Source organism: Homo sapiens, chromosome 4 (genome assembly GCF_000001405.40).
Source record: "Homo sapiens chromosome 4, GRCh38.p14 Primary Assembly".
In the NCBI taxonomy this organism is placed as follows: domain Eukaryota; kingdom Metazoa; phylum Chordata; class Mammalia; order Primates; family Hominidae; genus Homo; species Homo sapiens.
The window spans coordinates 70,670,197-71,823,629 of NC_000004.12; the positions used below are offsets into that span (position 1 = coordinate 70,670,197).

The following is a 1,153,433-nucleotide window of genomic DNA, read 5'->3' on the forward strand; positions in this document are numbered from 1 at the left end:
ACCAATCTCTTTCTGTCTCAAGTTTTCCCCCATCTCAGTAAATGACACCTCCATCAGTTACTCAAGCCAAAATCCTCTTCTTTGCTTCCTTTCTTTTCCTCTCCCCTACATCCAATTTACCAGCATGACCTGTCGGCTTTCTCTCCAAAACATATCCCAAATTCATCTGATTCTCTCCGTTTTCACTACCAACCTAGTCCAAGCCTCCATCCTCTTTCCTGGACTACCATAATAGCTTCTATAATTAAAAAGTAACTTTTCCTTTCCCTCAGCATTGGTGACTAAGGCACACAGATCATAAACAAGAATGACTAAGTACCACAAATCTAAAGCAAGCCAAATATTTCCTCCAAGGTTTGTTAAGAGGCAACGAAGCCAGACACAGTGGTGCATGCCTGTAGTCCCAGCTACTCAGGAGGCTAAGGCAGGAGGATCGCTTGAGGCCAGGAATTGAAGGCAAGGCTAAGGAAGATAACAGTAGTTTTCAATGTATAACTATTATGTACACATACAATTTTTTTCTAAAAAGAGGCAACAAAACTCAATCTACTTCCATCAACCACCACTCCACCGCTCCCATACACTCCCATCTCATCTTTAGAAGACTAGGGAGGGAAGAGGGGGGATGTTATAAGAGCAGCTGTTACCTTGTTGAAATCATAGTGTTTGTAATAAGAGACTCCCACACACATATCCCACCTCGCTTCACCCTTGGGAGAGTAGAGAGTAAAGGTGGGGCACCTTCCTCTCCCCAGATTCAAGTGAGGGAGAGTTTCAAGAAAATCACCCAAGAGATCAGGGACCCTAAAAGCAGGGGAGATTGAGAAGCAATATAGCATAATAGTTAAGAGAAAGGGCTCTGAACCTGACTGATTGGGTTTATCCCCCAATTCCACCACTCTCTAGCTAGGTAACACTGGACAAACCTTGAACAAATCACTTAATCTCTCTTAATTTCCTCTATCTGTAAAAGGGGGAAATAACAATATATGCTTCACAGGATTGTTGTCAGGTTAATATTTATTACATCTATTACATCATGTGAAGAAGTTAGATCTTGGCACACAATAAGTGTTATGTAAGTACTAGTTACTTATTATTATCATCGTCGTCATCATTATGTCTTAACTCCTTGTGGAGTTGCAGAAAATGCAGCTACCAACTGCAATGAAGTTTGGGGAAAGCATTCCTGGGAGAACCTGACATGGCCCCTTGGGTTGTGGATGTGCAGGAATATCAAAAATGATACATGATCATGCTATATAAAGTATAAATGAAAATGTCCAAAGTTTCCAACTTAGGATGGGTGAGGAGGAAGTTCACTTGGAAGATATGTTAGCTTTATTTGTAATAGCCTAAAGCTGGAAGCAGTCTAAATGTCCAAAAACAAATTGGATAAACAAATTGTGGTATATCCATTACTCAATAATAAAAATGAATAAGCTATTAATAGACACAATATGGATGAATCTCAAAATAATTATTCTGAGGGAAAGAAGCCAGATAAAAATTTTTTTAAGAAAGTACAGGCTGGGCACAGTGGCTCACTCCTGTAATCCCAGCACTTTGGGAGGCCAAACTGGGCAGAACGCAAGGTCAGGAGTTCAAGACCAGCTTGACCAACATGGTGAAACCTTGTCTCTACTAAAAATACAAAAATTAGCCGGGTGTGGTGGTGGGTGCCTGTAATCCCAGCTACATAGGAGGCGGAGGCAGGAGAATCGCTTGAACCCGGGAGGCAGAGTTTGCAGTGAGCGAGGTCGCGCCATTGCACTCCAGCCTGGGCGACAGAACAAGACTCTGTCTCAAAAAAAAAAAAAAAAAAAAAAAAAGAAGAAGTACATAGTGTATGATTCTATATTTGGATATATTTATATTTTTTTCTAGAAAATTCAAACAAATGCATAGTGACAGCAGATCAGTGATTATCTGGGAAGGTGGGGACAGAGAGAAGGGAAGGCGGGACTATAAGTCTATAAAAGGACATAAGGAAGCTTTTGGAGATGATGAATATGTTCATTATCTTAGTGGTGATAATGAATTCACAGGTGTACACACATGTCAAAATTGATCAAATTGTACAGTTCAAATGTGTGCAGTGCACTGTATGTCAGTTACATCTCAGTAAAGCTATTAAAAAGTTCACATCTTCAGAATTCAGTTTTTTAAGTATGATGTTAGGTTTTTCTTGGGTGCCCTTTACCAAGTTGAGGAAGTTCCCTTCTCTTCCTGGTTTGCTGTGAGTTTTTATCAGAAGTGAACATTGAATATTTGTCAAATATTTTTTCTCTGTCTATTGAGATAACCATATGGTTTTCCTTTTTTTGTTTAATATGGTGAATTACATTTATTTTTAAATGTTAAACTAACCTTACATTCCTAGAATAAACCCCACTTAGTTATGATATAACATCCTTTTCATAAATTTTGAATTTTATTTACCAAAATTTTGCTTAGAATTTCTGCTTTTATATTCATGAGGGATAATTGATTTAAAATGTTCTTTTCTTGTAATGTCTTTGCATGGTTTTGTTACTACAATAATGCTGTCCTGAAAAGATGAGTTTAGAAGTATTTCCCCCTCTCCAATTTTCTGGAGGAGTCTGTGTAGAATTAGTATTATTTTTCCTTAAATGTTTGGCAGAATTCCTCCAGTGAAGCCATGGCCTGGGAACTCTCTCCAAGGCAACATGGGGCAATGGTCTCCTTATTTGTTTCCAGTCTCTCCGAAATCACTGTCCTGCATTGCCTAATGTCTTGAAAACCAGTGTTTCTTCCGCATGTTCTCACTCACAGGTGGGAATTGAACAATGAGAACACTTGGACACAGGATGGGGAATATCACACACCAGGGCCTGTCATGGGGTGGGGGGAGTGGGGAGGGATAGCATTAGGAGATATACCTAATGTAAATGATGAGTTAATGGGTGCAGCACACCAACATGGCACATGTATACATATGTAACAAACCTGCATGTTGTGCACATGTACCCTGGAACTTAAAGTATAATAATAATAATAATAATAAAAAGAAAACCAGTGTTTCTTAAATTTTGTCAGTTTTTTCTAGTTGGTTCAAATGGCAGGGAAAATCTGCACCGTTATTCCATCTTGTTTAGCATTGGAGACTTGAAATTAAGAGTGAGTTTGAGATACAAGCTTTTAGACTGAACTAGACTTTTAAAAAATGAGCTTTACTATTTATGGCACTTTTACAATCACAGCAAATAAACTAGATTTTTTAATAATGAAAAAATATTTTTAAATTACGGAATCTTCTTAAAACATTGTCAAAAAGGCAAAGAAAAATTCAATTATAGTAATTGAGAGGCAATAATTGGACGAAAATATGGTTTCATGTTATAACTCATTAAACTGTTCACTGTTCCAAACTCTTCTCTAGTCTTACCTGCCACAATTCATTGTCCACTTACCATGAAAAGTGATCTTTTCAAAGGTAAATCAGATCATATCTGATTTAAAACCCTCCAGTGGCTTCTCATTACACTTAGAATAAATTCAGAGTCATTAGCCTTCCTGATTTCCTGCAACTCCCCCTTCCACTCATCTCTCTCCAGCTACTCTGCTCAAGGCTTTCGTATTGTCTTAGTCCCTCTGCCTGCAACACTTTCCATAGCCTTGCATGGCTGGCCCCTTACCACCAAGTCTCAATTCCAATGTCATTGCCTCAGAGAGAAATTTTCTGGCTGATAATCTTCCTAACCAATTACCAATCATTATCATATTGCCCTGTTTTATTTTCTTCATAGTTTTTATTATTGTTTGAAATTCTTTAGTTTACTTAGTCGTAACTGTCTCCTCCTCATTAAAATAAAAGCTCCTTAAGAGCGGCATTGTCTTGTTGCTTACTTCTGTTTCCAAGAACAAGCGCAGGATTGCCTCAAGTATATTGATTGAATGAAGGATGAATGGAGAACGTTTTTACAAGGAGTTGAAAACTGCCTCTAAGTTTATGTCTTCTAACAATATTAGTCTCTTTTGTGGATAGGCTCCATATTGTCAATGTCCTATTTAAAGAGTAGTATCTAGATACATATTCAATAGTCAAGTGTAATCTGGACAGTACAAACAACAGCTGAACTTAACATTTTTCAATAAATCCCACTTAAGATGATAATATCTCTTTTTTGGCAGCTATGTTACACTATTGGCTTCAATTAAAGTGTACAATCTCATTTTTAAAAATATGTTTCTATAAAGTAATGACTTTCCCATATTTAAAATTTAAACAAGTTAGGATTTGGGCATGAGATTTAGCATTGGTCCCTAAGTTTTATCTTGCTAAACTCAGACCAACATTACAATGTCTCAGATTCTTTTTAAATCCAGATTCAGAAACCTTGCACATTAGTTCTTTCTCTCAGCTTTACAGTATCTGCAAACTTGACACATGCCATCGGATCCTTACTGAAGTCATTAAGAAAAATGTTTAATGGGATAGTGCTTAAGATAGACTTTTGCAGCATACATCTAAAGTCCTATCTCTATCAATATCAGTCCATTAATAAGCACATTTTGGGTGCAGTAGTTCATCTCAAGTTAACTCATAATCCATACTATCACACAGACTCAAAGTCTGGGTTTTATCCATAAGGTAACATGAATACTTATCATAAAAGGCCAATCTCTCCTTTATTCTCTATTTTAATGTCATCTCATTTCTCCCCTTGAAAGCCTTCCCTAATATAAAAGGAGTCTTGATAGCAGCCTGGCATTTTGCCACTTGAACTCTTAAAAGGGACGATGATATTTTTTAACAGGCTTCTTGGCCTTAAATCCAAAATGCAGCTGAAATCTCTTGATTTTCCTTTTAATGGATTAATTTCTACATTTAGTGTAATAATTCACATTTCCCATTTGTCCTTGAACTTTATATGGAAAACAAATTTTACTAATAAATAGTACTGCTTAATCAGCTCTAAAAATTAGGAGGGAAAATATGAAGTCTACAAGAAACCTTGAATTAAATGTCAACCTGTAAATTCCAAGTAACCCAAAAATCTTTTAGATTTAGAAATAACTTATCAGTGTTCCCAAATGTGCTAGAAAAAAGAAATCCTTTTTGTGTGTGTGATACCCTAAATATATCTGACAGAATCTTCAGTATTATTATAAGTGGTAAGTGAATTGAAAGAGCATCATCAGTCCTGGATCTCCCTAAAAAGTATCGTCTTTCATTTCCTTAGCACTCTCATGAATATATTCCAGAATCTATTTATTTCAGAGGACATAAAAAGAAATAATTTTAAAAGAATACTGTAAAATGTATACTCGAGATAAGCATTTTATATCTGACAAATTTACAAAGTCTATTACAGAGGAACTCCATGACTACTTTTACAACCAGGTATATATAACAATCCCAGAAACCCAGAATTAAATGACACACTTGCAAGGAATACAGAGAGGAAAGTAAGATATTTATTTCCCTAAAACATAGATTCTAAAATATGTCAAATGGCCATTGAAAGCACAGCCTTTAACTCTTCTCCGTGTATACCATCTCTCTAACTTCTATACGTTTGAGACACTAGACAATACAAAAGTAACTTTTGAATCAATCCAGAGAAATAAACTGAAGGAAGATTCTATTAGCACTGAACGAAAGATCTGCTGCCAAGAGAAGCTAACAGCAAAAACCATCTCCACTCCATCAAAAACCATCTCCACTCCAACAAAGTGGAAAATTCATTATATGTGTGTGTATATATACTTATCATGAATATATAACTGCTATTAACTTAATACTACAAAACTAAAAGTCCCCAAATATCCCAGAATTTCACAAATCAGTCAAGCATAAAATTACTAACAAAGGATAAAGAGGAAGATGTTTTTTGTGTTGTGTGTTTTTTGTTTTTTTTTTTTTTGAGATGGAGTCTCATTCTGCTGCCCAGACTGGAGTGCAGTGGCGCAACCTTGGCTCACTGCAACCTCCGTCTCCCAGGTTCAGGCAATTCTTGTGCCTCAGCCCCCCGAGTAGCTGGGACTACAGACATGCACCGCCACGCCTGGCTAATTTTTGTATTTTTAGTAGAGACGGGGTTTTACCATGTTGGCCAGGCTGATCTTGAACTCCTGACCTCAAGTGATCCACCGGCCTCAGCCTCCCAAAGTGCTGGGATTACAGATGAGAGCCACCGCGCCCAGCCTGGTTGTTTTACTATGACAAAACTGAGGTATAGCCCTTGATCTGACAATCGGTCCTCCTACCAAGATCCTTGCTGGGTTGCTCTGAACTTCCTAAAACTCCTATAGGGCACTCTGTGTCCAAATCCACAAGAGCACACATGACTTATCTGGAATAATTATCAATAAAAGTTTTAAAATATGTTTAATAATATTAAGGAGTACAGAAGCAATTGCAACTATATTTGCAATGTTTGGGAGGGACATTATTCTGCCTAACCTAGAGTCAGGCAAACACTATTCCAAGAAAGGAAACAACAAGTAAAAAGCACAAAATAAGAAAGAGCTTGGCCCACACAGGATGAGGAGCAGGAAGGAAGGCACTTGTAGCTGCAGCAGAGTGAGGGGGAGAATCATAGTAGATAACAACACCATGCACTTTATAGGATTAACTTTTTTCCCCCATTTTTTTTTTTTTTAGATGGAGTCTCTCTCTGTCACCCAGGATGGAGTGCAGTGACATGATCTCGGCTTACCGCAACCTCCGCTTCCTGGGTTCAAGCGATTATCCTGCCTCAGCCTCCTCAGGAGCTGGAACTACAGGCATAAACCACCACACCTGGCTAATTTTCGTCTTTTTCAGTAGAGGTGGGGTTTCACCATGTTGGCCAGGCTCATCTCAAACTCCTGACCTCAAGTGATCTACCCACCTTGGCCTCCCAAAGTGCTGGGATTACAGGCGTGAGCCACCATTCCTGGCCTTTTCCCCCATTTCAATTGTACAAGCTTAGAATCTATTTTGAACTTCAGAATCAATCTTAGTCATTCTAAAGCTAAAGGTAGAGAGCCTAAGCCTCTTAACTTACAGTCCATTTTACCTCTCACAATACCAAGAGCCATTAATACTATTTTTTCACATCTATATGGAGAAATTTCTTCTAATTGGCATTTTTTGGGGGTGGGGGAATTGAAAGATTAGACTGAATCATTTCACAATGTGATGTTTTGATTATGTATACCTTGTGAAATGATACAAAACTTAGAAATCTGTAATTTAAATAAGTGAAATAATCAAAAATGATTTTGTCTAACAAAAATGCTTTAGCTGGCTGAACACGGTGGCTCATGCCTGTAATCCCAGAACTTCAGGAGGCTGAGGTTGATGAATCACCTGAGGTCAGAAGTTTGAGACCAGCCCAGCCAACGTAGTAAAACCCCAGCTCTACTAAAAATACAAAAATTAGCTGGGTGTGGTGAAGTACATCTGTAGTCCCAGCTACTTGGGAGGCTGAGGCAGGAGAATCACTTGAACCCAGGAGGAGGCTGCAGTGACCCAAGATCACACCGCTGCACTCCAGCCTTGGCAACAAAGCAAGACTCTGTCTCAAAAAAATATATATATATTTAGCTATTTTTGCAGAGATATACACTGAATGATTTTTTCTGATATTATATAAGCATTGAATGATTAAAAGTCAAACAGAGCATTTTTACTCAACTTTGATACCCTTTGATACCCTCCTTCCTAATCTTTGTGACTTCCAACCTCATTAAATGTCTGATAATACTAACTGCCATTTTTTAACCCTAAACATTTTCGTTCTTATATGCAGAGTTTCTTCAAATATTGATCTCTATCCAAGCACAGTGTATGTAAAATTTATATTTAGATATCAGGAGGCAAAAGCTGGTCAGTTGGGTGCAGTGGCTCACGCCTGTAATCCCAACACTTTGGGAGGCCAAGGCAAGCAGATCATTTGGGGTCAGGAGTTAAAGACCAGCCTGGCCAACATGGTGAAACCCCATCTCTACTAAAAATACAAAAATTAGCTGGGAATGATGGCGCATGCCTGTAATCCCAGATACTCGGGAGCTGAGGCAGGAGAATTGCTTGAACCTGGGATACAGAGGTTGCAGTGAGCCAAGATCATGCCACTGCACTCCAGCCTGGGCGACAGAGTGAGACTCCATTTCAAAAAAAAAAACAGAGGCAAAAGCTGAATTTAAAAAAAAAAACCCTCAAAATATGAAGAAGAAACTTCATTCCAAATTCTTACTAAAAATTAAAAAATACAAACCAAAAAATTGACTTCTTTTTCTCGAACAGCTTTCCACATAGACTTTTAGGGTAGTCCTTCTGTGGTTAAATGTTTATGAGGAGAATTGCACCTGTGTTGTGGTCAGCTTTTAAATAAACTTGCACCTGCAGTGGTTTTTCATAGAATTGCTGTTTGAGAAATTACATGTCAGTGGTTTGACCATCACACAGAGCTATTTCCCTTCACCATATCACCTGCCAGGCAGGTCCTAATTTAAAAAGGGCCTACTTCCAAAAATTCATTTGAAAAAAAATCTGGTTAGATTTCATGGTAATCTCTCCAGGGACACAATAATAAGTAAGGTTTCCAGGATACCCCTCAAACAAAAAGAATATGCTCCCTTCAATTCATCCATTGCAGTGGTCTGGTCCTTCTCTGCTTTAAGAAAACTTCTGATTTCTGGAGAGGCTTCTGCTCTAGTCAATTATGTCTGCTTTCCTTTTCCTGTATATTATCTGCTAATTCCTGTTTCAGAATCTTTTTTAGTTTGTCATTTTCCTTACCATAAATTTATTTCTCTTTCCTTCCTGTTCATCCTCATAAAAAACCCTAAAATCTTTCAAACTAATTCAAGTAGGTCTAAATGTCATTCCATTCTGTTCACTCTTTTACTTTGTTTCTTCATTGCTAATAAATTCATCTTGTATCTTGTATACCATTTTACTCAGCTGGCATATTACTTTATCACTTTTCTTCATATGTGTGTAATTTTATATATTAATGTTTTCTAGATGCAGAGAGGTGTTCATAAAGAGCAATATCAGATGGCACCCCAAAAAAGGATATGAAAGAACACCAAAAGGGAACTCTAAAGATTTAGTTGGAAAAGTAGGTAAGAAAATACAATTTTCTTGTTCTAACTCTTCTATTCAGAGTGTTTACATCATATGTAAGTGCCATACTAAGTTCATTTTCCCTAATAACGAGAAAGCATAAATCTGTGGTGAGGAATATCCAGTCAGTTATTTTTAAAATATCAGATGCAACTGTAAAGATGTGTCTTAAGAGACACTTCTACTTAGTCTTCCTACTGAACAAAAGAGCAAACGCTGTGGAGTCAGTTATTGCCTGGGTGCAAATGGGACTCTGACAAGTTATAAAATCTTGTTTTCTCTGTTTCATCTATAAAATGGGCATCACTGTAGTACATACTTCACAAGATTGATGAAAATTAAATTGATAAGTGTAAAGCATGGAATATGCTAGAACATGGCTACAACATATAAACAATTACTTTAGCATAATGCTTAGCTCTTGATCTGCCTACTTTTCATATCCATATTCCCAGGACCCTGATTTAGACACAAAAACGCATCACTCTGATGACTATCACCATCTTGCACCAACTTCCTTCTGTCAATTTTCCAATCCTTCCCTGTTTAAAACCCTCCAATGATTCCCCTTTGCTCATAGCATAAATAATATATCTCTACCCAAAATAGATATAGATCAAGATCACATTTGCAAATAGCTTATTAAATTCTTAGGTCATTTTTAATAATTTCTAATACCTTATTGAAATTTAACAGAGCTTGGTTTTTTTTTTTTTTTTTTTTTTTGAGACAGAGTCTCACTCTGTTGCCCAGGCTGGAGTGCAGTGGTGCAATCTTGGCTCACTGCAACCTCCGCCTCCCAGGTTCAAATGATTCTCCTGCCTCAGCCTCCTGAGTAGCTAGGAGTACAGGTCTGGGCCACCACACCCAGCTAATTTTTGTATTTTTAGTAGAGATGGGGTTTCACCATGTGGGCCAGGCTGCTCTCGAATTCCTGGCCTCAAACAATGCACCTGCCTCGGCCTCCCAAAGTGCTGGGATTACAGGCATGAGTCACTGCGCCCAGCCAATCCAAGCCTTTTTAATTTGACACCTGGAGATATGTAGTCCTATAACTCTAGTAGCAGGTAGGTAGTATAACACTTTTGGTCTACTAGTTCACGTGTGCTAGTTACTTAAGTCAGAACAACCCAAAATTATATTTTATTTGCCTTTAGTTAAATATCAAATATGGTCCCACGTTTCAACTGAATTTTAAAGACATCAAAAATTTCTTTCTCTAAAGAGATCCATATATCAAACCATCTAGAAGACATCTAGACACTTAAATAGCTTCACAGACACCTCAAATCAAACATATACAAAACTTAACTTCCCATTTCTTGGCCCCTGCTTAAATCTTTTTTTTTTTTTTTTTTTTTTGAGATGGAGTCTCGCTCTGTCGCCCAGGCTGGAGTGCAGTGGCGTGATCGCAGCTCACTGCAACCTCTGCCTCTTGGATTCAAGCAATTCTCCTGTCTCAGCCTCCCAAGTAGCTGGGACTACAGGCATGCACCACCACACCAGGCTAATTTTTGTAACTCCTGGCCTCCAACAATCCACCCACCTCGGCCTCCAAAGTGCTGGGATTACAGGCATGAGCCACCACGCCCGGCCAAGACAAGTACATAACTAGTCTTAACACAAAGGAGAAAATGTTTAGAAATCCCTAAGAAAGGAAGAGTTAGGGACTATTAGATGTTAATAGAATGAAGTATATCAGAGAAGACAGCCTAGAGAAGACACAATCTTAGCTGGGCCTTGAAGGCCATATAAGCATTGAAATATGAGACAGCCCAAAGAGAGGCCAAGAGAATAAAAATCTCAAAAAGAGAAAAAAAAATGAGTACATAGTTTGGCTAGAACATATAATTCATGAAAGTGGGAAAGCAGCTGGAAAAATAAGTTGGGGCCAGATAAAGGCAGGCCCTGAATATTGGCTTAGAGATAAGAACTTGATTCTATAGAGAATGAGGGGTGACTAAAGAAAAAATTTTAACATGGGCTGTGTTTCAAAAGACCTTCACCACCAAAGCTATAATTATCACTGGGTCAATATTTAAATCAAAATAATTGTAGTTACAAGTTTTCCCATGAAAAGAAAAAACTAAAAGGGATTAAATAATGTTTAGAAAGTAATTGCCAAGTTTTTAGTTGAATTAGAGTTTGGAAGGGAAAGCAGTGTCGTAATTTCACTAAATTCTTCATTTTGTAATGAAGGCTACCAAACCTGTTTTCTAGATGCAGAGAGGTGTTCATAAAGAGCAATATCAGATGGCACCCCAAAAAAGGATATGAAAGAACACCAAAAGGGAACTCTAAAGATTTAGTTGGAAAAGTAGGTAAGAAAATACAATTTTCTTGTTCTAACTCTTCTATTCAGAGTGTTTACATCATATGTAAGTGCCATACTAAGTTCATTTTCCCTAATAAGGAGAAAGCATAAATCTGTGGTGAGGAACATCCAGTCAGTTATTTTAAATTAAGTTAAATTAAAGATTAAAAGCTTCAAATATTTACCAAATATTTCAGTAGAAGCTCTATATTTTACTTCCAAGTCACTTTTAGGACTTTTGGGACTTAAAATAGATACAGACCTTATTTGCAAAAAGAATCTGTGACATATTTGTTTCAGAGTAAGTGGTTTCTGACAGATGAAACTAGATGAAATGAAAGCAGATGGCAAACTTCATCCATTTTCTTTCTTATAACTAAAAATAATCTTTCTTTCTTTTTTGCATCCAAAAATAGTTCAGCATGTTTCTGGGGTTATATTAAATTATCCAAATATATTGATAGGTACTAACACCAAGAATACATTTTCCCAATATAACTCTTATATCAAATTATTATTTTTACTATTACTACCTTTATGCACATTTTTAAGAAAAGCTACTTCTTTTGACAGCTTCAGTCATCCTAGCCTAGTCTGTGATGCTGGGAAAAAACGTAATATGCTGTTTATTGCAGCACTATTCACAATAGCAAAGACTTGGAACCAACCCAAATGTCCAACAATGATAGACTGAATTAAGAAGATGTGGCACATATACACCATGGAATACTATGCAGCCATAAAAAAGGATGAGTTAACGTCCTTTGCAGAGACATGGATGAAGCTGGAAACCATCATTCTGAGCAAACTATCACAAGGACAGAAAACCAAACACCACATGATCTCACTCATAAGTGGGAACTGAACAATGAGAACACTTGGTCATAGGGTGGGGAACATCACACACTGGGGCCTGTCATGCGGTGGGGGGCAGAGGGAGGAATAACACTGGGAGAGATACCTAATGTAAATGACGGGTTGATGGATGCAATGGGCCAGCATGGCACATGTAACGAGCCTATGTAACGAGCCTGCACGTTGTGCACATGCACCCTAGAACTTAAAGTATAATAATAAAAATTAAAAAAACAACGTAATACGCATTCAACTATAGTCTTCTTTTTTTTTTTTTTTTTTTTTTTGGAGACAGAGTCTTGCTCTGTCACCCAGGCTGGAGCACAGTGGCGCGATCTCAGCTCACTGCAACCTCCACCTCCTGGGTTCAAGCGATTCTCCTGCCTCAGCCTCCCGAGTAGCTGGGACTAGAGGTGTGCACCACCACGCCCAGCTAATTTTTGTATTTTTAGTAGAGACAGGGTTTCACCACGTTAGCCAGGCTGGTCTCAAACTCCTGACCTCAGACAATCTGCCCACCTCAGCCTCCCAAAGTGCTGAGATTACAGGTGAAAGCCACCACGCTGAGACTCAACTATTGTCTTAAGTTCATGAAAGCTATATATTAAATATTTCACCTTGTTAATTACTTTTAAATTTGAAGAGCTATGCTGATAACTATGGAAGCTCAAAAGACACTACGTTGTTAAAGGCTACTGCTTTGAAGTGCTGACAGAGTACAGAAACATACATACCTGGACTGACTGACTGCATTTCCACTACCTTCTCACACCCCACTCCAGCCAAGAAAGATTACTATTTAATCTAGTGTCTATCTTGGAAACCATAATCTTTGGAGTCTGAACTTGGCTATGGATGCTAAAGGAAAAAGTCACTGTCCACCTAACAACAAAAATCAGGTACAATTACACATAATTGATAGAGAGGAAGTTTGAGATCTATGCAGGACTGTGGTGATGAAGCATATGAATTTGATCCTATAGACCAAGCTTGTCCAACCCACAGCCTGCAGGCCATATGCAGCCCAGGAGAGCTTTGAATGCACCCCAACACAACTCTGGAAAGTTTCTTAAAAGATTGTAAGTTCTTTTGCGATTTTTTTTTTTTTTTTTTGAGATGGAGTCTAGCTCTGTCACCGAGGCTGGAGTGCAGTGCCGCGATCTTGGCTCACTGCAACCTCTGCCTCCCGGGTTCAAGCGATTTTCCTGCCTCAGCCCCCCGAGTAGTTGGGATTACAGGCGTGTGCCACCACGCTTGGCTAATTTTTGTATTTTTAGTACAGATGGAATTTCACCATGTTGGCCAGGCTGGTCTTGAACTCCTGACCTCAGGTGATCTGCCCACCTCAGCCTCCCAAAGTGCTGGGATTATAGGTTTGAGCTTCCGTGCCCAGCCAGCTATTGTTAGTGTTAGTGTATTTTATGTGTGGCACAAGACGATTCTTCTTCCAGTGTGGCCCAGGGAAACCAAAAGATTAGACACCCCTGCTATAGACATTGGGAAGCTAAAAGATTGGACACCCCTGCTATATAGACGTTGGGACGCTTCTGCAGGATTTTAAGTTAGGAATTGATATAGTCATTTTTTGTTTGCTCATTTGTTTTTTAATTAAATCTCAGGTGCAGTTAATTATTCTCCTCAGTTCCTGACATTATTATTGGTCTGTGGAAATGTCCTCTTCTATTCCTTTTAATCTCCAACCCTTATCCCATTCTTCATCTTCCACAAACAGCTATTCTTTTGTGTTTAATGTATATTATTTTGTTTGATTATATTCCTACAAAATGTGTATTGTTACATTATTGTGCCTGCATTTTTAATTTTTGTGAATGGTATATTATTTATTACATTCTATTTTTTACTTTTTTCCCTTAGCACATTGTTTTAAAAATCCATTCATGTTGCCATATGGATATATAATCTACTGCTTCCAATTACTATATAGTTAAAATCACTATAAAATGTATCATCTTAGCCAGGCATGGTGGCTCAAGCCTGTAATCCCAGCACTTTGGGAGGACAAGGGGTGGATCACCTGAGGTCAGTAGTTCGAGACCAGCCTGGCCAACATGGTGAAACCCCGTCTCTACTAAAAATACAAAAATCAGCCAGGCGTGGTGGCAGGCACCTGTAATACCAGCTACTCGGGAGGCTGAGGTGGGAGAATTTCTTGACTCTGGGAGGCGGAGGTTGCAGTGAGCTGAGATCGCACCATTGCACTCCAGCCTGGGTGACAACAGTGAAACTCTGTCTCAAAAAAAAAAATTATCATCTTAATCATGAGAGTGAAAGGAGGTGCTATTAATAATTACACTGGGATAACAGGTTAAACAGGGCCATCCAGGGCAAGCCAGAATGTATGATCACCCTATGCTCCTAAATTCCATGCTGTTCTTCCACAACATTTTATTGATCTGCTCTTCCAGTGACGGATATCCAGGTTGTCTCTAACTCGCTGCTACCAAAAATAACTTTTCAAATAGCTTCGCACAGGTCCCCTTATGGATGGGCTTATGTGAGAATTTCTTAACCAAAAAGATATCTGCAATGATTTATAAATTTCTGATACAGGTAATTCTGAACACCCAGAAGATTGGTAAAGTGACAAATGAGAATAAAGCATAGTAGAGTACTTAGCTTAGCATTGAAGGTTTTTGTAGTAATGAAAGGTATGACTGGAAAGGTTGTTTTGGGGTAAAACTTTAGGACAGCCATGTATGCTGTAAATTTTGTTAGTAAACGAAAGTTTTTACTATCTGGATAGTAAATGAAAGTTTCTGAACCAGGATATGCGGTGACAGAAATGATATTCTAGGAAGATATATCTGATGTACCAGATCAAATGTACCAGAGACTAAAAGGAGGAGACCTATTAAAGGAAAAGTTGAAAGCCAGTATAGTATAGTAGTTAGTTATAGCACAACATGGATTCTGAAGCTGGACTGTTCTAGTTTAAATCTAGTTCTAACACTTATTAGCTTTATGACCTCACTTAAGCTATATGCGCCTAATTTTCTCATCTCCAATTACAGATTATTATAGTAACTTTTCACAGGGTTATAATGGTTTCAAGAGCTTGTAATGGTATCTAGCACACAATAACCACTCTCAATGTTAGCTATTATTAATTATAATTGTTTCAATAGTCCAGGAAGAAATAAAGATTAGTTTAAGCTAATGTGATCATACAATACCTCCAACACCCAGAATAAATGCCCTGAAAGAAGTATCCTAATGTATCATCACCTAATGTGTCATTCATAGACTCCCTAATTTCCATAGTAAGAAAATCCCATAAAGGGCTTAGAGTAAGGCAAAAACAATTTTTTTTTAACCTGCTGGCTCTCATTAGTGTAACTTGCTAACTCCTGAGCCAGACATCACAATAAAATAAAGATTCAGATTGGCTGGGTGCGATGGCTCACACCTGCAATCCCAGCACTTTGGGAGGCTGAGGTGGGCAGATCACCTGAGGTCAGGAGTTTGAGACCAGCCTGGCTAACATGGTGAAACCCCATCTCTACTAAAAAAAAAAAAAAAAAAAACACACAAAAAAATTACCCAGGTGTGGTGGCAGGTGCCTGTAATCCCAGCTACGTGGGAGGCTGAGGCAGGAGAATCAATTGTTCTTTATCAAAAGGATCTGAAAAACTGGGTGAAGCGGCACGCACCTTTAGTCCCAGCTACTCAGGAGGCTGAGGCAGGAGATCACTTAAGCCCAGGAGTTCTACCCAGCCTGGGGAACACAGCAGGCACCTGTCTCTAAAAACAAAGGATCTGAGAATGTTAGAATACGATACTCTCTGAATATGCATTGAATACTGCAACTCTGTTCTGGTTAGGAAATTTAACATTTAGTATAAACTAAATAATATTAATGTGATCATTCCCATTTAAAATATCCAAAATATTTTTCTAACTTATATATAATAGTATATGCATTTTAGTCTTGAAGTCTGACACTAAATTCTCAAATAATTTGCAATAAAAATGAAAAATTTTTATTTATGTGCCTAAATGCAACAGTGTTTAAATAATGAAAATTTAACATTTAAAGTAAGGAAATAACTACAATTCCAGCATAGATGTCATATTCTTTAAGCAATATTCCCAAAACAGCAATCTAAAGGTTATCTCTTATCCTTCTGTTCTCTTACAGCACCGGGTTTACATCATACACTGCCTTGTATTCCAGTAATCTGTATGAGTGTCTTCTTTTCTACCTGATTATACAGTCCTTAACTGGCTGATTCATCACTATTGTCTGTAGCATTCTACAACAAACAGTAAGCAGTTAATATCTGCTAAATGACAAAATGTACTAAAATTTACATTAAAAAATAAATTCATGCTTACCATCAGAACATAACTTTTGCCCACAACTTTCTAATTTAATTTTATTTTCTAAAATCTTGTAAAAATTTCAAAATGTTTCGGACACCTTTAGGCACTTGGAAAATGTTTATTTCAAAGTATCACTTTTCTAACATTTTGCATTATTTTTATTAACCTAATGACACTATACTTTCTGAAAAGAAATTGTCACCATTGGCTGGGCGCGGTGACTCACGCCTGTAATCAATCCCAGCACTTTGGGAGGCCGAGGCGGGCGTATCACGAGGTCAGGAGATGGAGACCATCCTGGCCAACATGATGAAACCCCGTCTCTACTAAAAATACAAAAATTAGCTGGGAGTGGTGGCGCGTGCCTGTAATGCCAGCTACTCGGGAGGCTGAGGGAGGAGAATCACTTGAACCAGGGGGTCGGAGGTTGCAGTGGGCCGAGATTGCCACTGCACTCCAGCCTGGCAACAGAGCGAGCCTCCGTCTCAAAAAAAAAAAAAGAAAAAAAGAAAAAGAAAAAAGAAACAAAAAACAAAAGAAAAAGAAATTGTCACCATTAATTTTATTTTATTTATTTATTTATTTATTTTGAGACAGAGTCTCTGTCTGTCGCCCAGGCTAGAGTGCAGTGGTGCGATATCGGCTTACTGCCACCTCCGCCTCCCGGGTTCAAGTGATTCTCCTGCCTCAACCTCCCGAGTAGCTGGGATTACAGGTACCCGCCACCACGCCCCGCTAATTTTTTGTATTTGTAGTAGAGACTGGGTTTCCCCATGTTGGCCAGGCTGGTTTTGCACTCCTGACCTCAAGTGATCCACCCACTTCGGCCTCCCAAAGTGCTTAGGATTATGGGCATGAGCCACCGCGCCCAGCCATGTCACCATTAATTTTAGCAACGTATCAAAAGTTCAGCTTCCAACTACCTACATTAAAAGGTATAATAATACTAACCCTGAACCTTACATATGTAATGCCTAAAAACTTACACCCTGAATTACTCTAACATTACAGGGCAGACTTCCTTGAGAAGAGTCAGACCCTGCAGCGGGGCTCTGCCTTCCCACTGTCAGCCTCGGGGTCATCTAGCTTTATCGATCCCCATGGAGCGGGTCACCGAGCCCTGTGAGCAGGGAGAGGGCGATGGGGATGAGTAAACCCGAGCCGGAGGCCCGGCCTGCGCTCTCGCCCGGAAACCTCCCGTGGGATTCTGGAGTCCAGCGGCGCTGCCTGAGGCTGTGGTACCCAGAAATATGGTATTGGGGGTGGGGGTGAAATGAGAGGAAAGCAATCTGATTAACTTCCAGCCTGATAAGCAGAAAAGAGAAAACAAGGGAGCAGGAAAACTACGCTAGCACTAGACTGCCGGTCGCAAGCGCCGGGTACACACGCAGTTAAACCTCAATGGAACGCCCCCGGGACTTCTCCGGGGCGTAAAGCGCAGCGCCCTCTATTGGCCATCGGGACCTCGCCTGGAGGTGCCGTCAGGATTCCGTCCCCCAGCCACTCCCAGGCACTCGAGAGTAAGCGCATTAGCCCGAGAAAGCGTTCTGTGGAACGGAACTTCCTTATCCTATCGTTTCCACACGGAAAGATTTTAATTCACCGGAATCGACTGGCGTTAAAGGGCACAGTGAAAAGGAAGTTGGTATCAACGTGATCTCGACTAAGGGACCGAGCGGAAGTCCTCAATCGTACGCCACGCGGAGAGCATGCTGGGGGCCGGAAGGAAGAGGAAATTCCAGTAGCCGATCAGGAGTCTGCAAACTCCGGTGGTAGGGGAGCGCGCTGCTGTTTAGAGCCACGAGTTACCGGAGCGCCTGATTCCTGCGCCGAAGTCAGTGGTGGCCGAAAGTCCGGAGTCGCTGTAAAACCTGAGATTGTGAGCCATGGTGGGGAGATCCCGGCGGCGCGGAGCAGCTAAGTGGGCAGCTGTGCGAGCCAAGGCAGGTCCCACGCTCACCGACGAAAATGGAGATGATTTAGGATTGCCACCCTCACCAGGGGACACCAGCTACTACCAAGATCAGGTAGATGACTTTCATGAGGCACGATCCCGGGCCGCCTTAGCTAAGGGCTGGAATGAAGTACAGAGTGGAGACGAGGAGGATGGCGAGGAGGAGGAGGAGGAGGTGCTAGCCCTAGATATGGACGATGAGGACGACGAAGATGGAGGGAATGCGGGGGAGGAGGAGGAGGAGGAGAATGCCGATGATGATGGTGGGAGCTCCGTGCAAAGTGAAGCTGAGGCCTCTGTGGATCCCAGTTTGTCGTGGGGTCAGAGGAAAAAACTTTACTATGACACGGACTATGGTTCCAAGTCCCGAGGCCGGCAGAGTCAACAGGAGGCAGAGGAGGAGGAAAGAGAGGAGGAGGAGGAGGCACAGATCATTCAGCGGCGCCTAGCCCAAGCGCTGCAAGAGGATGATTTTGGTGTCGCCTGGGTTGAGGCCTTTGCAAAACCAGTGCCTCAGGTAGATGAGGCTGAGACACGGGTCGTGAAGGATTTGGCTAAAGTTTCAGTGAAAGAGAAGCTGAAAATGTTGCGAAAGGAATCACCAGAACTCTTGGAGCTGATAGAAGACCTGAAAGTCAAGTTGACAGAGGTTAAGGATGAGCTGGAGCCATTGTTAGAGTTGGTGGAACAAGGGATCATTCCACCCGGAAAAGGAAGCCAATACTTGAGGACCAAGTACAACCTCTACTTGAATTATTGCTCGAACATCAGTTTTTATTTGATCCTGAAAGCTAGGAGAGTCCCAGCACATGGACATCCTGTCATAGAAAGGCTTGTTACCTACCGAAATTTGATCAACAAGCTGTCCGTTGTGGATCAGAAGCTGTCCTCAGAAATTCGTCATCTGTTGACACTTAAGGATGATGCTGTAAAGAAAGAACTGATTCCAAAAGCAAAATCCACCAAGCCCAAACCAAAGTCTGTTTCAAAGACTTCTGCTGCTGCCTGTGCTGTTACAGATCTTTCTGATGATTCTGATTTTGATGAAAAAGCAAAACTGAAGTACTATAAAGAAATAGAAGACAGGCAAAAGCTAAAGAGAAAGAAAGAAGAAAATAGCACTGAAGAACAGGCTCTTGAAGATCAAAATGCAAAGAGAGCTATTACCTATCAAATTGCTAAAAATAGGGGACTTACTCCTAGGAGAAAGAAGATTGATCGCAATCCCAGAGTGAAACACAGAGAGAAGTTCAGAAGAGCCAAAATTAGAAGAAGAGGCCAGGTTCGTGAAGTTCGTAAAGAAGAGCAACGTTATAGTGGTGAATTATCTGGCATTCGTGCAGGAGTTAAAAAGAGCATTAAGCTTAAATGAAGTTTTTGCTTAGCATAAGGTTTTTGGCAGTTTTGGATCAATAAATTTTTACTTTTAACTAAAGTCATTGTATTAATATATAATACTTTAAATTTTAAAAATTCTTGTCCACAAGGAAATTTGTCTGGGTTATTGGACAATTTATAAGAACTATGGGAGCAATATGAAGGTGCTTGAGAAAAGAGATGATGTTGAAGTTTTCCAATATTCTGTTGAAGTTTTCCAATATTAAGTATTAGCTTAGGGAAATTTCACAGTTCATTGTGGAGTGTTAAACTTAGAACATGTGTAACTTTTCACATAAAGAGAATGCATCTTTGACAGTTATCTTATTTGTAAGGCAGCCTATAAAATAGTTCTGAAGTATTTTATTTACCTAACTATAATTATTGGGCCAGATACTTGTTAATAAATGGGCTTAATGTTAACATGGATTTCATATGTTCTGTGTGGTTTAAAAGCATAGGAATGAAACTTTGGTTAAAAGCAGAAAAAGGAAAAGATATGCCTTAATTACATCAATTGTCAATATTTTCTCATAGTTCTTCATGTGGCAAATAAGGTAAAAATCCCATTTCCCCTTCTTTACTGGTGATTTGCAGTGGTTGCTGCTTGTACTTGCACTCCATTTGCTAAAACTTTGATATGATTACTACCAGGTAAGTGGTAACTTTAAGTGGCAACAAAGTTCCATTTTTCTTTTTTTTTTTTTTCGAGATTGAAGTCTCACTCTGTAGCCCAGGCTGGAGTGCAGTGGCAGGATCTCTCAGCTCACTGCAACCTCCACCTCCCGGGTTCAAGCGATTCTCCTGCCTCAGCCTCCTGAGTAGCTGGGATTACAGGTGCTTGCCACCACGCCCAGCTAATTTTTGTATTGCTAGTTGAGACAGGGTTTCACCATTTTGGCCAGGCTGGTCTCGACCTCCTGACCTCAAGTGATCTGCCCGCCTCGGCCTCCCAAAGTGCTGGGATTACAAGTGTGAGCCACCACGCCCAGCTCAATGTTCCATTTTTCTTTTCTTTTTTTTTTTTAATTATACTTTAAGTTTTAGGGTACATGTGCCCAACGTGCAGGTTAGCTACATATATATACATGTGCCATGTTGGTGTGCTGCACCCCGTAACTCGTCATTTAACATTAGCCATTTTTCTTTGCTGCTACACTGGTCTTTAAATAGGGGGAAGATGTTGAGGTGGTAAATGTAAAAATAGGATGTTGCCAGGGAAGAAAATGAGAGGACTAGTGAAGGAAACCACAAAAAAAAGTCCTAATTTCCTAATTGTGTCACTGTTTATTCAGTAAACACTGTGCTAGCTGCTAGAGATGCAGAGATGACGCTTGGTTAATATTTATGGAACACTTGCCATGTGCTAGTTGTACATCACCTCATTTAATCTTTACAATAACTTTGCAAGGTGATACTGTGCTCCACAGATGAGGATGCTGAAATTTTGGAAGGTTGACTTTCTAAAGGACATCTGCTTGAAATCTGAACCCAAACCAACTTGAGCATTCATTCTCTTAACCTCTGGCTTACAGCTGCTTCCTCAGAGTAGCACACAGGACAAATTATTTTGTTTCCTTATAAATAAAAGAGGTAGGTTGGAAATAGAAATAACAGTGCTTACTAAGGTAACTTTCCGAGCACTTTGTGCTTATTTCCTTATTTCTCATAACCTTATGTGGTAAATTCTGTTATCCATATTTTGAAAATAAGGAAACTGGCAAAGAGAAGTAACTTTCTCAGGGTCACACAGCTATTAAGTGGCAGAGCCAGGATTTCAACCCAGCCTTTATGGCTTCAGAACCCAATTCTATACTTCCTTTTTTTTTTTTTTTTTGATATAATAGAAAAAATACAGGTTTTGGAGTTAACAGGATGATTTTCAGTTAATCTCTGAGTTTCATTTTCTTCATCTGTATGAGTCTCTGTTATTATACCTACCTCAGAGAAGCCATAAGTCAGTGGTTAAGAACAGACTGTAGTTAGACTGCCGGGTTGGATCTTTTGCAGGGGGTTTGTTTGTTTTTTGTTTTTTGTTTTTTTTTTTGAGACAGAGTCTCAGTCTGTCGCCCAGGCTTGAGTGCAGTGGTGTGATCTCAGCTCACTGCAACCTCAACCTCCTAGGTTCAAGCAATTCTGCCTCTCAGCCTGCGGAGTAGCTGAGACTACAGTCCCAGTCGAACTCCTGGCCTCAAGCGATCCACCCGCTCCTGGCCATTTTTTGGTGTTTTTTTTGTTTGTTTGTTTGTTTGTTTTTGAGATGGAGCCTTTCTCTGTCACCCAGGCTAGAGTGCAGTGGCACAATCTAGGCTCACTGCAACCTCTGCCTCCCAGGTTCAAGTGATTCTCCTACCTCAGCCTCCCGAGTAGCTGGGATTACAGGTGTATACCACCACACCCAGGTAATTTTTGTATTTTTAGTAGAGATGGGGTTTCACTGTGTTGGCCAGACTGGTCTTGAACTCCTGACCTCAGGTAATCCACCCACCTCAGCCTCCCAAAGTGCTGGGATTACAGGCGAGAGCCACCACCCCCAGCCGCATCTTTCAAAATTTGTTATGTATATTTAACAAACATTTAAAGAGCACTGAGATGTGCTGGGTACTGTCATTTGTACATGAATAAGTTGTTAACCAATGTGATAATCTTTTTTTGTAAAAACTCACTTTGTGAAGACTGGAGAGCTTCATGGGTAAGAGTTCCAATAAAGTACATTACTGGTAGCAGGCATCAGTACAAAGCATCAACAACCTGTTAGTTTTATGGCAGTATATTAAACTATAGACAGCTATGAAAAATACAAAATATTAAAAATTAAAGTAGAAGAAAACATCAAATTAGTGATCCACTAAATAGCTAGTGATGCATTTACTCTGCCACTAATCAGCTGACTGGCTTTGGGCCAATTTCTCTAAGCCAGTTTCTTACCTATATTCTTACCTATGAAGAAGTTAAATAAGATCAACATGCCACTTTAATTTTTGTGTAGAAGTAAATTTTATTCGCTTCTCAGACCTCTAAGAACTACCTAATGGTCAAAGTTTTTGGCAAACTGGAAAATTACTTTTTGTGATCTAAAAGATAAAATCTAGCTTAGATAACTTGAATAATTAATTTGATTCACGTATCTTACACAAAATATTTGATATATCTGAGGAATGGCTGGAGTTGCTATGAAATAAAATAATTTTAAGTTAACGTGTTAAATTATACAAGTTAACATTACCAGAATAATTCAAGAAAAGTGGAACTTAGTATGCTTTACATCTTGGAGATCACAATGATGAACAGGTACTGAACAGGAACACTGAATTATAGATGTTACCAAAAAAAATCATGTTTCTAACTAGAATTTAAAATCACACTGGGCCGGGCGCGGTGGCTGATGCCTGTAATCCCAGCACTTTGGGAGGCTGAGGCAGGCAGATCACAAGGTCAGGAGTTCAAGACCAACGTGGCCAACATGGTGAAACCCCATCTCTACTAAAAATACAAAAATTAGCCAGGCGTGATGGCCCACGCCTGTAGTCCCAGCTACTCAGGAGACCAAGGCAGGAGAATCGCTTGAACCCGGGCGGCAGAGGTTGTGGTGAGCTGAGATCGTACCACTGCACTCCAGCCTGGGCAACAGAGCAAGACTGTCTCAAACAACAACAACAAAAATCACACTGAAAAAAAAAGCTGCTTCAGCTAATCAGATTGTATTTTTTATTCTTAAAAACAAAATTATAATTTGCCTTTGAAAGTTTAAAAAACAGAAACAGGCAGAGTACAGTGACTCATGCCTGTAATTCCAGCACGGCAGGAGGCTCAGGCAGGCAGATCACTTGAGGTCAGGAGTTCGAGACCAGCCTGGTCAACATGGCAAAACCCCATCTCTACTGAAAAAAAAAAAATCAGCCGGGCATGGTGGTGCACTCCTGTAGTCCCAGCTACTCAGGAGGCTGAAGCAGGAGAATCACTTGAAACTGGGAGGGAGAGGTTGCAGTGAGCACTCAAGCCTGGGCAAGAGTAAGACTACGTCTCAAAAATAGAAAAAAACAGTATAGAACCTTTATACCCCCCCCCATCAACAAATATTAGTCTGTATTTTTTCATTTTGTTTAAGATATATTTTCTCATAGCTGAGTTTTTAATTGGTAGTTACTTTAGCTATGTATTCCAGATGATATATTTTGATTCTTTCAGCTATTCTTAAAAAATAAAACCAGTGATTTTACATTTGCTACAAAGTGAAGTTTTAAATGATAGCAAATATCAAGAATCAACATTTGTTAAACTACAAAACAAAAAGACCTGGAGGAAACTAGTAAAATGTTCTGCTTTAAGAAAGCCAATAGGGCCGGGCGTGGTGGCTCACGTCTGTAATCCAGCACTTTGGGAGGTTGAGGCGGGTGGATCACCTGAGGTCGGGAGTTCAAGACCAGCCTGACCAACATGGAGAAACCCCCATCTCTACTAAAAATACAAAATTAGCCGAGCGTGGTGATGCATGCCTGTAATCTCGGCTACTCAGGAGGCTGAGGCAGGAGAATCGCTTGAACCCGGGAGGCAGAGGTTGCGGTGAGCCGAGATTGCTCCATTGCACTCCAGCCTGGGCAACAAGAGTGAAACGCTGTCTCAAAAAAAAAAAAAAAAAAAAAAAAAAAGGCAATAAAGGGAAGTGATTGGGAAGAGTTTGGCCTCCAGAGCCAGATTGAGTTCAAAGTCCTGTTTCACCCACTTACCATGTGTCTTTGGTCTACTTAACCTCTCTGTACTGCAATTTCTTCACATTGAATAATATATAATAGTTAATAGTTTAAATGGTTAATCATGTAACATCAATTTAGAAGAACACTTGACAGGTAGTAAGTGCTTCATGTTCGTTACTATTTTTTTTAATCCAGTTTTAAAAAACTGGCTGGGCGCGGTGGCTCATGCCTGTAATCCAGGCACTTTGGGAGGCCGAGGTGGGTGGATTAACTGAGGTCGGGAGTTTGAGACCAGTCTGACCAACATGGAGAAACCCCGTCTTTACTAAAAATACAAAATTAGCCGGGCATGGTGGCGCATGCCTGTAATCCCAGCTACTCCAGAGGCTGAGGCAGGAGAATTGCTTGAACCCGGGAGGTAGAGATTGCGGTGAGCCGAGATTGCACCATTGCACTCCAGCCTGGGCAACAAGAGCAAAACTCCGTCTCAAAAAAAAAAAAAAAAAAAAAAAAACTAATTTAGCCAGGTGTGGTAGCTCACACCTATAATCCCAGCACTTTGAGAGGCTCAGATAGGAGAACTGCTTGAACCCAGGTGTTCAAGACCAACCTGGGCCACATAAAACATTAAAAAAATTAGCTGGGCATGGTACCACACGTGCCTGTAGTAACAGCTTCTTGGGAGGCTGAGGTGGGAGGACTGCCTGTGCCTGAGGAGGTGGAGGCTGCAGTGAGGCATGATGGCCCCACTACACTCCAGCCTGGGCTGCAGAGTGAGACCCGGTCTTAAAAAGCGAATTTACTCCACTTGAATGAGTTAATTTCTCTTAGGTTCTACCATAATGGTTCTTTTGTTTGTTTGTTTTTGTTTTTGAGACGGAGTCTCGCTCTGTGGCCCAGGCTGGAGTTCAGCGGCGCAGTCTCGGCTCACTGCAACCTCCACCTCATGGGTTCAAGTGATTCTCCTGCCTCAGCCTCCTGAGTGGCTGGGACTACAGGCGCCTGCCACCACACCCAGCTGATTTTTGTATTTTTAGTAGGAACAGGGTTTCACCGTGTTAGCCAGGATGGTCTCGATCTCCTGACGTTGTGATCTGCCTGCCTCGGCCTCCCAAAGTGCTGGGATTACAGGCGTGAGCCACCGTGCCCGGCCAACCATAATGGTTCTTAAACCAGAATGTCCAAGGATCAGTTGGTAAGTTTAAAGTACAGATTCCTGTGCCCTACCTGCACAGATTCTGATTCAACTCTCCTGGTGTTGGATCCAGTCATCTCTGTTTTAACAGGCATGCAACATGATTCTGATCCAAATGGTCTACAGAATATGTTTTGAGAAACACTGCTCTGGGTTTCTCTCAGCTAATAACATTAGGCATATGAATGAAGTTAATTACAAGAGTGAAATATGATGTGGCATTACCATGGGACTACTTCTTGAGAATCTTGAAAACAGTAGGCCTCCCCTCACCCCACCCCAGAACCATAGCACAGTCCTAATCACATTTTGCATATGACAGTGGGTTCCTGGACTCCCTGAAGCCAGGAGTCCATAGACCTCAGTTACAAAACTTTATGCTAGCCTGGGTGTGGTGGCTCACGCCTGTAATCCCAGCACTTTGGGAGGCCGAGGAGGGCAGATCACGAAATCAGGAGATCAAGACCATCCTGGCCAACATGGTGAAACCCCACCTCTACTAAAAATACAGAAATTAGCTGGGCGTGGTGGTGCACTCCTGTAATCTCAGCTACTCAGGAGGTTGAGGCAGGAGAATCACTTGAACCCGGGAGGCAGAGGTTGCAGTGAGCCGAGATCGTGCCACTGCACTCCAGCCTGGCGACAGAGTGAGACTCCATCTGAAAAAATAAGAAAACTTAATGCTAGAAGGGCTGTACCTTTTACCCTTGTGCATTGTTTTATATGGCCTGTTTTAATACATATAATAGACAATTTTGCCATGGTGGGGTGAGGATTATTCAAATTAAGTAGATGGCAGAATTTAATTAGCACCTAAAATTTTTTCACATTTATTAAATGACCTCTTTTAGACATACTTATATTTCTATTCACACCACACTTGAACATACATAAAAAGGGAAATATAAATGTAAGCTAAATAAGTTATTCCTTAAGCTTCTTATTCAGTCCAGTTTTTTTGAATTGCTTTTATTCGGATACCTGATGGTCACAGATAGAAAAAAAGAATTTTGATGTGATCTTAAGAGGAAAGGGTCTTAAAAATAAGTGAGGCTGGGCGTAGTAGCTCACGCCTGTAAACTCAGAATTTTAGGAGGCCAAGGTGGGCAAATCACTTGAGCACATGAGTTCGAGACCAGCTTGGGCAACAGGGTGAAACTCCATCTCTACTAAAAATACAAAAATTAGCTGGGCATGGTGGTGTGCGCCTGTGGTCCCAGCTAGTGGTGAGGCTGAGGTGGGAGGATCACTTGAGCCTGGGAGGTCAAGGCTGCAGTGAGCCATGATTGTGCCACTACCTGGGTGACAGTGAGGCCATGTCTCAAAAAAATAAAAAATAAGTGAGAGGGACTGATAACTACTTAGGAATAGTACAAGGAACAAATAGTACAAAAAATAAATCTTTTATGCATTGTAAAAAGAGGAAAAAACGATGCTAAATTTGGGAAGAGGCATAAATTCATTACAATTAAAACAATTAACTGCTTAAATAGGGTACTATGAGACCTCAAAAATGGCATGTACCTTTCTACATGGGGAGAGCAGAAAAAGTATCACAGCTTTGTTTGAGTAGAGTTTGGGAGAGGAAGAACGGGTACCGCAATATGAGTAATGGCAAACATGTTAAAGCTTAGTCAAAGGCAACAAGGGGTAAGACAAGATAGGAGGATAATATTGGAAAGATAGGAAGGGGTTAGATCATGAAAGACCTTACTAGGTAGTTAATGCATTTAGATTGTATCCCACACATAAAGAAGTGAACCCAGGTTTTTAAGAAATGTTGTGGCATAATTAGGTGAACGTTCAGAAAAGTAAATTACTCATTCTAGCTGCTGTAGAGCAGGGCAACTGGAATAGATTAAAACCAGAGGCAGGGAAACCAATGAGGAGTCCTTTGCAATAATAACTGGCAAGAAAAGATGAAGCTTTAACGCAGAGGACAGGCCGGGCACAGTAACTCACGCCTGTAATCCCAGCACTTTGGGAGGCCATGGCAGGTGGATCATTTGAGGTCAGGAGTTCAAGACCAGCCTGACCCGTATGATGAAACCCCATCTCCATTAAAAATACAAAAATTAGCCGGACATGGTGGTGCACGCCTGTAATCCCAGCTACTCTGGAGGCTGAGGCAGGAGAATTGCTTTAACCCAGAAGGTGGAGGTTGCAGTGAGCCGAGATCACACTACTGCACTCCAGCCTGGGCAACAAGAGCAAAGCTCTGTCTCAAAAAAAAAAAAAGAAGGAGAAGAAGAACCAGAAAGAGAGAGCATGAGAATTACTGGATACATTCATAGAAATCTTCAGCAACATCATTATTATCATTATTATTATTTTGAGATGAAGTCTCTCTCTGTCACCCAGGCTGGAGTGCAGTGGCGCGATCTTGGCTCACTGCAACCTTCGCCTCCCGGGTTCAAGTGATTCTCCTGCCTCAGCCTCCCGAGTATCTGGAACTACAGGCACACACCACCATGCGCGGCTAATTTTTTTTTTTGTATTTTTAGTAGAGACAGGGTTTCACCATGTTGGCCAGGCTCGTCTCAAACTCCTGACCTTGTGAACTGCCCACCTCGGCCTCCCAAAGTGCTGGGATTACAGGCCTGAGTCACCGCGCCCGGCCAGCAACATTATTAAGATAAACACTAGCTGGGCCTGCTGGCTCACACCTGTAATCTCAGCTACACTGGAGGCTGAATTGTCTCTGGAGTCTCTTTAGACCTGTGAAGCAATGTATTGTCAGTGATATAGAACTAGGAGAAGTCTTCTTTCTTCAGTTCTCTGATTCATAATACTAGAAATAATTGACCTTTAAGTATGACATTATTATAAACTAAATATTTCCATTTATGTCCAAGGACATTATTTTAATTAGAAATCTGATAGTAAGGATCATCTCAACTTTTGGCAAAGGAAATTGTATGTAGTAGGAACTTGAGTAGGGTTTCCATCAATGTTTAGGTTATTTGAATATTGTTCTTGAATATTGTTTTTGAATATCTGGACTAACTCTGGAGGCTGAGGTGGGAGGATTGCTTGAAGCCAGGAGTTCAACTGCAGCCTGGGCAACATAGTGAAACCCTCCATCTCTAAAATAATAATAATAAACACTCAAAAAAGACACAAATATGATCAGCTCCTCTTGAACCCTATTTCTCCACAGTATATACAAGGAACACAACTTTGCTGTTAGGTCTTCATAAAAAATATATAATTATGAAACTATGAATTAAAATAACCCCTCAATGTGTTTTATTTTCTATTTAAAAGCAATGCAGCCATTACAGACTACTTACAAATACAGAAAAGTAGAAAAATGGAAAAATGTATCCATATGTCTGCACCCAAAGAAAACTATCGATTGACCTAAATATATTACCTTTATTTTTTTCTTCATCCCACTCAAGGTAGATAAATATATTGTTTTTACTTCTTAAGAGTATCTATAATATATATAGAGAGGAGATATAAATTGACTAGGTATATATATATATGTATATATATGTGGGTGTGTGTGTGTGTATATATATATATATTTTTGTATGTGTATGTGTGTGTGTGTGTGTGTGTGTATATATATATATATATATATATATATTTTTTTTTTTTTTTTTTTTTTAGACAGAGTCTTGCTCTGTCGCCCAGGCTGGAGTGCAGTGGCACGATCTCAGCTCACTGCAACCTCCGCCTCCCAGGTTCAAGCGATTCTCCTGCCTCAGCCTCCTGAGTAGCTGGGATTACAGGCACCCGCCACCATGACAGGCTAATTTTTTTGTATTTTTAGTAAAGATGGGGTTTTGCCATGTAGCCAGGCTGGTCTCGAACTTCTGACCTCAGGTGATCCACCCACCTCAGCCTCCCAAAGTGCTGGGATTACAGGTGTGAGCCACTGCACCTGGCCTTAAATATATATTTTTAAATTTTTCATTATTTTATCCCCACACTATAATGTTGTAACTAGGTGTTTTTATAATGACTGTTTTGAAAAAATAAGTCATTAAGTTACAGTCATCAAAATCTAGTAATTCTGAACAATGGACTCAGAGCTTTCACAATAAGGCATTATATTAATTAGTATCAATACATTTCTACATTTATTAAAATAAGTTTAACACAAAGGCTTAAATTGAGTACACTTTTCAACTATGATGTTTCCCAAGTGCCATACAATGTAAAATAAACAGCTCAAGAAAACCATTATTTTAAAATCATAATAAATCTATATACTATACTGAAAAAGAGTATCAACACTTCTCAAGTGGTATCTTCCCTTTTTTTTTTTTTTTGCCTCTTTTTTTGAGACAGATTCTCGCTCTGTCGCCCAGGCTGGAGCGCAGTGGCACGATTTCGGCTCACTGCAACCTCCACCTCCTGGGTTCAAGCAATTCTCCTGCCTCAACCTCCCGAATAGCTGGGACTACAGGTGCGTGCCAACACACCCGGCTAATTTTTGTATTTTTAGTAGAGATGGGCGGTTTCACCATGTTGGCCAGGCCTCATGGTGAAACCTCCATGGTTTTGAACCAGGAGTTTTGAACTCCTGGCCTCAAGTGATCTGCCCGTCTTAGCCTCCCAAAATGCTGGGATTATAGGCATGAGCCACCACGCCCGGCTAAGACAAGTACATAACTAGTCTTAACACAATGGAGAAAATGTTTAGAAATCCCTAACATAGGAAGAGTTGAGAGATTATTAGATGTTCATGGAAAGAAGTATATCAGAGAAGACAGCCCAGAGAAGACAATCTTAGCTGGGCCTCAGCCTCCCAAAGTGCTGGGATTACAGACATGAGCAACGGCGCCCGGCCTCAAGTGGTATCTTCTCTGCTTCACAGCTCTTGTGGGGTTTTTTGTTTGGTATTTTTTGTAGAGCTGGCATTTTGCCATTTGCCATGTTGGCCAGGCTAGTCTTGAACTCCTGGCCTTAAGTGATCTGCCTGCCTCGGCCTCCCAAAGTGCTGGGATTATAGGCGTGAGCCACCACACCTGGTCTGATTCACAGCTCTTAAGAAGTTTATACTGTACTAAAAATATATTCTTGTCCATAACATTGATCTTTAAAAAGTTTTAAAATATATTTTTAAGTATCTATCTGTAAGATCACCAAAGGATTTTTTGTTTGTTTGTTTTTTTGAGACAGAGTCTCGCACTGTCACCCGAGCTGGAGTGTAGTGGCGCGATCTCGGCTCACTGCAACCTCTGCCTCCCCAGGTTCAAGCGATTCTGCTGCCTCAGTCTTACAGGCGTGAGCCACCGCACCCAGCCCACCAAAGGATTTTTTAAAAACCAAACATGGATAACTAAAAATAAAATGCAGATAAAGTTGAAAATCACCTCCTGCTTTATTTCACAAGAAAATTAATAGAGCTCGATTCTTAATTATAGTGCTTGGATGTTGTCACTTTAAAACAGTATAGGGAGATGCTCTGTGCATTCTCAAGAAGGAGCAACATGTTTAGGCTTGTTTTTATAATCTTGGCTTCCTTAAATGTGTATAGCAGCTGAATCAGCCCTTTATGTCACTAAAGCTAATGCAGAACTGTGATTGTATTATTGATTCAAAAGCTAAAAGCATTAAGAAACTAGGAACTTGGAGTACCATCCACCTTTAAAGAAAAAGTTCATAAATAGCCTTGTCTATAAATTGTAAGAACTCATATTTCAGTTGATTTTTCTGTATTAATTTTACTGCCATTTAATTAATTACATAAAACATAAATAGAACTCTTTTTAAAAATAGAGGCACAGTGATCTCTTCAGCAGCACATATACTAAAATTGGAATGATACAGAGATTAGCATGGTTCCCGTACAAGGATGATACACAAATTTGTGAAGTGTTCTATATTTTTACAAAAAACTTTTTAAAAATAGAGGCACAAAAATCCAATACACTGAATGATTTCACAGCATGTCAATGTTTCTATACCTGTAGGTATCTTGACTAACAAGAAAGGAGAAAGCTGGCAATTCAGACTAGATAATGTTTCATATTTTAACTTGGTGACTCCCTTGGTTGATTATTGGCCTTTCTCAAGAATCATCTGTGAGGACTCTGCTCTCATTTCTTCTACCTACAGTGGTTAAGTGTAGATTATTGTCAAATTCTTTACCAAAACATTGCAAAACATCTCTGTGAAGGACCCTGATGAGAATATAATATTTTGGAATTTCTGCATGTAAAAACAAGATAAAGGATCCAGTTAAGGATGAGTGTTAAAACCATATAATACATCTCAATCAGTTTTTCTTTTTTTAAAATTATACTTTAAGTTCTGGGATACATGTGCAGAACGTGCAGGTTTGTTACATGGGTATACATGTGCCATGGTGGTTTGCTGCACTCATTAACCCATCAGCTACATTAGGTATTTCTTCTAATGCTTCCCCTCCCCTTACCCCCACTACCCCACAGGCCCCGGTGTGTGATGTTCCCCTCCCTGTGTCCATGTGTTCTCACTGTTCAACTCCCACTTAAGAGTGAGAACATGCGGTGTTTGCTTTTCTGTTCCTGTGTTAGTTTGCTGAGAATGATGGCTTCCAGCTTCATCCATGTCCCTGCAAAAGACCTGAACTCACTCTTTTTTATGGCTGCATAATTCCATAGCGTATATGTGCCACATTTTCTTTATCCAGTCTATCATTGATAGGCATTTGGGTTGGTTCCAAGTCTTTGCTATTGTAAATAGTGCTGCAATAAACATACGTGTGCATGTGTCTTTATAGTAGAATGATTTATAGTCCTTTGGGTATATACCCAGTTAATGAGATTGCTGGGTCAAATGCTTTCAGTTTTTCTTATGAAGGTATCATGCAGTTAGCAATTCCTAAAAGACAAATATGTCTTCCTGTTGAGATTCTCACCAGCACCAAGAGTTAAGGCCCAAACCACCTTCAAAATGCTAAGGATATAATGAAAAGGCTTTTTTTCCCCAACTCAGTATGTTTTTATTATTGTAAGTTAAATGTTATTTTGCCAAAATGATAAAATATCCCTAATAATAATTATTTTTTAATATGGAACACTTCACAAATTTGCAGGTCATTCTCGTGCAGGGAAATGTTAATCTTTTCTGTATCGTTCCAATTTTAGTTTATGTGCTGCTGAAGTGAGTACTACTAATAATTATTGATTTATGTATTTATTTGAGATGAAGTTTTGCTCTTATTGCCCAAGCTAAAGTGCAGTGGTGCTATCTCGGCTCACTGCAACCTCTGCCTTCTGGTTTCAAGCGATTCTCCTGCCTCAGTCTCCCAAGTAGCTGGGATTACAGGCACTCGCCACCACGCCCAGCTAATTTTTTTGTATTTTAAGTAGAGACGGGGTTTCCCCTTTTTGGTCAGGCTGGTCTCGAACTGCTGACCTCGTGATCCACCCGCCTCGGCCTCCCAAAGTGCTGGGATTACAGGCGTGAGCCACCGCACCTGGCCGTAATAATTATTATTTACCCCAATGTTAAGTTGTATTTTAAACGCTTTATTTCTATTTCTTATTTAGCCCTCACAGTATCTATGAATAACATAATCATTTTACAGAGCTGGACAAATAACTTACTCAAATAGGTAGTAGGACTGGGATCAACAGGTCAGGGAAATGCCAGAAACCGAAAAGCTAAGAAATTTTCTAAGACTGAAGCTATCCTGTAAACATTTCCCTTTTGAATGCTTCTTGTTAAAAGACTCAGTGAAAAGTAGTATTGTAAGTCTCATGGTAATTGCGAGTAGTAATTTCAAAAGTGATTTACAGAGAATAACAACAGTAATAAAAATGTTTACTTTTCCTTTCAAAGAAGTACAACTTCCTCTACACAGGGAAGGGCTGAACAGAGAAGAGGAAAAAGCAGGTGGGCAAAATGTTACACAACAGTGATTTTTAATTATGAGTCAACATGGCTTCTATGCCAGCATTAAACACAAGGCTAATCAGCTAGGAATCCAGGATAAAGAACCATGAGAGTAACTGGAAATTGTCTTTATTGCCGAAAGAAATGTTTACTTAAGGGAATTACTGGATCAGTAATCATTGATTCGAATTCTCAAAGCAACGGTGGCTAATTACTAGCGAGACACGGGCACTGTGAAAGAGAAAACTGTCGACCTGTAATTGACATTTGTCGTATAAATTCTAAGCTGTTTGATTTAAAATGCACTCATGCGCACCCGCGGCACTAGAAAACCAGGGAATTAAAGTCAAAGCAAATACAGGATTTCAGTACAGCGCACAAGACGGGAACAAAAGAGGTGGTGGAAGGAAGACACCCACCTTTGGTTTCTCACATAAAGAGCTCAATACTCCAAACAGTGAATCAACGGTTGAAGTTGCAGTGTGTGAAAGGCAAATGGTACAGTTTAATACCCGGGGGCAGGGAGGTGCTTTTTTAAAATTAGCTTTCGCCTCTTCTTCAACCCAGATCTTTGTGCCTTCGTGCTACCGATAAAGTTGGCGGTTACACGACAAAACGCCGCCAGGTATTTCGCCAGGTCTTCCACTTTTCAAGCACTAGACACACCTGACCGCCTTACAGGGCCCAGCGGGGGCGGGTAAGGAAGAGGCCCAGGGCCCGAGGGTCGGGAGGCAGTCAGCCCAGCCGGAGGGAAGCGGAAGGTGGGGAGTGGGAAGAGGAGGACGCTGCCCCCTAGGGGAGCCGAGTCACAGGCTGGGGGCCGGGGCGGGAGGGGCTGGAGGAGGCGGCCGGTAGCGAGGCCGCGCCGTCGGGCGGGGCGGTCCCTCCAGCTGGCTTGGACCCTGGCGGGGCGGGCTGTGGGCCGAGCGGCGGAGCCCAGGCGCCAGCCCGTGGCCGAGAAGAAAGGTGGCGGTGGCGGCGGCGGCGCAGCGGACGGGACGGGGCGGCGGCTCCTCGCCCTGACCCTCTGCTCCCCCGCCCAGGCCCGGGCGCGAATCGGAGGCTGCGGCGAAGGAAGGAGTGAGCATGGCTGAGACCCCGCCGCCGCCCACCGCTGGTGCCGAAAGTTGCAGCGAGGAGCCGGCGAGGGGCGGGGAGTGGCGGCCGGAGGAGCCGCGCCGCGCTCCCGCCGGGGGCACGGACCGAGAGGGCGAGGCGGGGCCGCCGCCGGCCTCCCCCGCCGGGCAGTCGGAGCCCGACTCGCCGGTGGCCGCCCCCTTCTTCCTGCTGTACCCCGGCGATGGAGGCGCCGGCTTCGGAGTGCGCCCGCCGCCGCAGCAGCAGCGCTCCTGGAGGACCCCGCCGTCCCCCGGCTCACCGCTGCCCTTCCTGCTGCTGAGCTACCCGAGCGGCGGCGGCGGCAGCAGCGGCAGCGGCAAGCACCGTGAGTGGCGGAGGGGCATGGGGACGCCCGCGGGGAAGGGAGCATTCGGCTGGGGAGGGCCGGCCCGGCCCCCGCGGAGCTCCGCCTCCCGCGGGGTGACCCGAGCCGGGTGGCCGGGAGGCGGGGGCTTTAGGGGCTACCCTCGGGAAGCTGTTCTCCCGAGGCGCCCGGTGAGGAGGCAGCGGGACGACCGCGGTTCGGGCGCCGGATTCTACCTCCGCGTCTCCCCAGGCCGCGGCTCCTGCCTGGCCTGGTCTCTCTCCCGTCTTGGGCTGGGCGCTGGTCTTCGCCGGCCTCCCACGTGCTTGGGCGGGGGCGAGAAGCGGCCTGCCTGCCCCCCTCCACCCGGGGCGCCCTGGCCCTGTCCCGGGTCCCGGGCTGGGAACCTTCCCCGAAGGAGTCTAAGAGGGGGCGGCGCCCGGAGACCCCGTGGCCCCTCTGACCCGCCTTTTTCGGGCTCCCGGCGCCGCGGCAGCTGAGTAGGTGTGGCTGCTGCGCCGCCGCCGCCGCCAGTGCGGCCTTAGTAATACTAGTAACTAATTTTTTACGAGCGTTCCTTCCATGCCGGTAAATATGACAGATCCGTCCCCCGGATTGGAAAGAGAAATCGGAGCGGTGCATGAGAAGACAAGAAGGGAATGTGTGGCTTTGGAAGGCTACCTCCCAGGGTTATATCGGTTGTCGGGAAGAGGCCTCCACTTTTAAAGCCACTGGCACACGCGAGCGCTCTGAATGCAGCTGACCCACACTCCGTGCTGTATTTTTTATTAGTGAACTGTTTACTGTGCTGGCAAACGAGTAGGGCCCTAGAGTCGTCAATGAATATAAGGACTCTTAGAGGAATGTTAAATCTGATTTTCAAATACAAGCTCTTACAGTATGAAAATGTGGCTGACGATACAAGGCATGCTGTAAGCGCCAAATACTTTGCTGTATGAGTTCTGGAAAGGGAGACAGAAACTTGCCTGAAGCGATGAGGGAAGGACCTTTCCCACCATACACCCTATATTTTTAAAGCACAAGTACAAATCTTTTAGCTGCTCTGCCCTGCCAAGAAACCCTGACTCACCTTTTCTGCCCCGATCCATCTCCTAGGAAAAGATAATATTTATTGATTATTTCCTATGTGCATGTGTTGTGATAATCATGGTTAATAAGTTTGTGTGCGCCAAACTGAATGCCACTTTTTCAGATGCGGAAGCTCGATTTATCCCAAGTAACAGCTTAAGAGAAGGAATGCAGTTGACCCAGATTGCTTTTCTGCTAAACCCATGCTCTTTAAATCTAACAAGAGATCCAAAACTGTGATGGTGGGTGACAGGTTAACAGGAAGGGTCTATGTGATTCAGCTGGAGGTTGCCCAGTGTTCACACCTCCTTATTACTTACTGAGTAATAAGTCAGTGGGCAGACACTGACCATTGACTGTCTTAGTGAAGCCATAGTTTGTGTGTTGGAGTGGTCTGCACTAATGTGCAGATGGATTGTCAGCTCATGGCAGAAGTGAGTCTTCCTATACAGAGGAGGCAAAGATAAGAATCTTCTCAAGGAGACTTTGCTTTTGTTTTCTGAGGAATCCTTCTACTTTGTACTTTAAACACCGCCTCTTTTTTTGTTTGCACCAAAAATGTTTTCTTTCTGTGTAATCTACATATTAAGCATGCTACTATAGAAAGAAGACTGTCATTTCTCTGTAACAGTTATGGTACAAGGTTTGATGTAGAGGAACTTTTCAACTATTGAACAGTATCAATTGTGGGAATTACCTGAATTTCAGTTGACTGGACTCCCTCATTGTTAAAGGTTATCTTTATGTTATTAATTATTGTAGAAAATAACAGTATTTTGTTACTCTTATCAGTTAATACTGTTGCTTAAGCATGATCAAGATCGGGACTAGAGGACTTAAAGCTAAAGTTTCATGAGCGTGATCTCAGTCTCTACCTTAGGATACTAGCAAATGTATGGTGTTTTTTTGTTTTTGAGACGGAGTCTCGCTCTGTCGCCCAGGCTGGAGTGCAGTGGCATGACCTCTGCTCACTGCAACCTCCGCCTCCCGATTTCAAACGATTCTCCTGCCTCAGCCTCCTGAGTAGCTGGGATTACAGGCACCTACCATTTTTAGTATTTTTAGTAGAGACGAGGTTTCACCATGTTGGCCAGGCTGTTATCGAACTCCTGACCTCAAATGATCCACTTACCTCAGCCTCCCAAAGTGCTGGGATTACAGGGGTGAGCCGCCGTGCCCAGGCGGTATGGTGTTTTTTGTTACCACGTAAGTTCTAATATTTCCTCATGGTCTTTATTTTTGAAATAGTTTATTGATGTGTATGTGTTCAGAAAAGTTACTGGGAATATATACGTGTCCCACTTCCTCTGCTTTTAAAGATTAGTCACTGAGAACATTTCATATTAGCAAAAAAAAAAAAATCACTATTACATGTTTTATTTAAATATAAAATTGATTCAAAATAGTTTTTTGTTTTGGACTGAGTTTTTGTTTTTACCTGTTACATTTATATGTGCTTTAGAACGTAAGCATACTTACAGAAAGGAACACTCTAGATATGAATAAAAAGTTCCTTGTTACCCTGCAGAGTCAATGGAATATTGCTTTCTGTAATGTATCTGGATATCAGAACTTTGATTCTCTTGACTACTCATTTAAGAAATTAGAGACCAGGCCAGGTGCTGGTGGCTCACACCTGTAATCCCAGCCCTTTGGGAGACTAAGGTGAAGGATCACTTGAGTCCAGAAGTTCAGGGCTGCAGTAAGCTGTGACTGCACCATTGCACTCCTGCCTGAGCAACAGAACGAAACCCTGTTTTTAAAAAAATAAAAATAAAATACATGAACACTTGAGACCAAACAGTTTTTGTTTTTTTATTTTGTGTTTTTGAGACAGTCTCACTCTGTGCTCAGGCTAGAGTGCAGCAGTACAATCTGGGCTGACTGCAACCTCTTCCTTCCAGGTTCAAGAGATTCTCCTGCCTCAGCCTCCCAAGTAGTTGGGATTACAGGTGCGCACCACCACCCCAGCTATTTTTTTTTTTGTATTTTAGTAGAGACCATGTTGGCCAGGCTGCTCTCGAACTAGACTCAAGTGATCCACCCTCCTCGGCCTCACAAGTGATGGGATTACAGGTGTAAGCCACCACACCTGGCCCCAAACAGTTTTTAAAAGACTTCTTAATTACGAGAATGGTACATGGACTCAACCTCAATGCCTAGTGAATATTACGATGACTGGCATCTGCCTCTTTAGCAACCCAATTTTTAACTCTCAGTAATGTATTTGCTAAAAGTATATAAAATATTATAGCTTTGAAAGACTGTGTATTAAGGTGGTATTATCTTTTTATTTTAGAAATCTTGAGTGTACTTAGAGGTTTTAAAAATTAAATTTTACATTTGAGTTCAGAAGCTCTGTTTTTAAATAACAGTGCTGAAGAATAGCAAAAATGTGTGAGACTGGAACGGTGGCTCAAGCCTGCAATCCCAGCACTTTGGGAGGCCTAGGCAGGAGTATCACTTGAGCCCAGGAATTGGAGACCAGCCTGTACATAAGCAGACTCTGTCTCTACAAAAAAAAAATTTTTTAAATTAAAAATAAGTTAGCTGGGTATGGTGGCACATGCCTCTGGTGCCAACTACTCAGGAGTCTGAGGTGGGAGGATGGCATGAGTCTGGGAAGTTGAGGATGCAGTGAGTCGTGATCACACCACTGTATTCCAGTCATGGTAATAGAGCGAGATGCTGTTTCAAAAAAAAGTTTGTAAATAGAAGGTAGCCTAAACTTTTCAGGGTTTGTCACATGAATTGTTTTGTTCCAAAATCTTGCAGGATATAATATCCATGAAATCAATCTGCTTCAATGCAGTGTGAAAGGAGACTTCTGATGTGCCTTGTTGAGGATTATGTCTCTTTCTGAGTCTTTGAGTGCTGGTAATCTGCTAGGTTTTTATACTTCTAACTTTAAATCTCATAAAACTCTCTGCCATGCCTTTTAAAATTTGATTTTATAAATGTACAAGTAATACATGAATCTATGCTCATTGTTTAAATGTTTCATAATACATAAGTACAGTTACAAAGTGAACTTTCCTCTTTGTGGACCTCCAGCACCCTCTCCCCGGTTCCTTATTGGAGGATGCCCACTTTTGAGTTTGGGGAGTTTTCATCCTGAACTTTTTCATGCATTTACAGACATGTATGTTTTTATATTTCGTGGTGGCTTTATCCTCTTGGTGTATGTATGACCTTCCATGCCAGTTTCTCAGCAACTACAATTTGTAAGGAGGATCTGCTTGCAGGCCATGGTGTAATACTTTTAATGCTTTCCTTTTCCATCCTGCCGTTAGAGATCGTCTTGTGAATGGACAGGATAGACAAAAGATGGCTTCCCTTTAGTGTTGGTTGGAAGAGTCACCCTGCTGTTTGCACAGTTAACAGCTTCTATTTAGTTATTCTTTTCTCCTTCCAACTCCCACAACTACGGCAAACATTGTTCAAGGCAATGCTATGCAAATAGCCCACATCCTTGCCCTTGTCTTTTCTCTCCCAGTTAAGGCAGTGTCCAAAAAAGTGTCCCACTCACCAAGTAGCAGCTTTCTGTATTTTTAAGTGCTGTTTTGAGATAGGAGGAAGGCTAGAAGAGGAATAGAAGAAAAAGAATCTTGAAAAGGACTGGCAGCGTTACTATGACTACCCACTACAAAGTTGAGTATACTTAACAGCGAGTGCCATGATTAAGCCCCGGATAGTGCAGAGAATGAGGTACCTAGAAGCCTTTGTCTCTGACAGATGCACTTGAAAAATCCATTGTATGGGGAAGGAGGTTCGAAATATACATGTAAACCCAGGAATTAGTGTTTAAGGGGAGAAAATTTATGCTTGCAGTTTCATTAACATATATACACACACAAGTATACAGATATGTATATATCATATATATTGCATGCATGCATGTATGTATGTGTAGATTGTATATGTGTTTGTGTAAAATATATATATTTTAGTTTTTCCTCTGTGGACATTTCTGTTATTGTCTCTCTTCTTTTTTAATTGTTTAGTAGTACTCTAGAAAACAGTAAAGGTCGGGTGCGGTGGCTCACGCCTGTAATCCCATCACTTTGGGAGGCCAAGGCAGGCGGATCACCTGAGGTCGGGAGTTCGAGACCAACCTGACCAACATGGAGAAACCCTGTCTCTACTAAAAATACAAAATTAGCTGGGCATGGTGACGCACACCTGTGATCCCAGCTACTCAGGAGTTTGAGGCAGGAGAATCACTTGAACCCGGGAGGTAGAGGTTGTGGTGAGCCGAGATTGCGCCATTGTACTCCAGCCTGGGCAACAAGAGTGAAACTCCATCTCAAAAAACAAAAAAAAAGAAAAAGAAAACAGTATACCTGGTCAGGAATTGAACACATGTTTTTTGTTTTATTTATTAAAATTTTTAATTTATATAAAGAGATATGTCAATGGGCCAGGCATGGTGGCTCATGCCTGTAATCCCAGCACTTTGGGAGGCCAAGGCAGGCGGATCACTTGAGGTCAGGAGTTCAAGACCAGCCTGGCCAACATGGTGAAACCCCGTCTCTACTAAAAATACAAAAAAATTAGCCAGGTATGGTAGTGCACGCCTGTAATCCCAGCTACTGGGGAAGCTGAGGCAGGAGAACCGCTTGAACCCAGGAGGCAGAGGTTACAGTGAGCCAAGATCCGCCACTACACTCCAGCCTGGGCCACAGAGCAAGACTCCGTCTGGAAAAAAAAAAAAAAAAAAAAAAAAAAAGAAGTATGTCAAAGAAGAGCCAAAGTGAAAATAAACAATTTTTTTAAAAAAGAGATGAGGTCTCACTGTGTTGCCCAGGCTGGTCTTGGACTCCTGGGCTCAGGTGATCCTCCTGCCTCGGCCTTCCAAAGTGCTGGGATTACAGGCATGAACCACCATGTCCGGCCTCAAGCACGTGTTAATCAGTTCACCTGCTGTATGCTTCTTTAAACTTTGAAAAGGCAAAAGTACTTTATTGTGTTTTGTAAACATAGAGGCGTCTGCCCAGGCTGGAACATATGAGGGAAATGGTCAAACTTTCAGAACCCCAAAAGATTGGGCATGGTTACCTTCATACTAGTAGTTTTGGAAACAGCAGAGTGATGTGTGACTTTTTAAAACACAGATTTTCGGTATTTTCAATGTAGATCAGTGTCCTCATTTACCATTCTGTGATTCATAAATCTGTTAGCCCTCTGCTCTTTTCCAACCCTGTTAAGAAGGCAGAGAGCCATTTTCTGATCCATTAAGTGCCTTTTGTCAAATAGTAGATAAAAAGCACCCACCCACATACAAACCTCAGAAATGTAGCATCTTTCCAAGGATGTGTAACTGCCAGAGATCTGGAGTTTAGGTGTTCAGTGTCTTGGTGCAGTTGGCTCCTTCCACACACAGCTGACATGACCTTGGACCTCCTGAGCTACTGAGGGACAGGTAGCTGGGTCATGCCCCCGTTTCCTTCCTCACGACTAAACACTCTGCTTGCCTTCCTGATTCTGCCTTTGTGAGCAGGGCTCCCTGAACTCTCACAGTTTGTCTTCCCAGCCAATTCTCCCCTTCTTTTCTGCCACCACCTTTTTGTTGCACCTATTCTTCTGGCCTGGCATTATCAAAAAGTCAAATCACGCTTTTTATTGACAGAACAACAATTTCAGAATATCAGATGTAATCTTTGAGTCTTTCTTTGGTTGCTCCCCTTCTGATAATCATAGACTCATTCTTTGTAGACAGAGTTTTCTTTTTTCTTCCCATCTTAGTTTTATTCTGGACACTAGAGAGTCCTAAAAGGCTCTTCATTATATAACAATTTTTTTTTGTAGTTCTGAAACCCAAACAATTACCAATAAAAGATGTGACTGTAAGATAATACTACTACTAGTGGCCACCATTTGTGGGATATTTTTGTGTGCCGTGCAGAGAGCTAGAAACTTCACATGTAATAGTACTTAGCACTTTTTTGAACTGAAGCCAGGGAATGAATTCATATTCCTCAATAGTCAGCCTTCAAAGCGCATGTTCTTAATCACTGTACGTTCCCTCACCACCAAGGTCTTAAAGAAGCTGGTTTGAGTGGAGAGCAGTAAAGGTTGCTGGGTAGGAGGGATAGCAGAGGAAAGGTGGCAAAGAAAGCAACTTTGGGGACTAAAAGACAAGTATTGGCCTCAAAACATATTCACTTGACTATATTCTGTCTTGTATCTTTTCCCTTTTTTAAAATTTTTCATAGAAATCTACATGTTTAAGAGGTAGGATTTTATCAAGAAGCTAAGAGACCATATTTTTCTAGTATGGGCTATAGATAGTAAAAAGTCTAGATGTATGATGATGGAAGTGTAGCAGAATAAACTGGATGAAATAATTTTTTTGTTGGCAATATTTTTCAAAATTCCTTAAATAATTAAAAGAACTAACTAAAAAATGGGCTGCCCCTTTATCATTGCACAATAGGCAACCTGTAGCCAACATAAATAAAAGTAGAATCCCATTTTTGATGAATTTTACAGGACATCACACCTATTACATGTCTACTCAATCCTTACTAATTTTGAAACACACTCCCTACTTTGTGAAGTGGCTCAGGTTATGAGCTGTAGAATTTGTTGTGGGAAGTCAGTAGCACACCGTAAGCATTAAAAAATTGGTTTGAAATTGTGTGAAAGGAAATTTTTTTTTGTTTTGTTTGCTTTTTTGAGATGGAGTTTCACTTTTGTTGCCCAGTTTGGAGTGCGATGGGGCAATCTTGCCTCACAGCAACCTCTGCTTCCCGGGTTTAGCTGATTCTCCTGCCTCAGTCTCCTGAGTAGCAGGGACTATGGGCATGCACCACCACACCCACCTAATTTTTGTATTTTAGTAGAGACGGGGTTTTGCCATGTTGGCCAGGCTGGTCTTGAATTCCTGACCTCAAGGGATCCGCCCGCCCCAACCTCCCAAAGTGTTGGGATTACAGGCGTGAGCCACCATGCCTGGCCAGGAAATGTTTTTAGAGTTACAAAGCAAAGCAGTGGTACTTGAGAAGGTAAGTAGCAATATGGCCATGCCCCCTACTGTATTTGAATAATTGTGAAAAGGTTCATAGTCTCCCTAAAACTTCTCAAGGCTGCTGGCCAAGGTGGCATTCCCTCTCTTTGCAAAGCCTTTTTTATCTGACATGCTCCCTACCGACCGGACAAGATACTCAGCTTTGTCAGAGGGAGTGGTGGGGCGGGGGTGGGAAAGTTTGGAAGAAAGGTGTGGGAACCTTATGATGTGTAGGAAAGGAGAGCCTGGCAGGCCAAGACAGCAAAAAGCAGGTGGAAAGCTGAAGTCGTTGTAGCATGTCGCCTTTTAGAGTGTGATTCTTCTAACTTCAGAGTCTGTTTAGGGACTCTCCACAGACATTTATCTACTTCTGCTGTCTTTTTTATGAACTTAGGAAATCTGATCACTTGAGGTGAGAATGCTTGGTAAAATTCTGACCCATCTCTCTTCCTTCCTCAAAATCTGAGAGATACCACTGTAACCCTCTGCTCACATCTCCTTTTTACTTTCCTTTGCCTCTGTCCCATAAACGTTTATCCTTACTGACTTTCATTTTATGTGTTGATAGGGTTTTTCCAGAACTCTCAAAGGAGAAGCACTTATCATAGTGCAGTTATGGTGACATTTACTTACTGCTTACTTTGTGCCAAGTGCCATGCTAAGCATTTAACTCCGAAATGGTTAATATTATTATCCCCATTTTGTTAATGTAGAAATGGGCACAGAGAAGTAACTTGCCAAGGTTACTCAGCAGCTAGGTGGTGGACCTAGGATTCACTGTGAGCATGCTGACTCCAGAGTCCACATGCTATGTCACACTCTTTCATCACCTCCCGTAACTGGAATCAGGTCCTAGATTAGAGGCACGTCTTCAGGCAACCAGCCCTCTGGTTCCATATTCTACTCACTAATGCCCTATTTACTAAAAATGAGTAAATTAATGAAACTCAAGAGTCACCAATCTGATAGAAAAAATGGTTGTATATGTAAAAAACGCTGAATAGGTCCATTTATAACAGACATTAAGACTTTCCTAAACACCTAAAATTGTCTGTTTCTTGTCTATTGCCTTGTTCTTTCTTCTGCATCCCTAGCATATGGGAGGTACCCTGTACATGTTGAGTGAATGAATCTGTTATGTACATGTAATGAAGCCAGTGTTAGACTGACCTGTTTGTTGGGGCATAAATATGGTTTGATTTTATAGAATTTGGGGGTTTTCACAATTGAAGTGAAACATGAGGGTGGAAAAATGCCATTGCAAGGCTATATACATATCTATACCAGCAAGTATCTATTGAGAGTCTGGTATTTGGTAGGTACTATTTTGAGTAGATACGTAAGAGGTATGCAAAATGCATATTTCTTTGGTGGAGCTTCTGGTCTTTGTGGAGCTAGTTATTTAGTTTCATTTTACAACTGAGTAAATTGAGGCAAGAGGAGGATAAATTTCCCAAGGTCACCTACTAAGTTTTTGATAGCTTTACGTCTGTGTAAATTATTGCCTACAGCCACTGAGCCATGAAATCAGTTTTACTTTTCAGGGTAGAGGTTATTTTTAATCTTATGCTGGTTAATTTTAACAAGTGAAAAGATGATGCATTATAATACTCCTGGTAGTGTTTGTTTCTAACAAAGTAATGATAAATCAACTTTCTGAGTATATCAGTTTATAGTTGTTGTCAACTTTGGTTAATATCTATAAAGTGACACTGAGCCTATGAAGTGTATAAACTTAAAATTGAAGAAATCTTGGAATCAGAGGTAGACATAATAGATTGTGGTTCTGGGAAAGGAGGTGGGAGGGTGTACTGGAGCATGTGAAATAATCATGATCATTGAGTTGAATAATCATATAATTTAACAGAAACATCTGGGCTTTCCACCAATGTCATCATGATGATGATTCATCAAAGATACCCTTTCATGGCTGGATGCGGTGGCTCATGCCTGTAATCCCCCAGCACTTTGGGAGGCCGAGGCACGTGGATCTCTCGAGGTCAGGAGTTCAAGACCAGGCTGGCCAACATGGCGAAACCCTGTCTCTACTAAAAAAACAAAAGTTAGCCAGGTCCGGTGGTGTGTGCCCATAATCCCAGCTACTTGGGAGTCTGAGGCAGTGAGGCAGAAGAATCGCTTGAACCCGGGAGGCAGAGGTTGCAGTGAGCCGAGATCGTGCCACTGCACCCTAACCCGGGTGAGAGTAACACTATCTCCAAAAAAAAAAAAAAAAAAAAAAAAAGCTACCCTTTCATGCTAACAGCAACTAGTGAAATAGGGGGAAAATGAGATTTTTCTTCTTAAATTATGAAACTGTGATTCAGGAAGCTGCCAAACAGAACTTTGTGAGCTTTACAAATTTAGTTGCACAACTTGACAAATTTTAGGAAGAAGTTTCTATTCTGCATTATGAAAATCAGAAATAACCCAGATGCCTACCAACATGAAAATGAATCAGAAGACCAGGCACAGTGGCCAATGCCTGTAATCCCAGCACTTTGGGAGGCCAAGGCGGGCAGATCACGAGGTCAGGAGATCAAGACCATCCTGGCTAACCTGGTGAAACCCCATCTGTACTAAAAATATAAAAAATTAGCCAGGCATGAATGGCATACACCTGTAGTCCCAGCTACTTGGGAGGCTGAGGCAGGAGAATCACTTGAACCCGGCAGGTGGAGGTTGCAATGAGCCGAGATCGTGCCACTGCACTCCAGCCTGGGTGACAGAGTGAGACTCCATCTCAAAAAAAAAAAAGAAAATAAATCAGAATGTGTTTTTGTTATTGTTTTTTTGAGACGGAGTCTCTCTCTCTTGCCCAGGCTGGAGTGTGGTGGCATGACGTCGGCTCACTGTAACCTCCGCCTCCTGGCTTCAAGCAATTCTCCTGCTTCAGTCCCCTGAGTAGCTGGGATTACAGGCACGTACCACATTGCCTGGCTAATTTTTGTATTTTTACTAGAGACGGGGTTTCACCATGTTGGCCAGGCAGGACTTGATCTCCTGACCTCAAGTGGTCCACCTGCCTCAGCCTCCCGAAGTGCTGGGATTACAGACGTGAGCCGCCGCGCCCTGCCGAATCAGAAATTTTTTGTACATGCATTGGAACACTACCTTGTAATACAGCAGCCAAAAGGATAAACTACATATGCACACTACGGTTTGGATGAATCTTAGAAAATACAGCATTGAAGGCCAGGTGCGGTGGCTCATGCCTGTAATTCCAGCACTTTAGGAGGCCGAGATGGGCAGATCACCTGAGTTCAGGAATTCAAGACCAGCCTGGCCAAGATGGTGAAACCCCATCTCTACTAAAAATACAAAAATTAGCTGGGCATGGTGGCAGGTGCCTGTAATCCCAGCTACTCGGGAGTCTGAGACAGGAGAATTGCTTGAACCTGGGAGGGGACAGGTTGCAGTGAGCCAAGATCATGCCACTGCACTCCAGCCTGTATGACAAGAACAAAACTCTGTCTCAAAAAAAAAAAAAAAAGAAAAGAAAAGAAAAAATACGCATTGAGTGAAAGGCTTAGAAAGTTTTATAGAGCATGAAACACTTTCTATAAGAAAGTTGAAAAAAACTGAAACTAAACATATTGCTTAGACCTTCATATATTTGTGACAATATTTTTGAAATAAGATAATGATTTACACGAAATTCAGAAGGTTACCTTGAAATGAGAGGCAGGAGTTTAGAAGCAAGAAGGAGCACATAAGTACATATGTTGGTCCATTTCTCCAGTTGAGCAAGGGTTTCAGGGATATTGGTTATATTCTTTAAGGACTTAAAATTATACATTAAGTTTGCTATTTTTAAAAAGCGTACAATGCATCATTTTAGAAAGTGATTCCCCCCTTCATTTATCTTTTTCTATTTTGGAATTTATCAGGTGTTCTTAATGTGTCCAACTAGTATGTAAATGTGGAGGGAACTCAGAGACAGAGTGGTAGTAGGGTGAACCAAGTACATAGTGGAAGCATTTTATCTACCCTTTGTGAGCCCATGACAGAAAAGTCCATACTGGGTTCTCAGTTTGTCAGAATGTGCCCACTTACTAAAAGCCTGAACTTAATATGTAAGTTGGGGGGCCTAGAGGAAGGTATGGGTTGTGCAGCATTAAGGTGTAAAGTATGGAGGCTGATAAAAAAAATTTCTTCAAATCTTAAATTTGTTGAAACTCATCTTTAGGAAATTTCATGAAGAGACTTTGCGTGTGTGTGTGTGTGTTTGTGTGTGTGTGTTTTAAATGTCTTTTTATTTTCTCTGAATAAAATTTAACATCCGGGGATGAGGAAGAGTTAGGATAGAGTGCTGAAGTTGCAGAGTGTAGAAGGAACATGGACTTTGGAGGTATCTAGACAGAAGTAGCTTGGAGTAACAGATCTGCTACTCGCTAATTGTGTGATTCTGGGCCAGTTACGTGGCTGAACTTTGGTTTCATTGTGTATAAAGAGAAGGTATCAATCTCTGTTTTGCAGTGCTTTTGTGAAGACTTGACATGGTATTTTTTTTTTTTTTTTTTTTTTTTTTTGAGACAGAGTCTTACACTGTTGCCCAGGCTGGAGTGCAGTGGCGCGATCTTGGCTTACTGCAACCTCCGCCTCCCGGGTTCACGCCATTCTCCTGCCTCAGCCTCCTGAGTAGCTGGGATTACAGGCACCCACCACCATGCCCAGCTAATTTTTTTGTATTTTTAGTAGAGACGGGGTTTCACCGTGTTAGCCAGGATGGTCTCAATCTCCTGACCTCGTGATCTACCTGCCTCGGCCTCCCAAAGTGCTGGGATTACAGGCGTGAGCCACCGCACCCAGCCCTTTACATGGCATTTGTAAAGCACCTAACAGAAAATAGAAATTTAATAAATGATAGCTATTTTAGGTAATTTTTCCACAATATATAACAGAGACATTGAGCCTGTCAAGTTAACCTTTGTCTTATAGTAGCAGCCGAGTACAAATATCCTTTAAGAGGAATGTAACTTCTGACTTTGAAGTGTGACTCTTATTTGCTTTGAATCCATCATAATGTGGAAAATACAGACTGTTTAAGCAGCTAGAACGTAGTATTTTTTGGATCTTCATTTTGGATTTGAACTTCACACAGGCCTATTCTTTTAGGGCCACAGACTGAACTCCCACCCGCCTCACAACCATCTTACAAATAGGTGCCATTACTCACAAATGGGATCAAATGAGAAAATAGTTCAATACAGCTCATACAGTAATTACTCTGTATGTGAGAAAAAAAATCAAGGTTTGAATATCTTACTGATGGCTTAACTTTAACTTCATATTCAAAGCTAAGATGTTTACTTAGTAAAGACCAAAATGTAAAAACGGTACTAAGCAATATCTAAAATCTTTTTTTTTTTTCTTTGAGACGGAGTTTCACAGGCTGGAGTGCAGTGGTGCAATCTCACCTCACTGCAACCCCCGCCTCCCAGGTTCAAGCGATTCTCCTGCCTCAGCCTCCAGAGTAGCAGATTACAGGCATGTGCCACCACGCCCAGCTAATTTTGTATTTTTAGTAAAGATGGCGTTTCTCCATGTTGGTCAGGCTGGTCTTGAACTCCCGACTTCAGGTGACCCGCCTGCCTCAGCCTCCCACAGTACTGGGATGACAGGCATGAGCCACCGTGCCCGGCCGTAGAATTGTTTTTATAAGTTTCTACAAATAGCACTGTTTTCATAGTAACTTCTTTGCCTGTGAACAATGGATAACTGTTCGTGCTGAAGACTCAATGGTGTTTACCTAAAGAACAGCGTAGAAGTACAGTTTTTCTTGCCCACCCCCGGGTCTTATTTCTGAAATGGCTGCCAACACCTCAAACTGGTAGATCTGGGAAATTCAAGGATACCAATACAGGCATGTTTTTCTTTCCTTGCCAAAAACTTTAGTTGTTTTGGGCTTGCCTCTCTGTGTCCTCTACCTGGAGAGAGGCAGGGTGGGATGGATCTTCCGAAGGAATGTTAATCAAGTTTCTTGCTCACTAACCTTGATGTTCCTGTTGTGTTGGTATGTTGCAATCAATCTAGATCTGTTCAAGTTAGTAAATGCTTACTGGGGTGAAGAGATTGTTGTGGTTTGTGACAAGGCCAAATTCAGGTTTTGGACCCCAGACAATCACATGGCATTCGGATTTATTCATGTATTCCTTGTTCTGTTTTAAGAACATATCAGTGATCTAGAGTTTTGATATCACACATACAGATAGCTAGGGCTGTTTGGAGTTGTGGTTCCAGGAATGTCCCATGTAATTTGAAGGTTTTAATGACTACTTACTATGTTTTGAAGTATTGCATGATATAAAGTGAATCTATAAACTGTCCCCTTATTAATATATAATATGGGAATATTTTTGGCTAGAAAGGAATTGAACTGAATTAAATGAGAATGTGTTAAATGAAGGCTTGTGTTCAGTATTTGGATATGAAAATTCTGTTTCCTGGAAAAGGTGTTTCTGTCTTACTGCTGCGTGCCTAGTGCCTGGATCACTACCTGGCATGTGGAGCACCTCTTAGTGAATATCTGTTGAATGAATGAATGAATGAATGGCTCTGAGTCTAGATGTAGGGTAATGATGAGAGAGAATGAGATAGAAATAAAACCAGGAGTATTTTGCTTTCCTTAGTAACTTACTGATTTTCCCCAATTATAAATAAGCCTATATATATGCCTTCTTACATTGTACCAGTATACCCTCCTTCTTTTTTTTATTTTGAGACAGGGTAGAGTGCAGTGGTATGATCTCGGCTCACTGCAGCCTCTGCCTCCTGGCCTCACGTGATTCTTCCACCTCAGTCTCCCAAGTAGCTAGGACCACATGTGCGCGCAACCATACCTTGCTAATTTTTGTTTTTGTAGAGATGGAGTTTTGCCATGTTGCCCAGGCTGGTTTCAAACTCCTGAGCTCAAGCCATTCACCTGCCTCAGCCTCCCAAAGTGCTGGGATTACAGGCACATGCCACCACATCTGACTAATTTTTGTATTTTTAGTAGAGATGAGGTTTCACCATGTTGGCCAGGCTGGTCTCGAACTCCTGACCTCAGGTGATTTGCCCGCCTTGGCCTCCCAAAGTGCTGGTATTATAGGCATGAGCCACCGCGCCCAGCCATCCGCCCTGTCTTCGTAACAATATGAAAATGCCAGTTTCTCTACAGAATTTGATTATTAGCATTTTTTTCTTTCAGTTCAGTCTCAAATTATGATGAAGCATTTGAGATTTTAACAATATTCAAGGAGAATTTTTTTAGTTTTCAGAAATTAGGTAAATCAAGATGTCCCTCTGATAACAATCCCTAGAAAGGAATAGTCTCAGGTCATATTTCTTGAATTTGTATGTTCCTCCTTAAAATTGGAACCCTTCAATACAAAAACAAACAAACACTTTCTTTCAATTGTCCAAAACATTTTCAAAGAAAATTCTTATTCTTCTCTTTGTAATTTATGTAGTTCATAAAGCAAGTACCTGCCCTTTTGCTACCAAGGTATAAATGCCTCATTGGATAATATAGGGCCGTGTGTGTGTGTGTGTGTGTGTGTGTGTGTGTGTGTGTGTGTGTGTATTAAGAAAATATAATTGTCTTCAGTATCTTATCGAATGGGAGGATTTTAAAAATATAACATGGTTTAATCTGCTTAGAAACATATTTCATGCTTAAGGCTGGGCATGGTGGCTCACGCCTGTAATCCCAGCACTTTGGGAGGCTGAGGTGGGAGGATCATGAGGTCAGAAGTTCAAGACCAGCCTGGCCAAGATGGTGAAACCCCGTCTCTACTAAAAATACAAAAATTAGCTGGGCGTGGTGGTGGGTGCCTGTAATCCCAGCTACTCGGGAGGCTGAGGCAGAGAATTGCTTGGACCTGGGAGCTGAGATCACGCCACTGCACTCCAGCCTGGGCTACAGAGCAAGACTCTGTCTCAAAAAAGAAAAAAGAAAAAAAAAGAAACGTATTTTATGCTTAATACAGAAACTTGATAAATACAACAAAATCAAAAAGGGGGGAAATTGCCATTAATTGGGAAAGATTTTACTTTTTTAACTTGAAGTTTTTTTTTTGCATTTCTGCCTAACCTAAAAGGTCAGGTTTTTGTACCTTGGAGAAGGAAATTATAAATGCCCAAGAATAAGATATTTAAATTGAAAATCTACTTTAGCTTTTCTTTTTATCTTTTTGTTTTTTTTCCCTCTGAGAACCTCAATTTTTTATGCTTTAGCTTTTCTTAAAACATAACATTTAGCATAGTAAAGAATTTTAATAGCTATGTAGATAAGAATGAAAGAGGTGAATTATATGCTTGTTAAATTAATCTAACTGCCTCTTTTACCATCTTTACTATAGATTATTATCCGGTATTAATTGTCATCCTTTTATTCAGTCCTTGATCCCAAAGTAAGAAGAATTGATGAGGATATGTGCATTGTGTTATGTCTGATCACAGTTTGACTAGCACAGTCTGGAAGTGGGTTGTACAGGATGAGAGAGAGAAGCCTAATTGCTCTCCCAGCATCAGCAGCATCTATAAAGCATCCTGGGAATTGCTTGCCCTACGTTCAGAGCAGCTGGTCACATGAGCCTGAATTTTCAGTTCAGTTCATTAGTCAGCCATTTTGGTCAACACCCTGCTTACTGCGCACGGCCAATCCTATGAGAACTCAGCATCCCAGCTCATCTGAGCAGATCCTGGAAGTGATTTCTGCAGCTCAGGATTTTTTTTTTAAGCTACATTGAAAATATAGGTTTATTTTTTGTTCAGGTTTTTCTTTTATATTTTTTTTCTGCACAAAGGAGGAGGATTTTTCACTTACTCATATCGAGGCCAGATTTTTAAAGCCAGCTAAGGCAGCATCAGCTGTGCGGGATTTAAAGCCTATAGCTCAGCTGAAAAAAAAGGTGGGGGGCAGGGAAGGGAAGATAAAAGGAGAGGAAGCTGGGAGAAGACAAGCATCATCTTATTTTGCTATGTGGTAGGAACTGTCTATAAGATAGTGTAGAATTGTTTATCTTGAGCAGTTTGTTCTTAACCTATAAGGTATTTTTCCTTTTTTTTTTTTTTAAACCTCCCCCACCCTTTTCCTGAAAGCTTTGTTTCAGAGCTTTGTATTGGGTTTTTTTGGTGAGGAGGTTGTATTTATTTTTTTGGTGTGTGTGTGTGAGTGTGTGTGTGTCTGTGTGTGTGTTGTGGTCCCAGCTGAGTCATCATGTCTGCTCTGACGCCTCCGACCGATATGCCAACCCCCACCACTGACAAGATCACACAGGCTGCCATGGAGACCATCTACCTTTGCAAATTCCGAGTGTCCATGGATGGAGAATGGCTCTGCCTGCGAGAGCTGGATGACATCTCACTTACACCTGACCCAGAGCCTACCCATGAAGGTATGGTCAGATCCTGTCCGCTAGTATTTCACCAGCATCCTCATTGTTATGGGGGAGGGCTGGGAGGATCAGGGAGAGGTAGAAAGAACCTACACTCTCAACTGTTAACAGTCCTGAAAACCTTGCATCCTTACTTACCACCCAGCTCCCCTTCTCTTGCTCATGGGGGAAAGATAATTTTTTTTCTTGCCCCTTTAGGTATCCTTTCAAAAGATGCTGGATACTCGTTTAGAGTTCTTTGTCTTTAAGCCTCTAAATAAAACATTTGAGGTCACTTATCACATCTGATTCTATTCAATAATGAGAAAGCTATTAATTTTGTTCATATATGAAAATGTTATAGAAATTGTAGTGATTTATAACACTAAGTTAAGACAACATGACTATAATTATAGGATTGTACATGATGAATACAGTAGAAACACCAGGGTATTTGGTAATGGTATCCTCACCATTATATGAGGATACAATTTTAAGCAAGTTATGACATCTAGGAAATGTTTGATAAAACATTTTTTTAACAATATGGATTATTAGGTTAGATGAGAAAATAACTTTTCAGCATTTATTTATTGAATATGGACTCCTAAGAAAGCATAATGCCTGGAAAGGTTAAATATGATTAATATGGCATCCCTATAGATTACAATAGAATGGTAATATTGGAATCTATTGGCCATTGCTTTTTATAAATTATTTGTGGTAACTATTATGATCCATTTGAGATTTCCACTGTCAGTACCTCTGAGATCTTTGTGGTCTCTTGACTTGCGACTTTTTTCCAGGACTCTTGCTAATTTATGAGAGGTTTTCTGCTTCTACCCTTTAATTCTCTTAATACCACAGAAAGAGAGCTGATTTGAATCATAGCTACAAATCGTTTTGTTTTTAATACAGTTGCTTCTTAGCTAAGGTTTATTCTCTGTCCTTATACTGATGAAAAAAAACAAAAAACGCTTGCATATGAGGAGAAATTCTTTATAAACATCTGCCTGATAGTTAGGCACATCGACAGGACAAAGAAGACCATAGGTGAATTGTACCTAGCAGATGGGGTTAGGAAAGGTGATTCTCTGCCTTTGACCTTGAGTTGAAATCTTATCATGACTCAGAATTTTCCCATTGTGTTTGATAAGCATTTTATCTTCCCAGTCAGCCTTAGCCTTGAGAAAGTTTTAGGGATGGTTAATAACACAGAACACAAAGCAGTCATTTTGGGTGTGTCTTTAAGAACAATGTTTAAGTGGTTTTTAAGACCCTTTGCATCTTTTAACAATTGGTTTGTTAATTAGACAGCTTTCTTTGGCTGTATGTTTCGTTATGTGCACAAGTTATAAGACATCAGCTGAAATTCCATGCAATGCCAGTACTATTTATTTTTTATTATTATTTTATTCTATATTTTCATCAAAACATCGTTACATCCAACAATTCCAGTACTACTTAAAACAGCCTCCAAAGCTTTAAAAGTCTTTAGGGAAGAAAAATACAGTTTTAGAAGGCTACCAAGAAGTCTTCTGGCAACTGCCTCAGTTTACATATTTTGTTTGAAAAAAATGTATTCCCGTCCAATTTGAGAGTTATACAATATGAAATATTCCCTTTATCATGAAATCTAGTTTACCAGTGTCTCAAAAATAATTTTTAACAATTTTAACACCTCAAATATATGTTTTTGGAGCAGGATTCCTATGGATAAGCAAAAGTGAGCTGTTTGGTTCATGTAAGCGTTTTTAGCAGCGCCATTTGAATTCTTCATAGAGAAATCTGTAGCAACACATTTCTCAGTATGGAAAATGTGTGAGAGCTATAATCTAAGTAATAAATTGTATGTCTGCTGATTAAAGAAATCAGATAAATACAGAGTTTCCAAGACCTGTAATCAACTATAGAGGATTTGGAAGAAAATAGAGAAATGCCGACAGTGCATTTTAGAATTTTGCCTTAAATTGGGCAAGAAAGCTATTATTTTAAATTACTAGAAATGAAAATAAAGAAAGCATAGTCCCATGAAAGCCTGTGAGTATTACTGCCTTGCTCCATTACCAAACTCTGGATATTTAAACAGTCATTTGGTCCCAAGAAATACCCACTTTTATGTTAATACCACTGATAGTTATTAGATTTAATTTAGCTATAAGCATTTAAGTGGTGGTCACCAGGCCCATGATTATGTGAATCTCACCTTGTTCACAAAATGGAACTCCTGATGTCTGGACGCGGGAGTATTCAGACTGCTTTCCGGGCTGATTCACAGAGGGAAAAACATCTGACCACCCAAATCCTAGAGTGAAGTCTCCTCACTCCCACAAAAGAAAATAGGCAAACAGCATAATGTTCCCTCTTAAAATGATGTAGACTGACTGTGTGTACTCAGCAATAGAGGCTCTGTGGCTTCCATATTTTATTTTCTTAAAACCAGAGTTCCTGGCCCTTCACTGAGCAGTCCGCAGTATAGGCCTGGACCTAGAGTTTCTGCCTACTTTAACCCTTAAATAAATGAAAATAAAAGCATTCACTTCATTATCTCAATGCTTATTGGTGGTCAATGAGGGATTATCTCTCTTTTGTCTTATATACTCTTTTTTTTTTTTTTGAGACAGAGTTTTGTTCTTATTGCCCAGGCTGGAGTGCAATGGCGCAATCTTGGCTCACTGAAAACTCTGCCTACCGGGTTCAAGCGATTCTCCTGCCTCAGCCTCCCAAATAGCTGGGATTACAGGCATGCGCCACCACACCCAGCTAATTTTTGTATTTTTAGTAGAGACGGGGTTTTTGCATGTTGATCAGGCTGGTCTCGAACTCCCAACCTCAGGTGATACACCCTCCTTGACCTCCCAAAGTGCTGGGATTACAGGTGTGAGCCACCATGCCCGGCTTATATACTCTTATTTTCAAAAGCCAACAGCAAATCTACAACAAGTTTAATTGCAAATAGATTTCCCCTAAAGGCAAGAGCCTGTGATTGACTCCACAGGAGAAGGGTCAGGAGAGGCTTCATTAAGTGAGACCTTAAGAGATAAACAGGTGATCACCAGACCGACATAGGGAGGGCATTTCAAACAGTACACAGTGAGCTGGCCCAGCCAGGGAATAGCAACAGGAGCACAGAGGGCTTCTGTTTGGCACAACAGGGAGCAAGACTGGAAAGATAAGCAGGGGCTTGACTGTAGAAATCTTATTCATACTGAAAAGCCTGCACTTGATTCTGTAGTGAAAAGCTACTGGTGCTTTATGTCTGGGAGTAACATAAAATAAGATTTGTGTTTGGAATGATCACTCTGGCAACAGTGTAGTGAATGGATCAGAAGGATATAAGCTCTCAGGGACCCCTAACTATAACTTTTAAAATGGTCTGGGTAAGAGATGACAATCTCACATTAAGGTAGCAAGAGTGAACACCAAAGGAACAATCCCTGGAAAAGCAGAATGTACCCGATGACTGAGGGGCTGGGTGGCTGGAGAATGAACATAAGGCAGTGCCTGGGATGACTCTCCAACTTCTGGCTGCAGAAGCTAGGTTCCCTTTACCAGTAGGGAATATAGAAGGAAGAGAACATTTGAGTTGTTGATGCTTAATAGATTGTGACTAACAAAAGCACTACCATCACTCTTTTTTTTCTTTTTTTTGAGACAGTTTCGCTCTTATTGCCCAGGCTGGAGTGCAATGGCGCTATCTCAGTTCACTGCAACCTCCACCTCCCAGGTTCAAGCAATTCTCCTTAACTCAGACTCTCCAGACTCCCCAAGTAGCTGGGATTACAGGCATGCGCCACCACGCCCAGCTAATTTTGTATTTTTAGCAGAGACAGGGTTTCTCCATGTTGGTCAGGCTGGTCTCGAACTCCCGACCTCAGGTGATCGCCCGCCTCAGCTTCCCAGAGTGCTGGGATTACAGGCGTGAGCCACCGTGCCCCGCCCATTACTCTTTCAGTTGAGCCTTCTACCCGCCCCACAGAAGCATTAATCAGATTTATACTTTTCCAGATTACATATCCTGGCTTAAGTCTGTACCCTAATTTACATTAAGAGTTGGAATCCTCACATGGAAAGGCGGGGGTGAAGATAAAAGGAGTGAGACTTAAATGGACATTCAGAGATGTGAGAATGTGGCTTACTTTCTTACTTTGCTTGTGCCATGTCAGTGCTAGAGGAGCAGCCTTGTTTATAGAAAATTCATTTTGCATTTTCTTAATTTAGGGAAACATGTACCACCATTGAAATAACCTCTCAGACTTTTGTTTGTTTGTTTGTTTTACTTTGTGAAAGCGTAGTGGGATTTCTTTCCTTTTTTTTTTTTTTTTTTTTAACCGAAGCAATGTTGGAAGTAAGTGGAATTTCAAAGTAAAGGAACTTTTAAAGCACCATGAAAATTTTAGAGAACATGTGTTCTCTGTTTTTTTCAAGAATGGAAGCAGAACGCTTCAGTTAGACCTTTAAGCATCATTATATTAATTTCAGAAATGGTGTTATTACTGAGATGAAGTGGTATATTTTATTTTTGCGATTTTTTTTAAGTCACATGCTCATATGTATCTGAATTTCTTGGAGTAACATTCTCAAAACAAGTTACATATAATTCTAGGATCAGGAAAGTAATAACTTTTTTTTTTTTTTTTTTTGAGACAGAGTCTCACTCTGTTGCCCAGGCTGGAGTGCAGTGGCGAGTTCCCAGCTCGCTGAAACCTCTGCCTCCCAGGTTCAAGCGACTCTCCTGCCTCAGCCTCCCTAGTAACTGGGATTACAGGCAGACGCCACCACGCCTGGGTAATTTTTGTATTTTTAGTAGAGACGGGGTTTCACCATGTTGGCCAGGCTGGTCTTGAACTCCTGACCTCAGGCGATCCACCCACCTTGCCCTCCCAAAGTGCTGGGATTACAAAAAATTAGCTGGGCGTGGTGGCGGGTGCCTGTAATCCCAGCTACTCGGGAGGCTGAGGCAGGAGAATCGCTTGAACCCAGGAGGCAGGGGTTGCGGTGAGCCGAGATCGTGCCACTGCACTCCAGCCTGGGCAACAAGAGAGAAACTCTGTCTCAAAAAAAAAAAAAAAGATTTTTTTAAAGAAATTCACCAATACATGTTATGTATACGCATGTCCACATACGTGAAGGGCAGGGATAGTATTACCTTCAGTATTATTGAGTGTTTAACAACAAAACCAACTATAGCTATGACTCAGTTTATAACACGTTTACCCTTAATAAGTTTACCTAATTAGAAATGTATATGTTAATAAAAATTTTTACACTTTAAAGAGGATTTTTAAAGAATGAAATCCTGACTCATTTGTTGTCTCAAGTGACTACAGATACCCCTTGAATTAAGATGGGGTTATGTCCTGAGAAACTCATCCTAAGTTGAAAATACCATAAAATGAAAATTCACTTAACACACCTACTCTACTGAACTTAATAGCTTAAGTAGCTTAGCCTCTCTTGCCTTAAACATGCTTAGAAGACTTAAATTAGCCAACAGTTGCGCAAAATCATCTGGCAGCACAGTACCCTGTAGCGTATTGGTTGTTTACCCTGATCTGTGGCTGATCGTGTGGCTGACTAGGATGGTGTGGCTGACTGGGAGCTGCGGCTTGCTGCCGCTGCGCAGCATCGTGAGAGAGGATCACCTGGCGTATTGCTAGCTCGGGAAAAAATCAAAATTCAAAATTTGAAGTAGGGTTTCTACTGAACACATATCACTTTCTCATCGTTGTAAAGTTGAAATATCGGAAGTTGAACCCTCATAAGCCAGGGACTGTCTGTGAATTGAAATTAGCCTAAAAGACAGCAGTAGTATCATATTTCAAAAAAGAAAATGTTATTTTGCATATACTGCCTTTACTCTGTAAAGTGTTTCAGACAGATTTTTTTAAAATATAATTTGTGATCTAAGTCCAATTCCTTGTTCTTAAACTAAATGTCCAGCTTTTGGTCTATTTTCTTTTTTCTTCCACATTCCTACTCTCTGTTATCATTTTTCGGATATTTATATGGTTTGAGTGGCAGGCAAGTTAAAAATCGCAATTTAAAATAATTTTTGTGTGCTTTTCAAAGTGAAGCTAAGTTGGATTTTTTTAAATAAGACTTTTTTCCGATTACAAAAGGAAATTTGTTGTGGAGATTTGGATATTTCTTTTTTTTTTTTTTTAAATGAGGCCTTGAGATTTGGAAATTTCTAAGTAGAATTTTGACACAGAATTCAAAATGACTGAAGAAATCTGCTGGATACCTAATGAGTCTCTTTAGAGTTGGGTGGATAAATTAGTCAATGGAAAACTTTATTGCTGTCAATATGGGGTATATTTGAGAACAGTAAAGGAATTAGTACAATAATGGGGTTGATTTGGCAATTCGTGTTTTAGCTACTGTGATGGTCATTAATTTAGAGATAATATAGGATAGTGGTTAAAAGTATGGATTTTGTGGCTTGGACCTGGACCTGGATTCAGTTCCTTACCCAGTACTCAGTAGTCATGTGACGTTGCACAAGTGATCACTTCATGCTTGAGTTTTTTTGTTTTTTTTTGAGACAGAGTCTCACAGTGTCACCTGGACTGGAGTGCAATGGCACGATCTCAGCTCACTGCAACCTCCACCTCCTGAGTTCACACAATTCTCCTGCCTCAGCCTCCTGAGTAGCTGGGATTACAGGCGCATACCACCACACCCAGCTAATTTTTTGTATTTTTAGTAGAGACGAGGTTTCCCCATGTTGGCCAGGCTGGTCTCGAACTCCTGACCTCAAGTGATCTGCCCACCTCTGTCTCCCAAAGTGCTAGGATTATAGATGTGAGCCATCATGCTTGAGTTTTTCTCTCCTCTTAACTGGGAATATTAACGGTAACTACTTCAGAGGTTAGGAGGATTAAATGAGATACTTAATGTAAAGCACCCTATAAATGGTAGCTATTTATATTAGTAGTTATTCATGAAGCAGTAGCTGAAGCCACAGCAGTTTAAGCCGGATTCTTCAATACATTGCCATTTTATTTTATATTTCTATTTTTATATCTATCTTTATAGAGTAGTCTGAACAAGTTATTTATCAGACTAAAGATGAACATTAGTAGTAGCTTAAACTCAAGTTTTAGCATTGTCCTTTCTTGGACCTCTATAAATAAGAAAATAATTGATTAAAAATCCACAAGTTATCAGTTATCCAGGAATATGCATTTTTGTTTCTTTCGTTTTTTTTTTTTTTTTGAGATGGAGTCTCGCTCTTGTCACCCAGGCTGGAACACAGTGGCGCAATCTTGGTTCACTACAACCCCTGCCTCCCCAGTTCAAGCGATTCTCCTGCCTCAGCCTCCCAAATAGCTGGGATTACAGGCACCCACCACCATTTCTGGCTAATTTCTGTATTTTTAGTAGAGACAGGTTTTCACCATGTTGGCCAGGCTAGTCTTGAACTCCTTGAACCTGCCTCGGCCTCCCAAAGTGCTGGGATTACAAGCGTGAGCCACTGCACCCAGCCAAAATATGTGCTTTTCTATTAACCTTCTTTTAGGGATAAGGAGTCTGACATTGAGAGGTGATGCACAGATGATCAGTTGAATGCAATAAAATATACATCTGGCCTGATTAGTTACTTTCCGCTAGGAATTATTTACTCCAAGTGTTAAAAATGTATTCTCTCATTTAATTTTTACAACAACCTTTTGAGCCTAGGTACAACTATTACCCCCAATTTACAAATAAACTGACATTTGGCCAGGCGCGGTGGCTCACACTTGTAATCCCAGCACTTTGGGAGGCTGAGGCGGGTGGATCACCTGAGGTCAGGAGTTCAAGACTAGCCTGGCCAACATGGTGTACTAAAAATACAAAAAAAAAAAAAAAGATTAGCTGGGCGTGGTGGCAGGTGCCTGTAATCCCAACTACTTGGGAGACTGAGGCAGGAGAATCACTTGAACCTGGGAGACAGAGGTTGCAGTGAGCCGAGATTGCACCACCGCACTCACTCCAGCCTGGGCGACAAGAGTGAAACTCCATCTCAAAAATTAAAAAAAGTAAAATAAGCTGACATTCAAGGGTGTAATAACCGGTAGAGGCAGGATTCAAACTCAGACTACCAATGGTTCAACCCATACACAACACTCCTGTCCCAGAATTCTAGAGTGTAAGTCCAACAATAGGCCTGCGTGTAATAAGAGGAGTCTTCTTCCCAGTCTCTGATGACATATTTGCAGAAGTTTTATACACAATTGAACACAGCATTGGCAGCTTAAGTACAGTCAGCATGCAGATAAGGCCAAAAGCATCCCAGCTGGGACATGCTTGGTGATTGCCATCTTTTTTTTTTTTTTTTTGAGACGGAGTCTCGCTCTTGTCCAGGCTGGAGTGCAGCTGCGCGATTTCGGCTCACTGCAACCTCCGCCTCCTGGGTTCAAACAATTCTCCTGCCTTAGGCTCCTGAGTAGCTGGGATTACAGGTGCCCGCCACCATGCCCGGCTAATTTTTGTACTTTAGTAAAGAAGGGGTTTCATCATGTTGGCCTAGGCTTGTCTTGAACTCTTGACCTCAGGTGATCTGTCCACCTTGGCCTCCCAAAGTGCTGGGATTACAGGCGTGAGCCACCAAGCCTGGCCAGTGATTGCCATCTTTTAAAGTGGAGACTGAGTTTTTTGTCCACATGTTTTCTTTTTCCTCTTTTCACTCACTTTTATAAAGTAAATGAAAATATTTACATAATCGTGCATATACTACCAAACAGCAAAAATAGTACACTGCTGAAACTGACCTGGCTGGCAAGTGACACCTCTATATGCTAAATTTAGCTTTCTGAAGCAGATGTACAAAAGCAATAAGAAAAGCAGTTTTGTTTTGTTTTTGTTTTGAGACAGAGTTTCGTTCTGTTGCCCAGTCTGGAGTGCAGTGGCGCAGTCTCGGCTCACTGCAACCTCTGCCTCCCAGGTTCAAGTGATTCTCCTGCCTCAGCCTCCTGAGTAGCTGGGACTATAAATGTGCACCACCATGCCCGGCTAATTTTTGTATTTTTAGTGCAGACAGGGTTTTGCCATGTTGGCCAGGCTGGTCTTGAACTCTTGGGCTCAAGCGATCACCCGCCTCAGCCTCTGAAAGTACTGGGATTACAGGCATGAGCCACCGCACTTAGCCTGAAAAGCAGTTTGTGATAGCAGTAATGTTCACGATTATGGATTGTTTGAAATAGTAGCTACAGGTAATCATTATTCTTTTAGCCAAGCATTCTCATGCCCTTCTTTGGATGATTTTTTCAATGTTTTTTCAAACTCCTTTTCAACATACTTACCTGTTCCAGTCAGACTGTGCTTCAGTAAAATCCTGATTATTCTTTTTGTTTTACTATTCTGACTTGTGATTCTTCATGCCCGTGTTATATCAGGAAGGGTAATGGACCCCTGACTCCCTTCATCTACAAGTCCTTCTCTAACAGATCTCACACCTTTCATGTCCTGAATCACTGGTTAGCATCTGGGACATTTGTTTGAATATGCTAGAAATCATTCCCCAGTTATTTAATTCATGGGATTCCTTATTTCTGAAATTATATAGAAAGTTCTTCAGGGCAAACCTTTTCTTTGGCGTTCTTCAGAAGGCCCCATGGTACTGTGTACTATTTATCGTAGATATCCAACAAACTTCTGGTGAACTCAGTGATTCCCTATTACTCCATAAAATCATTTTAAAAGAAAGGATTTGCATGTTACTGTAAAGACACATGCACACGTATGTTTATTGCGGCACTATTCATAGTAGCAAAGACTTGGAACCAACCCAGATATCCATCAATAATACACTGGATAAAGAAAATGTGGCACATATACACCATGGAATACTATGCAGCCATAAAACAGGATGTGTTCATGTCCTTTGCAAGGACATGGATGAAGCTGGAAACCATCATTCTGAGCAAGCTATCACAAGGACAAAAAACCAAACACCGCATGTTCTCACTCATAAGTGGGAGTCAAACAATGAGAACACATGGATACAGGGAAGGGAACATCACACACTGGGGACCTGTCGGTGGGTAGGGGGCTGGGGGGAGGGATAGCATTAGGAGAAATACCTAATATAAATGACGAGTTGATGGGTGCAGCAAACCAACATGGCACATGTATACCTATGTAACAAACCTGCACGTTTTGCACATGTACTCCGGAACTTAAAGTATTAAAAAAAATAAAAAGCCAGGTGCAGTGGCGGGCGCCTGTAATCCCAGCTATGTGGGAGGCCGAGGCAGGAGAATCACTTGAACTCGGGAGGCGGAGGTTGCAGTGAGCCAAGATCGCGCCACTGCACTCTAACCTGGGCAACAGAGTGAGACTCCATTTCAAAAGAAAGAGAGAGAGAGAGAGAGAGAGGAGAGAGAGAGAGAGAGAGAGAGAGGGAGGGAGGGAGGGAGGGAGAGAGAGAGAGAGAGAGAGAGAGAGAGAAAGAAAGAAAGAAAAATGGATTTTGTCTTCCTCCATTACACACAATTTAATTTATGGTTTCTAATGTTTTCTTTATTTTTAATTGTTTATCTCATATTCTGGACCGACTGTATATTATTTGGAAAATATAAGTTTAGAATAATGTAATAATTTGTTGTTTAAATATATCTTAATAATACGTAGTATTGATAAAAATATGGGACGACTTGGGGCCTCTGCTAGTGGGAATGTGCATTGGTACATCCTTTATAGAAATCATTTTATCATTGTGAATCAAGGACCTTAAAAAATTAATTCTCAGTAATTGTACCAGACACCTATCCTAAGGAAATAATAAGAGATACAAACAAAAAGTTTATGTATGTACTGTATATTTATCACGGTATTCTGACTTCCTGTAACACACTCTTGAGAGCAACTTAAATAGCCTAAGAGGAAAATTATTCAATAAGTTGTAGAACACCTTACACTAAAAATTATTGTGGAACAATATTTGATGTGTAGGGTAATGTTTGGATATAACTTTAAAAGCTGTCTCTTAAGCTGCATATTTACTATAGTCACAATTTTTTTAAGTATAGGTATACATAAACACAAGTAAAAGGAAATGTATCAAAAATATAAAAATTGATTATCTCTGGATAGTGGAATTATGGGTGATTTTTATAATATTCTTTATATTTCTTTATATCTCCCAAATATTCTACAAGAGGACATATTACTCTAATATGAAAACAAATGTTCCTTTTTCAAAGGAAAAATCTTTATGAAAATTAACGGGTGTGCAATCATCCATCCAACAGATATTTGTATTATATATCAGTACCTTCTATGACAGTTTCACACATCTGTGAGTGGGAACATTTGCCTCACAGCAGAGCTACTGCTTTAGATTCAATTTCCATTATAATTTTTTAATATTTCTATTAGGCATTTTATTTTGGGTTTTTTTCAAACACAGACCTGTGTTTATTTACTGGCATGCTCTGTTTTCATAGCTGTTTAAATGCTGTTTGCAGTGTATGGGGTGGCCCACAGTGTCTAGATTTAGAAGCATTTACAGCATTTGATTTATTCCTTTCCTAAGTGTTTGGAAAATAAAACCTGAGTCATTGGGATTCTCTTTTTCACAGAATTGTGTTATTGTTCTTTGCTTTCACTGTGGCACACCCCCTTTTGTAATTGGCCCTTGGTGAGATTACAGAAACATTTGTTGCCACCAGTGCAGTCAGCCTTAGATTTACACTGTCAGGTTCTCTGAGCTGTGATTATGTGTTCAGAAGGCAGTCTCAGTGAACTTCTCAAAGTGAGAAGGTTGTAGCTTTTAATACAGTCTCAGAAGCCTATGGGACAAAGTTTTCTGGACACGGTTCATCCCTTCTTGTTGCTCTGCCCTGAAAATAACCTGGCTAGTCACCCTTTCAAGGTAAGTTTTACCCACTTAGCTTCCAGGATTTTGTAAAATTCTAAATCTGGGTGAGAAATATCAGTAGCTCTGTACTTGTATGCCAGTTCCTATCTAAACCACGAAAGAGGTGCATGCTGCCTCTGATCTGACCGTAACATACTCTGCATAAAATCAGCTTTTCCTTCCTGTTTCAGGACTACTTTCAGTTTCTTCCTGTCTCTTTGATACTCTTGCACTAGCGTTGGCTTCAGTGCACTGTCATTAACCACAGTGCCTTACAGTATTTTCTTCTATTGGTGAGCCTTTTCTGGACCTTTCGTGAAACAGAGCTTCTACTTGAATCTTTAATTTGTGCCCTTCATAACAGAACTCACATTAACTCTTCTTTGGGTTATCAGCTTCTGACACCCAAGAGTCATTTGTCCTAAACTAATCACTGAAATATGAATCATTTTCCAAAAAGAAATGCTGTGCCAGAGAAGATAATTGCCACTCAGTGATAGAGCTCAGAACGGAATTCACGTTGTCAGATTCCCAAGCCTGAGTACCAACCAAGATCTGGTTGGAAAGAGCAAGTGCTGTCGTCTGAGAACATCCACCATATTCTGTACTCTTCAGTAGCTGTTCTGTGTTTTGCTTTTTTGATGGTGCCCCTCCTGAGGGGGAGGTGGAGAGTATATAATTGGGCATGTTTTTTCATTGTGGTTCCTCTAGTCCCCACCAGTCAACTGTGACTACTATGAAGTGCTTTTGAGTACAGGGCTGTAAATACTAAAATCTGTTCCTTTGCAATTTTTGGTATTTGAGCTTTTCCAGAGAACAAATAGAAGGATTTGATGAGCTTAGAAATACATGTGTAGAGGAACAGTGAAAAAGACTTCTTCCCAAATGGCTGCTAAGTAATTATATATTTTTCATCATAATTAAATATTCTCAAAATTGTATGTCAGTGTGTTGAAAATAGTGTTTTCAAAGAAAATATTGGCTGGGCGTGGTGGCTCACACCTGTAATCCCAACATTTTGGGAGGCCAAGGCAGGCGGATTGCTTGAGCTCAGGAGTTCAAGGCCAGCCTGGGCAACATGGCAAAACCCTATATCTACAAAAAAAAATAAAAATTAGCTGGGTGCTGCTGGGCACTGTGGCTCATGTCTGTAATCCCAGCACTTTCAGAGGTCGAGGCGGGTGGATCACCTGAGGTCAGGAGTTCGAGACCAGCCTGGCCAACCTGGTGAAACCCTGTCTCTACTAAAACTACAAAATATTAGCCGGGCATGGTGGCGGATACTTGCAATCTCAGCTACTCAGGAGGCTGAGGCAGGAGAATTGCTTGAATCCAGGAGGTGGAGGTTGCAGTGAGATGAGATCACATCACTGCACTCCAGCCTGGGCAACAAGAGCAAAACTTCATCTCAAAAAAAATTAGCTGGGTGTGGTGGTGCATGCCTGTGGTCCCAGCTACTCAGGAGGCTGACGTGGGAGGATGGGAAGATTACTTGAGCTCAGCAGGTCAAGGCTGCTGTGAGCTGTGATTGCGCCACAGTGCTCCACTGGGTGGCAGAGTTCAGACCCTGTCTCAAAAAAAAAAAAAAAAAGAAAAGAAAAGGAAAGAAAGAAATGTCTTTAGCATTATTATGTACAGATATTTTTAATGAAAACAACTTTAGTTATAGAGGTGATATATTTGCATTGTAAGTCACAAGATACAGAAAAGTATAAAAATGCAAAATAATAGAATGCACCTACATTTCAAATACCTAGGGATAACCACTGTTAAGATTTAGTATCAGATTCTCTTTTTCAATGTATACACTTTTTCAATGTATACACTGAAGGTTCACTTGCAAACTCAAAATTTTATACATGTAAGATCATACCACACCTGTGCTGTGTGACCTGCCTTTTTTCCTCTGCAATATTTTTCCATATGGGTAAATTGAAATTTTTGTCATTTTGTTTAATGTCTTCAGTTATTGGATGTGCTATAATTTCTTTTCTTTTCTTTTTTTTTTCTGAGACGGAGTTTTGCTCTTATTGTCTGGGCTGGAGTGCAATGGCATGGTCTCAGCTCACTGCAACCTCTGCCTCCCGGGTTCAAGTGATTCTCTTGCCTCAGCCTCCCAAGTAGCTGGGATTACAGGCGCTTTCGACCATGTCCGGCTAATTTTTGTATTTTCAGTAGAGACAGGGTTTCACCATGTTGGCCAGGCTAGTCTCAAACTCCTGACCTCAGGTGATCCACCCACCCTGGCCTCCCAAAGTGCTGGTATTACAGGCGTGAGCCACTGCGCCTGGCCTGGATGTGCCATAATTTCTTTGACTATTTCTTTATTACAGGCATTTAGGTTGTTTCTAAATTTTTCTACCCAAGACAGTTTTAGAAAAATTGTTATGTGTATAACTTGAATATTTAACCAATTTTTAGTTTTTAATTTTTATACACATTGCCAAACTACTTTAAACAATTAAAACAAATTTTGAATAGCATGGTATCATAAACTTTCATATTAGCTACTCATCAAAGCTTGGTTTTGTCTTTCCTGCTTGCAGTTGGTTGCGTTTTTCTCATGCTGTATTAACATCTGAAGTTTCCAAAAGATACAGTTGTGGTTTTCAAGACAGTTGGTTCAGCAGCTGAAAACCTCATGATATTACTTTCTCTACTTTTTTTTTTTAAGCTAACAGTAGTGTCCTAAGCAAAAGAGAGTTTTTACTGTTAATTGTGCAATGAGAAACTGCATGTTTTTCTAAGATTGCTAGAATTTGCTTTTTGGGATGAAAAAGCTGCATGCTGGGATTTCCTTTTTCTTTCTTATACAGATATAAAACTAAGAGTGTATGTGAGATGTACTACATTTTGTCTGAGAATCCCACAGTGTCCAGTCCTGTGGACAGCAGCTTCCCAGCTAAAGTATCTTAGAGACATTATCTCTGCCAGCATAGCCATTCCAGCATGAGAGCAAAGGGTCTACTGGTCAGGGCTTTCTTTCCTCATCCGCTCACCCCCCATCAGGCTCAGCCCTCCTTAGCGTTCTAGTGTCACCTAGCTGCTCACCTAAGAATCTGTTTTATCTTCACTTATGTCACTAATATTAATTCCTCTTTTTTTTTTTTTTTTTTGAGATAGGGTCTTGCTCTGTCAACCAGGCTGGAGTGCAGTGGTACCATCTCAGCTCACTGCAATCTCCACCTGGATTCAAGCAATTCTCCTGCCTCAGCCTCCTGAGTAGCTGGGATTGCAGGCACACACCACCACGCCTGGCTAATTTTTGTATTTTTAGTAGAGACAGGGTTACACCATGTTGCCAGGCTGGTCTCGAACTCCTGACTTCAAGTGATCTGCCTGCTTAGGCTTCCCAAAGTGCTGGGATTACAGACAGGAGCCACCATGCCCAGCCTATTAATTCCTTTTTTTTTTTTTTTTTTGAGATAGGGTTTCACTCTATCACCCAGGCTGGAGTGCAAGTGGTACAATCTCAGCTCACTCCAGCCTCCACCTCCCAGGCTCAAGCAATCCTCCTACCTTGGCCTCCCAAGTAGCTGGGATTAGAGGCATGCTGCACTACCACACCTGGCTATTTCTTTTGTATTTTTGGCAGAGACAGGGTTTCGCCATGTTGTCTAGGCTGGTCGCCGCCTCCTGGACTCAAGCGATCTGCCTGCCTTGGCCTCCCAAAGTGCTGGGATTACAAGCATGAGCTACCACGCCCAGCCTTAATTCCTTGTAAAGCTTATGTCATACTTATTTAGATCTCAAGGGCATTGTCTATGGGTGTTTCATCTTTTTTTTTTTTTTTTTTTTTTTTGAGACGGAGTTTTGGTCTGTCACCCAGGCTGGAGTGCAGTGGCACGATCTTGGCTCACTGCAGCCCCCGCCTCCCGGGTTGAAGCAATTATCCTGCCTCAGCCTCTGGAGTAGCTGGGACTACAGGCATGCGCCACCACGCCCGGCTAATTTTTTGTATTTTTGGTAGAGACAGGGTTTCACTGTGTTGGCCAGGATGGTCTTGATCTCCTGACCTCATGATCTGCCCGCCTCGGCCTCCCAAAGTGCTGGGATTACAGGCGTGAGCCACCGTGCCCAGCCAGATGTTTCATCTTTTTAACTTCCATTGCATTAGTAAAGTCTTTTGCTCACCATAAATGCTCAATAAATTTTATTTTATTTTATTTTTATTATTTATATTATTTGTTTTTATTTTATATTACTTTATTTATTTTTGGGTCTCACTCTGTCACCCAGGCTGGAGTGCCGTGGCATGATCATAGCTTATTGCAGCCTCAAACTCCTGGCCTCAAGAGATCCTCCTGTTTCAGTCTGTCAAGTAGCCTGGTCTCCCTATATTGAGTAGGCTGTTCTTGAACTCATGGGCTAGGCGATGCACCCACCTCTGCCTTCCAAAGTGCTGGGATTACAGGCATGAACCACCACACCCAGCCTCAGTAAAATTAAAATGGCTGAAGTGTTGATGACTTAATGTGTTACCTTTTCTAGGGCTATTTGTCTTTTTTTTTTTTTTTGCTGATATTTTTGTGGAGAAAGTAGACCTTGGCCCAAATTACTGGTTTATTAGAACAAAACCTCAAAGCATTTATGAAAATTAATATATGACAATTGCTTTGTTACCAAGCTAATAATACTATGGTTAGTTTAATAGCACCTCAGCTGTTAATTTGTCATTTGGTTTATTTAGGTTGACTAATTTTTTTTCCTGTTTTTAATATTTAGCTTAGCTGGCTTTTTAAAATTCCATTCACTCTATTGTCTTTGAATAATTACGGCAAATATAGAGAAATCCAGTTGTAAGTGTAAAGTTGACATTGAGTACCTATGCTTTGCTAAGTACTTCAAATTTATTAGCTTTTATTTTCACAATAGCCCTTCAAGGAGTTATATGTGATGTGTCTGGGTTTGGGGCTTCAGAAAGGTGTTGCCTTAAGAAACCATAATAAAATTCTAAAAATTAACACTAAATCAAAGACACTTGGTCTCAAGGGGACAAAATAACCCCCAGGCCTTGTAAAATCTGTCACTTGGTTGCCTATAGCAATACTGCTAGAGAAAGGCTACCTCAAGAAGAGATTTCACAACCATGGATACATAAACAAAGGCGAAGCATTTTTTAGCCCATTCAAGCACTTCCCTGTAGAAAAGGAGCTTCATTCAGCCAGTTGCCTCATCCAGAGAAAAAAGAAGTACAAGAGGGGCCAGGCTCACCTTCTACCAGACCATGTACTCCAGAACTTAAAGTATAAAAAAAAAAAAAAAAGCCGGGTGCAGTGGGGGACGCCTATAATCCCAGCTACTCTGGAGGCTGAGGCAGGATAATTGCTTCAACCCAGGAGGCGGAGGCTGCAGTGAGCTGAGATCGTGCCACTGCACTCCAGCCTGGGTGACAGAGAAAAACTCCGTCTCAAAAAAAAAAAAAAAAAAAGATGAAACACCCATAGACCTGTTTCAGGTCTAAGAATGAAAAAAAATCAATAGACTAATTATGTAGCTCTGAAAAGATTTAAGCTGGTGGCACTGTAAACATCTACCCTTAAGGTACATAGTGACTCAAAGGACCTTGAGGTATAAAAGAATGGCATGTTACCTATTGTAGTAAAGTCCTGAGCATGCCAAGGTAAAGTGGAGAACAGCTTTACATGGAAAAGACAGACCTTTTAGTTTCTGGGGGAGAAAAGTTCTCTTAAATTAATTGCATCACTCTGATACTTAAAACTTTAATCTCTGTTTTAAGAAGAAAACAGAAAATATGTCTGTTTGTAACAGAAAAATGTTCTAGATGGGATATGCCCAAGGAAAAGTCCGAGATCCCTGGTATCCACCACGCATTCCTACCTAGAAATTCACTTTCCAGAGCCTTTTTCTATACAAATCTTGGAGGCTCTTCATATTTTGCTTTACTAAGGTAGGCTTTTATCTTCATAGGTGACAAATAGAGTTTCTAATTAAATACAATACAATAAAGAACAAAATGGGAATATTCCCTCTATTGACTTTTGCAAGGTCACAGCAAGTCTGTAAAGTAATAATGTGGATGGTAAGAGTCCATTCTCATGAATCTGTAATCCTACATAATATAGATTTGTGGCACATTATATTGTCAAAGGATTGAACCTGAAAATGACTTCTGCAAATATGTCTATATATAATGTATTTCAGCACTAATTTACTATAAAATAATAGTAGCCAACTCACAGTATTTTTTTTTCTGTATGAGACACTTTCCATTTGCTTTACATATATAGACACATAATTCCAAAATTAAAAAAACCTCTGGAAATGAAAAGCATTTTTCACAAATTTGCCTGAACTTATTTGGTGTTACAACATGATGTGAATTTACTTGAGGCTATTTATAGTCTTTATTCTACTTAATCTGAATATTCATTTCCTGCAGAAATATTAATGTGCTTGATTGTAGGTTACTGCCTCAGATCCTGCTAGTTCTGTATGGTGAATAAACATCTGGCTTTATTGAATTATATGTGATTTATTTTGTGTATCTTCAAAGTAGCCTCCTTTATTTTTGTTTTGGGGAAGGAGAATTGGGGGAGGGGGAGTTGGAAAAAGTATTTGGATTTTTTTTTTTTTTAAGAAAAGTCACTAGTTTGCATCATAATATTTGTCCTGAATCTAAAAGAAATATATCGCACATACTTTTCAATTCCCTGAAGTGATCAAAATAATAGTTGAGTTAGATTAATGTCGCCTACACTTAGAATACAAAGAGCCTTTGATTTTCAATAGAAAAATAAATCTGTGTTGCTTTTTAATAGGATATGCATCTTTGTTTCCCTTTATTTGAAACTTTGAAATTGCTAATCTTAGCTTTGAAACATATTTAATAACCGTAGTTGCTATCTCTGCTTATTTGGTTGTACTCCCAGCCCTTGTCACTGTTAATCGCTGTGATAAGTAGAAAGAATCCTAGGAACCTCCCTTTCAGTTATCCCTTTGGAAATCTTGTTTTTAATAGCACTTTTCTTTCTGGGCTTGCATGACATTTTATCTTTCTTTTCCTTTCTTTTTGCCGTTTGCAAAGACTCTTGGGAGGATTTGACAGATTTGGTGGAGCAAATGCGCGATGATACAGAAGGTGCGTGCCACACCAACATCTTTCAGCTTTTTCTCCTTGCTTTTTAAAATTTTCTAACCACCTTTTAATTGTTTTCCGTAAGAGGAAATGTCAGCTTTAGGTTTTATTTCCCATGGCAATAAGTGGAAATCTTAATGTTTTGGTTCCAAGTAAAATAGTGTCAATGTATGTTTATGTTGCTTTTGAAAGATATTTGCTGAATAACGTGTTTAAAAGGGACATTATTTCAAGATTATATCAAGTTTTTGCCATGGCTGTTTTTTCACTTGTTTGTTGAGAAAGTGTAAATTTTATTACTCATGCAAATACATGTATATATATTTCTGTGAATTTCACAGCAGCCAAAAGCAAACAGATCCCAGGAATCTAGTGGTTGGCCTGGAATGTTGCTCTGATTTGTAGATTTCCATAACATTACACACTTAAGCTTTGTCATGTCATAGCATTCTTTTCTGGTGTAATTATTTTTTGTTAATTTTTTCTTCTTCATACAAGAGACTGAAACATGGAATGGTGTGATTATCTTTTTAAAGTAGCACACATGTTCTAATGTGGAAAGGTTCCCCAAACCAATCAGTGTTTCTTCTGTATCAAGGCAGCTAACTATAGGGAGCTCAGAGCGATTTACACATTTTATACTAAAAATAGAAAAATTGAGATTTGAATCTACTTTATCATTTTACATGTTCCCGCTTTGCTGTAGCACACACCCCTGACACACACACATCCACCACTCTGTCCAGACTGACCTTTCCTGCCCACCTCCTCCTCTCCTACTTTGTTCCTGTGACATCTCATGTATTTATACCCTTCCCCCTCCGCCTGTGCCACCTGCGAACCCTTCAGTCCTTATGGGATTTCCACAATTTACTCTTTGACAGCTTTGGCCCACATTCTTTTCTCCATTCACTTGCTGCTGCAGAACTTGGAGCTTAAGGAAGGCTTTTTACTTATTCTCTAATTCTTGTGTGTTTATCAACCTAGTTAAAGGGTAAACTCCTTGAGAACAGAGATTGTCTTAAACTTCTTGGTATCCTTAATCAGACCTGGGACGAGTACTGCCCTCAGTAGATCTGGTCATTACCAAACAAAATCAAGGCAGCTTTACCCTCTCTGTTGATGCCCAAGAGTATCTTCTGTTTCAGCCCTTGCCTTTGAATGTGTGAATTCTGAAATCCTGAGTGTCATCTCTTTTCCTTTGGTCAAACTATTTTTATGCCATCTTTGATTCTGCTTTTAATATAACTGATTACATATAGTTCAGTGAAAGAACAAATCAGTATTGTCTAGTTGATTGACAGTTCACAGACAAGAAAAAAGAGAAGGATGTTGATTCATTTAGTGTGTAATGTTTACTATTGTGTTAGCTGCTATTATTATTATTATTATATTTATTTATTTATTTTGAAATGGAATCTCACTCCATCGTCCAGGCTGCGGTGCAGTGGAGCGATCTCATCTCACTGCAACTTCTGCCTCCTGGGGTTCAAGCAATTCTCCTGCCTCAGCTTCCTAAGTAGCTGGGATTATAGGTGCATACCACCATCCCTGGCTAATTTTTTTGTGTTTTTAGTAGAGACGGGGTTTCAACATGTTGGCCAGGCTGGTCTCGAACTCCTGACCTCAAGTGATCCACCTGCCTCAGCCTCTCAAAGTGCTGGGATTACAAGTGTGAACCACTGTGCCTGGCCTATTATCATTATTATTAATTATTGGCTAGGCACCACCAGGTTTAAGGCTTTAATTCCTTTGATAGACTAGATATTAAAGGAAAATGCTACATAAAGTTTATCCCCTTCTTGAGAACTTTACCATGACTCATCACAGGCAAGATTCTATTTCTTTAATACAAAGTATTAATAATGCAAGAGTCAAGCTTACTGTGAGAGTCAGACTCCTTTTTTTTAATTTTGTTTTTGCTGGGATTTTTGTCGATGGTTATTATAGGTGAACTCCAAAAGGGAGAGAAGATGAACTTTAACAGTATAGTACATAAAATATCCAGAAAATGTTGATTATGTCAGTACCTTCATGATCTTAATAGATTTCCAGTCAAGTGATATATGGTAATGTTGATCAAGATCCTCTTTACAGAAAAGTCTTTCTGAAAAGTAGTTAAAAAAAAAAATGAGAATGGGGAGAGGGAGATGGCTTCACTTTAACTCTTTTGATAATTTCATTCTTCTTGATATCCTTCTCTGCTTTTCTTGCCTCATGGTCTCAATCACAGTTATGTAAAATTCCAGCATTTCACACAACTGTATTACGTAACTTGGAGATGTTATAAATAAGTGCTAGTACTAAGAAGAAATAAGTTATGGAGTATTACCTGCACATAACACACAATAGCAATTCAGGGTCTGGGAAGAATCCTCATTTCAGACTCAGAAAAAGCTGATGATATATGCAGGCTCAGATCTTTTCTGGAGACCTTCAACTGCTAAGCTGTTTTCAATGCTGTTTCTCATCTGTTATTGCAGATGGGCCATAACAGTTGGCTTTTTTAAAATTTTATTTTATTTTATTTTATTTTTTTGAGACGAGGTATCACTCTGTTGCCCAGGCTGGAGTGCAGTGGCATGATCATAGCTTCCTGCAGCCTCGAACTCCCAGGCTCCTTCCTCAGCCTCCTGAGTAGCTGGGACTACAGGCATGTGCCATCACACCTGGCTAATTTTTATGTATGTATGTATGTATGTATGTAGAGACAGGGTCTCACTTTGTTGCCCAGGCTGGTCTCAAACTCCTAGGCTCAAACGATCCTCCCACTTCAGCCTCCCAACGCACTAGGATTGCAGGCTTGAGCCACCGAACCCGGCTATAGTTTGCTTTTTAATAGATAGAGTGTTAACACTGGCTTCTGGCCTCCTAAAAATTTTTAAAATAACAGACTCTAGTGGGTTGCAGATTTGAACTGGTCGTTGTTTTTGTTTTTTGTTTCAGTTCTGTCACAATTGAAGCTTCTTATTTTGAATTTTTTTTTTTTTTTTTGAGATGGAGTTTCGCTCTTGTTGCCCAGGCTGGAGTGCAATGCTATGATATCAGCTCACTGCAACCTCCACCTCCCAGATTGAAGCAATTCTCCTGCCTCAGCCTCCTGAGTAGCTGGGACTACAGGCACATGCCACCACATCTGGCTAATTTTTGCATTTTTAGTAGAGACAGGGTCTCACCATGTTGGCTAGGCTGGTCTCGAACTCCTGGCCTCAGGTGATGCGCCCGCCTCAGGCTCCCAAAGTGCTGGGATTACAGACATGAGCCACTGTGCCCAGCCCTTTTGAATTTTTTTAGAAGATGGGAGTCTTGCTGTGTTGCCCAGGCTGGAGTGCTGTGGTGCAATCTCGGCTCACTGCAGCCTCTGCTAGTGATTCTTCTTGCCTCAGCCTCCTGAGTAGCTGGGACTACAGGTGCACACCACCATGCCTAGCTAATTTTTGCATTTTTTAGTAGAGATGGAGTTTCACCATGTTTGCCAGGATGGTCTCAATCTCCTGACCTCGTGGTCCACCCGCCTTGGCCTCCCAAAGTGCTGGGATTACAAGTGTGAGCCACCGCGCCCGGCCTGAACTATTTTTTACAGTGATGATTAGTTTCATATTCTATGTGTTTGTAACTTATATCTACTAGAATATGAAGTGTCTTCTTAGGGTACAATTGTATGATGTACAACACCTATTATATTGCATCTCCTTTCCTTATATGCTAGTAATTTGTGTCTAAAATGTTTTGAAACTCACTAGGGAAATTATGAACATTAAATTAAATAATGAAAGGCACATAGCTTATTACCTTTAGTTTTTCAATAAATATCGGATTTCTGTCTGTACTCATTACAAGCCTTTTGAACAGATTTTGTAAATTTGCAGTGGCCCAGATTACTGCCCGTCTCTCTGAGGATTAAAATAGTCAGGACAGTACTTGAATTTAGGCAATAATATACCTGTGTAAAATATTACCTACCAAAATTGCATACTGGTTCCTTGGCATTTGGGGGCAGAGGGTGTTAAGACTTGATGCATGTTGAAAAACAGAAGAAACATATCTTAAGAGATTTTATTAGCTTCTAGCACTGTGCCACATCGTCATTCAATAAGCTTATTAAGTTAAACAAAATTGTTATAATGGCTTAGAGTGGTGGTTCACTTCTATAATCCCAGTACTTTGCGGGGCCGAGGCAGGCAGATTACTTGACGTCAGGAGTTCAAGACCAGCCTGGCCAACATGACAAAACCCGTCTCTACTAAAAATACAAAAAATTGCTGAGGCGAGGAATTGCTTGAAACTGGGAGGCAGAGGTTGCGGTGAGCTGAGATCACGCCACTGCACTCCAGCCTGGGCAATAGAGTGAGTCTCCCTCTCAAAACACAACAACAAAAAAATTGGCGGGGCGTGGTGGCTCACGCCTGTAATCCTAGCACTTTGGGATGCCAAGGTGGGCGGATCACTTGATGCCAGGAGTTCAAGGCCAGCCTGGGCAACATGGTGAAACCCTGTCTCTACTAAAAATACAAAAAGTTAGCCAGGTATGGTGGCAGGCGCCTGTAATCCCAGTTCCTGGGAGTCTGAGGCACGAGAATCGCTTGAGCCCGGGAGGCGGAGGTTGCAGTGAGTCAAGATCATGCCACTGCACTCAAGCCTGGTTGACAGAGCAAGACTCCTTAAAAAAAAAAAAAAAAATTAGCCAGGCATGGTGGCGGGTGCCTGTAGTCCCAGCTACTCAGAAGGCTGAGGCAAGAAAATCACTTGAAGCTGTGAGTTGGAGGTTGCAGTGAGCCGAGATTGCACCATTGCATTCCAGCCTGGGTGACTGAGCAAGACTGTCTCAAAAAAAAAAAAAAAAAAAAGTTATGTACATGGAAGACCATAATAATTGCAGTAGCTAACAACTTTTTTCCTTAGTATATTCCAAGCACTTCTAAATGGTTACGTATAAGAACTTGTTTACTCTTCAGAACCCTGTCACCATTTTATAGATAAGGAAAGTGACACATACAGAGGTTAAGAAAGTTTCCCAGCAAAATACTACTCAGTTGTAAAAAGGAAGAGACCACTGATACATGCAACAACCTGAATGATTCTTCGGAGAATTATGCTGAATAACAAAAAGTCAATTTTAATGGTTGCATACTATATGATTCTATTTACATAACAGTCTTGAAGTGATGAAAGTATAGAAATGAAGAACAGATTAGTGGTTGGCATGGGTTGAGGATGGAGTAGGGGCAAGGAGAGATGTGGGCATGGCTATAAAACATCAATATGGGGGATCCTTGTCGTGATGGAAATGTTCAGTGTCTTGACTGTAATTCAACATCAGTATACTGGTTGTGATAATGTACTACAGTTTTGCAAGATACCCTTGGGAGAACTAGGTTAAAAGTACATGGTATCTCTCGATATTATTTCTTACAATTTCATGTGATTCCTCAATTATCTCAAAACAGAAAATGCAACAAGAGAAAAAACTTTTCCCAAGGTCACACAGCTAGGGAAGAGTTTGAATAGAGTTCAAACTCCCACAGACCAGCTTTAGAGCTTGTGCTGTTAACCACTACACCAAAATTGTTTAAACTTATTTGACACAAGAACAACTGTAAAAATACATCTTCATCAGAACTCAGTACACACATCATTTATTTGTATGTATCTTAAAACAAAAGTTTCATGAAACAATACATAGCCTTACTATATAGGACATTAAATTGATTTTGTGACCCACTAAAGGGTTGTGACCTTTGTTTGAAAGACACTCCAGTATCCTGTGCTGCCTCTCTGGTATATACATCCATTTGTACGGTAGCCACTGTCTAGGTGTGTGCAAAAAAAAAAAAACAAATTCCTGAAAGGACTGTTTTGGCTCTGTTTCCAGCCTGTAATCGTGGGCATACTTTAAAGGCTGGGCTAGTAACCTTGCATCCTTCTATTTCTCTTTAAAACATCTCCTTGTGAAAGCATCTTTTCTCATAACTGCTATTATTGTCCTATGCTGATGACTCTCTAAGTCCAAACTTCCATTTGCATTTACAACTAGGTGATCAAAAATATCTTGAAAGCTGGGCATGGTGGTTGCATTCCTGGAGACCCATCTATTCAGGAGGCTGAGGTGGGAGGATTGCTTGAGCCCATGAGTCCAAGTCCAGCCTGGGCAACATAGTGAGACCTTGTCTTTAAAAATAATATGTTGAGAATCCTTCCACATAAATATCCTTTATGATATCCAAAACCAAGTTTATTTTGCCCTTTATCTCCATAACAGTTACTCAACTTTTTCATTTCCCTTTATAGCACACTCTTCCAGTCTCTCAGGGCAAAAATGTTGGTGTTATTCTTGACCCCTTCATTTCCTTTATCTTTTCTATGACTATCTGAACTTGAATCACTACAGTTCTTCGTGGCAGACCATTTTGATTCTCTTCCCTCAAATTCATTTTGCGTAATCTTCTCAGATTAGTCATCTCCAAACAAAATTTTAGGCACGCTGATTCTCTGCTCAAAACTACAGTGGTTCCCATTGCTTCCTCCATTAATATCCAAGTCTAGTTTCAGAGACCTCTTTATCTGACTCTACCCTACCTGTGTTTTCCAGTTCTCCCCAGTAAGAACTCCCTCTTCCACTCTTATTTTCTCCACCTGACTTCACACACCCATTCCAACCACTTGGAATACCGTCCTTCATGTGTTCTGTGATACCACGACATTTAGGATCTACCTCAAGTACTGCAGTATATTGAGATTTATCACACTTTTATTCATATTACTTTTGGTGTTATCTCATTTGAAGTACAAATGTACAATATTCCAGGGAGTTAAACTAAGGACAGTGGTTATTCCTGGTTTTTGTCAGGTCTGAGGTTTACCTGCTTTAACAAATTAATAAAGCCTCTTGCTGTTTCTTGGATGCTGGCAAAAGACACAAGACTCCTAGGTCAGAGATAAAGGACTTTATTACTCATGACAGTGCAAGCAGCCTGAGCATCTGCATATCTGTGCCAGTTCTTCTTGGACCAGAGTCCCATGGGGTGACACTGGATGGCTCAGTGACATGCTTCACACGTGGTAGGTTTGTGTTGCAGATGAAGAAGGCCAAGTTGGGAGAACCCATTGTTTTTATAGGAAGCAGTAGGAAAGCTTCGTCTCTCATTATCAGGTTCATAAATGGCCCAGGAAAGAGTGGTCAGGGCCGTATAGTCTTGACATAACCCAGTAAAGAAATGTAGGTGCCCAAGAGGTCCAAGGAGGATTGTCTTCCCCAACATTTTACAGATGAAACAGAAGAATGAGGATTTCCCCCAACATCACTCAGGGAATATGAGAGAGACAGATCTAACCCTTCTAGATCATAGATCTAACTGCGATTGCCCTCTCACATCCATTTACATTGTTTTTCTTTTCTTTTCTTTTCTTTTTTTTATACCTAGGTAAAGCCCAAAACATTTAAATTATTTCTATGCAATAAATTGAGCAAACCAAGGAATTCTTGGGTTGTATTTACCACCTAAATTTCTTATGTTGTATCAAAACAACGAAGGTTTGTCCTAACTTCTAAATGTTTCCAGAAATCTTCTAGGTATTCTTCTGCAGCATGGAATTCTCAGGTAAAGGTAACTGAAGAAGTCTGGGAAACTTTCCAAAACTAAAATTGATTATATTATGATATGGGAGCCCAATGAAGAAGAAATCAGTGTGTTTCCTAGGGAACTCTTGTGCAAGCTAATATATTTTTTTTTAATCTATTAAAGATTAGAGAAATGTATACCTAACCAAGAATGAGTAAGAGTATATGAAAATAATGGTTTTGGTTAAGTAAGCTGACTCATTTCAATGCTAAAGCCCATCAAAAGGGTTTTTTTTTTTTTTTGGTTATATACGGAGGTAGAAGAAACTACACTAGTTTCTTCTTACCTTCTTACAGGAGGCCAGCAGCTAAACCTTGACCTGGAGTAAGAGAAAGCAGAATTACTTTTTTCTTGTCTTGTCTTTTTTTTTTTTTTTTGAGACAGGATCTCACTCTGTTGCCCAGGCTAGAAGGTGGTGGCACAGCTCACTGTAGCTTACACTTTCCAGGCTCAAGCCATCCTCCCACCTCAGCTTCCCAAGGAGCTGGGACTACAGGTTTGCACCACCACACCCAGCTAATTTTTTGTGTGTTTTTTATGGAGAGGGGGTCTCACCTTGTTGCCTAGCCTGGTCTTGACTCCTGAGGTCAAGCTATCCATCTGCCAGCCTCAGCCTCCCAAAGTGCTGGGATTACAGGTGTGAGCCACTGTGCCCAGCCAGAATTTTACTTTTACTTTAAATTTTTTACTTTTAATTATGAAACTTTTTTTTTTTTTTAAAGAGACAGGGTCTCAACCCTGTTGCCCAGGCCAGAGTACAGTAGCATGATCATAGCTCTCGTAGCTCTCTGTAACTTTGAACTCTTGGTTCAAGTGACCTTCCTGCCTTACCTCAGCCCCGAGTAGCTAGGGCTATGGGTGCGTACCACCAAGTCCAGCTTAATTACACAACTTTTTATAGTACGTAAAAAGAATAGCTTAATGAACTTAAATATCTCCATCACCAGCTTCAGTAATTATTGCCAATCTTATTTAATCTAATACCTCCATTTTTGTTTCTGGAGCATTTTAAAGCAAACTCCAAACATTACATCTCAGCACCTGTAAATCCTTCAGTGTCAGAGCTAACAAAATTAACAACAAAGTCTTATAGTGTCTCAGCCCATTTTCAAAGTCTGTTGATTGTCTCAAATATGTCTTTTTATAGTTGGTTTATTTGAATCAAGAAACATACAAGTTATATATTATTATTATGTCTAAAAACTTTAGTGGTTTTTTTCTAATAATAGCCTTATTGAGGTACAATTCACATACCATAAAGGTCACCACTTTAAAGTGTACAATTCAGTGGTGGTTAGTATAGTCACAAAGCTGTGCATCCATCACCACTCTCTAATCGAAGAATATTTTCATCACCTTTTCTAAAAAGAAACTCTGTACCCATTAATAACCACTCTCTATTCTTCCTCCTCCCAGCCGCTGGCAACCACTAGTCTATTTTCTGTCTCTGCAGTTTTTTTTTGAGGGGCTTCTTCAAGTATTTACATATGTCTCTCTCCATAGATTTGCCTATTCTGGGCATTTTATATAAACAAAAATAAAATATGTGGTCTTTTGTGTCAGGCTTCTTTCACTTAGTATATGTTTTCAAGGGTTATCCATGTTGTAGCATGTATCGTAACTTCATTTCTTTTTATGGATTAATAATATTGTATGGGCATATCATATTTTGTCTATTGGTTGGTGGACATTTGGCTTGTTTCACTTTGGGGCAAATTATGAATAATACTGTGAACATTAATGCATACATTTTGTGTGGATATATTTTTTAAATAATTTCAGCTCTTGTTTTAGATTCAGGGGCTACATGCGCAGGTTTGTTACATGGGTATACTGTGTGATGCTGAGATTTGGGGTATGATGGATCCTGTCACCCAGGTAGTGAGCATAGTACCCAACAGTTAGTTTTTCTGCTTCCCTCCCACCACCCTCTAGTAGTCTTCAGTGTCTATTGTTGGCATTTTTATGATGTGTGGACATGTTTTCATATTGAAAATGTTGAATTGCTGGGTCAAATAACTCATATGTTTAATTTTTTGGAGAATTGCCAGACTGCCAAAGCAGCTGGACCATTTTACACTCCTACAAGCAAGGCACAAAAGTTTCCAGTTTTCCACATTCTTGCTAATACCATTTGCTTCAATGAATAATTATTATTGTTATCCTAGTGAGTGTGAAAAGGTATCTCATCTTGATTTGTATTTCTCTAATTAGCATCTTTTCATATGCTTTCTGGCCATTTGTCTATCTTCTCTGCAGAAATGTATATTTCAAGCCTTTGCCCATTCTTTTTTACTAGGATTATTTCTCTTCTGTTGTTAAATCATAATAATTATTTATACATTCTGGATATTGGATCTGATTTGCAAATATTTTCTGCCATTCTGTGGGTTGTCTTTTCACTTTCTTGATGATGTCGTTTGAAACACAAATGTTTTTATTTTTGATGAAGTCCACCTTACCTATTTTTTCTTTTGTTGCTAAACCATTGCCTAGCCTATGGTTATAAAATATTTAGACCTGTGTTTCCTTCTAAGAGTTTTATAGTTTTAGCTCTTACACTTTGGTCTCAGATCTATTTTGAGCTTTTTAAAAAATTATTTTGCATTTGGATATCCAATTATCCTACCACCATTTGTTGCAAATAATAATTTTTGTAATTTTAGTAGAGATGGGGTTTCACCATGTTGGCCAGGCTGGTCTTGAACTCCTGACCTCAAGTGATCCACCCACTTAGGTCTCCCAAAGTGCTGGGATTACAGACGTGAGATACCGCGCCCAGCCTGATCTTTTAAAATTTCTTGCAGCAAAGTTTTATAGTTTTCCATGTACAAGTCTTGTACTTCTTTTGTTAAGTTTATTGGTAAATATTTTTCTGGTGCTATTGTAAATGGAATTGTTTTTAAATTTCTTTTTCGAATTGTTTGTTGCTAATGTATACAAATATAATTAATTTTTGTGTATTGATCTTGTACCTTACAACCTTGCCAAACTCATTTTATGTACATACTTTGTGTGTGTGTGTGTGGATTCCTTAGGATTTTTTATATACAAGATCATGTCATCTGCAAATATAGTTTTACTTCTTCCTTTTCAAACTGGATGCCTTTCATTTCCTTTTCTTGCCTACTTGCCCTGGCAAGACTCGCCTATACAATTTGGTTAGAAGTAGCAAAAGTGGGCATCCTTGTCTTGTTCCTGATCTTTGAGAAAGCCTTCAGTCTTTTGCCATCAAGTTTGTTAGCTGTGAGTTTTTTGTAGATGCCCTTTGTCAAGCTAAGGAAGTTCTTTCTCTTCCTAGTTTGTTGAATGTTTTTATCATTAATGGATATTGGAACTTGTCAAGTACTTTGTCTGCTTCTAATGAAATGACCATGTGATGTCTTTCTTTACTCTGTTAATTTGGTGTATTACACTGATTGAGTTTTGTGTGTTGGACCGACCTTGCATTCTGTGATTAATCCCACTTGGTCCAGTTATATAATCCTTCTTATATGTTTCTGGATTTGGTTTACCAGTATTTTGTTAAGGATTTTTGTGTCTGTATTCATAAGGAGTATTGATCTATAGTTTTCTTATGATATCTTTATCTGATTTGGTCTCAAGGTAATATTAGTGTCATAGAATGAGTTCGGAAGTTCTCTCTTCTAATTTTTGGAATAGTCTGTCAAGGATTGGTGTCAATTCCTTAAATGACTGGTAGATTTTAACAACGAGACTATCTGGTCCTGGCCTCCTCTGTATGCTATTTTTTTATTATTATTACTAATTCAGGATCTTTACTTGTAGGTCTGTTCAGATTTCCTATTTCTTCTTATGTCAGTTTTGGTAGTTTGTGTCTAAGAAATTGTCCATTTTGTCTAGATTATCTAATATGTTGACATACAGTTGTCCGTAGTATTCCCTTATAATCCTTGTTTCTGTAATGTCAATACTACTGTCCCCTCTTTCATTCCCGATTTTAGTAATTTGAATCTTCTCCCTTTTCTACTGATCAGTCTAGCTAAATGTCAGTATTGTTAATCTTGTCAAAGAGCCAACTTTGGATTTTATTGATTTTTCTCAGTAGTTGTTTTTGCTTTTTAATTTATTTCTGATCTAATCTTTATTATTTCCTTCCTCCTAGGGCTTTCTACTTATATACATGTATGTTGGTTGCCCTTGATGAAGCCAACTGTGAAATCATGGAATTATAATATGCTAGCTAGGAGAGTGATCTAGGCCAGTGCTTCTCAAACTTTAATGCACATACAGATTGCTTGGGGATCTAGTTAAAGTGCAAAACCTGATTCAGTGGTAGTGTTGAAGTCTACAGCTTCCCTTGTCTAAAAGCTTTCCTGGTTATGCCAGTGTTGATGTTCTGAGACCAGAGAGTAGAAAGGATCTAGTTCATTTGGTATCAATCATTTGTGGGATTTTCCAAACAGAACATGTCATTTCTCTGGTTCCAGGTATATTAATATGTCTCTCCCTTTGAGAATCAGTGCTGCTATATGTCATTATGACTATTATGAATGTGCATGGTTTCCAAGGGAAAAAACTGAACAAGCCCAACCCTCTCATTTTACTGATGAGGAAATTGAAGCTTCAAAGGGGTGAGATTTCTTGCCTGAAGTCATATAATAGGTTAATTGGCTCCATGGATGAGTATATTAATCCTTTCTGATGACAAGTCCTAACTCAGTGAAGTTCATCATTGATTATACTGTTACCAAGAAAAGGTAGCAATGAGGACAAGTAAATTTATGGTTAATTTTTTTTTTTTTTTCGAGATGGAGTTTTGCTGTTGTCGCCCAGGCTGGATGGAGTGCAATGGCACAATCTTGGCTCACTGCAGTTTCTGCCTGCCGGGTTCAAGTGATTCTCCTGCCTCAGCCTCCTGAGTAGCTGGGATTACAGGTGCCTGGCACCACACCCAGCTAACTTTTGTACTTTTAGTAGAGATGGGGCTTCCCCATGTTGGCCAGGCTGGTCTCGAACTCCTGACCTCAGGTAATCCACCTGCCTCGGCCTCCCAAAGTGCTGGGATTACAGGTGTGAGCCACCAAGCCTGGCTGGTTAATTTTTTTGACTAACCCCTTTAACAGATTTCAATCCAGAGAAAATGTTACTTAAGTAAATTTTCTTATTATTGAGTAGAAATATGATACCTGAGACGCCATTAAGAATAGATAGATATAGTTATGGATATAGATATATAGATATTCTAAGGGTCCTAAGACTCTATTATAATTTTTTTTTTTTTTTGTAAATGAGGATAGAATAAAAGTTCATGATTGTCTCATACAAATAAGTGTCATCAGGCTAACTAAATGGTGTTTTATTACAAGGTCTTTTTCAGTACTTTCACTTCTTTCTTTCACAATTAAGGACTCATTTTCTGTCCAGTTTTATACGCTAAGGTCTTTTTAGTACTTTCACTTCTTTCTTTCACAATCAAGGACTCATTTTCTGTCCAGTTTTATACTCTAAGAACAATTATTGCAAAAGTTCAAAATAGATTTATTTAAAATTATTGTTCTTCAGTCATTCCCAACATAGAGTAAGCTTTTCTTTCTATATGTTTCTGTTAGTTTGTTGTTTTTAATCTCATATTAAAGCTTTTTTTTTTTTCTTTTTTTCTTGAGACGGGGGTATCACTCTATCTCCCAGGCTGGAATGCAGTGGTGTGATCTTGGCTCACTGCAACCTCCGCTTCCCGGGTTGAAGCGATTCTCCTGCCTCAGTCTCCCTAGTAGCTGGGATTACAGGCGCCTGCCACCATGCCCAGCTAATTTTTGTATTTTTAGTAAAGACGAGGTTTCACTGTGTTGGCTAGGCTGGTCTCAAACTTTTGACCTCAGATGATCCTCCCTGAGCCACCGCGTGAGCCACCAGCGTGAGCCACTGCGCCCAGCCAAAAGCTTTTACACATCTTTGAAAAGTCTTCTGTGTGATAACCATTTTGTTTCTTATATAAGATAAAAGCTTTAATCTGTTAGATAATAAGAAAATTCTGAAGAATAACTATGATTGTGCTACATATTAATATCAATTATTCTCTGCCAAGAATTGCATATAACATACTTAATACTAATATTAAATATATCTTTCTTTTCCTTCAATTATTTAGAAAACATTTCAAGATTTTGCTGTATGAACATTAGTCATTGCATTATAAGAAGATAAAATGGCACCTTGGTGACATGATTTGTTTTCAGAACAATATGACTCACTGTCACTGTTAGCTATATGACTTCAGATCACTTTTATCATCACTATTAACTAAATGAGCTACATGACTCTGTAAAGTTTATTAAAATACCCTTATATGGAAATTAGCAGTCTTGAAGAGATACAGTGAAGAATCACATGCTTTTTGAAAGAACATTGAGGTCGGGTACGGTGGCTCATGCCTGTAATCCCAGCACTTTGGGACACTGAGGCGGGCGGATCACGAGGTCAGGAGATCAAGACCATCCTGGCTAACACAGTGAAACTCCGTATCTACTAAAAATACAAAAAGTTAGCCGGGCGTGGCAGCAGGTGCCTGTAGTCCCAGCTACTCAGGAGGCTGAGGCAGGAGAATGGCGTGAACCTGGGAGGCGGAACTTGCAGTGAGCTGAGATCACGCCTCTGCACTCCATCCCGGGTGACAGAGCGAGATTCTGTCTCGAAAAAAAAAAAAAGGAAAAAAAGAACATTGATTTGAGAACCAGTCAACATAATGTATTATTTTAACTATAGTCACTTCCACATGATTTCTTTAGTCCAGTGCTCTTGCTGTATTCCCCACCAATGTGATCTGCACCATCGTCCATCTAATCGCCAAAACTACAAATAGGGAAGTTACTCTCCATTCTCCTTGACTATGTCCAGATAGTCAAGCTATGAAATGCTAACGTTCTACCCCAGAATGTCTCTCCATGCTGACTCCCTCTTCTCCATACAGCCCCACTGCTCTAGTTCTACCCTTTATTATTTATTTTCCTCTGCCATTGCAGTAGACCCTTACTTGCCCCTCAGCTTTGAGTTCATGCACCCTTCCAATCATCTTCCAAAAGGATGCAAGAATGGCTTCTCTAAAATTCAAATTTGTGACATCACATCCCACGTTAAAGTCTTCACTGACTTTAAGGTGAAATCTGTACTCCTTAAACAAGGTCCTTAGCAGTCTGCCCTTGTCTCTTTCTCTTGTCTCATCTCTAATACTTAAACCCCTGGCATTTTTTCAGTGTTGTTTTTCTTCTGTGTATGTTATGTTCTTCCATACTTCTGTACCTTTACCTAAGCTATTCCTTCCATCCTGTTCCCTTCACATCTCTACTGCTACCCCTTCCTTACGTGACTCCTTTCTTTTTATCCTTTAAGATTGAACTCAAAAGTCTCATCCTCTGAGGATTTATAGAAACACACGGGGCCCCTAAAATTGAAGGAAAAATAGGGAGCCAGGTCAGATACCTTTCTCCTATGCATATTCCCCTGGTATCCTGTATATACCATTGTTGGAGTTCTTACTGCAGTGTAGTTGCAGTACTTCTCAGTCTTCTCCACAGAAGTGCACCCAATGTCAGAGGAAATTGTATTATGCTTACAGCCTGCCTGAAACCCTAAATTAATGACATCAATTATCTTAGTTTTAAGAAATGTAGAAAACTAACATTTCCATAGAATAGGTTTATGTCATTTAACAAAAAAAAAATTTTTTTAATTAGCTGGGCATGGCGACCCATGCCTGTAATCTCATTACTTTGGGAGGCTGAGGTGAGAGGATCACTTGATCTTAGGAGTTTGGGACCAGCTGGGCAACATAGGGAGACCCTGTCTCTACAAAAAATAAAAAAAAAATTAGCCGGGCATGGTTGCACACACCTGTTTATTATCCCAGGTACTCAGGAGGCTGAGATGGGAGAATCACTTGAGCCTGGGAGATTGGGACTACAGTGAGTTGTGATCGTGCCACTGCACTCCAGCCTGGGTGATAGAGCAAGATCCTGCCTCAAAAATCAAAACAAAACAAATGGAACATTTAAAATTATTTGTTCTGGGCCGGGCGCGGTGGTTCATGCCTGTAATCCCAGCACTTTGGGAGGCCGAGGCAGGTGGATCACCTGAGGTCAGGAGTTTGAGACCAGCCTGACCAATATGGTGAGACCCTGTCTCTACTAAAAATACAAAACTAGCCGCACGTGGTGGCACATGCCTGTAATCCCAGATACTTGGGAGGCTGAGACAGGAAAATCACTTGAACCCAGGAAGACGAGGTTGCAGTGAGCCAAGATCGCGCCATTGCACTCCAGCCTGGGCAACAAGAGTGAAACTCCATCTGAAAAATTAAAAAATTAAAATAAAATAAAATATTTGTCCTGGAATAAAATTGATCTTTGTTAAATATGATTATGTTTATCCTGAAATTTCAGGTGTTTGCTGTACACTGCCCTATTTGTTCTCTATAAGTTTGTATTAACCAACTGCGATAAATAGTAAGCACTTTGATGGCAGGGACTAAGTCTATTATTACCTCTGTATTTCTAGCATTAAAACAATATCTAACACATAGTAGATGTTCAATATGTATTGAAAAAAATAATTGCATGAAAGTTCTCTATTGGAATGATAGTGTTAAATGCCAGTGTTGTGAACATTTTAAAATTTTAAATCATTTTTCTCATAGGAAAAGCTTGACTGATGATATCATGAAAGTCATGCATGTTTTAAAATGGCTTTCTGGCTTATACAATATAACAGAATCTTTTTTTACTTTATATAGTTAAAAGTACAAAATACACAGAAAAGAATCCTATATTATAAGTATTCAGCTCAGTACAATGTTACACACACAACATGCTTGCATAATAAACACCCATACCAACAAACAGAAATTCACCTGCCCTCAGAAGCCCCTCCATACTCTGTCAGGTCATTGCAGCCCTTTTTAACAGGATAGGTTAGTTTTGCAAAATCATTTTACACTTGAATAGTATTTAAGACAAGTAATGTTGAATAGAAAATATTCTGTGACAAATCAGGTTAATGATTTAATATTCATTATTAGCAGCCAACATTATTTGTAGGCCAGGTGTAGTGGCTTATACCTTTAATCCCAGCACTTCGGGAGGCCAACATGGGAGGATGGCTTGAGGCCAGGAGTTCAAGACCAGTTTGAGCAACATAGCAAGACTAAATAGCCATACTTTTGTATACTATTCAGCACAAAAATGTTAATAATAAGAATTAAATAATACTCATTTTAGCTTTTGTGTTCATTTACAATGAGCAATATATTCTTTTTAAAATTTTTGATGTGTAATAATTATACATATTTAGGGATACAGACTGACATTTTGGCTCATGTATACAATGTAATGATCAAATCAGGGTAATTAGCATATCTCTTGCCTCAAACACTTATTTATTAATTTTGGGAATATTCAAAATCCTCTCTTCTAGCTATTTGAAAATATAAAAAAAAAAAAATTATTGCCAGGCGTGGTGGCTCACACCTGTAATCCCAGCACTTGTGGGAGGCCGAGGCAGGTAGATCACGAGGTCAGGAGATCAAGACCATCCTGGTTAACACAGTGGAACCCCATCTCTACTAAAAATACAAAAAATTAGCCCAGCGTGGTGTGGGTGCCTGTAGTCCCAGCTACTCGGGAGGCCGAGGCAGGAGAATGACATGAACCCGGGAGGCGGAGCTTGCAGTGAGCCGAGATCGTGCCACTGCACTCCAGCCTGGGCGACAGCAAGACTCTGTCTCAAAAAAAAAAAAGAAAATTATTGACTATAGTCACCATACAATGCTACAGAACACTAGAACTTACTCATCTTATCTAGTTGTAGCTTTGCATCTGTTAACCAACCTCTCCCTATCTTCCCCTCCTCCATACTCTTTTCATTTTCTAATAATCACAATTCTACTCTCTACTTCTATGAGCTCAACTTTTTTAGCTTCCACATATGAGTGAGAACATGTGGTATTTATCTTTCTGTCCCAGACTTATTTCACTTAACATAATGTCCTTTAGGCTCATCCATGTTGCCATGAATCATAGGATTTCATTCTTTTTATGGCTGAATTTGTGTGTGTGTGTGTATGTGTGTGTGTGTGTGTGTGTGTGTGTGTATACCACATTTCTTTATTCATGTTGATGACACTTAGGTTGATTTCATATCTTGGTTATTGTGAATAGTGCTGAATTAAACATGGGAATGCAGCTATCTCTTTGTTATATCGATTTCCTTTCCTTTGGATAAATATCTGGTAGTGGGATTGCTGAATCATATGGTAGTTCTACTTTTAGTTTTTTGAGGAACCTCCGTACAGTTTTCCATAAAGGCTATACTAATTGACATTCCCACCAACAGTGTATAAGAATTCCCTTTTTTCTGCATCCACACCAGCATTTTTTATTTTTTGTCTTGTTAGTAATAGCCATTCTGAGTGAATTGTTACTTTTAAGCTCTTATCTCTAACAATCAAATTACTATAACAGATTTTTGTTTCACTTTCATTTGTTTAGATTAGTAGTTCTCAATGTGGAAGGACCTGATTTAATCTCCCAAAGAATATTTGGCAGTGTCTGGAGACATTTTTGGTTGTCTTAACCCACCAAAAACAGTTGTCAGTGCTACTGACATCTAGTGTTACCCACTACTGGGTTGCTGTGAAAATTAGTTTTCAGAACAGAGCCCCATAAAAATGAATTATCTAGCTTAAAATGTCAACAGTGCCAAGGTTGAGAGTAGTGTTTTTTAAAGAATGGGTAGGTTGTTTATGTTTGATGGAAGTTAGTTTAAATAGATTGTAGCACCTTACTAATGGAGTCCATGATATCAGAAATTTAATTCCCATAGACGCTAGTTAACCTGTCTGTAGTTCATGCACTCCAGACCTCAGCCAGATGTCTTAAACATTTCTGCTGCAGATTATAAGAAGAACAAGATGAGAAAATGTAGATGGGTTGGTATAAATCTATCACTACTTCTGGAAAAATGTCTCAATATGATATTTTTTACTTAACCCAAGTCTATCTCTCACCACATGACTAGTTCTCACTACGTTGGAATCAGCTTGTAAACTTTGACTAGCAGCATTGTTTAATCTTGTTATAAGTTCCTGAATTAATGGTCTACAGGCTTGAGGCAGAGTGAATGCCTCAAAGTTATGGGCAGGCAGTTATCTAGTACCAACCATAGTCTCCTGCCATCTATTGGGAGGTGTCAGGTGGGAAGGCTAGTAGCCCTCTACACATATTCATACCCACACCCCAGCTCTATTTTTTTTTTTTGAGTAATTATAGGAGGTCAGAAACACTAGAATGTACATACATGCTGGTAATAAATGGAAATTAATATCTGATAGTTTTCTTCATGGCTGTCTTTCAGGGCATAGTTTTCCATGTATTTTGCTGTCCTCTTGTGAGAATACTACCCTTGACAAGTTGATCTACATTTAAGCTATGGCCACATTTAAACTATGGCCCTAAAACATTTGTTGTTATGCAAGAAAGAATTAATGGTGATATATACCAATTCTGACTCTCACATAAAGTGTTTCTCCAAAAGTAACCTCAGACAACATAACAACAAACCAAGATTTATATAGTTGGAATTGCAAATCCGTAAGTCCTTAAACTTAATGAGAAGATTAATTTGGAATTTGACCATTTGACTCTGCTCATTTAACTTTGAAAGCAGATATAAATAAAAACCTTGTATGAAGAAAATTGCTTGGGATAATTTGCATTAAACAGTCTGTTTTTTGCTAAGTGGCTTATTTGTATTATGGAAGCATAGCCTTATTAGTATTTTTAGTCTTCCTAAGAAGAAATGGAATACATCATAGAGCTCTAGGCCTTCTTTAGTTTTCAGTACAAATTTGGTATATTTGGTGTTTGGGAGGATATACATGGCATAAGGTAAAGAGAGCATTAGCTTTCACGTCAGATCCAGGTCCAGATTCTGCCACTTATAAACTGTTACACCTTGGACCACCTAGCTATTATGGGCCTGCTTTAGCACCGGAAAGAAGGGAGAATACCTAAATATGATGAGAGAATAAGTAGGTAAAATAATCATGTAAAAGAATGGTCAGGAGGAGTCTGGCCTCTGGCTCTGTCATTTATTATTGTCTGTGCCCATGGGCCGGCTGCAACTATTTGATTGACCTAAAATGGGATGGTGACTTGCCCGAGGTCATACAGTGAGTCAGGGCAGAGCAGCTGAAGCTTTACTCTCTAAGTCTCATTTTCCTTCCCTGTAAAATTGTTGTATTGGTGACTGTCTCACAGCATGTTGTAAGGAGAGATGGAGATCATAATTGTAAGAGGTAGCCCACAGTGCTGGCACAGTGTAAGCACCAATAAATGAAGGTAATGAGTACAATAAAATGTGTCACTTAGCCCCTTTCCCCAAATAGTTTATCCATCTGGTTGATGAGAGCCATACACTGTATGCTAAGACTTAAAAATGTGGGAGTTGATTAAGTTCTAGTACTGCATTATACTAATAATGCTAGTGCATAGTTTAAAGAATAATAAAATACCATAATGCAAAGTTTGTTTAAGCCCTTTACCCTTTTTTTCCTACATTGGGGCTTTATTTTTAGAGCACTTCACAAATTATGCAGAGAAAAGAGGGGTAGGCAAGAATGGAAGCAGAGAGAGCAGTGTGAAGGTAGTACAGTAGGGAGTTATGACAGATGCTTAGGTTAGGGTGATAGCAGAGGTGGTGGTGAGACTATTAAAAGACTACTCAGCCAGGCATGGTGGCTCACGCGTATTATCCCAACACTCTGGGAGGTCGAAGTGGGAATATCGCTTCAGCTCAAGAGCTCAAGACCAGCCTGGGCAACAAAGTGAGACCATGTCTCTACAGAAAATACAAAAATTAGCCAGTGTGATGGCGTGCGCCTATAGTTCCAGCTACTTGGGAGGCAGAGACAGAAGGGTTACTTGAGCCCAGAAGGTTGAGGCTACAGTGAGCTATGATCATGCCACTGCATTCCAGTTTGGGCAACAGAGCAAGACCCTGTCTCAAAGAAAAAAAGAAAGAAAAGACTACTCAAGGCTTGAGATTTGATAAAATAGTTCATTTTACTGCTTCATTGAGGATATTCTTAAAGGAAACTGGCATTTTTTTTCACAGTGAGTACATGGTGGAGAAGAATACAACTAATACTGAATTTTAAAATGTGCTATTTCTAGTAACCAGCCTTCATCTTCTTCCCCTTTGGCTGCAGATCCTAATTATCTCATGGCTAATGAACGCATGAACCTCATGAACATGGCCAAGCTGAGTATCAAGGGCTTGATTGAATCAGCTCTGAACCTGGGGAGGACTCTTGACTCTGACTATGCACCTCTCCAGCAATTCTTTGTGGTGATGGAGCACTGTCTGAAACATGGCTTGAAAGGTAGGCCATCACCCCAAAATGCAAATATGCATGCAGCTGTTTTCTAGCAATGCATACTATAGAAGAAAGCATTCTTTGTGGAGCCAAAGAATAAGAGGCTTGAATTAATAATATTAATCCATTGGAATGCAGTCTTTTATAGGAGCAGGGTTATGGTTGACTCAATGGACTTATAGGGCTTTAAAAATACAGATCATTAAATGTTACAGTTGGAGGGGCCATTATAAGTAATCAAGTACAGTACAGTAGTTCTGTTTGACAGGTGGAAATAGGCCTGCCCAGAATGAGACATGACTTGGTCAAGGTCACACATTGAGTTGTGGCAGAGTAGGTGCTAGAACTCAGGTCTCCCGACTCTTGGGTCAGTGTTCTTTCCACTTAACTATAAGCTTTTGAGGGCAGTAACTGGTCTTGTTCACCCTTGTTTCCTTTCTTCTTGCCTTCTCAATATTCTTTTCTTGTTGTTTTTTGTTTGATTGTTTTTTTTAAATCTGTATGCCTATGCTTACCAACTTCCCAATATTCCATAGCCTATTTCTGGATTACATATTCTTTTCTATTGAGCTGTTTTCTTCATTAATACCACACAATTTTAGGCACTAAATTGTTAAAATGTTTTATTATATTATAGGGCTAGGCCACAAACTGTTTGTGAAAGAAGAAGGGCTGAGTCTTGGGAAGTAGAGAATTTTTTTATTTTCACAAAATATTATCTATTCTAAAAGCATGAATGAATCCAAAACCATCTTATAACCTAGGATTGGTTTCCTGAAAAGTTGTGTGTGTATGTGTGTGTGTATTGAGAGTGCGCTTATGTTGTAAAGAATATTAAAATACTGCTTTATTTTTGTTGCCTTAGCTAAAAAAACTTTTCTCGGACAAAATAAATCCTTCTGGGGGCCTCTAGAACTGGTAGAAAAGCTTGTTCCAGAAGCCGCAGAGATAACAGCAAGTGTTAAAGATCTTCCAGGACTTAAGTAAGTCTAAGGTTGAATTCCATTTCTCAGGAACAGCATTCTTATTAACTATCCCTTGAAGAGCAAGACTAAAGACAATTATGTACGAATAATTTATTTTATAACAATCCAAAATGCATGATGTCATGAATAGGTGCTGACAGGAGAGAATTGGTATACAGAATATTGAGAAAAATGTGCTCTTGAGGGATAATTATTCATCTAAGAGAGATTGTCTTTTTGTTGAAATGCCAAACATTTGCTTATTTTTTAAAGCACTTGGGAGAATCATATCTAAGGGGGTGGCATGCTGTACTTGACTTAGGGAAAAAAGGTATTCAGTGGGTTTGAGAGTCAAGATTAAAACAGCTGTCAAATTAACCTGAAGAGCTAGTGACTGTAGCCTGCCTTAGAACTATAAAGTAGTGACCACCTTCCCAAATGAGACTGGTTTAATTTTAATCAGACAGAGGCCTAGATTGCCTGTGTCCACATTCATGCTTTGGACATTTATATAATCCACACTGAATTTATAAGGATTTGCTATTATTGATCTGATGGAACATTTTTAGTTGGGTCTCCCAGAGGCTGTGTCTTCAAATTGTAGTTACATTCAGTAATTCTTTTTGAAAGCATTTGTTCCGGGTCACATTAGCCCACACACAAAAATTCCTTGCATGGGAATGTACTGGGAGAGGTCCTGAGGAGCACCTCAGTGTGCTTGTTACACTGGAATACCATTAGCAAGAATAAGTGAACTGATTCTACTGTAGCCTTTGCTTCTGGTGCTTATGTTTTCAGTTGTTTGATTTCTGTGTTTTTGTAGGACACCAGTAGGTAGAGGAAGAGCCTGGCTTCGTTTGGCATTAATGCAAAAGAAACTTTCAGAATATATGAAAGCTTTGATCAATAAGAAAGAACTTCTCAGGTATGAACACCTTCTTGAACTTTCTTCTTTCCTTGGTATGTTCTACATCGTATAAAGTCAAACCATATAAGTTCACTATTTTTGTAGATCAGAAACATTTGATTCATAACAGCTTCACTGATACTTTCTCTCATACCTCACACACATATCCTCCCAAATGGATGATTTATGTTATGTGTGTTCTGTCTGTCACTGTGGCATATATTGGTCCTTTCCAAGGCAGGCCAAGACTTACCTCTAGAAAACAGAAGGCACCTTAGCATGTGCCCAGGCTCAATAAGACAAGAACTTGACATGTAGCATTAAATTCAAATATAGCACAAAATTGGACGGGTGCAGTGGTTCACGCCTGTAATCCCAGCATTTCGGGAGGCCAAGGTGGGCAGACCACTTGAGGCCAGGAGTCTGAGACCAGCCTGGTCAATATGTCGAAACCCTATCTCTACTAAAAAAATATAAAAATTAGCCGGGCGTGGCGGTGGACACCTGTAATCCCAGCTACTTGGGCGGCTGAGGCACGAGAATCGCTTGGACCTGGGAAGTAGAAGCTGCAGTGATCCGAGAGCGTGCCACCACTCTTCAGCCCGGGCGACAGAGTGAGACTCTGTCTCAAAAAAAAAAAAAAAAAATGTGTATATATATATATATATTTGTAAAATCACAAAATCTTCCAGTAGATCATAGATACAACTGGGAGAGGCAAAACAACATTATTTTATCCGTCTTTATTATATGATTCCATTGTATAAAGGTCAAAACTAGGTAAAATCAATCTATGGTGATAGAAATCAGGATAATAGTTACCTTGAAGAGGTGGGGGTAGAGATTGGAAGAGAGAAAGAATCCGATTTCTAGGATTTCAGTACTGTTCTCTTTCCTGATCATGATAGTGATTACACAGATAGATGTGTTTTTTGTGAAAGTTCATGGAACTAACAGTTAGCTGAGATTTGGAAATGTGTGAATGTTGGAATTCAGCCATATTCCACTTCTGAACAGTTCATAAGGTTAGGCTTTTGGGACAATAAACTGTCAAAGAACCTTGTTCATTCCAGTTCTACTCAGTTTCCTTCAGAGGCTATCAAAGAACAAAAATAGCATGTGATCAGTTTTTGAGAGAAACAGTAAATTTGCAGCTCATTCACTTGCTGTTTTTGTGCTATTTTGTCATTTGTTAATATCTTTTTTTTTTTTTTTTGAGACAGAGTCTCACTCTGTCACCAGGCTGTAGGCTGTAGTGCAGTGGCGCTATCTCCACTCACTGCCACCTCCGCCTCCCGGGTTCAAGCGATTCTCCTGCCACAGCCTCCTGAGTAGCTGGGACTACAGGCGCACACCACCACACCCAGCTAATTTTTGTATTTTTAGTAGAGACGGGGTTTCACCGTGTTGGCCAGGATGGTCTCGATCTCTTGATCTCGTGATCCACCCACCTTGGCCTCCCAAAGTGCTGGGATTACAGGCGTGAGCCCAGCCTATTAATATCTTTTATAGTGAATCAGAAAAGAAATAAGGAACTAATATCAGTGAATTATATTGATTGTTAACAGTGATTGAGGTTGACCTTTACCCCCAGGTAACTTGTTGAAAACAAATTGATTGCAGTGTTGTTTTAATCATGATGTCAAATTGACTGAAAATGAATAATTCAGGTCACTGGGTTTTCGTGTTTTGTTTTGTTTTGCTTTAAGAGACTCGCGCTCTGTCACCCAGGTTGGAGTGCAGTGGTGCAATCACGGCTCACTGCAGCTTCCACCTCCCAGGTTCAATCGATTCTCCTGCCTCAGCCTCCCGAGTAGATGGGACTATAGGCATGCACCACCACACCTGGCTAATTTTTGTATTTTTAGTACAGACAGGGTTTCACCACGTTGGCCAGGCTGGTCTTCAACTCCTGACCTCAAGTGATCCACCTGCCTCAGCCTCCCAAAGTGTGGGGTTTACAGGCGTGAGCCACCGCACCCGCCTGTTTCCATTTTTTTAAAAAATCTAAAAGACTATTTTTTAGAGTGGTTTTAAATTTATAGCAATATTGAGTAGAAGGTACAGATATTTTTCATACATACCCTTCCCCCCTGTACAACCTCCCTCATTATCAACATCCCACAGGAGTGGTACATTTGTTACAATTGATGAACCTACATTGACACATCATTATCTCCCAAAGTTCATAGTTCACATTAAGGTTTACTCTTGGTATTGTATGTTTTATGGATTTTGACAGATGTATAATGATATGTATCCATATGTCATTATAGTACCATACAAAATAGTTTCATGGCCCTAAAAAATCCTCTGTGCTCCACCTATTCATCTCTCTGTCCTCCAACCCCTAATAACCACTGATCGTACTGTGATTGTACTGTTGTTACCAGGGGTTTACTGTCTCTGTGGTTTTTCCTTTTCCAGAATGTCATGTAGTGGGAATCATAGAGTATATGGCCTTTTCAGACTGGCACCTTTCACTTAGTAATATGCATTTAAGTTTCCTCTGTGGCTTGATAGCTCCCTTTTTTTTTGTTCTTTGAGACAGAGTTTCACTCTTGTTGCCCAGGCTGGAGTGCAGTGGCACGATCTCAGCTCACCGCAATCTCCGCCTCCCAGGTTCAAGTGATTGTCCTGCCTCAGCCTCCTGAGTAGCTGGGATTACAGGCGTGTGCCACCATGCCCGGCTAATTTTGTATTTTTTTTTTTTTTTTTTTTTTTTTTTTTTAGTAGAGACAGGGTTTCTACATGTTGGTCAGGCTGGTCTCGAACTTCCGACCTCAGGTGATCCACCCGCCTTGACCTCCCAAAGTGCTGGGATTGCAGGCGTGAGCCACTGCGCCTGGCGATAGCTCCCTTTTTTTAGTGCTAAGTCATATGCCATTGTCCATTCATTTACTGAAGGACATCTTGGTTGCTCCCAAATTTTGGCAATTAAGAGTAAAACTGCTATAAACACATGTATGCAGGTTTTTGTGTGGACGTAAGTTTTTAACTCAGTTGGGTAAATACCAAGGAATGCAATAGTTAGATCATATGAATTACATCACTGGTTTTTTTGTGTGTGTATTAGTAATTTAGGTGCATTATAAGCAGTATTTAATTATCTATGGGTCTTCACGAATTTTTTTTTTTGAGACAGAGTGTTGCTCTGTCACCCAGGCTGGAGTGCAGTGGCACAATCTCAGCTCACTGCAACCTCCGCCTCCTGTGTTCAAGCGATTCTCCTGCCTCAGCCTCCTGAGTAGCTGGGATTACAGGTGTGCACCACCACACCCAGCTAATTTTTGTATTTTTAGTAGAGATGGGGTTTCACCATGTTGGCCAGGCTGGTCTTGAACTCCTGACCTCAAGTGATCCACCCGCCTCGGCCTCCCAAAGTGCTGGGATTACAAGCGTGAGCCACCGTGCCCAGCCAATAATTTTTATCCATTCAGATTTTTTTTTGTTTTTAGTAGAGATGGGGTCTTACTATGTTGCTCACTCTGGTCTCAAAGTCCTGGGCTCAAGCAGTCCTCCCGCCTTGGTCTCCCCAAGTGCTGGGATTACAGGTGCGAACCACCATGCCGAGCTACCAAACAAATGTTTTAAGATGCATAAAAGATTGCAAAATTATCTGATGGTGCATCACAAGTACAAATATGTCAGAAAAGTCTGAATACCTGCTTCAACCACAATACTGTTCAGTCACGTCTTTCTGCCAGCCTATTATTTAAAGAATCTATTCATGCGCCTATTATTTTTTTCTTTTAAAAAATTTTTTCTCCAGTGCCACTTGCCAACATCCACCTATTATTCTAAAAGTAAAATATTTACTAAAGCCTTTCTTTTTGTAGTTTTTTTTTTACTATTTTTGTAGATGGCTATAATCAACCATGATGACTATGATTCAACCATGAATCAACCATTTTTGTCCTTGTCTCTGGATTTTTGAGATTTTTGTTACAATAAGGAATTCTGTGGATTTCTCTTACAGTGAATTCTACGAACCCAATGCCCTCATGATGGAAGAAGAAGGAGCCATAATTGCTGGTCTGTTGGTGGGTCTGAATGTCATTGATGCCAATTTCTGTATGAAAGGAGAAGACTTGGACTCTCAGGTATGGGAAAGAGACTCATTCCCATGGGTGTCACTCTGAGTTCTGCTATCTCAGAAGTGGATTTGATTAGGTTATACCAACCAAATTAGGCCATATTCTATGAGTCATAAACAGGATTTCCTTCCATTTTGATGGGAATATAAAAAAAAGATTGTTTTTCCTTCCAGTTTGGCTCATTTATACGTTACGAATGTTTTTTAGATTCTTGTCTTGGCTGTACTCTCTGTTAAACATACATATACACACACACACATACACATTTACATACACATACATACACACACAAACACAGGTATACCCAGAGATATTGCAGGTTTGGTTTCAGATCACAACAATAAAGCAAATATCATAATAAAGCAAGTCACATGCATTTTTTGGTTTCCCAGTACATGTAAAAGTTTGTTTATACTAGGCCAGGTGCGATTGTTCACACCTGTAATCCCTGCACTTTGGGGCAGGAGTATCACTTGAACCCAGAAGTTTGAGACCAGCCTGGGCAACATAGTGAGACCCCGTCTCTACAAAAAATAAAAAATTAGCTGGTTGTGTAGCTACTTGGGAGGCTGAGGCAGGAGGATCACTTAAGCTTGGGAAGTCGAGGCTATAGTTAGCCATAATTGTGCATTCCAGCCTGGGTGACAGTGAGACCCTGTCTCAAAATAAAACTCTAAAAAAAATTTTTTAAATAAAAAGTTTGTTTGCATTATACTGTAGTCTATTAAGTATGTGATAGTGTAAGTGTAAAAAATAATGTACATACCTTAACTTAAAAATACTTTATTGCTAAAAAAATGCTAACAATCACCTGAGCCTTCAGTGAGTTGTAATCTTTTTGCTGGTAGAGGGTCTTACCTCAGTGTTAATGGCTGCTGACTGATCTTGGCAGTTGCTGAAAGTTGAGGTGGCTGTGGCAATTTCTTAAAATAAGACAACAATGAAGTTTACCACATTAATTGGCTTCCTTTACAAAAGATTTCTCTGTAGCATACCACGCTGTTTGACAGCATTTTACCCACAGTAGAATTTCTTTCAAAATTGGAGTCAGTCCTCTCAAATCTTGCTGCTGCTTTATCAACTAAGTTTATGTAATACTCTAGTAAACCATGCTGTAAACAGATGTGCTGTCTTTGTTGTACCCTTTATTTTTGTTTTGTTTTTGTTTTTGTTTTTTGTTTTTTAGAGACAGAGTCTTAATGTGTCTCCCAGGCTGGAATGCAGTGGCACCATCTCAGCTCACTGCAACCTCCGCCTCCTGGGCTCAAGCAATCCTCATGCCTCATCCTCCTGAGTAGCTGGACTACAGGCATGCACCACCACACCTAGCTAATTTTTTTATTTATAGTAGAGATGGGGTTTTGCCATATTGCCCAGGCTGATCTCAAACTCATGGCCTCAAGTGATCTGCCTGCCTTGGCTTCCCAAAGTGCTGGGATTACAGGCATGAACCACCATGCCCAGCCCACTATTCCATTTATAAAGCATAGGCAGAGTAGATTTAGCATCATTCTTAAGGGCCCTAGGATTTTCAGAATGGTAAATGAGCACTGGCTTCAACTTAGAGTCACCAGCTGTATTAGCCTCTAACAAGAGAGTCAGTCTGTCCTTTGCAGCTTTGAAGCCAGGCATTGACTTCTCATCTATAGCTATGAAAGTCCTAGATGGCATTGTCTAATAGAAGGCTGTTTTGACTACAGTGAAAATCTGTTGTTGAGTGTATCCACCTTCATCAATTATCTTAATTAGATCTTCTGGATAACTTGCTACAGCTTCTATTATTTACATCAGTGCTTGCTGCTTCAACTTGTACTTTTATGTTATGGAGACACTTTCCTTAAACCTCGTAAACCAGTGGCTGCTAACTTCAGGCTTTTCCTCTGCAGCTTTTTTACCTCTCAATCTCCATAGAATTCAAGAGCATTAGGGCCTTGCTCTGAATTAGGTGTTGGCTTAAGGGAATGTTGTGGCTGGTTTGATCTTCTATACAGACCACTCAAACTTTATTCCTGTCAGCAATAAGGCTGTTTTGCTTTCTTGTCATTCATTTGTTCATGAGTAGCACTTAATTCCCTTCAAGCACTTCTCCTTTGCTTTCACAACCTGGCTGTTTGGCCCAAAAAGCCTACCTTTTGGCCTGTCTTCTCTTTCGACATGCCTTCTTCACTGAGCTTAATTTTTTCTGGCTTTTGATTTAAAATAAGAAATGTGCAATTCTTCCTTTCACTTGAACACTTAGTGGCCATTGCAGGGTTATTAATTGGCCTAATTTCAGTATTGTTGTGTCTTAGGGAATAGGGAGGCCAAGGAGAAGGGAGAGAGATGGGGGAACGGCCAGTAAGTAGAGCAGTGAGAACATACACATTTATGGATTGCTTGCCATCTTATATGGGCGTAGTTCATGGAGCCCCAAAATAATTTTGATAGTAACATCAAAGATCACTGATTACAGGTTATCATAGCAGATGTAATAATAAAGAAAAAGTTTAAAGTACTGTGAGAGTTACCAAAATGTGAAACCGAGACATGAAGCGAGCACATGCTGTTGGAAAAATGGCACTAATATACTTGCATGACGCAGGGTTGCCACAAACCTTCAATTTGTAAAAAATGCAATATCTGTGAAGCAAAGTGCAATAAAATGAGGTATGTGTGTGTGTGCGTGTGTGTGTATACTAAAATATATGCAGTTGACTCTTGAACAACAGAGTAAGGCATTCCACATGGTAGAAACATCCCACATAGAAAATTCACCTAAAACTTTTCATTCCCTAAAAACGTTAAGTACTAATAGCATACGATTAACCAGAGGCCTTACTAGTAACATAAACAGTCAATTAACACATATTTTGTATATTATAAATAGTTATATTTATATTTATTTTATTTTATTTTTGAGACAAAGTCTCACTGTCATCCAGGCCGGAGTGCCGTGGAGTGAACTCAGCTCAGTGCAACCTCTGCCTCCCAGGCTTAATTGATCCTTCCACTTCAGCCTTCAGAGTAGCTGGGACTATAGGAACATGCTACCACACCCAGCTAATTTTTTTGTTTTGTGGAGACAGAGTTTCGCTATGTTGCCTAAGCTGGTCTTGAACTCCTGAGCTCAAGTGATCCTCCTGCCTCGGCCTCCCAAAGTGCTGGGATTACAGGCATGAGCCATGGCGCCTGGCCTATTGTATATTTCATATGCTGTATTCTTACAATAAAGTAAGCTAGAGACAAGAAAATATTATAGGAAAATTATAAAGATGAGAAAATATATTTACTATTCATTTAAATGAATGGATTATCATAAAGGAACCAGATCATCATAAAGGTCTTCACACTAACCAGATTGATGAGGAGGAGGAGGAAGAGGAGGCGGTTGGTCTTGCTGTCTCAGGAGTGGCAGAGATGGAGGAAAACCTTTTTTTTTTCTGCCTGGATGACAGAGTGAGACTTTGTCTCAGAAATAAAATAATATAATATAAATATATATTTTATATTGTGTATATATATAGTATATAGGTGGACTCGCACAATTCAAAGTCGTGTTGTTCAAGAATCAACTGTACAGTTGTCCTTCAGTGTCCAAAGGAGATTATTTCCAGCACCTCCATGAATACCAACACTCACAATGCTCAAGCCCTTACAGTCAGCCCTCTGCGTCCTTGGATTTTAGGACTTGCTGAGAATGAGAGCGAACTGTACTAAAGGCCATTAAAGCACGGTAGTTAAGAGTAAAGGCTCTGAAGCTAACTGCCTAGGTTTGGATTCTGGCTTCCTCATTTTCTAGCTGAATATATTTTATAATTACTTAGTTTCTTGTTGTTTCAGATTTCTTGATGTAATGCAGTTAGAACAGGGCCTAGTACACATTAATTGCCCAATAAATAATGTTTTCACTTTAATTACTTCTCACCCTTTCTGTATGAAATACTATGACAAACTTCTGTTATGTTTTATTCTGGTAAAATAGGAAGGGAAGTAAGATTTTTTGGTGTGGATTTTTTTTTTATTTTTTTATTTTTATTTTTTTTGAGACGGAGTTTTGCTCTTGTTGCCCAGGCTGGAGTGCAATGGTGAGATCCTGGCTTACCGCAACCTCCACCTCCTGGATTCAAGCAATTCTCCTGCCTCAGCCTCCCGAGTAGCTGGGATTACAGGCATGTGCCACCACACCCAGCTAATTTTTGTATTTTTAGTAGAGACAGGGTTTCTCCATGTTGTTCAGTCTGGTCTCGAACTCCTGACCTCAGGTGATCCACCCGCTTCGGCCTCCCAAAGTGCTGGGATTATAGGCAAGAGCCACTGCGCCCGGCCTTTGGTGTGGATTTTTAAAAAGAAATAAGCTAAATAATAAAATGGCAATCTTGAAAAATGAAGACGTGTACATCAATGAAAGTTTGGAGGAACAGACACCAAAATATTAGCAATGGTCATCTTCAGTGGTTGGGATTATGAGTGTTTAATATTACTTCCCCTTTTTTTTAGCTGTATTTTCTGAAACTTCTACAGGGGAAATGTGCTAATTTTTAAAAAGTTATTTCTAAAAATGAACAGGGATTCAGTAGCAGAATACCCGAAATAAGCAAAAGAGAAAGAAACTTTAGACCTTATTTATATTAAGTATTCTGTTGACTGTGTTAGTTGTGATCTAGTCTTCTAGTCTTATTGACATAATCTTGATTCTTTACTTCCAACTCTTGTTAATTCTTGATTAAACTGAAAGTAAAACAGTACATTTTTAATCGTAAATTTCTAGTAAGTGTCATGACTGTATTACTGTTTTGAGTGCCTAGAAGGAGACATTGTGTTATGCCTTGTAAAGAATATCTAATTTTATATTAAAACCTGAAAATTCTCTCTGTAGGTTGGAGTTATAGATTTTTCAATGTATCTCAAGGACGGGAACAGCAGTAAAGGTACTGAAGGGTACGTACAAAGAAAATTAGATTTCTTTTCTCCTGATGTAGCATTTTTTTTCCTTTGGTGGTACTTAAAGTTTACAACAATACTGTTTTAACAGACGTGCTGAAAGAATTTCTGATCATATAGCTTTAATAAAGTCTTGCCAGAAATATCTGACTATTACGCCTACCTCTAAACCCTAAAAGGATTTTTTTGTTTGTTTGTTTAATGATTTTCCTGCTATGTGGTTCAGGGGCAAAGAAAATACAAATTTTCTAAAGGATTCCAATTCTCCATGTCTTATAGTAGGGTTTAAAAACATGGTCATTTTGACCAGAGGAGTCGCATTCTCAGTTTGCTTAAAATTGGCAATATGAAATATGCACTGTGAGGTTATGTAAAATATTGACATTAGGGGAAACTGATTGAAGGTACATGGGAACTCTGTGCTGCGTTTATACCTCTTCTTGTATATCTAAAATTGTGTTAAACACTTTTAAAATATTCATTATGGTACTTAGTAATTAGAGATCAGAAGCACATCTATTCTTTTTATAAATTTAGCCATTGAAAGCATAATTAGTCTGATTTTTAATTTTTGACATTGAGCTAAGATTATCTCACTGTTCTTTTAGTAATTGTATAGGTTTGGGGCCTTAATTTTATCTTACAGCTGAAAAATCTGGCTGTTTATCTTTTGTCTACTACAGATTAGTTGGTTGTAGACGTGAACCTTCTTTATCCACAGTTTAATTTTTCATGTAATAATAAACATTTGGGCCGGGCATGGTGGCTCATGCTTGTAATCCCAGCACTTTGGGAGGCCGAGGCAGGCAGATGACCTGAGGTCAGGAGTTTGAGACCAGCCTGGCCAACATGGTGAAACCCCATCTCTACAATAATACAAAAAAAAAAAAATAGCCAGGCATTATGGCGGGTGCCTGTAATCCCAGCTACTTGGGAGGCTGAGGCCGGAGAATTGCTTGAACCCGGGAGGTGGAGGTTGCAGTGAGCCGAAATCACACCATTGCACTCCGGCCTGGGTGACAAAGCAGGACTCTGCCTCAAAAAAAAAAAAAAAAAAAAAAAAAAAAAAATATATATATATATATATATATATATAAAATAAACATTCAATCTTCGTGAAACCCTTTTTAACCATTCACTTTAAATGTTAAATAGCACTTACAGACAAATATTTAGCCCTTGAGAACAGCTATATTACATCAGAGTGAGCTTAATTCAAGTCCTATGACAATTGGAAAGTTGTTACTATAAATACTACTAGTGAAGCTGAAAAACCTATTAACAAGAAAATTTTTATCCTTTAAATGCGTCTAATAGATTGCAACATCATACCTGTGACCTAAATTATTAATACTGAGGTTTGTAAGCTATAACAAGAGCTTTATTAGTGAGGGGTTTTGTCATTTTTAAACTCCTGACTCTTTCTTGTTGCTATGTCAAGAGGGTTTTACATCAAATCTGTCTTATGGTTCAGTGTATCTGTGCCACAATTTTTTTCTCATGTTTTATGAAAAGATGGGGTGGGGTGGGGTTGGGATCTTGGTATTTCTTATGTTATTTATTTTATTTCTATTTTCTTCCCCTTCCCCCAGAGACGGTCAGATTACTGCAATTCTGGACCAGAAGAACTATGTAGAAGAACTGAACAGACATTTGAAGTAAATAATGAATAAATATATTACTTTACTGGGGAATTGTTGAAGGAGAAGGGAAGAGTAAGATGATGCGCAGTGAGGATAAATTCAGACAGTGTTCAACAAATATATGTAGAATTCCTGTTTGCCAGGCACTGAGTTAGGCACTAGATAAATAAATGGCATTTAACAGTTTTGGTGACCTTTAGTGAAAGGCAGTATATAATGTTATATATAATATATAATAACATAGTATATAATATTACGTATGTAATTATAACTCTAGTGATTAAATAGATAAATACGTAAATACATTCAGTTAAGAATTTTAAAATATGTGACATATACAGTTGAAATTGGTAGCTTTTTCAGTTTAGTAGAGATAGCTGCATATTTCAGAACTGATCTTGGGTAAACCACTCATTACATTAGTACCTTTAAATTAATCATATCGTCCAGGTGTGCTGGGCCAAAGCCTGTAGTCCCAACACTTTGGGAGGCCAAGGCAGGAGGATTGCTTTAGCTCAGGAGTTCAAGATGAGCTAGGGTAACATAGCAAGACCTTGTCTCTATTAAAAAACTCAAAACTAGCCGGGCATGTGCCTGTAGTCCCAGCTACTTGTGGGGCTGAGACAGGAGGAGGATCACTTGAGCCTGGGAAGCTGAGGCTGCAGTGAACCCTGGTCTTGCCATTACACCCCACCCTGGGTTACAGAGCGAGACACTGTCTTAAACAAAAAAAAAAAAACGAAAAAAAAGATACATGCTTTGTTTTCCTGCATTTCTCATTTATACATTGAATTAATAGCATTAATTTAATATATAAATTGAATTTCTTTGCCATTATTACAGTTAATTCACCAAGTATTCACAAAGTACAGTAGTTCCCCCTTATGTGGAGGGGATACATTCTAAGACCCCCAAAGGATATCTGAAACCACAGATAGTACCAAACCCTATATATGCTATGTTTTTTCCTATACATATGTACCTATGATAAAGTTTAATTTATAAATTAGGCAAGGTAGGAGATTAGCAACAATAATAAAATAAAACAACTTTAACAATAGACTATAATAAAAGTAATGTGAATGTAGTGTCTCCCTCAAAATCAACACATCCTTTTATTTTGTTTTCATTGAACTTCTTCTTCCTAGTTTTCTCAGGTTTTTTTCCCCCTTCAGTTTTCTGTATTTATATTTCTTATTGTCCTTAAATGACTATGGCTATTCTATATCTGAGCACAGTGAATAAAACATTAAAGTTTAATTAAAAATTAAAGAGGCCGGGAGCAGTGGCTCACGCCTATAATCCCAGCACTTTGGGAGGCCGAGGCAGGCGGATCACAAGGTCAGGATATGGAGATCATCCTGGCTAACACGGTGAAACCCCATCTCTACTAAAAATACAAAAAAAATTAGCCGGGCGTGGTACCAGGCGCCTGTAGTCCCAGCTGCTCGGGAGGCTGAGGCAGGAGAACGGCGTGAACCCGGGAGGCAGAGCTTACAGTAAGCCGAGATCGCGCCACTGCACTCCAGCATGGGCAACCGAGCGAGACTCCGTCTCAAAACAAAACAAAACAAAACAAAAATTAGAGAAAGAAAGCATTAGAAATACCAGTTTCAAGATTTTGTGCATTGAGAAATCATTATTTCCAAAAGATTTTCTAAGGGCCACTGTCCTTACGACAATTCAGTGTTGTATATATGTTCACAGTTTATTTTTTTATCTTAGGAGAAGTAAAAATCCTTACTGGATAATCCTTATTTATTTGTGTTTTTTAAACATACTCATACTTCCCTCTATTGTTTGTGTCATAGAGAGCACAAATCAGATTTGGACATCTTATGTGGGATTTAAACAAATACGTTTATACATGAGTCTATCAAAATCCTTATTTACATGTAAGAAAAAAATACATGCCCAGCTTTGCCCAAGGAAGTCCCAGAGGGAGAACAGTATCTTATTGTACTATTCTTACCTATTTTTGAACCACAGTTGAGTGCAGGTAACTGAAACCACAGAAAACAAAACTATAGATAAGAGAGGACTACTGTATTTTCAGAATTTTCCAGAACATAAAACAGTTTCCTCTCTCCTGAGAAGAGCTATCCAAAAGCTATTGGTATTCTCAAGTACTTTGATGTTCTTGTTATGTTAAGACTACTGAATAATTTTGAAGAATAATTAATATATTCATTAATTATCTTGTTTGTAGTTCTCTTATGAAAAATAGACATTTTTAATTTAAGTAAAACTTATAATATGATTATACTACTGTCAGTAAAATTTTAAGTAGTCTTGGTTCCACCTAGCAAATTCAAAACAATTTAAGTACATTTTCTCTGGGGACCAAGAACTAATATAATGACTTTAATGAACTATGGAGATGTTAGCCAAGCAAAGATATGGTTACAGTTAACAATGAAATATAAACAATGGCACTATTATTTACTCTTTCTATGCCTTAGTTTCTTTATCTGTAAATGAGAATACCTAACATAAAGGGTTGTTGAAAGGAATAAATGCAATAACGCAAATAACGTAATTTAGAAGAGGGTTTGGTGCATGTAAGTATTTAATTCATATAGACTGTTATTATCATATGTAGATAAACAAAGTTTATTCTGTAGGGAATGAACTCTTTTATTTCATTGAATAAATACTTACTGAATTAAAACTCAAATGCCAAAGATAATAGCCTTTTGTAAGCCTAGAGGTCAAGATTTGTGAGCATTAAGGCCTGGCGCAGTGGCTCATGCCTGTAATCCCAGCACTCTGGGAGGCCGAGGCAGGTGGGTCACTTGAGGTCAACAGTTTGAGACCTGCCTGGGCAACATGGTGCAACCCCATCTCCACCAAAAAATACAAAAATTAGCTGGATTTGGTGGTGCATGTCTGTAGTCTCCAGCTACTTGGGAGACTGAGGCAAGAGAATCACTTGAACCCAGGAGGCAGAGGTTGCAGGGAGCCGAGAATCGCACCACTGCACTCCAGTCTCAGCGACACAACGAGACTCCGTCTAAAAATAATAATAATAATAAAATAAAAAATTATGAACATTAGACAATGAAGGATAAGTGTGAAGGGTTTAAAAAGGAAGGTACAGAGTATTGTCTGTTTTTCAAAAGTGACTTTTTTTTCTTCTCTATATTATAGTGCTACTGTAAACAACCTTCAGGCAAAAGTAGATGCATTAGAAAAATCCAACACTAAACTGACAGAGGAGGTAAGTTTTGGAAATGCTTTGATTGACTTATAGAATTTAATATGCATTAGTAGAACCAATAATTTTAATGTAACCTTGGAAAGAAAGAACTTGACTTTTCAAATAATATTGACTGTAGTACATAACTTCTTATTCTTTTTTTTTTTTTTTTTTTTTTTGAGATGGAGTTTCGCTTTTGTTGCCCAGGCTGGAGTGCAGTGGCGCGATCTTGGCTCACCGCAACCTCCGTCTCCCAAGTTCAAGCGATGCTCCTGCCTCAGCCTCCCGAGTAGCTGGGATTACAGGCATACACCACCACCCCGGCTAATTTTGTATTTTTTTAGTAGAGACGGGGTTTCTCCATGTTAGTCAGGCTGGTCTTGAACTCCTGACCTCAGGTGATCCACCCGCCTCAGCCTCCCAAAGTGCTGGGATTACAGGCGTGAGCCACCTCGCCTGGCCCATAACTCCTTATTCTGACTAGAACGGCCCAGTTGGCTTATTGCAGGGATCTCATTTACCCAATTAGACTGTGTAGGGGCATGTTGCCAGGTTGATGGAGTATCTTGGTTTCTTTCGTGTGCATGTTTTGTCTGGGCTAGCCTAGATTAAATGTTTAGCATATAGCATATTCATCATTTATTCAGTAAGCGTTTCACACAGTTTATGTGCAAGAGCTAGACAAATATTTATATGTGCCAGGCATTGATTTATGTTCCAGATTGGCAAACTCCCCACCACTTATGTCCTTGTTTTCTTCCTGGGACAGTTACATAGATAAGGTGAAGAGTACTGGTCAGAAGATCAGTAATCCCTGCCTACAAATCATGCTTATGTAACTCATGTGCTCCTGAGTAAGTCAGCCACTTGACCTCCAAGAGGCTGAGTTCCGTCACTGGAAAATGAGAGTGTTTACAATACACTTCCTTTTCGGCCTCACAATTAACTCTGAAGATCAGATAAGAATATGAAAACTCTTAGAAAAGTCCCTAAAATAAGAACAGAAAAATAACCTCATGTTTTACTTCTAATAAAAATATTTTTTCCTTAACTTGCCAAGCCTTAGCTACAGATATTTTTTCTTTAAATAGCATTAGATGGTTTTATGAAAAATACTAAATAACATTGTCCAGATGGCAAAGAGTTTACCTTCCTTATTTCTTTTTCTTTTTTTTTTTTTTTTTCTGAGATAGGGTATCATTCTGTTGTCCAGGCTGGAATGCAGTGACACAAGGGCTTACTGTAACCCCCGCCCCCCGGGCTCAAGTGATCTCCCACCCTCAGCCTCCCAAGTAGCTGGGATCACAGGCACACACCACCACACCTGGCTATTTTTAGTAGAGAGGGGGTCTTGCCATGTTGCCCATGCTGGTCCTGAACTGCTGAGCTCAAGTGACCCGCCTGCCTCGGCCTTCCAAAGTGCTAGAATAATAGGCATAGCCACTGCGCCTGGCCCACCTTCTTTATTTCTAATTGTAATGATGCCCTTACACCCCATGGGATGAATTTAGTTTAAATAAAATCAAATTAAAGCACTAGTCAGGAAGATGCTTTTAATCAGTTTTTCTTTAGAATGAACATTTTCATTATTATAGTTTTAAAATACCTTTTTTATTACTCAACTCTGTGACCTTCACTTTCGGACAAAAATTTTTAAATTTTATATATCTTAAAACTTTATGCTTAGGGTCCTTAGAATCTTATCACATAGGCTTTTGGAATGTTCAGCACAGATTTTTTACTGTTATTCTGCTGCTACTATGTTGAAGCAGTACAGCATAGCAATTAAGCATGATCTCTAAAGTTAGGCTACTTGGGTTCATGTCCTGGCTCTGGCACTTGCTAGTTTTTTGTTTTTTTGTTTTGTTTTGTTTTGTTTTTTGTTTTTTGTTTTTTGAGACAGAGTATTGCTTTGTCGCCCAGGTTGAAGTGCAGTGGTGCCATCTTGGCTCACTTTAACCTCCACCTCCCGGTTCAAGCAATTCTCCTGCCTCAGCCTCCGAGTAGCCGGGACCACAGGCATGCACCATCACAGCTGGCTAATATTTGTATTTTTATAGAAACAGAGTTTCACCAGGTTGGCCAGGCTGGTCTTGAGCTCCCGGCCTCAGGTGATCCACCCGCCTCGGCCTCCCAAAGTGCTGGGATTACAGGCATGAGCCGCCGTACCCAGCCACTTGCTAGTCTTCTAATCCTGGGCCAATTACTTAAGCTTCTATTCCTTGATTTATTTATCTATAACATGGAAATAGCAATAATAACATTTTATGAGATTGCTGTGTGAATGAAATGATTTAATACATGATTAGGGCTTAGAACAGTACCTAACACATCATAAGCACTCAATAAATATAGTTGTTAATTTTATTCCCTCAGTCATAAGACTTGTCTTCCTTAGAGTCATATTAATACTAACAATATTTATTCATTGACTTATTTATTTTACCAGTAGCACTTATTTTCTTAAAGAAAATATGCTCTAAGAGAGTAGACGAGGCTCATTAGTTCTGCCTTTTTTCATTTCCATTTTGGGTTTAAGAAAGCCAGTAAGGCCAGGCACAGTGGCTCATGCCTGTAATCCCAACACTTGGGACATCAAGGTGGGTGGATCGCTTGAGGCCAGGATTCCAAAACCAGCGTGGGCAACATAGCAAAACCCCATCTCACAAAAAAAAAAAAAAGGGCCAGTAAAAAAGATAGCAGACCTCTTTTCCCCTCCTGGGTTTTGAATCTGAATGACAAACTAAGAAGAATTAAGCAGATGAAGATATAAATATCCACTTCAGGCCTGGCACAGTGACTCACACCTGTAATCCCAGCCCTTTGGAAGCCAAGGCAGGAGGATCGTTTGAGGCCAAGAGTTCAAGATTAGGCTGGGAAACATAGTGAGACCCCATCTCTACACCAAAAAAATTAGCCGGCTGTTGTGGTGCACACCTGTAGTCCCAGCTACTCGGCATGCTGAGGAGGGAGGATTGCTTGAGCCTGGGAGACCAAGGCTGCAGTAGCCAAGATTGTGCCACCACACTCCAACCTGGGCAACAGAGGGAGACCCTGTCTCAAATAAATAAATAGATAAATAAATGTCTACTTCATTATTGGTAAAGCTGAATTGGAAAGCCTCCTGTGATCTGCAGCCATAATCAGGTTTCCCAATAGTTTCTCTTAAATCAAGATTTTGGAATGACCTGCCTGAGGGCATACTTGAATCTAGAGAGGAGACCTACTTGCCCAGAATTGGTTTCGTGCACATTTTTAGGCCACAGGATCTGAGAGAGAATTGGACTTCCAGGCCTGCCCCCAGAAAGCATGAGCTTCTCTGTGCTTACCATGTTAGGACAGGAACTGAGCAGAGCCTGCACCCACTGCTAATGAGGAGATAATAATTGAGGAGACTAGCCTGGCTGAGAGGAGCCTGCTTGGTTATTCCTCTCGGCCTCATACAGGCACCTTCACATTCTCCGGGAGTTTAGTAGATGCAGAGAAGAAAAAAGTGTTTCCACCTTACTTTTTCCTTCTAAGAAAGAGATATAAATGTTTCCCTGTAGCAGTTGACTGCTAATAACGTTACCTGATCTTTTTAGGTGTTGAAATGAAAAATCTCCTCAATGCTTAATGGGATCTTTTAGCATGAGAACTTTGGAGTTCATGTCTTTAATCTTTTAAGAAATCATCTATAAAAGATCTTATAGAGCGTTTGTCACATGGGTTCCATGGTGTGACAGGACCCCTTTATTAAACATTTTAGAAATAGACATTATTAATAAATAATTTTTTTCTTACTAAATATGTGTACATCTATAAGAACACCCTTGAGATAATCTTAAGTTAAAACTTTTCATATAAAAGTAGCAGTAAGGTGATATTTTATTTCTTTTTTTTTTTTTTTTGAGACCGAGTTTCACTCTCACCAGGCTGGAGTGCAGTGGCGCGATCTTGATCTCGGGTCACTGCAACCTCTGGTTCAAGCTATTCTCCTGCCTCAGCCTCCCGAGTAGCTGGGATTACAGGCACACACCACTACGCCCAGCTAATTTTTGTATTTTTAGTAGAGATGGGGTTTCACCATGTTGGCCAGGATGGTCTCGATCTCCTGACCTCGTGATCCGCTCGCATCAGCCTCCTAAAGTGCTGGGATTACAGGCATGAGCCACTGCACCTGGCCAAGGAGATATTTTTTATTTTTATTTAGACTGCTCTAAAAATATTTCTTGGTCGGGCGCAGTGGCTCATGCCTATAATCCCAGCACTTTGGGAGGCCGAGGTGGGCAGATCTCTTGAAGGCAGAAGTTCAACACCAGCCTGGCCAACATGGTGAAACCTTGTCTCTACTAAAAATACAAAAATTAGTTGGGCGTGGTGGTGCATGCCTATAGTCCCAGCTACTTGGGAGGCTAAGGCATGAGAATCACTTGAACCAGGAGGCAGAGGTTACAGTGACCCGAGATTATGCCACTGCACTCCAGGCTGGGCAATAGAGTGAGGCCCTGTCTCAGAAAAATAAAGAAAAATATTTCTCTTGAGTTCTTATAAGAACATTTTTATTGGGTTATAGCTTCCTTGCTTTCTAAGAATATCCAAGCCTGAGAATTACATCCTAGCAGATCGTGAATTATCTTATACTATGTTAATTTTAAAAAGATAAAAGATTATTTTTAAAATTTTATCCACAGCTTGCAGTTGCAAACAACAGGATCATTACCTTACAAGAAGAAATGGAACGAGTTAAAGAGGAAAGTTCCTACATACTGGAATCCAATCGGAAGGTTAATCTTACTGGATTTATAAAATATTCACTGAGAGCATATCAACTTGTTAGTGGTAAAGGGGAGTCTCTAAAGGACTATTTTAAGCAGCTGGCCTGTATCAAGCACACTTTTTATTTAGACTCCATGCATAATTGTGTGATGAAGGTTGTGGGAGGGTTATGCGCCTTTTTCTACAAGATGCTTCGTGGCTTCACAGCCACCTACATCTGTTTAGAGACTTCAAGAAACAGTCTAATTCAGTTTCTTGTTTTTATGTACTAATGGTTCAAACAGTATTTAATAATTTGTTATGTTAAACATACTATTACTTTTATAGCATGTTACTGTTTTGTAAGAAGTGACACCTTATTTATATATCACTGGGAAAGAGCTACCATATAAATGTATTTTCTACATAACTTAATTCCTTAAAGTATCAAACTTTTTATACATGTCTAATTAGAATTTTGTAAACCTTTATGTTTTGTACAATTCCAAGCCTTCTTAATTAAGGACATAATTTAATACATTTAGCCCTTTACGATGACTGAGGATCATTAATTACCAACATTGACAATTCCCTACTAAATTATAATAGTGCCACTTTAGGAGGCTATTGAAATTGATAGAGCTTCTGACACCTACACTTAAATATTCCCCGATTTCTGTGGATGGTTTTTTTTCCTGTCTTTTACGTATTCAATAGCATCTCTTACTTTTTACTGATGCTCGGTGTTATCTTTAGGATGATCTCTACTTTCTTTTATCTTCATGCTTCTAATCTACTCTCCCTAGGAATTCAAATCCATAGTTATTAAAATTGTTCTTAAAGAGTTACTAGGCTCTGCGAGGGGACAAAAGCAGTTTTCCATGAGTAAAGTGATTGACTTTAATAATGCATGGACTTCATGACTGCTCAGAATAATTTTTTTATGACCTGCTTGTTTTTATCTGTGATCTTGCTGGATAGTTGAAGATAACCAGTTGCGAATTCTCTGGAGATTGAATGTATTAACATTTAAACCTATAGCCCCTGGGCTGGGTGCAGTGGCTCACGCCTGTAATCCCAGCACTTTGGGAGGCCAAGGAGGCAGATCACTTGAGGTCGGGAGTTCGAGACCAGCCTGGCCAACGTGGTGAAACCCCGTCTCTACTAAAAATACAAAAATTAGCCGGGCGTGGTGGCGCACGCCTATAATCCCAGCTACTCGGGAAGCTGAGACAGGAGAATCGCTTGAACCCAGGAGGTGGAGGTTGCAGTGAGCAGAGATTGAGCCACTGCAGTCCAGCCTGGGCGACAGAGTGAGACTCCGTCTCAAAAAAGAAAAAAAAAAAACCTATAACCCAACTCATATTTTGAAATGAATGCTATGTTATTTTTAGAGGCTGATTTTTAAAACTTCTACCATCTGGTTTGGAAACCTATTTTAGGATTTTAAATAAAGTGTCAGGAAGCCCCCAATTCAGCTTAACCTTTAAAAATGTACTAGACTTCAATTTCTTTGTTGTGTTTGTTCATTATTATACCTGCTTCAGTATGATCTTTTTTTCTTGCTAAGTAGCAGTGTTAGTGTCTAATTCTGTATAGATTAAATCCTTAAATATGTACAATGTTATTTATCTTTTCAAGGGTCCCAAGCAAGACAGAACTGCAGAAGGGCAAGCACTAAGTGAAGCAAGAAAGCATTTAAAAGAAGAGACACAATTACGATTGGTAAACTATGCTTAATTTCTAATAGTTCAGGAATATATTAAAAGGTAACTGCCCACTTAGAGGTTTTATCATACAGACCAAGATTAGGAATATCAGTAGTGTTCTGAAAAATTCTAGATCCTATAAAATGGTTCATCTCTTTTTAACCCACATTCCTTATCATACTTTCTCAATCTTTTTCTGAGTATTCTCAACAAGATTTTGTTAATCTTTATTTTTTTGCTTTTATAGTTTGTATTACAAGAATATTAAGTATACAGAACCTACTTTTTTAAACTATGCCGTCTCACTCCTACCTAAGTCCTCATCCCTGCAAAGATTCTTGGAGGTGGTGGCTCCTCTTTTCTTTACAAAGAATCATTAATGTAGGATTACTCTATTTTATTTTTAGCTGTTATTTCTGATTTATTATTGGTCTTAGATATAAATGGAAAATTTATCATCCAGTATTAGTCTTAAGATTTTTTTAGAAATTAAAAAAAATACATATCAATATATAGATAGAGAGTATATCATCTCACTCTAATCAGAATGGCAACTATCAAAAAATTGAAGGATAAGTGTTGACAAGGATGTAGAGAAAGAGAACCTTTACACACTGCTGGTGAAAATATAAATTAGTATAGCCACTATGGAAAACATAGTTGTCTTAAAAAATTAAAAATCGGGCCAGGCACAGTGGCTCACACCTGTAATCCCAGCACTTTGGGAGGCTGAGGCGGATGGATCACGTAAGGTCGGGAGTTCGAGACCAGCATGACCAGCATGGTGAAACCCCATCTCTACTAAAAATACAAAAAAAAAAAAATCAGCCGGGCATGGTGGCATGCACCTGTAATCCCAGCTACTTGGGAGGCTGACCAGGAGAATTGCTTGAACCTGGGAAGCGGAGGCTGCAGTGAGCCAAGATTGTATCACTGCACTCCATCCTAGGCAACAGAGCCAGACTCCGTCTCAAAAAATAAAAAATAAATTAATTAAAAATCAGTCTAGCAAAAGATCCAGCAATCCCACTACTGGGGATATATCCAAAGGAAATGAAATCAGTATGTCAGAGAGAATCTGTACTCCTATGTTTATTGCAGCACTATTCACAGTAGCCAAGATAGGGAATCAACCTAAGTGTTCATCAACACTTGAATGGATAAAGAAAGCATGGTATATATACACAATGGGATGCTATTCAGCGATAAAAAGGAATGAAATCCTGTCATTTGTGGCAACATGGGTGAACCTGGAGGACATTATGTGAAGTGTAGTAAGCCAAACACAGAAAGAGAAATGCCATATGATAACACTCATACGTGGAATCTAAAACGTTGTTCTCATAAAAGTAGAGAGTAAGGTGGGGTTACCAGAGGGAGAGGAGGCAGGGGATAGTAAGAGATTGGTCAACAGGTACAAAGCTATAGTTAGATAGGAGGAATAAGTTCTGGTCCTCTGTTGCATAGTGTGGGGTGACTAGAGTTAACAATAATACACATTTTAATATAGTTAGAAGAAAGGTTTTTTTTTTTCTTTTTTTTTATTGATGCATAATAGATATACATAGCTCTGGGGTTCATATGATAATTTAATATACTCATGTAGTAAAGACCAAATCAGTGTTCTTGGTATACCCATCACCTTAAATATTTGTCTTTTCTTTATGCTGGAAAAAAAAGAGGCTTTTGAATGTTCTCATCACAAATGATAAATGTTTAAGATGATAGATACATTCATTTCTCTGATTTGGTCATTACACAATTTTTATATTATCAAAACATCATGTTCTATACCATAAATTACTATGTGTCAGTCATACTTTTTTTAAAAAGAATTTATAATAAGGGATACTATTCCTGTACTAGATTTTATCCAGGTGCTAGTGTTATTATATTAATAACCCCTGGTATTCACATACTAACTCTTCCTGGAGTTTAGATAGTATAACAAACACAAGGACCTCCCCAGAATGTCTTTAAGAATAAGGAGGAGCCTGAAAATAAGGGGTGACTTAACTTGTACTAAAAAATTATTACAGGCCAAGCGCCATGGCTCACACCTGTAATTCCAGCACTTTGGGAGGATCGCTTGAGCTTAGGAGTTTGAGCCCAGCCTGGGCAACATAGGGACACCCTATCTCTACAAAAATTACAAAATTAACCATGCTTGATAGTACATGCCTGTATTCCCAGCTACTTGGGAAGCTGAGGAGGGAGATCACCTGAGCCCAAGGAGGTTAAGGCTGCAGTGAGCCAAGATCACACTGCACTCCAGCCTGGGTGACAAAGTGAGACCCTGTCTCAGAAAAAAAAAAAAAAAAAAAATATATATATATATATATATATATATAAAAACAAATTGACAGTATATAACATAATTTTAGATTTATTTATTTGTTTTTTTTTTTTTTTGAGATGGAGTCTTGCTCTGCCACCCAGGCTGAAGTGCAGTGGTGTAGTCTCAGCTCACTGCAACCTCCGCCTCCCAGGTTCAAGAGATTCTCCTGCCTCAGCCTCCTGAATGGCTGGAATTACAGGCGCCTGCCACCACACCCAGCTAATTTTTGTATTTTAGTAGAGATGGGGTTTCACCATGTTGGCCAGGCTGGTCTCAAACTCCTGACCTTGTAATTGTGATCCGCCTGCCTCAGACTCCCAAAGTGCTGGGATTACAGGTGTGAGCCATCACACCCGGCCAGAATTTCAGATTTTTTGAAAACAAAGCGATATTATTTTGACATCCTTAAAATAGTTAGCATTTGCCTTCTATGTATTTGTGAATGAGATCTCAAAATATAATACTTTTCATAAGAAAGGTCGCAGAAATAATATATGTCAGCATTTTAAGAAGGGGTATGATTCGTTTTCTATAATGCTAATCAAGTAAAATGAGAATCTCAGTGAAGTGGCACATAATAAAAATCTTAAAATTTTTCATATCCTTTTATCACAGTAAGACAAATGTTTGTTAAGAAGGAAAGAAACTAAGAAAGTATTTGAGGTCCTAGGTGAGCCCAAGGCACAAGGCAGATGCAGAAGATCCTCAGGTCTTTGTATCTTCGATCACCCACATAATGTTGCAGTAATAATGGTTGAAACAAAAAGAGGTTTCATGTTAAGTGAACTAAAAATTCTGTTAGCGGCCGAGTGTGGTGGCTCACACCTGTAATCCCAGCACTTTGGGAGGCTGAGGCGGGCAGATCACGAGGTCAGGAATTCACACCAGCCTGGTCAACATGGTGAAACCCCGTCTCTACTAAACATACAAAAAATTAGCCAGGCATGGTGGCATGCACCCGTAGTCCCAGCTACTCAGGAGGCTGAGGCAGGAGAATCGCTTGAACCCGGGAGGTGGAGGTTGCAGTGAGCCAAGACTGAGCCCCTGCACTCCAGCCTGAGCGACAGAGCGAGACTCTGTCTCAAAAAAAAAAAAAAAATCTGTTCGCCTCGTAACCATACTAGTCATCATCCTCAGTAATTGCGATGTTACCCCAGGGACCCAGATGGTCCTCTGGGTTCCCTGGGCTCTTGAATATATCAACAACATTCACATTTAGGAGGACTGCAACTGCTTCATTTTGTGCTGACTGCTGTAACCCTGTAGGTATATTTCTATAATAAGATATGACCATCAGTTGTCGTAATATCTACTGAAGTGTCTCAAATATGTATATATTTTAGATGTATTAAATAACACTATCTTTGGCTTAGCAGGTTTTTCAGATTTGTACATTATTGGGCAAATGTTATTGTATATCCTAATTATTATTGTTAATTATTAATTAATTATTGTTAATGTCTCTGAAAATGAATGGTAGCTTAAGCTATTTTGCCAGAATATTCAGACCTGAGAGTTTTGGTGTACTTTTTCCTGTGAAATATTATGGTTTGTACTTAGTTGAAGGAACAGAGTGTAAGCAATTTACTTACCTTTGGGGGCAGGATGTTGAGAAAGAACTGGAGATGCAGATCAGCATGAGGCAGGAGATGGAATTGGCTATGAAGATGCTGGAGAAGGATGTCTGTGAGAAGCAGGATGCCCTGGTATCTCTTCGGCAGCAGCTGGATGACCTCAGAGCTCTCAAGCATGAACTTGCCTTTAAGCTGCAGGTAGGGGAAATATGAGGAATAGACTCACTGGCTCTCTAAAATCCTGGGGCTTCCCTCCTCCCATCTGATCCTCCAGAATCACACTTTAATTACAAGAGGAAAGAATCACATCTCATTTTGATGCTAGCTGCCAGTAAACTACTTTCAGAATCAGACAACCATGGGATCCTGTATTGCTGTTCTAGAAAACCATGGCCACTTTTCACATTATAGTAGAGGATGAGGGTCTTTTTTATCCTATAGGGTAATTTCTACTCTGCAGTCTACCGTGCCAGCTAAGTTATATATTCTATTAGCTTTTACACTGGAATGTGATACATTGATGAACTATTACTGTGATCACACTGCATATAACAATACTAACTTTAGATAAATTGCTTTTTTTTCCATTTCAGGATTAACTGATATTGAAATATATGAACATTTCTGTTTTCCCACTTACCATTAGATTCAAAAGGCATGTGTGGTTGTATTTTAGGATTTATGTTATACAGGTTGTTTATCGTTATTTTCCATAACAGAGTTCAGACTTAGGAGTAAAACAGAAAAGTGAACTAAACAGTCGCTTGGAAGAGAAGACTAATCAGATGGCTGCTACCATTAAACAACTTGAACAAAGGTAAAAGTCCTGTTTCTTTAATGAAACACTTTGGATTGTCAGTGCTGAAGTGAAAAGAATGTGCTGTACATTCGGCAAATAGAAAATACATGAAATTCTTCCAAATTAGCATCAGACATTCTGGTAGAAAAAAGCCAGTTGAATGTTATGTGTGTTTTCTAAGGTATGACTGAAATGTTTTTAGGAAATGTCAATCACTTGACTAGCCTTTAAAAAAAAAAAAGAAAGGTCAGCCTTTTATGACTGTTTTGAACATCAGAACTCTTAATCCATGTCAGAGTCATGTGTTAGAGGAAGGATACTTAAAAGCATGGAAGGACTCTTAAATGTATGTATGTAATTCTGTGATTTTATTGTTCATCACTGAAGTCTTTGAATACTTGGATGCTAGGGGATATAGAGGCACTGAGAGATAGGTGTCCTCCAAGGATCTATTCTGGATCTTTCTCTCCCTTCTTTAACCCTTTTCTCTTATCTCCCTTTTCTTTCTCCTGGGTAGTTCTGTAGCTTCCACTGTCACCTCCAGTGTGTTTTCCCAGCTCTTACCTTCATCTGGAGACCAGTCTTGAGTTTTCATCCTTTGGGCAGCTATCTTCCACCAGTATCTACAATTCAGTCTGCCCAAAGCACATCTTCTTCCTATGCTACTCTCTTTCTGTGCTTATGTGAAACCACCATTTTCTCTCTGGCAACTTAGCAGCCAAGAGAAATGGCTGAGTCTTCAAGGATGAATGTGACGTGGTACCCAAGGTCATTTGATGTTTCTACCCTTAACACCTGTTTGTCACCCTTCTTGCACTTGAGCAAAACTAAACTGCTGGTCCCTGTACTTCCCATTTTTCCCATTTATTTCTTTCCCAATAGTTCCACCAATTAGAAATGTCCTAATTCTTCCCACTCCCTTATTCGTCAGATACATTTTTAAGTTTAGGCTCAAATGCCACCTCCCCAGAGTTTCCTCTGATACCTCTTTGCAGCTAGAAATGATCTGTCTTTCTGGGAACTCCCATAGCTTCATACTCATATCTATCTATACTGCTTATGGCACTTCTCACTGTCTACTGTACCTTTTAACTCTTTATATATGTCTCCTCCGATGCGAGTGTAAGCTCCCTGAGATTAGTTAACGAATCTTTTAAGTTCCCGTATTAGATCTGTCGCAGTGCCTTGAATATACAAGCATTCATTCAGTAGATATATGAATGAATGGATTAATGGGTGATTTCTTATATTCAGATGATTCTTAACCAGTAAGGGTCCTGAACAGCAGTGCATATTAATGTTAACTCAAAACTTAATGGCAAATTTATAAATAAACCTGAAACCTCTTACATAGCCAAATACAAATGTATCAGTCTACCTAGGAAAGATGGTTAGGTACTTGCTCATAAACAGTTATATGTTTATGATTTAACAAAATGATTTTACTGTTCATAAATTGTGCTTTTGAAATGAAATGTATCAAATTTCTTTTCAATGATGTTTTGACTTGGAATTTAAAGCAAACAGAAAGAGAATAATGACTTATCTCTTTGAGTATTAAGCTGACTTATTCTCTTGCTATTTTTGTGTTTCCTGTTTATCCATTTTCTCATTCTCCTTTCACTTCATTGTCATTTTTATTTTATTTAGTGAAAAGGATTTGGTGAAACAGGCAAAGACCTTAAATAGTGCAGCAAATAAACTGATCCCAAAACATCATTAGGCATTTTTAAGTTGGTCACGTCGCAAGTCCGATATCACAACTTAATTGTAAAAGGAAGAAATCTGAAAGTTACTACATTTAAGCTCTGATTCTATATAAAATGTCACCAAAAAGTTGACTTTGAATTTGTTGGACTTTTAAAAAACCAGTTGGAAATATAGGTTGGGTTTTTTTCTTATTGTTTTCTCCCCAGGGTTAGAAAAATTGGTATAAGTTCCTAATTAAAAGCTGAATAAACTTTGAGAAATTATTTCTGAGTTGACCAATAAATAAAAATACCACTTTCTTTAAAAAAGCCTAGGGAATTGAAGCTCTGTACATATACTAATGATGCCTTTACAACCCAGTCCTTGATAATACCAGATTCTCGGTGCATTGTTCATGTCTGTATCTGCAAGCCTGTTCTGCCATTGCAGTGTGATGAACCTAGAGGTAACTACCATGTGAACTTGAACTCTTCTAAAATAGTTCTGTGTCTCTTAGACCATGACCCCTTTTCACTTTTGTTATATAGGTTTAATCCCCAAGCCAAGGATAGTACTTAGTATTTCACTACACTTCTATTCTCAGTAACCAAGATTGCTTGCAACTTTTTTTGCCTTGGTGACTTTTGAAAAAAAAAGAAAAGAAAAAGCAGCATCCTTATATTTCTTTAAAATACATAGAAATAAAGTTAGTAATTAGGTAACCTATGATAACATAATAATGTGGACGCCTGGGGAAACCCTCCTCATGTTTGTCATCTTCTACCTCTGCCGTTTTCCTGCAATTCCGCTTCCTACTTAGGCAGTTCAGAGAGAACAATTCTAATAAAAACACTCCTCTCCTATTAACAAAAAATGATGCAGTACCCATTTTTCGTATCCTGCTTTTCTTATATTGGAGTAAAAAGGACAGGGTATAGACATGAATGATGATATTCTGCCTGGCCTGTCATTTCTTACCTGGAAACATTTACTTAAGAGTTTCTGTTACTTTTTGTTCAGATGGGGATTTGCTAAAGGTTCTGGGAAGCTAATAATTGAATTATTAGAAAAACATTTCAGAATAGGAAGTAAATGATAAACTTATATTCTTTATTATTATTTAGTACAAAAATAGATTCCCAGTAGATATCCACAAGCAATATTAGCAGGGCTTCTGTTTCTAAGTGACCACAGACTAACCCTTTCTAGGCTTTAACATTGTAAATAATCCTATAAACAGTTTGATTTTTTAAGATGATTTTTGATTTGAAGAGACAGGCTTTACATAAGCCTTCATTCCTTCAAAAGGTCCTGACAAAATACTTGGGTTTTTTTCTCTTTTTTTCATTCTGGTATGCTTTGCAGCATTTCAGCTGCTTTGGTGGGGACACAGATAACCCCTTCGCTTCCAGCTCTTAAAATTCTTTATCTTTTTCTTGGCAAAACCAGAATTAAGAGTGTAAGATAGATTCCATGTGTGCTTATATAGGTCCCTGCACAGATTGGACTTGAACCAAAATTAAGTCCAAAGAACATATGTTTAGACCAACTTCATGGAAGTGGAAGATCCTGTGCTCTTGAACTTATTTTAATTCTTATAATTTGCACCTATATAAACAAAGCTCCTACTGTATTCTTCTCTTCATCAACCTTTTGTGGTGATGGGTTGCCTTTTCTACGAGCATTTGGAAGGAGTGATCAAATACCGAAATTGAACTTTCTAAAACCTACACATAGCATGCGTTTAAATTCTATTATATAAAGCCCCAAGTGCTTTACCTTCTAAAACATGCTTCTCTATAGGTGCAAAGTTATAAGATATGTAGAAGAAAACATCCATCAGAATCTTCTGGAGAATATGGTCAGAGTCTTAAACAGGCCCAGTGCTGAGTTCTTTGTCCACTTAGTCACACATCTTTTGTGGGAATGGGAAAGGAAGGAGACAGCCAAACTCTGACAAAGGCTTTTCCTTATAGAATAACCCAAAGCCTAGGTGAGGGTTGATATATAATGTCCCATGATTTAATATATGTGGTTTGGGGGAAAGGACAAGAAAAAACTATAATTCCACATATAAGAAGGTAGTTGCCCATTTACAAGTTCCAGTTATGTGTGTAAAACAGAAAAATTAAGTACCAAACCTATTAGGAAATTTTTTTAAAAAGTGGATTTAACTTAAATTACTGTGTACTTGAGGTTGGCTTTGGATATGGATTTTCTAAAAAGTGATGTTTTATTGTTTATCATCTAATGGCTGTAAACTGTAGTACTAGAATAAAAAAAATGGAAAATCAGCTTTTCCTCTGCCTGGTTCACCTTCATCTTACTTTTCTTTAGAATTTGTTTCTTCTCCATCTTTTCCCCCCCATAATTTCTTCACCTGTGTCCTGCAAAGTTTTTTTCCTCTCTCTGTCTCTCTGTGCATTCTTCCTTGGGTTATTTTATTTTGTGTTGTGAACTTGGTCTTCTTCCCCACCATGGCTTTTGTTTTTTATCACAAGTTCATGTGGCTCACATCCAGATTGCGCCAGGCTGAGCGAAGCCGCCAATCTGCTGAGTTGGACAACCGGCTCTTCAAACAGGACTTTGGAGACAAGATCAACAGTCTGCAGCTGGAAGTCGAGGAGCTCACCAGGCAGCGGTGAAGAGGGGGTAGCTTGAGCTGACAGGGTGGTCATGGGTAATTCTTAGGGTAGACAGCAAGAAAAGGGGTCTCATGACTTCCAGCCAGGTTGGCTCTGTCTTTGCAATGTCCTTTCTCTGGAATTGGAATTCAGAAAGCTTCACGTACTTCAACATTCCCCAAATCCGATCAACATGCTTTGTGATCAAAGAATTAGGAAATTAGAGCCCAAGATCCCAGATAAATAGTAATTATTAGCCAAAATAACACTAATAATAATATGTAATATTTCCTGAATTCTTACTGTGTGCCAGATACTTTAGGCACTTCACATGCAAACTCTCCTAATATCTTCATATCAACCCTATTAGTGATATTATTGCCTCCACTTTCAGATTAAAGTAGAGCTTAAGGCTGGGCGCAGTGGTTCATGCCTGTAATCCCAGCACTTTGGGAGGCCAAGGCAGGTGTATCACCTGAGGTCAGGAGTTCCAGACCAGCCTGGCCAAGATGGTGAAACCCCATCTCTACTAAAAATACAAAAATTTGCCAGACATAGTGGTGGGTGCCAGTAATCCCAGCTACTCGGGAGGCTGAGGCAGGAGAATTGCTTGAACCTAGGAAATGGAGGTTACGGTGACCTGAGATCATGCCACTGCACTCCAGCCTGGCAACAGAACAAGACTCCATCTCAAAAAAAGGTAGAGATTAGACAGGTTAAATGTGTCCAGATTCACACAGTTAAGCTTAGAAGTAGCAACATTATCATTTAAAAACCTGTCTCTCTGACAGCAAGCCCTTAACCATTCGTAATTACTGCACTTTAAGACAAGGGGTTGGCATTCTTTAGAGAATATGTCTGTATAGAATTCCAATTTTTCATCCTTTTCCTCTCCAACTTACCTCAGGAACCAGCTTGAGTTAGAACTAAAACAGGAAAAAGAAAGAAGATTACAAAACGACAGGAGCATCCCAGGAAGGGGTTCCCAGAAGTCAGAATCCAAGATGGTAATATTTGCTATTCCCTTGTTCTTTTACTTAATTTCAGTTTAAATTTTAGAGGCTACCTTGATAGTCCTGTCAGTTTTCCTTTACAGATCACATACTTAGTGGCTGTGTCCTCAAGTATGTAGATAGCAAACTAGTAATTATGTGAACAAATGAAAGCTTGATTCTGAGTCTGCCTCTAGGATACTTTCTCCAACTTGATTTCATTTGGAAAGGGGGATTTTAATAATCACAGTGACCCTATTTCCCTTTTAATAATTTTTTAAGTAAGATTATTTTGGTGTCTTAACAAAAATATATGTTTCTTGGATTTCTGCTAAATAATAATTTTAATAAAATAGTATAATAATCCCTCTCCAACCCTGAATTCCCCTTTAACAGAATTTTCCTCAATGTGGATTTGCTTCTGTATACCTTTTTCAAATCATGAGGATTTCATTTTGAGTATCCTTAAGGAACTTCTCGTGGGAATAATTAGGGAATTAGGCTTGAGGAAAGGAAGGTAATACAGAATAAAGAGCAAAAGTAGAAATTTCTACATAATAATCTTAGAAGGAGACCCCTCCAGCACCTCCAGTGATGAAGGAGCTACAATTGGGTAAGATCATCTCTGGGGCCCAGGAAATAATGAAATCAGAAAAACATAAAATAACTTTTTCTGTAAAAGACAGTGAAAAAATTGCCTTCTGTGTGTACATATTATACAAGGCGACTTCAAAAAGATCATGGGAAATGGAATTAAAAGGTAAAGATATATAAACTTTATTTCTCAACCTAAGTTCCATCAAGTTCAAGAGACTTTAGTAAGTGATGATACTAGTCATGTAGGCCATCCCTGAAGAACTGAGGGTCCTAGGAATTTAATCATATCAATACAATCTTTTTTACATTATTAACTGAAGAAAAATTGGTGCACTTTAATGATGTTTTAAGATTAGGAAACAAAAAGAAATCAGAGGCACCAAATCAGGACTGTAAAGTGGATGCCTAATGATTTCCCATCATAACTCTCACAGAATTGCCATTGTCTGATGAGAGGAATGAGTTAGGAGCATATTTCTGGTGGAATAGCACTCTCTGTTGAAGCTTTCCTGGGCATTTTTGTGCTAAAACTTTGGCTAACTTTCTCAAAACATTCATCACAAGTATTAGCCAGGTGTGGTGGCACATGCCTCTAGTCTCTAGTCCCAGCTACTTGGGAGGCTGAGGCATGAGAATCACTTGAACCTGGGAGGTAGAGGTTGCAGTGAGCCAAGATCACACCACTGCACTCCAGCCTGGGTGACAGAGCAACACTCTGTCCCCAAAAATAAAAAAAATTAAAAACACTCTCACAATAAGCAGATGTTGGCATTCTCTGGCCTTCCAGAAAGTCAACAAGCAAAATGCCTTCAGCATCCCTAAAAACTGTTGCCATGACCTTTGCTTTTGACCCGTCTGCTTTTGCTTTGATTGCACCACTTCCACCTCTTCATAGCCATTGCTTTGATTGTGCTTTGTCTTCAGGATTGTACTATGAAGTTGTTACATCTCCTGTTACAATTTCTCAAACAAATGCTTCAGGTTCTTGATCCCACTTGTTTATAATTTCCATTGAAAGCTATACTTTTGTCTGCAGCTGATACGGGCACAACAGTTTTGGCACCCATCAAGTAGAAAGTTTACTCAACTTTAATTTTTCAACCAGAATTGTATAAGCCTAACCAATTGAGATATCTGTGGTGTTGGCTATTGTTTCTACTGTTAATTGTTGGTCCTCTTCAATTAGAGCATGAACAAGATCCTCACAAATTGATGTGGATAGTCTGCTACTGCAGGCTTCATCTTCAACATCATCTGGCCCCTTCTTAAAGTGAGTTATCCTTTTGTAAACTGCCCACTTCTTTGGGGACAATCCTAAAGCATTGTCCCCAAAAGCTTTTTGTAAAGCATCAATAATTTCACAATTCTTCCATCCATGCTTCACCACCAATTTGATGTTTGTTCTTGCTTCAATTTTAGCAGAATTCATATTACTCTGATAGGGGCTCTTTTTTCTTTTCTTTTCTTTTCTTTTTTTTTTTTTTGAAACAGAGTCTCATTCTCACCTAGAACTGAGTACAGTGGCACAATCATGCCTCACTGCAGCCTCGATTTCCCAGGCTCAGGTGATCCTCCTGCCTCAGCCTCCTGAGTAGCTGGGACTGTAGGCACACACCACAAAACTCAGCTAATTTTTGTATTTTTTTGGTAGAGTCAGGGTTTTGCCATGTTGTCCAGGCTGGTCTTCAACTCCTGGGCTCAAGCGATATGCCTGCCTCAGCCTCCCAAAGTGCTAGGATGACAGGCATGAGCCACCGTGCCCAGCCCGGGGTTCTTTTCAAACTGATGTCTTATCCTTTTTAGTGACTCAAACCAAATCCTGATTAGATATATTAAAATAAGTTAATACAAGTTTATTTTGGTGCGAAATATTTTTGAAGTCCATGCACAGTCTTTTCGTAATACGCGTTTTCCATGAACTTTTTGAATACCTCTAGTATATAACAAAGCAGGAAGAGTTCATAAACTATTTAAAATTTCTAGAGAGTGAGCTGCTAATTTACTGGCAAATAGAAAACAATGGTATGTGGAAATTTATTAAATAGTACCACTACTAATAATTTAAAGTGTACAAAGAACCACTCTAGGCCAGGCACGGTGGCTCACACCTGTAATCCCAGCACTTTGGGAGGCCAAGGTGGGCAGATCATGAGGTCAAGAGTTCAAGACCAGCCTGGACAACATGGTGAAACCCTGTCTCTACTAAAAATACAAAAATAAGCCGGGCATGGTGGTAGTCTCCTATAATCCCAGCTACTCGGGAGGCTGAGGCAGGAGAATTGGTTGAACCCGGGAGGCGGAGGTTGCAGTGAGCCAAGACTGAGCCACTGCACTCCAGCCTGGGTGACAGATCAAGACTCCATCTCAAAAAAATAAAAAAATAATAAAAAAAAACACTCTGTGTAGCATGCTATCTTTATTATTTTAGTTTAGTGAACATAAAATCTAAAAGGCTTACAAAAGTTTACTTAAAATCTTGGCCTACCTCACCCTATTTTTCCAATGAGGTTTTAAGTTTTTCAGTCTTCAGTTGTTGCCTGCAGTGGCATTTCCAGGAGGATAAGTATTGACCTCTCTTCCTTGATTCTTGAGTGGTGTAAGAACACACATCTCAGCTGGGTGGCTCACACCTGTAATCCTAACACTTTGGGAGGCCGTTGGCATGAAGATTGCTTGATCCCAGGAGTAAGAGACTAGCCTGGGCAACATAGGAAGACCTCATCTCTACAAAAAAATTTAAAAATTATCTCGGTGTGGTGGCTCGTGCCTATAGTCCCAGCTGCTCAGGAGGCTGAGGTAGGAGGATCACTTGAGCCCAGGAGGTTGAGGCTGCAGTGAGCTGTGATCATGCCACTGCACTCCAGCCTGGGCAATAGCATGAGACCTTGTCTCAAAAAACAAACAAAAAGAAAACACATTCCACTTTTGGATGCACATGGGCAGCAGTCGAAGGCGGGCAGCAGTCGAAGGCAAGCAGCAGTGGTTGTGTGTGCCTCAGAAAAAAATGTAGCCCTTAGAACTGCCCAGCACCTTGCCAGGCACAGTGGCTCATGCCTGAACTTTGTGAGGCCAAGGCGGGTGGATTGCCTGAGCCCAGGAGTTTGAGACAAGCCTGGGCAACATGGTGAAACCCCATCTCTACTAAAATACAAAAAAGTATCTGGGCCTTGCTGCGTGCACCTATAATCCCAGCTACTCCTGATGCTGAGGCCAGAGAATCGCTTGAAACCAGGAGGCAGAGGTTGCATGAAACCAGGAGGCAGAGGTTGCAGCGAGCCAAGATCGTACCACAGCACTCCAGCCTGGGTGCCAGAGTGAGAGTCTGTCTCCAAAACAAACAAACAAAATTTGCCCAGGCAGGGCTTAAGAGTATTGGTAGAAATGCAGTTTGAGGCTGGGCGTGGTGGCTTACGCCTGTAATCCCAGCACTTTGGGAGGCCAAGGTGGGCAGACTACCTGGGTCGGGAGTTCAAGACCATCCTGGCCAACATGGTGAAACCCTGTCTCTACTAAAATACAAAAATTAGCCATCAATGGTGGGCGCCTGTAATCCCAGCTACTCAGGGGCTGAGGCAGGAGACTCGCTTGAAACCAGGAGGCAGAGGCTGCAGTGAGCCGAGATCATGCCACTGCACTCCAGCCTGGGCGACAGAGCAAGACTCCGTCTCAAAAAAAAAAAAAAAAAGAGAAAAGAAAAAAGAAATGCAGTTTGAAACTTTACATCTGTCCTGCCAAGTAGAAAATTCCTTGAGTTGAACAGGCTATAGAGATGGTGGCACTGGGCCGGGTGCGATGGCTCACGCCTGTACTCCCAGCACTTTGGGAGGCCGAGACGGGTGGATAATTTGAGGTCAGGACTTCGAGACCAGCCTGGCCAACGTGGTGAAACCCCATCTCTACTAAAAATACAAAAATTAGCTGGGCATGGTGGCGTGTGCCTGTAATCCCAGCTACTCTGGAGGCTGAGGCACAAGAATCACTTGAATCCAAGTGGATCACTTAAGGTGAAGAGTTCGAGACCAGCCTGGCCAACATGGTGAAACCTCGTCTCTAGTAAAAATACAAAAATAAGCCAGGCACGGTGATGCACGCCTATAATCCCAGCTACTCAGGAGGCTGAGACACAAGAATCGCTTGAACCCGGGAGGCAGAGGCTGCAGTGAGACGAGATGGCACCAGTGCACTCCAGCCTGGGCGACAGAGCGAGACTCTGTCTCCAAAAAGAAAGAAAAATATTGTGGCACTGGGGCATCAACTTGATTGAACGTCCAGAGGATTATAGTCTGCTGTATATGGCCATCCTTGGTTTTACCAGTTTTTCAGAGCTCAGTCTGGGGAAAAGAAAAAAAAAATTATACTTCCCCTAAGAAGTAACTGATATCTGGAGCCAACTTTGCAAGTAAGTAGAATACATTCTGAATTTTATTTGAATCTCAAGAATTAAAATATTACTTTGAAAATCATTTGTCACAAACTGTCAGAATAATTAAGAAACTACTTAGAGCAAAGAATGAGGAAACATAGCTTGAAAGTTAGATCCCTTCCCTAATAAAAAAAGCTACTTAGCTTTATACCCAAACTAAGGCATTGCAGAAGAAAATATTTGCAATATCATTATTTAGCATTCTGAATAATTAATAAATTGGGCTGTTTTCTTTTGGCAGGATGGGAAGCACAAAATGCAAGAGGAAAATGTTAAACTAAAAAAGCCCCTGGAAGAAAGCCACAGGTGTTTGTTAATCAAGTATTAACTAAGATGTAAAGTTATTCTGGGGTGGTGGGAAGGAGGGAGTTCTTTATATACATTGGCATTGACACCGACCAGACACTGACTTATAATATTAATATGCCAGGAAGACATTTGAAGTGGAAGTTAATAATAAAACGTATAACATGTATTAAACCAAACCCATTAGGCCATTTCAGAGGAAAGAAGGATGATCAGGCTGTCCTCTCTTCCCTGATTAATTCCCAAGCTCAGATTATCACTTAAGAGGTTATTTCCCACCTTTACTGAATTGGTATCCCAGGAAAATAAAGTATAAGTCATACATAGCATTTCTTAACTTCTTAAATATATTTGAGTATGACTTGTTTCTACCTCTGTGCTAAATTTCAAATAAGTGGCTGGGCGCAGTGGCTCACGCCTGTAATCCCAGTACTTTGGGAGGCCGAGGCAGGTGGATCACCTGAGATTAGAAGTTCGAGACCAGCCTGCCAACATGGTGAAACCCGGTCTCTACTAACGATACAAAATTAGTCGGGTCTGGTGGTACCTGCCTGTAATCCCAACTACTTGGGAGGCCGAGGCAGGAGAATCACTTGAACTCAGGAGGCAGAGGTTGCAGTGAGCCAAGATAGCGCCACTGCACTCCAGCCTGGGCAATACAGTGAGACTCTGTCTCAAATAAAAAAAAAAGTTCAAATAAGTACTCTGATTTCTCTTATGTCTCATCTCTCATTTTTCCTTTATCTTGAGAATCTCAAACAGCTTAACTTCATTCCTTTATCCTAACTCTGTCTGATTTGCTCATGATGAAGAGCATAGGATAGTTTCAAGGAAGCTGACTTTTTATAGTTATTTTAGCAGGTTAGAAATATAATTAAATATTACATAGTGCCACTGCATTAAAAAGTGAAGGAGGTCCAGTTACATGACATTCTGGAAAAGACAAAACTATGGAGACAAAAAAAAAAAAAAAAAATCAGTGGTTGCCAGTGGTAAGAGAAGGAAGGAACGAACCGGTGGAGCACAGAGGATTTTTAGGGCAGTGGACTACTCTGTATGATACTATGATGGTGGATACATGTCATTATACATTTGACCACACTATAGACTAGACACCACCAAGAGTGAACCTTAATGTAAACTATAGACTCTGGGTGATGATGTTGTGTCAGTGTAGGCTCATCAGTTGTAACAAATGTACCACTCTGGTGCAGCATGTTGACAAAGAGGCCAGGGATGGGGCAGGAAGCATGTGGGAAGTCTCTGTACTTTCTACTCAATTTGACTGTGAACCTAACTGCTCTAAACATAAAGGTCTACTTTAAAAGGTGGAGGAAGAGGTTAGTGATGAGGAATGATACCACAGTGAGGTTTTGAGAGAACTATACAGCTGTCCCTAGCCAGGCTTCGTCACCTTAAGAATGAGGTAGTGTGTCATCTGGAGCAAAAGTAGCTGCTGGAGAAGAGAAAACACACAGTCCAATAGTAAGCTAATTATGCAGGTGCTTGGCCTAAATGTCCCTTTCTGGCCTTGCTCCCAAAGAGCATGGTTTGATCCAGAGCTAACTTTAAACTATCACCCATCTCACATTACAGAATGGCATAAGCAAAGAGAAGGGAACTAGAAGGGCCATAAAATTAACCTGGGCTTCCAGGTGCCTTTCAGGGTCAGCCTCGTTCCAAACTAAAATCAAATCATTTACTTGAGCAACCAGGAGTGTCTTAAATGCCAACTTCTGATTTAGGTCCTGAGAATATGGAACAGTGCTTCCTTATATCTGAATTGTGCTCTGCAACTTAGAATTTGTTTCACATTTATTATCTCCTTATGATTCAGTATTCCTTACAAAAGTACCTAATGCAACTTTACAGATGAGAAAACTGAGAAGCAGAGAGGCTGGGTGACTTATCCAAGTTGCCTCTGTTTATCATGTCTACTGTTTTTAAGTCCTTTGGCTCTGCACTACCTATTAGCAACTTCCAGGACTTATTCTGGCCATAGCTGCAATCGTTAGACATACCAGGCTTCCTGGGATTATGATGGCAAGGAACATCGGAAAACCTGGTCACCCCATGGTGTATGTCTGGTGGTCACACTGCTACTCAAGTGAAAAGAATAAGAACCATTGCAATCTGTAGTGCATTTTCCCTGTAACCGAGAGCGGGCTTTGCTTCACCTCTCATTTAGGCTCTAGTCCATGCTGGAACATCGGAGTTAGCTCAGCTTAGTCCCTCATGAAGAAATATTTCAACCTGAATGGGTTTTCTGGTGACAGTCTCATTCATTTCCCCTTCTTGGGTTAATTTGCTAAAGCTCACATCTTAAGAATATTTGGGACTGATACACAACATGTGATAATGGATAATGGATAGATTTCCATAATATCAAATAGAAAAAAAGCTACTAAAATATATGGCCAGTGAACCATTGGAGTTTTACACATTGGGAAACATAAATGCTAACTATTTTGATAGCAAAAAGGAATGTAAAATATAACTTCAAATCTATTTTTAAATGGGAACCCTTATATAATAAGTCAAGGGTCAGATTCTAGTGATTCATTTTAAGAAGCAAAGTTTCCTCTCCTTGGAGGTCAAAATTAATAATTATGTTGTTCTAAGTAATATAAAAGACCTACAGTATTTCTTGTTTGAAAAAAATGTTTGTATTCTGAGCTTTTTATTGAAATGATATAAATGAAAATACATGAAGTTCCTATTTGTCACAATTTTTTACTTCTCCATTGTAGGCTGCAACCCCACCCTATGGATGAACAGGTAACAGAGCCTCCTGTTTCAAAACATCTTGTATGAATTATGAAGTTGGTTGTACCGTGCCTAGCCAGCAAATAAGGTAGCATGGGCGGAAGATGAGTGAATACAGTGTGCCATCCTTCTAACAATACCCTGAACAAATATGTATTGCCTGAAGCTCACACAGGAAGTAGCACAGCTTTGAGCAGTTTACTAAGTAAACATCAGTTCTCACCTATTTTAAATTATCCCTGACATAAGATCTAGGAGAGCTCACTTTATGTCCCTTTCCTCTAGTTTTTCCTTACATAAAATGGAGAGAAAAAAGATGTTTTGATCACTTAGAAATAAGCTAACATAAATGATTGTAAAACACTTTGTTAATCTAATAGTATATGATAAGCCCATGAGAAAGACAGTGAATGCTACTGTGTCTGAGTCACCCTGTCATTTACCTCTTAGGTTATAAAATAAAATAAGTCCTACTGCTTTCCTTTTTTTTTTTTTAAATGGAGATAAGGTCTTACTCACATTGCCCAAGCTGGGGTGCAGTGGACGATCTCAGCTCACTGAAGCCTCAACTTCCCGAGCTTAGGCAGTCCTCCCACTTCTGCCTCCCGAGTAGCTAGGGCTGCAGAGATTAGGTTTCACCGTGTTGCCCAGGCTGGTCTCAAACTCCTGGGCTCAAGTGATCTTCCCGCCTTGGCCTCCCAAAGTGCTGGGATTACAGGTGTGAGCTTCCATGCCCTATGCTTGCCATTCTTTTTTTCCTTTTTTTTTTGAGACAGAGTCTCACTCTGTCACCCAGGGTGGAGTGTTGTGGCACAATCTCAGCTCACTGCAACCTCCGCCTCCCAGGTTCAAGTGATTCCCCTGCCTCAGCCTCCCGAGTAGCTGGGATTACAGGCGCCCACCACCATGTCCAACTTTTTTTTTTTTTAATATATATATTTTTGGTAGAGATGGAGTTTTGCCATGTTGGCCAGGCTGGTCTTGAACTCCTGACCTCAAGTGATCTACCTGCCTTGGCCTCCCAAAGTGCTGGCATTACAGGCGTGAGCCACCAGGCCCAGTCCCCAGTGCTTTCCATTCTTGATGGTAGAGTGAACAAGAGGAATGGGATAGTGTTAAAACTTTTTACTCTATACTTGCATGTGTTTGAATTTTCTTTTTAGAAATCATGTTATTATAAAAATTAAGAGCTGGAAGCATAATGATAGGATTATCCGAGTTGTATTATGGTGGTAGGACTACCTATTTATAATTGGTTTAGTTTCCAGATAGTCTATAGTGTGATTATATTAATATTGTAGGTAAAAAATGCATATTCTGAAAGTACTAATATTTCTGGCACTAAGAAAAACTAACCAGCTCCCTGTGTGGTTTAGGATCAGCTGCTGCTCTCTGAAAAGCCACAGTTGTGTCAGCTATGCCAGGAAGACGGCAGCCTAACAAAGGTAACTGTGATGAGAAACGGACAGGCTTTTCATAGGGATGTCTACAGCAGCCCCCAGTCCCTCCCCAGGAGTAACAGGGACTTTCCCGCATAGAGTGCAGAGTGCATGCAGAGTGCTGGGAGTGGGGTGAAAAGCAAAAGGGGCAAGCATTTACTGGGTACCTGTTTTTTCAGTCATAATAATTCATGTCAGAAAATTCCCATTAAAATAAACATAAATAGCCAGGCGCGGTGACTCACGCCTGTAATCCCAGCATTTTGGGAGGCCGAGGCGGGCCGATCACAAGGTCAGGAGTTCAAGACCAGCCTGATCAACATGGTAAAACCCCGTCTGTACTAAAAATACAAAAAAAAAAAAAAAAAAAAATAGCCGGGCGTGGTGGCCTGTAATCCCAGCTACTCAGGTTGCTGAGGCAGGAGAATCGCTTGAACCCGGGAGGCGGAGGTTGCAGTGAGCCAAGATCACACCATTGCACTCCAGCCTGGGCAACAGAGCGAGACTCTGTCTAAAAATAAGTAAATAAATAAACAAACAAAAATAATTATGTAATAAAGCAAATAAGCAGATAGAAATGTATAAGTAAATATTGAGTGCCTGCTGTGTAGAATGTGCTGGAGAAAGAGTAATGAACAAAGTAGACCAAGTCTCTGTTCTTGTCAAGCTTATGTCCTTCATAGCTGTCATTTTATAGATGAAGAACGTTGAACATCTAATGCTAACTACATTTCCCAAAATTAAGTCATAAGTGATGAAGCCCAGCTTCCAACCTAGCTTTCGCTCCAAAGTCCACAGTCCTTTCAGCACTTTATCCTGCTCAGAACAGGATATGAGCTCTCCCTGCTAGACCACTTGTTTTCCACCCGATCCTCAAGGGTGCCTGCCTGAGCATCTTCCCAGTTTGTTATCCTAGAGTAGGCAGAGTTAAGGAAGTATTCAGAAAGAATGAGTGCCCTTGATAGCTGGAACTGTGTCTTGTTCACAGAATCCCCCAGCATCTAATATGGTACCCAATCCATAGTAGATCCTCAAGAAAAGTTATGTACAAATGAGTGTATGAAACACATGCTTGGAAGAGATACAGGAAACAGGCTCAAATTCTGGATCACAACCTGCATAGCACCATCTGTGATCATGCAAAATTTTAATAAATTATAATATGACCTAGTCTTAAATTCACAGAATCAGATAACAAATGAACTGCCCTTATAGAACTGGAAGTTACAATTATAGAAATATGTTACAAAGTAGAACAAACTGTTAATTCTGGCTTTCCTCTTCTAAGCCATGCAATATTAGCTTCTGTATGTCAGACAAAAATTCTTCTTAGGCTTTCAGATAAAAGCAACCCCCTACTCCTCTCAACCTCAGGAAGATGAATTATTTGGGATGAAGGTAGCACTTCATGGGAGAAATTATTCTTTACAGCTTTTTATATAGGACCCTTGGAGCTTTGTGTATACCACCCTATCACAGCCTTACTGCTGACATTGCTATAGTGACTTCTTGCTCTCTGTGCTTGACCATTAAAGATGCAAAACATTTAGGAAAACAAAATAATTTCCCTATGAACAAGATGCAGGAAGCTGTGCTCCTGCTGCATTGATAACCCAGTGGATGTGCTTACAGAGCACCAGAGACCACAGGAAAGCATAAAGCACATCAGTGTATTTATTAGGAATTATACTTTCAGTTCATACTCTGGACATTTTTAAATCTTAGCCTGTTCACTCAATCCATTGCTCTTTCACTGCCTTATTTGGAGTATGCGCAGGTACTTGCAAACTAATTTTAAAACTAACCTACCTCAAAGTGAGTATGGGGAACAGATGTGTGAAGGATATTCTAAAGATAAGTGACTTGTATGTTACCTGTTTTTATTTTTAACTCTATGGCACTGCTTCTTTTCATTTAAATCTAAAAACTAGACGGTGAACTTTTTTGTAGATTGGGCCTGTGTTCAGATACTACCTGGCACATAGTAAACATTCAGTCATTGTTTGATTAGGCATTGAGCATTTGCCATATTTGGCTTTTTATATCCCATGAATCCTTATGCCTTGCTCATCTTCTATTCCCCGCCTAACCTCCTCTTCTCATAGAATGTGTGTAAGAACTGCAGCGGAACCTTCTGTGATGCCTGTTCAACAAATGAACTGCCTCTTCCTTCAAGTATCAAGCTTGAGCGAGTTTGCAATCCCTGTCACAAGCATCTGATGAAGCAATATTCTACCAGCCCATCATAAGACTGGAGGCCAAGACCTGGACCAAAACGTTTATGCAGGCTCCTCTGTACCTGTGTTTTAGCTGTCAGGATCTCATAGAGCCCAGTTCTTAGAGTCAACTAAAGAGTTGATAGGAATTTACTAGGTCCAGGGAGAAAAGGCAGTGGTTGGGGTTACTGGAAATTTTGCTCATTTTCTCTAATGACTGTATGAATAAAAGTGAACTTACTTGAGCCTTTCTCTTCTAAATCTAAACAACCTGATATTGAAGGTTTGCTTTATAGCATATCTTTGGAAAGGCAACTCATTTTTATGATTAGTGATACTGGGGTGGATTTAATAGGAGAGAGAATCCAGGCAGATAAGAATAAAAAGGAAAATGATCATCTCCTTCTATAGCATTTGCAGATTCAAGGGGGAGAGGTAGATGCTGAGATCAAAATGACAGTTGTTACTTATTTTTCCAGGTGCTGTTAGTATAAACATTGTTTCCTCTTCACCCCTGCTAACTACCTCTTTAAAGTATTTCTACCAAACTGTGAACCCAATCTCAGGGAAAAGAAATTAAAAAGTAATATAAATTCTGCATATATTAAAAACAATATTGTAATATGTTATAATTTCAGGACCAGAATTTTCTGGTCTTTACCTACAAGGGTTTTCATTATCAAAAAAAAGAACATTTGTTTTTCTACTTTATGACTTCAAAGTAAATAACTGCCCTTTTCAGAATCTCCTTCCACAAAACAAGCCAACTCTTCCCCATTCCCTCCATCTTCCTTTCCAAGTCATAATGGAAATTGTAAGGAGTTTTAAAAATAGGGTTTGGCTTTTGCAAATAGAAGATATTGATTAAAGCAAAGTCAAATATAGAGTAAAATAAGTTTAATTTGTTTTCTTAAGACAGGGTCTTGCTCTGTTGCACAAGCTGGAGGGCAGTAGTGCAATCACAGCTCACTGAATCCCTGTTCTCCCGGGCCTCAAGCAATCTTCCCACCTTAGCCTCCCAAGTAGCTGGGACTGGCTTTTTTTTTTTTTTTTTGGCCGGGGAGGGGGTCTCATTGGTTGCTCAGCCTGGTCTCAAACTCCTGGGCTTAAGCAGTCCTCCCACCTTGACTTCCACAGTGCCGAGATTACAGGCATGAGCCACCACACCTGGCCAAGTTTAATTTGTTCATGGCTGAGAACAGTTAGCTCGGAATACTTACATTGTTTTTTGAATAAGGAATTCCTTATTCTGAGTGAGTCACGAATGAGAGCTGATAGATGCTTTCTTGAAAAGGGCAATACAGTCATCCCTTGGTATCCATGGGGGATTGGTTCCAGGAACCCAACTTGATATCAGAATCCATGGGTGCTCAAGTCCCATTATAGAGAATGGGTTATATGGTATTTGCATATAACCTACATACATCCTCCTGTGTACTTTAAATCATCTGAAGATGATTACTTATACCTAATAAAATACCTACACATCACTTCATTTGCATGGATTCAACATAGTGCTTGGTGTTCAGTAAATTCAAGTTTTGCTTTTTTGGAACTTTGTGGAATTTTTCTTTTTCTGAATATTTTTGATTGGCAGTTGGTTGAAGCCATGGATGCAGAACCCATGGATATGGAGGGCTGACTGTACTTACTTACATATCTATCTATCTTTGAGTAACAAACTCTTTGGGGGAAAAGAGGGAAGTGTATTGAGCAAGAGAAGGCAAAAAACATTACATAATATTTTGATTCTGTTACGTGTGTCTATAGATTGTTTCATTCTAATCAAGACCTAAGAAGGTATGATTCTGTGACTGATTTAGAATTCTGGGGTGGAAATATCCTGGAACCATGTTTTTTAATAAATTCTGTCTCTTGGAAAGAGTTAACAACAGCCTGGGAAAGAGTTGTTATTCCAAAAGTCAGCCTGTTACTTGGTGAAGCTGAAGTTTAAGAGTTCTGGGGAAAAATAAAATCTAGTAATTCCAGCCTAGTTTGTTGATTGATGATTGTCTTTTTTTTTACCCTAAATAACAACATTTCTTTTTTGAATCTTCACTCTCATTTTTTGGCCACCTACATGAGCTAGCACTCTTTTAGGTGCTATACATGATGTGGGGCACAAAAATGGACTACAGGAGTGTTGCCCTAAATTAGAAAGTTATTTTATAACTAATTTTAAATTAATTTGAAAAGATCTTTGTAACACAATATAAGGAGGAACAGTCACTTGATACTTTACTTAGAATTACACATAAATATTAGCCTTAAAAAAATTTAGGCTGGGCGCGGTGGCTCACATCTGTAATCCCAGCACTTTGGGAGGCCAAGGCAGGCAGATCACGTGAGGTCAGGAGTTCGAGACCAACCCGGCCAATGTGGTGAAGCCCCATCTCCACTAAAATAAATTAACTAACTAACTAAATAAATAAGTAAATGCAAAAATTAGCCAGGTGTGGTGGTGTGCACCTGTAATCCCAGCTACTGGGGAGGCTGAAACAGGAGAATCATTTGAACCCAGGACGGAGGTTGCAGTGAGCCGAGATCACACCACTGCACTTCTGCCTGGGCAACAGAGTGAGATTCCATCTCAAAAAAAAAAAAAAAATTTACAACGTCCCAAAGATCTTTAGTTACAGTGCAGCCTCCCATAAAAGCAAGGAGACCAAGTCATGAATACCTTGACTTAATGGTATGCCTATCTGTCTTCCTTTACAATTGTGCTTTTCACCATTTACAATAGTATAAACTGAACCAAAGAGGCAAAGACTTGTACATTGAAAACTTCAAAATGTTGCCATACAAAATGAAGACATAAAAGTATGTTTTTCACCAGGCACGGTGGCCCGCACCTGTAATCCCAGCACTTTGGGAGGCCAAGAAAAAAAAGTATCATATTTTCATGGAGTCAAAGACTTAATAAATATTGTTAAGATGTCAATACTACCCAGAGTAATCTACAGATTCAATAGTCCCTATGAAAATCCCAACATTTCTGCAGAAATAGAAAAATCAATCCTAAAATTCATACAGAATGTCAAGAGACCCCCCCCCCCGATACTCAAAATAATCTTGAAAAAGAACAAAGTTGGAAGTCTTCACTTACTGATCTCAAAATTTAACACAAAACTACAGTAACCAACAGTATGGTACTGGCATAAAAATTAGCATATAAACCAATGGAATAGAATAAAGAGCCTAGAAGTAAATCTTTACACATATAGTCAGATTTTTGACAGGGGTGCCAAGACCATTCAGTGGAGAAAATAGGGTCCTTTCAACAAATGGTGTTGGGAAAACTGGATATCTACATACAAAAAAAAGTTGGACCCTTACACCATATACAAATATTAACTTAAAATCCATCAAGAACTAGCTCCATCCACTAAGGTTGGAAGAAAAAAGAGAGCTAGAATCATTAAACTCTTTAAAAAAGAAGAAAAAGAATTATTGGCCCCGTGTGGTGGTGCATGCCTGCAATCCCAGCACTTTGGGAGGCCGAGGCAGGTGTATCACCTGAGGTCAGGAGTTGGAGACCAGCCTGGCCAACATGGTGAAACCCCGTCTCTACTAAAAATACAAAAATTAGCCAGGTGTGGTGGTGGGCACCTGTAATCCCAGCTACTCAGGCGGCTGAGGCAGGAGAATTGCGTGAATGTGGGAGGCGGAGGTTGTAGTGAGCCGCGATTGCGCTATTGTACTCCAGCCTGAGCGACGGAGCAAGAAAAGACAGAAAAAAGCAGCCTGTCTTTTTTTTCAATCTCAAAAAGAAAAAAAAAAATGGAAAAGCTTCATGACATTGGATTTAGCAGTAATTTCCTGGGTATGACCAAAAGCACAGGCAACAAAAGGAAAAACAGATTGGACTTCAGCAAAATTAAAAATTTGTGCATCAAGGGACACTATCAGCAGAATGAAAAGGCAACCCAAGGAATGGGCGAAAACATTTGCAAATAAATCCTGCAACAATAAAAAGCCTGAAAAAAATGAGCAAAGTACTTGAATAGACACTTCTTGCAAAAAGATATAGAAATGTCCAATAAGTACAGAAAAGCTCAACATCAGTAATCACTGGGGAAGTGTACAAATCAAAACCACAATGAGATACCACTTTATAAACCTATTAAGGTGGCTATTATCAAAAAAGCAGAACAAGTGTTGACAAGGACATAGAGAAGCTGGAACCCATGTATACAGTTGGTGGGAATGTAAAATGGTACAGCAGTATGGTGATTTCTTAAAAAAGAAAAAAAAACAATTAGCATATATAATCCAGCAAATCCATTTCTGGGTATATACCCCAAAGAATTCAAAGCAGGAACTTATACAGATACTTGTACACCAGTGTTTACAGCCCTATTATTCAAAATAGCTGAAAGGTAGAGACAACCCAGGTATCCATCAATGGATGAATGGGTAAACAAAATTTGGTATATGCATACGATTGAATATTATTCAGCTTTAAGAACAAATTCTGACACATGCTACAACATAGATGAAACTTAAGGACATGATAAGTGAAATAAGCCAGTCATACATAGGACAAATATTGTATGACTCCATTTACACTAAGTACCTAGAATAGTCAAAGCATAAAGTAAAATGATGGTTCCCAGGGGCTTAAGGAAGAGCAGAATGGGGAGTCAGTGTTTAATAGGTACAGTTTGTGTTGGAGGAAGATGAAAAATTCTGGTGACAGATGGTGGTAATGGTTGCACAGCAATGTGAATGCACTTAATGCCACAGAAATGTACGCTTACAAATGGTTAAAACAGCAAGTTTTATGTATATTTTACTAGTTTAAAAAAAATTGTGTTTTCCGGAAGGATTCAGAAAGTAATTACAATTATGTGTGTCTATTTGGGTTATTACACAGGCATATATCTCTGTTCACTGAGAGGGCCTAGCAGCAGACATGCCAGCAGCAACGGGTACATCCAATGCCCAGATCTTGTTTTCTAATACCATTCTCCAAGAAAAGGAATCAGGGCTCCCTAGAGAAATGGCTGATTCTGGGTCTAGGGCATCTTGTAGTGCCAGAAAGTAAAGAAGTGTTCCACAAACAAGGATGTAGGCATGTGAAAGGGACACAGGAGCCAACTGATAGAATGCCCAATGGCCAAAGATGAAACAAATCTCAGCAACAAAGTAAATAATGCACCTTAGGATTATAACCCAAAGGATAAAGTAAGTACCCATGAGTCCATGTGTGTATATGACCTGATGGAGCGGTAGCATCTCTCCTATACAGAAAAAGCCCAAATAATTATGTAGATACCCCCCGCCCCTCACCACTTCAAGGAGATAGAGCTTAACTCTCCACCTTTCGAGTATGGATTGTGCTTAGTAACTTGCTTTAAGAGTACAATATGTAAAGAAGAAAAAAAATTTATAGTAACCTGGCAAACACTATCTTGGCCAGGTGATCAAAATTTGTATTAATATAATGAGTGATAAGCCCTATTAAAAATATGCACCCTTGATGTGATGAAAATGCCCCTTTGTGGTCTTCCTCCTAAGACCAGAAGGAAAACAATCAGAAAACCTCACCTTACGAACATTCTACAAAACCAGCTAGTACCCCTTAACACTGTCATGGTCATCAAAAACAAGTCTGGGATCCTTCTGTAGTTCATAAGCGTGACGACTGGGCTTTCACACTTCTGTGTGAGATGTGCCTCCTTCACACCTTGTTACATCAGGACATTACCCATCTGACGTGAAAAAAGTTAAAAAGGTTGGGAATCTGAAGTCATTAAAAACAAAAACATCTGAGGTGGTTAAAGAGACATAACTGAATGTAATTGTGGGATCCTGGAATGAAAATAATATTTGGAAAAAAACTAAAGATCTGAACTGTGGGATTTAGTTAATAGTAATGTATCAAATTTGGTTCCTTAGTTGTGACAAATATCCTGCAGTAATGTAGGATACTAACAATAGGTATACAGGTGGGTGAGGCGTATACAGGAACTCTGTACTCTTTTTGCAATGTCTCTGTAGATCTAAAACTTTGTTTTTTTTTTGAGATGGAGTGTCACTCTGTCGCCCAGGCTGGAGTGCAATGGCGCAATCTCGGCTCACTGCAACCTCTGCCTCCCGGGTTCGAGCAATTCTCCTGCCTCAGCCTCCTTAGTAGCTAGGATTACAGGCACGCATCACCATGCCCGGCTAATTTTTTGTATTTTTAGTAGAGATGGGGTGTCACCATGTTGGTCAGGGTGGTCTCAAACTCCTGACCTCATGATCCGCCCGACTCAGCCTCCCAAAGTGCTGGGATTACAGGTACGAGCCACCACACCCAGTGATCTAAAACTACTCTAAAATAAAGTTTATATATTAAAAAATTGTGCTTTCATACTCAAAGCAAGTATAGGTCTAACCCTATAGAACCTGACTGAACTCATCCCTAAATGCAGTTTGAGTTCTTACTTATTTCCAAATAGACTCCAAGTTTTGCAAGGTTGATAAGCAGATCGGAACTATGACAAAGTCCTTAGTTCATTCACTATAAGTCAAGTTATAAAAACATATGATGAAACTCTTAAAGGACATTTAACCATTCTGTGAAAGGAGGTTCTCCATTACAGCCTCATTTCAGCTTTGTTCACCAAAAAATGGGGGCGGTTTTTAAATAATTATATTTCAGTAGTTTAGTGGTCCTGTTTTGATTTACAGTAAAACTTCCTTCAAATTAACTTAGCCTAATATATTACCCAAAAAGTTATCCCAAGTCAAATCTTAATAATTCTTAGACAATAGCTGGTTTGGGAACTGTCATCGATGACAGGTCTCCCATGCTGGGAACAGATTAATTTTGATGTTAACACACTACTTTGGTATAAAGATTCTTGTAAGCATGCCAGTCAATATACCAAATCAGAAACCACGTATCTGACAAGCACAATTTCTACACCTAGAATAAGTGGCACAAACTTTAGTCAGTGAATTATCTTGAAATGTAAAATTAATTTAAAAATAGAACCAGTAGGCCAGGTGCAGTGGCTCACACCTGTAATCCCAGTACTTTGGCAGGCCGAGGCAGGCAGATCACTTGAGGCCAGGAGTTCGAGGCCAGTCATGTAGTGAAACCCCATCTTTACTAAAAGTACAAAAATTGGCTTGGCGTGGTGGCACATGCCTGTAATACCAGCTACTCGGGAGGCTGAGATAGGAGAATCGCTTGAACCCAGGAGGCAGAGGTTGCAGTGAGCCAAGATTGCGCTATTGCACTCCGACCTGGGCGACAGAGTGAGACCCTATATTTAAAAAAAAAAAAAATCCAGCAAGCGGTTGTAAGCATCACTGAGGATATCAGATCCCTAAGACTTAATTAAGCATGGAAAAGAAGAGGTAACTCAGGCTTCCAAAGGGCAAGGGCAAGTACAGTGAAAAAGCTGTACAAGTCTCCAGAAAGCAGTAATGACTTAGCATTCTGGATGCTGCTTTATGGCACAAAAGTATCATTCATGGAGTGAGCTGGTGGAAGGTAAAGTTAAGAAAAAATAAAGTATCATTCATATTCAATTACAACATCTATCACAAATACTATGTTCTTCTAGCATAACATTGCTCGTATTCCGCAATTTATTTTTGTCTTGCTGTTACCCAGGCTGGAGTGCAGTGGTGTAACCTGTGTGATCTCAGCTTCCACTTCCCAGGCTCCAGTGATACTCCCACCTCAGCCTCCTGAGTAGCTGGAACTACAGGCGTGAGCCACCATGGCTAGCTAGTTTTTGTATTTTTGGTAGAGATGGGTTTCACCATGTTGCCCAGGCTGGTCTCAAACTTCTAAGCTCAGGTGATCCACCTGCCCCGGCCTCCCAAAGTGCTAGAATTACAGGTGTGAGCCACCATGCTCAGCCCCATCTTGCTTTCTTGAGGAGGCAAGAAATGAATGAATCAACAGCCAGCCCATCAGAAACTGTTAATAACTTGTCTCCCTAGCTCTTGGTCTTTATTCCCAAATGTCTGCCATCTTCTGTCAAGCAGCAGCAGCAAAGGTTCAGAACCTCTTTATTTCCATCATAACCAGGTATTTTTGTTTGTTTTTGTTTTTGAGACGGAGTCTCACTCTGTTGCCCAGGATGGAGTGCAGTGGCGTGATCCCGGCTCACTGCAACCTCTGCCTCCCTGGTTCAAGCAATTCTCCTCAGCCTCCCAAGTAGCTGGGATTATAGGCATGCACTATCACACCCGGCTAACTTTTATATTTTTAGTACAGACAGGGTTTCACCATGTTGGCCAGGCTAGTCTCGAACTCCTGGCCTCAGGTGATTCGCCCACCTCGGCCTCCCAAAGTGCTGGGATTACAGGAATGAGCCACCAAGCCAGGCCATAACCAGGTATGTTTTCAAATCACAAGTCTTTGAATAAACTTGTTAAATTTTGCCTGTGGGCTTCAAATTAAGATTCTTAAACATATCTTGGTGATCCTTGTGACCTTCAATGAATCCATCCATATTCTAGAGTCTACTTTGGTTATACACCTTCATGCTTTATCCCCAAGTGCTTTCAGAACCATTTCACTAAGATGTTCTAATGCTGACATAAAACCTTGAAACTATAAAAGGGGAGATTTAAGAATTCAGCGATGTAAAAATAGTTTCTGCCATCATGAGCAAACAAAGAGGACAAACTGGGGGGAAAAGGTATTTAAAGCTCACTATAGGAACAAAGTACTCCTGCAGATTAGTTAAAAGACCAAAGCCAATAGAAAAGCGGTTAATAAACATCACACAAAGGCAATCAGCCAAACTCAGATTATGGAAACCTACAGGTTAATCTTATTTCTTCAGCAAATAAGAAAAAAATAAATGGATGGCAAAACATCCTGAATAAGAGAAGAAACAGACACTTCAACTTTACTAAAGATATCCAAATGGCTAGTAAGCTTATGAAAAAGTACTATTCATTGTCAGGGAATGCAAATTAAAACCAGAAGATACCACTACACAATGGCTAAAATTATAGACTGACAACAGCAAATGGTAAGGATATGGACCTACTAGAACTCTGGGAATGTAAACCAGGATAACCATTTAGGAAAAGGTTTGTCGTCTTCTAGTAAAATTTAAAATACATCAACTCAGGATAATCTCACTCCTAAATACTTATCCAAATTAAATTAAATTAAAATGTAGGTTCACAAAAAGGTTGTACATGTTCATACCAACTTTATTCATGATAGCCCCAAACTAGAAACAGCCCATTGTTCACCAGTTAGTTGTTCACCTAACAGGTGAAACGTTAAAATGTGGCATTCATACATAGAACACTGCTCAGCCATAAAAAGGAACAAAGCTTAAACACACTGATGAACATACAAACATGCTGAGTAAAAGGAACTTACAGAATACATACTGCATAAGTGAGTCCGTTATATGAAGTTCTAGAATAGGCAAAATTAATCTACAGTGAACAAAATCCTAACAGTAGCTGACTGCCAGGGGAGGGAAGAAGGGACAGGAGAGAGAGGTGCAGGAATTGACTAGGTGAAAAAATTCAGATGTAATACAGATGTTCCAGACATAGGGGTTTGAGTTACATGCTTTTACATCAAAACTCATCAAATGAGTCTGGGTATGGTGGCTCACACCTGTAATCCCAGCTACTCGGGAGGCTGAGGCAGGAGACTCCCTTGAACCCAGGAGGTGGAGGTTGCAGTGAGCCAAGACCAGGCCACTGCACTCTAGCCTGGGCGATACAAGACTCCATCTCAAAAAAAAAAAAAAAAAAAGAAAAAACCTCATCAAATGATACACTTAACATTTATTCACCTTACTGCAAATCTCCCTCAAAAAAACTCCAATGACGGCTGGGTGTGGTGGCTGATGCCTGTAATCCCAGCACTTTGGGAGGCCGAGGCAGGCAAATGACTGGAGGCCAGGAGTTCCAGACCAGCCTGGCCAACATGATGAAACCCCATCTCTACTAAAAATACAAAAATTAGTCAGGCGTGGTGGTGCACATCTGTAATCCCAGCTACTCGGGAATCTGAGGCATGAGAATTGCTTGAAACTGGGAGGTGGAGGCTGTAATGAGCTGGGATCACGTCACTATAACTCCAGCCTGGGTGACAGAGCGACTGTCTCAAACACAAAAAACAAAAACAAAAACAAATTCCCATGACATGTATGCTGAAAGGATTAAAAGTGAAAAATGTCTACAACTTACTTGGACATGCATATAGAAAAAAAGATGAGACTGCAGGAGGCAGGCTATGGGATAAAGCATGGCAAAATGCTGCTTGTACAATCTAAGGGATGGGTATTGGCATCACCAAGATTTTATATACTGACAGAAAATGATCTTTAGGGTGTTTAGGTGGGAGAAAAGCCAAAATACAAAATAGCATGTACAGTATAATTTATATTTTTAAAAGAAATGACAACACCCACTAACACTTGCTTATAAATAAAGTAAAAGTCACTGCAAGCTTACACTAGAAACTGATAACAGGGCTGTGCGAGAATAGAAACTAAACAGCTGAATTACAGGAGGGGAAGGAGAATCTTCACTACCGTTTGTATCTCTTCAAGTTTATTTCCTTCAAAAAATAAAATATAAACAACTTTAAAATGAGCCTGCTTTTTTTTTTTCTGAGACAGGGTCTCACTCTGTCACTCAGGCTGGAGTGCAGCAACAGTCATGGCTCACTGCAGGCTTGACTTCCCAGGCTCAAGCAGTCCTCCCACTTCAGCCTCACAAAGTGCGGGGATTACAGATGTCAGCCACCACACCTAGCCTATTCTTGATTTTCATATAATCAGGCTTAAGACAGATTAAACCTTCCTTCCTATACTTCCTTTCTAAAAATAAGAAAACCACTAGAACTAAAATTCTGGACAGAAAATCCAGACACCTCACCAATGATGATATAAGGATGGCAGATTAAGTATATGAAAAGGTGCTCCACATCACTATGGGATTGGGAATTAAAACGATGAGACCACTATTCACCCATTAGCTAAAATGCAAGAGTGACATCACCAAATACTAATGAGGGTGAGGAGCTACAGGAACTCTTATTCATTGTCAATGGGAATTCAAAATAGTCATGTTGGAACAGTTTGGCAGTTTCTTCCAAAACTAAACATACTCTTAACTTACAATCCAGCAACCTGGTTCCTTGGTATTTACCCAAAGGAGCTGAAAACGAGTCTACACAAAAACCTGCACATAAATGTTTATAGCAGCTTTATTCCCTTCCTACAAACTTCAGATTCTCTTCTAATTTGCTGAACTTGGGGAGTGGGAGGGTAATGTATTTCTAATGCGATAGCGCAATTTGGATTGGAACTCTACTGCTGACATACATACCATTCTCCTCTATACTATAGGTCCTACCAATTCAATGTGAGTGTCTTCCGATAATTTAGGGGAAACTCTCAGAACAATGGAGTTTTTTGTATTTTGGTTTTTTTGATTTTGACAGAGTCTCACTCTGTTGCCCAGGCTGGAGTGCAATGGTGTGATCTTGGCTCGCTACAACCTCTGCCTCCCAGGTTCAAGCGATTCTCCTGCCTTGGCCTCCCAAGTAACTGGGATTACAGGCGTGTGCCACACCTGGCTAATTTTTGCATTTTCAGTAGAGCCGGAGTTTCACTAAGTTGGCCAGGCTAATCTTGAACTCCTGACCTCAAGTGACCCACCATGGAGGGTTTTAAATTCTGAAACAAACAGGATGTAACCCCAAAAAATAACTTTCCAAATGAGAACTGAGTAAGGGCTGTTCAGGGCAGAGGACATTAACAAGGCATGTTGATTAATAAGCAGATTCATGGCACACAATGTTGCCTTCAAACTGGGTTCCTTATGCTTCCCCCTTCAAGTAACACAGAAGTAGTGAGAATTTGGAGCCTTCCTCCCAGGGAAGATTCGGTCCCCCTTCCCACATGACAGAAGCTTAAGTTACCCACGCATAAAGGGACACATACTCTATTTCTGCTTCATTGCCTGGTGTCAATATTTAGATGAGACCACAATATTCAGATGAGACCACAATATTCAGCAATCAGCTCCCTGGTATTTACATACTGCTTCTCAGAGTTCTCCCTTGCACTCCGTAAGCAGCAGCTAGGCTAAAGCAGGATATGAGCACCCTGACCATATGCCCCACTCCCACTATTCTTCCTGATGGCTTTACCACAAAGGAAGTTATAGACACAAGGAACCCAAACAGAAGGAAATTCACCATCACTGCTTCCTTCAATAGCAAAGAGTGATGCAAAACAGTCTTCTCAAATGTGGGGAGACGGTACCGTCTTCCACTTGCATGGAAATAAGATTACTTTTACTGTATTATGTGCTTCTCTTCCTTTCCCATAACTACATCCACCTTAGCAATCACTTACGTACTAGCCTAGATCATGAACAAAAACAAAAGGGAGCATTCAAATACATAAAATGATTTCCCAATAATGGCCACATTTTGTACAGAAAACTCAGCCTGTAGCGTGCCAAGAAGATATATCCTTTCAACCTTACCCATCCATCATATAGCATTTTAATGCTTTGCTTGCATTCTTTTTCCAGAGATGTGCAAATAAAACTCATTAGCTTAAATCAATTGCAGATGAATTCCTCACAGTAGGCCCCACAGATCTTTTCCACAGCAAATCAGATACCAAATGTGAAAGAGCAACAAAGATCACATTCTAATAGTTCGTACAACTACAGATACCAGTTCTCATAGCTTGGCATATTCAACCATATATGAAAACGCATTTCCATCTAGGCAGTACTACTGATGATGTTAAGCTGGTTAAGTCATGTTCACAGGATTTTAGAGAACACACACACGAAAATTAACCCTTACTACTTATATTAATATAGCAGGACTTGAGGTAATAATATATTCAGTTGACTCACAGACTCCAATAATAAATACTCTTAGGTAATCTTCAGCCTGAAACAAGTCTTCATTTATTGACTACAGTACAGTGATTTCGCATCTTAGCTGGTAATCAAAGATGGTTATGTATTAAGTAAGAGAAGACATAGTCTCTCTTCCAGGTATCACCTGTCAGAAACCTGGGCAAATTTAATTTTAAGAACTAGAACTGCATCTCCTGGTGGCAGTCGTCACCCTGAGAACAGGAACAAGGCAAAGAAAGCATACAGGATTTTGATTCTCCTACACAGGTGCACATAAAGTTAGTTTATTAATGACTATATTTTGAAGCCAGCCATTTTGTCCAATATTTAAATAACAAGCTGTTTAATATTAAAGCAGAAAGTACTGCCACATTGTGACAGAAGTACAGCTTTATCCATAAACCCTTCACACAATTATACATTAAATGCTATTTTTATTTAAGCAAGGCACCCCTACTTGTTCTAAAATATGGGATGTACTACTCCATTTAAAAAGCAAATGAGGAGACTGATTTTTTTCCTATCTAGAGCTGGTTTAAATTCAAGTGAAGCCATTAATTTTCTTACCAGTCTGGACTGTTCTGACATGTCACTTCACAGTTTTGAGACTAACAAACACCCTTAGGTCTACCCCAAACCAAAAAAAGCCAGGGAGGGACAGTTTAGACAACTTTTAAGTTAAGACTAGAATGCCCCCTTAAGTAGATAGGCACCACCGTTATACGCCTTTAGCACAAGGCTTAGAAAGGCAAAACATTTCTAAAGACATAAAACCGCCAAATTGTCATTTACACTAAGCTGTGGTATTTTTTGTTTTGATTTTTAAAAATTCCTATCTCTAAGTAATCAAATACAGCAAAATTTAAAACTATTCTGCCAAACCATACCAGTTCAAAGGTCTGAAACCGTTCTTTGCTTTGGTGAATGTTTGGTTAAAATAAATCACTGTTTCACTCCATGAGAAGTTTTACATCAGAGCACTCAATTCACAGGCAAAAAAAAAAAGTTACTTTTTAAATGAAACCGTTTAAAGAACACTGCTGAATAAAAATATGTGGTCTTTACAATGAGTAACATATCATCTATGAAAACAAACCATTTAATCATATAAAACAAAGACCATATTTTTAAATCAGATCCTGGACAGTTTAAACAAAAATTTTAATTTGTGGTTTATTTCATAATCCCAAACTGGATCTTTCATTTCTTCTTCTAAACAGTCCACTATGAAACTTTTCTTAGAAGCAATTAACCCAAAACACCAAAATCATTTCCCTAGCAGTTGCTGCTAATAAACTGGAACTGTATATCCCAAGTCCAAGAAAGATGTGCAAATGAAATGCTTCTTGCTTCACCCTAAAAATAAAACAAAAAATATTGTACATTTACTCAAGATGAAAAAGGATGGCACACATTCCCATACCATTTAAAATTGCAAATTCAAATTTTTCTCCTTTCTAATTTAGTGCAAGCTATCTGATAAACCGAGTTAAAGTGAGGAAAACTAGTCAGGCATTAGTGTTTACAGGCTGGTACAAAAAACTGAGTTTCAGAATATATTTTAAATAGATTTTAGCTATTATAAATATTTAACACCAAAGAATTGTGGGACTTCATATCCAAAAATAGCAACAGAAGAGGCCAGGCACGGTGGCTCACGCCTGTAATCCCAGCACTTTGGGAGGTTGAGGCGGGCAGATCAGCTGAGGTCAGGAGTTCGAGACCAACCCGGCCAACATAAAGAAACCCCGTCTCCACAAAAATAAAAAATTAGCCGGGTGTGGTGGCGCATGCCTGTAATCCCAGCTACTGGGGAGGCTGAGGCAGGAGAATCACTTGAACCCAGGAGGCAGAGGTTGCAGTGAGCTGAGACTGTGCCATTGCACTCCAACCTGGGCAACGAGAGAAACTCCGTCTCAAAAAATAAATAAATAAAAATAAAATACAAAACTTAGCCGGGCATGGTGGCATACGCCTGTAGCCCCAGCTACTTCATAGACTGAGGCAGGAGAATCGCTTGAACCCGGGGGGCGGAGGTTGCAGTAAGCGGAGATCACACCACTGCACTCCAGCCTGGGCGACAGAGAGAGACTCCGTCTCCCAAAAAAAAAAAAAAAGCAATAGAATAGGATATAGTAATAGAATGAATGTCCGTGTTTTTTTGTTCCTTTTTTTTTTTTTTTTTTGAGACAGAGTTTCGTTCTGTCATCCAGGCTGGTGGAGTGCAGTGGCACCATCTCAGTCACTGCAACCTCCGCCTCCCAGATTCATGTGATTCTCCTGCCTCAGCCTTCCCAGTAGCTGGAACTACAGACATGCACCACCACACCCAGCTAATTTTTGTATTTTTAGGAGAGACAGGGTTTCGCCATTTTGGCCAGGCTGGTCTCAAACTCCTGACCTCAGGTGATCTGCCTGCCTCAGCCTCCTGAAGTAATGGGATTACTGGAGTAACCCACCATGCCTGGCCCCATGTGTTTTCAAGAAATCATTACAGGTAAGTGTCTCAAAAGAATGAGCCATTACCTGTAGAAAAGTGACTGCAATACAACAGTAATACTTACAATACCTTATGGGAAAAAAAAAAGACACCATATATTTAATCGAGGCAAGGAACATCAAGATGTATTAAGCAAATCTCACGGGTAGGTTAACACTATAAAATTATGTACTTCCTAAGGCAAAAAAAAAATGCCATTTTAGGAAAAGGAAACAGTGGCACATTAACTGTGTTTATGGATGATACACTCTGGTTTCACATGGTATCCTTTTAAAAATACCTTAAAACAGAAAATGGCTGGGCGTGGTGGCTCACACCTGTAATCCCAGCACTTTGGGAGGCTGAGGCTAGCGGATCACTGGATGTCGGGAGTTTGAGACCAGCCTGGCCAACATGGTGAAACCCCGTCTCTACTAAATATACAAAAATTAGCTGGATGTGGTAGAGAATGCCTGTAATCCTAGCTACTTGGGAGGCTGAGGCAGAAGAATCACTTGAACCCGGGAGGCAGGGGTTGCAGTGAGCTGAGATTGTGCCACTGCACTTCACCCTGGGCAAAAAGAGTGAGATTTCATATCAAAAAAAAAAAAAAAAAAAAAACAAAAGTAACCTGAGAAAATGGAAAACGTGTTTAAATTTAAGTGGGGAAAAAAAGCTAATGCAAGTCACATATCCAGTCTATTACGATTTATAGCTACTAAAGGTGGCTATTTTTTGGCAAACAGCATGATGTTGGAAATTATGCATAAAAATTCTATATGGAGATAATGCTCAAAGCTACCATATAAATCATAAGGAATTATGGCTGGGAGCAGTGGCTCACTCCTGTAATCCCAGCACTTTGGGAAGCCAAGGCAGGTAAATCACTTGAGGCCAGGAGTTAGTTCAAGATGAGCCTGGCCAACATGGTGAAACCTCATCTCTACTAAAAATACAAAAAAATTAGCCAGGCATTGTGGCGGGCACCTGCAGTCCCAGCTACTCGGGAGACTGAGGCAGGAGAATCACTTGAACCCAGGAGGCGGAGTTTGCAGTGAGCCCAGACTGCATCACTGCAATCTAGTCTGCTCAACAAAGCAAGACTCTGTCTCAAAAAAAATAAAAAGTAGGCCGGACACAGTGGCTCACGCCTGTAATCCCAGCACTTTGGGAGGCCGAGGCAGGCGGATCACCTGAGGTCAGGAGTTCAAGACCAGCCATGACCAACATGGAGAAACCCCGTCTCTACTAAAAATACAAAAATTAGCTGGGCGTGGTGGTGCATGCCTGTAATCCCAGCTACTTGGGAGGCTGAGGCAGGAGAATCTCTTGAACCCGGGAGGTGGAAGTTGCAGTGAGTGGAGATCGAGCCATTGCACTCCAGCCTGGGCAACAAGAGTGAAACTCCATCTCACAAAAAATAAATAAATAAATAAAATAAAATTTAAAAAAAATGAAAAAATATCATAATTAATTCTATTTCCCAGCAGAATTTTCTTTTTTTTTTTTTGCCCCCCACATCTGAGAAGCCAGAGCGAGAATTTTCATTCCTTATATTGACACTTCAATTATCATTAGTTTGATCTTTATTAAAAAGGAATGGTGCCAGGCGGGGTGGCTCACTCTTGTAATTCCAACACTTTGGGAGGCAAAGGCAGCAGGATCACTTAAGGCCAGAAGTTCAAGGCCAGCCTGGGCAACATAGTGAGACCCCATCTCTACAAAAAATTAAAAAATTAGGTAGGCATGGTAGTACACACCTGTAGTCCCAGCTACTTGGGAGGCTGAAGTGAGAGAATCACCTGAGCCCAGAAGGTTGAAGCTGCAGTGAGCTATGATCGCACCACTGCTAGCCTGGGCAACAGAGCAAGACCTAGTCCCTAAAAAAATTTGAAAAATAAAAAGAGAATGGTTTCTACCATATTACAAATTAGTGAGTGAATGATTATTAGTTTATCAATAGCAAATAATTTCCACAGTTGTATCTCTCTCTTTTTTTTTTTTTTTTTTGAGTCTCGCTCTGTTGCCCAGGCTGGAGTGCAGTGGCACAATCTCAGCTCACTGCAACCGCTGCCTCCCGGGTTCAAGTGATTCTCCCGCTTCAGCCTCCTGAGTAGCTGGAATTACAGGCACCCACCATCATGCTCGGTTAATTTTTGTATTTTTAGTAGAGACAGGGTTTCACCATGTTGGCCAGGCTGGCTTGAACTCCTGACCTCAGGTGGTCCGCCCACCTTGGCCTCCCAAAGTACTGGGATTACAGGTGTGAGCCACTGCACCCAGCCCACAGTATTACCTCTTAAATTTACCTTATTATCTGGAGCCCCTAGAGTCTTATTTTCCTTTTGGACATGAATTCAGGAACAGTTCAATATACCTATGATCTGAGGATAATGAGAAAGATTAGTTTTAAAAAGTTGAAAAGGTAGAAAAATATTACAGCCATTTTTCTCACAGTTCAGACAGCAACTCAAACCCTTTGCCCTTTCCTTTCCCTAATTAAAAACAAAATTTAGGCCAGACACGGTGGCTCACGCCTATTGTAATCCCAGTACTTTGGGAAGCCGAAGTGGGAGGATCACCTGAGGTAAGGAGTTCAAGCCAGCCTGGCCAATGTAGCGAAACCCCATCTCTACTAAAAATACAAAAATTAGCCAGTGTGGTGGTGGGTGCCTATAGTCCCAGCTACTCGGGAGGCTGTGGCAGGACAATCACTTGAACCCAGGAGGCGGAGGTTGCAGTGAGCTGAGATCATACCACTGCACTACAGACTGGGCGACAGACAAGACTCCGTCTCAAACAACCACAAACAAACAAAATGTAAAATGGACAAACAGGCTGGATGCGGTGGCTCATGCCTGTAATCCCGGCACTTTGGGAGGTCGAGGCAGGTGGACCATTTGAACCCAGGAGTTCGAGACCAGCCTGGCCAACATGGCGAAACCTGTGTCTACTAAAAATAGAAAAATTAGTCAGGCACGGTGCCAGGCACCTGTAATCCCAGCTACTCAGGTGGCTGAGGCAGGAGAATTGCTTGAACACAGGAGGCTGAGACTGCGGTGAGCCGAGATGGCACCGCTGCACTCCAGCGTGGGTGACAAAAAAAAAAGAAAGAAAGAGATTTGCAGGATAATTAGCAGACAAAATTTTTTAAATTATAATATAGTGTTTTATCTGTTACGTTTAATTTACTAGTACTAAAAGAATACAAATTTCTCAAGGAAAAATTCTACAATCCCAAAACAGAAAAAGATATTTGTAAGCAAAGACAAGCATCAAAAATGACAACAAAAGCCAAAGGCAGGACTTACGAACGTGGGACCGATCCTTGAGCATCGCTGCAACAGCATCCTCATGGGTCTCAAAGTGCACATCAGCTTCTCCAGTGGCCTTCCCACTGGAGCTGTATTCCATGGTGATTCTAACAGGCTTGAGTGGAGCAAAAAACTAAACGACAAACAAAGGCAGTCAAGAGGAACATGATGGATGTAAACCTACCTAGAAGTCTGGTGGCTCTTCATCTTTCTTTCAGACTTTGATTCATACACTTGATACATTTCTTTTTAGGAAATCTTTTTAAGCAGTAATATATTTATATATCTAGTATGTCTTCTGGCTTTTTACTTTTTCTCAGAACTCAAAGTGACATTTCAAATATCTGCTCTCAGCGAGCATGGTGGCTCACACCTGTAATCTCAACACTTTGGGAGGCCGAGGACAGTGGATCGCTTGAGGTCAGGAGATCAAAACCAGCCTGGCCAACATGGTGAAACCCCATCTCTACTGAAAATACTAAAATTAGCCGGGCATGGTGGCGCCTGCCTGTAATCCCAGCTACTCGGTAGACCAAGGCGGAAGAAATGCTTGAACCCGGGAGGCAGAGGTTGCAGTGAGCCAAGTTCACTCCACTGCACTCCAGCCTGGGCGACAGAGCGAGACTCTGTCACAAAAAAAAGTAATACCAAGCCACACTTTTCAGCTACAGAAAAAGAAGCAAGCTTTGCAACCAGGAAGATGCCATCTTACTATCCAACGCAGAAACACTATATTTTCTTCTCTACCTTCCCCAAATTAATACAAGTTCAATTTTAGAACTTTTGTTCAAATCTATTGAGATTGGATATCTTACTGCCACACACGTTTATAATGTCTTGGGCATTGGCTTGGAAAGGTAATCCTCTCATGTGGACAAAATGCAGAGAAGACGTAGTTCCAAAATCAGCAGCCTCTGGAAGCTTTTCTGGCACCTCCTTAGGCAATTCTGAGAGGTGGAACAGAAAGCACTGTTAAAACATAACAGCTTCAAGGGTTATTAACAGATTCTAATTAGGTATGACTTTTATGTCCAAATCCTCAATTCCTCTTAAGAGCATTAAAAGCCAAAATGATCTGAAATTTCTGCCACTCAACAAATATCACCTGAACACCCATAAGCACTGAATGCCTCAGACCATTACCAGTTTAAGAACTTAGCCCTTTTTGTAACATCAGAGAGCAGGTAAAATGATTATGAATTAAACCCTAAAAGAGACTTTCTAGATTATAGGCACTGAAAAAAAAAAAAAAGAACAAAGGCTGGGCGTGGTAGCTCACACTTGTAATCCCAACACTTTGGAAGGCTGAAGCAGGAGAATCACTTGAGCCCAGGAGTTCGAGACCAGCCTGGGCAACACAGCCAGACACTGTCTCTACAAAAAATAAAAATAAAAATAAGTTAGCTGGGCATGGTGATGCATGCCTATAGTTCCAGCTACTCAGGAGGCTGGGGTGGAAGAACTGCCTGAGCCCAGGAGTTCAAGGTTGCAGTGAGCCATGATTGTGCCACTGCACTCCAGAATGGGCCACAGAACAAGACTTTGTCTCAAAAAACAAAAATATATATACACATATATATAGTGACAAGATAATCCCAGGGTACCAGTTTAAAAAGTATTTATGAAACTTAAAAGATTCCAAATGTTGCCCTGGGTTAGGAATCAAAGAAATAATTAAATCCAGAAGCAAACAAAAATCCTTACTTCAGGCGGGCACAGTGGCTCATGCCTGTAATCCCAGCACTTTGGGAAGCAGAGGCCGGCAGATCACCTGAGGTCAGTAGTTCAACGCCAGCCTGGCCAACACGGGGAAACCCCGTCTCTACTAAAAATATAAAAATTAGCCGGGCACGGTGGCAGGCGCCTGTAGTCCCAGCTACTCGGGAGGCTGAGGCAGGATGATGGCGTGAACCTGGGAGGCGGAACCTGCAGTGAGCCGAGAGTGCGCCACTGCACTCCAGCCTGGGCAACAGAGTGAAACTCTGTCTCAAAAAAAAAAAAATCCTTACTTCAGTCAATATTCCTGCTCATTATCCAAATCTTCCCCCATCTTAATTTAAATGTTGACATCTTACTTCCTTTTATCACATTTTTACTACCCAGCTTTTGATATAGTTAATAAAAATGATTAAATTAAAAACCTAGCAAAATAATTAAGCCTTTCTGCATATACTCAAAGTATGTAAAGTCCTATTAAATCTTTAGGCCGGGTGTGTTGGCTCACACCTGTAATCCCAGCACTTTAGGAGGCTGCGGCTCACTTGAGGTCAAGAGTTCCAGACCAGCCTGGCCAACGTGGCGAAACCCTATCTCTACTAAAAATATAAAAATTGGCTGCGCGTGGCGGCATGCGCCTGTAGTCCCAGCTACTCAAAGAGGCTGAGGCAGGAGAATCACTTGAACCCAGGAGGTAGAGGCTGCAGTCAGCCGAGATCGCACCACTGCACTCCAGCCTGGCAACAGAGCGAGACTTCATCTCAAAAAAAAAAAAATCACAAAACCCAAAACATTCAAGATAGACCCAATGAGTCTCAAGAAGAGGCAGGACCTTACCTATTTCCTTCTCACTTTCAAAAGCTGTCATGGGTTGAATATCCTCATTTACTTCATGTTCTTCAAAGACCATTTCTGGCTCAGTTATATACTTAGCAGTAGGAAAAGATGCGATTTTCTTTCCCTTATAAGAACCGACATGTGTTCGAACTTCATTCCTTCTGCTTGGAAATATCTCGATGTATCTATGTCAAAGCAAAAGTAAACAGGCACAAATGGTGCAAAGTAACTTTATACTGAACTCATTTAAAATAAACATGTATACATTATATTTCCAACAGCTTATGAAACACAGGTGTCAAAAGATAACAGGTAGGGAAAACTAATAATGCATACAGATAGTAGCCCATGAAAATATACAACAGAGTAGGTCACTGATTTAAGTTTTTGCATCAAGGTAACACTTTTTCTTCACATACATTTTAATAATATTTTCTACTCTGTTTTGCTTCATGAGAACAACTATGCTTAAGTTAATTGTGTATACAGAAAAAATTAATCTCATAAGGGTTTTTTAAATTGCTGGTTAACAATCTCTTGAAGCTCTGAAATTCAATTCTGTGCAAATTAATCATATCTGTATAAGATATTAAAAGTCACAGTAAAAGAAGAGCTAACTTCCCCAGAACTTCACTAAAAGGCTGAGAATTCAAGAACTAAGTATCAATTATGACTTGCTATCACAGGAGGGGACTATCTATTAAACCCAAGCTTCTGGAACAATTTTTTTTTTTGAAACTTGGGTTTCTTGCTGTCACCCAAGATGGTGTGCAGTGGTGTGAACATGGCTCACTGCAGCCTCAACCTCCTAGGCTCAAGTGATCCTCCTGCCTCAGCCTCCTGAGTAGCTGGGGACTACTGCCACCTGCCACCACACACTGCTAATTTTTTTTTTTTTTTTTTGAAGCAGAGTTTTGCTTTTGTTGCCCAGGCTGGAGTGCAATGGCACGATCTTGGCTCACTGCAACCTCTGCCTCCTGGGTTCAAGCAGTTCTCCTGCCTCAGCCTCCTGAGTAGCTGGAATTACAGGCGCCCGCCACCACGCCCAGCTGATTTTTTGTATTTTTAGTAGAGACAGGGTTTCACTATGTTGGCCAGGCTGGTCTCAAACTCCAGACCTCAGGTGATTCACCTGCCTCAGCCTCCCAAAGTGCTGGGATTATAGGCATGAGCCACCATGCCCAGCCCACACACTGCTAATTTTTTTATTTTTTATTTTTGTAGACATGGGTTCTTGCCATGTTGCCCAAGTTGCTCTTGAACTCCTGGGCTCAAGTGATCCTCCCACTTCGGCCTCCCAAAGTGCTGGGATTATAGGCATGGGCCACCGCGCCCAGCACAGTTTCCTTTTTCTTAACATGGCCTTCTAAACTAAGAGTTATAAAACTAGCTTGTGTTTACAAATCTATAAAGATTAGATGAGCACTACTTCTTTAAAAAAAAAACCTTTGAGCCTGGACAACAAAGTGAGACACCATCTCTACAAAAGTTTTTTTTTGTTTTTTTTTTTAATTAGCCAGGAGACCAGGTACAGTGGCTCACACCTATAATCCCAGTACTTTGGGAGGCTGAGGCAGGTGGATCACTTGAGCTCAGGAGTGTGAGACCAGCTTGGGCAACATGCAAAACCCCGTCTCTACAAAAATACAAAAATTAGCTGGGTGTGGTGGCATGTATCTGTAGTCCCAGCTACTTGGGAGGCTGAAGTGGGAGGATTGCTTGAGCCCAGGAGGCCACAACTGCAGTGAGCTGTATCACACAACTGCACTCCAGCGAGGGTAACAGAATAAGACTCTGTCTAAAATTAGCCAGGCATGGTGATGCATGCCTGTGGTACCAGCTACAAGGAAAGCTGAGATGGCAGGACTGCTTGAGCCCAGAAGGTCAAGGCTGAAATGAGCAGTGTTTGTGGCACTGCACTTCAGCCTGGGTGACAGAGCAAGATCCTGTCTCAAAAAACCAAAAAACCTTTGAACCACTTCTATCAGTAGATCCTGAAACACTGGCTTTGGAATGGCTGTTTTGTTTACTTCAAAGGAGCTGATTTAAAAGGCCAGAAAACAGTAAAAAAAAAAATTAACGAAACAGTGATTTAACATTTGACATTTTAAACTGTACCTCCAAAGTTAAAGTTAAAACACAAATGAACCCACTTATCATCATGTGCATCCTGAGGTGATGTCAACATGAGATACTGTACAAGACAACTGATCTAATTTCTTCAAAAGTCAATTGCTTTTAAAAAGGGGGGAAGAATAAGTAAGGGGGATTTGCTCTAGTTCAAGAGAATCAGTGGTCAGGTGCAGTGGCTCACACCTGTAATCCTAGCGTTTTGGGAAGCCAAAGCGGGCGATCACTTGAGCCCATGAGTTTGAGGCCAGCCAGGGCAACACAGCAAGACCCCACCTACAAACACACACGCACGCACGCACACACACATACACACAGCCAGGTGTGGCGGCACATGCCTATTGTTCTAGCTAGTTGGGAGGATGAGGCGAGACGATTGCTTGAGCCCAGGAATTCAAGGCTGTAGTGAGCTATCATCATGCCACTGCACTCCAGCCTGGGTGACAGAATAAGACCCTGTGTCTTAAAAAAAAAAAAAAAACACACACACACACAGAGAATTATGGACATAACAATCAAATGCAGTGTGTAGACCTTATCTGGATTCTGTATTTTTGTCCGGTGTGCTGGCTCACACCTGTAATCCCAGCACTTTTGGAGGCCGAGGTGGGTGAATGACTTGAGTCCGGGAGTTCTAGACCAGCCTGGCCAACATGGTAAAACCTTGTCTCTACTAAAAATACAAAACTTAGCTGGGCATGGTGGCGCATGCCTCTAGTTCCAGCTACTCAGGAGGCTGAGGCAGGAGGATCACATGAAACTGGGAGGCAGAGAGAGGATGCAGTGAGCCAAGATCACACCACCGCACTCCAGCCTAGGCGGCAGAGTGAAACTCCGTTGCCAAAAAAAAAAAGGCTATTTTTGGTATAATTGGGAAAATGCTATTATGAACTGTTATTAGATAATATACTATTGCTAACAGTGTTAGATATAACATTGAAATTATGTAAAAAAATTTTTTTAAAAGATGCATACTAAAAAAAACCCAGATGAAGCAAATATAACAGATGTTACATTTTATATATAAATGTGTTAATCTAGCTGCTCTAGGTACTCTGTCTATGGGTTAGTCCCTGCCCCACAAGGAGCAGTCAAGCCGGATGCGGTGGCTCACGCCTGTAATCCCAGCACTTTGGGAGGCCGAGGCGGGCGGATCACAAGGTCGAGAGATCGAGACCACCCTGGCCAACATGGTGAAACCCCGTCTCTACTAAAAATACAAAAAAAGCCGGGCATGGTGGCAGGCGCCTGTAATCCCAGCTACTTGGGAGGCTGAGGCAGGAGAATCGCTTAAACCAGGGAGGCAGAGGTTGCAGTGAGCCAAGATCGTGCCATTGCACTCTAGCCTAGGCAAAAAGAGTGAAACTCTGTCTCAAAAAAAAAAAAAAGGAGCAGTCGAAAAAAAATTGTTAATCTAAATTATGGGCATTTGATGGCTCACTACACTACTCTCTCTACTTTTCTATGTTTGGATAACTTTTCAGTCATATTACAGCACATTCATCAAAATGACTTAATGTGTAACACTTCTGCATCATTAGTATCTGCTTTACTCACCGATTACCAATTTCTTCCCTGTGTTTCAACAGGGCTTGGTTGGCCATTTCTGGTTCTTCAAATTGCACATAGGCTTCCCCTGTTTTTCGCCTCCCTCTATAGTCCATCACAAAAGTAATGTCAACTATATTCAGTCCTAGGACACCAAGAGATTTTAATGCTACTAGCAGGCTTTTTTATCCTTAGAATTAACACCATCATTCACATACTAATAAAATTTTTATTCTGTTTTGCCAGTCCCAAAACTGAATACATGCTTGACAGGAAGAAAATTATTATGCAGTCAAAAGTCAGTCAACACCTACATACTTGTATTTCCAGAATAGGTAAGGTCCAAGAAGCCCACCCAAAACATACAATTCTCCCCACCAGTTTTTTTTTTTTTTTTTGCTGTTAATTATATACTAGGAAACAATAGAAATCACAGACTTCACTGCTAATGGTTCTAGGAATTAGAAAATACTTTTAAATTATATAAATTGTTATTGTCTTACACAAATACAGCAACTATTATGAGAAGTTATTTCCTTCAATAGTAAAACCCTCATGAAATTATTCTGAAATCTGACTTCCCTCCTAAAATCTGCCTGATAGAACAAAAACACATATAAAATCTATAAATATTAGAAATTTAAGTGAAGAGCTCTCCCCTAAAGAACCTAATATAACTGCATGCCTTTGCCCAGAAACAGGCTCATCTAAGATATAGAAGGAGATACCAAGGGAAAAAAGATATGAGCTCCCAAGCATAATACAACTGCAAAGTACCTGCAAAGAAGTCTACAATGTCTTTCTCATTGCAACTATAAGGAAGTCCTCTCAAACGAACCACACCATCATTTACCACAGGCGAAGATTTGACCTGCAAGCTCTTCATTAAGGCATCCACATCTTCATTGTTTATCTCATATACTACGAAGAAAAAACCCAACAGGGATGAAAAATTTACATAACAAAGGAACAAACCCATTAAAAAAAATCATTACAACTTGCTGGGTTATCTGAGAATTCAATAACTATTTTAATCTTTATGCGCTTCTCTAGAGAAAATAACAAATGACATTTATTGCATATTTACCATGCGGGCATAACTTCTTTATTTCTCACAGCTTGTAAGATACTTCATTGGCCAGGCACACTGGCTCACGCCTATAATCCCAGAACTTTGGGAGGCCAAGGCGGGTGGATTACCTGAGGTCAGGAGTTTGAGACCAGCCTGACCAATATGGTAAAACCCCATCTCTAATAAAAATACAAAAATTAGCTGGGTATCATGGCATGTGCCTGTAGTCCCAGCTACTTGGGAGGCTGAGACAGGAGAATTGCTTGAACCCAGGAGGCAGAGGTTGCAGTGAGCTGAAATCGCACCACTGCACTCCAGCCTGGGTGACAGAGTGAGATTCCATCCCCCCCACAAAAAAAAGAAACTTTATCTCTTTATGTTTTATTTTCACATCCTATAAAAGAATGCATTCATACAATCTAAATACTTCATTATTAAGGATCAAATAAAAACTACCTTGAAAAGTATAAAACCTAATGCAATGATCCCAAAAAGCCATAATCTGACTTCACATACCTTCCACATACCGCTGGCCCATGTACATGCGGTGCTTCTCTAAGGCTTTCTGCACATCCTGCTCTGACTCCATTTCAATTAAGGCATCACCCCTTCGTTTCCCATCTCTGTTTAGGAGAAAATGTATTCCATTCTCACCGTTGCGGATTCTGCAGTCTAAAAGTGTATGAGCAAAATCAATTGAAAACAGAAATCAAACTTTTAGCTCAATTATGTAAGTCACAAGAATGCAGTTTTCCAACAACAAAGCAGGAAACAAGTGTCATATTCCTTACACAAATCCCCATCACTGAAGTCATCCAAACACCAATAAGGATTTAGTCTCTAAAACCTTCCAAGTAGAAAAGATAAGCAAACCTTAGCACAGAAGCTTATGATCTCCTTCCTGATCATTAAATAGCAAATCAGGATAGGCCCAACACAAAATTCATTATTTCTATTGCAATGTTTCTACAATCACTTAAGGAAATACAATATAGTTAAATTTATACATAAGTGTCTTCCTTTAAAATCATCTCCATAGGTCTCTAAAATATTTCCTGTATGAGTAATTTTATTACCATAGTTTAACTTTTTGTTTTTGTAGAGAGGCGGTCTCATTTTGTTGCACAGGCTGGTCTTGAACTCTTGGGCTTAAGTAATCCTCCCACCTTAGTCTCCCAAAGTGCTGGGATTACAGGCATCAGCCACCACACCCAGCCTTTTTCCCCTTTTCATACTGCATACTTTTTATAATGGGAGTAGTCCAAGATGTAAGTGGCCAAGTGGCTTTAAAAAAAAGTTTGACCAGGCTCACTCTGGGCATACTGCCTAGGATTTACTCCTGCTCCACAAGGAGCAGCTAAAAAAATTAATGAAATAGCCAGGCATGGTGGTTCATGCCTGTAATCCCAGCCCTTTGGGAGGCCAAGGTGGTGGATCACCTGAGGTCAGGAGTTTGAGACCAACCTGGCCAACACGGCAAAACCCTGTCTCTACTAAAAATACAAAAATTAGCCGGGCATGGTGATAGGTGCCTGCTGTCCCACCAACTCAGGAGGCTGAGGCAGGAGAATCCCTTGAACCCGGGAGGTGGAGGTTGCAATGAGCCGAGATTGCGCTACTGCACTCCAGCCTGGGTGACAGAGCAAGACTCCATCTCAAAAAAATTAATAAAAATAAATCATAGTCAGATACAGAAACTAAAAAAAAAAATCCCACAGATATGTAAACCCTCCAAACATGTTATTAAGGGAACTTTATTCCTTGATACTAAGTGACCTTCTATTGTAAATGTCTGTATTACATAAAGAGTCACCCTTAATTCCATATTTCCACTGACAGGCTTGACTTTTTGATATGTATATATTAATACCACAGAGAAAAATAATTTCAAACCATGTAATTTTGTTTTTCAACTTTTATTTAGTACATGTATAGGACTGCTACATAGGTAAACCATGTGTTATGGGAGTTCGGTATACAGATAATTTAGTTACCCAGGTAGCAAGCACAGTACCCAATAGGTTTTATTTTTCTTTTTGAGACAGAGTCTCTCTCTGTCACCACGGCTGGAGTACAGTGGTGTGAACTCAGCTCACTGCAACCTCCGCCTCCCAGATTCAAGCGATTCTCCTGCCTCAGCCTCCCAGGTAGCTGGGACTACGGGAGCGTGCCACCACGCCCGGCTAATTTTTTTTGTATTTTTAGGAGAGATGGGGTTTCAACATGTTAGCCAGGATGGTCTCGATCTCCTGACCTCGTGATCCGCCCGCCTCGGCCTCCCAAAGTGCTGGGATTACAGGCGTGAGCCACCGCACTTGGACCCGATAGGTATTTTTTAATCTTCTCCCCAACCCTCAAGTTGGCCCTGGTGTCTTCTTGTTCCCCTCTTTGTGTCCATGTGTTCTCATTGTTTAGCTCCCACTTGTAAGTGAAAACATACAGTATTAAGTTTAATGTTCCATGTTAGTTTGCTTAGGATAATGGTCTCCAGCACCACCCACATTGCTGCAAAGCACATAATCTCACTCTTTGTTATGGCTACGTAGTATTCCATCATACCAGCCGGGCACGGTGGCTCACGCCTGTAATCCCAGCACTGTGGGAAGCCGAGGCAGGCAGATCACAAGGTCAGGAGATTGAGATCATCCTGGCTAACACGGTGAAACCCCAGCTCTACTAAAAATACAAAAAATTAACTGGGTGTGGTGGCAGTCGCTACTAGGGAGGCTGAGGCAGGAGAATGGTGTGAACCCGGGAGGCGGAGCTTGCAGTGAGCTGAGATCATGCCACTGCACTCCAGCCTGGCGACAGAGCGAGACTCCGTCTCAAAAAAAAAAAAACCTACATAGTATGATGGATTTTTTTTTTTTTTTGAGACAGAGTCTCACTCTGTCGCCCAGGCTGGAATGCAGTGGCACCATCTCGGCTCACTGCAAGCTCCACCTCCCGGATTCACACCATTCTCCTGCCTCAGCCTCCCAAGTAGCTGGGACTACAAGCCTGGGTAATTTTTGTATTTTTAGTAGAGACGGGGTTTCACTATGTTAGCCAGGATGGTCTCGATCTCCTGAGCTTGTGATCCGCCCGCCTCGGCCTCCCAAAGTGCTGGGATTACAGGCGTGAGCCACTGCGCCTGGCCCATACTATGCAGTCTTAACGTTAAAATACTTTTGTTGCATTCAAAGTCTTTATACATATGTAAATTGAGACAGTCTCACAGTGTTGCCCAGTGTGGTATGGAACTACTGGCCTCAAGCCATCCTTCCACCTTGGCCTCCCAAACTGCTGATTACAGGCCTGAGCCACTGCCCCTGGCCCAAAGTCTTTCAATTCGTTACATACCGCAAACAGCACACATGGTATCATTTGGTATATGCAACCAACCAGAATGAGACAGTTCCCAACCATCAAAAAGGAAGGTGACAGCGTAGTCTGACATGGATTTGTAGCACTACCTTTTACTCAGACAAAATTACATACTTAAAACATACATACCTGCTTGTGAGAAACAATATAAGGAAAAAAAATAAATAAATAAAACATACATAAAATATACCTGAAAAAAAGTTAAGCACATCTTCCATAGTGCATGACCAGGGCAGTCCTTGAGCTCGAATGAGAAAGACATCATCCACTTCCTCTTCTAACTTGGACGGGGCCAATTCATACTCAGGGGGTGGTGGAAGGTCTTCCAGGTAAGTAGTTTTGGACTCCTTCCAAAGGAAATGAAGAATTGTAAAAAGAGTTGCATTTACAGGTAAAAAATGTAAAAAAATTCTTAGAAAATGTTTATTCTACAAACTAACATTCTAGATGTTATTTCAGAAGCAAAAAGTAAACTTCACCAATGTAACCCATCCTGTTTTGGCTTAAATTGTACATCCAAAAGCCATAAGCAGGTATATCCTAAAGGTTTGGCAGGACACAAATTTCATTCAGGGTTTGTTTTAAAATTCATCAACCCCAAATTATAGCTAACAATAGTGTAGTTAAGGCAACACAAGAAAGGTCCTGACAATTTGACAAATATTTGATTGCCCCTACACACAGTGTTTGCCGCCCTCATCTGAAATAGCTATCTAGAATACGATAAGCATACAAGATGAGATACTGAGTGCTATAATTAAGATACAAAATACTACAGGAATTCAAATCAGAGCACTAACAGATGAATCAGGATGTGACATGAGATGGGCCTTGAAGGAAGGATAGAATTTTTATGAGGATATAAAAGATAGGGTATTCCAGTTTGAAGGCGAGAGAAAGAAGCAGTACGACCAAATGCCCATTTGAATAACAGCAATTAATTCCAACTGTTTAAATTAGGAGCCAAAGAAGGTGACCTGGCAAAAGAGGTTGGTACCATAGAGCAGAGGGCCTTGAGTGTGGAGCTCAATGTGTGTCCTTCACTTGGTAGGCAAAGATAAGTTAATACAAGACACTGAGGACTGGGTAAATCAACAAGACAGCAGGACGCCTTGGGAATATTCCTCTGTCAGCTGGTATGCCAGACCAAGTGATTAAGGGAAAGATCTTAAAGACAACGGCAGCAGTGTGAGGCTACAGACTTGTAAAGTCTCTTTTATCGGATTAAGTAAAACTGGAATTTAGTAAGAATCCACGAAGCACTACAACCATAACCTAAGAAGACAACTCAGGCTTTAAGACTTGCACTCTACTGGGCCAGGTGCGGTGGCTCACGCCTGTAATCCCAGCACCTTGGGAGGCCGAGGTGGGCGAATCACGAGGTCAGGAGTTCAAGACCAGCCTGGCCAACATGGCAAAACCCCATCTCTACTAAAAATACAAAAAATGAGCCGGGTGTGGTGGCGTGTGCCCGTAATCCCAGCTACTCGGGAGGCTGAGGCAGGATAATCGCCTGAACCCGGGAGGTAGAGGTTTCAGTGAGCTGAGATCTCGGCATTTCACTCCAGCATGGGCAACAGAGCAAGACTCCGTCTCAAAAAAAAAAAAAAAAAAAGACTTGCACTCTACCGGACTAAGGACAGAGATATCTTTCTACTATCTGTCATTTTCTTTTCTTTTCTTTTTTCTTGAGACGGAGTTTCGCTCTTGTCGCCCAGACTAGAGTATAATGGCACAATCTCGGCTCACTGCAACCTCCCCGGGTTCAAAGGATTCTCCTGCCTCAGCCTCCCGGGTAGCTGGGATTACAGGCGCCCGCCACCCCGCCCGGCTAATTTTTTTGCATTTTTTTAGTAGACACGGAGTTTCACCATGTTGGTTAGCCTGCTATCGAACTCCTGACCTCAGGTGATCCACCCGCCGCAGCCTCCCAAAGTGCCGCGCCCAGCCCTATCTATAATTTTCATTAAGGCTTAATGTTAGGCCGGGCGCGGTGGCTCACGCCTGTAATCCCAGCACTTTGGGAGGCAGAGGCGGGCGGATCACGAGGTCAGGAGATCGAGACCACGGTGAAACCCCGTCTCTACTAAAAATACAAAAAATTAGCTGGGCGCAGTGGCGGGCGCCTGTAGTCCCAGCTACTCGGGAGGCTGAAGCAGGAGAATGGCGTGAACCCGGAAGGCGGAGCTTGCAGTGAGCCGAGATCATTCCACTGCACTCCAGCCTGGGCGACAGAGCGAGACTCGGTCTCCAAAAAAAAAAAAAAAAAAAGGCTTAATGTTTAGTTTTAAGGAATAAATGTAAGCAGTGTCTAACACATAGTAGATGCTCTACAGATATCACCGCAGTCAATTTCATAGAAAAAAAAAGAGAGAAGCTAGCTCACAAAGGTTTACTGGAGATGGTTTTGTTGTGGTTTTTGTAGACAACTTTCCCCATTTTTCCATAATTCCATAAGCATCACAAGCTTTTACAGAAAAAGGCAGCGTAAAGTATTGGGCCAGGATTCAAATCAATTAGCTCAGCCACTGGCAGACAGCAGCCATGCTGATTAGCCTCCCAGTCTCCCTAAGTTAAAGGAGAAGCACAAATTGAATTAAGATAAATATGACCTAAGGAATCAGGGGCTGGGTAGTTAAAAAGTGTGCAGACACTTCCCAGATGCCACGTACCAAGAAGAGAAAGGTTCATCTACAAAGCACAAAATATTTGCAATCTAACTACACACCGACTTTTCTAAAAAAATAAAGAAAAAATGGAAAGGAAAACATTGCAAATTCATTCCTGGGACCCCAAGTTGTGTCCTCAACCCTCAACGCTCCCTCCCATTCACCCCCTCCCCCCAACAGCTAAATCTCCAAACTGCTTTCCCAGACGAGGCGACACACAGTCCTTAAAGACCTTCTGTATGAGTGGAGTTGCAGAGGTGACCTTCAGTAAACCGGGACAGCTCGTCTTTCCCTGGGGACAGGAGAGGGAACGGCGCGATGGGGACAGGCTCCTTCCCTACAAGCCAGCCCACGCAACTGTGTGCGCGCACCTTCCCAGCAGCGGCCGACCGAGAGGCGCCGAGGGCCGCCCAGGCCTAGCGCTCGGGCTGCACGGAAACTCCCAACCCTCCGGCGGGCTCGGGCCTCGCAACTTCACAACCAGCCGGCGGAAAGCAAGAAGATGCGAGGTGGGGGCGTCAGCAGCCTCACGAAACCTACCATGGGCCAGGCGGGGAACAAGGCCTCAACATTCACCCCAGCCACACTTACACTGCCCAACCGACCAGAGACTCGAGGCGAGAACAAAACAAGCAGAAGACCCGACGCCTGGGAGAGCTTCCCTTGTTCCAGGGCCCAATAGGAGCACAGGGTGGACGGGGGCGGGTGTGCGGCGAGTGTCGCGGATCCCCGGGCGTGCCCGCGAGGCGCACACGGAGGGACGGAGGGGCGCGGGGGCGCGTGCACGCGGCCCGGGAGGGATCTCGCGCCAGGTCCCTCACGGCGCCCACGTACCTGGCTGTAGCTGCGCGTCGGGACGGCGGCCGCCGCCGCCAGCGACTGCGGCAGCAGAGAGGCACGGAGGGCAGAGTAGGACGCGGCGGCCGCGGCCGCGGCAGAGGTGGCCACAGCGGGAGGCCCCGCCAGCCTCCCGGGAGGCACAGGCCCGGTCTGGAGGCCACGCGTCTGGGAGGCAGCGGCCGCGGCGGCCCCGAGCAGCAGCAGCAGGCGGCGGCGGCCCGAGACGCCCGACGGGATAGAGCCAGCGGCGGAGTAGAAGGGCAGGCAGGCGGCGCCGGTGCGCCGGCAGCTGCTGCAGTTACAGCCGCAGCCCCGGAGCAGCGCCCCGAGTACCCAGCGCGTGCCGGCCATGGACTCCGGAGGCGGCGCAGGGCCTGAAGGCAGCTGCTCCAGCAGCGATGGTGGAACGGAAGTGGAATCCAGGGCCGGTTGGGGGTGGGGTGTGCCTGGCACATGCGCCGCGGGCACTGGGTGGGGGGCCTCCGAGAGTCGGAAGGAGGTGGAGGAGAGCGCGACGCTCCGCCCAGTCTCCGCCCTTGGGCGGGGCTGCCCATGGTTTGGGCGGGGCTGCCCATGGTTTGGGCGGGGCTGCCCATGGTTTGGGCGGGGCTGCCCATGGTTTGGGCGGGGCTGCCCATGGTTTGGGCGGGGCTGCCCATGGTTTGGGCGGGGCTGCCCATGGTTTGGGCGGGGCTGCCCATGGTTTGGGCGGGGCTGCCCATGGTTTGGGCGGGGCTGCCCATGGTTTGGGCGGGGCTGCCCATGGTTTGGGCGGGGCCCGGGGAAGTGGGTGCAATCGAACTGCTCTTTTTTCAGGCGGTGGAAACTGAGGCCCAAAGTAAGTGAGGCTAGGGGCCTGGCGCAGTGACTCATTCGTAGTGACTCATTCTTGTAATCCTAGCACTTTGGCAGGCAGAGGCGGGTGGACTGCCTGAGGTCAGGAGTTCGAGACCAACCTAGGCAACACGGTGAAATCCCGTCTCTACTAAAATACAAAAAATTAGGTCGGACGCGGTGGCTCCCGCCTGTAATCCCAGCACTTTAGTAGGCCGAGGTAGGGCGGATCACCTGAGGTCAGCAGTTCAAGACCAGCCTGGCCAACATGGTGAAACTGTGTCTCTACTAAAAACACAAAAATTAGCCGGGTGTGGTGACGGGTGCCCGTAATCCCAGCTACTCAGGAGGCTGAGGCAGGAGAATCGCTTGAACCCAGGAGGCGGAGGTTGCAGTGAGCCAAGATCGTGCCACCGCACTGCAGCCTGGGCGACAGAGTGAGACGCCATCTCCAAACAAACAAACAAAAAAATTAGGTTAGGGCCATCCTGCTCTGGGTAGGGCCGAGAGCTGTAGCACAAGTCTGTGCTGCCCTGCGCTGTGCCACCGAAACCCGTGGTGTGAGTGGCTAAAGAACCCTTTCTGAAAGGAATTGTGATACCTTGGTTATAAAAAAATCGTTGGGATAATATCAGAGATTTGGTACCCCCCGAATTTGAGGTATGTGAGGAAGGAGAACTTCGTTGTTTTAAAATGAAATATAGGCCTGGCGTGGTGGCTCATGCCTATAATCCCAGCGCTTTGGGAGGCTGAAGTGAGAGGATCACTGGAGCCCAAGAGTTCCAGACCAGCCTGGGCAACATAGGGAGACCCCGTCTATACAAAAAATAAATAAAGCTGGGTGTGATGGCGTGGGCCTGTAGTCCCAGCTACTTGGGAGGCCGATTGCTTCAGCCCAGAAGGTAGAGGCTGTGGTAAGCTATGATTGCCACCACTGAACTCCAGCCTGGGTGACAGAGTGAAACCCTGTCTCTAAAAAAATAAAAGAAAACATATATATTTATTATGTACTGATAATACATAACAAAGGTGAACCCTCCCCTAATGAAACTGTATTCACAAGTGAACACACAGAGATTTGCACACACATACACAAAGACTGGTTGTGCAGCTTTTCTCCTCCTGAGCCAGGACTTGTCAAAGACAAGCAAAAGGAAGTTGTTAGAGTAAAAAATAAGAGAAAGCTAGTATTTTTAAAAACTCCTTACTGTGGAAAATGTCAAACAGAAGAGCAGAATGAATTTCCAGAACTTCATAAATTGTCAACACTTTTCAGTCTTGTTTCATCTATCCCCTACCACCATCTTCCAGACCTTATTTTCTTTGCTAGAATATTTTAAAGCAATGGGTATTACATTTAAAGTTTGACTTGTTTAACCTGGACTACTTTTAGGTAAGGAAAATTCAGTATTTCTTAGAAAACCCTTTCCCCAACCAAAAAACAAAGAACAAGAAAAAAATTGATAGGCTTGGCTCTATGAACCTGGAGTATCAAAGAAAAAGGGGTTTAGTTTTGTTTTTTGGGCTAAAATACAGTCCGACGGAGAGTATTGTCATTTTTATACAAAAACAGGGACAAAAGAAAAGGCAACAGTGCAAATACTCCATCTTCCAGGAAGGGAGGCTGGGATGCCTCAGTGTTAAAATGACAAAAGAAAACCCCAGAGCAAGAACCATGATCCCTCAGAGGAGTCCCAGAAATGTCCAAGACAGCCTGGCTGGGAGAGGGGGTGTGGGAAGGGCAGGCCCCCAAGAGAGGTCCCCACATCCTCTGGCTAGAGGCTAGGCCCAGGACCCACCAATGCCAGCAGCCCTCACCTCCCTTTGGGGTGAGAGCAGGTGCTGAGGTCAGGCTGGTTTTTGTTTCCCACTGCTTGTTCGTGATTTGTTCTTGGATACCTGGAAAGGGGCCAGTTGAGGCCTCAGGGGTTGAGGCCCCTCTGGAAATGTGGTTCCTGGGAATGGGCCTGGACATAGAAGCCACTGGATGTCTCTTCCCTGAACAGTAATTTTGTTCATCAGTAATCCTGTAACTTCCCAAGGAAAACAAAGAACAGGCTAGTCTTCCCCACCCCAGCCAAAAAAGAGAAGGGGGTTTCTTCATCTGCAAGATTTGGGAATCCTAGAGTTACTTATTTATATAGAGACAGGGTTTTGCTCTTTTGCCCGAGCTGGGGTGCAGTGGTGGGAATATGACTCACACTAGCCTTGACCTCCCGGGTTCAAGTAATCCTCCTGCCTCAGCCTCCCAAAGTGCTTGGGATTACAAGCATGAACCACCACACCTGACCTATTTTTCTTTTCGTAAGCCTCCCTTTCAAGAAGGAAAATGGGTTAGCCCTTCCTAACAGATCATCACTACAAATAACAGGTTGCTGATGTATTGGAGACTCTGCCTATATTTACTCTTGCCCTCATTTTCTTAATAGCAGCAGTCATCATCTATAACATAAAAATCTGAATGGATTGGAAACCTAAATAGACAGAAATCCTGTACTTTATAATCAGGAGTATAAATAATAAGAGGCAGCCTGGGCAACCTGGCGACATCCCGTATCTACTAAAAATACAAAAAATTAGCTGGGCGTGGTGACACCTGCCTGTAGTCCCAAAAGGTCACACGCTCTCTCACAGCACAAACTGACCCTAAAACCGGAGCCCACAAGGTTGAGGCTTCAGTGAGCTGAGACCGCACCACTGCACTCCAGCACTCCAAAGTAGCACCTGCCATCCTCATGACAGAGTGAGACCCTGTCTCAAAAGTAAATAAATAAATAAAATTAAATTATAAGAGGCCATTGGTTTGGACTGAGCTCTTCTACTATGCCCAAAAGACCAAACCAAAATGCAGTTACTCACCTTCCACAAGACCAAGCTGAAACTAAGTTTATTTGACCTTCTGAGTAATCAGGAGAGACAGATAATGGCCAAATCCTCAAACAGACTGGTGTTAGCTGGCAGGATAAGGAAGGCCCCTTTGCTTTGACCTTTATAGGGAAAATACCTGAAACAACCAATCTGCTTTGTATTCTCTGTTTCTACTTTCCTTGGCCCTTTTCTATCTACAAACCCAACCTCCTTTGCTCAGCTCATCAAAACACTCACTCTATAGAATGAGATGTTGCCCGATTCTAGAATAGAAAATAAAAGCCAATTAAGATTTATAAAAGCTGAGGCCGGGCGCAGTGGCTCAAGCCTGTAATCCCAGCACTTTGGGAAGCCGAGGTGGGCGGATCACCTGAAGTCGGGAGTTCGAGACCAGCCTGACCAACATGGAGAACCCCCTCTCTACTAAAAATACAAAATTAGCTGAGCATGGTGCGCATGCCTGTAATCCCAGCTACTCAGGAGGCTGAGGCAGGAGAATTGCTTGAACCCGGGAGGCAGAGGTTGCAGTGAGCCGAGATCGTGCCATTGCACTCCAGCCTGGGCAACAAGAGCGAAACTCTGTCTCAAAAAACAAAAAAAAAAAAATTTCTAAAAGGCGTGTGCGGTGGCTCACGCCTATAATCCCAACACTTTGGAAGGCCGAGGCGGGCAGATCACTTGAGGTCAGGAGTTCAAGACCAGCCTGGCCAATATGGTGAAACCCCATCTCTACTAAAATACAAAAATTAGCTGGGCATGGTGGTGTACACCTGTAATCCCAGCTACTTGGGAGGCTGAGGCAAGAGAATCGCTTGAACCTGGGAGGTGGAGGTTGCAGTGAGCTGAGATCGCGCCACTGCATGCTAGCCTGGGCGACGGAGAGAGACTCTGTCTCAAAAAAAAAAAAAAAAAAGATTTGTAAACTAAATTCATTGTAATTTTGTCTTTTGACAGTTCTGGCAACTGACAAAGGGACCTAAAGGACACTGCTGATGACTTCTGAGACTCCCGGAGGAATATCAGAGAGGTGCCACAGAGCCACAGATGCCTTTTGAGGTCCTCGGTCTTCCTCATGGAGCCTCAAGGGTTATAGGTAAGTTCCGCTCGGGTGGACTCCTTTTTTTTTTTTTGGCTTTTGAATTTAGGATTAGTTTATGCTGTGAGACAGTGCATGACCTTTTGTGGTTTGCAGTGGCTGACAAGTCATTGGCAAGAGCTGCAGTTTTGTCTTGGCTGGGTGCGGTGGCGCATGCCTGTAACCCCAGCACTTTGAGAGGCAGGTGGATTGCTTGAGATCAGCCTGGCCAACATAGCAAAACCCCGTCTACTAAAAATACAAAAATTAGCCAAGTGTGGTGGTGCGCCCCTATAATCCCAGCTACTCGGGAGGCTGAGGCATAGGAATCATTTGTCTCAAACAAACAAAGAAAGAAACAAGCAGAAAACAAAAAGAAAAAACAAACAAAAAGAAGAGACAGGGGTCTGATGCTATTTTCCGGGCTGGAGTGCAGTGGTTATTCACAAGCACAATCACAGGACATTACTGCCTCAAACTACTGGGCTCAAGCGATCCTTCTGCCTTTGCTCTGAGTGCCTGGGATTATAGGATTACAGGTCTGTGCCATTAAGTCTGGTTTAAGAGCTGCAGTTTTTTTTCTTTTTTGGGGGGGGGGGGTTTGTTTGTTTTTTAGTTGTTTACCTTACTCATGGACTCAGGTAACAAGGAGCTGCATTTTAAGACAGTGTTGCTCTAAGTGGTTATTACTGCAGGAGGCATGAACTCTGGCTTTTGGAATCTGCTGGAATTTGAATTCTATCCTTTTTGTTAGGTTTTCTTGCATGCTTAGGTAGGAAAAAAATCACTGGGTAAGTTGGTCAAGGGGATCTCAGAGCCAAAGCCACCATTTAACTAGTGGGCACAGTTCAGGTACTTTAGAGCTATTAAAGTGCTGGCCACTAAAAAATGAGACTACCTGTTAGAATAAACTAGACATGAAACAAGGTAGCACTTGCCATCCTCAATAAAATGTTTATGCAGTGAGGTACACTGTGAAAGAATTATACCACCCAACCCCATGATGTTTCCCTCTTAGGCTGTTTTTTTTTTTTTTTTCCTTGAGATGGAGTCTCACTCTGTAGCCCAAGCTGGAGTGCAGTGGTGCAATCTCGGCTCACTGCAACCTCCGCCTCCAGGATTCTAGTGATTCTTGCCTCAGCCTCCTGAGTAGCTGGGACTACAGGCGGTGCCATCATGCCTGGCTAATTTTTTTTTGTATTTTTAGTAGATACGGGGTTTCACCATGTTGTCCTGGGTGTTCTCGAACTCCTGAGCTCAGACAATCAATCTGCCTTGGCCTCCCAAAGTGCTGGGATTACAGGTGTGAGCCACCACGCCTGGCCCCCTCTTAGGCTTTTGTCTTGACTTTGAGAGACCCAAGAGTCAATGTAAAAATGAGATCTTTAATTTTTTTTTTTTTTTTTTTTTGAGATGGGAGTCTTGCTCTGTTGCCTGGGCTCACTGCAACCTCCACCTCCCGGGTTCAAGCGATTCTGCTGCTTCAGCCTCCCGAGTAGCTGGGACTACAGGCATGCACCACCATGCCCAGCTAATTTTTGTATTTTTAGTAGAGACCAAATTTCACCATGTTGACCAGGCTGGTCTTGAACTCCTGACTCAGGTGATCCGCCCACCTCGGCCTCCCAAAGTGCTGGGATTACAGGTGTGAGCCAACGCACCCGGCCAGATCCTTAATTTCTAAAGAACTGAATATTCCACCTTCCAGCTACACCTGCCTTTTACTTGTATTAGGCCCCAGTAGCTGAAAATACTTATAAAGGTGGTGAAACCAGTGGAATCTTACTAAAGATAATTTAAAATTACAATGGTCATTATATGGACCATTCCAGATGAGAGGAGTGATACTCGACTTTTTTTTTTTTTTTTTTTTGAGACAGAGTCTCACTCTGTCACCCAGGCTGGAGGGCAGTGGCACGATCTGGACTCACTGCAACCTCCGCCTCCCGGGTTCAAGCAATTATCACGCCTCAGCCTCCCAAATAGCTGGGATTATATGTGCTCTCCACCATGCCGGGCTAATTTTGTATTTTTAGTAGAGATGGGGTTTCACCATGTTGGCCAAGCTGGTCTCAAACTCCTGACCTCAAGCAATCCGCCCGTCTCGGCCTCCCAAAGTGCTGGGATTACAGGCATGAGCCACCACGACAGACCGATACTCAACTTTAAGAAGTGCATTTAGGCCAGGTATGGTGGGTGGCTCATGCCTGTAATCCTAGCACTTTGGGAGGCTCAGGCGGGTGGATTGCTTGAGCTCAGGAGTTCGAGACCAGTCTCAGCAACACAGTGAAACCCTGGTTCTACAAAAATTTCAAAAATTAGCCAGGTGTGGTGGTTTGTGCCTGTAGTCCCAGCTACTCAGGAGTCCCAGCTACCAGCTGAGGTGGGAGGATTGCTTGAACTCAGGAGGCGGAGGTTGCAGTGAGCTGAGATTACGCCACTGCACTCCAGCCTGGGCTACAGAAGGAGAGCCTGTCTCAAATAAAAAAAAAAAGGAAGTGCATTTAAAAATGAGGGTTCCTGGCCGGGCGCAGTGCCTCACGCCTATAATCCCAGCACTTTGGGAGGCTGAGGCAGGTGGATCACGAGGTCAGGAAATGGAGAACATCCTGGCTAACACGGTGAAACCCCATCTCTACTAAAAAAATACAAAAAAATTAGCCGGGTGTGGTGGCAGGTGCCTGTGGTCTCAGCTACTCGGGAGGCTGAGGCAGGAGAATGGCGTGAACCCGGGAGGTAGAGCTTGCAGTGGGTCGAGATCGTGCCCCTGCACTCCAGCCTGGGTGACAGAGTGAGACTCTGTCTCAAAAAAAAAAAAAAAAAAAAAGAGGGTTCCTGCTGGGCATAGTGGCTCTGACCTGTAATCTTAGCACTTTGCAAGGCCAAGGAGGGATAATTAGCTGGGCCCAGGAGTTCAAGACCAACCTGAGCAACATAGACCACATTTCTACAACAACTTTGAAAAATTAGCTGGGCATGGTAACATATCCCTGTAGTTACTAGCTACTTGGGAAGCTGTGATGGGAGGATCTCTTGAGTCCAGGAGTTTGAGGCTGCAGTGAGTTCTGATCGCACACCACTGTACTCTAGACTGGGCTACAGAGCAAGACCTTGTCTCCAAAAGAGAGAGAGAGAGAGAGTTCCTGAATTAGACCCACCCAGGGATGCCTATGGATATGCAGAAACTTCTAAAAAGATTTCAAAATTTTTTCTTGCCTCTTTTAAAAGACTTATTACAAAAGGCAAATGAAAAGCTTAAGTAACCAATCGATAAGAAAAATGGAAACTGCCAACCTTTTTGCTTAGTTACTATCACACCCCAAAGACAAAAAGAAAGTGGGAAAAGTGGTTTTTATAAAACTTAGTCCCTCAGGTCAAGCAGTTTTGCTTCTTTTTTCAGAGTTATCAGTGCTAGAGTCCAGACATAGAAAATGATGTGTCTGACCTATTTGTTAATGGACTCCACCCTAAACTCAGTAATCCAGTTAAGAAACAGAAGCAAAATTGAAAAGCCACCAGTCTGACTAAATTATTTTCCAGAATATGGCATTCTGGCATTCATCTAGTTTTTTTGTTTGTTTGTTTCTTTGTTTGTTTTTGAGACAGAGTCTCCCTCTGTTGCCCAGGCTAAAGAACTCAGCTCACTGCAACCTCCGCCTCCTGGGTTCAAGTGATTCTCCTGCCCCAGCCTCCTGAGTAAGCAGCTTGGATTACAGGTGCACGCCACCACGTCCAGCTAAGTTTTGTATTAGTAGAGACAGGATTTCACCATGTTGGTTGGGCTGGTCTCAAACTCCTGACCTCAAGTGATCCACCTGCCTCAGCCTCCCAAAGTATTGGAGTTACAGGCATGAGCCACCACGCCCAGCCTGATTTTTTTTTTTTAATACGGAATGCTTCACCAATTTGCATGTCATCCTTGTGGAGGGGACCATGCTAATCATCTCTATCATTCTAATTGCAAGCACCAGATTTTTTTAATTTTTAATTTTTTTTAGAACCAAGTTCTTGTTTTGTCACCCAGGTTGGAGTGCAGTAGTACAATCATAGCTCACTGCAGCCTCAAATTCCTAAGCTTAAGAGATCCTCTTGCGTCAGCCTCCCAAGTAGCTAGGACTACAAGCACACACCACCACACCTGGCTAATTTTTTTAAAAAATTTTTTGTAGACACAAAATCTTGTTACGTTGCCCAGGCTGGTCTTGAACCTCTGGCCTCAAGTGATCCTCCCACCTTGGCCTCCAAAAATGCTGGGGTTATAGGCATGAACCTCCATGCCTGACCTCGTATCAGACTTTCAACCATAGCCATTTTAAGTCCATAGTTAATTCTTTTATTCTTATGCTCTTCTGAAACCTTTTTTTTTTCTTTTTCTTTTTTGAGGCAGAGTCTCACTCTGTTGCCCAGGCTGGAGTGCAGTATCATGATCTTGGCTCACTGCAACCTCCACCTCCCTGACTCAAGGGATCCTCTGAGTAGCTAGGACTACAGGTGTGCACCACTACACCCGTCTAATTTTATTTTTTTTCTTTTTTTTGTAGAGATGAGGTTTCACCATGTTGCCCAGGCTGGTCTCGAACTCCTGGGCTCAAGCGGTCTGCCTGCCTTGGCCTCCCAAAGTGCTGGGATTGCAGGCGTGAGCCACCTGCCCAGCCCTTCTGAGAGCTTTTTGCAAACAACTGTAATCCTAAAGTGTTGTGTCTTCAAGAAGATTTATGGAAGTGTGGCCTGGGGCAGTGGCTCATGCCTGTAATCTCAACACTTCGGGAGGCCGAGGCAGGTAGATCACCTGAGGTCACGAGTTCAAGACCAGCCTGGCCAATATGGCAAAACCCTGTCTCTACTAAAAATACAAAAATTAGCCAGACATGGTGGTGTGCACCCATAATCCCAGCTACTCGAGAAGCTAAGGCAGGAAAATTGCTTGAACCCGGGAGATGGAGGCTTTAGTGAGCTGAGATCGTGCCACTGCACTCCAGCCTGGGCAACAGAGGGAAACTCCGAAGATTCACGGGAAGTATTAAAGCAAACTAAATGAGAAGGACTCTGTACTTCCATATTTGAGTCCTTGGATGAACTGCAACCTAACTTAATAGGTAGGGAAAATTGAAAACCTAACTTAGAGGTTATAACAATAGTGCCTATAACAATAGCTGAGTCTTAGCCAATCCCAGCACAGCCATACTTCAACCATTCATACACTGCTGGGTGTTCAAACGGTGTTCAAATAAGGCAAATGCCAACCTGTAACTAATTCAGCTGTTTCTGAGCCTCACTTCCAATTTCTGTACGTCACTTCCCTTTTTTTATCTATAAATTTGTTCTGACCACGAGACACCATTGGAGTTTCTCTGAATCTGCTGTGATTCTGGGGGCTGTCTGATTCGCGAATCATTCATTGCTTAACTAAACTCCTTTAAACTTAATTCTGCTGACTTTTTCTTTTAACAGAAGGATAGAGAGGACTCTGACAAATAAATGTAGGTTTCTGATAACTTTAAGATCATACCACTGGACTAGGTAGAAATTTCCAGAAATCTAATGAAGAAACTGCTGGGTTCGTGAGCTGCTAACCAAGATCAAGCAGAACAAAAATTAATTACATGGGATTAAATAAACTGATGAAGAAGAATTATGGGTTTTTACAGCATTTTTATTCGAAATATTGCACGTTTTTTGTTTGTTTGCTTGCTTTTGAGACGGAGTCTCGCTCTGTTGCCAGGCTGGATGGAGTACAGTGGCGCGAACTCGGCTCACTGCAACCTCTGCCTCCCAGGTTCAAGTGATTCTCCTGCCTCAGCCTCCCGAGTAGCTGGGACTACAGGCACACGCCACATGCCCAACTAATTTTTTTGTATTTTAGTAGAGATGGGGTTTCACCATATTGGCCAGGATGGTCTCGATCTCTTGACCTCGTGATCCGCCCGCCTCGGCCTCCCAAAATGCTGTGATTACAGACGTGAGCCACTGCGCCCGGCCATATTGCAGGTTTTTTAATATTTTGTTTTTCAGATTTAAGACAACTCTTTCTTTTAAGGTATCTGTAACTTACAGCAATTTGGCAAAGTATACTTGTGTGAACAAAAATTGAAACGTTTACTTTCAGTACCTACCTGATCCCTCCAGAATTTAGAAATATTCATGAAAATTTTTATTTTCGTGGCAATATAGTTATTTTCATAGTTTAGTTCAATAAGAATCTGCTCAGTTTTCTCAGAATAAAATTGGAAATATCAGTTATATTTTTTCACTGGGATACCATATTTGACAAGTGCATAGAATTAATCTACAGGTACTGTAGACAAAGTCTGAGGTATGCTTTGGTTTGGCTTCATAGCCTCAAGAGGTTGTTAATAATCCAATCTGTTGGATTTGATTTCCTATCAAAAGTTCCAGCAAAGCAAAGTTTAATAGCGCCTATGTGGTCAATTGTTATTCTTGCTGTACTTGTATAAATAAACAGCCTAAGTTTGATGAGACTAAACTTATTTTGCAAACAAATTAGTTTTACCCCGATTATCTTTGGTAGAAATGGGGGTGACTGTAGAGCAGGAGTCCCCAACCCCTGGCTCACCTGTTAAAAACCAGGCCACCCAGCAGGAGATGAGCAACCAGGCCACAAAGCAGGAGGTGAGCTGCAGACAAGCGAGCATTACCGCCTAAGCTCCACCTCCATCAGATCAGCAGCAGCATTAAATTCTCACAGGAGGCCAGGCGTGGTGGCTCACACCTGTAATCCCAGCACTTTGGGAGGCCAAGGTGGGAGGATTGAGGTCAGGAGTTCAAGACCAGCCTCGCCAACATGGTGAAACCCCATCTCTACTAAAAATACAAAAATTAGCTGGGTATGGCGGTGCACCCTTATAATCCCAGATACTTAGGAGGCTGAGGCAGGAGAATCCCTTGAACCCCAGAGGCAGAAGTTGCAGTGAGCCAAGTTCATATCACTGCACTCCAGCCTAGGTGACAGAGTGAGACTCCGTCTCAAAAACAAAAAATCCTCATAGAAGTGGGAACCCTATTGTGAACTTCACATGCGAGGCATCTAGGTTTCTTGCTCCTCATGAGAATCTTATGCTTGATGATCTGAGGTGGAAGTTTCATCCCGAAACTATCCCCTCCACCCCTACCCTGGTCTGTGGAAAAATTGTCTTCCACGAAAAGATTGGAGACCACTGCTATTGAGAGAAAAACTATGTTTCTGAGGATAGCTATAGTATACCTGTTAATAGAGTATACCCCTGTTCCTTGTTCTCAAGTTTTTATTATCTACCTGTAGACTAGACTAGATTCTGAATTCTTCTAGTTTCCTCCAGTATGTGGTTACGACTCTCCAACTAAAAATAAGAACTACTCTGTTCCTGAAGCCCTATAAGCAGAAGCTGGACAACTCAATGTAAATTTCAAAGGACAAGTCCTATTACTGATGTGTGGGCCAAATAGAGATTTCACCAAAATGCATGATGCCATAACCAGAGACAATCAAACTGCAAATCAAGATGAGAAGTTGGGCTGGGCCCGGTGGCTTACACCTGTAATCTCAACACTCTGGGAGGCTGAGGTAGGCAAATCACTTGAGGTTAGGAGTTCGAGACCAGCCTGGCCAACATCTCAGCTCACTGCAACCTTTGCCTCTCAGGTTCAAGTGATTCTCCTGCCTCAGCCTCCCAAGTAGCTGGGACTACAGGCACCCGCCACCACGACTGGCTAATTTTTTGTATATTTAGTAGAGACAGGGTTTCACCATGTTGGCCAGGCTGGTCTCGAACTCGTGACCTTAGGTGATCTGCCCACCTCAGCCTCCCAAAGTGCTGGGATTACAAGTGTGAGCCACCATGCCCAGCCTCATGATCTGTTTTATAAAGTAAGACTTCTAGTGCTCGGCTTCAGAAGCACATATGCTAAAATAATTAGAACGATACAGAGAAGATTAGCATGGCCCCTGCACAAGGATGACATGCAAATTCATGAAGCGTTCCATATTTTTTAAAAAAAAGACTTCTAGATCCACTTGTTCTCACTTCCTGCCTTAATTTATCCCAATCATGGGATGCTAGATTACCTACTAGCTGAACAGGAAGTAGTCTGTGTAGTTGCTGATATTTCTTGTTGCATATAGGTAAATATATCAAGTATTGTAGACACTCAGTTATTAAAAATTAATACCTACTTGGTTAAAACAGGCAGACTCCTCATCTAGCTCATTCTTAGATCTGTTTGATTTTAGTTGCTTTAGTTCATGGAGACCCTGGGTAAGAAACATGCTCCGAATTTTTGGTATTATCCTCCTGATGGTCACAATATTAGTCTTCCTGGTACACAGTATCCTCTCAAAAAGTCTTAAATATCTACATGCAGCTATCTGCTGTATGCTAAACGGTCTTTTGGGCTGGAATGAAGAAAACTTAAAGAAACACATGATAAGAAAGACAATGTAACCCATGAATGATGTATGGAGAGCGCACCCCAAAATGATGGTGACTGTTAGATTGTACTGATGCCCTAAGTCTTGGTCACACTGTCACCTATGAGAGACCCTGACAAAAAGAGGGGAATTGTTCAATACAATTATATCTCTTTAGGCTCAACAGACCAAATCAAAATGGAGTTACTTGTCCTGAAGTTCCATACCACCAAACTGTAACTAAGTTGTTTATGTGACACTTCAAGGTAGCAGGAGTTAATAGGCAAATCCCCAAATAGTCCAGTTTTATCTGGCTTGATAAAGTCCCTTCTGCTTTAACCTTTACAGGGAGAGTAGCTTCGAAATGACCAATCTACTTTTTGTTCTGTTTCTGCTTTCCTCGGCCCATTTCTTTCTTTCTTTTTTTTTTTTTTTTTTGAGACAATATTACTCTGTTGCTCAGGTTGGAGTGCAGTGGCACAATCTCAGCTCACTGCAGCCTCCGCTTCTCAGGTTTGAGCGATTCTCCTGCTTCAGCCTCCCAAGTAGCTGGAATTACAGGCACATGCCCAGCTAATTTTTGTGTCTTTAGTAGATACAGGGTTTTGCCATGTTGACCTGGCTGGTCTCAAACTCCTGACCTCCAGTGATCCACCGTCCTTGGCCTCCCAAAGTGCTGGAATTACAAATGTGAGCCACCATGCCCGGCCTCCTCAGCTTATTTCTCTCTATAAAGCCAAATTCCTTTGCTCGGCTCATTGGAGCAAAGGAGTTTGGTTTTATGGAATGAATCACACACACACAAAAAGCCAATTAAGATCTTTAAACTAAATTTATTGTAATTTTGACTTTTGAAAGGAGTAACACCTAAGCATTAAAACAGAAAGTTTTAATTTTTACTTAGAGGAAGTTGGGGAGAGTATAAAGGAGAAAAGAAACTAACTTTGAACAATTATTCATTTATCTAACAAAATTTATTAAGTGCTTTTTGTGTTCCAGGCACTGTGCTATGCCCTGTGAATTCAGGGATATAATATGTTTTCAGATTAGATATCAAAGTATTGTTTAAATACAGGCATACCTCATTTTATTGTGTTTCGCTTTATTGCAGTAAAAAGTAGTGTGTGTTCTGACTGCTCCGTTGAGTGGCCGTTTCTCTGTCTGTCTCCCTTTCCTCGGGCCTCCTTATTTCCTGCAACACAGTGATATTGAAATTAAGCCAATTAATTACCCTACAGTGGCCTCTAAGTGTTCAAATGAAAGGAGGAGTCATACATCTCTTACTTTAAATTAAAAGCTAGAAACAATTAAGCTTATTGAGGAAGGGGGCATGTCAAAAGCTGAGACAGGCCGAAAGCTAAGCCTCTTGCATCAGTTAGCCAAGTTGTGAATGCAAAGGAAAAGTTCTTGAAGGAAATTAGAAGTATTACTCCAGTGAACACATGAATGATTAAAAAAAAAAAAAAGCAAAACAGCTTTATTGTTGATACGGGGAAATTTGAGTGGTCCGGATAGAAGATCAAACCAGTCACAACCTTCCCTTAAGCCAAAGCCGAACCCAGAGGAAGGCCTTAACTCTCTTCAGTTCTATAAAGGCTAAGAGAGGTTGGAAAGCTGCAGAAGAAAAGTTTGAAGCTAGGCAGAGGTGGTTCATGAGGCTTAAGGAAAGAAGCTGTCTCTGTCATGTAAAAGTGCAAGGTGAAGCAGCAAGTGCTGATGGAGAAGCTGTAGCAAGCTATCCAGAAGATCTAGCATAATAATCAATGAAGATGAACCCACTAAACAGATTTCCACTGTAGATGAAACAGCCTTATATGGGAAGAAGATGACATGCAGGACTTTCATTGCTAGAAATGAGAAGTCACGGCCTGGCTTCAAAGCTTCAAGGGACATGCTGACTCTTGTTAGGGGCTAATGCAGCTGGTGATTTTAAGTTGAAGCCAATGTTCGTTTACCATTCTGAAAATCCTCGGGCCCTGTAGAATTATGCTAAATGTGTTCTGCCTGTGCTCTATAAATGAAGCTGCAAAGCTTGAATGACAGCACATCTGTTTACAGCATGGTTTACTGAATATTTTAAGCCCACTGTTGAGATCTGTTGCTCAGGAAAAAAGTTTCCTTTCAAAATATTACTGCTCCTTGACAATGCACCTGGTTACCCAACAGCTCTAATGGAGATGTACAAGGAGATGAATGTTGTTTTCATGCCTACTAACACAATACTCATTCTACAGCTCATGGATCAAGGAGTAACTTAGATTTTCAAGTCTTAGTAGTTAAGAAATACATTTTGTAAGGCTATAGCTGCCATAAACAGTGATTCCTTTGATAGATCTGTGCAAAGTACATTGAAAACCTTCTGGAAAGGATCCACCATTCGAGATGCCTTTAGGAACATTTGTGATTCATGGGAGGAGGTCAAAATATCAATGTTAACAGGAATTTGGAAGAACTTGGTTCCAAACACTTATGGACAATTTTGAGGGGTTTAAGTCTTTAGTGAAGAAAGTAACTGCAAAGATGGTGGAAACAGAACTAGAATTAGAAGTGGAGCCTGAAGATGTGAATGAATTGCTACAACCTCATGATCCAACTTGAATGGATAAGGAGTAGTTTCTTAAACATGAGCAAATAAAGTGTTTTTTTGAGGATTCTATCTCAAGAAACTGCAGCCTCTGGTGAAGATACTGTGAACATTGTTGAAATGACAATAAAGGATTTAGAATATTACATATAAAATAAATAAATAGGAAAAAACAGAATATTACCTAAACTTAGTTGATAAAGCAGTGGTAAGAGTTTGAGAGGATTGACTCCAATTTTGAAAGAAATTCCACTGTGTGTAAAAGGCTATCAAACATCATTGCATAAAGGACAGATCTTTCATTTATGAAACAGAATCAGTGTAGCAAACTTAATTGTTGCCCTATCTTAAGAATTTGCGTCAGCCACCCCAACCTTCAGCAACCACCATACTGATGAGTCAGCAGCCATCAACATCAAAGATAAGTCCCTCTACCAGCAAAAAGATTATGACTCACTGAAGGGTCAGATAATTGTTAGCATTCATTAGCAATAAAATATTCTTTAATGAAGGTACTTTTTTATGCATATGCTATTGTACACTTAATAAACAATAGTATAGTAAAAACATAATTTTTATATGCACTGGAAACCAAAAAATGTGTGTAACTCACTTTATTGCGATATTCACTTTATTGCAATATTCACTTTATTGCAGTGATCTGGAACCAAACCTGCAATATCTGCATGGTATGCCTATATATGTATGTCTAGATTTAACTTATGAAATGCCAGGTTTTAAAAATTGTGTTACTGGCCGGGTGCGGTGGCTCACGCCTGTAATCCCAGCACTTTGGGAGGCCGAGGTGGGCGGATCACCTGAGGTCAGGAGTTTGAGACCAGCCTGCCAAACATGGTGAAACCTCGTCTCTACTAAAAATACAAAATTAGCCGGGCATGGTGGTGGGTGCCTGTAATTCCAACTACTTGGGAGACTGAGGCAGGAGAATTGCTTGAACCTGGGAGACGGAGGTTGCAGTGAGCCAAGATTGCTCCGTTGTACTCCAGCCTGGACAACAAGAGCGAAACTCCATCTCAAAAAAAAAATTGTGTTATTATTATTGTTTTATTTATTTATTTTTGAGACAGAGTCTCACTCTTTCACCTAGGCTGGAGGGCAGTGGCACAATCTCGGCTCACTGCAACCTCTGCCTTGTGGGTTCAAATGATTCTCATGCCTTAGCCTCCCTAGTAGCTGGAATTACAAGTGCACAACACCATGCCTGGCTAATTTTTGTATTTTTAGTACAGACGGGGTTTCACCATGTTGGCCAGGCTGGTCTCTAACTTTTGACCTCAAGTAATCCGCCTGCCTCCGCCTCCCAAAGTGCTGGGATTACAGGCCTAAGCCACTGTGCCCAGCCGGTGTTATTATTGTTTTAAGCCCAGATAGCCATAATTAACCTTCTTTAGTGCTAGTTATTTAATTCTTTATTATGGAAGTGAAAAGGCTCTCTTGGACAAAAGTCTTACATTGAGAGACAATTTTTGACTAGTATGGTAGCAATGGAGATGAAGAGAAGAGGAAAGATTTGTGAAATTTTTTTTTCAGAGGTAGAATCAACAGGACTTGGGGCTTGTTTGAGGGGGTAGTGTTTCCTGTTATTTTACTCTTGTTTGGAGTTGGGTGGAGTGGATGGGGATGATTTTCATTTCCAGGAAAGTTTAGAACAAACAGATATACTGGAAGCAAACCAACCCCATTTTGTGTTAAATTCAATTTGTGTTAAACCAGAGAAGTCTGCCCTGGAACTATTCATTTGAGAGTTGTCAGTATAAATGAAGTTGTTGGTTTAGATGAGGTTGCCTAAGACCAAGTTTAGAGTAAGAAGAGAAAAAGGCCTAGAAACCAGACTTGAGGTACTCAAGCATTTAATGCCCTATGGAGGGCTGGGCATGGTGGCTCACGCCTGTAATCCTAGCACTTTAGGAGGCTGAGGCAGGTGGACTGCTTGAGCCCAGGAGTTCGAGACCAGCCTGGGCAACATGGTGAAACCCTGTCTCTACAAAAAATACAAAAATTAGCCAAGTGGTGGCATACACCTGTGGTCCCAGCTACTATGGAGGTTGAGGTGGGAGGATCACCTGTGCCCAGGAAGTGGAGGTTGCAGTGAATTGAGATCATGCCACTGCACTCCAGCCTGGGCAACAGAGTGACACCCTGTATCAAAATAGTAATAATAATAATTGAGGCCGGACACGGTGGCTCATGCCTGTAATCCCAGCACGTTGGGAGGCCGAGGCGGGCAGATCACCTGAGGCCAGGAGCTCGAGACCAGCCTGGCTAACATGGTGAAACACCATCTCTACTAAAAATACAAAAAATTAGCCAGGCATGGTGGCAAGCGCCTGTATTCCCAGCTACTCGGGAGGTTGAGGCAGGAGAATCGGGAGGCAGAGGCTGCAGTGAGCCGAGATCATGCCATTGCACCCCAGCCTGGGCAACAAAAGCAAAACTCTGTCTCAAAAACAAACAAACAAAAAACTCCACAAATAATTAATAATGTCCTGTGGAGGACATTATTCTTGGAGTAGTGATAGCAGAAACCAGAATAAAGCAGAGGTGAGGAAATGGAGATGAAAGTAGAAAAAAATAAAAGTTTGATTTTGTAAATGCAGAAAGGGATAAGGCAGTAAAGGAAATATAGGTCTAATGTGGATTTTGTTTTACTTTGTTTAGATTAGTTTGTATTAAATTTGGTGAGATGAGAGCATTGTTGAAGTGGTGTTGGGAAGGGTTCAGTTGATGAGGACTAAGTAATGAGGAGAAATAAGCATAATTGATGTGTGGTTTCCCAGAAAGGTGGAAAAGGACAGCATCAAAACTCAGTTGGCAGAGGTTGGCTTTAAATAGGAGAGAACTCCTCCACCTTCTCTATAACAAAGTAATCCTAAAACAGGTCCTTATTATAGTACTGTATACAGAGTACCACTGACAGGTTGTCAGCCTTCTTCTCTGACACTTTCTGAGGTAGAGCTAGTCTAAATTGGTAGAAACACTCTAGATTTAGGGGACTGTAAGGAGAAGGAAGGAAAGAAACAATCACCTCCCATCTTTAGGAAAGAATGTTCAGAAGGTGCGCTCAAAGCTCTAAAGGGCACATTATCATGAGCTAGAAGACGAGCTGGAAGGGGATAATTGTTCTGATTAGTAAGAAATAAGTAGGGGACTCATTTTATTGTCCATGCCCCTTAATTCTTAGAGGTGAACATACTTTTCTTCTGATATGCAGTGAGGCTGAGTTCATCTCAAAGGGTCCCACCCCACAGTCTTCTTTGCATTTGAAAGAAGCAAAAAATCGTGAACCCATAGACGTCAATAAGCCTAGGGTAGCAAAAGGAAAAGGAATTGAAGTCAAGTACCATAAATAAATGGTGCCCATTTGTGTAACCTGTGACTAAGGTGCTATTCATCATCCAAGATTAAAGGAAAAAGTTTATTAGGTTGAGTAGATACAACAGAAGTTCAGGAATTGAGGCTACCAGTTATTTCCAAGGAAAGACAAAGAGGGGCATTTTCTCACCACCATCACTGCCTCATTTTATCTGACAGGAAAACGAATCCACTTAGAGCCACAAATTCAAAATTTGTCTTTCGCTGCAGTGATGTTTTTCTTAGGTTAGCTTCGTCAGTTGGGCTATATTCATGATTAACAAGTCCATGCCAACCAATTTTTATCTTTCTCCCATGGACTGTATTTGGAAAACTCTTCTGTGAGAGAATAAAATGTACCTATTTATGATGGACACATAACAGATGAATATAGCTCTAAATACTGCAACTTTTTCATTTGTTAAAATTTGCTTGTTAAAACAGGTCTCTGGGAAAGAGTGAGCTGATTAGTTATTGAAATAAAATGTCCTGTCAAGAAATAGTAACTTCAATCAAAATGAAAGGATTATTTCATATTAATAGCACATTTTTCCCCATGGCAAATGTTTAAAAATGAACAAGACTGGAAATGTGAACAGCATTCCTGAGAGAGTTCTCAGAATACAATGTCAACATGATTATGATAAGGAATTGATTTACTCCAGGTAGATGAGGCAGTCACAAAACAGAATTTTCTATGAATGCTAAGTCGGTACTACTCTGACTAAATGTTCACACTGAGGACATTTAGAAAGTGGAAGCATAGGCTATGGCATCTTCTGGCATACTTACTAAGATAAGGTGGTAGGTTTTTGTTTTTGTTGTTTACTATCCAGATACTGAGAAGTAGTGGCATCAGCTAGTTTTTCCTAAGATGGCAAAAGATAGAGTGTAACCAGAGCCCAAGGTACAGAGTATTCACTGACACACACAAGATACAAAATATCCCTGAACTCTTTCATAAAAGGCATCATTCTGAATAATCACCTCTCTCTTTTTTTGAGAGAGAGTCTTACTGTGTCACCCAAGCTGGAGTGCAGTGGTGCGATCTTGGCTCACTGCAACCTCCGCCTCCCGCGTTCAAGCGATTCTCATGCCTCAGCCTCTCTAGTAGCTGGGATTACAGGCCCGCACCATCACACCCAGCTACTTTTTTGTATTTTAGTAGAGACGGAGTTTCACCTTGTTGCCTAGGCTGGTCTTGAACTCCTGAGCTCAGGCAATCTGCCCTCCTAAGCCTCCCAAAGTGTTAGGATTACAGGCATGAGCCCCGCACCTGGCCTAATCACCTCTTTTAAATAGGTAACACATGAACATAGTATAAAAAGAAAAAAGTGAAACTGCAAAATTATATATGCATACATGTACATGCATGTGCATGCATGCACATACACATAGGATATGGCTTGTCTCTAACAACAGTCCCCTAGTTATCCCATTCTCCTCAAAGATACTGTTACCGGTTTCTTGCATATTCCTTCAGATATGATCTGTGCCATGTTTCATCACTTTTAAACTTGGTAATTCTGCTGTATTCGGGATTTTGACAAGTTTTCTACTGTGAAAGGATATTCGGAAGCCAGTGTGTTCCTAAATTGAGAGCAAAAGGAAAAGGAAGCACAATAGACAAAGAGAGACTGTGTCACAGGAAACAAGGACATTAGGAAAAAAGGCATGAAGGGGCCGGGTGCGGTAGCTCACGCCTGTAATCCCAACACTTTGGGAGGCCAAGACGGGCGGATCACAAGGTCAACAAATGGAGACCATCCTGGCCAACACGGTGAAACCCCGTATCTACTAAAAATACAAAAATTAGCTGGGCATGGTGGCACGCACCTGTAGTCCCAGCTATTCGAAAGGCTGAGGCAGAAGAATCGCTTGAACCCAGGAGGCGGAGGTTGCAGTGAGCTGAGATTGTGCCACTGCACTCCAGCCTGGGTGACAGAGCAAGACTCCATCTCAAAAAAAAAAAAAGAAAAGAAACAAGGCATGAAGGGAAAGGTAAATTGGCTATGGTATTTGGAATAATTTCTCCCCTTCTTTAACACCATGACTTAGGAAAACATAAGACTTCAGAGTCAGACACTTTGATAAAATCCTAGCTATGTCACTGTCTAGCTATATGGTGATATTGGTCAAGCTATTTATCTCTCTGAGCTTTGTTTTCCTAACTTATAAAAATGGAGATGATATTAGTTTCTTCCTATGTGCTAGGTATCTCACCAGCTTGTATTTGGTGGAGCTAGTGAGCTACCTGACACATAGGAAGAACCAAGTAGCTCTATTTGGTAGAGCACATAGGAAGGTGATTTTGTAAATGCAGAAAGTGATAAGGCAGTAAAGGCAATATAGGTAAATATAGCACATAGATCTACCAAATAGAGGAATCTAATAAGTGGTGACTATTATTTTCTTAGATATTGTTTAAAGGAAATGGTATTTGTATTTGTATGTTTTCCCACTCCAATTCTACCTGAATATTTATTTGTTTTAAACTGTCTTGGTTCTGAAAGGATTTAAGGCAGCTGACTCCCGGGAAAATAAATTTTCTTTGGAAAAAAATTCTGTGAAAAGGCCAGGCATGGTGGCTCACGCCTGTAATCCTAGTGCTTTGGAAGGCCGAGGTGGGCAGATCACCTGAGGTCAGGAGTTTGAGACCAGCCTGGCCAACGTGGTGAAACTTCATCTCTACCAAAAAATACAAAAATTAGCTGGGTGTGGTGGCACGTGCCTGTAATCCCAGCTACTTGGGAGGCTGAGGCATGAGAATCGCTTGAACCCAGGAGATGGAAGTTGCAGTGAACCAAGATTGAGCCATTGCATTACAGCCTGGATGACAAGAGTGAAACTCTGTCTCAAAAAAAAAAAAAGAAAAAAAATTATGTGGAAAAAGAAAACACTAAGCTGCAAGTTAAGCTCTGAGAGGCCTCTTGAAGCATATCCTAGGGTCTAGAGCAGAATATACCCTACTGATCTGAAGGATATCAGAGGAATGAGAATTATCACTGTGAAAAGATCTTGGAGGTGCTTATTTCTTATGTACCACATTTAATAAGTACAGTATTGGTTCCCCACTACATTTGAAACCAGGCTCCATATCGTAATGATTGGTTCTTGAAAATTGGTTCTTGAAGAAATCAATAAAGAAACAAAATGAAGGAGGGACTCCTGTCCCAGGCAGAGGGAACAGTTTTTGCAAAACCCCAGAGGCATGAAGACTTGGAGAATTCAAGGAATTGCAGATGGTTTATAGCAGGAATACTAACATAATGAGAATTTTGGAAAGTCTGATGGAAATGAGAGCATTAAAAAGGTTTGGGTGCACTGGGTGAATGCATCTTAAGGAACTTGAACTGCATCTGGAAGAAGATAGGGTGCCCACTGAAATAGGAAGGTAACATAAACACATTTAAATTTAGAAATTCAACTCTGTGCTGAACATGGTGGCTCTTGCCTACAATCCCAGCACTTTGCCAGGCCGAGGCAGGAGGATCGTTTGAGCCCAGGAATTTGAGACCAGTCTGGGCAACATAGCAAGACCAATCTCTACAAAAAATGAAATAATTAGCCAGGTGTGGTGGCACATGCCTGTAGTTCCAGCTACTAAGGAGGCTGAGGTGGGAGGATTGATTGAGCCCAGGAGGTCAGGGGTACAGTGAGCTATGATCACACCACTGCACTCCAGCTTGAGTGACAGAGTGAGACCTATCTCAAGAAAAATAAATAAACAAATAAATTTAACTCTGGCAATAATTTGAAGGAGGGATTGTAGGAAGACAAGAGACCAGAGTTGATTAGGGAACTAATGCAATAATTCACAGGACAAAAGAGCAGAGCCTGGGCCAAGAGAGCAATTTCAAGAGCTGTTTGGACTCCTATGGAAATCCTACTCTCCTGAAAAGGGTCTTTTCTAAGTCTTATGGTAGCCTTGGGCAGGAACTCCCAGGTACAGGTCAAACTAAAGCAGCTAGCAGACATGTGTCAAAAGTAAAGGCTTTATTCCTACTTGTCATCAACTGGAGAAATGCCTAATCAAAAAAATAACTTTTGCTATGTCAGAGGACCATAAAGTCTTTGGGACAGAAAAAATATTAAGGATTATTTAAAAATTCAAATCCAATGTTTAATCTTCTTTAAAATGTCCCTGCTAAATTAGGATCCAGACTGTGTTGAATAATTCCAGTGAGAGAAATCCTCTATTCTTGAAAAAAAACTTTCTCACGTATGCTCTAATTTAAAAAGGAAGAAGAAAAAAAGAAAACTAGGAAATTTTGTTTAATAGGGACTTGCAAGTTAAGATTCCAGATGCCATCCAGATTTTCCATTGACTTCCTTCGTGCTGTCTTCCTGAAATGCATTTCTGTATAATGATGCATATGTAGGACCGACTTTATGGATAGGTAAAAAGAAGCTATTCCCTAAGTAATGTCATTTGTGGGACCAGGAAGCAAAGCCTTTCCTCCCTCAACCACCCCCACCCCAAGCTGTCATAGAGTCTCAAATCCCACCATTAGCATTTCTGAAGAAATAGCACATTAAATGAAGCCACACTAGGGTGTTAACAACATATCAGATAGATTTTGTCCTGACATTGGGGACCGTGGGAAATACAGAACCACTAGCAAAGGAGAAAGCACTAAAAATAGAGAAGAGGGAGGCAACACTAAGGCAGGGTGAACCAGAGATTCCCAGCAGTCCACAGACAGAGAGCCTTGGTTGATTACATGAGAAGGACCTGGAATTTGTTCAAAATACTGTTTTTAGGATTCCTCCTTGTATTATTTGTCACAAGAGGTCTGGGGTGGATTCCTGGGTGATTTCGATGTGCAGCTAAGTTCAGAAACTGTTAACTATGAAGCCACATAAAAAGAAACAAACATCAACAACAAAAAAACCCCACATGACTTCCCCACCTCACGTAAACACAGAGTCAATGTTCCCATCCTGCCTAGGCCCATCACAGTTTGTTCATATGAACGGCTCTTGCCCTAAAGTCTCTAAGGGAAAGGTTATGGGAAAAGCCAGTGACACATTAGGTACCTGTTGAAATGTGTCACTGACGTTGTGAAAGTTTTTAAGTCTACTTAAACAACAGTGAGTTTTCAATGAACAGAACTATGATAATGAGTACAGAACAACACATAACAGTTTGCCTTTAAAACTTGTCGGCAATGGTGAAACCCCATCTCTACTAAAAATACAAAAAGTTTAGCCGGGCATGATGGCGCATGCCTGTAATCCCAGCCACTCAGTAGCCTGAGGCAGGAGAATCGCTTGAACCCAGGCGGCGGAGGTTGCAGTGAGCCGAGATCGCGCCACTGCACTCCAGCCTGGGCGACAGAGTGAGACTCTGTCTCAAAACAAACAAAAAAACTTCTTGGCAATTGGAATGTCTATGTCTCTTAGGATAAGACTTTACTCCTGGCATACCACTCAGAGCAGACCTCTCAAAGTTTATAAAAGAAATTAAGGAGCCTTGTTAGATGGTAACTATTTACACAAAATTATTTTACCTACTATTATAATTGGTTAATTGATCTTTCAAAGTTCCACAGTGACTGATGGTAAGTCACTCTGACGCAAATGCCCAGTGCCCTAAATGTTTAAATTTATATAAACATTAGGTCATCAGGCCTCGTGATAGCTTTGTGAATTAAGTGGCAAGTTTTAGTTCACTTTAAACTATAGAAAATAGACAAGGGAGCAAAAGTGCATTAAGGTATAATGCAGTGATTTAAAAAAATATTCTTGGCCGGGCGCAGTGGCTCACATCTGTCATCCCAGCACTTGGGGAGGCTGGGGCAGGCAGATCATGAGGTCAGGAGATCGAGACCATCCTGGCTAACATGGTGAAACCCCGTCTCTACTAAAAATACAAAAAATTAGCTGGCCGTCTATTGTCCCAGCTACTCTGGAGGCTGAGGCAGGGGAATTGCTTAAACCCAGGAGCAGGAGGTTGCAGTGAGCTGAGGTCACGCCACTGCACTCCAGCCTGGGTGACAGAGCAAGACTCCGTCTCAAAAAAATACATATATATTCTTATAATTATAGTTGAAGCACTCAGATTGAAGATATAAAAACAATTAGGATTTGTTTAGCACTTTACAATTTACAAAATTCATTTGCATATTTGATTCTTCTAACCATCCTGTGATATAGACAGGACAGGTATTGAGCTAATAATTTTATAGTTGAGGACTTCTCAAGACTCAAAGTTTGAGGGACTTGCCCTAGGTTTATAAGAACAGCCTAAGTTTTTAAAAAATCCAGCTATGAACCAGAGTGTCATACATTGCTTTCTGTTTTCTAAATAAATTATAATAAACTCAATGAATAGAGAAATTGTCATAATTCATATATAAGGACTTGTTTAGTTGAATTATTCCTGGATACATGTAGTAAATAGTAATAGAGCACCTATTCTGAGCTCAGCACTGTGTTGATTGTGTAAATGATCTCTAATCCTCATAACAATACTGCAAGATAAAGTAGGGCGTTGTGGCTCATTCCTGCAATCCCAGCACTTTGGGAGGCCAAGGCAGGTGGATTGCTTGAGTTCAAGGCCAGCTTTGGCAACAAGCGAGACCCCCTGCTCCCCTGTCTCTACAAAAAATTAAATATTAGTCAGGCATGGTGGCTTGTGCCTGTATTCCCAGCTACTCAGGGAGCTGAGGTGGGAGGATTATGCGAACCCAGGAGATCAAGGCTGCAGTGAGCCATCATTGTGCCACTGCACTCCAGCTTGGGCAACAAAGTAAGACCCTGTCTCAAAAAAAAAAAAAAATATATATATATGTATATATATTGCAAAATGAGATATCTTGCAGTGTGTATATATACACACACAGTATATACAAACTATATATATATATATATATATGTATATACACTGCAAGGTATTATCTCGTTTTGCAAAAGAGGAACTTGAGATCTGAGAGTTTTTTTTTTTTTTTTTGAGACGGATTCTCACTCTGTTGCCCAGGCTGGAGTGCAGTGGCGCAATCTCGGCTCACTGCAACCTCCAACTCCCAGGTTCCAGCAATTCTCCCTGCCTCAGCCTCCCGAGTAGCTGGTATTACAGGCACACACCACCATGCCTGGCTAATTTTTCTATTTTTAGTAGAGACGGGGTTTCACCATGTTGGCCAGGCTGGTCTCGAACTCCTGACCTCAGGTGATCCGCCCACCTCAGCCTCCCAAAGTGCTGGGATTACAGGTGTGAGCCACCACGCCCAGCCTCTGAGACTCTTAAGTGAGGTGCTTAATGCTTAATAATAAGTTGCAAGGCCGAGGCGGTCAGATCACCTATGGTCAGGAGTTCAAGACCAGCTATTTTGGGAGGCTGAGGCAAGAGGATTGCTTGAACTTGGGAGGTGGAGGTTGCAGTGAGCTGAGATCATACCACTGCACTCCAGCCTGGGTGACAGAGTAAAACTCTGTCTCAGAAAAAAAAATAATAAGTTGCAAACCCAGCTTTCAAATCCCCATCTCTTTAATTTAATTCCAAAATTCTTTTCATTATACCTTTCTATACCTTTCTTTTTTTTCTTTTTTCTTTCTTTTTTTTTTTTTAGGTGGATTCTCACTCCATCACCCAGGCTGGAGCGCCATGGCATAATCTCGGCTCACTACAACCTCCACCTCCCTGGTTCAAGCGATTCTCCTGCCTCAGCCTCCCGAGTAGCTGGGATTACAGGCACCCACTACCACGCTCGGCTAATTTTTTTTGTATTTTTAGTGGAGACAGAGTTTCACCATGTTGGCTAGGCTGGTCTCGAACTCCTGACCTCAGGTGATCCGCCAGTCTCGGCCTCCCAAAGTGCTGGGATTACAGGCGTGAGCCACCGTGCCTGGCCATTACACCTTTCTTTTTTTTCTTTTTTTTTTTTTTGAGGCGGAGTTTCGCTCTTGTTGCCCAGTCTGGAGTGCAGTGGCGCAATCTTGGCTCGCCGCAACCTCCGCCTCCTGGGTTCAAGCAATTCTCCTGCCTCAGCCTCCCGAGTATCTGGGATTACAGGCATGTGCCACCATGCCTGGCTAATTTTTTTTGTATCTTTAGTAGAGATGGGGTTTCTCCATGTTGGCCAGGCTGGTCTCGAGCTCCTGACCTCAGATGATCCACCCACCTCAGCCTCCCAAAGTGCTGGGATTACAGGCGTGAGCCACCGCGCCCAGCCGCTACACCTTTCTTAAATGACTCTAAGACTGTTTACTTACAGTCCTCAGTTTTTAGTAACTTTAGAATTACTCATTTATACACATGCACTGTTCATTCATTTATACAACCACACATAATGAAAACTTATTTTTTCCACAGATAATGTATTTCTAGGACCTGGACATTAGCTGAACTCTTGATATAAAAAGAAAAAAATGTCTTTATGGGCTGGGTGCAGTGGCTCACACCTGCAATCCTAGCACTTTGGGAGGCTGAGGCAGGCAGATCACTTGACGTCAGGAGTTTGAGACCAGCCTGGCAATATGGTGAAACCCCACCTCTATTAAAAAAAAAAAAAACTACAAAAGTTAATCTGGCATGGTGGTGTGTGCCTGTAATCCCAGCTACTTGGGAGGCTAAGGTGGGAGAATTGTTTGAACCTGGGAGATGAAGGTTGCAGTGTGCCCAGATCGTGCCATTGCACTCCAGCTTGGGCAGCAGAGCCAGACTCTGTCTCAAAAACAACAACAAAATGCCTTTATAGACTGTAGTCTAGCCTGGGAACTATATCAGTGAACAAATGACTATAAGGTGATAAGTATTGTGTTGAGGATATTTACAAAGAGCTATCAATACTAACAGGAAACAATCACTGCCTCAGCTGTGCCTGGATGTGCTAGTTTTTTGTTTGCTTGTTTGTTTTGTTTTGTGTTTTTTGAGACGGAGTCTCGCTCTGTTGCCCAGGCTGGAGTGCAGTGGCGCAATCGCCGCTCATTGCAACCTTCGCCTCCCGAGTTCAAGCAATTCTCCTGCCTCAGCCTCCTGTGTAGCTGAGATTACAGGTGCATGCCAACGCACTCGGCTAATTTCTGTATTTTTAGTAGAGACGGGGTTTCTCCATGTTGGTCAGGCTGGTCTTAAACTCCTGACCTTGTGATCTCTGCCCCCCTCAGTCTCCCAAAGTGTGCTGGGATTACAGGCATGAGCCACCGTGCCTGGCTTTTTTTTTTTTTTTTTTTGGTGTGTGTGTGTGTGTGTGTGTGTGTGTGTGTGTGTGTGTGTGTGTGAGACAGAGTTTCACTCTTGTTGCCCAGGCTGGAGGGCAACGGCATGATCTCGACTCACTGCAACCTCTACATTCCGGGTTCAAGAGATTCTCCTGCCTCAGCCTCCCACATAGCTGGGACTACTGGCACGCAACACCACTCCTGGCTTTTTTCTTTTCATAGAGATGGGATTTCACCAAGTAGCCCAGGCTGGTTTCAAATTCCCGGACTTAAGCGATCCACCTGCCTAGGCCTCCCAAAATGCTGAGATTACAGGCATGAGCCACTGTTCCTGACCGATGGGCTAATTTTGAATGTGTGAAATATTAAATCAAAATCTCTAGTGGGCAACATTTAGTTGGTTCATTTTAATATTATGTAATGTGCTTGAACTAATAAAAAAGTAAACTTTAAAAATTATTTTTGTTTTTGTTTGGAAATCATCACAATAAAATAAATTTTTTTTTATTTTGTTTGGAAATGGAAATTCCAGAATAATTTCAGTAATAGGTAAACTCTATAAAGCATTCAGAGGTTTGTGTAATTACTAATGTAGCTAGAGCAGTTTCTCAGTTCATCTGACAACTAGTCCAGGCACAGTGGCTCACGCCTGTAATCCCAGCATTTTGGGAGGCTGAGGTAGGTGGACTGCTTGAGGTCAGGAGTTTGAGACCAGCCTGGGCAACATGGGGAAACACTGTCTCTACCAAAAATATAAAAAACTAGCCGAATGTGGTGGCGCAGCTGCTTGGGAGGCTGAGGTGGGAGGATAACTTGAGACTGGGAGGCAGAAGTTCCAGTGAGCTGAGATTACAACACTGCACTCCAGCCTGGGCAACAGAGAAAGACCCTGTCTCAAAACAAAACAAACAAACAATACTGATAACTATTATGGTCCTCATTTTTACTTATGGTCACCTAGTCATAGCAGATATTTATAATTACTATCCATACCATAGACCCTTTGCCCTTAGCAAGCACCTCATCTGGTCATGGTTCCTTGACTGGTGGGGTATCCCAAATCTTCATTTCTGAAGGGTCTGGATCATTAGCAGTCCCCTCTGAATTGGGTTGTTAGGGTTTCTCCCTTGACTTTAATCACAGGACATGGGATATTAACAGCACTCCAGGGATCACCCACATTCCAGACATACTTTTCCTTATCCCCATTGTGTAGAAGCAACCCAGTTTTCCCCTGGTGATCAGAACCAATCACTCTAGGTAGTCAGAACAGTTACCTTCTATTTTGTCTGTTGATTCATTGGCATGATGAGCCCAAAGTGACCATGTGGCAGTCTCAACTTTCAGTTTAGTGGAACAATTGCTATGTCCTCTAGTGGAAGCATCCTACTTTGGGAACTAAGTCCTCCAAGCTAGCAGATCTCAAATTCTCAGGGATAGGAGGCAAAAAAAGTTTCCTAGTAGATCATTAAGAATAATAATGAAAGGAGCCATGTCCAAACTCACCACCACCTTAATTCCCAGACCCATGAATCCTGGCTGTAGAAGAAAGAGCACCATCTATGTTATTTTCTTTTCCTTTTATTTATTTATTTATTTATTTATTATTAATTTTTTTTTTTTTTTTTTAGAAACAGGGTTTTGCTATGTTGCCTAGGCTGGTCTCAAACTCCTAGCCACAAGTGATCCTCCCACCTTGGCCTCTCAAAGTGTTGGGATTACAGGCATGAACCACTGCATCTGACCTATGTTATTTTCTGATTTAGAGCATATACTACATCCTGGAGGACATTGTCTAGGCCTCACAATGTATGCCATATGACACTTAGCTGGTGCCATAAATGAGTCTTCAAAAAGCCATTCCACCTTTCCATCAGGCCAGTGGCTTTAGGATGAGGGTGACAGGGTAAGACTGGTGAATTTTATTAATATAAGCATAGTTCCATTGCTGTATTTCATTTCTATGCAAAAACTTCCTAGGCTGGGTACGGTGGCTCACACCTGTAATCCCAGCACTTTGGGAGGCCAAGGTGGGCAGATCACTTGAGGTCAGGAGTTCGAGACTAGCCTGGCCAACATGGTGAAACCCTGTCTCTACTAAAAATACAAAAAATTAGCCAGGCATGGTGATGTGTGCCTGTAATCCCAGCTACTCGGGAGGCTGAGGCAGGAGAATCACTTGAACCTGGGAGGTGGAGGTTGCAGTGAGCCAAGATGCCGCCACTGCATTGCAGCCTAGGTGACAGAGTAAGACTGTGTCTCAAAACAAAAAACAAAACAAACAAACAAAAAGACTTCCTGCATCAGAAGTGATGCTATATGGAATACCATGATTGTGGATAAGTCACTCCGTAAATTTGTGGATGGTGGTTTTGGCATAACCTCTACGTGCAGGGAGAGAAAATCCCTATAAAGAGTATCTGTTCCAGTGAGAACAAAGTGCTGCCCCTTCCGTGATGGGGGTGGTCCAACGTAATAAATCTGTCCCCTAGAGAATCATTCTAAATAGGGGGCTTAGTTGTGATTTGCTCTAGCAACAAAAAATTGGAATTCACAAACACAAGCTGGAATCCACCTGTTGTTCAGTCTCACAACCTCCGACTGTGATGATGTGGGTATCCTGCAGAAGCTGGCACCCCTCGTTATGAGGCTAAACATGAACCTGGCCCAGGAGGCAGAGAAGCTGAAGTGGGCAGTGGGGAGCTACAGCAGCTTCTGTCCCACATCAAGGAGATAAGCCAGCAGATAAATAACACATGTGTAATGTGCAACGACACTTGGTGCCTCTGCACTGATCTCTTTTTTTTTTTTTTTTTTTGAGTCAGTGTCACTCTGTCGCCGAGGCTGGAGTGCAGTGGCGCCATCTTGGCTCACTGCAACCTCTGCTTTCCAAGTTCAAGCTATTCTAGGGCCTCTGCCTCCTGAATAGCTGTGATTACTAGGCGTCCACCACCATGCCTGGCTAATTTTTGTATTTTAGTAGAGACAGGGTTTCACCGTGTTGGTCAGATTGGTCTCGAACTCCTGACCTCAAGTGATCTGTCCTCCTCGGCCTCCCAAAGTGCTGGGATTACAGATGTGAGCCACTGTGCCCAGCCTGCACTGACCTTCTGAGAGTGAAGACAATATGTTGCTGCTCCCTTTCTGCTTTCCACATCTCATGCAAAATGTCTCTGTGGCCCACTTTGAGAATGTACAGGGAAGATAATTCTGGGAAATGTAGTTCAGCCTAGCCAAGTAGGCACATTACAAAGCCACTACAGAAGGTGATAAGTGCTATAGTGAAAAAAATAATAGAGCGAGGAAAGGCAGATAAGAACTGGGAAAAGGGGTGAATTTCAATTTGTAACAGTAGGGTAGGCATCAATAAGAAGGTAGTATTGAACAAAACTTTCAAGGAAATGAGGAAATAGCCTTGCAGATATCTGGGAGAAGAGCATTCCTATTACAGAGAAAAATCTTTGCTCCAAGTTCTGCATTCATAAAAAAGGAAAAGTAACAATACCTATCTCAACATCATAGCGTTGTTATGAAGATAAAATGAATTACTACCTGCAAAGGACTTAGAATAATGCCTAGAATTTTAAAAATTGAGGATGGACATGGTTGCTCATGCCTGTAATCCCAGCACTTTGGGAGTCCTAGGCAGGAAGATCACTTGAGGCCAGGAGTTTGAGATCAGCCTGGGCAACACAGTGAGACCCCCATCTCTACAAAAAAATACAAAAATTAGGCCGGGCGTGGTGGCTCACTGCACTCAGCACTTTGGGAGGCCAAGGCGGGTGGATCATGAGGTCAGGAGTTCGAGACCAGCCTGACCAACATGATGAAACCCCGTCTCTACTAAAAATATTAAAATTAGCTGGGCGTGGTGATATGCACCTGTAATCCCAGCTACTCAGGAGGCTGAGGCAGGAGAATCACTTGAACCCGGGAGGTGGAGGTTGCAGTCAGCTGAGATCGTGCCATTGCACTCCAGCCCGGGTGACGAAGTGAGACTCTGTCTCAAAAAAAAAAAAATTAGCTGGGAGTGGTGGTACATACCTGTAGTCGCAGCTACTCCGGAGGCTGAGGAGGATTCACTTGAGCTCAGAAGTTTGAAGCTGCAGTGAGCTATGATCACACCACTGCACTCTAGCCTGGGCAACAGAACAAGACTGTCTCTAAAAAAAAATAATAATAGGCCAGGCATGGTGGCTTATGCCTATAATCCCAGCACTTTAGGAGGCCAAGGCGGGTGGATCATGAGGTCAGGAGTTCAAGACCAGCCACGCCAACATGGTGAAACCCTGTCTCTAAAATATAAAAAATTAGCTGGGCGTGGTGGTGCATGCCTGTAGTCCTAGCTACTTGGGAGGTGGAGGCAGGGGAATCATTTGAACCCGGGAGGCAGAGGTTGCAGTGAGTCGAGATCGCGCCACTGCACTCCAGCCTGGCGACAGAGCGAGACTTTGTCTCAAAATAATAATAATAATAATAATAATATATAAAATACTATTATTTTTGGTGTATTGAATACCATATGATTTCTAAAACCCTTACTATAATAGTTCAGATATGAATCCAGGAAAATGATTGTGTATCATATTATCATCATCTCATTCCCACCAGATACAAACTAGCCAATGATTCTGCAATATCACTCAATTTTACTGGGTTAGTGAACCTTAGATTTCCAAAGTGAACTATACATTTCTTTAGCTGTAATTTCTGTTTAATTTAAATGTTTATTTTCATATTTCATAATGATTTAAATGTTTATTTTTGTATTATGAGTTAAAACATAGTTTAATATACTCTTATAGTCAATGTTTATTATTAAGATTACTAGGTATTACCTTGTTCCAGTGGTCAATTTTAGCATCACTGTTAGTGGGATGAGATAGTATGTGTTTCCTAATGTGATGCGAGATAAAATGTACACTATCATTCATTGTATTCTAGCCAAAAATCTTTAACTTGAATCTATGAAAACATTTACACTGAATTTCCAGTTTACAGGAAATACAAAGTTCAAATAATAAGCTAAATGAATTCATGAAGAAAGTATCAGACCAATTCAGACTATGGTGTTTTCTACATTGATCTCTTTAGCAAGTCAGTGTCGTGGGAAAAAAGAAGGGGACAAGTCCAGATTTAAAGAGCATATCAATACCACTTCTTCACTATTTCAAAGTGATCTTTGGCCACTTATTCTTACTCAGAACAAGAGAGCAGCTGTAGAGAGCTACAGAGAGCAGTTCTGTGTGAACACCTACATCAGCACCATCTCACCTGGGCACCACACTACAGCATTGCACTGTTTGCTAGCACTTCTCAACTCTTGTGTCCTGCCCAGAGTTTTCCTGAGACAACGAGGCTTGAGATGCTTTTGCTTGCTGGGTGCCCTTGCATTTGTAACTCAGAAGTAAGGGGAGAAAGTGCTCCCAAGGAGCAAATCTTTGGCCAAAAGGAAACAAGAACTAGCAGATAAATTCTTCCCTGTTTCTTGACTTTCCTGAAAGGCATTTGTTCATCCAACCTCTCAGAAGATGGCCCTAGAGGAACAATCAGTCACCCTTGATATAAGTGGTGGTCGGTTTGGAACAGCACCCTCAAATTCACTCTACTAGTTTCCTTTCCTCCACTTCCCTTTTCCTTCACTCCTGCTGTCTTCGGACTGCGCTCTCTATAAAGTAGCAGCATATAAAATTTTGTTTCAAGCTGTGCTTTCCAGCTGAGGCACACATAGGGACATAACAACCTGATGCAAAGTGTGGTCCTAAAACATTTTAGAGAATAAATGGAAAAACTTGTATATGGACTGGGGTTTTAGATGATACTAAGGAATTATTCATTTTTTTATGACCATGTTATTTTGGTATGCAGGAAGTTTTTTTAGACATGTATGCTGACATACTCAAAGGTGAAATCATACGCTTTAATTCACTTTAAAATACTTTAGCATTGACAAAATAGAGTGAATATGTAAGATGTTTCTCTCTCTACAGCTTTCTAAGACTAGGCTAATGATATTAATCCGTGTCAAATTTTAATTTAGAGACAGGAGGCCCAATACTGATTAAAAGTTAAATAGGATAAATTAATGTCAAATTTTATGTATTTTCCCTGCTTTCCAGTCATGTATCATTAATCGCAAATTTATAGAAATTTTTAAAAGAAGAAGGGTTTATTATTTTCATACATGTGAAAAATATAGTCTGGGCTTGGCGGCTTATGCCTGTAATCCCAGCACCTTGGGAAGCTGAGGTGGGCGGATCACCTGAGGTCAGGAGTTCGAGACCAGCCTGGTCCAACATGGTGAAACCCCGTTTCTACTAAAAATACAAAAATTAGTCAGGGGTGGTGGTGGATGCTTGTAATCCCAGCTACTCAGGAGGCTGAGGCAGGGAGAATTGCTTGAACCTGGGAGGTGGAGGTTGCAGTGAGCTGAAATTGCACCACTATACTCTAGCCTGGGCGACAGAGTGAGACTCCATCTCAAGAAAAGAAAAAAAAAAAAAGAAAGAAAGAAAAGAAAAATATATATGCAAAATATATGCATATGTATTCATATGTATATAAAAACTAAAGCCCAGATTTATAACAAACCACTGAGGGGCTGGGCGTGGGGGCTTACACCCGTAATCCCAGCGCTTTGAGAGCCTGAGGTGGGTGGATGACTAAGTCCAGGAGTTTGAGACAAGCCTGGCCAACATGGTGAAACCTACTGAAAATACAAAAATTAGCTGGGTGTGGTGGTGCATTATTTCATGATGGTAAATTGCTTTCAGCAGTAGAAGCAAGCCTTTTTTTTTAGACGGAGTCTCACTCTGTTGCCCAGACTGGAGTGCAATGGCGCAATCTCGGCTCACTGCAACCTCCGCCGCCCGGGTTCAAGCGATTCTCCTGGCTTAGCCTCCTGAGTAGCTGGGATTACAGGTGCGTGCCACGATGCCCAAATAATTTTTGCATTTTTAGTAGAGACGGAGTTTCACCATATTGGTCAAGCTGGTCTCGAACTCCAGACGTTGTGATCCTCCCACCTTGGCCTCCCAAAGTGTTGGGATTAGAGGCATAAGCCACCGTGCCTGGCCCTCATCCATATTTTTATCAGAATGGAAAGTGATAACCAATTTAGGGTTCAAAGGAACAAAGACTTCAGCAGTCTGCATGGAGCTTACAGAGCATGAAAACGGACACCTCTTTCTCATTAAAATGCATCTTTCACTTCCTTATTTTTTTTTCCCAAAGTAAATACAGTTATGTATCTGTTGAGACAGAGACATATAATTATCAGGATTCTCTCTTGGATTCAGTAATAAGACTATGGGCTGGGTGGGATGGCTCATGCCTGTAATCCCAGCATTTTGCGAGGCCGAGGAGGGTGGATCACTTGAGCTCAGGAGTTCAGGACCAGCCTGGGCAACATGGCAAAACTCCATCTCTACAAAAAAAAAAAAAAATTAGCCAGGTGTGGTGGCTTGCCCTAATCCCAGTTCCTTGAGAGGCTAAGGCACGAGAAACCTTGAACCTGGGAGGCAGAGTTTGCAGTGAGTTGAGATCCTACCACTGCACTCCAGCCTGGGCAACAGATTGAGACCCTGTCTCAAAAAACAACAGCAATAATAAAAATTTAAAACAGTAATAAGACTATGTTTTTGTAAGACTTCTGTGGCTTACGTTGGAAGCAAAGTTAGGTTGCTTTCCCTAACCCTTATTTCACTGACCAACAGATAATGCTGTATAGATGGAATTCTTTGTTCTTCTTAATGTTAGTATAGGGATCTGCTATAATTTGTGAGTTTTTTTTTTTCTTTGAGTCAAAGTCTCGCTCTATCACCCAGGCTAGAGTGCAGTGGCGTGATCTTGGCTCACTGCAAACTCCACCTTCCAGGTTAGAGCGATTCTCCTGCCTCAGCCTCCTGAGTAGCTGGGATTATAGGCGTGCACCACCATGCCCGGCTAATTTTTTGTATTTTTGGTAGAGACAGAGTTTCACCATATTGCCCAGGCTGGTTTCTAACTCCTGACTCAAATGATCTGCCTGTCTTGGCCTCCCAAAGTGTTAGGATTACAGGGGTGCACCACCATGCCCGGCCAAGGGATCTGCTATAATTTGGATATTTGTCCTCTCCAAACCTCATGTTGAAATTTGATCCTTCATGTTGGAGATAGGACCTAATGGGAGGTGTTTGAGTCATGGGGTAAATCCCTCAAGAACAGATTAATTCCCCACCTTGGGGGTAAGTAAGTTCTCACTCCATCAGTTTCCCCAATAGCTGGTTGTTAAAAAGAGCCTGTAAAAAAAAACACCCCCCCCACCCCACCTCTTTCTTCCTCTCTTGCCACGTGATCTCTGCACATGCCGGCTCCTCTTTGCCTTCAGCTGTAAGTGGAAGCAGCCTGAGGGACTCAGCAGAAGCAGATACCGAAACCATGCTTCTTGTACAGCCTGTGAAACTGTGATAAACCTGTTTTTTAAATAAATTACCCAGCCTCACCGGGCGCAGTGGCTCGCGCCTCTAATCCCAGCACTTTGGGAGGCCGAGGCGGGCGGATCACGAGGTCAGGAGATCAAGACCATCCTGGCTAACACTGTGAAACCTCGTCTCTACTAAAAATACAAAAAATGAGCCAGGTGTGGTGGCGGGCGCTGTAGTCCCAGCTACTCGGGAGGCTAAGGCACAAGAATGGCGTGAACCCGGGAGGCGGAGTTTGCAGTGAGCCGAGATGGCCGCCACTGCACTCCAGCCTGGGTGACAGAGCAAGGCTCTGTCTCAAAAATAAATAAATAAATAAATAAATAAATTACCCAGCCTCAGGTATACCTTATTGTAACAAGACAGACTAAGAAAGCATTTTTTTAGACTTGGACACTGAGAATTCTATCAAAGCTAGAAGGAGACTAGGAAAATTGGAGAGTATTTTTCCTTGAAACACTACTTTGGGAACCTCAACCAAAAAGGGAAAAAGAAATAGATCTATTTATTTATAATGATAGTTACCATTTATTATGCACCTATCCTCAATACAGTCCTACAAAGTAAATATTAACAGCACTTGTTAAATCAGAAAACCAAGATGCAGTGAAATTAAGTGGCATGCCCAAAGTCCAAAGCTAGTAGATTAGAATAAAGACTTAAGTCAGATTTCTAACTCCAAACCTCAGTCTCTTCACACTACACCACATTGTAACACAGGATTATGTTCTTTACTCTCTTCCTTTCTTCCCAGAAGATAAATTGCTGTAATATAACATCGTATAAATTTATTCTTTTTTTTTTTTTTTTGAGATTAGGTCTTGCTCCATCACCAGGCTGAGTGCAGTGGTGTAATCACACAACACTGCAGCCTCAACCTCTCCAGCTCAAGCACTCCTGCCTCGGCCTCCCAAGTAGCTGAGACTGCAGGCACATGCCACCACATCCAGCTAATTTTTTATTTCTTTTAGATATGGGGTCTTACTCTATTGCCCAGGCTGATCTCAAACTCTTGGGCTCAAACAATCCTCCTGCCTCAGCCTCCCAAAGTGCTGGGATTATAGGCGTGAGCCACTGCACCTGGCTGAATTTTATTCTTAAAAGGGATTTAACTAGGAAGATAATAAAAATAGATAATAAAAAGATGACAAACTGTTAAACTATGATTTTTAAGCACTTTTAAACTTTCTCTTTTAACATTTGTTTGAATTTCATAAATACATTTATACTGTTTAATTATATTTTCCATTCTTTAAGATAAATTGAGGAGAATGCTCACAATTGCCATGAAATTTATTCAGTTCTTATGAAGATAATACCTATGAAAAAGGTTTACAAATCTGTAGTTCCCTATATGGATTTTAGCTATTATTATTTATTTCCATTTAAAACTTTGTCATATGGAAAAGTTAAAACACATGCGGAAGAAGAGATAATAGTATCATAAATCTGCATGTGCTTATCATCAGCTTCAAAAATTAACAACGCATGGCTGATCTTGTTTCATTTTTACATACTACTTCTGTCACCACCCACTCCCAGATCATCTTCAAGCAAATCCTTAGATAACTATATTAGTCATAGGAGTGAATGTTTTTCCCAAATTAAAAAATTAGCAAGAATGTCCTGATGCACATCATTGATCAGACATACATTATGTGAAGTGCGGTCAAACAGACTTCAGCCTCAAAGTGTTGATACTCCTTTCCTGAAGTGTGTTTTTCCAAAGTCTGGAGGTTTCATTCTAGGGGAATGTCTTTCCTGGAGCCACTACAACTAGACAACTCTGATCAAGTGTCTTGACTACACCTAAATTATTAGAGCAGAGACTGATGATAGTCAATTCTTTAATGACACTCTGGAATTTTTGTTAGGCTACCCAGCAAAACTATTACAGCTAATTGTGGCCATTTGTCTAAGTTCAAATGTGAGCAGAAGATATTTCGGCTGCTAGCAGGTCTTTTCCTTAAAAAAATTGGCATTCCTTCAACTTGTCCTTTCCTCCATTCTTTTGGCTGGGATGCAAAAGTAAGCCAGTTTGGACCCTGAAACAAACGCCGCATGTTGAAGATGGCAGTCTCTTTACCAGCCCAGAACTACCTATCTTTGAACTGTTAGATGAAAGAGATATAAATATCTATCTTGAGCCTGGGCATGGTGCCTCGTGCCCATAATGCCAGCAGTTGGGGAGGCTAAGATAGAAGAATCACTTGAAGCCAGAAGTTAGAGACCAGCCTGGGCAACACAGCCAGACCCTGTCTCTTTAAAAAAAAAAAAAAAAAAATTCCAAAAATTAGCTGGTCATGGCCAGGCATGGTGGCTCATGCCTGTAATCCCAGCACTTTGAAAGGCCGAGGTGGGCAGATCACGAGGTCAGGAGTTCAAGACCAGCCTGGCCAATATGGTGAAACCCTGTCTCTACTAAAAATACAAAAATTAGCTGGGCGTGGTGGTGCCTGCCTGTAGTCCCAGGTACCTGAGGCAGGAGAATCACTTGAACCTGGGAGGCAGAAATTGTAGTGAGCCGAGATTGTGTCACTGTACTCCAGCCTGGGTGACAGAGAGAGATTCTGTCTCAAAAAAAAAAAAAAATTAGCTGGGCATGATGGTACACACCTGTAGTCTCAGCTACTCAGGAGACTGAAGTGAGAGGATCACCTGAGTCCAGAAGGTCAAGGCTGCAGTGAACTGCACTCCAGCCCGGGCTACAGAGTGAGATCCTGTCTCAATAAAAATTGAAAGATAATAAATGTCTCAGCAGCGCAGGATGGCTTACGCCTATAATCCCAGCACTGTGGGAGGCTGAAGTGGGCAGATCACGAGGTCAGGAGATCAAGACCATCCTGGTCAACATGGTGAAACCCCGTCTCCACTAAAATACAAAAAATTAGCCGGGTGTGGTGGTGTGCACCTGTAGTCCCAGCTACTGGTTTCTGGGAGGCTGAGGCAGGAGAATTGCTTGAACCTGGGAGGCGGAGGTTGCAGTGAGCGGAGATCACGCCATTGCACTCTAGCATGGCAACAGAGCAAGACTTCATCTCAAAAAAAAAGGATAATAAAATAAAATTTAAAAAAATAAATGTCTGTCTTGTTTATGCCACCGTATTTTTTTAGATCTCCCTGTTGCAACAAGTTTAGACTGTACAATAATTAATATATCTTCAAAAATTGAAGATTTAAACTTTAGTAGACAGAGATGGGAGCACTGGCTCCCCTAAAATAATAAGGCAAAGATAGATTAAACCAGGAAACATTTGCCTGCTCAGGCTCTGCTGCTGTTCCTTTACCATTCTTCTGATAAGTCTTTGTTTTGTTTTGTTTTGTTTGTTTGTTTTTTAGACGGGGTCGCACCCTGTCACCGAGGCTGGAGTGCAATGGTGAGATCTTGGCTCACTGCAACCTCCGCCTCCCGGGTTCAAGCAATTCTCCTGCCTCAGCCTCCTGAGTAGCTGGTATTACAGGTGCGTGACACCATGCCCAGCTAATATTTTGTATCTTTAGTAGAGACGGGGTTTCACCATGTTGGCCAAGCTGGTCTCAAACTCCTGACCTCGTGATTCGCCTCCTGCCTCCCAAAGTGCTGGGATTACAGGCATCAGTCACTGCGCCTGGCCAGTTTTTTGTTGTTGCTGTTGTTTGAGAGGGAGTTTCGTTCTTGTCACCGAGGCTGGAGTGCAATGGCAGGATCTTGGCTCACTGCAACCTCTGCCTCCTGGGTTCAAGTGATTCTCCTGCCTCAGCCTCCTAAGTAGCTGAGATTACAGGCACCTGCCATCACACCTGGCTAATTTTTGTATTTTTAGTAGAGGCAGGGTTTCACCATGTTGGCCAGGCTAGTCTTGAATTCCTGACCTCAGGCGATTCACCTGCCTCTGTCTCCCTAAGTGCTGGGATTACAGGTGTGAGCCACCGCACCCAGCTAAGTAGTTTTTTGTTGTTGTTGCTGTTTGTTTGTTTGTTTTTTGAGACGGAGTCTTGCTGTGTTGCCAAGGCAGGAGTGCAGTGGCGTGATCTCGGCTCACTGCAACCTCTGCCTCCTGGGTTCAAGCGATTCTCCTACCTCAGCCTTCTAAGTAGCTGGGATTACAGGCACATGCCACTATACCCAGTTAATTTTTTTATTTTTAGTAGAGACCGGGTTTCACTATGTTGGCCAGGCTGGTCTCGAACTCTTGATCTCAGGTGATCTGCCTTCCTCGGCCTCCCAAACTGCTAGAATTACAGGCATGAGCCACCATGCCTGGCCCTCTGATAAGTAGTTTTTGGAAATGAAAATAAAAATCACTATCATCTCAAAAAAATTGAAAAGATGCATATTTGCTCAATTCCAATGCATGATCTTGCCCGATCCTTCTTTGTTAACTGGTTGCTGTGAGTAGATATTTTTAGAACTATCATATTTTCTATTTGAAATTTAGTTTCATTAGCTTAGACCTGAATAAGAGGTAGAGTTCGAGTTGCAGCAATGTTGATATGCTCCGTTAATACAATGTGTGTTTTGTGTGAAAGCAACCTTGACTTTAGTTATGCCATTCCACTTAAAAAAAATAAAATGGTGTTTCTTTCATGCAGTTAAATAGAAACTTACAGACAGTCTCATATTTCATACAAAATGTAGGCCTGATTTTTCATTGACTTATTAGAACGTTTTAGTAAAGTAAAATTAAGATGAATTTTTTGGAAGGTTAATGCTGAGTAGACAGAACTCATCTATTGCTTGGTAGTCACTGGTCAGTTTTTTAAAAAGTAAAATTCTTATACTAAAAAGAGCTTATTACAAAATACACTCTCGAGCAAGAGAATAGAATTCTGTTAATATAGTGAAAAGTAAATAATCTGCTTTTCTCCTTTCAGTGTACCGTTTGATAAGAAGACTTGATTACTTTTGTCAGGAATGAGAAATAAATCCAGTTGTTGTTTTGCTTGTACTTTGTTATTTATATTCAAGAAAGTGTTTTGAGTAATTTTAAAAGCCAGAAATTATAACCATATATTTTGTTTAAAGTAACTATAATAATTTGTGTTTGTTGGATTATATCATGATGGTAAATTGCTTTCAGTAGTAGAAGCAAGCCACTTTTTTTTTTTTTTTTTTTTTGAGATGGAGTCTCACTCTGTCACCCAGACTGGAGTGCAATGGCACAATCTCGGTTCACTGCAACCTCTGCCTCCCAGGTTCAAGCGATTCTCCTGGCTTAGCCTCCTGAGTAGCTGGGATTACAGGTTCGTGCCACAATGCCCAACTAAGTTTTGCATTTTTAGTAGAGATGGGGTTTCACCATGTTGGCCAGGCTGGTCTTGAACTCTTGACCTCAAATGATCTGTCCACCTTGGCCTCCCAAAGTGTTGGGATTACAGTCATGAGTCACTGAGCCCAACCAAAGCAAGCCGTTTCTGAAATACAACATTTTTTTCAGACAGGTTGATAATTATTAAGGAACACTGATTAATTTCCTTTAGTCCCTAAATATTTGAAATACCTAATGTGCTCTTGAAACCAACTTTTAAATTCTTATCTGCCCAGCCAACTGGATCCATTACAAAACAAAGGGGATAAATGAAGAGCTAAGCTAGACAACTAGTCTACCCATTATTTCATAATAAACTGAGTAGGGAGCTTTAGGTTCTAATGCCACCCTAAAAAAAAAATGGGCTAGTGTAAGGGCTAGGCACAGTGTCACACTTGTAATCCCAGCACTTTGGGAGGCTGAGGTGGGTGGTTGGCTTGGGCTCAGGAATTTGAGACCAACCTAGTCAACATGGCAAGACCCTTGTCTCTACAAAAAAATAAAAAATAAAAAGGACTAGTATAGTATGTTCCAAAATTTTAAACTCGAGGTCTTTTCCTTCAAATTAATCTCACACAAAACCTAATAAATACTTACTATAAAATAGATAGATAAGGAGTTTTCCCTTGGTAGTCCATGTGTCAAAGTAGGTATGGTGGCAGAATTCCCACACTATGAGTTCCTTCCCCAGCAACTTCGGCTGACCCTAGGATAGTGTTTCTGAAAATCTGTTCCCTAGATTCTGTCCCTCAGAATCAAACTTACTGAAGTACTACTGTTTTACCCTGGCCAAATGTCAAGAAGATACTATATCATATGATGGTGTATTGAGGACTAACAAATAATGAAAGTTTGCTGAAATTTTTCCCACCTCAATTTTCCACTGAAAAACACCTGGTTCACTGGAAATAGCAGTGTTATATTACCAACCAGATATCTTTTGTCATCTGTGTTTATGTCTTAAGCGAAAAATGAATAATGCAGCCATTTATCCATGAGGGTCTAAAATAAATGTTTTATCTTCATAGCATAGAAAAGAGAATTAGCTGGGCATGCCTGTAGTCTCAGCTTCTCAAGAGCCTGAGACAGGAGGATTGCTTGAGCCCCGCAGTTCGAGACCAGCCGGGGCAACACAGTGAGACCTCATCTCGAAAAATAAATAAATAAAAATGCTGCCAAGAAAAATGAATTAAAAGTTGAATATCAGTGCTGATGGTATAAAGAAATGGGCTAAACTAACAATAGAGACAATTAAATTATACTTCGCAAATCTAAATGGGGTGATTACAAAGTAGTAGTAAAGCTTATTTTAATACAGTCTATCATTACAGCTTCTTTTTAAATTACAAACCTGGTAACCTAATGCTTTAAAAAACACCATTGTTCTTCACTGCTCATCAGATCAAGCTAAGATTATTACTTAGGCTACAAAATTGGTCATGATCTAGTTCCAAGTAGATCTCAGTAGCCTTGATCCCTGCTGATCTGTACTATGTGCACTATGTCCACTGGCACAGAACTCTAAACTATTTTCTGAAGAGAAGCTTCTTGTTATTTTCTTTTTTCATGCTGTAAAAGGAGTACATGCACCATCAGAAAATGCTAAAAGAAGAAAATGAAAATCATTCCATAATATCATCACTGTTAACAAAGTGGTGTTTTACCTTGAAGAAGGAGGAACGGAGCCATGAGCCAAGGAATGCAAGTAGCCTCCAGAAGTTAGAAAATGCAAGGAAACTTTCAGGTCATCTTGTAGAGGCACCAGAAGAAACACAGCCTGATGACACCTTGATTTTAGCCCAGTTAAACTCATTTTGGATTTCTGACCTCCAGAATTGTAAGATAATAAACTTAAGTCACCAAGTTTATAGTAATTTGTTACAGCAGCAATTGGAAACTAATACAACACTGTATGAAATTTAAGGCACAGCAACCAGGTGCAGTGGCTCAATGGCTGTAATCTCAGCACTTTGGGACACCAAGGTGGGTGGATCACCTGAGGTCAGGAGTTCAAGACCAGCCTGACCAACATGTTGAAACCCCGTCTCTACTAAAAATACAAAAAATTAGCCAGGCGTGGTGGCACGTGCCTGTAATCCCAGCTACTCAGGAGGCTGAAGCAGGAGAATTGCTTGAACCTGGGAGGCAGAGGTTACAGTTGAGCCAAGATTGCACCATTGTACTCCAGTCTGGGCAACAAGAGCAAAACTCCATCTCAAATAATAATAATAAATAACAAAATGAAATTTAAGTCACAGCAGAGCAGCATTGTATTATGCCTATTTTAAAATTTATTTCGTCACTAGCATCCAATAGTTATCTTTGGCCCCTTACATTTGTTTTCTTTTTTTTTTTTTTGACACAGCGTCTTACTCTGTGGCTCAGGCTGGAGTGCAGCAGTGTGAACACAGCTCACTGCAGCCTCGACCTCCTGGGCTTAAGCAATTCTCCTGACTCAGCCTCCCATGTCACTGGGACCACAGGCACACACCACCATGCTTGGCTAATTTTTGAATTTTTTGTAGAGACAGGGTTTCACTTTGTTGCCCAGGCTGGTCTTGAACTCCTGTGCTCAAGCAGTCCTTCTGACTTGGCCTCCCAAAGTGTTGGGATTACAGGCATGAGCCACAGTGCCTGGCCTGGTAACCTTACTTTTTTTTTTTTTTGAGTTGGAGTTTCACTCTGTCACCTAGGCTGGAGTGCAGTGGTGCGATCTTGGCTCACTGCAACCTCCGCCTCCCAGGTTCAAGCAATTCTCCTGCCTCAGCCTCCCAAGTAGCTGGGACTACAGGCGCCCGCCACCATACCTGGCTAATTTTTTGTATTTTTAGTAGAGATGGGGTTTCACCGTATTAGCCAGGATGATCTGGATCTCCTGACCTCGTGATCCGCCTGCCTCGGCTTCCCAAAGTGCTGGGATTACAGGCATGAGCCACCGCGCCCGGCCAATCCCTTACTTTTTAAGAGCTTATATTTGGGAAGTTTCACATTGCTATAAAAATTTCAGTGTTTTTTTGATGACCTTGGGCTATAAATTTAGAATAGTAGCTGAATATAGAGTGAGGATGCATACCATAGACAGATGTCAGTTTTGCTCACTAATATTTATCTAACATCTGTAGAGTGCTGGGCACATGGTAAACACTCAGTAAATATGCATGGAATGAACTGAATGCATCAAGTCAAATTCATTTTTTTTTTTTTTTTTTGAGACAAGGTCTTGCTCTGTCACCTAGGCTGGACTACAGTGGCAAGATCTCAGCTCACTGCAACCTCCGGCTCCCAGGTTAAAGCAATTCTACTGCTTCAGCCTCCCAAGTAGCTGGGACTACAGGCATGCACCATCATGCCCAGCTAATTTTTTGTATTTTTAGTAGAGGCAGGGTTTCACCATGTTGGCTAGGCTGGTCTCGAACTCCTTACCTGGCTGGTCCTTTGACTTGGGCCAGGCACGGTGGCTCACGTCTGTAATCCAAACACTTTGGGAGGCTGAAGCGGGTGGATCACTTGAGGTTAGGAGTTAGAGACCAGCCTGGCCAACAGGGTGAAACCCTATCTCTACTAATAACACAAAAAATTAGCTGGGCATGGTGGCAAGCGCCTGTAGTCCCAGCTACTTGGGAGACTGAAACAGGAGAATCACTTGAACCTGGGAGGCTGAGATGGCAGTGAGCCAAGATCGTGCCACTGCACTCGAGCCTGGGTGACCGAACAAGACTGTCTCAAAAAAAAAAAAAAAAGGTGTTACAGAATCCGTGGATATTCATTTATTTCCTCCTAATTTTAGACACAATACCATTAAGTTTACTCACCTGGTTTCCAGCATAGATAAGAAGTAGCGAATAAGTCGCAGCAAGATGGCACTGCATGCTAACAAGAAAATGGCACAAAGAGAAGCTGTAGTCATAGAGGCCAGGAGCAGTGGCTCATGCCTGTAATCCCAGCACTCTGGGAGGCTGAGGTGGGTGGATTGCTTGAGCTCAGAAGTTCAAGACCAGCCTGGGCAATATAGCAATACCCTGTCCCAAAAAACAACAACAACAAAATTGCCATAGAATATAACCACTAAGAATCATCAGGAGGTCACAGTAAATACCAGCTCAGCATAATGACTTGGGACACTGATTCCACCCCAACAGAGATCTCAATTTCCCCATCTACAAAATGCAGATAATAATAGTACTTACCACATAGTGAAAAGGATCAAATGAGATACAGCAAGGTAAACAAAAAAACAAAAACCAGAAGCCAGTGCTTAGGCATAGTAATTATTAAATAAATGTTAGTTTTTCTTTTGTTAATTTTATTTTTATTATTTTATTATCATTATTATTACGACTTAAAGTCACGTAACCTTAGGAAAGTTACTCAATCACTCTGAAACTCATTACCCTAGCTTGCCCCATATGATTGCAATAAAAATCAACAAGGAAATGCATATGAAACTATATTTAAGCTGCCAAATATTAGACACATATTTATCTATTTATTGAGATGAAGTTTTGCTCTTGTTGCCCAGGTTGGAGTGCAATGGTGCGATCTCGGCTCACTGCAACCTTTGCCTCCCAGCTCAAGCGATTCTCCTGCCTCAGCCTCCCGAGTAGCTGGGACTACAGGTGCCAGTCACCATGCCCAGCTAATTTTTTGTATTTTTGTAGAGATGGGATTTCACCACGTTGATCAGGCTGGTCTTGAACTCCTGACCTCAGGTGATCCAGCTGCCTCAGCCTCCCAAAGTGCTGGGATTACAGACATGAGCCACCACCCCGGCCTTAAGTACATTTTTAAAGGAACAAATCATCCTATACTCTTCTCCAGCCCCAAAGAGCTACAAAGAAATGGACCAAGAAAGGAGGAGTGTTCATGATAATCTTGAATCACCAAAAAGGCATTTAACTAACTTCATTCAGTCAATGAATATTTACTAAGGAGGCTCAATATACTATGTGCTAGACCTGCCCCTGTTGGTCTGATCCCCTCAAGGACCTCTTGGTTTGATACGGAAAACTTCAAATCCTTCAAACATAACGTAATAAATATTGTAATAGATGATAGAAGTAGGAAAGAAAATAACATGAAGGAATGATTTGCAGAAATTATAGTTGAATTAAATGAGTATTAAAAGTTCAGAAGGGACTTGCTTTTCCGTATGGGGAAGAAAACATTCTGGACGCATATGAAGGGGTAAAAAAGGCATAGCATGTTCCAGACATTATGAAAATTCCAGGTATGTACTGGGGAAGAGTTGGATAAGAGGGAGACCCAGAAAAATAAGGTGGGGCCTTGTAGGACTTGCGAAGGGGTCTGACTGATATCTGGAGTCATGTTTTTTTATTGCAGGAAATAGGGAAAAAAGATCCACATTATTGGATGGTTTTGTGGGACTCACAAAATCAGCAGGAGGCTGAGGCTAAGACTTGGAAAGCAGAAAGACGCCAAGGAACTCCGTCAGGTCAAAAAACACAAAATACACCAGCCGTTTTTCAGTCAGAACAGACTGGCCACTGTGGCATGCTTCTGCAGATTCCCATGAACAGATCTAAGTGTCCCTTGGCTTCAGTGGAGCTGCCTCCAGAGTCAGTGCCCAGGGCAGGAGGATCCAATTTCTTTCCTCTTCAGGTTTCATAGTAAAAGATGGGTCGCTGAATCCTACCAAAACCATACACAATGGCAGATTTCCCCAAAACAGGAAAGGGGAGTTGGTTAATAGCCACAAAAACAAAATAAAACAACAAATACAGAATTTTAAACAGGCAGTGACAAGATCAGATTTACAAACTAATATCGTTTGGCTGTGTCCCCACTTAAATCTCATCTTGAACTGTGTAGTTCCCATAATCCTCACGTGTTGTTGGAGGGATCTGGTGGGAGGTTATGGAATCATGGGGGCGGTTACCTCCATGCTGTTCTTGTAATAGTGAGTGAGTTCTCACGAGATCTGATGGTTTTACAAGGGGCTTCCCCCAATGCCTACCCCCCGCCCCCACCCCCCCCGCCCTCCCCAGCCATGTTGAACTGGGAGTCAATTAAAGCTCTTTCCTTCATAAATTACCCAGTCACGGGTAATTTTTTCTTTTTTGGAATTTTAAAGTTTTTTATTTGATACATAATATTTGTACATATTTTTGGGGCACATCATGTAATATTTTGTTACATGCATAGGATGTGTAATGACCAAGACAGAATATTTAGGGTATCCGTCACCTCCAGTATTTATCACTTCTTTGTGTTGGGAATATTTCAAGCCTTCTCTTTTAACATTTATTTTATTTTATTTTAAGTTCTGGGGTACATGTGCAGAATGTGCAGGTTTGTTACATAAGTAAACATATGCCATGGTGGTCTGCTGCACCTACCAACCCATCACCTAGGTATTAAGTCCGGCATGCATTAGGTATTTTTCCTGATGTTCTCCCCACTCGTGTATGTCTTTATTAGCATCATCAGAATGAACTAATACATATGTTCAACAGAAGATGTCTATGAAATAGCTTAAATGATACAAAAGAGCATACACTGAAAAATATTCCTTTTTTTTTCTTTGAGACAGTTTCACTCTGTCACCCAGGCTGGAGTGCAGTGGTGCGATCTTGGCTCAATGCAACCTCTGCCTCCCACGTTTAAGCAATTCTCCTGCCTCAGCCGCCCAAATAGCTGGGTTTCAGTTACGTGCCACCACACCCAGATAATTTTTGTATTTTTGGTAGAGATGAGGTTTCACCATGTTGGCCGGACTGGTATTGAACTCCTGACCTCAAGTGATCTGCCCGCTTCGGTCTCCCAAAGTGCTGGGACTAGGCTGGGCGCAGTGGCTCACGCCTGTAATCCCAGAACTTTGGAAGGCCAAGGCTGGCAGATCACCTGAGGCTAGGAGTTGGAGACCAGCCTGGCCCACATGGTGAAACCCCTTCTCTACTAAAAATACAAAAATTAGCTGAGCATGGTGGCACCTGCCTATAATCCCAGCTTCTCAGGAGGCTGAGGCAGGAGAATTGCTCCAACCTGGGAGGTGGAGGTTACAGTGAGCAGAGATCATGCCACTGCACTCCAGCCTGGGTGACAGAGAAAGACTCCATCTCAAAAAAAAAAAAAAAAGAAAAACAAAGTGCTGGGATTACAAGCATGAGCCACCATGCTGGGCTGAAAAATATTCCTATGTTTAATCCCTGAGTTCTCTTTCCTTTTTTTTTTTTTGAGACAGTTCACTTTTGTTGCCCAGGCCGGGATGCAATGATACAATTTCAACTCACTGCAACCTCTGCCTCCTGGGTTCAAGGAATTCTCCTGCCTCAGCCTTCCAAGTAGCTGGAATTACAGGCATGCGCCACCACGCCTGGCTAATTTTTTGTATTTTTAGTAGAGATAGGTTTCGCCATGTTGGTTAGACTGGTCTTGAACTCCTGACTTCAGGAGATCCACCTGCTTTGGCCTCCCAAAATGCTGGGATTACAGGCATGAGCCACTGCACCTGGCCAATCCCTAAGTTTTCTTGCATAATTGAGAGCATATATATTTCTATGTATTTTACCATTTTGGTTGCTAGATAAATGGGATATTGACTATTTTATATTAATTTTATCTCCAGCAACTCTCGTGAATTATATAGTTGCTTATAATAGTTGTTCAGTTGATTCTCTTCAGTTTATCAATCTGCTTGGTGTGGTAGGCAGAATAATCGTCCCCTATAGGTGTCCATATCTTTATCTCTGGAACCTGTGATTATGTTGCTACTTTATATGGCAAAAGGGATTTTTTCAGATGTTATTAAAGTATGAATCTTGAGATAGGGAGATTGTCCAGTTTTGCTTGGGTAAGCCTAATGTAATCACAAGAGTTCTTAAGAGATGGAAGAGAGAGGCAGAAGAACCAGAGAAGAGGCAATGATGGAAGCAAAGATTGGAATGATGTGGTGCCATCAGCCAAGAAGTTTAGGCAGCCTCTCTAAAGTGGAAAAGGCTAGGAAATAGATTCTCCTCTAGAGCCTCCAAAATACAACCCTGACAACACCTTGATCCTAGCCCAGTGACACTCACTTCAGATTTCTGACCACCAGAATTATAGGATAATAAATTTGTATTGTCATAATCCACTGAATTTGTGGTAGTTATAGGAAACTAATATGTGGTCTTTCAAATACCTCCTCTACCTTATTTTTTTAAATTAGCAATAGATTCCTGTATTTCCTTCCTTCCTTCCTTCCTTCCTTCCTTCCTTCCTTCCTTCCTTCCTTCCTTCCTTCCTTCCCTCCTTCCCTCCCTCCCTCCCTCCCTCCCTCCCTGCCTTCCTTCCTTCCTTCTTTGTTTTTAATAGAGCAGGGCTTCACTATGTTGCCCAGGCTGGTCTCAAATTCCTAAGATCAAGTGATCCTCTAGATTTAGCCTCCCAAAGTGCTAGGATTACTGGCGTGAACCACCATGCCTAGCCTTTTTTTCCTAATATATGAAACAGATGACTGGGTGTGGTGGCTCACGCCTGTAATCCCAGCACTTTGGGAGGCCAAGGCAGGCAGATCACCTGAGGTCAGGAGTTTGAGACCAGCCTGGCCAACATGGTGAAACCCCATCTCTACTAAAAATACAAAAATTAGCTGGGTGTGGTGGTGCCTGCCTGTAGTCCCAGCTACTCGAGAGGGTGAGGCGGGAGAATATAGCTTGAACTAGGGAGGCAGAGGTTGCAGTGAGCTGAGATCATGCCACTGCACTCCATCCTGGGTGACAGAGTGAGACTTCATCTCAAAAAAGGAAAAACAAAATAGAAAAAGATAATATAAAATCAATTCATATAGATTTGCCTCATTTATTTGCAGCTGCAGAATATTCTGTTTATGTATTTTTCCTACCTTTAAAAATTGTATTGCGTTCCTTGTTTTGTTGTTTTTTTTCTTTTTTTTGAGATGGAGTCTCACTCTTCCCCCAGGCTGGAGTGCAGTGGTTAGATCTCAGCTCACTGCAACCTCTGCCTCCCAGGTTCAAGCGATCCTCCTGCATCAGCCTCCCGAGTAGCTGGGATTACAAGGACGCACCACCACACCGGGCTATTTTTTGTATTTTTGGTAGAGATGGGGTTTCGCCATGTTGGCCAGGCTGGTCTCAAACTCTTGACCTCAGGTGATCTGCCCACCTCGGCCTCCCAAAGTGCTGGGATTACAGGCATGAGCCACCATACCCGGCTAGTATCGTGTGCTTTGAATGACAGCAAAGAATAAAAAAATTGTATTGTGGTTTTTTTCTTGTTGAATTATGAATTGTTTGTACAGCAAAGAAATAAGCACTATATCTGTAGTTGTCGCAAATGTTTACACCAATCTGTAGATCTTAACATTCTGTTATTACTATTTTTTATTATTGACTTTTTTTCATTTATTAAATTTATCAATATCTTATGTGTACATCTGTGTGGATTCTGGAGTTATGTCTAGCCTAGAAAGGCTTTCTTCCTGAGATTATTAAAAAATTCTTCTCCTTTTTCCTAGCATTTTCATGAGTTTGATTTTTTTTTGAGATGGAGTATTACTCTGTTGCCCATGCTGGAGTGCAATAGCGCAATCTCGGCTGACTGCAATCTCTAACTCTTGTGTTCAAGCGATTCTCCCACCTCAGCCTCCGGAGTAGCTGGGATTACAGGTGCATGCCACCATGCCTGGCTAATTTTTTTGGTATTTTTTAGTAGAGACGGCCTTTCACCATGTTGGCCAGGCTGGTTTCAAACTCCTGAACTCAGGTGATCCACCTGCTTTGGCCTCCCAAAATGCTAGGATTACAGGCATGAGCCACTGTGCCCGGCCATGAGTTCGATTTTTATTCATAAGAATTGATTTGGTTCCCTACCTGAATTTCTTATGCCAGATTAAAATCCAAATGGTCCAAAGATTTATTAATAAAATTCATAAATGCAAAAGTCTTGGTTCTCTACCTGAATTTCTCTACACCAAATTAAATTCCAAATGGTTATTCATAAATCTTTGAATGACTGGGGTTTTTTTTTGTTGTTGTTGTTTTGTTTTGTTTGAGACAGAGTCTCACTCTGTCCCCCAGGCTGGAGTGCAGTGGGGCAATCTCAGCTTACTGAAACCTCTGTTTCCCAGGTTCAAGTGATTCTCCTGCCTCAGCCTTCAGAGTAGCTAGGATTACAGGCATGTGCCACCACACCTGGCTAATTTTTGTATTTTTAGTAGATAGGGGTTTCGCCATATTGGCCAGGCTGGTTTTGTACTCCTGATCTCAGGTGATCTCCCAAAGTGATGGGATTACAGGTGTGAGCCACCACACCCGGTCTGTCTTTGAACCATTTGGAATTTAATTTGGTGTAAGAAATTGAAGTAGGAAACCAAGACTTTTCAGAGAGCTCTCCAGTTGTCCCAGCATCATTTACTGAATACTCTATTATTCTTGCATTTTTCTTTTTAAATATTTTACATTTATATTTATAAGGATGGGGTCTTGCTATCTTGCCAAAGCTGGTTTTGAACACCTTGTCTCAAGTAATCCTCCTGCCTCGGCGTCCCAAAGTGCTGGAATTACAGGTTTGAGCAAGTGTGCCCAGCTGGATGATTTGATCCTACATGAGTTAGAACTGGGTTCAAATTCTAGATTCACTGCTTACTACTGGTCTTGTGCAAGATGTGATTTAATTTCCTCATCCATAGGACTAGGCCAATAACCATCTGCCTCATAGCGTGGTGAGAAGTGAATGAGATGTACAGTCTTGCAAGAAAACTGGCAGAAAATTACATACAGGACAGAAAATAAATATTGGTTCCCCTCATTTCCTGAAGATTCTGTGGTCTCCTTTAGGCATTGGCTTAGATGCTCATATGCGTCCATGATTATGCAAGCTCTTTATGAGCACTGGCAGGAAAGGCAGCCAAGGCTGGCCCTAGGGTATCACAGGGAACAAAGTGCTGCTTTCAGTCCTATCCAGAGTAACCACATGGGTCTCCTGTGAGGAACTGGCCTTTTGAGCCATGTTGTGTGGCCCGGTAAGGGTTGTTGATTATCCAGAGATGATTTATGGAAATTACTAGCATGATGGTCCTGTGACAGTGACTCTGATAGATGATGCAAGTCCCTGGAGGTTGCCAGAAGGAGGAAGGACGCAGGGGAGAAGTGGGAGGATTCGTTCTTAGAAACAGCGTTGTGGGCCGGGCGCAGTGGCTCATCCCTGTAATCCCAGCACTTTGGGAGGCCATGGCGGGCGGATCAGGAAGTCAGGAGTTCGAGACCAGCCTGGCCAATATGGTGAAACCCCGTCTCTACTGAAAATACAAAAAATTAGCTGGGCGTGGTGGCGGGCGCCTGTAGTCCCAGCTACTCGGGAGGCCGAGGCAGGAGAATCGCTCAAACCCGGGAGGCGGAGCTTGTAGTGAGCCGAGATCACGCCACTGCACTCCAGCCTGGGTGACAGAGCGAGACTTGGTCTCAAAAAAAAAAAAAAAAAAAAATTAGCCAGTCATGGTGGTGTGTGCCTGTAGTCCCAGGTACTTGGGAGGCTGAGGCAGGAGAATTGCTTGAACCCGGGAGGAGGAGGTTGCAGTGAGCAGAGGTAGCGCCACTGACTCCAGCCTGGGCAACACAGTAATACTCCGTCTCAAAAAAAAAAAATAACAATAATAAAAAAAGAAAAAAGAAATGCCATTGTGGGTCGATCTTGATTTCTTTACACATACACACCTGCTCTAATTTTAGATGCGTCATTTGGCTATGCGGTCATTGAGTTTACAGCTAAAGGCTGTACTTTAATTATTCATAGTACCTCCTACAGGACTGAATTTGTGATTCTGTGTTATCAACTGAAGCACACAGTTCAAATGAGCATTGGAACTATTGTCTGCTTAGTAATCAGAGAGCTTTTGTCTTTATGCTGTGATTCCAGAATTTGTCCCCTACTTGATTCCTGATACCTTGATCTTTTAAAAAATACTCCTCAAGAAGGCTTGGGCCGTGCACGGTGGGTCACGCCTGTAATCCCAGCACTTTGGGAGGCCGAGGCGGGTGGATCACGAGGTCAGGATATCGAGACCATCCTGGCTAACACGGTGAAACCCTGTCTCTACTAAAAAAAAAAAAAATACAAAAAATTAGGCGGGCGTGGTGGTGTGCGCCTGTAGTCCCAGCTACTCGGGAGGCTGAGGCAGGAGAATGGCGTGAACCCGGGAGGCGGAGCTTGCAGTGAGCCGAGACCGCGCCACTGCACTCCAGCTTGGGCACAGAGCGAGACGCTGTCTCAAAAAAAAAAAAAAAAAAAAAAGAAAAGAAAAAAGAAGGCTTGAGATTTTCATGTCATAGTTAGGGATAATTAAAATGCAAATACAACTAGGGAGTTTATACACTGACATATTTAGAATATCCCTTCCCCACTAGAATGTAAACTTCTTAGGGGAGGAACTTGATTTTGTACCCTATTATGTCCCCAGTGTATACTTACACAAGTGGTGTACAGTTCGTGCTTAATAAATATTTGTTGAATGAACGAGCAAATGAGAGTCTATATTAATGTGCCAACTATTGCAGTAGTCAGCATTTCGTCTACACTTTTTTTTAATGCCTTTACACATTTTAGGCTTTATACATGCTGCGTCCTCTTTCTGCAACGCCTTTTCTCCGTCTTTTTACTCCTCCATCGCCTCTTCTAAACCTGGAGAAGGTATAATAATCCTTTAAAACTCCCCTTGTTTTGGTAAAACACTCCTTGATCCTTATCTTCCTCCTCAAATCAATCCTTTTTTAAAAAATAAAAATCAGCTGGGCTCCTGTAGCCTTTTTTTTGAGACGGAATTTTGCTCTTGTTGCCCAGGCTGGCGTGCAATGGTGTGCTCTCGGTTCACTGCAACCTCCGCCTCCCGGGTTCAAGTGAATCTACTGCCTCAGCCTCCCAAGTAGCTGGAATTACAGGCGCCCACTACCACACCTAGCTAATTTTTGTATTTTTAGTAGAGACGGGGTTTCACCATGTTGGCCAGGCCGGTCTTGAACTCCTGACCTCAGGTAATCTACCTGCCTCAGTCTCCCAAAGTGTTGGGATTACAGGCGTGAGCCACTGTGTCTGGCCTCCTGTAGCCTTTTGTGTATAATCCTGTTATAAAAGGAATCATTTTGTCCTGTAATGATTTGTTTACATGTCAGCCTCTGCCATTAGAAGTGAGTTCTTTGTTGGCTGGGCGCAGTGGCCGAGGCAGGTGGATTATGAGACCAGGAGTTCAAAACCAGCCTCGCCAAGATGGTGAAACCCTGTCTCTACTAAAAATACCAAAAATTAGCCGGGCGTGGTGGCGCATGCCTGTAATCCCAACTACTTGGGAGACTGAGGCAGGAGAACTGCTTGAACCCAGGAGGTGGAGGTTGCAGTGAGCTGAGACTGTGCCATTGCACTCCAGCCTGGGCAACATGGTGAAACTCTGTCTCAAAAAAAAAAACCAAAAACAAACAAGAAATGAGTTCTTTGAGGTTGTGATATTGCGTATTTCTTTTGTATCCTTACTCTTAGTGTGGTGACTGGTTTATGGCAGATGTTTAAGAAACATCACTGACAACTGACTGAATCTTGCAAGTGGTCCTTCACCCTGCAGGGTTCCAGAAAGGTCTCAGACAGCTCCCTGTTAAGGAGTGCATTACAAGATCATTTTCTTTAAAAGCACTATTTTGGATAGGAAATCTTCTTGCCTACTAAGATTTTCTTTTGCTAAATCTCTTTATTCTGTATTCAAATGGAATTATTCTTGTGGAAACACAGAGTACAGCCCATAAATAAGGGATTTAGAAATACTTGGTCAAATTTCAAGGTGGGATTGATTACCTTGGTTTTCCACTCAGTGGATGCTTTCTGGTTACTTTGATGCCATAGAAACCTCAAAAATAGTAACATTTGGGAAAGGCTGGAATACTTATCCTGAGGAAAAATAAATGGTTTGACTATTGGGAACCAAACTCCTGTTGGTGTAGGACAGGGGAATTATGTTGTATAACGTAGTATCTCATGTCTCCAGCTATAAGAGGATTGTGGCCTGCTCAGGTTGCTATGGTTGTGACTATGACAACTCTGGAAAACATGAGAGAGATGCCAAGAAGAGGGCGTGGTAATGGCCATGGGCACAAGAGAACAAATGTCCAAGAGTAGGGACTGCATAGGGTCCTTGGATTCCAGTGGTTGTCCTTGGATTCCAGTGGCAGGGAGTCAAAACCCTATTCAAAGATCTGACTTCTACATTCTATTATTTACATAGAAGCAAACCCTGAACTGCTAATAATTGATTCCTTTCATTCATCCATTCTGCTTTTTGTTATTTTGAGGAAGGAAATGAAGTAGAGGGAAGCAGCATAAGTACCTAGGGTACTGCGGCTCTTGAGAACAGGCACTATTTAATTAAGCCAACTGTGAATTTGTGTGGGTGAAAGTAACAGCTGCTGATACTTAGGATATTTTTAAGTTGCACCCAGTTGGGATACTCTCTATGTCTATATATGGTCCTTCATGCTAAAGGACCTCGTGGAGATGGGTGGGCTAAAAACACAGACTCTTTGAAACTACATCGTCATCTTTTCATCTCTGTCAGCACATCAGCAGCCTGCTCTCTGGGAAACTTCAGCAAGGTTAAATGTTAAACCATTCATATGACCTACTCAGCAATAACTCCTCCATCCCCCTACATTGTTGCTAGGCTTTTCTGAGATTCAAGGAGAGACTTATTTGTTTAGTTCCAATATACTTTCAAGCTGCCTAGTTACCATGTCTTGTGCACAACGTGCACTCCAGGCAAACAAACTTTTTCAGAGCACAGCAGATTGGAGCAACAAACAAGCCTAGCAAATTGAGCCCCCTGAGCCCATGTGCTATCTGAAGCAAACCAAAACACAGCTGGCGGAGTTAATTTTAGACTTTCCAACCTTGGTAATGTCCTATCAATTTGGGATAAGCTGTTTTGAATAGGCTTGAAAAGGACCTTCCCTCCTTCTCCCCATGGCAGCTTACTGCTATGTGGTTTGAATTTAGTGGGAAAAACAGTTAATTGCGGGCAATGGTAAACTTGATGTACCAAGAAATTCAATTCAGCATTTATTGAGCAAGTACAAGGCCCATGCAAGAAACTTTTTATTTTGAGACAGGTTCTCACCCTGTCATCCAGGCTGTAGTGCAGTGACTGGATCGCGGCTCACGGCCACCTGGAACTTCTGAACTCAGGCACTCCTTCTGCCTTGGCTTCTCAAGTAGCTGGGACTACAGGTGCATGCCCAGCAATTTTTTGTTCTTGTGGAGATAGGGTTGCCCTATGTCGCCCAGGCTGTTTATAAGATCCTCCTGCCTTGGCCTCCTAAAATGCTGGGATGCGTGAGCCACTGTACCTGGCCAGTGAATCTTTCATAATTTTTGTCCTATGGACTAAGATCCTCAAAATTATACACAAAGTAGTACTTTCTAAAAAGTTTTGAAAGACTGGCTTTTTGAAAACAAAAATCAATTTTTATGTTGTGGTGCTTCCAAACACCAAAAGGGAGTTGGCATGATGATTAGGAAAGTTGTTTTATCAAATTATGCTGTTTATAAATGTAACCAGAATTTAAATACAATACAAGGAGTATATACATGCTACTCACTTCTGAATAGACAAGATCCAGTTCTCTGACCACCAAAATAGGTAAGATCCCTTTAATATATACTCATATACAGGCCAGGTGCAGTGGCTAACACCTGTAATCCCAACACTTTGGGAGGCTGAGGCAGGCAGATCACTTGAGGTCAGGAGTTCAAGACCAGCCTGGGCAACATGGTGAAACTCCGTCTCTACTAAAAAATACAAAAATTAACCAGGTGTGGTCATGCATACCTGTAATCCCAGCTACTCGGGAGGCTGAGGCAGGAGAATCACTTGAACCTGGAGGTGGAGGTTGCAGTGAGCCGAGATCGTGCCACTGCACTCCAGCCTGGGTGACAGAGTGAGTGAGACTCTGCTTGAAAAAATAAAAAAGACTTCATATACAACAAGGCCCTTTCTTTCATGACATTTACACATTTTCTAACTTTGCTTTTATTTGATTACTTGTATTTCCCAATGACCTATAGGATTCAGATGGTAAACACTAGGGCCTTTTTTTTTTTTTTTTAACTCTCAGAGGCCCATAGTAGACACTCAATGAATTCTTGTTGAGTAGATAAATGATTATAACCCAAAATCTAGCCATCCTATTGCATAAACCTCATATTCAAAAGAGTAACGAGCTTGAAGGGGAGGGTACTGGGTTAGGTTTGTGGTCAATAAAACATTCCTTCTTCCATTTTAAACATTAAATAATAAGCTCTGTGTTTGTTTTTTTGTTGTTGTTTTTGTTTGTTTGTTTGAGACGGAGTTTCACTCTTGTTGCCCGGGCTGGAGTGCAATGACACAATCTTGGCTCACCACAACCTCTGCCTCCTGGGTTCAAGCGATTCTCCTGCCTCAGCGTCCTGAGTAGCTGGGATTACAGGCATGCACCACCACACCTGGCTGATTTTTTTGTATTTTTAGTAGAGACGGCGTTTCTCCATGTTGGTCAGGCTGGTCTTGAACTCCCGACCTCAGGTGATCCGCCCGCCTTGGCCTCCCAAAGTGCTGGGATTACAGGTGTGAGCCACTGCGCCCGGCAGGCTCTGTGTTTTGATGCTTTGTGGGTTTTAGCAATAAATAAATGCACTGAAAGACATCAAGCTTCATCAGTCTTTCATGTCTCCATTCCTTTCTTTTTTTGTTTTGTTTTTTTTTTTTTGGAGCCTGAGTCTCGCTCTGTCGCCCAGGCTGGAGTGCAGTGGCGCAATCTTGGCTCACTTCTTCCTCCGTCTCCCAGGATCAAGTGATTCTCCCGAATCAGCCTCCCGAGTAGCTGGGATTACAGGCACCCACCACCACGCAGGGCTAATTTTTGTATTTTCAGCAGATATGGGGTTTTGCCATGTTGGCTAGGCTGGTCTCAAACTCCTGACCTCAGGTGATCTGCCTGCCTCAGCCTCCCAAAGTGCTGGGATTACAGGCATGAGCCACTGTGCCTGGGCCCTCCATTCTTTTTTTCTTTTCTTTCTTTTTTTTTTTTTTTTGAGACAGGGTCTTACTCTGTCACCCAGGCTGGAGTGCATTGGCGTGACCTTGGCTCACTGCAACCTCTGCCTCCCGGGTTCAAGAGATTCTTGTGCCTCAAATTCCTGAATAGTTGGGATTACAGGGCGTGCCACCACGCCTGGCTACTTTTGTACTTTTAGTAGAGATGGGGTTTTACCATGTTGGCCAGGCTGGTCTCCAACTCCTGACCTCAAGAGATCCGCCCGCCTCTGCCTCCTAAAGTGCTGGGATTACAAGTGTGTGCCATTCTATTCTATTATTCAAATTAATCTGTCCTTGAGAAGCACTTAAAATTGTACATTGGCTAGTCTTTAATGAAGCAAGAAATAGAATTAAAATCTAAGGAGCACTGATAAGGGTCAGGTTGAATTGTTAGCTTTGTTAAGTGTGATTGTGTAGCATGCCAAAATACACTTAGAATATATTTATTCTTTTTTTTTTATTTTTTCATAGAGATGGGGGGTTTTACTATGTTGACTAGGCTGATCTCAAACTCCTGCTTTCAAGTAATCCTCCGATCTCGGCCTCCCAAAGTGCTGGGATTATAGGTGTGAGCCATGGCATCAGGCCTCAAATGAATATATATACATATACATACACACACACACACATTTCCCTCTTTTTTTTTAATTTTACTTTAAGTTCTGGGATACATGTGCAGAAAGTGCAGGTTTGTTACACAGGTATACATGTGCCATGGTGGTTTGCTGTACCTATCAACCCCCATGGTGGTTTGCTGCACCTATCAACCTGTCATCTAAGTTTTAAGCCCCACATGCATTAGATGTTTGTCCTAATGCTTTCCTTCCCCTTGCCCCCCACCCCCCGACAGGCCCTGATGTGTGATGTTCCCCTCCCTGCGTCCATGTGTTCTCATTGTTCAACTCCCACTTGTGAGTGAGAACATGTGGTGTTTGCTTTCTGTTCCTGTGTTAGTTTGCTAAGAATTATGGTTTCCAGCTTCATCCATGTCCCTGCAAAGGACATGAACTAATTCTTTTTTATGGTTGCATAGTATTCCATGGTGTATATGTGCCACATTTTCTTTATCCAGTCTCTCGTTGATGGGCATTTGGGTTGGTTCCAAGTCTTCGCTACGGTAAATAGTGCTGCAATAAACAAACATGTGCATGTGTCTTTATTCAAATGAATATTTAAAGAGCATATGCCCACTCATGTTCTGTTCTATTCTGTACATGTTACAGTATAATTTCAATTCTTTGAAAAGTTGGATAGAACAAAAATTTTAATAATCTTGCTTCATAAACAAAAGGTTATTAGATTTTGGTCAGAAGAGATGATAATTATAAATATCTATTTGAATATAAACTCTCTTTGATTCTGAAATTCCCAATGTTTTTGATATGCTGAATAATTTTATATGACAGACATCATTTGATTTAAAGTCTAACCTGGAATCATATTGTATATTATTAACCTGACACCTCCCTCACATTTAGGACCAGTATATTTACGTTTTATTGGATGTTAATTCCAGGCAACTCTCCTAGTGGTATGATAAAGAAATACTCAGAAGGTATTTTTGCAGATTCTTTCCTCTGCCAGTTTTCCCTTATTCAGTGTCACAGGATACATCTAAATTATGTCAGACCAAAACTAAGGCTACCTAAGCCAAATCAGGGAGCAGTTTGGAAATGTGTGCCAGTCATTTGAAGGATGCCCCTGGCAGGAGAGAACTTTAGAACTGGAAGATATTTTAGAGATCATGTAATGATAGAAGGCTCCCATTTTAAATGGGCTAAAACTGAGGCTATGACAGGTCAACTCACTCTTTCCAAAGATAATCAGTAATCTGGTAATGCAAGTCTTACTTTCAGAAGACCCTTACAAGAATCATACAGGGCTGGGCGTGGTGGCTCACGCCTGTAATTCCAGCATATTGGGAGGCCAAGGCAGGCAGATCACGAGGTCAGGAGTTTGAGACCAGCCTGGCCAACATAGTAAAACCCCGTCTCTACTAAAAATTCAAAAATTAGCCAGGTGTGGTGGCACAGGCCTGTAATCCCAGCTACTTAGGAGGCTGAGGCAGAATTGTTTGAACCCAGGAGGCAGAAGTTGCAGTGAGCCTAGTCCAGAAGTTGCACCACTGGACTCCAGCCTGGGTGACAGAGTGAGACTCCGTCTCAAAAAAAAAAAAAAAAAAAAGAATTATACAGTAAGTCAGTACCATATCAATATTTGGAGCACAGGGTTTTATACCATAAATCTATTATTTTCATTCAGATAAATCCTCCTCTTTCTTCTTTTTGGGGAATCTTTTAAAAAATTTTTAATTTAATTTGAAGTTCCAGGATACATGTGCAGGACGTGCAGGTTTGTTACATAGGTAAACGTGTGTGCCATGGTGGTGTGCTGAACCTATCAACTTATCACCTAGGTATTAAGCTCTGCATGCATTAGCTATTTATCCTGATCTGGTAATCTTTTGAGTCTGTAAGTTTTCTCATTCCAGTAACCTCTGCTGTTCCTGAGATAGTGCAAGATTCTAGTATTTTCTTCTATTAAAAAATTTTTTTTTTGAGACGGAGTCTAACTCTGTCACCCAGGCTGGAGTGTAGTGGCATGATCTTGGCTCACTGCAACCTCTGCTTCCTGGGTTGGAGCAATTCTCCTGCCTCAGCCTCCCGAGTAGCTGGGATTACAAGTGTGTGCCACCATGCCCGGCTAATTTTTGTATTTTTAGTAGAGACGGGGTTTGGCCATGGTCTTGAACTTTGGCTGGTCTTGAACTCCTGACCTCAGGTGATCCACCCACCTCGGCCTCCCAGAGTGCTGGGATTACAGGCATGAGCCACTGCGCCCGGCCTAAAACGTTTTTTTTTTTTTTTTTTTTTTTTTTTTTTTTTTTTTTTACCACTTTACCAACGTGCCAAATAATAGTGCATATATGCAGTATAATACATTTCATATCTGCACCTACTTCAAAGTGTATTCTGCCCTTTGGGATAAGCCAAAGGTGAGCTAATATCTGCACATGATTTGTTTTGCTCAGATTCTCTTTGAAAACTTGTAGATTTGATGGGTGTTGTGAGTAAAGAAGACGGACATCTCTTCGATACCCGTATTTCCCTCCTAAATTGGTAATGCTGTGGTGACATATTCAAGGTATGTGAAGGATTCTTAAACAGAATATAAAGGCTTGCCCTGGGCCCCATAACCCTGTGAGAATAAAAGTCCCTTTGTAAGTGGGTCTGAATAGCTTCTAGCTTCTAGGATGTTCTGTGCATTAGAATGCTTACAAGCTTTGGCCCCCTAAGTGGTTACACCGATGACCACCCTATCATGCTGGGTTCCGTGGTGAACTGAGAGATGCCATTACCTTTCACCGCCCTTGGCCGGACACTCACGGTGGGCCTAACTCCGGTGGTAATTCCATCCCTCACTGCGGGACCTTGACATCCCCGAGCTGAAGCCCACTTCCTCCCTGACCTCTGGAGCCCAGCTGAGCGGCTCCGAGAGCTCTGCCATGACTCCTAACCGGGTGGACAGGGGGGCCGGGCAGCCGCGGCGCACACGCTGGGCGTCGTCCCTAGCAGCAGAGGAGACCAGAAGGTGAGAGTCCCCATGCCGCAGCCGGAGGGCCGGGGTGGGCTTGCACCGCTATCGCGAGAGCTCGTGAGGTGGGGGCGGCGGGGAGCTGGGGAGGGGCTCGCGGAGAGCCTGCCCCGCCTCCCTTTCCTTCCCCTCCCCTGGAGTGATTCAAGACGAGCGCTACCCACTTCCGCCCCCTCCCCCTGCCATTGGAACTAGCTGAGCCGAACTAGTTGCGGCCACCGAGCAGCCGGCTCTCGGCACCTCCTCCTCCGCCTCCCTGTCTCCTGTTCCATTCGCCTTTCCTCTTCTTTCCTGGCCCACGCCGCTCCGAGGCCTCGCGACCGCCGAGCCTGCAGCCTGCCCCGCGGCCAACATGAGCTTCTTGTTGTGAGTAGCCAGGCCCCGCACGCGCCGGCTTTGTTCGGGTGGACCTGGGCCCCCGCCCGCCGCCCGCCGCCCGTCGCCCGCCCTCGTCCCGACCCTCCTGGCCCAGCGCTCCCGGGGCCCGGCGTCACCACCAAGCGGGGCCCCGGGACTGCGCGGAGCGCTCGGACTACCTAACCGCCGCCTCCCCATAGGGCTTCGAGTACTCGTGGGCTCCTGCAGCCCTGAGGAGGTTCTTCCCCCCCGGCACACCCCGGGGCCAGCGCCTGGATTCCTTCATCACCCCCGTCTCTGCCTTCGCTCGCATTCCCGGGCTTGTTTGTGCGCTTCTCGTGGGTATCTCCCACTCGCCTGCACAATCCGTATCCAAGCGGTGCTCGGTTGAATGGCTCCGTCGCGGCTGCCCATTGCTCTTTTCTGGGTCCCAAGCACAGAAGATAAGACTGTCGTACTTTCCCCTGTCATCCCAGGACCCTTTTAACTTCCTCTCTCGTCTTAGGGCTGGGAAGTTGGGATGACAAGTTCTGTAGATGTAACACTGAAACAAGGCTACTTGCGGGTCGGGATCCCTTGGACACAGACGGGGGTCCCTGAGAAAGGGGTCTGGAGCCGCCCCCTTGCTTCCTAGAGGCGCCCTTCCTCCCAGAGGACTTCCCTGAAGAGGATGAGTTTTATCTTTTTAGACAACCAGCAAATAGGTTTTGGATAGTGTGCCCTGCCTAGGTTGATTAGGTCCACTGGGGAGTTGTTTTGAAAATCATTTGTAAATGCCAACTTTGGCGTCATGTTTAGTGCTGGTCATTATTTCACTTACTTATCGTTTGTTCCAGACGAGTGGAGGGGAACGTGGAGGGGGAAGGGCAGAAGGATGGGATGGCCAGATGTGGATATGGAGGCAGTAGATAAGCCTCAGGTCCTCTGAAAACAGGGGTTACAGCCTGAGGAATAACTCCTTTGAAGGCTTCGTTGTGATGCACTCATTCCATGTTTAGTCTGTGTTTAGAAAACTAATAAAAAACTTAGAAGTTGAAACTCACCCATATACTGTTTTACTGTTGTGGAGAAATTAGCATTTAAAGGATATTTTCTTAAGATTTCTCTTCTTTCCTTGCCTAATAATTTTTAGTCATTACATTGACGTCTGAATACTGAGAATTTAATTCACTCTTATTTTCACATGCTCACATCTAGAATTTTTTTTTTTAGGGTGTTTAAGCAAAACTGAACAAGGCTGACCTAGGGGCAGACTTGATATTTCCAATATGCATAGGGGACCTGGCTTGTGTCAACTTGCCTAAAACCTTTAAACGGAAAGGGATTTCTTAGGCTCCTCCTAGAAGTTGATTCTGAGTTTGTCGGATTGGCATAGGGCTAGATGACAGGACTGGGTGATTTTATAAAAAAGTCCTTGTTTCTTATTTTAGTTCTTTTTTTTTTTTTTTTTTTTTTTTGAGACGGAGTCTCCGCTCTGTCACCAGGCTGGAGTGTGTAGTGGCGTGATCTCGGCTCACTGCAACCTCTGCCTCCCGGGTTCAAGCGATTCTCCTGCCTCAGCCTCCTGAGTAGCTGGGACTACAGGCCCGCGCCACCACGCCTGGCTAATTTTTGTATTTTTAATAGAGATGGGGGTTTCACCATGTTGGCCAGGCTGGTCTCGAACTCCTGATTTCAAGTGATCTGCCTGCCTTGATCTCCCAAAGTGCTGGGATTACAGACGTGAGCCCACCGTGCCTGGGCAGTTTCTTGTTTTAGTTCTAATCACCATATTCAGGTATCTCAACTTGAAGCTTCTCATCTTGAGCTTAATTTTACATTGCTAATGTTTGATTGTTTTCAAGAATTTAGAAGCTGTATTCAAAATAGCACTGTAGATGATATCCATGACTACTGCTGATGGGCTTGTGTCTAGTAAGCTAAATTGGTTAAAGCAAGGCCAGTCGCGGTGGCTCATGCCTGTAATCCCAGCACTTTGGGAGGCCAAGACAGGCAGATCACCAGGTCAGGAGTTCGAGATCAGCCTGGCCAATATGGTGAAACCCCGTCTCTACTAAAAATACAAAAATTAGCTGGGCAAGGTGGCACGCACCTGTAGTCCCAGCTACTTGGGAGGCTGAGACGGGAGTATCACTTGAACCCGGGAGGTAGAGGTTGAAGTGAGACGAGATCGCGCCACTGCACTCCAGCCTGGGTGGCAGAGTGAGACTCTGTCTCAAAAAAAAAAAAAAAAAAGGTTAAAGCAGGGAAGAGCCATATTTGGCTGAAACTAGGGGATGGAGAAGTTTCTGATGCTATTTTTTGAATACAAATACAGTAGAATCCTATTTTTACATGGCTCAGTATTTAATAGATTCAGATTTGTGGTGGATTAGTTTGTTTCTCCTGAAGGTTAGTAACTACAAAAGAAATCTTGCTGTAACTAATGTATATAGAACTTTAGAGCATTTGCACTATTTGGGGCACAATTTTTCAGTTAGGTTATATCTATCTAGCAGTTGATATATTCTCAACATATTTAGCCCATGTGCTTGACAATCAGAAAAGTTAATTCAACATTTTCAGTTTTGGTCTTTGTCTACCGTCAATTAAAAATCCAAAGTGAACACCACATGGAAATGATTATTATTGGAAGTGAAAGAACAAAGCTTTGGTTATTTCTTCTATTTGTTATTTGGTATAACTGTCTGAATACTGTTTCTTTTTTTTTTTTTGGAGACAGGATCTCACTCTGTCGACCAGGATGGAGTGCAGTGGCATGACCACAGCTAACTGTAGCTTTGACTTCCCAGGCTCAGGTGATCCTTTCATCTCAAACCCCCTCCCCGCTACAAGTAGCTGGTACTACAGGTATGCTCCACTATGCCTAGCTAATTTTTTTTTTTTCGGTAGAGTCAGGGTTTTGCCATGTTGCCCAGGCTGGTCTCCTGGGCTCAAACAATCCACTCATCTTTGCCTTCCAAGATGCTGAGGTTACAGGTGTGAGCCATTACACCTGGCTATCTGAATACTATTTCTGTACCAACAGATGAGCAGAGAAGGAAAGCGTTACAGCTTAGGAGTTAAATACAAATATTTTCCTCCCGTTCTTGGAAGCTTACTGGGAAGCCTACGATCAGTGGATGGAGCAGAGGAAATAAGGGCAATGCAAGATGGGGCTGCAAAGGTGGTGACTCATGACTCTTGAGGGCTCTAAGATAGAAGGAAAGAACTACTACTGATTTTTAAAAGATGCACTGTGGGCCGGGCACAGTGGCTCCTGCTTGTAATTCCAACACTTTGGGAGGCTGAGGTGAGTGGATCACTTGACCCCAGAGTTCCACACCAACCTGGACAACATGGCGAAACTCTCTTTCTACCCCTAAAAATACAAAAATTAGCCAGGTGTGGTGGTGTGAGCCTGTAGTCCCAGCTACTCTGGGGGCTGAGGTGGAAGGGTCATCTGAGCCTGAGGAAATTAAATACTTCAAGGCTGTGGTGAGATGTAATCATGCCACTGCACTCTAGCCTGGCTGATAGAGAGTGAGACTCTGTCTTAAAAAAAAAAGGCCGGTCGCGGGGCATAATGGCTCAGGCCTGTAATCCCAGCACTTTGGGAGGCCGAGGTGGGTGGATCACTTGAAGTCAGGAGTTTGAGACCAGCCTGATCAAGAAATGAAACCCCATGTCTACTAAAAATAAAAAAAATTAGCCGGGCGTGGTGGCGGATGCCTATAATCCCAGTTACATGGGAGACTGAGTAGGAGAATCACTTGAATCCGGGAGACAGAGGTTGCAGTGGGCCAAGATTGTGCCACTGCACTCCAGCCTGGACGACAGAGTGAGACCGTCTCAAAAAAAGAAAAAAAATCACTGTGCCTGGCACTGATGTGGATGTTGGGCACCATTTGTGACAAGAGAGAAAAAAATCCCTGCATTGGTGGGGCTTATGTTCTGGTAAGTGTCCGTAAATACTGAACATCAATAAATCATGTAGTATGGCGGAAGGTTGTAAGTGCCATGGAACAAAGGAGAGCAGGGTATAGAGATTTTTGGATAGGGAGTTGAGACAGATTAGGATAATCCCCAGAGTGGGTTCCCAGATCATCTGCAGGAATGATACCTTTGTGTAGCTTTTGTATAAATGCTCAGGATAAATTTGCACTGCATATGTGGGTTTGGCTGGGACAGAGCTTTGGTTGTGCCGCAGTTTGGCCTCTGTGTATCTTCAGATTAAGCTAAACTCTCATGGTAGATACGGAAACTTCACAGGGACCTCATTTAATTTTGTGGACTCAAATCTTTTAAACACATCCTTAGCACCTGCTGTGTGCCAGGCGTAGAGGAAGATAAGAGATTCCAGAGATGGTGGATGGTATATCGTCATCTATGATAGATGCAATACAATCATGGGGGCCCAAAGTATGTGTAGCAATTTGTTCTACTTAGGCTTTAGGAAAGTTTCATGAAAGAAGTGGGTGATAATTAATGGAAGGTGAACAAGAGCTCTCTAAGAAGACAAGGGGAAATGGGAGAGTACAGTCAGAGGAAACATCTTTGAGTCAAGAAATTGCCTGTGAATTGTTCACTTCCACGTTTGTGCAAGAGGCTGTAGAATTTTGGAGCTAGCAGGGGTCTATTAGTAACATGGCCTACTTACTTCTTTTTGCTAAAGGGGCAAAATCACCAACTTGAGGTTGGTGGCCCAATTATTGGCCTGGGGACAGTTGGAACTCAGGTCTCCTGACGTAGGTGTTTTTCCTTCCTGACATTTTGTGCATATAAAAGGCAGGGAAATTGAGGATAAAAGTGAGTTCTAAGTAATCATTCAAAAAGTATATTTCATGTTCTCTTAAGTTTCTAGCATTTTTAAATTATGGGTCTCTTTTGACTAATGGAATTCTGAAAAAAAAAAATTTGACTTGGAAAAGACCAAAGTGTAATTTCCTAATGTAAGGCTACTTATTTGGAACGGAGTTAAAACAAGTACATTTAATTTAACTTTTTCTTGTTAAGAGACAGGGTCACCGAGGACGGTGGTGGCTCATGCCTATAACCCCAGCACTTTGGGAGACTGAGGGGGTGGAACCTTGAGCCCAGGAGTTTGAGAACAGCCTGGGTAACATGGCAGAACCCCCATCTCTACCAAAAAACATTAGCCAGGTGTGGTGGCGCTCAGCTGCTTAGGAGGCTGAAGTGGGTGGATTGCTTGAACCCAGGAGGCAGAAATTGCAGTGAGCCAAGATTGCACCACTGCACTCCAGCCTGGGTGACAGAGTGAGACTCTGTCTTAAAAAATAATTTAAAAAGAGACTGGGTGTTACTGTGTTGCCCGGGCTGTCCTCAAACTTCTAGGCTCAAGCAGTCCTCCCACCTCAACCTCCAGAGTAGCTGGGATTATAGGTGCATGCTACCACGCCTGGCTACAGTTAACTTATAAATGAAAGTCTGTAGGAAAGGTGGTTTGGGAATGTGAATGACTAAACCATGTCTATTTCTTCGTTCTTTCTTTTTTTTTTTTTTGAGATGGAGTCTCGCTTTTTCGCCCAGGCTGGAGTCCAGTGGCGCGATCTCGGCTCACTGCAACCTCCACCTCCCGGGTTCACGCCATTCTCCTGCCTCAGCCTCTCGAGTAGCTGGGACTACAGGCACCCACCACCATGCCCGGCTACTTTTTTTTTGTATTTTTAGTAGAGACAGGGTTTCACCGTGTTAGTCAGGATGGTTTCAATCTCCTGACCTCGTGATCCGCCTGCCTCGGCCTCCCAAAGTGCTGGGATTACAGGCATGAGCCACTGTGCCCGGCCCTCTTTTTTTTTTTTTTTTAAATGTCAACAATGAAAGCTGAACTAGGTGTATTTCTGTATAGGAAGAAACAGATGGATTGGGAAAAGAAGGAAGAAAGGAAGGAAATACTTACTGAGCACTGTGCTACATACCTTCCATTTGTCATTCTTAAGATTAGCAATTTAGGCCGGGCACGGTGGCTCATGCCTGTAATCCCAGTAGTTTGGGAGGCTGAGGCGGGTGGATCACGAGGTCAGGAGTTTGAGACCAGCCTGGCCAACATGGTGAAACCCTGTCTTTACTAAAAATACAAAAAAATTAGTCAGACATGGTGGCATGTGCCTGTAGTCCCAGCTACTCGGGAGGCTGAGGCAGTGGAATTGCTTGAACCCGTGAGGTGGAGGTTGCAGTGAGCCGAGATCATGCCGCTGCACTCCAGCTTGGGCAACACAGTGAGACTTCGTCTTAAAAAAAAAAAAGATTAGCAATTTAGCAGCACTTTGGGAGGCTGAGGCGGGTGGATCATGAGGTCAGGAGTTCAAGACCAGCCTGGGCAACATGGTGAAACCCCGTCTCTACTAAAAATAGAAAAAAGTAGCTGGGCGTAGTGGCGGGCGCCTGTAATCCCAGCTACTCGGGAGGCTGAGGCAGGAAAATTGTTTGAACCTGGGAGGCGGAGGTTGCAGTGAGCCGAGATTGTGCCATTGCACTCTAGTCTGGGCGACAGAGTGAGACTCCATCTCAAAAAAAAAAAAAAAAATTAGCAATTTAGGAAAAGAGACTCATGATAGTGCAATGTTTGTGTCTGTCTCTGTTTCTCTCTAGACTCTTGATGGTGCTATGTTTATATGTGTCTGTCTCTTTCTCTCTAGACTCATGATAGTGCTATGTTTATATGTGTCTATCTCTGTCTCCCTCTGTCTCTCTGTCCCTCACTTCCCCCCAAGCCCCCAAAGCCAGCATTTTGTTTTCAGGCAAATGATTTAACTGATTTTAATGCTTCAGCAGCCTCACCTTTAAAAAAAGTTAATAATTTATAAGAATAATCAAATAGGCCAGGTGTGGTAGCTCATGCCTGTAATCCCAGCACGTTGGGAGGCTGAGGCAGAAGGATGGCTTGAGCCAATTTGAGTTATAGTGAGCTATGCTTGTGCCAGTACACTCTAGCCTGGGCAACTGAGCAAGACCCTGCCTCTAAAAAGAAAACATTAAAAAAAAATAACAATAATAGTTCAATGAGTGTTTACTATGTGCCAGGGACAAAGTGTTTTAAATAGTTCAGTAATTAGCAGGAATCCTATTTTATACATAAGGAAACTAGCACAGAGAGGTTACATAATTTTATCAAAATCATGTGGCCAGTAAATAGTGTAGCTGGAATTTGAGTCCTGGAAGTCTAGGTCCAGAGATCCTGTCTTATACTTCTTTTTTTTTTTTGAGACGGAGTCTTGCTCTGCCACCCAGGCTGGAGTGCAGTGGCTCAATCTTGGTTCACTGCAACTTCCACCTCATGGGTTCAAGCAGTTCTCCCTGCCTCAGCCTCCTGAGTAGCTGGGATTACAGGTGCCCTTCACCATTACAGGTGTCCTCCACCATGCCTGGCTAATTTTTATATATTTAGTAGAGATGGGATTTTCACCATGTTGGCCAGGCTGGTCTCAAACTCCTGACCTCAGGTGCTCCTCCCACCTCGGCCTCCCAAAGTGCTGGGATTACAGGTATGAGCCACCACGCCCGGCCTTTTTTTTTTGGAGACAAAGTCTCACTCTGTCACGCAGACTGCAGTGTAGTGGCGCTATCTTGGCTCACTGCAAACTCTGCCTCCCAGGTTCAAGTGACTGTCCTGCCTCCGCCTGCTGAGTAGCTGGGACTACAGGCGTGTGCCACCATGCCCAGCTAATTTTTGTGTTTTTAGTAGAGATGGGGTTTTGCCGTGTTGGCCAGGCTGGTCTCGAACTCCTGGCCTCAAGCAATCTGCCTGCCTCGGCCTCCCAAAGCGCTGGGATTATAGGTGCTAGCCATTGCGCCCAGCTGATCCTGCCTTATACTATCATCTATAATTAACAAAATTATATCTATATATAGATATATATACACATACACATGCGTGTATATACATATATACACACATATGTATGTATATATGTGTGTATGTATATCTATATATATATTTTTTTCTTAAAGGTGATATTCAAGTGGGCCTTGTTATTAAGGGAAGTCTTATGTTACCAGGCATTATTGTCTCATGATGCTGGGACTCTCTTCTAAGATTCACCAAGAATACACTAGTAGAAGACGAAATAGTAACTTTTAAATTCATATAATATTTAAATATTTTTAACCTTTATCTTTAGTGTAAAAATAATATACATGTTGGAGAAATCACAAAATCATGTTAGGAAAAGGAAGAAAATAAAAATCACTCATAATCACACCTTCAGAGACAACTGTTGTTTGTATTTAGGGATAAAGTTCTGAATCTTTTTTTTTTTGTTTTTTGAGACAGAGCTTTGCTCTGTCACCCAGGTTGGAGTGCAGTGGCATGATCTCAGCTCACTGCAACCTCCGCCTCCTGGATTCAGCGTTTATCCTGCCTCAGCCTCCAGAATAGCTGGGACTACAGGTGCCCGCCACCACGCCTGGCTAATTTTTGTACTTTTAGTATGGATGGGGTTTCACCATATTGGCCAGGCTGTTCTGGAACTCCTGACCTTGTGATCCGCCCGCCTTGGCCTCCCAAAGTGCTGGGATTACAGGCGTGAGCCACCGCGCCCTGCTAACTTCTTCTGAATCTTTTTTATTGCATTTTTGTTTGTATGTATTTAAAAATATACAAATGGATTTCCACCGTGCGTAGACCAGGTTTTTTACTTGTAAATTTTTTTTTGCCAGAGAATAGATTTCTGCAACATCATTTTGAATGGCTGATGACCAAGTATTATCTTACAGTTTTTTATCTGACAACAAAAAAGGATATCAGATATTATATCCTTATAATATATTCTCCACTGTAAGGTTATTTTATTTTTTTCTTTTTGTTATTAAATATATAGAATTTAATATAACATTAAAAAGGATAACATCTTACATATATGTCATATATTATATCCTTATATATAATATATGTTATCCTTTTTAATATGTTGTATTTTTGAGGGAATGTGGGGAGTGGAAGTAAATATGGTCATCTTTTCAGAAAGAACTGTAGTTTTGGGAATTGCAGGACTGACTGGCTTTAGTTTACTTTTATCATGTTTAGAGATAGCTTTTTTTTCCTTTACATACTAGAGTGCAAAATAATTGCCATTTGGTTACTTTTACCATTATTGATTTCTTTCTCTAAGTGTAGTTGCAGTTTTTGTACTTTCGGAGTTTCTGATATATGAAAGCACGTGTCTAATACATGTAGCACTTCCCTAAACTGTGTATTTGATTAGGAGATATTGAGGCAAAATAGCTACATGTTACTTGAAAAATATGAAACAGTTCTACCTGTTAGGAATGTCAAACTGAGTCCTGTAGAGAACTTTAACTCTCCTTTTCTTCCTACGTTTCCATTTTTGTTTTATATTAACCAACTTAAGGCCATCTTTTTTTTTTTTTTTTTGAGACAGGGTCTCATTCTGTCTCCCAGGCTGGAGTGCAAAGGCACTATCTTGACTCACTGCAACCTCTGCCTCCTGGGTTCAAGTGATTCTCCAGCCTCAACCTCCCGAGTAGCTGGGACTACAGTCGCCTACCACCATGCTGAGCTAAGTTTTGTATTTTTAGTAGAGACAGGGTTTCACCATGTAGGCCAGGCTGGTCTTGAACTCCTGGTCTCAAGTGATCTACCTACCTCAGCCTCCCAAAGTGCTGGGATTACAGGCGTGAGCCACCGTGCCCAGCCTTAGGTCCATCTTTTACAACACATTTAATTAAGTATAAGTGTAGCTGTGAAGTAACATTCTTTTACAGAAGTGATTTTTAAATTAAATTTTTTTTTTTTTTGAGATGGAGTCTCACTCTGTCTCCCAGGCTGGAGTGCAGTGGTGCGATCTCTGCTCACTGCATTCTCTGCCTCCTGGGTTCAAGTAATTCACCTGCTTCAGCCTCCCAAGTAGCTGGGATTACAGGTGCCCGCCACCACACCCAGCTAATTTTTATATTCTTAGTAGAGATGGGGTTTCACCATGTTGACCAGGCTGGTCTCAACTTTGTCTTCAGGTGATCCACCGGCCTCAGCCTCCTAAAGTGCTGAGATTACAGGTGTGAGCCACCACGCCCGGCCTTAAATTTAATTTTGAAACATTTTTCAACTTCCAGGAAAGTTGCAAAGAACAGTGCAAAGAACTTCCACATATTCCTTATCCAGAAACCCCATTGAGTTTCATCTGTTGCTTTAACAATGTAATCTTCGACAAAAGGATCCAGTCATGAATCATGTATTGCATCCACTTATGTCTGTAGTGTTTTTCTTTTTTCTTTTCTTCTCACAGAGTCTTGCTCTGTTGCCGAGGCTGCAGTGCAGTGGCCCGATCTCGACTCACTGCAGCCTCGACTTCCTAGGCTCAAGGGATCCTCCCATCTCAGCCTCCTGAGTAGCTGGGACTACAAGCATGTTCTACCACACCCGGCTAATCATTTTTTTGTGGAGATAGGGTTTCACCGTATTGCCCAGGCAGGTCTTGAACTTCTGGGCTCAAGCAATTTGCCCGGCCTTGGCCTCCCAAAGTGCCGGCATTACAGGTGTGAGCCACCGGGCCCAGCCTGTGTTTTTCAAACTGAAATAGTTTGTCAGTCTTTCCTTGACTTTTATGACCTTTACATTTTTGAGGATTACAGGCCATTTTGTAGAACATTCCTCGCTTTGGGTTTCTCTGATGTTTCCTTGTGCATTTGAGTTACGCATTTGAGGCAGGAATATCACAGAAGCCATGTATGTTTTTCTTTTCTTATGTACGTTTGTATGGGTATGTATGTATGTATGTATGTATGTATGTATGTATGTATGTATCTATGTATTTTTTGGGATAGTCTCACTCTGTTGCCCAGGCTGGAATGCTGTGGTGTGACTGTGGCTCACTGTAACCTCTACCTCCCAGGCTCAAGCAATCCTCCAACCTCAGCCTCCCAAGTAGCAGGGACCACAGGCATGTGTCGCCACACCCCGCTAATTTTTAAATTTTTTGTAGAGACAGCCCACATTGCCAGGGCTGGTCTGAAAATCCTGGGCTCGAGCAATCCTCCTGCCTTGGCCTCCCGAAGTGCTGGGATTCTAGGTGTGCGCCACCGTGCCCAGGTGATGTGCATTTTTCTTACTGCATCTTATCAGATGCATATAGTGTCTATTTGTCCATTATTGGTGGTGTTAACTTTGATCCTTTGATTAATGTGTTTGCCAGGATTCTCCACTGTAAGGTTATTATTATTTTTTGTTATTAATATTTTATAGGGAGATATTTTGGTAGTATGTAGCTCTCCCATTCCTCATTCTGTTTTCACCCACTAGTTTTAGTGTTCGTTGATATTTCTTGTCTAAATTGTTACTATGATGATTGCCAAAGTGCTAATTCTGTCATTGCTTCTAAATTTATTAGTTGGCAATTTTACTGTAAGGAGGAATTTACTCTTTTTTTTTTTAATACCAATGTGTGCTGTGATCTGCATGTTTGTATCCCTGTAAAATTCATATGTTGAAAGTGATCACCAAGGTGATGGTATTAGAAGATAGAGCCTTTGGGTGGTGAAGAGATCTTGAGGGTAGAGCCCTCAATAATGGTATTAGTGCCCTGATAAAGATGCCTGAGGGAACATGTTAGCCTCTTTGCCCTTCTACCATGTGAGGACACATAGGAGGCGCCATTTACGAGGGCTTCACCAGACATCAAATCTGCTGGTGACTTGATCTTGAACTATACAGGCTCTTTAACTGTGAGCAATAAATTTCTGTTGTTTATAAATTATGCAGTCTGAGGTACTTTGTTGTAACAGCCTAAAGTGACTAAGGCAGTGTGGATATAAGGATTCCCATGTTCTTCAGTGAGTTGGCTTCTGTGTCTCTTTGACTTGTTCCCATCCTCATTTGAACACTTCCTTACTTCCTGGCACAACAAAATATTTTTTTATCTTACACTTTTTCTGCCCCAGTCCAGGAGATAGACATTTATCTGAGGACGTTGGTTCTGCTCAGTGGAGAACAGTATTTAGAAACCAAAATCTAGGTGTAGGTATGCTGATTACAGATGTGTTGCTGCTCCCAGGCACTCTCATTGGACAGTACTAAAAAATACATTCATTTATATCCATATATTTTTAGCTATATCTATCTGTGTATATTAAACGAGTTCACATCACTACCTTCAGTTGCAAGTCAGTGGCACAGGGTTCATTCTAGCCTTCTCCTTTCCTATGTTTTTCTTTGTTGTTGGTAAGAAACCTGACTTTTGTCATTCTCAGGTAGTTGTTTGCTCTGTCCCTGTACTACAGCTGTTCTCTTGACCCTGTCTGGCCACCCTCTCTGGCCTGGGCCCAAGCTGTTGTACAGTCGCGGTTACTGCCCCACCTCCTCTCCTTGGGGCTGTGTGGGCCCCTCCTGTAGCATATAAAGGATGAAAGCAGTCTGAGATTCAGCTGTGTGTGGTACATGTGTGACAGTAATGTGTTTTTTTCCTATGAATCCTATGTTTAGGATCAATACTTCAGAAATGTTGGGAGGATTAGAGATACTGAATGTAGAAGACTTAGCTCAATCGATTGGACTTATGTGCGACAGTGATACTTCGGTTATTATCATTATCTTAACAATGATGATTGCTAGCAGCTGTTATTTTTTATAAACCACTTAGGATTATTTAAATTGTAGCCAATTTCTATCGGTTTGTTATGGTATGTGTTAGTGCTATTTTGATATTCTGTGGTTAGAACTTGAAAGCAGGAGTTGAAGGTAAACAAGCATTATTTGGGTAATAGTGTCATCGGTGGAGGGTGTCCAGGTTCTTGACATCTTGAACAAAGAATTGGACAAAATGCACAGACAAAACAAGGAAGGAATGACGGGATTTATTGAAAATGAAAGTACACTCCACAGTGTGGGAGCAGGCCCGAGCATAGGGGCTCAAGAGCCCCGTTACAGAATTTTGAGGAGTTTAAATACCTTCTAGAGGATTCCATTAGTTACTTCGAGTATGCCCTATGTAAGGGAGGTTAAATACTTTCTAGAGGATTCCATTAGTTACTTCAGGTACGCCCTATATAAATGGAGAGAATGAAGTAAAGTTATAGTCATTTACTTGGCCTCTGCCCCATGGAGAGGATATTTCCTGTCATAGCTGAAGTGTGAGTTGGCCTTATGTTCCGTGCCTTCAGGCCCTATTTTCCTACCTCATCTGCCCCTGAGAGATGTGACCCTGAGAAATCTTTATGGGCGGCAGAGGGGGACCGTTGGTCTTTTTTTTTTTTCTGTAGCTTGTTTCATGCTGGCTTGAGGCATAGTCCCTACCTATTGGGGATCGTGGAACTGTCTCCCTGCTCTGTCTAGTGGAAGCAGGGTAGCTCCTTGATGGCCAGGGGTGGTGTCTTCACCTGGAACTGGCTGGAACCTTTGTTGCCTGATCATCTTAAGTTTGATGGTCTCTAGGCGAGAGGAAATGAATTGGATTAAAATATTTAATGGGGGCTTCAGAGGGTGGGTACCTATGCTGTCAGGAATGTTTGTTACAGAGTTTGCAGGCGATAAAACAAAACCTGGTCTATTCTAGGATCTACATGTTTCCTTAAAGCCTTAGCATGAACGACTCCATTTTAGTTTGGTTTGGTCTCTTGGGGCCTAGTGCATGAGATTAGTCCAAAACGATGGCCTCCCAGAATTTTGTTTAAAAAATTCCCCCTTTTTGGTCAGGTTCTCACTTAGGTGAGAGTGTGACCAAAATTTAGGGCCTTAGTATCACTCTCAGTTACCATTATTTTGGGTTTCTGGTCTCAGCACGTCATTCATAGGTTACGGTGTCCTCATGGTCACACATTTCTTTCAGCTCTTGTCATTTCAGTTGAAGAGAGACCATATGACATTCTAGAGATGGCTGCATGCAAGCATTTAAAACCTTTGAGAGAATACAGTGCACGAGAGAGACTATTATTATGACTATTTGGGAGGGTAATACCAAGAGTTGCTTACCCAAGGTCCCCGTAAAACAAACCTCCTAAATTCAAATAGAACAAAGAATGAGCTAAAGATTTTACTCACTTGCCTAGGCAATTTCTTTGTTAATCCCCTGCCACTGAATATCTTTTTTTTTTTGAGACAGAGTCTTGCTATCTTGCCCAGGCTAGAGTGCAATGGCATGATCTTAGCTCACTGCAACCTCTGCCTCCCGGGTTCAAGCAATTCTCCTCCCTCAGCCTCCCAAGTAGCTGGGATTACAGGCATGTGCCACCATGCCCAGTTAAGTTTTTGTATTTTTAGTAGAGACGGGGTTTCACCATGTTGGCTAGCCTCGTCTCGAACTCCTGACCTGAGGTAATCCACCCACCTCGACCTCTCAAACTGCTGGGATTACAGGCATGAGCCACTGCGCCTGGCCTACCACTGAATTTCTATAATCTTCATTGGATGTATTTCTCTATAGGCCACAAGTAGCAGCAGCTGTTCACATACTTCTCTGTTCAGCCAATTCCATTATAACTTTCACAGGAGAATTTAAAGTCTGTTGTGTAACAGTAGCTTTTACAGTAGAATTTGCTATAGAGTGTATTATGAGGGATACATTTCTAACACTACTTCTTTTACTTTTAACCTTGGAAAAAGGACCTAACAAATGATGCCCTTTTAGAACAGTGAAGGCCTCCTGGCAGTGTTCTCTTTAACCCATGATATGGGTTAAGAGTAGTGAACCAGTGTTTTGTTTTTGACTGATTATGAGGCAACGTATGTACCATTAAGGTTTCTTACCTACATTGGGTCTTCATCTTTTATCTATGGAAGTATAAGGCTGGCTGCAAACTCCTTCAAAAATAAAAGTACACCCCATTAGTGCACATAACAGACTCCTTTTCCATTATAAGCAAGAAAAACATTCAAAGATAAGAGTTTCATGATAGTAGAAGTTTTAATCTCTGAACTTGGGGAAAAACTGTTCACATCAAGGACGTCATCTTTTTCTTGGGAGAAATTTCCTTGGTTAGCTTTACCTCAAGGATTCAAATGGGTGCACAGTTCCAAAAGTATGGAGAGAGCCCTCTCAGTTGTGAGATTATGAACCCAAAGTTCAAGGTCCCGAAGTTTTGTTGTAGTGTGGATGGGAAGGACAGTCTTTCTCTGACGTTCTCAGAAGATCCAAACCATAAAAAACTGTCTTTACCTGGTAAAAATACACTGTAGTATAATAATCTACTGTTTTAGCATCAGCCCTCTTGCATGGGAAAGCTTTTATACAACCAGAAAACATGCATTGAAAATAACAATTTAATAAAATCCCTTTATAAAATGTTTAAATGGCCCATCAGGTCACCAAATGTATGTGAAGCTTTAATTATTTTCCCAGGAATGTGGGATCAAGCATTGATGATAAACTATCTTAAACAGTTTCAGTATCAGTTGGTTTAAAATGAAAATTGGACAAAGTATTTTCTTGATATTTAATTTTTTTTGGTTTTACTTGGGTTAGTAGCTTTATACAAGGAAATTTGGTTATTTCTATGGTTTACAATAACTTAATAACCAAACTTAGACATTGGGATTTTAGAAATCCCATACAATTTTGGAACATACATTATCCACAAAAATATATCCTAAAGAAGATTGAACATAATTTTGGCAATCCCATGTACCTAAACATGTCAGATAATCCTGTTTACCTTTTTTCTAGATGTTTTCAGGGGCCCTCTGATCCATCCACAAAGCCAGGCATTAGAAAAGACAATTTTGGGATGGCTGGGTCAAATGGTATTTCTAGTTCTAGATCCCTGAGGAATCGCCACACTGACTTCCACAATGGTTGAACTAGTTTACAGTCCCACCAACAGTGTAAAAGTGTTCCTATTTCTCCACATCCTCTCCAGCACCTGTTGTTTCCTGACTTTTTAATGATTGCCATTCTAACTGGTGTGAGATGGTATCTCATTGTGGTTTTGATTTGCATTTCTCTGATGGCCAGTGATGGTGAGCATTTTTTCATGTGTTTTTTGGCTGCATAAATGTCTTCTTTTGAGAAGTGCCTGTTCATGTCCTTTGCCCACTTTTTGATGGGGTTGTTTGTTTTTTTCTTGTAAATTTGTTTGAGTTCATTGTAGATTCTGGATATTAGCCCTTTGTCAGATGAGTAGGTTGCGAAAATTTTCTCCCATTTTGTAGGTTGCCTGTTCACTCTGATGGTAGTTTTCTTTTGCTGTGCAGAAGCTCTTTAGTTTAATTAGATCCCATTTGTCAATTTTGTCTTTTGTTGCCATTGCTTTTGGTGTTTTAGACATGAAGTCCTTGCCCATGCCTGTGTCCTGAATGGTAATGCCTAGGTTTTCTTCTAGGGTTTTTATACCCAAAGGACTATAAATCATGCTGCTATAAAGACACATGCACACGTATGTTTATTGCGGCACTATTCACAATAGCAAAGACTTGGAACCAACCCAAATGTCCAACGATAGACTGGATTAAGAAAATGTGGCACATATACACCATGGAATACTATGCAGCCATAAAAAATGATGAGTTCATGTCCTTTGTAGGGACATGGATGAAATTGGAAATCATCATTCTCAGTAAACTATCGCAAGAACAAAAAACCAAACACTGCATATTCTCACTCATAGGTGGGAATTGAACAATGAGAACACATGGACACAGGAAGGGGAACATCACACTCTGGGGACTGTTGTGGGGTGGGGGGAGCGGGGAGGGATAGCATTAGGAGATATACCTAATGCTAGATGACGAGTTAGTGGGTGCAGTGCACCAGCATGGCACATGTATACATAAGTAACAAACCTGCATATTGTGCACATGTACCCTAAAACTTAAAGTGTAATAATAATTAAAAAAAAAAAAAGACAATTTTGAAACTGAAGTTTGATTTTGGAATTCCAGATTCCCGTAAATTATTTATTTTGCCAGAATGATGACTCAGAAATTTTAAAGAAGTAAAAACCTTTTATAACCTTTTACCAAAAAAACCTCACATTCTACTGTTCTTACACACATTGTATGTAAGACTGTTTCTTTTTTTGTTGTTGTTTTGAGATGGAGTCTTGCTCTGTTGCCCAGGCTGGAGTGCAGTGGCGCTATCTCGGCTCACTGCAACCTCTGCCTCCCGGGTTCAAGTGACTCTCCTCCCTCAGGCTCCCAGGTAGCCAGGACTACAGGCGCGCACCACCATGCCAGGCTAATTTTTGTAGTTTTAGTAGAGACAGGGTTTCCCCATGTTGGCCAGGCTGGTCTGGAACTCCTGACCTCAGGTGATCAGCCCGCCTCGGCCTCCCACAGTGTTGGGATTACAGGCGTGAGCCACCACACCCAGCTGTAAAACTGTTTCTAGTAGTCTTAATTGCATGTTATAATGGCAACTCTTAGAAATTTTAATTTTGATGTAAAACCTGGTGAGTTATGTTCAATAAGGTTTGATGTATAGTCATGACTCCACATGTCCCCAGGCCTTACCTAGCTGGAAAGCAGGCAAGTTAAACAATTTTCAAAAGCCAAAGAAACAGCTTATGACCCTAAAGCAAATATTTGAACATAATTTAATTACATATTATGTTATACATAATTATACATAACATAATATGTAACCACATATTTACATTTTGAAGACATATTTTACCAATTATCTTTAAAACTATCCTTATTTCCCAGAAATTACTCAAGTCACATGAACTAGATAAAAGACATTACACTTTTCACTTTTCTGACAAAATATTTGATTTAAGCTCCTCTTCCTCTTCCTCCTCCTCCTCTTCCTCTTCCTCTCCTCCTCCTTCTCATTCTCCTTCTCCTTCTCCTTCAACAGTCTCACTCTCCGCTCACTGCACCTCTGCCTCCTGGGTTCATGTGATCTCCTGCCTCAGCCTCCCAAGTAACTGGGATTACAGGCGTGCCCCGCCATGCCTGGCTAATTTTTGTATTTTTAGTAGAGATGGGGTTTTACCATGTTGGCCAGGCTGGTCTCGTACTCCTGACCTCAGGTGATCTGCCTGCCTCGGCCTCCTAAAGTGCTAGGATTACAGGCATGAGCCACTGAACCTGGCTTCTTATTATTACAGCAATTAATTTAAAACTTTATGGAGGAGATAAACAGTGACTTTTACTTTATATTTAACTAGTTTGCACAGAGAAAGAAGCCAGATATAGACTGGTAAGAAATTCTTACCCTTTTGCCAGCATGCCAGTTTTCTGGGTTCTCTCTCTCTGAGTGATCCTAGTGACCCTGCTTGACTGTATGCAGACAAACACATTGCCATGAATTAAGAATACTCACAAATAGTTTACAGATTTTTGGGGGAAATTAGGCAGAGAAAGAGAAGTATGATTCAAATTCTATTTACAAGAATATACTCAACACAGTTAAAGTATCAGGAGGCCTAAAATCCAAAAAGTTAGCTTAAGGATGAAAAGCTGGTGTGCTCCATTAATCTCTACTGATAAAGGTAGTTTAGGAATTCCAGATAAATGGAACAAATGATGACTTGCTAGAAATGCATCAGAAACAAAATAACCATTCGCGGAACCAAGTAAAAGCCTTCCACTAGGAACTAAAAAATATCATGGTTTTTTATATATATGCATACACAAGCAAAGCCAGAGGAGAATAAACAGCAAATGAATGAAAACTAGAAGCAAAAACAAACAGGAAACCAACCCTAAATTTTCCTATTTAATTTACCCTGGAGGCTACAGTGTTACCTAGGGCCCCAGAAAACTCACATAATGAATATTTTATTCCTGATACACAATTTAATATCCTTTAGTTTACCAGTACTATTATACATTCTATGCAGTCAAGAAATCCACTTTAGGCACATGACCAGTAAGTACTCCAGTGCCAGCACTATCTATGCAAAACAGTAAACATAATGTGAAGCAATGCAGGCATGTGTGTGAAATTTGGCTCCACAGTAAATCCAGCTTCATGCTTAACTATATTAAAAAAAGAATTGCCAAACTGCTGATGGATTTCTTTCTTTCTTTTCTTCTCTCTTCTCTTCTCTCCCCTCCCCTCCCCTCCCCTCCCCTCCCCTTCCCTTTTCCTGAGATGGAGTATTGCTCTGTCACCCAGGCTGGAGTGCAGTGGTGCGATCTCAGCTCACTGCAAGCTGAGTGAGCTTGCAGTTCAAGCAATTCTCTTGCCTCAGGCTCCCCAGTAGCTGGGATTACAGGCATGTGCCGCTATGCCCAGCTAATTTTTGTATTTTTAGTAGAGATGGGGTTTCACCGTGTTGGCCAGGTTGATCTCGAACTCCTGACCTCATGATTCACCCACCTTGGCCTCCCAAAGTGCTGGGATTACAGGCGTGAGCCACCGTGCCTGGCCCGCATTTCTTTACAATACTTCTTATTTTACTTTAATCAAGGCTAGGAGCTTTGAATATGAAAGTGTTAATTAGCCTTATGTCTTCAATTCTCTATCGGGTTTTAAAGAATATTTTATTATTTAAACTTTTCCCACATCTTTCTCCCCTACTTAATGACTCCTTACTACATTGTTTCATAAATAACCTTTTAAATCTGTAATTTGAACTGACTTTTAGATAACTTCTGAATTAGACAAAATTATTCTTTCTTCCACTAATAACATAATCCTTTCTGGCACATTTTGTATACAGAATTACGTGTTAACTAAAATTCTTATCCTTAGTAACCTAAAACTTTAGTGAAACCCTAAAAAGCAAGAAATCCTGAACTATCAGATATGGGCATTTATAGATAAGAACAATTCCACAATTTTAGAAACATATTTCCCCATATCACAACCATTTCTTAGTTGAAGATGACCCAGATATTAAATGAGCATCGAAAATAACTTTAAGATTTTAATTTACACAAAAAGTTTACCTAAAACATTTATCCCATTTGCTGTACTTAATTTTTACTTTTAACAAGGGAGACACGAGACATCAACCAACACATGTAAAATAAACATTGGTTCGTTCCAGAAAGGCAGGACAATTCGAGGTGGGGAGGGGGCTTGGGGGCTTTCAGATCATAGGTAGGTGGGAGACAAACGGTTACATTCTTTTGAGTTTCTGATTAGTCCTTCCAAAGGAAGCAATCAGATGTGCATTTATCTCAGTGAGACTTTGAATAGAATGAGAGGCAGGCCCGAATTAACACTGACATTTAAAAATACCTAGCAAAGACAAACATAAAATTCAGACAAAATGTATGCTGACAATTCTGAAGGCATTTCTATTTTTATTCCACCTATAATTTTGAAGCTAATTTGTTTAGTAGAGTTATACTTCTAAGTCACGTGAACTTGAAAATTGCTTAGACTTAATTTATGAGCACTCTTACTTATAAGCCAATTTTGGTAGACACAACATGTAACAATAAGTGTACATACGAATAAATACATCTAGACATCTATACACACACACAAACGAAGATCCAATTGCTTGGAACCTTAGCCATGAGGTAGCAATACAAGCTTGCCAGTTTTACTTTGCCCCAATAGATAATCCAATGAAGGCTGTGAACCAAAATTTTGGGTAAAGCAGTCTCCATGGCAGTTTGATTATTAAAGGCCAAACCTCCCCAGACTCTGAAGAGCACTGGGGCCAAACAGTACCAAAGGAGAACGTCACATTAATCAGGCCCCCTGCTTAGAACCGCAGCACAAAAGCCTGGATACATGCAACGCCATCCCATTTTCCCATTAAACAGTAAGCTCCAGATTCCAAACAATTTTGGGGCCAAGCAGCGTTACAACTGCGGGAGAATTCTGAGGAGGGCTCAGAACTTCTAGACCTCAGAACCTCTGCAAGAGCATCCTCTTTGGGGAGGCTGAGGTCCACAGGATCCCCCAGAGCATCCTCCTATGGGGTCCAGTCTTAGTGTGTCACATGTCTCTGATGTCTCTGACCTTAGGTGGGCACCGGTGCCACATGCGTAGAGACGAAGTTTTGCCATGTTTCCCAGGCTGGTCTCCAACTCCTGGGCTCAAGCGAACTGCCCGCCTCAGACTCCCAAAGTGCTGGGATTATAGGCATGAGCTACCTTGCCTAGTCAAATTTTCTTTTATTGCTACCCTTGTATCTGTCTGCCTAAGTCTTTTTGTTGTTCTCAAATTGAAATTTGATGATAATAGTTTAGTAGTTATAGTATTATAGTATTGGGCATTAGGAGGAATATTTTTTATGTAAATCTTCTTTTGTAGAAATAGGTAACAGTAGGGCCGGGTGCGGTGGCTCAAGCCTGTAATCCCAGCACTCTTGGAGGCCAAGGCGGGCGGATCACAAGATCAGGAGAAAGAGACCATCCTGGCTAACTCGATGAAACCCCCTCTCTACTAAAAATACAAAAAAATGAGCTGGGCCTGGTCGTGGGCGCCTGTAGTCCCACCTACTCAGGCTGAGGCAGGAGAATGGCATGAACCTGGGAGACAGAGCTTGCAGTGAGCCGAGATCGCACCACTGCACTCCAGCCTGGGCAACAGAGTGAGACTCAAAAAAAAAAAAAAAAATTAGACTCAAAAAAAAAAAAAGAAATAGGTAACAGTATAACTTAGTGGAAATGTATAACTCTGTAAATAAAGAGTAATTTAGTAGAAACAATGGGGGAAAGGTATTTTAAGGCAACTTTTTCTGGTGTTTGGGATCATGTTTCAAACAGATGAGCAACAGCATAACCCTCCTGCTGTTTAGAGAATCCATTTGTTTGCTGGAGCTCTGTAGTGTTAGATTTAACTACTGAAATAGCTCTTTGTTTAAAAACTCCCTGTGGTTATAGTTTTTGCTCACATATGCCTGGTTGCATTCTCACTAACCCTTCTCCATACCTGCCAAATATTCAGCTGTCTTATTTTCAACTCTTAGGAATTGTACTTTTGAGTCAGTGAACAGCAGACCAATTCACAGCAATATTTTGAGGTCTGCTGCAGTGACTTTGACTCTTCAGCCCTTTAAGTCCCAAAGTGGCTTAGACTCTTTAGCCCTTTAATCTTCATCAGTGTTTCATTTGGAAAATAGCAAGCCATCAAGAACCAACTATTTTTTTTTTAAATTATACTTTAAGTTCTAGGGTACACGAGCACAACGTGCAGTTTTGATACATAGGTATACATGTGCCGTGTTGGTTTGCTGCATCCATCAATTCATCATTTACATTAGGTATTTCTCCTAATGCTATCCCTCCCGAAGTCCCCCACCCACCAGCAGGCCACAGTGTGTGATATTCCCCGCCCTGTGTCCAGTTGATCTCATTGTTCATTTCCCATCTATGCATCTATGAGTGAGGACATGTGGTGTTTGGTTTTCTGTCCTTGTGATAGTTTGCTGAGAATGATGTCTTCCAGCTTCATCCATGTACCTGCAAAGGACATGAACTCATCCTCTTTTATGGCTGCATAGTATTCCATGGTGTATATGTGCCACAATTTCTTAATCCAGTCTATCATTGATGGACATTTGGGTTGAAGAACCAACATTTTTTAAAAATTATATTTCTAATTATAGTTAGAACCAAACTATACAAAAAAACTACAATTTTAAACAGCTAGACATTTGGGAACCAAAATTTGCTTTAGTTGAGCTCTATTGATTTTATTTTATTTTTATTTTATTTTTTTGAGATGGAGTCTTGCTCTGTAACTCAGGCCAGAGTGCAATGGCGCAATCTGGGCTCACTGCAACCTCCACCTCCTGGGTTCAAGTGATTCTCCTGCCTCAGCCTCCTGAGTAGCAGAGACTTACAGGTGTGTGCCCGGCTAATTTTTGTATTTTTAGTAGAGACGGGGTTTCACCATATTGGCCAGGCTGGTCTTGAACGCCTGACCTCTGGTGATCTGCCCTCCTCAGGCTCCCACAGTGCTGGGATTACGGGCATGAGCCACCATGCCTGGTGAGCTTTATTGATTTTAGCTTTCTTTCAAGTGGGAATGTATTTGTAAGGTGTTGTCTAGGGATAACTATACTTGTTAGTGATGTCTTTGCCTTTTTTGATATCACTTAACATTAAGGAAGAAAAATACCACTGTCATTTTATGTAGCAGAAGAAAAACTGCTCTTGGTCCTCTGGTGACAGAAAGTACTCTCAGGATTGAGAGGATCAGTGTCTCTACATAACCATAATCCTTGAGAAGTTTGCTGTAGACTCTCAAAGTGTGGATCTTTGGCACCACCTAGGAGTATGTTTGAAATGCAGGATTTCGGGTCCTAATCATTGGATTATAATGCATTTTAATAAGATCCCTAGGTGATTTGAAAGCACCTTCCAAAGTGGATGCCTGTATATTTAATTTAAATGGTTTGAGATAAGGTGAATAAGAAAAATCCTTGGATTCAATATAACACCAGTTCTGTCTTTGAGAGATTCCCAATAAGGGAGCCTCAATGTAGATCCCCGTACTGTCCTTTCACACTTGCAATTATTTTCTTGTTTAATGTGTTTTTTTCTCCTTCTGGATTCTAAGTTTTCTCCTCCTGGACTGAGGGTTTGTTCATCATTTTATTTCCCAGCACATTAGGACATTGCTTAGCAAATATGTTTTCAATAATTTTCTTATTTGTGTGAGTGACAGGATCTCACTCTGTCACCGAAGCTGGAATGCAGTGGTATCTTCTCAGCTCACTGCAACCTCAACCTCCTGGGCTCGTGATTCTTCCACCTCAGCTTCCTGAGTAGCCGGGACTTTAGGTGTGTGCCACCATGCCTGGATAATTTTTGTATCTTTTGTAGAGACAGGGTTTTGCCATGTTGTCCAGGTGGTCTTGAACTCCTGGGCTCAAGCAGTCCGTCCACCTTGGCCTCCCAAGTGCTGGGATTACAGCCATTTTTTTTTTTTTTTTAATTAACTGAAGATTGTCATGGGAGAGAACAGTGGCCTATGAGTGAGGAAATCCGAGATTCAGAGTCTTTGGTCTGTCACTAGCTATGTGACCTTGGGCAGATGACTTAATTTCTTAGTTTCTATTTCCTCTGCCTACTGGAGGGTAACGAATGCTTCTTCCATTGGGTTAATGTGAGACTTGAATGACAGAATGTATATGAAAGCTTTTCATAAACCAGAGTCCTGTATAAACACTGTCATTATCTCCACTCATGAAATTCCCAAGCCCAGTGTATAAACTGTTTGTGCATTCCAGTTTTTTGTTTAGCTGTCTTACAAATGTATGGCATTATTGCATAATAAAATGAACATTTATTGAACACCTCCTGTGTGTAAAAGCGAAGTGTTAGGTGCTTGCTGGTGGTGGGAGGAGAAAGGAAGGGGTTTAGAAATAAACAAGATGTGCCGGGCGCAGTGGCTCACGCCTGTAATCCCAGCATTTTGGGAGGTGGATCATGAGGTCAGGAGATCGAGACCATCCTGGCTAACACGGTGAAACCCCGTCTCTACTAAAAATACAAAAAAATTAGCCGGGCGTGGTGGTGGGCGCCTGTAGTCCCATCTACTTGGGAGGCTGAGGCAGGAGAATGGCGCAAACTCAGGAGGTGGAGCTTACAGTGAGCCGAGATTGTGACACTGCACTCCGGCCTGGGCAACAGAGCAAGACTCCGTCTCAAAAAAGAAAAAAAAAAAAAGAAATAAGATGCGGTCTCTGTCCTCAAGAATCTTAGCACTGGAGACCAGCGTGTTACATAGATGTGCTCCTTAATGGTTGTTTTAAACTCTCAGTTCCAAGTCCACTGGCTAATGATGGTTAAAGACCCTTGCACTGCAAGATATTGCATTGAGTATACAAACTTTCTTGGGTGTATGTGTGAAATAATTGCAGTCTGTGTTCATCAAAAATTAGGAATATAAAGAAAAAAATTGCTGTCAGCCAGGCGCAGTGGCTCATGCCTGTAATCCCAGCACTTTGGGAGGCTAAGGTGGGCAGATCATCTGAGATCAGGAGTTCGAGACCAGCCTGGCCAACATGATGAAACCCCCGTCTCTACTAAAAATACAATAATTAGCCAGGCATGGTGGCACTCGCCTGTAATCCCAGCTACTTGGGAGGCTGAGGCAGGAGAATCGCTTGAACCTGGGAGGCGGAGGTTGCAGTGAGCTGAGATCATGCCACTGTACCCCAGCCTGGGCAACAGAGTGAGAATCTGTCTCAAAAAAAAAAAAATTGCCGTCAATACCACAGTTATAAATATGTGTAGTGCATTCACCTATTCAAAACAGCAAGAATTTTGCCGAATTGAGCTTCCGGTTTTTAGTCAGATGCTGTTTTTATTGTGTGGATGCGGGGGCCTCCCCTGCTTGTTCTTGGCATTGCTGCCACTGCTGTTCCACTTTAGCATCTTGGTTTTTAACATGGAGGGGAAGTGGTAGGAATCCTTCGGTGCACTCGCTTCCTGTAGTTCACTTGGGCATTTCAGGTAGATATTGGAATGGGCTGGAAGTGGTCTGCAAAACTCCAAGGCATAGAAGGCCTCCCTGAGATGTTTGCTTACCACTCCAGCCTCATCCGTGCCTTCCTGCTCTAACATCCCTCCCCCACAGTGTTCAGTGATTTTATTTGCATTTCTCTCAACCTGCTTTGCTCCATCTTTCTGCCTTTGTAAATGCCGTTCCTGTTATTCTGGCTGTTATTCTTCTCCTCCCCACCCCCATTTCTTTAGCTCAGGAGCCAACTTTTTCCCTGGCCTGTGCCCCCTTCCCAGTTTGTTAGATACCATTTCAGTGCCCTTTATAGTCCTTATCATAGTCCTTTCCAAAAAGACATTGTACTCCACCCACTGTCATGTGTATGATCTCTTTGAAGATGGGGCATTTTCAAAAAATGTTTGTTTTAAATCTCTACCACCTAGCATAGTGCCTCTTAGTAACAATTTTTTTTCCTGACTAATCAATGACATTTTCAAGAATTTTGTTTTTTTTTTTTTTGAGATGGAGTCTTGCTGTGTCACCTAGGCTGGAATGCAGTAGTGTGATCTCGGCCCACTGCACCCTCTGCCTCCCGGGTTCAAGCGATTCTCCTGCTTCAGCCTCTTGAGTAGCTGGGATTACAGGCGCGTGCCACCATGCCCGGCTAATTTTTTGTATTTTTAGTAGAGATGGAGTTTCACCATGTTGTTCAGGCTGGTCTCGAACTCTTGACCTCGTGATCCACCGCCTCAGCCTCCCAAAGTGCTGGAATTACAGGTATGAGCCACCACACGTGGCCTGACATTTTCAAGAATTTCATCACGGGTGGTGAGAGTATGAGTGATTCTCCTCAGTCTGTTGTATGTTTTTCCATTGTAAAGATTTTAGGGAAAATATTAAAAGGTGGCTACTGTGCACAGAAGAGTTTAGAATACCTATTTATTGGATTTTTATAATAAAAAAACTTTTTTTTAATAGACACGGGGTCTTGCTATGTTACCTAGGCTTGTCTTGAACTCCTAGGTTCAAGTGATCCTCCCACCTTGGCCTCCCAAAATGCCGATATTACTGGCGTGAGCCCCTGCACTCAGCCTTATTTATTGTATCTTTATCACATAGTTTTGTAGAGACCTTCTTTACAGGATTGTCATATACCAGGCACAAGTTTCCTATTTTCCAATGTGCCCTGTAAATTGTGTTCCCTCTACCAGGGAATGAGAGTGCTCATTTCCCTGCATTCCCACTATCATTGCATCATTAAGAAAAAGAGTCATGAAAGCTTCTTGGACTTTTAAAATTAATGCCAAATAAACAAGATAATAGTAAAGGTACTTCCAAATAATTTCTGTCCCCTGTATTTCTTTTCTTCTTTTTCTTTTCTTTCTTTCTTTTTTTTTTTTTTTTTTGAGACAATCTTGCTGTCACCCAGGCTGGAGTGCAGTGGCGTGATCTTGGCCCACTGCAAGCTCCACCTCCCAGGTTCAAGTGTTTCTCCTGCATTAGCCTCCCAAGTAACTGGGATTACAAGTGTGTGCCACCACGCCCGGCTAATTTTTGTGTTCTTAGTAGACAAGGGATTTTCCCATGTTGGCCAGGCTGATCTCCAACTCCTGACCTCAAGTGATCTGCCCACCTTGGCCTCCCGAAGGATTACAGGTGTGAGCCACTGCATCTGGCCAATTTAATTTTATTATTTTATTTTTGGAGATAAGGTCTTGCTCTGTGGCTGAGTCTGTAGCACAGTGGCCCAACAACTGCTTATTGTGGCCTCCACCTCCTGGGCTCAGATGATCCTCTTACCTCAGCCTCCTGAGTAGCTGGGACCACAGGTACACGTCACCACACCAAGCTAATTTTTTTTTTTTTTTTGAGATGGAGTCTCACTCTGTCGCCCAGGCTGGAGTGCAGTGGCGCGATCTTGGCTCACTGCAAGCTCCGCCTCCTGGGTTTACGCCATTCTCCTGCCTCAGCCTCCCGAGTAGCTGGGACTACAGGCACCCGCCACTGCGCCCAGCTAATTTTTTGTATTTTTAGTAGAGACGGGGTTTCGCCGTGGTCTCGATCTCCTGACCTTGTGATCCGCCCGCCTCGGCCTCCCTTAATACAGCCACTGCGCCCAGCCTTAATTTTTAAAATTTTTTGTAGAGACAGCGTCTCCCTATGTTGCCCAGGGTGGTCTTGAAGTCCTGGGCTTGAGCAATTCACCCGTCTCAGCCTCCCAAAGTGTTGGAATTACAGGCATGAGCCACCGTGCCTGGCCAGAATGAAGTTTTAAAATTTAAAATTTAGATTTAAAATGAAGTTTTAACAATTTACTAGAAAAATAATGCTTTTTTCGAAATTAGCATATAGTATAGTCTATAAGGGTGGATTTCACAAACTGAGATATTTAACTCAGTGTATATCTTGTTTCTTAGTTTTTTTTTGATATTTTACTACAGGCAATAAACTGATAATTTAGTGTACATAAACATGTTTGGGAGGCAGATGGCATATGTGGAGCTCTAAAAATAACTAAATTCTGGGGGTAGATTTAAAGTTACTTTTCACTTACTTCTCTTAATTCTTTTATTGCTTTTCTCATGGAGTCTGTTAGAAAGCTATGCCAGGGTTTTTAGTTTCTGATTATTTCAGGATGAAGAGTTTTTTTCTTTTAGTAACTCTTTCCCCAAAGTATGAGTAAACAGTCGTGTCCAATTGCTAGTGCATGTGAAGAATATGCTTTTATGGCATGCTTGTTATTTTTGAGTATTTACAAGTTGAACTATTAAGAGTAATTTATATGTTACAACAACTCAGAACACTCTACCTTTTTTTATTAGTAAAATCAGTAAATACTGTGCATGATTGTATGTGTGAAACCCTGGTAGCTTAATGAATTTTTTCTTTTTTTAAATGTCAGGTCTGACAACTGTGCTTGCATTTCACTTATTTCAAAAAGAGGAAGAGGGAGGATTTTTGCATTTAGTTTTGTGCATTTTTTTCTTTTTTTCCCTCTGATGGTTTTCACTTATTTCTGTTATCCTCTCTTAGTTTAAATGGTCAGAGTCGAAACCCATTCTAGGTATTGGGGAGCATTGCAACGTCTCAAATAATGTGAAATGTCACTTTTGCAGTTGACTGTATTAGCACTAAAGGGACTTCTTTAAACATTTTTAATTGTACCTTTCCTTTTTTTTTTTTTTTTTTTTTAACACAGCTGTTTCTCTGCCTTGTGTCCCAGGTTTGATTGCATCTGTATATTACTTTCACAGTGGGCCTTTCCTGACATCACACTGATAACCACTAGCTGCTTTTGTTAGACTTTGTTTAGAGAAATCATGGTTGTCCTGTGCTTGGGTACCATAAGCTCATGCTTAAAGCATTGGTGATCTGAAAGATCTGTTAGCTTCCCAGACAGAAAGGGGAGAATGAAATTAGCTTTAATGAAATAAATGTTTTGGCTCAGTTGTATAGAATAATTCAAGTCTTCTTATGATTTGCAGTTACATTCTGAAAGAATATGTCTAGAACTGTGTATGCCCCTGTAAATCAGGCTCAAAGAGGTAGGACTTAGACTTTAGGTGGTGGTAGTTACAAAACTTATAATTTGGGCAAAATCATCGTACTTTTGTGTCTCTTTTTCTTATTCATAAAATAACAGTTTTTATTTGACAACATGCAGGCTTTCTTCCTAAACATGTTAGAGAAGATTTATGATTGGCTTGTGGAACTGGTCAGAATGAGATCAGACCTCTGAATAAATAGATTACCTTTAGTGATTTTTTAGGGTTGGAAAAATTTCTAGTCCAGCCTCTTTGTTTTTAGATGAAATATTTGCTTTGGGTTTTATGATTTTCTGAGGTCACACTTTGTCAACTGTATAAATACATTCTGGTGAGACTAATTTTGATTACCAAGAATTCCAAGTGTCTTATTTTAGTTGAATTTTATGACATTAAGACAATTTTCCACCTTTCAGAGACAGGATGTCACTCTGAGGCTGGAGTGCAGTGGGGCGATGGTAGTTCACTGCAGCCTCGAACTCGTGGGCTCAAGCAATCCTCCCATCTCAGTCTCCTAAGTAGCTGGGAGTACAGGCACATGCACCATGCCTGGCTAAGTTTTGTTGTTGTTGTTCAGACGTGGTCTTACTGTGTGGCCCAGGTTAGTCTCGAAGTCCTGGGCTCAAGCAATCCTCCCACTTCGGCCTTCCAAACTAGTGGGATTGTAGGCATGAGGCACTGCACCTGGCTGGTTTTCTGCTCTTTTCGCAGTTTCTTGTTAAAAATGTACAATATGTAGATATAACTCAAGCCTGTATCTGTGGAGCAGGCCTCTAGTAGCTACCAAGGATAAAGAGATGGTACAGATCTATTTAGCTGGTATTAATTATTGAATATCGATTGTATGCCAAGTGGTGCTCTATATTTCTATATATATAATTTAATTTTCAGATTATAAGAGAAATCATATCATCCATCATGTAGATTATATGATTTGCAATCAAAATGATTGCAGTCAAGCAATTAAATAGCTTACCTGGAATCACGTAACTAGTACTAGACAGATCAGCATTTCCAGTCTAGGTGATCCAACAGCAAAAATCAAGGAATTTTTTTCTTTTTCTTTCTTTTTTTTAACCACATGAAGTAGGTAATGCCTGAGTTAAATAATAATAGTAAATGGGTTTTATTGATCTTTGTGCCAGGCATTGCACTAGTATTTTATTTTCTGATTTCTAATCCTTGGGAAAACTCTTGCAGCATGCTGGTCTCTCCATTTTGTAGATGAGGCAAATAAGGTTCTAGAGAGGCTGGGAAGTAAATCAACTCTCTCACTAAATTGTGGAGTTGCAGTGTGATTCCAGAGCCATAGGACTCCATCAGTCTGTGTTTTTCCACTGCCCCATGCTGCTTGTTGGTTTTGTAAATTACAACGTGGTACATGTTTCTGGCTTTTGTTTTCCTTAGGGGCCATTGGTATATCACATTGATTGAATGTAGCAGTGTTTCTAATGTGGATGTTTTTGAAACAATTTTGGTAATAGCACTAAGGATGATAGCAGTAGCAGCTACCAGCTAGCTAATTAGGATGCCATTAGAATGAAAAGTCTCCATTTGTATAGATGGTTTTGACTTATCTATAGTATACTGTAAGAACGCTGGGTCATATATCTATATTATTGTATTAGTCTGTTCTCATACTGCTGTGAACAAATACCAGAGACTGGGTAATTTATAAAGAAAAGAGGTTCAACTGACTCCCAATTCCACAGGCTGTGTAGGAGGCATGGCTGGGGAGGCCTCAGGAAACTTAACAATCATGGCAGAAGGGGGAAAGGGAAGCAAGCACTTCTTCACATGGTGACAGGAGAGAGAGAGAACAAAGGGGCAAGTGTTAAGCACTTTTAAACCACCAGATCTCAGGAGAACAAAATCACTGTCACAAGAACAGCAAGCGGGAAGTCCATCCCCATGATCCAATTACCTCCCACCACGCCCCTCCTCCAACACTAAGACATGAGATTTGGGTAGGGACACAAAACCAAACCATATCAATTATATAGTATATTTAGGTTTTAAAAACAGAGCAGTTTACTAACATTTCTATACATAATCCATTTTATTACCATGTTTTGATTAAGCATTCAAACTAGTTTTAATTAGGCTTTCAAACTTAAAAAACTTTATTTTTGTCAGTGTTCTTCATGTACGTAGTTTAATTTAGAGTCAAATAGTTCTATAGGGCTTGTAATAAAAATAACTCTTTTTTTTTTTTTTTTTTTTTTTTTTTGAGACAGAGTCTTGCTCTGTCAACCAGGCTGGAGTGCAATGGTGTGATCTCGGCTCACTGCAACCTCCGCCTCCCGGGTTCAAGCGATTCTCCTGCCTCAGCTTCCCGAGTAGCTGGGATTACAGGCTCCCGCTACCACGCCTGGCTAATTTTTGTATTTTTAGTAGAGATGGGGTTTCACCATGTTGGCCAGGCTGGTCTCAAACTCGTGACCTTATGATCCGTCCACCTTGGCCTCCCAAAGTGCTGGGATTACAGGTGTGAGCCACTGTGCCTGGCCAATTATTGAATCCTTATTGTGGAGGAAAAGGTTTCACCCCTCTCTTACCACATAGGGCTGGGTGCAGTGGCTCACGCCTGTAATCCCAACACTTTCTGAGGCCGAGGCAGGTGGAGCACTTGAGGCCAGGAGTTCAAGACCAGCCTGGTCAACATGGCAAAGATCTTGTCTCTACAAAGAAGAAAAAAAGTTTTGCAAATACCACATACATACTTCTCATTCTGCAACTTATTTTATTTATTTATTTATTTTTGAGGTGAAGTCTCGCTCTGTTGCCCAGGCTGGAGTGCAGTGGCACGATCTCTGCTCACTACAACCTCTGCATCCTGGGTTCAAGTGATTCTCCTGCCTCAGCCTACCGAGTAGCCAGGATTACAGGCATGTACCACATGTGCCTGGCTAATTTTTGTATTTTTAGTAGAGATGGGGTTTCACCATGTTGGCCAGGTTGGTCTCGAACTCCTGGCCTCAAGTGATTCACCTGCCTCAGCCTCCCAAAGTGCTGGAATTACAGGCATGAGCCACTGTGCCCGGCCCCATTCTGCCAACTTTTCAATATATATTATGTAAACACTGTGGACAGTTGAGCCAAGTACTGGAATATAATTTTTTTTTTCTTTTGAGACCGAGTCTTGCTCTGTCACTCCAGGCTGGAGTGCAGTGGTGCGATCTTGGCTCACTGCAACCTCTGCCTTCCAGATTCAAGTGATTCTTCTGCCTCAGCCTCCCGAGTAGCTGGGATTACAGGCGACTGCCACCATGCTTGGCTAATTTTTTTGTATTTTTAATAGAGACAGGGTTTCACCATGTTGGCCAGGCTGGTCTCGAACTCCTAACCTCAAGTGATTTGCCTGTCTCAGCATGCCAAAGTGTTGGGATTACAGGTGTGAGCCACCCCACCCAGCCTGGAATATAATTTTATTTTTCCTCTTATGCATAACTTGATGCTGTCTCCGTAATTGTTTTGTTTAATTTCATATGTATTCATTAGTCTTTTATCCTCAAATACTCCCCCAGTTAACCTTCACACATATTTAAATTCTTTTCTTATAATTAAAAAAATTATTTTTAATTTTTAAGATTAATTATTATTATTATATGTATATTTTTAGAGACAGGGTCTCTCTCTGTTGCCGAGGCTAGAATATGGCAGATCATAGCTGTAGCCTCCCACTTCTGGGCTCAAATGATCCTTCTGCCTAGCTGGGACTACAGGTGCAGTGCATGCCAGTATGCCCGACTAATGTTTTAAATTTTTTTGTAGAGATGAGGGCTTGCTATGTTGCCCAGATATAAGGAGTTTAAAATTGTATTAGTCTTGTTCAGCCTTCAGAAGAAATGCTAGGCCTCTGACCAACAAATGACCCTATGTGGGCTACAGCCTACATGGAGATTAAACACCCACCAGTCCTGAAAAACTTCAGATAAGAAAGGGAGTATACCGTGGAACTTCTCAAACCTAGGGAATCTGGGCAATTCTCTAGGTTTCATACCATCCGAAGACACACAAAGTAAAAAATTAAGCATTATGAATTAAACCTTTAGAGCTGCATATTTGCACGTAGCTGATAATTTCAGTTAGCGGCTTGGCAACATAAACTGGGACCCTCTGATTGCTCTCTGAAGTCTCGCCTGTGGAGTAAGCACACATTGCCTGGAACTCATTTCAGTTGGAACTCCAGATGGCTGTTCTAGGACTTCCCGACACTGCTTAATCTGAATGTAGGTATTTTCCTCAACTTGGTGAATGTGTGTGTGTGTATTTTCCTTTTCTCTCACTTTAGTCTTTGCTAAGTTAACCATTATACTCTTTTTTTTTTTCTTTTGAGACAGGGTCTTACTCTGTCACCCAAGCTGGAGTGCAGTGGCTCACTGCAATTTCTGCCTCCTTGCACTGCTCACTGCAACTTCTGCCTCCTGAGCTTAGGCGATTCTCCCACCTCAAGCCTCTGGAGTAGCTGGGACTACAGGTGTGTACCACCATGCCTGGTACACTAATTTTTTTTTTTTTTTTTTTTTTGAGACGGAGTCTCGCTCTGTTGCCCAGGCTGGAGTGCAGTGGCGGGATCTCGGCTCACTGCAAGCTCCGCCTCCCGGGTTCACGCCATTCTCCTGCCTCAGCCTCCCAAGTAGCTGGGACTACAGGCGCCCACCACTACGCCCGGCTAATTTTTTGTATTTTTAGTAGAGACGGGGTTTCACCGTTTTAGCTGGGATGGTCTCGATCTCCTGACCTCGTGATCCGCCCGCCTCGGCCTCCCAAAGTGCTGGGATTACAGGTGTGAGCCACCGCGCCCGGCCGGTACACTAATTTTTGTATTTTTAGTAGAGACAGAATTTTGCCATGTTGGCCAGGCTGTATTCGAACTCCTGAGCTCAAGCAGTCCGCCCACCTCAGCCTCCCAAAGTGCTGGGATTGCTGGAATTACAGGCATGAGCCACCAGTATACTCTTTTGCTATGCTAATCATTAAACTTTTCTTTGAACTGCATTTAAGTGTAATATTGTGGTTTCTTTTGCTTGCAAATCCTCAAACCCAAACTGAAAGTAAAACTTTCAGCAAAACACTAGGCTGGTCTTGAACTCCTGGCCTCAAGCTGTCCTTCCTTGGTCTCTGAAAGCACTGGCATCACAGGCATGAGGCACCGTGCCTGGCTCATTCGATCTTTTTGAACAAACCTATGTTGGAGTTTTTTGACCTGCTCCAGTCTGTATTGTTGGTATTATATAGTCCTGCACCATAGCTGTCATATTTGGAATATCTTTTAGCCTTCATCCATGGGATTCCCCTTACATAGTTCTTGGGTTGGATTTCCTGTTTCTTTGATCTCATGTCTTGGTTTACTTTTGTATTTTGGTGAGGCAGACCTTCTAAAACTCTAGAAGCAGTAAGAGGAATGTAAGTATTTTAAGACCTTATATATCTGAACATACCCTCATACTTGATTGGCATTATGTCAGAGGAGTATAGAGTTCTAGGGTAGAAATAATTTTCCTACAGAATTTTGTTTTAATTTGTCTGGGATCGAAGTTCCATTTGCTATTCAGAAGTCTAAATGGGTTTCTTTTTTTTTTTAATTTTTTTGAGACGGAGTCTTGCTCTGTTGCCCAGGCTGGAGGGCAGTGGTGAGATCTCAGCTCACTGCAACCTCTGCCTCCCAGGTTCAAGCTATTCTCCTGCCTCAGCCTCCCGAGTAGCTGGGGATTACAGGCGCCCACCACCACGCCTCTCTAATTTTTGTATTTTTAGTAGAGACGGGGTTTTGCCATATTGGCTAGGCAGATCTCAAACTCCTGTCTTCAGATGATCCTCCTGCCTCAACTTCCCAAAGTGCTGGGATTACAGGCGTGAGCCACCTTGCCCGTTCTCTAATACTTTTTTATTGGTTTTTTGATTTCTGATCTTTTATATGGGACTTCTTTTTTTTTTCTGAATTATTTTAAGGTCTTATCTTTGTAACTTTTCCTAAATTCATAATGGCATCCTCTGGCGTGGATCTATTTTCATGCACTGTTGTGGGTTCTCTTTTAGTCTAAAAGAGCATTTTCAATTCTAGGAAAATATCCTGATTTATTGATAAAACACTTTATCTTTCTGAATTTTCTATATCTTGGATATTAGGCTTCTTGACTGGTCCTTAATTTTTTTTTTCTCGTTTCCCATCTGTTTTTTTTTCTTTGAGATGGAGTCTCACTTTGTCACCCAGGCCGGAATGCAGTGGTGTGATCTCGGCTCACTGCAATCTCTGCCTCCCAAGTTCAAGTGATTCTCATGTCTCAGTCTCCCAAGTAGCTGGGACTACAGGCACGAGCCACCACACCCAGCTAATTTTTTATATTTTTAGTAAGGGGAAATTTTTAGTAAGGGGTCTTCCCATGTTGGCCAGGCTGGTCTTGAACTCCTGACCTCAGGCCGTCTGCCTGGCTTGGCCTCCCAAGGTGCTGAGATTACAGGCGTGAGCCACCGTGCCCGGCCCATCTCTTTGTTTTTGTACTTTATGTTTTAGGAGATTACGTCAGTTTTATTTTCTATTCCTTGTATTTTTAATTTCTGCAATCATTTTTTAAAAAATTTCTAGAGTCCTATTTAATTTCTTCTTTTTTTAATGTGGTGTTCTGTTCTCAGTTCATGAAGCATTCTTTTTTTCCTATCGCTAAAGATTTTTATTGATAGTTTTTGGGCTTTTTTGAACATTTAGTTTGTCCTCCAAGTTACTTTTTTCGATTTTGGTGTCGTCTCTCATGTTAGAAGCTTCCTTCCAGTGTCTGGTAACTCTTTTGCTTTCTGCTTTTATTTATAAGTAGGGCAATTAAAAAGCTAATTGGATTTCTGTGTGCATGAGTGTGGAGGGTTTATCAACTGTGGGCTTTGCTGAAGGATGATATAGCTAGGTTATTTCCTTGAAGAACTCCTGGTATGATTATCTTTTCAGGTCCTTATACATGGTGTGGTCAGATTTGCCGCCCCCGCCCCCCCCCCCCCCCAAAAAAAAAAAAAAAGAGCTTTTCAGTCTTTGTTTGGAGGTTATTATCTCTGGTTGCAAGGTTTCTGGTTAGGGGAATAGGCTAGGGGTCTCGACATGATTATTCAGATTCACTTTATCTCCATGTGTTAAGTATGGTAAACTTGCCTGCAACTATACCTGTGTCTCTTAAGCCAGAGACCTTCTGTTTTGCCCTCTCCATAGAATAAACCTTTAGCTTTCAGTTTTTCCTCAGGGTTGGGGTGGTACAGAAGCCCACTGTGTAGATTGTTTAGGGGTTCTGGAGGTATAACTGCTTTTTAAACAGAGTGGTAAAAATCCTGTTGTATTTTTACTTGCACCTCCAGAGTATTCTACATCTAGAGGCGTCACTAATTCCTAAATCCCTAAATCTTTTGTGGGATCTATGATGTAAATTGGATTGGTTTTAATTTTAGGATTGGGTTTTTTTTTTTTTTTTGGAGATGGAGTTTTGCTCTTGTTGCCCAGGCTGGAGTGCAATGGCATAGTCTTGGCTCACCACAGCCTCTACCTCCCGGGTGCAAGCGATCCTCCTGCCTTAGCCTCCCAGGTAGCTGGGATTACAGGCACCTGCCAGCACCTCGACCTCCCAAAGTGCTGGGATAATAGGCATGAGCCACTGAGCCTGGCCCCTTGCAGTTCAAATTTGGATTCATCTGTTTTCTTGCAAAAATGAGAGCTGCTGAACAGTCAAAGTTGGAAAAAGGAAATATCAAATTTGTTGAAAAAAGATTTTAAGAATATCTACTAATACACTGCAGTGATTCAACACAATAACACAATTTCCTTTCACTTAGACACAACACAATTGCAAATGCTTAACAGAACAATAAAATGGTTTAGTACTTACAAGAAAACTATTGAAGATGTTGGGCTGAAAACATACACTAGCCTCCACTTCCTACTCAAAGTCACAATAAAGTGAAGTTTTTTAAATCATAATCTCATAGAAATAAAAAGAATGAAAGAGAAAACAACTAAATTTTGGAAATTATAAAGTAGATGAATAACTGATTTAATGTCCCTAAGAAAACCCAATCCTAGTCTGGGTGCAGTAGTTCACACCTGTAATCTCACACCCGTAATCACAGGCCAAGGTGGGCGGATCACCTGAGGTCAGGAGTTCAAGACCAGCCTGGCCAACGTGGCAAAACCCCATCTCTACTAAAAATACAAAATTATCCAGGCATGGTGGCGCACACCTGCAATCCCAGCTACTCAAGAGGCTGAGGCTGGGAGGATCTCTTGAATGTGGTGAAACGGGAAAGGTTCCCTTGTCCCCCTTAAAGGGTGTGCGGTCGGGGGTGTGGCTCGCTTCTTTGGTGTCCTGCTGCTCAAACCTCTACAGGGAGTGTGCAGTGCTGAAGCCCCAGTGGGCGTGTGTTACCCGGTGCTCTTTTAGTTTACCCATCAGCTCATTGAGACCTCTTGCCTAACAAGGACAGAGAGTTTTTTGTATCCCGGAGTTCTTGCCTTGGTGTACAGAAGAATTGGATCACAGGTGGACTTGGAGAAAGAATGCAAGGTTTTATTGAGCGGAAGTAGCTCTCAGAAGATGGAGGAGCCAGGGGGAGATGATTTTCCCCTGGAGTCTGGCCACTGTGTGGCCCAGTGTCTCCTCCGACTGCCCTAGCCCGTCTCTGCATCTTTCCGTTGGTTTATGGCCTGCCCAGTGCCAGCATCTGTTGGTTTGCTGTCCTGCCGGTGTGCTCCACTCGATGTCCTCTTGACCTCCAGCCGCTTTTGTCTTCTTCCGCTGATGTGTTCCTCTCCACGTCCAGCCGCTTGTGTCTCTCCTGTTAGGGTCTCGGGGGTTTTTATAGGCACAGGATGGGGCCATGGTGGGCCAGGGTGGTCTTGAGAAATGCAGCATTTGGGCATAAAGGCAGGAGTGCCTGTCCTCACCTAGGTCCATGGGCACAGGCCCAGCCCTCTCCAGAGACCCACCTTCCTCTGTCTACCCAGCACTTTTCTGCCTCCCTTCTATACCACTAGGAGGTGGAGGTTGCAGTGAGCTAAGATCGCACCACTGCACTCTAGCCTGGGTGAGAGCAGAGCGAGACCCCATGTCAGAAAACAACACAAACCACCAAATTTGAACTGCAAGGAATATCTGTTATGTGTTTTCCTAGCTTCCCACAGTGCTTAACATGGTGGTGACTTGCCCGTATTAGGTATCCTAGAGGATTAAAGATGAATCTCTGTCCATGTATCAACATTGTTATCAGTTAAATGTCTCTAAAATCTGATTCCGAATGGATGAACAATTTTCCTTTCGTTTTTGTTTTCAGGTTAATAATAAAAATAATATTAGGGCATTAATTTTTTTTTTTTTTTTTGAGACAGAGTTTCGCTCTGGTTGCCCAGACTGGAGTGCAATGGCGCAATCTCAGCTCACAGCAACCTCCACCTCCCAGGTTCAAGCAATTCTCCTGCCTCAGCCTCCCGAGTAGCTGGGATTACAGGCATGCACCACCACGCCCGGCTAATTTTGTATTTTTAGTAGAGACAGGGTTTCTCCATGTTGAGGCTGGTATCGAACTCCTGACCTCAGGTGATCCGCCCGCCTCGGCCTCTCAAAGTGCTGGGATTACAGGCGTGAGCCACCACGCCCGGCCCGGCATTAAATATTAATTGGTCTTTTAATGTATCTCAGCTTTGAATTTAGGATTTGATTAACCAAATTTAACTGTAGTATTTTGTCTTACTATGACTGCAGAAGTAGACAACTCTTGCCACATGTACATTGTCTGATTTTCTCTTTATTTGTATCTGGCTATCATATCTCTCTTGGCTACTTTGGCTCTTTTTTTTTTTTTTTCTTTTCTATGCCATACACACACAGTAGTAGTGGCTGTTTCTTAACAGGTTGATTTGAATTTCCAGGTGCCCCTTTAGACATGAAATATGTTCTCAGTACTATACTCTAATTTCTGCTTACTTCTTTGTCACTTTTATCTGCTGCAACTTAAGAAATTTGTTTTATTTTATTTATTTATTTTTTTGAGACGGAGTCTCGCTCTGTTGCCCAGGCTGGAGTGCAATGTGGTGATCTCGGCTCACTGAAAGCTCCGCCTCCTGGGTTCACGCCATTCTCCTGCCTCAGCCTCCCAAGTAGCTGGGACTATAGGTGCCCGTTACCACGCCCGCCTAATTTTTTGTATTTTTGGTAGAGACGGGGTTTCACTGTGTTGGCCAGGATGGTCTCGATCTCCTGACCTTGTGATCCGCCCGTCTCGGCCTCCCAAAGTGCTGGGATTACAGGTGTGAGCTACCGTGCCCAGTCAAGAAATTTCTTCCTTCTTTCCCTTACTCTGTTCCATCCTTCCTTGTGACATTTCTCTTTGGTATCTTTCTTTTCAGAGAAACTTTGGTATCTTTCTTTTCAGAGAAAATTAACATTCGAACATTCAAATGCTAATTTAATCTTTTAAAGTAAAGCTAATTACTGAGATCACATGCTTGGTATTTTTAATTTTATCATTATGGTAAAACTGGACCGAGATACTTCAATATCTGTCAGAAGAACAGATGATTTGATGGTAACCCTGTATAAGAATTTTGTTTCTAAATTTCTTAAACCTCTTGATTAGAATGTTTTAATAGTTGTGAAAGGCTTTAGTAAGTTTTATAATTTAATATTATTATCAATCTTAGCTAATATTTCAGATTATTCAGATTATGCATCAGAAGTATGCTTTGGCAACTCTCATTTAAATCCTCAATGTCTTTGACCTTAATTACACATTGGTTAAAATTGACCTCCAAACCAGGAATGATTCTTATTTTATTAAAAACGAAAAATCCTAAGAAGCAAACACTCAAATCAGCTGCATTTGAAGTTAGATTTATAGGAGAAAATAGTTTATAACTTTTGTGTACATATTACCAATATCTTCTAGTGGTAATATTAAAGTGGTCTATTAAAGTGGAATTGCCATTTAATATTCTAGTGGTCTATTAAATATTTAATATTTAATATTTAATATTCTAGTGGTCTATTAAAGTGGAATTGCCATTTAATAAGTAAAGTTATTTCCTAGTACACTTTATCAGTTTTTATAGGCATTAGCATGGATTTCTTTATTTTTTTAAGAATGAATTTAATGCATTGAATTTCTCATAAATGCCATGGTTTTGAACTTTAACATAAATTATTTTATAAATATGATTAAAGCTTTCTGCTAGTCACTGTTTAATAGAAAAAGAATAAACCTAAACTGTAGTTTTTAATTGAAATAAAACTTGTACCTATCCTGAATGTATGTGTGTTTTATCTAAAAGATATGTCTATAGGATTAGAAATTAAATGTGAAGCTCATAGACATTTAAAGAGAAACTGATGTTTTTATGATAACCTCAGGGAAAAGATACAGACTAGGGCAGGATTTCTGTATCTGGGTTTATGAACAGGTTTTAGCCCCTCCCTGAATTCCTGTATGCAAAATATTGTGTTTTTTGTCTGTAGAGAGAAGGTTCATATTGTCGGATTATGAAAGACTCAAAATAAAGAACTGGAGGCAAAGAAGTAAGCAAAGAAAAAATTATTATATGAATGTTTAAGAGCATTGTGGCAGTATTTCCCTTTAATGTAGCTCAGAAATATATCTCAGTGGGTTCGGGGAGTTCATTGCTAAGTTATTTTTATTTTATCGAGATATGATTTACAAAACATGAAGTGCTCAGAACTTAAGTGTATAGTTAAAAGAGTGTATGCTTTTTGTAAACCACACTGCTTTTAAAACCTGAAACATTTCTGTCACCCTAGAAAGTACTTTACCTTTTAAAAATAAAACCATAGGGTCATTTCTGATGGTTTTTTTGACATAATATTGTATAAGCATACATTCTCATTTCACATAGTTCTAGAGATTCCATTAGCTAAATGGGGTGGTTCAGCTTTTATGGAAGAGGAACAAGTAGTTTACTAGTTCTGCTTTTTGCACTTGGTGCTAGTTTTGCCCATTGAACAGCACAGCTGTTATAACTGTGATGATCTTTGAGGTGAGCAAAGAACTGGGATGACATCCAGTATCTCAACACCTGGATCTTTAGCAAGATTAGCTCACATCATTTCTTATAGTTAATCATGTTTTCCACTTACCCCACAATGATGAATAATCATCTGACATAAAATAGTGAAAGAGCTTTGATAAACTTTTCTAAAGACAGTAGTTCAAGGTATAGTAACTTTTTAAAAAAAATCAACAATCATTGATCATTTACTGCATTAGAAGGTAGCTTCTGAAAAAATACCCAAGTGAATAAGACATATGGGACCTGCTTCTAAATTGTCCATGGTAATAGAAGAGACAGGAGTTAACGCACACTTCTCATAGCTTGGTAAATATAGTAGTAGAAGACTATACGTGTACCTAAATGGGTTTATATATTGGTAAATTAGAGAATCAGTTATATCAAGCTATAACTTCTGATTTTCCTTCTGTAAGTAGCATTAATAAGCCTTCAAGTGGGTAGAGATCTAGATTTTTGGAGAAAATCTTTTTCAATCAAAATAAAAAAAAACAAAACATTTCCCTTTTTGAGAAAATGAAAAAATATATAAATACAAAATTTGATGTCAAAATGAATATTTAGAATGAAAAAACACAGATCACAATTTTAATAACACAAGGTTAGTTAACATCACAAACTATAGAAAAATAACATTTTTATGGCAACTGCTAGATATCTGTAATACTTTTTTTTTTTGAGACGGAGTCTTGCTCTGTCACCTAGTTGCAATCTTGGCTCATTTCAACCTCCACCTTTCAGGTTCAAGTGATTCTCCTGCCCTAGCCTCCTGAGTAGCTAGGATTATAGGCACATGCCACCATGCCCGGCTAATTTTTGTATTTTTAGTGAAGACTGGGTTTCACCATGCTGGCCAGGCTGGTCTCAAACTCCTGACCTCAGGTGATCCTCGCGCCTTGGCCTCCCAAAGTGCTGGGTTTATAGGCGTGAGCCGCTGCACCCGGCCTCTAATACTTTTTTATTTAGATTTTTTTGACTGTATACTTTTTGACCACTTCTTCATATGTCAACAGTGTACTTTTTTCTCTACCATGACTGATCAAATTGTGTTTATTATTGATAGTTTAGAAAAGTTTGAGATTGACAACTCGTTTTATTGGTAGTGTCTGTAATATTTTAAGATTGTTGTCAAATTTGGGGCAGCTCCTTCTGTTAGGCTGTTCTTGCATTGCTATAAGGAAATACCTGAGACTGGGTAATTTATAAGAAAAGAGGTTTAATTGGCTCAGGTTCTGCAGGCTGTACAGGAAGCATCGTGGCATCAGCTTCTGGGGAGGCCTCAGGAAGCTTACAATCATGGCAGAAGGCAAAAGGGAGAGCAGGTACGTCACATGGCAAAAGTAGGAGCAAGACAGTATGAGACAGAGGAAGTAGAGAGGAGAGAGAGAAAGGGGGAGAGTAGGGGATGAGATGCCACAGACTTTTAAATGACCAGATCTCGAGAACTCATTCACTATCACATAGACATCACCAAGCCATGAAGGACCCACCCCCATGATCCAAACACCTACCAGCATTGGGGATTACAATTCAACATGAGATTTGGGTGGGGACAAATATCCAAACTGTCTCACCCTTGGTTTTATATGAATTGCAGTGTTTTTACATACTTCTGTGCCAATACCATATGGAGCTCATATCTAGATGTCCCTGGTCCTCTGCCTTAGTGTTAATGATACCAGATAAGGCAGTGCATTGGGTGGTAGGAATATTCCTGGATGTCATTCTTGTACCCAGACTAGCAATTATCTAGTCATACATAGATGTGATTGCACACTACATATATCCTATGAAACCTAAGTATATATAAATACCCAACTCAGCTTCCCCTTAGTTCAGTGCCCAGAATATCAGATTACCGAAGGAGGAAGTATGATGGAGAGGGAGTCAGAAACAGAAGTTAGAAGTCAGAACAGAAGTCTTTAACCAATTGTAGTTGGATTGCTTTCGTGATTTTTGTTAGGGCCCTTTCCAAGGCCCTGAATTTTAAACTGTCATGGTAAATTCTATAGCCTCGTACTGTAATTTTGTGCTTGGATTTTGTTTGTTCAGTTGTGCTACTGAAATGTTAGTTAAAATACAAGATGCATATTATTCTGCATGCATACTCTGTACTATGCTACTTGAACCTATCATGATTAGGCCTATTTGTATAAGCTGAAGATATAAATTTTGACAAATGTCTAAAGTATTTGCTGTACTTTCAAATTTTTGTCTTGGAATTCTTTGTCAGTTAGCTCAACAAATACTGAAGCTCTATTCTGACCTAGGCCTTGTGATAGGTTCTGGAGATGCAGTGATGCCTTAGAAACATTTCTTATTTTTGAGAAACTCATGGTGCTGTGTAAAATAAACAATGATAGTATCCTGTCTGAACACAGAGAAGGCATCCTTAACCCGTCTTAGGATATCAGGGAAGCTTCCTGAGGAAAATTACCCCTGCACTGATTATCTAGGGATGACTAGACATTATTTGGTGAATAAAGAAAGTGCAGTTAAAATTGTATGAGATAAGGAGAAGTAGGCGCTACCTGATTTTAACTTTTTGTGGTGCTTTTTTTTTTTCCTATCGGGCTGGCTTCTGTATTATAAGAGTTTAATTTCAAAGCATTAAGACTACACAACTTCTGTGTCACTGATTGCATTGAATGTCTTTTGCAGGCAAATGCTTTGGCTAAGCTGGTTTTTGTTTGTTCTTTTTTTTTTTTTTTTTTTTTTGGCCAAAGTTTAAGTAGGGCAGGACTATAAAGGGGCCTAATATTGAAAATGAAATTTTGGTGTTAGGACTAGGAAATATTCCTCAATGTTACTTCTCTTGCACAGTTGGAATCCTTTAGATTTGTCATAGTGAATCAAATAAAGATGACAGATTGATCCTTTTCTTTAATATTGGTAACAATGGCTCCTCGCAATAAGAATAAGATTTTTCTTCAACATCATTATTTGAGATAATAAACATTTATTACGCATTCCGTTATGTTTCAGCTTCTGTGTTAGGTATTGGGAATGCAAAGGTATCTAAGAGAAGACTCATATCCCTCGTAACCCACGATCTAGTGAAAGAGAGGGAGAGGGAAAAAGAAATATAAACAAATAAGCAGGAGGAGGTCATATTTTAAGCTGACCCTTCATGGGTTAGTATGGCAAGGGGATAAAGTCAGAAAGGGTATTTTATTTATACGCATGTAAGTGCATGTAAATATGCATATATATAGTCATTTGTTATTGAACATTTGAAAAATGCTAGTTCCTATTGTAAACCAAAAACTGACTGAGGCAGATCTCAATCAATTAGTGGTTTATTTTGCCAAGGTTGAGGATATGCTTGGGAAAAAGAAACACAAGTCACAGTAGGATCTGTGACCTGTGCTTTTTCCAAAGAGGGTTTTGGGAACTTCAATATTTAAAGGGGAAAGATGAAACAGAAGGGGAAGGAAAAAAAAGGAGGGAGGGTAGGCAGTGAGGCAAGTGGTTACATTCTTGTGAGGCTCTGATTAGCCAGCCAACTTTCTCTTAAGCCTAGTGAGTTTGGGGTTCCAAGATTATATTTTTCTTTCACATTATATTGAGCGTTTGCTCTGTGATTGCTGCCTCAAAACTAGGGTGCTTCAAATGTAATTTACTCATCTATCATAACAGTCCTTCAAAACTGGTGATGTCGTTTGCAGTTTTTTCATTTTAAACTTAGGGAAGTTCTTAGCCAGTAAGTTAGAAAGACAGGATCTGAAACTGGCCGTGAAATATCAGACAAATTACACAATTTCCCTAAGCTTAAAACTAAAAAATTGGGGATGATATCACCAGTTTTGCAGGAGTCCCTGACAAGTGAGTCGTAGACTCTGAAAAGGCAGGATCAAGACACTGGGTCTTCTTATTGTTGATTTTTGTTTTTCTTTTTAGAATCAGGGTCTCACTCTGTCACTCAGGTTGGAGTGCAGTTGCATGATCACAGCCTACTACAGCCTTGAACTCCTGGGCTCAGGTGATTCTCCCACCTCAGCCTCCTGAGTAGCTAGGACTACAGACATCACATCCCTGGCTAGTTGGCTAGGTTTTTTTCCCCCCCGCCAGAGATGGAGTCTTACTATGTTGCTCAGGCTCTTATTGTTGAATTTTAACAGCTCTTTGTATATTTTGGATATAAGTCCTTAACTATGTATGTGATCGGCAAAGATTTGCTGCTAGTCGGTGGCTTGATATTTGACCTTCTTTACAGTGTCTTTCATAGAGCAGAATTTTATTTATTTATTTATTTTGAAGCAGGGTCTCACTCTGTTGCCCAGGCTGGAGTGCAGTGGCACAATCTTGGCTCACTGCAGCCTCAACACCCCTAGGCTCCTGCCTCAGCCTCCTGAGTAGCTGGGGCAGCAGGTGTGTGCCACCACACCCAGATAATTTTTTGTAGAGATAGGGTTTCAACATATTGCCCAGGCTGGTCTTGAACTTCTGAGATGAAGTGATCTGCCTACCTTGGCCTCCCAGAATGCTGGGATTACTGCCGTGCACCACTGTACCCAGCCACAGAGAAGAATTTTAAACTTTAATGAAGTCTAATTTATCAGTATTTTCTTTCATAAGATGCTTTTTTATATCTAGAAACTCATCACCAAATTCAAGGTCACATAGATTTTCTTCTATGTTTTCTTCTAGAAGTTTTATAGTATTGTGTTGTAGTTTTAGGTCTATCATCTAATTCATGTTAAGTTTTGTGAAAGGTGCAAGATCTGTGTCTAGATTTATGTTTTTGCCTCTGGATGTCCCAGTGTCCCAAGTAGTAGAGAACTACCACTTGTTGAAAAGATCATCCTTTCCCCATTGAATTGCCTTTCCTCTTTTGTCAGTATCAGTTGACTCTATTTGTATGGTCCACTGTTCACTTTTATAATGACAATTATATTTTTCTTTGTGCCTTAAAAAATGCTTAATTGAGACGTAGTCACATACCTTACAAATCGCCCGTTTAGAGTGCACTGTTTAATACAGTTTTTTAGTAACCATCTCCACAGTCAATTATATTAAAAAGTCAACTTTTTAATCTTACCAGAATTCTTTAATTTTTCAGTTCCCCTCACTGTGGTTAATATCTCTCGACTTGACACCACTTGCTTAAGGAGAACTTCAGCTTCTCCATCCTTCCCTAATTGTTTCTTTTCATAATTGCCTGTTTTTTGAATATAATAGTGTCTCTGTTATTTCTAAAGATACTGATTATATTTAGTATGTTCTTCTTGGTTTTTGTTAGCATTAGATATATTGTTGAGTAGTTCTTTCATGGTGTTGGTTTTCCTGGAATATTTAGTGATTTGGGATTGTCTGCTCAACTTGAGTGTTTGAGGATATTGGTTTGCTTCTTGGTGAATATACTGATTATGGGAGCATACCTCTGGTGACAGGAAGGAGTAGGAACTGCTGCCTAATGTATAGAGGTATGCCAGTAAGTTCTCTTTTGACTGCCAAGTTCCCCTGCCTGCTGGGGTGGTGGTTAAAATCCCTCCCTCCACCATGCTCTGAGCTTCAGCTTAGGCTGTGCTTGCCTACTTCTCAGAAAAAGGCCACTCAGAAGGGTATTGGGATTCACTTGTGCAAAGATCCTGGGTCAAGTTCGCCTATAATCTTCTGGAGATCCCCTCAGGGTCCTCTCCCGTAGTCTAGATTCTGAGTTTGGAGCACAGCAGAATCACTCTTACCTTCATAGAGACCTCTACTGGGCATATCTATGCTAGGTTTTCTCAGACTTCTCAGTCACTATGTCTCATTAACTTTTTAATCTTATAAGAATTCCTCGATTTCTGAACTGCGGATAGCAGATAGTGTTCTTTCTTTTTTTCCAGCCGAGTTAAGGATTTCTTACTCACTTAATGGTAACAATAGTAGCAATACCACCTGCCACTAATAATAGTGATTTAAAAGGGATTATAGGCAGAAATGTAAGTAGATATGTCTGTTCAGACTGCTGTCTGTCTTGAAACAAGGTTATCTTTTCAATACTCATAGCTTTTAGCCTTTAGCTTTTAGTCTTATTATTTCTAGAACACATTCTATTTTGACAGCTTCTAACATTTTTTGCAGATGCATGTCTGCCTTTCTGAAAGCGTGGATGAAAGCCAAATGGCAACATTTGGGGGAAATTGGTGTAGGGTGGAATTTTACTTTTTCTTACTGGCAGAGTATGTGCTAAGTATTCATATAAATTAGAGATGGTATAGGAGGGGAATTAGGTGGTTTGAAGATTAAGATGTATCTATTCCCAGCACTTTGGGTGGTGGGGATGGGGGGATCACTTGAGCCCAGGAGTTTGAGACTAGCCAGGGCAACAAAGTGAGACTTCCTCTCTATAAAAAAATACAACAACAAAATAATTAGCTGGACATGGTGGCGTGAACCTGTGGTCCCAACTACTTGGGAGGCCGAGGTGGAAGGCTAAGGTAGAAAGATCGTTTGAGCTCAGGAAGTTGAGGCTGCAGTGAGCTGTGTTTGTGTCACTGCACTCCAGCCTAGGGGACAGAGTGAACCCTGTCTTCAAAAAAATACATAAATAAAATTACAAAGGGGTGGAGACAAGGGTAAGGAAAAAAGAATGTTTTAAAAATAAGAAAAAAAAGGTGCCTATTAATAACTCTCTTGGTATAAATTAGCCTTGTGTTGTTCGTGAATGACTTGATTAAAATGTGGTGAAAAAGGGAGAAAATTATTAGAAATAATTGGGTAGAAGCTAAAGGTAAAGCATTGAGTAATGTTGGGTAGTGGGTAAAAGTATGGGCTTTAGGCCGAGTGCTGTGGCTCACGCCTGTAATCCCAGCACTTTGGGAGGCTGAGATGGGCAGATCTCCTGAGGTCAGGAGTTCGAGACCAGCCTGGCCAACATGGTGAAACCCCGTCTCTACTAAAAATACAAAAATTAGCTGGGCGTGGTGGTGGGTGCCTGTAGTCCCAGCTACTCAGGAGGCTGAGGCAGGAGAATCGCTTGAACCCAGGAGGCGGATGAGCCAAGATCGGGTCACAGCCCTCTAGCCTGGGTGACAGAGCAAGTCTCTGTATCAAAAAAAAAAAAAAAAAAAAAAGAATGGTCTTTAGAGATTTAAATCCTGGATTTAAATTTTGGCTCCTTAATTTACCACTTTTATAATCTTGAGCAGAGTATGTAAGTACTTTAAATCCTTAGATTTGTCATCCATAAAATAAAGAAAAATAATAGCTTGTATATCAGAGTTACTAGGATTAAATGAGATATATTGCATGTAAAATAGTTGCGAGTACAAAGCTTGCGGTAAATGTTAGTTAATATTAATCATCATTATTATCCTGATGTAGGAGTTCTCAGCCTGAAGTTGACTGGAACTTTCAGTTAACAAGTATTTATCGAATACCTGATCTGTAGTGTTGGACTTAGACCTATGGAAGGAGCTACTGATGTGAATGAAAGGTTAGTACCTAGAGGCGGAGCAGAGAGAACTAATAGTAGTGAAGTTCTTAACATAAGTTTCAGTAGTAAGGTAGGTATTATTATCTCCATTTTGTAGACGAGGAAGCTGAGACTCAGTAACAGTAACTTCTTCGAGACCCTGGTTCTGTCATTTAGCTAGCTGTGGTTAGACTAATAACTCACTTAACCTTGAAGAGATGGAGCTGTTGGCACAAATACATGATTTGTAACACAAATCATTTATTTTACAATCATTTGTGTGACAAATAATTTGCTTTTAATTTTGAATAAATTTACATATTCTTCAGTGTCAATATATAGGTATCTGGTACAGAAAAAAAATAGGGGTAATACAACAAAAACAAAAACTGTTAGGAACTGGGCCTCACAGCAGGAGGTGAGCAGCCAGCAAGCAAGCATTTCCACCTGAGCTCTGCACCCCGCCAACCCCTGTGGAAAAGTTGTCTTCCGTGAAACTGGTCCCTAGTGCCAAAAAGGTTGGGAGCCACTGTTTTAGAGTCTCAAAGAGAAAATAAATGATACTGAAATTTGCAAAAGATAAATCAAATTGGAAGACTAAGAGATATGTATTCAGAGCTATCTCTAGGACTGAGTTGTTTACTAGACAAATCACCCTGTCCTGCTCTAAAAATTGATTTGCCTTCAAATATGAGTAAGAATGGGAAAACAAATGTGAATATCGTGGATGTTTATTTGGAAAGCAGTAGAGTAATGCAATGAATTATTAATGTGATACCTCTAATATGTAATACATCATTCACATTCTAGTCAGCATTCCATAGTGGCTGAGCATGGTGGCTCAAGCCTGTATTCCCAGCACTTTGGGAGGCCAAGATGAGGGGATTGCTTGAGCCTAGCAGTTCGAGACCAGCTTGGACAACAAAGTGAGACCTCATCTCTAATAAAAATACAAAAAATTAGCTGGGTGTGGTGGCGTAGTCACAGCTACTCAGGAGGCTGAGGTGGGAGGATCACTTGAGCCATTGATCATGCCCCTGCATTCCTGCCTGGGCAATAGAGCAAGACCTTGTCTCAAACAAACAAAAAAACAAAGCACAACATTCTCCATAGTTATGATGCTGTGTTGGAAGCTGTACAAGAGAAATTAGCAATCTAATACCTGTCCTTTAAGACTTTCGTACGTTGTGGCTGCTCCCATATGTTGTTAATGGGATTGTAAAAGGGTACAATTTATTTGGGGAAAAAATAGGCACTATATAAAATTTAAAAATGTAACTGCTCTTTAAAACAACAGTTCTAGGAATTTAACCTTCATACATGCGTACACACAAGGATGCTTACTGCAGTGTTGTTTGTGGTAGCAGATGACTGGAGGAAACAATCTAAATGTTTTAAATAAAGGACTGATCAAACTATATTATAATATAATATATATAAGGAAATACTATTTCAGTCTTTAGAAAGAATAAAGTAGATTTACTTGTATCTTAAATATAACAGTCTTCTGGATATGTTAAGTGAAAAACATTATTAAGTACACTATGCTACTGTGTAAAAGCAAATAAAAACAGGCACAAAACTTTCTAATGCCTGTAATCCCAGCACTTTGGGAGGCCGAGGTGGGCGGATCACGAGGTCAGGAGATCGAGACCATCCTGGCTAAAATGGTGAAACCCCGTCTCTACCAAAAATACAAAAAATTAGGTGACCGTGGTGGCGGGTGCCTGTAGACCCAGCTACTTGGGAGGCTGAGGCAGGAGAATGGTGTGAACCCAGGAGGCGGAGCTTGCAGTGAGCCAAGATTGTGCCACTGCGCTCCAGCCTGGGCGACAGAGCGAGACGCCGTCTCAAAAAAAAAAAAAAAAACAAAACAAAAACAAAAAAAAAACTTTCTAATGCTTATACCAGATACTAGAAACTGTAATTTCTTCTGAGGTAGGTGGGGTAAGAGGGCAGCATACTTTATGTTTTTGAAAATTTTTGTGAAGATTTGTATTTGTATGTCTTAAAATATGTGAGATGTATGCATTTGGGCATACAGTGTTGCTACAAGAGCTTGTACTCACTGATGAGGACTTCTGTGTACATGCTTGGGTATTTATGCTTTTGAATTTGAAGACTCTGTCATTTTGTCATTTGGTCTTTTTTTTTTTTTTTTTTTTTTTTTGAGTTGGAGTCTCGCCCTGTCGCCCAGCCTGGAGTGAAGTGGTGCAATTTTGGCTCACTGCAACCTCCGCCTCCTGGGATCAAGCGATTCTCCTGCCTCAGCCGAGTAGCTGGGATTACAGGCGTCTGCCACCATGTCCGGCTAATTTTTGTGTTTTTAGCAGAGATAGGGTTTCACCATGTTGGCCAGGCTGTTCTTGAACTCCTGACCTTAAGTGATCTGCCCGCCTCATCCTCCCAAAGTGCTGGGATTACAGGCATGAGCCACCTTGCCTGGCCTGTCAGTTGGTCTTTTGACCTGCGAATGAGGAGCATTATTGACCACCACCATTCCCCGGTTGGGTGGATTCTGGTAGGAGAAGATTCAGGTAGCAGCTGAAGGAGAAAACCTAACAAAGATTTTAAAAAGAGTATTTTTTAAAAGTATTACGTGGTTAGAGTATTCTGCAGGAATAAAGCAGACGGGTTAGATAGAAGGAAAATTAGATGCAGGACTTGAAAGCAGAAATGTATGTGGAAATGAGGAACGGAGAAGAGAGTCAAGAGGCTGCAGGGAACTAAAAACATTTACAAACATCTAATCTCTAAATGATACACTTTTGTAAAAAGTCATTTTCCGGACTCTCAAAAAACAAAATAAAAAAATTGGAAGCCTAGATGATAATTTGTGGTTTCTTAAGTAGCATAAGAAGAAAATTGCAGGCTGGGCATGATGGCTCATGCCTGTCATTCCCAGCACTTTGGGAGGCTAAAGCGGGCGGATCACTTGAGTTCAGGAGTTCGAGACTAGCCTGAACAACATGGTGAAACCCTGTCTCTACTGAAGATACAAAAATTATCTGGGCATAGTGGCACATGTCTATAATCCCAGCTACTTGGGAGGCTGAGGCAGGAGAATCACTTGAACTTGGGAGGCGGAGGTTTCAATGAGCCAAGATTATGCCACTGCACTCCAGCCTGGGTGACAGAGCAAGACTCTGTCTTAAAAAAGAAAATAAAAGAAGAAAGTTGCAAAATGGGGAGTAGAACCTTGTTTTCCTGATTTCCAGTCTAACCCTAAGATTATTCCAAGATGGCCTGAACCTTTCAGCGTAGCACCCCCCCAAAAAAAGAAACCCAGAAATTAAAAAAATTTTCTTTTAAACTTGATGTGTGACAGTTATTTCTTTCTGAACTAATTATCTTTTCCCCCATTCAGTCTTGAGGGATAGAATAGGATTTGGGGTTTTAGCATTGCACTACCATTTCTTTCTATGAGTCATTGTGGTTCAAGAAAAGAAAGGATAATGAAAATACTAAATGTTGCATATATCCTCTCATTTTGCCACTGTCCTGTGATACAGGTAGTGTTCATGTTTTGCTATTTTTATTAGGCTTTCACTGCTAAAGAAAAAATAGGCTCTGGAAAGCTAAGTAATTTGCCTGAGATAGTAGCTGATGTGTGTCAAAGTTGGCCTTCACAAAATTGAATTCAGATTTTATTTTTTCTTTTCTTTTCTTTTTCTTTTTCTTTTGAGACGGAGTCTTGCTGTGTCACCCAGGCTGGAGTGCAGTGGCGCAATCTCGGCTAACTGCAACCTCCGCCTCCTGGGTTCAAGCAATTCTCCTGCCTCAGCTTCCTGAGTAGCTGGGATTACAGGCCTGCGCCACCATGCCCAGCTAATTATTACGTTTTTAGTACAGATAGGGTTTCACCATGTTGGGCAGGCTGGTCTCCATCTCCTGACCTCATGATCTGCCCACCTCAACCTCCCAAAGTGCTGGGATTACCGGCATGAGCCACTGTGCCTGGCCGATTTTCTTTTTTTGGAGACGGAGTCTCGCTCTGTCACCCAGGCTGGAGTGCAGTGGTGCGATCTGGGCATGGTGGCATATGTCTATAATCCCAGCTACTTGGGAGGCTGCAACCTCCGCCTCCCAGGTTCAAGCAATTCTCCTGCCTCAGCCTCCCAAGTAGCTGGGATTACAGGTGCACGCCATGACACCCAGCTAATTTTTGTATTTTTAGTAGAGACGGGGTTTCACCATGTTGGCCAGGCTGGTCTCAAACTCCTGACCTCAAGTGGTCTGCCCGCCTCGGCCTCCCAAAGTGCTGGGACTACAGGCATGAGCCACTGTGCCCGGCCTAGATTTTATTTTTTCTACCAAAGTATAAAGTTCTGGGAGGAGAATTGATCAAGAAAACATTGGAAGCCTAAAACGTCGGGGCAGAGTGGTTTGATTAGTAGATGACTCTGGGGGAGGTGAGGCTCGGACTTACCTGAGTGCAGACACAGCTGAGGTCCTTGTAGTTCTCATGTACTCTTGCCAGCCATTTTCAGAGCTGCTTGTCACATCTTCAGTTGCTGCAGCCATCTCAGCCGTGTGCTAATTAAAGGAAATATACTTAACACTTTGTCTGAAGATTTGCACCACATTAGTTATAGGAGACCTCTTTTCCTAATTAATCACACATAAATTAGTAAAATGTCTTTTTTGTAAAATATGTTTGTGAAGTATGTGTCCTTTTTTTTTTTTTTTTTTTTTTGGGAGACGATGTCTTGCTTTGTCATCCAGGCTGGAGTGCAATGGCGTGATCTCGGCTCACTGCAACCCCCGCCTCCTGGGTTCAAGCGATTCTCCTGCCTCAGCCTCCAGAGTAGCTGGGATTATAGGTGCGCACCACCATGCCCAGCTAATTTTTGTATTTTTAGTAGAGACAGGGTTTCACCATGTTGGCCAGACTGTTCTTGAACTCCCAACCTCAGGTGATCCACCTGCCTCAGCCTCCCAAAGTTCTGGGATTACAGGTGGGAGCCACTGCGCCCAGTGAAGTATGTGTCTTATGCAAAATTTTGATAAAGGGTTAGAAAGAGGAAAATGAAGTAAGTTTCAAGCTTGGTAGGCATATGTCTATTTATATTATTACCATTTATATTTATATAAATAAATTTTTAAATTTCATTTTATTTTTATTTTTTGGAGGCAGAGCCTCACTGTGTTGCCTAGGCTAGTCTCAAACTGCTGCCCTCTAGCAATGCTTCTGCCTCAGCTTTCCCAGTAGTTGGGACTACAGGCGTGTACTGCCATACCTAACATTTATATTTTTATAATTATATTTTAGAGATGCTGGGAGCAAATTTGGTGTTTATTACATTGTCTCATTAAACTGAAGAATTTCTGCACTCTAGTGTGGGCCTAGAGCTTGACTATATCTAATATTTGACCTTTGGATTTACACTTTTGCACTGGAAAGTCGCTGAGTTGTTCTAAGCAGAGATGTATCATAATCTAATGAGTGTTTTTATTTTTAAATTTTTTTCTTTTAGCTCCTGATTCTCTGGTTGAAAAAAAATTTTAAATATATTTTTTAGAGAGGGAGCCCCACTGTGTTGCCCAGATTTGTCTTGAACTCCTAGGTTCAGGCGATCCTCCCACCTCGGCCTCCCAAAGTGCTGGTATTACAGGGAAGAGCCACTGTGCTGGGTCAATTTTTTATTTTTATTTTTCTGGACAGGGTTTTGCTCTATCACCCAGGCTGGAAAGCAGTGGCGTGATCTTGGTTCACTGTAGCCTTGACTTCCTGGGCTCAAGTGATCTTCCCATCTCAGCCTCCTGAGTAGCTGGGGTTACAAGCATGCACCACCACACTTGGTTAAGTTTTGTATTTTTTGTAGAGACAGTTTCACCATGTTGCCCAGATTGGCCTGGGCTCAAGCAATCTGCCCGCCTCGACCTCCCAAAGTGCTGGGATTATAGGTGTGGGCCACTGTGCTCAGCCCTGTGATGAGTGTTTTTAAAGTGATCCTTTTGCTGTTGAGTAGAGATAGGAGAGGGTGTGTGTTATGAGGAACATCGGTTTAATTCTAATTAAACACCTATGGAGAGACCTACATTTAAATGAGAATGCTAGTACTTTAGAATGAAAAATACCTGTTACTTGAATTGTATATTCAGGTTGACTGATAGATTCTTACTTTATTTCAAGATCCTCAGTACTTTTTGACAGCTCCTCAGATGATTATAGTAATGCAGCCAGGGGTTGAGAACTACTGGTTTATCTTAGGGAAAGAGGGAGGGATTGGGGTTGGGGGTGTAAAGTTGAGAGGAGGTAGAGTGAAAAGCTTTGGAGAGTTTGGAAAGTGTAACCATTGTTTATGTGTTTTTTTTTTTTTTTTGGAATTCCACTTCCGTATTCATATGTTCAAATGCCTAGATGTTTTTGATGATGTGAATTTAATAACATTAAAGTTTTCCCACTTCTCGAGCTGAGATCGTGCCTCTGCACTCCAGCCTGGGTGACAGAGCGAGACTATGTCTCAAAAAAAAAAAAAAAAAAACAGAAAAAAAAAAGTTCCCACTTCTCCAGCCTCTTTTTTTCCAGTCTGTTCCTTTTCATGAGAAGTGAAGGAGAATAATGGACAGGGGTGACCCCTAATTTGATAAAAATTTGCTAGTATTAACAGAAGATTTAAAAATCGCTCGCTCTCTCTCTCTTTTTTTTTTTTTTTAAAGAGGCAGGCCTCATTCTGTTGCCCAGGCTGGAGTAGAGTGGCATGATCATTGCTCACTGCAGTCTTGAACTCTTTGGGCTTAAGCTATCCTTTGGCTTCAGCCTCCTTAGTCCCTAGCTGGGACTACGGGCTGCACCATCACACCTGGCTTAATTTTTAAACATTTTTTTAGAGATGGAGGGAGTCTCATGCATTGCCCAGGCTGGTCTCGAACTCCTGGCCTGATGCAATCCTCCTGCCTCTGGCCTCCCAAGTAGCTGGGATTACCAGTGTAAGTCACCACACTCAGCTCCCTGCCTTATTTTTTTTTTTTTTTTTTCAAGAGATGGGGGTCTTGCTATGTTGCCCAAGGGGGAGTGCTGTGTCTATTCACAGGTGTGATCATAGTGCACTACAACCTCAAGGGATCCTTCCACCTCAGCCTCTTGAGTAGCTGGAACTAGAGGTGCCCAGCTCTCTTAAAAACTATTAAAACCACCTTGAAGCCTAGTTTCAGTTGATCCATTAAAAAATATTTATGTGTATATATACACATACACATAGGCTGTGTGTGTTTGTGTCTGTGTCTCTGTGTGTGCTTAAGCATTCAGAAATTGGAGCAAACCAGCCACACGAATGTCTAGCTACTTAACTGCTTAACCAGAATTCTGGACTAAAATTGATTACTGATACTTCCTATAATTGGGTAGAAAAACATGTAGCTTTTCTTTTCTTTCTTTTTTTTTTTTTTGAGACGGAATCTCACTCTGCCGCCCAGGCTAGAGTGCAGTGGCACAATCTTGGGTCACCACAACCTCTGCCTCCCGAGTTCAAGCGATTCTCCTGCCTCAGCCTCCTGAGTGGCTGGGATTACAAGGACCCGCCACCATGCCTGGCTAATTTTTTTGCATTTTTAGTAGAGATGGGGTTTCGCCATGTTGACCAGGCTGGTCTCCAACTCCTGACCCTTGGGTAATCCGCCTACCTCTGCCTCAAAGTGCTGGGATTACAGGTGTGAGCCACTGTGCCTGGCTGAACATGTAGCTTTTTTTTCTTGTTCCAGGATTTTTATGTTTTATTGATATCAAATTGTATCTCTATATTTCTTTTAAGAAGGAAACAAATTTATTTTATTAGAATGAGAGACTTAGAATAGGAGTGAAAGGAATACAATAACTAAAACATCATGGAAGTACTTTTTTGTTTTTTCATTAATTTATTGAGAAGAGGTGTTAGTTACAGCTTAAAAATTTTTCTTTTTGTGAGTTAACTAGACACAGCAGAGAAAGTTTGTAGGAGTTTTGGATGGAGAGCACAGTAGTTACAGCAATTCTATTGCTGGGATTTAAGCCAATACAGTTTAGGTCTAATGCTTGGTGAATGACTCTATTGAATGTCATGCCTTAAATATTAAACCCTTTTTTTTTCTTTTCTATTCATAGTGGTAGTCGCTCTTCTAAAACTTTTAAACCAAAGAAGAACATTCCAGAGGGTTCTCACCAGTATGAGCTCTTAAAACACGCAGAAGCCACACTTGGCAGTGGCAACCTTCGGATGGCTGTCATGCTTCCTGAAGGGGAAGATCTCAATGAATGGGTTGCAGTTAACAGTAAGTAGCCTTTTTATTTCTCAGTAGCCTGTGAATTAGGGTAATAGCCTCATTGTTGGTGAGTGTTGGTGCTGTCCATTCTAGGATTTAGTTAGTAAGCTAATATCATAAAAGAGTGATATCTCAATCTAACTTTAACCTTCATGTTACTTTATTTACTTTATTATTATTACTTTTTGAGACAGGGTCTCACTCAGTCACCCAGGCTGGAAGGCTGGAGTACAGTGGCTCAGTTATGGCTGACTGCAGCCTTGAACTCCTGGGCTCAAGCAGTCCTCCCACCCTCAGCCTCTAGCGTAGCTGGGACTGTAGGCACATACCACCCTGCCTGGCTCATTTACAAACATGTTTTAGTAGAGATGGAGTTCTCACTATGTTGTCCAGGATTGTCTTGAACTCCTGACCTCAAGTGATCCTTCTATCTCAGCCTTTCACGGTGCTAGGATTACAGGCACTAGTCACCACATCCAGTCCTTGTTATTTTATTTCTGAATATGGAATTTTATGAAATCTTGTTTCCTATTTTAATACAAAGCATAGATTTACTATCTTCATTATAATAATTTTTCATGTGTCAAACACTGTATAGACATACCACTCTCCTTTCTACGTGGATGATTTTATTTTATCTTTATAACCTTATGATGTAGGTATGATTATTATTTCGGTTTAATAGATTAAGTTGAGACAATTAGTAACTTGCCTAGGTCATATAGCTATTAAATGGAAGAACCTGGGATCAAATATACAGCTATAGAATTTCAGAGTCTATAGAGTCAACCACTATACTAAATTGCCTTTCTCAGTGGCATACTCAGTTATTTGTCTAATTGTGCTTTTTTTATTTTTATTTTTATTTTGAGATCGACTCTTGCTCTGTCGCCCAGGCTGGAGTACCAGTGACATGATCTCGGCTCACTCCAACCTCTGCCTCCTGGGTTCAAGCGATTCTTCTGCCTCAGCCTCCTGAGTAGCTGGGATTATAGGCACGCACCACCATGTCCGGCTAATTTTTGTATTTTTAGTAGAGATGGGATTTCACCATGTTGGTCAGGCTGGTCTCGAACTCCTGACCTTGTGATCCACCCACTTCAGCTTCCCAAAGGGCTGGGATTACAGGTGTGAGCTACCACGCCCGGCCAGTTGTGCTTATTTTTTAAAAAAAGATATCAAGTAGTCATCTTATGAAATTAGTAAAATATATTTATGAGATGTTCTTAACTCCTACAGAGAATAACGTATGAATAGTAATTATATTCTTGGGAATTAAGCCAGAGAAAGTTGAGGAATAAAAGCTTCAGCGTTTTTCAACATTAGTGAAAAAAATAGTAATAATAGAATTTTATAATTAAAGGAAATTTATTTGAATTTAGTAAAAATAAAATGAAATTTCATTGAAAGCATACACAAAATGTCTAGGCTTTAAGGAAATGCAAAACAGTATTTTTCTTATATTTAATGGCCTCTTATTATAATTTGAACTATGTCATGGGATTTATAAATTGAGCTGCCCCCCTCTAATACCTTTTAGGAACCAGGGGATTTTATTGTGATGTCTTAAAACTTACCATGACAGCATTTACACAAGAGCCATGTTATTATTATGTGATTATCCTCCTGGACCAAGAGAGTCTAGTTATTTGAAATAAAGTGATTTGTTTGCTTTATTGATGAGGCCTGCCGTATTTCTAAGATGTTTCTGTGTCATCTCCAAGACAATATTCAGAATGAATCTCCAATATATGTGTACGTTCTTTTTGTACTAATTTGTGCCTTTTTGTAAAATTTGAGAGTTCATTTACTCATGTTTAAAATGTAAGGAAGGCTGTATAGAGCTTCTATATTACAGTAGAGTCTGACTTTTAAATATAAAAGCAAATAATTTTCTGTCTGTATTCTGTCTCTTTCTCAGTTGCCACAACTGAGTGTCTGTACCTCTCTTATCTGCTAGGGATACATTCCAAGATGACCAGTGGATTCCTGAAACCGGTGATAGTACTGAACCTTCTGTACACTGTGTTTTTTCCTATACACTACGTACCTATGATAAAGCTTAATTCATAAAGCTTAATTTAAAATTTATTAAAGATTAATTTAAAATTAAGCACAGCAAGGGATTAACAACTGTTAATAAAATAGAACAATTACAGTTATACTGTAGTAAAAGTTATGTGAATATAGTCTCTCTCTTTCAAAATAATCTTATTGTGCTTTACTTAACCCTTTTTGTAATCCTTCACTCTGATAACCAAGGTGGCTACTATAGGTGATTAATGAGCAGGTATACAGCTAGACAGAGGGATGATTCACATCCCAAGCGGACGGAGTGAGATGGTGTGAGATGCTGTAAAATTTCATCACGTTACTCAGAATGGCACACAATTTAAAACTTATATATTGTTTATTTCTGAAATTTTCCATTTAATATTTTCAGCCCATGGTTCATCACAGATAACTGAAACCATGGATAGTGAAACCACAGATAAAGGAGGACTACTGTACTACTGAAACGCCTAGAACTTTGAGAACTCTTAAAATTTCACAGTAGTTCTATGATTTTACTACAGCTGGACAAAGATTGCTTTGGACTGAAGCATTAGAACATCTGCTTAGGGCATACTCTGCTTTGAAAATACAACATTTAACTGAAGTGTTGGATTTAAAATTTTCCTTATTTATAGCAATCTTCCCAAATGACACTTGATGAAGTAGGTGAATAGGGTTGGAGTCAGGACAGATACTTCCAGTCACTGGCAGTGATTCAGTAAACATTTCAGGTTCATAGAGGAGTAAAGGGAATTATTGATAAGATCTATATCCAAATAATAGGTGAAAGTGTAATTACTTAGCTAATACAGGAGAAAAATAGAATAATAAAAAATAATCCTGAAGAATATAAGGAGAGACTAGGTGCATTGGCTCACGCTATAATCCCAGCATTTTGGGAGGCTGAGGTGGGAGGATTGTTTGAGGCCAGGAGTTTGTGACTAGCCTGGGCAAAATCTGTATCTACAAAAATATAAAATAAAATAAATTAGCTGGGAGTGGTGGTTCACACCTGTAGTCCTAGCTACTCCAGAGGCTGAGGTGGGAGGATGGCTCGAGCCCAGGAGTTCGAGGTTAGCCTGGGCAGCATAGGGAGACCTCTTCTCTAAACAAATAAAATAAAAATTTACCTACCAAGGACTCTTGCATTCATCACTGTAGTTGAGATCTCTCCCCAGGCTTCACGAATTAGTCAAAACTCTACCTGATAACACTATTTTGATGTCTAAATTGATCTCAAAGTGAATATGTTCAAAATGGAACACAGAAAAATCTATTTGAATTTATGAAAGAGACCAGTGGTCCATATAAATAGGCAGCTGATCTTGACAAAGAAGAAAAGGCAATTCAGTGGAGAAAGTATTATTTTTTCAACAAATAGTGGTGAAACACTGGGACATCCAGATGCAGAAATATAAATCTAGACACAGATTTACACCTTTCAGAAAAATTAGCATGAATTGAATGATAGACCTAAAAATACAACACAATACTATAAAACTTCTAGGAAAAAAAAAACAGGAGAAAAATCTGTGCAACCTTGGATTTGGTGATGAGTTTCTACATACAAAACCAAAAGTGTGCTTTTAAAAGAAAAAATTAATAAATTAGACCTCATGAAAATTTAAGAGGCCGGGCACGGTGGCTCACGTCTGTAATCCCAGCATTTTGGGAGGCCACGGTGGGTGGATCACTTGAGCTCAGGAGTTCAAGACCATCCTGGCCAACATGATGAAACCCCATCTCTACTAAAAATACAAATAAAAAATTAGCCAGGCATGGTGGTGTATCCCTGTAGTCCCAGCTACTTGGCAGGCTGAGGCATGAGAATTGCTGGAGCCTGGGAAGTGGAAGTTGCAGTGAGACAAGATCGTGGCACTGCATTCCAGCCTGGGTGACAGAGCGAGACTCTGTCTCCAACAAAAAAAGAGAAAGAAAATTTAAAATTCTGCTCTGTGAAAGACATTGTAAAGAAAATAAAAAATGAAGCCACTGGCTAGCAGAAAATCTTTGCAGACCACATATATGGTAAAGGACCTGTATCCAAAATATACATAGAGCTCTTAAATTCAGCAATAAGGGCTATCTAGGCAACATAGCAAGACCCTGTCTCTAAGAAAAGAATAAGTTAGCCGGAGATGTACGTACATGTAGCCATAGCTACTTGGGAGGCTGAGGTGGGAGGAATACTTGAGCCCAGGAGTTCAAGGCTGCAGTGTACCATGATCCTACCACTGCAATCCAGCCTGAGCGACAGAGTGAGACCCTGTCTCTAAAAAAATGAAATAAAATAGAATTAATAAAAACGTAAGGAGAGAAGAAGAATCATACAATGAGTAGGATAAATAGATAGCAAATAGTAGGATATTAATAGTAAGTTGAAATCCAAATATTATCAATAGTAATTGTATTAAATGTAAAGGACAAAATGGTCCAACACAAAAGTTGATTGTCCGGGCATGGTGGCTCATGCCTGTAATCTTTGCACTTTGGGAGGCCATGGTGGGAGGATCGCTTGAGCCCAGGAGTTTGAGACCATCGTGGACAACATGGCAAATCTCCATCTCTACCAAAAATAAAAAAGTTAGCCAGGCATGGTGACACACACCTGTGGTCCCAGCTACTTGAGAGGCTGAGGTGGGAAGATCGCTTGAGCCCAGAAGGTGGATGCTGCAGTGAGTTGTGATTGCACCACTGCTCTCTAGCCTGGGTGACAGAGTGAGACTCCATCACAAAAGAAGAAAAAAACAAAACAAAAAAAACCCCAAACAAACACACCAATGTGTCAAGATGATTACAAAGCAAAACAAATCTGAATGCTGCAAGACATACTTTAAATATACAGATATAGAATGGTTGAAACTAAAGTTAAACACTAATCCAAAGAATCCCGATAGTCGTGTTATGTCAGATAAAGTAGACTTTTAAGGCAAAAAGCAATAAAAAAGGATATTTTAAAATGATAACTGGTTCAATTCCCAAATAGTATATAAAATTCTGAATGCATGTTTCTAATAACATCTCAAAAGTTTATTAATATTAGTCGACTGAACTAAAAGGAGAAGTAGACAAATCCATGGTCATAATGGGAGATTTTAACATTCCTCTTTCAGTAACAGATAGAAAGTGCAGAAGAAAAAATTGGTAAGGAATTAGAAAAATTTGAGCAACATGATTAACAGACTTGACCTAGGAGCACATGACCTAAGCACCTAAGAGTATATATATGTACATTTTCAAAAATGGAAACCAATACATTCTCTGACCATGGTGGAATCTGGCTAGAAAGCAGTAATAAACAGAAATCTGTATATGTTTGGAAAAAGTAAATCTCAATGGAAATCAGAAAATATTTTGAACTGAAATTTGGTGATGAAAATACTATATATGGAAACTTGTGGGATATATTATAGCTAAAGCTGTGTTAGAGGAAATTTAGAGCCTTACATAAATACATATATTATAAAAGGAAAAATATTAAAAGTTAATGAACTAAGCATCCATCTCCAGAGGTTGGAAAAACAACAGCAAATTAAATGCAAAGAAAGTTAAAAGAGGTGAGGCCGGGTGCGGTGGTTCATGCCTGTAATCCCAGCACTTTGGGAGGCCAAGGTGGGTGGATCACCTGAGGTCAGAAGTTCGGGACCAGCCTGGCCAACATGGCGAAACCCCATCTCTACTAAAAATACAAAAATTAGCTGGGCGTGGTTGGGGCATGCCTGTATCCCAGCTACGTGGGAGGCTGAGGCAGGAAAATTGCTTGAACCCAGGAAGCAGAGCTTGTAGTGAGCTGAGATTGCACCATTGCACTCCAGCCTAGGCAACAAGAGTGAAACTCCGTCTCAAAAAAAAAAAAAAAGTTAAAAGAGGTTATCAGTAAAGAACAGAAGTTAATAAAATAGAAAAGAAACATACAATAAAGGGAATTGGGCTCGGCGTGGTAGCTCACACCTATAATCCCAACACTTTGGGAGGCCGAGGTAGGTGGATACTTGAGGTCAGGAGTTCAAGACCAGCCTGGCCAACATGGTGGAACCCCGTCTGTATTAAAAATACAAAAATTAGCCTTGTGTGGTGGCAGGTGCTTGTAATCCTACCTGCTTGGGAGGCTGAAGCAGGAGAATCACTTGAACCTGGGAGGCAGAGGTTGCCGTGAGCCAAGATTGCAGCACTGCACTCCAGCCTGGATGACAGAGCAAGACTTCATCTCAAAAAAAAAAAAAAAAAAAAAAAAGTGGTTCTTTGCAAAGTTTAAAAATTTATAACTCCTGGTAAGATTGATCAAGAAAAAAATATTTTAATATTTTAAAAATAATATTAATTTAAAATATTAATTATTTAATAATATTAGAAAGCACAAATAACCAATATCAGGGATAAAAAAGTAAATACATACCAGATCTTACATAGCATTAAAAGTTGTAAGAGAGGCCGGGCGCGGTGGCTCACGCCTGTAATCCCAGCACTTTCGGAGGCTGAGGCGGGTGGATCACGAGGTCAGGAGATCGAGAGCATCCTGGCTAACACGGCGGAACCCTGTCTCCACTAAAAATACAAAAAATTCTCTGGGCGTGGTGGCGGGCGCCTGCAGTCCCAGCTACTTGGGAGGCTGAGGCAGGAGAATGGCGTGAGCCCGGGAGGCAGAGTTTGCAGCGAGCCGAGATCACGCCACTGCACTCCAGCCTGGGCGACAGAGCGAGACTCCGTCTCAAAAAAAAAAAAAAAAAAAAAAAAAAAAGTTGTAAGAGAATGTTGTGAAGAAGTTATAAATTTATCCCAATAAATTTGAAAATTTAATTGAAATAACCTAATTCTTATAAAAATTCAACTTATCAAAGTTAACACTAGAATAAAAAATCTGAATAATCTTATAACTTAAAAAAAACTGTAATCTATTTAAAAACCTTGCCACAGTAGTATTTCCATGAAACAAGGAAGAAATAACGCCAGCCTTTGGCTCTTACAAAGAATGGAAAAAATATTAGTTTTATGAGTTCTACATGAACATTAGAAGAAAGGGAACTAGGTCATCTAACTTTTGAAATGAACATAGATGTAAAAATTCTAATAAAAGTATTAGTGAATTGAATCTAGTAACATTTTAAAAGTGTATATAATACATTATGACTAAGTTGAGTTTATTCCAGAAATACAAAGGTTAGTTTAGCATCTGAGGGGCCTCAGGTTGTGGCTCACACCTGTAATCCCAGTGCTTTGGGAGGCCAAGGTGGAAGGATTGCTTGAGGCCAGGGGGTTCAGATCAGCCTAGGCAATATAGTGAGTCCCACTTTTTTTTTTTTTTTTTGAGGCGGAGTTTTGCTCTTGTTGCCCAGGCTGGAGTGCAATGGCATGATCTCAGCTCACCACAACCTTTGCCTCCCAGGTTCAAGCGGTTCTCTTGCCTCAGCCTCCCGAGTAGCTGGGATTACAGGCATGCGCCACTGTGCCCGGCTAATTTTGTATTTTTAGTAGAGACGGGGTTTCTCCATGTTGGTCAGGCTGGTCTCGAACTCCTGACCTCAGGTGATCCACCTGCGTCAGCCTCCCAAAGTGCTGGGATTACAGGCATGAGCCACTGTGCCTGGCCGAGTCCCACTATTTATAAAAAATTTAAAAAGTTAACCAGGTGTGGTGTTGCATGCCTATAGTCCTAATTACTCAAGGAGATTGAGGTGGGAGGATTGTTTGAACCCAGGAGTTGGAGGCTGCAGTGAGCTCTGACTGCATCCCAAGCCTGGGCAATAGAGTGAGATCCTACTTCAAAAAAAAAAATAAATTAGAAAAAAAATATAAATTGGTCATTGTAATTCACTGCATTAGCCAAAATCAAGGAGAAAAAAAATCGTATCACAACAATACATGCAGAAAAACCATTTGCTAAAATTCAAAATCCATAATAAAAGGGTTATCAAGTAATAGATGAGAACTTTCTTCTGATAAAGCATACCTATTTGCAGAATAGCTATAACATTATAATAGTAAATGTTGAAATTTTTTCTTAATTTAGGAAAGAGTCAAGGATATCCACCACCAATATGTTACTGGAGTCTTTTTTTTTTTTTTTTGAGACGGAGTCTCGCTCTGTCACCCAGGCTGGAGTGCAGTGGCGTGATCTCAGCTCACTGCAACCTCCGCCTCCTGGGTTCAAGCAGTTCCCCTGTCTCAGCCCCCTGAGTAGCTGGGACTACGGGCGCATGCTGCCATGTCCGGCTAATTTTTGGTATTTCAGTAGACATAGGGTTTCACCATATTGTTCAGGCTGGTCTCCAACTTCTGACCTCAGATGGTCCACCCACCTCAGCCTCCCAAAGTACTGGGATTACAGGCGTGAGCCACCGCACCCAGCCAATTACTGAAGTCTTAACCAATTCAGTAAGGCAAGAAAAAGAATAAAAAATATACTGACTGGAAAGGAAGAAAGAATTATTCTTTTCATTTATAGCCAATAAAAAATATGTTGATTGTTCTGAAAATCCCTTTTTGGAAAAGAAAATATGTTGAAAATCTAAAAGACCATAATTATTATTACTAATAGATGAGTTTAATGAGGTTGTCAGCTCTTGGGTTAATATAAAATTATGAATATCTCATCACCAGGAAATAGAGGCCAAAAAAAGAAAAATGAACAACAAAAAAAAGGAAAAAAAATATTAGCATCAAAAATATCAACCTAGGAACAAATCTAATGAAACCTGGAAACTATTCCTTTATGATTAGTCCATTTTGTTCTCTTTTTTTAAAATTAAATTTTTATTTTTTTGAGGAGGTTTTGCCCTGTCATCCAGGTTGGAGTGCAGTGGCATGATATCATGGCTCACTGCAGCTTTGAACTTTCCTGGCTCAAGCGATCCTCCCACCTCAGCCTCCTAGAGTGTTCCAGAGTGCTGGGATTACAGGCATGACCACCATGCCCAGCTAATTTATTTATTATTTAATTTTTTGTAGTGATGGGATTTTACTGTGTTGCCCAAGGTGGTCCCAAACTCTGGGGCTCAAGTGATCCTCCCCAGGCCTTGGTATCCCCAAGTGCTGGGGTTACAGGCGTGAGCCATCTTGCCCGGCCTATGCTCTTTTTAAGAAATTTATACATGTCAAAAGTCACAAATATATTTTTCTATGTTCTTTTAAACTTAATTGTCTTGCCTTTCACATTTAGAGGTACAGTCTACTTTGAATTGCTTTTTGGGTATGACATGAGTGAAGAGTCAAATTTTATTTGATTTCATTTTACTTTATTTTTTTGAGACGGAGTTTTGCTCTTGTTGCCTAGGCTGGAGTGTGATGGCACGATCTCGGGTCACTGCAACCTCCGCCTCCCAGGTTCAAGCAATTCTCCTGCCCCAGCCTCCTGAGTAGCTGGGATTACAGGCATGCGCCACCACACCCGGCTAATTTTGTATTTTTAGTAGAGACAAGGTTTCTCTATGTTGATCATGGCTAGTCTTGAACTCCTGACCTCAGGTGATCACCTGCCTCAGTCTCCCAAAGTGCTGAGATTACAGGCGTGAGCCACCGCGCCCAGCCTCATTTTACTTTATTCTTTTTTGAGACAAGGTCTCGTTCTTTGGCTCAGGCTGGAGTGCAGTGGTGAAATCATAGCTCATTATAGCCTCGAACTCCTGGGGTCAAGCAGTTCTCCTGTCTCAGCCTTCTGAATGGTGTGGCTTGGACTGCAGGAGAGCACCACCATACTTGGCTAATTTTTAAAATATTTTTTGCAGAGATGGGGTCTTGCTATGTTCCCCAGGCTGGTCTTGAACTCCTGGCCTCAAGCCATTCTCTTGCCTCAGCCTCCCAAAATGCTGGGATTACAGGTGTGAGCCAACTGTGCCTGGCCAGGTTTTATTTTTTCCCATAGCAATAACCAGTTGATTCAGAAATATTTATGAAAAGATTGTCCTTTGCTTATTCTGCAGTGATGGCTATGTCATAAATCAAATGTTTCATCTGTGTTTGCATCTGTTTCTGTAACTGCCTAGGTCTCTCTTCTGTTCCATTGGTGTACTAAAATCATACTGTTTTATTCGTTGTGCTTTATAAATCTTAATACTTACCTTAGTTTTTGTTTTGAGACATATTCCGTCACGCAGGCTGAAGTGCAGTAATGTGATCATGGCTCACTGCAGCCTGACTTCCTCGGCTCAAGGAATCCTCCCACCTCACCCTCCTGTGTAGCTGGAACCACAGGCATGCACCACCATGCCCAGCTAATTTTATTTTTATTGGCAGAGACGAGGTCTCAGTGTATTTCCCAGGTTGGTCTTGAATTCCTGGGCTCAAGCGATTCTCCAGCCTTGGCCTGTGAATGTGTTGGGATTACAGGTGTGATGCATCGTGCCCAGCCTGGTTCTTTAAGAATGTGTTGGATTCTTGCCTTGTTGCATTTTCAGATAAATCTTAGCCTTTTTAGGGCCTATGGAATGGCATCTCACTATCATTTCAATTTGTAGTTCCATGATTACCAACATCTCTTCATAGGACATTTGACCACCTGGAAATTTCTTTTGTGAAGTGACAGTTTAAAATTGTCTCACATTTTTCAGCTGTGTTGTCTTTTTCTTATTGATCTATATGAGTTCTTTATCTATTCTAGATATAAGATTTCTGTTGTTTGTATGCGTTGCAAATAATCTCTTCATCTCTATGCTTGCCTTTTTGCTCTCAAGGGAGTCGTTTGATGAACACAAGCTCCTCATTTCAATGTATTGATACTTCTGTGTATGGTTTTCACCTGTTCTTTGTAGGGGAACGAACGCCAATAAGCCTATTCTGTTCAAGTACAATTAAAATTTCATTTTAAATTTAGCCATTCTGTTTTACTTACAACTGATACTTGCTTTACAGCTGTGGATTTCTTCAATCAGATCAACATGCTTTATGGAACTATCACAGACTTCTGTACAGAAGAGAGTTGTCCAGTGATGTCAGCTGGCCCAAAGTAAGACATAGTTAATGATCAGTTTCTTATTTTTACATTATTTTACGGTTCTTAAAGAAAAACGAAGTTTCTGACCATATGATTTTTCTACTTATCGTCTCTTTCTGAGGTTTGCCAGTGACTATTAATCTAGATTCCTTAGCTTGGGGTTTGTGACTGTCCATCTTGCCTTTCCTCTGTTTGCTTATGTGTCTTCTCTAGTCTGTCCTAACTGGATTACTGGAAATACCTTGCTGTTCCCTCCATTACGTACTTCTCTGGAAGCTTGCTTATTCTCTTCTTCTCTTGGACATTTTTCTTCTCTCCCATTTCACTCCTGTCATTTTCTGTCAATATTTCAAAAAATCTTACTGATCTTCAATTCTATTATCAAATATTTCTCTGTCAAAGCCTTCTGATTTCATCAGACTAACTTTTTTTACCTTTGTAATGAAATTTGTTTGTTATATTTCTTACACTATTCATATATGTTTTATTTAACCTGTTGGATTTGTTCTTTTAATTCCCTTTTGGTGCAAGGACAGAGCTTGCCACCTTGTTTTAACACCCAAAAAATGTGGGTTGAATCAGTACATTTTGGAAACTGGCTTTTATTATTACTTCTACTAATAATAGCAATGACAGTTACCATTTATTTAGTGGTACCTAAATGTAAGGCCTTTCATACATGTTTTTTACATCATATGTCAACATTCATTATAAGAATATTGCTCTATGCATTGCCGTAGACTCAAAGAATTTAGTCAAATGATCAAAGAGCCCGTAACAGAAGTATAATATTGTAGCTCAGGAAAAATATGGAGATACCATATGAAGAGGTAAAAGAAGTTGGCAGTTCTCAGTAAAGAGAAAGGAAGACTGCACTAGGAAAGACACAAAGCTGTGTTTGAACCTTCACTTCTTTCTAGCCCATGGAGATGAGTATAGCTGCAGAGCTATTCAAAATCTAGCGTCTGTCAATTCCCTTCCTCCATTTACACCTCTTCCTGCAGAAGTATGTTTGTGGTTTTTACCCGTCACGGGACTGTTTACTTTGGAGAAACGTCTTCTGTGGACTTTGTATGGGGTTTGTAGTTGCAGGTGCATCTTTTGTTCTCTCCTCACCCTGTTTGAACTTATATGAACTGTCACACTCCCCACCTCGCCTTTTTGAAAAGTCTAGTCAAGATAGTCCCTTTAAAAAATAATGTGGTTTAGGCTGGGCATGGTGGCTCACGCCTATAATCCCAGCACTTTGGGAGGCTGAGACTGGCAGATCATCACCTGAGATCGGGAGGTTGAGAGCAGCCTGGGCAACATAGTGAATCTCGTCTCTATTAATAATAGAAAAATTAGCTGGGCGTGGTGGTGTGCATCTGTAATCCCAGCCACTCAGGCAGGAGAATCACTTAAACCTGGGAGGTGGGGGTGAGGTTGCAGTGAGCTGAGATCGTGCCAGTGTGTGTACTCCAGCCTGAATGATAGAGTGAGACTCTGTCTCAAAAAAAAAAAAAAAAAAGTAATTTAAAGACATAGGTGTCTCCTAGTTTTATCATCAAAGCTAGAGTGTGAATTTCTGTTACTTGTTATTTCGGGAAGATTTATTAGAGGAACGGGGGCATTTAGAAATGAAATCAGTCCCCCTTTAGTATTAATTCTTGCCAGTATTACTGGTGTTCACTTTGGTTAAGCTTCACTTGTGAAAATAGATGTCTTTAATTTTTCTATTCTGTGGTTAGTTATGCCTTGAGAAATTAAATAGCACTGCCTTCTAAGAAAGCCAGTTCTTCTGGCTTGAGAGCTGTTTGTCTCTGCTCCTGTATGCATGCATGTGTGCGTACATAGTGTTAAAGCTGTGTGGTCTCCTGCCTGCGTGTCTGCTTCCCTCTCTTTCTCTTCTTTCTTCCTTCTTTCCCTTCCTTTCTCCCTCCTTCTTTCTTCTTTCTCTACGTCTCTTTTCTTCTTCCTTCTCTTCTTGTCTTTCCTCCCTCTCTTCCTTTCTCCCTTTTTTTTTTTGGGGAGAATCGTGACATTTCCCAGTCATTAGTGCTAAGAAGATGTAGTTGTTGTCATAGTTCTTCATTTTTACCAGCAGATGCAGGATTGTGCCTAGGAGAGGCATTTGTTAATACTTAATAAATGCTAAGCCCCTTGCAAAGTGGTATTGAATGATGGCTCGTAGAACTTTGTTCTCAGATACTGTTTTTTTATTTTTATTTTATTTTTTTGAGACAGAATCTTGCTCTGTTGCCCAGGCTAGAGTGCAGTGGTGCGATCTTGGCTTACTGCAACCTCTGCATCCTAGGTTCAAGAGATCTTCCCTGCCTCAACCTCTTGAGTAGCTGGGATTACAGGTGCATGCCACCATACCCGGCTATTTTTGTATTTTTAGTATAGACGGGGTTTCATCATGTTGGCCAGACTGGTCTCAAACTCCTGACCTCAAGTGATCTGCCCTCCTTGGCCTCCCAAAGTGCTGGGATTATAGGGGTGAGCCACTGCACCTGGCCCTCAGTTACTGATTTTTATTATTATTAAAAAAGAAATTGTGAATTGGAGTTTGCAGTTTACAAGTTCATGCTGTGATGACAGAAATACATTTCAAAGAGAATAGTCTGTCAAAGGTAGAATGAGAAAGGCATCGCGGCAAAATAGAGCTACAGAATGAAGGAAGTCATTCTAAGTATAAACACGATGAAAGAAAAGAGATTAGGGAGTCTTAGTTGTAAACTCTAAAGGTCTAAGCAATACACAATTATTTTATTTTATTTTATTTTATTTTATTTTTGAGACGGAGTCTCGCTCTTTCACCCAGGCCGGAGTGCAGTGGCGCGATCTCGGCTCACTGCAAGCTCCGCCTCCTGGGTTCACACCATTCTCCTGCCTCAGCCCCCCGAGTAGCTGGGACTACAGGTGCCTGCCACCACACCCGGCTAATTTTTTGTATTTTTAGTAGAGACGGGGTTTCACTGTGTTAGCCAGGATTGTCTTGATCTCCTGACCTCATGATCCGCCCGCCTCGGCCTCCCAAAGTGCTGGCATTACAGGCGTGAGCCACCACGCCCGGCCTAATTATTTTATTTTTCAAAAAGCCTTAGGATATTGAAAGTTAATATTTTTAAAAAATACTTCAGGATATTGAAAATTATTCTTTGGTTTACCTTGTCTGTTTCTGATTTTTACATTTAAATATGAATGTGACACATCTGAAAATGATTGACAAGATGAAAACTTGATTGTGAGGGAAGGTTAAAAATGTTAAGATTTCTTAACATAAGGTAGTAAACATGGTTGTGCCCGTCTCTTAAGAATAATGATGGGCTGGGGATGGTGGCTCACACCTGTAATCTCGGCACTTTGGGAGGCCAAGATGGGAGGATTGCTTGCGCCCAGGAGTTCAAGGGTGCGGTGAGCTATGCTCGTGCCACTGTACTTCAGCCAAAGCTACAGAGCAAGACCCTGTCTCAAAAAAAAAAAAAAAAAAAAAAAACATAATGATGGCTAAAATCTTACCATTCACGGTCTCTAGCTCCTAAGAGGAGCAAACAAGGAGATACAATAGGCTTAAATTGCACTAAGAACTTTAGTGTTTTATTAGAATCTTTTGATTGTGAAAGTGATTTTGACTGTGAAAGTGATCAAACAGTAAAAACAGAATATCAAGAGGTGTTGGAAAGTAAGTGACTAAACAGTAAAAACAGGATATCAAGAGGTGTTGGAAAGTATCATACTTGGAGACCTTCAAAGTGGACTTCATCCTTATTGCCCCACTTTTGGCAGTAAGGTTGTCTACAGAATGTTTAATTCAGGTATAGCTTGTTTAGTATTATTGTTCAGGTATAAGTAGTTCTGATTAAATAGAAAGCATCCTCATTTATCCTATCCGAAGATAATTTTTATTGTTTAAAATACCCTATAGTATTTTTCTGTTATATATTGTCATCTCCTTTCCCAGGCTCACTGACCTGTCATTTAGCCCAAACTCTGGGGACAAGGGTAGAATTGAATCAAAGGGAGAAGTTAAGCAGCAGGAGTAACCTTTTGGAAACTAAAATACTAAATGCTAGTTCAGTTTAGAGATTTTTCCACTTTGGAGTTTCACCTGTATGCATCTTCCTTATCTCAAAATTCAGGGTATGTGTGTGTGTGTAACTCTTTTAGGGTTTTTTTTTTGAGACGGAGTCTCACTCTGTTGCTCAGGCTGGAATGGGCACCATCTTGGCTCACTGCAACCTCCTCCTCCCTGGTTCAAGCGATTTCTGGCTAATTTTTGTATTTTTAGTAGAGATGGGGTTTCACCATGTTGGCCAGGCTGGTCTCGAACTCCTGACCTCAAGTGATCCACGTGCCTCGGCCTCCTGAAGTGCTAGGATTACAGGTGTGAGCCACCGTGCCCGGCCTCTTTTAGGGTTCTTACACTGTTTTTACATCTTCACTCTTGAGTCTGCGTTTTCTACTAGCCTGTTTTCCTTGAGAGTAGGGAAAGTGTCTTTCATTTTAGTGTTTCTTGTTCTTAGTATCTTTTACATGGAAGGTGCATATTAGATGTTTATTGAATCAAAGGATGGTGGTGTTCTGCTAATACCAAAAGCCTTTATTTGGGTTGCAAATTTTCTTTGGACCTTCTTTAAAGACATGTCTAGATCTTCAGTTAAATGTACTCAAATATGAAATCATTCTCATCTTCATTAATCTTATTTTGGTGCTTCTGTGTCATTCTCTATCCTTAACCGAAAATTTAAAGCCCCAAGTTAAAAAGAATTGTACTGTGTAAGGAGAAGTGGTTTTTAAGGAAGAAAAACAACCATAAAGTCCAAAAGTAGTCATCATAGAACTAGGAAGTAAGCTAGTTTTTCTACTACAATAATGTCTGATTCTAAAATATAAATGCTATTTATGGTGGCTATGTAAAAAAATGGACATGTGAGGAGAGCATAGAAACAAAACATGAGTTTGTTGGGATCTACTTAGTTTGGATTGTGATAAACGCAAAGTAGTCCACTGGGTATTTAAAAATGTATCTTTATTTGGAGGAGCAGAGTGTTGAAAACATGTCTGTGTGTACATTAGTAATATAGATACATAAAATATATACACTGTGTATAGGTATATACTAATCTTCTGTGTGCTTTTTATCTCTCCAATGCAGATATGAGTATCATTGGGCAGATGGAACGAACATAAAGAAACCTATTAAGTGCTCTGCACCAAAGTATATTGATTACTTGATGACTTGGGTTCAGGACCAGTTGGATGATGAGACGTTATTTCCATCAAAAATTGGTATAATTAATTTTTGTAAGGGGGATCCATCATGATTTATCTTTTATATGTTTATAGAATTTTCCTCCCTCTTTCCACTATATCTAGTTGGAGAGTTCTTTATGGCTGTGTTGATATATGTATATGTTACGCAGTTCCCAAGAAGAGGCACAAAAGTTTGTTAACCCAGTGGTAAAATAAGCAAGTGATCCTGTGTGAATTGAGCTTTTCCCCTTTAACTTAGTGCTTTTAAATGCTTAATTAGCTGAAAGTATAGGTTTATTAGAAAATAAATGATCTCCCTCTCTTAAGGTAATTATTTTTGATGATATTCTAGATTAAAGTATCACTGAGTTTATTTTCAGACAATGATAGCATTTTTTAACACTTTAAAAAAATTATGATCATCATTGAGAATAAACTTACTTCCCTGAAGTAAGGGAAAGGCTTAAGAAGCCCTTTCAGTAGAAAGTTCTAGATGGAGGGTTATTCCTATTCTAGGAACCATGGTAAATTACCATACATAACATATATTTTTAATCTTATGCACTTACAGGTGTTCTATGTTTTTCATACCAAATTTATCATGAACATTAAGGTAAACCCTCTATTTTATTTTATTTATTTTAATCTAAATTTTTCATTTTTTGGGAGACAAGAGTATCTCTGTATTGCCCAGGCTGGAGTGCAGTGGCGTGATCTTGGCTCACTGCAGCCTCCACCTCCCGGGTTCAAGTGATTCTCTTGCCTCAGCATCCTAAGTAACTGGGACTACAGACGCGTGCCACCACGCCCAGCTAATTTTTTTGCATTTTTAGTAGAGACAGGGTTTCACCATGTTGGCCAGGCTGGTCTCGAACTCCTGACCTCAAGTGATCTACCCACCTCGGCCTCCCAAAGTACTGGGAACCCTCTCTATAATTTTAAATGATGAGATCAGTATATCTAGGATAGTAACAAAATCTGGCCCAAAAAACAGAATGGATATTGAGTAGATTGCTAATAACATCTGCCACAGTTGTATCTACTTATTTAGGGAAGTTCATATGGCTTCTATCCAGTGTTATTTAGTAATATATTTGTGATCAAAAGGGAGTTTGAATTTATGACCCACAATATGAATCTTACAGATTCAGATATTAAGCTATGTGAGAAGAAAACAAGATTTGAGGGGTTGCTGTATCATCGGCTGAGTGACTTTGCTTTTTTGTATTTACTTTTAAGGGCAGACTTATCAAGTAGAAATTGTTTACGTTTAGATAGTCATGTTTTTGCCTTCTCAAACTTCTGACAACTGATTGTCTCAAAAAGCTAAGAATCTGCTCCTGTAATGTTAGAACTTTTTGACATTTTACGATTTTTTTTGAAAAAAAAATGTGACAACAATATAAATAGTTGTTGTTATGGAGTACTTTAAACATATTTATTGAATGCATTAACCACTTGGAACTTTTTTAATAAAAGAGCAATTTTTCAAGACTGAATTACATATATATATATATATATATATCTCTCTCTCTCAATCATAAGGGTTGGATGAGTGTCCCCACCTTATCTCTTCTCTCTCATAATACAGTTGTAAAATTTTTATTTTGATCCAATTTCAAACATTTAGAAAATTTACAAGACTTATACAAGGAAATGTAAAAAGAATCATACAAACCCTTCATCCAGATTCTTAGTCGTTAACATCTTCCTCCTTCCCTCTCCCTCTCCCGAGCCTCTTTCACACATACACATACATTCATTCATTCCTTTTCCTAAACTGTTTGAGAGTAAGTTGCGTATATGATGCCTTTAAAAACTTTAATATGTATTTCCTTAAAAAAATCAGTACAGATATCAAACTTAGGAAATTTATACTGATGCTATACTATATAGATCTCATTTGGGCTTTTCAGGTTTTCTTAATAATGTACTTTATAAGCAAAGGAAATCTTTTATATTTGTTTTATTTGTTGTCTCTTTAGCCTCCTTTGATCTGGAAATGTGCACTTTAGTCATTTTTGGTTTTTCATGACATCGATATTGTTGAGGAGTGCATATTATTTTATAGATTGTCTTTTCACTTTGGTTTATCTTATGTGTCTTTGTGAACTATAATAATTTTAAATGAGCAATAGCAATATGATGGCAATATGATGACATTGAACCCAGTAGTACCAATATTGGCTGTTTTACCAATCTGCATCATTTAGTAAGTTTAACAAAGGATATGGGATTTTATACATTTTTTAAAATAAATTTTATTGTATATATTTAAGGTATACAATATGATGTTATGAGATTATACATAATAAAATGGTTATTATAGTGGAACAGATTAACATATCCATCATCTTACATAGTTACCCTTTTTCCCCCTTGTGGTAAGAGCAGCTGTAATCTCATTTAGCAAAAATCCTGAATACAGTATACTATTCTTCTTTTAAATTTTTTTTTTTGAGACAGGGTCTCACTCTGTTGCCAAGGCTGGAGTTCAGTGGCACAGTCACATCTCACTGCAGCCTCATCTTCTGGGCTCAAGCAATCCTATCGCTTCAGCCTCCTAAGTAACTGGGGCCGCAGGTATACACCACCATACCTAGCTAATTTCTAGTTTTTTGTAGAGGCAAGGAGCCACTATGTTGCCCAGGCTGGTCTTGAACTCCTGGCTCAAGTGATACTCCCACCTTGTCCTCCCAAGCATTGGGATAATAGGTGTGAGTCACTGCCCAGCTTCAGTACACTAAGTACACTATTTGTAACTATGGTCCTCATGTTGTACATTAGATCTTTAGTCTTGTTCATTTTACGTATCTGCTACTTTCTGTCCTTTCACTTAGCTCCACCACTCCCCCTGGTAGTCACTGTTTTATTCTCTATCTCTGTATATTTGACTTAAAAAAATTCCACATATAAGTGAGGTTATACAATATTTTTCTTTTTGTGTCTGGCTTGTTTCACTTAGCATAACATCCTCCAGGTCCATCTATGTTGTGGCAAATTGCAAGATCTCTTTTTGTAGCTGAATAATATTTCATTGTGTATATATAGCACAGTTTTAAAAATCCATTCATCTGTTGATGGACACCTGGGTTGTTTCCATATCTTGGCTATTGTGGACAATGCTGTAGTGAACATAGGAGTGCAGATGCCTTTACGACTGGGTTATTTCATTTCCTTTGGGTATATGCCTAGAAGACGGATTGCTGGGTCATATGGTATTCTATTTTTAATTCTTTAGGAACCTCCATGCTGTTTTCCATAGTGGCCATACCAATCTGTGTTCCCACCAACAGTATATAAGAGTTCCCTCTTCTCCACAGGGATTTTCTATTTTTCTGCTTTTGTATTTCAGTGCTGTAAAAGTGCTGTAATTTACAAATCGATGGAATAGAGAATGCAGCTAATTTCAGGACAAATGTAGACCTGGAGTAGTAATGAAGTAATTCCCATAGAAAAAAGTACAATATAAACTGCAAGCATTTTAAACAAAACTGAAGGTGGTTAATGCATTATTTCTGTTCAGCACATATTTGTATTGAGACTTAAGAAATCCGATGATCTGAGTGTGAGTTTAAGCTCCACTACCATCTTGGGTGTGTGTGTGTGTGTTTCATTTTAGAAATGTGGTGGTAGTATGTTAGAGACATAACAGGCTGTAATGAAGACTAATTCTTATACCATAAAAACTTTGAAGTTTATTTTCATTCATGACATGTTGAGAACTTCTGAAAAGGTATAATGGGTATATGTATAAATTCATAAATGCTACTTCTTTTCAGCCTTGTCTTGGTAATTTATGTTGACCTTTGCCGACAAACTCATTGTCTTGTTGTCATCTCTTGTTACTAGAGGGAGTTGTTTATCTCTTTTCTAGGTGTCCCGTTCCCAAAGAATTTCATGTCTGTGGCAAAAACTATACTCAAACGCCTCTTTAGGGTTTATGCTCACATTTATCATCAGCATTTTGACCCTGTGATCCAGCTTCAGGAGGAAGCACATCTAAATACATCTTTCAAGCACTTTATTTTTTTTGTCCAGGTAAGTTGGATTAGGAGGCCTTTGGTGCTCAGGGTAAGCATTTATCTTCATAGTTCTAAGGTAAATACTGTATTCACACTGTCAGGATGGAATTTGCCATATCTCTGTAGTCTGCATCCTCTTCTACAGTTTTCCATGATGATAAGGACTGACTTTTTGTTTCTAAATTTTATTAGTTTCCAAGTTGATGGTATGCAAGTCTAAAATGGATTTGAAAAGTTGTGCCTTGGATTTGCTTCAGTTAACAGGCCATATGGAGGGACTGGATAATGAATCTGACTAGTTTGGCAGATCTGTGGATGAACTGGTTCTCCTGGGCATTTTAGTACTTCTCCTACTGCAGTCTGCCCTGGATCTTTATTAGCGGACTCTGGTGCAGGAATGGGTTTTGAATATCACATCTGTTTTTTGTCCTTTTGTTTTTTTTAAAACCACATTCTAAATAAGTTTTAAGTTAAGGACTATCCATCATGTCTGAGGGAAAAATATGTCACAAAGAATGTTTCTGTGCCAGAGGGCCATTAGTCTTTGGTCTGACTTCCTAGTTAACTTCCTCTTTTTTTAGTCTTCAAATAACTGGCCTTAGAAATGCAGACTAAGAGCAGTGACAGTATTCTCACCATGCTCTAATAATAAGAGAAATAACAGGCAAAAATGAAAAAGAGGTGGAAATAAAAGAGCTGACCAGTTTTTTATTGTTGCTATTATTGTTGTTGGAGGTTGAGAAGGGGAGATGGTCATCAGGAGAATAAACAATTAAACATCTTGAATTCGTGTTGTTTTTGTATATCTACAGGCATATATTTATAAATGCCTTTGCCACTTCCCCTGTTCTCTTAAGAAATTTGTATCCATCTTCCCCCTGTACACACTCCTCACACTGAAGGCACACATTTTACCTATATAAACATACTTTAGGAGATTGTAACTTGCCAAAACTGTTGCTCTCAACAGTTACTTTACTGTGGTATCCCATGTCCAGAACTCAGGAACAAAGAAAATGTTGTCCTAAAGTTTGCATCTGTGTTTGGTTTAGGCAGAACATGATTGCTAAAGTTCAGGTTGTGGTGGTTTAAGAGAGTATATTCTCCCTCCAGAAGGGTTAATTTTACTGGACTCAGTGATCTTACACTGTGTTTCCCAACTCCTAGCAAATAGCAAGGGATTGATACATAGCATTTACCACATCTGATTCTGTTTGTATCTCAGGACACTGTGAGCTTCTTAAAGGTAGGTCCATTATACAGTATCACTGTTTGATTAAGTAAGGGGGGCACCTGCCTTGGGCCCCACAATTTAGAGATACCTGCTCTGGTCCTTCTGCTGCCTGCACCCCTCCCCACAGAGTGAGGAATCCATAGGGCTAAGAATATGCCTACCTAGATCCCTTCTGTTGCTTGCTTGGGTACCTGAAACCCAGAATTCTCTGTCCACATGGTCCAAAATGTATTTCCAGGGTCTCCATGCATCTTTTTCTGGGCTCCATTCTTTTGAGGGCGGGTCCCGTCTCTGATATGTATACCTCTAGGCCTGAGAGTTTGCTGATGGCAGCTGTTTCTGAGGGCATGTGGACATTACCCAAAGTGTCCACACTCGTATGTGAGACCTCTTGAGGTGCAGGGTGGATGGGGTTGGAAAAGCAGGGAGGTTTTCTGAGGGCTAGGCACCTGGGGCTGGCTTTCCTCATGTCACTACTTTCCAGTGCAGAATCCTGAGGAGTCTGGAGAATTCTAAGTTTGAATCTGTTCTCCTGGTCGCTGTGAAAGTATATTTGTTAAGGTAGGAGGATAGAGCATGTTTTACTTAACAACATTCTAGCTTAATATAAAATTTAGTAATTTAGTCATATGATATATACCCATTTGTGTTTTTGGCCCAGACTCTACAAATCTTGGGCTTGGTCCTGTTATTAAATATCCTCTAATGCTTCTCTCCAGTATTTAACTGTAGTGCTTGGCATATGATAGATGCTAATAAATGAATTAAATTGAAACTAAGAATGCCTTACCATGGCAGAAGATCAGAAGTGTAGACAAGCCTCTATTTACTAGCCTTATAGTTTATAGTTCAGGGGAAATCTATTCAGAAGTGAACTTCAGAATGACGGGTGGAATTTCTAAAGGAGCACAAATTAAATTCAGGCTTTCTCATTTGTTCTTCACAGGACTTTAATTTATCATTTGTGGATTCAGCCATATTCGTGTTATTTTCCTACCATATCTTTTGATAGCTTGCAGATACGTTAGTTTGTAACCAGGTTTTGGCTTTTCATATAATGCTGAATTTGCCTGAGATGCTAGTGTTTTGTGTGTGTGTCTATGTCTACTTGGTTAACTGTATTTAAATGGTGTCCAGATCATTCCTTTCAACAGGAAGCAGCAACTTCCATTTATTGTTACTTTGTGTCAGGCATTACATGAAGTAGTTAACATCCAGTATCACATTTAGTCCCCACAATAATTTTATGAGATAGGGGGATTTATCCTAATGTCACAGATGTAAAAGCATAACATCAGGAGTGCTTAAGTGATTTACCCAAGACACAGACCTAGTGAACAAGAAAAAAATAATCTACTTTTATGTACTTCAAAAGCTAATTTCCAACAAATGTTCATGGTAATTTACTTTGGAATAAGATGCAAATAATGTTTTTGCTATTTATTCTGCCTTTCTTTATATCATGCATAGGAATTCAACCTTATTGATAGAAGAGAACTTGCACCACTCCAAGAACTGATTGAAAAACTCACCTCAAAAGACAGATAAAAGGATGCAGAGCTGTGCAAATTGTTCCTCAAATGAAGCAGTGTGGAGTGTATTGGGGATTTTGTTATATTTTGTTTTTATCTGGATTGTTTTTGTCCTAGGTTTGGGGGCGGGGGCTTGTTTGGGTTCCTTTTTCTTTATTCTGATTATGTGAAACCATATTCTATTGCTAGGGGAAGCCAAGAACCATTCTCTATACACTTGATAAGGGTAAATTTATCTTAGTGTTTTTAAACTTGGTTTTGGTTACTTGAGGAGTTTTTTAATAATATTGTGTGCTGCAAGAAAGTGCTTGTTGATTGAACTGCCGATGGATTGGTTTCTGTGTGGTATAAATTGTGGCCCATTTATGAAGTCCCCAAAAGAGTTATGTTTTTAAGTGCCTTGGCAGGCTCACTTCTGAGGTGCAAAACATAGATATAGAACTGAACAGGGCTTGAAACAATATTAGGATTACTACCCAGGGCACTTACTGGTGCATGTTGTAACATATCTATGATAAAAGCCATAGTTTACCTAAAATGGTGATTTCCAGCCTTTACTGCTTTGAAGAAACAGAATTTGTAAAGGTATGCATGTAGAACATAAAAAATATTTCTTAATTATTTTTTATATTGATGGTAATATATTACGTTCAACAATGCTTAAAGCTCTACAAGCAGGTCTTTTCCCACCTCTTGATATCTGTGATACTGAAACTTGAGGATGTTGAAATGTATTACATTTTGGCTTCTTTCTACATGTTAACTGCACTGTAGATGTAAAAATTCAGGTTATATATAGGATTGCCATCTTCAGAGGTGATGCTGAACTGTGAGGTTTCCTAGTAATTGCCAAATGAGCCGTAAGTCTGCAGAATTCCCTTCTACTTTGAAGAGAAGGGGATAGGAATGTATATTTGGCTGGGGGCATGGAGATGTTCGTATGTATGAGGAGTTAGGGATGGGGAGTCAAGTTCTAGAAAGTTTTGTCTGAAAACCTTTGAATAGAATGGCATGAAGATTTTAATCAATTACTTATAAACAAAGTCTTAGAGACTTCCTTTTAGGAATCAACTTCCATGAGAAGTTAAAAATAAATTATTAATTTTAGGTACAGACATTAAACATGGAATTTAAGGACTGTTGGGGGAAATTGATCACTTCTTAGCATTTCCATTCAGTGAATGGAGCTGATGTTTGCCTGTCATTTTAAGATGATACCATACCTTCTTTGGTTATTATAGGTCCAGTTTGAAGCATTCTGACTTCTGGTTTTTCCACCCTGAAAGGAAATGTTTTTCTTTGCAGCAGTATTAGATAATGAAAAATGCTAATTCAGTAGTTATTAACTTCTAAATTTTATTCGCCATGACTTTCTAGTGAATTATTACCATAAATAACAATTTCAGAAACTTAGTTTTTAGAATAAATATTAATTTTTCCACTTCAGTTTTATTCTAGAAAATACCCTTTTTAGAAATCCAGTTTTAGTTTTGTCATTTTCGATAAATCTTTCTTCAGTTAGAAATATATATCCTTCCTTCAGTTGAAACATATACCTTTTTCACATCTAGGAAGAAATGCTTGCTCTGAAATAGTATAGATTAAAAACACTCAGTAGAAAAGAATCTAAAATTAAATGAATTTGTTTTGCCATTAAAGTAGAGCAGTGATACAATTTAATGCCATTACAATTATGTTGACTAGAAACTGCCTTTTTCTCCACTTCATTTCTAGCAATTATTTACCAAGTACCAACAGTAGAAGTAACAGGAAAGCCTGGCAGAGTTAAATATCTTGGACATTTATTGGTAAAGCTTATTTATAAACTGCAGTCAGAGCTAGTTAATTTCCTTAAATCTTTTTGTATTCAGATAGATAATATGAATCATTATGGGTTGATTCAGAAATAAAATTTGTGAGGTGATTTTGAATCTTGTCCATATAGGAAAATGAAGCACAGAATTACTCAGTCTTCCATATTGTATTTGACTTCATATCAATCTAGTAAAAAAGGAGTTGCAATAGCCAAGTATAGAGAGAATAGTGAAAAATTAATCTTGCCCTTTCAAGCCTTATACAGTAGTACACTGTACTTGTTTTTAGTAGTAAGACCTACTTTCCCACTATATGTAGATAGTTTGTTTTCACTGTGCCAGAATCTCAGGTGCCTGCTTAGAGTATTTCTTTAATCACAGTCACTGGGAAGTAAGGAGATGTATATATGTGTATATATGGTAACAAAGCATAGCAGTTCTCTAGGGGAGAGGCCTGGCATTGCACATGGTGTTACATGGCTACAAGTAAGGAAAAAATCAGAAAGTGAAAGAACTGATGTAATAAAAGGTTGATTTGGTTGGTTCCCATGAAAGTTAGTAAGATGCCCTTTTAAATATAAGGATCAGTGCTTTGTTCTGCAGCAGAGTTTGCTGATAAATGTCTGTTGGATTCTTTTTGGATTTCTTTAATTAATTTGTAAGTAACCAAGATAATTATTTTCCCCCTTGCTCTCTATATTAATACGTAGCTATAAAGCAACAGTTGGTTTTCTTATCCTTTGATAAAAGCATCCCATAAAATATAAAGTAGTAAGTTAACATAGTATTATTGTCACACACAATGCTTTTTTTGGTTAAATGTTGATACGAAGCAATGTTTTGGAATTACTTTAATTGATGGAGTAGTGGTGGTAGAGAGAAATTAATAACAAAAAGAGTGAAAATATTTTAATTAGCAGTAGATGGTGCTACTGGCTTTCATTTGCTGACTTGATTATTCCCTTTCTCTTAAAAACCATGGCATTAGACTGCACTAAATTAACAAGCATGTTAGTTGCTGGTAGAGGTTTTGGAGGTTAATTTACCTTAAATTGGAAGACTTTTAATTGCAGTCTCTTTCTACCTTCCCTCTGTTAGTCATTTGTAAATTCTAAATGGTCACCATAAAATGTATTAGGTAGGAGAAGATACGTTTTATGTATAATATATCTCAGACTGAGTTACTGCCTGTCTTATCAGGATGGATAAAACACTACAGTCTCTTATCAGGAAATAGAGATGATGTGGATATTTATATATTACATATATAACCACCAGACTCCATTTTATATATTAGCATTTTCCTTGCTTATGGGAAAATAGCAAAACAACATTTCATTTATACTTTTGTTTACCCCTCTCTGAGACAGGTTTTGATAACCACTGAAATGGTAGAATATGTGAGATACAAATATTGAGTTGTAGAACTTTCTTTTTAAGGTGAATAAGTCATGCCTTAACATCCAAATAAGAGTTCATCTTCAGAGTGGTTCTTTTGGGAGCACTGTTTATTCCAGCTATACTGCAAAAGTATAATGTTTTTGGAACTGTTCTAGAGCATACCATGAAAAGCAGTTTGTTATTATGCAGGAAAATCAGTTTCATCATTTTAGTTACACTAAACACTTTTGGCAGCTTAATATGACCTTTTTAAATTTTTTTTATTTTTTTTATTTTTATTTCTTTAAGATGGAGTCTTGCTCTGTTGCCCGGGCTGGAGTACAATGGCATGATCTCAGCTCACTGCAACCTCCACCTCCTGGGTTCAAGCATTTCTCCTGCCTCAGCCTCCCAAGTAGCTGGGATTACAGGCAGCACCACACCTGGCTAATTTTCATATTTTTAGTAGAGATGGGGTTTCAACATATTGGCCAGGCTGGTCTCAAACTCCTGACCTCAAGTGATCCGCCCTCCCCAGCCTCCCAAAGTGCTGGGATTACAGGTGTGAGCCACCACAGCCAGCCAGTATGACCTATCTTAATCATCAGCTCAACTGTAATTTAAATTTGGCTGTTCTCTGGAGCTAAACCATTAGGGAAGTTCAAAGGAATGTGCCATGATTTCCGAATTTGCACAAGAGAATGTTTTAAGCATTGGTAGCATAATTGAATAAAAGAATAGTTTCCTGATGTCACTATTTTGAAGTGGAAATTATCACTTGGATGTGGAGGTTTTACTTTTTAAAAACATTCAGCTTAATTACCTTACCTTAATTACCTTAGTTAGATATACTAATGGAAAAAAACCAAGTCCTTTCTCTAGAACTTGTTTTCTATTTTTGTTCCTTTTCATGAAAACTTCTCAATTTAATTTTAACTACTGTAGGATAGTATTGATTGAATGGATACTATGGAAAAGTGGATCCAATATTTAAGATAGAAGTAGTTTAAGGAGACAACAGCCTTTACTGCCATTTTTTTTTAAATGTTTTCACTCAGATGAACAATTTGACTTTAATAAAAGACTGGAGATTTTTGTACAAAGAAATAGGAATAAGTTTCATATACTAATTATGCTGAGTTTTAAGCCTACATATCACAAAATATTTAGAATTGTATAACCTTTTCATATATTTATAACTTTTAATGTCTTTTTAAAAGATGTGGGACCAAAAATATATTTATAATTTGGAAATGTGACTGCATACCAATAAGAAAACTTACCTTATTTTGAAATTTATCTGGGATATTAAAGAATCTACCAATTCTTAAAAACACAGATTTATACTTTAAGCTTATTTTAAAATTAAAGAATATATACCAATTCTTAGAAACACTTTAAGGACTACTCTTAAATAACTTAAATATCAGAGTTTTGTTGTAATATTAAAATTTACCGTGGAAATCACTGTTGTTCAGCTATCACCTTAATTGTGTATGATATGATAAATGTTTAGCAGTAAAGCTATCTTAAGATTTAATGGAAAAGTTTAATTTGAAGATGTAACAAAAATTCTGACCACAGTTGATTCTGAATTTTTAAGGCTTTCCTAATAGGCTGATCACAGAGAATAATCCATTTTGAAGGTATAAAACTGCACTGTATGTCTGTCACTTGTAGCTGAACTGATTCACATTTTGACAAAAGAGAGAAAATACAAAAATGAGTTTTGCAAATGTAATAACTTTTTCTGCATATAGAACTAAATAATTGAAAAATATGGGCTATAGTTCTCAAAGGTAGATAGTAAAATCACTGGCTTTTTCCAGCTGTATGTTTTTCCACTGTGCGTGTACACACACACTGGAAAATAATTAGGCTGATTTTGCAGGTCTTCATTGTTAGAGATTCTGAAGTATTTACTGTCAATTCATAGGTTTCAGTTTATTTAGGAAATTAGTGTTTGACAGCTTTTTTTAAATTATTTCACTGAAGCTGAGATTATTAGTGATACAAAGTTAAAATTTCAATATTTAATTTCTCTATATATTATTAATATTAAATTGTTTTTTACTTATAAATTCATGTTCTCATCTGATTTAATATTAAATTTGTATAGGTGGGCGTTTCTTACCATTTTGCACAAGTTTTTGTTTTTCTGAAATACTTAATTGTGCAGGTTGTAAAAAAGATTAGTGCATTTTCATTTTAAGGATGCTTTGCTCCTTAAATTGTTCGACAGAAATGACTTTTTAGGGAAAGTAGTTTTTTTGGAGCTACTAACTTGTATTTATTATTGTACATGCATAACCAGGGTGGTGAGGGCACTAATCTTGTAGGAAACACTTACTTGATGTTTTATTTGAACTTTTCCTATAGGTTTAACTTTTACTGCATAGAATTAACACTAGGAACAGTGTCATGAAATCTGGGTTGAAGGAGAATACAGTATATATGAGAACACTTAAAGTTCAAATAGAAATCATTTCTGAAGACAAAAGCAGAGGAATATTGTCAGTGCCAAGTAATGGAAGAATAAGGGCGGCATTTACACTGTGCAAGTATTGAGAAGAGTGCATAAAGACAGGGAACTACTCTCATGGAGACAGTTTCTCTCTTATAATCAAGTAACTAGAAGGGGAAAAATCATCTAAGTTATGAAATCCAACATAGGCGCTATATTACAAACTGTGCCGGATTATGCAAATTGTAGTTGTTACTGATCAAAGTTTAATTGCTTCATTTTTGTTTAAAAAGGGATACTGATGTCAGAAAATCTGTAATATGTTTTATTCAAAAGATGTAAATAATGTATACAGACTTGTATGTGATGGGATGGGAAATATTTAAATTCTAGGTGTTTTTTTTTTTTTAAAGAAGAAACTCAATGTTTATAAGAAAAAAATGAATAAATAGTTACGTTTGGCCATGAATCCTGACTTTGCATTACTGTTTATTTTTGCTATAGGCATTCCCACACTAAACACATTCCAAGGGAAATATTGATGGCATATGGAATATGTTGAACATTTAAAATTTGTTAGGCACTATTTTCTGTAATGTTCACAACAACCAGTGTCTTAACATCTTAGAAAACTAAAGCTCAGAAATTGTACAAGTCACTGATTTGGATTACGGTTTTAAAACCCTACTGTGTCTGAACTTGAAACCAGTGTTTCTGTTTTACTTTTTTCACTTTTTTCTTTATTCTGCAGTATGCAGGTGTATGTTTTCTATAATATATACTATTACAGTGAGAACAGTTAGCACAGTAATAATCATTTGTTGACCTCTTCACCAAGCTATTATTTAATATTTTGTCTTCATTACAGATCATTAAGGAATATTAATAATATTGGAGAATCATTTACCAAGTTCCAAAAGGAAATGTGTATTTTATTTTATTTTATTTATGAGACGGAGTCTTGCTCTGTTGCCCAGGCTGGAGTGCAATGGCACGACCTCAGCTCACTGCAACTTCCACCTCCTGGGTTCAAGTGATTCTCCTGCCTCAGCCTCCCAAGTAGCTGGGATTACAGGCATATGCCACTATGTCCGGCTAATTTTTTGTATTTTTAGTAGAGACAGGGTTTCACCATGTTGGCCAGGCTGGTCTCAAAACTCCTGACCTAAGGTGACCCATGAGCTTTGGCTTCCCAAAGTGCTGGGATTATAGGCGTGAGCCATCGCGCCTGGCCAAAACGTGTATTTTAGAAGTCTTCTCAGAGTATCAGAAGTATTTATGTTAGAGGCATTTGTGTTTGAATCTTCAGGTTAAGAATATTTAATGGTAGTAGCCACAGTTGCTCAAAGTCACTAATGGTATTTGGGAGAAAGACTAGTTGAAATGCTAGCCAATGCTGTTGTGGACTGTGTCTGCATGCTTTAAAAACGCCCTGTGGGCCGGGCGCGGTGGCTCACGCCTGTAATCCCAGCACTTAGGGAGGCCGAGGTGGGCGGATCACGAGCTCAGGAGTTGAGACCTGCCTGGCCAATGTGGGGAAACCCCATCTCTACTAAAAAATACATTAAAAAATTAGCCGGGCACGGTGGCGCTTGCCTGTTGTCCCAGTTACTCGGGAGGCTGAGGCAGGAGAATTGCTTGAATCCGAGAGGCGGACTGTGCCACTGCACTCCAGCCTGGGCGACAGAGCAAGACTCCGTCTCAAAAAATAAAAAAATAAAAACACTCTGTTATTCATTTATTGTGTGTAAAGAAATATATATTGTAAAATTACCTACATTTTGATAATTAGGTTCATTTACCTCTGTTGTACTAAATGTATTATAAGTTGTTAATCCCTTATATAACATCTGCAATGAGCATTTTGCAACACAAAGATTCTAATTAATTATTCCTCTAAGGTTTAAACAACCATGTTTAGTAGAAGTTTTACTAAGAAATTGTACATGCTCCTGTTACAGCATGATGAATACAGTGTCACATTTTCTTGATGACCTCAGTCCACTTCACAAGCATGTAGTAAAACAGCTTTCTTTGCTAAGCTGTATACATCTGATGGCTCCTATGCTCTTCTAGTATGTTATTTTGCTTTCAGATTTCAGATTTGCAGGAAGCACACTGACTCCCACTCTTGCATTTATGATGGCTTCTGTACCCCGTTTTCTAGGCACTAATGAAGATTACAAGGGGAAATTTATAACCAAGCTTATTAAGTTGATAAATATCATTTTACAGAAGTAGTTGAGTTTGTGTAGACAAACTCATGGGCTGTGTAACCACTACTTAATGTTCAGGGTCTCTTATTTTTTCTGCTTTTTATTATTTTCTGGGTTGATTTAGTTTTCCTAATAAACCTGTATGTTGTCAGTCAGAACGCTGTCTCATTCTTTAGTTACACTAGAATTCCCACAGGAGAAAATTCCCAAATTGAAGGAGTAGTAAAATTTCTGGTAAGAAAGGATTAGGTGGCAGCACGATCATGACTGGCTGGGTGCGCTGTATCCTGTCTCTTATCTGCAGTTTCAAAACCTGAAAAGCTCAGAAAACCAAAATTTTTTTGTTTGTTTTTTTGAGACGGGGTCTCACTCTCATCCAGGCTGGAGTGCAGTGGCATGATCTTGGCTTAATGCAACTTCCGCCTCCCGGGTGCAAGCGATTCTCCAGCTTCAGCCTCCCGAGTAGCTGGGACCACAGGCACACACCACCACGCCCGGCTAGTTTTTGTATCTTTAGTAGAGACAGGGTTTCGCCATGTTGGCCAGGTTGGTCTCGAACTCCTGAACTCAGGTAATCTGTCCATCTCGGCCTCCCACAGTGTTGGGATTACAGGCGTGAGCCACCGTGCTTGGCCCCAAAGGTATTTTTTTTGAATTCAGTGCAAACTTATTCTGACCAGATGTTAATAGTCTTTATCCCACTTCATGTTAACACTCTTTGTTTCACTGCAAAATATTAGTGCATTTGATTTAACACCTCTGCAGGGGGAGTGGGGGTGCTTACTTAATAATTAATATACAGTATATGCACTGTATCGTTTCTAAAGTTTCGATTCCAAATTTTATTATTGAGACGGGGTCTTGCTGCTGTGTCACTCAGGCTGGCATGCAGTGGCGCGATCATAGCTTACTAAAGCTAAAACTTTGCAGGCCCAAACCATCCTCCCACCTCAGCCTCCTGAGTAGCTGGGACCACAGGTGTGTGCCACCACAACCAGCTAATTTTTGTATTTTTTCTATTAGTTTCGCCATGTTTCCCTGGTTGGTCTCGAATTCCTGAGCTCAAGCATTCCAGAGTACCTCCCAAAGTGCTGGGATTATAGGCAAGAGCCACTGCGTCCAGCCAGTTCCAAAGTTTAGAATTTCTTTTCTAAAAATCTTTTCTAAAAGTTTTAAATTCTGAAACATCTGGCTGCCAGGGTTTTAGATAAGAGATTGTGGACCAAAAATCAAGATGTTTTGAAAAGTGCTTTTCTCTGTTCTCTCCTTGTGTTACCCCCAGGTCATGTAGGAAAATGGGAAATTATGCTGGACTTAATGCCAAAAAAGCTAGATTCTTTGCTTCCCCCATTTACTTTGTTGTTGTTAGTTGAGACAGGATCTCACTGGAGTACAGTGGCATGATCTTGGCTCACTGCAGCCTTGACTCCCTGGCTTCGGTAATTCTCCCACCTCAGCCTCCCAAATAGTTGGGACTACAGGCGCCTGGCTAATTTTTCTATTTTTTGTAGAGACAAGAGTTTTGCCATGTTGCCCAGGCTAGTCTCAAACTCCTGGGCTCAAGCGATTCACCTGCCTCGGCCTCCCACATTTGTATTTTTCAAAGTATACTCTTAAGCTCAGATGAATTCAAGTTTTTGCAGCCAGAAACTGGTAGAACTGGTGTTTGAAATCTTTCATTTTCCAGTGCTTAAACTCTTCATCATTGTAAGATACTTCTTGTGTGGGTCTTTTTTGTGGAAACCACACTTGGAGATTTCTACTCCTTAACCCCAAGCCTCTTTATGACATCCATCCAGGACCAGCTCTGCTTTCCTGTTGAAGGTCTCAAGAGACTTGCCTTCCTCCTCTCGGTAGCTGCCAGTACTCTTACCATTTCATGAGTTTTCCCCCAAGCTTGGCTGTGAAATGTGATACCTATTAGCTTCCGCAGCACCTTTCTCCCAACTTCCTTGCTATACCTGATGACAACTCTTCAGGCCTCTTATATTCCTAGGATCTTGCTATTAATCACTATAGGGATAAGTAAAAGTAATATATACAAAATAATTGCATAACAGAATAATATAGGGCAGTTACATAGAATGATTCTTGCTGTTTAATCCTGGAAAATGTGATCCCCGAGGATTCACATTTTAATTTCTGCTCTTTATTTCTGAGGATGGAGTCACCGTTTTCCCCTTCTGGCTACACATTTAGATGCATTTCAGGTCTGATGATAGTTGCAATGTAAAAAAGAATAGCAAGGCCTTTGGTTTCTGTAGACAATTTGGACCAGATAACTTCCAGACTGGGTAATATCCGGTTTATTAGTGTTACTGGATGGGAAGTCTTGACTGAGTTGTCTGGGTTTTTGGCGTGTTGAACAAAGAATTGAACAAAACGTAGAAACAAAGCAACAAAAGAAGCAACGAAAGACAAAACAACAAAAGAACGAAGTAACAAAAGCACAAATTTATTGAAGCGAACCAAGTGCTTCAAGAGTCCCAATTGCAGTGTTCTTAAGGGTTACTAGGCTAAAAGAATTTGGTAAATCCCTAGGTGCCCTTTACAGTCGTCCAATTGGTTGCACCCTATGAAGGATTGGCCTGCGACCAATCAGAGGCTGAAATGGAGATGGCCGAGGACAATCAGAGGCGATGTGGAAACTTCTGTCTTGTAATCACAGGAGTGAAGGTGTGGCCTGTATGCTGCCTAGTCTTGCCTAGAAATTGCTGCACCTGCTGTTCTTTTGCTTATGCCTTAACCCTTGGTTACCCTAATTCCCTATTCTCTTGCCTCATTAGGTCTTTACCCTGACTAAAAATGCACTCATCTAGCTGGGACAAATCCTACACTGCATTTGTCCCATCTAGATGAGTATTCTAGCAGAGTACATGGCACATGAGTAGGCATTCAAAAATTCAACATACAGTACATTTTGTTACCTATGTGCCAGGTGTCGGGCAGGCTGAGTTAACAGCTGAACAGAAACCTACCTACCCAACGTGCTAACTTCTATACAGCATGGTCGTGCATCCAAATCAAATGGAAAGCGGTATGGGAGATCTGGAAAGGCCTCCTGTGGGTGGCATCTGACTACCTAAATTCCCATCCCAGTTTCACTTACTGACTTTGACACTTGGAACAAGCAGCCTCTCAGTGCCTGTTTTCCCACTGGCAGGTAAATGGGCTAATGACGGTATTTCTGGCACTAGACTTCGTTAATTAATGAAAAGCACATAGAAGAAAACAGCCTGGCTCTCTAAGTGGGCAGTGCGATTCCCAAGGACGGCACTTCGCCTGATAGTCTTCCTCTAGGCTGAGAAGCCAGAGTAAATCCATTTGATTTTCCTACCACACAGTGCCTTCTCCCCAGATGAGTTCAAAGCTTTAAGTCTATCCAGTTCTGTCCAGACGCGTCTGTTCATCTCCAACAGGCCCACTAGAGAGGCGGGTTTTCCAAAGCCTGGCACGGCCCACTGCAGGTGACGCCCTCTGCCCTCCAGCGCCCTCAGGCCTCTGGGGTCCACCCTTCCTCCCCACCCGACTCCGGAACCTCTTCCCGCGCCCTGCCCGGGCGCCTGGCTGCTTGGGGTAGAGGCCTTCCGCCACACGCGCGGCCCCGCCCCGGCCTTCACGTGACCTGGCGTGCGGAGCGCGCACGCGGGAACCCGCGCTGGAGGCGGGCGAGGGCCGAGGGGCAGCTAGGGAGCGCGGCTTGAGGAGGGCGGGGCCGCCCCGCAGGCCCGCCAGTGTCCTCAGCTGCCTCCGCGCGCCAAAGTCAAACCCCGACACCCGCCGGCGGGCCGGTGAGCTCACTAGCTGACCCGGCAGGTCAGGATCTGGCTTAGCGGCGCCGCGAGCTCCAGTGCGCGCACCCGTGGCCGCCTCCCAGCCCTCTTTGCCGGACGAGCTCTGGGCCGCCACAAGACTAAGGAATGGCCACCCCGCCCAAGAGAAGCTGCCCGTCTTTCTCAGCCAGCTCTGAGGGGACCCGCATCAAGAAAATCTCCATCGAAGGGAACATCGGTAAGGAGCCTCCGGAAATGTGGGACGCAAGGCTGGGGTGTCGCGGCAGTGGCTGAAGCTTCCCTTCGCCGCATCTCTCTGCAGCAACTCGGTGAGGGCTTTCCCTCCAGCCTGGCGGTGTGGACGCGGCCTCGGCTTCCTTTCCCACCCAGAGCATCCTTCCCTTACCTCCCGCTCCACGGGGTGACTGCGGTCCCCGGGGTCAGACTGGGCGCCAGGCCTGCGGTCTCTGTGAGGCGCGCTTTGAACCTCTGCTCCCTCTTTGTTGGGAACTCGCAAAGGGAAGCGGGGGAAGGGTATTAGATTTCTTGAGGTGTAACTTACATTAAATTCACCCTTTTTAGGTGTACTCTTCTATGAGGTTTGACAAACATTATGCCTTTTGCTATCACCATGATCGAGATACAGAACATTTTCATCACCTTAGAAAGTTCCTACCTGCTCCTTTGTATTCAGCCCCCTCCACCCTTCCTATTCCCTGGCACCCACTGATTTGATTTCTATCCCTGCAAGTGTTGCCTTTTCCAGAATGCCATATAAATGGAATCATAGGCTATATCGCCTTTTGTGTCTGGCGTCTTTCATTTAGCATAATGCTTTTGAAATTCATTCATGTTACTTGTGTCTGTAGTTTGTTTCTTTTTATTGCTGAGTAGTATTCCATTGCATGGATGTACCATCGTTTATCCATTTTCTAGTTGTGGACCTCAGGGTTGTTTACAGTTTTTTAGCTATATTATTAGCGAAGCATTGTTTTAGCTATATTATTAACGAAACTCGAAACATTCGAGTACAAGCAAAGAGGTCTTTAATGATCTTAATAGCATGGAGTTCCTCACCCCTTACTCCACATCCAAGTAAACATTGGATTATGATTCAAAGACCACTAACGTTTCTGTTAACTCAGATGGGGGGCAGACTAGGCCATGCCTGTCACTTTGCAAGATACACACCAACGTCCGATTCTTCTGTATCTCCAACCACAGGAAACCTACCCCTGAAACTTCCTGTTTTGATAGATTTAAAAAAAAATTTTTTTAGCTCCAGGTTGGGTGCTGGTCATTCATGCATACAGCAAATTTTTTAAAATTCTTACCACATTCAAAGCACTGTACCTTCTTGAAAAAGGCCAGGCAAGCAGATGCTTTAAGCATTCAAATGAATAGAAAAACTGCATTCTCAAAGAGGACTTCTTATTTCATTGCTCCAGAATTAAAGCACCAGTAGAAAGACCATATGATATAATTAGCAATGTAAGTTATTTGAGGGTGCATGTTTACTAGTATGGAATCTCTGACAGCTGCTTACTGAATAAAGAAGACCATATATAAAGACAGGAGAAAGTGGCTGAACAAAGCCATCTGAAAAGTAAATTTGAGGCAGGGCATGGAGGCTCATACTTGTAATCCCAGGATTTGGGGAGGCTTAGGCAAGAGGATCACTTGAGTCCAGGAGTTCCAGATCAGCCTGGGCAACATAGTGAGAACTCATCTCCACAAAAAAATTAAAAAATTAGTTGCATGTGTTGGTGTGCCTCCAGCTACTCAGGAGGCTGAGGCAGGAGGATTGCTTGAGCCCAAAGATCAAGGCCACAGTGAGCCATGATCACACTACTGCACTCTAGCCTGGGTGACAGAGCAAGACTCTGTTAAAAACACAGAAACAAAACAGTAAAGTTGAATGAATAACCCCTCGGATCAATACCACAATACATTCATCCCCTTTCCCTCTCTCCAATCCAGTTAGGTAGCATCATATTTAGAAATATTTCCTCAAAGCATCTTTAATCTTTTCAGCAGCTGAAATAATTTCCTAATATATCATCCCATCTCCAGTTTCTCTTAACTACTTCTGCAACGGTCTTTTTGTATGCAAATGTCATGTGTTATCCCCTGCTTAAAATTCTTCACTGATTTTGCCTTTACCTACACTGAAAGTAGTTGTGAACTGATAGCCTGCAATTGCACAATATTGGCCTGCACAGGTTGAAAAAAAATTTTACTGGCCAGTGGCTCAAGCTTGTAATCCCAGTGCTTTGGGAGGCTGAGGCAGGAGGATTGCTTGAGGCCAGGAGTTTGAGACTAGCATGGCAACATAGTGAGAACTAGTCTCTAAGAAAAATAAAAATAAAATTAGGCCAGGCACAGTGGATCACGCCTGTAGCTCCAACTACTCAGGCGGCTGATGCTGATGTGGGAGGATCACTTGAATGTGGGAGGCAGAAGTTGCAGTGAGCTGAGATGGCACCACTGCACCCCAGCCTGGGTGACAGAGTCTCAAAAAAAAAAAAAAAGCCAGTTGTGTTAGCATGCACGTTTAGTCCTAGCTACTCAGGAGGCTGAGGTGGAGATCTTTGAGACCTATAGTTTGAGGCTGCCGTGAGCTGTGGTTGTGCCACTGCCCTACAGCCTGGGCTACAGAGTGAGACCCTGTGTCTAAAGAAAAAAAAATTAAATTTGTTGCTAACTCGAAAACGTTTTGAGATTTCCCATAAACAATTAGATTCTTGGCTTCTTTTGAAAAATCTGAAGATCTGTTAACACCGGGCCTGCATTTCTGTATGACAACAATTGGTGTTTAGATGGAGCATGTTCCTTGCCATTTTTCGTCTCCCTGACACTGAGACTTTGTTAGTTACTGTTCATTATTGGTCTTGCACTTTTGTTCATGTCTCCTTCACCTTATTTGCCAGATCCAAATAAGCTGTAAATGCACAAATTGTTAAGCTGTGCGTAAACTATTTTGCAATTCCTCTATTTTTCCTAGAATTTGAACTTTACTTGGTCGTTTTAGTTTTATATTTATATAACCCATCTTCTTATGTTCTGTGTTACTCAAATGTTCCCTTATGTTAGATTGATGGAGGACTTACCTGCTTCTCATCTTAATAGTCTGTTCAGAATGACTTTCAGCATTATAATGCCTGCTTGGCATTAGGAATTCTGTTAGTTTCCATGACTTTTTAAAGTATTAACATCAGTGTCTTTGGTTCTTGTTCTCCTTTGCCTTCATAGAAAATTAATTTATTAATTAGCTTATTTTCTAGCTCCCACTTTGCCCCAATAAGTTAAGGAACTAGATGTGTTAGTGTGATTGGGAACTCTAGCTGTTATTACTCTGCTTGAACTAAATGTAACTGTTATTACTCTTAGACTTTTTAAGTATGACCATATGAATTTTTCTGCTTGTAAGCAGTGTCAGAAGAAAGTTGAATGCTGTAGCCTTAAGTGCTTTCAGACTCTGGTGGATGCCTAATTTTTTTATTTGTTCCTTGGGTGCTATTTCTGAACATCATGTTCTCCTTTCCCTCTTCCATCTAGCTCAGTGAATGTGGGGTGTTCTTTCTATATGCTTTCACTTCCACTTAACATTCTTCTAAATGCTGTACAGTCCCTAAGCTTACACTCTCCATACTAAATTTTGGTGGCCAGTGTTTTTACCATGATTAAATCTCACTGTTATCCAGTTTATCGTTAAAAGTTTTTCTCCTCTCCTCTGGATACAGTTTACTTTGTGTTTTTCTTCTAAACTGTCTACCTGTGTCACCTTCTTTACTGCCTCGCTCCTGTTTTTTCTCTGTGTGTAATTCTTTAAAGTTCTTCCAGGTTTTTCTTCTTTTCTATTGCCCTGTCTAATGTCCTAGATTTAAATATAGTTCTGCAAGTCAAAGGTAAGTTCTTTCTACTCCCCATGGATCTAATTTATAAGGAAGAGGAAGCTTTGCTTGTAAGTATATTGAAGTTATTTATATGTTCATCTGTGTGTGTGTGCACGCACACACAGGGAAAGAGAGAGAACATTATGCTAACCAGAGATGTCTAATACAACCACATTTGGTGACTTCAGATATAAAGGGTGTGGTGGCCATTAGGAGTATTACTTCTAGGTCAAGACTGTCCCTACTATTAAATATAATATATTGTTAAACTAAACGTAATAAAAAACAAATGTGCTTAATGAAATTGGGCAGGGAGCCTTTTCATTTTCTTCTAAAGAAATATGAAGAGAAAGTTTAGAAAGTTGAATGTTTTGGGCTTTTTATGTTGCTTGCTATTGTAAATCTTGCAAAAGCTAATGACTACTTGACATCTTTTTTTCCTGACAACTTTTCTTCCTCAATTTTATCTTTCCTCACAACAGCTGCAGGGAAGTCAACATTTGTGAATATCCTTAAACAATTGTGTGAAGATTGGGAAGTGGTTCCTGAACCTGTTGCCAGATGGTGCAATGTTCAAAGTACTCAAGATGAATTTGAGGTATGAAAATAAAATTTAAGTAGATAAAAGCCTCTTGGTTTAGAGGAGCAGTAGTACTTAATCTCTTTTTCTTTTTCTTTTTCAATAAAACTTTCAAATCTCGCTTTAGGTATATATCTTCATCTAGGTGGTGGTTACATGGATATATATACAGTTGGCTCTCCATATCAATGGGTTTCAGATTGATATGGATTCAACCAATCATGAATAGAAAATATTCAGAAAGAAATAATACAAAAAAATACAAATAATAAAGGATTACTGTTCATATAGCATTTACATTGTATTAAGTATTATAAGTAATCTAGAGATGATTTATACTATTTGGGAGGATATATGCAGATACTACACCATTTTACATAAAGGACTTGAGTATATGTGGATGTTGGTATCTGTGTGGAACCTGGAATCAATTCTTGAGGTTACTGAGGGGTGACTATATGTTTAAACATGCATTGAGGCCGGGGTTGGTGGCTCACGCTTGTAATCCCAGCACTTTGGGAGGCTGAGGCGGGCGGATCACTTGAGGTGAGGAGTTCAAGACCAGCCTCGTTAACATGGTGAAATGCCGTCTCTACTAAAAATACAAAACTTAGCTGAACGTGGTGGTGGGCACCTGAATTCCACCTGCTTGTAAAGCCGAGGTAGGAGAATTTCTTGAACCCAGGCAGCGGAGGTTGCAGTGAGCTGAGATGGCGCCACTGTGCTCCAGCCTGGGTGACAGAATGAGACACTGTCTCAACAAAAAAAAAAAAAGGAAAGTAAAATTTATCAAACTATGCATTCAAGATTTATGCACTTTAAGTAAAGTATAAAAGTTTTCTTTTTCATAAAAATTTCTTTTTTTGTTGTTATCCTTTAAGTTCTGGGATACATGTGCAGAACGTGCAGGTTTGTTATGTAGATATACACATGCCATGGTGGTTTGCTGCACCCGTCAACCCGTCATCTACATTAGGTATTTCTCCTAATGCTAACCCTTCCCTTGCCTCCTACCCCACCGACAGGCCCTGGTGTGTGATGTTCCCCTCCCTGTGCCCATGTGTTCTCATTGTTCAACTCCCACTTACAAGTTAGAACATGCGGTGTTTGGTTTCCTGTTCCTGTGTTAGCTTGCTGAGATTGATGGTTTCCAGCTTCATCCATGTCCCTGCAAAGGTTATGAACTCATTCTTTTATTATGGCTGCATAGTATTCTTTGGTGTATATGTGCCACATTTTGTTTATCCAGTCTATCATTGATGGGCATTTGGGTTGGTTCCAAGTCTTTGCTATTGTGAATAGCGCTGGAGTAAACATACATATGCATGTGTCTTTATGGTAGAATAATTTATAATCCTTTGGGTATATACCCAGTAATGGGATGGCTGGGTCAAATGGTATTTCTGGTTCTAGATCCTTGAGGAATCGCCACACTATCTTCCACAGTGGTTGAACTAATTTACACTCCCACTAACAGTGTAAAAGCATTCCTATTTCTCCACATCCTCTCCAGCATCTGTTGTTTCCTGACTTTTTAATGATCACCATTCTAACTGGTGTGAGATGGTATCTCATTGTGGGTTTGGTTTGCATTTCTCTAATGACTGGTGATGATGAGCTTTTTTTCATGTTTGTTGGCTGCATAAATGTCTTCTTTTGAAAAGTGTCTGTTCATATCATTTGCCCACTTTCTGATTGGGTTGTTTGTTTTTTTTTCTTGTAAATTTGTTTAAGTTCCTTGTAGATTTTGGATATTAGCCCTTTGTCTGATGGGTAGATTGCAAAAATTTTCTCCCATTTTGTAGGTTGCCTGTTTACTTGGATGATAGTTTCTTTTACTGTGCAGAAGCTCCTTAGTTTAATTAGATCCCATTTGTCAGTTTTGGCTTTTGTTAACACTGCTTTTGGTGTTTTAGTCATGAAGTCTTTGCTCATGCCTATGTCCTGAATGGTATTGCCTATGTTTTCTTCAGAGTTTTTATGATTTTAGGTCTTATGTTTAAATCTTTAATCCATCTTGAATTAATTTTTGTATAAGGTGTAAGGAAGGGGTCCAGTTTCCGTTTTCTGCATATGGCTAGCCAGTTTTCCCAGCACCATTTATTAAATAGGGAATCCTTTCCCCATTGCTTGTTTTTGTCAGGTTTGTCAAAGATCAGATGGTTGTAGACGTGTGGTATTATTTCTGAGGGCTCTGTTCTGTTCCATTGGTCTATAGCTCTGTTTTGGTACAATACCATGCCGTTTTGGTTACTGTAGCCTTGTAGTATAGTTTGAAGTCAGGTAGCATGAGGCCTCAAGCCTTGTTCTTTTTGCTTAGGATTGTCTTGGCTATACGGGCTCTTTTTTGGTTCCATATGAAATTTAAGGTAGTTTTTTCTAATTCTGTGAAGAAAGTCAATGGTAGCTTGATGGGAATAGCATTGAATCTGTAAATTACTTTGGGCAGTATGGCCATTTTCACAATATTGATTTTTCCTATCTATGAGCATGGAATGTTTTACCATTTGTTTGTGTCCTCTCTTCTTTCCTTGAGCAGTGGTTTGTAGTTCTCCTTGAAGAGGTCCTTCACATCCGTTGTAAGTTGTATTCCTAGGTATTTTATTCTCTTTGTAGCAATTGTGAATGGGAATTCACTCATGATTTGGTTCTCTGTCTGTTAGTGGTGTATAGGAATGCTTGTGATTTTTGCCCATTGATTTTGTATCCTGAGACTTTACTGAAGTTGCTTGTCACCATAAGGGATTATGGGCTGAGATGATGGGGTTTTCTAAATATACAGTCATCATCTGCAAACAGAGATAATTTGACTTCCCCTCTTCCTATCTGAATCCCCTTTATTTCTTTCTCTTGCCTGATTGCCCTGGCCAGACCTTCCAATACTATGTTGAATAGGAGAGGTGAGAGAGGGCATCCTTATCCTGTGCCGATTTTTGAAGGGAATGGTATCGGCTGTGGGTTTGTCATAAATAGCTCTTATTTTGAGATACATTTCATCAATACCTAGTTTATTGAGAGTTTTTAGCATGAAGGGATGTTGAATTTTATTGAAGGCCTTTTTTGCATCTATTGAGATAATCATGCGGTTTTTGTCATTGGTTCTGTTTATGTGATAGATTATGTTTTATTGATTTGAGTATGTTGAACCAGCCCTGCATCCCAGGGATGAAGCCGACTTGATCGTGGTAGATGAGCTTTTTAATGTGCTACTGGATTCGGTTTGCCAGTATTTTATTGAGGATTTTCGCATCGATGTTCATCAGGGATATTGGCCTGACATTTTCTTTTTTTTGTTGTGTCTCTGCCAGGTTTTTGTATTAGGGTGATGCTGGCCTCAAAAAATGAGTTAGGGAGGAGTCCCTCTTTTTCTATTGTTTGGAAGTTTCAGAAGGAATAGTACCAGTTCCTCTTTCTACCTGTGGTAGAATTCAGCTGTGAATCCATCTGGTCCTGGGCTTTTTTTTGGTTGGTAGGATATTATTGCCTCAATTTCAGAACTTTTTATTGGTCTGTTCATTAAACCAGAGTTCTTCCTGGTTTAATCTTGGGAGGGCGTATGTGTCCAGGAGTTTATCCATTTCTTCCAGATTTTCTAGTTTATTTGCGTGGAGGTGTTTATAGTGTTCTCTGATGGTAGTTTGTATTTCTGTGGGATCAGTGGTGATCCTTTATTGTGTCTATTTGATTCTTCCCGCTTTTCTTCTTTATTATTCTGGCTAGTGGTCTATCTATTTTGTTAATCTTTTCGAAGAACCAGCTTCTGGATTCATTGATTTTTTGAAGAGTTTTTCGTGTCTCTATCTCCTTCAGTTCTGCTCTGATCTTAGTTATTTCTTGTGTTCTGCTAGCTTTTGAATTTGTTTGCTCTTGCTTCTCTAGTTCTTTTAATTGTGATGTTAGGGTGTCGATTTTAGATCTTTCCTGCTTTCTCATGTGGGCACTTAGTGCTATAAATTTCCCTCTAAACACTACTTTAGCTGTGTCCCAGAGATTGTGGTACGTTATGTCTTTGTTCTCATTGGTTGCAAAGAACTTATTTATTTCTGCCCTAATTTCGTTATTTACCCGGTAGTCATTCAGGAGTTGTTCAGTTTCCATGTAGTTGTGCAGTTTTGAGTGAGTTTCTTAATCCTGAGTTCTAATTTGATTGCACTGTGGTCTGACAGACTGTTATGATTTCCATTCTTTTGCATTTGCTGAGGAATGTTTTACTTCCAATTATGTGGTCAATTTTAGAGTAAGTGCACTGTGGTACTGAGAATAATGTATATTCTGTTGATTTGGGGTGGAGAGTTCTCTAGATGTCTTTCAGGTCTGCTTGGTCCAGAGCTGAGTTCAAGTCCTGAATATCCTTGTTAATTTTCTGTCTTGTTGATCTAATATTGACAGTGGGGTGTTAAAGTCTCCCACTGTTATTATGTGGGAGTCTAGGTCTCTTTGTGGGTTTCTAAGAACTTGCATTTTGAATCTGGGTGCTCCTGTATTGGGTGCATATCTATTTAGGATAGTTAGCTCTTGTTGTTGCATTGAACCCTTTACCATTATGTAATGCCCTTTGTCTTTTTTTCATGCTTATTGATTTAAAGTCTGTTTTATCTGAGACTAGGATTGCAACCCCTGCCTTTTTTTTGCTTTCCATTTGCTTGGTAAATCTTCCTCCATCCCTTTATTTTGAGCCTTTGTGTGTCTTTGCATGTGAGATGCGACTCCTGAATACCGCACACTGATGGGTCTTAACTCTGTCTAATTTGCCACTCTGTGTCTTTCAACTGGGGCATTTAGCCCATTTACATTTAAGGTTAATATTGTTATGTGTGAATTTGATCCTGTTATTATGATGCTAGCTGGTTATTTTGCCTGTTAGTTGATGCAGTTTCTTCATAGTGTCGATGGTCTTTACATTTTGGTATGTTTTTGCAGTGGCTGGTACCGGTTTTTCCTTTCCATATTTAATGCTTCCTTCAGGAGCTCTTGTAAGGCAGGCCTTGTGGTGATAAAATCCCTCTACATTTGCCTGTCTGTAAAGGATTTTATTTCTCCTTCACTTATGAAGCTTAGTTTGACTGGTTATGAAATTCTGGGTTGAAAATTCTTTTCTTTAAGAATGTTGAATGTTAGTCCCCACTCTCTTCTGGCTTGTAGGGTTTCTGCCGAGAGATCTGCTGTTAGTCTGATGGGCTTCCCTTTGTGGGTAACCCGACCTTTCTCTCTGGCTGCGCTTAACATTTTTTCCCTCATTTTAACCTTGGTGAATCTGACGATTATGTGTCTTGGCGTTGCTCTTCTCAAGGGCATCTTTGTGATGTTTTCTGTATTTCCTGGATTTGAATGTTGGCCTGTCTTGCTAGGTTGGGGAAGTTCTCCTGGATAATAATCCTGAAATGTGTTTTCCAACTTGGTTCCATTCGTCAGTTTCAGGTATACCAGTCAAACGTAGGTTTGGTCTTTTCACATAGTCCCATATTTCTTGGGAGGCTTTGTTTGTTCCTTTTCATTCTGTTTTCTCTAATCTTATCTTCACGCTTTATTTTTATTAAGTTTTTCTTCAATCTCTGATATCCTTTCTTCCACTTAATCGATTCGGCTATTGATACTTGTGTATGCTTCACCAAGTTCTCATGCTGTGTTTTTCAGCTCCATCAGGTCATTTATGTTCTTCTGTAAACTGGTTATTCTAGTTAGCAGTTCCTGTAACCGTTTATCAAGGTTCTTAGTTCCTTGCATTGGGTTAGAACGTGCTGCTTTAGCTCAGTGGAGTTTGTTATTAACCCACCTTCTGAGGCCTACTTCTGTCAATTCGTCACACTTATTCTCCATCCAGCTTTGTTCTCTTGCTGGCGAGGAGTTGTGGTCCTTTGGAGGAGAAAAGACATTCTGGTTTTTGGAATTTTTAGCTTTTTTGCACTGGCTTTTCTTCATCTTTGTGGATTTATCTACCTTTGGTCTTTGATGTTGGTGAACTTCAGATGGGGTTTTTGCGTGGTTGTCCTTTTTGTTGATGTTGATGCTATTGCTTTTTGTTTGTTAGTTTCCTTCTAACAGTCAGGCCCCTCTGCTGCAAGTCTGCTGGAGTTTGCTGGAGGTCCACTGCAGATCCTGTTTGCCTGGGTATCACCAGCGGAGGCTGCAGAACAGCAAAGATTGCTGCCTGCTCCTTCCTCAGGAAGCTTTGTCCCAGAGGGGCACCTGCCAGAGGCTAGCCAGAGCTCTCTTATATGAGGTGTCTGCCGACCCCTGCTGGGAGCTGTGTCCTAGTCAGGAGGCATGGGGGTCATGGACCCACTTGAGGATGCTGCCTGTCCTTTAGCAGAGCTTGAGCGCTGCGCTGGGAGTTCCACTGCTCTCTTCAGAGCCAGCAGGCAGGATTGTTTAAGTCTGCTGAGGCTGCACTCACAGCCACGCCTTCCCCCAGATGCTCTGTCCCAGGGAGATGGGAGTTTGATCTGTAAGTCCCTGACGGGGGCTGCTGCCTTTCTTTCAGAGATGCCCTGCCCAGAGAGGAGGAATCTAGAGAGGCAGTCTAGCTTCAGGGGTTTGCCAAGCTGTGGTGGGCTCTGCCCAGCTTGAACTTCCAGGTGGTTTTGTTTACACTGTGAGGGGAAAACCACCTACTGAAGTCTCAGTAATGGCGGGCACCCCTCCCCCCACCAAGCTTCAGTGTCTCAGGTTGACTTCAGACTGCTGTGCTGGCAGTGAGAATTTCAAGCCAGTGGATCTTAGCTTGCTGGGCTCCGTGGGGGTGGGATCTGCTGAGCAAGACCACTTGGCTCCCTGGCTTCAGCCCCCTTGGCTCCCTGGCTTCAGCCCCCTTTCTAGGGGAGTGAACGGTTCTGTCTCGCTGGCATTCCAGGCACCACTGGGGTATGAAAAAAAACTCCTGCAGCTAACTCCGTGTCTGCCCAAATGGCTGTCCAGTTTTGTGCTTGAAACCCAGGGCCCTTGTGTAGGCACCCGAGGGAATCTCCTGGTCTGCGGGTTGTGAAGACTGTGGGAAAAAGCCTAGTATCTGGGCTGGATAGCACCATCCCTCAAGGCTTCCCTTGGCTAGGGGAGGGAGTTCCCCCACCCCTTTCACCTTCCAGGTGAGGCGATGCCCCACCCTGCTTCTGCTTGGCCTCTGTGGGCTGCACCCACTGTATAACCAGTCCCAATGAGATGAATTGGGTACTTCAGTCGGAAATGCAGAAATCACCCGTCTTCTGCATTGGTCTCACTGGGAGCTGCAGACCAGAGCTGTTCCTATTTGGCCATCTTGCCTGGGAATCTAAAAGTTTTTAAAAAGTTAAATAATAAAAGTTTTAAAAAATCTAACAGCAAATTAAATTCCTTCATTGTCTTTTCTAATTTTTTTTTTTTTTTGAGATGGAGTTTCGCTTTTGTTGCCCAGGCTGGAGTGCAATGGCTCGATCTTGGCTCACCACAACCTCCGCCTCCCGGGTTCAAGCGATTCTCCTGCCTCAGCCTCCCAAGTAGCTGGGATTACAAGCATGGGCCACCATGCCTGGCTAATTTTTTTTACTAGAGATGGGGTTTCTCCATGTTGGTCAGGCTGGGCCCAAACTCCTGACCTCAGGTGATCCGCCTGCCTCAGCCTCCCAAAATGTTTGGATTACAGGCCTGAGCCACTATGCCCAACCCTTCAGTGTCTTTTCACATTTTGTTTAAAAACAAGCAAATAAGGCCGGGTGCGGTGGCTCACACCTGTAATCCCAGCCCTTTGGGAGGCCGAGGCAGGTGGATCGCCTGAGGTCAGGAGTTCGAGACCAGCCTGGCCAACATGGTGAAACCCTGTCTCCACTAAACATACAAAAATTAGCTGGGCGTGGTGGTGGGCGCCTGTAATCCCAGCTACTCAGGAGGCTGAGGCGGGAGAATTGCTTGAACCCGGGAGGTGGAGGTTGCAGTGAGCCGAGATCGCGCCATTGCACTCCATCTCAAAAAAAAAAAAAACAGAAAAAACAAAAACACCAAAAAAAAAAAAAAAAAAGCAAATAAGAAAAAGAAAAACTACTATTCAGTAACTGAATTTTACCTTTCAAGCCTTTTGTCATTTACTCTCATTTCTTTTTACTTTCATTCTTGCCAGACTTTCACTCTGGGCAGAAGTTGTAATTTTGCAGCATTTTACCGTTCTGCACTGCAAATGAGGAAGAAAGAGAATGACAGAGTTCAGTGTCATTTTTTTAAATACCAAAATGTATGGTTGTATGTGTGAGAGAGACGTTGCTAAGATTTTCGTTTCTGGAGAAATGAGAATTGAAATTGAAAGCAAGGCCAGGTGTGGTGGTTTATGCATGTAATCCTGGAATTTTTTTTTTTTTAAGTGACAGCAAGTTTATTAGGAAAGTAAAGCAATAAAGAATGGCTACTCCATAGGCAGAGCAGCCAATCCCAGCACTTCGGGAGGCTGAGGCCAGAGGATCGCTTGAGCCCAGGAGTTCAAGACCAGCCTGGGCAACATAGGGTGACCCCGTCTCTACAAAAAATTTAAAAATTAGCTAGGTGTGGTAGCCTGCACTTGGGGTTACAGCTACTTGGAAGGCTGAGGTTGGAGGACTGCTTGAGCCCAAGAAATTGAGACTGTAGTGAGCCATGCTCATGCCACTGTACTCTAGCCTGAGTGACAGCAAGACCCTGTCTAAAAGAAAAAAAGAAATTGAAAGCAGTAAGGCAGAAACCTTAAAAATGGAAATGTATGCTAACAACTTACTTTGATCTGAGGAGTACAGAAAATTGAAAAAAAAGTATCTAAAAAAATTTAGCTGTTGGTATAAGGAATTCTGGGAATAATAATTGAATATTTAAAATGTAAATCACATATGCAAAGAGGAATCACTAGCAAGATATTCCATGGACTTTGAGAATATATGGTTTTGAATAACCAAAAATACTTTTTCATACACCTTCTATTTGCCAGGCATAGCTAACTTTAGACCTAGGGCCTAATTCAGTACACCCCAATCCTTAGGATATCCAGGACTAAATCTTAAAGGGGCTTTCTTCCCATATAGACCTCATTATCTTAAGAAATTGATGTTTTATATCTGATTTTTGGGGAAAGGCAAGGTTAGTCTACAGTAGAATTTTAAAGTGGGTAAATTTGTTTATTTGATTCTTTTTAAAAACATTTTTGACATGATATATCTGTAGAAAAGTAGGTAAAAGCTAATGTACAGTTTGAAGAACAGTTTTAAAGTTGACATCTTTATAACCATTATCCAGGTCAAGAAATACGACATCATCATTCCAGAAATCCCTGTTCGCCTTCTCCAATCACTATATCTTCTTTCCTACGTTACTACTCCGCTAGGGGTAATTACTCCCATTCTTTTGTGATAATAATTTTCCTGCTTCCTAAAAATTGTTTGAGCATACATGAACATACCTCTAAGTATAATTTAGTTTTGTCTATTTTTGAATGTTATATAAGTGGAATTACATTGTTTGCCTTTTTTCCTCTCGCTTCTTTTACTTAATACATTTATGAAATTTGTCCATATTATATGCAGCTGTAGCTTATTTTCAGCTATATAGTATTGAATTTTGTTTTTTAAAAATATTCTTTTTTTTGAGACAGGATTTCACTCTGTTGCCCAGGTAAAGTGCAGTGGCGCAGCCATGGTTCACTGCAGCCTCAACCTCCCTTGGCTCAGGTGATCCTCTCTCCTCAGCCTCCTGAGTATCTAGGACCATAGGCCACCACGCCTGTGTGCCACCAGGCTTGGCTAATTTTTGTATTTTTTATAGAGACGGGGTTTTGCCATGTTACCCAGGCTGGTTTCAAACTCCTGGGCTCAAGCGATCTGCCCATCTCAGCCTCCCAGAGTGTTGGGATTACAGGCTTGAGCCACTATGTGGGGCCTATAGTATTTAATTTTATTCGTCTATCACTGTTTGTCCATTTTATACCTTTAATTGATTTTTGAGTGATTTCCAATTTAGTTGCTTATGTAAACAGCATTGCTGTGAACATAAATTCACCCGCATACATGCAAAAGTTTCTGTAGGAATAAGAAGTAAAATTACTGGGAATGCTTATGATGCCTGTTTTCCAAACTGGCTTTCCAATTTTCTCTCCCCCCAGTGTAATCAAGCTCTCATTAATCTATGTCTTTGCCAGCATTTAGTAGTGTCTGGCTTTCTCATTTTTGTCATTCTGCTGAGTGTTTACTATTTTTTTGTTTAATTTGTATTTCCCCGCTGGCTAATGAGGCTGTGTTCCTTTTCATATGTTTATTAGTCATTTTGATTTTTGCAAAGTGCCCACTTGGGTCCTTTTGCCCATTTTCCTCTGAGCCATCTGTCTTCTCTCACTGCATTTTTAATGTAGCTTTTCGCTGAAGTACCTACTCAAGTTTGCTTAGCTTTTGAAGGAGAGACTGGAGTTCTAAAAGCAACTCTTTTTCCTTTTATTTCTGGGGTCAGCTGTCAGTGCAGTTATCCTCAGGTAGTAGACAGAAACTAACCAGATTAAACCAATGTTGGAAAATAGAGGGTATTCTTAAACAGGGTATTGGACTAGGTGACCTCCATTTAAGGTCCGTTGACATATTTGTCATTTGACTCTCAGCATGCCTCACATTAACCAAGGGCACAGAAACTGACATATAAAACCAAAATGCCAAAAATTTTAATTTGCAGAAAGAAATGTAATCATTAAGGTAATTGAATTTAGATCAGTTTATTCTTTATTTGGTTCGTAATTCTCAACCAGTGGAAGGAAGTCATAAGAATGTCTGAGAGCTAAACAGTTTGAACACATGGAGATAGAGTGTGGAAAAATAGATAACAATAACTGGGAAGGGTAGGAGGAGGGGAAGATGAAGAGGAGTGAGTTAAAGTGTACAGATATACAGGAAGCTTGAAGAAATAATTCAGTGTTTTATAGCAAGGTAGAATGGAAAAATACATTGTACTCAGGTGATGGACACCCTGAATGATTCGATTACTGCATATTATATACATGTACAAAATTTCTCATGTATTCCATAATTTGTACACACAAGAAAGAATCTCAAGGATTCGGGTGCTTTTTAAAATAACAATCCCTTGGAGGTTCAAATATGTGGGATGCCTCATAGTTAAAAGTCATCACCCTAGTGAATCACTGTTAACTGTTGGGAGTATACTGAACTCTTTAGTTAGGTTGCAGAGAAGTTGAAAAACATTGCTTTCGTATATAAGACAAGACAATTTATAATAAGGTTGTCTGTTGAGCTTGGAATCAGAGCCCAGAGGGATTAGTTAAATCATGTTAATCAGACTGTGTCATCAGACTGTGATGCATTAATACATTTGTCTTCATTTTAAGACTTAATGGCTTTCTGAATCTGATATCCATGTTTATGGGATGGGACATTTTCTTTCCATATACTTGATTCAGAATGCCAAACTGGCCATTCTTTATAACTAGCATGCAGGTGATCCTATTATTATTAACATATTCTTTTATCAGGCCGTTTATTGTAATCTGGTCATGTCTTCATGATGTTACAATTTGATTACCTTTGTTAGAGTTTGGTGCACATTCTTGGAAGGTAGCTTCAGCTTTTTTGTGTGTATTGGGGACTGCTCCGTTGTTAATTCTCTGTACTTCTGTACAGAGGGGGTAGTATTTTTGAGATATAGTTGTGGAATATGAGGATGGTTGGGTGGGTGGCTTCCCTGTATCTTTGGATATTTTCTTCCACTAAACTCAAGAAGTGAGATTTTATTTCTTCATCCAGTAGTCCTTCTTCCCCAGACTCATCCTTGATCTATTCCTTGAGGTTATAGTATGAATCACCCACTATTCAAATGTCAATTTTTCTTAGAATGCTGTTAGTGATGAGAAGTGACTGTTTTCAGACCTAACCTTGGCAAGGTCAGTCCTACTTTGATGTTCTTGTTTCATCACACTTCTTGGCATTTGTAGATTTGGAAGAATTGGGCCTTTGGTACCTCTGATCTCTTCGTTTAGCAACTTACTGTGCACCCATATGCTTAGCTTTTGCTGTTTTAGCTTTTTTTTTTTTTTTTTAACCTGCCACCTAGTGGCCGAAATGTTGCTATACTATTGATAAGGTACTCCTAATTTTGGCAAAATAGTAAGAGGCAAAGCACCAAAGATTATGTTCTCTCCCTTCTCCAAATCTCTCTTGGTGAGAATGATCTTTAAAACATACCACTCAGATTATTAGCAATCTTGGTATGGAACGTTTTTAAAAATAATAATAATGTACTTTATGTGGTGATTTATGTTATTATTTAGGCCCAAAGTTTTGATTTAATTGTTTCCTTTTAGCTTATTTTTGAGATATGCAGTCTGTTAGGAAGCTGTCTCTGTCTTGTTTTTTCATTGAGCTGAATTCTTTTGGAGGATCACTATTATTGTGAAGTACTATTTTACTTTTAATTAAAAAAATTAAGATATTTTTATTTTTAATTTACAGATAAAAATTATATTTAATTTTATATTATATTTATATATAAATCATATGTAATGTAAATTATATACATAAGTTATATATAATATAAAAATTATATACATAATATAAATTATATATAATATAAAAATTATATTTATGGTATGCAACATGATGTTTTAAAATATGTCTACATTGTGGAATGGTTAAACCAAGCTAATTAACATACGCATTACCCGTACTATTTTACTTTTATCCAATACTTCTTACCACTAATAAGCCACTGAAAAACTAGTAATTGTGATAAAGAAGGTGTAAACCATACTTATTTATGACAGAACAGCATATTTTTTACTTTTAATAAGTCATTCTTTTTTTTTTTTTTTGAGACGGAGTCTCGTTCTGTCGCTCAGGCTGAAGTGCAGTGGTGTGATGTTGGCTCACTGCAACCTCTGCCTCCCAGGTTCAAGCGATTTTCCTGCCTTAGCCTTCCAAGTAGCTGGAGCTGGGATTACAGGCATGTGCCACCACGCCTGGCTAATTTTTGTAATTTTAGTAGAGATGGGGTTTCACCATGTTGGCCAGGCTGGTCTTGAACTCCTGACCTCAAGTGATCCACCCATCTCAGCCTCCCAAAGGGCTGGGATTACAGGTGTGAGGTCTCTTTTTTTTTTTTTTTTTTTTTTTTAAGACGGAGTCTTGCTCTGTCCCTTAGTAAGTCATTCTTGAAAATTAGTTAAGAATGCTTGATAAAGCACTTCCACTTGTACCTTTTGAATAGATGTGATAACTTTTGTTGGCTTGTATTTTTTTGAGTCTTGCTTTATTGCCCAGGCTGGAGTGCAATGGTGAACCTCAGCCCACTGCAGCCTCCGCCTCCTGGGCTCAAGTGATCCTCCCACCTCAGCCTCCTCAGTAGCTGGGACTACAGGCCCACACCAACATGCCCGGCTAATTTTTGTATTTTTTATAGCGATAGGATTTTGCCAATGTTGTCTGGATTTGTCTCAAACTCCTGGGATCAAGCAATCCGCCTGCCTCGGCCTCCCAAAGTGCTAGAATTAGGCATATGAGTCACCATGCCTGGCCTGTTGGCTATTTTATAATTATCTTGTTTGGTAGACTCTGATCTTTTACAGTTGAACTTAATTCAACTCTTTTGCAATGTTTACAAAGATTAGACCTAGAATTAAAAGATAAATGATTTTATAGCTGACCTTGATATTTCTATTTTTCACTTACCTTGACAATAATCTGTACTTCCTATAACAATGAAGTATTCTTTCATAAAGTGAAAATGGACATATATTATAGAGAACAGAATAAATGTTATTCATAATCCTACCACTCTGTATGTATCTTTTACATAGTTGAATTAATAATGTAATATATTAAATTTTGGTGGAGGTGATATGTAATTTAAAAAATATTATAAAGTAATACCTGTTTACTGTTTGAAGTTAAGGAAATATTAGAAATTATCAAAAGAGGGGACTAAAACTTACCTATAACCTTATTATCCAGAGATAACCATAGATCTTACTTGAAAGAACAGTATACAGTTTTGTATTTTGTTTCTTCCCCACCCCCCACAATATTTATATGTCAAGAGTCTGAGATCCAACTGCAAGGCGGCAGTGAGGCTGGGGGAGGGGCGCCCACCATTGCTGAGGCTTGGGTAGGTAAACAAAGTGGGCTGGAAGCTGGAACTGGGTGGAGCCCACCGCTGCTCAAGGAGGCCTGCCTGCCTCTGTAGACTCCACCTCTGGGGGCAGGGCATAGCTGAACAAAAGGCAGTAGAAACCTCTACGGACTTAAATGTCCCTGTCTGACAGCTTTGAAGAGAGTAGTGGTTCTCTCAGCACGGAGTTTGAGATCTGAGAACGGACAGACTGCCTCTGCAAGTGGGTCCCTGACCCCCGAATAGCCTAACTGAGAGGCACCCCCCAGTAGGGGGAGACTGACACCTCATACGGCTGGGTACCCCTCTGAGACGAAGCTTCCAGAGGAACGATCAGGCAGCAACAATTGCTGTTCAGCAGTATTCGCTGTTCTGCAGCCTCCGCTGCTGATACCCAGGCAAACAGGGTCTGGAGTGGACCTCCAGCAAACTCCAACAGACCAGCAGCTGAGGGTCCTGGCTGTTAGAAGGAAAACTAACAAACAGAAAGGACATCCACACCAAAACCCCATCTGTACGTCACCATCATCAAAGACCAAAGGTAGATAAAACCACAAAGATAGGGAAAAACAGAGCAGAAAAGCTGAAAATTCTAAAAATCAGAGCGCCTCTCACCTCCAAAGGAACACAGCTCCTCGCCAGCAACGGAACAAAGCTGGACGGAGAATGACTTTGACGAATTGAGAGAAGAAGGCTTCAGATAATCAAACTTCTCCGAGCTAAAGGAGGAAGTTCGAACCCATGGCAAAGAAGCTAAAAACCTTGAAAAAAGACGAATGGCTAACTAGAATAACCAGTGTAGAGAAGTCCTTAAGTGACCTGATGGAGCTGAAAACCATGGCACGAGAACTACATGACGAATGCACAAGCTTCAGTAGCCGATTCAATCAACTGGAAGAAAGGGTATCAGTGATTGAAGATCAAATGAATGAAATGAAGTGAGAAGAGAAGTTTAGAGAAAAAAGAGTAAAAAGAAATGAACAAAACCTCCAAGAAATATGGGACTATGTGAAAAGACCAAATCTGCGTCTGATTGGTGTACCTGAAAGTGATGGGGAGAATGGAACCAAGTTGGAAAACACACTTCAGGATATTATCCAGGAGAACTTCCCCAATCTAGCAAGGCAGGCCAACATTCAAATTCAGGAAATACAGAGAACACCACAAAGATACTCCTCGAGAAGAGCAACTCCAAGACACATAATTGTCAGATTCACCAAAGTTGAAATGAAGGGAAAAATGTTAATGGCAGCCAGAGAGAAAGGTCGGGTTACCCACAAAGGGAAGCCCATCAGACTAACAGTGGATCTCGCGGCAGAAACGCTACAAGCCAGGAGAGAGTGGGGGCCAATATTCAACATTCTTAAAGAAACGAATTTGCAACCCAGAATATCATATCCAGCCAAACTAAACTTCATAAGTGAAGGAGAAATAAAATCCTTTACAGACAAGCAAATGCTGAGAGATTTTATCACCACCAGGCCTGCCCTACAAGAGCTCCGGAAGGAAGCACTAAACATAGAAAGGAACAAGCGGTACCAGCCACTGCAAAAACATGCCAAATTGTAAAGACCATCGAGGCTAGGAGGAAACTGCATCAACTAATGAGCAAAATAACCAGCTAACATCATAATGACAGGATCAAATTCACACATAACAATATTAACCTTAAATGTAAATGGGCTAAATACTCCAATTGAAAGACACAGACTGGAAAATTGGATAATTGGATAAAGACTCAAGACCCATCAGTGTGCTGTATTCAGGAGACCCATCTCATGTGCAGAGACATACATAGGCTCAAAATAAAGGGATGTATGAAGATCTACCAAGCAAATGGAAAACAAAAAAAAGGCAGGTGTTGTAATCCTAGTCTCTGATAAAACAGTCTTTAAACCAACAAAGATCAAAAGAGACAAAGAAGGCCATTACATAATGGTAAAGGGATCAATACAACAACAAGAGCTAACTATCCTAAATATATATGCACCCAATACAGGAGCACCCAGATTCATAAAGCAAGTCCTTAGAGACCTACAAAGAGACTTAGACTCCCACACAATAATAATGGGAGACTTTAACACCCCACTGTCGACATTAGACAGATGAACGAGACAGAAAGTTAACAAGGATATCCAGGAATTGAGCTCAGCTCTGTACCAAGCGGACCTAAAAGACATCTACAGAACTCTCCACCCCAAATCAACAGAATATACATTCTTCTCAGCACCACATCGCACTTATTCCAAAATTGACCACATAGTTGGAAGTAAAGCACTCTTCAGAAAATGTAAAAGAACAGAAATTATAAAAAACTGTCTCTCAGACCACAGTGCAATCGAACCTAGAACTCAGGATTAAGAAACTTACTCAAAACCGCTCAACTACATGGAAGCTGAATAACCTGCTCCTGAATGACTACTGGGTACATAACGAAATGAAGGCAGAAATAAAGATGTTCTTTGAAACCAATGAGAACAAAGACACAACATACCAGAATCTCTGGGACACATTTAAAGCAGTGTGTAGAGGGAAATTTATAGCACTAAATGCCCACAAGATAAAGCAGGAGAGATCTAAAATTGACACCCTAACATCACAATTAAAAGAACTAGAGAAGCAAGAGTAAACACATTCCAAAGCTAGCAGAAGGCAAGAAATAACTAAGATCAGAGCAGAACGGAAGGAAATAGAGACACAAAAAACCCTTCAAAAAATCAATGAATCCAGGAGCTGGTTTTTTGAAAAGATCAACAAAATTGATAGACCGCTAGCAAGACTAATAAAGAAGAAAACAGAGAAGAATCAAATAGACTCAATAAAAAATGACAAAGGGAGTATCACCACTGATCCCACAGAAATACAAACTACCATCACAGAATACTATAAACACCTCTACAAACACCTCTACGCAAATAAACTAGAAAATCTAGAAGAAATGGATAAATTCCTGGACACATACACTGTCACAAGACTAAACCAGGAAGAAGTTGAATCCCTGATTAAACCCATAACAAGCTCTGGAATTGAGGCAATAGTTAAGAGCCTGCCATCCAAAAAAAGTCCAGGACCAGATGGATTCACAGCCGAATTCTACCAGCAGTACAAGGAGGAGCTGGTACCATTCCTTCTGAAACTATTCCAATCAATAGAAAAAGAGGGAATCCTCCCTAACTCATTTTATGAGGCCAGTATCATTCTGATACCAAAGCCTGGCAGAGACACAACAAAAAAAGAGAATTTTAGACCAATATCCCTGATGAACATCGATGCAAAAATCCTCAGTAGAATACTGGCAAACTGAATCCAGCAGCACATCAAAAAGCTTATCCACCATGATCAATTGTGCTTCATCCCTGGGATGCAAGGCTGGTTCAGCATACGCAAATCAATAAACATAATCCAGCATATAAACAGAACCAAAGACAAAAACCACATGATTATCTCAATAGATGCAGAAAAGGCCTTTGACAAAACTCAACAACCCTTATGCTAAAAACTCTCAATAAATTAGGTATTGGTGGGATGTATCTCAAAATAATAGGAGCTATTTATGACAAACCCACAGCCAATATCACACTGAATGGGCAAAAACTGGAAACATTCCCTTTGAAAACTGGCACAAGACACGGATGCCCTCTCTCACCACTCCTATTCAACATAGTGTTGGAAGTTCTGGCCAGGGTAATCAGGTAGTAGAAGGAAATAAAGGGTATTCAATTAGGAAAAGAGGAAGTCAAATTGTCCCTGTTTGCAGATGACATGATTGTATATTTAGAAAACCCCATCGTCTCAGCCCAAAATCTCCTTAAGCTGATAAGCAACTTCAGCAAAGTTTCAGGATACAAAGTCAATGTGCAAAAATCACAAGCATTCTTATACACCAATAACAGACAAACAGAGAGCCAAATCATGAGTGAACTCCCATTCACAGTTGCTTCAAAGAGAATAAAATACCTAGGAATCCAACTTACAAGGGATGTGAAGGACCTCTTCAAGGAGAACTACAAACCACTGCTCAATGAAACAAAAGAGGACACAAACAAATGGAAGAACATTTCATGCTCGTGGATAGGAAGAATCAATATCGTGAAAATGGCCATACTGCCCAAGGTAATTTATAGATTCAATGCCATCCCCATCAAGCTACCAATGACTTTCTTCACAGAATTGGAAAAAACTACTTTAAAGTTCATAAGGAACCAAAAAAGAGCCCGCATTGCCAGGTAAATCCTAAGCCAAAAGAACAAAGCTGGAGGCATCACGCTACCTGACTTCAAACTATACTACAAGGCTACAGTAACCAAAACAGCATGGTACTGGTACCAAAACAGAGATATAGACCAATGGAACAGACCAGAGCCCTCAGAAATAATACCACACATCTACAACCATCTGATCTTTGACAAACCTGAGAAAAACAAGAAATGGGGAAAGGATTCCCTATTTAATAAACGGTGCTGGAAAAATGGCTAGCCATATGTAGAAAGCTGAAACTGGATCCCTTCCTTACACCTTATACAAAAATTAATTCAAGATGGATTAAAGACTTAAATGTTAGACCTAAAACCATAAAAACCCTAGAAGAAAACCTAGGCAATACTATTTGGGACATAGGCATGGGCAAGGACTTCATGTCTAAAACACCAAAAGCAATGGCAACAAAAGCCAACATTGACAAATGGGATCTAATTAAACTCAAGAGCTTCTGCACAGCAAAAGAAACTACCATCAGAGTGAACAGGCAACCTACAGAATGGGAGAAAATTTTTGCAATCTACTCATCTGACAAAGGGCTAATATCTAGAATCTACAATGAACTCAAACAAATTTACAAGAAAAAAACAACCCCATCAAAAAGTGGGCAAAGGATATGAACAGACACTTTTCAAAAGAAGACATTTATGCAGCCAACAGACACATGAAAAAATGCTCATCATCACTGGCCATCAGAGAAATGCAAATCAAAACCACAATGAGATACCCTCTCACACCAGTTAGAATGGTGATCATTAAAAAGTCAGGAGACAACAGGTGCTGCAGAGGATGTGGAGAAATGGGAACACTTTTCCACTGTTGGTGGGACTGTAAACTAGTTCAACCATGTGTAAGACAGTGTGGTGATTCCTCAAGGATCTAGAACTAGAAATACCATTTGACCCAGCCATCCCATTAGTGGGTATATACCCAAAGGATTATAAATCATGCTGCTATACAGACACATGCACACATATGTTTATTGCGGCACTGTTCACAATAGCAAAGACTTGGAACCAACCCAGATGTCCATCAGTAATAGACTGGATTAAGAAAATGTGGCACATATACACCATGGAATACTATGCAGCCATAAAAAAGGATGAGTTAATGTCCTTTGTAGGGACATAGATGAAGCTGGAAACCATCATTCTCAGCAAACTGTCGCAGGGAAAAAAAACAAAACACTGCATGTTCTCACTCATAGGTGGGAATTGAACAATGAGAACTCTTGGACACAGGAATGTGAACATCACACACTGGGGCCTGTTGTGGGGTGGGGGGAGGGGGGAGGGATAGCATTAGGAGAAATACCTAATGTAAATGGCGAGTTAATGGGTGCAGTACACCAACATGGCACATGTATACATATGTAACAAACCTGCACGTTGTGCACATGTACCCAAGAACTTAAAGTATAAAAAAAAAATTTATATATCAGGGCAATTAAAATCGTTGTTAAAAATTTACTGTAAATGATTTTTAACAGCAGCCTAATTTATTGTATGCATGTACTATTATTTACTTAATATAAATGCCTAATAATAGTGGAATGATAACCTATTCGCTTAGCCTTGTGATAAATACCTTTGTGGTTAAATTTGTATTCTAGATTATTTCTTTTTTTTTTTTTTTTTTGAGACGGAGTCTCGCTCTGTCTCCCAGGCTGGAGTGCAGTGGCGCCATCTCAACTTGCTGCAAGCTCCGCCTCCCAGGTTCACATCATTCTTGTGCCTCAGCCTCCCGAGTAGCTGAGACTACAGGCGCCTGCCACCATGCCCCGCTATTTTTTTTGGTATTTTTAGTAGAGACAGGGTTTCACCGTGTTAGCCAGGATGGTCTCGATCTCCTGACCTTGTGATCCACCCGCCTTGGCCTCCCAAAGTGCTAGGATCACAGGCGTGAGCCACTGCGCCCGGCCTAGATTATTTCTTTAAAGTAAATTTTCAACAGTGGAATTAATTGGGCCAAAAGGTACAGGTTTTTTTTTTCCCACAAATGTAGCTAAACTGCTTTCTATCTAACCATGTTCTACCAATTTGTATTTAATGTAGTTTCACTCTGACACATTCATATTTTTTATCTGGATAGTTTGCAGAGGGGAGAACTTGATAAAATTAACATTCAGTTTGGTAAAGATGATGCACAGTATTTTTTAGATTTTTTTTTTTTTTTTTTTTTTGAGACAAGAGTCTTGCTCTGTTACCCAGGCTGGAGTGCAGTGGCACAATCTTGGCTCACTGCAGCCTCCACCTCCCAGGCATAAGCAATTCTCCCACCTCAACCTCCGGAGTAGCTGGGATTACAGGTGCACGCCACCATACCTGGCTAATTTTTGTATTTTTTGTAGAGACAGGGTTTCGCCATGTTGCCCAGGCTGGTCTGGAACTCCTGAGCTTAAGTGATCCGCCTGCCTCGGACTCCCAAAGTGCTGGGATTACAGGCCTGAGCTGCCTCACCTGGCTGGATAAATTTTTAATATTCTTAACATTTATAATTGCATACAAAAAACCCTAGCAATTTGTCTCAAATTTCATGCATAGGATCAAAAGAAAATGTTTTATATGACTCATAAGTTATCCTGAGGAACCAGATAATGATACCCTGGCTTACTGTTAATTTTCTAATTTGTTACACTATTAAACTAAGAGACAATAACATCTTCATAGCTGAAAATTCTATTTCAGATTTTTGATTCAGTTTGAATTTACATATTTGTATTTTTAGAACTAGTTTATTATTTTTTTGTTAGGTGATGAATCAAGATTGGTTCTCTAAGTTATTTTAATATAGTAAACTTTGAAATTGCTTTGGGCAAGAGAGATTATATTTATTGAGAAATTAAAATAAAAGGAGGTATGTGGTCTTTTTTAGTTAATTTTTTTGTTGTGGCAAAAATATAAAATTTATCATCTGAACCATTTTTAAGTATACAGCTCAGTAGTATTATAAGCATATTTAGGTCATTATGAACAGATCTCCAGAACTTTAGCCTCCTGAAAAGATCCAGAGACCCCTGGAGCTTCTCCTACTATACTTTGAAGAACCTCTATCTTAGAGAATATATTACTTCATCTGGAAAAGACAGACTCACAGAGAACTCTAGAAATATAGTCTTTTAAAACATATCATCTAAAAGATTAATAATTCTTTTTATCATCTTATCCGGTCTGTGTTCATATTTCCCCATTGTCTAATAATGTTTTCGTAATTTTTTGAAATTAGGAGCCAAACCAGGTTCACACACGTTACATTTGGTGGTTGATATACCTTTTATTTTTTTTTAAATTTATTTTTCTGAGATGAAGTCTTGCTCTGTCACCCAGGCTGAAGTACAGTGCATGATCTCAGCTCACGGCAACTTCTGCCTCCCCAGTTCAAGTGATTCTCCTGTCTCAGCCTCCCGAGTAGCTAGGATTACAGGCGCGTGCCACCACGCCTGGCTAATTTTTTATATTTTTGGTAGAGACAGGGTTTCACCATGTTGGCCAAGCTGGTCTTGAACTCCTGATCTCAGGTGATCTGCCTGCCTCGGCCTCCCAAAGTGTTGGGATTACAGGCGTGAACCACTGGGCCTGCCCTTGATATGCCTTTTAAATTTTAATCTATTGATTGTCTCTTTGTTTATAATTTATTTGTTGAAGAAACAGGGTCATTTGTTCTACATAATTTTCCTCATTCTGGTTTTGGCTGAGTGTATCTCTGGTAAAATTTAACATGTTTTTCAGTTCTCTGTATTTCCAGTAAATTTATAGGTAGAGACAGGCTTGATTAGATTTACTTTCAATTCTTTTTTGGCAAGATTCCTAGTTGGTGATGTGTATTTCTTTACATCAAGAAGATGTGTTTTGTGATGTTAAAATCAAACAGTTTAGCTGTTGTCAGATTGATTCATCCGTTGTAAAATTCCCAATTAACTTTTCTCTAATGATAGCATCTATTGCTAATTGTTGCCTCATTGCAGTATATTAGTAGGTGTTGTAAAAGGTGATATTCCTTCTCCAGCCTTCTGAATTTATTGGCTGGGATTCTTCAGGAAAGAAGACCTCTTCCTCATATACCACTTTATTACCCTGAAAGTATTTATACAGGAAAGGCCAAAATAAAATGGGACTTTTTTTTTCTTTTTACCTACATATTCCCAGAATAATTAATTTGTGCCTTAGGAGCCTCAAAACATGACTAGAGTTTTGTTTGTTTGTTTAGAATTATAAACTCATGGATTTTTGCCTCCCATTCATTTTCGATGTTCAAATTATTCTTTCTTTGACCAGTGGCAGCTTATTTATGTTGGCTCCTTTGTCCTTGGCACAATCCCAGTGGTCTGTAGTAGTTTCCTAAAATATACAAGATGAAGCTCATCTTGTATATTTTCTTCCCCAGATTTAGAATCAGAATTCTAATTCCTTTCAGTGGGAAATGGTATTTAGAGATTATAATCTGGGTGATATTTTTGTATATTCCTACAATGTTGTCATTGTTTATAGGCCTTTTGATGGACAGAACTAGGAAAACTTTATAGAAAGAGAAAAATAATTCATGTGTTCCAGATGCTATTTCTTTTTTTTTTTTTTTTTTTTGAGACGGAGTCTCGCTCTGTCGCCCAGGCTGGACTGCGGACTGCAGTGGCGCAATCTCGGCTCACTGCAAGCTCCGCTTCCCGGGTTCACGCCATTCTCCTGCCTCAGCCTCCCCAGTAGCTGGGACTACAGGCGCCCGCCACCGCGCCCGGCTAATTTTTTGTATTTTTAGTAGAGACGGGGTTTCACCTTGTTAGCCAGGATGGTCTCGATCTCCTGACCTCATGATCCACCCGCCTCGGCCTCCCAAAGTGCTGGGATTACAGGCGTGAGCCACCGCGCCCGGCCTGCTATTTCTAACTCAGATAAAAGATGATAAGAGTTTTTACTTCATTTTAAAATTTACATTTGTATTTTTCCTCAACATGTAAAATGTGGTTCTAACAATAAGATTATTGAATTGCAAAATCTGGGGCAGGAACTATTGTATTATATTAGAAGATTGGAGGGTTACAAATACAAATGCCTAAAGGGGCCAGACAGCCAAATGAATATATCAGGCCTGTTATGAAAATCATCCGGGAATGGTGGGGATTAATAAGCCAGAGAGCATATATCCCATCTAAAGGAGGCATCTGTGACTTGATTCTAGCTGATTTTTGCCAAGAGGGAATATGGGCATGGTACTGCTTGGTTTTTTCATTTTTAAAAAGAAGACGTAATCCCTGCACTTTGGGAGGCCAAGGCAGGCAGATCATGAGGTCAGGAGATGGAGACCATCCTGGCTAACACGGTGAAACCCCGTCTCTACTAAAAATGTAAAAAATTAGTTGGGCATGGTGGCACGCGCCTGTAGTCCCAGCTACTTGGGAGGCTGAGGCGGGAGAATTGCTTGAACCTGGTAGGTGGAGGTTGCAGTGAGCTGAAATCGTGCCACTGCACTCCAGCTGGGGCAACAGAGCAAGACTCCATCTCAAAAAAGAAAAAAAAGAAGATGTAAATCCAAATATTTTATGTGAAATTATTTAGCTTTTAAATATTGACAATACTATTGACAAACTAAGTCAAAGTTTTAAAAAGGACTTTTGGACCAAACAATGATTTCTTCCATAGGTTATTAGTTTGTAACCTCTTGTGAGAAAGATCTAAGGATTTTCCAGACCTCAGACAATCTGAAAAATATATTGGGAAAGAGTATGAGAAAGGGAACTTAATCATCTTGGTTTTGCTGATCATGATTACATTTATTTATCTGACTTTTATTTTTTAGCCTTAAAAATTAAAATAGCCCTATTGACCATTAATTTTGCTTTTTATTTCTTTTTGCACATTCAAAATAGGAACTTACAATGTCTCAGAAAAATGGTGGGAATGTTCTTCAGATGATGTATGAGAAACCTGAACGATGGTCTTTTACCTTCCAAACATATGCCTGTCTCAGTCGAATAAGAGCTCAGCTTGCCTCTCTGAATGGCAAGCTCAAAGATGCAGAGAAACCTGTATTATTTTTTGAACGATCTGTGTATAGTGACAGGTATGTATAAATGGCTTGTACGTGGCCATTTGAAGTTTTTATCTTAGAACTGGACTTTTTTTTTTTTTTTAATGTTTCCTGGGAATTAGTAATAATGAATGGCTGAGCTGGGGATTTAAGATGGAAAATGACATTTAAATCCCTCAGCAGTCTGGTACTAATGGCATTAGGGAAGTTATTGCATTTATAATCCTCAGCTTCCATAGAAACTGTTGGGAATATGGTGGTGCCCATTTCATTTAAATTTGCAGAGAAGTTGTTTTTCCCTCTAACCCTTTTAAAATTCTCATCTGCTCTGGTTAAATCTGGATCTATATCCTAGACTCTTACCTGGATCAAGAAGATAAAAGTCTCTAAGGGGCCTTAGAATTGCCCTACTTATGCTAGGATTCTTTTGACCTCCAAAGTTAGCTCAGAACAGAGGTTCTCAAACATTTGATCTCAGGGCCCTTTTCAATTCTTAATAACTATCGAGGTGTCCAAAGAGCATGTCCTATTGATACTTAACATTACTAGAAATTAAGATGCACAAAAATGATTTAAAATTAGCAATAATAAATTCATTACATATTAATATAAATACATTTGACAAAAAGTTATATTTTCTAAAATAAAAAGTAGCTAGAAGAATATCATTGCTTTACATTTTTGCAGATATCTTTAATGCCTCACTTATTAAAAGACAGCTGGATTTTTATTTATGCTTCTGTATTTAATCTGTTATGGTATGTTTGTTTGTTTGAAGTATATTGGTATATGAAGTAATCTGGCCTCTCACAGAACCCCTTAGAAGATCTTGGGGACTTAATGGGGTCCTCACTCCGTATTTTGAGAACCATTGGCCAAAAACATGATGGAAAGACTCTTGTCTTTTTCTGCTTTCCACGGCACTATGTGCCACTGGATTTAGGAGAATGTTTCATGTTCCTGTTCTCTTTTTTATTTCTTTGTTGTTTTTTTTTGAAATGATACATGTGTTGATGAAGACTCTCTTTTAGGTATATTTTTGCATCTAATTTGTATGAATCTGAATGCATGAATGAGACAGAGTGGACAATTTATCAAGACTGGCATGACTGGATGAATAACCAATTTGGCCAAAGCCTTGAATTGGATGGAATCATTTATCTTCAAGCCACTCCAGAGGTAAAACCCAATAAAAATGTGTTTCACTGAAAATTTAAAGAAATATTTAGAACTCTTTTCAGTGGTATATAATGAGGGCAATTTAGTTTAACTCCAGCCTCCCAACCTCCCACTCCCCACCTCTAAATTAGAAACTTGTAACTGTGTAGATAGAAGCATTCTTTTTTCTCAGCAAACTGGAATCCCAGACTGGGCAAGTTGCTGTTTTAGGCTCTTTGTGCTTCCTCAATTCTTTTTTATTTTACTCATTATTTCTTTCTAACATTTGCAGACTCTTCTCATTCATCACAGTTAAAGTAATGAATGTGGTCAAGCAACTCCTAGAATATAGGCTTCATGAGGTGGGACCTTGGGCATTTTGATTACTATTGAATTTCCATTGCCTAGAACACCCAGTGCTGGGCACTGTTGGAGCATATAGTAGGAGCTCAGTAAATATTTACTGAATGAATGGCAATGTTGATGGAGGTCCATATCAAGAAATATTTTATTATGGTTGTTTGTGCCTTGGAATGAGTGGATAATGGCAGCTATCGTTGGGAAAAGACTTAGAGGACCCTTGCCATTTTCCATTAAGGGAGCTCACTTGAAAAGGTGCTTTTTGTGATAGGTTGTAACATAGCTATTCTAGTTACATATGATGTTATATAATGAATACAGGATGACCAAATAGATGCCTTTCATAAAACTAACCTAAATATTAAGATCTTACATTTAATCAGAAGCTTTCTGGTTTTGGTGCGTGCATTTCTATTGTTTCTGTTTTTTAATTCTCATTTTTTCCTTAAGTCACAGGGTAGGCACTGATGAATGTAAATGTTATGACTTCTGGCCTAAAATTAGAATACTGTGTTGCTGTCGAAGCTGGGTTTTCAAAGAAATTAGGTTTCCTATTCCAACGGATGATTTTGTTCTTCATTAAGTAAAGATTTTGTTCTTCATTAAGCAAGGATTTAGCAATTTTTTAGCAATTTCAAAAGTGAATTTTGAAATTCACTTTTATTTTTGAATTTTTTTGTTTTTAATTACAAAAATAGTAAATAAAAATGTGAAAAAGAACATAAGGAATATGAATAATTTCATTTTGCTTGAAACATTTATAGTCACTATTAAGCTAGAATTTAGCAAATATAATAATTTTGAAATTCACTTTTATTTTTGAAAAGGTTTCTTAAAGTTATGAAAATAGTACAAACACCAAAAACATAAATAATACTAATAATTTCATTTTGATACTGATAATTTCATCAGTATTGTTTCTGATATCTTTGGATGAAAGGATTGTTTAATTATTGAAAAGAGAATTTAGAGTAGAGTTTGAAACACAGTTTGTATGCTGCCATGGTCTTATGCATGTCATTTAGGTTGGAGGCTTTTATTTCTTGGAATGCATGAAGAGTTTCTCATGGTATATGAGCCCCCACAAATTATACGAAATTTTTTATGTATGTGTGCTTTTGGGGGACCGTTATCTAGAGCTGCACTGTCCAATGTGGCTATTTAAATTTAGGGTTATTAAAATTAAATAAAATTTAGATATTTAGTTCCTTGGTCACCACACTAGCCATATTTCAAGTGCTTAAAAACCACAGGTGGCTGGTGGCTACCTTATTTGATAATGCAGATATAGGACAGGCATAAAACATTCCAAAGTTGTTTTGGTTGTGCTGATATAGAGTTTTCATCACATTAAGAACCACTGTCTTTAGTGGTTTTATGTGAACTGAACATAGATATTTTGTAATCAAGGTTGGTTAACAGCAAAGTAAGATTATGTTTATAGATTGGCATACCTTTTAGCTGTTGTCTCTGAACATTTTAAGTAGATGTTTAATTTTTTTCTCCTTTTTATCAAACTTAGTATATTTCATGTGTGGATGGATACCAAAAATTTATAGGCTTATTTTTGAAAGTACTGCTTGGCTTAGAGCCACCAAGTGGCTGAAAAGCTCATGGAGGGAAAAATGAATTATTTCAGCTTTTAAGAAGTAATAAGTAGAGATTTTGGCTAGCGTGAGTAGAGAGACACAGAAAAGAAAATTTTGATGGCAGCAGACAAGAATAATTGTTCCCTGCCTTTTTCTTCCATCTCTTATTACTTGCTTTTAGACATGCTTACATAGAATATATTTACGGGGAAGAAATGAAGAGCAAGGCATTCCTCTTGAATATTTAGAGAAGCTTCATTATAAACATGAAAGCTGGCTCCTGCATAGGACACTGAAGTAAGACTTATTTTTATTTACTATTCATTTTAAATACCTTTGTTACCTTTGTTAAATTTTAATCTAAAATTTGGAAGATATGACTAGCAATATGTAAAATTTCCAGTCGTTTTGCTTATTGGTATCTTCCAGAACTAGGTATAGATTTTCATTCTCTTGATTGCAATGAGATCCTATTTACTTAAAGTTTTTATAACTAGTATCCCTTGGTGGTATTGATAGCGTAATATGTGAAATTTCACTTTAAGTGATAAAGTAGGAATATATCTGAACATTATTTAGGTACTCTTTCAGAAAGAATTTTGACTTGGGAGATTGTATAGCGTGGTTGTTGAGAGGATAGACTTTGTTATTAGTCAGATCTTGGCTCAAGTCCAGTCTTACTGGTGTGTGACCTTGGATAGCCTCTGAGCTTCAGAATGACAATTCTGAGCTTTAGTTTTCTCATCTTTAAAAATGCAGAAATTCCTACTTTATTGACTGCTATTTGTTTTTGAAGAGAATCATATGTTACAGTACCCAGCTGTATATATTTTGTACCTAAGTTTTTGGGCTCCATATGGTAAATCTAGATGAGAAAGAAGGGGCTGCCAGATGAAGTACTGCAAAGTAACTTTAGTGTAAATGATTGACAACATTTTGATTTTCCAAGGACATACGAATGAATTTTTAATGTTTCTCTCTTTTTTTTGTTGAATTTCTGATTATTTTATTAATCTCTCTTTTTAAACAGAACCAACTTCGATTATCTTCAAGAGGTGCCTATCTTAACACTGGATGTTAATGAAGACTTTAAAGACAAATATGAAAGTCTGGTTGAAAAGGTAGATTTAGACAGACTACAAACAAATATTTGTTTTTTCTAAAAAAGTGTACTGAGTGGTGAGAAAACAATTTTCTAACAGAAAAGCTTCCATAAAGTTACATTAAGAAACAGTTAAGAGCTTTAGAAGATTTTGGACTGTTTAAGATTCCAGTCCTGACTAAATTCTAGCTTTGTGGCCTGAGCTAAAATAAAGATCCTTCGGAATCTCAGAATCTGACAGATCTTAGAAAAAAATTAAATAAATAAAAATAAAATAAGGATTTTTTTTTATCCTTTAGTGCCTCTATCTGTAGGATAGGTAAAATTATAATAACAAAAATTCTTTCTCACCCCCTTTTTCTCTGCTTTGTCCCCATTTCTTCCTCTCTTCCCTACACCACCAATCTTTAGATACTTTAATAATAAACTGCTTGTGAAATTAAATTTATCTTTTTCAACTAAATTCAATATGGAGGATATTTAAAGTTACAGGATATGGATCTCATCTATTTTTATGTTGGCCAAAGTCTTGAGATTAAGGGATTTTAGTTTTGAGTTTCATTTGGGATCATGTCAAGGATTAATTGACATTACTTAATCATTGAGTCATTGTCTTAATCACAGTTCATTTATTGCCCAAATCACTGGGAGTTGACTATATTCTGTTAAGTGAGTGGTGCCCATATTGATAAAGGGAATGGGTGAGAATTTATTGATGAATATTTGAGAGAGAATAGTAAGGGAATTGGTATAACAAATATCCCTATACCCATGTTGATAACTGAGTGATTAAGCTATAAAGAAGAAAGCACAATTTGGTTTAGTTTTGAGAAAAATTTGATTTTTCCTTTCTTTTGTGGCATAATGTCTGCTGTTTAATAGAGACTTGACATTCATAAGGGATATATCAAGGATTTTGAAAATCTTGACATTTTATGTAACTACTGTAGCGTATACATGTAGTTGTTTTTCCCATGGTATGAACTAAAGCTTATCTGGAAAATTCCAATGACCTCTTCATACTACTAATGATGTTAAAAATATAGGATAAATTCACTTACAATACTATTAAATGAAAAGTCAGCATTAAGTATTAACAGCCAACCATCAATTTAACTGACTTTGTAAATCACTTTTTAATTTTATCTAACACTTCTTTGTTTTGACTAAGAATCATTTCACATTATTATATTTACTTTTATTAATAATGCTAGCAGTTGACTTTCTTATTAAGGTATTTTTACAAGGCAATAATTTTTGTTTCTTGAGAATTATTGAGTAGCCTAGAATATGTAGAGAACAAGCATATTCTTACATTATGGTCAGTAGGCTAGGTTCATTGACTCCTTACATGATTTTCTGCACACACTGACATTGCAAAGTATGTGATTCACATATGTGCTTCAGAAACATGACAAATCTACTACATGTTTGATTTTCAAAGTTGCTTGAACTATTGTGCTTATTAATGTTATCAGTGTTAAAGCTGCATATGTCAGTGGTCTATGATATTTAAATGAAGAGATTATAAAATTGGTGTTACAGCTATTTTAGAACTATATCTATCTTAGATTGATAGATGCAGTGGCTCACACCTGTAATCCCAGCACTTTGGGAGGCTGAGGTGGGAAGACTGCTTGAGCCCAGGAGTTCCTGACCAGCTTGGGCAACATAGTGAGACCTCATCTCTATAAAAAACAAACAAAAACTAGCCAGACATGATGGTGTGCACCTAGCCAGGAGTTCAAGGCTGCAGTGAGCTTTGATTGCACCACTGTACTCAGCCTGGGTGACAGAGCAATAAATAACTCCTAAAATGACCTTTTAGGTCATTCATCTTTTACTACTGAAGTATTTAACAATATTTCTTTTTTTTCTCGAGACAGTCTTGCTCCGTCGCCCAGGCTGGAGTGCAATGGCACAATCTTGGCTCACTGCCATCTCCACCTCCCAGGTTCAACCAGTTCTGCCTCAGCCTCCTAAGTAGGTGGGATTACAAGTGCACGCCTCCATGCCTAGCTAATTTTTTTTTTTTTTTGAGACGGAGTTTTGCTCTTGTTGCCCAGGCTGGAGTGCGATGGCGCGATCTCAGCTCACCACAACCTCTGCCTCCCAGGTTCAAGCGATTCTTCTGCCTTGGCCTCCCTAGTAGCTGGGATTACAGGCATGTGCCACTATGCCCGGCTAATTTTGTATTTTTAGTAGAGAAGGGGTTTCTCCATGTTGGTCAGGCAGGTCTCGAACTCCTGACCGCAGGTGATCTGCCCGCCTCGGCCTCCCAAAGTGCTGGGATTATAGGCATGAGCCACTGCGCCTGGCCTATTTTTGTGTTTTTAGTAGAGATGGGGGGTTTCACCATGTTGGCCAGGCTGGTCTGAAACTCCTGACCTTAAGTGATCCACCCATCTCGGCCTCCCAAAATGCTAGAATTACAGGCATGAGCCGCTGCGCCCGGCCTTAACAATATTTCTTTGGAAAGTAAATGCAATGGCATTGTGGTAGTTACTTATACAGCTGGGGTCTTCAACTATTATATACTTTTAAATGAAGATGAATATTAGATACCTCAAATTAGTCAAGGAATTATACTGATTTTTTTTTCTTCCTTTCCTCAGGTCAAAGAGTTTTTGAGTACTTTGTGATCTTGCTGAAGACTACAGGCAGCCAAATGGTTCCAGATACTTCAGCTTTGTGTATCTTCGTAACTTCATATTAATATAAGTTTCTTTAGAAAACCCAAGTTTTTAATCGTTTTTGTTTTAAGGAAAAAAGATTTTTAAAATGAATCTTATGCAAAACTTTTTGACCAGTTTCTTTTCTTTTGTTTTTTTTTTAAAAAAGACATTTAAAGACAAAGACATTATTTCTCATAGCAGGAAATGTAGAGGTAGATGGTTCCAGTATCAGCATAGTGACTAAACTACATTATAAAAGATCCAGCTTCCTTCTGTCATTCCCCTCTTTTGTCTTCCTCAGCAGGTTGGCTTTTTTCCCTGGTGCCTCTCACTTCGTTGGTGACCAGTTTCTTAAACTGAAAGCTTTAATGTTACATAGTAAATGGTAGTGTGTCCTGTGTAAATTAGTGTACCTATTAAAAGTTGCAAAGTGGAATTAAAGGAATCCCTAGAATAAGGATTCTGAAGTTTTATTTTAAATTATTATCTTCTTAACAGTTTAGTCCCACCTCTTACTTCCTGCCTCAGTCTGCTTTCTCTACTGTCTGGATTAATTAGGCAGCCTGCTATAAAGTTAAAGTCACACATTTCTATTTTGCAAACACTGTGATTACTCTTTGCTTTGTAGTTTGCTTTGCTTTGTAGGGTTCTGCTTTTAAGTTTTTCTCTTTTTCAGACAAATTACTGATAAAAATGATATTGCTCTATATGTAATATATCCTGAAAGCATTATTTTTTGTTGAATAGGAAATAAAATTAATGAAGACAGAGGCTAGAAAGCATCCATTAATTAATGAGACACACTTAACTACTTATCTCTAAACCATCTATGTGAATATTTGTAAAAATAATGAATGGACTCATCTTAGTTCTGTATATAAATATATTTTCTTTCTAGTTTGTTTAGTTAAGGTGTGCAGTGTTTTTCCTGTGTATTAAACCTTTCCATTTTACGTTTTAGAAAATTTTATGTATTTTAAAATAAGGGGAAGAGTCATTTTCACTTTTAAACTACTATTTTTCTTTCCAAGTCATTTTTGTTTTTGGTTTCTTATTCAAAGATGATAATTTAGTGGATTAACCAGTCCAGACGCACTGATCTTTGCAAAGGAGACTTAATTTCAAATCTGTAATTACCATACATAAACTGTCTCATTATACGTATGCATTTTTTTAGTTTGTTTTTGTTTGGTATAAATTAATTTGTTAATTAAATATTTCTTAAGTATAAACCTTATGAACTACAGTGGAGCTACACTCATTGAAATGTAATTTCAGTTCTAAAAAGATGTAATAATCATTTTAGAATTAAAATTTATTCTACTTTTAAATAAATTATGAATATTAAAGGTGAAAATTGTATAAATTACTTTGATTCCATTTTAAGTGGAGACATATTTCAGTGATTTTTAGTAACCTTTAAAAATGTATAATGACTTTTAAAATTTGTAGAATTGAAAAGACGCTAATAAAAATTTATTATTTATTTGTCATGACTCAAAAGTTGTCTCAGTGTGGTGGTCATAATAGAATTGAGCCTAATGGTGGTCTGGATTATCTCTTGGATCTATTACCTATATCATGTCTTCCATTAGAATTTATTTATTGCTCTTTATAGTTTGCTCTCCTAGAAAGGTAATTAATAATACAAGACTTATTTTTCTCATCCAGAATTTTCTCTTCTGCTATGCCTAAAACTTGAAACTTATACCGAGCCACCTAGAACTTAAGTCTGTCATATGTTAAAGAACAGAGTTGTAAAATGTTTCTAAAATAGAGATATAGATGTTATTGCCTTTGAAAAATGCTAGATACATTGCAACATTAAGTCTGGTAAATAATAGCCTTCTTCATTTGACTAACTTACCTCTTCTTTTAATTTTTTTTTTTTTTTTGTTTTGAGAGAGGGTCTTGTTCTGTTGCCTAGGCCGGAGTACAGTGGCGCAGTTATAGTTTACTGTAGTCTTAAACTCCTGGGCTCAAGCAATACTGCCTCAGCCACTTAAGTAGCTGGGACTACAGGGCTTTCACCACCATGATGGCTAATTTTTTAAAATTATTTTTTGTATAGATGGGGTATTGTTGTCCAGTCTGGTCTCAAACTCCTGGGCTCAAGTGATCATCCTGCCTTGGCCTCCCAAAGCGCTGGGATTACAGGCACGAGCCATTGTGCCCTGCGCTAAAAGCTTTTTTTGAAATAGCTTTAGACTCATAAAAGTTGCAAGAATATTACAGAGTTCCTGTTTACCTGTCACTCAGTTATTTCCCAATGATAACTTTATTTAACAATAATATTTTATCAAAACAATTAAATTTGGTGTACTACTATTAACTAAACTACAGACCTAATTTGGATTTTACCAGTTTTATGTCTTACTTTAATTCATAAACTTTAAAGCATCTTTGGCTGGCTCTTTTTTCGGACTCAGCCCGCCTGCACCCAGATGAAATAGCCTTGTTGCTCACACAAAGCCTGTTTGGTGGTTTCTTCACACGGACGCGAGAGACATTTGGTGCCAAAGACCCGAGTCAGAGGGACTCCTTCGGGAGACCAGTCCCCTGTTCTCACCCTCACTCTGTGAAGAGATGCACCTACCACCTTGGGTCCTCAGACCAACCAGCCCAAGGAACATCTCACCAATTTCAAATCCGGTAAGCGGTCTTTTCACTCTCTTCTCCAGCCTGTCTCGTCAATCTCCCTGTCCTTCCAATTCCAGTTCTTTTTCCTCTCTAGTAGAGACAAAGGAGACACATTTTATCCATGGACCCAAAACTCCGGCGCCGGTCATGGACTCAGGAAGACAGTCTTCCCTTGGTGTTTAATCACTGTGGGGACGCCTGACTGATTATTCACCCACATTTCATTGGTGTCTGATCACTGCAGGGAGCCTGCCTTGGTGATTCACCCACATTCCCTTGGTGGCAAGTCAATTGCGGGGACGTCTGCTTTGGTTGCTCACCCACATTGCAGCCCCGGGCTGCTCGCCCACCCCCTTCCCCGTGTCTCTACCTTTCTCTTTAAACTTACCTCCTTCACTATGGGCAACCTTCCGCCCTCCATTCCCCCTTCTCCCTTAGCCTGTGTTCTCAAGAACTTAAAACCTCTTCAACTCACACCTGACCTAAAACTTAAATGCCTTATTTTCTTCTGCAGTACCACTTGGCTCCAATACAAACTCAACAGTAGTTCCAGGTGGCCGGAGAATGGCACTTTCAATTTGTCTATCCTACAAGATCTAGATAATTTTTGTTGAAAAATGGGCAAATGGTCTGAGGTGCCTGATGTCTAGGCATTCTTTTACACATTTGTCCCTCCCTAGTCTCTGCTCCCAATGCGACTCATCCCAAATCCTTCTTCTTTCTCTCCTGTCTGTTCCTTCAGTCTCCACACCAAGCTCTGAGTCCTTTGAATCCTTTTCTACGGACTCATCTGACCTCTCCCCTTCTACCCAGGCTGCTCCTTGCCAGGCTGTGCCAGGTCCCAATTCTTCCTCAGCCTCTGCTCCCCCACCCTATAATCTTTCTATCACCTCCCCTCCTCACACCCGGTCTGGCTTACAGTTTCCTTCCGCGACTAGCCCTTCCCCACCTGCCCAACAATTTCCTCTTGAAGAGGTGGCTGGAGTTAAAGGCATAGTCAAAGTTAATGCGACTCATCCCAAATCCTTCTTCTTTCTCTCCTGTCTGTTCCTTCAGTCTCCACACCAAGCTCTGAGTCCTTTGAATCCTTTTCTGCGGACTCATCTGACCTCTCCCCTTCTACCCAGGCTGCTCCTTGCCAGGCTGTGCCAGGTCCCAATTCTTCCTCAGCCTCTGCTCCCCCACCCTATAATCTTTCTATCACTTCCCCTCCTCACACCCGGTCTGGCTTACAGTTTCCTTCCGCGACTAGCCCTTCCCCACCTGCCCAACAATTTCCTCTTGAAGAGGTGGCTGGAGTTAAAGGCATAGTCAAAGTTAATGCTCCTTTTTTCTTTATCCGACCTCTCCCAAATCAGTTAGCATTTAGGCTCTTTTTCATCAAATATAAAAACCCAGTGCAGTTCATGGCCCGTTTGGCAACAACCCTTAGATGCTTTACTGTCCTAGACCCCAGAGGAAGGCCGTCTTATTCTCAATATGCATTTTATCACCCAGTCAGCTCTTGACATTAGAAAACTTCAAAAATTGGAATCCGGCCCTCAAACGCCACAACAGGAATTAATCAACCTCACCTTCAAGGTGTACAATAATAGAGAGGAGGTAGCCAGACAGCAACGTGTTTCTGAGTTACAGCTACTTGCCTCTGCTGTAAGACAACCCACAACCATGTCTCCAGCATACAAGAACTTCAGAACATCCAAGCCACAGCTCCCAGGGGCTCCTTCAAAACATCCTTGTGGACCTTGCTTCAAATGCCAAAAGCCTGGCCCCTGGGCCTCAGAATGCCCGGTGCCCAAGATTCCTCCTAAGCCATGTCCTGCCTGTGTGGGCCCCCACTGGAGGTCAGACTATCCGACTCACATCGCTGCCGCTCCTAAAGCCCCTGGAGCCCAAACCCAATGTTCCTTGGCCGACTCCTTCCCAGCTGTCCTCGGCTTAGTGGCTGAAGACTGATGCTGCCCGATCGCCTCGGAAGCCTCCTGGACCATCGCAGATGCTTTGGGTAACTCTTACAGTGGAGGGTAAGTCTGTCCCCATCTTAATCAATACGGAGGCTACCCACTCCACATTACCTTCTTTTCAAGGGCCTGGTTCCCTTGCTTCCATAACTGTTGTGGGTATTGACGTCCAGGCTTCTAAGCCTCTTAAAACTCCCCAACTCTGATGCCAACTTGGACAACATTCTTTTATGCACTCCTTTTTAGTTATCCCCACCTGCCCAGCTCCCTTATTAGATCGAGACATTTTAACTAAATTATCTGCTTCCCTGACTATTCCTGGGCTACAGCCACACCTCATTGCCACCTTTTCCCCCAGTTCAAAGCCTCCTTCGCATCCTCCCTTTGTATCTCCCCACCTTAATCCACAAGTATAGGACACCTCTACTCCCTCCTTGGTGACAGATGATGCACCCCTTACCATCCCATTAAAACCTAATCACCCTTACCCCGCTCAATGCCAATATCCCGTCCCACAGCACACTTTAAAAGGATTAAACCCTGTTATCACTCACCTGTTTCAGCATGGCCTTTTAAAGCCTATAAACTCTCCTTACAATTCCCCCATTTTACCTGTCCAAAAACCGGACAAGTCTTACAGGTTAGTTCAGGATCTGTGCTTTATCAACCAATGGTCTTGCCTATCCACCCTGTGGTGCCAAACCCATATACTCTCCTATCCTCAGTACCTCCCTCCACAACCCATTATTCTATTCTAGATAAACCTAGCTGACCCCATAGATCCTAAATCCTTTCGCCACTCCTTTCCGTTCCTTAAAAACAGCCCTAGAAGCTGCTCCCACAGTAGCTCTCCCTAACTCATCCTAACCCTTTTCATTACACACAGCTGAAGTGCAGGGCTGTGCGGTCAGAGTTCTTACACAAGAGCTGGGACTGCGCCCTGTAGCCTTTCTGTCCAGACAACTTGACCTTACTGTTTTAGCCTAGCCCTCATGTCTGTGTGCAGTGGCTGCCACTGCTTTAATACTTTTAGAGGCCCTCAAAATCACAAGCTATGCTCCACTTACTCTCTCCAGTTCCCATAACTTTCAAAATCTATTTTCCTCCTCACACTTGATGCATATACTTTCTGCCCCCTAGCTCCTTCAGCTATACTCACTCTTTGTTGAGTCTCCCACAATTACCATTTTTCCTGGCCGGGACTTCAATCCAGCCTCCCACATTATTCCTGATACCACACCTGACCTGCATGACTGTATCTCTCTGATACACCTGGCATTCACTCCATTTCCCCATATTTCCTTCTTTCCTGTTCCTCACCCTGATCACACCTGGTTTATTGATGGCAGTTTGATCAGGCCTAATCACCACTCACCAGCAAAGGCAGGCTATGCTATAGTATCTTCCACATCTATCATTGAGGCTACCGCTCTGCCCCCTCCACTACCTCTCAGCAAGCTGAACTCATTGCCTTAACTTGGGACCTCACTCTTACAAAGGGACTAGGCGTCAATATTTATACTGACTGTAAATATGCCTTCCATATCCTGCACCACCATGCTGTTACATGGGCAGAAAGAAATTTCCTCACTATGCAAGTGTCCTCCATCATTAATGCCTCTTTAATAAAAACTCTTCTTAAAGGCACTTTACTTCCAAAGGAAGCTGGGGTCATTCACTGCAAGGGCCATCAAAAGGCATCAGATCCCATCACTCAGGGCAACGCTTATGCTGGTAAGGTAGCTAAAGAAGCAGCTAGCATTCCAACTTCTGTCCCTCATGGCCAGTTTTTCTCCTTTTCATTAGTCACTCCTATTTACTCTCCTACTGAAGTTTCCACCTATCAATCTGTTCCCACACAAGGCAAATGGTTCTTGGACAAAGGAAAATATCTCCTTCCAGCCTCACAGGCCCATTCTATTCTGTCATCATTTCATAACCTCTTCTATGTAGGTTACAAGCCATTATCCCGCCTCTTAAAACCTCTCATTTCCTTTCCATTGTGAATGTCTATCCCCAATCCTCCACTCTTGACTCCCTCTTGGAGTGGATAGATGATCTTTGCTGACAGGACACACCCCAACACTTTCATCCTGATCAAGTCCTGTTCTTTACTTTTATACTCTTATTCTCGTTCCCATTCTTATGCCACCCTCTACCTCTCCCCAGCTATCTCCACCACAGTATCAATCTCACTCACTGTCTCCTAGCCATTTCTAATCCTTCTTTAACAAACAAAGCCAGCAGGCTTTGCATTCCTCTTTCCTCCAAAATCGCCGAGGCCTCAATTTATTCACTGCTGAAAAAGGAGGACTCTGTATATTTTTAAATGAAGAGTGTTGTTTTTACCTAAATCAGTCTGGCCTGGTATATGACAACATAAAAAAACTCAAGGATAGAGCCCAAAAACTCGCCAACCAAGCAAATAATTATGCTGAACCCCTTTGGGCGCTCTCTAATTGGATGTCCTGGGTCCTCCCAATTCTTAGTCCTTTAATACCTGTTTTTCTCCTTCTCTCATTTGGACCATGTGTCTTCCTTTTACTTTCGCAATTCATACAAAACCGCATCTAGGCCATCACTAATCATTCTATACGACAAATGCTCCTTCTAACAACCCCACAACATCACCCCTTACCCAAAAATCTTTCTTCAGTTTAATCTTTCCCACTCTAGGTTCCCACACTGCCCCTGATCCCGCTAGAAGCAGCCCTGAGAAACATCGCCCATTATCTCTCCATACCACCCGTGAAAATTTTCACTGCCCCAACAGTTCACCACTATTTTGTTTTGTTTTTCTTATTAATATATGAAGACAGGAATGTCAGGCCTCTGAGCCCAAGCTAAGCCATCATATCACCTGTGATCTACATGTATACATCCAGTTGGCCTGAAGCAACTGAAGATCCACAAAAGAAGTGAAAATAGCCTTAACTGATGACATTCCACAATTGTGATTTGTTCCTGCCACACCCTGATATAATATATTCTCCCCTGCCCTCAAGAAGGTACTTTGTAATATTCTCCCCCCCACCCCCCTGCCCTTAAGAAGGTACTTTGTAATATTCTCCCCCCCACCCCCCTGCCCTTAAGAAGGTACTTTGTAATATTCTACCCCCCCAGCCTGCCCTTAAGAAGGTACTTTGTACGCCTATCCCAAACCTATAAGAACTAGTGATAATCCCACCACCCTTTGCTGACTCTCTTTTCGGACTCAGCCCGCCTGCACCCAGGTGAAATAAACAGCCTTGTTGCTCACACACACATACACAAAATAAAACATTAAAAAAAAATCTTTATTTCTTAAGAGCAGTTTTAGGTTCCTAGCAAAATTGAGCAGAAAGTAAAGCATCTCATATACTCACTGTTCCTCCTTTGCCCTCCAGAGCCATCCCTACTATCAGCATTTACCTCCATACTTGGTACATTTGTTGCAATTAATGAACCTACATCAACATATTACCCAAAGCCCATGGTTTACATTAGGGTTCATTCTTGGTGTTATACATTCAGTGTGTTTAGACAAACGTATATTTATCTGCCATTGTTTTTACTGCCCTAAAAATCCCCGTTTCTGCCTGTTCATCCCTATCATCCCTGCCAAGTAATCATTTTACTATATTCATAGTTTTGCATTTTCTAGAATGTCATATACTTGGAATCATATAGTATGTAGCCTTTTCATATTGGCTTCATTCACTTTTCACTTAGTAATATGTATTTTTAAGTTTCCTCCATGTCTTTTCATGGCTTTATCACTCATTTATTTTTAGTGCTGAATAATATTCCATCACCTGATGTAAAACAGTTTACCCACTAACCTACTGCAGGATGTTTTGATTGTTCTGAGGTTTTGGCAATTATGAATAAAGCTCCTATAAACATCCATGTGCAGGTTTTTATATGGACTAAGTTTTCAGCTTCTTTGGGTAAATATCAAGGAGAGCAGTTGCAGGATTGCATGGTAAGAATATATTCAATTTTATAAGAAATGGTCAAATGGTATTTGAAAGTGGATATGTGCCATTTTGTATTCCCACCAGCAATGAAAGAGTACCCATTGTTTCACACCCACTTCAGCATTTGGTGTTGTTATTGTTTTGGAGTTTGGTCACTCTTGTAGATCTGTAGTGGTATCTTGTTTTAATTTTGATTCCCTAATGACATGATGTTGAACATCTTTTCACATACTTACTTACCATCTGTGTATCTTCTTTGGTGAGGTTCTGTTTGTGTTTTGGGGCTCATTTTCTTATTGTTGAGTTATGAGTTCTTTGTATGTTTTGGATGACAGTCCTTTTTCATGTCTCTTGGAAGTATTTTTTTCCCAGTCTGTGACTTGTCTTACTCCATTGGCATTGTCTTTCATAGAGCACAAGTGTTTTATTTTAATGAAGTCCAGTTTTATCAGTTATTTCTTTCATGGATAGTGCCTTTGATGTTGTAGCTAAAAAGTCATTGTTTTGCCAAAGGTCATCTAGTTATCTTCTAGGAATTTTATAGTTTTGCATTTTAAATTTAGGTCTATTATTTATTTTGAGTTAATTTTTTATGAAAGGTGTAAGGTCTGTGTCTTGGTTTATGTCTTTGCATGTGGATGTCTACAAAGATGGTTGACCATTCAACAATCTTTGTTGAAAAGATTGTCTTTTCTCCACTGTATTACTTTTGCTCCTTTGTTGAAGATCAGTTGACTATATTTATGTAGGTCTATTTCTGAGCTTTCTACTCTGTTCCATTGGCCTGTTTACCAGTTCTTTTGCCAATACCACACTGTCTTCATTACCGTTGCTTTATAATAAATCTTGAAGTCAGATAGAGTCAGTCCTACAACTTTGTTCTTCTTTAACATTGAGTTGGCCATTCTGAGTCCTCTGCCTTTCCATATAAACCTAATTTTTATTTTTTATTATTTTTTTGAAATGGGTTCTCACCCTGTCTCCCAGGCTGGAGTGCAGTGGTGCCATCACAGCTCACTGAAGCCTTGAATTCATGGGTTCAAGCGATCCACCCACCCCAGCCTCTCGAGTAGCTGGGTCTATAGGCACATGCCACTATGCCCAGATAATTTCAATTTTTTTTTGTAGAGACGGGATCTCGTGATGTTACCCAGGCTGGTCTCAAACTCCTGTGTGCAAGCAATCTTCCCACCTTGGCCTCCCAAAGTGTTGGGATTACAGGCATGAGCCACCACGCCTGGCCCTTTCCATATAAACTTCAGAATCAGTTTGTCAATATCTACAAAATAACTTCATGGGATTGGTTGAGATTGTGTTGAATTTGTAGATCAAGTTATGGAGAACTGAACATCTTGACAATGTTGATTCTTCCTATTTATAAACACAAAACATCTCTCCATTTAGTTGTCATCTTTCATCAAAGTTTCATAGTTTACTTCATATAGATCTTGTAAATGTGTTGTAAGAGTTAAAGCTAAGTATTTCATTTTTAGGAGTGGTAATGTAAATGGTAATGTTTTTATTTCAAAATCTACCTCTTTATTGCTGGTTTATAGGAAAGCAATTGATGTTGGAAATTAACTTTGTATCCTGCCACTTCGCTATTATCACTTATTAGTTTCAGGAGTTTTTTTGTGATTATTTCAGATTTTCTACATAGACTGTCATCTATGAAGGGAGAGAATTGTATATATTTCTTCCTGTCCAATCTGTATACCTTTTATTTCCTTTTCTTGTCTTATTACATTAGCTAGAACTTCCAGTATGATTCTGAAGAGCAGTGGTGAGAGTAGACATCCTTGCCTTCTTTCTAATCTTAGTGGTAGAATTTCGGGTTCTTCACCATTAATATAATGTTAGCTGTAGGCTTTTAGTAGATATTCTTTTCAAGGTGGGGAAATTGCCCCTCTATTCCTAGTTTGCTGAGTTTTTATCATGAATGATTTTTTGATTTTGTTAATGCTTTTTCAGTATCAATGTGATTTTGATTTTTTTCTTTAGCCTGCTATTGTGATGGATTACATTAATTGATTTTTGAATGTTAAGCCAGGCTTGCATACTGATATGATTTGGCTGTGTTTCCACCCAAATCTCATCTTGAATTGTAGTTTCTATAATCCCCACGTGTTGTGGGAGGGGCCGGGTGGAGACAATTGAATCATGGGGGCAGTTTTCCCCATCCTGTCCTCATGATAATGAGTTAGTCCTTGTGAGATCTGATGGTTTTATAAGGGGCTTCCCCTTCACTGGGCACTCATTTTTCTTCTCCCTGCCACCATGTGAAGAAGAACATGTTTGCTTCCCCTTCTGCAGTGATTATAAGTTTCCTGAGGCCTCACTAGTCGTGCTGAACTATAAGTCAATTAAACCTCTTTCTGTTATAAATTACCCATTTTCTGGCAGTTCTTTTTTTTTTTTTTTTTTTTTTTTTAAGATGGAGTTTTGCTCTTGTTGCCCAGGCTGGAGTGCAATGATGCGATCTCAGCTCACTGCAACCTCTGCCTCCCGTGTTCAAGCAATTCTCCTGCCTCAGCCTCCCAAGTAGCTAGGATTACAGGCATGCGCCACCACAGCTGGCTAATTTTTTGTATTTAGTAGAGCTGGGTTTTCACAATGTTAGTCAGGCTGGTCTCAAACTCCTGACCTCAGGTGATCCACCCACCTTGGCGTCCCAAAGTGCTGAGATTACAGGTGTGTGCCACCATGCCCAGCCTGTGGCAGTTCTTTATAGCAGCAAGAGAACAAACTAATGTGCATACCTAGGATAAATTCCACTTGATAATACTGTATAATTCTTTCCATATATTGTTGGATTCAATTTGCTAATATATTACTGAGGATTTTTGCATTTATGTTCATAAAAGCTGTTGGTCTGTAGTTTTCTTGTAATGTCTTTGGTTTTGGTATTGGGATAATGCTGGCTGCATAGAATGGGTCAGGAAATATTCTGCTTGTAGGAATTGGTGTAGTTTCTTCCTTAAATATTTAGCAGAATTAACCAACACAACAATATGGGCCTATTGACTTCTGTTTTGGAAGGTTATTAATTATTGATCCAATTTCTTTAAAAGATACAGACATTCAGATTGCCTATTTCTTCTGTGAGTTTTGGCAGATTGTGCTTTTTAAGGAGTTGATTCTTTCACTTTGTTTATTAAATTTGTGGGCCTAGAGTTGTTTATAATATTCCTTTATTAACTTTTTAATGTCTATGGGAGCTGTAGTTGTGTCCCTTCTTGCTTTTTTTTTTTTTTTTTTGAGATGGAGTCTTGCTCTGTCACCCAGGCTGGAGCACAGTGGTGTGATCTCGGCTCACTGCAACCTCTGCCTCCTGGGTTCAAATGATTCTCCTGTCTCAGCCTCCTGAGGAGCTACGATTACAGGTGCCTGCCACCATGCCTGGCTAATTTTTGTATTTTTAGTAGATGTAGGGTTTTGCCATGTTGGCCAGGCTAGTTTTGAACTGCTGACCTCAAGTGATCCACCTGCCTTGGCCTCCCGAAGTGCTGGGATTACAGATGTGAGCCACCACGCCTGGCCCCTTTTCATTTTTGATGTTAGTAATTTGTGTCTTCTGTTTTTGTTAGTCTGGCTAAGGCTTAGCAATTGTTATTGATCTTTTCAAAGACCTACCTTTTTGTGTGACTGATTTTTCTTTATTGATTTCCTATTTTCTATTTCTGATTTGTGCTCTAATTTTGATTATTCCTTTTCTTATGTTTATTTTGGATTTAATTTGTTCTGTTCTTATTTCCTGTGGTAAAAACAAAGATTATTGATTTTAGATCTTATTTTCTAATATACACATTCAATGCTATAAATTGCAGTCTGAGTACTGCTTTCACTACATCTTATTTTAAAATTTATTTTTATTTACTTCAAAATATTTTAAAATGTCTCTTGAGAGGTTTGTTTGTTTGTTTGTTTTGAGACAGTCTCACTCTGTCGCCCAGGCTGGAGTGCAGTGGCATGATCTTGGCTCACTGCAAACTCTGCCTCCCGGGTTCAACTGATTCTCCTGACTTGGCCTCCCGAGTAGCTGGGATTACAGGTGTGCACCACCATACCCACTAATTTTTTGTATTTTTAGTAGAGACGGGGTTTCATCATGTTGGTCAGGCTGGTTTTGAACTCCTGACTTCAAGCAATCCACCCACCTTGGCCTCCCAAAGTGCTAGGATTACAGGCATGAGCCACTGCGCCCAGCGTCTTGAGAGTTTTTTAACCCCTGTGTTATCTAGAAATGTGTTAATTTTCAAGTAATTGGGACTTTCCAGCCATCTTTCTGTAGTTGATTTCTAGTTTAATTTCCTTGTCTGAGAGCAAATATTGTATGATTTCTATTCTTTTCAATGCGTTAAGGTGTGCTTTATGGTGCAGAATGTAGTCTATCCTGGGGAATGTTTTATATGAGCTTGAGAAGAATGTGTACTGTGCTGCTGTTGGATGAAGTAATCTATAGGTGTTAATTATATCCAGTTGATTGATGGTGTTGTCGAATTCAACTCTGTCCTTACTGAATTTTTTTTTTTTTTTTTTGAGACGGAGTCTCGCTCTGTCGCCCAGGCTGGAGTGCAGTGGCGGGATCTCGGCTCACTGCAAGCTCCGCCTCCCGGGTTCACGCCATTCTCCTGCCTCAGCCTCCCAAGTAGCTGGGACTACAGGCGCGCGCCACTACGCCCGGCTAATTTTTTGTATTTTTAGTAGAGACGGGGTTTCACCGTTTTTTAGCCGGGATGGTCTCGATCTCCTGACCTCGTGATCCGCCCACCTCGGCCTCCCAAAGTGCTGGGATTACAGGCGTGAGCCACCGCGCCCGGCCTCCTTACTGAATTTTTTGCTTGCTGGATCTGTCTGTCTAATACTGATGGAGGGGTATTAAAATCTCCAATGATAATACTGGACACAACATATAGTTGGGTCTTGTTTTTATCCACTCTGACAACCCCTGTCTTTTAATTGGTGTGTTTAGACCATTGATGTTTAAGGTGATTTTTAAGTATATTTGGATTAATATATAACCATATTTGTTATTAAAAAATGGTGCGAAGGCCAGGTGCAGTGGCTCGCACCTGGAATCCCAGCACATTGGGAGCCTGAGGCGGGCAGATCACTTGAGATCAGCGGCTCAAGATCAGCCTGGGCAACATGGTGAAACCCTGTCTTTACTAAAAATACAAAAGTTAGCTGATTGTAGTGGCACATGCCTGTAGTCCCAGATACTCAGGAGGCTGAGGCAGGAGAATTGCTTGAATCCAGGAGGTGGAGGCTGCAGTGAGCCAAGATCACACCACTGCACTCCAGCCTGGCCAAAAGAACAAGACTCAGTCTCAAAAAAAAAAAAAAGGTGCCAAGAAACACAATGTGAAAAGAGTAGTCTTTTAAATAAAGGTGTTGGGAAAAATGGATTTCCACATGCAGGAGAATGAAATTGGACTCATCTTATACTATATACAAAAATCAACCCAAAATGGATTAAAGACTTAAACTTAAGGCCTGAAACTATAAAACTCCAAGAAGAAAACATAGGGAAATCTCCATGACATTGTTCTGAGCAATGATTTTTTGGATTTGACCCCAAAAGCTCAGACAGCAAGAGCAAAGATAGACTCATGTGATTACATCAAACTAAAAAGCTTCAGCACAGCAAAGGAAACAACTGAATGAAGAGACAACCTACATATTGGGAGAAAATAGTTGCAGTTTATACTAATACATCTAATGAGGGAGCGGTTAATATCCAAAATACATGAGAAACTCAAACAATAAAAAGAAAACAATCTGATTAAAACATGGTCAAAGGACCTGAGCAGACATTTCTCCAAAGAAGGCACACAAATGGCCAACAGATATATATGAAAAATTGTTCAGCATCACTTATCATTAGGGAAATGGAAATTATAACCACACTGACATATCATCTCACACCTGTCAGAATGGCTGTTATCAAAAAGATGAAAGACTACATGTGCTGGTGAAGATGTGGAGAAGGGAGAACCTTTGTAAACGGTTGATGGGAATGTAAATTAATACAGCCATTATGTAAAATTATGGGGTTTCCTCAGAATACTAAAAATAGAATTACTACATGATGGGGATTGATCTAAGATGGCCAATTAGAAGCAGCTGTGGTCTGCAGCACTCATGGAGAGGAATGAAGAAGGGTGAGTGAATTCAGCACCTTCAACTGAAATATTCAGGTTCTTGCATTGGGACTGCTAGACAACCCAATACAGAGAAGGAAGAAAAGTGGGGGGTGGGGAAGGTGATGGCCCACCTGGGAGTGGCACAAAGCCAAAGGAATCCCCACCCCCAGCCAAGGGAAGCAGTGAGTTATTGTGCGACTACTCTTAGGAAACCACACTTCTCCCACGAATCTTTGCAGCCTGCATGCATTAGTCCGTTGGCGGCTCACACCTGTAATCCCAGCACTTTGGGAGGCCAAGGCGGGCAGATCACGAGGTCAAGAGATCGAGACCATCCTAGCTAACATGGTGAAACCCCGTCTCTACTAAAAATACAAAAATTAGCTGGGTGTGGTGCCACACGCCTGTAGTCCCAGCTACTTGGGAGGCTGAGGCAGGAGAATCGCTTGAACCCGGGAAGGGGAGGTTGCAGTAAGCCAAGATGAGGCCACTACTCCAGCCTGGCAACAGAGTGAGACTCTGTCTCAAAAAGAAAAAAAAAAAGAAGAAAGAAATACCCCCGAGACTGGGGAATTTATAAAGGAAGGAGATTTAATTGACTCACAGTTCCTCCTGGCTAGGGAGCCCTCAGACAGCTTACCACCATGGTGGAAAGGGAAACAGGCACCTTTTCCACAGGTGACAGGAGGGAGAAGTGAGAGCACAGGTAAAAACTACCACTTTCAAAACCATTAGAGTTCATGAGAATTCACTCACTGTCACAAGAACAGCACGATCTTGTGATTCTACCACCCTCATGATCCAACCACTTTCCTTCAACATGTGGGGATTACAGGTCCCTTCCTCGATATGGGGGGATTATAATTCAAGATGAGATTTGGGCAGGGACACAGAAGCAAATAATATCACTGTGGATAAGGAGATCCCCTCATGAGCCCACGCCACCAGGGCCTTGGGTCTGATACACAGAGCTGTGTGAAGTCTTGGCAGAGCACCTGCTTACATATAGAGACCCAGGAGTTTTACATATTCCGGCCCTGGGATCTCCAGCAAGGCAGGAAATTCATCCGTACATATCCCTGGGAAGGGGAGACTGAATCCAGGGAGCCAAGCAATGTCGTTCTATGGGCCCCACTTCCACAGCACCTCACAAATTAAGACTCACTGGCTTGGAATCCCAGCCAGCCAATGGCAGCGGGTTGAAATCCACCTGAGATGGGTCCAAGTTCCCAGGGGAATGGGTGGCTGCCATCTCTGCGGTTCCATCAACTTAGCTTCTCTAGCCTGCTGACTGTGGAGAATACAGACAGTCTGGGAGGAAGGGTCCCCCATAGTGCAGCACAGCTGCCTTGCCAGATTGTGGCCAGACTGCTTTAAGCAGCACCTGGATCCATTTCTCCTCACTGAGCAGGATCTCCCTGCAGGAGCTTCAACGACTCCAGCTAGGGTTCTATGGACAGAGCTCTGATCTCTCCCTGGGATGGAGCTCCTGTGAGGAGGGGTGGATGTCATCTCTGCGGTTTGGTGGACTCAGCCACTCCAGCCTGTCAGCTTTGGAGATTGCAGGCAGTTTGGATGAGGAAGTGTGCCCCTTAATGCAGCACAACTGCTCTACCAAAAAACAGCCAGACTGCTTCTTTGGGCAGGTCCCTGATCCCATTCCTTCTGACTGGGTGAGACCTCCCAATGGGGGTTTCCAGACATCTCCTATAGGTGCGTGCAGGCTGGCAACAGGTCAGTACCCCCTGGGATAGAGCTTCCAGAGAAAGGATCTGGCTGTCATCTTTGCTGTTTCATGGCCTTTGCTGGTGATACCTCCAGGTACGGGAGAATGAGGCAACTGGGGTATGGAGCGGACCCCCAGCAAACCACAGCAGCCCTATGGTAGAGTGGGCTGACTGTTAAAACAAACAAACAGACACAAAACAACAACAATGACAAAGACCCCACAAAAACCTCATTCACCATGTCAGAAACCTCAAAGATTGAAGGTAGATAAGCCCACAAAGATGAGAAAGAATCAATGCAAACATGCTGAAAACTCAAAAGGCCAGAGTGCCTTTTCTTCTCCAAATGACCACAACACCTCTCCAGCAAGGGCACAGAACTAGGCTGAGACTGAGATGGTTGAATTGACAGAAGTAGGCTTCAGAGGTGTGTAATCATGAATTTCACTGGGCTAAAGGAGCATGCTGTAACCCAAAGCAAAGAAGCTAGGAATCATGATAAAACAATACAGGAGTTGATAGCCAGAATAGCCAGTTTAGAGAGGAACATAGCCAACCCAATGGAGTCGAAAAACACAACACAAGACCTTCACAATGCAATCACAAGTATCAATAGCAGAATAGACCAAGTGGAGGAAAGAATCTTAGAGCTTGAAGACTCTTTCTGAAATAAGACAGAGAAGAATAGAGAAAAAAGAATGAAAAGGAATGAACAAAACCCCCAAGAAATATAGCATTATGTAAAGATACCAAGCCTACAACTAACCGGGGTACTTGAAAGAGATGGGGAGAATGGAACCAAGTTGTAAAACATACTTCAGGATATCATATAGGAGAACTTCCCCAACCTAGCAAGACAAGCCAACATTCAAATTCAGGAAATGCAGAAAACTCCAGTGAGATACTCCATGAGCAGATCAACCCTAAGACACATAATCATCAGATTCTCCAGTGTCAAAAGGAAAGAAAAAATGTTAAGGGCAGTCATAGAGAAAGGCCAGGTCACCTACAAAGGGAAATCCATCAGACTAACAGCATACCTCTCAGCAGAAACCCTACAAGCTGGAAGAGATTGGGTGCCAATACTCAACATTATTGAAGAAAAGCATTTCCAATCCATAATTTCATATCTGGCCAAACTAAGCTTCATAAGTGAAGGAGAAATAAGATCCTTTTCATACAAGCAAATGCTGAGGGAATTTGTCACCACCAGGCCTGCCTAGCAAGAGCTCCTGAAGGAAGCACTAAATATGGAAAGGAAAAACCATTACCAGCCACTACAAAAACACACTGAAGTACACAGACCAGTGACACTATGAAGCAACCACATACACAAGTCTGCAAAATAACCAACTAGCATCATGATAACAGGATCAAATTCATACATAACAACACTAACCTTAAATGTAAGTGGGCTAAATGCCCCAATTAAAAGACACAGAATGGCAAGCGGGGTAAAGAACCAAAACCTACCAGTGTGCTGTCTTCGATATCCATCTCTTGTGCAAAGACACATGTATGCCCAAAATAAAGGGATAGAGGAAAATTTACCAAGCAAACAGAAAACAGAAAAAAGCAGAGGTTGCAATTCTAGTTTCTGACAAAACAGACTTTAAACCAACAAAGATCAAAAAAGACAAGGGCAGTACATAAAGGTAAAAGGTTCAATTCAGCAAGAAGAGCTAACTATACTAAATATATATGCACCCAATACAGGAGCACCCAAATTCGTAAAGCAAGTTCTCAGAGACCTACAAAGAGACAGACTGTCACACAATTGTCTCACACAACACTTTTAACACCCCACTGACAATATTAGAAAGATCATTGAGAAAGAAAATTAACAAAGATATTCAGAACCTGAACTCAGACCTGGATCAAGTGGACCTGATAGATATCTACATAACTCTCCACCTAAATTCAACAGAATATACATCCTTATCACTACATGGCACTTACTCTAAAATTGATCACACAGTCAGAAGTAAAACACTCCTTAGCAAATGCAAAAGAACTGAAATCATAACAGTCTCCCAGACCACAGCACAATTAAATTAGAACTCAAGAAACTCACTCAAAACCACACAACTACATGGAAGTTGAACAACCTGCTCCTGAATGACTCTTGGGTAAATAATGAAATTAAGGCAGAAATCAAGAAGTTATTTGAAACTAATGAGATCAAAGAGACAATGTACCAGAATTTCTGGGGTGCGACTAAAGCAGTGTTAAGAGCGAAATTTATAGCATGAAATGCCCACATGCAAAAGCTAGAAAGATCTTGTTACCATCGTAACATCTCAACTAAAAGAACTAGAGAACCAAGAGCAAACAAACTCCAAAGCTAGCAGAAGACAAGAAATAACCAAGATCAGAGCTGAACTGAAGGAGATAGAGACATGAAAAACCCTTCAAAAATATCAACAAATCCGGGAGGTGTTTTTTTGAAAAAATTAATAAAATAGACTGCTAGCTAGTCTAATAAAGAAGAAAAGAGAGAAGAATCAAATAAACACAATTAGAAATGATAAGGGGGATATCACCACTTACTCCACAGAAATACAGCCAACCATTAGAGAATAGTATAAACATCTCTGTGCACATAAACTAGAAAATCTAGAAGAAATGGATAAATCCCTGGACACATACACCCTCCCAAGACTGAACCAGAAAGGAAGTGAATCCCTCAATATAACAATAACAAGTTCTGAAATTGAGGTAATGATAAATAGCCTACCCACCAAAAGAAGACCAGGACCAGACAGATTCACAGCTGAATTCTACCAGAGGTACAGAGAAGAGCTGGTACCATTTCTAATGGTACTATTCCAAAAAATTGAAAAAGAGGTAGCCCTCCCTAACTCATTCTATGAGGCCAGCATCATCCTGATACCAAAACCTGGGAGAGATGCAACAATAAAAGAAAACTTCAAGATGGATTAAAACCTCAAACTACAAAAACGCTAGTAGAAAATCTAGGCAATACCATTCAGGACATAGGCACGGGCAAAAATTTTATGCAGAAAATACCAAAAGCAATTGCAACAAAAGCAAAAATTGACAAATGGGGTCTGGTTAAACTAAAGAGCTTCTGCACAGCAAAAGAAACTATTATCAGAGTGAACAGTTAACCTACAGAATGGGAGAAAATTTTTGCAATCCATCTGACAAAGGTCTAATATCCAGTCTACAAGGAACATAAAGAAATTTATATGAAAAAACCTCATTAAAAAGTGGGCAAAGGACATGAACAGACACGTATCAAAAGAAGACATACATGAAGCCAACAATCCAAACATGAAAAAAAGCTCAACATCATTGATCATTAGAGAAATGCAAATCAAAACAACAATGAGATACCATCTCACGTCAGTCAGAATGGCTATTATTAAAAAGTAAAAAAATAACAGATGCTGGTGAGGTTGCAGAGAAAAATGAACACTTTTACACTGTTGGTGGGAATGTAAATTAGTTCAACCATTGTGGAAGACAGTGTGGTGATTCCTCATAGACCTTGAAGCAGAAATACCATTTGACCCAGCAATCCCATTACTGGGTATATACCCAAGGGACTATAAATCATTCTGATATAAAGATACATGCACACATATGTTCATCGCAGCGCTATTCACAATAGTAAAGACATGGAATCAACCTAAATACCCATCAATGATAGACTGGTTAAAGAAATATGGTACATGTACACCGTGGAATACTATGCAGCCATAAAAAGGATAATGCCCTTTGCAGGGACAGGGATGGAATTGGATGGACGGAATTGGAAGCCATTATCCTTAGCAAACTAATGCAGGAACAGAAAACCAAACACTGCATGTTCTCACTTATAGGTGGGAGCTGAATGATGAGAATATATGGACACATGGGGTACAACAACACACACTGGAGCCTGTCAGAGAGTGTGGCGGAAGGGAGAGCATAAGGAAGAATAGCTAATGGATACTGGGCTTAATACCTAGGTGATGGGATGATCTGTGCAGCAAACCACTATGGCACTCATTTACCCACGTAACAAACCTGCACATCCTGCACATGTACCCCAGAACTTAAAATAAAAGTTGAAGAAAAAAGAACTTAAATAAAATAAAATATGTAAATATATAATAAAATATAATTTTTTTCTTTATAAAAAAATTAAGAATTACTACATGTTCCAGCAATCCCACTTCTGGGTATATATCGAAAGGATTTGAAGTCAGTATATTGAAGAGATATCTGCACTCCCATGTTCATTGCAGCAGTATTCACACTTGATCTTAGCCAAAAGGCCAAGAAGTAATATTGAGTAAAGAAAACGTGGCATATACACACAATTGAATACTATGTAGCCTTTAAAAAGAAGGAAATTCTGGCTGGGCTGGGTGGCTCATGCCTGTAATCCCAGCACTTTGGGAGGCCGAGGCAGGTGGATCACCTGAGGTCAGGAGTTCGAGACCAGCCTGACCAACATGGAGAAACCCCATCTCTACTAAAAAGATAACAATTAGCCGGGCATGGCGGTACATGCCTGTGATCCCAGCTACTCAGGAGGCTGAGGCACGAGAATCACTTGAATCCAGGAGGCAGAGGTTGCAGTGAGCTGAGATCACGCCACTGCACTCCAGTCTGGGCAACAGTGTAAGACTCCATCTCAAAAAATAAATAAAAATAAAAAATAATAAAAATAAAAAGGAGGAAATTCTGTCATTTGCGACAATATGTTTGGATCTGGAATAACTTAGGCACAGAAGGACAAAGACCACATAATCTCACTTATATGTGGCATCTAAAACAATCAAACTCATAGAAGCAGAGGGTAGAATGGTGATTACCAGAGGCTGAGGAGGTGGGGGATGAGAAGATGTTGGTCAAAGAGTACAAAGTTTCAGTGAGACAACAGGAATAAGTTCTTTGAGATATATTGCATAGCATGGTGACTATAGTTAATAATAATGTATATTTCAAAATTACTGAGTAAATTTCAAATGTTCTCATCACAAAAAATGTGTGATGGATATGTTAATTAGATTAATATGTTAATTAATTTGATCATTTCACATTTGATACATATAACATCACTTTGTAGCCCCCTAAATATATAAAATAATAAAAAATAAATAAAATATTAATTTAGTGGGGAAAAAAATCAGTAATTATAGCCACTTGCCACATGAGGTCATTATACACTTGATTCTTTATTGTGCTCTGGCTATAATCTAAGCATCATTATTTTGATGGTGAGTGGTTGGAAAAAAATAGTAGCTGATGAGAGGTTTCTTGCACTACCAGACTAACAGTATTATTGATTAATAAATATTTCATTGAGTGAGATTTTATGCGTACAGATTCAGGGGGACAAATAAAATGAGCTGTTGGATTAAATACAGGCAATGAAAACTGCAGAACTTTTAGAATTACTTTAATATAAGAAAATCTGCTATACAACTCCCAGCTGCTTCTTTTGGTATTAGATTGAAGAATATCAATTGTTGGGTATTTAAGGGATAGTACTAGGTTAGGTAATTATGCTTAACAGGTTTCCAGGAAATTTAATGTTTTAATTTTCACTCAGACCAAATATTAATGGCTGTCTTCCAAGACTGTTTACCATTTACTTAGTAATAATGTACACAGAGAAGCTTATAGCTATTTTTACTATTCTATGGAACTACCCGGAACTTGGACAGATGATATAGAAAGTGATTCAGTAACAGAGGTAGGTGAAACCTATCGTTCTGAGATTTTCTTTTTTTCAGACACCATCTTGTTCTGTTGCCCAACCTAGAGTGCAGTGGTGCAATCATGGCTCACTGCAGCCTCAACCCTCAGGCTCAGTCAATCCTCCCGCCTCAGCCTCTTGAGTAACTGGGACTACAGGTGCATGCCACCACACCCAGCTATTTTTTTTTTTTTCTGTAGAGATAGGGTTTCACTATGTTGCCCAGGCTGGACTTGAACTCCTGGGCTCACATAATCTGCTGGCTTTGGCCTCCCAAAGTGCTGGAATTACATGTGTGAGCCACTGTGTCAGACCTATATTCTGAAACCTTTTAATGTTCTTTGGTGTCACTTCAAAATGTTGGTAGTAATGCTGCCTTTTTGTAATATTGAATATATTTGTGAGTGTGCATGTGCGCACATTATTTTTTATTGTTTTTACTGTTATTCTCTGTTTATTAAGATTTAGCCAAAGGTAAAGCACCTCTTAAAGTTGCAATTTTGTCACTGCCGTTACTGTCAGTGACAGCGGAATCGCTTTGTGTTGAAAGAGTAAATATGGAAATTGGCTAAAGTTATAAAACAATTTACACTCTGCTTGGCTCACCAACACTATTTTGATATGTTATACAATACTATCAAAGCGAGTATTGGCTTGGGAACCGAATTGTCAATATGGCGTGTTATTTTGCTGTTGGTTGACATGAACTCGTTGCTAGATTGGTATATTGACTTAGTCCATTTTGTGCTGCTTAACCAGAATACCACAGAAGCAGGTAATTTATAAAGAACAGAAATTTATTTCCTCCCTGTTTTAGAAGCTGGGAAGGCTAAGATAAAGGCATTTGCAGGTTTGGTGTCAAGGACTTCCAAGATGGTGCCTTGAACTCCATGTCCTCTAGAAGGGAGAAACTTCCTCACCTGGCAGAAGAGCGGAAGAGAGCAAACCCACTCCCTCCAGCCCTTTTTAGTAAGGCTCTAACCCATGAGGCTCCGCCCTTATTACCTAAACACCTCCTGGTGGGCCCACCTCCCAACACTGTTGCATTGGGGATTAAGTTTCAACATGAGTTTTGAAAGGAACAAAAACATTAAAAAACCATAGCATAAATGAAATAAGCTTGTAGAGTATGGCAAATAACTTTAAGCAAAACGACCTTAAACTGCCAATTGAATATTGTCCTCTTTAGAATAGTTACTTTCAGAGACTGTATGTTTATTCCAAAGACTACCATTATTCAAAACACTCTTGGATCTGAGTTTGGAGTCTGGGTCATATATTCTAAAAATGTGGTTCAGGTTTTTCGTGTGTGTGTTACTGGATATGGTTTTTTAAATGGCCATAAATCATTTAGTGACAAGTATAGTGAATAAGATGGGTAGTCAAACTTGAAAAAAGCAGGTTATTAAAAAAAGATAGCAATAAGGCAGTCAGACCTACTTTCTTGTTCATTTATAAAGTATGTCTGAAGGAAATTCATGGTTTTTTACTAAATCGAATGTTTTTGACTAACAGCAGACCCTAAACTAAGTACTTACACAGTATAAATAACTTCTTTGTATGGTTACTTTGAAGGCAATACTAAGCATAGAAGATTCCAGTATAGTTTAAAAAATTATGTCCTATTATGTTTACATGTGGTATATAGCAACTGTCATTGTTGATAGAATTTATCTTCAAAATTTTTAACTTCTTGGAGGCAGTAATAATTAAGAACACAGGTTCCTAAGCCAGAATGCTGGCTATAAATCCTGGCCCTGCTCCTTACTGTCTAACCTTGGGCAAGTCATTATAACCTTGGGCAAGTAATGTATTCCAATTTTTTTTTGTCTATAAGAGAGTCATAAACAATAGTACCTACCTATAAAATGGTGCCATTTCGATGAGCGGAGCAGTGCTTGATAAATGTTAGCCATTACTATTAGTATCATTATTTTACTCAATGTCTTTGTTGATGAAAATATCTAGATAATTGGTGTTTGTGCAGTTACTAAAAAGAATGAATAAGCTAGAACTATTATAAGATATCCACTGTATTTTTTAAGTGGAAGTAGTTATAATATGACCCCATTTCTTTCTTTATAAAAAGTATGTAGGGCATATGTGCAGAAAGAGATTCACCAAACTGTTTATTGTGGTTACCTCTGGGGAGTGGGATTGGAATGGTGGTTGAGATTCTTGGGAGAATGTCTTTGATATAAATATTAAACATTAGGCAATTCATTTAATGTTAAATTTATTTATTTATTTTTTAATTTTTTATTTATTTTTATTTATTTTTTTATTATTATACTTTAAGTTTTAGGGTACATGTGCACATTGTGCAGGTTAGTTACATATGTATACATGTGCCATGCTGGTGTGCTGCACCCACTAACTCGTCATCTAGCATTAGGTATATCTCCCAGTGCTATCCCTCCCCCCTCCCCCCACCCCACAACAGTCCCCAGAGTGTGATGTTCCCCTTCCTGTGTCCATGTGATCTCATTGTTCAATTCCCACCTATGAGTGAGAATATGCGGTGTTTGGTTTTTTGTTCTTGTGATAGTTTACTGAGAATGATGATTTCCAATTTCATCCATGTCCCTACAAAGGACATGAACTCATCATTTTTTATGGCTGCATAGTATTCCATGGTGTATATGTGCCACATTTTCTTAATCCAGTCTATCATTGTTGGACATTTGGGTTGGTTCCAAGTCTTTGCTATTGTGAATAATGTCGCAATAAACATACGTGTGCATGTGTCTTTATAGCAGCATGATTTATAGTCCTTTGGGTATATACCCAGTAATGGGATGGCTGGGTCAAATGTTATTTCTAGTTCTAGATCACTGAGGAGTCGCCACACTGACTTCCACAACGGTTGAACTAGTTTACAGTCCCACCAACAGTGTAAAGGTGTTCCTATTTCTCCACATCCTCTCCAGCACCTGTTGTTTCCTGACTTTTTAATGATTGCCATTCTAACTGGTGTGAGATGGTATCTCATTGTGGTTTTGATTTGCATTTCTCTGATGGCCAGTGATGGTGAGCATCTTTTCATGTGTTTTTTGGCTGCATAAATGTCTTCTTTTGAGAAGTGTCTGTTCATGTCCTTCGCCCACTTTTTGATGGGGTTGTTTGTTTTTTTCTTGTAAATTTGTTTGAGTTCATTGTAGATTCTGGATATTAACCCTTTGTCAGATGAGTAGGTTGTGAAAATTTTCTCCCATTTTGTAGGTTGCCTGTTCACTCTGATGGTAGTTTCTTTTGCTGTGCAGAAGCTCTTTAGTTTAATTAGATCCCATTTGTCTATTTTGTCTTTTGTTGCCATTGCTTTTGGTGTTTCAGACATGAAGTCCTTGCCCATGCCTATGTCCTGAATGGTAATGCCTAGGTTTTCTTCTAGGGTTTTTATGGTTTTAGGTCTAACGTTTAAGTCTTTAATCCATCTTGAATTGATTTTTGTATAAGGTGTAAGGAAGGGATCCAGTTTCAGCTTTCTACATATGGCTAGCCAGTTTTCCCAGCACCATCTACTAAATAGGGAATCCTTTCCCCATTGCTTGTTTTTCTCAGGTTTGTCAAAGATCAGATAGTTGTAGATATGCGGCGTTATTTCTGAGGGCTCTGTTCTGTTCCATTGATCTATATCTCTGTTTTGGTACCAGTACCATGCTGTTTTGGTTACTGTAGCCTTGTAGAATAGTTTGAAGTCAGGTAGTGTGATGCCCCCAGCTTTGTTCTTTTGGCTTAGGATTGACTTGGCGATGCGGGCTCTTTTTTGGTTCCATATGAACTTTAAAGTAGTTTTTTCCAATTCTGTAAAGAAAGTCATTGGTAGCTTGATGGGGATGGCATTGAATCTGTAAATTACCTTGGGCAGTATGGCCATTTTCACGATATTGATTCTTCCTACCCATGAGCATGGAATGTTCTTCCATTTGTTTGTATCCTCTTTTATTTCCTTGAGCAGCGGTTTGTAGTTCTCCTTGAAGAGGTCCTTCACATCCCTTGTAAGTTGGATTCCTAGGTATTTTATTCTCTTTGAAGCAATTGTGAATGGGAGTTCACTCATGATTTGGCTCTCTGTTTGTCTGTTGTTGGTGTATAAGAATGCTTGTGATTTTTGCACATTGATTTTGTATCCTGAGACTTTGCTGAAGTTGCTTCAGCTTAAGGAGATTTTGGGCTGAGACAATGGGGTTTTCTAGATATACAATCATGTCATCTGCAAACAGGGACAGTTTGACTTCCTCTTTTCCTAATTGAATACCCTTTATTTCCTTCTGCCTAATTGCCCTGGCCAGAACTTCCAACACTATGTTGAATAGTAGTGGTGAGAGACGGCATCCGTGTCTTGTGCCAGTTTTCAAAGGGAATGCTTCCAGTTTTTGTCCATTCAGTATGATATTGGCTGTGGGTTTGTCATAGATAGCTCTTATTATTTTGAAATATGTCCCATCAATAACTAATTTATTGAGAGTTTTTAGCATGAAGGGTTGTTGAATTTTGTCAAAGGCCTTTTCTGCATCTATTGAGATAATCATGTGGTTTTTGTCTTTGGCTCTGTTTATATGCTGGATTACATTTATTGATTTGCATATATTGAACCAGCCTTGCATCCCAGGGATGAAGCCCACTTGATCATGGTAGATAAGCTTTTTGATGTGCTGCTGGATTCAGTTTGCCAGTATTTTATTGAGGATTTTTGCATCAATGTTCATCAAGGATATTGGTCTAAAATTCTCTTTTTTGGTTGTGTCTCTGCCCGGCTTTGGTGTCAGAATGATGCTGGCCTCATAAAATGAGTTAGGGAGGATTCCCTCTTTTTCTATTGATTGGAATAGTTTCAGAAGGAATGGTACCAGTTCCTCCTTGTACCTCTGGTAGAATTCGGCTGTGAATCCATCTGGTCCTGGACTCTTTTTGGTTGGTAAGCTATTGATTATTGCCACAATTTCAGATCCTGTTATTGGTCTATTCAGAGATTCAACTTCTTCCTGGTTTAGTCTTGGGAGAGTGTATGTGTCAAGGAATTTATCCATTTCTTCTAGATTTTCTAGTTTATTTGTGTAGAGGTGTTTGTAGTATTCTCTGATGGTAGTTTGTATTTCTGTGGGATCGGTGGTGATATCCCCTTTATCATTTTTTATTGCATCTATTTGATTCTTCTCTCTTTTCTTCTTTGTTAGTCTTGCTAGCATTCTATCAATTCTGTTGATCCTTTCAAAAAACCAGCTCCTGGATTCATTAATTTTTTGAAGGGTTTTTTGTGTCTCTATTTCCTTCAGTTCTGCTCTGATTTTAGTTATTTCTTGCCTTCTGCTAGCTTTTGAATGTGTTTGCTCTTGCTTTTCTAGTTCTTTTAATTGTGATGTTAGGGTGTCAATTTTATATCTTTCCTGCTTTCTCTTGTGGGCATTTAGTGCTATAAATTTCCCTCTACACACTGCTTTGAATGCGTCCCAGAGATTCTGGTATGTTGTGTCTTTGTTCTCGTTGGTTTCAAAGAACATCTTTATTTCTGCCTTCATTTCGTTATGTACCCAGTAGTCATTCAGGAGCAGGTTGTTCAGTTTCCATGTAGTTGAGCGGTTTTGAGTGAGATTCTTAATCCTGAGTTCTAGTTTGATTGCACTGTGGTCTGAGAGATAGTTTGTTATAATTTCTGTTCTTTTACATTTGCTGAGGAGAGCTTTACTTCCAAGTATGTGATCAATTTTGGAATAGGTGTGGTGTGATGCTGAAAAAAATGTATATTCTGTTGATTTGGGGTGGGGAGTTCTGTAGATGTCTATTAGGTCTGCTTGGTGCAGAGCTGAGTTCAATTGCTGGGTATCCTTGTTGACTTTCTGTCTCGTTGATCCGTCTAATGTTGACAGTGGGGTGTTAAAGTCTCCCATTATTAATGTGTGGGAGTCTAAGTCTCTTTGTAGGTCACTCAGGACTTGCTTTATGAATCTGGGTGCTCCTGTATTGGGTGCATATATATTTAGGATAGTTAGCTCTTCTTGTTGAATTGATCCCTTTACCATTATGTAATGGCCTTCTTTGTCTCTTTTGATCTTTGTTGGTTTAAAGTCTGTTTTATCAGAGACTAGGATTGCAACCCGTGCCTTTTTTTGTTTTCCATTTGCTTGGTAGATCTTCCTCCATCCTTTTATTTTGAGCCTATGTGTGTCTCTGCACGTGAGATGGGTTTCCTGAATACAGCACACTGATGGGTCTTGACTCTTTATCCAATTTGCCAGTCTGTGTCTTTTAATTGGAGCATTTAGTCCATTTACATTTAAAGTTAATATTGTTACGTGTGAATTGGATCCTGTCATTATGATGTTAGCTGGTTATTTTGCTCGTTAGTTGATGCAGTTTCTTCCTAGTCTCGATGGTCGTTACATTTTGGCATGATTTTGCAGCGGCTGGTACCGGTTGTTCCTTTCCATGTTTAGCGCTTCCTTCAGGAGCTCTTTTAGGGCAGGCCTGGTGGTGACAAAATCTCTCAGCATTTGCTTGTCTGTAAAGTATTTTATTTCTCCTTCACTTATGAAGCTTAGTTTGGCTGGATATGAAATTCTGGGTTGAAAATTCTTTCCTTTAAGAATGTTGAATATTGGCCCCCACTCTCTTCTGGCTTGTAGGGTTTCTGCCGAGAGATCCGCTGTTAGTCTGATGGGCTTCCCTTTGAGGGTAACCCGACCTTTCTCTCTGCCTGCCCTTAACATTTTTTCCTTCACTTCAACTTTGGTGAATCTGACAATTATGTGTCTTGGAGTTGCTCATCTCGAGGAGTATCTTTGTGGCGTTCTCTGTATTTCCTGAATCTGAACGTTGGCCTGCCTTGCTAGATTGGGGAAATTCTCCTGGATAATATCCTGCAGGGTGTTTTCCAACTTGGTTCCATTCTCCCCATCACTTTCAGGTACACCAATCAGACGTAGATTTGGTCTTTTCACATAGTCCCATATTTCTTGGAGGTTTTGCTCGTTTCTTTTTATTCTTTTTTCTCTAAACTTTCCTTCTTGCTTCATTTCATTCATCTTCCATTGCTGATACCCTTTCTTCCAGTTGATTGCATTGGCTCCTGAGGCTTCTGCATTCTTCACGTAGTTCTCGAGCCTTGGTTTTTAGCTCCATCAGCTCCTTTAATCACTTCTCTGTATTGGTTATTCTAGTTATACATTCTTCTAAATTTTTTTCAAAATTTTTCAACTTCTTTGCCTTTGGTTTGAATGTCCTCCCGTAGCTCAGAGTAATTTGATCGTCTGAAGCCTTCTTCTCTCAGCTCGTCAAAGTTATTCTCCGTCCAGCTTTGTTCCGTTGCTGGTGAGGAGCTGCGTTCCTTTGGAGGAGGAGAGGCGCTCTGCGTTTTAGAGTTTCCAGTTTTTCTGTTCTGCTTTTTCCCCATCTTTGTGGTTTTATCTACTTTTGGTCTTTGATGATGGTGATGTACAGATGGGTTTTTGGTGTGGATGTCCTTTCTGTTTGTTAGTTTTCCTTCTAACAGACAGGACCCTCAGCTGCAGGTCTGTTGGAGTACCCTGCCGTGTGAGGTGTCAGTGTGCCCCTGCTGGAGGGTGCCTCCCAGTTAGGCTGCTCGGGGGTCAGGGGTCAGGGACCCACTTGAGGAGGCAGTCTGCCCATTCTCAGATCTCCAGCTGCGTGCTGGGAGAACCACTGCTCTCTTCAAAGCTGTCAGAAAGGGACATTTAAGTCTGCAGAGGTTACTGCTGTCTTTTTGTTTGTCTGTGCCCTGCCCCCAGAGGTGGAGCCTACAGAGGCAGGCAGGCGTCCTTGAGCTGTGGTGGGCTCCACCCAGTTGGAGCTTCCAGGCTGCTTTGTTTACCTAAGCAAGCCTGGGCAATGGCGGGCGCCCCTCCCCCAGCCTCGCTGCCGCCTTGCAGTTTGATCTCAGACTGCTGTGCTAGCAATCAGCGAGACTCCATGGGCGTAGGACCCTCCTAGCCAGGTGCGGGATATAATCTTGTGGTGCACCGTTTTTTAAGCCCGTCGGAAAAGCGCAGTATTCGGGTGGGAGTGACCTGATTCTCCAGGTGCCGTCTGTCACCCCTTTCTTTGATTAGTAAAGGGAACTCCCTGACCCCTTGCGCTTCCCGAGTGAGGCAATGCCTCGCCCTGCTTCGGCTCGCGCATGGTGCGCGCACCCACTGACCTGTGCCCACTGTCTGGCGCTCCCTAGTGAGATGAACCCGGTACCTCAGATGGAAATGCAGAAATCACCCGTCTTCTGTGTTGCTCAGGCTGGGAGATGTATACCGGAGCTGTTCCTATTCGGCCATCTTGGCTCCTCCCCCGAGGTTTGCTCGTTAAATTTATTTATTCAGCAAATATTCATTGAGCTCCTACTGCATATCAGGGACTGGTGAAGAAATAGCTAAGTTGCTAGGAATTACTCTTTCCCTTGAGTAAGTTTGAAACTACATAGAGGTAATTAGATTGCTATCCAGATTCTTAGCATTCTACTTTAGTTTTATTTTCTGTACTTTTATTTTTTGAATGGTGTTCAATATAAATATTTTTAGTATCTCCATTAATGTTTAATAAAAGTATAATTTTTCCTTTGTGAATGTAAATGGTCTGGTAATTTTAAAATGTAAACCTGTGTTTATTGTTTTCAGATGATAAAAATAATAAATATTTGTTATGGAAAACTCTCAGGAGAATTTGATGCTTGATACTCAACACCAAGAGACCTTTCTCTTGGGATATAGATGGGATTAATAGGCTATGGTTATTATCTATTGCTTTTAAGCAAGGTATGTAAAGATCTTTGCACCCCTTTCTAGAAGATGGGTTGTGACAAAGAGAACTTTGTATTAGTATTACGATAAATTAAATAGATAGCTATTAATACCTATAAATTATCTTGAAAGTCTGTTTAGAAATTGCCCTTGCTCTTTCTGTTCTTGTAAAAGTTAGAAGCCTATTACTCTTCTTTTATTTGGGTAAAAGAATATGGTTAGTGTCATGAGTCCAATATTTCTGCTCTGGAGAAGTGATCAGAGAAGCAGAATACTCTTTACCTCACCTTTACCCAAACAGTTACTCAGATCTTCCTCCAAGGGCATGGTTGCAGGCTGCCGGCAAAATCCCATCAGCACTTCAGACTCTTCGGACAGTTAAAGAATGCCCTCTTTCGCCTGTAGTCCCAGCTACTCGGGAGGCTGAGGCAGGAGAATGGCGTGAACCCGGGAGGCGGAGCTTGCAGTGAGCCGAGATCGCGCCACTGCACTCCAGCCTGGGCGACAGAGCGAGACTCCGTCTCAAAAAAAAAAAAAAAAAAAGAATGCCGTCTTTGGTGGAGCAGTGCAGGTAACACCTGGGTAATACCTGGGTAACACTTTATTTAATACGGACTAAAAGGAACGTGAATGAAATCCTTTGACTCATCTCCATCTCTTGGTATCCTGCAATTTCTATTTTATTGTAAACAAACTAATCAAGGCAAGGGGAGGCATTCCCAATTTCATGGGGGCTAGAGCAGTATTTAATACAGAAAATTAAACAGTCTGGAAAATTATAAATAAAAAAGTATAGATTAATGGAAAGTATAGTTTACTAGAAATACTGAATTTCATATATCCTCATGTGTGTGCATATACACATATGCATAGACCTGTTTTCTACATTTGTGTGTATTTGTCATCTTTAGAGATATTTTGTCTACATTCAGAAACTGGAATCCTACCTTTGGTATTGGAAATGTAATAATACATAATTTCTTATACTAAGATTTGATTATCAGTAATATTTATTAAAGCCTTTTTCAATGTTATATGAGAGGTACCTGTACCTAACTTAATGGACATAAAGCTAAACATTTTATAAGTTAGAAATTGGGTATATTAATGTTTTCCATTGATTTATAATTTGAGGTGATTTTTTTACTTCCACTTGCTCTCCAGTTGGCAATGACAATAAATGTAAACATGTTTTTTCTTTATAAAAATACAATATGCCAGATTGAAGCTGCAGTTAGCTATGATTATGGCATGTCACTGCACTCCAGCCTGGGTGACAGAGTGAGACACTTTCTCAAAAACACAAAACAATATGCCCATTAAAACAATTCGGAGATTGCAGAAATGTTCAAGTAAGAAAATAGACCTGTGGATCCCATCATGCAGAGATAACACTATCCTAACTGACTATTGTATTCCAGCTTTATGTACTTGCATCTAATTTTTCTTTTTTACCAAGTTGAGATTATGCTGTAGATTCAATTTTGTGCCCTGCTTTTTTCCCTTAAAGTATATTGTGAAAATTCTCTTATGTCTGTTATTTTTTAATGCAATTATGCCCATCATTTCTTGATTCTATAATGTTTGAAAAGTACAAGTAAAGTTTCAGCTATTGGCTGGGCATGGTGGCTCACACCTGTAATCCCAGCACTTTGGGAGGCTGAGGCAGGTGAATTGCTTGAGGTCAGGAGTTCAAGACCAGCATGGCCAAAATGGTGAAAGCCCGTCTCTACTAAAAATACAGAAAAAATTAGCTGGGCATGGTGGCGGGTGCCTGTAGTCCCAGTTTTTACATTTATAAAACACCTCTAATCTAAGAAAATTTATTATAACATTTTCTCCAGAAATTCTATTTGCTCATGCTTGTGTGTGTTAGATGAAGCACTATTTTACAAGCTGTTGTAAGGAGCCAATAATATAAAATCTGTGAAAGGGCTTTGTGAACTATAAAACACAAAATGTTAATAGTTATTATTCAAGGAGCTCCAGGAAAGAAAAATAAAAGGCAAACGCAACTCTCGATTCCAGCAAGTTGTGGTCAGTTTTCTTTTTAGAACAAATGGAAATTGGGTATGAGAATCTTTCTGTAAGAAATGCAAAAATAACTCCTTTGACTTTCACATCTTCCTGCTGAAAAGGCACACATTTTAAAACTGATCATTTCTCTAGTTCTTAGGGCAAGAGGGAATAGAATTCTTTTTGTACTGTTTTAATTTTCAACAAGGCATGTTTATGGTACCTATCCCTTAGAGGGAAGAAAAAGAGCAAGGGAAAAATGGTATATTTGTCCACCACCACCTGCTATTTTTAGGTTGGCTAGGAGGTCCTATTTGGCTGCCTTTGCCCATCTCATTTGGCAACTCTTGAGCGTGCATCATTCAGAAGATATAAGAAGCTTAGAAGGTAGAAAAGTGGATTTCTTTGATTTTTCAGACGACATTGCTGAAAAACATATTACCACAGACAATTTGAAGGACATTGACTGTAAGTAAAACAATAAATATTTTCTTTTAGTGTGGTAGGCATATGCCACACAAACGACATGATGTATTTTCACCTTTCTGCCTTAATTAGGGGTGAGGAAGCGATGAACCTTCTGTCCTGATTTGATTTTCATCCATTGTTAAAAGAAATACTAATCTAGAAAAAGGTGCAAATACAGTGCACACACGCAAGTATATATATGCTCATATATTTTTATAGTATTTTAGAATAAGATCCTTGGAAAAGAAAGAGAAACAATATGAATGCCAAGAGAAGAACACACAGAAGCAATCCTGGAAATGACAGATTTTAAGATTAATGCACTAAGTTAGATGAATTTTAATGGTAAAGAAGTAGAAAGTTAATAGAGAAATGGAATTTTCTATTTACTTGGATAAAAGGACTTAGTGTCATACCCATGGATCATTTTAAACGAGCATACATGTGGGCATTTTACGAATAATACAATTTAACCAATTTTATTGGTAGTTTCTATAAAGTGTTCTGAAACGTTTCTGTTGTCGGGTACAGTAATTTGCCAAAATCTCCATTAAACGTCAGGTTATATGTGTTACGTAGTTTTTCTTTTGCCTCTATTATTTTATTACAATTCTAGCTTCCTTCACTAACTTTTCTTAGCTATTGTTAAATTATCATTCTCTCATAACTAAAGAATTTTATTAAATGAGTCAATAAATGTCAAATTCTCAATAAGAAAAAAGAAAATATTTATTTTCTATTATAATTACAATAATTGTTTGTACCTGGTATTTTTAATATGTGTAAAAATTCTAATAAAGTTATATTAGAAAATTTATTTAAAGCCAGCCCTATTTCAAGCTATATAATTATTTTACATAACTGTATATTTAAGATGAAATTTATTGTTTCATACCTGTTCCAAAGTTGGTATTTTTCTTGTCCAAAAGAGTTTGAGAGACACTTGCATTGTAACTTCGTCTTGTGTGTAGTGGTAATGTAAAACAATTTTGCCACTAGGAAAAGGTATGGATATAGTGCTCTATTTAATTTGTGATTGTGAAATCAGTGATGTATTATATACAGGAGTATCCACCCCAAATGATTTACATTTAAAAATAATTTTTTTACAGGTCTAACCTGCTTATAAAGAAAGGTCAGGGAGCATTTGTAAAGTGCTTTATTGTTTGCAAAGTGCTTTATTGTTTACAAAGGACCTAAAGGTCCTTTGATTATTACACACTGTATGTCTGTATCAAAATATCTCAGGTACCCCATAAATACATACACCTACTATGTACCCAAAACATTAAAAATAAAAAATTAAAAAAAATAGGTTCTACAGGGCTCTTTCAAATCCACATTTCTGTGATTTCTATAATTTTAGAGAGGCAATATGTATGGTATAGTGGGAAGCCAGACCTGGATTTACTGTATCCTGGCCTTGAGCAAGTAATTCAGCTTTTCTGAACCTCAATTCTTCATCAGGGACAATTTTTAGTAACTTGCAGTTCTAGTGAAAAGATGAAATGAGATAATGTAGAAAAGTGCAATGCTCTTAACTGCTTGATGGTAGAGCTATTGTTAATATGTATAATTCCAATTACAGCAATCCTTTTAATATTCCACAGTTGCTGCAGAGCCCATTAGAGTCATGCCTTTGAAGGGGAATATAATAGTACTAATCAATAACTGGTTTTGGTGAATTAGGAAAATGAACAGAGAATTTGTTGAAGATGTTAAAAGTAGAGGAGAGAATTGGATAAAATTGAACCCGTAGTGATAATTTGAAATGAAAACCAAAATAAAAATTAAAAGCAATGCAGATGGAAGGAAGGCCATCGCAGGAGTAAGAAATATGTCAGGACCTAGCTAAGTGGAAGGAAAGAGTGAGAACCACTTGGCTAAATCCTGGGCACACAATTTCAGGACTGGTCACGTATTAGGGCAGCCTCCAGCAATCTCTGTGGTTCATGGACATGGAACATTTCAGCAGTGGAGTGGAATGGCTTTAGCATCTGATAGACCTAGGTTAAAATTTGCGCTGTGCCACTTGCTAGCTATCTAATCGTAGACGAGTTATTTAACATCCTTCTGTCTCTTCTATAAAATGAGGGTGATAATTCTACCTCATGGAGTTGCTTTGAAGATTCAATAAGGTATCCATGCAAGGTGTTAACTTGTTTTTCTGTTTATTGCCTCCTCTTCTGCCAACAAAAATATAAGATTTGCATGAGTAGGGTCTTTATCTCTGTCCCTGTTGTATAAAATATAATAATAAACCTTTGAATATTTTTTGAATGACTGAACGAATGAACTCATCAAAGCTGTCTGTATATAGTAAGGCCATATGCCTCACTGAATGATATGAGGAAAATACTCCCAAGCTACAGTGGCATTTATAAGATTTTTGTCATGAGCCATCCTTGTCTAAGTTTCTATTATATTTATTGTTCAACCATTCAAATAACATTTAACCGTATGGTGTTTTACATCATCCATTTTATTTTATTTTTCTGATTGTACTGTTAAGTTAATGAAGGGTAGGGGGTATTTTGCCCATCGTCATCCAGTCTGATGCTATGCTTGGAGTATCACCAGACTGAAATAAGAATATATGTTGTGAATTATTGGGCCATATAATGAGAAAGTTATACATGATAATGGTGATTGGTGAATGGAATTTATACTTGCTAATGGTATGATTTTGGCTGAAGATGAAAATATATTTTCTTCAATTGCTATTTGTCGATGAAAGGCTGAAAGACGTGATATAAATCGACAGGAAAAGGACAGAAAGATCTATTTGACAATATATATATATTCTAATCCCAGAACAAAGGGTACGTGTTGCTGGATATTTTGAGATTATCTTTGGCTAACATGATCTCTCTTGCTTCTGGGACTTTGCGCATGTGTTTGTCTGGAAAATTGCCCTTACATCCTTCCCTTCACTCGACAATTCCTACTCACCTTTCAGTTATCATTTCAATGTCACTTTCTCTGAGGTACCATCCTAAGTCTGGATGAAGTGTCTCTCCTCTGGGCTCCCATAGGACCATATATACTTTTGCTATTGTATTAGGTTGGTACAAAAGTAACTGTGGTTTTTAATATATCTAAAATTATATTGTAATTGCCTATTTATTTGTTTGTGCCTCCTACTAGATGATCACTCCACAAGGGCAGGAGTTGTATATGCCTTCCATTATACTCTAATACAGTACAATAAATATCTAACACAGCTCAATAAGTATTTCTTGAATCAATGAATGAAAAATGACTATTAATAAATGGAAGAAAAAAGCCCTCAAAATAATAGCTGTCATTTACTGGATGTCTTGTTAAATGACTGGGCTTTTATAGATGTTAATATTTAATCTTTGCAACAGTCCAGATGGGGCAATTGAAGTTCAAAGGACTTAACTTGGTCAAAGTAATAATGCTGAGATTTGAACCAGGATCTCTCTGGATCCAAAGCCTCTGATGTTTCTAATTGGTGATACTGCCTCTTTCATACCTTACATTTGTATACGCTACTACAGGGCACAAAACATCATTATTCCTTATAACAGCTTTGTGAAGCTAGGTATTATTTCCCATTTTATATCTAGTAAGTGGCAAAGCTATGACTTTCAAATTTGATATTCTGGTTCAAGGTGCATTCCCTTTCCGTGATAACACAGCTGTCTCATTCTAAAGGATTTAAAGGTGTAGCCCTTTACAAAAATCCCTGAGATGATAAAAATTTAGAAAATAAGAAGTTTTTGATTCATACATAGCAGAAACAGTTCCAGAGAGGTGTATTTTAGCAGGGCTAGAGTAAATTCCAAATTTTCTTTGTAATTTTTCCTTGAGAAAAGACAAATTAATCAAATTGGGAATAATTGCTGTTAATACTATCAAGTTCTTTCTTCTCTTTGATGTCTGATTATTTCTTGGCCTCATATTACTACCAGCTCAGAATCGATAGAATCCCTACTGAAGAAACTATTGCTGATGGGGCAGCCTGGTGCTCTTGGGTGAATTTCAGGCAGTTCCTTCCTACCAGTGGCACTCCTTGTTGCAGTTTGTTTTTCAGTTACTTTGCTTATCCTATACCCCTCAAATTTTGGCTTGTGCTGGGAGGGAGCTTAGTGGGTTTGCCCTAGAGTTCATTGACTTTGGCCATCCTTGGCCTATGACTTTACTTCGCTCTTTAGCCTCCTGCCAAAAATTACTTCTGTTGAGAGGTAAGGGGGTAGAGATGAGGTAGTGGGGAGTGTTGTATTTTTGACCGAAAGAGGCAGAGGGCCAGAACTAAGGAAAGCAATTCTCTACAACTTCTTCCTGAAAATGGGGAAGTCTCTCACACATGCAGAGAAAAAAAAAATAGTGTGAAAAGCAGTTCAAATGTATTTTCTTAGTACTACCATAGTGTTTGGCAGCTGCTTTGACATATAGGTCACTGAACAGTAGGGCAATGCAAACACAGAATCTCAAAAAGGAAAGAGTTTTTTTTTTTAATTTTCAAAAACATTTTTTAAAGCTTTGAAAGATTATAGTTTCTAAAACCACAATTAACCAAAGTTCTATTATAATCTCTTAAAAATGTTAGATTTAAATGCAAGACTTAGAACCAATTGCAAATTTGAAAATAAATTGCTCTAAAACAAATATTATTCAAACGTATATCTTGATTATTGGCTATTTTGTTCTGCACTGTGCTGTTCTGTAAATGTTTGATGAAGCCATAGTTCATTATTTACTTTTCTTTGATCTCCCTGCCAGCTAAATGTATTTGTGTTTCTGTTTTCCTTGTGACTTTGCATTTGTACTATCTGCCATTGGAATGTTGAATCTACGAGTCTGATTCTTAGTAGGGGAGAAAGAGAGAGCAATTTGGATAACCCAGGCCTAAATAGGTTGTGACTGAATAAAAGGAAATACCAGGATAGTTCTTCTTAAATTGGGGTATAGTTTATATAAAGTCTGTGCCTCTTAAACTTTTTTTTTTTTGAGTTGGGGGTCTCACTTTGCTGCCCAGTCTAGAGTGCGCTGGTATGATCATAGCTCACCGCAGCCTTGACTCCTGGGCTCAAGTGATCCTTCCACTTCAGCCTCCTGAGTAGCTGGGACTACAGGCCTGAGACAACACACCTGGCTAATTTTTAAAAATTTTTGTAGAGATAGGATCTTGCTATGTTGCCTAGTTTGGTCTCAAACTCCTGGCCTCAAGCAATCCTCCTGCCTTCGCTTCCCATAGTGTTGGGATTATGGATGTGAGCCACTGCATATGGCCTTTTTGAACAAACGTTTTTTTTTTTTTTTTTTTGAGATGGAGTTTTGCTCTTGTCGCCCAGGCTGGGGTGCAGTGGCATGATCTCGGCTCACTGCAACCTCTGCCTCTCAGGTTCAAGTGATTCTCCTGCCTCAGCCACCCGAGTAGCTGGGATTACAGGCAAGTGCCACCACATCTAGCTAATTTTTGTATTTTTAGTAGAGACGGGGTTTCACCATGTTAGTCAGGCTGGTCTCGAACTCCTGACCTCAGATGATCTGCCCGCCTTGGCTTCCCAAAGTGTTGGGATTACAGGCGTGAGCCACTGCGCCTGGCCACTGTTTGTTCAACAAACATTTTAAAGTATATATACATCCATCTCACCACCACCCAGATCAAAATACAGACCATTTTTGGTACCGTCAGACTCTCAGGTGTGCTCTCTCTCTTAGGCATTACCTACTCCCAAGGATAACCACTAGTCTGATTTTCATCACCATACATTAGTTTTGTCAGGGCAACCTTTTTTTCTTTTTTTCTTTTTTTTTTTTAGGCAGTGTCTTGCTCTGTCATCCAGGCTAGGGTGGCGGGATCACCGCTCACTGCAACCTGCAACCTCCGCCTCTCAGTGTCAAGTGATCCTCCAACCTTAGCCTCCCAAGTAGCTGAGACTACAGGTATGCGCCACCACACCCAGCTAATTTTTTGCATTTTTTTGTAGAGACGAGGGGATCTCACTACGTTGCCCAGGCTGGCCTCAAATTCCTGGGCTCAAGTGATCTGCCTGCCTTGGCTTCCCAAAGTGTTGGGATTACAGGTGTGTGCCATTACTTAACATGGGACAGCCATTTTTAGCAGTGCTTTTTACATAAAACATCATGAATGGGAGTGACTGATACAAAGTTTGAGGATTAGGAATAAGTTCAGTCTTTTGTCATGACATATATGACAGTTGTGATGTGTTGCTGCATCCCAAAGACAGACATTCCCAACTGGTTCCATTGAGTTACACGTTTGTTAGAGGGCAGCCTTTGGCTGACCCTGCCAGTTGCCTATACAATACATATTCTCTTTTTCTTTCTTACTAAAGAGAATCATTATTTTTTTCAGGGCAGGCACATACATAGATAAAATATTCACCTCTCCAGATTCCCTTACAAATAAAAGTAGTCATGTGACCAATTCTGGCTAATGAGATGAAAGGAAAAAGTCTGGCAGAGTAGTCTTTAAAGAAACTTTACAAGGATTAGACTTTGTACTTTTCTGCCTTTCTATGGAACATGGACATAGAGGCCAAAGGTACATTCTCAATCTTGTATCCCTGAGGACAAAAAAAACCAAAAAACAGAAAAACAAAAACAAGAACAAAACCAAACAGACTTGAAAGACGACAGAGCAGGTAGAAAGAAGGAAATTATTTCCTTGATAACACTCTTGACAGGCTGCACCAGCTTTGGTCCACCTATTTCTGAGTTTCTTGCTACATGAGAAAATTACTTTCTTGTTAAGCTGCTGTTTATAGGATTTTCTGTTATTGGCAGCTATTTGCATTTCTCTCATATATTTTCCAAATTTTGATTGGGACCCTTAGAGATCATGGACACCGAAAAGATGATGTTATTAAAACCAGTTTTCTCAACATCTCCAAGTCACTTTATCCTTATTTTATATACTACCAACCCCAAAAGCACTGGTTGAAAAACATTTAGCTTCTACTCTTTCTCTGGACAGTTATTTACAACTACTTTAAGCCAGAATGATAATTGTTAACCTCCCTAAGTTCCCACACAATGATTTGTTTCTGAACGCTTCTCTTTTTCTAAAAGTACAGCATTTAATTTTCTTAATGAATAAAATTAGTTTTTTTTTAGAGTTGATATTATGCTTTCCAAATGTCTCAATGCAGATGCTGTAAGAATAGAAATGGGAACCAGCTGTTTAAGGATTTCCTGTCTCACAAATAACCCTCATAAGTCTGTCTTTGGATTAGGCTACAGGTCAAAGAATCAGAAGATTTTCTCATTTATTTGTTTTATATGTTTATGTTTGTCTCCCCTTCACTATTGTTTCTTAGAGTCTAGCAAACTGAGTGGCACCTGGAAGATACTTATTTGTTGACTGACTGAATGAATGACTTTACTAGTGTAAAGAGTAACACAGTGGACTCCTGTGTATCAGTCAGTATAGGTTAGGTGATGCTATAGTAACAAACTGCAAAGTCTTAGTGGCTTCATACAACAAAAGTTGATTTCTCAATTACATTATATTCCAATGTTGATCACTTTGGGGGGCTCTGTTTATTACAGTTACTTAGTCACTCAGAATGAAGGAGTCTTTACCTTGTCAGACGAGTCTACAATTGCCAAGGTGGGAAAGGGGATATTGTGACTTTGTACATTGGTTTTTAAAGGCTTCTTGATGAAAGCAATGTACGACACTTTCATATTTTATTGGCCAAAGTCAATGGCCAGTCTCCAGGTAATAGGGAAATGAAATATCACCCTGCTCCCAAATGAAGGAGAACTAGAACATTTAAATAGCTGTAATGATTAAATATGATCAGTACAAAATTAGAGAAACTGATTTGCAAATTCTGTTTCTGGTGACATAGTGGGCTAGAAATCTGGTTTGTTCATTCTATTAAAAAGCAATTAAAAATACTGGTTTGAATGTAAAACAATTCTGAAATGCTTCCACAAGCACAAAAGAAATCGAGGACATTTACATCAGAGAATGAGTGAAGATGAACCTAGAGATGTGACTGCAATGGAAACTGACTTTTAAACCTTGGTGCTAAGTGGAGTGGGAGGCTGGGGCAGCAGTTCTGGTATGGAACCCAAAAATCTGCATTAAAAAATACTATCAGGTTTGTGAATAGCAGCATTCTGTTGCATCCATTTCTCAGTAAGTTTCAGAAATTCAAGAGCTGGAAAAGGTCAACCTTTAAAAATAAGTTGTCTTGGCTGGGTGTGGTGGCTCACGCCTATTATCCCAGCACTTTGGGATGCCAAGGTGGGTGGATCACTTGAGGCAAGGAGTTGGAGACCAGCCTGGCCAACATAGCAAAACCCCATCTCTACTAAAAATACAAAAATTAGCTGACCACAGTGGCACACTCCTGTACTCCCAGCTATTCAGGAGACTGAGGCAGAGAATTGCTTGAACCCAGGAGGTGAAGGTTGCAGTGAGCCGAGATCACACCACTGCTCTCCAGTCTAGGCGACAGAGTGAGACCGTCTTAAAAAAAAAAAAAAGGAAAGAAGAAGAAGAAAAAAGCTGTGTTTTGGTTCTAAAATGATTCAATGGAAAGATCTAAGACCAGAATCTAGATTCCTTGTTTTTATCTAGTAATTTAAGAAATACATTTCCTTGGTTTCCATAGTGTGGGGCTATTGATAAAGATATTTTAACAAACATCTGTTAATTTTAAAGTATTAAAATATTTTTTATTGCTTTGAGTAGGCACAACATACATACAGCACAAAATTCAAATCTATAAATGAATATAATTGAAAATTAGATTATTTTTTCATTCTCTGGTCCTAGTTCCCTTCCCAGAGGCAATCATTGCTACTAGCGTCTTAAGTTATCCTTCCAGAGATGTTTGAGCATGTGTGTTTGTGTGATTCTTTTTAAAAATCTCACAAATGGTAGCATACTAAGTTCCCTATTTCTTCATTTATTTAACTCTACTATCTTGAAGAGCATTCCACATTGATACATATAGATTTGCCTTATTCTTGGAAGGTTGCATATGATTCCATTATACAGATGTATCCCAATTGTTCTAATATTTTGATATTTCAGATAATGCTGCATAAATATCCTTGTGCATATCTTTTTCATATGTGTCAATAGATGTATGAAATAAATTCCTAGAAGTGGAATTTCTGAGTTAAAGGCATGTACACTTGAAAATTTAATTTTAATAGTGCCAAATCACTCTCAACAGAGCTGGCACCAATTTTTACTTCTACCAGCAAAGCACGAATGTTTCTTTTTCTCCTTGTTGCAAAAATATTTCTTTTAATTTTGCCTTTTGCCATGTGAAATTTTAAAATTTGTATGTATTTGAATTGATCAATTTTTAATAGTTACAATCTTTTGTATAATACTTAGGAAGGTCTTCCCTACCCTGAGTCTATTAAAAAATTATTTCCTATTTCTAATGCTTTATGTTATGTTTCTGTTTTTACGTTTAAAACTTTTATGTACTAAAAATTTATTTTGGTATGAAGGATATGACATTAAAATTTTGTATAGATGGCTGTTGTTGTTCCCAAACCATATACTAACTAATCCATCTTTTCCTCCACTGGTGTGCAAAGCCACCTTTAGTCATAGACTAAATTCCTTAGTATAGTTATGTCTATTGTTAGACTTTCTATTCTGTTTCATTCAGCAATTTATCACCCATTCAGTAGTACCACACTATTCTAATTAGTGAAGCTTCAAAATAAAAATAAAAATGATAGGCATAGTCTTCTCTTTTTATTCATTTTTTTATTTTTTAGAGCTTCCCAGCCTTATGGCTTTTTTTTTCCTTTTAATATGCACTTTAGATACAGCTTGCTATTTTTCTAACAAAAATTATGTTGATATTTTTATTGGGATTACATTACAGTTATAGCTTTAAAGAGAGAATTGCTGTCTTCATGATGTTGAATCTTTCTAATCATGAACCTAATATTTTGGTCCTTTTTTTTGTTGTTGCAATTATAAATGGGGGTTTATCTTCCTTTTTATTTTTATTTTTTGAGACAGGTGTCTTGCTCTGTTGCCCAGGCTGGAGTGCAGTGGCGTGATTGCAGCTTGCTCTAACCTCTGCCTCTTGGGCTTAAGCGATCCTCCCACCTCAATCTCCTGAGAAGCTGGGGCTAAAGGTGCATGCCACTATGCCCAGTTAATTTTTGTATTATTATTATTATTATTATTTTGGTAGAGACGGGGTTTCGCCATGAACTCCTGGGCTTGAGGGATCCGCCTGCCTTGGTCTCCCAAAGTTCTGGGATTACAGGTGTGAGCCACAGTGCCCAGCCTTCCTTTGGATTTTTAAACTGGTTGTTGATTGTATTAATACATATGAAGGCAATTAATGTTTGTATATTAACTTTGTAACCAGTCACATTGCTGAATTCTTTTAATTGCAATTTTTTTCCCTTTAAGTTTAACAACTGATAGATCATCTACACATTATGAAGTTTATCTCTTCCTTTGCTATTTTTATACCTAATTTCTTTTATTGACCAGTTTCATTGGCTACTATCTTTTCCAGAGCAATGTTAGATAATAATGGTGAGAGCGGTCATCTTTGAGCTAACACATTTAAATTTTTGTAAAGTAATCAAAAAGGCTATAAAATATGCTTCCTTAAAACCACCCTGGAGAATATGTTTTTAGAAAGGAAATGAAGTCAAAATGCTTTCTGCAAGGGTGCCTCATATGTTTGATTCTTTCAAGTATTCTGTTCAAATGTACCTTTTCAGTGAGACCTTCCCAGACCACCTATTTAAAAGTGCACAACCCCCACCTCTCCACCTATTCTGGTTGATTTTTCTCTGTAGCATTTATCACCACTTCACAAACTATATTTCACATATTTATTTTTATAATGTATGTTTCCCTCCACTGGAATGTAAGCTCTACTAGTGTAAGGAATTTTACCCCCTTTTTGGTACTGCTGTCTCTCCAGCACCTAGAACAGTACCTGCACATAAAAAAAATGCTGTATAAATACTTGATGGATGGAATTTCCTAAGAAAATCCAGAAAAGGCCGGGTGCGGTGGCTTACACCTTTAAAATCCCAGCATTTTGAAAGGCTGAGGCGGGTTGACCACTTGAGCTCAGGAGTTCAAGATCAGCCTGGGCAATATGGCGAAAACCTGTCTCTACAAAAAAATACAAAAATTAATTTGGTGTGATGGTGTGTGCCTGTAGTCCCAGCTACTTGGGAGGCTGAGGTGGAAAGACCACTTGAGCCCGGGAGAGCCAGATGCTGTCTCAAGAAAAAGAAAAAAAAAATCCAGGAAAGGTGCTACTATAAGAGAGATTTGCTTACCTCTAGTTAGATGTCAGTATAGAATAGGGATTAATTACCTGAAAAACTTGATGGAACTTTAAAAAGTTTAGTGACATCATTTATTTCTGTCACTCTGTTTCTCCATAGTGATAAATAATAAATGAGAATCTTCAAATCCCAGTGAGTCTGGGAAGATAAGAATCCAGGTGTTGAGAGCTGTAAAGAGGAGAATAGGCTGAGACTTGAGGCTGCACCAGCAAGAGTTCCCATATAGCTCCCTGACTGGCATCTATTTTAAAGAAAAATTTTTCATCTGTTTTGCAGAAATGACCATTAAAGTATTTTACTAGAAATATAATTCACCAGGAGAAATTGAGTTCCACAAAACAAACTTCATTGTTGTTCAAAACAGATGTTCCTTTCTTTGTACTTAACTCACCATTAAAATTAAACACAGCAAGGTCTTTCAAAAAAGCAGTGAGAAACTTTAAAGGAGTTATGTCTAGGACGTAGCCATGATTATTAAGAAAAAGAAAGGAAGGAAAGGAGGGAGGAGGAAGGAAAGAGGAAAGGAAGAAAGGAGAAAAAGGAGAAGAGAAAGGAAGGAAGAAGGGGAGGAAGGAAGAAGGGAGGGAAAGAGGGAAGGGAGCAAGCAAAAAGAAAAATGAAGGAAGAAAATAAAGGTTATGAGATTTAAACAAAGTAGTTTGTGCAACTGTGTGCAAATTCTGTCGGCAAATTGTCCTGGTGGCCTCAGTGTGGGAAAATGAGTTGCTCAGCAGGGACTGCTAAAAATACAGCAACCAGGAAGACGAAATGACTTCACGCTGGCACATTTGCCTGGCTAGTGCTTGATCGTTGTTTGTTCTGACTTCTACTTCTGGTACAGTGTCAGTGCCTCTCCTTAAACTTTGTTCATTAGAGTAAAAGGATTAGCTTGAACCTGGAGGACATATAACAAGGCTTAATTCAGAAGCCAAAATTGGGGATCTCTAGCTCAGAGACGCTCTTCACATTTGCGCTATTATTAGCACCAGGATTAGGCTGAATTTAGACTAGCATTCTTATTGCACCTGATGGGAAAATAGGAGGTTACTGCATTTAGACTGAAGGAAATCACGAATGTCAGCCTACTATTAACAATGTTTTAGATAAAAATCGCAAGAATCTATGTTAGGATCTTAAAGTGGATTTCAAAGCAGTGTGTTGTTCATCCGGACTAGTCTCTTCCTTCCTTGCTATTGTGATTTCTATTAATGTATTTCTTTCTTACCTTCCATTTCATCCCAGATGGACATAAGGGACTGTCTTTTTCAGTGAGGCAAAGGAAATGCAATCCTATTTTTTGTCTCTCATTTCAATCAGAGAAAAAACAAAAGCCCTTGCCATGCTCTGTAAGGTACTTCGTGATCTCCAGCTTCACTTCTCACCCCCTTCCTTCTTGCTCACTTCACATCAGCCACACTGGCTTCTGCTGTTCCTTGAACATGCCAAACCCACTGTTGTCCCAGGAACTTTGCCCTTGCTGTTCACGCTGCCTGGGGTGTTTCCGCCAGCTCTCTCCATGGCTCACTCCAGCTCTTCCTTCAGGTCTCCGCTCAAATGTCTTGGCTGACTACCCAATCTGAAATAGCAATCACGGCCGGGCGCGGTGGCTCACGCCTGTAATCCCAGCATTTTGGGAGGCCGAGGTGGGCAGATCACAAGGTCAGGAGTTCAACATCTGATCAACATGGTGAAACCCCGTCCCCACTAAAAATACAAAAATTAGCCAGGCATGGTGGTGGGCGCCTGTAGTCCCAGCTACTCGGGAGGCTGAGGCAGGAGAATTGCTTGAACCTGGGAGGAGGTTGCAGTGAGCCAAGATTGCCATTGCACTCCAGCCTGGCGACAGAGCGAGACTCCATCTCTAAATAAATAAATAAATAAATAAATAAATAAATAAATAAATAAATAAATAGCAATCCCGTCAACCTGCCCCTGTTTCCCCTTACCTATCTTACCCTACTTCATGTTTGCTTATTGTTTTTATCACAACCTAACAAATTATATTTTTGTTTATTTATTTATTGTCTTTCTTCCTCAGCTACAGTGTAAACTCCACTGAGGACAAAACGAATTCCTCAGTGCTTAGAATGTGTTCTTAGTCCCGAGAATGTTATCTGGAAAATGAAGCAGATGCTTGAAGAATATTGTTGAATGAATAAAAGAATCTACTTTTGTCTGTAATCCCAGCATTTTGTGAGGCTGAGCTGGGCGGATCAACGGAGGCCAGAAGTTCAAGACCAGCCTGGCCAACATAGTGAAACCCTGTCTCGACTAAAAATACCAAAAAATTAGCTGGCATGGTGGCACATGCCTATAATCCCAGCTACTCAGGAGGCTGAGGCAGGAGAATCACTTAAACCCGGGAGGAGGAGGTTGCAGTGAGCCAAGATTGCATCATTGCACTCCAGCCTGGACAATGAAGCCAGACTCTGTCTTTAAAAAAAAAAAAAGTATCAACTTTAATCCTGGGCACTTTAATGTGAAGGTTTGTTTCTTTGGGTTTTCTGCAATGTGCTTAACTCTTCTGTGGCAGTTGGGAATGTATTTCTCATTTAACATTAAAAGCCATCTATTTTTGCAAAATGTTTTATAAATATGAACTTTAAAAAATAAGGCCAGGCACAGTGGCTGACACCTGTAATCCCAGCACTTTGGAAGGTTGAAGCGGGCAGATTGTTTGAGTGCAGGAGTTTGAGACCAGCTGGGGCAACATGGCAAAACCACATTTTTACAAAAAATACAAAAATTAGCCTGGCATGATGGAGAGGGCTGTAGTCCCAGCTTCTTGGGAGGCTGAGACAGGAGAATTGCCTGAGCCTGGGAGGCAGAGGTTGCAGTGAGTTATGATTGCATCACTGCACTCTAGCATGGGCAAAAGTGAGACCCTGTCTCAAAAAAAAATACATATACATATATATGTGTAAAAACACATATACATATATGTAAAAATACATATACATATACATAATATATAATATATACATAAATATATATATATAAAATAAAATATGTAAGGAGGTTATGTTTGAAGTTGATTAATTAGTGGTCCTGGATTTTTAGAGTATGTACTTTTTTTTTTTTTTGAGACGGAGTCTCGCTCTGTCACCCAGGCTGGAGTGCAGTGGCGAGATCTCAGCTGACTACAACCTCTGCCTCCTGGGTTCAAGTAATTCTCCTGCCTCAGCCTCCCGAGTAGCTGGGATTACAGGTGCCCACCCCCATGCTCGGCTAATTTTTGTATTTTTAGTAGAGACAGGGTTTCACCATGTTGGCCAGGCTGGTCTCGAACCCCTGACCTCAGGGGATCCCTCCCACCTTGGCCTCTCAAGGTGCTGGGATTACAGGCATGAGCCATCTTGCCCAGCCCTGAGTATGTACTTTTAATATTGGTTTCTATCTCGTTCTACCTATCACACTCTGTGTTAGGTAGACAAAGATAAAGACCCAAAGAAGATATTTATTCAATTAATCATTATCCAGGCTAATGGACCAGCTACTTGCTATACCCATTTTGCCTGTGTTTGTTTTTATATTTTCCATGTGTTAGAGACAATCAATATTTTGGCTGAGAAAGTTTGGCTACAGGCTATCTATGATGAAAAAAGTAAATAAGAAATAATGAGCATTGTAGCAGACGGTTTTGTTTTCTATTCTGCTTAATGATGCCTAAGAATTTGAAAGCAAGATTTGCTATGGATCACCCTATTTCTATTTCTCCTCCTACTGCACTCCCCTAGTTCCTTCCAACAAAAATACACTTTTAAGCATTTTCCCATACATTAACAGGCAAAAGAATGTCTATCTAGCAAATATACCTAATGGCTAAATATACATTTTTTAGAAAAATCAATGAAAACATATTTATTTAATCAAGTGTGAGTCTCAGGAAAATATATGTACAGATAGGGTAGGTCTTCTTTTCATCCCATTACTTGCAAAAAATCTTGATAAGATAGGATTCTAGAAACTATTAAAAAATATATTCTGTGTAAAAAAGATAGCAGGAGAAAAGAATTGGATGCAGGAGTACTATGGTCTCATAAAGGGATTCTTGAGGTTAACCAACACATTGTGGGCCCTCAAAATGCATCAAACCATCTTTGAATGTACAATTAGCATTCATTCATTCATTCATTCATTATTTATTTATTTGCCAGACATTAGCCAAATGCCCACTAGATGACAGATTTTTTTTTCCATGTAAGAATCCAAAGTTGAATAACAGAGCCCCACTCTTAAGTAGTACATAGCCTTTTTAGGAAGACACATGTACATCAATTAGTAAGTGTAATGAGTTGCTTAGAAGTCTATGCAAGGTGTAGGGGGAAGTGGTAGAGTTTGTTCTGAGAAGAGAATTATCAATTCAAGCAGGCTGGAGTTTGGGAGGAGCATGGGGCATTAGAATCTTGGAAAGGCTTAAGTAAAATATCTTGCACAGACTAAGTAAGAGTTAGAATGATTTTAAAAAAATTGATTAGTGCAACAAAAGAAAAAATAAACACATTGAGTATCAAATTTTAAGATGTTTGTGCTTCAATCTGGGGGCACACTGAGGCCTTCTTCGCTCAGCTCATACTCATTCTAGCTCCCGTAGAACCCCATCTGAGTGCTAGGAAGGGCTCGGTCGTAAAACGATAAGGAGATATTTTCATGAAAATCTCTGGCACATTAGGAGAATAAAGCATTGCTGCTTTGGGATTTGTATAACAGGTGTTTTTTATTGTTTGTTTGTTTTTTTTTTGAGACAGAGTCTCACTCTGTTGCCCAGGTTGGAGTGCAATGGCATGATCTCTGCTCACTGCAACCTCTGCCTCCTTGATTCAAGCGATTCTCCTGCCTCAGCCTCCCAAGTAGCCAGGATTACAGGCATGCATCACCATGCCTGGTTAATTTTTGTATTTTTAGTAGAGATGGGGTTTCACTATGTTGGTCAGACTAGTCTCAAACTCCTGACCTCAAGTGATCTGCCCACCTCAGCCTCCCAAATTGCTGGGATTACAGGCGTGAACCACCACACCCAGCCTTGTATAACAGTTTAACATTGAGGTCATGAATAGTTATTCCCTGCTTTGGTGAAATTGTGACATGCCTCTGGGTGCTTCTCTGGCCAGGCTGTGATCATCATTACCCATGAGACACCTCCTAGGAAGGAGAGAGGGTGTTTGGGGTCTGGTAATGGCCAGGCATTCCTATCGCAAGCCCGAGGCAGGTGAAACATGGGACACATATACAGCAGTGTGAAGGCATCTGTAGCTGTAGAAGGAACACATCCTTTTGTGCTTTGAATTTTAGGCCTGCTGTTTCATTCAAAATCCTAGTCAGAATGATCTCCAAGTATCATCAAACCTTCAAGTACTATGATGACAGGATTCAAATTTCACCAAAAAGAAGTGCTGTGGGCCTGGTGCAGTAGCTAATGCCTATAATCCCAGCACTTTGGGAGGCTGAGGCAGGAGGATTACTTAAGCTCAGAAGTTTGACAACAGCCTGGGCAACATAGCAAGACCCTATCTCTCTAAAAATACAAAAAATTAGCTGGGCGTGGTGGCACACACCTGTAGTCCCAGCTACTCGGGAGGCTGTGGTGGGAGGATCACTTGAGCCTGGGAGGTCAAGGCTGCAGTGAGCAGTGGCTGTGCCACTGCATTCTAGGCTAGGTGATAGAATGAAACTCTGTCTCAAAAAAAAAAAAAGATGTAAAGAAAATGCTATGATTTGCTGATAGAGGCCAGGCTGCCAGCAAGTCATCATATGTCACTGTCTGGAGACAGACTCCCCTGTGAGTGCGGTTTAAGTGTATGCTGAAAGCAGTACGAAGGTATGAAGTATAAGGACTCTTGGGGCTGTGTCCCCCACAACAGAGAAATGCGGGCAAGCAGTTCTCCTGCCCGTGTGCTGCCAGCAACACCCCTCTCTGGAGGGATTAATATATTGATCAGCCTCTGGAGGGTGGTGACCTCTCCAGTGGAAGAAGTCTGGCTAATCCCTTAGTTTCTCTGACAGCAGGTCTGAAAGGATCCTGTTGCCAGGAATCGAAGGCAGTTGTTACCTTGACAGCAGGAGTGCAGCATGCAAGCATCTCTCCTGGTCCCCATGTGATCTGTCACTGCGACGCTATGTGTTTATACCTGTGCAAGACTCCGGAAGGTAGAGACTACCCACGAGTGTCCCATATGCCCTCTCCTGGAGTCAGGGCTGGGTCTACTGGGGTCAGCGTGCACTCTCTCTTTGCTGTTCTCCTAGATGTCAACTGATGGGACCCCTTAAGCCAGAGGCAGATCTCTCAGGGAAGAAGGCATGATTCCTGATATGGGCAAAGTGCTGGGTAAGTAAGAGTGCCTGCGCTTTCAATAAACCAATTGGCTAAAATTCTTCTCAACATAGGGCACATGTAAAAGGATGAGTGTTTTCCCTTCCAAGTGGCCATAAATGTTGCTGGACAATTTTCAGCATCACATCAGAATGGTCTCAGGTGTTTTCCCCATCCCTGCCTTTCTCACTTTGATTATTTTTGTCTTTCTTCATATATTCAAATACTTTGTAAACTAAGGATTGCTTGTGCTAATGGGCTCGTTAGTGTTCTGGGGTGAGTTGTGAGCACTTTTAGACTTGAGGCTAACTCTGGTGACTGTTACTGCCCAGCTCCTCCTCATTTCACCTGGGTTTGTAAGCCCACTAGTCCCTGCTTTAGGTATGCTGTAACCTCATCTTTTATAGTTTCATTCTGTAGACTAAAATTCTAGCTATTACATAGAGTTCCATTTAAAACAGGCTCAGGTATTCCTGTTTATGATTGTTGGTAAATGAAGATATTCTTATCACAAAATACATAAGTGGAAATATTTAATCAGCTGCAGTTTCTTCCTCCACATATCCCCCTGCTTCCTTCCTTTACTAAAACTCCTCTTGGATTCTGTATCTCAGAGGGAGGCAAAACCATCAGGAAGAAAAATCTAATTCAAACTTGTGTTTTATTTTATTATATATTTTTCCTCTGAAGCACAAAGTGTTTCATAAACATGCCATTTTTTCACAGCAGCAAGTTACTGTGACTTGAACATCTCTGCCTTTCCCACCCTGAGAGTACAAAAGCATTCACATCTTAATGGCTCTGCATCTTAGCTACCCATTATGGTTCTTTGTGGAAGTTCCTTTCCTCTGTATATTTGTGGAAATTCCCCCACAAATTGTTTTTCATTTATTCATGCAGAGCCTGGGCTTAGAGCTCACCACTGAGATTCCCAAACTGGGTTGCCACAGATGCCAAAACTGGAACTCTGCTGTTGCTAATGCAGCCAGCTGCAGATCCCAATGAAAACTGTGATGCTGTCACACTGGTCTCACTGCAGCTGTGCTGGTGCTGGTACTCCACACCCCCACCATGGCTGCTTTGGAGTAGCTCTTATCTCAGGTACCTCAGCCAGTGATGCTTTTGCAAAGTGAGAAAAAGGATGTTTCCTTGCTCTACGTTACAGTGATAACAAAGGGTTCTAGAACAGGGTTGGTTAGCCCTAAAGCACAATGAGTTAGATCCCAGAGTGCTTTATTCTGAATTGAGCTGCACTGGTCTTGCTGCAGCCAGAACTACCATTTGGAACTGATCTAGTTGGAACTCTGATGTTGCATCTGTCTTCGAACCCGGGAATCTAGGACTTTGCTACCACCGGCTCCTTCTCATTTGGGATTCCTGCTAATATCTTGGCCAATTCTGTTTTTGAAAATAAAAATAGAATGTTTGTTTCTTTGCTTTTGGGAGTGGTGGGAAGGCTTGTGCCCCAAAGTTTCAGGTTGTGAGACAGCTGTTAATTCATACACACAGGGCTCAAACATATGGCTGGAATGCCTGGGTCCCCAGTGTCTGTGCTATTAGCTGCTAAATTCACTGCCTTTCAACCCTTAGGTTCTTTTGCTAAATGTACTATCCAAATACCTTGCTCCCTTTGGTAAATTTTCTGTTGTCTCTCTTTATATCTTACTTATTTTGCTTCCTCCACTTAATTAGTTGTATATATGTTAAACCTATTTTGGGTCAAGATTTAATTATTTTCCCAGGAGCGTCTGTAGTATCTAGCAATTCAGTTTATTCCGATAGATTCTGTACTATAGGGATGAAGGGGATGAGTTCTCTTATTCTGCTTAACTTGGATGTATCTGAGTCTCAGCTCCAACCTAGCCGAAGCACTCTGCATTTGCAGCCAGTTATATAGTTCAAGTTTCAAACACGTTATTTGCAAATAACTGTCCCCCCCACCACTATAGAACACTCTATCCTCTCACCATCTTCCTTGTCTTCCTACTCTCAACTTAACCATTACTTTGACGTCTTCCCCCTCCCTTGCCTGCCTGCTAGAACAGCCACCAAATTGCTGCATGTTCTTGGTGTTTATCATTGGTTGGTGCAGGGAACTCTTCCATCAGTGTCTTTCCAATGGTCTTCTCTTTCCTCAGGAGAAGAGTATCTATTTATCTATATAAAACAATCAGAAAATTATGTTGAGAGAAACTATTTCAAACATTGGGGAAACAATAGAGATTAATATAACAATACCATGTAGCCACCACTTACATTTAGTAAATGTTAACATTTTCCCATTTTGCTTCAGATTTTTTGAAATCAATACATTACAGATACAGTGACAGTGTGTGTATGTAACTCCCTGAGTCATCTATTTACTTCTCCCTAGCCCATAACTCCCTAGGTCCTCTAGAAATAATCATTCATTCCTGAAGTAAGGATTTTTTTCTTCCCATAATTTTCTTTTTTTTTTTTTTGTTGGAGACAGAGTCTAGCTCTGTCACCCAGACTGGAGTGCAGTCACAGGATCGCGGCTCACTGTAACCTCCGCCTCCCAGGCTTAAGGAGTTCTTGTGCCTCAGCCTCCCAAGTAGCTGGGATTACAGGCGCATGCCACCATGCCCAGATAATTTTTGTATTTTAGTAGAGACGGGGCTTCACCATGTTGGCCAGGTTGGTCTTCAACTCTTGACCTCAGGTGATCCACCTGCCTCGGCCTCCCAAAGTGCTGGGATTGCAGGCGTGAGCCACCATGCTCAGCCCCCATAAATGTTTTAATACATTTTATATAAGTGCATATGCCCAAATAATTATTTAATATTATTTTATGGGTTTAAAATTTAAATGTATGATAGCATTCAGTGCATCACATTTTCCAACTTGTTTTTTTTTTCATTTAAACTTAAGTTTTTTAGTTTTTTTTCCATGTTCATACATTAGATGTAATTCATTCATTTAAACTACTGTAGAGATTATATTTGAGACTCTACTCATTTCTCAATTGATGGGGCCAATAGCTACTTTAAATTCCCTTTTTTCCTACTCTTCCAACTCTTGCCTTATTACCTCTGAAAAATTTCATTACTCCTTCCTGATTCTGATTATTAAGGTAAAACAGAAGCTGTCTTACCTTATTTGTCTCCAATGTTGAATGAAATAAACTGATACCTGAAGTGACAGACAGGGCAGCTAAAGGACAAGAACAGACTCCAAAGTTATGAGCCCTGAAACGATGACCTGAAGATGCTCTAAGGGTTGATATGAGGTTGGTGGAGATGCTGTGCCTGGGACAGCAAGAGCATGGGGCTCTGGGGTAAGACAATCCATGCTTGAATTCCAGCTTCACTCCGTTCTAGTTGCTTGAATTTTTCTCTAAACATTTTAATCCCCGCCCCCCGCCCCCACCAGTCTCAAAGTCCTAATGGATAGTTTATGGAGTTGTTTTGAGGGTTAAATGAAATAATTCATATAGAACTTGTAGTGCATTGCCTGGCACATGGTAAGCATTCTGCTCATCTTTGTTATGGTTATTCGCTTAGCTGAATGCAGACACTTCTATTTTGGTAGTGGGATCTATGTAAGATCTACTTCTGCCTCTTGGCTGGAGCTGTCTCTCTCTCTCTCTCTCTCTGTCTCTGTGTGTGTGCATTTATGTGTGTTCAAAAAGGGATGAGGAGGGACTAGCTACAAAGCTCTTATAACCATGAGCTTATATGGAAGACCATCTCACTCCTGCTTCAAAGGCAAGATGGACTTTTTGATGTGTTGAGGATTCGATATTAATTCAAGGGAATTGTTCAATATCTTAACATCTTCTAAGAGCATTATTAATAATCGGATGTAAAGATCGCCTTGAAGTATAGTCTATAATAATAACTTGAATTATTTCACTACATTAAACACAATTTTAAATGGTCTTTTCATATGTATGTTTCAACTTATCTGCAACCTCCACGAACCTATTCAACTCCCATTTAAACCCACACCAAATGACAGTTTTTTAAATTGTATTTTATTTTCTTTTTTATTATACTTTAAGTTTTAGGGTACATGGGCACAATGTGCAGGTTAGTTACATATGTATACATGTGCCATGTTGGTGTGCTGCACCCATTAACTCGTCATTTAACATTAGGTATATCTCCTAATGCTATCCCTCCCCCCTGCCCCCACTGCACAACAGGCCCCGGTGTGTGATGTTCCCCTTCCTGTGTCCATGTGTTCTCATTGTTCAATTCCCACCTCTGAGTAAGAACATGCGGTGTTTGGTTTTTTGTCCTTGCGATAGTTTGCTGAGAATGATGGTTTCCAGCTTCATCCATGTCCCTACAAAGGACACGAACTCACCTTTTTTTATGGCTGCGTAGTATTCCATGGTGTATATGTGCCACATTTTCTTAATCCAGTCTACTATTGATGGACATTTGGGTTGGTTCCAAGTCTTTGCTATTGTGAATAGTGCCACAATAAACATACCTGTGCATGTGTCTCTCTAGCAGCATGATTTATAATCCTTTGGGTATATACCCAGTAATGGGATTGCTAGGTCAAATGGCATTGCTTGCTATAGATCCCTGAGGAATCGCCACACTAACTTCCACAATGGTTGAACTAGTTTACAGTCCCACCAACAGTGTAAAAGTGTTCCCATTTCTCCACATCCTCTCCAGCACCTGTTGTTTCCTGACTTTTTAATGATTGCCATTCTAACTGGTGTGAGATGGTATCTCATTGTGGTTTTGATTTGCATTTCTCTGTTGGCCAGTGAAGATGAGCATTTTTTCATGTGTCTTTTGGCTGCATAAATGTCTTCTTTTGAAAAGTGTCTGTTCATATCCTTCGCCCACTTTTTGATGGGTTTGTTTGTTTTTTTCTTGTAAATTTGTTTGAGTTCATTGTAGATTCTGGATATTAGCCCTTTGTCAGATGAGTGGGTTGCAAAAATTTTCTCCCATTCTGTAGGTTGCCTGTTCACTCTGATGGTAGTTTCTTTTGCTGTGCAGAAGCTCTTGAGTTTAATTAGATCCCATTTGTCAATGTTGGCTTTTGTTGCCATTGCTTTTGGTGTTTTAGTCATGAAGTCCTTGCCCATGCCTATGTACTGAATGGTATTGCCTAGGTTTTCTTCTAGGGTTTTTATGGTTTTAGGTCTGACATTTAAGTCTTTAATCCAACTTGAATTAATTTTTGTATAAGGGGTAAGGAAGGGATCTAGTTTCAGCTTTCTACATATGGCTAGCCAGTTTTTCCAGCACCATTTATTAAATAGGGAATCCTTTCCCCATTGCTTGTTTTTGTCAGGTTTGTCAAAGATCAGATAGTTGTAGATTTGCGGCATTATTTCTGAGGGCTCTGTTCTGTTCCATTGGTCTATATCTGTTTTGGTACCAATACCATGCTGTTTTGGTTACTGTAGCCTTGTAGTATAGTTCAAAGTCAGGTAGCGTGATGCCTCCAGCTTTGTTCTTTTAGCTTAGGATTGACTTGGCAATGTGGGCTCTTTTTTGGTTCCATATGAACTTTAAAGTAGTTTTTTCCAATTCTGTGAAGAAAGTCTTTGGTAGCTTGATGGGGATGGCATTGAATCTATAAATGACCTTGGGCAGTATGGCCATTTTCACGATATTGATTCTTCCTACCCATGAGCATAGAATGTTCTTCCATTTGTTTGTATCCTCTTTTATTTCCTTGAGCAGTGGTTTGTAGTTCTCCTTGAAGAGGTCCTTCACGTCCCTTGTAAGTTGGATTCCTAGGTATTTTATTCTCTTTGAAGCAATTGTGAATGGGAGTTCACTCATGATTTGGCTCTCTGTTTGTCTGTTATTGGTGTATAAGAATGCTTGTGATTTTTGCATATTGATTTTGTATCCTGAGACTTTGCTGAAGTTGCTTATCAGCTTAAGGAGATTTTGGGCTAAGACGATGGGGTTTTCTAGAAATACAATCATGTCATCTGCAAACAGGGACAATTTGACTTCCTCTTTTCCTAATTGAATACCCTTTATTTCTTTCTCCTGCCTGATTGCCCTGGCCAGAACTTCCAACACTATGTTGAATAGGAGTGGTGAGAGAGGTCATCCGTGTCTTGTGCCAGTTTTCAAAGGGAATGTTTCCAGTTTTTGCCCATTCAGTGTGATATTGGCTGTGGGTTTATCATAGATAGCTCTTATTATTTTGAGATATGTCCCATCAATACCTAATTTATTGAGAGTTTTTAGCATGAAGGGTTGTTGAATTTTGTCAAAGGCATTTTCTGCATCTATTGAGATAATCGTATGGTTTTTGTCTTTGGTTCTGTTTATATGCTGGATTATGTTTATTGATTTGCATATGTTGAACCAGCCTTGCATCCCAGGGATAAAGCCCACTTGATCGTGGTAGATAAGCTTCTTGATGGGCTGCTGGATTCGGTTTGCCAGTATTTTATTGAGGATTTTTGCATCGATGTTCATCAGGGATATTGGTCTAAAATTCTCTTTTTTTGTTGTGTCTCTGCCAGGCTTTGGTATCAGGATGGTGCTGGCCTCACAAAATGAGTTAGGGAGGATTCCCTCTTTTTCTATTGATTGGAATAGTTTCAGAAGGAATGGTACCAGCTCCTTCTTGTACCTCTGGTAGAATTCGGCTGCGAATCCATCTGGTCCTGGACTTTTTTTGGTTGGTAAGCTATTAATTAGTGCCTCAATATCAGAGCCTGTTATTGTTCTTTTCAGAGATTCAACTTCTTCCTGGTTTAGTCTTGGGAGGGTGTATGTATCGAGGAATGTATCCATTTCTTCTAGATTTTCTAGTTTATTTGCATAGAGGTGTTTACAGTATTCTCTGATGGTAGTTTGTATTTCTGTGGGATCAGTGGTGATATCCCCTTTATCATTTTTTTTTGCATCTATTTGAGTCTTCTCTCTTTTTTCTTTATTAGTCTTGCTAGCAGTCTATCAATTTTGTTGATCTTTTCAAAAAACCAGCTCCTGGATTCATTGATTTTTTGAAGGGTTTTTTGTGTCTCTATCTCCTTCAGTTCTGCTCTGATCTTAGTTATTTCTTGCCTTCTGCTAGCTTTGGAATGTGTTTACTCTTGCTTCTCTAGTTCTTTTATTTGTGATGTTAGGGTGTCAATTTTAGATCTTTCCTGCTTTCTCTAGTGGGCATTTAGTGCTATAAATTTCCCCCTACACACTGCTTTGAATGTGTCCCAGAGATTCTGGTATGTTGTGTCTTTGTTCTCATTGGTTTCAAAGAACATCTTTATTTCTGCCTTCATTTTGTTATGTACCCAGTAGTCATTCAGGAGCAGGTTGTTCAGTTTCCATGTAGTTGAGCGGTTTTGAGCAAGTTTCTTAATCCTGAGTTCTAGTTCGATTGCACTGTGGTCTGAGAGACTGTTTGTTATAATTTCTACTCTTTTACATTTGCTGAGGAGTGCTTTACTTCCAACTATGTGGTCAGTTTTGGAATAGGTGTGGTGTGGTGCTGAGAAGAATGTATATTCTGTTGATTTGGGGTGGAGAGTTCTGTAGATGTCTATTAGGTCTGCTTGGTGCAGAGCTGAGTTCAATTCCTGGATATCCTTGTTAACTTTCTGTCTCATTCATCTGTCTAATGTTGACAGTGGGGTGTTAAAATCTCCCATTATTATTGTGTGGGAGTCTAAGTCTCTTTGTAGGTCTCTAAGGACTTGCTTTATGAATCTGGGTTCTCCTGTATTGGGTGCATATATATTTAGGATAGTTAGCTTTTCTTGTTGAATTGATCCCTTTACCATTATGTAATGACCTTCTTTGTCTCTTTTGATCTTTGATGGCTTAAAGTCTGTTTTATCAGAGACTCGGATTGCAATACCTGCCTTTTTTTTTTTCCATTTGCTTGGTAGATCTTCCTCCATCCCTTTATTTTGAGCCTATGTGTGTCTCTGCACCTGAGGTGGGTTTCCTGAATATAGCACACTGATGGGTCTTGACTCTTTATCCAATTTGCCAGTCTGTGTCTTTTAATTGGAGCATTTAGCCCATTTACATTTAAGGTTAATATTGTTATGTGTGAATTGGATCCTGTCATCATGATGTTAGCTGGTTATTTTGCTCGTTAGTTGATGCAGTTTCTTCCTAGCCTTAATGGTCTTTACAATTTGGCATGTTTTTGCAGTGGCTGGTACCAGTTGTTCCTTTCCATGTTTAGTGCTTCCTTCAGGAGCTCTTTTTGGGCAGACTTGGTGGTGACAAAATCTCTCAGTATTTGCTTGTCTGTAAAGGATTTTATTTCTCCTTCACTTATGAAGCTTAGTTTGGCTGGATATGAAATTCTGGGGTGAAAATTCTTTTCTTTAAGAATGTTGAATATTGGCCCCCACTCTCTTCTGGCTTGTGAAGTTTCTGCCGAGAGATCAGCTGTTAGTCTGATGGGCTTTCCTTTGTGGGTAACCCGACCTTTCTCTCTGGCTGCCCTTAACATTTTTTCCTTCATTTCAACTTTGGTGAATCTGACAATTATGTGGCTTGGAGTTGCTCTTCTTGAGGAGTATCTTTGTGGCATTCTTTGTATTTCCTGAATTTGAATGTTGACCTGCCTTGCTAGATTGGGGAAGTTCTCATAGACAATATCCTGCAGAATGTTTTCCAACTTGGTTCCATTCTGTCTGTCACTTTCGGTACACCAGTCAGAGGTAGATTTGGTCTTTTCACATAGTCCCATATTTCTTGGAGGCTTTCTTCATTTCCTTTTATTCTTTTTTCTCTAAACTTCTCACTTCATTTCATTCATTTGATCTTGCATCACTGATACCCTTTCTTCCAGGTGATCGATCGGCTACTGAGGGTTGTGCATTCGTCACATAGTTTTGTGCCATGGTTTTCAGCTCCATCAGGTCCTTTAAAGACTTCTCTGCATTGGTTATTCTAGTTGGCCATTTGTCTAATTTTTTTTCAAGGTTTTTAACTTCTTTGCCATGGGTTCGAACTTCCTCCTTTAGCTTGGTGTAGTTTGATTGTCTGAAGCCTTCTTCTCTCAACTCGTCAAAGTCATTCTCTGTCCAGCTTTGTTCCATTGCTGGTGAGGAGCTGTGTTCCTTTGGAGGAGGAGAGGCGCTCTGATTTTTAGAGTTTCCAGTTTTTCTGCTCTGTTTTTTCCCCATCTTTGTGGTTTTATCTACCTTTGGTCTTTGATGATGGTGACGTACAGATGGTGTTTTGGCGTGGATGTCCTTTCTGTTTGTTAGTTTTCCTTCTAACAGTCAGGACCCTCAGGTGCAGGTCTTTTGGAGTTTGCTGGAGGTCCAATACAGACCCTGTTTGCCTAGGTATCTGCAGCGGAGGCTGCAGAACAGTGGATATTGGTGAAGAGCAAATGTTGCTGCCTGATCGTTCGTCTGGAAATTTTGTCTCAGAGGAGTACCCGGCCATGTGAGGTGTCAGTCTGCCCCTACTGGGGGGTGCTCCCAATTAGGCTACTCAGGGGTCAGGAACCCACTTGAGGAGGCAGTTTGTCTGTTCTCAGATCTCCAGCTGTGTGCTGGGAGAACCACTACTCTCTTCAAAGCTGTCAGAAAAGGGCATTTAAGTCTGCAGAGAATTCTGTTGCCTTTTGTTTGGCTATGCCCTGCCCCCAGAGGTGGAGTCTACAGAGGCAGGCAGGCCTCCTGGAGCTGTGGTGGGCTCCACCCAGTTCGAGCTTCCTCGCCAGTTTGTTTACCTACTCAAGCCTTAGCAATGGCGGGCGCCACTCCCCCAGCCTCGCTGCCACCTTGCAGTTTGATCTCAGACTGCTGTGCTAGCAATGAGCGAGGCTCCGTGGGTGTAGGACCCTCTGGGCCAGGTGTGGGATATAATCTCCTGGTGTGCCATTTGCTAAGACCATTGGAAAAGTGCAGTATTAGGGTGGGAGTGACCCAATTTTCCAGGTGTCATCTGTCACCCCTTTCTTTGACTAGGAAAGGGAATTCCCTGACCCCTTGTGCTTCCCAGGTGAGGCAATGCCTCACCCTGCTTCGGCTCATGCTCGGTGCACTGCACCCACTGTCCTGCACCCACTTTCTGACACTCCCCAGTGAGATGAACCTGGTACCTCGGTTGGAAATGCAGAAATCACCCGTCTTCTGCATCGTTCATGCTGGGTAACAGTTTTTATTAAGAAATAAAAATGTATGTGTTAAGATAAAGGGAGTGAGAGGCTATCAGTTTGGGAAGGGGAGACTTTGTGGCCTGCAAGATTTTAGTGACTCCATCTTCATTCTTAGAAAAACTGTTTTGTATTACTGCTCTTTGTAGGCATGCAGCCAAAATACACGGATGCAATTGAAAGAAACAAGGGTTGTTCTTTGCTGGGAAAAATGCTAAAGGTAGAATGGGAACCTCTTCAGAGTGACTTTTTCTTCCGAAATTATTGTGAAACAATTAGTCAGAGTTGTTCAGAGAAAGGCTGTTTCAAATGGCTCTACTAAGACAAAACAGTAACTGTGATGATTGTAGCCAGGGATGCAGAAGGAAGTTGGGCCAAATAAGGGTACTGAATACAAGGAGAATTCACACAGAAGGTCGTTCATGTTGAGGACATTTTTGTTTGTTTGTTTTTCTTTTCTTTTTTTTGAAACAGTCTTCCCCTGTGGCCCAGTCTGGAGTGCAGTGGTACAATCTCAGCTGCCTGTAACCTCTGCCTCCTGAGTTCAAGTGATTCTCCTGCCTCAGCCTCCTGAGTAGCTGAGATTACAGTTGCGCACCACCATACTCAGCTTATTTTTGTATTTTTAGTAGAGATGAGGTTTCACCATGTTGGCCAGGCTGGTCTTGAACTCCTGGCCTCAGGTGATCCACCCACCTTGGCCTTTCAAAGCATTGGGTTTACAGGCGTGAGCCACTGTGCCTGGCCTTGAAATTTTTTTTTTTTTTTTTGAGCCGGAGTCTTGCTTTGTTGCCCGGGCTGGAGTGCAGTGGCATGATCTTGGCTCACTGCAAGCTCCGCATTCCGGGTTCACGCCATTCTCCTGCCTCAACCTCCCGAGTAGCTGGGACTACAGGCACCCGCCACCACGCTTGGCTAATTTTTTTGTATTTTTAGTAGAGACGAGGTTTCACTGTGTTAGCCATGGTGGTCTCGATCTCCTGACCTCATGATCTGCTTGTCTCGGCCTCCCAAAGTGCTGGGATTACAGGCGTGAGCCACTGCACCCGGCCTGGCCAGGAAATATTTTTAGATTAATCCTGTGGATGAACTGAGGAGGTGGTATTGGTTAAGTCCAAAATTCTCGGGTAGCCAGCAATGGGTCATAGTCTACTCACAATCAGCGTTTCTATGGACATTCTGAAAATTTAACTTCTTTCACAGGGACAGAAAATAAAGAGATCCCATCTTTGGGAAATACTACATGTCCCTATTAGGATCTGGCTCCTAAGACTAGTTTTGTACTCATTTTGCAAAACTGCATGTATTCTGCAAAGCCGTCTCTCTCCCAAATATAACAGTATCTGTAATAACAACAAAACATTTTTAAAAACTGCGTTTGTTCTTTTTTACTGCATTTTTTCCTGCATATTAAATCTTTGAGAACTGTGTTGGAACTATATTGCCTTACGGAGTAGTAACATTCTATGTAAGCCAAGAGTGGCATGCAGTAATAAAATGTAGTGGCCATCTTCAAGGGAGTTTTATCCTTTGTGGTATCAAGTACCAGACTCTGTGTTACCAGACTAGTAACACATAGAGTTACTACTCATAGTTACTACTCAGTAAGTATGTAACTCAGTAAGGCAATATAAAGATGACTTTTATTAAGGGATGCAAGATAATGTAAACATGTAAACAGGAACTGGCAAACTGTTCAGTAAGGATCACTGGACTGCAATTTCTATTCTAAAGCTCATTTTAAGTAGAAGCTTCTCTTAACTTAGAGAAGTAAAATTCATATGGTTGATGGATTTCAATAGATTTCTCTCTTTTTATATTTCACTAGGATTCTATTTTTCCTACATTTTCTTATACAAACTTTTTCATGTTGACAGATATTTTAAAAATGAATATTGATATTTACATATTCCAAACCCTAGTAAGAATTAGTAGATAAATTTATAGAAGTTCATAAGGAGATATTTGTCGAGACAGTTTCCTATACATTTTCTAGGAAGAAATATTTGATTTTAAGTATTTTGGGGGTTACTGGGAATTTGCACGTCATGTTACATCAGAAAAAACACTGCAAAAACCTAAAAACAGAATGCTGAGAATAGAACCTGAAAGGAGGGCAAGAAGAAGAGATTCTTACATGGGTTTAGGTAATTTGAGGTATCATACTATCACTAAGAGTTTTTGTATTATTTGAGATACATCAAGTAATTGTTATTTTTCTTTTTACAGATACCCATAATTGTGTTGTAACTTCTTCTGGCTATAAACCTGAGCACTGATGCTTGACCTATTGTAAGTAAGAAAGTCATATATGGGCCGGGTACAGTGGCTCACGCCTGTAATCCCAGCACTTTGGGAGGCCGAGGCTGGCAGATCACAAGGTCAAGAGATCACGACCACCCTGGCCAACATGGTGAAACCCCATCTCTACTAAAAATACAAAAATTAGCTGGGCGTGGTGGCGTGCGCCTGTAGTCCCAGCTACTCGGGAGGCTGAGGCAGGAGAATCACTTGAACTCAGGAGGCGGAGGTTGCAGTGAACCGAGATCACGCCACTGCACTCCAGCCTGGGTAACAGAGTGAGACTTTGTCTCAAAAATAAAAATAAAATAAAGTCATATATGGCAAAAACCAGTCTTGTATTTTGACCTCTTTTGTTTTTTCTTTTCTTTTTTTCCTTTTTCTTGAGACAGAGTCTTGCTCTATCACCAGGCTGGAGTGCACTGGCGTCATCTTGGCTCACTGCAATCTCTACCTCCCAGGTTCAAGCAATTCTCCTGCCTCAGCCTCCCGAGTAGCTGGGACTACAGGCATGCACCACCATTCCCAGCTAATTTTTGTATTTTCAGTAGAGACAGGGTTTCACCATGTTGGCCAGGCTGGTCTTGAACTCCTGACCTCAAGTGATCTGCCTGTCTCGGCTTCTCAAAGTGCGGGGATTACAGGCGTGAGCCACTGCATTGGCCTATTTTTACCTCCTTTCTGTCTTTACTTTAAGAAAAAAAGATTTAAATCATAAATAGTTAGGGATAGAAAAACCTTTTTGTTCTGTAAGTGAATATCCTGACTTGTTTTGAATTGATAAACTGCCTAAGTTTAGCTTCAGCAATTTAAACTCCCAGAGTTCTTCTTGTGATACTGGTGGGTACTCAATAAATGATTGCTATTGTTGTTGTTGGTAAAATAGGTGAAAAATGAGCGTGGAGATGCATTTTCCCCCTTTGTGTCTTGATATTAAAGTTTTTCTTTTCAAACCATTATAGGGACCTACCTATTTGTTGGTCTTACAATGGTGGGTCATTTTGCATCCTATTATAATTTGCTCCAAATAAAATAGTTTTTATCTTCAAATAGAAACAAACTGGAGAGAAGTAATGAGACACCATTTGGGATTGTTGGCAACTTTAAATGTTCGAAAAATGAAGTCACAAAAGCAGGAGAACAAAAAGCCTCACCCTGGCTGATGAGATTATTTAACCAGCAGTTGGTGTTGGCACCAGATTATCAGCCAGACTGTTAAAAAAAAAAGTGCTAGGGGCTGGTAACCCTGTCCTCTGTGGGAAAAAAATCTAAAATATGTCCCTTATTAAACATTTTGGTACACAGATTTCCCTTATGAATTTCTGATTAGAAGAAAATATGAGGATATGGCATGGTAAGCCACGAGTGGCATACAGTCATAAAATGTAGTGGTCATCTTCAAGGGAGTTTTATCTTTTGACAATATCAAGTTTTGTTTCATCAGGGTGTCTTGTCCTGCCTGGTTCAAATCACCTATGGCTCACATATTGATGATCAGAGAGAGAGAGATTCCAGGGAAAATGTATTGGAAAAGTACTTCTAAGAGCTTCTCCAGAGTAGAGTGGCATGTACAGATCCTTTTCCAAATACTAAGCACTGTGTGTCTATTTTTGGCATTACATTATAAATAGGCCTCCTGCTTATTGTGATACAGGAAAAATACTTTCAAGGAGATTTACATTCAGCTCTACCATGTTGTAATATTTAAGGCTGCAGTACTTTTATAGGTAATGCTAATTTGCTGGTGAGGTTTATTAGCTTTGTGAGTCTCAGCTGGTAGATGTAAGGATATGTAGTTAGGGGAAGCTCTAGGATTTTCTTTGACAAATCCCAATATGTTAACAGGAAATATTAGCCACATGCAGTATGGCTAATAAAGTTCTCTATTCCTTGTTTTTTAAAAAATATACCATTTCACACTTTTGGGGGATTACCAGAAGCTGGATGTTTTGTGTTAAAGTATGTGTGTGGTTCACGAGTCCTCATTTTTCCAGGACAAGAAAGGTCTCTCTGTCTTCTCCTGCAGTCTTCAGTGAAGCTTCAGAGCCAAGCTCTATATTTTCCAGGGGGAGTCTGTTGATTTTTGTTATATATATACACATCAGTTTTCAATGAACAGGCTAAAAGTTAGGCATTAATTAATTAGGTGTACTTTTTTAACTTATGGAATTAGACTTCTTTCAAATTGTTGATCAGTAAAACTGATGATCAGTAAAACCATATGTGTTAGTTTTAAACACTATACAACAGGAGCATACTGTTTAATCAGCATAATCTTTTCAGAGAGCACTATGTTGAAAAAGGATTCTAAACTTTTCATGGTAAGCATTTGGGATTTGGAAAACTTGAATCTCTTTCCCTACTTCTACGTGAAGCCATTCTCTACCACTCTTTGGTGAAATGCAGTACCTAGAAAACTGTAAGTAAAACCCTATATCCTGGAAAAGATCAATGGGGAGAGCATTTGATCACATAAGAGCAGAGATGAGTTTCAGGAGGGAGGCTAAAGGACAGATGGCCCTGCAGGGTCTGCCAAGATGTTCAGAGGCCCCAGGACAGCCAAGACAACAAATGGACTGTGCTCTCCCTTTTATATGGACAGCACCAGGGTGGGGAGTTCTGATTATTTAGCAAAAGAGTTTGCTCCAGGATTAAGAAAATGTAGGACTTTCTAATTAGCTGCTTCCTGACAATGGGTGGGCTTTGTGATCTTTGCATCTGCTGCGTTTTGCTCATTTGCTCAACTGCGCATTGCCTGCATAGGTTCTGTTTAGATGGTGTTTGATTTTTGCTGACTTCCCTCCCTCCCTCCTATAATTATTAATACTTCTTCAGTGACTGATAAGGTCTAGGTACTATGTTAGGGCTGGATATATATAATAGTGAACAAGAAGGGTATGGCTCCTACTGTCATAGAGCTTATGGCCTAGTATGGAAAATGAAAATGAAACTAGTTATAATAATGTATAATGAGGGCTATAAAAGAGAAATTGCAGAGTTCTGTAGGTATACATAGGAGGGGAACCTAAGATAATCTGAAGGTCAGAGAAAGTCTCTCTGGAAGGGATATGTAGTCTGAGACCTGAAGGATGAGTAGAAGTTTGCTTATAAAATAAAGATTCCAGATAGAGAAGACAGCATGTATGAAAGTGAGAGAGATTTTTACACATTTGAGCAATTGGAGGGTAAAGTGGAGAGAAGGGTAAAATGGAAGGCCTGGAGGATTTTTGTCTCCTTTTCTCCCTTCCTGCACTCTAGGATATAGGCAGGCATGAGGAAGGCCGGGAGAGGGTTTTGGTGGGACAGTTTAAATTTTGGCAGGAGGAAGTACTTCACTGGGAGGTGGGAAGTATGCCTCTGGAAATGCATCATAGGAACAAGGATTGACTGACTCACAAAGGTAGAAAATAAGGTTAGTTTAGGGTTAAATTCTCTGCATAGGGTGGCTGGAGGCTAAAGGGGGGAGGAAGCAATTTGGGAATCAATAGAATACAGTAGTAGCTAGGGTAACCCAGACGGTATGTATAGAGAAAGGAGAGAAGACCCAAAACAGAACACTGAAAAACACTGACATTTAGTTGACAGGCAGAGAAGCACTGCAAAGAAGATGAGAAGGACAGTTCAGAAAAAGACGGTGAATCGCAGAAGTGAAAGGAGAGAATTTTTCAGGACTGGGGCTTGCCTCGGGCACAAAATTTAAAAAGGTGCCAAAAAACTCAGTAATTGAGATAAATGTTATTTTAATGCAATATTTAAAAAAATCGTTAGTGCAAAAAATCCATGATGAACAAAACATCACATTTTAAATAAAAATGGGATCCGAATTACTGAATTTTCTTTTTGCTGCGAGTTCCAATATGGCTGACAGGACACTGTGGAATTTATATTTAGAAGTCTTATTTTTCTAAGTTTGATATTTTGTTCATCTAGAAAGAAGGAACAATGAATAATGTTAAGTGTGGCTGAGAAGTCAGTCAAGATAAGGACTGAAATGAGTCCACTGGATTTAGGGACAAGGCATTGTCGTTGGATCTTTTGTCTACCTTGTTTTAATAAATTGCAATGGAAATCATCTTACTGTCTCTGCGAACATAATCATCACCTCCAAAAAAGCTGAGTTCTTTTATGAATTAGTGGATTGTATAACTATAAACTTACATTTTTGTTCACATTTTTATTGTGACAAAATACATATAACATAAAATTTGCCATCTTAACCTTTTTGTTTGTTTGTTTTAGGTTTAGGGGTACATTTACAGGTTTGCTATATAGGCCAACTCATGTCATGGGGGTTTTTTGTACAGATTATTTCATCACCCAGGTACGAGGCCTAGAACCCAATAGTTACTTTTTGTGTTCCTCTCCCTCCTCCCATCATCCACCCTTAAGTAGGTCCCAGTGTCTGTTGTTTCCCTCTTTGTGTTCATGAGTGCTCCTCATTTAGCTCCCAGTTACAAGTGAGGACACGTGGTATTTGGTGTTTTTGTTCCTGGGTTAGTTTGCCAATGATAATGGCCTCCAGATCCACCCATGTTCCCACAAAAGACATGATCTCGTTCTTTTCTGTTGCTGCATAGTATTCCATGGTGTATATATACCACATTTTCTTTACCCATCTGTCACTGATGTGCATTTAGGTTGATTCTATGTCTTTGCTATTGTGAATAGTGCTGCAATAAACATTTGCATGTGTGTGTCTTTATGGTAGAATAATTTATATTTCTCTGGGTATATACCCATTGATGAGATTGCTGGGTTGAATGGTAGTTCTGTTTTTAGCTTTTTAAGGAATCACCACACTGCTTTCCACAATGGTTGAACTAATTTACACTCCCACTAACAGTGTATAAGTGTTCCCTTTTCTCCGCAATTTCATCAGCGTCTGTTATTTTTTTGACTTTTTAATAATAACCATTCTGATTGGTGTAAGGTGGTATTTCATTGTGGTTTTGGTTTGCATTTTTCTAACAATTAGTGACATAGAGCTTTTTTTCATAGGATTGTTGGCGACATGCATGTCTTCTTTTGAGGTCTCTGTTCATGTCCTTTGCCCACTTTTTCATGGGATTGAAGTTTTTCTCGTATATTTGTTTCTTTCTTGTAGATGCTGGATATTAGACCTTTGTCAGATGCATAGTTTGCAAATATTTTCTCCCACTCTGTAGGTTGTTTGTTTACTCTGTTGATAGTTTATAGTTTCTTTTGCTGTGCAGAAGCTCGTGTTTAATTGGATCACATTTGTCAATTTGTGCTTTTGTTGTGATGGCTTCTGGCATCTTTGTCATGAAGTATTTGCCTGTTCCTATGTCCAGAATGGTATTACCTAGGTTGTCTTCCAGAGTTTTTATAGTTTTGTGTTTTACATTTAAGTTTTTAATTCATCCTGAGTTGATTTTTGTGTATGGTGTAAGGAAAGGGTCCAGTTTCAATCTTCTACATATGGCTAGCCAGTTATCCCAGCACCATTTTATTAAATAGGTAGCCCTTTCCCCGTTGCTTGCTTTTGTCAGATTTGTTGAAGATCAAATGATCATAGGTGTGTGGTCTTATTTCTAGGCTGTCTATTCTGTTCCATCAGTCTACATGTCTGTTTTTGTGTCAGTACCATGCTGTTTTGGTTACTGTAGACTTGTAGTGTAGTTTGAAGTCAGGTAGCATGATGCCTCCAGCTTTGTTCTTTTTGCTTAGGATTGCCTTGGCTATTCAGATTCTTTTTTGGTTTCATGTGAATTTTAAAATAGTTTTTTCCACAAAAAGAAACTGGCATAATAACCAGCTAACAATACAATGATGGAATAAAATCACATACACCAATACTAACCTTGAATATGAACGCATTAAATGTCCCACTTAAATTGTGCATAGTGGCAAGCTAGATAAAAAGCAAGACCCAATGGTGGGTTGTCTTCAAGAGGCCCATTCCACATGTAATGACAACTATAGGTTCAAAATAAAGGGATGGAGGAAAATCTACCAAGCAAATCAAAATCAGAAAAAAGCAGGGGTTGCAGTACTAATTTCAGACAAAACAGACTTTAAACAAAGATCAAAAAAGAGAAACAAGGGTATTACATAATGGTAAAGGGTAATTCAACAAGAAAACCTTACTACCCTAAACACATATGCACCCAACACAGGAGCACTCAGATTTATAAAGCAAGTTCTTGGAGACCTACAAAGAAACTTAGACTCCCACACAATAATAGTGGGAGACTTCAATACTCTACTGACAGTATTAGATAGATCATTGACGCAGAACATTAACAAAAATATTCAGGATCTGAACTCAACATTGGACCAAATGGATCTGATAGATCTCTACAGAACTCTCCACCCCTAAACAACAGAATATACATTCTTCTCATTGTCACATACTCTAAAATCAAACACATGATTGGACATAAAACAATCCTCAGCAAATGCAAAAGAACTGAAATCACACCAAACATACTTTTGGACCATAGTGTGATAAAAATAGAAGTCAAGACTAAAAACATGCTGAAAACCATGCAATTTCATGGAAATTAAGCAACATGCTGAATGACTTTTGGGTAAATAACAAAATTGAGGCAGAAATAAAGACGTTCTTTGAAACTAATGAGAACAAATATACCAGAATCTCTGGAACACAGCTAAGGCAGTGTTAAGCGGGAAATTCATAGCACTAAATATCCATATCTCAAAGTTAGAAACATCTCAAATTAGCAACCTAACATCACAACTGAAAGAATTAGAGAAGTAAGAGCAAACCAACCCCAATGCTAGCAGAAGACAAGAAATAACCCAAATCAGAGCTGAACTGAAGGAAATTGAGACACAAAAAACCATTCAAAAGATCAATGAATCCAGGAGTTGGTTTTGTAAAAAAATTAATGAGATTGATAGGCTATTAGCTAGACAAATAAAGAAGAAAAGAGAGACGATCCAAATAAACACAATTAGAAATGACAAAGGGTGTGACAAAGGGCATTTTACCACTGACCCACAGAAATAAAAGTAACCATCAGAAGCTACTATAAACACCTCTATGCACACAAACTAGAAAACCTAGAAGAGATGGATAAATTCCTGGCTACATATATCCTCCCAAGACTGAACCAGGAAGAAACTGATTCCCTGAAGAGACCAATAATGAGCTCCAAAATTGAATCAGTAATAAGTAGGCTACCAACCAAAAGTAGCCCAGGACCAGAGAGATTCACAGCTGAATTCTACCAGGTATACAAAGAAGGGCTGGTATCATTCCTACTGAAACTATTCCAAAAAATTGAGGAGGATGGACTCCTCCCCAACTCATTCTATGAGGCCAGCATTATCCTGATACCAAAATCTGTCATAGATGCAACAAAAAAAGAAAACTTCAGACCAATATCCTTGATGAATATAGATGCAAAATCCTCAATGAAATACTTGCAAATCGAATCCAGCAGCACATCAAAAAGCTAATCCATCACGATCAAATAGACTTCATACCCAGGATGCAAGATTGGGTCAACATACACAAATCAATAAATGTGATTCATCACATAAACAGAATTAAAGACAAAAAAAAAACACATGATTATCTCAATAGATGCAGAAAAGGCTTTCAATAAAATTCAACATTCCTTCATTCTCAATAAACTAGGTATTAAAGGAAACTACCTAAAAATAATAAGAGCCATATATGACAAACCACAGTCAACATCATACTGGATGGGCAAAAGCTGGAAGCACCCCCCTTGAAAACTGACACAAGACAAGGATGCCCTTTCCCACAACATCTATTCAACATAGTATTGTAAGGTCTGCCCAGAGCAGTCAGACAAGAGAAAGAAAGAAAAGATATCCAAATAGAAAGAGAGGAAGTCAAACTGTCCCTGTTTGCAGATGGCATAATACTGTATCTAGAAAACCCCACAGTCTCACCCCAAAAGCTCCTTCAGGTGATAAACAACTTCAGCAAAGTTTTAGGATACAAAATCAATGTACAAAAATCACCAGCATTCCTATACTCCAGCAGCTAAGCTGAGAGCCAAATGAGGAAGACAGTCCCATTCACAATTGCCACAAAAAGAATAAAATACCTAGGAATATAACTAACCAGGGAGGTGAAAGATTTCTGCAATGAGAATTACAAAACACTGCTCAAAGAAATCAGAGAAGACACAGTCAAACGGAAAAACATGCCATGCTCGGCTGGGCGTGGTGGCTCACGCCTGTAATCCCAGCACTTTGGGAGGCTGAGGCAGGTGGATCACGAGGTCAGGAGATTGAGAGCATCCTGGCTAACACGGTGAAACCCCATCTCTACTAAAAGTACAAAAAATTAGCCAGGCATGGTGGCGGGCGCCTGTAGTCCCAGCTACTCGGGAGGCTGAGGCAGGAGAATGGCTTGAACGCAAGAAGTGGAGCTTGCAGTGAGCTGAGATTGCGCCACTGCACTCCAGCCTGGGCAACAGTGCAAGACTCCGTCTCAAAAAAACAAAAAAACAAAAAAAATTCCATGCTCATTAATAAGAATCTTAAAATCATAAAAATGATCATACTACCCAAAGCAATTTACAGATTCAATGCTGTACCTATCAAACTACATTGACATTCAAACAAATGACATTCTTCACATCTTAATAGTTTTTAAGAGTTCAATTATATTAATTATATTCTTACTGTTGTGTAATAATTACCACCATTTACCTCCAGAACTCTTTTCATCTTGCAAAACTGAAATCCTTTGATTTAAAGTCTATTTGTCAGAGAGCAGTGGTTTTCCCAGCACACAGCTGGAGATCTGAGAACGGGCAGACTGCCTCCTCAGGTGGGTCCCTGACCCCTGACCCCCGAGCAGCCTAACTGGGAGGCAACCCCCAGCAGGGGCACACTGACATCTCACATGGCAGGGTATTCCAACAGACCTGCAGCTGAAGGTCCTGTCTGTTAGAAGGAAAACTAACAAACAGAAAGGACATCCACACCAAAAACCCATCTGTACATCACCATCATCAAAGACCAAAAGTAGATAAAACCACAAAGATGGGGAAAAAACAGAACAGAAAAACGGGAAACTCTAAAACGCAGAACGCCTCTCCTCCTCCAAAGGAACGCAGTTCCTCACCAGCAATGGAACAAAGCTGGATGGAGAATGACTTTGGCGAGCTGAGAGAAGAAGGCTTCAGACGATCAAATTACTCTGAGCTACGGGAGGACATTCAAACCAAAGGCAAAGAAGTTGAAAACTTTGAAAAAAAATTAGAAGAATGTATAACTAGAATAACCAATACAGAGAAGTGCTTAAAGGAGCTGATGGAGCTGAAAACCAAGGCTCAAGAACTATGTGAAGAATGCAGAAGCCTCAGGAGCAGATGCGATCAACTGGAAGAAAGGGTATCAGCAATGGAAGATGAAATGAATGAAATGAAGCGAGAAGGGAAGTTTAGAGAAAAAAGAATAAAAAGAAATGAGCAAAGCCTCCAAGAAATATGGGACTATGTGAAAAGACCAAATCTACGTCTGATTGGTGTACCTGAAAGTGATGGGGAGAATGGAACCAAGTTGGAAAACACTCTGCAGGATATTATCCAGGAGAACTTCCCCAATCTAGCAAGGCAGGCCAACGTTCAGATTCAGGAAATACAGAGAACGCCACAAACATACTCCTCGAGAAGAGCAACTCCAAGACACATAATTGTCAGATTCACCAAAGTTGAAATGAAGGAAAAATGTTAAGGGCAGGCAGAGAGAAAGGTCAGGTTACTCACAAAGGAAAGCCCATCAGACTAACAGCTGATCTCTTGGCAGAAACTCTACAAGCCAGAAGAGAGTGGGGGCCAATATTCAACATTCTTAAAGAAAAGAATTTTCAACCCAGAATTTCATATCCAGCCAAACTAAGCTTCATAAGTGAAGGAGAAATAAAATCCTTTACAGACAAGCAAATGCTGAGAGATTTTGTCACCACCAGGCCTGCCCTAAAAGAGCTCCTGAAGGAAGCACTAAACATGGAAAGGAACAACCGGTACCAGCTGCTGCAAAATCATGCCAAAATGTAAAGACCATCGAGACTAGGAAGAAACTGCATCAACTAACGAGCAAAATAACCAGCTAACATCATAATGACAGGATCCAATTCACACATAACAATATTAACTTTAAATGTAAATGGACTAAATGCTCCAATTAAAAGACACAGACTGGCAAATTGGATAAAGAGTCAAGACCCATCAGTGTGCTGTATTCAGGAAACCCATCTCACGTGCAGAGACACACATAGGCTCAAAATAAAAGGTTGGAGGAAGATCTACCAAGCAAATGGAAAACAAAAAAAGGCAGGGGTTGCAATCCTAGTTTCTGATAAAACAGACTTTAAACCAACAAAGATCAAAAGAGACAAAGAAGGCCATTACATAATGGTAAAGGGATCAATTCAACAAGAAGAGCTAACTATCCTAAATATATATGCACCCAATACAGGAGCACCCAGATTCATAAAGCAAGTCCTGAGTGACCTACAAAGAGACTTAGACTCCCGCACATTAATAATGGGAGACTTTAACATCCCACTGTCAACATTAGACAGATCAACGAGACAGAAAGTCAACAAGGATACCCAGCAATTGAACTCAGCTCTGCACCAAGCAGACCTAATAGACATCTACAGAACTCTCCACCCCAAATCAGCAGAATATACATTTTTTTCAGCACCACACCACACCTATTCCAAAATTGACCACATACTTGGAAGTAAAGCTCTCCTCAGCAAATGTAAAAGAACAGAGATTGTAACAAACTATCTCTCAGACCACAGTGCAATCAAACTAGAACTCAGAATTAAGAATCTCACTCAAAACCGCTCAACTACATGGAAACTGAACAACCTGCTCCTGAATGACTACCGGATACATAACGAAATGAAGGCAGAAATAAAGATGTTCTTTGAAACCAACGAGAACAAAGACACAACATACCAGAATCTCTGGGATGCATTTAAAGCAGTGTGGAGAGGGAAATTTATAGCACTAAATGCCCACAAGAGAAAGCAGGAAAGATCCAAAATTGACACCCTAACATCACAATTAAAAGAACTAGAAAAGCAAGAGCAAACACATTCAAAAGCTAGCAGAAGGCAAGAAATAACTAAAATCAGAGCAGAACTGAAGGAAATAGAGACACAAAAAACCCTTCAAAAAATTAATGAATCCAGGAGCTGGTTTTTTGAAAGGATCAACAAAATTGATAGACCGCTAGCAAGACTAATAAAGAAAAAAAGAGAGAAGAATCAAATAGACACAATAAAAAATGATAAAGGGGATATCACCACCGATCCCACAGAAATACAAACTACCATCAGAGAATACTACAAACACCTCTACGCAAATAAACTAGAAAATCTAGAAGAAATGGATAAATTCCTTGACACATACACTCTCCCAAGACTAAACCAGGAAGAAGTTGAATCTCTGAATAGACCAATAACAGGATCTGAAATTGTGGCAATAATCAATAGCTTACCAACCAAAAAGAGTCCAGGACCAGATGGATTCACAGCCGAATTCTACCAGAGGTACAAGGAGGAACTGGTACCATTCCTTCTGAAACTATTCCAATCAATAGAAAAAGAGGGAATCCTCCCTAACTCATTTTATGAGGCCAGCATCATTCTGATACCAAAGCCGGGCAGAGACACAACCAAAAAAGAGAATTTTAGACCAATATCCTTGATGAACATTGATGCAAAAATCCTCAATAAAATACTGGCAAAACGAATCCAGCAGCACATCAAAAAGCTTGTCCACCATGATCAAGTGGGCTTCATCCCTGGGATGCAAGGCTGGTTCAATATATGCAAATCAATAAATGTAATCCAGCATATAAACAGAGCCAAAGACAAAAACCACATGATTATCTCAATAGATGCAGAAAAGGCCTTTGACAAAATTCAACAACCCTTCATGCTAAAAACTCTCAATAAATTAGGTATTGATGGGACGTATTTCAAAATAATAAGAGCTATCTATGACAAACCCACAGCCAATATCATACTAAATGGGCAAAAACTGGAAGCATTCCCTTTGAAAACTGGCACAAGACAGGGATGCCCTCTCTCACCACTCCTATTCAACATAGTGTTGGAAGTTCTGGCCAGGGCAATCAGGCAGGAGAAGGAAATAAAGGGTATTCAATTAGGAAAAGAGGAAGTCAAACTGTCCCTGTTTGCAGATGACATGATTGTATATCTAGAAAACCCCATTGTCTCAGCCCAAAATCTCCTTAAGCTGAAGCAACTTCAGCAAAGTCTCAGGATACAAAATCAATGTGCAAAAATCACAAGCATTCTTATACACCAACAACAGACAGACAGAGAGCCAAATCATGAGTGAACTCCCATTCACAATTGCTTCAAAGAGAATAAAATACCTAGGAATCCAACTCACAAGGGATGTGAAGGACCTCTTCAAGGAGAACTACAAACCACTGCTCAATGAAATAAAAGAGGATACAAACAAATGGAAGAACATTCTATGCTCATGGGTAGGAAGAATCAATATCGTGAAAATGGCCATACTGCCCAAGGTAATTTATAGATTCAATGCCATCCCCATCAAGCTACCAATGACTTTCTTCACAGAATTGGAAAAAACTACTTTAAAGTTCATATGGAACCAAAAAAGAGCCCGCATCGCCAAGGCACTCCTAAGCCAAAAGAACGAAGCTGGAGGCATCACACTACCTGACTTGAAACTATACTACAAGGCTACAGTAACCAAAACAGCATGGTACTGGTACCAAAACAGAGATATAGATCAATGGAACAGAACAGAGCCCTCAGAAATAACGCCGCATATCTACAACTATCTGATCTTTGACAAACCTGAGAAAAACAAGCAATGGGGAAAGGATTCCCTATTTAATAAATGGTGCTGGGAAAACTGGCTAGCCATATGTAGAAAGCTGAAACTGGATCCCTTCCTTACACCTTATACAAAAATCAATTCAAGATGGATTAAAGACTTAAACATTAGACCTAAAACCATAAAAACCCTAGAAGAAAACCTAGGCATTACCATTCAGGACATAGGCATGGGCAAGGACTTCATGTCTAAAACACCAAAAGCAATGGCAACAAAAGACAAAATAGACAAATGGGATCTAATTAAACTAAAGAGCTTCTGCACAGCAAAAGAAACTACCATCAGAGTGAACAGGCAACCTACAAAATGGGAGAAAATTTTCGCAACCTACTCATCTGACAAAGGGCTAATATCCAGAATCTACAATGAACTCAAACAAATTTACAAGAAAAAAACAAACAACCCCATCAAAAAGTGGGCGAAGGACATGAACAGACACTTCTCAAAAGAAGACATTTATGCAGTCAAAAAACACATGAAAAAATGCTAACCATCACTGGCCATCAGAGAAATGCAAATCTAAACCACAATGAGCTACCATCTCACACCAGTTAGAAAGGCAATCATTAAAAAGTCAGGAAACAACAGGTGCTGGAGAGGATGTGGAGAAATAGGAACACTTTTATACTGTTGGTGGGATTGTAAACTAGTTCAACCGTTGTGGAAGTCAGTGTGGCGACTCCTCAGGGATCTAGAACTAGAAATACCATTTGAGCCAGCCATCCCATTACTGGGTATATACCCAAAGGACTATAAATCATGCTGCTATAAAGACACATGCACACATATGTTTATTGTGGCATTATTCACAATAGCAAAGACTTGGAACCAACCCAAATGTCCAACAATGATAGACTGGATTAAGAAAATGTGGCACATATACACCATGGAATACTATGCAGCCATAAAAAATGATGAGTTCATGTCCTTTGTAGGGACATGGATGAAACTGGAAATCATCATTCTCAGTAAACTATTGCAAGAACAAAAAACCAAACACCGCATATTCTCACTCATAGGTGGGAATTGAACAATGAGATCACATGGACACAGGAAGGGGAACATCACACTCTGGGGACTGTTGTGGGGTGGGGGGAGGGGGGAGGGATAGCATTGGGAGATATACCTAATGCTAGATGACGAGTTAGTGGGTGCAGCACACCAGCATGGCACATGTATACATATGTAACTAACCTGCACAGTGTGCACATGTACCCTAAAACTTAAAGTATAATAAAAATAAATAAATAAATAAATAATAAGAAAAAAAAGTCTGTAAAGAGACTAAAAATACAGAGAAATTAAAAAAAAAATAAAGTCTATCTGTCTGTATTATTATTGCCACCATGCCCTATTGGTTATTGCTTGCATGGAATATTTTTTTTATCCTTTAACTTTCAATCTGTTAGTGTCCTTGGATCTAAAGTGAGATATGTTATCTATCTTGTAGATAGCATATAGATAGCATATAGTTAGATCATGTGTTTTTATTCATTCTGCCAATCTCTGTCTTTGGGGAATTTAATCCATTTATATTTTAAGGAATTATTAATAGGAAGGGACTTATGCCATTTTGCTACTTGTTTTCTATATGTCTTATATCTTTTTTGTCCTTCATTTCCGGCATTACTGTCTTCTTCTGTGTTTAGTTGACTTTTTGTTTTTGGTGTTTTTTTGAGATGGAGTCTAGCTCTGTCAACCAGGCTGGAGTGCAGTGGTGCCCTCTCGGCTCATTGCAACCTCTGCCTCCCAGGTTCAAGGGATTCTCCTGCCTCAGCCTCCCAAGTAGTTGGGACTAGAGGCACATGCCACCATGCCCGGCTAATTTTTTTGCATTTTTTAGTAGAGACGGGGTTTCACCATGTTGGCCAGGCTGGTCTCAAACTCCCGACCTCAAATGATACGCTGCCTCGGCCTCTCAAAGTGCCGGGATTATAGACAAAAGACACTGCACCCGGCTGTTTAGTTGATTTTTACAGATAAACATTTTAATCCTTTCTCATTTCTTTAATTTCTTTCTTGTTTTTTTTTTTCTTATAAACAGAGTCTCACCTTAATGCTCAGACTGGAGTACAGTGGTATGATCATAGCTCATTGCAGCCTCAAACTCCTGTGCTTAAGCAATCCTCCTGCCTCAGCCGCCTGAGTAGCTGGGACTACAGGCAAACACCACCATGTCTAATTTTTAATTTTTGTGAAGACAGGGTCTCACTCGGTTGTCTAAGCTCCTTCTCATTTCCTTTTGCATATACTATATAGCTATTTCCTTTGTGGTTACCATGGGTGTTACATTTAACATCCTGAAGTTATAACACTCTAATTTAAATTTATACCATATTAACTTCAATAACACCCAAAACTCCTCCTTTGTAGCTCACTCTCCACTCTTTTTAGTTGATGTCACAAAATTACAACTTTTTACAGTGTGTGTCCCAAAACACAAATTAATAATTTCTTTTAAAAATGAATCTCCTAAATTATGTAGAAAACAAAATGTAACCAAAATTATCGTAGTAATAGCTTTTATCATTTCCCATGTGTTTATTTTTATTACAATCTTATTTGTGCATGTGGCTTCCAACTACTGTCTAATGTTCTTTCATTTCAACCTAGAGGACTCCCTTGACCATTCTTGCAGGGCAATTCTAGTGCCTCAATTTTTGTTTATCTGAGAATGCCTTAGTTTCTCCCTCACTTTTGAAAGATAATTTTGCTGCATATAGGATTCTTGTTGACCATTTGTTTCTTTTAGCACTTTAAACAAAATATATTAGCCCACTGCTTCTGGCCTCCAAAGTTTCTGATGAGAAATATGCTGATAATTGTATTGAAGATTTCTTGTATGTGATGAGTTGCTGCTCTCTCGTTGCTTTCAAGATTCTCTTTGCCTTTGTCTTTTAACAGTTTAATTATAATGTGTCTCAGGATGGGTCTCTGAGTTTAACCTAGTTGGAGTTTGTTGAGCTTCTTGGATGTTTATATTCATATATTTCCATCAAATTTGGGGAATTTTTAGCCATTGTTTCTTCAACTGTTCTTCCAACCCCTTTCTCTCTCTCTCTTCTCATTCTGGAATCCTGGAAAGTCTGAAATTTTTAATTTCAGTTATTTTGCCTTTCAACTTCAGAATTTCTTTTTGGTTTCCTTTCAGGTTTTCTATCTCTTTATTGGTATTTCAATCTGTTCAGATATTGTTTTCTTGAATTTCTCCATGTCTTCCTTTAGTTCTTTAAGCATCTTTAAGACAGATATTTTAAGCCTTTATCTAGTTGATCTGCCATTAGGTCTTTCTCAGGGACATTTTCTGTTGGTTTATATATATTTTTTCTTTAAATGGGCTATATTTTCCTATTCCTTTACATATCTTGTGATTTTTTGTTGAAATCTGGATATTTGACTCTAATAATGTGATGTCTCTGAAAATCAGATTCTCCTCTTCCTCAGGGTTTGCTGTTTTTGTTTTTGTTTTTTGATTGCTGTAGGCTGTCTCTGTGCTGAGAATCTGCCTTAGGTATGAACTGAAGATCTTTTCAGAGCCTACATCTTTTCCTGGGCATTCATGGTGATTTTCTAATTTCCCCCATATATGTAGTTGCTTTTGAGTGTCCTAGTCTTTAAAGTCTGGCTCCCAAAAGAGGAAAAAGAGAAAAACGAAGGGGGGAAAATGCACCAATCCTTTAAATCCCCTGGAAGTCACTTCAACCAAAGGGAGAGAGGCTTGCAACAATGGAGGGAGGTAAACAATAATGGCCACTGCCTCCCTGTTGCATCTCTGTGATCAGAGGCAGCAATCAACGATTGGAGCTCAGGTCCCTGATATTTGGAGGACAGGGTCCTTTATTTTTATTTTTATTTTTCTACCTTTTTTTTTTTGAGAGGAGTCTTGCTCTGTCACCCAGGCCAGAGTACGGTGGCACCATCTCAGCTCACTGCAACCTATGCCTCTTGGATTCAAGAGATTGTTATGCCTCAGCCTCCCAAGAAGCTGGGACTACAGGTGTGCACTGCCACACCAGGCTACGTTTTGTATTTTTAATAGAGATGGGTTTTCACTATGTTGGCCAGGCTGGTCTCGAAACCCTGACCCCAAGTGATCTGTCGTCCTCGGCCTCCCGAAGTGCTGGGATTATAGACATGAGCCACCACACCCGGCAATTTTTCTACCTTTTTTACCAAAGGGGAAATAGGGTGCTTTTAAAAATCTAGCCTTGCTCCCAAAGTTGTGTGCAAGGTTGCTCTAGGAACACATGCACAACTGCCTGCCAGTGGGATGGGGGTGGAAGGAGGATGGGTAGCTATTGCTGAGCTAAGAGCTGAAATTGATGAAAATTATTTGCAACTTACCATCCAAGTTTTCCCCTGGAAGTTGCAAATCTTCAATAGACTACAGAGTTCCAAAATCGTTGCATCAGGCAGATTGCTGGATTGTAATTACTGTCTGGGTGGGGAAACAGATTCCTGGTGCTTTCTATTCAATCATCTTCCCAGCATCCTCTGTGGCCTAGTGTACATTTTAATTTTTATTATTTATTTATTTATTTTCTTAGACAGGGTCTCACTCTGCTGCCCATGCTGGAGTGCAGTGGTATGATCATGGCTCACTGCAGCCTCGACATTCCAGGCTCAAGAGATCTTCCCACCTCAGCCTCCTGAGTAGCTGGGACTACAGGCACATGTTACCATGCCCAGCTAATTTTCGTAGAGATGGGGTTTCACCATGTTGCTCAGGCTGGTCTCAAACTCCTGACCTCAGGTATTCCACCCACCATGGTCTCCCAAAGTGCTGGGATTACAGATGTGAGCCACTGTACCTGGGCAAATCTCATGGTAACTTTTATGTTAACTTTAAAGTGAAACGAAATAATTCCTTAATTGTATGAATTAACCTTTAGAAGTTCCATGGATGGATCCTTGTTCTTGCCTAAGTTCGTAGGGCAGGCATATCTAATGGTCAGAAATATGAGCTGGGGAGTTTAGGTAATTAGATATGCTTACTAAGGCTATCCATGTTTACTCTGAGAGAAGTCAACTGATGTTTTGTTTGTAGGTCATTGTATAATATCTGTTTGGGAGGCTCTAGATTCTTTTTAAATGATTTGCTTTGTAATGGGCTCTTCAGTTTGAAGTACTGTGTATAATTTAGTTCTGTGTACAATACAATCCCCAGGCCCCTCTTTAATAAAGATGTTTACCTACATTTCCTTCTCAAGTGCTCTGTTGCCCTTTAATCAGATCAAACTTGATCTAAAAAAATCAGGTCCTTTTACTCTCAGATGCTATTTTATACTCTAATCATGGTTGGGATACTTCAGAATATTAGAAGTAGCTTGTCAGGTTCCAGCCACTTGTTCAAAATCTGGGCAACTCCAGCTTCACCTCTCAGTATGCCTAAAGGTTAATTATATTTACAGGATAAAAAAATTATTTAATCTCATGAACTCAGTGTCTGGCTTTATGATAATCAACCATGGTGGTTTGCCTGGGACTGTCTAGGTTTTCATGCTGAAAATATCCTGTGTCCTGGGGAAATCTCTCAGTACTGAATAAACGTAGACAACTTGTCACCCTATTTGGCCTACAAATATTTCCTGCTTTTCTTTTTAAAAGCCACATAAAAGCCAGATGTAAGGGTATCAGATGACTGCTAAGTTGCATGTTCTTGTTCTTCTTAATCTCTATTTATTTATTTAGAGACAGAGTCTTGCTCTTGTCACCCAGGCTGGAGTGCAATGACGTGATCTTGGCTCACTGCAACCTCTGCCTCCGGGGTTCAAGTGATTCTCCTGCCTCAGCCTCCTGAGTAGCTGGATTACAGGTGCCTGCCACCACGCTCAGGTTTTTTTTTTTTTTTTTTTTTTTTTTTTGTATTTTTAGTAGAGATGGGGGTTTCACCATGTTGGCCAGGCTGGTCTTGAACTCCTGACCTCAGGTGATCCACCCCACCCGCCTTGGCCTCCCAAAGTGCTGGGATTACAGGCTTGAGCCACTGTGCCTGGCCGCTAAATTTCTTTTTATTTATTTGTTTGAGACAGAATCTCACTCTATCACCCAGGCTGGAGTGCAGTGGTGCTTTTTTTGGCTCACTGCAACCTCTGCCTCCCAGGCTCAAGTGATTCTCCTGCCTCAGCCTCCCGAGTAGCTGGGATCACAGGCACGTGCCACCACACTCAGCTAATTTTTGTATTTTTAGTAGAAACAGGGTTTCACCATGTTGGCCAGGCTGGTCTTGAACTCCTGCCCTCAAGTGATCCACCCGCCTCGGCCTTCCAAAGTGCTGAGATTACAGACGTGAACCACTGTGCTTGGCCTTAAATTTCTTAATATTCACAGACTGCTGGCAGTTTTGACCAAGTAAGGAGTTGAGAGACATCCTGTGCTACAACCATCTGAGTTTACAGATGAATAAAATTTCAATTGCATAGGCAAGTTTTGGCTATCTTCCTTCCACTCTGGCTGCTATGGCACCAGATTTCTGCAATGTCTTCAAACATCTCCTTTCCACTAATTAAAAACAAACAATTATGTTGGAACATCAATCACAGTAACAGGAAAGAGTAGCATTCGGTTAGTTTTAAATTGTCCAATAGTCTTTTTCTAATGTCTCTATTTGCGTCATAGGAGTTTTAACTTCCCTTGTGTCTAAAGTTCAATGTCTCTCATGGATTACTCATATTATCTGAGTGTGAAAATAAATATAGTCGGGTTAATTAGCATCAATTTTCATAAAATCCCAGAGTAATTTTACACAATGCTTCCTGGGAAGAAATAAATTAAACTTGATAACTGAGATGATGGGATCTAAAATAGAAGCTATGCATAAAGGAAACAAAATAAACACAGAAAAGGGAAAAAGATATTGTGTGCATTATGTGTGATATATAGATAAAGTTTTCTTTTCAGAATCACACCTTGGGCCTTTGTTATTTTGCCTCCAAAGGAAGTCAGTCTTGGGTCCCAAACAAGCAGACTGACCTTGTGGGCTTGTAGAGAATTCAAATACCCCGCTCCAATACTTGGTCATTCTGTTTCAGTAGATCTGGAGTGGGACCTGGGAATCTCTCTTTTTAATAAACTTTAAAAGTGATTCTAGTGTTCCTGGTTAATGGAATAATGTCTGGGAACCACTGCGTTAGGTAATTTGAAGGGGCTTTCCTACTTTTCACTTTGGAAAAAAATATTTAGTGATCATTCTTGAGATTTTGTTGAGATGACAGGTATCATTGTCCTTCCTTAAAAGGGGGAAATTGAAGAAGGTGGAGTCATATTTTAATCTAAAAATATGGGAAAATGAGGACCTTTACCCTGCAGTTTGATCTTGAAGAGTAGATTGAGATCCTGAAGTAAGATCTGCTGTAAAGTGCGAGGGTGAATTCCTCCAGAGGGCATGAGGGACTATGCAAAGCAATGTGTACATTTTGAGCTTGACCATAATGAAGAAACTGAGTGGAGGAGGCTCCTGGAGACTGCCCAGAGTTCCTCGTTTTTCAATTGTATTCTAATTTATGCTGTAGAGATTGTCCAACACTAATCAGGTGGAGAAGAGATGGTTAAAGTCTCTCTTGCTCATTATCCATAATGGAAGTACTTCTTATTAGGTTCATCTTTACTTGGCCTTGTACACATATCCACATACCCTGAAAAATCCTCTGGGAAACTGACACAAGGCCCCAGATACTTCATTAGCAGAGTGGATTCCCCAGCCCTGTCACTTATGGTATAGCAGAAGATGTGCTTGGCAATTTAATTGGATGGCTGTAAAGCTGGAATCCTGACCACTAGTGGGCACTGAAGATCCCAGGAGACTTTCCTTATGGCAGGTAGAGTGCTGGACAAATTCCAACTCTGATAATTAAATTACATTCTGCCCAGCTCCCCTGTGCACTTTCAACTGGACTCTGTTCCCTTTCCATCCTTAATTGCGGTGGTCATGCACTTTAATAGAGAACCACTGGTTTCTAAAGATGCCTACAATATAATAACCATGTCCCATAACTTATGGAGTGAGATTCACCGGGTTAGGGGTCTAGTGGCACATTTTAATGTGGCATATTGTGTACAAAGGGGAAATTACTGGATTGGTATCCAAAGAGACATGGATCACTCCTGAAAAATTAAATCTGTTAAACATTTCAATACATATTAAAAATGCATGCTCTATTAGCTTTAGAAGCCATTTTTCCTGTTCCTTTATGGGAGATATCTTTCTATAAACAAAGTAATTAGTAGTTATACCTTATTAGCAGACTAAATCCAATGTACTTTTTAAAAAAGCAAACAGGCCGGGCGCGGTGGCTCACACCTGTAATCCCAGCACTTTGGGAGGCCGAGGCCGGCGGATCACGAGGTCAGGAGATTGAGACCATTCTGGCTAACACGGTGAAACCCCGTCTCTAGTAAACATACAAAAAATTAGCCGGGCGTGGTGGCAGGCGCCTGTAGTCCCAGCTACTCAGGAGGCTGAGGAGGAGAATGGCATGAACCGGGGAGGCAGAGCTTGCAGTGAGTCGAGATGGCGCCACTGCACTCCAGCCTGGGTGACAGAGCGAGACTCGCTCTCAAAAAACAAACAAACAAACATAGGCATGGGCAAGGACTTCATGTCTAAAACACCAAAAGCAATGGCAACAAAAGACAAAATTGACAAATGGGATCTAATTAAACTAAAGAGCTTCTGCACAGCAAAAGAAACTACCATCAGAGTGAACAGGCAACCTACAAAATGGGAGAAAATTTTCGCAACCTACTCATCTGACAAAGGGCTAATATCCAGAATCTACAATGAACTCAAACAAATTTACAAGAAAAAAACAAACAACCCCATCAAAAAGTGGGCGAAGGACATGAACAGACACTTCTCAAAAGAAGACATTTATGCAGTCAAAAAACACATGAAAAAATGCTCACCATCACTGGCCATCAGAGAAATGCAAATCAAAACCACAATGAGCTACCATCTCACACCAGTTAGAAAGGCAATCATTAAAAAGTCAGGAAACAACAGGTGCTGGAGAGGATGTGGAGAAATAGGAACACCTTTACACTGTTGGTGGGACTGTAAACTAGTTCAACCATTGTGGAAGTCAGTGTGGCGATTCCTCAGGGATCTAGGACTAGAAATACCATTTGACCCAGCCATCCCATTACTGGGTATATACCCAAAGGACTATAAATCATGCTGCTATAAAGACACATGCACACGTATGTTTATTGCGGCATTATTCACAATAGCAAAGACTTGGAACCAACCCAAATGTCCAACAATGATAGACTGGATTAAGAAAATGTGGCACATATACACCATGGAATACTATGCAGCCATAAAAAATGATGAGTTCATGTCCTTTGTAGGGACATGGATGAAACTGGAAATCATCATTCTCAGTAAACTATCGCAAGAACAAAAAACCAAACACCGCATATTCTCCCTCATAGGTGGGAATTGAACAGTGAGATCACATGGACACAGGAAGGGGAACATCACACTCTGGGGACTGTTGTGGGGTGGGGGGAGGGGAGAGGGATAGCATTGGGAGATATACCTAATGCTAGATGACGAGTTAGTGGGTGCAGCACACCAGCATGGCACATGTATACATATGTAACTAACCTGCACAGTGTGCACATGTACCCTAAAACTTAAAGTGTAATAATAAAAAATAAAAAAATAAATAAAAAAGAAGGAAACACACAAACAAACAAACAAACAAACAAAAAAGAGCAAACAAAACAAAACAAAACAAAAAACCCAGCTGAGCAAAGTCAATAGAATAGAGAGGTAGAGGTGAGAACAGTTAGACATACTGGGAATCAATTTGATGACTTGAAATTTGTTGATGTAGAATTTGACCTAATGTGTGTCTTCATAATAAACAGTTTGTCTGGTTTTACTCTTCTACTGTGTTTTTCCAAAATGGTTAGGTTTAGAGGGCAATGTGCTTTCTCTTAACAGTTAAATTTTGTTATTTTTACAAATTGCTTTACTAATACAGATTTTTTAAAACAAATGAGAATTCAGTAAACTGCATATTTACTGAGAATAGAGTGCTGTCATGTAAGATGAACAAACTTTATTATTCAGCAGGTTGTCTGTTTCTTGGAAATAGAACTCTCTCTAAAATATTTGAAATAATGAATAAAATGTTATTTTCTAATCATAGATAACTTTCCATTTAAAAAGTATTTAACATATATTCTTTTTATTTTTATTTTATTTTTTGTTTTTGGAGACGGAGTTTCACTCTTGTTGCCCAGGCTGGAGTGCAGTGGCACGATCTCGGCTCACTGCAACATCCACCTCCCAGGTTGAAGCGATTCTCCTGCCTCAGCCTCCTGAGTAGCTGGGTCTACAGGCACACACCACGACGCCTGGCTAATTTTTGTATTTTTAGTAGAGATGGGGTTTGACCACGTTGGTCAGGCTGGTCTTGAATTCCTGACCTCACGTGGTCCACTGCCTTGGCCTCCCAAAGTGCTGGGATTATAGGTGTGGGCCACTGCGCCCGGCCTATTCAACATACATTCTATTAATAAACCAAACAATCCCAGTATTTGGTATCTTGATTAACTCATGTATATTTAGGAAAGCAAAATGTACTTCGTAGCTTATGTAGTTTGTCAACACGTTTAAGTCCAGTTGGAGATTGTTTTTGTTTGCTTTTATTATTATTGTTAAACTAATTTTCTGTTTCAAGTAATATACCTAGCTTAGAATTTTCTACCTTTAATACAAAACGAGTCAACACATAGCTCCTGCACACCTACAGCCACACAATGCTTAAATTTTGGAATTCTGTAATCATTTTCTGTGCATCTTCTTTCTAAGCCACACTAAATATTGCTTTACTTCAATTAGATTAAGGAGAAAAAATAGAGATCAGAAGGTAGACAATAGCTGGTTTTCATTGTAAGGAAGCTGGTTAATTACCTGGGTTAATGTGAGGAAGGTGTTTGAGTGTGTATTAAGAATGCCTGTTGGCCGGACGTGGTGGCTCACGCCTGTAATCCCAGCACTTTGGGAGGCTGAGGTGGGTGGATCACCTGAGGTTGCGAGTTCGAGACCAGCCTGACCAACATGGAGAAATCCTGTCTCTACAAAAAATACAAAATTAGTTGGGCATGATGGCACATGCCTGTAATCCCAGCTACTGAGGAGGCTGAGGCAGAAGAATGGCTTGAACCCGGGAGGCGGAGGTTGCGGTGAGCCAAGACTGAGCCATTGCACTCCAGCCTGGGCAACAAGAGCGAAACTCCATCTCAAAAAAAAAAAAAAATGCTTGTAAAAATTGTTTATTTATTTATTTATTTTTGAGACAGGGTCTCACTCTATTGTCCAGGCTTGAGTACAGTGGCGTGACCATGGCTCACTAAAGCCCCAACCTCTTGGGCCCAAGTGATCCTTTCACCTCAGCCTCCCAAGCAGCTGGGCCTACAGGTGTGCACCACCGTGAGTGGCTAATTTATTTTTTATCTTTAATTTAGGGAAAGAATTTTGCTATGTTGTGCAGGCGGATCTCGAAATCCAGGCTGAAGCAATCCTCTTGCCTTGGCCTCCTAAAGTGCTGGGATGATAGGTGTGAGCCACCACATCCCACCAAAAATGTTTTAAATATAAACATAGTCCTGTAATGAAAGGAGTTGGAAGTTTATCTTAGAAGGTCTCTGAAAACAGGAAAAATTCTCAGAAATATAGATGGCTTGTGAATGATTCTGTCCTGTGCTTGAAATAAAAAATATAGGTAGAGATTGTTTGTTTGTTTTAACGGTAAATTTTAAAATTCTGAAAGAAAAAAAGAAACAATGCATCAGATTGTGCTATTTTTTATAGAGGTTTAAAATGACCTAGTGAAACATGTGGCTGATTGAAACATGTTCATCTCTCTTTCCTCTAGAGACTTCTCTAAAATGAAAGTAAAGAATAAAAACTCTTTATAGTCACAATGTCAAAGAGAAGAAAATAAAAGCCATTATCTTTTGGGAGATTTTCCACATTATCAATCTGGCATAATGATTTATCTTTCTAAGGGTGAACTGCTGACCCTTCCAAGATGGAAAGGGTTCTCTCCCTCTCTCTCTACATATATATAGTCAATTATATTGTAGTTCAAGGTATTTTATAATTTCCATTGTGATTCCTTCTTTGTCCTATGCAAAATCCATAAGTTTATTTCTTAGTTTTAAAATACATTTTCTTTTTTTTTTTTTTTTTGAGACGGAGTTTCACTCTTGTTGCCCAGGCTGGAGTGTGGTGGTGCTATCTTGCCTCACTGTAACCTCCACCTCTCAGGTTCGAGTGATTCTCCTGCCTCAGCCTCCCAAGTAGCTGGGATTACAGGCATGCGCCACCACGCCTGGCTAATTTTGTATTTTTAGCAGAGATGGGGTTTCTCTATGTTGGTCAGGCTGGTCTCGAACTCCCGACCTCAGGTGATCTGCCCACCTAGGGCCTCCCACAGTGCTGGGATTACAGACATGAGCCACCATGCCTGGCCTTTTAAATACATTTTCTAGTTATCTTTTTCTTATTGCTTTTTTACCTTAACTGCATTTGGATATCATATACTCTATTTCTATTTTTTAGTGGTTTCCCTGAAAATTCCAACATAAGTATTTAATTTATCAAAGCTTAAAATAAATCAACACCTTTATCCTTTTCTTCGATAATACAAGGTCCTGGGGATACCTTAACCTCATATACCTCACTTTCATCTTACATGATATTTTTGGCATGAATTGATTGACCACAGGGTATTACTATTGTTATATTATGCAGATAATGTTTATTTAGATTTATGTACTTATCACTTTATTTTGCTTTTTATTTTTTTCTGTCTTCTTTCATTCTATCTGGGAGTACTTTCCCTTTGCCTCAAATATACCCTTTAAAATTTCCTTTACTTGAAGGTCTATTTGTAGTAAAATGCTCCTATTTTTGCTTTTCTGGAAATATCTTTATTTGCCTTTATCTTTGACAGATTATTTGATGTAGAATTCTAGTTGTTAAATATTTTAGTATATTAAGGATATTATTTAATAAATTCTGATTTCTTCTTCATTTAAAGAAGTCCTTGTTACTTTATATTCACACTCTGTAACTGCACAGGACTTCAGAGGAGGGAGATATGGGAAAGCTTTATATTGTAATTTGGTTTTTATTTGTTACAGGGAAATAGACCAGATATGGTTGGGAGAGCAGACAGTGACTTTCAGGGAGGTGGAATGATTCATGCAAAATGAGAGTGGGGCACAGAGGACTCTTAGGACTGTAAAACCATTATATCTGCTACTCTAATAGTGGATACATGTCATTATGCATTTGTCTAAACCCATAGCAAGCATAACACCAAAAGTGAACTCTAATGTAAACTATGGAATCTGGGCGATAATGATGTGTCAATGTAGGTTCATCAAGTGTAAAAAATGTACCACTCTGGTATGGGTTGCTGATAGTGGAAAGGCTACTATCATGTGTTGGTGCAGGGAGTATATCGGAGCCCCCTGTACTTTCAACTTTGCGGTGAAAATAAAGTTGCCCTAAAACATAGTCTATTAAGAAATATATCCCACTATTTTCTGGCTTCCAGTGTTTTCTGTTGAGAAGTTAACTGTCAGCCTATTACTCATTTGTATTTAATCTCCTTTTTATCTATGAGTGCACTTATGCTTTTTTATTGTTGTAGTTGGGGGTTTTACAGTTTCTTTTTCCTTTTTTTTAGTGTTGGGGTTTTTCTCTGTTGTTCAGGCTGGAGTGCAGTGGCACAATCATGGCTCACGGCAGCCTCAAACTCCTAGGTTCAAATGATCCTCCCACCTCAGCCTCCCAAGTTGCTGGGACTACAGGTGTGTGCCACCATGGTCACCTGGCTAAGTTTAATTCTTTTTTTTTAAGACATAGGATCTTGCTATGTTATCCAGGCTGCACAGTATCATCATGATGTGTATCAGTTTGAATTTTTAAAAATTTATTCTATTTGGGATTCATTTGGCTTGAATCTGGCTTGAAATCTTTCATTAGTACTGGGAAGCTGTTACTTCGATATTGCTTCTACATCTTTCTCTTTTTTCTCCTTATGGAACTTCAATTAAATCAATAAAGTGAGACAAGCTCACTTGATTCTCCATGTCTCTCAAACGCTGTAGTATGTTTAGTCTGTCTTTATATTGTGCATTTCTTGATCATTACTTCTGATGAACTCTGTCTTCAGTCATGTCTAATCTGCTATTAAACTGGTTTGTTGAGCTTTCCATTTTATTTTGTTTTTAGAAGTTGTTTCTTTCAAATTTTTGTTATGTCACTTTGTGTATTTTCCTCTTTCCTGAAGATATTTGCAAGCTTGTCTTTTATGTTTTTAAACATAGTGAATTTTTTTATCTCTGTGTCTGATAATATTGGAAGGTTTTGAACTCGGTTCTTATGCTTGTGGTTTCTACTGTTTCCCTCTCATGGAGCTTTTCTTTTTCTTGTGTCCTTTGATTGTGGATTGTTTATATTAAAAGTTTATTTATACAAATATAAATTGAGGTGCAAAATTAAGGTGCCGCCTCTAGAGAAGTTTTGTATTGCTTCTGTCAGGCAGCAGCAAGTACCAGTCTGGGATTACGGCTTAACCATGATCATGGTTCCAGGTTTCTTGTTCCACCAGGGTGATAATGCTTCACTGTTTTCTGAAGTTACAGTCCTTTGGAACTCCAGCTTACTGAGGAGAGCTTTTCCTAGTAGAATCTCCACAGTGTGTGGGCCTTGCGCTTTGATTTTATTCTCCTGGGCTGCCAGATGCCATCAGGGAAATCCTGCTTCTGTGCTGGCTTTTCCCTCTAGTCTCTACTTTTCCTTCAGTTTTGGCCTGGTAATCGCTTTATATCTTGGGATCTTTTTGATGCTTTAAAAAATATTGAAAAATAGCCAGATGCGGTGGCTTATGCCTGTAATCCCAGCACTTTGGGAGGCCGAGGTGGGAGGATCTCCTGAGGTCAGAAGTTCGAGACCAGCCTGGTCAACATGGTGAAACCCCATCTCTAATAAAAATACAAAAATTAGCCAGGCGTGGTGGCGGGTGCCTGTAATCCCAGTGAGAGGTGACAGCATGCTGGCAGCCCTCACTCACTCTTGGCACCTCCTCGGCCTCTGTGCCCACTCTGGCTGCACTTGAGGAGCCCTTCAGCCCACCACTGCACTGTGGGAGCCCCTCTCTGGGCTGGTCGAGGCCGGAGCCGGCTCCCTCTGCTTGCGGGGAGGTGTGGAGGGAGAGGCGCCGGCAGGAACCAGGGCAGCACGCCGCCCTCGCGGGCCAGCACGAGTTCCGGGTGGGCACGCGCTCGGTAGGTCCCGCACTTGGAGTGGCAGGCTGGCGCCGCCGGCCCAGGGCAGTAAGGGGCTTAGCACCCAGGCTAGCAGCTGCGGAGGGTGTGCAGGGTCCCCCAGTAGGGCTGGCTGGCCCGCCGCACTCGAATTCTTGCAGGGCCTCAGCTGCCTCCCCACAGGGAGGTCTCAGGACCTGCAGCCTGCCATGCCCAAGCCTCCCCCGCTTCCCTCCCCCCTCCCCTTGGCTGTGGGCTCCCATGCTGCCCGAGACTCCCCAATGGGCACTGCCCCCTGCTCCGTGGCGCCCGGTCTCATCGACTGCCCAAGGGCTGAGGCGTGCAGGTGCACGGCGCTGGACTGAGGAGTGCAGGCACCAGGCGTGGGACTGGCGGGCAGCTCCGCCCGCGGCCCTGGCACTGCATCCACTAGGCAAAGCCAGCTGGGCTCCTCAGTGGGGTGGGGTGTTGGAGAACTTTTATTTCTAGCTGGAGGATTGTATATGCACCAAGCAGCACTCTGTGTCTAGCTCAGGGTTTGTGAAGGCACCAATCAGCACTCTGTATCTAGCTAATCTGGTGGGGACTTGGAGAACTTTTATGTCTAGCTAGAGGATTGTAAATGCACCAATCAGCACTCTGTGTCTAGCTCAGGGATTGTAAATGCACCAATCAGCACCCTGTCAAAACGGACCAATCAGCTCTCTGTAAAATGGACCAATCAGCAAGATGTGGGTGGGGTCAGATAAGGGAATAAAAGCAGGCTGCCCCAGCAGCACTACTTGGGTCACCTTCCACGTTGTGGAAGCTTTGTTTTTTCGCTCTTTGCAATAAATCTCGCTGCTGCTCACTCTTTGGGTCCACACTGCCTTTATGAGCTGTAACACTCACAACGAATGTCTGCAGGTTCACTCCTGAGGCCAGCAAGACCAGGAACCCACTGGGAGGAATGAACAACTCCGGACGGGAGGAATGAACAACTCCAGACGCGCTTCCTTAAGAGCTGTAACACTCACTGTGAAGGTCTGCAGCTTCACTCCTGAAGCCAGCGAGACCACGAACCCACCAGAAGGAATAAACTCCCAACACATCCAAACATCAGAAGGAACAAACTCCGGACACACCATCTTTAAGAACTGTAACACTCACCACGAGCGTCCGTGGCTGCATTCTTGAAGTCAGTGAGACCAAGAACCCACCAATTCCGGACACACCAGCTACTCAGGAGGCTGAGGCAGGAGAATTGCTTGAGCCCGGGAGACAGAGGTTGCAGTGAGCCGAGATCACGCCACTGCACTCCAGCCTGGAAGACAAAAGCAAGACTCTGTCTCAAAAAAAAAAAAAAAAAAAAAAATTGATCTGACAATTTTAGTCACCTTCAGTGAGAGGGCGATCTTAAAAACCTTTTTAGCTGTTGTTGGCTGCCAGAAAGATCTCAACAAAATCTTGGAATCAGAAAGAAGTTGAAATAGAGGTGACTGATACAGCTATGTGGTAGAATTCCACCACTGAGCATTTTCAGAAGAAGACAATAGCATTATAAAAATTTGATTTGACCCCACAGAACTTTATGAGACTTCAGGTTCAGAGATGCCAGGTTTAAAAAAAAAAGAGTAGAGGTGAGATGTAGGACCTAAAACAGACTGATTGTGTAACACTGACAGTAGGTGCCTACCCTCCGGTGGCAGATAGGAGGTTTTTACTCTGAAGAAATTGAACTGTCTCAGGCTTCCACATGCTGGCCGTAGAGTTTCTCCCAGACCATCCCCCCTCGGCATCTCCTTGCCTACCCATCACAAAGTGAAATCCATTGATTAAAACACTGTTCGTATACACAGGACTTTCAATCATTTTATGTGTGTGTCTGCCTCATGTCAATATGAACAGGTGACTAAGAAACAGTAAAGAAGGGTAGAAAATTTGCTTAAGGGAGAAATAAATCCAGAGGAATCAGGGATAGCACAGAGAATCTTAAAACTCTCATCTCTTAGATAAGAAGAATATTAATGCCTGTAAAACAAGAACAAGATAAAATGAAAAGATAAAAGAGAACAAGAACGATCTCTTGAAAAGCAAAAATACAATACCTGCGAAAAGCAACAGAAGATCTTTAGATGGTATAATGAAAAGTTTTAAGATATGGAAAATAGGAGAGAAGATACGAGACTTAAAGAAGCAGACAACTAAAAGGTGTTCCAGGAAGAGAGAAAGCAAATGGAGAGGAGGACTTTATAAAACAATATAAGAGCTAACTATGGCAGATTTCTAGATCAAAAGGGCACCTTGAATGCTTTTAAAATGAATGAAAAAGGCATATAACCATTACATTGTAATATGCTAGGGAAAAAGAAAGTTTCCAAAGAGAAAATGTAGATTGCTTTCAATGAAGAAAAACTCAGCATTGTCATTGGATTTCTCAAAGCAACATTGATTGTTGGGAGACGATCAAGGAATCACCCCAAAATTTGAAAAAAATGAATTCAAACCCATGTAATTGCTAAATTAGCTAAATATGATCATAGAGACAAGAATGGGAAACTGAGTATTTGTAGGGAAGAAGAGCTTTTATTAAAAGACTTTTATTTAATATTTTACCTGAAGTATATACTAATTTGAAAAAAATTAGCAACAGTAAAATAAGTAAATGTAAAAAACAAAAAGCTTCATAATACAGACATTTTTGGAATAGTGTGAAATGGTATTCTTCCTCATTCTGTCGTGTCTTATTTACTGCTCTGGTCTGTGAACAAGAAGAATGATCTAGTGCACCGTTTGAGGACTTTTATTTTTTTGCGCCAAATCATTCTATACATCTAAAATTTGTTATAACGTTTGGATATTTCTGTCTGAGATGGTTTTAACTGATGTTTAAAAATTTGCTAATTTTGTATTAAAAGCATCAATTGGGACAGATTTAAGATATTCCACTTTGAGTATCTAATTTGATGCTTACTTCTGGCAGTCACTGAACTCTTAACAGTTGAAGTTGCTGTTGGCTCACTAGGATTTTAATTAGGCAGCTGAATCCCATATGTTTATGTGCACTACTTTGATTTCTCTAGCATGTTTATTTGGGTGGTTGTGGCACTTTAGCACCCTACCTTCCCAAGGGACACACAGACAGTCTGAGAATTTGGTATATGAAATAACCACAGAACACATATCAGTTAATCAAACACCCTAGGCCCACACTTTTTTTTTTTTTTTTTGTGACAGAGTCTTGCCCTGTCGCCAGGCTAGAGTGCAGTGGTGCGATCTCAGCTCACTGCAACCTTTGCCTCCTGGTTCAAGCGATTCTCCTGCCTCAGCCTTCTGAACAGCTGGGACTACAGGTGCCCGCCACCATGTCTGGCTAATTTTTGTATTTTTAGTAGAGACGGGGTTTCACCACATTGGCCAGGATGGTCTTGATCTCTTGACTATGTGATCCACCCCCCTCGACCTCCCAAAGTGCTGGGATTACGGGCATGAGCCACCGTGCCCAGCCACGCCCACACTTCTAAAACCTAAATGGTAAGTGTTGTAAATTTTGTACATTCGTCTTTATCAGGTTTGTTGCTCTTGTTCCTTGTTTCTCATTCTCATTTCAATACTAATATTCATTCACATCACCTCTTTAAAAATTATTGCGCTCACTTCCTTTCTTATTTTTACTTTCAATCTCTAGTGTTCAATGCCTCTTGAATAGCATTGCTAAAATTATTTACCAAAAATATTGCTTTAATATCTCTCTCCTGCTCTAAGATCTTCAGTGTTTTCTTTTTTTCTTATTTCCTTTAACTAGGGAAATAATCTCCAAAGCGAGGGGTGTGGACCCAGGAGATGTGAAGGACAATCCATTGGCCTAGGCAAGAATGTAGCCAAACTTTTAGTTCCTATTTCCACACTACGTAAATAATTATATATGTGTTTAACTAAAAGGGAAGAAAAGTTAAATTTTGCTAATGTTTCCTACACAGATATTGATACAGGAACTATCTTTCAGACTGTATGTCAGATGATCATGTATTGCTTATGGTATCTGAGATATCTGGAATTAATGATTAGAGTTCAAGTGCTGAGAGGATAGCATTGGTACTGCATTTTTTTTGGATTAGCTTCTAGCATATTGTGATATTTTTCTATTTATATGTATCTGGTTATGGACTTATTATTTGATTTATGTATAGGCAAGTGGCTTAAAAAAATTTCAGGAAAGAAAACACAGATTGTAGAGAATAGTAATTGCAAGTATAAGAGAACAACAAAAAGGCCAAGGTGTTACTTTTATTCATGGTGTGAAAACTTTGTAAACCACATTATGTAGTAAAAAGAATGCAACTATGACCGGGCCCAGTGGCTCATACCTGTAATCCTGATAGGGGCAAGTCACTTGAGGCCAGGACTTGGAGGCCAGCCTGGCCAACATGGCAAAACCCTGTCTCCACTAAAAATACAAAAAAATTAGCTCGGCAGGGTGGCACAGGCCTCAGGAGGCTGAGGCACGAGAATTGTTTGAACCTGGGAAGTGGAGATTGCAGTGAGCTGAGATCACGCCACAGCCCTCCAGCCTGGGCGACAGAGCCAGACTCTCTCTAAAAAAGAGAATGCACCTAATCAGGTCTGACAAAGCTTTGGCCAAAAGATTCAAAATTATTGAAATAACAATTTGAAATAGGAATTCATCTTATATTTAATAATAAATTTCAGTTTAGGCATGTATTGTGCTGGAGATTTTAGTTAATGGTATCAAGGCATTAAATTAGCAAGATATTAATAAACTAAACACATGAAAAGGACAGATTCAGGTTCTGTGGAGCTTGAATCTGTGCTGATTTTGGAGGACTCTAGGAGAAAAAAATATAAACTTGCAAATGCAAAATCAGATGAACATCTATTTAGAATAAGAAATCACAACAGATCACTCATTTTAAGAAGCAGGAAATACTACAAACACAGGATCCAAAAAAGTAGCAATATTCTTATAAATCAACTGCTGACATGCCTCTATCATACGTTTTTTCTGTATTTTGTTAGCTGCATCTTTGCCTTTTCATGTGATGATTATTTTGTAATGTTTTCTAAAGATAGATAGATCATTTCTTTAGCACGGCTCATCAAAATTTGTTTTTTATAGCTGAAAATAATTTGCTATTAGTACTGTTATATAGATTTCTTAAATTGTGAAATTTTGGGGAACCTCTTTCATGTTTCTTTATATATGAGCTGTAATATTTCAATGATGTGCATATTTTATCATGCAAGACTAACTTTAAATCCTCTTTGAACTAATAAATACTAGTCTGAGAAAATTCAAATGTATTTAAAAATTGCTGTTATTTTGTAGTGAGCCACATAATTATATAATCAAATTATTCTCATGTTATGTTTTGACTTATGAATAAATATGTGCAGGAATTATGTCATAAGAATGCTTGTTTCTTTTATTTGTTCTGCTATTTGGTGGCAATTTTGTATGCCATGTTATTTAGAATTACCAGATTTCACCAGGACAAGATAAATGAGACATCCTAAGATGTGTTCTTTTAAGTTGGGAAACATAGAACATGTGACTTTGCATATAGACATACTTATTGATTGTAGTATTGCTACAGGTTTGTGATAAATTATGAACAAAGGAATAATAAGTTCTATTTTATGTGATTACAGTAAAAGTAAAACTAAAAATTTATGGTTTACTTTGAATATGATGACTTAAAATATGTAATTCATATTTACTTAAAATATGAATATGAGGAGAGAATTTCTAGTGAGAAACAAATCTTTTGCTTATAATTTCACATATCTTATGACTCAAAACATTTTCAACAGACTAGCTTCTGGTTCCATAATTTCAAACCTTGTTTCTTATCCACTTCCACATACTTTTGGTTCTGCATGCCATAGAACACATTCATATATGAGATGACCTTTGGTTCTGCACCTTTACGTCACCACCACAGGTGACTCAGACAGTGGGCAGGAGTATTCCTGGAAGCCATCCTCTACTGGGATGGCTAATGATAACTTAACTACACATGGACAGCCTAGAAACCACATAAATATATCCCACTAAACCCAAACTAAATATATTCAGAGCTCTACTTCCTCTTATTCAGACCCCAAAAATGCTTTCAGCCACTTATATCCATCATGCTAACATCGTATTAACATGAAGGGAAGTGTAAGGAAGAAAATCAGAGTGGAAAGGAATTGTAGTCAAACGATCTTACCTTAATCTCACCTTTGCAGCCTTTGTAGAAACATATGGCCATATGGATACATTCCAGGGGAGATGCCCATGCTAGCGAGGGGTCCTGAACTTAAGCTTCATGGCAAATGTGTCTCTATCTTCAAAAAACGAAGTCAAACAGCTACACATACTATAATAATGTTTAGAGGCATTTGGTGCTGAATAAAGTATAGAACATTGCTGAACTTAAATTCTTTTGAGATGACTTCCTTATTTAAAAGTGAACAAAAATCCCACCCATATATCTTTTGGTACCTATGTCAGCCACTAAAATCAACTATTGAATTAAAATAAATATGCCAGACTTTTGAATCACATTGTCACCAAGTGTTATATAAAGATTAACAAAAAGTATATTAAATCATATTGCTCTCATTAAAAATATTTATTTTTTTCAGAGATGACCAAAAGGACTTTGTACCATAAATAAAGATATTTAAAATAATTTTTATTTCACTTTTTAAGATATGTTATATAAAGTATATAGTATATCAGTTTGTTATACATATATGTACACAATATATGTACCTATGAACATACATATGTACATACATACATAACACCGATTAGGGTGTATGCTCAAAAGTCTTTACTGATAAGATGTACAATTCAAAGTATTTGAGTATCGGCTGGGCACGGTGGCTCACACCTGTAATTCCAGCACTTTGAGAGCCAAGGCGGGAGGATCATTTGAGTCCAGAAGTTTGAGACCAGCCTGGGCAACGTGATGAAACCCAGTGGTGCAGGACTGTAGTCTCAGCTACTTGAGGCTGATGTGGGAAGATCGCTTGAGCGTGGGAGGCAGAGGTTGCAGTAAGCTGTCATCGTGCCACTACACTCCAGCCTGGGTGACAGAGCAAGACTGTATTAATCTGTTTTCACGCCACTGATAAAGACATACCTGAAACTGGGCAATTAACAAAAGAAAGAGGTTTAATCCACTCACAGTTCCACCTGGCTGGGGAGGCCTCACAATCATGGTGGAAGGCAAGGAAGAGCACATCACATCTTACGTGCACGGCAGCAGGCATAGAGAGTGTTTGTGTGGAGAAACTCCTGCTTTTAAAACCATCATATCTCGTCAGATCTCGTGAGACCCATTCACAATCATGAGAACAGCACAGGAAAGACCCGCCCCCATGATTCAGTCATCTCCCACTGGGTCCCCACATGTGGGAATTATGGGAGCTACAAGATGAGATTTGAGTGGGGACACAGAGCCAAACCATATCAAAGACCCTGTCTCAAAAAAAGAAAAAAAATTGGGGTATCAAAGACAGTCAATTTTTTCCTAAGATGGGTCTCACTCTGTTGCCCAGGCTGGAGTGGAGTGGCATGATCTCGGCTCACTGCAACCTCTGCCTCCCAGGTTCAAATGATCCTCCCACCTCAGCCTCCCAAGTAGCTGAGATTATGGGTGTGAACCACCGTGCCAAGCTAATTTTTGTATTTTTAGTAGAGATGGGGTTTTGCTATGTTGGCCAGGCTGGTCTCAAGCTCCTAGACTCAAGCAATTTGACTGACTTGACCTCCCAAAGTTCTGGGATTACAGGCATGAGCCACCACACTCAGCCAAAGACATTCAAAATTTGACCCAAAGTTCTCCATTCTTAAGCTGGCCTGAATTACTCTCAATCCCTAAAACAAGTCTTTATATTTCTACCCTAGTGTCTTAGTATCTAAGTAAATCCTACCCTAACTTTCAACTTCGAGTGTCTCCTTTTTTTCTGGGTTACTCAAATATTCTCCGCCTTTGAATTAAAGACTTAAATGTAAGGCCTAAAACTATAAAAACCGTGGAAGATAACCTAGGAAATACCATTCTGGACATAGGATCTGGCAAAGATTTCATGAAGAAGATGCCAAAAGCAAGTGCAACAAAAACAAAAATTGACAAATGGGATCTAATTAAACTAAAGAGCTTTTGCACAGCAACAGGAACAATAAACAAAATAAACAGACAACCTGCAGAATGGGAGAAAATATTTGCAAACCATGCATCCTACAAAGGTCTAACATCCAGAATCTGTTAGGAACTTAAACAAGCTGACAAGCAAAAAACAAGAGACCTCATTAAAAAGTGGGCAAAAGTCACAAACAGACACTTATCAAAAGGAGATATGCATGTGACCAACAAGTATATGAAAAAAAATGCTCAACATCATTAATTATTAGAGAAATGCAAATTAAAACCACAGTGAGATACCATCATACACCAGTCAGAATGGCTGTCATTAAAAAGTCAAAAAATAACATGCTGGCAAGGTTGCAGAGAAAAGGGAATACTTATACACTGCTGGTGGGAATGTAAATGAGTTCAGCCATTGTGGAAAGCAGTTTGGCAATTTCTTAAAGAACTCAAAATGGCATTACCATTCGACCCAGTAATCCCATTATTGAGTGTATGCCCAAAGGAATATAAATTGTTCTACCATAAAGACACACATCACATGTATGTTCATTGCAGCACTACTCACAATAGCAAAGATATGGAATCAACCCAAATGCCCATCAGTGATAGACTGAATAAAGAAAATGTGGTACATATACATCATGGAATACCATGCACCAAAAAAAAAAAAAAAAAAAAAAAAGAATGAGATCATGTCCTCTGTAGCAACACAGATGGAGCTGGAGGTCATTATCCTAAGTAAACTAACACAGGAACAGAAAACCAAATATTGCCTGTTCTCACTTATAAGTAGGAGCTAAACATTGCGTACACGTGGACACAAAGAAGAGAAAAACAGACACTAGAGCCTACTTGAGGATAGAGGGAGGAAGGAGGGTGAGGATTAAAAAACTACCTATGGGGTACCATGCTTATTACCTGGGTGATGAAGTAATCTGTACACCAAACCCTTGTGACATGCCATTTACCTATATGACAAACCTGCACATGTACCCTTAAACCTAAAATAAAAGTTAAAAATGAATCCTCTTATCCGTCTTCAGGGACCTGTGCTTCAAAGACTCCTCTGACCTCTTCAATTGCCAGAGTTCTCTTGTAATGTTAATTATTTTTTTTTTTAAGAGATGAGATCTTGCGCTATTGCTTGGGTGGGGGTGCAGTAGCACAATCATAGTTCACTGCACTCTCAAACTCCTGAAGTTAAGCAATTCTACCACCTCAGCCTCCTGAATAGCTGGAACTACAGGCATGTGCCTCCATGCTGGCTAATTAATTTTGTTTTTTAAATTTTGTAGAGAAGGGGGTCTCACTTTTTTGCCCAGGCTGGTCTTCAACTCCTGGCTTCAAGCAATTCTCCCACCTCGGCCTCCCAAAGTGCTTAGATTACAAGCATGAGCCACAGTGCCTGGCCTCATTTTGTTAAATGAATGTCACTTACTATTTTCAATATGCTCTTAGCACTTAGTGATATCATACTTATTTTGTTAAATGAGTGTCACTTACTATTTTCAATATGCTCTTAGCATTAAGTGATATCATACTTTGAAGCATCTCTTTTATTGTATTATTTGTTGTAATGCGTATGTATCTTATTTTTGCAGCTTCTCAAAGGCAAACCTCGCTCATATACTTTTGTATCCCTCACTGCACCTAACATAAGTCTATGCAAATAGTAGATCCTCTGTGAAGATTTGTGGAATCAATACCTTTTTAGGAAAACTCAAGCTGAGGGGAGATATCTTTGTAGTTGAGAGAGCTCTCTGTGAGAGGAGGTTGTGTGAAGGCAGTCATGGTGACAGCCTTTTCTTTCCAGTGACACAGTGGGAGGAAAGTTCTCCCCTGTACACATCTATCCCGTGCTGAGAATGTAATCCCCATGATGAATATCAAGTGAGTGATACATGCTAGAATCTCAAACTATGACACTAAAGGGAAAGAATGACGAGATAATTTTGTCTTCTCAACCACTGACTTTTCTGCCTTATTCATCATGAGATCATGTTCACTAACAACGGCGGATGGGAGAGTGGGGATCTGTCTGTCCATCTCATACTAGTTTGGCATCTCTGTAGAAAGAAAAATTGACAGAAAAAGCAACTGTTTCCTTTTTAAGCATCCTTCTGTTTGCTCCTTTCTGTTTTGTCTGTTTCTGAAGTGCACTTTCGCCGTCCCTCTAAAGATGTTGGTTCTTTTATAACAGCAGAGGTCCTCCTTGCTCAGCAGTCCTCCAGGATCAAGAAACTACTCATCCTAAAAGCTCGAGATCACTGGGAACTGCGTGACTTAAACAGATGATTAAAGACCCATTGTCTGTGCTGTAGCTGGGTTTATGATGCCTTTTCATCACGACACCTGCCAACATTTCAAGGTTCTAATTAGCTGCCAATCAGGGTAAAAAGCTCAGAATAAGCAGCATTGTGCCTGGAATTACTATGTGGAAGTATATGCAAATTACTTGGGTTAAAGATAAAGAATCTGCACTTTAGAGAATGAAAAGCTGTATTAATCTAGGATTATTAAACATTGGTAAATGCATTATTGACCTTGTCATGATGCCAGATTGTGATCAAGAGCCATCCCAGATTTTCTGGACAGTGGTAAAACATGCTGGCTCTGGCCTGGCTAGTTCCATTTGAATAGCAGGGAGCAGAAAACCAAAGCCTATACTAATCTGAGTGTGTCTGGAGTCCCGAGCCCATGAGATCGGGACAAGCTCTACCCTGTGCCACCCACATTTTCCCATCTGTATCCATCTCCCACTGTGTTATCAGACACTCCAGATGGAGCTTCCTGTACCATTGTTAATTATTATTATTATTTTTTTCTGTTCACCCATAATGTCTCTGAATCTACTGGCACTGCAACTGTTGTCTTTGTTGGAAAGAAATGATAGCCTTCCAAAATGGTGATGACGGCATATCTTTGTGAGCTTTTAGGAGCAATGTGCATACTATTTAAGTTTTAAAAAATAATAATTTTGTCCTGACACTTTAAAAAAGTGAATTTCTTTATAATTAGTTCCAGTGTTTAGGATTGCTTTAAAAATCACTAGTGTTTTTTCCTTTAAACAAGAAGAAAAGATTCAGCTTGTTTTTCTTGTTTGGTATTTTTTTTTGGATGAAAAGCACTATAGAAATGTAAGCTATTATTAATCCACCCCTTCTCCAGACACATGTTGACGGGGGCTCTAAAATGTATATCAGCTAACGGCATGTCTCAGCTCAAAGAAAGCTGCAAAATTATCTTGAAGCATGTTCTTCGAATTTGCCCAAAGCCTGTCTATTTCCATGGAAATAGAAGTGGCATCCTGCAGCTGAGGCTGCTGTTGGTTTTAGCAGTTACAGCAGGTTTAGCTGGATGGATACTACCTCCTGGACAATACTTAATGCTTTTTCCTAAGTGTTTTTTATAGCAAGGGTAGGGAATGAGTTAAATTGTGCCTGGATACAGAGGGACAGACAGAGAGATCTTGTAGATTTCCTCCAAAGCCTTGCATATTATAATAAGATCTTGATGACTATTACTTCTGTTGCAACTGCCTGCTTACTGGTATTGCATAGTAAGATGAAGAAAAAAATCATCATGTTTTGCCCAACAGCTTTACCAGCTGTGTGCCTAGTTGGAATTTTCTAAGTAATACTTCCTTTTCCACTATTGGCCACAGCTAGTGTTAACTGACCCTAAGCAATCCAGTAATCAAAGTCTCTGTTATCATTGTCCTCTTTGGGATATTAAGTACATGCATGTGTGTATCACTGTGTTGGGCACTGCATAGGCCAGACAGAGACAGCTAAAGGCCACTCCAATGCAGTGAACATGTGGAGGACATGGTGGGAACTAGCAAGCCCCTAACACGATAGGAGTTGACAAGCCTACAGACTTGCACTGAATGCCAATTAATGTAAGTGCATTTGATGAATTACCATTTTTTTTTTAACCAGGGTGAGATTTGTAGAAATTTGTGCAAATTTGGAAAATTTTTATTGTAATTTGGAAATGAGTGATAGCACTGAGTCCTTCTTAGTTTCGTATCCCTGAACCCCTCTAGAAGAATTGTAGGAGCCTTAGGTTGTTAACATGGGAACCATTAAGACATCTTCTTAAGGTCTCACTTGGATCCTATTTCCTGAATAGCTCTGTGAGGCTAAGCTTTACCGTATGTTTTAGTTATCTGTTCACCATGAAACTCTGGTTTAAACAACAATCATTTGTTTGCTTATGATTATCTAATTTGGCTATGACTCAGCAAGGACAGTGTGATTCTGTCCTATGTGGTATTAACTTCCAAGATGGCTGGCTCACATAGTTGGCAAATTGGAACTCAGCTGCGGGAGTCAGCCAAGGGTGCCTTGGTTGGCAGGATTCCCAGGTTCTTCTCTGTGTGGCCAGCGTGGGCTTCCTTACAGCAAAGTGGTCCAGGGTAGTCGTATTCCTTACATTATGGCTGCCTTCCTCCAGAGTGCAAACGCAGAAGTCCCAGGCCTTTTTTAGGCTAGTCTTGGAACTAGCACAGCATCACTTCTGCCAGGTCACAAGGGTGGCTCACTTTCAAGGAGAGGGACTCCATAGATGTGAGTCCTAGGAAGTGTGACTCATTGGGGGCTATTGATGTAATCATCTCCCAGTTTGGTTTCCTGATTCTTATGGCTGTCGCTGCCCTGATACCGAACTTGGCACCCCCGTTGCTCAAAGTCTTAGGGACCTGCCCTACTCTTTCTAGAACTTTCAAGGACTGAAACTCTTCTTTTCAGGCTTTGTCCTCTTGGTAGCTATCAAATACCTTGCTCTGTCTTGCTGGCACAACCATTGATTTCCCCATGAAGTTTTCTGGAGGCTGTCCTAGGCCTTTACTATGCTCCTGGCTTGCAAACAGAGTCCTGAATGCATTGAGGTATACGGGATGGTGTGCCAAGGAGGTGGGGAACTGTGAGACATATACATGAATCATCTTACCCCAAAGTTGATTTTACCTGAAAATAAAGATTTTCAAAATTCTCATTTCAATCATTATATTTTTATATGAATTAACGTGGTTATATTATGAAATAAAATATGAGGTTCTATTGAATTTTCAAGATAAAACACAAGGCTTCAAGAATATTTAAAGCTTAGTCAGGCTGCTTGAAGCTATACTCCCAGATTCCTGGGCCAGGGGTATATTCTCCCATGTCACTGCTGGCCTGTTCAGTTTTTGTATCAGAAACTCTCCTACTGGTCTTGCTTATCATGCCATCCATCCATGTCCAGATTAGCCTATACTGTGGCCTTGGCCTTGGTGATAGTGCTTATAAGGCTTGTTGTCTACACCAGTTTTCCTGTAAAGGGAGAAAGCTCTTTGGTGAAGGAGGAGGAAATGTACATTGTTTCTGTATCCTCATTCTGGGACTCAAATCTTGTTCTAAACTTTGCTCCATTAAAACCAGACCCTCCTACTTGCTCTGTGTACTTCTCTTGCCACTTGCTTTTCTAGCCTTTCAATATCACTGAATACTAGAGTGTATTGCTCCGAATAGAAGCCCCAGAGGCCAGGGATTCCCTCCTCTGTTGCTGTCTTTAGCATGGCTGAGGGCCTCAGTAGCGCTGAGCTTTGGCAATTGCTCATTTCTAATTATCTGGTCTTTTGCAAAGTCCACAAGGCTGTACTAGTCCACAGGCTGAGTCTGTTACTGTGGACCCCAGTCCTACTTCTTCAATAGGGAAAGGGTAGTGTCTGGAGAGCTCAGTGCTGAATTTTAGGTAGGATGTTGGGAGTGCCAGCAAGCTTTGCCTCCTCTGTGCAGTTAAGAGCTGACCTTCAGCTCTAAACCAGCAAGGATGATGAAGCTTCCTCCTGAGGGGGATGGCATTTGGCATAAACCATAGTTAGTGCTTGCTAGGGGTTACAGTTGCCATGAGTCCATCGCTGGGCTCCGATAAGCCTTTAAGTAACTGCAGAGGAATAAAGCTGTTCTTTAGCATAAGTTCCATGGTGTGTATGTATGTATGTAAATATTTTAAATTCAATCTTCTTTTATCTATTAATTTATTTTGAGTTGACAAATAAAAATTGTGTATATACATCATGTACAATATGATGTTTTGAACTGTATATAGTGGAATGGCTAAATTGAGCTAATTAACATATGTATTACCTCACATACTAATTTTTGTGGTAAGAACACAATCTACTCTTTTTTTTTTTTTTTTTGAGACAGAGTCTCACTCTGTTGCCCAGGCTGGAATTCAGTGGCACCACCTTGGCTCACTGCAACCTCAGCCTCCCGGGTTCAAGAGGTTCTCCTGCCTCAGCCTCCTGAGTAGCCAGGACTACAGGCCTGCACCACCATGCCTGGCTAATTTTTGGATTTTTAGTAGAGATGGGATTTTACCATGTTGGCCAGGCTTCTCTCGAACTCCTGACCTCAGGTGATCCATCTGCCTTGGCCTCCCAAAGTGCTGGGATTACAGGTGTGAGCCACCGTGCCCGGCTCACAATCTACTCTTTTAGCAATTTTCAAGAATACAATACATTGTTATTAACTATAGTTGCCACATTTTACAATAGATTTCTTGAACTTATTTCTCCTAACTGAAATTTTGTACCCTTTGACTGACATAATCCAATCCCCACCACCCCACCCCTGACAACCACCATTCTACTTTTTGCTTTTATGAGTTCACCTTTTTTAGATTCTATGTTAAGTGAGATCATGTGGTATCTCATGGTATTTAACTTCTGTCCCATCTTCATTGAAACCCAGGGAAGAATACTTGTACTCTTTGAGTTGTCGATGCCTTGCCTAGCCAGTCTCCTGAAAGAACGCAGTATTTTGGACTTTACTGAAGCCCTCAGCACTTTTGATGTTGTTCTGATTAAGTTTTCAAACCCTCTGAACTTCTCTCCTAGAGGTTCATAGTGCTGCAGAGACAGAAGAACCATAAGAGCTTAAACATTCTTTTCCCACCCATAGTGCTGTCCCTTTGGATGGGCAGCTTTAGAGCCAAGCCCTTTGTGAGCACAGGCTCAGGTGTTTACCACAAACCCTGTTTTAATACTTCTGTGTCTAGCATTCATCTTATCTCAGGGCCTTTAGCTGGGTGCTCTAGGGCTAGGGAACTCAATACTAAACAACATGTCATTGACAAACCAGAGACCAGCAGAACTGGATTCAAGCCTGATGTAGTTACAGAAGAGCCCTCATGCATAGCTGAATGCTTTTCTCACTAATCTTCTATAGGAATGTATGTTTTGAGTTCTCTTGAGAGAGAGCCAGAAGTTCACCTGCCACTTGGAACAGATTTAGAGCAGAGCTAATTTTTGCCCTTTAGTGACCACTGAAGAGTCAGTGTTAGTGCGGGGTTGCCTGTTAACCCCATGTGGTGATGTACAGCATTGTCTGAGGACCCATCTTGGAGGGACCATGTGAGATTCCAAAAAGGACTCAAGACTCAGTTATGGTTTTATAATTTCAAGGATCAGTATACTGTAAGAGTAAGGGTTCTGCTGTCAGACGAACTGATTTGAGATAGCATTTCCCCCATGCATTAACTATGTAACTTTGAGCAAGTTACATAATCTCTTGGATTCTCAGTTTCTCATTAATATACATGTGGTAATAGCAGTACTACCTCAAGGAGTGTTAGGTGGGCTAAATGAGATGATGAGTCTGGCATCCCTCTATAATCCCTGAAATAATAATAACAGCAATAGCATTTTTTTTGGTGCAACTTAGTATAAGGTTGGCACAGTATTAAGCACATTACATGCTTTACATACAAAGAGGCTGTATTACTATCTCCAGGGTAATGTTAGATGAAGAAGCTGAAACTTTTGCCTAAATCCAAGGTCTATGCTCTTACTCTTGACCAAAGAAGAGGTACCTCTGTGTCCTGGTAGTTCTATGCCATAAAACTGGCTACAGGAACTTTTGAGAATATAATATCATGACCAGTCTGGCTCCCTTACCAGTTTGTTCACCAACTTTCCAAGGTGGAGCAGATCTCTATTACTGATAAGATTAGCTCTGCCCCAGACTCCACTGTAATCAAGGAGAAAATAATTAGCTCCAAGCCGAGAGACATCTGCCCGCTGACTCCACTCTGACTCTATATTGAAGTTATGATAGAAGCCCTCATCTTTCACCCCAGTTCTGATAACTGGATCCCTGTCATATTTCCTTTTGTCCCCACACCAAAGTTCCTCAAGAGTCATCCTCCATTGATTGCTAATCCAAGAAACTTCTTGATCACTTATCTATCTAGACATCAGTCTGCCCAGCATTCCTCCTATGGCATGGAAAGTGGTGCTTAGATTCTTAGCCTGAAGTGACTTTTCCATCCATTCATTAATTAATTCATTAAATAATATTTAGTGAACATGACCACTGCATTCCTGATCTCAAGATACAAGGTCCTTTAACCACCCTCTCTTTTAGAACTGTCTCGTTACTTGAACAAACTCTCATTCTAATAGTTCCTAGTTCTGCCACAACTTCATTCTTCCCTTTGCTTTCTGCAAATTTCATGGACAGCCAACAATCTTAGGATAGAAAATTCTCAAGTGGTTGCTGCCTGTCCACCTTGGAAACTTGAGCTCCAAGGGCAGCTCTAATCACTGGTTTCATCACAGAAAAAGAAGTGGAGCTGAATAAAGCAGCTGAGGTTGAAGTCCATTGTGTTAACTCAAGGAAAACGTTTTTTTCGTTTCTCGCTTGTTTTGCTCACAAGTATAAAGACAAAGAACTACTTTAATAGGAAGTTTCAGTCACAAAGAAATTTCACAAAGAAACAAACCCAATACTGTACTTTGGTTGATAAGAGAGGTTTCTAACACACAGAGAAAATGCACTGGGGGCTTCTCTTTTGTTGATATTGTGCCCTAATCAAAATATCTTGTTAGATTTTCAATAAGAATGCTCCATGGCTATATTTGCCAAATTCATTTCTATATTTAACAGTGTCATAGCAGGTCTCTAAAAGATAGATTTCATGCAATATGTTAGTGTGCCCTTGGAATGACAAACCAGGTAGTTAAGTTGATTAATGGAGGATATGTTTATTCACTACTTTGAATAAAACACAGTCAGAGGGGTCAATAAGTGAACTCTTCGTGGAGGCCAGTGTTATCACCTCTATTAATATATTAATACTATCCATTCCTTGCTTGCCTCACTAATCAATTTTTTTTAATATTAGTTTTCAGGCCAGGCTCTTTCTCAAGGCTTGTCCAGGCAAACATGATAAAGCACAGGTTCCAATCAAATGACGATCATGGTTGGTGTAAACTCTCTTGCAACACATTAAGCAGAGCCTATGGGAAAGAACTTGCCTAGCAGGAAAATAAAGGTGCAGCCAAGGACACACCAAGCCTTTCTGTCCTTCTTTTAGGGAAATTCGTGCACTGTTACATCTCACTCGGTTCATATTATCTTCAAGGATCTGTACAGTCAGTGAACAAAGTTCTCTTGAACAAGCTAATTTCAAGGTTCACAGATTATCCAAACACCATTTCTTTTCTGGACTGACTGTATGCTTCCACCTTTATCACAGTGATTCACACTTCCCTGCCAGTGGACGTGAATTCTTTATTTTGCAGGAGGGAAGAAGGCTGGTTGGGTATGTTGGGGGCCAGGTAAAGAATCAGTAAGTTGGCCGGGCGCGGTGGCTCACGCCTGTAATCCCAGCACTTTGGGAGGCCAAGGAGGGCGGATCACGAGGTCAGGAGATTGAGACCATTCTGCCTAACACGGTGAAACCCTGTCTCTACTGAAAATATAAAAAATTAGCCAGGCGTGGTGGTGGGCGCCTGCAGTCCCAGCTACTCAGGAGGCTGAGGCGGGAGAACGGTGTGAACCCGGGAGGCGGAGCTTGCAGTGAGCAGAGATCGTGCCACTGCACTCCAGCCTGGGCGACAGAGTGAGACTCCGTCTCAAAAAAAAAAAAAAAAAAAAAAAAGAATCAGTGAGTCAATAATGCAATAATGGATCCTTCTTTCTCTATTTAACCACAAGGGATCATTCGGTTGGAAGGGTAATGGTGATTAATCAAAGTCATCAAACTAAATTCCCTTTTCTTTGTGTGTGTGTGTGTGTGTGTGTGTGTGTGTGTGTGTGTATTTCTGGCAGCACTGGACCTCACTCCCACTTAGCAACCATTGACTTTTGGTGTGAATTGGCCGCCTCCTGTGGATGAGGCTGAAATCCTCCACTTTTCTACAATCTTCCTGCTTATTGCTGTCCCACTCCTGGTCCTCTTCATCCATTTACAACACCTGCCTTGCCCCACTTCTGGAGACTGTGAGGTTGTTCACCCCTGTTTTCACACTAGAACCCTGGTGAGGTTCTATCAGGCCAAACTCCAACTTTTAGAAGCCTAGAAAGTAAGATGCTCATGTTGGAAATACTTCCGACCCTGTGGGCATCCCTAGCAGTTGATGATAAGCCCTGCCCATGTTCCTGGCGATTTTCAGCATGCCCCAGCCCACATCCATCTGCGAATGTCTCCATCTCTGTACCTGTGGGCATTTTCTTCCAGATTCGTATAGTTTGCTCTGGCCATTCACTTGCTAATCTGCTTCTTTTTTCCTTATTTCAATTTTATTTATTTATTTCACTGATACATAGTATTTGTACATATTTATGGGGTACATGTAATATTTTGTTTCATGCATAGAATGTGTAATGATCAAATCAGGGTTTTTAGGATATCAACCATCTTGAGCATTTATCATTTTTATATGTTGGGAATATTTCAAATTCTCTCTTCTAGCTATTTTGAAATATGCAATACATTGTTGTTAATCATAGTCACCCTATTCTGCTATTTAATATTAGAACTTAATCCTTCTATCTAACTGTATATTTGTACCCATTATACTATCTCTCTTAATCCTCTCTGCTTCTGTTTGGGATGGTCAAGGTGCTTAATTTTCTCTTTCCAGCTTCTCCCTTTTCTTGGATTTTCTAGTGAAGCTATTTTTAAATGGGTTGTTTTGAACACATAGCATCCAATGGGAATAAACAAAATCTCTGCTGGCCAGGCATAGTGGCTCACGCTTGTAATCCCGGACCTTTGGGAGACGAAGGTAGGCAGATGGCTTGAGCTCAGGAGTTCAAGACCAGCCTGGGCAACATGGTGAAACCCTGACGCTACAGAAAATACAACAAATTAGCTGGGCATGGTGATGCGCACCTGAAGTCCCAGCTACTCAGGAGGCTGAGGGGGGAGGATTGATTGAGTCCAGGAAGTTGAGGTTGCAGTGAGCCATGATTGTGCCACTGCACTCTAGCCTGAGCGACAAAATGAGACCCTGTTGCAAAAACAAAACAAACAAACAAAACCTCTGCTAATGACTTCCAAATGTATATCTTCAACGGTGACTCTTTTTAATCTCCATACTCATATATTTAATTGCCTTGAATTTCCAGTTGTATTCATCACAGGCATCACAAACACATTATTTTGATTTTTCCTTCCAAAGCTGCTCTGCCCCAACCCCACTCACTGCCCCAGCCTGCCTCATCTCATTAAATTGCACCATTTACACTGCATTAAGTTGCTCAGATCTCAAACCTAGGACTCATTCTTGATTCCTCTCTTATTTCCTTCCTCATCATATGACGATCTGTTGGCTTACTTTCAAAACGTGTGTCAAATATGACCACTTCTCATCACCTCCACTGCTACACCTGTCATTCAAGATACCACCTATCATCTCTCACTAGGATGATTGCAAAGACTCCTAAGCTTCCACTGTTTTTAAAAATTGTAAATTGAAAACTTAGAATTATATACAAAATTTGTGGGATACAAAGTTATGTTATAATTTATGAATATAATGTGGGATAATTAAATTAAGCTAGTTAACATATCCATTACCTCAAATACTTAGCATTTTTTGTGGAGAGAATATTTGAAATTTACTTCCTTAGCAATTGTGAAATGTATGATATTCTATTATTAACTACGTTCATCATACTGAGCAATAGAACTCAAAAAAGAAAAACAAAACATATTCTTTCTGTCTGAGATTTTGTACCCTTTGATTCTCATCTCCCCATCCTCCCCATTCCCCAGCCTCTGTAACCATACTTTTCTTCTATGAGTTCGATTATTTCAGCTTCCACATATAAGTGAAAAATGTAAGCTTTCATTCTTGCCCCACTTTCAGTATGATCTTATAGCCACAGTGATCATGTGACCTGCTTGCTTAAAACCCTTACATCACTTTCTGTTACATACAGAGCCATGTTTACAAGGCCCCTGTGATCTTTTAAGGCTCATTTTCCACTATTCTTTCCCTCATTCATGCTGCTCCAGCTACACTGTCTCAAACATTTCAAGATTTTCCCATCTCAGAAGCTGTGTATTTCTCCTTTTGGGCATGTTCTTCTCTTGGGCATGCTTCTTTTCTTGGTTGTCCTTCCCTCATACCTTTGCCTGGCTTGCTCCCTCTCACTTCACTTGGGTCTCAGCTCAAATGTCTTCACTCTTTCAGAAATGTCTACATAACCACATGGCCATAAATAAATATATTGTAAAAACTTGTTTGTATTTTGTTTTCCCCATGGAAATAAGTCCCAAATTGTCAAGAACCTTGTTTGCCTTGCTTATTAGTATTCCCCAACACTTAGAACAGTGCCTGGAACATATTATGCTTAAAAAATATTGGATGGATGAATCAATTCATTGATATATACTAAAGTGAGAACTAAAGTGAATTGAATTAAATCAGCAAAGCTCTCAAGCTTGGCTTGAATCAATGTTTGGAGAATAGAAGAATGAATAAGGAAGAAGACAATTTCATTAGCTTAGGTAGCTACTTTCTAACCTTTCCCATCTTTTAATTGAAAGGCTGGCCCTACAATATAATAGCACTTACTGATAACTTATTATATCCAAAGCATTAGAGTGGGGAATACAAAATTGCATCAGACCTGATCTCAAACTTTTTGTGTATGTGTGTGTGTATATAATAGAGACAGGTTTAATCAAAGAGGAGTAAGAAAACTTCTGATACAAACTATAGGTACTCACTGCTCTATAATTAGACCTAATTCATAAAAACTTGTAAGATATTTTGCGGTGAGCAGTATAGCTTTAGGACAGAGCTTCTCAATGAGTTTGCTAGTTGCAAGTTTGCCTCATGAGTAGCCGCTTTCTTTTACTAAAACTAACACAAACATATTAAAACTAAAACTAAACACTGCATATAAAAAGAGTGGGAAGCAATGCAGCTTCAGAGGAGAAAGAGTTCTGTTTGGGCGTTGGCTAAAGTAATCTTTCTGGGACCTTATAGGGCTACTTCAGGCATCTATGGCATTCAAACTCAACTATGGCTTTTGCTGCTCCCTGTTTTAGGAGAAAATAGTGCCTCAGTGATGCTACCTTAAATTTCTTACTTTCTTTCTTTTTGTTTGTTTGTTTGAGAAAGGTCTCACTCTGTTACCCAGGCAGGAGAGTGATGTTATCAATGTCAGGTATCCAGTAATGACATAGCCGAGGCTACCTCCTGTCAGAGGAAATTCACCAACCTGAGTCTTCGGCTTTTTGCAGCATCTTTCTGTTGTTCTTGGAGATGCTATCTAGCAGTTGAAAATATAGTAGAGTGAATGCAACTCTCTCCAGCCATTCCAAAGGCACAAACTTTTCTCACTCTTTTTTTTTTTTTTTTTTTTTTTTAGCTTTCTACAGCTTTAATTTGGTTTGGATCCCATGCCCATGACCCTGCCAACTGACAATTCTAGGCATGCGCAAACTGGCCCCAAAAATTCCTCCCACCTTTCCAAAGAACTATTTGGCACTTTATGTGAAGTACCTGGTTTTTCCATTTTCTTTCCTTTTTATTATTATTATTATTATACTTTAAGTTTTAGGGTACATGTGCACAACCTGCAGGTTTGTTACATATGTATACATGTGCCATGTTGGTGTGCTGCACCCAGTAACTCGTCATTTAGCATTAGGTATATCTCCTAACGCCATCTCTCCCCCATCCCCCCACCATGCAACCATCCCCGGTGTGTGATGTTCCCCTTCCTGTGTCCATGTGTTTTCATTGTTCATTTCCCACCTATGAGTGAGAACATGCAGTGTTTGGTTTTTTGTCCTTGTGATAGTTTGCTGAGAGTGATGGTTTCCAGCTTCATCCATGTCCCTACAAAGGACATGAACTCATCATTTTTTATGGCTGCATAGTATTCCATGGTGTATATGTGCCACATTTTCTTAATCCAGTCTATCATTGTTGGACATTTGGGTTGGTTCCAAGTCTTTGCTATTGTGAATAGTGCCGCAGTAGACATACGTGTGCATGTGTCTTTATAGCAGCATGATTTATAATCCTTTGGGTATATACCCAGTAATGGGATTGCTGGGTCAAATGGTATTTCTAATTCTAGATCCCTGAGGAATCACCACACCGACTTCCACAATGGTTGAACTAGTTTACAGTCCCATCAACAGTGTAAAAGTGTTCCCATTTCTCCACATCCTCTCCAGCACCTGTTGTTTCCTGACTTTTTAATGATCGCCATTCTAACTGGTGTGAGATGGTATCTCATTGTGGTTTTGATTTGCATTTCTCTGATGGCCAGTGATGATAGCATTTTACTGTGTCTTTTGGCTGCATAAATGTCTTCTTTTGAGAAGTGTCTGTTCATATCCTTTGTCCACTTTTTGATGGTGTTGTTTGTTTTTTTCTTGTAAATTTGTTTGAGTTCATTGTAGATTCTGGATATTAGCCCTTTGTCAGATGAGTGGGTTGCAAAAATTTTCTCCCATTCTGTAGGTTGCCTGTTCACTCTGATGGTAGTTTCTTTTGCTGTGCAGAAGCTCTTGAGTTTAATTAGATCCCATTTGTCAATGTTGGCTTTTGTTGCCATTGCTTTTGGTGTTTTAGTCATGAAGTCCTTGCCCATGCCTATGTCCTGAATGGTATTGCCTAGGTTTTCTTCCAGGGTTTTTATGGTTTTAGGTCTAACATGTAAGTATTTAATCTATTTTGAATTAATTTTTGTATAAGGTGTAAGAAAGGGATCCAGTTTCAGCTTTCTACATATGGTTAGCCAGTTTTCCCAGCACCATCTACTAAATAGGGAATCCTTTCCCCATTTCTTGTTTTTGTCATGTTTGTCAAAGATCAGATAGTTGTAGATATGCGGCATTATTTCTGAGGGCTCTGTTCTGTTCCATTGATCTATATCTCTGTTTTGGTACCAGTACCATTTTGTTTTGGTTACTGTAGCCTTGTAGTATAGTTTGAAGTCAGTTAGCGTGATGCCTCCAGCTTTGTTCTTTTGGCTTAGGATTTACCTGGCAATGCGGGCTCTTTTTTGGTTCCTTATGAACTTTAAAGTAGTTTTTTCCAATTCTGTGAAGAAAGTCATTGGTAGCTTGATGGGGATGGCATTGAATCTATAAATTACCTTGGGCAGTATGGCCATTTTCACGATATTGATTCTTCCTACCCATGAGCATGGAATGTTCTTCCATTTGTTTGTATCCTCTTTTATTTCATTGAGCAGGGGTTTGTAGTTCTCCTTGAAGAGGTCCTTCACATCCCTTGTAAGTTGGAGTCCTAGGTATTTTATTCTCTTTGAAGCAATTATGAATGGGAGTTCACTCATGATTTGGTTCTCTGTTAGTCTGTTGTCGGTGTATAAGAATGCTTGTGATTTTTGCACATTGATTTTGTATCCTGAGACTTTGCTGAAGTTGCTTATCAGCTTAAGGGGATTTTGGACTGAGACGATGGGGTTTTCTAGATATACAATCATGTCATCTGCAAACAGGGACAATTTGACTTCCTCTTTTCCTAATTGAATGCCCTTTATTTCCTTCTCCTGCCTGATTGCCCTGGCCAGAACTTCCAACACTATGTGGAATAGGAGTGGTGAGAGAGGGCATCCGTGTCTTGTGCCAGTTTTCAAAGGGAATGCTTCGAGTTTTTGTCCATTCAGTATGATATTGGCTGTGCGTTTGTCATAGATAACTCTTATTATTTTGAGATACGTCCCATCAATACCGAATTTATTGAGAGTTTTTAGCATGAAGGGGTGTTGAATTTTGTCAAAGGCCTTTTCTGCATCTATTGAGATAATCATGTGGTTTTTGTCTTTGGTTCGTTTATATGCTGGATTACGTTTATTGATTTGTGTATGTTGAACCAGACTTGCATCCCAGGGATGAAGCCCACTTGATCATGGTGGATAAGCTTTTTGATGTGTTGCTGGATTCAGTCTGCCAGTATTTTATTGAGGATTTTTGCATCAATGTTTATCAAGGATATTGGTCTAAAATTCTCTTTTTTTGTTGTGTCTCTGCCAGGCTTTGGTATCAGGATGATGCTGACCTCATAAAATGAGTTAGGGAGGATTCCCTCTTTTTCTATTGATTGGAATAGTTTCAGAAGGAACGGTACCAGCTCCTCCTTGTACCTCTGGTAGAATTCGGCTGTGAATCCATCTGGTCCTGGATTTTTTTTAGTTGGTGAGCTATTAATTATTGCCTCAATTTCAGAGCCTGTTATTGGTGTATTCAGAGATTCAACTTCTTCCTGGTTTATTCTTGGGAGGGTGTATGTTTTGAGGAATTTATCCATTTCTTCTAGATTTTCTAGTTTATTTGCGTAGAGGTGTTTATAGTATTCTCTGATGGTAGTTTGTATTTCTGTGGGATCGGTGGTGATATCCCCTTTGTCATTTTTTCTTGCGTCTATTTGATTCTTCTCTCTTTTCTTCTTTATTAGCCTTGCTAGCGGTCTATCAATTTTGTTGATCTTTTCAAAAAACCAGCTCCTGGATTCGTTGATTTTTTGAAGGGTTTTTTGTGTCTCTATTTCCTTCAGTTCTGCTCTGATCTTAGTTATTTCTTTCCTTCTGCTAGCTTTGGAATGTGTTTGCTCTTGCTTCTCTAGTTCTTTTAATTGTGATGTTAGGGTGTCAATTTTAGATCTTTCCTGCTTTCTCTTGTGGGCATTTAGTGCTATAAATTTTCCTCTACACACCGCTTTGAATGTGTCCCAGAGATTCTGGTATGTTGTGTCTTTGTTCTCATTGGTTTCAAAGAACATCTTTATTTCTGCCTTCATTTTATTATGTACCCAGTAGTCATTCAGGAGCAGGTTGTTCAGTTTCCATGTAGTTGAGCGGTTTTGAGTGAGTTTCTTAATTCTGAGTTCTAGTTTGATTGCACTGTGGTCTGAGAGACAGTTTGTTATAATTTCTGTTCTTTTACATTTGCTGAGGAGTGCTTTACTTCCAACTATGTGGTCAATTTTGGAATAGGTGTGGTGTGGTGCTGAAAAGAATGTATATTCTGTTGATTTGGGGTGGAGAGATCTGTAGATGTCCATTAGGTCCGCTTGGTGCAGAGCTGAGTTCAATTCCTGGATATCCTTGTTAACTTTCTGTCTCGTTCACCTGTCTAATGTGGACAGTGGGGTGTTAAAGTCTCCCATTATTATTGTGTGGGAGTCTAAGTCTCTTTGAAGGTCACTAAGGACTTGCTTTATGAATCTGGGTGCTCCTGTATTGGGTGCATATATATTTAGGATAGTTAGTTCTTCTTGTTGAATTGATCCCTTTACCATTATGTAACCACCAGGCCTGCCCTAAAAGAGCTCCTGAAGGAAGCACTAAACATGGAAAGGAACAACTGGTACCAGCCACTGCAAAAACATGCCAAACTGTAACGACCATCAAGGCTAGGAAGAAACTGCATCAACTAATGAGCAAAATAACCAGCTAACATCATAATGACAGGATCAAATTCACACATAACAATACTAACCTTAAATGTAAATGGGCTAAATGCTCCAATTAAAAGGCACAGACTGGCAAATTGGATAAAGAGTCAAGACCCATCAGTGTGCTGTATTCAGGAAACCCATCTCACATGCAGAGACACACATAGGCTCAAAATAAAGGGATGGAGGAAGATCTACCAAGCAAATGGAAAACAAAAAAAGGCAGGGGTTGCAATCCTAGTCTCAGATAAAACAGACTTTAAACCAAGAAAGATCAAAAGAGACAAAGAAGGCCATTACATAATGGTAAACAAACTTTTCTCTCTTTTTTGAGAGAATTACACAGGGGATTAGGAATTATATGAATTTTGTTGTTTAACAAGAAGCCCTCCCCTTTCTCTCCTTTCAAATTTCTCCTCTTAAATTTCTTTATTTTTCTTCCTTCTCCTTTATGTTTGCCTTTTCTCTCTTCCCCTGCTCTTCCTGTCTTCTTTTCATCCTCCTCACCTCTGTCTGCCTTTTTCCCAACTCTCCTTGGAGGTGGTGGTTCATGATGGTCAGTGAGTAATAGGCAGTCAGAGAGATGAATTCCAAAATCAACTGTGGGGAAGCAACCCACACACCACAGTGATGCTTTTCCTTCCTTTCTCCTTGCACTTCTCCCCTGGATGAACCAAGGACTTGGGTTTTTCTGCCAGTGCTCTATGATGGAGTACAGTTGGAGAAGGAGGAAATAGGAAAGAAATGGGGCTTGATTTAATCACAGCAGGGGTTCACTTGTCAGAATATCAAGCTAATTTATAGCATTGTGACATGGAACATCACATTTCAGAACACAGAATTAAAATCAGTAGGATCTCACGGTTGTCCAGGTAGGGTCTTTCTGAGGAGGGGTCCTGAGGGGGCATTGCCACCACCCATCTGCATTGTTGCCAGAAAAATAGCTGTTTACCAGATTTATAAGGCTGAATTTGTTTTGGTTGAATTCCACATGCCTGGTAAATGTACTAGTCTGGCCTGGTTGTCCCGAGGGAGGACAGAGCACACTCCATAAGCTGTGACTCTAGAGGGAACTGGGCTGGTTTCAAGAAAGTCCTGGGCCTGACCAGTGAGCAAGATTTAGTGTTTTCTTCCATGTCCTTCCTTGCCCTCCAAAGTTCAGGTAAGTGACTAGATTCACAAACTTATTTCAGAATGCCAGGAGGAGACTCATGGAATCATAGAAACTTACAACTGCAAGGGACTTTAAAGATCACCGACCCCACTACTGACTTATGTTCCATCTTTCTTCTCTGCTTCTGGCCTCTGCCTGAGCAGTGACAGGGAACTTCCAAGTTCCTGAGATAGCACATCTGATATTTATAATTTTAGAGACAGCTCTGACAATTGGAAAGCTCTTCTTCATATTGAGTCAACATCTCTCTGGGCTAAAGTTTTTCCCACTGGTCTCTCTCGAGCTCTTCTGGGACCTTGTGAAACAAGTCCTGGGTCTGTCTAAAAAGAAACTGGATCTCCAAACCTTCCAAAGAAATTAATTTTCTTTCTTTTTTTAATTTAACTTTTAAGTTGGGGTACATGTGCAAGTTTGTTATATAGGTAAACTTGTGTCATGGGAGTTTGTCATACAGATTATTTTGTCACCCGGGTATTAAGCCTAGTACTCAACAGTTATTTTTTCTGATCCTCTCCTTCCTCTCATCCTCCACTCTCTGATAAGCTCCAGTGTGTGTTGCTTCCTTCTTTGCATTCATGTGTTCTCATCCTTTAGCTTCCACTTATAAAAGAGAGCATGTGGTATTTGGTTTTCTGTTACTGTGTTGGTTTGCCAAGGATAATGGCCTCCAGCTCCATCCATGTTCCCGCAAAGGACATGATCTTGTTCTTTTTTATGGCTGCATAGTATTCCACAGTGTATGTGTACCACATTTCCTTTATTCTAAATACCCCTTGATGGGCATTTGTGTTGATTCAATATCCTTACTATTGTGAATAGTGTACATATGCATGCCTGTGTCTTTATAATAGAGTGATTTATCTTTCTCTGCATATATACCTAGTAAGGGGATTGCTGGGTTGAATGGTATTTCTGTCTTTTGGTCTTTGAGGAATTGCCACAGTGTCTTCCACAATGGTTGAATTAATTTACACTCCCAACAACAGTGTATAAGCATTCCTTTTTCTCTGCAACCTTGCTAACATCTATTATTTTTTGACTTTTTAATAATAGCTATTCAAAGAAATTAATTTTCTAAGGTCCTCTCTAGAAATAGCCTTAGGTCTTGAAACTGACATTAAACAAAGTAGTTGAAGCCAGGTGTACTCAGTGAGTTTAATTAGAATGGCATGATTCTCTTTCTTGAATGTTCTCATTATTTTTTAGAAGATGGCATGAAGGCACTCATTATTATTATTATTATTGGTTTAAAAGTAAAGGCCCCAAAATAGATTCAACAGAGAAAAAAAATTATAAGAAGATTCTTTCCTCCAAATGATAGTCTTTTTCTGGGCTCCTTTCTGATATGATTTTGGGGCATTGATTAAAAAAGGTTATAGAAACAAGACACAGCTCTACTTGATCAAGGAGCAGGAAGTCATAAATTTTGTATATTAAAAGCATTGGGTGTGAGAGGATTAAATTCCTTCAGCTACTGGATCAAACTGGAGAGGAGAGCTCTAAACAACTTTCAGGTGTGAGCAAGAAATTCTGCAAGTCCTCTTAGGTAAGGAGGCACTTTCTACTTTATTTCTCATCATTTATGTGTTCAACAAATGTTTGTTAGGCATCAGTCACATGTTGGGCTCTGTGCTCCAAATATGAATGGGGGCTTAAGGAGGGCCATGTTTTCCTTTTACCTTCTGAGGCTTTACTTGAAACCAGTTTTGTCAACTGTGCTGATAGGTTTGGATGAGATTCACTGTTTACTAATGGCTTTTCTGTTCTTATCACCATGAAAATGCAGCCAGAGCCAGAGTTTTATTGGCTTACTTTCAACAATGGTAATATTTTTTGATTCATCAAATGGAGCCCCTAAATCCAATTAGCCATCTGGCTTAACTTAATTTTTGATCAACTTAAGTGTGAATTCCTTTTTTTAAAACTAATGTTCTTTATTTTTTTAAAAAACTTAAGCTTTCATTTTAGGCTCAAGGGTACACGATTAGGTTTTTTATATACATGTGAATATACCTGCTTATAATTACTTATCTGTAGTATATGTTCATAAAACCATCTTTAATGCTTCAATACCCCTTGAATTTTATGACTGAAAAAGAAAATATGTTATTAATCTTTGGTATTGTTACAAAAATAAATGTTGAGCCTTGACAATCCTTGGAGTGTCCAAGCAGTGAGTTTCTGTACACATTGATGTTGCCTAGGGAAACAGAGTATCTGGAAACAGAAATTTGGGTTTGGCTGAAGGTGGAATGGGTGAAATAGCAACTGGGTTCTGGGGAGAACCAAGAGCCATATGTTAAGATGTGGTTAGGGAAACAGATGCCCTTCTCATAAATGGAGATGGTCTGCAAGTTGCCTTCCTCTGGGAACCAAGGTTTGGTTTCAGCCAGAAATAGTGGTATGTAAATATCCTGATTCCCTCATGTGCAGAGAGAGAACTAAGCCAGTAAATACAGAGCCTTTTTTAGTCAGCAGAAGGCAAATGAAGACTCAACTAAATGCGTTACCTAAATGGAAATGTGAATTTAGTTTGCAAAATGCTATAAAGGTGCTGCCATTCAGCATGACAAGCAGAAAAGATGATTTAAAAAATGAAATCCTTTGCTTTATTCCATCAAGGCATTCAACTAGCAAACTCTTCATATAAGTGTGCAGAGATGGAAATGGGAGAAGTGCAGGTGAGAGCGCTTGGGATTTGTGACCCGAATTCACCTTTGGCAGCTTGCGGTCCTTAAGTTGCCAAGTGTTCTGGGACCACTATCTCTCTATGGCCTCCCTTCCCCTTTCCATTAGCTCTCTGCATTTTTCTTATATTTTACTTCTATGCGCTCAAAGGTCTGGAATCTGGGGATGTTTGTAGAAGAGTTATGGTTCAATCAGGTATGTTGGGGAAGAAATAGTTTGCTATTTGAAAGACCATGCCTCAAATTGTTCTTGCATGATTTTCATTTCTAATTGTGAGGACATGAAAATATCCTGTGCTGTTCAATACAGTAGCCACTAGCCCCATGTGGCTGTTTATATTTAATTTTAAAGTAATTTAAATCAAATTAAAATTTCAGTGCTTTGGTCACATTAGCTACAATTCAAATATTAAATTGCCACATGGATGGTGAATATTTAGAACATTTCCAACATCACAGAATGTTCTGTGCCACAGCACTGGTAGACTGCGTCTACTGGTTTGCTGCCAACCTCTTCCAATGACTAACATTTGTTGTGTGTTTAACTTAAACATGTATTCCTAATAACAAACATCTTACTCATTTTAATGACATATAGACTATATCAACGGTAGGTTTTGCCCTACTTCTTTAGAGTACTGGCCTGAAGGAACTAATTCAGTGCATTTCTCTGGTTCTGCTGACCTGCTGACCTCTTCTGATGGTCCAAGGTGATCTCTGATGAAGTCTTCATTTTCTCTCTCTGACATAGCCTTTGTCATTTTTACCTTTAATGACATTTAATGTCATTTTTACCTCTACTTATTTACTGTTTTTTAACACCATCTGTTCTTTCCTCTGTTTATTCTTTTTCATCAACTTTTTAGGCCTTTTCTCTCTTCTGCATATTCTTGTGTATATTTTTATACGTAAAAAATATTTCCTGTCTGCGCATGGTGGCTCACACCTGTAATCCCAGCATTTTGGAGGGCTGAGGCGGGAGGATCACTTGACCCCGGGAGTTCAAGGCTAGCTTGGGCAACATAGGGAGATCCCATTTCTACTAAAAAAAAAAAAAAAAAATTAAGGCCGGGCACGGTGACTCATGCCTGTAATCCCAGCACTTTGGGAAGCCAAGGAGGGCAAATCACTTGAGGTCAGGAGATTGAGACCAGCCTGGCCAACATGGTAAAACCCCATCTCTACTAAAAATACAAAAATTTTTATTAGAGGTGTGGTGGTGTACACCTGTAGTCCCAGGTATTGGGACTACAGTGAGCCATGATCATGCCACTGTACTCCAACCTGGGTGACAGAGCAAAACCCTCTCAAAAAAAAATTTTCTTTCAGAAAAGTTTAAGAACTTTAAATATATAGAAAGGGTATATATAATGTGTATCTATAAATAATTTAAGAAAATAATATAAAGTATACTTACATTCTTATCAGCTAGCTAAAGACCTAGAAGACTACTCCTACATTACATGTTTTCTGTACGTCTCTCCTTCTGTATTCCCTTCTCACCAAGTGGTAACCATTATTCTAAATTTTGTGTTAATATTTCCTCTGATCTTTAATACCTTTATTACATATATGCTTATCTCTAAATAATACAACATATATTTTTGCCCATTTTTGAACTTTACATATGTGGAATCATGCTGTGTACATTTTTCTATGACTTGCTTTTTTGGCTCAACATTACATTTGGGGGATTCTTTCACTTGAAATGTTATTCTATGAGACTTAGTTCTTTCACTCGAGATTATGTTTTTGAGAATAATTCATGTTAATATGTGCACATGTAGCTCATCGTTTTCATATCTGTATAATAATCCATTGTTTGAGTATATGCAGCAATTTATTTACTGGTTTTACTCTTAATGGGCATTTGGGTTCTCTGCATTATTTCTTTCACTATTATGACCTGAGGTACTATGGACACACTATTTTTTTCCAATCAGCTTCCTCAGGTTAAAGGACATTCTTACACATCTCTTGACGCACATGTGCATCAGATTCCTAAAATATTTACCCAATGGTGCCCACCCAGGTTAAGGATGGGTCTGCCTTTCCCAGCCCACTTTCTTTGATCTTTTTTCTATGCTTATTTCACCTTCATTTCTCCCCTCATCTCTATACTGCATAATACTCTCCATTTGCTCATTCACTAAATAAAAGGAAGAATTATTTTATCCTCAGGAAAGTGTCATTTTGGATGAAAAGGACTGGTATATATCACATATATATATCCTATATATATGTGTGTGTGTGTATATATATGTAAATATATATGTGTATATATAAATATATATGTGTATATATATAAATATATGTGTGTGTATATATATATATATATATAAAAATAAAAGGAAGTTTATTAAGTATTAACTCACATGATCACATGGTCCTGCAATAGGCCATCTGCAGGCTGAGGAGCAAGGAGAGCCAGTCCGAGTCCCAAAACTGAAGAACCTGGAGTCTGATGTTTGAGGGCAGGAAGCATCCAGTACAGGAGAAAGATGTAGGCTGGGAGGCTAGGCTTTATATTTTAAACAAGCTGGCAGCTGATTAAATGGTGCCCACCCACGTTAAGGGTGGGTCTGCCTTTCCCAGCCCACTGACTTGAATGTTAATCTCCTTTGGCAACACCCTTACCGACACACCCAGGATCAATACTTTGCATCCTTCAATCCAATCAAGTTGACGCTCAGTATTAATCATCACAACTGGCTTCCTGGAAGTACTAGGGAGTGACGAAAAGACAGACCTGGTTTTGAAACCCAGCTCTCCTCCTGTTAGATGTCTCTGGCCATTGGCTAGTCGTTAGTTAACCTCATTGAGCTTCACTTCCTTCATCAGTAAAATGAAGGGTTCTAAAACTTTTTTTCAGAGAGTAGTGTGAAGATTAAATGAAATAACACATGTAAAGCCTTCAGCACTTGGCATGGTACATAGTAGGCACTCAATATGTCTTGGTTTTTTTTCTTCGTCTTTGTTAGAAATAAAATATTTCATTATCTACACTACACCTTACAAGCAAAAGGCCAGACTCGCTGTCTACTTCACCGATTAGTAGCCAGTAAAGAGACAGATGGAAATGTTTTAGGACTTCTACTCATTCTCTCTCAATGCCTCTTATTGACCCTCTACTCCACGCCCTTGTTCTTGTCACCAGTGGGCTGGAAGCACATAATCAGGGTCATCAGTATGTGATGCAGGAGCATCAGTAGCCACCAGTCTAGTCTAGCACACAGGAGAGAGTGATGAGGCAGTGAGGTGAACAAAACAATGTCATACAGTCTTGGATGTTTGTTCAGACCTACCATAATTCAAGACATATGCGGATTTGGAGTAGATTATGATTGGGGAGTTCCTTTCAGGAGAGGTGACCTCTAAAAGGTCTATGCTGGTCATCAGGGCTTGAAAACAGCCAATGTGAGGGTCACTGACAAGGGTTTGCATTTGTTCAAGGAGCTTTGCCTCTACAGACTTGATAACCTTTCTATCTTCCTGGAAATGAGCTTATGGCTATGGCTCTTCAAAGGCTTGGTATTATGAAGGTATGGTAGCTAGCTCTGGATAGAGGGGTGCTGGCTCTACACTGGGAAGCACTGCCTCATAGGCAAGCTGTGATGAAGGAACTTGGTCACAGGATTAGAGTGTGGACGCTTTCATTGGAAGAAAGTAGAGAGTTGGGGCAAACAAAATGAGCTGTGTGGGATACACAGCATAAGAATATTCTAGTCAAATCCATGATAATTTTAGAGGAAGGAAGAAAGAAGATGCTTGAATAGGATAGATACAAGAGAGGATGCAGTAAAGAATTACCTGCCCTTCCAGTGTACAATCAACAAAGAATTCTGGGTAAGTTAGTTAACAACCGGGATTGATAGAATTGGGTAATTATTATGAAAATGTATGTTGGTGTTGGTTTAAAGTAAAATAAAAAGAAATAAATATTGTAAGTATTAACACCTGGAGGCAAAATAGAAATGCTAAAATAAGTTAGTGACAAAGTCAGGAGAATAAACGTCATAATTCTACATTTAATAGATTAAGAAGAAACTAGAAAAAAAGCAAATCTATGCCAATTAAGGAAAGATGATTGTAAATAATTTACCATCATTATTTCTTATATTTGTGAAGGAAAATTTGATGATCAGTGTTATGGAAAAAAATCACATGTACTATGAGTTCATTTTGTCTATCATTTAAAAATGAAAAAAAGAAAAAATTTCATTCATAATTCCTTTTATTCTTATACATTACCAAAGCTACAATACGGTCTAAATTTTCAAACTGTGAGTTGCAACCCACCTAGTGGGTCACAAAATCAATTTAGTGGGTCACAATGAGCATTTTGTGATATTTGTTTTTATTTGTATTATGGGGTGTGTGTGTGTGTGTGTGTATGTATGTGTGAATTTGTGTACAGTGGGTCTAACGTTGAAAAAGTTTGAAAGCCACCAACCCAGATAATTTCCCATGGACCCTTCTACTTCTGGTGTATAATAATTCTGTATGTTAAACAAATTGAGATGAAAATAATTTTATAGGATTTCTTGTGGTTCTTTCATCTGTGAATAGTACTAGTTTCTGCTGAGTGGAATTTGAATTAAGGTATCTCCATTTCAGACTGCAAAAAAAGTGCTTAATTATTAAAAAACCAAATAAAGAAGAAACATCAGTGGTCTCATCTTTAAGATAGTCCAAAGTTGTGGAGCTGGTAGCCACAATTAAGGGGAAGCTCCATGTTATGAAAATTTTATTCTTTCTTCCTTTTTAAGATATAGGGTCTTGTTCTGTTACCCAGGCTGGAGTGCAGTGGCACCATTATAGCTCACTGCAGCCTTGAACTCCTGGGTTCAAGCGCTTCTCCCCCCACAGCTTCCTGAGTAGCTGGGACTACAGGTGCTGCATCACGCCCAGCTAATTATTATTTTTGTTTTTTTAGAGATGGGGTTTCACTCTGTTGCCCAGGCTGGTCTTGAACTCCCATGTTCAAGTGATCCTTCCGCCTCAGCCTCCTAAAGAGCTGGGATTACAAGCATGAGCCACTGCACCTGGTGAAAGTTTTCCTCTGTATTTCTGTTTTATTGTTGTTTTTTGTATGAATTTATCAGAATAACCCAATTAATTGGGGGCACTCTTAAGTGCATAAATTAGAATAAATGTCTGTATTTTTTAAAAGTCCATTTGATATGACAGCTATTGCAAATTTTGCCTTTCTTGGTAATATATGTACGCATAAACTTTGCAAGTCATGATTCTTTATACAGCAGACCGTACAAAATTAACAAGAATACACATGATTGCTGCTGGCTTTTCATACACGAATTTAATAAAGAGGAGCTCAGTCTGTTCTTCCTTATTATGTTGTTTTCCTATTATACATAAAAGCCAAGTTTTGGACTTGTGGGAATGATGATGCAGGGCATCACCAGGCCAACTCTGTGGCATAGAATTCCACAGGGTGCCGCCAAGGAGGCTGTTGTGGTGGGAAGTGAGTTGGGTTTCCATATACCCTGTATTGCTCATGCATTGGCTAGAAGTTTTGGTGAACCTCAGAAAGGTTTTTTGATACCTGATCACAGTCTGGTGAGGTAAATGAGTTTTTTTTTGATTTGCAGCCTTAACAAAAATTTTATTATGCTGATGCTTCACTCTGTGCACAGTTATGTGCACACCTTAGGTACACATGTCATGCTTTTGATAAGTTCTTATAGTTTTGGCTATTCTGCACTCACAAATTTTGCAAATAAAAATCATAGAACTCTAACTACAATTGACTCTGATACAATTAAACTTATTGGTATAAAGACGGTAAAATTATACCTTGAGAGAAGTTGGCTTATGTCCAAATAAGTGTGTGCGCGCATGCGCGCGCGCGCGCGCACACACACACACACACACACACACATACACATTGTGATTCTGTAGGCAGCTTATATAGAAATACCATATCAAAAGAGATGTAACAGGGGATGAGGAAGAAAAAAAAAGATACATAACATAACAGCCCTTGAAACAATTTGAGGCTTACAGTGAAGCCATCTTTGCTACCACTACTATTTTCCTCCTGATTTCTTGCATTTCATCAGCAGTAGTTTTTGGCCTCGTTTCAACAATGCTGAGGTGACGATTCTTTTCTGCTCCAAACTCTTAACAGCTTTAATTAATAGCACTTATTCAGCTCATGCTTAGGAGTTTTATTTTTACAAAGTGATTTACGATCATTTTTATTAGTTATTCTAAATTGAGATTCAGAATGGCATGTCATAAAGAAAATGTTTCATGTTCGAGAAAGGAGACTATTCCTACCCAGCATTTGTCTAAATAGCTTAATTATGGCTGGATTACTCATAGATTGTTTAATTATTTATTCCTTAATCTGTGAATGTAAATACACCACTCCAACCTGCAATTATGGAAGGTCTGCAAACCTGAGTTGTGAAGTTCAACTGATATCTGTAAGAATTCTTGAGGCAAAGTTGAGTGTGCGTCACTATCAAAGAAAAAGGAAATTGGAATAATTATATAAATTGTTAGGCACTAATGCAATCCAAAGTTAGTAGTGTGTGTAATAAAGCCATGCCACTTAGAAATCAACTATCAGAATAATGTTATTATTTTTCTTCATATAAAAGTAATACATATTAATACAATATATATTAATGTGCTTGTAATAAGATCAAACTGGTAATTGGAAAATATCTTTTCACCTGATATGAATAAAAATTGTCATTAAAATATATATTTCTGAATCAAATTTTAAGATTTTTTATGTCTAGATCTTTTGCATACCAAAATGATAAAAATTAGCATAAGCAATATTTTATCATTGGCTTTGCACTTACTATTTTTGCATACATTATAGAATGTAATGTACAAATTCATAGCTCTGAAATTAGGAAATTTGAAAGGACATTTAATATTCTAATTACATTAACTTAGTACATAATTTTCAGCCAGTTTTTGATTATTCAAAGACCTTCTGATCTTTGGATTTTGTGTACCTTAGTTTGCCTTTGGTGTCTGCCTTTTGGATATTACACTACACATGTAAGAATCTTTGTAAGAGGAGGCCTTGAGAAGGGAGAAATGATGAAACAGCGACCAGCTTCTTTGCTTGCTGGCATCTCTAACAAGGAAAGCAACAGTGGGAAGAGGAAAATAAAACCAACTAAGAAACTCTATAGATCAGGGAAGTTAACACCCACCTGCCTTAAAGCCATATTTTCAGTTAAAATTTCCAGACTATCAAATGATGAAAAATGAATTTCATGAGATATTCCCTGTTTGCTATGGTGTTTATAAGAGGAAGAAACTATAAACAACAACTGAAGTTTATGGGAAAAGACCAATTAAAAAATGAGAATGTCAGGCAAACACATCCTTGACTCTGTGTGTGTGTGTGTGTGTGTGTGTGTGTGTGTGTGTGTGTGTGTCTCTCTCTCTCTCTCTCTTTCTCTCTCCCTTTTATTTTTATTTTTTAGGAACAAGTAATATAAACATGTAGCCACACAGCATCTCCATAGATATTAAATATGATAAAAAGATTTACAAATGTACAACTGTGACCTGAATGAAAGGGCATGTCTGAACACAACAAATCCAATTTTCTGCTTACACTGGCAAGGAAACCAACTACTGTGCCTAAAAAAGCAGTTCATTTTATCAGCTAAATAAACAGACTAATCAACACCACTGATCCTCTGCTCCCACTTACCCAAAGCTTTTTGAAAAGCTGGAATGTTTCTCAAAGGCAAGCTATGGATTTCAGATGCTGAATTGAGGTTTTAAATACCCCCCAAATTCAAGTGATGGTTTCTATGGTGACTTTCCCTCAGCCACTTACTTAGAATGGCAAAGGGCCTCCTTTTGAAACATCAAATTCCCAAGTCCCTTTAGCCTTGTAGCAATGAGCCGAAAAAGGAATGACTGACTTTGAGCAGGGTATTTGGTGTTGGCAGGCGCTTCTTCTATCAATATAGATTTTGATTTCCCATCAGACTGGTTTCTGGATATTCTACTAGGACTTCATCTCTCTTTGCCACTCATTGTGTTCGTGTTCTGGGTGAGGGCGGAGGAGAGTATGGGTAAAGTATGTGTGGGCCACCAGCAAGAGATGATTTAGCTTGTGTGTGCTTTTCAGAGTGCACTTCACGGAGAATGGGATGTGATTTGGAGAAGAGAGTGCTGAAGTGGCGTATCCCTTTATTTTCACCTGGGACACTTAAGGGTCCAGTCTTTTTGTCCATGAAATACCTGGGTGGATTTCGCAGTACTTCATATCTGTTTTATTAAAAATATATGTTGTTTATTAAAAAATAAAATAACAAAGTGAAAAGGAGAAATTGTAATTATAAAAGAAAAATAGAGACACAAATTTGTGTGTGTTCATATATGTGTATATGTGTATAGCTACATATCTATATCTAGATAATGAAAATGGTATCATGCCTTGCATATAGCACTCTTCTGCAACTTACTGACTTTTTCCTAACATTGCATTGTGGATAGCTGAATGGATAGACCATAGAGTTTTAACCAATTTTCAGGGTTTTTTCAATTTTTTAATCTTACAACTTCAAACAATGATGCAGATAATATGTTTGTATAAATTTTTCTATCTCTCTCTTTCTCTTTTTATTGACTTGGGTAAATATTTTATTTTTTTTAAATTTTTGTCTTATTGAGACAGAATCTTGCTCTGTCACCCAGGCTGGAGTATAGTGGCGTGATCTTGGCTCACTGCAACCTCTGCCTCCTGGTTCTTGCACCTTAGCTTCCTGAGTAGCTGGGATTACAGGCATGTGCCACCACACCTGGCTAATTTTTGTATTTTTAGTAGAGACAGAGTTTCACCATGTTGGCCAGGCTGGTCTGGAACTCCTGACTTCAAGTGATCTGCCCTCCTTGGCTTCCCAAAGTGCTGGGATTACAGGTATGAGCCACAGCACCCAGCTAACTTGGGTAAATATTTTCTAGGAGAAATTCTTAAAAATGGAGTTGCTGGGCCAAAAGTATTACTTTTATTATTACTGTTTTCATTAAATGTGAAGATACAATACTTTTTGTAGAGCCCTGTATTACTCAGTGATGATCAACTAGCCTATATAAAAATCTGAGCATAGTTTCCAATGCATTTGGTTTGATTTTTCTACAGCATTCTAAAGTTCTATTCTATAGTTCTATAGTTCTATTCTATAGTATTCTATAGTTTGATTTTTCTATAGTATTTTTCTATAGTATAGTTCAGAAAAGAAAGATGTGTATTTCTGCAATTTGGAATCTGTCATAATAATACCTAACATTTATTGAATGCTTACTATGCCAGACTTTCTAAGCACTTCACATCTATTTAATTCATGTACTTTTTACATCACCCTGATGAAGTAGAGGCTATTTGCTAATGTGAAAACTCAGCGTTAGAGAAACTAGGTAACATCAACCAAAGATATGCAGCTGGTAAATGAATGTGCCAGGATTAAAACCCATGTAGTCTGATTCTATAGTTACTAATCTTACTCATGACCCAATACTCTCTCTTCCTGGTTGACAATCTCTGTTTAGGAGGAACTAAATACATTCCCTATTGTTTTATCTTATTCATGTGTCTGGGTGAGTGTTAACTCCAGGCTTTTTTTTTTTCTTTTCAAGAACACAAGGACAGCCATTATAAATGCCAAATTTTGTTCAGCGCCATTTGGGTACTTGATAAAATTGTAATTCTTCTATTATACATTGAGCTATTCTCATGTGGAACGCTTTCATTTCTATAGCAGTTTAGTAGTAATCAAAGGAACACTCACAGATTCAGGAACCAGCTTAAATAATGAGGAGAAGAAACCAGAAATAAGGGGAAATGTGGACAGAGGGAAAGGGGCGGTAATATGGAGTTGAGGAGGGTATTATGAGATGGGAGATGGACTAGATGAGGGATGAGGAAAGGTAGGAGCTTAGAAAAAAAGAAAGGAATGATTAAAAAAAAAGCAAGCAAGTAAGCAAACATTGGTCTAAGAAAGCAAATCAATGAAGAGGATTTGACTAAAAATATCCCCACCGAATAGAGTCAAAATACCCCCACTACCACAACCAACCACCACCTTATAATTAAAAACAAAAGGATTTGCACTAATTTTTCTTTACTGGCACACATTCCTTTCACATATGGACTAGATTATAAAAATGAGGCTTCGATAAGTTCTGAAGGAAGATCTACGTGTTGGAGAAGTAGGTTACCTTCAATAATAAATATCCTCCAGATAAATATAAAAAACTTCAAGATGAAAAACATTGCAAATAAACCGTATTTTCACAGTACTGATTAGGGCTCTATGCCTGGGGGCTGGGGTATGTCTGCTGAGGGCCAGAGGGCGGAGAGACTTCCAGTGTTTCCAACTTGACTTTCCCTTAAGAAGATGAGTTATGAGTGAGCCCATATCAGATGAGATATGGATTCTGATAGAGACATTAACCTGAGCCCTTCCCCACAAAGCAAATAGGCTTCTCACTGTGCATTAAGTAAATAATTTGTGCTATTTCCCTAAAGGGAAGTACAGTGTTATGGAGTCAGAAAAGTTGTCAGGTAGCAATATGATTATTTCATTAACTCTACACGAACACTTATTGCCCTAGCCAAGCATCATCAGCTATATCCTATTGTTGTGTTTTACTGAGGGGATGATGTCAGTGACAGGGAATGTGGAGACAAGAAAGTCGTCTCCAGTTGCCGTCCATTAGGTATAGAGTTGATGGTTCACTAGACTTCCATAGGGCAGGTCTCCAGCTATTCTCTTTTAATGATGACTGTTGGCTAACCTTATTTGTAATTAATGAATTGCCTACATGTGTATTCATTTAATATTTATCTTTCATAGGAACTCTTCAGTAAGCTTCATGAGGACAAAGATTATATTATGTTTTGTGAACTGCTGTTTATTCCCACTACTGAGCAGTGTTTGACACATAATATGCTATTAACTGTTGAATGAATGAATGAATGCTGCAAAACAGTGTAGGAGCCTGGCAGGTGATAAAAGATAATTAAATGCTGTAGGTCTAATATTGTGTGCCAGGATAACTTTGTCAAGACCTTTTAAGAGATGAAAGAAAGACAACATGATGCTGACAGGGAACAATGTATACCTACATGGATTATTTAATCTGTTCTCAGAGTTTATGAAAGGAATAAAATGGTGTAGAAATGGATGTATTCCTCTCCTCTCTAATTCTGACCATACTCCTATCCCAATCTACTAATTGGGTATAGAATTACAGTGAGTTTTGCAATTCCATAGGAAATAATGAGTTTAATAATGAAGACTATTCTAGTGCTTATTTTCATGCCAAGCAGTGGCCTTAATTCAATCAACATCACTTTGAAGAGGTTATTCTTGCTCACCCCAGTTGAAGATAGAATATAGACTGAGGCATTCAATATGTTTGGTGGACTGAGAGGGTTATTTACAATTATTTTGGTGCTGTAAATTGTGTCTTTGCATGGTCACTGAACTACTAGTAATACCGTCACTCCCACCACCGGCATCAACATTGTCACTACCACCATAATAAGATCAGTTACTGAGATAATAAGTAGGAGAGCCATGCTTTGAATCCAGGGTGGCCTGACTCCAAAGCGCATGCCCTTTCTGTTGTGCTCTTGCCACAAAGTGTAATATTCATAGGCAAATCCTCCTACAGGGAGTAGGACAGTTACATCCTGTTTGATGGCACCACTGTCAGGTACTCTTAATCAGACAATTCCAAGGTTTTTGTGGTCTCAGTTCAAGCCTAAGCAGCAGAACTCCTAAGTTCAGTCTCTGCTAACCTTTAACTAATCTCTTATTGCTCCTTGTCCTTATCTTTTAAATGGATTCATAGTTCATGAGAGAGGGGTGTGAACCACTAATGAATGTAGACCACAGGGGAGAGTGGATTAAAGAGATTAGCTCAGGAAAGAACAATATATTATCACTGTGAAAGAACATTTTATCTTTGTGTTTGATTTTGGGTCTAGGTGTATTAAAACCCAGAAAAAGAAAAAATAATTATGATAATTCTTTACGGCTACCATGTGTGGTCAAACTTTTATTACGTAAGGTTAGAGAGACAAGACGCTTAAGGACCCATCAAACATTTATTTGCTATTTCAATTGTATTTCTTTTTCGCCTGCTCTATTGCTCTTGATTTTGTTGTATATGCCATGTTTGGGAACATTCTTTTTCACTAGAACCATGTTCCTAAAATTGTACTATGGTTCGTCATGAGGAATAATTCAATCTTTGACACAGACTGGGGGTCAGGGAGCTAGAAATCAGAATCATACAGATAGAAAGGAAAGAACTTTTTAGAAAGTGATTGGTTGCACAAACTGGCAAGAAAACAATTTTAGGCCAGGTTGGTAACATCAGATGCATTATTTGGTCACAGGGGTAGACAGACCGTTAATACTTTTTATGAAGTTAATCTTCACTTTTACTTCATAGTGAGAGTAGTTAGGGTGTGGGCTTTATTTTTGTCATTCCAGTTTTATTAGGTTGTCTACTTTAAGTGAAATGGGAGTGTGCACTTCATGGTGTGTGGCATTAGTGCTTCCAAGGAGTGTGCCCCAAATCAGCCACATTTTAATTTAGATGTATCTGTACAAAGTAATAGACTGCTTTGCTAGATATTCTAGTCTTAGTATTTCTATACTTCCCTTTAACTCCAAAATACCAGATATAGTCTTTGGTCTGTTTTCTTCTGCTGTGATGTCACAGAGCAGTTTTGTTGCATTCCAATCATTGATGTAATATGATAAGTGACTTATCTCAGTCGGCTTCAACACAGAAGTTTGGGCTGAGTGAGGAGGCATGGTATAGTCTAAAATAAAACAAAACAGTAGATATATAGACTTACTAAGAAGACCTAAAAGATATTTTCATCGATAAATGTGATTCTGTTTCAATATATTTTTATTAATGTAGTCTGCCTTTAGTCTAAACCAGGGGTTGGCAAAGTGTGGCCCTCTGTGGCCAAATCTGGTCACATCCATTATTTGCATATCACCTATAGCTGCTTTCTCACAACAGTGGCAGAACTGAGTAGTTGAGACAAAGAATGTATGGCTGGCAAAGCCCAAAACATTTACTATCTGACTCTTTACAGAAAAAGTCTGGCAACCTCTGGTTTAAACTAATTTCTTGTCCTATTTCTTATTAAGTATACACTCATGAAATATAACAAGCCCCTACATTCAAACTCTTCAGAAAAAAGGAAAAGCAGCCCGAGTGTGGTGGCTCACGCCTATAATCCCAGCATTTTGGGAGGCCAAGGTGGGCGGATCACCTGAGGTCAGGAGTTTGAGACCAGCCTGGCCAACATGGCAAAACCCCGACTCTACTAAAAATACAAAAATAAGCTGGGCATGGTGGCTCACACCTATAATCCCAGCATTTTGGGAGGCCAAGGTGGGCAGATTACCTGAGGTCAGGAGTTTGAGACCAGCCTGGCCAACATGGTGAAACCCTGTCTCTACTAAAAATAAAAAAATAAGCTGGGCATGGTGACGCATGACTGTAATCCCAGCTACTCAAGAGAGTGAGACAGGAGAATCGCTTGAACCTGGGAGGTGGAGGTTGTAGGGAGCCGAGATCGTGCACTGCACTCCAGCCTGGGGAACAGAGGGAGACTCTGTCTCCAAAAAAAAAAAAAAAAAGCATTATTTTGAAGTTCCTCTTATTATAGTACACCATTAAAACATGACATAGTAAGTCCCAAAATAAAAATTTCTATATAGCAGCTGGAACATTCTAAGGCTTTAAACCCTAAGTGTGTTAGTTTACTTTGTGGAAAGAAATGAAAAAACAAAACAAACAAACAAACAAAAAAACCCGTAAGACCTAAAACCATAAAAACACCCAGAAGAAAACCTAGGCAATACCATTCAGGACATAGGCATGGGCAAAGACTTCATGACTAAAACACCAAAAGCAATGGCAACAAAAGCCAAAATTGACAAATGGGATCTAATTAAACTAAAGAGCTTCTGCACAGCAAAAGAAACTATCATCAGAGCGAACAGGCAACCCACAGAATGGGAGAAAGTTTTTGCAATCTACTCAACTGACAAAGGGCTAATATCCAGAATCTACAAAGAACTTAAACAAATTTACAAGAAAAAAACAAAAAAACCATCAAAAAGTGGGCAAAAGATAGGAACAGACACTTCTCAAAAGAAGACATTTATGTGGCCAACAAATATATGAAAAAAAGCTCATCATCACTGGTCATTAGAGAAATGCAAATCAAAACCACAATGAGATAGCATCTCAAGCCAGTCAGAATGGTGATCATTAAAAAGTCAGGAAACAACAAATGCTGGAGAGGATGTGGAGAAATAGGAACACTTTTTCACTGTTGGTGGGAGTGTAAATTAGTTCAACCATTGTGGAAGACAGTGTGGAGATTCCTCAAGGATCTAAAACCAGAAATACCATTTGACCCAGCAATCCCATTACTGGGTATATACCCAAAGGATTATAAATCATTCTGCTACAAAGAAACTTGCACACGTATGTTTATTGCAGCACTGTTTACAATAGCAAAGACTTGGAACCAACCCAAATGCCCATCAATGATGGTCTGGATAAAGAAAATGTGGCACATATACACCATGTAATACTATGCAGCTATAAAAAAGAATGAATTCATGTCCTTTGCAGGGACATGTATGAAGCTGGAAACCATCATTCTCAGCAAACTAACAGAGGAACAGAAAACCAAACACCACATGTTCTCACTCATAAGTGGGAGTTGAACAAAGAGAACACATGGACACAGGGAGGCGAACTTCACACATTGGGGCCTGTCAGGGGGTGGGGGACTAGGGGACAGGATAGCATTAGGAGAAATACCTAATGTAGATGATGGGTTGACAGGTGCAGCAAACCACCATGGCACATGTATAGCTATGTAACAAACCTGCACATTCTGCACATGTATCCCAGAAGTTAAAGTATAATGATAATTAAAAAATGAATTTAACTAATAAAAAAAACATTATTTTGAAATTCTTCTTGTTACAGTACATCATTAAAATGTGACCCAATGAGTCCCAAAATAAAAATTTCTATATGGCAGCTGGAACATTCTAAGGCTTTAAATGCTAGGTGCGTTAGTTTACTTTTTGGAAAGAAATGAAAAAAAAAATAATGTGAGCACATGTAGTTACTGTTTTTTAGGAGCTTCCAGAATCTTAACATTTTGAGCAAGTACCAATATTGGTATTATCCACAGAGCATAATAGTGAAAGCAGAAGTAAAGCCAAGAGCCTTGAGTCCAGTTGTTTTGTCCATAAAAAGAAAAATTTCCTATTGATAATGGATCTGCAAGGGTAATAAGATCTTATTGGTTTACTAAGGAGTGAAATGTTATTAAATAGCAGCACTGTTAGAGTCAGGAGGCAGTGGCTAAAAAAACTGCTATCTTGGGAAATATTGTTTATTGTTAACACTTGCTGTACTCACCCATATGAAGGAGTGATCAGCCACTAAATATTTTTGATTGTTGTAGAGGCAAAACAAATTGACTTTATTCACTCAAAGGATAGCAGGTCCTAATCCCTAGGAAAATAATATACTTTTAAAGTTTAGTTTGTTGCATTAAAACAGTTTTCAAATCAAGGTATTCTTTTGAAAGAACTATCTTAATAACAAAGACCAAATTCTGTTAGTTCACAGGTCTCATAAGAAAGGTGAAGAGAAAATATGGGGTGTTAATAAAAGAAAAAATACAGTGTAAACAAAACAGCTTTGTGTTCCAATGCCCTGTTTGGCATACATAATAATTTTATCCATAAGCAGTCTATTTTATTTGTAGCTCTACTTCTGTGAACTTAGAGGTATCTGCAGGAAAACTGCTTATGGAATGTAAATGAAATCATGAGATTTGAAATATGCATCAGGGTTTTAAAATGTGTCTTCCTTTGACTCTAGCTTTTATGAAATTTGAATACACAGTACTATCAAACTTAATTTTTCCAAGAAGAATTAAGTGCCCAATTTATGTCTGAGCTTCAGATTCCTTGTCTGTCTCATAGTTACCACTAACACAGTTATTTAAACTTCATTTGGGTAAGTGAAATGACATTTAGTTTAAAAATTTTGTTTGGAGATTGCATGCTCCTCTAGAATGTAGGGTTGAACTGTACAGGCAGATAGGATTATAGTTCAGATGTATTTTTTCCTTGAATGTTTGAGTAACTGGCTGATCTGAATACCACTGCTGCTTGATGAATTATTACAAAACTTAGTAACTTACAACAATAAGCATTTTATTATGTTCACAGATTCTGTGGGATAGGACAGGGCACAGAAAAATGGCTTGCTTATTCTTCATAGTGGTTAGGATTCCAGCTGAAGAGATTTGAGGGCTGGAGTGATTTGATGGCAGGGAGTCGGAATCATTTGGAGGTTCCTTGACTCACATGTGCCTGTGTTGGGAAGACTTGAAGACTAGAGCTGCTAACCAGACTACCTACAGAGAGGTGGCTTCTCCATGTGGCCACTCCAACTAGCTTGGCTTGGAGCCAAGCAAGGCAGCATTAGGACAATTGGGTTTCTTATACAGCAGCTCAAGTCTCCAAGCATGGCTATTCTGGCAAACAAAGTAGTAGCTGCATCATCTATGCCACATAGCCTTATTCCACTGTGCTGTATTGGTCAAAGCGGTCCCAAGTACATCCAGTTTTAAGGAGATGAGAATTAGACTCTGCCTTTTGAAAGGGGAGTGGCGAGGTCACATCAGAGAAGAGGATGTGGAAGTGGAGATGTTAGGGAGACCCTCTTTGGGAAATATAATCTGTGACATTGGCCAAAGAAAAAGTGAGTATACAATCAGGAGAATGTAAGTGTTATGTTAAAAGTGAAATGTTAACATTTTTGTGATGTTGATTATTTATTAGAATTGGATGTCTAATAGACATCTCAAACTTCTTATGTTCAAAATAGTTTTTTCTCTTTCCTCAAAAATCGAAACAGTGATTTTTGTCTTCCCCACTGTTGGTCTTCAAGTTTCTCCATCTTAGAAAATGGCACCATTTCCAAAACAAAATGTAGGAGTCACCTTTGATTTTTCTTGTTCTTTCAACTCTTACATCTAATGTGTCAACAAGTTCACTTAGTTCTACCTCCAAAATGTCTTTCAAATTTATTCACTTCTCTCTATCTTCAGTCCTCACCCCTGCCTTAGTCTGTTTTGTGCTGCTAAAATAGAATACCTAAGGCTGGGTAATGTCTTTTTTTATTTTTTGAAATTATTTATTTGTTTTTTTAAAATTTTTATAATTTTTGTGAATACATAGTAGGTGTATATATTTATAGGTTACATAAAATATTTTGATATAGGCATGCAATGTGTAATAATCACACCAGGGTAAATGGGGCATCTATTACCTCAAGCATTTATCCTTTGTGTTACAAACAATTCAATTATACTCTTTTTTTTTTTTTTTTTTTTTTGAGATGGGGTCTCATTCTGTTGCTCAGGCTGGAGTACAGTGGTGCAATCTCGGTTCACCGTAACCTCCGCGTCCTGGGTTCAAGTGATTCTCCTGCCTCAGCCTCCCAAGTAGCTGGAATTCCAGGCCCACGCCACTGTGCCTGGCTAATTTTTTGTATTTCTAGTAGAGATGGGGTTTCACCATGTTGGCCAGGCTGGTCTCGAACTCCTGACCTCAGATGATCTGCCTGCCTCAGCCTCCCAAAGTGCTGGGATTACAGGCGTGAGCCACTGCTTCTGGCCTCTTTTAAATGTACAATTAAATTATTTTTGACTATAGTCAAACTGTTGTGCTAGCAAATATCAGGTCTTTTAAATTCTTTCTATTTTTTTGTACCCATTAGCCCTCCCCACTTTCCCCCACCACCCCCACTACCCTTTTCATCCTCTGGTAACCATCCTTCTACTATTTCCATGAGTTCAATTGTTTTGATTTTTAGCTCCCACAAATAAGTGAGAACATGTGAAATTTGCCTTTCTGTGCCTGGCTCATTTCACTTCACATAATGACCTCCAGTTTCATCCATATTGCTGCAAATGACAGGATCTCATTCATTTTTAAGGCTGAATAGTACTCCACTGTGTATATGTACCACACTTTATGCATTCCCCTGTTGATGGGCACTTAGGTTGCTTCCAAATCTTGGCTATTATGACCACTGCTGCAATAAACATGGGCATGCAGATATCTCTTTGATATATTGATTTCCTTTTTTTGGGGGGTATATACCTAGGAGTGGGATTGCTGAATCATAAGGCAGCTCTATTTTTATTTATTTATTTATATTTATTTTTTGAGATGGGGTTTCGCTCTTGTTGCCCCGGCTGGAGTGCAATGGCACAATCTTGACTCACTGCAACCTCCGCCTCCCAGATTCTCCTGCCTCAGCCTCCCAAGTAGCTGGGATTACAGGCATGTGCCACCATACCTGGCTATTTTTTTTTTTTTTTAATTTAGTAGGGATGGGGTTTCACCATGTTGGTCAGGCTGTTCTTGAACTCCTGACCTCAGGTGATCCACCTGCCTTGGCCTCTCAAAGTGTTGGGATTACAGGTGTGAGCCATCATGCCAGCCTCTATTTTTATTTTTTTGAGGAACCTCTAAACTGTTCTCCATAGTGGTTATACTAATTTATATTACATAAAAGCCATTTTAATTGGGGTGAGCCGATATCTCACTGTGGTTCTGATTTGCATTTCTCTGATGATCGATGATGTCGAGCACCTTTTCATATACCTGTTTGCCATCTGTGTGTCTTCTTTTGAGAAAAGTGTATTTAGATCTTTTGCCCATTTTTAAATTGGATTACTTGAGTTTTTTCCTTATAGAGTTGTTTGAGCTCCTTATATATTCTGGTTATTAATCCCTTGTCAAATGGGTAGTTTGCAAATATTTTCTTCCATTCTGTGGGTTGTCTCTTCACTTTGTCAATAAGACTGGGTAATTTATAATGAACCGAAATATATTGTATCACAGGTCTGGAGGCAGGGAAGTCCAAGATCAAGGTGTCAGCATGTGGCAAGGGCCTTCTTGCCAGTTCAGTTCTAAGAATGAACTTCCCGGATTCTAAATTTGATCATGTGCCACCCTTGTTTATAAATCTTCAGTAGTTTCTGATTGCACTTGGAATAAGATCTTAATTCCTTCCTAGACTTACAAAACCCTGCAAGATTTGTCTCTTGCCTCCTTCTCCAAACCTCATTTCATCACTACTCTCTCTGCTCATTCACTGTGCTCTACCGTCACCGATCTCCCTTTGTTCCTCAACCCTCAAGTGCCTTTGAATCTGCTGTTTTCTCTGCCTAGAGCACATTCCCCAACATGCTCTGCATGGCTGGATCCTTTAACGTGAGCTGTTGCCTCCTTAGGCCTTCCCTGTCCAGCCAATCTAAATATTCTACCTCATTACTCTCTCCTTTATCATCCTATTTATTTCTATAGTAGAAATTATCTTATTATTTTATATGTTTGTTTACTTGTTTACTGCCTCTCTTATCAACTAGAAGTTAAGCTTCCTGAAGACAGTGGCCTTGTCTATCTTGCTCATCCCTGTTTCTTCAGTACTTTGCTGAATCTTGTGTATAATAGGCATTCCATAAATATTTTTTGAATGAATAAATGAAAGACAGTTTAAAACAAGAGGAAAATTACATGTTTAAGTCTAATTTCTCATGAAAACTTACCCATATTTTACTCAAGCCAATAGCTGAATATAAAAGATGACTTTTACATGACTAGTCACAGAAGAATTAAAACTTACAAGTGTTTTTGGTCTCAATATTACCTATCAAGGGGGCTTTTACTATAATTGAACTTGTAAACATTATTAACTTCATTTATTAATTGTTTTATTTATTCATTCAGCTTTTAGTGAGAGCCTACTATATGCATAGGACTGTTCTAGAGCAGACAAATAATGTAAAAATGCATAAGACACATTTCCTACTTTCACAGAGCCTAAAATTTAGTGGAGGATATAAGAAACATATACCAAAAGCCTCAATACTGGTGATGGTGTTGGTGACATTTAAGTGGCATAGTCTAAATGCTATCAGTATGGAGGAGAGGTCTTTAGGGCTGAACTAATCAGAGAATATTGATTAGGCCAACATTTAAATTGGATATTTTAAAATAAGGCTTTTAATAGGTAGAGATGAAAATTGAGGAAATAAAGACATTCCTGGTAAAATACATGGCATGAGCAAGGGACTGGGACCAAGAAAATAAAATACATGTTTAGAAAATGGTGAGAAATCTAGGCTGAGTGGAGAATCAAACTGTGTATGGGGTCAGTAGCAAATACAGCTGGTTGAAGCCATGTCATGAAATGCTACTAACTCCAAGCTAAATAACATGGATTTCATTCAACAGTTGATGAAGAATTACTGAAGAACTACTGAAAAATTTTTGTTTGTTTTGTTTTTTTTTTTTTTTTTAAGAATGGTGGGAGGTTCATCAAAACAGTGCTTTAGGAAAATTAACGTGGCTTTGCGTGCAGGCTGGACTGCAAATGGAGAGTGTGGAGAGGAGAGTGTGGATGTTGGGAGGTCATACTTTATCCATCAAGGACCAAGTGGTGCCAACTTTCTTTATGTACCTCCTACAGGTAGATTGAGAAGGCACAGTATAGTAGAAAGAGCATAGGCCTAAGCCTAGTTACAGAACCCTGGCTTCGTAACTTTGGTACTTGAGTGACTTGAGGTCAGTCACTTGATGTTTCTGAGCCTCTGTTCCCTCAATTGTAGAACAGGGGTAATTTTTATCCTGTTGTCTAGTTTCCATGGGAATTAGGACATACTTGACAACAGTAGCTATATAGTATTATTAATGATTGAATGCAGCATTGAATTCATTTGCTTAAACTTTTTTAGTATTACGTGCGGTGACTTCCATTTGCTTTGACTGGTGGTCCATGCTAAAGCAAGATTATGAAAGCAGTTTATTAGTACAGCACCACTATACCTAGTATGTAAATTTTCTTTTGCATTCTCTGAAAAATCACCTCCATCTACTTGATTACTCTGGTCTTTATTCCAAATAGTAACTGCAATGTCAGCAGAAGCTTTTGAATAGTTGTTTCTCTAAATGGAATGTCTTTTACTCTTGCCAGGATAGGCAAAGTGTTAAATAAATAGTCAATACTTTCTGTATTTTAATTTAATCAAAGAAGCAGTAATGAAATTTGAGGGCTACTGGTGGAGGCAGAGAGAGTTGTCTATAACTCTTCTACTTTGTTCTGTTTGTCTCTTATTCTTTTTCCCTTATTAGAATTTATTTTAAATAACTTCCCTGGACTAGGACACCAGGCTATTGGTTCCAAGACATCACTACACCTATGAAAAAAATTGAGTATTGAGAAGTAATGTGGGGTTACTTTCCTTGGATCAAAGTTACTTAAACACTTAGATGAAAGCTTGAGAGGAAAGGAGTTTACCTATCAATAATTCAAAAACAATCTCCCTCTTCCAATTCCTTCTTCACCATTACATATTCTAGCATAGATATTTTCTTTTTCTTTCTTTTTTTTTTTTTTTGAGACGGAGTCTCGCTTTGTCGCCAGGCTGGAGTGCAGTGGCGTGATCTTGGCTCACTGCAACCTCTGCCTCATGGGTTCAAGTGATTCTCCTGCCTCAGCCTCCTGAGTAGCTGGGATTACAGGCACATGCCACCATGCCCAGCAGATTTTTGTATTTTTAGTAGAGATGGGGTTTCACCATGTTGGCCAGGATGGTCTCAATCTCTTGACCTTGTGATCTGCCCGCCTCAGCCTCTCAAAGTGCTGGGATTACAGGCGTGAGCCACCGTGCCTGGCCTAGCACAGATATTTTCTGACAAATGTTTGCAGAATATGAATCTTCTTTAAGTTTAAGCAAGTAAAAATTGCTGAATGAAAAGAGATATGTTGGCCTTTGCCACTAATTTCTGTGTAATTCTGAGTAAAATGTTAGTTTTTTTGTAAACAGAGATAAAAGTCTCGAAATTTAATTTAGGGATGAAGATTACTAGCATCAGGCTCAGTGCCTAGATATGAAACACCAGCACCACCATCAGAACACCAAGAAAAAGATTTCCCTCCTCCGCTTATTTTATCATGAAAAACCAAAAAGCTAAAGTCACAGTATCAGTAGTCCTCCCCTTAACCACTATGGATACTTTACAAGATCCCTAGTGAATGCCTGAAACTGTGTATAGTACTGAGCCTTATACATACTTTGTAGTACTGTCTGTACTATGTTTTTCTATATAGTACATTATAAACAAATACCATGGTGTTACCAGTGCATGGGAAATTATTAATGACTTTCAAAACTATATGTTGTATTTCTACTGTGCACCCCATAGGAAGGACTGCAGATAGAAAGCACATACCTGTGACAGAAGGTAGAAGAAAACACCATTGAAACTCTCATGTGAGATAGCTGTGGCAAAATGTAGTCAAGATAAAAAAGAAATAAAATCAAAGTCTAGTATTTCCAAATTCCAAAATTCTGTTTTTGGATAGCTGATATCTCAGAAGTATATGTAGGTATTGATATCAGTATATATGTGCTCTGTCAGGTTCAGTTGAAATGAGAGAAGTAGATGTAATTTAGGTGTTCTATTGTGTGGATGTCCCCAACAATTATCTTTTATTATTAATTAATTAATTTATTTATTTTGAAATGGAGTCTCCTCTGTCACCCAGGCTGGAGTGCAGTGGCACGATCTCAGCTCACTGCAACCTCCACCTCCTGGGTTTAAGTGATTCTCCTGCCTCAGCCTCCCAAGTAGCTGGGATTACAGGCACATGCCACCACGCCAGGCTAATTTTTGTATTTTTAGTAAAGACAGGGTTTCACCATGTTAGCCAGGTCTCAGTCTCCTGACCTCGTGATCTGCCTGCCTCAGCCTCCCAAAGTGGTGGGATTACAGGCATAAGCCACTGTGCCTGGCTATCCCCAACAATTATCTAACCCTTCTGGACCAGATGTTTAAGTTGACCGAGAAAGACCAATCCAACTCAACTCCAAACTCCCTCAAATTTTGAGTAAATCTGAAACAGTTGACCATGTATGAAAATGTAGGGAGTTCTGATAGACATATAGCTTCTTGTGAAGGTGAAAGTAATACCACCAAAAAATAAATAAAACAACAAGAAAGAAAGTGATACCACTACTAACAAGGGGATTTTTATTAAGATTAAATGAGTTAATTTACTAGAACAGACCCTAAAACATGGGAATGGCTATGTAGGTGTTGGCCATATTATTATTTTTACTGTTGTTAATGAGGCTATCAATATTTTAGTTGCCAGATAGCAGAAACTGTCAATAGACAGCTTATTCCATTGGAATTTTTATAAACAGAAGGGAAATTCTGGAATTGTGCTTAGATAAAAGTACAACAGCTATGAACTGGGTTTGAAAAGATGGAACCAATTTCCTTTTTTTTTCCTAGCCACATCTCTTAAAATTTGTGTTTTATGACAAAAGAGATTGTCCTCACTCAAAATTAGGCTCAATGACCACACCACACTTTTTTTTTTTTTTTTGAGACAGAGTCTTACTCTGTTGCCTCTGAGCACAGAGGTATGATCTCAGCTCACTGCAGTCTCTGCTTCCTGGGTTCAAGCAATTCTCGTGCCTCAGCCTCCCAAGTAGCTGGTATTAACAGGTGTGCACCACTACGCCCAGCTAATTGTATTTTTAGTAGAGACAAGGTTTCAGGATGTTGGCCAGGCTGGTCTCGAACTCCTGGACTCAAGTAATCCACCCACTTCAGCCTCCCAAAGTGCTGGTATTACAGGGGTGAGCCACCGCACCTGGCCCACACACCATTTTTTAATACAGTATGGTCAATCAACTGGAAACCACAAATCTAAATTATGCAAAGGAAATATGTAAAAATATGAAAGTCTTCTCAGAAAGAGATATTTTTTACTGCCACTCCACCTATTTTTCTCTATTTTATGATGATTTAAAAGTAAAACAACATTGCTTTTATAATGAAAAAAGCAACACATTTTCTTTTATTTGTTTTTGAGACAGGGTCTTGTTGTTTTGCCCAGGCTGGAGTGCAGTGGCATGATTATGGCTTACGATGTAGCCCAGGCTCAAGCAATCCTCATGCTTCAACCTCCCAGATTTTGGGATTACAGCAATTTCCTTCCGAAAATCTTTTTGTCCTTTTCTGACACTGATTTGAATGGAGCCCAGGTGGGAAGTGAGCAAATACTTTTGGCACCGAACAACATCCAATAACTATGAAAGGGGTTAGACATTCTAGTCTTGTCACTGGTGTCTCAGTAGCCACTGTGTCATAGTTTGTAAAAGTATTAATCTATCAGGTAGGCTTCTGTTTAAATTATATACTTATTCATATGGAAAATTATCCATAGGCAGATAAATGGAATAATTTATATATTTTAAATCCAAATTTCATTTAAAAATAAGCAATCTATGTGCACAGTTAAAATTTTTAAAAAGTGGGGGTGGAGCCAAGATGGCTGAATAGGAACAGCTCCAGTCTACAGCTTCCAGCATGAGTGACGCAGAAGACGGGTGATTTCTGCATTTCCAACTGAGGTACGGGGTTCATCTCACTGGGGATTGTTGGACAGTGGGTGCAGCGCACCAAGCGTGAGCCGAAGCAGGGCGAGGCATCGCCTCACCCAGGAAGCGCAATGGGTCAGGGAATTCCCTTTCCTAGTCAAAGAAAGGGGTGACAGATGACACCTGGAAAATTGGGTGACTCCCACCCTAATACTGCACTTTTCCAATGGTCTTAGCAAACGGCACACCAGGAGATTATATCCCGCGCGTGGCTTGGAGGGTCCTACGCCCATGGAGCCTCGCTCATTGCTAGCACAGCAGTCTGAGATCAAACTGCAAGGTGGCAGCGAGGCTGGGGGAGGGGCGTCTGCCATTGCTGAGGCTTGAGTAGGTAAACAAAGCAGTCAGGAAGCTCCAACTGGGTGGAGCCCACTGCAGCTCAAGGAGGCCTGCCTGCCTCTGTAGACTCCACCTCTGGGGGCAGGGCATAGCCAAACAAAAGGCAGCAGAATCCTCTGCAGACTTAAATGTCCCTTTCTGACAGCTTTGAAGAGAGTAGCGGTTCTCCAAGCACACAGCTGGAGATCTGAGAACAGACAGACTGCCTCCTCAAGTGGGTCCCTGCCCCCGAGTAACCTAACTGGGAGGCACCCCCCAGTAGGGGCAGACTGACACCTCACATGGCCGGGTACTCCTCTGAGACAAAACTTTCAGAGGAACGATCAGGCAGCAACATTTGCTGTTCACCAATATCCGCTGTTCTGTAGCTTCCGCTGCTGATACCCAGGCAAACATGGTCTGGAGTGGACCTCCAGTAAACTCCAACAGACCTGCAGCAGCTGAGGGTCCTGACTGTTAGAAGGAAAACGAACAAACAGAAAGGACATCCACACCAAACCCCATCTGTACGTCACCATCATCAAAGACCAAAGGTAGATAAAACCACAAAGATGGGGAAAAAACAGAACAGAAACACTGGAAACTCTAAAAATCAGAGTGCCTCTCCTCCTCCAGAGGAATGCAGCTCCTCACTAGCAATGGAACAAAGCTGGACGGAGAATGACTTTGACGAGTTGAGAGAAGAAGGCTTCAGGTGATCAAACTACTCCGAGCTAAAGGAGGAAGTTCGAACACATGGCAAAGAAGTTAAAAACCTTGAAAAAAAATTAGATGAATGGCTAACTAGAATAACCAATGCAGAGAAGTCCTTAAAAGACCTGATGGAGCTGAAAACCAAGGCACGAGAACTACGTGACAAATGCACAAGCCTCAGTAGCCGATTTGATCAACTGGAAGAAAGGGTATCAGTGATGGAAGCTCAAATGAATGAAATGAAGCGAGAAGAGAAGTTTAGAGAAAAAAGAATAAAAAGAAATGAACAAAGCCTCCAAGAAATATGGGACTATGTGAAAAGACCAAATCTACGTCTGATTGGTGTACCTGAAAGTGACAGGGAGAATGGAACCAAGTTGGAAAACACTCTGCAGGGTATTATCCAGGAGAACTTCCCCAATCTAGCAAGGCAGGCCAACATTCAAATTCAGGAAATACAGAGAACACCACAAAGATACTCCTCAAGAAGAGCAACTCCAAGACACATAATTGTCAGATTCACCAAAGTTGAAATGAAGGAAAAATGTTAAGGGCAGGCAGAGAGAAAGGTCGGGTTACTCACAAAGGGAAGCCCATCAGACTAACAGCTGATCTCTTGGCAGAAACTCTACAAGCCAGAAGAGAGTGGGGGCCAATATTCAACATTCTTAAAGAAAAGAATTTTCAACACAGAATTACATATCCAGCCAAACTAAGCTTCATAATTGAAGGAGAAATAAAATCCTTTACAGACAAGCAGATACTGAGAGATTTTGTCACCACCAGGCCTGCCCTAAAAGAGCTCCTGAAGGAAGCACTAAACATGGAAAGGAATAACCAGTACCAGCCACTGCAAAAACATGCCAAATTGTAAAGACCATTGAGGCTAGGAAGAAACTGCATCAAATAACGAGCAAAATAACCAGCTAACATCATAATGACAGGATCAAATTCATGCATAACAATATTAACCTTAAATGTAAATGGGCTAAATGCTCCAATTAAAAGACACAGACTGGCAAATTGGATAAAGAGTCAAGACCCATCAGTGTGCTATATTCAGGAAACCCATCTCAGGTGCAGAGACACACATAGGCTCAAAATAAAGGGATGGAGGAAGATCTACCAAGCAAATGGAAAACAAAAAAAGGCAGGGGTTGCAATCCTAGTCTCTGATAAAGCAGACTTTAAACCAACAGAGATCAAAAGAGACAAAGAAGGCCATTACATAATGGTAAAGGGATCAATTCAACAAGAAGAACTAACTATCCTAAATATATATGCACCCAATACAGGAGCACCCAGATTCATAAAGCACATCCTTAGTGACCTACAAAGAGACTTAGACTCCCACACAATAATAATGTGAGACTTTAACACCCCACTGTCAACATTAGACAGATGAATGGGACAGAAAGTTAACAAGGATATCCAGGAATTGAACTCAGCTCTGCACCAAGCGGACCTAATAGATATCTACGGAACTCTCCACCCCAAATCAACAGAATATACATTCTTCTCAGCACCACACCACACTTATTTCAAAACTGACCACATAGTTGGAAGTAAAGCACTCCTCAGCAAATGTAAAAGAACAGAAATTATAACAAACTGTCTCTTAGACCACAGTGCAATCAAACTGGAACTCAGGATTAAGAAACTCACTCAAAACCGCTCAACTACATGGAAACTGAACAACCTGCTCCTGAATGACTACTGGGTACATAACGAAATGAAGGCAGAAATAAAGATGTTCTTTGAAACCAACGAGAAAAAAGACACAACATACCAGAATCTCTGGGACACATTCAAAGCAGTGTGTAGAGGGAAATTTATAGCACTAAATGCCCACTAGAGAAAGCAGGAAAGATCTAAAATTGACACCCTAATGTGCACATGTACCCTAAAACTTAAAGTATAAAAAAAAAAGAACTAGAGAAGCAAGAGCAAACACATTCCAAAGCTAGCAAAAGGCAAGAAATAACTAAGATCAGAGCAGAAATGAAGGAAACAGAGACACAAAAATCCCTTCAAAAAATCAATGAATCCAGGAGCTGGTTTTTTGAAAAGATCAACAAAATTGATAGACCGCTAGCAAGACTAATAAAGAAGAAAAGAGAGAAGAATCAAATAGATGCAATAAAAAATGATAAAGGGGATATCACCACCATCCCACAGAAATACAAACTACCATCAGAGAATACTATAAACACCTTTACGCAAATAAACTAGAAAATCTAGAAGAAATGGATACATTCCTCAACCCATACACCCTCCCAAGACTAAACCAGGAAGAAGTTGAATCTCTGAATAGACCAATAACAGGCTCTGAAATTGAGGCACTAATTAATAGCTTACCAACCAAAAAAGTCCAGGACCAGATGGATTCACAGCCAAATTCTACCAGAGGTACAAGGAGGAGCTGGTACCATTCCTTCTGAAACTATTCCAATCAGTAGAAAAAGAGGGAATCCTCCCTAACTCATTTTATGAGGCCAGCAGCATCCTGATACCAAAGCCTGGCAGAGACACAACAAAAAAAGAGAATTTTAGACCAATATCCCTGATGAACATCGATGCAAAAATCCTCAATAAAATACTGGCAAACCGAATCCAGCAGCACATCAAAAAGCTTGTCCACCATGATCAAGTGGGCTTCATCCCTGGGATGCAAGGCTGGTTCAACATATGCAAATCAATAAACATAATCCAGCATATAAACAGAACCAATGACAAAAACCATATGATTATCTCAACAGATGCAGAAAAGGCCTTTGACAAAATTCAACAATGCTTCATGCTAAAAACTCTCAATAAATTAGGTATTGATGGGATGTATCTCAAAATAATAAGAGCTATCTATGACAAACCCACAGCCAATATCATACTGAATGGGCAAAAACTGGAAGCATTCCCTTTGAAAACTGGCACAAGACACGGATGCCCTCTCTCACCACTCCTATTCAACATAGTGTTGGAAGTTCTGGCCAGGGCAATCAGGCAGAAGAAGGAAATAAAGGGCATTCAATTAGGAACAGAGGAAGTCAAATTGTCCCTGTTTGCAGATGACATGATTGTATATCTAGAAAACCCCATCGTCTCAGCCCAAAATCTCCTTAAGCCGATAAGCAACTTCAGCAAAGTCTCAGGATACAAAATCAATGTGCAAAAATCACAAGCATTCTTATATACCAATAACAGACAGAGAGCCAAATCATGAGTGAACTCCCATTCACAATTGCTTCAAAGAGAATAAAATACCTAGGACTCCAACTTACAAGGGATGTGAAGGACCCCTTCAAGGAGAACTACAAACCGCTGCTCAATGAAATAAAAGAGGATACAAACAAATGGAAGAACATTCCATGCTCGTGGGTAGGAAGAATCAATACCATGAAAATGGCCATGCTGCCCAAGGTAATTTATAGATTCAATGCCATCCCCATCAAGCTACCAATGACTTTCTTCACAGAATTGGAAAAACTACTTTAAAGTTCATATGGAACCAAAAAAAGAGCCCACATTGCCAAGTCAATCCGAAGCCAAAAGAACCAAGCTGGAGGCATCACACTACCTGACTTCAAACTATACTACAAGGCTACAGTAACCAAAACAAAATGGTACTGGTACCAAAACAGAGATATAGATCAATGGAACAGAACAGAGCCCTCAGAAATAATGCTGCATATCTACCATCATCTGATCTTTGACAAACCTGACAAAAACAAGAATGGGGAAAGGATTCCCTATTTAATAAATGGTGCTGGGAAAACTGGCTAGCCATATGTAGAAAGCTGAAACAGGATCCCTTCCTTACACCTTATACAAAAATTAATTCAAGATGGATTAAGGACTTACAGGTTAGACCTAAAACCATAAAAACCCTGGAAGAAAACCTAGGCAATACCATTCAGGACATAGGCATGGGTAAGGACTTCATGTCTAAAACACCAAAAGCAATGGCAACAAAAGCCAAAATTGACAAATGGGATCTAATTAAACTAAAGAGCTTCCACACAGCAAAAGAAACTACCATCAGAGTGAACAAGCAACCTACAGAATGGGAGAAAATTTTTGCAACCCACTCATCTGACAAAGGGCTAATATCCAGAATCTACATTGAACTCCAACAAATTTACAAGAAAAAAACAAACAACCCCATCAAAAAGTGGGCAAAGGATATGAACAGACATTTCTCAAAAGAAGACATTTATGCAGCCAACACACATGAAAAAATGCTCATCATCACTGGCCATCAGAGAAATGCAAATCAAAACCACAATGAGATACCATCTCACACCTGTTAGAATGGCAATCATTAAAAAGTCAGGAAACAACAGGTGCTGGAGAGGATGTGGAGAAATGGGAACACTTTTACACTGTTGGTGGGACTAAACTAATTCAACCATTGTGGAAGTCAGTGTGGCGATTCCTCAGGGATCTAGAACTAGCAATACCATTTGACCCAGCAATACCATTTGACCCAGCAATCCCATTACTGGCTATATACCCAAGGATTATAAATCATGCTACTAGAAAGACACATGCACACGTATGTTTACTGCGGCACTATTCACAATAGCAAAGACTTGGAACCAACTCAAATGTCCAACAATGATAGACTGGATTAAGAAAATGTGGCATATATATACCATGGAATACTATGCAGCCATAAAAAATGATGAGTTCATGTCCTTTGTAGGGACATGGATGAAGCCGGAAACCATCACTCTCAGCAAACTATCACAAGGACAAAAAACCAAACACCGCATGTTCTCACTCATAGGTGGGAATTGAACAATGAGAACACATGGACACAGGAAGGGGAACATCACACACCAGGGCCTGTTGTGGGGTGGGGGGAGGGGGGAGGGATAGCATTAGGAGATATATCTAATGTTAAATGATGAGTTACCGAGTGCAGCACACCAACATGGCACATGTATACAGATGTAACTAACCTGCACATTGTGCACATGTACCCTAAAACTTAAAGTATAATAAAAAATAATTTGTAAAGTATGAATGATTCAGTGATAAGTCTTCCTCCCTATGCCTGCTCTAGTTCCCCTTCCTGGAAGCAAATAGTGCTTTTAATTGCTCATGTATCCTTCACGAGATGCTTTATGCACATGCAAATAAATACACAGATAGAGTCCCAATGTTATTGTGTAAGAAGAATGATGTCATAAGGAATTTGTGAAGCCTGAAATCTGTCTTAATAGAAATATATCCTGGGTAAGTAAGCTTCTCTATTTTTAATGTTCCAAAAAAGAAGGAATGCCATCAATCATTCTATAATTACTGAGTTCCTACTGTGTGTAAGGCACCATGCCAGATGCTATTTGTACTGTCAAGTTGCCTTTACAATTTTTCATATTTATGTCTTGTTGATTCAGATTTGTCCTCGAACATTCCTATCTCAGAAAGACCTTCCTTGACCCCCCCACTTGAAAGCAGCTGTCCCTTGCCCTGTCAACTCTATCACATCTCTGTGCTTTATTTCTTCTAGGGCTAAGGGGATTCTACAATTTCTCACTATGTCTTCCTTTTGAGGTGAAAGGGAGTGCTGTTATCATTACAGAAGGATAACAGGTGTAAATTGGCAATGTGACCTGGGATAGTTGGACACCCTCTTCATAGCATTTATCACTTCATTGCATTTAGCATTCCAAGATAATGGACATTATTTTGTCCACTTATTTGTTTACTTGTAAGTTCCATGAAGCAGGAACTTTTCTTGTTCTAGGAATCCATCACCCAGAAGAGTTCTTGACACAAAATAAGTAGGTTCTTAATAAATATTGGTTGACTGAATGGATGACCCAACCATGCCCCATATTCTGTGGTAGAACTGAGCATCCTTTGGTTGGCACTGGTAAATTGAAATGCCATGAAGGCACATTTGCTCAGAGTGCTCTTTCCCTAAGCAGAGGGGAAAAAGGAGCCAACGTTTAATATTCAGATTTTGATTTGCAGTGTTTTCCGTGAAGACATGAGTCTGGTAGATGGGTACTAGCAACATCAACTGTTTTGTTACTTGCAAGGAGACTGAGGTGCTGTGGTCTCCAAGATAGGCCTGGTCTAAAGAGCAGACCAGTGGGATGTGAACGGTAATAGGCCAGTTGGATCTGGTGGTCGGTTAGTCCATAGGGAAACCTGTCTCCAAGCAATGGAACAGCTGAATCCGCATGACTTGGTCCATAGGCCAAAAAGGAGGAACAGCTTTTAAGTGGCCTGCTATGTAGGCCCATTCAATTCCCAAGGAGGCAGGAAGCCAGTGGGATACAAAGGAAAAAACACCTTTCTGTGTCTGGGAAGTTGCTAGTCTGATCACGTGTATGTACATTTCACACACACACACACACACACACACACACTCTCTCTCACATTATGAGAGTCCAAGGGCCCCAAGAGTCTGTTCTGATAGAGAAGTCTAACATAATTCTCTACCACCGTACCTAAAACCAGACCAATCTTTTAAATCAGGGGCCTGGGTTTTAGTGGCTTAGTAGCTCATTTTAAGTTTTCCTTCTCCTTCCAAACAGAGAGGTCTGTGTCCTGTGTTATGCTGATCTATGGGAGAATTCCTGCAGGAGGAAGGGGCTGAAACATTGGCCTAAGGTTATTAAACAGAGCTTTCGTAATAAATATGTTGATACCATTTCTGAAAGATTTGCATATTTCTCTATCACATATTGTTCAATTTTATTAGAGGAAATCATTCTGGTATCCTGTTGGAATTGCTGAATTTTGGGGTATTATCTTAAGCTCCTTGATTTTAATGCTGTGGGAACTGAGACTCAGATTGAATAACCTGCCTTCCTTGACATTAACTGAGATAAGCTCCTGTTTTCAGAAGTTAGAACCCTCTACTGATAGTTGACTTTAGGCATGTGTTTTAAAAACGACAGTTGGATATGGTTGAGAGCTCAGTTGCTAAAGCTGTGAAGCAACTTGGGACACACGTTTAACCAAATAAAATTATTTTCCCCAGCTCATGCTGTGCTGACAGCTTCCAAAAACTGTGTTCACCTTCATTCTCTCCTCATAAAAAGGGGCTACAGGTATTTTTAAACCTGGGGTTTGAGGAAGAGAATGTTAATTATAAATCTAGATTAGTTGAATGTATTCAAGAATTTGCCAGACTGAATATGAATACTCTTGGAGTGTAAGTGAAACAAAAATGAGGCCTTTGGTGACCTATTATCTATCGATCTATATCTATCTATCTTTCATCCCAGATTGGTTTTAGAATGAGAAGAACAAAAGTTGCTTTTTCTCATTTCTTACTCTTACACAATGAAGTGGTTAACAAAATTGATACAGAGTGACAACTTTAATGATCATTCTGTTGCAAACAACTACAAGTCCAAACAAATATCAGCACAAAGAAAATCTCTATTCTGTGTAGCAACATGTTGGTCAGACTTTCGCCAATGAACCACCTATTTAAAAAGGACTTGATATTGACAAACATCTCTGATCAGTCTTTGACGTTTATAGTAACAAGCTATAATGTTATCTCCTACCACCTTTCTGTTTAGGCCCCAATATGAAATGCCTATGAATGTTATAATTTTGTATAACTCCAGGAGAAACATCCAACAATATTTTTCACCTTTTTTCCCAATAGTGAAAAAATCCAAATATAATAGTTATATTTATGGATTCTGCTCTTTGTTGAACACAGTGCTTTACAGACAACATATGGTGACAAGCCATCACTCTTCCTATTTTATGTAATGAGGAAACTTAAATACAGAGTCTTTAAGGACCTAGTCAGTCACACAAATACTGAGAAAATTCTATGCTAATAATCCTATCTGCAGGTCACATCGGCACCTTACTTTCAATAATCAACGCAGGGCCGATCAATTGCATTATTCTACTACATACAACTTCTTGTTTTAGAATCAAAGAATGTCATGCCTATAAGCGACCAGAAATGCCTGGACTACCTATTCGAAAACTTTCATCTTCATTCTTCTTAGAGACATTATGTCGTCATCACCTGCTGCCACTAGATGGTGCTTGTCATCGAAACAAAGGTCCTTCCTCCTTTCTGTTTTCTTTAGATGCCTATTAGGACCTTGGATGATACGAAAGAAATTTGATTAATAAGCTAAGTACTGGGCTGGTATTCTAAGAAGTCCTTTAGTACAGAGAGTTGTTGATTAAAAAGTAAACAAATCATTATCAGTAAAGCTTACTTACACCATTTTTCTAATTCCATCAGTTTTTCTGCTCATTCTTCTTGTCACCAAGCTGTGTGAACCCCAAGACAAAAAGAACTAATAAATCTTTCTTTGTGCTTATGAGAATCAAGAGACATGGCACAAGTTTTAGGAGAGGTGAACAAAAATCTCAGGATTCATTGTTATCACCCGGAAAAGCAATCGAAAGTGATCACATGCAGAGTTTATAAGAAAAATTAATCAATGACCTTTCAAAGGAAAACACGTATATCTCAACTACTGGACACTAATCAATAGGAAAGGAAATAGAACACTCTTTTAATTGTGGGATAGCAAACATCAAGTAATGAAAATGATAACAGAGGTTGTCAACGCTTTGCCAAAGACTCTTTTTCTCATTAATTTAAGACACATACCAAATCTCACCTCTATAGTACTCTCATTGTCTCCCTGCCTCCCACCCCACAAACCAACTTTATGCTCCTTTTAGGGTAAATTCTTGCCAATCTTTGTACTGAAATGCCTTCAGGAGTTACCTATTTAACTTACGTGAAGGAAAGTTTGATATATTTTGCAGCAGAATGCTTGAAAAATGTGTTTCTTGGACTTTTTCTTTCTTATTCACCAGCACTGAGTGTTCATGGCTGCTTCACGATTATAATGAGAAATTGCCAGCTATGTTGAAATACATAATCCACAGTGTGAAAAACTGCTGAACAGCAATGGCAAATTTTTAATACAAAAGTGACTTCCCTTTGCCTGTTAGCTTACTTTGCGGTTGCTGATTCTTGCTAACTGCCTGCTCAGGGAGTGAAAGTTAATTTTAACATTAGCCTAGAAACAGAACATAATCATTTAGGTGAAAACTTTAAAGCTAAATTTTTGTTTTATCTTTGGTTTTGAGTTTCCCATGAAAAATTCCCAGTGATATATCACTGCACTGGGTTATGTAGAATGTGTGAACATATATGTGAGCCAGATGTGACAACAGACACATGACAGTACATTTTAATTTCAGACATCAGATTGGCGTGTTTCCTTGTGCCTTCTGAGCATTAACTAAGGATTTTAAAGATAGAAACTTTTTAAAAGACACAGGCTCCATACCTGCTTTCCAAGCACTGGTGAGGCACCATGGATCTCTGGATCTCTTCCAGTTTTGAATACTAGAAAGAAAAGCCTCTGTCCTCAAATTATTTCCTCCCTACCCTCATTTTTTTTTTCTCTTGGAGGTCCTATAAGCTATAGCTTTGTATTGAAGAAATACTGGGGACCAGGAGCAGTTGGTATGTTAAATTATTTCTCTTGAGCTTTATGCATTTTGGTGGCTACTGTTGAAAACACAGTTTGGTCAGTGATGTCCACATACACATTACATATAATATGTATTACTAGAAAATGATATACACTTGCATGATATACCATGTGGTTGCAATCCATTAAGTGACTACTCTCTAGCAGTACCCAGAACAATAGATGGTGTGTCTGTGCTGACAGTCTGTTCATATCTTAATGGTTTACTTATGATTCAATAGTTTACCAATGGCAATGGTGCTGGATCACTGATATATTATTTGCTTGGCAAAGAGTACTTGAACCTCATTATTAGACTTAGGAACAGAATAAATACAAATAATCACTTTGCTAAGGCTGTTTTCCTAACTCCCAAGGAAGACAGAAAGGCATCAGTGACATAAGTGAAGGACACAGTTGACAACCACGTTATCTTCAGACATCTTTTGTTAAAGGTGAACAATTACTTAATACTGTGTTATGGCAGCACTCTATACGCCCCAAGTTTTATAAAGTAGAGTCAAGAGTGATCTGAGCTGGGAAACTCACGCAATTTTAGTTCTGCATGAAAGCACAGGCTCTCCCCACTGGGGAACTCTTTTGAGTAGGACAAAAAGCTGGACCTAGGACCCAGCCCAGGGCGTGAGAGAAAAGGAACCTGGGAGGCAAGAGCGGCCGGTCCGGAGCCGGGTCCTCCGCCAGCTCCGGGCGGGCGCTGCGCACAGAGCCCAAGCCCCCGGCGGAGGCGGCGCGGCTCGAGGCCCCTCCCCGCCGCCGATGCCCGGGCGGCTGACGCCGAGCAGCGGCCCGGAGCGGTGGGGGCCGGGCTGGCGGGCACGAGCGAGGGCAGGGCAGGGGGCCGGCCGAGGCCACTTACGGCTTTAAATATGGATCGCAGGCTCGCGCTCGCGGCACAGCCTCCGCCGCGGCCGCCTTCCGTGAGCCCCCGCACCCCGGCTTGCTCCCGAGGGGCGCCTGGGCTGGGCTCCACTGCTGCAGTGTTAGTTACTAGCAGGAACATCAGAGATCCCCATAAATATGCAGGAGCTGCAGGAGGCAAAGTAGAGTAGACGCCCGCGCTCTTACACACTCGCTCGCCGCGCACCACACAGGCTGTGTAGACATCCCCCCGCGCCACCTTTCCCCTTTCCTCGCGGGCCGTTCAGGTTGCAGTCCTGCCTGCTCCGAAGACCCTCCCGCCCCAGCGCCTTTGCCCCGCTCTCCCGCGCTCGCCTCTCTCCGGAGCGCGCACCCACCCAGGCGGCAAAGTTGTGACTACTTGGGCGCGGGTGACTGGCGCCCCGCTCGCTCCGCGCCCGGCGCAGACAACTTCCCGCGGCTCGGCCCCGCCGCGTCCCGGGCTCGCGCCTCCAGGGATTCCGCGGCCCCCCAGCCTCCAACCCCGGCGGCGCGCCGGGCAGCGCTTCGGTGGCGGCGGCGGCCGCGGTGGCAGCGAAGGCGGCGGCGGCGGCGGCAGTGGCAGTGGCCGCTGCAGCCCCACACTCCGCCGCCAAACTGGAGGAGCGACGGAAGCCAGACCCCAGGAGGTGAGCGCCCGGCCCCGGCAGCTGCCGGGAGGGTCGATGGGGTCCCTCGCTCCAAGGCGGAGGCGGGCGCGGGCCCGGGGGCCGATTCCGTAGGGCGCGCAGGCGGCCTCAGCGCGCTCCTGGGAGGGAGAGAGAGGTCAATTGCGGGCCGGGCATCCCCTGAGCTGGGCGCGGGCGGTGTGTGGAGGCTGCTTCCGCGGAAAAGTATTTTTTTTCCTTCTTAGGGTTTAGAGGAAGAGTTTGGGTGGTCTGCTTCTCCCTCACTGCTAAGTCCCCTGCGCGCAACTGGGCGTCTTTACGAGGACTGCGGGGCCAGTTCTGCGGCGGGCTGGGCTCGGGCTCAGTGACACGTGTGTTGCTGTGAGCCTGGGTGGTCGCCCTGTGACCAGGCACCTGCTTGAGAGGAACACATCCCTAAACCCATCACAGGGGGAGATTTGGGGACTCTTGGTGCTACCGAGGCCGCGGCCCCCACTTCACTGCCAGCTCCAGGACGGAGCATTTACATCTCTCCCTGGCACGCCAAAGGCGGGGGGTGAGTCAGGCAGATTCTCTGCAAGTGGCACACACACATTTATTTGCAATGGATTTGGCTAGGGGAGGCATAGGTTAAACTGGAATTTCTCTTGGCCAGCGACAACGGAGCTCTCCCTCAGGTACTGGGCAGCATGTGAGTCTTGGCAAAGAGAGGTGATTTCTTTTTTCTTAAGTGCATTTTACTCAGCCGTTGCCAGTCCGTTAATAAGTCACCAGAGGAAGGCAGGACCTGGGAACTACATCAGCAAACCGCAGCAAGCACCATAAAGACAAAAGTTCTTATAGAACAAAAAGAAAAACTTGAACTTGACGTGAAAGATGGAGGAAGCAGTTCTACCTCTCTTCTATCACTTTTTTCAGCGCCCTGTAAAACTGTTTTTTTCTATCCTTCCTTCCCTCTCAAGGCCCTACCTTCTCAGCATAATTGATCGCAGCAAGCTCTTTCCAACTTGACACTGAAGAGCAGCGACCCCTTTGGCTTACCCTCCCCATTTCTTTTCCTGGTTCGCTTCAGTGCCCTGGAAAGTTGCTCCTAATGAGAAATCAAGAACACTGGGCTGTACTAAACGCTCATTGTCTCAAATCCTGCAGCAGTTCCTTTCCTAAGAGACACTGTGTTGTACTGTATTTCTCTTTTTTCTTGTATCTTGGGACTTGGAGTTGTAATACTACCTGAATTAAATTAATTAAAGTGTACATTGCTCATTTGGGCTTTTTTTTTTCATTGTGATTTCAGTAGATTCGTCAATGCCATTAGAACAATATTCAGTAGCTTTTTATAGCCAATGTGATGTCTTTTGAAAACGTTTCTGACTACAGCTCTCTTTCTTGTGTCTTTCATATTAGCATGTAAATAATTTACATGGTCATTTTAGTACTTAGACTGAAGATATTAGTATAACTTCATTCAAAGGAAGTGTGCCTGTTTATTTTTCTATAACTTTTATAGCTGAGAAAAAACTTTTACTTTCATTTTAAAGTTAAAAGTACTGATAGGATTCTGGTCTTTGTGGTAGATCTTGAAATTGAATGATTTGTTTTAACTGTATCCCACACTGTCAAGTAAGATGACAGAGAAACTCTCATATATGTAGATGGAGACAGGAAAGCAGTACCACTACATTATGAGCTGTTGAGGCAGAGAACATTTGTAGGAGTGGGGGTGACAAGGACAAGATGGGATATTTTGATAGTCCCAGCCATGTTAAAAAAACTGAAAACTAAGAAACCCCCAACATTTTGGATTTAAGTGTACTTCAGAATGAGGGTTTTGGTGCCATTTGCTCTTTTGGGGTCATTTCTGGAGACTTAAAAACATACATTAGACACCTTACCCAATGAGATTGACAGAATGTACTCTCAGTTTAGATTAATGTATTTCTTTTAGTTCACGTAGTCAATATTAAATAATTTTAGATGTTTGAATGTTAGTACTATGATTTCAGTCTTCTAAATGATTAAGAGACATTTTGGATTTACAAAAATGTTGTGTGAAAGAAATAAAGGCAATCAGATTTAGAGGAATAATGCGATAGAAATCGGGTAACCTTTGGGACAACTTCCAGTAGGCCCTGATGGTAATCTCATTTTTCGCTGAGTGCTGGCAGGTACAGTTTTGAGGTTCTGATCCCTTGTTCCGATAACAAGAGTGATATCTGGCCATAGCTTACATCTTAAAGGAAAAGACAACACTTAAAGAAATGCACACTAGCTGGTGAATCATGTAAATAAACAGGATTCCTTGCCTGCCTCTGTGAGCGCTGTAGACCTCATATGAGGACTGCTATTGTTAGAGGAGAAGCGTCCTGAGAGACTCTGCTGGACTTAAGTGTGGCGAGATACATATCTGTTTCTTGGAGTTTCTTTGTGTTTATTTAAAATAATATGAATGAAATCTAAGACCAGAGTTGATAGATAAGATTGGGAGTGGAAAGAACAAACTGAGAAGAGGAAAATCTAATGATGATTAACATTTCTAAGTGTTTTTTTCTTGATTGCTAAATGAAGGAATCAGAATGCATGATTTGATGGGACAAAGGAAGCTATAAGCAGAACATGGATCTCAGTTGATGCTGTTTCCAAGGACAACCTGTGACTTATGAAATTTATGTATTTTTAGGGAGTCATTTAGCAAAATGGATAAAGAACATCCAGGAAGCTAGTAAGACTTTACAAAACTGGATCTTACTACTTTTACATAATGTAGGAATCTTAGAGGAAAGGAGGAATAAAGTTTTATTTGAGGTCAGCTAAGTTGTATTCCAAATACATTTTGCCTTTCTCCCAATATATAAACTCTTGATACGTTTGGGTCACAAAAATGGAAAATATGCTGCTGTTCTTCTGACATGAAGATGATCTTTTTATCCTCAGTAGTGCACAGCTTTGGTTATTTTTCCAGCAATAGGGATGGAGTCTCCTTTACTCAGTTCTGTCTATGTATGTTTACACACACACACACACACACACACACACACACACACACACACACAGACACAACTCATTTGTAGAGGTGGCTGATTTAATTTTGTCGGAAGCCATATTAACTACTTTCGTAATACTTCTGTGGCAATGGCTTTTATTGCATTTGGTAGTCTCAGCAGTGCAATGACATTTCTAACAAGACATTGAAAATACAATGAGAGCCAGGTGCAGTGGTCCCAGATACTCTGGAGGCTGAGTTGGGAGGATCACTTAAGCATAGGAGTTCGAGGCTGTCATGTGCTCTAAAATTGTGCCCATAAAATTGCTATTAAATTGTGCCTGTGAATAGCTACTGCACCTCAGCCTGGGCAACATAGGGAGATCCTGTCTGTAAAAAATGAACAAGTGTATAAATGCTAATGGCTTTACTTGCTGTGGCAAAGGAGAGATAAAACTTTTTCTTCCAATCTTCCTAATGATGCCAATAATTTTATTCCTTAATGATAATGTCTTACTTGATGCTGAATATAGACGGTTCCAGACTTATGATGTTCCAGTTAAAATTTTTCAGAATTACAATGGTGTGAAAGCATTCACATTCAGTAGGATCTATACTTCGAGTACTGGTAACAACATTCTGTTTTTCACTTTCAGTACAGTATTCAATTAATTACATGAGCTATCCAATAGTTTATTTGTAAAATAGGTTAGGCTTTGTGTTAGATGATTTTGCCTAGTAGGCGAATGTAAATATTCTGAACACATTTAAGGTAGGTTAGGCTAAGCTATGATGTTTGGTAGGTTAGGTGTATTAGACACATTTTTGACTTGCAATATTTTCAATTTATGATGGGCTTATCAGGACATAACCCACCGTACATTTAGGAGCCTCTGTACTGGAAAAAGATAGTGGTAGAAACAGTAATGTTGAAACTATGTGCCTCTGTAGTTGTTTGTGTAAACCAAAACATCATCTTGTTCTTCTTTCCTGAAAACTAAGTAAATATAAGGGATTGTTATGCTTATTGAGATGAAGAGGAAACTATGACAGAGAACTCTGTATGCTTTTCTTAAACTTAACTACAAATTATTGGTGGAGGTAGGAATAAGTATTTTAATCTTTTGACTGGTGATACATGTTTGTCGAATGACTGTCAATGAATGGGTGAATGTCCTTTTAGTCACAGCAGAAGATACTAAAGCAGATAAAAGTTTATCCTGTTTTAAAGTGATGGTTTCCATTTTCTGTTGGTAATTCTGCTCAGTAGCAGTGCCCACTTGCCGCAACTTTATTTCAGTTTCTGCAATCCAGGGAGTATTTCATGAGAGAAGAATTTTCAGTTTGGGTGTACCAGTTTTAGCTACCATCTTGAGAGCTAACTTTTGTTTTTCATGTAGAATGAACATAGAAAGAAATTAAGTGAAATTAGGATGTTAAAGGAAATAAATAACCACCAACTGATATTTTGGAGTTTTGTATTTTTACTTTGTGGATAGTTGTGTGGAAAAGGTATACTCCTTGACTTGAATTTAACTCGAATTTCTGTATTAGAAACCTTAAGAAAGTTGTAAATAAAACTCCTAGTATGCTTTTTTGGGGATTAAAAAAATCAATATGAATAAAAATACAAAATGAGAAAGGAGTATGTTATGTTTAACACCGCTGTAATATTCTATGGGTGACACAACTAGAAAAATCTCTTAATATATTGAAGACGTCTTCTTATTTAAGAGGAAATTGGTGATTTCTTTTTTTAAAGTATATTCACTGATTAATATTCTTCTTAATACTATTTGCAAGTAAGTAAACTTGTGGGATATGGACTTCTATGTTAGTTAATTCTAGCTTTGGCCTGGAGATCTGATATTCACTGATAAGATCTAGTAACAACTTCATCTATTTGGAACTCCTACATTTGTCATGTTCCCCAGCAAAAAAGTCTCTGAGCAGGCAAAATAGAGGGTAAAAAAGTAAATACATTAAAAAGAATTCACTTTACTCCTAGGACATCCCTCAGAGTCAGTTTACTTTTAATACCCATACTGTTCTATGATTGATTATAAAGTTTTTAATCCCATAGCAAACAGTAAACTACAAAGTAGAAGACGAAAATGGGCTTTATTGGCAAATACATAGAAAACATTGAAAAGTGCCTGAAAACAGCGTGGTAGTAAAGGAAGAGGTAGACAGAAGTAAGAACTAAAGCAAACACAGTGGTTGAGGACTATTTAGATTTGGACTCTTATAGCATCACTTCATTACACCCCCTTCTCCCTCCCCCACTTTCTCAGCTCTTCCTTATTTTCCCCTCCCCTCTTCCTTCTGTTAAGTTTTTATTGAAATACATATGGTCAGAAAATTGTATGTCATCATACCATCAGTGGACATCTCAGCGATTTACCTAAGTGAACATGTCCATATAACCAGTGCCAAGACCAAAATATAGACCATTGCTGGCATCCGGAAGTCTCCTCTAACTCCCTCTTCAAGTCATTACTTCCCACCAAGGTAACCACTCTCCTAATTTCTGAGATAATGGTTACTTTCACCTCTCATTGAACTTTCTGTCAGTTAATTACACGGTGTGTATTCTTGTGTGTGACTTCTTTTGCTCAACATTATGTTGTGAGATTCTTTCTTGTTTTGTGTGAAGCATCAGTTTATTCTCATTGCTACATAGTGTTCCACTTTAGAAGAACGCCACAGTACATTTATCCATTTTGTTCTTGATTTACTAATTTTGTTTGGGTTGTTTCCAGTTTTTGGCCATTATGAATAGTGATGCTATGAGCATTCTTACGTATGTCTTTTGGTGAACATGTCGCCCTGTCTGTCGCCCAGGCTGGAGTGCGGTGGCCGGATCTCGGCTCACTGCAAGCTCCGCCTCCCAGGTTCACGCCATTCTCCTGCCTCAGCCTCCCGAGTAGCTGGGACTACAGGTGCCCGCCACCACGTCCGGCTAATTTTTTGTATTTTTAGTAGAGACAGGGTTTCACCGTGTTAGCCAGGATGGTCTCGATCTCCTGACCTCGTGATCCGCCCGCCTTGGCCTCCCAAAGTGCTGAGATTACAGGCGTGAGCCACCGCGCCCGGCCCATGTGGGAATTTCAGTTGTGTGTTTTCCCAGTTTAATTGATGGGACGGTTTTAGTAGATAGTGCCTTCCTTCAGAATTGGTGCTAATTCACATTCCTACCAGCATTGTGTGAGAGTATCATCTACCCCACATCCTTACAAAAGGGGTTTTGTATGTCTTTTTTTTAAAACCATTCTATCGGATGTATAGTTGTATCACAGTGTAGTTTTAATTTGCATTTCTCAGAGTACCTTGTCTATCTTTTCATATGATTATTGTCTACACTTTTTCGTAAAGTACTTGTTCATGTTTTTTGCTCCTGAAGTTTTTATCCAGTATCTTTTCCCAAGTAACGAAGATTTTAATACTTGGGGAGTTCAGTTCTTTTATTTGTTTAGAAGACTCAGCTAACCAGGCAAACTCATTCACCAATGCTTCCACCTGATAAGTAAACTCATGGGATAAAGAGATTACAAACATTTTGAACTTGTAAAGATGATAGTCTGGATCTTCGAAACTTTATCCCTAAAAAATAAAAAACCCAAACCAAAACAATATTAAATAACTTTAATACAGTACTCAGAAACATGCAGAACTTGTCCTCAATGCTTTACATAAAAGTAGAGCATCTTGTAATGTTGTATTGCCCAATGACCAATGGAGATTTGTATTTGGAAGGTATGAATTGAACATCTAGCTCTCTTACTTATTAGTTGTTTTGAGAATTTAAAAAACATCCGTGTCTTTTTTCATTATTAAAATAATTATAAAACCTCATTCACAGAGGAGTTATGAGGAACAGATAAAGTGATCTTTATGAAATCTTGTTCAGCACTGTAAATGGCCATACATGTTAGTTATTATTATTGTTATTGTATTCTTCAACATTCCTTATTCTTGAGTTGAATTATGCCAGCACTGAGAACAGTTCCTGGCATATTAATAAATGTTTGTTGGCTGAATGAATGAACACATTTAAGTATCTTTCTTAAACCGTTACTCTGAGTGACTCAAGCTGTGCTTTATATATTTTTTTTCTCTAGGACTTTTACTTTTTATTGCTGAAGCTGAGTTGGAACCAAGGTTCATCAAGCATCATATTGAAAAATTGAGTCTAAGAGCCAGCAGTTTGAGATCACCCATTTCTATATAGTTCATATTGAATTTATGCCTCCAAGTAACACACACGACTTGGAGAACCCTTGAAAATGATTACACTGCTCTTCACTCCATGAGTGATCCCCAAAGCTTACACATTGAATATTTTTAGCTTCTATAATTAGAATGGCCACAAATTTCCAGATTTAAAATATTACAGTGGGTTCTCCAGTGCTAATACTTTGGAAACCATGTTTTGTGTAAAATTGAACATTCAAGGATGAAGAATAGCTGAAAACTGGAGCTTTTATAGTACCTTTTCAGCTTAATATAAATAAGGTGTTTCACAGATATGTTGATTATAATATGAAAGCAAACAACATACACCTTATATACATTTGTGTAAAGCAACAATTCTTAACCCTTTGATAGGTCTGATTTTCAGCTTTGGCTTGATGTTGTGACTATTCAAAAAGTGGTTTGGAGGCATATCATTTTTATTTTTAAATTAAATAGAATTAAAATGTGTATGATTTTTGTTTTGGGGAATTACATGATCTTCCTTTAAATAACAGTAGGTATCCCTTTGAAAAATCAGGCTTGCAGCAGAAGAAACTTGGATTTCTATATAGAAATCTAGTTAGATTTTCTTACCCAAAGACTGATGTTCTTTTCCTTTTTTCCTGTATTTGAGTTTTTTTTTTTTTTTTTTTTTTTTTAAAGAGCTTATGGGGGTCTTGGGTGTTTGCTGCCATCATTTAAGTATAGCTGTTCTGTGGTACTCAGAATACTGAGCATGTAACATTTTACTTCAGAATAACATAAGTCAGTCTACATTTTATAAGGACGTTTACATATTAGGTAGTATACCTTGTGTGCTTGACGCAAATGTGGCCAATTTAGGGTGATTTAGTGGAAAATGGAATCATCTGGTATAGTAAACAGCTTTTGTTTTCTGTTACAGACATAATGTTAGGAAAATTGAAATAAATACAAGGGGTAGTTATGGTGAACCCTGTTAAACTACTGTTTTAAAAACAGTGAATTTCAGAAAAATCTCATCTGTTCTGAGTGATTTCATTCCTTTGAGAAGTTAAACTGGCTCTTTTTAAAACAAATGCATCCAGGCGTGCCTGGTTATTGCTTTATTTAAAGCTGGAAGCAAGGCTCCTTTCGGTTCTTACTTGACACATGGGATTTAAAAAACAAGGGTATACTATGGATTTAGGGAAGGATACCTGTTTAACAAATAGGATTATGACAATTAAACTATCTAAACTGAACTCCAAAGGGAATGGGATTAGCTCTTCCATTTCTTGTGCCCTTCAGCATGGAAATCTGTTGGCCTTATTGAAATATTCCTAATGTCTCTAATACAAACCAGGTTTTTGCACCTTCTACCCCAGAAGGATCAGGAATGAAGTCCTGAAAGTGATATTTGGTGAAATATGTTTTGTTCTGAGTGAGTAATCAGTGGGACCATCAGTTAGGCTGAAAGTTTCATGGAATCTTGAGTGTTGATGGCTGCACTCCTGAAACTCTCTCCTTGAGTACTGTGTGACCACAGCTGCAGTGAGACATCACAGTTGAACTGCTTCACAAATTCCTTCAATTCCTTTGACCTCTGGAGACTCTGTCCTTAGGAATGTGAGATGAGCACTCACGATGTTAGCAGCGAGTAGGGCCTCATGGTAGGGACTTTGCTAAAGTACTAATTACAGTTGCTTTGGAAAATGGCAGAGCATTAACGATTAAGCAGAGACACGCAGCTCACACATTTGCACTTTCACAGGTTGAGCTCCTTTGCCAGGGAAAAGGGAGAAGGCGGATAGGAAATGTCTCAAAAGATTTAGATAAACTAGATTAGATAATTTCTCTTGAAAAATATATTAAGAAATGAAATAAAAACACCACTCCAAAAGCATCAAAAGAAAATATAGTTCAAACACTTACCTATTTTTATTGCCAAAACCTTAGGCAGTGAATTCTGCAGTTGAATTGATCACTTTATTGTTTTCTGCTTTGCACTGCCCTTTAATTGTTTCATATGTGTTCATGTTGTCTACACAGTATACTTTCCCATGGTCCTCACGGTGGCCAGAAAATGCTTATTTAATGGAGGGATACTTAGTATTTTTAAAATGTGTACTGGCTGGGTGCGGTGGCTAACTCCTATAGTCCCAGCTACTTGGGAGGCTGAGGCAGGAGAATCGCTGGAACCTGGGAGGCAGAGGCTGCAGTGAGCCGAGATTGCACCACTCTACTCCAGCCTGGGTGACAGAGCAAGACTCTGTCTCCAAAAAAAAAAAAAAAAAAAAAAAAAAAAAAAAAAAAAAAATGCAGACAGACCAGAGATGCCAAATTATCTTATCCAACTTTATTTAAACTGTATTTCTGGCTGGGCACGGTGGCTCACGCATATAATCCCAGCACTTTGGGAGGCCGAGGTGGGCGGATTGTTTGAGGTCAGGAGTTCAAGACCAATCTGAACAACATGGCGAAACCCCATCTCTACTAAAAATACAAAAATTACCCAGGCATGGTGGTGGGCACCTGTAATCCCAGCTACTTGGGAGGCTAAGACAGGAGAATTGCTTGAACCTGGTAGGTGGGGGTTGCAGTGAGGTGAGGTCGCACCACTGCACTCCAGCCTGGGCGACAGAGCGAGATTCCGTCTCAAAAAAACAAAAACAAAACTGTATTTCTTCTGGAGATATTCCTCCAATGCAGTAGCTGTGATCATTGCTATTAGGCTTTTTACATACTTTTTGTGAAATTCATTGTAATGAAGTTTGGAACCCATATCTTTGGGGATGAGTCTTTGTTATTATGGTTTGTGATATGTTATAGTTTCTTGGAAAAATTAATTAACTTATTTTGATATGACTGTATTTGATCTGTTCTTTGAGTTGGATAAATTTTACTTATTGATTATTTGAGATTAAAAATGAATTGTTAGCAGTTTTATAAATAACTTTTTGTTTTTAAACACAGGCTCACTAGAAGTTGCAAAAATACAGTGCAGAGAGTTTTTCTGTATGCTTTACTTAGCTTCCCCCAATGAACACCACTTTAAAGATGCCTAAAAAGGCCTTTACCTAATGGGTGCAGCACACCAACATGGCACATGTATACATATGTAACAAACCTGCATGTTGTGCACATGTACCCTAGAACTTAAAGTATAATAATAAAAAAAAGATTTATAAGGAATAGCAATTTTTATACTTGCTCTGAAGAAATATGTATTTATTAATCACTGATTATATGTATAACCACAGATTATAAAAAATAGAATTAGAGACACCTACTAACTCTCTATTTTGGGGGGTTGTGGGTTTCCGTTGGAAAAGGTGCTCATGTGGCAGGCAAGAAGGAAGAGTCATTCATTCACTTATTTATTCATATCTCTGTGAATTTGGTGTTTGCCTCATTCAAATCATTTAAAAAATATTTATCATATTGATTACATTGAACTAAGAGTTTGAAGTCCAAATGTTGTTCCTATAAAATCTTTGGAAAATAGAATGCAAATAAAAGTGAATGAGAGTAGAACTTCTTTATGGTACAGGTATTAGGGCAGCATGATAACACTGGATTTTATGTAAAGGTGAGAGAATATCATTGTTCTATACATCTCTGTTAGGTGCATGTCATTACCTTACAATATATGTGAAAGCACAATATATTGAGACGTTTTAGAACAGATGTTTCATTTATTACATATGCATAATATTTCCAGTGAAATCTCAGTGTTTCACTACTCCTTAATATATTGATAAATATTACACTTGAACATGCATTTGAGTTCAATTATCTCTTAATAGGAATATTTAAGTGCTATATTTCTATGTTTGTCCATGTATCTGAACTTTATGCAGTCTTGTCTAGAATATTCCTTTGAGGGTTTGGTCTTGCACCTCAGGGCAGATGTAACTGGGAAGGGTCTAGAGAAACACGCTGCATATCATGAGAATGGAGGAGTTTCTTTAAGAGAACACACAGAAAGTTATTTGAATGCTTAGGGTCTTGAACAATGAAGTGTAAAGTCTGAAAGGAGACCTCACCAAAGCCTGTAATGGTCATGAACACTTACCCCAAATCCAAGAATATCAGAACTAGGAGCACCACATATAAGAGAGAAATAGGCTGGGTGCCTCATGCCTGTAATCCTTGTGCTTTAGGAGGCTGAGGCAGGAGGATTGCTTGAGGCCAGGAGTTTGAGACCAGCCTGGGCAGCATAGTGAGACCCTGTCTCTACAAAATAAAAAATAATAAAAAAATACATAACTGAGAGAAGTAGGTTTAGCTTAAATTTTTAAAAAGTTTAAGTTTATACAGTGGGTATTTATGTGAGCAGATGTTTTTACCACAAGAGGAGAAACTGGATACTCTAACAGGAGAAGGTCCAGAGCAAATCACTGGGTGGATTAAGTATTTATACAATTTAAAAGAGAAGATGGACATTTGGTAAATAGACCTAATCTTTTGGGTGGTTATTCTCTCTTTACTCAAGACTTTACCCAGGATTATCCTCTTTTCACAGAACTTTCTTCAAGTCACTTATCATTTTGTAGAATAATTTCCTGTTCTTTGATGTCGTCAGGTGTCACTGAAAGTTGGTCTAGAGGATTGTGGGTCTGACCGCACATGACAGTTCCTATAAAGTTTACTGGCCTCAGCATGTCTTATCTCAGCTCTTGACCTTGACTGGAAGGCACTAGTGTAAATGCATTGTTACATTTGAGGTTATAAAATAAGCACTTAGACTTCCTTATACAATTTCTATGAAACAAGTCCACACCTTGCTACTGATAACATGAAATTGGATGTTATTTCTGAATTGAAACCAACATTTTTGGTTTGGGGTTTATCTGGTATAATCTCACTACTCTGAAAAAGTTTACTTTTCCAAATAAATGCAATATATTTTATTTTGGGTGAGTTTAAAAATCATCATCTTGGATAGCTTTTTTAAATGTAATACTGTGTATGCAAATTAAAGAGCCTGGAAAGTCTGGTGCCATGTATTCCTGTTTGGCCTACAGCTTTTAGCTTGTGTGATAGATGGATTCTGCCACATGGGCTTGAACAACACAGTGTCCTTTTTTTATTTTTATTTTTATTTTTTGAGACGGAGTCTTGCTTTGTTGCCCAGGCTGGAGTGCAGTGGCGCAATCTCGGCTCACTGCAACCTCCAACCTCCTAGGTTCAGGTAGTTCTCCTGCTTCAGCCTCCTGAGTAGCTGGGACTACAGGAGCGCACCACCATGCCTGGCTATGTTTTGAATTTTTAGTAGAGATGGAGTTTCACCATGTTGGCCAGGCTGGTCTCGAACCCCTGACCTCAGGTGATCCACCTGCCTCAGCTTCCCAAAGTGCTGGGATTACAGGCGTGAACCACTGTGTCCAGCCCACGAGTCTTTTATATAAAAACCAGAACAGCAGGAAAAAGCAGGTTAGAGCATGTGGCCCAGGCTGCTACTTGAGTTGACAGCTGATGGAATAAATTCTTAGTTCTGTAGAGAAAGTGAGGATTTAGTCCTTAGGTGATTGTCTGGGGATGTGGGATCTGACAGAACCCCTATGGCTTGGGGAGCAGGGGTGGGATGATGTGAAAGCCTTAGTAGGTACTATGCAGGGTCTGTGGAATCAAGGAAGAGGAAATCATATTTTGAGGAGGCTGATTGTGAGAAACTGTGAACCTGTCTGCTTAAATTACAAGAGTGGCCTGTTTATCTGCTGTCAATAGAGTATGAAGTAGTCATTTTAATTGAATTTTCTGATAATTGAAGCTTATTAATTGTCTAAAATTATCTTAAGATATTTTCTGATGTACATCATTTTAAAATGAGTTGCACACATTTCTATTCTGTTTCAACATATTCAATATAATTTTCGCTCTTGTTCATCTGTTGGTATTCATTATATAATTCAGACGTGGTCTCAGGTCTGGAGACATGTGAAGTTATTGCTCCTACACTGAGTGTTTCCATGTCATTATGCCTTAATCCTTATTTAGACACAGCTATGACACCCTCTTTACAACATAAAGGATAAGCAAAAGGATGTATAAATGTATCCTGGGCTGGAAAGTGGCATTATTGACTGGCCATTGGCCATCAGCAAAGGGGCCTGAGTGGAAGGATATGAAAGGATGGGTGTAATGTAGATGACGGGTTGATGGGTGCAGCAAACCACCATGGCAGGTGTATACCTATCTAACAAACCTGCAGGTTCTACACATGTGTCCCAGAACTTAAAGTATAGTTAAAAAAAAAAAAGGATGAGTGGTGAGCACAGCTGACACACCCCACGAATATCTGGGGGGCTTTGAGAAGGTTGCTGAGATCCAGTAATCATGTGGCAAGTTTCAGTTATTTTTATTGAGACCTCTTGGCTCAATAGGCTGTTGAGGTCGTTGGAAACTCCCATCAAAGTTGTTTTCCAAATCCTCCATGACTGTCAGGGTTTCCCTGTGCGAGTTAAGAGCATGAGCTCTGGAGCCAGAGAGCCCAGGCTTGAATCCTGTCTCTACCATTGTCTTAGGCTGAGTTCCCTGTGAAACAGTTTGTGAGATTGTGCAAGAAGTTTACTGGGACTTGTACTGAGGGACACTACCTGTTGGGGAGTTAAGGAAGTTGGACTGGGAAGAGGGAGGAGCTGAAGAGCAAGACAGTAACAGAGGCCTCAGCTGAACCCATCAGGAGCTCTGGAGCTGGGGAGAGAGATCCTTTAGAGTTGCCCCCAGATAAGGAAGCTAGGCCTCTTTATCCCACAACAACTGGTCATGATATATGGGCTGCCTCTGGAGAGGGGTGTGACCTTGGGTCAGACGGCTCTCTTTGGCTAAGGTAATTTCTAGAACAAGGTTGAGCTGAGCGTCATCAATGAACACTCCACCAGCTGGGGAAGCACCTCTGTTCTGCAGGGGAGATCTGGGCTGCACAGCACAGCACCAAAGACTTCGTGCCTTATGACGGGGGACTCTGTGCTTCCAAGTTCTTTATCCCAACCTTCTTTAATTCCTAGAGTTTAAGTAAGTTAATGAATGTGAAATGCCTAGAAAAATGCATAGCACATAGTCAGTATGGTTTAGGTGTTCGTTATTATGATCATACCTGACTTTATCAGCCCTACCTCTATTATAGTGTGGTTCTTCTAATATGCTGTGAGTCTGAAAGCTGTTAATACTCTCCTTATTTTTTTAAATTTTCTTTGCAAGAGGAAAACATCTGACAATATTTTAGTAAGAAATGATTTAACATATAATGTGTTTTTGTACCATTTGTGTTTTTAATTTTTACCAGAAGAAAGATGCAAAAGAAGTGATTACTGATGATGACATTTGAAGGATTTGGACATATGGTGGATAAAAGTTTTAGGAGTATGTGTGTATTAGTTGTTGGCCTCCCTCAAAGTAACTTAGATAAGCAATCTCTGAGTTAACAGAGAGTTCACTGCTGTTGAGTTGGAGACTGGTGTGATAAGAGCAGTTCATAACCAGGGGATAGTGTCCAGCTGAGAAGCTCCTCGAAGTGTTGGTCTTCAACTATCCCATCACTGTAGGCCTAGATATAAACATTAGAACATATAACCAATACATATAGCATTGACAGTTAAATTGCTTTATTTCTTAAACATTTCAGAATCATTCATTTCCGTATTTAAATTCCATAAATATAGAGCAAATCACCTGGAATGTTTTAGAAATTTGGTTTTGATTCAAAGTAATGTTCTCATGGAGATGCAGTCTCTGCCAATTCATTTCTCATTCACTTTAGGACATGGCTAATTCCCTTGGACAGTTTTTATCTCCTTCATATTCAAATGGGTGGAAAACATTTTATCTGAAATGACTCACCCTTCCCCCACCTCCTCAAATATGGCAACTATGTTGTATTGTTTATTTTTAAGGGACTATCTAATTGCACCGTTAACATTAAAGCAGAGAGTTAAAAATGTATGCCACAAAACACTCTTTTAAAATATCAAGTGTGAACATGTCTTCTGTTTGTACCAGTAATCCATTATTTGTATACCCTAATAAAGCCAGCGGAGTGGAGGAGGAAATAATACAACACCTTCTTTGAAAATTTTTTTTAAAAAAGAGGGCTTCCTTGAATCCATTTTCCTCCCCAGTTTTAATTTAAATTGCTCGTACTTATTCTCCATTTCTTTTAAAGAAATGAGATTGTTAGAAATGAACCATGGAAAGTAATTTATCTACATATTTATTATATGATGATCTGTAGAAAATGAGGATTACATGGAATACACAGTAATCATCAAGCTGTCAACAAGAAATTTTGTTTTAGCTTAACTTTCTTAGACATTAACCTTGTTTCTGAGTTGAGCAATCTGTTGTGGGTTCTATGCAGAATTCCATGGTTACTTTTGTTATGTGAGCCAAGAACCTAATGGAAATCTTCTCACTTCAGCAACCAGCTAACGTTTTTTTTCCTATTGAGACTAAGAATATATAACACATTTAAGATTTTAGTTCCACATTTTGGCGGAGGGTGGTGTTTGGGAAGAGTGAATATGGATAAAAGATTTGAGGTAGACTACTAGATGTGTAAAAATGTATTAATGTTTATATATGATGAGTGGTAACAATGTATTGCATAACAAGTCCTTTCTCCTTTTAGAAAGATGACTTTTAAAACTGTGTATTTAGGGGATTAAAATACATAAACCCTCTTTTTAGAGAAACATTGTTGAGCTTGATTTAATGGGAAACAACTCTATATCCAAGAAGATAATGCTAGTGTAGCTTTTAATTCTCAAAAACCTGAAATTATGACATTGGTATAGATGATCTTTCACTGCGTAAGAGATAGTGAAGTAAAAATAATATTTTGGACAAAATTATGTATTGTGTCCAAAATGGGTGTAGGTGAAATTTCTACTCTTGTATATTTAATCCGAAGCCAGCCACAGTTACTGTGTGATGACTTTGCAGAGGGTCCTGCTCATGACTCCCAATTTAAAAACCACTTAATGCCCTCTTTTTTGTTAGCATGCATGTAGGTAGGTTTTTATGTGGATTTTAGTTATACCTTGGCGAAAAACATGCATTTCTCAATCTTGGGCCATTGACCTAAGTTTTTTAAATGAATAAATGCAAACCAGAACATATTGTAAGAAGGAAAATCTGTTGATCCAAAACACTTGTTTATTTAAATAGAATGGCTTATTACTTTCATTTAGAGTATAAAGGTTAATCAAGTCTTGGGATTGTTCATCTAAATATGTAAATGTAATGCGGTCAGGGACACCTGAATAAATGTTTGCTTAAATGATAACTAGTTAGTAGAAGTATATTAAACTAGATTTTAATCACTCACAAAGTTTTACATGTGACATGTTTAGTAAACTCACTGTTTATTATGTAATTTAAGTAAAAGGCAGAAGAGGAAAGATACCTAATAAGCGAAACACTGTAAATTCCAGAAAAGCCATGTTATTAGAATTTATATTTTCTCTGAAAACCAAGTAGTTTTTCACCCACAGGTCACTCAAAGGTTTATCAAAAGGAGAGGAAGATTCCATGCGGTGTTGGCTATTTGATCTAATGGTCTAAATGAAATGGAAAAAGAAAACATGTCCTTATGCTAATGGTTCAGTTTCCAACAATAAACCTGGTGGGTTCACTTTAAGTGTGGTTTCCTGAAAATTGATGATGATTTTTAGCACTTAGCTTCTTATCTTCAAAGCACTTTCCAAATGTTAAATAATTAATTGCCACAACCCCCATGTGGGCGTAGAATAGCAAGCATGTCTTTCTGTTTACCAGGAAGCCATTATGACAGAGTCTGGAAATGTTGATTTTTATTTTTAGAGGTGTCTTTGCTTTCCAAGGTGACCAGCATTTTAAATGATGTCCTGGTTTCCAATCACAGGGTCATGGGAAAAGTTACCAAGGATGTTGAGTACTTGAAAACTTTTTATTCTTCTTGTTTCCATACAGGTTTCACTTTTCATCTTACTTTTGCCTGTTCATCATTTTGCAATACTATTTTTTAAAATGGAATATTAAATATTAGCAAGTTTAGTCTTTGCTATTAGTATAGTCTCTTTGTAACTAGTAAATACAGCATGCAGAAAACCTGGTGGAACTAGGAGGGATAAAGATAACTTTAAGTGGAAAAAAAATCACATTTCAAAAACAACTTTAATATATTAAAGAAATGAATCATTTTAAACAATAGTTTTTCTAGTCTAACTTAACCTTGGAGCCTGAGGAATAATGAATATAGACCATGTATATGTCTAACAGTGTATAGTTGCACTGTATGACATATATTGAGGATGAACTTATATAAAACAACTAGAGAACAAGAAAGACAATGAGAGAGGCTAATGTAGACAAAATAAATATGGAATAAGATGGCTAACACTGGGGTTAACACGTACATCTTAACACTGGATTTAACGCATACATCCTGAGGAGACTGAGGTCATGGGTGATGGTGTGACAGGACCTTTAGGAAGGAGGTGGGTTAGAATTTACAAGGTAGGTGGTGACTGTCCTAGCAGACAATACCTACATTAGCCAGACTAATTCCCAGCTTGTTTGTGTTGCCAGCGTCAGAATATCTACTGATTAGCTCTCTGGAGAGATGCAGGATGGAGTCACTGTGGCAGATGCAGAAGGCTCCCCATCCCTCAGCTTCTCAACCTTTGAAATAGAAAAGAGCCAGGACCTTACTTTGAGAGCAGTCAATCCCTTTATGCTTTGAGAAACCCACCAGATAACAAAGAGAATGCTATGGTGATTATTTCTGATGAATGTTGTTTCTTTGCATACGATTAACATCTTTAAAGGCAGAGCAGAGTTAGATTTCTTCCATGTCATTTTAAGGAGGTAAGGCCCCCCCATCCCCCAAATCAGAAGTGTCAGCTAAACACTTGTCTATTGAATGCAGGTATATCTTCTTCATCATGAAGTTTGAGACCCACAGCTGGGCTTCAGAGAAACCCCTCGATATTGTTGTATACAGAATTTGTATATATATTTATTTTTTTCTGGAGAAGTATGTCCAGCATATTTATGACATTACTGAAACTGGGGCATACACACAAATATTTAATATTTAATACTGACTAGGTTCCCTTATGGACCACAAAACAAAAGGTCAGTTTCTAGCTATTGACTCCTCCAAAATTTGAATGAAAATAAAATGAGAGCCTGTCAGCTGCAAGACATCACCTCCAAAAAATCTAATGTTTTTCTCTTATCAGAAAGATCAGAAAGTGCAATGATGCAGTCAAAACCAGTGAACATGGCTATTTAACTACAGTACATTAAATTTGGAAAGGTAATGATCAAGATTATTTTATCTACCATCAGTCATGGGACTTTCTTACTATCAGATCTAGAGAGGGTATGCCCATAAGGATAAGGCAACTTTAATTGTGCATTTGTAATTTAGCTCACATTCAAACATGAGTGCTTTGATAGCCTTTTTGTGGGAAATTGCTCATTGACTATGTCGTAGAACGCATTTGGGAAGTAGGATAATTCTTTGCCTCTCTATAGTTCTTTCCATAAGCAAAGTAGTTATTTTCCTGTAAGTTTGTATACTAATTTAATCTTTGTTAATAAGACCACATTTTCTGTGAAATTTTGCAAATAAGATCATGATTATAACTCATTAGGGGAAGGCTGATATTTAAAGGAGTATTGGAATATAAGAGAATCATTAAATATGGAAAACAAGACCAAAAGACTAGGGTATTTTAATTGAAGTTCATTGTTGGTCTTTGAGGTGTGAGTGTTCAATAATCTCATGAAACTATAGCCACATTTAAATTATATATTCATATATCCATTTTATTTTTAGGTTACAATTCACAGTTTTCAACAGATTTCCAAAAGGCTCATGGCCCCCCAAAATGTTAAGAATTATTGGCTTATAATGTCAGAATTTTATAAGTGCTTATCTAGGAAGAAGCCTTCCATAATTTTGAGAATTTTGCTCAACTTCAGTAATTTGAAAACAGGTCATTGATAAAGAATAAAATAGTACAATACAGTGGAGTTCAAAACTGTTTAGTTCTGAGTATAATGCTTTATGAATATATATTAGACTTGACAAATGTGTAAGAAGATAAGCAAGAAAGATCAAACTGTTAACTCCGAATTATAACTGAGGGCCTGGGGCTGAATATATGGGTTGAAATCTGTCAATAATCTGTGAATCTCATTAAAACCAGTAGTTGGAACCATTTCACTGATGAAATTCACATTCATTTTGATTATTATTATTATTATTATTATTATTTTAGAAGGAGAGGTTTCCGACCCTAGTGATTGGTTTGGGGTTTCATTTCCTCTACTATAATCATCTACTGCAAGCGAATCATGCAGTGGTTAAGTATTCAGCCTCTGGAATCAGCTTGGACGATCATATTACTTTGCTACTATGACTGTGGTCTTGGGGAATTCACTTGACATCCATGTGCTCCTCTTCTGTAAAATAAGCATAATGGTACTAGTAATCTTATAAGGTTGTAATGGAAAATCAAATACTGTAGTGTATATTGAGAACAGTACCACCTGTCTCAACTGAATAATTTTAATTTTGTCATCATTTCTGAAGTGATGCCTGCTCATAAGATAGATAAGATACTGGCAGCTGAAAGGACAATAAGAAGAAATGAGGTGTTGGCTCTATTCCAAACACTATGGTCCCTTGAATAAATGAGAATTGACGATTTGTTTTATTGACACTAGTCTGAAGTCTCCTGGAAATGTTTCATCTGCTTTAGTATGTCTAGACAGATGGTCTTCCTGCATAGAATATTTCTATGTTTATTAATTCAGAATTAGAACAATTTAAAAATCTGTAAGCATGTGTGAGGATAAATTTATAGCATGTGCTTCCATATCCTTAAAGCAAAGTATATCTATAGGTGCAAATTACTGTTGATCTTAACAACTATGATTTCCCAACATTTGGTGGGTATTTAACTTTCACTTGTTTACAAAAAAACTAAATGAAGTCACTTGACTATGAAATACACTTTAAAATATTGAAATCAGATAGCCTTAGATGATAATTTTTCTGCAGTGGTAAAGGAAGTATTGGAAGTGATGCAAAATTTGCTACTTCACATTCTCCATCAATTACTTCATGGTTTTTCAAGTTAATTTGTATTTCTAAGAACTGCATGAAGGCTTATTTTCTTTGTGTAGAAAAATATTAATGCTTGAATTCTGTTTTTTCCTCTTTATTTTCATTTGAGTTTAGGAAATTTTTGGAAGGCTTTCCTCCTTTTTCTTCGGGGAGACAGGGGCTCATTCCATTGCCCAGGTTGGAGTGCAGTAGTGCAATCATAGCTCACTGCAGTCTGCACGTCTTAGGCTCACGTGATCCTCCCACCTCAGCCTCCTGAGTAGCTGGGACTATAGGCACGTGCTACCTTGCCCAGCTAATTTTAGTTTTTATAGAGACAGGGTCTTGCTTGTTGCCCAGGCTGGTCTCAAACTTCTGGGCTCAAGCCATCCCTCTGCCTTGGCCTCCCAAAGTGCTGGGATTACAGATCTGAGCCACTGTGCCTGGCTGCTCTCCTCCTTTGACAAATTATAATAATATAACAATGTTGGCTGGGCGTGGTGGCTCATGCCTATAATCCCAGCACTTTGGGAGGCCGAGGCAGGCGGATCACGAGGTCAGGAGATGGAGACCATCCTGGCTAACATGGTGAAACCCCATCTCTACTAAAAATACAAAAAAATTTGCCGGGTGTGGTGGCGGGCACCTGTAGTCCCAGCTACTCAGGAGGCTGAGGCAGGAGAATGGTGTGAACCCGGGAGGCGGAGCTTGCAGTGAGCTGAGATCGCACCACTGCACTCCAGCCTGGGCGACAGGGTGAGACTCCGTCTCAAAAAAAAAAAAAATATATATATATATAATAAAACAATGTTACTATTACAGGTATCCAGATATATTATTGGCTAATCATTATCTGTAAAATGAAAAAATAATTGGAAATAAAATGTGGTATTACACAATTTATCACATTATATTAAAAGGGGCCTACATTAGAATGTGTAGAAGCAAGCCTTTTTTTTTGGTATTAAAATCTCATAATCTCATTTAATGATTTATTAATTATGGTTTTCTTTCCCATTACGGCCTTTTCTTTTATTGTTGTCATCTGGACTCTTCTATTTTAAATCACCTTTCTTTTTATGATTGTATGAAAAACAAGTTAACCTAGTTAAGTTGGGTTCTAAGATGCCTGAATCAGTGTCCCACACCATTTATACCATCTCTTGAGGACATTAGATGATATTCACGTGACCCTCACTTGAGTGTAATTCTTGAGCCAGGACCAAAGGTTTGACATGAGATGAATATTTCTCAGTTTTTTTTTCCTTGAGTTTCCAGACTTGAAATTGGCTAGCAATCAGCTGGAATATTTGGTTATAGAGACAAATTTGGTTACGCTAGAAACCTGATCTTTAGAATGGCTTTATGCTCTTTATGCAATGCTGAAAGTCTTCAGAAAGTTTGTGTCAAATTTTCTTGCCTTTGTAGTTTATTCTGCATGATCAGAATAAGTGTGGCATAAGTTACTTTATATGACAAGGGCACATATTTTTTCCCCCCATGCTCAATATAATATGCAAATCAAAAGGACCCTCATACTATCTGTGCTATTGGCTACAGTGTATTATGTCTAACTTTTGAAATGAACAGTGGCATTTTTATTTCATAGTCATCTATTGAGCACTCTGTTAGGATCTTGGAAAAAAGAAGCAGCAGGGCACATTCCTCCCTAATGTGTAACAGTCTACTGGGGGAGACAGGGCAGACACATTTAGAAACAGAATTCTACAAGGATGTTGCAAGAACAGGGTCAAGTGAAGGGTGTCTGAGGTTCACAGGTGCTGAGGCTTGAAACCTTTCTTTTCTTCTTCTTTTGAATACAACACTTAGATCACATTGTTGCAGCTAATAAAGATGTATCATAAAATATGAGTACCAGTAGCTACCTGTAATGCATTTTGGAGATTTTCATTTTATTGTATCTTTCTTCAGAAAATTATGAGCATTTCAATCTGTTAGTACTCTGCAGTTGCATATCAATTGGACTCAAATTGCTCAATCTCTGATTTTCAGACCTATTTATTTTTTTCCTTCCTGATTATTGTGAGAAATACTTCCTGAGTATTGTGAGAAATACCTTTAAAACCTAGGTTTTAAAGGTAGCTGACTTTGCTATTGTGGTGAGTTATGCTTAAAAATTGGAAAAATAAATTATGATGTATTTTTGGATTAACTATTATTTACAGTTTTCAGGAGATTTTAGCACTGTATTTTATTTCATCATTATTATTTTTATTTGGTTGTATGTTATTTGGAGGGACTGTTCCAGTGCTTTTTGTGGTCTAACCATGAAAGTCTCTGAGAATTGAACATTTATACACTTTTCCGGAGAACGCTGTGACCATGTTTATCTCTTTTTTCCTTTTGCTTTTCACCTTAGTTGCCTGTCTTTTGAAGCCTGCCATGCTGGCAATGATATCACATATTTCTGGTGCTTTTTGTAACTACCAGTGTGGACACCAATGGGGTGCCCATCTGAGTAGCCCTGGGTGTCGCCCTGAGCTCACCTGCATGTTGGCCTGAGCACTGCTGGTATTGTAGGGATAGTCAATGATTGCTTCCTTTGGGCAAGCAGGAGCTGCAACCCCCTGTGTAATTTTCTAGGCAGTAAGCAAGGGTGTGTTTACCATTATCCTTCTTGGCTGTTTAATAGCCATTATCTAATTTAAGGAGAAATCACAGCATCTATGCAATCTGTCAAAAAACATGATGACTTAAACATACTTAATGTATTTCTAGAACCAAAGTAACAGTTGCCAGAAATGTTGAAGAAAGTAAATGTCTTCTCTGAGAAACTTTAGTTTGTGGGCAATGCATTGTATGTGTTAAAATGCATAATCTTTGGTAATTTTTCAGGAAACATTTTCTTATCGGTTATTTCTCACAAAATAACATGTTATTTGTGATTTCTCTTTCTCCATCTGTCCTTCCATTCCCCACACTTACCCCAAGGAAAATCTTAGGGAAATTAACACAACTAAGGAGAAGGCTTTCTTCTTGTTACTGGGAACACTGTGTAAACAAAATGATCAGAAGAATCTCTTTTAAATCTTGAAAAAGTATATTTGTTGGAGGTTGAAGCTATGTTGTTATGTTTATATATTTTTCTACCTCAGTAGTCTGTAATCTCCTGAATGAAGTGTCTGTATCTTATTCATTTTTTATGTCATCAGTCTCTAGCATGGACTGATGCAGAGTAGGTACTCAATAAGAAGTTGTCCAGGAGAGCTGAACTGGAGGCATGCAGCTGCAGTTATAAAGATGAAAAGTGATAGAGAAAAAATATTTGCTACTCAGAATTTCCAAAGAATTGTCTGAAAAATGTGAAAAGACTTCGAGCCAAAATATGACAAAGAAAACTCGCATTCAGAATGTTTTTCTTTGTAATTTGTCTTGGCAACATTTATTCCTTTGCACAGATCCATGTGGTTGTTAGATTGCTTTCAAATAATATCGTTGTATGACAGGGTGACTGCATATACTTTTACCACAAAATACCTTCACAAAACAGTTTATCTTTTTATAATTACCTTTTGTCTTTTCCTTTACTTACTCCTACAGATTTTAGGCTTTTGGCAGATTCAGAAAAGATTTATCTTTTATTTGCTTTTAACAATATAAAGACATAGTGATTCTCCTATGATTCTGTATTCTGTAAATTTAGGTCTGTCATCACCATACTTTATTTAACATAGAGAATTTTTTATATATTACCTGTGAAACTCCAAATAATTTGCAAAATTAAGATATCAAAATGGTATATGATAGCTCACACCATGAGGTTGTTTTTACCAGGAGGTAGAAGGATACTTTGGGTCTGTAACACAAACTACTAACAATAAATTTCTGTCCATCCTAATTGCGAATATACCAGTTTTTAGGAGTGACCTCAATGTTGCTGCACTCTGAAGTTTTAAAAATGTGGGTATGTTTAACAGCTCCCCAATGAATCTGAGCAAAAACCTGAAGTGTTGGAGCTCTGCCCTAATTTGGTGGACAGATTTTTCACAAATCTTTATTGCTAAGAAGATGGAACATTTGACAATTTAAAGTCATGTCCCCCATAAGTTGAGAGTAAACACATTAGTAATAGTGTCACTTGAATTTATCTGTTTTTTTTTTTTTTTTTTTTGTGTGTGAACAGCTTATAATGCTTTATGGAGCTTATCAAAGCCACATGGTGATGACTGTCAGGCCTGGAGTTGTGCAAAAATGAACTTTGGCTCTTGCAGCGAAGGAAAATTAGACGCTAAAAACCAGGGATTTTTTTTAGAATTACCTAAGACAGGGTTTGTAAGATTTACAACCAAATTCACGGATGTGATGATTGCAGTGCTCCCTCACCAAGGAAGCCAGCCAACTGTGAGGATGTCTCACTGGTTGTGTGTGAAGACAACTAAGATGCCATCTAAGAAAATCTAACCTTCCAGCCTTGGCTTGTACAAGTGTGTCTGCCCTCAAAGAGTCATTCCAGCTTTCTGTCTTCTGTCTGAAAGAATAATTTAGGTCTAATTTTAAAATTGTCTAATTTTCCCCTAAAATTTTGAGTTCTTTATCTCTATTGTTACTATTCTGGGGTTTGGAACCCTCTGGCTTTTTCTCTAATGGGCTGTTCACTGAGCTTAGGTTTCTCACTTGGTTAGATTCGGGGTTAGTTTTAATGTAGTCACCATCCTGTGTTGAATCCTCAGGATCAGGAATGGATCTAGGCAGAATTATGTCTGACTGGGAGAGTAGCCAGGAAGAGGCCCAGGCCTCTGGAGCTGGGCAGAAGGTGGGGGTTGCCCTTGCTGGGAGCAGAGGGTGAATACCAGTGCTGACCTGCTGTCAGAGGGGCTCACCAGAAATGAGAAAAACCAGATGGTCACTAAGACCAGAGTTGGAATCCACAGGACAGAGGCACAATGGGGTTGGAGAACCATGGGATATGAAAGTGTGAGGGGAAGGTTGAGACTAGATGAATGAGATGAGGTGGGCCATATTCCACAATGGCAATGACATTTCCTGTGTGCACGCGTTTGTGTGTGTGCACGTGTGTGTGTGAATAGGGTAGCAGGTTTAGTTTTGGGTAGGCCAGGTCACATTAAATAAACTGGCATGGGATAGGTACTAGGGAGCTGAGCAGAGTGATTACCATGAGGCTAAAGCTCCTCTGTTGCTGGGGGAAAGTGTCCAAAGGTGAGAGAAGTAAATACAGTCATTCCTTGCATAACGATGTTTTGGTCAATGATGGGCCACATATATGACAGCAGTCCCATAAATTTATATTATTGTATTTTTACTGTACATTTTCTATGTTTAGATACACAAGTACTTACTATTGTATTATAATTGCCTACAGTATTCAGTACAGTCATGTGCTGTATGGGTTTGTAGATTAGGAGCAATAGGTTATACCACATAGCCTAGGTGTGTAAGAGGCTGTACCATCTAGGTTTGTGTGAGAACCTCTCTGATGTTCACACAATGACAAAATTGACAAACGATGCATTTCTTGGAATGTTTCCTGTCATTTACCAATGCATGACTGCATAAGACCTGATGATAACTCAGAATTCTGTATTTTCCTGCATACAGGGTGTTGCTGATTTGCATCTGTTTGTCCCTTCCTTTATTGTCATTACTAGAAATAATGCTGGATTTTACCTCATAAAGTATTGGCTCATGAGTGCCACTCTTGACATGTTACAAGGAGCTGGTAAAGCAGACATAGAGAAGCCTCTGTTCTTATTTTTGAGACTAAAACACAAGAAAGCTCTGCTTTCAGGCTGGTGGGCTTGAAAGCAGGGGACTCTTTTGTCACCACACAATTTGATCTTACTGGAGTACTGAGTTTTCATGGCATACTAATTGCTCTTTATTAAGAGTCATTTCTGTGGCTGTCATTATGATTGTGCACCTTGATGTATATTGATAGAGTAAAAGATGAAAAGGTGAGAAGAAAATCTCCCTGATATGGACTGAATGTCTGTATCCACCCTGACCCCCACCCAGAGTCATAAGTTGAAGCCCTAATTTCCAGTACGATGATATTTGGAAGTAAGACCTTTGGGAGGTAATTAGGTTATGAGGGTGGAGCCCTCATCAATGGGATTAGTGCCCCTGTAAGAAGAGACATGCGAGAGATGATCTCTTTTTGGCCATGGGAGGACATGGTAAGAAGGTGGCCTTCTGCAAGCCAGAAAGGAAGGTCTCACCAGGAACGGAATCAGCTAGCACCTGGATCTTGGACGTCCAAGTCTTCAGAATTGTGAGAAATAAATGTCTGTTCTTTAAGCCACCCAGTCTATGATGTTGTGTTATAGCAGCCTGAGCTGACAAGACACTCCCTGTTCTCTACACCCTACGTAGGCTGCTCCCTTGCAATATTTTTATGCTTGTTCAGTTGGCCACTTAGCATCCCAATCATTTTTCTTGACATGGCCCCCAGGTACCCAGATGTACTGGGGTTTTGTGTGGAGAACTGAACTGTGCACAGGCTACACCTTTGGCATGAACTGATCCTGTACCGAGGGGTATAGAAGTGCTCCCAGCTGTGGCCTCCTAACTTGGTTTACACAGCCCCGTATACAACACTTCAGAAGTGTGTCATCCTCAGCCTAGGATGACGCTGGCTAATGGCCCTGTAGGGAGGGAAGAGGTTTGAAAGGGAATGATAATTAAAGCAACTTCAGTTACATTGTGGATTTTCTAGGATTTCCAGGTACATGTTAGCATTTCCTGATCAAGAAAGTTGGTGATCTCAATTCTGTTTTCCATAAACGCATCATCATGGCAAAGGCTGATGGGGCAGAGAGACAGGATATATGACCCTTGTATATAACCCAGAAGTCAGGGATGTGGTCCCGCCACCACTCGTACCCTATCCTACGTACATAAAACTGTCCCATATCTTTACTCTTGCGGGCTTTTGATTTTGTTTTGTTGAGTTCTGTGTTTATTTTTTGCTGTGTACTTAAATTGATTCAATAAGGCACATGATCTGAGCAAAAAAAGAAAGTTGGTGAAATAATAGATTTATTTACTAATGTTTCTGAATCTTTTTCATGTCACAGAGTGCTCAGTAAATAATAATATTTGCATGGTACACTGGGTAAACAGTCTGGACATCTTTTGGCCTGGGGCTTGGGCTCTGCCTGGCCCTGCCTGGCAGCTCCCAGGAGTGAGGGGCATCTCCACCCACTTGAAACTTACTCCAACCCTGGTTTAGAACCATGAGGATTCACAGTTGATGCAGTAGTAGCTTTATGCATTATGCAGCTTTATGCATTCTATACTGGCAACTTGGGTTATGATTTTGCTTTTGCTGTGATTTCCTAGTGTGCTTAGGACTTTTTGTCTGAATTATCTGATCTCTAACCCAGAGTCAATATGTTACTTATCTTATTAGCAACTAGGCATGCTGAGAGAATAAATAAATTGTGTGTAACTCTTTGAGTATCTTCAAAGTAATACCCTATGCTATTACAACGGTATCACAAATGTTGGATCACAAATGTCATTTAGTCCATCCTTCTGTCCTCTCCTCAATCTTGTTGATAGTACAGGGTAGACTAAAACATCACAGCTGGGTTTCTTTATTTCCCCTGAATTTATTAATTCGCTCCTGACTGCTTTTTTCTTGTTTTGTTTTACTAAGAACTTTGTGTTCTGGTCCTGTCCAAGGTGCAGATGGTTATGCTTTCAAAACACCTTATTGTCATAATAGCACTCATTTCAAATAATACTCTACTCTCAGTTTCACCATTTCAAGCACTATTCATTTGATTCTTGAGGAGAAGGTGATGCTCTTCCACTGATCCTCCAGGAAGGGTCTGATCCTCCAGGAAGGCTCCATCCACCTCGTTCCTTTCCCAGGTTCATAAGGAGGGTGGCAGTGTCAAATGAACCCTGTGCCAGGCACTTTCACATTCAGTAAGGAGAGCATGGGTTTTAGAGTCAGACAGATCTAAGTGTGAATTTCCATCTCTTCCCTTTTAGACTCTGTAACCTCAGGACATTAACTTTATGATTATGGGACTGTGTTTCATCCTATGTAAAGTGGAGCTAGTGGTAACTACTGGGTGTGTGCTGCCGTGATGATCACAAGTGAACCGTCCCAAAGGGGCTAGCAAACAGTGGGTGCTCAACAAACGATACATATAATTATCATTATTGATAATTCTGTAATGCATTGTACAGAGTCAGTTGTTTTACCGAACAAAATAAATTATTATTGCTTGTCTACCAACTTTGTCATTTCTATTTTTTTTTTTTTTTTTTTGAGATGGAGTCTTGCTCTGTCGCCCAGGCTGGAGTGCAGTGGCGTGATCTTGGCTAATTGCATCTTCCGCCCCCACCCCGGATTCAAGCAATTCTCCTGTCTCAGCCTCCCAAGAAGCTGGGATTACAGGCGTGCACCACCAGGCCTGGCTAACTTTTGTATTTTTAGTAGAGACGGGGTTTCACCATGTTGGCCATGCTGGTCTCGAACTCCTGGCCTCAAGTGATCCACCCACCTTGGCCCCCCAATGTGCTGGGATTACAGGCGTGAGCCACAACTCCCAGCTATCATTTCTATTTAAGAAACCATTCATTTCAGAAAATTAGTTCTTACCAAAGATGTGTTAACTGAAATAACATTTTTTTCTTGCTTTCATTCCTCTGTCACTTCTATTTTTAATGTTTCTTTTATTCTGATTTTTAAAAATTGGCATTTGGGGTCATTTTTAAGTTTTATTCTTGTCAAAAACATTACACAAACAGGTCTGTATTTCCCAGGGTGACCACCTTTCAAAAATGCCCAGCTGGCCCATTTCCATGCCTCAGCCATGTGCCCAGTTAGTCCTCTGACTATTATCAACAAGTTGAGAAATTTGACCTCTGATATATCAAGAGGCACATGCTTGATGATTTCTTTCCTTGATTCCCTGCAAGGTTCAAAAGAGGGAAGCTCCTCTTATCCTTTATTTTTGGCTTCCACCTTGGAACTAATAAGCTTAGAAAAGACTTTGGAAGGCTATCTGGTTATCCCTCCTGCTCCATGCTGAGGAGGGAGCATGGCATGGAGCATTGGAGTCAGAGCTGGGTTTGAATTCTCTCTCCGCCAGTTGCTAGTAATGTGACCGTCATAAACTTGTGCCAGGTGGCAGCAATTTGACCTTTATGAACTTGTGCCTGTCTGGGAGAAATTAAGGACTTGCGGCATGACAATACTAGCTACGTGCCTTGTCTACCTGCTCTATGCTAAGTATCTACCACGCAGGGTGCTTTTGTGTCTGTTATCCCATAGCTTCTCCACAACTGAACAATGTGGGTATTACTAAGTCCATTTTTCAGATGAGAAAATGGAGGCTTAGAGAGTTGGTAACTTGAATTACATTCACTTTATAAAAATTCTTTACTAATTTTGTTTTAAAGAAACTGTGTGAGTGGGACAAGATGTGGAGAATAAGAATTGAGCAAGAAATACCACTTTAGATTTGCTTTGACATTAAAGTTTTTTTTTAAAGCAATTTAATCCTTACTGAGACTGAATAATATGTTTCTACTAATGAATGGGCTGTCAGCTCTAATGATAAAACAGTGCAAATCAGCAGTATAATGGAGCAATAAATGATTTGGGTACTAACAAAATGGCAGTTATGGGCTGGGTGTGGTGGCTCACGCCTGTAATCCCAGCACTTTGGGAGGCTGAGGTGGGCGATCCTGAGGTCAGGAGTTTGTGACCAGCGTGGCCAACATGGTGAAACCCCGTTTCTACAAATACAAAATATTAGCTGGGTGTGGTGGTGTGTGCCTGTAATCCCAGCTATTTGGGAGGCTGAGACAGGAGAATTGCTTGAACCTGGGAGGTGGAGATTGTCATGAGCTGAGATCGTGTCACTGCACTCCAGCCTGGGTGACAGAGTGAGACTCCATCTCAAAAAACAAAAACAAAAACAAACCACCAACAACGAAATGGCATTTATGTAGCTTAGAGAGTAGTTTTTATCTGTAGATGCTTATTATATGGTTGCTTTTCAAAGACCATTGTAAACAAAAATGATTCTATGACTGTAACAGAAATAGGAAACTCTCAGCTGGTCATCACTTCTATTTGGTATAAGAGTGGCATCATATGTACTTAGCTGGCATTTCCTGATTGACTGTTGGTTTTTATAGAACTGGAAGCAGAGGCAGGAAGACTTACAAAACAGACTCTGAGGTCTTCATCAAGGCTGGAATGTGGTAGTGACAGTCTGACATGCACTGCTTTTGGCTTTTCTTCCTTTTTGGCTTTGGCTGAAGCTAGTGAGCTGGGGGGACTGTGAAAGTTAAAACAAATGGAGAGTGTAGGGAAAGTGATCTTTGCTTTTTCTAAGACTCTTCTTGGCAATGGGACTTTTCTTCTGATATTTACAAGAAGAAATAATTCTTTCTTTTTTAATAGTGGCATGTAAAGTGATCCAAGTAGGTAATAGTTCATAAGCAAGTCCCAAATCTCCAGAAGGGAGATGTCATGATACTGAACAGCTCTTTAAGAAGTGAGTGATGTTTTACTTTGGTCTTCAGAGGTCTGTGTTTATCCAAATAATGGAGTTTTGAGATAATGAGAAAAGCAAATGCAAAAAGTTACCTTAGACAACATGCGTATGTAATTTCTTCTTAGAGTTGGTTTGTCTCAACTGGTTATGGTTAATTTTATTTGTGATTATCTATTAGAGGTAACACTGGTATTTATGCTCTAATTTCAGTCACTTGTTTGATGACCTTTCTAAACAAATACGTGTGCTGCTTCCAACTTAATTTTGGAATGCCATCACTTTATATTTATTATTTAGTTGTTTGAAACTCAAAATGTATTTCACTGTAGAAAGCAATATTAGAATGGTGCTTAGTGTTCCAGACCCATTCAAATCCGTACAAATCTATTTCACCCATAATATACCTAAAACAGTACTATTAGCACTATAATATTATTAGTAATTTTGATACTGTGAGCTAATAATCTATATGGGTTGTATCACTTAGTAGCTGTGTGAACTTGACAACTTGCTTGCATCTTTAAATCTCAGTTTTATCATCTGTAAAAGGGGGATGATAATAGTAGCAGCTATTTCATTGACGAGTAGTCAAGCTTAAATAATTCATATAAAGCACTTATTATATTAAATTTTATTATTATTTCTATAATTTGGCCACATTTTCAGAAAATTGAACTTTGTGAGTTGGCCTTGGAACCTAAGCAACAAATGTAATATTACTTCCTTGGGAAAAATAGGTATCCTGTGTTTGGCAAGAAGGGACTATGCTGTCACTGGGAACATCCTTCTTCTTCTTTTCCCTTGTATCCCATCAATGTCTAGTAATACAAGGGACTGTATTAGTTTTTGGAGAGTTTTTATTCTTCTAGGATCACAGGGAAGCTCACTTTTCTGCAGAAACATCACAAGAGCCTCTAAGTGTTCAAGTGAAAGGAAGAGTAGCACGTCTCTCACTTTAAGTTAAAAGCTAGAAATGATTAAGCTTAGTGAGGAAGGCATCTCAAAAGCCAAGATAGGTCAAGAGTTAGGCCTCTTGCCGCAATCGTTAGTTAAGTTGTGAATGCAAAGGAAAAGTGCTTGAAGAAAATTAGAAGTGCTACTCCAGTGAATACACCAATGACAAGAAAGTGAAAACAACCCTTAAGATTTATGCTAAATCTCCTCTGCCTATGCTCTGAAGATGGAACAGCACAGCCTAGATAACAGTACATCTGTTTATAGCATGATTTACTGAATATTTTAAGCTCACCGTTGAGACCTACTTTCAAAATTTTGCTGCTTATTGACAAAGTGCCTGGTTACCCAAAAGCTCTGATAAAGAGGTACAAGGAGATGAATGGTGGTTTTTATGTGTGCTAAAATAACTTTCATTCTGCAGCTCATGGATCAAGGAGTAATTTCGACTTTCAAGTCTTATATTTAAAAACACATTTTGTAAGGCAATAGCTGTCATAAATAGTGATTTCTCTGATGGGTCTGGGCAAAGTAAATTGAAAACCTTCTGAAAAGGATTTACCATTCTAGATGCCATTAAAAACATTTATGATTCATGGGAGGATGCCAAAATATCTACAGAAACAGAAGTTTAAGAGGAAGTTGATTCTAATCCTTATGGGTGATTTTGATTCATTACTTCGATGGAGAAAGTAACTGCAGAAGTGATGGACATAGCAAGAGAACTAGAATTAGAAGTGGAGCCTGAAGAAGTGACTGAATTGTTACAACCTCATGACAAACTTGAATGGATGGGGAGTCACTTCTCATGGATGAGCAAAGAAAGTGATTTCTTGAGATCGAATCTGCTCCTGGTGAAGATGCTGTGAACATTGTTGACATGACAACAAAGGATTGGGATTCAGAATATTACATAAACCTAGTCGATAAAGTAGCAGCACGGTTTGAGAGGATTGACTCCAATTTTGGAAAAAGTTCTACTGTGGGTAAAATGCTGTTCAACAGCAATGCATGCAACAAAGAAATACTTTGTGAAAGGAAGAATCAATTGATGAGGCAAACTTTATTGTCCATCAGAGTTGAGGCAAGACCTTCCACTAGCAAAAAATTACAACTTGGTGAAAGCTCTGGTGATTGTTAGCATTTTTTAGCAATACAGAATTTTAAAATTAAGGTATGTGCATTTTTTAGACATAATGCTATTGCACACAATAGACAACAGTGTAGTATAAACGTAACTTTTATATGCATTGGGAAACAAAAATTTCATGTGACTCGCTTTATTGTGATATTTGTTTTATTGTGGTGGAGTGGAACCGAACCTGCAACATCTCTGACATATGCCTCTAAAGACATTAAAAATATATATAACCTCACCACCATTATCATACCTAATACAATTAATAATAATTCCTTAGTACCGTCTAATACCCAATTAATATCCAAGCTTTCTTGATTGTCTCAAAATAGTTTTTTAAACAGTTGATTTGTTTGAATTAGCATCTCAACCCATGTGTCACATTAGATAGTTATGTCTTATGGGTGTCTTTTTTCTCTCAGAGTTAAGGAGAGTGTTTTTATTTTATTTTATTTATTTTTTTTAACTTTTATTTTAGGTTTTGGGGGTACATGTGAAGGTTTGTTACATAGGTAAACGCATGTCATGGGAGTTTGTTGCACGTATTATTTCATCACCCATGTATTAAGCCCAGTACCCAATAGTTGTCTTTTCTGCTCCTCTCCCTCCTTCCACACTCCCCGCTAAAGTAGACCCCAGTGTCTGTTATTTCCTTCTTTGTGTTCATAAGTTCTTGTCATTTAGCTCCCACTTACAAGTGAGAACATGCAGTATTTGGTTTTCTGTTCCTGGGTTAGTTTGCTGAGGATAATAGCCTCCAGCTGCATCCATGTTCCTGCAAAATACATGATCTTGTTCTTTTTCATGGCTGCATAGCATTCCATGGTATATTGGTACCACCCTTTCTTTATCCAGTGTCATTAACGGGCATTTAGGTTGATTCCATGTCTTTGCTATTGTGAATAGTGCTGCAGTGAACATTCATGTGCATACGTCTTTATGGTAGAATGATTTATATTCCTCTGGGTATATACCGAGTAATGGAATTGCTGGGTTGAATGGTAGATAGTTCTGCTTTTAACTCTTTGAGGATCACCTTACTGCTTTCCACTGTGAAGGACAGTGTTTTTAAATTGGGATGTAACGTCCTTCCACAATGTGGACCACTCCTGTTTGTACAAACAAGTGGCTAGAACCAAACACGGGATGTCATTCTTATGGCAAAGGATGACAAGCTCAGGGCATTTTCCCCCAAAGTGCAGTCAGTGTAACCATGGAATCAGAAAACTCATAGTTTAAAACAACTTTAAATGTATTCCTTTTTTATTTAAGGTATCAATTTGAATCGTGGGTGTTAAAAAAAAACACCAACAATAAGCTCTATGCTATTCTCATGATATCCACATATTAATCATCTGCTTTGGCATCTTCTAGCACTACGTGTTGCCATCCCTGGGGCAGATTTAGGTAGGCGAGGTTTCAAGTGGCAACAACTTGAGTCATGAACTTTGGAGCTAGTTTGGCAGAAGTTGATAAAGATTATATTAACAAGTTAATGCAGATTGGCCTTTGTCATGAGCACTGAAACATTGCTCAGCACCTTCACAAGGCAGAAGTCAAGGTCAAGGCTCTGAACCCTCGGGATGAAGTCTCCTAAGGTGTGTTGATTCATTTTTGGATCTGCAGAGGATTGGGTCAAGTTCTGACATGGTGCTGTAGGATTCTGATCCAGCAGACCCCACCTGTAACCTCTGTGCTACACTAGTTGTGGCCCCAGAAAGACCTTCTAAGCAGGTTTCAGGAAGCACCTTAATGGAAATGTTTATATAATGACAGAGACTTAGGTAAAGACTATAAGCTCGAGGAAGTATCACTCTATTGCTTAGACCATCCAGTGGCTTTCTAGTTGTTCAGAGTAAGCACTAAAGCCCTTCATACAGTAGCCTTCCAGACCCAAAGCAGCCTGCCTCTCCTTTACCTTCACCTCTCTGATTTTATCTCCAGCCCTCCTGACTCACTCTGCACCACCTACTGGCCTCCTTGATGTTCCAGTAATCTTCCTGGCTATTTCCTGCCTCAGGGCCTTTGCATTTGCTGTTCTCTCACATAACTGCAAGTCTCACTTCCTTACCCTTTTCAATCTTTGATCAACTATCACTCGTTGAGGCCTTTCTTAACTACCTATTTAAAACTGCACCACTACCCAGTTTAACCAGCATTCCCTAAATCTCTTCCTTGCTTACATTTTTCCATTGTAGTATCAACTTTTAACACATTATGCAACGATTTTTAAATTTTGGGTATTGTCTATTTCCCACCATGGATTCATCCTTCGTGCCTAGAATAATGCCTAGTCATAGCAGACACTCAATAAATTGAATAAATGAATGAGTAAATGAATTAAACTTTGGAAAATTAGATCACAAGTGTACACTGAGAGATTTCTTGGGAAAAATGAAGGATAAACTTTGAACAGCATTGTGGAAAGAGACATTTTAATAAGGGAACACAGACTAGAGAAATGTCTTCAATGTTCTTGTAATAGTGAACTGTGCTCATAAAGTTTATGAGATAAAAGTTGTTTTTCTGCTTAGTAGTGCAGCCCACGTGGTGAGTGATGCACTCTTCTGGCTTTTGATACAGTAGTTCCTTGGCATGTGTGAATTTAACAATTGTGATTTCAACTATTTGCTAGCAGCCCTAGAGGGTCATACCATGTAGTGGGTTTGTGCTTTGGTGGACAACCATGTGGCCAAGTGGTGAGCCGAGGCTGAGCTGGCAGATGGAAATTAGATGCTGTGTGATACTTGTGAATTGGGGAATTTGCAAAATGGGCCTGGGGAGGGGATGTTCATGAATGTCAAGGGTCTGTATACTCTTTAATTATTCAGTGAGTCTACTCTTTCACTAAAGGTCTGTTTAATATTTGTGATCCCAGGTTCCTAGAGTTTTTATTTTTGTTTTTGTTTTGCACTGATACTCTTTTTTTTTTTTTCTGAGACCAAGCCTCCCTCTGTCGCCCAGGCTGGAGTGCAGTGGCGCGATCTCAGCTCACTGCAAGCTCCACCTCCTGGGTTCAGGCCATTCTCCTGCCTCAGCCTCCCGGGTAGCTGGGACTACAGGCACCCACCCCCGCGCCTGTCTAATTTTTTGTATTTTTAGCAGAGACGGGTTTTCACCGTGGTCTCAATTTCCTGACCTCGTGATCTGCCTGCCTCGGCCTCCCAAAGTGCTGGTTTTACAGGCGTGAGCCACCGTGCCCGGCCTGCACTGACATTCTTTTATTTGAGATGCAGAGATCTGTGCTCAATCAGGGTTGAGTGGAATGGGATTTAAAGAACTTATCAAGTATATAACTGAGTTCAAACAGTTCAAACTATTTTCAACTTTACATCTGATTCCCAAGAATGAAGCAGAAAATGAAGATGCTTGCATGTGGGCCTCCTAGATTGAGTATCTGGCACAAGAAAAGCCTGCCCAAAGCCAAGTAGGCCGCCATTTCCCTTTCCTTTGTAGGGTGATCTCACATCCATGGTCCCTTAGATCCAATGCTTTTAGGAGCTCGGGTCCTCACAGCCCTGTTCCGAGACTCATGAACTCGGAGTCTCAAAGCCCAGATCCCATTCCCACAGAAGCCCGTCTTCACTGCCCGCTTCTGTTCCCTTCCGAACTCAGATTTTCTCAGTCTGCTTCTGCCCCTCAGGAACCTGAGTCTTCGTGGCCCCGTTTCTGATCCTTAGGAGCCCGGATCTTCACTGTTCCTCTTCTGCCACTTAGGAGCCCAGGTCCTCACTGCCCCATTTTTACCTCTCCGGAGCCCGTGTCTTCACACCTCATTCCTTTCCGGTCCTCTCCTCTTAGGAATGCGGGCTCTCACAATCCTGTTCCTCCCAGACAGATTTCCCTCAGATACTGGAGAACTCACATCCATAGCCGTTCCCTAAGTCCCGTCTGGAGCCCGGGTCCCTACAGCCACTTCTTCTCTGAGCCTGATCCTCTCAGTCCCTTCCCAAGAGCCTGAATCCTCACAGCCCATCTCATCCACAACCTGGTCCTGCGAACACTGACCCACTGTAGGTGTTGGTCCTGACTTCCTCCTCCCGCTCTTGTTCCTCAACTGCCAGAGCTCAAGACTCCCCAAGATATTTGGAGAGTTTTAACAGATCAGTCGAATTGGCTAAAAAGAGGCAGCTTGACATTGAGTGGGTAAGAGAACAGATTTTGGAGCTAGTCCTCCTGGGTTTGAATCCTGACATCAACAGTTATAGCCATGTGGTTTTTTTTGGGAATGTGACTTAATTTCTCTGTATTTCAGATATGATGGTGATAAAAACAGTACAAATCTCATGGGATTGTTGTATTAAATGAGCTAATAATATTTGTAAAGCAATTACAATAGTAACTAAGACATAGTAAGCACTACCTAAGTGTTTGCTAAATAAAAATAAAGACATTGATTTGGGGGGGATTGCTACAGGATGCTCCGGTCTTTGGCCAGTAGGCACACCAAAGTGGGGAAAGAGGTAAGTGATGTAATTTGAAATTATAAGAAGGCATATATGTATGAAGAAATATTCTTGAAGATAATCCTTGGTGGGCATTGATTAGTTAATTATGAAAGAGTATAGTAGAGTGGTTAAAATTGTGGACTGCTAAATTAGTCTGCATGCCTGGTCTTCTCATCACATGTACTGTGTGATTTTGGGCAAATTATTTAACTTCAAAATTAGAACTTTAAAGTGGGTGTGTGAAAAGTCCCTACCTCATGGCATTGTCATGAAGATTGAATTAAATAATCATCACGAAGTATTTAGCTTAGTACTTGGCAAGTAGTAAGTATTTAAAATGTGACTGAAAAAATTAATAGATAATGGGCCAGGTGCGGTGGCTCACGCCTGTAATCCCAGCACTTTGGGAGGCCTGGGTGGGTGGATCACCTGAGGTCAGTAGTTGGAGACCAGCCTGGCCAACATGGTGAAACCCCATCTCTACTAAAAATACACAAGTTAGCTGGGCATGGTGGCGCATGCCTGTAATCCCAGCTACTTGGGAGGCTGAGGCAGGAGAATCGTTTGAACCCAGGAGGTGGAGGTTGCGGTGAGCTGAGATCGTACCACTGCACTCCAGCCTGGGTGACAGAACAAGACTCCGTTTAAAAAAAAAAAAAAGATAATGAAAGTCCCTAATCTCAGTTCCTACATTGTTATAGGTATTGACATCCTTTAGCTAGAACCTTCAGTTCTTTCCCTGTTACTGAGTCAGATAAAATAAGATGGCATCCAGAAGGAAATAATGCATGTATGTTGCTTAGCACACTGACTGACATGTAGCAAGAACTTAATAAAATTTCAGGAGCCTCATCCCTGCCAGCTGGGTGGTGGTTCAGGATGGGAGATGTGAACACTGTGGTTGCCATGTTGGGTAGAGGTAGGAAGGTTTGCCTAAACCCGTTTCAGAAGGCATCTTCTCCAATGTCAGCTGTGTGTGTCAGAGGTGGGTGGGTCAGGGGGCTGTACATGATCAGGTGCCATGGAGCTGACTCCCAGCCCTGTGTCCTGGAACAAACTCCTGCTCTTGAGTCCCCATCTGCCTGCCAATCTGCATCTGATCTGAGATCACTGTGAAATCCACAGTAAATGTGCAAAAGTCACAGACTACAATGAATATGAATTAACTGACGATTTTAGTTATTCATGCTATTGCCGTGCTAATTACTACAAATAATTTATCACTGACTGTGTATAAACATAAAACTAAGCTACAATTTCTAGAGCTTAAGGCTTATATTGACATTTTGAATCCTAATTTTATTTGCAGGTAGCTGCCATCCAGCTTCTTTATAGGTTTACCTAAACACATTACAGAGTTTTATTTGTCCAGTTGCAGGCCTGATGAGCAAAATTGAACTTTCTTATAACTTTCCTGCTGCTTCTGGGTATTTATTATTTTTTTTTAGAGATAGATCTCACTATGTTGCATAGGCCGGAGTGCAGTGGCTATTCACAGGCACGATTGTAACGCACTACAGCCTCAAAGCTCCTGGGCTCAAGCAGTCTTCCCACCTCAGCCTTCCTAGTAGCTGGGACTTTAGGCATATGCCACTGTGCCAGGCTTTGCTTCTGGCTATTTAAAGTAGTTTATGGTGTGATTTATTTTTAAGTTCATTCATTATTCTGTTCGTGGAACAAACTTTTATTTAGAATCAAATATGTGGCAGGTCCAGGTACCTCTTAATTTCTTTTTTAGCAGACAAGGGGAAATTCTCATTTGAATTTAATTTGACCCCTACATTTGAGAGTATAGTTATAGTCTGTGTGGAGAGCTAAGATCTAATGTTAGTCTATAAAGAGAAAATTATATAGTTAAAAATATGCTTGAAAAATCCCTTAATTCAACCATAAACATAATACTCTTCAGGGAGTATAGCACAGCCATTTTCCCCCCTTTCTTTGGAACAAATCACTATTTCTTCAGTTGAATAACAGGCTAAGTAATTGGAAATTTGCTTGTTTATGGGGTTTATGTTGTTTGAAATACACATTCAGGGCCTTTAGACTTACAGATCCACTTAATACCAAACATGCATGTGCCCTCACTGTGCCTATTTCTAACTGGTTGATTGACTGATGGATTGATTCATAGTCACTGAATCAATTGATTAATTGATTCATTCATAGTCACTACACATAGTCACTACACATAGTTAGTAGACTATGTGTAGTGACTATGCTTGATACTAGAGGTAGAAAAACTTCAGAAAGACAGTATTTGCTCTCAAAGAGCTCATAATGTGGTGGGGACAAGAGCCATGACATGCCCAAGTACAGTTGAGTGATGATAAGTTATAATGACAATGCATTGTAACGTGCTATATGAGAAGCAGGCACATTCAGGAAGCCAATGGAGAACAGAGGAAGGAGCATAGCTCTGCTCAGGGAAGGGTATGTCTGATAATGTAGAGAGGCTTCTGGAGAGGTTGGATCTTAAGTTGGGTTTTGAAGAATGGGTTAACTAAGATGATATATTAATTAGAGGAAATAGCATGTACACGAAGGTGTGGTGGACGGTTCAGGGTGTATGGCATGGGGATGGTAGGACCTGAGCTTACGTTTCATGTTAAGCAAGTTGGATTTCATCTTCCATGTAATGAAGAAACACTGAAGGCACTTTAAAAGGAGAGATACCAAAGTGTGTTTTATAAATGGATGGCTTAGAGGGGAATGAGTTCAGATCCAGGGAGCCCAGAGAGAAACCACTGGTGAGAAGGCAGATGGGAATCCAGCCATCCTACACTCACATCAAACCTGAGCATTTTGGGGCATCCACTGACTAACAGCTGCCTTGCAGGGTGGGCTTTCAGCTGTAGATATTCCCTTTCCCGTGATTGTCCTGTGGGGTATCATCCCTTCTTCCCTTTGCTCTTCTTTCCTTATTCTGCTGCTGGTTTGGGTCTGGCTCTTGGTTGAAGAGCTGATGGTGGTGGGGAGGAGGGGACAGAGGATAAACATGCCCGTCGCCATCCTCTGTGCTGGTGTGTCATATGGAGGAGCCCAGCCATTTCATCTTGCCTGATTCCTGTCTTAGGACCTTTCTGATTTTCACACAAGAAGCCTTGAAGAAGGGTGATTGAAAGCTAAAAGAGTTTAGAAGGGAGCTTCTTTTTCCTGTCTGTAACGGTAAAACCTCTGAGAAAATGTTGGAAGGACAAAGTATTTGGTTTCTGACAGAGGAAGGAGACTACTGTATTCTACAATGGAACTCTGGTCAGAAGCAGCACACGGTCTTTGTGGAAGCACGTGAAATGGTCCATTAAAAATATTAAGGAGCATGTGAGTGTGAGTGTAGGCTAAGTCAGGGAATGTCCTGAGGAGTCATGAATGAAGTCCTCCTTTCAGCACTTCATACCCTCCCCCACAGCACTTTCTCCCTTCATCTTTCACCTTCCCTGGTCTCTGAGCCTTTTCTCACCCCAGAGTCTCCATTCTCCTATCAATTATTTTCTTGCCCTTTGTTGCTGAGCCTGCTCCAGCCTTTCAGAAGTCAATCAACAATCTGAAGACAGAGTTTAGGAGACTTAGCCCTAGCATGGAGAAGATGGAAAGGGAGAGTTTGATCCTAATAGTTTGAGGGACAGTTTATCTGTGGTCTCCCCAGTCAAAAATCCCGTGCATTTGCTCATGAGACAGAATCATGACCTCTGGGTCTGTAGGAGTATTAATACTCTATTCTCTGGGCCCTAGGAACTTTATATTTGACTTAACTGAAACTGGTTGGATTTATTTAGGAAATTATTTAATTCCCTAAACTAACTTCTGAAGTGGTATAAGCTCATTTTAAAAGACACTGAAGTGAGAGGTTAGTTAACTTTCTAAGCTTACACACAAAGTGTGCATCTGGGATTTTGTATTCAGTTTTGCCTGATTCTGCATGTGTGTTGGTGGACCAGCTGATTGTACCTGACCACCATGTAGAATAATGTTTCTAGGGGAAATTAAAAAACAGAGTTACAAATGAGCTTTTTTAAATTGAAAATTTTATTGAGGTAATTGTAGATTCAAATGCGTATTTGAGAAATTATACAGAGAGGTTACTGGTGCAGAAAAGCTCCACTTTGCCAGATTTTCCCAAGGTTAACATTTTACAAAGAGGTAGTATAATGTCATAACCAGCATATTGGCACTGATACAATTCACCAAACTTTATTCACATTTCCTGTTTTACTTGTACTAATTTCTCTCTCTCTCTTCTCTGTCTGTATTAAGTTCTATACGATTTTATCACCTATGTTGATCCATGTATCCACAGATAAGATACTGAATAGAGCCAACCACAGGGGTCCCTCGTGTTACCCTTGTTAACAACAAATACCTCCATCTTTAACCCCTGGCAAACATGAATCTGTCCTAAATCTGTCCTTCATTTCTAAAATTTTGTCACTCCATATAAATTGTATAATGTAGTTTGTAACCTTTTGGGATGAGCTTTTCTCACTCAGCATAACCCCCTGGAAATTCATTCAATTTGGTGTGTGTATCAATAGTTTGTTCATTTTTCTTGCTAAGCAGTATTTCATGGTATGGATGTACCATAGTTTAACCACTCTCCTGTTGAAAGACATGTGGATTAATTCTGGACTTTTCTACTATACTTAAAGCTGCTGTAAACATTCATGTACAGGTTTTTGGGTGAACGTAAGTTTTTATTTCTCTGGGATAAGTGCCCAAGAGTACAAATGAACTTTTAATACAGTTCATAAATCCAGAATTAGATTTGGCGTGATCTTGCTCTGGGTTGCATTTTCACCTTTTATCCAGTTCTCTCAGTCTGATTTTGTGTGGGGCTCTCACCTATTTCCCTCTGGCCCTGGGCCTGTGTAAATTTCCAGGCTGATTAGGGTGCTCCTGAGCTCTGGGAAGGAGATTTGCTTCGCTTTGTTGCTGGCTGATCTCCGGGAGTCATCACTGCTATCAGTCATGCTTGTCAGTTTTGCCGCACCGATGTCCCTTTCCCCCAGTATGGATGTCCAGAGCTCCAGCGGTCTGCATAGTTAAGTCAGCAACTGTGTTCTGTCTTACTTCCTGTGGGAATGAAAGGCCTTCTTAGAGCCCCTGCGAAGTTTTTTTTTTTTTTTTTTTTTCCCAGCCCCTGTGAAATTTTAAAAGGAATGGTTGCAGCTTTTTCTTGCCCTTTGGTTCCCTGTAGTGAACACATGTTGCCAAAAGATGGCAGTGCACTTTGCAGCCACTGAGATCGCTCTTCCCTGTCGCCTGGGGCTTAGAGAATTGTGTCTTGTTCTTTATGTGTATGTTGAAAATGTGCAGAGCAGATTTTACAAAACAACAAAAGCACCAATAAAATGCTGTGAAGTTTAGAATCATGAAAAAAAAATCACGTTTGCAAATGGTTTATAATGGAAATAGTCCCCCACTTCTTAAACATGATTTGAATAGGGAATAGAACTCAGAAATGTGTGTATGAGTGTATAATTTTAGGTGTCAGTACTGATTGTTATATTCTGTATAGCTCCTGAAAAAGACCTGTGAAATGCTGATTTTTGTCTTTCATCTGATCCAAGATTAGCCAAGTAACAGGCCTGCTTTTGAACTCTGAGACTGCAGTCCTCAAGTAAAGGCCCTTGTATACACTTAGTTTTCATGGCAAAAATGGCTAATAATAAAACTCTTCACTTGCTAGCATTGGTCACTCCCCTGTGTGCGTCACTTTGGTGTGCGTCTGTGGGCATGTGTGTAAAGAACTGTTTAAACATTGGCTATGCACCAGAAAGCTGTGTGAAGTGAGAGATTATGGGGTTCACCGGATGTCATAAACAGACCAAGCTGGTGAGGATAAAGTGGGATGAGTTGAAATACAAGATTAGCTAATAAACTTTAAGCTGCATGCACGGAGAGAACCAGTGATATTAAACTCTGGTATGGGCATGTTAAACACTGGTGCCCTGCTGCTCTCTAGGGTGCCATCCCCGATGCCTTTTGGGATGGAATCAAAAAGCCCTGCTATGAACTTGATCCATGTGCAGCATCGTTAAGTGCAGAGCAGGCTGTGGAAGAGAGTGGGCTAGCTCTGGGATTGGGTATACAAGCTCCGGAGTGGATCCTCTACACACCAGCCAGTGTGTCAAGGTTGGAGGCTCTGTTTCACTTCCCCTGAGCTCAGTACCGCAGTCGCTTTCATCCTACAGTTTACAAAGTAGCTGCAATCCTGGGTGGCAGGGAAACAGGTGGCTTCACGGTAAAGCAGCAGGCTTTTTGCTACTGCATCCTTTGGCAAAAGCTTGGGCTAGGAGGAGAAATGTGCTGTGTAAAGTTTTAACCCTGAAAGCAGATGCTGTTACTATAGAGACAAGTGAAATGCTACAGTGGGAGGCGTAACAGGGGAGGGATGGGAGAAGGGAGGTGGGAGGGCAAGTAAGGCGAATCTAAAGGCTAGCACACTCCAAGACCTTCAACCTTTAGCAGCACTGTGACGGGGCAGGCTTGCATTCTGAAACTTGTGTGCTGGCGGCCTGCCACGTGCTGACTGGCTGAGTGGCAGCTGCTTGCGCTGTGCGGACTAGCTGGTGAGCACGTTGGCAGTTGGCATGGGCTCTGGGGGTGGGAACTTAGAGGGGTGGAATGTAGATGGGTGCTCAAGACCCAATGGCTGACAGTTTTGCACAAATGTTTCTCATGCTGGGCTTAAGTCACCCTTACGAGCCTGCTCAGTGATTAGGACCGGCTGGTGAAAGCCGGTCCTTTTGGCAGTAGATATGACATGTGTTACAGTTAAATCATTGTGGTGTCCCAGAATAACAGAGAATAAGAAAAACCTTGCTTTGGGTGTGGACTTCTGTAGAAAGGGTATAACTTGTACGGTCAGAGGCCTGGCTGAAGGAAGGCATTATTGGCCCTGAGTGGATTTTATACTGACTGGTGTGACCCTTATCCCCGTGATGCTGGTGAGAAGCTTCCAAATCTATTCTGAACTTTGCCTCATGCTGGTGATGTGAGCAACCCAGGGAGCTTTTTAGAAACATGTTCTTCCCTTTCTTTGTTTTCAGCGAATGCAGGTTGTGTGAAAGGAACTTTTAAGAATGGGTTTGAGGGCCTGATTAAGGACTGGATGAGTTAATTTCTTCCTATTGATAGAAGGAGGAACTAGTTGGGTCAGATGGTTATTTTAAAAGATATCTCTGTCTTACTAATAATAGCAAGCAACTGCTGAGAGGATTTGCGGTGGGGAGGGACACGAACCCAAATAATTGACATTTGTGGTGTAAAGATGAAGAAAAGGTGCTGAATTCCTGTATTTTGTGCAGAAGCCTAGGTGCACCAGGCTGGACTTACTTCTAAGGAGGAGTGAGGGCTGCTCTGGAGAAAGGCTGCTGTGGGTGTACAGGTTTTATATTTTCCATTTGCCTCACTCACCTCTTTTTGCTTCCTACAGGGAAGAGGCTGCTTTGAGATGCTCTGCATTGTCTGTCAGAAAGAACGAAGTTTCTAATTACTTGCTATGTATAGTCTTGGAGGGAATGTGAAATATGCATCAAAGAGCCAAGGAATGCACCAATCATTATTCTCTCTCTCTAATTCAGATGGAACATAGTGACAGTGCCTCAGTTAGGCTGGATGGTTTTCTCAGCCTAGGAAGAGGGTTTTTCTGAACTTTTCTACTATCCCCTCCAGTTTTTGCTGGTTTTTATTTTCTCTTTGTTTCTGTTTTTCTTTTTTCTTTTAGAGATGAGAATTCACTGTGTTACCCAGACTGGAATGCAGTGGCCTAATCATAGCTCACTGAAGTCTTGAACTTCTGGGATCAAGCAGTCCTCCTATCTCAGCCTCCCACGTAGCTGGGACAACAGGTGCACACCACTGCACATAGCTAATTTGGAAAAAAAAATTTCAGAGATGGGTCTTGCTATGTTGCCCAGGCTGGTCTGGAACTCCTGGCCTCAAGCAATCCTCCCACTCGGCCTCCCAAAGCATTGAGATTACAGGCTGAGCCACTGTGTCAGCTTTTCTTCTTTTACTTCTTTGGTTGTTACATGCAATTTTGGGAATGGCTTAGGCACAAGGCTAAACATTTTAGTTAGGAAATTTGAAAAAAAGGCAACAAAAGACTTTAGGACCAGTTCGATTAATAGTGGGGTGCAGAAATGATGTTCCACATGAAATTGTGTTGGACTCTATAGGTTGGAAAGGGTTAGTTCTGATAGGACTGGAAAGGGTTAATGTGAGCTAAACCACTCTTTTTTCTAAAGGGGAGCTGGCACTATTAATGTACGTGCAGTAGCACAGGGCTTCAGGATTTTGTTGTGCTTCTGAGGTCTTTTAAGAAAATTTCCTCATTAAACTGTCATCCTTATCTATGTCTACAAATGTGTAATGGATGGGTTCTTGTCTTTTGAACTTATTTGCCTGGATTGCTAAGGGTAATCTTTGAGAAGGTGGATGTGATTGCATTAGGCACCTTGTCTGTCTTGCTCACTGTAACTCTAGTGCCTTGGCTTGTGCCTGCAACATAGTAGTAGCATCCAGTAAATATTTACTGAATGAATGAATGCAGGAAAGAGAAAAGAGAACTACTGAATGCCTCCTCTGTGTCTGCTACTGTGTGTGGTATGTAAAAATTATATTTGGCAATTAGAAGACATTGGTGATCATGACCAAAGTGCTTTTTACATCTCTTTCCATCTTTCTCAGCCACTCGGTAGCAGTACTCTCCTTTTGTCACTTCCTTGACATCACTCTTGCCTGGATTCTTACCTCATTGACTGTTTTTGTTCCTCTGCTCTGCTTGTAAATGTTGGCATGCCTCAGCACTTGGTCTTAGGTCCACTCCTTGATTTTTACATTTTCTTCCTGGATGATCTCATCCAGTAATAGCTTCAGGTACCAGCTTTATTCATTGGTTTCCTAATTTTTATCTCTAATCCTGAGCCTCTGAGCTCCAGACTCAGACATCTACTTGTATGTCCGATGGCTCATTTTTCATGTGTAATAAGCATCTTATTCTTAAAGTGGCTAAATAGAACTCTTGATTTGTTCCCCAACAACTTGTTTCTCCCATAGCCTTCCCCTGGCTCCTTCAATATTTTCTTAATTTCTCTTGTCCCCTTACTGTCCATTTTTCACATAGCAGCCAGGGTAATCTTTTAAAAATGAAAAACAGTTCAAGTCACTCTCCATTTTAGAACTCTTCATTGGCTCCCGTAACACCTAAAATTCTGACTCCTTACCCTGGTTTTGTGGCCCAATCAATATCATCTCCTAAAGTTGACCTTCTAGCCCTGTCCAGCTGTACTAACTTTGTTTCTGTTCCTGCAACATCCTAAACTTGTCTTCACCTTAGAGCCTTTGTACTTGCTGTTCCCTTTGCTTGGAACACATTACCTGCAAATATTCACAGTACTGATTCCTTCCTGTCATTTTTGTCTCTGCTCAGTTGTCATCCAGAAGCCTCATGTGAACCACCCTGTGCCAAGCAGTCCCTGCCTCATTTTATTTTCCACAAAGTGCTTAATGCTATCTGAGATTACCTTGTTCATCTATTCAGTATTAATTCTTGCGAACTTTGTTTCTCTGATTCACAGATATATTTCCCTCTCTCTGAAGAGTATGAGGAACATAGCAGGCACTAAATAAATATTTGCTGAACCAGTGAATATACTTTATCATTTAATCCTCATGGGAACCAGGGGCTTAGAGAAGTTGGTAAATGACTTGACTTCTTAAGTCTTTTCTTTTTTTTGAGACGGAGTCTCACTCTTTCGCCCAGGCTGGAGTGCAGTGGCGCTATCTCGGCTCACTGCAACCTCTGCTTCCTGGGTTCAAGTTATCCTCCTGCCTCAGCCTCCCGAGGAGCTGGGATTACAGGCGTGTGCCACCGTGCCTGCTAATTTTTGTATTTTTAGTGGAGACGGGGTTTCACTGTGTTAGTCAGGCTTGTCTCCAACTCCTGACCTCAAGTGATCTGCCTGCCTTGGCCTGCCGAGGGATTACAGGTGCCGGGATTACAGGTGTGAGCCACCACGGCCGGCCTCAAATCTTCAAGGAATTTTCTTTTCCACCAGAATCTTGATGGCCAACCCATATCCTGCTTGCATTCAGTTTTCTATTTTTAGTTTGAGTATAGAGAAGGAAAATGATGTATATCAGGATGGGCTATTATATACAAGGCCGATATTATTGAAAGAAGAAATCTTGCAAGTGTCCAGAGGTAATGAGTTTCTTAATGCTATTGTCCACCATTGACTGGTCAGGGTGAAAAGGAAGGAAGCAGAAAGGAAGGAAATTTACAGTAATTAAACATGTAGTATGTGCTGAGTCCTGCACTGTGTGCTTTTAGGTATGTTACCTAATTTGAATCTCAAAGCCATCAATGCATGGTTGATATTATTGTGTTGAGTCAATGCAAGGTTGATATTATTACCCCAGTTTTATAGATGGAAAAACTGAGACTTAAAAAAGCTAAAAACTTTGCTCCAGGTAGCACACTTGTTCAGTGGTAGAGCTAGATTTCTTAAACCGGGGGCTACCTGACACCAAATTTCTCACTTTTTATGTTATGATGGTTGCTTTGTGAGATGGATATGCTTCTAAAATAGTAAGGACAAAAATATGAATTCAATGCACATCCGCATAGATTATAACAAATATCTGAAGCACAAGAATAAGTTATACAGACAATATGGAAAACAGACCTACAATATTCAATGCCTGAGCATATAATTGGATGAATAGAATACAGAATGAACATTTGGTTCTCTGGCAGGGCTCATGTACGGTATGACATAGAGCAGCTGTCCCCAGAGAAAGTTCTTTGTTTCTAGACTGGTACTACACAAGCAGCATTTGAGCAATTCAGGATTTCTTTCTGCTTTCACTATAAATAGACCTCATGGAATTCTGTATATCAAAGTTAATGCAATGAAAAGGAGCTGCAGAATATGGAAATAAACCTTAACTCATTCTATAAACTAGAAGCGTGTTTGGCATCGGGAGGCCCTAAAAACGCTGTCATTCCTTGGATGGATTCTGAGGTCTTATTTAGCATATGAAATTGCAGAGTAGATCCTATTATGTAAGGAGACAGGAGGACAGCATAATGTGGTTACAAAATGAAGAACTTTGTGCCCTTCAGGGAAGAGTTAACAGGGCAGATATACATAGAGAAAGATGTGTGATAAGAATGTGGAAAATGAATGAATGGGTGGCATGTATCTGTGTGTATTGTCGAAGCCGGGTTGCTGGATAATCCTCAGATGTCAGATTTCCGTAAGGCCAGCATGTGACTCAAAGCTTGCCACTCAACAGAGAATACTGGGCTGTGCTGATATTAAGAGGCTGGCTGGAAGCTAGGCTCCCACTGTGCACTAGCCTACCTCCCTGTCGCTCTCTGCGTGTGGGTGGGTGTGCATGTGTGTGTGTGTGAGGGTATACATTTTATGCAGTGGGTGTTTAAAGAGCTAAGCACTGAAGCTGGATTTCCACAAACGATCATCACGAGCACTCCAGACACACCAAACTTCCTCTCTTGGTATTTTTTTTTTTTTTTTGCTTTCATCCTTTTTAAAAAGAATTTTAAAACCCTAAAGGGGAGAGCCCCCAACATCCTGCCTACAGGATTGGGATTATTTTCTCTTACCTGTCTATGTGGGTGCCCTCTCAAGGTTAGAACTGAAGCTATGTGGGACCGGCATATTCTCGAGCACCAGATGAGAGGAGCTGCGTGAAGCAGTAGCAGACACCAGAAGAAGAGTGACTCTGCCCTGCTAACATGAACAACAGCTTGCAGGTTAACCTGCCCAGAAGCTGGGCTGCTCCAAGTGGCTCGCTCCAGGAGAAGTCTGAGCATTCTTTTTTTCTTTTTTATTACTATAGGATGGAGGATGAAGCTGTCCTGGACAGAGGGGCTTCCTTCCTCAAGCATGTGTGTGATGAAGAAGAAGTAGAAGGTGAGCTTTATGGGTCTGGGAAAGTGTCTGTTGACATACATATGTCTCTATAGATAATAACATTCATGCATTTCATATATCTTACATTTTTAAAATGAAACACCAAACCTTTTCTATAGAGTTTCATCAATCTCTACATTTGCTTCAACACAGAAAGTAATTTTAAGAACTTCACTGGACCATCAAAATCTGATTCAATATGGGTCTTGCCTGGTTTAAAAAAAGTCTTATTTTAAAGTAAGTGCCTATGTTAGCTGTGCCTCTTCATCAAAAATAAACATTTTACCAGATAATACTAACCACCTTCCAATGACTAATTCAAGAAAGCTGCTCGATTTATATAAATATATTCAGCAGCATCTTTAATATTCTTTCTTGTAGCTTGTAGTGTAAAGATATAGATACTACAGAAGGATAATGATACCATTGTTGCAGGAGAAATGGGTTTAAGCTGAAGATGTTAAGAGTGATAATCATGGATGACTGTCAGTTAGGAAAAGATGGACAAGCATTTTTTATTTAAAAAACTTCAGTCTCTTTTGCTGATGTTTCCTAGTGCCTGTTAAAAACTAAAGAAGAGTTATGTTTTACCTGGTGCTATAATACTTTCAGCGGGCATTCCCTTTTCCTGTCTCCTGACTTATCAATAATGTGGGAATAATGCTATTTATTTGATAGAAGGCAAAGCTGAATTAATATTTATTAAAATAATTATATGAAGGCATCACAGATATATGTTATTATTCATATTTATAATGAGATTTTTAAAAATCAGGGTTATAGGCAATACTCAAAGTTAAATGAAACTTGCAGGTGAATCATGTGATCAATTCCACCATTTAAAGTCACCTGAGAGACAATTCATTTGTGTTTTGGAGATTCTGACCTGACCGGTGCCATGTGGTAAGCATTTAGTGCCAGCCCCAAACTTGAACCAGAAGGTGGTGGGCTTGGGAAAAAGAGAGTCAGTATTGTATGTTCTGGAGTGATTCTTCAAGCAGACTGAGCACCAGGTACTGGGCAAGTGATGCTCCTGTGCCACTTGGAACAGTTTGAATAGTGTGGCTATCATGTTGTTTCTCATGTTTCTTTAGTAAGTTTCTTCATCCCATGTGGTGTTAGAGGATTGGCGCCTCCACCCGCCCCCCTCAACTTCCCGCATTTATGCTCTTGAGACTGACTAATAAGAATTTGATGCCTAAGTTTCTTAGGAAAACGGAAACTACAGTATTTTCTTTCATATTGTTTTATGGGTTCCTTGCATTTTTGCAACATGCTGTGGGAAAATGTCAAGCTGGTGAAAGCAAAATAGTAAAACTTTTGTCTTAAGATTCTTGGAACCCATGATGTTAAATCATCATTTTAGTGACTCTGTCACTGTCCCAGTGTCAAAGAGGAGATACCAGCAAAGAGGAGATACAAGCAAAGAGGAGTTATAGCATATGAATATAAGAAATAATGTAGCTTTGAGCAAATAGCCTATAGTTTTAAGACAATTGAAGTAGAAAAAGCTTGGGAGTGACATATACTGTGTGCGTGTGTTTTCCTTTGAGAATAATGTTCTAGCTAGGTTCACAAGAGATGTAAATCACTTCTTGAGTTTGTAAGGTCTGTAGGATTGACAGTACTCTACTGAAATAGGATATTGTATACTGTTTCTTAAGGCTTTGACTAAAAAGTGCGTTTCCTGAACTATTTCCCTTGATTTTCAAGCACAAAATTAAGACGACAATATAAATGAATAGCACACAAATCTGTAGCCAGGATTCTTTAAGAAGAAACAGAAACACAACCAAAGGTGGTAGAAACATCTGTAAAATTCAAGAAATGTGTTGGTTTTGTGATGATTAAACCGTCCAAATGGATTTGTGTGTTTTCCTGTTTTTATGAGACCTCTATTTTAGTGACTGTCTTTCATGTTGATTGGCACCTGAGCTGACTACATTTCTTCCAAGACATGCTCAGATAGTTGCCGGTTGCTGAGTCCTGAGCCCCATAAGAAGATTGCTTATGGATTATTTTGTGGGTAACTTTCAACAGTGCTGACTGTCTTACAGTACTAGCCTTGAAATTATAGTAATTGCTCATTTGAAATGAACAAAATTGTTCATTTTTAATTTGGTGTTCTCCCAATTGACCCTCCCCCTTTTTCACCTTGCTTTATTGGTGGGGGTGGGAGGTCTTAGATTTTTATAGTAGCTCTAGGTGATAGTATAAAACGGTTGAAATGGACAGGGGTTTTTTGGCACATCCATGGTTCCAGTGATTGAGAATGAAGAAACAGACGGCCTATGTTAAGACCTCTAAGAAGTATTCACATTTTGAGGGGAATGTTTTTTCCCAAGGATATGAGTCCATCTCATATTTTTAATTGCATAGAGAAGAGTGTATCTGAAGAAAAGCAAACTGTTATCTCTATTCTAAAGTAGCTTCCTGGCACATTTATGGCAGAAGTGAATGCCTCAGTTTTAAGGGTCAGAATTCAAAAGGCAAGGAGCTGGAACACTTTATATTATTATTTACATTTTCTTTTATGAAAGTAGTTATTTCTGTTGCTTCTAGGATAAACATAGAAGTTTACAATGTTTGTAAACATTCTTGGCAAAGTCAACTTAAAATAAAACTTTGTTTTTTACAGTTATCTGCATAAATAAGATGTACTCCCAATAAGTGATTATTAAAGTAACTAAGGTCTGATAGTTCTTGTTACTTTGAAATATTTGTGCTTTAAAAGTGCTTAGGGTCCCCTAATTTGGGGTGATTGGAGTCAGCTCAACCTGAAGGCAAGAAGAGCCAGATACTCTCTCTTAGTTGCTTCGAATGCTGTGGTTCTGAGGAGAGAGACTTCAAACCACGCCCTCAGTTCACCTTGTTCAACTTTACTCTCAGTGGGTGGCATGACACTTAATCCACATTCTAAAAACTTAATAGAAAACCATCAACTGCAAAACTCACTAAGCACAGAGTGAGTCACAAGAGGAGTCATCTGTTTAAGTAATGAATTTATCTATGTGGCATATATTTAAAGGCCTAAACCTCATTGTCACATAATTTTCTTCATGTGTTAATGGCTTAAAGAGATACTCTTTCAAAATGAAACCAAGTGCCAATTTTAATCTTTAAAATAAATAGAAGCCTTTAAATCTGCTCTTCCACTGGTTACCTTGTACTATGCGTGGTTTTAAAGTTAACATTTTTAGGAGGAGAGGGGTTACTGTGGATAAACTCATTTTAAAATGTCAGTATTTCAGATATTCATATTTATTTCTTTATCAAAATGCCCCAGCTCCCACCCAGGCCCTTCCACGCTTCCACAGAATTGGTCTGTAGATGACAAATTAACATTACCAGAATGATCCATAAGTGTTGACCACGAGGAACAACCACTCACTTTTCGTTTCAAACATAGATGGGGGAAATTGCTAATTACGTAGCAATTACGTAGTGATTGCTAATTACGTAGTGAATGAAGATTGAGATAGGAAGAGTCAGTCCCAGGTAACTTTTTCCAAAAACAGAAGAAAATCCTATGGATGTTTTATTCCTAAAAAAGCCAGCCAGAATTTTGGATCTGTATGATATAAACAGATTACTTAATAGTCTCATATTTTGCAATAGGGGAAAAGAGCAAACTCCACCTTATCCTTTGAGATAAGGCTTTGGCTCTGCAAGGCTAGGTAACTCCCAGCAGGCCTTGGCAACTCTGACTTCATGAGGAGGGGCCTCTTCTTAACATCAAGTTCAACCAACAACTCAGAAAATATAAGATGCAGTAACACAGTATTGGTTGAAATGTGTCTCCATTTTTGAGGCTTGGTCAGTACTCTCCTAGAGCTATTATGCTATATTGTGCTGGTTTTCCTCTTCCATTCAAAACTTAATGCAGTGGGAAGTATGCACCCATCTGTCCCAATGGAAGAATAATTCTACAAATTCACATGTCTACTGATGGACATTAGGAGGGAGTGTTGTTGAAAATGCATGGAATTTACAGGAGGATTGTTTTCAGGAAAAGTAAAAAAAGTATGTCAGGGTCTGGGACAGGGTAGATATTCACTAATTATTTGTTAAGAGAAAGAATGAATAAATGAATGTATAACATAAACTAAATAAAGCATATGTAGAATCACTTTGTATAATACTCTGACATATTTTTTAAATTTTTTTGTTAGAAATTTGGTTCTCAAAGCCTGACGTGGTGGTCATGCCTATAATCCTAGCACTTTGGGAGGCCAAGGTGGGAGGATCACTTGAGGGCAGGAATTCAAGAACATCCCAGAAAACATGGCAAAACCCCATGTCTACAGAGAAATAAAAAAAAAAATAGCTGGGTGTTGTGCATGCCTGTAGTCCCAGCTACTCAGGAGGTTGAGGTGGGAGAATCGTTTGAGCCCAGGAGATCAAGGCTACAGTGAACTGTGATTGTGTCACTGCACTCCAGCCTGGGTGACAGAGTGATACCCTGCCTCAAAAAAAGAAAAGAGAAAAGGAAAAGAAAAAAGAAGTTTTGTTATCTTAGTACTCTTATTCTAATGAAATGATATAGCCTCTCATCTTATCCTTGGTATTACTCCTGCTTGATTTTGCAGAGATCATTATCATACTTATATCATTTATATATTTATACTGATAAGAAAAAGAAGGTCCTAAACACCTCTGCTTTATCAAACTTTTTCATTCTCCTACTCTGTTTTTTGAAGAGAGAGACTAAAATAATGAAATGGTGGCTTTTGTCTTTTTGGAAGTCAAGACCTCAACATTTTACAGACATGAAATCATGACTTAAACCTATTTCTTGCTAGAGGATATGATGATCATCTACTCGTGTACTGGAGAAGGTAGTATTTTTTTCTAAAAAAACTGGGGCCTGGTAGACATTTTTTAATTATTACAATGGTATAAAACGTAATTTCTGAGAAGGAGTGAATGAAAACCTATCGGATGGGCAGGGAGGGGCCAAGTTGGGACTGGGGCTATTCTGAGCGCTGGATATAAGTGTCCGGTTGCATTTTGCTGACCTCTTCTCTGCTGTTCACTCTAATTGCTCAGAAAAACAGTGTGTACAGAGGAAACTCTTGGGCAAATACTGCTAAAGGAAAAGCCTTCTTAAAAGGAAACAATGTATCCACACATTGGCCCACTTTAAAGAAATACAGTGAGGTTTTTAAAAGTTGGTACTTGAATAGTAACATAGGTTTCCCAGAACAGGTTGAGCCCATACAGACCTTTCCCAGCTTCCTGCTCCTTTCTCCTCATGGCCTCAGCTGAACGCTGGCCAGAGGTCCTCAAGTATGCAGCACTTAGCTCTGTAGCTGCCTGACATCTCTTGCTGTGTCAGGGAAGTTAAATATTTATATATAGATTTCTTTCACTTCAAGGAAGGCTGATGATAGTTCCGTGTGTTTTTGAAACTAGAATCAGACATTTCTTCTGAGAATTTGAGAATTTTCCAACTGCAGAGAATTCCCTGGTAGTATAGTATCGGCCAAAGCCCTCTTGAAGCCATTTCCTATCCTAGGTGTTGGTGTTCTTTGATGGCAATAAGCCATACCAAATTGCACGTGGTACTTGCATTGTGTTTGGCAAGGATCCAGAAATTCTGAAATAGTACACTTATAGCAGTTTTGCCTATAGATTGAGCTTCTTTTTAGAAGCTTTTTATCTGGTCATATTAGTGAGACATGTTGTTTGATATTTATTTTGGGGAGTCTCTATTGTTTATTTTATTCAAGTGTTGTCAAAGCAGAGGCACTAAGTATCAGTTTGAGAATAAAAATTTAAAACTTGCTCTATTGCCAAATCATTGCATAGGTGAAGGAAGCAACTTATAGTTTAGATTATGGGTTTTTCTCTTTGTAAAATGGGAGCAATGGAGCATGTCATTCACCTTAGAACTCTTAAGAACTTCCAACAGCAATTGCTGCTGTACCTGGCATTAGGAACAGGAGTGCTTTATACTCCACCACTGTCTGTTGTTTTTCTTTCTGATGGATACAGCCTCACCAATAATTTTCTTTGGTTATTATAATCTTCTTTGGTTATTATAATTTTCTTTTAATTACTTAATTAATTATTTTCTTATAATTTAGTTATTATAATTTTCTTATAATTTTATATAATTTTCTTTGGTTATTATAATCTTTTCTACAAATCGTAACTGGTGTAAATATTGTTTACTTGCTTAATTCATTTCTCCCTACATCTAGCCTTTGCCTTCCTAACCATACTTACCTACTGCTTCTTATATTGGAAAACTAAAGCCAGAATGATCCATTGAAACTTCCCAAGGCTTACTCTCTGTTTGCCTTTGGACTCATTCTCATCCTTTAAGCTCTGGGTATGAAATCTAATTTTCACAGTTAGACTGCTCTGATACACATTATCCTTAATTTGTTAAATTGTCTTTTTTTCCAAGAAGAGGGATATTAACCATAATTGTATACTGGGTAAAACGCAAATCTTGTCCATTGTATAATAAAGCCTGCAATGTTGCTTCATTTGGAAAATGGATTCAAGAATGTAGTGTTTTTCTGCGAGTGAGAAGGATTCAAGAGTCTAGTATGTGTATATGTATTTAAACATGCATATAGAAATGCATTTCCCCTTGTCTGCCACATAGACTAGAATACTTCTGCTTCCTACTGGCCATTATGTAATTTAGGTGCCAATTAAATGAGATTATGCAACAGTATGGAAATACTACTATATATTCTAACCTGAACTAAATATTTCCCCTTTTTTATCACCATGAGATTAGAAATCATTGGGAGAACTGAGAATTGGGCCTGATGAGAATGAGTAAAATAAGAATATAATAAAGATCAGTTGAGGCTTTCTTGTTGCTGTCATGAGCTTGCTGGTGAGATTTTATTTTATTTTGTTTTATTTTATTTTACTCTTTTGGCTGATTGCATTTAGGTGACTGAGGTGAGAGCCTGCAATGGCATAGGTTCACGGGAGGTTCCAACATTCATCCCTGGATCTGCTGATTGCCAGGTGGGATGAAAGGTGAAGGTAGTGAGGGTGGTGAGTGACATCCACTGAATCAGCAGTATAGATGACTTAAATAATTCATTTCTCTGAATAGCTGAAAAGTTTTCAAATCTGGTAAATTGTTTCTGCCTTTCCATAGAGTTAGAATTAGAAGGCAGCTATCCAAAGGGCTATATCCAATGTGTGTACCTTTCTTCATATTCTGTTGATTTTTGGAAGAACAGACTCTACTTAGACCTCATGAAATATTATTTTAGTGACTATTTTCATGGTGGAATGCTCAGTAACTTTTACCAGGCCAAAAACTTCCGGGAATAAAAAGAGGTTTTAAATTTTAGTAACATTGGCCAGTATATCAGCTTTAGAGGAATGGAATTACATTGTTATAGATGGGTTAAATCACTACCCAACCCCCAATTGATTATTAAATTTTCAACAGGAAATTTGATTCCTACTGAAAAATAAAGAAAATGTCTTCAAGGTAGAATGAAAGCCCATGATTGAATCTAATGGATACGTGTGTTTGACAAATTAAATTAGTATCTGATTATTCAAGTTTTTACTCGCTTTTATTCCTTCTGTTCTATGGTTTAGAGAACATGGTGGTGGACCAGTAGTCTCAGGACCTTTTTCTGTTCCTGGTCTGCCACTGCCTTTCTGCATAATACAAGGCAAATCATTGTCATGTGGTTATGGTTCCTTCATGCAAAGTGCAGTGAGTAACCCATCTTCTTAGCCACCTACTAGAAATGCTCTAAGAATTTTTGGATAATACCTGAAAAATACCTTGATACTTCCAGTAAGCCATTAAGAAGTTACTTAATTTCTGAATCTCAGTTTTTTGTACAAGATAGAATTTGCACCTCTCATCTCCTACTTTTTTCTAGGAATATAAGTAAAGCAATTTGAAATCCCCCAGGATTAACCGCATAAATTTAAGGTATTATCTCCCTTGCAGGTAATTGTTGTATGTAATTTATCTTTATGTGCAACACTTTCTCACCAGTGGTTGCTGTGACTGCAGAACACTTTCACACTAAAGCTAATACTAATATCTGGTAATCAACAGATTAGTTGATTAGTACTTACGTTAACTCTTCTTACTAAATTTAAGTAACTGATGGACCATGCTTTTTTTTTTTTTCTTTAAGCCGATCAAAATGGTAAGAACAGTTGCAGGTGTGACCTCTAATATGTTGCTTTTCCAGGCTTATGTGTATCATTGAATGTGATAACATTGTAACTAGGACCATGATTATTGTTTAGTCAAATAAACCAGCCATTATTTAAGGACACAAGGTTAGTTGACATGGTAATTTTAGAGATGTATCACATACGTAGGTGAGTTTACATGGAAGGCCAGGGAATATATCTCCTACAGAATAACATTAAATTGAGACCTAAAAGAGGAAAAGGAATTTGCTAGGTGAAGAATCAGGGAAGCATTCCAGGCAGGCATGTGTGAAGGTCCAGAGGTGAGAAAGAGGTAGGCCCATTTGAGAAACAGAAATAAGGCTACAGTAGCTGGACCATGTGAACAGGGGGAGAGTTCTGAGGTGGATAGGACCCAGATAACTCAAGGTCTTTTATGTTATGCTAAATATTAGCATTTTATTGAGTGTGCACTAAGGAAACATTGCAGAAGGGTTTTAAGCAAGGAAGTGATAAGACCAAATTTGTATTTTAGAAAAGATTCCTTTGGCTGCTGGATGGAGACAGTGTCCCAAGAGGGCAAAGACAGAAGTGTGGGGGCTGTTGCCAAGATTCAACTGAGAGATGATTTTGGGTTGGACAAGAGTGGGGACAAAAAAGATGGAGACAAATGTGTTGAATTGATGGGTGGATGTATGGATGGGGATGGCTGCTTCTGGATTTCTGTTATGAGCAATTTAGGGGATCATGTACCATTTTGTAAGATGGGGAACAGTGGAGGAAGAGTGGTGGGGGATGATAGGAGTTTAGCCTTTTGTATATATTGAATTTGAAGCACCTGTGAGATACCGCAGTAGAACTCTGAAGCCGGTAGTTGACTATACAAGCAGGAACTAAGAAGAAAGGACAGGGATGGAGATATAAATCTGGGAGTCCTAGGCATATAGCTAGCATTTAAAGCCATAGGAATGGATGATATTGCCCAGGGTCAAAGAATGGAGTGAGAAGAGGACTCGATTGGACTCTGCAAGTGCCAACATTTGGAGATTAACAAAGTGCAGTCATAGAAGTAGGAGGAAAACTGGGAAGAGGGTGAAGCCTCTGAGGCCGAGAAGAGGGCTTTTAATAAGGAGCTAGCAATTGACAGTGCTGAATGCTGCCTTGAAGTCTGGTAAGATGAGGATTAAATAGTAGCTACTGGATTTGGCAAAAAGAAGGTGATTGGTAACTTTTGTTAACAATGTGGGTGTCATGGTTAGTTGGGAATAAGAGTGCCCAAGAGAAAACTATCATTATGAGAAGTTAGGAAGAGACTTTGAGGTGATGCTGGAAAACGTTTAGCCTTTCCCTCTATGTGCTCCACTTCACTTAACTAATTAAAACATTTGGAATTATTATAGATGTTTTAGAACTAGAAAGGATCTTAGAGAAAATTTAGTTCAATAGGCTAGAGGAACCATGAAGAAGTTAAATGATTTCCTCGAGGTAACCTTGGTAGGAGTTGGAATAACTAGGACAAGGATCCACGTGTTCTGACTTTCCCAAGGCTGTGCTCATCCCAAAAGAGTGTGCTTGAGGTTGACTCCCTCTGCAGAGGAAAAGGAATTTAGGTAGGGAGATGGATGAGAACTAGGAGAAGCACCTGGAAGAACAGGAAGTGGAAAGACCTGAAAGGAATAAAAGGTGTTGAAAGAGCTTACAGAGAGGTGAGAGGGAAAGAAGACATAAGACTGGCTGCAGCATTTGAATGACCCCTGGTAGTAAGTGGGAAGACAGATGTCCCAGCTAGAACATTGTCATATTTTGGAGCAGTTTATGGAACTAAGGGTGGTGGATTTCAATTTGTCATTCTGTATCTCTAAGACAAACATTTCCAGAGAATCCTGAGCCCATTTTTCCCTTCTCAATAATTACTAACTTGAAAGGATTAATCGTTATTATTCTTTTGGCTGTTTTTTCCAGACAGTGGAGGATGGGAGGGATGGGTGGAGGACTGGTACCATGATAGTGGAAAAATGGGAAAGGAAGGCTTATATATCCAGGGGCACTAGGAGTCCTAGTCTCTATACGTCATTAATTGCCTATTTGACTTTAGTTAGATCACTGGTAAATGAAGAGGCTGAACCGGTTAAAGTGATTTTTAGGCCACTTTAAAAGTGTGATTATGTGCTGCTGTGTCAATGAATGTCGTCCCTCTTTTTCCTGGGTGCATGTGGAAAACCACAGTATTGAAGATTCTGGGATTCTAGGTTAACAGAAGTCTCTCATAGCATTTTTCCTAGTTCTGGGTAATTGTTATAGCCCTATGGTATTATCTACATCTCATTTACCTACATATGTGTATATGAAGGAAGGGAATAATGTGAACTTTAATATTTATATTTTATAACAAATATAAATTAATATTTAATATATTAAATATTTACATCAATATTTTATATAAGATATAATATTTAAAAATATGTTCATCTACTAATACAATATAAGATATATAACCATATGTAATATTTTGCATATATGATATATAATTATGATAATAGATTAACATATATTAAAATATATAATATTTATATATTATATTAAATAGTTGATACCTGATTAGCCATGAGTGTATTGACTATATTGCAGATTACCTGTCTATAGCAACCAAGGACCCTTCATCCTATTGCCCAGCCAGGGCTTAGGCCACTGCAAAAAGAGAAGCCATAATAGAGTCAGAGATGGACAATGTGGTTGGAATGAGAGTGTGAACGTGTGCATTTATGTGTCTCTCTAAGCTGCCTCTCTGGCTGCAATTGCAAATCCAGTTATCAATGACCACTGAATTAGCTATTGTTTTTTTATCTTCCAACCCTACTTCCCATTCAGTTGTGCAAATGGTGACCAAAGAGAAATGTTGGAAACTGTCAGTTCTCTGTGTTTGGCTCACAGGTGGATTTTGTCTGACAGCATGTGTACTGCATATTACAATGCAGTAGCCCGTGTGGGGTGGTTCTGGGTGTCGGGATAAGTGGAGGGTTCATGTCTTCCCGTTGGGTGGCTTCTGCTCACTCTGAGCACTGTTCTGCCTAGTGCTGGACTTCCTAGGCCTTTTGGCTCTATTCTGTCTCGTTGGAGCAAGTACAAGGACTTACAGACCTGTTTCCTGCAGATTGGCAGTGAGCCATTGAAAGCTCTGGGGGAAACTTTGCCCAAATCAGGGTGGAGATTGCCAAGCCCTTGCTTCTGGACAGAGTTAGGGAAGATTGAGGTTATGGAAGGTGCTGCCTTTGTTGAAGAGCTCAACTCTGTAGGATGGCTAAAACTGCCGATTAAGGGACAAGTTAAGAATAGGTCTGAGGTTGACTCTTTTGCCCTCCTCTAGGTGAATGTTCTGGAGAACAAAGAGTGTTCACAAGTTAGTTATTATCAGGGCTGGAGGTGGGTGGGAATGAGAAAAAACTGTGCTCTGTTTTTTTCTCCTTTGAAAAGGGAAGGGAGAAATAGGATCAACATTTATGCAGCACCTTTGTGTACCAGACACAGTGGGAGACTATGTTTAATTCAGAATGTGCATTAAATAAATATATATTTATATATAATCTCTCTATAAAGATTATATAGAGATAGATATATAGATATTTGTATAGGTAAATTTATATCTATATAGATATAATTATATAGATATAGATACATTTTGTATCTATAGATATGAAAGATTTTGCTAGAGCAAAGTTAACATTATTTTGGAGAATCAACTTTGAAGATTGAAAAGCTCTTCAGGAACTGCAGTTTACATAGGGTAACCTGATTTCTAATTTTGTTAATTCCTTAAGGTAGATTCCTGAAGTAACTTTAAGGGGAAATTCTTGTTTTTCTAGCTAAGATCTTTTCAAATAATTGATGATCACTGAACATAATAAAGTTGTATTTCTATAAACATATTCACTAATTCAGACTTTATAGAGTGCCAGTCAGTTTTTGCCTTTACTATCAGCCATTAATAATGGAAACTTCAAAGGAAGCTTAACTTCAGTATGTGGTCTTAGGCGCCTCACCTTCATCTAAGACTATAATTAATAGAACTGTTTTATTAAAAATGAGCTCTTGGAAGACAGATGCATACGTTTGCTGAGCTAAAGGACAGGAGTCTAGCTAACAATCATAAGCTTGTGTCTCCTTTGAGACCTTTTATTCTGTAGCTCTTAGTTCTTGCCTAGAGATTGTTATCACTATTATTATCATCATCAAATATTAAATATTAATAGTGCTGTGCTCAGTGAACATCAAGTAACAAGCTAAGATTTCTTATCAGTCTTGCTTGGGGAACCTCAGGTTGCCTTGAGGATTTCTGGGAGGCTTTCAGTATATAAAATTCCCATGCAGTTCAGTGGGAAGAAAAGTATTTCCCTGTTTTTCATCACATTTGTCATTTGCTTGCATGCCTGGTCCTGTGTAATAGGTAGCGTTAAAATTAAAATAAATTACTTATCAGTATTCAAAATTATCTATACATAAATGACATATGTAATACGTAATTATCTATTAATAAACACATTATTTTTTATGTAAAAAAATTGCCCTTATCCATATATAAAAATAGAAATCATCCCTTGTTCTGAGTCTGGACCCTCATGCAAAATTTCATAAAGGGCTGGTTTACCCCCTGGTAACTGCAAAATTATGCTGTGCTTTTTGAAGGGGGTTTTCTTCTCATGAGCTGGTATTTATACCAGTAAATTAGCAATGTTACTTTGCTTGTATCTTATTAGAGCTGCTTATGGACACTCTTATGGGTTTGAGAATAATAAGCTAACAAATTACTTGTATTTTGGCTGAGCGTGGTGGCTTGTGCCTGTAATCCTAGCACTTTGGGAGGCCGAAGTGAGTGGATCACTTGAGGTCAGGAGTTCAAAACCAGCCTGGCCAACATGGTGAAACCCCACCTCTACCAAAAATACAAAAAAACTAGTTGGGCATGATGGCACATGCCTGTGATACTCAGGAGGCTGAGGCAGGAGAATCACTTGAACTGGGGAGGCAGAGGCTGCAGTGAGCCGAGATCGTGCTACTGCACTCCAGCCTGGGCAACAGAGCGAGACTCTGTCTCAAAAAAAAAAAAAATCACTTGTATATTATTAAAGTGTTTAGGATTATACATACTTGTCCATTTCTTGTTAAATAAAAGTGTCAACCACACAGTGTCCACTGTGCCTGGACTTGATACTGTAGTTTGGTTTAAGTTTTCTTATGCATATACTTTTAACTGAGATTTTTTTTTGGTCCAACAAGTAAAGTCTTTGCAGCATCTTTTTATAATCTGTCACTCATCCAGGGTCTCCGCCTCTTCTACATTTTTCTTTTCTTAATAAAAAAAAATAAATCTCTTAATTTTGTTCTACCTACATTCCTCTTGGCAATAGCTACAACATGTCTTGGGCATCTTGGCAGAAGACCAGGTTATATTAGATAAGCCAGGGAAGGCAGTATTTAACTCATATTTTGGGAATATTGCTGATTAGTTCTGAAAGAAGTATATAAAATGCTGCATGTTGTAGAATCTTTGCTTTGAACTGGAGAGAACAGAAATTCAGCTGAAAGAGTAAGAGTGTGGCTATAAATCAAATCTGGAACATCCCTCAGTGTTTAATTAGAGATGTATGTAAGAGGCTGGAGGTAGGGGATGGATGGTGGGAGGTGGGGAAAGGTAGACTTCTGGGTAAAGATTTTACCTGTCCTTTGGTGATCCTTTAGATAGAATACAGTACTGACATATCAGGTTAAAAAATTATATACTACCTTATTCCAAAAAGCTTTAGGGTGAAGGGAAAGTAACTGTTGAAAAGTTGGAAGAATGAGGTTGTGTATAAAATGCACGTCATGAAACTCTATATGCTCACTACGGGTTTGCCTAAAATTTGTCTATTCTCTTGTTAGCAGCCAATGAGGAAGGTGACATAATAAGTTATTAAATTTATGATATAAATATAGTATGTTTTACAGAACACACCATCAAAGTAGTGATGAAGCACTGTACTAGTCTTGATACTGAGAACAGAGACATATTTCTCCTGTGGGGTTTTATGAAGAGAACACTTCATACAAAGTTAAATGGTTATAATGTCCTTGGCTTCCTCAAACTGTGGTTTTTGCACCTGTACAATGGGGATAGGAGCAGGATTGCATGAGGAGGTAGATATAAAACACCTCGCAGTGCTTGGCATGCTTGTAAGTATTCACTAAATAGTTGCTATCATCTGTATGTACAGTAAACACAGCAACATGTTTCCCAGGAAGGAGCTAATAGATGTATCTTACATATAGAGGCATATGTTGTTAACCATCCACTCAGCTATAGAATTTGTAGTTTGGCTGATCTAAAACCCTTTTCTGGCTTGAAGGTTTTCATACTTCAAAGTGTTAAATCATCCTTGGTAGCAAAATGTGTATTTGTGAAAGCCACCTTAATTTGAATGGCTCCAGAGTTACTAAGTGTAAGTTTTTTGTTTGCCAGAAAACATTGTAGCAACTATGAGAAGTATGAAGTTAGGTTAGAAATATTTCAGGAATTGGGATAATTGGATGAGTTAACATCATAGTACTTCCTACTTGCAACTGGGGTGGAGCATGTAAGGATGGGAAGAAACAAGAATCACGTAGTGATCATTTCTGACATTCAGAGATACCCAGGAAAGCCATGTTTTCTTTCCAGTAGTACTGGCTGTGGTACGGATTGGGAGATATTCCCAAGATATTTAGAGTTTGTTGGGAACTTGCACCATCTGTCAGAGAAAGGCATGCAGGGTATTTATTTGAACACATGATACTGAAGCCACTGCCAAATCAAGGACTGAATGCTCTTTGACAGCACACCTAAATGAACACTGTCAAATGTAGATTCCAGTAGTTTTACTTCATGAAGTTTCAGTAGCAAGAATGTAACATTTATTTTGATAACATTTAAAACGATCACTTCTTCCTCATACATTATAGCTCTTAAAATTTTTTCCACTCCTCCTTTTTACATTATCTTTGGAAGCAGTATTTCCTGAGTTTTCTAGTGGAGAATTTTTTTTTAGCCTAAAAAGTTCTGTATAAGAAGCAGGTTAACTATCCCTGATTCTTTAATGGTCTTACTGTTTTGTAGTCCCTTGCTGGGTTGGAAAGCTTGTCTGTCAAGTTTCTCCTTTTCATATTACAGGGAAAACAATACTATATCCTCAGCTTTGTGACTCCCCTAAGAACTTGCAGTCATTTTATGAGTTATAATTTTAAAAATAGTCATCAGTCTTCATGACATATCCCTTAAACAGGTAAAGAGATTTTAATGAAAATAAATATTGAGATCCACATGTGATGTTCTCATCAATCATAGCATATTTTCAACAGTAATGATGCTTCTATTGATCATGATGACAGATATTCTGTGGGGGCAGTGAGAAAGCTTCCATTACAGCTCATTTTACTTTCGGTGTTTTGGTTACTTGGCACATATAGCTTATTAAGTATTTGATTGTCCCTTTGAGACAGCATGTCTGTATTACCCCATCCACCAAAGCAAGGCTATCTTGCTCTCTTCTTATAGGCAAGGAAGCTGAAGTGAGAGAGGCTGAGAAGTAACTGATGGAGCAGAAAGCACTGTCCCTGAGCCCCTCAAGGTTTGCTTAACCATGGAACTATGTTCCTTGTCCTCTACCTGAACACAAGACAGAAAAGGAAAATTTAGTTACCAATCACATGTGAGAGGAGGAGGATGCTTTAAGTTTTGAATTGCTCAGCTCAGTGGCTTGATTTCCTCTGGCAGTTGTTGGAAGGCAATATCTTCCTCATCCAGGGAATATTGTATTTTATTGTGCTGTAAGGATGTCTACAAAAAGTTCATTGCCATATGAGTACTAGAGAATGGTAGCTTCGCAGAGGCCATCACTAAGAGTTTTAAAACGTGGTCAAGAGTGGTTGCATTAGACAGGAGTGGGAACAGAGAGTGACTGCAAATGGATATGAGGGATCTTTTTGGATTGGTGGAAATGTTCTAAAATTGGATTATGATGATCGTTGCACAACTCTGTAAATATACTAAAATCATTGACTGTATCATTAAAATGAGTGGATTTTATTGTTTATAAATTACACCCCAGTAAAGGTGATTTTAAAATGCCTAAAATTTGGCATGTCTTGAGAGGAACAACATTTCTGCTTGACCTCTGGGCACCATAGCACTTCACAGTGCAGTGTCAATTCTGAACGCTCCCACACCTGTGTGGAAGTGCACAGGGAAAACCAAGAAGGAGGAGTTGGAGGAAATGGGGATAGACAGAATCTGTTGCTGAGAGGATGCCTATCATCACGATGTGAACAAAATGGCACCACTTATGTGATAATGACAACTCAAAGTAGGTTCCAAAAAGTCAAGTGCATTTCTCTCCAGGGTTTGATGGCTCACTCTCTGAACTGGCCTAACTCTTTCATTAGATTGACCATGATGACACTTCCTAGCCAGTAATCTTACCTTAGCATCTTATCCACCCATATAGACTGTCTATTAAATGATTTGATCAAATGTACTATGCAGATTTGGGTAAATATAATTTAAAAAACCTTTCTATATAACATCATATGGCAATATAGCTTAATTACCATTTTTTGCTTAGCCGCCATATTTAATAAGGTGAATAGAAAATATTTAATGTGATAGGTTTAAAAAAATTTTTCAACCTCTTAATTTGTGTGTGTTTTCTTGAAAACAACCAAGCATTTCGTGTTTGATTTATTGAAGCAATTGGTTGGCTTTGCTCACTTACATTGTTAAGACTTGAGATAAAACTTCAGGACTCCCTCAGTAACTGGAGCACAGGAAACAATTGACACTGTTTCTTAATTCACATTGTTTCTGAGACATTTCCTACTTCCTAGTATAATATAGCTTTCCCATGAGAACCATTTGCTTGCAAATGGTTACACATGATAGATACACTTCTCACTGGCACACATTCTGTGGGGAGAATTTCACTGTGTTTTGTAGTAGCTGAGTTGCTGCGTGTGTGTTGGGAAGGAGGTCCTGCTTTATGTAAAGATGCCTCCAACTTCATTCAAGCATCTGATGTCTTCTTTTGAATACTAACCCATTCACTTAGGTTCTGCATTGCTTAGCTGGAATATCTTTCCTGAAGGAGCATATAATTCTTTGAAGCCTGCCAATTTAAGGAAACACCCCTGCCAATTATGGTGTTTTTAGATATACCCCGTAGGTTACTGTGGAAAGTAGTTCATGACAGTTTGTATCATACATACTGTATGTACATGTATTTGCATGTAGGTACGTGATATTGGCTGTGGCATTGCAAAGTTGTCATCAAGGAATAATTCCGGAAATGGGAAATAAAACCCATAGATGAGAAAATCTAATCTAATTTGCAGTTCAGACAAAAATGTTCACATTATTTCTCAAATGGTAGTTCCTAAAATACAGAAGTTATGCTGTATTTAAAGTGAAAGTAGAAGTTTTTCAATTTAAAAAATGATGTGGAACTTTGAGTTTCTTTCTTTTTTGTCTTATTAGATTTTGTAAAAATAATACCACTTGTCAGTTTTGCAGCTCCTTCCATCTAGAGAGCTGAAAGCATTTCACAATCTTTTTTCCTCATGCCCTTCTCTTCAAGGCAATTTTTGCTGGGCTCGGTTTATTTTTATCATTGCAACAACCAGTTTTTAGAAACTTTTGGAAATGAAAAAAGAAAAATGAGAATGGCACTGTAGCTGACATTCATTTTAGCTGTTTCCTAGTGTGAACGTTTGAGTATTTCTAAAATCTTTTCTCCAAGTATGTCTTATTTTTCTCAGTTTGTCCCAGTTCTAAGTCTCTATTTTGCTGATTAGGTAAAAAAAAAAAAAAGTTTTAATGTAAAGCCTTACCCCCAGCAAAATGACTTTTTGAACTTTGATAAATCTTTATTTTTGCAGCGCCAGCAGCTCCTTTTCCAGCAGGCACTAACCCTACCCAGTATAATCATAGACTCATGTAAGGCTGAAACTGGAGGGCCCTCTAGGGATTACCCAGTTTAAGTCTCTCCTTCTAGAAATGATGAGAGGCCCAGAGTGGTTAAGAGATACATGCTTAAGGTCAGACAACTAATTGATGGCAGAGTATGACAAACATGAAGGATTCCTGATTTCCAGTTTGATATTCCTTGGTTTTCCTAAACAAAAGTAGTCTATCTGGACAGAATTAGAGTACACTCTCACAGAGTCCTAGTGTCAGCCACTAGCTTGAATTATACTGAAGCTAATTGAAAATTGGGAGGAAATTTTATTTTTCTAGAGTTTGCCAAATATAGAATGGTAACGTTGAATTTATAGACATTTTCTTCTGATCTGTGTATCTTGTGCAATTTGTCTGCAGTAGAGAATGTGGTTTGAACTGACTGGTGATTTGTGTACCTTCCTTAGGCCACCATACCATTTACATCGGAGTCCATGTGCCGAAGAGTTACAGGAGAAGGAGACGTCACAAGAGAAAGACAGGGCACAAAGAAAAGAAGGAAAAGGAGAGAATCTCTGAGAACTACTCTGACAAATCAGATATTGAAAATGCTGATGAATCCAGCAGCAGCATCCTAAAACCTCTCAGTGAGTACTCTCTGAGCGTTGGTGCCTCTCTCTGCCTCACTCCCACATCTTTGAGAAGGACACCTTTTTGAATCTTGTGGCTAAAGGGGAGGGACACTGTAATACTGAGATGTTTAGAATCTGTTCTAAAGGATAATGTCTGTGGAGATGCTTTGCTTGTACCAGCAGGTTAATCTAGGAGGTCATCTGGTAAGATTCTGAGTTGATCAGAAAAGGCCTGACTAAGTTTAGGCATAGCTGTGTATTCTACATTTTTATGTGTAATAGGGTAGTATTGCAGATGGTATTTAACTACAGCAATAAACAGTAACTGGAAGACTCTTAAAGAATTTTTTGCATGGTTTATGCTTAGAAATAGGTTCTGTTGAGACAGCAGGTGAAGATGAGAGTGTATGTCTATATATTTACATATCTTACCAAATGTCAGCATTACAGGTGACATAAAACCAGGTTATGAGTCAGGTCAGTGATTTAAATAGGAATTGTGGAAAATCATCCTGTAAGAGAGATCTGTAGAGTGACACAGTTGTTAAGATGTTGAATGTATTAGATGTCATACACTGGATAAAAGTGTTACTAAGAGCAGAATAGCAGGAGGTCAAAGAACACCCTTGAATTCAAGTGATAGGATAGGCTGTGTGTTTAGATGTATGTTTATGTTGCTTTTTGTTTCTTTAATGTGGAGAATATTTGGCTACATGGGCCAAATATTGTGGCTGAACTGAGAATGAATATGTGCAGTAGAAACACATGCCAATTTTGGAAGATTCCCCAACAGGAGTTACACAGTGACAGCTTTTCATGTTGGCAGAGCTCTGTACATTCTTCATGTCTTTGCTACAGTTGCAGAAATATGGACCCTGCAATAAAATGCATTATGGATGGCACAGATAAAGATCGGGTTCAGTCATTGCAGTTGATGACAGGCCAAATTAGAATGAACAGCTCAAGGGTGTTGAAAAGTGAATTTACAGAGTTAAATTAAAGAGGGTGTGAGGCATAGTGATGTGAATTTTTTATAGTCTCACCGTTGGAACTGAGCAGGTGGCTTAGGAAGCTAGAGAAGTGCGGTGCTAAGAGGAGAAATACAGGTGGACCATCGAATTAAAGACAGAAGCTTGGAGGGGAGCTTGAGATGGATCATGAAATCTAAATTAAAAGCATTGAAATAAATTTAAGACTTAGAAGGACCAGAAGGCAGGAGACTCAAGTTATGTACTTTTCACTGAAGTACTGGGGGAAGGTCTGTCTGAAAGGGATCCTTTACATATCGATTAAGGTAGTGGAGTCTGTTTTGAGAAAAGGCCTTAAAATGCACATAAACATGGCACAGTTAATAGTCTGGAGGAACAAAAGATAACATTCTTTTCCAAATAAATGACTACCATTTATCTTGATTTACTCTGTATCCATCTGTCAAGGCCTGAGCCAGTGTCAAGTGTTCTGTCCATTGTGCATGTGATTGTCTACTCTCTCTCTTTCTCTCCTCTCTGTGTCTTTTATAACTTGTCTTTCATTCTTCAGATTAGAACAAGAGTGCATCATCACTATTAATGTTAAAAAGTAAAGAGGTGCTCACCTAGACAAATAGGCCCAGGAATTTTGAGATTAAAATTATATATCAGCTTTTGAGAAGGGCAGTGGAAACAGTGCCAGCAGCACTCAGATAGGTCATAAGGAATGAACAGATCAGGAAGATGCTGAGACCGCATGTGTATCAACCATAGAATACTGTTGCATTCTGTGGCATTTGGGGACCAGTTTGAATACAGCATTTAAAATAAACAAGGCAATCCATTCTCTTTCCCCTCAGAGGTTTCTTCCTGGGGGAATACTGCATTATGTTGTATACTGGTTTTCTGAAGGGATCCTATGGAGAGACAGTTGTTAAGGACTAAATTGTTCAGTGATCATAAAAAAATTATTTATAAGTATGCATTTTACCGTTTTGTTCCTGCTGATCAATGTTATACACTAATATGCCTTTGGCATATTTGATATGAGTTATCCAATTTGACATGAAGATTCTCTTAGAAATTGCTGTATATCCTCAGCTGCTTTGATGGATTGGTAGTTAATTATTTGGTACAGTTCTGTTTAAAAGTCAGAGTTTTTGCACCTAGATATAGAAAGACATTTAACCCCATGATTTTGGGGGAAGCCATAGGGCTCTGGCACCAACATGATGACAAAATTGTTGTGGGAAAACTGAATGAAATACTTGCCTACTATACTATTATTGTCTCTCAAGAACAGCCACATAACAGTTTCTGTTGTTCTGTGACCTATGGTGTTTGAGTTGCTTATGTCCATAGACATACCACGTCCCATAGACAAGGTTCCCACATGTGTCTGGCAGTGCGCGATGTGATGCTTATACTTCTGAGAAAAACAAAAACCAAAAAGCCCACATATAAATAGTAACTTGATGGGAGTCATCTTTGATTCTTTCCTTGCTCTCACCCTCATATGCAATCCTTCAATGATTTCTGTTGGTTCAACATTTAAAATAGATCTGAATTTTTCTGTTCTTTTCAGTTTTGCGGTCACATTTTTGTCCAGGGAATCATCACCTCTTGCATAGACACTGCAGCAGTCTCTGCTTTTTAAGTATTTCTTCATAGAGAGGCACCATTGATCATCATAAAGTGTAAATTGGATCATGTCCTTCCTCTGCTGAAAACTTCCCATTGTCCTAAGAATAAAACCTCAATTGGGCATCATGGCCCAGTGTCTTTCTAGTCCTGTGATGTGCCATTCTCTCCTTGCTCACTTTACTCCAGATACATTGATATTGGAGTTCCTTGGTGCTAAAACCTTTTCTGCCTCAGGGCCTTTGTTCATGCAAACTTGTCTTCCTGAAATGGTCAGCCCATTCTTGTCCTGGTTAGTTTTTCTGTTCCTGTATGTTCTGGCTTTTAAATTTTACCTCTTCAGAGAGTCCTTTCCTTACTACTCTCTCTAGTGCAGATTCCCCTTCATTATTCTTTCCCAACGCCTTATGTTTCCTTCAGAATATATGTTTTAACATGTGATTTTTGAGAGCTTACAGGTTTGTCTTGAGCTGTTGCTGGATTGTAAACTCCGTGAGAGCAAAGATCAGGTTGTCTTGTTCACTTTGTTATCTTTGGCGCCGCACAATGCCTGGCACATAGTGTGTTTTTCATACGTGTTTATTGAGGAGTAACTGAATGAATGAATTACTACAGAGAAAGACGTAAGCATTGCTTTAATTGGTCTAAATATTTCTTATATCCTAGATAGAGATCCAGCTGATTTTCTTGTTTTTAAGCCTGGAACATCGTATTTATATTTCCCTGCCCTGCCTTTCTCCCTTGGCACATAAAATCTGGTCTTCGCTTTTAATTATCCCACTTTGGAAAGTGCCTCATTATTTTGTCTATCGCCAAAGTGGGATTTTGGTCTGGGTAGGTAACTCCCAAGTGTGTGCAGCTGCTTGTTAACCACAGGTGAGGGATGAAACTGAACCGCAAGGCACATTAATTTTTTATATACACTTAAAAATGCTCACTGTTCCACAGAGCAGGCAGCCCCCCTTCAGAAGCCATATTAAGGTGACATGAGCTGGCACCGTGGCACATGCCTATAGTCCCAGGTGCTCCAGAGGCTGAGGTGGGAGGATCATCAGAGCCCAGGAGTTTGAAGCTGTAGTGCTCTATGATTGCCCCTGTGAATAGCTGCTGTGCTTCATCCGTGGCAATATAGTGAGACCCTGTCTCTACAAAAACATGAAAGGGCATTTATAAGAAGTAAACGAAATATCTTCCAGTATTTAGGCACATTAAGGAGATGGCATAATTAACAGGTTCATTTAGTTTATAACCTAACGCTTTCTATTTTCTTCATGGCTTTGGTGTCAAGACCGGGTTTCTAAAAAATAAATGAGTGTTTGATTTTTACACATTTGGAGCTCTGAGGAGGAAGCGAGCTAGCTTCGTATCCCCCTCTGAGCTCAGCAGCAGCTCCAAGTCCTTTCACAGCTGCTATTCCCAGTGTGGCGTCAGAGCTGGTGTCCCAGCTGGGGACACAGAGAAGGAAACGTGTGTGAGAGCGTGGTGCACTGAGCCATGGGGAGAGAGAAGCTGGGGAAGGAAAGTGAAATGGAAGAACAAGCAGGAGAGACAAGGGAATGAGGAGGTGGTGTGGAGTGGGTGGTTGAGAGAAAAGTTAGATTGTGCTCTTTCTTAAAAATAATCCTTTTGCCTCCTCCACTGTGCATTTTTTTTTTCTAAGTTAGCAGCTGCCATCCTCTGAGGGTTGCCCAAAAAGTGGGTGGGAAGGTGGTCCTGGCTGAGATAGGCTTTGGAAACACAGCATACCTTCCCAGCCTACATGGTTTTGGCCTCTGTGCCTCCCATTTTGTTAGTGTCCAGGGATACTTATGGGGGCATCACAGGCTACTTTGTGACTGTAGAGATCCTGAAGATGTGTAAGATGGTAGGAAACAAAGCTACAAACAGAACATCGTGTTCAGCATTTTGATCTGATGTGTAAGATATTTCTTGACAAGCATGAACATGCATTCATGCTTGGAGGTGCTAACTGCCTCTCACACACAGGTCTTGCCCGTTGTGGAATCATAGCGCTAGGTATGTCCATACAGACACTCATTCAGTCTTGTGGTATTCTTTTTTAGCTTTTTGGATGTGTACCAGAACTGATGGATTTATGCTAGTGAACATTGTTCTGTGAGCCTGGGACAATGGATGCTGGTTGGTGATCCAGTTATATTCAGGAAACTGAAACAGAGAAATGGGCAGCTGCTTTTGTTTGGTGCTTCCGGGTAAATGAACAGAGTAGCTTTTCATAAGAGCCAAGAATATTTGGTGTTGTGTCATTTGACTTCCCCTTTTCCCAGTGCACACCCCTCCCAACCTGACCTCATACTTCTTGGTACATTTGTACTTTTTCTTGATTTTTAAAATGTTTTCAGGCAAGATCCTTAATTTTGATACCATAAAATAAGGTTTCTTTAATTTTCTACATGCCATTGGTATTCTCAAAAATCGATCTATATATAGGAGAAAAGGCTTTGGAAATGTATGAAAATGAGGTAGACCTGTCCCAGTTTAAAAAACAAAACACAAACACAATAAAACTATACCATCTCTTTCATCCCCTTCTCTATTTTTCACCTTATATAAGTAGGAGGAAGTACTTTGTCTTTAGGTCTGAGTACAAAAGCTTTTTATATTAAAAAATGTTTTAAAACTTACAGTTTGCCTTTTCAGAAGGGACACTTGTGTTGTAATTTTGCTGGAAAGGGAGCATATCAGAGTGGTTAAGAGTGCATATTTGAGCCAGATTACTTGAGTTTGAATCCCAGTTCATACCAGCAGTGTAACCTTGGTTATTTACTTAACTTCTTTGTGCTCTAGTTTCCTCATATGTAAAAAGGGGATGATCGATTTTAATCATAGTATTCTGAACATGAAGTGAGCACTGCATGTAGTCAGCAATAATGGTTAGCAGTTATTATTTTGAGTTACTATGATTGCCTTCTTCAAGCTTATCTTTTCCTATCCATCATACACAGGTAATGCCAAAAACTTGAGGCTAAAACTCTGTAGAGCTTAATTCCTTGTAAACAATAACCACTATTCTTTAAGCTCTTCTGGTCTTTTCTGCCACAAATTCTCACTAGGCGTTCTTTTGCTTTAGCTGTCGGCTTGGCTCTTGGCTCCTAACGGCATATTTGAGAGAAGCAACCTAAATTCAGTCTCTTATCTTGCCAGTGAGTGTCAGTCTGCACGTTGGCTGGCAGGTGAGAGGACCAAGGGAACAAGGACTTCAAGGGGCAGAGGTGCTGTCTCTTGTGCTGCTCTTTTTTGTGGAATACTGCCACCAGCAAGTGGCTTGGTGTACCAAGGGTGTCCTTGAATTTAGTCGGCAGTTGTAATTCCCCGTTCTGGATGCCTGAAATCAAATAGACTGTTCTGTCTTTTACAGGAAGGATCTCTTTCTGGCTCTTTCTTTGTGTTTCTTTGTGAAATTAATCTGGTTAAGAAGGGCTGTTGGGTGGGACAAGTCAGCAATTTGGAGGCAGTGTTGTGCAGAAAGGAAAAATATTTGGCATACTTGTGTTTTTGATGGCAATGGGTTGGCTCAACAATGTTGTGTTTTGTGTGGTACAAATAATTGTTGTTTATTCCTCTGTGATGCTGATGAATACAAGAGGACTGTGTCATAGTGCTTCTGCTTCTTTAGCCAGTTAACTGCATAAGTCTCTTAGAGAGCCTTGAGTTTCTGAAATGCAGCTCTCTTGAAGTCACCTTGAAGTGCCCTTCAAATGGCAGATTTTACACTATTCATTTCTTGTTGCCACTGGCTATTCTATTCTAATAGTTATTCCATGTTATCATGCCATGAGATGTTATGAGTAGTGTGTTTACACGTGTCATGGGAGAGTTGATGTTGTTGCTATTTATAGTGACTTATGAGTTCAGGAGACCTCAAAGGGTTCTAGTGTACTCCACGTGCTGGGGTGCTCAGGGCTAAAAAGAGATTGTGACTTAGGGTGGAAAATGGGGGGAAACCAGAATACTGTGCAGAATTTCAGTGTGAAATTTACTTTAGTGAAGTAAATGGGGTATAAATGACTGTCTGCCACAGGCATTACCACCTAAGCGGAAGGCAGGTCACATCCTGTGGTTTGGGATTCAAATTTACAAGGCAGGAAGCTTGAATGTGTATTTGTGAGTTTGTGTGAGTGTGTGTGATTTGAATGCACTGAAAAAAAGAAAGGTATTGGCAAGGGTCTTCTTGAAATAGTATTCTGTTTAGGAATTTTTTCATATAGAAGGAAATAATTCTTAAAGAACAAGGGTTCTTAATACCAGGGATTTAAATTCAGGGCTTTATGAGTGTGAACTCATAAATGCAGAAGTAGTTGGGGTGAGGGACCACGGGCCTACTCTATAAATAAATTCTGCGGAATTCTTCCATGACCACAATCTGGAGGCAGGAATGTTAGGCTCTTTTAATAACTTTCCCATGGATAGGAGTCTTACTTGACTTTTCATCACTTTTATAGAGGTGTTGCGAGCAAGGAGTCTCCATTTTCCTGGTTAATATAGAATCAAGATCCAAGTTATCCTTTATCCTTCTCTGTTGTTTTTCTTCCATAGCCAGCCATGCACTGAGCGCTGTTGGTTTTTCCTTCAAAGTTTCTCTTATGTCTGCCACTTCCTTTGAATTCCTAAGGCAATACTTCTTATTTGGAATTTCAGCGTTAAGTTCATCCTTGAAATAGAAGGGAGTTATTTCAGACAAGGCTGCCAGACATCTAAAATATTAGTTCTATAGTCTCTCCTTAATTAAATAACAAACAAACAAACAATCCTTTTTTTTTTTCTAGCAAACAGTATTTATTCCCCTTTCCCCCCGGGTGTCATTTCTTTGGGAATAGAAAAATGACCTTGTTTTGTGTATCTAGCCAACAATTCTTTTTTTTTTGTTATACTTTAAGTTCTAGTGTACATGTGAACAACGTGTAGGTTAGTTACATATGTATACATTTGCCATGTTGGTGTGCTGCACCCATTAACTCATCATTTAACATTAGCTATATCTCCTAATGCTATCCCTCCCCCCTCCCCCCACTCCACAACAGGCCCCGGTGTGTGATGTTCCCCTTCATGTGTCCATGTGTTCTCGTTGTTCAATTCCCACCTATGAGTGAGAACATGCGGTGCAAACAAACAATCCTTCTATTGCTCATCATTACTTAAAGTAATGAGTAAAGCAACAATGTAACAAAGTTTCCTCTGCTACTTTCAATATTTTATGTAGTTTAATGAAAATTATAGATGTACTGTGTCTCAGCAAGGCCACCTTAAGTTCATTTTTATGAACTCATAATAACTTCCCCAGTTTTTGAACTCTTGCAGCAAGTATTATCTACATCACACAATCTGATACTTAGATATGTAATGCTTCAAATGGTGACTTACCTCTGTCATTCAGATGTATGTCATCTCTTCAGTATTATCATTAGAGACTCAAAGGCAGAGGCAATATTGCATGCTTCTTTTGAATCATGTTCTGCAATAGCATATTTGTTGAGTGGATAGGTAAATAAAATGCCCAGAAATTACCCATTAGGTTAAAATAATCTGGTCTATCCAAGAAAATTTACAACTATCTTGGTTAAGAAAATGCTGTCCCTTTAACCTAAATCCTTACTGAAAAGTGATTAAAATATAAATAACCAAAGAACTGTCCACTAGAGTGAGTTGAATCATGGTGCAATGAAAAGAGAGAATACCAGGAAAAGTCTTTTTTTTATGCTGTAGTTCTACAATTTGCAATAACTAATTTGTACATAATTAAAATAGAAATTGTGCATGTTTTTAAAACAGAGATGAAAGTGCTACCTGTGTATTTTTTTTTCTTATGGGAAATATATTACAATATTAAAATGCCTGAAAACATGAAGGTAAGTGTTGGAATGCAAAATATTATAAGACAGCATTTCTTTAAAGAACTGTATAGCTTTCTGAGTTGGAATAAGCCTGCCTTTGCTTATGATTATTTATTTAGGGTTCATATTCCACTGTGTTGAGTGAGGATAGAGCATAAAAGAGGTTACTTATGGCAGTGATATTTGTTAATTACTGAATGTGTCACTGAGGCTGTTTGCGGAGTTTTTTTTACATGGAGAACTTTAAGAGTTGGTACTATATGTGTATCTGGGATAGATATACAGATTAAGGTCCATGTTGCTTTCAGAGATGAAATAAGATGACTTTAGCACCCTTGTCAGGATTATGATTTACTGATTCTGAAACAAGAGCATAACTGGAATGTTCTATTCTTTTGCTATTTGCCAATTAGCAGAATTCTATTATTTAAAAAAACACATTGCACATGATATCCTTACTTTAGAAACTACTCCTGATGGTGATGGTATTGTTATTAAACACTTTGTATCAACATTATCTTTTGTCATTTATCAAAATTTTACCACAAAGACCACAAGATAAACCAATTATATTTAACTGATTCTACTTCATTTATGAGGCTTTGTGTAGGAATAATTTAAGTGTAATGGAAAATATGACTTCTGGATGCAAATGTTTAATAAACATGTGGGCTGTCTAGCTAGCTGTGTTCGTTCAAAGCTGAAGCTGTTTTCCTCAGAAAATAGGGCAATTTCTGTTACCAAGGTATGGAAATAGCAGTTTCTATAACTAGAAATTTACTGCAGATTCACCCAGTATCCAGAACACATGCATGAGCAACTATAAAATCCTAAGTCAATTATTTGTCTAATTGTACTTTGTTACTTCTTGTGACACTGCTGAATGCCACAAACAACAACAACCAAGCAGATGGGCAAAAACGCTTCAAAAGGATTTTAGATTATTTTTTATTGATGTCCACACACAGACACAGCTAATACTCTTCCTTGGTCCTCTGATTCCTAAATATAGGTTTTGAGCAAAAGATACGCTGGTTAAGAAAGACTGAAGATAGGTAGCTGGCATTCCAGTGGCCATTTCAGTTAGATCAAATGCTAACCAAAGTTTTCAAAAAGTGTGGCGGAAAGTTTTGTGAGCTATTGTTTGCATGCTCCAACCACACTTGGAAGGTTTATAGATTTTTTGCTCTTCGTGAAACTGACTTTGGAAATCTGTCTATGCTATATTTTCCTTAAACCTCTTTTATCCTATTATTTTATGATTCTTTCTGACATTAGTAAAAACATCTAAGCAGTTAATACAATAGGATAAATTTGAGGATGTTCTTTGTACATTTTTGTGTATAGGAAGAAGTGGCCAAGATGCTTTCCTCTTCTGGCAGATGGAGAGAAGGTGCTGTCTTTAGTGACTGAGTGCGAGTGGGGAACCTTTGATTTTGTAAAAGGCTCATACAAGTTCAGATGAAAAAGAAATCAATCAGGGCAATGTATAAGAAGAAAAAACAACCTGGAGACTATATTTATTTTTAAATAACAATTGAGTTTTAAAAATGTCATTGATTTCTGTATTTTGGCCAGTCACAGGGAATAGAGGGGGAAGTGCAGGGATAACACTGAAAGTAAAAGGAGAGAGAGGAGATGATTTATTCTGAGAAAGAAGCAGAGGAAGTAGAAGAATGCCATCAAGAAAGACAATGAGATTAAAGAAAAATCACTGGGTGAATGGCAAGGGCTAACATCTTACCTCCTCAAAATAGAGCTCTCTATAACTTAATAGGACCAGCTCTCTACATCCAATCCTCAAACCGGTTTCAAGTGGCCTCTACCTGCCTTATCTTTAGTTTCCTAGGGATAGTTTTTTCACCATGATTTTCAAATGATCATAGTGATTCTCTAACGATTTTCCCTTTATTCTTATGTTATCATTACCTCTTTGTGTTGGTTTTAGACTCATCTCTACCAGATGTTCCTCCTATAAGAAACTTGGGCCTTGTCTTATAGTTATGCTAGTCCTTTTCCTAATACCTGATTTTTAAAATTACCAGCATACCATATGATAAATATCTTTAGCTTTCTAAAATTTCTTTTTAAACATACCCTAGTCTTCTAGCAGATTATTTAATATAACTTTCAATTCTATAATTTAAAAAGTATAAAATTCAGTTTATACTTTTTATAGGAGGTGACCTCAAGTCTTTGTTCAGCCACAAGATAAAGCTGGACTAAGGTCCAGCTTTAACAAAGATGCTACCCTGAGCGTCCACACCAAATCCAAGGCTGTCCTCTTGGTAGTCTGCCTGATGACAGAGGAAATTCAGAGTCAGGCAGTGGGACTTTTTTGGAAGACAGCTGGGTCTAGGGGAATTTTTGTAAGCAATGAACCATTCTTTAATTGTGAAACCACTGGATGTGGTTAGTAGTTTATTTTAAAAATACCATATGTTAGTTCATTCCTATATACTGTGACAATCATAGTTTAATCAAAAGTTGCTTGTGACATTTCTGTTAGTGTTCATAAAAGAGTGGCTTGCTTCCTTGAAATCCTGAACTCTGTGCCAAATGCCAGCACATTGACAATTACAGTTTGGCTTTTAGGCAATTGTGCAGCTTTTTGAGTATGTGGTAAGTTTTTATTTATTTTTGTCACTTTCACTAATTTGTCATCTTCTTAAATGGAAAAATATTTTCTCAGCACTTTGTTTGGTAAGTAGGGACTTTTACTCTTTTCTCCATGGTTCCCCGAGAGGAAATAAGCTAATGTAACTGCTTTTCGACTCTTTTTTTTCTGGCCAGAAAGCCAAATGAATGCATGATCTCATTGAGATACGATCTATTTGTATGAACTGTAAGCTTGTAAGCTTGTCATCATCCTTCATGGTCCTGGGGCAGGCGCCTGGCTAGCCACTGTAACAGGATGAGGAAAGAGATACAGCAAGATCCCTGAGACTTCAATTCAGTGCAGTGCAAGTCAATTCATTTCAATTCAGCTCACTTTAATCCAATCTAAGAAATATTTATGGAGTACTTTTTAGGCATAGTCCTGGGCACTGGGGCTATAGAAATGAAAATTTCATGAAAACTGACATTTTGGTGGGGGAAATAACACAAATCAGATAAATTTAAGAGAATGTGGTAATTACTAACTACATCAGTATCAGTATCAGGAAGGATGAGATGCCTCATTCATCCATCCATTTCTTCATCAAAAATATTTATTGAAGGTCTACACCATGTACCAAGTACTGTGCTAGATGTTGGGGTGATGATAGTGAACAAAATTAAAGACTTTCTACCCTTGGGGAGCTTGTAGTCAGTTTGGAGAGACACTAACTAATCAAATACCCATACAAAAAAATGTTAAGTTCTACCTTTGGTATGTACTGTTGGAGTGTGGCCCATGGTGCTGTGAGATTTGATAAAAGGTAGGTTCTGATCAAGGTAGGGAGGTTAGGAAAGGCTTCTCTGAGAAAGTTATGCTTGAGTTGAGATCTGAAGGATGAGAAAAAAAAATTTTGGTGAAGGCTGTAAGTGAAAAAAATACTGCAGGTCACAAGAAGAGCACAAAACAAGGCTCTGGGCCAGGAGAAAGCATGATGAGTACAAGAGTGGTTATCTAAGGCAGGCCATCAACACTGACCAAGTATGTGAGGCCTCATTGAGGAGAGTTCCATCTAAAAAATAATTTCATTATCTTTGACTAATATTTGAGGAAATGGCCAAGGTGGGTGGATCACCCGAGGTCAAAGTTTGAGACCAGCCTGGCCAACTTGGTGAAACCCCATCTCTACTAAAAATATGAAAATTAGCTGGGTGTGGCAGTGTGTGCCTGTAGTCCTAGCTACTCAGGAGGCTGAGGTACGAGAATTGTTTGAACCTGTGAGGCAGAGGTTGCAGTGAGCCGAGATCATGGCACTGCACTCCAGCCTGGATGACAGAGTGAGAGTCTGCCAAAAAAAAAAAAAAAAAAAAAAAAAAAGAAAACGAAACGTACCAATTTCAGATGAATAATTATGTGTATTAAATGCCATGATAAAAGCACATCTATATATAAGGCATACAGTAAGTTGAAGTACTGATTTTTAACCTGAGTTTAAATGGAGCTTTATGGTTATGATTCTGTGTTTTTTCTCAACATTGTTTATCTGCAGAACCACTCCCAACTTCTGCTTACATCTTATAACCTTTTCTGCAAATATTTATTCCTATGATATCAGTGTGCCAAATAAAGTAGTGTTTTTTTTTTTTTTTTTTTTTTGCCACTAGTGAATCTCAGCAAAAGCTTTTGGCATTGACACGTGAGGTGCATTCTTATCTTCTCAAGTGGCTCTATGATTTTGTCTATTTTCATGTACTACTCCACTGGCAGCCAAGATAATCCCTTAAGGATACCAATTCTACAATTTTAGAAGTATAGAAGGTTGGAGGGGCAATTCATTCTGGGTGAATATTTCAGTAACATTGGCTGTAAATCATACCCAGGCCTTTTCTTTCTGTGACTCACGTGATGTAAGGAAGAGATCAGATGACGAGGTCAAGAGGACACAAAACCTCAGCCCTGCTTCTGCTCCCTCAATGTCGTCCATCCAAAATGACTTTACATATGTCACCAGAGCATGGAAGTGTTTATGGCGATTTATACTTTGGTTTTGGTTTGTTAGCTTATTTTGTCATAGTTAGGACAAGAGGAGACATTTCTGATGCAAAGGGAGATTTTCTTTAGCCAGAGGAATTTTGAAACCTTTATTACTAAGTACAACAGAGTATTTTTGTTCATTGTACTTTTGAAGTCTGTGATCAGGAAATGTATTTTCTTTAAAAATAAATCAGAAAAGGTCTCAGGAGGGCCTCAATGACTGTAATAAAATGTTTCTCAGAGCACTTTTTATGTTTTCACACTTTGCTTTTTTCTCCTTTGCTGCAAGTTGCAGTTTTCCATCAAAGTTATTTTGGATGGTGTTGAAAGTTTTCTCTGGGTCTTTGTGCATAGTTCAGAGGGCATTCAGGGAACTGACTAAGCCGCGTTAACTATATGTTGCAAAATGTTTTATTTTTGTGTAGTGCTGTATAACATATAGAAGCTTTCATACACAGAACCCTAACTGTTCCATAGCCCTTGATGCAATCAGAACAAACATTATTCCTGTTTTAGAAATGCAAATCAGAGGTTCCCACAGGCTAAACAATTTGCCTGGGGTCACACATGCTGTGTTGGGAGTCAGAATTAGAACAAGGTCTTTGGACTTCTGGTCTGACCCTCTATACTAACTATATGGTGAAGCTGACATAGTGGAGTTGTTGGGCTAAAAATGAGGAGCCTTTGATAGGGTGCAGTCAAATCTTGGAGGATTCCATTATTCATTTCTCCAAAGCTGGGTATATTCAAAATTAGAAAATTACAGCTATGAATAGTTGTTTTCCACTTGATTGGTCTAAAGTCAACTGAATTCTAGAGAAAACTCCTTTGAAAGTGTGTTGCCTTGGAAATGGATGATCGTAGCAGTATAATAGCTTTTACCGTATTTGAAATTCCAGCAGTTTAGGTGACAGTTGTGTCTTTCTGAAGGGTGTGGGCAGATTCTGAACGGGCTTTTCCCGTTGCTCATCAGCTTGGCCATGGCTGCTCTTATTACAGCAGTCACTCATTTTCACAGATGTCTTTAAAAATTTTTTTTTGTTTTTCTTTTCTGAGTTCAGAACATGTAGAAGTAACTTCTTTTTGGCATATTGCATTGCGTGTCTTTGCCTAGCAAGTAGTTGGTGTTAGGAAATGTGCATGGACTTAAGTGGGAACACATAACATTTGTCATGTACTATAGACTTAATAAAGGCTGTCATGTCCATGATTATGTTTAATCCTCGTAAGAACCTTGTGAGAAATATAATGCCAGTGTTATTTTTCCCATATTTTACAAATGAAGAAAGCAAAATTTGTTAAAAAACTATTATACAGTGGTTAAGACCATAGGTTTGGAATCGTAGTTTGTGTTTAGATCCCAGTATACTTTACTTACGAGCTTTTTGATGGTGGGCAAGTAATTTGACTGCTCTAAGTCTCCATTCTCGTGATCTGTGAGGTAAGATGATAAAGAAATATACCTCACCAGGTGGCTGTGAAGGTTACCTGAGTATAAAGCTTTCAAAGGGCACTGGCAAATAATACAGCTTAGTGTATATTAGTTATTATCATTAAGTAACTTAATCACATTCACACATTAGCAAGGAGAAGAGCTGGGACTTGAACCTATGACCTTTGGTTGTTTTTGAGATGAAGTCTCGCTCTTGTCCCCCAGGCAAGAGTGCAATGGCGCAATCTCGGCTCACTGCAACCTCTGCCTCCTGGGTTCAAGCGATTCTCTTGCCTCAGCCTCCCGAGTAACTGGGATTACAGGCACCTGCCACCATGCCTGGCTAATTTTTTTGTATTTTTAGTAGGGGCGGGGTTTCACCATGTTGGCCAGGCTGGTCTCGAACTCCTGACCTCAGGTGATCCGCCCGCCTCGGCCTCCCAAAGTGCTGGGATTACAGGCATGAGCCACCGTGCCCGGCAGAACCTGTGACTTTTAACTCCAGCTTCTACCTTGTTATTTTTCCAAAATACTAGGAATTTCCTTCTTTCTCTTCTCTATGGCAAGTGGCTGCTACATTAAGTTGTTAGTGAAGGGGATGGGTTTTGGAATAAAAGACTTGGGGATTCTGTGAGAACATTTGACCTCCTGGAATAAATCAGCAAATTACTTAAAAATGTAGAAACACACTCCTTATTATTAAGAGCTACTTGGTTCTAACCCAAACTGAACTTAAAAACATCCCCTACTCTGACTCACATTATTAGTATATGAATACTTTTGGATGTACCAGTTATGTGATGTATCCACTGTCCTTAGTAGGGGATTAAGGATAGATGTTGGGTTCCCACATTATAAGCCCCCTTGCTCCCCTCAACCTTTCCTTGCATGGACCTGGTGAGAGTGAGGGGTGGAGCTCATAGGCTCATTGGGGAACAAACCATGGTCTCATCTGCACTGTCTTCTAAGCAAATCAGTTAGATTAAAAGCAAAAGAACAAATTAGCTTGAGATACTTACTGAATTTGGATTGCCCCTTGAAGTGTTTACATTTATTTCCATCCTGCCTCTTCTCTTCCAGGGATCCCTGCTATAGCTTTTTGGACAGCCTAGGTAAGCATGGTGGCTGCTGTGGGTGCCCACCACTACACATCTTTCACGTTTGCCTGCAGGGGTCCTCAGTGCTGCACCATAGATTATGTCTATGTGGACACCTTCACTTGTTTAAATGTTCACTTCTCTGATTATAAAAATAATAATACCTGACCTTTACATAGTGCTTGACAGGTTACAAAGCATACTTGTATACATAAATGATTCTGAGGGATATTTAGAGGTTATTATTTCTGCTTTACATGAGAAAATATAGATCTGAAAGGTGAAATGAATTACCTCCAGAGAGGGGACAAGTATGAGAAGTAGTTAGGACTTGAACATTCCAAATCTGGTGCTCTTTTTACAGTACCTACAGTGATATCTTCTCCCAGAAATGAATTAATGTGTTGGCTAGTTAATAGCTTCTCACATTCTACAAAAGATTTGAGGGGTCTTGAAATAATAAAATATGGGTGGAAATAGAAACCAAACCAGGGAGAACACACAATATCCAGAACCACTAGGATTAATATTGTTCCTACAGTTGAATTTAATTTGTCTTTGAGCTTCCTGGCAGCCAAGATAAAAAGAGGCACAATCAGTTACATATTTCTTATTAGAAAAGGAAAAACATGCTACAGAGAAGTGGAGATTTTACTAGGATTGTATTCAAAATAATTGTTTTGCTTGAGGCCATAGATAAGGAGCAATAAGAATAAATGAAGATAATGCTCTCAACAAAAATTTGTAGCTACTCAATAACATAAAAATGCATTGCAAGGGGGCTAACATTTGCTGGGTGCCTATTATGTGTCTGGCACTCTACTAGTGCATATTTTATTTTATTCTGCATATTTTATTTTATTTAACCCTCATGAACATTTAATGATCACAACTATCTTTTAAAGGTATCATTGTGACCATTTAATGATAAGGAAACTCATCCTCAAATAATTTAAACTATTTCTTCAAGGTCACGTAGCTAGTAAGGAGTAAGCCAGCAATTGAGATCCAGACCTTGTCTGATTCTACAGCCTGTGTCCTCACCATTCTATTCATGCTGCCTATAATGTGTTAGAGACATAAATTAACTAAATGCAAGTATATATAATCTTCTAGTGTTTCTACTTTATCCAAGGATATGTTTTACAGGACCCAGATTATAGGTTGGTCTTCTGTAAACATCATTTCTCTCATCTAGGCTTCAGTAGGAGGTGAGTTGTAGAAAAGCTCATGTAGTGGTGCTGCTTGAGAGTGTTTCCCCAGAGTGTTAACTGTGGCTATGTGTTGTTGTTATTGAATATTAAGCACTTTATACACTACCTTCTTTAGTCTTCCCAGAAGCCCAATAAGGAAGGTACTTATTTCCATTTTGTAGATAAGGAAAGTGAGGCTCATGGAGGTTAAATGACTGAAAGACATACAGGTTCTCAGTGGCGGGATTCAGACACAGATCTTCCTGGCTCTAATTAGCATGTGCTTTACCATTGTACTAGAGGGCGTCATGTTAAGCAAGTGGTAAAGTTGTTAATCTCTTGAAAAAATGGATCTGGACTCTTGTTTGGAAGAAAGACCATCTTGCCTCAGCACTGAGATGACTGCAGGAGGACCTAGAGACAAGTTTGAATTTTCCTAAAAAGGCAGTTGGGTCAGCCTCGGCATGTGGTCGAGCTTTATGTGCACAGTTCCACATCATAACGCATGAAGGATATGACTTTGACATGAAAAGTGTTCAAAGATGCTGTTCCTGATGATTTTTCACAACTACAAGAAAACCTTAAAAATATTTCAGTGGATTTTATTTTATGGGGTCTCTGAGGAACCTACTAAGGTGAATTAAGTACTAGATATAGCAATGTCACAAATTGATTTGAACAAATTTAATTTTGGGAAATGCAGCCAAAATAATAATTTTAGTTTAGAATGGTTAATTTAGAATGGTTCTTTTTGACAGTCATTAAATACCAGAATAAATTATGTGAAAGATGTCACTCCAATTTTGTGATTGTTCTCATAATAATAACTGCCACGTCTACCATCACTACAATAAGAATAGGTAATGCTCACTGAGTTTTGTTCTGAATGCTTGATAAGAAATAGCTTAGTTAAGCCTCATAACAACCCTATGAGGTAGATATAATTATTAACTCCATTTTATAGATGAAATGTAGAGAAGTGAGTAATGCACCCAAGGGCATTCAGCAGGTAAATGGCTGGCTCACTGCACTAGTCTGTCTCTACATATATAGTGGATCAGATAAAGATATACATGCCCCTCTTCTTCACTGTGGGGGAGCATGAAACCAGTTCATATGCAAGTACTTTTAAATCATTAAAAGCAGAACTTAAAAATAATTGGGGCAGGAATTCAGAAGAAGCATAATATTGCTTGCTTAGTTATGAGGAGACCATTCCCGACCACCCTAATTCTTGCAGTGGGAGAAATGTAAAAAGACTGGATGTCTCTATTGAGCTCCTGTAGTTTGGTTCATAGTTGGTTTCAGTCCCCAGGGCCAAAAGCTAGTTAAAGTTTGGAAAAGGTCAGTCTCATGACATTGTTCTTGATACGTTTCCTCACAAGGTAATGCATAGTGTTTGTATTACTGATAGTAGGGTGGTTTTGGGTAAAGCCGACTTGCTCCTTAAACTGAATATTAGACTGAGGATTCTAGAATTCTTTTTTTTTTTTTTTTACAAAACAAAAAATTGGCATAAAGTTTTGAAAGCATAGATAAGTAGTTGAGAAGTAGCTCTGAGAAGCATATGTGTCAAGCGTTGCATGCTGGAATCAGATTGACCTGGTTCAGATGCATGCCCTTGAACCAGTTAACTAACTTCTTTAAGTCTCAGTTTCTTTATCTGAAAAATGGTGGTAATACTGTCTGACTCATGGAACTGTTGTGATGATTAAATGAGATAATCAATATAAAGTGCTTAGCCTAATGACTGACATATAAACTTAAAGTAAATACAGTTGAAACTTGAACAACATGGGAGTTAGGGGCACTGACCTAACACCGTCAAATCTGTGTGTAACTGTTGACTCCTCAGAACTTAACTACTAATAGCCTACTGTTGACCAATAGCATAAACAGTTAATGAACACATTTTATATGTGTATTATATACTGTATTCATATAATAAAGTTAGAGAAAATAAAATGTTATTAAAATGTCATTAAGAGAATCGTAATGAAGAAAGAATATATTTACTACTGATTAAGTGGAAGTGGATCATCACAAAGGTTTTCACTGTCGTCATCTTGACATTGAGTAGGCTGAGGAGGAGGAAGAAGAAGAGCGGATGGTCTTGCTGTCTCAGGGGTGACAGAGGAAGAAGAAAATTTGCATGTAAGTGGACCCATGCAGTTCAAACCTGTGTTGTTCAGTGGCCAACTGTATGTGCCATATGAGATTTCCCATTAAAAATGGTATAAACTAGGTACTGAGTTCATTCAGATAGAATTAAACATGAAGAAATAAAACAAATAGTTTGACAAGCAGTGGGGGTCACTAAACACAACATTCCTAAGTAATTCAGTTGTCAGAAGTGCAGTTCCCAAATGCAGTTAGTATCTTTAGAGGAGTTAGAAGTTCTGATTATCAGGCTCTGTAGAATTTTTTTTCATCCTGAGAGAGATGAGGGTGATCCCATGATAGAGCAGAGAAAACACTCAAGAGGTGGAGTTCTAGCCTAGCTGTGCCTTTTACTAGCTCTTTGACTTTTGGACACTTCGTTTAATGTTTGGGGCTTCAAGTTACTGAGCAGTGGAATGAAGAGTCAGTGTGGATAATCTCTACATTTCCTACCAGCTCTCATATTCTTTTATTCTAAATTAGTTTAGGTCATAAAAAACTAGATAAATTAGTCAGTGAAAAAAGTTGCCAGACCTTCTCCAAATAGTCTCAAACAAAACAGAGAGGAAATAAATGCAAAATAAAACAAAAACTCAAAAGTAGTTTGCTGAAGATTCTGTTTTTTTTTCTAAAATGTCCATTTGAGGCCAAATGACCCCTTCTTGTCTTTCATTGATTCCTTTGGAGAAATGTCCTCAGCTCATTCATAGGCCTAGGATGTTTTGCTTCCTTCCTTGATTGAAAAAGTTTCTTTAAAAAATTCTTTCACTGCCACAGCAGGAGTGAACCCAAAGGACTCAGGCACAGGAAATGTCTTTGCTTTAATTGTTGCCAGTGCCAGTACAGCCCTTTTCCAAGTTGCCCTGAGCTGTCAGCAGAGTGAAACTATGAATGAATCAAATGAATAGGGAAGATAAGTCTAAATAGCAGAACACATTTTTTTTTCCCTCCAAAAGAACAACTTTGTCTTGAGCAAAGGATCATTTAAACTGAAGATGCAGTTGGCATGGTGCCTTGGAAAGGCTTGTCACTTTCTTTCTACAATACTTCCTGAAAAGTTTTCCTTTCATTTGAGACTTGTTCAAACTGGTTATCATAATTTACCTTAAAATATTGGTGACAGGGGGTGATGGTTAAACGTAGGATAGATTCTATAACTGGTTCTTTGCCTTTCAAGGTTTCAAGGTAGTAAGGTTTTCCTCAGAAAAGGAGCTCTTTTTTCTTTGATAGTACTTTGAGAATAGTAGTATCTTTTAGCAGGCAGACACATCACAAATTACCTATTTAAACCTCCACATTTAACAGGTGAGGCAACTGAGGACAAGTGATTTGGCCAAGGTGGCACAAACAGTTAACTTAGGCCTTCGGCCCTCAAGCAAATGTTTTCAGTACCACACCACATTTCCTTCCTATATTGGGCTGCGGCTTCCTAGTTCTTACATAATAACTCAAACTTACTGCATCAGTAACCATTTCCCACCAACATTAGAACTTTAGAAGAGTAGAAAGATTTTTCCATCTTTCTGAAGGCATGCTTCTAAATGAAGTTGAAGCTGGTGATTTACCTCTGTTAAATCCACGAGATGTGGCTGCCAGGCTCTCCTGAAACGAATGAACATGAGAATAACAAAGTGTAAACATTCATGACTGAACTGCAGTTTCCAAGACAATTAGCAAGCCAGATCCAAGTGCAGATTGAGGACCCAAAGAAGGGGAGACAGTATGGCAGTCATTCTGGAGTAATCCTGCAGCACTACAAACTGGCATAATACAGCCTTTTTAATTTTGAGAAACTTTTTATTTTAAAAAGATTATAGATTTGTAGGAAGTTGTGAGAGATAGTACAGAAAGGTCTCATGTATCCTTCAGTCCATTTCCCCAATGGTTATATCTTATATAATTAGAGTGTAATATCAAAACCAGGAAACTGACATTGGTACGATGTGTGACATCGTATGATGTGTGACATTGGTGCGATGTAGTTACATATAATTTTGTCATGTATACATTCATGTAACTACTACCACAATCAAGACACAGAAGAGCTCCATCACTACAGAGATCTTCGTTGGGCTATCTCTTTATAGTTACACCCCCTCCTTTCACACCATCCCTATCCCTGGCAACTACCAATCTGTTTTCCATCTTTGTAATTTTGTCATTTCATGAATGCTATATAAATGAAATCATATGGTATGTGAATCTGCTTTTTTTTTTTTTAGATCTTCTTCTTTTTTTTTCCCACTAGCATAGTGCCCTTAGTTCCATCTAAGTTGTTGCAAATCGTTCATTATTTTTGTTGCTGAGCAGTATTCTGTGGTATGGATGCACCACAGTTTGTTTAACCGTTTACATATTAAGAGGCATCTTGGTTGTTTCTGGTTCCAGGCTTTTGAAATAAAGCTGCTGGCCAGGTGTGGTGGCTCACGCTTGTAGTCCCAGCACTTTGAGAGGTGGAGGTAGGTGGATCCCTTGAGCCCAGGAGTTCGAGACCAGCCTGGGCAATATGGCAAAACCTTGTCTCTACAAAAAAGACAAGAATAAGCCAGGTGTGGTGGTGCACACCTGTGGTCCCAGCTACTTGGGAGGCTGAGGTGGGACACTTGAGCCCAGGAGGTCGAGTCTGTAGTGAGCCAAGATTGTGCCACTGCACTCCAGCCTGGGTAACAGAATGAGACCCTGTCTCAAACAAAAAACAAAAAACAAAACAAAACAACCCCAAAACAAATAAAGCTGCTATGAACAATTGTGCACACGCTTTTGAATGGACATTAGTTTTCATTTCTCTGGGATAAGTGCCCAGTAGTACAATTGCTTGGTCGTGTGGTGAATGGGTGTTTTATTTTTAAAGAAACTACCAAACTGTTTTTCAGAGTGCTTGTATCATTTTGCTTTCTACTGACAGTGTATGAGTGATCTGATTTCTCTCTACTCTCACCAGCATTTAGAATTATCATTATTTTTTTATTTTAGCTGTTCTGATAGTTGTATAGTGATAATCTTGTAGTCCTAACTTGCATCTATTTCCCTAATGGCTAGTGGTGTTGAGTATCTTTTTTGCCATCTGTGTATCCTCTTTGGTGAAATGTCTCTTTATATCTTGTGCCCATTTCCTACTGGCTTGGCTTCCCTTCCCTTCCCTTCCTTTTCCTTCCCTTTTCCTTCCTTCCTTCCTTCTCTTTTTCTTTCTTTCTCTTTCTCTTTTTCTTTCCTTCCTTCCTTCCTTCCTTCTTTCTTTCTCTCTCTCTCCTTCCTTCCTTCCTTCCTTCCTCTCTCTCTCATTCACTTCTCTCTCCTTCTTTCTCTGTTTTTCTTTCTCTTTTTCTCTCGCTCTGTCTTTTTCTGTTGAGTTTTCAGAGTTCTGTATATATTGTAAATATGAATTCTTTGTTAGATATGTGATTTGCAAATATTTTCTGCCAGCCTGTAGCTTGTCTTTTTTCTGCTTCATTGAGGTATAGTTAACAAATAAAACTATATAAATTTAAGGTGTACAATGTAATGATTTTATATACATATATGTTGATAAAGGATTACTGCAATCAAGTTACTTAACACAGCTACCACCTCACCTAGTTACTGTTGTTTTCTTCAGTGAGAACATTTAAGACCTACTTGTAGCAAATTTCAAGCATACCGTATGATATTGTTAACTATAGTCACCATACTTTATGTTACATCCCAGAATTTATTCATCTTATAACTGAAAGTTTGTATCCTTGGACCAACATCTCCCCATTCTCCCAACCTCCCAGCCCCTGGTAACTGCCCTTTTACTCTCCGTTTCTATGGGTTTGACTTTTTTTTTTTAATTACACATAAAAGTGAGTTATACAGTCTTTGTCTTTCTCTTTCTTACTTATTTCACTTAGCACAACGTCCTCAAAGTTTATTCATGTTGTCACTAGTAGCAGGATTTTCTTCTTTTTTATGTCTGAATAATATTCCATTGTATATATATCACAGTCTATCCATTCATCTCTGGATGGACACTTTGGTCATTTCGTGTCTTAGATATTGTGAATAATGCTGTGGTGAATATGTGAGTGCCAATATCCCTTTGAGAAACTGATTTAGTTTCTTTTGGATGTATCCCAGTAGCCCAGAAGTGGGATTGCTGGATCCTATGGTACTTCTGTTTTAAATTCTTTGAGGACATTCCATACTGTTTTCCATAATGGCTGTACCAGTTTACATTTCTGCCACCAATGTCTAAGGGTTCCCTTTGCTTCATATCAACACCCACCTCTTGTCTTTTTCATAATAGTTATCCTAACAGGTATGATGTGACAGATGTCTTATTGTGGTTTTAATTTGCATTTCCCTGATGATTAGTGATGCTGAAGTCTTTTCTTGTACCTATTGGTCATTTATTTATATGTCTTCTTTGGGAAAATGTCTAATTAGGTCCTTTGTCCATTTAAAAAATGAGATTGTCATTATTATTATTGTTATTACTATTTTTGCTGTTGAGTTGTATGAGTTCCTAATATGTTTTGGACATTAATCCCTTATCAGATATATGGCTTGAAAATATTTTCTCCCATTCCATAGGTTGCTTTTCATTTTTTTCCAGCTTTATTGAGGTATAATTGACAAATAAAAGCTGTACAAATTTATGGTATACAGTGTGATATTTTGATTAATGTATATACCGTGAAATAATTACCATAATCAAGCTAATTTACATATTCATCACTCATGTAGTTATCATTTTTTGTGTGATGAGAACACTTAAGATCTATTCTTTTAGGAATTTTCAAGTATACAATAAATTATTATTAACTATAGTCACCTTGCTGTACGATAGATCTCCAGAACTTACTCATCCTGTCTAATTGAAATTTTGTACCCTTTGAGCAACACCTCCCATTCTTCCCACCCATCCCACCAGCCCTTGGCAGCTGCCATTCTGCTCTCTGCCTCTGTTGAGTATGACATTTTTTTTTCTTTAAGATTCCACATATAAGTGAGATCAAGGAATATTTGTCTTTGTGCCTGGCTTATTCCACTAAACATAATATCCTCCATGTTCATCTGTGTTGTCGCAAATGACAGGATTTCCTGTTTTTCAAAGGCTGAATAATATTCCATTGGATATTATATATCTATGTATGTATATATACATATATCCGTATATGTATGTATTATATATTTTATCCATTTATACTTGTGTTGATTCCATATGTTGGCTATTGGTGAATAATGTTGCATTGAATATGTGAGTGCAGATATTAATATTTCCTTAAGATAGTAATTTTGTTTCCTTTGGATGTATACCCAGAAATGGGATTTCTTGATCACATGGTAGTTCTACAGCTGATTTTTTGAGGAACTTCCATTCTGTGTTCTATAATGGCTGTCTAATTTATATTCCTATTAACAGTGTATGAGGATTCTCTTTTCTCCACATCCTTGCCAGTGCTTGTTATTTTTTTTTATTTATTTATTTTTTTGAGATGGAATCTTGCTCTGTTGCCCAGGCTGGAGCGCAGTGGCATGATCTTGGCTCACTGCAACCTCTGCTTCCCGGGTTCAAGAGATTCTCCTGCCTCAGCCTCCCCAGTAGCTGGGATTACAGGCACCTGCCATCATGCCCGGCTAATTTTTGTATTTTTGTAGGGATGGGATTTCACCATGTTGGGCAGGCTGTCTTGAACCCCTCACCTCAGGTGATCTGCCCACCTTGGCCTCCCAAAGTGCTGGGATCACAGGTGTGAGCCACCCTGCCCGGCCAATCTTTTGTCTTTTGGTAATAACCATTCTAACAGGTGTGAGGTAATGTCTTATATTGCATTTCCCTGATGTTTAGTGATGTTGAACATTTTCAGATATCTGTTGGTTATTTGTATGTCTTCTTTTGAGAAATATCTATTCAAGTTCTTTGACCATTTTTTCTTTGGCTATTGAGTTGCATGAATTCCTTATATATTTTAGTTCTTAACCCCGTATTAGATATATGGTTTATGAATATTTTCTTTCATTTCATAGGTTGCTTATTTTGCTAATTGTTTCCTTTGCTGTGCAAAAACTTTTCAGTTTGTTGTAGTCCCATGTATTTATTTTTGCTTTTGTTGCTTGTGCTTTTGGTATTATAGCCAAAAAGTTATTGCCAAGATTAATATCATGGAGTTTTTGTTTTCATCTAGGAGTTTTATGGTTTCAGGGCTTAGATTTGTCTTTAAACTATTTCAAGTTAATCTTGTGAGTGGTATAAAATAGGGGTCCAATTTCATTCTTTTTCCCAGCCTGTAGCTTATCTGTACATTCTCTTAAAGTGTCTTTCACAGAGCAGAAGTTTTAAGTTTTGGTGAAGTCTAGTTTATTGATTTTTTTCTTTTATGGATCATACTTTTTGTGTCATGTCTCAAAACCCTTTACTAAGACCTAGTCCTGAAGATTTTTTTCTCTGTTATCTTTTAAAAGATTTTTTAGTTTTACATTTAACTCTATAATCTCTTTCAAGTTAATTTTTGTATTAGGTGTGAGGTTTAGGTCAAGGTTTATTTTTAACATTTATTTTTCACCTAAATATGAAAATATCTATATGAAAGTGCACAAGTAATAAGTTCTCATAAAGTTATTATGTTGCCCACTTTTTTTTAGATAATGTCTGCTACAGGAAGTGGTCACTGCAAAGAAATAAAAAGGAGAGAATTAATATATATTTGATACTTTTTTTGAGCAGCTGAATCTTTACATAAGTGAGAGTTAGGAGATTTCAGGCAGAGCAGGTATCCAAGAGGTAGCTCTCTCACCCCAAATTTTGTTTCCTGACTTGCGTTTGCATGCTGTGTACTTAACTTTGAGTTAGACAATGGATGCTCATCACAAAGCAGATGCTAGACGTTGTGTTTAGCACTGAATATCCTGCAGTGGGCCTGGAGTCACATTCAACGCTCTGCTTAAGGGCTGCAAATTGGGGTCTGAGTCCAACTTTGTATTTAATACAATGCTGAACAATGATTAGGCAACAAGAGTACGTTTGGTTTTGACGGAAAGCATAATAATATAAAAGAACACTAGGATATATGTCAGGAGGCCTGGGATCTAATGCCACATGTGCATTAAGTGAGTTTATGTCTTTCTGCAACTTGGGAAACTAGTATGAGCCCCGGTTTTCTCCTGTGTAAAAACAAGGGGCCTTGACCCTAGGCAGTCTCTGAAATCTCTTCTAGGTTTAAATTACATGGTTCTAAGAAATTTTTAAAATAAAATGGACTCTGGTTTGATCTTCATTTTCTCTTGCTAATTAGAATATAAAACCTTGATATGAGAAGTGATAATTGAAGTTTAATATTGCATTTAAGTGTAACGTGTTAGGGAAATTCTCCCTTTGGAATACATAACACAACATGTATTATATTAAGTGTTTAAATATTTCTAATGCTACAGTGGGTTATTGGCAGATTCTTCCTCCTTCAAAATAATTTGAGAGATTATAATGCCACACTAAATATAGTGATACGTTAGTATTGCCAATGAAATGTGAACTGTGGATTTGTCTTGAACAATACGTAGCACTGGTGACTGAGGCAAGGGTCATTTGATCTCTTTTTTCTCTTTCTTTTTTTTTTTTTTGGTTTCCCTTTAATTTTCTGAATGAGATGACTATATGATACAAGTTATTTCTTTCTTACATTTATTTGGGTGACCTCAGTTTTTGTTCATGCATACAAGTTCTGAAAAAGAACATTTACTTCTTTTTAGTGAACCCTGTTAAAAAAAACCTTGAGAAGTTTGGCTTGAGATTTGAGCAGAAAATAAATTAAAAAATGATCTGAGTTCTTAGGAAAGAAAAAGTAGCCATGGCTTTGGTAAAATTAAAAGTAGGCCCTGTGAAAAGCCAGAAAATAATTCATTTGGCCATTGCAGTATAGTTTATGGCAAGTGGACAGGCAACTAACTGAGTTAGGAAAAAGGGCATCCCTAAAGATGATTTTTTTTTTTTTTGAGATGGAGTTTTGCTCTTGTTGCCCAGGCTGGAGTGCAATCTCAGCTCACTGCAACCTCTGCCTCCTGGGTTCAAGTGATACTTCTGCTTCAGCCTCCTGAGTAGCTGGGATTACAGGCATGCTCCACCATGCCCGGCTAATTTTGTATTTTTAGTAGAGATGGGGTTTCTCCGTGTTGGTCAGGCTGGTCACGAACACCTGATATCAGGTGATCCGCCCACCTCGGCCTCCCAAAGTGCTGGGATTACAGGCATGAGCCACGGCACCCAGCTGATTTTTTTTTTTTTAAAGACAAGGTCTCACTCTATTGTCTAGGCTGGAGTACAGTGGCATGATCAGGGCTCACTGTAGCTTCAACCTCCTGTGCTGAAGAGATCCTTCCATCTCAGCCTCCTGAGTAGCTGGGACCACAGGTGTGTGCCACCACATCTGGCTGATTTTTTTTTTTGAGACAGTGTCTCACTATGTTGCCCAGGCTGGTCTCAAACTTCTGGGCTCAAGCGATCCTCCTACCCGGGCCTCCCAAAGTGCTGAGATTACAGGAATAAACTCCCATGCTTGCTCAGATTTTTTAATTAGACCAAAAACCCTGGGAATCTGTACTAATGAGTGGGACATCTGTGACTGGTGACTGGATTTTTCCGCAACGATAAAGGGACTATTACATTGAGAGCTGAGGTCTGAAAATGCTGAATAGACTTGGTTAGTAAATTTGATGAGTGAAATTTTATTATGAAAATACCTGCCAAGTGTTCTGTCATGCATTTCCAAAAAGGTATGCTACTCTTCATCTTTTATGATCACCCAAAACTGTGATCAGTGTAGCAACAATGACCAGAATTCTGCTGATTTGTTTTATATTTTGGAACATCATTGAAACCTTCATTCCGCTATCTCCCTCCTCCCATGATCCTCATTTCTCTTTCATTGCCTTTTGAAGCATTTGAATGAAAAGCTGAATTCCATCTTTGTGTGCTCTTTCATGGCAATGTTTTTAGGAGTAGGAGGAGAATCTAGGTACAGAGTGTCTGCAATAGCTGAGATGTGGGCATTCCTGACATTTGACCCACGGGGAGCTTCTCTTTCTTGTTGTCAGAGTCACACAGGGTTGCACTAGGTTTGCCTCAGTTGCTTTGAATATCTTGATTTTTGTGGGTGGGAAGCCAACAGAATCTTGGCAGGATAGGGTGTGAAGGCCACTCTTCTCTAATATGTGCCAGGTCCATAGCCTCGTTACCCCAGTTTCCAGAGAAGAAAATGTTAGGCTGTCAGGGGAGTGGTTTTTGAGTCAACATTATTTCTATATCTCCACTTTCTTTCCTTAAGAGTAATTGCACTAGATCATCAGATTGTATCCATTAAGCATGTATTGCTATTTACAGAAATGGGAGACCAAATCAGATTGTGTATGAAACTTTGATTACTTTTCCTCTACAACATTTCCGCTGGTTTTGCATGTGTTCCAGAGCCTAGGGAACTTCCCTGCAGAGTTCAATGTAAGCTGATCCCAGGCTGGTCCATGGTGTCATCCTTTCAGACCCAAGTGCTTGATGAGCTTTTTATAGTCCTCCTGCTGCAGATGCCTCCTCCTTTTGCTTCCTTATGCTAAATGAGGAGAGTGAACAATCATCTTACAATTTTCTCAGCAGTCAGCTTTCAGGAATAAAGTCATTTTTCCCCCTTTGTCTTGACTTCTAAAGTCTAAACTTCTATGGGAAACAACCCACGGTGATAAGGGTAGTAAGAGTAATGCTAGGAGTAGTATGATGTCATAGGTAAAAATTAGCCTCTATCAGTTATATTTCCCAGAATGGAAATAAATGGCTTCTACTTGTAATTTAGACTGGGATCATTTTAGATTTTATACTCTTTGCCAGATTCATTACTACTCCTTTAATGGTAGAAAGACTTGGTTTCTACTTAAAATGTTTTTCATTGAATTTGAGTATAAAAGGAGTTTAAAGTCCAGCTAATCTCTCTGTCACCAAAACAGAATCCTTGCTGTGATTTTTCTGACTGATCATAATTCACACTCCCAGGGCCAGAGAGCCAGTTGCTTTGCATGGTGGTCCGTTCCATGTGTGGATGGTTTTATTTGCTAAAATGCCTTTCATTACATTGACTCAGAGTTAGCCTTCCTGAGATTTTGACCCTTTGGTCTTAGTTTTGCTCTTCATAATGCAGTTAATCCTTCTTCCACATAACATCCCTTGAAAATTAGAATAAATTGTAACATCTCTTAGCTTTGGGTGATGTGATGTTTTTATAAGCTATATTCTATTTATTTATCTTCCTTCAAGTCATTGCTAATAATGTTAGATAAAACAGTATATTACTTCTTCAAGGTGATCTTGGCTTACCAGTCAACTCTGTTTTTACATCTTTTTGGCTGTTTGCATTTAAACAAGGATGATGAACTCACCTGTGCACCTTGGTCTTGTAATCATTTTGCTCCGCATTCTTTTCTTTTATATATCTGTATTCTTACATTTTGGGTTCTGCTGATTATTTTGAGCTTTATGTTGTCCCCTGGTTACCTCTGGTTTCCTGATGTTCCCTGACTTAGACACTTTGGGTAACTACGTGCCCACCTACTTCTCTAACAGACTGGTGCCCTCAATGGGGAATCTGATTAGGCCGTTATTTAGTCATGGAGTAATATTCCTTAGAGTGAGCTTTCCAACTGGTGTCCTGTAGCAGTAGATTACAGATGTGCTGAGAAATTGATCTCTGCAGCTCTTGAAGAGCTGGGCAGAGTCTCAGTAGTCTCAGGTGTCAGGTGCCTCAGTGTGACATTCAGATGCCATTATGTGCTCCATGGTGACCAAAGCCTTAAGCACTGCATCAAGGAATCAACATAGAGCACTGGTAAGTTAGTAGGGCATAGGGTTAGATATTTGCTTAACTCAAGATAAATGATGCCGTCATTTAGTCAAAAAAGGAAATAAGGCTTTCTTGGCATAACAAGTTCTTTGTGAACCTATCCTGACTCTCGGTAACCTCTTAGGTTGAAAGAGGTGATGGTGTGAGTGAGATGGGTGCTGTCAGTGGTGCTCTGTGTGGCGATTACCCCCACTGGCTCACCTGGGGAGACTGAGGGCAAATTGCCTGTATTGATCACAGTCCTCTCATTCAGTGTCTGTAGCCTCAAAAAGATGGGTGGTAGTATTTCAGTCAAGTTTACTGGGGGCTGGGGCTTGATGAAGCATCAGAACCTGGAAGTATGCTGATGTTTAACCCCTGCTTATCTTGCAGGCACAGGCAAGTGGGCAAGTGTTAGGAAAAGTGAAGTCAACATCTGGAGCACTGAGAAACCTGACTGTACAATAATAACCAGCTATAAAACAATTCTCAGAAAACAATTCTCATATTACTCTATGAGATGTCATTGAAAAGATGCATTTAAAGGAGAAATTAAATATTTTTTTTGAACTTTGGCTACTCTATTTCAAAGTTTGTATTTAGATTAAAATGTCATCTAATCTGTTTGGTACTCTTTTGTTTTCTAGTGAACAATTTTTGTGTAGTGACAAGTGTTAGCTATGTTTATTATGACTTTTCATAACAAAACTTTGAAGCAGGAATTCTCAAATTTAAATGAGCATTGGAATCACTAGGAGGTCTTGTTAAAAGTTCAGATTTCTGGCCAGGCGCAGTGGTTCACACCTGTAATCCCAGCACTTTGGGAGGCCGAGGTGGGTGGATCACGAGGTCAGAAGATCGAGACCGTTCTGGCTAACACAGTGAAACCCCGTCTCTACTAAAAAAATACAAAAAATTAGACAGGCATGGTGGCGGGCGCCTATAGTCCCAGCTACCAGGGAGGCTGAGGCAGGAGAACGGCGTGAACCTGGGAGGTGGAGCTTTCAGTGAGCTGAGATCGCGCCACTGCACTCCATCCTGGGTGACAGAGCGAGACTCCATCTCAAAAAAAAAGTTCAGATTTCTGGGCTTCACTCTCAAAGATTTTGCATAAGTAAATTGGGGTGGAGCCTGGAAGTGTTTTCTAAAAGCACTCCATGTGGATTCAGTTGGAAGTCAACAGAAGACCAAACGCTTAAAAGCACTGGATGTAAAGGACCATATGCTTTTGTACTGATCAGCTGGTGGATACTTAGTTTTGTATTGTCAAAGGGCCATTTGCTTTGGAGACTTAGGATTCTTCCCTAGCATGTGTCTCTTCTTGGGCTGTGTTGAAATACAGAAACAACCAACCAAATGGAATTATCACAAGCAGTTTTCTATAACTTTGTGCAAAGTTAGGCCAAACATTACATGTTGTTATGGATTATGAAATTCAGAAAACACTGCCTCCTATTTGTGTATAGCTATACCATTAAACAGTATTTTCACTTAGTTTGTCTCTGTTGATCTTTATAACAATCTTGTGTGGTTAGTATTTTTATTTCCAGTTTATGAATGAGAAACTTTAAGGTTACAAGTAAATGGTAGAAGTGTTACTCTAACCTTTATTGTTACTACTTCGAAATTAGGCAGGTTTTATTATGTGCCAGGCACTATGTTGTACATTCTGAAATTCATTCTCTCTCTGAATCTTTATAAAACACTGTGAGGTAAATGTTATTATTATTTTTAGAATTATTATGAGTTTTTTTTTTTTAACTTGGCTCTTGATGAGGCTAAGTAACAGTAACTTCTTGAGGTCATGCCTTTAGTCAATGGCAGAGCCAAGACTTTAGCCAGGTTTGTCTGACACTGGAGTTCATGCTTTCACTCTGGGTATTGTTAAGGCAGATTGCCTGGCCTGATTATAGTCTTCTAATTAGATGTCTGTGTCCTAAGAAGGATGAGTGGTAGTGTTTCTAGGCAAGTTACCAGTACACATTATACATTATAGCAGGCTGCCAGTATACATTATATAAAGCCATGCTATACAACTCATTCTAGAAAGAACAGAAAGCAACAGGGAGATCTAATAGGAAGGAAAGCAGACATTCAAAGTATAAAAATTAAAATGAAATGAAATACAATTGTGCATTTTTAGAAAACTTGATAAAAATAGGATTTCACACGCTTCAGAAGTACAAAGAGTGGGAAAGGCATAAGTTGTGATCTGCATACATTCTGATAATGTTAGCCATTCTTCTTGAAGAAGCAGTAGGATTGGCCTGTGTTTTATAGGCTTTTGAGTGTTGTTTGGTGTTTCGTTTATGGGCTTATTTTTCCATTACTAATACCAGCTGGCATTTGACCTTTCATGCTCATGCCTTTGGCAGTATAGTCTTTCTAACTTCAATGTACAGTATGGCCTTTGTGTTTTAAATCAGAAATTTATTTTAATCAAATACATCTTGTAGTGTTGTGCTAGTGCTTTTCCCTCATTGACAGTAAAGTCTCATTGATGCTGTATTTACTCTGGATTTCTTTATGCAATTTCAAAATGAAAAATTTTGATTCTGGTGGTTCTGGTTGTAGTCCAGTGATTAGTCTCAACACAAAAGAAATAACAAAATGTTAATTCATTTTCCCCTGAAGCTGACTCTGGACTAGAAGTCAAAACAAAATATTTTCTATTAACTAATTTCATGAGAATTCAATATGAATAAATGACTTGGCAGTATCTTTTTTTTTAATCCCAAGTTAAGCTTTTCTCATGACTTTATATCATCTACTACTGATGGTGATGAAAATTCCCAGGAGTTAATATGTTACCTTATCCTGATATCTTTCAATTGACATCTTGAATGATCAGAATGATCTTTCAATCATTTTTAAATCTCTATCCACTGAGATGCATTTATCAGCTGTCCATATTCATTTAGCTTCTAATACTTACCAATTGCATTTTAATATCACTTGTTTCTGGTAGTCTAGGGGAGGCTGTGTCAGAAAGGGGTAGCATGCAGAATGGCCTTTCACCTAAATGGATTCTATCTTGCATGGTGACTTACTTGAAAGCCATGAGTGACGGATCTGGGATATATAAGTTTAGGCCTATATTTTGTAAGTGATTTTCTTTCAGAGAGATTCCCTGAAAATGTCAGAGCACCTGCTTTTTGATAGAGACAGTCTATGCAGCACTTGATGGTCTAGCCTGAAATCAAGGAGTCAGAGAACAAATATAGGGTAGGGGATTTTTTTTTTTTACAGAGTTTCACACTGCCGCCCAGCCTGGAGTGCAGTGGCGTGATCTCGGCTCACTGCAACCTCCACCTCCTGGGTTCAAACGATTCTCCTGCCTCAGCCTCCCTAGTAGCTGGGATTACAGGTGTGTGCCACCATGCCTGCCTAATTTTTGTGTTTTTAGTAGAGACGAGGTTTCACCATGTTGGCCAGGCTGGTCTTGTACTCCTGACCTCAGGTGATCCACCCCCCTTGGCCTCCCATAGTGCTGAGATTACAGGCATGAACCACTGTGCCTGGCCTAGGGTAGGGTCTTTAGAAGGGCTTTGAAGGGTGTTGTGAGCCATCAGGCCAGTATCCTCATTTGAGACATTTTGTGTAGTTCAGCTATTTATTCAGTTAAAAAAATCTCCATGGAAATGATATGTAGAAGTCTGTGGTATTTCTCTCATTCCATCTTATGAGTTAAAAAAATCAATCCTAATTCTAATTTTTTCTTTTTTTTGTATGATTGGAATCAAAATATGCATAACCTTTGTATCTTTCAGCAGAATACAGGCTGGTTCTTGACTTTTTGGTGGGCTGCTGGAATTACATTCTAGGTTCTCAGACTTTAGGGACTTAAGCTGAGGCCTGGGCTGACCTTGGGAATGTGCTTTGTTATACCTCTGGGAGTAGCACTGAGCAAAGCAGGTTGGGAGCCAGGATTCCAGTACAGGCAGGAAGGAGTAAATAATTAGGTTAGATAAGAAATTATTTGCCTTCCTTTCAGCAGGTGGACAAGCTAACAAGGAAAACATAATAAAGGAAATAAAGCTCACTTAAAGAGGGAAAAGGCCAATAATGGAATCACTTAAAACTTTTTATTGAAGAAAATGGGATTCCCTTGCACTCTTGTTTGAAATGTGTTTTGGATATGCATTGTTTTATATCAGATTTGGATATAGAATTATGACATTGTCCAGCCATAACAACTACTTTGTTAATTACAACTAGTTAGTGGATACCTGCTGGTACTGCACTGTAAGTAGTACCAACATATTCTAAATGTTCTTATATAAGAACTAAAATGTTATTATGCAAGAGAAATTCCCTGCTTCCAAGGAGTTTTATAATCTAGCAGAGAGAGAACGTGTACATCCAACACAAGTTGAGAACACTTGCAAAGTAACATATCAATAAGTGGAAAAAAAACAGTGCAAATGGAAGTATTGAGTGATTAAGAGAGTGATGCCAAAGATATGGGGCTGGCTGAGGAAGGATCTGAATTTTGAATTGGGTAACGAAGGAGGAGAGAAACAAATTGGCAGACAGAGATGAGGAAGAAAGATATATGTGAGGCCATAGGTTTGGAAGTGAAGCAAGTCACATTTGACATGTTAGTGACAATAAGCAAGACAACAAGCACACAGGCTAGGACAAGGCGGAACTTCCATGGCCGTGGATAATTTGGGATGAATTTGATTATTGATTTGATTCAAGGGAACAGTAGGAAAATGCCATCGATTCTTGAGTATATGCAATGTGCTGAAAATGACAGATACTGGTAATTATTTAGGCAGCAACATCTATGATAGGTTGGAGTAGTGGAGCTAAGGGTGGAGAAAGTATTAGGGAGCTGTTTTGTAACCTAGATTTAAAGTAACGAAGGTTTAGAGGAGGGCTTTGGGAAAGTCTGCTGGGTTAGGAAAAAAAATGAGCTCAGTTTTTGAGATACTACTTTTCAGATGTAGCAATCATATCCTGAGATGACCGGTCAGTTACTAGACAGGATTACAGTTTGAGAGCTCAAGTCTTGGCCATCGACTTTGGAGGCATTTGTGCAAGGTGATAGTTCAGTAATGCATGTGGAGTATGTATCATGGTGGTGACTATTGAGGGAGAAATGCAGAAAGCTGAGTTTGGAACCTTAGAAGCAGCTGCCAGCCAAGGGGGTGGAGGCAGGCAAAAAGTATAGTCAGCAAATGAGACAAAGAGGTAGTAGAAGAACACAGAGAACACCCAGGGAAACCATGCGAGGAGAGAATTTCAACAGTGCTAACTGAAGCATAGAGGTCAAGGGGATTGAAGACTTGAGAAAGACCTATTCGACTTCTCAAGGGAAAGGTCTTTGGAGACTTAGAAAAATTTGTTTCCAGTGAAGTTTCAGTGCAAAAGTGCATCAGGGATTTTCTAGATACTCTGCATGACAAGGGGATTAATGTTTAATAAATAAATCCCTTCTGTAATTGCTTTAGCACATATGACTGGGTATCTGGGTTTTCAATATTTCAAGGGAAATGGTGAGGTCACTGCAGAAAGGAATTGAGGTTAGATTTCTCATATTATACAAACCCATCAGGTGATTTTTATATTATGTGGGAGAGAAACTCTCAGAGCTAAACTATTGGGCCTATTTAGATTCACAAGATCCTAGTGGCTCTGGGAAAAATCTTTGGGAAAATGTAAAACCTGAGCAGTGTTAGAAAGCCTCTTCTTTGGTCCTGTTATTTGGTTTATGTTAATGAATTAGCTTGGAGTATTTGTCAGAGATGTTGAGTTGTGGAAAATAATAAAAATCAGATTCAAATTTACCAAAATAATTAATATCAATTTACATGGAAGTGGAGGCACCAAAGAATTTTGGTCAAGACAGAATCAAAGCTCCAAATTTAATGACCTACAGTTAACATCATGCCAAAAGAACAGAGCCATTTTGTAAGAAACAACAGTCTAGTTGAATAAATGGAGGTGATAAGTTAGATATGGTGAAGAACTCAAATTTTAAAAGGCAAGAGACACTTTCTCATGACTGAAGAAGAGAAATTTGTATTAGGAGATATACCTAATGCTAAATGATGAGTTAATGGGTGCAGCACACCAGCATGGCACATGTATACATATGTAACAAACCTGCACGTTGTGCACATGTACCCTAAAACTTAAAGTATAATAATAATAAAATTTAAAAAAAGTTAGTTATAATGTGGGATCTGAAATAATAGTGATAAGATATTCATAACTGTGGCCATTAAAATCCATTGACCTATAGTTTTTTTGTTCATGCATGATTTTTTTTTTTGAGACAGGGTCTCACTCTGCCACCCAGGCTGGAGTGCAGTGGCAAAATCATAGCTCACTGTAGCCTGGAACTCCTGGGCTCCAGCAATCCTCTCGTCTCAGCCTCCCGATTAGCAAGGACTACAGGCATACACCACCACAGCTGGCTAAATTTTTGTCTGTAGTGAAAAGGGAAAATAATGTCTTAGTTTTACTGTAAAATAGTATTGCCCTCATAGGCACCCCAAAAGGGTCCTCAGCCCACACTCCTAGAATTGATGCCTTAATACTATGCAATTCTCAAGTTGTTATTACTAATAAATTAAAAAATTAAAATTCTCTTTGCTGTATTTTTTAAAAGAGTGAAAATGTACTTTACAATTCTATATTACTTTATTATCAAATTGTGAATGAGTTATTACCAATGTTGTAGTTAGAATTTCTTTTCCTCTCCTAGTTTTTATTTCTGTGGGTATAGTCGGTGTATCTATTTATGGATTATGTGAGATATTTTGATACAGGCATACAATGCATAATAATCACATCAGCATTTATCCTTTCTTTGTGTTACAAACAATCCAGTCATACTCTTTTAGTTATTTTAAAATGTCCAATAAATTATTGTTGACTATAAAAAAAAAGAAGAGAAATTTGTAGAAAGAAACCAAACTTCTAAATTTATCTTCGATTCAACTAATTAGCAGTAGTCTCAATTATAAAACCTGAATCTATAATACGGTCTAACTTAGGTGTAATTAGATGAAAATGTAGTACTTTTCTGGTGAGTTAAATATGTGATTTTTGATTTATAATCACATCACAACAAATTGGTTGAGAAAGAATGAAGGTAAAGAAAAGATTAAATTTTATTTTGGCCTTTAGCTCAGTTTTATGTTCAGATGGTAGTTTCCCAGTTATAGCAAAACTGTACTTAGCCCCTCCTTAGTTCTAGGAACTAAGTTCTAGGAAGTAAGGAGGGACTAAGTACAGCTTTGGCATAATTGAGGGTGTGACTTTGATGTTTCTATAGATTTTCATATCTCTGCAATAAAACTTAAATTGCTTATGCTGTTTCTCTGATATAAAATACAGAGTTTTCCAATGCTCTATAAAATGTAATTTAGACAGACGAACATGAAACTGTTCTTAAACTTGGATTGCCTGGGATTCTGAAATTTTTCTGGTTATTTGTTCAAATTGATACCTGACTATGATATTCACAACATTTCTTGATTTTCCCAACAGCTGCTATACAATATAGGATGTATATTGAATTGAAATAATAAATAGGCGGGAAAAAATGAGAGGAAAAAAGATAGGTACAAACGAAAGAGGAAAGAACAAATGTAAATCATCGAATAGTTATGATCACATAGTGTGAGTATGTCTTACTTTTGGTTTTTTTTGTTTTTTTTTTTTTTTTTTTGAGACAGTCTCACTCTGTCACCCAGGCTGGAGTGCAGTGGTGCGATTTCGGCTCACTGCAACCTCTGCCCTCTGAGTTCAAGTGATTCTCCTGCCTCAGCCTCCCAAGTAGCTGGGATTACAGGCACCTGCCACTGCGCCCGGCTAATTTTTTGTATTTTTAGTAGAGATGGGGTTTCACCATCTTGGCCAGGCTGGTCTTGAACTCCTGACCTTGTGATCCACCCGCTTCGGCCTCCCAAAGTGCTGGGATTACAGGCGTGAGCCACCGCACCCGGCCTCAATTTTGTTTTTAAGATTTCTACCTGCCAAGGCAAAATATGAAACTTGACTACTTACTTGATTAATACAGACCACAACTTAAAAACAAATCACTTGCTTAGGAGAAACACAAGTATTATCAACATAAAATCCAGAAGGAGGCTGGGTGCGGTGGCTCACGCCTGTAATCCCAGCACTTTGGGAAGCCGAGCCAGGTGGATCACCTGAGGTCAGGAGTTCGAGACCAGCCTGGGCAACATGTGAAACCCAGTCTCTACTAAAAATACCAAAATTAGCTGGGTGTGGTGATGCACACCTGTAGTCCTAGCTACTTGGGAGGCTGAGGCACAAGAATTGCTTAAACCCGGGAGGCGGAGGTTGCAATGAGCCAAGATCACACCACTGCACTCCAGCCTGGGCGACTCCGTCTAAAAAAAAAAAAAAATCCAGAAAGAAATAAAGAAGACTTTGTATAATGCAATTAATGACACCTTAACAACATCTTGATTAGAGAATAGTCAAGTTTCCCAAATTCCACTGAGCTGGTTTCATGAGTTGGTAGACTGATGGTATCACATAAAAAGTCCTGCAAGGTCAATTCAGTAGTGGGGCTTCAGGTCCAGTTAGATAATTCTTTTAGAACTTAAGTTTGGGATAACTATTTTTCTTTCCACCTCATGTGTTTTGAACTTTCAGGGCATATATTACAACTTATAACGTATCGCTGTCACTCTTAGTCTGAGCGCTCATGTTGAAAGCACGCACTGTGTGAGCTGTCATCTCACTGTGAATCAGCAGGAAGGGTGAGTTTTCATAACATCAGTGAAGGATGAGGTAATTATTACAGAATTGGTTTTTGGAATACATGATAAAGAAATTCTGAGAAAAAAGTGAAGGTCTTCAGTTCCCTAATGGATAACAAAGGAGAACTTAACCTGACAAAAACGTCCAGGAAGAGTTTGTATGTTCCCCTAAAAATGGAAGCATGTTAGTAACGACCTTCAATTCTTTCTGGAATGAGGGGGAAATTCCAAAAATAAACTAAATAAAATAAGCAGTAAGATTTCTTTGAATTTAAGGGAGAAGCACATTCTCCCAGTTAAGAAAGGTGTCTTCTGTGAAGCTGCCTAGGGCTACAGTCAAACAGATTCCCCCTGACAGGTGTGGAACTTGTCTTCACTCTGCAGAATGGCCTGTTCATTGTATTTCCCTTGGCATGTGATTCAGGTTGTTGGAGACCTTGGTAAACTCATCATATTAGATCATGGGTTGATGTAAGTTCATGTTTGGATGTTTTAAAATTGGTTGGAACCTGGCTAGGGGAAGAACGTATGTCTACAACTGGCCCTGAAAGAGATTAAACATGTTTGAAATGTTTTCTTAATGGCAGTGGAGTGGGTAGTAATGTTTCTTTTGCTGTGAGCCAGCAAGTGTGCCTGTTAGGAGAGCATTCCCGAACTCATGATGAATCAAAGACTGATTAACTGTACTTTAAGTACGGCATCTGGAAATTGCTTGTGAGAGAGATTTTGCCATCAATTACAGAAGACACATATGTCACTGGATTTAGGACCAAAGACAGGGACAACCCTTTATCAAACTGATTTCTACTTTACTGTGGGTCCTCTTTTAATGTAAACTTTCGGACTTGCTGCTTCAAAAGTAGTTGGCTTTCTTCTGCTAGTGATATGTAAAGAATGAATGGTGCCCATAATTGTTATAAATATAATATGCAGAGTTATATTTAATTTATAACATAAGTCACCAGTCAAAAAGACAGTTTAGTTTTTTCCTATGACAAAAATCCAATCTTACTCAGTAAAACAAATGATTTACAACTCATTGCTTTTCTGAGACTAGTATTTACTGTGCTATAATTTCAGGCATTTAGGTTTACTGAAGGCATAAGGTATACTTTTTTAGATGTTAAATTTTTAGATATGGTTGATTGGGGGAAATTAACAATTTCAATGTTTGAAGTGGTAAACAGCTCATTTCTGCAGGGAGTGATAATTGGGAATGTAGATCATTGGAGATGGACTGAATTTAGGAACATCATGGTTGTAGATGTGGATTTAGGAGCTATCTGCTTAGATTTTGAGTCTTTTCCCATGATACTCTAACTCACAGGAACGGAACTGTTGCTGTATCTCTCTATACTTACAAATGGTGAGGGATTATCTCTTGAGCTGAGGGGACAGATTAGACCCTGGAGCTGCAAACCCTAGGTGTATATCCAGCAACCCCTGGACTGGTACTTTCATTGTGGGATGTATACATCCTTTTAAATATCAACAGAAGAAATTTTCAGAGGTTTTACCTTGATTTTCCTAAAAGAGGAAGCAATCATAGAACTGAATTCCTTTTCATAATTCTTCAAAATTGATTGGAGAAGAAAATTGCCTTTTCTCTCCTGCCTTTTCATTTTGAGGAACCCTTAATGATGTCACTTATTTTAAATCAAAGATGCTTATTTATTGCAGCATCTGCTCAGTCCTCCATTTCTTCCTTTCCTCTCCTCTCCTCTCCTCTTCTTTTCTTTCTTTCTTTTTTTTTACATGGAGTCTCGCTCTGTCACCCAGGCTGGAGTGCAATGGTGTGATCTCGGTTCACTGTAACCTCTGCCTTCTGGGCTCAAGTGATTCTCCTGCCTCAGCCTCCAGAGTAGCTGGGATTATAGACGCACACCACCATGCCTGGCTAATTTTTGTGTTTTTAGTAGAGACAGGGGTTTCACCATGTTGGCCAGGCTGGTCTCGAACTCATGTCCTTACGTGATCCACCAGCCTTGGCCTCCCAAAGTGCTGGGATTACAGTCATGAACCACCGTGCCTGGCCTCAGTCCTCCATTTCTAAGGCATTGTATCATTCAGTGGTTGTTTAATAACCTTAGACAAAATCTAAGGTTTAACAACCACTGAATGTTACAGTGGTTCAAGAATACAGTGATACAATGGTCCAAGAATTGAACCAACTCTTTTTAACCTGTTTTTTTTTTCATTTTCTTTCTTTTTATACCTTATACAAATAAAATATGACTGTGTTTTTATTTTCATAGTATAAACAATATGGAAAATAAAAAGCTATATGATACAGAGCATAAATAATGGAGCAGAAAGTGAAAGTCTCTCTTCAAACATTTGCCCTGAGCCTACTGAAGAGTTATTCATCTACTCTCTTCTCTTTGGATTTACACGCATTTAAATGTACATGTAGAAAGATACTAACTTGTGTTTTGCAATAGATAAATTGACTTGTCTCATGTATAATGATCAATAAACTGTTAACCTGAAAATTCACTTTGTACCTCTTAATGGCTGGCAGCATTTCTATATTAAAAGAAACGTGGAAAAATAGCAAAACTCTACATTCCTGAAGTTTATTTTTATTCAGAGTTGGGTGTATTTTTTTGGGGGGGAACCATTGGTACTTTTTTTATACATGGTAGACTAAATTATAATGTTTTAAAAATCAAAAGGTATTTGGAGAGATGGAAATATGATTTGATGATTTCTACTAACTATATGTATTGTCTCCATAATATTTTCTTAATTTAAAAAAGTGGTTAACTTATGTGTGTTTGGCATATTTTTGAGTTGATAATCTCAAATAATTCTTCACTTATTACACATACTTGAAAATCTGCTCTCTCAGTTTTTCAAGTTAAAAGTATTCTGTCCTTGTGGATCTGTCATTTCACAGACATACCTGTTTGCTTTGTTGGCTAGGTGATAGAAAATAAAGGGCAGAACATAAGAAATTATCCTTCATTGGATATTAGTTCGTTCTCTCATCTGGATTTTAAAGTATTACTGGAAAAAAATCCTCTAATCTTCTATTAAAGATAAGATAAGTTCTTACAATGTATAGGTTGTTTGTAGGACTGAGAAGTATTGGAAATATGTCTTGGCTCAACTAGTTGGCCACCCTTGAGAGCCAGTAATACCAAGTGGCTAAGCTTAGTTGCACCCAGTGGCAAGAGACATTCTGAGGTTTCCCATGTATTGGGAGGAGGCCCAAGACAAAGAGGTCCTTGTAAAACTCAGCTAGAGACTTGGCTGTGGGACAGAGTCCTAGAAGAATCTACATTAACTGTGCCCTGCCCAGAGGCATGCTGCTACAGCCTTTGTGCTGGGAACCACCAGGATCATGGTATGAGTTTGCGTCTCCAGGTAGACACTCTGAGCTTCTTTTGCTTACTGACCCTGTTACTACCCCTGAGCACTGCAGCTGCCGTGTAGCATCATACATCTTCTCTGCAAAGTCATATTACACTGAGATTGTTAGAAACTGTCTGTCCTTTGTTTTCATGTGTGTGGTTGTTGCTGTAGAAGATAATTACTTATCCTTACATCTAGCTTTCTGGCTTGATACACACACACAGACAAACACACACACACACACACACACACACACACACACACACACACTCTTTGGCAAAAGAAATGAATGTATTGGTGAATCTTTTTTTTTTTTTTTTTTTTGAGTTAGAATCTAGCTCTGTCGCCCAGGCTGGAGTGCAGTGGCGTAATATAGGCTCATTGCAACCTCCGCCTCCGAGGTTCAAGTGATTCTCCTGCCTCGGCCTCCTGAGTAGCTGGGAATACAGGGATGTGCCACCACCCCTGGCTAATTTTTGTATTTTTAGTAGAGACAGGGTTTCACCATGTTGATTGGGCTGATCTAGAACTCCTGACCACAAGTGATCCGCCTGCCTCAGCCTCCCAAAGTGCTGGGATTATAGGCTTGAGCCACCGTGCCCAGCCAGCATTGGTAAATCTTATGTATAATTTTAAAATTAACCAATACATTCATTTCCTTTGGCAAAGTATAAAAAGCATAGGATTTGAATTTGGAAGACCTTGGTTCAAGTTCTGCTTCTGCCACTTAATAGTACTGTGACCTTTCTGAGGCTCTGTTTCCATTTTCATTCCCCATCTTGGTTGAGGCTTGTGAGCTTCAAATGAGATAATATATTTAAAAGCATTTTGTGAACCATAAACTGCCACACAAATGTTGATTATTGTTAATATTTTATATTTAGTCTTGCTGGTACAATAAAAAGTTAGTAATAAATGCCCCATGAGCTGTCTTAATTCCAGAGAAGACATATGAACTAATATACCCAGCTTGGGTCATCAAAAGGTATATTTATATAAGGGTTACTGCTAAGCAGTGACAATCACGGGTGTGCTAATTTCATCCTGGGATCTGCAAGCAGCCTTAGGTGGAGAAAAGAGGAGGCACAGAACAGAGATAAATAAAGGCTTAGTTTCTACACAGCCTTGTGAAAGACTGTGTTTTAAGGGTTGAGTTCAACCATTAAGGTTGATGGTGTTTTATAGTACTTATTGATGCTTAAAAGTAAAATTTATCAATTTTTAAAAGAATAGTTTTATGAGTCACCAAATTTATAAATATGGTCAAATGTGTATTCCACACTTTTCAGAGAAATTATGTAGCTCTTCTGGTAACAGTGAGAGTCCTTTGCTTACACAGTCAACAACATAGGAAAAGAGATTCAGTTTTCCTATGGCAAGTTTCACATCCTGGAAAATGTTTTATCAGTTGGATGCTGGGGCCATCTCTAGGTTAGAAAGTGTCAATGGGAAGTAGTTCAGGTTCAGATATGGGTAGGATCTGTGCTTCCTAGTTTGGAGAAGGGTTTCTGATGATGAGTTGGGATTTGGTTTTCATTCTTCTGGCCTCGTAGATGAGTGGCCAGTTTCATTTCATTGATTGGCTCTATCTTCAGTTTATGTGCTCATTCTTTCCATTGGAAACTCCTTTAACTCTTCTGCTGAAAATGTTCTCTAGGGTTCAACTTTAGGGAAATCTTAGCAAATTTTATTTATTACTCTAGCTATTATGTTTATTTTCATAACAGCTTTTCTGAAGGAGGACATCTAACACATCTAGGTGTTCATAATGTGAGCCTCATTTGTATTTTCAGAGAAAAGTTTTATCTTGAGTTTGAATGAACTGTGGAATTAGCTGAGTTAAGAGACTCTCATTTTTGCTATCCATGAGGCAGAAAAGTGGTGTGAAGGATATATGACTTCAGCCAATTGACTACTGACCAGTCTTTCTATTGTTTAGGCCATAGGAAATAGGGCATTTGGAGACAGGTGCTAAGGAAATGAGTAGCACTTTTGTGTGTGTGTGGTTGTAGGAACCACTGTACACCCTAGAACACTTTATTAAGACCTTACTGCTTATGTAATTGAAAAGACATTGATTGAGCTACAGGTACCTGGTCAGACATTGAGAGACCTGTACTTGGTCTCAGGATGCTCTGTGTAGAGCTTCCCCAGGCTGTTGGGAGCTGGGAGACTGCTTGGCCTGGACAGGACCCAGAATAAGAAGCATGGTACCTCCTATAAGCCTCCGAGTAGGCTGTGGGCTTCAAGATGGCTCTCAGGATGATCAGAGAGGTCAGGAGTGTAGGCTTAAGCCAGGGCCCAGGGCCAATATTCTCTGAGATGAGTCAAGCCCCAACCCTCTCTGGGGTTTCCAGAACAAAGGCTTGATTTGGGGAGCCAGCGTTGTGGAGAGGGCAGGGGGCATGTCTCTAGGCATTGCTGGAACTGAGGGAGATTGTCAGAGTGGCTGGGGTAATGTTTGTATAATCCGTGGCAGTTGGTCCTTCCTGCATGAGAGTGGGAGGTTGAATGTCCCTTATGGGAGAGTCATACACCAGGGCTGGGCTGGAGCAGCCAGCCAGAGGGCGTTGGGGCAGTGGCTCTGCTGGGGTGACCAAAGTAGGGAAGGAAAGCCACTTGTTGCGCACACCCCATTTTGATTAACTGCTTTCATGCAGGATGAGGCAGGGATAGGATCATTTCTCAGGCCCAGGTATTGATGTTTTCTTAATTCTTTAGTCTGGAAGAACTTGATGAGAGGGCAGGAGGATGTTAAGAATTTCCTTAATCAAACCCATTTTTCATGTCTCCTAGGGCTACCCCTTCATCTGCACATCTGCAGAGAATAACCTGACTCCTCTCACTTCTCCAGCTTTTCTCACAAGGCAGTTGTTACTGGACTGCTGAGGGAAGTGGAAGGGAAGCCTGGGAGGGGGCTCTGATGGTGGCACCCAATATACAGGGTCTGGAGTCAGGGTGAAGGAGGTCAGGGACTAGCGTCTGCCATAGCACGGGCACACGGCCAGGCTAATGATGAGCAGCATGGCCAGGAAGAAGGTGGCTGTGAGCTGCAGCCACAGCAGGACTGCTGAGAGCACGGCATTGACCACCAGTGAGCAGGACACAACGAAGAGGCATGGGATGCTGCTGCTGTGCTTCATGACAGCGGACATGACAGGAGCAGTCCATTTAGCCCTGCCTCAGCACCACAAGTTCTGCCCATGCTGACAAGCCTTCCAGGAGGCCTGGGCCGGGGCCACTAGCGGCATGCAGATCTAGATTCAGGAGCACACCAAAGGTGTAGAGGAAGACATTCTGAAGTGCCAGGGGCAGCTGCCGTCTCTTCATGAGCAGCTCTGTATGCAGTGACGACAGGCTTGAGATGAGGCAGTCCAGGATGAGGAGCAGCAGGCCCAGCGGAGTGATATGTAGGGGCATGGGGCTGGCAGCAGCTTCTGGAGGGGGCCTGGGAAGGGTGTTTCGAAGGTCTTACAGGCCATCTGGTGGATAGCAGACCCCCGCAGCCATCTGCAGCAGCAGTGCAAACCCCTGAGGTGCAGAGAAGCAGTGCTGGAGGCAGAGACAGTGGAACAGGGCCCGCTTCCAATCTTGAGATTGCTCAGCACGTGGTAGGTGCTGGGGTCCATGTCACACTGAAGATAGATCACCAGGTTGTTGTTAGTGCCATAGATCAGGGCTGATCATGTGAAGGGAGCAGCTTAGTGCCAGAGTGGGGGCCCCCTACAGCCATGCTTGCCAGCCCACTAGAAGGGAGAAGGTGCTTAACAGTAGCTTGGTCAACTCAGCTCCACAGCTGAGGAGGGCTGGAAGGACACCTGGCTGTCCACATGGCACAGTGCCAGCATGGGGGATGGGCACCACACGTGGCAGTAGATAGGAGCAGCATCAAGGTCCATTACACTCATACCCACACCAGACCTTGGGTGGCTGGTGTAGTTAGCAAGGGGAGTGGGATTGCAACATATTTACGGGAAATCAAGTTATGGAGCCACCTCCCAGTAGGGAGGAGCCGTGGAACATTGCCAGAGAGGATACTGAGGATCAGAGTCATCTGCCAACTCCATAGTCAGGGCTTGAAGAGTAAGGGACTGGTGGCCCTTGAAGCCACAGTCTTGGGGCCAGTCTGACGGAGTTAGGAGAGGGAAGAAGGAATCTAGGGTGCAGGCTGACAAGGTGCTGTGCACACTCTGCAGGAAGGGAGGCAAGGATAAAGGCGGCATGAAAGTTGGAGAAAAAATGGATGACAGCCAGGGAATCCAGATAGTAGTGTCTCTACCTGCAGGCCCCAGCTCCTTATTCTGCCTCCCTCATAGCATCTAGAGCTATTCGGGCTCTTGCATAGTGACTGCAAATAGTCAGTCTTTCAATGTCATCTCCATGTTGGGCACAGCATAGCCTGAGCTGCACAGATTGCCAGCGCAGGTGCCCCTTGCAAAGCCCAATACAGCTGATGTCTTCAGTTTGGCCACCACAGCCAGCCAGGAATCCCTTGAGGAATGGGGAGGACAATAGCGAGCCATCCCAGCCACCTCTGCTGTTGACTTTGTCTTCCATGTGCCGCTGCAGGCAATCCAGCTGGTTCTCGAGAAATGCCAGGTCCTTAAGCTTAGGCAGAGAATCCTTGTCATCTGTCATCTTCCCCACCAAACTTCTGAAGAGCACTTTCTATAAGTCAAAAGTAAGGCAGTCTTAGTTTTATTCTCTATATTTGATGTTTGGTGCACTGCAAAAGATGGCATAGCTTAGTAGGATGTTATTTTATTTCAGTTGCAAGATAGGAAGGGCATTGATAATTGTAGAAATGGGGAGGGGTTACATATATGAGTCTGAGGCTGTATATTTAGTCTTCTGAGCTTTGGAAATAGAGATGATTTTTTTTCAGTCTTAGCAAAGGAAGTATTTTAAAATTTCAGAAACAATCAGGCTATTAATAAAGTATGTTTAAGTGGTAGAGAGAGCAATGCACTAAGAATAATGATTTTTTAAAAATCTTGATTCTGCTAGTAACTTGCTGAGCCTGGACAAGTCCCTTAATGTTTCTGAACCTCTGTCTTCTTACTTATAAAATGATATTTCTATATAACTTAAAAGGTCCCTTCCAGACCTAAAATTCTGTGACTCTGATTTTTCTCTATGCTCATAATGATTCTTTGCTTACTTCCACAGAGTATGAAGGTAACAGGTATCCCTTATCAATGAAAATTACCTTTAAAAGTATAAAGCAGCAAACTGTGTTGCAAAGGGAAGGTATGGAAATGAGCTGTGAATCTTGAACCTAATGGGGTTGCCTGTAGCTCATTCTCTTTGATGTGCGCTACCTGCAGTGTTCACTCCTGGTGTGCTGTGATTCTGGAAGAGAGGCACTAGGTCTTGAATGTGTAGTTTTTGACAGCCTGTTTCTAGATGGGACACACATCTAGACACACATCATTTCAATGGTGACCTTCAAGGGCAATGATGCCCCAGCCTTCAATGTGTAACTCTTAGGTAACACTAAAATTGGAACTTGGCAATCATATAGGAAAAGAGGATAATGTCATGTTAGGCCTAAATAGGGTATTTTGGGGATGGAAAACATCAAAGTCTATACTCTACCCAAGTATAGATTTTGGTAAATGGATTTTAGACAGATTGTTTTTCAAGCTCCGTTATGTCTCCTTAGACTTTTTCACTTTTTGTAGTAATCACTTTTTTCTGATGTTTACAATATTCTGTTATAAATGGGGCTTACCATCTGCCATTAAGGAAAGTATAAAAATCAGGCTGTGCCAGTCTTTTTCTCTCCATAAAGTAATTTCCATCAGACCTCATTTTCCTCTGCTTTAGTCTCTTCTGCGAATGTGGTAGTGATCTTAAGTTATATAGCTTGTAAGGTGAGGCACATTACAGATACAAATCTGAGGATTTAGCTGGGCAAGGGAGGGAGAGAAATGGTAAGAAGGGAGGTAGAGGAGTTTATTGATTACTCATGTAATGCTTCATTGTGAGTAAAGAAAAGCAGATTGGTCATCTATAATAAAATGTAGCCCAAATGGCATTTGCACAGTTGTAAGGTTTATTTCACAGCAAATCAGTATGCCTATTAGCATTTCACACATATCCCTGTCTCTCTGTCAAGAATGTTTGCAGATTCTTTGTTGTTCATGCTTAAAGGCACTTTTTATCTTCTGTTGTCTTGCTAATGGACCTCCTCTTGAAAAACAACTCTTCCTGTCTACACAGATGAATCTCTTCATGACTACTGTGTTTCAGTTTTTGATTAGCTCCTTGGGAATCACAGTTTCTGTTAGGATGAGCAGAAAGAATAAGATGGGAGGCCGTAATTTAACATTGTAATTCAGGATCAAAATCATAGGCTTTTGTGTGACTTTGAAGTCTTCCTGCTCCTTCTAAACAGAATTGCAGCTATAGCATCCCAGCTAGGTGTTTTTCACATCTCTTTTTCTTCCCTTCGTCTTCTTCTTTTACTTCCCTTTCTTCTTCCCCTCCCTCCCTTTTTTCCTTTTTTCCCTCCCTTCCTCCCTCCCTCCGTCCTTCCTTTCTTCTCTGTATTTAAGTACTTGCAATAAAAACACTGACACTTGCCTGCATCTTGAAAACCCCAGATTCAGTTTCATCAACATCTGTTGAATGCCTATTATATTCTTGATTCTGTCCTAGGCCTATTCCTATGCATTGTCTTATTTAATCCCCATAACAATTACTTGAAAAAGCTATTTCATTCCCATTCCATCGATGAAGAAACTTTGGCCTGATTCATAGAGCTAGTATGTGGCAGAGGCTGAATGTGAAATTACATCTTCTGAATTCTTCCTTTACTGGGTAGAAACTCTGTTTCATATGGGAAGTTGTATTAGGGTTCTCCAGAGAAACAGAACCAAGAGGGTATATGGAGATATACATGTGCGTATATATATTTATTATAGGAATTGGCTGTTGTAATTATGGAGGCTGAAAAGTCCCACAGTCTGCTGTCTGCAAGCTTGAGACCAGGGAAAGCCAGTGGTGTAATTCATTCTGAATCCAAAAGCCTGAGAATTGGGGGGCCAATGTCCTGGTGTGAGTCTGAAAGCCCAAGAACCAGGAGTGCTGATGTCTGAGAGCAGGAGAAGATGAATGCCCCAGCTTAAACACAAAGGTGAATTCACCTTTCCGCCATCTTTTTGTTTGATTTTGTCCCTCACCAAATTGGATGATGTCCAAGCACATTGGTTGGGCAACCTTCTTTACTCAGTCTACTGATTCAAATGCTGATCTCGTTCAGAAGAGGCAAACCTAGAAATAATGTTTTACCAGCTGTCTGGGCATTCCTTAGCCCAGTCAAGTTGACACATAAAATTAATTGTCACATAATTGCTGTTATAAAAGGAACTATACCTTAGTGTGGAAGTAAGCCAGCTATGATTAAGTGAGAACATGTGACCAAATTCTGGGTCCAGATTCTCAATGACTGATTCAGCCTTGGGCAAGGTTTTGACCTTTGTATTTTAGAATCTCTACTGATTAAAAAGAGATAGTAAAAGTTGTCTTAGAGGAGTCTTAATCTATAGCTGTCTGTATTTACTGAAAAACCTTACTTTTACAAAATTTTAATTTTGTGGACAACTTGGAACTCTTTAGTTGGGAAATAAATTCCAGCATAGTTGTTTTAATAGCACTGCAATTAATAGAAGTTATATTATCTAAATCAATTGTTAACAAATATGCTCAGTTACTGGGCAGAATCTTATTTGATGGGAATATCAATACATATTTGTTGAATACCTACTATGTGACTGACACCTTACATTCATGAGCTTATTTAACCCTTATCATTTCTGTGAGTTCTCAATTACTTGCCTCAAAGAATGAGGCTCAGAGGAATTAAATAATTTTTCCAAGGTCACATAACTAGTAGGTGGTGAAGTTGGGATTTGGATCTTTGAATGCACAAAAATAGCACAATTATTACTAGTGTGGGATTTTCAGTTAGATTTAAGTTCCAGTTCTGTCTCTTACTAGCAGTGTAACCTTTGGTGATTGACTTAATCTATCTAAACCTTCATTTTTAGATTGAGCTACTTAAGAGGTCTGTTCCATTCTAAAGATTCAATTGCAACTGTCCCTTTAGCATGGCCTGACACAGTGAGTGAGGTATGCAATGGCACCTGTTTATAAGGGTTTAGCATGTTAAATGAAAGATGAAGCATAAAGATGAAATGTGAGCATTTTTTTCATAATGTATGCTAAAATGTTAAATCATGCAGTTTTAGCAAAAGATACTAGTGTGATGCATGTGTTATATTAGACAGAACTTTGGAGTAGAGCTGGGATATGCAAAACCTTTCCCCATCTTTACCACTAGCACACTGTGAATCTCAGAGCATATTATTTCACTTCCGTGTCCTCTGTGTTTCATCTGTTCATGCATTCATAAAACATCTACAGAGAGACAGCAGTGTGTCCAGGCACACTGTACGAGGAATCTAGGAACTGGAAAAGGAGCTAACACGTGGCGTCTATTCCCGCATGGGCCAAGGAACTTATAGCCTAATGGGAGGAGAGACAGACATATGAAGATTTTATAATGCAGTGTGAAAAGTGGTATTACAGTGTTCAGAGCCAGGGGAGGTTTTATGGAAGAGCTGACAATTGAAGAAGCAATGAAGATGAGAAGGCACTCTGCCTTATTTATCTTTATAGTAATATTTCCTAAAGCATTGAGTGCAGTGTCCAACACATAGTAGGCACTCAGTAGTGAATTGGATACTGATTTGCAAGCTGGACTTGTTTTCAACAACCATTCCTTCCTATGTTTCTTGTTATAGCTCCTCTACCTCTTTAGGGAGCTCCACAGGGACTCAGTTCAAGTCCCTAATTCTCTTAGTGACAGTACACCAGGGTGGTTAAGAGCATAGGTTCTGAAGTCAGACTTCCTGGTTTCAGTTTCTGTCTTTGCTATTTGTTAGCTGTCTGACCTTGAGCAGTTAGTTAGCTTTCTGTGCCTCTGTTTTCTTGTCTATAAAATGGGATAATAGGCTGGGCGCGGTGGCTCACACCTGTAATCCCAGCACTTTGGGAGGCTGAGGCGGGTGGATCATGAGGTCAAGAGATTGAGACCATCCTGGCCAACATGGTGAAACCCTGTCTCTACTAAAAATACAAAAATTAGCCAGACGTGGTGGTGCTTGCACCTGTAGTCCCAGCTACTCAGGAGGCTGAGGCAGGATAATTGCTTGAACCCAGGAGGCGGGGGTTGCAGTGAGCTGAGATTGCGCCACTGCACTCCAGTTTGGCAACAGAGTGAGACTCCGTCTCAAAAAAAAAAATCATAATAATACCTAGCATTATTAAATGGAAAAAATTAAATGCAAAGAACTTTGAATTTGAATGGAGACTAAGCACTAAGGATAGTAATTGCATAATGAAAGTTAGCAATTTTTATTTTTCATTTTGATACATTTTATGCTGAGTTCATTTATTAGAGTGCCACTTCACAAATAACTCAGTTACCTGCAAAAATAGAATTTTTCTGATTGACAGTGATCAAAAAGAAAAGGTGACTTATTTTAGGAAAGATGTTGCTTTTTCTTCGCCTGCTCTTGCTTTAAAGAATGGATCATAAGGTTCTGGTTAATGTCATAAGGAGCTCACATGTATTTTGCTAATTATAAGTCATGCTTCTCAGTGACCCTTTTAACTGTTAAAATGACCTCCAGATTCTGATTTTTCTTCACTCTTTATTAATGGTTAACAAACTGTTTAATGCGCGGTAGGAAAGCCAAGTAAGCCTGAAGCATTTAGAAAATGGCATGTGAATTAGTTGTAAACTGTTTCAGTAAACATTAAATGGGTGGCAATTACTTAAAGTGATTGCCTAAGTTTCATTAAAGTATTTAAAAGAAAAAATATGTGCTTAATGCTGCCTTAATTATAAGGAACTTACTACAGTAGCTTCCATCTAGGGTTTACCAAATTAGCCTAATTCATAACCTCACCCAGGGCATTGTATGCACATGCATTTTATACACATTTCTGATTTCCCCCTTCACCCCATGCCTCACTGAGACTCAGACCTGGTAATCTGTGTTTTTAATTATTTAAGGTGAATCGCTGATGAGACCTGGTTGGAAAACACAGGTGTTGTCTGGTTAAAAGCTTGGTTTTGATTTTGCATTCAACAATTCAAAAAGCTCTTAAAGATACTTCAGTATAACTGGTTACCAAGGGTTAATTGTGGTGAATATAGAATGAGAGTAGCTGAGGAAATGGAAGTCTGTGATTTTTGATTGCCTTGTTAAATCGTCAACAGCAGCAGCACCACCATCATTGATTGGGTTATGGCAGGAAATGCTATAGTTAGATTTGCTACAAATTAGTTTAGATAGAGAGTATGGGTGAAAATAAGGTAATCTTTTCAGATGTTGTCTGATAAATGGAAGCAGTGCATTCATGAGCAGAGCTGCAAAATAAATGTTGAGTACACCTTTGAAACAAGGTTGCCTACCGTGAATTATAGCAAACAAACGGAAGTATTCTCAAGGTGTGTGGAATCAATAAAAACCAAAGTGTCAAGATGCAAAGAGCAGTCAGCTTGTATAGGTGCCCACAACTACTAATCATAACTTGATAGGTGTGGAAAGAACTGCTGAATACCCTCCCTCTTACACTGCCCCAACTATGGCACTGCCCTAGATAGCCTTCTAAAACACACACCTGATTCTGCCACTCCCTGCTTGCAGCCCTCAATACTTTTCTATTCATATGATAGGATAAAGTCTAAATGCCTTATCAAAGTATATAGGGCCATTCAGGATTTATCTACTATATACTCTTATAGTCTTCTTTCTCTTCTCTTGCCACATTTTCATGTTATATGCTCAAGCCAACTGAAGTCTATACTTGTAGGCTTCCGAAGTGCTTTGAGAAAAAAAATCATATACCACATTGTTCTGTTATAGACCCTAACACAGTGCCTAGTAGGGGCTCAATATACATAGTAGTTGTTTAATAAATGTTTATTGACAAATGAATAAATCAAAACACAATTACTGTAATGATCTCATTACATGTGGATTTTTCCCTTTTGGGATATAAGCCCATCCAGAGCACTATAGTGTGCACAGTTACTGGCACATAATAGTCATTAAGAGTTTATGGAGATCTGGCAAAATGGCCAAATAGGAAGAGCTCCAGTCTGTAGCTCCCAGCGAGACCAATGCAGAAGGCGGGTGATTGCTGCATTTCCAACTGAGGTAGCCAGTTCATCTCACTGGGACTGGTTAGACAGGGGGTGCAGCCCATGGAGGGTGAGCAGAAGCAGAGGGGGTTGTCGCCTCACCCAGGAAGTGCAAGGGGCCGGGGGACTCCCTCCCCTAGCCAAGGAAAGCCGTGAGGGACTGTGCTATCTGGCCCAGATACTACGCTTCTCCCATGGTTTTTGCAATCCGCAGACCAGGAGATTCCCTTGTGTGCCTACACCACCAGGGCTCTGGGTTTCAAGCACAAAACTGGGCTGCTGTTTGGATAGATGCCAGGCTAGCTGCACGTGTGTTTTTTTCGTACCCCAGTAGTTCCTGGAACCCCAGTGGTGCCTAGGAACCCCAGTGAGACAAAACCGTTTTCTCCCCTAGAAAGGGGGCTGAAGCCAGGGAGCCAAGTGATCTCCTGCAGTGGATCCTACTCCCACAGAGCCCAGCAAGCTAAGAACCACTGGCTTGAAATTCTTGCTGCCAGCACAGCAGTCTGAAGTCGACCTGGGACGCTCAAGCTTGGTGGAGGCAGGGGCATCCACCATTACTGAGGCTTGAGTAGGTGGCTTTCCCCTGACCATGCTAAGGACTGGACGTAACTCAACACAGCACAGCAAAGTGGCTGTGGCTAGACTGCCTTTCTAGATTCCTCTTCACTGGGCAGGGCATCTCTGAAAGAAAGGCAAGAGCCCCAGTCAGGGGCTTATAAATAAAACTCCCATCTCCCTAGGGCAGAGCACCTGGGAGAAGGGGTGGCTGTGGGTGCAGCTTCAGTGGACTTAAACATTCCTGCCTGCCGGCTCTGAAGAGACCAGTGGATCCTGACAAGGAGGGTTCTCCCAGCGTGGTACTTGAGCTCTGCTAAGGGACAGACTGCCTCCTCACGTGGGTCCCTGACCTGCATGCCTCCTGACTGAGAGAGACCTCCCAACAGGGGTTGACAGACACCTCATACAGGAGGAAGGAGCAGGCAGGAATCTTTGCTGTTCTGCAGACTCCGCTGGTGATACCAGGCAAATAGGGTCTGGAATGGACCTCCAGCAAACTCCAGCAGACCTAGAGGAGAGGGGCCTGGCTGTTGGAATGAAAACTAACAAAACAAGAAGCAATAACGTCAACATCAACAAAAAGGACCCCCACACACAGAAACCCCATCCAAATGTCATCAGTCTCAAGGATCAAAGGCAGATAAATCCATGAAGATGAGGAAAAACCAGCGCAAAAATGCTGAAAATTCCCAAAACCAGAATGCCTCTTCTCCTTCAAATGATCGCAACTCCTTTCCAGCAAGGGCACAAAATGGGACACCGAATGAGTTTGATGAATTGACAGAAGTAGGCTTCAGAAAGTGGGTAATAATAAACCCCTCTGAGCTAAAGAAGCATGTTCTAACCCAATGCAAGGACTCTAAGAACCTTGACAAAAGGTTACAGGAACTACTAACTAGAATAACCAGTTTAGAGAAGAACATAAATGACCTGATGGATCTGAGAAACACAGCACGAGAACTTCGTGAAGCATATACAAGTATCCATAGCCAAATCAATCAAGCAGAAGAAAGGATATCAGAGATTGAAGATGAACTTAATGAAATAAAGCATGAAGACAAGATTAGAGAAAAAAGAATGAAAAGGAATGAACAAAACCTCCAAGAAATATGGGACTCTGTGAAAAGACCAAACCTATGATTGATTGGGGTCCCTGAAAGTGATGGGGAGAATGGAACCAAATTGGAAAACATACTTAAGGATATTATCCAGGAGAACCTCCCCAACCTAGCAAGACAGACCAACATTCAAATTCAGGAAATACAAAGAACACTACTAAGATACTCTTCAAGAAGAGCAACCCCAAGACACATAATTGTCAGATTCTCTAAGCTTGAAATGAAGGAAAAAAGAATGTTAAAGGGCAGCCAGAGAGAAAGGTCTGGTTACCTACAAAAGGAAACCTATCAGACTAACAGCAGATCTCTCTGCAGAAACCCTACAAGCCAGAAGAGAGTGGGGCCCAATATTCAATAGTTTTAAAGAAAAGAATTTTCAACCCAGAATTTCATATCCAGCCAAACTAAGTTTCATAAGCAAAGGAGAAATAAAATCCTTTGCATAAATGCTGAGGGATTTTGTCACCACCAGGCCTGCCTTACAGGAGCTCCTGAAGAAAGCACTAAATATGGAAAAGAAAAATCGGTACTAGCCACTGCAAAAACACACCAAAATATAGAGACCAGGGACACTATGAAGAAACTGCATTAACTAATGTGCAAAATAACCAGCTAGCATCATGATGACAAGATCAAATTCACACATAACAATATTAACCTTAAATGTAAATGGGCTAAGTGCCCCAAAAGGCACAGACTGCCAAATTGGATAAAGAGTCAAGACCCATTGGTGTGCTATATTCAGGAGACCCATCTCATGTGCAAAGACACACATACGCTCAAAATAAAGGGATGGAGGAATATTTACCAAGCAAATGGAAAGCAAAAAACAAACAAACAACAAAACTTAGGGGTTGCAATCGTAGTCTCTGATAAAACAGGCTTTAAGCCAAAAAAGATCAAAAAAGACAAAGAAGGGCATTACATAATGGTAAAGGGATCAATGCAACAAGAAGAGCTAACTATCCTAAATATATATGCACCCAATACAGGAGCACCCAGATTTATAAAACAAGTTCTTAGAGACTTACAAAGAGACTTAGACTCCCACACAGTAATAGTGGGAGACTTTAACACCCCACTGTCAATATTAGACAGATCAACGAGACAGAAAATTAACAAGGATATTCACAACTTGAACTCAGCTATGGACCAAGCAGACCTAATAGACATCTACAAAACTCTCCACCCCAAATTAACAGAATATACATTCTTCTGAGCACCACGTAGCACTTACTCTAAAATCGATCACATAATTGGAAGTAAAACACTCCTTAGCAAATGCAAAAGAATGGAAATCATAACAGTCTCTCAGACCACAGTGCAATCAAATTAGAACTCAGGATGAAGAAACTCACTCAAAACCATGTATGTGGAAACTGAACAACCTGCTCCTGAATGACTACTTGGGTAAATAACGAAATTAAGGCAGAAGTAAAGTTCTTTGAAACCTATGAGAACAAAGACAAAACATACTGGAATCTCTGGGACACAGCTAAAGCAGTGTTTAGAGGGAAATTTATAGCACTCAATGCCCAAAGGAGAAAGCGGGAAAGATCTAAAATTGATACCCTAACATCACAATTAAAAGAACTAGAGAAGCGAGAGCAAACAAATTTAAAAGCTAGCAGAAGAAAAGAAATAACTAAGATCAGAGCAGAACTGCCCTCACTCAGCAATGAGGAGCCTGAGCAAATGTGCAAGGCTGTGAGAGAGAGAGAGAGAGAGAGAGAGAGAGAGAGAGAGAGAGAGAAGGAGATAGAGACACGAAAAACCCTTCAAAAAATCAATGATTGCGGGAGCTGGTTTTTTGAAAAGATTAACAAAATACATTGACTGCTAGCCAGACCAATAAAGAAGAAAAGAGAGAAGAATCAAATAGACACAATAAAAATTGATAAAGGGGATATCACCACTGATCTCACAGAAATACCAACTACCATCAGAGAATACTATAAACACCTCTAGCAAATAAACTAGAAAATCTAGAAGAAATGGATAAATTCCTGGACATGTACAGCCTCCTAAGATTAAATCAGGGAGAAGTTGAGTCCCTGAATAGACCAATAACAAGTTCTGAAATTGGAGGCAGTAATTAATAGCCTGCAAACCAAAAAAAGCCCAGGACCTGACGGATTCACAGCTGAATTCTACCAGAGGTACAAAGAGGAGCTGGTACCATTCCTTCTGAAATTATTACAAACAATAGAAGAAGAGGGACTCCTCCCTAACTCATTTTATAAGGCCAGCATCATCCTGATTCGAAAACCTGGCAGAGACACAACAAGAAAAGAAAATTTCAGGCCAATATCCCTGATGAACATTGAGGTGAAAATCCTCAGTAAAATACTGGCAAACCAAATCAAGCAGCACATCAAAAAGCTCATCCACCATGATCAAGTTGGCTTCATCCCTGGGATGCAAGGCTGGTTCAACATATGCAAATCAATGAATGTAATCCATCACATAAACAGAACCAATGACAAAAACCACATGATTATCTCAATAGATGCAGAAAAGGCCTTTGAAAAAATTCAACACCCCTTCATACTAAAAACTCTCAATAAAGTAGGTATCGATGGGACATATTTCAAAATAATGAGAGCTATTTATGATAAACCCATAGCCAGTATCATACTGAATGGGCAAAAGCTGGAAGCATTCCCTTTGAAAACTGGCACAAGACAAGGATGCCCTCTCTCACCACTCCTATTCAACATAGTATTGGAATTTCTGGCCAGGGCAATCAGGCAAGAGAAGGAAATAAAGGGTATTCAATTCAAATAGGAAAAGAGGAAGTCAAATTGTCTCTGTTTGCAGATGACATGATTGTGTATTTAGAAAACCCCATGGTCTCAGCCCAAAAACTCCTTAAGCTGATAAGGAACTTCAGCAAAGTCTCAGGATACAAAATCAATGTGCAAAAATCACAAGCATTCCCATACACCAAAAATAGACAAACAGAGAGTCAAATCATGAGTGAACTTTCATTCACAATTGCTACAAAGAGAATAAAATACCGAGGAATACAACTTACAAGGGACATGAAGGACCTCTTCGAGGAGAACTACAAACCACTGCTCAAGGAAATAAGAGAGGACAGAAACAAATGGAACAACATTCCATGCTCATGGATACAAGAATCAATATCGTGAAAATGGCCATATGGCCCAGAGTAATTTATAGATTCAGTGCTATCCACATCAAGCCACCACTGACTTTCTTCACAGAATTAGAAAAAAACTACTTTAAATTCCATATGGAACCAAAAAAGCCCACATAGCCAAGACAATCCCAAGCAAAAAGAACAAAGCTGGAGGCATCATGCTACCTGACTTCAAACTACAAGGCTACAGTAACCAAAACAGCATGTTACTGATACCAAAACAGATATATAGACCAATGGAACAGAACAGAGGCCTCAGAAATAACACCACGTATCTACAGCCATCTGATCTTTGAGACTGTACAAAAACAAGCAATGGGGAAAGGATTCCCTATTTAATAAACGGTGCTGGGAAAACTGGCTAGCCATATGAAGAAAACAGAAACTGCACCCCTTCCTTACACCTTATACAAAAATTAACTCAGATGGATTAAAGACTTAAATGTAAAACCTAAAACTGTAAAAACCCCAGAAGAAAACCTAGGGAATACCATTCAGGACATAGGCATGGGCAAAGATTTCATGAGTAAAACACTAAAAGCAATTGCAACAAAAGCCAAAATTGATAAATGGGATCTAATTAAACTAAAGAGCTTCTGCACAGCAAAAGAAATTATCACCAGAGTGAACAGGCATCCTACAGAATGGGAGAAAATTTTTGCAATCTATCCATCTGACAAAGGTCTAATTTCCAGAATCTACAAGGAACTTAAACAAATTTACAAGAAAAAAAAACCAACAACCCCATCAAAAAGTGGGCAAAGGATATGAACAGACACTTCTCAAAAGAAGGCATTTATGTGGCCAAGAAACATATAAAAAAAGCTCATCATCACTGGTCATTAGAGAAATGCAAATCAAAATCACAATGAGATACCATCTCATGCCAGTTAGAATGGTGATCACTAAAAAGTCTGGAAACAACAGATGCTAATGAGGATGTGGAGAATTAGGAATGCTTTTACACTGTTGGTGGAGTGTAAATTAGTTCCACTGTGGAAGATGGTGTGGCGATTCCTCAAGGATCTAGAACCAGAAATAACATTTGACCCAGCAATCCCATTACTGGGTATATACCCAAAGGATTATAAAACATTGTACTATAAAGACACATGCACACGTATGTTTATTGCAGTACTGTTTACAATAGCAACAACTTGGAACCAACCCAAATGACCATCAGTGATTGACTGGATATAGAAAATGTGGCACATATACAGCATGGAATACTGTGCAGCCATAAAAAAGAATGAGTTCATGTCCTTTGCAGAGACATGGATGAAGCTGGAAACCATCATCCTCAGCAAACTAACAGGGGAACAGAAGACCCAACACTGCATATTTTCACTCGTAAGTGGGAGTTGAATAATGATAACACATGGATGCAGGGAGTGGAACAACACACACTGGGGCCTTTCGGGGAGTGGGGTGCAAGGGGAGGGAGAGCATTAGGACAAATTCCTAATGCATGTGGGGCTTAAAACCAAATGACGGGTTGACAGGTGCAGCAAACCACCATGGCACATGTATACCTATGTAACAAACCTGATGTTCAGCACATGTATCCCAGAACTTAAAGTAAAATAAAATAAAATAAACAGTTTGTGAATTTATCAATAACCTGATAGAATTACAGACTGCAGTGCGTACTCATAAGGAACTCTTATTTATTCATGCTGTTGAAGGGAGATTGGATAAGCTAGACATATTAAATAATAGTATGTTTGATTTTCTTGGAGTTTATAAAGTTATCAAGCTGAACAGTAACTATCTGAATCTTGAGAGACTGGAAATTTGGCTGACTTCTTTTAGGTTTCTTCCTTTCCCACAGAATTCTTTGTTTCTCCCTCTATTCTGTGCCAATTGGTATCAGACCTAAAACTGATGCAGACCCTGTGGATTTAGGCAGAGCTGACCTGTCCAGAGTTACTCTCCTAATAGTTTACAGCCCACCTAGGTTTAGAAGACAGTTGTTTTGAACTATATAATTACTTTGGCTTGAGTTGGATTCTCTAGGAAAACAAAAAATAGACAAAAGACATTGAATAGTGATTACAGTTTTTAATCATAGTTTTATTATGATAAGAAACTGAAAGGATGCAAAAGAGTTGGTCATACTTACCTGGATTCAGGTCAAGCCATTGCCAAGCCATGGTACAGGCACTGATGTGGACCTTTTTCAATAGAGGCAGAGAAGACTTAATTTTCAGACTGGGCTCTAAGTACTTCTGGGGTTGAGTACAGTATAAATATATTTACCTGAAACATCCCTTTTATTTGGGTATTTGGAAAGAGTATTTTTATAATAAGGTAAACCTAGAACTATTAATTTTAAATATGAAATGTGAAAGTCTTTAAAGACAAAGTATGGAGGTTTACAGAGATATTTTGAGGCTGGGTGGATGCCTTAGTTATTCTGTCTGATTAAAGTGTTGAAGAACACACACATTATACTAAAGTATTGGTTTGTAACATGGAAGATTTAATGACCATAGCATAGACATTAAGTCTTTGTTTTTTGAGTTAATCACTGAGGGAAACTGAAGTTCCATTTCACCACTTCCTGGGTAGTGACAGTGGTACAATCTTTAGCTTCACTTTGTTGCATAAGAAACCAGTTAGGATCCAAAGCTGCAAAGAAAGATGCATTTCTGCCTTTAAGAACAAGTTTAAATCATGAACTGCTTTATTTAGAGCCAGTTGGAGGTAGCATACTGCTGGCAATTCCAAACCATTTAAAAAACAAAAGTTATGGTTATTAATTTTTGAAGCCACAAAAGCATGAATCAACATTATAGCAGTGTCAGTATCTCAGTAGGAACTAGTTTCAACTGAACTGTGGCAGCAAAATAAATGTTTGCAGATTGTTTTGACAAAATGTCATCCTCTGGGCTTCAATTTATTTGCCAACAGCCTTACTTTTGAAAAAGTCTTGCTGCGCTTGAAGTTTAGAAGAAAACCCTCCCTCTGAACATTCTGGACCTTAACAAATAACTCTATCTGCAAGCATTTGTAATGTGGATCTGCAAATGTTTTAATAGGAATGGAATATGTTGCTAAGAGATGTGTCTGTAAACATCTGTTTGACATATTTCACCATGGTGGAGATTAGGGATCCCTGGTACCCCTGGTGGTACAGGCCGTTTTTTTAAAAACAGAATTCACATGTGGTTTTTGAAAATTACTTATTTATTTATTATGATTTTTAAAAATTTAATTTAAAGTTCCAGATACATGTGCCAAATGCGCAAGTTTGTTACACAAGTAAATGTGTGCCATAGTAGTTTGCTGCACCTATCAACCCATCACGTAGGTATTAAGCCCTGCATGTATTAGCTATTTATCTTGATGCTCTCCCTCCCCTCACCTCCACAGTCCCCAGTGTGTGTTGTTTCCTTCCCTGTGTTCCACATGTTCTCATTGTTCAGCTCCTTCTTATAAGTGAGAACATGCGGTGTTTGGTTTTCTGTTCCTGCGTTAGTTTGCTGAGGATAATGGCTTTGAGCTCCATCCATGTCCCTGCAAAGGACATGATCTCATTCTATGAATTTTTTTAAAGAGATAGAATCTTGCTGTATTTCTCAGGCTGGACTTGAACTCCTGAGCTCAAGCAGTCCTCCAGCCTCAGCCACTCAAGTAACAGGCTACAGGCGTGCACCAGTATGTCAGGCTCACATGTGTTTATAAAGTTCTCTAGACAGGGCTGTAACAGGGTTGTGTGTGTGTGCGTGTGTGTGTGTGTGTGTGTGTGTGTGTGTGTACTGTCAGATGATTTTATTCGTATTTTTCTAGTGTTCACCCATCATTTGAAGCTTAGGCACATGCAACTCTAGGAGGTGAGTTTAGTCCCTGAAATGAGTATCTTTTTTGAAAGTTGCTTGACAAGTGTGAAGAAAATCATTTTCCAAAGCATTAACGTCAATTTTATACAAAATTCTGCCTGCGTGTGTTTATATGCATTTCATCTGACTCTTAAACAGATCTATAACTCCCAAAGTTAGAACTGACAAATTTATAGGCTAAGTTGTTTGAGCTCTGGAATGAATTTAGATAGTTCTTAAAGCCATTTAAAATCAGAAGAAAATAAATTAAAAGGAATAGAAGGGATGGCTTGTTGAAAAGTAAAGGAATAATGGCTCAATCCCAAGCTTAGTGTAGGAAAAGTTTAATACTCATTGCAAAGTATTTGGTAATATATAGTCCTTGGATATTTTAAAAAGAAAAACAAGCATTGTTATTATCAAGATTTTAACATGCCTCATTTTCAAAGAGTTCAAACCAATGGCTAGATATGTTTTTGAAATCTCCTGTTTGGACAGTGGGATTTAGAAGGGTGCCCTATGTTCACAAATACAGTAGAAATAGAAATGATGGGGGAAGCACACTATAGCAGGAAGAGTACGGACTTTATGGTCAGACAAAGCTACATAACTGCTAAGTCTAGATCTCCCCACTACTAGATATGTGATCTGGGTAATGTATGCAATAACCTCATTGAATACATATCATATATGAATATAGAAATAATACTTAGGTTATGGGAATGTTCTGAGGATTAAAGGAGATATGTTCATAATAAGCGCTATTTATTAATAGATGTTCTTATTAAGTAATATTTCTAATCTAGTGTCCTTACCAAATTGCTTGGCCAGGAAAAAATAGAAAGCAAGCTGTGAAGAATCTCTTCAATAAACCTCATAACTGTCTTTTGAAGAGGTCTTGCAAGTGGTGATGAATTGAAAGAATAAAAATAAAACTTGTGATAATGGAAAATAGAAGTATAAGTTTTGGAAGAAAAGACTGCAGTGGATGTGTAGCTCAGTTTGTACACACCCCAAATAACATTGGAAAGCCAAGTTATTGTTCTCAAAGTCTTTGCTCATTTTAAATAGTAATAGATTCAAGATAGAGGAGAAACTGATTTCTGAAGTGAGCTTGATTTCAGCATGTAAAAGGATACATTCTTTTGACTTAGTTCAGAACATGCTAATTTCATAGGCAAATTAACCAATTGTCATTCACGGCAGGACATACCATGCAGACATTTCAGAACAATTTTAATTGCAGTTGACATTTTTGAAATGAATTCTTGGACATAAACATCTATATGACATGGATGTGTCACTGTAGGAGAAAATTTAGTGTTAGCTGATTTAATAGCTAAAGAATACATTTTAATATTTAGGCATATTTTATATTAGTGACCAAAGAAAAAAACCAATTAGAAATTGACTTTCAGAATTCTGTTTAGGGAATTCATTTAGCTGACATCACAAGTAACTCTTAAATAGCCCCTTTGGTGTGTTTTAAAGTAGGATTAGGTGAATATAACATTACAAGAACTAGGCATTGGCCAGCTTTTCTTTGAGTATACAAGACAGAAGTTTAGAGTTTACTTAACTATAATTTATTTTTATGTAAACCAGTAATGGAGTCTGTAAAAATATTTAGGTTCTTGTTCTGAAAAATTAAGTTTTTTTTTTTTTTTTTAAGGAACATGGTTAATGGCTGATTTACATGTGTTATTTTGACATGAGTTTTGTTCTATTGTAGTAGAGAATTAGACTTCCTAACATCTCCACTATGCAAGAGTAGAGAGTGGCTGGACATATCTTAGGCTATAACAATCTTAATATGTGTGTGTTTTGGGTGCAGCTCAGAGATAACCAATGTTGTTTAATATTCATTGGTGTCTCTTGGATTGCTGATTCTGTTTTGTTTTTAAGTCAGATTACTACTTAAAGAGGAAAACTTAAATGGATATCAATAGGATCTGTGAATCAAAACTTGTTCTGTACATAAAACATCTAGATTCATTTCAGTAAGTTACCCTTGTGCATAGCTTAGTTCCTTTCACCACATATTCTTTTTATCTGTGAACCATCGTGCATATTTTTCCTTTTCATTCTGTCTTTGGAAATCCTCATTCTATTCATGTGCTTTATTTTTCCATTGGATTTTCAGGTTTACTTAGGTCTCTGGAGTTGGTTATATGCCTTTACCTCTTTAGGTCACTTTCACTGAGGTTTATCTATCTTGGCCACGATTGATTGGAAATTCATTGAAAAATTCATTCATTATGCAACTTCTTTAGGTAGTTGTTATTTAAATACTGCTAGTTAGTGCTCACTACACATCTTTGACTAAATAACAGGGTAAATAAAGGGTGAGAATATTTCTTGGCATTATTTTTTCCCTCTAAGAATGTCAGATTCAGTTTTTTCAATCTTTGTATTGAAAATTTGTTGGTATTACTTCTCAAAGAAAAGATGAGATCAAAAGTGCCAGAATCAATAATACATCAGTAGATTGCTTAATATAATAGCATTATCTGGTCTTTCTGAATATAATTTTATAAGCCAGAATCGCAAAATTTGATTCCTCCAGCCATGGATGTACCTTTAGTATTCTCTTCACTCTTCCTGTTGTTATTATATGTCAAAAAGTTGGGGAAGCTGAGTCAGAGGGAGAAGGAGGGATTTGCTCTGTCAGAATTGAAGCTGAGCACCAGATTCTGGTCTTATAATTCGGATCCCATCACTCCACCTGTGATTACTGTTGACTCAGGGCTGTATTATCTCATGAAGTGAGTTCCCTGTGCTGCCACTAGATAGGAGTGCATTTGCAGAATCCCATCTTTTGAAATGAATGTGACGAAGATCCATTTTCTCTGAGGATATAGGAATCAGCTGCTGCAAACACTTCATTGATTACTTGGGGGAAGGATTGGAGGGTCTTTAGTATCTTATGTGAATTCTCCTAAAACTTATTGGGAACAATCCCTTCCCCTTCCACACCACTTGCAAGCAACAGCACTTCTTTAATTCATTTTCATATTACTAGACAACTTAGGTATTCATATTTAATATCTGCCTTGAGCTTTAGGTTCTTTGACTCCTACATATCAACACTGGGTTGCTTTTATCTCAGCTTACCCTAGCTTTTCAGTCTTAAATTGACAGCGTGACCTCAAGTCTTCCTTCTGGTCCCTTCAGATTTGCTGTTGAAATTTGCTGCTCTGGCATTTGCACTGTGGCCTCCTCTTGTGGATTTTGGCTTATCTCGTTCATCAGGCCCAGAGCACCTTCCACTGCATTTGTAGGAGTTCCCTGACTCATTCTTTATACATTTCTATAACTGAATCTCAGACACCCCACTTTGCTGAAGATTTTTCCTGCCCTTCTCACGAAAGAGAGGTGGCAGAGGGATTTGGACAATTTTCAGGTGAATGCGTAATCTCTACTTTACAAGGTTGCTAAAGCGTTTTACCAGTGTAATTCTAAGAAAGCCAGATTTGAGCTTATGCAGGTCTTAAAGAGTGTCATAAATAGTCAAAAGTGTTTCCAAACTAGCTTAAGCTGGTACTTGATGGATCTAAACAAGGGGTTGTCTGAGAAGGCAAAGGAATCTAAGTTTTATGATCGATAGTTAATTAATTGGAAATTCTTCACCCAGTTAAGGAATAGCCAAGCCTTACACGTTACCCCAAGCCTTAGAAGTGACTAAATACTTTCTCTAACAGTTCTTTCTGAACAGGATGCTGTTAATAATCAATCTCTTTTGAAATGGCACTTACTTATCTCGCCACTGATGAACTGAGGTTATCTCTAGATGCCTTGAAGTGTTATATATAGGCTTCTAATATAAGGGATTAAGAAATGTTGTAGAGATAGAATATAGTGAAAGCGGATTGTGTCAAAGGGGGTGAATTCTTTACTTTTGTCAGTATTACTCTGTAGAATGCATAAGTTTATTTGTAGCACACTTCAATAGAAAATTAATATCCTTAGCCAGCCCACATACCCACTCTAATCTAGGTTTTCTATCAGCTTTGTGTAGTTAAGTGATATGAATAATTTAGAAGGAAGTTTATTTCTATAACAAATTATGAACCTCTGCGTTAAAAGTTGGTCCTAAAAACTTAGCTGATTCAATTTTATTATTTACTGAGAATGGATTTAGCATATCTCTGTTGGTCATTTGGGAAGGTGCTTAATGAGGAAAAGCATCAACATTTACTTGTGTTTATATTTAGACTCTTGTCATTCATATGCCATTTCTCAAGCAGTCGAACTCAGTTTCTACAAGTGGTCTTTCAGCTTCTGGCCTGGTTTTTAGGTCTTTGCTGATTAGTAGACATATGTTGCTGGTGTGCTGCTGTGTGCTGCTACCACAGAATACCACAGACTTGGTAATTTGTAAAGATCAGACATTTATTGGCTCACCCCCAGTTCTGGAGGGTGAGAAATCCACCATCAAGGTTCTGGCATCTGGGGAGGGCCTGCTTGGAGTGTCATAATATGGCAGAAGGCATCACAAAGCAGAGGGGCAAAGAAGGCAAAAGAGAGCAAGAGGGGGTGAATCCATTCCCCAGATAATGTATTAGTATATTCCTGGGGGCAGAACCCTCATGACATAAACACCTCTTCAAGGTTTGACCTCCCAATCCTACCACGATGGCAATTAAATTTCCACTGAGTTTTGGATGGAAAAAACTTCTAAACCATAGCACAAGGCAAATGAAGCATTATGTTGTCTGAGAACAGTGAAACTATAGATGTCAAGTAGGAAGTGTTGGAGGATCTGTTATATTTATTTTTTCTTTACTGAGAATATAATTAAACTTCACAAAAGTTGAGGATCACTGCCACTAATTTTGGACCCTCAACTCAGAACAGATCTAAATAAGACAGAAAAGAAGAAAACCTTATTGTAGAATCTTGTTGACATTTCTGTATTACATTCAGAGTTCCAGCAAAATCTTTAGAGCGTTAATACATCTGTGGGGAATGTCACCTTTTTTCAAATAAGAAAGAACAGGCATCCATGTAACATTTCCTTGAGGCCTCCATTCCTCTCCCGATTTTAAAAGAAATTGTATTTTTAAACCACACTTCTCAGTATTGCTATCCAGGTAATATGGGTAGAATTTTTTTGGCAATGTGGGGATGAAGTCAGAAGTCCTAAAGATTCTTTAAGGTTCGGTGCCTCTATATTCTTATGCATTTTGACAGAGAGTCTATAGGAAGGAGAATGTCTTCTTTTGTATGTGAAAGCATCCAATGGCAGCATTAGTGTGGCGCTTGTGACAGTAATATTGGAGCTATATATTTAGCTACTCTCTATAGCAAATAGTTGCACTCGAACAAATCTGTAGAGTTTATTTTGGGAATCTTGAAGATTTCCTAATGTTGATGAGAATTGAGTCTGACTTTAGAAACCTCGGGGTATAAATTGTTCTGATAATTGGTCCAAGTTGAACCTGGAGAAAATGCTGATGTGTTCACTCTTAAGCAGAGTGATTCATCATGTAAACCTTATCATAGCAGCTCTGGCAGAAGGGAGAGAAGTGATGTAGGGAGTGAGAAATTAAAAGTAACTGGAAATGGTGGTTATAACATGCACAAGAAACTTTCAGGTCCTTCAGGAAAAGGTTGCTGGGTAGCCATATTCTTTACCATTTCAATTAATAAGTGTTTTCTGTTCTGTTTATAGAAAGTGTCCTTTCTTTCCATGCAACTTGCTTGAAATTCCCTTGACCCTCATCCCCATTGTTCTATGCCCATGGGATTATTTTTTGGCTTTCGTGGCTTCCCAGTTAAGTAGCGTTCAGAACCATGGCCAGTCCTGGTTCAGAACTGGCTATTCTAGTCCCTAAACAGCAGTAAAGGCAAGTGCTGTAAGATTATGTTTGTGTTGAACATATTTTTGAGAAAGATAATTGAGATTCTGCAGTTTCAAATATTGTAAGGAAGTGTGTGGCACTAATTTGACATGACTATTCTCAATTTAGCAACTAAAAAACCTTAATTGGCTTGTTTTCCTTATAAATATGATTTTAATGCTAATTTTAGAAAATTTAGAACTTGCACATAAAGAAAACAAGGAAAATGAGAATCATCAGTAATTCTTCCACTTAAGGATAATAATTGTTAACATTTAGTGTATGTCCTTCTGGTGGTTTTTTTTCTATACATATTATATAAGTTAATAAGCCTGTTGTTGCAAGTGCAAGAAACTCATTTAGAACTGGAATAAACAAACAACAAGAAAGAATTTTTTTATTCACTAAAGGAAGGATCTGGGTATAGCTGGGTTTTTGGGGAAAGTAATTTGATCTGAACAAAAGGCTACAAGAAGCTAAACACAACAACTAGAAGTAATGATTATTTAGATACTTAAGGCACTGGGTACCTTGTAATTTTAACAAGGCAGATATGCCCTGGTGGTTAAATGTGGGTGAATGGATGGGGTTGCATGAATTCCTCTTTTTTGAGTCCTCACTTAGCTTTTCTTCTGGAAATTCTCTGGCATGTGATATGTGTCAAAAGACGTAATTTGGGTCTCAATCAGGACAGCACAATGTTCTGAACTCTGTACTTACCCCCAAAATTCCTGTTATCCATTATGTCCATCTAGACTTCTTTGTCTCCTGGTTTTGTTTTCACTACTGTGTTGTTTTGGCATCCCCAAACTACTGTGTTGTTTTGGCATCCCCAAACTACTGTGTTGTTTTGGCATCCCCAAACTACTGTGTTGTTTTGGCATCCTTGGGAACGTTGGGAGTTGACATCCTTGGCAGAGTATTGAGAGTTTCATGCTTGACTCTGATGATGGTGTCTGTGATGCGGTACCCCTTCCAGGTGTTTTTTTGCAGATAGAGGGCATCAACAGAGGGCTGTAGCCAAAAGAATCAATATGTGTGAAACATCCCTTGGGGACCCAGCAAATTCTTGGGATGTTAATTTATTAGGGGGAATGCAGTCTTACGATATGCAGATGGCGCAATTGGGTGATTACCGTTTCTGTGAACCTATTTCTTCTCAAAGCCTCATGAATACCATGCAAACTTGGATTAAGTGAGGAAAATGGTATCATGGAAGGTGAAATTCGGAAAAAGTCAAAATGTTTAGTTTCATCATTAGTTTAGTTACTTAGTTTAGGTCACCATTGAGGCTGCTAAAAACTAAATGATTGATTTGAATTTTACTTTTCTCTCTGATAGTCTTGGAATATTGAAATAATATTAATAATATGCTTAATATAATTACAATTAATATAATTGGGATAATTAATAAAAGAAGCAGCAGACCAAAAAGGCTGTGGGCCAATAATTTTTTAAACATGGAATTTCATGGACCAAACTTACTTTACTGCTGTACCATCATTGAGACTACCCCTTTGAGAATGGCTTAGCAGCGTTTTAAAAAGAAAGATACATATTTACATCACTGACAGAAATCCTCGTTTTAATTTTTTAACCCACTGCTTTGGCAGAAGTTAGGAAAGAACTACACAGAATAAGTTATAGAATACAAGGAGTACTACCTTTATGTTCTAAAGAATTCTAAGTATCTTATAGATATGACCTGAATCCATGTAACGTTTTTGTAATGTAAACCCCAGGTAGATTATTTTTCTACATTTTTAAGATAAAAAGCTACGGTACAGATATTTCTTAAAAATGTCTGAGTAAACTCTAGTTTTTATCACCACTTGCTGGCTGAAATTGAACTTACTCTGCTCCTAACTAAGGTAGTTTGATAATATTATGAAACTCAGGCTCTTAATGCTGTTGACTCTCTATAGCTGAATAATAATATCATGGCATATTAAGGATAATTTGTGATAATTGACAGCTTTTCTTGAGTGGGAGCTTATTAATACTTGGATACCTAAATATGTTTAAAATTATCTATTTTAATGAATACTACTTGGCTGTTTCAGTTTCTTAGCTAATTTGAAAGAGAAAAAGTAACTGTCTAATTTACTTGTCTATAGCTTGCTAACATGTAAATTGATGGTAATTTTCTGGATTGGTTGGGGTAAAGGTATGTTAAGGCATGAAGAAAATCTAGGTAACTTGTACACATCTCTCCAAAACTTGGATTCCATTAAAAAAAAAGGTTGTTCAATGCAATTAGTTTGGTGATACACTTAACACATGGAAATTAGCTCTACTTTAACCTGTTAAAATGGAATAATAGGAGGGTATATCAGGACTGTTGGTTGCAAATGGCAGAAAATTTAGCTCAGATTGCTTTAAAACAATTTTGCTTTTAATTTAAATTGTAATTGTCAAGTATGATTGAAACATAGCTGACTTCAGGCATGGGTGGATCTAGGCATTAGAAACCTACATCTGCCTTGCTTCTGAGTTATTACATGTTTAATTTATTCTTAGGTAGACTCTTCCCTTAGAGTTGCAAGATGGCCATCTGTACTTCATAGCTTTTATTGCCATTTTAGCCTCTCAGCATAATGATTAATTTCTTAGTAGTTCTAGCAAAAGGCTGACATTTATTTACTCTGTTTCACCTATATCAGGTCAACTGCCCACTCAAAAATGAATTGCTGTGTGTGGCAAGAAGTTGTGATATTCTCATTGCTCAGACCTGGGTCATAGGGCCTTGTGGATTAAACCAAATGGTTATACAAGTATAAAGATGGTTCTCCAGAAGAAAATGGGATGCTGTCATTAGAAAAAGAGCTTAAAGGTGGTTACTAACAGATGACCACTACAATGTGTGTGTGTGTTTGTGTGTATGTGTGTGTGTTTTAAACATTTATATGTTTATAAAACTTTATTCATTTAGTTATTCTCATTTCTTTTATTTATAAAGGTGAAAATGAAGTTTGAGGATTTTATATATATATTTAAGTGTGTTTTTAGAGTGTTACAGTGGTCTGGTAATTATTATTAATAAGAATGCACTACCTTATGTCTACTTAGCCTCCCTCCATGCCTCATGCCCCTTCTTCCCTTATTCTTGATATCCTGGAATTGCACATCCCAATAAACATTAGCACATAAGCTTTGCCTGAGTTTCTACTTTCTGGGGAATATGAATGGAAAATGATATCTATCAGACTTACTTAGGGGGCTGTTTCAAATGATAAATACACCACCGTGACAGTCCTTTGATACATTGTATGCTTCAAGTTTATAAGGATGAGAAAAGGTGTAACACCACGACATTAGACTTAGAAATAGTTGACCTAAGTTTGATCCTAACTCTGCTACTTACTGTATGACATTGAGTAATTTGCTGAACCTCTCTGAGCCTCATTCCTTCATGTGGTCAACAAAGGGTCAGCATGATAACATGGGTTCTCAGGGAGGACTGCTTGGGGTGCCTGTGAATCATTAGGCAATTTACATGCATCTCCAAGCCTCAGTTTTCTCATGTGTAAAATGGAGATAGTAATACAATCTACCTAACAGGTTTGTTTTGAGGATTCAATGAGATTGTCATTCATGCGAAGCATTTGTAAAGTGCCTTATCTATTATCATCTCTGAAAAAGAGTAAAAAGCTGCCTCTTTGAAAGATTGTGAAGATTAGCTGCATTCTCTAGGCAGCTGTTGGAGCCATTTGGTTTAGGTCTGAGCACCTGAGCTATTGTAAAGCATGACATAGGTATAAAATGATGTCTTTTTCTAGGGGAAACAAAACTACTGTGATATATTTAATACATAAATTGTGGAAGTTTTAACAACCATGATATCTACCTACAAACTTTTGTCTCACAATGAAAAACAGAAATGAATACTTAAAATGATAACTATGTAAACCAGTTGAGAATAGCACATTAATAACTTAAAAATAGTTGTTTCTTTTTATACTTTGGTTTGAAAGCTGAGATTGTACCAGATTGTGGACTCTGCAAAGAAGAAAATGTGAAATCCAGAAGTCCTCATTTAACTTGTTTAAGGGAATTTATATGTAGACTTGTCATGCTCAGCAGGAATTCTTCATTGTGATCACTATTTCTATTAAAGCAATTTTTTTGGAAGCCTGCAGGGTGGCCACAGTGGGATGCTTCCTATACCAAAACCAAAAGGGTACATTCGCAAAATGCCTTTTGGTGAATAATGAACCAAATTTCAACTAATTTACTTTCTGACTATTTCATATGCCACTGTGATTTCCGTGTCTTCTGAAATCTAATACATTTACTGCCTATATTGTTCATATAGCAATCTGATCGTGTTTTCCTTTAATTCTTTTAAAAAATGAGATTAACCATTAGAGTGTGGCAGCTAACAAATGGGCTTAGAAACAACACAAATGGGTTTGAAGTCATATCACTTAGTAGTTGTGTTATCTTGAGGAAGTCCCTTACCTTCTTAGGATGCATTTTCCCTGTCTATAAGAGTAATGTAAGGGAATAATAAAAGTAACTATTTCATAGACTTGTGTAAAATTAATGATATAACAAATGCAAAACATTTAACACATTTCCTGGGATAGCGTAACCATTCAAAAATATTAGTTATTGCTTATTATAGTTTTATCCATAGCATTTCCCCTACTATGTATTATCTTTTCTTCTTTTTATTTTTTATTTTTATGGGTATATAATAGGTATATATATTTACGGGGTACATGAGATATTTTGATACAGGCAGACAGTGCATAATAATCACATCAGGGCAAATGGGGTATCCATCACTTCAAGCATTTATTATTTTTTTGTGTTATAAATTCCAATTATACTCTTTTAGTTATATTAAAATGTACAATAAATAATTATTCATTGTAGTCACCCTATTGTGCTATCAAATACTAGGCCTTATTTATTCTAACTATATTTTTGTACCCATTAACCATCCCCCACCCCACCTGCTCCCACCAACTACCCTTTTTAGTCTCTGGTAACCATCCTTCTACTCTGTATCTCCATGAGTTCAATTGTTTTAATGTTTAGTTTCCACAAATAAGTGAGGACGTGCAAAATTTGTCTGGCTTATTTCACTTAACAAAATGTCCTCCAGTTCCATCCATCTTATTGCAAATGACTGGATCTCATTCTTTTTTCATGGCTGAATAGTACTCCATTGTGTGTATATATCACATTTCAAAAATCCATTCATCTGTTGATGCTCACTTAAGTTGTTTCCAAATCTTGGCTAGTATGAATAATGCTGCAGTAAACATGCATGGGAGTACAGATATCTCTTTGATATACTGATTTCCTTTCTTTTGAGCATATACCTAGCGGTGGGATTGCTGGATCTTATGGTAGTTTTGTTTTTGGTTTTTTGAGAAACTTCCACGCTATTCTCCATAGTGGCTATACATTCCCACCAACAGTGTATGAGCGTTCCCTTTTCTCCACATCCTTGCCAGCATTCATTATTGCCTGTCTTTTGGATAAAAGCCATTTTAACTGGGTGATATGATCTCATTGTAGTTTTGATTTGCATTTCTCTGATGATCAGTGATGGTGAGCACCTTTTCATGTACCTGTTTCTTAGTTGTATGTCTTATTTTAAGAAAGATCTGTTCAGATCTTTTGCCCATTTTAAACTAGATTATTAGATTTTTCCTATTGAGTTGTTTTTAACTCCCTATATATTCTGGTTATTAATTCCTTGTCAGATGGGTAGTTTACAAATACTTTCTTCCATCTTTTGGTTGTCTCTTCACTTTGTTGATTGTTTTCTTTGCTGTGCAGAAGCTTTTTAACTTGATGTGATCCTATTTCTCCATTTTTGCTTTGGTTGTTTGTGCTTATGGGGTATTACCCAAGAAACCTTTGCCCAGTCCAATATCCTGGAGTTTCCCCAATGTTTTCTTGTAGTAGCTTCATAGTTTGAGGTTTTAAATTTAAGTCTTTAATCCATTTTGATTTGATTTTTGTATATAGTGAGAGATAAGGGTCTAGTTTTATTTTTCTGCATATTAATATCCAGTTTTCCTAGCAGCATTTATCGAAGAAACTGTTTTTCCCCAATGTATGTTCTTGGCACCTCTATAAAAAATGAGCTCACTGTAGATGTATGAGTTTGTTTCTGGGTTCTCTATTTATTCTGTTCCATTGGTTTGTGTGTCATTTTTATGGCAGTACTCTGTTGTTTTGGTTACTGTAGGTCTATAGTAAAATTTGAAGTCAGATAATGTGATGCCTCTAGTTTTGTTCTTTATGCTAAGGATGGCTTTAGCTATTCTGGGTCTTTTGTGGTTCCATATAGATTGTAGGATTTTTTTTTCTATTTCTGTGAAGAATGTCATTGGTATTTTGATAGGGATTGCATTGAATCTGTAGATTGCTTTAGGTAGTATGGACATTTTAACAATATTGATTCTTCTAATTCATGAACATGGAATATCTTTCCATTTTGTTATGTCTTCAATTTCGTGCATCAATGTTTTATAGTTTTCATTGTAGAGATCTTTCACTTTCTTGGCTAAGTCTGTTCTTAAGTATCTTATTTTATTTGTAATGATTATAAATGGAATTACTTTCTTGATTTCTTTTTCAGATTGTTCACTGCTGGCATGTAGAAATGCTACTGATTTTTGTGTACTTGATATTGTGTCATGCAACTTAACTGAATTTATTAGTTCTAATAGCTTTTTGGTGGAATCTTTAGGTTTTTCCAAATATAAGGTTATATTATTTGCAAACAAGGTTAATTTGAGTTCCTTCTTTCCAAATTGAATGCCCTTTATTTCTTCTCTTGTTTGATTGCTCTTGCTAGGACTTCTAGTACTGTGTTGAATAACTGGTGAAAGTGGGCATCCTTGTCTTGTTTTAGATCTTAGAGGAAAGACTTTCAGTTTTTTGCCATTCAGCATGATACTAGGTGTAGGTCTGTTCTTCTATTAATATTATATTGAGGTATGTTCCTTCTGTAACCAGATTTTAGAGGGTTTTTATCATGAAAGAATATTGATTTTTATCAAATGCTTTTTCAGCATCAATTGAAATGATCGTATGGTTTTTGTCCTTCATTCTGTTGATATGATGTATCACGTTAATTGATTTGCATATATTGAACTATTCTTGCATCCCTGGGATAAATTTCACTTGGTCATGATGAATGAACTTTTTAATGTGTGTTGAATTTGGTTTGCTAGTATTTTGTTGAGAATTTTTGCATCAGTGTTCATTAAGGATATTGGCCTGTAGTTTTCCTTTTCTGATTTGCCTTTGGTTTTGGTATCAGGGTAATATAAGTCTCATAGAATGAGTTTGGAAGTAGTCTTTCCTCCTCTATTTTTAGAAATGTTTTGGGTAGGTAAAACAGAGATATAGACCAATGGAACAGAACAGAGCCCTCAGAAATAATACCACACATCTACAACTATCTGATCTTTGATAAACCTGACAAAAACAAGCAATGGGGAAAGGATTCCCTATTTAACAAATGGTGCTGGGAAAATTGGCTAGCCATATGTAGAAAGCTGAAACTGGATCCCTTCCTTACACCTTATACAAAAATTAATTCAAGATGGATTAAAAACTTAAATATTAGACCTAAAACCATAAAAACCCTAGAAGAAAACCTAGGCAATACCATTCAGGACATAAGCATGGGCAAGGACTTCATGTCTAAAACACCAAAAGCAATGGCAACAAAAGCCAAAATTGACAAATGGGATGTAATTAAACTAAAGAGCTTCTGCACAGCAAAAGAAACTACCATCAGAGTGAACAGGCAACCTACAGAATGGGAGAAAATTTTTGCAATCTACTCATCTGACAAAGGGCTAATATCCAGAATCTACAAAGAACTCAAACAAATTTACAAGAAAAAAACAACCCCATCAAAAAGTGGGCGAAGGATCTGAACAGACCCTTCTCAAAAGAAGACATTTATGCAGCCAACAGGCACATGAAAAAATGCTCATCATCACTGGCCCTCAGAGAAATGCAAATCAAAACCACAATGAGATACCATCTCACACCAGTTAGAATGGCGATCATTAAAAAGTCAGGAAACAACAGGTGCTGGAGAGGATGTGGAGAAATAGGAACACTTTTACACTGTTGGTGGGACTGTAAACTGGTTCAACCATTGTGGAAGACAGTGTGGGGATTCCTCAGGGATCTAGAACTAGAAATACCATTTGACCCAGCCATCCCATTACTGGGTATATACCCAAAGGATTATAAATCATGCTGCTATAAAGACACATGCACACGTATGTTTATTGCGGCACTATTCGTAATAGCAAAGACTTGGAACCAACCCAAATGTCCATGAATGATAGACTGGATTAAGAAAATGTGGCACATATACACCATGGAATACTATGCAGCCATAAAAAATGATGAGTTCATGTCCTTTGTAGGGACATGGATGAAGCTGGAAACCATCATTCTCAGCAAACTGTTGCAGGGACAGAAAACCAAACACCACATGTTCTCACTCACAGGTGGGAATTGAACAATGAGAACCCTTGGACACAGGAAGGGGAACATCACACACTGGGGCCTGTTGTGGGGTTGGGGGAGGGGGGAGGGATAGCATTAGGAGATATACCTAATGTAAATGACGAGTTAATGGGTATAGCACACCAACATGGCACATGTATACATATGTAACAAACCTGCCCGTTGTGCACATGTACCCTAGGACTTAAAGTATTGAAAAAAAAAAAAAAAGAAATGGTTTGGATAGGATTGGCATTAGTTCTTCTTTAAATTCAGCTGTGAAACCATTGGTCCCAGGCTTTTCTATGCTAGGAGACCGTTTATTATGGCTTTAATCTAATTACTTGTTGTTAGTCTATTCAGGTTTTGAGTCTTTTCTTGGTTCAATCTTGGTAAGTTGAATGTGTCTAAGATTTGTCCATTTCTTCTAAGTTTCTCAGTTTATTGGCATATAGTTGCTCGTAGTAGTTTGTAATGATCCTTTGAATTTCTGTGGTATCAGTTGTAATGTCTGCCTATTCATCTCTGATTTCATTTATTTGGGTTCTCTCTTTTTTTCTCTTAGGCTAAAGGTTTGTCATTTTTGTTTATCTTTTCAAACAACCAGGTTTTTGTTTCATGGATCTTTTGTATTGCTTTTTTAAAATTTCATTTATTCATGCTTTGATCTTTATTATTTTTCTTCCTTTACTAATTTTGGGTTTGGTTTTATTTTGCTTTTCTATAATAGTTCTTTAAGATGCATTGTTCGGTTTTTTGTTTGAAGTTTTTCTACTTTTTAAATTATCGCTTTGAATAAACTTTCTACCCCAATCTTTCTCTCCCTTCTCTTTATGCCAATAACCCTTAGCTTTGCCCTTTTAGGCTGTTTTCTAGATCTCACAGGTGTGTTTCATTCTTTTTTCTTTTGTCTCCTCTGACTGTGTATTTTCTTTTTTTTTTTTTTTTTGAGACGGAGTCTCGTTCTGTCGCCCAGGCGGGAGTGCTGTGGCGCGATCTCCGCTCACTGCAAGCTCCGCCTTCCGGGTTCACGCCATTCTCCTGCCTCAGCCTCCCGAGTAGCTGGGACTACAGGCGCCCGCCACTGCGCCCGGCTAATTTTTTGTATTTTTAGTAGAGATGGGGTTTCACTGTGGTCTCGATCTCCTGACCTCGTGATCCGCCCGCCTCGGCCTCCCAAAGTGCTGGGATTACAGGCGTGAGCCACCGCGCCCGGCCGACTGTGTATTTTCAAATAGCCTGTCTGCGAGCTCACTAATTCTTCTGCTTAAGTCTGCTGTTGAGAGACTCTGATGCATCCTTCGGTATGTCAGTTGAATTTTTCAGCTCCAGAATTTCCACTTGATTTTTAAAAATTATTTCAATCTCTTTGTTAAAGTTATCTGATAGGATTCTGAATTCCTTCTCTGTGTTATCTTGAATTTCATTGAGCTTCCGCAAAACAGCTATTGGGAATTCTCTGTCTGAAAGGTCATATGTCTCTGTTACTTGGGATTGGTCATTGGTACCTTATTTGGTTTGTTTGGTGAGGTCATGTTTTCCTAGATAGTCTTGATGCTTGTATATATTTGTCAATGTCTGAGCATTGAAGAGTTAGGTATTTATTGTAGTCTTTACAGTCTGGGCTTGTTTGTACCTGTCTTGGGAAAGCTTTTCAAGCATTCAAAGGGAATTGATTGTTGTGATCTATGACTTTGGATATGATATCGCTGCAGCCATGTCTGCGTTAGGCAGCACCATAAGCCCAGTAATGCTGTGACTCTTACAGACTTGCAGGTTTACCACCTTTGTGGTTGTGTTAAGATCTGAGAGAATTCCCTGGATTACCAGGCAGAGACTCTTGTTCTCTTCTCTTACTTTCCTCTGAACAGAAGAAGTCTCTCTTTCCATTTGAGCTACCTGGAGTTGGGGGAGGTGTGACTCAAGTACCCCTGTGGTCATTACTACTGGGATTATACTGGGTCAGACTCGAAGTCAGCACAGCATTGGATCTCACCCAAGGCCCACAGTGACCATTGTTTGGCTACCACCAATGTTCAGACAAGGTCCAAGGGCTCTTCAGTCACCATGTGGTGAATCCAGCCAGGCTTGCGTCCTTCCCTTCAGGGCAGTGAGCTGAGGGCAGGTACAGAAATGCCATGCAGGAACCAGGGCCTGGAGCCGGGAACTTTAGGAATCTATTTGGTACTCTATTCTGCTGCTGCTGAGCTGGCACCCAAGCTGCAAAGCAAAGTCCTTTACACTCTTTCTTCCCCTTTCCTGATGCAGAAGGAGCCTCTCTGCATGGCAGCCACTGCCCCGTGCCTGGCTACTGCTGATGTTCAGTCAAGGCTCAAGCTGGCTATTCAGTCAGCTTATGGTGAATGCTGCCAGGCCTGGGTTTCTAACTTCAGGGAAGTGGGCTCTTCTCTGGCCCAGGGCAGGTCCAGAAATGCTGTCTAAGAGCGAAGGCCTGGAATTGGGGATCATAGGAGCCTGCTTGGTACTCTGCTCCACTGTGGCTGAGCTGGTGCCCAAGCTGCAAGACAAAGTCACCTTCATTCTTCCCTCTCCTTTCATCCAGCAGGCACTTCTCCCCATGGCCACCACAGCTGGGAATGCACTGGGTCACACCTGAAGCCAGCATAGCTCTGGATCTCACTCAAGGTCCATGGCAAGTACTTCCTGGGTACCCTTGATGTTTATTCAAAGCCCAAGGTCTCTTAGTCAGCAGGTGATGAATCTTGCCAAGACTGGGTCCTTACTTTCAAAGCAGGAGGTTCCCTTTAGCCCAGGGTATGTCTAAAAATGTCACCTGGGAGCTAGGGCCTGGAATTGGGGCCTTAAGACTCTGCCTAGTATCTTAACCTACTGTGGCTAAGCTGGTATCCAAGTTGGAAGACAAAGTCCTCTTTACTCTTCCCTCTACTCTCCTCAAGCAGAAGGAAGGAGTTTCTCCCAGAGCTGCACTGCTTGGAGTTGGGGGAGAGGTGGTGCAAGCACTTTCTTGGCTTCCCAAGCTGGTGTCTCGCTAAGTCATATGCACCCCAAGTCTCTTGGCTCTGAGCCCAGTACAGCACCAGTAGAAACTTCCAGGAGTTGCAAACTAGTTTATGACACACGATTTTGGAATTTTAATCCCCCAAAATTGATATACTGGTTGCTCAGGTGCCTATATGTAATAAATAAGACAACCTATGAAAGGGGTTAGGCATGGTACCTAGAGAGGAAGACCTGGAGGTAGTGTTACATCCTTCTTCCATTCCATTTTGCAGAAGTCACCACTGAGTTGCTGTCTAATGAGTAGTGATTCATGTTTTGCTAAATTGAGAATGCCAGACTACAGAGTAATGCTCTGTGGAGGAGAGCCGAGCAGGGATATGTAGTATCTATGCTGTTTTTTAGGCAGGAGACCAATTTATTTTTTTCTGTTAGAGGTGGGGACAAACCTACATCACATCTTTAGAAATGGACAAAAGGTTGATTATCTGACTCTAGACTTCTCCCTTCTAGAAGCTAATTCTATGGAGTACGTATGGACACAAAGAAGGGAACAGACACAGGGGCCTACGTGAAGTGGAGGGAGGGAGGAAGGTGAGGATCAAAAAACTACCTATTGGGTACTATTCTTATTACCTAGGTGGCAGATAATCTGTACACCAAACCCCTGTGACACACAATTTACCTATATAGCAAACCTGCACATGTACGCCTATATCTAAAATAAAAGTTAAAAAAAATTAAAGCTAGTTCTGATTTAGGGATCTTTGATGTTGAATGTTGATGAAAAGTGATTTATATTTGTGATTGCTAGTTTCAGAACCACTACGATGAAAAAAGTGACTAAACTTTTGGTAATGTGAACACACTACTCCTTAGAAGTATTGTCCAGACTCCAAATTCTGCCTGTCATTTCTTCATTTTCATGCCCTCCTGATTGCCTAAAATAGTTAGACTTCCCATTTCATGATTGGAAAGGCATTGCAAATATTTTTACATTAAAGTCCTGGAACTGTAGATTATTTTCTACCAGGGATATTAAGAAATTTCAGGCCAGGTGCAGTGGCTCATGCCTGTAATCCCAGCACTTTGGAGGGCCGAGGAGCGGGGATCACAAGGTTGGGAGATCGAGACCATCCTGACTAACACGGTGAAACCCCGTCTCTACTAAAAATACAAAAAATTAGCCGGGCATTGTGGTGGGTGCCTGTAGTCCCAGCTACTCAGGAGGCTGAGGCAGGAGAATGGTGTGAACCCGGGAGGCGGAGCTTGCAGTGAGCTGAGTTAGCGCCACTGCACTCCAGCCTGGGCAATAGTGTGAGACTCTGTCTCAAAAAAAAAAAAAATTTCTAATCACAAAGTAAAACATATTCATTGTACCTTGTATCAGTATGTACTCAATTACCTTATTTTAATGTTCTGCATACATTTATATTTAGCAGATTTTTTTCTGGTATTGGTTTATGTGCTAATTTACTTATTTATTTAAAGAATAAATTACTTAGTTAATATTTATTTTCCCTACATACATGTAAACTCTGTAAGATCAGAGATCTTTTTGTCAGAGGCTGAAGATAAAGCCTGTTAAGCCAATTAAGAGCATAGACAGTGCTCAGTAAACATTTGCTGAATGGAATACATGAGTGAATTGTAAACACTTTGGAATTTATAGAAAAGTGAACATAAGAAAACAGAAGCCCTAGAAATAAACCATATAACACTGAAAGTGTACCTGTGTATTTAAATATGCCTGTATATGTAGAAGTCCTTGCTTTGTACCGTAGTGCATGACTGTAAAAAAAAGACTTTGCAAACTGAAATTATGCAAAACAATCCTAATAATCAATGAAAACAGTTACTATTGCTCTTTGACCTTTAAAAATTTTTAAATCACTACAGTCTCTCTTGTTGTTAGCTATAAAGGTATAGGGAAATGGAAAAAGGTAAAACTAATATTTATTCAGTACACAGTAATTTAAAACATTAGAAATATTGATATTAAAATTGTTTCATTGTACAGTCTTATCAGGAGTAGTTTGAATAGTGCTTGCCTTCTTCCTGTTGTACAACTTATGATACAGAGCATGCATTTTTTTTCAATGCCTAGACAAACTGTCATGCTCTCTAAATGTGGATCAGCTTACATTTTATCCTGTGTGCTTTCCATGTCAAGAAATGTCTCCTAAAACTCCTTGAATGTGAAGTTTTTAGCCAGTATCACTTTCTCTAGGACATCATCATCCTTTTCATTACAATCACTTTCCTTGTTTATGTTGATTAATTCACCTTCACTAAGTTCCTCTAACTGCATATACAGAGTCTTTCAATGGTGAATGGCAGCATCGTTTACATTCCATGATTAGCTACGTCGTCTCCATTTACGTTTGATACAAATTTTACTTCCAATAGTATTAATTTTTGTTTGTGTACATTGCCTTCATTCTTGTTGTCCAGTTCTGTCTTTGATTATCCATGTCACTTGCATTTATCTTTGGGAGACAAGAAGGCAACACAGCTACACACTTTGCTGTCTGTGTGTGAACTGAACAACAAACACGCAGTGATCAATCACTGACATATTTTAAAGAAACACCCCATGATTGGTCAATGATCATTATGCACACATGTTAGTTACGTAGTGATTTATGGACTGAAGAGCTAGCTGCAAAGTTTGTACTTTATGAAATTACTATTAATATACCATGTTAACTGAAATTTGAACTGTATTGTTAGGGACTATGTTATTTAATCTAAATTGTGGTGACTGAAATGTACACATATCAGACTGAGCACCGTGAGGGCTGCCTCAATTCCTAGCTTTATTTTATAGAAATATATATTTCTTGTTTCTTTACTAAAATGGGATCATTTAATGTGTATTATTTTTATTTTTAATTTTATATGGTATACATGTCAAAAAAGTCCAGCTATTTTGACTTCATATTTTATGATTGAGTGGTATTTCATTGTGTAGTTGTACCATACTTTATTTAACCAATCTTCCTTTATGGATGTTTAGGATTTTTCTGTTTTCTCAGTTATAAACAATGCTAGAATGATCACCTCTGTCACTAAACCTTTGAGATAACTCTTATTTATTTAGAATGAATGTATTTCTAGTACAAGAATTGTTGGCTCACAGGATATATACACTATTTAAAAATTTTCATGTCCCACCAGAAATTTTCATGTCCTTCAAGCATTTCCCTTTAGAGAGATGTTTCCATTTAGGCTCCTACCAGTAACATAAATCAAGAAGTGCTGGGTGCATGATTCCCAAACCCTTGCCCACGTTGGGATTATCATTTTTTTTTTTATTTTTGACATTTAATTAATTAATTAATTAATTAATTTATAGACAGGGTCTTGCTTTGTCACCCAGGCTGGAGTGCAATGGCATGATCTCGGCTCACTGCAACCTCTGTCTCCCAGGTTCAAGCCATTTTCCTGCCTCACCCTCTTGAGTAGCTGGGAATACAGGCACACGCCACCACGCCTGGCTAATTTTTTGTATTTTTTTAGTAGAAACAGGGTTTCACCATGTTGGCCAGGCTGGTCTCGAACTCCTGACCTCAGGTGATCCACCCGCCTCGGCCTCCCAAAGTGTTGGGATCGCAGGTGTAAGCCACCGCGCCCTGCCATTTTTTGACATTTTAATAGGTGAAACACATTTTATTTTAATGATTAGTTTCGATTTTTAATTAGGTTGAATATTTTTCATGGGTTTATTTGTACTAAATAAATTTTGATCTATGGAATTTTATTCTGTCCTGTATTATAATAGTTTTCAGATGGTAGGGATTTTTGGTTTTATTGGGTCATTTGTGTACATATATTTCTACAAATTTATATATGCATGTGTGTATGTGTGTCTATCCATAATAAATATATTTGTGTGTACTTGAACTGCATTCACATGTATATAACATTGTTGGTTTTACCCAGGGATTTTGAGGAGTATTTGTGGGCCTTAAATTTGTAACATGACCATCAATTTCCAACTGCTTTTCTTTCTCTCTCTCTCTTTCTTTTCTTCTTCTTCTTCTTTCTTCTTTCGTCGTCTTCTTCTTCTTCTTTTTTTTTTTTTTGAAAGGGAGTAACCCATGACCTGGGGGAAATTCTAGTTAATTTTTCATTGCATGATTTTCAGGAGATAGGGTCAAAAGGAGCTAGTAGGGCATTCAATTATGTGCTTGAGTGTGTTGGAAAATGTTTTTTTTTTTTTTCTCTCTCCCTCAAGTGTACAATATTTTACTTGGGCTTGTTTTTCAAGTGCATTGAAGTGTGACTAAACATTTTTGGGTACTACCATTCTGTAAAGAAGAGGGCCCATCTTGTTAAATATTCCTTCATCAACTTTGCAGTTAGCCAGTTATTGGCAGGGAGAAGCCTGCGAGGGCATGAGCTTTAGGCATTGGACAGAGGGAGGGTGGGTGGGAGGCGGGGACTTGGGGGATCTCAGGATTGGGGTACTTTGTTGTCCCTCCCACTGCTGTATGAAAAAGTGACTGGTTCAAGCTGGCTTTTGTCTTATAATTTTGGATGAGTCATAAGTGGAGAAGGAGGGGAAGTGAGTGGTTAGACCTCAGCTCATCTGAGGGCTAAAGGTTCTTTGTGACACATCACACAGAATTGGAGTGCTGTCCTTCTGGAGAGTGGTGGAGAACCAAGATACAGTTCAGAACCAAAGGAATAGAGAAGGGCTTTGATTTCTTTTTGGCTTTAGATTGGGGATTTGGGAGGCTTAGCAGGAAAGATGTCCACTGAAAATGTGGAAGGGAAGCCCAGTAACCTTGGGGAGAGAGGAAGAGCCCGGAGCTCCACTTTCCTCAGGGTTGTCCAGCCAATGTTTAACCACAGTATTTTCACTTCTGCAGTCTCTCCTGCTGCAGAACGCATCCGATTCATCTTGGGAGAGGAGGATGACAGCCCAGCTCCCCCTCAGCTCTTCACGGAACTGGATGAGCTGCTGGCCGTGGATGGGCAGGAGATGGAGTGGAAGGAAACAGCCAGGTGAGGCATAGCTGACTGTATGTAGTACTGACCCAGGGAAACAAGGGCAGGGCAAGATGCTTGATCCTGGAGTGCCGTTCTTTAGCCTTAGCACTTTGAATGGCCAATGGGCATGATGTTGGCTGGGATAAGGAGTAAATAATTCTATTTCTTCTTTTCTTTTTTGTTGACATGAATGCAGGGCACCTCTTATTTCACTATTGGGGCATTGTTTCATTGATCCATGTTGCTATAATTTTGGCTTTTATAAGGAATTAGAAATAAAGCTCAATTTATATACTATTTAATAGTAAAATATTTTAGAGAGATAATAAACTCAGGTACCCAAAAATGACAGCCAAGAGATATGTTTCCACAGTGTCCACATGCCAAGATCTCTTGTGAGATTTTGTGTGACTTATTACTCATTCCCTGTCAAGAGGTGGGTTTTGGCCAGGTGCAGTGGCTTGTGCCTGTAATCACAGAATTTTAGTAGGCCGAGGCAGGTGGATTGCCTGAGCCTAGGGTTCAAGACCAGCCTGGGCAACATAATGGGACCCCATCTCTACAAAAAAAAAAAGAAAAAAAAATCAGCCGGGCATGGTGGTGCATGCCTGTGGTCCCAGCTACTCAGGAGGCTGAAGTAGGAGGCTCACTTGAGCCTGTGAGGTCGAGGCTGCAGTGATCTCTGATCATGTTACTGCACTTCAATCTGGGTGACAGATTGAAACCCTGCCTCAAAAAATTAAATGAAATAAAAAAGAGATTATTAAAACAATGAGGAAAGTTGCTCTTATGGTAGTCCCCCCAAGGTTATCCACAGTTTAGCTTTTCATGGTTTCGGTTACTCACTGTACAGTACAGTAAGATATTTTGAGAGAGTTGCCACACTTATATAACTGTTATTACAGTATATTGTTGTATTTATTCTATTTTATTATTAATTATTGTTGTTAGTCCCTTACTGTGCCTAATTTACAAATTAAACTTTATTACGTTTTATATACAGGAAAAAAACATAGTATACATAGGGTTTAGTACTATCCATGCCTTCAGGAATTCACTGGGGGTCTTGGAATGTATCCCCTGTGAATAAGGGGACTACTGTATTTCAAGTATAAACCTGTAATCTTTTAAATATCCAGCTGAAAGTAGAAGGTTCATCTGAGTTTGGAGTTTAGAGGCCCGAGTTTACTTTGACTCTGTTGCCTCTTAGTGACAAGACACTCGATTTCCTAGAGCTTTGGTCTCATTATCAATAAAGAGTGGATAATAATGCCTATTACATATTATATATGTATGGTATATAAAACATATATGTAAATATAGTATACAATGTATTTATAATGTCACATATATACATACATGTGTATATGTATATGTATGAAAATGCTTTGTAAATTGTTAAGCATTACACAAATACCTGGGGTTTCATTAATCTCATAACAGAGCTTTTCTTTTACATACAGATTCAGAGATATTCTCCAGGTGAATCTTCTGTGACATAAGGCAATTATGTAATACAAAGACTTTGATTATAATGCAGTTGTTGGTCTCTCATTGTCATCATTATGTGCTGATTCCAATGTATTTCACTTTCATAAACAAGATAATGTTAAGATAAACCTCTTATAGTCTGTAATTTAATTCCAATCAATTCAACTCAACCAGTGTTATTTGAATGAATAGTTTATGTCAGGCACTGTTTTAGGTACCATGAATATAGCAGTGAGCAAATGAGGATCTTACATAGATCTCTATCTTATTAAAAGGTTTGAAGTAAGTTTAATATAATACCTTACAATATGAGAATAAGGGAAACCAAATCATTATCCCAGCTTTGAGTTTAAGAAAAACAAAGCAAAGATAGATGAAAGTCTTCTTCTGTGGTTATAGATGGAAAAAGTATTTATGGCTGCTATTTTTTCTACATAGACTTAGAAAGAAATTCTAGAGTCAGAAAGAAAATATTTTTAAAAATCGCTTTAATCAATTAGAGCAGATGAGCTATAAAGGAGCAATAAGCCAATAGCCTTTCCCTTTATGGATGAAGAGTCTTTTAAGAGTTAGAGGAATAATTTTTATTTTCTGAGGCATACTTTAAAATTTCTTACATCATACCACTTGTAATCAAGTGTTTATGAAGTTAATTGGATTTTTTGTAGTTTAGTTACTTAGGCTTATGCTTTGTAGGCTTATGGATTTATTTTTATTTCCACAATTTTAAGTAATATTGAATGTCTTTAGCCCTTTGGGATTTTTAATACTGGAGAAGCTTCATAAATTAATTTATTTGATAATGGGGGAGAAGTTTTTATTCCTCACCAAGAGTTTCTAGGTAGCTTAGTCTTGCAGAAAAAACTGCTTTAAAAATGTTTAGAACTGATGGAGAATTTCTTATCTTTCATAACTTAAACAATGCCCAGAAAAAAAGTAATTCGGCTTTACTCCTAGCCCCAACAGTAGTATTAGGGAAAGAGACCTAATTTTTAAATACTTTATTTTCAATTTACTGGGTAATTCTCTTTCTAATAGACATCTACAGTGGGTGTGATTGTTTAACTCTTCTGTTTGATAGCTACTTAATATTTTCTTCTTCTAATTAAAAAAGCTTTCATAACACATTTCCACTCCTCATCTGTAATACTTTCTTTTGAAGCTTTTCATTCTTTGCTCTTTTGGGGCTTCCTCCCAGGATACATCAACTGTTTCTTGTTCCCCTCTCTCAGAACCAATAACCTGTATAGAAAAAAATCCTCTGTAAAGTAAAATTTTAGTTCCTAAAACATCCTCCAAAAGAAGGCTTCCAAAGCAAAAGCTTTTTACTAGTGAATCTGTTTCATTCTTTCTTTTCCTTCTTTCTGATAGAAAAATACAGTGTGAGAATTGTCCTGGTGCAGCCTGAAGTGTTGGGAGATTTTGGTCTAGTCTTGGCTTTGCTGCTCACTAGCTGTTTCACTTTGAGCAAGTCATGTAGTCTTTCTGAGCTTGAATTTCTTTTTTATCAGATGAAGGTCGTATTGAGTTGCCTCCTCCCTAACATTATATATATTTCATAGCTCTAAAATTTAATTCCTGTGTGTATACTGCTACACTCAGCTAAGACTACTTTGACTTTCTTATTTTCATCTTGAAGTTCTTTGTGAGTTGTTATCATAGAGTATAATTCAGGTGTAGTTTTCTGTTTTTCATTTCAGTCAAATGCAGACCATACGTTATTTTACATAATTCCTGGTCCCAGAAAGGTAGAGAGATTATAGTTCATTGTATAGGTAATTCAACATTGAATGATAGGAGCATAGGATTTTCACTCAAGATTTTTAAAGATTAAGATGGTTTTGAATACTTTACCATCCTTAGAGACGTTATTTCCTTGGGAGCACGTGTGCCATTTTGCTGATGTAGTCTGTCCCCAAGACACCCTACTGCTGGAGAGGAAGAGTGTTGGGAGTGTATCGTGTGTCACGTCCACGCTGTATAACTTCTCTTTATAGGGCTTACCGTAATTGCTGTCGATTAATTCATTATGTATGTGATATTATTGTTTTCATATGGTCTCCCTCATTACATTAATTTATCTGCAGAGAGACTACCATGTCTGTTCACTATCATATTTCTAGTTCCTGGCAGTGTCTGATTCATAATAGGCTCTTAATAAACATTTGTTTAATGTGTGATTGGTTGAGAACTGATTGCCTTCGACACAACTGTTCTGAATATAATACTTTCTTAGAAATATTAATTGACCAAATCAGGGTTCTGTATAATTATTCTCTTTCTGACTGATAAAAAGCTATGGAATGAAAGACCCAAGGTACCCAGAATGCCATTGATAAAGCTTAGAAGGGGACCTATGTTTAAAGTTTCAAACTATTTCATTAATATATTGATGATATCTGCATTTATAAAAGCACGGATATAATTCCTTATTTAATTGGAATCAACTAATCGGAGGGCTAATAGGATTCTCAAAATTGACATGTCTAAAACTGAACTTCAGATCTACTCTTCCTAAAGATTTCCTCTTCTCAATAGACAATTCCATTCTTTTAGTTCTTGAGCCAGAAACATTGGAGTCTTCCTTGATTCCTGTCTTTCTCTACACCCAATATCTGACCAATTGGTAAATTCTGTTTTACCTTTAAAGATATTCACATATTCAGAGATTTCACTACATCTCACATTCAGTACTACTACAACTCTAGTTCATCCCATCATTTCTCACTGAGATTGCTGCAGATGGCTCCTAATTAGTTGATCTCTTTTCATCTGCTCTTACTTCCTTTATGAATTATCTGCCATCATCTCTTTGACCTTGTCTTCCTTTTCATTTCCTCTGCTTCACTCTGCTTGAGCCTCACTGGCCAGTCATGCTAATCTGTCAGGAACTTTGGACTTGTTGTTCCCTCTGTCTGAAATGTTCTGTCTTCCCTGAACCCCCACAGTTATCTGCGTGGCCCATGTCCTCATCTCCTTCAGGTCTTTATTCAAATATTACCTGCTTAGTGGTTGTCCTATCTATAATTGAAACCTTCCCCCAATGCTTCCTATCCCTCATCTTTCATTATTTTTGTCCTTAGCACCTGTCATCATTTAGCATACCATATATCTTGTTATTGTCTCTTCCCAATAGAATTAAAGCTCTGTGAGGGCAGAAATTTTCAGTTGTTTTGCCACTGTATTCCTAGTGCCTGAAACTACCTGGCACACAGGTCATGCTCAACAAAGACTGGTTAATAGAATCAATGAATAGAGAAATAGAACCTTGATTCTTGGTTTGCTGCTCCACCTACATTCTTTGGAGAGGCGTGGAGTGAATATGCTTCTGGAAATATTCAGCTTTTCAGTAACCTTTACTATCTGGGACATACCCTGCTGTCAGAATGTTTTTGCAGTAATTTTTGACTCCCATTTGTGATGTCTAGTTTCCAGATATGATAGTTTTTTCCCCCCATTAAAAGCCCTCAGACCTACCAGACTAATAAAAGTTTAATGCTTAGAAGGAATCCATTTTACATATGAAGATGTGACATGAATCTTTTTCTGGCCAACTTATAAATTGATAATATTTTGATTTTCTGTGAAAGTCGCAATTGATAGCCTATTTTATTTCATAGAGAGCTAACTCTCCAGACTTCTCCAGCTCCATGTAGGTTCTGTTATAAATCTACAGCCCACAGAACTCAATATCATCCTTCTTTCTCTTTTAAGACCTATACTTTTCAGTTGGCTAATGATTTCTTACATATTATTGAGATGGCTAATGATTTCCTACACATTATTGAGATGAGGAAATCTGTAGGCAGAGTAGATCTGAAGTTCAGTTTAGGATATTCTTGTAGGATCAGGATAATAATGCATCAGCATTATTATGGCTGTAGTACTACTTCAGGAATTTCAGGTTGGCCCTGTGCCTAAAAAAATGAGAATTGTTTCAATAATAGGGGGAGATGTCCCCTTTTAAGTCATGGAAAGCACAGTAGTTATACTATGAACAAGATTAAGTATTTATTTATATGAAGTTTAAAGTAACTCTCAACTCTATCACCATCCCTTTTACGTCCTTTACCTGTTCTTCCCTTTCCTAAAAGTTAGAACTTTGAATTTTCAGTGGTTCTTCCAAAATAGAGCACAAGTTGAATATGGTAAAAAGGGTAGACTTATCAGACCTGAAAAATCGTTTGGAATTGGTGAAGAAGCCTGTGCTTCCATTAAGAATGTCTAGGTGACTAGGTGTCAGCTAATGGGTTCATAAAGCAAACTGGTAAAAGAATAATTCATGATCCAAGTTTGATGATGGCCCAAAGTCAGGAGAAAGGGACTTTTTTTTTCCCTGCCCAAATTCTTTATTCATTTGAGTAGGGATATCTCTGCAAAAATGATTATTAGCTGTCAGTTTCTCTTCAGTGAATTTTCAGATGGACAGTGCTGGACTTAACCACTGTTGTATGAATGTTTGTTAAAGATAACTCCCCCAGCGTAATTCAAACTGTGCTGCCAAACTTGGGTATAAAGGAAAGCCATCACAAGTTTCAACAAACACAAGCCAACAAAGGAAAGGGGTATTGATGTTTTACTTCCAACTGGACACCACAAATGTACACCCACTTGTGTTTCTGCTTGGCAGATTTACTTCAGGTAAATCTGAAGTACCTGATTTAAGGGCATGGCCATTAAGCACCAACATGTGCACTTATACTGTGGGTTTGGGCAAAGACTGCTCTCTCCCAGTCTACACTGACTTCTCTGTCTTTTCTCTACTGAATTACTTTGGGAAATTCTATTTCAGGCCAAGTTAATTTTTCTGTAAGAAAAAGACTCAAGGAATTTAATCATCTATGTAATCATATATAGTTATGTCCATGTAGTTGTGTACAATAACTTTAATAGTGGATCTAGAATTTTAAGAATTCTCCTTAAAAACCTCATTTTTCCCAGGTACACACTAACGTTGGCTTCTTTTAGGGTGATAAGGCACTTGTTAGTTAGCAAGACATTTATCATCATTTCAATAGTTGTACGTAGTTGGAATTTATTTAGTGTAAAGGTCATGTCTGTTTTCCACTGTACAACTGATATGTTATTAAGTTAGAGGTCTTTTTTTTTCTTAATTATATTTAATCATATGATTGGAAAGTTGCAAAATTCAGTGATTCCCAGTGGGTCTTTTTTTTCTTCAACAAACGAATGAAATGTTGTTTGTTTGGCAGTCACTGAAAATGTCTTAAACTGCAAAGTATTTTATCATTATTCTTCTAAGACCTTGGAATAAACTTCACCTAATAAACCCCTCCTCCAAGGTTAAAACGGTTTTGTAATTGCAAGTATTTAAAAAGCCTGCTTCTGAAACAAATTTTTCTGTAACATGTCAAGTACTGAAGCAAAAAGAAAGTGGGAAACTTATTGCAAATATGTAGTTATTCATAGTTATTATGAAGGGGAGATAGTGGCTTTTAGTATACTATTGCAAATATGTAGTTATTCATAGTTATTATGAAGGGGAGATAGTGGCTTTTAGTATACTCTACAGTAAAAAGTCTGTTTTTTTTTTTTAAACGTAATTGCATGGTTCTAAAGCACCTTTGCAGATTCATTGGCACTTGAATAGGGTGAACTTTGGTACTTTTGCCTTAGCCTTTTCTTTAATGGGCTCTGATTTGAACTGAGTAGTTTTCAGTTTTTGTTTTTATTTTCCAAATCCAAATTTGTCCTTGATATGCGAGGAGGCTAGACAAAGCATGTGCCATTTCTGGAATGAAACTACCTGAAAATGATCTGTTTAAATGGGAAAGCCAGTAGTTTATGTCCAAATGCATTTGTTGGAAGTATAATCAGTTCCTTAAACAATTAGAGCAATACATTTTAAAGCAATTTAATAGGCATTTTTCCAGAGTTCTCCTTATGCTGTAAGCTGTGCTGTAATATGACATCATCAAAATATTCAATATTTACTGAACTTAAAGTAAAATAAATGCTAAACTGAGCTATGAGATAATATTTATCCCTTATAAATATAGATTTTAAGAAACTGGCTAGTTTTGAGAATTTATATTTCCATTCCTTTATGGTTAAATCTTGACCTAAAGAGCTGGTGTAATCCAGAAGGGTGAGTAATACTATTTCATAAATCCACCCTAGTTTGGATTTATGTTTTGCAAATGCACTTTTTAAATGTATTCAAAGTCATATTTAAGTCTAACCAGGTTGCCTACAATATAAACTATGGAGAGGAATAAATAAAAGATGGACCACAAAGAACTGCAGTGGTTTTGCTTCTTTTTCTTTTTAGATAAAATCTTATTAAACTTATATTATTTGGACAGTTGAGGATTGTCTGAGCCTATTCAGGCTGCTATAACAAAATACCATAGACTGGGTAGCTTACAGACAACAGAAATTTAGTTCTTATAGTTCTGGAGGCTGGGAGGTCCAAGATCAAGACATTGTCAGATTCAGTGTCTGGTGAGAGCCTGCTTTCTCACACATGGCACCATATCATTGTGTCTTTACGTGGTGGAAGGGGCTAGATAGCTGTCTGGGGACTCTTTTATAAAGTCATTAATCCATCTAATCACCTCCCAAAGGGCCCATCTCCTTATACCATTCCCTTGGGGGATAGGATTTCAATATATGAATTTTGTGGGGACATAGACATTCAGACCATAGAGAGGATGATGGCAGAAAAGAACTACTGTATATAAGTGAGGCTTAGTTTTTTTTTAAGTAATAGAATTGGCAGTACAGGCTGTTGGCAGCTGATAGAAGTGGGGGCTCATTTAGGAAAGATAAGAAGGAAGTAAAGGCCTTGTAAAACACTCCCCTTTACAGGGCTTCTAGCTGCCCTGTGTCATTCATCTTGGGCTTAAATTCTATGACCAAATATTCTATCCCTCAGAAAATAAGCATACTCTTAGGAATTCAAGAGAAATCAAGGAGTCATTACACTCTTTATAGATAGATGACATAATTCTAGATAACTCTGACTTGCTTTCATATATGATGATATCTTCCTTTTTCTAGAGTCTTATCTTGAGCAATAAATTATAGCATCATATATAAATATGATTCATATGCCTATTACCAACAAACATGCTTAGCGATTCTATGAGCAAGCATGAAAAGATGATATACCTAAAGTTAACCAATGTAACATTCTCCATCAAAAATAAATTAGTTTCAAAATAACTCTAATCACCTTATTACCTTTTACAGTTTTGGTTAAACCCATAGAATTCTTTGAGTGTGATATAAAATTGTCGTTTTTTTTCTCCCAGTTCCTTTTATTTCTGTGGTCTAACTTGAATCAAAGTGAAGAAATACTAATTTAGTCACACACACACACACACACACACACACACACACACACACACTAGAAGTCTTTCATTCTGTTTTGGAATGTGTCACAGCTACTTTTGTAGAAATAAACCAAGTCCAGTTCTGAAGTTTCAGAACTTCTTTGGTGCTATCGTTGACTTTTTAACCATGAGGTAAACAGTAAAAATCTCCCTTCCTGCATTTTTGGGGAGGATACAGGGAGAAGAAGGAGGGTCTTAGAATTGTGGGTAAGGTTGATACAAGGTTACCACTAACATGGGAGTTGCCTGGCTGTGAGAGCCTTCCTGAGAGGCACATGGAGGGGAAAGTCTTTAGATACGGCTAAAATACTTCTGAAACATATGGGTGCTGGGCTTGATTAACATTCTAAATTTTCTTTGACATTGTGGGCTGATCGCTTGATCTATTTTCACTCCTGGTCTACTAATGTGTTTTTTTTTCCCCTCCTCTGGGGGTGGTAAGAGGTCTATAAATAATACCCTATGTAGAGCTTCCTCTGATCTCTGCCCTTTGTTCTCATCTTTAGTGAGTTAGGTGAGCGTTTAGCTTTCTCTAGGAAAACATTTTTCAATCATTAAGCCTTTGGGTGAAGAATGTAGAAAAACAATTTTTATTCCATCTTTATCTCTTTCAATATCTCTCAGAAGGTTTAAAGTGAAAGAAGCCTTTTTGTTAGTATCATGATGAATAGCAAAACGATGTTGCTTTCCCATTTTCCTTTAACAGTGTAGGAAGTGTCTGTGTAATATGTGGGATATAAAGTCTGTCAAATGTGTTTTGCTCTCATTTCCATTAAGGTTTTTTATTGCTATATATTGCTAAGTTATCAAAATGTCTAGGAGTCTTAGAAAGCAGAAGCTAGAAAAGAGGGTTGTTCCATCGCTAAGGTTAATAGGATATCTCATATTATCAGAATAATCTGTTGTTCACCGAGCTTGTGTGTATTTAAACACACATGGAACCAGACTTGAAGGGTAAAGCTTTTAAAATCACAATAAGAGGGGAATATGCATCAGCTGAGATATGTATATTAAAGGAAGACACAACAAAACGTGCCGGTCTTCCTTAAGCATCAATAAAACGAAATTTTACATTCATCTTGCCACTTCACGCATCATGTTTTTTATGTCTGCGATAAATATTGGTTCATCACTGATATTTCACCTTATTTAAACTTGCCTCATGAAATCACAACAGAATCCTCACAGTGGTGGCTATTTTTATGCACTGTAGGCTGTACCCACATGGAGAATTTTGAAATGCATATTTTTCTACCTTATTAAAAAATTTAGTTAAATAATTGGTCTTAAGGATCTCATGGTTACATATAGGCAGATATAAAACCAAGGATGCTTTGGCTTCTCTTGCTTGGCTTTTTTCTTCTCTAACTTCAGGGGAAGGAGCAGTCTAGTGCTTCTCTTTGGGTGTGTTTATGAAGATTATGTAATTAATGATCTAATAAGCTATTAATACTCCACAAAAAGAGACATTTTGGAAGTGCTGGAAGGGGTGAAGATGGAGGGGTTGAGACTGCTATTTCTAGAGGAAGTTAGAACACTTTTAATTGCTCTTCACTAATCTCATCTTCCTAGGTGGATCAAGTTTGAAGAAAAAGTGGAACAGGGTGGGGAAAGATGGAGCAAGCCCCATGTGGCCACATTGTCCCTTCATAGTTTATTTGAGCTGAGGACATGTATGGAGAAAGGATCCATCATGCTTGATCGGGAGGCTTCTTCTCTCCCACAGTTGGTGGGTAAGTATGCTGTTTGAATTTTATCCTATTTTTTTCGGCTTTCCCTAGCCACATGTCTCCATCAAGGCAGATGACTAGTACTGTAAGCAGAGTTAAATGTTTTATAACATTTATTCTCTCTTTTTGCATTATAACATTAGTATGATTTATTGCAAGAAAATCTGAAAAATACACAAATATTAAGAAAATAGAAAACTATCTTCCATAACATCTTCCTCTGGTCATTGTTGGCATTTTGGAATATTTCCTTCTAGCTTTGCTTCTCAATCCTTTCCCTATGTTTTTGATTTTTTTTATTTTATTTTATTATTATTATTATTTTTGAGACAGAGTCTCACTCTGTTGCCCAGGCTGGAGTGCAGTGGCGCGATCTCAGCTCACTGCAACCTCTGCCTCCTGGGTTCAAGCGATTCTCCTGCTTCAGCCTCCCGAGTAGCTGGGATTACAGGTACCTGCCACTTGTACCTTATGTACTTCAGATGCATGAAAAGTGTGGGGCTTCTTTGCAAATCTAACTAACAAGCTCTCCGAAAAAGAACCAAGTATATGTACATCAGCCAGACATATGCCTCACTTGACAGCTAATCTATTTCTTCCAACACAAATGCTGCAGCATTCATATTATCTATAATGTAAAGAAATGGATGTCATAGATAAGCCTTTTGTCTACAGATATACAAAGAAACTTTGCAGTAAGTCTAAAATTAGACAAGAATGTTACACTGGTCACCTTCTGCAGGTCTTTGATCCACATCTTCTTCCCCATAATCCCAGGGTAGGCACACTGCAGACCCCTTGGAAAAGTGCAGCCATCCCTACAGGTCCAGTGCTCACCTGGTTATGGAATTTCCTAGGAATAAGAAGTGGAGCCCCTGCACTTCTTTTTAAGAAAAAACATGATCTTTGGCACACCTAGATCTGAAGGATAATACGGCAGTTTAGGCCAAGCTACTGATAGAAAATGGAAACAATGGCTCCAGTTTGGAATGCAGTGGTGTGTGCCCAAGGTGTTCAGCATGATGAGTTAGCATTCAACGCACAAAGTACTAACTACAAAGGAAGCCAAAGCTGCCCTGCACCATGAGGTTCAGTGACTTTGATGGTGGTGATACAAATGATGCTTGACACCAATGTGACCTGACTCAATCACTTACCCGTAATGTCTTGCTGGATCCCTGTCCCACCCAGCCTTTCTTCACATGCAGCTAAAGGGGCTTGACTTCTGCCTACAATCAACCCTAACCCAGGAACTAGACTACTTCTCTTCTTACAGATGATTTAAGTCCTACTTTACAGATGATGAAACTGAGGTCCAGAGAAACTCAGTGCAAGTCTAAGATCAAAGAATTCTAGAAATCTAGTGTCTGGACTTCCAGTCCAATATAACCAAGGATGGATGAATAAAGAGACTCCATTTATAATGTTAATCTTATGCTAATAAGTGAAAGTGAATGTAAATCTGTGCATACAGAATGAAAAATAACTAAAAAGGAAAAGTATCGCTGGGCGTGGTGGCTCATGCCTGTAATCCCAGCACTTTTGGAGGCCGAGGTGGGTGGATCATTTGAGGTCAGGAGTTCGAGACCAGTCTGGCCAACATGGTGAAACCCCACTCCTGCCTCTACTAAAAATACAAGTGGAGAAGGGAGAGGACTTATGTAAAGATGCTGGATGGACAGAAATAATTATTTTATACATTTATTCAGCAGTAGTACATGGGCTTCTACAATGTGCCAGACACTGTTCTAGGCCCTGAAATCAGGGTTTGTAAATCTACCACTTTGTAAATGAGACAAGGTACATGTCAACATAGGTACAAATCTGCATTTGTAGTTAGAAAATAATGGAGGAAACAATTTTATATAGCATTTTTCATATTGAACAAGGCAGGTGAAGCTGAAAATGGAAATCTGATATATGAGAAGAGATCTTGGATTATGGTACCCAGGGAGATCGGAACCCATCTACAAAAACAGAAGCAAGCAGAAAGAATTATTTTCTGGGCCATCTGTTCCATTGTCTTTTTTCATTCATTAAAAGCTGCAAGAAAGATTGTTATCCAGAAAAGTATAATGATTGGCAACAATCAATCCAGTTTTTGAGTGAAAATTGTAATTTCTGCATTCTCAGACCTTAAGAACTAACCTGGAGCAAAGATGTCAAAAATTACACAAGTTGAAAATAAATCAAATGTGCATAAATGTAGGGCAAACTGGAGAAGAAAATCATGACTTGGCAGAGTATAGGCAGTCTAGGAGGAGAATAAGGGTCACCAGGAAGAGTCCCTTATTAAAAAAAACACAATTTTTTACCATAGATGATCATTACTGCCTAAATTTTCCCCACTTAGGGTTTCATGCCACTGTGCTCAGGGTTTGTCCTCTATTAAAATATACTTACTCTATGGGAAGATGTCATATATTAATTCCCGTGAGATACAGAGTGATGTTGAAGAAGGAATGCTGGATTTAATGTTGGGGAGTTTTAATTAAAGTCTAGCCCTATTAGCATGTATGACCATGGGCAAGGCCAGTTACTGAACTCTTTTGGAGTCTTCATTCCCTCATCTATAAAAAGAAGATGAAGGTGGACCTTTCAGGGTTGTTATGAGCATTAAATAAGATCATCAGATGTATTTGCTGTCTACTTACATGTCTATCCCAGTATGAATAGTTTATCCAGATATTTCTGCATGTCACCTAGCAGAGTGTAGAGAAATGAGTCAGATAGAGAGACACTCAGTGACTTCATGAACGGGAGACAAGATTCCAAATGGTATGGTAGACAGAGCTGGAAACAGTTGAACAGCATCCCTGCTGTGCTTGGAACTGATCAGCAAGGGTGATGAAAGTTAAAAGTTGAATTACACACTTGGATGTTGCTGTAAAACTGTCTTTGGGATCTTCATCACCAGGAAGAGCCATCTTAAGGAGCTTCTGGTCTTCAGCAACTAACTGACCGTTTTCATGTTGTAGAAGAGAGAGTACCAGATTATACTGGAACGTCTTTAGCGAATGGCCAAAGAGAGAAGGTTTTGGTACTTACTACATATAAGAGAGGTTAGCCAAGCATTTTGTGGTTTCTCTTCAATTTTTCGTTACTTTTTATTATCAGCTGTGAACTTTTTCTCTAACCTCCATGCATTTACTTTAAAAATTGTCATTACATGTTAAAATTTGACACTACTATGTCACTTTGAGGTATCATCACTCACTAATATGTTTGCTCTGCAGTTCCTGGGGCAAGCAGTCAGAGAGCCAGTGCTGTCATTCTGGAGCTGATAATACAGAAAAACAGTTCAGGGACAAATAACACATCATAAGTAAAACAAAGAGGAGGAAAAGGGCCAGATTTCCAGAAGTGGGGAGAAGAGCATGTTTGAAAGAGTGTCACTAGCTAAAAAACATCTTAATCCTCTGAACTAATCAAAACCCTACAGAGGATAAAACATGAACGAAACAGAGCCCTTATTTCATCTAAATGACAGACAATGGCACAGTAACTTGAGAAGTTATAGTCGTTATTTGTTTTTTAAAAAATCCTTTTGTAGCAGTGGGTGAGGTGGAGTTGTTTTGTCCCAAATCATGCTGATACTTCTGAGTTGAGAATTATGCACAGCTAAATCTTAAGATGCATCTCCCCCCGCACCCCAATTTTATATCAACAAATGAGAAGAAAAAGAAATAATAGCAAGCATGATTATATCAAACAAACAATAGCTGCTTTTCATCTTCCTTTGCAGTCCACCTGCTACCCCTCACCAGCCTGCCTCTGAGAGGCATCTCACCCTGCAGGCTCAAAGACAGCGCCACACCATGTGAGGGCCCTGCACCATGATGCGCGACTGTTTAAGCAGGTGTTACTTCTCACACTTACATAAAAAATTCAGCCTATTTTTGATTCTTCTCAGGATTTCTACTTGATTTTTTCACGAAGAACCCCTTCTGAATGTTAATAGAAAAATTTATCTTTAAAGTATTATAAAGGATAAAACATCATTTTCACAGATTATTTTAATAGCTTTATTATTAGTATCCTCATTGTAATTCTACGTTTAAAGAGTGTCATTCACGTATGAAGCCGAGTCTATGGGAATTTTCCTCCCCTTTTAAGTTAAAAAAATTATAAGCCATTTCAGGTATTTTACCATGATGGGAAGTGAATTGGGAAAATGTAGCTCTATTTTTGGAGTCTCATTTTTATATTTAAAGGCATTCCTGAGCTGTGCATGTTGGCAGATGTATTGGTCCTATTGTTTCTTACTTTTTATAACTTTTACATTTTCAAAATGGCAATAACTTTTTTTCTAGTCACAAAACTAATGCATGTTCATTTTTAAATAACCCGGAACATATTACAGAGCTTTTGTAATTCCTAGTCAATACTGCAACATTGTCATCAGAAATGGAATTGCCCATTGAATACCTTTCACATCATGGGGGTTGATTCAATAAGAAACATATATTATCTTAGTTAATCTTGAAGTTGAATATTTATTTATATATTTTTGGCCCTTTATATTTCTTTTAGGAATGTTTGTGATCTTTGTCCATTCTTCTGTCACATGGCCATCATTCTCTTGGTTTGCAAAAGCTCTGCGTATATCAATTATTTGTTTCTCTAGAGCTTAGTTTTTAAATAAAGAAAAATATTGTGTGACATGGGGAAAGATCTAAACTTAGAGTCAGAAAACCTGGTTTTATATGGGAGTTTTGCCTCTAATCAGTCCATGTCTGTGGGCAAGTCAGTCTGTGGCCCTGTGTTCTCATCTGCATAGCAAGAGGTTGAACTTGATGCTCCATGAAGTTCCTTTCAGCTCTGCTATCATCTAGTGTTGGCACATTCTCTCCCAATTGGTAGTGTCTGTGGGATTTTGAACACCGAAGGCTTAATTTCAGTGTAGCTGTGAAATGTTACTGCCCCCACTTTCCTTTGAAGGATTTTGTCGTTTATACTTAAAGAGATCCCTATAATGTTGGCCGTTTTAATGGAAACTTAATGAAGGGCATAAAGCCACACAGATGTTTTAACCTGTTCTAACTGGTGATTTCCAGGCATTAGTAACAGAGGACTGGCTGTGCATACATAAAGATTGGTTTGAGATTTCAAGGGAGGGTGAGAATAGAGGGAGGCCCTGCCAGGAAGGGTAGATAAGAAACACTTTAGTCTACAACCCTGAAATTAGAGTAGGAGTTTGATAACACTCATAGCAGACATGGTGGGACTGTTTGTTTGTTTTTCTGGTTCTTCTGTAAAATGGACTTTCCACTTTAAAAGGACTTAAAGGAAAAGTAGAGGGGTTGTGTTTTGTAGGCACCTAATTATTTACTGTGGAAGAGAGGTTTAATTGTAATTACAGGATCAATTCTGATAGTTTTGCTGAGTGGGGTTTGTGTAGTTTAAAATACTCAGAGCTAAAAACCACTCTAAACCAAAACATTTCTATGGGAGAAACTCTTCCTGCCTTGCCCAGACTCCCTACCAAGTGGTCCCATGTTATGTGACAGTTATGGCACCTCTGTGAGGCATGTGATGGAAAATCCTGGATTCAGCCTCTGCTTGGCTTCCAAACAGTTGATAGTACATTGTGTAAATTGCCAGTTTCTAGCTATAGGCTGTGAGGCCAATTCTGTGAGTGTTTAGAAGATGGACTTTTGAGAAATTCAGTCATGCCCAAGCAAAACCCGTTGAACATCTGTAACTTCTCTTTACAAAGAAGTGGGAATCCTTGGGAGATGCTGTTATCCTACCAGTACCCATCAATTTTCTTGCCGGCTTTTGGAAAAGAATAGTTATTGTTCGTTTCTTTACATTTATATACTAAAGTTTGCCCAAGTGGAAAATATCAGTGTGTGCTAGATGCATCCATGTACCAGAAAGGGAGCCATGGGATCCATTACTCACATTCTGTGCAGAGGACAAAAGGTCTACTTGCATACCTTGAGACAGACTCCTACCAATGCATATCTTGCACAGATTCTGTAATGTTTTGTCCTCAGCCCCATTCTGGATGGAGATAAATGTTGGCCTGTCATGTAGATGTAGAGTAGAATGTACCAGGCTTCATTTATGCTATACTGCTGACATGCTGACTTGTGAGAAAGAGGGTTTCTTATTTTCTATTGGCATAAGAACTTACCTTCCAGCAGAGTGACCTATGAGCAATTTCTATGAAACACAGTCATCTTTCTGGTTAAAATCATACTAAAAAAAGAGTAATAGAAACTTTACTTTTTTTTTGGTAGTAAGACTAAGATATTAAAGTTTCATTAAAAATTTCAGTCAGTTTATACTTTAAAATGCCCAATGGAAATATACTGGAAAGTCTTCAGTTGGATCTGAACAATAAGAATAAGCCTCCTTTCTTAGAAAAGACTACAACATAATTTTGTAGTTTAATCTTTCTTTCATTGGATTAACTGGTGTTCAGATGACCTGATATTAAATACTGTTTCCCTTGACTGTATTCTATTATTAAGTACGTATAACATCACAGAAGAATTTGGGAAAATAGATTTTAAAAATCAACAATCTCATTACTTTTAATTTTCTATACTCTTTTTAAGTTTTTAAATATCATTTATATTTCTGATATACATTTGCTATGAGTACATGAACTTTTTGACTCTTCCCCTTTTAATTGAAAAATATAAATTACTGACTTATTGTGTTACAGGATAATCTGACTTATGTGAATACATCATATCTGGGCCTGAAAAAACATAAAATGAATACTCTAATATTTGTATCTCTCTCATCAATGCCCATATCTGTGTACCCTGTGTCTTTATCTTTTACATAAAATGGGAAATTAGAAATTTAGAAAACAATATCTTGCTATTAAATTTGAGGGTGACATCCATAAAGTTAGAGTAAAAAAATAACTTTGTGGTCTTGTGACTGAGTTTTGTTTTTTGCTTTTGTTTTTGTACCAGAGATGATTGTTGACCATCAGATTGAGACAGGCCTATTGAAACCTGAACTTAAGGATAAGGTGACCTATACTTTGCTCCGGAAGCACCGGCATCAAACCAAGAAATCCAACCTTCGGTCCCTGGCTGACATTGGGAAGACAGTCTCCAGTGCAAGTAGGATGTTTACCAACCCTGATAATGGTAATGCAGAGGCCAGCTGGCTGCTGCTTTCTCTTACTTATTTCACTCACCTTTACACCGTCTCCTGTCATCTTTGTTTTAACCCTTCTCCATATTTTTTCTTTTCTTGAGTTCATATGCCATAGTCATTTCATATTGACATTTTTAATCCAGTTGGACAGGTTTGCAGTCTTGCTGGAAAGATTTCCACAATTGTTGTAGGCTGCTAATGCCACGGTGACTTGCTTACTCCATATACATCTATTCTGATTGATGGAGGTGGTTTAGTAGTAACTCTATGATGAAACAATTGAATATTATAGATGAGTCAGCAGATTCGTAGATTATTGAGTACCTCTGTGAATATGTTTTCCAGCATGTTTGCCAGAATTAGGAGGAGAATAGTAAGATATGATAAATGCCTTGAAATCTCCTATCACAAAGTGTTTGCTTAGTATGTGAAATGGTGTCCAGTCTATATAAATGATGACTTCATCAAACTAAGCCTCCATATTATTTTTTACCTCTAATAAAACCAATCTGCTTTCTGATATAGGATAATGATAGATCCAAGAATAATTATTCAAGATGGGATATTAACCCCATTATTTAACAATAAGTAAGGCACTGTATCCTATCTGTAGTTTATTGATTTACCAGAGTTTCCTGTAGAGTGTCTATCTTTTGTATCATGGCGTTTGTTTCAAATAAATTTCATGATTGGGAGCAATCTGAGAAGGGAGAGGTCAGTTTCCATGAGGTATGGAAAATGAAGGTATGAAGGAAAGAACTACTAAGCATTGGCTGATAGGATTAGGTCTATCCTCCCATCCCACCCCCAGGCTTTTTAGTGTTAAGAGAGATGAGGCCGGGCGCGGTGGCTCATGCCTGTAATCCCAGAACTTTGGGAGGCCGAGGCGGGTGGATCACGAGGTCAGGAGATGGAGACCATCCTGGCTAACATGGCGAAACCCCATCTCTACTAAAAAATTACAGAAAATTACCTGGGTGTGGTGGCACGCACCTTTGTCCCAGCTACTTGGGAGGGTGAGGCCAGAGAAAAGCTTAAACCCGGGAGGGGGAGGTTGCAGTGAGCCAAGATCACGCCACTGCACTCCAGCCTGGGCTACAGAGCGAGACTCCGTCTGAAAAAAAAAAAAAAAGAGAGAGAGAGATGAGTAGATAAGGGAGATTCTAATTCATTGCCCTCAGCTGCACTTTCAGAATAACATAAAACCGGTTGTCATGGAAAAAGGTGGAGTAACTGAATTGCAACTCAGCCACTGCATTTCTGGAAATGAGTTTTCTCTTAGTATTAAAGGTAACTGTTGGCTGGAAAAACACTACAAGCAGATTTTCTGTGGTATATTTTTTAGGCAAAACTGGTTATGTGCAAATAATTTAAATAAAATGCTTTTTATTAACAAAAATCACAAAAGAGAATTGAATCTGCAGTATTTCTACTACAGTTTGATGGTTCTACTGTTACCTAGAATATTGCTGCTGATGGGAAATATTTTGGTTTTTATGTCTCCCCTGGCTTTTTTTTTGTTGTTTTAGTTGTGTTTTTGGAAAGAGGGGTTACTTAATGGCTAGAAAGTTATAGAATGAGTAGTTTATTATAACTGATGTCACAAATATTTTATTTAACAATTTATATTTTTGAAATTATGGCAATTAAAGTTGAAGCTACTCTTTTATTTCTTATTTAATAATCCACTTTCTTATGTAAGATGAAATCCCAATATTTGCTGATTTAATTCGTTTATCATGGGGTTGGGGGAAGTATAAAGAAGTGAAAAAGTGCATTGTTTTCAAATACTGCTATATTTTCAAAAAGAAGTGGAATGAATATGGCATGCAGGAGGCTTTCTACCAATATGATGAGCTTCATTTCCATGGAACTGCAGGCAGAGTAGAAATTAGGAACAGATGGATCTTGGCGGCCAGAATCTTGTGCTTTAGGAGAAAGTATTTGGATATGGAATACAACTAATGAGTTAATATCGCTCGCCATTCAATCTTTCATCCTATCTGTAGATCTCTGTACTTGAGAGAAAAGTTGAAATTGCCTTTGCCATCCATCTTTTCACTTGTGAAATGTTATATATGCTGGGCAGAAAGCAAATAGGAAGGGTATGCAGTTCTTTTCCAGCTCTTCAGCTGATCAGCTTACACTCTGAAGTGTGGAATATGATTAGACCTTTTTAAACATGTTGTTATTTGCCTTAATGCTACCTAACTTCTTTTAAATATCCAGAGGCAAGATTTAGCTTTGAGAGATCCTTTAGCAATGAATTTTGTATGCCTTCAAGGTACATTCTTATAAATCATCAAATGGCAAATTTTTGGCTTTCTAGAGGTGCTCGTTATTAACTGGAAAGTTTGCGTAGTTACCTTTATATCTTAGGGTTTAATTACTTAATATCTTTAAAAAACTATGAAATGTTCTCTTAGAATAAATTTCTAAACAAACGTTCTTAGAATAAATTTCTAACTAAAATTTCTAATAAATGGAATGTTCTTAGTTTAAATTTCTATATAAAAATTATAGAATTACTGTAGGTAGAATTATTCCTACAGTTTTAATAGACCACAATCTTTCAGTCTGTTGTAGTTGGAGCTAGATTCTAATATCTCCATGTAAAGCTTAGATAAATTTGTATACCTTTGTCTTTAATCATAGGCTACAAAATAGATTCAGTGACACTGCCAGCTTTAGTTATAGCTAGCAACAATGTAATAAATAACTGAAATTTATAGAGATAACTTCAAAGTTGTGAATTTTTTCATTTCATGGTAGTGTACTGGAGTCAGCTCTAATCTGCTCGGGAGAGCCAGTTGATATCAGGGATTTGCAAGCTGGTTGTTAAATACAGCTACTATTAAAAATTAAGTTATATAAACATACAATTTAATAATTATATTAAAACAAAGATAACGAATACTGAAAATTTATTGCTTTCTGCCTGTTTCACTACATTTTACTGTAGTCTGTGCTCTTAAGGTTATTTGTATCTACTGTGTCTGTATGGTGGTAGAAATACTGTTAAATAGTGTGCCGTTGTGCATCTCTTCCCTCAGTGACTATACTGGTACCTTGAAATGGGCTGTTATGGTAGTATTTACCCCATAGAAACCAGCAAATGCTATAAATCAGGGCTTGATTTTTAAATTTTTTTTTTTGACCATTTGTCTCTAGGCTTAAAGAAGTGATGGAGAAAATGCTAATAATGTAGATTACATTTAAAAGTGTAAAGTGTCTATAACTGTTAAAATGAATAGCAGAAAAAAATTGAAGAACTTTTTTTCAGTAATCAAAAACTGTTATCTGATTTAGGAAAAGAGTCAGCCACATCACTGACAAATGGATGAAGTCTGACATATTCAATCTTCATTGTTTCACTTTTGTCTTATTGGTTAACATACATAATAATATTAATCAACAAATGTCACAAATATTTGTTGGATATTTGATGGATGTTGGAACTATACTCATTTGCCAGCTAGCATAACCATATGCTAGCTACTGATGCAAGAGTTTGGCCAAGATCAACTAAAGTATTGTATGAGAATCAACTAACTATATGCAATTTACAATACAATATTGTATATTTTATTATTATTTATATAATGTGTGCTACATATTGTTGTAGGACTTCTCCTTAGTTCAGTTAAAGACGGGGTTCTTGTCACACGACCACGAAAAATTAGGCTTGCACACAATTTGAAGAGTGAGAAAAATGGAATTTATTGAGCAAAAAGGAAAAAAAGGGAAACAGGGACTCTCAGCAGAGCGAGTCCTGGTAGTACAGGCTTCCTGCCTTGCAGATTGAATCCCAGGTACACCCAGGAGGAGGAGCGGCCCGGCTTCTCCACCCTGAGAACAGAGGGAAATTCCCAAGGCTCCACCCCAGTGCGCACTCCTCCCAGTGCACAGGCCGGTCAGAGTTTCTCCAGGAACCCCTCTATACTTGGTTGTGACAATATCCTTTATAACAGTAAAAATCAATGCATACACATACTCACGCACGCACACGTTCATGTATAAATATGGTTCTTTCCCCTGGTAACCGGTTTTCAAACATTTACTGGCACATCCACTACCAGCACACTACTGTCTTTATTCCTAAAGACTAACTCTCGTCTTTTAGCATCCTGGTATGGCTTGGGGTTCAAGACGATTTTATGTTTTTAAAAAGGAGCAAAAAACATTTTTTATCTGTAATAAATCAGGGAACAGTGAGGCAAGCTTTCAAAATGCTAATTATTGTGAAATTGCTACTTGTTTGAGACATGTGTAAATTCTATGGGCATGCCTGCCAGGTACTAAATTTTAGGCAAATGCTATCATTTCTCAGTAGATTAACTGAGGCATTTCTATAATGTTGCATGAAGAAATTAATGAGGTTTTAGGTAATTCTGGTGTTGGATTTTTCCTTACCTACTTTTTATTTATCACTATTGTTTTAGGTTGAACTATATGAAATTGCCAAAGGTAAAATTAAGTTGTCAGCAATTTCATATGATTCTACCTAATAATTTGGTCTGAGATACTTAGCTAATAATTCTGTATTATTTAGTGTATTATGAAAAAGTAATGTTTAAGCCTGGAAACATTGCTTGGTAGTATTTAAAAAATAAACATGTATTTAGTTTGCTTTTTATTAGAAAGTAAAAGTAAAGTTTTTTCTTAATTGGTATTCATTCAATAAATATTTAGTAAGATGTTTATGACAAGCATAACAACTGCATTTTAAAAAGTTGTGGTTTATAAGATGATCAGACTTTTTTTTAAATGTACCATTTAAATGAGTACTTTTTATATGTATTGTCTTATCCCAAAGCTTGCAAAAAATCATTGAGACCTGACTTTAAGGACCAAAACCAATGAGGAGCCTGAATTTGAGTATTCACCTTTTTCTACCTTTGTAGAAAGTTGGGTAAAGCCATCATCGACCTGTCCCTGATTTTTTCCTAACTTCTTCATTTTTTGTCCCCAGATTACCATAAAGATCAGTTCCTTGCCTTCCAAGGTCTGGGAGTATAGATGCCCTTTGCTGAGAATTGGCTTTAGTAATCTAATTGGATCTAGACTATGGATTTCATTTTCCCTTAATCTAATTTTACGACCTCACTTTGTATTAGTGAAAAGTTTCTCTTTTTTCAATAAAAAATTGGAAAGATAATTTAGTAGTTGCTCTTGATGTCTGTGAAAGAGAGATAATGAAAAGTAAGAAGAAATGTATAAAATGTTTAGAGTGGTAACTGGCACATAGTAATCACTCCACAAATGTTAGTAAATTTTATACAATATGTTTAAGCACAATTAGGGAAGAAAAATCTTATATTGAATAGGAGTGGTTTCTGGAATGATACTTGCTCTGTAGCTTACTATTTGGAAAGAAACTAGCAGATATAGTGCTGATTTATTCCCTCTGCCCTTTGTTAAGTGATACCAATAGTCTTTCATTAGCAATGGGAGGTGAGGAAGACCTTTCTCATCATAGCCCTCTTACGTAATAATTTGTTCCCTTCATTGGTTTTATCTTTTGCTAAATGGGTGTCAGGGGGGGTCCTAAATCACACTGGAAATCCACGACTTGGTAAAGTTGTCCCATCAGGGAGATAAGGAGCTGGAGACAGTGGCAGCTCCAAGGAGAGCGGCTGGCTCCTAGGCTTCTTGCTGCTTTCCCCATGCCTTCTCCTGGTGCCCGTGGTCTCCTCCATATTTGTAGGCACCCCGGGCCTGCTCCTGATAGAACCTCTGCATCTTATCTTCAATTTACCACCATTTTCCTCTTTTTTAATTCAAATATGAGAAATGTAATCCACTTGCTCCCATTATGGGTTGCCACTACTTACTCCTGAATCTGGACTCCTCTGTTTAAGGTTATCTGCCAGGTGGGATGCCACTTCCTAGCTGTCTCCCATATTGCTGGTTTGATATAAACACACACACCTTTAGGTATTTTTAAAAGCATAGTCTATTGCTGTTACCTACAGTAACAGATAGGTGGTTTGCAATGCAGAACAAACAATGGAAAGAAATCAATTTTTATGTTAATAGTAATTTTAGGCTCCAGTGAAATATAAGTGATATTAGTTGGGCTCTTGCTGCATTGGATCTGATTTGAGATTAGGCCCATTCAGACTATTTGGTTTGATATTAGATCCAGATGCCTTGACACTGGCTTATTTTGGATCTGGCTGGGACCACCGCCAGGTCTGGTAGCTTTCTCGTTCCCTTTAGAAATTCTTCACTTTTTGCCTGCACTTTGGATTCCAGCTTGCCCATTTGTCTCAGGCTGGGTTGTTCTGCTTTCCAGGCCATCCCCCCAACTGCCCCATACCCTTGAATTCAGACATGGTCCCTTAATCAATGTGTAAGGCAGATATTTCCCTAACCTGCTTCTGAAGCCGGCCATCATGCTTCTCTAGTTCTCAGATAGGTCAGTTGACATCTTGCAACTCTCAGGCCCACATCACCTGAAGGTTAGAATCCTCTTCCTATGTGCCTTTCTGCATACAATTAACTCTTTCCCAAAAGCAACAGCATACATCCACCTGTTTTGTTCAGGACTCTCATTTTCCGTTCATTTTCATAGCACAGATGAATGTCCTGACCAGAACCCAAATAACGATCAAGCTCTTTCCCACCTGAGAATAAATGAACCGATCTATGGAAAGTTGCTAGCAAAGTGCCTGAATGAAATCCTCTTCCTTAATAACAGTAATTATTATGGCTATTGTTATTATGGTATTTCTAACTCATTCATCAGGCACCATTCTTATTTTCTTATTTTCCTTTTCTTTCTCCAGGCAGATGACTGATTTTCCAAATGCATAATGTTCAGATCTTTAAATAAACAACACATTTTTCTCCAAGGGTCAATCTCTCTCAGTATTTGCTGACCTATTCCACTCTTTATAGCAATGAAGAGTTGGGCTTAGGAGATAAAACTCAAGTGGGTCTTTAGTTGTTTGACATTGAAGGCCTACTTTGTAATCTTCTTTTTAAAGACATGGGACCATCATTTCCAGAGGTTTCATTCAATTCTTTGGCAAATGTTTAGTAGCATTGTGGTTATGAGCAATTTACATAATCTCTTTGAGCCTCAGTTTTTATATCTGTAAAATAAGGGTAGTGATGTCTTATTCTGTGCATATAACCAGGAATAAATGAGATACCTTTGTGAAAATTATTAAATAAGCAGAATGTGAGATACCATTGTGCTTTGGTGCATTCATACTGCCATAACAAAATAGCTTAGATTGGGTAATTTAAAACAATAGAAATTTATTGCTCACAATTCTGGAGGCTGGCAAGTCCAAGATCTAGGTACCAGCAAATTTACTGACTGGTGAGAGCCCTTTCCTCATAGATGGTGCGTTCTATGGATCCTCGCAAGGTGGAAGGGGCAAACATTCCTTCAAGCCTTTCAGGAGAGCAGGAATCCCATTCCTGAGGGTGGAGCTCTCTTGACTTAATCACTTTACAAAGGCTTCACCTTTTAATACTATTGCATTGGAGATTAGGCTTCAACAGAAGAATTTTGGGGGGGATACAAACATTCAGATCCTAGCACACTGTAAGGAACAATTATTATCCAGAAATATTTTAGGGGGAAAATTTAGTGACTTTCAGCTTTAAAATTGAGGACAGAACTTCAATTCACTACCATTATTTTGCATTTTATTATTTTCTGTTTCTCTCCATTTTTTGCCTACTACTTCATTTATACGAAAATATTCTTGGAGTTTTATTTTTAAAATAGTGCTACTTTCATTATCTACTTTGCAGATGCCAAATAATACATAATGAGTTGTCACTCATGGGCTTTCTAGTATTTTTAAATTTAGAGTATAAAGATTGATCATTATGTCTAAGTAATGACAGTTTTAGCTATCAAGAAATAATATGTGTACAGCAAGATGTTACCATGTAATAAACATATTTTTAAATTTTACTAGTTGTCAGTCTGTTTTATACATCTAGGGTCTGTGAGAGAGTAAAAGAACTGAAATGATTCTCTTTGCGTTTATGCTACCACATGTGAGTGCTTTTTTCTTCATTCCCCTTTCCTGGAGAAGTCATGTATTTCAAGGACACTGAACTGGTTTGCTGCTGTCAACCCTGAGTAAATCTTCTTCCAAGGCTTGGTTTCCTTAATAGAGCCACGCTTGCAAAGTTTTTTGTATTCCCAAGCCCCATGTTGCTCTGGGAGCAATCGAAGTGTAGGTGCAGATCTGGGACCACATCCTGCTCCCTGTGAAAGAGATATAGGAGAGGGAAGGACAGGGAAAAGTAAGGAGAGAAGGGTAAGCAAGATAGAGACATAAAATATGAGCACCATGGGTTCATTTAAAGGAGGGGATAAATTAAGGTCTTCCAAGAATGACTAAGCATGCCTCATTCTACTCAACTCCTGTATCCATAGAAATACAAAGGACAAAAAGGAGATCTTTCTAGGTTTGTGAACCCAATTTCTTAAAAACCACACTTTGAATTTAAAGTAGGCCAGGATTTCTGTCTTTAGTGTTTTCCAACACTCTTCAAGATGTTGAACAAAGAAAATGTCATTCCATTAACTATATTAGTAGTAGAAATAAGAATAATGCCTCACATTATTATGGTAGCTCTAATGTATATATCATTTCAGATGAAAAACCTGAAAGTCAGAAATATAAATAACTTGTCTAAGCATAGTAAATGGAGGAACCCAGTGTGCTTAATAATCATATGCTAATTCAACCACAAGGGGATGAGCTTCCTCAATCATAATTTATTTCCCACACATCACCCGGTCCAGGTCTCATATGTAATAATGTGATGGTGAAGGGCTCTGGAGGCCATTCTACATCTAAGCAGGAAAACACACCAAACATGGCAGACAGATGATTGTCTTTATTGGCTTTCCAAATGGAGATTTCTAGGCAACATGTTTCATGTGTTTAGGTGAAATGCTGGTATAATCTTGGGTTAAATTTCTTGTCTAAATAGCAGTGCCGAGTGCATAGGAAGCATTCAATGACTATTTGAACATATGATGTTGCAATCCCAAAAGAGTCCTAAAACTTCACCATGAATAAAATTTATTTTCTTCTTAATAGGATTGTTTTAAAAAAAGCATTTTTTCTGGAGATATTGTGTGTGTGTGTGTGTGTGTGTGTGTGTGTGTGTGTGTGTATCTATTTGCTTGATTCAAAAAGAGACACCTTCACATGAACAGATTTAGGATTGATGGTTTTGGACAAGTTGATTCTCAAGGGGAATGTGGGTCATGTAAAACAATATTCCTCACAACATCTTTTTCTACAGTCTAAATATTGGATACCATCACTCAAAAGCCTTCGGAGCTATATCTTTCCTCATCAGATTGTGGTAATATAAACCAATTTCTACCTTGTTTATACCTGAAGTCAGGCAAAAGTGATGTAAAGAGAATATGTAAGATAATAGCAAGGCTAAGCTGTTTATTTTGTAGCTCAAGTGTAAAAGAGGTATGGTGAAAGCATTGTGTAGACAAGGCATACATAATATATCATTACCATGGTATAATTACAGAAAGTTCTGCTCTAGCTTTGGGAACGACTTCTCAAAATTTGATATTTGGAGTTAAATTTGTGAAGTGAAAAAAAGCAACATGAAAGGGTTACAGAGTTTATATCTCCTCCTGCACAGAAGTACACAGAGGGTCCAACAAATCAAAATGTAGACATTTGCCAATGTAAGTAATGGATGCTGTGCAAGTCTCAGCTTTCATGAGGGTAAGCTGCCAGATGGCTCCAGTCAGGCTTTGCTAAAACACAGGTGCCGAGTCTCTCTGGGCAGTTCCATTTTCATGCCTGTCTTTGGAGCCAGGTTCTTTGCTGGCGAGTGCCAGGCTTCATTCCACTGTCCCCTTGATGGTGAGGCTCTGCCTCAATGGAGGCTGTATACGCAAAAAGAAATTTCCAGCTTTAGTTCCCAACAATACACTGACAGGTTGAGGGGAGTAGAGGAGAGAGAAGCTGCTGGGGAACGTTAGTTATCAGCATGAGTTTTGGAGAAGCTGCTGACTTCCTCTACTCACGTTAGAAGCAAGCCATGGTATCAGTGATAAAATTTGGGTACCTACATACACATTAGAAGCTAAAGGAATATGAATTCTCATTCTAAAGAAATTGGAAGCTAAAGGACATGTCTTCTTTTGAAGAAGTTTCCTTTGTATTATCAGCTTCTGTCAGTTCTCACTGATCTGGCATTTCACTGGGTCCTTGCTTGGGCCTAGATAAATGTTTGCCAGTTGTTTAGCCTAATTCATTTAATTTAGCTAAGCCTGCAGGAATATTGGCTCTTTAAGCAGATCACTTAGTTGTCAAAAGAAATAGGAGGCAAAACTTGGCCAGTATGATAATATACATTTCTAAATGTCTCCCTCTTAACAAAAGCAATTTGGGAACAATCTCAACCCATTCATTTCTCTTTTTCATTTTTCTTAGTGCAATAAAAAGTTGCAAAGAACTTCAATTATGGGAAACAATTAAAAATTCAGATTGCAAAGAGAAGACATCAGATTTGCCTCAAACAGGTGCTGGCACAGATGGCCTGCTCACAAGTCCTGGCTTTATTTACAGCTTTTAAACACAGACAGATAAATTGACAAAAATGTTTCTCGATTTTATAATGTGCCGAATGCCCAAATTTGGCTATAAACTTATATTAATTTGTAAATGATTCACTTTAAACCTTGACCTCCCAAGTCATCAGTAGCCTTAAAAAGACCATTTGTCTCCCCTGTTGTTTGCATACTTATGTGAATAGATTATCTCATATTTGCTGTTGGTTGGATATGCCTTGTTTACTGCCTTGATCATTTAATGATGATCTTTATTAAGTCAAATTGCATGTAGTCTGATGGCTAGATATTTCCAACCTCGTTGTGATTCCTTAAAGGATAATTATGCCGTCTCTATTTTACTAGCCTTGGAGCATGACATTTAATAGGAATAGCAAAATAAATGACATGGAGCCCAAATGAAACTATCTTCAGGAAGAAGTTGATGGTGTTGTTTCCTCCAGGTGATAAAATGTATCTGGAGAAACCATACTGTATATGTAGCCTGCAACATTATTTAATCTTTGCTGTGGTCTAAGATTTGGCATAGGTGCACCAAAGGTTAAAATGTTAAAATTAAAAGTGAGTATTAAAGGGCACCAGAAAATGAGGACTAACATACATCCTTAAATTGGCTTATATTAAGGTATTAATTTATCCCTACCCCAGTCTTATGTTTCTGAAGGGCTGAAAAACAGAGGAAATTGAGATCCAGCTCTATATTCATCAAGGAAAATATTTCAGAAGTGAAAGTATGAAATGTTGCTTTCTCCATTTGTGCATAAGATCCATAGACCTATCTATTGAGTAGGTCATAAGAAAGCTGCTTACTAATACGACACCCTGCCCCCTGTGCTTTACAAAGCTGTGTGTAACTTCGCTCTGTGTGTGCTTATGTGGTTCATAATTATTAACAATCTTGATCTTACATCCTGAGATTAGTGTTTATTATGTAAATCTTTCTTCTTCTGAATATAATTTATGTTTTGTGTATTAGAACTGCAGGGTGGATCATCCATTGGTATTTGGGGAACTATAATGATTGAATGTAATTTTTTTAGACTTTTTCATTCTTTGTGGGGATTCATTTCATCTAAGGGTGCAGGGCATGGGAGGGAGTGTGTGTCTTTGTAATGTGTCATTGTTCTCCTTTAACCCGCTTGTGTGATTTGCTTTAGCATTTTTTTCTTCTTAATTAATGCTTCCATCCTCATCCTTGCTGTGGCTGCTCATGTGTCCTCCTCCTCCTCCTGTCTTCTGCTTCTGACACTAAAGTGCGCAGCCCGCTTGAGAACTCAGTGCCCTGCCTAGCAACCCGCACCTTGGATGATGACCCCCGAGTGCGGCGCACTCCCAGCGTGGGATGGCTAAGTAAGTCAATGGCTGGGGAAAGGGCAAGGAAGGTGGCGGTGGTCGGGAGAGGGAGGGCAGGAAGATCGGGCTCATGGTTACTGAGTGGAGGGAAACCTCAAGAATGCCTGAAAGTGTAAGATGTAAATATTCCTAAAGTCGTAATTGCTGACTTATTTCTTCTACTGTCAAAGAGTACAGTAATGAAGAACTTCCTGGGTGATCTGCTGTCCTGAATCCAAGTTGAGGACATTGTAAGGCAGTGGAAGGATTGTGAGACTAAGGGGTGGGGCTGGCACTGGCAGCCCTCCCTCCATGGGACACTTCTCTGAACCTCAGTTTCCTCATGGTGATGCTGAACCTTCTTACTTCAGAGGACTGGGAGGAAGGTCACTGGAGATGAGGTCTCTGAAGGTGGTTTGAAAGCATTCAAGTGCTAAGTAAGAGGAAGAGCTTACTAAGTTAATAATGTTAAATACCTCAAATACCTACTATATGCCAGAAAGACAGAATGGGCTATGGACAACAAAAAAGGGGAATAAGATAGAATCTTTACTTTTTAAAAATTTAGAGCTTGGTAAAGTGACAAGATTTATGTACCTAAAACCAAAAGAGAACATGCACAGGAAGCTACATGCACTTTCCCACAGGTTTCTAAACTGAGTATATGTGATATAATTTTTTTAAAGTAGAGTATTAAGAGATGAATAAGGTGATTCCCTGTCCTTGGGGGGTTTCCTTTCTAATGAAGGAGACAGGACATAAATAGATAACAATTGTATAAAATGATAAGTGAAATGAATGAAAATACATACACACACACACGATTGTGAGAACATACCCTTGGTCTGGGAGTGGCAGTAATAGAAAGGGCTTTTAGAGCAGGTGTTTTCTGAGCTAAATCTTAAAGGAAAAGTATGAGTTTGATATATCCATAAAATAGAAACTTAATAATTTTCCTTGAATAATAAAAGTTACAAATACTAAATACTTTATGTTATGCTATTTAATTTTCTGAAGAATCTTGTGAAGTGGCTATTGTTATTACCCACATTTGACAGATGAAGAAATTAGAAAGGTTAAGTAACTTGCCTAGATCACACAGGTCATAAGTGTGTAGGGCAGGACTTGAGCTTCATCATATGGTAGTTTCAACTATAATTTTATGGGTGATGCCTTACTGAAGTTAAAGTATAGGAAACTTACATGGTCAGATTGCCCAAAAGATCTGCTAATCCCACAATGAAGCTCTAACACTCACATGATTCTCTCTGCAAGAATCAAGCATTTCTTCTAATAAATTCTTTTACTACTTAATGATGCCTCTTGGGGAAAAAAATTTCAGGTAAAAAGTTTGGGCCTTGGAGTATAAAGTCAGGCAGGAATGGGTCTGAATCCTGGATCTACCACTCCTGGCTTCCTGACTTTGGGCAAATTACTCTTTTACCGTAAACCTGGGTGTTTCAACCAACTATAAAACTGAGTTAATCTTACCAACATAGGATTGTTGTGAGAATTAAATTAGAAATATCTAAAGTATCTAGTGTAGTGCTCAGCACTCAGTTAATCCAGCATTACTGCTGATAGCAAAGTTCTTATAGAAATTGCTCAAGAAATTCTAGCTGTTTTTATTTTTTTAAGTTTCATTTATTCCATGTCAGACATCCAGACATTGAAGTATTTTTGTCGATAAAGTGTCAAGGAAATTGACCAAAGTGTTCAGTTTGCGGATGATATGGAAATATGGCAGCTATTTGGAAATCAACTTGAGACCAAACCCTGGACCAATCCTTCTGAGAAACACATTTTAGTAATGAGGGAGGATTCTTCTCATTGTCTCTTTATGTGATGTAATCTCTCCCTAAATAATCAGCTTTGATGTATAATCACCTTCCCTAGGGCTTCTAATACTTACTGTATCCATTCAGTAAATGAAATAGACACCTAGTGAATAACTAAGGTGTGCAAAGTAGTGTTAAATACTGCTGGTTTTACCTACCTATTCAACCTCACTTTTGTCTCTTCTCAATATAAACTCTAATCAGCTTGTCTCTTTTCTTTTGTCCTATATCATGGAAAATCCTACCTCCATGTTTTTGTTGATAAACTCTACCCTTCCAGGAATGCCTTTTTTTTTTTTTTTTTTGGTACAGTCTTGCTCTGTTTCCCAGGCTAGAGTGCAGTGGCTTGATCTCGGCTTACTGCAACCTCTGCCTCCTGAGTTCAAGCAATTCTCCTGCCTCAGCCTCCCAAGTGGCTGGGATTACAGGCGCCCACCACCACTCCCAGCTAATTTTTGTATTTTTAGTAGAGACGGGTTTTCGCCATGTTGGCCAGGCTGGTTTCGAACTCCTGACCTCAGGTGATCCACCCGCCTCGGCCTCCCAAAGCTCTGGGATTACAGATGTAAGCCACCACACATGGCCCAGGAATGCCTTTTCCAGTATACCTATCCAAAACTATTCAGTAGGACCTGAATGAAGTTCCATCTCCTTTGTAAAATAGTTCTTATAAACACAGATCTTTTCAAGTCTTAAAATTCCATAACTCCTATTTTCTGTGCCTCACAATGGAAGATTTACCATATATTGTCTTACGTTGTTCTCTGATGTTTCATTGTCTTTATTTTTTCATTTCAACTATCTACATAAAAAAAAGCCTTCTCTAGGGTCTGTATCTCATGCTTTTGTGTCTCCTCTGGTGCAGGTACTTGAAACAAGGGTGTTGTACAATACACATTTGTTGACCCTTGATACTCCATCATTTCATTAAAAGCAACCAACAGCCCAGTTTTCACTAGGGCCCATCTTGGTCACCAGAAACCGTTAACCAAAAGTGAATATGGTTTACTTGTAAAAACTATTTCACCATATTTCTGCATATCCTGGTCTGATGAATTTGATTATCAATTTATTCTAATTGTTAACATGGACTTAAAAAACTGCCAGAATATTAGCTAAAAACAAATTTGTAACAAGGTTTTTTAAAGTTTATCTTTAAAGATTTTAGCAAGATATTTTCAGGCCTAATGTAACTAGAAGTTACTAACTACCTTTAAAAGCTTCATTTAAAGTTCCTTTTAAGGAGTAAGCTCTCATCATTTTTACATTGTGTGCTTCTTATCTTCATTGTCACCTGAGGCAGATGTGAGCCTAGAGCTCTTATCCATTTCAAATGCTGCCAAGGTATTGAATTAGAATTTGGAACAAAACCAAAAATGATTTCCTCTTACAGATCTCACCGGCAGGCCTGAAACCAGCCTGGGCTGGGGAAAACAAAGAGAAGCTACTTTTCAGGACAAGTTAATACCCACCTAAATGCCTTGCCATTATTAGAGCATAAGAACATACCCTATCTTGCTAGATCCAGAATGGCTTTTCACTCTTAGCGCTTATCTGTGAATTCAGTTTGACATCTAGCAGCCAGCATCATCTGAGCCCTTAGAAAACACTTGTGTCCTTTTGCATTTACTGGCAGTCGAAATCAGCTGCTTCAGACTCTCAGGTCTGAACTTCAAAGAAGAAAAGGAGGTTCAGAGTTTTTTTCTGTCATCTTATGCACATTCCTGGCATCTGCCTTCACCTTGCTTTGTATTTTACCTGTCTAGTTTGTCCATCTACTGGGCAGGGACCTGGTCCAGTTCAGTGTTTTGCTTTGCAAGTACTTACCCAGTGTTTAATGTTATTATTATCATCCCAAGTATTAGTAGTTGTAATACTGTTTTCTTTGTTTTTTTTTTTTATTTAATGAAACCACAGTGGTATAACTGTAGATTCTTGTTTCATCCTACAATCAGGCTACACAGTTAACATTAGAATTTAAATAACTGAATTGTAAGTGGACATTTTTTTGCTTTTAAAAATTTTTCTTTGAGCATTTCTGGAATTAAACAATTCAAAATCTTTTAACTTTTGGAGAGTTTACTGACTAAATTAAAATTACATAATTTTTCTCTGGCTCTAGGGTCTTCATAAAGTTTTACTTCTTTAGGAAAATGGTGAACCCAGAGAATTCACTTTAACAAGTTCAATTCAACAGCTGTTCACCAAGCTTCCACTCTTCTAGTTATATGGTCCAATCAGAGGGAAGGAGATAAGGGAAACTCACAAATAACAATCATTTGAGAGAAGCTATGGTAAGTGCCACCAGGAGGGTAGGGGGCAGACTGGTTTGTCTACAGTGTGTACAACAGTAGCATTTATTATACTCTCTGCAAATACTAATTAGAAGAATGAATGGTGGGGTATAAACAGAGAATTGGGAAAAGAATTCTTGGGAGAGACAGACTTTTCAATGGACCTTATATATTTCCGTAAATAGAGATTGTAGTAAGAGCAGGGTGAGACATTGAAAGATCATGCTAGGCTAGAGAAAAGTAAAAAAGCAACCATGTTGTTGAGAAAGTATAAATAAGAGTTTGTATGAGGTAGAGTGAGTTGATACATTAAATTAGCAGAAAGGGCATGGGAAGAAGATGTGTGGAGCTAGAGTGGCAAAATAATTGGGCCATTTTGTGGAAGGTCTATGAAAGTTTTTAGTACGGAGATAGCATGGTTAGAACTTTATGTTAGGGAAATTAACCTGTCAGTCATTCTTTGAGTGGGAATCAGTTAGGAGATGATTTCAGTAGACCAGTGCTGGAAAAAGGATTTAAGCTAGGATTGCGACTGTGGAAGTGGAAAGGAGGGGATAATGCAAGAAATGTTATAGGAATGGTGTTGTCTAGACTCAATAACTGACTGAATGTTAGGGGAGGAAGAGAAAGGAGTCCAGGATGCCTCAGGAGGTAGCAACCAGGAAGATCATAGGAAACCATTCATGGGCACAGGTGCTGGGTTTACAGAAGCATGACAGTTAAGATTTCTGCTCCCATCATACGTGTTGTGACCATCTTTGAAGATATGTTTCACTAGCAGATTTTTAGGTTACCCATCATGGGCCAAGACTCTTCTAGATTCCTGCTTTGTTATCACACTCTTAGCTTGGTGTTTTTTTCTCCTAAACTTTCTTTTGAGGTGGAGAACAACCACCACATCACAACTCTCTTTATTGCCCAGTGAATTTTGAGCATTCTTATCTTGATTCCAAGCATCTCACTTTCCATCCCTCTGTTTTTTTCAGATGCAGACTTGTTTTTGAATGGAAATATTATTTGGGTCACTTATTGTACCATTTCCACGTATATTTTTGGCCTTTAAAATCTAAAGCAATTCCAAGTACAACTTTAAAAATTCCTTCACTGTAGCTTTTCATAGTCACAATTTTCAAAAGATTGTAAGAAATAAAATCTTTCAGCAACCTGATGTCTATGTTCAGACTTTTTAGTTAACGTAAGACATTCAGAAATTGTATGTGGTATGCAAGAATGAGTTACAACATTCTTAAGATACAGGCAGTTCTAACCACTTTTTAATAAAGGAATTAGTTACTGTTTATCCTGAATTTATGAAAAACATATCATAAATTATTTCCTTGATATCTAATATTACATTTACAATGGACTAAAATATATTATGCTGACTTTAGACAACTATAAATAGAGAAAATCAAGATGAGAGAATAAAAACGTAGAAATTCTGTTATATTTCAGAATACTGGGGACTTGGAGGAGATTTCAAGAGGCACATATTTGGAAAAACGTTGGCAGTCTGCTAAAATTGTAAAACAGTTTTTTTTTTTTCCTAATAAGATTTTGGGATTTGTGAGGATTCAGACTTGTGCTTGACAAAATGGTGATATGTGTGATATATTTATAATCAGACTCTCCTGCTCATCACCAAAGCTGTCTGTTTTCCAAACCTTCCTGATCCTTACCATCTTTCTCCCTTCTTTCGGACTTGGAACCTTAGCGTCAACTTTGATTAATGCAACTTTGATTATACCTCCAGTATACCACTAAACCTGTTAAATGTTACCTCCATATTGTTGCTTGCCTCAGTCTCCTTTCCAGTCTGACTTTCCTTGCTTTTGTTCATGTCCTTATTTCCTTTTGCTTAGTCTGATCCAGTAGCTTGTTTTCTGGGGTCAGTGGTTATAGTTGGGCATATGGAAACGCATCTTACACTTTGTTCCAGTTGACCTTATCATACCTGGCTGATAAGTTACCTCCTCATGTGGAAGTGTTCAGTGGTACCTGAGAGGATCTCAGGCAACCTCCAAATGCTTGAGTCTGGCATTCAAGGCCTAACCCATAGTGAACTAAAGTTGATTAAGTAGTATTTCACACATCTTTCTGTATTTGCCTTTATCTATACTACATTTCAGCAGTCACTTCCCATTACTAGAATTTGCTGGACGCTTAGTGCCTTTATCCTGAATGATTTTTCCACTTGGAATATTCTTCTTCCTCCTGAAACTTTCTGTTAAAATCTTGACCATCCTTCAAGGCCCACATTCTCCTTGAAGGCTTCTTAACTTGAGGTGCTCTTTACTGACCTTGAACTCTGATCCTTTTCTGAGACTCCTCACATGACATTTATCTCATTCTACTTTGCACTATAATGTATGAGTACATGTCTTATTCCCTTTACTAGCTATCAATTTCTTAAGGGCAGGAATGTGTCTGATTCATTTAGGTATCCTTTATTGCAGGGATTGACAAACTGTGGCCTATGTACAAAATCCAGCTTGCCACCTGGTTTTGTAAATAAAGTTTTGTTGGAATAAAGCCATGCTCATTAGTTTATATTGTTGTCTATATAGCTGCTTTCATGCTACAATGACGGAGTAGTGGCGGAGATCATGTAGCCTACAAAACCTGAAATATTTACTACCTGTCATTAAAACATTTTCTGACCCTTATACTGTAGTCCTGATTCTCAAAGTAGGAACTGAAGAGCCCTAAGTGTCCCTGAGACCCTTTCAAAGGGATTGAAAGGTCCTAGGATTTTCATCATGTAATTCAACCAAAACTACATATATATACATATATACACGTATATATATATACATATACACGTATATATATACATATATACGTGTGTATATATATATACGTTTGTGTATATATATATACATACACATATATACCTGTATATATACACACACACACACACACACACACACACACACACACATATATATGTGTGTATATATATTTTTTGAGACGGAGTCTCGCTCTGTCACCCAGGCTGGAGTGCAGTGGCGCGATATCGGCTCACTGCAAGCTCTGCCTCTCGGGTTCACGCCATTCTCCTGCCTCAGCCTCCCAAGTAGCTGGGACTACGGGCACCCGCCACCATGCCTGGCTAATTTTTTTGTTATTTTTAGTAGAGACGGGGTTTCACTGTGTTAGCCAGGATGGTCTTGATCTCCTGACCTCGTGATCCACCCGCCTCAGCCTCCCATAGTGCTGGGATTACAGGCATAAGCCACTGCATCTGGCCTCCTAAAATATATTTTAACAGGTTGAACACAGAAGCAGACAAGAAAATCCAATTGTGTGTCATTTAATCATATATATATATATATTTAAAATATATATATGTTTAAAATATATATACATATATTTAAATGTATTTTATTATTTATTTTTGAGTTGGAGTCTCACTTACTCTGTCACCCAGGCTGGAGTGCAGTGGTGCGATCTGTCTCACTGCAACCTCCACTTCTTGGGTTCAAGCGATTCTCCTGCCTCAGTCTCCCAAGTAGCTGGGACTACATATGTGCGCCACCATGCCCAGCTAATTTTTGTGTTTTTAGTAGAGACGGGGTTTTGCCATGTTGCCGAGGCTGGTCTCGAACTCCTGGTGTCAAGTTATCCACCTGCCTCAGCCTCCCAAAGTCCTGGGATTACAGGCGTGAGCACCTCACCTGGCCTCATTTGGTTGTATATTAAAGAGATTTGTAAAAATGTGAAACAGTGCCTTTCTTTTTATGAAATTTTTTGTTTCTGAAAGTATAGTTGTTTTTCATAAGATATACGACTTATGTTAACACGCAATGGTTTATTGTTAAAGTGAATTAATGAATAAATATTTAAAAATTTTTAGTTTTAATTCCTAATGTAACACGTATTGATAGATATGACCCAAATAAACAGACCCTCTTAATATTTAATTGTGTAAAGGTGTTCTGAGACCAAAAAGTTTGATAACTGCTACTTCTTTGTGTCTGGCAGAATGCCTTATACATAGCAGTAAATCAATATATGCTGAATGAATGAATGAACAATAGAACCAGATGGTTCAAATCAGGAAATAAATGAAGTGTGGTGGTAATAATTGAAAGTATTGAAAGGGAAGGTTAAGAGTCATTGAGAAATGATATCTACTATGTGTTTGTGACTGTGATTCCTCTTTGTTCTCCCAGAGAACATTGATGAGGGATAGTGGAGTAGGAATGGTTTTGTTGGGGTGAGAGGAAGAGCAGGTCTTCCTGACTTTCTGTCTTTGCTGGTTTCATGACAAGTCATGAAGAATGGGCTAGATTTTGCTATAGTGTGAGCTAGCCCCAAACATCTGTGTGGCCTAACAACACAGAAGTTTCTTTCTTACTCATGCTACTATATGTGTAATGTGGATCTTCAGGGGTCTCTGCTCATCATTGTTAGTTAGGATCAGGCTAATAGAAGCCTTCTCTCATCTGTGTTTCCACAGTCACCGTAGCAGTAAGCAAGGGTCATGGTGACTCACAAGCTGCCTCGTAAAGTTCTGCACAGAAATAATACATCATGTTTGTGTATATTTCATTTGACATAGTGAGTCATGTATTGTATTAGTCCATTTTCATGGTGCTGATAAAGACATACCCAAAACTGGGAAGAAGAAGAGGTTTAATTAGACTTACAGTTTCATGTGGCTGGGAACGCCTCAGAATCATGGCGGGAGGTGAAAGGCACTTCTTATATGGTAAGAGAAAATGAGGAATAAGCAAAAGCAGAAACCCCTGATAAACCCATCAGATCTCGTAAGACTTATTCAGTATCAGGAGAATAGCACAGGAGAGACCAGTCCCCATGATTCAATTACCTCCCCCTGGGTACCTCCCACAACACATGGGAATTCTGGGAGATACAATTCAAGTTGAGATTTGGGTGGGGACACAGCCAAATCATACCATGTGTCCACATCTCACTTTGAAGAATGATTATGCTACCATGTGCCCTGAAGGTGGAGATTCAGAAATATTTGGTGGGCAGCACTAATGACTACCACCCAGTCACAAAAGGAATTATAACTTGACTTTGGAGTGTGCTCTTCTTGGCAAGGCTGAGAGCAATGTGAAGTTATGGAAGGCCACTGTGCAGAAAATCTCCTGCATACTCTTACAATGGAGGATGAGGGCTTTTCACATAATGAGGGAGGGTTGCCAGTTCAAGGTCTACTGAAGAACTGGTGAGACTGTGGTTTTACAGGAGACTTCTGAAGTATACTACATTAATTTGAAACTGATAGACAGTCTTTCATGCAAATATACAGTAAAGCACTCTTATTAGACCAAACAATGTCTGGATTTAATGATTGGAGACAGCTCAAGCGCTAAATACTTGAATTCGTTTGTCTGTGCACATGTGAGTGAGAGAGACAGAAGGAAAAGCAAATGCAGTATTCCAGCTACAGATATCAATTTCAAAGTTAATAATGAAATTTCTTTTTGGCAGCAAACTGTCGAATTTTACTTTGATGAAAATTGCTGGCAAAATCTTCAGAAACGAGGCTTTTCTTTCCATGGTAAGCTGAATATTTATTGTGTTTAGACTTGTCCTGGTAATTCAGATCTCATTTCTACTCCTCTTAATGCATCCTCCACCTCAATAGATCCTCATTCATCCCCTTGTCAGGCCAAAAAGTCCCTGTCATCTTAGACTTCTTCTTGCCCTTCACCCTCTGTACCCTTCAGTAACCATACTCTTCTGCCATTTTACTTCTGATTTATTCCCACCCTTCCTTGACTATTACAACTGCTCTAATTCAGGTTTTTATCATCATCTCTTGTGGGACCACTTGAATATCCTCTTGTTTTCCACGCCTTCACTCTGACTTCTTAAAATCCATCTTTCACAACTGCCAGAAGGATCTACGTTATGAACGCCACACATCACTCCCTCTGCTCAAAAACCTTTAGTGATGACTCTCTATCATTTTTAAACTCAGGTTCATGTTCCCTAGCCTGGCTAATACTTATAATGTCAAGCCTGAGTTCTCTAGCCTGTGGAATGCTTTTGAACTTGGTCTCTGCCTAACGCCCTAATCATCTCTTGCCATTCCCACTCTTGTACTACAAGCTCTTGTAATTTAGATTTCTATATACTTAGATCCCATGCCTTGCAATCTCTCTATCACTTATTCATGCTGTTCCAATTGCCCCCTCTTGATGTGACTAAATTTAACCTATCCCTAAAGCTCTTATGTCCCGCAGGAGACTTTTTTCATAACTCTCATCATCTCCTCCTCCTCCCATCGCACTGCACAAATAACTCTCCCTTATTTGTGCTCTCATAACCCCAACCCCCTTCCCCCATTGACTTATCATTATACAATAATACAAATATGTTTCCTTCATCATTGGCAAAGTATCTAAAGAGCTTGAGCAGAACCCATTCAGTTTTGTATTCTTGGTGCCAAACATAATGTCACACGCTTAGACAAACATTCTGAACAATAAGGTGGTTCCATTTTTGTTTTTGACTATTGGACAAAACAGAGTTTGGAGGGAACGATGACGAATTTCTCAAATTCATCTAGATTTCTTTATTTGTATGAATTAGTTTTTTTTTTCTGGTGGTGGTGATGGTGATATGTGGAGCTGTTACTGGGCCACAAATTGTGATTCCTCTTGCATAGATTGGGGCTTTTTTGAAGAAACTGATTTGTTCCTCATCCAGGGTCTAACATAGGGCCTGATACACAGACACTTCATAAATATTTGTTGACTAAATGGACACTTAACCTGAAAGGGAGAGAAAAGATGAGGTAACGTAAACCTAGAGCAGGAATGATTTTTCTAAATTGATCAGATTTTAGTCTTCATATCGCCCAAAAAACTGACCAGACACAGTGACATGAGGGAAGCTCTGCTGCTTTTCTGTGGCTGCTGATAGTAGTAGAATTTGAGAATTAGATTCTTTGGTTAGGGCCTTCGTTTCTTACTGTCTAGATCATTCTATCCATGACTGAGATATCACAAACAGGGCAACTATGACTACTCCAGCTATCATTTATTACACCAGTTCCCACAAAACATTTCTCTGAAGTAAGCATCACTCACTCCTTATTACAGATGAAGGAACTGAGGCTCAGTGAAGTTAAGTATTTATGGTAGTCATTAGGGCTATTCACCAATATTCCAGGTCTGTCTCTTTCTGGGCAGGTATGAGGACCCTACGTCTTCAACCCACTTGAAGTTAGGTGTGAGCTCATGACTTTCTTTGGCCAAGGAAATGTGAGCAGGAGTAATAGAGGTCATTTCCCAGGAAAGCTTTAAAGAGAATGGCTGCTCCATGCATCTGGGTCCTGGCCTGAGGACATAAATGCAGAACCAACCCCCAGCCAATCCACAATGGTTATTATCATGAGTAAGAAATAAATCACTGGTGTTTTAAGCCATGAGAATCAAAGATTGTTCTACTGTAATCTAGCCTATCTGACACGGAGTGTTTGAGGTCACTCAGTTAGTTGGGGGGAACAGGGTTTGAACTTGGGGGTTTAGACTCCAGATGGCACATTTCCTTGCTATTCCTCCCTCTGCTTCTTGTTCTCTCTACTCTCAGGTTTCCTTACTTCCAGCCACAGATGCTGCTCTTGTCTGCTCATAAGAAGTGTAGACACTGATGAGTCAGTATTTTACTGTTTCAAGTCAGAAAATGAAATGCCTGGTGTTTCTCAATGAAGGACAACAAGTCGGCATTCTGAAGTGTAATTTTCTGCAATGGTTCTGTTTTCTGAGACCCATTCTTATCAATCCCAGGAAACAGCTGGAGCACACTTACTATTATGGGCTGTGATCAGCTTTTGCCTCAGAAAGAGCCATTCACTGTGATGCAAGCAGTAACCATGGTTACAAATCGAAGTGCAGTCTTACTAGGTGAATGTAGCAGAGATTCAGCATCCTTTTCGAGGATGAAGAACAGGATCAATTCAACTATAATGACAAGCTTTTCCATCTGTAAATGTCTTGCTTTAAAAATCGATTCTTCTAGCACACATTTAAGCTAGGGTCTTGATTTTGGGAATTGCTGTAGGTTTCAAGGTTGAATTATTTCTCCATTTTCCTGAGAGCACCTTTGAATAATTTTTGTCTGAGTTTCTAGGGAAGTGTCTAGAGCCTGTAAGAAAGTGGCACTTCCTCTTACCCAGATAGTGGCTCAGGTTATATTTGTTATTATTATAATAATGACCAAGAGAGCTGTGACTGTTGTCTTCAGTAACAGTGATTATCGTAACCTCAGATTGGGAAGATTCCTTCTCCCTTTAGTGGCGATAATTTTATCATACCCAGTTATAGGGGTAGAGTTTTGGGGAGTATACTAATTCATTCAGATCATCAATTCATTCATTCATTTAAATATTTTTGAGTACTATTCTTTGCTCACTACTCAGCTAGGTGCTGGGAATTTACAATGATTAAGGCAGACACAGTCCCTATCTTAGAGAGCTACCAGTTAGACCTTTTTTTTTGGAGACACGTCTCGCTGTGTCACCCAGGCTGGAGTGAGGTGGTGTGATCTTGGCTCACTAGACTGTTTTTGTTTGTTTGTTTGTTTTTAACCAAGGAACAAGTGATGTTTATGATAACTGGACTAGTTTACTGGATAAAGTGGAGCTTATCCTGAACAAAGTGAGAAGTGCTTGTAGAGAGAGTGGTTCACATCTGAAGGAGGAGAATGAGAACGTAGAGACCGTCGAGGAGGTCGTTAGGTAGTGAGAGATCTAGACATGGCCATAGGAGTGTTGATTAAAGGAACTGGAGAAAAGGCAGCTTAGTTAGTTCATGAGAGCTCCCTCAATACAAATATTTAGAGGAAAGTAGACTTTGGGTGATCATTTTAGTGAAGAAGATATTTTATTGAGACTCCTGATGTTTTTGGTTAAGGAGTGAATGTAATTTTTATAGTTCATTGATTTTCCAAAAAAAAAAAATCAATGATGTGATCGAAGTTTTAGTTTTCCCAGTTTCAGGCTGGCGAAGGCCTGTTGGTGAGGATATAGTCCTCTTATATGAGGAAGCAGGGTTTTTTCTTCAAAGGACCTTTGTACACTAGTTTTATTGGGAGGGATGAGGACTGCAGGGACCAATGAGGGCCTTGTCATGAACATTCTAAGCTAAGCCTGGGAACATATGAAGACATACATTATTTCTAAGGTGACTAATAGAAGCTATACATATTTAAGTGAAAACTAGCTTTTTCTGAGCATCTGTGTACTTGGGTTGGCACTCTGAACACAATCCTCACGCTTTTTCTTGGTCTGTGCAAATGCTACTGCTTACCTGGGATATTGAAACAGTTTACCACATAAAAATGAGCTTTATTAAAATGAAATGGATCACTTCATTAAGTGGCAGGCTTCCTGTCACTCAAAGTATGTAAATGGATATTAGGAGACTGGCTATGTATAATGTTATAGGAGGGAAACTGCTTGGATGAGAAGTTGGTTAGATGAGTTCCAGTTGCCCTTTAACTCTGTGATTCTATGAGCCACATCTACAACATACCCAGTCTCCAGAGAACCCACCTTGTGGGGTATCTAAACTCATTGTTCCACTGTGTTGTGTTCCTGGTCCAGAGATAATGTACAACTGTGGGAAAGTTCTAGTAGTGCTGTACTGGGGGAATTTCTGAAGCCAAAGTTTTGATACTGATTCTGATATGAATTTCTTTCTCATTCTTTGCTTTTCTCTTTACCTTGGTTCAGCAGAAAATGGATTTTTTTAAATGCACCTTTGCCCACTGGCTTAAGCAATCTTTAACTAGTATAACTAGGCCCAGTGAAGCATTCCCACAGCTTTTTTTGCATGGTGATTCATATATTTTACCACTTGCTCTTTTTTTCCTACCGAATTCATTCTCCACACTGCTTTAGTAGTAAATATAGGAAAGTATATATTGCCTTCAAATCAGAATGACAGATACTAGAATGAGCTAAGACCATACTTTCCTCAAGAGAACATTAGAAATTACCATTAAAGAACTTTCTATATCCGTGATGTATATACATAAGTAAGCGAGGTACTTACTGCATTGATTTCTTAAGTAAATAATTACTAATGACCTATGCAGTAAGTGAGACATCTAACATTTTTCCTAGAAGCTCTTGTATTGGTTTGCCTAAAGTCATCACATACCCTCTGTATGATGAATAACAACTACATTTAGGTCTCACTCCTTATTTCTTAAGTCAGCTCAAGATTTCAACCCCCACCTCAGGATATGAATTAGAACTGCAACCTCTCAGTTCTCTGAACTCATTTTCTTAGACTAGAAAATTACAAATGGTGAGTATATGGGATCGCACCATGGCAAATGTAGTTTACTGTTTCGTAAGGATCTTGAGTTCAGAGGGATTTATGCACATGATTACAGGGCAAAGGGAAAGAGAGGAAAACTAACATCTATTGAACAGCTGAGCAAGACACTTCCACATGTGTTTGCTTGCTTAATCCTTATGACATCCTGATAAGATATTTTTATTTCCATTTTACTACCTTTTCTTATTTTGTCTTTTTTCATGATATTAATAACATATTGGCATAATTCTTTTTATATATGTCTTTATGGATCCATTAGGCCCATCCAGAAAGGAGACGTGTGAGCCACCATGCTGTCTTCTCCTCTACTGCCCCCGCTCTGTCGCCTTCCAGTCAGAAAAATAATGCCTGTAGCAGGTAATGTTAGGCAGGTCTGTGTTGCAGAGCCAAATATCTTCACCAATGAGACTTCTTAGAACTAGATAACTTGATGTAATTTAGGAGTAGCACAGTATCAACCAAGAGCTGCAAGCATCTCAGTTCAGCTTGGGCTTTTCAATAAGAAGGAAATCCTGTGGCTGTCATAGCTCTGAACAGAATTTTCCAGAGTAACTCTAGGATCACTTGAGGTCCTGAAGCTATCACATCATTTGGACCCTAGATGGCACTTTAGCTGAATTGCGTAATTAATCTCTCCAAGGGGGAGAAAATGAGTATATGAGCAAGTGCACAATGGGACAGGTTGTACCCTACCTCTCTTCTTTCTCAGACTTACAGCACTTTGGTCTACAGTGTCTTCAGGGTCACTTGGGTGAAAGAGGCATTATGGGTCCAGAGGTGTTTGTGCTCTTCTTTTCTGGAGGCTACTGCTAGAGTTGTGGGTGTCCTATAGTCATTGATTGCTAAGAGTGTATCACTTAAATGAATGTGCAGTCAGCAAGACCTGAGGAGTTTACTGCATGAGGAAGCCAATTGAATGGCCTTTTCCCAAGTCATGTTTTGTGAGCTGTAAATCTAGAGCAGTGAGGAGGGGGCTTGAACCCAGGAGGTTGCAGTGAGGCCAGATCACGCCATTGCACTCAAGCCTGGGCGGCACAGCAAGACTCCGTCCCTCCCACCAAAAAAAAAAAAAAAAAAAATTACCTCATTTGTACACCTTTTTCCTTCAAATACATTTGTATTATTATTTCTAATCCATTATTAATTGCATTTGTAATTTTAAGTAGTAAACCTATGTCTCTATTTTTTATAATTTGCTACAAAAACCTATTTTTGTAGCAAATATTGACAGGGTCTTTTGACTTCTTACCTTGTGAAAAAAGGATGTAGGAGCATCACACACAGGGACCTGTTGGGGAGTAGGGGGTTAGGGGAGGGATAGCATTAGGAGAAATACCTAATGTAGGTGACAGTTTGATGGGTGCAGCAAACCACCATGGCACGTGTATACCTATGTAACAAAACTGCACGTTCTGCACATGTACCCCAGAACTTAAAAGTATAATAATAAAAAATTTAAAAAGTAGAAAAGAAAAACTAAAAAAAGAATGTTAGCATCCCTACTCTTTGCTGCCCCTCTTTTTGCTGCTTCCCTTCTAGACTTCTGTCATTGGTGCTTGTACTTTTTATTGTCAATATAGGTTAGATTTATATATATATATATATATATTTTTTTTTTTTTTTTTTTTTTTTGAGACAGAGTTTCACTCTTGTTGCCCAGGCTGGAGTGCAGTGGCATGATCTCGGCTCACCACAACCTCTGCCTCCCAGGTTCAAGTGATTCTCCTGCCTCAGCCTCCTGAGTACCTGGGATTACAGGCATGCACCATCCGACCCGGCTAATTTTGTATTTTTAATAGAGACGGGGTTTCTCCATGTTGATCAGGCTGCTCTCGAACTACTGACCTCAGGCAATCCGCCCACCTCAGCCTCCGAAAGTGCTGGGATTATAAGCGTGAGCCATCACGCCCAGCCTTTAGATTTATATTCTTGTCTCTTATCTATAAATTTTGTGCTTTCTCTATCAGTTTGTTCTAATGTTAGAAATACATGAATAGAATTTATATCATTATGACTATATGAATATGGTTTACCCTAAAGCTGTGTAATGAACTGTAAGTACATTTTCTTTTGGGTAGTTTTTCTTAAATATGGAGTTTTAGATTGCATTTTAAAAATTGCCTATTGTTACTACATTCCTAAGCTCTTTCAATATCTCAAGGATACTGATACACCTATGGAATCCCTTGATATCTCCTTGCAGATTCGCCCCTCCTGTTAGCTCCTCTCTTCCCTATGTTGCCCTCCTGCTTTACGAGACTGATTGCTTTCCACATCACTGCACAGTGGACATTCTGGCATTGACTTTCATTGTCATCCTGCGTTGGAGACCATATATCTCTTTTTTTCTTAGTTAATTCCCTCATTTTGCTTATCACACTGTCAGTAACTTTGTATAAAAGGACAAATTAAGGTTAAAATTTTTTGGAGTTTTTTTTTTTGGCCCCAGCTTTTCTATATATATTTTTTTCATGCTCAATTGATGATTTGGAAGCATATAGAATTCTTTATTGAAGACAATTTTCTTCCAGTCCTTTGAAATCATGTTCCCATTATCTTCTACCATTCTGTTTTGCTTAAGAGAATTCCAAAATCTGTTTCTTGTAGCTTTTCCTTTCTAGATAGAACACTTTTGGATTTTTATTTTCATCCTTAGTGTTATTAAATTTCACAATGATTCATCTGCATACAGGAATTTTTAAATTTTTTTTGGTTTATTTTATTTTTCCCTGGGTGTCCTTGTGATCTGAAGAAATATGTCCTTTATCTTTGGACTCTTGAATTCTCTTTGATAATGTTCTGGGATATTATATTCTCTTTGATAATGTTCTCTCTACAATTTTCCTTGTTCTGGCTTAGTAGAACTCCTAATAATCAGATATTGGGGTTCCTGGACCTCTTATCTATTCTCTTATGTTTTCTGGCTCTTTGCCCCTTCTTCCCATGCTCTTTGGAAAATTCTTGTTATAATATTTTCTAACAGTTTTATTGAGGTTTTTTCTTTTCTTTTTTTTGGCTGTATGTATAATCTCATACATATAGGTTTTAAGGTAATTATTGGTCTAATCTAAAATCTTTTCCTTGTTCTATTTTTCATAGCAGTCTCTTCATGTTTTGTGGATACAGTATCTTCTTAAATCTCTAAAAACTAATTAGAACTTTTATTTCAAGTTTTCTAAGTGATATTTCTTTTTTGGAATTCTTTTGCCTGCTTTTTTCTTTAAGGTATGGGTTTTAGTCTTTGACTTCCTCTCTTAAACCACTGATGGTGCTCAATTGTACATTTGTACTTAAAAAAGAATATTTGCTTTAATGTAAGCAGGAGGCATAATTCTGAGGGGTGCTCTAAGCTCAAGAATTCAGAAGACTTTGCTGTGAGATACAAACACCTGTGCTAATTGCCCTGGTCTTTTCTGGATACTTCTTGAGCAGAGCCCTGCAGTGTAAATGCTTTGGCTTCTGGGTATTCTGCCCAATGGGGTAGTGTTATACTTTCTTGAATCCATCCCTTTCCTTGAATCCATCCTTTTTAGCCTGTCCCTTACTCCTGCCTCCATTGTACTTGGCAGATTCCAATGTGAGTTTCTTCAGAGTTTTGCAGGGAAGATGTTCTCTTTTTTAACTCCATGTCCCTCTGCATGGAGTTTTACACTGACATTTCTAAATAGCATAAATGGTGTCATGTTCTACTATTCTATCTGCTCTTCTTCTTCCAGAAAGTTTTTGGAGTCTCTTGTCTATGCTGGTCTTCTATCTGTTCTTTTCATTGGTGTGGCTTTATACTTTTGTAAAAAGTGTTTTTTTGTGAATCTGTCATTTTTAAAGTATCTAGGAAGGTTGAAGAGATAAACCCAGTTACTATGTCATATACTAAGTTTACCATTTTGAAGTGGTACCCTACTTCAAGTATTTATTTATTTATTTTTTTGAAATAAAGTTTCACTCTTGTTGCCCAGGCTGGAGTGCAATGGTGTGATCTTGGCTCACCACAACGTCTGTCTCCTGGGTTCAAGTGATTCTCCTGCCTCAGCCTCCCGAGTAGCTGGGATTACAGGCGTGCACCACCACGCCTGGCTAATTTTATATTTTTAGTAGAGACGGAGTTTCTCCATGTTGGTCAGGCTGGGCTCAAACTCCTGACCTCAGGTGATCTGCCCGCCTCGGCCTCCGAAGCGCTGGGATTACAAGTGTGAGCCACCGTGCCTGGCCTAAAGTATTTTTAATTTGGATGCCTCATCAAATCAGAGAATTCTTCCACTCATCTGAATCAGTAAAATTTTCCTATGTCTTGGAGCTGATGTCTACATATATATGGAAGAGAGTAGACCAAACTTATCTAAATTAGACACTGTATGTGTCCTTGGAATGATGTGGCTGCAGGAACCTACTGAAGATCCTCTTTACCTTGGCTTAGGGACATTTACTGAAAATCACTCTGGGTCAGTGCCTGTTTGGAATGAAGGCAGCGAGATATTCATTTACTTCTGTTATGTTACACCGTTGATAGGTTTTCCCTCTTAGCCTTTAACTAGCTAGCATAGGCTTGCTGAAAGTACTATTCTTTTCTCTTTCTGCTTTTGTGAGATAAGAAGGTCACAAATTATTTTATATGGTTTCATCACATTTTGGGGAGGGAATAATATTTTCTTCATAATTGTTGTGTGTGTGCGTGTGTGGGTATGTGTCTATGTATATTAGTGTGCTCATGTATGTGTGTGTGAATATGAGACAGAGAAAGAGAACTACAATCACAAATACTATAATCACAGGGACCACAGGTTCCTTGAAGTACATTATAGGGACTTTTTTATTTAGTAAATTTTCCAGTCTTTATATGTCTTTTGAATGCTTTCTCAGCTGAGTGGAGATTTTGTATGCCTTATTAATGTATGTGTTTGTGAGAAAGAGCATGAAATATTTTTTAAGAAATGAAGCTACCTATTATATTATATTCATTCATTCATTCATTCATTCATTCATGTTGGGGTCTTGCTTTGTTGCCCAGGCTGGAGTACAGTGATGTGACCATAGCCAACTGCAACCTTTAACTCCTGGGCCCAAGCAGTCCTCTCCCCGCCCCACTGCCTCTCTAGTAGCTGGGCCTACAGGTGTGCACCACCTTGCTCAGCTAACTTTTAAAAAATTTTTATAGAGATGAGCCCTCACTGTGTTGCTCAGGGTGGTCTTGAACTCCTAGATTCAAGTGATTCTCCTGCTTTGGTCTCCCAAAATGCTGGGATTACAGGCATGAGCCACCATGCCTGGCCTAACCTACCTATTTTAGATCACAATAAAAATTATATCCAGTGTAATATTATTAGAATAAGACTCTCAATGAATTAGAGCATTTTGCTTTTGCTGGTTGAAATTGGAAAGAATTAGAAGCGGTGAAATTTTTGTATTTGATATTGAGATGTATTAGACCTAACACTGAATCTTGGGAAAGGCCCAGAGAGTAGTCAGAAAATTAAAAAACAGGAATGAACAGGGTCTAGGGAATTGAGGTTAAATAGATTATCAAAGGGACTGTAGATAACAAAGGTCCCAAAGGGCAGGGAATGGCTTTTAAAATAAGAGAATAGTATTTATGAAGCCTAATTGATGCAGGTATCTGTGATTTGACCTCTACACACTTTCAGCTCTCCATATAAGGACATCCTCTCTATTATCTTTATCCCATACATTAGGAATGACATCAGCTTTTGGCTTCAACTTTACTCACATACTTTGATGGTTATCTGGGTCTTTTGATGTCTTATTTTCTCCACATTTGCTCCACTTTCCAAGACAATCATATGCTTCGACTTATTTTAGTTTCTCCCAGCTTTTCTCTACCCCAGCCTCTCCTTTCCTTTAGCTGAGATCCTTACACTCTGCCTTATTTCTCCTCCATCCTCACATCCTCATTCCTTCTTTGCAGGGAATTTCTCTTTTTCCTCTTTATTGCTTCTTCTTTTCCCTCTGCTCAACGACAGGCTTTGGGCCAGTTTGGCAGAGTCTTTCAGTTCTGTTAGTTCTGGGCCAGCTACAAACTTCTTACTTATTTACTCTAAGGCTGTCCAAGTCTGAAGGTTCTTGGAGTGTGCACACAGCATCTCCCTCCATAGGAAATGGACTTTGCACAGTAGTGTTTATAGTAGTAACTCCAAATGGAGGTAAAATGATACCCCATCACTATTATTCATTCACAAAGTATTAAGTGCCACTAATGCCAAGGTCTGAGGCTATAACTACAATCAAGACAAACCAAGGGCCTTGGCTCTAGGCTCTTGGAGTTTACATTATATAAAATAAAAACAAACTTTAAAAATATTTTAAACAAAACAAAACAATTAAAAAGAAAATAAGCAAAAATACCCAAACTGATTTTTTCTTAGTTATGAAATTCCTCCAAAGGGCACCTTCTGACTGATGATATGTTTATAATAACTTTCCTTAGTCTAATATTTAAAATATTTTTGTCTTTTATTTAGGGTGTGGGGGATGGAAGTGGGTTGGAGACCATAATGACATGCTTATTTTATTTTATTTTTTTTCACGGGATGGGGAAGCTCTTAATAACCTGTTGCTGTCTAAAACTAGGAAACTGGTCTGACAGAAATCCAAACTCTCTTTTAGCCTTTCTTCTAGACTTTGTCAATCAAACTCATTGTAAGCATCCTAAGTGATTTGTTCTCTTTGTCCCATTTTATTCCTGTTTTTAGTGAGTGAAATGGGAAGAAATTAGAACTGAAGTAACTTGAAATATGGAAAACTAACATAGAAATAATGGAGAATAGGCTGTATGTATATTGTGGAATTTTGCAAACACTTGACTATGGCTATGAATGAAGACATTCAGAAGCCTGTGGTGTAATTCTTTTACAATTATATTGCTGCTGCCTTTAGCATCCTTCTTTGCCACAGAGCTGTGGTTTGTGACAACTATTTAATTAGAATGGCAAACAGAGTGGCTAAGTTCAATATTTCCCCCCTTCTTTTCTTTATGAAAATGAGAAAGTAGAGTAATACCATCTTCATTTTTGGAACTGCTAAGTTGGAAACCAGGAACATAACTGCCTTAAACCTCTGTAGTGATGTTATTCTGCACATAATTGGCATGAAAATAGAATATATTCTCTGTGGTTGTACATTACATTTTCTCTTTATTAGCCATGATGAAGTTTATGTGTTTATGCAAATAACACAGAGAGATAAGTTTCCCTCTCAGAGGCAGTGAGATTGGCATTATGAGATCCATGTTTACATTATGGTTTTACCACTTGCTATGTGACCATGAACTTAACCTGCTTGAAGTTCATTTGTTTATTATCAAGTGGTAATAATAATACTAACCTCACAGTGTTGATATGAGGATTAAGTAAGATAATGTGAGTTCAGGTACCTAGTACTCAAAAAGATTAGTTGACCATTACTCTCGAATATAGACATTTTCTAGTAGGTTTGTTATGCCAACAAAGGAAGAAGAAAGAACATCAATGAGTCAATGTGGGTGTAGAAAACATTAACATACATTATTCTGAAATGACATTTATTGCTAGTTTTATGGTCCCAAGCAATGAAAATCAGACCCATACCTCCAAATATTCTGACAAGAACATGCAGATCCTCTTGTATGTCTATTACATGTAAGTTATCTTAGTTATTTTTTGTGCTACAAATGTTATTTATTCTTAAGAATAAAAAAAGATTCAATTTATTTCATAGGCCATGAGATCTTTGTTTTAGCTTGTCCATGGGTTCTCTATTGGCTCATTATGGAGGTATGAGGTGAGGAGGACGTTTATGTGTCATTGTATTACATTAATATGTACACATTCAAATATCTTCTTTCTGTGCCATAGATTCTCCTCACCCCTTTTTATTGTAACTAATAGTTATAATTGCAAAGGACTTTAAATTGCTACATGTGTGCTAAAGAATAACAATGATTTTCAAACTTAGTACAGAATGTAATTAATTTTTATAGCAACAGTATGTACCTGCCAAGTGGGTACTTTGAAAATGAAGTTGTTTTTGATTGTGTGAAACTGCTTGAAAATGTGATTCTCCAAAGCTTTCTTTTTCTTATGGCCAGAAAATAGTGATATGGAAATTAATTATGATTATGCACTTGAGACTGGTTCTTCTTCTGCTTTTATTTTCTTTTTTTTTAAATGAATCTTAAAAAACACAAAGTTTCTTTGGACCAAGAACAAGCATAAGACATTTTTACACCCTGGATTTTAGGTGGAAAGGTCCTGCTGGTTGTAGCTTTGAGTGGATGAAACACCACTTGCCCAAGAAGCAACATACTTTAGGGTACACTTGTATTTCACCTTTTTGGTGCAAGGTGACATTTTTCTCTAGCATCCTTACTTGCTCAGGATTGCAGTATAATGTGTTTACATTATAGGCCAAAATCTAAGTAGAAAGCACTGATTTATTCTGACAATATGTCTTCTGAAATGTCAGATGTAAAATATTCACAAGAACGTTGTTAGGAACCTGTTTTCCAACACCTTCCCAGGTTAGCAAAAATGCCACACACCAATTTCTAATTCCCATGTATAATCTGGTTGATAATCTCTTTTGGTCCTCATCTTTTTCTTCTTGGATTTGGGTGATATGTTTCTGGAAAAGGCTGATTAAACAGTGCGTTTCCAAAACAAAATTATTTATTTGGTTGTATAGGTGAGGATTCAGAGGAAAAGCCAGATAACCTCTTTGTGTGTTTATGTGGCAAGGATGATAAGTTAATGATTTGCTTGAGGTATGATAGTTTAGAGCAGTAGCTTGGGGAGGGCAAGATTATTAGAATTATCCTCTGGCGATACCCCTCCAACGTATATACTTCTTTCAACTTAGATTCCAACTAGTATAGATACTGTTAAGATAACTGGTTTATTTAGAGTAGTGGTTCTCAATCTTCAGCATGATTCAGAATCCCCTGGAGGGCTTGTTAAAATGCACATTGGTGTCCACACTCCCCGCTCATATCCAGAGTGTTGATAGAATTGGTCAGGCGTATTCAAAGAAGAATTGGTACTAAATCTTTTGACACTATTCCACAAGATAGAGAAAGAAGGAATTTCATTCTGTGAAGCCAGCGTCACCCTAATACCCAAACCAGGAAAGGACATAATCAAAAAAGACAACTACAGACTGAAATCTTTGATGAACATAGATGCCAAAATCCTTAACAAAATACTAGCTAACCGAGTCCAACAACATATCAAAAAGATAATCCACCATGATCAAGTGGGTTTCATACCAGGGATGCAGGGATGGTTTAACATATGTAAGTCAATAAATGTGATACAGCATATAAACAGAATTAAAAACAAAAAAAATCACATGATCATCTCAATAAATGCAGAAAAAGCATTCAACAAAATCCAGCATCCCTTTCTGATTAAAACTCTCAACAAAATTGGCATACAAGGGACGTACCTCAATGTAATAAAAGCCATCTATGACAAACCCACAGCCAACATAATACTAACTGGGGAAAAGTTGGAAGCATTCCCTCCAAAACCTGGAACAAGACAAGGATGCCCACTTTCACCACCCCTCTTCAACATAACACTGGAAGTCCCTAGCCAGAGCAATCAGACAAGAGAAATAAATGGCATCCAAATCGGTAAAGAGGAAGTCAAACTGACACTGTTTGCTGATGATATGACTGTTTACATTGAAAACCCTGAAGACTCCTCCAGAAAGCTCCTAGAACTAACAAAAGATTTCAGCAAATTTTCTGGATACAAGATTAATGTACACAAATCAGTAGCTCTTCTGTACACCAACAGCGACTCAACGGAGAATCAAATCAAGAATGCATCCCCTTTTACAATAGCTGCAAAAAAATAAAATACTTAGGAATATACCTAACGAAGGAGGCGAAAGACATCAACAAGGCAAACTATAAAACACTGCTGAAAGAAATCATAGATGACACAAACAAATGGAAACATATCCCATGCTCATGGATGGGTAGAATCTATATTGTGAAAATGACAGTACTGTCAAAAGCAATCTACAAATTTAACACAAACTCTATCAAAATACCACCATAATTCTTCACTGAGTTAGAAAAAAAAATTCCAAAATTCATATGGGACCAAAAAAAAGCCTGCATAGCCAAAGCAAGGCTAAGTAAAAAGAACATCTGAAGGCATCACACTACCTGATTTCAAACTATATTAAAAGGTCATAGTCACCAAAACAGCATGATACTGTTATAAAAATAGGCACATAGACCAATGGAACAGAATAGAGAACCCAGAAATAAACCCAAATACTTACAACCAACTGATCTCCAACAAAGCAAACAAAAACATAAAGTGGAGAAAGGACACCCTTTTCAACAAATGGTGCTGAGATAATCGGCTAGCCACAGGTAGGAGAATGAAACTGGATCCTCATCTCTCACTTTATACAAAAATCAACTCAAGATGGATTAAGGACTTAAATCTAAGACCTGCAACTATAAAAATTATAGAAGATAACATTGGAAAAACCCTTATAAACGTTGGCTTAAGCAAGGATTTCATGACGAAGAATCCAAAAGCAAATACAATAGAAACAAAGATAAATAGTTGGAACTTAATTAAAGAGCTTTTGCATAGCAAAAGAAACAGCAAAGTAAACAGACAACCCACAGAGTGGGAGAAACTCTCCACATTCTACACATCTGACAGAGGACTAATATCCAGGATCTACAACAAACTCAAACAAATTAGTAAGGAAAAAAAAATCCCATCAAAAAGTGGGCTAAGGATATGAATAGACGGTTCTCAAAAGAAGATATGCAAATGGCCCAACAAACATGAAAAAAATGCCCAACATCAGGAATGATCAGGGAAATGCAAATAAAAGCCACAATGCAAAACCACCTTACTCCTGCAAGAATGGCCATAATCAAAAAATCAAAAAACAGTAAATGTTGGTGTGGATGGCGGTGATCAGGGAACACTTCTACACTGCTGAGGGGAATGTAAACTAGTACAGCTGCTATGGAAAACTGGAAAACAGTGTAGAAATTCCTTAAAGAACTAAAAGTAGAACTACTATAGCAGCACAATTCACAATTGCAGAATTGAGGAACCAACTCGAATGCCCATCAGTCGACGAGTGGATAAAGAAACTGTGGTATATTTATAGGATGGAATACTACTCAGCCATAAAAAGAATGAATTAATGGCATTTGCAGTGACCTGGATGGGATTGGAGACCGTTATTCTAAGTGAAGTAACTCAGAAATGGAAAACCAAACATCGTATGTTCTCACTGATATGTGAGAGCTAAGCTATGAGGACGCAAAGGCATAAGAATGGTACAATGGACTTTGGGAACTTGAGGGGAAGTGTGGGAGGGGGTGAGGGATTAAAGACAACAAATATGGTGCAGTATATATTGCTTGGGTGATGAGTGCATCAAAATCTCACAAATCATCACTACAGAACTTACGTAGCCAAATACCACCTGTATCCCAGTAATTTATGGGAAAAACAAAATAAAATAAAGAATTGCTCTGGTGTGAGTGTCAATAATCTGCCTTTCTAACAAGCGTACAGGTGATGTGGATATTGCTGGTCTGGAGACCTCACTGTAGAAACCACTGATTTAGAGGATTGGGAAGGATTTGTCTCTGCTTCAAGGTCTTGGGAAGTCAGGATGGGGAGTTTGGTAGGGAGGGGGATGGAAAAAGATTGAAGAATGCTGATCATCTTGCTTAGTTACTAGAAGTGTTGACTAGCAGACTCTTGCAGTGTTAAACATTAGTGAAGCTGTTAATATTAATTACTTTTATTAATGAGAATCAGAGAAAGTTAGGAGAGGAAACAGATTTGATTATTTCTTAATACTAGTCTTCTCTTCCTCATCTGGTTCCTGCATTTTTCTTGGACCTGAACCTTTCTCTTGCTCCTCATATAGTATAAATATAGATAGCCATACTATCACTGTCTTTCAGAAATGCGAAGAATGATGAGACGGTATATAAGGTTTCTTGGAAAAGCTGTCACATCAATCAAGATTACAATTATAATGAAAACCTCATTAATTTGGCTTCTACCTATTCAGATTTTGCAGCAGTTAGGACAGTGCTTGGGCTGAAATGTGCCTTTGCAGTATTTATAAAGAGTGCCTATAGCAAATCAATGACTTTAGGCTATTGGCTAGGAAATTTAAATTACTTAATGGAAAACTGCTTTAAATTTATTTCAGTACTGCCACTTACATATAAATTATTTGATGATTAGAAATTTATCTTACCTATTTATTTACATAAGCTATTTTCAACATGATTAGGATTGCTAAGGCTTCATTGCTTTAGGATTGTATAATTCAGATTTATTCACTTATTCAGGCAGAACTTTTACTCAGTTAGTCCAAATAGCTGGTTTTGTTTTTAAATGTCAAGTGCAAAATTGTCTGTACTCATCATTTTCTATTAGTTTCAATCTCAGCATTATTTGGGGGCATTCAGATTGTACCTAGTGTCTTTTGTATTGAGTGGACACTAGAAATCTAATACCTGGCTCAAAGAAGAAAATGTGCCCTTCAAAGGGGTTCTTTTAATTTTGCACATAAAGCACATTTTCAAATGTTATTTTCCTTTGAATAATGCTCTGTGCTTAAATTTTCCTAGAATAAAACACCCAACCAGGTAAAAGATTTAAGAGATCTAGGCCATGCTTACTTGATGAAATGCAGCAGAGTGGAAAATATCCTGTCTTGCCAGTTCAAGGAAATTATAATTTTTCTGATCTGGTAGTTAAAAGGAATGATATTTAAATAGCTGCTGTTATATAGGCATTAATTTATTAGGGGCAGATTTTAGTCTTTTGTGAAATTATATGTTGAGGTCTGTATCTGAAGGAATTAAAGTCTAATCTAAAGAATTATTTGGAAGCAAATGTGAAGCTATGTTAGAACTTCGGTGCTTCTTTTCAACCCTTGTCCTCTTGCTGTAAAGAGCAGCCTGAGTCAGATCATTGAGGATTAAGGATGAATGCATTACTCAGCACCCTGCAGCAGTTGGGTCAAACATCTTGGCTTTGAAAAGTTAGGTTTTTTTTTGCTTAGCAAGCCTAGAAATTTCAGGTCCAACTGCAGAATGAAAGTTCAGTATTCTGTTGATTAACATGGTCTACTTGAAAACAGCCTGTGGCTCTTCTACATGTCCTTCCTCTCTATTTGTGTATGATAGTGTCTGAAATCATTGGATGGATCACCGGTGAACCATATTGACAGCTGCTATATGGTCAGGGAGATTGGTTCCCATGTAGTATTCCGATGACATCCATCCTTTCACTTGAAGAAGAGGTTTAACATGTTAAGGGGGAAAAGAGGATATACTTATTTTATTCTGGCAAATGGGAATGCAGAGAAATAAGGCAGCCTGTGATAACACTACATTGAGGCAAAGAGTGAGGATTCTACATCAGATGCCCACTAATGAGAAATATTCTTGATCCAAGTGTTAGCCAGAGAAGGGAACACTTTGACCAAGACTTTTCAGGTTGATCTGAGTGAGTGGCATGCTAGGAAGGGCTGCAAAGGCCTGGGGGAGAGGAGGTCTGGGCCTGGCATCCAGGGTCAGCTCTGCTGAAGATGAGGAAACAGCCGCTCTCTGCAGGCAACAGGAAAAGGAAAGGAAACCAGATAGATTAGCATGTATGTAAAGGGCAATGACAAAGAGTGAACAAAACCAGGAACAATTTTATTTTTATGCTTATTGTCTTAGAAGTTTCTTTCAAAGTTTAGCTTACCTTGAAACTGAACCAGGCAGTAAGTCCTAAACAAGGTATTTGAGATTTTACATACTTTACATTTAACTATGTTTGTACTCCAACCTGGACTCTGGAAAACTCTTCAGAAGAATCCTAGTGTGGTTAAAAGTATCATCACCATTTCCATCATCATCTACTAATGTTTATTAAGTATACCACCAAAGTCTTTGTGTTATTGAAAAGAAGTCTTTAATTAGAGTTTACTTGTGTTTTTCCAGGTAGCCCAGCCATGACCCATAGGAATCTGACTTCCTCCAGTCTGAATGACATTTCTGATAAACCGGAGAAGGACCAGGTAAGCAAAAAATTCTTGCTTCTTTGAAATGTAAGAGAACGTATATCTAAAAGATGCTGAGAAAGGATTAGAGGTGATGGTTGCTTCACTTAAAATGGACCTTTACGTGCAGACAACAGTTTGCACTTTCCTGGGCAGAAGGAGAAGCAGTGTGTGAAGGGAGCTGGAATCAGAAGGGAAAAATGTGCGTTTACTTCAGCTGTTGCAGATGCATCACTTGGGCAATTTAAATCTTAAAGCAATAGTTGTCTCAGCTTTAAAATAGTAATAATCCCTGCCTTCTGTTTATTCTAGGGATTAAACGAGATAACTTATGAAAAAAATACTTTGGTAAATTATAAAGAAATACTTGCCTGGCACAGTGGCTCATGCCTGTAATCACAGCACTTTGGGAGGCTGAGGTGGGCGGATCACTTGAGGCCAGGAGTTGAAGACCAGTCTGGCCAACATGACAAAACCCGTCTCTACTAAAACCACAAAAATTAGCCAGGCACGGTGGCACAGGGCTGTAATCCCAGCTACTCCACAGGCTGAAGCATGAGAATCGCTTGAACCCGAGAGGCAGAGGTTGCATTGCACTGAGATCGCACCACTGTGCTCCAACCTCAGTGACAGAGCGAGACTTTGTCTCAAAAAAAAAAAAAAAAAAGAAATGCTAAGAAATGCTGAAATTGTTGTTAACTTTTGGGGGATACTTTAGGGCAAGGTAATGACAGCTAAGTTCTCACTAGCTATATATTTGTTTGTCTATTAAAACATATAGTTGAATGAAGAGCAATCAGGTTTTGAATATCTGTTTGCTTTCTTTGGAAGAGAATATGGTGTAAACTGGGCCATTTTTGCCCAGCTACGTAAATATCTCTGCAAGAAAATTATATTTTAAGAATATAGTATATGGAAAAATGATGCTTCCTAAATGAAAAAATTTCAAAGTTTTGAAGAAATGAAAGCAATATATTTAAAAAAATCATAGAAATCCTAAGACTGTTTCCCCAGGATTGAAGGAGAAGTAGCATATATTGGAAAGAAGAAGGAACATGAAGCAAGAAAATCTGGTCTTGCTACTTGTTCCAAAACTGGCTAGTTGTGTGATGATGGACACTAGTTTTGTTCTTTGCTAAGTGGAAACTATAATACATAACTCACCTCAGAAAATCAAATATCTGATCCTTGCTCTTTTAACTTACCATTTTGTCTTTTGATATAGTAGAAGAGATGGTTCTGGTTGGCTCCATGCTTGATATGCTAATTGTACAGTTAGTCCTCCATATCCGTGGTTTCATATCCATGGATTCAACCAACCATGGACAGAATGAAAATAAAATTGTGTCTGTGCTGAACACATACAGACTTTTTTTTTGTTGTCATTATTCTCTAAATAATACATCATAGCAACTGTTTACATAGCATTTATATTAGGTATTATAAGTAATCTAGAGCAATTTAAAGTGTATATGAGGATGTGTGTAGGTTATATACAAATAGTATGCCATTTATATCAGAGTCTTTAGCATTGTCCAATTTTGTTATCTGATGGAGGTTGTGGAATCAATCCCCAACATATACTGAGGGATGACTTGTTCTTTCTCTTTCTGTCTTTTAAGTGGGTGAGTTTGAAGATTCTTCTTTTCACACTTTGCTGATTTTTTTCAAGAAGCCATATTCATGATGGTGTTCCTCTTTAACTGACAGCACTTGTAGTAGTCATAGAGGTTTATAGGCCTTGGTGAATTCTAGAAAGTACGGGAAGGGTGTACATTCCATTCCATTCTCCCGTCCCTTCCCCTCCCCTTCCGTCCCCTCCCCTCCGTTCCCCTCCCCTCCCCTCCCCCTCTCCCTCCCTCCCTTCCTTCCTTCCTTCCTTCCTCCCTGGTAGTGTCTTCATCATCTCAGATCTGAATTGCTAGAAAAGCTGTTGGAATTGATCCCTTGTCCCCATTTTTTCTCAATTCAATATACTTTTTACATAGTTGCCCTCATTTTTCTACTCTAGATTAAAAATGGTTAGTGGCTTCCCATCATTTTAAGTTCAGGACTTCTTGATGACCTTTATGATGCTCTGAAATCTGATGTTATCCGTCTTGTCTTCATTTATTCATTTGTGTTCCCCAGAAGAGGGACTCTGTTTAGGTCAGGACTAATTTCTTTACTTACCTCCCACTTTACATTGAGATAAATTCTTGACTCCTTCAGTTGCTCCTTCAGATGCTAATGTGGATTGTCACCTTCCTTTCATCTTTCTACCTCTTGAAATGATCAGGAAGAAGAGCATTTAAATATGGGTACATTGGTAGATACATACCTGTAGTGGAAAAGGGAGAACTCAGGCCACTAGAAGTTTTCTTAAATTTATTTCGCACATTTTGTCTCCACTCATTGCTTACCAAGCCATGCTGATTATTTGCAAGGTTTGCCATGAGTCTTAATACTGGTTAAGGCAGTGTACTAATTAGCTTAGGAATATCTTGTTGATGGAGTTCTTGAGGAAGCCTTCTTTTATTAAGGGCAGCTCTCCTTTTGCCAGGAATTTGGCAAGAAGCAGCTGGTAAATGCTGACAGATAAATTTACTAACTTATTGGGTCTTTTCATATCTGGGCATATGCAGAAGAAATCTGATGGCTTAAGATGCATATTACATAAAATTTTGATTCCAGTAGTAGAAGAAATATGTGGAACATTTTTTGTGGGTATTGATTTTGTTATAAAGCCCATGGGAATGGAGTCTTTAAAACCAGAATCTTCAGTGCCTATCACTAGCATCTCATAGTCATCAAGGTTCATGTTTAGATGAAGCGAGGAAAATTTAATTCAGGAATGTTCCTTTTGTTTTCAAAGCCAGCAAAGGAAGGTTGATGAATATATAATTATAAGACCAACTATTAATCTAATTTGTATCTATTACAGTGTATATAGTTAATCCAATGAGTTCTTCAAGAAAGGAAGAAACTCCATTCTCTCTTCCTACCAGAGTTTGAAGAGAGGCTTTTGTAACTAATTCATAATCTCTTCTACAACCAAAGGTACAGGTACAGAAATCAAACTAACATTTTCAGTTTCTATACCTACTATTTTGGTAACTTCAAATACAAAAACTCCTGGATCATTTTAGGGCAAGAAAAAGGAAAGTGGATTTGCAAGTAAGATGAAGCTGTGATAAACTCTGGCTTTTATTTTTTTTTAACCTGTTTCTTCTCTGTTTGGACAGGAAAGAAAAAAAAAGGTTTCCAGGCTTATGTTTGTTTTGAGAAAGCTTTTATAATTAATTAGCCAGTGTCCTGGAAGTGATCTTGGCAGTAAACTCAAACTTGTCTTGTGTACTTGTCCAAGTTGGCCCCAAAAACTTCCATTTGACCAGGACTGAAATTTCTGATTGACTGATTATTCTGCCTGGATACAATTTGAACAGTTGTGATGGTGCCTTGCAACTTCCTGGAGCTACCTAACTTCTTAGTAGCACAAAGAATGGGTTCAGAGTTATGAAGAGGAACAGAATTGCTCTTTCTGACAGCTACATAGTGACAGAATTTGAGGGCATATTTTTTATGAGATTCTGTTTTGGGAAAACAGAAGAAACAAATCTGTGGGCTGCACTTTTTCTTTCTGGCTTTGCCAAGCCTATGTGCTTACGATTTCAGTAGCGGCTGCTTTATTGAAAAATGGCTTAAAATAGTTAACAGCAGAAGAAGAGCATAGCCAGAATTTAGGTGATTCAATGCTTCAACCATATTCCAACTTGGATGTTATATTTATTAAGCAGAAAAACACCTGTGGAGAAGTAGATTTAAAAAATACATCTGGAGTTCATCTAGTTGTAAATCTACATAAATAATCTCTTCTATTTTGTTGCTATGGAGTATTTTTCACATTATCTAATTATGTTTCTTGATTGCCTTTGATTTGCTTTTCCATTTCTTCTTATTCTTTTTCTGTTCTTTTAAAAATTTACATGTGAGGTGGGTGCTTATCAAATGCAGTGGATTTAGTTACAGTTTTCATGTGAATATGGCTTCAGCTATGAGGATAAGAAAGAGCTTTTCTCTTCATTTTACCCCTTAGCTTTAACTCTTGTAGAAATACTGTGCTTAGTGGTGCAATGGCTTTAAAAATGTTGACTTTTTCCAGGTTTATTAATAATGCTATAACATCTCACAATTACATGTCAACCTCAAGTGAAATTGTAGTCTGTAGATTGCAGTGGATGCAGTAGATGTAGAAATAGCCTGCAGATTCTCAGGGGGACACTTGAGGTCTACATAACCTTGTAACTGCTTATCTGGTTATTATTTCTGTGATATTCATTATTTAGCTGGCTAATCTGAGAATCTATTCCATAGGTCTTGTGGTGGAGTTTTGCCTAAGGTTACTTTCTAAAGCATATTAGAATCATTTTTAGCACTGTCTGTTGCCTATTATGTTTAAATATATTTTGCTGCCTTGATTCTTGTGTTTGAAGTCTTGGTCTTTTAAGGAAATAGACCTGAATTTAAATATTTTGTCAGAAAGTATGCGGATGAAACCATTAACCATGTATAAGTTTAAAGTTGCTAAGCCATAACTATCTTAAAATGAAATCTAGAAGGAAACATCCTGTGATTATTGGGGGAATAACCCCCAATCCTTTTCTTACACATACATGATATAGGAGTGAGTCAACCAAGTCCACTGAGATGACTTTTTCTCATGATTTTGAACATAGATTTCCATCCCAGGGCTCACATAAAGCTTCTCTTAGCATTAATAGTTATTTCATGCTCACAGTGAAGGAAAAGTACAAAAGCACCTCCTTTTCCTTTCCATGGCTCAGTCAAAAAAACCTACAGTTCACACTGAATGTGGGTGGTCTTACTTCACCCCTCAGAGGAGGTACAGTGTCTAAGAAAGATTCATATTTTCTGAGGTTATAATAATTGTCTTTAGCATGTTTTCAGGGAGCAGTGAGACATTGCTGTGTTAGAGGAGCTCCAGATGGAATCACATCTGTGAAAACCTAAGAACAAAGGCATGTTGTGAGAAGGTAGTTAGGGTACTTAGAGGTCCTTAGTCACTACAGTTTTGGTGACTTTGGTGAGCATCTCTCTGGCTCAGCACCTACAGCTTTCCTTCAGCCAGGTGTCCCTGAGGGGAACTTGTGTAGCCATGCAATGATATCCTTGGGCCCCTTTCACAGGGAAACAGCTTGTGCTTAGATAATTAACAAAACATGTCTGTCATTATTTTTTCCCTGTCTACAAGAAATTTGGCTTAAGATAGCTTCCTTTTCCCATTCTATGCTTCTCCCATATTCTTAAAGCTTAAACAGTTGACAGGGATTAGTAGGGTTTGAGAAGCATTGATATTAATACTGATTTAAAGAAGGTATGTATTTTAAAATTGGGACAGTTGCATCTCCGCATTTATTAATGTTGTACATTCTTAAAAGCTATTTGTCTGGAATAGAAAACTAGCATTCATTTAAGAACGGGTTTTGTATCAGCTTTAAACTGAAGTAGATGATCCTGTATGAAGTAAACTGAACTCTATCTCGTGTATTATTTTAGGAAAAAAGGAGCCTTTTGTGAAATTTAGAGCTATGGTTTTAAGTAACTGCGCTACAATAAATTTGAACTCCTAAAACACCCCATCACTGCATGCAGCTATGATTTGAATTCATTCATTCAAAATGTATATTCTGTGCTAGAAAATGTTCTTAGTTGTGGGTTCCAGAAGTGAATGAAACAGATAAATCTTTTGACTCATGGAACTTCCATACTTTTGGGAAGAGACAGACTGTAATCAAGAAAAACAATAAATACATAGGATAATTTCACATAATCAAAAGTGCTATCTTGAAAATAAAGCAGGGTAATGTGGAGAGGTACAGGAAAACTATTTTAGGTAAGAGGGTTAGCCAGTAAGGAGAGGATCTGGTGAGAGAGGTTTCTAGGCTGAGCAAAAAGCAAGAGTAGAGGCCTAAGGCAGAAATGAAGATGATGTGTTCAAGAAACAGGAAAAAAAATATCATAAGTGGCTGGAGCAAATGTAGCAGGTGTGCAGTGGTAGACAAGTCAGGAAAATAGGCCGGAGGACCTTTTATTTTATTCTGAGTGCGGTGAGACACTCTCTTAGGATTTTTACCTAGAGTTTGTATGTTCTGATTTACATTTTAAAAAGCTCACTGGAGATGCAATGTGATAGGATGGAGAAATTTGTGAATGTGTTGGATCGTCTGGTGTTATTCCTATATTAAGTATTGTATGAATATCCCAGTGCATTAAAATGAGAGCTCACAGACCCATAAGAGCCCATTTCTTAATGTGTTAGCCATAGCCATTAAGACCTTATTACTATCAGCAAAGGAAGTTCTTCTGTGCCATAGAAATATCGTAAGAAAGAAAAAGAGTTTCCCAGTTAAAAGGTCATCCATGTACTGTTAATTATATTACATTATTAATGAGTAAATATTAATTATTGAAATATTTAATGCACTAGAAGTGGGTGTAAGCCACCAAGAATAGTGAGATTGAATTTTTGAGTAATTATATTTGCACCTGTGGTCCTCTTGTTATTACTGTTGGCTAACATGAGGCATGCCAACTGGCTAATGACACATGATTCATGAAAGCTTCACTGGAGTCCTCTCTGAAGAATGGTAACAGGAAACCTTCTTAGTCTTTGTGGTTCAGAAAGGAGCATCAGGATGTGTAGGAACAGGACAGAACAGCCAAAAAGGGGCTCTGTGCCACATTCTTACCTGTTCCTATGAAAGAATTGAACTCCGATTGCACTGCATCCCTGTATTCAACATTTAACCAAAGAAATTGTAGCTATTGCATATCTTAATAAACTGGCATGTTTTACATTTGATGTCACTTTTTTTCTCTTTTCAATATGTAGCATTCTGCCAGTATGCCAATACCAGGAATATACCTAGAATATATTTCAGAGAACAGTAGCATGCTGTCAACAATAATCTTTGATGGACGTATACTCTCACATCACAAGTTACTTACATCTGACAGAGACTTCATAAAAGAAACGAGCATTTTTCTTCTTGGAAGTGGCAAATTGTTACAAAACCAGAAAACAGCAATACCTTGTGATGAACACTCTTGAGTACAGTTTTTAAAACTTTATAGAAATTGTAAATATATATAGGGAATCATTCTTTTTTTTTCTTTTTGAGACAGAGTCTCACTCTGTTACCCAGGCTGGAGTACAGTGGCACAATCTTGGCTCACTGCAGCCTCCACCTTTTGGGCTTAAGCTATTCTCTTACCTTAGCCTCCTGAATAGTGGGGACTACAGGTGCACACCACCATACCCAGCTAATTTTTTTTTTGTGTATATATATATAATTTTTTTTTGAGACATGCAGTTTTGCCATGTTGCCCAGGCTGGTCTCGAATTCCTGGGCTCAAGCGATCTGCCTGTCTTGACCTTCCAAAGTGCTGGGATTATAAGCGTAAGCCACTATGCCCCACCCATGGAATCATTCTTTACTTACTATAGTAACATGTTATTATCCACAATATTTTTTAAAACTTTAGAATTTTCTGATTCAAAATATACAACAATGCTGTAAAATTTAAACAAAGCAAAAATGAATAAAATAAAAAGTGAAAATTCTTAAATTAAAATCCTTCAAAACAACTGCCATTAGCAGCTTGATGTTGAGTTTAATGAACTTTTCTGATAGATGAATACTTATATATTTCTATATAAATAATAAAAATGTGATTGTATTGTTCTAAAATTTGATTTTTTTAAACTAACAATACCATGGACACCTACCTTATTCTTCTTAAAGGCTATATAGTATATATGAATCGTATTTTATTGATTCTATCTTCTATGACTAGATATTTTCAGTTCTTTGCTGTACAAATAAGCCTTTAAGAAGTATCCTTATTGTAATTTTTCTGCATTCTTTCATGAGTATTTCTGGAGGAGAAATTTTTATAAGTGGAATTGCTGGATTACCGTGTATTGCGAATTTAATTACCTTCCCAAAAGATTATATGAGTTATGTTCTAGATCTTTAAACACTTTATTGAATCCGCCTCCACTGCTAAGATACTATTTGCTGGTCAGATTTGAGTTTATTCTTTATGTTTCACTCCACTAAAAGCTTAGTGATTCAAAATGAAAAGAATCTCAGTATCTAGCATTTGCCTCCCAGCTCACTTTGGGGGCTTTTTGTCAGAAGCTTAAAGTATAGAGATTAAAACTGAGTTTATTTTCCTGATCTAATTGGACGTCCGAGCTGGCTAATCACTTGTATTCTGAAGTAAGGAGGTGAAAAGTGCAGTGGCCATATACTTGCTTTGACTGAAGATGTTGCTGTTCCCAGCTCTGAGAGGGCTTTTCAGGCTCTGTGAGAATTTCCTTGGCAACCAAAAAATGGCTTCATCTCAAGAGCCCTTCTTGGTGGTCAGCATTTGGAACAAAAAGAAAAATTGCAAAAAGAGTTGGACAAGTGTTCCCTTTGAATATTATTCAACACATTTGCAGCTTGGATCTACATCTCCTTCCTTTCCTTCCCCCAACCCCCAAGAGAATTTTAAATGCATATATGCCAGACTGTAAAGTTAGTTAAATAAAAAGTTTTATACCTTATATGGAGTGCTTTATTAGGAGCTTTGAAGGAGTGTTGTCAACTGAAATGGCTAATAAAAAGATGAGCCAACACTTTTTTTTTTAACATGTTGGGGCATATTTGCAGATTCTACTGCTCCCCAATTTCCCTCTTAATAGGGAATCTCTGCAGAGTAAGTTTATGAAGAGGTCACACCATGGGAGGAAGTTTTTCCTGTTCTTCTTTAGAAAGAGAAGAGCTCCCCACTGTTTCTAGCTCACTTGTCTGATTGATCCAGTGGCTGGTTGATTTATGTGTCTCAGCAGAATCTCATGACCTTATCAGTCACCAGCAGAGCTTCCTGGTTTCTCCATGTGTTACCCACCAATGGGCTGGTTTTACTTCCTAGAACTGAACTGAAATGAAAACAATGATTCTTTTTTTTTTTTTTTTGCCACCATGTTAAAAGGACAGCAGTAATGTTTTCTACAATCTGAAAGCCAGTGGTTAATCATGCCAAGATGACATTCCTGACTAATCAGTGTTCCATGCATACACATATAAGAGGGTAGGAAGTAACTGAGTCATTGCATAGGGAGTGATTGTAAGCTTTGAACTTCAAAATTAGCTGTACTCTTCATCATTCAGTAGCTGTATCTGATAGTATTGAGTCTATTGCTACGTAAGCAATAATTAACAACTAGCATAGATTGGACATCTAATTACAACTAATGCTTTGGGGTTGGTACTGTCAACTCTATTTGACATATTGGCAAACTGGAGGCATGAGGAGATTAAGTAATTTCCCTAAAGTTAAATAGCATCTAAATGATAGAGCTGCATCCTGGTCCTAGTGCCTGTGCTCTTAGTGGATATAATGAGTTCTGCCTAGTTGGATTAGGGTCTTTTTAGGTCCCTGAAAGCCACTGTGGAACAGACACGTATTCAATCGAAGTTTCTGGCTTTTGGTTTGTCTTTGAGGCAAACATCATGCTGAATAGGCTAATTACCAGAATTACTATTAAAAATGAATAATAAAAAATTTTTAAGGGTCTTATGGTGACTGGATGGATGTTTCTGCTGCCACAATGATTAAAATACTCAATGTTATGTGCTGATACTCTGGATGTCATTGGTGAAGGTCAGTGAAAAAAGACTGATATAATAAAAAAGTATAATCTATGATCTCAGATTGTGAGTTTATATCTTAGCTGATTATTCACACCGAATAAACTGTGGTGCTGACAGTGAAGTGCAGCTGGGGTTCAGTGAAAGACACAACTGTGTGGGCCAAAGCCATCAATCAAAGAGGAACCAGGGACTTTAGAAGCATCTTTCCATTCTAGAGAACAAAAATAACAGAATAAAAGAGTTTTAACCAAATAAAACATTCTTCCTTGGATAAAAGGTTAGGTAAGAAATGGGAGAAATAAATTGGAATGCAACTATCTAGAGTTTAGCAATACAAGTAAAAGACTTAGTTCATCTAATAAATGGAAATTATTGTGGCTTTTAGAATTATTTGAAATAATAGCCAAACTTTCCAAATTTGAGGAAATACAACATTTCAATGTTTTTTTTTTTTGTAGTTAGTGTGACATGTAGAATTAGTGAAAGTAGATTAGTTAGTTGACTTGTCCACAGACCACAATGAATAGAGAGTTACAACACACTTAATTTACAGATCTTCACTTGTGCTTTGCTAAACCCCATGGTTCTTTGACTTTCAGGCTGTTAAATATTCATTCTCACTATAGATAGGGTCAACTCTAGTTCATTTAGTCTGATAAATGCACATCATTATGACCTTAAAATTTTGTTCTGGTAAGAGGAAAAAGTGATTATTATTGAACTTTTTTATTAATAAGCTAAGATATAAACTTACAATCTGAGATCATAGATTATACTTTTTTATTATATCAGTCTTTTTTCACTGACCTTCACCAATGACATCCAGAGTATCAGCACATAACATTGAGTATTTTAATCACTGTGGCAGGAGAAACATCCATCCAGGATCATAGGAATAGCTTTGAAGACTTAAGTAAGCATAGTAAACCTTAACTCTTCTGAACTTCAGTTTTCTGATTCATAATAGAGATATTATACTTCAGTCTGAACTGCTTTTTCTACTGAGTTGTTTTGTGAAAAGGAAAATACTTAATACACTTCAAAATGTTATATAAATCTTCATCATCATTGCCATTTTCATTATTTAAATGGGCTACTGCTTTTTTATTTTTGGTTTTGCTTTGCAGTAAGATTTGGTGGGATGAAAGTCCATTTCATTTAGGTATCATTCCTTATCTTTTAAATTTGCATTGTTAATTTGGCTCTTTGGAGTTCATGCTCTTAACTTCTGCTCTATACTGCTCTATCCACACTGTAAAGAAATGTATGTCCGATTGTCATTTCATGAATCTTATTGAATGCACATTACTCTTGTACCCAAATTTCTCTTTTTCTCTCTACTTTTCCAAGTCTTACCTTTACTTCAAAACTTGTCAAGTGTTACTTTTTCTTTATATCCATCCTTGAATATTCCAGCTTATGTTAACTACTCCTGTTTTGAATTTCCAATACCATCTAGTACTTATTATTTTCATCACTGATGTGGTTTGGCTGTGTCCCCACCCAAATCTCAACTTGAATTGTATCTCCCAGAATTCCCACATGTTATGGGAGTGACCCAGGGGCAGGTAATTGAATCATGGGGGCCAGTTTTTCCTTTTCTATTCTCATGATAGTGAATAAGTCTCATGAGATCTATGGGCTTATCTGGTGTTTCTGCTTTTGCTTCTTGCTCATTTTCTTTTGCCACCACCATGTAAGAAGTGCCTTTCACCTCCCTCCATGATTCTGGGCCTCCCAGGCATGTGGAACTGTAAGTTCAATTAAATCTCATTTTCTTCCTAGTCTTGGGTATGTCTTTATCAGCAGCATGAAAACTAACTAATATAGTAAACTGGTACCAGAAGTGGGGTGTTGCTGAAAAAATACCCAAAAATGTGGAAGCAACTTTGGAACTGGGTAACAGGCAGAGGCTGGAACAGTTTGGAGGTCTCAGAAGAAGATAGGAAAATGTGGGAAAGTGTGGAACCTCTAGAGACTTGTTGAATGGCATTGACAAAAATGCTGATACTGATATGAACAATAAGGTTCAGGCTGAGGTGGTCTCAGATGGAGATGTGTAACTTGTTGGGAACTGGAACAAAGGTGACTCTTGTTATGTTTTAGCAAAGAGACTGGAGGCATTCTGCCCCTGCCCTAGAGATACGTGAAACTTTGAACTTGAGAGAGGTGATTTAAGGTATCTGGCAGAAGAAATTTCTAAGCAGCAAAGCATTCAAAAGGTGACTTGGGTGCTGTTAAAAGCATTCTGTTTTAGAAGGGAAACAGAGCATAAAAGTTCCGAAAATTTGCAGCCTGACAATGCAGTAGAAAAGAAAAACCCATGTTTTGAGGAGAAATTCAAGCCAGCTGCAGAACTTTGCATGAGTAGCAAGGAGCCTAATGTTATTCCCCAAGACCATGGGAAAATGTCTTCAGGCCATGTCAGAGACCTTCATGAAAGCCCCTCCCATCACAGGCCCAGAGGCCCAGTAGGAAAAAGTGGTTTCGTGGGCCACACCCGGGGTCCCCGTGCTGTATGCAGCCTAGGGATTTGGTGCCCTGTGTCCCAGATGCTCCAGCTGTGGCTGAAAGGGGCCAATGTAGAGCTCAGGCTGTGGCTTCAGAGGGTGGAAGCCTCAAGCCTTGGCAGCTTCCACATGGTGTTGAGCCTGCGAGCGCACAGAAGTCAAGAATTGAGGTTTGGGAACCTCTGCCTAGATTTCAGAAGATGTATGGAAATGCCTGGATGCCCAGGCAAAAGTTTGCTGCAGGGGTGGGGCCCTTATGGAGAACCTCTGTTAGGTCAGTGCAGAAGGGAAATGAGGGGTTGGATCCCCCACACTGAGTCCCTACTGAAGCACTGCCTACCATAGCTGTGAGAAGAGGGCTACTGTCCTCCAGACCCCAGAATGGTAGATCCACTCACAGCTTGCACTGTGTGCCTGGAAAAGCTGAAGACACTCAATGCCAGCCCATGAAGGCAGCCAGGAGGGAGAATGTACTCTGCAAAGCCACAGGGGTGGAGCTGCCCAAGACCATGGGAAGCCACCTTTTGCATCAGTGTGAAAACTGGAGTCAGAGGAGATCATTTTGGAGCTTTAAAATTTGACACCCCCACTGGATTTTGGACTTGCATTGACCCTGTAACCCCTTTGTTTTGGCCAATTTCTCCCATTTGGAACAGCTGTATTTACCCAATACCTGTACTCCCATTGTATCTAGGAAGTAACTAGCTTGCTTTTGATTTTACAGGCTCACAGGCAAAAGGGACTTGCCTTGTCTCAGGTGAGACTTTGGACTGTGGACTTTTGGGTTAATGCTGAAATGAGTTAAGACTTTGAGGGACTGTTGGGAATACATTTTCAATTTTTGGAGAAGTTCAAGAGAGAGGCAGTTGTAAAATAGAATACTAGTGTGGTTTTTTTGGTTTTTGTTTTTGTTTTGGAATAAATCTGAATTTAGAATGATTCCACATTAATTAGTTCCACAGGAGTATATACAGGCAAATTTTATATTGGTGGTATTCTCTTTCCCCTCTCCTTTCTTGAAAATAACAAGCCACTAGCCAGCCTGTGGTAGTGCATTAATCATTATTTTTACATTGATACAAACTATTGTGATTTTTTAAGCTGAGACCATAGAAAGCTGACAAAGCACTGTGGGCATATATAGCAAATGTAAGACAGGTTTTTGTGCTGAAAGAGTGTACAGAAAGTGTCACTCGTGGCTTATAACCATTCGATGACTACCTGTTGCCTTTATGATAAAGCCCAGAATCCTTGGCATGACCTTCCAAGACCTGCGTTATCCTGCCTGGTGTCTCTCTCCAAAGCAGATGTGCCAGGTTTTCTCCCGTCCTGACTTTACTACAACCATATGGTATTCTTCCAGTTTCACTAACATGGCAGTCTCCCTCCTACCTTTGGGTCTTTGGACATGCTGCTTTTGTTCACTGAAATGTGCTTCCTTGTCCAGGCAACTGGTGTTCGCCCATTATTTCTCTGTAAATGTCACCTTTTCAGGGAAGTTTTCTGTGACACGCCCCCCCCCTCTTGCCCCCAGTCTTTGCTAGGGGCTGCTGTTATAAGCTGTTACAGCACATGATGCTTTTCTACCATGACACCTACCACAACTGTCATCAAATAGTTGCCTATTTTAATTTTTGGCTACATGTTTATCTTCACTAATAGGCCATTTGCTTCAAAATTGGAGAAATGATATCCAGCCATCTGTAGTTCATGGACCATAGCCTGCCAGTAACTTGCTTTTGTATGGCTTGCAAGCTCAGCAAGGTTACAGTTTTAAAAAGCAGTTAAAAAAAAAGAATAAGTGACAGATACTGTATGTTTGCTCATAAAGCCTAAAGTATTTAGTGTTTGGTCTTTCACAGAAAAAGTTTGCCTGTCTGTGGTCTAAGTTGTTGCTATACATGTTGGGTAGAAGAATGTAAGTGTATTTATATGCTACGTTTTATTTTCTGAGCAGGGCACTTCATTGTAATGTGGCATCTATAGGGCCTAGTGATGTTGCTGTAAGCACTTAGACAAACTGAGGGCCGCATGAACATCAGAAGGTTCTTAGCTGGATAAACAACTGTACTCGAAGTGTGTCAATTAATAGCCAGTGTAAAAGTGGAAGAGGTTTCTAATGCCATGGTACTTTTTAGCATGTATTGCTCTGCTAAACAACTGTATTAGCAATTTAGATTAAGACATAATACGTTATTATCAGATTTACAAATACACAAAACTGCCATCTAAAATTTAAGTAATATAATTAAGATGGAGAATGATCTTGACAGGCTTCAAACCACAGGAATTTCACAAGAGTAAGATAAACTATGTAAGATCTAAATGTGGAGTGAATAAGAACGTGAAAAATCCTACTTTATTTGAACAGAGAATTTATGACTTTCAGCAGATTTAGACTCTTCAAAGGTGTCCATTATTCAGAAATACTTGAGGAGATGTAGTTATGGTAACAGTGTAGTGAGATGCCTGGGCACTAACCTAAGAAGAAAAATAGAAGTAACTCATCCAAAACTTTTAGAGATGAGAAAGCTTGAAGGGTACAAGGCTCATGAAAGTTGCCTTCCAGTGAGAGAGAATAGATTTATTGTTTTTTGCTCCAGATATAAAATTGCAATAGCAGATGGATGTTTCGTGGAAGCAGATTTCATTTCAATATAAGGATGAATTATATAGGAAATTGAGCTTTGTCACTAATGTATATATGAACTTTTTAAAGTCTTTCTTTGCACTTAAATAATACAGTAGGTATCAGGACTACAGAAAGAAACAGCAAACAATCCCTGCTCTCCAGGAGGTCTCATTATAGACTGTGAGATGAATCGGTAAATAATGTAGGATGTTAGATGTCCTAGCACAGAAATGGAGTATGAATTTTGTCAGGAACTGGGGAGTGGGCAGAGGTGACTCTGAATTAACTCTTGAGTTGATGCTCCTTCTTTCACTATAATGTACCAGAAGAAGCAAATGACTGTATGTTAGGAATGTGTTCACTGGGTGGGGTATTATAAACTAGTCAATCTTTAAGTAATTTAAAGACTTTGTGATTTATAGGAATTCAAAAATAAGAAGCCGACTTTGGGCTTGACCTTAGAACAAAGGAGTGAAGGGATCTCAGGTCAATATGTCAGTTAAGTAACCATAACCTACTGGTGGCTCAGCCAGAAGCCCCCAGATGCAGATGAAGAACCCCTCAACCAAACTTCTGTATAGTTGTTGCCTGCCTTTGTGTCAGTGTCTTATTTTCCTCTTGATTCCTTTTTTCTGCTTCTTCAGTATTCTTTATTGTTCTAATTTGGTACATGTTCTGAGACCTCCGTGAAGGGTACATTAAAAAATCTGCTAAATAAATAATAGCATGACTACTACAGATTTAATTATAGCTATACAGCTGCCTGTTTGAAGTGTTCTGCTGGGGCCATATGTTCCCTTGTATATCTCAGCCCTGGAAAGACCTAGTTTAATTGTTTCCCAGCTTATAGTATTGAATTCTTAAAGAACTGCTAGCAGTCATTTGGAAGTCAATAGATTGTGTGTTTTACCTCAACTGTCTTTCTGCAACTGGATGTTTTATTGACAATTTCTTATTAGATCCCAAATAATCAGATATTAAAGCACTCATCCAGACAGGTCTTAAGAGCTATGTCTACTTGTTAGTTTTACAGTCTGATTTTTGTCATCATATTTGATGTGCTAAGTGAAAAGTACTTCTGCATTTAAGCACTTTCCCTCAATGGCTTTTTTGAAAAAAAGAAAAGTATTTTAGTGGATGATTCTTTTAATGGTTTTCTGTCCCCATGGTATGGTGGGAGCAGAAATGGAGGAGGACTTGGGAAAGGGCGCTTGTTGCTGTTCTAGAAGTATAACCTTGAACATGTATTAACTTCTCTGGTCCTCAGGAGGGCCAAAACTGAGCCCTTCTAGGTTCCTTCCAGTTCTAAAATTCTGTGATTCAGATCAGCTGGGGAACATGCTCTTGCCAGTGAAATGCATCTGGAGAAGGGTGGTTGTTCCTTTTCCCACTGTGGTGGTCTGTGCATCTCTTCCCCCTTGTGCTTAGGAAGCCCAAATTTCCCATTTCTTGAGCCACAAAAATCTTTCAATATGAACTCTGTTTAGAGATCAAAGCCTCACAGAGTAACAGAGCTGTGGCCATTCTTATCTGCTTTTTCAGTGCAAAGATGGTCTAATGCAGTGGTTCTTAAGCTTTTCTCATGTCAAGGATCCATTTGAGCTTATGATGAAACTGTGGATGCTTTCACCAGAAAAATGCACAATAAATATGAAGGACAAAAAGTTGTGTGTAATTTCCAGGTGCCCATGCACTCCCTGGATCCCCATCAGCCAACCTTAAGAACCATTGCTCTGTGCTTTGATAAGAGCCCTGACATCTCTGTTTTGTTCTGAGTGAAGGGACCTGCAGGTGAGGTTGAGAACAGTGAAGTAGAGGGCCTAAGGCCTGAAGCACCAGCCCTGAGCTTTGAATGGTGCCAAGGGCAGAGCTTTGTTGGGTTCATAAACTATACTAGGGTGGAGCAAAGGGTGGGAGAAGCAATGGAAAGTGTTTTTTCCAGTTTCTGCACAAGATAGGCATTCTGCATAAGTGTTTGTCAATCCATTAACTTTTATTTATTTATTATTTTCAAACTATTAACTTTTAACTCTTGGTTGCCTACATTACCTCTGGTTATTCTACCCTTTTACCATGCATGCCTTGAACTTTTTAAGAGAGAAGTCTATGTTTTTTATTAGTTACCCCAACTGGGGTATGTGCAGAAGAGAATGCATGTAAAACAATTCTCCTGAAACTATATTTTTTATTTTTCTTGAAGTCAGTAGCCCCACAATGTTTTTTCATTTGTCTATTTATTTTGATTTCATATGGTTGTTCCTTCCATAACCTTTCTTTCCTAATGGCAGCTGGAGTTTGTGGGGCAGAAAGAATAAAAGAAATCCTATGTTTAGCATCTCTTTTTTGGGGGTAGGAGAGGGAAGACTATTAATAGATACTGCTTTTTAGATAATAATAGGTAAGGCCAAAGTTAGAAATAAAGCATTTCATTTTAAAACAAAGTGTTTCTGCTGAACATAGTCATTCAAGGATAAGGGTGTCATTCTGAGGGAATGCAGATCATTAAGATTGGTGCAGTTATCATGAGGAATTATATTATATTTGTTTTACAGTGTAGTTGCACTGAACCACCCATGCTCACCTCAGTCTGCAGTTCATTTTGCAGCCTTAGCATGAGATGCTGTCTCTTCAACCTTCTCAAGCTAAAATGCATGCAACTATACACTTGGTAGAATGAACTTACCTAGGGAGGTACTTTACTTTATGGATAACATGTTTTTAAGTCTATGATACAAACTGGTGGAAGAAATTTCTTTTTAAAGTTCAGATGATTGTATATCTGAATTAAATGTGGTGGCAATCTAGCTGTATTTTACTTTATTCCCTTGGGAAAGAGAAATTTTATTTTTGTCAGTCACCTCTTCCCCTTTTTTCTAGGATTATATTAGAACTCTAATGTGATTATAATTATTGGTACCATTTATTGACTATCTACTATACTATTTCAGGTACTGTGCTAGGAGCTTTTACCTATATCATGTTGTATATTATCATTAACCTTACTTTACAGATGAGTAGGCTAAATGTAGATGATAACTTTGTAGTCTTCTCAGCTTAACTGTTGCGTAGGTTAAACTTTAAAAAATTTAAGGCACAGATATTTTTAATGCACAGCTGAATTTTAAATGATGTATCTGTGAATCACCAGTATTGGTGAAATATTTGCTTTTAATGTTGGAGAGCACTAAGCATTTGAAGAAATCAAATTCTCGTGTTGTGTGTCATGCTGGATTCTTCCTGCTCTGTCACCCCCTTTATCCAGGCATTTAATGAGTCTTATACATTCTGCCTTTTAATTTTTCTCAAATCTGTCTTCAACATTCAGTCCCACTGATGCTTTCTTGATTCAGGGCCCCATAGTGTTCCTCCATTTAACATATTTATTGAGGGACCTATTATCTGCTCAGCATTGTGCATAAATACTTTCAAAGATCACCTCATTTACTCTTCTTAATTCCACAGAGTAATCATTTATTATTCCCATTATACAGATGAGGAAACTCACTTTAAAGAAATGAAGTCATTTGTCCAGCGTCCCTCAGCTAATAAATGGAAGAACTGAGATTTTCTTCTAGCTCTGTCTAATTCCAAAGCTTATTCCTGTTTTCACTACTTGAATTTCAAACACTGGATAACAATTAGCAAGCTTAGCATGGTGAAGCTTGGACTCTGGAGACAGCCAGCCTTTGGTTTGAATCTTCGTTCTGCCTTTTCTAGTTTTGTGATGTTAGCTATATATAGCAGTTTCCCATCACCTGAGTGAGGTATGTTCCAAAACCCCCAGTGGATGTCTAAAACTGTGGACAGTACCAAACCTTACATATACTGTGATTTTTCATATACTGTGATAAAAGTTTAGTTTACAAATCAGGAACAGTAAGAGATTGACAACAATAATTACTAATAAAACAATTACGACAATATTGTATAATAAAAGTTATGTGAATGTGCTCCTACTCTTGCTCTCTCACAAAACATCTTATTGTACTGAGTTCACTTATTTTCAGACCCTGCTTGACCATAAGTAACTGAAACTGCAGAAGCAAAACCTTAGATAAGGGGGAATTTCTAAATCTCAATTTCTTATTGGGCAAATGGAGACCACAATAATAACTTACTTATAGAAATGTGGTGAGAATTTAATAAGATGATGCATACGAAGTTTTTGGTCCAGTGCCTGGCCAGAGATGATTGATTTAAAACATTTTAAATTATTATTATTATTATTATTACTAGTAATTTTAGAATTATTATTGAAGCTCTTTGTGCCTGTTGGTAACAATGGTGCCTTTAGAATTCAGTCTTACCAATATGAGATTCAAAATCTTAAATCTGGAAGGAATTCAGTGTACAGCTGTTCTCCCAAAGAAAGACTCTTTTTCAAAATCTCACTGAGAAATCCCGGACAAGGGTAGGACTTTTAGCCACTTCAGCAGGGAATTTTTTTAAACAATGAATGGTAGGGACCTGTGGTCATAAGTTTTGGAACTCGTAAAGGCCCTTTGCTTCTTACTAGCGACCTTTCTGAAGTCGACTACCACGAGATGGAGCACCGTTAGTGGAGCTATCAGTGTCCCTGCTTGTTTCTATGCATGGGTGTAAAGATGCCACAACACAGGTGTGAACACATGGACTTCATGTGTTTAACAAACATTTATGGAATGCTTATTGCAAGGCCTTGGCTTTGTAAGGTACTGAGGAAACAAAGTTGAATGATACATGGTTTCTTTTCTTAGGGTACTTTAGACCTGTCTTTAAAGTACTTGTAGTCTGATAAGAGTCACAGCCAAGTCAATCAATGAATGCCTGGTGATAAGCACAATTTCAGAGGTAAGGCTAGGGAAAGTCAGGGAAGGTGGGGGGTAGTCAGGGGAGTTAGTCTTTCCAAAGGCCTGGCTAGAGTTCAGAGGCATAAGTGGAATTTTGGGACTTTCCCTCTGAGATAGATGAATGAGTATTTCAAGTCTACTTCCTTCAGGCATGGAGCAAGTGACCTGTATTTATATACAGTGGAGTTCATGGCACAACAGTGAAAGAGGAAAATAACTTATTATAAAAGAAAAAATACCTAACTTAGCTAGCACCTAGAACCTGCAGTTCTTGTTTTTCTTTAAATCTTTTTTAAAGTGCTGTTGTCTTTATTTGGTCTTCTCCTTTCCTTGTCTCTGTCCCACTTTATTTTATGCAGTTAAATACTATTAAATACTTTAAAATATGCTCATTAAAAATTTTAAAGGTATCTTTACAGAACCAAAACCATTGTAGATACTTAATTAACACTGTTTTGCTGTATAAAAGGCTCTGGTATTTCAGGAAAATAGCTTCTAAACTTTAGGTAGTAAAATCTATTCCTCAGACATGTAATGGTTTCACCGTATAGTGAAGTGAATATTCAACTCATGGCCTGGCCTTAGCTGTATGAGTTTGGTGAAGACCTTTACGCTTTTGAGACTTAATTTCCCTCATCTGTAAAATGATGTAATAATACATTTCTTACAAGCTTGCTGTAAGAATTCCAGTAACATAGTACATATGAAAGTGTTTTAAAAACTGTAAGTAGCTATATGCGTATTGACAATTTTTTTAAAAAAATAATGTGAGACATTAAGAAAATGTGACTTGGAGATTTTAACAAGTTGATTTTTAAACTGGGGCAGTACTTGAAATTTCATCCTGTTTAGGAAATCAGAACTAATGGATTGTACTTAATGTTATATTTAGTTTAATAGCCATTTGTAAATGTGCTGCTTTGCAGAATCATTTGCATTAATCGTGGTGAGATATATTTGGAAGGAAAAATTAGAAAATCAAATTTTTACCCTCAGCATTGTTTTCATTTTGAAGTAGTGTTTTTTGGAAATGGAGTAAACACAAGTAGAAGAGTATTCAAAAAGTAAAAACATGTCACCAGAGCCTTTTGGCAACTTGTCTTATTTAATGATTTTGTCTGTATTCTTTCATATTTCATACACACTGGAAATCTCTGCATCATAACTATTAAGTTCCGAAAACATTAAAAGTGATTGTCTAAATTTTGGATTCTATGGGCTATCAAGCAATAGCTCTTTTTAGGCCTCTTAGATATTAGGCCAACGGTATGTAAATTTAGTCATTGGAAATATTCTTCTAAATCACACCTTTAAGATAGCCTGAAGGGCAATCAGCATTTCCATTAACAACAAAACAAAAATATGTTTCTAGTAATTATCCCAGGGGTTTTCTTTTATGACACCAAAAGAGTCCTATCCCATAAATTAGCCTAACCAACACTTAAATAATATCCTTATTTAACAGAAAAATTTAAAGGTACTTTTTCCTATGTAGTCTTAGAATAAAAGGTAATATCTACTTTTGGTCTTTGATGATGGTGATGTACAGACGGGTTTTTGGTGTGGATGTCCTTTCTCTTTGTTAGTTTTCCTTCTAACAGACAGGACACTCAGCTGCAGGTCTGTTGGAGTTTGCTAGAGGTCCACTCCAGACCCTGTTTGCCTGGGTATCCGCAGCGGTGTTTGCAGAACAGCAGTTTTTCATGAACCGCGAATGCAGCTGTCTGATCATTCCTCTGGAAGTTTTGTCTCAGAGGAGTACCCGGCCGTGTGAAGTGTCAGTCTGCCCCTACTGGGGGGTGCCTCCCAGTTAGGCTGCTCAGGGGTCAGGGGTCAGGGACACACTTGAGGAGGCAGTCTGCCCGTTCTCAGATCTCCAGCTGCGTGCTGGGAGAACCACTGCTCTCTTCAAAGCTGTCAGACAGGGACATTTAAGTCTGCAGAGGTTACTGCTGTCCTTTTGTTTGTCTGTGCCCTGCCCCCAGAGGTGGAGCCTACAGAGGCAGGCAGGCCTCCTTGAGCTGTGGTGGGCTCCACCCAGTTGGAGCTTCCCTGCTGCTTTGTTTACCTAAGCAAGCCTGGACAATGGCAGGCGCCCCTCCCCCAGCCTCACTGCCGCCTTGCAGTTTGATCTCAGACTGCTGTGCTAGCAATCAGCGAGACTCCGTGGGCGTAGGACCCTCCGAGCCAGGTGCGGGATATAATCTCCTGGTGCCCCGTTTTTTAAGCCTGTCGGAAAAGTGCAGTATTTGAGTGGGAGTGACCCGATTTTCCAGGTGCTGTCTGTCACTCCTTTCTTTGACTAGGAAAGGGAACTCGCTGACCCCTTGTGCTTCCCGAGTGAGGCAATGCCTTGCCCTCCTTCGGCTCGTGCACGGTGCGCTGCACCTACTGACCTGCACCCACTATCTGGCACTCCCTAGTGAGATGAACCCGGTACCTCAGATGGAAATGCAGAAATCACCCGTCTTCTGCGTCACTCATGCTGGGAGCTGTAGACCGGAGCTGTTCCTATTCGGCCATCTTGGCTCCTCACCATCATCAAAGACCAAAAGTAGATAAAACCACAAAGATGGGGGAAAAACAGAGCAGAAAAACTAGAACTCTAAAAAGCAGAGCACCTCTCCTCCTCCAAAGGAAAGCAGTTCCTCACCAGCAGTGGAACAAAGCTGGACGGAGAATGACTTTGACGAGTTGAGAGAAGAAGGCTTCAGACGATCAAACAACGAGCTACCGGAGGAAATTCAAACCAAAGGCAAAGAAGTTAAAAACTTTGAAACAAATTTAGACGAATGTATAACTAGAATAACCAATACAGAGAAGTACTTAAAGGAGCTGATGGAGCTGAAAGCCAAGGCTCCAGAACTACGTGAAGAATGCAGAAGCCTCAGGAGCCAATGCAATCAACTGGAAGAAAGGGTATCAGTGATGGAAGATGAAATGAATGAAATGAAGCAAGAAGGGAAATTTAGAGAAAAAAGAATAAAAAGAAACGAACAAAGCCTCCAAGAAATATGGGACTATGTGAAAAGACCAAATCTATCTCTGATTGGTGTACCTGAAAGTGATGGGGAGAATGGAACCAAGTTGGAAAACACTCTGCAGGATATTATCCAGGAGAACTTCCCCAATCTAGCAAGGCAGGCCAACATTCAGATTCAGGAAATACAGAGAACGCCACAAAGATACTCCTCGAGAAGAGCAACTCCAAGACACATAATTGTCAGATTCACCAAAGTTGAAATGAAGGAAAAATGTTAAGGGCAGCCAGAGAGAAAGGTCGGGTTACTCACAAAGGGAAGCCCATCAGACTAACAGCGGATCTCTCATCAGAAACCCTACAAGCCAGAAGAGAGTGGGGGCCAATATTCAACATTCTTAAAGAAAAGAATTTTCAACCCAGAATTTCATATCCAGCCAAACTAAGCTTCATAAGTGAAGGAGAAATAAAATACTTTACAGACAAGCAAATGCTGAGAGATTTTGTCACCACCAGGCCTGCCCTAAAAGAGCTCCTGAAGGAAGCACTAAACATGGAAAGGAACAACCGGTACCAGCCGCTGCAAAATCATGCCAAAATGTAAAGACCATTGAGACTAGGAAGAAACTGCATCAACTAACGAGCAAAATAACCAGCTAACATCATAATGACAGGATCCAATTCACACATAACAATATTAACTTTAAATGTAAATGGACTAAATGCTCCAATTAAAAGACACAGACTGGCAAATTGGATAAAGAGTCAAGACCCATCAGTGTGCTGTATTCAGGAAACCCATCTCACGTGCAGAGACACACATAGGCTCAAAATAAAAGGATGGAGGAAGATCTACCAAGCAAATGGAAAACAAAAAAAGGTAGGGGTTTCAATCCTAGTCTCTGATAAAACAGACTTTAAACCAACAAAGATCAAAAGAGACAAAGAAGGCCATTACATAATGTTAAAGAGATTAATTCAACAAGAAGAGCTAACTATCCTAAATATATATGCACCCAATACAGGAGCACCCAGATTCATAAAGCAAGTCCTGAGTGACCTACAAAGAGACTGAGACTCCCACACATTAATAATGGGAGACTTTAACACCCCACTGTCAACATTAGACAGATCATCGAGACAGAAAGTTAACAAGGATATCCAGGAATTGAATTCAGCTCTGCACCAGGCGGACCTAATAGACATCTACAGAACTCTCCACCCCAAATCAACAGAATATACATTTTTTTCAGCACCACACCACACCTATTCCAAAATTGACCACATACTTGGAAGTAAAGCTCTCCTCAGCAAATGTTAAAGAACAGAAATTATAACAAACGATCTCTCAGACCACAATGCAATCAAACTAGAACTCAGGATTAAGAAACTCACTCAAAACCCCTCAACTTCATGGAAACTGAACAACCTGCTCCTGAATGACTACTGGGTACATAACAAAAGGAAGGCAGAAATAAAGATGTTCTTTGAAACCAATGAGAAAAAAGACACAACATACCAGAATCTCTGGGACACATTCAAAGCAGTGTGTAGAGGGAAATTTATAGCACTAAATGCCCACAAGAGAAAGCAGGAAAGATCCAAAATTGACACCCTAACATCACAATTAAAGGAACTAGAAAAGCAAGAGCAAACACATTCAAAAGCTAGCAGAAGGCAAGAAATAACTAAGATCAGAGCAGAACGGAAGGAAATAGAGACACAAAAAACCCTTCAAAAAATTAATGAATCCAGGAGCTGGTTTTTTGAAAGGATCAACAAAATTGATAGACCGCTAGCAAGACTAATAAAGAAAAAAAGAGAGAAGAATCAAATAGACACAATAAAAAATGATAAAGGGGATATCACCACCGATCCCACAGAAATACAAACTACCATCAGAGAATACTACAAACACCTCTACGCAAATAAACTAGAAAATCTAGAAGAAATGGATAAATTCCTCGACACATACACTCTCCCAAGACTAAACCAGGAAGAAGTTGAATCTCTGAATAGACCAATAACAGGATCTGAAATTGTGGCAATAATCAATAGCTTACCAACCAAAAAGAGTCCAGGACCAGATGGATTCACAGCCGAATTCTACCAGAGGTACAAGGAGGAGCTGGTACCATTCCTTCTGAAACTATTCCAATCAATAGAAAAAGAGGGAATCCTCCCTAACTCATTTTATGAGGCCAGCATCATCCTGATACCAAAGTTGGGCAGAGACACAACCAAAAAAGAGAATTTTAGACCAATATCCTTTATGAACATTGATGCAAAAATCCTCAATAAAATACTGGCAAACCAAATCCAGCAGCACATCAAAAAGCTTATCCACCGTGATCAAGTGGGCTTCATCCCTGGGATGCATGGCTGGTTCAATATACGCAAATCAATAAATGTAATCCAGCATATAAACAGAGCCAAAGACAAAAACCACATGATTGTCTCAATAGATGCAGAAAAGGCCTTTGACAAAATTCAACAACCCTTCATGCTGAAAACTCTCAATAAATTAGGTATTGATGGGATGTATTTCAAAATAATAAGAGCTATCTATGACAAACCCACAGCCAATATCATACTGAATGGGCAGAAACTGGAAGCATTCCCTTTGAAAACTGGCACAAGACAGGGCTGCCCTCTCTCACCACTCCTATTCAACATAGTGTTGGAAGTTCTGGCCAGGGCAATTAGGCAGGAGAAGGAAATAAAGGGTATTCTATTAGGAAAAGAGGAAGTCAAATTGTCCCTGTTTGCAGACGACATGGTTGTATATCTAGAAAACCCCATTGTCTCAGCCCAAAATCTCCTTAAGCTGATAAGCAACTTCAGCAAAGTCTCAGGATACAAAGTCAATGTACAAAAATCACAAGCGTTCTTATACACCAATAACAGACAAACAGAGAGCCAAATCATGAGTGAACTCCCATTAACAATTGCTTCAAAGAGAATAAAATACCTAGGAATCCACCTTACAAGGGATGTGAAGGACCTCTTCAAGGAGAACTACAAACCACTGCTCAATGAAATAAAAGAGGATACAAACAAATGGAAGAACATTCCATGCTCATGGGTAGGAAGAATCAATATCGTGAAAATGGCCATACTGCCCAAGGTCATTTATAGATTCAATGCCATGCCCATCAAGCTACCAATGACTTTCTTCACAGAATTGAAAAAACTTGATCTTGAAAGTTCATATGGAACCAAAAAAGAGCCCGCATCGCCAAGTCAATCCTAAGCCAAAAGAACAAAGCTGGAGGCATCACACTACCTGACTTCAAACTATACTACAAGGCTACAGTAACCAAAACAGCATGGTACTGGTACCAAAACAGAGATCTAGATCAATGGAACAGAACAGAGCCCTCAGAAATAACGCCGCATATCTACAACTGTCTGATCTTTGACAAACCTGAGAAAAACAAGCAATGGGGAAAGGATTCCCTATTTAATAAATGGTGCTGGGAAAACTGGCTAGCCATATGTAGAAAGCTGAAATTGGCTCCCTTCCTTACACCTTATGCAAAAATCAATTCAAGATGGATTAAAGACTTAAACATTAGACCTAAAACCATAAAAACCCTAGAAGAACGCCTAGGCATTACCATTCAGGACATAGGCATGGGCAAGGACTTCATGTCTAAAACACCAAAAGCAATGGCAACAAAAGCCAAAATTGACAAATGGGATCTAGTTAAACTAAAGAGCTTCTGCACAGCAAAAGAAACTACCATCAGAGTGAACAGGCAACCCACAAAATGGGGGAAAATTTTCGCAACCTACTCTTCTGACAAAGGGCTAATATCCAGAATCTACAATGAACTCAAACAAATTTACAAGAAAAAACAAACAACCCCATCAAAAAGTGGGCAAAGGACATGAACAGACACTTCTCAAAAGAAGACATTTATGCAGCCAAAAGACACATGAAAAAATGCTCACCATCACTGGCCATCAGAGAAATGCAAATCAAAACCACAATGAGATATCATCTCACACCAGTTTGAATGGCAATCGTTAAAAAGTCAGGAAACAACAGGTGCTGGAGAGGATGTGGAGAAATAGGAACACTTTTACACTGTTGGTGGGACTGTAAACTAGTTCAACCATTGTGGAAGTCAGTGTGGCGATTCCTCAGGGATCTAGAACTAGAAATACCATTTGACCCAGCCATCCCATTAGTGGGTATATACCCAAAGGACTATAAATCATGCTGCTATAAAGACACATGCACACGTATGTTTATTGTGGCACTATTCACAATAGCAAAGACTTGGAACCAACCCAAATGTCCAACAATGATAGACTGAATTAAGAAAATGTGGCACATATACACCATGGAATACTATGCAGCCATAAAAAATGATGAGTTCATATCCGTTGTAGGGACATGGATGAAATTGGAAATCATCATTCTCAGTAAACTATCGCAAGAACAAAAAACCAAACACCGCATATTCTCACTCATAGGTGGGAATTGAACAATGAGAACACGTGGACACAGGAAGGGGAACATCACACTGTGGGGACTGTTGTGGAGTGGCGGGGGAGGGAGGGATAGCATTGGGAGATATACCTAATGCTAGATGACGAGTTAGTGGGTGCAATGCACCAACATGGCACATGTATACATATGTAACTAACCTGCACCTTGTGCACGTGTACCCTAAAACTTAAAGTATAATAATAATAAAAAAAAAGAATAAAAGGTAATAGCTGATTAAGTTTAGAGAATACTGATTCTTATCCTTTTTCTTCTTCTACCATTTCCTAGTTCGGCAACCATGCAAAGAAGCGAGATTTAGAAATGGAATGTTGAGGTGTGTTTAAGATGGTATTTGTCCAGGCTATTCAGGAACACGCAAGCCCTGTCCTCAGCTCAACACTCTCTCCAGAAGATCATCGGAGAAATGTGTACACAGAGAAACAAAGGCCAAGGAACCCTTTATTGTTGGCTGAGGTTTTGTCTTCAAACCCAGAAGCAGAACACTGGTAAACTATATAGAGCCTTCTGCTTCAGAATAGCCTCGCAGCAAAACAGGCTGGTGGTTGTACTAGGCTTGCTCTTTTACTTGAAACCAAACCTGAACCATGAGTCTTCCTTCTCTTCTACAGTGAAAGGCTAGAATATAGCTTTCAGTGGGAAAAACTCCTGTCTTGTGTAAACCAAAAAGTATCTGAGACAAGTCTCAATCAATTTATAAGTTTATTTTGCCAAGATTGAGGACATGCCTGTGACAGCCTGAGGCGGTCCTGACAACATGTGCGCAAGGTGGTCGGCTACAGCTTGGTTTTATACATTTTAGAGAGATGCAAGACATCAGTCAATACATGTAAGATGTACATTGGTTCAGTCCAGAAAGCAAGGAAAACTCAAAGTGGGGGTGGATGGTGGGGCAGGGAGATGGGCGTCCAGGTCATAGATGGATTCCAAGATTTTCAGATTGGCAGTTGGTTGAAAGAGTTTATCTAAAGACCTAGAATCCATAGAAGGGAGTATCTGGGTTGAGATAAAGGGTTGTGGAGAACAAGTTTCTTCTTATGCAGATAAAACCTCCAGGTAGCAGGCTTCAGAGAGAATAGATTATAAATGTTTCTTAGCAGACTTAAAAAGGTGCCAGAAGATCAGGGAAAAGACCTGGAAAGGGAAAGGGAATCTCTATAGAATGTCAATTATCCTCACAAGAGATAGCTTTGTAGGGCCATTTCAAAATATATCAAAGGAATATATTTTAGGGTAAAATACTTCAGTTTCTTTCAGGGCCTTCTATGTGCCATATGATGCTGTACTAAAGTAAGGCTGGAATTTTTTTTATTGCTACAATAAAACTCTTTTATTGCTACAAAAAGTCTTAAAATCTCTGTTTCAATGTTAATGCTGGTCACTTGTGTATGAATTCCATGGGGAAGAGGGTATAATGAGGCATGTCTTACCCCTCTCTTCCCATCATGGTCTGAACTAGTTTTTCAGGTTAACTTTGGAATGCCCTTGGCCAAGAGGAGGGGTCCATTTAGATGGTTGTGGGGCTTAGAATTTTTAGTTTACACTTGATACTCGAAACACAGCTGGTGTAGGATAATTGTCTTAGAATTCAAAAAGTTCAGATAAGCCGCCTACTTCCCCATGTATGGAATAAGGGGGATGCTGCTCAAAGGTGTGGGGAGGGTGGAGATAGGAACAGCCTTCTATTAACCAAAGAAGCCAATTGTAGGCAACGTACTAGTCTCTAACCATCATGCTCTCAGATTTCCAGAGTTTGATACTGTGTGCTCCACATAGATATGTATAGTTCTTGGTAGGTGAAACCTATTTCAAAACTGTCCCAGTGATAAATTTTCACAAGGCTGTCTTTGATGGCTTCCTTCTACATCCCAGCCCTTGTTGGAGGCTAATTTTAACCTAAGAAAAATATAATTGCCAAGGTTATATTATATTTATCTAAAGTAATGGAATATTAGAGTTTGATTACCATTGGAGGGTAAAGGCAGGAAGATACCAACTCAGACATAGCTTGGGTGTGGTGTGTACATTCCTATAACTTCTAATCTTTATAAAAATCTTTATGAGTTACAGCTGTAAAATATGGTTGTAGTTTTTCACTGTCCTTTATTACCCTTAAGTATTCCCCACCAAGGGAGTGCTACATATATGCCATATTTGCAGTGAAATAAGAATTTATTAAGAAATACATTGTAGTATGTTTTATTAAAGTAAAACACACATATGGGTATGCATAGATAGATGCAAAAATCATGTTTACTTGATGATTTTTCACAATGTGAACACACCTATATAATTGTCACTCAAATTATGAAACAGAACATGAGCAGTGTTATATATTTGTTTTTAAATTCATTAATCTCTAGTTTTTATTTTCTTCTTTTGCTTTCTTTGAATTTAATTTGCTGTTTTCTTATTTGTTAAGATAATATATTTAGATCATTAGACTTTAGCTTTTCTTTTTTTGTAACATTGACAGTTAAGGCATGAATGTTACTGAATGCATGTTTGCAGCTTCATTCCACAAGTTTTGATATGTCATGTGTTCATATTATGAGTAATATTGACTTTAACAAGTCAATGATATAATATTTTTATCTCTAGGACAAGTATTTTGTTTTTTAAATGGATTCCATTTAAATTCCCATCTTGAAATCAATATTTAAAAAATATGATGTTATTTCAAAGTCTGTGTCTGATAACCATAGTATATAATTCTCCTTTAAGGTTATTTCTAATTTCTGTTTTTACCCCCTCTTGGGATTCCAGTCATTTGATCTTGTCTTCTGTTATGTCTAACAACTTCTGATTAAATGTCAGATATAAAATATCCATAGTAGAGATAATTTTATACTCTAGATGATATTATCTTCCTTCAGAGATTGTATTTGCTTTTGGCTGGCATTTGGGTTAGGGGCAGGTCACCTTAATATTCAGCCTGGAATTAAGCTGATTGGAAGCTGAATATAGTTCACCAAGTGCATAGGCTTACAACCATCCACACAGAATCTGAATCTTGGGATTCACAGTCTCAGAGATACCCGCCATGATAGAGAAATATAGTTGGGCCTATGAAACAGACTCCGAGTAAACTTATCTAACCAGCCACATAGATGAAGATGTCAAGTCTGTTTTTTTCTATTTAATTGTCTTACTGTAAGAGAAAGAAGTCAGCTTGCTTCCTGTCTTCATGACACTTTAATTTTCCCATTAGAAAGAAAGTCCCCTTGAATTTATCAAACTCTAATTCATCAAATTGGCCACATTCCCTGAGGTGCAGAGAAGAGGAATAAATAGGCAGAGGCCGGAACCTGGTAAGGTGAGAGAACACTTCTTTCTACCTTAAGAGTTAATATTGTTGTTTGCATATGGTAAATGAATAAATTCATAGTCAGAGAGCATAAATAACCTACTAAGATGCTGTTAGACCTGGGCTCTCCCTTACACTTTTGAGTTTCTTGGATCTTAAGATTCTACAGTATGTAATTATTTTCTAACACTATTATTTTCAGCACTGCCTAAAAGCCAGTCTCAGTGAGATTTAAAGGCAGGGTGGCCATAATAATTTTCCTTTTAAACCAAGACATTTTTGAGAATGAAAAGAGGTACTATTAGTCATTACGCCAGGACAATAGGGTAAACTGGGACTGTTATGGGCCAACTGGTAGGTATGGTGATCTTACTTTACTACTGATACAGATACCTTCTGCAATGGAAGGTCGTGGAATTGGGTGACGTTGAATGATTCTGAGCTTACCACATGAGTTTGTTTGAAAAATAAGAGCTGAAAATACCCGAAGACAATGGAAGGGTGGGGGACAGGAGAAAATTAGCAGGACGAAGAGAAAATAAACCAAGAAGAAGAAATGAAGAGAGGAAAGAACAATAAGAATGCCAGAAATCAGATATTTGCCCAGGAAAACAGGTGAATGTTAGCATGTGGACATGAGGCAGGGTAAATAGAAAACAGGTACAGATTTGAAGATTAAAATCATCATGGAGGGGAAAAAATAATGTATAGAATGAGATAGCAATGGGTATAAGCTTTGCAAAAAGAACGAGAAAGTATACTCAAGTTTAGATGATGTTATAATATCATTTATAGCAAGGACATTGAAGAGCCTACAGGATAACATTCTAGTAAATTAGATTTAAAGGACAAATTGTGAGTATTCCTGGTTATAAATAACACTTTATTATTGATGCAATTATTTTAACACATGCAGAAACATGGCAGAGAAAAGGAGGTAGTGTTTAAATATCTGCCCAGTGACTGAGGAATACTATAATATCCTGGATCTACAGGTGATGCTGCAGGTCTGAGAGCAATGGTAAGGAAGCTAGGAGGACGTAATATTAATGATATGATTATCCCACCCATATAGATAACCTAAAATATGTGAACTGCTTTCATAGAAGGCAGAAGAATCCAAGACCTGAGTGGAGTGTGAAAGATTGAACTTTAAAAATAGCTATGTGTGATGCATATTACTTGTGTATGAATAACTTTTCCATCATCACATAGAACTGTCATCTCAGGTTAAGCGACCTCTTATGCTAATACTGTGATAGCTGGGTTGTTGTTGGAAAACCACTCAGAAAATAAGAAAGGTTAAAAAAAATTGTAAGATAAAACATTTATAGCAGAAGGCAAAATATATACTTCTGAGTAACTATAGCATCACTATACTCTGGAAGAAAGAATACAGGCTAGTGTAAAAGGAACCTGGAATGTAACATCTGGATTCACAGAGCTGATGTTAATAGCCTGGTAAAGACAAAAGATCACAAAATCAGTGAACTAGTCAAAGTATTTTTGAATAATTGTAGTACCACAAGGCAGCCATTTAAAATTCACTCCTCTGAAGCCTAGGTTGGCTAAAGGAATTTTTGTTTTTCACTCTGTGTGTTCTTGTAGTTGACCCTGCATAAAATCCAGGCTGGTTATTTTTTGAAGAAACAACTTACAATCTATAAGAAAGGAATGTTCAACTTCACCATAGGAATTCAGTCCAAATGCATTTATTGAGCGATATCAACCTGATATGAAAGCCGTATATTCTATTCTTGTTTTATCTTTTATTGTTCTTTATATTTTCTGGTCCTATTTACCTCTTTGTTTAATCTTTACATTTTTTCTAGTACTTTATTATTGTTCACAGTTTATTGTGTAAGCCTAGAATTGGTTTTCATGCTTTAGCCATTACTTTTCCTTTATGAGATGTTATTGTACTTGGAAAAGATAATGTGTGAATCAGTGTTTGATGAGCCAAAATTATGGGAGAGATTTTTAAACTTTGACTTAGAGAAGAACCTTTTTTGAACTCTGTTACTAGGTGTGATTGGTGTGTCTTGTGACCTCCCATTGGACAGTGTACTTTTTATATGGTATTTATGTTTCTTTTTTCATTGCAGCATTACAGGGTGTCTGTTTTCTACAGTGCCTTCTTATTACTAAGCTTTGAACATTGTAGGCACCCATAAAGTCTGAGGACATTTAAGTACATTTGAGAGTAGGATTAGATGGAAGATGAGAAAATTTCCATCCAAAGCAGAATTTTCTAATCTGATTCTGTATCATAATGTGCTTTATTTATTTCCCAGTGGGATATAAAGCATTCCTAGGTATACTAAAGTTTCCAAAAAAAAATCTGTAGTACAGACAGTTGTTTAATTTCATTTAACCTGCTGTTCCTCACATTTATCTGACAAATACACTTTTGTATCTGGGCTCTGCAGTAGACAGAAATGCACCTCAAATTAATTGAAGCCCAAAAGGGGATTTAGTGGCTTATGAAACTGGGAAGAATTCTTGGTGAGTTCACAGAACAGACAAGCTGCAGGATGTCACTGACTGAGACTGGGGACTCAACAGTCTTTCTCTTCATCCATTTTCCTCTTTTGATTCTGCTGGTTTCATTTTGGGTGCTGACCTCACCCTTTCCTGGTGTGGACAGTCCTGTGCCCTTTCAACACGACGGGGAACAACCTCAGCTGAAAGGGAACATGTTGATTTCTACACTTCTAAATATTGATTTTTCCAAAAGGTTTCATCCCTGTGATTGGCCTCCATGCTGTAGACCAACCACTCTTGTCAGGGGAGGAGTTTACTAAGATTGGCTATATCTAGGTCTTTTGTCCACATATGTGGCCTGGATAGGATGTGTAGAACCCACTTCTTTAAGAAGAGAGTTAGGAAGGCTTGTTGGGAAGAGCAGAAATAATAACCATCACTCATCATTCAACAAATATTTATTGAACGTTTTTCCTCAGCCCCTCAGGCACTTTTCTAGACATTAGGGACCTAACACTGAACAAAATAAATGAATATTCCTTCTTCCAGGGAGCTTACATTGCAGTGTAATAAAAAGGCAACATTCTAATAAAAATGAATAAAAATGATAAGGAAAACAGTATGTTTGACTACAATAAGTACAAGGCAGATAAAATAAAGCAGAAGAGTAAGAAGTATCTGTGGGGAGAAGGGAGTTAAAATTTTAGTGTGTCCAGGGAAAGCCTCTCTGATGAGAAGGTCACTTAATTAAATATTGGAAGGAAGTGAAGGAGGGAGCCCTGCATATATCCCATTCAGAGGACACAGCAGATGTGAAGGACCTGGGGCAAGTGTGCCTGGTGTGTCTGAAGGAGGACATAGAGAGTAGAATGTGGGCATGGAGAAGACCATGGAGGACATGGAGGGTAGAGTGTGGGCAGTAGGTTCCAGATTTAACCTTTAAAATCCGAATTTTTGTGGGCATTTTATGGTCTTCTGGTCTGATTTCTAGTGCTACAGAGTCCATTCCTTCATAATATTTATTACAGCTGAATTATGTGCAGAGCTGCTGTTCAGGCACCACACATTTTTATTTTAGAATAGCTATTGGTTTCTCTTAGCTATTGCCTTAAAATATATACTTCTAATTTTTTAGTGTGGGTATAGTGATTGTAGTACTGGTAAAATGATTTATGGAAGAATATAATCTACTGTGAGATAATCTGCATGTGTTGTGAATCAGGTAGTTGCTGTGACAAATCCAGTCAGTAGGTTCCAGATTGAACCTTAAAATCCTCACTTCTTTTGGGCATTTTATGGTCTTTTGGTCTGATTTTAGTGCTACAGAGTCCATTCCTTCATAATATTTATTACAGCTGAATGATATGCAAAGCAAATGTTTGATACAGTGGAGAATGAACTGATCTTACCTTGTGAAACTTGGGGAAAAGACACTTTGGCAAAAATGTGATTCAGAAATGAGCACTTATGAAGTTCCCAAGGAATTGGGCTGAGATAGTAGGAAGTCTTGTGCTGAGCTCTAAAGGCTGTTTATAAAAAGCAGACGTGAGGAAAAGGCAATTTTTGATAAGAAGTGTAGGAGTGTAAGTATATAAAACAGAAGAGGATTATGGTCAGGTCACCTGCCTAACTCGAGCAAGGAGTCTGCTAGAGAAAATGGGAAGTAAAATCAGATTATTAGAAAGCTTTGTGTTCTGTGTTAATAACGGGAACTCTCTCTGGAGAGAGTTTGAGGAAGATTATTCTAGAAATGTTGTGTCACTTTGGGCCACTTGGCCATATTCCACACTCTGCTCTGTGTTATAGGGGACAATTTATAATTGCAACTTCCTTAGGTAATAATAACAGTCTTGGCAACTTGATGTTTTTTTAGGCCCTTCCCATGGATATTCTTTTCATATCTGTAAGATGTAAATTTTTTTAAAAATATTAGTATTTCTTGAAGGATTAATGGGAGAAACTTTGGAAAATTCCCTACTGCTTAGAAGTGATTTTGTTTGTAGCATGTAAGATATATATACCTTCTCTTTGCTTTTTTTTCTTTTTCCTTTCTTGGTTTCCACTAAATTCTTAGCCCTAAGTTCCTTGCTTTTTTGTCTCAGCTTTCTTCTTATATGAAGTATCAAATTTAAAAAAATCTTTAAAAAGCCTACAGAGGGTGATGGAGCTTAGGGATTAGTTCTCATGCCACTTATTTTCCCTAATTAAGAACTCTGAAATGGAAGTTGAAAATGTTGGTATAACCTTTTTATTAATGGGGAAATGGGGTCATGCCTGCCACTTCCATCTCCACAACAATCCATTGTATAAAATGTTAAGTTCACTGGTACTTTTGATTTGAGGGGAGAGACATTTATATTGGATAAGTATATATCAGAAGTCTGTGTCTTTTGAATGGTCTTCCGAAATTCTTATCTCCATTCTTCTATAATTGTTGAATTATTTTCCTTAAGCTGTACTGCAGAATAACACCTATAAGATAAGCTTTCAAAGTGACTGTGTTAAGCAGCCTTCATTCTCCAAGAAAACCACTTTGTGCCTTCTTTTCTCAAAACCTCACACAACTTCCTCCCCCTCACCATTAGCTTACTAGTATTTCACTGCAAAAATAAGTCCTCAGAAACCTGCATCATAATCCCGCCAAATCTCCCAATCACCCCCATTAGTCTCATCTAGTCTGCCTTCCCTAGTTAGTATTGATAAACTCTGTGTGTTCCCATCTAAAGCTAACTTTTCTGCCTGTGATTTGGATATTGTCTCTTTTCAGTAGTTTAAAGATACTTAAACTGCTTCTGCATTTATCCCCTATCTCTCCTGCAGCATTAACCTGTCTCTACTAGATCATTCTCACATTCCAAAATTGCTGTAATATCTGCCATAAAAAAAAGAAATCTGTAAATTTGTTTAAGTTTCTTGTAGATTCTGGATATTAGCCCTGTGTCAGATGGATAGATTGCAAAAATTTTCTCCCATTCTGTAGGTTGTCTGTTCACTCTGATGATAGTTTCTTTTGCTGTGCAGAAGCTCTTTAGTTTAATTAGATCCCGTTTGTCAATTTTGGCTTTTGTTGCTATTGCTTTTGGTGTTTTAGTCATGAAGTCTTTAGCTGGGAGGCAGGAGGAACTTCTCTAAGACTCAGGAATTCTACTTTTAGTTATACATATTAAACAATCTCAAATATTGAGGTCATAAGGAAAATATTATAAGGTGTTCATTCCAACACTGCAGAGATATTTATAACTGCCAAATAGTAGGATGTATAAGTTGTGGTATATTTATACAGTGAAGTAGTATGCAGCCCTTAAAATGAATATAGTAGAGCTACTTTCATCAGTGTGGATTTCTCTCAAAAGCATAATGTTGAATTAGAAAAGCAAGGTAAAGTATGATGCATTGAGTATGATACTATTTATAAAGAGCTTGAATGCCTGAGAAACAATACTATATCATGTGTATGCCCATACACATGTATAATACATTTTACATGATAATTATAAACACTGGTTTTAGAACCCTAGGGAAAAAGTGAAGGAAATGGAGTTGGGATGTACTCAACTGTTGGTGTGGGATGTTTTTTCTTTAAAAATGAAGATTGAAACAAACATGACGTAAGGGTAAGATCTGATAAAGTTGAGTGGTTGATACACAGGAATTTGTTATTACATACTCTATTTTACAGCTACTTTTGAAATTTTTCTCAGGTAAAAAGTATAAAACTAACATAATACAACAATTTTTAAAATAAAATGATTGCTACCAAAAAACAACAAAAAAAACCCTTCAGACTGGTAGCTTTAAACAACTTTAAAGCTTGAGCTCCTTCTAAATTTCCCAAAGTCTTTCAGCACTCTCTTTCAACTGGGCCTCCTCTTCAGAAGTCACCTTTATCTTTATAAGATCTGTAGTACTATTCTGTCCTAGGATACAAGGAATGCTAAGGAATGTTACTTCATTTATCCCATAAAAGCTCTCAATTATGATGGAAACTGGATGCACCCTCTTAAGATTATTCAAAGAGGAAGTCAAATTGTCTCTGTTTGCAGATGACACAATTGTATATTTAGAAAACTCCATCATCTCAGGCCCAAATCTCCTCAAGCTGATAAGCAAATTGAGCAAAGTCTCAGGATACAAAATCAATGTGCAAAAATCACAAGCATTCCTATACACCAATAATAGACAAATAGAGAGCCAAATCATGAGTGAAATTTCATTCACAATTGCTACAAAGAGAATAAAATACCCAGGAATACATCTTAAAAGGGATGTGAAGGACCTCTTCAAGGAGAACTACAAACCACTGCTCAACGAAATAAGAGGACACAAACAAATGGAAAAACATTCCATGCTCATGAATAGGAATAATCAATATTGTGAAAATTTGGCCATACTGCCCAAAGTAATTTATAGATTCAATGCTATTCCCATCAAACTACCACTGAATTTCTTCACAGAATTGTAAAAAACTACTTTGAAGTTCACATGGAACCGCATATCCAAGACAATCCTAAGCAAAAAGAACAAAGCTGGAGGCATCACACTACCTGACTTCAAACTATACTACAAGGCTACAGTAACCAAAACAGCATGGTACTGGTACCAAAACAGATATATAGAACAATGAAACAGAACAGAGGCCTCAGAAATAACATCACACATCTACAACCATCTGATCTTTGACAAACCAGACAAAAACAAGCAATGGGGAAAGGATTTCCTATTTAATAAATGGTGTTGGGAAAACTGGGTAGCCATATGCAGAAAACTGAAACTGGATCCCTTCCTTACACCTTATACAAAAATTAAATCAAGATGGATTAGAGACTTAAATGTAAGACCTAAAACCATAAAATCCATAAAAGAAAACCTAGGCATTACCATTCAGTACATAGGCATAGGCAAAGACTTCATGACTAAAACACCAAAAGCAATGGCAACAAAAGCCAAAATTGACAAATGGGATCTAATTAAACAGAAGAGCTTCTGCACAGCAAAATAAACTGTCATCAGAGTGAACAGGCAACCTACAGAATGAGAGAAAAGTTTTGCAATCTATCCATCTGACAAAGGACTAATATCCAGAATCTACAAAGAACTTAAACAAATTTACAAGAAAAAAACAAACAACCCCATCAAAAAGTGGGCAAAGGATATGAGCAGACACTTTTCAAAAGAAGACATTTATGCGGCCAACAAACGTGAAAAAAAGCTCATCATCACTGGTCATTAAAGAAATGCAAATCAAAACCACAATGAGATTCCATCTCATGCCAGTTAGAATGGCGATCATTAAAAAGTCAGGAAACAACAGGTGCTGGAGAGGATGTGGAGAAATAAGAATGCTTTTACACTGTTGGTGAGAGCATAAATTAGTTCAACCATTGTGGAAGATAGTGTGGTGATCCCTCAAGGATCTTGAACTAGAAATACCATTTGACCCAGCAATCCCATTATTGGGTATATACCCAAAAGATTATAAATCATTCTGCTATAAAGACACATGCACACGTATGTTTATTGTGGCACTGTTCACAATAGCAAAGACTGGGAACCAATCCAAATGCCTATAAATGATAGACTGGATAAAGAAAATGTGGCATATATACACCATGGAATACTATGCAGCCATAAAAAAGGATGAGTTCATGTCCTTTGTAGGGACATGGATGAAGCTGGAAACCATCATTCTCAGCAAACTAACAGAAGAACAGAAAACCAAGCACTGCATGTTCTCACTCGTAAGTGGGAGTTGAACAATGAGAACACATGGACACAGGGAGGGGAACATCACACACTGGGGCCTGTCAGGGGGTCAGGGGTCATGGGAGGGATAATATTAGGAGAAATGCCTAATGTAGATGACAGGTTGATGGGTACAGCAAACCACCACAGCACGTGTATACATATGTAACAAACCTGCACATTCTGCACATGTACCCCAGAACTTAAAGTATAAAAAATACTTTTGCACTAACCTAATAGTAAAACATGACTAGATTAATCAGCTCATACAATGTGAATTATTGACCAGTATGAAACAGAGACCAAAGTCAGTGCTGGCTACTACTTAGGAGATGCAAAGATAATTCCTCTGATGGATTTCTAGATTCATTTAATTGCTTAATGACTTAGAGATAATTAATTCTCAACAAATATTCATTTGAAATAAATTCTGACAAGTTGTCCATAATCCTTCCAGAATTCAGTAATAAATCAAATGCACCTTTTTTTTTTCTCCTTGTAACTTCCCATTGACAGTGTCATGTCATTAAAACCCAGGCTATGTGTGGCTGCTCTTTCCCACTGCAGTGAAAGACATTTCAATGGGAAATGAGTTTGCCTATTAAAAAATGTTTACTGTTGTTTTCTATTAAAAAAAAAGATTCTTCAAAATACTTTCTGTTAAATCAGCTACAGATAGGCCAATGGTCCAATTAGTACAACCTTTCATTTTAACTATCTCATAGCCACAGGCAATCACTTCTTTGTGGACTTTTTCCCACTGTTCAGGATCTTTATCAGTTCCTATATCTGAGTTCAGATCCGTCAGAGGGATGCCAGCAATATTGACTCCACTCCACACAGGAATACTTGAGTCCCTATGCTGTCCAAGAATCCACCTATGACAGCTTTCAGAGTGGATATCAAGCCTTTGCCCAGTGAAGAAACGGAAATGGGGAGTGTCCAGATTACAGCCACTTCCAATAACACGGTTTTGGGGAAATACACTCAATTTCCAGAATACATAAGTTACAATATCCAGTAAATTAGAAACTACTATCAGTTTGTGGTGGGGATTGCATCGGGTAATACTGGAAATAATTAATTTAAAAATGATCACATTTCACTGGACTATATCAAGGTGTGTTTCTCCTTTTGCTGGAACACCTGCTGTAATAATGACTAAGTTGGACTTTGCAGTGACACTGTAGTCTTTGCTGAAAACAATGCTTGGCATTTTTATGGAAGGGCTGCCATGTTGAAGATCCGTTGTCTCACCCTTCAATTTGCCTTCGTCAACATCCACAAAGGCAAGTTTATCACCCAAACCTTTTAATAAGATGCTGAGAGCACAGGCCATGCCAACTGATCCAGTTCCTATAATGGAGATCTTATTGGGATGAGCGGCCCCCTCCAAAGTGAAATTCTTGGCAAGTTCAAGCTTGACAGTCACCATCTTGGAAATGGGAGTGAAGGTCCAGCCGCCCCTGAGTGGGATGTGTGTGGCCTCGTGGGGGCACTGAGCCAGCCCCCAACAAAGGAAATGAGCTCCTGCAGCACCTATTCTCTTGCTGGTGGGCAGAACTCCTGCAGCTCAGCTCATGGTCGTTAGCTCACGCAAGAGGCAAATGGATGAAAGCAGCGGCAGAAATCTCCTTGAGGTGTGGAAGAAACCCTGACGGTTTGAAGGCCTCCTCGCCCTTTGCTACTGTGGCTGCGCAAGGCCACTCCCAGCTCGTGCAGGGCTCACAGAGACCTGGCCCCTTAATATGTTATTTTTAGTTTTACAAATATGTGGTATTTTTTACACCATTAAGACGGTTCCGAAAAAATGGACTGTGATCATTAAGGCCAAAAGTAATTTTAGCTTTGCCTTTCAAAGTGCCATATTTTGTTGCTTAGAGAAGCGCTGCACCTTTGCAATTATTTTTGTCATGGTGCTCAAACACGCTGAAACTAAGTACGATAGATGCAAAGACAAAGAGATGAGAATTCCAATCTCCACTCCACACTTGGACTTTGAAGAAGTTTGACTATGTGAGCTTCTTTTAAAAAGTCAATATTACAATGTGATAATAAGACTTGTCCTAACTACTTTACAAGGTTCCTGTGAGAAAGTCAGGGTGAAAAGTCTAGGGAGCTTTAAAAAGAGTATTGTAACTATTTGACAAACTATGTCACTGAGTCAGTGACAAAACCAAGTCTTCTGATTTTTCCTTCTTCATGAAAATGATGCATTAAAAATTAAAGAAATAAAAGCTTAGAAGTCCTCAATTATCTGCTTTTTTGAAGATAAGATAGTCATGGATAAATGCAATCATTCGATAACTAGTAATGTTTAGATAATCTCAAATCCTTCTACCAGAACTTTAATAACATTTATTCAAAATCAAATATCTGCCTCTTTCCCCAATCACCATCTCCTTTATAATTAAAAAGTGAGGACTATGAAAAACAAGAAGGCTTAACCCATGAATTAAAATGATATTTCTCTAATATACTGAAATTTTGCCTTATGAATGGTTAAACTACATTTTCTTTAAGTTGGCAAGTCTTAATATGTGTTTACCTATTTATATTATCCCAAATAAGAAATTTGATGGAATCTTTTCACTTCTCAACCAGTTGTTTAATATTTGGTATCAGGATGCATTCTATTTGTAAATATAATAGTTCTATCTCAGAAAAAAAAAAAAGAAAGAAATCTATTTTATTCTCTCCTCCCCTAGCTTCCCCATTTCTCAGCTTTTTTTGATAGCAACATTTCTCAAAACAATTATCTTTACTCTCTGGTGTCCACTGTAACAGCTCTTGTCAAGATCCCCAGCCAGACACAGTGGCTCACGCCTGTAATCCCAGCACTTTGGGAGGCTGAGGCGGGTGGATCCCGAGGTCAGGAGTTCGAGACCAGCCTGGCCAATATGGTGAAACTCTCTCTCTACTAAAAGACGAAAAAATTACCCAGGCATGGTGATGTGCACCTGTAGTCCCAGCTACTCAGGAGGCTGAGGCAGAAGAATCACTTGAACCCGGGAGGCAAAGGTTGCAGTGAGCCGAGATCGCGCCACTGCACCACTGCACTTCAACCTGGGCAACAGAGCAAGACTCTGTCTCAAAAAAAAAAAAAAAAAAAAAAAAAAAAAAAAAAAAGAAAAGAAAATCCCCAGCACCTCCATCTTGCCAAATTTATTCGTCCATTCTTAGCTCCCATCTTACCTGAACCTTCAGCAGCCTGTGATTTAACTGATTCACTCTCCTTATTGAGCTGTTTCTTCACCTGGCTACTGGTGAAGTCTTGGTTTTCCTCCCCTTTTTCAGTGTTCTCTGCCTATATCTTCTCCTATTCCTATACAAATTAGGGTGACCCAGGACTTAACTCTTACCCCTCTGCTCTATCTACACTCACAGCCAGGATTGTGCCATCCTTTCTTATGGTACCAAATACTGTTTACATGGTGATGTCTCTCAAATTTACGTCTTCCCTCTCCGTCTTTCTGCTTGGGCTTTTGGTAGGTAATTCCTGCCTAAAACTTCCAAAACTCCTTATTGTAGCCTATTGGGTCCTACAATCTGGTTCACCCCTTACCTATGCAACTTCTTTGCCTGCTGTTTTCTCTCCTTTGTTCCTTCAGCTTCCACCACATTTGGATTCTTTCTTATCTTGTAACTGCCAAGCAGCTTCTTCTCACAAAGTCTTTGCATTTCCCATTCTTTTGGCCTAGAATGTTCTTTCCTCCAATTTTTGCATAGCTTGTATCTTTACTCCAGTGTCAAATGTATTTCTTCAGAGGCCTTCCCCTATCACCCTGTCTAAGATAGTACCTTTTTTACTTGTTTTATTTTTTTTTCTTAGTACTTATCAGCACTTTATATTTTATTTTTCCTCTGTGGTAATATGAGTCTAAAGAGGGCATGTAATTAATCTATCCACCCCTGTTTCCCTAAGGCTTATAGTATTGCCTGGCTTATAGTAGATTTTCAACAACTTTTCGTTGAGTGAATGAATATATAAATGAATGGAGTTGTATGATACATTATTGTTTTATATGTAAACCATGTGATTAATCCCTCAATATTTTTGAATTCAAGGTACAGATAAATGTTTACTATAATATAATGTTTAAACATAATGTAAAAGTGGCTAGCTAGAACATGTTGCATGTCAATTTGTAAAAAGGAATTTCCTGTGAGTGATACATGGGAAGGCCCTTTTTGTTCCCTTCTCTGGAACTAATAGTAATTCCACAGGAACCTTGTGGAACTAAATTGTGTTTCCTTGGTTCTTCTCATGCAGCTGAAGAATAAGTTCATGAAAAAATTGCCACGTGATGCAGAAGCTTCCAACGTGCTTGTTGGGGAGGTTGACTTTTTGGATACTCCTTTCATTGCCTTTGTTAGGCTACAGCAGGCTGTCATGCTGGGTGCCCTGACTGAAGTTCCTGTGCCCACAAGGTAAGCTGCTCTCCTACCTGGGGTCTACAATGTGCTAATAGGGTTATCTCCTCCCATTCAGGCTGGAGAATCAATAGAATGAGGAAATATTTAGTGCAAACACATTGGAGAGGTTTAACTTGAAATAATGACTGTTTGACTTTTATACTGTCAAATTTCTTGGCACTTATATAGTAATAATAATAGCAATTATAATAGTTTATTGGGCAGTGTACTAGGTTCTTCTTTTGGATTATTCTACTTAATCCTTACAATAATATTTTAAGGGACAAACTATAGTTATCTGGTTTTACAGATGAAAAAAGGTCTAAGAGTTTAAGTAATTTGTCCAAGGTCATACAGTTAGTAAATGGTTCAGAGGTCATAGTTGCTTTCATTTACTCTGTTTTATCAGAAAATTGGTAGTAGGTTTATACACACATATATATATTAAAATCATCAAGCTGTATACTTAAGTTTGCATACTTCACTATTAAATGTTGTGTCACAAATTTTTGTTTTAAAGTGAAGTATATTAATGTTATTATAATCACGTACTCATTTCACTGCATAGTACCTGAGAAGTCATCCTCTTCATCCGCCTCTGAAACTGAGCTCCACAGAGTTAGGAAGCTTGACCTGGGAGTGCAATTAGTTGACTAGAAGTTAATGTTTCACTTAAATTTGTGCTGCAGACAGTTTAAAGAAAACTTGTAGTCTTCAGGTTGACAGAAAATTAAAATATGAATAGGACTTTTTTTTGGGATGGGGGGTGGGGGAGTTGTTTTCTGTGGGTTCCAGGGCAAGGACAGGTTCCTTTAGGTTTCCTCATGTGAGCAGGAAGGGCTATGAATCCTCCTCAGTGATAGATGGATCCTCCTCAGCTCAGACGGTCTGAGCATGATTAACCAACAGTGTAAAGAGGCTCAAGATTTCTTTAGAGCCTGGTTAGGAGGAAAATTAAGAGAAAATTTCCTTTAGGCTTCTTAATTCATAGATTGCAGGCTATTCTTCCTCATCATACAGGTATTTTTTAAACCCATTTTTATATTTCTTAGACACTTAAAATAGGAATGATACATAGGGCTGTTATTGGACAAATAGCAGTGGAAAAGAGATGATCATAGCTTATTCACTTAATAGGATTATGATGATTTGTGTTTTCTGTAACGTAGCTTTTTGCTTGAAAACATTCCAGCAGAGCCTTGTGGTTCTATCTGTGCAGTCACCTGGCGAACAGCTGACTCAGATAATGGCTGGAGTCCAGCTCTGTGCCCCTATGGCTTTATTTATGTCTCTCTAGACTAACTTTACTAGGGGTTGAAAGAAAAAAACATGCCCAGAAGTGTTAAAGAAAATTGCTCTTGGCTTTTCATTTTTATTACCATTTTTCTTTAGAAGGTACAAATAAAAAATGCTTTAAAAGACTTTTATTTAACAAAATACGCATTCATTGAGAGCAAATCATGACCATTTTTTGTGTCCTGCTTATCATTTCTTTCTGTCTGGCTCACTAACTTTTTTCTTTTATAATGGATGGTAGGGCTAGTGTAGAGGTAAAATACAGCATCACTTAAATTAGCAAAAGGAGCCAGGCAATTCAAGGCAACGTAATTCAATAATATTATATAACTATTTCAGGGCAATAATCTGAACGATATATCCTTGCATGTTAACATTTTTCCAGGAAATAGCTTCATCCATTTGCTGTCCTCTGAACTAGTACAAGCCTTAATCACTGAGTAGGGAGTCTCATTAGCTTTTTGTGTGTAGGTAATGTGGGGTCATTTACAGTGGCTGCATCCTGTGAAATCCAATAAAGGAAATCCCACAAGGAATGTGGTAGGCATGGTGAAGGACTGCATGTACATTTCATGATATGTTTTAATGTGCATGCTACTCTATCGTACTGAAAGGAAACCTGAAAAATCTGTGTTTGTGTGTATCTTTTTATGGTCATTTTTCTTTTTAAAGGTGGAGGAAAGTTATGCTGCCATTATTATGATTATTTCTGTTTCTAATAAACAGTATTACTACCATGCACCTTCTAGGAAATATGGCTCTAGCAGCTCCCATTTCTTGTGCGGAGTTCACCAATTTCATTATTTACTCTCTTACTTGCTTGATCTGTTTTAGCCTCCACTTACAGCTGGATGACTATCAACCGGGTGAATGTCTATCTATGTAGGGGCCCCTCTTGCCATTCATGTGAAAGGAAACAAACCCTATTCTTTGATCTTTGGTTACTGGATAGGATATGTTTATGATTTTCCTAGTATCTTACAGGCACTTTGCTTGCTGTCATCTTATGTCTATCCACAGAGGCCACTACTCTCTCTCTCTCTCTCTCTCTCTCTCTCTCTCTATATATATATATATATATATATATATATATATATAAATTTTTTGAAGGGGGGTGATAGAGTCTTGCTGTGTCACCCAGGCTGGAGTGCAGTGGCGTGATCTTGGCTCACTGCAACCCCCGCCTCCCTGGTTCAGGCAATTCTCCTGCCTCAACCTCCTGAGCAGCTGGGATAACAGGCACCTGCCACCACACCCAGCTAATTCTTGTATTTTTGTAGAGACGGGGTTTCACCATGTTGGCCAGGCTGGTCTCAAACTCCTGACCTCAAGTAATCCACCCGCCTCGGCCTCCCAAAGTGCTGGGATTACAGGCATGAGCCACCGTGCCCAGCCTCATTCATATTTTTGAGCTATATAGGGGATGAATGTTCTTCTTATACCATTTTGCAGTTGAGAGATGAAGGCAAAGGGAAGATTCAGCATCAGTGCTGGGAATAGAACTTTAAATAGATTTCTGAATCTGAGACAAGAGTTTTAGGGACAGCCTAGGGAGATTCTAGAAAAGATTGGAATAAAATGTTTTAGGGTTCTCTTATAAAGAAGAATAAAACCCTAGTTTGTGCTTTTCTAATCTTGATTTGCACATGTAAGGTAATTGGTTATTAAGTAAGCTCCAGACTGTTAAAAATTTAGAATGTTTACCCTCTTAGTGGCACTGTAAGATAATATATATATGTTACAAATAATTATTTATCTAAAAGAAGTAGTTTGTGATTAATTGTCAAAGCCATTAAAAAAACTTAGAGGGATTGGGATGGAGATCCTGCTAGTTCAATTTTGTCACATCCACCAGTTTAATTGCTAGCTGCTATTAATATTTACCGCATGTAATGCAGTTGGTTATGGTGGGTTTGTGGTCCTCATGAATCCATTATGGAAGCCACAGTTTAGCCACATTTTCCAAAGCTGATAAAGATGAATAATGGGTTATTGAATTCACTGTTGTTTTGAGAGAAGGATATAAAGGATTGGTACATGCTGAGTTTATGCTAGAAATAGCTGTGATGTATCAGGAAAGAGGGGGGTGCATATCTTTTCCGAAAACATCAAGTGGTTTAGGAAGGCTAGCTCCTTTTCTCATATTATGCTCTGTTTCTGCTTATAATTATTTTGTGAATGTGAGTATAGGCCGTTGGTTCCGGACACAGATTATTTGGTTAATACATCCTTTTGTTGTGGAGAATGCTGGAGGCATCTTCCGCAGGCATAATTAACTATATGAAAAAACTCAGAAAAGTAGAAAAGGGCCTCATGAAGATTATTCAGATAACTAGACGCTATTAAAAATTGTAACTCTGACTTATTTATTTATGAGTGAATAAAAAGAACTTAGTAACATAAATTAATGCTTTTTTTTTCCAAGCTGTCAAAGTAGGCTGTGCCCTTGCAGCCACACAAATGTGATGTTTACTCTAATTTGTTAATAGAGAAAAAAGCTTCTGGATAAAAATAACATCTGTCCATTGACAAAAAACAGCTTGGGTCATGAAAGGAGTTTTCAGTACATTATAAAAGCTGAGTTTGGCAGGATGTACTTCAATCATAAAAGTTGTAACAGCTTTCGCTTCTTTGAAGGTTAAAGGAGAGAAAACATATTTCAGGCAGAGGGAACTTCAACTTGTTGGATTGTTTTGTGTTCAGTTTTCTCGGATTTCTCATCCCATTTCAATAATGCAGTCCAGATTAGAAGCTTCTTAAAGGTGTCCATTCCTCCAGATGACATTTTTGGCTTGAGGTTATGTTTCCTGCTGCTTATGAATGCTTGGATTCTCTCTATTTATCATTTTAAGGAGGCAGATTTACTGAATTATTCCTGATTGGAGTAATGTGAAAATTTTAACTGGTATGTCCACCATGTTGGTTTGGCCCTTGGTGTTATTCCATTAATGAAGAAATACCTTCTTTAAAAAATAAAAATTGCATTACCCAGGAAAGAGGAATACTACTTTTATATCTGTGTTACTGAACCAATATAATTCTCATATATTGTGTTTATTGCTATCGTGTAGACACCATTGATCTGCTGCTTCCTTTCATTCTTTGACTGGTTCTATTTAGCAGAGAACAAAGAGTAAATATTTTATAGAAAATGTCTGTCCTCGTCTCATAGGATGTAACTTGGAGGCTCCATTACTCTATCAGCTATTGGAATACCCACTGCCTGCCAAAGTTTATGTTTGAGGACTATTAATGACTGAGAATGTTTTTTCACTAACTAGACAATGTTTTGGCTTTGTTGCTATATAGTCAACCTGATAATTAACTCATTATCAGTGTCAGTTGATAAATACATTTCCATAATATGTATTTGTAAGCTATAATCATGATGGAGGTGCTAGGGAGAGGTAGGAAGAGATACAGAGTGTTTGGAAAAGTTTTGGATATTATGCATTACTGAAAAGTTAATATTTAGATACATGAAGATAATAAAAATGGAAGCAGAAGAAATCTATTATTTAAAAATGTACTAAGGATCCAGGTGTTAGATATTTTCTCTTGTGGCACAGCATCTGCCCCTTTTCACCTAAACCCACACCCTTATTGAATTGAAACATGACCATCTGTAGTCAGGCAAACGAAATTGAGAAATGTGACCAGTACTTATGTTTCTCAATGGGATTAAAGCATTATTTTGCTTTAATCATTAAATATATTTTGTGCATGTTGCACTCAAATCAGTGATCAGTCCCTTTAGAAAAATACACTTTACAGTCCTAAAGAAGCACTTTATAATACTATACGTAGTGGCATATAATTAGGGGCCAGCTTCGAAGGGACAAAAGTTCTAGTGTCAATTGAACTTCAGTGTTAAAAGAGCTGAAATTCAATTCAAATAATGACTTCCTTCATACTTGAACAGACTTTGGTGCCTGCTGATTGCTATCTACTTTGGTAACACTTGAAAGTGAGTGTGCTGCTTCACTTCAGAGCTGGTTTCTAAGCAAATAAGTACTAAGTGGTTTTATGGTTATTCTGGTATAAAACCTGAGTATTCAAACTTTCAGACACCTTTTTACATTCTTCATTTCTGGGATTTTAGAATCCCTTTTGGGTTGAATTTTATGATAAAAAAAAAGTAATTATACATTCAAGGGCATTTTGGAACAGACCCAAACATTTTTTAAAGTATTTGCTGTCAATCCTTTTTTATTTGAAGTGAGGGATATAAATAAGTAAGTTAAAAATAAAATTCTGCTGAGCAAAATGGCAAGCTGTTTCTGGTACCATAAAAATCTTACCTAAGATTTCTTGTCCCTGGCTAAGCATCCAGAAGTGACCCAGAGTGACCTATGGAAGACTTATGGAAGTCATTTTTGGACTTCTGTTAAATCACAACCTTGGTATATCAGTTGGGCAGGTAGTATTAGGCAGAAATATGTGGTGAAAAGAACAGGAGGTAAGAATGCCTATATATCTACTCTTTGTCATTTACTAGGCACAGATCTTGGGCTCTTCCATTAACCTCCACCAGCCTCATTTTCCTCACCATTAAATGGGAATAGGATACTTTCTTTACTGCAGAGGGTCATATGGAAATGTAAATAAAGTGATGAATGTGAAGTGCTTTGGAGGCCTTATAAGCTGGGCAGGCATATGATGTTATCATTTTTATTGTCCTCATTATCTCCCCGTTAGGTGATACATGATCAATATCAAGGTGGGATTTATCCCACGTCACCTTTTGTAGATTTTTTTGTAAATTTTTTCTTACTCATTTACTCATCAGATCCCCGCATCCACAGTGCCAACATGCCACAGGGCAAAGGCCCTGTGTGATAAGTGAGGGATTTTTTCCAACTTGGTTAGAGGTGAACCTAAGTGGGGTTAAGTTTGTTATTGTATGTTTCAGGACCTGTTTGCTATGAAGCAATGTTTTGTGCATTATGAAGAAAAAATGTTGGTAAATGACAAGAGGACACCCACAAAATAATTTTGACTGTCTGTGAATGATGCTTTATTTTGAATTTCTCTCATATTTCTCTTCCCTTACTTTGGCTGTCACCATGTGGCTTACTTGTAGAGGACTTGGTTTTTGCTGATTCCCAGTCACTTCTGAGTAGACATATTTCTTAAAAGTGTGGAGACGATCATCTGTCACTGCCCATATTGGGTAAGGAAAAGTCAGAGAAATGTGAAGATGCACTAACTCTTTCTAGTTATTGTGCTTGATGGGTTTGCTCCAAAGATTCTGAAAATCAGTAGAAATGGAGAGAGAAAAAAAGTTTAAAATAGAAAGATTGAATGACTCATATTAAGCACTTGAAGTGCACCTTTCCTGCTCAGTGAAGAAGCTTCTCAGGTTTCTATGCTATATTCTCATTTGCCTCCAAATAAACTGAACAATGAACTGTGTTTTGCAATAGTGCGAAAGAGTATATTCTGTACTACCAATAATATATTACCTTTGTTTTAAAGGTGAATTCTAGACCTAACCTTTTTATGAACTAAGTTAAACATTTCTCAGTTTTATGTATGTTGAGTTTGATGAAATGTGTGTTATAGCCTTTGCTTCTTTCCTTTTCCATTAGGTTCTTGTTCATTCTCTTAGGTCCTAAGGGGAAAGCCAAGTCCTACCACGAGATTGGCAGAGCCATTGCCACCCTGATGTCTGATGAGGTAGGAAATCAGGAAGATGGAGTTCTGTGAATGTCCTACTTGTTTGTTGTCATACTGTGAATTGGCTGTCACAATTTATTCAATTAGAATTATGTGGTTACTAGACTTCCTTATAGCATGAGGTACGGTCATTTGAGACAAATGAGCTGAATCCTATATGGTTTGCAAAAAGTAAGGCATGCATTTTGGTTTTCTATGGGATTCTAAACTCTGTTGGAATAAAACATATTTTCCTTTCTTTTACCAAACATTTTCATTTCTTAAAACTGATATATGTCAAATATTCTTTAAAAAGTTCAAAGTCAGCTGGGCATGGTGGCTCACGCCTGTAATCCCAGCACTTTGAGAGGTCGAGGTGGGCAGATCACCTGAGGTCAGGAGTTCGAGACCAGCCTGACCAACATGGTGAAAACCCGTTTCTACTAAAAATAAAAAAATTAGCCAGGCATGGTGGTGCATGCCTGTAATCCCAGCTACTCAGAAGGCTGAGGCAGGAGAATCACTAGAACCTGAGATGCAGAGGTTGCAGTGAGCTGAGATCACGCCACTGCACTCCAGCCTGGGCAACAGAGCGAGATTCCATCTCAAAAAAAAAAAAAAAAAAAGGTTCAAGGTCATTGTATTAACTTAAACTTTATCTCTTGAAGTTTTAATACACTAATTCTGGGAATTCAAATGTCTATATTCTATATTATTTCAGAAATGATGGGTTCTATAAAATAATGTCTAATAAAATGGATAATGCATTTTTTCTTAGGTATCAGAAAGTACATGTTTTATGGTTTTCTTATTTCGTGGGAAGGAATGATACACATCTAAAAATGCATTAGCAACCATTATGGCAAAGTATCTGTACAGGTTGGAATTATGACCCCATTTATTTTCATAACAGCCTGGATGTTACATGCATTTTAGATATGAGAAAATTCTGAACTATTCCCATAGGAGGAGAAATACTGTTAGAATACAGGATCATTAGTTTCTGCTCCTGGGTCTTTCTGGGCTTACTATTTCCCCAAATGTATTGCTTTTGCTTCATTGCTTGATTTGTCGGTTTTTCTGTGTGTTAAGTGGAGAAAGGGGTACCTTTCTCCTTAGTTATAGATGTTCCATGTGGTGATTACTCAGGTAGCTATTTTATTCTGTGACTGAAAGCTTTATGGCTATGCTGCTTTTTCCCTTCAAGGGAACATTTATTTTATTCATCTCAGTGCATTCATTTTATTTTTTGCATTTTTGTAATTTAGATCTGTTTTAAAAAATACTTTCTCCTAAGATGTATCAATTAAGAATACTTTAACAAGTGAGATTTAGAGTGGCTTAAACAATTTGGGATTTATTTGGAAGTTTGGAGGTAGGTAGTTGCTGGGGTTATTTTAACATAACGGCTTAATGATAAATCAAGAGCTAAGGCTCTTGCTAAATTTATGATCTTAAAATAGCATGTTTTCTTTTCCTGTCAGTATGGTAAAACGACATTGCCTACCATCAGCTCCAGTCATCTTATCTGTATTTATTCAAAGTAGGAAGAACAGTGTGGTAATGCTAGCTGTATCTCCCTTTTTAAACAGGTATTCTAGAGCTTTCCCAGACAGCCTTTTTCTTATATCTTATTAGTTGGAATTGTTCATCTTTATCTGCACAGTTGGCTGGGAAAGTGAATCTGTGACTTTCCAGCCTCTATCATGAGAAACAGCAAGAGAAAGAAAATAAGGTTGAGGATGGCTATATCAGCCACAGATTATGTGCTGGCATTTTGTGTCACCCTCCCCTCAACCCCACAACCCCCAGACTGTTAAATGTTACTTAATTGATAGCTTTTAAAAATTCTTTTCCTAGAGAAGTGGTTTAGTCACAATCTTTAAGAATAGGTAAGGGTATTGAACAGGGACCATCTTCTCTTCTGAAGACTAAAGAATTTGACTTATGAAGTATGAAAGACTTAGGTTATATGTAAAGAAATTTCAGATCATCAGCTCTGTTAGAAAAATGGAATGATTGACAGAAAGATTGTGTACATTTTGGAACCTCTTTCTTTGGAGATCTGCATAAAAGATATGAAGCACTTGCTGCATTAGATGGTTTAGTTGTTGTCTTGCTAAAAGATAGACAGATGATTGACTATTTAAGGCCTTTTGGTTAATGTGCTGCCGATATAACCCAGATTTTTCTTTTTTAAATATCTCACATTGTGTGTTTGAGAGCTCAGTGTTTGGGTCTTAACCCGATCTTAACACTCAGCTTGAACTTTTCCTTCTTGAGTTATCAGCAATTTTTATCCCAGTAGTTTTTATTTCAGGGAATGACTCTTCAGTATATTTCTCCAAACCATTTTAATCTGGCTCCCATAGCAACTGTATCAGTAGTGGTACATACCAGTGGGAGCTGAAAGGCAATGTTGTTTTATATTATTGGTAGGAAAAAAAACCACATAAAAACATAGCTGTTTCTTCAGGCCTCTGCCTCTATTCTTTGAAATCATAATCTGAATGCCTATATTTTCGGGGGGCAGGCTGAATAATAGGGACTATCAGAGCATGGCTGGATTAATATTAATAGCACAGTTGTTATGGGCTGCATTCTTCAGGCTTGATATGGTGTGAAGCATGTACAGAGTTATCTTTTTGGATGAGCACATCTTTTATTATTCTTTAGGTGTTCCATGACATTGCTTATAAAGCAAAAGACAGGCACGACCTGATTGCTGGTATTGATGAGTTCCTAGATGAAGTCATCGTCCTTCCACCTGGGGAATGGGATCCAGCAATTAGGATAGAGCCTCCTAAGAGTCTTCCATCCTCTGACAAAAGGTAAATTATAGGCAGTTGATAATTTTCAGTAGCTGAGATGACTCTGAGAAGGAGGTTGTGTTAAAAAAAAAAAGTGAAGTCAACCTGTTGTTCTAATATTTTCAGGTTCCTGTTTAACTTGATGTATTTTCTCAAATGGATCACTTATGTGCCTTGGTTTCACGTTTCCTTGGCATTGTAAAATAAATGTTATGTGGTATGATGTTCTTCAGTTATTATAAATTGGAGATCTCAGATTACTACATGGGAATGTATCACAGACATGCTTTGGCGATGTTTTGGGGACCCCCTGTATATCTGGAAACATAAATTTACTGAAGATGAGTCCTTGTAGATGTACATGGTTAAGACATTGGGTAAAATAGTTGAAGAGAAACAATTTTCTAGAAATCTATTTTTTCCCAGTTGAAGCAGTTTCCCTCTTTTAAGACATACAGTTCATTCAACTTTCCTATTCATCCAGTCATTTGTATTGGTTCTAAATGTAACACTTAAAGAACTGTCTGTTAGATAGCAGAAAGAAATAACAATCTTTCACCTTAAGGGTTTTCACTCCATCTCCCCATTAGCCAGAGCATGATACAGCTAAGAAGCGAATGAATAAAATAAACTAATATACTCTTGGGCTCTGTTGTCTTGCTTAGAAAGAATATGTACTCAGGTGGAGAGAATGTTCAGATGAATGGGGATACGCCCCATGATGGAGGTCACGGAGGAGGAGGACATGGGGATTGTGAAGAATTGCAGCGAACTGGACGGTAACTGACAGTTTCCTTTGCCATTCATGATGAGGTTCTCCTTAAATGTAAATTTCCCTTCATCTATCAACATATTATTCACTAGTTTGTTCATCTGTTCAGCCAACAAATATTTATGGTATACCTATTTGTCACAGGCACTGGGAATATAGCAGTGAATTAAATGATACTGTATTCCCATAAGGATCTTATATTGTAGTGACAAGACATAAACAGTAAGTGAATAAGTAAATGTGGTGATGGTTTTATGGGGAAAATTAAGGCAGAAGTAGGGACTTTGAGGATGGGAGTATTGTATTCCAATTTTAGATAAGAGTGGTCAGAGAAGGCCTTACAAAGAATGGCAACATTTGAAGAAAGTGCTACAGGAGGTGGGAGACAGACCAGGTGGGTGTGGTGGGTGTGTGGGGGTGGGCTGCAACAGAGTGCCTGGTGTGTGACAGGGCTGGCATCAAAGCCAGCAAGACTAGAGGGGAATGACTGAGGGTGTGTTAGGGTCAGAGAGATGGCAGAGGACTGACAGATGTACCAGCCTTCACCTCTTGGCTTTCATAATTCCATTTCTCACCTGTATGTGTATTCAACAGTGAGTAGCATGATATAGGAATGAGTTCTCACTGTTCTGCCTCCTTAGCCTGCAATTGGGAATTCAGGTTTCCTAAATTGCTTCAGCTAATTTCTTTCCATGATAACTCTTCCTTCCCTACCATTAGATTGTTCCTTTTATTGGGTGTTAAGTAAAATTTTAAGTGGGATACTTATTTTATGAAGATATGGCTTTTTAAAAACACTGCAGGGTTTTTTTTTAACATGAAAAGGTATGTCATTATAATATGCAATTGAATGTGAATGAAATGAAGTTATTTCATTCTCCTGATGACCCACTTGGATTTCTCTCTCAAATTAACAGGATATTATTCCTCTGTCCTTTATTCTGAAAGGATAGAGAACATAAAATCTTCTCTCCTCTCCTCCCCTAACCTTTTTTTGAATAGTTTTTTGTAAATTATTTCCATTAGGAATATCCTTTTCTTTTTTTACAGACATGAGTTCTGGGCTTTAATTTTTAATTTAATCAGAATATATTTCATTCTTTTATATTTCACCTTTGCTAAACTAATTGAATGTCTGTAGTATGCCTGGTACCATGCATAGCCCTGTGAATACTAAGAAAACTGAAGCAGGGCACTGAGTGCGGCTAAGGTCCAGTGGTTGTGCAGACAGATAGATGGACGATCCTAATAAAATGTAATAGCCAAGAGTGGAAATATGAACTGTAAGTGCAAGGTCAAGACTTCGGAGAGCTGTTGAGCTTCAGAATAGGGCATTCTAGGCAGAAGCCCTGGGGAAGACTGAGGTTTGAGGCTTGGTTGGGAGGGTGAGTAGACTGACGTGCAAGTCACTCAACTGACCTGCTGACATTTGTCATGGGACTCAGCTGCATTTCCTCCCATCACACACCTCCATGGCTTCCTCCCTTAGTTCCTTCAGGTCCTTACCCTAAAGTCACCTTCTTGGAGACCTTTTCTGGCCACTCTATCTAAAATTTCAACCACCTTTTTTCCAGTACTACATAATGCTCTTTCCCATTTAATTTTTCTTTTGATTTTTATCACTATGTGTTGCATTTATTCATTTATTGTCTGCCTCCTTTTCATCCCCAGAGTAAACTCCATGAAAGCAGAGGTTTTTTGATGCATGTTGTTCACTGTTATGTCCTCAGCACTCAGAAGAGTGCCAGAGTGTGGGCATATCGCAGGTGCTCAGTAGCATTTATTGAAGATGAAAGAATGAATGATGAATAAATGAGTGAGTGAATGGATGAATGAATGAGGGTGGAAAGGGTACTATGGCGAGATGATGAAGGGCCTTTATATGATCTGCTTGCATATTAGGACGTTTTTCTCTAGGCAATGAAACATTTTAATGTATTTACACAGTTCACTCTTTTCTAAAGACCAACTGGCTGATCTTCAGGAAATGTGACACCTAATTTGGTGACCCAAAAAGAAAGAGATAGAAGAAAATTTATTCCTTTATAGTTTTCTGGTTTCATCGTAAGTGGTTAAGTAGTATCTTGTCACTGATTCAAGCATTTTAAATATGTTGTGTTTGATTTAATGAGTTACCTCTTGATTAATTTGATGGTAATTTACTTTACATTTAGTGGATGTTTGCATTCTCTCTGCCCAGGTTCTGTGGTGGACTAATTAAAGACATAAAGAGGAAAGCGCCATTTTTTGCCAGTGATTTTTATGATGCTTTAAATATTCAAGCTCTTTCGGCAATTCTCTTCATTTATCTGGCAACTGTAACTAATGCTATCACTTTTGGAGGACTGCTTGGGGATGCCACTGACAACATGCAGGTGGGTATGGTTTTGAGGAGGACACAAATAGTACAGCCCAGATTGCCTTCCTCACCCCTACAGCTCAGTTAGAAGCAGATGGCCTTTCAGTTACTCAGCGTGATTTTCTTTCTTTTGCTGGATGCTGCATTTTACTTTGCTTCTGGCCTGCTGCTGTATTTCCAGCATTTTAGTAATTATAAAAATAGCTCGATGAAATCTGGCTTGAGTCACAAGTAGGGAAAGGAAGGGAAGGAAATGAGGATATACAATTCTATTTGGGCAAAAGCATATCAGCTGCTTTAATTTTGTACAGTGCACAAGGTTTAGATCTTCTACTAGTTTGACTATGTGGAACATATTCTGTTAAACTTGATGATTACACTTTCTTTGGGAATGTATGATTAGCTTAATTTTACACATGAGCAAATAGCTTCCAACCATTGAGCGATTTGCTCAAAGTTGGGTTTGCATGTTTACCAGTATAATTTGGTTTTAATGAATATAAGCTAACAGTTATATCTCCTGCAGGTGGACCTGATTCTCATTAAGCTGTAACGACTCTGGCTTGACTTATTTTGTATGATTAATTGTAACCACAATTAGTTGGTTACTTCTCAGATAGCATTATCTTCCTTTTGCAACAATAATAAAGTTTTGGTGATAGAAAAGATGTGTCTGATTCCCTCCACCAACCAGAAAAATATGTCCCAAATTACTTTTAGTTGGTCCAATCCTTTTCAGAAAAGCTATTGTGCTAGGTGATGAATACGAGTAGTGAATGAAGTTATATTCCTATGAAAAGGACCAGATTGAAGCCCTTTTCACACTTTTCCTTCCACTTTACTATATATTATTGTATAACCTATGTGGTATTCATAAGTGATGCCAGCCAGCTTATTTTTTTTTTAAATGCAGCTGATTCCATAGGATTGCTGTTTTTCTACTTTGGTTTTCTTTCCTGGGCACATGCATATTTTAGATTTTTGTCTAAATACAAAAATACTATGGAGATTATAACATCTATGTTGACCTAAGTAAAAAGGGAGAAATTATACAATTGTATTTTAGTTTGTCAAGTGCAGTTTTATCTTTTAGTTCTTATCTAGTACTGCATAGCATGTTACCCCAAAACTTAGAGGCTTGAAACAACCATTTTATTACTCTCTTTCATGGCTGGATGGTGGGTTGGCTCAGCTGAGTGGTTCTCTCTTTGGTCCCTCATTCACTTGCAGTCAGATGGCAGCAGAGGTTGAGGTCACGCAGCAGCTTCTTTACTCATGTGTTGGTGCCTAAGCTAGGATGTCCAGAATATTTGGGGTCTGGATACTCTCCACACGACTTCTCCACATAGCTAACTTGGGCTTTCTCACAGTGGGGGGACTGTGATGACGTCTAAGAGCTCATGCTCCATCAGAAAGAGGCAGTTGCCACTCAGCTTTGCTTTTTCCCACATAAATGTGTACGCAGTATTGCTTCATTTTCTGATCTTCAAAGAGAGGCTGAAAATTCTGATTCTTAGTGAAACCAGTGATTTTTAAATATTGGCAACTGATTAACATTTTAGGAAATAATATCGTGCTGGTCAAAGAACACATACCTCTGTGTTACCAGTGAGAGATCTGCAGCATGGGTTATGAGAACCAACTCTAATAGGACATAGAGATGAAATAGACAGAGCATGTTTTTCTCCTTTTCCCTCATTTGTAAGACAAAACTGAATACATTAAATTGTAGTAGTGATGTCAGTAATAGAATTTTTATAAAATTTGATCTATATCCAAGTTGGGCAGCTATTCTTCATCTAAATGACAGCGTAAGGATAACTAAAACAGATCGTTCAAGAAAAAAAATGGAGAAGATGGCACTGGGGAAACACCCTACGGCCAGCTTGAAGAAGTTAATACAGGCAACCACATGTTAAGAAAATAGAAGAAAGCTGTGATTTTGAGAGGGCGGTAAGAACAAAACTGTCTTCCGTCTGTCAGAATGTATAGAGACTTTCTTGTGTTGTGCAGATAATTTTTAAACTTTTTTTGATGGACATTCTCATTGAGATGGGGACATTGCAATATTGCCTATGTGTATTAGTTTATTGCCTTTTTTGAATTGAATTGTAATTCTTTGCAACCTCATAAGACTTGGCTTTACAATGCTGCATCTGACTGTAGAGAAGAAGTCTGTTCAGATCTGTTTTGATCCCTCCTAGATGGATGAACTTCTTTATGAGTAGGTTTTGGGAAAGTAGAGCACTCTATTATGTAACATACATAGTTAATTGGTATTTTTCTCCTATGTGATATATGACCTGGGAAAGGCCTTGCTGGTGGAATTAGCTATTTTCTGTGTTCTAAAGATTTCAAGAGGAACGTAAATACTTTCAGTGCTTCAGGATGTTAAGTAGTCCACTAAAATAACCATTTGCTGGATGTGACTCCTAAGAGCTGACTTTCAAATTTATGGGGAAATTTTCCAGATGTAATTTGATTATTTTATTAATAGATTTTTTAACCTCCATTGATAATTTCACTGAAACTGTGGATGGATTGTTTGAAAATACTGAAGAACATGTTTTTCACTCTCTTCCAAAGCTTTTTTCCTTTAAGAAACATATTGGCAATATCTTTCTCCTAGAATACAATTTTGATACATCTAGAAATTACAGTAAGTGGCAAAAACACTGAAAAAGAGGCATAGAAAATTAATGACTATGAATTTAAATTTGTTGAACCAAAACTTAACAAATATTAATAGTTTTATATATTTTAAGGACTAGGGAGTAAGGTGATTTAATGTGGAATTTAAGGTGGAAGATAATCTCTTGATTGAAAGGGTATGTACTTTACCGCACAAAATTTTTGATTTTCTGGCAGGAGAAGTCTTCTTGACCTGGGACCAGGATAAGGAAATATTTTGTAAATTTGGTGCTAAGGCCCAGGTCATTTTACAGGTCTATGGCAGAAGTTGATTCATTCCTTGCAAATATTTATGGAGTGTCTACTATGTGTTTGACACTGTTTTAAGTGCTGGAGATAAAGATAGATGAGCAAAATAGACAGGAATTCCAATTTTGAATCCCAGTTATAGTGTAGGGTATTGATGAAAACAGTCTTTTTCAGTCACCCCCAAGAGATACCAGTAGTGGGGTGTAGTGGGCTTATTTAGGGGATGAAGTCCTCTGGCTTCACTTGCTTTTCTAAACAGTAGACCAAGACTAAGCAGAAAAGCATTGGCAGAGCCTGAAATAATCTGCAGTTATGTCACATGCCTTCATAAATGTGGCAGTGGGTTATTCACAAAAGCACAGGCAGCTCAAATGAGTCAACTGAGAACAGTGTCCTTGCTTTTAAAGGCAGACAGCTCAGAGATGGTTCACATAGGGCCTTTATTGTCAGGCTACAAATAGACATGGGTGCTGGGTAGAAACGTGTTGTGAAAACACAGATGAGTCACTGCATGGCTGTTGTCTAAGCAAACTCTTCTGCCAGCTTCTGTTCAGAAGGTCTTGCCTGTTTGAAGCATTTATGTTAGAGCATATATATACACATATATAATTAGAAGCAGATTATTTTGGGAGCTATGTAGATTATTTCCCATGAAATTATGTTCAAAATAGAACAGTTGAGGCTACAGTGACTCTAAGTACAATCATACAGTTATAATGCTGACATAGATGATTGCATGAATTCACTAGCTTGGCGTACACATTTTGCCCATTAGGCTGCTCTGAGAGAACTCTGGGACTTACAGAATGGGTATTCACAAATTTCTTGTTAAATGTCAGCAGTAAACTTTAGCTACGGCTTCTTTGAGTAACTGAACCACTCAGCCAAGAGTTGACATTACATTCATCTGAGATGCAACCCTGGCTTGTGACTGTTTCCTTTTTTTATGGTACAGCAATGGAGGACTAGAACATAAGCTTTCCGAAGTCTGAGAATTATGTGACATTCTTATTTTCCTTTTCTTATAGTAAGTTCCACATTAATACTCTGGTCTCCTTGCCATATTGTCAGGTAAACAAAGGCTTTTCATCCTTACCATCCTAAATAACGTGTCCCCTTCATAACTAAACTCTCTGTAACCATGCATGCCAACTCACTACATTATTGCAGTCATTCCTCGATATCAGCAGAGGATTGGTTCCAGGACCCCCTTTCCTCCCATGGATACCAAAATTCATCGATGTGCAAATCTCTTTTACAAAATGGAGTACTATTTATGTAGTACCTTTGCACATCCATATACTTTAAATTATCTCTAGGTTACTTATAATGCCTAATACAATGCAAATACTATGAAATACGTTATACTATATTTTAAATTTTGTATTAGCATTTATTGTTATATTGTTATGTTTTATTTTTATTTTTTCCTATTTTTGATCTGCAGTTGGTTGAATCCACTGATGTGGAACCCATTCATATGGATGGGCCAATTCATTTATATTCTTGGTTGCCAAACAAGTATACTGCTTAATTCATGTAGCTACTTCTAATTAAATTGTTAAATGTCAGCATATAAATATATTTCAGTAGAATTTATTACTACTATTGGTTGTTCATTCAAAGTACTGTCTGAATGGAACCTATGCAAATTAAATCAACACATATTTATGGATTACTTAGTCTATGGGCAAGATACTTATATAAGGAATAATTTTTGATACCTTGTGAAAAGTCTTATATTATTTAAAAAATTGTTCCTTTTAGTGTTATGAGATACAGAAAAGTATTTTAATTTAAATCTACATTGTTGATTGTGAATGAATAAGCACAGTCTAGAGTGAAGACTGAGTGAAGAAAGTAATTTTAATTTTTTTCCAGGAGTAAATATAATCCTATTTTCACAAACCTTTTAGCAAAAGAATACAGTAAGATTTTTAGATTCTGTGAATTTTGTGATATTTATGGAGCTTAACAGAGCACATTTTAAGGGAACTTGTCTCATAATAAGGAACATTTATAGTTGCCATCTCCAAATTTGAGACTTTATTTTAACATAAAGCTGTGCTGAGAATATTTAATCAATCTGCTTAAGTTGGAACTATATCATTTCTTATTTACATGTGATGTTCCTTGATAAGATAGACAAATCTTTACAAAGCCTATTATGTGTAATTTATAACAGCAAGATTAAAGCAAATTGGTAATTGCTTTACTATATTGAGAATTGTACAAGAATTTCAATTTAGCTGAGTGTTGTACTTTGGCACCAAAATGCATTTCCTCCTTGAAGTGAAAATATAAGGTGACGTTAATCTACACTATCAACATATTCCAGTTTCAAAGTTAGGTAGAGATTGTCTGTTGGAATGACACAATTTTGGTAGGTAAAAATAAATAGACATATTTAGTGACAAAATAAGGATTCTGCATTACCTGGTTGCCTTTAAAACTTATTAGCTATTTCTTCTTTAAAGAAGCTTTAAATAATGTGCTTTGCTTCATGGGCAAGTTGTGAATTAAATCCTGTTTGATTGAGGTTAAGTAATGTGTATTTGGTGGGTTTTTTTATTTGAAAGACCTTTGTCACCCTATTTCCTTGATGATCAGAAAATGATAGTGATTTAGGCAGGGATGTGGGGAGTCTCAACTGATGCTAAATTCTAATTCTTATTTTGTGTTTGACTTGCAACTGTTTTGAGAATAAGATATAATTATGTATTGTAGAAAATTCCAAAAATCCAAAAAAATTACGTAGAAGGTAATTTTGCCCTTAAACCCATCAACCAGAATTGATCATTATTAACATTGTCATGAACACTTTCCCATACATCTTAAAATTCATGTGTATACAGATAGATTGACATAAAGGATGCTGTTACATAACTTTAGTATTTCATGGATGTCTTTCCACTTCAGTATGAATATTTAACATCATTTTTAATGACCACATATATTTATGCACATGATGCATGTGCTATTACTATAACAGAGCCCCTCTTAGTGGACTTTTAGTTTTTCCCAGTTTTTTATAAACAAAAAAATGTAGGTGATTAACTACATGTTTATTATCTGTGATTACCTTCCTAGGGCAAATTTCTAGCAGAATGATAGCAGGATGTGCTCATTTTATTTTTTGATATTTGTTTCAAATACACTACACAAGGCTATACCAGTTCATATGTCTACCAATAACGGACAAGGATGTCCACTTGCTTATACCCTTGTAAAAACAGAATTTTGTCCCATATTCTCATTTTTTGTCGTTCTGTGGGTTGAAAAATAATGGTTCATTTTTGTTTAATTCTAATTTCTTTGATTACTTAGTGAGGGTGAATCTCCTTTTACATTTTTATTGATTGTCTATACTTCTTTATACTTGTATCATTGGTATATTTTCCTTTTGGGGCATTAGGGTTTTTTTCATTGCCTTATGAGAACTCTTTGTATAATAAGGATATTTTCTCTTTGCTTGTGAGAAATATTACAAAACATATTTTTCTTAGGGTTACCATATGTCTTTTAACCTTATTTATGATTTCTTTTGCTGTATAGATCTTAATTTTTGTGTAGCCAAAATCGTCAATTTTTTAATAGTTTCTTCTTTTCATGATATATTTAGAGAGGTTTTCCCTACCCCAAGATAAAGGAAATATTTACCCACATATTTTAGTTCTTTTCTGTTTTCGTTTAAATTTTTTATCCATCTGGAATTGGTTTTTGTGTAAGGTTATACTGGCCTAATGTTTCCGATGATCCAGATACGTATTCACAGCTCTTCAAACAAAAAAAATATTAGAAAGCCCTCCATGTCTTGCTCATCCAGCCTATTAGACTTGGAACTCTTGGTAAGATTTTTGGCTCAAACTTTTCTTCAAGCAGGGAGATAATTCGTCTTTCAAGTCTTGCCTCTTTTTCATTTCCTGCTGGGCATTGTAAACAGAAATCCTTGCTTATGACGACAAAGTACTTTAGGCAGAGCGGGTGGCAATAAGGATTTGGCAGCTGTGATCTGTCAGGACAGAAATCACTGATTTATTGGCTGTAGCTACACAGGGGAAATAAAAAAATGAGGGTTGTATATCCAGTCTCCTTCCCCAATGTAGATGAATGGTCTGTGTGACCAATCGTTACTGATATTCTGAAGGAGAAGGGGAGGTACATCTCACATTTGGGGCACATGGGAATCACTTGGGGGACTTAAAAACATACTGAATCCCTAGGCATTGTCTTCATTGGTTCTGATTTAATTGTTTAGGGTGGAAATAAAGAATCAGTATTTTTTTTATTAAAAAATCTTCTGAGATGACTCTCATGTGACCCAAATTTGCTTTAGATACTTGAATCATTTCTCCACTTATTTTTGATCGTGTGGTTTGTCTTATGCTGGTGACCTGACATCAAAATTCATATAGGTTAATTCTGCTCTGACTGCTTATTTCCAGTGACATTGGGCTACCTCATAATTCTTGACTAAACTTTAGTTTCAAAGGCTTATCTAGCAAAATTTAATTTTATTATTTATTATTCAATATGCTGCAGAGTTCCTTATGAACACCACCAAAAAGACTGGTGTTTCTTTTTGCTGTTATAAACAAACAAAATTCTAAAGCCTGAAACACGACAGTAATGTTGGTAAATGCTTTATCATTTGATGCCACCTTTATCTTCCATACTTTAGTGGGTGGAAAATTGTCAAAAAAAATAGAAAATTTTTTGTTTTCCTAGGCTGTTCTGTCACTTTTCTCCTTAGCCTTTTTTCCCCTTCTGTTATTGTCACTCAGCCTCCCTAAACAGGTTTATAATTATTAATCCAAATAATAAAGTCCTTAATAAAAAGGACATAAAACAACAAAAGTCACTTTTTAGTGTTATACGAAGAAACCAAATTGCGATAAATCCAAGTTGACAGCATAGATTTTTAATATTTGATGTTTCATCATCTTGAATGTGCTTGCGTTGCCTTAGCCATGACAGGTATTGGTGGCCTTGGCAGCCCTTGCCCCAAGTTGCTGAAAGACATAAAATGCTGATATTACAAATTGTGGTTGGCTTTTAATTTTTTTTAGAATCTTGCTCCTATGGTCTGATTTCTTTTAGTAAAAAATATGTTTTACTATTCTGGGACTTGTCCTAATTTCTTGACTTTAAAAAAACATGGGCCAAACACGGGCCATCCTTGGTTTAATTGTATACCCTAATACAAGCTGAAAAATATTCACAAATGTTTTTGGATATCGATTTTGACTTCACTGCTGTAAAGTAAAGCAAGCTATTTTGTTTATTATCATTGACTTGCACGTGATGCAAAGGAATGGAAAGAAGCGTCTCTTAATGGCCGTAGTGTTGCCGCCTAAGACTTTTCTGTTGATTTAAAATTTACTCTGGGAAATACTGTAGACCTAAAGAGGCTTTTTTTTACCTGTTTCTTCTGAAGACTAATTTTTATCTTTTCACATCATTTCTTTTGAATTTCTTTTTCTCTCCTTCGTCTCTTAAAGGAAAGAGAAATAATAGAGAGAGGCTGAAAAGAAGGTGGTGAAAAGCAGCCAAGGAAAAGAAATCAACATTAGATTGTATCTCTGCTTTATATGAGACTCTGTTCTTAGCTCTTTACATATTATTCTTTCATTTTATCCAAATAATTATCCCGTGAAGTAGCTATTGATTTTACAGAAGAGAAGTAGGATTTAGAAAGGTTACCCAGTTGGTCACTGGTAGAACTGAGATTTAAATTCAGATGTCCCTGACTCCAAGACATGCTCTTTGTGCTGAGCCACCTGGAAGAGACCTTAGAGATTATCCAGTCCAACCTCCTCATCTTTTTTTTTTTTTTTTTTTTTTTGAAACTGTCGCCTAGGCTGGAGTGGAGTGGCGTGATCTCAGCTCACTGAAACCTCTGCCTCCTGGGTTCAAGCAATTCTCCTGCCTCAGCCTCCTGAGTAGCTGGGACTACAGGTGTGCACCACCATGCCTGGCTAATTTTTGTGTTTTTAGTAGAGACAGAGTTTCTCCATGTTGGCCAGGCTGGTCTCGAACTCCTCACCTCAGGTGATCTGTCCACCTGAGCCTCCCAAAGTGCTGGGATTACAGGCGTGAGCCGCTATGCCCGGCTGTCATCTAATATTTAAATAAGTACAGTACACATATGGTTGCCATGTATTGAAAAGGTTTTTATCAGTCAGAGACTATGCTAAGCACCTTACATACATTATCTATCTAATGTGCATACTAACTCCAGGAAGCATAGGTAGGTTAAATAACTTGCTTAAAGTCATTGATCCAGGAAATAATATGGTATAGATGTCTATCTGGGATTGTCTAACTCCAGAGTCCGGTGCTCCACTACAGTGTCTCAATTTTTCCTCTCCATAAAAATACTGAAATTTACTGAGGTGAAGTGACATTTCTAAGACCATCAGCTCTCTTTGGCAGAACGGAGCCCAGACTCCAGATTTCTGACTGCCAGTTGTTTGCTCTTTCTACTGTTCCACAGTGGTGTCACATCAGAAGTGGAATAAAATGAAAGCCCAACCAAAATGGACTAGAGCACTTTGTGGCATCCTATTGCTCCACACCTCAGAGCTTAGCTGTCTGCAGCCTCATAAATTGCTAGGGAATATGTTCCTCTGAGAAATCAGGTGTAGAAATGCCTTTATGAGTTATGGCTTTTAAAAATACACATATCCACACATTGTTTTCCTTTTTGTATGAGTGAACACTGAATATAATAAATCAGAAAAGAGGTTTCTGATAGTTCACCTTATAAATTGCTTTAAACTTTACAGTTAAACTACAGTTATTCATTACATGTTATTTTTTAAATTTCTGTATTGTGAAGAGGAAGATGTCAAATAGTTCTTTTCTCAGAAATACTGGAAACATCTCTAAGTTTAAGCAAGTTTCCAGTGCAGTGTGTATAATAAATCACCTGTCTGTGTTTCAAGATTGTCAGCAACAGAATGAAAACTGTAGCACTTACCAAAGGATCAAGTACTGAAATAAAAATATGCCTTTTAACAGTCATATGGCTTCCATAAATCAAAGTGGTTTTCTGGAAGAAATTGGTTGTTATCTTTACCGAATGAGCAACAATGCCTGTTGACCTTTGATAAGTGGAACCTAGAGTGTCATTTGGGTCTTGCTTCTTGGTTCCTTTAACATTTGCTGAGTGTCTACAGACCACATGTAGAGATGGTGGATAGCATGATGAGAGAAAGAGAAACATGGATGATGCCAGAAGACCCTGTTCTTATCCTCCCCAAGATTAATAGCTATGTCAAATCAAGTAGAGAATGCAAAAATCTCTTCTTTTGTATTGCTCTTTTCCCCTTTATATTCTCCCTTACACTCAGTCAGTGCTGTTTTGATCCATAGTAGTGATAAGAAATATCACTCTTTGCTTAATAAAGAATGTTGTAGTATATCTGCCTATCACATGCACCCAGAGTGTAGCTTGTCCTGCCACAGGAAGCATTCAAGCTTCTACCTTTCATCTTATGCATACACTGGTGTAAGTTGTAAAAAAGAAAGATAAATTATAAAGACATAGAAAGCCCACTGTCTATGCACAAGGGTTGAAATCCTAGTCTGTGGTACACCTTTTATCCTTACCAGGGGTGAAGTCTGGTTGGGCAAGTACATACACTAAAGACCCAAAGACTTGTTGTGTCACATTGAATGTGAATTTGTTCATATCACTTAACTCCCTTGAATCTCAATGTCTAAATGTTTCAGAAATCAAGGCAAATGCTATTTGTTGGCCTAGGATAACCTTTTTCTGTCTTCTCTGCATAAATACATCTTGGTTCTGCTGCCCTTCCTTGTTATTCTGGTTTCTGTCCCTGTGAGGAAGAATGAGCAAGATAGTCTCTCTACGGAATGGCTATAAATAATGAGATGGTACCCTTCAGCCATGTGCTGGACCTACATCCATGTAAATGGAAGTCCTTATGAGACCTTCCTGCCAGGCTTCAAACCTAGATTTGTGTATGAACTGGAGTTGTTCTGGATTGTTTCAGAGTGTGTGTATTTGCCATGAGAGAAGCCAATCTTACTATTTAATTGTCAAGTCTTGTTTTTTATCCACCGTCATCCCAACTACATTATTATCTAGTGCTGCTCTAAAGGATTTTTGTTTGTTTTCTGAATTGAATTCCACCCTTAAAATAGGAGGATGTGCTATTGCTAATGTCAATCTATGGAGAATGTTGCTGTCTCTGAAGTAGTGTTGTAAGAAATATTTTGAGTAATTATTGTAATAATGGTCTCCTAAGCTTTTGAGTGGCACTTACTGTGTAAGTTTTGTAAGTTGATTTAAAAAACAATTTCTTCATAATCATTTTATGTATATTGTATTTTCTTTAAAAATGATAAGTGAATGAGAAGTTGCTGGAGAACTTTTGGGACAGTGGTAAGAGGTGGCCTAGTGAGGCTGACAGATGGATAGGTTAACTCGGAGGTTGAGGGTCACAGGAAATGACTGAGGGACACTGCAGATTCCCCAGAAATCCACTCTGCTCCAGTCAAGGGGTCATTTCAATTAAAAGGCTTATTTTATGTGGCATAAATCATACTTCTAACAACATGTAATTTATTGTTTAATTGAAGAGAGAACTCTTCCTATACCAAGAGATCACATGATTTTGCTCCACTGTTTTATCTACCACTGCATATATTATTGTGTCCTTTAAAGCTATAGAATTTCTTTACTCATTTGAAAATGTTTTATTTTAAAAGTTTTAATGTTCAGATTTATAGCTTCATGTATGAATAAAGGGTTTCTGTCATCTTTTTATGTTTAAAAATCATGTCTTCATAAAATATTATTTTATGTCTACAAAAGAACCTTCCTACAAATACACATGTGCTTGTCTATAGGTTGGTGCAAAAGTAATCGCGGTTTTTGCCATTACCCTAATTATTTTAATGGCAAAAACCACGATAACTTTTGCACCAACCTAACTACTAACTAAACTAATAACTAAAGTTTGAAATAATGAAAAAATAGGAAACAGCCTAGTTTGTCATCCTTGAAAGCATTGGTCCTGAGTGACGTGATTAGGAAAGTTAGGATCGTTTTGTAAGTCAGTGATCCTCGTTGACACGTCACCTTTGTTTTTATTATTCTAAAGGAAAATGATGGGTTGATTTCCAGAGATGTAACTAAAAGGAAATGTGGCCATAAAAGACTACTTATTTATGTTCCAGCACATATATTTTCTCTAGAAATAGTTAATTGAAGCTCTTCTATAAGTTTACATTGGACAATGAAAATGTAATGAGAATGTCTTTTGAAATTGGTGTCTTAGAAATTGCAGAATGGAGGACAAATCACTTTTTTGGTCCCCTTTGTGCCCCTCTCTATTTCAAAGGTGTTTCTCTAGGAAAAAAATAGCTTTTGTACATAAAAGAGAGCTACTGATAAGTGCCTACTATGTGCAAGGCGAAATCAGGCTAAACACTGAAAGGAACCACAAAGAGGAAATTGCCACCAAAAGTACCAAGTCACTTCTAACCATTTGATTCTGACGTGTAGAAGCTTCAGTTAGTATTTTAGTAAGGATCGGAGCCACCTTTTGCCTTCTACACACCAGCCATCATAGTAATTATAGTGCTTTAGAGCAGGTCGACCCTTGGAGTAGGGAACCATGACTAAATTGTAGGTGAAATAAATGTGAAATAAGTGGTGGCAATATGCATATGGGTAAAAGACTTTGTTCTTCATTCTTGATATGTTTGCTAAGACCCTCCTAATAGTATATTCACGTGGCTTTATTTGCCTAGTGACATCACAAATGAGAAGAAAAAAGATGTGTTTCATTTAACATCTATATTTTCTTTATTTTAGGGCGTGTTGGAGAGTTTCCTGGGCACTGCTGTCTCTGGAGCCATCTTTTGCCTTTTTGCTGGTCAACCACTCACTATTCTGAGCAGCACCGGACCTGTCCTAGTTTTTGAGAGGCTTCTATTTAATTTCAGCAAGTATGTACATACATATTTAATTGCAAATTAGAATTGCTTAATTGTAGAACCTTTATAGGCTAGATAGAGCATAGAATAGTGATTAGGCAGATCCAAGAATCACTCAGAATACTGGAATGTTCAGATGTGAGAGGTGAAAGGGCCTTAGCAATTAGGTAGTCACCACTTGTTTCAGATGTGATTCGACTGAGGCTCTTATGTTGTGTGTATCCTTGCTCCCTTCCCACTTACTCTCTTTCCCATTGTCCTGCCCTGTGCTCTAGGGGCTGATGCCTGTGGACAGCAACACCCATGCCCCTTTGCCTTCTGGCTTCCTCTTGGGTTTGGCTAATGGGGAGTACCAACAAGACGGGAAGAGAGAGAGAGAGAGAGAGAGAGAGAGAGAGAGGGAGAGAGAGAGAGGTCTGAGTATGTCTGCCTTTCCCCAGCTCACCGTCTTTGTTTTAGCACAGCATTCTGGCAGTGCTTATCCCCGAGGACTTTAGCCCCTGTCAAGTGGCTCATCCACCTTGACTCTAGCCCTCACCAGGCTCTGGTAGCTCTATTCCTTCCTTGGCCTTTTCAAGCCTGAAGTTAGTAGTGGCTTCCTGCTGTTGATGGTCCCTGAGTGCCTTGCCATTTGTTATTACTTCAGAATGCCTTCTATTTCCTGCCATAATCCTGACTGACATGCTAGAGAAATTAAATTGATTAAGTTCACATCATTCAATAATGAAAGAGACTGGATGCTCTTTACTTAGTCCACTGCTCCTCACCCCAGTTTCATGTTCTTAACTAAAGATAGCTTCCAAAACTCAGCTGAATAAATACCTAACATTTATTGAGAGTTGATCATGTACCAAGTATTATCCTAGGCACTTTACATGTACTAACTCATTTAATTCTTACAGCAATCCTGTGAGGTAGGGACCACATCCTGATTTATAGATGAAATAACAAGCACAGGAACAATAAGTAAATTGCCTAATATTATATCACAAGTCATCGGTGGGGCTGGGATATGAATTCCTGCTTTCTGACTCCAGAGTCCAAGTCTCTTCAGGAATCACTAGAAGTTTCTAATGGACATTGCAATTATGATATCAGCATTTTCTTTTAGAAATTTATGGATCATTTTAAGAAGGGGAAACGTGAGTTTCCCCAAGTGGCCACATTAATACACAAATAGATTCAAAATCAAATTGGGTATTCCAGCCTCTTTCTAATGTAGTTGATACCTCTAAGAGAGAATTGCCTTTACTGGCAGATCTCAATCCTTAGGTAGATTGAAGAATGTCTCATGGCCTGCTGGCACTCCTTGTTGGCATTCCCATAGTCATATTGTTATACATTTTTAGGATTTTAATTTTAGAACTGTCATTACCTTCATAGTACATCATGGACTTATGGACTCATATATAGCCTTTGAAAGTATGTGTGTTATCAAAAATAGTCATAAGATGGAGGAGGGAATGAGGATTTAAAACCAGCTTTTTGAAAACAGGGTTGAGGATATCAGCAGGAGTCTTTTGAGAATGTAAAAAGTTCCAAATTTTAAGTAGTGTTGTGAATTTTCTGTAGGTAATTATTATTATAAATCCCTTCTCTATCATAATTCTCAGAAGAACATTGGAAAGAATTTTATTCATGTTAGTTTATAGAAAGAGTCAAACAGTTTTTATATGTTTAAGGAAACATTGTGTGAGACAAGAAAGCCTTTGTGGAAAGATTAAACAAGGATGTACTATAAACAGGAACAAACATGCACAAACTTTGCAGAAAGATTTATTGGATGAAATGTGATCAGAGCCTTAATCTACAGAAAATGTTTGCATCCCAGTTTGTTTTAAGTAATTGTGAGATACAGATTATTTCCTTTCACTAAGCAAGTTCCTTTCTCGTTCTCCCTTTTTTTTCTATCATAATTGGTAACATAACATAGTTCCAAGTGATTTATTTGAAAACAGTTGTACATCAACAAGAAACATTTGAGAAGCCATGCTTTAAATCCATCACTTAGTAATATGTGGCAAGCGTTATTTTAATCTCAATGCTATATCATTTGTTTATGTTATAGCAGCAGCAGTGATAATCTTCTGTCTAGATACAAAATATTTGGGTAGATCACTATTTCCAAAAGTGTGTTTCATCAATTACTAGACTCATTCCATGCTCCATGAAAAAAAAAAACCTCTGTGGTCCCAGTAAGTCTGGGAAGTGCTGTATACTATATACCCCCCTCTTGGTAGTTCACTTTAGACTTTAGCATGCAAGTGATCTGAAAAAGTCCTTCAGTTAAGAACTATTTTACTTTGTCTTGCCCAGATTTTCCCCAACATATTTTACCACTGTTGAAGAATAGGTAGATCCTTGCTTTGTAGGTTCACTGGACTCAAACTCTGCATAATCATGGATTTATTTCTGAGGTTTTGATATTTGCCCTGTAAACTGGAGAATTATAAAGGAATATGAATGATATGCTGCCATCTCTTAAAATCAGTAATAGAAGGAAGAAAATAGCTCACAACTTTTCAAAGATACTTGTAGTTTTATTTCCCAAATTCTGCAATCTGTTTTGCATTATTTTTACACATTTTATCACAATAATAATTAGATTCCTTCTTTTTACTTGGGTGAGGAATCTGAAAGATGTTTCAGCAATGTGTTCTAAGGTATATAAAAACTTCACAATTAAGGTTGGATTTTAACTTGTATTATTATCATTTGGTCATTCAGTATTTTTCCCTATATTCTTTAAACAGTTTACTTTTAAGCCTTCAAATTTTTAATTCGTCCATGATATTACCGGATGTATTTTTTTAGGGAGTTTATATTTATTTGTCAGTGGCTGCACATTAATTTCTGTAGCATATTTCAGATGTGACTTCTTCAGTTTGTCTTGTATCCTTGGTTTTATGCTACTGAGAAACTATGACTCAAAAAATCTAGGAACACTGAGTGGTACCATAATGATATGAATCTATTTTTTCCTTTTAATTCACCATAATTTCTTCTTTGATCTCTAATATCATTTCCTGTTGCTTTTTAAAACTTAATTGCTGTTTAAATTTGGCACCAAGGGAATTTATTGGATGTAATAATACCATTTTACTGTAATCATTACTGATGATCAACTTATTTACATTTTTCTCATCCCTTATTCCTCTTTCTTCTTGATGCTCTACACATATCACTTTCATAATGAAGTGCCATTGGTTTTATTGACTTTATTTGGGTCATTCTTGTTGAACTACTGTAGTATTGCTTAAGTCTTTTAAAGCAGCTAGTTTAGCATATTGTTTAGATTCTAAGGTTTAAGTTTATACATGTATCTTTTCCTTTGTACCCAAACTAATGTTGTTCCTAACCATTAGCTAGTTAATGGATTTGTTTCTCATCCTATCCTGTAAACATTAAATCTATAAACAACTACTAGCATTCTTAGAACAAATCAAGATTGCTCTTTCATCTTCTTGCTAGGGTAGCAAAACTAGGTAATTGTTTAAAATTTTTATTTTAATTTAAGGAAAAAGTATGTTGTCTCAGAAGTAACAGAACTGTATTTCTTAGTTGTTATTCTGACACTGACTCATTGTATGATAATGTAAATTATATCAAATTTCTAGAACTCAGTTTTTTCTATAGTTTACTTATCTCACATAGGCATGCATAGGATGAAAACAGTGGTGTTCCGGACACAAAGCAAACTGCAAAGGAAAGTAAAAGTTATCTTCAGAAGGATCCCATAAAGTCTATTGAAGATAACTTTACCCCAGTATTAATAATCTCCTTCTTCGGTAATGTATTTCAATTTGCATGATTAGATAAGAAGAGAAAAACAAAAGACATTGACTTTAATATTCACCCTCTCTAGAGCTAAATACAAATCAGATGGGGAATCATGCTACAATTTTTAAAAGGAAAATCTAAGAATCAAGAGATTTGGTTTCTGGTCAAGCTCTGTCAGGAAAGGCCTTAAAACTCTGATGTTGGATAAATGATTTAACTTCCATTGGTCTTGGTGTCTTTATCTATAAAATGAGTTGTAATTTGACAGATTGGTGTCTGTATTAGCCAGTGTTCTCCAGAGAAACAGAACCCATAAAATGTGAGTGTGTGTGCAGATTTATTATAAAGAGTTGGCTCATGCAATTATAGAGGCTGACAAGGCTGACAGGCTGGAGACCCAGGGGAGCCAATGCTCCTATTTGAGTCTGAAGGCTGTCTGCTGTAGAACCAGGAAGAGCTGATGTTGTGGAAGTTCAAAGGCAGTCTGCTGGAGAATTCTCTGCTGCCCTGGGGAAGGTCAATCTTTTTTGTTTTATTCAGGCTTGCAACTGATTGGATGAGTTCCTCCCACATACTATGGAGGGTGATCTGCTTTACTCAAAGCCCACCAATTTGAATGTTTATTTCTCAAAAGACACCCTAACAGAAACACCCAGAATAATGTTTGACCAAATGTCTGGGTGCTTCGTAGCCTGGTCAGGACATAAAATTAATCATCACAGTACCTAAAGAACTTTAAATTCTAATATTCTATAATTTTGAGCTATCATAGGAACAGTCATGTCTTGGTTGCATGAGACATAGTTCATAGGTCAGTGTCAGTAACTGTCTCAGCCAAGTCTTAAGTTACAGACATGCATTTATTCATCCTGCAAGTCTTTATTGGGCACTTTCTATGTGCCAGGCACTGTGCTAGGTAAAGAATTTGAATTTTATTCTAAGGGCAATGGGAAGCTATTGAAAGATTTAAGCTAGGGTGTCTGACTTTCATTAAAAGGGATAATTTTGGCTGTGGTGTGGAAAATGGCTTTGAGTGAGGCGAGTATAGATATCAGTAAGGATATCAATGAGGGGGTTTGTATCAGGCAAAAACTTACCTGTGGGTTGGGTAAGATTGGGTTGGTGCTGGTAGAGGTGGAGAGTTGACTGCCTATGGGAAAGTTTTAAGATATATCATTAGCAGTTATCAGAAACTCATTGTCTAAAAGCAAGGTTCTAGAGTGTCAAGCATGCACAATCCTTGACTTATTTCTTATTCTCATGCAAGTAATACCTACTACCCGCTTTTTCGTCACAAATAAATAGAGTTTAAAAAATCATTGTAAAGCACTCTCCACATAATTTTAAAGGGATCAGTATAAAATGGTAAGACATTAACACTTGACCCATCCTTTCAGAGTTGTGAATCTTGAACTATTAATCAATCAGTTGTAAGAAATGGGAAAGGCCTCAAAAGACAGTGATCTCCTTAGATAGAAGTAGCCTATTCTAAGTCTGCTGTGGGACAAACACAGAAAGATGTTGGTCGCAAGATGCTTCACACCCAGCTTCAGCAGAAGAATATCAGATCTGTGAGCAAGCTTCATAAGAAGTGGAAGGGTCTGGCAGTAGCATGGCAAGACAGCCTTTCTTGATCTGATGACAGATCATATTTCTAATTCCACCTCATGTTGGTGGCACACTGTCCACACACAGTGAGCATTACAGGCCATCTTGTGCCACGTTATCTTTTTAACTATTTTTTCCTCTTCCTGGCCTTGCTCTCTCTGGTCTGTCCAGAAAGTTTCTACTACTTATCCTTGAACACCTTGAATTTTTTCTGCGACTTCATCTTTCCTTCCAGCCAGAATTAGTTACTCCTTCTTCTGTAACATTATCACTTAGTATTTTATAGTGCGATTACATTTATCGATTTGTTTCCCTCAGTAGACCGTGATGACATAGGGACAGAAAATATATTGATCTTCATGTCTTTATGAACCCATAAAACTCATACAAACGTTTATTGAACACATTCTAGGTACCAGTGCTATGCTTGCAAATTGTTTACTCTATAAACTCTATGAAGGTAGGGACCATATTTTTTGAATGAGAAAAATAATAAGGTTTTCACATATAAATGATATAACTACTTTCAATGCATTTTCCTCAAACTTTTATTGCTATTTTAAAAATTGTATCATTAAACTAAATTCTTAAACTTAGTGCTTTCTGGCTAAAGTAGAGTTTCACATTTAGTGGCTAAAGGTGATCTTGTATTTTTGTCAATCTTTCTGTAGACATTTGGTAGTTTTATATTATTCTTTGTGTTCCAAGGAGGAGGAATCTAAACATTTTTCTTTCTTTTTTCCAGGGACAATAATTTTGACTATTTGGAGTTTCGCCTTTGGATTGGCCTGTGGTCCGCCTTCCTATGTCTCATTTTGGTAGCCACTGATGCCAGCTTCTTGGTTCAATACTTCACACGTTTCACGGAGGAGGGCTTTTCCTCTCTGATTAGCTTCATCTTTATCTATGATGCTTTCAAGAAGATGATCAAGCTTGCAGATTACTACCCCATCAACTCCAACTTCAAAGTGGGCTACAACACTCTCTTTTCCTGTACCTGTGTGCCACCTGACCCAGGTGAGGGCATTACGCTTTGTGTTTATGCTCGCTTTGTATTTGGAGGAAGGTGTAGGCTCCATGCTTGCAAATTTTCAACATGCTGTCATGGTCCTCAGGAATTAGTCTTGTTTTTTTCTCTGAAAAACTCTGCTACTGAATTTGATGTCTCATTGCCTGAGGTATTTTAGCTGTATGATTCAACCAGGAAGGAGACCAGGAGCTCTGGAATGTGAACATAACCAACTCAATATTTTGAAATTAACTCAAACTGTGGGATTTGCAAGGAATTCATGTGTACATTATTCTTGATTTTATAAGTGGGGAAACCTGGATACATGTATTAACAGATATAAATATGTGACAAACCTATCCTTTGCTGCTTCTTTATTGGTGTAGGAATGTCTTCCTTTAAGTAAACCTTTAATACATGATTTTAAACTTATAGAAGAAAAAGATACTAATCCACTTCAGATAATTTAAAGAATTAAATTATGAAAAAAAGAAATTCAGATTGGAATTGCCTACTGGTAGAATTTTATAGTTTATCTCTACTAGACAAATAAGAAAAGAAAGGAAGAGAGAAGAAGAAATGAAAGAAGGAATGTGATGTTCTAGGAGTAGATTTATATTGTAGAATCCAGAAGGACATAACAGCAAAAGTAACTCCTGGAAAGGAATGTGATTCTCTATATCTTAGCCCTTTAAAATCTATCATACCAAACATGAGTTGACATCAGAACTTTTTCACAAAAAAATAAAAATAAAAAAATGTTCAGCTTGGTCTTTGGAATTCTTTCTTGGAGTAATTCCATTATAAAATTCCATTTTATAATATGAAAGGCATTTCAAAAAAGGATTTACTTTGAGGGAAATTGTTTTAGATCTTCTCTCATAGAAAAAGGAATAGGGACTGGGTGTGGTGTCTCATGCCTGTAATTTTGAAATTAACTCAAATTGCAGTATTTGCAAGGAATTAAAGTCTGTATTATTCTTTGTACAGCACTTTGAGAGGCTGAGGCAGGTGGATTGCTTGAGCCCAGGAGTTTGAGACCAGTCCGGGCAACATTATGAAACCCTGTGTCTACAAAAAATAGAAAAACCAGCCGGGTGTGGTGGCACGTACCTGTAGCTACTCAAGTGGCTGAGGGAGTAGCAAGACCCTGTCAAAAAAAAAAAAAAAAAGAGAAAGGGATAGGCATTTGTGTCAGACAATTACATGTTAGTAGCACTAGTGATTCTAGGTTACGCAATTAGATACAGGTCTATGTCCCTTAAAATAAAAATTGATATACAGTCCATACTTTTTACTAAGGTCTTTTAGCACCAGAAGTACAGCAGTGTTCAAAGGGCTGGGACACAAATGTGGGGCACATTCATGCAATATCCACTGCGACTTACAGATTCTGAGGAAAAAGCTCTTAATGTTTACCGTAAAACAAACATGGTTATAGACTAGAATGCAGAATGCTTATGAATTTAAAAAATAAGCAAGATACTACTTTTTATGCTTGTGGCATGCTGTTTCAGATTGCTCCTAGATATTTTGGTATGCAATGCATTCTTCTCTGCTACGTTGGTGAAGAAGTCTTAGAAGACTGATATGTGTCTTGAATTGAGAAAAAAGAGAACACTACTTCCCTCACAATAGGCAGTCAGTAACACTGATGACAAGCTAGGGCATTGTTGGGCTGTGTGCTCATGGATTCTTTTTGTGTTAAGATAAATTAGCACACATTAAAATAAAACCCATATTTAAAAGCAATGCAGAAAGTTATATAAAGTAGAAATTTAAAGATTCAAACTAATAAGAATGCCATATAGTTATGAAAGCTAACTAGCGTTCAGCTGTATACTGATTTGAAATATTTGATAATTTAAAAAGTACTTGGAAACAAGCACAATATGTGTCATTCAACCCATGATATATATTATTATTAGAATCAATTAAATGTGCTCCCCAGAGAAACACAGATGTTATTGTCACTCAACTATATGGAGCTCTTCCTAGGAAAGAAGGGGGATAAAACTCCCCCTTCAGTCAGTGCTTCAGGGAAGTCCAGCTGTTCAAAATATTGGCTTCACAAACATTTAATTGTGAGATTTTCAGCCTTCCTTTACATTTATTAATTTATACATAAATATATGTGTAAGTTTATTTATTTACGACTTCTTAGGCAGGTTTGAGTAATCATACACCAAGATTTTCTAAAGGAAAAAAAACACTTTGAGATATTCATGAAGCCAGATGTGGGCTTTGTCAACACACCTGTCACACAGAAAAAAACATCTAATGTCAACCCCATACCTACCTGAGGCGAATGGAAACTTGTGTTCGTTGTTTTATAATTTGGATGTTGGCAGAGAAGGTAACATGAAACCAAGGAAGACATATCTAAATGTGTTCAAATTATAAAAAGTACTATGGTTTTACATGTAATTTTCCTTCTAAGAAGGATCTTTGTTTTTTTTGAAAAAGTGACGTTAAGGGTGGAATCTATTTTACACTTGCATAGCAAGTGCTGACATAAGTGGTGATAGCTTTTCCTTTGTCCAGTTTTTCCCAGGCTGTGTAAAAAGTCAGTGCTAAGTAACTAGGAAGTTGTCCAGAAGGACTCTGACAATTCCTGCTACCTCTAGTTGGTACCAATAAAGTACTGTCACAGGACTTTGAAGTCAGAAGATCCTGTATTCAAGTCCTGGTTTGGCTCAGGCCAAATGTGTGACTTTCAGCAAGTTCCTTTTCCCAAGGTATATTAGCCCCATCTTCCTAACCTGTAAACTAAGGTTAATAATAGTACCTACCTTATAGATTTATTTTGAAGGAAAAGAAAGAGCTATTACAGATAAAATTCTTAGGACAGTTTCTAATATGTAATAAGTAATCAACTGTTAGCTGCCATTATTATTGCTATTACTGATCCTTAAAATTTAGGGTTAGTATTTAGCCTTGAAGTGTAAGTAATAGAATAAACAGACCTATCTTCATCATCCTTCCTTCTAGGCATACATTGTAGGGCAGTTGGCCCATTATGCAACAAGACTGTTGGTTGTACCTCTTATTGGTACTCATGAAAGATATATATGTGAACATGAAGAATTTTTTAAGTCTATGGAGATGAAATCTATTTGTGGTTTGGAAAAAGGCAGTGGATAGTTATTTGCACTTTCATGACAATTTCATATTTAACAAAACCCCATAAGATTAATGATTGTGTATCTCCCCCATAACCTTAGTACTTTTTGACAATGTTAATACTTCTCCATAACCTTACTGCTTTTTGGTAGCAAACTGAATACATTCATCATCAATTTAGTATTTCTTGATATCAAACTGAAAGATGATAGTGAGAGAGTAATACAGTTGCATATAGAGCTCAAGTAAATATTCTAAAAATAACAAAAGACTGGCCTTTCATCACAACGTGCACTCTTAGTAAAATAATTCAATGAGTCAATAATAGTTAAACTGGCGTATGACTTGTTTTTCAACACTGGGACAGTATGTAACAGTGAACCAGCAATTGCACAGATGGAGTCGTGATCCTGCAAACTGAGAAATGATTTTACAGGAATGGAAATAGGGGCCACTAATTACTAAAGAAACCTCTCTTCATGGCCACAATATATTGTGGCTTTTTTATATGTGTGTGCTTTGTCAAGGCAACACTTCCTTTTCTCTTTTTTTCTTTCGTCTTCTCACTTGCTTCCAAAAAGCCTAATCATTTCCTAATTTTTCTTTTCTAAATGCACTTTTTTCTCCATTCATTTTGCTCCCAACTACTGCTTGGTAACCCAAGTCACATACATAGGTTTACTGAGCAACTAAGGAAGCTTAGTTGCAAGTGCTAGTAGGAAAATCAGTCAGAAAGTTTGACATATGTGAGTGGATACATGCCATACATGGGTGGTTTTTGTGCTAAGATTTGCTTTTCTTAGAAATGGGATAGCTATTAATTAGTAGACGAAATGGATGTTAAATTTCCCACTGTACTTTGATGATTACATAGCAGAGTGTGTAAGAAAAACGATAATTTAGTTCAAAAGCCAAAAGTGAAAACTGAAAAATATCCAATTGAAGAATAATACACAATATCTAATTTCATCACCAACACCCCAATTTAGAAATGTTAATGTGATAAAGTGTAAATACTATGTGCTTTAGAGTAAACAAAACTGAGTTTGAATTTCAGTGTTACCCAGAACTAGGCTAATTACTTAATCTCTTTGTTTGATAAACTCTGAACTGGGTTAGTGATTGTGCCTATTCTTAGAGGTTACTATAAAGGTTAAATGAGATAGTATATGCAAAATAGTTTGGCACCTAATGGACACTGAGTAAAAATTTGTTCTTTTTCATATTTCTCACTATCCTACAAAAGATGCCCCAGTGAGTTTAATCTTATAATAGTTGTATTCTTTAAAGATTTCAAACATTTAATTTTCCCATAAATTTTCCTAGGGAAAGATACTAACAAGGCTTCTACTGCAAGTCTGCCTTCTCCCCCAAAATTAACAACCAGTGTGCTGTTATAGATAAATATGAAACATTGAAGCTGTATTTACAAAAAAAAGTTAAAGCTTCATTGCATTGTAGTTAGAGTATTTAATACTATTGCATTGAATCTCGAGGCTACAAAAGTGTTGTATATTATACATAGTCATTAAGAAAAAGGCTTTAAAGTCTAGGGGCGAGGTGTTCAATTCTTCTAAGAGGAATCTCTTTAATTTATTCAAAAGCATAAATACTAGAATTTTGGAAATAGGGAAAAGAACATGGGCATCCCCCCAACTTTCACTTGTTTTCTCTTCTGTCCTCTGTCCTTTTTTACTTCTCATTCATTCATCAACAAAAATTTTCTGAGGGCCTGTTTCACTGCTTTTTAAGAATTGTGCAGAAAATTTTTGCAATCTGTCCATCTGACAGAAGGCTAATATCCAGAATCTACAAAAAATTTAAACAAATTTACAAGAAAAAAACAAACAATCCCATCAAAAAGTAGGCAAAGGATATGAACAGACACTTCTTGAAAGAAATTTATGCTGCCAACAAACATGAAAAAAAGTTCATTATTGCTGGTCATTGGGGAAATGCAAATCAAAACCACAATGAGATACCATTTCAGGCCAGTTAGAATGGAGATCATTAAAAAGTCAGGAAATAGATGCTGGAGAGGATGTGGAGAAATAGGAATGTTTTCACACTGTTGGTGGGAGTGTAAATTAGTTCAACCATTGTGGAAGACAGTGTGGTGATTCCTCAAGGATCTAAAACTAGAAATACCATTTGACCCAGCAATCCCGTGACTGGGTATATACCCAAAGGATTATAAATCGTTCTGTAAGGACACATGCATAAGTGTCTTTATTGCAGCAATATTCACAATAGCAAAGACTTGGAACCAACCCAAATGCCCATCAATGATAGACTGGGTAAATAAAATGTGGCACATATGTACCATGGAATACTATGCAGCCATAAAAAATGATGAGTTCATGTCCTTTGCAGGGACATGGATGAAGCTGGAAACCATCATTCTCAGCAAACTAACATAGGAACAGAAAACCAAATACCACACGTTCTCTCTCATAAGTGGGAATTTAACAATGAGAACATATGGGCACAGGGAGGGGAACATCACACACCGGGGTCTGTTAGGGGGTTGGGGGCAAGGGGAGGGAGAGCATTAGGAGAAATACCTAATGATGGGTTGATGGGTACAGCAAACCACCATGGCACATGTATACCTGTGTAAAAAACCTGCACATTCTGCACATGTATCCCAGAATTTAAAGTATAATGATAATAAAAAGAATTGTGCTACTTGCAGTGAAGTAGAATACACACATATACAAACACATATTATAAAATGTATTGTTTTTTAAAATAGTGTTAATTGCTTTTTGAATGAACAAAAGTGAGAGTTTCATTTAATCCAAACTTTGGAAATAAATTTCTAATCTAATACCTCTGTTCATTTGCCTAATGTGTAAATCTTGCAGTGACTATATACTCAAGGCACATTAATATTTTGAAAAGGGTCAAAGAAAATTTTCTGACCAGGTGTCAGTTTTACATCCTGAGGGAAAAGAAACTTTGCTAAAAATAATGAACTATAAAAGTAAGAAAAATAGCCTCAAAGGGATAGACACTATATTGTTAACAAAAGGGATATATTTTATTGATTTATTGTTGACTGTTCCAGGAGAACATGCTTAACAATATATGTGTAAGTAAGGTGAGTAAATTCTTTCTCAGGAACCAAGTGCATCCCTGTCTATATTATCTTCAAGTAATAGTTGGCTTTTTTCCTGGTATAAAACTGTAAGACCAAGCCTGGTCTGGAAGTAACCATGGCTTCCAGTTCCATACCTTTAAGTCATTCACAGCATAAGGAGGCTTCTAGATGCTCTAAAATAGTTGTCACTGGAGTTTCAACATCATTTCTTTCTACATAATTTTTCTAATATATTAATAAGCGCTGTGCAACAATATGTTATAGCCATTCAAAAGAACTGCTGGATTGCATCCCCTGTGTTCCCATATTATAGTCAATATGTGTTTTTTAATTAGAAAGCCCATTAAAAGAAAATAAGAAAATAAAAGATCATCCTAACTTACCTCCCATGAACTATATCATAATATATGCAATTTTATTTTTATTGTGTGCCATTCCCTCTTTATGAGGTAGGTTTAAATCATAAACTAATGGTAAAACAAGGAAGTATAAGTTCTTCTGCTGTAGCATCCCTCAGGCTTGCATTTGTGAGACTCCTTTACCGGCACAGTTGACATTTTATCATTTATGGTAATAGTGTTTTGGAAGAGACCCATCATTTTAGTTTGCTTTTACTGTCTTAACCTATGTTTTAGCAGTTTCTGCATAATGCTTGCCGGAATCAGAAAATGGGATTGTCATCAGACCTGGAAAATTCTCTAGTTTTGGGTTGTGTAAAAGCAGATTTGTAAAAGTTTCCCCATGGTAATGTCTATAACACATCTCCAAGATGTAATGATGGGTGGGTATGAAAGAGAAGTTTTTGTGAAATTGGGGACAAAATATGCCCATCTTTTTTTTTTTTTTTTTTTGAGGTGGGGTCTTACTCTTTCACCCAAACTGGAATGCAGTGGCATGATCATAGCTCAGTGCAACTTCAAACTACTGGGCTCAAGTGATCCTCCCACCTCAGCCTCCTGAGTAGCTAGGACTACAGGCACATGCTACCATGCCCAGCTTAAATATATTCATCTCAATATCTCCACAGTAGCTCAGCTCTTTAACTTCCAGCACACCATCGTAGATGAACTTGTGAAGAGTGCCTGTAGATTAAAGAGTATACAACTTGAACTTGCCTAGTTGTGGTGAAAATCTCAATCATTAAGTCTTGCTGAAAATACTTGGGAAAACTAAAAGGATAATAAGAAAAAAAAAAAAGAAAAACTTACTACTGATTTTGTCTGTTTTAATACTTAAGGCTGAGATAGTAGCAAATAATTTCCCTAGAAGCTACTTCTCTCAGTTTTCCTTTGTCTTCCCTCAAAAGCCATTTTTACCCTTTGTTGCCTTTATTGACCTAGAAATTAAAAGCATACATATTTAACTTAATCAAAAGGTACTAGTGTGCTCAAGTTATCCAGAACCCTTAAATAAATCTGACATGACCATGTGGCAGAGCTTATTTAATTTTATCCTTTATCTATTTTCTAGTTACTTAATTGCCTTAAGATGTTTCTTAAATGTAATGGAATAAAACTTTAAAGTTTCATTATCATGGAAAATAGTCTTAAAGTTTTTCTTGTTCACATCGGGTTAATCAGTGCCACATAGCTGTAACCCTAAGAAGCCATGTTGAGGGCACAGGTTCAGATTAGGCTAATATTTATTAAGCACCATCCAAATGCCAGACATTTTACTAGGGGATTTTAATCAACTATATCTTGATAACATTGTATATTTAACCATCACATAAATCTTGAGAGATAGCTGACATTCATCCCAGGGACAAGGTCTGCTTTCTCCAGGTCACAGAGCTAGGAGTAATCTTAGCTGCCATTTATTTAGATCTATCCTGTGTTTACAATTTTGCCTACACTGTGTTATTTTATCTGCACAGTAACCTTATGAGGTAGATGGTTTCAAATCCAGTTTTACAAATGAGGAACATGTGGTCAAGAGGTGTGAAGTAACTCCTCAAGATTATGTGGTGTGGGAGCCTAAGGGCACTATGCTCAGAAGGTGCTGGGTCCAGAATTCAAGCCCAGTTTTTCTAGTACCCCCTTCTCCACATTGTATTAGGTGATACATAAAAGCAGACAGATATGACCTTAGTGACCAGTTGTTGCTTACACTTGACCTCACAGTCTCACGTGAGTTTGTAGCTGTTCCTGATGGTACAGTTCCTGCTAATATGTAAAGCAGAGGAGCCATGGGGTAGTTCCTGGGGCCAGGTCACTAGAAGATAAAGGGGAAGAACCTTTAACAGTGCAACAGATACTCCCCTATGCAAGAGGTGTGCCAACACTGACACATGGATGTCACCTCCTTTTTTCTCTCACAGCTCCCACAACTGCAGCCATACTTGATCCACTTGTTCTTTCTCTAAATCTCTCATTAAACATGAAGAAGTCAGCTTAAATGCCTAGTGTTCCATTATTGGAATGCTAAGCTTGTGGGAGTTATTTATATCCTACTGCTCAAGGTCATCGCCAAGGTCTGATTTTTCACACACAAAAAATTTTTGGAATAAATAGGCTAAGAAGGAAAAGTCACAGATACATTTGTAAATGTCAATTACTTACAATATTCATTCCCTCATTCCAGAAAATCAGCTAAAATCTGATACATGGGAAGGAGGAAAGAGATATGAAAATCCAAGTATGGAAAACGATCAACCTGTGGAAGCTCTCTGAAAGCCAGTATGAAACAGAGATTGTCCCAGTGGTAATTGGCTACATCTAAGTTAGCCAGATTCCTAGGGCAAAGGGTTTCTTTGCCTCATGAGCCAGGATGCTGAGTAAATGGGAGAGACAGTGTAGAGTGTTTTGGCTTTTCCATTTGACTTTTCCAGAATCCTAATTAAGGAGATTGCAGATTCCATATAAATGGATCATTCTGCAATTGGTTGCCAAAATATTTGCACCTGGATCCAAATGGTAACCAACGGTTCTTGTAGACCAAGCTTCCAATTGGGATTGATCATTTTCTTTTCTGTGAGCCTAAAGAAATTTACTTTTAATCTTGTTTATGGACTCTAACATACCCTGCCAATATGCAATTATGAAACTGCTTTTTAAATGTATTTATTTTCAAGTCTTTCTTCTGAAGCAGATACTTATTAAAATAAGTATGGAAAGTGTTATATACTTTTTACTGTCCTTTTGATGCTGGTCTTTTGGGATTTTGAGAGCCAATGTGCTTTAATAGCTTGTCTTAGGGGAAAAAAATTGAAATTCTAAAAGGAATTTAAATGAGCAGAATTGATGCTTATCCAAAACTTGAGAGCAGCTACTAAAAGTTCAGATTGCAATCCTATTTTAGTACACCCCTGGCCTTTATTATCCATCATTCATTTCATGAAGAAAGAGCCTTGAATATCTTTCCTCCTCAGTCTTTACTCCTTGTTTTTATGCAGAAAAGTGTGTTGCAAAAAGACCTTCAAACTCTCGTGACAGGAAGCTGATAAAATTGCATTAAAGAATCTAGCTCAAGAAGGGAAGCTTCTCAACACTATCCAAATAGTATCTGTAATTTCATATATGTTGCCTTTCCTCAAAAGCTCAGACAGATCAGACATTTCAGATCACAGTTGAGAGTCACATCATCTAACATTGGCAAGTACTATCTCATCTTGAATTCTGTGGCCACATAAGTCATCTGATTTTGATGGTTAGAAATGCTGTGTAAGACAAGAAAGAATGCTGAACAAGGTCTTGCTACCAACTCTGCTTCTGATAAACTATAACCCTGGGCAAGTAACTGGCATAGCAAGCTTCAGAGTCCCATCCAATATGAAATGGGTATAAAAGTATACCCATTATATGCTCTAGGATGTTTTAAAATGAAGAAATACAGTGTAAGAAAATGTTCTTTCAGCTTTTTAGAACAACATAGTAATATAAACCTAGATTTTGTTAATAATTATTTACTAACATCTTCTTCCTTTTGAGAATGGATTCATTCGGCTTTATTGTTTAGACCAAATGTCCTTTAGCCTGTTTTTGTTTTTGTAACTTTCATTTAAGTTCGGGATACATGTGCAGGTTTGTTACATAGCTATATGTGTGCCATGGGGGGTTGTTTTAAAGATTATTTCATCACCCAAGTATTAAGCCAAGTACCCATTAGTTGTTTTTCCTGATCCTCTTCCTCCTCCCACTCTCCACCCTCTAATAGGCCCCAGAGTGTGTTGTTCTCCTTTATGTGTCCATGTGTTCTCATCATTTAGCTCTCATTCATAAGTGAGAACATGCAATATTTGGTTTTCTGTTCCTGCATTCGTTTGCTAAGGATAATGGCCTCCAGTTCCATCCATATCCCTGCAAAGGGCATGATCTCGTTCCTTTTATGGCTGCATAGTATTCCATGGTGTATATGTACCACCTCTTCTTTATCCAGCCTATCATTGATGGGCAGTTAAGTTGATTCTATGTTTTTGCTGTTGTGGATAGTGCTACAGTGAACATAGGTGTACATGTGTCTTTGAAATAGAACAATTTGTATTCCATTGGGTATATACCCAGTAATGGGATGGCTGAGTCAAATGTTATTTGTGTCTCTAGGTCTTTGAGGAATCACCACACTGTTTTCCACAATGGTTGAACTAATTTACACTCCCACCAACAGTGTATAAGTGTTCCTTTTTCTCTACAACCTCACCAGCATCTGTTATTTTTTGACATTTTAGTAATAGCCATTCTGACTGGTGTGAATAGTATCTCACTGTGGTTTTGATTTGCATTTCTCTAATGATCATTGATGTTGAGCTTTTTTTTTCATATGATTATTGGCTGCATGTATGTCTTCTTTTGCAAAGTGTCTGTTCATGTCCTTAGCCCACTTTTTAATAGGGCTGGTTTTTTTTCTTGTAAATTTGCTTAAGTTCCTTATAGATACTGGATATTAGGCCTTTGTCAGATGCATAGTTTGCAAAAATTTCCTTCCATACAGTAGGTTGTTTGTTTACTCTGTTGATAGTTTATTTTGCTGTGCAGAAGCGCTTTAGTTTAATTAAATTCCATTTGTCAATTTTTGCTTTTGTTGCAATTGCTTTTGGCATCTTTGTCATGAAATCTTTTCCCATGGCTGTGTCCTGAATGGTATTGCCTACGTTGTCTTCTAGGGTTTTTATAGTCTTGGGTTTTGCATTTAAGTATTTAATCCATCTTGAGTTAATTTTTTTATGTTGCATAAGGAAGAGGTCCAGTTTCAATTTTCTGCTTATGATCAGCCAGTTATCCCAGTACTACTTATTGAATAGGGAATCCTATTGCTTCTTTTTGTCAGGTTTGTTGAAGATCAGATAGTTGTAGATGTGCAGTCTTATTTCTGGATTCTCTATTCTGATCCATAGGTCTATGTGTCAGTTTTTGTACCAGTACCATTCTGTTTTTGTTACTAGAGCCAGGTAGTATAGTTTGAAGTTGGGTAACATGATGCCTTCAGCCTTGTTCTTTTTGGCTATTTGGGCTCTTTTTTGTTTCATATAAATTTTAAAATAGTTTTTTCTACTTCCACATTGAGAAGAATCTCAGTGGTGGTTCAATAGGAATAACAGTGAATATATGAATTACTTTGGGCATTATGGCCATTTTAACAATATTGATTCGTCTTATCCATGAGTGTAGAATGTTTTTCTATTGTTTGTGTCATTTCTGTTTTCTTTAGCAGTGGTTTGTGGTTCTCCTTGTAGAGATCTTTCACCTTCCTGGTTAGCTGTATTCCCTAGGCATTTATTCTTTTTGTGGCAATTGTGAATGGGAGTTTGTTCCTGATTGTTGTTAATATTTAGGAATGCTAGTGATTTTTGCACATTGGTTTTGTATCCTGGGACTTTGCTGAAGTTATTTTTCAGCTTAAGAAGCTTTTGGGCTGAGACTGTGGGGTTTTCTAGATGCAGGATCATGTTGTCTGCAAACAGGGATAGTTTGACTTCCTCTCTTCCTATTTGGATGCCCTTTATTTCTTTCTCTTGCCTGATTGCCCTGGCCATTACTTCCAATACTATGTTGAATAGGAGTGGTGAGAGAGGGCATCCTTGTCTTGCACAAGTTTTCAATGCTTCCAAGTTTTGCCCATTCAATATGATGTTGGCTGTGGGTTTGTCATATATGTCTCTTATTATTTTGAAGTATGTTCCTTCAACACCTAGTTTGTTGAGAGTTTTTTTTAACATGAATGGATGTTGAATTTTATCCAAAGACTTTCCTGCATCTATTGAGATAATCTGGTATTTTTTTCTTTAGTTCTGCTTATGTGATGAATCACATTTATTGATTTGCATATGTTGAACCAACCTTGCATACCAGGGATAAAGCCTACTTGATCGTGGTGGATTAGCTTTCTGATGTGCTTCAGCCTATTTTAATTCCCTCTGTGATCTGTAATGAAACAGAATAAGAACACAGATAATAATGCACATGTACTTGCTTTACTGCTGAAATAGAGAAACTCTGGCAACAGCTAGCTTTAGTTTAACAGTTTTACAATCTAAAGTCTTGAAAGACCAGAGTGAATTCCAAAATTGACCAAAAGTAGGGCTCAAGCTAAATATTTTATCTCTTTTAGTTGTTTTTCTTGTTTTTTTTCTTCCCCAATTTATCTGCTCTCATTCATTTTTAGTCATGAAATGCCCTCTTTTCTAACTTCCTTTATTGACAGTAAACAAATATTTTTGAGTTCCTGTTAAGAGCTACACTGGGTAGATTTTAGGGAAAAACAGTGAATGAGATAAGCTTCTTCTGTCCCTCCCTTATGGATCTCATACTCTAATGTCAGCTATCAAAACCTGTGTGTTTCTTCTTAAAGGTTTATATAGGCAGGACTTGAAGCATGGCAAACTAAAAAGGCAAGCTAGTGGCTCAGAGGGACTGGAGTAGGGATCAAACAGTAGCTAGCAATTCAGATGTTAAATAAACTATGGGACCCTAAACAAACAAACAAATAATTAAAAACCCTGATGTGTTGTTTTATAATATTTCTATAAATTAGGAATATGCTCTAATAGTTTATTTTATAATACATAAAGCTTTGCAAAATAGGAAAAAGGCTTATCTGATAAAGAAAAATATTTTATAGAATACTTTTTAAATACTGTTTTTTAATTTTCAGACACATAAAATTTTAAAAAAGGAATGAAACATTTCCAAGAGGAACGTTGGTTTAATAAATTAGGTTCTTCTTCAAGTGCCATCTTCAACCTATAAATGACGCCACATTATATGAAAATAATTTTTAAAATTAGATTAAATGTTCATCTCCATTATATTTTTATTATTTAATACTGTCTCTTGTTTTCACACATTTTGCAAAGATAACCTTTCTCATACACTGTTGAAATTTCCAAAAGCTACAAATTATTTAAGTCTTAATTAGTAAAGCTTCAATATGGGAAATTTTCCTGTACATTCTGAAGCCAGTGGTCAACTTAATCAATTATGAACAGCCCTTGTTCCACTAGCAAAATATATTGAGTACCTTGTAGTATCAGGGAAGTTTTATTTCTTTTTTTTTTGAAACCTGAAACAAATTTTAATACCGTCTCTTTAAATATTCACCATCATTTCTTATCAGATTAGAGCACAGCAGATGTGTCCAAATCTTTGTTTTATCTAGGTGAAAGGTGAACACATTTATAATAAATAAAAATTCATTGTGCCCTTATGTTGTTATTAAAGACATTTTTACTGTATAACCCTGCTTTTAAAAATACCTAATTATGCATTTAAGGTCTTTTTCTATTTTAGTTTTATAGTATAAAATAATTATCTTTTGCTTACAGCTAATATCTCAATATCTAATGACACCACACTGGCCCCAGAGTATTTGCCAACTATGTCTTCTACTGACATGGTAAGTGACTTACTATTTTAAATTACCTTCATACTGACTGCATATTGTATACTTGTTTATAATACTTATAATATATGATGTCTTCTACCACTCAGCAATTCTGGCATGAACACATACGTAACAATTATTGACAGTGGAGGGACGGGAAAAAAAAAAGCCACTTTCCTTTGCTCTAGTCAGCACTTTTTTTTTATTTGCCTTAAAAAAAGCTGAAGCCAATATTTACTTCTATAACATGCTTTTTAAAACTTCTTAGAATTTAACTGCCACATTGCATTAATTGTAACCTCGAAATATTTTCACAAGGGAAAATGTGAGAAGTTGGAAAATGAGAGCACAGTATCCTCTCTCTGTTTCTCGTATGGTTAAGAATTCTTACCAACCAAATGGTGCTGTGTTCTCTTCACTAAGAGTGATTGTAGCAGGACCTTTCCCCTGTCACTTAGAACGGACTGTGCCTCTGTCACATGATATCCTTTCCCATGGCTGGTAACCAAGGATCTTTAGGAGACTGGAACTAAGCTTTAAAAATGAGCTGTTTTGCATGGAAGGTCACACACTGGAAGGAGGCTTTTGTATTGGAGAAAAAGGGGAAAGTGCTGTTTCAGACTTCCAATTGTGCTCCTTCTATGCTGAACATGGAATCTTACCAAAGAATATCAATCTTTCAGTTATAAAGACAGAAGCCATAATACCTTGTGTTGATAGAGTGCCCATCTCTCAGGAGACCCGGACATTTCTACAGATATTATGTAGTGAGTGCCCTAACATCCCTTTCAAAGATGATGTTTTGTATCTTTCCTGGGCAACTCTCACGTGACCCTCTTTTTTGTTTTTATATTCTGTGGCTCTCTTGACTGCTTTTTTTGCTGTTAAAGTCTTCTCTGACTTTTCTCAAACTTACTTCTCTATTTCTTCCATGTTTGATGTTAGGTGTGTGAAAAAGTATGTGTATATGTTTTACCACATGCATACAGAAAGGAGTTCAACTTTCAGTCTTTCAACTGGTCAGCCTATTGCCTAAAAGGTCTTGCCTAAATACAGGCAAAACTGCCTCCTTCTAGATTTGAAAGAATTTTATTCAAAATTCTTATAGTAAAAATATAATTAATAAACTATAATTTAATAATATATATTTTAATTAAAATATAGCTAATATAGTTAATAAAAACATAAGTTAATTTGTAATAAATATTAGTGAAACACTCACTTCCACTGACTTAAGAAAAGAAATTGTTATCTAACTTAATTCTTTTTGTAACTAATCAAGGGAATCATTAAAATTAATGAACTTTTAAGCCCTGTCGTTGGGAAGTCCTGGCAGAAACTCCAGCAATTGATATGTATTAAAACAAAATGTTACAATAAGGTTCTTGAAAAAAAATGGAAGTTCTGATTGACTTCTAGTGTGACTGTGATAGAGACATAGAGGCATAATGTCATTTCAACTTAGCTACTATTTATAGAACACCTACTAGAGACCACATGTGTTACACATATTCTCATCATTGTAGACCTTAATATGTACTATAACCATCAACATAAACTACCAGGGTTAATTACTTCTATTTTATACATGAGAGAAACTGAAGCTCCAGAGGGTAAATCACCTTTCTTGCTTTAGGTCACATAGCCATATATTAGTAGAACAAAGATTTGAAGTGAAGTCTGGGTGGTTCTTAGACTGGTGCCATTCCTCGTATACCATGATGCTTCAATGTACACAAATGGCAATGTTTACCCTTCCAGTTCCTATAGATGCCCCATATTCCAGGGCAGCAATCCCTTCATATGCATCAATTGCATACCTTAATTAAAATGTGAAGGTGCTATGTTCAGCACCTCTAGGGAAAGAAGTTAGAAGAAAAAATGTGTGTGTGTGTGTGTGTGTGTGTGTGTGTGTGTGTGTGGTCATGAAGGCCAACTTTTATTTTATCCTTCATTTCTCCTTTTTCATTTATATCATTACCCGTATTTATATGTTGTGTATACACACACATACAATATAGGTAAATGACTCAGAAATGAGTTTTAAATATGATTTATTACCATCAATCATAATGATCAATTATTGAGGCACCTACTAGGTGCCAGACTCTTCACAGTAATTGTCTATAATTCTCACAATCACTTTATGAGTTATTAGATGTTACCCCTATTTTATAGATGAAACAGAGACTTAGAAAAGTTAACTGACCTCCCAAAGACCATACATATTACAAGTACATGGTAAAATGAGGATTTGAACTCAGGGTTTTCTGCCTCTAGAATCTGCCTTATTTCTGTCCTTTCAGGAAGCAGCATAGTGTTTTATGTAGAGGAACTCACAGATATTGAGTTCTTGTGTCAGACTGCCTGGTTCAAGTGCAGGGCTCCATGACTTAATAAGCTGTGGAACCTTCTTAGTTTCCCATCTGCAACATCGGGATGGTAATAGTACTTATCTCAAAGGTACTGTGAGTGTCAACTTAATAGATAGGCAGAACTTGGCATAATGGATGGCATGTAGTCATCTCTCAGTCAGTGTTAGGTATTGTTACTGTTCTTTCTAGGTATTATCATTTGATTAGGTCATGCAGCCTCCATAACTCAGAAGTTTAATGGAGAGAGGAAATTGGGAAGCCCATCTTCTGAGAGGCTATTGCGTCCTCCGTCTGCTTGGTTATGCTAGCCGGCTCTCCTATCCTGAACCTTTCCTAGGACACACAGTCATCAGGACTTAATTTTCCTTTTTTCATTTCAGCCATAATTAGATTGTGAGAGAAGGTACAGGAAAAGTGACATGCATCCCCTGGAGCCAGCAAGGCTTGCTCTCACAGGCCTTCAGTACATCCTGTCAGATGAAGGAAGGTCTTTTCCCTTCAGCTTCACTAGCATGAAGACAAGCTTTCTTTTTCATGGTGGTAGGGATATGTTTCAGGGAAAAGAGCAGGAGAGAGGGGTATTAGAGCATTTAAACAGAGATTAGAACTCTAGGATAACTATGTCTCAAGATAAAAAGGCAGGTTTTAAAATTTCCATTTATTGTTGGAATGGTGTCTTTATTTCTTCTCACTTTCTCCAATTTTTCTATAGATTTCTTGCTTGGTATATCCCTTTAACTTGCAAACCAAATTCCTTAAAAGGTTCCTGTAAACCTTTAAAATTAGCCACAGCTTGTTCACACTGTATCTAGATAATGAGCATTAATACCTGTTGGCTTGCAGTTTCCAGCTCTCAGAGTGTGAGACACCAGATTTCAAAATCAAATGTCAGTTTCTTCTGAAGAAGTGATTGAAAGGATCAGTTAGTATTTTGTTTTTCCACATCAGATTCCTTTTTTTTAAATTGAGGCATACCTTAAAATACACAGTTCTGAAGTATTCATTGAAATGAGTTTTGATGGTTGTAACTACTATCCAAACAAGATACAGGACATTTCCATCATACCAGAAGGTCCCATGGAATGCTGTATTTTGTTTGATACCCTAGCTTTCTTTTTGGGGGATCTTTCTTTGCCCAAATACTCTGCCCCTAGCCTTCAGATGGCAGATACCTGAGCCCTTTCCAAAGTGGTTGAATGCCTCAGAGAAGTTTCTCTCAGCTCTGCTTCTCTGCCTCCCATCTTAAGAAAGTGGCTTCCTTACACTTAAGAGAGGCTCCATGTATCTAAGGGGGAACTCTTTTAGCTTTCCTGTCCAACCCCCAGTCTTTCGTGTATTACCCATGCACTTGGCAAAGACCGTGAGAAAATTTGGTGAGTGGATGCAGACTTGATCTATGCCTAGGACTCCTCTGAATTCTGCTCTGTCACCCCAGTCTGCATGTAGCCATTAAAAATTCGTTAAATAGAAAAATTAGTTGGGCATGATGGCACACACCTGTAGGGTTATAGTGAGCTACAATCATGCCACTGCACTCCAGACTGAGCAATAGAGTGAGACTATGTATTAATATCTTAAAAATAAGTAAATAATAAAATAAAAAATGTTTGACTTTTTTCCTCATCTTAATGGTGAGTTTTTTAAAACTATGATTTTTATAGGGTATCTAGCTTGCTTTGGTTGTTAGGATGGGAGTGATGGCCTCTCACAATTTTCTATAATCCCAATCACAAGCAGAACAACCAGTTTATCTTGATGTCTTATAATGGTATAGACAACTGTAACTCAAATGCATGCTGTAGATGATAAGGTAAGATTTCAGATTACTGCAAATCTGGCTCACCACTGTGGGGGAAAAAACTCTAAATAAGTACATCAACAACTTAACCTTGAGGCTTTTATTAGTGGTATCACTCTCATTTATATTTTTAAAAGCACATATTTTATCAGTCAGTACTCAAAAGGGCTACAGCACGTCCTCAGATTACACCACTTCATTGTAACGTTGATGAAAAAAAGAGAAATTGACTCTCAGGCTACTGCCTATGTGGAGTTTGCATGTTCTTCTCATGTCTGCATGGGTTTTCACTAGGCACTCTGGTTTCCTTCCACATCCCAAACACATGCATATTAGGTTCATTGGCGTGTCTTAATTTCCCAGTTAGACTGAGTGTGGGTGTGTGTGTGAGTGCACCCTGTGATGAGATAGTGTCCTGTCTAGGGATAGTTCCTGACTTGCACCCTGAGCTGCCGGGATAGGCTCTGACCACTCACAACCCTGACCTGGAATGATAATAATTATCTTACTTATTTTTACTAATCTTTCTTAAATGTATGTATAGCTCACATTTATTTTAACATTTAATATTAGAAATGTTTTGATCTTTATTTAGAAGTTTGGTGATGTTTTTGTGACCAGGAATATGCCATAGGGACTTAACTCTTGCTTATAGTGATTAGCCTATGGTAAAACTGGTGGTTATACATTCATTTTGCTTAAAGTTCCAGTTTCCATGAACCTATTGATGACACTGAGGATCTACTGTAATACAGAACCTTTAATTATTATTTTTATTATTATTATTACTTATTATACTACCCAGAGATGCTGTTAATCATGGGACTAAGAACCTTCATGATGATTCTAGGAATTAACATTCATTTCATGGGAAATGGAATGTCGTATTAATATTCTTGTGCAAAGCATCCTTGTGATTTTCTCTCACCGAGAAAGTCAAGTGTAAAAACCATTCTGTCCTTAAATCTCCTTGAAGATTACATATTCCTACTTTTAAAAGTATTACGTAAAATTTTAAATATGCACTAAAATAGAATAAAGCAGTGAAGCCCCATATACGCATCACCTAGCCTCAATGGCTTTGAACATTTTGTCCATCCTGTCTCATATTATCCCTCACTTTTTCCTTTAGGGAGGATACTGTGGTCTTTTAAATTTTAAAATAAATCCTTTGGTATGCATACTACTTTTCAGAACTGCGAGCAGATCCACTCAGTATAACAGGGTAATTCTCTTGAAAAAGATATCTCAAAAAATAGATTGAAATCTCTTTTCATGAGATTTACCACAGTTAAGATCCTCAGCAACTTGATCATTTTCTTTAAATCTTTTCCCCCAGTACCCATTTACCTAAACAATCTGCTTCAGCCCATCTGGTCTATCCGCTGTTAGATCCCCACACAGGTGAGCATTCAGTAAGTCTTTAAAACTGAATGAAGCATTGTATGTTCCCATATCAGCATCTTTGCTCTTGATGTCTCTCTCTCTAATACTTTACTTCTTTTTTGCTGCCAGTGCAGAAAGAAATGCACATCTAAAGTTTGTCGCTTTTATTCCCTTTTGTTACAGTTTTGCTGTCCTTCTGCTCTTACTCCTGCTGCCCTTTGAATACGAGAGTTCTGCAAAAACCAGTCCCTCTTTTAGGGCTTAGTTTAAATTTTGTTTTCTCTGTACTCAATGAAGATGATTATTCCCTCTTCTGACCATCTGATCTTCATACCACTCATTTAGATACTTCCTTTTACTGGGTTATATTATTAGTTAATATTTAAGTTAACATACTTTATTTCTCTAGGGAAAGTTTTAAAAGTTGTTGTTTTATTTATCTTTATTGTACCTGTAAAGGTTACATTCGTTCATTCATGCACTTAGGTCTCAGTGCATTTTCTATTTTCCTGTGGCCACATTTTTCTATTTTCTAGATGTGACTGTTAACTCAAAATATTCTATATCTAATTGAAATAGTTTTGCCAGATTTAGCAAACAAAAATAAAACATGCCCAGTTAAAGATGAATTTTAAATAAATATTGAATAATTTTAGTATAAATATGTCCTAAATGTTACATATGAAACACTTATACTGAAAATACTATTTGTTGTTTACCTGAAATTCAAATGTAACTGGGCATCCTACATTTTACCCAGCAACTCTAAATTGAAAGTTTATTTTAATTTAATCTTGTCCTCCAGATAAAAAGAGTAGATAAATTGGTAGATATCTTCCTTGAATATGTCATATATTCCAGACATGATGACAGATTTCGTTTGTTCAATCAACAATGATTTCTTCAGTGCCTAATGTATCCCAAATTGAATTCTGCTACTGTCTTGCTCTGCTCTTTTCTTTTTTTTTCCTTATTGATGCACAGTCCCTTTGGTCCTCAGGCACCATACATTTATCATTTTTAGCTTTTATCCATCCTTAGTCAAAACAGTTACTAAGTCCTGGGACGTCTCTCTCTCTGTCTTTCTCTCTCTCTCTTTCTCCGTCCCTCTCTCTTCCTCCCTCCCTCTCTCTCTCTCCTTTCTCCATTCTTGCATTTCCCATCAATCTCTTTTCCTTTTCATCCCCCTAACCAGATTATTTCTCATCCACTATAAACACCTCAAAAGTTTTTGCCAACCCCAAAGAACTTGCCTTAACCTTGCAATTTGCATATTCTAACCTATTCTTTTGTTATAGTATTTCTTGAAAAAATAGTCTGTAATTGCTGTTGCAATTTTTTCACTCCCACGCATTTCTCAGCTCATTGTACTTTTTTTACCCATCACTCTGATGACTTTTTCATAGTGTTTTGTGGTATCTTCACTTCCATTGTGGATACCCTAGATGTTTTACACTCTTTTTTCCTGCACATTTTTCCCTTGTAGTTTTATTGTCTTACAACTGCAATGATCAGCTCTTTCCTGATGACTCCTAAGTAGATGTCTCTAAACTTGACATCTCTCCTAGATCTAGGTCTCAGACCCACTAGATATCTCTCTGAATATTTTCAAACTTACAACAGTGAACATTGAGGAAGCTACAATAAATTGTAATAAAACATTACACGCATCGTAAGGAAAACAGATAATGTGCTAAGAGAATTCTAACAGGCAGAAAGGACTTCTGAGATTGTGTTCCCATTTGTCTTGTTCTTTGTTTTCTTCAGAGACAGGATTTTGCTCTGTAGCCCAGGCTGGCATATAGCGGCACAATCATAGCTCACTGTAACATCAAACTCCTGGGCTGAAGTAATCCTCCTGCCTCAGTCTCCAGAGTAGCTAGGACCACAGGCATGCACCACTTAGCCTGGCTAATTAAAAAAAAAAATAATGGAGATGAGGTCTTGCTATGTTGCCCAGGCTAGTCTCAAATTCCTGGTTTCAAGTGCTCCTCCTGCCTTGGCCTCCCTAAATGCTGGGATTACAGATGTGAGCCACCATGCCAGTACTGTCTTGTTCTTAAAGTTCTGATTTAACCGTTTAAACAGTATGTATAGAATTTTGCATAGGAAATAAAGATCAAAACCATAGAGATGTGAGAACCACTTGTAAGGGCTAGAGGGCAGTAGCAGTGAGATGAGTTAAGGGTCTCCTGTATTAAGGCCAGAGGAGACAACAGTGGCTTGAACATCAGGTGTAGCAGTGGTCATAGGTAAGTTTGTTGGTGAAATGGACCCTGCCTGAAGTTTTATGGAATTAACCTTCACTGACATCAGCTTATATGGAACAATAATATTGAAATAATACAGATAATATAGATGTGTTTTCAGTGATATCTAAATAGAATTGTTTATTAGCTAGAATTTAAGTTTTATGGGAGTAGGAAACTTTGTATTCTGAAATGCCAAATATGCTGAGATATGTGCATGCCACCTACAGTTTTTATACTGAAGTCCTTAATGAAAGGTGGTATTTGGAGACTCAAGTTTCTGGATAGTGATACAAAGAATCATTTGAGGCTTACAAAATAGTGATCATTTGGCATTTTAAGTTGATGTAAGCAAGAAGACATGTCTGTCATTTCATGTACATCTGTATAGTCTTCACCTCAACCTGAATCTCTGTAAGAAAATCAATAGAACTTCCTGTCAGGATTGCTTTAATGCAACTTATCTGTGGGCAACTCTAGTTATAGAGAAGAATTCTGCTGGTATTAAAGTGCTGAAGTGAAATTATGTTAAATTTTTGCTGATTTTAAAACAAAGAAACCTGTTAGCTATTATGACTTCTAAACTTTAAATGTATGCTGCTGTAAACATCCATATGCAGAAACCTCAAAAACAAAATGAGATATGATTAATCACCTTTCAGAAGCAGAGTTTGATAAAAGCAAGAATGCAGTTCAGCTGTTTACAAGTTGAAGCTTCTATAGGAAAAATATTTCAGGGAAAGATATATAGTTTGTTTTTTATTGACTTATGTAAGCACTTTACCTTTTGAGCTCTATAAAAAAATGAACTCTTTCTGGGAAGAGATTCTTCTTTTATGACTATATTACTCATATCATGACAATTCATTGAATAGTAAAAGACATTGATGATGTGTTTGGTGTGAGGTAGAACTCTTGTCTTCAAAGGACAGGAGAAATTTATCTTTCCACATTTATTTGCAAGGTGTTTTCAAATAACTCTTCTGATAGCATATGACATATCCATTAGCCCTGGACCTAAGAGGAGTAAGTTATGGGTATTTAGAATGGTTCTAAGCTGAGACACCCAGTCCCTTCCACCCAACCACATTGGCATCCATTTAGATAGGTACAATTTTGAAAATCTCTTCCCAGGAAAGAGCCAGATTGTCACAGTATGCAAGAAAGTGTTGTGCATAGCAAAAGAAACTTAGGTAAAGGATATTTAAGAAGATTCAAACATCAGTATAAGGGCGATCTGTGCAGAAATTTTATTAAGCAAGGGGATGAGCAACCAGGAGACTGCTTGTCACATAAAATGTTCAGGCAGAGAATGAATGTTCATCTTTCAGGACTATTGAATACTAAGGGTGATAGATCTGATTAAATCATCCAAGTTTCCTCCAAACTCTGATATTTTAGAAAAGGTTTCTTAGGCTTAGAGGCCATTAACTTTTGGTTGACTGGTAATTCAAGTAAGTCGGCTGTTATAGAAGCAGATTCAGATATAGGGATTTGGGGTGCGTGTGACTTTATTGAGACAGTGGTCTCAATAAAAGCAGATTGAGAGAAGCAGTATAAGACAGGGAAGTAGTTAAACAAGGATATGGTTTCAGCTGAGTTTTGCTTCAGCCTGATCCCATGGGAGCTGTGGAGCATAAATTGTGCGTAGAGTTGCTCTCACCTGGAGACGAAGAGGGTATAGTTTTAGACCCCGGTTAGTATTGGTCAGTAATCGGCTATGAGAGGGCACTACATTGCAGGTGAGGTGGCTCTTAAATGGCTAATGGCAGTTCTCTAGAGAAAAAGACAGCTGTGAATTAAGAGCAGCTAGTACTCAGAGCAACTGGGGGATGGGTGTGCTGGCCCTATCTACTATGCTAGCAAAAGGATTCTCCTATGTATTAGAAACAAAAAATAGGAACAAGAGTGAGCTGCTAGAGGGAAGCACAGCACTGACCCCACAACAGCCATACATGAAAACTGACCATATGTTTGAGGCCATGTAACATGGAGATGGATATTCCATACACAACTACATAGCCTTAAAGGCATCACAGCACATACAAAGAACAGATGCTCATAATGCTGACCTAGAGTCAAGAAGAAAAAAATCTATACTTTATTAGAATATGCAATTGAAAAAGCAGGGACCATCCATATTTTTATACTTTAATTGCTTAAATCACCAGTCCCTAGTTATTTAGAAAAGAAACAGAATAGTTGTGAAAGTGCTTGGTGAGTAGTTAACCTATTACAACTTTTAGAGCATTAACCATAGGGCCATCAGGTAGACACGTAAGAAGCTGTGCCTTACAAAGGTAAGTACTTTTTGAAAAAGGGAACCGTTTTAGAGAGTCTTACATTTTGAGACTTAGAATATTAATGTGTCTCAGTTTACTCTCAGGAAGGTGTGCAGGAAAGAAGTACTTTGTGGTTTCTATTGAACAAGTGGGCGATTTTAAGGCTGTTGCCCAAACTAGGTAACAAATTGCATCATTCTCATTGTATTTTCAACAATTGCCACCCTCTTGGCCCATCTTATCTGTTATTCCATGAACACCTCATCAAGTTTCACCCTCCAGTGCTTATTTTCAAACTGTTTTACAGAAACTTTTGGTATAATTCCTATAGCTCATCAAGTATCAAAGGCTGCTTTTTATATGTCAATGTTCTCTAGAAAAATTTTAATGTTTTTCTTCTTCAGTACCATAATACTACCTTTGACTGGGCATTTTTGTCGAAGAAGGAGTGTTCAAAATACGGAGGAAACCTCGTCGGGAACAACTGTAATTTTGTTCCTGATATCACACTCATGTCTTTTATCCTCTTCTTGGGAACCTACACCTCTTCCATGGCTCTGAAAAAATTCAAAACTAGTCCTTATTTTCCAACCACAGTAAGTACCTGAACTTTAAATGATTTTCATTGGATTTACACTGTATCAACAATAATACAACTTTACAAGGTGAAAAAGGCACCTGTAATTCAATGTGTCCAATATAATTTTGTGCGTTTTAAACATTACACTTCAATCTTTGTTCATGTGCATACTTATTAACGTAAGTCTAGTCAAGCTTTGGAAAACCTTCCAAGGACTTTCTCACATAATTCTGTCATATACCTCTCATAATTCTGAATGTGCTGAAAGGAAAAAAAATGAGATGAATTATATTTAAAAATGCATGAGTGAAGAAAAATACCTTTTAAATTCATTGTGTTTAAGTACATAATCAAAAACTCTTCATGTTTATCAGGAATTTCCATGGTGTAGAATTTCTTCAGCAGCTGTACATTTGAGTATTTTAGTACTTGAATTATGGGCTGTGGGAGTAAACTTAAATTGTGTTGTTACACAAGTATTGGTGTAAGATATGACTGTCATATGAGCCAAACTTTCCTTCCCGTAATGATGAATGCCGTAGTACAGAGAAACAGATAATTAAACTGGGTTGTGCAAACATCCTGTCTCCCATTAAAATGCCTGAGTGAGCTTAGTCCAAACTGTGGGTTCATGGAGATGCTATAAGAAAAGACTAATATTTAGTTAATGGCATTTTGGTTTTTTGCCTGCAGAATCAAACTAAGATAATCCTTTGCTTTACAGTTCAGTTCTTAGTGTTTAGGATGTCAGTATTTCTTAGGCAATCTTGATTACACCTGATTTATATCAGTGACCTGCTCTGTACAGCTGACATCTCATGAAACAGCTCTTCTTGCATTATATGTAAAAGGAATGGAAGAATTTTAAAATATGAGATGCACTTGATGAAATTCCTTTTTCCAAATTCTAGGAAATGAAAATATATTTACTTTCACCTAGAAAATTTTTGACTCTCTGATTCTTCTTACAAAATTGAAAATAAACAGAAGGGTTGATAATGAAATGTCTAGAAGTAGATAGCCCAAGGAATGAAAAATTTCCACAAAGTGAAATTTAGAAAGAAGCATTCAACTTAGTCTGCTTAACATGGGCATTACAAGCTGGTGATCCACAGGCAGAAAGAATTCAACCCACAGCCATTCTTTGTTTAGCCCACAGTGTGTATACATACAAAAAAACACACTCTCTCTCTCTTACTTGAGACTTTTGGTAGAATCTGTACTTTGCAGATAGTTACTGTTTTCCCAGCTCTGTGTTGTCTAAGAATTGGCTGTTTCATGCATTCAGATTAACTGCCTGTTCTTAAAGACACTGGGAAATGTGCTTTCTTGATACACCTCTTCAACTGTGTGGGTTTTGTGTAGAACAGATTCCTGGGTAAAAGTCTTTGAGGACAATTTTTTTTTTCTCTTGAGGTTTTTCCTTCTTAATAAGTAATTTATTGGGCATCTTGGATTTTGTTTGTTTGTATTTTTGGCTTATACTTTGTAAATCATCACCACCTGCCAAAGTCTGATATAATTTAAGTATAGTAAGTAGAAAAGTGGAAAATTTGTGAAGCACTTATAAGTCATAATTTGCAAAATAAACTAGTTTCAACTTTGAGATGAATGGAGATCCTTTTTCTAAATTTTAAAATCTTAATTGACCAATAATAATGTAAACTATATATTTCTGGAGTACAATGTGACATATGTATATGTTGTGGAATGATTAAATCAAGCTAATTAACATATCCATTACCTCACATACTTATTTTTTGTGATGAGAACATTTAAAACCTACTCTTTTAGCAATTTTAAAATATACAACACATTATTATTAGCTATAGTCATCATGCTGTGCAGTGGATCTCAAAGACATATTCCTCTTGTCTGATACTTTGTACGCTTTGACCAATATCCTCCCATTCCCCGCCTCCAGTAGGCACCATTCTACTGTCTACTTATATGAGTTTGACATTTTAGGTTTCACGTGTAAGTGAGATCATGTAGTATCTGTCTGTCTGTGCTTGGCTCATTTCACTTAACATAATGTCTTCCAGATAACATAATGTTATCCAAATTATTGCTAATGACAGAATTTCCTTTGTTTTATGGCTGGATAGTATTCCACTGTTTATATGTGCCACATTTTCTTTATTCATCTGTTGATGAACACTTAGGCTGATTCCATATCTTGGCCATTGCGAATAATGCTACAAAGAACATGAGAGTGTTGACATCTCTTTGAGATCATGATTTCATTTCTTTTGGATACATACACAGAAGTAGGGTTGCTGGATCATATAGTAGTTCTGGTTTTTATTTTTTGGGGGAAACTTTCATACTGTTTTCTGTAATGGCTGTTCTAATTTACATTCCCACCAACGGTGTACAAGGGTTACCTTTTCTCCACATCATCACCAACACTTATCTTTTGTCTTTTTGATAATAACCATCCCAACAGGTGTGAGGTCATATCTCATTGTGGATGTAATTTGTAGTTCCCTGATACTTCATGATGTTGAGCATTTTTTCATTTATCTTTTGGCCATTTATGTTTCTTCTTTTGCAAAACATCTATTCAGGTCCTCTGTCTATTTATTAGGTGAATTGCTGTTCAGTTTTAGTTTGATGCAATCCTGTTTGTCTATGTTTGCTTTTGTTGTCAAAAAATAACCTTATGTTGAAGTGTAATGATAGGTTATTTGATATTAACAATAATCTTTGCCCAGACTAATGTCATGGAGCTTTTCCTTTATGTTTTCTTTTAATAATTTTACAGTTTCAGGTCTTATATTTAAGTCTTTAATCCCTGGCTATTTTCTTTTTTTTGTATTTTTAGTAGAGACAGGATTTCACCATCTTGGCCAGGCTGGTCTTGAACTCCTGACCTCGTGACCCACTCGCCTTGGCCTCCCAAAGTGCCGGGATTACAGGTGTGAGCCACCCTGCGTGGCCTTAATCCATTTTGAATTGATTATTGTATATGGTATGAGATGAGGGTCTAATTTCATTATTCTGCATGTTGATATCTAGTTCACCTAGCACTATTTATTGAAGAGATTGCTGTTACCCCATTGTGTGTTCTTGGCATCTTTGTTGAAAATCAGTTGGCCATAAATGCATGGATTTATTCCTGGACTCTGTTCTATCCCATTGGTCTAGATGTCTGTTTTTCTACCAGTACCATCCTGTTTTGATTACTATAGTTTTGTAGTAGATTAGTGTGATGCTTCCAGCTTTCCTCTTTTTGCTCAAGATTGGTTTGGCTATTTGGGGTCTTTTGTGATTTGATACAAATTTTAGGATTACTTTTTCTATTTGTGTAAAACATATCATTGGAATTTGGATAGGGTTTGCTTTGCATCAGTAGATTGCTTTGGTAGTATGGACTTTTTAATAATACCAATTCTTCAAATTCATGAATACAGGATATCTTTCCATTTACTCCTGTCTTCTTCAATATCTTTCATCAATTCTTTATAATTTTTGAAGTATAGCACATTCACCTCCCTGGTTAAATTTATTCTTAAATGTTTTATTCTTTTGTAGCTATTGTAAGTGGGATTGTGATTTTTTTTTCAGATAGGTTGTTGTTGGTCTATAGAAACACTACTGAATTGTATGTTGATTTTATATTCTGCAACTTTACTTAATTTTTTTATTACTTCTAAAATTTTTTTGGTGGAGTCTTTATGTAAGATCATGTTGTCTGCTAACAGAGACAATTTAACTTCTTCCTTTCCTTCCTTTCATAGGTTATATGTGTCTAGGAATTTACCCATTTCTTCTAGGTTATTTAGTTTGTTGTTGTATAATTGTTCATAAGTATCTCTTAGAGTTTTTTTTATTTCCTTGTTATCAGGTGTAATGTCTCTTTTTAATCACTGAATTTATTTATTTCAGTCTTCTTTTTTTTTTAGCCTAGATATTGGATTGTTGGTTTTGCTTATTATTTATTTATTTTTATTTTTAATTTAATTAATTAGTTAATATTTTTTGTTTGTTTGTTTGTTTTGAGACAGAGTCCCTCTCTGTCACCCAGGCTGGAGTGCAGTGGTGCCATCTCAGCTCACTGCAACCTCTGCCTCCCTGGTTCAAGCGATTCTCCTGCCTCAGCCTCCCAGGTAGCTGGGACTACAGGGGCGTGCCACCATGGGACCTGGCTAATTTTTTGTATTTTTAGTAGAGATGGGGTTTCACCATAATAGCCAGATGGTCTCGATCTCCTGACCTTGTGATCCCCCTGCCTAGGCCTCTCAAAGTGCTGGGATTACAGGCGTGAACCACCATGCCTGGCCTATTTTATTTTATTTTTGAGATGGAGTCTTGCTCTGTTGCCCAGGCTAGAGAGCAGTGGTGCCATCTCAGCTCACTGTAACCTCAGCCTCCTGGGTTCAAGGGATTCTTGTGCCTCAACCTCCTGAGTAACTGGGATTACAGGCGCTTGCCACCGCGCCCACTAATTTTTGTATTTTTTGTGGAGACGAGGTTTCACTATGTTGACCAGACTCATCTTGAACTGTTGATCTCAAGTGATCCACCAGCCTCGGCCTCCCAAAGTGTTGGGATTACTGGCGAGAGCCACTGCACCCCGGCTGATTTTGTTTATCTTTAAAGAAACCTCAACTTTTAGTTTTGTTAATTTTTTTAACTTGTCTTAGTCTTTATTTCTTCTTTGAGTTTTATTATTTCCTTCTTTCTAACAATTTTGAGTTTAGTTTGTTTTTGTCTTTCTAGCTCCTTGACATGCTTCCTCAGGCTGTTTATTAGAAATCTTCTTTCGATGTAGTCATTTATTGCTATAAATTTCACTCTTAGAACTGCTTTTGTTGTGTCCCATGGGTTTTGGTATGATATATTTCCATTCTCATTTGTCTCAAATTTATTAATTTCATTTTTAATTTGTTTACTTACACATTGGTTATTTAGTAGCATACATATTCAGGAGCATAAACTTCCATGTGTTTGTAAAGGTTTCAAAGTTTTCCTTATTGTTGATTTATAGTTTTATATTGTGGTCAGAAAAGATACTTGATATGATCTCTGTTTTCTTAAATTTTCTAAGACTAGTTTTGTAGCCTAGCATATGATCTGTCCTGGAGAATGTTACAAATGCAGTTGAGAAGAATGTGTATTCTGTAGCAGTTGGATGGAATATTCTGTAAAGGTCTGTTAGGTCCATTTGATGTATGGTGCAACTGAAGTCCAATGTTCCTTGTTGATTTTCTGTATAGATGATCTGTCCATTGTTGAAAATGGGGTATTGAAATTCACTATTATTGTATTGTCTTCTGTTTCTCCCTTTAGATAGAATAATAATATTTGCTTTATATGTTTGGGTACTCTGTGATTAGGTGCATATAGATTTATAATTGTTTTATTGAATCGATTCTTTTATTATTATATAATGACCTTCTTTGTCACTTTTTACAGTTTTCGACTTAAGTATATTTTATATGGATACCTCTGATCACTTTTGGTTTCCATTTGCATGGAGTATCTTTTTCCATCCTTTCATTTTCAGTCTGTTGTCCTTAATAGTGAGGGGATCTCTAGTAGGCAAACTATAGTTTGGTCTTTTTTTTTTTTTGTCCATTCATTCCCTCTGTATCTTTTCATTGGAGAACTTAATTTCATTTACATTCAAGGATTTTATTGATAGGTAAGGACTTACTCCTATCATTTTGTTAATTGTACTTTAATTATTTTAATATCCTTCATTCTTTTCTTCCTCTCTTGTTTACCTCTGTGGTTTGGTGCTAAGCTTTGTTTCTTTTCCCTTTCTCATGTGTTTATCAGCTGTAATTTCTATCTTTGTGGTTGCCATGGGGCTAACATAATGAGTCTTGTAATTATAATACTCTATTTTAAGCTGATAACAACTTAACTTTGGTCACGTTAAAATACTTTAGACTTTTTTGCTCCCTCCCACAATTTATATGTTTGTTACCTTAATTTACTTTCTTATCTACTGTGTGTTTCTTAGTCACTAATTATGGCTTTTCTTGTTTTCGACCATTTTAAGTTTAAACCTTCATACTAGAGATTGAAAGATTTATGTAGCACCATTATAATTCTGTGTTTGATTATGAATTTACCTCTACTGGTGAGTTTTATACTTTCATGTATTTTCATGATAATAAATATCATCCTTTTGTTTACAGTTGTAGCTCTTAAGCATTTTTTATAAGACTGATCTAGCAATAATGAATTCCCTCAGCTTTTGCTTGTCTGGAAAGATCTTTATTATAGCTTTGCTGGATGTGGTATTGGCTAACAGTTGGTTTTTGTTTCCACACTTTGAATATATTATCCCATTCTCTCCTGACTGGCAAGATTTCTGCTGAGAAATCTGTTAATTTCCTAATGGAGATTCTCTTATATGTGACTTGATGCTTTTCTCTTGCAGCTTATAGAATTCTCTCTTTGTCTTTAGCTTTTGACAGTTTGAGTATTAATATGCCTTGGAGAACATTGTTTAGGGTTCAGTCCAGTTGGGAACTTTTGAGCTTCTTGGATCAGGACATCCATATTTCTCCCAAGACTTTGAGGTTTTCAGTCATTATTTTGTTAAATAGGTTTTCTGTTATTTTATTTGTCTCTTCTTTCACTGTCACACATATAATGCAAAGATTTATTCACTTAATTCTTATTTATTTTTTCCTCTGACTTGATTGGGTTAATTCAAAAGATGACTTCAAGTTCAGGAACTCTTTCATCTTCTTGATCTAGTCTGTTCTTGATGCTATCAGTTGTTTTTTTTATTTCTTTCACTAAATTCTTCACTGCCAAGATTTCTGTTTGATTCTTTTTTATGATATCTTTCACTTTTTTGAATTTTTCATTCAGATCATGAATTATTTTTCTGATTTCACTGAATTGTTTGTATTCTATAGTATCTCTCTGAGCTTCTTTAAGATCATTATTTTGAATTCCTTTTGATCTATTCTATAAATATTCTTTTTTTGGACCTCCTACTGAAGACTTATTGTGTTTCATGGGGGGGGGGGTGTTATTATTATTTTTCTTTTTTGCTTTTTTTGTATTTTTTTTAAATATCCAACCTCTATTCTAATTCAGGGTACATATACAGGATGTGCAGGTTTGTTACATAGGTAAATTTGTGCCATGGTGGTTTGCTGCACAGATCATTCCATCACCCAAGTATTAAGCCCAGCATCCACTAGCTTTTCTTCCTGATTCTCTCCCTCTTCCCACCTCCCCCTCCCAACAGACCCCAGAGTGTGTTGTTTTTCTGAATGTATCCATGTGTTCTCATCATTTAACTTCCACTTATAAGTGAGAACATGTGGTATTTGGTTTTCTGTTCCTGCATTAGTTTGCTAGGGATAAATGGCCCCTAGCTCCATCCATGTCCCTGCAAAGGACATGATCTTGTTCCATTTTATGGCTGCATAGTATTTCATGGTGTATATGTACCACATTGTCTTTATCCAGTCTATGACTGATGGGCTTTTAGGTTGATTCCATGCCTTTGATATTGTGAATAGTGCTGCAGTGAATATATGTATGAATGTGTCTTTATAATTGAACAATTTATATTCCTTTGGGTGTATATCCTGTAATGGATATATAAAACTTTATATATAAAATGGATATATATAAAACTTAAAATATATCCAGTAATGGATATATACCCAAAGGCTTTTTCTCCACAACTTTGCCAGCATCTGCTATTTTTTGACCTTTTAATAATAGCCATTCTGACTGGTGTGAGAGAGGATCTCATTGCAGTTTTGATTTGCATTTCTGTAATGATTAGTAATGTTGAGGTTTTTTTTTTTCATATGTTTGCTGGCCACATGTATGTCTTATTTTGAGAAGTGTCTTTTCATGTCCTCTGCCCAGTTTTTAATGGGATTTTTTGTTTTTTTCTTGAAGTTCCTTATAGATGCTGGATATTAGACCTTTGTCGGATACATAGTCTGCAAAAATTTTCTTCCATTCTGTAGGTTGTCTGTTTACAATGATGATCGTTTCTTTTGCTGGGCAGAAGCTCTTTAGTTTAATTAGATTCTGTTTGTTAATTTTTGCTTTTGTTGCAATTGCTTTTGGTGTCTTCATCGTGAAATCTTTGCCCATGCCTGTGTCCTGAACGGTATTGCCTAGATTTTTTTCTAGGGTTTTTATGGTTTGGGGTTTTATGATTAAGTATTTAATCCATCTTGAGTTAATTTTTGTATATGGTATAAGGAAGAGGACAAGTTTCAATTTTCTACATATGGCTAGCTAGTTCTCTTGGCACCATTTATTAAATGGGGAATTATTTCACCATTGTTTGTTTTTGTCAGGTTTGTCGAAGATCAGATGGTTGTAGGTGTGTGGTCTTATTTCTTGATTTTCTATTTAGTTCCATTGGTCTATGTGTCTGTTTTTGTACCAGTACCATGCTGTTTGGTTTCTGTAGCCCTGTAGTTTGAAGTCAGGTAGCATGATGCCTCCAGCATTGTTCTTTTTGCTTAGGATTGCATTGGCTATTTGGGCTCTTTTTTGGTTTCATATGAATTTTAAAATAGTTTTTTCTAATTCTGTGAAGAATATCAATAGTATTTTACCTGGAATAGCATTAGATCTTCAAATTGTTTTGGGCAGTATGGCCATTTTAACATTTTAACATATTGATTCTTCCTATTCATGAGCATGGAATGCTCTTCCATTTTTTTCTGTCATCTCTGATTTCCTTGAGTGGTGGTTTGTAGTTCTCATTGAAGAGGTCCACTTCCATCATTAGCTGTATTCCTAGGTATTTTATTCTTTTTGTGGCAGTTGTGAATGGGAGTTCATCTGTGATTTGGCTTTCGACTTTCCTGTGGTTGGTTTAAAGTAATGCTAGTGAGTTTTGCACATTGATTTTTTATCCTGAGACTTAGCTGAAGTTGCTTAGCAGCTCAAGAACCTTTGGGGCTGAGATGATGGGGTTTTCTAGATACAGTTTTATATAATCTGCAAACTAGGTAGTTTGACTCCCAGTTTGGAAAACGCATTTCAGGATATCATCCAGGAGAACTTCCCCAACCTAGCTAGACAGGCCAATATTCAAATTTTGGAAATGCAGAGAACCTCAGCAAGATACTTCACAAGAAGGTCGTCCTCAAGACACATAATCATCAGATTCTCCAAGGTTGAAAGAAAAGAAAAAATGTTTAGGGCAGCCAGAGAGAAAGGCAAGATCACCTACAAAGGGAAGCCCATGAGACCAACAGTGGGCCTCTCAGTGGAAATCCTATGAGCCAGAAGAGATTGGGGGCCAATATTTAACATCTTAAAGAAAAGAAAATTGAACCTAGAATATTGTATCTCACCAAACTAAGCTTCATAAGCAAAGGAGAAATCAAATTATTTTCAGACAAGCAAATGCTGAGGAAATTCGTCATGACCAGACCTGCTTTACAAGAGCTCTTGAAGGAAGCACTAAATATGGAAAGGAGAAACCCTTACCAGCCACTACAAAAACACACTGAAGTACACAGACCAGTGACACCATAAGGCGACCACATAAACAAGTCTGCAAAATAACCAGCTAATATCATGATGACAGGATCAAATCCATACATAACAATTCTAACTTTACATGTAAATGGGCTAAATGCCCCAGTTAAAAGACACAGAGTGGAAAGCTGCATAACAAACCAAGACTCATTTGTATTCTGTCTTCAAGAGACCAATCTCACATGCAAAGACACACATAGGCTTAAAATAAAAGGATGGAGGAAAATTTACCAAACAAATGGAAAACAGAAAAAAAGCTTGGGTTGCAATCCTAGTTTCTGACAAAACAGACTTCAAACCAACAAAGATGAAAAAAGACAAAAGGTATTACATAATGGTAAAGGGTTCAGTTCAACAAGAAGAGCTAACTATCCTAAATAGAAATGCTTCCAATAAGGGAGCACCAAGATTTAAAAAGCAAGTTATTAGAGACCGTCAAAGTGACTTAGACTCCCACACAATAATGGTGCAAGACTTTAATACCCCACTGACAATATTATACATATCATCAAGAGAGAAAATTAACAAAGGTATTCAAGACCTGAACTCAGCTCTGCATCAGGTAGACTTGATAGATATCTACAGAACTCTCTGCCCCAAAACAACAGAATATACTTTCTTCTCATCACCACACAGCACTTACTTTAAAATTGATCACATAATCGGAAGTTAAACACTCTTCAGCAGATGCAAAAGAACTGAAATCATAACAGTCCCTCGGACCACAGTGTAATCAAATTAGAACTCAGGATTAAGAAATTCACTCAAAACCATAAAACATGGAAATTGAACAACTTGCTCCTGAATGACTTTTGGGAAAATAATGAAATTAAGGCACAAATCAGGAAGTTCTTTGAAACTAATCAGAACAAAGAGACAATGTACCAGAATCACTAGGATGTAGCTAAAACAGTGTTAAGAGGGAACTTTATAGCACTAAAAGCCCACATCAAAAAGCTAGAAAGATCTCAAGTTAACAAGCTAACATCACAGCTAAAAGAACTGGAGAACCAAGAGCAAACAAACCCGAAAGCTAGCAGAAGACAAGAAAAACCAAGATCAGAGCTGAACTGAATGAGGTAGAGACATGAAAAACCCTTCAAAAGATCAACAAATCCAGGAGCTGGTTTTTTGAAAAAATTAATAAAATACATAGGCCACTATCTAGACTAATAAAGAAGATAAGAGAGAAGACTCAAATAAACACAAGCAGAAATGATACAGGGGGATATCACAACTGACCCCACTGAAATACAAACAACCATTAGAGAATATTATCCCTTAATAGTGTTTATAATATAAACACCTCTATGCACATACACTAGGAAGTCCAGAACAAATGGATAAATTCCTGGACACATACACCTTCCCAAGACTGAACCAGGAGAAAGTTGAATCCCTGAATAGACCAATAATGAGTTCTGAAATTGAGGCAGTAATAAGTAGCCCAACAACCCGAAAAAGCCCAGGACCAGATGGATTCACAGCTGAATTCTACCAGATGTACAAAGAAGAGCTGGTATCATTTCTACTGAAACTATTCCATAAATTAAAAGGAGAGACTTCTCCCTAATTGACTGTATGAGTCCAGCTTCATTCTTATACCAAAACCTGGCAGAGATACAACAAAAAATGAGAAGTTTAGCCAGTATCCTTGATGAACATTGATGCAAAAATCTTCAACAAAATGCTGGCAAACCAAATCCAGCAGCACGTCCAGCTTATCCACCACGATCAAGTAGGCTTCATCTCTGGGATGCAAGGTTGGTTCAACATATACAAATCAAGAAATGTGATTCATCACACAACCAGAACTAAGGAAAAAACCATGTGATTATCTCAAGAGATGCAGAAAAGGCCTCTGATAAAATTCAACATTCGTTTATGTTAAAAACTCTCAATAAACTAGTTATTAAAGGAAGATACCTCAAAATAATGACAGCCATGTATGACAAACCCACAGCCAATATTATACTGAATGGGCAAAGGCTGTAAGCATTCTCCTTGAAAACCAGTACAAGACAAAGATGCCCTGTCTCACCATTCTTATTCAACATAGTATTGGAAGTTCTGGCCAGGGCAATCAGGCAAGAGAAAGAAATAAAGGCTATTCAAATTGGAAGAGAGGAAGTCAAACTAGCCTTTTTATATTTCTTGTGTCTCTATGTTGATATCACACATCTAGTGAAATAGTCATTTTTTAAAATTCATGGAGTATCTTTTGTAGGGAGGGATTTTTTTTTTTCTGTAAATGGGTCTTAGGGTGTCATTTGGTATAGTATATTGGCTTTCATTCTGGGTAGACTCAGTAGCATGGTTGCCATACATTTTCTTCAGCTTAATTTTTGTAAGCAATCTGTGATTGCCTTAGTGGCCTACTTCATGGGGGTTTGTGATGGTGGTAGTGTGGTTTTGCTAGGCTCTTTAGAATGCCTGGGCCAGTTTCAGAACTGGGAACATTTGTGCATGATGGGTCAGCAGGCTGTGTGGCCAGCAATCTGGGGTTTGGGGACCAGGGGTGCCACCAGGTAGCCTCTTGGGTAAGGAGCATGGCAGACTGGCTAGCTGTTCAGTGACTTTCCTGCTTTGCAGGTCCTCTTGTTCCTCATGGGTGAAGATGCCCCATGGGTTTGAGCAATGGGTTCTTAGTTGTACTGTTGGTTCTATGCTTTGTACACCTGGGGTTGTGGTGCTGCAGGCACCTGTGTAAACATGGTGAAATGAGGGTGAGGCCTCAAGGATGGAGAGAAGCAGTGGCTTCTGGGTCCCAGGACAGGATTCCCTCTAACAGTTAGTCCAGTTTAAAGATGGTGCCATGCCATAGCACCTTAGTTTGCAGGGTAGAGTATATACAACCTGAGCTCCTACTCTGGGGCAATGCAGCTGTGTAAACTCCTAGAAACTCCCTAATCTGAATTTTGGACTTGTGAGGACAGGGGACTCTCCTGTAGCAAGGACTTCTGGTATCTCTGGTGGCTATGGGGATTTCTGGGGGCCTCCAGTTTGTCTTTTTGTCATAATAATAAATCTTCCTTGATTCTGAGCCAATCCCAGCAAGAAGATAGTGTGACGAAGCAGAAGGATGCCTTTTCCTTTGTCTATCCTGGGCTTTCACACTCCATAGGGATTTCACTGCTTCTCCGGATCTCTCCCAACATAATTTCTATCACTCTAATGTAAATGTAATTATTTATTTGCTATTTTGGTCCCTTTTTGTGGAGTGGATGAGTGCCAGGCAATTCTAGTCGGCCATCTTAATGAAGTCTGAAATGAAAATTTTTATGTCTTCTTATGAATTGATCCCTTTATCATTATATGATGACTTTCTTTGTCTTGTTTTTTTTTACTTACAATTTATTTTATCTGATGCAAATACAGACATCCTTGTTTTCTTTTGGTTGCATCCTTTCAGTTTTAAACTACGTGTGTCCTCAGAGGTGAAATGAGTCTCTTTTAGGCAGCATATAGTTGGATCTTAAAAAAATAATCCATTCAGCCATTCTGTCTTTTTAGTGGAGAATTTAACCCATTTACATTCAAGGTAACTTTTATAGGTACAGACTTTCCACTACCATTTTGTTAATTATTTTCTGGTTAATTTGTAGATTCTTCGTTCTTTCCTTCCTCTTTTGTTGTTTTCCTTTGTGATTAGATAATTTTTTCCACTGTGTTTTGATTTCTTACTTTTTATCTTTTGTGTGTCTTCTAGAGATTTTTGCTTTGTGGTTACCATGAGGCTTACATAAAACATCTTACAATTATAACAGGCTATTTTAAGATGATAACAACTTACCTTTCATTGCATAAAACAATTTTGTACTTTTACTTTATATCTCCCCCAATAATTTTTTTATGTTTTGGATTTTACAATGTATATCTTTTAATGTTATATATCCCTGAACAAATTATTATAGCAATTATCATTTTAAATAGTTTTGTCTTTATCCTTTATATCAAATATATAAGTAATTTACACCTTACAATTACAGTATTAATTTTCTGAACTTAACTATACACTTACTTTTATCAGTGAGTTTTATACTTTCAAATGTTTTTCAGTTACTAATTAGAATCCTCTTCTTTTACCCTGAAGAATTCTCTTTAGCATTTCTTGTAATACAGGTCTGGTGGCAGTGAACTTGCTCAGCATTTATTTGTCTGGGAAAGTATCTCTCCTTCATTTTTGGAGGATAGATGGTATTCTTTTTTGGCAATGTTTTCCCCTTATGCTCTTTTTTTTGTTTTATTTTGGAGATTTGTCTTTTATTTTTCATTTTTTAAGGTGTCTTTAGTATTTATTAGAATGTAAATAAAGCTGAGTGCTAATTTTCTCTAAACTTAAAAAATACAACTTTGATCTGGGCCTTTGATACTTTTGGTCTATTTTATTTTATTTATTGCACAAATTTATGGGGTATGTGTGAGATTTTGTTATATGTGTATAACAAAAGGTTATAAGGGTATTAAGGGTATCTATCACCCATTTTCAATACATTTTTGTTAAGTATAGTCACTCTAACCTTTTATCAAACATTGAATTTGATCCTTCTGTCTGTATCATTATACCTATAACCAAATTTATTCTCTGCCCTACCCCCATCACCCTTCCCAGATTCTGTTAACTGTCTTTCCACTCCCTACCTCAATGTGATCAAATTTTTTAGCTTCCACATATGAGTGATAACATGCACTATATGTCTTTCCGTGCCTGACTTATTTCACTAAACACAATGACCTTCGGTTTTATCCATGTTGCTGAAAATGACATTATTTAATTCTTTTTATGGCTACATAGTTTTCCATTATATATGTATATGTCACATTTTCTTTATCCATTTATCTGTTGATGGACACATAGTTTGATCCCATACCTTTGCTATTGTGAATGGTGCTGCGGTAAACACGTGAGTGCAGATTTCCTATCCCTTTGATATAGTGATTTCCTTTCCTTCGGGTAGATTCCCAGTACTGCGTTTGCTGGATCAAGTGGCAATTCTGTTTTGAGGTTTTTGGGAAATCTCAATAGTGTTTCCATAGTGACTGTGGTAGTCTACCACAGTCTACCAACCATATAAAACATTTCTACCAACCATATAAAACATTTCCTCTTTCTCTGCATCCTTGTCAACATCTTATTTTTGGTCTTTTTAGTAATAGCTACTCTGACTGGGGTAAGATGATATCTCATTGTAGTTTTGATTTGCATTTCTCTGATGATTAGTGATGCTGAGCATTTTTTCATATACCTGTTGGCTGTTACTGTGTCTTCTTTTGAGAAATGTCTATTCGTGTCCTTTGCCCACTTAAATGGAATTATTTGTTTTTCTTTTCTTGAGTTAAGTACCTTGTATATTCTAAGGTTAGTCCCTTGTTGGATGAATAATTTGCAAATATATTTTCTCATTCCATAGGTTGTCTCTTCATTGTGTAGATTATTTCTTTTGTTGTGCAGAAGCTTTTTGGTTTAAATCCCACTTGTCTATTTTTGTTTGGTTGCCAATGAATTTCAGATCTTAATCATAAATTATTTGTCTACACCAATGTCCAGGAGAATTTTCCCTCGGTTTTCTTCCAGTATTTTTATAGTTTTGGGTCTTACATATAAGTCTTTAATCAATGTTGAGTTGATGTTTGCATATGGTGAGGTAGGAGTCCAGTTGTATTCTTCTGGATGTGGGTATCCAATTTTCCCAGCACCATTTATCAAAGAGGGTATACTTTACCCAATGTAAGTTCTTGTCAGCTTTTTTGAGGATCAGTTAGCTGTAAGTGTATCTTTATTTCTGGATTATCTACTCCGTTCTGTTGGTCTACGTGTCTATTTTTATAGCAATACTATGCTGATGTGGTTACTACAGCATTGTAATATATCTTGAAGTCAGATAATGTGATGCCTCCAGCTTTGTTCTTTTTGCTGCTCAGGATTGCTTTGGCTATTCAGGCTTCTTTGTGGTTCTATATGAGTTTTATTAAATAGGATTTTTTTTTCTAATTCTGTGAAGGTGGCAGTATTTTGAAACAGATCGCATTGAATCTGCAGACTGCTTTGTACATTATGGTCATTTTAATGGTATTAATGCTTCTGATCCATGAGTGTGGGAAGTTTTTCTATTTGTGGCCTCTTCATTTCATCAGTGTTGTGCAGTTTTCTTTCTAGAGATGTTTCACCCCCTTGGTTAAATTTATTCCTAGGTATTTTATTTTATTGTATTGTATCTCTTGTAAATGCAATTACCTTTTAAATTATTTTCTTGGCTAGATCTTGGTGTATAGAAATGCGACTGGGTTTTGTGTGTTGATTTTGTATCCTGCAACTGTACTAATTTTTTTAATCAAATCTAAGAGATTTTTGATAGAGTTTTGGGGTTTTATTAGATGTAAGACTGTATCGTCAGCAAAGAGGCACAATTTAACTTCCCCTTTTCCAATTTGGATGTCTTTTATTTCTTTCTCTTACCTGGTTGCTTCAGTTAGGACTTCCAGACTGTGTTGAATAGGAGTTGTGAAAGTGGATATCCTTGTCTTCTTCCAGTTCTTAGAGGAAGGGCTTTCAACTTGTCCTCATTCAGTATGACATTAGTGGTGGGTTTGTTGTACAAGGCCTTTATTATTTTGAGGTAGGTATGTTCCTTCTATTCCTAGTTTATTGAGAGTTTTTATCATGAAAGGATGTTGTATTTTATCATATTGTTTTTCTGCATTGATTGAGATGACTGTATGATTTTTGTTCTTTATACTGTTGATGTGATGTCACATTTATTGATTTGCATTTATTGTGCTGAGCTATCCCTGCATCCCTGGGATAAATCCCACTTAATTGTGGTATATTATCTTGTAGATGTACTGTTGGATTTGGGTTGCTGGTATTTTGTTGAGAATTTCTGCATCTGTGCTTATCAGAAGTATTGACCTGTATTTGTCTTTTTTTCTATTCTTGTCTGTTTTTGGTATCAGGGTGATATTAGCCTCATAGAAAGTATTAGGGGATGATATGGTTTGGATTTATGTCCCCACCCATGTCTCACGTCAAATTGTAATCTCCAGTGTCAGAGGTGGGGTTGGATTATGGGAGCAAATTTCCCCCTTGCTGCTCTCATGATAGTGAGTTCTCACAAGATCTGGTCATTTAAAAATGTGTAGAACCTCCCCCTTCACCCTCTTCCTCCTGCTGCAGCCATGTAGGACATGTCTGCTTCCCGTTTGCCTTCCATTATGATTGTAAGTTTCCTGAGGCCTCCCCAGCCATGCTTCCTGTACAGTCTGCAGAACTGTGAGCCAATTAAAATTCTTTTCTTTATAAATTACCCATTCTCAGGTAATTCTTTAAAGTAATGCGATAATTGACTAATACAGAAAAATTCCCTCCTCTTCAATTGTGTGGAATAGTTTGAGGAGGATTGGTTAGTTCTTTGTTTTTGGTAGAACTCCACAGTGAATCTATCTAGTCCTGGGATTTTCGTTATTGGGAGACATTTTATTACTGATTCAAAATCACTACTAATGATGGATCTTTTGAGATTTTCTATTTCTTACTGATTCAATTTTAATTGGCATGTTTCCAGGAATTTATCCATTTCCTCTAGGTTTTCTAGTTTATTATTCTATACTTGTTCATAATAGTCTCTCACGATCTTTGTATTTTTGTTGTATGAGTTGTAATGTGTCCTTTTTCATTTCTGATTTTACTTGGATGTCTTCTTTCTTTTTTTCTTGTTTAGTCTAGCTAGCAGTTTATTGGCTGTGTATATTTTTTGAAGAACCAACTTTTTGTTTCATTGATTCTTTGTATTTTTTTAGTCTGTATTTGTTAGTTCTGCTCTGATCTTTATTATTTCTTTTTTTCCTGATAGTTGTGGATTTGGTTTGTTCATGGTTTTCTGTTTCCTTGATGTGCATTTTTAGATTGTTAACTTGTAATCTTTCTACTTATTTATTTATTACTGTAAACTTCCTTCTTCATACTGTTTTGCTGAATTCCACAGGTTTGGGTATATTAGGTTTTTATTTTCAGTTGTTTCAAGAATTTTTTTGATTTTCATCTTAATTTCTTTGTTGACTCAAAGGTCATTCAGAAGCACGTTTAATTTCTATATATTTTTATAAATTTCCGAAGTTTATATTTGTATTTATTTCTAGTTTTATTCCATTGTGGTCTGAGAATATAGTTGATATGATTTTCATTTTGTGAAAATTTTTAGAAATTGTTGGTGGCCTAATCTATGGTCAGTCCTGGATAACATTCCATGTGCTGATGAAAGAAATATATATTCTGCAGTTGTTAGGTAGAATGTTCTGTAAATGTCTGTTAGGTTCATTTGGTCTAAAGTTCAGTTTAAATCGGTGTTTCTTTGTTGATTTTTTAAATCTAGATTATCTATTTAATGCTGACAACGGGGTGTTAAAATCTTCTACTGTTATTGTATTGCATTCCGTCTTTTCAGGTCTAGTAATATTTGCTTTATGAATCTGGGTGCTCCATTGTTGGGTGCATCTATTTTTAGAATTGTTATATCCTCTTCCTGGATTGGTTGCTTTATTTCATATAAAATGACTTTTTTAAAACTGTTCTTGACTCAAAGTCTGTTTTATCTTACGTAAGTATAGCTACTCTTGCTCACTTCTGGTTTTCATTTGCATGGAATATCTTTTTCCATCCCTTTAGTTTCAGTCTATATGTCCTTACTGGTAAGGTGAGTTTCTTATAAGTAGCATATAGTTAGATGCTACTTTTGTAAGTCCAGTCAGCAGTTCTATATCTTTTAAGTGTAGAATTTAATCTGTTAATATTTAAAGTTATTATTTATATGTGAGGCTTCATTTCTGTCATATTACTAATAGTTTTCTGTTGTTTTGTATATTCTTTCTTCCTTTCTTTTTCTCTTATTATTTGTGGTTTGGGGGATTTCTTTTTTTTTTTTTTTTTTTTTTTTTTTTTTTTTGAGATGGAGTCTCGCTCTGTCACCCAGGCTGGAGTGCAGTGGCATGATCTTGGCTCACTGCAAGCTCTGCCTCCCGGGTTCACGCCATTCTCCTGCCTCAGCCTCTCGAGTAGCTGGGACTATAGGCACCCGCCACCACGCCCGGCTAATTTTTTTTGTATTTTTAGTAGAGATGAGGTTTCACCGTGTTAGCCAGGATGGTCTCGATCTCCTGATCTCGTGATCCACCTGCCTTGGCCTCCCAAAGTGCTGGGATTACAGGCGTGAGCCACCGCGCCCAGCCAAGGGATTTCTGTTAGTGGTACTATTTGAGTCCTTTTTCTTACTCTTTTGTGTGATTGCTTCACCAGTAATGGCTGTGCTCCCAAAATGGTGCCCTGCCATAGCTGCTCAGGTCTTAGTGGGGTGTGAGTGACCCAGTGCAAATTCCCAGTCTGGTGTACTGCCCCACTGGGTTTCTAAACCACCACCCTTGCTAATGTCAGTGTTCATGTGGGTAGAGGAGCTCTTCTGTATTTCAGATTGCAGCCGACTGTGTAAGGGATGTGGACCACTGAAGTTCTCTTAATTACCCTTTCCCTGCAATATGGAACCCCTCTAGTCTTTCTAGCCACTTGCTTTCTTCCTTATCTGTGCCTCAGGTGTTTTCTGTGAGTTCCTTCTTGGACTCTTGTGGTCTCTCCTATGTGTTCTATTCGAGGTATGTTTCTCTAGTCATAATTTTGGTTCTTCTTTCTGGAAAGAGTAGGTGTCTGTAGTCAGCCATCTTGCATCAGAATCCTTCTTCAGCTCTTTGAATATATCATCCCAGTCTCTCCTGGATTGTAAAGCTTTTGGTGCAAAATACACTGCTAGTATTGTTGGAACTCTCTTGTATGTGATTTGCTTCTTTTCTCTTGCTGCTTCAAGATTTTCTCTTTGTATTATATTTTTTGTCAATTTCATTATATCTTGATATAGTATTTTTATGTTGAATCTGATTGAAGACCTTTGACCTTCCTATAGCTAGATATTTATATTTCCCTAGATTTGAAATATTTTCTGCTATTATTTCTTTAAATAAACTTCCTACCCCTTTGTCTCTCTCTTTTTCTTCTTGCTCTCCTATAACTTGAATATTTGTTCTTTTGATCCTGTCACATAAATCTTATAAACTTTCTTCATTCTTTTTATTGTTTTTTTTCTCTACTGACTATATATTTTCAAATAACTTGTCTTTAAGTTCACAGATTCTTCTGCTTGATCAGTTCTGCTGTTGATGCTCTTTATTGCATTTCTTAATTTTCTTAATTATATTTTTTGGCTCCAGAATTTCTATTTGTTTTTCTTTTAATAATTTCATTTAAAATTTTGAATGTAAGTAATTTCAGTCTCTGTTACATTTCTAGTTTTGGTCATTTATTGTTTTCTTGATTTTGTAGCATCCTGTCTTTTTAGAAAGTTTGCTGGGCTTCCTTAAAATAATTATTTTGAATTCTTCGATAGTTCATATATCTTCATTTTTGAGGGATGATTACTGGGGCTTTATTTTTTCCTTTAGTGGTGTCATGTTTCCTTGATTGTTCTTGGTCTTGTAGCTCCTGATTTGTTTCTGTGCATTTGAAGACATAGAGACTAATTTCAGTCCTTGCAGAATGTCTTTGTCTGGAAAAGTTTTTCACCAATCAGCCTGTCTAGAGATTATGGCAGGTTTTCTGTTGTGTTCCACAGGCAGGCTTGCTGCAGGACTTCCCAGTTAGGCTGACCTGGTTCTTGTGTAAACAGGTGAGTGCACCTGGCACCTGGGTCCATGGTTTGGAACTGGAGCCTAAGTCCTTGAGGGCAGGCCTGGGGCCTGGGTCCATGAGGGCTGGCCTAGAACTTGAGTCTGTAGGAGTGGTCCAGGAGCCTTGGTTCAAGGAGTCTTCCTGGCTTCAGGATGTAGTGGGGTGGGTGTGGACCCTGTGTCTACTAGAGCCTGGCTCCATGGGTACCAGCCTAGAGCCTGAGGCTGGCTTGGTGCTGGGGTAGGTGTAGAGTTTGGGATCATAGAGGCTGGCCTAATGCCTGAAGCCAAAGTGACTGGTCTGGTGCCTGTGGCTGTGGGGGCCAGCCTGGAAGCTGGTTGTATGGGTGCTTGCCTGGAGACTAAGTCTGTGAGGGCTATTGTGGGTCATGCAACCACAGAGGCTGTCCTGAAACATGGGTCTGCTGAAGTGGGCCTGGATCCTAGATCTGCTGGAGTGTGGGGCTTAAGGGTCTAGCCTGGAGGGTGGAGCCACAGGGACTGACCTGGTACTGGGCAAGCCTGGAGCCTATATGCATGGTACTTACCTGGTGCCTAAGGCCAGGGGTGCTGGCATGGTTCTGCAGCAGGCCTGAAGTCTGGGGCTCTCTGGGCTGACCTCACTCTACACTAGTCTGGAACCTGGGGTGGGCCTGGAGCCTGAGGCCACAGGGGCTGATGTGATGCTGGACAGGCCTGGAGCCTGTATTGGCAGGGACTGGTCTGGAGGCTGGGTCTGCAGCTGGTGACCTGAGGACTAGGGCCATAGAGTCTGGCCTGGTGCTGGGGGTGTTCAGAGCCTATTATACCTGGGGTTACCCTGGACCTGGGGCTCATCTGGAGCCTAGGGCCACTGGGTTTGGCCTGGCAGTGGGGTGGGCCCAAAGACCAAGTCCCCAGAGCAGGCCAGGAGCATGGGATTGCTGAGCCAGCCTGGTGTGGGGGCAACCCGGATCAGTCTGTGGTTGATCCTAGAGTCTGGGGTTCTCTACCAACTAGAGTCTGGGGTTGTGGGGGCCTACCCTTCATTTGGGTTTTACCGGGACAGACCTGGTGTTGGTGTCCAAGGCAAAGACTGGTACTCATTTCCCTCTCCTCTCAAACAGAGGGTTTCCCTCTCCAGGATGTGTTGCCTGAGGTTGAAGAAGGGGTAATGTGGAGAGTGTAAAACTGTCCTTCCTACCTTCTTCAATGTGTCTTTTCTTATTTCTATGTTAATCTGTTCCCTTAGCTCTTGTGAAAGTATTTTAATCAGTGCCTAGTTGTTCAAATTTATGTTTCTGCAGGGCAATGACCATTGGAAAGTCTTAGTCTGCCATCTTGCTGATATCATTTCCCAGACTAAATAGAATGGTCATTTTAACTTTCTATGTATCCAAAACCTTTTCCTTCTGGCAGTAACACCCAAGTTGAGGATAACTCTTCAGACTTAAAGAAATTCTCCCCTCATAAGAGCCTAAGCAGGTAATTTCTCAGTCATTGATAAATATTGCTAAGAATGTCATGACAATGTAAAACTAGAATAATGATAGCATTCTAGTTACAATTCTTTTAAAGAAAGTTCTCAGCATAGTTTAGAATTGTATATACCAAATTATAAAATACACAGAGAGGAGAAAGTATGTGTGATTTCTAAAGGTCAGTGTGTAACTGTGTAGGTTTTCAGTCTGTCATCCTCCCTTATACCCCAACTCATTTCACATTTACAGCTAAGTAATAATATATACATAAATACATATGCATACATAAATGAATATTAAGAACATCATTTTTTTTGACAGAGTCTCGCTCTGTTGCCTAGGCTGGAGTGCAGTGGCATGACCTTGGGTCACTGTAACCTCCGCCTCCTGGGTTCAAGCAATTCTCCTGCATCAGTCTCCTGAGTAGCTGGGTTTACAGGTGTACACCACCATGCCCAGCATATTTTGTATTTTTTTGTTGTTGTTTTTTTAGTAGAGACTGGGTTTCACCATGTTGGCTAGGCTGGTCTTGAGCTCCTGACCTCAAGTGATCTGTCCGCCTTGCCCTCCCAAAGTGCTGGTATTACAGGCGTGAGCCACTGCACCTGGCCAAGAATATCATTTTTATCTCTCATTCGCCAAAATATGTTTTAATTTAAGCTGACATTTTAAAATGTGGTTTCTGTAGGTAGGTGCAGACAGGTGTATAGATTCTAATATATATTCTTAAATAGTGTTTTATAATTAAAACATATGCTTAAACATTATACATAAGACAGGCTTTTATAGCTGTGGAAACAATCAAGGCTATTTTTAGTTCCTTCCTCACACCAACAATTCACATGAAACCTCTAAAGACTCAAAATGCTCATGTTGAGTGACAATGTTCTTGCCATGCAAAATGTCTCATTCTCCTTTAGCTTACACAGTCATTTCTCTTTTGTTCTCTCATTTTTAAACATTTGTATGAGTTGTTAAGACTTTAAACTACTTTAAAACACTTAGACTTCTCTTTTATTAGTCAGATCAACCAGCACAAGGTCGGATACAGACTAAGTACTCAATACTTCTTGACTAGTGGAAACCAGTCAAGTACAGATTAGTGCTGCATTTTGTGGGAAGAGCACAATGTGTGAGAATCCAGGACCTGTAGATTCTAGTGCCAGCACTACCACTGACTAACAATGTGCTCTTTGATAGCTATCTACAAACTTCAGTTACCTCACCTATAAAGGGAAAGTTTGGCTAGATGACAATTAACAGCCTTTTGAGCTCTAGTACTTTATAAATTTAAGGAGTTTTCTGGCTCCATTTCCTATACTCTTCTAGGCTTATAGCAATGATTGAACCTTACAAATTAGCAAAAAATAATTATCTCCATCATATCACATCTGCCAGTCTCTCTTTGTGGATGATTCACAATTGTCATACAGCAAAGGCAAATTCAAAACATGGTTGACTTTCTTGTCAAAATTGAACTTACTCATTTCTCTGTATTTCTTTTTTTTGGGGGGGTGGCTAGGGGTGGGAGAGAGAGACGGGGTTTCACTGTGTTACCTAGCTTGATCTCAAACTCCTGGCCTCAAGTGATCCTCCCACCTCAGAACTCCTGGCCTTGAGTGATCCTCCCAACTCAGCCTTCCAAAGTGCTGGGATTATGGGCATGAGCCACTGCACCTGGTCTGATCAAAATTTTAAAGTCATATTTGGTGTATGAGTCAGGATTCCATCAGGAAGCAAAGGATATGCTCAAGTTAAGATAATGTGAGGTTTTGATAAAGGCATTATTTATGACAGGCATGAGCCACCACATCTGGCTCCTTATATTCCTTATCTCAGCTAATAACATCACCTATCCTTAGGGCCACCCAAGATCAAAATCTTTTTTCTTCTCCTTTATTTTTTTTAAATGAGATGAGGTCTTATTCAGTAACCCAAGCTGGAGTGCGGTGGAGTAATCATGGCTTACTGCAGCCTCAACCACCTGGGATCAAGCGATCCTCTCTCCTGTCTTCCGAGTAGCTGGAACTACAGTCACACTCCACCAGGCCTGGAAAATTTTTTATTTTTATTTTTGTAGAGATGGGGTGTTACTGTGTCGCCCAGGCTAGTCTTGAACTCCTAGGTTCAAACAGTCGTCCTGCCTCAGCCTCACAAAGTAGTGGGATTACAGATCTTAGCCACCACACATGGTCTGATCAAAATTTTAAGTCATATTTGGTGTATGAGTCAAGATCCCAGCAGGAAGCAAATGGTATGCTCAAATTAAGGTAATTTGAGGATTTAATAAAGGCACTATTTATGAAGGTGAGGTTAGAGTATATGGAAACCACAGAAGATGTGGTGTCCCAGACAGTGAGACTGGGGAGCCCATAGTCGACCACACAGGTTAACTTCCTAAGGCAGAGAGTGTGGTAGAGGGGGATAGAGGATGAATCTGGTGTGACAAAGAAAGATGTCCATTGCATGTGGCACTCCAGGTTTTTCTTTATCAAATTAAACTTATCACAGTCCTTTTCTGATAAGTTTATTCCACTGCAGTCTTTCTCCTTTACACTTACACTTCGATTCCACTCGTTCTGGCTCCCATTACCTTTGCTGAGGCCCATGGTCAATGACCCAGTCTCTTTCCATACCTCACGGAGCCACTAGCAATCCCTCAGTATGAACACTTAAAATGAAACAGATTACCTTTTCTACCCTGTCTATCAGGTATTTAATTTGTGTATTAGACAGTTCTACAGAGCCCTAATGCTCAGTGGAACATGGGTCAAATACCAGTACTCCATTGACAGTCTTTTTTGTATTCACCATCCTTTTTAAAGGGGTGTATCAGTCTGTTATCCCACACTGTAACTGGTCTGTTCTATCAGCCTCGAGTCTTTAGTCAGAGTCTTTAGTCAAATTCTTTCAGCATCAAGACTTCCATTAGGAATATCACAGCATAATCTGTGATTTTCTGTGGCAGGTGGCTCAGGGCATTAACATGAAATGTTCTTCCAGAGTCCTACACCAACAAATGATCATAAACATGGAACAAAGATGCCATCACGCACCTTATGTGCCTATGTGGTGGCAAATGAAAACCATAGCTTAAAAATAGAGCAGGATTGGGGTTAGTAGAAATCAGAAAGCCACAGATTTGTGGTGGCAAAATGAAAACCATAGTTTAAAAACAGCAGTATTGGGACTAGTAGAAATCAGAAAGTCACAGAACCGCATGAATTAGGCAAAATTATTGATACTTTGATATAGTCACATTCAGTGTGGCTGGCATATGTAACAGGCCCAAGAATGCCATTCTTAAGGAACTTCTTGATTTTCTAATTTTCTTCCTTAGAATATGCATTAATTCTAACCCTCACATGAATTGGTGTAATCATAAGATTATTTTTAATATACTTCCTTGTTGTTATTGTCATTTAAATAAACAAAATCACTAAATTCCAGGTAACATCAATAGCTGTAACACCTTCTATGCTATATTTAGATAATGCAGAATGTTCTTTGAAGTGTGGCGCTTCAGAAACTTTAATGAAAACATAATGAGCATTTTAGTTAGGTGACAGCATTTAGTTTTTATTGATGTAAGACACAGGAAAGTCTAGAATTGTACAATTAGCTGTATTCTAGAACCATTTTTTTAATTGACATTTTGGTCTGTGGCCATTCTATTAAAATTGCATGTGTTTAGGTTATAAACAGCCCTTTACAAGAATCAGATGACATCCCCATTCTGGTTTCTTTTGCTCTCAAAAATTATCTTGGTGAATGGTAAAAATTGTCAAACTAAAACAATATATTAAAACAGGAGTAAGAAATAATGGGCATGTATTATATGTCTCACTTTAGTGTTCGCCATCTTGGGTGGCATTTGTCTTCTTTAGTGACAACAAAGCAAACGACTCTGCTATCACTAAAGGAGAACCAGATTTTCAAATTCTTGAGGTATTTTATATCAAGGAAAATAATTTTTAAAGTCAAATTTGTTTTTAATCCAAAATTGTTTTTATACTTATTTTCTTAAGAATGACAAAGGGATATTTAGTTATAAATGCAACTTAGTCTGTTAAACATTTAACAAAAACTATACAAATACTTCAGTTCTTACAGACATATGACCAAAAATAAAAACACAGTCGACCTGAATTGAGCCCCAAGAAAAATAGGTTGGGAGCAGTGATTGGCCAAAACATTTCGAGAAAGCTTTTAGTGGTTGCAAAGAGGTAGTCTGTGGATAGAAGTAATAACTTTAACCATGGAAACCTCTTGGTCCTGAGCACTTTCAGCTTATTTATCCATCAGAGAAAAGTCAACAACATTGAAATCCCTGCACTAACACAAAATGGTCTCCTATCCCATTTTGGGATTGTCTAAGTTATACATATGACTGATTAATTATTATTTTTAAACTTTTACTCTTGTGTATTAATATAAATTGTAAAACCATCTTCTTTTTAGGCCCTGGAACCCTTTATGATAGTGATTTATTTGAGTTTTATCTAAGATAACTCTATTAGAGGTTCAAGGAATGTTGATAATTTGGTCTTAATGAATTTTAGTGTTAGGACTTTAAACACCATCTAGTGTAACATCACTGCTGACATGTGAGCTTCATGCTGCTTGAATGCTTCCTAGAACAGGAACCTAGCATCCTGCAGGCATTCTTGATAGAAACACAAATCTACCTTTCCGTAGCCTCTGTCCACAGGGTCTGCACTTGCCATCTGGAGCTACACAGAACAAGTTAATTTCTCTTTCCTGTGATAGACTTCACATAGTTGAAGACAAATTCTCCCTGCAATGTCTTTAGGCCTGCCATCATTTTTCTTGTGATGTGTTTTCTGTATTCCCAAATCCTCCGGCTGACCTTTTCTAGATTAGCTCCAGATTTTCAGTTTTAATTTAGAAGATAGTAACCAGATTGAGATGTAGTATTTTCCATGTGGTTTGATCATTTGCTTCTGGTATACACACATTGGGTTTCTTGTTCTACTGTGTTCTTTTGAGACAGAATGGAAGAAAAGGTCTTTTAGTGATTGCCAAAGTCTCCTCAGCATCTTTGCTGAACCACTTCACTAGGCTTACTCTCCTTCCTGTAGACTTCCATTGTCAAGCTCCAAGCCCGACCCAGATAAATTCTCCAGTTCATCTCTCTTCTTTGCTCCTCAAATCTCTTTGACTTAGAACTTATGGCACTAAAATCGTAGAGTCAAAATCAGACTTTCCTTTTATTAAATTCTGATTATAGTGGGTATTATTGAATCAAAGTACAGTGAATTAGGATTATTGCTATGACTACTATTAATGCTTTTTTTTTTGCATAGTGCTTTATAGCATTGGCTACTGGGGGGTCATATTTCAAACTTTTAGGGTATTTTGGTGCCTTTTTGTGATTACCAAAATAGCCATAATTGTCTGGCATAATTTTTCTTTCATGTAAAATAAATGCTTTTTTACACTGCTGTTTAGCATTTTCCAAGCACCACAATCACTAGAGGAATTGACATCATAAGTTAAAATGTACTGAGAGCCCACAGGGTGCCTGTCGTTGTCCTTGTCTCTTTATAACAGCTGTATCCATTGAGAACTGCTCTGTAGACTCATGGCCCTTTCCCTCCAGTTAATTTAGGAGCAGCTGCAGCCCTTGCAAAGTGAAAACCAAATGTCCTCTGGGATTTCCAAGAAACCTAATTCATTTTTCCACTGTAAATTAACTGGCTTCTCACTGTTAGTGTCTCTATGATTGTGACTCTCTCAATAATTAATACAGTATCATCTTTCATGGATATTATGTTTATAATAGATTTATTAAGTTGTTTTGCCAAAGAAGGAGAGAACAGCATATGTTTATTTGAATTTCCTTTTCCATCCACTTAATTTCTTCTTTGCTTTGGTAGTTTAAATATTTAAGCTGCTGGCTTCTTATTAGATTAATTGAGATACTGTCTAATTAATCCCGCAGAGGACAGAAATATTATTCTCCTCTTCATTTTTATAATTAAAAATAGTAAACAAAAATGAAAGAGTTCAAAACTAGTCTGATATAAAAAAGGCATTACAGTCTTAACTGAGACATGCTTCTCTTTCCGTCTTTCATAAATTGAGGTAGAAATTATATGCTGTAGCACATCCATGTATCATTTTTAAAAACTTTTTTCATGGCAAGCTCTTGCTATCTATTAATTATCTTAATTTGTGTTCTCTTAGATTGTGATAATTTATATTCCTAAGATATTGAAGTTTGAGCCTGGAGAGACTTAACATTTGATTTGGATGGACAACCACAATTTATGATGTTTGTTCAAGCTAGATTTGAGGGCTCTGAAGCCACAGGTTTGGGCATGAACTCTTGAGGGAACAGGTTTTCTCATGAAAACCTTGGCACTTCTACTTTTAACCATTACCAGTAACAGCTGTTAATAGTAGAGAATTAGGAACTATGACTTTCTAATTTGATATCTTTATTGATATATTGACCTACATAGCAGGATGTTTTTGGAGTTTTTGAAAGAGATCAAGTTTGATGAAATGAAAGGGAAAACAAATGATGAAAGAAAATCACATACTCTTCTTTTCTAAATGCGCTTAAAACTGTGAGAAGGGCCCAAAGAGAGCAGTTCTTATCTCCTTAAAGTCGGACTGAGAAGTCTTATTTACAGACCCCATTGTGTATCTAGTAGACTATGTACTCATTGCTAGACATTTTTAGGGCACTTTCTACTTCTACTATGTCAGTTTTGCCTAGCTCAAATTAAAGTTTCATTTTAGTATAGAGTAAGACATGAATAGCCTGCTAAAATAGCACCCCTACCTGTCTTCTCTAATTAGGGGATTTAGAGTTGAATATAACAGTGGTCTGGGGAAAATCAATTTCCTTGACTGTGAAGTTTAAACTGGATTCAAGATCTCAGAAATGAATATCTTAATAATAAACACTCTCCAGGAGTGATTTCTGCTGTAATTAAACTAATATTATACAATTTAAGGGGAAGGAAGTGGAAATAGAAGTTTGTATGTTATGCAGACTATATCACCCTGACTGTGATTTTTAATGAGGTTAAGCAACACTATTAATAGGGTGGCTTTTTTCTCCATAAATTTTAAGAACTGTAATCCTGACATGTATTAACATGAGTGTTTTTAGCTACTTTTATGCCTGTACTGTAATAATGCCACACTTGACAAGTAAGTGCCATCACGTATATACATATGTATTATGTATATACATCATATTATACGTATCATTAACATATCTCTGTTTGTTTATATGTTATTAGTTTCTATGGCTGTTTTGTCAAGTCACCACATACATGGTGGCTTAAAACAACAAAATTTATATCTGAGAGGTCAGATCTGGATGTCAAAATTGAGATCTGGAGATCAGAAATCTGAAATGGGCCTCAGTGGGCTAAAATCAAGGTGTGGGCAGGACTGCATTCCTTCTCGAGGCTCTAGGGGAGAATGTGTTTCTTTGACTTTTCTACCACCTAGGGGCTGCCTGCATTCTTTGGCTCATGACTCTTTTCTTCAACTTTATAGCCAGCAGTGGCCAGTCAAGTCTTTCTCACACTTTATTATTCTGACACTGATTCTCCTGCCTCCTTCTTTCATTTACAAGAACCCCTGTGATTACATTGGACCCACCTGTTTAATTCAGGCTAATCTTCCTAAACTAGTGGATTGGCAACATTAATTTTCTCTGCAACCTTAATTTGCCCTAGCCATGTAACATTACATATTCACAGGTTGTGGGAATTAGGACGTGGGCATCTTTAGGGGTATATTATACTTTAATCTGCTTACCACAGTATCTGACTTAAATTTTAAGATGAGTACACTGGGTGCTATGTTAATAGTGCACTGAAGGGGCGCAAGTGCAGAAGCAGGAAGACTATGTAGGAAGCTAATGTAGTAAACCATATGAGATAAAATGGTGGCTTAAACAGGGTGGTACTAGCAATGGAGGTGATGAGAAGTGGCAGGATCCTAGACATATTTTCAACATAATTTGCTGACCAATTAGATGTGGGATATAAAAGAAAGAAGAGTTGAGTATATTCCGAAGTTTTAGGTCTGAGCAATGGGGAAAATTAAGCTGGCATTAATTAAGATAGAGAAAACTATTCAAAGAGCAGGTTTAGGGTGTCAGTGGTGGGGCAGTGTGGGCCAGGGAAGAGGAGCCAGGGGGAGATCAAGCACTTAGTTTTTGCATAAGTTTGAGATGCCTGGTAGTGATTTTAGTCAAGCAGGTCTGTCCTCCACCAGGGCCAGAGGTATAGGTCCTATGGGAATTTCTGCCAAAGAATTGCAGATTGAATTTACTTGCCACCGTGTATTTCCCTTCTCCTCTTTATTAAAAAAAAAAAGGAGGAGAGCTATCTGCCTTTTAAATAACTATTTGTCTTCCTTCAGTATATATAAAAAATCCAAGTGGAGGTGTCAGGTAGTTAGATAGATAATTCTGGAATTTGGAAGAGTGGTCTAGCCTAGAAATATAAATTTTTTGTTCTTTAGCATGTAAATGGCATTTTAAAGCATGAGAGTGAATGTAATCACTTAGGGAGAGAATATAGATAGGAAAGAAGAGACCAAAGTCTGAACTCTGGAACACTGCAATCTCAAGAGTTTGGAGGAGTTGAAAGGAAACCAGCAAAGAAGAACTAGAGTAGCCAGTGAAGTAGGATGCAAGTCAGGTCTGCTAGATCTGATTTCCAAAATGTCTTCAGAATGCCATAGTATTCTTAGATCAGAACATGGTAACTGGTATATTACAGACAGTTGCTTTTGAAAAATTATATTGGATAATTGGACTATTTCCATACACATATCCTGCTATCAGAGTTCCTTCCGGATCCACTGATAGTTCTGCATTTACTCTCTGTCCATGTAATATGAGGTTTTTGAAGTTTAATGAGATACTCTTGAGAATATATGTTAATGCCATCTTTAGAGGGTGATATATCTGTGTAGGCTCTGTATTAAATATGAGAGTTCAGAATGGAGTAAGAAATTCAGTTGCTTCATTAAGCTACAGAAATTATAATTTTAGGAGATTTGACAATTTTATATTCTTTTGAATATCCTCATTGTTGACAAATTTCTTTTGCTTTGAATGGATTTAACTTTACAGAGTATCTGCAGTAATTTGTGTGTTGTTGAATAGAGCGAAAATTGGAAAATCAATATAACATTCTAGAAGGTAATTGGCATCATATACCAAAACACTTAAATTTTTATATAGACATTGATATAGTAACTCTTCTGACAGGAATTTATTCTAAGGAAACAGTCTTATATATATGTGCAAAGATTTTTTTTATGATATTGTTCATTATAGTGAAAAGTTAAAAACAATCTAAACAGTAGAGTATTAGAAAAATAGATTTTAGGATAACCATTCAGCATAATACTATGGAGTCAACAACGTATAATATTATGGAAAATATCAAATGAAATAGAATAAAAGTGGAAAAATCAAAATATCAAACAGTATGTGAAAAATTCTGTATGTACACATATATATGGACATAAATATGTAGAAAAGGATATATTTGCAAGTGTTAAAATTCATCTCTACATAGTAGAATTGAAAAACATTTTCTTTTTTCATTATTTTTTCTAAATATTCTACAATGAACATATATTAATTTTGAAACAAAAAATATATTTCAAAGAAGATAGAATTATGGTTCTTCAGGCATGTGCGATAGTTAATGTGGGTAATCAAACAGTCTTTGCTCAGTACTAAAACTATAAAAGGAATTTTTAATTTTTGGAACAATAGCAACACCATTAAAAGAAATGGATAGCTTCCCAAAGAGAATAATTTGAAAAACAGCCCTGATTTGGATTTGGAAGTTCTGGGATTTTGAGGGGGTGTTGGGGTACATTTTAAATTGAGCTTTAATTTGCATAGTAAAATTCACAGATTATACATTTGTGTAACCAACATCCAAATTAAAATACAGCTGGTATATTTGTCTGAAAAAAAATCATTGTTTTTCTTTCAACAGTATTATACCTTAAATAATTTCTTAAAGCAGTATAGATCTTTCAGGGCATTTTCTCTTTGTTGGTACTTGGAATCATGCGTCTTGATCTCACTATCTCTTGGAGTAGTGTGGCCAAATTAGCAGCCCCATACATGGGCTCTCAGTGATGAGGTTCAGTTTGCCATGTAGGTTTTGCAGGGCGTCCAGTTTATGGAAAGCTGAGAATGCCTCCTCTACCAACTAAAGAAGCAGAATTGCCCAGGTGCCTGGTAGTGACTTTGGTCAAGCAAGTCAGTCCTCCACCAGGACCAGAGGTATATGTCCTATGGGAATTTCTACCAAAGAATTGCAGATTGAATTTATTTGCTCCCATCTATTTCCCCTCTCCTGTTTATTAAAAAAAGGAGGAAAGCTATCTGCCTTTTAAATAACTATTTCTCTTCTTTCGAACAACTTATAGGATATTTGTGTTGCCCACTAGTTGCATTTTCTAGGTGAGGATTGTAAGGGTGGTAAATAAGAACTAACTTCCATTTTGCCTTTGCAATGACCTCTGGTCCTCCAGTGATTTATGACCTACTGGTCTAGAGGGGTGTTTGTAACTTCCTGACATACTCCTGAACTGCTTCATAGGACCATCTTTTGCCAGACCACCCTGAACTGCCAGTGTCAACACTACTTGCACAAAACTTAATAAATGAGTTTTCTCCAGTATTGAGCCCCTAAGAAACATCCTTTTTTTGCTGTGACTCCAGATACTTCTAACCAAAATTAGCTCTGAGTGGCAGTTCCATGTCATTAATGGGCTTTTAATTTTTTATTTCTTGGATTTGAAGTTTCATTTCAAAGACCACCTGACAGTAGATCATTTAGTTATTCCAGTGGTCTGCAGCCATGAGAACTTCTAGAACTTGAAATAACAATAATTAACTTATATTAGGAGAGTTTATTATGTTCCAGGCAATATTGTTAAGCACTTTCATGGCTTTTCTTACTTAATTCTGATAACAAACCAATGAAGTTGTAGGGATTATTTTGGCTATGTTTTGCAGATGAAGTAATTGAAGCTAAGAAAGGGTAGGTATTTACAAATAGGAAATAATGGTGCAGGAGTTCCAATAGTGGTTGTGCTCCCAACTGCTGTACTATATTATCTACCCAAATTGATTCCTGCCATCTATTGGTTCTTAACATTATTGTGTATAATTGATGTTAAGTTGCTCATAAAAGGCTGGCCTTCTCTTCCTCAGTATGTACTTTTCAAGAAAGCTAAACCTAGCAAATCTAGCCCTCCAAGAAAGAAAGGAACTCCAGGCCAAAAGGAACAGCTCTGATCCTGCTGCTAGTTAGTATCAGGCTCCTGACACCTGGTAAAGGTCAAGCATTGAACACTAGGGCTTTTACCTTACCCACCTTGCCAAGTAATTTTCATTCCTCATTTTAGTTTCTGTTGACTACCTGGCTGCAGTAATACTATTCTCTTTCAAGAAATCCTTTGTCTTCAGAGGCGTGCATCCACTCAGCCCATCACTGATCTCCCTTCCTTCATCCAGCAGCATCAGAAGCTGACTGCTCACCCTGAGATAACTTCATAACCTCTGACTCAACCTTGGTTTTATTTAGGAGCAGGCTTCCTTGTATATAACTTGGCTATGAGCTTCATGAGGACATGAATTGTATCGGTTTTATTTACTGTGGTATCCTTAGCACCAAGAAAAGTATTGGGAACTGAGTAAATTCTTGTTGAATGATTAAATTATGTGCTAACATGTGTATGCACCGTATGGGAAGCTCAGGTATCTGTGCTCTGGTAATGCCCTTAGTCCTCATTAGTGCCACTAGAGACTACAGAACAATCTCAAGCAAACAAATGGTATATGCTCCCCTTACCAACTTGCAAATGGCCATTATTCACCCACTTCATGGGAATGGTCATAGTTTAATGCTGTATTCCTTAAAGCCCAGACCTTGTCCTGACCAGAGAAATTTGGAGAGTTATCAGATAATGGCAGTCACATGCAAGAAGTGGTAGAGGAGAGATGTCCCACATACGTGAGACTTTAAGTACTAACCTGGATTGAGAAATATTTTATTTGACAAAACTAGTGCAGCTGTGACATTTCTATCTTTCATCACTTGACATTACTTTGAGGTCTTGATATTTACTTCACTCAAGGGACAGAAACTTCTAAGCCCTCCCATGCTAGATTTTTGGTGTTTTCAGGCTGTCTTATGAGATTTATCTTACTCTGTACTCACAGTGCTGCCTCCCAAATAACACACAGAATTTCTATGTTGTTGTGCAGATTTTTATAATATGTACTTAGTTTTCATTCTTATGCAGGTGACCTTCATGTTGCAAGCAGGATGAGTTTATACAGTATCTCAGGGGTACGTTCTATTTGATTGCCCTCCCTGCCTACACACACACACACACACACACACACACACACACACACACACACACACACAGAAAGAGAGAGAGAGAGAGAGAAAGAGCGAGCGCAACCTGTTCTTTGGGATACATTACATTATCTAGCCAGGTGATGTACTAATACAAAAACAATTTTAAAAATAATTTTTCTGCACTCTGATACCTCCTTCAATTTGTTGATGAAGCTGTTGCTATAAACTATTAGCAAATACAAAGTTCTTCATTCAGTTCAAACACAGACAAATATATGTATCTGGTGCTAAATGGTTCCTGGTTTCTTTTTTATTTTTCCAGGCAAGAAAACTGATCAGTGATTTTGCCATTATCTTGTCCATTCTCATCTTTTGTGTAATAGATGCCCTAGTAGGCGTGGACACCCCAAAACTAATTGTGCCAAGTGAGTTCAAGGTAGGTGAATGTCTATCTTTTGGTCATTCCTGGAACTCTTTTTCTTTCTTTCCCCCTATTCTAATTTATTGTGTTTCTCTTTGAGTTAGTTTTGTACAATTATCCATATTTTTTTTCCAAAATCAGTCCCTCTTAGGCTCATATATACATGTAGTTTAATTTCTTCACTACAATTAAATGTCAAGACTAGGGTTTTTATTTAAAACAACTGATAATACTATTATAAACTCTGGCTTATAGTTTTAGAATAAATATCCAAAATATTTTATATAACTTATTACCTTGATCTATATAATGACTCTGGGAAATACGTATTGTAACTATCATCCTCCTGATTTTTTCTTTTTTGAGACAGGGCCTTGCTCTGTTGCCTAGGCTGGAGTGTGGTGGTGCAATCTCAGCTCACTGCAACCTTTGCCTCCTAGGTTCAAAGAATCCTCCCACATTAGCCTCCCAAGTAGCTGGTGCTGTAGGCACATACCACCACCCCCAGCTAATTTTTTAATGTTTTGTAGAGACAAGGTCTCACTATATTACCCAGTCTGGTCATCATCCTGATTTTATAAAGTTAAGATTGAAGCTCAAAGAATTAAGTAAAATGCCTAAGATTATGGAACTAGTAATGTCAAGATGTGAAGTTAGAACCCAAGCCTCCAGAAGTCTAGTCTAATACTCTTTTCATGCTATGAAACTACCTACCACACGCATGTATATATAATGTGAATTGTAATTATTACAAAGTAGATATAATAATTACTTAACTTACGAACCTATTGATATGTGTAGGTAATGGATAAAATTTACATTCCAGTCATTCCTAAATATATTCCTAGCTAATTTTTCACTACAAGTCTTTTATCTATTTTCTAGAATAATCCTCCTTCCCTCCACTACTGAGATCATATATTTGCTAAGAATTATTAAGCTAGTTGCAGTTTTAGTTTAATAACTGCTTAATGAGGAAGGGATATATATGTTATAACACACATTATTTTTTGAATTGTCTCTGCTATCACATATTCATTAGTAAAGATAAGTTCTCACCCATTCAACCATTAATTCATTTGAGTTAATATTTATTGAATATTGAGTCAGGCTCTAAGCTGGAAATTTGAAATGCATTGATGAGTAAGACAAATTTTTTTCCCTGACAAGCTCACATCTGCTAATTGTAGTAAAATGAGGTTAGATTCAGTGACAGAATTATGAGACAGATGATGGGAATGTCCTCAGAAGAGAAGTGAGACTTTCTTGATAGCAAATATGGAGAAAATAATTCACAGTGTTCTATTTTAGTTTTTTATTTGCATTGTTGAATGTAAGGAAAAGCGTAGGAAACCCTTTTTTTTCTGTAGTAGACATATATGATCTACTGATGGAAAACAGACTAAGAACTGCAAAAATGACAGTTTTTTCCAGTTTTTTTTTGTGATTTTCCTAAAATTTACCCAGTTATTATAGATCATTATTTCATATGTAAAATAAGAGACCAGAATTTTTACATTAGTTCACTTATATAAAAACAGTTATGGCTTTTTATATATATTATGAAGCTGTTAAAATTCGGCAATAGTATAAACAATTTCATTATAATTGCTAAAACCCATGAACAAAATTCATGGTGATTTGGTAATTTCTTGCTACCTTTTTACTGAATTTCTTGCTATCTTTTTACTTTTTACCTTTTACTTTTTACTTGCTACCTTTTTACCTTTTTACATTTGGAGTTTTCTTCTGGCTACTCTTTAAACTTAAATCAGTTTCTTCCATTTTGAGTCCTTATCTTAAACCATCCCAAATATGCAAAATGCCATTCACTTATTTTCCAACAGCCCATACTCTTTCTCTACTTTCTTTAAAGAATTGCCTCAAAAATAACATCCTTTGGGAGAGTTTTGGTGAATAATCTTCATTCTCTAGCTCATAACTGTTTATATTTCTCAATATGTTGGTTATCCAAATATAAAAGCATGTCTTCCCGTTGGTTTTTTCACCAAATAGTATATATTAACCTGATAATTTTCTGAAAAATGTCATCTGTCTTTTTCAAGCCAACAAGTCCAAACCGAGGTTGGTTCGTTCCACCGTTTGGAGAAAACCCCTGGTGGGTGTGCCTTGCTGCTGCTATCCCGGCTTTGTTGGTCACTATACTGATTTTCATGGACCAACAAATTACAGCTGTGATTGTAAACAGGAAAGAACATAAACTCAAGGTAAGTGTCCATAATAATGTCTGTCATTGCCTTCTACTTTCTTTTTAGTACTTGAAAACACTAATTGATTAAAAACCAAGGGAGCTTTGTTGGGAGTTACTATAGCTAATGTTCCTTAAGAGTCCGCAGAACCAGAGATCACTTTGTATTGGTACATGTCTTCAATATAACACTTTAGGGAGAGCTCATTTAAATCTGAAAAAAAAAAAAGGTTTCAAATCATATTTCTTTCACCAGCAAAGAGAATACAAACATAATTTACTATTTAGCCACAGTCATCCTACATCTGATTTTAGTGGAGTAACTATCCTCAATAAAGACAATGACAATCAAAGATTTAATTAATTTATACTGAGCATCTGCTTTCTCTTAAATCAACTCAGGTTTATTCTTAAAGATTATTCAGATAGTTCATGGTTGTAAGCTGGTGGTGTACATCCTGTTTTTTGTCTTCACATACTTGTGTCAGTATGTTATTAACCATAAAGAAGGGAGAAAAATGCTTTATTTTGGACATTTTAAAAATCAGTTATTAACTTTGTTATGAGTCTAAAGAAAATGCCTTAGTGGTCTGGGATATCTTTCAAGAGAGCTGCCTAAAATGCTCTTACTTTATATAATGTTTTTCCAGCTCCAGTGACTTTTTTAGTTGCAATGGATTTTTACAATACCATTTGAAGAAGTGAGATATGAATGGTAACAATAATAAGAGCTATTATTTAGTGGAGGGCTACTATGAGCCAGGCCATCTTCTAAGCACTTTGTATTATATATTAACTCGTTAACTTTTCATAACCACCATATGAGGGAAGCATGAAAATGCATTAGAGTCTGTTACCCAGAAGGAGAGGATATTACTAAGAATAGAGTTCAACACAGTAGGTATAGCAGGAAAAATATTCAGGAAATATAAAGAATTGGCTGACTACAGAAACCCATTGAGCAGAGGAATGAGAGAGATGAGGAAGATTCTGATAAACTATCCAAGTAGGGAGAACTTAAAAAGCTGTAGATCATGGTAAGAAAGGAGTAAATCCCATAATAATAAGACCAGGAGAAGAAAATTAAAAGCTTTGGTCAAAGAAGAGATGTTTAGATTTTGAGAGTTTGGAAGGAGAGAAAGCTGAGATTGATGAACTGGTCCAAAGCATGTGGCTAGCTCCCGAAGCATGTTGACAATGACGTCCATCAAAACTTGTAAGTTAGAGTAATGTGAGTCTGGTGAACTGAAAGTATCACCTGCCTCAATATTGATATGATTGGAAAGTGGCACAGAGCATGGTAGAGAAGAACATCATGGGAAAGTTGCTAAAACCATAAGTAAAAGTATATAACTGTCCTGGAGGTCGGCATATTTAGTGATGTGGAAGGGCAGAATGAAGAATAACTGGGCTTCAATACAAGGCAGTTCATAAAGCACGAAAACAAGTGAGGTATGCTCCCATCTAACATGGAGAGTAAAACAAACAAACAAAACAAACAAACCAACAAAAAAACTAGACTGTCACTAAAGAACAAATCTCTGCAAGAAATCAGTGCTCCCAAAGGAAACCAAGTGGTTTTCACTTATGATGAAAGAAAAGGTTGCAAATTCAGTTGGAAAATTACATTAAAATGACTTTCCCCCTATGCCCACTCCTGCCGTGAGTAGATACTGTACTGCTCTGAGATACTTTTAATTCTAAGATCATTGAGCTTCTCACATTCTGGTAATGTTGGGTTATTTGCACTTGTTACATGGCAGCTGACTTAAGAATTAAGAAGTGGAAGATGCTAGGCCATTAAATGGTTATATCTGCAACTGGCACAGCCTTACTTCTTTACTTTGCTGTAGTCAATGGGTCAAAATAGTCACAGGGGCAGCCTCCATTCAAGGGGGTGAGGGGGGAATTCTCCTTTTAATGGGGGAATGGCAAGGTCGTATTACAGAAAACCGTGTAAGATAGGAGATGTTTTCCAGCCATTTTTGGAAAATAAAATCTGCTACATTTGTACTGAAAAATTTGCCATAGTCTAGATCTTGGTGATTGCTTCCCCGTGGTATCATTTAAGCATATATACATATATACATATATACATATATATATATATATATATATGTATATATTTATTTATTTATTTATTTTTAGACAGAGTCTTGCTCTGTCACCCAGGCTGGAGTGCAGTGGCTTGATCTCAGCTCAATTCAACTTCTGCCTCCGGGGTTCAAGTGATTCTCCTGCCTCAGCCTCCCGAGTAGCTGGAATTACAGGGGCATGCCACCATGCCAGCTAATTTTTGTATTTTTAGTAGAGACGGGTTTTTGCCATGTTGGTCAGGCTGGTCTTGAACTCCTGACCTCGTGATCCGCCCACCTTGGCCTCCCAAAGTGCTGGGATTACAGGCATGAGCCACCATGCCTGGCCCATTTAAGCATATTCTTCTGTCTTCTGTGCTTCCTTTAAATTGGCCATTTGATCTAGAAGCTTGAGGAGATATAGTTTTGATATTGCATATCTATCTATCTTTGTGTATGTGTATATATACACACATATAATATATACACACATATATGTATATATGTGTGTATATACATATCCTTTCTTATATGTATATGTATATGTATACACACATATACATATACATATCCTTTCTTACCACGATCTACAGCTTTTTAAGTTCTCCCTACTTGGATAGTTTATCAGAATCTTCCTCATCTCTCTCATTCCTCTGCTCAATGGGTTTCTATAGTCAGCCAATTCTTTATATTTCCTGAATATTTTTCCTGCTATACCTACTGTGCTGAACTCTATTCTTAGTAATATCCTCTCCTTCTGGGTAACAGACTCTAATGCGTTTTCATGCTTCCCTCATATGGTGGTTATGAAAAGGTAATGAGTTAATATATAATACAAATATGTCTACATATATGTATATGTATACACATATGTCTACATATATGTGTGTATATATTATACATATATGTGTATATATACATATGTGTGTATATATACATATGTGTGTGTATATATTATACATATATGTGTGTATATATACATATATGTGTGTGTGTGTGTATATATAGAGAGAGAGAGAAAGAGAGAGAGAAGCCCAAGACTAATTTATAAAAGGCCAGATAACTTTAAACTACAAGTTTGCCTTAGGAATTTCGAGGCCACAGAGATAATGTGAATTCCAGCTCTAAACCCAATTGTAGAGTTGTGGTTAGGAATATCCCTATCCTGGGAGATTCTTTCTTTCTTTTCCCTTCTTTTGGCATTATACCCAATGGCAAGGCTGAGAGAGGCATGTGTTCCCACTATCTTTCTCTGTGGGGTATTTTTTTTTTGATTGGCCAACTGAGTATGCCATGTTTAGAGTGTACTCGTTTTATTTTGGGTGGTATCTCCCATCTATGCCCTCTCCCACAGAGCCCGAGAATTGGTCTCTGTCCCAAGAGTTCAGATGGTCATTCTAATTCAGGCCGTAAGCCTCCAAGGATTGGCACGGTCTCTCTCAGGGCAGTCCCAGGCTCCAGGGCTTACTAACTCCAAGGATTTGCTTCTTCGCGTGGCTGTTGTTTTTTGTATCCAATTGTTCCTCTTTCTAGTGGATGAGCCATAGTTTCTAAAATATATTTTCTGTGTCTTTTTGAGCATTTTCAGATGTTCTGTATTGAGAGGGTTTCTGATGTTGGTTTAGTTTACCAAAGGCTAGAAATGGTTGTTGACTAATATTTTTATTCTGAAAAAAATTTGTTAACAAATTCTTAATTATGATCTACGGTTGGCTAGATTTATCCTGTATCTTTGGAGGTAAATAAATCTCCTACTAATTTTTACTCACTATGTTTTCTTATTGATAAAATTCAGAATTTAGAATTTCGGAAGTTTAGGAATGATAAAATACAGACATTTTTAATCTTATTTTCAGTAGAAAACATTAGAAAATCAAGGTTTATTAGGGTTTGCCTCTTAAAATAAGAGTTGAATATATAAAAAATAAGTTTTCATCACCTTCAGAATTGCCACTTGAAATCATTCTTTTGAATAATGAGAGTTATGGAATAGGTGTCAGTCTTTTGTCACAAATCTAATGATACCAGTGAACATTTCATCATTAATCAAAGGCTTTTCACTCTGAAAATTGTTTTGTTCATATTTTGTTAGGAAAGGAGAGCTGTGGAATATGAACACTGGAGATTCTGTCTAAAATTGTAAAGGGCCTTAACTGCTATGAAATTGTTTCAAAAGAGAAAGCTGAAACTGAGAGAGATAGAAGCATTGTGGTATTAAAAACAGCATGTTTTTGGGTGGCATTTGCTTTGGCTTCCGGTCAAGTGGCTCTGGCTGTCTGTTCTGCTTGGGATGGGATCCACCTTTCCACTCTGCTGAACACCTCAGTATTGATGTAGGAACGCCAAGACACTTGGCTTTCTTTGACCATTATTTTGGTTGTTTATGCCCTGCATTAGCCCTGCAGAGTGCTCAAAAGCAAGCCAGGGTCAGCAAGGTCATGATTCCTTTAAGGTCATTCCCTGAGTCATTGGCAGAAGAAGGAATAGAGTCTGAGCTTCAGACTGCAAAGTCAGAGATACTTCTCACAAGGAAGGTGATTTCGAGAGTGTTATAGATTGGGGGTAGGAGGGAGAAATAATTTAGGATAGATATCTAGAAATAGATATGAGGTGGTTGTGGCAACCAATTTGCTCTGATATCTTTTATGGGAAAACCCTTAATTTGAGGGTGTTCTTTTTGGATAACTCCCAAATTCCTATTTTTGCCCTACTTTCATTTTTCCTTTTTATTTCTACTCTCATAATCCTATAGACTCAGTCCTTTTATTTTATGCCTAGACTCTTCTAAAGGGTTAGCCATAATAACCAATCTTCCTTGCTTCATTCCAAAAGCCTTCATTTTTTTTTTAAATGCTATTCTTGTATGTCAGTCCTGTGTTTTTAAACTTTCACACTTTGGCCCCTTTAAATCTTTACCTCTCAAAGAACTTCCATTTGTCCTAGCCTGGGTTTTAAGACTCTTTGCCAGAGTACCACGACCTAAGTTTAAAATGGCTTTCTTCAAATGCTAGCCAGTGCTCTAGTCAAATGAACAGTTGAGTTTTCCTTAAGCGTGACAGTTTCTTCTGCTAGGTACTCCAGCCAGAAACCTCTTCTCCTTACTTCCTAATGATTGCTATTTTTCAAAATCCTCTCCATCCTTTAAGATAATTCAAATACAAAAACTTCTCAGTGTAGCTTTCACCTTTAATGTAATTTATATTTCTCTTGTTTTTGCTCTTAGTATATTTGTATTACTCTGTGGCACAGATCACATATTTCTTTTACAGTATCTGTTTTGTATAATTACTTTATCCCTTTTCTTGGCCAAAATGTTTTCAAGGTCAGGACCATGTTTTATTCCTCTTTTCAGCTCTCGTTTGGCCCACCAGTTTCATATGGTAGACTCAATAAATACATGTTGATGAATTTTATTCTCTTTGGCCCACATGGCTCTCAGTTGTTACACTGTGTGAAATGGGTGATAACTGCAAAACATATAAACTCTCCACTTCTCAAAGTGTGTGCTTATATTGGTCAAAGCCCTGTTTAGATGTCATCACTGCAGGGAGTTTTTGTGAATTTACTGTAGACATAGTTAAACACTTCATTATCTGTACTTTTTATTATCGTTTCCAAACCTCTTTGAATCTCTATTCAGAGTGCATTATAATTTGTGTACAAGTCTGTGTCCCCTTCTTCAATTCTGAGCCCCTTGGTGGGAGGAACCATGTCATGGCTCTTAGTGTCCCCATAAATGAGCATATTGTCTGGATCTTTGTGGGCCCCTAGCATGAACGTCTATTCTGTGTCCCTGCATGTCCCAGTGTTTACTGCTCCTCACCTCTCCTTTGTTATCAACTATGTACCACATGTAAACTTTAGGCCGCTGGGCTAGTCTTTTTCTTTCATAGATTTTGATTTCTGTGGATTTATTCCTAAATGATTTGTACTCTGTATTAGTAAAGCATATACAATTTCAAAAGGAAATAAAGTTTCACTTTCTCTCCTTGTACTTAAAATAATCTCCAGTTTCAGAAAATAGAACAACCGTTTGGTTTGTATTCATGGAAACAAGAAGTCTTTTAAACTTTAAAGGGCATATTTAACCTTTTGAGCATTTATTGAGTGCTTGCTATGTATGGAACACTTGTGTTAGATGTTGAAGATAAAAATTGTTCTACATTGCCGTCTGTGCCCTGAAGGAGTTTAATGGATTTTCCCTATTCACCACCTGTCTATTACAACACCAAGGTTGGAATTGACCATGCCTTTCTTTGTGCCTTGTACCTTGCATGAACATTAAATTATTTGTTTTCATGTCTGCCCTCAATTAATAATCTGTATCTGTCAATGAATACTTATTAAAGAATCATTTCCTATCCAAAGATATGAGCAAATGCAAAAGGCCCAGGGAGGGAAGGAGCTTGGTATATGGAGAAACATATAGTAGGCCAGTGTGACTAAGACTTGGGGAATTAATTCATTGAGATGAGGTCAAAGTTAACGGGGCCAGGTCACATGGAACAAAGTTTCTGAACTTCAGCATTATTGACAGTTGGAAATTTTTTTGTTGGTGGTAGCTTTCCTGTGCATTGTAGGCTGTTTATCAGCATTTCTAGTCTCTGGCCAGTAGAGGCATTTACACCCTCCAGCTGTGACAACCAAAAATGTCTTCAGGCATTGCCAAACGTCCCTTGGGAGTGGAGATGAGAGCAAAATAGTTCTGGGAGGAGGCTCTGATGTAGAAACTTAAAGATAATTTTGCAGCGTTTAGTTTTTCATTCTAAGTGAAACAGGAATCACTTTAAACAGGGAAGTGGCATATAATGATTTCGATTTTTAAAAAAGATTCATTCGTGAGGAGAGTGGGTTGTCAGGGACAAGAGAAAAACAGGGACGTTTGTGGTGAGAGCAGCATTGAGGGCTGAGGGTTGGTTGCTGGATGGTGTGAAGGAAGAAGGGGAATTTGCATGGAGCACTGAAAGGAGAGAATGGCTTTAAGCAAATGTCAAGGAGTAGAAGCAGAATCCCAATTCAAAGAGTGGCACATAGGAAAGTGCAGGAGCACAGAATATGCAAGGCACATTTAGGGATTTGTAGAGTTTCTGGAATCCCTGAGGGCCTCCTCAGAGTTTTAGATGCAGGAGCATGGAAAGGGAGGCTTTGTATTGCTCGGCCTTCTCAGCTGCCTGTGGCCTCCCCTATTCAGCGATATCCAGCTTGGGCTTGATGGGGTCAGAACTGCATTTGAAACACTCAGTCTGGCAGCAGTGAGGATGGATGGGGGAGGAACAAGAGTGGAGGTGGGTGGGGGGAGCTGAGTGGAAAGGGAAGGTGGGTGGGAAGAGGCTGCTGCATAATCCAGGAGAGAAAGGATGAGAATCTGAAAAAGGTAATGGCAGTGGGGAGGAGGAGTACAGAACAGATAAAAAGTTTCATATGTTATTTTTGAAAAATACTGTTTTCCATATTTCTTGCAGTATTCTTTATATAAAAAGGACCAGTATTTGAATATTATTTTTATTCCATTCAAATCTAGTCATTCAGATACTTTTAACTCAAAGGGACATCTTAGAAGTGGCTTGTTTTTATGCATATATAGGTGGTTTTGCAGAAACAACTTCTCTGACATAACCATTTGCATTCTTGGGTCTCATGGCAATAGTTTGGGGCAACATGAATTTGAAGCATAGCTTTTACCATTCTGTTCAACAAATGTGTCTCCAGAGTTTAATGTTTGTCGGACACTGTACTAGACATGGTAAGCCTTACATGTTGAAATTTGGCAAAATAAATTTATCACTTTTTTATCTTTGACCTTGTTCTCCATAAACTCTCCCCAGTGTTGTTCCTTTAGTTTAAACTGCATCTTCTCAAACCTGGATTATAACAGTGTTGTCGTGTCTGTCCTCTGCCTCTAATCTTGACCACTCCCAATATACCGTTTATAGTCCCAACAGAGCCATCCTTCTAAATAGAAATCTGATTATATCACTTGCCTGCCTAAAACCCTTCAGTGACTTCCTATTGCTCTTGTGATAAAAAATTCCAAAGCCTTTAGCAAAACATAAAAGTTCTTAACTTCTCTAGCCTAATTTTCTACCTCCCCCATCTTCTCCTGTGCACCAAATCTATTTCATTTTCTCAGAATGGCAACTTGCTTTACATAGTTTTTCACGTACTTCTTATCTCTGAGCTGGTTATGGCTCATATTTTAGAACTCAACCTAAATACTACCCCCATGCAAACCATCCCTGACTTTGCGCTAAGTTGGGTACCCCTCCTGGATGCTTTCTTAGCACCCTGAATTCACCCCTACTGTAGGCCTTTAACACTGTGGTTTTATAAACACCTGTTGTTTTGACCAGCTCTACCATTCCAGTAAACCACTGGAGGGAAGGACTGTGTATTATTTATAACTTTACCTCCAGGGTCTAGCAGAGTGCCATTGAATGAGCGAATTAGCATTTATTCATTTATCCATCAAACATTTATCTATAGTATCCATTCTGTGGTACGCACTGTGCCAAGTGCTAGTTTGGTGGTGAACAAAAACATACATGGTTCCTGTCCTCATGGAACTGTGAGAGAGAGAGGCACAATTCACATAATTATGCACAATGTGACACCGCAAATGTGGCTGATGTTGTGAAGGAGAAGGAGATGGTATGTTGAGAGGGAGTTCCCTAATGTGATGGCACTTATATTGAGACCTAAAATGTTAGCAAGAATTAGCTAAATGAGGCTGGGTGGGAAGACTATTTTGGACACCCAGAGAAATCAGTGTGTATGCATAGGCCTTACAAAAGGAGGTACCTGGTGAGAACCAGTGATTGAAATAATCCTGTGTGGCTGCAATGAGAGAGTTGAGGCTGGAGAAGAGGTAGAGGCAGACCAGGTAGGGCCTTCAGGTCACATTGGTGATTTTCCCTTCCCCTTAAGAACAAAAAGAAGTCCAGTGTGGCTGAGGAGATGGAAGACTTTTTGAAAGCAGTGATGTCAAGGGAAACAGAGTACTTATCTATCTGTAATTATTTTATCCCAGAACCTTTGTTTATTCTGATGGTTATATATAGTTACCTTTATAGTCCATCATCTAAAATCTTCATTTCACCCTCTTTCATATGGGCCTTTTTGCTAGTCTTGGACATATGTAACTCAAACTTGTTTTAGTGGAAATAGATCCAGAAAGCATCGAGATGATGCAGGGTAACATGGGTGACTTTTTTTTACATAAGCTATTCTTTTGACCCATTCATCTGGCTAGTGTCCACATCCTTAGATTACTACAGGTTTTTTGGTAACAAGATTTGTGGATTCTTCTCATTATTACCCTGCTGGTACTTCTAATATGGACTTCAGTGATTTAGTCTAAAGAGGGCATAAAAATTCTGTGATGTCTCTACTGTTTTTCTCCTTTTTTACCTCCCCACAAATGTTTCTCATGTCTGTGAATTTACAATAAAGTGTTACATTTTTTTCATGGCTAAACAAGAGTTTATAATTGCCAGTAAGGGGAGTATATGCATGCTATTTTTCCTTTTCTAAAAATAAACATTTATTGAGAATCAGCTGTGCATCATGCACTCTGCTAAGGTATTCAGAATACAGAGAAAAAAAGATACAGTCCGGTCCTCATATTACTTACAGTCTAATGTCAAAGACAGATGAATACATACATAATTTCAGAATTAGTGTGACGAGTGTTGTGATAGAGGAAGTCATAAAATGCAAAGCAGGGAAACATAAAGGAGGAGAACTAACCTAACTTGACTTACTTATCTCACCTAGGTTGAGGAAGGAAAACCAACCAGAAAAGGTGAGGGTTAATTTAAGCCTTAAGGATACATAGGACTGAGCGAGAGAAAGAACAAAGGAAGAGTAGAGGTTATTCCGGGTAGAAGAGGCTATGTTGGCAAAGACACAGAAAGCATCAGTGAAAGAAACACATATGAGGCATTGCAGGTGGTTGAAAGTGGTGGTGGCACAGGATCCAAGCATGAGAGAGATTAAAGATGAGGCTGCAGATGTGAACAGAGGCCAGATCATGAATGAACCATAGTGGGGTCTTAGACACACAAATAGGGAGGAGGGAGAAAATTCTGTAGGCTCCACCTTAAGGTATAGCCAGAACCCAACCGCTTCTTACCATCTTCACTGCCACCACTCTGGTTCTAATCATCACAGTTTCTTCCAATGGTTATTTAGTCTTACTATCTTTTCCCTATTCGCCTAACACAGCAGCCAGTGTGTTTAGAACATAAGCAAACCATGACTCTCCTCCATTTCAAACCCTCCAGTGGTTTCCCATTATACTCATTCTACAAGCCTAGGTTCTGATAGTTCTCCGTAGTACTTATTACTAGGTGAGAAGCTGCATATTTTATTTATTTATGGTATTCATTGTTGTCTCCCTCAGTAGAATGGAGACTCCATGAGGGCAAGATTTTTTTTGTCTGTTTTATTCACAGATGTGTCACCAGCATGGTACTAAGTTGGCAGTCAATACTCATTGAAAGAATGAATGACTGAAATCTCAGATATATCATGGTATTCACCTCACTAGTCATTATTGAACAAATTTATTTCAGCTCATCCCACCTCTGCCCTCCTTTCCTCTGCCTTACACCACTCTCAATTCAAACTATTATGCCTTCCTGAAAAGAACTGGTTTTATGAATGTATATTAACCTATATCTATTCATAATCCCAAGTAGATTTTTGTTCTTAGCCAAGCCTGGACTAGGTGAATACATGCTTTTCTTTCTTGTACTAGCTCCCTTGCCTGTGATGAGTTCTCAGAACATGATTAGATCCATGTGCGTGAGCCAGGGGTGAAATCTTGGCATTTCAGTGAGAGGAGAGCAGTGTTGTGACGAACTGTAACAAGATCTGAATGATAACAGTCACCAGGTTCCTAGTGTAAATCACATCCTCATTTTTTAAAACCAACCTCTTTATTCCTTGGATTGGTCATACTCTGGCTCTTGGCACTGCTGCTTCCCTGCTGTGAAAATGGACTGCTCTATTTTCTCAGGCTCCATAGGGGTATCAAGTATTTGATTTCTTCATAAATAGAGCAAAGAAATAGAACCATAGAATAACATTGCGGACACATTTAACAATATTTATTTAATGAGTAAAAAAGCTAGATCTTTTGTTACATTGTCTGCTCTTCCAGTCAGTAAATGTTATTGTGACCATTGGGCAATGTTTGAAATCGGCCTATTCTGATTAAGGGAGTGTTTATTACGTTAATGGTGATATATAATAGATTGTTAAACATTTACTTTCACATATTATGAAAGCTGAGAAATGGCCTACATACCTTCTCAATCTTGCTTTCGGATCCTTACATAAGTTGAGTACTGTCTAGATGAACAGCATACTACTCAGCGCTGTCCAGTAGAGAAGGCAGGGTGCCTGCTTTCAAGGTGCTTATTATGTTTATCTTAACAAAAACAACCAGTACCACTACTGCCGCTATCACCATTTATTAAGCACCTATGACATTAACAACTACAGTTTAAATTGCTACAAGATGCTTTGCCTGTGTTACTTCATTGAATGGTCTTAAGTCCTCTATGGAGTGGGCATATATATCTCCATTGTTCTGATTAGAAAATTGTATACAGATAGGTTAGGAATAAACAAATAATAAGTGTATCTTTGACTTAAGTCTTAAACAGTTATTCAACACTATAGTACAGAAGGTCTCTACCATAGCAGCTATAAGATGCAGCTGTGTGTTTAATTGCTAGGGGGAATAATACAAAGAAGATAAAGTCCCCTCTTTCAAGGAGTTTAACTTACCAAGCAAAGCAAGTCAGTTTCCTTTGGTCATCTTAATTCCCCTCTGGAAATATGACTAGATAGCGAATATGAGTCTTTTCTTCACATGGTTTTGTTATCTCTTTCTACAGAAAGGAGCAGGGTATCACTTGGATCTCTTTTGGGTGGCCATCCTCATGGTTATATGCTCCCTCATGGCTCTTCCGTGGTATGTAGCTGCTACGGTCATCTCCATTGCTCACATCGACAGTTTGAAGATGGAGACAGAGACTTCTGCACCTGGAGAACAACCAAAGTTTCTAGGAGTGAGGTGTGTTAACTCAGAGGAAAATGGCTCCCGAAAACACACTGTGCACACATCTATGTGGCAATCATAAGGATATGGGCAGATTTGGAGGAGACAGGGCTTGTGATGATTAATTTATTCCTATATTTTTTGTTCCAGAAAGGACTAAATTTTCATCAGAGGTTTCAGTGATTTTTTTAGTTTACTCCTCATGATATATCATTTTCATGGATTTCCAAAAGGCTAAATGTTGCAATATAAAACTACAACCAGATTACTTTTTTTCAACATGCAGGTGATTTTGGTGCTGCAGTGTTTACTGTATCACAGTCATATGTGAAGGCCCTAAAACTCTTGAGTCTGCTTATGACTTTTAAGATTCTGTAATGGGAAAGGTATTCTTATTTTCCAATTCATTTTCTGTCCCCATAAACACTGAGAAACTTTAACCTCCAGACGTTCAATTTGGGTAGCTGTGAAGGGCAGGAGTAGAAGGTTTTTATACTCTGTTGAGCACTTTTTACAGCAAACTCTGCTCATAAGTGCTTGGGTAGAGAGCTCACATGACAGAGCCATCGTTTCCCACGGCAAAACAGTGGGTGATTCTTTTTTGGGGTGGGGAGGGGGTGTAGGATGGGAATTATATTTGTTGAAAAGTACTTTTGTTGTTGTAGATTTGGAAATTAGACTGATGTGATTTATTGTGCTAATGAAATTTCCTTGAGCTGTTTGTTAATTGGAATATGGGACAATGTAATATCTGTCTCCTATGAAAGAAGGTGTAAGGGTAATTACACAAGAGGATAAATTGCTTTAAAAAATAAGGTCTTCAAAGAGTCCAGTAATTGATGGACCAAGAGCAAGTGATTTTTCTTTCTTGATTCCAAAAGGAGCAAAAAATTTAGCAGGATTACTTCTTTCTTCGTGAATTCAAATCACATATTGCAGTCACTTTAAGAGATTTTTTTATAGTTACGTTGGGTTTATACGCTATCCTTGAGGTATTATTTACATGATATCAACACCTTTGTTGTTTTAGCCAAACATTGATTTTGTCAATGTGTAGTTTTTTTGAAGGTGAAAAGACAAGAGCATGTTTATGAAGACAAGAGGTAGATTGGTAATCTTTTGATTTGGTTTCAGGGAACAAAGAGTCACTGGAACCCTTGTGTTTATTCTGACTGGTCTGTCAGTCTTTATGGCTCCCATCTTGAAGGTAAATATGTGAAACATTCACCTCTTCCTTCTCAGAACACTGACATATAATTGGACATGTGAAGAGTGAAATTCCTCATGAGATATTTGCGAGATTCTCATCAGTTCTGTAACACACTGAAGCAGGGGTCAAGTAGAAAGAGAGCTTTAAATAGCTTTTGTCTTGATTTCCTTCTCACTCTTTCATCCCCTCCCTTATCCTTAGTTTTGCAGTTATTTGATTGAACTATATTAAATTAACAATATCCAAACTTTCTGATCTGTGAAAATAGTAGTTTCATGCAATTGAATCAGACTGATCTTCTCCCCCTCCTCCACACACACATTTTTTATTCTCCTTGTCTTTTATACATTCTTTCTTCTATCACCTTCCATTTGCTTGTATCCAAATCTTGTCCCTCTTCCCTCATTAGGCTCCTAAATAACATGAGTGATGCAGGATAACCATTTTGATATTTTTCGACTATTCTTAATTATTACTTTGTTTCTATTTTATTTGAATCAGATGGCCTTATAATTCACAAAGGTAAATTAGAGTAAAATTACTGACTCATAATTAGAAAGCTTTAGAAATGAACTTTTGAAGAAGAAAAATTATATGATATTGGTTGTTTAGAAAATTAGGGGTCAATATATAGGTTTATTGATGGGTTGGATATCTGCCTAGATAGATAAATGCAAACTGTATGTGACAACCTATTAAGAAGTAAACTAAAACTAAAAACTAAAGAAAGTTAGTGTATACCTCTTCATGAAGTTTCCAATTTTCTTTTATGATGCAAACATTTTATTTTTTTCAATCATATAAACATGCTTGCGAATTATTGATAGTTTGTATCTTATGCTTTATACTACAGTACAAAGCATGCAATTCACCCATGGACCTAACAGCTATAAACAACCACTGTTAACGATATCCTTCCAAATTTTCTCTTACAATTTTTATTTTTAAACATTTTAATTTTAAAGGCTTTTAAAATGCTCATATAATTACATAAGTAATGGGGCAGTACAATCTTCTGAAGAATTCAAACAATATAGAAGTACACATAGTGAAAAGCAAAAGCCCTCTGTTCATCTAAAGTTAGCAAATTTTATGTCAGTTGCCAATCAGATGAAATTGAGGAAAGTGGAACTGTAATATCTTTGATCTGTAAATAAGACTAAGATTGCCTTCAGGGTATTTAGACTGATGTATACAGTATGCACAAAATACTTGTTAAACAGTTAAAATATGTAATTATTCATCTTTTTTCCTTGGTTTCCACAATGTCAATGAACTGGTTTAATTAATTTCTGACTGGATTCATGAGGAAATATGTATCTCATCTTAGACAAGACATTAAGATTAAAAATAACCTCAGAAAAGTTGTTTCTGACTATGTACAGAGGGCTGTAAAAGAGTACAGAGCTTATGTTCTGCAGGGACAGAGGGAAACCTTTTGTCACCTTTGCCAGTGCAAAGCAAGTTATGGGATAAGTGTGAAGATGTGGTGACTTTCACAGCATTGAATCTGCTGCCAAATGCTTTATGTTCTTCCGTTATCCTATAGGCACCAGCACATCAGCTGGTGGAAAGCCTAATGACAGTGTTACCTTTTAGGCAATGGAACCTCATCCAGTGAGATCATTTTTAGAGAGTTCACTGCAGACAATTATGAGCCCATGTTGTGAGAAGCTCTCCTGGAAATGAATTTTCCCTGTGGGTTCCTTGAAGGTGGGCTCACTTCAAGTAGGTGCAGAGTTTCTTTTATGAGCTCTCTTTGTGCTCAGTCACTAGTGAGGGATAAATGGGCAGAATCTTTTCATCAGTTCTAATTTACTCATCGCCTCCCCCATTTTTCTTTTATTTTTATATTATTTCTTTTCATTAATACAGTATAAAATCCTAATTCAAAAAAGTCAGATGTGTTTAAAAGTTCCTTTTGTGTGTATATGTTACAGCAAATTGGCTTTATTCCTAGAGAATCTGACAGTTGAGTAATCATGGATGATTCCAAGGGGACACAGAGAATAGATACTGTATAATTACTATTTTTAGGAGAGATGCAAGACTTACATTTTCAACAACGCCTCTTCCTAACTATTTTCTCACCCTGCACCCAAATATGGCTGCAGAGGAGTTAAAGCTGAAAGTTCTTTTGTTCTTTACAATGATTCTTTTCACCCCTGATAGGCAAAGTGCCTTAGTATTTACAGAAACAGATTAGAATGAGAGAAAGAAGGCAGAGAGCTGTAAGAGATCAGTGAGCATGAGCTTTCTTTCCCTTTGACCTTCCTTAATTGATCCATACCTGGGCTCATCCTCATTCAGCTGCTAGTGTTCATGATTGTGGCTATTTCCACCTGGCAATTTTGAGTTACCCCAAGTAGTCATTGTAAGAATAAATGAAAAATGCAGTCCAGCAAACGTTTTTGTTAAGGTTTTCCCCAAAATGTGGGAAATGGAATTGTTTTGGCAATATAGTTTATAGCATACTGTACACAACCTATATTTAAAAACAACAAGAATAAAACAGTCAAGGATTCGCAGTTGTGATTCTTTACTTCAGTAAGTTAGGCTATTCCTTACTTCGGGAATCACAACTCCTGATAAAGTCAGCTACTTTCAGATTATGTACCATTGAGGTTTGGTAAGTTAAGTGCGTTTATCACAAATCCCTTGTTAGCTCATTTGAAAAGTCAATACAGGAAGAAGCAGATATTGAGGGTACAGTTTAACTAAAACCTAAGTTATGACTAAGTAAGAGTCAAGATTAACAATTAACCTTAGAATTCACAAAGAAAGTGGTGTCAGGGGTTATGTTGGAGTAGGAAACCTTTTTTCCTCCCCTTTGTGACTATGTGTTTTTTTAGAGAACCAGAGGACAACTTAAGAGAATCATTTTACTTAAGAGTCTGTCTTTGAAAGGGCAGATCAAATGAATGGGAAAAGAGAAATGTGTTACTTTTACTTTTTAAAATGAAATGGCTCAACACCATTTCTGCAAACTCCATATATCCCTCACAAGTTTAATGGTCTCAGATGATCCTAGTAATTTTCTTTCATGCATTAAGCAGTGTAGGAAGTTGTTTCTCCTGCCTGTTTATGCAAGCTTACTTTGAAAATGAAGTTTTTCATTTTTATTCTGATCTCTTTGCTGAGGTCCGTCTTTTATGTGGAAGAATGTAAGGAATTACAGTTTTAAGTTCACGAGGATACCCCTTGACCCTAGCCAGCAACAGTCATACATGCCTCAAAGCACTGAATCTAACCACTGATTCGGTACTGAACTGTTGGGAAGCAAGAATAACTGGCGCCCCTGGCTGGTTAAACAGCTTAGTTCTGTGTTTCTGCAGCAGAAATACTGCCTGGTAAGTGAGTATTCTGTATGGGGAAACTAGAGGAGGCTAAAGAGCATCAAAAAGATGAAAGGCACTTCCTTGAGCTTACTTTTACCATTTTTCTGGCAAGTCTGAAGAAATAAAAATCAAGTGAAGTTCACTGCTACTTTTGTTGCCTTTGCTTGAAATAGTTTAATTCAAGTTAATTAGGAGTAGTCAAATTTATCTTTAAGATTTGTTTAGTGTTCTAAAATCAGGATAGCATTTAATTTGTATTTGGAAAATATTTGTTGAGCTTCTACAATATGCCACAATATGTCACTTTGTTCAGTGCCAGGGAAAGCAAAATGGTAGAGATGATGGTAATGGTGATGATGATGATGATAGTAGTAGCTACCATTTATTGAGCTCGGCATTTGATTAAGGGCTCAACACAGATTTTTAAAATTTAGTCCTTCAATGAATGACACCTACAAAAAATTGTCTCTCTTTTACACATAAGAAAATTTATTAATGACTTACCAGGTTACAAAGTTCGTAAATAATAGAGTCAAAATGTGAATTCAGGCAGTTCTGACATGAAAGCCAATCTCATAACCCTCAGGGTTTACAACCATTTAAAACAAAACATAGTACTTGCTCTCAAAGAACTCATTCACTTTCATTTTCCATGAGATGATCTTCTCCAGCTTCTTTGATCCAACTTCCAGTCCTTTCATGTGCAGATAAATACAGCATTTTCACAAACTCCTCATCATACCTCATTCCAGTTTCTTCAATGACTAGGAACCAGATTGCAAGTCAGTACTTCCTTATCAGCTTAGATTTTCAAGATTTAAGGGAATTAGGATATTATTTGAATAACATGTTTCTGAATATAGTTGTTACTGCTGAAAGGGCAATATAGTAGAACTTAAATAAGACCAGGGCTTTGAATCTGACCTTTGCAGCCATTCTTCTGGTCTGTACTCCTGCCATTTTCCACCCTGACCACTGAGGACCAAGGAGAGTTCTGCTGGGCAATTGCAGCAGGCTTCTTGACTTGCCAGTCAGGTCTTCATGATAATTATGACATTAATACCTCATTTATCATTTATTATCTATTCAGAATGAGGCCCTGGACTAGATATTTTATGTGATATACTCTTTATCATACCCTCTTTTAAATGAGAATACTGAGGATAAGAAAAGTTAGTAATTTCTCAATGTTACATAAGTAGTAGGGCCAGAATTTGAAACTAGGCCTGTCTGACTTTTGTGCCCATGCTCTTAATCAGGATCTCGTTCTGGATTGTACATTCACATGTACACACACACACACATACACACACACATACACACACACACATACAGTGACGATTATTCTGCTAGAAGGTCTCACTGCTGTACTGAATTCTGGTTGGACAACTACACTCTACCCTTATTTTTAAATTTACCCTTTTCTCGTTTACTCTTCTGGGAATATTCAAATACTATCAGCACATCAAAGGGAGGTATAAGTGAAAAAGAGTAGAACTGCATTCACCAGAATTTGAAAAATTTGGTGACATGGTCTGAGTATGTTAACTCCTATTTTGATTTTATCTCAATTATTCCATCTGCTTGTAGGGTCAATACTTGATTTCATGTATGGTAATCTTATTTATAATTATACTTTTGTGCTTTCTGGGTATGATTGGTTATCCATAAAATTTCCTTTACATAATTTTATCATTTGGCAATTCTTGATATGCCTGTATGGTATACTTTGTGCTGTTTATGTTTTAATTACTCCTGTCTTGCTTTGTAAAAATATCTACCTACTATTACTATGTAAATTATACTGGTTTAACTTAAGATGGAGTTCCATCTTCTTAAAATGCATCTTCTCTTTCCTCCTTTGAGAAATTTCTATTGCAAGAAATGATTATTTTGTGATGAATTTTTAAGGATTGACCTCCTGTGACCCATGAACTAAATCCAATAAAAAGTATCCTCTAACCCAATAATTCTGTCAAGTTTCATCAAGTTTTCCATATTGGAAGATTTTTATTGAGATGTTGCATTATCATAAGGAAAATGGCAAATTTCAAAAGACATATTTTTATCACATTGAAGTTGGCCCAAAGTCAACTTAATAGCCTTCTTTATATGTATTATTTCCTTTTCAACAAAGAATAACTGTTTAAAAAACATCTTCATATCTAAAGCTATTTTTCTACCCACAACCCATGCCATTCTATGTTACTGATACCTTCTGATTTTATTTTGTGGTAGATTTGGTGATATCTGTAATAATAAATTCACAGAGAATGGAACTAAGCACCAAGGCAAAAGTGTCCTTCACTTTGACATTAGAACCACATTAGAAAAAACATTTAGCTAAGCCTAGCTGAGGGATGAGGATGAGGCCAGGGATGGTCCCTTTGTGGTGGCTTTCTTTCAAGCAAGAAAAATGCTTTACCCAGATTAAAAAGGAACTACTGCAGGAATTCTAACTAGTTTTCCATGGTTGAACTATACTTCTCTTTTCCCTTCTTACTTTTCTTTCCTTCCAGCTGCCCCACCCCCACCACCCACCAAATTGAAAATGAAATGACAAGAAAGAAATATGGGAGATGTTTAAAAAATGAATCAAAGCTATGCAATGATCCTTCTCTTAGTTTTTTTACTTTATGGTACATTTATACACAAGAATCACAAGGAATAGAAACATGCACATTGCAAAATAAATGAAGGCATGTGTCAGAAATAAAGAGGCTTGAGTGTGATGTGTTCACCTCTTTGTGGTGACTGTTAGGTATTACAGCTTCCCCAGCAGGAACATCATCCCTCCTACCCCCGTCAACATTCTATGTCACTTTTAGTTTTTTCTGACATCAAGAGCAAAATTAGCTACATTAAAATTGTTAGTCTTTTTTTGAAGAAGCATTTGATGTTTTGTATATATAAATAAGGATATTTATTTCATATAAATTTAAGCATCCCTATGGCTAGCCAATAAAAATTGGAAATATTTGTTACACATTTTAGAATTTACTCATTCTCTAATAGTGGCCAAAGAGTCTCAGATATGGAACTACTTTAGGCAATCACAAGGAGAGGCTGATAGAAATTGTGCTTCACTTAGTACGTGCAGTATTTTTAAAATTACTCTAAAGCCATACTATGTTTTCTGGTTACAATAGCCTCCTTTATGTGGATTTGGTAAGATTGGCCTTAATTGACTTGCGGTTTTAGTATTTTAGCTTTGAAAAATCCTGAAATTACTTGAACTTCTTTTCAAATTCTAAGGTTGAGAACCTTTTGTTTTTCAAACAGAAGACTTCCCAGAAACAGAATCATCCTTGATTTGCTTAGTTTCCTCAGTACTAGGGACATTTCAAAGGTCTAGGAATAGATACAGTTTACAGACATCACTTCTCCTTGTTAAAACACTTTGTATTAATATAAAATATTTTTTGCTAATGCATGAAAAGGTATTAATTCAGTTTTAAAAGATGTGTATTAATCCATGTGTGTAATTAATTGCTTCCAAGTGCTCCAAGGTCCTTTCAAGCAGTTCTCTTTAGTTAGTTCTCATAATATTTGCAAGAAGCGAGGGGATAGTCTTTTGATGTTTATTTTATTGAAAGAGGCATCTATATACCAAGCTGATAGACTATTTGGCAAAAATTATTAAGGACAAAAATGAACAGACTATATTGAAAGGAACTTGATCTCAAGAGTGAGGCAACCATCTATTAATACCTCTGTTTCTGTCTACCTCACAGTCCATAGAAGCATCTTGTTTACATAGTTATTCCTTTTCAGGGTGAAGGGAAACATAACTTTTCCTCCATTAATTAAAAAAAAGTTATTAGTAAGGTCATGCATGCTCACTAAAAAAACAAGCATCCAATGAAAATTGAAAGTCCATTATACCCTTCTTCATTTATTTCTATTACAAAGAGTTTAGAAGTTCATCAATTGACTAGTAAAGCATACTAGTTAGAGGTCACTAAGTTATTATATCCTATATTTTAGTTTTAGATTTAGCCTTTATTTAAATGATTCCTCTTCATTCCTCTTTTTTCTTGTTATCATTTTTAAGTTGTATCCATTTTTTTCCTTCTAGTTTATACCCATGCCTGTACTCTATGGTGTGTTCCTGTATATGGGAGTAGCATCCCTTAATGGTGTGCAGGTAAGTTTTTGAATAGCAATGTAAGTACAGTAGTGTTTTTCTAGTAGTAAGAATAGTCCAGTAACAGATCTTTGAAGAAAAGTGCTAATCATTATTAACTGCTGAGTTTTTAAAATGCATTTATTTTCTACTTCACCATTCACCTGCTTTTCATTTCTGGTTTAATCAACAAGTTAGCCAGTATTAAGAAAAGTTGCCATACATACCCATTGTTTAAATAGGCTGTTAAAAGTCATTTAACCAAGAAAGCAAGAGGCTATAATCTTTCTTTTCCTTCCCCTTACCCATCTTTATCTCCTTTTTACTGTCTCAGGAAGGATACCTAACTCTTTCTGTGTGTTCTTAAAGATAGTGTTTATCCATTTGCCTTAACTCTATACTAAAAACAGGCTATTGATTTGCTTTTCACATGGCTATGATCAATAATCAAAAGTTTTTTTACCAATAAAAGAATAAAGTCAATGTGGTTGATGTATTGCTTTTGTTGAAAACTTCAGCTATTCATAACTTTGGGAAAACTGACACACTTTTAATAAAATCATTATCAACTGGGCATGGTGGTGCACACTTTTAATCTCAGCTACTTGGGAGGCTGAGGTGAAAGGTTCACTTGAACCTGAGTTTTAGTCCAGCCTCAACAACATAGTGAGACCCTGTCTCTTTAAAAAAACCAAATCATTAGGGAGAACTTTGTAAGGGACTTTGTCTTTCAATTGGGTTTTAATTAAATTGGCACCAGGAAACTGGAAGTACTTATGCTGTTTTCTGGCACCTTGTTAACTGTAGCCTTATTTAGCACTTAGTAATATTTTAATGGGAAAAGACTGCATGTCCTGTGAACATCATAAGAATTTATTTGAACCCCTTCAAAATAGTCCTTGCTTTTGCTTATTGAATTCAGATTAATTTGGTTTTAAAGTCAGATAGAACTGGGCAAGTGGCCAGACTACCAAAAAGAGAAAAGGCTACTTTACTTTTCTCTGTTTAGGTCTGCTGAGTAGAGTTCGTCATCTTTTGGATATTTGTTACAAAATACAAGGTGGTTCTTCATAGAGTGGACTAGATGAATGTGAGTTTATTTGTGCTCATGAAACTTTTGGGAAGCATAAATCTGTAAAAATATTTTATTTTTACCTGCCATTGTAAATATTCTTTATTTCCCAAAATGGAAAAATGTGAAACAGAAATGGCCCACAGACAAATAGTTCTTATTTTTATTTGCTCTTAATTACCTGGTCTAGATCAGAAGTTTAATTCTATGTGTTTTAGGGGCTTTATTGGTTGAAACTCAGTGCATGTTTATTTAATTAAAAAGAAGAAAAAATCAACCACATAATAATGATGGGGAAAAACAACCAGGGTCCAGCTAGTAGATTTCTTAAATTCTGCAATGCTATTGCCCCTAATGGCTTTTCTCTTTCTTTCTTTCTCGATTCTCCCTTGTTTAGACCTTTTTGGTAAGATTTCATTTAGAAAATTTTGTAATTTGTAAAGAAATTTTGTAACCCAAACTTTATAAATGAGAAGGTCCTCACCAGTCAAAAATAGTTCTAGAGGGAAAAAGAAAACCCTTTAAGTAGGAAATCACTAGAGAAGATTGTGATGGTCTAATTTACTTTTGCACTTCTTTCCCTCCAGAAAGAAAATAGAGATATTATTTCAGAGTTCATATTGCATGATTATTCAATTCAATAGCTATTTACTGAGCATCTTTCATTGAAAGATCCTGTGATAGGTTCTTGAATATCTTCCCATTCGTCACTGGCAAGGTCAATTCGGCAGTTATTCTTTGAAGCACAGCACCTGACACACAGATGCTCAGTAGTTATTTCAATAGCTGTTTATACATCACCATACGATAGCATCCCTTAGATTCAGATGTTGACCCTGAAACTCACTGTAGTATTCATATGGCTTTTCTCTGAAAAGAAATGGTGATAGATTGCTGAGTGTATTAGTCAAAGTATGCCACTCAGATAAGTAATATGGAATTTATGAAAACATAATGTATTCCCATTTTTAAGTTGGATACTTCCTTTATATCCTTAAAACATTCTGGAAATGTATTAATATATGATGCATAGTGTCATCTCCTCTTTGTTCAGATAAGACAACTGAGGCAGAGTAAGATACATGAGCTAGACATCTTCCTTCAGCATATTAGTACTAAAATAGGCAAAAGATCCACTTTCCTGAGACTCAGAGAGTAAAAATAGAAATTAGGAGATGAGCTCCTAGAATTTTTTTTCTTTGTGACCTTATTCTTTAGTGGCCACTTTTTCTTATACATCTACATAACATTCCCGCAATATAATAATAAAGATTTGAAGACTTGTGCTTTAGTGTGCTTGACTAAATTTCTGCATTCCTTGACCATTCCTTTGTCCTCTGAAAAGGACACTGCTTGCCTAAATTATAGAATATAAATCAGTAGTGATTAGTTAGGCATAGTGGAAATGTAATGCAGTAATGCAGTTGGACTCCTTTCCTCTTTCCTCCCCAGTTCATGGATCGTCTGAAGCTGCTTCTGATGCCTCTGAAGCATCAGCCTGACTTCATCTACCTGCGTCATGTTCCTCTGCGCAGAGTCCACCTGTTCACTTTCCTGCAGGTGTTGTGTCTGGCCCTGCTTTGGATCCTCAAGTCAACGGTGGCTGCTATCATTTTTCCAGTAATGGTAGGGATTCCTTTAATTGAACGTACCTGTGAGATTATATGAGTATCATGTGGTTATTGTTATATGGAAGACACACATGTCTTTTATGTGTTGTTCCAAATTTTTCCAGCTTTGACCTCATCACTTTGATCAGTTGTAATTTACATTTCCCATGTTTATGGTTGTCTAGGATGGACCTTAGAATCAGGCTCACCTAAGTTCAGATACTGGCCCTCGTTCATGCTCAGCAGTAAACTTCTTTGAACTACTATTACCTCATCAGTAAAATGGGAGTTGCATTGTTGTTTTTCTGAGCATCAAAAATTAATATCAAGCATGTAGCACAATGCCTGACACATAGTAGACACCAGTGCATGTTAATTACTTTTTAAATGTTGTATAATAGAATTAATCTAAGTAAGAGTGTAGGACATTTCAGTTCAAGTAATAAAGAAGTGCTTGGCAACTTGTGAGAACTCATCCAGTACATTAGAGGAAATGGAGTGAGAAGTTCACTTTTTACATTTCTTGTGGTTTGCATAATGGTAAGTTTAAAGATAAGGTGGGACTCTCTATCCTTGTCATAGTATGATGAGAAACAAGGTAAAGCAACTAACGTTTCACTCTGAGTCACAAGTGAAAGAAGAGAAAAAGGAGTTCTGTATTTGGCATCACTACTGAATTTTATACTTTACCATAACTCTTTACTTCTTGCAAGAAAATGCATATATGTACACTTAAAACAAGTCACAAAGGGAGCCTCAAATCTGTTTTATCTCCCCCACAGCTTTGAAAACAGAATTTTCCTACACTTACCACATTTTATTTTTATAAGAATCCTCTTACTCTTAGCCAGTATTATTATTTTATTTTTCATATTTGTTGTTTGAAATTTTTTTCGTCCAAGGATGCAAGAAAAAATGGATATTAAATACTAGTGATATTTGTTAGGTCAGATTTTTTTCTTAATGGTGGCTTATGTCTTTCTTTCCTTTTTTTAAAAAAAAACTATATTAACTTACTGAAAAGCACACTGAGTATGAGAAACACTCAAATATACCTATTAGTGTTATCTGCCTACCTACAAATTTTGCTGAAACCAAGAAAATTGAAGCTAGACCAGGATACATTTGAATTATATCCAATAAATCACTTTTTGCTTGTGCTAAATAATAATTTTAAAATGGTTTACTTTTCCAAAGTGTTTTTGTCTTTTCAGAACTTTTATTTGGTCACAAAATAATTCTGTAATAGAAGTTAGGACAGATGTTATTTATTTCTCTAGGTGATGAGGAAACTGTCATATAGAGAGCACGATGCTGATAAAGACAACTGCTTAATTTGAAGCAAGTCAGGATGCCTATAACTTGCTGCATATTAATTTTAATATAGAATAAAGATATCTTTAATGTACCTTCAGAAGTTATTCTTCAAGAGCAATTCATAGAACCAAAAATACACAGGTCAAGAATATTTGTTTTGGAAGCAGACAACTGGGACCCTTTGTATTATTCAGTTATCTGGGTTCATCTCCCTCACAGACATTAAGGACCTTGGACAACATACTTAATGTCTCTAACCTTCAATTTCCTCAGCTGTATGATAAAAATAATAATACCTATTTTGGGGGTTTGTTCTGAAGAATAAATGAGATAATATTGCCTGAGAGTTTAACATAATGTCTGGGACATGTTAAATATTCAGTTAACGGTGGTGATTGAAGTAGCCCAGTGAATGAAATGGTCTATGCATATTCAAATACTACCTCATTGTGAATACTTTGAAGATGTCTTAGTGTTATATGTGTCGTACAGATTTTCTTGATTGCTAAAAACCTTTATGATGTTTTAATTTTTAATACTTAGAAATCATATGCCAGCTATTTTTTTACTTTAAACTTTTAATTATTTTATTTAAAATCTCACATGGAAGGCAATGGTTTTGAAAAACAATCTTTTCACATTAAAATTCTAATTGAATGTGATCATGCATTTTGGTGAACAAAACAAAGTGAGTTTCAACTAAGACTTTTATAAAACAACTTTCCCCATGTAGAAAATTATGAGAGTTCACTCGGTATAAGTCCATACCGTCAAGATCAGGTCTGTCATACTCTATCTAGCCTTACACAAAGTAGGTTTCTGTGGTCTTTGATAGGAGAGTATCTATGCTTGCTGTGACTTCATCTGACATGGTTTCTTTCATACTTTTAATATTTGCTCTTTCAGATCTTGGCACTTGTAGCTGTCAGAAAAGGCATGGACTACCTCTTCTCCCAGCACGACCTCAGCTTCCTGGATGATGTCATTCCAGAAAAGGACAAGAAAAAGAAGGAGGATGAGAAGAAAAAGAAAAAGAAGAAGGGAAGTCTGGACAGTGACAATGATGATGTAAGGAACTTTCCAAATTCCAAAGGAAAGCTAGTTAAAGAAACAAATGTGAAAATTGTCCCTTTTTATACCTGATGTGAAATGGAGGGCTGAGTTCTAAGAATGTTTATCTGGACATGTGGTGTATTACTCATTTCACCTCCCTTTGCCCTTTATATTCTCTGGTTTTTTATGTTTTCTGAATTCTTTCTGTAACCATTAATACACTAATAATGACATAATGACTAATAATGACTTCTAAAAAATTTAAAAACCCACCACATTAAAAAAATTCTGATCTCATAGATATAAAGGAAGTTTGCTTAGTAATGCTATAAAATGTATTTGGTTTCTATTAATAACCCAGGGCTTATATTTGAGATAATAACTCAATTTTATGTAATTTTAAGCCTAATGTGGATAGATGTCAATGATCTCACTTCACGTGATCTGTGAATCTATTTGAGTAGGCTCTCCACCAAAGTTCTATGCTGTTATATTAATATTAGCATTATATTTATACTGATATGATTCAGCATTATTTTTCTGTAGTTCTTCAATAAAAAGAAAAGGGAATGGGAGTTTGGGGTCTTTTTACATAATTATAGTGGTTAGTGTCATAGTCCAGAGGGTCCTCCTCCAATTAGGTGATTAAGTTGAGAAGTAAAATTGTTGCCCAGTTTTTTCTTTAGGAGACCAGCTCACAGAAATACAGATTCTCCAGCAGGGATCTGTAATCAGTACTAGGAGGAAAACTGGGATTTGTTTACTTTAACACATGCGGACACCTTATTCCAGTAGCCTTTTGAAAAGATTGCCAAAATAATGTTTTCCATTTGAAAATTTGCTCTGGATTTTACACAGTGCAGTATCACAAATGATTTTTTGTGCCTCATTACCCATTCTAAAGTAGGAATATTGTTAATTGTTAGTTTCTACTTAGTACTTGATAACTTTGATTGATCATTGCATACTTTATCCTTAATTGTCTCAATAGCTTGTTATCACATTATTTATTTTTGTTCCCATTTTACAGATGAGGAGATTTAGACTGAGAAATGTTAAATATGTTTTAGAAATTTTAAAGCTTTATTGAGGTACGATTGACAAATAAAATTGTATATATGTAAGGTGATGCTTTGACATATATAAGTCATTTTTCTAATTGTACACAGCCATAGTGGCAAGGCCAAAACTCAAATCCAGGCCTCTCTGGTTATTTCTAACTGGTCAGGCTATCTGATTGTATTCTTTTTGTAGAACTTGGAAATAGTACAGTGAAAGAAGGCAAGAGACAGAATTGGATTTCACATAAATTGATTCAATAAGAAAAAGGCTTAATGCATGAGGCACATTTAGCTAAAGAGAAAAAGAGGTGAAAAGAGCTTTATGTCTGTCATCATCCATCTGCAATGAGAACAGGTATATAGATTTTGTTTCCAATGATGACAGAAAAAGAATGTGTTTAAACTACAGAAGAGACTAAGACGTAATAGTCCGAAGAACGATGTGTTTACACATTTAATAGAAATTAAAATTTGAAATGAATTTCTGGACCACTCAAGACCAAAAAAATAAAAGGCTGCCTGAAATATTAAAATAATTAAAGCAGTATTTTGTCCAAAATAAATATGTCAACTTATGTACCTGGACATCAAATTTAAAGTTCATTACACATTATGAGTGTGTGAAGTCGGGGATTATGGAATCCCCCTCTGTAATGATTTTTGAGAAAAAATAGTAAAATATCAGCTTTGGAGAATGTTTTAAATGTACTGCTCTCTAGTGACAAAAGTTGGATCAAAAGAACTCCTTAGAAGTTCTTCCAATTCTTAGATATGATTTCCAACAAATCCTATTTCATTTAAAGTGTTTTTTTGTATTAATATTTACCATGTTCAACTCTGTGTTTCCAACAGATTTCTTGAAGCCAAAGTGTCGTACTTGTTTTTTACCTCTTCCTCTTCATCCTACCCTTTCCAAAACAAACAAACAAATAAACATATACATTGGTTCCTAGGCAGTGAATCCAGCTAGGCAATTTAGAGTACGTCTGTGCAGTATGTTCTGTGTGTTGAACTCATTATTTAGGGGCTCCACATTACAAATGTGGTTCTCCTAAGTTTACTTTTTAGTCATAGGGTTTGGGGCCCATGGATATAGGGAGTCATGCGGGGACATGAGGGTTACAGCTATAATATAATATTTATGAGCACAATTAGTGAAAATTATAGCTCTTCTTGTTACATTGATCCCTTTACCATTATGTAATGCCCTTCTTTGTCTTTTTTGATCTTTGTTGGTTTAAAATTTGTTTTATCAGAGAGTAGGATTGCAACCACTGCTTTTTTTTTTCTTTCCATTTGCTTGGTAAATATTTCTCCATCCCTTTATTTTGAGCCTATGTGTGTCTTTGCATGTGAGATGGGTCTCCTGAATACAGCACACCGATGGGTCTTGATTCTATCCAATTTGCCAGTCTGTGTCTTTTAATTGGGGCATTTAGCCCCTTTACATTTAAGATTAATATTGTTTATGTGTGGCATCTTTATTTTTTTTTCTTTTTTGCTCGTTGAATGCATTATCTTAGTTCTCTAAAAGGATACTGTTGTTCATTAACCTCTTTAGAGTCATAAATAAAGGAATTTTCCATGTAGGTAATAGGCTTTATGTTAAGATTTTATTAACATTAATTCTCATTTTATTTTCAACTAAAAACCATCTTTTTGGTACTTTTAATTAAGAGATATATTGGGTCTTTCAGCCCAAACATAGACTTGGAATCAATATAATGCATTTAAAAAAAACAAAGTGGTAATCTTTGGGAAATCTATTATAATTTGGGCTAGGTGGCTTGTTCTTTAAGCAGTCCCATGATTAGCTGCCTGGTTTTGTCATTTCCATTATGATTCTCTGCTTATCTGACCATCATAGACACCTTTTTAAACATTTTATTTTCTTATGTTTTGCTTACATTTTCAGATATCTTTGGCACAAGCTAATTGAAATGAACCTTTATCCATAAAATAGTACTTAAAGTAAGAGAGGAAAGTTTATTTTCTAGTGTACATAGAAGGCTTCTTGATAGTGGATATATAAAAAGTCTGTCACTTGTTCTAGAAGGAAAGATCGGTCATGATTTTATCTAGAGACGGAATCAGCATAAACAAAACAAGAATTTCAAGACCGTATTATAACCTGGGAAGTTTCCTATGTTTAATCTGTTTTTGCATTGAGATCATTTGCTTCACACATACAACTCATAAACATTGCTGATTGGGAGTCTGATAGAAAGCTTTACAATTCAGTTGTAGATCGATCTCTATTTTGTGCAGTTATAGTTTTAATTGACTCAATACCATTAACTTAGAAGAGTGGAAAACAAATGTGAGGGGGAAAGAAGGAATGCAGTTAAAAGATGGCAAACTGGAAGTAATTATAAGGCTTTTCTCCTTAGTAGTATGTAAATGATTATAGAAAACGGTTTGATCGATGCTAGGAGATAGGAAGGGCTGTATAATAAAAACATTCTAAAACCTCTTGTACATTTTTTTCACAGTCTGACTGCCCATACTCAGAAAAAGTTCCAAGTATTAAAATTCCAATGGACATCATGGAACAGCAACCTTTCCTAAGCGATAGCAAACCTTCTGACAGTGAGTAGAACTAACCTCTTGCATGCTTGCTTGAATATGATTTGCACTTACAGAGAAAACACTTTAGAATGGCCATCTGCATTAACTTTCCCTCAATTTTGTTTTTCCTTTTTCTATGAGAAGATTTACACTTAATTATAATAAAACTTTGTTTTTACATACCCTAAGCTTCATTCTTCCTTTTATCCATAAACTTTTAAATTTTTATTTGGTAGTCTTTTCTCTTACCCAAATCATCCCCAGTTTTTCCAATGGCTAAATTAATAACCATGTTTTTAATTGATTTTTCTTTTTTTTTCTGTTGGTATTGAGAATTGCAGCTTATAATACTACATCACTGTCACTGTTTGTCTTCCTTAGGTTTTAACTAGTGATCAAATCAGCTCAAAAGAGAAATTGCATCATTGGTCTCTCAGTGATCAATAAATCAATTGTTAATATTGAGAATTTGGAAAAATTTAATTTTGATTAAATTAGCAATCATGAAGTATTAGTACAACTTTCTAGATATAACTTATATGCATTTGCTTTCTAATCTCTTCATTCTCCCTTTTGCTATTTCAAAATTATTATTATAACTGCACTGATCTTTCTAGGGTGATAGCCTGGTGACTACGGTGCAATGGTTTGTGACATTTTTCTCTTCTGTAATTGAATTAACAGGCCACTTAGTAATATTAGTGACCATTTCAGACTTTCCCAATAGCAGGTAGCAATTGCCATCAAGCTACTTTCTACTTTGCGTTCTCATTGAAGAAAATGCATCCTTTTAGATTCAGATGCACTTCAGAGTACACTGATCTGTTACAGAAAAAGACAGTTAAGACACTTTTATTTCTATTTTACCATGCCACCTCAACTACAATAAGAGGTTACTGCTATCAAGAAAAGTTTGGAATGAATATCTATTGATAAAAAATAATGGGTATATTAGTTATCAATCATTGAGTAACAAATTACAATAAAACTCAGCAGCTTAAAAGAACAAACATGTTTTCTTACACAATTCCTCACATTCAGGAATGCAGGGGCAGCTGATTTTGGTTCTGGCTCAGAGTCTCTCATGAGATTGCCGTCAGAGCTGTCAAGCTGTCAGCTGGGGCTGAGTCTCTGAAGACTATTTTTTTTTTTTCCAGGAAGAAATGAAAGGATGATTTGAAAATTATAGTATACTCCACAGTGTGGGAGTGGGCCCAAGAATAGGGACTCAAGGGCCCCATTACAAAATTTTTGGGAGTTTAAATACCCTCTACTTGGGGTACGCCCTATGTAAATGGAGAGGATGAAGTAAAGTTACAAACTCATTTATTTGGCCCACGCCCCATGGAGAGGATATTTCCTGTCATAGCCGAAGTGTGAATTGGCCTTATGTTCCCTGCCTCCAGACACTGTTTTCCTGCCACATCTCCTCACTGAGAGATGTGATCTCCATACATCTTCATGGGAGGCAGAGGGACCGATGGTCTTTTTTCTGTAACTGCTTCATGCTGGCTTGGGGCATACTCCTACCTATTGGGGATCCCTGAACTCTCACCCTGCTCTGTCTAGTGGAGGCAGGGTAGCTTCTTGATGGCCAGGGTGTTGTCTTCACCTGGAACTGGCTGGAACCTTTGTTGTGTGATCATCTGAAGCTGATGGTCTCTAGGCAAGAGGAAATGAATTTGGTTAAAAAGGGGAAATTTTTTTAAACAAAAGTCTGGGAAGCCATTGTTTTGAACTAAGCTCATGCACTGGGCCCCAACAGACCAAACCAAAGCAAAATGAAGTCATTTGTGCTAAGACTGTAAGGAAACACGTGAATTCTAGAACAGAGCAGGTTTTGTTTCTTCTTCTGCAAATCTCTGTAACAAACATTCTTGACAGCATAGGTATCCACCCCCTGAGGTTCCCATTAAATATTTTAGTGTCTGAAGCTGGGTGTCTGCTTCCAAAAGCATACTCATGGGGCCCTTGGGATGACCTTTGTTTTTTACCTGTGGGTATCTCCGTAGGGCTCCCCATGATATGGCCTCCCTCAGAGCCAGTGATAAAAGAGAAAGAAACCAAGACAGAAGCTGCAGTCTTTTATAACTAAATCTCAGAAGTAACGGACCATTACTTCTGTCATATTCTGGTGGTTATGCAGCCCCACACTGTTAACACTGGGAAGGAATTACACAAAGTCATAAATACCAGGAGACAGGATCACTGAGAGCCATCTTGGAGGCTGGCTACCAGCCTGGATTTGAAGAACAAAGAACTAAAGCAGTCTTACCTTTGGTGTCCAGTTTGTAACCTATAACTTGTAACCGAGGCTAATTTCTGCTAACCCCTATTAATGGGGTTTGGTTATGAATTTCTTTTTGAGTTTAAACTCCTCAAACCATGTTCTGACTTCATTTTTCTCCATGGAGCATTAATAGCAAAAGCACAGTCTAACAGACATGTGCCTAGCATGTATGTCTTCTGTTGGCATCATAACCTGGTATAGCCCCTTATAAAGAAATGTAAAAGCTATTTTTTAAAAAAATTACTAGCCAGAATTTGAGGCTCATGGAAAAAGTTTATGTGCCATTTGCCCTTCATCCTCTCAAAACCCCTTTTAAAGGATAAATTGCAAGTTGATATGATATTAGAAGTTTACTTAAACAAAATACACTTGAGCATTTTGCCTGAAATGTTTCCTAATGTCATGTTTATCTTTATAATCCATGATGAAAGAACAAAACTGATAGAAGTAGTGTTGCAGTATGAGTAAGTGCCTCAAAAAAAAAAATCTTTTTTTCCTTATGAACAACAGCAGGCAAACCTAGGAATACTGAAGATGGAAGGAAATCCAAAAGCAAGCCTTAGGCATTAAGAGAATGCTATCACCCTCTAAAAATGATTTGCTTCTTATCCTTCTCACTGACAAGACAACAGTGATCCATCCCAGAAAACCTAAAGTAAAAGAGATGAAGTGATTTTGTCTTCATCACACTAGAGTCTTAGCTTAATACCTTGTTTATTGAAATGCCTAAACTTGTCTTTTTTACTCTTACCAGTTATGGAAGATGCATCAATTTTGTGAAGATTTTTGTTTTATACTTCACCAAAGATCTACCATTTATGTTTTTAAAAAATTTTATTTTCCAGGAGAAAGATCACCAACATTCCTTGAACGCCACACATCATGCTGATAAAATTCCTTTCCTTCAGTCACTCGGTATGCCAAGGTAAAGGAGAGCCCAGTATTTTATGTTTTTCTGTGGGATAATTGCCCCACAGAAATGTAGTTAATGGTGGGTTATTGACAGAACTTCTTGTTCTCCTTCGTCTCTATTATTTATCTTAAATAAATTACCCAGTGACCAAAACTTGTTCCAGCTTTTACTAGTAGAAAGCATTCTAAGAGACCTAGTTACTATTACAAATAATGGAATCTTTCAGTATCATTAAGTTACAACCCAGGATCAACATTAGCTCTTTTAATTTCAGTATCGTCCCTGATTTAAAGAGGTAACTGGCACTTTCTGACAGTTCTTCTCCAGTGGTTTCTTTCCCTCTTAATGAAGTTCTAGGGATTTCAGATTCTACTTGATTTTCTGAAATCTCTGAATGTTTTTATTATGTCAGTCTTTTTGTCCTTTAATTTCTGACAGCATTACCCACCTGGTAGTACCTCTTTTCCTTTTGTGTTTGTTGTTTTTATTAATTTAATCTAGGTATGAGATCTTATGAATTTTTTTACTTGAATTTCTTGACTCTGCTGGTAACCTTCATCCCATTTAAAATGTTTGTTTTTAATACACAAAGAGAATATAAATATTAAAAGAGAACAAAGAAGGACACATTTGACTTCTATACAATGCATAAACATTTGACAGATGATGAAGGAAATCTGATTTACTTACTACTTTTTTTTTTCCTTTTTCTCTAGTCCTCCTAGAACTCCAGTAAAAGTTGTGCCTCAAATTAGAATAGAACTTGAACCTGAAGACAATGATTATTTCTGGAGGAGCAAGGGAACAGAAACTACATTGTAACCTGTTTGTCTTTCTTAAAACTGACATTTGTTGTTAATGTCATTTGTTTTTGTTTGGCTGTTTGTTTATTTTTTAACTTTTATTTCGTCTCAGTTTTTGGTCACAGGCCAAATAATACAGCGCTCTCTCTGCTTCTCTCTTGCATAGACACAATCAAGACAATAGTGCACCGTTCCTTAAAAACAGCATCTGAGGAATCCCCCTTTTGTTCTTAAACTTTCAGATGTGTCCTTTGATAACCAAATTCTGTCACTCAAGACACAGACACGCACAGACCCTGTCCTTTGCCTCTATTAAGCAGAGGATGGAAGTATTAAGGATTTTGTAACACCTTTTATGAAAATGTTGAAGGAACTTAAAACTTTAGCTTTGGAGCTGTGCTTACTGGCTTGTCTTTGTCTGGTAGAACAAACCTTGACCTCCAGACAGAGTCCCTTCTCACTTATAGAGCTCTCCAGGACTGGAAAAAGTGCTGCTATTTTAACTTGCTCTTGCTTGTAAATCCTAATCTTAGAGTTATCAAAAGAAGAAAAAACTGAAGGTACTTTACTCCCTATAGAGAAACCATTGCCATCATTGTAGCAAGTGCTGGAATGTCCCTTTTTTCCTATGCAACTTTTTTTAACCCTTTAATGAACTTATCTGTTGAGTACATTGAAGAATATTTTTCTTCCTAGATTTTGTTGTTTAAATTATGGGGCCTAACCTGCCACTTATTTTTTGTCAATTTTTAAAACTTTTTTTTAATTACTGTAAAGAAAATGAATTTTTTCCTGCAGCAGGAAACATAGTTTTGAGTAGTTCTACCTCTTATTTGTAGCTGCCAGGCTTTCTGTAAAAATTGTATTGTATATAATGTGATTTTTACACATACATACACACACAAATACACAATCTCTAGGGTAAGCCAGAAGGCAAGATCAGATTAAAAACACCATGTTTCTAAGCATCCATTTTTCCCTTTCTTTAAAAGAAACTTAACTGTTCTATGAAGGAGATTGAGGGAGAAGAGACAAACTCCTATGTCATGAGAATAACCGATGTTCTGATAATAGTAGCATCTAGGTACAGATGCTGGTTGTATTACCACGTCAATGTCCTATGCAGTATTGTTAGACATTTTCTCATTTTGAAATATTTGTGTGTTTGTGTATGTGCTCTGTGCCATGGCTGGTGTATATATGTGCAATGTTAGAAGGCAAAAGAGTGATGGTAGGCAGAGGGCAAAGTCATTGAATCTCTTATGCCAGTTTTCATAAAACCCAAACCACATATGAAAAAATCCATTAAGGGTCCAAGAAGTCTGTCCATATGAAAATGAGGGTAAATATAGTTTATTTCCCAGGTATCAGTCATTATAATTGATATAATAGCTCTAACATGCAATATAAAATTCATAGGAGTATTAATAGCCCATTTACACATCTATAAAATGTAATGGGATTGCAGAGCTGCAGAGTACAGTGTAACAGTACTCTCATGCAATTTTTTTCAGGATGCAAAGGCAATTATTCTTTGTAAGCGGGACATTTAGAATATATTTGTGTACATATTATATGTATGTATATTTCAAAGTACCACACTGAAAATTAGACATTTATTAACCAAATTTAACGTGGTATTTAAAGGTAATATTTTTAATATGATACATTACATATTGTGAATGTATACTAAAAAAACATTTTAAATGTTAAAATTATAATTTCAGATTCATATAACCACAACTGTGATATATCCTAACTATAACCAGTTGTTGAGGGGTATACTAGAAGCAGAATGAAACCACATTTTTTGGTTTGATAATATGCACTTATTGACTCCCACTCATTGTTATGTTAATTAAGTTATTATTCTGTCTCCTTGTAATTTTGATTACAAAAATTTTATTATCCTGAGTTAGCTGTTACTTTTACAGTACCTGATACTCCTAAAACTTTTAACTTATACAAATTAGTCAATAATGACCCCAATTTTTTCATTAAAATAATAGTGGTGAATTATATGTTATTGTGTTAAAACCTCACTTGCCAAATTCTGGCTTCACATTTGTATTTAGGGCTATCCTTAAAATGATGAGTCTATATTATCTAGCTTTCTATTACCCTAATATAAACTGGTATAAGAAGACTTTCCTTTTTTCTTTATGCATGGAAGCATCAATAAATTGTTTAAAAACCATGTATAGTAAATTCAGCTTAACCCGTGATCTTCTTAAGTTAAAGGTACTTTTGTTTTATAAAAGCTCTAGATAAAACTTTCTTTTCTGATCATGAATCAAGTATCTGTGGTTTCATGCCCCTCTCTATACCTTTCAAAGAACTCCTGAAGCAACTTAACTCATCATTTCAGCCTCTGAGTAGAGGTAAAACCTATGTGTACTTCTGTTTATGATCCATATTGATATTTATGACATGAACACAGAATAGTACCTTACATTTGCTAAACAGACAGTTAATATCAAATCCTTTCAATATTCTGGGAACCCAGGGAAGTTTTTAAAAATGTCATTACTTTCAAAGGAACAGAAGTAGTTAACCAAACTAACAAGCAAAACCTGAGGTTTACCTAGTGACACCAAATTATCGGTATTTTAACTGAATTTACCCATTGACTAAGAATGAACCAGATTTGGTGGTGGTTTTGTTTCTATGCAAACTGGACACAAATTACAACAGTAAATTTTTTTATAAGTGCTTCTCCCTTCTCCATGATGTGACTTCCGGAGATAAAGGATTCAAAAGATAAAGACAAAGTACGCTCAGAGTTGTTAACCAGAAAGTCCTGGCTGTGGTTGCAGAAACACTGTTGGAAGAAAAGAGATGACTAAGTCAAGTGTCTGCCTTATCAAAAGAGCAAAAATGCCTCTGGTTTTGTGTTTGGGAGAAAAGTATCTTGGACGCACTGTTTTCCTTGATAAAAGTCATCTTCTCTACTGTGTGAAATGAATACTTGGAATTCTAATTGTTTTGTGTGCCAGGGGCAGTAATGTCCCTGCCTCTTCTCCCAATCAAGGTTGAGGAGTGGGGCTGGGGAGAGGACTTAACTGACTTAAGAAGTAGGAAAACAAAAACCTCTCTCCTCAGCCTTCCACCTCCAAGAGAGGAGGAAAAACAGTTGTCTGCTGTCTGTAATTCAGTTTGCGTGTATTTTATGCTCATGCACCAACCCATACAGAGTAAATCTTTTATCAACTGTATACTGGTGTTTAATAGAGAATGATTGTCTTCCGAGTTTTTTGGTTCCTTTTTTAACTGTGTTAAAGTACTTGAAATGTATTGACTGCTGACTATATTTTAAAAACAAAATGAAATAATTTGAGTTGTATTACAGAGGTTGACATTGTTCAGGGATGGGACAAAGCCTTCTTCAATCCTTTTCATACTACTTAATGATTTTGGTGCAGGAACCTGAGATTTTCTGATTTATATTTCATGATATTTCACATTTGCTCTTCACAGCATGAGCATGAAGCCCAGTGGCACCAAATGGCTGGGTACAATCAAGTGATATTTTGTAGCACCTCACTATCTGAAAGGCCATGAGTTTTCAGATGATTTCATTGAGCTTCATTGCAGCCTGAAATTTTAAAAAAGTTGTGTAATACGCCAACCAGTCAAGTTGTGTTTTGGCCAGAGATTTAGATATGTCCAATTTCCTGGCTCATTTCATTGTGCTCTATGGGTACGTATAAAAAGCAAGAATTCTGTTTCCTAGGCAAACATTGCAACTCAGGGCTAAAGTCATCCAGTGAAACTTTTAGAGCCAGAAGTAACTTTGTCCCAGTCCTACAATGTGAAAAGAGTGAATAGTTGCCTCTTTTTAGCCATTTTCATGGCTGGTACATATTCGTACGCATTACTTTTCAGAATCAATACGCACTTTCAGATATTCTTATTTTTATTCTCTTAAGTCTTTATTAACTTTGGAGAGAGAAATGATGCATCTTTTTATTTTAAATGAAGTAGATCAACATGGTGGAACAAAATGATAAAGAACAGAAAACATTTCAATATATTACTAATAACTTTTTCCAATATAAATCCTAAAATTCCTATAACATAGTATTTTACAGTTTTATGAAGCTTTCTATTGTGACTTTTATGGAATTAAGAGATGAAGAAGATGAGATATTTTAGCATTTATATTTTTCAAAATTATATGTATACTTAAAAATAAAGTAACTTTATGCATTTATGACTGTCAAGTGTTTCTGTTCAACTCCTCAAATAATTGTTAAATGCCCATTATTTTACTTCTTTGGGTGCTGCAGGGAATACAAAGATGATCAAGTCAGAGTCTCTGTCCCCAGATTGCTTTAGTTACCCCAGGCAGGAGGATAAAATTAGTGTCCAAATTATATTTTTAAAAAGATTATAAGAATTATCTAAGTATTAATGAAATGCTATTATGCAAAGATTCTAAGCAAGAAAAAATAGGTCCAACTAAGAGCAATAGGAATTTTTTCTTGAGAAGATAGTATTGTCTTCTTTTATAAAGTTAGTGAAATATAAAATACCACTTTCTTGAATCCAGGATGAGGTATACAGTAAATTAATTCTCAAAACAAAACAAAAAAAACAAAAAACAAACTGCTAAGCACAAAAAGTACTTATTAAAAAATAATTGTTCAATTGAATGAAATCTTAGAATGATTTTTCACAGAAGATACATTATATACACTTTTGCTGGGCCTATCCAAGGTTTTGTGTACTATTTAAAATTCTCTAGGTAGTTTCAGTCCAAAATTATAATCAGAGAGTGGTGGTGTTGGGTGGGGGGAGGGGGAACAAATAATAGAAGTGATGAAAGAGAACTTCTGGTTGCAGTAAAAGGTGACGTAAAAACAAAATTAATGAGGCAGTGACATTGGCTCAATCTTTCAATCTGAAAACATAACAGAATCGCTCTGAGCATGAGGGGACTGATAGTGGTGGTGATAATGGGGGCTAGGGAATGGGATTTGGAGTTTATCTTTGAGCTGAAAGAAGCAGCAGAAGCCACACACAGAATAAATTCTAATATGGGAGAATCTGAATTTTCAGCATACACACAGAAGATTCATTAAATAATATTGCCACGCATAACAATAAAAGTTGAGAAATTAGATCAAATTTAGTATATTATGGAAAAGAGTATACTTTTGCATGTGTTTTTGCATTTTTACCAACCCTTCATTATGCTATATATCCTACCTGATGCCCCTGAAAACTAGGAGGTAGAACACAAAACCCTATGAGATACCAAATCATCTTTCTCAAGGTCTAGGCATGACAGCCTGAGCACCTTAGATCTCAAATCCTTATTCAGAATATATGCTCATTTAATTCAAAATGTTAACAAGCTCGGTCATCTATAGATTTCTTAAAATGGAGGAAATTAGAAACAACAGAGAAAACTATTGATAAGAGAATTGATGTAGCAAGAATAGCTTAGTCTTGACAGGAAGAAAGAAGATATTTAAAAGCTGTATAAAATTTATTCTAATTTTTTTTTATTATTATACTTTAAGTTTTAGGGTACATGTGCACAACGTGCAGGTTTGTTACATATGTATACATGTGCCATGTTGGTGTGCTGCACCCATTAACTCATCATTTAGCATTAGGTGTATCTCCTAATGCTATCCCTCCCCCTCCCCCGACCCCACAACAGTCCCCAGTGTGTGATGTTTCCCTTCCTGTGTCCATGTGATCTCATTGTTCAATTCCCAGCTATAAGTGAGAAGATGCGGTGTTTGGTTTTTTGTTCTTGCGTTAGTTTGCTGAGAATGATGGTTTCCAGCTTCATCCATGTCCCTGCAAAGGACACGAACTCATCCTTTTTTATGGCTGCATAGTATTCCATGGTGTATATGTGCCACATTTTCTTAATCCAGTCTATCATTGTTGGACATTTGGGTTGGTTCCAAGTCTTTGCTATTGTGAATAGTGCTGCAATAAACATGTGTGCATGTGTCTTTATAGCAGCATGATTTATAATCTTTTGGGTATATACCCAGTAATGGGATTACTGGGTCAAATGGTATTTCTAGTTCTAGATCCCTGAGGAATTGCCACACCGACTTCCACAATGGTTGAACTAGTTTACAGTCCCACCAACAGTGGAAAAGTATTCCCATTTCTCCACATCCTCTCCAGCACCTGTTGTTTCCTGACTTTTTAATGATCGCCATTCTAACTGGCGTGAGATGGTATCTCATTGTGGTTTTGATTTGCATTTCTCTGACGGCCAGTGATGATGAGCATTTTTTCATGTGTCTGTTGGCTGCATAAATGTCTTTTTTTGAGAAGGATCTGTTCATATCCTTTGCCCACTTTTTGATGGGGTTGTTTGTTTTTTTCTTGTAAATTTGTTTGTGTTCTTCATAGATTCTGGATATTAGCCTTTTCTCAGATGAGTAGGTTGCAAAAATTTTCTCCCGTTCTGTAGGTTGCCTGTTCACTCCGATGGTAGTTTCTTTTGCTGTGCAGAAGTTCTTTAGTTTAATTACATCCCATTTGTCAATTTTGGTTTTTGTTGCCATTGCTTTTGGTGTTTTAGTCATGAAGTCCTTGCCCATGCCTATGTCCTGAATGGTATTGCCTAGGTTTTCTTCTAGGATTTTTATGGTTTTAGGTCTAACATGTAAGTCTTTAATCCATCTTGAATTAATTTTTGTATAAGGAAGGGATCCAGTTTCAGCTTTCTACCTATGGCTAGCCAGTTTTCCCAGCACCATTTATTAAATAGGGAATCGTTTCCCCATTTCTTGTTTTTGCCAGGTTTGTCAAATATCAGATGGTTGTAGATGTATGGCATTATTTCTGAGGCCTCTGTTCTGTTCCATTGGTCTGTATATCTGTTTTGGAACCAGTAGCATGCTGTTTGGGTTACTGTAGCCTTGTAGTATAGTTTGAAGTCAGGTAGGTGATGCCTCCAGCTTTATTCTTTTGGCTTAAGATTGTCTTGGCAACGAGAGCTCTTTTTTGGTTCCATATGAACTTTAAAGTAGTTTTTTCCAATTCTGTGAAGAAAGACATTGGTAGCTTGATGGGGATGGCATTGGATCTATAAATTACCTTGGGCAGTATGGCCATTTTCATGATATTGATTCTTCCTATCCACGAGCATGGAATGTTCTTCCATTTTCTTGTGTTGTCTTCACATCCCTTGTAAGTTGGATTACTAGGTATTTTATTCTCATAGCAATTGTGAATGGGAGTTCACTCTGTGTGTTATAGGTGTATAGGAATGCTTGTGATTTTTGCACATTGATTTTGTATCCTGAGACTTTGCTGAAATTGCTTATCAGCTTGAGGAGATTTTGGGCTGAGACGATGGGGTTTTCTAAATATACAATCATGTCATCTTTCAAACAGGGACAATTTGACTTCCTCTTTTCCTAATTGCATACACTTTATTTCTTTCTCTTGCCTGATTGCCCTGGCCAGAACTTCCAACACTATGTTGAATAGGAGTGGTGCAAGAGGGCATCCCTGTCTTGTGCCAGTTTTCCAAGGGAATGCTTCCAGTTTTTGCCCATTTGGTATAATATTGGCTGTGGGTTTGTCATCAATAGCTCTTATTACTTTGAGATGCATTCCATCAATACCTAGTTTATTGAGAATTTTTAGCATGAAGGGGTGTTGAATTTTGTCAAAGACCTTTTCTGCATCTATTGAGATAATCATGTGGTTTTTTGTCTTTGGCTCTGTTTATGTGATGGATTACGTTTATTGATTTGCATATGTTAAACCAGCCTTGCATCCCAGGGTTGAAGCCAACTTGATCGTGGTGGATAAGCTTTTTGATGTGCTGCTGGATTTGGTTTGCCAGTATTTCACTGAGGATTTTTGAATTGATGTTCCTCAGGATATTGGTCTAAAATTATCTGTTTTTGTTGTGTCTCTGCCAGGCTTTGGTATCAGGATGATGCTGGCCTCATAAAATGAGTTAGGGAGGATTCCCTCTTTTTCTATTGATTGGAATAGTTTCAGAAGGAATTGTACCTTCTTCTCTTTGTACCTCTGGTAGAATTCGGCTGTGAATCCATCTGGTCCTGGACTTTTTTTGGTTGGTAGGCTATTAATTAGTGCCTCAATTTCAGAGCCTGTTATTGGTCTATTCAGAGGTTCACCTTCTTCCTGGTTTAGTCTTGGGAGGGTGTATGTGTCCAAGAATTTAAGAATGGAATGATATATTAAATATGCTGAAAGAAAAAATATTCCAACCAAGAAGACTTACCTTGCAGATCTAAGTTGCATACAAAAACTAGTTGTATCCTTCCCTCCAACAATTTATGTTGTTGATATCCTGATTTACAGATTTTTATGTCGTGCATTATTTAACAACATATTGTAGTTCTAGGTTTTTTTTAATCATTTGGACTTTTAACCTTCATGCTAGACATATGTATGATTTACACACCACCATTACAATATTGAAGTATTCTGGGTTTGGCTATAAGTTTTATATATTCATGAAGTTGGTTTTTTGAAAAAATAAACAAAATTGAAAGACCCTTAGTTAGTCTGGTTAATAGAAAAGAGAGAAGACAAACAAAATTAAAAATGAAAGTGAAGAAATGATAAGAAATGCCTCAGAAATAAAAAGGATGAATAGGGCTATTGTAAAAAATTATATTCCAACCAATTAGATAACCTAGAGAAAATAGATAAATTCATAGAGAAATTCAATCCACCAAGAGTGAGTCAGGAAGAAACAGAAAGCCTGAACAGATGAATAATAAGTAATGAGATTGAATAAGAAATTAAAAAGACTCCCAAAAATAACAACAACAAAACTCAGGTCCGGATGACTTCACAGCTGAATGTTATCAAATACTCAAAAAGAATTAATACTGGTACTTCTTAAACTCTTTCAAAAAATTGAGCTAGCACATTTTATGAAGCCAGCCTCACTTTGATACCTAACCAAGACAAAAACATCACAAGAAAAGGAAACTGTAAGCCAGTTACTCTGATGAACATTCACACAAAATTTCTTGATAAAATATTAGCAAACTGTATCTAACAGCACATCAAAAAGATTATATATCATGACAAAGTGGGATTTATACTTAGCATGCTAGGCTGGTTGAACATATGCAAATTAATTAATATGATACATCACATTAATAGAATGATAATAACAAACCATATGATTATCTCATTGACACAAAAAAAGTATTTGACAAAGTCCAACATCCTTTCTTGATTTAAAAACTCTCTCAACAGTGTGGGCATAGAAAGAGTTTTTCTACATAATAAAGGCCATTTATGAAAAAAACTGCAGGTAACATTATAATCAATAGGAGACAACAAAGTTTTCCACTAAGATTTGGTACAAGGCAAGGATACCCACTCTTGCCACTTCTATTTAACATAGCGCTGGAAGTACCAGCAAGAGCAATTAGACTAGAAAGAGAAACAAAATATATACAAACACAAAAGAAAGAAGTAAAATTATTTCTATTTGCAGATGACATGATTCTATGTGTTAAAAAAAAAAAACCCACAGATTGCACAACAAATGCCTGTTAGAACTAATAAATGAATTCATTGAAGTTTCAGGATACAAAATTAACATATAAAAATCAGTAGTTATGGATTAAACTAGAAAAATCAGTAGTATTTTTACACACAAATAGTGACCTAACTGATACACAAATCAAGAAATCATTCCTGGCCGGGCGTGGTGGCTCATGCCTATAATCCCAGCACTTTGGGAGGCCAAAGTGGGTGGATCACTTGAGGTCAGGAGTTCAAGACTAGCCTGGCCAACATGGTGAAACCCCATCTATACTAAAATACAAAAAAAAATTTAGCTGGGCATGGTGGTGTGTGCCTGTAGTCCCAGCTAATCAGGAGGCTGAGAGAGGAGAATCCCTTGAACCCGAGAAACGGAGGTTGCAGTGAGCTGAGATCATGCCACTGCAGTCCAGCATGGGCTACAGAGGAAGACTCCATCTCAAAAAAAAAAAAAAAAGAAAAAGAAAAAAGAAAAAAAAGAAGAAAAAGAAAACATTCCCATTTATAATCACATAAAAATATGTAGAAACAAATTTATCCAAGGAGGTGAAAGATCTGTATATTAAAAGCTATAAAAGATTGATAAAGTAAATTGAAGGAGGCACAAATAAATGGAAAGATATCTTATGTTCACAGATTAGAAGAATTAATATTGTTAAAAATGTTCATACCAGCCAGAATAATCTACAAATTCAATGTAATTCCCACCAAAACTGCAATGATATTTTTCAAGGAAATAGGGAAAAAATCCCAAAATTCGTGTGGAACTACAAAAAACCCTGAATAGCCAAAGCAATTTTGAGAAAGAAAAATAAAAGTCAGAGGCATTACACTTACTGATTTATAATTATATTACAAAGCTATATTAACCAAAACAGTATGGCTCTGGCATAAAAGCAGATACATAGACCAGTGAAACATAGTAGAGAGCTCAGAAATCAATCCAACCATTGATGGTCAACCACTTTTTATCAAGGGCATGAAAGAGGACATGATGGAGAAAGGAGAGTCTTCGATAAATGGTGATAGGAAAACTAAATTTCCACACACAAAAGAATGAAATTAGACTTTTATCTTACACCATACATAAAAATCAACTCAAAATGGACAAAAGCCTCAAATATAAGGTCAGAAACTACAGAATTCCTCAAAGAGAACATAGGGAAAAAGCTCCTGGACATCAGCCTTGGCAATAATGTTTTAAATATCACACCAAAGACTTAGGCCATAAAAGCAAAAATAAATAAATGGGACTACATAAAACCAAAAAGCTTTTGCACAACAAAGGAAACAACCAACAAAATGAAATGGAAGTCTATAGCTTGAGACAAATTATTTGACAACTATAAGTGTGATATGGGGTTAAAATCCAAAATTTATGAAGGGCTCATACAACTCAAGAGTGGAAAAACAAATAACTTTATTTAAAAATGAGCAAAAGATCTTAATAGGTATTTCCCCAAAGGAGACATACTAATGGAACAACAGGTATATGAAAATGTGTTCAACATCATTAATAATCAGGGAAACACAAATCGAAACCACCATAAGATACCATCTCGCAACCATACAATGGCTATTATCGAAAAGTCAGAAGTTAAATGTTGGTGAGGGTGTGGAGGCAGAGAAATCTGCTATATTGTTGATGGGAATAGATATTGGTACAGGCATTATGGAAAACAGTATGGAAGCTTCTATATAAATAAAAAGTAGAACTGCCATGTGATCCAACAATTTTTCTTCCAAGTATATACCAAAATGAAGATATCTGCAGTCCTATGTTCATTTCAGCATTATTCATAACGGCCAAGATATGGAAACAACCAAACTGTCTGTTGATAGATGAACAAATAAAGAAACTGTGGTGCAAATACATACTGAAATATTACTCAACCTTAAAAAAGAATGAAATTTCCCATTTTCTACAACATGGATGAGCTTGGAGGAAATTATGCCAAGCAAAATAAGCCAGGCACAGAAAAAGAATATTGCATAATTTCACTTATATTTGGAATCTAAAAAAAAAGTCAAATATATAGAGACAGAGAACAAAACAGTAGTTACCAGGGGCTGGGAAGCAGAAGGAGGAAATGAGACAAAGATCAGAAGATACAAAGCAGCAAATATGTAGTATAAACAAGTTTAGATATCTAATGTACAATATGGGAACTATATGTAATAAAATTGTACTGTATATGAGATTTATGCTAATTGAGTAGATTTTTAGCTGCTCTTGTCACAGAAACAAAAAAAATTGGTAACTATGTGAGATGATGGATATGTTAATTTTCATCACTATAGTAACCATTTTACTATCTATATGTGTCCCATATATCATGTTATATACCTTAAATATACACAATAAAATTTATTTTTTAAAAAGCAAAATAACAACAACAAAAAGAAATCTATACCAAATACCAGGCCACTAAGATTTTAGAAGTTTTGTAATTTTAGTTCTTATAGTTAGTTCCATGCTCTATTTCAAGAAACATGTGTATGGTATGAGGAAAGAATCAAGCTTCATTATTTTACATATAACTAGTAAATTGTTCTAGCACTATACATAAAAAAGACTATTCTTCCTCCATGAAATTGCTTTGTACCTTTGCTGGAAATCAGTTGACAATTATATGTGTGAATATTTTACTGTGTTCTTTATTCTGTTTCACTGATCTATTTGTCTATTTTGACCCAAATAGCACACTATCTTAATTACTGTACTTTTAGAATGTCTTAAAATCAGATAGTGCAAGTTTTTCAACTCTTATTATTTTCCAAACTGTTTAGGCTGCACTCATGACTTTGAATTTCCATGCATATTTTAGAATAAGCATGTCAATTTCTTAAAACGTTGCTGAAATTTTGAAATTGTAGTTGTGCCAAATCTATAAATCAGACAGCAATCCTACTCCTAGCTATACATCCAAAAAAAGAGGTATGCTTATGTGTACAGGGACACATCCGCAGGAATGTTCATATCAGTATTATCTATGATAATCCCCAATTGGAAAGAAAGCAAATTTCTAACAATATTAAAATAGATAGATATATGATATAGAGAAATGGAAATGAACAAACTACAAGTACATGCATTAACATGAATTAATCTCTCAAATTATGTTAAAGGAAAAAAGCAAGTTAAAGTAATACCTCCAGTATAAATCTGTGTATAAAAATTTAAAAACAGGCAAAATAAACTATCATTTTAAGGATGCATATATATCCTGTATAATGGTAAAAATAAAGCCTACAAATCAGGATTATGGCTATCCCTAGAAGGAACGGAATATGAATCATTGTTTTCCTTCTATGATACTGGCAATTAGCTACAGAATATTTTACAGTTATTTTTAAGATATATATTATATATCTCATATATATATACACATACATACAATACATGTATATGTGTGTTCATGCGCATTATATATATTATGTATGATACCTTTAACCAAAAAAATGAAAATAGTTGTTACTGCAAATTTGTGTGCAAGGATTGGTGTTTTTGACCTGTGGGCTTCATTGTAAGGTAGATTGATTGGGCTATGTATTTTGAAACTCCAACTCTCACCACCTGGGAGACTTTCTCTTGGTTTCGTCAATTTATTGAGAGAGGAATCCTTAACCTGGTTGACAGTGCTCTCAGAAATAAATTAAAGAAGTGAGCTAAGTTGTTTCACTATTTCATATAGAATGTTTCATTTAATTCTCCTCATAAAGCATAAAGCCTCAGTCTTGTGCTTGTCTGGGGAGGAATACTGCCTGGGTATTATATTAGTCCATTTTCACACTGCTAATAAACATACCTGAGACTGGGAAATTTACAAAAGAAAGAGCGTTAATGGACTTACAGTTCCATGTGGCTGGGAAGGCCTCACAATCATGGTGGAAGGTGAAAGACATGTCTCACATGGTGGCAGACAAGAGAGAGCTAGTATGGGGAAACTCCCATTTTTAAAACCATCAGATCTCATGAGACTTATTCACTATCAGAACAGCACAGGAAAGACTCACCCCCATGATTCAATCACCTCCCATCATGTTCCTCCCATGACACGTGGGAATTGTGGGAGTTACAATTCAAGATGAGATTTGGGTGGGAACACAGCCAAACCATATTGGGTATACATGGTGTGGGAAGGAAATATGATATTTCCTTGCATAGACTTTTACCCAATCTCTTTTCAGCCCACTCATATCTCCACTCCCAGAGGTAGCTCATTCCCTCAATTCCAAGACTTTCTGGAGTTCTGTGGAACCAGTTGGCTTGCTTCTGTATTTTCACCACTGCTGGTTTAACTTTTATTTTTCTCAATCTGTTGAATCAATTTCTAGTTGGCTCATTGCTTTCCAGCTTCCATTATTTTATTTGCTACCATCTGTTCTCTTTTCTTCATCTTTGTGTTTTATCTCAACATGTAAATACACAAAAACACATACTAAGTAGTCATATCTTGGTTTCTAATCCTCTTCTCCAATAAAATGAACCAGGAAATAGCTGGTTCTAGAGCTAGTTATGGATGATACAAGATGATCCTTGAGCATCTTGTAGTGTCAAAATGCAAAAAACTGTTAAAAGGATAAAAATACAGAAGATAGTAAAAGAACACAGGCAGTAAGCTAAAGAGCTCCTGTTGGCCAAAGGTGGAAAAATTTGAGCAGCAAAATAAATAATAAAGTTGTTGTCCAATACAAAAAGTATTAGATAAATATACATAAGAACAAATTGATATAAATATGTGACTGAATGAATAAATAGGGGAGGAGGGATAAATCTCCCTTACAAAATAATTCTAAAGAATATATGTAGATACTCCCTGACCTAGGAAGTGGAGCTTAATTCTTCTCCCCTTGAGTGTGGGCTGGACTTATTGACTTCTTTTCAAATGATAGAGTTTGGAAAGGAAATAATAACTTTACTGTACATTTCAGACATTATCTTAACCAAGTGATCAAAGTTAACATCAACAGTGATATGTCATGTTGATATCATGTAACCCTGTGATATGGTTTGGCTCTGTGTCCCTACCCAAATCTCATCCTGTAGCTCCCACAATTCCCACATGTGTGGGAGGGACCTGGTGGAAGATGACTGAATCATGAGGGTGGATCTTTCCTGTGCTGTTCTTGTGATAGTGAATGGGTCTCACAAGATCTGATAGTTTTAAAAATGGGAGTTTCCCTGCACAAGTTCTCTCTTCGCCTGCTGCCATCCACATAAGATGTGACTTCCTCCTTCTTGCCTTCTGCCATGATGGTGATGCCTCCCCACCCATGTGGAACTGTAAGTCCAATAAATCTCTTTATTTTGTAAATTATCTTGTCTTTATCAGCAGCATGAAAACAGACTAATACACCCTGATTTGATACAATGTGAAGGATACTTCTGTGATGTTGTTTCCCAAATCTCATAATTTCAATTTAATTATGAGAAAACCTCAGACAAATCTAAATTGAAGGATGTTTTACAAACTGCCTGCTATGGTCTGAATGTTTGCATCCCCCCAAAATTCATATTATTGAAACATAATCTCTACCTCTTAATAATATTAAGAGGTAGGGCCTTTGGGAGGTGGCTAGGTCTTGAGGGAAGAGCCCTCATGAATGAGATTAGTGTTCTTGTAAAAGAGGCTCAAGGGAACTTGTTCACTCCTTCTACCAAGTGTGATGCCATCTGTGAGAAAGTAGACTCTCACCAGGCACCAAATCTGCTGGTGCCTTGATCCTGGACTTCCTAGCCTCAAGAACTTTATTGTTTATAAATTACACAGTCTAAGGCATTTTGTTACAGCAGCCCAAATTGACTCAGACACTGCCTCACCAGTATTCTCCAAAATTGTCAGGGTCATGAAAAAAAGAAAATACTGAGAAATTGTCAAAGATTAGAAGAGACTAAGGAGAACTGACCACTAAATTCAATGTAGTATCCTGAATTAAATCTTGCAACATTAGTGAGAAAATTGGTGAAATACAAAGAGTTTCTTTTATCTTAATAATAAATGTTAATGTCTGTTTTGACAAATGTACTGAGGTCATGTAAGATGTTAACTTTAAGGGAAACTGGAATCTCTCTGTATTGTTTGTAACTTCTTTTTTGTAAATTTAAAATTAAGAAGTTTATTGAAAAAATCCCTGTTGTGAAGTTCCAAGAAGAAACTATGTTCTTCCAGGTTTTACCAGAAGTTCATAATCCTGGAAAAGTCCTACTTCTGCTTCAAGGCTCAGTTGGACAGTGATGTCCTTGGGAAGCCTCCTGTAACTTCTCCAGACACAGGGTTTCCATAGAACCTGGTACTTACCTGCTGGTACGGTTTGGCTGTGTCCCCATCCAAATCTCATCTTGAATTATAGCTCCCATAATTCCCAAGTTTTGTTGGAGGGACCCAGTGGGAGACAACTGAATCATGGGGAAGGTCCCCCCATACTGTTCTTGTGGTAGTGAATAAGTCTCATGGGATCTGATGGTTTTATAAGGGGAAACTCCTTTCACTTGGTTCTCTTCTCTCTCTTGCCTGCTGCCATGTAAGATGTGCCTTTCACCTTCCACCATAACTGTGAGGCCTCCCCAGCCACGTTGAACTGTGAGTCCATTAAACCTCTTTTTCTTTATAATTTACCCAGTCTTAGGTATGTCTTTATCAGCAGTGTGAAGACAAACTAATACATCTCCTTTTAATTGCACCTCTCACAGTGTCTACCCAGTGGACTGGGCAATCTCAAAGGCAAGAGCCAGAATCTATTTTTATTTTTTGCCCAGTATCTGGCAAAATGCCGCTGGCAAAATGCTTACCTACATTCAAAAAATACGTGTGTGTTTGAGCCAAGTTGGTTATGGAGTAGAGCACAGCCATTTCAATGTAAAAAATAAAGTGAATAAAAGCCACCAATTGCTACTTTAAATAAATCTAGTTTTCATTGGAAATTATTCCTTTCTGATAACTGTTTGCTTCAAAGAACCTGGATTTTTTGGAAGTAAAATATAGTCCAAGACCATTGCTTCAAATCGCAGGGAAGTATGGCAACCATATACTGTGATGAAAAGCAAAGGTTTAATTAGCCTTGTGCTGGTGATGTTTTTCTAAATAGTAAACTAAGCACTTTGAGAACCTTCCCATTCTTAATTATTAGGGAAATTATGCCTTGTAAAAGTAAAGCCTACCCAGATGATGTTTAATGGGCCAGACAGGCAGGAAATATTTGACATTTGTAGCCTCCTGGTGTCATGTTTTTCTTTTATCTTTGTTGGTTTCTTTCCCATTAAATGATTGGAAAATTACTGTGACTTTATTCCCATAGGCTGAAAATTAGCCTGCTAAGCTTCAGCCTTAATCAGATTCTGATGACTAAGAATTAATCTATTTTAGCAGAAGCATGTCTAACGGAAATCAGTATAGCTCTTCTCTGCCACAGCAGAGCAGTGGCTGCTGTCTCCAGTGATTGATATGCAGTAGCCAAATGTAGAAATCATTCAGGTCTAAATCCCTTTGTTCTCTGGTCAATATTGATTAAATTTTGTTTTTCCAGAGTACATCTGTTCACATGCACAGCTTTCACAAGGTTACAAAAAACCTTCATTTTGAAGGCTAAAACAGAAGTGTTTTAAGAGAGTATTTAAATCTCTCTGGCATAACTGCATGTGGCTGTGATTTCCCACCCCTGACGTGATTCAGGGTTATTCCAACTATTTCAAGAGATGGCAGAAAGTTGTTACAATGTTCGAATTCAAAGTTAAAAAATATAAACAAATTAGTTTATATTTTAGTATGTCACAAGAGAAGGTTGCAAGGATAAAACAGTGTGATATAGAATTGGAACTCCAAAGAAACTATTCATAGAGAATTTATTCAAAATGAACTCAGCATTTATTTATTGACCACTTACTATTTTCAAGTATTATGGCATATGCTTAATAAAAATTGGTGAATAAAATAGCTGTTGTGCCTGCCTTCATGGAGTTTTCAGTCTGGAGGGAAAGATGTCTTAAAAGACATTCATGTTAGATTTGGAATTGCTTACTGGGTTTAGTGGTGCTTCCCCTGCTTCAGTAAGAGACTAACTTAAATACAGTCATGCCCACATAATGGTGTTTCAGTGACCATAGACCTGTATATGGTGGTGGTCCCATAGAATTATAATGGAGCTGAAAAATTCCTATTTCCTAGTGATATTGTAGCTGTAGTAAAGTCATAGCACTGCACATTACTTATGTGTTGTGGTGATGCTGGTGTACTGTGCTGCCAGCCGTATAAAAGTAGAGAACGCATAATTATGTACAGTACATATTTGATATAGTAATAAATGGCTATGTTATTGGTTTATGTATTTACTATACTATACTTTTTGTCATTATTTTAGAGTGTATTCATTTTTTTAAAAAAAAGTTAACTGTAAACAGTCTTAGGCAGGTCCTTCAGGAGGTATTCCAGAAGAAGGCATTTTCACAGATGACAGCTCCATGTATGTAATTGCCCCTGAAGATCTTCTAGTGGGACAAGATGTGGAGGTGGAAGACAGTGACAGTGATGATCCTACCCTGTGTATGTCAAAGCTGATGTGTGCCTTTGTGTTATTGTTTTTAACAAAAAAAGTTTAAAAAGTAAAAGAATTTAAAAATAGAAAAAAGCTTATAGAATAGGGAAATAAAAACCGAAAATATTTTTGTACGGCTGTGTTTTTGTTTTAAGCTAAATATTAATACAAGAGTTAAAAAGTTAAAAAAGTAAAAGTTTATAAGGTAAAAAAAGTTACAGTAATCTAAGATTAATTTATTATTAAGGAAAGAAAATTTTACAAATAAATTTAGTGTAGCCCAAATGTATTGTGTTTATAAAGTCCAAGGTAGTGTCCAGTTATGTCCTGGGCCTTCACATTCACTCACCACTCAGTCACGGACTCACCCAGAGCAACTTCCAGTCCTGCAAACTCCATTCATGGTAAATGTTCTGTATAAGTGTACCATTTTTTTCTTTTATATTATATTTTTACTGTGCCTTTTTATGTTTAGATGTGTTTAAATATACAAATACTTACCATTGTGTTAGAATTAACGATAGTATTCAGTACAGTACATGCAGTACAGATTTTTAGCCTCGGAGCAGTCTAGTCATACAGGCTAGATTGTAGTAGGCTTTATTGTCTAGCTTTGTGTAAGTACAATCTATGATGTTTACATAACAATGAAATCTCCTAATGCATTTCTCAGAACCTATACCTGTCGTTAAGTGACACATGTCTGTGTAAGTCAAGGGTAAACAGACATTGTAGAGTTGGTCAAAGTAGAAATTGATCTAGATGGTAGGATTTGAGGATTCTGCTGCTTTAAAATATCTTTTCAATCTAGGTTTGTCATTGTCTAATTTCCCAGGGTTAGTAATCTTTATAAATACAAATACTCCAGAGAGCTTTATAAACTGCTTCTTTCAATAACTTCTCCCTCTAGTCACCTGCCTCACCTGCATGCATCTTTTGCTCAGCCAAACTAGCCTCATAATTCCAGTCTGTGCTCTGGAGTCATTTTTTTCTGTCTCTAAATCCTTCCCTTTTATCCTACCTTTTAATCAAGGTCCATATCAAATACTACCTCCTCTGTAAAGCTTGCCCTGGTATCATTCTTGATATCACTCTTATTGTTTGTATCATTTATTTGATAACTGATGTTTTGCCTATATCATGGCAAGTAAGCAATTAATATTAATTGCTGTGGTGTGTGTGTGTGTGTCTGTGTGTGTGGAAAACCCTAATATAGTATGTTTCTAGGAATTTCTCCACTTTTCTTTAGGTTGTCTAATCTGGTGGTGTACAATTATTCATTATAGCCCCTTAAGATCATTTGTATTTATATGGGCTCGATTATAATACCTCCTCTGTCGTTTATGATTTTATTTATTTGAATCGTCTCTCTTTTTCTTCTTAGTCTACCTAAGGGTTTGCTGAGTTTGCTGTCTTTTCAAAAAACCAACTCAATTTTTTTTCAATTTTTAGAATTTTTCTCTATTTTCTATTTCATTTATTTCTGATCTGATCTTATTTCTTTCCTTTTGTTAATTTTAGGTTTAGCTTCTTGTTCTTTTTCTAGTTCCCTGAGGTCAAAGTTAGGTCATTTATTCAACATCTATTTTCTTTTTCAATGTAGGTATTTATCATTATAAATTTCCTTCATAGTACTACTTTGGCTGTATTCTGTAAATTTTGGTATGTTGTGTCATTTTTGTTTGTCTTGAGTTATTTTATAATTTTCTTTTTGAGTTCTTTTTTGACCCAAGAGTTGTTTAAGAGTGTATTTATTAATTTCCATATATTTGTGAATTTTCCCATTTTTAAATTATTGATTTTGGTTTCACTCCATTGTTATTGCAAATATACTTGGAATAATTTTGATCTTCTTAAAGTTGTTGAGATTTGTTTGTGACCTAGCATGTAACTGAGCCTGGAGAATGTGCGTTTAAGAAAAGTGAGTGTTCTGCTGCTGTTTAGTGGAATGTACTGTATATGCTTGTTGGGTCCATTTGGTCTATAGTATAGTTCAGTTCTTTCAGTTCTGCTATTTCCTTATTAATTTCCAGTCTGAATGGTTTATCCATTATAAATAGTTGGGTATTGAAGCCTCCTACTATTATTGTATTGCTATCTATTTCTCCCTTCATATATGCCAATGTTTGCTTTATATATTAGGTGTTTTGATGTTGGATGCGTACATATTTATAACTGTTCTATCTTCCTTTTGAATTGACTTTTATTATTAAGTAATGCTGTACTTTGTCTCTTGTGACATTGTTTAACCAACAGTCCATTTTGTCTGATAGAAGTGTAGCCACTCCCACTTTCTTTTAGCTACCAATTGCTTGGAATACTGGGGAGTTTAGTTTATTTACATTTAAAGTAATTATTGATTTGTAAGCCATTTTGTTAAATTTTTTCTGTGTTTTTTTGTACTTCTCTTGTTCCTCTCTTCTCTTAGTTCCTTTCTTTGTGTTTTGATTAATGTTTTTAAATAGTAATGTGCTTTGGTTCTTTTCTCTTTATCTTTGATGTATCTACTATATTTTTTTGTGGTTACCATGGACTTCTATCAAACATTTTATAGTTGTAACTGTCGATTTTAAGCTGATAACTTAATATCAATCTCATACAGGAACTCTGTACTTCCTCCTCCCTGTTATATAATTCATGTTAGATTTTACTTCTTTTTATATGGTGTTCTATTAAAAATTTTCTGTGGTTATAGTTATTATACCTACTTTTGTTTTTGTAATTTAAATACTAGTGTTAAACATGACTTACATGCCACCATTACAGCATTACAGTATTCTGTGTTTGTCTTTATATTTACCTTTAAGAGTAAGATTTGTACTTTCATATGTTTCTGTGTTGCTGTTTAGCATATTTTTATTCTAACTTGAAGTGTTTCCTCTAGCACTTGTTATAAGGCCTGTCTAGTCATGATGGATTCCTATAGTTTTTGTTTGAGAATGTCTTTATCTCTCCCTCATTTCTAAAGGATATATGTGGTGGGTAAAGTATTGTTAATTAGCAGTTTATTCTTTTAGTATTTTGAGTATCAGCTTACCCTCTCCTAGCTTGCAAGGTTTCTGTTGTGTAATTCACTTATAGCCTTAGGACACTTCCCTCATGTGTGATAAGCTGATTTTCTCTTTCTACTTTAAAAATTATCTCTCTCTCTCTCTTATTTTTTACTTTTGACAATTTAATTACAGTATGTCTCACTGTAAACCTTTTTGGGTTCCACCTATCTAGGTGTCTTTAGGCTTCATGAATTTGAATGTCCATTTTCTCTCTTTAGATTTGGGCCATTTTAAAAGCATTATTTCCTTAAATACACATTCTGTCACAGTCTTTCTCTCTTCTCCTTTTTGGATTTTTGTAATGTATACATTAGTTTGGTTGATAGTGTCCCATGAGACTTGTAGGCTTACTTCACTCTTTCTTCTTTGGATTTCTCTAACTGGATAATTTCAAATAACCTGTCTTCGATTTTGCTGATCCTTTCTTCTGCTTGACTGAGTCTGCTATTGAGATTCTCTATTGAGTTTTTCAATTCAGTCATTGTAATCTTTATCCTCAAGATTTCAGTTTCTTTCTTTTTTATGGTTTGTATTTCTTTCTTTTTTTTTTTTTTTTTTTTTTTTGAGACGGAGTCTCGCTCTGTCACCCAAGCTGGAGTGCAGTGGCGTGATCTCTGCTCACTGCAAGCTCTGCCTCCCGGGTTCACGCCATTCTCCTGCCTCAGCCTCCCGAGTAGCTGGACAGGCGCCCGCCACCATGCCCAGCTAATTTTTTTTTTTTTGTATTTTTAGTAGAAACAGGGTTTCTCCATGTTAGCCAGGATGGTCTTGATCTCCTGACCTCGTGATCTGTCCGCCTCAGCCTCCCAAAGTGCTGGGATTACAGGCGTGAGCCACCGCACCCCACCTGGTTTGTATCTCTTAATGAACTTCTCATTTTGTTCATGTCTTGCTTTCCTGATTTCATTGAATTGTCTGCCTATGTAATCTTGTGGTTCATTGAGCTTCTTTGAAATGATTATTTTGAATTCTCTGCCAAGCAGTTTATAGATCTACATTGATTTACGGTTGGTTACTGGAGCTTTATTAATTTCCTTTGGTGGTATTATGGTAGCCTGATTCTTTGTGATCCTTGTAGCCTCATGTTTGTGTTTGTGCATCTGAAGGAGCAGTCACTTCTTCCAGAATTTATTGACTTGTTCAGATCTTTTACTGAAGGGTCCCCAGATAGACAGGACTACCTCTGAACTGTGGTCAAGTGGGGATAAAGTTAGGTCATGGGGTTGTTTCTGTATCTGCAGCTGGGTCTACTGTCAGCAAGCCAGTTACTAGGGGCATAGGTGAATATGGTTCTTGCCAGGCCCCTTCCCAGAAAGAGCCTTCCTCTGTGGCCACAAATAAGCAGAGCTGAAGCCACTTTCACAGGAGAATGAATTTGAATGTCCATTTTTTCTCTTTAGATTTGGGCCATTTTAAACCATTATTTATTTAAATACACTTTCTGTCACAGTCTTTCTCTTTTCTCCTTTTTGGATTTTCATAATACATACATTAGTTTGATTGACAGTGTCCTATAAGACTTGTAGATTTACTTCACTCTTTTATCTTTTGATTCCTCTTACTAGATCTGTTTTCAGATCTGTAGTAGGGTCTGTAATGATAGACCCACTACTGGAGTACAGGCCTGCTTTCTCAAAGCACCTCTTCTCAGTGTTGGGTTCATTGGGGTGTTACAAGCTCCTACCTGCGTCTACAAACTCCCGCATAGGTACTTTTGTCTGTGGATAGTTGCTAAATTGTTATTTGTATGGAGGACAAGGGCTGGGATGCTTTATTCTGCCATCTTGCTAACATCACTGCTCAGGAAATTTCCTCATGTTTTTAAACTATAGCAATCAAGTTCTAGATGTTATTTATAGTCTACAGTGAATTTTGGTCTGTGTTACATTAATAGAAGTCCACGATTATTTGTAATGGAAACTGCCTCAGAATGTGTTTCTTTTAATGTTTTAGAAATAATGTATTTGTTTGGGGGTCTGTAATACTTTCATGCTCAGTGAAAATAATATGGTAAATTAACCACTCTTTAATTTTACAAATATTATGCCAACATGATCTGAGATACCACATCAAACCACAGAGAAAGGCCTGCAAAGGCATGATTCACATATAGAATATCTAAACTGAGAGAAAATTCCCTTTCCACACTGTTGACCCACTTCTCTTCATATCTGTAGAAAACATGGAGAAACATTATCGCAATCCCAGGAGAAGAAGAGTCCTGCTTATCTCCCTGTCTCACATCTGCTTGTGATCTCTTAGTTGAGTGCATTTTTTCCATCTTTATAACTTACATGTAGAACAAATTAAGGCAAAATTAGAGAAGTATCCAAATCCATTAATTTTACTAATTGGAACTATTAACATTGTAGGTTGCTAATGTTTTTCTCCTTCTGACTATAGAATCCAGGTTATTCAGGAATAAAGATTGTGGATGTGTGTGTGTGTGTGTGTGTGTGCGCACACATGTGCATTCAGGAAGTAGACAGCTTATTAAGAAAGAAAAAATCAAGATGATCAGCAAGGCACTATTCCTATTTTTAGAGTTAGGAAAGTTCTGTGATTAGATAGAGGCTTTAAACCTTAACTCAGAAGTTAGAACTTCACAGTCCCCTTCTACTTCTTCCCACAAGAGTGGCTGAGAGAAGTCTGCATCCCTTCTTGAACAACTTTCAAGGAGCCCAGGGATGTCTTGCACATGGTAGACACTTGATAAATATTTGCTAAATAAGTGAATTGTTAAATGTATATATAGCCAGTTCACTCTTCCCATGTCTCTTCTTACTCATAGGAGGTTTTAAGAATGGGCTGTGTTTCAGAATTATACAGTCAGACTAATTACACATATTTATGATTGGATGCTAAGATTAATTATTATAAATTCCAATCTTACTGCTTCCTAGAATAGCTTGTCATAAGATCAGAGTGATCATCAGAGTGATCATCATGAAGCTGTGATTCAATCCAAACAGCGTGGAGTCAGAGTCTGGCCCTTATTCAATAATCCATGTGAGATATCTACAAAAAACAGGGTAAGGAACCTGAGATTGGCAAGGGGAGGTGTATTGTTTTAGTAACATGGTCAGAGAAGGCTTCTTTGTTGGGGAGCATATGAGCAGAGACTCAGATGAAGTGTGACCTCTGCTGCCTTCTCACACAGAATGCACTATAAGGTCATTAACCTATTATCAGTTTCCATTTTATCTGTTATCTTTCAATTAGATGGCTCTCCTATCTCCCTCAAGATCCTATTCTGGCAAAAAAACATAGCTTCAGGCATGGGTACCTGTGCTGTAACCTACTTTCATGTTCTCTCTTCTTATTTATATGAGTCCGTTGCTCCCTCCCTCATTCATGGAGGTAGTCATGCTGACCTGTAGACTAGTCTCACAGCACCCTCAACAGGGATATTAGGAAATAGATAAATGAATTTAAAGTATGATCCCAACAGACTCACATGAGTGTCATGATAACAAGAAAATGTACAAAATGTTTTCTTGATCAGGACCACAGATAGATGACATAGGAAGAAGGCAAAGTCACAATTCAATGACTTCATGTTTCTGTCCAAGGGCACGTTGGACCATGCCGATCCCATATATCTTGTGTGGAATGGTGTCCACACTATAGGACTCTGACCACCCATCCAGAGTTAGAGGCAAGAAAAATGCGACAGAAACAAACTGGGTATCTCAAACAGGCAACAATTTCCCAAGAAAAAAAAATATTTAAAAACTAAGATGATCAGATTTTAAACTAGTTTGGGTCTAAAGCGGAAGGGAATGTCTGCGTAGAGCTCTATAGAGGCATGTCATTTCTTTTCTGAAGTGGGCAATTTTAAGATTAGTTAGGGCAAGACAAGTAAACTAGTATATTTCAATAGTTCCTACCAATAAATATTTGTTTAGCTCCTGCTGTGTTAGGAGACCTTTTATTAGTGAGGGGCTCGCAATCTAGTGGGAGAAGATAAATTTGACTGCAAAAATGCAGGAAGAGCTATTACCTTATCTCTCTTCTAGCTTAGGAGTCTGGGAAAGCTTCCCAGCTTTGCTTATTATTCCAAAAAGCAAGCACAAGTTCCAGGTTTCTTAGCCCACAAGTCTGCTAGTATACATGACATCTAAATGTAGATCTTGAAATTTTCATGGTCTATTTCTAAGCCTGTTGCCATTATTAGAGGCTCCCTCTTTGCCCACCTCCTCAAACACTTTCCCAACAACAACCTCCTCCCCCAGCTGAAGCCAAACTACCATACCCTCTCTTTGATTGTAAAATTTCTAGTGAGAAATGAGATTTACTGTTAGTTAAGCTTCTTCCCAACCTATGTTCAGGGACTCTACTGATCAATTACCTTTGTTCTGCTAGAGAATTTTCTTTAAGTTTCCTCTGTAATTTCCAGAACTAGAGGTGCTTAAAAGTGACCAAGTTGTTGGCTCTCTTTGTATCTCCAAACTTAAAGGAGAGTGCTGTATTTGCTTTTCAAAGCAAGTTGAGAATTGACATCTTTGTGATGTTGATTCTGCTAAGAGGAAGATGGTATACCTTTCCAAGTATTCATCCCAGCCCATTGTTTCTGACTTGTAGGGTTTCCTTCCAAGCATCAATGATTATGTGTGGCAAGACAATAAGGACATCTACATGATTTATTACTCATATTTTCCACCATTGAAGTCAGCTTGGGAAGCAACAACTTGGCAGGACTCAGAAGGTCTGTTTCCCTCCCTTTGATGCAGAGGTTTTAGGTAACTCTTATACTTGTCATATCCTTTATCTTTATGATATCATTCTTGTTCTCCATGGCAAACCACCCCCTAAATCCGGCTTAGATCTCACTTACCTCAAAGTGGAAGGAATAGATATTTCTGACTCTGTCTCTAATAAATGTTTATTTCATTTGCATGTGGTTTTCTCACTATGGGGCTGTTACAATAAGGAGTTGGTACTAGGGCTGGGGTGACTATGGGTTGAGATTGTTTAGTGTGACTTTGACAGATCCTTAACTCAGCTTGGTCTGTTCTTAACTATTGTGATTAAAGTATATGAATGATTCTAGATCCTGCCTGCCTTGTTTTATCTATTTTCCCTAAGTTCTGACTGGTTGGCACACTGCCACCTGGATTTGTTTATTCAACTCTTTCTATTTATACTGTCTGGTGTTAAATTACAACTTCTATCATATAGATGTCTCCCCTGACATCTTCCCACAAATTGCTGGCCATCTGTGATTAACTGTAGTGCATACTCTCTATTGTTACACCCAAATGTAATTGAATTAACAATCTGAGCAAATGCCATATTTTAATATAGCCAAACACAATTATATTAATAATTTAAGGCTAGTCCCTTGAAATTTTTAAATAACTAAACTTATAACACATTTGAATAATTTGACTCTGTTAACAGGTGCATAGTGTAGTAGAAAAAGCCCTGCTCAAGGAGTCAGTCAGGCTTGCATTTGACTTTCATCTCTGGCAGTTATTATCTGTTGCTTTGGAAATTTAGACATATTTCTTAAATTTTTTGAGCCTTGGTAATATCTTCTGTAATGGAGAAGAATAACAGAGACTTTATGCATTGGAATTGAATGGGAAACATATGTGAGAGCACCTTAGTGCCTGACATTGCAGCTAGTACATATAGGCAGTTGGGTGTATGGATATTGGTGTCACCCTAGGCTTTGAATCCTGGAAATGCTATCCAATTGTTATGTGACCTTGATAAAGCTATTTATCTTCTTTATTTCTCAATGCCCTCCTATATTAAATGGGGATAAGTTTTCCTGTCTTAAAGGGCTGTTCTATGGATTAAGTAATATGATGAAAGTAAAGTGCTTAGCACAATACCTAGCAAGTTAGTAAATGTTCAATACCTGTTTGCTCTGTTAATATAAGCTATTTCATAACTATTAATAGTTGTGCAAGAAGTGAAATTACATATAAATTTGACAAAGGGAAGCTTCTCTCTGTAAAATAAAAGTCCTTTGAAACAAAAACAGTAGACACTGTGCATTATATGACTATTAAAAAAATAGGCTCAATTAAACAGCCTAATCCATGATCACAAGCCATTGTATGAAGAACTATCAACAAATCTTAGAAAAATCAGCACTGAAAGAGAATCTTTGGAGTTTGTTTACTTTCAGTCTTGCATTAAGATGAAACTGGGACTTGTATATAGATGATGTTCAAATAATATTTGTAAAAGGAATTCTTTTGTATAGCATGTGGATATTTGAAAGAGTTTTAAAGGAATTTTTCAAAATATATCCTTATTCACCATGGGTTGCATGTATCAGGACATGATGCTTTTCTTGGCAAAAAAAAAAAAAAAAATCCAAAAATGTTATCATTCCATAAATGACCCATGGAAAGACTAATAATGACTATTTTCAAGTGAGATACCATGGTATACAGGTAATGTTTTTACAAAATTATCTGAATATATATAACTTTTTTCCTTTTTGAGAGCATATTATTTTCTGGGAACATTATTTTTCTGTGTTTGAACACTAATGAGGTGAATAGATGCTATGTAAAAAACAATCTCAAAACTCTGCTTTGTGTAGTCTGAAAACAGGAAAAACCTTTAAAAGACCTCATTATCTCAGCATTCTGTTCATGAAAAACCACTGTAAACATTGATAAATCTCCTAGTTTTAGAAATATTACTTGTTAGTTGCACTTATAGAGAACAAATGGGTCTTGTAGTAGCATACTGATATCTCTATTCAACACCCTTTTGTCTTCCCGACTCTAGCCCTAGGGAGAAATGCTCCTATCCAGTAGCTTCTGGTAAGTATTGAACAACCTACTCTCAGGAAAATAAAACATCCCTGGTCTGTAGCATATGCTTTTTTTCTGTTGTGTAAATATTTCCACCATCTGGAGTTGGACAAAAGATACAGTCAACTCCAGCAAGCTGGAACTGGCCCATCACTACTCATATTCCCTAGCAAACATGTGACTCTTGTGGGGTTGACATTTGCAGTACTTGAGACAGAATGCCAGACACAGGAAAGAGACACGAACAATCCTGTGCCCAATCCCTTTGCCTCAGGTATTGGTCCAAAAGTGGACATGTGACCCAGTTTGGATTAAAGGCTTTATAACAAATTTAATATTTGAAAGCTGAAAGAATTTCCTTCTTTGTGCTTGAATAATGAGCCGTGATATCACAACTTCAGAGCTTGTTGGGCCTTTTTATCCATGCATGGTGTAGAAGAGAAGGAGGCCCTGCAGACAGTGGAAGACATGAGAGATGGTTGGAGAGAGAGAAAGGGAAGGGCGAGGGGAGAGAGCAAGCAAGTGAGCACATTTTAAATATCTTTTACAGCTACATGAGCCAAAATTTCCATTAGTTGCTTAAGTTAACTTGAATTCAGTTTCTCTGACTTGCACTTAGTACATATATGCCATAGTCAAACAAGAGATTAATATTAGAATGATGACTTAGAAGAATCATGATTTATATTTGAAGATTTTTATAGCAATTACCATGAATTTTATTTAATATTTTAAAAGTTTTTTTTTTTGGACTGGAGTCTTGCTCTGTCACCAGGCTGGAGTGTAGTGGTGCAATCTTGGCTAACTGCAACCTCCACCTCCCGGGTTCAAGTGGTTCTCCCGCCTCAGCCTCCTGAGTAGCTGGGACCACAGGCGCGTACCACCACACCTGGCTAATTTTTTGTATTTTTAGTAGAGACAGGGTTTCACTGTGTTAGCCAGGATGGTCTCGATCTCCTGACCTCGTGATCCGCCTGCCTCAGCCTCCCAAAGTGCTCGGCCACTGCGGCAGGCCAAAAGTTTTTTTTTTAATGTGTATGGATTGACTAAGATCACATGCTTTGTATGACTTTTGAAGCCCCATTGTCCTATTGTCCCTTAAAAGTTGGTGATTTAGTGGGCCAAATGGCTCTCTCTCTCTGTCTTTATCTCTCTCTATATATAAATAGATTTTTCATCAAAATAAAGACATGCATGTATAAAATCTTTACAAAACATAATCTCAGGTGCCCCAATCTGAGTTTGAGACATACTGATCTAGAGCAATGATGGATAGCGATAATAACTACATTTTATTTCAAAAGGCAAAGACGAAAACAGCCCTTCCACCTTCCACCATGAGATGATAAAGCACTAAGCCCTCACCAGATGGGGGCCGCTGGATCCTGGACTCCTCAGCCTCCAGAATAATAATAAATAAGTCTCTGTGTTTTATAAATTACCCAGTCTCAGGTATTCTGTTATAGTAGCCCAAAATAGATTTACTGCCAGAATCAGTTAGATTTGCTACACAATTAGTTAGATTTATCATTCTAAAAATTTTCATGAATGCCTCATGTACATTTTTGTTTATGAAAGAAGCTGCCACAAGGATCTAGTTATTGAGCTGCTGTCACCTCATGGTTCAGAGCATTGGCTGGGTTTACATCTGCATTTTGGCTCAGCTTTTCCTGACTGTGTGATCTTGGGAAAGTATTTAACTTTATAAAAATTAATTGTTGCATGTCAAATGACAATATTTGCATTTTAGAGTGTTCCTATTTTTTTGCGTCTGCCCTACAAGCCATGACAGCAATTTTTCCTGGAATCTTCCTTCCTCTAACCTGTCATCCACATGGCTACCCTGGAAATTGCCAAGGTGGTAAAAAAAAAAAAAAAAAAAAAAGAGTGAGTTTTCCACTCTCCAGTCTACCCATTTACCTGTACTGGGGCTTTCCCTTTCCTACCACTGCTGTCTGTGGAGGGTCAAATGTCCTATGCTCTATTTGGGGGCACTTATGAGTGTCCTGCCTAATGATAATGACAGTTCCCATGGAGGTTCTGCAAAGTCTTGAGGCATAGACAGATACTAATATGCTGGACAGTTCACTATCATCAGTGGAGGCCACTGATGGTGGCAGCTGTTATCCGCCCAACGATGACGACAGCCACTGAATGGTTTATTCTGCCAAAGTAAGGACGGTTTATTATCCTAGCTTCCACTCTGCTCCCTAGTGCTGGCCACTTAGTGATGATTGGCCATATTTTCATGGTAACTCTTCCCTTTTGTCCCTAACTCCCCTGTGATGCTTTAGGTCTGAGGATTCCGCCCTCTTCTGAGGTTTTGGCCCCTTCATTTCCTTTCTTCTCTCTCAGTGCAGATAACCTTCAACAATTTTCCTTCCAGGTATAGGAGTTGAGGTTATTGCCTTCCCTTTTTCAATTTTAAATTTTTGTTATGTGATCTCTTTGTCCCACTCCCTTCAGGGATTTTCTTTTGAGTCTCAAGAGACTGGTTAGAAAACATTAGAAACAACAACAACAACAACAACAAACCCAACCAACCAACCAACCAAATAACCAACAACTAAACCAAACCAATAATGTAAATGTATTTTTTCTTTTCACTTCTCTTGTAGAAAAATGGTAATGCTTCTGTGTTCCTCTGACTTACTGGAGAAAAGGTAAGAGCGTATGAAAGAAAGTAAAATCAGAAAGACTGGCACTTCAAGATCTTATTTCCTTGATGTAACAGAATCCACCCATGAACACTGTTGGTCTGATGCTGGATGTCTGAGTTAACTTTGGCCAATTGTGGTTCTTTTCCAGGAATATTAGAATTGCAACTCAGAAAGCATAGCCTTTTGATAGGTGTTAAAAATTTAAGATGTAAAACTTGAGAGTTATTAATGGTCTTGTTTCCTGTCATATACACAGAGAACTGGAGGAAATTCACCTACAGACAAAAAAAGAAAAATAAGGGAGACTTGAAAAGAAGAAGAGAGGCGACAGACACAGTAAGGAACTTGACAGCATTTCCTCTAGAACTCGATGCTAGTGGTTTCTGGATTTCAACTACATTCTTATTACTGGGTTTTGTGAGTTGCATTTCTGTCACTTGTGACCCAGTGTCTTACAACAAATATACCCACTTCACAGGGTTTCTACAAAGTTTAGGGACAATAAGACCTTTCAGTCTCTTAGTATAATGTCTCGCACTTAATAAGCATACAGAATGTTGCTGTTATTATCACAGTTTGCTTTATGATATCTGACTTATAGTTACTAAGATTTCCTATCACTATTCATGTTTTTCCAAGATAAAATGATTTCCTCATTTACCATCTGTTTTGTCCACGTTACAGTTAAGGAATCATGCCTGTTCTTTATCACCACTACATGCTCTTAGGCACCATTACTTACTTAGTGCAGTGTCTCACACATAGTAGGCATTATGATGATTTGTTCAATGAATGCATTTGGGATATAATGGTGTAATAATTGTTTAATTTCAGTGACTTAAGAATAAACAAACAAAAATATCACTCCTGTTGCCATATATATTGAAGTTAAAACTGAAAAGTAGTGAAAAAATTTGATTTTTTCTTGAAAATGTTTGATAAAACTTCTATTGAATAAAGGGTTCTTTGGTTTTGTATTAATTCTGAAAACTGAGCTACTCTTGCAGGTTTGAAATTTCTTTAATAAAATGCCACATATAAGGCGATCACATTCTAAACTTACATTAACTAATGGAGAAAGAGCAGCTGTACTTGGGATTAGTGTGTTTGGGGCGAAGGTGCAGAATATCATCATTTTACAAAATTTGCTACATGCCTTTTACTATGCATTCTGTCTTTTTTTTTAATATAGAGATTTTAAAAGATAGTTCAAAATGCCTGCTTTGTTGTATGATTTATGATAGGGAAATGAGCATTTTTCTAGGAAAGCATGTTAATATTAACTTTTACTATTTGAGGGAAACGTTGACTTAACAAAGGTGCTTTCCTAATGACTTACCTGACTTGACATTCTTTTGTGATTTAGTACTGTGAAAGTTACACATTATTAATCGATAAGTTTTGTAGCTTTCTCTGCGACTCCAGTGTGGACACAAAATATCTCTGAAGTGACTTCAAACTTGGCCTTTTTCACTTCCTTTAACACAATTCCATTCAACTATTACTCTTTTCACTAAAGTTTTGTTTGTCTCTCTTTTGGAAAAAAGAATATCAGGCTGTTTCCTAATAAAAGTCTTAAATAATAAATTGTACAACTGTAAGGAAAAAATCATGTTTGACCTTATCTGAAAACAGATGGAGAAGATCCATAGTTTAAATCATGGAATGGAAGAAAAAGAACTGGCTTTGAAGAAATCAAAGTTTGTTTTGTGCTGTTTTTGCTTGTCATGGATGCTTTAAGAAGCTACTGAAAGTTAAGAGTCCTCTCCCTAGAGGAAACTATAAATCAATACACACAAATTCTTTATGACATTTCAGAGAGTTCACAACATGCTGAAAATCTTCTATGAATTCTGTTAAGAACACTTACTCTCAAGAAAAATGTGCAAATAGTAAAGATTATTTAATACTTAACTAAGTTGCTTTCCATGAAAATCTGTTTAAATGGCCTTTGTTGTTTTACTTCTGAACTAACTTAATATCAGTTTGCTGAAATACTGAGATACTGAGGGCACTTTCTGGTTTAAGTGTTTAGAAGATATGTTTGCTGCGAAATGCATGTGCATTCATATTACAAATCCTGCAACTGAGGGAAGCGTCTGCTCTGTCTGAAATAGTTATCGCTATAATAGAACATGTTTCATAATTTGGGGTGGGGAGAATTGAATTACAAAGAGTTGGCTATATAGGATTAGATGAAAAATTCAGTTTAAGTTCATTAATCATAAGTAAATACACTGAAATGCTCTAAGCATTGTCCTCTAACATCATAAAATTGAGATGACTTACTCTTTATGTAAAATAGTAACTTAAGAACAAAAAAAATGGCCTGGGGAAATGTGTTACAATTTCTGTCTTAAACATCTCAAAAGTCAAAAGTCTTCTGCTGGTGGCAATTGGTTCATACATAGTTTGCCAGAGTGTTTAATCCACAGGATCATCTCAGCCCATCTAACACTATTTGTTTTTAAAAATATGAGTGGATACCATAATAGATAATGGCTTTTTGATGCTTTCCTTCACTAGAGTAAGGTTAGAGCAAAAATGTATTTTTTATATATTTCCATAAGATGCCTCTAGCATGGATACTGGTAATAACTAGTACTCTCTGGTGTTACAATGTATCATTTCTGCTGAAGTCACTTCCCTATCTCTATGTATTATAGAATTTCAAAGTACTCTGTTCTTGTGGACTTTACAGAGGTAGAAACAGTTTTTTTTTTTAAATTAAAACAGTTTTAGGCAATATACTGAAACTTGCCTGAAGGATTCCTTTGAAATATTATTTCTTATTTTCTTAGAAGGTAGATATTGTGATTTTCTGGAGAATTTAAGACTGGCATCCTGAAAAATGTGACCAATGAGTGCTATGTTGATGTCAAGCCACAGTAACTCAGTTGCTTGTGAATGTTTGTATGTCCATCCCGGCCTCCCATGGGTTTTGGATAAAATTTCTGCATATGCTGTTAATGGTGACTGGCTCTTCAGTATATTTCAATGGTCACTCTATGCTGAAATTTAACTGTGGGTTACAGGAAAATAATTAAAATATTTTTTCGCAGTACAGTTTCTCTTATCACTCTTACGGACAACTGGGGCTCAGTCTTACTGGAACCCTCTGAAAAGCCATGTGAATTGCCACTCAGAATTGTCTCTTGGAAAGACCAAGGAGGAGAAGAATTGAAGAATTACCTACTGACTTCTATTCCCCATTAATGAAGGCTTGTCCCATGGCTGTTAAATCTTTTGAGGTCCAGATTATATATGCATGTGTGAACCATGCCAAGATGTCAGGAATGTACCAGGGAATATGGCACAGCTGAAGTAAGGAGTTACCAGTTTATACCTCTGTAAAGTCCATTGCAACATCAACTACTAAAGTAAAAAGTAGGCAGAGAGGATATAAAGTAGGCACAAGAAATATTCAATCCCATGGCAAACATCGCCTCCCACCTACCCAATCCCACCATTATTATTATTGTTATTAAGATCACCAATATCTTAATATATAGAAATGGCTTATTGAGAACTTTTCACAAATGTTTATAATGTTCTATGCAGAAACAGTGTACTATCACATTTATTCCTAACTTCTGGAACTGAGCACATAATTTTATTATTTTAAGTATGTTAGGGGCTTGTATATGACCTATATAATCAGAAATGTTATTTTAACTATAAAATCTGTTCATACATTCATGTTAGCAAACATTTATTGAGTTCTCACCTAGTACTAGAACTATGTAAAGTGCATAGAAACACTTTAGAGTTTAAAAACAGTCTTAGAAACAAGAAAATTATCTGGTATTTCTCCTGAGGAGCTCAGATAAAACCTATGAGATTTATTGATTGTGAGCAATAGAAATCTGCTGTAACCTAAGGAAAATGTAATTTATGGGAAAAACATAAGAGAATCATAGGCTTGAGAACTAGTATAGAAAGAGGCAGCAATCAAGGAATCTCCAGACAGTAGAAAGGGAAACATGGCCTAGTCTCATAGCAAGAGCTATCAGGTCAGCAACTGCCAGTGTGATGGATGATTCATCTCCAACTGTTTCTTTTCTCCTTTTATAACTCAGTCAAGATTCAAAGTCCCAGAAGACAGCGCACGACTTCCCAAGCTTGGGTTTGTTCCTGACTGGCCACAGGGGAGAGGAGGCTAGCTTACTTTGATTTTTTTTTATAGAAGATCCTCTCTCCCACCCAAGACTATCCACAGCAAAGAAGAAGCAGTTGTGTATTAGTCAGCGTTCTCTAGGACAGAAGTAACAGGATAGAGGAATGTATGAAAAGGAGTTTATATAAGGAGAGTTGACTCACACAATCACAAGGCGAAGTCCAACGATAGACAATCTGCAAGCTGAGGAGCAAGGAAGTCAGTAGTGGCTCAGTGTGAGTCTCAAAACCTCAAAAGTAGGGAAGCTGACAGTGCAGCCTTTAGTCTGTGGCCGAAGCCCCAAGAGCCCCTGACAAACCACTGGTGTAAGTCCAAGAGTCTAAAGGCTGAAGAACCTGGAGTCTGATGTTCAAGGGCAGGAAGCATTCAGCACGGGAAAAAGATGAAGGCTGGAAGACTCAGAAAGTCAGCTCATTCCACCTTCTTCTACCTAGCAGCTGATTGAATGGTGCCCACCCAGACTGAGGGTGAATCTGCGTCTCCCAGTCCACTGACTCAAATGTTAACCTCCTCTGGCAGCAACCTCACAGACACATCCAGAAACAATACTTTGCATCCTTCAATCCAATCAAGTTGACACTTAATATTAACCATCACAAGTGGTAAGTTAGATATGTCTTCTATCTGCTCCTGAGGGCCAACGGTTAAAATTTTAGAAGTCCTATAAGCTGGTTGTTATATATAGATATTATTTAAAATTTATATTAATTTGCAATTAAATAAATTATATTAATAATAAAGGTAATAAATACTCAAAGCTTTTCACTTCCCAAGTTATGTTAGGATTACTTATGTTCTTGAGGTTATTTGCATTTTCATGGCTGAATAGTGGAAATGCGACACATCGATGTGTTACTGCACATCTCTTCCCTGCTCTGTGTTAGTGTTCAGTGATATCATGTTGGCACTTTGAAATCAGCCAAGGTGCATGCTTTATACTATAGAAATTCACAAGCACTACAAAGTACAACTTGGTTTATTGCTTTGTTGATGGTCTAGACTTAAGAAAATGATGGAGAAATGTAAATCATGCAAGTTAAACTTGAAAGTGTATTATATTTGTAGTCATTACATTGTGACTAGTACAAAAAGTGAGGAAATATTCTTCCAGTGTTAAAATACTATTATCAGATTCAGCAAGGAATCTGTTTGTGTGATGAACAAAAAAGTTCTGATACAGGTCTTAGTTGTTTCACTTTGCCTTACTCACTAACATAAATGAAAATATCAACCAGCCTTTCAGTCAGAACTACACCCCTTCATCACCTACAACTCTAGTTTGCAGAAATTTAGCAAAATCAACAAAAACACTCTGTGAGAATTAATTGGTTGTGTAGAATTTAAAATGAAATTAGATATTTTATTATTATTTATAAATTATCTGTTATATGTTCTTGATATGAGTACATGTATAATATAATAAAATAATACACACACACACACACACACACACACACACACGGAGAACCAGTTGTTGAACATATATCAGCATGAATATGAGTAATTCCCACCCTAAAAACTTAGGATGCTGAGCAGCCAAAAACAAAAATAAATTATGTCTTCTAAGATAGGTATATAAACAGGCAATTGCAAGATAACACATGTAGTATTTACGGGGCAATAGAGTTCAACAAACAAAAAAGAAAACAATGCAGCATAGAGAAAAGAATGAAAGGAGAGAAATGGCTAAATTTAGGGTAAGTCAAAGTTAGAGGGAGGTACATTGTTGATCCTTGGTTCAACTATTAAATAGAAGGCTAGATTACATACTTTAAAAATTGGGAGTGAGGCAAGGAAAGGGGATTGTTGAAAGTGGCCAATGTTTGGAAGAGATATTAAGGGATATTTTAGAAGGTGCTATGCCTTATTCCCTATAATGTCCAGCTAATACTTTATATAGCGTGATTTCAGTAAATGTTTAGTCATTGAATGTGGAAATCCACCATTATGTTATATAGTGATTCTGGGTCCGCTATTTACCAGCAGAGTGACACTGGGGAAATTAATCTCTCTGTCCCTCGGTGTTCCCATGTGCAAAATGGAGATAATAATATGAGATAATTTATTATATATCTTTGAGAATTAAAAATGTTTTATGTACAGCCCTTAGAACATGTACAGCCCTTAGAACAGTCCTAGGAACTGGCAGCAGTTAGCAGATTATTATTATAATTATCTTGGGTCCATGTTTTTTCTTTAATTTTTTGGTTGCTTTCTTAATAGCAGGTTGTTGGTGATTACTTCCTGTGTTTGCATTGTGTCTGCATCTTACAGTACTACTCATCTCTGTCTATTTTTCTGGTGAGGAACTGAAACATGGCCCTGATGAAAACCAGACCGCAATATTCTCTCCCATCACAACGTTGTGTTCTTAACATTCGCATAAACAATGCTAAGAACAAGGCATAGACAAGACTGCTACGTGACCAGAGAAATGACTAAATACCCACCTCTTTTGACTAACATGAATGATTGCTGCTTTTTTACCAGTGGCAACTCTAGATTCGCTTTATTCTTCTTATCTCTTAGACAAAAAATGTTAAGATTCCCAATCACTGACTTTTTCCTTCTTCTTGAAAGCTCCCAATTCAGAACTGGTTCTTGTTTCCTTATTTAACTCCTTAGAATCATCCAACATAAGCTCAACTCCCATAAGAAGCCTTTTCTTAACCCCCTCCCCATTACTGACATGCTCCTATGTTCCTATGGAGTGCTGTCTCCCTTCCTGCAGCAAGCTAAATAACCTTCACCTTTTACATTTATTTACTTATTTATTTTACAAGCGCGCCCGTTAGTCTTTGGTCTGCTTCAATAGTGGTCATGTAATCAGTCATTGGCCAGAAAGATTGAAAACCAAGAATGATGTGTTAAGAATTGTGTGTTAAAGTAAGAACGAATATGATTTTTAGTAAGTTGCTAAGGGAAGCAGTACATTGCCTGGGGTTTGAAGAATGAAGGTCCTCCTGCATTATGTTTGAGCTCAAACTGAGTTCTGGAGAACTCAGCTGACACACACATGGGATTTTATTGTTGGTTTCTTTTTTTAGAAGAAGAATCTCAATCTTCAGAAACTGTGGATATAAAGTACAAAGAACCTTTTTTTCTGAATCTATTCTTAAGTTGCTGATATTATGCTTCATCATCCCTGAATACTTGAATGTGCATTTCCTATAAAAAAGGACATAACCACAATACAACACTCACAATCAGGAAATTAACATTGATACCTTACTACCATCTCGTCCTCAGCCCATGTGTAAATAACATCCTTTGTATCTAAAGAATGCAGTTCAAAATCGCAGCTTGCATTTAGTTGTCATGTGTGTAGTCTCCTTCAATAGGGAACAGTTACTTCTTCAGTCTCTTCTTAACTAACACTCTGACACTTGAAGATTACAGGTCAATTATTTTAGAGACTATCTCTTTGGGTTTGTCTAACATTTCCTTATCTTTAGTTTCAGGTAATGCATCTTTGGCATAAATATTTTTAAAATGATACTGTGTTCTGTTCTTTGTATTTTATCAGGTGGACCTGATAAAATACATCTTGTCTTATCACTGGTGTTTAATCCTTGAATGAGGTGGCATCTGCCAAGGTTGTTCACTGTGAGGTGACTCTTTTTCCCTTTGCAGTTAATAAGCATTTTTTGCAGGGGCAAGTATATGAGACTATGTAAAATCCTCTTTCTCAGCATAGTTTCAATCTGTTTGCTTGTTTGCTTATATTAATATAGACTCATGATTTCCTGTTTTATTTAATGCGTTATTGTCTGCCACTTTGTATTCATTTTGACCTCCAAATTATCCCTGATTTGCCTAGTGGAAGCCCCTTCAACCTGACTTTTTTTTTTTTTCTACAAGTCTCTATGATTCTTTGAGCACTTCCTCACTTTTAGACACCACAAGTTGTTCTAGGCTCACACTGTAGTTTTCTCCCCCAGCCTGGAATCAGCTACTTCTTCACAAAATCCCTAGCTCTCAATGGATAAAGGTCTTTAGAAGTCAAGATCAAGGTGCTAGCTGTGCTTCCTGCCTTTCATTTTATCTCATGCCCTCTCATTATATACACACAGGCACACACCTCTATTTATTTCTATATCTAACATATATTTTGAAAGACCTGAGTTTACACTAATGCCTCCAATGCCAGACAAAACCATAAAGTTCCATATTTGCAGTTCATTCATGAGCAATCTGCACACATTACCCTTAAGGTACTTATTTGTTGATCAATCTACGAGTAAGGAACTCATTCCCATTGTGTCCGGAGTTGGTTCCTTCCAGTGGGTTCATGGTCTTGCTGACTTCAAGAATGAAGCTGCAGACCTTCACAGTGAGTGTTACAGCTCTTAAGGATGGCACAGACCCAAAGAGTGAGCAGTAGCAAGGTTTATTGTGAAGAGTGGAAGAACAAAGCTTCCACAGCTTGGAAGAGGACCCCAGCGGGTTGCTGCTGCTGGCTGGGGTGGCCAGCTTTTATTCCCTTATTTGTCCCCTCCCATGTTCTGTTTTTGTCCTATCAGAGTGCCCTTTTTTCAATACTCCCTGTGATTGGCTACTTTTAGGATCCTGCTGATTGATGCGTTTTACAGAGTGCTGATTGGTCCATTTTACAGAGCACTGATTGGTGCATTTTACAGAGTGCTGATTGGTGCATCTTACAATACTCTTCCTAGCTACAGAGTGCTGATTGGTGCGTTTTTACAACACGCTGATTGGTACATTTTACAACACGCTGATTGGTGCATTTTATGATCCCCTTGCTAGCTACAGAGTGCTGATTGCTGTGTTTTACAATCCTCTTGTAATACAGAAAAGTTCTCCAAGTCCCCATTCGATGCATGAAGTCCACTGGCTTCACCTCTCACCATTGCTGATCCTATTTCTTTCCTCATGGGGACATCCTCGTCACTCCATTCAGGTTTTACATCCTCATTCCTGGCTACTGCCACATCACGGCACCCATGCAGGCACTCTCTTTACTCCCATTAGGCTCTTACACCCCACATTTGGCCACTATCCCAGAAAGAAACCCTCCTCACCACAACTGGTCTTGACACTCTACACTGGATCACCCCCCATACCCAGACATCCTCCTTACCTGACCTGGACACCCAGTTCTTTTTATCATGCCATCCCTCCTACACAGACACCCTCCTCATGCTGCTTGGGCTTTGACTCCCTGTGTTGGGCTCACCCCTTCAGGGGTGTCTTCCTTACCCTGCTTGGCTTTGAGATCCTGCACCTGGGCTATGCCTCTATAGATGTGCTCAGGTTCCAACACCTGCTGCCAGGCTGCCTGCTCACATGGATGTTTTCCTTATCCTACTGAAGCACTGTCAGGCCACCTTGGGCTGCCTCCTTTGGTGGACGCTCTCATTACCCTTAGCTTGCTCTCAATTCTCACTCTTGACCACTGTGGCTCTCCCAGGCTGAGATGGACACATGCTCAACTACACCTGGTTGGCTAGGACTGAAGTGTCCAGGAAAGGAAGTGAAGAAAAGAGGAAGAGAGCTGTTGGTTTATTTTAAATGAGGAACTCCTAACTTTTGTCTTTTATCATCTGTGTGTTTCAATAAGTCTGACACTTTTGTTTCTCTTTGGCAGAATTGTATATACCTAGCATTTTAAGTCATAGAAAGCTACCTGGATTTTTTTTTTTAGACCAAATCCACCATTGGTTTTCCCTTGTCCAGATTAGATTTAATGCAAGCCTTTCCCAATTTGGTCCAAACCTAATTTTGTTGCCTCTTTTCTGTGTACTTTCTGCCAAGTAACTTAGGAATTCAGCTCCTGTGAACTCTTTGCCTTAAACAAATATGTCATGCCCTTTCCCACATTTATGCATACCTTTTTCTTCCTGGAATGCCCTCATACCATTTTTCTGTTTGGAAACCTCTGACTCATTATTTAAAATTCAGATCAAGTGTCACTTCTCAGTGAAACCTTTTTCAACTCCCTCAGGGTGAGTAAGTTCTTTCTGTCTCTTAAGAGAGTGTTCAGAGCACTTGCTATTTAACTTCTATCATCGACCGTGTAAAATTAGGCAAATTGCTTACCTTTCCTGAGTTTCAGTTTCCTCAACTGTTAAGTGGAGATAATAATAGATAATAATCAATAAAGTTGTCCTTAAGGTGAATTGCAAATAATCAACATGCTAATAATTGCTATTTTTATGTTTATCTGATTATGTTAAAATTGTGTGTTCTAGGCTGATGTGGTGGCTTATGCTTGTAACCCTAGCACTTGGAAGGCTGAGGCTGGCAGATTGCTTGAGACCAGGTGTTGGAGACCAGCCTGGGTAACATACTGAGACCTCATTTCTAAAAAAAAAAAAAAAAATTGCTGGGCACACAGTGGCTCACGCCTGCAATCACAGCACTTTGGGAGGCCAAGGTGGGTACATCACCTGAGGTCAGGAGTTCGAGACCAGGCTGGTCAGCATGGTGAAACCCTGTCTCTACTAAAAATACAAAAATTAGTCAGGCCTGGTCGTGGGTGCCTGTGATCCCAGTTACTTGGGAGGCTAAGGCAAGAGAATCTCTTGAACCCGGGAGGCGGAGTTTGCAGTGAGCTGAGATCATGCCACTGCACGCCAGCCTGGGAGACAGAGTGAGACTGTCTCAAAAAAAAAAAACAAAAAAAAACCCTTTTCTTAGATATGGTTCCAGAAGTTAATTCAAAATCCACAATATGTGATGAACATTTTCTGAAGGAAATTATTCATTCTGTAAATATTTTTAAGCGCATACCATGTACCAGGCATATGTTATGCAATAATGTGACCAAAATAGAGATGCTCTTTGATTTCATGGAATTCACAGTCTAGTGAGAAATAATGAATTTAGCAAAGAATTATTCAAGTGAATAAATAAATATATGCAAACTGTGATAAATCTTAAGAAGGATAATAATTACAAGATCAGTGTGGTATCATAGAAAGAAATTTGGATTTTGTTCCTGGCACAGAGTTTCCAAAACTCTTGGAGTTTCGTGATTGATAACAATCATAGAAGCACCTTTTTTTCCAATGAAGCAACTCTCTTGCTGGGCCCCTAATATAGTTTCAGGATAGAGACTGGGGGCCAGAAAGACCAAACTTTGTCTAGAAGCTTGGAAATTTCAGCCCCACTCCCCAACCTTCAGGGAGTGCAGAAAGGTTGGACTCTGTCCTAATCAACAATGGCTGATGATTTAATCAATTATGTGTATGTAATAAAACCTCCTTAAATAAAACATAAACAATGGGGTTTGGAGAGCTTCCAGGCTGGTGAACATGCAGAGGTTCCTGGAGGGTGGTGTGCCCAGATGGGGCATGGAAGCTCTATTTTCTCTCCCATACCTTGCCCTGTGTATCTCTCCCATTGGTCTGTTCCTGAGTTTTACCCTTCATAATAAACCAGAAATAGTAAGTTAAGTGCTTTCCTGAGTTCTATGAGTTGTAGTCAATGATCAGTTCTAAAAAGAGGGTTGTAGGAATCCCTAACTTTGTAGCTATGTTGGACAGAAGGGCGGGTGGCCTGGGGATTTCATACTTGGGATTGGCCTGTGAAGTAAGGGCAGTCTTGTGGGATTGAGCTCTTAAACCTGTGGAGTCTGATGTTAACTCTGGGGGTGTCAGAATTCAATTGAATTGAATTGTAGGAGACTCAGTTTGTTTCAGGAGGAAAAACAACCCCTCATTTTGGTGTCAGAAGTGTTATGAGTAAACATATGTTTATCACATCATTATTTGCAATAACAAAGTCTTGGAATCAGCCTAAGTGTCTATCAACAGATGATTTGATAAAGAAAATGGAATATATATACTCCATGGGATACTGCTCAGCCATGAAGAAGAATGAAATAATGTCTTTCGCAGCAACATGGATGGAACTAAAGGCCATTATTAAGTGAAATGATGCAGAAACAAAAAGTCAAAGACCACATGTTGCCACTTAAAAGTGGAACTAAACAATGGGTACACATGTACACACCAAGTGGAATAATAGACATTGGAGGTGCCCATAAATTGGAGAGTGGGAGGGGTGTGAGAGATGAAATCCTACACTATTTGGGTATTGGGTAAACTAAAAGTCCAGACTTCACCACTACACAATATATCCGTGTGACACAACTGCACTTGTGCCCTAAATTTATTTTAAAAAATCAAAACAAAACAAAAACAACAAAAATGTAAAAAAAGAATTGTTTGCCAAAATTTTTTAAAAAGTGTTGTGAATGAAAACACCTCCATCAGTAAGCAAATGAAGGAGTTGCTAATTTAGAAAAGAAGTAGAAAAAGTCTTTCTGAAAAATTGATATTTGCCTGAGACCTTAAAGGCTGAGTAGAAATTAAACAAGTGAGATGTGCATGGAAGAGGAACAGTATGTGTGAATGTATGGGGCAAGAAAGAACGTGGCTCCAGTAAGCCAGGTTTTGGATACAATTAATGATAATGTGAGGGATGTGTTGTCAAATGAGATTTAAGTGGCAGTCTGGGGCCATGTCCTGCCCACCTTGAGGGATTCTGTGGATTATAAAACCTGCAATGGAAAGCAATTAGATGCTTTAGTCAGAGCTGTGATCTGACTTTAGTTTTTCCTACAAAACACTCAGGCTACTCTGGGAAGAACATGTAGCAGGGGTACAACTGAGTGACTATGATGGTCCCAGGGAGATGTAAACCAAGTGTTGTCATTGGAGTAGAGAGAAGTTACAAAGACTGAAAGTGCATTTGGGAGACTGACAGACAGGTCTGGTGATGATTGGGATGCAACTGGCAGGTGTGGGGGAGTTGTTCAGGATTAGCAAGGCTTGGGCATGAATAGGAGAAAGGGCAAAAGCAGAGGGGAAGTTTACTAAGACAGTAGTAACTGGAGGAGGAGAAGTTTTCCAAGAGAAGATAAAGAGTTCCATTTTGGACATGTTAAGTGCATTTGAGATGACTGGAGGAAGGCCAAGTGGAAATGTCAAGTATGTGCTTGATTATATGAGTTTGGAGTCCAGAAGAAGAATCTGAGCTCAACATATACATTTGGGAGTTGTCAACATAGAGATAAAAACCCCAGTTCCCTCTCTCTCTGTGCTACCGTTATTGACAAAACTATTCATCTTATTGACTGTAATCTTTCTGGATAATTGTCATCCTAACTATAATATGTAGATGACTTGCATTTGCAGAAAGGTAGTGGCCATCTCTGAAGAGTAACACTGTTAGTTCTGCTATAACATGATATATGTGTTCCTCAGAATGAAAGTGCTATGCAAAGCTGCACAATAAAAACCATGAGGCTTATGGGAAAAATTAGGCAAAACCTCAAAAACTTCTTTGTGACATATTAAAAAAAAGACAGAAACCTAATAAAAACAGTAGCACAGTCTTACACAGGTTAAATGGTCAAGACATACAAAAGTACTACAATAAATATGATACCTTATCTTGAAAAGGACATAAAGTTTGTTTGTGGAAGTGGGCATTGAAGGGTTGTGACTCGTGAGTTATTGTTAAATGGCAGAAGAACCATTTTCTGAAGAATGGAAAGTTGTAATACCAGATACGGATAACTGTAGATCCTTGTGCTTGAGCCAGCCAGCATCAGTTGTATACAATTCACAGCTGTGAATCCTGGGGTATGTTTTCCTGCCTTTGAAAGGTAGGTTTTTTTCAGGCGTACAATGATAATAGTACTCCATTCTTCAAAATAGAGAATTTGATCTAAAGGACAGCTGTTTTCTTTAATTGCCTTCTGTATCACTGCTGGGAATTTTTTTTGTGGCTATCTAATTTGTTCTTACAGCTCCATCCAACAGCTGAAGCCTTTGGAAGTTCTTGCCATGTTTGAAGACACTGTTATCACTAAAACAAAACAAAACAAAAACCACTTCTGCAAGATTTGGTAATTTCTATTTAGGGTCTTTGAATATAGATAGTGCTGTCTCTTTGATTAGGGAAAAGATTGTTTCCAATTTTCTTAACATTTGGTCTTCAGTCCATATACTTTACAATCTTTCTATATTTTTATTCTTCTTTAGGCCTTGCTCTTATTGACTTCCAGCACCCAAATTTTCCTGACCATAGAATTTTCTTTTATTTCCCAGTGTTGTCTCTGATGGTTGGCAGTATGGATTCTTTTACATTTGTTGCTCAGAATGTATCACATGTTCTCTCATTTCATTCAGAGTGCTTTACTCTTTCAAGCTTCTTCTCAGTTCTTAAAGCTTTCCTTTTGCATGCATAATTTGGCATTTCTGAGCCAAGACATTTAGACATATATAAGATGATGAAAGAGTTTTTTTTAATAAACAAGTTTACAAATGCAAAGAAAAAAACAACAGCAAACAAAACAAAACAAAAACAAACCTTGACGTTTAACTCTTGCATTAAGTGAGGTAGATATTTAAGATGTGTGTGGATATGCATTCTGTGCATTCCTACTTGGCTCAGTTCAGCTGGATAAAGGTTTTTACCTTCATGTAGTGTTTTCTGCAGAGAAAATCATGCATATGAAATACAAATTCACATTATACTAAATATTTTTTCTAATTTATCAATTGCTTTGGGACAAATTTGCATTTTCAAAACAAACATTATTGAAAAACTGACTATATTTACTTTACTCTTATTTTCAAATTTTTCTAGTAGAACACCCAAGTTTTGGAAAATAAAAATACTTATAATTGGTTAAGAAACAAATTTTACTCCTGAAAATTTGTAGTAAACCAATTCTTGGAGACATAAAAACTGTTGGCTAAATGAGCATTAAATAGATTTTCCGATTTATACTCTAGATCTTAAGTAACTTTTTAAACTTCAACTTTGTAATAATTTAATTGGATTCCAATAAATGACGTTTTTATCAGACTAACACAAAAATTATTTGTTCTCTTCTTTTCCTCTTTTGTTATCTATCTATCATCTATCTATCTATCTTCTATCTGTCTCTCTATCCATTCATCCATTTGCCTTATGCCAATTCGGTGTGAGAGGTGCATATATGGCAAATACAAGAAACACAGAAAAAATAGATTATATTAAAATTTAAAAACTCTAATTTTAAGTATAATAAGAATAACATGTACATGGAATTTTTAGGAAACATAATTTCCTAAAAATAGGAAATTTCCTTTACACCAAATATATGTTTGTATTATACATATTTCTATAAAGGGTCTGGTGTTTTAAATTTGGATCCTGTCACAAATAAAAATTGGTTGCAGTTGACAAGCTTTATTCTGTTTAACAACTACCAAAATTAGAATTCTTAACAACTGATGGTGAAAAATTTACAACTGATTTTTAGAAAAATTATAGATTATTTATTTCTACCATAAAACAATTTAGTGAAACTAAAAGTTTAATTCAAATGGCTGCCCCACATTACACACACACACACACACACACACACATACACACACAAACACAGCAAAGGGGATTATTATTTATTATGCATTTTTCTTGGGCCAGAAACTCTGTCAGGTGCTTTTAGATATGTCCTCTCTAATCTTCACTCCAAATCCTCATGTGATAGGAACAAGCTCAAAAACAGAAAGAAGTTCAATTTGACCAATAATTACTTTTAAGAAACTAAATTCCAAATTTTTCCCAGGATTTCAGAAATGTTGAATTATGGTATGATACTGGTGTAGAGAAAACTCCTTCTTTCCCGTAGCTGAATTTTGTCTCACTCTTCACTTTACAGGATGTGTTTTTACCTGAGTTAAAAACAAGTTTTTAAAAAAAATTAAAAGTTGGGAGACAGATTAAGATGGTGGACAGGAGGCAGGACTAGCTTGCAGCTCCCACTTGGATGGTCAGAGCAGTGTGTGGAGACTCACATCGTTAACTTTTGCTCCAAGAACTACTGCAGGAACATACCAGGAAAGCTGAGAGAATCCACAAACGCTTTGAAGGAACTGGATCACTGCTGCAGGCTCCCTGAGACACCAAAAAATGGTGAGTCTGCTTCCTTTCTCAATGGGGAAGCTCATGGTCTGGGGCAAGTTCTCAGCCCTGGTCATTTGCTGCCTGGAAATACACTCAGAGTTGTTGTGGGGGCATGGTGGGAGTGAGACTGGCCTTTAGGACTGCAGGCTATGTGGAAGCAGGGTGAGGCCTGTGACTGCTGGCTTTCCCCCACTTTCCTTGTGACCTGTATGACTCAGCAGAAGCAGCCATAATCCCGATAGGAATATAACTCCATTGGACTGGGAACCACACCCCATGTCCCACAGCAGCTGCAGTAAGCCCCACCCAAGGAAAGGCTGAGCTCAGACACACCTATCCCTGCCCCTACCTGGTGGTATTTCTCTAACTGCCCTGGTAGCCGAAGGCAAAGGTCATAATCTCATGGGAGCTCTATGGCCCTGCCCACCACCTGAGAATACTGAATACTTAGCTAGGTGTCCTAGGGCAAGTTTTCATCCTCCCTACAGGACTGCAGTTGATGCAGTCTTGAAAGTGCCACCTCCTGGCTGGAGGTCAACCAATCAAAACCAGTACACTAAACAACAGCACAAACAAGGAACCTCACTAAGTCCACTTCACTTCCTTGCTAACTCCATTGGAGCAGGTGCTGGTGTCCACAGCTGCAGACGTGTAGATGGATCACATTGCAGGACTCTTTGCAGACACTTACTACTACCAGCCCAGAGCCCAGTAGCTCCACTGGGTGGCTAGACCCAGAAGAGCAAAAACAATCACTACAGTTCATCTCTCAGGAAGCTCCATTCCTAGGGGAAGGGAGAGAGCACCACATCAAGGGAGCACTCCATGCAACAAAAGAATCTGAACAGCAGCCCTTGAATCCCAGATCTTCCCTCTGACGTAGTCTACTCAAATGAGAAGGAACCAGAAAACAACTCTGGTAATAAGATAAAACAAGGTTCTTTAACACCCTCAAAGGATCATATGAGCTCACGAACAATGGATCCAAACCAAGAAATAATCTCTGAATTGCCAGAAAAAGAATTCAGAAGGTTGATTATTAAGCAAATCAAGTAGGCATCAGAGAAAGGTGAAATCCAACTAAAGAAATAAAAAATAAGATACAGGATATGAAAAAAAAAGCTCTTCAGTGAAACAGCATAAATAAAAAACAATCACAACTTCTGGAAATCAAAGACACACTTAGAGAAATGCAAAATGCACTGGAAAGTCTCAGCAATAGAATTGAACAAGTAGAAGAAAGAACCTCAGGATCTATATTTCCAAGATGGCCAAATAGGAACAGCTCCAGTCTGCAGCTCCCAGCGTGATCAACGCAAAAGACAGGTGATTTCTGCATTTCCAACTAAGGTACCTGGTTCATCTCACTGGGACTCATTGGACAGTGGGTGCAGCCCATGGAGGGCAAGCCAAAGCAGAGCAGGCTGTCACTTCACCCAGGAAGCACAAGGGGATGGGTGATTTCCCTTTCCTAGCTAAGGGAAGACTTAACAGACTGTACTGGACAAAACAGGACACTCCCTGCACAAATACTGCACTTTTCCCATGGTCTTAGCTACTGGCAGACCAGGAGATTCTCTCCCATGCCTGGCTCAGCGTCTCCCACAACCATGGAGCCTTATTCACTGCTAGCGCAGCAGTCTGAGATTGACCTGCAAGGTTGCAGCCTGGTGGGGGGAGGGGGTCTGCCATTGCTGAAGCTTGAGTAGGTAAACAAAGCAGCCAGGAAGCTCAAACTGTCAAACTGGGTGGAACCTACCACAACTCAGCAAGGCCTGCTGCCTCTATAGACTTTACATCTCTAGGCAGGGCCTAGCTGAAGAAAAGCCAGCAGAAATGTGTGCAGACTTATATGTCCCTGGCTGAGAACTCTGAAGGGCATACTGGTTCTCCCGGCATGGTGTTTGAGATCTGAGAATGGACAGACTGCCTCCTCAAGTGGGTCCCTGACCCCCATGTAGCCTAACTGGGAGACACCTCAAAGTAGGGGCCAACAGACACCTCATAAAGGCAGGTGCCCCTCTGGGACAAAGCTTCCGCTGGAAGGATCAGGCAGCAATATTTGCTGTTATGCAATATTTGCAGTTCTGCAGCCTCTGCTGGTGATACCCAGGCAAACGGGCTGCAGTTGACCTCCAGGAAACTCCAACAGACCTGAAGTTGAGGGACCTGATTGTTAGAAGGAAAACTAACAAACAGAAAGGAATAGCATCAACATCAACAAAAGGGATATCCACAATAAAACCCTATCTGTAGGTCACCAACATCAAAGACCAAAGGTAGATAAAACCACAAAGATGGGGAGAAACCAGAGCAGAAAAGCTGAAAATTCTAAAAACCAGAGTGCCTCTTCTGCTCCAAAGGATTGCAGCTCCTTGCCAGGCCAGTGATGGAACAAAGTTGGATGAAGAATGACATTGATCAGTTGACAGAAATAGGCTTCAGAAGGTGAGTAAAAACAAACTTCTCTGAGCTAAAGGAGCATGTTCTAACCCATCTCAAAGAAGCTAAAAGCCTTGAAAAAAGATTAGACGAATGGCTAACTAGAATAAACAGTGTAGAGAAGAACTTAAAGGACCTGATGGAGCTCAAAACCATGGAACGAGAACTTTGTAACACATGCACAAGCTTCAATAGCTGATTCAATCAAGTGGAAGAAAGGATATCAGTGATTGAAGATCAAATGAATGAAATAAACCAAGAAGACAAGTGTGGAGAAAAAAGAGTAAAAAGAACTGAACAAGGCCTCCAAGAAATATGAGACTATGTGAAAAGACCAAATCTATGTTTGATTGGTGTACCTGAAAGTGACAGGGAGAATGGAACCAAATTGGAAAACACTCTTCAGGATATTATCCAGGAGAACTTCCCCAACCTAGCAAGGCAGGCCAACATTCAAATTCAGAAAATATAGAAAACACCGCAAAGATACTCCTTGAGAAGAGCAACCCCAAGACACATAATTATCAGATGTACCAAGGTTGAAATGAAGGAAAAAATGTTAAGGGCAGCCAGAGAGAAAGATCAGGTTACCCATAAAGGGAAGCCCATCAGACTAACAGCAGATCTCTTGGCAGAAACCCTACAAGCAGGAAGAGAGTGAGGACTAACATTCAACATTCTTAAAGAAAAGAATTTTCAACCCAGAATCTCATATACAGCCAAGTTAAGCTTCATAAGTGAAGGAGAAATAAAATCCTTTACAGACAACAAAATGCTGAGAGATTTTGTCACCACCAGGCCTGCCCTACAAGAGCTCCTGAAGGAAGTACTGAACATGGAAAGGAACAACCGGTACCAGCCACTGCAAAAACATGCCAAATTGTAAAGACCATCGATGCTATGAAGAAACTGAATCGCTTAATGTGCAAAATAACCAGCTAACATCATAATGAAGGGATCAAATTCACACATAACAATATTAACCTTAAATGTAAATGGGCTAAATGCCCCAAGTAAAAGATACAGACTGGCAAATTGGATAAAGAGTCAAGACCCATCAGTGTGCTGTACTCAGGAGCCCTATCTCACATGCATAGGCACACATAAGATCAAAAGAAAGGGATGGAGGAAGATCTACCAAGCAAAAAAAAAAAAAAAAAAAAAAAAAAAAAAGCAGGGGTTGCAATCCTAGTCTCTGATAAAACAGACTTTAAACCAACAAAGATCAAAAGAGACAAAGAAGGCCATTACATAATGGTAAAGGGATCAATTCAACAAGAAGAACTAACTATACTAAATATATATGCACCCAATACAAGAGAACCCAGATTCATAAAGCAAGTCCTTAGAGACCTAAAAAGAGACTTAGACTCCCACACAATAATAATGGGAAACTTTAACACTCCACTGTCAATATTAGACAATCATCGAGAGAGAAGGTTAACAAGGATATCCAGGACTTGAACTCAGCTCTGCACCAAGCAGACCTAATAGACATCTACAGAACTCTCCACCCCAAATCAACAGAATATACATTCTTCTCAGCACCACATTGCACTAATTCTAAAATTGACCACATAATTGGAAGTAAAGCACTCCTCAGCAAATGTAAAAGAACAGAAATTATAACAAACTATCTCTCAGACCACAGTGCAATCAAAGTAGAACTCAGGATTAAGAAACTGACTCAAAACTGCACAACTACATGGAAACTGAACAACCTGCTTCTGAATGACTACTGGGTAAATAGCGAAATGAAGGCAGAAATAAAGATGTTATTTGAAACCAGTGAGAACAAAGAGACAATGTGCAAGAATCTCTGTGAACAACTAAATCAGTGTGCACTAAATGCCCCAAGAGAAAGCAGGAAAGATCTAAAATTGACACTCTAACATCACAATTAAAAGAACTAGAGAAGCAGGAGCAAACAAATTCAAAAGCTAGCAGGGGGCAAGAAATAACTAAGATCAGAACAGAACTGAAGGAGATACAGACACAAAAACCCTTCAAAAAATCCATGAATCCAGGAGCTGGTTTTTTGAAAAGATCAACAATCTTGATAGACCACTAGCAAGACTAATAAAAAAGAAATGAGAGAAGAATCAAATAGATGCAATAAAAAATGATAAAGGTGATATCACCACCAAACCCACAGAAATACAAACTACCATCAGAGAATAATATAAATACCTCTATGCAAATAAACTAGAAAACCTAGAAGAAATGGATAAATTTCTGGACACATACACCCTCCCAAGACTAAACCAGGAAGAAGGTGAATTTCTGAATGGACCAGTAACAGGCTCTGAATTTGAGGCAATAATTAATACCCTAACAACCAAGAAAAGTCCAGGACCAGATGGATTCATAGCTGAATTCTACCAAAGGTACAAAGAGGAGCTGGTACCATTCCTTCTGAAACTATTCCAACCAATAGAAAAAGAGGGAATCCTCCCTAACTCATTTTATGAGGCCAGCGTCATCCTGATACCAAAGCCTGACAGAGACACACACAAAAAAGAGAATTTTAGACCAATAACGATGCTGAACATGGATGCCAAAATCCTCAATAAAATACTGGCAAACCAAATCTAGCAGCACATCTAAAAGCTTATCCACCATGATCAGGTGGGCTTCATCCCTGTGATCCAAGGCTTCTTCAACATATGCAAATCAATAAATGTAATCCATCAATTAAACAGACCAACGACAAAAACCACATGATTACAATAGATGCAGAAAAGGCCTTCAAAAGAATTCAACAGCACTTCATGCTAAAAACGCTCAATAAACTAGGTATTGATGGAATGTATCTTATAATAATAAGAACTATTTATGACAAACCCACAGACAATATCATACTGAATGGGCAAAAACTGGAAGCATTCCCTTTGAAAACTGGCACAAGACAAGAATGCCCTCTCTCATCACTCCTATTCAACATAGTGTTGGAAGTTCCGGCCAGGGCAATCTGGCAAGAGAAAGCAATAAAAGGTATTCAATTAGGAAAAGAGGAAGCCACATTGTCCCTGTTTGCAGATGACATGATTGTATATTTAGAAAACCCCATCGTCTCAGCCCAAAATCACCATAAGCTGATAAGCAACTTCAGCAAATCTCAGGATACAAAATCAATGTGCAAAAATCACAAGCATTCCTATACACCAATAACAGACAAACGGAGAGCCAAATCATGAGTGAACTCCCATTCACAATTGCTACAAAGACAATAAAATACCTAGGAATCCAACTTATAAAGATGTGAAGGACTTCTTCAAGGAGAATTACAAACCACTGCTCAACAAAATAAAAGAGGACACAAACAAATGGAAGAACATTCTATGCTCATGGATAGGAAGAATCAATATCATGAAAATGGCCATACTGCCCAAGGTAATTTATAGATTCAATGCCATCCCCATCAAGCTACCAATGACTTTCTTCACAGAATTGGAGAAAACTACTTTAAAGTTCATATGGAACCAAAAAAGAGCCCACATTGCCAAGACAATCCTAAGCAAAAAGAGCAAACCTGGAGACATCATGCTACCTGACTTCAAACTATACTACAAGGCTACAGTAATCAAAACAGCATGGTATGGATACCAAAACAGAGATATAGACCATTGGAACAGAACAGACGCCTCAGAAATAACACCACACATCTACAACCATCTGATCTACAAACCTGACAAAAACAAGAAATGGGGAAAGGATTTCATATTGAATAAATGGTGCTGGGAAAACTGGCTAGCCATTTGTAGAAAGCTGAAACTGGATCCCTTCCTTACAATGTATACAGAAATTAATTCAAGATGCATTAAAGACTTAAATGTTAGACCTAAAACCATAAAAACCCTAGAAGAAAACCTAGGCAATACCATTCAGGACACAGGAATGGGTATGGATTTCATGACTAAAACACCAAAAACAATGCCAGCAAAAGCCAAAATATACAAATGTAATCTAATTAAACTAAAGAGCTTTTGCACAGCAAAAGAAACTACCATCAGAGTGAACAGACAACCTCCAGAATGGGAGAAAATTTTTGCAATCTACCCACCTGACAAGGGGCTAATATCCAGAATCTACAAGGAACTTAAACAAATTTACAAGAGAAAAAACAAACAACCCCATCAAAAAGTGGGCAAAGACACTTCTCAAAAGAAGACATTTATGCAGCCAACAGACACATGAAAAAATGCTCCTCATCACTGGTCATCTGAGAAATGCAAATCAAAACCACAGTGAGATATAATCTCATGCCAGTTAGAGTGGCAATTGTTAAAAATTCAGGAAACAACAGATGTTGGAGAGGATGTGGAGAAATAGGAACACTTTTACACGGTTGGTGGGAGTGTAAATTAGTTCAACCATTATGGAAGACAGTGTCGTGATTCTTCAAGTATCTAGAACTAGAAATACCATTTGACCCAGCGATTCCATTACTGGATATATACCCAAAGGATTATAAATCATGCTACTATAAAGACGCATGCACGCTTATGTTTATTGCGGCACTATTCACAATAGCAAAGACTTGTAGCCAACCTGAATGTCCATCAATGATAGACATGATTAAGAAAATGTGGCACATATACATCATGGAATACTATGCAGCCATAAAAAAGGATGAGTTCATGTCCTTTGAGGGACATGGATGAAGCTGGAAACCATCATTCTGAGCAAAATATCACAAGGACAGAAAGCCAAACACCACATGTTCTCACTCATAAGTAGGAATTAAACAATGAGTACACTTGGACACAGGGCAGGGAACATCACACACTGTGGCCTGTCAGGAGGAGGGGGTGGCTGCAGAAGGGATAGCATTAGGAGAAATACCTAATGTAAATGACCAGTTGATGGGTGTAGCAAACCAACAAGGCACATGTATACCTATGTAACAAACCTGCACATTGTGCACATGTACCCTAGAACTTAAAGTATAATTAAAAAAAAAAAAAGAATGCATTAGTACTTGCTATTTGTGCATGTGCAACTTAGGACATGTGTATTTTCTTTTCTTTTCTTTTTTTTTTTTTTTTTTGTTGTTGTTGAGATGAAGTCTTGCTCTGTTGCCCAGGCTGGAATGCAGTGGCATAATCTCAGCTCACTGCAACTTCTGCCTCTCGGGTTCAAGTGATTTTTCTGCCTCAGCCTCCCAAGTAGCTGGGACTACAGGTACACACCACCATGTCCAGCTAATTTTTTTATTTTTAGTAGAGACAGGGTTTCACCATATTAGCCAGGCTGGTCTCAAATTCCTGACCTCATGATCCGCCTGCCTCAGTCTCCCAAAGTGCTTGGATTACAGGCATGAGCCACCGTGCCCGGCCTTTCTCTGCTTTTGTAAGGTTAGACTTTGGAATTAAAAGAGGGTGTCTGAGATGACCATGTCAGAATTTGCTCCTTTACAGAGAATATTGAAGATCCCTCTTTCCCTCTCTCTTTCTAATGCTTTGCATTTCTTGACACCTGATGTAGGATTGATAATAAGTTAAAAGCATCTTTTCCATTTCTTTAACTAGAGCAAAATGAAGCCATAAAAATATCTACCAACCCTGGGAAGCTCTTGCATAAATGACTGGTGTTTATTGCTAAGGTAAAATGTTTTTGATTATGAACATGCTGCTATGTGATCTTCTGAATAAAGATAATTTTGTACTGTTAAAAAAAAAAAACCTCAGAGCTCAAAGACAAGGATTTTGAATTAACCCAATCTGTTAATATTGTATTTGTTAATTTTCATGCTGCTGATAAAAACATACCCAAGATTGGATAATTTATAAAGAAAAAGAGGTTTAATGGACTCACAGTTCTACATGGTTGGGGAGGCCTCACAATCATGGCAGAAAGTGAAAGTCACATCTTACATCATGGCAGACAAGAGAGAATGAGAGCCACGTGAAAGGGGAAACCCCTTATATAATCATCAGATCTCATGAGACTTATTCACTACCAGAACAGTATGAGGGAAACTGCCCCCATAATTCAATTATCTTCCACCGGGTCCCTCCCACAACAATAGGGGATTAAGGGAACTACAATTCAAGATGAGATTTGGGTGGGGACACAGCCTAACTATAATATTCCACCCTTCGCCTTCATGAATCTCATGTCCTCACATTTCAAAACCAATCATGTGTTCCCAACATTCCCCCAAGGTATTAACTCATTTAAGCATTAACTCAAAGTCCACAGTCTAAAGTCTCATCTGAGACAAGGCAAGTCACTTCTGTCTGTGAGCCTGTAAAATCAAAAGCACATTAGTTACTTCCTATATACAATAAGTGTACAGGTATTGGGTAAATACACCCACTCCAAATGGGAGAAATTGACCAAAACAAAGGGGCTACAGATCCCATGCAAGTTTGAAATCCGGCAGGGCACTCAAATCTTTTTTTTTTTTTTGATGGATTCTCACTCTGCAGCCCAGGCTGGAGTGCTGTAGTGCAATCTCAGCTCACTGCAACCTACGCCTCTTGGGTCCCAGTTCAAGCAATTCTCCTGCCTCAGGCACCAGAGTAGCTGGGATTACAGGTGTGCCACCACGCCCAGCTAATTTTTGTATTTTTAGTAGAGACGGGGTTTCACCATGTTGGCCGGGCTGGTCTTGAACTCCTGACCTTGTGATCCACTCGCCTTGACCTCCCAAAGTGCTAGGATTACAGGTGTGAGCCACCATGGTCAGCCAAGGGCAGTCAAATCTTAAAGCTCCAAAATGATCTTCTTTGACTCCATGTCTCACATCTGGTTCATGCTGATGCAAGAGGTGGGTTCCTGTGGTCTTGGACAGCTCTGGCCCTGTGGCTTTGCAGGGTACAGCCTCCCTCCTGGCTGGTTTCATAGGTTGGCATTGAGTGTCTGTGGCTTTTCCAGTCACACAATGCAAGATGTCAGTGGATGTACTATTCTGGGGTCTAGAAGACAGTGGTGCTCTTCTTAAAGCTCCACTAGGCAGTGTCCCAGTGGGTACTCTGTGTGGAGTCATCAACCCCACATTTCCCTTCCACACTGCCCTAGCAGCGGTTGTCCATGAGGGCCCTGCCCCTTCAACAAACATCTGCCTGGACATCCAGGCATTTCCATACATCCTCTAAATTTTAGGCCAAGGTTCCCAAACCTCAATTATTGACTTCTGTGCACTTGCAGGCTCAACACCACATAGAAGCTGCCAAGGCTAAGGGCTTCCATCCTCCAACGCCACAGCCTGCTCCTTTTAGCCACAGCTGGAGTTGCTAGGACAAAGGGCACCAAGTCCCTGGGCTGCACACAGTAGGGGGTCCTGGGCCTGGCCCATGAAACCATTTTTCCCCCCAAGGCCTCTGGGCCTGAGATGCGAGGGGCTGCCACAAAGCTCTCTGATACACCCTGGAGACATTTTCTCCATTGCCTTGGTGATTAACATTTGGCTGCTGTTACTTATACAAATATATGCAGTAGGCTTGAATTTCTCCCCAGAAAATGGGTTTTTCTTTTCTATTGCATCATTAGGCTGACAAACCTTTATGCTCTGCTTCCTTTTGAACACTTTGTCACTTAGAAATTTCTTCTACGAGATACCCTAAATCATCTCCTTCAAGTTCAAAGTTCCACAAATCCCTAGGGCAGGGGCAAAATGCCACCAGTCTTTGCTAAAACATAGCAAGAGTCACCTTTACTTCAGTTCCCAACAAGGTCCTCATCTTCATCCGAGTCCACCTCAGCCTGGATTTTATTGTCAATATCATTATCAGCATTTTGGTCAAAGCCATTCAACAAGTCTCTAGGAAGTTCCAAACTTTCCCACATCTTTCTGTCTTCTGAGCCCTCCAAGTCTCTAGGAAGTTCCAAACTTTCCCGTATTTTCCTATCTTCTTTTGAGCCCTCAAAACTGTTTCAACTTCTGCCTGTTACCTAGTTCCAAAGTCGCTTCCAGATTTTTAAGTATCTTTACAAAAGCACCCTACTCTACTGGTATCAATTTAACATATTAGTCCATTTTCCTGCTGCTGATGAAGACATCCCCAAGACTGGGTAATTTACCAAGAAAAAGAGTTTTAATGGAGTCACAGTTCTACGTGGCTGGGGAGGCCTCACGATCATGGTGGAATGCAAAAGTCACATCTTACATACCAACAGACAAAACAGAATGAGAGCCAAGTGAAACGGGAAACCCATTATAAAATCATCAGATCTCATGAGCATTATTCACTGCCACGAGAACAGTATGGGATAAACTGCTCCATAATTCAATTACCTCTCATTGGGTTCCTCCCACAACATGTGGGGATTAATGGAACTACAGTTCAAGATGAGATTTGGGTGGAGACACAGCCAAACTATACCAGTCAAAGACAAAGAAAGAAAGAAGAAAAAAATGAACAAAGCCTCTAAGAAGTTTGGGACTATGATAAACATCTAAACCTAGGAATAATTGGTGTTCCCAAGGAATAAGAGAAATCTAAAACTGTGGAAAACATATTTGAGGGAATAATCAAGGAAAACTTCCCTGGCCTTTCTAGAGATCTAGACATCCCAATACAAGAAGCTCAAGGAACACTTGGGAAAATTATTGCAAAAAGATCATCACCTATGCACATAGTCATCAGATTATCTAATGTCAAGATGAAGGAAAGAATCTTAAGAGCTGTGAGGCAAAAGCATCAGGTAACCTAGAAAGGAAAACCTATCAGATTAATAGCGGATTTCTCAGCTGAAACCCTACAAACTAGAAAACATTGGGGTTCTATTTTTAGCTTCCTTAAACAAAACAATTATCAGCCAAGAATTTTTTATTCAGTGAAACTTAGCTTCATAAATGAAGGAAAGATAGTCTTTCCCAGATAAAGAAATGCTGAAAGAATTCACCACTACCAAGCCAGCATTACAAGAACTGCTAAAAGGACCTCTAAATCTCAAAACAAATCCTAAAAGTACACCAAAATAGAACCTCCTTAAAGCATCTCACAAGACCTATATAACAATAACACAATGAAAAAAACCCAAGGTATTCAGGCAATAAATAGCACAATGAATAGAGTAGTACCTCACATCTCAATACCAACATTGAATGTAAATGGCCTAAATGCTCCACTTAAAACATACAGGATGGCAGAATGGATAAGAATTTACTAACCAAGTTTCTGCTGTCTTCAGGAGACTCACCTAACACATAAAGAATCACATAAACTTAAGGGGGTAGAAAAAGATATTCCATACAAATGGACACCAAAAGCAAGCAGGAGTAGTGATTTTTATATGAGACAAAACAATAAATAAAGTAATAAATAAATAAAGTAATAGCAGTTAAAAAAGACAAACAGGGACATTATATAATGATAAAAGGACTAGTCTAATAGGAAAATATCACAATTGTAAATGTATATGCACCTAACACTAGAACTCCCAAATTTATAAAACAATTACTACTAGACCTAAGAAACAAGATAGATGGCAATACAATAATAGGGGGTCACCTTAACACTCCAGTGACATCATTAGATAGGTCATCAAGACAGAAAGTCAAAAAAGAACATACTTAAATTATATTGTACAACAAATGGACTTAACAGATATTTACTGAACATTCTACCCAACAACTGCAGAATATACATTCATCAGCACATGGAACAGTCTCCAAGATAGATCATATGATAGGTCACAAAACAAATCTCAGTAAATTTAAGAAAGTGGAAATTATATCAAGCTCTCTCAGAACACAGTAGAATAAAATTTGAAATCAACTCCAAAAAGGAGCCCTCAAAACCGTGCAAATTCATAAAAATTAAATAACCTTCTCCTGAATGATTGTTGGGTCAATAATAAAATCAAGATGGAAATTAAAAAATTCTTTGAACTGAACAATAATAGTGGCACAACTTATCAAAACCTCAGGGATACAGCTGATGCGGTGCTAAGAGTAAAGTTCATAGCATCAAATGCCTACCTCGAAATGTCTGAAAGTGCACAAATAGACAATGTAAAGTCACAACTCATGGAACTGGAGAAACAAGAACAATACAACAATCTAAATCCAAACCCAGCAGAAGAAAATAACAAGGATCAAGGCAGAACTAAATGAAATTGAAACAAGCAAACAAAAACAATACAAAAGATAAATGAAACAAAAAGCTGGTTATTTGAAAAAATAAATAAAATTAATAAACAATTAGTGAATTTAACCAAAAAAGAAAAGAGGAGATCCAAATAAGCTCAATTAGAAACAAAATGGGAGATACTACAACTAATACCACAGAAATACAAAAGATTATTCAAGGCTACTATGAATACCTTTACATGCATAAACTAGAAAATCTAGAGGAGATGGATAAATTCCTGGAAATATACAACCTTCCTAGATTAAACCAGGTAGATATAGACTATGAACAGACCAATAACAAGCCACAAGATTGAAACAGTGATAAAAACACAGCCAAGAGGCTGAGCATGGTAGTTCACGCCTGTAATCCCAGCACTTTGGGAGGCTAAGGTGGGTAGATCACTTAAGGTCAGGAGTTTGAGACCTTGCTGGCCAACTTGGCAAAACCTCATTTCTACTAAAAACACAAAAATTAGCCAGGTGTGGTGGCATGTACGTGTAGTCCCATCTACTTCGGAGGCTGAGGCAGGAGAATCACTTGAACCCAAGAAGCAAAGGTTACAATGAGCTGAGATCTTGCCACTGCACTCCAGCCTGGGTGACAGAGTGAGACTCCACCTAAAAATAAATAAATAAATAAATAAAGCCAACAACAAAAAAAAGTCTAGGACCAGACGGGTTCACAGCTGAATTATATCAGACATTCAAATAAGAATTGGTACCAATCCTATTGACACTATTCCAAAAGATAGAGAGAGAGGGCATCTTCCCTAAATCATTCTATGAGGCCAGTATCACCCTAATACCAAAACCAGGAAAGGACATTAACCAAAAAAGAAAACTATAGACCAATATCCCTGATGAACATAGATGCCAAAATCCTTAACAAAATACAGCAAACTGAATTCAACCACATGTCAAAAAGAGAATCCACCATGATCAAGTGGATTTTATACCAGGAATGCAGGGATGGTTTAACATACACAAGTCAATAAATGTGATACACCACAAAAACAGAATTAAAAACAATAATTACAGTATCATCTTAATAGACACAGAAAAAGCATTAGACAAAATCCAGCATCCCTTTATGTTTAAAACCCTCAGCAAAATAGGTATAGAAGGAAAAACATTAAGGTAATAAAAGCCATTTATGACAAACCCACAGCCAACATTATACTGAATGGGGAAAAGTTGAAAGCATTGCCCCTAAGTACTGGAACAAGACAAGGATGCCCACTCTCAACACTCCTTGTCAACATTGTGCTAGAAGTGCTAGCCAGAGCAATCAGAGAAGAGAAAGAAATAAAGGGCAGCTAAATCAGTAAAGAGGAAGTCAAACTGTCACTGTTTGTTGATGACATGATCTTTTACCTAGAAAACCCTAAAGACTCATCTAAAAATCTCCTAGAACTGGTAAATGGATTCAGCAAAGTTTCAGGCTACAAAGTTAGTGTACACAAATCAGTAGCCCTGCTAAACACCAACAGTGACTAAGCTGAGAATCAAATAAAAAACTCAGCCTTTTTCACAATAGCTGAAAAAAAAACCCCAAAAACTTAGGAACATACATAACCAAGGATGTGAAAGACCTCTACAAGGAAAACTACAAAACACTGCTGAAAGAAATCATAAATGACACAAACAAATGGAAACACATCCCATGCTCATGGATGGGTAGAATCTATATTGTGAAAATGAACATACTGCCAAAAACAATCTACAAATTCAATGCAATTCCAACATCATACTGAATGGGGAAAAGTTGAAAGCATTGCCCCTAAGAACTGGAACAAGACAAGGACGCCCACTCTCACCATTTCTCTTCAACATGGTGCTAGAAGTGCTACCCAGAGCAATCAGAGCAACAAAATACCACCATGATTCTTCACAAAACTAGAGAAAACAGTCCTAAAATTCATATGGAACCAAAAAAGAGCCTGCATAGCCAAAGCAAGACAAAGCAAAAAGAACAAATCTGGAAGCATAATATTACCTGACTTCAAACTTATACTATAAGGTCATAGTCACCAAAACAGCATGGTACTGGTATGAAAATAGGGACATAGACCAGTGGAACAGAATAGAGAACCCAGAAATGAAGCCAAATACTTACAGCCAACTGATCTTTGACAAAGCAAACAAAAACATAAAGTGGGGAAAGGACACTCTATTCAACAAATGGTGCTGGGATATTTGGCAAGCCACATGTAGAAGAATAAAACCGGATCCTCATCTCTCACTTCATACAAAAATCAACTCAAGATGGATCAAAGACTTTAATCTAAGACCTGAAACCATGAAGATTCTAGAAGATAACAGTGGAAAAGCCCTTCTAGATGTTGGCTTAGGCAAAGAGTTCATGACCAAGAACCCAAAAACAAATGCAATAAAAACAAAGATAATAGGTGTGACTTAATTAAATTAAAAAGCTTCTGCACAGCAAAAGGAATAATCAACAGAGTTAACAGACAACCCACAGAATGGAAGAAGGTCTTCACAATCTATATATCCAGCGAAGGACTAGTATCCAGAATCTACAAAGAACTCAAACAAATCAGCAAGAAAAAACAAACAATATCACCAAAAAGTGGGCTAAGGACAAGAATGGACAATTATCAAAAGAAGATACACAAATGGCCAACAAGCATATGGAAAAATGCTCAACATCACTAATGATCAGGGAAATGCAATTCAAAACAACAGTATGATACCACCTCACTCCTGCAAGAATAGCCATGATCAAAAAATTAAAAAAAAAAAAAGAGATATTGGCATGGAGGCAGTGAAAAGGGAACACTTTTAAACTGTTGATGGGAATATAAACTAGTACAACCACTATGGAAAACAGTGTGGAGTTTCCTTAAAGAACTAAAAGTTGATCTACCATTTGATCCAGCAATCCCACTACTAGGTATCTAACCAGAGGAAAAGAAGTCATTATATGAAAAAGCTACTTGCATATGCATGTTTAGAGCAGCACAATTTGCAGTTGCAAAAATATGGAACCAGCCCAAATGCCCATAAATCAATGAGTGGATAAAGAAAATCTGTTATATATATACCATGGGATACTGCTAAGCCATAAAAAGGAACAAAATAATGGCATTTGCAGCAAACTGGATGGAATTGGAGACTATTATTCTAAGTGAAGCAACTCAGGAATGGAAAACCAAACATCATATGTTCACACTCATACGTGGGAGCTAAGTTATGAGGATGCAAAGGCATAAGAATGATACACTGAACTTTGGGGACTCAGGGGAAAACGTTGTGGGTGGGAAGGGATAGAAGACTACACATTGGCTACAGTGTACACTGCTCAGGTGTTGGGTGTAGTAAAATCTCAGAAATCACCACTAAAGAACTTATTCATGTAACCAAACACCATCTGCTCCCCCAAAACCTATTGAAATTAAAAATAAATAAATAAAAGTTAATGTTTGTCTCTCTTTTTAAAACTATATAGTTTTAAATTTTAAATATTTACTAAGGCAATAAATTAAAAAAATTTAATTGTTTTGAATTCAGTAAATGTGTTAAGCAATATATTTTTTAGAGCTTAGAATCAAGAAACATTTTATCTGCCAATTTCTTGATTATTTTGCTGCCTGTTTTTTCTGTGACTAAAGCATTGTAGTCACCTGAAGAGGTCTTTTGGCCCACTGTACAGACAAAACCAATCCACTGAGACCACACTATTGCAGTAAAGAAAGAGCTTAATTAACAGGAGACTGGTGACATGGGAGAACTAAAGTTATCACTCAAATCAGTATCCCTGAAGGCTTGGAGGCTAGGGATTTTCAAGGATAGTTTTGTTGGCAGGCAGGTAGGAAATTGGGAATATTGATTTGTTGGGAATGAAATCATAGAGGTGTGGAAAGTAGCCCTTGTGCACTGAGTCAGCCCAGGGGCAGGCTACAGGACTGGCTGAGTCACGAGTCTCAGGTCCCGGTAGAGTCAGTCAGTTGCCAGAAATGCAGAAGTCTGAAAAACATCTCAAAAGGCCAATCTTAAGTTCTACAATAGTCATGTTATCTACAGGAGTAATTGCAGAAGTTACAAATCTTGTGACCTCTGGAACGTTGGTTATCATTCAACTATGCCTATATCTTAGTAGAATTCAGGCCCCTCTCATAATCTTAACCTTGTGGGCTTTCATTAGTTTTACAAAGGTGGTTTAGCTTTGGGAAGGGCTATCATCATCCTTGCTTTAAATTTAAACTATAAACTAAATTCCTCCCAAAGAGAGTGTGGCCTATGCTCAGGAGTGACCAAATACAGCTTGGAAATTAGAAGCAAGATGGAGTCAACTACAGCAGTTTTTTCTTACTCTCATAATTTACAAAGTCAGTTTCAGTTTTTCACAGAGGGATATAGAATGAATTTCAGAGTTTTCCTTTAAGGAGAATGACTAGTATCCAGAATCTACAAAGTCCTGGTCCTTTTAAAACCGTGATTACATTATCTTACAAAACTTGTTGTTTCCAGTGCCTAAGAATGGCAAGTACTCATGATGAATATGCTGGATAGGTCTGCATGAAAAATCTTTTGTTCCAGGGCTCAACAAATATGTTTTACCATTAAAAGTATTTTAGAAGTTCTCAGCCAGGCACGGTGGCTCATGCCTGTGATCCCAGCATTTTGAGAGGCTGAGGAGGGAGGATCACTTGAGCCAAGGAGTTCAAGATCAGCCTGGTCAACACAGCAAACTCTGTCTCTACAAAAAAATACAAAAATTAGCCAGGCATGGTGGTGCACGCCTGTAGTCCCAGCTACTCTGGGAGGCTAAAGTGGGAGAATTGCTTGAGCTGGGGAGGTCCAGGCTTCAGTAAGCTATGACTTCACTCCAGCCTGCATTCCAGCTTGGGTGACAGAGCAAGGCCCTGTCTCAAAAAAATTAAGGAGAATTCAAAAAGAATAACAACTGAAAGACTGTTTTATAGTCACATCAATAATGGTAGAAAGCATAATGAAAACCAAGATTATATACAGAGCAACAGCAACAGAAATAATTAACTCTTAATAATATCAAATAGAAATTGCATTTTATACAGAAAACTACAAAAGTGAGAAAAATATTTAAATAAATGAAGAAATATGTTTCTCCATGTGAAAACCAAATATTATAGAGATGTGAACTATTTACCAATTTGTTGATAGGTTTAATAAAAATGTCACTTCTTTTTAGGTTTTGATGAAGGGATTCTGTAATTCATATGGAAAAGTAAATGGGGAAGAATTGCTTTAAAAGTTAGAAAAAATATGTTATATAAAATGTATTAAATATCTAAAAAAAATTATAAGTCTTACATAATCATTAAAGTGATAGTGACAAAGAAAATAGTCCAGAAGGAGCTCCAGGAGAATAAAAATTTAATGTATGTGAAGTTAGAAACTGTGATGGGACTGTTTCTCTATCAGCACGATTATATATTTAGATATGTAGATAATTTAGATAGGAAGATGGATAGTAGAATACTTAACAGAAACACCTGCAGACAATCAGAGATCAGAGGTTTTTTTTTACTCAAAGCTAAAACAGCCCTTAGAGATGATGAGAGGTGTATGGATAAATACTAAAATATGCTGTGGGATTGCACTGTAGGCTAGGGACCCAGAGCTTTACATTTCTCCTTTTATCTAGAAGAGGAGAAGATCTGTCCCTCTTTCTGTTAGGAGATAGGAGAAGAAAAATCCTGGGTTCTTAAGTTTGTAGTGCAAATGAATATCTTCAGGGGCAAGATAAGTCTAGTTCTCCAAGTTTGCAACCCAGAATTGTCTCTTTTGAAATATAAATACAAGGAAAGATAACACTCTAAACCCTTCCAGGAGTCTAAGCATTATTCAATCACCCTTTCCTTTAACTCAGGTTCCCATTCTGGAATGCAACCATTTGGCTCCTAGGGGATAAGAGGTTTGTTATCTTTTGAATGGAAGCAATTAGTTCCACAATTAAGGAGGCAAATGGCTGAAGATGTAATATTTGGGCATATGAAAAGGAATTTTTTTCTGGAGAAAGTAAAACCAAATATTTTCTAATTCACAATGTACGGCTCAGGAGGCCGACATTTTGCAGGAAAACCTAGAAATCCAGGGAAGATTTATTTTTCCATAATATACATGAACCATATATTAACATATAGTAAAGATTTTCAATAAATAGTACTAGAAGAAATGAAGTTATAATTTGGGGAACTTCATCTAAAGTGCTTAAAGAGTTAAATGTAAAAAAATCAGTTTATAAAGAGCCTATAAGAAAATAAAAATGAATATACTGTCAAATGTTTGCATAAGGAAAGAGTTTCCAGACTTAAAAGTAATATAAGAGGTCAGAAGGGAAAAGATAATAGATTTAATTGTATTAAGACATAAATTGTCTATAAGCCAAATACATAAATTAAAAGTCAAACAAAAATTATCTCAATAACTATGACAGACAAGAGATAAATGTTTCTAAAAGACATGACTGCTCTATTAAAGTATTCCTATAGTTTTTGTGAGTATAAATATATATATTACCTTTTAGAAATTAATTAGTAAAATTATATCTTTAGCCTTAAAAATGTTTGTATTCTATGGCATGGTCAATTTCATTTTAGAAATCTATCCTAAGGATATGGATGAAATATGATAAACAGCCTTATGCAAAACACAGTTTCATAACTGCTTATTTTTAAAGAAGAAAAATAAAAATAAATGGAATTTTCAACAATACAAATCTTTTCTGTAATAATGGGATATCCATTGATGAAACAGTATATAGTCAAGAAAATGATATTTACTAAGAGTAATGCTAATGTTATTAAGGTCACCAGAGGAAAAGCAAATTACAAAACACTTATGACACATGATCTCAAGAAAACAGAGAGGCAGTCTATGGGAAAAATTAAGAATGATTATTTCTTGATTTTAAGATTGTTAGTAACTTTAATTTATTTAATAATATTTAAATTATTTAATTTAACTAAATTTATTAATTTAGTTCCTTAGAAATTTTGTGTAGTCTCCAAGCTTTTTGATAAGCACATAATAATTTATAATCATAAAAAGGTGATTATTTTTAAAGGTGATTATTAAAAGGGGAGTTTGTATAGCTTTTGCATGAACAATGGCAATCAAAAAGGGTTTAATTGCTAAAGAGCATTCTCAGTACCCAAAGTGGAAGTATTTTCAAATCTAGTTTTACAAGAAAAGGATACAATATAGCAACAGCATTAAAGTAAGAATATACATCACAGCCCAAAGCAATATTCTTGGTGTGAAACCAAAACCAAAACCAATAGCAGAGACCTTCTGGGATCTTACCAAGATTGGGTATGTTATATATAAAGTTTAGGTGCCGCAAAAGAAACGGAACTTGATTATGAAATTTTCTTTTAATTCTGAGCAAGGCAAGTTACTTCTATAAAAGGGTGCACTCTTACAGATGGAGCAGTGGTGAGTGTACACTTGGACAACGGAGGGGAAACGGTTCTTATCCCTGACGCACGTGGCCCCTGCTTCTGTGTCCTTCCCCTATTGGCTAGGGTTAGACTGCACAGGATAAACTAATTCTGTTTGGCTAATTTAAAGAGAGTGACCGGGTGAGTGCTTTGGCGGGAAAAAAAGATGGTTATGCAGGGTGGAGAATGAGTCAGGGCGGAGCAGGTAGCAGGTAATCTGAATGAGCCAGGGTGGAGTAGGTAATTGAAAAAGGTTGCTTTACAAGGAAGATGAGTTTAAAAGCAGAGGGCAAATAACTGAACATACTGATATATTGATTCTTTGAAGAGAAATTTAGAACTTATATCTAACAGGCACAAATCATCAGTCTCACTGTTATCAATAAACAATGCTAACAAGCTGGTACAAACTTCCCTGAAACTCCTTGGACTCTCGGTTACAAAACAACCTTATTAATTATAATAATTATTTCATGACTTGACCAGAGATCACAGATTTTTGGTAGATCTTTTATTCAGTAATATAACACAGGCCCATTCTAGGCTTGCTAAAATTAATCCTTGAGCAGCTTGAAATATTAGGAGATGGCCTGACATGAAGATCAGACATTAGATTTGGGATAATAATTTTTTCCAGAGGGTGATGAGTGCATCAGCAGCCCTTTATAATGTGACTGATCCTTAATATGCAGATTTTAGATTGTATTGTTGCCTGTATATCCCTCTTGCAGCTACTACTGCATATGTACATAGAGCATATATTCAGAGCATCCTGGGACTTGAAGGACATTATTGTGAATTGTCTATTTAAATGCAAATTAGATTCACCAGCTGTTGTTGCTACTAGTCTTGGCAACCTTAAGGAGACATTTTATCCTAGCAACCAGAGAGGATACAGATAACAAATTTCACTTTCATGAGAAAAAACAAAAGGTCAGAAAGCATAGGAGCAATATTTCATGCAAATTCATCTGTTTTACAACAGAATCCCTTTAAATAGAGCTTCAGAAGGCCACAATCAATTGCTTCAAAAGACTTTAGCAGAATAACTATCATCATCAAGATGCATGAGGTCAGCAGTTTACAACAACATTTGGTAAGTTCTATTCTAGGCAGTGATTTTGTTCCATAAGCTAATAGAAATTGTATGAGTGGAGTCAATAACTTAACCCTCCCATTTAAACTCATCAGTGTCGAGTAAGCCAAATTTGCATGAATTTTGTCTAATTCAACCAGAATTATTTTTAGATTATTAACTTTATCTTCAATTTTACATGGCAAATATTTACTTCACAGTCTACGCTTCTTTGGAAAATTAACAGCAGAAAATTTTCAAATATTTAAGCCTCTGACAGACTTGAACCCTGGACATGTAAGATTCTTTTCTCACTTGGCAAGCACAAGGCCTCTCTTGAAGCATGTTTTTAGTGGAAACTTAGTGAATTAAATTAAAATATTTAGTTTAGCATCAAGTTTTGGCATTTATGCAGGTTGTTCTTGAAAACTCTTTCTGGAGTGCAAGGTTTAATAATTACAATTTCTATAAATAATATTTCTGTCAATTTTCTAAAGAGACCAAATATACGAAAAAAACCCTTTTCATAAAATGTCTAGAAATATTTTTATGTGTATGTAGATAAATTATAGATATCCTGTGACATAAGAATAGAGGAAAAACTTTCAGAACTCAGGGAGAGCTAAAATATTCATGAGTGTCAAGCAGAACAGGAATTAACTGCATGGACTAAGCTAATCTTTTTGACTTTTTGTTTAAAATGTTTGCTGATCCTTTTGTTTTGTTTTTCAGAGTTTTTTTTTTTTTCAGATGGAGTCTTACTCTGTCAACCCAGGCTGGAGTTCAGTGGTGAGATCTTGGCTCATCGCAACCTTCGCCTCCTTGATTCAAGCGATTCTCCTGCCTCAGCCTCCCCAGTACCTGGGATTACATGCATGTGCCACCATGCCTGGCTAATTTTTGTGTTTTTAGTAGAGATGGGGTTTTGCCATGTTGGCCAGGCTGGTTTCAAACCCCTGACCTCAGGTGATCTGCCTGCCTCAGCCTCCAAAAGTGCTAGGATTACAGTCATGTGCCGCTATGCCCGGCTAATTTTTGTGTTATGGTAATACAATTATTTGCATAAGTGTAATAGAAATCTGTTTTCATTTGTAATAGGATGCAATTGGAGGACCTGGTTATTTTACCAAGTCTTGGACTGGAATGGTGTGCTTTCCTTTAAGGAATCAAACTTGACTTACAGAGCCAATAAATCCCCTTGGGGAAACTGGCCTTATATCTTTGTCCATTCACCCCAGTACAGGGTTCCTGACCTGTGGTAAGTAAAGAATGTCACTTTCTGACAGGTCTAGGTCCCCAAGTTTATCTTGGAACCTCGAGAGAATCACCCAACTCACAGGTATTTGATGGCACACATCCATGGCTTGGCTCAGCTTTAAAAAAGTGTTACCCAAGATTCCTTCTATGAAACAAAGTCCCAGCAAAGCCAATTTAAAAGCCTATGTAAAAAATAATTACTCTTGCTGCACTGTATACAAACAATTAGGCCAAGTGGAATAAAGCAAGACAATTCTACCATGATTTGTCTTTAGCAAAAATAGGAAACTGGAGAGATAAAAATTATGTTTCCAAAATTATAGTACACCTATTGTTAGATTCTCATCTTGCCTAATGTTTTTCAATTTTTACTATTTTCTACAATTTGGGCTAAATTGTAATTTTTTCTTGGCTACAAGTCTTCAAAATATGTTTTCACTTTTTTTCCTTTTTTCCATTTTTCCTAATTGGGAGTCACTGAAAACTAAGAAGTGCTTTCTTAAAGCCCTGCAAACTGAAACTAGACAACTTAAACTTCAGAACAAAATAACAGTAACCTATTTACGTACATAAGCCACTTTTTTTTTTTTTGAGACGGAGTCTCACTCTGTCCCCCAGGCTGGAGTGCAGTGTCACAATCTCAGCTCACTGCAAGCTGCACCTCCTGGGTTCATGCTATTCTCCTGCCTCAGCCTCCTGAGTAGCTGGGACTACAGGCACCTGCTACCACGTCCAGCTGATTTTTTGTATTTTTTTTAGTAGAGACGGGGTTTCACCATGTTAGCCAGGATGGTCTCAATCTCCTGACCTTGTGATCCACCCACCTCGGCCTCCCAAAGGGCTGGGATTACAGGCGTGAGCCACCATGCCCAGCCATAAACCACTTTCATAACTGCCTTCTGATGCATAGACTTCAGAGTAATGTGGCCTGCATTGATTTTCCAGGATTGGTCTTTTGTGTGCTGTTGTTTTTCTCCTTTTCTCCTAAGAGGACATTTTCTCTTAAGAGGACATGAGACTCCACAACCCTATAAAAATGAGCATTCTAGACCTACACATCTAGGAATAAACAGTCCTAGCCATGAGTGATCAGATGAATCCTGGGACCAGAGACTCATTTTCTTCTAAAATGCTTTCTCCAAAATATTTTAAAAAAGAAAAGGGGGGAAAAGTGAAAGGAAATATCTTGGACTTCTTCAAGCTGGGAACTGCTCAGGGCAAATCTGCCTCCCATTCTATTCAAATTCAGTGAGCAGAGGCTCACTGAGATAGATGCATATCTGATTGCCTCCTTTGGAAAGGCTGATCAGAAACTCTAAAGAATGCAACTCTTTGTCTCTCACCTATCTGTGACCTGGAAGCACCCTTCCCACTTCAGGTCTTCCTGACTTTGTTTCAAGTTGTCCAATTTTTCCAGACCAAACCAATGTACTTCTTCCATCTATCAATTCATGTCTCATTAAGGGAGGAGACCACCCCTCATATTATCTTATGCCCAATTTCTGCCTCCAAAGAAAGAAGAAATAAAAACTAAAAGGCAGAAATGAAATCCATAGGCAGACAGCCCAGTGCCATGCCCTGGACCTGGTAGTTAAAGATTGACCCCTGACCTAATCAGTTATGTTATCTATAGATTACAGACATTGTGTGGAAAAGCACTGTGAAAATCCCTGTCCTGTTCTGTTTTGTTCTGTTCTAATTACCAGTGCATGCAGCCCCCAGTCACATACTCCCTGCTTGCTCAATCGATCATGACCCTCTCACGCGGACCCCCTTAGAGTTGTAAGCCCTTCAGAGGGACAGGAATTGCTCACTTGGGGAGCTCAGTTTTTGAGATGTGAATCTTCCTGATGTTCCCGGCTGAAGAAAGCCCTTCCTTCTTTAACTCGGTGTCTGAGGGGTTTTGTCTGCAGCTCATCCTGCTATATTTCCTGATTCCCTGACTGGGAAGCGAGGTGATTAATGGACAGTCGAGGCAGCCCCTTAGGTGGCTTAGGCCTGCCCTGTGGAGCATCCCTGCAGGAGATGCCAGCTAGCTTGAGTGACATGGATCCTGAGAGCACTCCTGGGTAGGCAATTGCCCCAGTGGAATGCCTCGCCAGAGCAGCATGTGGCAGGCCCCCACAGAGGATTAATACAGTGGTTGAACACCGGGAAGGAACTGGCACTTGGAGTCCGGACATCTGAAACTTGGTAAGATTAGTCTTTGGAACTTGCCCACTCCATTTGAGTGGAAGCGTGGACTGGTCACCCATGGCATGCCTGTACCGGCACTTTGGTTTTTGTTTTTGATTTGACTTGGATTGCTTGATACTTTGGTTTTGGTCTTGACCTGGCTTGGGTTTCTTGATACTCTGATTTTGGTTTTGATTCTGGTTTGGTGTTAACTGTAAAAGTGTGTGTGTGCCCTTTTCACCTGTTCTTTGTTTTGTGGTGTGCATGTGGTGTGAGCTTGGTGTTTTGTCTCGAGGAAGCATGGGTCAGGCACAAAGTAAGCCCACCCCACTAGGAGCTATGTGGAAAAATTTCAAGAATGGATTTAAGGGAGATTACAGTGTTACTATGACAGCAGGAAAACTTAGAACTTTGTGTGAAGTAGACTGGCCAGCATTAGAGATGGGTTGGCCATCAGAAGGAAGCCTGGACAGGTCCCTTGTTTCAGAGGTATGGCACAAGGTAACCTGTAAGCCAGGGCACCCAGACCAGTTCCCCTACATAGACGCTTGGTTACAGCTGGTTTTAGACGCCCCCCTACAGTGGTTGAGAGAACAGCAGCATAAGTGGCTGACAGAGGCAAGGAAAGACCAATAGAGAGAGAGAAAAAAAAGACACAGAGAGGAAAAGAGGTAAAGAGACAGAGTAAGAGACAGAGAGGAAGAGACAGAGAGACAAAGAGGGAGTCAAGAAGAGAGAAGGAGAGAGATATACAAGTAGTTTAAAAAAAAAATTGTACCCTATTCCTTTAAAAGCCAGGGTAAATTTAAAACCTATAATTGATAATTGAAGTTATTCTCCATAACCCTATAACACTCCAATACCACTTTGTTGTCAGTGTAAACAAGGGCGTATCCTGAAAGCACTGAGACCACTGATAACCCGTAGCCTTCCTATAAAAAATCCTTAACTCAGTAACCTGCAGTTGGCCCAGATGCATTCAATCTGTAGCGACAACTGCTTTGCTAACACAAGAAAGTAAAAAAAATAACTTTTAGAGGAAACCTCATTGTGAGCACACCTCACTAGTTCAGAATTATCCTAAAGAAAAAAAAAAAAAAGATGATTTAACATTAACCACTATTCCCTTAACCCAGCAGGTTTCCTAACAGGGGATGTAAATCTTAATTACCATACAAAGGTCTGACCAGACCTAGGAGGATGTTCCTCCCAGGTATTTGAAGGAAAAAAAGAAAAAAAACCCATCTATACCAATTCTAAGCTAATTTGGACTAAACAAGGTCTTATTAACAGCAAAGGATAATTGAAATCCCAAACTTCCAAGGTTTTCAACAAAAGTAAAGTTTGCTAAAACTTAACAGTGTAACATATATTATAGTAACTTCTAATCTTGTGGCCTTGGACAGTCTAGTCCACAGACATAAAAGAAGTTCGCTTTGGAAAAGAATGGTTATCATCTTCAAAAAACAGGGAAAAAATGGGGGGCAGAATTTATGTAAAAAGCATGTGATGTGGTAGATTCTTGTGCTGATATAAATTAACTGGTTGTTTAAAGAAAGAAATGTTTGTAATAAGTCAGAAAGTTGAGGCATGTCAAAGAATTTTCTGCAAAAGTCATGAAAGAGAAAAAAAAGTTATAAAAAAAGAATTTATGCAAGAAATGTTGTATAGTTTAAAAGTAACTAGGCTTCCTGAATGTAAAACTATTGAAAAAATAGTTTATGGGCAAGGTGTATAAGGAAAGTAAAATATACCTTTGGTAAAAGGAGGCATAAGAATGTAAATTTTTACCTACATTAAAAGGTAAAAAAAATTATTGTTTTGAAGGTTTAAGCAAGTTTTAAAACATTAATTGTAAAGAAAATTCTGTGTGTAAACATATTAGCTGAAGTTAAAGGGGTATCATCCAGTTTTTCTGTGAACTGGACATTAAAGTAAAAACACAATGGGTTTTTCTTAAAGCACTAACCTGCTTTTTAACAAAGGTTATAAAAGGTTAAAAAGAGTCTATAAAAATCTTACCTTATGGTCTGACATTAAAAATTGAATAAATATGTCTACAAAGTTTTATTAAAACTAAGTTTAACATTAATAGCACACTAATATAAAGGTGAAATTTAGCTTATCTGGTATTCATACAGGAAGCATTGTCAAATACAATATGGTGTTTGGCTTCTTTGGTCTAAAAACTAATAAAAAATAGATGCTAAAGGAAATTTCTCAGTAGAAAGGCACCAAGGACTACAAAGTCCACTGCTGATGTACCCACATTTAAAACAAAAGGTCAACTTCTTAGAAATTATATATTTGGTTTATCTTCCACTTTCCTTTCCCTCAAAACTAAAAGTCTTTTAGCACATGTACCACCTCTAGAATTTCTGGTAAACCAGCACCAGTCTGAAGATCACATTCTCATCAAAGGGTGAAAAGAAAGGAAATCTGAACCAGCCTAGGAAGGACCCTACCTGGTGCTGCTAACCACCAAGACTGCTGTTCATACAGCAAAAAAAAAAAGGATGAACTCATCACCACTGAGTCAAGAAAACACCAACCCCTCCAGAGTTATGGGCCGTAGTCCCAGGGGAAAACCCTACCAAACTAAAGCTAAGAAAAATTTGATTCTTTCATCTATTCTATTACTCTTTCTTCTTTCCTCACTCTATTGCTGACCATCTAGTTATTAATATAACCAAGTCAATTTTGCCTCAAAATATTGCATTTAATATTTTATACCCTGTGGGGACTTGCCAAGTCAAAGACAGCTCTCTACTTCAGAAAAGTACCTCTTTCCCTCTTGACTCTCCTCAGACTGGGCATTAGTATATTAGAACCATTTAATCCTGGGAAATTTTGATAAAGACTCCAGTGTCAACAAGGAGTCTTGCTCCCCAATGTAGAGCTTTCATGCTGTAGTTGGTCCAACATTCTGTGGACCACTAAAGAGCAAGGATGGACTGCCCCAGCCAGTTTTTGTAATTTCCTAAAATCATACATTCATTTTACTGGAGGATCATAGTAGTTAAAGACTTAAACTTTGGCAGTTAAGACAGGATACCAAGATACAAATGCCTGGTTGGAATGGATCAAATATTCCATCCACACGTTAAACAAAAGCAATTGTTATGCTTGTGCACATGGCAGGCCAGAGGCCCAGATTGTCCCCTTTCCACTAAGGTGGTCTTCCAGTTGACCAGACATGGGCTACATGGTAGCTGCTTTCCAGGATTCTACAGCCTGGAGTAATAAGTCATGCCAAGCTCCCTCTGCTATATCCCAAAGTCCGGCACCCTGTGGGTCAGGCCCTGAGGGCCATCCAGCCTCCGTCTCCCAACACTAAGTTCACTTTGTGTCTCTCATGACAGGGAGAAAACTTAGCATTCCTTGGAGACCTGAAGGGATGCAGTAAGCTTAAGAATTTTCAAGAGTTTATCAATCAGTCAGCCCTTGTTCATCCTCTAGTGGATGTGTGGTGGTATTGTGGTGGACCTTTACTGGGCACTCTGCTGAATAACTTAAGTGGCATTTGTACTTTAGTCCAGTTGGCTATCCCTTTTACCCTGGCATTTCATCAACCAGAGGGAGGAAAAATAAGACATCATAAAGCAAGAGAAGCCTCTTATGGGTCTTTCAACTCTCACGTCTATTTAGACACAACTGGAGTCCCATGGGGAATACAAGATCAATTTAAAGCTTGAAATCAAATAGCTGCAGGATTTGAGTCAATATTTTGGTGGGTGACACTTAATAAAAATATAATTTGGATAAACTACATCTATTACAACCAATAGCAATAAGCTTTTCATGAGTTAAAAACTCATGGCCCCAGCCCTGGGGCTACCTGACCTGACAAAACCCTTTACACTCTAGGTGTCAGAAAGAGAAAAAATGGCAGTTGGAGTTTTAACCCAGACTGTGGGGCCCTGGCCAAGGCCAGTGGCCTATCTCTCCAAACAACTAGATGGGGTTTCCAAAGCCTGGCCCCTATGTCTAAGGGCCCTGGCAGCAACAGCCCTGTTAGCACAAGAAGCAGATAAACTAACCCTTGGGCAAAATCTGAATATAAAGGCCTCCCATGCTATGGTAACTTTGACGAATACCAAAGGACATCATTGGCTGACAAATGCTAGATTAACCAAGTACCAAAGCTTGCTATGTGAAAATCCACGCATAACCACTGAAGTTTGCAACACCCTAAACCCCACCACCTAGCTCCTCATATCAGAGAACCCAGTTGAACATAACTGTATAGAGGTATTGGACTCAGTTTATTCTAGTGGGCCCAACCTCCGATACCATCCTTGAACATCAGTAGCCTGTGAGCTGTATGTGGGCAGAAGCATCTTTGCCAACCCCTGCAAAGGGACTCTGAAGAAGATGACTAGCCCTGCTCCAGTCACATCTGGAAGCTGACTGGTCCATGCATGGCCGAAACATGGGAAAACTCATCGCGGGACTCATTTTCCTTAAAATTTGGACTTGTACAGTAAGGACTTCAACTGACCTTCCTCAGACTGAGGACTGTTCCCAGTGTATACATCAAGTCACTAAGGTAGGACAAAAAGTTGCTACAGTCCTATTATTTTATGATTATTGTAAGTGTACTGGGAATCTAAAAAGAACTTGTTTGTATAATGCTATTCTATGCAAGGTATGTAGCCCAGGAAATGACCAACCTGTTGTGTGTTATGACCCATCTGAGCCTCCAATGACCACAGTTTTTGAAATAAGGTTAAGGACTAAGGACTGGTGGTGGCTCATAAATGATACAAGTAAAGTGTTAGACAAAACAAAAGAAAAACGGGTGCCCAAACAAGTCACCTTGAAGTGTGATGCCTGTGCTGTCATTAATAGTAATAAGTTAGGAATAGGATGTGGTTCTCTTAATTAGGAAAGAGGCTATATGGCAGAAAATAAGTACATTTCTCATGAATTAGGACTGTGTGGAAATGAATGTGGATACTGGTCTTGTGTCATTTAGGCTACTTGGAGAAAAAATGAAAAGGATACTGTCCACCTTCAGAAAGGGAAAAGTGGCCCTTCCTGTACCATTGGTCAGTGTAACCCCTTAGAACTAGTAATAACCAACCCCCTTGATCCTCGCTGGAAAAAAGGGGAGAATGTAACCCTAGGAATTGATGGGTCTGGACTGGATCCTTGAGCGAATATCGTGGTTTGAGGAGAAGTTTATAAACGCTCTCCTGAGCCAGTATTTCAAACCTTCTATGATGAACTGAATGTGCCAGTAACAGAAATTCCAGGAAAAACAAGAAATTTGTTTTTGCAATTAGCCAAGCGTGTAGCCCAGTCTCTCAATGTCACTTCATGTTATGTATGTGGAGGAACTGTAATGGGAGATCAATGGCCATGGGAAGCCCGAGAATTAGTACCTACAGACCCATTTCCTGATGAATTCCCAGTTCAAAAGAATCACCCTGATAACTTCTGGGTCCTAAAAGCCTCAATCATTAGACAATACTGTATAGCAAGAGTGGGGAAGAATTTCACCCTTCCTGTGGGGAGACTCAGCTGCCTTGGGCAAAAACTGTATAATACTACTACAAAAGCAGCCACCTAGTGGAGTTCATACCACACTAAGAAAAATCCATTTAGTAAATTCGTGAAGTTGCAAACCGTGTGGACCCACCCAGAGTCCCACCGGGACTAGACAGCCCCCACTGGATTATACTGGATATGTGGGCATAGAGCTTACACCAAATAACCCGGCCAGTGGGCAGGTAGTTGTGTTATTGGCACTATTCAACCATCTTTCTTCCTACTGCCCATAAAGACAGGTGAACTCCTGGGCTTCCCTGTCTATGCTTCCTGCGAAAAGAGAAACATAGCTATAGGCAATTGGAAAGATGATGAATGGCCCCTGAGAGAATCATACAACATTATGGGCCTGGTACTTGGGCACAGGATGGCTCGTGGGGATACCAGACCCCCATTTACATGCTCAACTGAATCATACAGTTAAAAGTTGTCTTAGAAATAGTCACTAATAAGACCAGCAGAGCCTTGACTATTCTGGCCCAGCAAGAAACTCAGATGAGAAATGCTATCTATCAAAATAGATTGGCTCTCGACTACTTGCTGGCAGCTGAAGGAGGGGTCTGTATGAAATTTAACCTTACTGATTGCTGTCTACACATAGTTGATCAAGGGCAAGTAGTTGAAGACATAGTTAGATATATGACAAAACTGGCACTTGTGGCTGTGCAAGTGTGGCATGGATTTGGTCCTGGGTCCATGTTTGGAAAATGATTTCCAGCACTAGGAGGATTTAAAACTCTTATAATAGGAGTCATAGTAGTAATAGGAACCTGCTTACTGCTCACTTGTTTGCCACCTCTACTTCTTCAAATGATAAAAAGCTTCATCGCTACCTTGTTCACCATAATGCTTTAGCACAAGTGTACTATATGAATCACTATCAATCTGTCTTCCAAGAAGACATGGGTAGTGAGAATGAAAGTGAGGACTCCCACTAATGAATGAAGTTCTCAAAGAGGGGGAATAAGGGAGGAGACCACCCCTCATGTTGACTTATGCCCAATTTCTGCCTCCAAAGAAAGAAGAAGTAAAAACTAAAAGGCAGAAATGAAATCCACAGGCAGACAGCCCAGCGCTGCACCATGGGCCTGGCAGTTAAAGATCGACCCCTGACCTAATCAGTTATGTTATCTATAGATTACACACATTGTATGGAAAAGCATTGTGAAAATCGCTGTCCTGTTCTGTTCCATTCTAATTACTGGTGCATTCAGCCCCCAGTCACTGCTTGCTCAATTGATCACAATCCTCTAATGTGGACCCCCTTAGAGTTGTAAGCCCTTAAGAGGGACAGGAATGGCTCACTCGGGGAGCTTGGTTTTTGAGACATGAGTATTGCCAATGCTCCCGGCTGAATAAAGCCCTTCCTTCTTTAACTCGGTGTCTGAAGGGTTTTGTCTGTGGCTCATCCTGCTACATCATGTCTCACTAAAATGTATAAAACTAAGCCGTGCCCCCACTACCTCAACCTTGGTAAAATAAACTTTCTAAATTAACTGAGACACATCTCAAATTTGGGGGGTTCACAATATATACCTTTTAGAGTCTTGATTCCAAAGCAAAACTCAGGGATACACACAGACAGACAGACAAAAACTCAAACACACATATTTGTTAATACAAAAATAAAACCGTAAAATATTTAGAGAGATTTACTCTGAGCCAGTATGAGTGACCATGGCCCAGGAACAGTCTCAAAAGGTCCTGAGAAAGTATGCGTGAGTACAGGCAAAGACATAAATCAATACATGGAAGGTTTACATTGGTTCAACCTTATGAGGTGAATTATCTTGAAGCAGGGAAGTGAGGGTGGTTACAGGTCATAGGTGGATTCAAAGGTTTTTCTGATTGGCAATTGGTTGTAAAAGTAAAACTTTGTCTGAAGACTTTAAGTCGGCAGGAAGAAATGCTTGAGTTAAGAGGCATTGCGGATGCCAAAGCTCTTATGTAGATGAAGCCTCATAGGTAATAGCCGTCAGAGAGAATAGATGATAAATGTCTCTTTTCAAACCTTAAATGTGTCACACCCTCATTTTATCTTTCCTAGATCTGGGAAAAGGCCAGAAAGGGAGGCCTGGCTGCTTTAATGGAGATTCTCTACAGATGCAAATCTCCCCATGCAAAGATGGCTTTGCAGGGCCATTTCAAAACATGTCCAATAAATATATTTTGGGGTAAAATATTTTTATTTCTTTCAGAGTTTACTATCTGTCATGTGATGCTATAGCAGAGTCAGGCTGGAATTCAGTATCTTATTGCCACAAGGAGTCTTTTTTGTCAGTCTTATAATCTGCATTTTAATGTTAATGCTGGCCAGTTTTGCCTAAACTCCAAAAGGGAGGGAACATAAAAGGTGTATCTGACCTCCTGTTCCTTTATGACTGGGAATTCAGTTTTTCAGATTTCTCTGGGTTCCCCTTGTCCAAAAGGGGATCCGTTCAGTCAGTTGGGGGCTTAGCATTTTATTTGTAGTTTACATAGTTTATATATGAATATTTATATATAATAAATGTTATTTATAATAGATGTTATTTATAATATATAAATATTTTTATATAACAAATAAAAACATAATATATATTATATATAACATGTATAATATAGTTCCACCACTTTGGACTTTTCCTAAAACCTCAAGAGAAAACTTCATTATTTGTTAGATCATGGTTTTTCTGAATCACATACATTCTAAACCTGCAATTGAAATCATTACTGGATATTTTCTAATTTAGTTCATTGTTTTGAATCTAACTATCAAGTAAGAAAATTAATTTTCAAGTATCTTCACAATTTTGTCTGTTATAAAGGTGTAAGTCATTTATCACAATTTCTCAGTTGTCTGTGCTGGTCTGAAAAAAAAGGCTAGATTATTGATCCAATCATAATTTAAACCAACATTTCCAAAGCCTTTCTAAGTTGTTGTTTTGGTCAAGTTGTTATTATATAAAATAGCTGGTTTAGTTTTGTTATTGGAAAGGGGTCCCAATCCAGGCCCCAAGAGAGGGTTCTTGGATCTCATGCAAGAAAGAATTCAGGGCAAGTCCTTAAAGTGAAAGTGAGTTTACTAGGAAAGTAAAGGAATAAAAGAATGGCTCTCCGTAGAACAGCCCCAAGAGCTGCTGGTTGTCCATTTTTATAGTTATTTCTTGATTATATGCTAAACAAGGGGTGGATTATTCATGCCTCCCCTTTTTAGACCATATAGGGTAACTTCCTGATGTTGCCATGGCATTTGTAAACTGTCATGGTGCTGGTGGGAGTGTAGCTGTGAGGATAACGAGAGGTCACTCTCTTCACCATCTTGGTTTTGGTGAGTTGTAGCCAGCTTCTTTACTACAACCTGTTTTATCAGCAAGGTCTTTATGATCTGTATCTTGTGCCAACCTCTTGTATCATCCTGTGACTAAGAATGCATTAACCTGCTGGAAACCCAGCCCAGTAGGTCTCAGCCTTATTTTACCCGCCCCTATAAGATGGAGTTACTCTGGTTCCAACTTCTGACAGTTTTACTCCCCGCCCCCATCAATCAGCCTTACCTGGATGAACAAGGAAGAATTCAGAAAAACAAAATAAAGGATTTATGTAGTTCACAAAACAAAATAAAATCTGGCCATTTCCTAAATGTCTTAGAAATAGATAAGGTATACCTGGTTTTCCAGTCATACAAATTCTGAGATCATTCCATTTAAGTTCTTCACAGTCAGACGCACCAACTTTCCAACTCTCCAGGAGCTGATTACGAGTTTAAGGATTATGCAGGCTGGCAAGCTGGTCTGTGGCCAAATCTCCTGGAGAAACACTAGGTAAATAATTTTAGGTTTTTAGCCATATGACTCCTTGTTGAACTAAAGTGTTTAAAAAACCTCTAAGAGAATGATGCAGTATACAATAAAGGGATATAGCGTTTCTCAAAACTTATATTTCTACATAATTCAACCACCCTCTTTTTCTGAAAGCCTCACTGTACCAGTGTTCCAGAGGAGTGCTGAAGTTGGTTCCTACCAGCTCATGAAGGCCAACTGTGTTGCATCATTTCCCAGCTTCCCAGTGATGCCATGTCAGTGACTTGAAATTGGCCACAGTGGGAGTATTTAAAGTACGGAAACCAGCGAACTCTAGAAACCAGAAAAACTGGTTATTACATAATTACTACTGTGGTGTTCATAGAATTCACTTTGCTTGTCTTATTCATTGCTATATCACCCACATTCAGCGAAAGTACCTGTTACATATAAAATAGGCATTTCATAAATACTTGATGAATGAATAAAGTCCGGACTAAATCACTCAGTGTTTTTACTTTTCTTGAAGATCTTCTGGGATTTATATTTTACCATTACCCCTAAAAGGTCAATAAGTCCTCTCATACTAAATCTACCTCCTTTTCCTTTTGCTTAAATTTAAGGATATCTTTAAACTTCTCAGTCATTAGGAAGCTGGAAAAAAGGAACATCTTTTTGTTAAAAATTATTTGTTACAAGAAATCTGCATGCGAACTTGGGAGAGATACAGTCTTCTGTTGACTGTGGCATTCAATCAATCCCTCAGGTGGAAAGAATGTGTTACAGCTGGTTTGTTTTAGCAGCATGGCAACCAGGTGGTAACATATTGTGAGCTTAATATGGGGCAATTAATAAGTTTGAATGGCCAATTATGAATTCATCTTGCATCATTCTGGAGCTGCCTCAATTGATATTCATTCAGTGCTTACTGGAAACAGAATAGGAGATATTTATATTTTGGTACTTGGATTAGAGTTATGCAATTCTTCTCTCAGTTTACCTTCTTTTCCTGGAAAGTTTTTCTTGCTAAGAATGGTGTCTGACAATGATTAAAATATCACTTGACTTTTTGCCAAGGCAGTAACTGGAAGTCTGACAGCTGTGTAGTTAAACTTCTTGGTTCCTGCTAATATGATATTACAAATTTCCATAAAAAACTTTGAACACCTAAAATAGATGATATTCTGGGAATTGTTACCTATGGGCCAATTAATGACACTCAAATCTTTTGAGAAGGGATTCCAGTAGTATCATATAAAACAGAGGTTCTTAAACTTTGGAAAGTATCTAAATCACCTGTGGCATTAGTTTGAACTTCAGTGTGAAGGATTTCTACTAGATATTTCTGACATCGATAATTTCTCTCCACTTGATTGCTGTTAAGTACTTAACTTGCATATCTAAAAGAAGGGAAATATATTAATTATATTTTAATTCCTTCACTCCTCTAATCCTCATTTTCTATCAATTAGTCCTATAAATTTCATTCATTAATGTCTTTCAAAACTATCACTCTCCATTCCACTCACAGTTACTGCCTTAGTTAATGCTATGGATATTATAGTAGTCTCCCATATGGTTTCCCTACATATGATCTTTCTTCCTTTAAATTCATCATCTTATTCGCACAGTTATTATGTATATATTACCGATACATAATAGTTCTTTAGTGTTTGCTCATCACATCTTTTACCAATCTGTAGAATCCATAGAACTGGTAGAACAAAATATTTTTAGGTGGGACTTGGATAATTGTATAAAAAAGAAACACTTATAGGTTTATTTTTATGTGGACTTAAAAATATAACTGATGCCTTCTATTTGAGACAGGAGAGTTAGGTTCTTGGTAAATGGTAGAGTAGCAGATGCTGTTAGTACCCTGTCCACATTTTCTTGGCCCACCTGGATTTGCCTTAGCATTTCCATGGACCGTAGAAACCAATTATTTTTGATTAACTAGCTGAGGGAGGATGCTTGGTCTGTGCCTGGGTTAGGCCTGACTGGGGGAAGAGTGTTAACTGCTCTCAGAGCAACCAACAATGAAGGTCAGGAGTTTGTTGATAAATTATCTCAACTTCCTTGCCCCTTGATGGGACAATTCCATGCTGAGTTCTACAGTTTCTTAGAGGATATCTGTTGCCTGCTGTGATAACTTGTTCTTTAACATTCTGTTTATTGGCTTTCCTCCATTTCCTTTCACTATTTCCCAATCCCTTAACATGCTTCCTGGAGTTGCTTTCTAAGGAAATTAGTTGCATCCAAATCCTTGATTCAGAAAACCTAGTCTAAAGCAGTTGGTACCAGAGGTGGTCATAGAAAGCAAGCCCTTAGTATGAGAGTCTGAAATCTGATCATTCTCTGGCCAGACAAAATAAAGATCCCATTGCTGATGTTAACTGGGGTGGTAACAATACCAGCATGTTGTAGCATTGCTATTACCAGGTTTCTGGAAACCCTCAAGGTTTGCAGAAACAACCTTCTCTCTCTGGCTAGCAGCTTCCATTGCCTGGAAGCTTCTTCACTTGAGGCCCTTCAAGATGATGCTTGCCCTCCTTAAGATCTGCCTACACATTTTCTCATTATTTCTAGGCTAATAACTAGGGTCAAGTTTTAGCATGAAAAAAAACAGGGATGTATAGTCTCTGCTATTGGTGGGAGTGTATTACTAATTAAAGAGTTGTAACACATGGTTAATACCAACAGGAATGGAAAGAGCATGTGTGGGAATAGTGTAGAATAGGGGCAGGGGTAAAACACATGATTAGATAGGGAAGAGTTTATTGCTATAGAGGTATTTTCTCATAACTCAGGGTTTAACATACTGGCAATAATGCTGGGATCTGGTCTTAATATACCACCAGTGTAACTCCTTGAAATGATGGTGATAACAATGACATAGTAAATGAGGTAGAGATGCTTGAACTGCCATAGTAGATAATGAAGCAAAAGATCAGAAGTCCCAGAGGAATCATCATGCTAGAATAAACATATTACAGAAAACAGCTGACTATGTTCTCTTGTAGGGCATAGAGGACACTTCCTACACTAAAGCAATGAACAGCACACTAGTGAGAGGGCCACTGGCATCCCTGAGAAGCTCAGCGATAGCTGTGTTTGTAAGCAAGTTGATGATAAAAGTTGCTACTGTGGTACTAACTGCCTAATGTCAGTGATGATAATAGGATTTTAATAGAAGAGGCCCAGTGGTGACACTTAACCACTCGAAGCAGGGTGATTATAATTAATTGCCAACACAGTTGGATAGGCACCAGGGAGCCTATACTTATAGGGATCTGTAGCAATGGCTTATAAACCATGATTTCTTAGGGACAAGAGAGATGGGCAGCCAATTAAAGTATTGCTTGAATTACATAACTAAATAATATTAAGAGCTTGCAAGTAGAGGGTTGAAATCAAGTTTTTTCTTGCAACAAAAAAATTCACTCTTACTCATTTTGCAGACATGAAGCCTATTGACTGAAGAGGAGGCTGATCCCCTTGAAGAAGGGCTATACAATACTACAACATGCATTTCCAGAAGGCGTTTACCATTTCATCACTCAGGGGCTCTATAGCCATTTACCAATACTCTGTACCCTGGGGCTGGGTATGCTCAGATCTTGTGAGGATTACTTTATAAGAGGGTAAGCCAATAGTGATACTAGAGGCTGTAAAATTCTCTCATGGCATCCTTGTTAGAATTGCTAAATATAAAGGCCATGAAACACATGGAGTCCTGGTCCAAGTTCAACTCATAGCAGGTCTAGAGTAGATCCAACCCACAACCCATTCTTGGTCATGTTTTCAGTTCCTGAGTACAGAATCATGGCAGCAACATCAGCAACTAGCAGAATCATCATTTTGGTTCCACATTTGTGGAGTAAGAGCCACCTTGTTAGAAAAAGCCAAATGGAAACCTCTGAAATTGCCTTCCCCTACCTCTCCCTTATATTTTGGTTAATATGGTAAATAAGAAGTAGTAATAGAGTACTCTATCCCAGGAGGAATTGCAGGAACTGTATCAAAGACTAAAAAGATGCAGGGGTAGTAGTCTTCATGATATCAAAGTTGAATTGAACTATATAGCCTTTATGAAAAACCTGGTTGATGAATCATGGTAGATGCAGGTGAACTTCAAAATGAAACTGTACTAGTTTGTATTGGTCATTATTATTTTTATTATTACAATTATCCTGGAAGTCAATGGAAGAAACTGTTTCCATGAAGAGGAAGTGATCATCTATGTAACTTGCTGTTGAGATATCAACTAAAATCAGGACTAAGACTTGACTGTTGGATTTAGCAGCATTGTTGACCTTGACAAGAGCTATTTAGGTAAAATAGTGGTGGCAAAAGCTTGATTGGGTAGAGTTAAAGACAAAATGGAAGAGAATAATTGTATATAGAATATATAAGCAACTCTTTTAAAAAATGTTTCTGTTAAGTAAAAGAGAAGCAGTAGCTAAAGGGGATTAGAGTTCAAGAGGAATTTATTTATTTTTCCATGGGAGAAACTAGAGCATTTTAAAAATGTAGATGGGACATATTCAAACAAGAGGAAGTATTTATGTGGACTAGGGAAGAATTGCTATAGCAATTTCCTTGAGTAGGTAAAAAGGGTTGGAAACCAGTGTACAATTTTAAAAAATTGCTTTTAAATAGATGAGGCAGTATATACATAAATGAAATCAGTAGTGAGTGTTCCCTTCAGATAACTGTAGTTGGATTAGTAGCAGGCAAATATGGCTTCAGAGAATACTATGCTCAGGGGATGAAAAGTATTTAGGATATCTCAAATATCTTATCATTTATTATGTTCATTTTTTGAAAGTTGAAGGTGTAGTGCTGTAATTTTGTCTACTATCAGCCCTGATGATTGGCTTAGCATTTTCTATTCACCACATGCAAAAAGTAATTACTCTTACCTTTCATATTGCTTTTACTTCTCTCTGACACATTTTGAGGGAAAATGCTATGATATTCTAACAATTCAGATGAGATAAGAGGCTAGTATAACTCCACATATGAGGAAACTTCAAAAAGTTTGTGGAAAAAAAGGAATAAAAAGATAAAAATAAAAAATATAAACTTTATTTCTTAACATAAGCTTCATCAAGTTCAAGACACTTTTAAAAGTGATGACACCAGCCATTTAGTCTATTCCTAAAGAACTGAGACCATGAGAATTTAACCATGTCGGTGTTTTGTTTTATTTTTTATTTTTTTACTGAAGAAAAATGGGAGTCTTTTACAGATATTTTAAGATCAGAAAACAAAAAGAACTTCAGAAGAAGCCAAATCAGGACTGTAAGGTGGATGCTCAGCAATTTCGCATCAAAACTCTTGCAAAATTGTCCTTGCTTGATGAGAGAAATGAAAAGGAGAATTGCCACGGTGGAGAAGGACTCACTGGTGAGGCTTTCCTGGGTATTTTTCTGCTAAAGCTTCAGCTAACTTTCTGAAAACACTCTCATAATAAGCAGATGTTATCATTTTTTAGCCCTCCAGAGAGTAAACAAGCAAAATGCCTTGAGCATACCAAAAAACTGTTGCCATGACCTTGCTCTTGACCAGTCCACTTTTGCTTTGACTAAACCACTTCCACCTCTTTGTAGCCATTGCTTTGATCGTGCTTTGTTTTCAGGATCATATTGATAAAACCATGTTCCATTTCCTGCTACAATTCTTTGAATAAATGCTTCAGAATCTTGATCCTACTTACTTAAAATTTCATTGAAAACTCTGCTCTTGCCTGCAATTGATCTGGGTGCAATGGTTTTGTCACCGATCAAGTGTGAAAAGTTTGCTCCTTTAAATTTTCAGTCACAATTGTGTGAGCTGAAACAATCGAGATGTCTACAGTGTTGGATATTGTTTCTGCTGCTAATCATTGGTTCTGTTTAATTAGGAGGCAAACAAGATGATTTTTTCCCTCAAAATTGATGTGGATAGTCTGCCTCTGCAGGCTTCATCTTCAACATCATCTCCTTTCTTCCTAAAACAAGATACCCATTTGTAATCTGCTGATTTCTTTGGGGCCTTGTCCTCATAAACTTTTTGTAAAGGATCAGTGATATCACCATTCTTCCACCCAAGCTTCACCATAAATTTGGTGTTTGTTCTGGTTTCAATATTAGCAGAATTCCTGTTGTTCTGATAGGGTCTGTTTTCAAACTGAGGTCTTATCCTTCTTATTGCTTCAGACTAGATCCTGTTCAAACATGTTACAACAAGTTAGTACAAGTTTATTTTGGTGCAGAAAAATTGAAATTTCTGCATAGTTTTTTCATAATATGCATTTTCCATGAACTTTTTTTTTTTTTTTTTTTTGAGACGGAGTCTCGCTCTGTCTCCCAGGCTGGAGTGCAGTGGCACGATCTTGGCTCACTGCAAGCTCCGCCTCCCATGTTCATGCTGTTCTCCTGCCTCAGCCTCCCGAGTAGCTGGGACTACAGGCATCCACCACCTCGCCTGGCTAATTTTTTGTATTTTTAGTAGAGGCGGGGTTTCACCATGTTAGCCAGGATGGTCTCGATCTCCTGACCTCGTGATCCACCCACCTCAGCCTCCCAAAGTGCTGGGATTATAGGCCTGAGCCACCGTGCGCGGCCTCCATGAACTTTTTGAAGATCACTCTTATATCTGAGCATTTGTGTAACCCTAAATCAAATCCTTTCATACTCTTTGATGATTTATTTTTAGGCTATGTCTCCCATTTCCAAGAGCAAATATCTGCAAAGTGGTAAGATCCTTGGTGGCTTTGAGTAAATTAAAAGTATGTGAGATAGGAGAAAACCTTAGGAAGGCTGAGCATCTGTAAAAGCATCAAAAAAAGCCTTTCCTGGGCTGAAGGATCAGAAATCACCTGCTTCTGCCCCTTGAGTTTACACATGAGGAAAACGAAAGTCAGGGAGATTACGTGATTTATCCTAAAAGATATGATTGAATAATGGCAGAGCCAGAGTTAGAAGCAAGGTTTCCTGACTTCTACTCTAGTGTTCTCTATATAATACCTTCCTTTTTGATTATAATGCATTTGTAAAAAAATCAATGTGTCAAATTTTAGGATACATATAAATAATTATTTTTCAGTATGATATACATCATAAAGTATGGATTTACGTAAATGACCCACCCAATATTTATTTTATATAGTCAAACATAATTTTCATTTTATAAAAATATTTATATTTATAAAATATTTACGTTTTTTATATTATGTATAATTTATTTTTGTATATTTAAAATATTTATAATTACAAAATAACTTCAAAAGCTTTTTTAAAGATGGTGCAAATTAGTTTTGCCAAAGAATAAGCTAGGTTGAGTATTGGGATTCACTCAGGATAGTGGCAGAAATATTAGGGAAAAATATTAGTTATGACAGCCACAAAATCGTTTTGGAAGGCTGTTTTCACATGACTTCGGTAATGGACCCATTACCTTTAGTTAAATAGATTAGAGTAGTAAACAATGGGAGGTGAGGAAGTTACATAGTTAAGCTTGTTTACTCATATGGTCTTAAGATGAGCCTTTGATGTGTGCTTTTTACTCGGGAAGTCCACAATGTCAATTACACTCAAGCTTTTGTTAACTAATCTTAATGAATAAATGCAAGCCTCCCGACCTGATGGGGCAGGCAGCAGTGACAAGCCTCTCTTGGTGTGTAGGCAGTCGGACACTCAGCAAAACTGGCAAAACAGAATATCTGTGTGTCAGTGTACGTTTTATTCATCTGTCGTTTGGGTCAGGGTCTTGAAATTTTTTGCTTCTTTGATGTAACAGGTTATTACAGACTAGGAAACCATATTGTCTTAAGAAAGCAAGGAAGAAAAAATGTTTTTCATCAGCTATGGTTTGGCCACTAGACAAAGACTCACATCCACAGCTTTATGAATAGGCATTATCTCCAATACACAGTATAACAAGCTCTCAGAGGTTAAGTAATGGTCCCAAGGTAACGGATCCAAAAAGTGGGGAACTGATATTTCACTGAAGAGAAATTTGTGAAAGAAAGGAAAATATTACTGACCTCATAGTTTTGTGCAGGTCTGACTCTTCCATATGACTCTGTTCAAATTTATCCTACCATAAATAATTGTATAAATGATAAGAACAAAAGGTATGTGCAGTTAATAAATAACTGATTGATTGATTGAGTCTGGTGTCTTTTCTTTCACCAACTTCCTTGTGACAGTAAGAAAGTCACTTAAACTTCCTCTGTCCTCATAAGACCGATTTTGGGTTCTTATATTTGATTAGTGTATGAGCTCATATATGTCCTGAGAATTTCAGATTTTCATAGAATAGATACCATCTTCATATCACTTAATAATTTTGGTGAATATCCTGATTCTATTTCTGTTAAGGAGATATTTGGACTTTGCACAAACTAGTAATTTGTCAGATGCATTGCCTGTGTCAAACACTACTTAAACAGACACTGATAAGTAATTTAGAAACAAAATAAAGGTGTGTGATTTTTTGTGTGTGTGAAAAGGAGGAGGAATAGAAATGTATACAATTTTTTAAATGATACATTTCTCAAAAGCTGATACATTTCTCAAAAGCTTGTATTACAAGAAAATAGCTGGTGTATGAGAATACAAATGTAAACTGGATTAGAAATTAATGTGAAACAGTGAAATAATTCTTTTAAAATTCAGTGATATGTGTTCTACATATGCCAAATATTTATTAGTGTTTTAACCAGCTTAAGGTATAATTGATTATAACATTAAAAATTATAGAAAAAGAAAAGAAATTGAGAAGCTCTTCAAAATCGATAAGTCACTTTATTCATCTATTTTAAGAATAAGAACTCTTCCTTGGACAAATTCATGGAAAATGAAAAATATAACTTCAAAATCTCTTTCCTTCTTTCTTCAATATGTATTTCTTTAAGCATCTATCATAAAAGGCATTGTGTTAGGTGTTCTGAGGAATTTAAAAAATGGAAAAGAGATTGCTATCTTCCTAATGATGAATAAGTAATCATTAGGAGGATAGGAATGGGAGGTTTAGGAGGGGGAATAAGGACACATACAATTGTGATGCAAAAGGAAGAATTTGAACAATCTCAGAAGAGTGGCAAAAATTTCGATTGGAGTTTCAGTTGAGATGACATTAAAATTATAGATGCTAAATTATCTAACAATGAACATGAAATACCTGCTTCATAAGGTTCTTGGGCATTCCATATAAGGTTAGTTCCAGTTCATATTGATATTGTGAATGGATCTTTATTTTGTAGTTGATTTTGCCAGTGTAGAGGAATGTTTTAGATTTTTCAAACTGATTCGATAACACTGTCTGATTTGTTTTAATAGCACCAACAGATAGTTGTTTATGTTGGTATAGAATTTTGGTATACAAACCTTATAGAATTTCAAGTTTTCTATTCCTAGGCTCAGGAAATGCTTCACTTTGTTTTAGCTTTTAAATAACAAATAGGCATTAAACTTTGTCAAATATTTTTCTGTATCATTGGAGAAATCGCATGATTATTCAGTTTGCATCCATTGATTTTCTGTTGTTTAATTATTTTTGCAATACTGGAAAAAACCTTAATCAATCATTTTCAAATGCTCTTACTGGATTTGGTAGGCTAATATTCTACTTAGAATGTTGGCATCTATGTTTATAAGTGAAATGGCCCTGTAATTTTCTTTTCTTGGACAAGCCTTAACAAATTTTGGGCTCAAGGCTATCTTAGCATCCTAAAATCTGTTAGGCAACCTCCTCCCCAACCATGTTCAAAATTATGGAACAGCTAGTAAAATATAGAGTTATGTGTTCCTTGAGAGTTTTGTAAACCTTACCTGAAACTCTCTGGGTCTAAGATTTCCAATTCTATATTACTTGTCTATTAAAGATATTTATATTTTCTTGTACCAATTTTGGCATTTTATATTTTGTCAATAAATATATCCCTTTAATCTAGGTTATTATTATTTTTAGCATAGAGTTGTTCAGATTATATGTTTATTTTAAAATTTTTAAAAATCTTGCTGTTTCTATAGCTATTTGCCTCTGTATTTCACTATTTTGGTATTGCTTCTTTCTGCTCAAGAGAGAGAAAGACAGGGGTCAAGGAGACTAATAGAGGCTTCCAAGGATTAGTCGACTTATGTGGAAGGCAAGGTTGCAGGAACAATGAAGTATAATTGGAGAGAAGTATATGAACAAAGTTATTGAAGTCAGAAAGATTTTTTTTTGAAAGGAGTAGATAAAAAGCTATTAATTCGCTTGGAGCATAGAATACATATATTATAAGGAAGGGGCCTAGAAGATAATGCCTTAAAGCATAAGTTTGGCACTCGAGCTGGAGCAAATAAACAAGTCTAAGGCAAGTTTAAGAGGTGATGACCAAGGAACATTTTTGAGAAAGTAACATGATTAGGAGCAGAGATTTAGCTGACGTAGATTGTGAAATAACTAAACAGGGACCAACCAAAGAATAATATTAGTCAGTCGTACATAATTATGAGTTACTTTAATTCAGTAATTAAGAATCTCCAGAATTACTGTATTGTTTTTTCTTTTCCAATTTCTGTCACCCTTTTTAAAAAGTTTATACTGCATTCATTGCTTTTGCTCCTACAGCGCCTCCAGTTTTCTTAAGTTCTTGCTATATGGTTTCTGCCCCGACTGTTTAACTCCTAAAAAGCATCATAGACCTGATGTTGCCAAATCAAATTACTTGTTTGTATTTTCATCCTATTTGAAATTCGGATACACTTTACCTCTATGTCATTAGGGAAATTTTCTCTTACCTTGGTTTCTATGAAATTTGGTTACTTTGTTTTCTTTCTTTTCTATAATTATTTATTCTATGGCTCCCCTTTTTCTTCTCCCCCCAACCCCATTTGTTCTTTTTTTTTTTTTTTTTTTTTTTTTTTTTGAGATGGAGTCTTGCTCTGTCATCTGGGCGGGAGTTCAGTGACGCTATCTCAGCTCACTGCAACCTCTGCCTCCCGGGTTAAAGCGATTCTCCTGCCTCAGCCTCCTGAGTAGCTGGGACTAAAGGCACCTGCCACCACACCTGGCTAATTTTTATATTTCTTGTAGAAATGGGGTTTCACCATATTGGCCAGGCTGGTCTCAAACTCCTGACCTTGTGATCTGCCCGCCTGGGACTCCCAAAGTGCTGGGATTACTGGTGTGAGCCACCACACCTAGCCCATTTGTTCTTATTTACTATGATTTTGTTTTGTTTTGGGGGAAAAGTTAGTGGCTGGGCAAAGAAATCTAGGCAATTGTGTTTTTTCTTATAGCTTCAGTCATAACTTCTACCATGATAACTCTCAAATCTAGACTGAACTTACCGAAAGCATGGTCTGTATCTCCTTCACCATTGTAAGCCCACTGCCTAGCATTCATTCAATAAGTCTGTATCAAGAGGCTGCTGTAAATCAGGAATCTGCTAGATGCTAGACATACAATGGCGACAAGATGACCATGATTCCTGAAGAGGTTAGTAATAAATCGTTCTTGAGTAGATGAGTCAATATCTGTCCTCAGCCTTGGTCCCACTTGCAAGCTCCCTACTTGTCAGATATGTTCATGCTGAGGTATATTAAAAAAAAATCTAAAACTAGCTAATCTTTTTCTCTAAGTTTTTTCTTCTTCCCATGTTGTGGTTTCTGCTGATCATACTACTCTTTTCCAAATTTATTAAGCTAAAAAAAATCCCAAACATCTTTGTTGCTTTTCTCAATTTAACTCTCCACAGCCAACTAATTGCCAAGTTCAAGCAATTGTCATGTCTTTACAAACATTCTAAGAATTTTCTCATGGTTTTCCCTCCATGCGAGAGCTCTTTCCCTCCAATGCATACCATGCATTGCTGCCAAATTGGTAGAGCCGAAGCCCAACCTTAATCATGTTACATGCAAACCAGCTAGCCACTGCCAAATAAACTCATTATGAGTTTTCTCTCTGTCTATTGCATTGTAGGTGCTATGTGTTCTAAACATGCAATTATTTAATTATGTTACATGCATTCCTATCTCAAGGCCTTTGCTTTTGCACTTTCATGCACTTGAGGTATCGAGGTACCTCTGTCACTGCATGTTTACTCCTTTCATTCTTCAAAGCCTACTTTAATGCCTACTTTACTTTCATAAAAATCCTTTCTGATGCCCCAGCATCCTTTATCTCCACTGAATTACACTGGCTTTTATTAATATACCATCTTAATTTCTAACACTTTCTAAATGCATAAAATGGGGGTTCATTCAGTTGGTTGCAGGGCTTAGGATTTTATTTTTAGTTTACAGAGCTAAGGCAAGGAAATAGAAGGCATCGCCATTAAAAATGGAGAGGGTGGTGGGAAATTTTCTGGCTGTGGAGCAAAAGTTCTAGAAGACAGAAGATTCTGCCTCTACTAAAATTTCAGCCAACTGAGGCAAGGGAGTGGGTAATTAGAAGATTTCTGTAAAGATAAATTAGAAAGAAAATCATCAAAGTTACATTAGGACACATTATTTTCATCTTGTTTACCAAAGTACCTCATGAGATAATTAAAAGAAAGTTTGGACAGAGTTTGACTACAGCTTTCAATGCCTTTGGAAAGAATAGGCAGCATATTGTCAACTTCGCTGTACAACAACAGCAACAAAAAGTCAGAATTAAGAGAGTATTTTGTATTTTCCCTAAATCTGAACTTCAAGACATTTAATTATACTCTAGTTACTTAAAAGAGAAGTCAGAATACAATTTGGGAGTAAAGTTAGTTTATATTTATGGAAAAATTTCCCTCCGGAAATGGCAGCAAACACTTACCTGATGTTTTTAGAAAATTCCTGGGGACTCATTTGGTATTTAGATACATTTCCTTTTCAGACAAAGGCCAATACAAAATTTTGTGACTAATTTATTGAAGGTCTTTCCCACTGGGCAGGTCAATATTATATGAATCCTGCTTCTAGAAAAAAAAAGAAAAAGAAAAAAAGATAATCAACGATTAAACTTAATTTTAAAAACAGAAGAGTCAATTACAGGACTGAAGGGCGCTTCTTCACTCTGTGAATGTTTGGTGCTTCTTTTGACTAGGATTTGACTGTGCTGCGTCCACATTCCTAGAGATGTTAGAGAGCAAGCTAATTATAAAAGGGAGCTTGATTTTTCTCCCTTTTTCCCCTTCCCAGATTCATGATTTATTCTCTTGCCTTCTCTGCTCTGCTTTTTGTGAGTACTTTTGGTGGAGTGACCTTATTACTTACAATTCCTGGGTCCACTATCCCTCTGGCTTCTGAGTGGGTTCAGAGAGTCAGAGGACCTAAGGAAAAAGGGGCTGGGGTTTTTCTTCACCTGCTCCTTTCCTGTCTTTGTGCCTTAAAACTATAGATCCTACTTGGCTACTGTCACTGGACTCAAACACCATCAGTTCCTCTCCTTATCCCTTCAGGCTGGGGTGGTAACGGCTCCCTCCTTTTTCTAAACCCTGAGTGCATCCACATTTTCTATAGGTTCCCTTAACCTACCGACCCCTTCAGAAATAGTCCCTTCCCTAAATTCTTTTAAGCCTTTGGGCTGTCAACTGAAGAATGATGAGTTTCTTAAATTTGGACAGGAGAGCTTTATTTCTCATAAAGGGCTGCAGCTTGCTGGGTGGCCAATCTCACAGGCTAGAAAGCACAGCCTCTGGCCAGAAGCTGGAAACATACACTTCAACGGAGGGGCAAAGGGAACAGGAATTTATGCTGAGCAAGGTGGCCAAAGATACATATTTAATACGCTATAGGAAGAGTCGTAAATATTTATGAGCGGAGAAATGTGCGTGTGTGCAATTGAGATTCATGCCTCTCCGTAGGACCCATGTTCAAAAAAAGGCAGCGTGTTAGCATGATGTGAGGTTAGAGTTTTCAGTCCTCTGTCATCAAAAGGTGAAGCAGAGGACATGAAAACCCTCACTATGCATCCACTGTGGACTTGCCAGAAAACACTCCATGGCCAGTAATCTCTTATGAGGAAGAAACGCTGGTAGTTTTTTTTTTTTTTTTTTTTTTGAGATGGAGTCTCACTCTGTTGCCCAGCCTGGAGTGAAGGGCTCACTGCAACCTCTGCCTCCAGGTTCAAGCAATTCTCCTGCCTCAGCCTCCCAAGTAGCTGGGACTAAAGGAGCGTGCCACCACACCCTGCTAAGTTTTTAAATTTTTAATAGAGATGGGGTTTTGCCATGTTGGCCTGGCTGGTCTCAAACTCCTGACCTCAGGTGATCCCCCTGCCTCGGCCTCTGAAAGTGCTGGAATTACAGGTGTGAGCCCCACCGTGCCCAGCTTTTTTTTTTTTTAATTAGACAGAGTCTTGCTCTGTTGCCCAGACTGGAGTGAGGTGGTGTGATCTCTGCTCACTGCAACCTCCGCCTCCCAGGTTCAAGCGATTTTCCTACCTCAGCCTCCTGAGTAGCTGGGACTACAGATGCGCACCATCACGCCCGGCTAAATTTTAGTATTTTTAGGAGGCGGGGTTTCGCCATGTTGGCCAGGGTGCTCTGGAACTCCTAATCTCAGGTGATCCACCCTTCTTGGCCTCCCAAAGTGCTGAGATTACAGGCATGAGCCACCATGCCCGGCCGCTGGTAGTTGCTTTGTTGAAACTGCAAAATGGAGGGGCATCATCAGGCAATTGTTGATATCAGTGTGTAGTCTTTTCAAAGAGCTGGTTTTGATTTAGCCCTTAGTGAAGAAAGTGTCTTGGCAATTAGCGAGGGAGGGGGTTATAAGGAGACGTGTCTGATGCCCCATCTCTTCTTGGTCGAGAACTCAGTTTTCAAGCTTACTCTGGGGTCCTCTTGGCCAAGAGGGGCTCTGTTCAGTCAATTGTGAGGCTTAAAATTTCACTTTTATTTCTCAGGGCTGAGTGTGCCTTCCTTTTGCTTTCCACTGGGGCTCAGACTGATCCAGAGAACTGAACTGTTATCTTTATTTACAGAAAAATATATAACTGAAAGATGGGCCACGGAAGCTTCAAGATGTGGTGTTGGAAATTATGACTGTGCTGTTTTATGGCTTGACGGTGAATTCTGTATATGGTTAGGAAGTAACTTTGCTCTTTCTCACTTCTGAGTGCCCCTCCACACTTAGACCTAGGCAAGAGGCTCCTGCTCTGAGCCCTGTGCTTTAGCAGACCTCACTCTGGCCCTCCTCTAGCTGTGGTCCTTTCCTAGGATTGAGGAGTCTGTGTGGCCAACAGGATGTGCTGAGTAAAACCCCTGTCTCTATCCATTATACTTCACCCCAACCTCTCATCCCTTTGCCTTCCAGCACCTGACATCTAAACTGCGTTTTGGATATATTGGCTCTAGAATTCTCCACCCAAACACAGCTGAGCCCACGAGCCCACTTCTAGGCCCTGATTGTACATTTTTTTTTTTTTTTTTTTTTTTTTTTGGAAAAGAACCAGGTTGCTGCCCTGGTGATTTGGATGGAGCTAAGGATGGGAAGAGAGAGGCAGTATTCAGACCAGGAATTGGAGCTGGAGGTTGAATTTCACCACCATCTTCAGGTGCAAAACCTCAAGAAATCCACTCAGTCTAAATTTAAACCTGCCTTTCTAGTTTCAGTTTCCTTTGAGTAAACTAAAAGGATGATGCCAATCAGGGAGGGGTCTGGAACACTGTGTGGTCAAAAATTACTTAGTCTGGACTGGATGGCGTGAGGGGAAGCCTCTGGGCATGGAGTAGGAGGGGCTGTGTGCTGGGCTGGACCTCCATCTCGATCATTTCCTTTGTGTTTTCTCTTTTCAATAAAACAACATATTTGATCCCTCTAATGTGTTCACTATTAAGCACTAAAATGACACAAATACAAGTTTTTTGATAATTTCCTGAAGCAAATAATTTATCCTAAAGACCATTTTTTGCCTACTGTAGGGGCAGAAAAGTGGGATATGTTTTTTTCATGCATCACAAGGAACACTTTTGTAAAAAAACAACAAGAGAAAAGCACAGCCAATTTATTTAATCCAAGTTTCACATGACATGGAAGCCTTCATAAATGAAGACTCAAAGACGCAAGGAAAACTGTGTGTTTTTATGCTTAGGTTCAATGAAGAATGAACAGCCATGTAGAAATGTGATTGGACAAAAGGGTATCGTCTAATGGTAAGAGACTGAGTGGGGAAACCCAGGAGGGACTGTCTGTTCAGATTCTTCTTGGCCTCTGTGTGTGGCATTCCTTTCCTCTGTGTTTAGACAGGGCACTTGTCACATAAGGGTTAGTAAGGAGAAGGGAGAAGGTCAGACAGTGACCTTTCTAGGTTTTACGGCCTGCCTTGGGGAAGAGGAGTTCTACTTTCTATGACCTACATTAGGGGAGAGGAATTCTGGTTTCTGTGAATCACTTCAGGGGGAAAAAAGCGGCAAGAGACAGGAGGGTGGGAGAAGGTCAGAAAGACATTGCTACTAAGGTCCTTCAGTTCAAAATGCTCAGCATGCGGGGGTGTTGTACTCTAGGTTATTGTGTTCTGAGCCCCAATATTACCTACTTTAATCAAAGAGCTCATCATACTTTATGAACTCCTTTTGATGTTCTAGGAATACACTATGAAGTAAAAAAAATGTCATGGTCAAGTAAGTTAGATTAACATGACTGTATCACATACTGCAAGCATTAGAGGTTGACACATCAAGCCCATGTCCCTGTTCAAGACTTCCAGATAACCTGTCTTTATTTGAATGCTAATTTCCAAATTGCTCTGCATCTCTCTCAACCTGATCCATCAAGCAGCCCATCTGATCTTTCAGAACTTCCCCTTGTGCCCTCCAGAACTCATAGGCTATCACCAACAAACTACCTTACATCTTCACTGCCTTGTATGAACATTCCTTCCACCTTACTCCAACTGAAAACTGCTCTGAGATTAGTACTTTCCTGGTGATTTTTCTCCCCATACACTGAACATCTCAGAGCTGGAAGCTGGAGGAGGTATCCTTGGTAACCCTTAGTTGTGAAGATCTTGTTCCTCACTATCTCTTAAATTCTTCCCCTCCTGCTTGTTTTCACAGCAACCACCCTAATTTGAACTCATTAAAGGCTCTAGATTCCTGCAATCGCCCCCTAACTATATCTCCTCCTCCTAGTATGGGCCCATTCCAATCTGTTCTCCACGCTGCTGTGATATTGATTTTTTAAATCACGCCATTTTCTTGTTTAAAGTCCTTAAATAGCTCCCCACAGCTTTCAAGGATAAAGTTCAAACTCTTTCATTTAGTACATACAGCCTTTCATGACCCCATTTCTTCCTGTAATTTCAGCTTTATTGTCTGCTACTCCTTCACATTCGCCCTTTGCTCCAGCCATACTGAGCTATTTGTAGTTCTTTGCAGTTTCCAAGAGAACCAGACCACTTTTCAGGATAATCCCCTCCTGGGATGACTTAATGCACTTTATGTGTGCTCCTAACACTCTCTGACCACTCTGTCCATCTATCACTGCACTTGTACTGTGCCACATGCTCTTTGATTTGCACCTTCTTGAGAGCAAACACCATGTTTCAGTCAGATTTGCATCCCTAGCACCTGGTAGGTGTTTGCTCAATAAATGAATAAAGAAAGGGGTAACCAAAGCTATTCTACCGATAGATAATGGGGTACAATTTTGAGTTGTTTGGAAAGTTGGTTGGTGTTGACTAGTTAATTTTCCTTCTATTGCTTCCTATGAAGTTAATGTTGCATGTGTATGTTGGGTGATATTGGTAATGGGGAGAGGGTATGGCTGTGTGTGTTGTGTGTGTTTGGGAAGGGACAGGCTGCATAAAACAAATTACCTTCCTTAGGAAGCCCCCCAAAATCTTGCTCTCAGGACCTGTGGAGAATAAATTGCCATAATTAGCTGTTGAATAAATTCTTATGACTACCTGTCTTGGAATGCCGTTATGGGCTAGGATTAAAGTATTCTAGGGTTCTTTACCCTAGTTTCTCTGTGCACATTCTTTTGGTAAGCCGTCAAATTAGCACAAGGTTCTCATTAACATCAAAATCTAATCAACCAAATTTACTGTTAACAGAAATAACTCTCAGAGATTTGACATGGACTAACCAGTTAATGAGGATAATGTGCTTTAAAATCAGGCTGGCTGAAAAATTAGACAGTGAAGGTGTTTTTCATGCTCTTTCTTCTCTTTGTCTGGAATGTCCAGTCCTTGCCTTTCTGCTCAAATTTGTTCCTCAGGACTTCCCTAAGTTACCCAAACTGACATAGGCATTGTCCCTGAGTTTCCATAGCACGCCATGGTACCTCACTAATAGCACAGGCTGAACAGGAATGTTTTAATGAATATCTGTCTCTCCTAGACCATAAGTTCTTTAAGAACAGGAGCTATGTTATTTTTGTTTGTTTGTTTATTTCATCCTAGTTCCTAGGATTGTATCTAAAACACAGTAAAAACCAATTAATATTGCTTAACTTTCCGGGTCATGGGAAGCAACAAAATCTATGATGGCTGTAGGCTTGGCCAGAGAAATTACTTGTATATAAAATAACCATATACTTGTTTATATGAAAATAACATATACTACTTACAGAGAATTTGAATGCATAGAAGTACACAAAAAAGAAAATTTAAATTTTCTGTAATCTTTACAACTACCCAAGATGAATTACTTTTAATAGGTTGAACATTTTACTTTTGTGTACATACAATATTTGAGGGTCGAACTTAAATATTTATGTCAAGTTTAAATATTTAGTTTAAGTTCATATCAAATCAAGAATCAAAATGTGGAGCACTCCTAAGGAATCAAATACTCCCTTGAGTCAAAACAGTTTCAAGGACAGGAGGGACATGTAAGATTTTCAAAAGTTAGTTCAATTTAGGGAACCATTTAACCTTGAAGGAGCTATTCACCTAGGATGAGTAAGCGTCTTATTCTGAAACCAGATTTTATTTGTATAGAATTAGTCTTTTGACTGTTTTCCACTTTTTAAAAACCTATTTTATAAAGATTGAAGGATCAGTTATTCAAATCTACAGATTTTGTTTATCCAGATTCATAGCTGAAGAGTAGCTAGCAGTTGGAATGTGCAGAAATGGCTCTGAAACTTTGAGTAGGTGTTCTGAAATGTCGTTTTCTCTGGGTAATGTCATTAATATTCCTGGATCTGTGATCTCCTCCCTGGGGGCTATGGTGACAAGGAACAGCCTCTTTACATCCCTCCCTCCTTCCCTCACCATTCTAGCCCCGGTATTATAGTAATAAGGGTAAAGGGACAATCACTCCTCTTAAGGAAAATAAAACCCTAGTCTTTCAAGGTTGCTCTTGGAGGGAAATCTTGCACGTCTCAGAAAAACCCTCAGTCATTATTTCCCCTGTTCTGAAGTGAGCTTAGGGCACCATTTTCCTTTTAACATTCTAGGACCAAAGTAAACCCAAGGTCTTTGCCTTTAACTTTCGGTAACATAGCTGAGATGAGGCTACAACTTTTTTTTAAAAGCCTTTGTAGAGAAGAAAAAAAATGACTTCTCTTTACCCTCCCAAGTTCTTGCTAGTCTATGAATTAAATTGACATGAAAAAGATTAACAGGAGAAAAACCATATGTAATTATATACATTTATACAGGAGACCCACAAAAATATGAGACTTGAAGAAGGGTCAGATAATTGAAGCTTCTATGGCATCTTGAGCTATCAAAAGGAATAAGGGCTTGGAGCTTTTGGCAGGTGGTAAAGACAAGTTATAGGAGGGTGAGGGGAGGAAATATATGGTATAAAAATATGGAAATAAAAGTCTCTTGGGTGATAAAAGGAGAAGGTCTCTTTCTGATACAGATATCTTTACTAAAAAAAATTTATTTTTCAAAGATGTAAATTGATTTTACAAAGGGCAGCTTTTCAGAGCTATTTCTATTTCTGCAGTTTCTCAGAATAACCAGCTTTAAATAATCAATATGCCAAAGAGAAATATTTTGAGGTGGTATTTCCTGAGCCCAAACAGGAAATACCACCCCAAAATATTTCTTTTTGAGATAGAGTCTTGTTAGCAGTATTACAGCTCACTGCAGCCTTGATCTCCCCAGCCTCAGGTGATCTTCCCACCTCAGCCTCCCAACTAGCTGGGACTACAGGCACATGCCACCACACCTGGCTACTTTTTATATTTTTGTGGAGATGGTGTCTTGCTATGATGCCCAGGCTGGGCTTGAACTCTGGGGCTCTAGTGATCCGCCCACCCAAACTGCAGGGATTACATGTATGAGCCACCGTGCCCAGCCTTATGATTCTGCATTTCTAACAAGTGCCCAGATGATGTTTCTGCTACTGGTCTGCACATCAAACTTTGAGGAACCAGGGCATATGCCTGGTAATATTAGAAATGATTGGGGCATCACAGCAGGGACTGGAAACCATGAGCTGCCTGGGAAAAAGGAGGAGACGACAGTTTGTGAAACACTCCAGGAAACTCTCCTCTAACCAAATTTCAGGACCTTTCTCAAATCATGTGACCCTGAGAATGTACACCTCCTTAAATCTTGCATCCCAGGTGCTTCACTTTACTCACTCTAGATCCTCTCTGTCTGGAATCAAGATACAATCATAAAATTGATGGAAAAGTATATATGTCAAATTTTAGAAAAATCCCAAATCTTAAAATCGTAAAAATTAAAAGAAGCTTACTACACAAGAGAAACCAGTATTTAGTGAATGTCTACCATATGCCACATTCTTTGGAGAGTATTGCGCTAAAATCTTTTGGGTGTAAGTCATTACGAAGTTCATTTTGGAGATGAGAAAATTAAGGTTTAGAAGTTTTTAAATGTCTTTTAAAATTCCCACTAGGAATTAGGGAGAGAGTTTGATTCCAAAGTTGTACTGCTCTACTCCACCACCACTCCTGACTATCCTTGGAGGGTTAGGTGTCTAGCTCTATGAAAACTAACTCCGTGAAAGGTAACATTTCATTACAGTGAATATTTAATGAGAAGATCTATGGGGAAAGGAAATAGTATAGGTAATCAAAAACAAAAATGTATACTTGATTTTGGGACAAACCATTTTTTTTGGTAGTCCTAGATTCTTAACTTTATTTTCCTTCTGATGATATTAAAATTTAATATTTATTCTATCTATTAAGTGACAGGAGCTGTTAATAAAAAATATGTTGTTGCATAGGTAGAGAAAAACCTGACTTGGCAATAAATATTGTTTCAAATAAATGCTGGCATAAACAAGCGATGAATGAGTAATTTTAAGCTATCTTTACACATTCTTTTAAGACTCCTAAGTTTGAAATAGTTTATCTGAAACATTGAATAAATTTAAAAAATCACAGTGTTAATTGGGATTAAATTAATTTTGAGCCATGCTGTTGAGAGGTGAAGCCTGCTTGGCTTCTGGGTTGGGTGGAGACTTGGAGAACTTTTCTGTCTAGCTAAAGGTTTGTAAACGCACCAATCAGCACTCTGTAAAAATGCACCAATCAGTGCTCTGTGTCTAGTTAAAGGTTTTTAAACGCACCAATCAGCACTCTGTAAAAACGGACCAATCAGCAGGACGTGGGTGGGGCCAAATAAGGGACTAAAAGCTGGCCACCCGCAGCAGTGGCAACCCACTCAGGTCCCCTTCCATGCTGTGGAAGCTTTGTTCTTTCGTTCTTCACAATACATCTTGCTGCTGCTCACTCTTTGGGTCTGCATTACCTTTAAGAGCTGTAACACTCACTGTGAAGGTCTGTGGCTTCACTCCTGAAGTCAAGCAAGACCACGAATCCACTGGAAGAAACTCCGGACACATCTGAACATCTGAAGGAACAAACTCTGGACAAACTGTCTTTAAGAACTGTAACACTCACTGCGAGGGTCCGCAGCTTCATTCTTGAAGTCAGTAAGACCAAGAACCCACCAGAAGAAACCAATTCCGGACACACTGTGACCAAATTAGATAATTAATGAGAATGTGCTACCATATAATTCTTTTTAAATAATCAGCTTTATCAATAGAACTTGTACCTAGACATGCAAATTAAATTTAAAGAACAGTTGATCTCTAACCAGTAATATATAGACCATCGAGTCACTGAATTTCTTTTTGTTCTTTGTTTGCTGGAGATGGAGTCTCGCTCTGTCGCCCAGGCTGGAATGCAGTGGCGTGATCTTGGCTCACTGCAACCTCCGCCTCCCAGGCTCAATTGTTCTCCTGCCTCAGCCTCTCGAGTAGCAGGAACTACAGGTGTGTGCCACCACGCCCATCTAATTTTTGTATTTTTAGTAGAATAGAGGTGAGGTTTCACTATGTTGGCCAGTCTGGTCTCGAACTCCTGACCTCAAGTGATCCACCGGCCTCGGCCTCCCAAAGTGTTGGGATTATAGGCTTGAGTCACTGCACCTGCCGAGTCACTGAATTTCACTTGTAACCATCACAGGAGTAAACATTTAATCTTAGCATTTTAAAATCACTTCACACATTACTTGTATTTTTTGACACTACATCCTAGTTAGTAGCCAAAATGAATTTCTTCCCTTAAAAGAACAATTGGGCTAACTTTGATCCTTTGAACTAAAATTGCTTTAAAATTCAGTTTGTTGGCTGGGCACAGTGGCTCACGCCTGTAATCCCAACACTTTGGGAGGCCAAGGCGGGCGGATCATGAGGTCAGGAGATCGAGACCATCCTGGCTAACACGATGAAACCCTGTCTCTACTAAAAAAATACAAAAAAATTAGCCGGGCGTGGTGGCGGGCATCTGTAGTCCCAGCTACTCGGGAAGCTGAGGCAGGAGAATGGTGTGAACCCGGGAGGTGGAGCTTGCAGTGAGCCGACATTGCGCCACTGCACTCCAGCCTGGGTGATAGAGCGAGACTCCATCCCCCCCAAAAAAATAAAAATAAAAATAAAAATAAAATTCAGTTTGTTCTGAGGCAGAATAGGTTATAAATGGAGATATTGAAATTTTAGGCATAGGGTGAAAAAATTATATTACCTTTTAGATTACTAGAAATGCTAGATCTCTTGATTTTAAAAGGGAGTTTAACTATCAAATAAACGGGAGGAATAATGAAAAATGTTTTTTGGTTAAGTAGACACACCAAGTAAACTTATTGGACAATTAACAATATATTATTTTTATTATTAGTTTCTGTTTCACGTAATATTGTTGTCTCCCAGCAAGAAAAGGACTATTTCTTTTATTTGCCATAGTTACAACACATTATTAAATATAAAACATAATAAATAGCCTTAGTGATCACTACAGAAAAAAATCCATGAAACCTGTAAATGGGTATCAAACTATGCTGGATGCTGTACATGGCAAATTGACTAATGATGCAATTCCGTATTTTCTGTCCTGAGAAACAGCATTAAAAACAGGATAATCTAATTACTGTTTGGTCATAAGATAATTCTGGAAATTTTCTAAGTAAAATATGCATATTTTTCTTCTTCTGTTTCTCATTGATGTTTGAGGTGATTACATTCACAAGGGAGAGGATGCCTGATCCAAGAATAGTTTTAACGGGAGGTAAAGTACCACATGAGACAAGATTAAAAGCAGAGATAACTAGAAAGATTGTTTTAACCAAGAAACAACTTCTTTTCTAATTCTCAATTTCCTTTCAAGGCCTTCTTTTGCTCAGAAAATGTAATATCCCTCATCCCACAGTTAAGACAAAAATCAATAGAAACCTTAGGCAGTTATTTGTCATCTTATAAAGTTTAATGCCATTAAGTTTTCACCCAGAGCCTTCTGTAGCCAATTCTGGTATATGGAGTCATTTAAGGGTAAGATAAGTATTCCAGAAGTTTGTAGGAAGATAGCAATACATGAAATAATACCAGTATTCATTCATTCATTTATTTATTCCACACACATTTATTGCTACATATGTTAAGAACATAGTAGTGAACAAAACAGACCTTCACTCCATCCATTAAATTCATGTCCTCATTGAGCTTACATTCTATAGAGGGGAGAAATATAATAAATGATTAAAATGCAAAGGACGTCAAATATTGACATGAAGAAAAATAAAGTAGAGAGAGGGGATAAGGAGTGTCAGGTGGTGGGAGGCTTAGTCATTTGCTATTTTAAGTAGAGTGGTCAGGATGGCCTCAGTAAGATGCTGTTATTGAGTGGAGATCTGAAGAAAGGGAGAAGGGAGACATGTGAATGAACATGGGAAGAAGGGTCCAACCAAAAGAAACTGCAAGGGCAAAGACTCGGGAGAAGCATGGAGGCCCAGGTTGCTACAGTGCAGGTAGTGAAGGGGAGAGAAATTCAGATACACGTTGGGTATCTGCATAAATGCAAGGAAATGAAGTCAGACAAATGAGCAGGGCCAGGACTTGGGAGTCCATTTTGAGTACTATGGTTTTCCCTAACAGAGAGATGGGTTTTGAGCAGAAGAAAAGCAAAATCTACTTTATGTTTTAGCGTAGTCACTTTGATTGATGTTTTGACAAGAGAGTACAGGGGTCATGGAAGAAGTAGAAAGACCATTAAAGAGACGATTGCAAAATCTAGGTGAGAGATAATGAATGGTGGTTTTGACTAGGGTGGTAGCATGGAGTGTATTCAGATTCTGAATACACTTTGCAGGTATCTCTAAAAGGATTTGCTGTGGAATTGGACATGAGGTGTGGTAGAAGAAGTCAAAGGTAATTTCTCGCTTATCATTGACATTGAGTGACAGTTGGGCCCACAACTCTTTTGCCCCCTGCTCAATCTTGTCCTTCACTTCTTCTATTTCTGGCCCAGGTGGGTAAGTACAGCTCTGGCAAAGGGTACCAGCTTTTTCTGCAGGTCACCTGTGTCATGAAGTTAGATGCAATGAGAGACAGATGAGTGTTTCTGTTGATCCGTGTACTTCCTAGCCTGTCCTTGATCATCCCTGCTTTCTTTCAGAGTCATTCAGTCTTTCTTTCAGATTCCAGTCCTGCTGACCTACAACAGTGCAGTCAGGTCCATCAACAGACGCAGAGGCAAAAGCCTTCCATTAATGCCTTTACCAGCAACAAGAAATGTGTAATGTTTAAGCCCTATAATAAAGAGCTTCTTCTGTGTAATTCATGATTCTGGATGCAATGATCTCCTGCATTTGTCATTCTTTTTTGTCCAGATTCTTGATCCTGCTTAGCTGAACTACAGGCCTTGGTCTTCCTGTTGATATAATATTTCATCATTTTGGACATTCATGATACTTTCTATAAATGTTATATTTTATTATAGAATCAATCATCATATTTTATTAATGTTAAGAGTATCTGTATGAATGTTTAGCCATTCTGGCTTGGATTGTAGAATTCTGACATTAAAACTTGATAAAAACTTTGTCAATTAGTTGAGTGTAGAAGATTTTTGTGAAGCAGTTAAAATTTTATTGAGCTGAAAATTGACATCATGAACTACCATATGATCCAGCAATCTCACTTCTGGATATATATCTAAAAGAATTCAAAGTAGAGTCTCAAAGATATATTTGCACACCCATATTCATTGTAGCATTATTCTCAACAGCCAAGAGGTGGAAGCAAACCAATTATTCATCAATGGAAGAATGGAGAAAAATGTGGTATATTCATGTAATGGAATGTTATTCAGCCTTAAAAAGGAAGGAAAGCCCGTCACATGCTATAACATGGATTAATCTTGAAAATATGCTAAGTGAAATTAGTCAGTTACAAAAAGGCCAGTATAATGTGACTCCATTTATATGAGGTATCTAAAGTAATCAAATTTCAGCCTGGCCAACATGGTGAAACCCTGTCTCTACTAAAAATACAAAAAAATAGCCAGGCATGGTGGTGTACACCTGTAATCCCAGCTACTCAGGAGCCTGAGGCAGGAGAATCGCTTGAACCCGGGAGGCAGATGTTGCAGTGAGCCGAGATGGCGCCATTGCACTCCAGCCTGGGCAATAGAGTGAGACTCCACCTCAAAATAAATAAATAAAATAAAATAAAATAAAGTAATCAAATTTATAGAAACAAAAAATAGATTTGTGGTTACTAGGGTCTGTGGGGAGGAGGGAAAGGGAAATGGTTGTTTAATGAGAATAGAGTTTTAGTTCTACAAGATGAATAATTCTGGAGATATGTTTCACAACAATGTGAATTTACTTAACACTACTGAACAGTACGCTTAAACAAGGTTAAAATGTAAATTTTATGCTGTGGGTTCTTTGTTACAATGAAAAATAAAATAAAGTTAAAATAAAAAATTTAAAAAGGGAAGAAAATTCTGACACATGCTACAACATAGATGAACCTTGAATCCATTATGCTAAGTACAATAAGTCAGTCACAAAAGAACAAACACGGTCATGTGTTAATAATGGGGGATACATTTTGCAAAATGCAGCATTAGGCGATTGCATCATTATGCAAATTTCATCACGTGTATTTACACAAACCTAGATGGTATAGCCTACTATACACCTAGGCTATATGGTATAGCCTATTGCTTCTAGGCCACAAAACTGCACAGCCTGTTAATACTGAATACAGTAAGGAATTGTAACACGATGGTAATTATTTGTATATTTGTACATATCTAAACATAGAAAAGATACAATAGAAATATGGTATTATAATCTTATGGGACCACTGTAGTATATACCGTCAGTCACTGGCTGAAATGTCATTATGTGGCATATGACTGTATTCCATGATTCCACTTATATGAAGTACCTAGAGTAGTCAAATTCATAAAGACCGAAAGTAGAGTGGTACTTGTTAGGGAGTGGGGGAAAAGTGGTATGGGAGTTATTGTTTAATGAGTATAGAGTTTCAGTGTGGGATAGTGAAAAGTTCTGGAGATGGATGGTGGTGATGGTTGCATAACAATGTGAATGTACTTAATGTCACTAATTGTACACATGAAAATGGTTAAAATGGGACAAAACATTAATGCAGAACATCCAAGAGTCAGCCCTAGACCATAGTGTCCAGAGGGGAACCTTAGTGCAGGAAATGCTATGAGAGATGAAGGAACCAGTACAGAAATCGTAACACCTACTGCTATAGCTTGGGCCTGATGACATGAAAAAAAATGTACAAGACTAAGGTTGATCTGTTGAGACATCATCATAAAATATTAATAATGTAGAAAATGGGCCAGAAGTATAGTATAGCCTATTCTTACATAATTTCTATAGTTTAGTCTGTAAAAATCTGGAATCTTATTTAAATATTAATGCGTCAATGTTACTTAGAAAGGTTAGAGCCATAGACTACTCTTTTTAGATGACTTTTTATAGATCCTTCAGTCAAAGTTTCACAGTTGAAGAAGTCAAGGTTTAGAAGAAGTAAAATAAGTGGCCCAGGACCACATTTCTAGTTAATACCAAAGCAACCTACACCTAGGGTTCTGATTTCTTGGCTGGTGTTTTTTCTACTATAGCCACTGCTACTCTCTTTTATTTTTAATACATAAATTTATCACTGCTAGTCTTATGCTTCTACCTACAGTTAGACTGACTCTAGAGCTATAATTGTTTCCAAATGGTCATTGTCCCTTTACTCCATAGTTAAAGAGTTCTGGCTATACCAATGGCCATCCGGTTGGAGGGTACAATTCCTAACTTTCCTTCATCTAGGCATGGCCATATGATTAAGCTTTGGCCAATGGGACATGCATATATGACTCTTGTGTCACACCTGGGACTAGCTCTACCAAGGATTGAGCATCTGCTTCCTTCATCCCAGTTACTCCTTCCTGGCTGTCTGGATCATGGACTTGGTGGCGGTGGATCTGCTTGCCCCCATAGAGGACTCTACCGAGTGCTGGAGCAATAAGATAAAAGAAACCAGAGTTTCCTAGGCAACTTGGTTGAGTAGAGTTTCCTGCCCTTTATCAATTTGAATGTTTATACAAAATAAAAATCAATTTTTCATCACATTTAGGCCAGTGTTGTTTTGGTCTTTGGTAAAGTAGCCAAGACAATATCCTACTTAATGTAGTGGATTTAATTTTCAAGGGCAGTTGCAACTTCAAAAATAGTATTCTCTTCTTCCCACAAACTTTGATATGTTCAAAACATTTCATCTAGATCAACTATTTAAGTTTCATCTCTTTGATGCCACTTTTACCCTGAGTTGATTAAGAAACAACACAAAACAGGACATTCTATTGGATAACATTTTCTTAATATTTGCAGAAAATATGCTCAGATAGTCACAAATTCATGGCCAAATTCATATTTAATTATAAGGCTAGACTCAGGAAACAACAAACCAACCAAAAATACACAAACAAAACAAACAATAAGCTAATCACAAATATTATCTTGGCAAGTTGTGTGTCCCTCTAGGGTGATCATTTTCTCCTTTTTATTTCCTCTTGACCTCCAGGACATATCCTACATCCCTCATGGAGATGCATACATAATCAAAGACCACCTTGTATGAGCACTGCCAGGGAGAATCAAGTGAATCCAAGTTTAATCTAAAGGGTTTAAGGATCAGCAATGGAATTTTTGGAATTTGTAAAGTAGGAAGGGATATTATGAATTGCCTACAAAATCCACTACTTGAACTTGCCTCTTTTGCCAGTATTGTATGTTTTCCTCACCACACCAGCCTCGTGGCAAGGCTAGAGTTATAATAAGTAAAAGTCACACAAAATTTCTCTGGCTCTTGGCACTTACCTGAGATTGTGGAACTTGTAACTTGTGGCTCCTTTCACTGTCTCCTGTGGTTATTTCTTTTTCTTTTTTACTTTTTTTTATTGTTTTGAGACTGAGTCTCACTCTGTTGCCCAGGCTGAAGTGCAATGGCACCAACTCAGCTCACTGCAACCTTCACCTCCCGGGTTCAAGCAATTGTCCTGCCTCAGCCTCCTAAGTAGCTGGGACTACAGGCACACGCCAACATGCCTGGCTAATTTTTGTATTTTTAGTAGAGATGGGGTTTCACCATGTTGGCCAGGATGATCTTTATCTCCTGATCTTGTGATCCACCCACCTTGGCCTCCCAAAGTGCTGAGATTACAGGTGTGAGCCACCACTCCCAGCATCCTGTGGTTATTTTTAATGGAACTGTTCATGCCTGAATCCAGTTGTGACATGAGAGAGTTTTCTCATCCTGTGACAATTAAGATAAGTATGTGACTGCCATTTGTGCTGGTAGCAACTCCAGAGGGTGACTTGTGTTTGAATTTTGGCTCTTTCCTTTATCCACTGGGTGAAGTTTGCAAGTTTTTTCATCTCACTGAGTCTTAGTTTCCTTGTCTATAAAACAGAGCTTGGGAAAGTGTCAAATGAGATAATTTCGTCAAGTTGTTAGTGTAAAGACTTGCCACATACTAGGCACTCATTAAACGATCTTATGATTGTTGTCACCCTTGTGACCTGTTACACTGAGTCCTCGATGCACCCTGAAGCTCTAGTCTTGCTTCCCACTTCTTATCAAGGTGTTGCAGCCTGTAATACTATAGTGTTTGCTATGGAGTACAGTGCTGCCTCTGGTGGTTCCAGGTGCTGAATGAGCACTGCTCTCTCCTGACCCCTCACAAAGTCAGACAGTGATGGCACGGCACTGTGCTGAAACCCCAGCCCAAGAAAAAAGGAGCAACTTTGCGCTGTGCATCTCAGTTTCTTTTTTAATCTACAGTCTCTTACTAGGTGGACTAAGGAAAAAGAAAAGACGTTACTTTGCTACATTTTCTATCCATCCCCTCTAACTAACTATACTAGCTAAACTAAATGAAAAGGAAATTGTCAAGACCAATGCTTCATAAATTTTCACATCATGACAGATAGAAAACAATGATATTTGTATAGGCCATTTGGGTAAATGGATGTGGCCCCCTATGGCTAGAAATGATCCAGGAACTTCAGCTATCACAAGTTCTGTTCTTCAGCCATCCCCAGAGCTGAAGGTATCAGTATCTTGACCCATTCATGGTATAGCAGTAGGGTTTACCCAGAACTGAAGGGTTCTCTGAGATGTGAAATTTTCGTTGCTAAAACTAGGGAAATCCTAGGTGAACCAGGACAAGTTGGTCACCCTATGTGCCAGCTGGAAAGCTCTGGACTAGACTATAGCCTGTACTTTGCTGAGTCAATGGAGGAAATGAGTGGATAAAGAAACATGGAGAATCTAGACAGGGTGGCTGAGTTCACACTGGAAAGGGAAGAGAGTTGCTGGTGGAAGCAATCTGGAAGGAGAGAGAAAATGGGCCAAGAAGTTTCAGATGCCTTTGGGAATGCATTTTAGAGAGACTGCCTTTTGTGGGGAGATTAGAATGGAGCAAAAAGAGACCTTGAGAACAGATGTTTTCTACTTATTTTGGGGTCCTAGCCCCTGTTAACATGACTGGGCCTCATGGTGACTTAGTTTTGTACAGGTAACTCTGGGAATTAGACATCAGGCCCCGAGAACTAGGTCAGGGGTTATCTGAGGATAGGCTGTTCGATACTGCTTTTCTTTCTGACATTGAAACGTTTTCTTTCTTTTCTTTTCCTTTTCTTCTTCTTTTTTTTTTTTGCCCCTAGATACCTCCCTGAGAAAGAACCATTTTCTTTAAATCAAGTTTATGTCATTGATTCTCACTTTCCTGGCAACAGCGCATTCTTTCTCAAGATAGTCCTCAGTCCGATAGGCAAATGAATTCCTGTAACATCTGCTTTACTCATCTGGTGTCTGAGTCCTGGCTGTGTTACGGCTTAGGTGCCTGGTGGGCACTTTGGGTTCAACTGGTCAGCCACTTTTCCCACACTTATTACTCTGCCAAAGCTCAGTCTTTGCTTCACAAATTAAAATGCGGCATTGAGACGTTAAAAGGTCTTATTAACTTCCTTTAAGTTTAAAGTATTTCAGTATTCTTTATAGTTTTTTCCTTTTCCTAACTATAATATTCCTCACTTCATCAAAGAAAGGAATTATTGAACAATCAATCAATAATTGTGATTCAAATTGTGTTGTGATTAAAAATACATTCTGCCTTGTTTCCCTTTACTTATAATTTTAGTTATGCTAGTCAGGGGTACTGCAGGAAGGGTGAGCTAACAAGCTTTCAGTAGGCCTAATATTCTGCCAGGCCGTTTCTTCCCAGCAGTTCACTCCTGGATTATTCAAGAAAAAGTTGCACATGGTTAACACTAAATAGTAAACTTGGCAGTGGCAGCTGTCAAAATGATTTGTAAAATCTTAGGTCCTGGAAATTAGGTTGTTCTTGCTGTGGTTTTCTTTGTGGCACTGTAAGATTTATTGAATGTAGTTAATACACTCAAATTTTTCTTCCTTTAGGAGTTGGTTGTTGGCATTAAGTTGAATGGAGAGGTAATAATTTAGGAGACAACAATAGAATTTAAGCATCCTTGACAAAGACCTATGTCATTGTCAAGCTGAGGTGAAAAGACAAAGGGGAAAATTGAAAACAGGGAGCAAAGGAATGTGAACACACTTAAGAAGGAAGGAGCAACATATCTCACATTCAAGGAGAAGGGGTAGAAAGCAGCTCTTTGAGAGTGTGACAGAAAAGATCTTGGAGCGTTAATTGACAGTAAGGGGAAGGGAAGTCAACACCTATACTGCCTCTGTTCCTTAATGTGTTAGTTTCTCTCTCAATGTGTGAGCTTAAGTTAACAAGGCCAGTGCTGAATCTCCAGTAGAACATTGAAGATGGTGCCTTAGCCTCTGCTGAAACGGCCCTGAGTACTTCTTTCGTGTTGGCTGGGAATGTTTCCCCATCAGCTTTGCGTTCTCCAATTCTTCCATAAAGGAAGTAATAAGTAATAACTCCCTCTCCCACTGAGCTTCTTATTCCAGAAAAATATTTTTTGGGGGGTGTAATTTGACAAAGTGGGGTTGGAAGACCTTTGTCCTCGATAAAAGGCAAATCCCCAGGAAAGGAAATTCATTCATTCTTATTACACATTTAGGTAGACTTTTAATGTGAAGAAAGAGTAGATCATTTCCTGGAAGCCGGCTGAGAGGGTGTGGAGGGAGACGGCAGCATGAGGAGAGGGCATCAGGATAAGAAAGGAGAAGACAAGCTCTTCCAGGAGGCAAGCTCTGCCTGATGTTCACTTTTGCCAGCCTCCTCTGCCTGAGTTAAAACAAGAACTTTGGGAATTCTCCCAACTGTTTTCCTGCCTTCATTTTAGCTTTGTCATATCTTTTGCATAGCTCTCTATAGATTAGACTTCGTTTCAAAATGGTATTTTAAAATGATTAAATGTTTAAAATAATGTAGCACAAATGTATTTGTCCCCAGATACCACAAGGAAATTAGTTTTTGTGGGGTTCCCAAACTTTTCTATGTAGAATAGTTAGGCCAGTGTGTTCTCAGGAATCCCTCAAATGTTAGCAAAGGAACATGCACTCACCCAAACTTGCAGGTCAAGGAAAATGCAGGAGAATCAGGTTCTAGAAAGGGCAGAACTGATTCTTGAGGGTGGGGAGGTAGGTATGCTATTAATACTTCGTGTGAATGATGGAAAAGAAGCAGGCAAATTTCCCTGGGTCAGGCAGAGTTTCTGGCACTGGGTTCTTTATTCAACTGTTATAAATATTTTCATTTGTCTAGTATGGAAGAGAGAGTAAAAGAGGAAGGGAAATTTGAAGATGGAGTTAGGGTGAGGCTATAGATGACATATGACTTAAAAATTCTCTTTTGGACTTACTATGGGAAACTAGAAATAGTTTGTGGGGCTTGTGGTCAAATATAATTTCCTCAGAGATGCTTTAGATTAGAAACAATGCCAGAATGAAAAGGGAGCCAAAATAAAAATGTTTAATAATTCTTCCTGTTATGAAAAGTCCTTTTTCATATTTATCTTCACTAACTTTAGAGAAGGTATCCTATTCTTCTGTAAAATTCATTCTGTTTGTGTGTTTCATTTTTGGAGGATTCCAATTCTCTTTCATCCAGTCAGTCGATCATACGATAATTCATTCAAAAAATATTTGAGTGCCTACTGTGTGGCCAGATATGGTGCTAACACTGGAGAAACCAAAATGAATGAATGAAACACAGTCATTGCCCTCAAGGTAGAGCCTAAAAAAAAGCCCACAGTCTTTCCTGGGGAGATATTCAATATCAAATAAATTATGACAATATTGGTTGAAAACAGGTAACATGGATCATTGTAGGCTTAAAAGAGGCAGTGATGAAATCTTTGGTACATCAGAAATGTCTTCTTGGAGCAGAGTCAAAACTGAATCTTGGTGAAAAAGGAGTTCACCAGGGGGATAAAGGTGGACATTTCAGTCAGAGAGCATTGTAGAAAGCAGCAGTCCATAGCCAGGCATGGTGGTGGGCGCCTGCAGTTTCAGCTACTTGGGAGGCTGAGGCAGAAGAATATCTTGAGCCTGGGAGGCGGAGTTTGCAGTGAGCTGAGACTGACCATGGCACTCCAGCCTGGGTGACAGAGTGAGACTTCGTCTCAAAAAAAAAAAAAAAAGAAAAAAGAAAAAAGCAAGCAGCGGTCTGGCTCAGATCTCACATCATGGAGGGCTTTGTATGCTATTCTCAGGAGTTTAGACTTTATCCTATAAGCTCTGGGGAACCGTAAAAGAGTTTTTAGTAGATGAATTACATGATCAAATTTGCAATTTAGAAAGGTCACTCTGGTGACTTTTAAGAGGACAGAACAATTACAACATTCTAGATTAATTTGGGCAGAATTATTTGTTATCTAAATACTATTGAGTTTTCTAATTTACAAACATGGTGTGTGTCACAGTTTCTTTTGGTCTTCTTTAATTTCTTTTAATAATGTTTTGTTATTTTCATTAAGCAGGTCTTGCACATATTTGTTAAATTTATTCCTCAGTTTTTCATGTTTCTGGTGCTACTATAAGTGGAATTGTTCTTAAATTACAATTTCCAATTGCTGTTGCTAGTATATAGAAATGCAATTGATTTCTGTGTATTAACCTTGCTAAACTAGACTATTAGTTCCATATTCGCTTTTTAAAAAAAGATTTCTAAGGAATCTAGAAAATTGACATGATTATGTTGTCCTAAAAAAGAGTTTTACCTTTCTTCAAATTGTAAGCCTTTTTTTCTTCTTGCCTTTTGCACTGGTTAAAACTTCCATTACAAGTTTACAAGTTTCAGTAGAAGTAGCAGTGAACATTCATTCCCATCTTCCTCCTGATCTTAGTGGCAAAGCATTTGGTCATTTATCATTAAGTGCAATGTAGGATGTTGCTTTTTCACAGATATTTTCAGGCTGAAAAATGTTCCCTTCTATTCCTAGTTTGCTGAGAGTTAAAAAAACAAGAATATTAAAATTTATCAGTGACTTCTCTGTATCTATTGAAATGATTATATTGGTTTTTAAAAATTCTGTTAATATGGATTACATCTAATGATTTTTAATGTTAAATCAACCTTGCTTTCTTGGAATAAACCCTACTTGGTCCTGATATCTTATTGTCATTGTGTATTTCCAGATTTTGGTTGTTAAAAGTTTCTGCTTGTAGGTTTCTGAGGGATATTGACATGTATTTTCCTTTTTTGGGAATGTGTTAGTCTGGTTTTGGTGTTGAGGTTATTCTGGCCTATTATGGTGATTTGGGAGTTCATCTTTACCCTTCTCTTTTCTGAAAAAATATGTGTGAGAGTGGTATTATCTTTTTCTGTAAATGATTAAAAAATTTACCAGTAATGCCATTAGTCCTAGAGTTTTCTTTGTGGGAAGATTTTGAACGATGTACTCAATTTCTTTAATAGAATTAGGGCTATTGAGTTTTTAAAAATTGCTTCACAGTTAGTTTTTGGTAGTTTATGAATTTTAAGAAATTTGCCCATTTCATTTAAGTTGTCATTTTTGGCGATTTTTTTTTTGGCAATATTTTTTTTCTATCTATTTAATATCTGGAGAATTTGTAGTAATGTATTCTATTTAATTCTTGGTCATTTGTTTCTCTCTTCCTTTCTTCCTCTCTTCCTCTCTTTCTCTCTTCCTCTCTCTCTTTCTTTCTCTCTCTCTCTGTCTTCCTCTTTCTTTCGCTCTCTCTTTCTTTCCTTCTTTCTTTCTTCGTTTCTCTTTAAGATCTTGTGCTGTTGCCCAGGCTGGAGTGCAGTGGTACAATCATGGCTCGCTGAAGCCCCTAACTCTCAGGCTCAAGTGATTCTTCTACTTCAGTCTTCTGAGTAGCTGGGAATACAGGCGTGCACCACCATGCCCAGCTAATTTTTGTATTTTTTGTAGAGACAGGGTTTTGTCATGTTGCCCAGGCTGTCTGGAACTCCTGGGCTCAAGTAATCCTCCCACGTCAGACTCCCAAAGTGCTGAGATTATAGTTGTGAGCCACTGCGCCTGGCCTCTTTTTTTTTCTTGTTAAGTCTAGCCAGAAGTTTATCAATTTCATTTTTGTTTTCCAACAATTACCTTTGGGTTTTTTCTAAATTTTCTATATTGGTTTTGTAATTTTCTAATTTCTTGATTTCCATTCTTTACTGTTTTCTTTCTTCTACTTGGTTTGGGTTTAATTTGTTCTTATTTTTTTCAGCTTGTTAAAGGGTAATGTTAGGTCATTTATTTAAGATCTTTCTAATATAACCATTTAAAGCTGTATATTCCTCTATAAGCACTGCTTTAACTGCTTCCCATGGGTTTCAGTATGTTATGTTTTTAATCTTCATTTAAAATATTTTCTAATCTTTCTGTGATTTCTTCCTTGACCAAACTTAAAAGTTTAACTTCCAAATATTTGGAGATTTTGTAGACGTTTTTCTATTGTCGATTTCTAATTTAATTTGATTGTGATAAGGTAATATATGTGGTATGATTTTAATTCTTTTAAATTTGTTGAAGCTAGTTTTTAATGGCATGGCATTTGGCCTATTTTGATGTAAATTCCATATGTACTTGGAGAAAATGCATTTCTTGATGTTACTATGTGGAAGGATCTGTGAAGATCAGTTAGCTCAAGTATTCCATATCCCAATTGATTTTCTGTTAAATTATTTGAATAACTATTGAGAGTATTGTTGTCTCCCGCTACAATTTTGGATTTGTCTTGCTTCAGTGTGTCAAGTGTTCCCTTTTTTAAAATTTTGAAACTCTAGGTTTTAGCTTCATTGTATCTTTCTTGTGAATTGACCTCTTTATCATTATAAAATGTCCAACTTCAACCTGAAAATATTCCTTTTTATAATGTTTACTTTGTTTGATGATAATATAGCCACTCCAGCTTTCTTATGATTAATATCGTCCTGCTTTATCATTCTTCTATCCTTTAAGTTTTAAAATACTTGAGTCTTTATCTTGAAAATAGGTTTCTTGTAAACAATATACAGTTGAGTCTTAGTTAGGTCTTGTTATAATCCAGTCTGATGATCTCTGCCTTTTAATTAAACTATTTAGACTATTGACATGTAATATGATATGGTCGAGTTTAAATCTATCATTTTACTATTTGTTTTCTCTGTTTTCATTTTTCCTGCTTTATTTAATATTTACAAATATTTAATATTAATAATGATTAATAATGTTATGGTTCTATTTTACTTCCAGGAATAATTTATTTAATGGGTTTATTTAATGGATTATGTCTGCTTTTTACCTTCCTGATAAAATTCTTATTTTTCTTTTTTATCCCTCAAGAATATTATCACTGGATACAGACTCTGTGTCAATAGCATATGTCCTCTGGCTTGCATAGTTTCTGACAGGAAGTCTATGGACATTCTGCTTTATTCTTTTGTGTATATATAATATATATATTATATATTATATATAATATTAATATTATATTATATTATATATTATATAATATAATATTAATATTACATATTATATTATATTATATTATATATAATATATACTATATTATATATTGTATATTATATTATATATACATTATATAATATATATTATATGTAATATATACAATATAATATACATTATATATATTGTATATTATATTATATATACATTATATAATATATATATTATATAATATACATTATATATAATGTATATTATATAATATATATTATACACATATATGTATATATGTGTATATATATACATGTATGTCTTGTTTCATCTAATTGTTTTAAAATTTTTCCCTTTAATGCTTGTGTTCAGTAATTTGATCATACTATATCTTCATGTGATTTTCTTTATATTTATCTTGTTTGTCATTACATTTCTTGGATCTGTTTGGTGAAAGATCTCAGAAAATTCAGAATACATCTGACCACTATTTTTTCTTCAAATAATTTTTCTGCCCCTTCTCTGCTTCCTGCAGACTCCTATTATGTCTGTGTTAAACTATTCACTGTTATTCTACAGGCCATTGAGTTTCTGTCAACTTTTAAATCTTTTTATATTTATGCTTAATTTGGATAAGTCTATGGCCCCAAGTTCACTGATTTTTCTTTCTACAGTGTTTAAACTAATCTTACTTGCTTCTAGTCACTTTTTCATTTTCATGATTATAATTTTCATTTCTAGATATTGCATTTGGTTTTTTGTATGCTTTCATTTCTTTTATTATTATATTCATTTTCCTCCCCTTTGCATCCTTGAGTATGTGGAGGAAATGTATATCATCTTAAGCTTTCAATCCCTAATTAAATCTCTATTATTTTGGGGTATCTTTTTGATTAACTGGTTCTTCTTCTGGCCATTTGTCATATTTTTCTGCTTCTCTGTATTTCTAAAAAAATTTAACTGTTTGCTAGGCTTCTGAATTTTATATTGTTGAGTGGTGGATGTTTTTGTGTTAATTTAATAATTTTTGAATTTTGCCTGAAGACAGTTAAGTCACTTGTGGGTTAGTTTGATCATCTCAAAGCTTGTTTTTAAGGTCTTTTATCTTAGATGGGTATAGAGTATATTTTAGTCTCAAGATAAATTTTTCCCACTTTCAAGGTCTGAGCCTTCTACAGTCTACTGAATACCTTGTGTATTCAGAGAAATCTCTCCATTCTGGCTGGAAGGAATTCAAACTGTTCTTGGCCGTCTTAGCTCCAGAAACTGTTGATCTTTCAGTTTCATGGTAATTGCTTTTTCTGCAGAAATTATTCTTGTCTGTCCTCCTGGGATTTTACCTTATAAATGGGCAGATATCTCCTTAGCCAAAACTCAAGGTGACCCTTACACAGATTTCTAAAGTTCTTTCTCTATGTAGTTTTGTACTGTCAGAATCATTGCCTTAAAAATTCTAGCAACTCTGATCTTCCTGAACTTTAACTGTGTCTGTTCAACACAGTGAGATTGCTGGACACTCTTTAGGCTCTTCCTTCCCTCATCACTTGGGCATTGGTAAGGTTCATCTAGTTCCTTCCTCCCCTTCCCCAATTATCCAGGAACATTATGATTTTACTGCCTGTTGTCCAATACCTGAAAATAGTTGTTTCTTGTATTTTGTTGAGTTTTATAGTGGTTTGGAGGGTAATTCAGACTGCCTTACTGTCTCATGGACAGAAACAGATACCTCTTTTGTCTCTTAATTTTCAGTTCTGTCCCCATTGCCTTGCTTTTCTCCCCCCGCTACCCAGCACCCCAGCATTTGTTTTAATCTTTCGTTTTGGATGGTAAGGTGGAAAGAGCTCAAACCTTATGCAAAGGTGAAGGGGGATAATAAAAAGAAAACAAAGAACAGGCAAGCAAATCTTTCTACTTCTAAGATGGGCTCCTTCATTAACAAGATTCCTAATCATCGTTGTGCTAAAGGATTCCCTGTCCCCTTTTTCAGCCTTACCTAACATTGCTAAGATTGTTCCAATCACACAGTCTGATTATTACAATGCTAAAGGAATTTCTAACTTTTCTTCTGTTTTAATAAAATCTTCCTGTTATATTGTTAGTTTTCCATGGTTCACTGTCCCAGAAGGTAAAGAATGGAGAAAAGATGAAGATGTTATAAAAGTGGAAGAAAAACTGGGTTTCAGGCACTATGGTTATGAGAACATTCTTCTTGAAGTTAATGTTTGCTTCTCATGGAAACATAGTTTAAATGTTTGCCCACAATCATTTATCATTCATATTTCTACCTGGGAGAGTATTTATTTAAGAGCTAGGGAGGCCAGCACAAATACTGTGGGGGAACAAACTCAGAAGATAAAGTAGGTTTTTGCCATATGACCTGCTTTTTGTTTTTTTTAATTTTATGATTTTTACATAACTGGTTCTTCCTTTATTCATCTCAAAAGATACTGAGGTTATTTTTCATAAGCACTATCTTCTTTAAGTGGAATGAGGTCACCTTAATACAGTAGGTAAACACAATATTTATAAACTTCTCTTCACCTCTGAATTTTAAGAAAATGATGGTTAATGTTGGAAAATCTTTTTTTTTTTTTTGGGATGGAGTCTCGCTCTGTCACCAGGCTGGGGTGCAGTGGTGCAATCTTGGCTCACTGCAGCCTCTGCCTCCTGGGTTCAAGTGGTTCCCCTGCTTCAGCCTCCCGAGTAGCTGGGACTACAGGCGCATGCCACCACACCCAGCTATTTTTTTTTTTTTTTGTATTTTAGTAGAGATGGAGTTTCACCATGTTGGCCTGGATGGTCTCTATCTCCTGACCTTGTGCTCCACCTGCCTTGGCCTCCCAAAGTGTGGGATTATAGGCATGAGCCACCGAGCCCAGCCTGGAAAATCTTTTTTATATTACACTGTAAGTTTATTTTCCACAGCACTTATTATCATGCTATGTTCTCAATTGTTTCTCACAGATTTACTCTTGCTCCTCTAAATCTCACAGATTTCCTCTGTTCTGTTTTAATCTGATTTAATCTGTTCTCTTTGCTTCCTTCTTCACCCTCCATATTCATTCCCTATCTTTTTTTGCCCTGTTGTGACCATTTGGTAGCTGACCATTATGAAAGGAGTTATCTGGGTCCACTTGCCTGACTCTCTTGCCTTGATGGTTGAGAGTCCCAGTAGAAGGTTGAAGGTCCAGAAAGTTGAGTCCCAGTAGAAGGTTGGAGGGAGAAAGAAGGGAAAGGGATACATATATATATATATTTTTCGAGATGGAGCCTTGCTCTGTCGCCCAGGCTGGAGTACAGTGGCACAGTCTTGGCTCACTGCAAGCTCCGTCTCCCGGCTTCACGCCATTCTCCTGCCTCAGCCTCCCGAGTAGCTGGGACTGACTACAGGCGCCCGCCACCTCGCCCGGCTAATTTTTTTTTGTATTTTTAGTAGAGACGGGGTTTCACTGTATTAGCCAGGATGGTCTCGATCTCCTGACCTCGTGATCCGCCCGCCTCGGCCTCCCTAAGAGCTGGAATTACAGGCGTGAGCCACCGCGCCCAGCCGGAAAGGGGTATTTCTTTTGCCCCATCTTCCCTTCCACAGTCTGGCAGTGGTTGTGTATCTCCATAGATAACAGCTCTTGTCGGGTAGTCTTCTCTTGCTTCAGCTCTCCCAAGGCTTATATACTCCTTTTTCTTCCATTTGTCCCTTCAGGCTTTGAGGTAACAGCTCTTCTCTGTTGCTCTGGGTACTTCACTAACCCTTGTTGGGTTCCTTAATCCTACCCATGCCTCCACATGTAGTCCCTTCATTGATCTCTCTTTAGTTAAGCCCTTTTTGAGTGTGCCTCTTCTTCTTGCTGGGACCATGACTGATGTAAATTCTATATATTGCCTAGAGAACTCTTTATAACACTGAAGTTAAATAACATTACCACCCTATTCCAAACCCTTCAGTGATCTTCCAATTAGAATCAAATTCAAACTGTTTGATAGAACCTCATAATGTTAACTCTCCACTTTTTTTTTTCTCCTTTCAGTCTCTCCTCATTCTGTTCCAGCCACACTTATCCTTTTCCCTTGAACATGGTAAGCTCACTCACACCTTTGGGCCTGTATACTTGCTGTTCTCTCAGCCTGGGCAGGTCTTCTCCTGGACCTTTACGTGATGGACTTTTTTTCAACATTCATGTTCCTGCTCAATTTTTCACCTACTCTAAGAGAACATAATTGATCAATGTGTTTAAATTGATCACTTCCCCCAGTATTATGTATCTCATTACTCCACCTTATTTTCAAATAACAATTGCTACTATTGGAAATAATTCAATTTACTTTTCCCTTTGTGTATGATCTGTCTTTCCCCACTACAACGTAAACAGCTATATTCAGGACATTTCTCTGTCTTGTTCACCACTGTATCTCCAGTGCTAAACCAGTGTCTGGGTGCATCATGTACCCTCAATAAATGTTTACTGAATGATTGAATGAATAAATGCCTGGTTAATTTAATGAAAGATTGAAATAACAAATGAAGCTGAGAAAGCCAAAGAATTCTTAATCAGTCCTCTGGAAGGTAAACTGTATATATTGATCTATTCTTAGAAAATGTATCCTGTCCCATCCATAAATCTGGATTGAGAGGCAGAACTTATTGGTACCAGCGTGAGCAAGTCTGACTTGGTAGAAAAAAGGGAGTAGATCAGCCTGGAGCTGAGAATATGGAGAAGAGTGTGAGTAGGAGAATGACAATCACAGGCCAAGGCGTTAGTGGGCAGAGATGCCCCTTTTAAAGGGAAAAAATGTAGCAGGAAATAAACCTAAGCCAAATCAGGAATGAACTGTCTTAGTAAAGGCCAAGAAATGCATAAGGAACCATGGAATCAAACTGATCTGAAGTCCACGGAATCATCGAAGTCATGGGAGTATGAAGAATGTACCAATATAAGACCTATGGAAACACGATCTTAGATATTCTAAGTGCAGCTCTGTGGCTCTCTGTTCTCCCATCCAGCATCTCTTCCTATGTGGTGTGCTCTCTCAGTCATCTGGCCACCCACAGCTCTCCCTGATCACCTAGATATCAGCAGGAAATGCTTGGAGTTTCTTAGTTGGGTTTGTCAGTGACTGCATTTTTTTCCCCAGCAGAATCAACAATTCTGGCAGAAATATTCCCTGTTCTTGAGATGCTAATTTTCTGTTGTAAGCTCAACAGCATCTGCACACCTAAACGCTTTCAGACCAGGGTGTCTCTAAAGAGTAGGCTAGGCCTCCTTTCCACTCCTCACTTGAAGCTCAGTTTCTTCCTCTAGCTACAGGAGTCTTCCAAGCCGTGGTTCTTCTAAGACAGACTAAACATTATGCTGATTCCCATGTCCATGTGGTTTTCCAAATAGGGTTGGTTCATCCCTTTGCCAGCCCATTGCTTACTTACCTGGAGTTTCCGTTGTCCTAAAACTTTATCTCATTAACCAATGCATGGGGGAAAAAATCAAATAAACTAAAGATTTCAGTGAAATTTATTGGTTACTAATCATTATCCCAGAAGAAACTGAGCCTTCCTCAGTGGCTCCTAAAAACAATGGCAGACTCTTTATGCCTCTTTAGTAGATGTGAGAAGGAACTGTGCTGGTACAGTGACCTTACACTCTCTCCCCACACCAGAGGTGACAGAATCACTTTAAGAAGTCAGATTACTATTCTGTCCCAAGAGAATTCCTCCAGAACAGGACTGTTTAAATTTTTTTTTTGTTTGAGCCAGGCGCAGTGGCTCACACCTGTAATCCCAACACTTTGGGAGGCCAAGGAGGGGGGATCACAAAGTCAGGAGTTCGAGACCAGCCTGACCAACATGGTGAAACTTCGTCTGTACTAAAAATACAAAAATTAGCCTGGTGTGGTTGCACGTGCCTGTAATCCCAGCTACTCAGGAGGCTGAGGCTGGAGAATCACTTGAACGCGGGAGGCAGAAGTTGCAGTTGCAGTGAGCTGAGATTGCGTCACTGCACTCCAGCCTGGGTGACAGAATGAGACTCTGTCTCCAAAAAAAAAATCTTTTTTGATGATGAAAATATTCTATATTTGTGCTGTCTTATGCAGAAACCACTAGTCATATATAGCTGCTTAGCATTTGAAATGTGGACAGTGCAGTGAGGAACTGAATTTTAAATTTTGCTCAAATTTAAATAATTTAAATTTCTTTTCTTTTTTTTTTTATTATTTGTTTATTGATTTATTTTTTTTGAGACAAAGTCTCACTCTGTTACCCAGGCTGTAGTGCAGTGGTGTAATCTCAGTTCACTGCAACCTCTGCCTCCTGGGTTCAAGCGATTCTCCTGCCTCAGCCTCCCGAGTAGGTGGGATTACAGCCATCCACCACCAAACCTGGCTAATTTTTGTACTTTTAGTAGAGACAGGGTTTCACCATGTTGGCCAGGCTGGTCTTGAACTCCTGGCCCCAAGTGATCTGCCCACATCAGCCTCCTGAAGTGCTGGGATTACAGACCTAAGCCCCTGCACCCGGCCTATAATTAAAATTTAAATAGCTACATGTAGCTAGTGGCTACGGCATTGGACATCACAGCTCTAGAGTCTGCTTACCAATGCACCACAAAGCAGGTGCAAAATTCTGTACTTCCACTTGTCTCTTAGGTATGATGTAATGGAGGGAATTGGCAAGGCTCAGATTTATTTTGGAAGAGTACCACGTAAACAAGATATATCTTGTTGAGGCACCAATCTGTAAGGGGTGCTATTTCTTGTTCTACTACACTCTACTCTACACTCTGGAAACCCACTGAATAAAGCCAAATAATGCATTTCTAGTGCTAATCACCAATCACTTCTTTAAGTGGTGCTGATAAAACTCATGGTCAGTGCGAATAGGAAAGTCGCTGTGTTCTTTCTTTGTTTTGGGTCTATGCCTACGTTTCATTCTCAGCTAAACCCCATGCCAATCCTTCTCCCATACTCATGCTTACTAGACAGAGTCAGTAACAGTTCTGACAAATCCAAGTGCTATTATTTCTTTCTGACATTACACAACATCTTTCCTTTAAAGTACAGGACCACCTTGCATTGGCTATTGAGCTGTATTAACTATCTTCTAAACCTTTAGCTAACTGTTCTTTTATTATTTTATAAAGTTGTATAAATGCTGGTCACTCTGGCTCTTTTCCAGTATAAATGAATTCTATTTGTGCTATCTGTAAAACTTTCCCTCAGGGTCCTCCAAGAAGCAGATACCAGGATGAGATTAAACATATAAACTCTATTAGGGGAACATGCCTGTGTGAAGGAAATAGGAGAACCACCTGACCACTATGCACGTCTAACCCAGAATGAAAGAGAGAGAGACAGAGAGAGAGAGAGAGACAGACAGACAGAGAGAGTGTGAGTGAATGTTGGGTGGAGTGCCACACAGTTTTGGCAAAGCCACCAGGAAATCCTCAATACAAAGTTGGTCAAAAAAAAGTCCAGTGTTTCTCTGGAATGGGATCTGCCTTAGTATCAGTGCTACAGTCAGTCACTGGCTGGAGCAGCCTGTGAGAGGAGTAGCCTTGAAGCAAACCCTGGTACAGATTTCCAAGCTGGAGCCCTTGGTCCATTATGCTCTCTGGAATAAGACGTGAGCAAAACACATGCCTTGTACAATTCCTGCTTAAGTTATCATGGTTAGAAAAGAAAATGAAAGATAAAAGATGGGATGGCTAGAAAATAAAATATCTGAACAATACCTGGAAGACTTTCTTCTATTAGTCAGAATTGTCCCCACTTACTGCCTCAATGCTAATTCGAATTCTCTTCTATCAAATGTTTCCATGGCTGCAGATTTAGGGCTAGAAACTTTCTTCTTGTCACCTCTCTGGGCTTTTGTAAGTCCCCTCTATCTGCTTCTAGTTGTTTACTTCCAGAATATGCCAAGGAGAAACATTTTCTTTTGCATTCCATTTGCCAGCTTGTTATGTATTTATGTATAGTTTTGGATTCTTTGAAAAGGTCTGATAAATAATACACTGCATCCACATTCAGTTTCAGAATAAGTGAAGAACAGAAAGAAAAGGGTCAGTATATACAGGCCTCAAAAATGACCTTAATTACTAATAAAACTAGATAATTTGACTTTGTCTCTGTATAAGTTGGCCCCTGACGCTGTATCTAGAATTTGAAGGGCATCTATTCAGCTTCATTTGCACTAGAATAGGGCAGGAGTTTCCTGCTCCAAGTGTAGATTCTTCCCAAGCTGCAGAGGGTAGCATGTTTCCTGGAAGCTTCCATTCACAGTTACTCTCCCAAATTCACTGATCAGATTAAGTCTTTCTATGTATCTGGAACTAAATGAGAGGGGGAGGCAGAGAGAGGCCAGGAGTATTAAATTCACAGAAGGAAAGATCAATGGTGGGGAAGAGGCCTGACAGATAAAATACCAAAATGACACGTGTCAGGGATACACAGGCTTGGAAGCCAATTATTCTGTACTTTACAGTTGTTCTCCGATGATTTCCAGAATTCTGAGTTCAACTAATAGTTACATTTGTACACTACCTTCTCTTTGGATTCTTGAAAAATGTTTTTTCCCCACTTTTAGCTGAGAATTTTGGGTGAAAATCTTTTTGGAGAACTCAGGAAAGCTTTGGATTCTCCCTTACCAAAAAATGTATGCAGACTCAATTTTTTTTTTTTTTTTTTTTGCTTTAGTGACTAAAAACCAGAATGGATTTATTTATTGATTCAAAACTCCAGCTCTCTTTTCTATACTATTTTCATTTTGCATGCACACACACACTCACACACACACACTGGACTTGAGCTTCTGAAAGCCCTTTCTTTCAATTCTGTTTTTCTTTAGTCACTTGAGTCAAGCCAAAATTACTATAATCCTGACTTTTGAACTTGGAGAGCTTATGTGAAATGGTCCATAAACTCATTCTAAGAAAAGATTACTTAATGCCATTTCTGTATTACCGTGGAATTAAATCCCCTTTCTCAAACCCACTTCTACATTATCTTTCTTAGGTCAAAATCTCAAATTGAATTTTATGGATTTGGGGAAAGAATTTTAGTGATTGAGCCATGCTATACTGTGAAGTAGTACAATTAAAGTAGTATTGGGTGAGAACTTTGGCAATGGAGTAAAACAGAGCTGTACTTAAATCCTAGCTCTATGACCTTATAAAAATTACAAGGTCAATTTTACAAAAAACCTCAGATCTGTCTGAGATTTACATTCCCCATAAAATAAGGACAATAATAGTACTTTCGTCACAGGGCTATGGTGAGGATGAAAGGAGATGATGTATTTAAAGCATTTAGTATAGTGCCTGGCACATAATGAACTGGTGATAAAAATCAGTGATTCTTGCTGTTACTATTATTTTTACTCAACTTGCATTAACAGCATTTACTGCAATAGCTGACATGGAATTAATGCCTAAGAAATATTTACTAAATGAAGACTAGGGCAAATTTAGTCACCTTGGTCTTCTCATACCCAAGAGTAGTAGACCTTATCATATTGTATGCCACTGTATGATGGAAATCAAAATGGACTTAGCACCCTTTAGTTCTTCTGTGACCAGCAGAACCTGTCTGAAAACATAATAAGTAATGTAGTATCTCCAGCTATTATCCTCTTAGGAAAATATTTGTCAAATTTATATTTATTCAGAATTTTTTCTCTAGGATAATCAAAATGTTTCTACTTAGCGAACATACTCACCAAGAGCTCCATGACAGAGATGTTTCTCAGTCTGTCTATTTAAACAGACTCTTTTCAAAAATTGGTGCAATTCTTTAGAATAAAAAATCAGACTAAGTTAAAATTATAGACAGGTACAAATAACCTATCCCAAACCATTTGTTCTTTTTGTCTTTTTACAAATATACATAGATAGGCAGGCATATGGATAGATACAGATATTGATGTTTTGAGATTAACTTTTGCTATTCCATAGATTCTAGATAGTTTTCACCAAACCCCTCACTTCAGTGCCTCACCAGAAGTTTTCATATCAGGAAATACGGGTTATACAAGTGATTGTTTTATAAAAAGAGCTTCATTGCTTTAGTGTCCTCTCTCACACGATTTCTCTCATCTGTCTTGCTGGGCAGATAGAATCTTACGAGGATGTCAGCTTGCCAAATAATTAAGATTCTTTTCAGTAATATAGGACTCAAATCAAAAACATTCCTGGAGACCAGTACATTTACAAATATTATTGCTTATACAGATGTGTGGTGGAATGGAATAAAATGTTAGGTATGACAACAACGAATTATAGAAATATGAGGCTGCCTTCAGGCACATGAATATATACATGAGGGCAGAAATATTTTGGTGGGAATTATTACTAAGGATGTGAGATCTTTGAAACAATATTTGGAATCAGAGGCGTCCAAGTTAAAATGAAGGAAGCTAGTCAATGAATGTTTCTTGAGCACAAATTATGTACCAGCTGCTGGTCTAGGCACAGAGAACATAGACATGAATGATCCAGACACAGTCCCAGCCTAGGTTTACAGTCAAATGCAGAAGATAGACATTAAGCCAATAATGAAAGAGTTCAGAAGAAACTAGGGCTTTGAAGAAGTGCGAGGTCCTGTAAAATCTGGGGTAAATGTAGTGTGGAGGAGAAGATAGATCTTACCTAGCATGGGAGGTTAAAGAAGGTCTCACTCTAGAGAAAATGTTGTTTAAAGCAACACTTAAGGCTGTCTTAACTAGGAGAAGAGGAGGGAAGTTGCTCTGTTAGAAAAAGGGAACATCATGGACAAAGGTCCATACAAAGAGTTGAGAGAATCCCATTGCATTATTTTCCTGTGGCTGCTGTAACAAACTACAGCAAACTGGGTGGTTTAAAACAACAGAAATTTATTGCCTCACAGTTTTGAAGGCTAGAGGTCCGAGATCAAGGTGTCAGCTGGGTTTGCTCCTCCTGAGGGCTATGAGGAAGAATGTTTCATGCCTCTCCCCTAGCTTCTGGTGATTTGCTGGCAATCCTTGGTCCCTTTGGCTTGTAGAAACATCATCCCCATCTCTGCCTGCATCCTCACATGGCATCCTCCTTGTATGAGCCTAGGTCTAAGTTCCCCTTTTCATAAGGACACTAGTGAATTAAGGGCTCACTCTACTCTAGAAGGACCTCATCTTAGCAAATGACATCTGACATAGCTCTATTTCCAAATAAGGTCACATTCTGAGGAGTCAGAACTTCAACATGTGACATTTTGGGCAGACATGCCTAGCCTGGAGAGAGGAGTGGGGATAATGGTTTGACGTGATCTCAGAAAGGCAATTAGGGTTCAAGCACATAATACACTTTAGGTGAACTTAGCATTTTGTACATTTTTTCTAAGGGCCATGGCAAACCATTTATGAATTTTAAGCAGGGGAGTGGAAATGATCATATTTGTGATTTTAAATGATTGCCCTGGCTTCAATGTGGGAGATGGATTAGTAGGTGGTACAACATATTGGATCTCTCCACTTTCATTTTTGGCATCTCTTTAGTTCTTCCTGTAGATATCAGCTCTCCCTACCCCATGTTCATAGAGGCCATTTAGCTGGCCTTTGAGAGCTCCAGATCTCTTTCTTGTACAAAATTCTGTCTTGGGAAATTTTCTATGCTTCTGAATCCATTTGTCATCCATAATGTATTTTTCTCCTTTAGACATCGAAGTTTAAATTTGCACAAAGAATTCATTTTAGTCAAATAACTCTTGATGTTTTCAGATTACTGAGACTTTACATTAGGCTTCAACTGAAAAAATTGCTAATAAAATGTTGAATAATTAGTAACGAGACAACTTGTGCATGACTGTAAAATTTCTGTAAACTCAAGTATTTAAGTTTGGGCTTTTACAAAATGATGAGAACGACTTTTGTTATTGTTGTTAGGTTTTTTTGTTGGTTTGTTTGTTTGTTTTTTGAGACAGGGTCTCACTCTGTCACCCAGGCTGGAGTGCAGAGGTGTGATCTTGGCTTACTGCAGCCTGGACCTCCCTGGCTCATACAATCCTCCAGCTTCAGCCTCTCGAGAGACTGGGACTACAGGTGCACACCACCACACTTGGCCAATTTTTTTTTTGTAGAGATGGGATTTCACCATGTTGCCCAGGCTGGCCTCTTAGGCTCAAGCAATCTGCCCAACTCAGCTTCCCAAAGTGCTGGGATTGCAGGCGTGAGCCACTGTGCTTGGCCGATGACAGCATTTTTTACGTTCATGTTGAGAAATGACTTACATAAGCAAGAGCAATGTTGAGTCAACTTAAGTTGATTCTCCCAGAGCTCCTTCTGGCTGTCCCATGTGAGCTGCAGGATTTCAGGTTTCAAACCTCACTCAACTGCAAGCCCTCCCTGGCTGCTTTATGCTGATCGGCAGAAAACTACTTTAAGTGATCTAATCTTCTCATAGGATTATGTCTGAGGATAATGAAACTTTACTAAATGCCTGTGGGAATTTGAAGATAGCCTTTATAATGAAGGTAATCTATTGTCATACTGCATGATAGTGAAGTAGAGGTATATTGAAAGTGATTAACAGAACAATTAAAAGATATAATGATGGGGCCTGTAAGTCTGAGATGCTGAGAAAAAGAAGAAAAGGTTATCATTTAAAAATTGATCTTAAGCCTTAACATGGGCTTCTGTGATCATCACTGGCAGAATAGCAAGGTTTAATCTCTTTGTTTCAGTCGTAAGGCAAAACTTCTGTTTCTTCCATTTATGAACAGTCAGAACTGGCACATACTTCAGAGGTAGTTTGTGTAGGACCTTCTGTATAGGGTTCATGCTGAGCTAATGTAACTAAAGCCGTTTGAATAAGAAAGAAGTATTTTTTCTTCTCTTCATGTAAAAGTCCAGAATTAAGTAGTGGAGGGCTGATGGGCATCTCTGTTCAGCGATGTCTGTCAGGATCCTGTGCTCGTGGGGGGCTCTGATATCCTCAACACCAGGCTCTCATTCCTGGGTATAGGTGGTGGCTCCAGTTATGGCCATTTCCCAGCCAGTGGGACAGGGGAGAGTCCAAGTCAAGTGGCTTTGTCTTTAAGGAAATGAAATAAAAATTACAATATCATTCTTGCTAGCCCATGGCCACTCTTAGCTATGAGGAAGGCTGGAAAGATAGTCTCTAGCTGGGCATTCTTATGCCTAAGTAACATTTGAAGGTTTTGTTACTAAAAGAAATACTGGGGCAATTAACTGTTTGTATCACACTCTTATTCTCTGAGGAAGAAATTCAGACCCAGAGAGGGTAAATGAGTAGTCAAAAGTCCCACCGCTGTAGAAACTCTGATCTCCAGACTCCCAGAAGGAGACAAACTTTTCTAAGTAGCTGTGGGAACTACCCCTTGTCCTGTTACTTCCACACCACTGGTATTAAGAAGAACTGTGCCAAAGGTCAAGAGTTTGTCTTTGAAATGGCAAGTTTGTCAGTTGGTTTCCAGGGATTTTCAGGAGTTAATTAATTGTAAGCATTTGTCCAATACCGCCCCAAAATCTAAGTTGCTTGTCAGATTAGCAGGCCATTGGTAGGCTTCCCATTACTTGTTCTAGAATAGTTTTCTCCATTTTAATATGTTGCTTTCAACTCCAAATTCATATCAACCCATGTTTGCTTCTTTTATTTTTTTATTTTTATTTTTTTTTGAGACAGAGTCTCACTCTGTCGCCCAGGCTGGAGTGCAGTGGCGCCATCTCTGCTCACTGCAAGCTCCGCCTCCCGGGTTCACACCGTTCTCCTGCCTCAGCCTCCCGAGTAGCTGGGACTACAGGCGCCCGCCACTATGCCCGGCTAATTTTTTGTATTTTTAGTAGAGACGGGGTTTCACTGTGTTAGCCAGGATGGTCTTGACTTCCTGACCTCGTGATCCACCCGCCTCAGCCTCCCAAAGTGCTGGGATTACAGGCGTGAGCCACGCACCCGGCCATGTTTGCTTCTTTTACAAATTTTCAAATTGAAAATCCAGCTTCCTGAGTAAACCTGTCACTGTTTCCCCTTGTTAGCATTTTCACATGTTGTCTTCCATTCTGAGATTATCATAGTTTGCTGAGATACACAAAGTAGCACATAAGATGACATAGAATGTAACCATTCTATTTCTATTTTTAAAAAAGCCTTAATTTCTACTTGTATAAGTACCTTCCTCACCATTTTATTGAGAGAAAAATGGATCAAACAAGCTGAAAAGGCAAGTATATTTTGTTTCAGTGTGGAAACAAAGAATTAGATTTCATTCTTTTTTTTTTACATGTTTTAAAAGTAATAGTTTTCAGAAGACCTAATTGATCGTTGTTTTATTTTTAGAATCATGTTGCCTTTGAGGAGTTCTTGACCAAACTTAAAAAATCTGTGGGCAGTGGCACTTCAAGCTTTCTGGGGCCTTTTCAGGTAATAGGATCTCAGTGTTCTGTTTCCTCTTGATCATTCCAGGGCAAGATTGCTGCTTCTTTTCAGCATAGCAACGTTTTAGTTCCAAAGAGTATATCTGTCTCACTTAGGTACTGGTGAACCCCTGGGGTTGTATTTTTCTGAGATGAAGATAGTTTAATACAATCTCCTTATACAACTATTCTAGATGTGTTTGTGGCTAAACATTAAGTCTTTTAAAAAGCCTTCAGGAAAATATGTGTTTGTCAGTAGAGCATTTGTTTTCTTGTAGGAAAGGTAGTTTTTCTTACCTTTCTCTTAAGTTTCTTAAAAATACTTAAATACACTCATAGTCTGTTAAGTCTAAGAATAATGTACAACGGGGAAATGGGGACGGTGGGACTCACAATAATACTCAGATTATTCCATCCACAAATTCAAACACTGGACATTTTAGTTTTTTATCTTGGTCCTTTTTGACTTAAGAGAACTTTATCTTGTATATCTGCCACTCTTCCAAAACTTTAATTTTCTACCCTTTCTTCTCTCATCTGTACACTTCTGATTACATACTCCCTTCTTCAGACCTAGACTTATCATGGTGGTTGCTCTCTATTTCAATAGGAACCACATAGAAACTCACGGGGTGTCAGGAAGCTGGCAAGTAGAAAGGCTCTGCTAGCTGAGTTTACCCAGGACCTGTATCCAAACTCTGCCCATGTTTTTAACCTCTGATTTATAGACTCTCCTGTTTGCTATGACCCCTCACATGCTCTGAACTGAGTTTTGACCTTCTATAGGTCTCTGACTATTAGAATTAATGCATGCTTTCACTGTCAATGGCTCACAAGGCTCTCCTTCCCAAGTCTGACCCACTTCTCTGTCCACTCCCCATCCTTAGTGTGGCCTCAGTTGTCCTAAAGATCTTATGTCCATGACCAATATTATTTCCTCTTTTGAAGATTATGAACAAGAGCTATGCAATATCAGGAATTTATACAATTCAGATAATGTATAATAATGTTTGTTTCAATTAAAATGACAAAAAATTGAGTCAATATAGCTAATTATATGCATGATGTTTATTGTGTTAAGATTTATTGGACTATGAATTACATTTTAATAGTAAACTACCCATTTAAATGAAAATGATAAAATTTCTATGTAGTAAAGCTAAGTAGGTTAATTGGGAAAGTGGTTCAGAGATGGCAGAACCAAAGTCTGTATGTATCTTTACGCTTCTTTTCTCCTGATAATTTCTTCTTCCTTGAATCCCAAGATATTACTTAAGTAGAGTTTTTGCCCAAACTCAAGTCTTTACTTTGAAAACTCCATAAGACAAGACAAAAAACCATTATGGATCTGTTCTAAATTTCCAAAAGCTGGGGTGGGCAAACAAGTTAGTTGAGGTTTAGAATATCTAGATTTCGACTGTGCTCAATTTAGTTTTCCAAGAAATAGAGAATGGTCACTATAGGGAAACTCATGCAGATCATTAGAAGGCTAAGGTGGCAGCCGATAGCAAAGGAGATAAAGGAAGCTACTTGCTAATTGGAATAGCTTTTTAAAAAATCTATTTTTTAAAATAGTATTTCTCCTTTCATTATATTCCAATTTATTATAGAAAAATTGGAAAATGCAAAACAAAAAAGAAAAATGTCAGCCGGTGACCACTACTGTCATAGTGGACTTTAGCCTTAAGGAGTAACTAAAGAGGAGGTGACAGTCACAGGGAAAAAAAGATGCAACCCAAAGTGGCAGGCACAAAAATAGCCATTTCCACAACATTATAATATTATCACTTAATCAGATTCTTTCCTAAAACCAGCCTTTGAGGAAAGTGTGGTGTGGTTGAGTGAAGAGGTAATTTTGGTTCTTAAACAGGGTGTAGGATTAGGGTTTTCTTGTTTGTTTGTTTGTTTTGAGACAGTCTCCCTCTATCGCCCAGGCTGGAGCACAGTGGTGCCATCACAGCTCACTATATAACCTCAGTCTCCCTGGTTCCAAGCAATCCTCCCACCTCAGTCTCCCCAGTAGCTGGGACTACAGCTGGGACACCATACCCAGCTAATTTTTAAAATGATTTTGCCATGTTGGCCAGGTTGATCTCAAACTCCTGGGCTCAAGCAATCCACCTGTCTCAGCCTCCCAAAGTGCTGGGATTACAGGCATGAGCCACTGTGCCTGGTGGATTATGGCACCAAAGAAGGGGAGCCCAGAGACTGGAAACAGTGAAAACAAACTCCCTCTACTTAGAAAGTACTTTACTTAGAAATGTTGCTTATTGCAGCCTTGCCCACTCTCCTTTGACACATTTCAAGTCTGTTCTCATACTTCCCTCTCTTTCCAGTACTCTCATCAATTTTCCCACACCCCTAGCTGTCACCGGAATAATAATAATGACGACAATACCAAAAGCAACTAACATTTAGATAGCACATTACAGCTTACAAATGCTTTCAAGTATATCTCATTTAATATTTGTATTAACATTTATTCATTTAACCAAAATTTAATGATTTCTGGCTAATTTTCAAGTGAACAAAACAAGCCTAGTGAATTAGGTATTACAGAACAAGCCTAGTGAATTAGGTATTAATAGTCCTCCTTCTACAAATGAGGAAACAGTGTTTAGGAAGTTCAGGAAACTTTCCCAAGAGGACACAGCTTTTATTTGAATCCAGTATTCAGCTCCAGGATTGCTTATTGTAAGTAACATTTTTTTCTTTTTCATGGTTCCTTGAATAGTGAGCTAAACGGTCAGTGAACTGAGTTTCTGTGACCTGAATCCTTAGTACTCTATAATAATAATTTGTTTCTAATGGAATTTTAAGCCCTGGAGTTTGTTTGGACCTAATTTTTAGGGGATACCATGTCCTCAATTCTTTCATATAAATATCTTATGCTGAGAGACAAACACTGGAGGATTTCTTTGATTCAGGCATAATATTTTGCTGCATAAAATCCAAGCGGCTTTCCTAAGATTCATGGAAAAATAGTAAGATATCCTGTACCAACTAGCACACATTGATTCTTTACTTTTTATTTTTTGACATACTAAATCTAAACTTCATTAGAGTAAGACTTTTGTATGTTTTCTTCAGGACTGTATTCCAAGCATCTAGCTAGTGCCTGATCCATAATATATGTTTGAAATATGTTTAATTCTTGAGCGAATTAAAGCACATTGTTGGTGTGAATGTAAAGTTGAATGGAAACTGTTTTATATACATCATTCATTCAATAAATTCAGTACATGGCCAGGCACTGTGCTAGGAACTGAGGGTAAAACGTAGGTTATATCCTAGTCAAATAATTTTGTAAGTCAGGACTTACAAACTGAAAGTTATGGAAATCCAGTAAGCTTTAAAAATCAAAACCAAAAATGAAATGCAGTGGCTCAGATAACTGGAAAGTTCCAGGGAGAAATGCGGCTTCAGGCATGGCTTACCCAGGGGGTTCATATGCTATAGGAGGCATCTGCTTCCTTTTTACTTCTCTGTTCTGCTTTCCTTTGTGTCACCTTTATTTTTAGGCTGGCTACCCTTAAGGGGAAGCAAGGCAGGTATATTCCTGGCATACTTTTAGCTGGTGTTTGCAGCTTCTTTCTAGAGAGTTGTTCTAATATATAGATGAGAAATGATAATGAATAGAATTAGGATAGTTCAATGGGAATGATAAAAAGTGAACTAATTTGAGCAATGTTTTCAAAGTAGAACTGATTCAATATAGAGGAAGAGGGAGAAGAAAGAGTCAAAGATTACTCCCAATTTTTTGGACAGGGAAACTAGTGAATATTCATGCCATTTACTGGTATTGAGTACTACACTGAAGTTGGGACAAATATTTTGAAAAAGATAAGTTTAGTTTTGGATGTGTTGAGTTTGAGGTTTTCATTATATTTAAAAAGATGTGGGCATTTTGATCTAAAAACTGAAAGAAATCTAGCTGGAGACATACTTGGAAGCCATTAATTAGCATGACGATAGCAATTGATGCCATGTGAGTAGATGAGATTATGTAGGAAGAGTTCGTAAAGTGTGAACATAAAAGATCTTACTGCAGAACCTTGAAGAACACTTATGATAAGGGATGGATAAAAGAGAAGAAGTTCGCAAAGGACACTGAATAGTAACCAGAAACTTAGAATGAGGTGTCATGGAGGTTATGGGAGAAAGTATTGAGAAGGGCAGCAATACCAATATTATCAAATGTAGTTGAGAATTAAGAAAGATAAGGACTAAGATATATTGGAAATGGGGTGGAGGCCACTCGTGATGTTATCAAGGCCACTTTAGTTGAATGGTGGGGGTGGAAACCAGATGGCAGTGGTTAGAGGTATAGTCAGAATTGAAGAACCAAGTAGAAAACTTCCAGTAGATTTTTCTATAAAAGAGAGGCAAAAAACAGGGTAATAATTGGTATGACACATGGGATTGAGGAGGGACTTTTGTTTTTAACTGGGAGAGGTTGAAGAATAGTTGAAGCTGTCTTTTCCAGCTTTTAGAGGACATTCACATTCCTTGGCTCATGGTCCCTTTTCTCCATCTTCAAAGCCAGTAACATTGCCTCTCCCCTGCTTCCTTCTTCCACTTTTAAGGACAATATATTTACAAGTTTTCTACTTGTTTCCTCAATTCTGACTACACCTCTAACCACTACCATCTGGTTTCCACCCCCACCATTCAACTGAAGTGGTCTTGATAACATCACAAGTGACCTCCACCCCATTTCCAATATATAGTAGTCCTTATCTTTCTTAAATTCTCAACTACATTTGATAATCATATTGTAATCATATTGGACCCACCCAGATAAACCAAAATAATTTCGCTATTTTAAGGTCAGCTGATTCACAACCTTAATTCCTTTTGCCATGTAACTCAATATATTTACAAGTTTCCATGATTAGAATGTGGACATCTTTGGGAGGCCATTTGTATGACTGCCATAGCAGACCAAACTAACTGATGAATTTTAGGAATCTGACACAGAACAGAAAAAGGTACTGGAGATGTTTAAGACAAATCTGAAACTAAGGAGAAATTTTATACATAAGCAAAGGAAAACTTATTTATATGTGACTTAAAGTAGAAATGGTTTTATTTTGTTTTTATAAGTTCTACATATCTCATTAATATTAGCCAGATGCCTATAACCTTATGTTTTAGGTCAAAAACTTCATAAGCATGAGGTTTGATTAAAAGTCCATTTGATAGCCTGTGTGGTTAGAAAACCAAATAAGTGCATTACATATGATTAAATGTAAGCCTAAACTGAATTTGGAAGTGCATCTTAACATGATAAATGTAATCAGGAAACACAGAAAGGCAATAATTATTGATTTATATGGAATAAATTGAACATAATTTCATTATTGGAGAAAACTTTGGAAAGAAAATAGAATAATGGATGGAAAAATACCTAAATAACTAAAATTATTCTTACATAATTTTAGTTTTTCAAGAATAATTACTTGATTAATCATATAACTATGATCAAATAGGGTAGATTGAAGAACTATTTACAAGGGGTACCCTTGTGTTGAAAATAAAAACATCTCCATCTGTCTATAGCTAAAGAGAAATATAATCTAGGATTCTGTCAGATAGAGGTTATCTATGTTGCTTTCAAATAAATTACATTGACATATCACTGTTGTTCCATGTTAGTTTTCCTGGTATTCCTGGTGAACAGAGGTACCAGTGAATCTCAACCTGTCTTCCACAGTAAGCACTCATGATAAATGATGGCATTCATATATGCAATACACATAAATGAAATTTAAGCTAATTCCCTGAGCAGTATTTCTGATGCTATCTTTTTGTCTCTTACTGAAGGTAATATAACTGATAGTTTGAGAATTAAATTCTTGTTATTATAGACATAATACAAGGGCCTACTAGCTTCTTATATTTGGCTGCCTTTCAATGCCCAAATTATTATCATCTGGGTCTTTATCATATGTGAAGTCACACAGTGCAGACTCCTTCATGAGTCCTGGGAATCCACAGATAGAACTTACCGTCATCTGGCTGTGGCTTTGCCCAGCTTCCCCACCATTTTTCCCACCCCTGCTATCTCATAACTACTCTCCATGCAGTGCAATATTGCTTGGCACATAGTACAAGTTCATTAAAAACCTGTTGAATAAACAAAGTTTATGGAAACATAAGGTAATTACAATGCAGAAAAGTAGAAATCCTATTCCTAAAATCTATCAGTCATTCCTCAGCCCTCAACTAAATTTCTAGGATTTATTCACTTTTCTTACTGAGAAAACCTCATTTTAACTTTATTCTTGCTGTCCAAGAGAAACCAAACCAGTTAACCCCATGATAATCTTTCAGAAATGCTGCCGTGACCACAGAAAATAGCCTTTTACATTGCTTTTTGGAGTAGTTAGATTTCTTTTATTACAAATTCAGCATTTCAGAACAGAATCTTCTATTACCTTTGCATAAGCAGAGGCTCATGAAAATGTTTACTCTAAAAGCCCAACTCCTATCCAAAAGGTGATAGAAAATTTATTTTTAGCAACACAAAATACCAATAAAGCTTTGATGTTCCAGGTTGTTTTTTTCTTAAACATTCAAAGAATCCAGATCAATATTTCCCCATTTCCTCCTTGCATATACACAGCAATTTGAAAGTGGTAAGCATTTTACAATCATTGATAAATCTGGCATTAGGAGAAGGCAAGGAGAAAATTTGTCTTGGTTTTTAGACTTATAGGGATCATGCCTTCCTCCCATTGTACACATGTAAAGATGATTTTGAATCTCCTCTATTTCTTTTTTTCAAAATAAGTCATATGCAAACTGCCCTGTGATCATTATTATTAGTAACATGTTACTAGTGACCTTTCCTCATACCAGTGTGTTGTAATAATTCAGCTGAGAGCACAAAGCAATAATTTATACCCAAGGGTCTTCATTCTCTTAGCTTTGTTTTCAAATTTTCACATGGTATGAATGAAGTCTTTTCCAAAAATTGTAATTTACAGATTTGGAATATAAAGATGTATGTGTATAATTGAAGCAATGACAACTCTATATCACAAATGTAGAAAATATAGACAATATAGCATGGTAGTCAAGAGGACAGGTAGCACTTCAAACTAACTAAAACCCCCAGAGGCCCCATGACAATAAAGTGTAGTGATTAAGTACCCACATCTTGGAATCAGAAAGACCTGGTTTTGAATCCAAGATCTACCTCTTATTACTGTGTCCTTGAACAAGTTATATGACCTCTCTGAGTCAGCTTCCTTGCTTCTAAGTAGGCACATTATTGCAGGTCTTAGCAGGTTATTGTACAGTGACAGATATAAAATGATGCCTCTAAAAACTAGAAGTCCCAAATCCCTTGGGCCTGTAATGCTGCCTTATATCCTCTTTTGCTGTGGTCAGCTTGCTCTCCTGTTCTCCACAGCCACTGTTTCATACCTTTTCACATTCCTAAAATCTGTGCCCACATCCCATCTCCAACGCTACTGAGGAAAAACAAAAAGCACTCTAAGTTGGGTGACCATACAATTTCTCATCTAGACTGAGACAGCTTTGAGAGTCAAAGGGGATGCTCTTATAACTTTATACCGAGACAATGAGTATTGACTAGGATTGTTCCAGACAAGCTAGGACACATAGTTACTTTAGTCATTACAAACTTCCCTCAATTTCCAATCACCATGCAAAAATAATCCTACCTATATCTGTGCTCATCCTTTCCTCCTCATCTCTTATTAGTGTGAAAAAGGCGTGGTCACCCCTCTGTCACCAAAAATCCCTCTGCTTATACTCTGGACCCATCTCTTCTCACCTTCCCAACTTTTCAGCTTTGCTCTATTATTCCCTCTCTCCTGTCTCTCCAACATCTTTTCAACCTTCCTTCTCTCTCTTTCTCATTGTCTTTCTCCTGGCTCCTTTCCATCAGAGCTATTCCCTACTTACAGCCTATTCTTCCCTAGAGCTTCCAGAATGGAAGGTAGTCCTGCTCACAACTTGATTTTAGCCAGTGAGGCCTGTGTCAGGCCCCTGAGCTACATAAAGATAAGAGAATACATTGTGTGGTTTTAAGCCTTTCAGTTTGTGATAATTTGTTAGAGCAGCAATGGTAAACTAATATACCTACCATCTGCCACATTGTGCTATTCATTTTTTTGATGTCTCATCTTTCTCTTTGTACCTTTTCTGTTCTTTAGTGATGTTCCCCACAGGGGGCGTAGATAAGTCTGAGTGGGTTAGAGATTAAGTTATAGTGGTACACCTGAAACTTTTAGCCTATTGAATATAAGCTAGCACACTTTTCTTGACCCTGGCTTTCCTCTACCCATGCCCTTAAACTCATAACAGACATCTTCAACAAGACCACAAATTTGTAAACATAGTGTAATGGTGTGAACTGAGGAGAAATAACCAAGCAGGCTTATAGCAAAAGTTGGTATTTTTATTCATTAGGAAATTTTTCTGGAGTCAAAAATTTAAATTTAGTTAAAATTTTACTATCTCATTGTCATCCCTTTAAAAGGCTTATGCGATCTTTTGCTACTTATTGTCTATAGCGATGAACATGAATCGGAGGATGAGTTGGGTTTTTAACAATTTTATTTTTAAAATAAGCATGTAGTAAAATTGACTTTTTTGGTGTACATGCCTATGAATTTTAACCCTATATGTTTGCTTTTAAAAGTTGTATAATTTTACATTTAGGTGTATGATCCATTTTGTGTTAATTAACACATAAGGTATGAGATTTAGGTAATGATTTTTTTTTTTTGGCTTATAGATATGGAATTGTTCCAATGCCATTTGCTTAACAACTATTTTCCCCCATTGACTTGTCTTTACATCTTTGTTAGAAATCAACTGGTCATATTTGTGTGGGTCTATTTTTGGACTTTTCATTTTTTTCCCTTGATTGATGTGTCTGTCTCTTTGCCAATGACACACTGTCTTGATGACTGTCACTTTATAAGAAGTTTTAAAAACAGGCAATGTGAGTCCTGCAACTTTATTCTCCTTTAAAATTGTTTGGGTGATTCTAATTCCTTTGCTTTTCTACGTAAATTATAGGATCAGATTGTTTGTATCAACAAAATATCTTGTGGGATTTTGATTGAAATAGCATTGTATGAGTAGATCAATTTGAGAGAAGTGACATCTTTAGTACGTTGAGTTTTCCCATCAATGAACATAGTATATCTCTCAATTTTCAAGTCTTACTTGCTTTCTTTCAGCAGCATTTGTAATTTTTACCCTGTAGAACCTGTACATCTTTTGTTAAACTCACACATAACTTTTTTAAGTTAATGTAAATGGTATTTTTAAAAAGTTGCTTTTCAATTGCTCATCACTAGTATATAGAAATATGATTGATATTTGTACATTGACCTTGTATACTGCAACTTTGTTAAACACACAGTTCTGGGAGGTTTTATTTTCTACATAGACAATCATATCATCTGCAAATAGGAAATGTTTTATTTCTTTCTTTCAAATCTGTATGCATTTTATTCCTTTTTTGCACCCTATTGCACTGACTATGACTTCCAGTACAGTGTTGCATAGGAGTGGTAAGAGTTGTACCCTTGCCTTGTTCTCATTATGAGGAGGAAAGCATTCAGCCCTTCACAATTAAATATGATGTTAGTAGTATTACATTGAGAAAGTTTCCTCCTATTTTTAGTTTTCTGAGATTTTTGGATCATGAATTGAATTGAATTTGTCAAATGCTTTTTTCTGCATTAATTGATTGAATTTTTGGTCTTTCTTCTGTAGAGTTTTTAGTTTTTCTTACATGTGGTGAACTGTTAGATTGGTGCAAAAGTAATCGCCTTTTTTGCCATTACTTTTAATGGCAAAATTTGCACCAACCTAATACATTGACTGATATTTAAATTTGCCTTTGCACTCCTAGAATAAACTCCACTTGGTCATGGTATATATATATATATACACACACACATATATATATACACACATATATATATATACTCAATTTGCTAATATTTTGTTGAAGATTTTTGTATCTATGTTCATGAGCAATATTGGCTTGTAGTTTTATTCTATTATCCTTGTCTGGTTTTGGTATTAGAGTAAGGCTGGCCTCAGAAAGTAAGGTGGAAAATTTTGGAAAAGATTGTGTGGAATATGTGCAATTTTTTTCTTTTAATGTGGGGTAGAATTCACCAGTGAAACCATCTGGGGCTGGAAATTTCTGTTTGGAATGTTTCAAACTACAAAATTAATTCCCTTAATACTTATGAGACTCTTCCCATTTTCTATTTCATCTTGAATGAGTTTAAGTAGTTGTGGATTTCAAGCAATTGGTCTATTTCATCTGTATTTTAAAATGTATGTGCATAGAGTACTTCGTAGTATTTCCTAATTTTTCTTTTAATACCTCCATGGTCTGTTATGATATCTCTTCTTTTGTTTCTATTTTCAAAGTCTTTGCAGTGTTATTTGGACCAGACCTATGTGTATAACTATTCGGTGGCCAGTCTAAGACCTGGGCGATGATTTAACTTTTAGTTTAGTTTTCAGAGTCTTTGGTATGCTGATTAGGGCAGATCCATGCCTGTATAGTTTGGAGATCAGCCTAGGAGTTCAGAACCAACTTTACTGGGTTGCTTTTCTCGGGTTCTCTCCATGATATCTCCATTACTTTCCAGTTCCCTGAAGCTCCCCTTTTCAGTCTTGCTTCCAGAAAGCTGGACTTTTATTTAATCTGTTCTGCCTGGCACTTCTGATGATTGTACCAGTGCTGTGGCTAAGTAGTAGAATGATAGAGAAGGAAGAAAACAATGGGGCTCACCCCACCCTCTTAGGTTTTGGGATCTGAGCTCCCCCACGTGGAGAGACAGTTTCTAATTCCTCAGAATTTTAGATACTTGCAGCATCCCCTGCCAAGTGACCCCTTGCCCACTTCTCAAGTCTAAACTATGGGGCTTCCCCTAGAGCTCTTTCTGTTTTCAGTGATGCCTACTTCTGGTTTTTAGGCTGGTTAGAGTTTAGGCCAGAGGACATCAGTGGAAAACATGGTACACACACGAGTGTTTAGGGTACTTTAAATTTGGTCTTCATCAGTCATCTGCCTGCTGCTGTTTACTTTTCAGAGTCTTCAAATGTCTACTTCGTGCATTCTGTATAGGTCTTTGGTTACATTCAGTGGGAGAGACAAGGTAGAATGCGCTTTCCTCATCTTACTCCACACAGGAATTGAATAGAAAATTTTTTATTAGATTGCAAAGTGATGTGCTTTGAACTGAAGGACTTTTGTGATAAGTTTCATGGACAACACTGAATATCCTGGTGGAAAGGTGATGCCAAGGGGATTGATTTTTTGGAGATTAAAGTTAACTTCTTAGTAGCCTCTCCCAGGGCTGCCTTAGCTCCCAAACTCATCATCCCCTGCCCCTGCCCCTTTCTAGCGTGCTTGAAAATCTCATATTAAAGAGTTGAGCTATTATCAACTCAGTGACACAATTTGCCATAACCTTCAGTGGCACAGGGCTGCAAACTGAGTATCTGCAAACAGAATTCTACCTCCATTGGCCCATTTTTCCAATCAGTTGTCTACTGATGGTTTAATCTGTCAACATTTGCTAATTTTATCATTATTTCATGTGACATCTGTAGTAAACTTAAAGGCCATTGCATATAAGGTTTATTGAATGAAGCATATAATTCTTATATTTTATAGTTTCACTTAAAGTTATTTTAAATTTTTTTCTTAGGCTGTTAGCTAACCAATTTAGCATGTGTTGAAATGGCAAGAGTTTACTCCTGCCCTAAAGTACATAAAAAGATGATTACATGTAATTTGGTGGAATACTCCTTGCATTTATGTTACCAGTTAATCCTCCTGTAAGCAGTTTAGTTGTTCACACACTGCAAAGTATGTGGATTAGGGCGAGGCAAAGACTGTGTGGGAATTTATAAAGATCAGGAACACTAGTTGGCCTGGTTAAATCCAATTTTCTCTTCTTTATGACCAGCTTAGAATCAGAATATTGTCCCTGAAATGAACATTAGAGGCAATTGACCTAACTTATAAAAAAAGAAAAGCAAATATAGTTAAGTGACTTGCTTCAGATTATACAGCTAGCAGGTGACAACACTAGGCTTAGGGTGTAGATCTTCTGGCTTCCAGCCTATTAGACCATGTTTACAAAGCAATTCTATAAACTCATCATTAGCTGGAAGGGTGTTCAGGGTGTTAGGAGCCACCAACTGTAACAGGCACACAGGGAGTTTACATCCCTTTAAAGCCTGCACCCTGGTCTTACTTCCTATTTGGAGTGGTTAAACTTTCATATGCTCACATGCATGTTCAGCTTGAAGGTTAGGAGAGGGTTAAAGGTCAGAACCATGCACTTTGGTCATTTAGAAGCAGGACAATATCCAAGCTTTCACCTTGGTATATACTCAGTTGCATCTTCCACAACAGCAGTAACAAAGGCAAACATTCTTTGAGAGAATGTGTGTGGCAGGTACCAGACTGGTCACTGGTGATAGAAAGGGTAGCCCTGGTTTCGTTTCTGCCCTCAGTGAGCTCACAGTGTAGCTAGTGATAGTTGGTTTGTGTCTGCAGAATACTCCCTGAGCTAAAGAATATATAATTGGAGGTCAGCTTTTTTTATTTCCCTTTCCCCTTTCTCCAATTTTGTATTTATTCCTATTTCTAAATGTGGGATGTGTATTCAAGTACTACTTTAATTTTATTAGCCTTTTTTGAAGTCCTGAGGCATCTTTCAGTGAACAAGAACCAGGGGTGTAAGCAGACAGATTTCCTAACACTGACTCATTAACGGGGTAGCCACACTCTTTTCTGACAGCCTGCGGTCTCGGAGTGCTCCTGAAGTGTCTAGGTTCTTGTTTTCATCTCTGTTAGCATCTAAGGATAAAGGGTTTGGGGGTATTTCTAGACCCCACTCATTCCTGGTTCTGGTTTCTTATGATCTGCTCTGTCTTGAGTGTCTGGGCTGCATCCCCTGCTGCATTTGCCCTGGCTTGGGCCATATTCTCTGACTCACAGCTCCCTATCAGCACTAATATTTTGATTGGGCTCACCCTGTTGCACAGAATAAAGTATCAGAAAGCACCTATACTGCTTCTGAAGAAATGCTAAACAATAAATTATTTAAGAAAAAGAAAATGGAGAAATATGTTGTGGTGTTTGGAAGAAAGGCGTGGGGCAAGTAAGGGAATGGTTCCTGGTAATAACTATAGTTAGTTTTTGCTCTGCTTTTTTACCTTAATTCTGCTAAGTTATCATATCAAATATTTTCAAAAGTGGTGATAGCTAATGAGGGCAGAGGAGCAGGGTGGAGCTTTGGAATTTTATTTACCTCAATGATTTGGTGCCTCTTGCCTCTGGCCTCCTTGGCATTTCAGGTCTTCAGGGATTTAAAACAATACTTAAGAGAACATGGCTACTGTGTTCAGATAATATGTAGTAATATTTTTAATTGAAGCAATATAATTGATAGCTGTTGTAATTAAACAGAGCCAATTAAAGGAGGAACCAAATACTTTGGCTTCTGCAATCTAGGTTCGGTATCTTTAAGAGTTACTGGTCTGTGTAGATTTTTGCTAAGATTGGAAGCCCACTGTGTTTACCTGGAGGCCTTCAGGCTGACTCTCCACTCTTTGAGGGGCATCTAAGTGAACACAGGCTGCAAATACAGCTCAGAGGGCTCTTAGATGGCCCTGTTGAGAAATTTTAGCAAAGATGGATTAAATCAAAAGACCTAGGTTCCTTCTGGACTTACAGATCAAGGATCTGGAAATTTTTACAGCATCTTAGACTGGAGAGGATTCCATGAAGTGTTTCTGGGCCCATGGCTGTTCTGTGCAGTCTCTGAACCAGTCCATAGCCACTGGCTTATGTATACAATTATTAGGAGAGAGGAGTGGTGAATGATCTGAGGGCATCCAAATGGCAAGGGACCAAATCATAATAATTTAAAAAAATACCCACTGCCCAAAATAGTTGCTAACATTTATTAACTGTGATCTTATTGTGTGAACATTTATTGTGTGATCTTATTCAATCATTACAATACCCTTTAAGGGATGGACACTATTATTTCCCCCAATTTTTAGATAAGGAAACTAAAAAATATTAATTACTTGATGTCTCATAGACAGAAAATGGAATTTTTCTTTTTGAATGGCTCAAAGTAAAAAGGAGGACATTACTGTTTAAATGTCTTGTTTTTTATTATGGTAACAATATGCAAAAAGTTTTAGATCTGCAAGACTCCCTTTGATTTTATGGTGGGAAATCAAAAACCCTGCAATACTCATTTTCCCAAGATCATGCAAGTAGTAAATGACAGAGCTGAGAATAAAACTCATGATTTTTGACAAACAAGGCAAAGAAGTCCTTTTCACTAACTTCTTGATGGCAGAATTTAGAAGGTTATGGAAGTGGTTGGAAGCCTGCCATTATACAGTAACCAGAAATTTGCTACCACCTAGTGGGTCAATTGAGTAATTTACATTTTCAAAAGCAGTTTCAGATATTGCATATTGAGCAGCATAAACATACACACACACAAAGAAGGAGAATACAAAGAATATGGGGTGAATAGGGATTTTGAAGATTCTCTAGTCTATTGCCAACATTTTGCAGATGGGAGCGTTTGAGTGTGAAGAATTGACAGGCTTCTCCAAGGTCACACAATAAATATAATGGAGGCAAAACTGGGAGTAAAACTCCAGTCTCTTTGGTTTTGGTTCAGTGTTCTTTTCCTCTGGTACTCTATAAATAGGAAAGAAAAGGTTCTTTCAGTTAATGGAATCCAAAATCAAAGTATTTGCCTGAAGTATTTTGAGGCTTTCAGCACACATATATCATTCAACTTTCTATTTTGGCAGTCAAGTCTTGGTTATATTAGTGGAAAGGAAAATGTTTGTATGTAATAGGGACATATATCTGTATATCCATATTTATATACATTTATGTTTATATACCTGTACTTATAATTATACCTATACTTATATACCTACACTCAGAGTGCTCCTAAAGTTGCTAGGTTCTTGTTTACATTCCTGTTAGCATCTAAGCATAAAAGATATAGGATGTTTCTTGATGCTGTATCCTTAGATACTAACAGGGATGAAAACAAGAACCTAGCAACTTTAGGAGCACTCCAAGACCTGAGGCTGCCAGGGGTGTTGAGGAAACCAGAAAAGAGTATAGCTATCCCCTTATTGAGTCAACATTAGGAAATACGTCTGCTAATATTGCTCATTCTTATTCACTGAAAGATGCCTCATAACCTCCAAAAAGGCCTATAAGATAAAAGTAATTCTTAGTCTATTTATCTTAGGCTAATACTAGAATAAATTTCCATTTCTTGGGCACGTAATAACTTGTGATATACTGGAAGTAGGCTGGATGGCAGTAGAATGCTGTTCAGTATTTTTTTAAAAAATAGTTAATAAAACAGATGAATAGACTGTAAATAATCGAGTATATATTGTATAAAGTATGCTTCATGCCATTATTGTCATAGTGGTAAAGGAGTTTTATAACAAATTTTAAAGAAGCTGATTTCAAAAACATTTTTATTTCTATTTTTGATAAATTTATTTTGCATATGAAATAGCACATAAGATCTACCATAATACACTTTTAAATATTCTTAAGAACTGGTTTGTTGTATCTATACATGAAATGGACCATTACTTAAAATGGTGGGTCCTTCTTTGTCACATTTGTTAGATTCTTTCTTAAAACAATCTATCTTGGGAAGTAAGAACTGTTTGACTGTGTTCTTTTGAAAGACAGCAGGGGAACTAGGGCAGAGACAAACATGGGCTCCTCTCAGGAAAAAGCAGTCCTTTTTTTTCTTGGATGATTTCTAAAATGTCCCATATGGAGATTTTAGAGAATTTCTTGGTTTTTCACCCCTTTTTTACATGCTCTAGGTATGCTCCTCCAAGACACTCTCATAGGTGGAAGCCACCATCAAGCATCTTGCCATCTTCACTGTACTCATTTGTCATCATCTTCAATTTTGCAGGATTGTAAACACAGTGAAAAATTTCAATATACATTCAGTAATTTTAAAATGACAATGAGAGAAAGAAAGAAAGATAGAAAGAAGGAAGGAAGGAAGGAAGGAAGGAAGGCAGGCAAGCATTAAAACTTTTAAACCCAAACAAAAATACACAAAAGGAATCTGGCTGCTTGTTTGGATACATAGGTAGAAAAATGTCTTTCTGACCGAAGCAAGAACAATTTCCTCCATTACAACTTTGGCCATCATTTAGATAAGCTGCTTTTCTTTAACCACTATGCCTAATAGGCAGAGATAGGGCAGGATCTAGTTGAGATCCACCACCATCATTTAACTTGTAGCCAATCACTTAATCTCTGTATGTGTTAGTTTCCTAATATAAAACTGGTGTAATTATTATAGCTATCTTACAGTTTTTTTTGGTGTGTGTGAATATGACATACTGCAGTTAAAGTGTTTAGAACAATGTTTGGCACATAGTAAACAATTTTAAGCTATTAGAATAACTAAGAATGGGTTGCAGTTAGTTTTTTTTCTTTTAATTTTAAAAAAATTTTTGCATACATAGTAGTTGTATATGTTTATGGTATATATGAAATGTTTTGTTACAGTCATGCAATGTGAAATCATCACATCATGAAGAATGGAGTATCCATCCCTTCAAGCATTTCTCCTTTGTGTTACAAACAATCTAATTACACACTTAGTTATTTTGAAATGTACAATTAAGTTAGTATTGACTATTATTGACTATTATAGTCTCCCTGCTGTGCTATCAAATAGCAGGTCTTATTCACTCTTTCTACTTTTTGTACCCATTAACCATTCCCAGCCCCCCGCCAACCCCTCACTACCATTCCCAGCCTCTGGTAAACCATTCTTCTATTTTCTATATCCGTAAGTTCGAGTGTTTTGATTTTTTAGACCCCACAAATAAGTGAAAACATGCAGTGTTTGTCTTTTTGTGTCTGGCTTACTTCATTTAACAAAAGGATCTCCAGTTCTATCCATGTTGTTGCAAATGACAAGATATCATCCTTTTTTATGGCTGAATACCACATGAGTACCCTGTGTGTATATGTACCACATTTTCTTTTTAAAAAAATTTATTTTAAGTCCCAGGATACATGTGCAGAATGTGCAGGTTTGTTGCATGGGTATACATGTGCCATGATGATTTGCTGCACCTATCAACCGGTCATCTAGGTTTTAAGCCTCACGTGCATTAGGTATTTGTCCTAATGCCCTCCCACCCCTTGCCCCCAACCCTCCGACAGGCCCCGGTGTGTGTTGTTCCCCTCCCTGTGTACATGTGTTCTCACTGTTCAACTCCCTTTTATGAGTGAGAACATTCAGTGTTTGGTTTTCCATTCCTGTGTTAGTGTGCTGAGGATGATGGCTTCCAACTTCATCCATGTCTCTGCAAAGACATGAACTCATTATTTTTTATGGCTGAATAGTATTCCATGGTGTATATGTACCACATTTTCTTTACCCAGTCTATAATTGATGGGCATTTGGGTAGTTCCATGTCTTTGCTATCACAAATAGTGCTTCAATAAACATACGTGTGAATATGTCCTTATAGTAGAATAATTTATATTCCCTTGGGTATATACCCAGTAATGGGATTATTGGGTCAAATGGTATTTCTGGTTCTGGATGCTTGAGGAATTGCCACACTGTCTTCCCAATGGTCAAACTAATTTACATTCCCACCAACAGTGTGTAAAGTTGTTCCTATTTCTCCACATCCTCTCCAGCATCTATTGTTTCTTGACTTTTTAATGATTGCCATTCTGACTGCTGTGAGGTAGTATCTCATTGTGTTTTTTTTTTTTCATATGTTTGTTGGCCAAATAAATATCTTCTTTTGAGAAGTGTCTGTTCATATCCTTTGCCCACTTTTTGATGGGGTCATTTGTTTTTTTCTTGTAAATTTGTTTAACGTCCCTGTAGATTCTGGATACTAGCCCTTTGTCAGGTGGGTAGATTGCAAAATTTTTCTCCCGTTCTGTATGTTGCCTGTTCACTCTGATGACAACTTATTTTGCTGTACAGAAGCTCTTTAGTTTAATTAGATCCCATTTGTCAATTTTGGCTTTTGTTGCAATTGCTTTTGGTGTTTCAGTCATGAAGTCTTTGCCCATGCCTATGTCTTGAATGGTATTCCCTAGATTTTCTTCTAGGGTTTTTGTAGTTTTGGGTTACATTTAAGTCTTTAATCTATCTTGAGTTAACTGTTGTATCAGGTGTAAGGAAGGGGTCCAGTTTTGGTTTTCTGAATATGGCTAGCCAAGTTTCCCAACACCATTTATTAAATAGGGAATCTTTTTCCCATTACTTGTTTTTTTTTTTCAGTTTGTCAGAGATTAGATGGTTTTAGATGTGTGCTGTTATTTCTGAGGTCTATGTTCTATTCCATTGGTCTATATATCTGTTTTGATACCAGTACCATGCTGTTTTGGTTACTGTAGCCTTTTAGTATAATTCGAAGTTAGGTGGTGTGATGCCTCCAGCTTTGTTCTTTTGCTTAGGATTGTCTTGACTATACAGGCTCTTTTTAGTTCCATGTGAAATTTAAAGTAGATTTTTCTAATTCTGTGAAGAATGTCAATGGTAGCTTGATGGGAATAGCATTGAATCTATAAATTACTTTGGGCAGTAAAGCCATTTTCACGATATTGATTCTTCCTATCCATGAGGATGGAATGTTTTTCCACTTGTTTGTGTCCTCTCTTATTTCCTTGAGAGCAGTGGTTTGTAGTCCTCCTTGAAGAGGTCCTTCACATCCCTTGTAAATTGTATTCCTAGGTATTTTATTAAATTTATAGCAATTGTGAATGGGAGTTCATTCATGATTTGGCTCTCTGCTTGTCTATTTTTGTTGTAAAGGAATGCTTGTGAATTTTGCACATTGACTTTGTATCCTGAGACTTTGCTGAAATTGCTTATCAGCTTAAGGAGTTTTTGGGCTGAGATGATGGGGTTTTCTAAGTATAAAATTTTGTTGTCTGCAAACAGAGACAATTTGACTTCCTCATTTCCTATTTGAATACCCTTTATTTCTTTCTCTTGCCTGATTACCCTGGCCAGAACTTTCAATACTATGATGAATAGGAGTGGTGAGAGAGGGCATTCTTGTCTTGTGTCGGTTTTCAAAGGGTATACTTCCAGCTTTTGCCCATTCAGTATGATATTGGCTGTGGGTTTGTCATAAATAGCTCTTATTATTTTGAGATATGTTTCATCAATACCTAGTTTATTGAGAGTTTTTAACATGAAAGATGTTGAATTTTATCCAAAGCCTTTTCTGCATCTATTGAGATGATAATGTGGTGTTTGTCATTGGTTCTGCTTATGTGATGGATTACTTTTACTGATTTGTGTATGTGGAACCAGCCTTGCATCCCAGGGAAGAAGCTGACTTGATCATGGTGGATAAGCTTTTTGATGTGCTGCTGGAATCAGTTTGCCAGTATTTTATTGAGGATTTTTGCATCAATGTTCATCCGGGATATTGGTCTGAAGTTTTCTTTATTTGTTGTGTCTCTGCCAGGTTTCGGTATCAGGATGATGCTGGCCTCATTAAAAAAGTTAGGGAGGAGTCCCTCCTTTTCAATTGTTTGGAATAGTTTCAGAAGGAATGGTACCAGCTCCTCCTTGTACCTCTGGTAGAATTTGGCTGTGAATCCGTCTGGTCCTGGGCTTTTTTTTTTTTTTTTTTTTTTTTGGTTGGTAGACTACTAATTACTGCCTCAATTTCATAACTTGTTATTGGTCTATTCAGGGATTCAATTTCTTCCTGGTTTAGTCTTGGGAGGGTGTATGTGTCCAGGAATTTATTCATTTCATCTATATTTCCTAGTTTATTTGCATAGAAGTGTTTATAGTATTCTCTGATGGTAGTTTGTATTTCTGTGGAGTTAGTGGTGATATCCCCTTTATCATTTTTTATTGGGTCTATTTGATTCTTCTATTTAGTCTAGCTAGCAGTCTATTTCATCAATTTTTTTCAAAAACCAGCTCCTGGATTCACTGATTTTTTGAAGGGCTTTTTGTGTCTCTGTCTCCTTCAGTTCTGCTCTGATGTTAGTTATTTCTTGTCTACTGTGAGATTTTGGATTTGTTTGCTCTTGCTTCTCTAGCTCTTTTAATTGTTATGCTAGGGTGTTGATTTGACATCTTTCTAGCTTTCTGATGTGGGCATTTAGTGCTATAAATTTCCCTCTTAACACTGCTTTATCTGTGTCCCGGGGATTTGTATATGTTGTCTCTTTGTTCTTATTGGTTTCAAGGAACTTATTTATTTCTGCCTTAATTTCATTTTTTACCCGGAGTCATTCAGGAACAGGTTGTTCAATTGCCATGTAGTTGTAAGGTTTTGAGTGAGTTTCTTAATCCTGAGTTCTAATTTGATTGCACTGTGGTCTGAGAGACTGTTTGTTATGATTTCAGTTCTTTTGCATTTGCCAAGGAGTGTTTTGCTTCCAACTATGTGGTCAATTTTAGAATAAGTGCCATGTGGCACTGAGAAGAATGTATATTCTGTTGATTTGGGTTGGAAAGATCTGTAGATGTCTTTTAGGTGCACTTGATCCAGAGCTGACTTCAAGTCCTGAATATCCTTGTTAATTTTCTCTCTCATTGATCTGTCTAATATTGACAATAGGGTGTTAAAATCTCACCCTATTATCATGTGATAGTCTAAGTCTCTCTATAGGTCTCTAAGAACTTGTTTTATGAATCTGGGTGATCCTGTAATGGATGCATATATATTTATGATATTTAGCTCTTCTTCTTGCATTGATCCCTTTATCATAATGTAATGACCTTGTCTTTTTTTTTTTTTTTTTTTTTTTTATCTTTTTTGGTTTAAAGTCTGTTTTAGGTCAGATGTAGTGGCTCATGCCTGTAACCCCAGCACTTTGGGAGGCTGAGGAGGGTGATCACTTGAGGTCAGGAGTTCAAGACCAGCCTAGCCAACATAGTGAAATCCTGTCTCTACTAAAAATACAAAAATTAGCCAGGCGTGGTGGTGGGCACCTGTAATCCCAGCTTCTCAAGAGGCTGAGGCAGGAGAATTGCTTGAACATGGGAGGCGGAGGTTGCAGTGAGCCGAGATTGTGCCACTACACCCCAGCCTGGGCAACAGAGTGAGACTCCATCTCAAAAAAAAAAAAAAGTCTGTCTTATCAGAGACTAAGATTGCAACCTCTGTTTGTTTTTTTTCTTTCCATTTGCTTGGTAAATTTTCCTCCATCCCTTTATTTGAGCCTATTTGTGTCTTTGCATGTGAGATGGGTCTCCTGAATACAGTACACTGTTGGGTCTTGACTCTTTATCCAATTTGCCAGTGTGTGTCTTTTAATTGGAGAATTTAGCCCATTTAGATTTAAGGTTAATATTGTTATGTGTGAATTTGATCCTGTCATCATGATGCTAGTTGGTTATTTTGCACACTAGTTGATGCAGGTTCTTCATAGTGTCATTGGTTTTTATATTTTGGCGTGTTTTTGCAGTGGCTGGTACCAGTTTTTCTTTTCCATATTTTGAGCTTCTTTTAGGAGATCTTGTAAGGCAGGCCTGGTGGTGATGAAATCCCTTAGCATTTTCTTGTCTGAAAAGGATTTTATTTCTCCTTCACTTATGAAGCTTAGTTTGGCTGGATATGAAATTCTGGGTTGAAAATTGTTTTCTTTGAGAATGTTGAATATTGGCCCCCACTCTCTTCTGGCTTATAGGGTTTCTGCTGAGAGATCTACTGTTATAGTCTGATGGGTTTCCCTTTGTAGGTGACCTGATCTTTCTCTCTTTCTGCCCTTAACATTTTTTCCTTCATTTCGACCTTGGAGAATCTGATGGTTATGTGTCTTGGAGTTGATCTTCTTGTGCAGTATCTAGTGATGTTCTCCATGTTTCCTGAATATGAATGTTGGCCTGTCTTGCTACATTGGGGAACTTCTCCTGGATGATATCCTGAAGTGTGTTTTCCAACTTGGTTCCATTCTTCCTGTCCCTTTCAGGTGCTCCATTCAATCATAGGTTCAGTCTTTTTACATAGTTCCATATTTCTGGGAGGGTTTGTTCATTGCTTTTTATTCTTTTTTCTCTAATCTTGTCTGCATGCCTTATTTCAGCAAGATGGTCTTCAAGCTCTGATATCCTTTCTTTTGCTTGATTGATTTGGCTATTGATACTTACGTATGCTTCACGAAGTTCTTGTGCTGTGTTTTTCAGCTCCGTCAGGTCATTTATGTTCCTCTCTAAATTGGTTATTCTAGTTAGCAGTTCCTGTATCCTTTTATCAAGGTTCTTAGCTTCTTTGCATTGGGTTAGAACATGCTCCTTTAGCTCAGTGGAGTTTGTTATTACCCACCTTCTGAAGCCTACTTGTGTCAATTCATCCATCTCATACTTTGTCTCATTCTGCACCCTTGCAGGAGAGGCATTGCAATCATTTGGAAGTGAAGAGGCATTCTGGATTTTGGAATTTTCAGAGTTTTTGTGCTGGTTTTTCCTCACCTTTGCAGATTTATCTACCTTTGGTCTTTGAGGCTGATGGCCTTTGGATGGGGTTTTTGTGGGGGGAACTTTTTTGTTGATATTATTGTTGTTGCTTTCTGTTTGTTAGTTTTTCTTCTAACAGTCAGCCTCCTCTTCTGTAGATTTGTTGCAGTTTGCTGGAGGTCCACTCCAGACCCTGTTCACCTGGTTATCACCAGTGGAGACTGCAGAACAGCAAGATTGCTGCCTGCTCCTTCCTCAGGAGGCCCTGGGGGTCAGGGACCTGCTTGAGGAGGCAGTCTGTCCCTTTGCGGAGCTCGTGTGCTGTGCTGGGAGCATCCCCCATGTCAGGATCAGCTTCTCTCTTCAGAGCAGGTAGGTAGGAAAGATTAAGTCTGCTGAACTTGAAACTGCAGCGGCCCCTCCACACAGTTGCTCTTTCCTAGGGAGATGAGAGTTTTATCTGTAAGCCGCTGACTGGGGCTGCTGGATTTCCTGTAGATATGCCCTGCCCAGTGAGGAGGAATCTAGAGAAGCAGTCTGGACACAGCTGCTTTGCTGTGCCATGGTAAATTCTGTCCAGTACAAACCTCCCTGTCTCCTTAGCACAGTCAGGGGAAAACTGCCTACTAAAGCCACAGTAATTGCAGTCACCCCTCCCCCAACCAAACTCAGTCATCTCAGGTTGACTCCAGACTGCTGTGCTAGCAGTGAGAATTTTAAGCCTTTTGGCTTAAAATTTGGTTCTTAGCTTTTTGGGCTCTGTGGGAGTGGGACCTGCTGAGCGAGACTGCTTGGTTCCCTGGCTTCAGCCCTTTTTCCAGGAGAGTGGATGATTCTCCTGTCTCACTGGAGTTCCAGATGCTGCTGGAGTATGAAAAATCTCCGGCAGCTCAGTGCCTACCCAAACAGCTGCCCAGTTTTGTTCTTGAAACCCAGGTCCCTGGTGGTCTAGCTCACGAGAGAATCTCCTGATCCACAGAGACTGCAAAAATCCGTGGGAAAAGCATAGTACCCCGGGCAGGTAGCACAGTTCCTCATTGCTTCCTTTGGCTAGGGGAGGGAGGTCCCCTGGCTCCCTGCATTTACCAGGTGAAGTGATGCCCCACCCTGCTTCTGCTCTCTCTCTATGGGTCTCACCCACTGCCTAACCAGTCCCAATGAGATGAACTGGGTAAATATCTATTAGATTCATTTGGTATATAGTGCAGATTAAGTTCAATGTTTCTTCGATCTGTATGGAAGATCTGACTTTTATTGTATTGAGGCCTATTTCACTCTTTAGCTCTAAAATTACTTGCTTCATATATCTGGGTACTCCAGTGTTTGGTGCATATATATGTAAAATTGTTATATCGTCTTGCTAAATTGACCACTTTATCATTTTATAGTGACTTTCTTTGTTAGTTGGATTGTGAAGCTATCTAAGTCTAGGCTTAGCTCTGTGGTACCATCAATCAGATAACATCCGTCTTGAACCAGCCTTCATTCTGACCATTTGGAACTAATTCTGTTCCTTAGAGAGTAGTCCTTTAATGTCTTGGAAAGAGCAGGATTTCCCCCAAAAGTGTCAAATGTGCCTCTGCTCTGTCCTATGTGGGGGCTATGGTATAATAGCAGGACTAAAATTAGTCTAATGTGAGTGGAGCTATTATCCCTTTTCCTCCTCAGAAATGGCTAGAATTGGTTGACATCCCAAGAGTAAATAATGAATTAGGCTACTTTTCAACAGCAAAAAGATAATGCTAAGTCCAGGTCTTGTCCTTGGCTTTCTGGTCCCTGGACAGTTGACCATAGTCAAAACTGGTCTCTGAGAGTGATGCCTTGTGACAGGTTGTACCTGTGCCAAGGAGTCATGGGCATTGGAACCCTGGAGGGTATACACTGGAGATTCCTTGGGGCCACATAAGATCCTCTTCAGCTTGCTCAACTGTTATCCCAGACCATGGGAGTCCTTGGAATAAGCCATGGGAAGTGTAGACCTAAGGTTCCTCATATAGGAGTGAAGTCATAAAGTCCCAGCATAGCATTTTGAGGTTTCAGAGCCCATTTCTATATCTGAGTTAGAATATTTTATTTTTGTTGGATCAAGTGCAGGAGGTTAGTTTAATTACATTTATAATATTCTTCAGTTTATGTATGTTATAATCTTTGGTCCATATAAGGCTCTTCTCTTGTTTAATTTATTCCCATTCCTCATTCTCCACTTTCCTCTACCTGTAAGTAACCATACTATGTGTTCTTATGTATAATTTCATTGTATGTGTTCTTGTTAAATATTAATTTTGTTTTGCATGTATGTACTTTTAATATATGTACATGGTACTGTGTAACAAATCATTGTATTTCTTGTATTTTGGTCAGCACTGTGATTTTAAGATTGAGCCATGTTGCTTTATATTCATTAGCTGTTTTTTTTTTTTTTTTTTTTTTGAGATGTATGTATGTAATCAACTAAGGGCCTCTAGATTCCTCTCCAGAGCACATACATACTTCAGGTTGCACTCTAGCCAGTAGTGAGCAAGGGTTCCTTTATCTCCATATCTTCACCAACACTTGGCATTTCCCAGATTTCCATGTTTATTCAGTCTCACAGAGGTAAAGTGGTAACTTATTATTGTTTCAATTAGCATTTCTCTGATCATTAGTGAGTTTATCTCTTTATATGATAATAAGCCTTTAGGTTTTGCTATAACAAAATACCATAAATCAGGTAGCTTATGAAAAAAAGAAATTTATTTCTCACAGCTCTAGAGGTTAATAAGTCCAGGATTGAGGTGCTGGCAGATTCACTGTCAGGTGAGGGCTCACTTCCTGGTTCATAGATGGTGTCTTCATGGTTTGTCCTCACATGGCAGGAGAGACAAGGTGGCTCTTTGGGGCTTCTTTTATAAGGGCACTAATCCCATTCATGAGAGCTCTGTCCTCATGACCTAATCACTTTCCAAAGGCTCCACCTCCTAATATCACATTGGTTTTAACATGAAATTTGAGAGGATACAAACATTCAGACCATAGCAGATTTCCTCATCTATGAATTGCAATATTTTATTAACAGTCATTACTTTTTAGAACAGTAGTAGATTTACAGAAAAATTGAGCATATTGTTCAGAGAATTCTCATATTCTCTGTCCCCTCCCTATATTCTCCCCTATTATTAACATCTTATGTTAGTATGGTACATTTGTTACAATTACTGAACCACAGTGTGTTCAGATTTTCTTAGTTTTACCTAAAGTCTTTTCCTGTACCAGGAGGCCACCCAGAACACCACATTACATTTAGTTGTTACGTCTCCTCAAATTCCTCTTGAATGTGATGGTTTCTCAGACTTTCCTTGTTTTTGGTGACCTTGACAGTTTTGAGGAGTACTGGTCAGGTATCTTGTAAAATGTCCCTCTAATGAGACTTTTCTGATGTTTCTCTTATCACTAAACTGAGTGTATTGATTTTGGGGAGGAAGACCACAGTAGTAAAGCACCATTTTCATTATCATATCAAGGATACGTACTATCTACATGATGTGGCCTCTTGATGTCAACCTTGATCACTTGACTGAACTAATGTTTTCCAGGTTTTTCCACTGTAAAGTTTCTCTTTATTCGTCTCTTTCCCTGCTTTACTCTTTAGAAGAAAGTCACTATACAAAGTCCACACTTAAGGAGTGGGGAGTTATGTTCCTCTTTCTTTAAGTGAGAGTATCTACATAATTCATTTATAATTCTTTTGCAGGGGAATGTTGTCTTTTCTCTTCCATTTATTAATATATACGATACTTTATTTCATTAATATGGACCGCTTTATGGACATTTATTTTATATGTTGGATTATAATCCAATACTACTTTATTTTGCGGTCAAGTTGTTCCAGCTTTGGTCATTGGAGCTCTTTAAGTTGGCTTTTGTGTCCGTTTGACATACCCTGGTTTTGTGTGTGTTTGTGTATTTGTGTGTGCATGTGTGTATTTTCTGAGCAATTTGCATTGGTTCTGACACTACAAGATGGTGTAGGCTTATTATGTATATTTCCTCCAATAGTCCTAAACTCTTCACAGATCCCTGGTTCTTGCTATTGGCATGTGATATTAGAAACAAAGATCTGGGTGTGAGTGCCAGGTGTGCTCATTGCTCTTTGGGTATTGTGTCTTTGGCCCTCTCAGCTGACAGAGCAAAGAAGTATATGTGTGTCTACACATATCTGTAAATATTTCTATGTGTAACCACCTGTATCTATCTTAAATTAAACATGAGTTCTTACTGATGTTCCTAACTCATATTCATTACTACATGGACCATTCCAGCTTCCTCCCCTTGTTTATTTGTAAATTCCTACTCCCACAGTGAGAAACCTGGCTCCCACTATCTGCCCTTCACTCACTTACTTAATTGTTCAATTCCAGTATACATGTATAGTAGTATCAGAATTGTTAATACATATTCCCATGGGAAGGAACTTTATTACCTGGAGTGTAGTGCTTATGTGCAGTTCCTTTTGCCTCTAGTCTTACAGACTCCACTAATTTCTAAAGGCATGTAGATAAATGCCTTTTCTTCCAAGTCTTTCAATCAAGTTGTTTCATGCATATGCAAAACAGTTAGATTTTCTTGCCACAGCTTTCATTCTTTCCTGGAATCCTCAACCCCCTAAATAATGTTCTTAAAATTGTATAGATTAAGGTTTACTTTTTGTGTTGTACAGTTTTATAGGTTTTGACAAATGCATAATTCCATTTGTCCACCATTATAGTATCATACAGAATAGTTTTACCATCCTGAAAATCTCCTGTGCTTCACGCATTTTTATCTTTTCGTTTTCGTTTGTGGATTTTGTTGTATTTTCGCAACTTTAATGCCTTGTCAGTTTTAGAATTGTAAATATATTATCCCTACCTGCACATGTCTGTGAACTTTATTCATGATGTCTTTTGTTGAACAGAACTCCTAAACTTGATAATAAAATTCATCAATATTTTGCCTTATGATTTGTCCTCTTTGAATTTTTCTTAGGTAGGCTGTTCCTACTTTCATATTCCAAATACATTTACCTACTTTTTTTTTTAACTCCAGAGATTTAGCTTTTATTTTTAAGTCTTTATTTGTAGCCTGCCTTTGCATGTGCTGTTTGATAGGGTTCCAGTTTAATTTTTTTCCACATGGTAGAAAAACTCAATACTATCTACAAAAGAATATGGCCAGGTGTGGTGGCTCTTGCCTGTAATCCTAGCACTTTGGGAGGCTGAGGCTGGCAGATCATCTGAGGTTAGGAGTTTGAGACCAGCCTGACCAACATGGTGAAACCCCGTCTCTACTAAAAATACAAAATTAGCCGGACTTGGTGGTGCACACCTATAATCCAGCTACTTGGGAGGCTGAGGCAGGAAAATCACTGGAACTTGGGAGGCGGAGTTTACAGTGAGCCAAGATTGCACCATTGCACTCCAGCCTGGGCAACAAGAGTGAAACTCCATCTCAAAAAAAAAAGAATACAACCTTTTCACATTTTTTCTGACACTATCACTATAGTGTTTTAAGTTCCCATACATTCCTGGATTTCTACTTTATTCTGTTTATTTACTGGTACATTATATATTACTTATTTGTATGGCTTTGTATTATGTCTTGGTATTTGGTTAAACACATTACCACATGTTACTGATTTTTGTGGCAGATTTTATTGTAGACTTTTATGTTTCTACATAAAATTTTTAATAAGAATGCTGAGTGACTAAAAAAATTCATTTGGAATTTTAATGGGAATTGCATTTAATTTATTTATAAATTTGGAAAGAATCGATACTTTTATGATAGCAAGTCATTTACTCCAAGAGCATGGACTGACTGTCTTTTCACTTAATTGGACTATCTTTTATGACTTCTTTAGAGTTTTAAACTTTTTCAAAAGCAAAGGCAGATTGTAGAAGGTTTTCTTCAGCTTTCGTTGCCCCAGGACGAATCTACTATAATTCAATCTCCTTCCCTCACAATGTTCCCAAGTTCAAGGCGGCCTTTGAGGAATGCTTCAGCCTTCAGACATCTCAAAGGTTCTCATAATTATTGTTGTTATGGCTATTAGTTTCTTAAGTTATTGCTGGTTTCCTCTCATACTTACAGTTGTCACCATCCTGAAACACTGGGGCATATGGTTTGGCTGTGTCCCCACCCAAATCTCACCTTGAATTGTAATAATCCTCATGTGTTGTGGGGGAGGTTTCCCCCATACTGTTCTCATGGTAGTGAATAAGTCTAATGAGATCTGATGATTTTATAAATAGGAGTTGTCTCTGTACAAACTCTTTTGCCTGCCACCATGTAAGATGTGACTTTGCTCTTCCTTCACCTTCTGCCGTGATTGTGAGGCCTCCCCAGCCATGTGGAACTGTGAGTCCATTAAATCTGTTTCCTTTATAAATTACCCAGTCTTAGTAATATCTTTTATTAGCAGCATGAGAATAAACTAATACACCTGGGTACAATTTGTTGTTAAACCTGTTTGGTTAAGGCTGTATATTGCTGTTGTGTAGAAGGAGAAAGAGAAGTAAGAGAAGTCACTTACTTGATCCATTTCAGTACCTGTAAAATAAATACCTGACACTGAAACTGCAGGCCTATGCATAAGAATACAAATGGAGGCCCACATAGCATGTGTCTAAATATTTAAACCTTTGAAATCTAGCTGACAAGCTGTTAAATAAAACATGTTCTATCCTCCTAAGTTGGCAAATATTCCTTTAAAGTAACCTGAAAATTAAGGTTTAGCTTTAAATAATATTCCTCTGAGCTCTAAAATAGAACTTGGCAGAATGAGGAGAACCACCTTTCAGTCCATGCCTGTCCCTCTTCCTTCCCAGCCCCATCTCTGCCCAGTTCTGTGGGATCACATACATATGCATGTGCAGACCTCAGCCCGCATGTCTAAACACTACCTATATCCTCCACAAATAACTGCCTCTTGACCACCCCTCATGCCTAGAGTTTTGCTGAGAAGCAGTCTTGTCTACTTAGAGAGGAGGTCTGTTTAGTCGCTGGAAGTTTGCATGCAATTCTGGCATCCAAATGAATAAAATTTATCTTTGACCCTCTTATTCTGTTTTTCGGTGCCCCTTCTTCTCCAAGGCTTTTCCCGACTTCCTCAGGTACTCCATTCCACAATGGCCAGGAAATATTCAGATGCAACCCCCTCCCATATGTCTCAGCTAGTTGCCAGTTGTTCTTGGCCATGTCCTATTGGCCAGCGTCCTGTTGTTACTACTCAGGCCCTATGCATGCCAATTGTTAAGTACTGTATTTTGAATGTCACCCCTGTAAATGGTCTTTGGTCTCATTTTTTTGCCCTAAAAATTTGGCTTTTAGGAACATGGTCGGTGATCTCATTTTTTAACGTATTTCTATAAATTTGGGTCAATGTCTTACATTTTCAAGAGCACTGCATTGGAGGATAGTGAGGTGGTTTTGTTTAAGGTTGGGGCATTTAAGTAAGTAGTGGGTAAGGTTACTTACAGAGTTGACTGGCTTCACAAAGAATCTGAGAGGACACATCCACATGCTATTTTCTGGAGAACCAACTGTTTAAAATCTTTTTTCCTATCCATGTGTCTCTAAAACTTGTAACATATTGAGTCCCTTGGCTTCCACTTTCAGCCAATAAGTTTTTTTTTTTTTAATATATTTCTTGGAAAGATAATATTAAATTAAATCACTTTTGGGTATTAGTTGATTTTGGGGATCGAATAAGCATATCAAATGCAGTAATAAAATTAAAAATGCATTGAGATATAAAAATGAGGAATTATTATCATTGTTATCAGAACACTGGAAACCTTGAGGAGAGTTTGAGGGAGAGAATTCCTAAAAGTACAAAAGGGAGTCCAGAGCTGGTTGTTGTGGGCCTTGGAAGACATATCCTGCCTCCTCCCTGTTTGTCCAGAACCTGGTGGTTTAGAGGTGGCAGCATTATTTGTTTTATTTATTATTTGATGTGTCAACTCTCCACCAATCATTAAAGTAAGCAAAAATAAATTAAAAAAAAAGAACGCAAACAACTTACAGTGACTTTTCAATGAGAAATCAATGAATGATGTATTGTTCTCATTGCCCTTCTAAGCTTCAAATCCCAGATAGAATTTCAGGAAAGCTGTGTTGCCTGGTGAGATGAAGGAGAAATGACAGATGGCAGCTCCCTGCACAGTACAAGAAGCCTTACAAGGTAATCTGCCCTGGAGCTAACTTAATAGCAGAGAGCACCATTTCATGTTAAAGAGCCTGTGCCAATATTCAAACTGCAGACCTGCCACTGACCAGTTTTCCTCTCAGCTCATCCTCAATGATACCCTTCTGTCTACCTGGGTCATTCATTTCCTAACTTTATTAGTGCATGTGTCTGTCGTCTGTACTAGAGTAGAAGTTCCTTTGATGATAGGGACTGTGCTTTGTAAATGCTGACTAAATGCTCAATAAATGTTTATTTAAAAGGTATATTCTGCAAAACATACCCTGGCTAGATATAATTTTCTTATAAAACTAGGATAAAAGGAAATAGAAATAAAGCCTTTTTAATTTTTTTACCTGATAATTGTGATTGATAGCAAAATACCCTTCAGAATTGTTAGTATATATCCAGCTACCAATTTCAACATCAAGAGAGTATGCATAGAGGTTAAGAATATATAGTGTGCTAGGTGCGGTGGCTGAAGCCTGTAATCCCAGCACTTTGGGAGGTTAGGTGGGAGGATTGCTTGAGACCAGGAATTTGAGAATAGCTTGGGCAACATAGTGGGACCCTGCCTCTACAAAACATAAAAAATTAGCTGAGTGAGGTGGTATGTACCTGTAATCCCAGCTACTAAGGAGGCTGAGTTGGGAGGATTGCTTAAGCCCAGAAGATTGAGGCTGCAGTGAACCATGTTCACTTCACTGGACCCCATCCTGGGCGACAGAGTGAGACCCTATTGATACATATGGGCTGCGCTCCCGGCTAAACCCCACCCTTAAACCTGGAACCAAGGCCCTAAGTGAAAACAGCTGACCCTGTTTTTCTGCCTAAATGTTGCATTTTGGCCTGCCACACCCCTATCCTGTGCCCATAAAAAGATTTCAGCTGGCAGAGCAACACAAGTGGCTGAGCGCTGAGAATACAAGCAGCTGAATGGTGAGCAGAGAAGCAACTGAGCATTGGAAACTACAGATAGATGTGGTTAACTTCAGATGTGCGACTTCGAAGAGGGGCCTGGCCCTTAGCCAGGCTGCAGGGAAAGAACACCTTCTTCCCGCACCATCTTCTTCGAATTCCCCATCCCGCTGAGAGCCACTTCCATTACCCAATAAAATCCCCCGCCTACACTACCCTTCAATCCATTCGTATGACCTGATTCTTCCTGGAGGCCAGACAAGAACCTGGGTGCTGAGAGGGCAGGGGCTGCCACCTGGGCCCTCCGCTGAGTTGGTTGGCACTTGATCATCCCTGGATGGCAGAGCTGAAAAAGCATTGGTTGTAACACACTTGGATGCTGCTGTGGGGCCTGCACAGAGCCTGCTCCTGCCAGACAGGAGTGACTGGCCAGTTTCAGCGTTCATTACCTCCGGTTCCCCCACTCGTTTGCACACTCCCTTTTACGAGGAGTGGCCAGAGGCAGGCTGAGTGAAACGAGCCACTCCAGTTCCTGCCCACAAAGGGGGTCAAGGGAATTATCTCATCTTGCTATCTCAATAAATAAATAATATATATATAAATATTGTATATATATGTAATGTTGCAGGGTCAAACTATCTGGAATTAAATTTTACCAATGAAACTTACTAGCTATTGACCATGGGAGATTATCTGACCATGCTGTGCCTCAACTTCCTCATCCATAATATAAAGATAATAGCAGTACCTATCTCAAGGAGACTACTGAAGATAATCTATATGTGATTATTTTAAAACATCTGCAAATTATTTGATACTATACTTATCAAAAATCGCAGTCTATTTCTCCTCTTGTTGAACTTAAATGGGTCTTTGGATTTCTTTGATTAATTTAATATGGTAGAAAGGAAGTTGCCTGACTTCTGAGGGTCGGCTAAAAAGGATAACTTCTGCCATTGTCTTGTGGGAAACTCACTCTAGGACTCTTCAGCCACCACATGAAAATTCTGGCTGCCCTGAGGCTGCCATGTGGAGAAACCACCTGAAGAGACCACTTAGAGAGAGATGCTCAAGGAGCCCATCTATTCTGGACCCCAGATGTTTGATTTCTTCCAGCCCAACTGCTAAACTACATGAGTAGAAAACCTTTCAAGATGGCCCGGCCCAAGCTGCAGCCACTGTGTGGCTGCAACTGCATGAGAAACTCTGAGCCCACTCAACCCCCAGATTTGTGAGCACAGTTAATGATTGTTATTGTTTTAAGCTGTTTTTTTCTGGGTGGCATGTTACTAAGCAATAGATAAGTGACTCAGTTACAAAGCAGTAAGGGTTGTACTTAAGAAAAGTTCTCAATAAATGCTCTCTATTGTTAAATCAGTCTTTGCTGTTTGCTTGTGTGTGCCCTTATTAGTGTGTCCATCTCACTGAACCTATTCTATCTGTAAATTACATGTAATAGACCTGGGTTATCAGCCTCATGTGATTTTGATGAAGATTAGATGAGAAAATAGATAGGAAAGTCCTTTGAAAAGTAGTAAAGTGTATAAAAAATGAGTATTACTATCTGTTTTGCACATTTTTTCCTTTCCTTAAATTTAGCAGGAGTTTAATGTTGAGTAGACACTCGTACTCCAAAACTAGTGCTATTTTAAGAGATATTTTTTCTCATATTTTTAAACATTCTCAGGAACTAAATGAAAAATTTGGATGGATGATTTGTTCTGTGTGTACAAAGTTGCCAAATTGACATAATTGTTAAAATCTCTGAGAATAAAATTGTTAACTGCTTTTCATGTTGCTCTACAGCTGTAGCACAAAGTAAGCATATCCCAGATGATTTTGTATTAATTTAATTAAGATCTGATTTCAGAATCTATTTTTGCACAGTCATCTGCATTTAAACATGTCATCCACAAGGTGGAAGCAAAGGTTTTTATCTGAAACAGGCATTTCTTTTGAGGCTTTTCATGGTGCAGCATACAACACATGCAAAGATTTATACTGTTTTTTTTTCACTTGTCTCCATTTCACTTTATTCTTTTTTTTTATTATACTTTAAGTTTTAGGGTACATGTGCACAACGTGCAGTTTAGTTACCTATGTATACATGCGCCATGTTGCTGTGCTGCACCCAGTAACTCATTTAACATTAGGTATATCTCTGCTATCCCTCCCCGCTCCCCCCACCCCACAACAGGCCCCGGTGTGTGATGTTCCCCTTCCTGTGTCCATGTGTTCTCATCGTTCAATTCCCACCTATGAGTGAGAACATGCGGTGTTTGGTTTTTTGTCCTTGCAATAGTTTGCTGAGAATGTTGGTTTCCAGCTTCATCCATGTCCCTACAAAGGACATGAACTCATCCTTTTTTATGGCTGTATAGTATTCCATGGTGTGTATGTGCCACATTTTCTTAATCCAGTCTATCTTTGTTGGACATCTGGGTTGGTTCCAAGTCTTTGCTATTGTGAATAGTGCCACAATAAACATACGTGTGCATATGTCTTTATAGCAGCATGGTTTATAATCCTTTGGGTATATTATATACCCAGTAATGGGATGGCTGGGTCAAATGGTATTTCTAGTTCTGGATCCCTGAGGAATTGCCACACTGACTTCCACAAAGATTGAATTATTTTACAATCCCACCAACAGTGCAAAAGTGTTCCTATTTCTCCACATCCTCTCCAGCACCTGTTGTTTCCTGACTTTTTAATGATTGCCATTCTAACTGGTGTGAGATGGTATCTCATTGTGGTTTTGATTTGCATTTCTCTGATGGCCAGTGATGATGAGCATTTTTTCATGTGTCTTTTGGCTGCATAAATGTCTTCTTTTGAGAAGTGTCTGTTCATATCCTTCACCCGCTTTTTGATGGGGTTGTTTGTTTTTTTCTTGTAAATTTGTTGGAGTTCATTAAACTGAATCCAGCAGCACATCAAAAAGCTTATCCACCATGACCAAATGGGCTTCATCCCTGGGATGCAAGTCTGGTTCAACATACGCAAATCAATAAACATAATCCAGCATATGAACAGAACCAATGACCAAAACCATATGATTATCTCAACAGATGCAGAAAAGGCCTTTGACAAAATTCAACAACCCTTCATGCTAAAAACTCTCAATAAATTAGGTATTGATGGGACATATCTCAAAATAATAAGCAGCTATGTATGACAAACCCACAGCCAATATCATACTGAATGGGCAAAAACTGGAAGCATTCCCTTTGAAAACTGGCACAAGACAGGGATGATGCCCTTTCTCTCCAGTCCTATTCAACATAGTATTGGAAGTTCTGGCCAGGGCAATAGGAAGGAGAAGGAAATAAAGGGTATTCAGTTAGGAAAAGAGGAAGTCAAATTGTCCCTGTTTGCAGATGACATGATTGTATATCTAGAAAACCCCATCGTCTCAGCCCAAAATCTCCTTAAGCTGATAAGCAACTTCAGCAAAGTCTCAGGATACAAAATCAATGTACAAAAATCACAAGCATTCTTATACACCAATAACAGACAAACAGAGAGCCAAATCATGAGTGAAGTCCCATTCACAATTGCTTCGAAGAGAATAAAATACCTAGGAATCCAACTTACAAGGGATGTGAAGGACCTCTTCAAGGAGAACTACAAACCACTGCTCAATGAAATAAAAGAGGATACAAACAAATGGAAGAACATTCCATGCTCATGGGTAGGAAGAATCAATATCGTGAAAATGGCCATACTGCCCAAGGTAATTTATAGATTCAATGCCATACCCATCAAGCTACCAATGACTTTCTTCACAGAATTGGAAAAAACTACTTGAAAGTTCATATGGAACCAAAAAAGAGCCCGCATCACCAAGTCAATCCTAAGCCAAAAGAACAAAGCTGGAGGCATCACGCTACCGGCCTTCAAACTATACTACAAGGCTACAGTAACCAAAACAGCATGGTACTGGTACCAAAACAGAGATATAGACCCATGGAACAGAACAGAGCCCTCAGAAATAATGCCGCATATCTACAACCATCTGATCTTTGACAAACCTGAGAAAAACAAGAAATAGGGAAAGGATTCCCTATTTAATAAATGGTGCTGGGAAAACTGACTAGCCATATGTAGAAAGCTGAAACTGGATCCCTTCCTTACACCTTATACAAAAATTAATTCAAGATGGATTAAAGACTTATATGTGAGACCTAAAACCATAAAAACCCTAGAAGAAAACCTAGGCAATACCATTTAGGACATAGGCATGCGCAAGGACTTCATGTCTGAAACAGCAAAAGCAATGGCAACAAAAGCCAAAGTTGACAAATGGGATCTAATTAAACTAAAGAGCTTCTGCACAGCAAAAGAAACTACCATCAGAGTGAACAGGCAACCTACAGAATGGGAGAAAATTTTTGCAATCTACTCATATACTTTTGATATTGAAAAGAATAGACATAGACAGTCAATCCATTGTTAGAAACTTTTTTACTTGAGTAGAAGCATTGTATGAATCCCAAGTGCCTTATCCATGGATGGGCAATAAGGTACTACTATTGTTAATTGCAAACTAGAATTTTCCAGAATGCTTTAGCTATGAAACTAGTAGCCTTGTGGTGGTGGTTGTCATGGAAGAAACAATTAGATGTTTTCTTGGCCTAATAGAGAGAAAAGAATATTTCAGGTCCTGGAAAAAATGGACAAGGATAAAATAGCCTCTGGGAAAGAGAATCTTTTGACCTGATTATCAATGACTGAGATCTGTTTAGTGGGAATAAGAGTTTATTTTATAATTAAGGACAAAAATACTCAAAATGCAGTGCAGACTGAGATAATACAATGTTGGAAATTTACACTTGCTACAGTTTCATTAGTTATGTGGCCAACCTCTTTAATTGGTTAATCTAAAGTGCTTTTCCCTTTCTAATTTGGGTGAAGGCACCAAGCTTCTAAAGCAGTGATTGGCAGGTTTGGTTGCAGGGCATGTTTCACTCAAGATAGCTTAAATCTGAATCTCTGAGGGGGTGCCTGGGCACTGGTATTTTTTCCAGAACTCTCCATATAATTCTAAGATGCAGCTAGGGTTGGGAATCACATTTATAGGTTGGGGAAGGATGAGACCTCTGTGTTGGGGAGAAGTGCACACCAGGGAGACCAGAGATGTAAAAACAACCTTCTAAGCCTTCCTATTTGAGCTATTTATCTCCAAATGGAAATTGGGTAAACTCTCAAGCTGATCAAATTCTTGCTTCATTAGGGCCTATTGCTATTGAATTAAATGACACATTAGAAAGGCCTTTCACTTGTTATGTTTTTAAATTAAAATCATCATAAAAAGAAGCTTTGTTTCTTTAGAACTTCCAGGTGAGATATTAATACTCTAATCCCGTGAAGACCATTTAAGGTGATGGTTCCCAGGTGATATATAAGAACGACTTGTGGGATGATCTCGGAATCCAGAGAAACACAGGAAGTCAATACTGCAACTTGAAAGACTTTAGACCTTATAGATGACAAGAGAAAGTTTGTGAGATAGTTAAATTGTATGTGCCAATTTGTCTAGGCTATGCTAATCATTTGTTTGGTGAAACATTAGTCTGGACATTGCTGGAAAGAGATTTTGCACATGTGATTAACATTTACCATAAGTTGACCTTAAGTAAAGGAGCTAACCATTGATAATGTGATAATCTGAGTGAATGTCATCCAGTTGAAAGCCTTAAGAGCAAAATCAGGTTTTTCCAGAAAAGAAGAATTCAACCTCAACACTGTAACGTAGAAATCCTGCTGGTGGGCTGGGTGTGGTGGCTCATGCCTGTAATCCCAGCACTTTGGGAGGCCACGGCAGGCAGATCATGAGGTCAGGAGTTTGAGACCAGCTTGACCAATATGGTGACACTCCATCTCTATTAAAAATACAAAAAAATTAGCTGGGTGTGGTGGTGCACACCTGTAGTCCCAGCTACTCGGGAGGCTGAGGCAGAAGAATAGCTTGAACCCAGGAGGCAGAGGTTGTAGTGAGCTGAGATTGTGCCACTGCACTCCAACCTGGGTGACAGAGCAAGACTCCGTTTAAAAAAAAAAAAAAAAGAAATCCTGCCTGTGTTTCTAGACTATTTCAGACTTGCCAGCTTCACAACTGCATAAGCAATTTCTTAAAATAAATCTCTTTATCTCCTGCTGTTTCCTTGGAGAATCCTAACTGATAGAACTTGTAAACATCATTCTTAGAAACAAATTTGATATGGTTTGTCTGTGTCCCCACCCAAATCTCATCTTGACTTCCCGTGTGTTGTGGGAGGGACCCAGTGGGAGGTAACTGAATCATGAGGCCAGGTCTTTCCCATGCTGTTCTCATGATAGTGAGTAAGTCTCATGATATCTGAAGGTTATTATAAGGGAGAGTTTTCCCACACAAGCTCTCTTTGCCTGCCGCCATCCATGTAAGATGTGACTTGCTCCTGCTTTCCTTCTGTCATTAATGTGAGGCTTCCCCTACCACACGGAACTGTGAAGTTGCCCAGTCTTGGGTATGTATTGATCAGCAGCATGAAAACAGACTAATACAGTAAATTGGTACCAGTAGGGTGGAGAACCACTGAAAAGATACCCAAATATGTGGAAACAAGTTTGGAACTGGATAACAGGCAGGGGTTGAAACAGTTTGGAGGGCTCAGAAGAAGACAGAAAAATGTTGGAAAGTTTGAAACTTCCTAGAAACTTGTTGAATGGCTTTGACCAGAAGCCTGTCAGCCATATGGACAATAGGGTCCAGGCTGAAGTGGTCTCAAATGGAGATGAGGAACTTGTTGGGAACTGGAGCAAAGATGACTTGTTACGTTTCAGCAAGAGACTGGTGGCATTTTGCCTCTGCCCTAGAGATTTGTGGAACTTTGAACTTGAGAGAGATGATTTAGGGTATCTGGTGGAAGAAATTTCTAAGCAGCAAAGCATTCAAGAGGTGACTTGGGTGCTGCTAAAGGCATTCAGTTTCATAAGGGAAGAAAGCATAAAAGTTCAGGAAATTTGCGGCCTGACAATGTGATAGAAAGAAAAGCCCATTTTCTGAGGAGATATTGAAGCTGGCTGCATAAAATTTGCATAAATAATGAGGAGCCAAATGTTAATCTCTCGAAGACAATGGGGAAAATGTCTCCAGGGCATGTCAGAGGTCTTCATGGCAGCCCCTCCCATCACAGGCCCAGAAGCCTAGGAGAAAATGGTTTCGTGGGCCAGGCCTAGGCTCCATGTGCTGTGTGTTCAGTCTAGGGACTTGGTGCCCTGCATCCCAGCCACTCTAGCCATAACTAAAAGGGGCCAAGGTACAGCTCAGGATGTTGCTTCGGAGGGTGGAAGCCCCAAGCATTGGCAGCTTCCATGTGGTGTTGAGCTTGTAGGTACACAGAAATCAAAAATTGAGATTTGGAAACCTCTGCCTAGATTTCAGAAGATGTATGGAAATACCTGGATGCCAAGGCAAAAGTTTGCTGCAGGGGCAGGGCCCTCATGGAGAACCTCTGCTAGAGCAGTGTGGAAGGGAAATGTGGGGTTGGAGGCCCCACACTGAGTCCTTACTGGGGCACTGCCTAGTGGAGCTGTGAGAAGAGGGCCATGGTCCACCAGACTGCAGAATGCTAGATCCACCGACAGCTTACACCATGCGCCTGGAAAAGCCACAGACACTCAACAGCAGCCTATGAAAGCAGTCAGGAGGGAGTCCATACCCTGCCAAGCCACAGGGCTGAAGCTGCTCAAGACCATGGGAACCCACCTCTTGCATCAGTGTGACCTGGATGTGAGACATGGAGTCAATGGAGATCATTTTGGAGCTTTAAGATTTGACTGCCCCATTGGATTTTGGATTACTGCAGCCCATTTGTTTTGGCCAATGTCTCCCATTTGGAATGGCTGCATTTATTCAATACCTGTACCTGCATTGTTTCTAGGAAATAACTAACTTGCTTTTGATTTTAAAGGCTCATAGGTAGAAGAGACTTGACTTGTCTTGGATGAGACTTTGGACTATGGACTTTTGAGTTAATGCTAAAATGAGTTAACATTTGGGGGACTGTTGGGAAGGCATGATTGGTTTTGAAATGTGAGGACATGAGTTTTGGGAGAGCCCAGGGTTGGAATGATCTGGTTTGGCTCTGTGTCCCCACCTAAATCTCATCTTGAACTCCCACGTGTTGTGGGAGGGACCGGGTGGGAGGTAATTGAACCATGGAGGCAAGTCTTTCCTGTGCTGTTCTCATGATAGTGAGTAAGTCTCACGAGATGTGATGGTTATTATAAGGGAGAATTTTCCTGCACAAGCTCTCTTTGCCTGCTGCCATCCACATAAGATGTGAGTTGCTCCTGTTTGCCTTCTGCCATGATTGTGAGGCCTCCCCAACCATGTGGAACTGAGTTCTCCATTAAACCTCTTTCCTTCGTAAATTGCCCAGTCTTGGGTAGGTCCTGTTCAGCAGTGTGAAAACAGACTAATACAAAATTACAGCAAGTTTGTTTGTTTGTTTGTTTTCAATCATGGTGAGGACCCAGGTTTTCAGATGAAGGTGATATGTAAGGTGTAAAAAATTGAGGACTTCTTATACAAAGGAAATTATCTAGTGAGATCAGCTATGGTTGACAGTAAATTGATATTCAAAAGCATCTCTTTAATGTTGAGCAGCACTTAGGAAGCAGGCCTAAAATTTGGCAATATATTATCAAAAGAGCTCTGCTTCCTAGGAAATGGAACAAATGACATCATTATGCATATTAGATCTAACATTAAAACTCTTTTACTAAAATTACAATATTTCTGTCAGCGATTCTTAATATAAGAAAAAATGGTGAAATGTGTTTAGAGTGTGCTGGAAAATATATCCATGGGAACTATGAAAACCCTACTTCAGTGAATTGTATATTTATTGACTACTTTGTGACAAAAAAACACCCAATTCCATCAGGTCAAGCATGAAAATACTTTACCAAAATGGACCAGTTTGCAGTAGTTAATGAATGATTTATAAATGTAATTTTTCAAATAAGAAAAGAATTTTCCAAAATTAATTTTATAGAGAATAATTCTGGGAAATAGAAAAAGGAAAAGGGGTTAGCCCTTAAATAAATCTGGAAGCACTGAATTACATACAGCACACTGGGACTCTTCAAAGAAGAGATATACTATACTGATGGTAAAACTAATTTGATCAGGTAACACATTCATCAGGTATGTCCATCCACCTTCCATGGAATGCTGCAATTGAAAACTAAGGCCTTGTTTTGTTATTTGCTAACTCTGTGACTTAGAGCCACTGATTCACATTTTTGGAGTCTCAGTCTCCTTGTGTCTTATCAATGCAATGATACCTACTTCTCAGAGTTGTTTGAAGCTTCAGTAAGGTAATTTTTGAAAGAGAATTTTTTAAAAATCTAAAATGCTGCCTAAATATTAGCAGATAGTTTGTTGCTTTTTGACTTTCTGTCATCCAAAGAACTTCTCTGTTTGAGGTTTATTTCTCATTTTGAAATCTTTGTGAAAGGCAGGGCTGCACCTTCTATGTAGAAGCTGCAAGCGGCAGGCATTTTATTTCCCAGTTCCTGGCAGCTAAAGGCATGGTCACTTGACCTTGGCTCACTTAATGAAATCCTCCTTCATGGGACTTAGAATTTTGAGGAGTGACAGGTATGTTAGTTAATTTGACTCAAATTATATATGCCATAAAATTGTTTCATCTATTGTATAACTCTACATCTAACATGAGGTGAGTTCAAATTCCCTGATGCAATTAACTCTACATATAGAAGGTTGCATGGTTTTTAGTAGTTTCAGAGAGGTATTTACTCCGAACATATGAACTTTCCTTTAAAGCAGAATAGAGAGAACACTTTCATTTTCCCTGGGCAAAGAGAGCACGTAGAATGTTGTATATGTTTTTATATGTGGTATATTGAATTAAGCAGAAAAATCATGTTTTTAGAACTTTGTCTCTATAAATTTCTCTCAGGAATTTTTTGTAAAAGTAAACTTGTCCAAGCTACAAAGATTTTCTTTTTGCAAGACAGATACTACTTAATTAATTCCAAGCAACTTGTGGCTGGAAGCAAGAAGGTAGTTTCAGGAGTATTTTTGTTACTGTTGTTGGTTTTTGGCTGTTAGTTTTTAAAAAGTGAGATATTATAGGCTTTATAGTGGAAGGCTGTCTAACTTTTTCTTTTCTTTTCTTTTTTTGAGACAGAGTCTTGCTCTGTTGCCTAGGCTGGCGTGCAGTAGCGTGATCTCCCTCACTATAACCTCCACCTCCCAGGTTCAAGCAATTATCCTGCCTCAGCCTCCCGAGTAGCTGGAACTACAGGCACATGCCACCACATCCGGCTAATTTTTGTATTTTTAGTAGAGACAGGGTTTCACCATATTGGCCAGGCTGGTCTCGAACTCCTGATCTTGTGATCTGCCCGCCTTGGCCTCCCAAAGTGCTGGGGTTACAGGCGTGAGACTCTGTGCCCAGCCTAACTTTTTCTTAATGGTACCTACTAAGCCTGAGAATCAATCAGGGAATGGAGTTTAGCATACTGGGAATTGTAAAGTGGATGCTTAATGTTGAGTCTTTTAGAAGGAAACAGCAGAGATCTAGACAAAAACAGGCCTTATGAGATTGCCTACTGTAGCATTTTTGTGAAAGACACAGGAATAGTTCTGAAGATCAACATTGTGAAGAGCCACATAATTCTCAGTCATATTTATGGTTTGCATTATATTTCAATTTATTTTGATAGCAAATCATCATACTTGTCATTGTATGAAGATATTGTAGCTAGAAAAAGTAGAAAGTATCCTAGTTGTCTTCCCAGAAGCTCAGTGGTTTTGCTTAGGTTAGGTCATCAGAGATCATTCCCCTGGGTGGCTCCAACTCTGGTCTATGAGAATAATGAAATGAATTTTATGTTAGAAAAACAGAGCTAATGGGCAACAACCATAATATTGCTCAACAGACGCATATAAACTCATGCTATTTTAATATTTATGCCAAAAATGACTCTGTCTAGGATGACCCATATATCCACTATGGCCCATCTCATAGGTCCAGAATAAGAAAAAAATGTTAAGACAGTCCAAATACCAGTAGTGATGGCTTTATATGCCATACACCAGGGTACATTGTACATTGTGCAGTGTTTTTTTAATTATATTTTTAACTGGTGATGAATGTGACTTTTTGCTCTATGGTAATAACAATTATGGCCAAGGCAAAACTGTCAACCAGTGGCATAATGAGGCCCCCAATCATCATGGAATTGAGACAATAGTTGAGTAGTTTTAGCAAAACATAAGTGTGAATTTTTATCAAGTCATCTTCTACTTTGTATTAGGGCCAATTCGTCTCCCTTAATTTTTTCCCTCTTCCAAGACAATATAATATAGTTATGTCACAGTTCTATTTGCACGGTGTAAAAAATTCCATGTTTCATTGTCTTCAACGAGTTTATGCTTTGGAGTGAGGATGCAATAAGGGACACGAATCTGTTCCCTCACAGCCTCAGTTCCTATGTTTCTCTCACAGTGTGAGCAACTCTCTGTGCTGGGTGTGATTCTGGTATCTAAAATATTTTCACCCAATCTGATTCTACACTGTGAGCCAATTCATTTATGTTTTTGGCAACCCAGAGGGACTACTACTTGCTTCCAAAGCTAACAATAAAAAATACCTGGCTTTGTGAGATAATTAAGAGACAGAGATTTGCTGGGCATGGTGGCTCACGCCTGTAATCCCAGCACTTTGGGAGGCCGAGGTGGGTGGATCACAAGGTCAGAAGATGGAGACCATCCTGGCTAACATGGTGAAACCCCGTCTCTACTAAAAATACAAAAAATTAGCCAGGCGTGGTGGCGGGCAACTGTAGTCCCAGCTCCTCGGGTGGCTGAGGCAGGAGAATGGTGTGAACCTGGGAGGCGGAGCTTGCGGTGAGCCCAGATTGTGCCACTGCACTCCAGACTGGGCGACAGAGTGAGATTCCGTCTTGGTGTGGGCAGGGTGGGGGGTAAGAGACAGAGATTCTGTCTCCAAAAGTGCATGCAAGTGTGGCCACAATCAATTTGGAGCTTGAAGGCTTGAAGAAAAAGATTGATCAAGGAGACCAATAACTGTCAAGATGAGAACTGAAGTTTTTAATAAGACTCTAATTGAGAGTGAAATAGCGTGAAACTGTTGACTGGAAGACATGAATTGTAGGTATTACTAGGGATCGGAATACCTTGAGACAAAAGGCTTCAACTTCTATGAGTGAGTCAAATCTCTAACTAGAGATGGGTAGGCTTAAATGGAAATGAAACACATAGCCAACCAAAGTTGGCTTAATGGTTTTAGGAACTGCTTCACTCTAAACAATGTGCCACTTCTGCAGATCACCTGTTACAACAAGGGAAAAATCATTGAAGAAAATGGATATTTTCTACTTGAATAATTTAATATATGATGAAAAGACTGATCTATCTGAGGGAAAGTACTCAGCACTTACTCTGAAATCATTACGTTAAGACCTGGATTTAGAGCAACTCATGACTAGGATTGTGTTATTTTGGGGGCAATGCTGCTGATAGTTGGATGACTTCATAATTGTCCAATACAACTACAAAATTCTCCCTGGAACCCAGGAACTGCAATGAGTTGGTTGTGTTCTGGAAACCTAAGATAAGTGGTAAAGTTGTGGTCTCATTATTTCTGGATATCAAGTACCTCAGACCTATAACTTTGTGAACAAGGTATAATTTGCTTTTTCAAAGCCATGTAACTATTCCTGAAATAATTGAACATTGGTAGGCCTTCATCATTGCAGAATGCAATGGTGATAAACAAGCAGTAGATAAAATTGAGCTCAAAACACTCAATGCATGTTACCAAAATCCATGGAAGGGATATGTGAATAATTTTAGGAAGGAATATGTGAATATGTGAGTAATCCATCCAGATGATCAAAATGTATTTGGGTAGCCAAACAATTTAGTGGTACAGAAATCAAAGGATTAATTAAAGGCCAGAGAAAAATGTAGACTAACACAGGAGAAATGATAAGAAATTTCATTTCTTCATCTTATCAGATGAAGATAATGACCATGAACCAGAAGAATCAGTATATTAGAATCTTCATTAGCTTGTCACTGACAAACCAAGTTTATCTCTTGATTGAGTTAGCATCAAAAATACTTCTGGGCCAGGCACAGTGGCTCATGCCTGTAATCCCAGCACTTCAGGAGGCCGAGGCGGGCGGATCACGAGGTCAGGAGATAGAGGCCATCCTGGCTAACACAGTGAAACCCCATCTCTACTAAAAATACAAAAAAAAAAAAAAAAACCCAAATTAGCTGGGCGTGGTGGCGGGCGCCTGTAGCCCCAGCTCCTCGGGAGGCTGAGGCAGGAGAATGGCGTGAACCCAGGAGGCGGTGCTTGCAGCGAGCCGAGATCGCGCCACTGCACTCCAGCCTGGGAGACAGAGCGAGACTCCATCTCAAAAAAAAAAAAAAAAAAAAAGATACTTCTGACATTTGTTCTGAAAAGAAATCTCTTGAAATCCATCAAATTATTACTTCCTCCTTACTTACCTTAGGATATCTTCTCCTATTTTAATTAGTTTTCCCAAAGCCTAAAAACATACAACACTAAGGAAATGCACTCTGAGTTCTGAATAATAACACAGTCCAGTGAAAAACATATTCAAAATCAAAGTTATCATATAGCTTTCCAAATAACCCTGACTCTTAATTAAAGCTTAAGAAATCTTGAAGGATGAGAGGTGAGGTCACTGTTGCATATTGGGATTTTAACTCTTTGGAGATTATTATATGGGGATTGAGATAAAGGAAAGATTCATTCAAATGGGGGGAGGATGTAATAATTTAGCAGCAACAGAGATCAGAAACTATTTTAACTCTAGAATATTTACACTTCAAATAACTTGCATTTTGATTTTTATTCCTTGGAAAATTATTTAGAGAACTTACTTTATCGTTGGGACATGATATTTGTATACCAGAGCACAAAAATATATGGGCAGGAAAACTTTTTAGTTTAGATTCAACCAGTAGTAGTAGGAGCATCAGTGCAACAACTTTGCTAGTATTACTGCTAATATTCATTTTTACTGCTTTTTAAATATTTGATATACATCACCTCAATCATTGTAACAACACTGTGAGGGAGATATGGAAATTTTCATTTTACATGAAAGGAAACTCATCTTTAGACAGGATAGATAACTTGCTCAAATTCACAGACAGATAGTTAGAGTGGGGATTCTAATTCAGGTTGGGTGATTTCAAATATAAGTTTTCTTGACCATCCCCCTTGTACTGGTTCTCAGACTGTTAATTTTCTTTTTTACAGCTTCAGAGGATTTAAATAATAGTTGAAAAGCTGAATATGGTGAAATGATTTAATGTTATTAATGAATGGATTGGAAGGCTTTTGTTTCCACATTATTTTGGGCAGAGTTGTCAGTAAGTCAGCAAAATAAACGTTGACATTATTGAAAAGCCTCAGTTCAGCTAAGAACTGAGATCCAAACAAGTTTGCATCAAAAGTCTCAGGTGTAATTTCTTTAGCATAAATACAATTGAATCTGGAGAGAAAATATTGTTGTTGAAATGTGCAGAGTTCGGCGGGGGTGCTCTTCAGTTTAAGATGTGAACTTACGTTGGAATAAACTATTTTATGTTCTTAATATCTTCATCTGGCATTTTTTAATAGGTGAAAATATAGTGACTGAAAAAAGCAAGTAATAATATTTCAACAGTATTGTTTTCATTTGAATAAGAATGTCCCTTTCCTCCTAAGGTCCTTGCTGTGTTATTTTTAAGACTTGATGAGCCCTGTCTTTAAACTCAGAGTTCTTCCTATTGAAGTGCATCAGAATCCTTTAAATGTTCTTTACGGTATCATTATGTTACATGTGAGATTATGATGGATGAAGCACAAGGCAGGGGACCAGTAAACCTGGATTCTAGTCTTACATATATCAGAAATTGGCTGCTCTTGTATAAGTGTAAGCTCTTTAACTTTTCTCGGTGCTTAATATTCTCATCTGTAAAATGAGTTTGAACAGATAAGAATAAATTTATTAAAGTCTCCTTCCCATTCTTTGATATTTAAAATACATCCTACAATGCTGGATCCGTTGGTCCTGCATTTATAAAATATACTTACCAAAGTTAATAAACATGCTTCAGGACTACAGGATATTCTTCAATTCAGCATCAATCTGATAATGAAAAAAGAATGTTATATAACTTATGAAGTATTTCATTTGTAGGCTACTAGATCATGCAGAAGGTATACAAAATCTTGAAACCTTGGTTAGGGGAGCGGATTCTTGCCAAGATGCAATGTTACATTGCAGTTTTTTATTAGCCACCCTTTGCATTTATTTAGCTTTACATCATCTCTGCCCTTGAAGGGCTTAGAGTCTGCTGGGAAAAGTAGACAAGAAAAAATGGCAGTAGAGTTTAATAAGTGCTAATTATTGGGTGCAAACAGAATGTTGTGGGACAACAGAGAAGTTTGAGTGCCAGGGAAGAATTCTCAGCGGAGCAGATGTCTTCTAACTTGAACTCTAAAGCCTGATGAATGATTCAGCCACGGCAAGCCTGATGAGAAATAGGGCAAGCGGGTGGAGTCATTATGTGCAAAGGCCTTGAGGTAAAAGCAAGTTTAATGTGTTTGGAAAACTGCAAGTAGTTCAGGAGAACCCAAGCAGGAGGCACAACAAGTCATGATAGCAAGTCACTACTTGGAGAAGAAATCAAGGTCCAAAATACCTCTATTTTGTAAAAAAAAAAAAAAAAAAAAAAACTACTTTAATTTGGAGGCAATGAGAGCTATTAGAGAAGAGTATTAACCATTTTTGTGTTTTAAAAAGGTTGATTTGACCTCAGTATAGAGATGGGATTGGAATGTGAAGCACTGTGGGCAGACTGGAGGTGGGAGGAGACCAATGGACAGGCTATAAACCAGGTGAAAGATTGCCTGAAACTAAATACCAAGAATGTAGAAGAATGTGGGTGGGAGATTGAGAGATGTTGCAGAATTAGAATTGATGGGATTTGGAATTTTATTTGGTGCATATGGAAAAAGAGAAGGAGAAATAAAAAGAGTCACTAAATTTTCATCGTGGGGCAATGGGTAAATGATGATAATATTCATAAACTCAAAAAACATAAGAGCAGTTTATAGGAAAAATATTTTGTCCATGTTGATTTTCAATTTCTTATGGGACAAGATATTGGGGGAGAAGAGAGTCCTAGACAGTTGGATTAAAAATCCTAATGCTGAGGGAGAGATCTTGGTTGGAGGTAGAGATTTGGAGATTAAAAGCATAAGCATTGATGAAAACAGTTGAGAAAATGTAGTGCCATGGAAATGAAGAACAAGGAAAAAACTCTGGAAACAAATTTAAGAGACAGGTAAAGGAAGAGGACAATATGAAATAGAACAAGAAGAGAGGAATCATAGAAAGACAAAAAGTAGAAAATAATACTACAGGTGCTAAGTAAATTGTTTCAAGAAGGAAGGTATACTTATGGGTATCAACTGTTTTGTGGAGAAATCTGGTAAGAATTGAAAAATGTTTATTAGATTTAACAAGAAGGATATTGTTGGCGTGCCTTTGTTGACAGTCATATGGTACCATCAAAAGCCAGACTGCAAAGGGTTGAGGAATTAATAAGAGGTGTGAGGAGTTGGAGTATATGGTATTCTTGCAAGAATCTTGGCTGTAAGGGAGGAGAAAGAAATATAGCTAGAGAGGTGTCTAAAGTGCCTTATTTATTATTTTTTGAGATAAGAAGAAGAGTAACTTTAATACAAATTAGACAGAGCTGGCAAAAATGTTGACACAAAAGAAGAGAGTATGTCTAATGGAGGAAGAGTCCAAGGAAGTGAGATGGATAAAATTCACAGCGATATTACCAACCTGGTATCATTTTTGCTACTTAAAAATAATTTTGGATTTTCAGTCAATAGTCTTCTATCAATAGTTTGCTTTTGTCATGACTAGCTAAGTTAGGGCTGACGTCTATGACAAGGACATTGAGGGAGAGTAACAGACTAATACAGAATAAATTTAGATTTTTCTAACATCATATAACCTCTGTAAGTTTCATTCAACCCATCTGTAAAAGGGGGAATTAAAATATTAATTAACATCTAGAATTGTTTTGGGTTATTCTATAAATACATACATGCCAGGCTATTAATATTTCTGCTTAACAAATAGCAATGGCTTAATCAATGATAGCTATGACACTGAAGATTATAAAATCAAGTTATACTGAGAGATAAAACAAACTACAGTGACTATACTAGTTTTTCCTGACACAAGAAAGACAGGTGGTGGGGGGTAGACAGTATATCACTCTACTTGTCAGTCTCCTCTTTGCCCGGCTTCCACTTGGCTATTTGTATTTGTCTCTGTGTTTTTAAGATTTTAGTGATCAATTCCAGCATATTACAATGACTTTTGGAATACTTTGGGAAATCATATCTGATGCTCACTAGCAGTCTGTTGAAACATTTTAAAGGAAGCATAGTAATGAGTTCTCAGAAGAGCCCAAAGGGATGCCCTGCCTGAATGATGGTAGAAAGAGAAAAGAAGATTTCAAGTCTAATTTTGTAACTATAGGTTTTTCTGTAGGCAAATGGGTCTTTTTTGGCATAAACAAATGAACCACTTCTAAGAGTGCCATGGTAAAGCCAAAAGAAAATGACATTGATTGTTCTATTTCCTGGTCATTTCAAGATTGGGTGAGGATAGGGGTAGATACCCATGTAATGAAACACTAAGTATGGTTCAGAAGCCCCTTTTCCCAGTCTTCCAGTAGTTGTGCCAAGTGTATTTGGAATGACAAGTAGAGACTGATCCCTGGATATAAGTGACTTGCAGTGAAAGGAGTAGATGGATATTACTTTTAAGGAAAAGTTTTTTCAAGCAAATGTATGACAAGGAGATCTCACAAATTAGGATCCAAATATTATAGGACAAATGGGACATTCACGTTAGGCATTGGAAATTAAAGAGAATGCTGTTCAAACAGATGTTGCACTAAAGTAAAGTCAGAAAGGAGGGGTGAGCTTGCCTACCTAGCTATGAGATCAGTTTACAAAGGCAATCAGAGGGCTAATTGAAATAGCAGAGGATTTAATCTCTGTGTACTCTGAATAATCAAATGTGCACAAGTATCTCAACAACTCCATTCATCGCACTCTACTTTAGCAATTACTGAAAGGCTACTCAGCTGCTATAAATTTACTGTCGATAAAGCAAGAAGTGAGAGAGCTACAAACCTGTCTTCTCATCATTGTAATGATTTGAATGGCAATATGTTATATTGAAAACCAACTCAAAGAAATGAAAAACCAGGGGCTTTTAGGAAGCATGAATTTGCGCTTAAAGCTCAGTTTGTCTTGTATGGTGTCAGGCAGGACAGTGCATATCTGTATAGACAGATAACAAAGGGACAGGGAAAGGTTTCAAAAGTGATATTTCTTATAGAATCTAAAAGACATTTAGACTGTTTTCTTCTTCTTTCGTAATAACAGACTCTCAGAGAAAATTTTTCTGGTAGCAAACAACTTCTATGTAAGGTGATTTTATTTTTCTAGGTTAAGGCCACCTAAATTGGAACTAAATTTAGATTACTAAAAGCAACTTGGTATGAAAAGAAAGAACTGTTCAATTTAATTAATTATTTTATGCTAAAAATGTTTTAATGACCAAAATATTCTGACAATCCAGCTTCTTCTGTTTTTATGTTGAGAATCTTAAGTAGTTTGAATTTTAATGAAAGATTAAGATGGCATATTTGTCAGGAGAATTTAAAGAAAAGGCTTTTATTCTACCGTACTCTCTTCATCTGGAATTCTGACTTTATAAATTGTTACAAACAAGATTAGCAAATAGGTTTGGGACCAGAGTGTAAATATGGAAATTAGAAAAGAAACCAGAATCCCTAAGGTTATAAGGAAGAAATTAGAAAAAGATGTAGCTCCATTTGTCAAACTAAGACTTTTTTCTTAGGCACTGTACAATAAAATAAAACAAAACAAAACATAACAAAACAAATAAAACTTTACTAAAATATGGATATTAAGAAATTTGGAATGCATAGCCCAAGACTTTAAAAAAATACTTTACACAGCTTAATTTTTAAAAAGTCACTTCAAGTATAAAAGAGCTGCTATTGCGAACAGAGAATAGACATTTTCTAGTTGATAGAGAAAGCCAGGGTGATTGCAGGAGAAATTACAAAGGGAATATCACAGCTTAATTTATAGAAGAATGTTCTCATAATGCAGCTACCTGGCAATGAAATAGGCCATTTCCATTTCTACTCTTAGGAGTAGATAAATTGACTATAGAAATTTAAATGGAGGCTGAATGCACCTCTAGAAGGAATTAACTGAGTGAGAAATTACACTAGATGATCTTTATAGTTTTCTTTGAACATTTATACTTTCGTGACTTGCTTTTTTAAAAATTAAGTTCTTGGGTATTTTTAAATGCAGTCTAATAGAAACTGGGCTTTATTGCTTTCGTGGCTGATAAATGAACAAAACTTCAGGTAAATTCTTAAATTATTTCACTTATAGAAAGGGCCTTCTGGCCGGGCGCAGTGGCTCACACCTGTAATCTCAGCACTTTGGGAGGCTGAGGCGGGTGGATCACTTGAGGTCAGGAGTTCCAGATCAGCCTGGCCAACATGGTGAAACCCTGTCTCTACCAAAAATACAAAAATTAGCTGGGCGTGGTGGTGGGCACCTATAATACCAGCTACTCGGGAGGCTGAGGCAGGAGAATCACTTGATCCCAGGAGGTGAAGTTTTCAGTGAGCCAAGATCTCACCACTGCACTCCAGCCTGGGTGACAGAACGGGACTTCATCTCCAAAAAACAAACAAACAAAAAAAAAACGGGTTTAAGGGCTTCTAATTCTAATTGGCATGAAATCATTTAACCTAAGTATCATTTGGTATGGCATAGAATTGTTCCTAACCCTGCCTCTATATTTCAGAAATAGAGTGGGCAAGACAACACAATTCTTGGAGTTATTACTAATGTCTCCAAATAAGCAGTAAAGTGAAATGAAGTGCTGTTTTTATCTTTTGACTCTTCTAAAAAAATGAAATGCTTGCTGGAGAGTAACAGGTAAAATGGAGGATGTGAACGTATGGGCTGACATTTTCTGAAAAAGGCCAGCAAAATACACCCCTCACCGTGAAAATAGGGCAGATGCTGACTTGGTGAAAGAAATCTTAGCATAAGACACTTGAAATCTCAGAAGTCGAAGCATAGCTCAGGTCTACTAACAATGGGCCCACACAACCTACCTGAGGTCTCCTCCCCTCTCTCACACCTTCAGTCTATATAAAGATGGGCAGAATACAAGATACCAACCTAACACTGTGGTTTATAGGAGAAAACCAATAGGCCTCAGATGTGGTGATTAGATAAACACTAATTCATCTATTAATACTATCAGAGAAAACAAAAAGGTTTGGCCAGAACTGCTGGTGTTTTGCACAAATTAAAAAATAAATGATCTGGCAATTATGCAAATACATTTATGGGAGAGAAGGGGAAAGAGAGAAAGGAGGAGGGGAATAGGGGAAGGGGTTATTTTACTGTTAACAATATTGGACCTGAACCAGGAAGCGGGAGGGGAAGGAAGAAAAAGGGGAGACAGGGAGGAGGGGAAGGGACATTTAAAGAAAGATGAATCCAAGAACTATCCAAAATTGAGGGGAGTAGGGAGGGAAACTGGAAGATATATAGGACTTCTAATATCTTTAGCTTTCAGAGTTTGGAGACAATTGATAGTGTCTAAAAAAGAAATTCGTAATAAAAAATGACTAAAATTTTAATATTCTTTAAAATCATTTTTTAGTTTTTAGAAAATAACTCTTATAGTAATGAAACATTTATGTGACCTTTAGAAATTCTTCAGTTGCATTTTTTTCTTATGTCATATTAAAACAAAGTTAAATAATATTTTTATAATTAACATATTAATAGAAGGTATGATATGACCCCATTTTTCTAAAGTATTTATTTTTATCAATCTACCTGCCTATATATGCATATGTATGTATCTACATAAACACACATACAGATATATGAAATACAATTTACCTTCACTATGTGAAGGTAATGAACTCTGATGTTCTCACTGTATTCTTATTCTTCTCTTTTTCATTTAAATAGGCTGTTACTAGGTTACAACTCACAATTTGTAAAACACTACACATACTTTGTTGCCTGTGTTCACAGACTCTTTTGTTTCTTAAAAAAAGTATAAAATTTCCTAAGTTTTACAACTACCTCAACTTGCTTTTAAATGAGCATAGCATGAAATCAGTTATGTTTCTTACTTTCATTGCAAAGACAGCCAAGTTACAATAACACCAGGAAAAGCCTGTCACATAATGGCATCTCAATAACAGGAAAGAAATGAGTAGATTGGAGTGCATACGTTCTTAAAAGATTCTGCCATGTTAAGTGGAGGGTTACATTTTCCTACCTCTGAATCACAGTAAAGAGGAGGTGAGTTTATGGAACAGCAGTTGGAGGCAAAGTCTGAGTGCTTGTTAACCAGCTTTGCCAGTTCCGTGGGTGTGGCATCAGGCAATTTTGCTTTTAGTCGCTCTGCCAGTCTGAAAAACCATTTAAATGTAAGGTCTTACTACATGTATTTATTTTATACAAATTTCTAATGCAAAATAATAGCCATTTCAGATCTTTTACAATAAAAATGAAAATAGAAATACTTGCCTGTCTCAAGAAAATTCTATACCTGTGGTATAGAATAGTCAATTTGAGATCAGAAAGTGAAACATGCCTCTTCGAGATCATAAAAATAAACATACAAATCGCTGCTGAATTGGAAGTCCAGTCTTCTTTCATTTGCTCATTATTTCAAAATGGAAGAGTACCTCTTCTATTTTATCCTAACCTTTCACCTTCTCTTCAGTTTTAAATTTCAAATTCCTTAAAGAATATTTCCTTTACAGGACCTCATACCAGCTTAATGCCTTTTTTTCCTCTCATAATTTATATAATTTCACCCTCAATTTATCTACTTCTCAACTCACTATGTTGGAAAACACCAATACAGGAGTAAGGAAATTTTCGCTCTTATTTTTAGCTCTACTAAAAACGAACTCTCCATTTCTCTTTCAGGATGGTGATAAGACTTGATATCTCCTGATTCTTTCAATTTGTACAATCGATGATCTCGGCGTCTCTCCACTCCCATGAACAACTCAGCCTGGTTTTATGACTTTCTTCAGGAAATGCTTGCCAGCCCAGCGGGGGGCAATGGGAGGTAAGGAGACTCAAATTAATCTAGAGTTGGGCTTGGCAAGAGTGGATGCTGGGAAGGGACAAAAGGGTAAGGGGGACCAGTTAGTTCATAAAAGCATTGTTGAAACAAGTAGGTTTGAGCTGCCGGGGGGTGCAAATGAGGCAAGAAGAGACTCAAAGGAGGCAAAAAAAAAAAAAGAAAGTTGGGGGGAGGAGGGAATAGGATCTGAGAAATTTACTAACGTTAGGAAAAATGACATGGTCTTCTCAATGGAGACTTTCCCCAAGAACCCAGTACCACTTCTTACCTTATTGTGGCCTATTATTTTACTGTTAATGTCTATTTATAGAGAAATGCTTTTTCCTTCTCTTAATTGAGAAAAATGACTATTATATAACATTATTGGTAGTTAACATTTCTATTTCTAATTTATAGGGAATATATGCTGGTGATAGCTGACAGTATGCTTGATTGAAAGTTTGGGTCTTCTTGCCAGGCAATATGCCATGAAGTTAGATAACATTTTTAGCAGTTTTATAGGTCCTCAATTTTGTACAGCAATATCTACAGAAAATTCTGGGGTAAGAATGTTGCTAAGCTATGTGCTCATTTTGCCATTTTGACTCAAGTTCCTGCAGATAGATTTCGTCATCTATATTTTTATGGCTGTTTTAATTGGCCACCCACTTGCTACACATGACATGTTTCCTCCAGAAAAACTTAGCTTCTTCTTATACAGATGTTAGATTCCAACTACTTTTAAAAAAATAAAATGATTTAGGGGGTACAAGTGCATTTTTGTTACATGGATGTATGGCATAGTGGTGAAGTCTAGGTTTTTAGTATAATCATCACCCAAATAGTGTACATTGTATCCAATAGGGAATTCCTTATCCTTCACCCCTCTCCTACCCTCCCACCTTTTGGGGTCTCCAGTGTCTATTATTCCACTCTATGAGATTCTGACTACTTTAAAAAACTCCTAATTGAACCTCCTTTTGTTGTTGTTCACTGAAGACAAGCTTAAGTGTTCAACTATGCTTTCAATTCATAGTACTATGAAAATATTATTGATAAATTTGGAGGATACAGCCAGAACAAGTTTCTTACTTTTTCTTGTACTCAGTAAATGTATTTTCTGAATAATCTGCACATAGTTCTTGTCCCTTGTCAATGAAAGAAGATAGTTCCTTCTTTAGTAGAGGGCCCTGTAAGAAAACAATAATTGCATAACAAAATTATTTGTCTTGAAACCTTGTCCCATCAAGCCATTAAATCAAAATTCCAAATATTGTATCATTAAGCATTGGCAACTATTTTCTACAGAAGGCCGGATAATAATTTTAGGGTTTGCAGGCCATATGTGGCCTTTGTTGCAACTACTCAACTCTGTACAGAAGCAGTTGTAAGCTTTGCAGAAACAATGAGGATGATTGTGTCCCAGTGGAAGTTAATGTATGTATGAACACTGAAATTTGAATTTTGAATAATTTTCATGGGTCATGAGATACTGATGTTCTTTTGCTTTTTTCCCAACAATGTAAAAATGTAAAACCATTCTTCTGTTCTTAGTTTGTAGGCCATAAAAAAGTAGGCAGTGAGCAAGTTTTGGCCCATGAACTATAATTTTCCAACCCTTGATCTATGTGCTTGATAAAGAAAATCCAACAAATATACCTTAGCATTAAAACAGGTAGTTGAGTCTTCAACATCACAGCATTCACCAAGGCTTTTTAGGGTTGGCTCAAGTACCTTACTGAGGAATACTTCCGGAAGATGAGTCCTTCTGCTTAGTTCAAATGTATACCTAGCATGAGGGAGAAAAGGAGATATGTGTTATATATTTCCTATTTATTTATTTATTTATTTATTTATTTTTTGTGACAGAGTCTCCCTCTGTCACCCAGGTTGGAGTGAAGTGGTGCCATCTTGGCTCGCTGTAACCTCTGCCTCCTGGGTTCAAGCGATTCTCATGCCTCAGCCTCCCGAGTACCTGGGATTATAGGCGCCCACCACCATGCCCGGCTAAGTTTTGTATTTTTAGTGGAGACAGGGTTTCACCATGTTGGCTAGGGTGGTCTGGAACTTCTGACCTCAAGTGATTCGCCTGACTCGGCCTGCCAAAGTGCTGGGATTAGATGGATGAGCCACTGTGCCTGGCCTACATTTTAAAATGTGAAATATCTATCATAAAGGCAGAGCACCTGGTTTCTGCATCTTAATTAAAAAGAAGAGATTTAGCTCAGACTGACTCTAAATCAACAGGCTTTGGATTATAAAATACTTTCATTGAGATACAAGCTATTAATACTTGCTATTGTGACTAGTCAATACTGAATTAAAGCTTTGCATGTAATATACATTTAAATATATTATATGTAAACATATCTACTTCAAATGCATATGGAACTGTCTTTGTGCAAGCATAATGCAATTGACTCTGTATAAAGCATCAAGTGGATACTTCAAAAGGCTTTTCTGTGAAAATTGGTTTGTGTAAATTCCTTCATTATGTCTTACCCCACTGCTGTCTATGCACTTATAAAAGCAATACACATTTAGAAAAATGTAAAGTTTCAGTCCTATGTAACTTCTACCATCTGATATTGCTAATTGATATTTCAACCTGCTGCTTCAAACTATTTGTGAAATATTTTTATGCCATCATTATGCATACACATCTATTCAAACCATGGTATATTTTTAACTTACTTTTTTTTAGTTGGATGAAACAGGATAAAAGTTTACCATTTCTTTGCATTAAATCTCTTTTTAAATTTAATGAAAATGAATATTGATAATGCTAAGAAAAAAATATTCTGTGCTTGGTATCTCTTTTATTTGTATCAAATGCTTATTGTCCAAAAGTTTAGTATACTTTAGGCTTTTGATTTGTGACTTTGAACCAGAAGTAATATGATAAAACTAGTTAATAATATTATAAACATTTCTGGTTGCATGATATATTTTACATGTGTTCAGCATTGTATGCAAATATGTGTTTTCACATTTACTTTCACTTACATTTCTACATGCATTTCTCATTAGCAGTCTGTGTGCTAAGTAAGGCAAGAGTTAACATTTCCAAATTAATTAACAATAGGCTGAAGTTCAGAATTATCAAGTCACTTCTTTTGGCCATGCACAGGAAACAGAGAAGGCACAATTAGGAACTCTAAGCTCCTTTCTCACTACCCAAAATCTTTCTATCACACTCGATTATGGTGTTTTAAAAATTTTAGTCATTTACAATTAATTAACAAATACTTAAAGTCCATGAAAAGCATAAAGGTAGTACTTTGCCTATGTTTGAAATGAGTGATAGCATACCTTCCCTCCATCTGGCTGGCCCCCACTTTTTGTCCAGATGAACTTAAAATGGGAAAACGTTTTCACATCACCTCTACTTACTTATCCATGACTTTGGTGTTTCCTGGATCACACACATCTTTGTTTGTGGGCAACTCTACATCTGGAAGCTCGGGGAGTTGGGCAGCTGGCATGAAGTAAGTGCACACAAAAACGTCCATGGCTGTTTTTTCTTGACAACAGTCTTCAAACTTAGAATTCTTTGTGGATAAATTGTCACAGAGTTTTACTGTGTGTTCAGGCAGCTACAAAACGAATGGTTAGTTTGTGCATTGTTAGTTTCCTGATAGTCTAATTAAAAATAAGAATTACATAGGCTTACAAGCTTTGGCATCACATTTATGAAAGTCAGTATGAAGACTCTCAGAAAGAAAATTGGTACAATATTTGGAAAGGCAGTTTGTCAATATGTACTAAAAGTCTTAAAAATGTACAATTCTATTTTTAAGAATTTATACTCAGAAAATAATTGTAGATAAAACGACAACAACTATAAGGCTATTAAGTGCAACGATTGCCTAAAATATTTTAAAAAAACCAACACAACCTAAATACAATAGAGGATTAGTAAAATAAAAATATGGTGTGTCTAGATAGATAGATGTAATACATGACATGGATATAGGCAACAGAGTCCTATTTAGCCATTATAAATCCTTATAGAAAAGCATCTATTAACACAGACATGCATTTTTAATGGAAAAAGACAAGGCAACACAATGTATCTATTACTACAGAGATTGACAAGATCTTGGAGACTGACCTTCAGCTAAAGCAATTATTCAAATTTAAATAGTTTTAAAGGATTATGAAAATGAAAAATGGTAAAAAAAATTGAGATGGGCATCAAATTATAAAAAGTATAATAAAAACAGTAGTAGCGTCTACTAGTATAATGGTTGAAGTGCCGCTTAATGGAACTTTACGCAATAATGAAAATGATCTGTATTTGCACTATCCAATACCATTGTGCATTTGAAATGTGGTTAGTGTAACTGAAGAACTGAATTTTAAATCATATTCAACTTAAACATATATGTTTAACTTTAACTATAATTAAATTTAAATGACCATATGTGGTAATGAATACCATACAGTGCAAGTAGCATAAGGTCTTGGAAATCAGATAATCTCATCTTTGCATATGGACTTTGCCACCTACTAGTTGTGTGGTAACAAATTATTGACCCTTACTAATCTTCTGTTTTCTCACCTGTACAGTGATGTTAATAATTATTTATATTTCATAGAATACATGTAAGCATCCGTTAGGATAATGCATATGAAATAGAACTTAGAAGAGTACCTGCCACTCAGTACTTGGCACTCAATACCTGGCACATGGTGATAATGATAATAAAGCTTGTCTTACCTCTTTGGCCATGCAATCTTCAGAGGCAGACTCACAGCATTTGGAGAGGATGTTAGTAATATCTTCAGCTAGTGGCAAAACATCCTCCAGATCAGCAGTAGGCACTTTTTGGGCTAACTTTATGAGATTGCTAAACAGTTAAAAATAAATATGTTAGCTTATCAACATTCTCAGTTTTCTTGGTTTCGTGATGAACGCACTATTTGGAGAAATAATATCACAATTTCACCTCCTTGGCCTCAAGAGATGCATGGGAGCACATCTGCCATGCGATAGATCTTATGTACCCAAGCCACAGACTCAAGATCAAGAGATCCCTAATGAATCTTTCCAAATTTTCAGTACCCAAATGCAGCTTCTCTTCTTGCCAGATATACATAGTGAAAGCACTCCTTTAAAATGTTAGATCTAAAGCATCAATGAAGAAGTCACAAATGTCTCTTTCTATTCATAAGGCCAATGTTGTATTTTTGTGGCCTCTCACAGAGTTGTAAAAGTGTGTTTTATAAATTCTTTTAGAAACTATAGAGACCTGTAGCTTTACACCACAGAGTTAACAAATGTTCACATTTTGGGTGTGTAACCTTTCAGTATTTTATGTGTGAATGGTATGCTATACTATTCTCATATTTGCCTTTTTCACTTAATATACCAGGAATAACATTAAATATTTTTTCAATATTAATATTCCTAATATATCATGAATATGATTAAATATTATTTTAAAAAATTGTGGTGAAAATGACATTAAATTTACTATCTTGACCATTTTTAAGGTATACATTCAGTATTTAAGTATATTTACATTGCTTTGCAACAGATCTCTAGAAATTTTTCTCATGCAAAACTAAAACTCTGTACTCATTAAACACTGATTTGCTCTGCTCCCACTTCCCCTCACTCATCCTCCCATTCCTTGGCAACCACCTTTCTATTTTCTGTCTTTATGATTTTGATTACTTTAAATACTTCGTATGAGTTGGAATTGTACAGTATTTGTCCTTTTCAGACTGGCATATTTCACTTAGCATAATGAAAGTCCTCAAGGTTCATCCTTGTAGCACGTGACAGGATTTTCTTTTTTTTTCAGGCTACATAATATTCCATTGTATGTATATACCACATTGTCTTCATCCATTCATCTGTTGATGGACATATGGGTTGCTTCCACCTCTTGGTTATTGTGAATAATTCTGCAGTGAACATGGAAGTGCAAATCTCTTTGAGATCCCACTTTGAATTTTTAAGATATATACCCAGAAGTGGAATTGATGGATTACATGTTAATTCTATTTTTAATGTTTTGAGGGACTTCCATACTGTTTTCCATAATGATTGAACCACTTTACATTCCTACCAACAGTGTACAAGCGTTCCAATTTCTATGCAACTTTGCTAACATTTGCCAATTTCTGTTCTTTTGATAGTGATTATCCTAATGGGTATAAGGTGATACCTCACTGTAGTTATGGTTTGCATTTCCCCCATCCAATTATTATACTAACTAGGCCTGACCCTGCTTAGCTTCTGAGATCAGACAAGATTGGGCGTGTTCAGAGTGGTATGGCGGTAGACTTGATTTGCATGTATCTTAAGGTTAGTGACGTTGAGCATCTTTTCATATGTTTATTGGACATTAGTATATTTTGTTTCAATAATTGTTTATTCAAGTCTTTTACCCCTATTTTAATTAAGCTACTTGTTTTTTTGTTATTGACTTATAGAAGTTCCTTATATATTCCGAATATTAAACCCTTATCAGATAGCTAAATCTGTTCATAGCAAATGCTATTTCCTTGAAGTACATTTCTGGACATGAATACAAGTATCACTTAATGATTATATAAGTAATATATATGGTGGCTTTATATTAGAAATTCCCTCTGTTCTGCCTGTCAAACTACTATCTCTACGTAAAAGGAAAACTAAAGAAAGGACTAGAGAAACTGTCATTGAGTATTCAAGTAGTTCTGAGGAACTGTTATATTTAAAGAAACTAGTTTTTTTTTTTTTTTTTTTGAGACGGAGTCTCGCTCTGTCGCCCCAGGCTGGAGGGCAGTGGTGCAATCTTGGCTTACTGCAAGCTCTGCCTCCCAGGTTCATGCCATTCTCCTGCCTCAGCCTCCTGAGTAGCTGGGACTATAGGCGCCCACCACCATGCCTGGCTAATTTTTTTTTTTTTTTGTATTTTTAGTAGAGACGGGGTTTCATCGTGTTAGCCAGGATGATCTCGATCTCCTGACCTTGTGAACCACCTGCTTTGGCCTCCCAAAGTGCTGGGATTACAGGTGTGAGCCACCGTGCCTGGACAAGAAAGTAGTTTCTATTCCCATTACGGAAGCTTATTATGCATTGCTGGCAAGAAGTTCTTTGATTATCATTAGAGGAAAAAAACTTGTGAGGATAGTAGAAGGAATCAAAGAGACTGTAAGTATGGAGGGAAAAAAAGTTGGCAAATCTAGATGTTTGAGAAAGTATGAGAGAAGTGCAGCATAGAAACTATCAAAATTAAAATACAAGTTAACAGTAGTCATACAAAAATCAAAGTGAAGGTTGCAAATATAAGGTTGATATGGTTTGGCTATGTCCCCACACAAATCTCATCTTCAATTGTAACTTACACAATTCCCACAGGTGGTGGGAGAAACCTGGTGGGAGGTGATTGAATCATGGGGGTGGGTCTTTCCTGAGCTGTTCCCGTGACAGTGAATGAGTCTCACAAGATCTGATAGTTTTGAAAACAGGAGTTTCTCTGCACAAGCTCTCTCTTTGCCTGCGACCATCCATGTAAGATATGATTTGCTCCTCCTTGCCTTCCACCATGATTGTGAGGCCTCCCTAGCCATGTGAAACTGTGAGTCCAATTAAACCTCTTTCTTTGTAAATTGCCCAGTCTCAGGTATGTCTTTATCAGCAGCATGAAAACAGATTAATACAGTAAATTTGTACCAGGAGTGCGGTGCTGCTGAAAAGATACCCGAAAATGTGGAAGTGACTTTGGAACTGGGTAACAGGCAGAGGTTGGAACAGTTTGGAGGGCTCAGAAGAAGACAGGAAAATGTGGGAAAGTTTGAAACTTCCTAGAGACTTGTTGAATGGCTTTGCCCAAAATGCTAATAGCGATATGGACAATAAGGTCCAGGCTAAGGTGGTCTCAGATGGAAATGAGGAGCTTTTTGGGAACTGGAGCAAAGGTGACTCTTGTTATGTATTAGCAAAGAGACTGGTGACATTTTGCCCCGGCCCTGAAGATCTGTGGAACTTTGAACTTGAGGAAAATAATTTAGGATATCTGGCAGAAGGAATTTCTAAGCAGCAAAGCATTCAAGAGGTGAATTGAGTGCTGTTAAAGGCATTCAGTTTCAAAAGGGAAGCAGAGCATAAAAGTTCAGAAAATTTGCAGCCAGACAATGTGAGAGAAAAGAAAAGCCCTTTTTCTGAGGAGAAATTCAAGCTGGCTATAGAAATTTGCATAAGTAACAAGGAGCTGAATGTTAATCCCCAATACAATGGGGGAAAATGTATCCAAGACATGTCAGAAGTCTTCACAGCAGCCCATCCCATCACAGGCCTGGAGACCTAGGAGGAAAAAGTGGTTTCTTGGACCAGGCTCAGGGTTCCCGTGCTGTGTGCAGTCTAGGTATTTGGTGCCCTGCATTCCAGCTGCTCCAACCATGGCTGAAAGGGGCCAATGTAGAGCTTGGGGCATGGCTTCAGAGAGTGTAAGCCTCAAGCCTTGACAGCTTTCATGTGGTGTTGAGCCTGCGGATGCACAGAAGTCAAGAATTGGGTTTTGGGAACTTCCACCTAGATTTCAGAGGATGTATGGAAACACTTGGATGTCCAGGCAGAGGTTTGCTGCAGGGGCAGGGCTCTCATGGAGAACCTCTGCTATGGCAGTGCAGAAGGGAAATGTGGGTGTGGAACCTCCAAATAGAGTCCCTACTGGGGCACTGCCTTATGGAGCTATGAGAAGAGGGCCACCGTTCTCCAGACCCCAGAATGGTAGATCTACTGACAGCTTGCACTGTGCACCTGGAAAAGCCACAGATGCTCAATGACAGCCTTTGAAAGCAGCTGGGAGGGAGGCTGTACCCTGCAAAGCCACAGAGGTGGAGCTGCCCAAGACCATGGGAATATGCCTGTTGCAGCAACGTGAGCTGGATATGAGACATGGAGTCAAAGGCGATCATTTTGGACCTTTAAGATTTGACTGCCCCACTGGATTTTGAACTTGCATGGGGCCTGTAGCCCCTTTGTTTTGGCCAATTTTTCCCATTTTTAATGGCTGCATTTACCCAATGCCTGTACCCCCATTGTATCTAGGAAGTAACTAGCTTGCTTTTGATTTTACAGGCTCATAGGCAGAAGGGACTTGCCTTGTCTTGGATGAGACATTGTACTGTGGACTTTTGAGTTAATGCTGAAGTGAGTTAAGACTTTGGGGGACTGTTGGGAAGGCATAATTAGTTTTGAAATGTGAGGACATGAGATTTGGGAAGTGCCAGGGGTGGGATGATATGGTTTGGCTGTGTCCCCACACAAATCTCATCTTGAATTATAACTCCCACAATTTCCACATGTCATAGGAAGAAACCAGTGGAAGGTGATTAAATTATTGGGGTGGGTCTTTCCTGTGCTGTTCTCATGATAGTGAATGAGTTTCATGAGATCTGATCGTTTTAAAAACAGGAGTTTCTCTGCACAAGCTCTCTCTTTGCCTGCTGCCATCCACGTAAGATGTGACTTGCTCCTCCTTGCCTTCCACCATGATTGTGAGGCCTCCCCAGCCATGTGGAACTGTTAGTCCAATTAAACCTCTTGCTTTTGTAAATTCCCCAGTTTCGGGTATGTCTTTATCAGCGGAGTGAAAATAGACTAATACAAAGGTAGATAACTAATGAGAATAAATTAATGAAGGGCAAGAGATATATACTGTATAGCACAAGTCTTCATACAACAAGTAAGAATTCAGATGTCTCATTCCAAGAAAAATTGGGCAAGGCAAATAATAGGTAATAAACAAAAGGTTGTGTTTTTTTGGTTTGTTTTTGTTCTTGTTTTGCTTTTTTGTTTGTAACATATGCTAATATGAACACTGAAAAAATATTTTCTAGTGGTCAACTATATGGAAAAGATTGATTAAAAGCAAATCTCATGTTTTATGACATAAACTTTTTCCTTATTTTTCATAATCTGTATAGAGAAAAGAAAACGAGAATTTGGCCAGATTTTTGGAGATTATTGGAGCTGAAAAGTCTATTTTATATCTTTCAATATAGACAGCTTCTTAAAAAAACCCTAATATTATGGATAGACAGTGCAGAACCAAACATCTAAATATGACAATAGCACTTAATCTTTACCTGAGCCTTGATTTCTTCTCCCCATAAGCAGCATATTGTGAGCAGACTCTATTTGACAGAGTGGTGAGAAGTGATAAATGTTTAAGCTGGAGTCTCTAGAAAACAAGTGAAAGAATCTCATTATATGGTCAAGACTCATTGAATACTGTATAAATGGCAAAAATAGGGACTATTAATTTCATGATTTTTTAATGAATAGGAAACTGAACACTGGTGAAAGGAACTTATTGATATTACTTTTCCAGAGGTATTACATTTATTTTCCAATTAAGAAGATGCAAGGGTGGCATTTTAGAAACTTTTACTGATTGCAAAATCTCAATTTCTACCATTATCTAAAAGGAATGCTATTAGAAGAAAAAAACGTAAACATATAATAAGTAAAATGGGACATACCTCTTTCAAAAAGCATACAGTTGGGCTTGCAGAGGTACAGCAGGACCCTACCATAGAAAGATAACTCTTGGTGTAACTGACTAAAAGTGACAGAGGAGCTTGTCCGTAATTAGTGGAATATTCCCACATAAATCTGTGGAGGAAAAAATAGAATTGGTCAAAAAATTTGTGAATAAACAAAATCTACTTTTTTATTTGAGACAGTGTCTTGCCCTGTCATCTAGGCTGGAGTACATGGTATAATCATAGCTCACTGCAGTCTCAACCTCCTGGCCTCAAGCGATCCTCCTGCTTCAGCTTCCTGAGTAGCTGGGACTACAGGTGCATGCCACCATGCTCATCTAATTTTTTAATTTCTTGTATAAATTAGGTCTCACTAATTGTCCCAGGTTGGTCTTGAACTCCTGGGCTCAAGTGATCCTCCGACCTCAGCCTCTCAAAGTGCTAGGATTACAGATGTGAGCCACCATGCTTGGCCCCCAAAACCTACTTTTTAGTAAGTATTTTGATGGACAAAGGATATATGTTACATTAATTTATAGTTTTAATATCTAAAAAACACTAAGAATTTAGAGAAAAGGTTATAATACTGGCCACTATTAATCAGTATATTCATTCATTAAAAATAGATTTACAAATTTCTATGTGGTTTGTGTGAGAGGAGGGGCCATTTGTCCCTTTATTCACTTAATGTCTGGTCAGGTGCATCACCCATGGTATCTGCTTGTTAATTAAGCTGCTAATTGAATTAATTAAAATGAATGTAATTGCTAGATTAATTTTTCATTATCTATCTCAGTTTATTACTTTAGATAATTATTATGTATAGATTACTTATTTTTTGGAAGAAATAATTTCTATTTCTGGGAATAGATGTCCTTATGGATCTAAAAGGGACTGAAATTCTGGGCAAAATCCTCTTTGAAAATTGACAGGAATGAGCAATCCTACTAATTTTTACAATTTGTGACCACTTTGAATGACATTGCTCCTGGTTTTTGAATATGTATATATTTCTTACTTTAATAAATGTATTTTCCCCCAGTTTTGTTCATTTTTGTGACCTTCCAAGACTAACATAAAGATTCAGTGTATAATCTGGCCCCTTGTGCATGTTAAACCATAAAAATTTTAAGGTTACGTGTTTACTTGATGTAGTAGATGTGTCATATTTACACGTACACGTCACATGTTTCTGGGATGTATAGGAGTGAAGAGAGAAGCTGTTTATTTTTTATGCTTTACTGGAAATTAAGTATTTAAAATGTGTACAGCAATAAAATTGCTTCTATCATATGACATACGCAATGATCCTTAGCATCAGGGAAATCACCACAGGGGCTGTCAAATATTTGAAAATATATCATGTGGACAGGATACTCAAGTGATTCTGGTTCAGATAATAGGATTAGGGTTAGTAAGAGTTTGGGAAAATTGATTTTATCTCTGAGAAAGGCATTCACAAAACTCAGCACCAAAGGGAAGATGGGCTGTCTCAGATGACAGTCAAGTTATCAGAATTTGTTCAGGTTGCTGTAGAAGAGGTGTTTCCACAGAGTAGGGGGTTAGATTAGAGTCATTTCTGATACTTTAGGTCCTAAAGTTCTATTTATGATGAAGGCACTCACTGATTAGCATATTCCTTTGGATCTTTCCTGAACGCCTCACAGATTTCATCATTTGTGGGTTCCACGTAGGTAGGGAATTCCTGTGGCTGGTGTTTCAGAGCAGCCATGCAGAGCTTTCGTTCCAGGCCCTCTTTGGTGCAGCACTCAGCAGTGCCTGGGTGAACGGGGAATGGAGAATTACTTTCACAGGACTTGGCAGACAGTGCTGAGGTCTGGAGGAGAAGGAAAAAGGAAACTCATATATATATGTAAATTTCCAGGCTTTTAGACTTCCATTTAATATAATATCTTAGCCTATAATTAGAAAATTCTCATTTATAACTATGTATTCATGCCAAGGGCTCCATGAAGTGATTTTTTAACATGACAAGTTGTGTGATTATCGGCAAGTATAGGATCTTATTTATGTTAGTAAATGACTCCTCAGAGTAGAACAAAAATAGAACTTTGAATAACAAATGGACAGTGTTTATCTGATTAGAGCCATTAGAATTGTATTCTCTAGCCTAGTGTTCCTCCGTGGGGATATTAACATCTCTGAGGATGAGAGGGTCATTTGAAAAAGCTCCACAGATGATTCTGTCATTATCTCCCATCTGCTTTCTGCTGTAAATGCCCCAATAAGAGTGAGGAGGACCTCCCTCTGTTTATTAAATGAGCTCTCCTTCCCTCCCTTTGTGAAATGAGTAGACTCTTGATTGCTGGTTCCTTTAACTTTCTACATTATTTGCATTCTCTTACCTAATGATTCTTGAACCGGCTTTTGCATCAGAATTACTCATAGAGTGCATAAAATAAAAAATGCTTTGGTTGCACAACACAGAAATTCTGTTTCAGTAGGTCAAAAATAGGGCCTGAAAATCTGTTTTTCCCAAGCTCCAAGATTTATGTGCAGGTGCAGTGTAGGTTGAAAACCACTGATGCACCTGCATTTACTGCTTCAACAATGATACACTGATACCTGTGAGCAGACTAAGCACCATCAAAACAATCGTAGCATCAAAATGTTCTTTTTGGAAAAATTTCATATTTGAAATTAAAATCTAAAATAGAGTCACCATAGAGGAAAAAAGAATAGAAATAGTCATCATGGAAAAAATTACTTTGGGATTTATATGGGAAACAGTACTTTGACATTCTTATACTTAATTTATAAGTTAGTCATCTTTTTAAGGTAAAATTTCTAAAAATCTTTTCTACCAGTGAAGAATGGCAACGTGATGAATTACTTATGTAAACTAACTTCTCACCATCTTCCGTACCATCCTTTCATCAGATTCGGAGAAGTTAAAAATTAGACTCTTTTTCATCCTATCTCTCTTTTCAGTCCATCTTTTTCCTTTCCATTCATTTCCCTGGCAACCCTTCTTTTTGCCTTTTTAAAGTTATCTTCTTTCAAGTAAAAAAAGGTTGACAAAATGTCAAAACACTTTTCAAAAATGTTTTGAACAAGCAGGAGAAAGAGAAATATATCATGCAAAAAATATCAATGCCATATCTGTTTTCTTATGCTCCAGGATTGTAGAGACAGATCATATCTCTGATCAAGGGATGTATTAGCAAATATATGAAATAAAATAAAAATGTGCTCTGTCATGTTGATGATTTGACGCTTTCTTATTTTAAGGTGGTACAGAAGTTCAGGTTAAAATAAAAAATATTTATGAACTTGGTGGAAGAAAAGGATTATAAAATTCTGAAAAAATAGATAAGGGACAGGTAAAGCAATTAATGGGTAAGAATATTCATTGTGTAGAATCTATTCTAATCAGATCTTTGGAGCATTGTTTCTGTATGATATCTGCTGAAGGCTTGAACAGTGAGACAAATCTGTCTGTAAAAGCCTTTATCAAAATGCATCTAAATGTCATTTGCATCAGGCCTGACGACTGCATTAATAAATTGCTGAAACTCCTTAGATTTAACCCTTTTCAGCTACTGTCTGAACATGTCAGCATTTTAATTTTTGCATAAGTGCTATAGGGGAGAAACCTAGAATTCAGTTATGTGCATACAGGGCAACTTTTGAATCCTCCTTCCAAATTTGAAACCAACACTAAATTATTCTGGAGCACTTGGTACCAGTCCTGGCATGATGATAAAAGAGGATAAAGCTATGATCAGGTTTTTAAGCTATACACAATATTTTAGAATTCTTTCAAGAGGTTCATGAGCTGATATATATATATATATTAAATTATATAATATATAAAATGTATATATACATATATATTTAATTTCAATAGTTTTGGGGGAACAAAACTATTTTGTTTTTGGTTACATGGCTAAGTTCTTTAGGGGTGATTTCTGAGATTTTGGTGTACCTATCACCGGAGCCGTGTACAGTGTACCTAATGTATAGTTTTTTATCCCTCACCCCCTTCACCCTTCTCTCCAAGTTCCCAAAGTCCATTATATCCTTCTTATGCCTTTAAATCCTCATAGCTTAGCTCCCACTTATAAGTGAGAACATACGATATTTGGGTTTTCATTCCTGAGTTACTTCACTTAGAATAATGATCCATGGGCTGATATTTGAGAAGATCAAATGTATGGTGATAAAAACTTAGGTTTTAGAGTCATATCTGGATTTATATTTTATAACTCCTTCTTGCTAGCAATGTACATTTAATAAATCACTAAATTACTCTATGACCCAGTTTTCTCATTTGAACCTTGTAGGAATAATGGGTAATATTGACTCATTATGTTAGAATAAACCAGGCTGTAAACACAACAGGCTTCATATTTCCCCCAAACTAGGAGTAAATGGAGTTGCTGTCTAAAATTTTTTCAACACGTGGTATAAAGGCCTATTTTGGCTTCCTTCTCTGGGCTGCCACAGAGACGGCCAGCCACAGAAACCTACCCTGGTGTCATAGCAGTCAGGGTCAGCCCCTTCCGCACAGCAGGCTTCGGTCAAGGAGACAACTTCCTTCACAAGTTGGCTGACCTGTTCAAACGTGCCACTGGGAAATTTTCTACTGTACAGGACTAGTGACCTGAGGGGAAAATAAGACAATATATCAATTAGAACTGAAAGGTTTTTTTTTTTGAGACGGAGTCTCGCTCTGTTACCCAGGCTGGAGTGCAGTGGTGTGATCTCAGCTCACTGCACTCTCTGCCTCCCAGGTTCAAGCAATTCTGCCTCAGCCTCCCGAGTAGCTGGGACTACAGGTGTGCACCAATACGCCCGGCTAATTTTTGTATTTTTAGTAGAGACAGGGTTTCACCATGTTGGCCAGGATGGTCTAGATCTCTTGACTTTGCGATCCACCCTCCTTGTCCTCCCAAAGGGCTGGGATTACAGGCGTGAGCCGCCGTGCCCGACCAGAACTGAAACTTTCTTTTTACATTTTGGCACATTAAAATATGAAACCTGTTCAATGTTTAAATGAAATATTGTACACATTTACTTCTTTATTTGGCTAATGAAAAAAATGAGGTTTAATTTAAAAAGCAGTTTTTGTTCTAGGCAAATTTATCTTGGAAAGCAGTAGAAATTGAACTTAGGGCTTCCATCAAACCAATCTGGTGTTGTCCTTCTTAAGCCTCCCCAAATGTACTTGCTCTGTACCTCATTGCCTTGGTTTCCCAGATTCCTAGAATGTACAATTGCATTTTAATGACCTTAGAAAGCTATGCTTTACGTATTATCTTTGAACTCATTCATAAACTTACTGGTGACAAATTCTTAGACTGTGGTAATCAGAGGTCATCTGGAATCTCTGGATGTCCTTAATTTGCTTGACTCCTGTGCCTACCTTGGGCCTGGGGCTCTGTCCTCTTACTCTTGGCAAGGATTAAGGATTAACCTCCATGCTGAGTCAAAGTTACCTCACACTCAGTTTTGTTCAAGATCAAATCACCAACAGAGTGAGTGGCTGCTGCACACTTACAGAGATGTGAAGTCCTCCTTTCCCAGATGGGAGAATTCCTTGCAGACTTTATTCTTTTCATAATCCCGGCCTAGGAGGCAGAAATAGAAAAATTTGTATGTGTCCCCTTTTGATGAATATTATGTTACATGTACATGTATAAAGTGATCTTCCACGTGGCCTACAATGAAAGTCGTATTTTCTCAATGTCTATATGCAATTTCATATTTTGGGGGCCTTTCTAGCTCTTCTCTCATAACAGGCCACAATTTTATGACATTCTGTTATATTTTAGTCACCAGCAGAACAAAAGGAGAGAGTAAACTAATACTGAACGTAAGTGAGTCAAATGATACATGTCAACTAGTGAGTCAGAAGCTATTGATATGGCAACTATTAGGTCCTATCTTTATAATGATACCAAAATGAGAATTTTTCTCCTTCCCTCCCTCCTTCCCACCCTGCTTCCTCCCTTCCTTCTTTTAATGTCTCAGTTTTACCTAAGGCCTGAAAAGAAAAACAGAACTACAAATAATTGGAGACTGTCTCCACTCCAAGGTGAGGGGCTGGTGCCACTAATGCAGGACTTTAAAGGAGGTACAGGAGAGTTAGTGCTGCCACCCATGCTCTGCTACTTGGCTCCTGGCTGTCTAAGGGAAGGCTAGGAATTCAGCTGGGGACAAGGTGGAAATCAGGCAAAGAATATTTTAGACAAAGTGTGGTGAGTCTGGGGGATGGTGGGAAGTGTTTCCTTTCACTTTCACATAGTGACAAGGGCTTCAAGAAACCACTCAGCGCTTGACAGGGAGCTCTTGGAATTTGGGGTGTAATGGACAGGTGTCTGATTCAGGCTGGAGAAATCTAGAGGGTGATGGGCTTGCTAAGTGGCCTGGAGAACAAAGCAGAGGACTGGGTGGGAAGTTGTCATGTGACCTGCAGACCTGATGTAGCTCAAGCAAGAGAGCGAGCTGGCTAGGAGTTGTCTTAAATATATTTCCCCCAGTCCCAGCTCTACCCCCAACAAAGTGCTATCTACAGAGCAGTGGACTGCCAACAGTTGGGTCTCTGTGTGGAGGTAGACAATTTGAAAACCAGGGGCCCAGAGGAGAGTCTTAAGGTGCCAGCTGCATATGAGAGATCTCCAGGAATAACAAGGGAGAGAGATCACAGAAGAACACAGTAAGAGAAAACGGCAGCTTTACACATCTTGGTAACCAGAGGAGACAACCTTGGCTCACCATGCTGCCCATTGAATTTTTTGCCCATTGAGTTGAGTTTTTCCTGCTGCTATCTCTCTTACTAGCTTCTCCTTTCCTGTGTTAGCCCTGGAGGAGGTAGAAGCAGCCTAGAGCGTAGGAGGAAGGAGGAAAAGAGAACAGGCAAAGGAGACAAGAGGCAGGTATCTGTGTCTTCCTTTCCCACCACAGGCAATAGAACTGAAACAGGCCTGAATGGGGTAGTAGCTTCAACTTTCAATGAATTAAAACATTTTTGACTATTAAATGTAACTAGCCATTCTCATGATGAAATGACATTGGTATTTGAGAGGGAACAGAAAAATCACAGTACCTGCTCTTGAGTTCATTCACGCTACAGGGAAGAGCTAGTTACTAATCATGAGACCCCCTTGTTCAACATGTCCATCACATATGTAATAGGGCGGACACATCAAAGTCAGTCAGTGTTCTCCTAACCTGACTCATCATTTATGCAAATAAGCCCAGGAAATTTCCCTCCTGTGATGTTATATCTTTGGAAAAAAATGTAGGAAGTATATAAATTGCTTACTCTGTTTTAAGTGGCTTTAACTTTTAGTGGTTTATCCTTCTCACTTTAAGGGTTGGGAAAGTCATCTCAGGTGATATGATGGTAACTGCTGTCAGGCTTTAATCCCAAAGATTTCCTCTCCTCTCTAACAGTTACAATTTTATGGAAGACAGTGTAAACATATGCCTGGGTGGAAATTTCTATTTGATGGCTTGCAGTGGAGGTGGTGGTGATTAGATACAGACTTGAAAGGGTTGTATTTTTTTTTTTAAAGATTCTCTTTAGGACTCATCAGATTAATGTCACCTGTTTAATGTCAGATTGCCTGTAGAGGAAGCAGTCGCAGCATGTACTTTTTTGGATGGATACCCCCCCAAAATATTTTTGAGGTGAGAAAAGTCGGATTTGATAATTGTGAGAAAAAGACATTCTTCAGCAGCACTTTTTAACAAGAGACCTACTCAAACACCCTCAAAACCACACAGAAGGTGGAAAATAACCCACATACCTGAATCCTGAATCTGATGTTATTCTGGCAACTAGGACAAGGCAGTAGAGTTGATAAAGCTAATTGTTAGTGGAACCAAAAAAACCACTTGCAACAAACCTCTGTAATGTCTGAGAACCTTCACATCTTGTACATTTTCTGAAATGTATTGATTAGTTTACAAGGCTGGATATTGTGACACGTTCAAAAGGTTAAGCAAGGCAGAAAACTTCCATTAATCATTAATGGTATTTTATGGAATTGAAGACTAGAACACAGAGAAGAATAATTAGGGCTAGAACTGTCCTCATGTGGTGATGAGCTGTACTTACGATGTCAAGAGTTGTTTTTAGTTTGCTCCTAAAGCAGAGCTAGGAGAAATGTCTGGCAGTTACATGGCAGTAGATTCTAGTAAGAAATCTTTATTCCAACTGTGTCTATTTTATAACTGAAATGAAAGCAGCCTTTTGAAGAGGTGAGTTTGTTTTATCATTGTAAATATCAAAATAGATTTAAATAACCATATATTGTAAAGATCCCTGAATTTAGTACAATGTATCCTCATCATCTATAAGATCACTTGCTGGGGATTATAATCTAGTCTCTTTTAAAAATAGCGAGAGATTATAAGGAATATTTTTTCCCAAGGCTTACTGTATTTTAAGACATACACAAAATAGCCCTAATAAGAACTTCTTTTCCTTATAATAAATAGGAGCTAAGTTTGTTTAAATTCCCCCCTACAAAATGGAAGAGTTTATTTTTATTAGTACTTCTCTTGTGACCATTCAATAACATGCAAAGTGAAATCCTGTATTCAAATGGGGTACCCCCGATGAACATTTTGAGAAATATTTTGTTTCTAACCTTCCAGATTCTGATTTCTCATTTCACTAAAAATGTAAAGTTTCATTTCATATATTATGGGAATGTGAGTGTGCATGTGAAGGTAGTGTAACTGGGCACTGCATGTTATCCCATTAAATAGTTTGAATTTATTTAACTATTTGTGTTTGCACACAGCACTTTAGAATTCATGGGCATTATATACTGCTTTAGTTAGAATGCAAACTGATGAGAGAAAAGTGGGAAACTAGATGGAATGAATAAGGCTTAAAGAGGTTTTGAAACTATTTTTGCTGGAACATTCAGCCTTGGGCATAACAGGAAGCAAGGGAGGAAGCTCAAGAGGGATATTGAGAAAGCTCAGAATTAAAATATAAAAATAACCTGTAGAGGAAGCTGTTGCACCATGATCTTTCAGGTGAGCTACCCAAAATGTACTTCTGATAAAATAATTTTATAAATTCATTTGCCCAAAGAGAAGATATCTAGCTTACAAGACAAAGCCAATGTATGTCAATCATTGTCTCAATTTTCAAATACAGCAAATAAATACTAAAGTTAATTTGCAATGTGATTATTACTAATTGATTCCCCATTCCATGGAATACTGCTTAATAAATGTTTTTGGTGTAAAACCAGTTGAGCTCACTCCAATTCATATAGTTAATTCCTGTCTCAAATGAACTGTAAAATTATACGCTCTGTTTTCAAATGTACCATTCGGTTATAAAGAAGGTGATTTGGACTTTGATATGGCCCTAGTAAATATTGGCATAATCTTAGTGACTCTGATGAAATCACTTTCACATGAAGTGACCCCCCACAGTACTAAGTGTTTACAAATTTCACTAACAGAATTTTTGCTTTCTGCAATAGCATGTTTCACTTTTTATCTATATTGTGAAACATTCTGGTAAGTCTTGTTTAATTCTGAACTTTTGAAAGCCAGTGTGATTTATTTTCAGGAAATCTTTGCTGCTTCAGGCACCTTACCTCTGCCAACAGAGTTGACAATATTCATTCATACATGTAACAGATATTTTTTGAGGCTTACTTTGTGCCAGGCATTGGGTTCAATATTGAATTTGAACTTACAATGGAACCCAAAATAGACACATCCTTGCCCTCATGTAACTTTCGTTGTAATGGGGATAGCTAATAAGATACTGCTTTGTTACAAAGTTTATTAAAGTAGGTATTTGGATGCCTTCACTATTACTAGTCTTTCACTAAAACCTAATTTGGCTCCCTAGAACAGTTATTCGTATACCAAGTACATTAATGGATCCTAAATATCATTGACATAAATAAGTGCTCGTACAGGATGCTAGGAACTATCTCAAGTTGCTGTTTTCCTATTGTGTTCTGGAGAATCATGGGCTTTAACAGCTCTGTTGGGCATTTTATATTTTCACAATTTCATTTCTTTGGCATTTTTATTTCTATTCTGTACTGACAGACTCATCCATGTCAGAAAAGCTCAGTATATTTGTTAGTATTTTTTTAAATAAATTTACCTTTTAAGAATATGGTTTGCAGTGTTTATTCAAACTAGTCAGGCATGATATTGTTCATTTCACAGTAGTGAATTGACTTAAATAGTAAACATTATTGAGCTGGTTTAGGAAGCTGATCTGGTTATAAGAGATTTCTGTATCACTAAAAATATTGCCAATGAAAAAGTTTGAGCTTGAGTCAATGAAAAGAAATTCAACCCTTTTAATACTAAACCCAGAGACCCACATGACATCTATAGATAAACTAATCTAGAAGTTAACTGTACCTCTTAGGATGATATCAGTGCAACAAATTGAGCGTCCTTTCAGACTTTGAAAATTCAAACACAAACGAAAACAGCAAAAGATATATAGTCAATGGGTTAATTACTCAGAAACTGCAACTGCAATAGGAGACAGCATCACAGACTCACTCAAACTAATGTCCTTGGGTTCACCTCGGGTGGTAGCCTGTCCTTTGTGACACTTACCAAAGTTCCAGAGGAAGCATTTTTTCTCCATGCATTTCATCCCACCTCTCTTTCCTTTTGTGGGTTGGTTACCTCCTCATCTGTAATTGCTTTTGTAGGGGTAAAGATAGAGGGGGAGGTTTGCCTCTTCCACTTTTGGGATGGGTAAAGGTGATATCCCCTGCATTTAATTTGGACGCTTAGAACACATTGAAGCACTTAGATTCTACAGCAATATAAATATAAATAATAATAATATCATGATAACAATTAAAATTTGAGTGCCAACAATTTGGTGGTACTGTTCTAAATATTTGACATGTATTACTTGCTTTAATCTTCACAAAAATTTTATGAGGTTTGTGGTTATCACAGTTTACATCCCATGTTTACTACCTATTTTTATGCATCATTTTAAGAACTTCATCTCATATTTAAATTATTTCTATGAAAAATTGTACTTTAACTTCTAAATAACATATAACTTTTTGAGTACATTTTGTCCATGAGTTAGAGAATTACTCTATTGAAATTTAGTGATATTCTTTTTATGGTATCGAAAGATTCATTATTATTCATGCCTGTTTAAAAATCTTTATCTTTGACTATCAGTCCTGGAAAAAAGTCATTCTTATTCTTCATTTTCTTCCCCGGCCCTTTTTTTTTTTTTTTTTAAATGAAAAAGTTTGCAGGGTTTGGCACAGGAAAATAGAAAGGTGAGCAGATTGGTTGAAAGACTCAGGCGCTTTGGTCTTAGTAGTGACAGAGACTTGAAGTAATACTCACTAGACGTTTGCTAATAGATCTTATAAAGGCAGCATATACTAATATTGCCTTTAAGCAAAATTGTCTTTATTTTCCATGAAGGTTCTTTCAGGGCAAAGATCATGTCTAAATTTTTAGGTCCTGGATGCCTGGCACAATTCTGGACATTCCCATAAAAGTCACTTCATTAAGCAAGTATTATAAAATCTGAAGAAAGTATCATTCAACAAGGGCTGGCACAGTCATAGTTCCACATGGCACTCCTTTGATAAGGTGATATAAACAGTAAGTGGTGGTGATTCTGCCTCCCTGGCTAGCCATGTATGATCTATCTCAATTAAAACTTGAGAAAATATCAACTCAAAATGGATTAAAGGCTTAAATGTAAGACCTGAAGCTGTTAAACTAATACAAGAAAACATAGGGGAAAAGCTCCATGATGTTGGTCTAGGCAATGAGTTTTTTGGACATGACGCTGAAATTACAGGCAACAAAAGCAAAAAATAGACAAATGGGATTGCATCATACTAAAAGGCTACTGCACAGCAAAAGAAAAATTAACAAAGTGAAGAGACAACCCACAGACTGGGAGAAAATATTTGCAAACCACATATCTGATAACAGGTTAATATACAAAATATGTAAGGAACTCAAACAACTCAATAACAAGAAAACCAATAACCGATTTAAAACATTAGCAAAGAACCCAAACAGACATTTCTCAGAAGAAAACATACAAATGGCCAACAGGTTTATAAAAAATGTTCAGCATCAGGAATCATTAAGGAGATGCAAATTAAAACCACAATGAGATATCACCTCACACCTGTTAGAATGGCTATTGCCAGAAAGATTGAAAGATAAGCATTGGCAAAAATGTGGAGAAAAGGGAACTCTTTTCCACTGTTGGTGGAAATATACATTAGTACAGCCATTATGGAAAACAGTATGGATGTTTCTCAAGAAACTAAAAATAGAACTACCATATGATTTAACAATACCACTTCTGGGTATATATCCAAAGAAATATAAATTAACAGGTTGAAGGGATGTCTGCCCTCCCATGTTTACTGTAGCATTATTCACAGCTACCGAGATGCTGAAACAACCTAAGTGTCCATCAACAGATTAATGGATAAAGAAAATGTGATGTATTTACACAGTTGAATACTATTCAGCCTTAAAAAGAGAAGGAGGGGAATTCTGTCATTTGTGACAACATGGATGACCCTGGAGAACATTATGTTAAGTAAAATAAGCCAGGTACAGAAAGAAAAATACTGCATTATATCATATATGGAATCTGAAAAAGTTGAACTCACAGAAGAGTAAAATGATGGCTACTAGAGGCTGCAGGGAGAAGAGGAGGGAGGGAATGAGGAGCTGCTGGGAAAATAGTGCAAAATTTCAGTTAGACAGGAGGAATGTTTTGAGATCTATTTTGCGTCAGGGTGACTATAGTTAATCATGTATTTTATATTTCAAAATAACTTGAGTAAATTTCAAATGCCTCAGAAAAAATGATAAGCAGTGAGATGGTAGAGGAGTTCATTGATGATTTTATCATTCCCCATTATATATAGATATCAAACTATTCCATTGTGCCCCAGAAATGTATATAATTATAATTTGCCAATTAAAAAACAGTACATTTTAAACCAGAAAACACTGTACATGGGTGATTTTCTTTCACTGTTTCCTAACAAAATACACGTCTTAATGACTACTGAAGTTATACTGTATAAACCGAAATCAAATTATGCAATCTAATGGAGAGGATATATTGGATGTGTATCATTATTTATGTCTCTATCATCACACATGTTTTTGTCAAACAGATCCCCGAGCCATTTAAATGCATTTGAAGTCCAACAGATTGCATTATCTTGTATAGGAAAATTTCTATTTCAAAGATTAGTAATTTATCTTTTTAAAATTATAAAAAGTAGATATTTATATATTAATTTTTAGTATGGCCAAAAGAGTTTTATGGTGCTTGTCTGCTATAGTGATGTGTTAGCAAGAATTTTTTTTTCATGAATGGAATATAATTTTCTAATTTTCTTATTAAATCCCAGTAAGAAACTGAAGGCTTATTATTGGACAATTGTAAGAACTGTAATTTAAATGGGAAATTTCACTATCAAGTACTCAATGCTATTTTGTGTTAACCATTGTGATATACATTGCTTTAAGTGCTTTTATAGCACTTCATTTGTCTTAGTAAGGCTAAAGAGAGCCTTTTAAACAAATAAATTAATAATGAGCTTTGCAGTATCATGTAGATGGAAAATGGAATGCCAATGTTTTCTATAGGATATATACTAGATATTACATTCCAATTGCCACCAGGATATAATTCCTTAGATATATTTGCTAAGAAAACTTAAAAGGAACACTCACTTCAATGTTAGCCTAGTCAACAATCCAACCATGTATTTTGTTATTTATATTTTTTAAAATCTAGTATGCAATTGTCAAATAAAAGTATTTTCATTTTAAAACCAATTATTACCTAACATTTGCAGCAGAACTGATAATATCAAAATAACAAATTTACTTTCGTGTAGTAAAATTTGAAGACTGAAATGGTTATTCTAAGACTGTGCTCTTGCTATTGTATTTTTTAATAGATAAAAAAATCACAGTTATTTCCATATAAAAATATTTTCACTCATAAATGGGAGTCGAACAGTGAGAACACATGGACACAGGGAGGGGAACATCACACACTGGGGCCTGTCGGGGGTTGAGGGCTAGGGGAGGAATAGCATTAGGAGAAACACCTACTGTAGATGGTGGGTTGATGGGTGCAGCAAACCACCATGGAACATGTATACCTATGTAACAAACCTGCAGGTTCTGCACATGTATTCCAGAACTTAAAGTTTATATATATATAAAAAAAAACAAAATAAAACCCACATAGGAATTCAGCTGCATCAGCAGATATGAATGTGAAAGACATGTATAACTACATAACACTCCTTGTATATTCCAATAAATCTTTCTAAATCAGCTTTCAAAAAAAAGTTATGTAAGTTTCACTTCTCTAAGATGAAAAACACAATTTGTTAAATGTAAACATATTTAAACAATTCATATGTGATTTCATTTATAGAGAATAAAAATGACTGGTAACTAATTATTTTGCCTATTTTAAATGTAAAGATACAATTATTTGTTAATATTATTTTCTTTAGGTAGTGTTAAACCTCAAGTTACTATTTTACCATGACACCCAGGTTAGCAAACCCAAATGCTCATAGGATCTAGGAACCACACAACTTACATTTGATCCAAGGGAAGAAAGCATTAAATGCTCAGTGGTGAAAACTGAGGGTTTAGTCCAAAAGGAGGAGTGACAATTCAGCTCCAGTTCATCATTGCCATGTGAAAATTTGGCCCTTATTACCACACATTCCTGTGTTTCCAGAGAAGCTAGAAATCTAGATTTTTTTGTGGAATCTCCAGGTTTTAAAATGTTGACAAGTGAAATGAGACTTTAAAGACAGACTTAAAGAAACTTTGTTGGCCCAAACCATGAGGGCCAAAGAAAACATCCATATGAGGATGTATTTTATCATGATTTAAGATAGAGGCTTTGGATACAGACCACCTGGATTTGAATTCCTGCTACCCTAGGTGATAGTGAGACCGCTGGCAAGTTGCTTATCCTCTCTGTTCTTCCTCAGTTTTCTCATTTGTAAAATGAAGATTGTATCCTCAGGAAACAGAATATTGCTGTCAGTTATTATTATTATTATTATTATTATTATTATTGGCTAAATCCAGTTCATGATCATTTTTATACATATGAGTGTATATATTTATGTACATACCTATTTATACACACACACAAAAACACACACAGACACATCAGCTATCTCCTGGGAGCATGGCATCATATGAAAGAAAACTCTAAAGCCACCAATCTTTAAGGAACCTGAGTCTGATGGTAGACATACATATACAAAAACCCAATTTTGTAATATTACACAATAATTTTTTGAACACCTACTAAATGCCAAGTAATGTTCTATTACTGGGAATTACAGGAAATAACAAAAGTTCTTAATTTCACAAGGCTTGCATTCTATATTTGTTACAATAAGCAAATGAACAACCAGTGATAAGGTAAGGTACTAGGTGCTAAGAAGAAAAAATAAATCCAAATAAGGGGATAGAAGATAATGGACTGGTAGGTGTTATTTGTGGTAGGTTGGCTAGGGAAGCCCCCTCTATAAATGGACTTGGAGTAGATGCCTGAAGAAGGTGAGGAAGGGAGCTATGAGAATATCTGGACAATCAATGTTCTAGGAATAGAGAAGAACTAATGCAAAGCCCTGGGGTGCAAAGGACTTAGAGTGTGAGATAATGTGGAGGCCAGTGTGGTCAGATCAGAATGAATGAGAAAAATAGGAGAGAGAGAGAAGAAGCAATGGGTAGAATGAAGAAGTTAGGTGACCAAAAATACTGGGGAAGGGCATCATCAATTCCTTTTAGAGGTTTCTTCATTTTCTCCTGTCCTAAATAGATTAAGCTGGTGGTGTTTTACAGAGTGTGCACACTTCTCCTTATATTACATATTGGTGACTGCATATGTGGCATTGCACCTGATATCAGTAAGATGAAACATTGCTATTGATTTTCAGGGAGGTTAACATTGCTCTCAGTGATGAGAGCTGTATGACTTCAGCCCTTGCGTAGGGCTGTTTTGACAGGGAAGGAAGAGAAGGAAAAGTGTAGCTCACCCACCAACCCAAAGGGAACTTTCTTCTTGCAGTTTTATATCATGTTTAATAAAAAAAAATGCTGTGAATGAAATGCTTAAAGCAAAAAGGAAAATGTTCATAATAAAAACCTCTTTTTGCCAACAGCTCTTATCAACTGCAGTGGTTTATTTCCTGTTGGCATGATTACCTTAATAATTTTGTAGCTGTGTCACGACCCTCTGATCTTTGACAAACCTGACAAAAACAAGAAATGGAGAAAGGATTCCCTATTTAATAAATGGTGCTGGGAAAACTGGCTAGCCATATGTAGAAAGCTGAAACTGGATCTCTTCCTTACACCTTATACAAAAATTAATTCAAGATGGATTAAAGGCTTAAATGTTAGACCTAAAACCATAAAAACCCTAGAAGAAAACCTAGGCAATACCATTCAGGACATAGGTGTGGACAAGGACTTCATGTCTAAAACACCAAAAGCAAAGGCAACAAAAGCCAAAATTGACAAATGGGATCTAATTAAACTAAAAAGCTTCTGCACAGCAAAAGAAACTACCATCAGAGTGAACAGCAACCTACAGAATGGGAGAAACTTTTTGCAATGTACCCATCTGACAAAGGGCTAATATCCAGCATCTACAAAGAACTTAAACAAATTTATAAGAAAAAAACAAACAACCCCATCAAAAAGTGGGCAAAGGATATGAACAGACACTTCTCAAAAGAAGACATTTATGCAGCCAAAAAACACATGAAAAAAATGCTCATCATCACTGGTCATCAGAGGAATGCAAATCAAAACCACAATGAGATACCATCTCACACCAGTTAGAATGGCAATCATTAAAAAGTCAGGAAACAACAGGTGCTGGAGAGGATGTGGAGACACAGGAACACTTCTACACTGTTGGTGGGACTGTAAACTAGTTCAACCATTGCGGAAGACAGTGTGACTATTCCTCAAGGATCTAGAACTGGAAATACCATTTGACTCAGCCATCTTATTACTGGGTATATACCCAAAGGATTTTAAATCATGCTGCTATAAAGACACATGCACATGTATGTTTATTGTGGCACTATTCACAATAGCAAAGACTTGGAACCAACCCAAATGTCCATCAATGATAGACCGGATTTAAAAAATGTGGCACATATAGACCATGGAATACTATGCAGCCATAAAAAAGGATGAGTTCATGTCTTTTGCAGGGACATGGGTGAAGCTGGAAACCATCATTCTGAGCAAACTATCACAAGGACAGAAAACCACACACCACATGTTCTCACTCATAGTTGGGAGTTGAACAATGAGAACACTTGGTCACAGGGTGGGGAACATCATAGCCTGGGGCCTGTCATGGGGTGGGGAGCAGGGGGAGGGATAGCATTAGGAGAAATACCTAATGTAAATGACGAGTTAATGGGTGTCAGCAAACCAACATGGCACATGTATACATATGTATCAAACCTGCACATTGTGCACATGTACCCTAGAACTTAAAGTATAACAATAATAAAAAAGAAAACTTGAATCGAAAAAAAAGAAAAGAAAAAAATGCAAAAAAAATATTTTTAGTGCTCTGTTAACAGTGTGTAACTTAAAACTGAGAATTTTTTTGCTGTAGTTTAATTTTAAAAAATCAATTTTTATAAATGTTTCCTGGTCATTAAGGTAACTTTTCTATCTGCAAGTTAAAAAAAAATTTTATAGCTGTATCACCAGTCTTTGTTACTTGGTTTCTTTGGAAGGGAAGAGGGAAAGATATATTGTATATTAGTATTTCATCCATTTCAGTCCTAGGGGAAGAAGCTACTTGTAGGCAACTGGGAAATACTGCCTTGTTGCTTTTCATAGGGTAGCAAAAGTGGACATTTTCTTATGGTACTAACCAGATTTAGCAGATTTGGTAAGCTCTCTTCTCCAAGATGTACCCAGTGGCTTGGGAACAAGATTCCCAATGCTGTTTGATAGGAGAGGGCTGGCTTAATTGGAACCTGTCCAGTAAAGGGTCATCTGTAACAGTATCCATTTTAGACCCAAGGTTTCCAAAGAATAGTTCCACAGGTATAGACATTGTAGAAAAGGGTCAATATGTTTAGATACTCTGAGTTAGATAAGATTTCTTTCCTGTAGTGTTTCTCAGAACCTTTAGGACGACAAAGGCATGAATTGTGAAACCACCAAGAAGGAATAAATTATGGCTCATTTCTTAAATATATTTGGCCACAGAAACTTCTTTTCAAGGTAAGTCTTGAGTGTAATATATTTTGAAACAGGTGCTTAAATAAATGCTGTGGGTGGTCAGCTCTCTAGAACTATAACAGGCAGAGAAAACTGCAATTCAAACCAATCCCCCACAATACAAGGCTACTCAGAACCTAAGAGTTCTCAGAACTCCCTTAATCTGTACACTTTGTAACTTCCTGCCAGGAAGAACACAGCTAGCTTCTAAGTAAACTGCTGACTTGGTCTTTGGGTCATGCTCAGGTATTAGAGAATAGAGAATTGATAGATCAGGACTACTCTCCCCAAATATTGAAAGTTAATGCTTACAAGTGTATTATGTATGTCTCAAGATATCATCTGGCATATGGCACATGGGTTATAAGAATGAAGTTTAGATCTTCTAGGGGACTGACTGGAGGTTTTTAGCATCCATTTCATCAGAATCTGAGGACTGCTGAGAATGTTGAAATATAGATTGCAGAATGCTCTGTTATTCTCCAAAGGACACTTTCATTCTTTGAGGTGAAGCCAATGTGCACCTATTGAGTCAGCAGTCTAAGATGGTGATTCATGCTCCTGCTTATGGCCTCCATATATAATTCCAATTCCTAGCCATTATTGGACCTTCTGTGTTTGAAGACCCTGATCTGAACCTGCTTCAGTAGGATTTTTCAGGATCAGATCTGCCCCAGCAAATCCTTGGCCAAAAGAATAAGACTTAAAGGGATTTCTTGGAACATGGCCTATTCAGAGGTCTTATAAGGGACACAATTTATGTTGCTTTTTTATACCCTATGCTGTCTGGGAAAGACTTTGTAGTCTTACCTAAGGACGCATAGCTTACTTAAGAATTGATGGGTAAGACGAGTTAAAATAATTTGAATGATGAAATAAGACCAAGGAAAAGTAAATGTAAGAAGAAGAATAAAAAGTCAAGAGTAAGGTTATTCATGTTACAGTTAATAACTGATAATTCTTGGGAACACACATTTTATTCCACTGGCAAAACACATTACTATTATGAATAATAATGTACGAATTAGGTGAGGCTGTTAACTGACAGCACTAAATGAAAACCTTAATTTTACAAAGCAGGATAAATGCAGATGTCCCTTGTGAACATTAAAGAATCAGCCAGAAAAGTAAATTGAAGCTAATGATGAAAAGTTTCCCAGCTGTAGAATTCATAAAGTTGTATACTTCCCATAATCTCAGTCTTTATCATGTAAAAAAATTTTTAAACATTGCCCAAAGATGAACACACCATCTGAAGAATAATTTCAATGAAAAATATAACTGAATTATCTTATTTGTGGTTATGTTTCATAGCTATAGAAAAATTTTATGTGAGGGATATTTTTAAAAATACAATGCATTTTCAAATACTGCATGTATAAGATTCCTCTAAGGGGATCAAAGAAATCTCTAAGTTGACATCATGCATCATTGGCATGGTATATTACACTCAATGGTAATAAATATTTGAAGTCTGAATAAATGCTTAATGGTGGATCACAGTCTTTATTTGCATTATCTTGTAACAATTAGCAAATGTCTAATTTTAAATTATTCTCTCTAGGTCTTGCTTATCAACAAAGGAGGAAGAGATAATTGACAAATTATATCATTCCATTTACTTTCTTTAACAAGATTCTTGTGTTGATTTTTTTTGTCAATTCCAATTCAACATTACATGGCATCGTGGAGCTCTGATTAATGCCTCTCTGGTCCTTATCCCTCTCCCCAACATATTCACCAGTTCTTCTGTTTCTTACTTTTTATTTCATTTTTTAAGTGATAATATAAAATTAAACTAGTAAGAATTCCTGTAAATGGTCACAACAAAAGAAATCTTACCTCTCTCTAAAGCATGTCCAAATGCCACAGCAAGCAGTAGTACCAGGACCCTCTTCATTTTTCTACCAGAGAGTCTTGCAGCACCTCCTCTCTCCTGTAGGTGACCATGTAAAAGTGGTAGCCAAAAGTAATTGGTTTCCTTTTTACAAAGATTCCTGACTATGAATTAATCAATTATTAATCTCAGAAGCAACACAGAATTATTATTAAACACAGAAGCAAGGGGCTGTTATCTTTGGCCCAAAAGAGATAAAATAATATCAATCAAGGTAAATAGACACCCTGGGGATACTGTAGTGGAAAATCTAGGAGATTTTAATCATTAACTTTGTCAAACTGCAAAAGAGCCAAGGTATATAGATTATTTTCCACTGCTGTTCCTCACTAAAGTTTACTTAATATGTTAGTAACGCACACCTTCTCCCCCTGTATAGGGCTGTGTGTCTTCTTTGGACACCCCACCTTTCTCATATGTAAGTGGAAAATCGGAAACTCTGTCTTTACCTCTCTTCCTCTCTTTGTTTAAATCTACTACAAATAAGCATTACCTTAAAATATTGCAGACCAGATGTTCTAAGTAAAAGGGGAAAAAGAGTGAGAAGCCAATTCAACATAATATTTTAAATCCATAATTCTGATGCTATGAAGTAATCTTATTTTAGATGATGGCATAGTACTTTGTATTTCTATGCTGTATTGCACTTTGTGAAGCACTGACATATATATGAAAAATAACCTTTGAAGTGAGGCAAATAACTGGAGAGGTTAAATGGCTCACCACTGCCAATCATAAAAAGTTAGTGGCAAATCTTGGACTCCCTACAGTGATTTTAAAGCTCCTTCTACTAATAGTTTACAACTAGTATATTTTATGGGCATGTAATTTGAGAGCTCAGAGAGGCCCTGTAGGACATGAAATCCAACATCTTCATTTTACAGAAGAGTGAACTGAGCACTGGGTAAATTCTGTGACTTGTCTAGAGAGTCATAGGTAGATCATTCATTGGAATTAGATGAGTTCCACTCCTGGTTTTTGCAGTAGCCCTATTTTCAGGAAATGGTCAGGTACAGGTTGTTACACATGCTCTAAAATCAAATCCCTACTCAGCTTTCATAGCTGTGTAACCTTGGGAAATTTATTTTACCCCTCTAAGTTTCATTTTCCTCATATGCAATGTGGTGATAACTCAGTACATTTGACACAACATTGCTATGAGGTTAATTAAGGTAATCTGGGTGCAGGGCTCATGGTAACATCCATCACATAGTAACATGGATTAATGTCACCTATTACTCTTATTCTAGTTATTGCCACGTTCTCCCACTGGCTTTCCAAATTTATAATATCTGTGAAGGTCAATGAAACTAATGAGGCCATTGGAACTCAGTGGAAGAGTTTAAAGACAGCCCTGTGTCCAGGGTCCCGCAGATAAGTGATTTAAAACTTCATTATCAACTCAGTAGCCAAGGATTATCTACATGGGCAGAGTCTATCAAAATTTCAGTAAACCAATTTAGGTAGTTACATGTTTAGTCAGATTTTCTATCTATACTGAAAATCCTTGGGTGTTAGGTTCAGAAAATAGAGTCCAGCTAGTTGGAAAAAGATACCTATGCCAGATCAAAGCACAAGTATTTCTGTAAGGCCAGTGGAAATCCATATGGTCAAGGAGATAGCTTTCCTGTCCAAGAGCCAACTCTATCTTGTTCAAGGATCAACTTCCTGATTACTATAAATCTAAATTTTCAGTTCCCTTTGGCTGAATTCCTAGTTTACTGTGCAAGTTAATTTAAAAATGTATTTTAGTTCTATGGCAAATTATTTGGAAATGATACTCCAAATGAGTGTGAAAAAGTTTAAAAACTACTCAGAACCCCGGAACTCAAAAGAGGTAGGTAACACATTAGCATATTGATACAGTTTTCATTTTTCTTTAAGATAATACACTGTATTTATACTTCTGTATCCCTTTTATTCAACTGTATTTCGTCATCTTCTGATTAGTTCATTCAAAAAGACACACTCAGATTATTTTCTACGAATTTTGATACAGAGTTTAAGACCAGCTCATTCTTTCATTTTTTAAAAAATTAAACTTTATCTCTGCTTTTGCAATAATATTTACCACGTTTGTTTAATGATAAACTACATGTAGCAAGAATTGCAACATCTCATTTAGATGCCCTCTTGAGAAATCTCTATACGAGCTGCCAAATGCATTCTCTTGGCTGAATTTTCTAACTGAAATTCGGCAAAACAGGCTAGTAGCTAAATATATGAGCCTTTTTTTCAGTCTTATTTATGTAACTTTCCTTAATCTTTCAAATGTTGATTGCTTACTGTGATTCTAAAACTGGGAAGAAATAATCATAATTGGCCTAAATGAGAGGCCTCATGTGACAATGATTACTCTAGTAAGTCAGATGGGGAAAAAATGGGTGAAAAAGACCAAATCAAACCTTCTCACATTGTCTATAATAGCAGCAGTTATAGCAACTAGAAATGTATCACTGAATATATATATTTAACAAGAATTATTTATTGAATACATAAGCAGTAGAATTTTGCAGGAGCTGTTTTTCCTGTAAAAAACTGATTTGAAGTAGCCTCTTTCCCTCTTTCCTCTTTTTCCATCTTGCCATTGGCTTCAGAGGAAATGCAGATCTCTTCCTAACTAGGGCTAGTTCCAGGCAAAATTGTGAGGCAGATAAAGCCTGTCTTTAGTTCTTTTCTCTATCCCATGTCTCTTCTTTCAGTAAACCTTAGTTACTAAAAGATAACACTGACAACTGCTCTTTATCAGAACAGTACCTTCCTTTAATGCTGCGACAGTCTTCTAAAAACTCTTGCAGTACTCCTGTAGAAATGACCTTCTTCAGAATGATTTTGTCTGGTGTTCTCTTCGTTCAGATTCTCTTTATACTATTAAAATGCATTATCAGTATCTTTTCCTGATAAATGACCTGACAAAATTGATATTAGTGGATCGAAGTAATATCTTTAAAGTTGATGTACAGAGAAGAACAGAACACAATCCAGGTTTCAGAAAATTCTTATAGTTCAGCCATTTAGCTATGATTGACTTCCATGAGAAATTCCAATATCCTTGTAATAAATCTCTTTTTACTTAAGCTTATTCTAGCTGAATTTGCAATGAAAAGCATTCTAACTAACCTACCTTTAAATCATTCTCCCCTCTGTTACTGTCATTATTTATCAAAAATGCAAATAAGACTGTGTTTCTGCCTCCCTATTTAAAATGACTTAGGCCAATGCCTGTGCTTAAAGTTCATAAATTAATCCTACTTACCTCTAAAAAGGATTCTTTGCTGTGTATGTACATTAAAATTAGGTACGGTTGAACTACTTGTGGTTCACTGAACACATTGTGCTATTGAGCTTTCCACTGTCTTTGTTCACATTCTTCTTTCTTCCCTTACTCTATTTTACGTGTCTGTTGTCCCTCGTCTGTCAGTCTTTCATTTATTCATTTAACATATATTTAATTCATACCACTTTGTACCAAGTAACATGCAAGCTATTGGTACTACCATATCAAAAGATCTACATGGCTCTTCCCCTCATGGACCTTCTTAGTCTAGCTGGGAAGACAGATGTTGAAGACAAAATGACAAGTGTGCTGAGTTGTGAGGGTGCAGAGAATGGGAGGGGTAAGAGTAGATACAGTGAGAGTAGCTTGAAGACTGCTTTAGAAGTCCAAGCAAGGGATGACAGAAGTGTGGCCTGTGGTGCTGGCAGAGGCGTGAGATGGTTTAAGACACAGAATCATCAGAGAGTGGTAATTGACTAGACTTTGGCTGAGGGGGGAAGAGTGAGAAATTATGCCCAAGTTTCTAGCTTGTGCAAGTGGATGGATATTAATGCCAATATCCAAAATAGAAGACACTGAAGAAGACACACAGTCTGATGGAAGATGTTTTCAGGTGGAATTTTGAGTAGGCAGCTGGGTCCATGACTCTGGAGCTTGGAAGACACCCAAATTTCCAGGTTGTGCTGAGTCCACCTCCTCTGTGCTTTGCTCTCCCACAGTGCTCCTACTATAGCTAAATCACCTTCATTTTGGTATTCCCAACAGCTAGCACAGCTAGCACAGATAGAAACTGAATGTAGTAAACACTAGTCATAATCAGTTTAATGAAGGAATTTAAATGCCTAGAGAAATTTATCAACCCTGGATTTAAAAATGAAAGACATGCTAGAATTCTGTAATTCGTTTATGCTCACTGAAATCCAGGTATAATTTGAGTAATCATGGTTTTCATGAACCAGCCAATTCATTTTTAATTTTACTTGGATTTTCATGAAAATCTGCAAATGATTTATTCATATTTTAAAACAATAGGGGCGGTTATAGAAATATATTCCACAGAGTGCAGGAGTTCAGAAAATGCTGACAAATATAAATGAATTTATTAACCAAATGGTTTCATTTATTTTAAAATAAAAATTTGAGGAACAATTAGAGATAAATTGTCTTCTGCCATGATGCTCTTTACTAAGGCTGTAGTAGTTTATGAGGTCTTGTATAACAAACTGCCAAATAACCATAACTTTCCCAAAAACACTTCCATAAAGAAATATACATCACTGAAGAGAAACAGATATTTAAGAGAAATGATGGTTCAGACTAGATGCAAATGATTTTATCTTCTGCTTGAAAAAAAGCAGAAAGGGAGAAAGAAGGAAAGAAAGAAAGAAAAGAAAGAGAAAAAAAGAAAAAGAAAGAATGAGAAAGAAAGAAAGAAATTGAAAATAGAATTTAAAAAATAGTGCAGGAACAAGGTTTATATGAGACTTAGCTGATAATCACAGAGAGGCAGCTACACCTCTTTCCACCTTTATTGGTCAATGGAATGCAGAATGCCATAATAATCACTGTTAAATATATAGTCATAACTAGTTAACTGTGAGCTAAATGTTCTTAAGTAAAATATTTAGGTTCTTAGTATTCTTAAGTAAAAATATTTAGGTTCAGTTAATTAAAAAATGGTTTTATAATAATTTTTTAATGAACTATTTTCCAACACTGAAGCCAGGTAATTTGTAGAAACAGGTCTGAATATTAAAACTGTGTAATTACTTTTACAAGTATTGACAATTGTAGTATATTTTTGCATTATGTATAGAGAGAAAGAGAAGCAGAAGGTGATAAAGAGAAAATGAGAGAATCGAGAAAAGAAGAGAATAAAAGATAAAATATAATATGTGAGAGAATGAGAAAATAAGCCAATATATCCTAAAACATTCATATGTGAACCACCCTGATAGATGTCCCCAAATGTACATATATACATTTAGATTTTAAATATATATATTTCCAGGAATAGAATGGAGTCCTAAAAAATAGAACAAATGTTAATTTTCATAGCCTGGCTAATCTTTGTTAAGAGCTTCTAATAATGCTGTTTTATGTACATTCTCTAATGAACAGGACTCTAAAGAGGAAGGACTGGCAATCTGAATAAATAAAGCTGACCCTTAACTTGGGTTATATGAGTGAGTTTTAAAAAGTTTTCAGGATCATATTGCAAAATAAGTTAAAATATTAGATGATCTAATAGATTCTCTATACTGAAGGAGAAATGAATTTTCTCAGTTTTCAGGAATTTCTTTTCAGAGCCATCTATAAAGTCAGGAAAAGGCAGAATAATGGCCGACCAAAGTTGCCCACACCCTAATCCCTGCAACCTGTAATTCTGTTATGTTACCTGGCAAGGGGGAATTGAGGTTGCAGATAAAATTAATCAGTTTACTTTAAAATACAGGGATTTTCCTGGATTATTAGGGTGGGCTCAATGTTATCACAAAGGTCCTTTATGTGTAGAAGAATGAGGCAGAACATCAGAGTGAAAGAGATGTGAGAAAGAAAGCAGAGGTTGGAGGGATGGGATTGCTGACTTTGAAGATGGAAGGAATCTGTGAGCCAAGAAATGCAGGCAGCCCCTAGATGCTGGAAAGGGCAAGAAAATGGAAAGGAGTGTTAAAATCTCCAATTCCCATTGAGAATTTTAGCACTTCCCCTTGTAGTTTTTAGTCTATTGTGTTTTTGCTTCTTGAAATTTGAAGCTCTGTTATTATACACATACAGAATTTTAATGATTATCTTTCTGATAAGTTATTCCTTTGGTCAGTATGTCCTTCTTTATCTATGATAATACTTTGTCTCGAAATCTGTTTTGTCTAATACTATTAGGTGGGTGCAAAAGTAATTGTGGTTTTTGCCATTAAAAGTCATGTTCTTATTTAGTAGTTTTGCCATTACTTACAATGGTAAAAACCATTTTGCACCAACCAAAAAAACTTTTGCAACAACCTAATAATATAGCCATGACAACTTTCTTATACTTAATGATTAAATGGTACATCTTTTTACATATTTTTACTTTCAATCTAGCTGTGCCTTTGGGTTTAAAGTGAATCTCTTGAAAAGAACCATTCAAACATCTTGCTTGTTTTATCAAGACATAATCTTGGAGTGTTTAGTTCATTTATGTTTAATGTTCTTATTGCTATAATTGGTTTTGAATGTACATTCTGATTATTTTTTCATATGTTTGCTTTCTACTTTTTTCTTCTGTATTTTTTCCTTTTTTTGTTCATTTTCTGACTCTTTTGTCTCAGTTGAATATTTTATTGTTTTATTTTAATATTTGTGATTTTTAAGCTATTAATTTTGTTAAATTGTAATGGTTTCTCTAGGGCTAATAATATTTTATCTTTAACATGTCCAAGTTTATTGGTTTTTCATCCTACACTTTTCACTTTCTTTTTTTTAATTTAATTTAATTTTATTATTATTATACTTTAAGTTTTAGGGTACATGTGCACAATGTGCAGGTTAGTTACGTATGTATACATGTGCCATGCTGGTGTGCTGCACCCATTAACTCATCATTTAGCATTAGGTATATGTCCTAAAGCTATCCCTCCCCTCTCCCCACACCCCACAACAGTCCCCAGAGTGTGAAACAAACAACCCCATTAAAAACTGGGTGAAGGACATGAACAGACACTTCTCAAAAGAAGACATTTATGCAGCCAAAAAACACATGAAAAAATGCTCACCATCACTGGCCATCAGAGAAATGCAATTCACTTTCTATTTTATACCTGACAGTTTTTTCTTCACATTTTCACACCTCATACATCATATTTTTATATCACATTTCCTACATTTAAAAAGCTTACAACAGTATATCATTTACCAATCCCATTGTTTGTACTATTTTTAAAATACCTTTTGTTTATTCAGGCTTCATAAACTTTTCTTTCAAAGCTATTATTTTTGCTTAAAAGTTTTTTTGCACTATAAACATGATTTTTCATTATCTTCTGATAAGGAGTTGACAGTTATTCTTTTCATTGCTGTCCTGTGGGTAGTATTTTTTTTCCTCTGGTTGCTTTTAAGATGATTACTTTACCTTTGTTTTTCAGTGATTATCCTCAGATATGCACTGTATGATTCTCTCTCTTTTCTTTTTAATTGCTGGGATTTTTATTGGGATTGCATTAAATCTATAGATCAAGTTGGAAAGAACGTAAACCTCGACAGTACTGAATCTTCCTATCCATGAACTTAAAATATCTCTACATTTATTTACTTATTCTTTGATTTGTTTCATCAGAGGTTGTAGTTTCCCTCACATAGGTCTTGTATGTATTTCATTGGATTTATACCTAAGTATTTCTTTTTTTTTTTAATACCTTCAGTTCTAGGGTACATGTGCACAATGTGCAGGTTTGTTACATAGGTATATGTGTGCCATGTTGGTTTGCTGCACCCATCAACTTGTCATTTACATTAGGTATTTCTCCTAATGCTATCCCTTCACCAACCCCTACTCCCTGACAGGCCCCTGTGTGTGATGCTCCCCGCCCTGTGTCCAAGTGTTCTCATTGTTCAATTCCCACCTATGAATGAGAACATGCGGTGTTTGCTTTTCTGTCCTTGTGATAGTTTGCTCAGAATGATGGTTTCCAGCTTCATCCATGTCCCTGCAAAGGATATGAACTCATCCTTTTTTATGGCTGCATAGTATTCCATGGTGTATGTGTGCCACATTTTCTTAAACCAGTCTATCATTGATGGACATTTGGGATGGTTCCAAGTCTTTGCTATTGTGAATAGTGCTGCAATAAACATATGTGTGCATGTGTCTTTATAGTAGCATGATTTATAATCCTTTGGGTATATACCCAGTAATGGGATGGCTGAGTCAAATGGTATTTCCAGTTCTAGATCCTTGAGGAATCGTCACACTGTTTTCCACAATGGTTGAACTAATTTACACTCCCACCAACAGTGTAAAAGCATTCCTATTTCTCCACATTCTCTCCAGCATCTGTTGTTTCCTGACTTTTTAATGATCACCATTCTAACTGGCGTGAGATGGTATCTCATTGTGGTTTTGATTTGCATTTCTCTGATGACCAGTGATGATGAGCATTTTTTCATGTTGACTGCATGAATGTCTTCTTTTAAGAAGTGTCTGTTCATATCCTTTGCCCACTTTTTGATGGGGCTCTTTGTTTTTTTTCTTGTAGATTTGTTTAAGTTCTTTGTAGATTCTGGATATTAGCCCTTTGTCAGATGGGTACATTGCAAAAATTTTCTCCCATTCTTAGGTTGTCTGTTCATTCTGATGGTAGTTTCTTTTGCTGTGCAGAAGCTCTTTAATTTAATTGGATCCCATTTGTCTATTTTGACTTTTGTTGCCATAGCTTTTGGTGTTTTAGTCATAAAGTCCTTGCCCATGCCTATGGTCTGAATGATATTGCCTAGGTTTTCTTCAAGAGTTTTTATGGTTTTAGGTCTAATATGTAAGCCTTTAATCCATCTTGAATTAATTTTTGTGTAAGGTGTAAGGAAGGGATCCAGTTTCAGCTTTCTACATATGGCTAGCCAGTTTTCCCAGCACCATTTATTAACTAGGGAATCCTTTCCCCATTGCTTGTTTTTGTCTGGTTTGTCAAAGATCAGATGGTTGTAGATGGGTGGTGTTATTTCTGAGGCCTCTGTTCTGTTCCAATGGTCTATATCTCTGTTGGGGTACGGGTACCATGCTGTTTTGGTTACTGTAGCCTTGTAGCATAGTTTGAAGTCAGGTAGCATGATTCTTCCAGCTTTGTTCTTTTTGCTTAGGATTGTCTTGGCAAGTCAGGCTCTTTTTTGGTTCTATATGAACTTTAAAGTGTTTTTTTCCAATTCTGTGAAGAAAGTCATTGGTAGCTTGATGTGGTTGGCATTGAATCTATAAATTACCTTGGGCAGTATGGCCATTTTCACAATATTGATTCTTCCTATCCATGAGCATAGAATATTCTTCCATTTGTTTGTGTCCTCTTATTTTGTTAAGCAGTGGTTTGTATTTCTCCTTGAAGAGGTCCTTCACATCCCTTGTCAGTTGTATTCCTAGGTATTTTATTCTCTTTGTAGCAATTGTGAATGGGAGTTCACTCATGATTTGGCTCTCTGTTTATTACTGGTGTATAGGAATGCTTGTGATTTTTATACATTGATTTTGTATCCTGAGACTTTGCTGAAATTGCTTATCAGCTTCAGGAGGTTTTGGGCTGAGACGATGGGGTTTTCTAAATATACAATCATGTCATCTGCAAACAGGGACAATTTGACTTCCTCTTTTCCTAATTGAATACCCTTTATTTCTTTCTCTTGCCTGATTGCCCCAACCGGAACTTCCAACACTATGCTGAATAGGAGTGGTGAGAGAGGGCATCCTTTTCTTGTGCTGGTTTTCAAAGGGAAGGCTTCTGGTTTTTGCCCATTCAGTATGATATTGGCTGTGGGTTTGTGATAAATAGCTCTTATTATTGTGAGATACGTTCCATCAATACCTAGTTTATTGAGCGTTTTTAGCATGAAGGGCTGTTGAATTTTGTCAAATGCCTTTTCTGCATCTATTGAGATAATCATGTGGTCTTTGTTGTTGGATCTATTTATGCGATGGATTACGTTTATTGATTTGCTTATGTTGAACCAGCCTTGCATCCCAGGGATGAAGCCAGCTTGATCATGCTGGATAAGCTTTTTGATGTGCTGCTGGATTTGGTTTGCCAGTAATTTGTTGAAGATTTTTGCATCATTGCTCATCAGGGATATTGGTCTAAAATTCTCTGTTTCTGTTGTGTCTCTGCCAGGCTTTGGTATCAGGATGATGCTGGCCTCATAAAATGAGTTAGGGAGAATTCCCTCTTTTTCTATTGATTGGAATAGTTTCAGAAGGAATGGTACCAGCTCCTCTTTGTACCACTGGTAGAATTCGGCTGTGAATCTGTCTGGTCCTGGACTTTATTTGTTTGGTAAGCTATTAATTATTGCCTCAATTTCAGAGTCTGTTATTGGTCTATTCAGAGATTCAAATTCTTCCTGGTTTAGTCTTGGGAGAGTGCATGTGTCCAGAAATTTATCCATTTCTTCTATATTTTCTAGTTTATTTGCATAGAGGTGTTTATAGTATTCTCTGATGGTAGTTTGTATTTCTGTGGGATTGGTGGTGATATCCCCTTTATCATATTTTATTGCATCTATTTGATTCTTCTCTCTTTTCTTCTTTATTAGTCTAGCTAGTGGTCTATCAATTTTGTTGATTTTTTTAAAAAACCAGCTCCTGGATCCATTGATTTTTTGAAGGGTTTTTTTGTGTCTCTATCTCCTTGAGTTCTGCTCTGATCTTAGTTATTCCTTGCCTTCTGCTAGCTTTTAAATTTGTTTGCTCTTGCTTCTCTAGTTCTTTCCATTGTGATATTAGGGTGTTGATTTTTTATCTTTCCTGCTTTCTCTTGTGGGCATTTAGTGGTATAAATTTCCCGCTACATACTGCTTTAAATGTGTCTCAGAGATTCTGGTACTTTGTGTCTTTTTTCTCATTGGTTTCAAAGAACATCTTTATTTCTGCTTTCATTTCGTTATTTACCCAGTAGTCATTCAGGAGCAGATTGTTCAGTTTGCATGTACTTGTGCAGTGTTGAGTGAGTTTATTCATCCTGAGTTCTAATTTGATTGCACTGTGGTCTGAGAGATAGTTTGTTGTGATTTCTGTTCTTTTACATTTGCTAGGAAGTGTTTTACTTCCAATTACATGGTCAATTTTGGAATCAGTGTGATGTGGTGCTGAGAAGAATGTATATTCTGTTGATTTGGGGTGGAGAGTTCTGTAGCTGTCTATCAGGTCTGCTTGGTGCAAAGCTGAGTTCAAGTCCTGAATATCTTTGTTAATCTTCTGTCTCATTGATCTATCTAATATTGACAGTGGCATGTTAAAGTCTCCCATTATTATTGTGTGGGAGTCAAAGTCTCTTTGTAGGTCTCTAAAGACTTGCTTTGTGAATTTCAGTGCCCCTGTATTGGGTGCATACATATTTAGCATAGTTAGCTCTTCTTATTGAGTTAATACCTTTACCATTATGTAATGGCCTTGTTTGTCTCTTTGATCTTTATTGGTTTAAAATCTGTTTTATCAGAGACTCCGATTGCAACCCCTGCTTTTTTTGCTTTCCATTTGCTTGGTAGATCTTCCTCCATCCCTTTATTTTGAGCCAATGTGTGTCTCTGCATGTGAAATGCGCCTCCTGAATACAGCACACTGATGGGTCTTGACTCTTTATCCAATTTGCCAGTCTGTACCTTTTAATTGGGGCATTTAGCCCATTTACATTTAAGGTTAATATTGTTATGTGTGAATTTGATCCTGTTATTATGATGTTAGCTAGTTATTGTGCCTGTTAATTGATACAGTTTCTTCCTAGCATCTATGGGCTTTACAATTTGGCATGTTTTTGCCATGGCTGGAACCAGTTGTTCCTTTCCATGTTTAGTGCTTCCTTCAAGAGCTCTTGTAAGGCAGGTCTGGTGGTAACAAAATCTGTCAGCATTTGCTTGTCTGTAAAGGATTTTATTTCTCCTTCATTTATGAAGCTTAGTTTGGCTGGATATGAAATTCTGGGTTGACAATTCTTTTCTTTAAGAATTTTGAATATTGGCCCCCACTCTTTTCTGGCTTGTAGAGTTTCTGCTGAGAGATCCGCTGTTAGTGTGATGGTTTTCCATTTGTGGGTAACCCGACCTTTCTCTCTGGCTGCCCTTAACACTTTTTCCTTTATTTCAACCTTGGTGGATCTGATCTGACAATTATGTTGCTTGGAGTTGCACTTCTTGAGGAGTATCTTTGCAGTGTTTTCTGTATTTCCCGAATTTGAATGTTGGCCTGCCTTGCTGGTTTGGGGAAGTTCTCCTGGATAATATCCTTAAGAGTGTTTTCTAACTTGGTTCCATTCTCCCCGTCACTTTCAGGTACAGCAATCAAATGTAGATTTGGTCTTTTCACATAGCCCCATATTTCTTGGAGGCTTTGTTTGTTTCTGTTTACTCTTTTTTCTCTTAATTTGTCTTTTCACTCTATTTCATTAATTTGATCTTCAATCGCTGATATCCTTTCTTCCATTTGATCGAATCAGCCACTGAAGCTTGTAGATGCGTCACAAAGTTCTCTTGCCATGGTTTTCAGCTCCATCAGGTCATTTATGGTCTTCTTTACACTGTTTATTCTAGTTAGCCATTCATCTAACCTTTTTTCAAGGTTTTGAGCTTCCTTGTGATGGGTTAGAACATGCTCCTTTAGTTTGGTGAAGTTTGTTATTACTGACCTTCTGAAGCCTACTTCTGTCAGTTCGTCAAAGTCATTCTCCATCCAACTTTTTTCCGTTGCTGGCGAGGAGCTGCAATCCTTTGGAGGAGAAGAGGTGCTCTGGTTTTTAGAATTTTCAGCTTTTCTGCTCTGGTTTCTCCCCATCTTTGTGGTTTTGTCTACCTTTGATCTTTGATGTTGGTGACCTACATATGGTGTTTTGGTGTGGATGTCCTTTTTGTTGATGTTGATGCTATTCCCTTCTTTTTGGTTAGTTTTCTTTCTAACAGTCAGGTCCCTCAGTTGCAGGTCTGTCGGAGTTTGCTAAAGGTCCACTCCAGACCCTGTTTGCCTGGGTGTCACCAGTGGAGGCTGCAGAACAGCAAATATTGCAGAACAGCAAATATTGCTGCCTGATCCTTCCTCTGGAAGCTTTGTCCCAGAGGGGCACCTGCCTGTATGAGATGTCTGTCAGCCCCTACTGTGAGATGTCTCCCAGTTAGGCTACACGGGGTCAGGGACCCACTTGAGGAGGCAGTCTGTCCATTCTCAGAGCTCACATGCCATGCTGGGAGAACTACTACTGTCTTCAGGGCTGTTCAGACAGGACATTTAAGTCTGCAGAAGTTTCTGCTGCCTTTTGTTCAGCTACACCCTGCCCACTGAGGTGACATCTGTAGAGGCAGTAGGCCTTGCTGAGCTGTGGTGGGCTCTGCCCAGTTTAATGGCTTCCCAGACACTTTGTTTACCTACTCAAGCCTCAGCAATGGGGGACACCCCTCCTCCCGCTCAGCTGCAGCCTCGCAGTTCAATCTCAGACTGCTGCGCTAGCAGTGAGCAAGGCTCCATGGGCATGGGACCTGCCGAGCCAGGCAGGGGAGAGAATCTCCTGGTCTGCTGGTTGCTGAGACTGAGGGAAAAGTCCTTTTTTTTCCAGGTACATTCTGTCACGGCTTTCTTTGGCTAGGAAAGGGAAATTCCCCGACCCCTTGCACCTCCTGACTGAGGTGATGCCCCGCCCTGCTTTGGCTCGCCCTCCATGGGCAGCACCCACTGTCCAACCAGTCCCAATGAGATGAACCAGGTACCGCAGTTGGAAGTGCAGAAATAACCTGTCTTCTGCGTCAATCACACTGGGAGCTGCAGACCAGAGCTGTTCCCATTCGGCCATCTTGAATGAAGATCATATGATTCTCTTTATATCTGTCTTGATAAGGGTTCATTGAGCTTCTCATAAGTCAATGGTTTTTTAAAAATCAAATTTATGTAATGTCCAACCATTATTTCTAGATGACTTTCCTGCCCTGTTCTCACTTTCTTCTCTTTAAAACTTTAGTTACACATATTCCCAATGTTTTGTTAGACCACTTGATATTATCCCATGTGTGCCTGCTCAGTTTCTTCAACCTTTGTTGTCTCTGTTCTTCAGTTGGGATAGTTCTTATTCATTAATCTCAAGTTCATTGCTCTTCTGATATATCCAATTTCATTAGATTATTTTAGCATTTTTCATTTCAGAACTTCCATTTGATTTTAATTTATAGTTCCTATTTTGCTGCTGATGTTCCCTATCTATTCACTTGACTATATTTGCTTTTAATTCTTCCAACATATTATCTTTTAAAGTTTTCATTTTATTAATAAAAGCTGCTTTAAATCTTTGTCTACTACATACTGTGTTTGCAGCATCTCAGAGTTGGTTTCTGTTGACTGATTTTTATCTGAACTATGAGTGACATTTTTTTGTTTGTTTATTTACAAGTGCAGTAATTTTGCTTACTATACAATAGACATTGTTAAAGATATATTACAAAGATTCTGTGTTCTGTTATTTTACTGTAAAACTTTGACTTTTCTTTCTATTGGTGCTTCAGTTACTGGTTAATCATCTTGAACCTGTGTGAGCTAGATTTGTCTTTTCTTAGGGTGGTTGTGTGAAGGGCACAAAATGGTTCCCAAGCACCTCTAACTGGGGGGACTCATTCTCCAAACCCAATCTCCTATAGCTTTTATAAGGACTTGGATTTTAGACTTTATAAGAGTGAGTCTACAAAAAGCCTTTCTTTATTAGTGTATTAAGGTATAGTCTTCCAAGGTCTAGTCTTTCCAGAGTCTTAGCTGGATACTTGGGTGTAAAAAAGCTCATAATGAGGTCTTTCCACTATAGATGGATGGGAGTGTCAATGTCTTTTAGCACTACTTAACTTGTAGTCTCTCTTTTTTTATTCTCAATACCTTATTAGCCACTTTTAGGCAAGTCTCATATATCCTTTTACTTTTAAGAAGCAGAATTACTGAGATATAATTTAAATACAAAACATTCACTCTTTTAAAGTATGAAATTCAATGGGTTTTGGTGTATTTGCAGATTTGGGAATCATTACTATGTCTAATTTTAGAACATTTTCATTATGCCCAAAAGAAACCCCGTAGTTCCCCCTTTTGGCATGACAGTGTGAGGAGCTTCATGGACTTATTCTATAGTGAAATGGGTGAAAATTATCTTAAAAGGAATCATTTCAAGTCTCTGGAAGTGGTTCTAGGGGCATATAGCAAATGAAGCATTTACTCAAGAAAATCTACCACACTTGGTAAGAAAAGTAAATCTGCAATATTTGAACCAAGATCCACTCATTCCCTTCTTGCCTCCCAGCTCAGCGAGACAGATATAACTGAGAGAACAGGACTCTGTTTACCCCCATCTCTCAATGGAGGGCTATCTTCCCAAGATGGGCAGGATGACAGCCTTTCTTCTCCTGCCCTCACCTACTTTTGGTGAGGCTAAGTTCCTGGTGAGTGTGGCTCACCAGTGCTCTTTTCTGTCTAACCCTAGCTCATAAGATGTAGGTTCAACCTTGGGCATGACACTGCTGAGATTATTTAAATCCTGATTGCTCTTGCTTTGGCAGGAGTCCTAGGTCAGGAGAGGTAAGCCAGGGGGACCTGGGGCTGATGGCTTCCCCCTCCACTGAGTACTCAGCTCTAAAGTGTGGGGGTCTCTTAGAGAGAAGCATGACATTGTGCCTACCAGCAGACAACACCAGACCAACGTCTTGAAGATTTTACCTGGGAGGAGAAGCATACTCTAGCATAGAGAGCTCTGAATCTCTTCCCAAAGAAACTGATTTCATTTACAACAAAAAAGCAGTGAAGGTTGTGGTGAAAGGCAACTAGGGAGGGAGGTTGATAGATTCATTGGAGATGTAGTCTAAGCCATAGTGTGGCTAGATTGCTGGAAAGGAATAGGGATAGACACAGCTGTGAGGAGCCCTCCTGGGGTCAGAACAAATCTCAAACACTGGCCTCAGGAGCTATCACTACCAAGGAGGCCAAATTTGATGATATCAGTGTTTGAAGCAATTTATGTCACAGGACATTCATGAAAACAATAGAACAATCAACACACAATTCATGGAGATTTATAGCTGACACTTCACTTCCTTTTTTTTTTTTTAATTTTACTTTAATGTCTGGGATACATGTGCAGAACATGCAGGTTTGTTATATAGGTAAATGTGTGCCATGGTGGTTTGCTGCACCTATCAACCCGCCTTCTAGGTATTAAGCCCTGCATGCTTTAGCCATTGGTCCTGATGCTCTCCCTCCCCTCACCCTCCCTGGCAGGCCCCGGTGTGTGTTGTTCCCCTCCCTGTGTCCATGTATCCTCATTGTTCAGCTCCCACTTATGAGTGAGAACATGCAGTGTTTGGTTTTCTGTTCCTATGTTAGTTTGCTGAGGATGATGGCTTCCAGCATCATACATGTCCCTGCGAAGGATATGATCTCATTCCTTTTTATGGCTGCATAGTATCCCATGGTGTAAATGTACCATCTTTTCTTTATGCAGTCTGTCACTGATGGGTATTTGGGTTGGTTCCATGTCTTTTCTATTGTGAATAGTGCTGCAGTAAATATACGTGTGCATATATCTTTATAATAGAATGATTTATATTCCTTTGGGTATATACCCAGTAATGCGATTGCTGGGTCAAACAGTATTTCTGGTTCTAGATCTTTGAGGAATTGTCACACTGTCTTCAATAGTGGTTGAAATAATTTACATTTCCACCAACAGTGTAAAAGTGTTCCTATTTCTCCACAGCCTTGCCAGCATCTGTTGTTTCTTGAATTTTTAATGATTGCCATCCGACTGGCATGTGATGGTATCTCATTGTGATTTTGATTTGCATTTCTCTAATGATCAGACACTTTACACTTTCTATTTCACTATTACATTTTTAGAACAAATTAAGAAAACTAAATTCTAGAAGATTGGGGTACTCCTCATGACCTCAAATTTGGCAATGGATTTTTAGATACGATACCAAAAGAATGAATATCAAATAAAATAGAAAAATGGCCTTTATCAAAATTAAAACTTTATGCTTCATAGGATACTATCAAGAAAGTGAAATGACAACCCACGGATTGAGAGAAAATATTTGCAAGTCATATATGATAAGCGCCTCATATCCAGAAGAGAGAACTCTTATAACCCAACAATAAAAAAGACAAATAATCCAAATTTTTAAATGGGCAAAGGATCTGAATAGATATTTCTCTAGGGAAGATACACAAATCCAATAGGCACATGGAGGAGTCTGACCTCATTAGAGGTAAAGAAATGCAAAGCAAAACCAAAATGAAATATCGCTTTACACCTATTAGAATGACTACAGTCTCAAAGTCATAAATTAAATCCTCCATAGTCTTCTGAGCACATTTCCTACTCCCATGCAGACTTCTCCTCTAATACTCTGCCCTGCAAATTCCACTGGTTTTGCTGCCGTAGACTCCTCTGCCTCCTCGGCTCAGTGGGACCATTGTGCTATGCTTGGATTCCAGCTTGGTACACTGAGGTCAGGACATTTTTGACACATAGAGAGCCAGGGCAACTTCGGGGCTCACTTTATGAAGTTCCTTACTCACAGAAATCTCAAACTTATATCACCTGCTGTCCAACACATGAAAACAGGGACCTCCTTAACGGTTTCTTATGGAAGAAACTCTAGTATGGCACATACCTAAAAGAGAAAATACTCTACATGCCCACAATTTTAAAATACCTAAAATATATATAAACTTTGCCTATAAAAATGAATAATAATAATGAAGCAATTATCTAAGAGTAAATTTAACTAGCATATTTTATTCTGAAATTTAAAAATAACTGGATGTCACTTTTTAAATATTTCCACTTCTCTAAACTTCATGGTAATTTTTTCTTTCTTTCCTTCCTTCCTATTTTTCCTGTTTCTTTCTTCTTTTTTTTTTTTTTATTGCCTGCCCTGGAAGTCAATTACAATGCTTAGATTAAAAATTAGTATTAGTACTGGAAAGACTAAGTGTTTGAAAATGCCAGGTTAATTATTCTCTAATTTTGTGGAAGTGAACAAAATATTGAATTGTTTGAAGTTATTGACTTTACTATAGCCTTTAAAACCCCATTATTTCTTGCTTTGTTTGGACAGTAGATTTTATTCATCTTGCTTCTGAACATCAGATATAAACCATTATGTGAATAGCATCATTAATTTATCATTTAAATTATTTTGTTTTTATCTATTCCAGTTAACATTTCACTATTTTAATAGTCTTAGGTTATCTAGTGCTTTTAATCAATGCAATTAGTGCTTATTTGGGGTTTAAGCTGCATATTATTTTTGTGTATCCTTTTCTTTTTCTGGATTGACATTTACCTTCTAGGATTATGCACATGCAAAACGAGATTTGGTAGTCTGCACAGAGATATGTCCGAACTGATTAGGTTAGGCCCATACAATCTTTTAGAGAAAAACAAGATCTTTAGGATAGCCTAATTAGCACTTGCAATATTAATAGGGAATTTTTAAAAATTAACGCATACAATACAGATGCTGCTAGACTTAAAATGGGGCTGCATGCCCATAAACCCATTACAAGTTGAAAATGTCATAAGTTGAAAATGCATTTAATACTGTGATAAGCCCATCCTAAAGTTGAAAAGTCATTAAGTTGAACCACTGCAGTTAGGAACCACTTGTACTATCAAGTTCTTTGCTCTTTCTTGATATCTGAGAGTTTAATTTGTGCCATTAAGTCATTCTTTTTATTGAATTGATTGGATAGCTGTCAAATTGCTACCTCATTCAGTGAAACAATCATCTGAAATATAGATGCTTTTCAACTTACAATGGGGCTACACCCCAATAACCCCATCAAAAATTGAAAACATTGTAAGTCAAAAGTGTGCTTTGGACTTAATGATATAATCAATTTATGATGAGTTTAATCCAGCCACAACCCTGTCTTACACTGAAGAGCATGCTGAGTATGTATAGCTTTCACACCATCACAGTCAAAAAATTGTAAGTCAAACCATTATATAATAAGTCAGGGACCGTCTGTATTCAAATGTGTGAATGAGATAGAAAGAAAGGGATCTGGTGAACTTACAGTCTGATAATAAAGAATATGTTATGAATAATGTGTTGCTATGCTTATACCACATGACTAGGATTAGGGAGAGTTATGTTTAAAAAGAGTGAGGCTTGTTATTTTACTTCTTCCTCTGACTTATATCAGTCAACATTTGTAGAATCCAAAGATTTAACAAACTCTTTGTGTGATGCCATACCTGTACTCTGATTTGGCTGAACATAAAAAGAGCTAGTAAAGGAAAGTTGTTTTCTAGTAACAGAAAAATTGTTTTTATTCTTATTCTATTTCTAATCCAGTTACTTCCTTTAAAAAGTGGAACCTCTGTTGATTCCCTGGTAGTAAGTACACATGAGTTTCACTTCAAATGTGAAAATTTTAAACAAGAAGTTAATGCATAATCAATGATGATAAATAACTTTACAAACTTCTTTTTTATTCAAGGTATTGTCATTTGAGTTCTATATGATGATGCACTCAGAGAAATGAATCCAATTAAATATAAAAGGCAATAGTGCAGTAAAAATACCGGGTATTTCTGGTATTCTATGTATTATTTACTTTTGGTGATCTTACTTCAGAGATTTGGGATTCTATTTCATTTCCTCAGAAAATTTGGTATAAACTCATCGCTCTCAACATACTCTGTCTTTTGGAAATATGAATGGATATAGATGAGAGCTAATACCACTAACAGTTCTCATACACATCAATATTCCTTGACAATCGAGAAATCACTTTCTTATATTTTTAATTTTATTTGCTTTGCACAGAAATCCTCTGTGTTGGTAGTCAGAACATTGTAAATTCATTTTATAAGGAAACTAAAGCTCAGAGAGTACCAATGGTAACTTGAAATTATTTGGAATTAGAACGCAGTACCTCACTCCAAGACCACAGCATTTCCTACCAGTTGGACTAGTCCAGATCATCACCAGTGGTAGAATAGGTAGATATCATTCTCCTGGTGGAGTAAGCAATCTCTTTGAAAAAACAGTGAAAAGAGCATCAACGTTGGTCTTAGACAAAGATTTGTATGCAAGCTCCACCAATAAGCTTAATTATATGCCAGGTCTGTCCCACAGACCCTGGCTGAGCAATGGATGAAAGGAATAGTCAGACACAGGTATGCAGTGTAAAAGCAGCTAGGAGATTGGCTGGCATTAGTGGCTGAAGAATGAGCCGTCCTGAACAGCTGGACCAGCTGTAATCAAATGTGTGAACAGCTGGAGCTGCTTGCTTTTATTCAATACAGACATAATGCTGAAAGCCTGGAGCAAACACAATCTGTGGGTAATTAGCATTATTTTTCCCCCTTTTGGGGAGCAGTCACGCAGTGTGGGCTAATGGGCCCTGTTCCCAAAGATTAACAGGGATGGGCATGGTTAGAGGTTGTATATTAACAGACGGACCCCTCCCCTGGAGCATTGCAGCCTTTATGTTTTGCCAGCCAATTGATTCTGGTTGGCTTGTTGTTTGCAAAACTTATCATATTCTGCCCTCCAGATGAGGTATTGACTGGCCTCCAAAGTTGTTTTAGCTAGCACTGACCAGTCCCATGGGGTTATATGGAAGTTATCTGCTATGGCCTCAATTAATCCTTTCATAAATGGGCTAGCAGCTCCATTTTCTCTAATGCTTTTCCTTTTCTCTTTAAAAGTGTCGAAAGTAATGGGTTCATATACCCAATTGCCTTGTTCGTCTTGCATCACTGGGCAGGCCAAGAGCTACCCTTCTAATGCCGCTTGCCTAAGACAGGGTCCCATAACTGTTGTGTATCCCTTGTCTTTTTTCCAGTTTACTGGGGGAGGGGGGTCAGGAAAAACCTCTGTTTCCTTGTTTGTATCTTTACCTGGTAACAGCGGGGCTGAGGGAGGAGGAGGAGGAGGAGGCAGTAAGGTAGGTGATGGTTCCTTCTCCCTTCCCTGTTTAGGCTCTTCTGAGTCGAGTGGGGCCAAAGCAGCCCTAAGGCCCATAATGTTAAAGATGTTACTGGTACCCATTGCCCTTGTGCATGATATTGTTTAAGATTTCTGCCCACTTGTTCCCAGAGCTCTAGGTCTAGCATGCCTTCTTCCAGGAATCATGGGTTATGGGAAACAACAGTTTGCATTAGGTCCCTTAATTGAGCCTGGGAAACCCAGGCTTCACTAGCTTTAAGCAGCTGTTTCAATACTTTTATATTTGCTGTTGAGCTGATAACTGTTGTCCCATGATGAAACCCTAGCTTGAAAATTCCCTCAAACTTGGAAATCCCAAGCAGGCACCCATTACTTATTGACTGGGCAGTCACTTTACCTTTGTTCTCAAGGGTTCTGTCGCAATCTGTTGCTGAGTTCCTCATAGGGGACACCAGCTGCTGGGTTCATGCTGCAGACCCTGGCTGAGTGACTGATGAAAAGAGTACTCAGACACAGGTATGCAGTGTAAGAGAAGCTAGGGGACTGTCCAGCACTAGTGGCTGAAGAATGAGCAGTCCCAAACAGCTGGGGCTGCTTGCTTTTATTCAATAGAGACATAATGCTGAAAGCCTGGAGTAAACACAATCTGCGGGTAATTAGCATCATTCCACCTTTCAGGGAGCAGTCAGGCAGCATGGATGATCAAAGGTCAGCTCCTGGTCAACATAAGTAAACAAACCTGTTTAAGATAAATTCCCCTACCCTTCCTTGAACCCACTCCTTGCCCTCTGCCTCAGGGTTGGAGAACAGCTGCCTTCAGCTTATTCTCCCTCAAAGCTGTGCAGAGTCTTGTAACCTTTCAGAAGGTCTGCTCTTTCCCTATAGTTTCTCTCACCACTCTCACCAGTCTCCTACATCTCCCCCTTTTCTGTTTTTTGCATCAGGTTTTGTTGATTGAAGAGTAAAGATGTGTGCAGAGACAGGTTTGACAGGTGCAGTGGTTACAGCTCGTGTTCCAGCTTGGCATCCTAGAATTAGTAAATAACATAAGACAAACATGAGTATGATCAGTAATATTATTTTCCAATCAAGGAGTAATATGTAGTGTTACTTGGCACCTCAGTCCAATGTGTGCCATTCCTGAAGGACCCCCACTGGGGATATGTCGATCCTTCCTAGCCAATCAGTCACATTGTTAGAGGCTAGGAAGGGGGTGCCTGCCCAAGTAACAGGGTGGAAGAAAGGGGGATCTAGAAGATGGGCCCAATAGAGGGTAGCAGGTGTGAGTTGCAGGCAAAGTGAGAGAATAAGAAAGGTTAATACCCTATGAAAGTTGCAATGTACAACAGAAAGCATAGAAAGGAACAAATTATCTGGAGTGAATGGTGTCTGTGTCCAGAGTAGGATTCACTCAGCCTCCTGAGTTGTCTTCTTCAGCACCGTGTCCAGGGCCTGTGTTGTCCGAGGAAGCTGCATCATCTGGGGTGGTGGGTCCTGCAGGGTTATTTCCTTTATTTTTGGTACTGGGTTGAGTCCCAGCCACATCGTGGTATGGTTTGATGCATTGAGCTGGAATCCAAAGAGGATCTGAGGGGGTGTGAATACAAGCATATCCTCTTCCCCACATTAGCAAATCATTTGGACCACACCATAGATTACTATTTACATCTTTCCGTAACACCAAAGGTTTTATATCGTGAGTGATTTTAGCAAAGTGCTAAAATGGAATGTTGGACATCCCATGTGTGACAAAATTGTGAAAATGTTGAGCTGGTATAACCCAGACTGTTATCAGTTCTAATTTTTGTGGGCCGCCCCATAAACGCAAAAGTTAAGAGAAGATGTTTAATGACATATTGGGTGGACTGTCCAGGAAGAGCATGAGTGCTAATTAGGTGGGAATTGGTATCAATGGATACATGAACATATCTTAGTTTTCCAAATTCAGGGACGTATGTAACATCTGTTTGCCATAACTGATTAGGTTCTAGTCCCTTAGGGTTAACACCTGTTGAGGAAGGGGACGTGCCTGTGAGCTAGTAATCTGGGCATTGTAAAATAATTTGTTTAGCTAGACTTTGGGTTAACTGAAATTGTTTAGATAAATTTCTCCAATTTTGGTGGAAAAATTGATGTGATTGGGTGGCTTGGTCAAGCAGTGATGTTATAACTTGCAGATCTGCTTCATCATTGCCATAAGCCAATGGGCCAGGCAGTGAGCTGTAGGCCCAAATGTGTGTGATACAAACAGGATTTGTTCGTTGATCCAGCAATTGCTGAAGTCAAAGAAAAAGTGCACACAGGGTGGGCTCAAGAGTGGACTTAATGAGGGCTGTTCCAAGGTTCTGCAATAAATAAATGGAGTAATCAGAGTTATTAACAATATTGATGGGCTGAAAGGGAAAGGTTTCCAGGGCTAATATTAGGGCTCCAACCTCAGCTCTCTGAGTGCTAGTAAATCCAGATCGGCTGAGGGAGTTAGTTACGCAGTTTCCACCAGATAGCTGCTTTTCCATTTTTACCAGAGCCATCAGTGAAAATCATTAAAGCGTTAGATATGGGGGAGTAAACTACCTTTGTAGGCATTACTACAGCAGTATGAGATAAGAACTAAAGTAATTTGTCAGTGGGAAGGCCATGTTCTATATGGCCCACATAATAAGAGCACTTTCTGAAGGTCAAGAGATAGGGGCAGGACTGCTTCGAATTGTTTTTTACTTAAGGGTATTTTTATGACATGAAGGTCATAACCTTGCAATTGATTGCATCATTTGCAGCCTATATAGATGACTTTACTAACTAGCTGGACATAGGGAGATAGTGTTTTAGTCCCAGTGTGTGTGCAAAGAGCCCATTCTAGGAAGTGCAGCCCTGGGGCCGTCTGTCCTATTAACTTTATTGGGGAATATTTAGTAGGAAAAACAAACAATTGGACTGAATATTGTGGGTCTATGCAATCTAGTTTCCTCTAAGAAATAGCTTGCTCTATTTCCTCAATTTTCCTTTTTGCAGCAGGGGGTAAACACCTGGGGGAGTCTAGGGCTGCATTGACCTTTAGGATAGAAGACAGGTTCTGTAATTTATTAGTAGTTATACTCAAGGTGGGGCAAAGGCAGTTAATATCACCCAGTAATTTTTGATAATTATTTAAGGTGTGTAAATTGTCAGTGTTCAGTTTAATCTTTTGAGGTCTTATTGACCTGGATGGTAGTACGTATCCAAGATATTTCCAAGGAGAGGACATCTGTTCTTTATCAGGTGCTATCATTAAACCTCTTAACTGTGTATTCCTTTTGACAGAGGCATATAAATTTAAAAGTATTGGCTCCACTGGGATTGCAAGTAAGATGTCATCCATATAATGGATGATCTTTCAATCAGGAAATTCTTTTCTACTGGGAAGCAAAGCCTGATTACATGATACTGACACATGATAGGACTGTTCAGCATTCCTTGAGAAAGTACGTTCCAATGAAATCGGCAAGCTGGCCTTTCATTATTGATAGCTGGTTTTGGAAACACAAATTTTTCTCTGTCCTGTTTTGCAAGGGGAATAGTAGAAAAACAGTTTTTTTAAGTCAATAATGACTATAGGCTAATCTTGAGGAATTGCCACAGGGGAAGGGTGCCCCTGTTGAAGGGGCCCCATAGGTTGCAAATTAGCATTGTTAGCATGTAAGTCTTGCAAAAGTCTCCATTTACCAGAGTTTTTGGGAATGACAAAAATGGGTGAATTCTAAGGGCTGTTTGATGGTTCTATATATATATCTATATGGCCAGCTTTTAATTGTTCCTCAACTAATTCATGGGCTTGTTGTAATTTCTCTCCCTTTAATAGCCACTGTTCTACCCAAACTGGATTTTAAGAGAGCCATGTTAGGGGTAGGGGAGTAATTACAACCGTGGCCATTATTAGAAAGGGGTCTGCAGAGTCACCCCCCAACCCCATTGGGCTAATAGGTCCTGTTCCCAAAGATTAACAGGGATGGGCATGATTAGAGGTTGTATATTAACAGATGGACCCCTCCCCTGAAGCATTGCAGCCTTTATGTTTTGCCAGCCAATTGATTCTGGTTGGCTTGTTGTTTGCAAAACTTATCATATTCTGCCCTCCAGATGAGGTATTGACTGGCCTCCAAAGTTGTTTTAGCTAGCACTGACCAGTCCCATGGGGTTATATGGAAGTTATCTGCTATGGCCTCAATTAATCCTTTCATAAATGGGCTAGCAGCTCCATTTTCTCTAATGCTTTTCCTTTTCTCTTTAAAAGTGTGGAAAGTAATGGGTTCATATACCCAATTGCCTTGTTCGTCTTGCATCACTGGGCAGGCCAAGAGCTACCCTTCTAATGCCGCTTGCCTAAGACAGGGTCCCATAACTGTTGTGTATCCCTTGTCTTTTTTCCAGTTTACTGGGGGAGGGGGGTCAGGAAAAACCTCTGTTTCCTTGTTTGTATCTTTACCTGGTAACAGCGGGGCTGAGGGAGGAGGAGGAGGAGGAGGCAGTAAGGTAGGTGATGGTTCCTCCTCCCTTCCCTGTTTAGGCTCTTCTGAGTCGAGTGGGGCCAAAGCAGCCCTAACTAAGGCCCATAATGTTAGAGATGTTACTGGTACCCATTGCCCTTGTGCATGATATTGTTTAAGATTTCTGCCCACTTGTTCCCAGAGCTCTAGGTCTAGCATGCCTTCTTCCAGGAATCATGGGTTATGGGAAACAACAGTTTGCATTAGGTCCCTTAATTGAGCCTGGGAAACCCAGGCTTCACTAGCTTTAAGCAGCTATTTCAATACTTTTATATTTGCTGTTGAGCTGATAACTGTTGTCCCATGATGAAACCCTAGCTTGAAAATTCCCTCAAACTTGGAAATCCCAAGCAGGCACCCATTACTTACTGACTGGGCAGTCACTTTACCTTTGTTCTCAAGGGTTCTGTCACAATCTGTTGCTGAGTTCCTCATAGGGGACACCAGCTGCTGGGTTCATGCTGCAGACCCTGGCTGAGTGACTGATGAAAGGAGTACTCAGACACAGGTATGCAGTGTAAGAGAAGCTAGGGGACTGTCCAGCACTAGTGGCTGAAGAATGAGCAGTCCCAAACAGCTGGGGCTGCTTGCTTTTATTCAATAGAGACATAATGCTGAAAGCCTGGAGTAAACACAATCTGCGGGTAATTAGCATTATTCCCCCCTTTCAGGGAGCAGTCAGGCAGCATGGATGATCAAAGGTCAGCCCCTGGTCAACATAAGTAAACAAACCTGTTTAAGATAAATTCCCCTACCCTTCCTTGAACCCACTCCTTGCCCTCTGCCTCAGGGTTGGAGAACAGCTGCCTTCAGCTTATTTTCCCCCAAAGCTGTGCAGAGTCTTGTAACCTTTCAGAAGGCCTGCTCCTTTCCCTATAGTTTCTCCCACCACTCTGACGCATCTCCTGCAATTATATATAAAATAGGTTTAATGATAACAGGTTAATGGAATAATTTCTTCAAAGCACCTAGCTAAGTACAAAAAAATCAATTCAAAACACTTACATTTAATATAACTTATGGATTTTTTTTGAATACATCATTTTTCTCAATCACAACTCATTTATGAAAAGTGAGTTAAATCTTTGGATTCTACAGATGTTGATGGATGTCATAAGTCAAAGGAAGAAGTAAAATAACAAGCCTTACCATTTCTCAAATGCAACTCTTCCTAGTCTGCAGTCATGTGGTATAAGCATAGTAATATTGTTTATATCATATTCTTTATTATTTGGTTAATTCCAGTAATTTGACTAACATTAATAATAAATTCACTCATTTATTCATTCAAGGAAATTTTTATTGATCTGGACACTGTTCTAAGTGTTTAGGTTAAGGTAACAAAAACATAGACAAAAATATTTGCCCTCATGGAGCGCAATTTTAGTGGGATAGAATGGGTAATAATTGTATTTTAATAAACAATTATATGTTAGGTAATTGTTTATTGCTTTCTAATACAAAAGTTTCAGTGGAATCTCTTAATTACACCTATAGAAACTGGAGGCACCCATTTCCTTCTCAATTGTGTGTACCACAACTTTCCTGGTATTCACAGTCATCTAGTAGATACAATCATATAAATTTTTAAAAAAATTTTACTGTATGTGTTTGAGGGATATAACATAATGTTATAAGATAAATATACACTATTTTTTAATTCTAAGGATAAAGAAGTCACTGTTGCCCTAGGAAATTGTTTTATAGTGAGCAGCCCATACCAAAACAATTTGTTTTTTCAAGTTTTATGCCATTCTTATTGCAAAGTCACTGAATACCACAGATAATTAGATCTGTGATTATGCTGTATTCATTTTTACCCTTCTAGTCAATCAACAATATTTCTAACTTAACCACAAAAATAAAAAATGGAAGAGCTATGGGAAAAAAAGCCAAACAACAACAGCAACAACAGAAAACAAACCAATCCTATATTTAACAGCATAAAGAAAAACAGGGAATAACTATGAAAAGTATATAAATATTAGATGAAGCAAGTTTTTGAGGGGAGTGGTGTGCTAAAAGAGAAAACATAGCAATGACCATTTTTCTTTATTGCTTTTTTTCTCTACTTCATCTCTTATGTTGCCTTCATGATGTTTTACCTAAGATGTGTACAATGCTTAAAATTTAATTTTTTCAAAGGAATGTTTATCTAAAGAAGAAGGGTTGTTATTATCATATATACATGTAATTCTTACTAAGAGGATTAATTATTTATAATCTAGTGTGAGAAACGGTGAGGATTATTTTTCAAACAGCCTTTTTTTTTTATGGAGACGGAATCTTGCTCTGCTGCCCAGGCTGGAGGGCAGTGGTGCCATCTCGGCTCACTGCAACCTCTGCCTCCCAGGTTCAAGCCATTCTCCTGCCTCAGCCTTTCAAGTAGCTGGGATTACAGGCAGCCACCACCACACCCAGCTAATTTTTGTATTTTTTTTTTAGTAGAGACAGGATTTCACCATGTTGGCCAATCTGGTCTCAAATTCATGACATCAGGTGATCCACCCACCTAGGCCTCCCAAAGTGCTGGGATTACAGGTGTGAGCTACCATGCCTGGCCCAGACTTTTAATTGTCAACTCATCTTTTGGGTTATTCTTAAATTTACTATAAGGTTGTCAAATTTCAATTAAGTTGACTAGCATTTAAATAAAATCCTCAATGGACTAGCCAAATAACTTCCAAGACTGTACAGATATTTAATAGTAATATCTCTATTTTGATTCTGTAGCTATTGTGGTTTAAATATTCTTTGCTCAGTAACCTGGACTGACTAGATTCATTAGTTAAAGAGATTTTTTCCCAAATTTTTTTGGGGAAAGGGATCAATGTCAGTGCAAATAGTCAGTAGATCCATATGCATACTAATAAAAAACATTAATTAACATGTAGCGAGAGCTCAACTTGTACTATATACATTATGCTAAAATCTTTACATGAATTTTTCATTTAATCTTTACAACAAACAATAAAATATATCATCTTTTTTTTACAGATAAGAAAACTGAGTTTTAGAAAGTTTTCTAGTAAGTTGAGTCTGAATTTAATAAGTTGAGCATTTTGATCTGGAGCCCATTCCTAATAGGATAGATAGTGCTCTACTATCCACAAGTCTACTATCAACAGGTAAATAATGGCTGTAAATGGAATATGTTTTCCAAGCCACTGTTTGAAAATTATATTTAGGTGTCTTCTGATTAATAAAATGAAAATTCTTTTAAAAGACTTTCATTAAAAGTAGTTATGGAGGAAAGTAATAAATTTTTTGATAGCAAAAAAGGATATGTATACTTGAAAAAGCTGGAAGTCACAAAAGTAGAAGTTGGAAAGATTGACTTTTGGGGTCACTATCTCAGAACTTAAGCCTGGCCAGGCATGGTGGCTCACGCCTATAATCCCAGCACTTTAGGAGGCTGAGGCGGGTGGATCACGAGGTCAGGAGATCAAGACCATCCTGGCTAACATGGTGAAACCCCGTCTCCACTAAAAAAAAAAAAAAAAAAAAAAAAAATTACAGAACTTAAGCCTATTAGCACTATTCTCATAAGAATGCTCTTATGGACTATAGTTTCCCCACAACTGGTCACCTTAGATATGCAAGCTTTTTGTCTTAAAAGTAACAGAGAAATTAAGGCACTATAACAGAAGTAGCAATTCAAATCATTTGTAAAATAAAAATGACTAAATTCTGAAGTATTTCCACATGGTAGAGGCAACTCTTTACAATCCATTCAGATTAAGCCGAAATCTTATTTTCTTATGTTATTGTCTCCCTCTTTCTGTCATTCTCTCTCTTAAATATATCCATGAAATACATAAAAATACACATATTAGGTACAGGTCTGGAGGTTTCTGCAGAAACTGTATAGCTTTGTGATTATGCTAGACTTGCATATCTTCTCTTTCCTTTTGAATTGGGTAGAGCAGGATATAATATTTCTCAAAACCCAAATTAAAAAATAAAAACTGACTACATATGCGTAAGTTTCTGAGCTGCCTTACTCTGCTTCATTTCAAATATATCTTTTATGTTAGCTTTGGCTGAAGAACAATTGTTAATTATTTATTCAAGTCTTCCATGTATGTCCTCTAAATGTAGGTTGATTAAACCTACGGAAGTTATGGGATCTTTGGGGTGTTGCTTTTTTGGCCAGAAACTTCTGTGGCCAGTGCCGCCTTTGACCAAGTTTTGCTCAGCCTCACTGGGCTCATTCCACCCACTCGACCTGGCAGGCTGTGCTTGGCTCACACTACCAGCCTAGATCCCATGCCTCCAAGGGAGACTTCAAGCCAGGCGTGGAGTGATGAGGGATGTGTGAGCAAGTGTGGGGTCCAGCCAGTGCCCGGTCAGATGTGCCAGCTGCTGCCATGGGGCAGCCAGCTCCAGGTGCCAGCACAGGGCTCTTTCCCTGTGAGGCTTCAGCCGGACCAGGTGCACTGCAAGCAGCTTCCATGGCTGGCACTTGGGAACACAGTGTCACTTGGAAGCTTGGAGATGCCAGGAACCACAGGGTCCCAAAGAGGAAGTCAAGCCCTGGCTTGGGGAGTTCTCATATCTTGGATCCGTGAAGGGCTGCAGCTCTTCTCTCCTTCTCTGCCTGCAACGTGGCAAGCAAGGGGCATGTTTCAGCCCTGTTTGTGTTACAGCTCTTTTATCCTCAACATTCCATGGGTCCCAAGTTCTTATCCTGCAACCAGAAAGAATGAGGTACGCAGAGGAAGATTGAACAAGATGAAGAGGAGCTTTATTGAGTGATAAAACAGCTCAGAGGAGAACTGCAGTGGGCAGCTCCTTTCTGCAGCCAGGGTGTCCAGTCCAGTGTTCAGCTCTCAGCAAAGAGGGTAGCTCTTCTCTGCAGCTGGTCATCACATTGTGCAGCTCTCAGCAGAGAGGAGGGCCTAGAGTGGGTGACTCCTCTCTGCATTCAGGTTGTCCTATCATCTTTCTAGCTCTGGCTGAGCCTGGGGTTTTTATGGGTCTCAGAGGGGAGGAAATGTGCACCAATTAGTGTGCAAACATGAGTGGGCTCAGAAAAGTCACCACAAGTCCCCACTCTGGTCCATGGGACTGGCAGCCCAACCCCAGCCTTCAGGCCCTCCCTGGCCTGAAGGTGGGGCCTGGCCAGTGACTTGCCCCCTTCTGCCCAGGAGCCTGTCTGCTTCCTGCTGCTGTCCATGGTGCTCAGGTTGCTCACACCAAGAAGCACCTGCAGGCTGGGGCTGAGCTGCCCTCAGCGCCCCCACAGCTTCCCCCGACCATGCTCATTGGCACTCAAAGTCTGCAGGGGGCTGAGACAGCAGGGGGCTAGAATCTCAGTGCTGCCCTGAGTGTGTATAAACCCAGCTGGGCTGTGACAACCTGTGCTTGGCCCCAAATCTGCTCCAAGATCAGAGTGGGCACCAGAAGTGGGAAGAGGCCAGACAGTGGGAGCAGACACCCCTGAGCTTGTGGGGAAAAACAGGGGTCTTTCCTGGGACTCCGAGGGTGCATACTTCTAAAAAAAAACAGGTATACATTTAGTTTCTGTAATTTTTCCCTTTATCATGAATTATTGCAAACATGTTGAAAAGGTAAAGAGGATAATATAATTAAAATCCATGTATACATTACATAAAAATGAAGCACTTCTGATTGCAGTCTTCTACCTCCTTCTTTGAGGTAACTGGCATACTGATTTTTTTTGTGTGTGTGTATGTGCTTTTCTTTATACTGCAAATAAATGTCTTAATATTTTTATCCTAAATGAGTGATTTGCTAAATAATATTTAATATTGTTTTGCATGCTTCTATACTTTACACAAATGCTATGAACACTGTATGCTACTTTTTGCAGCCTGACTTTTCTTTTTTGGAAACAATATTTCTGATGTTTACTAAGGTGATACTAGTAACTCCACTTCATTAATTTTCACAGCTTTGTAACATTTAATTATGTGGATATGACACATTTTATTTATCCACATTTAGATTGTTTACAGAATTAAGCCAAGGTCTGAGCTGTTCTTATACCTTCCTCTCTTGCTCCCCAGAAAAAGTAAAGAGCTTTGTGGTTTATTCCCATTATGGAGGATTAAATTGTTGTTTACCTTTGTGAGAGCTGCTTCAGTGAATTACTAGGGCAGAGGCCAAAATGCTATTTAGGTCTGAGTGAGCAGGAGGCGAGGAAGACAGGAGTGCCTAATAGAACCATTTAAAGTCCCTCTGGGTTAACTGGTTTGGGGGTTTAAAAACATATGAAAAAATGCTCAACATCATTAATGATCAAAGAAATGCAAATCAAAACCACAATGCGATACCATCTTACTCCTGTAACAGTGGCCGTTATCAAAAAATCAAAAAACAGTAGATGTTGGTATGGATGTGACGATCAGGGAACACTTCTACACCCCTGGTGGAAATGTAAACTAGTACAGCTGCTATGGAAAAGAGTGTGGAGATTCCTCAAAGAACTAAAAGTAGAACTACCACTTGATCCAGCAATCCCACTGCTGGGTATCTACCCAGAGGAAAACAAGTCATTATTTGAAAAAGATACTTGAACATGCATATTTATAGCAGCACAATTCACAATTGCAAAATCATGGAACCAACCCAAATGTCCACCAATCAAAGAGTGGATAAAGAAACTGTGGTGTACATATATATATATACACACACACATATATATACATATATATATATACACACACATATATATACATATATATATACACACACATATATATACATATATATACACACACATATATATACATATATACATATATACACATATATACATATATATACATATATACATATATATACACATATATACATATATACACATATATATACATATATATACACATATATATATACACATATACACAATGTAATACTACTCAGCCATAAAAAGGAATGAATTAACAGCATTTGCAATGACCTGGATAGGACTGGAGACTATTATTCTAAGTGAAGTAACTCAGGAATGAAAAACCAAACATTGTATGTTCTCACTGATATGTGGGAGCTAAGCTATGAGGACGCAAAGGCATAAGAATGATACAATGGACTTTGGGGACTTGAGGGGGATAGTGGGAGGGGGCAAAGGATGAAAGACAACAAATACGGTGCAGTGTATACTGCTCAGGTGATGGGTGCAACAGGATCTCACAAATCACCACTAAAGAACTTACTCATGTAACCAAATACCACCTGTGCCCCAATAACTTATGGAAAAAATGGATGCATATTTTAGGAAAATCTTTGGCCAAGTGTCAGGGGAAGCTCTTTTCTATTCGTTGTTTTCATAAGGCACAATCTATATTTTTAGGAGATTCAAAACTCTAAAAGCCAGATATCTGCCAGATGTGTTTGTTACGGTACTTTCATTTTCTATTCAACATAGCATTACGTAATTATCCAATATTACTTCCATTGGGTTCTCAGAGCTCTGTTGTAAACTCTCTGAGGAAAGAGATTGTCATGCTTATAATAGAGGAGATAAAAAGGGATGCCAATAGGTAATTCACCCTCAGAATCTGGGATATTATCAAATTATATGGGATACCTGACTTGTGGGGTTCAGTTCTGTGCTTTTATTCAGCATCACAGGGAGGTAGTAGAACCTCGGAGGGCATTGAAAGCTGCTTACCAGGGACCTGACTCCACTACTTGGCAAAGATCATGGTGCCTAAAATGCCCAACTAAACAGAAGCACTCCCTGCTTTACAGTGACCATAGAGGTGGTCAAATGTAAATTGATGAGGAATCCTTGTAAATGTTTTGGAATAAATAAGTCCCTGAAGCTCTTACATAACATTAGAGAAGGTCCCTCCAGAGGAAAATAAACTGAATTTTGTGCTGGTCAACAGTGTAGAGATTCAGAACAGATTTAAATAGATTTAGATAAATAAGTATATCAGCTCTTGGTTCTGACAGTTGAGAAATAAATTGCATAACTGCTATGTTTGAAAAAAATGAATGTAGCAAACATGTCAATAAATAGCTGAATATACACTCAGAAGCTATGACACAAGTAAAACAAATGGGCTTAACTAGACTATAGCTAATTGATCAGGCTTTGCACAACCTCTGGTGAAGAGAATAGTGCCCAGCACACAGATTATATGTTTAATAAAAGCCATCAGCAAGTCCTATAATTTCTGCTTCCAAGGTGGTCATTATAATAACAATGGCAGTAGCTAGCATTTATTGGTCTCTTTCTCTGTGCCAAGGATGCTTATAATCATCTTACATGTGTTATTATCTAATTTAATCCTCACAGATACGCACAAAGCAAAAGGTGCCTGAGACAGGTCTCAATGAATTTAAAAGTTTATTTTGCAAAGATTAAGGATCATGATCCATGACCACAGCCTTGAGCACACATGCCCAAGGTAGTTGGGTTACAGCTTGGTTTTATGTGTTTTAGGGAGACATAAGACATATCAATATGTGAGATATGCATTGGTTCAGTGCAGAAAGGTTGGGCAACTGCAAGTGGGGGAACTTACAAGTCATGGGTGGATTCAAAGATTTCCTGATTGGCAATTGGTTGAAAGGGTTAAGCTCTGCCTGAAGAGTTGAAATCAGCTTGAGATAAGGTAAGGGGGTTGTTGTGGAAGCCAAGGTTCTTGTCACGTAGATGAATCCTCCAGGTAGTTGTCTTCAGAAAGAATAGATGTGACTGTCTCTTATTGAAGGTGTCAGACTGCTAGAGAGACCTAGTAAAGGAAGGAGATTCTTTACAGAATGCAAAATTTCACCTCCAAGAGACAGCTTTGCAGGACCATTTCAAAATATATGTTTCTTTAAGTACCCGGCTGTCTGTCATGTTATGCTATACCAGAGTCAGGTTGGAATTTGGTATCTTATGGTTATAGAGTCTCTTCTGTCGGTCTTAGGATCTCTATTTTAATGTTAATGGTGGTCAGTAGTATGCCTGAACTCCAAAGAGAGGTGAGTATAATGAGGTGCGTATAATGAGTATAATGAGTCTCATTGTTGGCTCCTCTTGGCCTGTCAGTTGGGAGGCTTAGAATTTTATTTTTGGTTAACATATGTTTTAAGGAAGAGTGTATTAATATCTCAATCTTACAGCAGAGAAAATTGAGACTCTGAGAGGATAAGAAACTTGCCCATTTCAAATCCATTCACTCTCCTCCATATCCTTTGTCCCCACCTTAATATGTGCCCAGTCATTTCTTACTTTGATTCCTGCAGTAGCCTCCTAATGGATTTCCTGTATACCCTCTTGCCTCCTTCTCTGCCTGTTTCCAACAGGATATCCAGAGTGAATTTATATTAAGTACAATGGACTCTATCCCCTTCCCAGTCGTTCTGGGATTTCTCATTCCCTTCTTATCTTGGCGGTCAGGATTCTAGTTATAATCTCCAGTGTCATGGCATTCTTCCCCTGTTTGCTAATTTTAAACTGCAATGGTCTTTTGATTCTAGAAACATTGCCTTAGGACCTTTGCATATACTATTGCCTCATTTTATCCTCCTATTCTGGTTAGAATTAGATTCGATGGCAATTGGCAAAAAACTCCAACTAACAGTAGCTTAAACTCGATAGAAGTTTATTTTTCTCACATGAAATTTCTAGTAGATTGTCAATGGCTCTGTGATGTCAGGGTCTGGGTTATTCTGCTGTTTGTGGCCTCCTTCATAATCCAAGTTGGCATCATTTCTCTTTCCGGTAGTAAGATGAATGAAGGGACAGAGGAAGGTCACTTAAGGAAGGTTCTAGGTATTGCCAAAGGATATTTCAGCTTGCAACCTATCAGCTGCTGGAGCTAATGGCTTAGTAGCCCTGCTAAGCTGTGAGGGAGGTAATTTTCCTTTATTGGAGTCCATGAAGCACTTGGCTTATCATTTAACGAAAAGAAAATATGGAATTATGGTTACACTTACAATGATGACTATTTTCTTTACTACTTCAAATGTGTTCCTTGCAGCTTTATTTCCAGGCTTTTTGGCCTATACAATAACTTCTCACTTCAAAGACAATTCAAGTGTGTTAGTGTATTCTTATAAAAAAGGCACTTTACATAGCAATTAAATAGAACATGTATTAGCACTACACATGATTCAACTGGCATAATGGCAGTGTGAACAGATATGACCAAGTTGGCATATGTGCAGGCAATGACAACTACCTCATTCCTGTTGCCTGGCTAATAATCAGGATTATTACAGCCATGCCATCCCAATTTTAAAAATATTAAAATGTGAAAAACAAGATATTTAGTTCTTTATTGCCTTTCATTCCTTAGAATAATGCAAACTTCTTAAACACAAAGGCTTTGCTTTATTCACTATTTTATCTCTAGTACCTGGACAGTTGTCTAGAGCATTTACATTCAATAAATATGCCAGACTTGTTGAAAGACTGAATGAAAGACTCCATTATTCCCTATGATAATCTAAGTTTTCTCAGATGAGGGCTCAGAAACTTAATGTAATCAAGGAGCAGCTGTAGATAACACCAATTGAAGTGTAAGTAGACTTTCTGTATCCACAGGTTCTGCCTCTGGAGATTTAATGAACTGTAAATAGAAAATATCTAAGAAAAAAATAAAAAGCTAACAATACAGTAATAAACATATTACAAATAAAACCATACAGTATAACAATTACATAGCAATTACATTGTATTAAGTATTATCAATAATCTAGAGATGATTGAAAGTATACAGGAATGTGTAGGATATATGCAAATACTAGGCTTTGAGCATCCTTGAATGTTGGTATTCTTGGGGGTCCTGGAGCCAATCCCCTGAATATACTGAAGGATGACTATGTATTCTTAGTTAGCAGCCAGACCTCTAATGAGAGCCAGCGACTCATGTAGCATAAGAGCTCTTGAAATAAACTCTTGCCCCTACTCACAGGGCAGCTCCCTTCACTATGGCTGGGTACAGGAGGCACCACAGGGGGACTGATGTGGGGAAACTGACTAAAAACAAAATCTTCTCCCAACCCAGAAAAACCTCTCCCCAAAGGCAGAAGAGAAAGAAAACAATTTTATTATGAAATAACCAGAATTATTAATAAGCCAGAATATAACATACATCATGCAATTCATTTAAGTGATCAAGAAGACAGAAAGAAATCTCAGCCCCTTCTCCAGCCAAGTAGATACAGCCCATTACATACATGTTCTCAAGATAAACAATAACTAGTCCTCAAGTAAGAGGACTTCAGAGCACCATTTGTCACATATGGTTCATTTGAACTTTATCTGGTAGAGTGAACATCTGCATTAGCTTATTAATTTTGCTTAAAGGAAAAAAACTCATATTTTTCTGAAAGGAGGTAGTTTTGGAGCAAGGCAGCCAATGAAGTTAGGTTTATACCGTGTCACAAAAACTGGAAGATAGGAGTGCTAGCTTTTTGGATAATTGCATTTCAAAGAGATGGTTCTCAGGTTCTTGAGAAATACATTCCTGTGTTGTAAAGCTGGCAAGAGGTTAATTTAACTTTTGAAAGAGACTTACATTTCAAAGAGACAAAGAGAGAATGTACAAGTTTTGTAAAGGAAGTATCCTAAGAAAAGGGTGGGGGTTTGTTCTCTTTCTTTATTTTCAACAGGGAGCATTAAACTTCTTACTTTTATGTTGTATTTTCCCTTATAGTACTTGAAGGCAAAGAGACTAACATCTTAGTTAATTGATCAATTAACTTTCATTGATCAATCTGACATTGAGCCAAAGTGGAATGTTTACCATGTGCCCAGCCTATGGAGTGAAAGTTTAGTAAAAAGTTTTAGGGCAAGGATGGAGGGAAGTAAAGTACACTTGAAAGAAGGCCAAGCAAGCAACTTGAGAGAATCAAGTGTATGGTTTGAACCTTTTGACTTGGGGAATATGTTGGCATGCTTTCAGGCGGTTGTGTCTCTTCTCCCCTGATTCTCTCCTTGGGGTGAGCTGTCTGCATGTAGAGTGGTCTGCCAGCAGTTGGGAGGGGCTGCAGGCACAGTGTGTTTACTGGAGTTGTACACATGCTCAATTGAGGCGTTCTTCCCTTACCAGTTGAGTGTTCCTATAAGGTCATATACCAGTTGAACTCCACCATTTTGCCTCTTAGGTGCACATGCTTGAGCCCACTCACCCAACTCCTGAGATCTTATAAGGAAGCTGATTACCAGTTTCTGGTTTTTCTATCTATCGGGAGACTGCCTTTCCCTGGTGCTGGGTGTGACCAATTATTATTGTAGAGAGATACCTTAACAACTGCCTGATCATCACCTGATGGTCACCTGATGTTCCTGGTGCCAGGGGAGGGGGAGCCCTCCTGCTCCTGCCCTGCTCATGTCTGCCTGACTACCTACTGTAACAGTTTAACTTTAAAACAAAGATAATAACATCTCTTTCCCAAACAAAACTCCTTCTTGCCTGGGGATAATACTGCCTTTGTAAGACACAAATTAGGCATAAGATTAGATATTATGGTTTAGGAGTTATGCAGTCAGAGACTGCAACACTCCCAACCTCTCCAATTACTCCTACAGATAACATCACTATTATAAAACCTAACATTGGTGCTGGAGATATTTTTCAGACTCTATACTTGATGGATCAGCTGGCATCACCCAGACTGGTAAACTGGCTCAACTAATTCTACTCTCCTACCTAGGAACAGAAGACAGCAAGAAAAACCCACTTCTGCCCCCTATGATTTCATCTCTGACATGACCAATCAGCACTCTCCACTCCCTTGCCCCCTACCCATCAAATTATATTTAGGAATTATACTCTGAATTTTGGGGGAGGCTGATTTGAATAATAATAAAACTCTAGTCTCCCATTCAGCCAGCTCTGCATAAATTGAACTCTTTCTCTATCTAAATTTCCCTGTCTTGATAAATTGGGTCTGTCTGGGCAGTGGGCAAGGAGAAACTATTGGGCAGTTATAATTCTATTTGAATTCTATATTAACAATCCTAAATCCAATGCACCTTTTAAATTTATACATTCTGGCCTCTGCTTCCCTAGCACTTCTTAAAATTCTTCGTTATTAGAAACAGACTTTAATGTTTAATGTTGATTATTAGGAATTGACTTTATCCTAATGTAGGCATTTGATCTATTTGTGGTACCCTATTTGGGCCTAATGAAAGCAGCTTAAAGCCTTTTTGTTTCAATGGAAATTATTTTATTTAATTTTATATAGTTCTCCTTTTTCCTGGAATCAAAATAAAATTTAAGTATGAAGATCAATTTATAGAATTACTAGAATTATTAGAATTACTTATTTTCTGTGATAATTATAAATGGGCCATAAAAACACCACTACTACAGACTGTTGCATTATTGTCGGGTATATTTATTATTTGTAAATATAAATGTCAGAGGCAGTTAAGAATCTCTTACTTGGATAACTCTGTTTTTAGATGTCACTCGGTTATAGGCTCTGGAGCCAAGTGAGCACATGGGCAAGGATCTGAGGATTTATTCTTCTGTCAAAATATATTTCAAAGGGTAAGAGAAGTAAGAATAAGGGTAAATACAAATGACTAGCAAAAGTCCAAGTCTAAAAATACAATGCATGAGCAGAGTCTTTGGAGAACTGGGGCAGTGATTCTCACTGTTGGCTGCACAGTAGAATCAATCATTCCTGTGTCTTACCCCAGATCATTAAATTAGTCTCCCAGGAGTGGGATCCAAGCATTGGTGTTTTCTTTTTCTCTTCTCTCCTCCTGTCCACTGCCCTCTTTCCCTTCTTTGGGATAAAATTTTCCACATGAGTCTAAGATGCAGCAGAGTTGAGAAACACCCAGCTAGGCTGGAGAAACAGAAAATTGATGTTCATGTAGAGCAAATATTAAAGAAGAATAGAAACAAGCAATGTCTGAGAATAGATAGAAATTGAAATGTTGTTCTTCTAAAACATTCATGAGTCCTTATAGCTTAAGGAAGTGTTCATGACAAAAAACATAATGAAATGATTGACTGACCATATTCAGGGAACATATGAAAACCCTTTTTCAGTGTTAAACTACAGCCTCAAGGGATTTTTTGATAGGACCCTTAAAATTGGTTGGAATATGAAAACAATAGCAAACATAGTAAAACTACTACACAAGGACCAGAATGAGAATATTTACTCAATGTGTAATCAGTGCAGAAGTTGTACTCTATTAGAACTTTTTTCTATCTTGATTACTTATG

The 1,153,433-nt window shown here is 38.8% G+C and overlaps 7 protein-coding genes, 6 long non-coding RNA genes, 2 other non-coding genes and 7 pseudogenes across 65 annotated transcripts, besides 39 other annotated features; 12 read left to right on the forward strand and 10 right to left on the reverse strand.

Annotated features, from left to right (window-relative positions):
* Positions 1-8,461: 8,461 nt before the first annotated feature.
* LOC101927297 (uncharacterized) lies at positions 8,462-16,620 on the forward strand. 5 transcript variants are annotated; one of them, XR_938860.3, is made up of 4 exons: positions 8,462-8,546; positions 8,981-9,081; positions 11,303-11,403; positions 16,411-16,620. It is a non-coding gene; the product is annotated as an uncharacterized LOC101927297 (long non-coding RNA). The 5 variants fall into 5 exon arrangements; XR_938863.3 differs by lacking the exon at positions 16,411-16,620 and adding an exon at positions 12,032-12,488; XR_245251.4 differs by lacking the exon at positions 16,411-16,620 and adding an exon at positions 11,970-12,090.
* Positions 17,261-18,231: an enhancer, noted in NCBI's record as "H3K27ac hESC enhancer chr4:71553174-71554144 (GRCh37/hg19 assembly coordinates)". NCBI's record gives its function as "activates a minimal SCP1, AML or CMV promoter by ChIP-STARR-seq in naive H9 embryonic stem cells {active_cell/tissue: H9 hESC(naive)}" and the evidence as "EXISTENCE:reporter gene assay evidence [ECO:0000049][PMID:30033119]".
* Positions 17,612-17,701: an enhancer, noted in NCBI's record as "active region_21600". NCBI's record gives its function as "activates an Ori minimal core promoter by ATAC-STARR-seq in GM12878 lymphoblastoid cells {active_cell/tissue: GM12878}" and the evidence as "EXISTENCE:reporter gene assay evidence [ECO:0000049][PMID:35858748]".
* Positions 18,232-19,200: an enhancer, noted in NCBI's record as "H3K27ac hESC enhancer chr4:71554145-71555113 (GRCh37/hg19 assembly coordinates)". NCBI's record gives its function as "activates a minimal SCP1, AML or CMV promoter by ChIP-STARR-seq in naive H9 embryonic stem cells {active_cell/tissue: H9 hESC(naive)}" and the evidence as "EXISTENCE:reporter gene assay evidence [ECO:0000049][PMID:30033119]".
* On the forward strand, positions 18,336-20,355 carry UTP3 (UTP3 small subunit processome component). Its single transcript, NM_020368.3, has one exon. The coding sequence runs from the start codon at positions 18,482-18,484 to the stop codon at positions 19,919-19,921; it is 1,440 nt and encodes a 479-aa protein (NP_065101.1). The 5' UTR covers positions 18,336-18,481; the 3' UTR covers positions 19,922-20,355.
* Positions 18,402-18,461: an enhancer, noted in NCBI's record as "active region_21601". NCBI's record gives its function as "activates an Ori minimal core promoter by ATAC-STARR-seq in GM12878 lymphoblastoid cells {active_cell/tissue: GM12878}" and the evidence as "EXISTENCE:reporter gene assay evidence [ECO:0000049][PMID:35858748]".
* On the forward strand, positions 31,559-31,662 carry RNU6-520P (RNA, U6 small nuclear 520, pseudogene; annotated as a pseudogene).
* Positions 32,822-32,927, reverse strand: RNU6-784P (RNA, U6 small nuclear 784, pseudogene; annotated as a pseudogene).
* On the forward strand, positions 33,571-138,423 carry RUFY3 (RUN and FYVE domain containing 3). Of its 21 annotated transcripts, XM_005265656.4 has the most exons (20): positions 34,543-35,098; positions 47,362-52,555; positions 71,431-71,484; positions 92,323-92,496; positions 93,356-93,473; positions 94,279-94,380; positions 98,342-98,465; positions 103,315-103,376; positions 104,972-105,037; positions 108,173-108,242; positions 112,895-112,987; positions 114,600-114,683; positions 118,610-118,777; positions 119,299-119,396; positions 123,589-123,708; positions 124,599-124,698; positions 129,945-130,009; positions 132,760-132,787; positions 134,152-134,220; positions 136,320-138,423. In XM_005265656.4, the coding sequence occupies exons 2-20, from the start codon at positions 52,378-52,380 to the stop codon at positions 136,461-136,463; spliced, it is 1,917 nt and encodes a 638-aa protein (XP_005265713.1). In that variant the 5' UTR covers positions 34,543-35,098; positions 47,362-52,377; the 3' UTR covers positions 136,464-138,423. The 21 variants fall into 21 exon arrangements, 18 of the variants coding, with proteins under 18 accessions (XP_011530052.1, XP_005265713.1, XP_047305781.1 ...); XM_011531750.3 differs by lacking the exons at positions 47,362-52,555; positions 71,431-71,484 and adding an exon at positions 33,571-34,152 and having other exon boundaries at positions 34,698-35,098; NM_001291993.2 differs by lacking the exons at positions 34,543-35,098; positions 47,362-52,555 and adding an exon at positions 64,214-64,397.
* Positions 34,119-34,651: an enhancer, noted in NCBI's record as "H3K27ac hESC enhancer chr4:71570032-71570564 (GRCh37/hg19 assembly coordinates)". NCBI's record gives its function as "activates a minimal SCP1, AML or CMV promoter by ChIP-STARR-seq in primed H9 embryonic stem cells {active_cell/tissue: H9 hESC(primed)}" and the evidence as "EXISTENCE:reporter gene assay evidence [ECO:0000049][PMID:30033119]".
* Positions 34,119-35,716: a biological region, named in NCBI's record as "H3K27ac hESC enhancers GRCh37_chr4:71570032-71570564 and GRCh37_chr4:71571098-71571629".
* Positions 34,396-35,555: a silencer, noted in NCBI's record as "silent region_15468". NCBI's record gives its function as "represses an Ori minimal core promoter by ATAC-STARR-seq in GM12878 lymphoblastoid cells {active_cell/tissue: GM12878}" and the evidence as "EXISTENCE:reporter gene assay evidence [ECO:0000049][PMID:35858748]".
* Positions 35,185-35,716: an enhancer, noted in NCBI's record as "H3K27ac hESC enhancer chr4:71571098-71571629 (GRCh37/hg19 assembly coordinates)". NCBI's record gives its function as "activates a minimal SCP1, AML or CMV promoter by ChIP-STARR-seq in naive H9 embryonic stem cells {active_cell/tissue: H9 hESC(naive)}" and the evidence as "EXISTENCE:reporter gene assay evidence [ECO:0000049][PMID:30033119]".
* Positions 61,222-61,471: an enhancer, noted in NCBI's record as "active region_21602". NCBI's record gives its function as "activates an Ori minimal core promoter by ATAC-STARR-seq in GM12878 lymphoblastoid cells {active_cell/tissue: GM12878}" and the evidence as "EXISTENCE:reporter gene assay evidence [ECO:0000049][PMID:35858748]".
* Positions 75,348-75,849: an enhancer, noted in NCBI's record as "H3K4me1 hESC enhancer chr4:71611261-71611762 (GRCh37/hg19 assembly coordinates)". NCBI's record gives its function as "activates a minimal SCP1, AML or CMV promoter by ChIP-STARR-seq in primed H9 embryonic stem cells {active_cell/tissue: H9 hESC(primed)}" and the evidence as "EXISTENCE:reporter gene assay evidence [ECO:0000049][PMID:30033119]".
* Positions 75,850-76,349: an enhancer, noted in NCBI's record as "H3K4me1 hESC enhancer chr4:71611763-71612262 (GRCh37/hg19 assembly coordinates)". NCBI's record gives its function as "activates a minimal SCP1, AML or CMV promoter by ChIP-STARR-seq in primed H9 embryonic stem cells {active_cell/tissue: H9 hESC(primed)}" and the evidence as "EXISTENCE:reporter gene assay evidence [ECO:0000049][PMID:30033119]".
* Positions 79,423-79,522: a silencer, noted in NCBI's record as "silent region_15469". NCBI's record gives its function as "represses an Ori minimal core promoter by ATAC-STARR-seq in GM12878 lymphoblastoid cells {active_cell/tissue: GM12878}" and the evidence as "EXISTENCE:reporter gene assay evidence [ECO:0000049][PMID:35858748]".
* On the forward strand, positions 142,050-142,150 carry LOC124900900 (small nucleolar RNA U13). Its single transcript, XR_007058542.1, has one exon. It is a non-coding gene; the product is annotated as a small nucleolar RNA U13 (small nucleolar RNA).
* A 3,436-nt stretch (positions 142,151-145,586) lies between these two features.
* On the reverse strand, positions 145,587-173,039 carry GRSF1 (G-rich RNA sequence binding factor 1). Of its 4 annotated transcripts, none has more exons than XM_011531897.4 (10): positions 172,974-173,039; positions 165,962-166,118; positions 162,922-163,077; positions 162,111-162,254; positions 161,343-161,478; positions 157,656-157,840; positions 155,928-156,049; positions 155,100-155,235; positions 154,098-154,172; positions 145,587-150,665 (listed from the first exon to the last, which is right to left on the reverse strand). In XM_011531897.4, the coding sequence occupies exons 2-9, from the start codon at positions 165,987-165,989 to the stop codon at positions 154,123-154,125; spliced, it is 957 nt and encodes a 318-aa protein (XP_011530199.1). In that variant the 5' UTR covers positions 165,990-166,118; positions 172,974-173,039; the 3' UTR covers positions 145,587-150,665; positions 154,098-154,122. The 4 variants fall into 4 exon arrangements, with proteins under 4 accessions (XP_011530199.1, NP_002083.4, NP_001091947.1 ...); NM_002092.4 differs by lacking the exon at positions 172,974-173,039 and adding an exon at positions 169,275-169,694; NM_001098477.2 differs by lacking the exon at positions 172,974-173,039 and adding an exon at positions 169,032-169,065.
* Positions 168,397-169,051: an enhancer, noted in NCBI's record as "H3K27ac hESC enhancer chr4:71704310-71704964 (GRCh37/hg19 assembly coordinates)". NCBI's record gives its function as "activates a minimal SCP1, AML or CMV promoter by ChIP-STARR-seq in naive H9 embryonic stem cells {active_cell/tissue: H9 hESC(naive)}" and the evidence as "EXISTENCE:reporter gene assay evidence [ECO:0000049][PMID:30033119]".
* Positions 168,796-177,697, forward strand: LOC124900710 (uncharacterized). Its single transcript, XR_007058131.1, has 3 exons — positions 168,796-168,949; positions 173,937-174,075; positions 177,664-177,697. It is a non-coding gene; the product is annotated as an uncharacterized LOC124900710 (long non-coding RNA).
* Positions 169,052-169,705: an enhancer, noted in NCBI's record as "H3K27ac hESC enhancer chr4:71704965-71705618 (GRCh37/hg19 assembly coordinates)". NCBI's record gives its function as "activates a minimal SCP1, AML or CMV promoter by ChIP-STARR-seq in naive H9 embryonic stem cells {active_cell/tissue: H9 hESC(naive)}" and the evidence as "EXISTENCE:reporter gene assay evidence [ECO:0000049][PMID:30033119]".
* Positions 169,102-169,651: a silencer, noted in NCBI's record as "silent region_15470". NCBI's record gives its function as "represses an Ori minimal core promoter by ATAC-STARR-seq in GM12878 lymphoblastoid cells {active_cell/tissue: GM12878}" and the evidence as "EXISTENCE:reporter gene assay evidence [ECO:0000049][PMID:35858748]".
* Positions 169,712-169,961: a silencer, noted in NCBI's record as "silent region_15471". NCBI's record gives its function as "represses an Ori minimal core promoter by ATAC-STARR-seq in GM12878 lymphoblastoid cells {active_cell/tissue: GM12878}" and the evidence as "EXISTENCE:reporter gene assay evidence [ECO:0000049][PMID:35858748]".
* Positions 177,698-177,939: 242 nt separating the features above from the next.
* LOC124900887 (U6 spliceosomal RNA) lies at positions 177,940-178,041 on the reverse strand. Its single transcript, XR_007058520.1, has one exon. It is a non-coding gene; the product is annotated as a U6 spliceosomal RNA (small nuclear RNA).
* On the forward strand, positions 181,934-182,043 carry RNU6-891P (RNA, U6 small nuclear 891, pseudogene; annotated as a pseudogene).
* Positions 229,024-232,035, reverse strand: LOC124900711 (uncharacterized). The gene is made up of 2 exons (XR_007058132.1): positions 231,753-232,035; positions 229,024-229,521 (listed from the first exon to the last, which is right to left on the reverse strand). It is a non-coding gene; the product is annotated as an uncharacterized LOC124900711 (long non-coding RNA).
* Positions 231,655-317,972, forward strand: MOB1B (MOB kinase activator 1B). 6 transcript variants are annotated; one of them, XM_005265709.3, is made up of 8 exons: positions 232,173-232,354; positions 272,627-272,686; positions 280,504-280,615; positions 288,678-288,844; positions 299,735-299,828; positions 304,957-305,090; positions 308,932-309,095; positions 311,784-317,972. In XM_005265709.3, the coding sequence occupies exons 3-8, from the start codon at positions 280,587-280,589 to the stop codon at positions 311,859-311,861; spliced, it is 666 nt and encodes a 221-aa protein (XP_005265766.1). In that variant the 5' UTR covers positions 232,173-232,354; positions 272,627-272,686; positions 280,504-280,586; the 3' UTR covers positions 311,862-317,972. The 6 variants fall into 6 exon arrangements, with proteins under 6 accessions (XP_011530714.1, XP_005265766.1, NP_001231695.1 ...); NM_001244766.2 differs by lacking the exon at positions 272,627-272,686; XM_011532412.3 differs by lacking the exons at positions 232,173-232,354; positions 272,627-272,686; positions 280,504-280,615 and adding an exon at positions 231,655-231,985.
* Positions 231,993-232,142: a silencer, noted in NCBI's record as "silent region_15472". NCBI's record gives its function as "represses an Ori minimal core promoter by ATAC-STARR-seq in GM12878 lymphoblastoid cells {active_cell/tissue: GM12878}" and the evidence as "EXISTENCE:reporter gene assay evidence [ECO:0000049][PMID:35858748]".
* Positions 232,453-232,502: a silencer, noted in NCBI's record as "silent region_15473". NCBI's record gives its function as "represses an Ori minimal core promoter by ATAC-STARR-seq in GM12878 lymphoblastoid cells {active_cell/tissue: GM12878}" and the evidence as "EXISTENCE:reporter gene assay evidence [ECO:0000049][PMID:35858748]".
* Positions 244,436-244,730: a silencer, noted in NCBI's record as "tiled region #2882; HepG2 Repressive DNase matched - State 7:EnhWF". NCBI's record gives its function as "represses a minimal TATA promoter and a strong SV40 promoter by Sharpr-MPRA in HepG2 cells {active_cell/tissue: HepG2}" and the evidence as "EXISTENCE:reporter gene assay evidence [ECO:0000049][PMID:27701403]".
* Positions 323,189-323,528: a silencer, noted in NCBI's record as "silent region_15474". NCBI's record gives its function as "represses an Ori minimal core promoter by ATAC-STARR-seq in GM12878 lymphoblastoid cells {active_cell/tissue: GM12878}" and the evidence as "EXISTENCE:reporter gene assay evidence [ECO:0000049][PMID:35858748]".
* On the forward strand, positions 323,453-360,718 carry DCK (deoxycytidine kinase). Of its 2 annotated transcripts, none has more exons than NM_000788.3 (7): positions 323,453-323,730; positions 327,871-327,986; positions 352,171-352,364; positions 353,363-353,510; positions 355,620-355,735; positions 356,469-356,559; positions 359,156-360,718. In NM_000788.3, the coding sequence occupies exons 1-7, from the start codon at positions 323,640-323,642 to the stop codon at positions 359,180-359,182; spliced, it is 783 nt and encodes a 260-aa protein (NP_000779.1). In that variant the 5' UTR covers positions 323,453-323,639; the 3' UTR covers positions 359,183-360,718. The 2 variants fall into 2 exon arrangements, with proteins under 2 accessions (NP_000779.1, XP_047305645.1); XM_047449689.1 differs by lacking the exon at positions 323,453-323,730 and adding an exon at positions 323,753-323,821.
* Positions 323,699-323,878: an enhancer, noted in NCBI's record as "active region_21603". NCBI's record gives its function as "activates an Ori minimal core promoter by ATAC-STARR-seq in GM12878 lymphoblastoid cells {active_cell/tissue: GM12878}" and the evidence as "EXISTENCE:reporter gene assay evidence [ECO:0000049][PMID:35858748]".
* Positions 334,039-334,735: an enhancer, noted in NCBI's record as "H3K27ac-H3K4me1 hESC enhancer chr4:71869952-71870648 (GRCh37/hg19 assembly coordinates)". NCBI's record gives its function as "activates a minimal SCP1, AML or CMV promoter by ChIP-STARR-seq in naive H9 embryonic stem cells {active_cell/tissue: H9 hESC(naive)}" and the evidence as "EXISTENCE:reporter gene assay evidence [ECO:0000049][PMID:30033119]".
* Positions 334,136-334,430: a silencer, noted in NCBI's record as "tiled region #311; HepG2 Repressive non-DNase unmatched - State 13:Ctcf, and K562 Repressive non-DNase unmatched - State 15:Elon". NCBI's record gives its function as "represses a minimal TATA promoter and a strong SV40 promoter by Sharpr-MPRA in HepG2 and K562 cells {active_cell/tissue: HepG2 | K562}" and the evidence as "EXISTENCE:reporter gene assay evidence [ECO:0000049][PMID:27701403]".
* Positions 334,428-334,687: an enhancer, noted in NCBI's record as "active region_21604". NCBI's record gives its function as "activates an Ori minimal core promoter by ATAC-STARR-seq in GM12878 lymphoblastoid cells {active_cell/tissue: GM12878}" and the evidence as "EXISTENCE:reporter gene assay evidence [ECO:0000049][PMID:35858748]".
* Positions 336,208-336,347: an enhancer, noted in NCBI's record as "active region_21605". NCBI's record gives its function as "activates an Ori minimal core promoter by ATAC-STARR-seq in GM12878 lymphoblastoid cells {active_cell/tissue: GM12878}" and the evidence as "EXISTENCE:reporter gene assay evidence [ECO:0000049][PMID:35858748]".
* Positions 347,987-348,183: a silencer, noted in NCBI's record as "fragment chr4:71883900-71884096 (GRCh37/hg19 assembly coordinates)". NCBI's record gives its function as "represses an EF-1alpha promoter that drives an FKBP-Casp9 reporter gene in an ReSE screen in K562 erythroleukemia cells {active_cell/tissue: K562}" and the evidence as "EXISTENCE:reporter gene assay evidence [ECO:0000049][PMID:32094911]".
* Positions 358,582-359,082: an enhancer, noted in NCBI's record as "H3K27ac hESC enhancer chr4:71894495-71894995 (GRCh37/hg19 assembly coordinates)". NCBI's record gives its function as "activates a minimal SCP1, AML or CMV promoter by ChIP-STARR-seq in primed H9 embryonic stem cells {active_cell/tissue: H9 hESC(primed)}" and the evidence as "EXISTENCE:reporter gene assay evidence [ECO:0000049][PMID:30033119]".
* Positions 388,745-389,347: an enhancer, noted in NCBI's record as "NANOG-H3K27ac-H3K4me1 hESC enhancer chr4:71924658-71925260 (GRCh37/hg19 assembly coordinates)". NCBI's record gives its function as "activates a minimal SCP1, AML or CMV promoter by ChIP-STARR-seq in primed H9 embryonic stem cells {active_cell/tissue: H9 hESC(primed)}" and the evidence as "EXISTENCE:reporter gene assay evidence [ECO:0000049][PMID:30033119]".
* Positions 389,348-389,948: an enhancer, noted in NCBI's record as "NANOG-H3K27ac-H3K4me1 hESC enhancer chr4:71925261-71925861 (GRCh37/hg19 assembly coordinates)". NCBI's record gives its function as "activates a minimal SCP1, AML or CMV promoter by ChIP-STARR-seq in primed H9 embryonic stem cells {active_cell/tissue: H9 hESC(primed)}" and the evidence as "EXISTENCE:reporter gene assay evidence [ECO:0000049][PMID:30033119]".
* Positions 392,464-901,887, forward strand: SLC4A4 (solute carrier family 4 member 4). Of its 13 annotated transcripts, XM_024454268.2 has the most exons (28): positions 392,464-392,592; positions 410,143-410,224; positions 422,534-422,596; positions 566,380-566,453; positions 585,024-585,203; positions 669,174-669,309; positions 679,716-679,876; positions 686,812-686,991; positions 727,381-727,457; positions 770,420-770,577; positions 777,450-777,537; positions 780,193-780,347; positions 780,992-781,105; positions 783,299-783,473; positions 796,248-796,381; positions 802,503-802,774; positions 816,752-816,822; positions 827,305-827,496; positions 861,866-861,979; positions 864,031-864,192; positions 876,154-876,332; positions 877,452-877,524; positions 884,944-885,012; positions 887,516-887,689; positions 889,897-890,058; positions 893,597-893,693; positions 896,808-896,887; positions 897,592-901,887. In XM_024454268.2, exons 3-27 carry the CDS (start codon positions 422,583-422,585, stop codon positions 896,849-896,851), a joined length of 3,255 nt encoding a protein of 1,084 aa, XP_024310036.1. In that variant the 5' UTR covers positions 392,464-392,592; positions 410,143-410,224; positions 422,534-422,582; the 3' UTR covers positions 896,852-896,887; positions 897,592-901,887. The 13 variants fall into 13 exon arrangements, with proteins under 13 accessions (XP_024310036.1, NP_001427557.1, NP_001128214.1 ...); NM_001440628.1 differs by lacking the exon at positions 410,143-410,224; NM_001098484.3 differs by lacking the exons at positions 392,464-392,592; positions 410,143-410,224; positions 422,534-422,596 and adding an exon at positions 517,063-517,205.
* Positions 513,492-516,328, reverse strand: LOC124900712 (uncharacterized). The gene is made up of 2 exons (XR_007058133.1): positions 514,385-516,328; positions 513,492-514,259 (listed from the first exon to the last, which is right to left on the reverse strand). It is a non-coding gene; the product is annotated as an uncharacterized LOC124900712 (long non-coding RNA).
* Positions 525,670-526,222: an enhancer, noted in NCBI's record as "OCT4-NANOG hESC enhancer chr4:72061583-72062135 (GRCh37/hg19 assembly coordinates)". NCBI's record gives its function as "activates a minimal SCP1, AML or CMV promoter by ChIP-STARR-seq in primed H9 embryonic stem cells {active_cell/tissue: H9 hESC(primed)}" and the evidence as "EXISTENCE:reporter gene assay evidence [ECO:0000049][PMID:30033119]".
* Positions 629,938-630,439: an enhancer, noted in NCBI's record as "H3K4me1 hESC enhancer chr4:72165851-72166352 (GRCh37/hg19 assembly coordinates)". NCBI's record gives its function as "activates a minimal SCP1, AML or CMV promoter by ChIP-STARR-seq in naive H9 embryonic stem cells {active_cell/tissue: H9 hESC(naive)}" and the evidence as "EXISTENCE:reporter gene assay evidence [ECO:0000049][PMID:30033119]".
* On the reverse strand, positions 630,061-630,983 carry LOC107986208 (probable UDP-sugar transporter protein SLC35A4; annotated as a pseudogene).
* Positions 631,069-631,738, reverse strand: LOC124900836 (SLC35A4 upstream open reading frame protein-like; annotated as a pseudogene). The gene is made up of 2 exons (XR_007058427.1): positions 631,365-631,738; positions 631,069-631,275 (listed from the first exon to the last, which is right to left on the reverse strand). The product of XR_007058427.1 is annotated as an SLC35A4 upstream open reading frame protein-like (transcript).
* Positions 635,917-636,086: a silencer, noted in NCBI's record as "silent region_15475". NCBI's record gives its function as "represses an Ori minimal core promoter by ATAC-STARR-seq in GM12878 lymphoblastoid cells {active_cell/tissue: GM12878}" and the evidence as "EXISTENCE:reporter gene assay evidence [ECO:0000049][PMID:35858748]".
* Positions 669,057-669,126: an enhancer, noted in NCBI's record as "active region_21606". NCBI's record gives its function as "activates an Ori minimal core promoter by ATAC-STARR-seq in GM12878 lymphoblastoid cells {active_cell/tissue: GM12878}" and the evidence as "EXISTENCE:reporter gene assay evidence [ECO:0000049][PMID:35858748]".
* Positions 698,458-698,959: an enhancer, noted in NCBI's record as "H3K27ac hESC enhancer chr4:72234371-72234872 (GRCh37/hg19 assembly coordinates)". NCBI's record gives its function as "activates a minimal SCP1, AML or CMV promoter by ChIP-STARR-seq in primed H9 embryonic stem cells {active_cell/tissue: H9 hESC(primed)}" and the evidence as "EXISTENCE:reporter gene assay evidence [ECO:0000049][PMID:30033119]".
* Positions 698,960-699,459: an enhancer, noted in NCBI's record as "H3K27ac hESC enhancer chr4:72234873-72235372 (GRCh37/hg19 assembly coordinates)". NCBI's record gives its function as "activates a minimal SCP1, AML or CMV promoter by ChIP-STARR-seq in primed H9 embryonic stem cells {active_cell/tissue: H9 hESC(primed)}" and the evidence as "EXISTENCE:reporter gene assay evidence [ECO:0000049][PMID:30033119]".
* LDHAL6EP (lactate dehydrogenase A like 6E, pseudogene) lies at positions 766,784-767,786 on the reverse strand (annotated as a pseudogene).
* Positions 802,290-803,489: an enhancer, noted in NCBI's record as "MED14-independent group 3 enhancer chr4:72338203-72339402 (GRCh37/hg19 assembly coordinates)". NCBI's record gives its function as "activates an origin of replication core promoter dependent on BRD2, BRD4, P300/CBP and CDK7 cofactors, and independent of MED14, by STARR-seq in HCT116 cells {active_cell/tissue: HCT116}" and the evidence as "EXISTENCE:reporter gene assay evidence [ECO:0000049][PMID:35650434]".
* Positions 922,859-923,568: an enhancer, noted in NCBI's record as "OCT4-NANOG-H3K27ac-H3K4me1 hESC enhancer chr4:72458772-72459481 (GRCh37/hg19 assembly coordinates)". NCBI's record gives its function as "activates a minimal SCP1, AML or CMV promoter by ChIP-STARR-seq in primed H9 embryonic stem cells {active_cell/tissue: H9 hESC(primed)}" and the evidence as "EXISTENCE:reporter gene assay evidence [ECO:0000049][PMID:30033119]".
* Positions 923,319-928,574, forward strand: LOC107986285 (uncharacterized). Its single transcript, XR_001741716.2, has 4 exons — positions 923,319-923,499; positions 925,548-925,582; positions 928,192-928,236; positions 928,490-928,574. It is a non-coding gene; the product is annotated as an uncharacterized LOC107986285 (long non-coding RNA).
* Positions 943,981-945,180: an enhancer, noted in NCBI's record as "MED14-independent group 3 enhancer chr4:72479894-72481093 (GRCh37/hg19 assembly coordinates)". NCBI's record gives its function as "activates an origin of replication core promoter dependent on BRD2, BRD4, P300/CBP and CDK7 cofactors, and independent of MED14, by STARR-seq in HCT116 cells {active_cell/tissue: HCT116}" and the evidence as "EXISTENCE:reporter gene assay evidence [ECO:0000049][PMID:35650434]".
* LOC105377271 (uncharacterized) lies at positions 944,308-984,433 on the forward strand. Of its 2 annotated transcripts, XR_001741717.1 has the most exons (4): positions 944,308-944,347; positions 952,312-952,385; positions 965,295-965,405; positions 981,613-984,433. It is a non-coding gene; the product is annotated as an uncharacterized LOC105377271 (long non-coding RNA). The 2 variants fall into 2 exon arrangements; XR_938866.2 differs by lacking the exon at positions 944,308-944,347 and having other exon boundaries at positions 952,065-952,385.
* Positions 983,469-984,668: an enhancer, noted in NCBI's record as "MED14-independent group 3 enhancer chr4:72519382-72520581 (GRCh37/hg19 assembly coordinates)". NCBI's record gives its function as "activates an origin of replication core promoter dependent on BRD2, BRD4, P300/CBP and CDK7 cofactors, and independent of MED14, by STARR-seq in HCT116 cells {active_cell/tissue: HCT116}" and the evidence as "EXISTENCE:reporter gene assay evidence [ECO:0000049][PMID:35650434]".
* GC (GC vitamin D binding protein) lies at positions 1,071,497-1,135,324 on the reverse strand. Of its 4 annotated transcripts, none has more exons than NM_001204306.1 (14): positions 1,135,146-1,135,324; positions 1,113,765-1,113,858; positions 1,099,135-1,099,204; positions 1,098,105-1,098,237; positions 1,095,236-1,095,447; positions 1,093,608-1,093,740; positions 1,093,212-1,093,306; positions 1,087,846-1,087,975; positions 1,086,516-1,086,718; positions 1,084,782-1,084,911; positions 1,084,215-1,084,312; positions 1,082,322-1,082,454; positions 1,075,955-1,076,009; positions 1,071,497-1,071,674 (listed from the first exon to the last, which is right to left on the reverse strand). In NM_001204306.1, exons 2-13 carry the CDS (start codon positions 1,113,820-1,113,822, stop codon positions 1,075,980-1,075,982), a joined length of 1,425 nt encoding a protein of 474 aa, NP_001191235.1. In that variant the 5' UTR covers positions 1,113,823-1,113,858; positions 1,135,146-1,135,324; the 3' UTR covers positions 1,071,497-1,071,674; positions 1,075,955-1,075,979. The 4 variants fall into 4 exon arrangements, with proteins under 4 accessions (NP_001191235.1, NP_001191236.1, NP_001427387.1 ...); NM_001204307.1 differs by lacking the exon at positions 1,135,146-1,135,324 and adding an exon at positions 1,133,730-1,133,845; NM_000583.4 differs by lacking the exon at positions 1,135,146-1,135,324 and having other exon boundaries at positions 1,071,501-1,071,674; positions 1,113,765-1,113,883.
* Positions 1,089,322-1,089,420, reverse strand: RNA5SP163 (RNA, 5S ribosomal pseudogene 163; annotated as a pseudogene).

What these genes read in the sequence shown, in the direction of transcription:
- UTP3 (NM_020368.3), top strand. Translation starts at nt 18,482, where the DNA reads ATGGTGGGGAGATCCCGGCGGCGCGGAGCAGCTAAGTGGGCAGCTGTG.
- RUFY3 (XM_011531750.3), top strand. Translation starts at nt 34,741, where the DNA reads ATGGCTGAGACCCCGCCGCCGCCCACCGCTGGTGCCGAAAGTTGCAGC. An exon ending in AAAGATCTTCCAGGACTTAA is followed by an intron (nt 93,474 to 94,278) that starts GTAAGTCTAAGG and finishes GTGTTTTTGTAG; the next exon opens with GACACCAGTAGGTAGAGGAA. An exon ending in ATTAAACAACTTGAACAAAG is followed by an intron (nt 119,397 to 123,588) that starts GTAAAAGTCCTG and finishes GCTCACATCCAG; the next exon opens with ATTGCGCCAGGCTGAGCGAA.
- GRSF1 (NM_002092.4), bottom strand. Translation starts at nt 169,631, where the DNA reads ATGGCCGGCACGCGCTGGGTACTCGGGGCGCTGCTCCGGGGCTGCGGC. An exon ending in CATTGTAGACTTCTTTGCAG is followed by an intron (nt 161,479 to 162,110) that starts GTACTTTGCAGT and finishes TTGGTGTCCTAG; the next exon opens with GACTGAATATAGTTGACATT. An exon ending in CAAGGATCGGTCCCACGTTC is followed by an intron (nt 154,173 to 155,099) that starts GTAAGTCCTGCC and finishes CATTATCCTCAG; the next exon opens with ATCATAGGTATATTGAACTG.
- MOB1B (XM_017008837.2), top strand. Translation starts at nt 235,089, where the DNA reads ATGGAGTGCAGTGGCATGACCACAGCTAACTGTAGCTTTGACTTCCCA. An exon ending in TGAATGGGTTGCAGTTAACA is followed by an intron (nt 288,845 to 299,734) that starts GTAAGTAGCCTT and finishes CTTGCTTTACAG; the next exon opens with CTGTGGATTTCTTCAATCAG. An exon ending in GTTATTTCCATCAAAAATTG is followed by an intron (nt 305,091 to 308,931) that starts GTATAATTAATT and finishes TCTCTTTTCTAG; the next exon opens with GTGTCCCGTTCCCAAAGAAT.
- DCK (NM_000788.3), top strand. Translation starts at nt 323,640, where the DNA reads ATGGCCACCCCGCCCAAGAGAAGCTGCCCGTCTTTCTCAGCCAGCTCT. An exon ending in ATCTTCAAGCCACTCCAGAG is followed by an intron (nt 353,511 to 355,619) that starts GTAAAACCCAAT and finishes ACTTGCTTTTAG; the next exon opens with ACATGCTTACATAGAATATA. An exon ending in CTCCTGCATAGGACACTGAA is followed by an intron (nt 355,736 to 356,468) that starts GTAAGACTTATT and finishes CTTTTTAAACAG; the next exon opens with AACCAACTTCGATTATCTTC.
- SLC4A4 (NM_001440629.1), top strand. Translation starts at nt 565,944, where the DNA reads ATGCAGTGGGTGTTTAAAGAGCTAAGCACTGAAGCTGGATTTCCACAA. An exon ending in GTCCTTATTTTCCAACCACA is followed by an intron (nt 827,497 to 861,865) that starts GTAAGTACCTGA and finishes TTATTTTTCCAG; the next exon opens with GCAAGAAAACTGATCAGTGA. An exon ending in CGATAGCAAACCTTCTGACA is followed by an intron (nt 893,694 to 896,807) that starts GTGAGTAGAACT and finishes TTTATTTTCCAG; the next exon opens with GAGAAAGATCACCAACATTC.
- GC (NM_001204307.1), bottom strand. Translation starts at nt 1,133,750, where the DNA reads ATGCTGTGGTCTTGGAGTGAG. An exon ending in CCAAAGGAATATGCTAATCA is followed by an intron (nt 1,093,741 to 1,095,235) that starts GTGAGTGCCTTC and finishes TTTCCTCCACAG; the next exon opens with ATTTATGTGGGAATATTCCA. An exon ending in CTGTATGCTTTTTGAAAGAG is followed by an intron (nt 1,093,307 to 1,093,607) that starts GTATGTCCCATT and finishes CTTGTTTTCTAG; the next exon opens with AGACTCCAGCTTAAACATTT.